General features: G+C 36.8%; 30 protein-coding genes and 9 long non-coding RNA genes across 62 annotated transcripts; 27 read left to right on the forward strand and 12 right to left on the reverse strand.

Moving 5' to 3' along the window:
- The first annotated feature begins 21,126 nt into the window (after positions 1 to 21,126).
- On the forward strand, positions 21,127 to 36,789 carry LOC123865959. Of its 2 annotated transcripts, XM_045907206.1 has the most exons (3): positions 21,127 to 21,138; positions 32,591 to 32,594; positions 34,895 to 36,789. In XM_045907206.1, the coding sequence occupies exon 3, from the start codon at positions 34,902 to 34,904 to the stop codon at positions 36,561 to 36,563; it is 1,662 nt and encodes a 553-aa protein (XP_045763162.1). In that variant the 5' UTR covers positions 21,127 to 21,138; positions 32,591 to 32,594; positions 34,895 to 34,901; the 3' UTR covers positions 36,564 to 36,789. The 2 variants fall into 2 exon arrangements, with proteins under 2 accessions (XP_045763162.1, XP_045763161.1); XM_045907205.1 differs by lacking the exons at positions 21,127 to 21,138; positions 32,591 to 32,594 and adding an exon at positions 31,907 to 31,921 and having other exon boundaries at positions 34,844 to 36,789.
- A 97,369-nt stretch (positions 36,790 to 134,158) lies between these two features.
- Positions 134,159 to 146,873, forward strand: LOC123866062. The gene is made up of 3 exons (XR_006796117.1): positions 134,159 to 134,171; positions 134,324 to 134,460; positions 146,862 to 146,873. It is a non-coding gene; the product is annotated as an uncharacterized LOC123866062 (long non-coding RNA).
- Positions 146,874 to 165,020: 18,147 nt separating this feature from the next.
- LOC123866250 (ATP-dependent DNA helicase PIF1-like) lies at positions 165,021 to 166,781 on the forward strand. Its single transcript, XM_045907704.1, has 3 exons — positions 165,021 to 165,219; positions 165,592 to 165,730; positions 166,034 to 166,781. Exons 1-3 carry the CDS (start codon positions 165,021 to 165,023, stop codon positions 166,779 to 166,781), a joined length of 1,086 nt encoding a protein of 361 aa, XP_045763660.1.
- A 16,785-nt stretch (positions 166,782 to 183,566) lies between these two features.
- LOC123866251 (ATP-dependent DNA helicase PIF1-like) lies at positions 183,567 to 185,327 on the forward strand. The gene is made up of 3 exons (XM_045907705.1): positions 183,567 to 183,765; positions 184,138 to 184,276; positions 184,580 to 185,327. The coding sequence occupies exons 1-3, from the start codon at positions 183,567 to 183,569 to the stop codon at positions 185,325 to 185,327; spliced, it is 1,086 nt and encodes a 361-aa protein (XP_045763661.1).
- A 9,183-nt stretch (positions 185,328 to 194,510) lies between these two features.
- Positions 194,511 to 196,271, forward strand: LOC123866252 (ATP-dependent DNA helicase PIF1-like). The gene is made up of 3 exons (XM_045907706.1): positions 194,511 to 194,709; positions 195,082 to 195,220; positions 195,524 to 196,271. The coding sequence occupies exons 1-3, from the start codon at positions 194,511 to 194,513 to the stop codon at positions 196,269 to 196,271; spliced, it is 1,086 nt and encodes a 361-aa protein (XP_045763662.1).
- Positions 196,272 to 216,241: 19,970 nt separating this feature from the next.
- On the forward strand, positions 216,242 to 830,713 carry LOC123865889 (teneurin-m). 12 transcript variants are annotated; one of them, XM_045907095.1, is made up of 21 exons: positions 452,426 to 452,645; positions 531,037 to 531,081; positions 535,017 to 535,057; positions 585,589 to 585,786; positions 736,738 to 736,776; positions 811,000 to 811,161; positions 811,571 to 811,867; positions 812,232 to 813,980; positions 814,355 to 814,632; positions 815,308 to 815,524; positions 816,403 to 816,807; positions 817,812 to 818,147; positions 818,488 to 818,695; positions 819,288 to 819,314; positions 820,118 to 820,334; positions 820,690 to 820,866; positions 821,267 to 821,675; positions 822,002 to 822,254; positions 822,529 to 826,315; positions 826,487 to 826,858; positions 827,069 to 830,713. In XM_045907095.1, exons 5-21 carry the CDS (start codon positions 736,740 to 736,742, stop codon positions 827,423 to 827,425), a joined length of 9,288 nt encoding a protein of 3,095 aa, XP_045763051.1. In that variant the 5' UTR covers positions 452,426 to 452,645; positions 531,037 to 531,081; positions 535,017 to 535,057; positions 585,589 to 585,786; positions 736,738 to 736,739; the 3' UTR covers positions 827,426 to 830,713. The 12 variants fall into 12 exon arrangements, with proteins under 12 accessions (XP_045763050.1, XP_045763051.1, XP_045763056.1 ...); XM_045907100.1 differs by lacking the exon at positions 535,017 to 535,057 and having other exon boundaries at positions 812,232 to 812,393; positions 813,363 to 813,980; XM_045907091.1 differs by lacking the exon at positions 535,017 to 535,057.
- On the reverse strand, positions 315,202 to 328,888 carry LOC123865919. Its single transcript, XR_006796071.1, has 3 exons — positions 328,856 to 328,888; positions 328,370 to 328,499; positions 315,202 to 315,214 (listed from the first exon to the last, which is right to left on the reverse strand). It is a non-coding gene; the product is annotated as an uncharacterized LOC123865919 (long non-coding RNA).
- On the forward strand, positions 324,230 to 328,486 carry LOC123865918. Its single transcript, XR_006796070.1, has 3 exons — positions 324,230 to 324,243; positions 327,104 to 327,105; positions 328,366 to 328,486. It is a non-coding gene; the product is annotated as an uncharacterized LOC123865918 (long non-coding RNA).
- LOC123865902 lies at positions 424,246 to 426,063 on the forward strand. Its single transcript, XM_045907122.1, has one exon. The coding sequence runs from the start codon at positions 424,560 to 424,562 to the stop codon at positions 425,676 to 425,678; it is 1,119 nt and encodes a 372-aa protein (XP_045763078.1). The 5' UTR covers positions 424,246 to 424,559; the 3' UTR covers positions 425,679 to 426,063.
- On the reverse strand, positions 458,550 to 461,161 carry LOC123865904. Its single transcript, XM_045907126.1, has 2 exons — positions 460,434 to 461,161; positions 458,550 to 459,692 (listed from the first exon to the last, which is right to left on the reverse strand). Exons 1-2 carry the CDS (start codon positions 460,447 to 460,449, stop codon positions 458,746 to 458,748), a joined length of 963 nt encoding a protein of 320 aa, XP_045763082.1. The 5' UTR covers positions 460,450 to 461,161; the 3' UTR covers positions 458,550 to 458,745.
- Positions 621,426 to 642,362, forward strand: LOC123865920. The gene is made up of 3 exons (XR_006796072.1): positions 621,426 to 621,576; positions 636,616 to 636,620; positions 642,352 to 642,362. It is a non-coding gene; the product is annotated as an uncharacterized LOC123865920 (long non-coding RNA).
- LOC123865917 lies at positions 631,081 to 632,687 on the forward strand. The gene is made up of 2 exons (XR_006796069.1): positions 631,081 to 631,129; positions 631,765 to 632,687. It is a non-coding gene; the product is annotated as an uncharacterized LOC123865917 (long non-coding RNA).
- Positions 775,885 to 796,816, forward strand: LOC123865922. The gene is made up of 3 exons (XR_006796074.1): positions 775,885 to 775,897; positions 780,201 to 780,350; positions 796,804 to 796,816. It is a non-coding gene; the product is annotated as an uncharacterized LOC123865922 (long non-coding RNA).
- Positions 830,714 to 832,504: 1,791 nt separating the features above from the next.
- On the reverse strand, positions 832,505 to 845,307 carry LOC123865894 (N-acetylgalactosaminyltransferase 6-like). The gene is made up of 13 exons (XM_045907108.1): positions 845,119 to 845,307; positions 844,352 to 844,550; positions 843,841 to 843,892; positions 842,885 to 843,196; positions 841,748 to 841,936; positions 840,522 to 840,699; positions 839,786 to 839,903; positions 839,237 to 839,347; positions 838,301 to 838,459; positions 837,528 to 837,590; positions 836,881 to 837,017; positions 836,138 to 836,249; positions 832,505 to 835,301 (listed from the first exon to the last, which is right to left on the reverse strand). The coding sequence occupies exons 2-13, from the start codon at positions 844,535 to 844,537 to the stop codon at positions 835,110 to 835,112; spliced, it is 1,809 nt and encodes a 602-aa protein (XP_045763064.1). The 5' UTR covers positions 844,538 to 844,550; positions 845,119 to 845,307; the 3' UTR covers positions 832,505 to 835,109.
- A 6,183-nt stretch (positions 845,308 to 851,490) lies between these two features.
- LOC123865896 (calnexin) lies at positions 851,491 to 862,331 on the forward strand. 2 transcript variants are annotated; one of them, XM_045907110.1, is made up of 13 exons: positions 851,491 to 851,700; positions 851,955 to 852,059; positions 852,673 to 852,840; positions 853,082 to 853,231; positions 855,383 to 855,591; positions 856,124 to 856,331; positions 856,512 to 856,632; positions 857,085 to 857,227; positions 857,894 to 858,010; positions 858,511 to 858,651; positions 860,182 to 860,304; positions 860,986 to 861,171; positions 861,751 to 862,331. In XM_045907110.1, the coding sequence occupies exons 2-13, from the start codon at positions 851,955 to 851,957 to the stop codon at positions 861,817 to 861,819; spliced, it is 1,740 nt and encodes a 579-aa protein (XP_045763066.1). In that variant the 5' UTR covers positions 851,491 to 851,700; the 3' UTR covers positions 861,820 to 862,331. The 2 variants fall into 2 exon arrangements, with proteins under 2 accessions (XP_045763066.1, XP_045763067.1); XM_045907111.1 differs by lacking the exon at positions 851,491 to 851,700 and adding an exon at positions 851,823 to 851,846.
- A 5,928-nt stretch (positions 862,332 to 868,259) lies between these two features.
- LOC123865913 (arylsulfatase B-like) lies at positions 868,260 to 871,605 on the forward strand. The gene is made up of 2 exons (XM_045907142.1): positions 868,260 to 868,631; positions 871,420 to 871,605. Exons 1-2 carry the CDS (start codon positions 868,536 to 868,538, stop codon positions 871,585 to 871,587), a joined length of 264 nt encoding a protein of 87 aa, XP_045763098.1. The 5' UTR covers positions 868,260 to 868,535; the 3' UTR covers positions 871,588 to 871,605.
- Positions 871,606 to 873,441: 1,836 nt separating this feature from the next.
- LOC123865898 (arylsulfatase I-like) lies at positions 873,442 to 891,594 on the forward strand. Of its 2 annotated transcripts, none has more exons than XM_045907117.1 (12): positions 873,442 to 874,315; positions 874,719 to 874,878; positions 875,626 to 875,720; positions 876,490 to 876,557; positions 878,645 to 878,798; positions 879,330 to 879,487; positions 879,660 to 879,808; positions 880,640 to 880,782; positions 881,235 to 881,385; positions 881,836 to 881,952; positions 882,094 to 882,261; positions 891,576 to 891,594. In XM_045907117.1, coding segments are annotated over exons 1-12 (1,446 nt in total). In that variant the 5' UTR covers positions 873,442 to 874,233; the 3' UTR covers positions 891,577 to 891,594. The 2 variants fall into 2 exon arrangements, with proteins under 2 accessions (XP_045763073.1, XP_045763072.1); XM_045907116.1 differs by lacking the exon at positions 891,576 to 891,594 and adding an exon at positions 882,357 to 883,107 and having other exon boundaries at positions 882,094 to 882,274.
- Positions 883,644 to 884,912, forward strand: LOC123865911. Its single transcript, XM_045907138.1, has 2 exons — positions 883,644 to 883,981; positions 884,615 to 884,912. Exons 1-2 carry the CDS (start codon positions 883,772 to 883,774, stop codon positions 884,849 to 884,851), a joined length of 447 nt encoding a protein of 148 aa, XP_045763094.1. The 5' UTR covers positions 883,644 to 883,771; the 3' UTR covers positions 884,852 to 884,912.
- Positions 885,398 to 890,588, forward strand: LOC123865893 (tyrosine-protein phosphatase corkscrew). Its single transcript, XM_045907107.1, has 2 exons — positions 885,398 to 885,962; positions 887,212 to 890,588. Exon 2 carries the CDS (start codon positions 887,321 to 887,323, stop codon positions 889,220 to 889,222), a length of 1,902 nt encoding a protein of 633 aa, XP_045763063.1. The 5' UTR covers positions 885,398 to 885,962; positions 887,212 to 887,320; the 3' UTR covers positions 889,223 to 890,588.
- Positions 891,595 to 894,555: 2,961 nt separating the features above from the next.
- LOC123865912 (protein yippee-like 5) lies at positions 894,556 to 897,799 on the reverse strand. Its single transcript, XM_045907141.1, has 4 exons — positions 897,596 to 897,799; positions 896,735 to 896,894; positions 896,078 to 896,179; positions 894,556 to 895,811 (listed from the first exon to the last, which is right to left on the reverse strand). Exons 1-3 carry the CDS (start codon positions 897,711 to 897,713, stop codon positions 896,092 to 896,094), a joined length of 366 nt encoding a protein of 121 aa, XP_045763097.1. The 5' UTR covers positions 897,714 to 897,799; the 3' UTR covers positions 894,556 to 895,811; positions 896,078 to 896,091.
- A 1,631-nt stretch (positions 897,800 to 899,430) lies between these two features.
- LOC123865897 (TBC1 domain family member 19) lies at positions 899,431 to 904,575 on the forward strand. Of its 3 annotated transcripts, none has more exons than XM_045907112.1 (11): positions 899,431 to 899,792; positions 899,870 to 900,001; positions 900,292 to 900,475; positions 901,011 to 901,098; positions 901,180 to 901,240; positions 901,623 to 901,856; positions 902,303 to 902,440; positions 902,956 to 903,115; positions 903,552 to 903,661; positions 903,777 to 903,868; positions 904,153 to 904,575. In XM_045907112.1, the coding sequence occupies exons 1-11, from the start codon at positions 899,691 to 899,693 to the stop codon at positions 904,406 to 904,408; spliced, it is 1,557 nt and encodes a 518-aa protein (XP_045763068.1). In that variant the 5' UTR covers positions 899,431 to 899,690; the 3' UTR covers positions 904,409 to 904,575. The 3 variants fall into 3 exon arrangements, with proteins under 3 accessions (XP_045763068.1, XP_045763069.1, XP_045763071.1); XM_045907113.1 differs by having other exon boundaries at positions 899,433 to 899,792; positions 900,292 to 900,466; XM_045907115.1 differs by having other exon boundaries at positions 899,708 to 899,792; positions 899,849 to 900,001.
- A 1,740-nt stretch (positions 904,576 to 906,315) lies between these two features.
- LOC123865895 (alkylated DNA repair protein alkB homolog 8) lies at positions 906,316 to 912,943 on the reverse strand. Its single transcript, XM_045907109.1, has 8 exons — positions 912,786 to 912,943; positions 912,444 to 912,678; positions 911,161 to 911,475; positions 910,511 to 910,670; positions 909,450 to 909,711; positions 908,628 to 908,783; positions 907,652 to 907,816; positions 906,316 to 906,733 (listed from the first exon to the last, which is right to left on the reverse strand). The coding sequence occupies exons 1-8, from the start codon at positions 912,879 to 912,881 to the stop codon at positions 906,338 to 906,340; spliced, it is 1,785 nt and encodes a 594-aa protein (XP_045763065.1). The 5' UTR covers positions 912,882 to 912,943; the 3' UTR covers positions 906,316 to 906,337.
- A 184-nt stretch (positions 912,944 to 913,127) lies between these two features.
- On the forward strand, positions 913,128 to 914,866 carry LOC123865900 (phosphatidylinositol N-acetylglucosaminyltransferase subunit A-like). The gene is made up of 2 exons (XM_045907119.1): positions 913,128 to 913,291; positions 913,364 to 914,866. Exons 1-2 carry the CDS (start codon positions 913,277 to 913,279, stop codon positions 914,660 to 914,662), a joined length of 1,314 nt encoding a protein of 437 aa, XP_045763075.1. The 5' UTR covers positions 913,128 to 913,276; the 3' UTR covers positions 914,663 to 914,866.
- A 550-nt stretch (positions 914,867 to 915,416) lies between these two features.
- On the reverse strand, positions 915,417 to 918,831 carry LOC123865908 (clathrin light chain-like). Of its 2 annotated transcripts, XM_045907131.1 has the most exons (6): positions 918,555 to 918,831; positions 918,000 to 918,173; positions 917,705 to 917,816; positions 917,440 to 917,451; positions 916,547 to 916,735; positions 915,417 to 915,872 (listed from the first exon to the last, which is right to left on the reverse strand). In XM_045907131.1, exons 1-6 carry the CDS (start codon positions 918,715 to 918,717, stop codon positions 915,866 to 915,868), a joined length of 657 nt encoding a protein of 218 aa, XP_045763087.1. In that variant the 5' UTR covers positions 918,718 to 918,831; the 3' UTR covers positions 915,417 to 915,865. The 2 variants fall into 2 exon arrangements, with proteins under 2 accessions (XP_045763087.1, XP_045763088.1); XM_045907132.1 differs by lacking the exon at positions 917,440 to 917,451 and having other exon boundaries at positions 918,555 to 918,828.
- Positions 918,832 to 919,152: 321 nt separating this feature from the next.
- LOC123865907 (growth arrest and DNA damage-inducible proteins-interacting protein 1-like) lies at positions 919,153 to 920,798 on the forward strand. Its single transcript, XM_045907129.1, has 3 exons — positions 919,153 to 919,506; positions 920,036 to 920,271; positions 920,526 to 920,798. The coding sequence occupies exons 1-3, from the start codon at positions 919,203 to 919,205 to the stop codon at positions 920,727 to 920,729; spliced, it is 744 nt and encodes a 247-aa protein (XP_045763085.1). The 5' UTR covers positions 919,153 to 919,202; the 3' UTR covers positions 920,730 to 920,798.
- A 358-nt stretch (positions 920,799 to 921,156) lies between these two features.
- LOC123865915 lies at positions 921,157 to 921,739 on the reverse strand. The gene is made up of 3 exons (XR_006796067.1): positions 921,725 to 921,739; positions 921,493 to 921,650; positions 921,157 to 921,385 (listed from the first exon to the last, which is right to left on the reverse strand). It is a non-coding gene; the product is annotated as an uncharacterized LOC123865915 (long non-coding RNA).
- Positions 921,740 to 921,834: 95 nt separating this feature from the next.
- On the forward strand, positions 921,835 to 923,509 carry LOC123865899 (phosphatidylinositol N-acetylglucosaminyltransferase subunit A-like). The gene is made up of 2 exons (XM_045907118.1): positions 921,835 to 921,998; positions 922,071 to 923,509. Exons 1-2 carry the CDS (start codon positions 921,984 to 921,986, stop codon positions 923,367 to 923,369), a joined length of 1,314 nt encoding a protein of 437 aa, XP_045763074.1. The 5' UTR covers positions 921,835 to 921,983; the 3' UTR covers positions 923,370 to 923,509.
- Positions 923,510 to 924,218: 709 nt separating this feature from the next.
- LOC123865909 (clathrin light chain-like) lies at positions 924,219 to 927,633 on the reverse strand. 4 transcript variants are annotated; one of them, XM_045907133.1, is made up of 6 exons: positions 927,376 to 927,631; positions 926,704 to 926,877; positions 926,415 to 926,526; positions 926,152 to 926,163; positions 925,246 to 925,434; positions 924,219 to 924,578 (listed from the first exon to the last, which is right to left on the reverse strand). In XM_045907133.1, the coding sequence occupies exons 1-6, from the start codon at positions 927,536 to 927,538 to the stop codon at positions 924,572 to 924,574; spliced, it is 657 nt and encodes a 218-aa protein (XP_045763089.1). In that variant the 5' UTR covers positions 927,539 to 927,631; the 3' UTR covers positions 924,219 to 924,571. The 4 variants fall into 4 exon arrangements, with proteins under 4 accessions (XP_045763089.1, XP_045763091.1, XP_045763090.1 ...); XM_045907135.1 differs by lacking the exon at positions 926,152 to 926,163 and having other exon boundaries at positions 927,376 to 927,624; XM_045907134.1 differs by lacking the exon at positions 924,219 to 924,578 and having other exon boundaries at positions 925,242 to 925,434; positions 927,376 to 927,633.
- A 419-nt stretch (positions 927,634 to 928,052) lies between these two features.
- On the forward strand, positions 928,053 to 929,731 carry LOC123865906 (growth arrest and DNA damage-inducible proteins-interacting protein 1-like). Its single transcript, XM_045907128.1, has 3 exons — positions 928,053 to 928,442; positions 928,972 to 929,207; positions 929,462 to 929,731. Exons 1-3 carry the CDS (start codon positions 928,139 to 928,141, stop codon positions 929,663 to 929,665), a joined length of 744 nt encoding a protein of 247 aa, XP_045763084.1. The 5' UTR covers positions 928,053 to 928,138; the 3' UTR covers positions 929,666 to 929,731.
- An 866-nt stretch (positions 929,732 to 930,597) lies between these two features.
- On the reverse strand, positions 930,598 to 973,490 carry LOC123865914. Its single transcript, XM_045907143.1, has 21 exons — positions 973,085 to 973,490; positions 969,930 to 970,162; positions 969,149 to 969,337; positions 967,005 to 967,168; positions 966,491 to 966,590; positions 966,199 to 966,374; positions 956,064 to 956,234; positions 948,242 to 948,371; positions 943,814 to 943,943; positions 943,226 to 943,360; positions 937,777 to 937,964; positions 936,931 to 937,107; positions 936,199 to 936,373; positions 935,471 to 935,646; positions 935,013 to 935,074; positions 934,839 to 934,928; positions 934,089 to 934,234; positions 933,322 to 933,478; positions 932,489 to 932,705; positions 931,976 to 932,080; positions 930,598 to 930,878 (listed from the first exon to the last, which is right to left on the reverse strand). Exons 1-21 carry the CDS (start codon positions 973,242 to 973,244, stop codon positions 930,663 to 930,665), a joined length of 3,297 nt encoding a protein of 1,098 aa, XP_045763099.1. The 5' UTR covers positions 973,245 to 973,490; the 3' UTR covers positions 930,598 to 930,662.
- LOC123865921 lies at positions 952,536 to 963,646 on the forward strand. The gene is made up of 3 exons (XR_006796073.1): positions 952,536 to 953,364; positions 959,456 to 959,457; positions 963,636 to 963,646. It is a non-coding gene; the product is annotated as an uncharacterized LOC123865921 (long non-coding RNA).
- A 6,607-nt stretch (positions 973,491 to 980,097) lies between the features above and the next one.
- LOC123865892 (zinc finger protein 271-like) lies at positions 980,098 to 984,612 on the forward strand. Its single transcript, XM_045907106.1, has 4 exons — positions 980,098 to 980,824; positions 981,691 to 981,745; positions 982,510 to 984,199; positions 984,581 to 984,612. Exons 1-3 carry the CDS (start codon positions 980,432 to 980,434, stop codon positions 984,177 to 984,179), a joined length of 2,118 nt encoding a protein of 705 aa, XP_045763062.1. The 5' UTR covers positions 980,098 to 980,431; the 3' UTR covers positions 984,180 to 984,199; positions 984,581 to 984,612.
- Positions 984,613 to 991,831: 7,219 nt separating this feature from the next.
- On the reverse strand, positions 991,832 to 993,991 carry LOC123865916. Its single transcript, XR_006796068.1, has 3 exons — positions 993,698 to 993,991; positions 992,532 to 992,747; positions 991,832 to 992,375 (listed from the first exon to the last, which is right to left on the reverse strand). It is a non-coding gene; the product is annotated as an uncharacterized LOC123865916 (long non-coding RNA).
- Positions 993,992 to 994,305: 314 nt separating this feature from the next.
- LOC123865905 (nitric oxide synthase-interacting protein homolog) lies at positions 994,306 to 996,112 on the forward strand. The gene is made up of 2 exons (XM_045907127.1): positions 994,306 to 995,086; positions 995,863 to 996,112. Exons 1-2 carry the CDS (start codon positions 994,404 to 994,406, stop codon positions 996,047 to 996,049), a joined length of 870 nt encoding a protein of 289 aa, XP_045763083.1. The 5' UTR covers positions 994,306 to 994,403; the 3' UTR covers positions 996,050 to 996,112.
- A 469-nt stretch (positions 996,113 to 996,581) lies between these two features.
- Positions 996,582 to 1,004,103, reverse strand: LOC123865891. Of its 2 annotated transcripts, none has more exons than XM_045907105.1 (8): positions 1,003,702 to 1,004,103; positions 1,003,196 to 1,003,626; positions 1,001,870 to 1,001,953; positions 1,001,324 to 1,001,446; positions 1,000,862 to 1,001,009; positions 1,000,044 to 1,000,160; positions 999,245 to 999,492; positions 996,582 to 998,214 (listed from the first exon to the last, which is right to left on the reverse strand). In XM_045907105.1, the coding sequence occupies exons 1-8, from the start codon at positions 1,003,783 to 1,003,785 to the stop codon at positions 996,675 to 996,677; spliced, it is 2,775 nt and encodes a 924-aa protein (XP_045763061.1). In that variant the 5' UTR covers positions 1,003,786 to 1,004,103; the 3' UTR covers positions 996,582 to 996,674. The 2 variants fall into 2 exon arrangements, with proteins under 2 accessions (XP_045763061.1, XP_045763060.1); XM_045907104.1 differs by having other exon boundaries at positions 1,001,870 to 1,001,965.
- Positions 1,004,104 to 1,004,209: 106 nt separating this feature from the next.
- On the forward strand, positions 1,004,210 to 1,005,413 carry LOC123865910 (60S ribosomal protein L21). The gene is made up of 3 exons (XM_045907137.1): positions 1,004,210 to 1,004,370; positions 1,004,568 to 1,004,701; positions 1,005,038 to 1,005,413. The coding sequence occupies exons 2-3, from the start codon at positions 1,004,573 to 1,004,575 to the stop codon at positions 1,005,386 to 1,005,388; spliced, it is 480 nt and encodes a 159-aa protein (XP_045763093.1). The 5' UTR covers positions 1,004,210 to 1,004,370; positions 1,004,568 to 1,004,572; the 3' UTR covers positions 1,005,389 to 1,005,413.
- Positions 1,005,414 to 1,007,340: 1,927 nt separating this feature from the next.
- On the reverse strand, positions 1,007,341 to 1,012,151 carry LOC123865901 (ubiquitin carboxyl-terminal hydrolase 46). The gene is made up of 8 exons (XM_045907120.1): positions 1,011,929 to 1,012,151; positions 1,011,636 to 1,011,716; positions 1,011,179 to 1,011,395; positions 1,010,543 to 1,010,623; positions 1,009,887 to 1,010,089; positions 1,008,956 to 1,009,213; positions 1,008,358 to 1,008,501; positions 1,007,341 to 1,007,648 (listed from the first exon to the last, which is right to left on the reverse strand). The coding sequence occupies exons 1-8, from the start codon at positions 1,011,971 to 1,011,973 to the stop codon at positions 1,007,538 to 1,007,540; spliced, it is 1,140 nt and encodes a 379-aa protein (XP_045763076.1). The 5' UTR covers positions 1,011,974 to 1,012,151; the 3' UTR covers positions 1,007,341 to 1,007,537.
- A 437-nt stretch (positions 1,012,152 to 1,012,588) lies between these two features.
- LOC123865903 (calumenin-B) lies at positions 1,012,589 to 1,028,230 on the forward strand. Of its 3 annotated transcripts, none has more exons than XM_045907123.1 (7): positions 1,012,589 to 1,012,800; positions 1,013,561 to 1,013,783; positions 1,023,738 to 1,023,897; positions 1,024,733 to 1,024,853; positions 1,025,564 to 1,025,685; positions 1,026,043 to 1,026,161; positions 1,026,769 to 1,028,230. In XM_045907123.1, the coding sequence occupies exons 2-7, from the start codon at positions 1,013,566 to 1,013,568 to the stop codon at positions 1,026,992 to 1,026,994; spliced, it is 966 nt and encodes a 321-aa protein (XP_045763079.1). In that variant the 5' UTR covers positions 1,012,589 to 1,012,800; positions 1,013,561 to 1,013,565; the 3' UTR covers positions 1,026,995 to 1,028,230. The 3 variants fall into 3 exon arrangements, with proteins under 3 accessions (XP_045763079.1, XP_045763080.1, XP_045763081.1); XM_045907124.1 differs by having other exon boundaries at positions 1,012,589 to 1,012,784; XM_045907125.1 differs by lacking the exon at positions 1,012,589 to 1,012,800 and adding an exon at positions 1,012,832 to 1,012,920.
- A 95,023-nt stretch (positions 1,028,231 to 1,123,253) lies between these two features.
- Positions 1,123,254 to 1,133,671, forward strand: LOC123865873 (U-scoloptoxin(01)-Cw1a-like). Its single transcript, XM_045907073.1, has 4 exons — positions 1,123,254 to 1,123,467; positions 1,130,285 to 1,130,491; positions 1,132,317 to 1,132,459; positions 1,133,258 to 1,133,671. The coding sequence occupies exons 1-4, from the start codon at positions 1,123,381 to 1,123,383 to the stop codon at positions 1,133,358 to 1,133,360; spliced, it is 540 nt and encodes a 179-aa protein (XP_045763029.1). The 5' UTR covers positions 1,123,254 to 1,123,380; the 3' UTR covers positions 1,133,361 to 1,133,671.
- Positions 1,133,672 to 1,153,433: the final 19,762 nt, after the last annotated feature.

Consider the following 1,153,433-nt stretch of genomic DNA (forward strand, 5'->3'; position numbering starts at 1 on the left):
ATGGGAAAAAGCGAGTTGCAGCACGCAAAAAAATTGTTCAGAATAACTCGTCTAGTGAAACAATAAAATTAATTTCGATTAAATAAAAATAAAATTAGTGTCTGAAAATTTCTTTTACGATTTTTGACAATATTTACTTTCTTTCTATTTAAGTTACAAAAACACTCTTTTGTGTTTGTTAGTCTGGACAAAGTATATATTTTCTTATTTATATACATGTTCTTTCTTTACATTTACATTTTTTCTGATCAGATTTTCCACTAATCGACGTTTCGGTTGATTTAGTCCTGGAGTTCTATTAAAAATACGAATCATCTTCATCATCAACCCATCGCCGGCTCACTACTGAGCACGGGTCTCCTCTCAGTACGCCATAGTTCACGCTTGCCTATTGCGGACTGGCATAGTGAGGTTTTTAGTGGTAGGAGTCCGACATAACCACTGTGTGGCCGGTGGTATCAATGACGGATTTTTCTCACGAAAAAAAACGGTAGCCCATTTTTTTTTATTTTACATCAACATAGCCTAATATTTATATAGCCTATATCTATAGCCATATCAATGATTCAGGATCAAACCGAGTGTTCCCTCACTCTAGTTCACTCTGCCCTAACGGAATATACCTACAAACATAGTGACATAAGTCGCTACCATATCAAACGCAAGACTAAGCAAGGGGTGCACGTGTAAAGGGGTGTGCAGAAAGGGTTAAGTATCTTTAAAGCATATTCCATTACCTCGGCACTTGAATAATATATTAACAGCGCAATTCAGAACTTGAGTAACTCCAGTACAAGGGATTAATTTCAATTGCCTAACCTCAGACCTCTTTCGCTGCCTTGGTCTCCCACCTCTAAGTGTTTTACCTTGTATACTGCGCTTTAGAATCTTCGTCTAATATAAGACCTAACCTAAATAATACCTTTATATTTTCACTTCTTTTTTTCACAATTGTATTGTAAAGTGGATCTTCCACAAGCAAAAGAGTCAAAAATATGTCCTTACGTAAACTTGTTTTTCCCCGGCTCCTTTTTCATTTATGGGAGCCCCCTTGGAGAGGTATAAATTGAATTTCTTATTCAATGTTTGGTTTTGGGTCAACATTCTACACCAAATATCAAAATTTCAGGTTTGTAACTCATTTAGTCTACGAGCTAGAGACCTGTGACAGACAGACAGACAGACAGCAGAGTGGCATTAATAGGGCTCCGTTTTTACCCTTTGGGCACGGAATTCTAAAAAGACCGCCTGCTTTTGACACTGAAATCGTTTAATAAACTTATCGTGCAGTTTTATTGACTTTACGTAAATAAGCATCAATTATATCGAGTTAACGTTGAAACTTTCTCAATTTGCCTGAACGGGATATCCCGGGATCATAACTTGGGAACGATAGGATTCTTTGTGGAATCTTAAAAGGCCATTAGTTATATTGGAATCGTTTTAATTTCGTATCGGTACCGATGGCCTGAGGGCGTCCGCTGAACTTCTTCGGTGGAGATGTAATTGGTTTTCAAAAATACCCTATGAAATGATAATATCCGTAATTGACTGTTTTGAAAGGAAAGTTTGGATTTTAGAATTGTACGATAGCTACTATTTTATAATTTTACTAGCTGATGCCCGCGATTCCGTCCGCGTGGACTACGTAAACTTCAGAGCCTTCACCCTCTTAGGGGTTGAATTTTCAAAAATGCTTTGTTATCCGATGTCTACGTCATAATAGTTATCTGCATGCCTTATTTTTCTAGTAGTTTGAGCTGTGCGCTGATAGATCAGTCAGACAGTCATCTTTTTCTTTTAAATATTTAGATTAGCTTGTGCCCGCGACTTCGTCTGCGTTGTACTCCACTTCAAGATTTTTTTTGCTATCGTATCGAGTGGGATATCGATTGAAAGAGGAAAAAAAATCTGAGTTCATAAATATAGTACAATGTTAAATTACACCAAGCGACAGAAAAACAATTTTACTATAGGTATCCATATATAGTATAGTACGCATCTATAGTACGGTAGTAGTCGGGTTTTAGTTCTGTTTAACTTCATCTTGTTACAGTGTCGGACTTTGCCATTATTTTGACCAAGTCTGGCCTTCTTTAAACTTAAGTTATTTTTTTAGTAAAAGCTTCTGCTATTATATTACACCACCCTACCTATAGAAGTTATCTTTAGGTATATCTCATAATATATTAAGGTGTGATTTGAATTTCCACGGTTTCCTCGAGTACCAGCGGAACCTGTCGTTAACTGAAAATTACATTCTATAAAAAACGTCCGCATTTGCATAAAATGGCGGAAACTTCGCCGTATCTTACCAAATAAGGTTCGAATTAACATTCTTTTGGAAATAAATTAGAAGACTGTGCGCTAAGCTAAAATAGACGTCTTAGGGTGACCATAACTACTTATAAATCCATACTTCCATACTAATTATTATAAATGCGAAAGTTTGTCTATCTGTCTGTCTGTCTGCTAGCTTTCACGGCCCAACGCACAACGGTTCAATCGATTTCTGTTTGGTATAGAGTTAGCTTATATCTAGGGCACGGACATAGGCAAGTTTTTATCCCGGAAAAGCACAGAGTTCCCACGGGATTTAAAAAACCTAAATCCACGTGGACGAAGTCGCGGGCATCATCCAGTGAATTAATAAAAAGTCCTGAGTCACTTGCTGATTCATAGTAAAAACCTAGTAAAAACACAATGATAAAATCTAGGTTTCTTCTGATTTGAAGGTCCTTGATAATGATCTCACCTGGTAGTGTAAGTAACGATTCATTCAAAATGGAAGAATTTTTGGAAAGGACACGTCCTACTTTTTTTTTTGCATTGTACGTTTTAATTATTTTTATTCATTTCAATGCCTGATTTGTTTTTTTTTTATATTTTAATTTAACGAACCGCATGTAAGTAGATATAACTAACACAATATTTGTACGCCACTACGGCTAATGTGTCGAACCTTGTAATCATATCATCATCTTTTATACACACATTATGCAAATAAATAATTCTATTCTATTCTATTCTACTGAAAAAAAAATCATTTCAATATTTTAACACAGGTACCTATTTTGGCTGTCACTAAATTAGAATATAATGGTTGTGACGCACAGATGGACGGACGATTGAACAAAACAATAATAAAATGTTGTAAAACACGGAAAAAACTCAATTAAAAATGAGAAATGGTCACCCTGGTATCGAAGTTATGTGCAGTTTCAAGGCTGAACGCGGGGGCGGAATAAAAAATAGCTTTTTTAAATAGGTTTTGTGGTGCGGAGTGATTTAATGATTTTTTTCGCTCAATTCTCATGCTATACACGAGGTGACGAGCGATTTTTTATTTGTAATTGATTAAATAGGGGAGGGTAGATTGAAATTCTTCGCCGAAGTGTGCTTTGAATATGGAACAACATTGAGATGAAAGAGAAGGTTTTATTTGTCGTTCTGATTTAAATATTTAGAAGGAAATGCATAACCAGCGTGTGACTGCTATTTGAATATTAGAACAAGTTTAAATTAAAAATTTATAACACCCCCGACAAGTGAAGGTTACAGTAACTAGAAAAGAGCTGATAACTTTCAAATGGCTGAACCGATTTTCTTGGATTATTGCTAAGAACACTCTCGATCAAGCCACCTTTCAAATAAAAAAAAAATCGGTTCAGTAGTTGAGGAGCTACGATGCCACAGACAGATACACAAGTCAAACTTATAACACTCCTCTTTTTGGGTCGGGGGTTAAAAAAGTAGCGCTTGAGCTTTTTGGTCACCTTTTTGGTCATTGGCCCAGGCGGGCTGGAGGTCTCCTACACTACGCTTTCCGATACTTGCCATTACTTTAGTGCACGAAGTGCACGCTACAAAAAACTATAGGCTCACGACTGGCAGCTAAAGTCACGAGGTTTGACAGCTCTAAATTAAATTTAAAACTGTCAAACTGTGTCTCTCCTTTTCATATTATTACATTCGTAAGAAGAGGATGCGAATACTCTAAAATTTAGTTGCCTACAGAATCAGTACCAATGTTAATTTGTATACTAACACAAGATTTTTGAATTGAAATTATTGTAAAAGTCAAACAGCCTTGAATCGTGGATGTTATACTCTTTGAATTTAATAAAGTATGCACTTCAAAAGCAACTGAAAGTTGCTTTCATGAATAAAAACTTTTACCTTGACCTTTCATAATGTAAAAAGTCTTTCATTATAATTATACAAAATAAGACCACTTGTGTTTTGCTTTTTGAATTGATACAAAAGATTTTCTACGTAATCCCGGAATAGAGGCTGCAATTCCGTGGGATTACCTCGTTACAACTCCGACGGTATGAATAATTCACTACGGTGTACATTGATCGTTCAGTAAAGTAAGAGTATTTGACTTTACGTTTAAAGTAGGCAGTGTAGAAGTTGTATGAGGATGATATTGAGATGGTAATGTTAGAGGAGGCTCTGTTGGTAGGAGGGGCTCTCGTAGGTGCACTAGACTAAAATAATTAATGCTTTTGGGGGAAATTCCGCCCCCAAAGTCAGTCTACGAAATCGTTGAGGGCTATTCCTCGATACTAGATGCCCATCTGTTTTCTGTACCACGTTATAAGTGTACAACAACTGGTAGCACAAAACAGGATATTCATCATGATCAACCCAGCGCCGGCACACTACTGAGCACGGGTCTCCTCTCGAAATCAGAAGGGTTTAGGCATTATGCCATAGTTTGTCACGATGGTCAAGTGCAAATCGGCAGATTTCACACATCTTTGTGAACTTATGGAGAACTCTCAGGTAGGTATGTAGCTTTTCTCACGTTGTGATAAATACATTTTTTTGTATAAACTATTAAAACTCTAACCTTCTGTAAGTTATTGTATTTACCTACGACAGTACATTTTTAAGATTTTGTTTGAGCTTCAAAATCTTTTACTCTACCTATCCCTAAAGATAACAGGATAGAAAACAATAAATCGACATCTGAATTCACTTTTCGCCTCATATTTTCGCTTTATTTATATGATCGGGGAAGATTTTATCGTTATTATTGGCGTCCGCCGGTCAATGCCGTAAACCCCCTAATTTTCCACTTCATTTAACCGTCTTATGGTGTATGGAAGGCGCCTCGATAGATTCGGCGTTAGATAGTCCAATAAGGATAGCCTTCCCCTTTTAGATTTTCTCAGTGTGAGGTAAAATACTTTTAACTAGATGATGCCTGCGACTTCGTCCGCAAAGATTTAGGTTTTTTATAAAATCCAGTGCCCGAACTCTTTGATTTCCCGGGATAAAAATTTGCCCATCTCAATTTTCGGGAAGCAAGCTCCCTCTGTGCCAAATATATGAATCGGTTAAGCAGATAGGACTTTAGGAATCCCGAGGGAACTCTTTGATTTTCCAATAAAAAGTAGCCTATATCCGTGCCCGGGATGTAAGTTCACTCTCTATCCATCAAAATCAGTAAAACTGTTGGGCCGTGAAAACCTAGCAGACAGACAGACAGAAACAATTTCGCACTTATAATATTATTATAAGTATGGATATGCTAGGTTGGTGCGTGGGCGTTGTGTTTTAGACTATTGTGAAGGCTATTTGGGTGGTCTGGGATTCGGTCCCAGGTACGCACCTTTAACTTTTCGGAGTAGTAACATCGCGGGAAATCTGCATGCCTAGAATATTCCGATACGTTCTGTTCAACATTACGGAGATCTCTGAAGCATGCAGGTTTCTTCACGAAGCAAGTAATATTAGATTTCATTTTGTGTTACACACTTATTGCTATACGAAAAAAAAAAACTATTGGAACAAAACTTCAATTTCGGCGTCTCATTCACATCTATCTTCAATTTCCCCGTATCTCATAAAACAAAGTCGCATGAGTCATCTCAAAACATGGATCCAATACGTCACTCGCAGCCTCCATCTGGGAGACGGGGGACGGAAAAGTCAAATAATAAAATAAAAAAAAAACCGTCCAAGTCGGACTCGCATCGAAGGGTTCCGCACCGTCGCGTCGTACAAGAAATGCAATTGTTATTTTTTTTAATGATGTAAACAAAAATTTACGGTTTTCGGATTTTTCCCTTTACTTGTAGGTACTATCCATCCTTATGTCGTCGACATTCCATCTACACGCACAAAACGTTTTGCGTCTTCATTCCTCATACGCATGGCTAAGGTTTGGAATACTCTTCCGCGATCTGTGTTTCCTACCAATTACAATCCGGGTATCTTTAAAACAAGAGTGAATAGGCACCTTCTAGGTAAACGCGTTCCATCTTAGACCACATCATCACTTTCCATCAGGTGTGATTGTGGTCAAGCGCTTACCTATAGTGAATAAAAAATTACTAAGTAGATAACATCGCTACTTACTTGCCAAATTTCATGATTATAGGTCAACGGGAAGTACTCTACAGATTTTGATTTCCTTGACGGCCAGATAGACAGACAGAAAACGAAGTGATCTTATCAATTCAAAATTCGAAATTCAAAATGTTTTATACAATTAATTTTTACAAGTACTTTTGAATCGTCAAGTACATCTACCACTGGTTCGGAATGCCTTTCCTGCCGAGAAGAACCAGCAAGAAACTCGGCAAAGGGTATAATATATAAGGGTTCCTTTTTTCTTCGGAGATACCCTATAAAAAAAAACAGAAAAGACACACGGAACCCCTGCCAGTGAGGCGTGCGGAATAAATCCACTGGATTATGTGAACTTATTGTGGGATGAGTGCTATTGAAGGATGTTATTGTCTGGCTTTTTTATTAGTGAGACCTCAACTCTAATTCTACGGATGTATGGCCTTGTCGACGACTGCAAATGAGAAGCCGACTTCTATGGATGAAATGCCACCTGCTTATCGGTATTTTTAGGTTTCCGTAGAATCACTTTTTTGTCTGTCGGTCTGTCCGTTTATCGTGTCTGTCAAGAAAACCTCTTCTCGTTGACCTGGACTTTCATGAAATTTGGTAGGCAGATAGGTCTTGTAGCACAAGTAAAGGAAAAAATCCGAAAACTGTGAATTTGTGGTTACATCACAAAAAAAAAATGGATTGATGAACAGTCAGGTAACTATACCAAATGGGGTATCATAAGAAAGGGCTTTACCTGTACATTCTAAAACAGAATTTTATGCATAATAGTTTTTGATTTATCGTGCTAAATATCGGAAAAAATACCCGATTTTTAAAAATCCCGTGGAAACTCTTCGATTTTCTGGGATAAAAAGTAGCCCATGTCTTTAACTATACTTTCCATAATCTACAACTTAGTTATCATAATAATAATTAATATAATATGGAGAACTACTCAAACATTTGAACCATCAACTATTTGGGGCCACATATTACCGAATCTTGTTAGTGATAAAGTACCCCTTTATTATTAAAAGCCAAAGATAACATCTGAGCGAGGCATCAATATTAATTTTGCTCTCGACGCGGCTCGAGGGCCCGATTGTAAAGGCGCCTCTTGTAGCCTTTATTGTTTTACGAAGAACCTGTAATTAATGAAAAAGTACCTATCTAGTTGGAAACGGAATTTTCGAGGTGTTTTTATTGATCTTTGTTAACAATTTCTTTTGTGATTTTACTCGCTTACGGCAAATCCGAAAGGAAGGGTTATGATTTTAGCAGTTTATGTATGTATTTATGTGTGTTACAACTTAGCGCCTAAAGTACTGGATCGATTTAGATGGGTGTCCAACTAGTGGTAGATTATTTGACGATTCAAAAGCACTTGTAAAAGTTTAATTGTATGAAAATATTCTGAATTTGAATTTGTCAATCGATTCCTTATTATGGTCTGGGTGATATAGGCTACATTTTAAATGAATAAATTCAAGATCAATAAAATGAAATAAAATAAATAAATATGGTGGATGTTGCGTTGCATCCAAAAAACCTTGGGCCCTCAAAAAAATTGTTTTCATTATCGTATTGAGTGGGGTGACAAATGATATAGTAGAAAATTTTGAGGCCATAAATATAAAATATGCTACATACCTAATTAAAATAGACCAAGCGACAGAAAAACAATTTTACTATATATTTCAGCTTTTATTAAGATGATCGTAGTCGGGTTTTAGTTTACAAATTTATCTTGTTCAGATACAAGTTATCAGGTGAGATTGCACCCAAGGGGGTGCAATCTCACCTGATAGTAAGTGATAATGCATTCTAAGATGGAAGTGGGCTAACCTGGAAGGGGTATGGCTGTTTTCTTTACACCCATACTCCTTTGCTTTCTACACGGCATAAATTCAAACCTACATACATACATACATAGACAGCTAAAATCATAACCCTTCCTTTTGGCTTTACCGTTGTCGGGTGAAAAGTTTAGCGCTGGTGCTTAATTAAAACACCTCTTCGTAGGTACTTCATAACAACATCTCAACTATGTAATTTTAGATCAATAGATGCCAGTTACTCAGCGCCTATAAGACTGTTTGCTCAATCCGACACGGCACGGCGCGATAAGAGGTATAAATCTGCCACCGGGATGCTGTATATCTTAATTAATTATATCGCCCAGCCTACGACGTAATGAGGAAGAGATGTTAACGGGAGATACCTGGCGCTTTTGATTGGAATTTAAGATCCGAACTGCGTGTAATAATTTTGGAATTAATTCTGCTTTCGCGACAGGTCGAGATGGCAGTCAGGGTATAAGCACTCTGTGGTATAAGGCCCCGCACACCTGCACGTCACCCGCGCTCACTTGCACCGGTGCGGGGGCTGTGAGTGTAAAGGTGTGCGGCGCGTCCTCTCCCCAATTGCCATCTCGAGCTGTCGCGTACTATTTTCACTCTGCTTCGACACTATCATTTTCTTTGACGTTGAAGGAAAACATCGTAAGGAAACCTGCATGCCTGAGAGTTCTCCATAATGTTCTTAAATTGCCAGTTCAGTATGGCGGACTATGGCCTAAGCCTTTGGCATTCTGAGAGGAGACCTGTTTTTGGCGCCGAGGATGGGTTGGTTCGTATGTTTTTGTTTTTAGGGATCCATTCTTACCGCAAAATGAAAAAAAAAAACTCTTGTAGAATTACTTTGTTGTTGCCTGTCGGCCTGTTTGTCATCCTGTTAAGATTTTTTTCTCAAAAACGCGTAGACTTACCGTCGATCGAGTTGAAATTAATATCAAATACAAACAATAACAAACTTAATTTGCAGTTGAAAAGTATTTTAACAACAAATTATTTATATTAGTATCGATAAATTTAGTAACCGAAATTAATAAATATCAGGCTCGTATTTTTACATAATACGACGGAAAGAGTATTTTGCGTAATAGAATTCGACAGTGACACTCAAAGTTTCACGCCTAACTTATTTATTTCCGAAAAAGTGCGAAGAAAGCAAGATTAACAGCTCTTCTCAAAGTATTCCGTCACTTGGATCGCCTCAAACCAAGAGACTCGGAAGAAAAGAAGTAGAAATAATAATTTAACAGACGAATTCCTCCCGAACGAATAAAAAGAAACTCGAAAAGTTGTTGATATAAAAAATACAAGATATCTCTTTACATTCCCACCTTTCCTACATGGAAATCGTATATCCTTATTCATTATGAGAGCTAAAAAAGTAGGAACGAATAAGAATGTGAAAAATCTTTATCAAACAATCAAAAATTGTGTAAACATAAATAGAATAAACGGATGGGTCATGAAAATGTAACTATCAGATAGACTAACAGACAGACATGCGAAAAGAAAGAGAGAAAAAAAGACAGAAAACACACTTTCACAATTATAATATTGGTAGGAATTGATAGAAGTAAATACAACAATGCGAAAACTTTGGGGTCAGATGACCGGGAGATGTTGGTAATTTGTTAGTATTAGAATTAGGACCAGAAATTTTAATTTTAAACAACTCTGTGTGTGTTTTGTATCTTGGTATGAGACAATATATATCTTTGGTTTTTTGTATCGATGCGACAAGTTCCCCCGAACGAATAAAAGGAAATGGCGAAAGTGGGAAAGTTTGAACAATTCGAACAGTGCAGGGCCTAAGGTGGAACCCTGCTGAACCCCTGAAAAGTACTTTTGATTCCACCACGCTTTTGTCTAAGTTGCCTACCATTCGAACGAGAGTTTCCTAGTTCGATTGTTAAAATCGCGGCGGGGTACGTGTATATCTACTTATAGACACACTGAAGACTTTTTGTCCAATCGTCATCTTACAAAAATTGCTGAGACGATATTATGACTTATGACAGAAAGACAAACCACGAACTAAAATTGAAATATATATGTTTGTGATGTATTACGTCCTTTAAAAAGCTTTCTTGAAAGTGGTGAAGGGTCCTAAAGTATAAAAATAGCTGTACTTACCAAATTTTTATTATAATTAAAAACTAGTCATCTACAGCTGCCTGGTTTCTAAATATTTCAAAGAAAGATAAGATTTTTAAATACTGCGGAACTATCTCTGTAACATGCCCATATCGCATAATTGATTCTTAACCAGTTTTTAGTATTATTATAGATGCGTACTTTTTATAACACCTTTTGGCTTTTGCTATTACTCTTTCCCAAGTATAAATAAATTTTAATGAACTAGCTGTAAAAGATGTCCACTTCGTAGATGGGGACAGTCGAATAGAAAGTCATAAGTTTCACAAGAATTGATAGTCTAGGTCCGACCCGTCGACTACGTTAGAAACTACATTATACAACTAAATTAGGTACCTATTTATCTACCAGATAAGCAACTTTTTGTCGCAAGTGTGCTCATAAGGTAAAACCCCGAAGATACAAGTTGTGATACGAGTAGGTACTCGTACACAGGGCACACAACTTTGTGCGTGCACCGATGGTCGATACTATCGAATGCTTTTTCTAAATTAAACTTTTATGTTTCGTTATTTGAAAGGCATAGGATTTTGCCTGTCTAGACGTTTTTTTTTTGTAATTATCTTAACAGGGCTCTCTCCGTCACTCGTTTCCACTCGTTTCATACAATCGTAGTTCCAATTTCATTTGAATATCAAGCAACCAAAGTCCATGAAATTTTGCAGACATATTCTAGAAACTAATATATGTGTCTGTGGTGTTTTAGATTTTTCTAAAAATATGTAGTTTTAAAATTACAGGAGCTCAAAGATTTGTATGAAAATTTTAAGACCGCGTAACTTTGAAACAGAATATTTTAACAGAAATCTGGAAAACCACAGACATAGATATTAGTTTCTAGAATCTATGTGCAAAATTTCATGGACTTTGGTTGCTTGATATTCAAATGAAATTGGAACTACGATTGTATGAAACGAGTGGAAACGAGTGACGGAGAGAGCCCTCTTAAGCGAACGTAGAAATCCTTTTGGTTTAATACAAAAATGTATTTCGTTTCAGAATTTGACTTCCGGTTTTGAATGAAAAAGTTTTGTAGTGTTGTGATTCAATGAAAACTTTAAACTTATCACTTAAAATATTTTATACATTATATTTATGTAAGTTTTAGATTGTTACGTAATATTAATGGTTTTTAGGGTTCCCTATCCAAAGGGTAAAAACGGAGCACTATTCATGTCTGTCTGTCTGTCTGTCCGTCAGTCTGTCCGTATTTAACAGGTCTCTAGCTCGTAGACGAAATGAGTTACAAACCTAAAATATGGTATTTAGTATAAAACGTTGACCCAAAACCAAATGTTGAATTAGAAATTCAATTGAATTGTCTTTCAAGGGGGCTCCTCCCCATACATGAAAAAGGAGCCGGATTTTTTTTCCTTTTGCACTGCAGAACAGATGAGTCAGTAAAGAAATAAATACACTTTTAGAAAAACAACAACTAAAATCATGGATAACAACTCTACAACTCTAAAAACCCATTGTCTTGGTTGGATTTAAATCTCGCGAAGTAAAGACTTTAAAAACAAATGGCAGTTCGGAATGCAGGCTTGTATGCGCTTTGATAGTCTAGTCGAGGCGACTGTGCCTTTGCTAACTTTAATTCGCCTATCGAAAACTGTTCAAAGTGTTCAAACTCTGGATGCATGGGTATTCTTTAAAGTTGGTACGAATCTTTGCTTCCGAATACTGCCGTCTTTTAAAGTTATTGTAAAAATAATGTATTGGGACCTTCATCATTTTGGGACTCCAATGTCTATCGGTACTTTAAAAAGAATAAGGGTGGATGAAAACTGATGATAGTCTAGTGGCTAAGACGTTTGTCTGCTAATCGAGAGCTCCTGAGTCCGATTTTGGGCACGCACTTTAAAACTTTACTTTAAAAATACGACTGTAGTATTGAACCCTCGTTGCACGAGTCTGACTCGCACTTGGCCGGTTTTTTAACATACGAATATATGAGCTTTGCCTGTGAGCTATCTTTCAGTTGTACTAGAAGGCTCATAAAAGTTACTGAAAATAAGTAACATAAAATGTTAAAATTTTTGTAACAATTTTTCTCTCCGAATACCGAGTGCCGGCTAAACATAGCTAAAATTGAATTTCAATTGTAGATTTAGCCGAAGGTATAAAATGAACTAATATTAACGTAGCTCTTACAGCGGCTAATAAATGTTAATTCTATAGACGAGAATCGTTGGATGCGTTTACACGGAACCGAATTTTAGAAGTTCTTCTTGAACTCGATTCAGAAATCGTTAAGATATTTGTCAACTGTAAAATTCCTCTTTTTATTTATCATCTTAATGTTTTTTTTTAATTATAATATTTAAAACTCTTTGTCACGCATTCATGACCGTCTTTGACATATTATACCTGGTCGTTTCATAGCCTGCTAGTGTAGGTGAAGCTTTGAGGCTTTGTTACAAGTTTCATAATTACTGTCATGTACTTGTAACTATGTTGTATGTATGTTTTAACTTTTACTTGATTTTGATTACCTACCTTGCTCGCTTCGGTGTAAACGAGGCCAGAACGCTACCCTCCGTTCGGGAACAGATAAATATTTACACGGCGGCGATCTGGCACACTCGAGTTTAAAATTCTAATTTTATTGAAATCCCGCGGAGTAATGACGTTTGAGCGAGGTTTTATTGCTTTGCTTTTACACTTTAGCGATAAATTCTGATAAAAATTTATTTATTTCAATGCTCAGTAAAATATTGATGTAATAAAAATTTTGTTACAAATATTTATCACCTAATATCACGAGGCAAGTAAATTCACCTTATCTATATAAAAATGATTTATCAGATTGACTGACTGATTTATCAACGTACAGCGCGTACAGCCTAAACAGTTGAGGTCGGAAACTTGAAATATCTGACGTTAAATAACTTGAAGTTCTTTATGACGTAGGTTTTCACTTAGGATTTTTGGGAATTCCACCCTATGGGTGTTTGTATTTCCATGATGACTGCTCGTGAGGCGTGTAACATCTGCCCTCAAAGACGTTGCTTCATGATGACCACGACCGCTCTGTCAAGAGTGACACGACAAAGAAGAAGACCCTAAGGGTGTTAAATAGGGGATGTAAAAGTTTGCATTAAATCCTTAATTTTTCAAAGTCAAAACATATTCAAATTAGGTACCCTGACACTTTTTGAAGGTCAATTTTGAATTTACTTATAAGATAATGAGGTTAACGATATTTATTACATAAACTTAAAACTAAAGCTACGAGGGTTCCAAACGTACATAGGTCTGAGAAGAGCTCACAACAAACTCAAGCAAGCAAGCAAACAGAGAAGCCAGTCTCAAAAAATCGCTTCGCTGATTAAACCGAAAATCAAAAGCAATCAAGAAAATCCCTTAAATACGTTACGGGAAAAAAGACAAACATGAAAGGGCGGCCCGCATCCAAGACAACAAACAAAAAGAAATTGACAACAATGTCAATTTCACCCCCCTTCACCCCCCGTGCGGTCGGAATGAAGAATTCCGTAGCAATGATAATAATGATGTATTGGGTCTGTCCATACGTGCGGCAACATCAAATTAGGAAGCTTTACTTTCGCGTTGACGTTTTGTGCTCCCCTTTTTAGAGATCCTCAAAACGCATTATTGAAATGAAAACTACTCTAGGTACCGTTGTAATTTGAAACTCAACGAAATGAAAAAGCGACAGTAATAAAAAGAGACAAAGTTAAACAGTTTTTCATAAGTATATTTCATACTTTAGTTACGATAGGCCTCTCCTCTCGTAAAGGCCTTTAGAGATGTACAACACGCATTATTAAAGTTATGTATCCTCGCTGTGCTTGTATAATCCGATATGTATTTTTTAAGAATTTTGCGTTTTGTCTGTCATTTTGTTTAGTTTTAAAAGATGCCGGTGCATGCAGAAACGTGCTCTTTAGCGTGGGTGCTAATTCAAGAGATAACCTTTTTAACTATGCGATTTTGATTTAAAAGTAAGGCATATTAAAAAAAGGTTAATAGAGTTTTTTTTTTTTGAAATATTACACAAAGCGGAATTTTCATACGCAGCAACGATCGTCTCCACAGTTTAATATCGGGCACGTATCTCTAATTTTAGTTATGTGGGTTTAGCAAGGCGGAACGGTATACTTCACACACCTTTAAGAATATTATGGAGAGCTTCTAAGGCATAAAGTCCCCTCAAGTTATTTTCCTTCACAGTTAAAGCAAGTGATATTCAATGGCTTAAACACATAACTGAAAAGTTAGAGCTCGCGACCGTGCCCGGAATCGAACTTCAGAACTTCTAAATAAGAGGCTGAAGCCACTAAGCTATGACCGCTTATCTACCCAAAGTATCTAATTGAATTAAAATCAACTATTTTTGTACAGAACCATTACTTAAAATGAACTCTAGCTTAACCCAAGTCATGAAAGACAATTGTATGTATTCGTGCTATTTGCTCAATAAAGAGGGATTTGGCCAATTGCGAGTAGATCAAGCCGACTTAGCGGGATTGCGGCGAGCCCTCCTGTTTTATTTAACATACCTACCTAATACCTAAAGCTACCTTTTAGTGATTAAGGCTCAGATCTATAGAGCGTACTTTGTTCAGACTTGAGCTCCAGTTAAAACGAGACGGTTTTAAGGCCGATTCACACCAATTGCGTATGCAGCACGTACACGTCGCACGTGCGCGTAAACCCGTAGACATAACTGCACGCATTACGTCTACGTGAACGTTCACGTCAAGCAAGCGGTATGGCATATTTCATACAGTTCCATACATTACAACGCAATGGTACCTACGTCTACGCTTACGCAGCATGTGTGAACGAGCTGTCATGTCAGCAGCATAGCGCTGCCTCGTTTTACCAAAGTTAAAGTGCACTCTATAGGTTACCTACCTACCTAATACCTATACAGTAGAGACTCGATTAATCGGACTTAACTGTTTTCGTAAGGCATTCGGATAGTCGAAAATCCTCATAATTGAATGTATGAAGGAAAGCGATTTTTGTACAAACAATATATTATTAACTCATAATGTTAGGTCTTTATTCAAAACAAATCGAACCTATCGAAATAATATGTAGACACCTATATATTTCTATAGATACCTAAGCCTTTGTCCTCTTATTTAAGGTGTCCAGGGTTCCATCTGAGGCTTCTAGGCTTCTAAGTTTTTGGCTATTTCAAATAGACTTTTAAAAGTACTTTTGAATCGTCAAGTATATACTTTTGAACCACCTTTTCTAACGAGAACCTAGTAGGGACCTGTGACACGCGGACAGACAGACAGCAGAGTGACGTTAATAGGGCTCCGTTTTTACCACTTGAATACCCTAAAATTTGTTAAAGATTAAAATACCCAAATGTTTTTAGGGTTCCATAGCCGAATGGCAAAAAACGGAACCCTCATAGATTCGTCATGTCTGTCTGTCTGTCTGTCCGTCCGTATGTCACAGCCACTTTTCTCCGAAACTATAAGAACTATACTGTTGAAACTTGGTAAGTAGATGTATTCTGTGAACCGCATTAAGATTTTTACACAAAAATAGAAAAAAACAATAAATTTTGGGGGTCCCCATACTCGGAACTGAAACTCAAAATATTTCAGGTGTCTGTTAGGGTACCTACCTATTACGCGTAAGCTATAGGTATAGTGTTCAGGCGTTTGGTATTGACGTGTTTAATGTCCTAGGTGACCTAATTGTGGCCTGGATATATGGTTTGTCATGTCCGACACCATTACACCAATTGCTGAAACGCATTACGCTGCAGCCTATTATGCGTACCTACCGATGTATGACGCTATTTATTTATGGTCTCTATTCTACTGAAAATCAAAGTATTTTATGCGGAAGAAAATTATGTTGGTTAAATAGGTATAATAAAACCAGTGCGAAGCGCCATATTTTTTCACCAACAATTTATTGTAACTCACAATTTATTTTTAATGGTTTGTACCAAGGGTTTGTATATGATTGTTAATCACGTTCAAATGTCTTCATCAATCACTTTTACGAATCATGTTCAAGATTCAGGCGGCTACTATACCTAATACCTAGATATAGGTCTTAATGCGTATTGTCACTGTTCATGACCGTTAGGAAACTTATGACAAAAGTACGAGCCTTCATCACATGGCAGGCGTCAAATGTTACCTACATTTGATGCTAGGTAGGCTATGAAACGATTAGGTATCTTTAATTTCAAGTCACCCCTAGCTTAACATTTGACAGATGTCGATTCAGGATCAAAACCGAAAGTTTTCTTTCACTCTCGTATTATTGTCATCGCCCCGCTATCGCTGCCGCTCCCGCCTCGCCCACCGCTGTCCTCGAGGCCGTGGCCTTACAGCTGCATCACAATATGGCACTAAAGATCGCTCTAATGAGCAATGACTCACGATTAGCCGACAGCAAGGAAATTGGATAAAGATTGATAACCTGACCTGTATAGCACGCGTCGCGCTAATTTGCTCTCAGACGTACAGTTTCACATAACTCACCACAAAATATATTGAACTAAGAGCCAGCGTGTGGCAGACCTTCGTTATTTTATAAAGGCTAAAAACCCCCTGCCAGACGCTCTTAAAATTTAAAAGTTTAAAAGTGTCTAGCAGGGGTTGCCACGACACTGTGTCTGGCAATGCATGACGTGATTTCTAATACTAATCCAAGGAATTTATAAAAAAAAACTATACTATGACGTAAGATTTATTATACATTTGTAACATGTTATCTCTCAAAGCCACCCTGATCCAAACTTCATAGTCGCTGATCGTTCCTCCCTGTGCTGGGGACAATACGCAGAGAAGCTATCAGCTTTTCAGCTTTTATAAAATAACAAAGATCTAGCACGCACTGGCTCTCTCTCTGTATAGTTTTGCATCGCAGCCTGTCATTGCTCCACAATTATCTCGAAGATTTATATCGCTTTGTTGCTGTGATTAAGTATGGCGCAGAGGTGCCAGTTTCTTTAAGATACGAGTAGGTATATTGTAGGAAAATATCGCGAGGGAACCTTCACTCATGCTCAGATGGGTTGAGATGATGATGATGAGATGATTTAGATTATGTTCCTATCATTTTATATTCTTTTATAGATGCGGCTCTGTTAGGGTCTCTCTTTGGTAAACAAGCGTGTAGACTGAGTAGGACGATATTAAGACAATAGTCAAACGTCTGAATTAAATATTTTTTATATTTTAGGCCACTCTTGAATCATTAATTCCTACTTTTTTGAGCATAAATAATATTATTAACTTAAAAAGCTCTACTATTTTTATAAACACCCACACTCTCGGTTTAAGTCCTCAGAGAGTTCAAAACCGTGCACGTAGAAAACATAATATTCACAACATTATTAAGAGTGCACTTCTGTTCCTTTAAACTGTTAACAGTTCGTTACACCCACGCATCTGTCAGAGGTTAACTGGATGCTGGATGGAAATGAGACAACCAAGATAAGTGGACACACATAATGCTATGGGATTGGAGAAAATTATTTCATACTTCATCCTACATTCTCTGTAGGTATTCTCGTTTCAATGGTTTTTATATAGAAAAACGTACGTACTTGTCTCCTGTATTTTTATTCTTTGTAATATTTCAGCATAACACGTGTAAATTAAAAATTTATAACACCCCCGACAAGTGAAGGTTACAGTAACTAGAGAAAAGCTGATAACTTTCAAACGGCTGAACCGATTTTCTTGGATTATAGCTAAGAACACTCTCCATCAAGCCACCTTTTAAACAAAAACAAACTAAATTAAAATCGGTTCATTAGTCTAGGAGCTACGATGCCACTGACAGATACACAGATACACACGTCAAACTTATAATACCTACCCCTATTTTGGGTCGGGGGTTAAAAATGCTGAAGCTTGGTATATTTTTTTAATACTGTTCAGTATTTATATTCATGAATAAATCAGTATTTGTTCTTCTTTCATTTGACATTCCACTCGACACGATAGCAAAAAAAATTGATAGATTCTCACTTTTTTGAACGTAACATCCGCCGTTAGTTCATCCAAGCAGCCGCCACATTGATTTTGTTCATAAATTAGTAGCCGTCACTTGGACTATAATACCGCATTGATTGACATTTCATTCATCAAAATCGGCTCAGTAGTTGGTGCTACGGTGGAACATACATAATATACCTACTATGTATAAAAACTAGGCTGCTAAAAGCATAATCCTTTTGGTTTTGCCGTAGTCGGGTAAAAATACTCCAATATTTTGTACTCGGTGGCCATGTTGTATCGATTCACAATCGATAGTGCAAGATTCGATTTACGCGGACAGACATATCGCATTCGGATACAATCAACTTAATTTATTTGATGCTCTTGATTGTCTGCCGTTTTGTTGTTCGCAAACTGCGCTGCAATTACAGCTGTTGACAAAATCAATCGCAACGCCACCAGACCTGTTTTATATGACGTAGATACGATAGGCAGAGTGAACTAGAGTGAGGAAGCTCTCGGAATACTAAAATCGACATCTGTCAAATATAAGCGAGGGGTGACCTGACAGACACCCAATAAAATGGTATAGAAACAGGCGTTTCTTTGCGGAAGTCCATGATATTTAAAGAATAAAAAACCTTAATTTGCTATAATCCGCTGAAAAAGGCAGATATGTATGGTACAACATGCATCAAGAGATATACGTAGGTACACCGCCCGCCTTGCCACTGCTAAGCATGCAGGAAAAATCACTAAATCGGTTAAACCGTTGGGCCGTGAAAAGGTAGCAGACAGACAGACAGACAGATGGACAGACAAACATACAGACACACTTTTGCATTTATAATATTAGTATGGATGGATAAGTAGGTATTTGTTGAACAGATTTCTAGCTATAACTCAATAGAATACACACTGTGTGGTCATTAGACATGGAGAGTGTGTCAAATAGGCGAAGTTTGCGCAGCTGTTTGGGAGAACTGAGTGACAGACAAACATTCATTAGCAGATTAATTGTATCTGCTAATGGTATACTTTGCGTCGAGTGCTGAGCAAACAGGTCACTCTTGGAATGTGTATTGTATACTGTTATAAGCTTTTGTAATACCTACCATGTGTACCTACCTAAACGGTCTGTGGATTCTGGAGGGACTCAGAAAATCAAAATGTTTTTATTGTAAGGAAATAATCTTATTTACAAGAAAATAATTGTAGAAACACAATAAGTCAAAGTGAGTCTCCTTTACTGCGTTGGAAAATATCTTATACAATCTTATCAATATTCAATACATTCAATACTACAATTACTTCAATAATTCAATTTTTGTTTTACTCAAAATGAATAGTTACTTCAAAGTTTTTTTAAATTATTAAGTTACTTACTCAAAATGAAAAAAATTAAGTATAATGCCCGTGACTTCGTTCAAGTGGATTTAGATTTTTTCATAACCCGTAGGAACTTTTTGTTTTTGCGGGATAAAAAGTAGCCTATGTCTGTCTTTGGGATACAAGATATCTCTGTAGATGTTTTCACCAAAATCTGTTAAACAGATGGGCCGTGCAAATCTAGCAGACAGACATACCCTTTCGCATATATATTATTGTTTATTTATTTATAGTATGGATGATAGCTGTATTCTTTCTAAAAATAAAATAATAAAACTCACCCCCCCCGAAACATTGTTTAAGAAAAAGTAATAGAGATGGGCCATCGAATTATCGATAAATCCGAATGACTCACTCAGTGGCATCCATTCTTCGATTCGTCGCGCACGATCGCTCCCCAACGGACGTAATGCGCTTCGGATCTGGATGCAATCCAAACTAATAGTTCGTGGACAATACTATCGATATAACGGTCCGGCCATACACAATACAAGTCGATTATTATTTTGATAAGTGCAATATATTTTTGTAATAGATTAAGGTAATTATGGTTGAGTGAAAAGATAAACTGGATTAACTGATTCGTAAGACTTCCAGGATACAAAAACTAAAGTTCCTTGAAATATGAAGTGACTTGAAGTGTCGATAGAAGAAGGAAGTTGTGGCTCAGGAAAATCTGAAAATGGACTGAGACAGTCAACATAGCACAACTTTTCCGTTTGGCGAAAAACAAGAAATTATATGACGAGATGATCTTCAATTGTAAAGGACCCAGCAGAAGCAGAAGGTTTGCAAGACTGTTCAAATATTGAATAAGTACTATAATAAAAGGTCGAAGGCCTATACGAGGGCCGTTACCTTTATCCAGTTCTATAATATTTATCGGTTGTGGTAATATCTTGTTCCTCCAATAGTTTACAACAATTTAAAAACAAGTAAAGGGATATCTAATGTTGTAAAAGTATAGGTAACCAAAGAAAGAATGTCAGTTTATGTTCACCGTTCAGCTTACAAAGCTTATTGAAATTCACGAAAACCAACAAAGTTTTCGAAATCGTCATACTTGCACTAGGGAAACGTTGTGCGTACGTTATTAATTCAAACGTAGTGATCACTTACCATGATGCATTCTTGTCCATTAAGACGATACATTACGCCTGGACTAGATTATGTGCTGCGTACATTAACAACCGGGATATATCGTTTACGAGGTTTCAGGAGATATAGAGCTCAGATCGATAGCATCCTGTGATTGTATGAGCACCTCTCTAGCAAAAAATCTACTCTAAAGCTTTTTCTTTAAATAAATGCTGACAAAATATTTTTGATTTTTAAAGCTTACCAATCAGAAATTAGAACTAGATATAGATATGTTCTTACTTGGTGCTAGAAACAGTTAGTTTAGTTAGTTTAGTTTTGAGAGTAGTCTTTCGGTTTAACACTGTTTCTAATTTTTAAGTTGGTCTGTTACTCTTACAGTAACTCTTCAACTGATTTGATACAATTTCCCACCGACACGCTTGTTTCAGAAAATCTAAAAATTAACTTTTTGCTCCAATTTCTTATTCATCTACGTTAATTTAATATGGCGAACATAAAGACATGCAATTTAATTTTTTTAATTCTAGGATTTTTACCACTCTTTTCAAAAGGAAAATTGAATTGATAACCAGCAAAGAACTTATACAAATTGTAGCAGGAAAATGTAGGCACTTATCGCAGATAAATAAAACGATTTGTCCATAATGGAGTCGCCCACGTGTGAAGGAGGGAAGTTAAATAAACTTGGCAAGCTGTAAAAAGTCACGGGAGGCGATGCACCATTATTGATGGGTTCGCCATTTTCAGATCGGATATCGTTTATAATATTTTTTGTCGCACGCCACTGTCCACGGCGGCGAAGTACAGTCGCATGAATAAGTGAATTCTTTAGTTTTAATGAAATAGTTATTTTTTTGAATATAATAATAATAATAATAATTTTTATTTGATACTTATACATGGGTTACATATCATATGGGATGACAAGGTGTTTACAATAGGTACAGAGTTGAGCCAACACATCCAGTCAGGAAACCCTAACGCCCCTAACACAAATTTTTTGACAAATTTGGTAGTTTAAGTAATAATTTAACTCAGGTTTACAAAGAATGAATGAAGCGGCGAAAGCTTCTTAGTAGTTAAGACTTCACTCTCCTTTTCTGTGGGTCTTGGATTCAATTCCGGGCACGTACCTCTAATATTTTAGAGTTTTGTGCGTTTTAAGCAGTTAAAAACCAATCACTTGCTTTGTCGGCGAAGAGCAACATCGTGAAGAGACCTGCACACCTGAGAGTTCTCGTCCTGAGAAGTAAAACTTCTGTGAACTCGAAAGACCTTTTGAAAGTTTGTCAAATAGAAGAGACACTAAATCTATAACGTTAGCTATTTTAGATACGAGTACCTAAAATTGATACCTCGATTTTATCATGATAAATGATTTATCAAACACGTAGCACCTAGGTAAAAGTAAAGTAAACTAAAAAAATCTTTATTGTACACCAATATAAAATTATAACAAAATGGATTCCTGTACAAAAGGCGGCCTTATCGCTAAAATAGCGATCTCTTCCAGGCAACCTTAGGGTGAGGAGATAATAAAAATGAAAGAAAGTGGAAGGGGTGTACTAATAAAATAAAGTAAATACACATAATGTATGTATATAAAATTAAAACAAATAATTAAAAGAGAAAGAAATAAAAAAACAATAAAAAATGAAAATATTCTAAAATAAATAAATAAAGGATAAAGAATAGGAATAGACGACAGATACGAGGAATAAAAAGTAGAAGTAGTAGGTATAGTATTATGAAATATTTAAATAATATGTAAGCATTGTGGTCCCGACTGTACATAGGCGTCACGGTCCAACGGGAAGGGTTGATAAATCGCAACAATTTCAGAGTGCATCTAACTACGACCTAAGATTTATCTCCCTCGGATGACACGTCATTTTTCTAACGTGTCACTGAACAGTGTGCGTGAGGTGAGGATGCTTTCGGCCGCCATTGTGCTTACATCTCAATAACATTTGTAAAGACTAATCATATTAGGCATTGAATACCATTAATAGGGAAAAAAGAGAGTATAAAGTCTACTTTTTTATATTTTCTCCGGAATAGTATTAGAAATCACGTCATGCATTGCCAGACAGTGTCGTTGCAAAGCTCTGCCAGACTTTAAACTTTTAAACTTTAAGGGCATCTGGCAGGCGGTTGCCACGACACTCAGGTTGAAATATATAGCGCACTTTGACTTTGCTTAGACCTAAGTTTAAGTTAAAACGAGGCAGATTTATGCCAGCGATATAATGCTATCTCGTTTTAATAGTGTCTTAAGTCTGAGCAAAGACAAAGTGCGCTCTATAGACTAGATCTAAGCCTCAGTGTCTGGCTATTCTACTTACTATTCCAAAGAAAATAAAAAAGTATCCTTCATACTTTGACGCAAGATTTTTACACCTTCATTACCGGATACCTGTTATCTCCTAAAGCCACTATGATCCAAACTTCATAGTGTTGGGGACAATACGCAGACTTTCAGCTTTTCTAAAATAACGCAGTCCTGACACGCGCTGGCTCTCTTTCTATTAGAGATTTGTTTATCACCCATTTTATTTTTATTAAACCCCGACCCAAAAAGAGGGGTGTTATAAGTTTGACGTGTGTATCTGTGTATCTGTCTGTGGTATCGCAGCTCCTAAACTAGGGAACCGATTTTAATTTAGTATTTTTTGTTTGAAAGGTGGCTTGATCGAGAGTGTTCTTAGCTATAATCCAAGAAATTCGGTTCAGCCGTTTGTAAGTTATCAGCTCTTTTCTAGTAACTGTAACCTTCACTTGTCGGGGGTGTAATAAATTTTTAATTTACACTTGTTCTGTTAATCTTACGTCTGCTATTACGAATTCTGAGCTTTTGATTGTAAAATAGCCACACAAAACAATGCACATTGCAATTCAAGAGACGGTTCATTAATACAAGATCCGCTCTCTGGGAGGAGCTTATTCAAATCTGACGCGACATGCTCCTTAGCGCTTACACGTCTTTACTCCTTGCTCCCCACATACATACATACATACATACATCGTGTTATGTTAATTATGCCGAATGCACCTTGAATTAATTAAGGTAGCGTACTTACAACGAAAGTCTGTATTTGTCCTTCAGCCACGCCGCAACGCAGCTATGGATCATGGGTATAGGTAGTGAACTACAAACTAAAGGCTCATCAGGTCTATGATGACCTGAAGAGTCTATAGTCTGTTGGTAAAATAGGCGATGAAAGTTTGTGTGAAAGTCCGTCATTTTTCAAATTATATCCATGAAAATTGGCATGGCTTTCGATCTAGAATGAAAAGTAGGTTTCATTCATATCTTCCACGCACATGCAAGTTGTGGAATTAACTATCATCGGCGGTGTTCTCACTAGATTACAACATGGGTTATTCAAGGGGCGTACCAACAAATTCCTGAAAGACCGGTAACGTATGCGGTTCTTTTGGTGCTGCAAATGTTCATGGGCGGTGGTAATCACTTAACATCAGGCGACTTACCTCCTCGTTTGTGCACTATTTTTATTTTAAAAAAATGTCTATGTACATTTCAGGTTTTTTATGAATTACACCCACTCTCAAAATTTCGCTCAAGCGAGGCCGGGACAGGTCAATTATTAGTCGAGATAAGCAAAAACGAGTTACAGCTCGTAAACAATTTTGTTCGAAATTTCTCGTCCTGCCGGTACCTAATTAATAGATGGAGGTTGTTGGTTGAGGTCTTACTAATATTATAAACGCAAAAGTTTGTGTGTATGGATGGTTGTTTGTTCCTCTTTCACACAAAAACTAGGTACTAGACGGATTTGGCTGAAATTTGGAATGGAAATAGATTATATCCTGGATTAACACATATGCTACTTTTTATCCCGGAAAATCATTGAGTTCTCACGGGATTTGTAAAAACCTATATCCACGGGAACGAAGTAGCGGGCGTCAGCTAGTAGAACATAAACAGTCATAATGCCACCTACACGGGCTTATTCAAATCCTATGTGAGGTGCGGCAAAGCTGAGACTAACTAGTGTAGATTACACCGAAACACCATCAGCGAAGAAACTTAACGGGGAAAATCTTCCGCGCCCCCATCGATGCCGCACTAGGGATGTTACACCTAGCATCGATAAGTCAGCCATCAAACTGTGTAAGAATAACGTATTCGTCGTAATCGACAGCAAATTCTGCCCTTTGATTAGTTAAATTCGTCATTCACATTTTTTCACAGCCAATCAAGGGACATAATTTTCTATCGATTACGATGACGATGAATACGTACGTTTTGGAACTGAGAACTTGGAAAAGAGGTGTGTGCCTTGTGTCGAAGCCTGACCTCCTGAATAGAAGATCAACGCCAAAACGATTAGGCTATTATAGCAATTTGTACACAAGCTTAAAAACCTATAAAAATAAAGCATTAGTATGGTATGCACGTGGAAAAATAAAAAATGAATTCCTTGATTGAAGCGGTAAAGAAATAAAAGAGATATGAAGGATGTAAGTAATACAAACGCTAGCAATATTTTGAAAATATTTACTACATTCCCCCATTCTGTCGAATTCAACCAAAATTCGAAACGTATGCAAGAGCTAACGCTTTGATCAACTAATGGGAAATATGACCTGGATTCTGCCGTTCCATATTCATGCTACTATTGCGGATATTTTAATGCCCTAAGTGCTTTTTGAGTTTACATAACATATTATATGTAATTCAGCGATATTCCTGATATAAAAGTTCGGTATAAGTCAAAAATTTGAAGTTAATAATTGCACCACAGTATAAATAGAGACACAGTAGACCGACAAATTTAATATCATGGTAAATGATGACCTTAATGACTCTATAAGATAGAGCCCTTAGTACGTGGCCCAGTTCGGGTTAATCCTTTGTCCCGCCTTACCGCACGATTTCTCTGTCTAGAACTCCCAGAGAAACATGCTCAAAGAAAAAAACATTCTATCCACTGACTCTGAGGCGTCAAATATCATAGAAGTGCCCGCCTTTATCGTAGAATGAGAAAAACTGAAACTACAACAGAAAATACCAAATGACCAACAAACTATAGGAGAAGATGTAAAGGTTAAGGCATGATAGTAGTGAACTACAAGCTTTATAACGAATGTAATGAAAAAAATAAACAAAATCTTCACTTTAAAAAGTATTTAAATAGTTTTCTTCATTATTTCAAAAGAAAGTTATGCCAGATCCTTTTTCCACGCACAAGCAAACTGTGGAACCAATTCCCATCAACGGTGTTTCTACAAGATTACAACATGGGGTTATTCAAGGGGCGGACCAACAAATTGCTGAAACGCCGGCAACGAATCGGTGGTTCCCCTAGTGCTGCATATGTTCATGGGCAGCGGTATAACTTAACATCAAGTCAGTCGCCTGCTCGTTTGTTCGCTATTTTTATTTTAAAAAAAGAAAGAAGTAAAACACTGATGCATATTTTTATCGATGAATCATTTTTAATTCAGCAGCGCGTCCCTACGCGAACAATGGTTGGTCGCACATTATTTGTTCCGGATTTGTTCGGCGCGCCTGTCGGATTCAATTATTCATGGAATAGTTCATAATAATGTATGATCGCTCTCTCATTCGCCTCCCCTCCCGCGCCCGCCCGCTGCTGCTAATGCGAACCGTTCGCCAGATATATTTTAAACATGAACGTAAATCATTGAGAATTATACTTACGTAGGTAGGTACCTATTTTAACTTGAACCATCAAGCAAAATGTATGGGTATGAGTAATGTATGAGTTTGCAAATATTAATAACTAGCTCGCCCGCGACTTTGTCCGCCTGGATTTAGGGTTTTCAAAATCCCGTAAGAACTCGCTTTCGCCTTTACAACAAACTTTCGCCTTTACAATATTAGTTTGATTCTGATGTTATCAAAACTAGATGATGTCCGCCTGGATTTATGTTTTTGAAAATCCCGTGGAAACTCTTGTGATGAAACGAAGACAACTCAAAATGAGTTTGGAGTAAGTAGGTATTATGTGTGTCTGTGTACATCACTGCTATTTTTCTAAAAAATAAAACCGATTTTTCTAAAAAAATATAACCGATTTTGTTTTGATTTTTATGACTTAGGTACTTACTTAACAGCAAGTTCATTAACACGGTTGTAGACTTTATAGTTGGTTTTAACTCTTTTTAATTTTCCTAATTATTTTATAGTATGTAAGTAGGTAAGTAATTGTTATGATTGATATTTCATTGTTTGTTTGGTTCAATCCATTCGTACGGGAATTTAACTATCGCTTTGACACAATAACCAACTTATATCGTTAATATCCATCACAGTTCACGGGGTGACAGTTGAGCAATCATCGCTTATCACGGCATTAGATTACAGCGGCGACTGTCAATAGCGGGCACTGAGCGACAATCACTCAGCCATCGAGCGTTGTCAGCTCACTCGCCGCTTTGTTTGCATGCCTCTTATCGCTGTTGCACAACACTGCCCAATACTGGAGCTGAAAACCGTATTTGACATAGATTTGCATGAGTTCCAAAATACGTACATATTATGTCCTAAATAGTACTGCAAGAGATTCGTTTGGAGCTCAATTTTCTTTGTTTCTAATTGATGATGATAATGAACAGACCAATAGTGAGAGCTGCGGTAGATATTCCATTACATATTAACTAGATACAAAGAAGGTCCCTAGCTATCATGGAGGAAAGAAAGACCAATAGCCAAACATGTCTTAATACTGAAAAGATGATCAACGTTTTAGTAAGAACGTAATGAGATACTAAGCACTGAAATTAATAATATTAGAGAAATACAAACTATGCTATAGGATTATAGCTCCAAAATAGCCAAGTTATATCGTTAATATCCATCACAGTTAACGGGGTGACAGTTGAGCAATCAGCGCTTATCACGGCATTAGATTACTAAACCTTCTGCAAACTTTCTAGATAAGCCCCTTTTTGACGACCAAATTACTGGGCTATACAGCGGGGACTGTCAATAGCGGGCACTGAGCGACTCAGAGATTTGCATGAGCTCAAAAAAAAAGAAACCATCACTGCTCGCAGTGGCGTGCATATGGTATGGCCCCGGGTATGCATTTTGAAGTTATCATCATCATCATCACCAGCTCACTGTAAAGCATGGGTCTTCTGTCAGAGTGAGAAGGGTTTTGGGCATAATCTACCACGCCGGCCAAATGCGAATTGACAGACTTCACATACCTTGAACATTATGGAGAACTCTCAGGTACGCAGATTTACCCACGGTGTTTTCTTTCACCGTTAAAGCAAGTAATATTTTTTAGAGGTGACCATATTTTGAACCTTGACCACCCGAATAAAAGGCCGCCACGAGGCTACCATCACTTTTACGTGTAACCGTGGTTAATTAAATCAGAAGAATAATCATAAGCACCCTCATTAGCAATAATCACCCTCGGCCATATCTCCCGATCAGCGAGAAATGGAGACGCATCGCTCCAGAACAGACGCGTAATGACTATCGTCTAGTAGACGGTGTTATTTCATATTACACGTTATCCTGCACGGACGTTATGTAGACAAACGGGTTCATTACAACCCCGACCGGCCCATTACGGGGCACCTATGTTTCCTCCAGATTTATCGTCTTATTCGCCCTTTAATGGATGTTTTAGATCTGTTCAAAGATACATTAACTCTCTGCTTATATTTTGCAGCCCGAATTATAATCTTTAATAGTGTAGAAGATCGGTTTAAAACCGAAAATATGTATTTAACGTTCAGTAAAGTACCTAATGTAAATACGAGACACCATCGTTGAATTACAAATTAGGTATAACACGTAAGGCAGGTACATTTTTGATTTAAATTAAACTATCGTGAGCATCGAAGTGATTTCCATTATTAGTATAGGTTGTTACGGCTATACTCACGTATGTACTGAACTAATCGCTAGTATTTTATACCTCACTAGCATAATATGCCCACGACTTCGGCCGCGTGAACTACACTTATTTTTTAGGGGTTGAATTTTCAAAAATCCTTTCTTAGCTAATATCGATGTCATAATACCGGCATGCCAATTTTTCAGACCAATCCATCGAGCTGTTAGCTACACTGTTACTTTGAGCTGTATGTTGTTAGAAATTTTTCTTCTAAATAATTAGAATTTGTCTGATATCGCCTAATCTCTACCTACAAACGAGAACAGCTTAGGATAACAGTATACAATGCAAACGCAACCAGCTGTGAGGTCATTTATCACGGTTTCTCCATCTGGGAGCTAAATATCGAGATCTAACCCGCGTTCTGTATTCATTGCGCCACGGACTGACGGTGCAATGACTGCAATGCTATTAATCAGGTTGCAGGCAGCTGCCGGTTTGTTTGACTCGACCTGTGCAGCAAATAGCGATTCCTAGTACGCCTTTTGCACTTAGGTAACTAGTAAAGATCTATCCAGCTGTGCTTCTGAAACAAAATTGTATACCTACTTTCGTTCGTTGCCCACTACTTTCTTTACATGGATATAGGTTTTTTAAAAATCCCGTGGGAACTCTTTGATTTTCAGGGATGAAAAGACGTAAACTATGTGTTAATCCAGGGTATCTATCTCATTTCTCAGACAAATTTCTGTAGTTTTTGCGTGAAAGAGTAACAAACACAAACATACAAACTTTCGTCTTTAAAAAATAGTGATAAACTTATTTGTAAATCTATCCTGTATTGTCTGTATTTTATTCTTTGTCATAGTTTTAAGCAATAAAGTTGTTTAAAAAAAGTTTTCTTCCAGATAATTATGAAAGTATAAAGCATTGGTAGGTACAAAACGAGATGTGATGACGCAAATTTAATTCCTGTATAGTCCTGCTGCGGTAGGTAACGTGGTGACACAGAAAACTTAACAGGGCTCTCTCCGTCACTTACTCCATACAATCGTAGTCCCAATTTCATTTGAATATTAAGCAACCAAAGTCTACTACGTTTGTATGGAGCGAGTGACGGAGAGACCCCTCTTAATAGTACTCGTACCTTGATGGTAGTCAGAAAGATACACTATTGAGAATATGCTAGTCTCAAGAATAAAGTTATTTTACTCGAGACCTATTCAGAAACAGTTACATTTGGCATCTGAGAGCTCCCGAGAGTAGTTCAAACTAGAGTATACTTTAAAATATTAAGCCTTGCTCACACAGTTTATAAAAAGACAAAAAAAGAACAAATCTTTTCTCTTTTCTCTTTATAATATTAGTTTAGATACATTTTAAAACAAAATGTAGGTGTATGTATGATGATTTGCGAATATAATTTCAGCCCGAGATTAACAGTCAAGTTCTTGGAGTAGGTAACAAAAACAACGCATACTAGCGATTGCTCACGGCTTCTCTCGGCGAAAATATAAACATTCTATATTCCATATCATGGGTTGAAATGATGGTGATCATCAGTTTATAAATATAAACGTTACATTTCTAAAAACCACCACAGTTCATAAACGTATCATCATCATCATCATTATTAACCAATAGATGTCCACGGCTGGGCATTCTTGAACTTGCGCCGCCTGAATCCAGCGGCTCTCCGCGACTCGTTTGATGTCATCTGTCCGCCTAGTTGGGGTCTTCCAACGCTTTTAGGTGCAAGGTTGCAGCTCTAGCACCTCGGAACCCCAACGTCTATAGGTTTTTCGTATCTAACAGACTTTTGGTAACCCTTGTTTAGGGTTCCGTACCTCAAAAGGAAAAAATGATCCTTTATAGGATCACTTTGTTGTCTGTCTGTCCGTCTGTCGTGTCTGTCAAGAAAACCTATAGGGTACTTCCCGTTGATCTAGAATCATGAAATTTGGCACGTAAAAAGCAAAAAGTCAAAGGAAAAAGTCTGAAAACCGTGAATTTGTGGTTATATCACACAAAAAAAATGTGTTTACGAAATATTTAATTTACTAAATCACATAGATCACATAGATGGCGAAGTCCGTTATTAACTTGCAATGTTCTATATAAAAATTCAATATAAAAATATGTTCTATATAAAAATGTTAGCTGTACGTATAGTACCTTGTATGATGGTAAGGAACCATTCGTGTGCGAGTCCAACTCACACTTAACCGGGTTTTTAGACTAATAGTCAATAAATAAAAGAGGTATAACCTGAACTCGCCCCTACACCACAGAAGGCATTTGAGGCGAACTTCCAAGATATATCTCTTTTGTTTCAAAGTCGAATCGATTCGTGGCTTCATTTCGGTAGCGAGTGGGTAATGAAGCCGCACTGAAATCTCTTCAAAACTTCTCGCAAAGTTTTAAGTCGCCCGGGCGTTTTACGCTCGTGATTATGTGCTAGAAGCGTTGATGCAAATTTTAAGCCAATTTCGCTTTATTTTTATGGTAGCTTCCTCTGTAAAAATATAGTATTCCCACTACATTTACTATTGTATAAACTATAAAATTGTTAAGCTTATTCCACACGTTTATGCCAATAAAACTCGCCAATGTAACTTATCGCTTAAGCACATCTTTTTTAATTCTTATAAAAGTTAGCCACTACAATCCACCTGGTGGTAAGTGATGATGCAGTCTAAGATGGAAATGGCCTAACCTGGAAGTCTTTGGTTTCTACTCGTCATCGCACCGGAACGCTAAATCGCTTGACGATACGGCTTTGCCGTTAGGGTGATAACTAGCCACGGCCGAAGCCTCCCACCAGACCAGACCAGAGATTTAGAAGTAGAATAGAATAGAATATATTTTTATTCAATTAAACTTTTACAAGTGCTTTTGAATCGTCAAAATAATTTACCAGTCCGTGATTTATGACTGAAATGGTCGCGCCGTCTGAGAACTAAGAATTTCAGTTGAGTTTCGGCAACTTGCACATTGCCTCTCCTCATGTGAGAAGGGCCTAAGGTTGAATACCTTAACCTTTACTACCTACTGCTAAGCTCCGGCGGGTACTTTGAATAATATTGTTAGCTCCACAGTCCATCATCCGATGCCTATGTAAATGTAACGGAATTGAGTTAACAGGCGGCCCATATCTTTGTCCGACCTTGTTCTAGTGGTTTCTAAGTGATACTAGTATTTCTTATGACCCTAATTTATTGCTTATCGCAGTTAACCTGCATTTAATTTTTATTTTATTTAAAAAAATATTTGTTTAAAAGTTAGTCCTGATTTTATACAGTCTAGTATGTAGATAGTGAACTTACCTGACCTATGACTATACCTATAGTCCATACCTCCCATTTGAGATTCGCAACCTCACTCCACGAAGGCCTCGGCAACCTGGACGGTCTGCCCGGCTTCTGGAGCGAGTTTGGATGGCTGGAGTGAAGCCTTTTTCGAGCAATGATGCACAATAGACGGAAACATTTTAATGCAGAAAGCTGCCCAGAGAGAAGGAAAAATAAAAAAAACTTTACCTCTTGTCTTTTCTTTTTCTTGCATTTATTCCGCCGGTTAACTTATTCTACGCAAAACTTGACATAAAATAAAGGGTAAAAGCCTAGCTAAAAAAGAAACGAGTTGTAAAAACTACTTCTAGGAAATCTCCCTCGTACAATCGCTTATGTAATCCCTCGGCCGTGGAAATGACCTCGCAGTGCTCTATAAAAATCCGTCCAGTGCGAATCGGGGCTCGCTCTTTGATGGTTCCGTACATAATTATGATCAACATAACATTTTTGGCGTACGAAATATTTCATTTCCGAGCTAAACATCGGAACAAACCGTGAAAGAAAAACCCAAAAAATGTTCTACACAAATACCAAAATTTCAGGTTCGTAGCTCATTCTACGAGCTAGAGACCTGTGACACACGAACAGATAATTACAGACAGACAGCAGCGTGCCATTAATAGGGTTCCCTTTTACTCTTTGGGAATTTTGATTGTTTTCTTAAGGTAGTAGTTAGGCTTTATGGAAACAATCTATACCTACTTATAATGGAAATATCTCGCGAGAGTTTAAACGTTAAAAAACCTTACGGAACCCTAAAAACTACGTTCGCACTGTTATACTAGTAGCGAGTGCTTTGAATAATGTTGTTAGCTTCTTGGTCCATCATCCGATGCCGATGTAAATGTGGCGGAATCGAGTTTGCTGCGTCCCATATCTTTGTCCGACCCTTTTCTAGCAGGAAATGGACTATACCTTCTACTGTGCTGCTGGTACTAAAATCCTTTATTTTAATTTTAAAGTTTTTTTTGAGTTCTATTTAAAACCCTCTAAAGCAAAATAAAATCTTTTACATAATGTTTTAATAACTTGCATAACTTTGAATTTATTTTTGCCGTACATATGTTATATTTTAAAAGTTATTGAAATTACTACATCTTTCTATTTTTGGATTCCCGCTTGTAGGTAAAAGCTTATTAGATATCTAGTTCAGCCCCCCAATTCTGTAAGAAAAACGTATTCATAGTTATCGTAATCGCTAACAATTTCTGCCCCTTGATTGGCTGTGAAAAAAGGTAAAGAGCGAATCAACCAATCCAAGGGCAGAATTCGCTGTCGACAACGATAGCGATGACAGTTTTCTTACACAATCGGGGAGCAGTTTAGCTAGTCGACTTTTAATCGAATAAAGAGCTAACCGATCCCATAGAACGTAGTGTACAGCTGTCACCGCGAGTGGAGAGGCATTCGCCAACTAAATCGCGAATACCTACAGCGCAGTCCATGCACAAAGCCCCTGCACTCGCCACAAATTGAGTTACAAAACGATTCTTTCCCGTCCGCTCGAGCGCTCCTCAAACTTTCACAAAGGATTTTTGTTAGCACAACAAAATAATGCCATGGTTGGGAAAAGAAATATGTGGAATTAAACTGAAGGAATTATTTATTTTGACGTGACAACGTCTTATAATTCGATAGAGCCGGCTGCACGCACGAAAAAACATGACTCATGCGGCGTTACCTCGCTCTGAGGCGTTCCATGTAAGGCTTGAAGTGCAAGCGAGAGCGCGGAACGAGCGACAAAGAAGCACAATCGGCCTTTGTTGTCACGTTCAACTATCGTCAGTAAACCGACTTTACAGACAACCAATTTTTTTATCTAATCTGGGCTTACAAGTTAGTACTATCTGGAATTATTCTTAAAAAATGGATCATTTATGGACCTCCAATAGTATTATTGTTCAGCATGTTTTTGTATAGACTAGCGCTCGGCTGCAATCAAACCTACTGACAAGTGGCTACTGATGATGCAGCCTATCCTATAAGGGTTCCTCTTTTTTTTTTTGAGGTATGGAACCCCAAAAATGCTTAGTTTTCCAAATCAAACAAGTATAATCGATAGTACTGCGGCTGTGGTAGTATTAGTCCACTTAGCCACGGCTCTAATACCACTAAAATTTCACTACCATAAATAAAAACGAAACGGAACGCAACCGTCAAGCTGACATGTCGCAAAATCAGCTGTTCCTTATATTTAATTTAACTTTAAGTAAATTTAAATAGAAATATGTGAAAAAACCAGTGTGAAACTGTTATTAATGATTAAGTGTATATAAATATTGTAATAAATCGTGACATGCAACTATAAATAAGCGACACAACCAGACAAAGGACTCGAGTACAGAGGGCGGCTGCCGGTGTTTGAAAATTAACTGCTTTAACCGGGGGAGTATTGCTTTTAGTACCTAATTTAATCTTATATTTTATGTATTTGAATGTTGTTTTACATAATTAGGTTAGGTACTACACTCACAACTCTCATTTTCTCGACAACATCGAGTCACGTCCATCCTCACAATAGGCAAAAACCTTTCTCCACTTACTTGACAAACAGTGGAAGTATAGTTGGAGAATAACGAATACTGCCTCAGACAAAATACTAACATTACACAACACATAGTATATACTAAGTCTATCGCTAAATAATAATTTTAAAAGTAAATAGGTACAAAGTGCACACCATATTATGATATAATCTTTTGGTGCAGTTAGTGTAGGTGTAGACATACCAAATTATTTATATAAATTTTATCTCTCTAAGTCTGTGAATCTTTGTCCTTTTTTCTCTGTTTTCTAAGACCATTCTGTCTCCATATCCTGTAAACTTTTATTTCTATTTTCCTTCACTCACATATATTATTTGGTGTGTTTCAGGATTTTATATACACAATGGCACCCACAACCAGGAGGGCAGCAGTAATGGAGGAGCAAGAGAAACTAAGAACTGCCCTCCGGGAACTGAAGTCGCTGAAACAGCTAAATGAACAGTTGTTGAAGGAACAAGAGGACAGTGAAGTTGAGTTAAGAGCCATTATTGCCAAGAACACTCAATTGAAGGCTGAACTAGCTGACTTGAACAAAGTTCATACTCTGGTACTCGAGGAACGGGACCAACTCCAGGATGCAGTTGGCTCATTCAATCAGTGCATCCAAACATACGATGAGGCTCTTAGCAAGATTTCTATGTTAGAGAATGAATTGAGTAGGGCTCAGAAAACAATTGATGACCTTCAGTCTCAATTGCAAAGTTATGAAGCAAAGGACACAAATAATTTATATGACGAACTGCTCACTTCATCCTCAATAGCGCCAGTAGTGACCATCGATCTGACATGTGACAGTCCTTGTGCTAGTGATACTAATCCACTACGGGAAGATAACTTAGTAAACTTAAATAGCCATAATAAAATAAAAAAATACATTAAACTTAACAAAATTATCAGGAAAACACAAAGATTGACAAAATGTCATAAAACCTATACAAGAAATATTTCATCATTACAAAAGGAACGTTCCCAATTAGTAAATAAGCTTGATGCTTGTTGCATATCCTTAACAGAACTGCAGAATAAATATGATGTGGATGTTCAAACCCTAAATGATGAAATTTCCAAATTGACTCAGTCTCTTCATAAAGTTACCGACCTATACGAGCTGTCACAAAAACAGGTCCATGAGCAAATACTGGCAGCGGACCAATTGTTAACATTAAGTAACTATAACATGGCTCGTTTTGAGTCATTAACAAATAGGTATGATTGTTCTCCAAATGTACCTATAATTTGCCAAAATAGCCCTACAGTGCTCCCTGTGAAAGCAGATACTTGCCCAGGGCAGTGTAGCATAGATGTTAGGGTTCCTTCATCAGACAATATGAATCCCTCAACTAAGCCAATAAAACAAACTGTAATTATTTCTGACAGCTTAGGTAGAGGGCTCGGCTCCATGATGAGCTATTACTTAAAGCATTCAGTGATTAATAGATGTTCCCCTGGTGCTACTTTTTACCATTTAATTAATAATTTAAATGAAAAATCATTGGATAGCAATACAAATGTCATATTGTTGTTTGGGGACAGTTTGCAAGTCAAAAAACAACAGATTGTAAAATGCATTCAAAAATTACTAATTTTACATGAGAAAACCAAATGTAAATTTGTCTTGTGTGCCTTTCCTTATTCTGGTACATTTAATAAACAACAAAATGAGAATATACATACATTAAATTTGAAAATGTATAATCTGACAAAATATTATAGCGAAGCTATTTCTTACTTTGATATTAATAGTTTTACTAATAAGTTTAGATTGACCGGTGACAGTATGCATCTTCCAAAGAGATGCAAGATGCATATTGCTTCACTATTAGCATATAATTTAAATGATTCAGTTACAAGTGTTGTAACAAAGTCTCTTGACTCTTTTACAAACCGTACGTCTAGTACTAATATTTTCTGTATTGACTCGAGTACTTCCAGTACTAATATTTCAATTATTGACTCAAGCAATGGTTTATGTACTATTAGGAACCCTATTGCTTGTTTAAACTAGATAGTAAGACAACGGAGGAGCTCTGTAAAATGAATACTGTACATCAAAACATACAGAGCCTCACCGGCAAGGATGGTAAAATTTTTAAATCAAGTAGTAACACAACAGACAAGCAATGTATGATTAATCTTGTACACCAAAATATACAGGGCTTGTCTGGAAAAGAATATGAAATTGAACTTTTTATAAAAAAATTAGATATCGATATTCTATGCCTTACTGAGCATTGGCTCAATAGTTATCAATTAATTGTCAATCTTGGAAATTATTCATTGTCAAGTGCGTTCACAAGAAAGAAGGCTATTCGCGGAGGATCTATGATAATAACCCGCAACAACATTAATTACAAGGAACGAAAAGACATTCTTAATCTTTCGGTTGAACGCACTATTGAGCTGTCCTGTGTTGAGCTGGAGCGATATATTATAGTTTGCGCATACCGACCTCCTTCGGGTGACTTTTCTCTGTTTGAGGACGTCATGGAGGAGGCACTGAGGCGGATATGTAGGTCATCAAAAAAAATATTGATTTGTGGAGACTTTAATATTGATATTTTACTTCACACCTCCTTTACAGACAGATTACTTAACTTATTTAAAAGTTTTAATTTAGAAAACATTTTTGTTGAGCCCACACGTGTAACTTCAACTTCAGCTACTTGTATTGATAACATTTTTGGTGATTGTAAAATTGTTAAAAAATCCATTATCACCACTCTTAGATCCGACCACTGTGGACAAATGATATCTGTTCCCAGCTCTCAACAAAATATAACAAAAGTTATAAAGTATAGGCCAGTCACCACCAAAAAAGTAAGGCAATTCAAACTCAATATTTTATCTACTTTACCTACAATTGACCTTACACAGGGTGGTCCGGATGAACTCTATAAAGCTTTTTTTAGCTGTATAAACTCCCAATTTAATTGTATTTTTAAAGTCATAGAAAAAAGATTGTTTAAAAATCTTAAATTTAGTGAGTGGGCTACTGCTGGCATTTATAAAAGTAGGAACAAGCTGTTTGACTTGTATGCAGAAAAGCAATATAATTATACTCCAACATTTGTTCAGTATGTAAGAAATTATTCAAAATTATTTAGAAATGTTTGCATACAAGCTAAGTCAATTCACATAAAACAGAAAATTATTAATTCTGATAATAAAATCAAAGCAGCTTGGGATATCATCACAGATGAAACTGGGAAACGTAAAGTGGAAAATAATAAATTGGAACTTAAAATTAACAACCATATTACTGACTCCGACTTAGAAATAGCAAACGTATTTGAGGACTTTTTTCGAAACATTCCAGTTACCACTACCAGTTCCCTTAACTCGTCGCCAACGGAAGCCTACACTCTTCTAAGGAGCAATGTTTCTGAGTGCAGTGTATTATTTAAATTTGAACACGTTACCCCATATGATATTGTTAAAGTATTCAAATCGCTACAGTACAAAAAAACCGGAGACCTATGGGGAATTTCAGTAAAAGTAATCAGCAATATTATTGATATTGTTGCTCCATATCTTGCTCTAATCTTTAATGAGTCCGTAGATTCAGGATCCTTTCCAGATCTTATGAAATACAGTAAATTAATTCCTCTTTTTAAATCGGGTAGTAAAACTGACCCAAATAATTACAGGCCAATTTCAATTTTACCGACTTTTAGCAAGATATTTGAAAAAATTATGCTCAACCAACTGCTCCAGCACTTTAATCTGAATAAATTACTTCATTCGGAGCAGTATGGTTTTACTAAAGGTCGATCAACAATCGATGCGGGCGCAATGCTTTTAAAGCATATATTCGATGCATGGGAGAACTCACAGAATGCTATTGGAATTTTCTGTGATTTGTCTAAAGCATTCGATTGCGTTTCGCATGAGACTCTCTTGGCTAAATTGAACCACTATGGAATCAAAGACTCTGCGCTTAGTCTCATTGCGTCCTACCTCAGTGATCGTATACAAACTGTATGTGTAAATGATGTGAAGTCATCCGGATCAGCCTCACTAATGGGTGTTCCACAAGGCTCTATCTTAGGTCCCTTCATGTTTTTGGTATATATAAACGATTTACCATATTTCGTCCAAAATAATTGCGATATTGTACTATTTGCTGATGATACGTCTTTGATTTTTAAAGTCGATAGAAATTATAATAATTTTGACGATGTAAATAGAACCATATCGCAGGTTACTCATTGGTTTACTGTTAATAATTTGCTTTTAAATGCAAAGAAAACTAAGTGTGTCGAATTCGCATTGCCCAATACTAAGACGGCAAATGATTTTAATTTAATGGTAAATAATGATATGTTGAAAGTAGAAGAAACTACCGTGTTCCTAGGGATAACTTTAGATGCAAAGCTTCAATGGAACGCCCATATATCAACACTTGCTGGTAAACTCAGCTCTGCTGCTTACGCTGTTAGAAAGATTCGACAGATAACTGATGTGGAAACTGCAAAAATTGTATATTTTGCCTATTTTCACAGTATTATGTCTTACGGAATCTTACTATGGGGTAAAGCGGCAGATATTGGAAAAATTTTCGTATTACAAAAAAGGGCAATACGCGCAATCTATAATTTAAAACCGCGCGATTCCCTACGAGAGAAATTTAAGGAAATAGGTATTCTTACAGTAGCTTCTCAATATATTTACGCTAATATAATTTTTGTACGACAAAACATTCATAGTTACAAAAAAATCGGTGATTTCCACGACCGGCAAACTAGAAACCGTGATAGGCTCGCATATCCTACGCTCCGCCTCAGGAAAGTTGGAAAATCGTTTGTGGGAATGAGTGTAATATTTTATAATAAAATTCCACAATCAATTTTAGACTTGCCTTTACACAAGTTTAAAAAATCTATTAAAAGTATGCTCCTGAAAAAAGCTTATTATACAATCGAAGATTATGTAAATGACAAAAAAGCTTGGATTTGATGCGCTCCAGCAATACACGGCGCTGCAATTGCTTGTATACAGTATGGCATATTATTGTAAATTGTACACTTGAAAAGAGCAACCGCCGAGTTTCTTGCTGGTTCTTCTCGGTAGGAACAGCATTCCGAACCAGTGGTAGATTATTTTGACGATTCAAAAGCACTTGTAAAAGTTTAATTGAATAAAAATAATTTGAATTTGAATTTGAAAAAATGATTGAAACTTTGGGGACCGCAGTCCGTGCGGCATCAGGTGACGTCAGCTCATGTTCGTTACCGCGCCTCATTACGACTCGCCCTCAAGGGTAAGGGCGGAGGCTATCCTTATACCTATTGTAAAAGGTACTTTGTTGCTGACTGTACAACAGCAACAAAGCTGGGTGATGAAGACCTCCCTGGTGCAGTGGTAAGCGATGTGGCCTTATTAGTTTGAAGTCCTGGGTTCGATTCCTGGCAAATTCTAAATTCTGGTCTGGTCTGGTGGGCGGCGTGGGCCCTGGCTAGTTACCACCATACCGGCAAAACCACGCCGTGATTTTAATTTTTTTTTAAATTTCTCCCCCTTACCAATTTAGGGTTAATGGCAAAGCTAAGTTTGCACCCGTCCATAGTCGCTTTTTTTTCATTCAGATTCAAGTTAGCCCTTGACTGAAATCTCACCTGGTGATAAGTGATGATACAGTCTAAGACGGGCTAACTTGGAAGGCTATGGCAGTAAACAATGTACTCGAATGTAGTATGAACCTAAGTAAGTAAATATGGTGGTAAGATATAAGGGCACAGAGGTATGCTATAATAAAATATAGTGGGTTTTTACTAGAAACCGTTCAAATAGTTCCTCTAACAAGTAACAAGGCTTTGAAAACTCAATTCGGCCGCATTTACATAGGCATCGGCAGGCAGAGCGCGGAACTAACAGCATTATTCAAAGTACTGGCCGGAGTTTTTGCGTAACGGTGTGAGGTCGTGACACTCGGGTTGAGGGATTAGACTGCCGAATGTATGAATAATGATTGTTTCTAACCAATTTTCTTAGAACATTGTATTTTTTGGGCCGTATTTTCTTTTGCTCTGAGTTTTTCTTTTTAAAGGTTTGGTTTCCAGTCAATTTTATTCCTAAAGTAATAATTAATTTAGTGATTTCTAAAGTAATAATCTTAGCTAAGCCTAATGTTTTTTGCCACATCTTTATTCTTTACTAGCTGCTGCCCGAGACTTCGTTCACGTGGAAATAGGTTTTTAAAAATCCCGTGTGAACTCTTTTATTTTCCGGGATAAAAAGTAGCCTATGTGTAAATCCATGGTATGATCTACTTTCATTCTTTTCAGCCAAATCCGTCCAGTAATTTTTACTTGAAAGAGTAATAGATATACACACATACGTACACACAAACTTTCACCTTTATAATATTAGTGTGGTAGTGTGATACAACGGAAAAGTATCTGAGAACTAGAGAGGAGAGGGGGGGGGGGATTTGGACCACTTACACCCAAAATCATTCACCAACTTTTATTCTACGGACGTTTCTAAGACAAATCGCTAATGAGATGGGGCTCCTATTGATATATCGAGAGGCATCGAGAACCATCCAAGTCGACCTGGCTCTAAATTCAAGTTGATCTTCGCTAAGCGTGAATTAAATGTAATTTGTTTCAAATCGGCAGATCTGCGTTTTTATCTCGGATTGATATTGTGCTACTTCTGTTTAACAATCCATTACTCAGAATATGAAAATCTAACAAGTGTAAATTAAAAATTTATAACACCCCCGACAAGTGAAGGTTACAGTAACTAGAAAAGAGCTAATAACTTACAAACGGCTGAACCGATTTTCTTGGATTATAGCTAAGAACACTCTCGATCAAGCCACCTTTCAAACAAAAAAAAAACTAAATTAATATCAGTTCATTAGTTTAGGAGCTACAATGCCACAGACAGATTCACAGATACATATGTCAAACTTATAATACCCCCTTTTTGGGTCGGAGATTAAAAAGGAAAAGCTGACTGAGTGACCTATCAATGTGCAGCTCAAAATACTAGACGAATCGCTTAGATATTCACTAGTAAACCAATTTATATTAATTGCTTGAAACGCATTTCCCGAAAAGTTAGAGGTGCGTGTTCGGGATTGAACCCCGGACCCCTTCATAGGAAGCTGAAGTCCAAATATAGCCATCACTACTCCGGGGAGGTCATCAAAGCATCAAGTGACCCTTCTGCTCTTCCTTGTCGTTGTGAAAATTCTCTAGCTGTCAAAACCACAGCACCAAAAATACCTATAATAGATGCCCGGGGGACATGAATGCAAGTGAAAATAGAAAATAGTCGGAAAGTGTGTAAATTGCTGGGGCTCGGCGGGCGCCGCCTGTGGTCACCGCGGGGCGCCAGGTTTACTTGAAGCCTCATTAGAGCGCCAGCGCTTAGGTACTTCAAGAAATGCTTTGATGATTTTGTCTTTATACTGTGTTATCTTTTTAACCCCCGACACAAAAAGAGGGGTGTTATAAGTTTAACGTGTGTATCTGTCTGTGTCATCGTAGCTCCTAAACTAATGAACCGATTTTAATTTAGTTTATTTTTTGTTTGAAAGGTGGCTTGATCGAGAGAGAGAGAGCTGTAATCCACGAAAATCGGTTCAGCCGTTTGAAAGTTATCAGCTCTTTTCTAGTTACTGTAACCTTCACTTGTCAGGGGTGTTATAAATTTTTAATTTACACTTGTTTGAAAATAGATTTTGGTAAAATGGTCAACGTAGTCATTGATCGATGTGTTCTTGCATGAGTAAAGGTTAGTGACACAAGCTACTTTTATCCCAGAAAAACAAAGTGTTCCCATGGGATTTATAAAAACATTAATTCACGCGGGCAAAGTTACGGGCATCAACTAGTCTAATATATAAAAGGAAAAGCTGACTGACTGATATTTCGCACAGCTCAAAATTCTGTATGGATCGGGCTGAAGTTTGGCACGCAGATAGCTATTATGAGGTAGACATCCGCTAAGATAGGCTTTACAAAAATTCAACGCCTAAAATAGTGGTTTCAAAGCGTAGTCCACGCGGACGAAATCGCGGTCATTTAAGCTAGTAATTTATATATTAATCCAGTAAAAATTCGTAGTTACAATTGAAGTTTGCCTTGTTTTTACCCCGGAAAATGCACTGAAAACCGTTTTGTCGGTCCGGCAGCGAACGAGCCTTAAAATGGGCGAATTTTGAGAGCTCATAAATCTGCCACGCGTCAAACTAAGCCACGTATCGAGCGCAGCAGGCGGCTTAAATTACAGACTAACTGTGGCGCAAACAATAATATTAATAAATCATATTATTAAGATAGTTCGTCTAAAATCGGATTGCTGTAATAAATTTCCGTTTTCCCGTTCGGCCAGTGTGGCGTTCGGTTTTATAACAATTATATTCTAAGCCTTTGCATTGTTAACTACACTGAAAACTTTAACGGAGTAGGTACATGTTAAAGTTTAACTTTATCAAGAAGAAATAAAAATAATACTTTCAGAATTCAATTGGTTTTTTTTTTTTTTTGTAAAACTATGTAGATTTAAAACAATGTCCGTTTTGAATCAAAGTATTATCAACATCTAAGAGCGGTTGAGGAGCGGACCGAAATCCGAAAGGTCGGCGGTTCAAACCCCACCTGTTGCACTATTGTCGTACCCACTCCTAGCACAAGCTTCGCTTAGTTAGAGGGGAAAGGGGAATGTTAATCATCATTGACATGGCTAATATTCTTTTATAAAAAAAAATCTTCAATAGAAAGCCTACCACAGTCGGACATAGGTCTCTTGTAGGGACGAACAAACTACATCAAACGAGTCGAAGAGAGCAGCTGGATTCAGGTGGCGCAAGATCGTAGCGTGTGAAATTTTTTCTTCAAAATCCCATGGAAACTCTTTGGTTTTTCGGGATAGTATATGTGTTAACACAGGGTATATTATATTATTACTTAGAAACACAGGATATATTTATATTACTTAGAAATTTCAGCCAAATCCGTCCAATAGTTTTTGTATGAAAATGGAGACAAACATACACAAACTCACATATAAACTTTCGCCTTTATAATATTAGTGTGATTAGAGATTAATTATTATTTTCTTCAGTGTAAGAGTGAGAACAACACAGTCTCACAAAATAAAATCCAAGTTACAAAAATAAAATTCTATTAAAATATGCGTAGTAATTTTGTCTTATAATAAAGTTACAACACCAACCGTTAACCTATTCTTGAACAATTTTATCTTTACTTTATAAATAATTAACTGTACAAAGCGGTTTCCTTGACTCTTTAACGAATTACACAAAAATTAAAAAGCCAAGTATTGGAAATAATTACTTAGTGTTTAGGCCTCTGCAGACTTCAGACTTGATCGGAGGATTTTGGTTCAAATCCAGAGCGGTAAATAGAGCGTTTTGAAAGGATGTCTAAAATACGTTGAAATTATTAATTACAAGACTTGTTACGAGAGTGAAAAAATATCAAAATCGGTTCAATGGTCTTTGAAATAATCGCTAATAACGGATTTCGAATACATAACCACCTTTTTTTGTAGTTATTTATAAATCGATCAAATGTTTCGACAGTTGACGAAATCCATCCATATAATGCGTACAAAATTAGATCTCTCGCCATTCTTAACTTTATTTGTCGATTGTCACATCAAAAGTACGATTTTGACCGTTCCTTTGACATGATATATTTTGACACAGAGTTGAAATGACGAGTGAGTTTGCCAAGTTTTTACTGACCATCTATTTAACCGTTTTTGACCCAATTCTGTTGACGATGGTCGAGTGTTTGTTTAGTCTGTCGTCTGCGGGAGCCCTTGATTTAGCTTTCACTGTGTTCAAAGGGTCGTTCTTGGAGTCAAATCGATAATTAGTAATCTCATTAGTCGCTGAGCATTCGGTTAGAAGTTTTGAGTGAAAAGTTCCATTCCTTTAATATTCGCGATGACTCAAATTATTGGAAGTAATGGCCCCTTCAGCGGACTTAATGTCGCCATCTTTTGTTAAGATCTTCTATCATAGTCCGTAGGTATAATAATGTTATTATTGATTTTGAAAATGTTGATGGTTTTTGATCACCCATACAGCATTCAATCGATCAATCAATCAATTTATTTGTTTTTCCGGTTTGATACCAGTAATAAAACTGCCATACCCCTTCTTTTATGAAAGGAGCTTCCATTTTACACTGCATAATCACTTTTTTCCCACCACAATCACGTGTGATGCAAAGTGAAGATGTAGGCTAAGATGGGACGCGTTTACCTACAAGATACCTATTCCCTATTGTTTTAAAGATACCCGGATCGTAATTGGTAGGAAACACAGATCGCGGAAAAGTATTCCAAACTTTAGCCACGCGTACCTATAAGGAATAATGACGCAAACATTTCGTGCGTGTAGATGGAATGTCGTTGACGTAAGAATGGAAAATAGTCCTATGTCTTGTGGTACACTGGTACAAAGGTGAAGAAAGGACAAGATAGAATTTACCACCAGGATCACAGTCAAGGGCGGAGATTATATTATAATAGCCACAACCAAAATCTCTCATCAATTTTAAAGACAAAAAACTGTTTTTATTTATTCTTAAATTGCCAAAAGTCTTTCAACATTGGGGGGAAATCAACAAAATATAGAGTACGCCATCTTGTTTTGTTAAATTCAAATCATTGTTGCTCCGAAACAGCTTAATGCAATTCAAATTGGTATTGTCTGCTGTCCTCATAATGCATATTAAACAGTAAACAGTTTGTCTTCGGATTTTCTCCAAGGTCAGTTAAATAGAACAAACGAAACCATTTAGATGAACCTCTTTGGCGCTGAGGTCAAGAAAGCAATCATCATCATCATTATTAACCGATAGACGTCCAATGCTGAGCACTACTTAGGTCTCTTGTGGGGACTCAGCGGTTTCCTTCGATTCGTTTGATGTCGTCTACACCTTGACAGTGGTCTGCCAACGATGCACTTTCCAGTGCTAGTTGCATTCCAACCACCACGCTGCCTTGAAAATTAATATCCTAAATTAAGGAGCTGGTAATGGTATAATTACATGAAACAATAATTACAGGGGGAGCAAAAAACTGATCTGCTGAATGAAACTACAGAAGTTATACCATTTTGCTTTAAATCACGAACTATGGACCAATTTTAGCACAGTTTTAGGCCGTTTTGTCTGAAAATGAGTTCGAAAGTTTGTATTCAGCAGGCCAAAAACGTCCGGATTAAAAAAAGTTTTTCGATCAGAAGTGTAAATAACACCGTTTTGTTCAATGTAAATTATTCCTAAGGACTACGTTTTAATTATAACATTCATACATATAAATACCTGTACATAAGTAGGTATATATTACGTAATAGCAGGTATTTAGGCGTGGGTAATTAGCATACGTATGGCTGATTGCAGGAGGACATTAACATTACCGTTAATTGTTATACCTTATATTATGCAAAGCCTCCGCAAGGCCTGATCCGATCCGATCCGCTCAGGTGATAAATAATAAGTACCTTGGATCTATACCTAATTAATATTAATCAGTCAATTCTTTGAGACCTATCATTACAATCTATTGGTGGCCTAATTTCGAAATTTCTCTTAAAGTGAGAAGGGTTTAGGCCATAGTACACCACACTGTCTAATTGCAGATTGGCAGACTTTACAAACCTTTGAGAACATCATGAAAAACTCTTGGCGTGCAGGTTTTCTTACGATGATGTTCTTCGCCGTTCTTTGATTATTTAAAGCATCCATAACTCTAACAAGTTAGAGGAGGTCCAGGTTCGAATTCGGACCTCCAAGGCCGATGACTTAACCACTATACTATCAGCAGTTTTTTTATTCAAATTCAAAATATTTTTATTTAATTAAACTTTTACAAGTGCTTTTGAATCGTCAAAATAATCTATCACTGGTTCGGAATGCCGTTCCTACCGAGAAGAACCAGCAAGAAACTCGGCGGTTGCTCTTTTCAAGTATTCAATTTATAATAATATGCCATACTGTACTATACAAGCAATTGCAGCGCCGTGTATTGCTGGAGCGAGTCAAATCCAAGCTTTTTGTCATTTACATAACCTTCGATTGTATAATAAGCCTTCTTCTGAAATTCTAGTCATTTTGTATACCATCCGAAATGTAGTAAAAGTAAAGCAGATTGAAAATAAATTACCTAGGAGAAAGGCCCTAAGCAGACGCCCGATATATCGACTATACATTTAAATGCATCTAAATTTCGGGACGTGCGGGTCGTCTTGTTCGACACGGCTTTTATCTCGGGTTTCAATCAGTTTTTTATACTTTTTGCCCGCCCCCGGCGGATGTTGTCGTAGTTTAGCGATAATACAGTATGGAAACGGAAGAAATTGCCTAGAGTATTGGTGACAGCTTAGCGGAAAAATTGCTGATTGTTACTTACATCTTTCGGTAGAGTCAGTAAACCGCCGAGTTTCTTGCTCGTTCTTCTCGGTATGAACGGCATTCCGAACCAGTAGTAGATTATTTTGACGATTCAAAAGCACTTGTCAAGTTTAATTGAATATAAATATTTTGAATTTTGAACGTTAAGACGTCGTGTCTGTTTGTACAGGTATGTTATAATATCACACTGTTATATAGCTTTTGAAATCTTTGAACAGCTATAGGGAAATTCTTTGATTTCCCAGGATAAAATTAGCCTATCTCTACAAAATGTACCTACCAAATTTCATCAAAATCTGTTAAGCAGATAGACAGACAGACTTTCACATTTAGGTTTAAGTACCTAATATTAGAATAAATAGCCGAAATACGTGATGTTTCTAAACTGTTGGCTCGCTAAACTGCGTCAATGTCGTCTTGCGTGCCCTCAGCCTTTTTCGTAGTTGATTACCCCCAAAAGTTCCTCTACAGACTGCAAATAGGATGCCCAACGTAAAAAAAAGCTATGTCGCAGAGTAAGTATAGAAGCGACTGGCGTCACTTACAGCGTTAAATAAAAAAACTTCCAGCTTTATTTCTTAAATTATTTTAGCATCCACATGCTACATTAGTGATTTTTTTTGTATAGGTAGACTAAGTAGTGCTTAGCTGTTATCAGACTTGCAAGGCAAGGGATGATGCAGCCTAAGATGGAGCGCAAGATACTTATTCACTCTTGACTTGAAGGTACCTAAATTAAAATTATCCTATCATTAAATATTAATGGCAGAGATACACCGGAGTTACATTGGAGCAAATGAAGCCTCTAAACAGCATCACAATAATTCAAAATACCGCACCGTATTAATCAGCAGAGCCAACACCTGAAAGATCACGCGTCGACCTCGCCCGCTTGTAGCTAGTCTGGCTAAAGGCACGACGAAGTGTAAGCGGGAGAGTTAGATTCGATCGCAAAATAGGATTCAAAGAACATCACGCTCGTAGTGAGACCGCACATCCAATACTTGAGGCATTGGATGTGGTCTTGGTCCTGAGAAAAAAATCATGAAAATTATAAGTAACCATAATATTATTAAATTACATACGAGAGGATAAAATTGGTTCTGTCAAAAGATGTGGTTGTTTCTATTAAATCGGCTGCTCTGTTTTAAGTTATAAGTGGAACGGGGTAGAGCGGCTCTGTTGCAGCTTATCGCACAATGAACACATCTAAGCAACCACACCATCCTTTTAAAATGCATATTACTCACGCAGAATATTACGGCTTATTGCAGAGTGAAGTGTGGAATGTGGGCTTAATTATGAAACTATCTTTTACCTTGAGAAAATTGTTGTTTTCTTGTGTTTGTTATAATTTCAAAAACGTTTAAAAATGCACTGACTGTCAGTTAATCTGACAGATCACGGCTAATTGCCGACTGGAGTATGAAATGCGGGCTTAGCGATGAAATTATCTTTTTCCAGATTCGTTCTAGTTATAACATCAAAAACGCTTATCTCTCGCAGTGTGGCCCCATACCGCTCGCACTGGGGCCACGCCTAAGCACCCGTGCCACCGACAACGCATGTTAATCAGACAGATCACGGCTAATTGCCGACTGGAGTGTGAAATGCGGGCTTAGCGATGAAATTATCTGCAGTTTAACGTTGAGCTATGGTTGATTAAAGGCCGCTGTGTAATTCCTCGCGGGATGTCGTTTTGTGTTTACTAATATAGGTACTCATTATGTATTAATCATCATCATCATCATCATTAACCAATAACGTCCGCAGCTGGACACAGGTCTCATATAGGGGCTTCCACACACCATAGTCTTGCGCCGCCTAATAACTATGTGGACGATGCCTGCAGATTTGGGGGTTTTAAAAACCCATGAAGACTCTTCGATTTTGTGAGATAGAAAATACCTGCGTCCATCTCTAAAATGCAAGCCATCTCTGTATCTGTCGATATCGGTTTAACAGGTGAGCTTTTATAAATCCCATAGGAAGTCTGATTTTTCGGAATAAAAGTGGTCTGTGTCCATCTCCAATAAATACAAGCTATCTATATGTACCAAATTTCATCAAAATCAACGTGATGGATGGGCTGTGGATATTTACAGACAAGCACTCTTTCGAATTTAAAATAATATTTTTTGCCATTTTTTTTGCATTCAAATTTCAAATGATCTTTTTAAAACAGCTACACATTATCTGATTTCAACTTAAGCAGTGGTTACATTGGAGTATTTTCGCGTGCGTTTCCACGACGTTATTAGGCCCCGAAACAGCGGGGTTGCCAATTACGGTGCGGAGACCGGCCACCCGCGGCGCTGTCTATTATCGCAACAAATCGTTATTACTAGCGATACCTCGTTACTGGCGGTAGCTACCGCCTGAGATTGAGTGTTTTTATTGTATTCAGAGATCAATACTTGGTTTATTGAATAGCCGGTATACTTGAATAGGCGGTTTGGTTGTATACACCCAGTGGTGTGTAACACTGCTTTATTAAAACATGTTTATCTAAAATATAAGCCAAAAAATAACAGACAATAAAATGTGACCCAGCCAAATTTTCATAATGTGTTATCAACATTATTTTGTCTTTTTATCAACTTTGCTATTATCTCGCCAGTTGCCACTTGGCGGATACCTTCCCACTATTATTTATTAACATTTATTAATTATTTATTATTATGATCAATACATTTCAAAAGAAAAAACCCAAAGAAAACTCGCTGACTATCTCATCAACACCCAGCTGAAACACTTTATCGTTGAAAGCTGAAATTGTGCACTGAGGTTCCCTTTGTAATGCAACCAAGGCCTAGTAATTTTTTTCTAAATAAAATAGGAACTTTCATCTTAAACCGTGACAATCTGCAGCAGCTGCGTTTTACATTTTATATTGCACATTTTAAATACCTACACAATGCATGCAATTTTAATACAAACCTAAAATTTTACACCAAATATTCTCCTTGACGTGTGGAGATATTATGTGTTCTAATATTTCACACTGTGCTGCGAATATTTGCGCGCAATCAGACGGGCGAAGACAGTTTGCATATTGCTGCAGAGAGCCACCTGCGGCTTACGTGCCCGGCGCGTCTCAATGAAGAGTGTGTTCACACCTTAATAGCGTTGGCAAAATAATTCATAAAAATATTTCTCAAATAAAATAATTACAATATTTGTAAAGTACTTAAATGTTTTTACAAAAAGTTTAAGCAGTCTAATATCAAGAGAATAATCGAAGAAAAATCAAGATTTTTCTTTATTTTTAACATAATTAATAATTTATTATTAACGTCACGCTGTAGGAAGTCGATCAATGACGTCACAAGGCGATAAACGACCAATATTTTATAAATTGTTTAACATAAAAATAGGGTAATTTGTGTGGGAATATACTATTTTTAGCTGCATTTTATTTTTATTTTTATTTTATTAGTTTATTATTGTAATCATTAGCCTTATGGATAATATTATAATTTTACATTGTGGACTTAATACAAAAACAAGGCCAAATGGGGTTACAATTTTGTGTCAGTTTATAAGAAAAGTAACTTGTAAAGTAAATAATAAAAGTAGCTGTTTGAAAAGATCAATGAAGTAGGTGAACAATAGGGATACTTTTCATAAAACAGTCCAAGACCCTATTGATTAGAATAGTCACATCATTATCATTATCATCACATTACCGTCACATTATCATCATATCATTTTATTTGCCGACTGTACGAATGTCTAGTCATCTACCTGTGATTCCGATCACACCTGCTGTAAGTATTTAACACACGCTTTCGTGCTGATTACCTAATAATATTATAATATTATACTGAATATAATATATTGATTTAGAATTTTAACTATCGAGAGTGTTTGAGACTTGTATATGGATTTTCTTTATAACGTAGGCTCCATATAGAAAAGATTTTGAGAAATTCTAACAGAATTTTTAAGCTACATAAGTAATTCCACGTGAATAAGAAGAAAAATAAGAAGCTTACATATAACTAGTTTATTCAAGTAGGCCTGTTAAACGATACTTACTAATTCGATTACAGTCCGCTGACAAACAGACGGACGGACAGCGAAGGTTTAGTAATAGGGTCCCGTTCGTACGGAACTCTAAAAACTATAAAGGTACCCACGCACTTGAACTGAACTGCAGCTGAACTGCGCGTCGCGTCAGCGCCCCGCACGATATTTCGGTTCAGTTCGAGTGCGTGGGCACCTTAAGGGTCGCGCGCCGCGGTCGCCTAGCTCAGTTTTCTGAAATACGATTTTAAACTTTCTCACCGGAACTCGCAAATCAGAAGTAAGGCAAGGTACGGGGAAAGATAAGAAAACTAAATAAGAAAGGCCTTTCAGATCGTTTCCGCGACGGCTGTCTCACGAACACCACCTTCTAAGAATAAGAATAAGAATAAGAAGTGTTTATTTGCTAGAATATGGTATAATATACAAGTACATTGGTCTTAAATATTATGTGGAACCGCATATTCTGCCAAGCATGGCGTGCAAAATTTATTGAATTTAATTAATGTAACAAACATGTCAAATTATTATTAATTATTGCATTCACTATTTAAAATTTGTCATTCAAAAATTCATTAACATCATAATAACCTTTGTTTAATAAAAATTTAAATAAATAACATCTAAAAGAAGTAAGGCTCATTGCATAACTGTGTGACGGTAGATGGTTATGGATACGTATTGCCGCACAGTACACATTCTTTGTATATAAAGCCAATCGTTGTGCTGGTATACAAATTTTATTTTTATGTCTACTGCTCGGTTTTATTTCTGTCTTTAGTTTAAAGTATTGGGGATATTTACGGACAAATATGCAAACTTCATAAATATATAAACATGGGAGAGGCAATATTTTAAGTTTTTTGAATAAAGGCTTACAACTGTCAGTAAAATCAGCATTACAAATAGACCTAACACAACGTTTTTGCGCCTTAAAAGCTTCTAGTGCATTGGTGGAATTTCCCCAAAGTATTATTCCATATCTTAACAAAGATGAGGCATATCCATGGTAGGCCAACAGTGATGCCTCAACTGAAACTATTTGTCGAATACGACCCAAAGCATAGACATACTTATGTAATTTTGTGCATAAATTCTGAATATGTGCCTTCCAATTACAATACTTATCTATAGTAATTCCCAAAAAAACAATGTCATCTACTTCTTCAATTCTCACATCATTAAATTTAATATCAAGGTTTTGTGTTTTAGTTTTATATGTTTGAAATTGCATTATATTAGTCTTAGATATATTTACTTTTAAATTATTTATATTAAGCCAGTCTACCACATCCATTAGTGCGCCTTGTACTTCACTCTTTATATTGTGACGTTGTTTAGATTTAATTAATAGGGTAGTATCGTCAGCGAAAAGTATGCATTCGTGTTTTATAATGTCAGGGAGATCGTTTATATAAAGAAGGAAAAGTAACGGCCCTAGTACACTACCCTGCGGTACTCCGAAGATATTTTCCCTGTAGCATGAACGAAATAATGTTTTATTATTTCCCACAAAACTACAGATTTCAACACATTGTTTTCTATCCTTTAAATATGATTTAAACCAATCTTGGGCTTGTCCTCGTATTCCGTAGCGTTCTAATTTATTGAGTAAAATATCATGGTCGACATAGTCAAATGCTTTACTCATATCAAGGTAAATTGCTATCGGAGCTACACCTGCATTAAGACTTTCTGTTACTTTTTTAACTAATTCAAAGCACGCTAGAGTTGTTGAACTATTCTTTCTGAACCCGAACTGTTCGGGTTTTAAAATATTACAAGAGGAAAGGAAGCTATGCAACTTATTAAACATGACTCTTTCTAAAATTTTAGATAATATAGGCACTAAAGTGACTGGTCTATAGTTACTTATGTCCTTTTTATCTCCCTTTTTGAAAAGTGGTTTGACTATTGAGAATTTCAGTCGTGTAGGATAATGCCCTTGGACAAGTGTCAAATTTACAATGTGGCATAACGGAGAAGCTAGTACCAGAGCAGCGTCCTTCAACACCCTAGTGCTGATATTGTCATATCCGGTAGATGCCGTATTCTTTAATGATTTTATGATTTTATAAATATCGTGGGGATTAACAGGAGACAAAAATATAGTTTTAGAATTAAATGGTATTTCAACATTATGATTACCTTTATTTGATTTATTAGAACCATTTGTTAAATTTATATAAAAGTCATTGAATTTTTCACATATAATTTTTGGTTTCGTGTATGTATTATTGTTATATTTGATCTCTGATAAATTGTTATTATTATTATTTTTATAGTTGAAATTATCCTTAATTATTTGCCAAGCAGATTTACATATATTTTTAGATTTTTGAAGCTTACTGTGGTTAACTATTCGCTGAGCGTACACTATACATTTTTTCAATATCGAAGAATAATTACGATATTTAACTTTATTCATATTTTTTAACAGTTTAGACTTTGAAAGGTGATATTTTAGATAGAGACAACGTTTTTGTATACAACACCGTTTAATGGTCCTTGTCATCCATTTATGTTTAATGGCTTTATTTGATATTCTCACTGTAACAATTGGGAAGCATAAGTCGTAAAAAAGAATAACTAATTCATAAAATTTATTAAATGCTTTTTCTGTATCCTGTTCCTCGTAAATTTCGTTAAAAGTTAAAGATGACATGGCTTCTATGAATTTTTTAATATTTTCACTACCCAGATCTCTCCTCTTTTCATACCAAAAATCATTTACGTTACGTTTCTTGCCCTTAACCCTAACTGATGCAGTTATAACCTGTGCATGTTCGTGGTCAGAGAGGCCTAAACAAAATTGTTTCGCTACAACTGATAATAAATTACTGGCTATTAAATCAATACATGTCAATTTTCTAGTTGGTGTGGTAATGTGATTAACTAAGTTATAATTCGCTAAAATGGACAATAATTCTTTTGAGTATTTAGTTTGTTTCATTATATCCATATTCCAGTCACCGCACACAATTATTTGTTTTTTTATGCCTCTAGTAATTTTTTTTAGTAATTTATTAAGTTCTTGTATAAAAATATGAGCTGATGCTGTAGGTGTTCTATATATACAAATAATAATTAAATTATAGTCAATAAGTTCAACCGCGCAACTTTCAAATTCATAACTTTTGGAATTTGTTACAGAGACGGGCATAAAATTAATATTATTTCTTAAGAGAATGCAAGAGCCTCCTCTTTTTTCCATAGTGCGTGAAAATGAACTAGCTAGTTTATAATTAGTAATTTTAATATTTGATTCTGTTCCTTTTTTTAAGAATGTTTCTGTAAAGCATAGCACATCAATATCACCAGTATCTTTTTTAATATCACTTAATGCAAAATCAATATAGTCACGTTTTGACAGTAAACCAGCTATATTTTGATGAAAGACTGTTAATTTGACTTCATAGTCATTAGGGACGAAAAAACTGTGACGTATTTGGACTATGATTTTTATTTATTTGGGAAGGAGTTAAAGTATCATTTTTCAAGCTGGTGGTTTTGGGTGTAATGCTTATTTTGCCTTCTATCTCACCTTTGTTCCTTTCATTAATCTTATTAAAATAAAACGGGATTGTGCCTTTCTTATAAGAAATACAAGATATTTTGGTACCTTTTACTAGTGAATTGGTTTTATTGCAATGATTAATATATACTTGAGTCAATGGTTGGTCAATAAAATTTTTTTTGTAATGCAAATAGTCAATTTCAACATTTATTTTAAAACATAGCCACGACAGAAAGTCCCTCTTAATATCATGTATTCTTGAAGAAGTATTGCAATCAGAAGGAGCAATAAAATAGCAATTGTCAAAATTTTTAAGTAGCTGTCGAATATTATAGTTCAAAAAATTTTCATTAAGATATGGATTACAAGCTACACCTACTACAAAAACTTTATATTTTTTCAACTTCGTCAATGCGTTACACAATTCTGAAATAACCAAAAAGGGATTTTTGTCATTTGAACCCACCCCAAGTATGAGCACATCACTCTCCCCCAAGTCATTTATCAAATTATCACAACTATTTAATATTTGCTTACACTGTGCATTAGGTTTTATAAGCGATGAAATATTATAAATGTCGTTCTTAATTTTCTGTCTAGTATTTCTTAGTCTCACCGATAGTCCTAATAATTGGTCATCACCCAAAATCCTTATTTTGCGGTTTTGTTTTGCACTTTGACTTTCATTGCACTGGTCTGTGTTCGTCTTTAGTGGAATCGTATCATTGGTTGGGTTGGTAAGTACTGTTGCTAAGTCAGGTACAAACTTGCTGTTTTCATAACTTTTATTAGTAGATAGCTTATTTTGTTGTACTTGTGCATCATAATTTTCCATAAAAGTAGGTGACATGTTGAATGGTGTTCTTAAATTTGCAGTCAATATATTATACCTCCGACGTTGAGGTGTTGAAAAACATTTATACATACTTTTTGTAGGACTTTTTGATAGAGTTTCTGTGAACTGTGCATATTTGCCTTTATTTTCAATTAATTTCTGCAGATTTTCATTTTCTATTTTTAATTTCATGACATCATTTTTTACCTCATGTAATTCCAATGTTAAATTTTCTAATTGGCTTTTCAAATACCTTATATCCTCCTCATTACAAGAAAAAGACTCCTCTGATGTTTTGTTTAAAATTGTTGGTTCATGTAAGCTATCTTGTGATGACACAGAAGCAAATGATAATTCTGACTCCGATTCGTACTGTTTCTGATGTTTTCGCAGAGTTACATTATCCATTGTGATTATAGTTTATTCCATCCGATAATTAATAAACATAGGTTATTATATTTTGAATAATATGAGAGCACCAAAGCGTTAAAAACAATAAACAAAGTTCCTCAGTTGGTATTGACTTCAAGTTTCGAATGTTATGCGGCAAAATTGCAATGGCGCTATGTCCACAATACTCCGAGTAGGTTCGTCGTATCGTTGCACTTAGTCGAGTTACATTGTGTATTTTTCAATTTAATAGTAATTTTTTCACATTATTACAAGCGGAAATGTTACATTAACGCTTTATTTCTTTGGTTCATTTTAATACAATCGTGTTTTTGAATGTTTTTGTTGATTTCACTGAACAAGTTGATAGTTATTCCGTTAGTTTGTGGATGACATGTCCGATGATATTGTTTTCGTCACTATAAACATTTTCACTCATTATTGGGCTTCACAAACACTATCTATGATAAATATAACTAATTATTATTGCACTGCGTTATAAAACTTGATAAATTGCGACTTTAAATCATATTTATTTAATAAAAATACGGAGAGAATAATGCTCAGCCAACCAGTGTTGCCAGCCTCTAACCATTGTTACTCTCTTCTAGACAGGTTTTTTTACCTTCACCGCCTGCGACCTATCCGCTTGGGGCTTGGTGCAAGTTATAAGGAAAATATAAATATAAGAAATTATTATAATACTAGCTGAGACCCACGACTTCATCCGCGTGGATTTAGGTTTTTCAAAATCCCGTAGAAACTCTTTGATTTTCCGGGATAAAAAAAGTAGCCTATGTGTTAATCCAGGGTATAATCCATCTCCATTCGACGAAGGTTCGATCCCAGGCACGCACTCTAACATTTCCCTGAAGGTATTTGCGTTTTGAGCAATTAAATATATCACTTGCTTTAACGGTGAAGGAAAACATCGTAAGGAAACCTGCATGCCTGGGAGTTCTTTATAATGTTGTCAAAGCTGTATTTGTTAAGAGTACCTAAGTCCTAATCTATAGACGCAACGATGCCAGTTTCAATTTCTCGGACAAACTTTCTGAAACACTTTCGCATTTACAATCTTACTAGCTCATGCTGGCAACTTCGTATTCCTTTTTAACCCTCGACCCAAAACGAGGGGTGTTATAAGTTTGACGTGTGTATCTGTGTATCTGTCTGTGGCATCGAAGATCCTAAACTAATGAACCGATTTCAATTTAGTTAATTTTTGTTTGAAAGGTGGCTAGATCGAGAGTGTTTTTAGCTATAATTCAAGAAAATCGGTTCAGCCGTTTGATAGTTATCAGCTCTTTTCTAGTTACTGTAACCTTCACTTGTCGGGGGTGTTATAAATTTTTAATTTACGCTTGTATATATTCAATAGTATGGTTTAAGTCGGTTTATGTTTTAACTAAAACTCTTATAAATTAGAGCACATACAACAAGCTACGGTCGTGATCTCTGAATAGTAAGATCTCTTTGAATACACGCCGGGGTGCAATTGACGATGGGATCGCGAGGCGGCACGAGCACGCTTTTTACCTACTTTTTACACGCCGTTTCTTCTAGTTTACTTAATCTATGACAGTCTTTGTAGAGAGGATGGTTTCTTTTTCGCTTTATTCTTGATCTATGACAGACGCTGATAAAATAGCTTTGTAGAGTAAGGATTTCCGTTTGTACTGTAAATTGATAGAGAAGATTCTGTTCATACCTGTAAAAGTATTTAGATGAGATTCTTAGGGGTTTTATCTTAATGCAATGAACTTTTTTATGAGATTTTCTCACGTTTAGACAGGATAGGTTCATTGATAGAATTGTATCGGCATAATTACATATATACATTAGTGGTGATATTATAAAATATCACTTGCTTTAACGGTAAAGGAATACGTCGTGAGGAAACCTGTATGTCTGAAAGCTCTCCATAATATTCTCAAGGTGAAGTCTGCCAATCTGCAATCATTGGTCAGCGGAGAAGACAATAGCTAAAACCTTTTCATTCAGAGAGATCTGTTAATAATAATCAGTTATAATTAGATAGACATTGAAAGATTATAATACCTACATTTTAAAGTGCAAATTAGAACAAAAAAGGGAAATATTAGAGTAATTCATTATGATGAATTACATCTTCGAGCATGATTTGTTAATAAATGCTCTATAAAACTAATCAGACAGATAAAGGCACTGACCTTGCAATTAATTAATGTTCAAGCAATCCCCAAGCCCTCAATCGCGTCTGAAATCCATTCCAAGCTTTCAATACACGAATAGAAAACTCAATACTCAGTGCCGGTAATGAAAAATTCCAGCACCTCACACGATTCAGCTAACGAAGCCCACCCGTATTCAAAGAAATGAAATCCCATAATGAGCCCGCACTCAAAGCACACGTCTCGGCGGCCTTTCTAGAAATTTCTTTTAAAATAAGGAGCCGAGACGCTTGTAAATGAATCGGGCTGAACTCATTCCTGGCGCAGGCATGAACCGGGTATGAAATATGAATGAACCATTGAAAGAACTCGGCGCAAGGAAGTGAACCCGTGCGTTGATTTTGAGATATTTAGAGTCCTTTCACACGTGTCACAACCACGGACATACCATAGCGGCAAAAATATAATAAAACTAGCCGATGCCCGCGACTTCGCCCGCGTGGATTTAGGTTTTTTGAAATCCCGTGGGAACTCTTTGATTTTCCGGGATAAAAAGTAGCCTATGTGCTAATCCAGGATATTATCTATCTCCATTCCAATTTTCAGCCAAATCCGTCCAGTAGTTTTTGCGTGAAGGAGTAACAAACATACACACACACACACACACACACACACACACACACACATACAAACTTTCGCCTTTATAATATTAGTGTGATTGTACGAAATTGCGTACTTTTAGCGTCAAATCAAACTACCTAGCGTGGAACGACAAAAGAGGGAAGGTATGTCTATGCATAAGTATGGTTTCTTACAGGCCTTCCTTAACAGATTAAAAAAAAAACTTACTAACTAAAATAAGAATATGTAGTAAACGAGGTGATTTTTGCATAGATACAGTTAGACCTAGATATTTTGGAGACGAAAATAGATTAGATTCTGTCTCGGGAACTCAAAAAGTTAACATAGTCCAGCGGTCGCTTTGCAAGTATCATCTAGTAGGTCGAAAAACCACTGGTCAGAGTTCTTTTAGTTAATGCCAACTGTAGATCTTTGTATAAATGTAAGTTTTTTATATGTTGAATTCGCAAACTTGTCGATAATATTGACGATTATCTTTGTCGCAAACGCAACCGCTCCTGCCATTCGCACAAAAGTGACCAACCACATCATGACTACCCACGACCACTGCCTGACAATACTTTTACTAGTGTAATGTGGTATGTCTGAATGTACACTTAAGATTTTCCACGCATGTGTTTTTCTATCAAAATCCTCGTATTTATGGCAATGCATTTAGTATTTTTTCCTCTTTGAAACAATGCGTCGCGAGTGCTTTAGACTTTAGTGTAGAGAATCCATTCATTTTAATATCGTTAGTGAAATTTGTATGGAGACTGGGTGTATTGTAATGCAGGCAAGAGAGATAGTCGCTGTAATTCCGAATGAAAATGTCTGAACAATTGTGACGTTAGAAAAAAGAATTAAATCATAGTGCAGGCGCTCTTTGGCGTACTGGGAACAGGAGAGATATGGAAACGCAATGCACTCGAATTTAATTTTTTAATGAATACCTATAATTCTATAACGAATGTTAAATAAGATAAGGTTAGCCTATAACCTTTAGGCTTCTTTTTCTATTATTATATTTTGTTTACGATACCATACTTTATTTACCATACTAGCTGATGCCCGCAGCTTCACCCGCGTGGATTGGGCAGATCCCCTGCAGCATCAGGATTGAGGAGTTGGACTCCAAATTTTTTATGAAACAATCTCGCAAAGTTCCTCTATCGATTAAAAAAGAAATGACGCAAATCGGTTCAGAAATCTCGGAAATTTCGGTGTACATAGGTAGAAAAACACAACTCCCTTTTTGAAAGTCGGTTAAAAAAGTAGCCTATGTTACTCCCTGATAAATTCTCTACTTGTCTGTGAAAATCCCGACAAAATCGGTTCAGCCGTTCCCAAGATTAGCCTTTTCAAACAGACAGACAGACAGACAGACAGACAGACAGACAAAAATTTTAAAAACGTGTGATTCGGTGTTGGTATCGTTCAAATAACCATATGAGCTTAATATGAGGTAGTTATTTCGAAATTACAGACAGACACTCCAATTTTATTTATTAGTATAGATTAATAACTGTTAACCATTTGTTTCAGGTTTTCAAGACATTTCTTTGAGAGCAAAAGGTTAGTTTACATTTTTATAATTTTTAATGCAAGTTTGCCTTTCGCTTGAAAACAATGATGGGGACGCCTGATGGGTACGGGTGGGATGGATGAACGGGTCTCCTCTCAGAATAAAAAGAGTTAGAGACGAATTAGCGGCCATAAACTTTGAAAAAAAAATAAAAAAATAGAACTCAGACGTGCATGAACCCTGGGTCCCGAATAAGAGGTCCAAGTCTTAACCACTACGCTGTCACCACGTCTTACAGAATGTGATGTTTTAGTTAAAAATTACTCGCGTATTTGTAAGTTGTTTATTGTCTTTTCCTGGGTGGAAGGGAGAAGAGAGGGGGTGTAACGACGCTAATTCGGAATTAATTCGTGCTTCATTAAGGGCTGATTAGGGCGTACGTCTTGTTTGCCTTGTTAGTCTTGCTCGGCAGTAAATTTTACACGAAAAACTGAATTTTTTACCGTGCCTACAATAATTTTAGCATTATTGTCTACTAGCGTATGCACGCAACTTCGTCCGCGTTTACTTCACTTTCAGAACCATATTTTACCCCCTTAGGGGTTGAATTTTCAAAAATTTAAAATTGTAAGTTTTATTACTACTCCACATTATTATAGCTGATTAGTATTTTTATCCTGACTGCGATCTCACCTAGTGGTAAGTGATGATGCAGTCTAAGATGGGAGCGGGTTAACTTGGAAGGGGTATGGCAGTTTCATTCAACCCATGTTATTTACCCTTTATCGGTTTGTACGCGGCATCGTGCCGGAACGCTAAATAACTTGACGGCAAGGCTTTGCCGGTAGGGTGGTTATTAGCCATGGCCTATGCTTCCCACCAGACCAGACCAGACCAGACCCAATTTAGAGATTATAAATTCCCAAATTGCCTCTGCCAGGAATCGAACCCGGGACTTCCCACTTATAAGACCACAGCGCTCACCACTGAGCTAGGGAGGTCGTCAGATAGTAGGTAAGAATCTGGAAAAATGGACCTATACCTAACAAAACTAATAAAGCTTGGATTAAAGCAGACCACAATATTTCTGAGAAGTGTGTTCAATAAGGATTTTCCGAGAAGGTCTTCAATTAATATCTCTCTAAAAACTAAAAAGTATTGAAAGTACCTTATATTATGTACAAGAATGGTATACCTAAACAAACAGCTTTTTAAATACAATGATCTTTTGCTACACATGAAAATGTTTTTTGAAAAAAATAACATAGATGGTAAAACAAGGTCTAACGCCCTTACGGGGTTCATATTTTCTGGCATGAGATTCCTAACTTGAGTAACTTTAAGGCAAGGGTTAATAGATAGGTACAGTCAGCAACATAGCTAGGTTTACACCCACCCATAGTCGCTTATACCTACTGGCGGATGCAAACCTAGCTTTATTGCTGACTGTACCTCTCTCTGTACCTGACTGTACCTATCTTCTAGGAAACCACCAACCTTAACCTCATCATTGTATTTTATGATTATAAAGCGGTGATAGCGAGTGGTTAAGACTGCGGTCTCTTATTTGGGGGATCCGGTTTGATCCCGGGCACCATAATATTATTATATATATACTAGCTGATGCCCGCAGCTTCACCCGCGTGGATTGGTCAGATCCCCTGCAGCATCAGGATTGAGGAGTTGGAATCCAAATTTTTTATGAAACAATGTCGCAAAGTTCCTCTATCGATTAAAAAAAAAATTACGCAAATCGGTTCAGAAATCTCAGAGATTTCGGTGTACATAGGTAGAAAAACACAACTCCCTTTTTGAAAGTCGGTTAAAAAAGTAGCCTATGTTACACCCTGGTCAATCCTCTACTTGTCTGTGAAAATCCCGTCAAAATCGGTTCAGCCGTTCCAAAGATTAGCCTTTTCAAACAGACAGACAGACAGACAGACAGACAGACAAAAATTTTAAAAACGTGTGATTCAGTTAAGGTATCGTTCAAATAACCCTATGAGCTTAATATGAGGTAGTTATTTCGAAATTACAGACAGACACTCCAATTTTATTTATTAGTATAGATTATTTGTTTTAAGAGTGTAGAAAATCATCGTGAGGTAGGTACTACTTGCATGCCTGAGAGTTTTCCATGAAGTTTTCAAATGTCTACTAATCCACACTTGGCCAGCACGGTGGATATAGCCCTAAACCCTTCTCATTCTTAGAAACCCGTGTTCAGTAGTGCGCTGGCGATGGGTTGAGTTACAAGGAACCAATCCGCTAAACCAGACAAATCTGTATGGTGCAATATAATATACACCGCCTGCCCGCTCACTGCTAAACATGCAGGAAAATCCAGTCTAATGCCATGCAGAAAAGAAAAAGTTGAATGGTTTTAGGATTTTTGTGGTGCTGCGTGATGGTGGTGCGTATTGCTTGCTTGGTGGCTGTCTTTTCCTGCATGTTTATCAGTAGTAGGGCGGGCGGTTCATAACACAAGCATGCTGCATGTTGCACCATACTTTGTCTGGTTTAGCGGATTATAGCAAATTAAGCTTTTGGTTCCTTGTATATGACTTTCGCAAAGTAGAGCCTCTATACAATATGGCTTGAGTTGATGATGATGATGAAACGCGACTTTTGTCAATGAAAAAATCTGAAGAATATCCTCCGCAGATATAATTAATGCATTCTCATGCTCGCCGCATCCTTCCCGTCCAATCTCGAAGTTATCGCCGATTCGCATCCAATAGACGCCACACGTGCGTCGCGCAAAATTTACTATAACAATACCCTCTCAGAGGGAGAGGCTAAATTATGTATTTTATTGTCCTCGGGTCCGATTTCATAACGTGCGGGTAAACATAATCGATAATGTACCCTTCTTGGTACGTGTAGCGGTTTGTTCCTTTTGGACAGAAAAGTTAACCGGAATTCAAAGGCTGACGAAATTCCTTACTTTTTGTTCTATAAAAGATGTCTATTTTCAACCGATTCTGACTTGTCCACTACGGAAAATCATTTATTTCCGAAAAATGGTGTTTCAGATCACATTATATTCATACTGTACATATGTACATGAGATACCTACTCACCAAATCGAATTATTAGTTGCGGAGATCACTATCCTCCGACATCCGAAATAAACTTTAGCTCTTTCTAATATTAATGTAGAAGATGATTAACAATGGATGGAAATGATGTCCAATTTACACCAAAACTATAAAGATTCAAATTAAGTTTAATGTGATGTGACTAAATACGCACAATAAATAAGTAGGCCAAGTATAATTCGTCACGAAAAATTATCTCAATTCCTCGCCATCCTGTAAATCTTGAAACGGGGACATTAATCGCCTACCATCCCTGCATTTACGCCTACAAAATCGACAAAAAGATCTAAAAAACTACAATTTAGACTCTATGTGCTAAGGAATAAAGCGTATAGTGAACGCATTAGTCAGTTCCCATCCGACGCTATTACGTTCTCGAGCATTGTACAGCGCTGAAAGCGCTAGCTACGCTGTTTGCAGCGCTAATTAATCTTTTACCGAGGCCCGGTACTCTAAACCAATTATGTTGCGAGCCGAAAACTCGCTGTTTTTCGACTACCAAATTGCTTTACACGCAGGCTTTGAAGTGTTAAACGCTTATTAAATTTGGAGGCAAAGGGAAATATGAGCATCTTCTCTCAAGCTTGAACGTGTGGCCGCCCCAGTAACATATTTTTTAATTAATTGCAAAATGTTGTTTGTTTAAAGTACCTACTTATTATTATTAAAATATGTTCGATCTCTTACTTCGATCGATCGATTAAACAACATAAATCGATCGATCGATGAATTAAACAACATACTGCGAATGGCATTCAAATGACGAAATCATAATTTTTTTAAAGAATATTAATAATGTTATTCATGAGTAATATTCCCCTTTCCCCTCCAACTAAGCGTAAAGCATGTGCTACAATAGTGCAACGGGTGGGATTTGAACCGCCGACCTTTCGGAATTCAGCCTGCTCCGTACCTAACCGTTGTGCTAATTAATAAAATACCTAGAGCATAACTGATACGCTCTCATTTTGTAAGAAAAATAGCCTAAAAAGAAATAAATTTCGATTTTTGAACAAACATTACGAGTAAGTATTTAATATTTTAAGTAAAACTTATAGAACTTTCAATTTGCGAAATGGTAAAAATAATAAAAGCACATCAGCATTCCGTAAAATATTAAAGTTTTTTCATTGATGATTATTAATTTAAAACATGTAATATGGAAATGCCTGGAGTTTGGCGCATAAAAATATTGTAATTAAGTTTTTCCGATGCATGCAAAAAATAGTGTACAGAAAATTGTTTATTAATATATTATTGAAACGACGTTTTTAACTTTTAACGAAGTAATGTTTTTATTTACAAAACATAGTGCTAGTGCCTAGGTATATTATATAGTGCTTGTGCCTAGGTATTAAGGTGCCTAGGTATATATATATATATATATATATATATATATATATATAAGCGTAAGTAAAATTGATGCGCGCTAGGTTCCATTTTGTTTTTATTTAGTTGGCAAAAGCTTTTTATACTATCACATTGTATTAAGTAGAATAAAATGTGTGCCTTAAAAGAAAAATGGTTGCCTCAAAGCAGCTGATCGTTTTGGCGACGAAAAGTAAGTAGCTTTGGTCCGTATTTCGTCATCGAAAAACGTTTGAGGTACTTTTACTCCATTCAGATATACGACTTTACGAATATGATAAATACGAAACTGTGTTAGTTTAGTGGTATGTCTTTCAATTAGGTACACCGCAACGGAGAAATGGATCGACGTGATTTTATGCGTGGATAATTGACATACGTGGAGAAATAATACGGAGCACTTTTTATTCCGGAAAATCAAAGCGCTCCGAGGGATTTTTAAAAACTTTAATTCACGTGGACATCAGCTCTCGAATTCTCCAAATATAAACTATTACTAAAAAGCAACCGCTGAGTTTCTTGCTGGTTCTTCTCGGTAGGAACGGCATTCCGAATCAGTGGTAAATTATTTTGACGATTCAAAAGCACTTGTAAAAGTTTATTTGAATAAAAATCTATTCTATTCTAAATTTGAATTACCACGTTGTTATAAGGCATTATTAAGTTGAAACTATATACTCGTGTTTAGTGTTAGTAAGTTGTGTTGTAAATTTTAATTCCACCATCTCCAATATGACGGTCTGGTTCATTAAGGGCATCCCTTCAGCGGCACAGCTGTTTAATTATCTACTGCGGGTATAGACGACTCCGTACTAGAAGACAACTTGTTTAGTTCTCAAAGCGGAGGGCGTTCTCTTAGTGTGGGCGATTTGGGCACTTGCAATGATTGTGCATTAATCGCTTGCCACGTTGTATATGTTCTGTGATTGTTGTTATGATCACAGTGCTAAAATTTCAGTGATTGTTGTGGTTGATTGAATTTCTGTTATACTTGTTACAGTTGTGCACCTTAGGTAGAAGTAAGAGTGTGTCAGTCTATTACAGTTGATTGCAATCGTCACACTGTAGCTATCAATTCGGTAGATTTACTATAGTGAGTCTAATTTGACGGTCTGGTTCATTGAGAATTGTCTGTTCAGCGGCACAGCTGTTTTGTTATTTTCTATTGCAGTTATAGACGACTCCGTACTAGAAGACAACTTGTTTAGTTCTCAAAGCGGAGGGCATGCTTTTTCTTAGTGTAGGCGATTTGGTCACTTACTACAATATGTATGTTTGTGATTGTTGTGAAAATCACATTGTTTTTCCATAATTGTTGTGATTGACTGAATTTATATTATACTTGCTGCAATAATATATTTAAGTCAGTGGCGAGAGTGTCATCCAATTAGAAGGGATTGCAATTATCATACTTGGTAATTGCAATCCCCTCTTTTTTCATCCCCTCTTTGTTCATGAGCATCCTTAGTTTTAATTTAATTTTTTCTTTTACCTTAAGTACCTTCAGCATCTTTTTAAAAAATTCCTTGCGACTTGGTACTATCCAACCTCCTTCCTAGAACTTCTTCTTTCAGCAAAGGTTGCCTGGTAGAGATTGCTCCAAGCAATAAGGCCGCCTTTGCACACAATTGTTTTTTTTCTGTTTTCTTCTTACTGTGTTGTTATCCTTTACATGTGTTTTTGTGTGCAATAAAGAGTTTCTATCTATCTATCTAAAGTGTTCGCTAGAACTAGGGCCGTACCTTTTCCCGTCGCAACGGTTGACCGCGGCGGCTATAAATTTCGACACAATATTTCGGTGTCGGCCCTATCGAAGTTTCGCCGACATATTGTGCACTGTTGTGTCGGCCAAAGTTAACGTGGTGCGAAAATGAAAAGTTTATCCAGAACATACGGTGGCTATAAAGTCAACTCTCGGGATTTTTTTTTATCCAAACTCATACGTGAAAAGAATTGAGCTGTGAATGATTCTCGATATAAGTCAAAGTCAAAGTCAAAATCATTTATTCAAAGTAGTTACAATTTTGTACTCCTTTTGATGGTCGTAATTGTTAAATTTGTACGATATGTTTTTTTAGTAACAACCTGTTTTGTGTACCTTATCAATAAATAAATAAATATGGTGGTGAATAATTAATTACGTAACTTAAAAATAAAGCTACGAGGGTTCCAAACGCGCCCAAGTCTGTTCTTATAAAAAAAAAATTGGTTGTCTGTAAAGTCGATTTACTGACGATAGTTGAACGTGACAACAAAGGCCGATTGTGCTTCTTTGTCGCTCGTTCCGCGTTACATGGAACGCCTCAGAGCGAGGTAACGCCGCATGAGTCATGTTTTTTCGTGCGTGCAGCCGGCTCTATCGAATAATAAGACGTTGTCACGTCAAAAGATTCCGACGAATTGAGAACCTCCTTGTTTTTTGAAGACGGTTAAAAATAGCATAGAATAGTAATAGATTTAGATAAAGTTGTTAAACCACTATTGTACATGTACATATTATATAGTTTTTAGTACATAATACCAAACAATAATTAGTACATAAAACCAAATAAAGAAAACAAATGTTTACAAAGAAATCCGTGCATATTCCAAGAAGTGAGTTTAGCTGGTCATACTTTACTTACCTATAAAATATATTTTAGTAATAAATATCACGTGTGAATACATATCACTCACAAAACAAAGCTAATTGATTATGTAAGTAATAGAAACGTAAATGATTACGGCCAATTTTGATAAAATTGTTGAACCATCTAGAATATCTTTATTTTTAGTAGATAAGCTAGCGAGAAGTAGAGAATGCCTTGAAGTCCGATTAATACTTACTTTATGATTAAGAAGGTCCCTTTTCCTACCTTTTCAGTTTATTAAACTTAGTAATTATGTGCACAAGGTTCAGGTACTATGTTATCTGAACTATCTATTATGATAAAAAATACTTTGATCTAAATAAAAGTACCACTCATAAAACAGCTAAATTCTCATTAATAAAGATAGCATGGAACGCGGTCAATGGACACGGAGAAGTATGAAATTACAAGAAACAAGATAACTTGTGGCAATTTATCATAATGACGTCTCTGGTTTTTAGGGTTCCCTAGCGGGAGGGTGCCAACGGGACTCTATTACTAAGCCTCCGCTGTCCATCCCTCTGTCCGTCTGTCTGTCTGCCAGCGGGCTGTATCTCATGAACCGTAATAGGTACAGAGTTGAAATTATGACAGAGTGTGTTTCTATTGCTGCTCAACGAATAGTAAAAAATTCAACAGGCCGCCATGTAAATTGTAAAATTTAAAAAGTAGGCACATAGTCTTCCAGGTGAGCCCGCTTCCATCTTAGACTACATCATCACTTCCCACCAGGTGAGATTACAGTCAAAGGCTAATTTGTATCCGAGTAAAAAAAATCTTGTGGGATTTTTTTAATCTTTGTAAAAAAAACCCGAGTAATCGAGCAGGCTGGTCACCCGATGTTAAGTGATTACCGCCGCCCATGAACATTTAACCCAGTGGTACCCAGAGGTACCACCGATGCGTTGCCGCCCTTTCAGGAGTTTGTTAGTCCGCCCCTTGAATAACCCCATGTTGGAATCTAGTGGGATGGTACGGAACTCTTTAAGTGCCAGTCCGTCTCGCACTTGCCTGGTTTTTTAGCGTCACCAGCGCCCTCTGCGGCCGACCCGGCCACTAAATCACCACCAAGAGACAAGAATTATCAAATAACTCAAGATAGTGAAAAAATATTATAAGGGTTTCAACGTGGCAACTGGCAGATAAGTCATTTTCACTTTGGACGCGGCGAGGTGATAATTTTATTTATAAACTCTTTTAGAAATTTGAAATTCTAATTCAAGATGTTATTATTTATTCAACGAAGCTATCTTGCTCTTTTGAATGGTCAAAGGTTGGTGATGAATCAATATTTTTATTTACAGAGAGGTTTTTATAAGCTCGTTTGAAAGGGCAGAGGTTAGTCTCTACCAATAATAATATTAGTTTACATTTTTTTCGTTCAGATTGTTGTTCCTACTGAGGAGCATATACTTATTTTTTAAATTCGTAAGTAGTCGCAAGTAGTAGTATTATACAGTCATCATTAAGATCAACTTATCGCCGGCCAACTACTGAGCACTCCTGAGTCTCCTCTTAGAATTTACGCCATAGTCCGCCACGCCGGCCAAGTGCGTATTGGCAAACTTCACACAGCTTTGAGAACACTATGGAGAACTTTAAGGCTTGCAAGTTTCCTTCACCGTTCCATTGAGTATAATTGGTTAGTATTCCAATGAGAGACAAACTACGTTTGTATGGAGCGAGTGACGGAAAGACCCCTCTTAAAGATTTTTCAATGAAAATTTCAGTTGTAAGGAGGTACAGGTTGGTTTGTCGGTACAGGTACGTACCTGTAGCGACACAACCAATCACATTTATAATTCCCAAACCGTCGCCTCCTTAGCGCAGGGCTCTTCATTACACCTCCAGACGAGGTAATTGCAGGGCTGACACACGCGAGCATAACCTCTTAATTTATTAAACGAAACTAATGAAATTCCTGAGCAAAGTTTATTGCCGGAGACAACCCTGTTTCGTGCGCTAACAATTTTCGGCCCCGGATAGGGTTGAGGCGCTTTAATCGTTTCTTTAATTATTTCGGAATTAATGTTTTGTATCTGTAGCCTTAGTATAAGATTTTAGATCTCACCATAGTATTCGAGCGTCGAAATACTTCAGCGTTATAGTAAACTTGATCTTAACCGTCTTGTTTTACGTCAAACTCACGTTTTTCTATCCGGCGTTCCAAGCGGAAACGGTGCGCAGTTAAAACTAGTGGTATTATAGTTTTGATTTTGAAATTAAGCCCTTCGATCGCAGTAAAATGACAAGTACAGTGTGACGATCGCAATCATTTCTGATTTATTGTCAGTCGCCCACTATTGACTACAATACAGAGTTGCATAAATTCAACTAATCACAACAATTGCGATTGCAATAATGATTTGCGCAGGTTTCCCGAATCGACCTGCAGGACCTATTTTAGTCTGACGTTATTGTGTTTCGATTCTCGAATTTTATCAACGTTGGTAAAATCTTATACTAAGCATACGGAATTAATGTTTTGTATCTGGTGGCGCGTTAATTCCGCCGAATTTTCGTCGAATTTTCGCCGAAGCGCGATGTTTATTGAGTTTTTGCGTTGATTATTTGTTGACGTCACCAAATGACTCGCTTGGTTTCGATTTTATTAGGGCTTTTAAAATAAACGTTGTCGTTTACTTTGCGATTTTCGCCGCCAAACGGGGGACTGGTGATATTGTATTTTAATGTCAAGTAATGTAATCTGCGTTCATTATGATTTACGATATAATTAGTAATTGTTAAATATTCAACATTTATTCTTGCCTATCCAGGGAAATAATTACTTATCTATACCTACTAAGTACTTTGTTTCCATGGAACCCGGGACCTCCCACTTACAAGACCACATCACTCACCACTGCGCAAGGAAGTTTGTTAAATTCACAAAATGTAGTAGCTACAAGTCTGAAAATCCTAGAATTCAACACGTCCAGCTGTGGACAACTATCATATTTTGACCAAGATTTTGACACGATGACGAGAAGGGAAATCGGAAGCAGAAAAGGCATGCCATACCCAAGCGATTTGGATCGAGTATGTCATAAAACAATTTGCGACATAATCCATAAAAGCATAAACCAATACAGTAAAGTGTCCTAAAACACTGGAATGTATATTCAGATTCGGAGCGGTTGAACAATTTACTGTGTCCACACCTGCGACACAACTTTACGACTTGTTCGCCACCGCTGCTGGAGTGGGTGAGAAATTGTTACTATTTACTGGTTTATCTACAAGAACTATTAACATCCTCATCGATTTAGGTTTTTTTCAAGTTGGACTTTCCTTATGTAACCTTTAGTCCAACAGCTACATAATGTCTATATTTTATGCCACACTAGCTGATGCCCGCGACTTTGTCCGCGTGTACTTAGATTTTTCAAAAGCCCTTAGGAACTCTTTAATTTTCCGAGATAGAAAGTAGCCGAAAGGGTATATTCTATCTCCATTCCGAATTTCAGCCAAACCCATTTTTCATGAAAGAGTGAGAGTTCGCCCGCGTGGATTTAGGTTTTTCGAAATCCCGTGGGAACTCTTTGATTTTCCGGGATAAAAAGTAGCCTATGTGCTAATCCAGGATATTATCTACCTCCATTCCAAATTTCAGCCAAATCCGTCCAGTAGTTTTTGCGTGAAGGAGTAACAAACATACACACACACACACACACACACACACACACACACACACATACAAACTTTCGCCTTTATAATATTATAGTGTGATAGTGTGAAAAGAGTAACAAACATATACCTACACATACACACATACATACACACAAACTTTCGCCTTAATAATATTAGTGTGATTAATATCTGACTAATAATATGCTTTTGTAGCAAAAAAAGAACCTTTCTTCTCCTTCAACATCAAAGTATAAACACGTCAAATTATTTATTACTAGCTGATGCCCGACTTCGTTCGCGTGGATGTAGGTTTATTAAAAATCCCGTAGGCACACTTTAATTTTCCGGGATAAAAAGTAGCCTATGTGCTAATCCAGGGTATAATCTATCTCCTTTCTTAATTCAGCCCAATCCGTTCTGTATTTTTTGCGTGAAGTAGTAACAAACATACACTACACACACATACATTACAAACTTTCCACTTTATAATATTATAGTGTGAAGTGTGATTTTCCCAATTAAGTATCTTTGAAATAAAAAATAACCACAAAAGTATTTATTTGTCAAGTTAAAACGTCATTGACAGCAGACAGGACACCAATATTTTCAAAGGTCTGACTAAAAATAACTTGAATTTATTTTACTCCTAAATTTTCAATTCAAGGACTCAAAATTATTTCGCTTGAATTTACACAAGTCTACATTTCTAGAATAAATTCTTAATACAGCAATTATTTTCATATTGAAGCAATTTATCGCGCGGAGTACAATATTATAGAAATGAGCTTAATTAAAATTTCTTGCTAACAATGACGTCTAAGCAAAATGCCACGTAATGCGAAGGGGTGGAACTGTCAAGTTGGTTGGTTGACTTAAGTGACAAGGTTAAGTTAATGCGAATTAAGTTATAAATAAAGCGAAACCTTAACAGTTAAGGATTAATTTATTATTTTCTATCAGTTTCTTTAGATGGGTACGAGAGAAAACCGTCAGACTTTTTAGGTTTCCCCGTACCTCAAAATGATTCTAGGTCACCCTATAGGTTTCTTGACAGACACGACGGACAGACAGACAGACAGAAGACAACAAAGTGATCCAATAAGGGTTCCGTTTTTCCTTTTGAGGTACGGAACCCTAAAAATATTGGTATTCATTCCGTCGCTTCGTCTATGCACTTAGGCCACGCGTAAAGGGCGCAAACTTTCACAGTACCACCAATTTCGCGATTGTGATGATGAATCATTAGAAGAAACAGACTGCAATGGGGTGGAATGTGCTAATGTGGCAGAAATCAAACTAATTGCTGAGGGGTTGATAATAAAAGACTGACTTTCTTTCAATTATTTGTACAATTCTAAAACAAACTCCTAAACTTTACAAAGGGATTTCGGAATGTAAACTTTGTTTCTCAAATGAAAATATTTGCTGTAATTAGTGCTAAGTGGGAGAGGTATCTTTAGCGAATGTTTGACTTTTTTGACTGATTTTAATTTGATGTATTTTTTCTATAAGCTGTGATAGATAATTTGTGGAATCTGGGGTCAATCCCGGGCAAATAATTCCCTCCCTGGCACAGTTGTACGCTGTGGTCTTATTAGTGGGAGATCCCGGATTCGATTCCCGGCAAGGGTATGTAATTTTATAATTTCTAAATTTCTGGTCCAGTCTGATGCGAGGCTTAGGCCGTGGCTAGTTACCACCCTACCGGTAAAGCTGTGCTGCCAGGCGATTTAGGGTTCCGGTACGATGCCGTGTAGAAACTAAGGGAGTACCTATGGGTTTAATAAAAATTAGCATACCCCTTCCAGGTTAATCCGCTTCCATCTTAGATCATCACTTACCACAAGGTGAGATTGCAGTCAAGGGCTAACTTGTATCGGAGTAATAAAAAAACTAACTTTAACTTTTTGGAGGTATGTGTGTTTTAAGCAATTAAGTATTAGGTATTAGCTTGTTTTAACAGTGAAGGAAAACATGGTGAGGAAATGCAGGTTTCCTCATCATGTTTTCCCTTACCAGCTCACTACGGACAGCTACGAGCCTTCTCTCAGAGTGAGAAGGGTTTTGGCCATAGTCTACCTCGCTGGCCAAGTGTGGATTGGCTGACTTCACACATCTTTGAGAACATTATGGATATCTATCAGTTATGCAGGTTTTCTCACGATGTTTTCTTTCACCGTTAAAGCAAGTTAATTGCTTAAAATGCATATAACTCCGAAAAGTTAGAGGTGCGTGCCCGGGATCGAACCCCCGACCTCCGATTAGGAAACGGACATCCTAACCACTAGGCTACCACAGCTTAAATTAATATGGGATAGGTATGGGAGGGATAGGTAACTATACAAAATGTAGTTTAAAATACCTATTTCAAGATGAAAATCTTTTATCGTACCGTATCTCCAATCAGACGGTACATCGGCTAGACGTAGCGTGACCCTTCAAGGGTCCCCTGGAACTAGTTATAGAGATAATAAAATGTTTAGGGCCGCAGTTATCAGAGGATTGGAGACGACCACAACCAAGAACCTCTCACAAGGGACACGCCACATGTGGTGGTCTGCTCTACCAAAGTACCGGCCCTTCAGGTCAAATTTTATTATAGTGTTTTATTCGTGGATTGTATTTTATACTAGCCGATGCCCGCGACTTCGCCCGCGTGAATTTAGGTTTTTTTAAATCCCGTGGGAACTCTTTGATTTTCCGGGATAAAAAGTAGCCTATGTGCTAATCCAGGATATTATCTATCTCCATTCTGAATTTCAGCCAAATCCGTCCAGTGGTTTTTGCGTGAAGGAGTAACAAACATACACACACACACACACACACACACACACACACACACACACACACACACACACACATATATACAAACTTTCGCCTTTATAATATTAGTGTGATGTTAGGTTTTGTTTATTTGTCTGCCAATCCTCACTTCATCCACACTCCATCCACACTAAGAAAATCTATTTTTTTTTCATAAATACTTTCTATCTTTGCTGTACCTATTCTACTCCCTTTACATCCTCTCGCACTGCCAAGGGTCACTGGTGGAGATCTCTTATAGAGATAAATGCTTCCCTGTCCACTTTTTCTATCTTTTCTCTTTATTTTTACAACTTTCTGGTTCAAAATAAAATTAAAATAAAATTAAAATAAAATAAATGAAAATTCCTTTTAGCCTTGCTCTGAGATTCAGAATTTTGGGAACTGTTAAGAAGTTCCACGCCGTTTTGTACGAGGATCGATTTCTATTCGTCTTATTGCTTTCGACATCGCTGCATGTAATGTCATAATTTCACAGATCAAATCTTAGCACCTAGATCTTCTCGTAGGTGTGTAGCTCGATGATCAGAATATTGGATTGGCCATTGAACCGCTGACGGTGCACTCTACAATTTACCCATCGACTTTGCATTTGCGGTTCCATTTCTGTCTGGGCTCAAAGGACTGGGGGATGCGGACGGTATTAGGGAACTGCTGTAAGGTTTGATTTAATCGGATTCATTATATTTTATGGAATTGATTATTTATTAATAGATAGAGAAGACTCACTAAAATAATTTTAACTATTAAAATATGAAAATATATTAAGTAAAATTTCGCGCTAAACAACCAAAAGCTTCTATAGACGCTTTAGGAGTTTATTCGTTGTGCATTCCAAACAAACGTAGTTTGATTCTCATTTAATACTACTCGTAGCTTATGCCCGCGACTTTGTCCAAGTAGACTATACAAATTTTATCCCTTTAGTGGTTGAATTTTCAAAAATCCCTGAAACACCTTTTAGCTATGTTTGTACTTACACGATTTCACGATCCTAACTTCAAAACTGACAGACTTTCATACTTTGAAACCCCTATTTTACCGCCTTAGGGGTTGAATTTTCAAATACCCTTTCTTAGCGGATGCCTACGTCATAATAGCTATCTGCATGCCAAACTTTAGTTTTAATCTGTCCAGTAGTTTGAGCTGTGCGTTGATGGAGCAGTCAGTCAATTTTTCCTTCTATATATTTAGATACAGATTAAGATATACAAAACTTTTTAAATTTAACTTTTAAATAGCAAATACGATGAGCAAAGCCTTTAACTAAACACCCAGTAACCTAATTCGTATAACTTAATGCATATTGTGAGAGAAACGATGATTACGGAGGCGAAGTGACACGTCCATCCGTCTAGTGGGGAGTTCTCCGTCGAGTGGGGAGTTACACGACAGCTCTGAGGACAAAGAGCCGTTCTATGCAATCAGCGGATTAATTGTGCAGATTAGGCGCACTTGGGCGCACTGAAACATGCATTAAATGTACCGCTGTGACGTCACTATATAGGCCTCATCAATAGCAATAGTACTTGCATTTAACCAGGGATCTCTCTGTACTAGTTCGTTAAATCAATATTTATACATGAAACAATTAATGAATGAAACAAATCGCATCGTTATCGGACGATCGGGCTGAAATTTGGCATGCAGGTAGATAACTATTCTGACGTAGACATCCGGTAAGAAACAATTTTTGAAAATTCAACCCCTAGGGGTAAAATAGGGTAGAAAGCGTAGTCCACGCGGATACGAGCAAAGTGGTTCGTATCAAAATTAGAATCGTTTCGTGAGAGAGTGAATTGGATGTCATCATTTTGCTGTTCTGTGGTAGAATGGTGAAGGAGGAACAAGGTCTTGAAGTTCCTGAACATATTCTCATGTGGTGTTGATCAAACATTTTCAAAATTAGTTTTATTTACTTAAATTGTTGGATGTCATATTCTATCCACCCAATGAGGGGGTTTGCAAAGCTATGGGATCCCATCATCCATAGGTTTTTCCACCACCCTGCCCCTTCAGCTTCACAACCCGTTGGGCTATGTTGTTACAATGGTTTTTCTAAGGATCTCGTCACTTCTGAATTGATAAAAATGAGTAACGATCCTTCAAATAACATTTTTTTCCAATTCTGATTCTGTTTACCTAATATTATTTTATTTCCTTATTTTTATTCGGAAGAGCACAAACATATCAGATAAGGGAAGGGCAGGAAGGTGGTGGCGTTATCAAATATAACAAACAATATAAGTAAATAGATGATCTGCTGATATCGTTTTAGGCGGACGTGCTTATTACGGACGTAGCAGTTTTTTGTGTGCGGTCCAAAAATATAAGCTGGGCGTTATTATAAGGAAATTATATTATTATGAGGCCTACACCCAAGAGGGTTTCTCATCTTCACACTAACAGATATATATGTATATTTATAAACATGTAAACATAATTAAAAAAAGAAAAAAAAAATCAAGTAGAAAGAGATAGAATAATAGAGCGTTAAATTACAGAATAAGAATAATAGTAAAAGAAATTAAATTGAAAATCATTTGAAATAAATTCAATAATAAATAATAATTATACTCTCTATTGTACTACTCTATTGTATGTTTAATGTAATTTGACATAGATAAATTTTTGTTTATAAAAAGAATGTAAATTATTGTAAGATTAGTAATCAATTTTAATGTACATATTATAAACAGTAATTACTGAATAGGAATACTTAATAAGACTTAGTAAAATAGATTGAATTAAAATGTAATTTTAAACAATATCTATAATAACTTTAGGTATACTACTTTATATTATTTTAAAAATGTAATTTAGTTTTTGTAATTTTTTGTTTATCTAAAAGCTGTAAGATTAGTTATAATTGTTTATATTATTATTATAAGGAAAACAAGTAAATACCTACTGCGTTTAAAAATTAAGTTGAAAATAAAATTAATATAAAAGTATTAGTCGGGATGATGCCAAGGGACCTGGTGGTATCATTCAGTGTTGGACGCTGAGTACGCGAGTCACCCTGCTGGGCGCGTTTGTAACCATCGTAGCTTTAGTTTTAAGTTTCCTTAATTAATTATTATTACCACTTTATCATCTTATAAATCTAACATCTCTAACCATCAAAAGGAGTACAATAGTACCTACTTTGAACAAATGATTTGAGTTCGTGGTGCGCATTTTTTGCGCAAAGTATTAACCCGGCTGTCCAACGCGGAAATGCAGCCAGTACTTGGCACCACTCCACGCGGGCATAAATTGTACAGTAATTAAATAAGACTAACTTTGAGTTTTATTGTAGGAAATATTTTCAATAAAAAAAGTTAAAAATCTATATTTATCATCATCATCATCAGCAACCATTGACACTCACTACTGAGCACGGATTTCCTCCCAGAACCTGAACTCCGAAAAATTGGAGGTGTATGTACCTATACTCTATCTATACAGCTCTATCTTTATAAATACACTAATATATTTAATTATTTATTAATATGCTGATAGACTGTAGAGAAAAATATAATTCCCGCTAGTCGCCTGTGCCTCGTACTGAAGGGATAAGTCTCGGGATAGGCGTGTAAAAAGCCGGGGCGCAATGCATGCCAATTCGTGCGCACCGGACAGTGCCGGACGCGGCGGCTGGGGGACTGATAGCAAAAAAGTTTCCAAGCCTCTTTCTCTGTTTTTTTTACAATTTTGCAAAAAATCACTACCGTAAAAACAAAAACGTTAATTTAGAATCTAAACAAACTCAAATTATAAATGTATTATGTACAAATTATTATTTGTATCAAAAATTAGTAACAGTAAAAAGAAAAGATCCTTGGAAAGGGAAACACTTATCTCTATAAGGAGATTTAATTTTTTAATATTAAAAATGCGAAAATGTGTTTGTTTGTCTGTAACCTTTTCACGGGCCAACAGTTTAAATGATTTTAATGAAATTTGGTACAGAGTTAGCTTACATCCTGCGGAAGGACATAGGATACTTTTTATCCCGGAAAATCAAAGAGTTCCCACGAAATTCTTATAGGCCCGTCCGGTCAACCAATTTATATGAAATTTAAAACTATAAAATTGAGAAAAACTAAGGAGATAATACAAATTATTGCCCCTTTTCGCAGAAAAACAAAGAAATAGGTGAAATATTTTTCTGCCGACGGTACCGGCGGGCGGCCGTGACCGGTGTGTGAATCAAGTCCAGTTTCAATTTGGCCTGCCTCCCCGGCGGGTGCAAGGGGCCCACTATTTCGCAACTTAGCCCCTTTAAAAGAGACTTACGGATTTTTTCTTTGGCGCCCGCTTGGTTGCCTTTTTTTAAAGGATCGTCTTTTGTCTATGATAGGTCGACATAATATCGCAATTATTATTAACAGGGCTCTCTCCGTCACTCGTTTCCACTCGTTTCATACAATCGTAGTTCCAATTTCATTTGAATATTAAGCAACCAAAGTCCATGAAATTTTGCAGACATATTCTAATAACTAATATCTGTGTCTGTGGTGTTTTAGATTTTTCTAAAAATATGTAGTTTTAAAATTACAGGGGCTCCAAGATTTGTATGAAAGTTTTAAGACCGCGTAACTTTGAAACCGAATATTTTAACAGAAATCTGGAAAACCACAGACATAGATATTAGTTTCTAGAATATGTCTGCAAAATTTCATGGACTTAGGTTGCTTAATATTCAAATGAAATTGGAACTACGATTGTATGAAACGAGTGGAAACGAGTGACGGAGAGAGCCCTCTTAAGATAGTAAAGTAGTCAACTCAGTATTTCTAGAGTAGGCACCATATTTACCATGGATGTATAAATACTTGTAGGTATCTATAGTTTAAAATGAGAATGGGCTATAATTCTAAGGAAGCGTTACTTAATCACCTCTATTAGTTTGAAGACGTTATATTATACTAGCTGATGCCCGCGACTTCGGTCGCGTGAGGATTTTATTAAATCTCCTTTTTCCGGGATAAAAGTAGCCTGTGTATTAATCCAGGGTGTAATCTATCTCCATTTTTAAATTTCTGCCATAAACTGCCAAATCCTTGTTGAAAGTGTAACAACCATACACACATACGCACAAACGTGATAGAAGCGATGATAGCTTAGTTAAGACGTCGCCCTTTATTTGAGGGGTCCGTGGTTCGTGTCCCTGGCCCACACCTCTAACTTTTCCTTTTAAGCAGTAAAGTATCATTTCCTTCAACGGTGAACTAAATGATCGTGAGGAAACCTGCATACCTGAGAGTTATTCATAATATTCTCAAAGGTATGTGAAGTCTGTCAATCCGTACTCAAATCCAAATCCTTCTAAAAAAAACCCGTGCTCAGTAGTAAGCCGGCAATGGGTTGTTGATGATGACGATTACAAACCATCTTTTACTATTATTTTAACAGCCAAAAATTTTAACAGGATTTCAAAAGATGCGTGATCAGAGCATAACGGTTGAATGAATAATCAAAAAAAATACACTTCCTACCTAGGCTACGCAACGTTCGTTTTCAAAATTTTTCACGTCAGCCGAAATTTTCCGTCAAATTGCACCCCAGATTTACGGGTATCTGGGCTACAAAATTATGGCGGCAGCGTCGAAAGCGAAATATATTTTCGATATGAAATGTAAATTCTTATTTACGATAGACCCTGCCATATTCCGGGCCGCGGTGTGAATTGCCCTCGCGCTAGAAATATCGGATATTTCACTGAACGGACGTAAAAGTGAATCATAATATTTTTTAGAAATAGTTTACGAAAGATTTCGTGTGGCTAGGACTCAGATTGGTAACACCACTGTGCCATCAGCACAGATGTCCGTGTGGAAAAGAGGTTGATTTTGGAATCTACAGACTGTCTTGCCAAAGGAGCGCTGGTGGGCTATTAAGGTATGGCATACGATCAAAAGGGCTCTTGCCATAGACGTTCCTGCACTCATTGAGCTGGCAGGGATTAGTCGGGATGATGGCAACAAACCTGATGGATTGACGTTGGTTCCCTGGGAACGGTGCTAATGTGGGACGCAACGTGCGTTGACATATTGGTTTCGTGTCATATCAGGGTGACAGCATCGCAGCAGAAATAACTGTAAAAAAGGGCAAGCGGCGCATGTATGCCTCTCTTATCGAGAATTACATTTTTGTTCTGTTTCCTGTGGAGACCCTGAGGCCATATATGTACTTCACCGCGATTAATAGCCTCATCGGGTGACAGAAGGGCTGGTTCATTTTTTTGCGCAACGGATCAGCATGGCTGTCAAGCGCGGAAATGCAACCAGTATTCTTGGCACCATTCCACGCGGGTATGATTTGTATAGTAATTAGATAAGCAAGCTTTAAATTTTATTATAATATTTTACTTCACTAGTTTGGAAGCTGTCGCAAATTGATTAGAGCGTATACCTAATCATCAAACTCTCTCTATGAAGCAGAAACTGCACATCCCGCAAAATCTGACAAATAGCCTGCCTACCACGTCACAATCGATCTTCGTCGTGCTGCTAGATTTACGAGCGCCACGTTGCATATTGCTCGCTACACTTGACATGTGCAGCGGGCTGCACGTACACGCCAGCAATGGACTGTCAAACGCAGGTTATATCAGATTTATTGCTTTGGTTCTCACGATAGTATGCATGAGAAGAATGGAGAGGCATCGATCAATTAATGAACAAAAGTGGTTGGCTATTATTTCAAAAAAAAAAAAAAATCTAGTAGGTTTTAACATAAAAATATATTTTCAACTATTACCATGATCATACATCATGATCTACCCATCGCCGGCTCACTACTGAGCACGGGTCTCCACTCATATGAGAAAATCCACCACGCTGGCCAAGTGCGGATTGCCTGACTTCACACTTTGAGAAGATTATGGAGAACACTCAGGCATGCAGGTTTCCTCACGATGTTTTTGTTCACCGTTAAAGCAAGTGATATATTTGATTGCTTGAAACACGCATAACTCCGAAGACTTAGAGGTGCCTGGGATCGTACCACCCGAATAGAAGATCAAGTCCAGTAGCTAAACTGAATTCTTATTAATTAGAGCTTGAAGCGTATGTTCAAACTTATTTTCCTTTTACCGTAATACAACGGGTAGTTCCATAACTAACTCAAACCAACATTTTCAGATTACCGCTCCTCAGTTCGGAACTACATTATATTTTTCGAAGTTTATTGAACAATATTTCGACATCTATTGAACATTTAACTTTCACGTAAAGTTTGGCCCAGTTTCATCTGTGTGCTTAGTATGAGATTTTACATCTCATCAACGCTACTGGAACGCTGATAGAATTCGACCATCGAAACACCTTAACTTCCAAGTAAAATGGAACTAAAATTCCTTAATTTAAAGGCAAAAATTTAGTACCACCGATTTTAACTTAGCCAAGTTTCCGTTTGAAACGCTAGCGGTAGATATTTAGATGAACTTGTGCTTTAAAACAAAGCAGTTAAGACCAATTTAACTTAATGCTGAATGGTTCGACTTAATGCTGAAATGGTTACTCCAGTGCTTCTTCTGCTTGAGGCCTTTTAGCTTTAATACTCAAGTTTTAGAGGCGTCAGGGTAACCAAACCCTTAGGTAGGTACAACTGGAGTTGTGTGAGACAATTTTCAAAGAAAAACATTTTTTCTTTCTTTCTTTTCATGTATAGATAAACTTGAGCTTTTAAACAAAGCAGTTGAGGTTCATTTTACTTTAACGTTAAAGTAGTCCCACGTTCGAATTCTATCAACGTTAGTGAGACGTAAATTCTCATACTAAGCACACCGGTAATGCGAAATGCCCGCGGCGTACCGTTCCGTCTATTGAATATGAACTCCTTGTCGAAGCATTGTTTTGTTTACCGATTAATTTTTACTGCTGCATTATTGTTTTAGAACGCTCCGAACGGAAAATAAAATGTTGAATCGAACATACTCTAACTCTTTTTGTTCTACCTTTCAGCAAGAATCGTTGATTTTATTATTCGATTTTTTTTTAATTTACAGACTAGCGCTTGGCTGCAATCAGACCTGCTAGCAAACGTGATGACAAAAACCTAAGATGGAGTGCGCTTGCTTAGAAGTTGCGTATTCACTCTTTATTAAAAGTAGAAGGGAAAACTGATGCCATATCACCCATATCCTAGGATATGGGCGATATGGCATCAGTTCGGCAGTTCGGATTAGAAACGAGGAATTTATTATAGTTATAGGTAGGTATTCATAATATTTTCAGGCTTATAATAAGTAGCCAAAAAGCTTCTAAAATAAATCAAAAAATGTCGTTGATTGTCTATGAATATTGTGAAAAATCTTTGTATAGCAGTAACACAGGTTCAGGATAAGGTATAAGGTCAGTGCTTGATCGTCCGAAGTGTGACCTTAAAATGAGGTCAAAAATGACATAACTGATGACACCGAAATACAGATTTTTTTGTAGTTTTTTTCGCCTTTGTTACGAAAACTAACAATGGGATTGTGGTGACAAAAAGATTGTCGTATCCTCTAAGATACAAAAACTGAATACACATCATGGTCTAAGAGAGCGTGGAAAAGTTTTTGGAGGTGCTTGATAGGTAACCGTTGAATAGTTTTAATAATGGTCATTTTACCTTCTTAAGCTATGATCTGCCAGCTAATCTGTAACAGAATCGCAAGTCATGAGGTTCTGCAATAGATAATAGCGCGCAAACGAGCATACAAATTTCGTTCATTTGATGTTAAATGATTACCACCTTGAATTTTTCCATTTTATTGACAACAGTTTTTTACGAATGCCAAAAAAATCCTAACCTGAAACAACCTATTTTTTTTTCGTGGGGAAATCCTCATGGATACCGCTGCGCCTGGGGAGGCACGAAGGTTATGTTGGACTCTTAACGACTAAAACCCCACGTGTTCCATGCATCGCCTGGTGACTGCACTACGGGCCCAAATATGAGGAGATCAATATAGTCCCTACACACCGTCTGAGGCGCGCCATAAACACAAAAGTGCACATCCCGACTAGAGGATTGGTTTCTTTTCGGATTATAGACTCCCCGGGTCTATTGCCTGAGAAATTAGGGTCGGCGGCGGTCGTGGACGACAAAACCTATCCTAACCATACTACAATAACTAAATCAAGCGTCCCCTCAAATTCTTTCCACCGTCTCTTCAACTATTCTACTAGCTCCTCGTGTATTATATGGGACACGGGGTTGGCATTTCGGGGACTTATTGTTGTATTGTCAAGCAAAATAATATGTAATTGTTATCTCTGAATGGAGGTGTTGTTTTTATTTCGTATTCTGGTTTGGGAATAAGAATTGTTTATTATTCTTATTTTCGGAGACCTTACTGGTACAGTTCGAATAGAAAGCAAGGTTTTAGATACCATTTTTATATCTATGAACACGGTACTATACCATAGTTAAACAGCATACAAATATCGTCGATCAAACAAACGTATTTTAGAGAGTACCCCACACTACCTCACACTATATACCCACTACGAATAACCGATATACTTTGGGGTCCCACGGTGCTGGAATGGTGACCTCGCACTGGAAAGCGCAGCGTTGGACCCCCCACTAGGTGGACAGACGACATCAAACGAGTCGCACGGAGCCGCTGGATTCAGGCGGCACAAGACCGTGTCGTGTGGAAGTCCCCACAAGAGACCTATTATGCAGCAGTGGCCTTCTATCAATACCGCCGAGTTTCATGCTTGTTCTTCTCGGTAGGAAAGGCATTCCGAACCAGTGGTAGATCTTTTTGACGATTCAAAAGTACTTGTGAAAGTTTAATTGAATAAAAACATTTTGTTTGAATTGTTGATATATATGATAATGATATCATATGACGAAACTGTAATTTAAAACAAGTTTAAAACTAACACACTAAATTAAGTACAAGCTCAAAATAAAGTACAAAACACGCAGCCCCATCAACAAATAGATCACCACGAGGCGGATGCTACAAAAACAGTTATTATCTGGCTCGCTTAAGAGGGCTCTCTCCGTCACTCGTTACATACAACCGTAGTTCCAATTTCATTTGAATATTAAGCAACCAAAGTCCATGCAGACATATTCTAGAAACTAATATCTATGTCTGTGGTTTTCCACACTTCTGGTAAAATATTCGGTTTCAAAGTTACGCGGTCTTAAAAATTTACATACAAATCTTTGAGCCCCTGTAATTTTAAAACTACATATTTATAGAAAAATCTAAAACACCACAGACACAGATATTACTTTCTAGAATATGTCTGCAAAATTTCGTGGACTTTGGTTGCTTAATATTCAAATGAAATTGGAACTACGATTGTATGAAACGAGTGACGGATAGAGCCCTGTTAAGACATAATTCAAAACATAACAGCTTGTCTCCACCGTATGGACACCTCTTTCATTTTTTCATCTATTTTTAAATACGTCGCACGCAGGAGGTGCTTCTCCTTTGGTCTCTTATTAAAAGTTCATGTAGGTATCTACTTGTTCCTGGCCTATTATTTTTTACAGCTCGTTCACACAGGCCGCGTATGCGTTGCGTAAGCGTAGACGTAGCGCGTGCCATAGCGTTGTTATGTATGGAGTTGTATGGCGTGGCGTGAACGTTCACGTAGACGTAATGCGTGCGTGCGTCTGAAGGCACTAGTTTTTTAAAATTCATCATGACTATATCATTGACTCTATAGTCTATCACTAATTTGGAAACCTGTTTTTACAAAACACCCTAAAAAGCTCAGACAGCCTAAGTTATATCTTCTGTACTTTGAAAGAGTCCTTATTCAAGCAAAACATCCTAAAAACCTTAAAGGATTATTCAAAATCTTGACTGGAGTCACTGGAAAAAAATCTTAAAAATGATATGAAAGACTAACGCTCTTTGAGAAACCAAAAGAAAATGAATTCGTATAATTTTTATCCAATCATCTCGGACCTCGCTCCATTCGCAAAATTATTATTATGTAGATTTATACGAAGAGAGTTTATTTGGTTATAAAGAACTTGAGGCAATGAATATAGAGGGACCAAAGTATTTTTTTCTCTCCATAAACTCTCTTCGCCTATTGTTTCAACGGTCGGGAAAAGGTCAGCCTTTTCGGCCCTTTTTCCTTCAGTTTTCTGTTATTATAATGTTCTGAAAGTACGGAAATTCTTATAAGGTGTGGCGGCGTTAGGCGGCACTTTTTGTTTTATTTTCGTTTTTGAGTAATGAGACTTACATCGTTTTGGATCCTTGACCCCCTAAAGACACTCCTATAACGTGATAAGTTGGTTTTGATTTTATTGTTTAAACTCAGCTTTCAAAAATTGTTAAGAACCCCTTTGATGATTTTTAAATACCCATTTAACGAGGTATTACTTTAGGGGGTAAACCAATTTTTTTTTTTATTCTAACTTTTCAAGATCAGGAGATAAGTGCCACGAAAAAAAAATACTAATAATATTTATTTCGAAATTTAATATGTCTCTGAACGCTATCCAGAAACAAATCCTACGTAAATGCTCCAAACCCCTCGTGGGCGCTCAGGGTCCGAAAGTCCCAAGCCTTCAGAAACTTTCACCGAAATGTATTTTCCTCCACGCCTTATTAATACCAAGTCGGTGATTAGTAACTTTTGATTCCAGCTCCCCGAGTCTCCAATGAGGAGCAATTATTCGACACATTGATTTATTGTTCCGGCTCCAAGTTGGAGACGAATTGTCCTCAAACTTCGCTATCGACCCTTGGAGATTTCTCGTATAAAATATTGAGAGGCGCTTTAATAACTTTCCTCAGTGATAGCAAGTTTGTATCAGTTGTATCGTCGTGTGATACGGCACGCTTCCTAACGTTTTATTTTGATTGTTTTACAATGTAGTTTTTGTATTTAGGCATGTTTTTTGTTCTGTGTTTATGTTATCCCTAGCTGATGCTTTTTTTATTTTTATTCAGATAGAAGTTAGCCCTTGCCTTGGAAGTGGCTAACCTGGAAGGGGTATGGCAGTTTTTATTTAGAAAGAAGGAAAATATGATTTGAGGTCAAAGTGAATACCTAATGAGAGAATAAATTGGACTCTTGGTGCTTACAATATAAGAAAATACACAAATTTTACGTTTTTAAGGTTTTATACTCGAAGAGTGCCAACGGGACCCTATTACTAAGCCTCCACTGTTTGTCCGTAGTCTGTCCTATTCTACCTATGCCTATATGATAGTCCTGTGATACCTATTCATTCTTGACTTGAAATCGGATTTAAAAAAAAATCACGATAATAGTTCACCGGCTCTGAGGCTTCCGGTGTAACGAGCAACATCTATATTATTCATCGGAAACAAATTGTCACAGCGCGCCTTCTAATTACCTGTGTCCTGGGTCCTCCCGACCTGCGCCGGGGAAGGGTTAAGCTCCGCCATTTTTCACGGGGCTTTGTGCCCCCGTCGCTCTTATCGATGCTATTTGTACGCGATTTAAAGTATTTATTCACTTATCAACGGTAAACTGAATCATTTGTTTGGCTTAATTATAAAATTTATTGCCTTTAAAAAGATTAATTTATCTAGCTAAATATTAAGCGTAAAAAGAAGAGTCTTGACTCACTGACTGACTATCAATGCTTAGCCCAAACCTTGATCTAGGAAGGTGAAATGCATGGAGGTTTGAAGAACTTGATTTTTTACGTTGTATCTTTTTTAATGTATTTAATCAAATATTTGGATCTATAAATTCAGCAAATATAAACAACTAACGACCCGCCCTAGCTTCCTACGGATAGTTTGTTAAATTTTCCGCAGGGATCTCTATTTTTTTTGAAAATAAAATAAAACCTATTTCACTCAGGAATAATGCAGTAAGTAGCTTTCTACTGATGAAAGAATTTTCTAAATCGGTTCTGTAGTTCCAGAGATTATACTTCCGACAACATACTTTACCTCTTTAGAATATAAGTATAGATTGCAATATGGTTATATTGAATTAGTTTTTTTTTTTATTGTAACATAAGAAAAAAAGAGGGAAAATTTAAAAGGGAATCGCCCATATTTAATTTTAAAAATATAATTTCTCGCAGCTTACATCTTCTGTGCACTAAAAATGATGTTAAAAGTGAACATAATTCGCACGTGAAAAATGTGAATGTTGTAAATTCTAAAAACATTCCTCCTGACGTCGTAATGTGGAAATTTGATTGCATTAACATTTTGTCGCAATAAAAGTTGGAGGGTAGGCGAATAAATTTTACACAGGGGCATGATTATATTGTTGTAAATGTCATGAAATTATGATTGTTCGTGGTATTTGAATATGCTATTATTCTATTGTAGAGACTGAACTAAGTTACAAATATACAATATGTAAAATCATGCAAAAGCATGTAAAAGTTTTAGAATTTGTGTATATAGTGGCTTCCATTTGGGAATTAATGATTTCAGGCTTATTTCGTGGTTTCACGACATATTTTATAACGGACGTACCCACATACCACGATTAATGTGATGGTTTTGAATTATTGATAAGTATTTCAATTATTGTGTACAATAATATATATTTTCATCTAATTTCACTTTATTTTGATTGTTACCATATCAAAATGTATCCAGTAAATGTATAGGTACTATATTATTTTCACCAGATGAAAGGCATGCGGCTTTTTTAGTGATGAGACACTGCGCCAGTCGCCAATTTACTGTTTTGAGACATTTTGAGGTTGATTTCAGGTTAAACAAAAGTTATCGTATAGAATACTATAGATGGTGGACTAAAATTACCCTTACTACCGCCTCCCGGCGTCGGTCATAACTCGGGCACATGGTCTTTGAGAGCACCGCAAGCGATGCATGCTCTTTAGGTGTGTAGCGAGGCGGCCGGCGCGTGGTAGCCCTTGAGACCATTTTTAACCCCCGACCCAAAAAGAGTGTATCTGTATATCTGTGTATCTGTCTGTGGTATCGTAGCTCCTAAACTAATGAACCGATTTTAATTTAGTTTGTTTTTGTTTGAAAGGTGGCTTGATCGAGAGTGTTCTTAGCTATAATCGAAGAAAATCAGTTCAGCCGTTTGAAAGTTATCAGCTCTTTACTAGTTACTGTAACCTTCACTTGTCGGGGGTGTTATAAATTTTTAATTCACACTTGTGTGTATAATTCTTTCGATGGGATATCAAAAGTTTATTATTTAACTTACCAAATTCGGAACATGACATAATATTGCAAATGAATACAGTAAAAGTACTTGTAAATTAAAAATGTGCACACTCAACTAAAAAAACCCTAAGTGACAATCCTTCCCCGCGCTTTCACACAGGGCGTGAATGTTTGAAATTTAAAATTTAATTACGACAGCCTCCAGCAGCGGTCCGCACTCCGCACTCCGCACTCCGCACTCCGCACTCCGCACTCCGCGTTCCGCACTCCGCGTTAATCTCATAGAGGCGTGCGTACAAAGCAATTTTTAATTGCGCCCCGGCAAGTCTTTACTATTGATTAAAAAGATTTCCCAAGTCGAGCTTAATGCACTTAGGATTAAAACGGCAGAATGACTATTCAGAGTCTGTGTCGTATTTTAGAAAAAGCTTCAAACTTCACCCCTTTGAATACTTCATCATTCTTTACGAACGCATGCAAGGCTAAGAATGCATGACTACTGAAAATGGCCCTTTCCAATCCATCTTACAAGAAATGACATTTTATATTTTTTGATTTTCACGGCACCTATTTCGAAATTTTTATTACTTGTTGTTATAGCGGCTATAGAAATGAATAGTCTATAAATCTTCAACTCTCTTTCTATTACGGTTTACGAGATACAACTCCCTGACAAACAGCGGACGGACAGACGGACGGACGAACGCATAAGGGAGGCTTATTAATAGTGTCCCGTTGTGGATACGGAACCCTAAAAATGAGCCGATATAAACTGAAATTGTTAGTTTATATAACACCCAAAAAGCTAGAGCTGAATGATGCAACTTGCTAACTATAATTCAATTCTTATCTTCCTATCTTAACCTCAGATCGCAGTAAATTAATTAGACTTAGTTGGCCGCTGCGGTCGCGCGACTAATTTACTTAAGCAACCTCTTTTTACGAATATTCCCGCTTTGTCACAATGGAATAAGTGAGTTTTGAGTTATATTTGCAGATACTATCTTGGTTCAGTTTTTTTTTTTAATCAGATTAGTCCGTGACTGCAATCCCACCTGGCGGTAAGATAATGCCGTCCAAGATGGAAGCAGGCTAATCCACAGGTTAGCCTGCTTCCATCTTAGATGGCATTATCACTTACCACCACGTGAACTTGCAGGTATGACAGTTTTCATTAAACGCAAACTGCTTTGGTTTCTACACGGCGCGGCATCGTACCGGAACACTAAATTGCTAGGCAGCACGGCTTTACCGGAAGGATGGTACTTAACTTGCTACGGCCGAAGCCTCCCACCAGACCGGACCCTTCAACATAGAGCTCTAACAACGCAGACCAGTTCCGGTCCCTCTTACCTCCGCACATATTTCCCCCGATTGCTCTGTCTAGTCTCGACTGCTTTCTCGAATCTCTGTATGTAATATTTCCATATATACATTTCCATTCGTTTCTTTTGCGACAATAAATAGCTTCATCCTCCAGAATTGCTGTATATAACAACGACCATTATCAAAATGGTATCATAATATTTGACAAAACGGAAATTTGACCCCAGTTGTGTATTTACGATTTATAACCGCCTAACCCCCTACTCAAAGAAGACGTCCGGGCCATTTAACTAATCCGCTTCACTGAATGCCCATTTGGTACTCCAGTTTCATACAAATTTAATAAACTCGAAAATAACACGGCAAACTTGTATTTGGTTTATAACATTTGAAGGCTTTCGATTTTTACTCGTACCTATAATCTCAAATGTACAGTTTTTTTTATATTTTATTTTACCTGAACTACCTAGAGTAATTGTAAGTATATTCCTTTTAACTTTTATTAGTAAGCATTTAAGTAGTTGTCTCAAAACAAATCAAACAGAAAAAAAAACATCACGGCATTTCGCGATAAGAAAACTAAACATCGAGAAATTGAATAAATGTAGAGTCAGAAATAGGATAATTTCTCAGAATTTTAAATAATAAAACCAATGGCGCTCTAAATCAATGAATAATATTTTATCGTAGGTATATAATAGTAGGTACCTACTAGTTTTTCACGAATGGGTCGTGATAAACTAGCAGTACCTACTATATAGCTACAATAAAGTAACGTCTAACAGATTTTGGCGAAATTTGTTACCTACAGAGATAGCTTGAATCCCGGGAAAAGACATAGGCTACATATTTTGGTGCCGGAAAATCAAAGTTCCTAATTCCAAAGTGAACAAAGTCACAAACATCATCTAGAAGCATCTAGAAATGAAACATTTCATTTTAAAATATTTTATTTTTATCTTAGGTTATTAACCCCCGACCCAAAAAGAGGGGTGTTATAAGTTTGACGTGTGTATCTGTATATCTGTGTATCTGTCTGTAGCATCGTAGCACCTAAACTAATGAACCGACTTTAATTTAGTTTTTTTTTGTTTGAAAGGTGGCATGATCGAGAGTGTTCTTAGCTATAATCCAAGAAAGTCGGTTCAGCCGTTTGAAAGTTATCAGCTCTTTTCTAGTTGCTGTAACCTTCACTTGTCGGGGGTGTTATAAATTTTTAATTTACACTTGTTATTTAGTAACCAAAACTTTTAGATCTTACTTGTGTCTTTTTTACGTTCTTTTATCGAATCTCTTTAACAATTTTAATACAATTTTTAAATAAGATAACTATGCCATTTATACTATACTACTAGATTATGTTTTATGTAGTTTGTCAGTCAGTTAGTAATGCAAAACTTCAGATTAATAGTTTGAGTTTCTTCCATTTAAAGAACAACCATTTCAACATTTAACTAATTCACCAAGTGAGCGCTCAAAAGTTGTCCCGGATACAAATTTAATAAACTTGCAAACAACAAACTTTGCCGTGTTTGTCTTTCTTGGGGGGTTTTAATTCACTGGCGCCATCTGGCGGGGCGCTGCACTTCTCAACTCGGAGGCTGACTTTGTAATTTTGAAACTGTTACCGGATACCCGTCACCTTTGCTTGTGCTTACTTTGGAAATTAATTCTGATGTTTTGTCATTTTTTTTTAAATATGGTAAGAGTCATCATCATCATCATGATCAACCCATCAGCGGCCCACTACTGAGCACGAGTCTCCTCTCAGAATGAGAATGGTTTAGGCCACGTTTAGGTAGTCTACCAAGCTGTTGGTTTAGTGCGGATTGGCAAACTTCACACATCTTTGAAAACATTATGGAGAGCTCTCAGGCATGCAGGTTGTTTTCCTTCACCATTACAGCAAGTGATATTTATTTATATTATTTTTATGATAGTGTTACCTACATCTCTTCAAATAATTTCGAAATAATATTTAATTACTTAAAATCATAGACCTCCGAAAAGTTAGAGGTACGTGCCCGGGGTCGAACCCCCGACCGGCCGTCGAACTCTAAAAATATAGAAGACTTAACCACTAAGTATCACCGCTTTGGTAACAATATTATTATATATTCGAAATGAAGAGATCTACAGGGGAACGAAAGTCACTGACACAGCCCAAACTTGTATAAATATTATATCGTCATCGATATATTTATACACGTTTGGGCTAGGTCCCATGTACCTATGTATGTATGTATGCGGGATAAAACCATCATGGTATAAAAAAATACCTAAGTATTATTATAAACGATAAGAGAGCCAGTTTTATACGCATTACCACCACCATCACCATCATGATCATCCTAGCGGCGGCCCACTACTGAGGACGGAGCTCCTCTCAGAATGAGAAAGATTTTACGCATATTGCCCAGAAACTCTACAAAATAGTCTCCATTCAGAATTTATATCAACTATTCATCCTCAAACCCGCAATACTGCAACTATGTTCCCGGCAATTCACGGCAATAATTAGATATACCCAAGTTAATATTATTTCATCATAAACACGGAACCTCGCACCGCGCAGATGTCGCCACCAGTTGGGGTTAATTATAATCAAATACGTCTTATTAGCTTGTTATTCGTAATGTATGTTATTAGACCACCAGAGCTTTGCGACAAGACAAATAAGTAGGACATTCAAATCCGGCGTTAACAAACTGAACTTACGTGTTCGTCGGAGTGTGTGAGTTTAGCCATCTGCATCCTAACTACTAATTATACATACTAATTATTAATATTATAAATGCGAAAGTGTGTCTGTCTATCTGTCTGCCAGCTTTTTACGACCCAACAGTTTAACCGATACTGATATTTGTTACAGAGTCAGCTTTACATCTTGGGGACGGACATAGGCTACTTTTTATTCCGAAAAATTAAAGAGTTTCTATGGAATTCTTAAAGGCCCATCCGTTTAACCCATTTATTACGGGTACAGAGGCAACTTTTATCCCGGAAACCAAATAGTTCCCACGGGATTTAAAAAACTTAAATCTAAGCGAAGTCGCGGGCATAATCTAGTTACATATATTTTATAACGGGGCTGAGATTTTGCTCAGTCGTACAATAATTAATTAGGATGTCTTACGACTGTCTTGTCGTTTGTCTGTGCGTACAAGTATTTCTTAATCGCGTTGTGTGATGTGGTGGCGTGATTGCGTTCGTATACCAATTGATTAAAATCATGAACATGTCATTGACATTAATAGAAACCCTTTCGTACATAGGTAATGGATGTATTTAGATTAAAATTAAATATTAGGTATGTAACGGTGCCAGTTCTGTCTTAAATATATTTTAAATAAACTTTTTCTTACCAAAGTAACAGAAAAAGTCAAACGAAACTACCAAAATTTTACTTTATAGTTTTTGACCAACAGTCAAACGTTTTAGTTCTCGGTGCTTTTGTAAAAAAAAAACATTTAATTTCAAGTCGTTATATATTATATTATAGGAGCCATTGGTGCTTTTGAAAAAAAATTCATTGCAAATTGTTATATATTATATTGTAGGTGCTATTTTTATTGAATGACTAGCTGAAGTTAGCGTCTTGATCTTGGTTTTTTAAAATCCTGTGGGAAATTTTGATTCCCGACATTTCAAGTAGCCTATGTCTGCCTGTGTCACTTTCCAGGTCTTTAGCTATAGGTATACCCATGCATGAAGTCTAAAGTCACGGCGATCCATTGCAACATGATTGAAGGACAAACCAGCTAAACAAACACACTTTGGCATTTTTATAATATGGGTAGTGATTATTCAGATATTAGGATATAAGAATTTGTTTTAAATAGTTAGGTATTTAAGAGAGACATCACATTTTTTCTTTGCATAAGAACCTTTGGATTAACACCGGTTATCTAACTTTAAATCGAACTAGGTTTATTCTGCTTCTAGAAAGCTTTTTATATGAAACTGAAAATACAATTAAATGGAAGTTAGTAGGTATTTAAAAGGCAGTTGGCTGCAGTTTCATTTGCTGTAATCCCGGCTTCCCCGGACAATATACTAGTTGACTTAGCCGGGCTAAAGCTCTGTTAGCCAATCGGGTTGCTGTGCTAACAATAATAGCCTAACGTTGCTGTTTTGTTTTTCATTTCAAGTGGTGATATTATGCCTTTTTAACCCCCGACCCAAAAAGAGGGGTGTTATAAGTTTGTCGTGTGTATCTGTGTATCTGTGTGTCTGTGTATCTGTGTATCTGTGTATCTGTGTATCTGTGTATCTGTCTGTGGCATCGTAGCGCCTAAACGAATGAACCGATTTTAATTTACTTTTTTTTTGTTTGAAAGGTGGCTTGATCGAGAGTGTTCTTAGCTATAATCTGAAAAAATTGGTTCAGCCGTTTAAGAGTTATCAGCTCTTTTCTAGTTTTCTTGTAGAACAGAAGGTTAGATAACCGTTACGTTCATAGTATTATGTCAATAGACAAATGTCAAGCTGTCAAGATGGACCTTGCCTAAATACATAATTATTTATTTGAAAATGATGTTTTGGAAAACTCAGATACTTTGGATCGTCGGGGGTGTTATAAATTTTAAATTTACACTTGTTCATTTCAAGTGATGATATTATGCCTTTTTTATTCAATGAGTAGCTGAAGCCCGCGACTACGTCCACGTGGATTTAGATTTTCAAAATATCACTTGCTTTTGAAATAGAAATATATTTTTTATTCAGTTCAACTTTTATAAGTACTTTTGAATCGTAAAATGCATCTACCACTGGTTCGGAATGCCTTTACTACCGAGAAGAACAAGCAAGAACTATGATATTTAATAACTATGATTTTAGGCCCACTAAGCTCCTGAAACTTTACATCCTCACCGTCTCAGATTATCCCCTGATCTGCTAACTTACATACCATACAACACTACCTACACATCTCCTCCTAAACACACTCAACGCACGTTTCACTTCGACATCGGAGCATCCTCAGGGAAGACCTGGTTTGCTTTTCCTGCATGTCTAGCAGTGGAAAGACGGACGGTGCTGAATGCATAATTATACAATAGACATAATATGAGAATGGGTCATTATGCCTCAAAGCAATAATAAGTTTAATAACTTTGATTACAGACCCACTAAGCCCCTGAAACTCAACATCCCCACCGTCTCAGATTATCCCCTGATAACGAGCCGGGTCCACTCTGTTTTCATTACTGTAACGACTAGTTTTCTCGCTCTAATGGGCCATAAACATCGCCGCAAATAGAGTAGGACGGAACAAAGTTCTTCGCAATAATCTTAGTCTACATAACCTTGCCCCGGGAGATATATAGAATTGCCCGCTGGAAGTGCTATGCGTCTTCATAGCGTTAGAATAAACTCTTTGTTTCTAAGAGGAGGTGGTTTACAAATAAAAGGTTTATTTTTCTGTTTCGTAAGCTTGGTGAAAGCGTTTTGCAGATTTTCTTGAGTTTAATGGAAAATGCTATTTTAACTCGCTTTTATGATATTACACCACATCGAATGTTCACACTGTCACAGAGATTAGTTTCATTCAGCGCAAATTCATGCTCAGTACGTTGGGCATTTTTAGTGAAGCTTTCCATTTTTATAGTCGGGTTTTAGTTTTCAACCTTATTATAGTTTATTTTACGGCCCATCCAGTATATCTACATCAATGACTAAGCTTGTAAAGTGAGTTTTCGTGGGATAATCTGACGAATTTTACGCCTCTTTGATTACTCTCAACTATTAAATTCACGTGACCGCTTTTAGTACTAAAGTACTGATCCAAATCCTGAGTTTATCCAAATGAACGGTTATTATAGCGTCAAAGTTTGTTTTGGACTTTGAATAATAAAAACCAAGAATAACTTTATGAGTGGGTACTTAGACTGTTATTACTCGTGTTTACATAAAACCCTTACATAAAATCGTTGAATTCAAACATTTTACAATCTTTTTTGGATTGATTTGTGTGTGTGTTGGAAGTGAGATTGTTTTGTTTTGTTTCAAAGTCTTTATTGTTCTAAAAGTCTATGTAAAAAAAATCTGTGGTGTCATTATGTTTAGTCTCTTTAAGATACTTAAATGATGTGTTTGTGACAAATCTGAAATACCAAGTAAAGCTTCAAATCGAAATATTTTTCTTAGTAGGTCCAATGTTATAGAGGAAACCTATTTAACCAAAATCTTAAGTTTCTAAACCCAGTTCTTATCTTTAAACTAAGTATTATGTTTTTAATAAAAAAAAGTTTATCATTTTATATAATAAAATGCATACATGACTTTTCTTATTATCACATGTAACACAAACATAGTGAAATATCGAACTTCTTAACTTCAAGACTCCAGTTGGAGCAGTTCCAGCTTCCCACTTATTAACACAGAGCACTTGGCGTTGGGGGATGATAAATGAAGCCCTTGTATGATAACATCTCACAATATTATTAAGGTGCCTCACAACATACAAGAACACACGTCTTTAGCTAAATAAATTAAAGAAAAAGCTGACTGACTGACTGATTGACTGACAGATCTATGAACGCACAGTTCAAAGTACCTACTGGACGGATCGGTCTGAACTTTAGCATGCAGACAGATCGTACAAAAAGTTGCGTCTCATCCACTGTACCCTCTGCTAGTCAGGGGGACACGCAGAGAACCCCCCCTTCCCGTGCCAGGTCATTAGCCACTATCCCCGAAGAGAAATTGTTAGCTACGTTACCGGGCTACTGCTCTTCCCCTCGGGCACATCCAGAAATGACCAGCAGCACCCAAGCACACTGGGAGGTTAACCGATACGGTTAACCTCCCAGTGTGCTTGGGTGCTGCTATCTGTCTATGGTATATGCCATCGGTCTCCAGCCATTAGTTCGCATCAGCTATTCAGTTTTTGGTATTACATATTCAGACTAGCCAGGTAAGGTAAGCGTTAAATATTTCTCGTCTTAAGTTGCTTGGAGCGGTGCCAGGGGGCGGTTATTAACACTGCGCTCTTGGCAGCTGCCGGGTGACAAATGAAGCCGGTATATGAAGAAACCTCATATTTATGTAATACCGGTGCCGCCTGCTAGTGGTTCAGCACTTTAACTGCCTGCACTGGTGTTATACAGAAATTTTAAACATAAGGAAAACGCTATGGAAAAGTAGGTGCAAAAGGCTTCATGTAAAGCCAATAAATAAAAATATTTTTTATTTAGTTATCAAAAGGAGTGCAATTGTACCTACTTTGAATAAATGATTTTGACTTTGACTTTTAATTAAACTTTTAAAAGTACTTTTGAACGAGGTATAGCAGTCATAGCTTAGTGGTTATAGGCCTCTCATTCAGGTGGTACATAATTTAACCTCTAATTTTTCGGGGCTTTGTGCTTGTACTACGTTATACGTACTAATTAAATATCACTTGTTTTAATGTTAAGGAAAACATCGTGAGGAAACTGAGAGTTTTACTATCTGTATAGTAATATTTTATGTACTTATTGTATTTATGATCCAGAAAACATATAAAATTAATCCAGCTGCATACATAATCCACCATACAGACACTATGATACCAACAATAAACGCGCGATTAGCGGCAACTATCGGCGATGGCTCAGCGCGGATCCCGGGTAAATACAGTTCCGTTCGAATGGGGGATGACTGTTGTGTTTTAGTGGCCTAATGTAACGTAACTTACTGTGATTTCCCTTATTTTTAGACTAGCTTCTGCCGGTGACTTTATGTGCATATATTTAGATATTTGAATTCCACTTAAAACCTGCCTGAGTCCTGAAGTTTTAAGAAGAGATTGTTGATTGTAGAGAGAACCTATGTAACGCAAAATTTCAAGTGTCTAGACCTAGCCCTTGATGCGGTATCTACGTTGATATATCAGTTAGTCAGTTTCTCATTTAAATAAGTATGCTAGTTTAATCCAACTGCATAATCCACCATAGAGCTAGTATGATCCCGTCAATAAACGCGCGATATGAACACAATTAGCGGCAACTATCGGCCGGCTGTGTCGACAGTGCGCGCACCGGCTAATGCTCAATAAACTAGAGCCGATGGCTCAGCGCGGATCCCGGGTAATGCCCCGGTTAAATACAGTTCCGTTCGAATGGGGGATGATTGTTGTGTTTTAGTTGGCCTAATGTAACGTAACTTACTGTGATTTGCCTCTTGTGTACGCTAACTTATAGTACAAGGAACCAAAAGCTTAATTTGCTATAATCCGGTAAACCATACAAATCTGTATGGTGCAGCATGCCCTCCCACTGATAAACATGCAGGAAAAGCCAGCCACCAAGCAAGCCATACGCACCACCACCACGCAGCACCACACAAACCCAAAACCACTCGACGCATGTTTCGCCCCGACACCGGATCCTCAGGAGATGTAGACCTTACAATGCCCAATTGCAAAGTCAACTTTGTTGATCAGTGGGAGAGCGGGCGGTGCATGTCGCATGCTGCTACGTGCTGGTGTACGTAGCAAGGATATTAAGAAATTTTAATACGATCTTCAAAAAAATAACCACGTGAACCAAAAAAATCAAAGTGTTCCCACGGGATTTAAATAAACCTAAGTTCACGTGAATAAAGTCGCTGGTATCATTTATTTGCTATTTGAATAGTTTTTATCCCATATTTAAAGGATGGCTACATTTTATCCTGGAAAATTTTAAATAATTGTCTCCAGGGGTTTTTCAAAAACCTAAATCCAAGCAGACGAAGTCGCAGGCATCGTCTAGTGATTATTATAAGTTTCCAAACTGACCATTCAAGCGTCTATAACCAAAATTACATTCACAAAGAACATCCAAAAGTTAAGGTGAAAGTTTGCCAGTCAATCTGCGACGTAAAATTTTATTGTGGAACTTTTATCTGTCCCCAGAGGACTCTTTAAATGATACGAAGTGATCGTTACGATTGTTCGATTTAAAAAAAAAATCTTCTTAGATTTTACCTAAGTAGTGTTTGAATAGGTAATTAGTGCAATTGAGAAGTTAGATCGAATATAAATAACATTTTGTCAATTTTTTGTATTTTTTTTTACATGGCTGACATAATATTAAATTTTTTATTATTTTTTTGTTATACTTACCTACTTAGGAGAAATGCGGAAATAATATTGAATTTCTACTGTTTATTTATTTTATAAAGGCAATAGAAATATACACTTTGTGAAAATTTCAACTCTCTATCTATTACGTTCATGAGTAAGGTACAGCCCGCTGTCAGACAGACAGACAGACGGAGGACGGACGGATGCTCACCGGAGGCTTAGTGAGAAGTAGGCCTTCAAGTACAGAACCCTGAAAAGGCTTAGGTACGGAGTGACCTCCTAAAATAGGGTTAAAAGATAGGTGCTAGCTACTCTACTGTTTACAAAATATCATAGACAGGTAAGTAGGTACCTACTTAGGTATTTTAGTGGCTTTTTTTAGTGGCTAAAATAATGAAGTAAGTACCAATGTTAAAAAACCGATAAAATTTTACTAGAGTTTAGTAGTCAAAATATTATTGTAAAATAATTCTTGCTTAGTTTTGTTTGTGCTAAATCTTGTTTTTAAACTGAGCTTTTTCATAGTAAAAATGTTAACTAGTGCCATCTATCGGTAAGCTCAGTAAATGCAACGCAATAGTTTCACTTGACTGCCGCTGCGTCATACAACGCTAGTGTCTCTTATGCGTCTTGAAAAATTGCAGAATGCAGTTTGCCTGTATCGAATAATTTTTGAATTTCAGTAGGTGCTTTGGTAGGAATTGTATCTACGAAATTAAATATAATTTTTGTGTCCGTCTGTAAGTTTCCGGTTCATTAACTTAGTCAAAAGTTAATCTGTTTGTTTTGACAAATTTTTGGAACGGCTGTACCGATTTTAACGGAACTTTACAAGCTACTTTTTATCCTGAAAATTTATTCTTTATTATTTCAATGATGATTAAAAAAACCTAAATCACGCGGACGGTTCGGGCATTATCTAAATACCTATTATAATATACTCAGGTATACAATACCTATAAAAGTCATGATTGGCGGACCTTCGATGTATATGGATTAGCCTTTCCCATACAATTCCGTCCGCAAAAATACGCTTGAATCTTACGTCATCGTCATTGACTAAGTTAATAGATGGTCAATAGACTTTTGCAAATTCTATTGACTTTTTGAGCGCATTTTTTATCTTCGAAGGGCCCATCCATATACATCGATGTGACGGACAGACTCAACAACGTTCAACCTAGAAACCCTTGGACTAGAAAGCTAAAATACAGACAGTAGACAAGAATTAAGACTGGATTTTTTGAAATTCCTACGGGATCACGTCTTCACAAACTATAAAAGTGAAATTGTGTTGGTTTGTCCTTCAATTACGCTGCAATGGAGCAATGAATCGACACGATTTTTTTCATGGATATAGTTAAAGACCTGTAGAGTGACATAAGTTTCATTTTATCTCGAAAGATCATAGTTTAAGGGGATTTTTATAAAAGGTAAGTATTAGGGAATAAAAAGAAACTAGGGAAGTGAACTAGCCGAGTAAAGTCGCGGACGTTTGCTAGTCTAATACAAAATATTTTTTACGTAACACGCAACATTTCCCGACTTTTACATTCGGCACTTAAGCGATTTACAGTTTTATAACTCGTTTAATTGAACCCATTAACTGACCTGCGCTAGGGGTGTTATGGGGTAGTAAATTTTACTCACTTATATGACTTTACAGTCGGTTTAACGCGACTTTGTCTGCGTGAAAGGTTTTAGTTAGAAGTACCAGCAAATAGTTTCTAACTAGCTGATGCCCGCGACTTCGTCCGCGTGGATTTAGGGTTTTCAAATCCCGTGGGAACTCTTTGATTTTCCGAGATAAAAAGTAGCCTATGTTTTAATCTAGGGTATAATTTATTTCCCTTCCAATTTCACCAAATCTGTTCAGTAGTTTTTGCGTGAAAGAGTTACAAACATACATACACACATACTTTCGCCTTTATAATACTAAGTGTGATAAGTATTAAGTATGCTGGACATAGGGACTTCCACACGCCACGGTTTTGCACTGCCTGAATCCAATGGTTCCCTTCGACTCGTTTGATGTCGTCTGTCCTAGAGAGGGGGTCTTTCAACTGCGATTTGCAGTGCGAGGTCCCAATTGCACCTTTGGACACCAACGTCTGCAATTTTTTTAAACTATGTACCCTGCCCATAGCCTATTCAGCTTCGCAACCAGTTTAGCTATGCCGGTTACCCTGGTTCTTCTACGGATCTCCTCATTTCTGATTTGATCAAGTAAAGAAACTCCAAGCATCACTCTCCCTATCGCCCGCAGAATCGGAGCTTTTTTATGAAATCCATTGTTGACGAACATGTCTCGTATCATATTATGTTATCACTGGCATTATACATAACATTGACATTATAAAATACTTAAATATCTAAATAATTGTAGGTACTTAATCCTCACATCAGCATCTTACCCTTTTACAATACTGACTCAGTAATGGGGCAACTAATAGCCTGAATGCACATAAACTATCCAGTAATTGAAGTCTATTAAGGGGACGGACAACAAAAAGGGAGGTATAAGAAATATCAATGCATCAAGCTCTGACGAGGTTCGACCGGTTGGCCAAGATTGTCTGAATATAGATGCTCATTTTCTCGTAATCCTAGTGATGGACTTACACTGAGACCTAGCATTGTTTCTCAAAACTTTTGCCATGATAAAAAACCGGCCAAATGCGAGTCAGACTCGCGAACTGAAGGTTCCGTACTGGATTAATTTTTCGACATATTGCATGATAAATCGAATACCAAATAAGCATAAAAATATACAAAAGTCTGTTTTAGAAAGTAAAAGTGTAGCCATTTTATATGATACCCTACTTGGTTTAGTTATCTTACTTTGAAAATTGAAAATACTAACAACCTATTTGTTCATGAACACTTTTCATTTTTTTTTGTTATGTAACCACAAATTCGCCGTTTTCAGATTTTTCCTTTACTTGTGCTATAAGATCTACAATTTCACTTACGATTCGATTCTATGTCAACGGGGAGTACCCTATAGGTTAACACAGACGACAGACAGACAGAAAAAATGATTAATCATATTATTTTTTAAAGAATATTAGCCATGCTAATCATGATTAATACTCTCCTTTCCCCTCCAATTAAGCGTAAAGCTTGTGCCAGGAGTGGGTACGACAATAGTACAACGGGCGGGGTTTGAACCGCCGACCTTCCGGAATTCAGTCCGCTCCTCAACCGTTGAGCTATCGAGGCTCTATTTGTATGGGGTCTCGTGATTAAACTCTCAAACAGTGCATCGTTAACTTATTAAGTTATTGAAGTTGTTGGTACATCACTAGTTGGAGCGATCATTAAGTACAAGTAGTGTTGGTCACGTGCGCGATCGCTAACGAGTAACGAGTAACGATGGCTCGCGTCGATCTGTATAAACATAAATAACTTTTATCGCGAACTACACTTTGTCACTTGAAAATTATTTCGTAATGAGGTGTTGGAGACGCATGCTCTACATAATATCGTAAACCAACGTCTCAATAGTAGCTACCTATTAGCACACTAGTGTACTATAGATATCTACTCGTGTGGTATTAGTAAACTAAAAATAATAAAATTACTATTAAGTAAACTAAAAAACCGCCCAAGTACGAGTCAGACTCACGCACCGAGGGTTCCGTACTCAGGTTTTTTCTCAACATTTTGAACGATAAATCAAAAACTATTATGCATAAAAATAAATAGAAATCTGTTTTAGAATGTGCATGTAAATTACCACACCTGGTCTTCAGCCTTCCTCATCCATCGCTCGTGCTGAAGGCCGTTCCATACTACGCTTGTTTATATTATAATAAGTACGCGGTCTCCACTCAAGGACTTTCCGGCTCCAAAGTTAAGCTAATTTCTTTAGGCTTAATGATTTCCATTTTAAGCTCTATTTCCGAGATGCGACGCTGCCTGTCGTTGACACTGTATATGTGTTCATAACTACTTCATCATCACTATCTTAATCATTGACAACCCTAAACGTGTTTAAAACGTGTAAATGCCATACAGAATTAATGGTAGAACACCTCCGACGGCGCTTGTATCTCAATCAATTGATTAATATGCAAAATCATGGATAGCAAAGGTCAAGATAGTGTCACAGCCGTTATCACGGACACGCGCCTCGAAGACGCGTCTATCTTATCACTCTTCACTTCTCGTACCATTATCTTATCAATAGGCTAGATTTTGTACCTTGGAGCCACGAATAAAGCGGTCGGGATTATAGTATTCTTTAACCAACTCTTGTCGGTGGTGTTCCAACCAAATTCGTTCATTTATCGATATTGCTTTAATGATGAAGAACATTACGAGGAAACCTGCATGCCTGAAAGTTTTCCACATACCTACGGTTCGCAAAGGTGTATGAAGTCTGTGAATCCACACTGGGCATAAGCCATTCTTATTGTGAGAGGAGACAGTGGTTTGATGAAATGAAATGAAATGAAACCACTGATTCGGAAAGAAATTCTATTGAGAAGGGCCAACAAGAAACATATCAGTTGTTGTTGTTAACAAAATGTTATTAAATGATAATTTAAAATGCAAAAGCAATGTACCTAACTATTACACTGAATTGTGTGCTGCTGAATGCAAAGCCGACCGTTTCCATGCAACCATGTCATCTATATACTAATAAATAAAATTGGAGTGTCTGTCTGTAATTTCGAAATAACTACCTCATATTAAGCTCATATGGTTATTTGAACGATACCATAACTGAATCACACGTTTTTAAAATTTTTGTCTGTCTGTCTGTCTGTCTGTCTGTCTGTTTGAAAAGGCTAATCTTTGGAACGGCTGAACCGATTTTGACGGGACTTTCACAGGCAAGTAGAGGATTGACCAGGGCGTAAAATAGGCTACTTTTTTAACCGACTTTTAAAAAGGGAGTTGTGTTTTTCTACCTATGTACACCGAAATCTCCGAGATTTCTGAACCGATTTGCGTCATTTCTTTTTTAATCGATAGAGGAACTTTGCGACATTGTTTCATAAAAAATTTGGAGTCCAACTCCTCAATCCTGATGCTGCAGGGGATCTGACCAATCCACGCGGGCGAAGCTGCGGGCATCAGCTAGTTAAAAAATATGATAAAAAGTAGTGAAGTGCAATATTACCAACTTTTTTAAAACCTTGAAACAGGGGTTTAAACACTCCCAAGACCTACAGCACACCAGATTTTACGTTTCAAAAATCAATAATTACTCCCCATAATTTTCGGAATCCGCTATTCCCGTGGTCCCATGTAACATCTTTATTGATCGCCCACCATACAGCCTAATACGAGAGGATCCGTTAGGCTCAGACGTGTACAAATGGTGCATCCAAAATTGCCCAACGAGCGATACATCTTGATACGTTATCGCGGCGGCCTATCACCGATACACTTGATTACTGGTATCTCCTGTCATTCGTCACTGTGATTGCTTTTAGCCTCTCAAGTTTTACTATACTTTTACTGGTATCACTTTTACTTTGTTTCTATCAATGACTTTACTGTTTCAATAGAATTTTCAAAAGCCCGTTAAGACTATGATCAAATAGTTTCTTTTAAATTGAAAGATATGCTTGCGCTTGACCACAATCACACCTGATGGGAAGTGATAATGTGGCATAAGATGGGTTCTATTTACCTAGATCTAGGTATCTTTAGAACAAGACTGAATAGGCATCTATTCAGTCTTGTTTTAAAGATACTTGGATTATAATTGGTAGGAAACATAGATTGCGGAAGAGTATTCCGAATTTAGGTTATGCCTAGGCAAAACGCTTCGTGTGTGTAGATGTAATGTCGACGACAAAATATAAGGATGGACACTCGGCCAACGTCTTGCGGTTTGGTAAAGAGATGAAGAAGCATAGGTATATGTCAAAACACCGATAAGCTGGCAATCTTACGGTGGTGATCGAGACTAACGTTTCACCAGTAAAGAAGAGTCTTCGCCTATAAGTCTCCCAGCTCGACTAACTAACTATAAAAACTCTTAAATTAACTAACGTTCTTTAACCAGCTGCATACAATTAACTAAAGCCTAAATCGATCACAATTGGTGCGGCAGGGCGAGGTCAACTCACGACCACACAATTAGTAAACCAGTACAATTGATCGCTTTTAATCTCAAATTAAGTATTTGCGACAAGTTCATTTAGCTTATTCAGCTTTTCCCGTGGGTAACTAACTGTTTACTGTGGTTTAAATAATTATTGTTGTTTGTTCGTTATTGGCTCTTCTCAGTATAACTGCTTTCCGGATCGGTAGCAAAGTCTTGACATATCATAATCAATTATTGACACACGCTGTTCTACATGAAATAAATAAGTTCAATTTCAATTTATTGCAATTCCATAAATACAAGAGGGCTCTCTCCGTCACTCGTTTCATACAATCGTAGTTCCAATTTCATTTGAATATTAAGCAACCAAAGTCCATGAAATTTTGCAGACATATTCTAGAAACTAATATCTATGTCTGTGGTTTTCCAGATTTCTGTTAAAATATTCGTTTTCAAAGTTACGCGGTCTTAAAAATTTTCATACAAATCTTTGAGCCCCTGTAATTTTAAAACTGCATATTTTTAGAAAAATCTAAAACACCACAGACACAGATATTAGTTTTTAGAATATGTCCGCAAAATTTCATGGACTTTGGTTGCTTAATATTCAAATGAAATTGGAACTACGATTGTATGAAACGAGTGACGGAGAGAGCCCTGTTAATTAAAACGTTTGGAGTAACATTCATTTCGTTTCATTCGGTCGAAATGTCGTTAACCGATAGATATAGGATTGTATTGAATATTTGAAAAGAGTGACAGCTGATTTACAATTTTTATGATAGTGTTTCACCTACACTTACGTCAAGAATTTTTTAAAATAATTTTAAACACACCAAACTGCGGAACTAGAAGGATTTGAACCTACATCTCTGCTGGGTTTGACTTTGACCACAAAACCACCAAGCCAAGCAACCAAGGCAATTATAGCCAGTGTCATTCGGGATGCTGTAAGGATTCTAACCCCCATACATCCAAATCTGCTCACAAATTTAGGAGTAATGGTGGAATAAAGAAACTTAAATACATACCTACATACATGAACCTTGAAAACATACACTCCTTTTATTTGGGCAGGCGTGTAATAAATAATCCAATGAATAAAAATAAAGTGTAAGTAATACCGAGCCATATTCAATCGTGATGTACATGACAAACGCAATCCCAGACGGGTTGGTTAAGAGATGTAAAAAGAAGAAGAAAACCGACGCGCGCGCATTCAACATAACTCCGTCGACTCGTTCGTAAATTAAAAAGGCAAATTGAAACGTTTATTGATCACGACAGATGACGCTACTACCGTTCAAAACATAAAAACAACCTAAAATAATGATGTCGTAGTACTCGAATTTGAATTTTAGTTTGAGTAAATGAAGATTCGAAATCCCTTGATATGATATTATTGAAAAGTTGAATCAAATACAACTTTATCGTAATTTATAATGAATCATTCCGATGTCATGTTCGATAATTTGACGCACGTGTCCAAATTTTGACAGTCGCTTCGAGATTTATTTGATTTAAAAGGTTAATTTTTATTGGTGTTTATATTTTACCACTGCACCTTATTTGTATTGGTAGCAACATAGTGTTAAATTCTAAGTTAGATGAAAATAATAGGTAACATTAGTATGCAACTAGTAGGGATTTGGTGTAAAAGCTTGCGTTATAAGTTACTTTTATCCCAGAAAATCAAAACATCTTCTAGTTTTCATATAAATCGGTTAAACGAATGGGCCTTTAAGAATCCCTTGGTAACTCTTTGATTTACCGATCACACTGTTGGGCCGTGAAATGTAAGTAGACAGACAGACAGACATGGATAGTCACTATAATTGCGAAAAAGAAACCTCGGAATGAAGATGAAGAATAAGAGTTTCTCAGTCGTTTTTGCTTCTTCGGTTATATTAAGCTATTATAGTGTTCCAATTATAAAGTTAAAACCTAAATACCGAGCTGTTTCCGTCCATATCCGTTTCCCGAAACATAACAACGTATAACGTTTCACACAAAGCAAGTGCCTAAACCGAGTGGACTCGTTGTGAAGCAAGAATCGAGATTAAAGTACTTTTAATGTACTTTAACCCCGTTTTCTCGCGTCAAATGCCATTAAAAGTTTAAGCCAGTGGGTAGGTGCTTCTTAATGGTCAGAGCACACAATATATCGACAAAGGGAACGTCACCGTATCGCCTCGCTGTCAACCAGGCGTCAATCCATACTAATGTTATAAATGCGAAAGTCTGCGTGTCTGTCTGTCTGCTAGCTTTTAAACAGCCCAACAGTGAAATTTGGTACAGAGTTAGCTTACACCCCGGGAAAGGATATAGGCTACTTTTTATCCCCGAAAATCAAGGAGTTCCCACGGGATTCTTGAAGTCGTATCCATTCAACCGATTTACATGGGCACAGAGGTAGCTTGCGATCCGGAAATTGACATAGGCAACTTTTATCCTGGAAAATCAAAGAGTTCCCACGGGGTTTCAAAAACCTACATCCACGCGGATGATGTCGCGGGCATCATCTAGTCTAATATAAGCGCATCCGCTGCTCCGGTAAGGCGACTCGGCTACCACAGCTCGGCTAGGCCACATGAGTCTAGCGCGACGACGCGACGCTGCGCTTGCGCATGGATAAAGAGACGTATTAGAGAGCTGCAATTGACCACGCACCACATCGCGTGGGTCGCAAGCTTGTCTCGAGGCGAGCCGATTACGTTACGATTCCTTAGTGTGCGCTGCAGTAAGGAGTTTCACACTAGCTCGAGATCATACGGTGTCGTTCCCTTTCCGAGTTGATGTAGTGTGCTGTGACCTTAACGGTCAGATTTATTGGCCCCGTAAACAAGCTGCGCACATTATTAATGGGATAATTTTGTTTTAAAGTCAAGATAGTTTGAAACGAAGTCTAGAATTGAAATAAGAATCTTTTTAAACGTTCAAGCTTTTAATCTCCTTAAAAATCTACCTACCAAGTGTATTGAAATTTTTTTCAACCCATCGCCAGCCCTAAGCCCACTAATGAACACAGATCTCTCAGAATGAGAAGGGTTTTGGCCATCGTCCACCACGCTGGCCAACGTGCAGATAGGCAGACTTCACTCATCTTAGAGAACATTATAGAGAAGTTTAAGCCATGCTTTCCTGACTACGTTTTCCTTCACCGTTAAAAGCAAGCGGTATTTGATAGCTTAAAACGCACATAACTCAGCAAAATTTAAAGGTATGTGCCCAGGATCTAACCCAAGAAACCCGAATAGGTTGCAGAGGTTTTAACCATTAGGTTATCACCGCTTCGTCATCTAGTCTAATCTAAACATGACAGGTGAAAAAAGATTTGTAAATCTTCCAAATTGCGCAAAGTGCGTCAGGTCAAGGGTGAAGGCTTTGTCTTAGTTACGGCGGGAAACAAATTGAGATCGTCTGATATGTGGCCGCGTATAAATCTTACGGAAACGGTGGAGTTGTTTAGCGAACATGCGGAATTACGGAATGTTTTCCGGTCTTACGGAACTTTAAGCCTTGTGTTTATCGGATAATGAGCCTTTGAATATATTACTTTAGTTATGCTCACTCAGGTTATACGAAGTTCGTATTTGACTTTGACAGTTAGCGGAGATATCTATTGCCTTTACTGAATCAAACTATCTCTCAATTATATTGAACCTCAAGTGAAAAAATCAAGTGAACAGCGAAACCAAGAATGAGACAAAAACGCAAACCACCCACTCCCATTAAATGGAGGTTCAAAAAATTAACCCGAAGAGCTTACATTAAGCATAACGACGAGCAAAATGAATGAAAAGGAACAAGGCAACTCGAATGGTATTGCAAATTGAATCAGTCCTCCACCCTGTATGGTAATACTATTGCAGTGGACGGGCACCAGGCTGGCCATTGGGTGAGCGGCGAAGATATCTACACTTTCATATTTGTGACAGATGGGACAAAATACCGCAATAAATGATGTTAGCGGGTTTGTTCACGTAGATTTAGTTTTTGAAACCCCTTATAAACATTTTGATTCTTCGGCGAATAATGTAGCCTATGTCTGTCTACTGGAAGCTATCAGTATACCAAATTGGGACAAAATCGATTTAGTGGATTTGTCTTGTTAAAAAGGTAATATATAAATACTGCAATACTACAATACTAGATAACACACTTGTCCCACCACCGACCAACGTGGAAACGACGATATATGATTTCATGTCATAAAATAGATAATAATAAAATAGTTATTCCCTGATTGTGCACACTGAAAACTCCCTCTTCCCTAGTTTATCGCAACGCGACGTCCGTCAAAAAAATAAACTGGCTCAGCGCCGCTCTCTTGGGGATCAAAATACTCGCGCTGCTTGCGTAGGTATTCAATGTCTCGAGCGACTGGCGTAATTAATCGCCCGTCGCACGTTCACACTATCGCTCATAGGCAGCGACAAAACTATCACAACAACACACTCGTTTCTCTTTGCTCGCAAACTCGTTTCTAGTCCTTAGCTCAACTTGATACGGTTCTTTACCCAAAAGGTAAAAACGGAGCCCTATTAATGTCACTCTGCTGTTTGTACGTCTGCCTGTTCATCCGCGTGTCACAGGTCTCTAGCTCGTAGACAAAATGAGATACGAATCTAAATTTTTTTTCGCTTATTATTAACTAGCCGATGCCCGCGACTTCGCCCGCGTGATTTAGGTTTTTTTAAAAATCCCGTGGGAACTCTTTGATTTTCTGGGATAAAAAGTAGCCTATGTGCTAATCCAGGATATTATCTATCTCCATTCTAAATTTCAGCTAAATCCGTCCAGTAGTTTTTGCGTGAAGGAGTAACAAACATACACACACACACACACACACACACACATACAAACTTTCGCCTTTATAATATTAGTGTGATGATCGTCAAGCTTATACTATGAGTATTGAGTATGGATGATCAAACGACCAACTGTTGCTTCAACATTTGCCCTATCTATCGTCTTCAATATCTTCGTCGCTACCATAACTGCATAACAGCTACGAGTTTTTGCGACATCCAGTACAGATGCCGTTTTGTTTATGGCGAACTCCACCATTTTATACTTTTTGCTGAAACTCAGCCTGTTAGAATGCACACTGTAAAAGCATCATTTAAATAAGTACAATCACATCTAATATTTCATATTAAACCGTGATAGCCTAATGGTTAAGACCTTCGCCTCCTGACTTTACTTTAGGTAGGTACTTCTTCGACTTAAAGTTTAATAGACTTGAATAAAAAAATGAGCGTGTAAACTTAACAGGGCTCTCTCCGTCACTTACTCCATACAATCGTAGTTCCAATTTCATTTGAATATTAAGCAACCAAAGTCCTTGAAATTTTGCACACATATTCTAGAAACTAATACCTGTGCCTGTGGTGTTTTAGATTTTTCTAAAAATATGTAGTTTTAAAATTACAAGGGCTCAAAGATCTGTATGTAAATTTTTAAGACCGCGTAACTTTGAAACCGAATATTTTAAAAGAAATCTGGAAAACCACAGGCATAGATATTAGTTTCTAGAATCATCATCATCATCATCAGCCTGTGGACGTCCACTGCTGGACATAGGCCTTCCCTATAGAGCGCCACCACACCCGGTCCTCAGCCTTCCTCATCCAGCCACTTCCCGCCAGCCGCTTTATATCGTCGGTCCATCGTGCTGGAGGGCGTCCCACACTAAGTTTGCTCAAACGCGGTCTCCACTCAAGGACTTTCCGGCTCCAACGGCCATCGCCTCTACGACAGGCATGGCCTGCCCACTGCCACTTCAGCTTGCTAATAGTTTGGGCTATGTCAGTGACCTTGGTTCTCCTGCGGATCTCCTCATTTCGGATCTTATCCCTCAGGGAAACTCCTAACATAGCCCTCTCCATAGCTCGCTGAGCAACTTTGAATTTGTGAACAAGGCCATTTGTCAGTGTCCACGTTTCAGCACCATAGGTGAGGACGGGAAGGACACACTGGTTGAAGACTTTTGTTTTCAGGCATTGAGGAATTGACGATGAGAAGACTTGACTTAACTTCCCAAAAGCTGCCCAACCTAGCCGAATTCTTCTGTTGGCTTCCTCATCGAAATTGCTTCTGCCTAGTTGAATTATTTGGCCAAGGTAGTTGTATTGTGAAACAATTTCGATGCCAACATTTTCGACGCGAACCGGTGTCGGGACAACGTGCTGATTGAGCATTATCTTTGTTTTATCCATGTTTATCCCGAGACCGACACGTCTGGAAGAGCGGCTTAGGCTACACAGCATCTCCTCGAGATCTTGCGGAGATTCTGCTAAGATAACCACGTCGTCAGCGAACCGTAGGTGTGAGATGTACTCGCCATTTATGTTAAGTCCTCGTCCTTTCCAGTCCAGCGTTTTGAAGAGGTCTTCCAGTGCGCTGTTAAACAGTTTTGGAGATATTACGTCCCCCTGTCTAACACCCCTTCGCAATCTGATAGGTTTTGTCTGCTGAGACTGTATTTGGACGGTCATTGACGCAGAATCGTAAATACATCGCAGCACCTCGATATACCGCCAATCGACCTGGCATCTTTGCAATGATTCCAAAACAGCCCAAGTTTCGATAGAGTCGAAGGCCTCTCATAGTCCACAAAGGCAAGACAGAGTGGGAGATTATATTCCTCTGTCTTCTGTATAATCTGCCTTAAGGTGTGTATGTGGTCTACGGTACTATAGCCTTTTCGAAACCCAGCCTGTTCTGGAGGTTGGAACTCGTCAAGTCTTCGGGCGAGGCGATTTGTAAGAACCCTTGAAACTTATTATATTCTAGAATATGTCTGCAAAATTTTATGGACTTTGGTTGCTTAATATTCAAATGAAATTGGAACTACGTTTGTATGGAGCGAGTGACGGAGAGACCCCTCTTAAATATGTCTGATACAGTGATAACTTCGAGATACATGACGATAGTTGGTCGAAAAAGGTCAGGTGTGGACCCACCCTTACTGAAGCTACATAATTATAAAACTTATTTATTTATTTATTTATTTGTACCAGAAAGTTGTAACAATATAAATAAAAGGAAAGAAAAATTGGACAGGGAAGCACTTATCTCTATAAGAGATCTCTACCAGTGACCCTTGGCAGTGCGAGAGGTTGTAAATGGAGTAGAATAGGTACAGCAAAGATAGACAGTAATCATGAAAAATAAAAAATAAATATAGTAGATATTATGTTATAATATATACTTACAAATATTTATATATTAAAATAGACTTACAAAAACATATATACCTTAATACATAAATATATACTTATAGTCATAAATATATCTTATAATATATACCGATAAATATATGTAAACAATATGTTATGACAGAGAGGAAAGATAGTGCTGTTTCAGACGAAGTTTGAAGGTGCTGATGGAAGGGTTATTTTTAAAAATACTGTCAGGTAGTGAGTTCCAAAGGCGAGTTGCGAGTACCGTAAAAGATTTAGCATAAAATATAGTGTTGTAAGGGGGAACTGCAAGTGACTTTAACTTGACACACGAACGCACTGGCATCACCCGAGGAGCGGCTTCGTTGAAGCGCTCACGCAAGTAAGAGGGGGAGGATGAATTTAAAATCTTAAAGAGTAGCGTGAGAATATGAGTATTCCGGCGAAGTCGAATAGGGAGCCACTTTAACTTATTTCGAAATTGAGAAACGTGGTCGAATTTGCGCAATCCGAAAATAAAACGGATGCACAAATTCTGAAGGCGATCTAGTTTATCAAGCAGCTCCTCGGTTGCATCTAAATAGCAGACATCGGCGTAATCTAGGAGAGGAAGCAGAAGAGATTGTGCGAGTAAGATTTTAGTTTTAAGAGGAAGGAAATTCTGCAAACGTTTCAAGGAGTGAAGGGAGTAGTGCATGCGCTTACTCACTTCATTAATGTGACTTGCCCACGATAAATGGCCGTCCAATATCACGCCAAGATTTTTAGTTCTTTCGGTTAGCGTAATAGTTACCCCATCGTAGGCTATTGCAGGGAGATTTTTTAAATCAGCACGAATTCGAAATTGTCTACTACCTATTACAATAGCCTGCGATTTTTTTGGGTTTACCAAAAGACCGTGTGCGTCAGCCCAATTCTTTATTTGTGCAAGATCCAAGTTAATTTCATCCACTGTAGCGGCCAGGTCAGTGACAGCAGCATGCCTATAAATTTGCAAATCATCTGCGTAGAGGTGGTAGTGGGATGAAACTGTTTTAGTGATTTCGTTTATAAAAACAGAGAATAACAGAGGAGACAAAACGCCACCCTGAGGTACACCGGCAGAGATATCAGCCCAATCAGAGTAAATTCCGTCAGCATAGATTCTCTGACGGCGACCAAGAAGGTAGGATCTAAACCATTCAACTACGGATGGTGATAAATTAAGCGAGCAGAGAATGTTGAGTAGTACATCAAAATCCACTGAATTGAACGCATTGCTAAAGTCAAGAAGAACAAGTACTGTTAATTTTTTGTTATCCATAGCATGGCGAATATCTTCCGTGACTTTGAGTAAAGCGGTGGTGGTACTGTGTAAGGGACGGAAACCTGATTGATAGGGACTCAAAAGGTTGTTTTGAAAAAGATAGTAGGAAAGTTGTTTAAATACGGAATTTTCTAAAATCTTGGAAATAATGGGGAGTATTGAAATGGGACGATATTGAGAGAGTGAAGAAGGGTTAGAGATTTTTGGCAAAGGTATAACGTGAGCTAACTTCCAAGCCGTAGGAAAACATTTAGAGGAAAGAGAAAAATTGAGGATGTGGGCAATAATAGGCGAAACAACATCAATGATAAGAATAAGCATATCTCGGCTTATGTTATCACTACCAACAGCTTTGGATGTAATACTAAGAATTCCCTTCTTAACCTCACCAACCGTAATTTCCTGGAATAGAAAGGGTTCGCATTTGGGCCTGGCAACATTGGCCAAATTATGAAGCGTTTGGAATTTATTGCTATTGGAAATTTTTACCGGGGGGTTAGAAAAATATTGATTAAGAGAGTTTATGTCTACGGAGGGCTTAGATTCTTCAGAACTTTTTCCCACACCTAGAGACTTAAAAAACCTTCAGGTCTGTGAAGAAGAAAAATCATTTACACAAGAGAAAATATGGCGACGTTTTGCATCCCTACACATTCTATTACAGAGATTACGCAACTTTTTATAGGCAGCCACATTGACATCACAAGGGTACTTTTTACAGAGACTCTTTGCTTTGTTTCGTTTGGTCATGAGTTTTTTAATCGTAGGAGTGAGCCAGGGGGCTGGGAGATGTTTGACCCTTATTGATCTAACAGGTGCATGTGCATCAAATAGTCTTATGAGGGTCGAATTTAGAAAATCAACCTTGTCGTCTACAGTGGATGAGCAATAAAGAGGGGACCAATCTAATTTAGAAACGTCATCATTTAATGTGTCCAAGTCTATACCTTTATAATTACGTCGCAGGATAACCTTGCTCTTACGTCTAGGGACAGATAGGTTATAACTAAGAAAAATAAGGTCGTGGTAAGAGAAGGGGGCCGTTAGTTGACCGTGAACGAGTACTTTATCGGGATTAGAAACAATTATGAGGTCCAAGAGAGAAGGGATAGAATTAGGAGAAAAGTGAGTCGCGTTAAGAGGAAGGATTTTTAGGTTGACTGATGAAACTAGGGAATTTAATTGTTTGGATCGATGGTCGTTTTTTATTAAGCAAGTATTTAGGTCACCCATGATGATGACGTGTTCATAGGATGGCGATAAGTTATTGAGGAGGGTGTCAAAGTCATTGAAATAGTTTACGTTACAAGAAGGACTGTAGACTACCCCGAGGAGAAGTTTTTTATGGTCAAAGGAAATTTCCAAAAATAGGTATTCAAAGTTGCCAGAGTATATACTCGGACTCTGACTTATTACGTTGAACTTTATGTTGTCCTTGAAAACTTCCTCATATTCGCGACTTGCCACCTCGAGGCAGCATAGCAGACACGTTCACAATGCCTGAGAGACAATAGCCGCGTCTACGTGCGTGACTGCGGCGTACGTAGCTACGTACTTATGCGTTAATGAACTACGGTGACTCGGAATTATGTCGGTGTTTTAAAAGGTTCATCATTCTACTTGACATTTTAAAATCACATCATTTTACAAAAACATCAGACCTTTTTAGTACCTTAAGAGGGGTCTCTCCGTCACTCGCTCCATACAAACGTAGTTCCAATTTCATTTGAATATTAAGCAACCAAAGTCCATGAAATTTTGCAGATATATTTTAGAAACTAATATCTATGCCTTTGGTTTTCCAGATTTCTGTTAAAAATTTCGTAAATGTAAAATATTCGGTTTCAAAGTTACGCGGTCCTAAAAATTTACATACAAATCTTTGAGCTCCGGTAATTTTAAAACTACATATTTTTAGAAAAATCTAAAACACCACAGACACAGATATTAGTTTCTAGATTATGTCAACATTTCATGGACTTTGGTTGCTTAATATTCAAATGAAATTGGAACTACGATTTTATGAAGCGAGTGACGGAGAGAGCCCTGTTAAGGCCTTTTAAAATTACATCATTTTACAAAAAATCTGATCTTTTTTATAACCTTAAAATTAACAAATTAATCAATAATAAATAAATAAGTCTTCACTATTCACAAAATATTATATTACCGATTACCGAAATGAAATTCATATTGAAATCCGGGGAATTCCTGGGTCAAAGTCACGATAACTTTTTCCAATAAAAAAACTTGTTTAACGGCAAAGGAAAACACCTTGAAGAAACCTGCATAGTTCTCTATAATGTTCTCAAAGAATTGTGAAGTCTGCCAATACGTACTAGGGCAGCGTAGTAGATTATGGCCAAGTCCTTTTGGCCATAATCTACTACGCTGACCTCTGAGAGAAGACGCTTGTTTAGTAGTGCCGGTCACGGGTTGATGATGATGAATTTCAAGTCGCGACTCATGGCAGTTCATTAAGGTATCTGAACGCGTAACACCGCTAGGCGAGTATTGTGGGGGAGTCACGCGCGCAGACGGGGCCATTGTCTCGCGGGCATTGTGCCTGTCTAGTGTCTGCGACGCCTCGACGTGGGAAATCGGGAATATTATCTACATATGCTTCTATTATGTACCTAGTTACCTGCCCAGTTTTCTAACTGGATAGTTCCGAATTCCAGTCTAGTGTTTTGTAATTGGCAAGCGATTCAGCAGTTCACTAAGACATCATGAACGCGTCACATCGCGATGATTGTGATCCTACCTGCCACCTGTCAGGCGCGCAGACGGGGCCATTGTCTCGCGGGCATTGTGATTTGTGCCTGTGTAGTGTCTTGTGTCTGTGACGCCTCGTGTCTGGGTAATCGGGTGTAAAACGATTAATCTCTTGGTGGCACGGCTTTGATGGTAAGGGTGGTAACTAGCCACGGCCAAAGTCTCCCACCAGACCAGACCAGAAAAGAAACTATAAAATTCCAAACCCCTGTCAGTAATCGAACCCGGAACCTCCCACTAACACCACAGCGCTTACCACTACGCCAGGGAGGTCATCGAATATTTTTTTTTGAAAAAACTGCAACATGGCAGGGCAATCGTATTATTTTTTTGACTAGTTTGTACAATTAATAAATAAGAAAATATCATCAACTTTATGTTTTCTATCTTATCTTTTCCTAAGTAGGTACCTACCTCACAAGTTAATAAGCAAAAATCACTAAGATAGGTATCGCAGGAAATTCTTTTCAGATCGCGTGTGGTAAGGGGCCTAATACATCACGTAGATAAGGCGAATGCTTTCACTGACATTAGCATAGCGCCGACAATTATTCCAAGTGTGGAATGACAATTAGGCGCCGTTTATACAGAAGTGGCGAGAGACAGATAACGTGACACAACGTGGCCTAGACACCTGACCTGACAATTTGACGACCAACTTCTTTCTTCGACCGTTTGAACTTGTTTCAGTTTCTGTAAAACTCGCGACGCGGCGCCAAGAAGACTGCCCTGCAAGCTGCGACAATCAAGACATGTAAAGGGAGCTGAGATGGGGAGAAGTGGCTCCAAATCTCATTACATTAAATATCATGTAGTTTAAACATAATTATTTACAATTAAAACTAAACAAATTAAAATTAAAATTTTATTTTTGAAAAAATGTAAATATAGGTTTAACCTTTTTATCACTCTCGATTTATATTTAATTTTTTAATCTTAAAATAAACTAGTCTTTATTTTTGTCAGCCCTAGTATAGACTACGGTCTATTTGGGCTTCAAAATTTCAAACACCAGTTTTTATCTAGTGCTTTGGTCTACAAAGTTTGCTGTAAAATGTTCTTTTTTTATTAAGTCTTTAATTAAATAAATTAAAAAAAACACTAACGTTTCGTAGAAAAAACCTAGAACTATCATGCTAATGGCTACTAGGAACAGACTGTAGCGATTTTACTAAAAGGGATACCTAAACAAAATATTTTGTATGAGAGGCGAAGTAAAGAGCGAAATTCTAGTAAAAGACTCTCTTCACGGTATTGCAATGTTTTTATTTAGGCCCGTGGGTAAAGCTTTAACTAAACGAGCGATACGCAGTAGAGACTACAATTTTGGTACATGAAAAATAAAAATAGTGTTGGGCATTATTGCTACTTTAAAATTATTTTTCTTCTTATTTTGTTTAATGGTAAAATCATTTTCATTTGGTAAATTATTCCTTTTCTTTACAATAATTTCACGGGTGATTTGGCACGCAAAGTGATTTTTGAATTTTCGCTACAATCGTTTGCTACATTAATAATTTAACTTGAAATTATGATCAATATCAATATAGCACTAATATTTCATAGATGAATTTTTAAACAAATATAACTGTATGTGCCAAAATTCGCTTTACGTGATATATATAGCAAATAAATGTCGATTTTGTCTTTTAACCTAACTGGACGTTTTTACCTTTCTTACGCGCAGCGATGCGAGTGTTCTCGTTTGCGCGCTCTTCAGCTTAATAAAGCGGGATTAATTAATTATTTTCAAACTTTGTGAGATTTTCGTTCGTGATTTTTCACATGCTACTTTAAATAAAGTAGCAAGTAAATATTACATTATGAAAAGGCTTTTCACATGATTTTTCACATGTGAAATGGTCCACCTCTAATACGCAGCGTAGGTAGTTTTTGTAGAATAGTAGCATACAACTAACAAACCGTTTTACATCATGTTTTTACAGTAGCTTTTTGCCGCTAGAAATTCTAGGAATAACTAGATCCATATTATGTGTACAAAGTAGGTCATACGGATTTTAATTTTGCTTGCATAAATAAGGGGGTTGGAATTTAAAATCTTTTTTATCGTTTTGGAGCTTAGAACTGCTTTTTACTTGCCTTGTTACTTTTCGTATTTAACTCATTTTTATACTAAAAACACAATACAAAAGTAATTTATTTTATTTCAGTACCAAGGCAAAGTAAGAGATGTTTTGTATAACTTTTGAGTGAAGTCATTTAGTCATCATGATGGGACAAGGACAAGGCTATTAATTTGTAAGCAGGTAATAAATAGATAGAGAGTTGAAATTTTTGTGCAATTTATCGTTATAACAATAAATAATAATAAAAAAAATACTTTGCAATTATGCATTGTAAGGTCTACATTTCCTGAGGATGCTCCGGTGTCGGGGCGAAACGTGCGTCGAGTGGTGTTGGGATTTGTGTGGTGCTGCGTGGTAGTGGTGCGTGTGGCTTGTTTGGTGGCTGGCTTTTCCTGCATGTTCATCAGTGGGAGGGCGAGCGGTGCATGTCGCATGGTGCATGTTGCGCCGTACAGATTTCTTTGGTTTGGCGGATTATAGCAAATTAAGCTTTTGGTTCCTTGTATGTCATGAACATGGACGCAAAATAACGCCTGCTTCTATACTACAATAAATTAAATAAAAAAATCAAAGTGGCCGCCTTGCAAATCAAAAATCATGTCGATCCGTTGCGTTGCTCCGTTGCACTGTCATTAAAACACAAAGCCACAAACACACTCAACACTGCCATACCCCTTCCAGGTTAGCCCGCTTCCATCTTAGACTACATCATCACTTACCACCAGGTGAGATTGCAGTCAAGGACTAACTTCTATCTGAATAAAAAATAAAAAAGAAGTCTCACATATTTTGGTAATATGGGTATTGGTAGTGGCGAGACTAAGTAGTTTGTTTGGTTCTCTAAAATCTTGTAGTTTAAACTTGTCTCAGAAATAACCACAGTTAACTCAGCCACTACAAAATAAAGATATCCGAGATAACCCGATCCGCTCCCCTTGATCCAACTGAAGCCGTTAAGAAGAAGAATGCCAAGTGCCACACAATAACTCCACACAGCCGTGCTGTAGGAAGCCTTAATAAAATTTCAGCGTCGTGTAAAATTTACGTTCGGGAGACCTACTAAGAACCTAGCAGTAAACGGGCATGTATTTGCAATCACCTATAAAGTATAGCGATTTAAAACTGAAGTACTGGTACTAAACAGATAAACTGGTTTAGTAGTCGTTCTTTTTTGAGTTGAATCCATTTTTAGGGCTCCATAACTCAAAAGGGAAAAAGGAACCCTTATAGAATCACTTTGTTCTCTGTCTATCTGTCTGTCCGTCCGTCATGTCTGTCAAGAAAACCTATGGGGTACTTCCCGTTGACCTAGAATCATAAAATTTGTCAGGTAGGTAGGTATTATAGCACAAGTAAAGGACTAAATTCGTAAACCATGAATTTGTGATTACATCATTAAGAAAAAAAGCGTTTTAATTTTCAAAGTAAGATAACTATACCATGTGGGGTATGATATGAAAAGGTTTTACTTGTACATTCTAAAACCGATTTTTATTTATTTTTTGGGCAAAATAGTTTTTGAATTATCGTGCAAAATGTTGGCAAAAATACCCGAGTACGGAACTCTCGGTGCGCGAGTCCGACTCGCACTTGGCCAGTTTTCAGGTATTGCTGCTCTTTGATTTATACATAAGTGGAATACCCATAGTTTTCGTAAAGTTATAGTGAACTTTTTTCTGAAGTTCGTAGTAGGCATAATAGTTTTTGATTTATCGTGCGAAATGTCGGAAAAAATACCCGAGTACGGAACTCTCGGTGCGCGAGTCCGACTCGCACTTGGCTGGTTTGCTCTTTGATTTATACATAAGTGGAATAATGATAGTTTTCCTAAAGTTATAGTGAACTTTCTGCTGAAGTTCGTAGTAGTATCCGCATACGGCGCGCGTAGGGCGGCGGGCGGCAGTCACCGACTCGCCTGGGCCGGGCACACACCGGGGCCGGTTGTGAACCGTTGTTGTGAACAGCTGATTCTGACGTGATATTTTGTTGTGTTGTGATACGATTTGTGAACGTTGTTGTGATTGTTTGTTGTTTTTTTTCTGTAGGTAAGTTTTAAACCTAACGTATGTAATTGTGTTAGTCGAAAGGTTGTATTTTATGCAAATAAACAGGAACTTTTATGTAAATAAATCCATTTTATTGTTTGTTTTGGTTTTCTTTTTTTGTAGGTTAAGTTTTGAACCTAACGTAGTAATTGTGCTAGTTGAAAGGCTGTTTTATGTAAATACTACTTTTATTGTTTGTCTTGATTTTGACTCCTTCACGCAAAAACCACTGGACGGATTTGGCTGAAATTCAGAATTGAGATAGATAATATCCTGGATTAGCACATAGGCTACTTTTTATCTCGGAAAAGCATAGAGTTCCCCCGGGATTTCAAAAAAACTAAATCCACGCGGACGAAGTCGCGGGCGTCAGCTATTTATTGTTCATCTTTACTAAACTTTGTATATTTTTGTGTAGGTTTTAAACCCAACGTACCTAATATAATATGGTGTTAATTGAATCGCTTTAAAATAAAGCCGTGTTTTATGGAAATAAATTCTTTTTGTTTGTTTTGGTTTTTACACGACTGCCCTAGAAAAAAATGTTATGTTTCCAGGTTTCATACTGTATGTGAGTATGTATCTTTGTTCCACCAGACCTCCTAAATGCCTAACAGATTTGAATATATGGAGTATCGTAAGAATCCTTACATCGTGCCGAGTAACACTGGCCATATATATTTTTTAAATGGTTTTTTAATTTTTTTTATTTATATTCAGGAAAATATTAATTCTTATTATCTTTATTAACTATGCTCTACTTTTATTTTATCATTCTAAAGCTGCAGGTTTCATATCAGTTCTTTTGTGAGAGTTTTAGTTTTTTGTTTTGGTAAACAGCTGTTTCTGAATGTTAGTTTTAATTAGAACTCGTTTTGCTTACCCAGTTAAGTTTTTAGTTTAACTCTAGGAATTTGTTTCGAATGTATTTTATGAAAACTTTAGGTAAAGCTATTTAGCTGTGTTTTACATTTTTGATAGTTCTAAAATTTGTCTGTTTTCATTCTGGTTATGATTTACAGCGGTTTAAGAACAACTCATGATTATTAATTTATTTGACTAGCAAATGCCAGAAACTTCGTCCGCGTGCATTTAGTTTTTCAAAAATTCTCTGGGAAACTCTTTGAATTTTCGGGATAAAAAGTAAGATATAGGTACCTAATATGCCTGTCTCCGGGATGTAAGCAGTCTCTGTACCAAACTATGCGCACGATTTCATCCATATCCAGGTCTTTAAAAAAATCCCGTCGTAATAAACACATTCGCGTTTATAATACGGGTAGAGATTTATTTCTTAACACTTGCAGGTTAAATAAAAAGCTCTACCTAATACTTGAATGTAACAGATAGAGTAGCTATTGTGTTAAACTGATTTACGCTCATCAAGTGACGGCCATGTTTATTGTCGTTCACTTTAACGAGCTCAAGTGAATGAATGATTATGAGTGAACGGTGTCGATTATGAGTGCATTATACATATTTGAAGTCGATGACCGGTATCCATACAATTACTATTCCGTCTGTCCGTCTGCATTATAATCTTCACTACTAGAAATATATAGATTTTTATCCAAATAAACTATTACAAGTGAATCTTCCACTGGTTTGGGATGCCCTTCTTACCCAAAAGAACTGCAAGAAACTCGGCGGTTGCTCTTTTCATATTTCAGTTCACATCATGATGTAAACTGAATGGTCGTATATACTTCACATCTTTCAATGCGAATATTATTAGTGTGGAGTGTGGACCCATAATACTCTTAAGTTTGTTCCAACACAATGATCGGAGACCCATAGACCTATCGGAGACCTTTGATGTTTGATGTTTTTTTTTCAGCAGCAGTTTTGTTTGAGGCTCCTTGGTAAGGATCTTGACGCTCTACACTATATCGTTATACGTTAACCAACTGAATCCTTTGTTTCAAATAAACCTCACACATGTGTCGCGAAGCAATTGCCCGTGATATGCGATGTTAATAAGCACATGCATCATGAATCATGCGCGCGCGTCGGTTTGATTTACGCGTCCATTGGCGACGTCACTCGCCCCGCAGTCAAATCTGTTAAACGAGGCCGCTGTGTTGTTGTTAGCGAGTATTTATTGCACTTTGTTCGTTTAATTTAATCAAGTGTGAGTGCAACCAAATGCAAGCCCACTAAGAATAAAAAATAGTATGTACTCAAATATGTATCTACCTTTTTTAGGGCTTCGTATACCTAGAAAGGAAAAACGGAACCCTTATAGGATCACTTTGTTGTCTGTCTGTCTATCTGTCCGTTTGTCAGTCTGTCGGTCTGACCGTCTGTCGTATCTGTCAAAAAACCTATAGGGTACTTCCCGTTGGCCTAGAATCATGAAATTTGGCAGGTAGGTAGGTCTTATAGCATAAGTAGAGGAAAAAGTCCGAAGTCCGATTGCGATCTAACCTGTAAGTTATGATGCAGTCTAAGATGGAATCGGACTAACTTGGAAGAGGTATGGCAGTTTTAGACTCCAGCCTCTTTGGAAAACACTCCATTCATAAGTGTTACGAGAACTCCTCATGCACGAATTTCGGTTAGATCGGTCTGTAGGTTGACAAGTTCCAATGAAACGTTGGTAATTTACTTCATAAAGACTTTACTTTTTTTTATATTTCTATTCACAGATCAGGCACTATTTAGTGTCTCTCCTTTTTCACCCGAAACCAGACATGAAATAAGTAACCACAGATTATCAAAATATAACCATAGATATATCTATACTTCTATACTAATAAATAAAATTGGAGTGTCTGTCTGTAATTTCGAAATAACTACCGCATATTAAGGTCATATGGTTATTTGTACGATACTATAACTGAATCACACGTTTTTAAAATTTTTGTCTGTCTGTCTGTTTGAAAAGGCTAATCTTGGGAACGGCTGAACCGATTTTGACGGGATTTTCACAGACAAGTAGAGAATTGACCAGGGAGTAACATAGGCTACTTTTTTAGCCGACTTTCAAAAAGGGAGTTGTGTTTTTCTACCTATGTACACCGAAATCTCCGAGATTTCTGAACCGATTTGCGTCATTTCTTTTTTAATCGATAGAGGAACTTTGCGACACTAATTCATAAAAAATTTGGAGTCCAACTCCTCAATCCTGATGCTGCAGGGGATCTGACCAATTCACGCGGGCGAAGCTGCGGGCATCAGCTAGTACACAATATGACATTAATTGCTTTCGTAGGTAAGTAGCTATCATTGATGTTGGCAGCGCCACCCCTAGTGGTCTGTGGTACCAAGCTATAGAAATAAATTATTATTTGCGTAAGTAGTATATCTTGGCGTAGAGATCTTTAGAAGTAATACAATTTTCGCTACAATAAGTCAAGAAAGCCGGCATATGGAGAGAAACTCGGTTAATTCTAACGCGGTATTACTCATTCCTATTCCTTTTTTCCTTGTCGTATATTATGGTTATAAATCCCTCAGGACTCCGCTCCCGGCCTAATTAAACCCTATAACTGCTCTGTACACCTCTGTGGGCTTAGTATGAGAGTTTACATCTCGCCAACGTTGATAGAATTCGAGCGTTCGCACATAATAACGTCAGAGTAAAATGGACCGCAAATCCTTGATTCAATATTTATATTAAAAAAAAAACAAAAGTTCAAAGAAAAATAAAAATAAAAGAAGTTAAAGTCAAAAATTCATCAGTGGGATTTTTTCCGTTTGATCTAGGTCTCCTTGCCCAGGTGTGACGCAAAGAACGTTTTCCGGATAACGTTCTATAAGTCGTTGTCGGATTAAACAAGGCCTGCTTGGCTTAGGGTCTCGAGGTGTTGGTTGTGTCGGGTCCAGAGTCCCCGTTCAGAAGTTCTGGAGGTTTTTATTACGCAACATTTCCACTTGGAGTGCCGTTGTAGATGTATAGACGATTTGAGCTTTAAAATAAGGTAGTTAAGGTCCATTTTACTGTAACTCTGAAATCTTTCGACGCTGGAATTGTATCAACGTAGGTGAGGTGTAAAATCTCATACTAAGTACTAACCCTACTGGGTTGCTTAGTAGTTCTGACCGCGATGTTTATGTTACTACTTGGTTACGACCTATTACAATCAACTTACCAGTTCAGGTAAAGTATTGGTTTCATTTGCGGTTTTTCTAGTTTTCTCCTTAAGCTTAGTACGCGACAGACCGAGAAGGCAATCGGGGTATGAGGAGGGGGGACGCCACGCACATTCGCACGTCATCAGTGCTATCCCGCATCGAGTTAGCGCATAGGCTGTGCGGTTGTGCTGGGCGTCCCCACCCTGATGGCCATCTCGACCTGTCGCGCACTACACCTACTTGTACACAAATACTTAGCTAGTTTTACAGACGTTTTCAGTGAGTAAGTTATATGTATGTATTTTAAACTCAGAATTTTTAAAAACCTAAATCCACGTAGTTGAAGTCGCAGGCATCATTAATTATCCATACTAATATTATAAATGCGAAACTGTTTCTGTCTGTCTGTCTGTCTGTCTGCTACCTTTTCACGGCCCAACAGTTTAATCGATTCTGACGAAACTTGGTACAGGGTTAGCTTATATCTCGGAGACGGACATAGGCTACTTTTTATTCCGGAAAAACAAACAGTTCCCATGGATCTTAAAAACCTAAATCCATGCGGACGGAGTCGCGGGCATCCTCTAGTTAATTTATAAATCCAGATAGATGTCGCAATCTACCGCAGATGCGACGTCTTACGAAACAGCACAAAATAAACAACATCCGGCCTAATTTCCGCCCGTGCCAACACTGAATTGACAAATTTAAAATCGTCGCAGTTGTGGGCACAAAAATAATCTCGTCTCTATCATATTTGACATTGACCGAAGGACGGACTTGCAATGCTAATTTTAAAATGTATGACGAAGACGCATACGTCTTTTTTTTAGTAAAAAATAGCGAGCAAATGAGCAAGTGGATCACCTGATGTTAAGTCATTACCACCGCCCATGAACATTGCAGCACCAGAGGAACCACTGATGCGTCGCCGGCTTTTAAGGAATTTGTGGGCCCGCCCCTTGAATAACCCCATGTTAAATCCCCATCAAACCCCTATTTTACCCTCTTAGAGGTTGACGAATTTTTGTAAATCCTTTCTTAGCAAATGTTTACTTGATGTCTTAATAGCTATCTGCAAGCCAAATTGCAACCCGATCCGAAGGTTTTAGCTGTGCGTTTAGATCAATCAGTTAGCTTTTTATTTTATATATTTTAGATTAGATTTTCACGGTCAGAATTTGAATCCGAGATCTGTTTCTTGTGTGAAATATTAGCTTTCTTGTTGATTTACCTACCTGGTAGCTAAATCGTTAGTAGGTTGGCGACAAATTGTTATACATTGGGTATATGCTAAGCGAGAGATTAAGCGCGCATTTGTCATGCGAACACATGCAACCGATTTTGATGGATCGCTGCGAACGGTGCGCCTGTGGTACTGTGATGTGTTTGTATACTGTGGTGGAGTGAAAAGTTTGACGAATAAACAGATATAATTATTATTTATTTCTTATACTTATTTATAGTACAAACATAGACATTTTAAAATGATTAAAATGACCATTTTAGCAAGTTTTGGTTCGTCATTTCAACTCGTTGTCGGCCCACTGTAAGCAACATGTCTTCTATTTTAAGGAGGGTTTAGGACATACATAGTCCACCACGCTAGGCAAGTCCTTGGCAGATTTCACACATTTTTGAGAAAATATTGGAGAACTCTCAAGCAAGCAGATTTCCCCAAAATTTGTAATTGTGAATTGTGACGTTAGTTGCTTAAAACGTGCATAGTTTTGAAAAGTAAGTGATGTAGATTGTAGGTGTATCACCGCTTAAGTCAAAGCTGAGAAAAAGTTGACCACGTGTTGACCACCCTTTTGTTTTCAAATTATTTTTAATTAAGCATTTATTAGGTATGTGAAAAACTTTGTAGACCCCCGTGACAGACAGACAAACAGCTATGCGGAGATTAAGTAATAGGTTCCCATTTGGCACTCCAGGGTACGGAACCCTAACGAGTCGTATCACCAAGTATTTGCCTATCGATATCAGTAATGTGAAACGTAACACTTCCCTTTCAATTCCACTTTTTATTTAACAAAAAATACTTTCAAGGCCCAAACTGTCGTCTCGGAAAATGTTCCGAATCGAATTCAATTCCGATTTGTGAGGATTACTTTAAGAAAAAAAACCGGCCAAGTGCGAGTCAGACTCGTGCACCGAGGGTTCCTTACTCGAGTATTTTATCCGACATTTCGCACGACAAATCAAAAACTATTATGCATAAAAATAAACAAAAATCTGTTTTAGAATGAACAGATAATCTTTTATATGGTACCACCCCATTTGATGTAGTTATCTTACGTTGAAAATTGAAACATATTTTAATTTTTTTATGATTTAACCACAAATTCACGGTTTTCGGAATTTTTCCTTTGCACAAGCAAAGGAAAAGGCTTTAAGACAGACCTACCTGCCAAATTTCATGATTCTAGGTCAACGGGAAGTACCCTTTAGGTTTTCTTGACAGCCACGACAGACGGACAGACGGATAGACGGATAGACTGACAGAGGGGTAGACGCCAGATGGACAGACGGACAGACAACAAAGTGTTCCTATAAGGGTTTCCTTTTGAGGTACAGAACCCTAAAAATTGAAAATAAGCAGATTCTGGCAAGCGTTACGTCCGCTCCGCTTACAGGCGAGCGTTGCGTAAGCGGTTTCCTAATCTGCGGATTCTGTTTGGTTTTTATTTTAATAATATCCACTTTTATTTTAGTCGACGGTGAAAAGTGTGTCGGTTAGATGAAAATGTTGTAACATCAGAGAGCCAAGTTTCACCTAATTTTAATTCACATTTATAACAAGTATTTATACTTCTATGCCTAATACATTAAAGTGTGTCTGTCTGTCTATTTGGTTGCCATGCCAAAAGCCTGCCCGCAGTTAATTTTTCATTTTTAAAATGAATGAATGAATGATTTATTTATTCAATTTATTTATTAAAATTAAGATTTGTTTTATTCATACTATTTTACATTACAGGTTTTTAAAAAACTAAGTATACGGACAAAGTCACGTGCAAAAGTAACTAACCAGAGCCTAATATTGCTGTATTTAACAAGGTTTTTATTTAGTACCAACGATCTAATAGTAAGTCACAATCTTGATAAATTGCCTTCTTTTCCAAAGGCATTAGAATTCTAAGCTTTTCCAACTAAGCTCTTTCAAGGTTGTACTTACATAAATTCTAAATAAACGAACATCTACTTCGAAGGGATTTGTTATGGCAGGGTCACAGAATAATACATAAGTTCGTGATTGATTTTTCGGAGATTACCCAGGTATGCAGATTGCAGGATAGTGACGGAAGGACAGGCAAGACGTCCTCGTGGATAAAGGTGTTTAAAAATCCCATGGGAAATCTCCGATTTTCCAGGATAAGAAGTAGTTTACATACGTTACTATCCCGGTCTTTAGTTAACTATATTCGTGCAAATCACGTAATCACGTAGATGCATTAGGTACTTCATTGCAGTGTGATTGAAGGACAAACAAAGTTGTTTTGGCTGTTTTATTATTATTTTACTTTTATGATTAATTATAAATTTACCATGTAGTTTGTGTGTTTATGTGCATGTAGTGTTTGCTTTCAAATGATTTTACATACATCGTAGTTGAACTTTATATAATTTAGACAATTTTTTGGAAAAATCGCCAGCGAACCTTGGTAGGTAAGTAAAACAGCCTGTCCGCTTGTACCACTCCTCTTGTTTTCACTGATACTTGAATATTCTAAATGAATTCTAAATGCGTTCCCGCGCAACTCAGTAAACCGCATTAAACTTAGCAAGTTCCGAGGAATCTCGTTAGCTAGTTAAACTTTAACTGTTAGATCGTTTGTCATCATATTCAGTTGGCCCAGAAACCAAGATGGCGAGCTCATTTTTATTTTAAAGTAAAATAGAGACAAATCGCTTCTGCGCGACTCTGCTGAGGTTCTTCTAACAATTTATGAGGACGGCTAGTTTTCTGCTGTGGGAATTTGTAATTTAATAGCTTGGTGACCACTCACCAGCGTCAGCCGTGTGCGATTTTGATTTGCACGGCAATACAGCCATTATGGACGCGCTTATACTCTATCCACGGAAAGAATCAAATCAAATCAAATCAAATCAAATCATTTTTATTCAAGTAAACTTTTACAAGTGCTTTCGAATCGTCAAAATAATCTACCACTGGTTCGGAATGATGTTCCTACCGAGAAGAACCAGCAAGAAACTCGGCGGTTGCTCTTTTCAAATGTACAATTTACAATAATATACAAGAAGTTAGTATAACGCTCTCTCTCTCTCTCTCTCTGTTACATCCCATACAAATGATAAAGACAAAATTCGGTCAAGTGCGAGTCGGACTAGGTATTTTTTCCGACATTTTGCCCGATAAATATGTCAAAATTAAGAAGGGCTTGTAATGAAGAAAACAAATAGGTACCTACAGTAACGCGTCTTTCCAAGGTGTGTTATACCTGAGTAAAGTTGTTACTTTCCCAAAGGAAAGCAAACTGAACCGTGAAAGAGCGGCTAAAATCTGAACAACAGCTAGTTACACTTTATGAGCATAAGTGCTACTCAACGAGTGGCGGCGCCTTTATTCAATAAACCCACTCCCGCGCATCCGATTTGTATCGGCGCGATACATAAGTGAGCACCCGTGCGAACAGTCTACTATACTTTATTTATTACTTTAACTAGGGACCCGCCTCGTCTTCGCACGGGTAGCTTGAGATGGACTATTCTAATGTCACTCACTCACAATAACAAACGAAACTGTTTTTACTGAATTTCGAATATTTTTTGAAAACTTGCTAGTGATTGGTTGGTGAATCAAAATGGTCGCTGTCCATTGAGATTTTTGGCTCTATAGTATGGTAGAGAAAGCTATCTATACCTACTCACTTCTTTTCGAGGATAGGGTACAGTTTAGGGTATAGTTTTTATACTTGTATGAATATTGTACTGATAATTTTCATTAATAATAAACTCTAGCCTATCGTTTATTCGCTCCAATTTTTTTTCACGAGCGAATCAAACGCAATCTAAACTGAAAATCATAAAGTAGGTAGTTTTACTGCCCATTCGTGACCTTAGTCTCGATTACCTTCAGACGACCGTCTACAACTAAGAGTCTAGAACATTCGATAGGTAGAATTTTCTTTATTTTTGGTTATTGTACTCACAGATTGCTTGCAGCCTGAATTTAATCAGATTTTTGGTGAATACACTTCAAAAATAAAGTAACAATATGTAAAATAAACCTAAATATACCTATTTAAGTAGAAAAGTAAAGAAAAAAATAGCAATATTCTTCTCGTTCAAGCTACTATTGAAAATTGACGAAAGTTAAACTATAATTTAATGTAGTACTCATCAGGTCATAATTTATGATTTAATTTGACACCTTTATGGTCGTTTTCTACCCGGTATCACCTAGTGGGTTAAACTTATAACAAACCATACCATACTATGAACTATCCTATATCAAAGACGTATTTTAACCGACTTAAAAATAGGAGGAGATTATCAATTCGACTGGTTGTTTTTTTTTTCGTATGTTTGTTACGCGATTTCTCCGCCAAATATTACGAACCGATTTTGATATTTTTTTTGTTTGGTAAGTCATACTTCAGAGGTGGGCACTTTAGTTAAGTGAAGATGAATATCTTCGGAGATGGAGAACAGAACTTTTCAATGGAGATTAAATTGTTCGCCATCAGTGTAATAGCGTAGTGAACATTAGGTTTTTAGAACTAAATTATTTTTTTGTATTCAATATATACTAATATATTCGGTAATAAATTAAAATTATTTTTTACTTTTTAGTGTTTGAAGTCGGTTTTTTTTAACTTTTTTATTCATCTTTTGTTAGTTGAGTGACATCCTAATTCCTAATCCAATATTACTGTTATTTAATTTTCCTTCTTGTAGGTGCGTGTGGCTGACTCGCACTTGTCTGCTTTTTACCCGATTGCGGCAAGGCCAAAAGGAAGGGTTATGATTTTAGCAGTCTATGTATGGATGTATTTAATTATTACTTGTTACAGCCTTAGTTTATGTTTTTGATTGATGTGTATTACCTATTTATTGATTTATAATAAAGTATATTACTTATCATTTTTCGTTTCATTTCAAACTAATGAAAGAGGCGCAAATGCAGGTACCTACTGCTACATAACTGTTCCATTTGAAAATTATCTTTACACCGACATAGCAAGTGAGCCGTGTTTGGCTCTCATGATCGCGCTTCAATCATGTAATTGAGACTGGCTGTATTGATCGATCTTTCCAAACGATTCCATCAAATGCATCACACACCGCTAGGTAGGTAGGTATGCTGCGGCTGAATCACTAATTCAGATTTTTTTGTCACTATAACCAATACAACTGAAACAACCATTTTTTGCTGTCTATTAAAAGAAAACTCCTAAGAAAAGCATATTATTATACAAATTCGAAGATTAAGACATAAGGCCTCACCTATACCTACCTATAGGTATAACCTAAGGAGAATAGACCTCAATAACACGATATAGTTATAAAAAAATTATTGATACTTTTTTAAAGATTGACTAATAATATAATTAATAGGACATAATTAGTTAGGATATTTCCATAACTTTTTTTTTTTAATTCTTATATACGTGACATTTTATTTATGTATATGTAATCACTTTGCAGCGCCCTGACGGGGCTTCATGTTGTAATATTATAATTATTTTTTCTATTATGATGTAAAACATGAATGCAAATAAATAAAGAATAAAGAATAAGTAGTAAATGATAAAAGAGCTTGAATTTGTCTCGCAGGTAGCTCTAAAATGCATCAACCTCATCATGATCGACCCATCGCGCCGGTCAACTACTGAGCATGGGTCTCCTCTCAGAATGAGAAGAGTTTAGGCCATAGTCCCTGGCCAAGTGCAGATTAGCAGACTTCACGCACCTTTCAGAACATTATGCAGAACTCTCAGACATGCAGGTTTCCTCACGATGTTTGCCTTCACCGTTAAAGCAAGCTGTATTTAACTAGGTGCCTACTTAAAACTCTTATTCTGAAAAGAAGTGCATGCCCGAAAGCGAACCCAAGACCTTGTGAATAGGAAGTCGCGATGCTAAGCCTTAGTGCAGAGGCATGGAACATGCTGGCTGGCAGACAGCTATTAAGAAAACTTCTACACAACAGCCAGTTTGAACAAACAAATCTATTTTTTATTTTATTTACTAATAGTACCGCCCACAGAGTTACACATTTAGATTAAATACATGTTGTTCCTTAAATTCTAGGGCTCTTATGCAACTCCACTTACGGGCAGTCACAGCATGCATTAACATAAACATAAGTCGTACAGTAAAATATAAAATATAATATGATAGCTAACCTAAGGACTATGAAAAAATACCTAAGTTATAAATTTTAAAAGAATATAATAAGATGGAAATTAAGTTAAAGTAAAGTTAAGTTAAACTAAGCTAAATTATCTAAATCATCTAAAATACAATATACTTACGGCTAGGGACTGACACTAATTATCGTTATCCTATTGAGGAATCGAATGATTTGAAAATTTTTTCGATTTCCAAATCGAATTTGGAACGCCTCAAAAATCCTGCAGCTCTTGTGGACCTCCGAGATCCTCATTCTTTCCGAGACCCTCATCAAGCACTGTCGAGCAGAGTGCTCCAGAAGTTATATTACGTACCGCACCAGAACGAGGCGATACCTATCTTCAAACCATTGATATAAATATATAATAGTATATTTTTTGTAAATATCTTGTGTGATTATAAATGTAATTTATATGTGAGTGGCGTTTTACTCAAATACCTAACCACGCTGCCACACTAGGCTATCAACTTCTAGAAAGTAATAGTTTCATTAAACTCAGCCGTTACATAACATAGCGTGACTATTTCCAGTTCTGTATTTCTAGCTCTCGTAAAAATCTAGGTCAAAAGGCACTTTCAATAAAAACACCAGATATTAAAGGCCTCAATCTACTAAATGACCCTTGACATCAAACTATGTTGAATAACTGAATGTGTTTAATTTTATACTCTACGCTAGCTTTTCTAGGACTTTATTTCATACCTACTTGAATGTGCAATTTTTTTTAAACTACTCTTATAATTTGTAATTTTTTGCTTATTTATTTTATTTAGATATTTATGCCTCAGAGTAACCCACATAGCTCAATGGGTGCAAAGCTGAAGTGGCAATGGGCAGGATACATAGACTTTGCACATAGTTGAAAAACCGATATACGTTGGGTTCCTAAGATGCTGTATTGGCGATCTCGCATTGGAAAGCGCAGCGTTGGAAGATCCCCTCTATTAGGTGGACAGATGACATCAACCCTAAAATTGAGTCACAGGAACCCTAAAATTGTTAGTACTTGCGTAAGAAGTCAGTAGAAAGCACCCACTAGGTGGGCACATGACACCAACCCTAAAATTGAGTCGCAGGAACCCTAGAATTGTTAATTCTTGCATACGAAGTCGGTAGGAAGCACCCACTATGTGGACAGATGACAACAACCCTAAAATTGAGTCGCGGGAACCCTAAAATCGTTAGCACGCACGAACTCGTGGGTATGTACTAGTACTAGTAATAAAATAAAGTTTTACTTTACAATTCTGTATCATAATATACTAAGCTTTATACAAAAACCCCGTGAAAAAAGTATGCACGAGAAAAAAATATTCTCCTACATTCCACGTAAGCTTTTGAAATGAATTAAAAGTGTACTAACACGTAGATACCTCAGTATCGACGCGATGTATGAATGCCGCCATTCATACATCTCTACATCCATACAATATCTCTGCATTCATACAATTTCTCTACATTCATGCGGGCAGGCGGAAATCATTGTTAGAAATGGAAATTCTGTACACAATCTAACGGAAAATTATTCTTTATATGATTTTTTTGCTATTTGTATGCACTTTCTATGAATATAATAACACAATTTCGGTACGATGCCGCATTGAGACCGATCGTGCCAAGTAAGCCCTCTTCCATCTTAGACCGCATCATCATTTACCTTCAAATGATATCGCAGTCAAGGGCTAACTTGTATGAGACTAATAAAATTACTCAAGTGCGTGTCGAACTCTTACACAAAGGGTTCCGTACCATAGTTCACTTTTTATTTATTTTTAATTTTCATGGCGGGCATTTTGAAATTTTTATTATTTTGTTAGATATAGATTGGTACTAGAAATACAATTATGTGATAATTTCAACTCTACCTATTTCGGCCCACAGACAGACGAACGGACGGACGGATGGACGGGCGGGCGGACAGCGGAGGCTTAGTGGTAGGGTCCCGTTGGCACCCTTCGTGTACGGAACTCCAAAAACGGATTTCATAATTATTATTTAGCTGCATAAGAACTATGAAGTATGTGACCATAAACCACATGAATAATTGAGAGTTTCAGGATGTGAAACTGTAAAATTTATTTTTCTGTTAAAGAAAGAGAAAAAAAAATGTGCAACCAAAAATCCTTTGATCAATAGTAGTTTTTAGGACTGTTTTCAGTACACAGTGTTACAATAGACACAAGCCGTATGCAGCGAGGAGTACCGCCGTGTTATTCTCTAACAAGCCACGCTCGTCGTTGATTTCGTGGATGATACTGATTTGCCATCTTCTTCTTTTTCTTCTATCCTGGGTTTCTTTCAGCACCTACAATAGAATAGAATATAACATCAATGTTTTTTATTTAAATAAACTTTTATAAGATCTTTTGAATCGTCAAATGCATCTATCACTATTTTGGAATGCCTTTCCTACCGAGAAGAACCAGCAAGAAACTTGGTGATTGTTCTCACATTCTGGTGACATATATTTTCATTCAGTACTGTACTGTGTATTCATTCTGTGACATGGCAGAATACAAAATAGTATGAAGTAAAATTGTCAAAAATTTGAGATGGGGCATGTTGCCAGTTCACAATCGCTATTTATAACTATTTAGCTGCGTCAGTGCTGCAAATGAGGCTGCGGTTCTAAAGAATACCTATCTGCTGAGCAGTGATGCGTGAACATGAAATGAAGGTTTACGACAGCAGCAAAACCCGTCACTTGCTACCGTCCGGTCCCGGAATTGTGTTTGTAGTAAACAAAAATTTTCGCTTCAGTTTCAAATATGTTTAATTTTAACGTTTAAAATATCGTGAGAGATTTCCATTATAAATATAGGTGGTTATATCGACTAGATACGTGAGTATAGCCGTAACAACCTATGCTTATATGTTTAATTTTGTTCCTGAGTCAGCGCTGCAATCGAGGCTGTAGAGTTAAAGAATAGGTCTGCTGAGCAGCGATGCGTGAACTTGCAAATGAAGGCTTGCGACAGCAGCAAAAGCCTGTCGCTTGCCGCTGTCCCGGAACTGTTTGTAGTTAGCAAAAATTACTACTTGCTTTGTCAACTTGTACAGAATTTAAACTAAATTTTATGTCGTGCTTTCGACTTTTGTGTTAGTAAATGTGGGTAATGTTTAGGTTCACTTTTATATTATTTTACTATGTGTATTGATAAGGGCGTCCACAACACTAAGGTTGAAATCTATAGAGCGCACTTTGATTTTGCTCGGAACTTAGTTTCCAGTTAAAACGAGACAGATTTATGCCAGCGATATAACGTTGTCTCGTTTTAACAATGCCTTAAGTCTGAGCCAAGTTATAATGCGCCCTTTGGATCTCGACTTAGTGTCTAGCAATGTATGACGTCACTTCTAATACTATTCTGAAGAAAATATAAAAAATAAGACTTTATACTTTGACGTAAGATTTTTTACACTTTTATTACCTGTTATCTCCCAAAGGCACTATGATATAAACTTCATAGTCGCTGATCGTTCCCCCCCTGTATTGGGGACTATATACACAGAGAAACTTTCAGATTTTATAAAATAACGAAAGTCTGGCACGTGCTGGCTCTCTCTATTACTATCAAAGCTCTCACAAGACACCAACTCGAGCAGGGGGTTACAATAATAACTGCTATTAGCGATGGGCTACTAATAATTTAAATCATTTTCATTTGGTGAAATTATTATTTTTCTTCACAGTGACTTCACAGGTGATTTTTCACAGATTTTTAATTTTCGCATTTTTTTTTTAATTACAAGTTAGCCCATGACTGCGATCTCATAGTAAGTGATGAGATGATAGTGGGTTAGTGTTACACCCATGCGAGTCTTCTCGCTCGCGCGCACTTTAGCTCGGGTCGATGAAACCGGGCGCGGGATTAAATGTAATAATTTTCAATTGTGAGATTTTGCTTCGTAATTTTTCACAGGCTTAAGTAATGTAGCAATTGTTACACATGAAACGGCCTTTTATATGATTTTTCACACGCTATCTGTGAAATAATCCATCTCTAACTCGAATGGAGGTTAGATAACTGACGTCATCCATTACGATGGTCGCACATCCCTCGGAAGATTCTGCTACACAAATATTTGGGAACTGGCTCCTTACTTAGTAGGGTTTGTTTCCATTGTTTCTTGCATCGGGACTTGCATTAACTATATTTACATACATATAAAGCTAGCATTCAAAGCTACGTCAGGTCTTCGAATCGTCGATACCGCAAAGCCTTAAGACTAAGGTCTTCAATCAGTGCGTCCTACCTGTGATGACGTATGGAGCAGAAACGTGGACACTGACAGTTGGCCTCGTCCACAAACTAAAGGTCGCTCAGCGCGCTATGGAGCGAGCTATGTTGGGTATTACTCTCAGGGATAAAATCCGGAACGAGGAAATTCGCAGAAGAACAAAAGCGACCGACATAGCTCAAAGGATTAGCAAGCTGAAGTGGCAATGGGCAGGTCATGTCTGTCGCAGAACCGACGGCCGATGGGGCAGACGTGTTCTGGAGTGGAGACCGCGTACCGGTAAGCGCAGTGTGGGACGACCTCCTGCCCGCTGGACCGATGACCTGAAGAAGGTGGCGGGGAGCGGGTGGATGAGAATGGCGGAGGACCGTGTTTGGTGGCGCGCTCTTGGAAAGGCCTATGTCCAGCAGTGGACGCATACAGGCTGATGGATGGATGGATGGATGACATACATATAAATAAATCGATAAGAGATTTTAATAGTACGAACCTATACAGCAGAGATAACTGACGTTATCCATTTGCTACAGAAATATTGGGCTATTAGCTGCTTATAAGTTAATTTATTTATAGTTACTTTCCATTGATTTATCCGTCACGACTTAAATCTTTATTACCAAAGTTATAAGAAATAATGCTTACGAGTATATTGAGAAGGGGTGCAATAATAGCTCGTATGAAGCCGAGATAACCTGACGTCATCCATCACGATATTACGTCGCCTAGTCCGTGGATGATTCTGTTACACAAATATTTGGGAACAGGCTTCTTACTTAGTGGAGCTTGTTTCCATTGCTCCATACGACACGGCTTCAAGAAAAATGACGTCATGGCATATTTTTAATGGCATACCTACAGCAAGATAGTCAGTTTGGACGTATTATGTTTTCATTAATAAGTTACTTAGTGAAAATATTTATTGAACCTACTTTTGATGATTTTTAAGTCAAGTTTCTTATCTTTTTGTTAGGCAAAAAGTCTTTTTATTTATTTAATCCTAAAACACCCCAAAGCGGGTCCGTTGTGTAAACATAAATCCATTCGGTTAATGTTTAAATAAACCGATTAGGAAAAAATGCAATAATGGAGTCGATCGATGTGGCAGCGTTCCCTTCTTGTGGTTTAATAAGGACCTGTGCACATAAGAGAATAAAACTTAAGACATAAAAATCTTACCCTAGCTTGTAGGGTATGATTGTTTAGAGCTCATAGAGTAGAGTACGAATATATTTTTTATTTAATTATTAATCTTAAAAAATTAACAAATGGAGTGCCATGAAAGCCCGTTTTAGACCATTTTTGTGACGGAGGCTATCACAAAAACTAAACTAGTTAGGAATATGAAATATTGGTATAATATTATAATATTATGCACCATAGAATGTATTTATTTCCAACAAATACTAATAACAACGATTTACGAAACAGTTTATTAGTTGAAACGAACATTTTTTGGGGTTTTCTTTCGCGGTTTATTGCGATTTTTCTAGGTCGGGCTTATTGACAAACAATAATTTAAAAAAAGATTTATATTGAGTATGACTTCTTATCCCAATTTTTTTAATAAGTTATGTTTAAGACACACAAATAGATAAATCGTAAGCCAGACATTCACGTCTTAAGACTATCCTATTTGGCACCAATATATACGCACGTTTAGACAAATATTTATCACAGAACGTTGAAAGCTCGGAGATTTCTTTAATAACCTAATTCCGTGGACGCTTTTAGACACCCTCCGTCTCGAAATGTTATGTCAGTTGCTACTGTGTTGGTGATGAAGACGATATTTTATTCGTAATTAAGCTGAAATAGCACAACATTTTAATTAGAACCGTTATTTTAACATTTTACGCTGCTACTTTTACGGTTGTCTAAATGTATAAAAGCTGAACTGATCTATCAACGTGCAGCATAGTTTTTTTTATTCAGATACAAGTTAGCCTTGACTACAATCTCACCTGGTGGTAAGTGATGATGCAAAGATGGAAGGGGGCTAACCTGGCAGAGTAGCAATTTTTTATTAAACCCATACCCCTTTGGCAATGCAACGTGGCCAAACTCTCAGGCATGCAGGTTTCCTCACAATATTTCCTTCATCTTTAAAGCAAGTAAAATTGAAATGCTGAATAACGCACATAACTTCGAAAAGTGAGGTGCGTGTTTGGTATCAAACTTCGGATCTAAGTGATTAAACGCCGAAGTTTAACCATCAGACCAAGTAACAATGCACACAAATTAATGCCATGTTTATTAAAGCAATGCACCTCTTTAAAAAAAATAACTAACTAGCCTACAGTGGTCCTGGTTATTTTAAAATATTCCTTAGGGTCCATAATTAAAAACAAATGAAAAAAATGTAATTTTTTGCTTGTTACCAGTCATCGCGAGTCAAATTATCATCCAAAATTACCCTTTAACGGAACACCCGCCGCCCAACAAAACAAATCCCTATTAAATCGCAACCGGACACCCTTGGAAATAAAAAATAATACTCAGTAAAGAACGAGTTGTTTAATTTACACAGGGTTCCGCCATTCACATCAGCCTTTTTTTAAGGTTCAAAAATTCAAAATATTTTTATTCAATTAAACTTTTACAAGTGCTTTTGAATCGTCAAAATATAATCTACCACTGGTTCGGAATGTCATACCCGAAGGGTGCCAACGGGGCTCTATTACTAAGACTCTACTGTCCGTCTTCCGTCCGTCCGTCTGCATGTCTAAAAATGGGCTGTATTTTGTGAACTGTAATAGGTAGAGAGTTAAAATTTGCACAGAATATGTATTTCTATTGCCGCTTTATCAACAAAAAACAATAAGTCGATAAGACAATAAATCAAAATAAAAATGAAATTAAAAAGTGTAATTTCTTGTACAATCGTACAGAACTCTCACTAGAATGATTTTTTTAAAATACTAGGTAATGCCCTCGATTTCATCTGGGTGAAGTAAGGTTTTTAAAAATCCCTTGGGAACTTTTTGATTTCCCATGATAAAAAATTTAATCTATACCCATTCAAAAATCATCCTTGCTCTGCTACGGTGTGATTGAAGGACAAACCAACAAACAAACACACTTTCTCATTTATACCTACTATGGGTAATGAAGAAGATCAACATTGTACTACAGAACGATTTTTTCCCAAACGTTTTGAAAAGGAACCCTAGAAAATGTAGAAAAAAAGTCGCTTGTGTCGTATTAGCCGAGTTTTGGGGTTGTATGACTTTTGTTACAGGATCGCTTTGGATCGGTCATTGTTGCTCTGTGGGGTGGAAAGCCCTAAAAACTATTCTTTTGCATCGTCTGGTAGGCGTTGGTTTTATAGGGAAGAGCTTTTAGCGAGTAAAAATATATCGATTGCTTTTATCGATTTTTGTGCTCGACTTACTTTTATTGAAAACGTAGTGACATTCATTAAGATTTATTTATTTATTGGTAGGACATTGTAAATTTAAAGAAGGCTTTCACACTAATATTATAAAGGAGAAAGTTTGTATGTGTGTGTGTGTGTGTGTGTGTGTGTGTGTGTGTATGTTTGTTACTCCTTCACGCAAAAACTACTGGATGGATTGGGCTGAAATTTAGAATGGAGATAGATTATACCCTGGATTAGTACATAGGCTACTTTTTATCCCGGAAAATCAAAGAGTTCCCACGGGAATTTTAAAAAACCTACATCCACGTGATTGAAGTCGCGGGTATCAGCTAGTATTATATAAAACTTGGATAAAAATAACATGATTAATTTATTCAACATTACAAAAAAATAATATGACAAATACTAAGCTGAAACCACACACAGTTTATTAGTTGGTAAGTCTTACATAACTAAAGATTTATAATAAAAAAAAACACATAGGTACATAGTTAATAAATATAGGTAGGTTTACAGTGCTTTTATTATAAATTGTAAATAGTTACATTATTTTTTTACCTTTCATCAAGAATCCTTTATCAAACAGCTAGTAGCTTATTCCTGTGACTGTACCCGCGAGGCTTTTTAAAGATTCCATCCATCCATCAGCCTGTATGCGTCCACTGCTGGACATAGGCCTTTCCAAGAGCGCGCCACCAAACACGGTCCTCCGCCTTCCTCATCCACCCGCTCCCCGCCACCTTCTTCAGGTCATCGGTCCAGCGGGCAGGAGGTCGTCCCACACTGCACTTACCCGTACGCGGTCTCCACTCCAGAACACGTCTGCTCCATCAACCATTGGTTCTACGACAGACATGACCTGCCCATTGCTACTTCAGCTAAATTCTAAAGATTACGATGAATTAATGTCTCAAAATATTTCATCTCTTCATTACCTCTAAGTTCGTCATCATAATCAACCCATCATCAGCCCACTAAGCATGGGTCTCCTCTCAGAATGAGAAGAGTTTGGGGGCTATAGTCGCTGGTCAAAGGTCTGTAAGAATATTTCCTCTGAATTTCAAGCCTCTATATCATCCGGTTTAGACTGTGCGTTAGCTTCCTGTCAGTTCCGATAGATATTTAGAAACGTTTACTTTAACCTTTATGTTAAGTATCAACCTTGCAAAGCTTTGAAAAAATGAAGTCACACTAATATTATAAAGGCAAATTTTTTTGTATACGTGTGTATGTTTGTTACATTTTCACGCAAAAACTACTGAACGAATTTGTCTGAAATTTAGAATGAAGATAGATTATACTCTGGATTAACACATAGGCTACTTTTTATTCCATAAAATCCAAGAGTTCCTACGTGATTATAAAACACCTATATCAACGCGGACGAAATCGCGGACATCAGCTACTATTTAATACCATTCTAGTATGTCGATATTCACTCACAGCACATCACTAGCGCGCACGCGACAGGGATGAGCCAAATTGATTTTAACACAATAACGAGTCCCGTTCAATAGGCGACCCCTATTTGTAACTGCGATGACGCGCCGTGCCATCCATCATGCAGTGCGTACTGTGTCAGATGGTGTGGCTTATGTAGAAATATGGGCATAGATTCACTAGGCTACTAGTGAAATTCATAAGTACTTAATTATATTGTGTACTAGAGGATGCCCGCGACTTTGTCCACGTGGATTTAGATTTTTTAAGGTCCCGTGGGAACCGTTTGATTTTCCGGAATAAAAAGTTGCCTATGTCAATTACAGGGACGCAAGCTACCTCGGTACCGAATTTCATACAAATCGGTTAAGCGGATGGGTTTTTGGGAATCTCGTGGAAACTCTTTGACTTTCCGGGATAAAAAGTAGGTAGCCTATGTCCGTCGCCAGGATATAAGCTAACCCTGTACCAAATTTCGTCAGAATCGGTTAAACTGTTGGGCCGTGAAAAGGTAACAGACAGACAGACACACTTTCGCATTTATAATATTAGTATGGAAGTATGGAAGTATGGATTTGTCATGGATAATCAAATAGAAGTCATTGTGGATAATATTATCATATTATGTTGAAGAAGTAGAGCATCTTACATAGCTCTGAAAGTCATGAATTGGTATATTATGAACGGGCAACGTTGGCTGACCGCGCCACAAGGTGGACAGATGACATCGAACGAGGTAACGAGTCGCAGGCAGTCGCTGGGTTCAGGTGGTGCAAGACCATGGTGTTTGGAAGTCCCTACAAGTGATCTATGTCCAGCAGTCAGTCAGCAGGATGTCTATCGGTTGAAAATCATGATAATGGTGATGACTAGGTAAGGAATTATTTTGATCTAGGAGCTTCCTGAATCCTACAGCTCACTGTGACTTGTTTGACGTCTATCCACCTAGTGTAGGGACTACCTTCGCTGCGGTTTCAGTGTGAGGTAGCCATTCTAGCATATGGGACCATAATTCTATTGATTTTTCAAATTATGGTGCTCTGTTTATTGAATTTGTCAGTTCAGCTTCGCGATCTGAGCTATGTCGGTTACTCTGGGTTTCCTACGGTTCTCCACATATTATTCTCATAAAAGTGTGATATTAATTCAACTCTTTGTAAAGCCAACAAGAGCCAACATTATTATTTTATTAGATACATCGTAACTGGTTCAATAACTAAACTAGCTTGTCATCACCGAATAACAATTTTTCAACGTCCCCAATATAAAATACGAGCAAATCACAATAATTTGCTGTTCACAATGAAATCGTAACTATTTATGTTACAGTACCCCTTGCGCAATTGTACTCGCCAAGGTTACATTTCATAAATTACCCATTCTACATAAAAGACCCCCTCATACGAGGTCCATTATAAAAAGGCCCCCCTGTTTATAATGTTACAATTTTAATGATTTGGACGAGGGACCCGCGCGGTCACTGATTGTTTGGCTGATTGAAATCCTGAGGCGGCTTCAAATCTACTCGATGATATAATTTTTTTTTTTATTCAGATACAATCGCCCCTGCAATCTCACCTGGTGTTAAGTGATGATGTAGTCTAAGATGGAAGCGGGCTTACCTTAGTGGTATTCATTAAATCCATACTCCTTTAGTTTCTACATGACATCGTACCGGAACGCTAAATCACTTGGCGGAACGGCTTTGCGAGTAGGGTGGTAACTAGCCACGGCCGAAGCCTCCCACTAGACCAGATCAGAAATTTAGAAATTATAAAATTCCAAACCTCTGTCGGGAATTGAACCCGGGACCTCCCAAATCACAGCGCTTACCACTGCGCAAAGAAGGCCGTCAAATACATATTGTGTTCAGATTTTTTGAAAATTTTGTTTGTTTTGAGATAAGATTGAATAGGCAATGCAAGCGCGCTTCAACCTATTAGAGTTGCGTACCTCAAAAGGAAAAAAACCCTTGGATCACTTTGTTGTCTGTTTGTCTATGTGTCTGTCTGCCTGTCTGTCTGTCAAGAAAACCTATAGGTTGCTTCCCGTTGACCTAGAATCATGAAATTTGGCAGGTAGGTAGGTTTTATAGCATAACTAAAGGAAAAAATCCGAAAACCGTGAATTTGTAGTTACATCACAAAAATAATATGTGTTCATGAACAAATAAACGAAAAAATATGTAAAGTCCATCATTTTTGATCTATGGTTTGAATGTATTTTGGCTTTTGGTTATTGGTTTAAAATGAAAATATTGTTTCATTATTTTCACGTTCACGTTTCTCGTGGTGGAAATACAAAATATGTTAACGTAATTATCCGAGCGTCGGATTAATGGAGTGACAATAATCTTATGGTATCACGTTCGGAGGGCACGGATTATCCCGAATTTAATCAGTGGGAACCGCGCGTCCCTTGTCGGGACTTGCTGATGCAATTCAATGGATTGGACGGCTTTAATGGTATAAAAACATTTCTGATAGACTACTATCCATACTAATATTATAAATGTGTAAGCGTGTCTGTTTGTAACCTTTTCACGACCCATCTGATTACGATGAGTCTATAAAAATCCCATAGGAACTCCTGGATAAAACATCGCCTGGGACGCAAGCTATCTTACTATCAAATTTTGTCAAAACCGGTTAATGGGATGGACCGTGAAAAGATAACAGACAGATAGACACTAACCCCTCCCACTATTGAAGTCAACAGTGGGAGGCCAAAAGGCCAAAGCCACAGTCCACCACACTGACCAAGTGTAGATTGGCAAACTTCACACACTTCTCAAAACCCTATGAAGTCTCAAAAAACCGGCATGGTTTCCTCTCGACGTTTTTGATATTTAATTGCTTAATAAATATTTCCAAAATGTGTGTGGCCGGGATCGAATCTCGGACTCCTGAATAGGAGGCCAACGTTTTGACCACTAGGCTATCATCGCTTCCTCTTTACCTTGTTTGGGTATCTACTAGAACCTAACTAACATCTACTTTCGTCTTTATAATATTAGTATGATTAGAGTTTAGCTACTAATTTGCGACATCTAATCAATATGATACGAATAATATATTTAATCTTAATTAAATAAGATACAAGAGAACAATAAATACACAGGGGACGTCTCAAAGAAATTAGCCAGGTTCCCCCTGAATATAACGGATTAATAAAGGATCGATACGCGGCGGAAAGAGCCTCGTGTGTGATTGAATAACCTGAGCCGAAGGTAATTTCATACAATCCCTTCTTTATGTGGGGCTGGGGAATTACATTTTTGGTCTAATAAGAAAATTCTGAATTGGATGCGATTTTGATTAAAGCCGGATTCTATGCAGAATTGTACCTTTATAGCTAAACTGTTAGAAAGTGGATAGAAATCCTAAAAGAACGTTGGTTTAACCCTCCCCATTGTATTATAATTTTCGTACATATAAGCAGGTTAGCTCATCTGGTCATGTGATACAAACATACATACATACATAGACTGCTAAAATCATAACCTTTTGACTTTTCCGTAGTCGAGTAAAAAAGGGGGATAAGATTGAAAAGTTCCCGAGCACACTCTTCAAAATTATATCCTGTACTCTTCCCTATCCTTACTTGTGATTGATTGAAAAAATCGATCGACGTTTTCGAAATCTGCAAACTCCTACTAAGCCTCTGTAATGGAGGCCATCTTTGTAGGTCAGTGAGCTAGGAGTAAGCAAGTATACAATTTGCTGGCTAACTGAATTAGACGTTAGGCACATATGGAAATTGGATACATTATCTAATTACTACGGCGACGTCGTTAATTATTGTGTTGGATATGTACAATGATGTATTATAATATAACCTAGCCTATATACTTATGTATTTATATGTGCAGATAATGTGATTATTATCCATACTAATCCATACTAATATTATAAATGCGAAAGTGTGTCTGTCTATCTGTCTGTCTGTCTGTCTACTAGCTTTTCACGCCCCAACTGTCTCACCGATTTTGACGAAATTACATCATTGGTACAGAATTAGCTTACATCCGTGAGAAAGACATAGGCTACTTTTTATCCCGAAAATCAAAGAGTTCCCACGAGATTCTTAAAACTCATCCGTTTAACCAATTTGGTGCAGAGATCGTTTGAATCCCGGGAATTGATATAGGCAACTTTTTATCCCGGAAAATTAAATAGTTCCCACGGGAATAAAAAAATCAAAATCCACGCGGATGAAGCCGTGGGGATCATCTAGTTGTATATACATAATATATTAATGCTCGAATCAATATAATCAATCCATTGCCAGCAACTGAGCACTTGCCTCCTCTCAGAATAGAAGGGTTTAGCCTTGGTCCACCACGCTGATCGAGTGCGGATTGGCAGTGGGATATCAAATGAAAGAGGAAAAAATTTAGAGCCCATAAAATATATAAAATATAGTGCAATGTTAAAATACACCGAGTGACAAAAACAATTTTACTATATCTATCGCCTGACTACAGCTACCCGAAAGTTCGCGGGTAGTAGTCGGCTTTTTTTCCTTACTAAGTATAAGAAGAAGACAAGAGTAAATTAAAAATTTATAACACCCCTGACAAGTGAAGGTTACAGTAATAACTAGAAAAGAGTAGATAACTTTCAAACGGCTGTACCGATTTTCTTGGATTATAGCTAAGAAAATCAAGCCACCTTTTAAACAAAAAAAACTAAATTAAAATCGGTTCATTAGTTTAGGAGCTACGATGCCACAGACAGATACACACGTCAAACTTATAACACCCCTCTTTTTGGGTCGGGGGTTAAAAAAGGTAAACGATTTGCGATCACGAGTTCCAGGAAAAAATCGCGGATAGTTGGATAGAATCTAGAACTAATTTAGTTTCCTAGAAATCTGTTTAATACTGTTGGACTGCTAGATAGGATTATAGGCACTAGAAAATGCTCTCAGCTTCAGAGGTATAAGGAGGATGAACTCTATTTTATAGATTTTGTACCTATTTAAGAGAGGTCTCTCCGTCACTCGTATTTCCAATTTCATTTGAATATTAAGCAACCAAAGTCCATTAAATTTTGCAGATATATTCTATAAACTAATATCTATGTCTGTGGTTTTCCAGATTTCCGTTAAAATATTCGGTTTCAAAGTTACGTATTTTGATTCTCTCGACGAATCTTGACAGACAGACCGATAGACCCTATAACGGTACCAACCCTTTTTTTTCTAGAGATACCGAAGCCTACAAACTATCTTAACTTAGTACAAATTAAAAGCCACGCGCAAAACTTTGCTACTTTAAGAAGCTTTTTATTTTTAAACTGCACAATACCAAATTTCCGTAGGTATAATTATATTTTTGAATCTTTAATCTTAAGTCCTTATGAAATGGAAAACTGACTAGATACAATTTTCTCGATAGAACAAAATCGAAATCTGCCCTAAATCTCCTTTTTTGCTAGAAACGGCATGTTTTACTTGTCTATTGCATTAAAGTTCAAAAGTCCGTAAAAAATGTTGCACTGCACGTATTTTTAAGAAGCATTTATCACAGAACAAAACAGGGCAAATAAATTACAAAAACAAACAGACATAGCTTAGGTACCGAAAAAATAGCCCAAGTACACCGTAACGAAGAGGGATGTTCAGTTGGGCTCGATTTATGCGTTTCGGAACATAGGTTAATTAGTATAAGGGGCGCTGCACACACTGCGATGCGTGCTAAGCACTAGTCGAGTCGAATTTTCAATGAAACACTATTTTATGACGTTTTTAATGCTACCAGGTTTTAATGAAAAATAAATAATGCGAGTTAGACTCGCCCACCGAGGGTTCCGTACTCGGGTATTTTTTCCGACATTTTGCACGATAAATCAAAAACTATTATGCATGAAAATAAATAAAAATCTGTTTTAGAATGTACAGGTAGAGCCCTTTCATATGAAACCCCATTTAGTACAATTATCTTACTTTAAAAATTGAAAGTACTAAATTATTTGTCCTTGAGCACATTTTTTTTGTGATGTAACCACAAATTCACGGTTTTCGGATTTTTGCCTTTACTTGTGCTATAAGACTTATCTACTAAGATAAACAAGTAGATTCTCACTGAAACGCAAGAGGCACATTAACGCAATCCGTTGTAACCGCAACCTGACTATGAAATCATGATAACCCTCTCCTGTAACTCTAAAGCCCGAGCAAATCTTTCGCGTTTCACTGAAAATGTTTCTGTAATTTGTTTAGCTTTTAAGTCAGCTAAGGAAAACTAAAGTATAGACAACTTGTAGGAGCGTCAGCAGCGAGCTTTATGTAACGCTCACTTTTTGCCGGCGTTTTAACAAAATTTATCGCTTTTTTTTTTGTATCCGGAAGCCGGCGTTCGTTTGCTCCTTTCACCTCACGTAGGTCGGTGCATTTGTTACGATTCGACTAATGTTTGGCTTTTTCTTTTCAGGTATGTACTCCTAAGCTGTGTCGACTTGCTTCGGTATCTCTGGTATGCACTGGTGTCGAAGGCCAGATCAATATCATTCAGTAATAGCGACCCGACCCGGCTTTGCATGGGTAACATTTTTCTTTTTTTAACCCCCGACCCAAAAAGCGGGGTTTTATAAGTTTGACGTGTGTATCTGTCTGTGGCATCGTAGCTCCTAAACTAATGAACCGATTTTAATTTAGTTTTTTGTTTGAAAGGTGGCTTGATCGAGAGTGTTCTTAGCTATAATTCAATAAAATCGGTTCAGCCGTTTGAATGTTATCAGCTCTTTTCTAGTTACTGTAACCTTCACTTGTCGGGGGTGTTATAAACTTTTAATTTACACTTGTAGTCATACGTTTCTAATAATATAAAATATCATCAGAAGAATTTTAAAAACTTTTAGCAGTATTTCAAATTGGACTATTTACAGTGTAAAGGATTTTTTAAACGAGATTAAGCGATCGCCATCGGCCCGCGCGCGATCTGAGCCCTAATTCCCAACGAGGCTTAATTTAAAACTGTCTCTCTTCCGGCCTGATTGATTGTGCTCTGTCCGTAATTTATAGTCCACGCTCAAAATACGACATATTATGAATAATGCGATCATGGGTATGTATTTATCGTAGTTTTCGTCCTATTTTTAGGGTTCCATAACTCAAAATGAAAAAAGGATTAAAAGTAGCCTATGTGTTAATCCAGGACATAATCTATCTCTCCATTCCACGGCCAAATCCATCCAGTAGTTTTTGCGTGAAGGAGTAACAAACATACACATATACACCATACACACATACATACACACAAACTTTCGCCTTTATAATATTAGTGTGAAGTGTGATGTGATCTCAAACAAGGTATAATAATTGAAACATTGTCTCCACTCCCAACCTTGATCGATCGGTATGTCATGGTAATTTATAATTGTAAGCGCAACAAATTATAATGAATAATAAGAGTTAGCGTGCGTCCGTTTGTCCGCCATGATTGATGGGCAGATTATGGGGGTTTAATTTCACAAATTTGTCTTTCATACTTGAACTATTTCCATTTTGCCAGGATCACTTTTGCCAACAGTATTGAAATATTCACTGTATTGTTCAATTTTGATGGATAGTCAGATAACCTATGAGCTTCGTTACATCAAGATTACATCATTGAAGTGTGACGATACTGAAAGTCACCTTCGAGTTGTTACAGGTTTGTTCCAAGTTCCCTAAATCGGTCATATTTTGTATTTTTGTAAAACTCTATTTATATAAATCTAGGTAGGCTCATATTATTAAAAAAATTAAGTCTAATGTACTAATAGTTTTTGTATATATTTTTTTTTGCTACAGTATTAGGGTTCGCAAGCTGTTGTTAAAAACATAAGAAACTCGACGATGCTTGCGATTTCAACCAAATAGATTTAGGTAGATTTATTGAAAATCCCGTAGAAACTTTAATTTTCCTAATAAAAAGTAGCTTATGTTATTCTTCAGGTTTATAACTATAATCAATCAAAAAACCAGGTGATTTTTTTTGCATGGACATAATTAAAATCCTGGATATGGATACTTTTTATCTCGCAAAATCAAAGAGTTTTTAAAACCTAAATCCACGAAGACGAAGTCGCGAGCGTAGGCTAGTCCTGTAATAATTTGGTTTATCCTTGTGTAAAAAGCTGTGATAGCCTAGTGATTAAACCGTCCGCCTCCTAATCGGAGGTCGGGGGTACGATCCCGGGCACTCACCACTAACTTTTCAGTTATGTGCGCTTTAAGCAATTAAATATCACTTGTTTTAACGGTGAAGGAAAACATCGTGAGGAAACCCGCATGCCTGAGAGTTCTCCATGTTCTCAAAGGTGTGTGAAGTCTGCCAATCCGCATTGGGCCAGCGTGGCAGACTATGGCCTTGAACCCTTCTCATTCTGAGAGGAGACCCGTACTCAGTAGTAGGGCGGAAATGGGTTGATCATCCTTGTGTATTCCGTTGCATCATTTTCTATCCGAATACTATTAGGGAATGGGAGATAACCTATTTTGAAAAAATGCTTGTCAATAGTCAAAACGTTATTCGGAGGGAACCGCCGCAGGCTGTGTCGCGCCATTGCTGGATTGCTACTACAATCAAAGTTAGGGCGTGTTCACACTGAACTGAAGATATTGTCGTAACATCGCTATATTGTTTATGTTTATAATCACTTATGGCGGTGTTTTTATTCGTAAGTATATATATTATGTACCTAATGTGCGTATAATGTTTCGATGGTATTCTGATGCTGATTTTTGTCTGCATGAAATTAAAATTATTTGTTCTTTATTGATTAAAACATTTGCCTAATGAGACATTACAGTTGCCCAATTTATTTAGACCTCCCCAGGCTGATATATCAAGCCGTATCTCGGATTTTTCTAGACTGGCTATGTGGATTTTTTTAGATTGGCTATGTATTACTAACTTTTGAAATACTTAATTGAAGTTGTTCGAAATAAAGATTTTTTAAAAATAGTATTTGTTTAAATGCTTTCAAATGTAGTAATTTATTCTAATCCTTTTTGAAATGCTCAAGCTATAAAGAAAACTGTCATGATCATTATGATCATCAATGTATAACTGGCTCACTATTGAGTACGGGTCTCCTCTCTGAATGAGAAGTGCTTGGCTATAATAGTCCACCACGGTGGCCGAGAGCTGATTGACAGACTTCTTATATACATTATCTTTGAGAACATTATGGAAAATCCTCAAGTGAGGAAATGGTTTACTTACGTAATTTTCCCCTGAGCGGAACCAATAAGTTAAATTAAGTCAAGGTTGTCTGGAACAGATTGCTATTTAGTGATAAGACCGCCTTTTTAACCCCCGACCCAAAAACAGGGGTGTTATAAGTTTGACGTGTGTTTGAAAGTTATCAGCTCTTTTCTAGTTACTGTAACCTTCACTTGTCGGGGGTGTTATAAATTTTTAATTTACACTTGTTGTACCTACATGTTAAGTTTTCTTTTTTGTAACCTGTCATTTGTTTTTTGTGGTGCAATAAAGTATATACCTACTTACATATAATAATGAAGTAATATCAAAAATAGCTTACAGTGTGAACACAGCTTAATGGTCATCGGAGCTGTGTCAACTTTGTCCCGGAGGCTGTAGCTGCACTTTTCCAATGAAAAAATTTAGTTGTTCGGAAAAACAGCAGAAAAAACTTGGCCAGATAAAATATTTGAGTAAAATCCTGTTTTTATGACTCAGTTTATTTTAGCTGTGATTTATGGTATTGGCTTTTTCAAAGTTAAACGTTTTCCTTTTTTGTTTATTCAGATTCCAGCTATCTTTTTGGTTTTTTGGTACTTTTCAAAGAAAGACACGCGCGCTGGGAAATTTGAAGAGTGTCCTTTTTGATCATTTTTGCATTACTTGATTTTCCTACAGAATGTAAACTAGTTTATATAAAGAAAAGCTTATTTAAACCTTTATTCCCGTAAATATTATGTCCGCGTGGATTAAGGTTATTACTTATTAATGTTATGAATCCCGTGTGAACTCTTTATTTTTTTATCCACCTTTCTATCGTCATCAAGTAATATATATTTATTTGTGGTTACTTTTCTTCTATGATTTTCATTTTATCACAATTTCGCTACCCTCGAATTATCAAAGAGAACACGATTTATGGGGTAGATCAACTCAAAATCCAATAAAATGCCCCAGAGATGTAAAAAACCAAAGAAAAAGCATTCACATTAAAATACCGCCACCATGATTCTCAATAAGAAATTCGCGCGATCAGAAGTAGACCGAGAGCTGGTAAATGGAGTTTTCAAGTTAGTCTTTGCTTCTTTGATCGGTTATTTTTAAAATAACGATCCTAAGTTTAGCTTTATTCATCATCACTGTCATGATCAACCCATCGTCGGCTCACTACTGAGCACGCGTTTTCTCTCAGAATGAGCAGAGCTTGGTCATAGTCCACCATGCTGGCCTGCAAAATGGCAGGTTATTCTTATAATATACGTATCTCCTAAAATGTGAATTAAAACAAAATATTAAAACAGTGCCATTAGTACAAAGATTGGTGGTCAGTTTATTGACGACTAGCCGATGCCCGCGACTTCGTCCGCGTGGATTTAGGTTTTGCGAAATCCCGTGGGAACTCTTTGATTTTCCGGGATAAAAAGTAGCCTATGTGCTAATCCAGGATATTATCTATCTCCATTCTAAATTTCAGCCAAATCCGTTCAGTAGTTTTTGCGTGAAGGAGTAACAAACATACACACACACACACACACACACACACACACACACATACAAACTTTCGCCTTTATAATATTAGTGTGATACCTTGCACCAAAACAGAACTTACCTATATTTTTTATATATAAATAAAAGTGAATTTTTTAGGCTTACTTTACTTTGAGTTATTGTGTTTTGATGCTTGAATTACTTAAAGTTTTTGGTTAACAGGGCTCTCTCCGTCACTTACTCCATACAATCGTAGCCCCAATTTCATTTGAATATTAAGCAATCAAAGTCCATGAAATTTTGCAGACATATTCTAGAAACTAATACCTGTGGTGTTTTAGATTTTTCTAAAAATATGAAGTTTTAAAATTACAGGGGCTCAAAGATTTGTATGTGATTTTTAAGGCCGCGTAACTTTGAAACCGAATATTTTAACGGAAATCTGGAAAACCCCAAGCATATTAGTTCCCGGAACGTTTTTACAAAATTCCATTGAGTATGATTGGTTAGTATTCCAATGAGGGACGAACTACGTTTGTATGGAGCGAGTGACGGAGAGACCCCTCTTAACATCATTACATAGTTATTTAATAAATTCAACAACTGACTATCAAAAAAGAGCGCAATGGTTCCCATTATGAATAAATGCTTAGTATTTGAGTTTGAATGCTCTTGGAAAAAAACCACCAGCTCCTAAACTTCAAGAAAAACTCATCGAGCGCAAACCGGCGCCATTTTTCACACCTGATGCCCTGCATTTGAGTTGAAGCACACCAATAAAATGCTTCAACACAACCCCTGCATGTCGAATGTAATTTATTTCTAATTTCGTCCCCCGATTGTCGCCGTTGCCATGGCGACGGGGGATGATTTATCTCATCTTCATATCAGACTTTTATCTCTATTGTTCTTGTTTTACTCGTACTCAAGTTGTAGCTGTATTATGTGTAAAGTCATTCAATGATGATGGATACAAGATTGTGTCTAAAGATTAGGTTTTAATTAAGAAAGTTATCTCTGTTCTTATTACAATTCATACTATCCATATCTACTATAATCCTGATAATATTATTAATTAGCTCATGCCCGCGACTTTGTCCACGCGGACGAAACGAAATTCAACCCCTTATTTTACACCCTTAGAGGTAGAATTTTCAAAAATCCTATTTTTGCGGATGTCTACGTCATAATATCTATCTACATGCCAAATTTCAGCCTGAGCTGTTGATCAATCAGTCAGTCAGTCAGTCAGCTTTTCTTTTATTACATTTATATACTTACACTTAGATGTGAAAGTTTGGATATTTCTGTTATGTTACTCAATCAGGCCAGCCAATTTGGCTGTGGTGCAGAGATAGCTTATAGGTACCCTAACTTAACACATAGGCTACTTTTATCCCGAAAAGAGCTCCCACAAGAATAAAAAAATAACTATGTATATCCACGCGAAAGAATTCGCCAACATGATCTAATAATTATTGTAAATACAAAAGCGTGTCTGTCTATCTGTTACCATTCGTGACTGAGCCGATATTTCCGCAGACACAACGTTCATGTAACTTTTCATAAATGTAATCATTGAGCAAAGACAGGCTGTAATCAATAGTTAGCTATTTCTTGTAGAAATAAAAAGTAAAACATCGCAAAAGAGAATCTTTCGGCACCAGACACGTGCTCCATCAGACAGTTGGTGAAAAAACCTCGGCAGTTGATGGATCGTCTGTTACTTATTAACGATCTGTTTGGAGTCCGTTTACGTTGCGTACAGACTAGTCTTCTTAGGCACGTTAAACTAACTGACTAATATTCCTTATCCCCCTTCAACAACCCGGAAAGCCTGGATTACGTTGGCCAGCTAGTTAGCATATTGAATGCGGATAACCAGGTCCTGGTTTCGATACCCGCGTCACGTATATTTACGTTTCCGTGTGCAAAAGGAGTGATGCGTGAAGTTACTTCTTACCTTTTTATTTTTTAGTGTGACTTTTTACTCGAATGGAATTCCTGAAAATGTGTATCAAAATCTTTAACATGCAATAAATCTACATGATTTTTTGCATATTAAAGACCTGGAGAGTGACATGAACCACTTTTTGGATGGGAATTTAAAAAACGGACGAAGTCTCGGGCATCAGCTAGCAAACGATAAAATTAAAAAAATTATTTCGCACTCGTAACGTGATTGAACCAAAGTAATAAATATCAATAAAATAATTTCGCCTGCGTTATTACAGTATGCAGTATTTTCGAAAATTCGTATTCATGAAAAATTGATTCGATTATCCACAGATAGTAACAAGTGGGTACGGAACACTTCGGCTGATGAAGGAAATGAAATATTCCTTGTTTTTACCAATTACGATGAAATTATATTTCGCGTTGGCGTACGTTCGTATTTTTAAATATTTTAAAAACATAAAAAATTACAAAAAATTACGACTACTATTCTATTCTTTGTTGTTCTAGATTTATAACCAAGCCGTAATATATCAATTTATCTTTTAATTATTTATGCCTTAAAACAATAATTAATATTTAATATAGTAAAATTGCATTTTTTTTTTAAATTAAGAAAATATTACAATACAACTTGCGAAGTTGGGTAGATAAGCAAGTCAATTCATCAAGCAATCACAAAAGCATCTAAACAAGGAAGCAAAATGTTGACCCAAGGCTCCAGACAAGACAAACAGTGCGTCTTTGTGCAACGAGCGCTGACATCAGTGAGGGGAGGTACTTGACTGAATTTTCCAGAGACAATCAATGGAAGTGACTACTATGTAAGGGCTAATGCAGACGACCGCTTTTTTTCTAAGATCAGTATTCTTTATGGTAAGAAAACAGCAATCATTTATTGGCAACCAGATGATGCCCGTTACTTCATACGAGTGAACTTTTTTTTGGCAAACGAGCAGGTGGGTCACCTAATGTTAAGTGAAACCGCCGATGCATTGCTGGCCTTTCAGTAATTTGTTGGTCCGCTCCTTGAATAACCCCATGTTGTAATCTAGTGGGAACACCGCCGATGGGGTTTTAAGAATCCCGTGGGATCTCTTAGATTTTCCGGGACAAAAGTGTAAGATTTGTCCATTTCTAGGATGCAAATTATTCTTGTACCAAATTGGTTAAATCGATTAAACAGATGGGCCGCGAAAAGCTAGCAGACAGACAGATAGACACATTTTCGCATTTGTAATATAGGTACGGGTTGTGTTATTTTTTAATAATCTCCCAGAAGTCATTAAAGATGTTTCTAGACATTTTCGAAGTTTTTAAAAATGGAAACTTATTGAAAAATCCTATTACATTATAATAAAGATTATTTAAATAACAAGAAAGTTTAGTTTTAGTTTTGTGCTGTAATAGTTCTCATAATTTTAAAATGACAGTGTGAAATGGTGATTGTAAACTCGCTAATTATTAGAGTAACATTGAGAACATATTGTTTTGGAACCCTCAAAGTCATGAGGAACACTAAACCTACTTTTATCGGCTGTCTGCGATAGGGTTAACCTGGTACAAAATCCCTGTCCCTTGGCAAACTCAATAAGGATCGGAGGTCGTTCTTCAAAATACTCGTCTAGTGACTTTGTGAAATCTTAATTTAATTCGCGACAAAATAAGGGGAGGCTAAACAGGAAGAATTTGTAAGTGTGACGAAACAACTGTTGGGCGGCAGTAGAGTGACAATCATTCCACGTTTTAGCAGATATGACTGTCTTTTACAAAGTTTTTTTTATATCATAATTGACTGAAACGCTTTATTTTAACTGCTAAGGCACTCGTCCAACCGCTAACGAGGAAGCGGCCAGCTATCGACTATTTCTCTAGAATCGTACAATCGATGTTTATCTCCGTGTCGAAAGGGAGAACGAGAACTTCCGTTTTACTAGTTTGTCACAGCGACAAGAGCTATCAAAGATAATTCATTTGAATACACAGTATCTGAAGACACTTTTTTAAACGTTGAGAGACTTAGTTGTTAAGGAAGTTCTTAGTTGGAATATATAAATTCTGAAAATATCCTAAAAGAGCTAGCAGTATGCCAACCCTACACGCAAGGCCTGGCCCTTAGGACGTGACCTTGTATAAGACGTCTGTTGAATAAACAAATCTCTTTTTATAAAAGTGCGTGTTTGCGAAACGGGTTACAATTTGTAGCTTTGTCATGAGATACTGTATAGTTTGCCAAATATTCCCTCTTTTTGTATTTCTCTCTTAAAATACACCTCGTGTGCGCCTCTCTTATTTATATACGCTTCTTGTTCGAATTGTTATATATTTTTGATCAAAGTTTTCTTTGGTATACTTTGATTTTAGAAAAGATTATTATCCATGTTAATCATGACTAATATCCCCCTTTCCGTTCCATCTATTTATTTATTTACAGACTTAATGACAGGTGAACATTTTACACCAAATTTTGTAGCTTACTATGTAGTTTGCTATGGCTTACAAAAATCGTCAGCCTTAAAAGATTAATTGATTTTAAGACTTAAAAATCAATGGTCATTAATGGTTGGATGTCTCCAAAGGAAGATAATTAAACAAATTTGGCGCCGCAGCTGTAAAATGTCTTCTCGTAAATCTAGATTCTAGATGTTCGTCAGGAAACTGAACATCTTTTTTACCTTTGCCTAAAGTGACTTGGGAATTAACGGTAAGTCCTTGCTAGGAATGGGAACCTACGACAATAGTGCAATGGGTGGAATTTGAATCGCTGAGCTTTCGGTTTTCAGTCCGCTCCTTAACCGTCGAGCTTTTTGAAGCTTGAAAAAATGTATGAAAAATATAAGCGTACGTGTACAGTGCTCTACATTTTGCACAGTTTTTAATCGTAGCTCGTTAGGCAATGACTGGCGCTTCCCTCAGGAGTTTATCAGCCGGTTACGGTAGATTTATTTTGTGGCAATTTGCGTGTCTCCTTGGTATTTTTGAGTTGTTTTTATTTTTCGCTTCAGAACGTATACAGTTTAATTCACGTTATAAACAAATGTAAAATTTTGCTTGAGCCATTATGTTTTGTCTGGTGGGTGGATTCGGCCGTGCGTAGTTACTGCCCTACTGGCAAAACCGTGCCGCGAAGCGATTTAGCGTTTCGGTACGATGCCGTGTAGAAACCAAAGGAGTATGGGTTTAATGAAAACTGCCATACCTCTTGGTTAGCCCGCTTCCATCTTAGACTGCATCATTGCATGTCCAGGTGCGATTGCAGTCAAGGGCTAACTTGTATCTAAATTTAAAAAAAAAAACCCTTTAAGCACTTAGTTTTGTTCGTTCCATGGAAATTCCCATTTTTCATCTAGCTGCCTTTCATTTGAGGGACGCCGGTATCATGTGAGCTGTTTTATGTAAATCTTGTATCCCCGATGTAAATGTCCCCTGTACATAAATAGGCTTTGAATGGGACTGATAGCGATGATTGATCGACCCGATGTGGACCTATTGGGTCCGTTCGTACATGCCATTAATATACATACACCAAAGATATACACAATAATTTGTCGCTGATGTCGCATCTTTTTAGACCTTCTGGCAAGAAAATATGATGCTAGCTAAGATGAAGCGCGCTTACCTAGTATGCCTAAAGGGAAAACTTATGCCAGAAGAATGTTCCATATCTTAATGCTTTGAATTAGAAACAAGAAGGCAAATCGCTTTGTACGTGTTTCATGGAATTTTGACTACGCAAGAGGGCAGACCTTGACGATGCTTTGCGGAAACAGGTCAAAAATGTCTATGGCACATTCTTCGAAATATATCCTGTAGAATACCGATAGACAAGTAACTTTGCGCCGATATTCCAAACTTTGAAGCTTAGAATTGACCAGCGCTTTGTTACAAATGAGTCTGTTTTTTTTTTTGAATGATACATCTGGAAATAATGATAATAATATATTTATATTATATACCCTAATATATTTGTTTTTTCCGTCACTTTAATTTTCTGTTCTTTCTGTTATTTTTTGTTGTTTCTGCTATTTTTTTGTTTATTGTTTCTGTCATTTTATTTTTGTAATTTTTTTTTAAATATGGTAATAATGAGATAATAAATAAATGTGAGATATTCCATAGATTAACGATAGACAGGCAACTTTGCGCCGATGTTCAAAACCTTGAATTGACCAGCGGGGCTTCGTAAGCAATGAGTCTTTTAACGCGACGTTGTGTATCAATGGTGCTTGGTGTTAGTTTTGGTGTAATGGAGCACATATTCTATTCAGGAATTCAGTGCGCGCCGTTGACTTAGGTGTGGGTTAAACGTGATGATGATCGATTGGTCACAGATTTCGGTGTTTAATTTTGCTTTTTTTTGTAGAGTTCTTGGTTCTTTGAACTATATGCGGTATAACCACTTTAGCTTCGTAACTCATTTCGCTATATCGGTCATTCCAGTTTTTTACGGATCTCCTCATTACTAACTTGATTCAACATTACGATCAACCCGTTGCTGGTGCACTACTGAGAACTTCTCAAAATGAAAAGGGCTTGGTCTTAGTCTTTCTAGCTGACCCAATACGGATTGACCATCTTTACACACCTTTAAGAACATTTTGAAGAACTCTCAGGCATGCAGGTTTCCTCAGAATGACTTTATTTTCAAAGATGTGAAGTCTGCCGATCTCTTCTAATTATATGTGGAGACTGTAGTGGGCTGGTGATGCGTTGATCATCATGATAATTGCGTTCATTTCGGTGCCTGTATTCAGAAGTCTAAAAGCCAATAACAACAATAGAATACCTCGAATCAAGACACGCGACAGCGTGTCTCGCCAAGTTCGATTCTAATAAGAACGGCGGCACGCTGACAAGTGTATATTACACGAACCATTTCGAGCTACTTTTGACCCCCCCATAACTCAGAAACTATTGAACCTACATATTTGTAATTTTGCATATCTATTAAGACCCCTTTAAACGCTTAGAATCCAAAATTTCATGAAAAAATCTTTTATCGATATTAAGTTATTAAGGTCTGAAAAGTGCCATTTTTAACACTCACTCACTCACTCACTCATCAAAAACCTAACCTACTTCCAGGTGACTTAGAAACTTCAAATTTGGTAAAGTGATAGGTAATTAGGTGTATACAAAGGAAAAAATCAGAAAATAGCAAATTATGTTTTAATATGTCATATATTATATGACAAAGTTATTGGTGTGGCTAGTAGAACAGCAAGTATGGATCAAGGTGCACATTTTAAGTTTGTAAAACTGTGTAACGTTGGTTCGTTGATCCGTTGCTCCATTGCGACGTGATTGAAGAACAAACAAATACTTGTTCTTTAATATGGGTAGTAATGGGTGATTCACTTCCAAAGCAAGGAACATTGTTATGTTCCTTGCTTTGGAAGGACTATAATGTTTTATAACTTCATATATACTAGTGACCTGCCTCTGTTTTGCTTGGTTTCACACGGACAGGTAGTACAATACAAACTATTCACAGAGTTGATTTTCCGTTGTATGTTTTAAGTGGTCTAATTGTGTATTTTTATTTGTAAGGGGTAATCTCAGAAGATAAAAGTTATGTACCTAAAGGTTAGGTATACTATATCTGACATACTGTACTTATTAGTTAGGTACTATTGTACTCGTATTGAAAGTGAAATCACACCTGGTGTCTTGTCTAGGGAATCAAAACCTAACGGACCTAGAACATTATGAAAAGCAGGTAGCAATATTATCATAAAAACCAAGTAAAGGAAAAAATCTTAAAACTGTTAATTTGTGGTTAGGCTTCACAAATCAATCACAAAAAAAGTGTTATTTCTTGTACGATGGCGCAGAACCCATCGTGTGCGAGGTACTTGACTGGTTTATAATTTGTAAGGAGTAATCTTAGATGATAATATAAGTTATGTATGTATATCTAAAGGTTAGATATATTATGGTATACCTAATAATTACTAGTTACTATAATTTTCGTAAAATTATTCTCGGTGATGCACAATGAAACGCATAAAAAAGCAGGAACCTTTGAAACAATAACAAACAATTATAGTGCACATGTTGAAGTCCCATGCAGCCGTTACTGGTCAGCTGAAGTGACTCGACTCGACATAACATTTTGCTTTGCTTGCATAAATTATTATGTTTTAAAATTGTATCCTGAAGCTCAAAAACAATTACTGATTAATATTATCTATACTCAGGTACTATTTGTTATATTATCAACTTAAGAAGTTATTATATTCCATAAAAATATAAGAGCCAAAAAAAGATTCAACAAATTTTACCCGTGAAAATGTTACTTTAAGACATATTATCAATGTCATAAGTCATATTAATAAATCCAACCATGGATATACTATAATACATATAATACCCATGTCAAATTAAAATTTTTTGTGCTAGTACCTACTACGTCTCTGAGCTAAGCCGCGGACAGACGGACGAACGGACGGATATTGGAAAACTATGTATAATAATATAAAGGGTTCCTTGTTGCCTATGGAACTACAAAAAAAAGGTCGTTGTTTTGTTAGTACTTCTTGGCAATCAATGGTACCCTGTTAGACATTGTTTGGTGTATTGTTTGTTAATTTACTTGTTTTGCCAGATGTCAGATATCGCGATCCATAAGGCGCAAGGCACACCACCGGAATGGTGAGAGGATGCGCGCCAAGCGCACGCCTTTGCAGTCAAGACTGAAGTAAATAGGGTGATCCTCCAGCCGAAATATTTAAACAAAATTAAACAATCTAAGTGTAAAAAAACCGGCCAAGTGCGAGTCAGACTCGCGCACTGAGGGTTCCGTACTCGAGTATTTATTCCAACATTTTGCACGATAAATCAAAAACTATTATACATAAAAATCTGTTTTAGAATGTACAGGTAAAGCCCTTTCATATGATACCTCATTTGGTATAGTTATCTTACTTTGAAAATTAAAACACATTTTAATTATTTTTAAATGATGTGACACAGATTTTCTCAAATACTAAAAATACTTAAATATAAAAATTACAATCTGTATTATTATTATTTATGAAGATGAATATACTGAACTTTATCCAACAAAAATGATGTAACCACAAATTCGGGGTTTTCAGATTTATTCCTGTACTTGTGCTATAAGACCTACTTACCTGCCAAATTTCATGTCTCTAGGTCAACGGGAAGAACCCTATAGGTTTCTTGGCAGACACGACGGACAGACAGACAGACAGACAACAAAGTGATCCTATAAGGGTACTTTTGAGGTACGGAACCCTAAAAATGAGAAAAATATTCATGCTTAGTTTAAAAAAAACTGTGCCTATTTAAAACATCGAGATTTTCGCATAGTGGTCACTGGTCACTCTACTTAAGATCCTGGCAAAGAAACCACCTCCACTCGAAGTGCAGTCTCTATTCTATTCATCACACCTCGACTCACCACGCTCGGTCTGCGCTGACCCTTAGTTGTAGACATTTGGCATAAAATAGAATTCATATTGTTACTAGTTCGTTTCAAGTTTGGATATTAAGAGTAGAGGCATTCAAGCTCGGGAAGGCGGCGAGAGCTGTTTTATTTGCATTGCTTTTCTCAGATTTTCATGTTAATCTTAACATATAGATCCTAGTTAAATAATTGTGAAAATAACCACAAAAACTCAACTCACGAGATCGTGTGATTATGTTCTATTATTGAGTTCGCGTCTCGATATTTTATTTTAATTTAAAGAGGACTTCACTACTCAATTATTGTTAAATTACATAAGTTTTAAAATAATCTAAGTGTGTTCGTGGTATCCTGGGTTCCAGCAGCAGAGTGTTGGGAAGTACTAGTTATTAAGTTTATCTATTTTAACATGCTTGATTAAAATTTGCATTTTAGGATATACAATCCATGTGCATTCGTGGTATCCTGAGTTCCAGTAGCAGAGTGTTGGGAGGAAGTACCTAATAGTTACTAAGCCTATCTATTTTAACATTGGAAATTCATTAAATAAGTATAGCAGGTGTTTTACGAAATATTACTGCTTTAAATATATATAATACTTTAAGTGTACCTACTATCTACCTACCTTAAATAATTTTTCTTGGTGTTCTTTTAAATTATTGTGATATTATTATTAATTATTTTACGAAAATATATTTATTTTCAAGTATGAGTCGTACAGTGCAGTTACTGGTTGGTGACTCAGTCATATTGCACGAAATAATTTCAATGCCTCCCGATGGAAGCTGTTTATTCCATTCGATTGCATTCTCACTATATAATTCTATTGATTCGCAATTAGCAAGTAGCGTGCGTGCGGCAATTGTCGAGTATGTCTGTCAAAACTGGCAAGATTTGAGCGCATGGACGTGCAACCAACACGGTGAGCCTTACGATTCTGTAGAACAGTATCGTGCGAGTATGCTTCAATCGACTACCTATGGGGCTGTTTCTGAATTAAAGGCCGCAGAGAATTTGTATCCCATAAGGATCGAAGTATACCACGATGGCAGCTTGCGTGGTATATTTGGTGAAGAGGGCCATCCTATAAAGCGTTTTCTCTTTTCGGGCAATCTATTGTCAGGACATTATGATGTTTGTGTACCGTTGGAACCACATGATAATGAAAATATAACGCGAAAAGGACGTCCACCAAAACAAAAACAAGGTCGGCCTAAATCATCAAACAAATCCCGTAAGGAACAAATCCGTGATGCTAATCAGCGCTACAGACAGAGACATCCTGAGGTAAATCGCGAAGCCACTCAGCGGTACAAAGAAAAACACCCTGAAGTAAATCGCGAAGCCACTCAGCGGTACAAAGAAAAACACCCTGAGGTGAATCGGAGAGCCGTAAGACGTTATACGGACAAACATCCGGAGGTCAATCAAAATGCTGTAAAGCAGTATGCATTAAAAAAACCAGAGGTAAATAAGAATGCTGTCAAAAATTATCAGGCAAAGAAAAAATTAGCATACACAAGTGAAAACCACGTAATAAATAAATTGACAGATAAAATAAAAAATCGGTTGGAAGCAGAAAAAATTGTTAAGTGGGTTCTTCAGCGACGTAATAATATGGTGAATAGTTACATTAAACTTTTCGATCGCCTCCAAAAAAAAATTACTGTAAGTATTGAAAAATTTAAAAGTCTCTCCCCTGAGACATCTATAAAAGATAAATTTATGATTCTTGCAGGGGAATCTAAACATCAGAGCACTCAAGAACCCTACTACTATGAAAGTTCATACAAAGTATTAAACTCAGATGAAACTATAGTAATAAATGATGAGGGCCAAGCAAATGTGTTTAATTTACAAGAGAAAAATAAGCTAAATAATATTTCTTGGTCTTGTAATTCAAAATTATGTTTGCTAGAAGAAACTGTGCTACAAAACCTAGAAAATAGTTTTCAATTTATACTTTCGAAGTCAGCGATAGATGTATTTACTTTGGTATCTAATCAGAGCCATGAATACTATGGTACAATTAAAATTCTCAGCAATATTAAAGCCCATTTTCCAAAAATAAGAACAATAGTTAGAGAACTTTATCAGTTAGCTTTTTATGGCAAAAATATAAATGCTATAGATTCTGACTTAAACACTATTAATGTAAATAAATTAAAAGAGTTAGGAATTCCTTTAAACAATATCGGTAATGCCGATTGTGAAGTAAATATGGACGAGGTACAATTGAATGAAGATTTAGTAATACAAAAATATAAGTCTGCCTTTAATGATATGAAAAAAAGATGCGCCGATGTCCCGGTACATCATTGCATATCATGTCACAGGTTACTTTGCTTACATGACATGTCAGCCATAAATAAACTAAGAATTCCAATTCAAACTGACGTATGGCACAGATTACAGATTTTTAATGAGTCTCATTACGTCCAACCTAGTTCTTTTGTTTGTCTCTTATGCTTAAAAAAAATTAGAGCCAATGAGTTACCTTCCAATTCTATACTAAATAATCTATATTATAGTGATATACCAAAACAACTTAGTAATTTAAATAACTTTGAAAAAATATTAATCCAACGGGCCAAGGCATTCCAAGTCGTAACAAACTTGATTCCAGTGGGAAATAAAAATCTGCCTAATAAGCAAATGATAAAAAAAGTTAAGGGTAGGACATACCATTTGCCACTACCTGTAGAAGTAACCCTTAATAAATTACCAAAACCCGAAGACCCCTTAAATCTCAACCAAGAACTTTTCATTCTCGTTAGAAGTAGTCCTACTAAAAATAAAATAATGTGGCAAGAAATAGTAAACGTTAATAAAATATATGATGCGTTAAAGTATCTTAAAAATAATAATACTCATTATGCAAATATTAATCTCCCTCATAACCCTGATAATCTATTAAATAACCTTGACCAGAATTTGAAATATGATGTAGAAGTGACTGAGAATATCGAAGACTCACAAAATCAATCTGCAATTCTCACCCAAGTAACAGAAGAGAAAGCAAGTATTTACGAAGAATATACTATATACCCTTTACATGAAAAAAAACAAAATTTAGCAGCTACAGCTCTATATCAAATGCTTAAAGTTAATGCGGCACCATTTGATAACCGCAACAAGCATATAGATACTTTGTGCTTTCCAGATATTTTTAATGAAGGCAAATTCGGCCAGTTTTATCCGCGAGAAAAAAATATTACTAGTGCTGAATTCATAAAATCTCGCTTAACATCAAAAGATTCTAGATTCAGACTTAATCAGCAATACATATTTTACTTATTACATGATGCAAATTTGAGACAGTTGAGTGCAGGCATATTTTATAAATTAAATGTGACTAATCAAACCCAAAAATTAACAGCTCAAAAATATTTGGAGATGATAGAGAAGGATGAACTTGAAGGAGATTTAATGGCAATATTTAGTCGATTACGAAATACCGAGCAATTTTGGAAAAAGCCTAGAAGCGACGTCTTATGTATGACTCGTCATTACGGACCTGCCACATGGTTTTTGACTATCAGTCCCTCAGAATGGACGTGGACAGACCTTGGCGAGTATATTAGGGAAATTAATGGTCCCGATGCTAAAAACAAATCTATAAGCGAGTTAGTAGCAATGGACCCCGTTGCAGCATCACGATTTATCGATATAAAATTTAAAGCTCTTTTAGCTTTCCTAACATCGTCTGAAGCACCTTTGGGTGAAATAGAACACTATTTTTGGCGGCGCGAATACCAAGCGAGGGGGTTGCAGCACTTCCATCTTATGCTGTGGGTAAAAAATTCCCCAATACTTCAAGAGTCAACAGCTAATGAGGTCGCATGTTTTATCAGTAAATATGTCACATGTGCTGTTCCTGATAAGAACATTTCACCAACATTACACGACCGTGTAGTGAAATATCAAACCCATAAGCATAACTCATACTGTTTAAGGAAAAAAAAAACAAAATCAGGTTTCACAACTGTTTGCAGATTTGGATTTCCTCGCCCAGTAACTGAATCTTTAACGATAAAAAATGTAATCGAATCAATAGCTGCAAGAAAAACATTAAAATCTAATAACAGACTTTATAATATACCCCGTAAAGAAGAATCTCAGTATATCAACGACTACAACCCAGCAATCCTTCTCGCTTGGAACGGTAATATGGACTTGCAGTATGTAGGAGAAAAAACAGCAGTATTAAATTATTACATCACTAAATACACCACAAAAGGCGAAAAGAGTCATGCAATAGACACTTTTGACAGCATAAACTCTACTAAATCTCTTGCTAGTAGGCTCTATAATGTAGGTCTTCGTGCTCTTAATAACAGGGAATGTGGCGCACTTGAGGCATGTGATACACTCTTGGGCATATCTCTATACGGCACTGACCCGCAGACCACAATAAGATGGCTCGATGTAAATCTGCATCGCAATCGTAGAGTAAAATCTAAAAAAGAAATCGACCAGCTAGAATCTGATTCCACAGACTTATTTTTCGAATCTTGGGTAGATAATTACTATCCTCAACGGCCTCGGGACTTAGAAAATATGAATTTGTATGATTTTGCACGATGGTATGACGTAACTACAACTCCGCCGTCAGCATCTGCACTAATACACAAATTACCATCAAATAAATTTTTAAAAAAGCGACAGCGGCTCTATTTAATCAATCACTATAGTTACGATGTAAATAAGTACCCTGAAAAATATTATTTCTCTCTTCTGTTATTGTTTTATCCGTGGAGAGACCTAGCTGTACTCAAATCAGGTAAAAGTACTTACACAGAAGCATTTAATCTTTTAAAAGATCAAATTAAAGCTGGACTCAATTACGGAGATATGCAAACCGAATTCTTGAATAATATAGAGAGAGCATTCGAAATGATTGAAGAAAAAGTAGCGGAGATTAAAGAAAACCAAGAAAAAAGTGATGAGAATGATGATGACGGAATAGAAAATCCGCTGGAATTCATGCCTATTGAAGCTGAAAATGCAATGCAGGATTTTCGGAATGCAAAAGCGTTGGTATCGGAAGACAAACTTGAAGAAATGATACAAGGCCTCAACGTGGACCAAAAACGTATTTTTAATACCATTCGTGACACTTTGATTGAAAATAAAACAAGACTGAGATTATTTGTTAGTGGTACGGGAGGCACTGGAAAAAGTTATTTAATAAATACAGTCCAAAGTTGGGTTAAGCAACATTTAAACAAATTAGTTGCAGTAGCTGCACCCACAGGCATTGCTGCTTTTAATGTAAATGGTCTTACAATACACAGGCTCCTACAGCTACCGGTAGAGCATGGTAATTGCTCTAAGTACACTTCTCTGTCAGATCAAGTCCTTAAAGTTTTAAGAAGTGATTTAAATGACGTAATTCTTTTGATCATCGATGAGATCTCTATGATTTCAAATGTGACATTAATGTATATTCATCTTCGTTTAACAGAAATATTCGACACTGGTGATATAGAAGATGGCTGGTTCGGTAGAATTCATATTGTATTATTTGGCGATCTACTGCAGTTGCCTCCAGTGAGACAACTCTCACCTTTCGAGAGCATTAAATCCTCAGACGTTCTAAAGTGGTTGGGGTCGCTTAGCGCACCAAATTTATGGAGAGACCTTTTTTCATATGACGAATTAACTTTAAATATGAGGCAAAAAAACGATCCAGTTTTTGGCGAGATGTTAAATCGTATAAGAGTAGGTGTTGTAATAAAACAAGATATAGATGCTTTATCTCGTCGGCTTCTAAAATTAAATTCCGATAACTCAACGGCACGATTAATGGAAATTATAAGATATTTTTCAAAGATGCCTAATAATACAGTATGTTTGTTTGCCACTAAAAACATGTGTAATCAATTCAATAATGCAATGTTAACAAGTATAGAACAACCAGAGATCAGATTGAATGCAATAGATGAAATAGATTGCCCACGATATTTAAACAAACGAGTCAGGGAAGTGTTAAAGAAAAACGAGGATGATTCTTCACTATCTGCTGGTTTAGAAAATGTTATAACAGTCAAAATAGGGGCTCGAGTAATGTTGCGTAGAAATATAGATGTAAGCAAGGGGTTGGTTAACGGATCGATTGGGGAAATAGAGAAAGTACTTTATGAGGCCGACCAAAACGATAAACCGAGAAAAATTAAAATTAAATTTAGCCATAATTTAACTTACGAGTTAGAACGCGTCAAAACTAAGTTTCAGATATTGAATAATGCATATGTGCACCGCGAACAGTTCCCTATTTGCTTAGCATACGCTATCACTATCCATAAATCACAAGGCCTTAGTCTTGACAGCGCCCTACTTGATTTAGGTTCTTCAATATTCAGCAGAGGGCAGGCGTATGTTGCACTATCTCGAGTCAAGACTATGGATGGTGTTCATCTTATCAACCTAGATCCTAGCCAAATTAAGGCCCAAGAAAGTTCTATAAATGAATATAACCGCTTGCGAACATTATACCGCCCCGATTTGGACAAATTATCTGTAAACAGAAAACGAGTGAGAAAAAATCCAGACCTGGAATGGACTGTGCGCTCTCACATTAACATTTTGCAGGAAAATATAGAAAATGGCACCGAAAAGAAAACAGTGCAGCATAAACGCAAGAAAAAACGCTGAGCTGTGCAATAAACTTAGTTGAGTCATTTATTGAGTAGTATATCATCAAGGCGCTCTGTCATTAATTTTAATAAATCGTTGATTGCTGCCCCTGAGGATTATATCAATCCTACTTGTCCATACTAATAAAATATTATAGAAGTATATTATGATCATTAATATTAAAAATTGCGAAAAGTTTCAGCATTTATGCTGCACTGTTGATCATAAGTGGAACGGACCACTTTCAAAAAGTATGTTTAGCATAGGCAGCGTAGTTTAATTGAAATGATGACGTGTGTGGGGGGGAGCTACAGTTTCTTGGTATTTTAGGAGACTTATTAGTCTTTGGATATTATATTAATCAAAGGACTAAATATGCTTCCTGGGATATCAAGGGAAGGTAGAAGCTCACCATTGGTGGCGTGGTGGAGCTACCAATCATCATCAAGACACGCGACAGCGTGTCTCGCCAAGTTCGATTCTAATAAGAATGGCGGCGGCACGCTGACAAGTGTATATTACACGAACCATTTCGAGCTACTTTTGACCCCCCCATAACTCAAAAACTATTAAACTTACACATTTATAATTTTGCATATCTATTAAGGTCTATTTGATCGCTTAGAAACCCAAATTTCATGAAAAAATCTTTTGCAGTTCTTAAGTTATTAACGTCTGAAAAGTGCCATTTTTAACACTCACTCACTCACTCACTCATCAAAAACCTAACCTACTTCCAGGTGAGTTAGAGACTTGAAATTTGGTATAGTGATAGGTAATTAGGTGTATACAAAGGAAAAAATCAGAAAATAGCAAATTATGTTCTAATGTGTCATATATTATAGGACAAAGTTATTGGGGCGCCTTGTAGAGAACAGCAAGTATGGATCGAGGCACACATTTTAAGTTTGTAAAACTGTGTAATTACCTACCTACTTTCACAATTAATAATAGTACATTTGTTTATATACTCATCTTTAGAGATCCTTGACCTGTGATCAAAGCCATAAATAAGTGGTCGCCGGTTCGAATTCCGAATAGGTATGAAGGCAAAGTTATTTCATATTATACCTACCTACTTGAAAACAAACAATAATGAACCCTATTACAGGTATGTGTTGTCTAATATACTAGTTGATGCCCGAGACTTCGTCCACGTGGACCTTGTCCTTCGTTTCAAAAACTGTGATTTTTAAAAAAATAGCTTATGTCACTCTCTAGGTTCAAGTATACTCACGTAAAAAATTACGTTGATCCGTTGCTCCAATGCGACGTGATTGAAGGACAAATCAACAAAGAAATATTCACTTTTTAATATGGATTGTGATGGGTCATTAACTTCCAAAGCAAGTAACATAACATTATAACTACATATTAATGTATGCTAGTGACCTGCCTCGGTTTTGCTCGGCTTTGCACGGGCATTTAGTATGATATTAGGTCCTTACATATGAAATTGGTGTTTTGTAAGGGAAGAACAAAAAGTCGATTTTTTAAATATAATATATTTATTTAATCAAAGTATATACCATTGCTGTCTATGCACTTTTGCCATGTCATAAAACCATTCGGAAGGGAATCAATAAAATCTTTGAAGGCGCTTTGGACTGCCCCATCGGAGTTGAATTTTTTCCATATATAAGAAGTTATCAAAATTTCTAAAAAAATGGTAATCTATTGGAGCAAGGTCCGGGGAGTAGGTACGGTGGATATCTTAGACATTCCAATTGAAGCTCCTCTAATTGGGTAGCCATCTGTTGTGTGGTCTAGCGTTGTCCTGAAGCAGCAGTGGCCTAGAGCGATTGACCAGCCTCAGTTGTGTGGCAGCTAGCTTTTCCATCATGGTTTGCAGTTGCTGACAATAGACCTCCACCGTAATCGTCTGGCCAGTTTAAGAAAGCTGTAGTAAACGACACGGTACTAGTCCACCAAACCCTTGAATTCTTCATTATCAACTTTGGTCTCCGGTCGTCACCGGGGCTTATTCTGCAAGTCAAAATTTCCAGATCAAAAACGTTGGAATCAAAAACGTACTATGTTTTCCTTTGCGAAACCACCGTCATACACATCATTAATCCTTCGAGCCGTTTCTGCAGCACTGGTGCCACGAAGCAACTCGTACTCGTAAATAACGTGATATTTCAAGTTTTCCACTTGTTGTTAGTGACCTTTTTAGAAATCACATGGTTTGTTGCTGGACAGCGAAACGTTAAAAATTAAAAACAGGTATAGTCGTACCGGCCGGTTAAGAGCTAATAGCAATAAAACTTTTTAACAATAGTGTTTTATATTATGAATGGTCATAAGCCCTAATGCGGTCGAGTAAAACTCAACCTAACGACTACTTGTTAAAGCTAAAAAAAATCTACGACTGCATAGGGTTGTCAAATAGATGTATTTTTCAAATTGCCACTATCATAACTGCACATAAGGCACATTACTTATAATAATAATGAAACAAATAACAAGATAAACATAATAATTTTCAATTAAAGTTTAGGTAGATGTAAACAGGTGGTTATTTTATCACTTCTAAAGAAGGACTGATCGGGATTTCCGGACTTTGGAGTTCCGTCACTTGTTGCAACCCTGTTGTAAAATATTAAGTAAATCTGTTGTAATTATTCATGACGGCATTTGACTTTAAACCTTAGCGTAAACAGTTAAGTTAGCGTTTGGAATGGGTACGTACCGACTTATGATCTTTTGGAATATTTTACCTAATTAGTTAACTTTTATGGCTTTTAACTCCGAACCGGCCGGTACTACTATACCTAGTTTTGAAACAATATCGCATCACTTCTCGTTCAGAAATTACAAATTAGGCACCATTATTCTGTATCGAAAACAAAGATCTTCAATGGGGCAAAACGATGAAAAAAACCAGGTAGCTTAGAAACAATAGTGCACATGGGCCACCCTCTTGCAGCATGGTGGTATGTCAGCTGACTCGACACCAAAATATTTGCAATATTATGTCAGTTGTTTTAATAATAAAAATTGTATCCCATGAACTTCAAAAACATTTACTGATTAGTACTTAGGTAGGTACTGTACACATTATTGTTTTAATTTTAATAAATAAATATTAATTAACTTTACAAAGTGGTAGTAGTGGTTGAGATGTCGGCCTGCTCTTTAGGTCTGGGGTCCAGGGTTTGTTCCCGGACACGCACCTCTAACTTTCCGAAGTTATGCGTATTTTAAGCAATTAAATATCGCTCTCTTTAACGGTGAAGAGAATCAACTTCTAATGTATAACTAGTAAGTGGACACATGTGTTGAAAAACAGTTTATGTAAACTACTTTCATGTAATTTTAGATTCTAAGTGTTCAAAAAGTTTTACCTGATATGCAAAGTTGTACGTTTAGGTTAAAGTATTTCGTTATTTAGGTTTAAGTATTTCTGTGTTATCAGGGGGTTGAAAATAGCTTTAAATGATATATTAAGTATACACATTACGCATTACCATGCCAATACATCGCCTTATTAGAATTTGGATGAATAGTGAATACTAATATGTATTACTCGGATAGTAGATATTAACCGGTTTTATTATTCTAATAAGAAAACTAGAAAAGAGTCGCTAATCTTCAAACGGCTGAACACATTTTCTTAGATTATAGCTATGAACACTCTTGATAATTGACTAAGCGAAGTTGCATAGCTGCAAGCTTTTTCAATCACGCAAGAATTTACAGGTATAGGATAATCCTAATAAATGAAGAGAAATTAACTTAACAAAAATTGATGATATCCCATCAAAAACATAAATGTTAAAAAAGTGCCAAGTTCGATAGAGAAAATGAGAGATTGTAAGCTTCGCCGATAAAAGGTAAGCTTCGCCGACAAAAGCATTGATATCTAAATAGGTGCCAAGTTCTTATAGGTCTTTATATCATTCCTACAAGAATGTACAAGAAACTTTGATCGTTTTAAAATATTATTTTATGTTATTGAGTACATATAACTTGGCAAGTTTTAATAGTCGGTTAATTACACGGTTATATCCGGATCGCAGGAACATTATGTACACGCTACAACTTCAGGTGTGTACAGTAAAATGATACTTCAGGTCACTGGTTATATGGTTGTTTATTTCTTAACTCGTATACCACTGAGTACAACAACGATCAGTACCGCATTCGATAATATCAAGACACGCGACAGCGTGTCTCGCCAAGTTCGATTCTAATAAGAATGGCGGCGGCACGCTGACAAGTGTATATTACACGAACCATTTCGAGCTACTTTTGACCCCCCCATAACTCAAAAACTATTAAACTTACACATTTATAATTTTGCATATCTATTAAGGTCTATTTGATCGCTTAGAAACCCAAATTTCATGAAAAAATCTTTTGCAGTTCTTAAGTTATTAACGTCTGAAAAGTGCCATTTTTAACACTCACTCACTCACTCACTCATCAAAAACCTAACCTACTTCCAGGTGAGTTAGAGACTTGAAATTTGGTATAGTGATAGGTAATTAGGTGTATACAAAGGAAAAAATCAGAAAATAGCAAATTATGTTCTAATGTGTCATATATTATAGGACAAAGTTATTGGGGCGCCTTGTAGAGAACAGCAAGTATGGATCGAGGCACACATTTTAAGTTTGTAAAACTGTGTAATTACCTACCTACTTTCACAATTAATAATAGTACATTTGTTTATATACTCATCTTTAGAGATCCTTGACCTGTGATCAAAGCCATAAATAAGTGGTCGCCGGTTCGAATTCCGAATAGGTATGAAGGCAAAGTTATTTCATATTATACCTACCTACTTGAAAACAAACAATAATGAACCCTATTACAGGTATGTGTTGTCTAATATACTAGTTGATGCCCGAGACTTCGTCCACGTGGACCTTGTCCTTCGTTTCAAAAACTGTGATTTTTAAAAAAATAGCTTATGTCACTCTCTAGGTTCAAGTATACTCACGTAAAAAATTACGTTGATCCGTTGCTCCAATGCGACGTGATTGAAGGACAAATCAACAAAGAAATATTCACTTTTTAATATGGATTGTGATGGGTCATTAACTTCCAAAGCAAGTAACATAACATTATAACTACATATTAATGTATGCTAGTGACCTGCCTCGGTTTTGCTCGGCTTTGCACGGGCATTTAGTATGATATTAGGTCCTTACATATGAAATTGGTGTTTTGTAAGGGAAGAACAAAAAGTCGATTTTTTAAATATAATATATTTATTTAATCAAAGTATATACCATTGCTGTCTATGCACTTTTGCCATGTCATAAAACCATTCGGAAGGGAATCAATAAAATCTTTGAAGGCGCTTTGGACTGCCCCATCGGAGTTGAATTTTTTCCATATATAAGAAGTTATCAAAATTTCTAAAAAAATGGTAATCTATTGGAGCAAGGTCCGGGGAGTAGGTACGGTGGATATCTTAGACATTCCAATTGAAGCTCCTCTAATTGGGTAGCCATCTGTTGTGTGGTCTAGCGTTGTCCTGAAGCAGCAGTGGCCTAGAGCGATTGACCAGCCTCAGTTGTGTGGCAGCTAGCTTTTCCATCATGGTTTGCAGTTGCTGACAATAGACCTCCACCGTAATCGTCTGGCCAGTTTAAGAAAGCTGTAGTAAACGACACGGTACTAGTCCACCAAACCCTTGAATTCTTCATTATCAACTTTGGTCTCCGGTCGTCACCGGGGCTTATTCTGCAAGTCAAAATTTCCAGATCAAAAACGTTGGAATCAAAAACGTACTATGTTTTCCTTTGCGAAACCACCGTCATACACATCATTAATCCTTCGAGCCGTTTCTGCAGCACTGGTGCCACGAAGCAACTCGTACTCGTAAATAACGTGATATTTCAAGTTTTCCACTTGTTGTTAGTGACCTTTTTAGAAATCACATGGTTTGTTGCTGGACAGCGAAACGTTAAAAATTAAAAACAGGTATAGTCGTACCGGCCGGTTAAGAGCTAATAGCAATAAAACTTTTTAACAATAGTGTTTTATATTATGAATGGTCATAAGCCCTAATGCGGTCGAGTAAAACTCAACCTAACGACTACTTGTTAAAGCTAAAAAAAATCTACGACTGCATAGGGTTGTCAAATAGATGTATTTTTCAAATTGCCACTATCATAACTGCACATAAGGCACATTACTTATAATAATAATGAAACAAATAACAAGATAAACATAATAATTTTCAATTAAAGTTTAGGTAGATGTAAACAGGTGGTTATTTTATCACTTCTAAAGAAGGACTGATCGGGATTTCCGGACTTTGGAGTTCCGTCACTTGTTGCAACCCTGTTGTAAAATATTAAGTAAATCTGTTGTAATTATTCATGACGGCATTTGACTTTAAACCTTAGCGTAAACAGTTAAGTTAGCGTTTGGAATGGGTACGTACCGACTTATGATCTTTTGGAATATTTTACCTAATTAGTTAACTTTTATGGCTTTTAACTCCGAACCGGCCGGTACTACTATACCTAGTTTTGAAACAATATCGCATCACTTCTCGTTCAGAAATTACAAATTAGGCACCATTATTCTGTATCGAAAACAAAGATCTTCAATGGGGCAAAACGATGAAAAAAACCAGGTAGCTTAGAAACAATAGTGCACATGGGCCACCCTCTTGCAGCATGGTGGTATGTCAGCTGACTCGACACCAAAATATTTGCAATATTATGTCAGTTGTTTTAATAATAAAAATTGTATCCCATGAACTTCAAAAACATTTACTGATTAGTACTTAGGTAGGTACTGTACACATTATTGTTTTAATTTTAATAAATAAATATTAATTAACTTTACAAAGTGGTAGTAGTGGTTGAGATGTCGGCCTGCTCTTTAGGTCTGGGGTCCAGGGTTTGTTCCCGGACACGCACCTCTAACTTTCCGAAGTTATGCGTATTTTAAGCAATTAAATATCGCTCTCTTTAACGGTGAAGAGAATCAACTTCTAATGTATAACTAGTAAGTGGACACATGTGTTGAAAAACAGTTTATGTAAACTACTTTCATGTAATTTTAGATTCTAAGTGTTCAAAAAGTTTTACCTGATATGCAAAGTTGTACGTTTAGGTTAAAGTATTTCGTTATTTAGGTTTAAGTATTTCTGTGTTATCAGGGGGTTGAAAATAGCTTTAAATGATATATTAAGTATACACATTACGCATTACCATGCCAATACATCGCCTTATTAGAATTTGGATGAATAGTGAATACTAATATGTATTACTCGGATAGTAGATATTAACCGGTTTTATTATTCTAATAAGAAAACTAGAAAAGAGTCGCTAATCTTCAAACGGCTGAACACATTTTCTTAGATTATAGCTATGAACACTCTTGATAATTGACTAAGCGAAGTTGCATAGCTGCAAGCTTTTTCAATCACGCAAGAATTTACAGGTATAGGATAATCCTAATAAATGAAGAGAAATTAACTTAACAAAAATTGATGATATCCCATCAAAAACATAAATGTTAAAAAAGTGCCAAGTTCGATAGAGAAAATGAGAGATTGTAAGCTTCGCCGATAAAAGGTAAGCTTCGCCGACAAAAGCATTGATATCTAAATAGGTGCCAAGTTCTTATAGGTCTTTATATCATTCCTACAAGAATGTACAAGAAACTTTGATCGTTTTAAAATATTATTTTATGTTATTGAGTACATATAACTTGGCAAGTTTTAATAGTCGGTTAATTACATTTAATGTTTAATATAAAATATAGTACACTTAGCAAGTTTTGATATTTGCCAATACATTCCTAAACTTAAACTAAATTTTATGTTAAATGTGATTTACTGACTTTTAAAACTTGCCAAGTTATATGTACTCAATAACATAAAATAATATTTTAAAACGATCAAAGTTTCTTGTACATTCTTGTAGGAATGATATAAAGACCTATAAGAACTTGGCACCTATTTAGATATCAATGCTTTTGTCGGCGAAGCTTACCTTTTATCGGCGAAGCTTACAATCTCTCATTTTCTCTATCGAACTTGGCACTTTTTTAACATTTATGTTTTTGATGGGATTTACTTTTCACAAGTAAATGATTCCACTTCAAAGTTTCTTTCTTTTAGAAGGTTTCAATAAGCTTACACTCTCTTAATATCAAGTCTTCTTGCAAAGGTTACTATCAAATTAATTCACTTTAACCTAGGAAATCAAAAGAATCTGAAACATCAATCGAACTCAATATGTTCCAATACGGGGACCAAAATCTTTCATTACTTGAACTCTAACCGATTATATCCATACTCTCACTCAAAACTACTCAACCGTAAACTACGAGTGGGTAATATAAGTAGATGCAAGGTATTTATTATTATTAGCTAGTTAAGTAAACCAAATACAGCAAAACTCGTTTAAATGTGTTGAACTCATTATTTTCAATAAACTTAAAGTAGGTATTTAGAGTAATACGGTCGCATTATTATAAAACACCTTATAATCAAACGTTACACGTGCCACTCTCAAGAAATACTTTTAAAAGCCTTAACTTTAAAAAGATCTGTAAGATAGTTAAGGTAAGTAAAGTTTTTAGACACCCTATTAGGTTAGGTACGGAAATCTGGTATTTTAGATAAAGTTCTTTTCTTGGTTTGTTTCTATTATCGTGTTGTTTTAAAGTTTAATTCTGTGCAATATTTGTGAAGTAATTTTAATAAGTACATGAAGAGAAATCAACTTCACAAAAAGTTATGATATCCCATCAAAAACATAAATGTGAAAATGTAGCCAAGTTCGAACTTGAGGAACATCTTAGTTTAATAAATGAAGATGATAAAAACATAAAATAAATGTGAAAATGGAGCCAAGATCGGACTTGAGGAATATTTTAGTTCAAATTATGAAGAGAAATCAACTTTACAAAAATTGATGATATCCCACCAAAAACATAAATGTGAAAAAAGAGCCAAGTTCTATAACAAGCGAGGAATTTAAGCTTCGCCGATAAAAGCATTGATATCTAAATGGGTGCCAAGTTCTATAGAAGGTCTTTGTATAATTCCTACAAGAATGTACAAAGAGCTTTGATTGTTTTAAAATATTGTTTATGTTATTAAATACATAACTTGGCAAGTTTGAATAGTCAATTAATCATATTTAACGTCTAATATGCTATATATTTCAAGCTTAAAAATGTACTTGGCAAGTTTTCATCTACATACATCAATTATTCGTGGCGAAAAAAGTTGCCAAGTGCATTTTTAAGCTTGAAATATATAGCATATTAGACGTTAAATATGATTAATGACACGCGACAGCGTGTCTCGCCAAGTTCGATTCTAATAAGAACGGCGGCACGCTGACAAGTGTATATTACACGAACCATTTCGAGCTACTTTTGACCCCCCCATAACTCAGAAACTATTGAACCTACATATTTGTAATTTTGCATATCTATTAAGACCCCTTTAAACGCTTAGAATCCAAAATTTCATGAAAAAATCTTTTATCGATATTAAGTTATTAAGGTCTGAAAAGTGCCATTTTTAACACTCACTCACTCACTCACTCATCAAAAACCTAACCTACTTCCAGGTGACTTAGAAACTTCAAATTTGGTAAAGTGATAGGTAATTAGGTGTATACAAAGGAAAAAATCAGAAAATAGCAAATTATGTTTTAATATGTCATATATTATATGACAAAGTTATTGGTGTGGCTAGTAGAACAGCAAGTATGGATCAAGGTGCACATTTTAAGTTTGTAAAACTGTGTAACGTTGGTTCGTTGATCCGTTGCTCCATTGCGACGTGATTGAAGAACAAACAAATACTTGTTCTTTAATATGGGTAGTAATGGGTGATTCACTTCCAAAGCAAGGAACATTGTTATGTTCCTTGCTTTGGAAGGACTATAATGTTTTATAACTTCATATATACTAGTGACCTGCCTCTGTTTTGCTTGGTTTCACACGGACAGGTAGTACAATACAAACTATTCACAGAGTTGATTTTCCGTTGTATGTTTTAAGTGGTCTAATTGTGTATTTTTATTTGTAAGGGGTAATCTCAGAAGATAAAAGTTATGTACCTAAAGGTTAGGTATACTATATCTGACATACTGTACTTATTAGTTAGGTACTATTGTACTCGTATTGAAAGTGAAATCACACCTGGTGTCTTGTCTAGGGAATCAAAACCTAACGGACCTAGAACATTATGAAAAGCAGGTAGCAATATTATCATAAAAACCAAGTAAAGGAAAAAATCTTAAAACTGTTAATTTGTGGTTAGGCTTCACAAATCAATCACAAAAAAAGTGTTATTTCTTGTACGATGGCGCAGAACCCATCGTGTGCGAGGTACTTGACTGGTTTATAATTTGTAAGGAGTAATCTTAGATGATAATATAAGTTATGTATGTATATCTAAAGGTTAGATATATTATGGTATACCTAATAATTACTAGTTACTATAATTTTCGTAAAATTATTCTCGGTGATGCACAATGAAACGCATAAAAAAGCAGGAACCTTTGAAACAATAACAAACAATTATAGTGCACATGTTGAAGTCCCATGCAGCCGTTACTGGTCAGCTGAAGTGACTCGACTCGACATAACATTTTGCTTTGCTTGCATAAATTATTATGTTTTAAAATTGTATCCTGAAGCTCAAAAACAATTACTGATTAATATTATCTATACTCAGGTACTATTTGTTATATTATCAACTTAAGAAGTTATTATATTCCATAAAAATATAAGAGCCAAAAAAAGATTCAACAAATTTTACCCGTGAAAATGTTACTTTAAGACATATTATCAATGTCATAAGTCATATTAATAAATCCAACCATGGATATACTATAATACATATAATACCCATGTCAAATTAAAATTTTTTGTGCTAGTACCTACTACGTCTCTGAGCTAAGCCGCGGACAGACGGACGAACGGACGGATATTGGAAAACTATGTATAATAATATAAAGGGTTCCTTGTTGCCTATGGAACTACAAAAAAAAGGTCGTTGTTTTGTTAGTACTTCTTGGCAATCAATGGTACCCTGTTAGACATTGTTTGGTGTATTGTTTGTTAATTTACTTGTTTTGCCAGATGTCAGATATCGCGATCCATAAGGCGCAAGGCACACCACCGGAATGGTGAGAGGATGCGCGCCAAGCGCACGCCTTTGCAGTCAAGACTGAAGTAAATAGGGTGATCCTCCAGCCGAAATATTTAAACAAAATTAAACAATCTAAGTGTAAAAAAACCGGCCAAGTGCGAGTCAGACTCGCGCACTGAGGGTTCCGTACTCGAGTATTTATTCCAACATTTTGCACGATAAATCAAAAACTATTATACATAAAAATCTGTTTTAGAATGTACAGGTAAAGCCCTTTCATATGATACCTCATTTGGTATAGTTATCTTACTTTGAAAATTAAAACACATTTTAATTATTTTTAAATGATGTGACACAGATTTTCTCAAATACTAAAAATACTTAAATATAAAAATTACAATCTGTATTATTATTATTTATGAAGATGAATATACTGAACTTTATCCAACAAAAATGATGTAACCACAAATTCGGGGTTTTCAGATTTATTCCTGTACTTGTGCTATAAGACCTACTTACCTGCCAAATTTCATGTCTCTAGGTCAACGGGAAGAACCCTATAGGTTTCTTGGCAGACACGACGGACAGACAGACAGACAGACAACAAAGTGATCCTATAAGGGTACTTTTGAGGTACGGAACCCTAAAAATGAGAAAAATATTCATGCTTAGTTTAAAAAAAACTGTGCCTATTTAAAACATCGAGATTTTCGCATAGTGGTCACTGGTCACTCTACTTAAGATCCTGGCAAAGAAACCACCTCCACTCGAAGTGCAGTCTCTATTCTATTCATCACACCTCGACTCACCACGCTCGGTCTGCGCTGACCCTTAGTTGTAGACATTTGGCATAAAATAGAATTCATATTGTTACTAGTTCGTTTCAAGTTTGGATATTAAGAGTAGAGGCATTCAAGCTCGGGAAGGCGGCGAGAGCTGTTTTATTTGCATTGCTTTTCTCAGATTTTCATGTTAATCTTAACATATAGATCCTAGTTAAATAATTGTGAAAATAACCACAAAAACTCAACTCACGAGATCGTGTGATTATGTTCTATTATTGAGTTCGCGTCTCGATATTTTATTTTAATTTAAAGAGGACTTCACTACTCAATTATTGTTAAATTACATAAGTTTTAAAATAATCTAAGTGTGTTCGTGGTATCCTGGGTTCCAGCAGCAGAGTGTTGGGAAGTACTAGTTATTAAGTTTATCTATTTTAACATGCTTGATTAAAATTTGCATTTTAGGATATACAATCCATGTGCATTCGTGGTATCCTGAGTTCCAGTAGCAGAGTGTTGGGAGGAAGTACCTAATAGTTACTAAGCCTATCTATTTTAACATTGGAAATTCATTAAATAAGTATAGCAGGTGTTTTACGAAATATTACTGCTTTAAATATATATAATACTTTAAGTGTACCTACTATCTACCTACCTTAAATAATTTTTCTTGGTGTTCTTTTAAATTATTGTGATATTATTATTAATTATTTTACGAAAATATATTTATTTTCAAGTATGAGTCGTACAGTGCAGTTACTGGTTGGTGACTCAGTCATATTGCACGAAATAATTTCAATGCCTCCCGATGGAAGCTGTTTATTCCATTCGATTGCATTCTCACTATATAATTCTATTGATTCGCAATTAGCAAGTAGCGTGCGTGCGGCAATTGTCGAGTATGTCTGTCAAAACTGGCAAGATTTGAGCGCATGGACGTGCAACCAACACGGTGAGCCTTACGATTCTGTAGAACAGTATCGTGCGAGTATGCTTCAATCGACTACCTATGGGGCTGTTTCTGAATTAAAGGCCGCAGAGAATTTGTATCCCATAAGGATCGAAGTATACCACGATGGCAGCTTGCGTGGTATATTTGGTGAAGAGGGCCATCCTATAAAGCGTTTTCTCTTTTCGGGCAATCTATTGTCAGGACATTATGATGTTTGTGTACCGTTGGAACCACATGATAATGAAAATATAACGCGAAAAGGACGTCCACCAAAACAAAAACAAGGTCGGCCTAAATCATCAAACAAATCCCGTAAGGAACAAATCCGTGATGCTAATCAGCGCTACAGACAGAGACATCCTGAGGTAAATCGCGAAGCCACTCAGCGGTACAAAGAAAAACACCCTGAAGTAAATCGCGAAGCCACTCAGCGGTACAAAGAAAAACACCCTGAGGTGAATCGGAGAGCCGTAAGACGTTATACGGACAAACATCCGGAGGTCAATCAAAATGCTGTAAAGCAGTATGCATTAAAAAAACCAGAGGTAAATAAGAATGCTGTCAAAAATTATCAGGCAAAGAAAAAATTAGCATACACAAGTGAAAACCACGTAATAAATAAATTGACAGATAAAATAAAAAATCGGTTGGAAGCAGAAAAAATTGTTAAGTGGGTTCTTCAGCGACGTAATAATATGGTGAATAGTTACATTAAACTTTTCGATCGCCTCCAAAAAAAAATTACTGTAAGTATTGAAAAATTTAAAAGTCTCTCCCCTGAGACATCTATAAAAGATAAATTTATGATTCTTGCAGGGGAATCTAAACATCAGAGCACTCAAGAACCCTACTACTATGAAAGTTCATACAAAGTATTAAACTCAGATGAAACTATAGTAATAAATGATGAGGGCCAAGCAAATGTGTTTAATTTACAAGAGAAAAATAAGCTAAATAATATTTCTTGGTCTTGTAATTCAAAATTATGTTTGCTAGAAGAAACTGTGCTACAAAACCTAGAAAATAGTTTTCAATTTATACTTTCGAAGTCAGCGATAGATGTATTTACTTTGGTATCTAATCAGAGCCATGAATACTATGGTACAATTAAAATTCTCAGCAATATTAAAGCCCATTTTCCAAAAATAAGAACAATAGTTAGAGAACTTTATCAGTTAGCTTTTTATGGCAAAAATATAAATGCTATAGATTCTGACTTAAACACTATTAATGTAAATAAATTAAAAGAGTTAGGAATTCCTTTAAACAATATCGGTAATGCCGATTGTGAAGTAAATATGGACGAGGTACAATTGAATGAAGATTTAGTAATACAAAAATATAAGTCTGCCTTTAATGATATGAAAAAAAGATGCGCCGATGTCCCGGTACATCATTGCATATCATGTCACAGGTTACTTTGCTTACATGACATGTCAGCCATAAATAAACTAAGAATTCCAATTCAAACTGACGTATGGCACAGATTACAGATTTTTAATGAGTCTCATTACGTCCAACCTAGTTCTTTTGTTTGTCTCTTATGCTTAAAAAAAATTAGAGCCAATGAGTTACCTTCCAATTCTATACTAAATAATCTATATTATAGTGATATACCAAAACAACTTAGTAATTTAAATAACTTTGAAAAAATATTAATCCAACGGGCCAAGGCATTCCAAGTCGTAACAAACTTGATTCCAGTGGGAAATAAAAATCTGCCTAATAAGCAAATGATAAAAAAAGTTAAGGGTAGGACATACCATTTGCCACTACCTGTAGAAGTAACCCTTAATAAATTACCAAAACCCGAAGACCCCTTAAATCTCAACCAAGAACTTTTCATTCTCGTTAGAAGTAGTCCTACTAAAAATAAAATAATGTGGCAAGAAATAGTAAACGTTAATAAAATATATGATGCGTTAAAGTATCTTAAAAATAATAATACTCATTATGCAAATATTAATCTCCCTCATAACCCTGATAATCTATTAAATAACCTTGACCAGAATTTGAAATATGATGTAGAAGTGACTGAGAATATCGAAGACTCACAAAATCAATCTGCAATTCTCACCCAAGTAACAGAAGAGAAAGCAAGTATTTACGAAGAATATACTATATACCCTTTACATGAAAAAAAACAAAATTTAGCAGCTACAGCTCTATATCAAATGCTTAAAGTTAATGCGGCACCATTTGATAACCGCAACAAGCATATAGATACTTTGTGCTTTCCAGATATTTTTAATGAAGGCAAATTCGGCCAGTTTTATCCGCGAGAAAAAAATATTACTAGTGCTGAATTCATAAAATCTCGCTTAACATCAAAAGATTCTAGATTCAGACTTAATCAGCAATACATATTTTACTTATTACATGATGCAAATTTGAGACAGTTGAGTGCAGGCATATTTTATAAATTAAATGTGACTAATCAAACCCAAAAATTAACAGCTCAAAAATATTTGGAGATGATAGAGAAGGATGAACTTGAAGGAGATTTAATGGCAATATTTAGTCGATTACGAAATACCGAGCAATTTTGGAAAAAGCCTAGAAGCGACGTCTTATGTATGACTCGTCATTACGGACCTGCCACATGGTTTTTGACTATCAGTCCCTCAGAATGGACGTGGACAGACCTTGGCGAGTATATTAGGGAAATTAATGGTCCCGATGCTAAAAACAAATCTATAAGCGAGTTAGTAGCAATGGACCCCGTTGCAGCATCACGATTTATCGATATAAAATTTAAAGCTCTTTTAGCTTTCCTAACATCGTCTGAAGCACCTTTGGGTGAAATAGAACACTATTTTTGGCGGCGCGAATACCAAGCGAGGGGGTTGCAGCACTTCCATCTTATGCTGTGGGTAAAAAATTCCCCAATACTTCAAGAGTCAACAGCTAATGAGGTCGCATGTTTTATCAGTAAATATGTCACATGTGCTGTTCCTGATAAGAACATTTCACCAACATTACACGACCGTGTAGTGAAATATCAAACCCATAAGCATAACTCATACTGTTTAAGGAAAAAAAAAACAAAATCAGGTTTCACAACTGTTTGCAGATTTGGATTTCCTCGCCCAGTAACTGAATCTTTAACGATAAAAAATGTAATCGAATCAATAGCTGCAAGAAAAACATTAAAATCTAATAACAGACTTTATAATATACCCCGTAAAGAAGAATCTCAGTATATCAACGACTACAACCCAGCAATCCTTCTCGCTTGGAACGGTAATATGGACTTGCAGTATGTAGGAGAAAAAACAGCAGTATTAAATTATTACATCACTAAATACACCACAAAAGGCGAAAAGAGTCATGCAATAGACACTTTTGACAGCATAAACTCTACTAAATCTCTTGCTAGTAGGCTCTATAATGTAGGTCTTCGTGCTCTTAATAACAGGGAATGTGGCGCACTTGAGGCATGTGATACACTCTTGGGCATATCTCTATACGGCACTGACCCGCAGACCACAATAAGATGGCTCGATGTAAATCTGCATCGCAATCGTAGAGTAAAATCTAAAAAAGAAATCGACCAGCTAGAATCTGATTCCACAGACTTATTTTTCGAATCTTGGGTAGATAATTACTATCCTCAACGGCCTCGGGACTTAGAAAATATGAATTTGTATGATTTTGCACGATGGTATGACGTAACTACAACTCCGCCGTCAGCATCTGCACTAATACACAAATTACCATCAAATAAATTTTTAAAAAAGCGACAGCGGCTCTATTTAATCAATCACTATAGTTACGATGTAAATAAGTACCCTGAAAAATATTATTTCTCTCTTCTGTTATTGTTTTATCCGTGGAGAGACCTAGCTGTACTCAAATCAGGTAAAAGTACTTACACAGAAGCATTTAATCTTTTAAAAGATCAAATTAAAGCTGGACTCAATTACGGAGATATGCAAACCGAATTCTTGAATAATATAGAGAGAGCATTCGAAATGATTGAAGAAAAAGTAGCGGAGATTAAAGAAAACCAAGAAAAAAGTGATGAGAATGATGATGACGGAATAGAAAATCCGCTGGAATTCATGCCTATTGAAGCTGAAAATGCAATGCAGGATTTTCGGAATGCAAAAGCGTTGGTATCGGAAGACAAACTTGAAGAAATGATACAAGGCCTCAACGTGGACCAAAAACGTATTTTTAATACCATTCGTGACACTTTGATTGAAAATAAAACAAGACTGAGATTATTTGTTAGTGGTACGGGAGGCACTGGAAAAAGTTATTTAATAAATACAGTCCAAAGTTGGGTTAAGCAACATTTAAACAAATTAGTTGCAGTAGCTGCACCCACAGGCATTGCTGCTTTTAATGTAAATGGTCTTACAATACACAGGCTCCTACAGCTACCGGTAGAGCATGGTAATTGCTCTAAGTACACTTCTCTGTCAGATCAAGTCCTTAAAGTTTTAAGAAGTGATTTAAATGACGTAATTCTTTTGATCATCGATGAGATCTCTATGATTTCAAATGTGACATTAATGTATATTCATCTTCGTTTAACAGAAATATTCGACACTGGTGATATAGAAGATGGCTGGTTCGGTAGAATTCATATTGTATTATTTGGCGATCTACTGCAGTTGCCTCCAGTGAGACAACTCTCACCTTTCGAGAGCATTAAATCCTCAGACGTTCTAAAGTGGTTGGGGTCGCTTAGCGCACCAAATTTATGGAGAGACCTTTTTTCATATGACGAATTAACTTTAAATATGAGGCAAAAAAACGATCCAGTTTTTGGCGAGATGTTAAATCGTATAAGAGTAGGTGTTGTAATAAAACAAGATATAGATGCTTTATCTCGTCGGCTTCTAAAATTAAATTCCGATAACTCAACGGCACGATTAATGGAAATTATAAGATATTTTTCAAAGATGCCTAATAATACAGTATGTTTGTTTGCCACTAAAAACATGTGTAATCAATTCAATAATGCAATGTTAACAAGTATAGAACAACCAGAGATCAGATTGAATGCAATAGATGAAATAGATTGCCCACGATATTTAAACAAACGAGTCAGGGAAGTGTTAAAGAAAAACGAGGATGATTCTTCACTATCTGCTGGTTTAGAAAATGTTATAACAGTCAAAATAGGGGCTCGAGTAATGTTGCGTAGAAATATAGATGTAAGCAAGGGGTTGGTTAACGGATCGATTGGGGAAATAGAGAAAGTACTTTATGAGGCCGACCAAAACGATAAACCGAGAAAAATTAAAATTAAATTTAGCCATAATTTAACTTACGAGTTAGAACGCGTCAAAACTAAGTTTCAGATATTGAATAATGCATATGTGCACCGCGAACAGTTCCCTATTTGCTTAGCATACGCTATCACTATCCATAAATCACAAGGCCTTAGTCTTGACAGCGCCCTACTTGATTTAGGTTCTTCAATATTCAGCAGAGGGCAGGCGTATGTTGCACTATCTCGAGTCAAGACTATGGATGGTGTTCATCTTATCAACCTAGATCCTAGCCAAATTAAGGCCCAAGAAAGTTCTATAAATGAATATAACCGCTTGCGAACATTATACCGCCCCGATTTGGACAAATTATCTGTAAACAGAAAACGAGTGAGAAAAAATCCAGACCTGGAATGGACTGTGCGCTCTCACATTAACATTTTGCAGGAAAATATAGAAAATGGCACCGAAAAGAAAACAGTGCAGCATAAACGCAAGAAAAAACGCTGAGCTGTGCAATAAACTTAGTTGAGTCATTTATTGAGTAGTATATCATCAAGGCGCTCTGTCATTAATTTTAATAAATCGTTGATTGCTGCCCCTGAGGATTATATCAATCCTACTTGTCCATACTAATAAAATATTATAGAAGTATATTATGATCATTAATATTAAAAATTGCGAAAAGTTTCAGCATTTATGCTGCACTGTTGATCATAAGTGGAACGGACCACTTTCAAAAAGTATGTTTAGCATAGGCAGCGTAGTTTAATTGAAATGATGACGTGTGTGGGGGGGAGCTACAGTTTCTTGGTATTTTAGGAGACTTATTAGTCTTTGGATATTATATTAATCAAAGGACTAAATATGCTTCCTGGGATATCAAGGGAAGGTAGAAGCTCACCATTGGTGGCGTGGTGGAGCTACCAATCATCATTTACTTTTCACAAGTAAATGATTCCACTTCAAAGTTTCTTTCTTTTAGAAGGTTTCAATAAGCTTACACTCTCTTAATATCAAGTCTTCTTGCAAAGGTTACTATCAAATTAATTCACTTTAACCTAGGAAATCAAAAGAATCTGAAACATCAATCGAACTCAATATGTTCCAATACGGGGACCAAAATCTTTCATTACTTGAACTCTAACCGATTATATCCATACTCTCACTCAAAACTACTCAACCGTAAACTACGAGTGGGTAATATAAGTAGATGCAAGGTATTTATTATTATTAGCTAGTTAAGTAAACCAAATACAGCAAAACTCGTTTAAATGTGTTGAACTCATTATTTTCAATAAACTTAAAGTAGGTATTTAGAGTAATACGGTCGCATTATTATAAAACACCTTATAATCAAACGTTACACGTGCCACTCTCAAGAAATACTTTTAAAAGCCTTAACTTTAAAAAGATCTGTAAGATAGTTAAGGTAAGTAAAGTTTTTAGACACCCTATTAGGTTAGGTACGGAAATCTGGTATTTTAGATAAAGTTCTTTTCTTGGTTTGTTTCTATTATCGTGTTGTTTTAAAGTTTAATTCTGTGCAATATTTGTGAAGTAATTTTAATAAGTACATGAAGAGAAATCAACTTCACAAAAAGTTATGATATCCCATCAAAAACATAAATGTGAAAATGTAGCCAAGTTCGAACTTGAGGAACATCTTAGTTTAATAAATGAAGATGATAAAAACATAAAATAAATGTGAAAATGGAGCCAAGATCGGACTTGAGGAATATTTTAGTTCAAATTATGAAGAGAAATCAACTTTACAAAAATTGATGATATCCCACCAAAAACATAAATGTGAAAAAAGAGCCAAGTTCTATAACAAGCGAGGAATTTAAGCTTCGCCGATAAAAGCATTGATATCTAAATGGGTGCCAAGTTCTATAGAAGGTCTTTGTATAATTCCTACAAGAATGTACAAAGAGCTTTGATTGTTTTAAAATATTGTTTATGTTATTAAATACATAACTTGGCAAGTTTGAATAGTCAATTAATCATATTTAACGTCTAATATGCTATATATTTCAAGCTTAAAAATGTACTTGGCAAGTTTTCATCTACATACATCAATTATTCGTGGCGAAAAAAGTTGCCAAGTGCATTTTTAAGCTTGAAATATATAGCATATTAGACGTTAAATATGATTAATGACACGCGACAGCGTGTCTCGCCAAGTTCGATTCTAATAAGAACGGCGGCACGCTGACAAGTGTATATTACACGAACCATTTCGAGCTACTTTTGACCCCCCCATAACTCAGAAACTATTGAACCTACATATTTGTAATTTTGCATATCTATTAAGACCCCTTTAAACGCTTAGAATCCAAAATTTCATGAAAAAATCTTTTATCGATATTAAGTTATTAAGGTCTGAAAAGTGCCATTTTTAACACTCACTCACTCACTCACTCATCAAAAACCTAACCTACTTCCAGGTGACTTAGAAACTTCAAATTTGGTAAAGTGATAGGTAATTAGGTGTATACAAAGGAAAAAATCAGAAAATAGCAAATTATGTTTTAATATGTCATATATTATATGACAAAGTTATTGGTGTGGCTAGTAGAACAGCAAGTATGGATCAAGGTGCACATTTTAAGTTTGTAAAACTGTGTAACGTTGGTTCGTTGATCCGTTGCTCCATTGCGACGTGATTGAAGAACAAACAAATACTTGTTCTTTAATATGGGTAGTAATGGGTGATTCACTTCCAAAGCAAGGAACATTGTTATGTTCCTTGCTTTGGAAGGACTATAATGTTTTATAACTTCATATATACTAGTGACCTGCCTCTGTTTTGCTTGGTTTCACACGGACAGGTAGTACAATACAAACTATTCACAGAGTTGATTTTCCGTTGTATGTTTTAAGTGGTCTAATTGTGTATTTTTATTTGTAAGGGGTAATCTCAGAAGATAAAAGTTATGTACCTAAAGGTTAGGTATACTATATCTGACATACTGTACTTATTAGTTAGGTACTATTGTACTCGTATTGAAAGTGAAATCACACCTGGTGTCTTGTCTAGGGAATCAAAACCTAACGGACCTAGAACATTATGAAAAGCAGGTAGCAATATTATCATAAAAACCAAGTAAAGGAAAAAATCTTAAAACTGTTAATTTGTGGTTAGGCTTCACAAATCAATCACAAAAAAAGTGTTATTTCTTGTACGATGGCGCAGAACCCATCGTGTGCGAGGTACTTGACTGGTTTATAATTTGTAAGGAGTAATCTTAGATGATAATATAAGTTATGTATGTATATCTAAAGGTTAGATATATTATGGTATACCTAATAATTACTAGTTACTATAATTTTCGTAAAATTATTCTCGGTGATGCACAATGAAACGCATAAAAAAGCAGGAACCTTTGAAACAATAACAAACAATTATAGTGCACATGTTGAAGTCCCATGCAGCCGTTACTGGTCAGCTGAAGTGACTCGACTCGACATAACATTTTGCTTTGCTTGCATAAATTATTATGTTTTAAAATTGTATCCTGAAGCTCAAAAACAATTACTGATTAATATTATCTATACTCAGGTACTATTTGTTATATTATCAACTTAAGAAGTTATTATATTCCATAAAAATATAAGAGCCAAAAAAAGATTCAACAAATTTTACCCGTGAAAATGTTACTTTAAGACATATTATCAATGTCATAAGTCATATTAATAAATCCAACCATGGATATACTATAATACATATAATACCCATGTCAAATTAAAATTTTTTGTGCTAGTACCTACTACGTCTCTGAGCTAAGCCGCGGACAGACGGACGAACGGACGGATATTGGAAAACTATGTATAATAATATAAAGGGTTCCTTGTTGCCTATGGAACTACAAAAAAAAGGTCGTTGTTTTGTTAGTACTTCTTGGCAATCAATGGTACCCTGTTAGACATTGTTTGGTGTATTGTTTGTTAATTTACTTGTTTTGCCAGATGTCAGATATCGCGATCCATAAGGCGCAAGGCACACCACCGGAATGGTGAGAGGATGCGCGCCAAGCGCACGCCTTTGCAGTCAAGACTGAAGTAAATAGGGTGATCCTCCAGCCGAAATATTTAAACAAAATTAAACAATCTAAGTGTAAAAAAACCGGCCAAGTGCGAGTCAGACTCGCGCACTGAGGGTTCCGTACTCGAGTATTTATTCCAACATTTTGCACGATAAATCAAAAACTATTATACATAAAAATCTGTTTTAGAATGTACAGGTAAAGCCCTTTCATATGATACCTCATTTGGTATAGTTATCTTACTTTGAAAATTAAAACACATTTTAATTATTTTTAAATGATGTGACACAGATTTTCTCAAATACTAAAAATACTTAAATATAAAAATTACAATCTGTATTATTATTATTTATGAAGATGAATATACTGAACTTTATCCAACAAAAATGATGTAACCACAAATTCGGGGTTTTCAGATTTATTCCTGTACTTGTGCTATAAGACCTACTTACCTGCCAAATTTCATGTCTCTAGGTCAACGGGAAGAACCCTATAGGTTTCTTGGCAGACACGACGGACAGACAGACAGACAGACAACAAAGTGATCCTATAAGGGTACTTTTGAGGTACGGAACCCTAAAAATGAGAAAAATATTCATGCTTAGTTTAAAAAAAACTGTGCCTATTTAAAACATCGAGATTTTCGCATAGTGGTCACTGGTCACTCTACTTAAGATCCTGGCAAAGAAACCACCTCCACTCGAAGTGCAGTCTCTATTCTATTCATCACACCTCGACTCACCACGCTCGGTCTGCGCTGACCCTTAGTTGTAGACATTTGGCATAAAATAGAATTCATATTGTTACTAGTTCGTTTCAAGTTTGGATATTAAGAGTAGAGGCATTCAAGCTCGGGAAGGCGGCGAGAGCTGTTTTATTTGCATTGCTTTTCTCAGATTTTCATGTTAATCTTAACATATAGATCCTAGTTAAATAATTGTGAAAATAACCACAAAAACTCAACTCACGAGATCGTGTGATTATGTTCTATTATTGAGTTCGCGTCTCGATATTTTATTTTAATTTAAAGAGGACTTCACTACTCAATTATTGTTAAATTACATAAGTTTTAAAATAATCTAAGTGTGTTCGTGGTATCCTGGGTTCCAGCAGCAGAGTGTTGGGAAGTACTAGTTATTAAGTTTATCTATTTTAACATGCTTGATTAAAATTTGCATTTTAGGATATACAATCCATGTGCATTCGTGGTATCCTGAGTTCCAGTAGCAGAGTGTTGGGAGGAAGTACCTAATAGTTACTAAGCCTATCTATTTTAACATTGGAAATTCATTAAATAAGTATAGCAGGTGTTTTACGAAATATTACTGCTTTAAATATATATAATACTTTAAGTGTACCTACTATCTACCTACCTTAAATAATTTTTCTTGGTGTTCTTTTAAATTATTGTGATATTATTATTAATTATTTTACGAAAATATATTTATTTTCAAGTATGAGTCGTACAGTGCAGTTACTGGTTGGTGACTCAGTCATATTGCACGAAATAATTTCAATGCCTCCCGATGGAAGCTGTTTATTCCATTCGATTGCATTCTCACTATATAATTCTATTGATTCGCAATTAGCAAGTAGCGTGCGTGCGGCAATTGTCGAGTATGTCTGTCAAAACTGGCAAGATTTGAGCGCATGGACGTGCAACCAACACGGTGAGCCTTACGATTCTGTAGAACAGTATCGTGCGAGTATGCTTCAATCGACTACCTATGGGGCTGTTTCTGAATTAAAGGCCGCAGAGAATTTGTATCCCATAAGGATCGAAGTATACCACGATGGCAGCTTGCGTGGTATATTTGGTGAAGAGGGCCATCCTATAAAGCGTTTTCTCTTTTCGGGCAATCTATTGTCAGGACATTATGATGTTTGTGTACCGTTGGAACCACATGATAATGAAAATATAACGCGAAAAGGACGTCCACCAAAACAAAAACAAGGTCGGCCTAAATCATCAAACAAATCCCGTAAGGAACAAATCCGTGATGCTAATCAGCGCTACAGACAGAGACATCCTGAGGTAAATCGCGAAGCCACTCAGCGGTACAAAGAAAAACACCCTGAAGTAAATCGCGAAGCCACTCAGCGGTACAAAGAAAAACACCCTGAGGTGAATCGGAGAGCCGTAAGACGTTATACGGACAAACATCCGGAGGTCAATCAAAATGCTGTAAAGCAGTATGCATTAAAAAAACCAGAGGTAAATAAGAATGCTGTCAAAAATTATCAGGCAAAGAAAAAATTAGCATACACAAGTGAAAACCACGTAATAAATAAATTGACAGATAAAATAAAAAATCGGTTGGAAGCAGAAAAAATTGTTAAGTGGGTTCTTCAGCGACGTAATAATATGGTGAATAGTTACATTAAACTTTTCGATCGCCTCCAAAAAAAAATTACTGTAAGTATTGAAAAATTTAAAAGTCTCTCCCCTGAGACATCTATAAAAGATAAATTTATGATTCTTGCAGGGGAATCTAAACATCAGAGCACTCAAGAACCCTACTACTATGAAAGTTCATACAAAGTATTAAACTCAGATGAAACTATAGTAATAAATGATGAGGGCCAAGCAAATGTGTTTAATTTACAAGAGAAAAATAAGCTAAATAATATTTCTTGGTCTTGTAATTCAAAATTATGTTTGCTAGAAGAAACTGTGCTACAAAACCTAGAAAATAGTTTTCAATTTATACTTTCGAAGTCAGCGATAGATGTATTTACTTTGGTATCTAATCAGAGCCATGAATACTATGGTACAATTAAAATTCTCAGCAATATTAAAGCCCATTTTCCAAAAATAAGAACAATAGTTAGAGAACTTTATCAGTTAGCTTTTTATGGCAAAAATATAAATGCTATAGATTCTGACTTAAACACTATTAATGTAAATAAATTAAAAGAGTTAGGAATTCCTTTAAACAATATCGGTAATGCCGATTGTGAAGTAAATATGGACGAGGTACAATTGAATGAAGATTTAGTAATACAAAAATATAAGTCTGCCTTTAATGATATGAAAAAAAGATGCGCCGATGTCCCGGTACATCATTGCATATCATGTCACAGGTTACTTTGCTTACATGACATGTCAGCCATAAATAAACTAAGAATTCCAATTCAAACTGACGTATGGCACAGATTACAGATTTTTAATGAGTCTCATTACGTCCAACCTAGTTCTTTTGTTTGTCTCTTATGCTTAAAAAAAATTAGAGCCAATGAGTTACCTTCCAATTCTATACTAAATAATCTATATTATAGTGATATACCAAAACAACTTAGTAATTTAAATAACTTTGAAAAAATATTAATCCAACGGGCCAAGGCATTCCAAGTCGTAACAAACTTGATTCCAGTGGGAAATAAAAATCTGCCTAATAAGCAAATGATAAAAAAAGTTAAGGGTAGGACATACCATTTGCCACTACCTGTAGAAGTAACCCTTAATAAATTACCAAAACCCGAAGACCCCTTAAATCTCAACCAAGAACTTTTCATTCTCGTTAGAAGTAGTCCTACTAAAAATAAAATAATGTGGCAAGAAATAGTAAACGTTAATAAAATATATGATGCGTTAAAGTATCTTAAAAATAATAATACTCATTATGCAAATATTAATCTCCCTCATAACCCTGATAATCTATTAAATAACCTTGACCAGAATTTGAAATATGATGTAGAAGTGACTGAGAATATCGAAGACTCACAAAATCAATCTGCAATTCTCACCCAAGTAACAGAAGAGAAAGCAAGTATTTACGAAGAATATACTATATACCCTTTACATGAAAAAAAACAAAATTTAGCAGCTACAGCTCTATATCAAATGCTTAAAGTTAATGCGGCACCATTTGATAACCGCAACAAGCATATAGATACTTTGTGCTTTCCAGATATTTTTAATGAAGGCAAATTCGGCCAGTTTTATCCGCGAGAAAAAAATATTACTAGTGCTGAATTCATAAAATCTCGCTTAACATCAAAAGATTCTAGATTCAGACTTAATCAGCAATACATATTTTACTTATTACATGATGCAAATTTGAGACAGTTGAGTGCAGGCATATTTTATAAATTAAATGTGACTAATCAAACCCAAAAATTAACAGCTCAAAAATATTTGGAGATGATAGAGAAGGATGAACTTGAAGGAGATTTAATGGCAATATTTAGTCGATTACGAAATACCGAGCAATTTTGGAAAAAGCCTAGAAGCGACGTCTTATGTATGACTCGTCATTACGGACCTGCCACATGGTTTTTGACTATCAGTCCCTCAGAATGGACGTGGACAGACCTTGGCGAGTATATTAGGGAAATTAATGGTCCCGATGCTAAAAACAAATCTATAAGCGAGTTAGTAGCAATGGACCCCGTTGCAGCATCACGATTTATCGATATAAAATTTAAAGCTCTTTTAGCTTTCCTAACATCGTCTGAAGCACCTTTGGGTGAAATAGAACACTATTTTTGGCGGCGCGAATACCAAGCGAGGGGGTTGCAGCACTTCCATCTTATGCTGTGGGTAAAAAATTCCCCAATACTTCAAGAGTCAACAGCTAATGAGGTCGCATGTTTTATCAGTAAATATGTCACATGTGCTGTTCCTGATAAGAACATTTCACCAACATTACACGACCGTGTAGTGAAATATCAAACCCATAAGCATAACTCATACTGTTTAAGGAAAAAAAAAACAAAATCAGGTTTCACAACTGTTTGCAGATTTGGATTTCCTCGCCCAGTAACTGAATCTTTAACGATAAAAAATGTAATCGAATCAATAGCTGCAAGAAAAACATTAAAATCTAATAACAGACTTTATAATATACCCCGTAAAGAAGAATCTCAGTATATCAACGACTACAACCCAGCAATCCTTCTCGCTTGGAACGGTAATATGGACTTGCAGTATGTAGGAGAAAAAACAGCAGTATTAAATTATTACATCACTAAATACACCACAAAAGGCGAAAAGAGTCATGCAATAGACACTTTTGACAGCATAAACTCTACTAAATCTCTTGCTAGTAGGCTCTATAATGTAGGTCTTCGTGCTCTTAATAACAGGGAATGTGGCGCACTTGAGGCATGTGATACACTCTTGGGCATATCTCTATACGGCACTGACCCGCAGACCACAATAAGATGGCTCGATGTAAATCTGCATCGCAATCGTAGAGTAAAATCTAAAAAAGAAATCGACCAGCTAGAATCTGATTCCACAGACTTATTTTTCGAATCTTGGGTAGATAATTACTATCCTCAACGGCCTCGGGACTTAGAAAATATGAATTTGTATGATTTTGCACGATGGTATGACGTAACTACAACTCCGCCGTCAGCATCTGCACTAATACACAAATTACCATCAAATAAATTTTTAAAAAAGCGACAGCGGCTCTATTTAATCAATCACTATAGTTACGATGTAAATAAGTACCCTGAAAAATATTATTTCTCTCTTCTGTTATTGTTTTATCCGTGGAGAGACCTAGCTGTACTCAAATCAGGTAAAAGTACTTACACAGAAGCATTTAATCTTTTAAAAGATCAAATTAAAGCTGGACTCAATTACGGAGATATGCAAACCGAATTCTTGAATAATATAGAGAGAGCATTCGAAATGATTGAAGAAAAAGTAGCGGAGATTAAAGAAAACCAAGAAAAAAGTGATGAGAATGATGATGACGGAATAGAAAATCCGCTGGAATTCATGCCTATTGAAGCTGAAAATGCAATGCAGGATTTTCGGAATGCAAAAGCGTTGGTATCGGAAGACAAACTTGAAGAAATGATACAAGGCCTCAACGTGGACCAAAAACGTATTTTTAATACCATTCGTGACACTTTGATTGAAAATAAAACAAGACTGAGATTATTTGTTAGTGGTACGGGAGGCACTGGAAAAAGTTATTTAATAAATACAGTCCAAAGTTGGGTTAAGCAACATTTAAACAAATTAGTTGCAGTAGCTGCACCCACAGGCATTGCTGCTTTTAATGTAAATGGTCTTACAATACACAGGCTCCTACAGCTACCGGTAGAGCATGGTAATTGCTCTAAGTACACTTCTCTGTCAGATCAAGTCCTTAAAGTTTTAAGAAGTGATTTAAATGACGTAATTCTTTTGATCATCGATGAGATCTCTATGATTTCAAATGTGACATTAATGTATATTCATCTTCGTTTAACAGAAATATTCGACACTGGTGATATAGAAGATGGCTGGTTCGGTAGAATTCATATTGTATTATTTGGCGATCTACTGCAGTTGCCTCCAGTGAGACAACTCTCACCTTTCGAGAGCATTAAATCCTCAGACGTTCTAAAGTGGTTGGGGTCGCTTAGCGCACCAAATTTATGGAGAGACCTTTTTTCATATGACGAATTAACTTTAAATATGAGGCAAAAAAACGATCCAGTTTTTGGCGAGATGTTAAATCGTATAAGAGTAGGTGTTGTAATAAAACAAGATATAGATGCTTTATCTCGTCGGCTTCTAAAATTAAATTCCGATAACTCAACGGCACGATTAATGGAAATTATAAGATATTTTTCAAAGATGCCTAATAATACAGTATGTTTGTTTGCCACTAAAAACATGTGTAATCAATTCAATAATGCAATGTTAACAAGTATAGAACAACCAGAGATCAGATTGAATGCAATAGATGAAATAGATTGCCCACGATATTTAAACAAACGAGTCAGGGAAGTGTTAAAGAAAAACGAGGATGATTCTTCACTATCTGCTGGTTTAGAAAATGTTATAACAGTCAAAATAGGGGCTCGAGTAATGTTGCGTAGAAATATAGATGTAAGCAAGGGGTTGGTTAACGGATCGATTGGGGAAATAGAGAAAGTACTTTATGAGGCCGACCAAAACGATAAACCGAGAAAAATTAAAATTAAATTTAGCCATAATTTAACTTACGAGTTAGAACGCGTCAAAACTAAGTTTCAGATATTGAATAATGCATATGTGCACCGCGAACAGTTCCCTATTTGCTTAGCATACGCTATCACTATCCATAAATCACAAGGCCTTAGTCTTGACAGCGCCCTACTTGATTTAGGTTCTTCAATATTCAGCAGAGGGCAGGCGTATGTTGCACTATCTCGAGTCAAGACTATGGATGGTGTTCATCTTATCAACCTAGATCCTAGCCAAATTAAGGCCCAAGAAAGTTCTATAAATGAATATAACCGCTTGCGAACATTATACCGCCCCGATTTGGACAAATTATCTGTAAACAGAAAACGAGTGAGAAAAAATCCAGACCTGGAATGGACTGTGCGCTCTCACATTAACATTTTGCAGGAAAATATAGAAAATGGCACCGAAAAGAAAACAGTGCAGCATAAACGCAAGAAAAAACGCTGAGCTGTGCAATAAACTTAGTTGAGTCATTTATTGAGTAGTATATCATCAAGGCGCTCTGTCATTAATTTTAATAAATCGTTGATTGCTGCCCCTGAGGATTATATCAATCCTACTTGTCCATACTAATAAAATATTATAGAAGTATATTATGATCATTAATATTAAAAATTGCGAAAAGTTTCAGCATTTATGCTGCACTGTTGATCATAAGTGGAACGGACCACTTTCAAAAAGTATGTTTAGCATAGGCAGCGTAGTTTAATTGAAATGATGACGTGTGTGGGGGGGAGCTACAGTTTCTTGGTATTTTAGGAGACTTATTAGTCTTTGGATATTATATTAATCAAAGGACTAAATATGCTTCCTGGGATATCAAGGGAAGGTAGAAGCTCACCATTGGTGGCGTGGTGGAGCTACCAATCATCATTTACTTTTCACAAGTAAATGATTCCACTTCAAAGTTTCTTTCTTTTAGAAGGTTTCAATAAGCTTACACTCTCTTAATATCAAGTCTTCTTGCAAAGGTTACTATCAAATTAATTCACTTTAACCTAGGAAATCAAAAGAATCTGAAACATCAATCGAACTCAATATGTTCCAATACGGGGACCAAAATCTTTCATTACTTGAACTCTAACCGATTATATCCATACTCTCACTCAAAACTACTCAACCGTAAACTACGAGTGGGTAATATAAGTAGATGCAAGGTATTTATTATTATTAGCTAGTTAAGTAAACCAAATACAGCAAAACTCGTTTAAATGTGTTGAACTCATTATTTTCAATAAACTTAAAGTAGGTATTTAGAGTAATACGGTCGCATTATTATAAAACACCTTATAATCAAACGTTACACGTGCCACTCTCAAGAAATACTTTTAAAAGCCTTAACTTTAAAAAGATCTGTAAGATAGTTAAGGTAAGTAAAGTTTTTAGACACCCTATTAGGTTAGGTACGGAAATCTGGTATTTTAGATAAAGTTCTTTTCTTGGTTTGTTTCTATTATCGTGTTGTTTTAAAGTTTAATTCTGTGCAATATTTGTGAAGTAATTTTAATAAGTACATGAAGAGAAATCAACTTCACAAAAAGTTATGATATCCCATCAAAAACATAAATGTGAAAATGTAGCCAAGTTCGAACTTGAGGAACATCTTAGTTTAATAAATGAAGATGATAAAAACATAAAATAAATGTGAAAATGGAGCCAAGATCGGACTTGAGGAATATTTTAGTTCAAATTATGAAGAGAAATCAACTTTACAAAAATTGATGATATCCCACCAAAAACATAAATGTGAAAAAAGAGCCAAGTTCTATAACAAGCGAGGAATTTAAGCTTCGCCGATAAAAGCATTGATATCTAAATGGGTGCCAAGTTCTATAGAAGGTCTTTGTATAATTCCTACAAGAATGTACAAAGAGCTTTGATTGTTTTAAAATATTGTTTATGTTATTAAATACATAACTTGGCAAGTTTGAATAGTCAATTAATCATATTTAACGTCTAATATGCTATATATTTCAAGCTTAAAAATGTACTTGGCAAGTTTTCATCTACATACATCAATTATTCGTGGCGAAAAAAGTTGCCAAGTGCATTTTTAAGCTTGAAATATATAGCATATTAGACGTTAAATATGATTAATTGACTATTCAAACTTGCCAAGTTATGTATTTAATAACATAAACAATATTTTAAAACAATCAAAGCTCTTTGTACATTCTTGTAGGAATTATACAAAGACCTTCTATAGAACTTGGCACCCATTTAGATATCAATGCTTTTATCGGCGAAGCTTAAATTCCTCGCTTGTTATAGAACTTGGCTCTTTTTTCACATTTATGTTTTTGGTGGGATATCATCAATTTTTGTAAAGTTGATTTCTCTTCATAATTTGAACTAAAATATTCCTCAAGTCCGATCTTGGCTCCATTTTCACATTTATTTTATGTTTTTATCATCTTCATTTATTAAACTAAGATGTTCCTCAAGTTCGAACTTGGCTACATTTTCACATTTATGTTTTTGATGGGATACAACTAACACCAATACTAACAACAATATGACAGCTCGCAGGTTAGTAGGTTACCCCCACTTTAATCCCCTCCACCACACCATTAATAAGTCAGTGCAAATATGACGGAAACGGGATTAATTTGAATTAATCGAACAAGCTGGGCGGATCACGCGCGTCATGTCTAATGAATTCATTAATAATGGCGGCCGAATTACGAATAGCTTTCGAGGAGGCATTTGAGTGATATCTACGAGGCTTTCATTTCAATTTTTACAGATAACTAGCTTTTTCTTGTGACTGCTTTTGTCGAAAAAGAATTTCACACAATGCTTTCTTAGAGTAGATAAGTCTATGCCTATATTTAGGGTTCCGTACCTCAAAAGGAAAAAAAGAAACCCTTATAGGGTCACTTCGTTGTCTGCCTGTCAGTCCGTCTGTCAGTCTATCCGTCTGTTGTATCGGACAGACAGACACAAAGTGATCCTATAAGGGTTTCATTTTTGCTTTTGAGGTGCGGAAGCCTAATAATGATGATGATGATGATGATGATGAATATTTTTTGATTAGGTGCAATATTTATTTTGAAATGAATACACGCTAAACGTTTACTGTAATCTTTGTTTAAGCCCCCATTGTGTTTCCCTTAACCAAAAGGCGTAGGTACATGTAACAAACGGGGCTTATTGAATCGGAACGCCCCTATACAACTCGGCGCAGTCACGTCTGTCGCGGTGTACGTTAATATGTCGTACGTGTGCAGCCTGCCTAATACTACACATTCGTTTGACAAAATAAATAGGTACAGAAGGCCACATCCATACATCGAGCAATAACAGACGCCCCACATATAGACGAGTATGTTGGCACTGTCAGCAACAAAGCCAGGTTAACCACGGTCATCTCAAATCTAGTCAAACGAATGTTAGTCGCGATTTTCCACGATTTGGATGCTTGCAATTCATCTACATAAGTCACATAAAAACTGACTCTGACCTACATTAAAAAACCGTGACAAAACAGGCAGTGCTGAAAAGGGCAGAACAACGATACTAACCAACATCATTTTGGTGCCGCCAGAGTGCCAACCCTAATGCCACGTTCGAGTATAGGTATTTAAATACCAGTTCTGCCATAGCGGGCCTTCTGTACCTATGTATTCTGTGCTCTATGAAACGTGTGCGCTGCATCCGACTTTATTCTCCTTTTGATTGTGTGGACGTGCGTGTCGTGACGTCACGTTGCGACGCGATTTTATTTCCGTATCCCACGAATTATTGCTTTAAAAATTTCGTACAAATCTCGTTAAATAAAACGAAGTTTAAATGTACGTATGAAAATAAAATGTTGTTGAATTTTTCCGTTGTATCGATGCGTTGAATAATAATAATCGACTGTAACGGTTTTTACTTCCAATGTTGATCGATAAATTGATTGATTAATTTATAAATGAGAGAGATGGTTTAGTTCAAAGATATAAGAACCTAGGTCATGTAATGTCTTGCACAGGATGACGACAATACCTATTTATCGACCGATCATTTATTTAACAGGGCTCTATCCGTCACTTACTCCATACAATCGTAGTTCCCATTTCATTTGAATATTAAGCAACCAAAGTCCATGAAATTTTGCAGACATAGTCTAGAAACTAATATCTGTGTCTGTGGTGTTTTAGATTTTTCTAAAAATATGTAGTTTTAAAATTACAGGGGCTCAAAGATTTGTATTTTTCTTTAAAAAAAGGCCCAACTTTGTGCTCGTTTTTCTAGACAACGAAGCAATTTAATGAAATTTGGAAAAACCACAGACCTAGAAAATTTAATGAATATTATGTAGTAAAAAAATTATCGTTATATATTTTATATTGTTATAATTATGTGGGAACTACGAAAACCAGAAATTACACCCAGAAATCTTGAAAATTTCGTGCTGTCTCGATTTGTGCAAGCGGGGTGGTGAAGTGCGGGGGACGACACGTGAAACTGACAGAAACTGACAGTCTAAACACACGGGCCACATTTAGACTGCACCCAACTCCAAACTTGTCGATAGGTCTAACTAAATACACTGGTACATTTCAACTTGCGTTAGACGTATGCGTTACCTACTCAGACGTTGCCTGTAGATAAAAATATGTCTCATGTTTGCTGGCAATAGCGCATGCATCAAACCCTGCAAGTTGCAACTCTCTTGCAACCTATTCCTCACGCAATACGCACAGCTTTAATATTATAATTTTTGACAATGTATACTATATGTAATGCCATATCACAGGTCACTCTCTGATTTATTGCTAACAATTTACTTCCAAATGCAAAGAAATCTAAGTGTGTTGAATTCACACTGCCCAATACCAGGACCTTAAATGACATAAATTCATTGATAAATAATCATATGTTGAAAATAAAGGAGAACCCCGTGTTTCTCGGTATAATGTTAGATGCAAAGCTTCTATGGAACACCCACATATCAACACTTGATGGTAAACTCAGCTCTGCTGCTTACACTGTTAGAAAAATTCGACAGGTACTGACGTGGAAACTGCAAAAATTGTATATTTTGCCTATTTTCACTGTATTATGTCTTACGGACTCTTGCTATGAGATAAAGCGGTAGATATTGAGGAAAAAATGTATTACAGAAAAGGACAGGGAGTGCAATTTATAATTTAAAACCGCGCGCTGCCATACAATAAAAATATAAGGAAATAAGTACCTTATCTATTATCTTATAGTAGCTTCTAAATATATTTACAACTAGCTAATGCCCGCAGCTTCGCTCGCGTGGATTTAGGTTTTTAAAAATCCCGATCCTTTCATTTCCCAGAACAAAAGTTGCCTCTCCGTAATAGCCCGTCCCCGGGATGCAACTTGTTTCTGTATCACGTAAGAATATTTAAACGGATGATCCTTTTCAAATCCCGAGGGATCACCAGGATTTAGGAATGCAATTTCTTACAGCATCAGGGTTGAGGTCAACGACAAAGTGTTTACTTGGTATAGATACCTTCAATATCAATTAATAATCGACACTTTTTAAATCCAATTAGCTTTAGTAGTCAGGTCCCCTGCAACATCAGGATTGAGGAGTTGGAATCCAAATTTTTTATTGAACAATGTCGCAAACTTTCTTTATCGATTAAAAAAACTACCCAAAATTACGCAGTTAGGTTACCTGCCAAATTTTATGGTTTTGAGTCAACGGGAAGTACCCTAGAGGTTTTCTTGACACACACGACAGACAGAGAGATAGACAACAAAGTGATCCTATAAGAGTTCCGTTTTTCATTTTGAGGTACGAAACCCTAGAAAACGTAGGAACGGCATTCCGAACCAGTGGTAAATTTTTCTGACCATCCAAAAACACTTTGAAGTTTACCTAAAAGTTTACAGGAATAAAAATTTATCATTGTATTCCATTCCATTTCATTCTATTCCATTCTGTTCAAAGATAAATAGATAATAAAAATATTTGTCACCGAAACAATAATTTACGATACATCAACCAATATCAATTTTACTGATGACAATCTGACTATTACCAAAGTGAACGACTACTATAATATCTATTATATACGACTAACATAATATGTATTATAAATTGTGTGCCGTTTGCATTCTCACTAGGTTCTCATTAAGTTTGTTTTATTTGGTTAAACTTTCTGGCATTTATATTGTTATGACGTTTAATTGGCAAACAGTCTGTTTATTGGCTGAAACTCAAAAATTCAGCCAATCACAACAAAGAAAATATTGTAATAATGATTGATGCAGCTTTCTGTAATTGAAAACAAAATATTTGACATTAACTTGAATGTGACAGTGTTTTCCGAATAGGGTTGCCAGAGGCCCCGTATTTTACTGGTTACCCCGTATTTCAGGATACAGAAACCTGTAATTATGAAAATAAAATACGGGGCAAATAAAACTAAATATTTTTAGGGTTCCGTAACTCAAAAGCAAAAAAGAACTCTTATAGGATCACTTCGTTGTCTGTCAGTCTGTCAGTCTTTCCGTCTGTCCGTCTGTCCATCTGTCCTTCTATCCGTCTGTCATGTGTTCATGAACAAATATTAGTATTTTCAATTTTCAAAGTAAGATAACTACATATATCAAGTGGGTTATCATAATATGAAAGGGCTTTACCTGTTCATTCTAAAACAGATTTTTATTTATTTTTATGCATATTTTTTTAATGCATAACAGTTTTTGATTTCTCGAGTAAAATGTCGGAAAAAATACCCGAATACGGAACCCTCGGTGCGTGGGTCTGACTCGCACTTGGCCGGTTTTTTACAAATTCAGCAGGAGCTGGCTTTCGAAATCAAACACTGACGTTATGTCCAGTAGAAAGAATATTTTCCTTTTGCGGCAATGCGTAGCCGAAACCCACTCGATATTGATCATGGTCGTAGCCAAGGCGGCGGGGCTTGGTTTGAGGATGTAAGCCTTTTTTTATACAAGTTAGCCCGTGACTTTAATCTTTTCTAGTGGTAAGTGATGATGCAGTCTAATTTCTTGGCCGTTAGGACCATACTAACCATATGACTAGCCATGACCGAAGCCTCCCACCAGACCAGAAATTTTGAAATGGCGACTGCGCCTGGGAAGCCGTCAAAAACCTAAGCCTAAAATAATACTTACACTATTTCTTGCATTTTCTTACCAATTTTTTTTTGGAAATATATCAAACATTTCGCGCTCACTTCACTCGCGCTTTGAATTTCTATTACTTGGTGTAAACCCCGCAATTTCGTTTGCATGAATTTAGATTTTTAAAAGTTCCGTGGGGGATTTTCCGGGCTAAAAAGCCGCCTAAAAAAAATGTCTGGGATGCAAGTTACCTCTGAATAGTAAGTACCAAAATTTTGGTAAAGAAGATGGGCCGTGAAAGGGTAACAAATAGATAGGCAAATAGATATACTGTCGTATTCGTAATATTAGTATGGATAGGAAGCTTTAAAAATAAAATCTTGCTATGGCTACACTCGTTTCCCTTTCACTTTATTTTTTTCTGTATTGAACCAAAAACACTTACGCTCACTGCGCTCGCGCTTTTTTATTGTTGTATTTTATCTCACTGTCAAATTGAAAGGCGAAATTCCACTAACCAGGTAATTAGCCCATAAAGTTGAGCGAATGTTTTTTTCCTCATGACAGGATTCAGTTCCGGCCCTAATAAAACCTCTCCCGCAATCGATTCCTGGCTACGGCCATAGTATTGATACTGCGAAGGTGGAATTACAAATTAAATGTAATTTTAAGTTGAAATGAAAAGATTGTATGCATGAAATGTATAACATTTTGCTTTACAACACTAAGAGTTTTTAAAAGCTATTTAAATAAATAAATCTTTTATTTAAAACCACATTGCAAACACAGTTCACCAATCAAGACACGGCAACATACAGAGAAAAAATACAAAACTTACAAATAAACTGAAATATCTAAATAGGCTTTCCATGCATTTCAGAGAGAACCACCGCCTATTTCTTCAAATACTTCAAATTTTCAAATTTCTTCAAATCTAAACCCCGTATTTTTGATGGTGGTAGCCTGTAAATCAAAAAGAGCCAGGTGGCAACCCTACTTCGACCTAGACAGAATGAAAAATTGTTTTCATTACTCGTTATGCCTACTGCCATAGTGTGACAGAAAGTGTGACGGTAGTTGTGACCTCTGATTGGCCGACTCTCTTTCACTATTTGCTAAAATTGATGATTGCAACAACAATTTTTTATTTTTTGTAATCGAAAACAGAACACGGACGTCAAACAGGTTGACTAATTGCAATCATTTCTGACCGGCTAACATTGTTCCGCTAGTGGCTCAAACTCACCGTCGCAGCAAGAACATGGTAAATTCAGCCAATCACAGCAATTTGAAATTTGGTTATCACAAATGTACCGATCTAGGAACCGAGAATGCACGAACCAGGGCAGATAGAGATAAGAACAATAATATCATACGTAGGAAATCGACGGGGGATCGTTGGCAAGGATAGCCTTAAAATTGAGAATTCAGCTATTTCAGCTCATTTAATTAGTGCATTCAAGCCTCTAGGTATGACCTGCATGCCAGTCATTGATCATATCATGAGTTAATAAGGTCAAACCATTTATTACATAGCATAGGTGATTTCATAGCAATATCAAAGTTTCCTCGTGATTTTTAAAAATCTAAACACACGCAGACAAAGTCGCACGTAACGTAAGAGGTATCTAATCATAAGATAAGGATTCAAAGTTAACTAACAAGGGTTACTAAGTGACACCTCCATAGATCCCATAATACAGTCCAGCCAGGTAACTCGACCGATCCGGTTCGGAGGACCATGTTCCATTATGTCCTAGAATCCAAGATGGCCGCGATAACGTTATTATCGGCCGCGCAATAAATCACCTCGCTGTCACGCGGCGGAGAATTCAGATTTTCGATCAGCTAAATCTCAATTTGTGTCCACGGAAAAGATCATAGCGTTTTCGAAGCATAATATTAAACTTTTACGTTCGAGACGTGAGTTTTATAAATCTTCCCGAGTGACTTTTTAAATCGGTATTCATGGTAGTAGCGTGGAAAGTAAACTGGTACGAAAATGCGACCTAGTTATGCGACAATAGATATTTCAATGTTTTTCGTTTAACCTATGAGTTTTATGTGTTTTTTATATAAAAACCGGTCAAGTAAGAGTCAGGGCTCGCTCTTTTAAGGTTCCGTACATCATGCTAATCATGCTGGACAATCCGTACTTGGCCAGCGTGGTGGTCTATGGCCAAACCCTTGTCATACTAAGAGGAGACCCGTGCTCTGTAGTGAGCCAACGATGGATTGATCATATGATGATCAATCCAGCTTACAAATTATTTCATAAATCATTGTTTTCAGTATTTGTTATTTAAATACAGTACATAATATACCGGAATTTCATATTCCTAACTGGTTTAGTTTTTGAGATGGACCTCATCACAAAAATTTACTAAAACTGACAAAGACAGCTCCCTCCCATTTTGTTATTTTTTAAGATAAATAAATATACCCACTCTACTCAACGAGAACAATGACATCACATGCTAGGGTAAGAAAAAAATCTCCTTTTTCATGTATGGAAGCCCCCCTGAAAATAATTTAACTGAATTTTAATTCAATATTTGGTTTTAGGTCAAAGTTCTACACCAAATATCAATGTTTCAGTTTTGTAACTCATTTAGTCTGCGAGCTAGAGACCTGTAACACTCGGACAGACAGACACCAGAGCGACATGAATAGGGCTCCGTTTTTAACCCAAAGGTTAAACGGAACCCCAAAACAAGCTTACATGAAACGAAACGACGAGTTTCCCTAAGTTACAGATATTTAACTAACTCACATACCAGGGAAGAGCCGTGAAAGTCACAATAAATTTCCACCAAACAGTACTCAGTCCCAGTTAATCAACATCTCTAAATGTTAACTCAAGAGTTGGGAACTTAATTAGTAAGTTGTGAGCACGGAGCGAGACATTCAACTTGTAAGCGTAGGCTCGCAAGTACTAAGTAGGTTCAACCTCCATGTATGACAAGCTAACGGAAAGGGTTCCATTACATCAATAACGCAAAAGTCCCCCTGCCAAGTTTGTCTCTCTGTACGTAGTAATTTCGAAAACTACGTACAGATTTTTATTGTAATACTTTTGTCACTAGATAGAGGCTTTCTTTAAAAAAGCTTAGGCGTATAATTTACTAGCTGATGCCCGTGACTTCGTTCGCGTGGATTTAGGGTTTTTAAAAATCCCGTGGGAACTCCTTGATTTTCCGGGAAAAAAGTCTTTATAATATTAGTGTGATAAAGTTTTACTGTAAGCTAGGTGATGTCATTTACGTACTCTCTATAACGTAGATCCTTATTAAGGTCTAACTTGTCATCAAATAGGTTCAAATTTTTTATCGATTTCAATTCATCATCATCATTATCAACTGATAGACGCCCAATGATGGACATAGATAGATCTATTATAGGGACTTACACACTACGGTCCTGCGCCCCCTGAACCAAGCGGCTTCCTGCGACTCTGTTGATGTCGTCCGTTGATGTTTGATGTCTATCCACCCATAAGGGGTCATCAATTGCTACGCTTTCTGGTACGAGGTTGCCATTTTGGGACCCCAACGTCTATCGGTAAAAGTTTATCGAGTAAAAGCTTGCAATATTTTTATAGTCTATTTAAAGGATTTACTTTCTTTTCTTTACTCCTTGATAAATGGTGTGAATTAAGAAGGAAGGAGTAGCTCAGAGGACCTTCCTCAAGCCATTAGCAGGAGCCCAATCAATTTGTCAGAGCCATCGTGCGTCGTCGGTGTCAATTCGTCGGCCGTCACTCGCCGCCGCGCCCGAAACAACGCGCGATAAAAGCGGCCCGCATCCGCTTCCGGTAGCCCGCGCCGCACAAGACGTGCCAAAGAATATTTCATCAAGAAGATATTACGTATATTTTTACTAATTTTTACCCGACTGTGGCAAAGCCAAAAGGAAGGGTTGTGATTTTATCAGTCTATGTATGTATGTATATGTATGTTTGTATCCAGATTCTGTGCGTTCCACCGTAGCGCCTATCAATTGATTCATCGTAAAGGTCCGGGTGACAGGCTACTTTTATACGAAAAAAATTACAGATGACCTAACAGATGTTACATCAAGAAAGGTGGAGGTCTCCAAAAATTTTTTTTTGTTATTGTATCGAGTGGGGTGTCAAATGAAAGAGGAGACAAATGTGATACATACACATTAAAATATACCAAGCGACAGAGACTCCACGAAATAAGAAACAATCTTATCAACCAAGTGTTACGTATAAGTTTTTGCAAGTGAGAGTTTTTTTTTTACATAAGTATGTAAAAATACTGGAATTCAAATTAATTTCAGGTGAGAGCTTTTATAACAGATCTATGCAGAATAATTATTATTGCTCACCTCCATATTAAGTTCATTGTGTAGATATATTTATTTATAAATCGTATTGACCCTAATAGAATTACAAATTACAGCACGATGTACCAAAAAGAAGAAGAATAGAGTCTTATTGAAGCGAATTCCAAGCCCAATACAATATTCAGTGGATCGCATTATGCAATGGGGTCCTAAGTCACAAAATCAATATGGCGGATGTTGTGCGAGAGGTTTTTGTTGGCTTCGTCATAAATATTTCACCAGTTGTTGATTTCTAAAGGTGGTGTAACAAAAAGCAAGTTAATTCATTTTGTTAGAATGTTATTTTAATCTGTGTGCTTTAATTGAAAAAGTCTTTTGTTATTACTGTCTTTAATTGGCATAGCCTTTTGTTATTTTTGTTAGTATTTTACAAAATAGCTTACCGATGATAGTTATCATCATGATTAACATCATCAAGCTGTGGACTTCCACTGTTGGACATAGGCCTTACCTAAAGAGCACCACCACACCTGGTCCTCAATCTTTCTCATCCAGCCACTTCCCGCCAGCCTCTTTATGCCCCACTGGCTAAAATCGCAACGCGACTGTAGGTACAGTGGTAAGCGCAAAAAAGAGCATTTTTTGATCACTACGAATATGATTGTAACACAAAATCCCAAAAAAGTGGGTTAAGATGTTGTGCCTTGCAGGTATCGATATGTAGTAGATAAGACTCTCAACAATGGGGAATACAAAACACAGATAAGTGGGCAGGTGTACGAGTAGCTATAATTTATTGTTGAAACAACGAATTTAATTTAGCAAACTCCGCGTGGATAATTTTATTGAGAGCAAACCTGCTTAGCAAACTCCCAGTGAAATATCACATCAAAATAGACTGACTGTAAAATGGCGCGTTTTAGCCAATTAACATGAGAGACACGCGCTCCGAACTTCCCTAAAGCATGAAGCAGGCAGCGCGGCGCGTCGGCGACGTGTCAGGCGCGGTTCTTAGAAGTTTTTAGGGTTCCGGACCTCAACAGGAAAAACGGAACTCTTATAGGATGACTTTGTTCTCTGTCTGTCTGTCTGTCCGTCGTGTCTGTTTAGAAACCAATAGGGTACTTCCCGTTGACCTAGAATCATGAAATTTGGCAGGTAGGTAGGTCTCAATAAATCTGAAAACCGCGAATTTGTGGTTACATCATTAAAAAAAATGTGTTTCAATTTTTAAAGTAAGATAACTATACCAATTGGGGTATCATATGAAAGAGCTTTACCTGTACATTCTAAAACAGATTTTTGTTTTTTTTATTAGCTGCCACTACTGCTGAACATGCAGAAAAAGCCAGCCACCAAGCAAGCAATACGCACCACCACACAAATCCTAAAACCACTCGACGTACGTTTCACCCCGACACCGGAGCATCCTCAGGAGATGTAGATCTTAGGTACAATACAGATTTGTCTGGTCAGTAGATTATAGCAAATTAAGCTTTTATTTAATTGTATATCATGGACTTCCGCAAAATAAAGCCTGCTTCTATACAAGAGTTACCACTGGTTGAGCTGTGCGCTGCTAAATCCGTCAGTCAGTTAGTCAGCTTTTCCTTTTATATATTTAGATATTACGCCAGACGATCGTCTGAGGTCGTCCCGTCCCCGAGCCCTCTGGAGTCGATCGACCTCTGACAGACCTCCATAAATATACATCATCGGCCCGGAGTGACTGAAGGCAGCCTGATTTCCCCTGTGACGTCACACTCCATTCCAGATTCCTTCAATGAAGTATAGCGTCTGAGATTTTGAGTATTATCGGGTCAAGGTTTCTTTGTCAAGTCTAGGTTGAAATGTACATTTTTTTCCACGGTATTAGTTATTATATTATATTTTTTAAGGTTTTTAGTTTTAGGCTCATTATTTTAATAATTTAGATTTTAGATGTTACAATTGAAAATTAGTTTTAATTATTTAAGTTACGGTATTAGGTAAAAAAAAAACTAAATCCACGTGGAAGATATCAAGAGCATCAACTAGTACCTAATAAATTTTCGTTTTCATTTTCACTGATGTTATAAAAGTTTTAAAAATCCCGTGGGAACTTTTTGATTTTCCGGGATATAATTTTTTTTACCTTTCATCAAAATCGGTTAAACCGCTGAAAAGCTAGCAGACAGACAGACATCTGTCTAAAGTGTCGCATTAATATATAGATTGTAAAACTGTGATATTATTATTAGTATGAATACCTACTATGAAAAGTATGGATAAGTAGCTAAAAACTAGAAAATTATCTACATAAAACAAAGATCACAGGTATGCTAACTTCTCGACGTCCTTATAAATCTTATTTTCAGTAAAGGAACCTTGGGCGCGAATAAATTTTTAAATTCTAACAAGATAATACTAAACCCACAGTAGACCGCCCTGACCCCAACGCTAACGACTTACAGGAAGGATGAAATAGAAAACGCTTTGCGACTACTTGAGAAATGTTCTCTATATTCTTCAGCTGAGTGTTTCTATCACAGTGTAAAATCTCATGGTTCTAGGTCAACGGGAAGTACCCTATGGGTTTCTTGACAGACAGCTAGACAACGAAGTGGTCCTATAAGGGTCCCCTTCTTAATTTTGAGGTACAGAACCCCAAAAAACCTAAATCCAAGCGCACAAAGTCGCGTGCATCCCGCAAGACGACTGTCTGGACCAGGGGTCTGCAACCTGCGGCTCTTTTGATGTAACGTTGCGGCTCTTCAGTTCCATACATATTTTTTTTTTAACCTTTAAAATCTTGCAATTTATCCCTACCTAATTGAGTAGTAACTAAGGTCTTTTGGTCAACATATTATATTCGTGCGAGCAAGCGTCACCTTGCAAGAACAGAATAAAAAGTAAACTAAGAAGCTAACTAATAAATAAAAATCTAGAGTCGTTGAAACTATATATTGAATATTACTTTATGAGCCTTTATCCAAACTTTTAAAAGGCATGCGAAATCCAATGCTTCCATTGATACTATTTATTATTCAATAACTTTGGATTAACTATTTTATCATTCTACCTAAAACATCTAGGTATTATTTTGTGGTAATATAGGTATTAGTATTTTTTTTACATAAACAATTATAATTTCGTATTTAATGTAGTTAATTTTTAACAAAATATCATATATACTCACTATAATTTTGAAACGAAATTTTAGTGGCCCTTTAAAAACTATGAAAATTTCTTAATTGTAACTTTTGGCTCTTTTGGCTCTTTAAAAGGTTGCCGACCCCTGGTCTAGACGTATTTTTCATACTTCATACGGAATTCTTTAAGACGATTTTGAGTTAACTATTTCTATTCTTTGACGGTCAACCTCTCTCGGATCGCTCGAGTGTCTACTTGGTGGTTAAAAGAATTTACTTTCAAATTAAATATTTAAACCATTTCATTTGTTCCTGTTGGAGTTGGTACAGCTTGAATCGCATAATTCAAAATGACTCTTTTAATTCAAAGGTTTGTATTCTTAACGAAACTTATTCTTAAATATGGGTTTATTGTAAAAGTAACAGTTAACGTAATAAGTTTCTTTTAAGAAAGTACCTATTTCGTTTTAACACTGTTATTTGCCCCCAAAAATTCAAAAGTTCCTTAGGAAATAACTACTAAAGTTCATTCACGCAGAATTCGACTATAGTTATTTCCTAAGGAACTTTTGAGTTTTCGGGAGCAAATAATAGTGTTTACATCCCGGTGACGTACGTAACTACTTTTTATCCCGAAAAATTGAAGATTTCTCACGGGATTTTTGAAGAACTTAATCCACGCGGACGAAGGCATAGTCACTATCCATATAATTGTGAATGTTTGTCTTTTAATAACACACCAAGTTATGGAGCTACAGTTTTTTGTATCAATACAACTAATAACCTGGAAAGTAAAATAGGCAAATTTTTATCCCAAATAATCAAAAAGTGCCTAGGGGATTTTTGAAAAATCTGAATCAAAAGGACGATGTTGTAGGCATCAGTTAGTAATGTAATAAATTCCATCTAATATTTAAATTAGTCCTGCTGGCAACAAAAAGGAAAAGATTGGCAACATTAGCATGATAAAGATAAAAAAAGAAAGAAGTTTGTACGACGACATGTGCTTTCCTGCAAGGAGTTTAAATGTAGGGTATTAAAAAGAAATCCACTGTGTAAGGAAGTGCGGCGTCTTACTTCGAATAGTGATGTCCCTGTGCTATGAAATAATATATATGAAAATAATATATAGGAAATAATATATAAAATAATACGATACAGGACGCTGTAGTATAGAAGCAGGCGTTATTTTGCGGAAGTCCATGACATAAAAGGAACCAAAAGCTTAATTTGCTATAATCCGCCAAACCAAAGAAATCTGTATGGTGCAACATGCAGCATGCGACATGCACCGCCCGCTCTCCCACTGATAAACATGCAGGAAAAGCCAGCCACTAAGCAAGCCACACGCACCACCACCACGCAATACCACACAAATCCCCACACCACTCGACGCACGTTTCGCCCCGACACCGGAGCATTCTCAGGAGATGTAGATTATTAGGCTTTGCAATTAGGCATTGTCTACATCTCCTGAGGATGCTCCGGTGTTGGGGCAAAAATTGCCTGATATTATTGACTATTTATTTATTTATTATTTATTTATTTATTACCAAACTTTTATCGACCTTGCACCATCACTATGACGAAGACGATGAAGAGCTGCGGATATAATGTAGTGCTTTCAAACATTGAGGCAAAGTTTGCCTACAGCGGCGGACAAATGACAACGGGCTCGAGGCGGGAGGCTGCGATATTAGAAGCCTTTAAGATGGGAAAAATACCAACTTTTACTCGCTAGTTTCGTAGCAGTTGTGTGACCTAAGTTTTAGGAGTATAGAATATGTTAATGGCTTGATACTTGACAAAGATAGACAGTAGACATACCCGTAGAATGTCTTTATTGGTAGCGTACTGTACCTACATGTGGGTAGTCAAAGTATGTGCTACTAGCTGATGCCCGCGACTTCGTTCGCGTATATATATGTTTTTAAAAATCCCGTGGAAACTCTATGATTTTCCGGGATAAAAAGTAGCCTATGTCAGTCTACTTGTCTTTAACTTATACTTAAATAAAAACCATGCGAAAATCAAATCGATCCGTTGTGACGCGATTGAAAGACAAACCATCAAATTTTCGCATTTATTTATATGGGTAGTGATATTAGACATATATAGTACACGACAGGTCGAGATGGCAATCAGGTTGGGGTCGCCCCGTACACCCGCACGGCCCCCGCGTTAACCCGGTGCGGAATAGCGCGAGTGGCGTGCAGGTGTGCAGCACGTCCCTCGCCTCATACGCCGATTGCCATCTTGACCTGTCACGTTCTGATTCAGTGAAATTCGATAATACCTAAAATATGATATGATAAGCTATAGAAATTAGTTGCACCAAACAACGACAAGTAGGTATAGTAGTATTTGATATGGCAGTATACCTATCGACTACAAAAGAACATCACACTGTTTTGAACCCAAGACCCAAAAAGAGAGGTGTTATAATAATAATAATAAATCTTTATTAAGAGCAACCAGGACTCACTTTGTTAGTAGACAATTTTGATGCTTAAAAACTATTGTTAGTAATATAATGTTGCAGTGGAAAGTTATAAGTTTGACGTGTGTATATCTGTGTATCTGTGCATCTGTTTGTAGCATCGTAGCTCCTAAACTAATGATTTTAATTTAGTTTTTTTTTTGTATGAAAGATGGCTTGATCTAAAGTGTTCCTAGCTATAATCCAAGAAAATCCGTTCAGCCGTTTGAAAGTTATCAGCTCTTTTCTAGTTACTGTAACCTTCACTTATTGGGGGTGTTAAAATTTTTAATTTACACTTGTATAATTCTTATGTAGGAGCATCTAACTAAACTCACTAACTTAGAAAAACATAGTTATTTTTTAACTAGCAACCTTGAACCTTTTGCATACACGTGGAACATTCAATATACCTATCGCTATCGGATATAACTTGCACCAGTAAAGTTTAAGCGCGCAGCCGTAAGGAAGAATAAGTGACGACATTTGCACAAAACGAAAAACATTGTGAATTCTTTACTTGCAAACAGATGACGAAACGAATCTAGATTTATGGAGGACACCAAGAATACCTAAGACAGAATAAGGAACTTAATAATAATACCATCCAAGGATATAATAAAACCTTAATTTGCTATGATTCGCTGAAAAAGGCAAATCTGTATGGTACAATAGGCCTCCCACTGCTAAGGATACAGGAAAAGTCAGCCATCAAGTAAGTCCCAAGTACCTAAGTATGTAAGAGTGTGTTCTGGGGGATTTGTGTGGTGTTGCTCGGTGGCTGGATTGTCCTGCATGCTTAGTAGTGGGGGGGGGGGCGGGCGGTGTTATTTGTAATAGATAGGATGCAATGACGTCATGGGAATCCGTCCGTCCGTCTGTCTGTCTTCTGTCTGTCAGTCCCGTAGTACGGAACCCTCAGTGCGCGTGTCTGATTCGTTTTTTTGGGGCGATACGAAACACTAAAAAATGTCTACCCTAGAAAGCTATATGTGGAATAAGTTAAGCAAGATGACTAAAAAAACATCACTTACATGTTACGTTGTTAGGCACAGACATTAGGTTACGAAAAATGTGCGTTTTCCATACATAGATATTGTAGATATAGATGGGATAAAAGTGGCGACAGAGGCGTCTGACACCGGCTTACGATTGTGTAGGGCTTCGGCGAGACGGGGCTAATTGTCCCTTGCTATTTGTCTGGCTCGTAACATGCGTGACGAAACCGTCACAACTCATAAAATATGACTTTTAAAATCTTCCATTGAGAACTCTATTACTAACTGACTGACAGGCAAAACTGCGTTAATCGGTAGCTCTACGCACAGGAAATCATTACATAACGTACCTAGCTGATACAGCTGACTTGAGATAAATAGACGCCAGATCATCCTACTAATATTATAAACACGTTTGTAAGAATATGTTTGAATGGATGTATGGATGGCTTGTTTCTCTTTCACACAAAAACTACTGAACGGATTTGGCTGATATTGGAATGGAGATAGATTATACCCTGAATTAACACATAGGCTACTTTTCATCCCTGAAAATCAAGGATTAACCACGGGATTTTTAAAAACCTATATCCACGCGAAGTCGCGGGCATCAGCTACATATACTGTAAAAAATCTTTTCTAAGTCCCAGGACATATTTAGTTGTATTCCCAAAACGATTTCATTTATATAACAATCTTCCCGCCGGGCTGCAATCTAAGTTTGCGATGCACTCCGCCCCTCCACCTTCAATTTAAGTAATACAATAGACTACAGGAGCTTGTATCAATATTATATTCTTTCCTTATTGTTTGCTCTCCCTTTTCACTTCTTTAATACTTTTAGTAACAATTCCTATACAAAGACTGGCGTTGATCCTAATGTTTTTCTTTAAACTAAATTTAGGGTGAGCATCTGCATCTTTTTCTTTTTGGAGACGGAAAAGGACGGAAAATGAATTTTAAATTAAAGACTAAATTTTACTGATACTCTACAAAATCAAGTCATGAAGTTTGACAGTTTTAAATGAAATTAAGTTTATCTGTCCTTTTATTATTACATAGTAGGTAGATAGGTAAGAAAAAAATGCAAATATTCTAAAATTTTGTTGCCACCAGAATGAGTACCAATGGCTGATCCTTCGCTTGGAAAAAAATCCTTCTGAAAATCCTTCCGTAGTGTGGGTGTAACACATATTTAAGTACAAAGCATAGGTTTGATCTAGTAAATAGGTACCTACCTTAAACCTTTAAAAATGTTTTCCCACATAATTTACCATCAATTAAAATGGAGACAAGCAAATAATTTTTGGCATGGCACGTGCAATGAATCATATTTCGCAAAAAAATATAAAGTGCCCATTATCTACAAAGGTGACCGCAAACATTGCGGTTATTTGATGACCTTTATTTGACCTTTATTTGATGACAATCGGAAGTGGGTACTAGAATCCGAAATTTTCGCCATACGACATAAGCATCACTAAATCGCTTCATAGTCAACACTTTAAGGCACTTTATATTCAGATGCGATACCAGCTTATCGATTAACGATATGAAACGCAGTCGGCACACACTGTCGCTGTCACTGCGTCATTATTGCAAAACCATACTCGGTTTGTGCTTAACAAAACATCCCTATCAAACAAAAGGTGCAAACCACAACCTTATTACCACGCAACAAAGTTCAAAATGTAAATATTTGTCTAAGCTTTACTCGCTCCGCTAGTGATGTAACGATAGTCAATAAAGGCGGCTTAGTGGGCATCGATAACTTTGTGTTTTGCTTATATTTATGCCGTGCAGTTGGCTCTGCTACACCTGTTTGTGTGTGTGCGTTGCTAAACCGAGCTGTGCATGTTGAAATTAATCTTGTCGATTGTTGAACAAAGCTTGGAGAGATTTGCCTTTGTATTGCATTGTGCTAGGTTGTGGTTTTTGAGGCATATGCATGATGGTATGTCTCTGTGTTTTTTATATTTTCTTACATGCTTTACCTGAATGTTTAAAAATACCTAAACGTTATTGTAATGTAACGTGAACTTTTTAAGACGGTGCAAATAATATTTAAAAAATCTACATTTTTTAAATTGATGATTCTTGCTTGTAATATAAATAGAACAGTAATTTTAATTATTACAGGTAGGTAAAGGTCAGGGTTGACTATATTAAAGATTTATTTTTGTAATTTGGTAATCAATAAATATATTAACTAATTGTATTCATTCATTTAAACAGCAATTACAACATTATATATAGCTTATTTCATCGATATATATTATAGCTGATGCACATCACTAGCTTACAAATTATTCATTGATGAATCACAGCAGATTTTTTATCTTTCAACAAATTAAATTTAAATATTATGTATGCAAATCTCGTTAGACAAACATAAAACATATTTTCGTTTGTTTAAGGTGAGTGGTGTTAAAGGCAAGGAAACCCAACACATTGCTGCGAATGGTCTTCTAGTATTATGTATTATACCCAAGGTATGTAAACACTACTCGTTTTCTTGTAAAAACAAAAAAAAAAAACTTGTTACAGTGGCAAGTTTTTGAAAAGATTGAAACTTTAATATGGTTTAGCTGTTCAGCCATTGCAAAGTAGAAAAAAATTCAGGCGATTTCGTGGTGGTAAAGTCAAAGGTGGAAAAAGAATAAAAGGTAAAGTCAAAATGAAGCAATTAAGACTTATTTCAATTGAAACCAAATCAAATGGTAAGAAAAAAACCTATGCTATAACGTTACTGGCAGTAACTTGTGGCAGAACGGGAGCAGAACGTAAAAGAAAAGACTACATACACGTTAGTAGAATGTAAACAAGTCTTGTAATAAGGAACAAGTGTAAATTAAAAATTTATAACACCCCCGACGATCCAAAGTATTTGAGTTTTCCAAAACATCATTTTCAAATAAATAATTATGTATTTTAGGCAACGTCCATCTTGACAGCTTGACATTTGTCTATTGACATAATATTATGAACCTAACGGTTATCTAACCTTCTTTTCTACAAGAAAACTAGAAAAGAGCTGATAACTCTTAAACGGCTGAACCAATTTTTTTAGATTATAGCTAAGAACACTCTCGATCAAGCCACCTTTTAAACAAAAAAAACTAAATTAAAATCGGTTCATTCGTTTAGGCGCTACGATGCCACAGACAGATACACAGATACACAGATACACAGATACACACGTCAAACTTATAACACCCCTCTTTTTGGGTCGGGGGTTAAAAAGGCTAATGCTATTACGTCACTGGCAGTAACTTGCGGCAGTATCCGCCACGCTCGGCTGCGCGGGCTCGGCCAGACAGGAGCGTTCTGGTTGATTTCACGCAATCCAGCGATATATTGTCACAATTAGGGGTGATTTCAGACGCAATCTCACTTCAGGAGTAGCGATGACTATCTTTTTTGTAACATTTACTAGAACATAGGGAAAAAGACTACATACAAGGCAGTAGAATGTAAACAAGCCTTGTAAAAACCCAAATGCTATGACGGTAGTAACTTGAGGCAGAACGGGAGCAGAACGTAAAAGAAAAGACTACGTTACAAGTTAGTAGAATGTAAACAAGTCTTGTAAAAAGGCTAATGCTATTACGTCACTGCGCTGGCAGTAACTTGTGGCAGTATCCGCCACGCTCGGCTGCGCGGGCTCGGCCAGACAGGAGCGTTCTGGTTGATTTCACGCAATCCAGCGATATATTGTCACAATTAGGGGTGATTTCTGACACAATCTCACTTCAGGAGTAGCGATGACTATCTTTTTAACCCCCGACCCAAAAAGAGGGGTGTTATAAGTTTGACGTGTGTATCTGTGTATCTGTCTGTGGCATCGTAGCTCCTAAACTAATGAACCGATTTTAATTTACTTTTTTGTTTGTTTGAAAGGTGGCTTGATCAAGAGTGTTCTTAGCTACAATCCAATAAAATCAGTTCAGTTGTCGGGGGTGTTATAAATTTTTAATTTACTCTTGTAAACAGATGATTTCCTCGACTTCTTAGTACACGTGCATTTGTTTTTTTCTTTCTATAAGTACTTATAAAATTGAACTACTGACATTACAAAAGTTTTATTATATAGGTATTTACTTTGAATAAAAAAGATTCCGACGAATTGAGAACTCCTCATTTTTTGAAGCCGGTCTAAAGTACAGGTAGATAAGCATATTACTTGCTTGCTATTCCTGTACGTTTGGTTGTGGAAGGGTGGACGGTGCCTAGTAACATACTGATTAATCTAATTTTAACAAAATATTACTACATTTTAAGTTTAGAGACATTTCAGCGCGTTTAATAGCCTCATCGGGTGACAGAAGGGCTGGCTAATTTTTTGACCAACGGATCAGCCTGGCTGTCCAGCGTGGAAATGCAGCCAGTATTCTTGGCACCATTCCACGCGGGCATGATTTTTATAGTAATGAGATAAGGCTAGCTTTAAGTTTTATTGTAATATTTTCATTTAAAAAAAATATAATAAATATTTTCTAGTAGAATATTTTAAGCTTGTTTTTTCTTTAGGTGAAATTCTAATTCGCATGCCATATCGTAGGTTGCATTACTGCCTCTGCCCTAAAATCTAAATGCATTATATTGTGTAGTGGGGTCTAGCAGGTGGGGACAGCAATTATCCCCTGATCGTGTCCTAACCAGCGCTGCGGAAGGGTGACCGAATAGAATCGAACCCTTTTGTTTGCCCACACTTAGGTAATTAGTTATCAATTTAATATCTAACTGGAAATTGATTTGTCGTGTTGAGAATTGAAATTTAATTAATGGCTGGTGAATTTTGGTATGTGATGCTGATGTGTAGATTATTGGGCGTATGGTAGGTACTATTACATTGCATCGATTATTATTATCGAGATATCTGGATGGCTGGATATCTGGATACATATCCGTCCAAGAGCATGGATATGCAATACACAAAGGGTAAGATGAGTCACGCCTTTCTGTATTTCATATCCGTCATATGGTATTTAAAACCTCGTGTAGAAACTTTCGACTTCATGAAAAGAACCTTTTTCTTGATCTGCGGCAATGAGTTCGTCTTTTATACCTACCTAATCCACACTAACTAATATTACAAAATGTGAAAGTGTGTTAGTTTATGTATTTACTAGGTTTTCACGGATCATCCGCATTTTATCCTAGAAAATCAAAGAGTTCCCGCGAAATTTAACGAGAGGCGAAAGGTCTATCCATTTAACCTTTACCCGATAGCTTGTATCCCGGAAATCAACAAAAGGCTACCCTGGAAAATTGAGGAATAAATAAAATAAATTCAGAAAGCCTTCGTCTGCGGGTGGCGCCATCTTGTCCATACTAATATTATAATTATAAATGCGAAAGTGTGTCTGTCTGTCTGCTAGCTTTTCAAGGTCCAACAGTTTAACCGATTTTGATGTTTAGTACAGAGTTAGCTTACATCCCGGCGAAGGACATAGGCTACGTTTTATCCCGGAAAAGCAAAGATATCCCACGGGATTTGTAAAGGCTCATCCGTTTAACCGATTTATATGAAAGATACAGAGCTACCTTGCGAGCCGGAAATTGATGTAGGCAACTTTTTATCCCGGAATAGCAGCATTTAAAACCTAAATCCACGCGGACGAAGTCGCGGGCATCATCTAGCTTCTAGTATAACAATAAATACTATAGGTATGTAAAACAGAAGTGTTAAAGTGAACCCAAACAAAGTGTCTCGCGTGTGAGCCGTGAGCCGGTGAGACGACAAACAACGCACCCTTCGTTTTATTATGAAATTACTGAAACGAACCCCGCGGGGTGCTGACTGCTGGTGCTTCGTTTTGATTCTTGGACGCATTTTGTAATTGCTACACAATTTATCATGCCTTACCCGTTTGCTTAATTTTTTATTTTTTTTAAAGAATATTAGCCGTGCTTATATTCTTAGTATTAATATTCCCCTTTCCCCTCCAATTAAGCGTAAAGCTTGTGCCAGGAGTGGGTACGACAATAGAGCAACGGGTGGGGCTTGAACCGCAGACCTTTCAGTATTGAGTCCGGTCCTCAACCGTTGAGCTATCGAGTCTCTCGTTGCCCTCCTTAAATCTATTTCAGTTACATAATTTCAGCCATATAAAAATACATCGATTCCATACGAGCCATATTAAATACGTTCTATACGAACCGCACCAATAACTTTAATAACTTTGTCTGAAGTATTAATACTTAATTATTTTTTTAAATTCAGATACAAGTTATCTTTTGACTACATTTTACCTGGTGGTAAGTGATGATACAGTCTAAGATGGAAGTGCGTTAACCTGGAAGGAGTATGGCAGTTTTTATTAAGCACATACCCCTTTGGTTTCTACACAGCATCGTACGGGAACGCTGAATCGCTTGGCGCCACGGCTTTGCCGGTAGAGTGGTAACTAGCCACGGCCGAAGCGTTTTTGATGAGATATCTTATTAAAAGGTAACCCTCAAGACCCTTTAAACGAAGTTATTTAAGTTATTCACATAGCCACTCTAGCTTGTCTATGAAAGTGCTTCAAAGCGTATAGCAAGTGAGGTGAGCTATTTAATACCTGGTTGCATACAACCTTGAACTTGTTGGTGTCACCCTCGCAGACACCGTCTCAAGTGTCGGGGGTTGCAGGATACAGGTATGAACATGAATTATGGTGGCAGATGGATTTAATAAACCTTTATCACGATGCGTTTTAAAATGAGGTTTAATAACTGAAATAGGTAGGTTTTTCATGGGGTTTTCTACCTCTAGTAGATTTTATTAATAAGCTAAGTCTGAACTTTTTCGTTAACATTAACACATACCATTTTTTTTTAATTTTTGTTAAGTTGGGCCCTTAATATTTTTGGGTATTCTTTACTAGGGTAAAACATAAAGAAGTTGGAAACATGTGACCCAGTTTATCGGGGAAAAAATCTTTGACAAAATTCCATAGATTTGTAATTTATTTTTTCAATCCAAAAAATAAAATACGAACCGATTTCAATTACCACAAACACAAATATAATTAAACAAAAAAAAAAGTAAAAAATAATTTAATATATTACCGAATATAATATACAAGAGTTAATATAGTTTTATATTTACATTTTTAGCGCTGCCACGCAATTAGCAATAGCACCGACTTATTGTTAAAGAATTCCCACGGGGTTTAGATAAAATATAAATCCAAATGGATGAAGTCTCACTCTTTATCTAGTAGAGCACTAAACACCATATATTTTCGTGGGAAATGGCACATAAACATATACTTACTTATATATTTTTCTGAGCTAGACAGCGCCTAGTAATTACAGCTATAATGCCAGTCTCTATGCTGCGTGTTTTCAAATTATTTTCATATGAAACTGAATCCTTTTAGATGAACACATAGCTAGGTGGATACTTGTACGGTTAGAAAAGCGTCTGGCTCGGCTCGCGCTGTGGGGCGTCGAGTGCTGTTCAAGCAGCGTTCACACCGAGTTACATACTCGACTGACTAGCTTGTAACTTTAGTTTACTATACTGGCATGTTGGAACAGTCCTCGGCAGCGCGTCTGGTCACTAAGCGGCACTCAATGAAAACGGTAAGCGGCCTGAGATCTGCTTCCGTGCTTCCCAAAACTAGGATTACAATTCTTTTTTATACGTAACGAAGTCATCTCATGCGTACTTTGGCAATTTTTTATTGGTCTTGAAATGAAATAAAACGAAATGAAATGAATTATTTGCTAAATATGACCTAAGTACATAGGATTGAAATTAATGTTATCCTAAGTATAAGCTACAACCGGTATAAGGTACAATATTCGATAGGTACTCATCAGGAATAATCTAAACAAATAATCCTGATGAGATTAAAATAGATAAGTGCATTAGCACGCCGGACAGTCCTCGGCAACGCGTTTCGTCATTCAGCGGCACTCAATAATGCACACGGCGTGCGGCCGCTTCCGTGCGACAAAAATGCAACGCCCAGCAACCAGGATTTCAGCTCCTTTTCATACGTAAAGAAGTCGTCTTATGCGTACTGTATCCATTTTTCAAGACAAATAGTGACCTTATCATATCATACTCACTTGTAATTATTTAGTGTCTGTTTCCACTGCACTGGCACGTCGGAACAGTCCCCGGTAACGCGTCTCGTCACTCAGCGGCACTCAATAATGCACGCGGCGTGCGGCCTACAACCCGCTTCCGTGCGACAAAAATGCAACACCCAACAACCAGGATTTCAGCTGTTTTTTTCGCGTACCGATGCGAAAATCATTTTCCACAACCATTTCAATGCATTTATTTATGGATGTTGGCGCAAAAAATTCCAATTCGATTCTAACAGGCCATTTTTTTTAATGCGTATAAAAGTGATTTTTGTTGTTTGATGTTTTCGTACACCTAATTCAATGAAGTGAGTAATGGCAGAATAATATGATGATTCTGTGTTCACTATTAACTTACAAATTTCATTTTCGATGCCTTATTGATGAAAAAGTGTCTAAATATTAAATTTTATTTTTACTTACAATGAAACATTTTTTGTGAGCCAAATTCACATAAAATTATCCCTTTGATTAGGTTCTTACTATAGAAAAAGCTGTGGAACTATAATTTTTTCGGACGAAGTTTCAATACGATGAGGCAAGTTATGTATATTATACCCAAAAAACAAGGTTTACAATGACTAACGATATTCATTTTGAGTAAAACATGTTGTTTTGAGCCATTGTCCATAAAACAATGGGTATTTATGCCGTTCTCGACATCAATGCATCGTAATCTTTGACACGGACGCTGACGGCGCGTTACATGAATGCCTAAGTAATTTTACCAGTAGGTACACCGATACATGGTACCTACTCTATATGCGTTGAATTCAACATAAGAATAATATAAAATATTGTTCATGGTAAAAGGTTATTTAAAGTAGCCATAGGCTAATTGCTTTATAGTAATTATCCCTTGATTTTTTTTCTATTCCGATACAAGTTAGCCCTTGACTACAATCTTACCTTTTGGTAAGTGATGATGCATTCTAAGATGGAAGCGGGCTAACCTGGAAGGGGTATGGCAGTTCTCATTAAACCCATAGTCCCCTGTTATCTATACTGCATGGTCCGGAACGCTAAATCGTTTGGTGGCACGGCTTTGCTGATAGGGTGGTCACTAGCCACGGCCGAAGCCTCTCAGACCAGACCAGAAATTTAGAAGTTATAAATAAAATTCCAAACTCATGCCGGGAATCGAGCCCGGTCCCTCCCACTTATAAGACCACAACGCTTGCCAATCCGCCAGGGAGGCCGTCGACTGATTATTATCATCAAATGTTTTTTTTTTAAGTTGCTTCTAAGTCCTAAAGCTAGAATTATTTGATGAAAAGGCTTTCTTCAAATAAATAACAACGTTAAGTAAAGTTACCTGTATTCAAATTTTTATACAAAGTAAGAACACCTTGCTGTTTACAGTAAGACGTGGGCGCTTAAGTCTTTCAAAAACGAGAAAATTATTAAGATTGCTCAACGTCTACTGAGGTTAAGACGTAATTAAATTAAATTTATAAACAAGAGAGTGTAAGAAATATTTAAAATTTAGCTTGAAAATAATATATACCTAGCTATTATCCAGGTATATTTTCAAGCAAGATTTTAAACATTTGTTGATCATCATCATCAACTCAACGAATCGCATGCTCACACGCCGTAGATCTCCATTCTTAAATAAACTAAAGACAGGGTTTCGATCTGTAGTAATAAAATTATGTGATGTTTTGTATAGCGGTAGTTTATGGACTGAATTCATTATCACTGAACTTATCGTTGCTGTCGTATGTATCAAACAGTTACATAAACCATCCTGTTTATTAGGGAGTGTTCCTTAACAGCTTTATCACGGTCTGCCGCGCTGTGACCGCCAGTCGGCAAAGTTGATACACAGGCCAGACACGGTCTCTTTGTCATCCGAGCTGTTTATTAAGGACTTCGGAGTTGCCGAGATCATCTAAGCGTCTATCACAGAGAGTGGGCAGATTTTGAGAGCATGTACACAAATTGACTTCAACCCAAAGCGTTCCATTTTACAACTTCCTTACATAAATATTTTGACTAAAACAAAACACTGTACCTATACTAGTATACATCAAATAGCTACATAAAGCACTCTGTAGAATATACAGCGTGTTCCTTAACAGCTTTATCACGGTCTGCCGCCCCGTGACCGCCAGTCGGCAAAGTTGATACACAGGCCAGACACGGTCTCTTTGTCATCCGAGCTGTTTATTAAGGACTTCGGAGTTGCCGAGAATCACGTAAGCGTCTATCACAGAGAGTAGACAGATTTTGAGAACATGTACACAAATTGACTTCAAATCAAAGCGTTCTATTTTACAACTTCCTTACATAATATTCCGACTAAAACAAAACACACTGTACCTATACTAGTATACATCAAACAGCTACATCAACCACCCTGTAGAATATACAGAGTGTTCCTTAACAGCTTTATCACGGTCTGCCACCCCGTGACCGCCAGTCGGCAAAGTTGATACACAGGCCAGACACGGTCTCTTTGTCATCCGAGCTGTTTATTAAGGACTTCGGAGTTGCTGAGAATCATCTAAGCGTCTATCACAGAGAGTGGGCAGATTTTGAGAGCATGGAAGTTGTAATCACTGAGTAGAGTGTGATAGCTTAGTGGTTAGGACGTCCGCTTCCTAATCGGAGGTGGAAGGGTTTGATTTCAGGCACGCACGTCTAACTACCCGGAGTTATGTGCGTTTTAAGTACTTAATTAATTGTCTCTTGCTTTAACGGTGAAGAACAAGATCGTGAGGAAACCTGAAAAACTTGAAAGATCTCCATAATGTTAATGATGTGTGAAGTCTACCAATCTGCACAAGGCTGGCCAAAACCCTGCTCACTCTGAGACAGCCCCGTGCTCAGTAGTGAGCCGGTGATGGGTTGATCATGAAGATGTTTATGATTTACAGGCCAGAGCAACTAAACATTATTTATTAAATCCTTCATAGGTTTCCATAGTAAAACAAGTATACATACTTATACTTAGTTGCGTCCAGTTCATATATCCGGTTGTGTGTCACAGCCATATCCATACTCATATTATGTATCTATTTGTCTGTCTACTAGCTTTTCACAGCCCATCTGTTTGACCATTTTTGATGAAAGGTAGATCTAGCTTGCATCCCAGGAAAGGGCATAGGCCACTCTGTGTTTTATCTTATTTATAGGTGAAGTTGCGGGCAGTATTATAAGTTGGTCACAAACATCCTAATTCACGATTTCAGTGGGGATATTTAGCAAATGTTTTCCAACAAAATGTGGGGTAAATCTTGATTCCGCGTAAACAGTACACAGTACAATCTCGGCAGATGTCATGTACAGGGCGCGTTTTCAGCGGAATTAGGTTATCACAGCACAATGGGGCGGCCCAGCTCATCTGATAGGCGCCTTGCCAGCGCCGACTTGGCTCCCAACAAATATGACCCATTGTAGGCTTAGCATAGGTACAATTGTACATACTTTTTTGTTTATTCAGATACAAGTAAGACCTTGACTGCAATCTCACCTGGTGATAAGTGATGATGCAGTCTAAGATGGAAGCGGGCTAACTTAGTAGGTATATAAAGTATAACTTAGTATACAAAGAGTTCCCACGATTTATATAAAATTTAGTACAGAGGTAGCTTGCATCCCGGAAACTGATATAGGTAGGTACTAGGCAACTTTTTATCCCGTAAAATCAAGGAGTTTCCACGGGATATTTAGAAAACCTAAATCCACGCGGAAGAAATCGCGGGCTTCATCTAGTCTTTATGTTATAGTTAAAACTTTGCTATTTTTTTATAAAAACATAACTTAACACTTTACTATTACTGTGGAAGTTAACACTTTTTAGAGCCTACAAATAACAAACGTTTATGAAAACTATCACCAAGCGATAATAAACTTTAAGTTAATCGCGCAAAATCTATATTTCCTCTTTTGTGGTGAACAAATCTAGCTAATCAGATAATAATCCGGCCACATCGATTATCTTTGCATTAATCTGACATGACATTAGCCGTAGTGGCCACTGGTGAAGTGTGTACATATAACTGGCATGTAGTGATATGTAAATTTTGTACACGCCGAATTAGGCCGATTTGAATAATTGAAATTAAGCTTAGTTATGTAATACACCTAAGCATTATTGAATTAAGGCATTGGTGAGTAGTTGTCTTGGGTTAGCATAATATTACCACCTGATTTGGGTCATGCATGGAGTACTGCAGCCATTTGTGAGATGCGAAGTACCATCCTTGCATTTGGTGGTGCGCCAGAGGAATCATTGGCAACTAAGTGCAGATGACTTCTAAACTCCAAAGCTTAGAGCATCGGGGCAAGGTTACCTGTCTGTCTATATTGTACAAGATACGTATACCCCGGCGAAAGTGCTAACAAACTATTTGATCTACTTGCCCGTCGTCTTTTTTAGGATTCCGTACTTCAAAAGTAAAAACGAAACTCTTATAAGATCACTTTGTTGTCTGTCCGTCTGCCTTTCATGATTCTAGGTAAACGGGAAGTACCCTATAAGTTTTCTTGACAGGCAGGACAAACGGACAGACAACGAAATGATCCTATAGGGGTTCCTTTTTCTCTTTTGAGGTACGGAACCCTAAAAATGTCATTAAACCAGTGAACTGGGCACTCGTTAAACAAACACTCAGTGCAGTAATCGAACATTGTTACATTCATTTGTGTCGAGCACGCGATTCGGATAATGACTATAATGACGCGTAATGTCATCATTCGTGTCATCAATTACTGGGAAATAATGTGCATTTTACTAAATATTACGTTAATTTAATAAAAGATAGCTAAATATCCTTTTTTTATTCAGATACAAGTCACAACCTCACCTGGTGGTAAGTGATTATGCAGTCTAAGATGGAAGCGGGCAAAAACTAACTTGACGGATTTGGCTGAAATTTGGAATCGAGATAGATTATACCCTGGATTAATACATAGACTACTTTTTATACCGAAAAATCAATGAGTTCCCACGGGATTTTAAAAAACCTATGTCCATGGGAACGAAGACGCGGGCATCAGCTAGTGGTACTATAAAGTAGTCAAGAATAAATCAGTAGTAAAATACATAGTATCACAAAATTAGGTCTCTCACATTGTACGTCAACAATAAATAAGACGAAGAGCAATAAAACTTTACGTATAAATCACTCGTATCGCAAAACAAATTTTTCTCTCAACTAAATACATAATTCATACAAGATTCTCTCGATAATCGGACCCGGTAGCTACCTACTGCTACCGCTGGCTCTCTTTATAAACGCCTGAAGCCATGCAGATACTCTCTGCAGAATAGAGATGGACTATTTCACAGGATGTATGTGAAAAATCACGTAAAAAGCCTTTTCATATTATGTAACATTAGCTACTTATTACCTTACTTATAGCAGTGGGGTAAAAATCAGGAAGCAAAATCTCACAAAGAATATAATTATCTATTACGTTTTAACCCAGCTTTAATTTTTAGGGTTCCGTACCTCAAAAGGAAAAATGGAACCCTTATAGGATCACTTTGTTACCCGCTGATAGGGCGTAGTGTGAAAATTGAAAATTCACTTTCCGTGAAAAATCACCCATAAGACATATCTATGCCCATAAGATCACGTAAAGAGAAATATTTCAAAATGAAATTATTTGAAAGAAGCAATAATGCCCATCTCTATTGCAGAAATAATAGTACAAGTTTTATCAGCAAAGACAAGGAAATCGAACGGTTTTATCTAGAAAGTGCTCCCTCGTACTGCAGTGGCGCGGGCGTTTTTATCAGGACGCCTGAGGCTCGAGTCCGCTCATAATAATCAATGGAGCTACTGTAAAATGTTCTGGCCGAAGAAATTACATTATAAAATTTTACTGCTAAAGCGTCTACTTATTTTATTTTTTATTATAGAGATTCTCTACTCTCTAGTCTACTTTGAGACTTTGTACTGTGATATTTTCTGAGGTCTGATATCAAACAGTCCAAGTGACATGCTGGACACAGTCATATTATTATCATGAAGAGCCTGGGGTCCTAGGGGTGAGAAAGTAGAAGCAGGCAGGCTTTATGTCCAGTGGAAGCTTGAACTGGACCAGGTAGCGCACAAAAGGCAAATGGAATACATTACAATGTATGACATACCATGAACCATGATTCATAATATACTTCAATAAACTGCTTCCATTTTGTCTGATATTCTAGCTCATAGGTGGTAATTCCTACTAGAAGATTTTAATATATCTTAATTTTACCCCACTCCAGCAAAGCCAAGAGGAAGGGTTGTGTTTTTAATAATCTATGTATGCATGGTGTCTGAACTACTGAGCTGAATTTGATTAATGAGGTCAATCGATTCATTATTATGGTCCGGGTGATATAGATTACATTTTATGTTTATACGAAATCAATAAATATGGCGGATTTACATCCTAATATTATATAGGAGTATCTTTTTTTTTGCCATCCTAAGATGTCTTTGCCTCCTTGTAATGGAAATCGAAGGCAAAATTGTTCCGACTAAGACAAAATCCGTAGACATATCTGATCCGTCAATCTGTGACCAGCCTTAGACCTCGCAATTAATAAGTTTCGAGGCACCGGACATCCGGCCGCCAGCTGGACGAGCCTCGAGTTAGAATTCCGTACTTCTTGGACTGAAACATTTCGCTTTCTCGACTAGGAATAATTGACTAAGGATTTAACTTTGATAATCTTTCTGAACGGTGTACGTGTTGCTTTGTAGACTACAGATTCTGGGTTTGATTCCATTCTAGATCAGATTTGAAGTTCTTCTATAAAGTTTATAGCTTTTCTATCTTAACATAGGCTACTTTTGATCTTGGAAAATCATAGAGTTCCCACAGGATTTTTAAAAACGTAAATGCACATGGACGAAATTGCGGGTACTATTTACTAGGTACAGAGATCATGCATCCTGAGCATAGACTGCTTTTTATCCCGGAAAATCAAAGAGTTTCCACGGGATTTTTTAAACTATATACCTATCCACGCGGACAATATCTATAGTACGCGACAGGTCGACATGGCAATCGGGGTATAAGGCGGGAGCATCTCCACCGCGATTGCCATGCCAACCTGTCGCAAATTATAGTTTTTTTTTGTTCCGCTACAAGTTAGCCCTTGACTGCAATCTCACCTGGTGATAAGTGATTATGCAGTCTAAAAATGGAACCGAGCTAATCTAGAAGGGCTATGGTAATCTTTATTAGTAGTATAATAATGTAATCATCATTTCATCACAGAAATGTCTCACCCAATACGAATATAGAACGCGATGTAATAACATAAATGTCGTTCCCCATGAAAAACTCGAACGCATCAAAAACCAGCGTTTCATTAAGTTAACGTACAGCCTCATTAATTTAAAACACGACAGCACGAGTTAAAAATTAAACCACCGCATATAGGTGTCGTGAAATATATCTCTTGCCGACATAAGGCTCGCTACAATCGAGCGGTTAGATAAATTAACTAAAAAAATATATTTAGCATCAACATACAGAATTAGGTATAATAATAATTGACAATTCTATAAAATAAACTTAAATCTAATTAAAAAAAATATTGAACTAAAAACTGAAATAAATAAAATTAAATTTAAAACCTTATCGAGACCACCGCAGCGAGCTTATTGTACCCAAGATACTGGCAGCATTACCACTTTGGATGGCCAAAGTAATTAATTATCCAAAACGATCGAAACATTGATATCCAGACTATTCTGTTTTGCAAAAGAGACTCATTCAATTCATAAACTTGGGTTAAAAACCTTTCGTGAAAAAAATTAGAGACACAAATTCAGGGTTTTCGGTTTTTTTTCTTTACTTGTGGCAAATTTCATGAGAAATCTTGAAATTGGGATTAGGTCAACGAGAAGTACCCTGTAGGTTTCTTGACAGACACGACAGACAGACAGACAGAAACAAAGTTAAAAGGATTCCTTTCATCCTTTTGAGGTACGGAACCCTAAAAAATACAATACATTTAACGCTTTTCACCAAAGTTTATAACGAGTTGATATAACTCAATCATGGCAGGTACAGTTTAAGGCAGTTACACGCCACGTTTGCGGTCACCCCAAGACATTTTGATGTATTCTCCGCTCGCGGCGCGGATCAGAAATAGAGTATCCAATTATGATGGCCGCCTCCGCCAAGTGGGTAGGGTTTTAATCATCTCGTAAGCGAGTTCACGACGGAGTCGAGAGTTAGACGATGAATTCGCATTTTATTATCTGTCTTCCACTTTCTTTAATATAAGGCTTAGTGGAACTTGGACTTGCGATATCCATTCTATCATACTAATATTATAAATGCAAAAGTATGTCTGTCTGTCAGTCTGTCTGCTAGCTTTTCACGGCCCAAAAGTTTAACAGATTTTGGTGAAATTTGGTACAATGTTAGCTTATATCCCGGAGACGGACATAGGCTACTTTTTATCTCGGAAAGTCAAAGAGTTCCCACGTGATTCTTAAAGGCTTATCGATTTTGAAACACACCGTGAAAATTTTCATATAAATTTTCCAGGATAAATAGTACCTAATCTATGCCCGTTTCCGGGATGCAAGCTAACTCAGTACCAAATTTTGTTGGAATCGGTTTCACCGATCGGCTGTGAAATAGTCACAGACTGACATACATACTTTCACATTTATAATAGTACTAGCCGATGCCCGCGACTTCGTTCCCGTGGATATAGGTTTTTAAAAATCCCGTGAAACCTCATTGATTTTCCGGAATAAAAAGTAGCCTATGTGTTAATTCAGGGTATAATCTATCTCCACTCTCAGCCAAATCCGTTCAATTTTTGCGTGAAAGAGTAACATACATACACACATACACACAAACTTCGCCTTTATAATATTAGTGTGAAGAGTGATTGGTACGGATGGGTTTTCCAAAGCAAGTTAAGCACATTTAATTTCAGTATGAAGTTGAGTAACCTCTTCCTTTTGTAAATATGCTTCAAAAACCGCAAAACCAATATGAATAGGCACGCCAGCAGGAAATTGCAGAAATAACTTGAGCCTACTTAAGCGGCTGGTGACTTGTCGTCGAATTTAAAGGCTTTCGAGAGAAATTATAGAGAAATTTCTTTGACATACAAAATCCAAGATAATAATGTGTTGTTAAAATAAGTGTTAATATTCGTCTGTCTGTTGGGGTTCGTTCATCCAATTGAGTTGAAGCTTTTATTTATACAGTTAATGTCGTTGTTTTTGTTGAGGACATGTGGATCTGAAACCTATTCGCTAACTATGGGCCTCGTAAGAAAGCTCAGAGTCACAGCGTGTTTGTTGTCTGTTTGTCCGTCTGTCTGTCCGTCCGTCGTGTCTGTCAAGAAATCCTATAGGGTACTTCCCGTTGATCTAGAATCATGAAAGGCAGGTAGGTAGGTCTTATAGCATAAATAAAGCAATAAATCCAAAAACCGTGAATTTGTGGTTACATCATTAAAAAAAATTTTTAATGTATTTAAATTTTCAAAGTAAGATACCAAGTGAGATATCGTATGAAAGGGCTTTACCTGTACATTCTAAAACGGATTTTTGTTTATTTTTATGCATAATAGTTTTTGATTTATCGTACAAAATGTCGGATAAAATACCCGAGTACGAAACCGTCGCGCGAGTCTGACTCGCACTTGGTCGGTTTTTTTTGTTGAGTTGTAAGTTGAAGTTATGCGGAAGGATCCCCCCGCATTTTTATCTCAAAAAACTCCTATCATTATGTGATTAATGGGAAGGGGTCGCGACCCTCAGCAATGAGGACGAGTGGGTCGAAAGAGCCGCTGGATGGCGGTGTGGAAGTCCCTACAAGACACCTATGTCCAGCTGTGGACGTCTCATCATCGTCATCATTGTCAACCGATAGACGGACCTGCTACAAATCATTTATTTGCAAGATTGCAGTTACAGATAAGAATGTGCCTACCTATCTTTGGTTTACGAGATTTTATATCAATGGGGGATGTTTAAAAAACTGCAGGCGTCATTTTCTGGGAAACGGCCTTGAATCAGGGCCCACGGCGCATTAAAATTCGCTCAGCGTCGTCAAGAGTCAGTGACTTGAACGTGCTGTCTCCTGTTTTGCGCTTAGCACTTTGTAAAGTTTTAAAATGGGTCAACAAAATATTTTGGAAAAGAATTTTGGAGGAATTGTCGGCCTCCCTGGCGCAGCGGTAAACGCTGTGGTCTTATTAGTGGGAGGTCCCGGGTTCGATTCTCGGCAAGGGTTTGGAATTTTATAATTTCTAAATTTCTGGTCTGGTCTAGTGGGAAGCTTCGGCCGTGGCTAGTTACCACCCTACCGGCAAAGCCATGCCGCCAAGTACCGTAGAAACGAAAGGAGTAAGTATGTGTTTAATGAAAGCTGCCATACCCCTTCCAGGTTAGCCCGCTTTCATCTTAGACTGCATCATCACTTACCACCAGGTGAGATTGCCGTCAAGTGTTAACTGGTATCTGAGTAAAGAAAAGCTAAGTATAGGTATCTTTATTTAGCCGTGATAAGCCTAGCAGCTAAGACGTCCGTCTCCAAGCAATCTGAAATATAACATTTTTAACGGCGAAGGAAAACATCTTCGGGCGAAGGAAAATAACTTTTAGGCATTAAATTAATAAAAAAACTATTTTATTCTATTCAACAACAGCTGCGCTTACCGGTTGCGCCACAGGTATGTACCTAATAACAAATCATTAAAAAAAACTTATTAACAAGCTTCAACTTTCAAAAAGAATCGAGTGTTATTAAATTGAGTGTTCGCCTATTAAAAACTTTTTAATCGAACTTAATTAGCGAATAATTCCTACGTACGTCTTTTGAAATACATAGTAAGTACTGGCGAACTTTGCTTTGAATAAATAAGGACTTTCGAACGCGGTGCGATTTAATGGCGACGCGACGGTTGACAGACTACCCGTCATTTCTGTGCAGTAGTAATTATTATTAATACCTACTGTATAACCTGAATTGATAGAAAATTCATACTGTGTTATTGGATAGGAGGAATTATTTATTAGATACTATCAAGAACCTATGGTTACAATTCAATGCTTTGTTTACTTAATTGAATTTTAATTAAAATGATTTTTTGAGTTAGTGTTAGCTAATTTATTACTACTATATTGATGATGATGACGATGATGGAGTCCATTTATTCCTTCGTGGAACTTAGTGCTGCAGCAGTTGTTTTCCATATCTCCCTGCCTTTCAGAACGCTTGAATATCAGCGTCCTGCATTTAATGCGTTTTAATGCATGTGATGCAGGACTTAATGCTGAGCTGTACACCCATTTGGGGTGGTGTCACAGATGAAAATGTACATTTATGTGCTTTGTTTTTATTTGTGACACCAACAACAAATAAATGCATTTTCTTTCTTTCTTTCTTTCTTTGATATGATTCCGCGAGTCTTCAGAGAGAGAGAGAGAGTATTCAGTGTAACATATAAAAACTTATTGATTACACAGTAATAGTTACCTCATATTTCATTTCATTTTATTTCATGGAACGATTACGAATGTCCGAAATTGTACTGTTTAGCCAACACAAACAGCGGATGTTTTTACCGGCACACAGCCGCAGGCGACACGTGTTCGTTGGTGTCCGAAATAATACTCGTAGTAACTACGTGTAGTACAACATTGTTATACTACTGCTACAACAATAATGTTGTCCAAAACACATCACTATCTAATTTCAAAATCCTTTTATTGCAAAAAACTTCTGCAGCCTTAGCATGATGGCAAGTCAGTAATTTTACGAAGTTTTTAGATCATTCAATGTTGAAAACTTGAATGTTTAAGCTGGAGACATATCGTAGCTGTTTCTGGTGTAGATAGGTACATAATCTCTAAACGGAATTAAATTGTAGGTCTAAAAGCTAGACAAAGCTAGACTCAGGCAGCCTGGCATTAGTGCTGGTTGCCTGAGGGTCTAGTTCTCAAGCAGTTATTATAAAAACATGGGCTCAAAAAATAAATAAAAAATAAAGGCTCAAGCTTTAGTTTAGATGCCGTCCTCCAGCATCTTAATGGAAGCGGAAACTTCTAAAAATCAGATTTTCAGGCATTTCTGGTAAGAAATTTTAATCAAACTATAAGACTTGTTTCCGTTCTAAGATACTGAGCGTTAATTTTAACCACGAATCAAGGCCAAATATTGGTTTATCTTCATTCATTATTAAGATTCCAACTCTACGTTTATGTATCCAAAGTATTTAAACACACAATCACGTTAAGTAACACAAGTAGAGTTCAACAATTAAATAAGAACCGTCGTCGCGGCAACAAAACGTTGTTAGTTATTATTGTAACCGTTTCAAGAACGTCTTACACGTACGCCCGCTTCGTTACCTCGACTCGCGTTCCCAAATGAAGCGTGAAGATTCATTCATACGAAAGCATTGTTACACGGGCTAAGGTGGACTGCATACGTTGCGATTTTTTTTTAACTCAGATACAAGTTAGACTTGACTTCAATCTCACCTGGTGGTAAGTGATGATGCAGTCTAAGATGGAAGCGGACTAACCTGGATGGGATATGGCAGTTTTTATTAAACCAAAACCCCTTTGATTCTACACGGCATCGTACCTGGACGCTTAATCGCTTGGCGGTACGATGGTAGCTAGCCACTATGCATTAATGGCTGAAGACTCCCTCCAGCTATTAATGCATATCTTTTTTGCTATGAATGATATGATATCATTTTGATGTCGAATTCAGTCAACTTGTTTTATGTCTTAGCCTAATAATAAGTTTCAGAAATATCAGCAGTATAGAATAACGAAGTTCTAATTTGTCATAGGGCAGGATGCCTTTGAAAATTTGGTATAACTTAGAATATTTTTGTGTGAATTATTTTAATCTTTTGAGAAATTTTACAACCACTCTTCCTAATTTACCTACTCACGGGCAAAAGTAGTTACGGAATAAGATCTTTCACTGCTCCGGTTTCCTTTGGACTACTGTACCTAAATGATTCTTTAACCTAATCATTATGTGGCCAGTAACTTAAGAATTCGCAGTTATATACGCGATGAAAGTTTCTGATTTAGTTTCAACTTCTTGGAGACGCTTATTCAAGCTATCTAGCTTAGGTATTCCTATTCTTTAGCATTTGAAATATACCTTACACTTTACGAATTGAATTTCTTCAAATAAGTCAAATTGAGATTCTAGACCTAGACTTTAGAGGCCTATTATTATCTTGTCGACGTTATAAAGCGGGCTACACACGCAGCGATTGCTGCACCTCCTTTATCCAGCAATTGGACGCTAGTTATGTGTGGTTGTTTGTAAGAGCGCGCGATGCGAGTCACGTACTAATCTACCGCAGTTTGCTCGTTGTCGGCACCCGCTCTGAATACCCAAATATGCAGCATTCCTGTTGGCTTACAACAAATGTACCACCGGTGTATCGCAAGCGGTCTAAGCATAAAAGTTACCTATTGGCTAGAGACAGCCATGTGTTCCGTTGATAAGCCATAAGACGATTTTTAGGGTTCCTTGCCCAAAGGATGCCAACGAGACCCTATTAGCCTACGTTGTCTGTCGCGTGTCCGTCCGTCTTTATTTCCGTACATTTATTTACCTATTTAAAAATCTTAAAAGTCGAAATATTTCTTAACTATCGCGTATGCTGAAGGATCTAGGAACCAAAAAAATATTTCAGGAAAACTTTGACCACTGGGATGAATGGAAAAGGATTAGGACCTTCAGCGATGAGATACTATGAGAAACTAATCAGTTGGCCTAGGAGATCATCAAAATTCATTAGCACCTAATAATTATGAGCAAAATCATTGGAAAGCAATTACATACCCTCTCAGTCATTGTAGTAAAGTCTACCAAAGACCCCGTATATTGTTACCATCTAAGCGAAGGATAACTCAATATAACCCTATTCTAATCGATTCGAGATCAGCCAATGGCTTTGCTAAACTGCTCCACCCTTCGGAGGGTAGTTTTAATTAATTTCAAGGACATTCGCTAGTTTGCTAAGGTCTGACAGGTTTAGAGCTCTACAACTTTGCCAAGATTAAGCTATTCATCGGGTAAACTTTTCTTGTAATTGAAAGCTACTGGATTTGTTTGGAACCTGTCGCACTACGTCATACGCTGTAATTACACTTGTAAGTTTTACTTACATAAGTAGCTTACATAATTAACTTACAACAGATTTATTAACGTAAACACTCTTAGTGTAAGTAGTTTATCGTAGTATAAGCAATGTCTTACAACTTACGTTAGTAAATAATTGAAAAATTAGAGGTCACGGATTTGCTCACAGAATTCTCCTCAATTTATCAACGATAAGAGAGAATCAACGAAAAACTATGAAAAAATAGCTAAGCAATAGAGAGCTGGTCGCCATTGATGGTAGAGGTGTTAATTATACTGCCTCACATCCCATACATATTCTGGGATTATAAATCCATGGCAAAAAATATTAAGTACACTATTATAGTAAATTGTGATATTACGCTAGTTTCCGACAAAACTTGTTAACAGGTGTAAATTAAAAATTTATAACACCACCGACAAGTGAAGGTTACAGTAACTAGAAAAGAGCTGATAACCTTTGTTTCGGCTGAACCGATTTTCTTGGACGATAGCTAAGAACACTCTTGATCAAGCCACCTTTCAAACAAAAAAAACTAAATTAAAAAAATTAAAATTGGTTCATTAGTTTAGGAGCTACGTTACCACAGACAGGTACACAGACACACACGTCAAACTTATAACACCCCACTTTTTGGGTCGGGGGTTAAAAAACATGTCAGATGATTAACTTGTATCGTAATTGATTAAGAACGAAAAACCTAAATCCACGCGGATGAAATCGCAGGCATCAGCTAGTAATATTGTAATCTAGACCACTTCAATGAACCTCATTCCAACTCCCACGAATCTATGACATATGGGATACCGTACATTCACACATTCATACAAAAGGGAGAACTATTCGCCGGTCAAATATGTCGGTAACGCATTTACATCATCCAATATTACGGGCGGCCTTTGGGCTTGGACCAGACGTAAGGCCGGTGCTAGTCCGGTCTGGGTCCGTATGTATAAGTAAAATGTTAAGTACTTGACTGAAATCTTACATTGAAATGAAATATATATTTTTCATACTTTCGTTTGGTCAAGAAGTTGCTTAAGAATCGGGAAACACAGATTCAAAACAGAAGTATGGTTGAAAACTTCAGCAAAATTTCGATTTCACATGCGAATGGAAAGAATCGTTTTCTTTAATTCAAACCAAATAAGAGCACGTGGCCATGCCGCTGTGCAGCCACAACTGATTTTCTACAGTATCTACAATCTGTCTAATCTTCTAGTATTATTATAAGTGCAAAAGTGTGTTTATCTATCTGTCTGTGTCAGTCCATCCATTCTGAGTTACTTTTTTATGGCTCATGAGTTTAACGAATCTTGACGAAATTTGGTTTCCCAGAGTCAGATAGAGTAAATATTTTACTAACGAAAACCAAAGAGCTACAACTGGATTTTAAAAATATTCCAAATCCACGTGGATAAATTCGCGGGAATCAGCTCGTTTTTAATACAATACGGGCATTTTGTTGCATATCTTGGGAAAAAACTAGGAGTGTGTGTCGCACACCAATTCACATTGGATAATATCATACTGGGCCTTAGCTTCATATCCCTCTTTCCAGCTCTAAGAGGAGAGGCAGTAGAGAAATTACTATATTAGCAGGTTGATAGTGTCTACATACACAAGATATTACATGACTAGCCGATGCCCGCGACTTCATCCGCATGGATTTAGGTTTTTCGAAATCCCGTGGAAACTTTTTGATTTTCCGGGATAATAAATAGTCTATGTGCTAATCCAGGATAATATCTATCTCCATTCTAAATTTCAGCCAAATCCGTCTAGTAGTTTTTGCGTGAAGGAGTAACAAACATACACACACACACACATACTCACAAACTTTCGCCTTTATAATACTAGTGTGAAGTGTGATAGTATAATATTATTCTTACATGTTCAGAATATTAGTTTTAGCTTGTAAAGAACCAAACCGGAATGAAACCGGAATCCGTGCAGTCCGAGCCTTATATTCACCCTTTATAGAGGTTACCCCTAAACTCTAAAACCGGGTATTTCTTAAATTGTTCCATGAATAAAAATGCAGCAATAACTCTTAATAGCGGTCAAAATATGACCGGATGCGTTCTAGGCGTATAAAGGTGGGCGTACATTACACAATAGCTTATATTTCTTAAATTCCTCAGTCAATTTTGGACTTGCCTTTACACAGGTTCAAAAAATCTATTAAAAATATGCTCCTGAGAAAAGCATATTATACTATCGAAGATTATGTAAATGATAAAAAAGCGTGGATTTGAACTTCGATTCGCTCCAGCAATGCGCAGGACTTCAATTGCTTGTATACATGGCATAATATTGTATATCAAATCATTGAAAAGAGCAACCGCCGAGTTTCTTGCTGGTTCTTCTCGGTAGGAAAGGCATTCCGAACCAGTGGTAGATGCTTTTGACGATTCGAAAGAACTTGTAAAAGTCTAATTGAATAAAAACATTTTGAATTTGAATTTGAATTTGATATATATCCAACTTTTCTATAAAAAAAGTGTTTATAGAAGTATTTTACTTTTTGATAAATAGTATGAAGTATGCTAACGTAACGTATAATAGGTACGCGACAGGTGGAGATGGTAACTGAGGTGGGGACGCCCTGCACACCCGCACATCCCCCGCGCTAACCCTCTGCGGGTGTGCGGCCCAGCCTCATACCCCGATTGCCATCACAAGTCACAATCATAAGACATAATCAACCCATCGGTGGCCAACTTCTGGGCATAGGTCTCCTTTCATAATGAGAAGGGTAGTTAAATCCTTCTTTCGGGAGGTCGAAAGTTCCATCCTGGGCACGCACCTCTAAGCTTTGACGGTGAAGGAAAACATAGTGAGGAAACCTGCATGCCTGAGAATTCCCATAATGTTCCGTACTGGGCCAGCGTGGCAGACTATGGTCTAAGCCCATCTCATTGACAGTAGTGGGGGCTACCAATGGGTCACTCATGAATATGATGATGAAGTAGGACTTGTTTTTCTATAAACCTAGAGACCTTGTTTGTAAGAGATTGTTTTAGCAATAAAGCCGCCTTTGCACCGACATATTGTTTAGTTTCTTCTGTGTTTTCTGTATATATGTAAAATAATATTTTAGTTTGTGTGCAATAAAGAATTAAAATGAAACCTACTAAGTAATGTCATACCTATTTCGACACTATTATTGAAATCCTTTGTAAACCATTGTGCCCGCGACTTTATTTTATCCGTCCGAGCGATGATCCCTCATACAATATGTATGAGCACGCATTTTGTACTTAACTCCATAGTATAGGAAAAGCTATAAACGCATTACTGTGATAGCTTAGTATGTAGTATACATACCTATTATTTTGGGTTTTTAATTTGTAGGTAAGTACACAAGAAAAACTTATAAGTAAGTAATAAGTATACTTAATTCTCAAAGTACAGAGAAAGTTATGAAATTGACGCTAGATCAACAACTTTTTGGTTTTCCGGGGCAAAAGTCGCTTATTATGTCCATCTCCGGGGTGCAAGCTAAGTTAATTTTGTATAATATCATAATTTTTTGAGTTCTCGTTATGTAGGTAAGTAGATATTTAAAAAATCTTTTTAGGGTTTCGTACCTCAGAAGGAAAAAGGAACCCTTATTATATTATCACTTCGTCGTCTATCTATCGAGTCTGTCTGTGAAGAGCCTAAACCTATAGGGTACTTCCCGTTGACCTAGAATCATGAAATTTGGCAGATAACAATAAACCACAAGGAAGTATTTAGTAAAGCACTGATGTCGTAAAGGGAAAATTCAAAAATCGTGAATTTATAGCTGTTACATCACAAAAAAAGTGTTATTTCTTGTACGAAGGTACGGAACCCTTCGTGTGCGAATCCGACTCGCCCTTGACCGTTTTTTTGGATTGTCTTACTAATAGCACTTAATAGGTATGTAAGTAGGTACAGGAAAACACCGCAAAGTTTCTATTTTACTCGGTACTCATTGATTATTCATTACAAGCCAAAACAATGACTAAACCATGAGTGATCCGTCTTCGCGACGTGTGGTCAGACAGACAGCTATCCATTACATCTATGCTATATGTTGAATATGTGGCAATACTCTATAGTGAATCATATTCGAGTTGAGTCAATGATTTAAAACTTTTTTGATAACATCTTTGACACAATGATTGATGATTTGACCCTAAAAAGCTTAGGTACTCTCTGAGGTTTCTAGTGACCTCCATCCAGTTACGGACAGGTGTCAAAACAGCTGTACCAGAACAATTTTGTTAAAATCCTAGTCAATTTCAACCGTTAGATGTAACATTATGACCCTACGTGCACGTAGGGTCAAAATTTTTGTATAAATTTTTGTATTTTGTATTTTTTGGTATTGTACATCTAAGTACAAGCTTTAAGCTTATCATCCCCCCCTCTAAATTGGATGGGAAGGGGGGAAACTGGTAAAATTGTATTGTAGGTAGTAAGTAGGAGGTCCTGCGTATGCACTTGCAGAAAATCAAGCAACCATGCAAGCAATATACACCACCATCACGCAACACCACATAAATCCTCTAAAATAAACTCTATGCCCATTTTACTCCGACACCGGAGTACGTAAACCCGTTCTATTCTGAGAAGAGCCCTGCGCCAGTAGTAGGCCGAGGGCGAGGTTGTACATGCTGATGATGATGATGATGATGATAATACTGCACCGATTATTCAAAGTTAAGTAGCATTCAAATGCAGCTACAGCACTGCAAATAGCTCCCAATCGGATTGAATATTGATACGACAGATGGTGTATACCGATATAATTAATTTCCCTCTGCATTCGGTCCTAGTGACCCATCGAAGCTATTTACATATTTGGACACAGTTTTGGCACTGACACTGTATTCCATAACCGTTTGCGTGGCACTGAGGACCGGGTATTACTGACCCGTTTCAGTTTGGTTTCGTATTCCAATATTATGTGTCATTTGGAGGGTTGAATGGACCACTTACGCTCCAAATTGCTAAGATTCTGAATTATAAAGTGATATTTTATTACCTACTTGTTTTCGTTAAGTAGGTACTAGAATCTGCGTACCTAATAAGTAACTTAGATGATGCCCTTCGTCCGCGTGGATTCTTCGGCGGCCTCCCTGGTGCAGTTAAACTGCCTGGCCTCTTTGACTGCAATCTCACCTGGTGGTAAGTGGTGGTAAGGAAGCGGGCAAACCTGAAGGGGTACGGCAGTTTCATACACCTTTGGTTTAACTACACGGCATCGTACCGGAACGAACGCTAAATCGCTTGGCGGCACTTTTTTGCCGGTAGGGTGGTAACTAGCCATGGTCGAAGCCTAGCCACACCAAACCAAGATTTAGAAATTATAAAATTCTAACCCCTGCCGAGCCCTGATGAGACTTGCCAACCAAGTGAACCGACAAGTTCTACTATGTATAAATTATTTTGAATTAGAGATTTGTCCACTACCGCAGCCGCCACCTAGTGTTAAAGGTTGAAATCGCTTCAATTACCGAAAGCGCGATTTACATGAGTGAACGCCGATAATAATCCAAAACATTCTAAACGCAATTCATAGAGGTCGCTTGGTGTCACTTTTAATCATAAATTAATATCCAGATCTTAATACAATATGGAAGAAATAAAAAATATGTTAGTAATCATGCAACAAGATCTAAAACAGCAAAAACAAGACATGCTGGAGATGAAGGAAGATATAAAGAACACAATAAATAACAATATTAATGAGAAATTTAAAAGTTTGGAATTAAAAAACGAACTTTTGGAGAAAAAAGTCCATGAACAATGCACAAAAATAAGCTACCTAGAACGGTATACTAGGCGCAAGAACCTAGTCTTGTTTGGATTAGAAGAGCAAGAAAAATCTTACCATGACTTAGAAGAAACAGTAATTAATTTAATAAACACTTATTTCAAAAATCCATGTGATAATAGCCACATCGAAGCTGTTAGGAGACTGGGAAAGAAAGGTGAGAAAGTCAGGCCGGTTGTGATATCGTTCTCTACAATGGGATTTAAAATCAAAATTCAAAAAAACAAGCAATGTCTACAGAACACCTCATACTACATTAAAGAAGATTACCCAATGGAAGTCCTCAACAAGCGCAAGGAGCTGCAAAGCCAACTACAGAAGGAGAAAGAGGCAGGCAATACTGCCTTTATTAAATATGACAAACTCATTATATTGAACAAGAACAAGCCCGCTTCTCGCAACTACTTAAACAAGAGAAATCTCTCAGAATCCCCGGAGACATCTCACCCTAACAGTCAAACAGCTCTACATAGCAATAAACAGCCGTCTAAGAAAAATAAAGCAACTAACATGAAAGACTATATACTACAAAAACCAAAACTAAACTACTCTCAAACAGCTTCCTCTCAAGGGCAAGCGAAGACAACACAGCCAACCACAGTATAGCAACCACAAATAGACCCTCTACCTCCCTCCAATCTCCCAGTACGGCTGGTCACCGCGGGAGAGTTTGACCAAAACCCTCCAAGGAAAACACATTTGGTAAAGACAAGAAATTTCAATATTTGTACTTTCAACGTTAAATCACTATCGTCAGCGACAAAATTTATCGAATTAAAGGCAGCTCTACAAAACATTAACCACGATATATTAGGAATGAGCGAAGTTCGCCGTCTAGGAGAGAATATTATCGAGGATGAAGATTACATTATGTATTACTTAGGCAAAACCAAAGGTCTTTATGGAGTGGGCTTCCTAGTCAAGAAAGAATATAGAGCAAATATTAAAAAGTTCACCGGAATATCGGAGAGAGTCTGTGTACTAGAAATTGAACTGGAAGGCTTACTTTTTGCAATAATTCAGGCTTATGCACCTACTGAAGGCTCATCTCAAGAAGACATAGACAATTTCTATGAAGACTTGGCGAAAGCTCATGACTCTATCTCTACAAAATACATAATCTCCATGGGGGACTTTAATGCACAGATCGGAATACCCAAAAGCCATGAGCATTTAGTTACCGGCAAATATGGCTATGGGAAGAGGAGCATTCGCGGAGAAAGACTCATTCAGTACGCATACGAATACAACATGAAAATTATAAACACCATGTTCAGGTTAAAAAATAAAAATAGATGGACATGGATCTCTCCAGACAAAAATACAAAAAATGAGATTGATTATATTATGACGACAAAACCCCACTTATTTTCTAAATATGAAGTACTGACGTCATTCCACTTTGGATCAGACCACAGATTGCTAAGAGCTACAATCAATCTGAAATCAAAGAAAAGCAGTAGGCGTTACTTTTCTAATACGTCAACGACGTTGAAAACTCTAACAGAGCAAGAAACATACCTTGAAAACCTAAAAGAATACATACCGGAACTTATATCGACACACGAAAATTATAGAGCTGATGAGTACTGTCAAAAAATCATGAACTCAATATTTGAAAGTTTAAAAGGTATTAAAAGGAAAGAAAGAGGCAGAATTTTGTCAGACGAAGCACTAGAGCTAATGAAAGAAAGAAACAATTTACAAAATAAGTCTAAACTAAACAAGAACGATAAAGAAAAGTTGAAAGAACTCTACAAAATAACAAATAAAGAAATAAGAAGATGCTATGATTCCTACAGAATAAACACTATACAAAGACACCTAGAAAAGTCTAGATCCGCTAAGAAAGCAAATAAAGAGTTAAATAGACAAAAAAATTGGATTATATCACTTCAGCGCGGCTCTATCAAATGCAAATCCCGGACAGAAATAATAAATGTAGCTACTGACTTCTATACAAAACTATACAGCAAAACAAACTCAACAACTCAAACAAATGTTTTTAACCAATGCAATGATACCTTCCCCATTCAAGAGTTCACGGAGCCCGAAATCCTGAAACAAATTATGAAGCTTAAGTCGGAAAGAAGCCCGGGGCCAGACGGAATCACAAACGAATGCATCAAAATTGCAAGGACTCTACTACTGACACCTATCACACTTCTATGGAACAAGATTTTGCATGAAGAAGCTGTGCCACAGCTATGGACAGAATCTGAAATCATCTTACTATATAAAAAAGGCGATCCAGCGGACATAGGGAACTACCGCCCTATAAGCCTCATGTCTTGCCTCTACAAATTATTTGCGTCCTGTCTGCTCGAAAGAATATCGCCTGACATTGACGCACACCAACCGATCGAACAAGCTGGATTCAGAAGCTGCTTCAGCACAGTGGACCATATTCAAGTAGTCGACCAAGTAATAGAAAAGTATTTGGAATTCCGCAAACCATTATATCTGGCTTTCATCGACTACAAAAAGGCTTTTGACTCAATATCACACGATAGCATCTGGGAAGCATTAAAAGCACAAAATATAAATGAAAAATTCATAAATATCTTAAAAAACATCTATTCCAACAGTACAAGTAGAGTCAAGTTGGACAGAACAGGCACAAGAATAAATATAAATAGAGGCGTGAGACAAGGAGACCCGATCTCACCAAAATTGTTCATAGCCGTCTTACAAGATGTAATGGAAACCTTACCATGGTCTAACCAAGGCATCAACATGAATGGGAAGTTTCTAAGCCACCTCAGGTTTGCCGATGACATCATCCTGTTTTCGGAAACTGCACAGCAATTAAATAGCATGATAGATAACCTACATCAGGCTAGTGTTAAAGTTGGATTAGAAATGAACCTCGACAAAACAAAAGTAATGACTAATTACCATAAATCACCCATTTTAGTCAATAACGTACCTCTCGAGTTTGTAGAAAACTACATCTACCTGGGCAAACAGATCTCTTTTAACAATGAAAGAAATATAGAAGAAGTAGAGCGTAGAATAGCGATCACCTGGAATAAATACTGGGCTCATAAAGAAATATTTAAATCGGAGCTACCATTGCCAGCCAAGAAAATAGTTATGGATTCAGAAATACTACCTTGCCTCACCTACGGTTGCCAAACTTGGACGTTTGATCTGAAAACAAGAAATAAAATCCAGACTACCCAGAGAAAAATGGAAAGAAGCTATCTAGGCATAAAATTAAAAGACAGAGTGAAGAATGTGGACATCCGAAAGAAAACAAAAGTCACCGACGCCTTAACTTTCTCTCTACAAAGAAAATGGAAATGGGCAGGTCACGTGGCTAGATACGCCGATGATAGATGGACTACAAGGTCAGTTAGATGGTCGGGACCAAGAGGTACTAGAGCGAGAGGCAGGCCATATGCCAGATGGGTAGACGAAATAGTGGCGATAGCGGGTCGTAGATGGCTAGCCTCAGCTACAGATAGAGCAAGGTGGAATTCCTTGGAGGAGGCTTTTACCCAAAGGGGGTCCATACAAGATAAGAACTTAGACTGAAGACACACACCACCAATGTAAATAATTTTGTACTAACAAACTAACCATAATTTTAATTTGTAATATAATATAACTCACTAATCAATTCTATGCTTAAGCTCTTTAAATTATGGTATCAAAGTAACTTGTATATTTTAACTTATTTATTTTTTTGTATGGAATTAATTAAAGCTTTATTATTATTATTATTTATTATTAACCCCTGCCGGGAATTGAATCTGGGACCTCCCACTAATAAGACCACAAAACTTACGACCTTGTCAGGGAGATCTTTTGGGCAGTCATACAAAAAAAATACGCAAATCGGTTCAGAAATCTTGGAGATATCAGTGTACATAGGTAGAAAAACACAACTCCATTTTTAAAAAGTCGGTCAAAAAAGTAGCGTATGTTACTCCTTGGTTAATCTTCTACTTGTCTGTGAAATTCCCGTCAAAATAGGTTTAGCCATTCCGAAAATAGCCCAGCCCGTTCAAACAGACGCGACACTTCAATTTACCTTATTCTATTTTTAACCGCCGACGCAAAAAGAGAGGTGTTATAAGTTTGGCGTGTGTATCTGTGTAATCTGTCTGTGGCATCGTAGCTCCTAAACTAATGAACCGATTTTAATTTAGTTTTTCTTGCTTGATCGAGAGTGTTCTTAGCTATAATCCAAGAAAATCGGTTCAGCCGTTTGAAAGTTATCAGCTCTTTTCTAGTTATTGTAACCTTTACTTGTCGGGGGTGTTATAAATTTTTAATTTACACTTGTTTATTTCTGTTTTACGATTTTCACACAAAATGTCACAGATTAGTAAAAGCACCCCTTCACAGAGTGCCTCATGCCGTCTCGCACTTGACTCCACAAACATGCACTTGGAAGTCGGGATTATATTTAAATAAATATTTATGCAGCCTCGTCACAGAGATTAAAATATCAGTACCGCTAAAGTTAAAACGGTACAAGTCAAATTTGGCTAAAATAAAATATTACTAGATGTCGCCCACGACTTCGTCCATATCATGTATTAAGGTTTTTAAAAATCTCGTGGGAACTCTTTGATTTTACGGGATAAATAGAAGTTTATGTCCAATGTTCGGTGCATATATCTAGGATGCAAGTTATCTCTGTACCCAATAGATGATGAACTTCGTCTATAAGGCTTTAGGTTTTATTATAATCCCATAAGAATTTTTAGTTCAACTTTAATTAGGGTAGTAAAATATCTCTGTACTTAACAAATTTTGTCAAAATCGGTTAAATGGGTGAGTCATAAAGGCTAGCAGGTAGCTTTTTATTACGAAAAATTAAAGAGTTCCCTTGAGAAACCTAAATCTACGCGGATGAAGTCGCAGGCATCATCTAGTAATAAGTAATTTAATAATATCAAAAGTATTGCACGTTGGTATATCCAACAAAAATAAAAAAACGTACTTAGTCCACTTTAGCCCGTGCTAAGTGCTCACTCACAGATGGCGACGGAGAGTCTTAAAACAAATGATAGTGCTGTCATGGCCGCTCCACCAAATCACCTTTTAATGTTAAACACTGTTTTAACGTATTTCGGCAGCCCTTGTTATGTTTTAATGTTTCATAACTGCACAGCTCTCATCACTGCTCGCTTATTTGTGTTTTAAATTATTTTGGTACCTACTAAAATGCCCGCGACTTTGACCGCGTGGGTGTAGGTTTTTAAAACCCATAGGAACTCTTTGATTTTTCGGGTTAAAAAGTAGCCCATGTCACTCCAGATCTTCTACTACTCAACTATATTTCAATCTTCAAACATAAGGGGTATGGCAGTTTTCCTTAAACCCATACTCCTTTGGTTTCTACACGGCATTATACTAAAGGTGCCCACGCACTTGAACTGAACTGCAGCTGAACTGCGCGTCGCGTCAGCGCCCCGCACGACATTCTCTCCAGCCGCGACGCGCGTACGTCACTGCCGCGCGGCGCGGCTGAAGAAAATATCGTGCGGGGCGCTGACGCGACGCGCAGTTCAGCTGCAGTTCAGTTCGAGTGCGTGGGCACCTTAAAACGCCAAATCGCTTGGCGGCACGGCTTTGCCAGTAGAGTGGTAACTACCCACGGCCAAAGCCTCCCACCAGACCAGACCAGAAATTTAGAAATTATAAAATTTCGAACCCCTGCCAAGAATAAAGAGAAATAATAAGACCCATAGCGCTAACCATGGAGGGAGGCCCTCATCTGTCTATTCAAGAGGGAGATCTATGTCCTGCCGTGGACATCTATCGGTTGATGATAATGATTCATACTTACACGTATGTGCATATTATATAGAGGCACCGAAATACATCTAGATAAAAAGATTCACTTCTATCCATAGACTATATATGTATGTATATTACTTCAATCTGAACACTAAAAAAACCTTACAGAAATAATGTAGCAAATTGAGAACAGTGGGAATGCATATAAATCAATCATCCGTTTGTAAACGCCGACAGCACGTTCAGGAGTTTCAAATATAAATGGTTTTACATTTCCGAGCTATGATTAATTGATGACCTCTTTGGCGCAGCGGTGTGGCCAGTCACATGTCTGACGAGGTCCCAAGTTTGATATTTTTAGGGTTCCGTACCTCAAAAGGAAAAACGGAACCTGCCGTCTGTCCGTCTGCCTGTGTGTCCATCTGTCGCGTCTGACAAGAAAACCTATAGGTTACTAATTGCTGTTGACCTAGAATCATAAAATTTAGCAAAACACAAAAAATCTAAAAACCGTGAATTTGTGGTCATCACAAATAAAATTAAAATGAACAAATACTTAGTATATTCAATTTTCAGAGTAAGATACTATACTAAAGTGAGGTATCATATGAAAGGGCTTCACTTATAGTATAGGTATGTATAGTCTTAAACTGATTTTTATTTGTTATAAGCAAAATGCGGAAATTTGTAATGGAGATAGATTATACCCAGGATTAGCATATAGGTTACTTTTTATCCCGGAAAATTAATGAATTCCCACGGGGTTTTTAAAAACCTATATCCACGGGAACGAAGTCGCGGGCTTCAGCTGGTCGTAGTATATAAACTACCCTCTAATCAAACACCGAATCTCAAGAAAAACGTAGTAAGTTACAAAAATCAAATATAAATAGCAGTAAAGATAACAGCAATAATTCCTCACCGAGCAGACATCATACGCATCCATTATACGGGAATGTTGTTATTAACTCGACGGCATTTGTCTCATATCATATCTTATCTTTATCTTTTACCCCCCTTTCACCCCTCCTACCACGTGATGTACGTAATCTCTAAACCCTTACTCTATCTGTCCACATAATTCATCTTCGTTTACAACGCTGATTTAATTAGAAAGCTATTACGTTTTGTTCTATCGTAAACGGCAATGGTTGAGAGTTTTATTATTGAGTCTTTTGGATAGGATTTGTTAGAATTTTATTATTTTTATTTTTATTTCATTGTTTTTTTTTTTTGTAATTTTATTTTATTTTAGCCTATTATTTACATTTGTATTTAAATTTATTTTGTAAGTCGGTTTTATTTTTCTTTTGAAATTTTTTTATTTCACAATTTTTAGTGGCCCCACTCTTCTTTTTTAAAGTGGTTAAAAATTATACCTATTAATTATATTTATTTCTATGACCTAGTACCAGTGCTAATTTAGGTAGAAGCAAATTCAAAGTATTTCTTGATCTTCTATTTCATACAAACCTAACTAAGGTAAGGTTGAGATAAAAACAAAACTCGACAGCAGTTAAAAGAAGGGTAATTTTTAATCCCAAAATAAGGTTAAAACTCAAAGAAAACTTCAAGCACAACCCTCGCTTATGTATTCCATAGATAAGCAATACCTCAGGCCTATATTAAACCCCCGGAGTACTATTACAGAATTAAAAATTTATCAACCTCCTTGCAGAGGATACCAAATACTGCAACAACATACGATAAAGCTATTACGAAACATGCAACCTGCATACCCATTGAGGCACTTTCGACCAAGACACTGTCCATTGCTCGTCGTGTATTAAACTGCACGTAATTGCTCATAGAGAACCACTAATGTTCAGTAAACGGATGGGGTATGGAAAAATTTATTGTGCATTTTAGTCTCGGTATTAGCTAGCTGTAAAACGGGGGGTATTTTGGGGTAGGGAAAGATTTAAAGGCTTTCAAGTGCGAACCTAATAGACGTATATTGCATTGAGGTCCGATTTATGGGGGATTTTTCTTTTTGTTTCCTGCGATTTATTATCAGGTGTACAGGATCGACCTTTTTAGTGCCTTTAAGGTGCTATTACGGGGTTTTTATGTCCAGGGGGTCCTTTCAAGATGCATTGGTTTTGCAGTGAGGACGAGATAAAAATAAGGCTTTACTTTAAAGATTTCCAAGATTAAAATGGCTCTAGTTTTGAAGAGAAAGATTAAAAAACTTTTTTTTAATAATGATATCAGATACACAGATACACACGTCAAACTTATAAAACCCCTCTTTTTGGGTGGGGGCCAATATGATATTATGTAGAATATTCATTAACTACGCCGATGTTCTTACTTTAAGGCTCAAATTTTCTAATTTCCGATACAGACTTAGTCTAATTTTGGTAGAGCTTAGATACTTAATTTATTAAACAGTAGGTATACTTATATAAAATTAAACAATTCTTGTGGATACTTTGTATTGCACGTAAACTGAATAAAACATGGGAGAAGTTATCAAGCAGTAGGATCTCGGACTATGCAAGTAAATGAAACCTATTGGTAATTATAATCCAATGGCTTTACGCCTCCGGTATTCCAGAGTTTATTTTTTAATGTGCGACTACCAAATAGTGATTTAATCAGATTGGAGATTCTTTTGTAACGGGAACCGGGTTTTTTATACGGGGTATTATTCGAGATTAGTCGTTAAGGGGACGGTATATTCCAGGTATAATTTCAAATCTAGAGATGGCGATACACATTGTATCGGCATCTCTCTTAGACGCCCCTGAACCGGTTGCGCATCGCCACAGTGTAGATTATTATTTTCACATCGCTCCTGCATTTAATCATTACGTCACCCCACTTCAGTGTTTACGATGGAGTAAAAAGTCAAGTTATGTATAAGTTTAAAATTCAAACTTATAGTGATAAAAAATATTTATTATGAAATAATTAAAAATTTATTTAAAAAAATTAATCTGTAGGTATCATCAGAATCGATTACATTCGACTTCGCTGGGTTACTTTATTGTAATATATAACATTGCGTATCTATAAAAAATATGTGTACAAGTTAAATATTGTTTTATATACTACTAGAGGATCCCTGCGGCTTCGCCTGCGTTGATTTCGGTTTTTTTGAATCCTGTAGGAACTCTTCATTTTTCCGGGATAAAAAGTAGCCTATGTCCTTCTCCGGGATGTATCCCAAGTCTGTACCAAATTTCATTAAAATCGGTTCAGTGGTTGGGCCGTGAAAACGTAGCAGACAGACAGACACACTTTCGCATTTATAATATTAGTATGGATTTTAATGCACACTGTTGCCAAGTTACTATCATTAGTTAGTAAACAGTCACTGATAAAAAAAAACAACAATATTATAATGTACTTTTATTGTTTTGTCAACAACGAGAAATAATGAATGAGATCTATTTACAATCATGCTAATAGGTGTCTTTTTCAACCTGTATGCTTATTATAGTAGGAGATTTAACATTTCACCAACTTTCATAGAATGAGATCACACACACACAGTAACATTAAATTAAAATGGGCCTAAATAACCTTGACTTAAGGTCCTAAATTCAATTACACCGATTTTAATTTCTGGTTCTGTCTGACTGGCTATACATGAATGGATTAATTTGAGCTATAAAACAAGGCGGTTAAGGTCTATTTTACGTTAACGTTCTCATTATAAACCCCTATCTGCCAGTTTTGGTCATTACTGTGGTGACCATTACATTTGGCCTTGAAAGAAGATACTTCACATGGATAAAAGATTATAGCATGGACAAGTCCAAGTTTCTGAAATTTTCACTTATTGATAATGATAATACTGTCATTCCTAATTACTTACATTTATAGGTAAATCTTATATTTTCTATATCTTATTGCTATTATAGATGCTGAGATTATAGAAATTACACTCAACTGAAATTCAATGAAAATATAGTTAGCACGGACATTACACAAGTAACTATTTATTGCATTTCACTAATTACCGAGATCGTAAAATCCTATTTTTTCATATTATCAAAACGTTTACAGTAAAAAAATATCACACGCGCTAGGCGTGCAAAAACACCTGAAAGAGATTATATGCACCTGCAGCCATAACAGGATAACATTATAATATATTTCATGTTGTATAAAAAGCTGTTTTGTTTATAATCCTTGTTTTTGTTTATTCAATATGGTTACAGTCAAACCGGCCCGCTCGGAGCTAATAGCCATAAAAGTTAACTAATTAGGTGAAATATTCCAAAAGAGCATAAGTAGGTATGTACACATTCAATACGCTAACTTAACTGTTTACGTTAAGGTTCAAAGTCAAAGCGCTGGAGAAATGTTTTTATATGATACTGAACAAAGTCAAGACAGAGATTAAAATATTTTATAGCTTTTTTGTTATATTCAGATTCGGGCCATTGATTCAAATTTTAAATTTGTAGTAATTATTTTCTCTAATTCAGAAGCTGAGCTCTTTTTCTGGATGCCTATCATTAGGCATCCAGAAAAAGAGGTCATTACCTTTTCGCTAAAAGACAATTTTACGTTGACTGACATGAAAGCAAAGTGCCTAGTAAGCCAATAGACAATTCAGCTAGATGACATCAAAGCAGATTACCCAGTCAGCAGAGAGTCAACTTAGCTGTACGCCATAAAAACAGAATGCACAAGTAGCAAAACGTCTGGAATTGTGAATAGTCTGTATGATTAGAACACCTCATTAGCCAGACGTCAAATTACATAGTTGGATGACATAAACGCTGAATGAGATAGTATCTAAAACGTCTGGAAAAGTAAATAGTCTAAATGGTCTGTTGCTTGCTCCTTTTTTAATTTTTAACCAACTTCCAAAAAGAAGGTGGTTCTCAATTCAGCCTGTTTTTTTACCCCATTGCGGCAAAGCCTAAAGGAAGAGTTATGATTTTAGCAGTCTGTATATGTATGTGTGTGTGTTTGTATCCAGATTCTGTGTGTTCCACCGTAGCGCCGAAACTACTGGGCTGATTTTGATGAATGAGGTGTAAATCCGGGTAACATAGGCTACATTTTATACGAAAAAAATTGACCTAACGGATGTAATATGAAAAAAAGTGGGGGTGAAAAGGTACTACCACTAACTAACAATTGTGCCAGGACTGGTCCTGATGGGATTTTGAAGTTTGAAAAGGTGCAGTTGGTTCTCTATATAACGTAGACCCGCACTAAGACAGGATTTTGAGAAATTTGATCTGTAAATTGACCAAATTATCATACAACAATACTACTTCTCACGAACCTATAAAAGCTACGAACAAACGATTTCAGTAGTTACATTTTATTACTGTTCTTACCTTTCGATTCAAAACAAGAAAAATTGATACACTGATTTGGCATTCCAAAACGAAGCAACTCTCGTCCTAATAACAATTTAATGTATACTTTAAGAATAACTGCATAAGGTAAGTTTTACAACGAATATTTTAACATCGATATTTTAATGTTAGTATACGTGAGTGAGAACACAAAAGCCACAAAGATCCTTTGTATTGACAAAGGCAAACACAATAGGATCTTTCATTTCTTGTAAATTGAACTAGTTTTATGAGAAAAAGTATTAAGTACGTATGAAATTTTGTTTTGCACATTTTCAACTTTTAAGCTGTGACAATAAGGTCTAAGTTGAAGGAATATTTAATAGTATGATTATTTTTTGATCTATAAAACATTTATGACACTGCAATTTTTAGTCAAACTTATTATTGACTACTTAGTGACGTATATACATAAAAAAACCAGCCAAGTGCGAGTCAGACTCGCGCACCAAGTTTCCGTATCCGTACTCAGGTATTTTTCCGACATTTTGCAAGATAAATCAAAAACTATTATGCTTAAAAATAAATTAAAATCAGTTTTAGAATGTTCAGGTAAAACCCTTTTATATGATACCCCACTTGGTATAGTTATCTTACTTTGAAAATTGAAACACATTGTTTTTTAATGAACCCATAAATTCATGGTTTTTGCCAAATTTCATGATTCTAGGTCAACGGGAAGTCCCTATAGGTTTTCCTGACAGACACAACACACACGGACAAAACAGACTGACAGGCGGACAGATAGACAGACATACAGTTAGATAGACAGACAAACAGACAGCAAATTGATCCTATAAGCGTTCCGCTTTTCTTTTTGAGGTACGGAACCCTAATAAATGATATCATTGCATAGCAAGTGAAGAAACTAAAAATTATAACACCTTGGATAAACATCTCAGACTTGAAAGTGGATGTCATTTTCATAATAATCATGATCATCATCATCATCATTAGAGCCCGTGGATGTCCACTGTTGGACATGGGCCTTCCCTAAAGAGCGCCAGCCGCTTTATATCATCAGTCCATCGTGCTGGAGGACGTCCTACACTACGCTTGCTTATACGCGGTCTCCTCTCATCCTATTTTCATAATAATTAGTACTTTCCCCTAAAAACCTTTAAATTGATATCAATAAAGTTTTTTTTCCATCTTATCTTCTAATACTTATGCATTTTACAAGTTTGGTTTTTGATCTTTGAGTTACCGGGATAGAGCACTCAGATTAATTAATTTTTATTTTCAAATTATAAGTCCTGGTCTATAATGACCTAATATTAGCTTCACTACACTGCAATGTACTGTTTACTGCATTCTTTTTAAAATAATTACTTTTTTAATGTAATAAATGCACAATATAAACTTATCTTAAAATCTAGAAAAATCCTAAATAAAAATACTTTATAACATAGTACTGAATTTACTACTCTATGGCATTCTGTACAATTACAGTATGACAAAATGCTTATGAAACCCGAAACAGGTCCTGCCGCGCTGAGGCGACGGGTATGACTGACAAGATAACGTAATTACGGCCCATAACACTCAACAATAGGGTCGAAAATTCTTTGTACTCGCTCTGTACGCGATTTGAAGAGAATAAGCGAGGAAGCGTGAAATCAAATAATTTAGAATATAATTTGAAATATAGCACTTACTGTGAAATGATCGGACCGAATTATTTATTTGATTGTTTTACACCTATGGTGAAAGTTACGTCTTTAAGAGCTTTGTCATTAAAGAGAAAAACCCAAAAGTCTAAGGTTTTAGACCAAACTTCTGATTTTTTTTCTATCGAGGAAAGTTTGTCCAATCATGTTTTAATCGGACCAAATCCAAGGGGATATAATGAAAAATATTATATATTAATTTCAAATTTTTCGATCCATGCGTTCCTAACTTAATTCCATTTTAGTAAACTTTAGTATCGACGAAAACGGAGACCGCCGCGTTAATATATTAGGCGATAAATTAGTGGATTTAGTGACGTACGGTTCAGTTCTGTCAGTGGATGTTATCTATCGTCGTTTTCCTTTTTCTCTCTTTTTGGTACAGGGAAACGGGACTGTTGTGTGTATTAGTTTCGTCTTTTTATAGTTGTTTTGATGTTTTGTTTAACGGTTACGTTTCGTTTTTGTGTGTTTTTATATATATTTAACCCCCGACCCAAAAAGAGGGGTGTTATAAGTTTGACGTGTGTATCTGTGTATCTGTCTGTGGCATCGTAGCTCATAAACTAATGAACCGATTTTAATTTAGTTTTGTTTGTTTGAAAGGTGGCTTAATCGAGAGTGTTCTTAGCTATAATCCAAGAAAATCGGTTCAGCCGTTTCAAAGTTATCAGCTCTTTTCTAGTTACTGTAACCTTCACTTGTCGGGGGTGTTATAAATTTTTAATTTACACTTGTATATATTTGAATTAGGACTAGTTGTACATTAGGCGGTTATGTAGTTATGCTTATCACTGCCGTAAAAATTTTGAACATCAATAATTATAAGCAAAATGGATTGCACTGGCTAGAGTTCTTTTTTTTTTCTTATTTTGGACTCTGCAGGTCCTTGGATTCCTTATATCTTATCAACATAATTCATTGAAACTTTTATCTGAAAAAAAATTAAAGGTCCACCAAAACGTCAAAATTATTATTTTGGCCATTAAAAAACTAGTCCTTTCTAAAACAGGCATTAAATAAATAAGTAGGTACCTATAAGACACAAAACGATCTCTTTGCATACAACATTTTGAGAAGTCCCGTCAATTTGAACTCAGTATTGTTGGAATAAGACCGTCTAAATTTAGGATCTGGAAGCCGGCTATATTTCTGCGTCCAAGCTAAATTTGAACGCTACTCCGGGCATTCCGATTCGGTTTTGAAAAGGCAAGTGCCTCTTCAAATTTATCGGGCTGTAGCCATTTGACACTGCAAGGAACTATCGAGTTTATGTCTCTTGCTATAGAGGTGTTATTCCTGTGACGATTGTTACATTCTTCAGCTAGGCTATTGTTACTCGTTTATAGAACTAATTTTGATGTTTGACGGCAATCAATTTAACTGATGTAAGAGTAGATGGCTTAGTGGTTAAGACTCTCTTATACCGGAGTCGATCCTGGGCACGCGCCTTTTAACTTTTCCGACTTATGTGCGTTTTAAGTGAGATTTTAAGCAGATAATTAATATCACTTACTTTAATGGTAAAGGAAAACATTGCAAGGAAACCTGCATGCCAACAGCTGAAAATTGGCAGCCATTTTCACCGGAAGTGACGTATAAACCTTTCTTCCGCTGTAGGATAGTTAAGAACTGGAGAGTGATATAGGCTTCTTTTTATCCCGGAAAATCAAAGAGTACCTACCTGCTAAATTTCATGATTCCAGGTCAACGAGAAGTCCCCTATGGGCTTTCTTAACAGACACGACAGACAGACAGACATACGAAGTGATCCTATAAGGGTTCCTCTTTTCCTTTTAAGTTACGGAACCCTAAAAATGGAACAAGAAAAAGCAATTAAGATTTATTCAACAATTTCACGGGCCGCTGAAATGTCTCGTGCGAAGGAACATAATTGCACGGAAAATATGTACACTGTACATAGCCGAGCTTTCATACGTCTGCCAATACTTGCTTAGCTAACACGTCAGCGATGCACATCGAATAATGGTATCTTTTTGCATAGGTAGGTATATGTAGAAGACATAAAGAGTGACCTTTTATGCAGATAATCAAAAAACCACAGGATTTTTTAAACCTAAATTGATGCAGGCGAAATCACGATCTCGGCTAGTTCTAATATTTTTAAGAATATTATCATGATTCACCTTAGCAAGCCCGCACGCCTCTCGCGTGTTAATTTCGCGTGACGGCATACCTACCTGCTTTTATGCGTTTCCATAGTCGCCGTCAGTTCTTAACCTACTTTGACGAGCACCTGAGCTTTTGATTGTACTTAATAGATTTACAGTTAGTTATATCACTGATTAATGCGATTATGCTTAAATTAAAACGCTCATAACTACGAAAAGTTGATAATGATGATGATGATGAAATCTTTATTGCACCCAATAAAGATTTCATGTTGAAAAGGAACAAAACACAAAAGGAAGAAAACAGACAAAAGTGTGTGCAAAGGCAGCCTAATTGCTTAGAGCAATCTCTACCAGGCAACCTTTGATGAAAGAAGAAGCTAGTGAAAGTTAAAGGGAAAGGCTTGCTCGAGATCTCGAGTTCCAGACCACATGAGACTCCATGTTGCAGACCCCCTTCAAATGGGAGATCAAAGTGTTAAGCACTTACTTCTACAGAGTAAAATAAGTATAATCTGAACAATTCAAGCATTATTCGATTTATTCGAGTAAGTACCAATGGCACTGAATACCTACTAAGTTAAAAAAAATGCTAAAGTTTGCCTGTGCCTGTGTTATCTTTTCACGGTCCATCTATTTAATCTATTTTGACAAAATTTTGATAAAAGAGTTCCTACAGGATTTTCAAAGCACCATCCATTTAACCAAGTTCCACGTGGTAGGCACTGTGGTACTTAGGTAGATACAAAAATACCGGGAACTGTTTATAACCTAGAAGAAGTAGAAAGTACTTTTATCCTGGAAAACAAAAGAGTTCCCACGGAATTTGAAAAAAATATTAAATTCACGCGGACGAAGTCGCGAGCATAATCTAGTTCCATTACAAAGGTCACTATTCGAAGATTTCACAATCGAAAGGAGATCGATTCAGAGCAATTTCGCGAATCAAAGGCACAATAGGCTTAAAACTTTCCAAATTCAAATCCCTGAACAGAACAACACGGCCATTTGAATAGTGATGTGAATTGAATCGATTTTTCGCTTCAACTCGATCTGATTGTACTCGATTCAGTCCGAGTCTTGTTTGCCTCATTCGAGTGCTGACTGAAGTGTTCCATCGCGAATGAGCAGTGAATGATACCGTTCTTTTATCTATTTGTACAATTGTTATGAGGCTCTTATGCCTGGAGCGATTGCGAAAAGCCTTTGTAAAGGTAAAAGCCTAGAGCGCTGGCTTTTATCTAGAACTTTGGACGTTTTATAGTCTTGAATACATTGCTTTGTCTAAAGATTTTTGAACGTGAAATAGAGTTTTCTAGATTTTATCACATAGCTCCTTTACCTATTTTAGTGTTGATGAGATTAAAACTTTGACTTATAAGTTTATACTTTGGACCTGAAGGTTAGCTGATACTTATGACTTCGTCCGCGTGAACTTAAGGTTTTAAAAAACCCTTGGGAAATCTTTGATTTTTCAGCTTTATCCTGGAAAAGCTTTACCTAGTAAACAAATAGTTGGCATCCCGAAGATGGATATTTTATCGTCTTTGGGGGTGTAAAATATTTCTTATAAGTATTGTAATTTCGAGAGTGAATTTCTACGTGCGGAATTCCATGAGATTTGTCTTTACCTTTACAGAGATAAAGTTTAGTGCAAATGCTTTATGCGTCACGCTAAATTAGTAGCAAATATCTCACTTAGTAATGCATACGAGTACAAAACGACGAAACAGCCCCGCCGCGCCGGGCGCTAACATTTACATCGCGTCATGCAACGGAATCAGTTACTAGCGTCTATTTCGAACGATATACCCTAAAAGCTGATGGAAATATAATGCATACGAGTTTTTTAACTTAGTTATTTTGAGACAAGTTAGCAATTGACTGGGATCTCACCTGATGGTAAGTGATGATGCAGTGTAAGATGGAAGCGGGCTAGCGCCATGGGACCCCAACGTCTACCGTGTTTTTGAAGCCTATGTTTGCTGCGCATTGCCTAACTCTGGCTCTCTACTACACGTGATAATACAGTCATAATATCTGCCACCTGCTACCCATCAGCACTCAGCAGGATGACCACAGCAGCCATTTTCCTGTCTTTCCGTTTAAGTAGTTATTTCTTATAATGCAGTGAAAATGATATGCCAAAAGATTACTTCAGGGGTTTCATAGTAGGTAAGATTTCCAAAGACCAAAGATTTCCAAAGAGAAAGAAAATACATTATAGATGCTAATGATTTAGCCACCAGCTCCATAGTTATAGATGTAAACAGCTGAATGGCAGTGAACGAGTGAATGTAAGAGCCTGGAACTCGGCCATCAGTCAACTACCGGCCAGCCATTATTTTATCTTTTTATTTTTAAGTATTATTTAGCCACCAGCGTTATAAACAGTTGAATGGTTGTAAACCAGTGAATGTAAGAGCCTGGAACTCGGTCATCAGTCAACTACGGCCGGCCGTTATCCTATCTTTTAATTTTTAAGTAATATTTAGCCACCAGCTCCCTGGTTAAAGCTATAAACAGTTGAATGGTTGTGAACGAGTGAATGAAGAGCCTGGAACCCGGCATCAGTCAACTACGGCTGGATATTGTCCTATCTTTTCAATTTTAAGTAATATTTAACCACCAGCTCCCTGGTCAAAGCTATAAACAGCTGAATGGTTGTGAACGAGTGAATGAAAGAGCCTGGAACTCGGTCATCAGTCAACTACGGCCCGCCATTATCCTATCTTTTAAATTTTAAGTAAAATTTAACCACCAGCTCCCTGGTTAAAGCTAGAAACAGCTGAATGGTTGTGAACGAAAAATCCTGGAACTCAGTCATCAGTCAATTACGGCCGGCCATTATCCTATCTTTTAATTTTTAAGTAATATTTAGCCACCAGCTCCCTGGTTAAAGCTATAAACGGCTGAATGGTTGTGAACGAGTGAATGAAAGAGCCTGGAACTCGGTCATCATTCAACTACGGCCGGCCATTATCCTAAATGGGATCTGCAATCGTTCGGCCGGCCTCGTTCGACGAGAGATTACTGTTACTAATTACACAGAGGAGCGGGACAATCTAAGCGGAGTCATTATTACATCGTTTTGAATTGACGATTGATACCGATAATTTGGTTCACTTCGTAATCGAGAATTTTGTTTATCTTATCTCATTTATACATTTTGTACTGACTGACAGAACCCAGCTTCGCTCGAGTGGAATTCTTGAAAATCAGTGAGGGAGACGAATTTCCAAACATCCTGAAACACGTCATTTTTGCCCGAAAGCCTTTCAAAAGAATTTCATAGAAAAACTTGCATAATAATTAACCCTTGGGGTTCCCCCTGTATTTCTTTATATTTAGCCGAAAACCCAAATACCAATTCTTATAGACATAACTTGGAAAATCCCTCCATCCCTCAATCCAAATAGTTGAAAATGACTTTCAACCCCTAAACGCCCTTAGGAATGTAATTTTTAAAAATCCTTTCTTAGTGGGCGTCTAAGTAAGTCACATGGCACTCAGCGGCTTATGCTGTTCATTTGGGACGAATCTTTTTGTCCTATGTATAGAAGAGGTAAGGAAAATGAAAGGAGGAAAAGAAAGGTCCATAGAAAAAAAAAATTATTAGAAGCTACTCTTTACTATATGTCATGTGCAAAAAAAACAAAATACAAAATAAGTAAAGGTGTATCTATACTAATAAATAAAATTGGAGTGTCTGTCTGTAATTTCGAAATAACTACCTCATATTAAGCTCATATGGTTATTTGAACGATACCATAACTGAATCACACGTTTTTAAAATTTTTGTCTGTCTGTCTGTCTGTCTGTCTGTCTGTCTGTCTGTCTGTCTGTCTGTCTGTTTGAAAAGGCTAATCTTTGGAACGGCTGAACCGATTTTGACGGGACTTTCACAGGCAAGTAGAGGATTGACCAGGGCGTAAAATAGGCTACTTTTTTAACCGACTTTTAAAAAGGGAGTTGTGTTTTTCTTCCTATGTACACCGAAATCTCCGAGATTTCTGAACCGATTTGCGTCATTTCTTTTTTAATCGATAGAGGAACTTTGCGACATTGTTTCATAAAAAATTTGGAGTCCAACTCCTCAATCCTGATGCTGCAGGGGATCTGACCAATCCACGCGGGCGAAGCTGCGGGCATCAGCTAGTCGTATCATAAAAGCGTTGTTATAATCCTGTGCAATGAAAAAGCATCGATAAAATCGGCGGAGTGCACACAATAACGAGTACATACGCGCTTTAAACGGCCACTCGTCAATTTGTCCGGCTCATACATGTATGCATGAGGCACCGGGAAAACGCACGCCAGCGCACCATACAGACTTTCTATACAACTTTGTAAACATTGGTTAGTGGTTTGAATTCTCAAAAAAACCGCCCAAGTGCGAGTTGGACTCGCGCACCTAGGGTTCCGTACTCGAGTATTTTTTTTCAACATTTTGCACGATAAATCAAAAACTAGCATAAAAATAAATAAAAATCTGTTTTAAAATGTACAGGTAAAGCCCTTTCATACTGATGATCCCCCACTTGGTGTAATTTTCTTACTTTTAAAAAAAATACTGATTATTATTTGTCATAAACACATGATGTAGGTAACTACAAATTCACGGTTTTCAAATTTTTTCCTTTACTTGTTTTAACTCCTAGGCGCAGTAGTAAGCACTGTGGTCTTATTAGTGGGAGGCTCCGGGTTCGATTCCCGGCAAAGATTTGGAATTTTATCATTTCTAAATTTCTGGTCTGGTCTGGTAGTAGGCTTCGGCCGTAGCTAGTTACCACCCCACTGGCAAAGCCGTGCCGCCAAGCGATTTAGAGTTCTGGTACCGTGCCGTGCAGAAACCAGTAGCCACAGTCCTTCCGGTTAGCCCGCTCCCATCTTAGACTGCATCATCACTTGCCACCAGGTGATATTGCAGTCAAGGAATTTTGAATTTAAAAAAAAGCCCGTATCCCGCGCCCTTTACGCGCAGAATACGCAGTCGTAACTTTAAGGAATTTTCAATTGAAACCGTTTTATTTGGAAGTGAATGGATAACTTGACACTAACCCTTTATTATAGCAAATTAAACGGTTGTTCAGTAACAAATTGGTAACAGGTGAGTCGTAACGGTTGCGCGGGCGCATCATCTGTTAAAATGGCGGAAGGGACAAAGGAATAATAACAGGAATTAACGTTTCTTGCTATCAACAGGTACGCTCGCAAGACTACTACTACTTGTTCTCGAAATTATTCATAATTTATGTATGCAATGCTTAGAAGTTATAACATGGACATGGTGCATACTTATACATAATATATGAAAGTTAATTTATAACACATTAACAATAAATAATAATTAACAGGTATAATAGTATAACAGATCAATATTATCCATATCCCTACCTACTCCATACTTAATTATTATAAACATGCAAAAGTGTGTCTGTCTGTCGGCAATCTTTTTACGGCCTAACAGTTTAACCGATTTTGATATTTGGTTACAGAGTTAGCTCACATCTTGGGGAGCGTGATTTTACTGACTTTCAAGGCCCATAAAGGAATCGCTGGATAACCTAGTACCTTCCTCAATCTCAAACTTTTCGACAAATGACCAAAAAATCGGATTTCTCTTAGTTACTTTCGAGAAATAATAGTAGCGTCTTTCTTCGCTATGCACAACAATTTGTCGAATTTCAACCGGCTACCGTAAGATTAAGGTCCGAGAGACCTCTGTAATTATTGTTGGACATTCAGAGAGTATTTTGTCATCATTCACTGTTATGGTCACTGATTACAGTGGCAAAAGGACCCTTTATCATGGATTCGGGGACGTAATAGGAGGTATTTTATGTCATCAGTTCTGTGTTAGGTTGCACGGTTGGTGAGTTGTGTTATTAAAGAGGTAGGTAGTTAACGTATTCACATATCACTGATGATTGCGTGTGGCTTTTGTCCGCTGGGAGGCTTCGGCCGTGGCTAGTTACCCCCTACCGGCAAAGCCGTGCCGCCAAGCGATTTAGCGTTCCGGTACGATCTCGTATGTTCCTGGGATTGAACCGATCTCCCAAGTATTACATAATAGAAAGCCGACTTAACCACTAGACTTTTATCGCTTTTTGAAAATTGGAATACTTATTGAAAACACAAGTGTAAATTAAAAATTTATAACACCCCCAACAAGTGAAGGTTACAATAACTAGAAAAGAGCTGATAACTTTCAAACAGCTGAACCGATTTTCTCAGATTATAGCTAAGAACACTCTCGATCAACCACCTTTCAAACAAAAAAAAACTAAATTAAAATTGGTTAATTAGTTTAGGAGCTACAATGCCACAGACAGGTACACAGATACACAGATACACACGTCAAACTTATAACACCCCTCTTTTTAGGTCAGGGGTTAAAAACAGAAAACAGGCGGTGCGCCTGGGCTTGCCACACTCCGTCGTCTTTATGCAGCGTTTTGGCTCTGCCCATGAGCGTTGCGCCTAAGAATTACTTGGGCATATTAAACGTCCCTTCAAACATCAAAGTATTTCAATCTGACACTTGACCTTAGCTCAGAGGCTTTTAAACTTTAACAGGGGTCAGGAAGGCGGTCAAGCGTAAACCGTCCCTCATCAATATTATTGTGTTACAGTCAATAGGCAAAGATTAGCCATTTATAGATTTGGCTAGTTAGTCCTACTAAGGCCTTACCCAAGAGAGAATAAATAGGATAGGCACCCAATCGTTTTTATAACTGATACTTTTAAAGGAATTTCATACGTGACCTATATGCCAGTCCCATCATTATGAACTGATTTAAAGTTAAACTATTATTAAATCAAAAGATTGAGTTGAACGATATAGTTCATCATGATCAACCCGTCGCTGCGTCGGCTCACTACTGAGCACAGGCCTCCTCTTAGAACGAGAAGGCGGGTTTGGCCATAGTCTACCACGCTGTATAAGTGCGGATTGACAGACTTCACATACTTTTAATAACATTATGGAAAACTCTCAAGCATGCAGGTTTCCTCACGATGATTTTAAGCTTATTTCGTGGTTTAACGACATTTTATATTATAAATAACGGGTACTATACCACGATTAATTTGTTTTGTCTTGTTTGTTTGTTTGTGGTATTGTACCCGTTATTTATAACATAAAATTTTCTCACGATATTTTCCTTCACCATAAAGAAAGTACTCTGAGAAGCTAGAAGTAACGTTAGAGTTAGAGGGATGAGATCCCGGATACGCCGAATAGGGATTAGGGGGCCGACGTCTTAACCACTAGGCTATCATGGAAAGTATTGCGATTATCATATCGGTGACTAACAACAGCTATAAAAGGCTGATTCTGATAAACCAGCATCAATCATTATAACAATCGCAATTTTTGTGATTAGCTGAATTTATGCTTCTCTTTGCAACATTGTATTGTAGCCAATAGTGAGCGAGCGCCAACCAATCAGAGGTAATTGCGATCGTGACATTGTAGCTGCTGTCATCCTACCGCAATCGAGCCGCTGCTGAGCTAAACTGGAAGTGGCAGAGTTTCACCTTTTGACTACAACATGGACGATGTCGGTTATTATCATTAACATGATTAATGATTATTACTTTAATGATAGGCGAATATGGAATCATGCGGTAGGTATTTCCTGTAGCCGTGCGAAATGTCAATTTTTTTCGCATATTTTGATGAAACACCTAATGGATTAAGCTCAAAGTTGATCGGTAATGGATTTTTTGGTCGAATAAACATTTGCCGTGTTGACTATGTTAATATGAAACCGCATTTATTCATTGTAGAGTCATAACATTACCTAGTAATACGAACAAGTTTATGTCCACGCTATTATTATTATATTGGTATGCGAAAATGTGTCTGGCCGTCTATCTGTTGTTACCCATCCATGTCACCGATTCTGACAAGATTTGCTAGTTGGTAAGTAAAGATATATCTACCTAGCTTGCATAACCGACCCTGATATTATTTACTTACTAACTACGCCTAATTTTTTCGAAAATAAGCTGCCGGCCGGTTTGATGACAAAATCATCATTAAGTATGAGCTTCTTTTAAGTATTTAACAAAATATAGTAGAATAGTTTCTCTCAAACGACCCGTGCAAAGCCGGAGCGGGTAGCTAGTAGGTATAGTCATAAAACAAAAGTATCGGAAAATCAATTTTAGATAGAGAGTTATAACTCAGTGATTTACATTTTTATGAGTTTTTATGCGATTGCATTGTCGAGTCTTAAATGCCATCAAAGAATTTTCATGCAACCTAATTTACCCTTACATACCTATTAATACTTACTTTGCCAAGCGAAAATACAACTTAATGCGCAAATTATAAGGTTACATTTAGAATGTAATACTAAAATGCGGGGCGGTACGAAAACGCGGTTTTAATTCAAGTCGTAATAAAAATTTGCAATAAAAGCGAAAATAAATGGCGATTTAAAAACGCAACCGCTGCACCGGCGGCGTTACTACTACGGATAGGCGAAGAGCTGGTGAACGATTTCTGCGAAGCGTTTATACACTTACTAGCCGATGCCCGCGACTTCGATTCAGATTTAGGTTTTCGAAATCCCGTGGGAACTTTTTGATTTTCCGGGATGAAAAGTAGCCTATGTGCTTAGTGTGATTTCAATGAATAGGCACACAAAACAGGTTGCAATCAAAAGATGATTAGCAGATTAAGTTTCAAATAACAATTCCTCATAATACCTACAAATAATAATTAAGTACATTAATTATTTCTCATACAGTAAATAAAAAGAAAACTCCTGACACACTCCCTGACTGAATCATCAATTAATTGTCTCGTAATTAATAATATAGAACAGATATTTACTTCAAAATGATAGTATATACATTATATTTTCAATCTTCAATGAAAAGTGTGTCTATCTAAGCAAAAGATTACCTTTTGCAGCTCATCGCTGAGACGAAATTAAGCACAAAGAAAGCTTGCATCCTAGAGACGCACAATTACGCACAAACGCACAATTACATATTTAATAATCCCAGAGGGACCTCTTTGATTTTTCGGGATTAAAAGTAGCCTATATCACTTTCCAGGTCTTTAACTATGGGATTCAAAAAATCACATCAATCCGTTACGACGTGAATGAAGGACAAACCAACAGAGTTTCGTTTTTATAATATTATGGGTATTGGATATGTTGATTGTGCAACCAAATCAGGACCACTGGTTCTTAGTGTAGGTTGTCGAACGCTGAGCGAGTGTTTTTAGTATTCGATCTTCTGCATTTCCCGGAATATCAGAGGAACAAAGGGATTCTTCCGGGATTTTCTTAAAACACCGCGACGCAGCTTCGCCTCGGCCAATCTCCTTTGCCTGTCAGATTTGCTCGACTTTGCGTAAAATAAATATTCTCTGTATTTCTTTACAGTTTATTCTAATTCCTAGATATATTTTCTTGTAAGATACCTACTAGAATTTACTAGATGATAGTTGGTATACGTTGCTGTGTGCGTGTATGGTAGGTACTATGCCATATTCTTCATGCAAGTGCCAATAACAAATGTACAAAGACTTGATCTAATAAGCCAAAGAATAGTTAAAAAACAAACGGAGACGTTATTATGAAGCAGACATAATAAGACCGCTAAGAAAGGATTTTTGAAATTTCAACCCCTAAGGAGTAAAATTATAGGGGTTTGAAATTTGTGTTGTCCACGTGGACTAAGTCACATGCATAAGCTAGTAATACATAGTTGTACAGTCAACAATATACTTTTTAAGTCGCCTTACCGAAAAGGAATAACTTTCTATTTCGAATAGATATTATAGTACTAAGATTATTTAAATAACGTGGAAAAAGACGCTGTAATATTATTATTACTCTTTACTTTTAATTATTATTAGCTATCCGTGGATTAAGTAATTTACATAACTTGTAATTTAAAAATTAAAATGTAAATCTATGGTATGGATTGAATGCACTTGGAAACTAAAGAACTTATCCGATTCTTTTACGACTAATAGCAGCAATATAATTATTCATTATAATCGATATTTATTGTACATTTATATCCATATAATCACGTTAACAATTAGTAACACTGCATTATAAGGAATCATGTACACTTGATTGCTAAACGACTTAAAGTTATCTTCTGTTTTTTAATATATAAAACACAAAAAATTATACTACCTATGTCCGTTATAGAATTAAAAACTATGCGACCAATGTCCCCTAAACCGGTTTCATTAGAAGGGCAATAATGCGAAGATGTTTTTTAGCATAAGCAGCACACGCCACCGGGTATCTATTAATGTTCCCAGTAGGTGTGGGATCATGATACTTTTTTTTGCAATTTTATTTTTAACTTAACATGTTCAGTGAAGGTTACCTCTCACTTAATTATATAATTAAATATATAATAATATATGCCATTACAATATCAAGTTTTTTGGAGCACACTTTTAATAGGTACTTAGATTTTTTTTCAACTTTATTATTGTAAATGTAGGTACACATAGTATTTTCAACTGGGAGCGTTTAAGAACTAAGGTAAAAGGTCTCTTACAGAATCATAAAGAGTGATTCTGAACTCTGATGAATTTAGCTCTGGATATTAAAATATTTTATAACGGTTGATTATGATTGATTCGCCTCGACTCACACTCGGCTCTCGCGCGGGTATTAATTAAGAAACTAATGGGAAAAAGAGAAAAAGTCAAAATGAAAGCGGACAACCGGAGACCTCGGGGAGCGTCTGCAAGGAAATTAGAAAAATATTCACTAAAACTTTTTAATTATGCGCTGGCATTGACGAGGGAATTTGATTTTATTTTTTTCACTTTTTTTTTTCTCGTAATCTTTAAATAGCTTATCTGTTTTACTGACGTGTAATTTATGGATCATCCCTCTCCACTGGCGTTTTTATTTTTAAGTTATTTTGATGGTGTTTTTTAATACGTATGTATGTTTTTTTTACGTATTTCTTGGAGCCCACCACAGCAATTTTGACTTAATTGAAAATATTTATTTCACGCAGGTTAGCTGTAAAGTAAGTCTAGCTCCAAATTTATGTAAAAATATAGGTACAACAGTATTTATACGTCCATGGGTACAATTTACAAAAATGTACAGTGTACTTTTGAATTTTTTTATGAAAATCTGACAAATTACATACACAGATAATATTATTTGTTTGTAAAACATATCTACATTTTTGATTTGTTAACATTCAAATTAAAACTAAACTACGTTTTTTGGCGTTTTTTGGCAACCGCAATTTGCTCTTGCCAAAAAATGGCAGCATTACATAAATCAGTTTGTGCAAGTGAGCTTTTGGGTCTCAATATGAAGCCTCAATAGCTCAACGGTTATAGGAGTGGACTGAATTCCGAAAGGTTAGCGGTCCAAACCCCACTCCTAGCACACTCCTAGCACAAGCTTTACGCTTTGTTGGAGGGAAAAGGGGAATGTTAGTCATGATTAAAATTGCTAATATTCTTTAAAAAAAAAAATTATAGCGTTTGTTTTGTAAACGGTACTGCACAGCATAAAGCGTCGTTCACATCGGTGCGCTATGACATGGGCGTTATCTCATTAACTATCTGAACACGTCAAACATATCGGCGTGGAACAAGGATACCAACAATGGTACTGTCAAAATGACCGGCTTTGATTTTATTTTGTAAACTCACTGCATTTTATAGCAATAGTGAGTTACGACTTACGACTTGTGTCAATTATTTTAAAATGTTAATAAAATGTGATGTTAAAGTTAAAACTGTAATAGTAATGTAGTTGGTGTTTGGCTTTACTATAACATTATGAACATCAAAAATTTGTTTTACTGTGTGATTTATTCTCAGCTGTAATACTTTATTAAAAACATGTTTGAGTGTTCGATCTTAATAATCCTATATTTATCGTTAATATTATGTCTCTATGTAAATTCCATGATATCCATACAACATTATTATAAATTTTTATATTTTCACGGCCTAACTCTTGCATCCTCGAGAATCTGTCTGTTGTGAGTTTGCAGTCAAGAGCTAACTTGGGTCTGAATAAATAAATAAAAAAAAATAATTGAAAAACCAATATAGAGCGTCAGCTGCTGTAATAAATAGGAATTTTCCAAAACAACGGGTAACGATAGAGAACAATAATTGAATTTGGAACTTATAAAACTTAATAATTCATACTTAATAAGTGAAGGTAATTTTTTTTAGATTCAATATATTGTGGTAAACTTACTAGGTACGTAGCCACGTAGGTACTTCGTTAATCTATAGTCAACAATTTTCTACAATCTGATATCTTAAACAACAGTTTACCAAATAGATATTACCAGTTAACTTATAACCGGTATCTAACTTGAATCTAGGTCTCAGTATTACGGTTGTGCCAACATAACAGATAATTTGCGGTACTTTAGCTGCATTACCGCCAACATAGCAGACGTAAACGGTTTTATGGTTTCTCTTATACGGACTGACGGATACCGCCATAATACTTAACAAGTATGCAACATAAATCTAGGATATTGTTGTAATTTTCAGTTATAACAGGCTTTGAACAGCTATTTTTTAGCATGGCTTCAGCATTTTATAGACACCTAGCAAATGCACGCGACTTCTGAGAGAATTTAGATTTTTTATAGATCCCTTTAATGAATCAGCCTTTTTGCGTCCACTGCTGGACATAGGCCTTCCCAAGAGCGCCCCATCATACACAGTCCTAGTGTGTGTCGGCACCACAGGCGTAGTGGCACGTAGTGGTGAGCGCTGTGGTCTTACTAGTGGGAGGTCCCGAGGTTGATTCCCGGAAGGGGAAATTTGGAATTTTATAATTTCTAAATTCTAATAAGTTTGCCCGCTTCACTTACTATCACTTACCACCAGGTGAGACTCCAGTCCAGTTGATTCACATGGATTTGGATTTTTGTTAGGTAATTCCGATTGAAATACTTTAGGTTTTTTCGAAAAAGTAGGTATTCTATATTCTTCAACAGATAGTGCCTTTCATTGAAATTGGTTTAAAAGCTGAGGCGTAAAAAAGTACCTAACTAGCAAACATAATAGTAAGCTAGTGATATTAGAATTTGATATTTAAATTATGTATGTAATGTTTTATGTTTTTGTTACAGGTAAAAATAACCTGAATTTATAACTCAGGCATCTTTGTGGTAAGTTAATTATAAGCTTATGCTGATCTTGGAAAAAGATATCTACCTACCTACTTGAACTGAAAATGTCGTAAGAACGATTTAGAATTACGAGATAATATGAGAACTTAAAGAATTTGCTTGAAACTCCAATGTGACAACCCTGCAAACAGCTGATCGAGAAAATGAACTTCTAAAAACTTCTGCAAACTCGAAGGACCGTTTAAACTTTTTTCAAGTATCAGACACAACGAAATGATCTATGGCACTAACTATTTGGTACAAATCTCATTTGCCATGTTAAATGATTTATAAAACACGCTGTATGCACCTTCTGCTGATACTATCAGCTATGGACCCCCAAGAAGAGTCTAATTGAAACGGATTGAAGCATGAAATCCTCAAAATGGAGGGGAATTTTTTTAAGAAGATGATCGCCTAAAGCCCATCTATTAATGGAGACAATAAAACGGTTGTCGGAACTTCAGGGTTGTCAAAGACTGTTTATACCAGAATTGATAAATCATATTCATTTTCAACAAATCGTAGACTTTAGACGAGTGCTTCGAATTTTGTGTATTTTACGTAAATAACAATATGTTCCATTTTAAAAGAACTTTCATTAAAACAAATTATTTATCGCAAAGTTTGTGTTTTATTTTATTTTATTTTATTTGTTACGGAACCGCCCATAGAATTAATTACACACGTGTAACTCCATTTACGGGCAGTCACAACATGCATGGAAAACAAAAGTCGTACAGTAAAATATTATACCTAACCTAAAGAACATGAAAATATATATTTACTTAAGCTAATAAATTAAAAAAAAAATCATGAAAATCCAAGGATAATTTAGCTGTGCACAAAAAAATCTCCTCTGTGCTTGGAAAGCTAGCTTTAGATAATACAATAAAACAACATTTTTGCAAAATTTTCGGTAGCTTTGATAAATATTTTATAAAAGTGTACCTATACGACAAAATATCTTTCAACCTTTATAATCAAAGAAATAAATAATAAATTAATAAATCTGCAAAAAAAACAGTAGGTAAATGCTCTTTGATACCTTACATTACGATATTTTAAAATTCATAGTAAGAATTAAAGTTGAAAGTAATAAGAAAGGGTAAATCGAAAATTCTAGTCGCAATGTGTAATAAAGATTTTAACGATCATATTAGAAATTCAACTGCGAGTTACGAGTTACGATCGTCGTGAACGAATCGAGGGGGTGAATTATCATCATCATTAAACTGATAGAAAACTACTACTGGACATTGGTTTCTTGTAGGGACTTCCAGACACCACAGTCTTAAGCCACCTGAATCCAGCGGCTCCCTGAGACTCGTTTGATGTCTTCTGTCCACCTAGTGGGAGGTGTTCCAACGCTTTTTTTTTTTTTTGTTGACGCTGGGGAATGCATTTACGCATCCCCCCCGGAGGGAGGGTATGTGGGACTCGCCGGCCGAGAGGCGACCGGAATACTCACTAAACCCCAGCGGCGCTACTGCGCGTCGCCTGGCGACTGGGTCACGGGAACGGCCGAAGCAAACAACCGCCTCTCCTCTCATTGGAAAGCGCAGGTGTTTCAACGCTGCGCTTTCCAATGAGAGGTCGACATTCTAGCAACTTGGGACCCCAACGTCTATCGATTTTTAAAACTATGTGATAACTATGTGTTGAGCTATGTCGGTTACACTAGTTCTCCTATACGGAGAATTACCTAGTGGTAATTTGAAGTTAAGCTGTGGTTAAACTAACGTGTGTACACCCGATTGCTAAAGGTTACTTTAAGTAGGTACTAACTAGAGGTGGGCCATTTCACAGGTAGAATGTGAAAAATCACATGAAAAATCATTTCATATGTAATACTTGCTAAATAGTAAATACCTCACTTAAAGTTGCATGTGAAAAATCAGGAAGCAAAAGCTCACACAGTTTGAAAATTATTACATTTAAATATCAGCGCGGTCATCGACCCGAACAAAAAGTGTGCATGCGAGAACCTTCATATTCGCTTCATATTCGTTTAAAAAAATATTACTGACTAATATTCAATAACATCTTCCTCGACATCAATTTCGAAATTAGCTATATTTTGTGATCTAGTTAACCAATTTTCATCAATCAATAGCATAAAGATCAAAGACTTAGTAGCAAACTTTAATTCTGTTTGATCGAATTTTGTTTTTTTTTTTTAAATTGGAAAGTAAATAGAGGCAACCCTACGTCAAGTAAAGTATCGACGTCCACATAAAGCGTTTTGTCTAGAGATTTCTTAAGATCTTCAGGCTCACGACATGTCCTCATCCTTTTGTACTGTCTATTAATGAACTATAAAACTCGTATTTTGTCGTCTTAAAAATCTAATAAAAATACAAACTATTTACAACCAATCCGTAAGTCTCAAAATCCTTTGTCATGATTTTTTCATCTTCTAAGTAGGATAATCGGATTAAAGTTGATTACATTGAAAAATTTTGAGCACTTTTTTTTAAATTCACAGTTTATAGATGAATAGCACGTGGGAACATGTCGCTTAAAAAAGGATTTCTTTCCGTTTGACAAGCTTAACTGTTTTCCTGAAAATATCGCTTTTTATTTTAATGAACGTTCATGTAACAAATTAATACCGGGAATTAAATCCATATGAATTCATTCCGTGAGTGATAGCCGAGTGTGCCTTTTATTAGTGAGGTCGGAGGTTCAATCCCGGACACGCACTTCTAACTTCTCATTAAATTAAACTAGCTGATGCCCGCGACTTCGTTCGCGTGGATGTAGTTTTTTAAAAATCCCGTGGGAACTGTTTGAGTTTCCGGGATAAAAAGTAGCCTATTTTCTAAATTTCAGCCCAATCCGTCCAGTAGTTTTAGCGTGAAGGAGTAACAAACATACATACACACACACACACACACACACACACACACACACACACACACACACACATACAAACTTTCGCCTTTATAATATTAGTTAAAAGTTAAATATCACTTGCTTTAACGGTGAAGAAAAACATCGTTAGGAAACCTGCAATCTCTATGCCTGATTTTTTTTAAATCTTTGATTTAAGGAGTTTTCCTTTCGGAACATGTCAGTCCGTAAGGCATCTATTAAATAACCTACTTTCGTAAGGTCTTTTTGTACAACTGTAACAGAACCGTAGCTTCATCTGACAGAGGTTGGGATAGGGCGCCATTACAGCCCCCAATCTGACGAAGCATGGGAAATATCTCCCATCTCTCCGCCTCGTTACGAACACATTCCACTAATAAGTGTTGTACATCTTTGAGTCTATCATAATCGGGGCAGTTAGGAAGTAAGACTTTTTTTCATTAGGAAGCCAAAATTTAGTGGAATGTGTCCGGAGCGAATGCGCATTAGGGCCTGAAAGTTCTTCATCATATTCTCAAAGGTGTGTAAAGTCCGCCAATCCACACTGGACCAGTGAGGTAGAATTATGGCCTAATCCCTTCTCATTTGAGAGGTGACGCATGCTCATTAGTGGGCCAGTGGTTGATTGGACACGATGATGACTCTTCGAAAGGAGCGCCTTCAATCAGAACGGGCTGCAACAGAGTTCCTTTGTAATAATTATGTAAAAGCATAGAGAAAGCTGAGAAACTAAGTAAAAAGATCATTCGCTATAAACAAAGTAGTGGCTCAAGTGTTATTGTTCATAATTATATTTTTCAGAACGGGAGCGCAAAACATAAATTTTCTAAAGCGCCCGCCGTAATGAAATTGTTATTCCTATAATTTCCCATCGAGTTGCCGGTATCAAAGCAAAGATTTATGCAGTTTGAGCAAGTTTATAAGGCTGTGTATTTTACGGTTCGCCGACAACACCGAGAAAAACCGAGCTCATTTTATGATGAGTTATGACGTCACAGGTGTCTGTTATTATAACACTAGCAATTGCGGGTCTGCAATTGCTTGTATAGTTATATAGAATATTATTGTAAATTGAACAATTGAAAAGAGCAACCGCCGAGTTTCTTGCTGGTTCTTCTCGGTAGGAACGGCATTCCGAACCAGTGGTAAATTATTTGACGATTCAAAAGCACTTGTAAAAGTTTATTTGAATAAAAATCTATTCTATTCTATTCTATTCTATTCTATTCTATTCTACACTAACTTGATCCAAAAACCTTTTTGGACTCTTTTTAATGCTTAATAATAATCTTTACAATTCTTTATCTCACAAGTAAACTGTAAAATGTGTTTTTAATTTCAGAAATCACACTTCACTTAATATTATAAAGGCGAAATTTGTTTGTATGTATGTGTGTATGTTTGTTACTCCTTCACGCAAAAACTACTGGACGGGTTTGGAACGGAGATAGATTATACCCTGGATTAGCACATGGGCTTCTTTTTATCCCGTAAATTTAAAGAGCTCCTCCAAGATTTAAAAAAATATCTATCCATGCGAACGAAGTCGCGGGCATCAGCTAGTATTGAATAACTAGTTCTTCTACAAACATCCTTTCTTAGCGGATGTATAGTCAAAATAGCTATCTGCCTGCCAAATTTCAGCTCAATCCGTTGAGTAGTTTGAGCTGTGATTGATAGATTAGTCAGTCAGTCAGTCACTCAGCTTCTTTTTTATTCAAATAGATTTACATCATAAGACTGGACTTCATTCCGATACACTATGTATCTCCCCATGTGCTCCCGTAATGTACAGCAAGCAACGTATTTTTCATACCATTTCCAGTAAATTAATTATATATTTAGTTTGCAGACTGTACTGTGACGTCACGGAAATAGATCACATGATATCGTGAACACTCAGTAAAACGAATAAACAGTGACAAAACGGTAGTAAAATTTGAGCAGTTTATGTTTATCAAAGCAAATATTTAAACTCGAGCAAGTTTATAAGGCTGTGTATTTTACGGTTCGCCGACAGCGCCGAGAAAAACCGAGCTCATTTTATGACGAGTTATGACGTCACAGGTGGCGTTTATTATAATAAACGATACGCGGATGTGTTTTGAGGTCGCGTTTTAAAGAAGCTTTGTGTTTCGTATTGTGCTTTCAAATATTAAGTAGGTCATAAAGGTGGAACGCAAACATTTCTCGCTGATTTTACTGGATTTTTTCCCTGTGATGTACCTTCCATAGAGCTGTACCTATACATTTTGTTGGCAACTTGAGCTGGGTGCGTCATCACCAGTGTCCTAGTGAGATAGTTGCATAAGAGAAATTTTTGAAATTTTATCAAATTGTCAAAGATTAGCCTGCTTATAACTACAACGTGATGAAAACCGATCATTCATGACATCTAGTGGGAAGTTCTTGCCTTGTCAATTCACTCTTACTCTACTTAGAAGTAGTTCAAGTTAAATGTGAGAGATAATCCTCATTATTACACCTGCATGAATAGATTCGTTTCGTGGCGCTCCTGCATCTCGTCCCGCTTCCCGCATTCATGACGCGTAGGTGTGGCTGTAGCTTTAAAGTTTACCTAAATTGTCAGTAAAGACCGATTCACACCAATTGCGTACACGTGACACGTGCGTAGTGACGTAAACCCCTAACACACCGGGTTACGCATACGTACACGTTTTACGCAAGCGGTGTGCCGTGTTGCATTACAACGCAATGGTACGCGCTACGTTTACGCAGTCTGTGTGAACGAGCTATAAAACATTACGCCAGCTCTTCGTCTAGTAATCTTGCGACAAAGCGTAGGCTCGGCAACATCTTTATTTTCAAGTGACACGCTCAACATTCGCGCTCGCTTGAATTTATGACCGCACCGTTATCCTGTACTCTGGTACCTACTTCAATTCACGATTCCGCTTGAGAACATCCATCGTAGAGTGTAGACTAACTTTGACATTATCAACGTTTTTAACCGACTTCCAAAAAGGAGGCGGTTCGCAATTTGGCCTCTTTTCAGGAGAAGTTTCTGTGGTGGCCCCATAAAAATTTCTGGATCCAATCCTGATGCTACAGGGCTACTGCCCGTCTAAGTTATCACAATTCAAGAAGTGTTCATAGTGAATTTTATTAATATTGTAGGTACCAAGCAACTCCTCAACCCTGATGATGCAGGGTACAGCACTCCTTAACTATAGTGATTCAAGAACTGCGAATAGGGCTATATTATTTTAAGTACCAAGCAATGACTACTTACACTAAAAAGCTTAAGAAAAATATTGAAACACTCGACTTCCAAAACCACTACAAAGTCAAAAATATTTTCTGTTTCTACACGTGTAGGTACGAGTATGGTGGTATGTATGAATGAATGAAGTCGGGCGACCATAATAAAAGAAACTAGAAATTAAAGCGTGAAGCTCGCCCGACTTCATAATTTCATACACGTGTAGTAACAAAAATGATTTTCAAAACATAATTTTATATTTCAAATAACTCTGAACTCTTATTGAACAGGGCTCTCTCCATACAATCGTAGTTCCAATTTCATTTGAATATTAAGCAACCAAAGTCCATGAAATTTTGCACACATATTCTAGAAACTAATATCTGTGTCTGTGGTGTTTTAGATTTTTCTAAAAATATGTAGTTTTAAAATTACAGAGGCTCAAAGATTTGTATGTAAATTTTTAAGACCGCGTAACTTTAAAACCGAATATTTTAACAGAAATCTGGAAAACCACAGACATAGATATTAGTTTCTAGAATATGTCTGCAAAATTTCATGGACTTTGGTTGCTTAATATTCAAATGAAATTGGAACTACGATTGTATGAAACGAGTGACGGAGAGAGCCCTCTTAACGATACGATAAAACATACAAGCAATCATCATTGAGAGTAGGTACTCGTAAGTACTCGTGCTTACCCCCCTATCGGTTAGTTTCCGATGTTATAACAGACAATTTTCTTCCTACCTTTCCACCTCAAGAATTAACCCCCAAGTCTATTACCCCCTAACCTAACCAATGCAAGATGCACCACCCCTTAGCCCAAGATCCCGAAGGAATCGTTCTACGTGACGCCTCTTCATTATTACTGCCCACCCTTGAACAGGAGGGTGTGGTAAGTGAGTGGTAATTGTATGGGATAACTTAGATTGGGTTTTTAATTCCGTGGATTTGTAGAGGTGGGGAAGGTTTAATTTCGCCTGTCAGGCGGTGCGATTTGTTTTGGCTAGGTCCGGCAACTTTGGGAGGTACTTTTATGAATGTAGGTAATTCCGTGATAATGCAGTGGTAATTTTTGTTTATTAGGCCTAACTCTTAGCTGAACTCCTATGACCAAGTTAAATAAAATCATTTTTGCATGCTTTTTCATTATATAAAAAAACTCGATGATCTTGGAGTCATTGCAAATCATGTTGGGCCTATTAAGCTACACTTTTCTCTCCTGCTAAACACTTGTTTTCAAATAATAGAAATCATAATTCTGAGAAAGTCCTTCACAGTAGATTTTATGTTCAGTTTCTAATGCAAAGACATCACACAATACTTTTGACAGCCGATTTATTAGAGCACAGTCCTAAGTTGGGCCCCATGAATTACCGCGGTATCGCCGGGGCACGCACTCGACGCCCCGGGGCAGCCCGGGCCTGAAATAGCGCTGCATTACAAAGCCCTGATGAATCGGTTCACGCGGTGGGCATAAATTAACTTGTTGCAATAACACCGGTGCATCGCGTTTTATGACGACTTCATGGAGCGTTCGCAGATTCCGGGATATCTAAATTTAATATTTTATATCCATTTAAATATCATAATTAACTGAATCACGTCTGGAAGAGTGATTTATTGAGTAACAGCATCGTGTTAAAAGTAGTCTTTGTGATCAGTTTCAAATGATAATACAGGTAAATAATAATTTTTGAATTTTGAATTAAGAATATCACACACTCTGAACTGACCGAATCAAGTTAAGTCATGAATTGTACCCACACACTAAGGCTGGACTGGTCGAATCAAAAGGTGACTATACCTAAGGTACAAAAGCAAAAAAATCTTTTTTAACCGACTTCCAAAAAAGGAGGAGGTTCTCAATTCGTCGGAATCTTTTTTTTTTTTTTTTATTTTTTTTATTTTTTTTATGTATGTTCCCCGATTACTCAAAGACCCCTCGACTGATTTGGAATTTGTTTTTTTTTGTTTGAAAGGGTATACTGTGCCCTTTTGTGCCTACTAGATGGTCCCATATAAATTTGGTGAAGATCTGATGAATATCTTCGGAGATGGAGAACAGAACTCCTCAATAGATAGGAGCAAATTGCTCGCGATCAGTGTAATAGCTTAGTAAACAGTAGGGTTTTAACTGGGCAAAGCATATTATAGTACAGTGGGCCACTAAAAATTGTGAAATAAAAAAATTTTCAAAAGAAAAATAAAACCGACTTCAAAAACCACAAACACTAAAAAGTAAAAAATAACTTTTATTTAGCTACACGTGTAATGTACCTAGGTATGAAGTCGGGCGAGCTTCACTCTTGGATTTCTAATTTTGTTTTAATATGCTCGCTCGACTTCATACCTAGGTACATTACACGACGTGTAGCTAAATAAAAGTTATTTTTTACTTTTTAGTGTTTGTGGTTTTTGAAGTCGGTTTTATTTTTCTTTTGAAAATTTTTTATTCAGTGTTATACTTATTTTTTGATAAGATCTGTTAGTAAAAATGCCCCTATCCTAATTTAATTAGGATCTGGACTTTAGGACCTCAAAATTCCCAATTTCTATTTTCTCAAGTTGTACTTAAATGCTGACCTTACAATGAAAGCAATCGCACTATCAGTACCTTGCGGTATATTGACCCGCGGGGTCAGCCCCACGTTACCATATTTCCTTCACTAAAACACTAGAATCAAACGATTAGGCGCGATTCATACAATTGCCGAATCGAATTCGTTATTTGGAACACTGGAATTTAATCGAAGGGTTCCGGGTTTTGATTTTGAAACATTCATCATTATCATCAACCCATCACCAGCCCCCTCCTCTCATAATGGGAAAGGTTCATCAGGCCATAGTTCACCACGCTGGATAAGTGCGGATTGGAGACACACACACACTTTTGAGAACAGAGGTCCGAAAAGCAAATGTATTTTATGTTATGTTATCAAAGGTACGTACATGTGAAGTCTGACAATCCGCACTTGGCTTAGCGTGTTGGACTAAGGCCGAAACCCTTCTCATTTTGAGAGGAGGCCCAAGCCGAGTAGCGGGCCGGCGATGGGTTTGTGATGATGATGATTATATTAATTAACTAGCTGTGCCCGCGACTTCGTTCGCGTGGAATAGTGACTTTTCGGGCAGCATAAATATTCTGTACGTTAAAAATGTTCGCCGTGATTCTTTAAATTGACATAACTTTTTTATTTATGAACCGATTGACATGAAATAAACACTAAATGTTAAGTGAAGCTTACTACAATATATTAGTGAAAACCGTATCTAAATCGAATAAGCCGTTTCTGATATTAGCGTGCACAAACACACAGACAAACAGACAAACAGACAAAAAAAAATTAATTACAATTTCGGGTTCGGCATCGATATAATAACAACCCCTGCTACTTTTTTTTAATATATTTCCATTGTACAGACACCACTTTTCTACAATTTTACTATTATATATGTATAGACTAAAGGAGAGGGGAAAAAATCAGGTACGCAAACCTGTTCCTAATAAAATGGAAGTGAGGAAAAAGTGGAAGTCTAGAAAGCCCTGCGACTCCCACTTAACCAATTTCCAAAGTAACAATTACTTATGCAGATGACGGCACTTAGTGCCCTCCGTCCATAACGATGTTATTAGCTTTTGTTTTCGGCGCTTGCAACCAAAGCCTTGTTAAGGTTGTAAAGCTGGCTTTCTACGAACGCACATGCTCGACGAAGAGTTTTTGAGCACAATAAAGCTTAATCTTGTGGCGCCCTCCGTCCATAACATTTTGTAGTTAATCAGTTTTTGCCCTTGGTGCTTGCAAGTTGCCTTGCCTTATTAAGGCTTGTTAAGATAGAAATGCTAGTTTTCTACGAGAGTTCATGCTCTTTCTACGAGCAATGCTTGCTATTGTGCCCTTGGTCCACAATTATGTCACTAGCTTTTGTTTTCGGCGCTTACAACTTTGCCTTGGCATAATATTTGCGATCAAATGAACGAACTTGCCAAGTGAAGTTCGATTATGAGGTCAATTTCTTTCGACGCGACGACGTATAGTTGCGACCCACGCACCAGCCTTGCACGCTCGACTTAGATATTTTAGACTTTAAAAATGACTTTCCATCCCCACTACCATTATCACAGCTCCGACCACTCGAATGGCCAACATGTCTTTTTTGTTCATATATCTAGTTTATATTATTTTATATTTATCAAAGTGAAAAAAAGTCACAGTGGGCGATCTTCTTGTGTAGCGTGCAAGTTCGATTGTATATACGGAGCTTAAAAGGTTGGGTTGATATAAATTTTGGCCGTTGGATTTAAGTTGCTATTTTAAACGTTAAGTGTTACGCCCTTGTTACGGGTAATAAGGCCTTTTCTTTCTACGTCATAATGAAAGTTACCTTTTCCTCGGAACTAATAAAAATGAACGCTGAAGGTGAAGGCAGGCCCGGGTTTATGGAGAGGCTTTACCGGTGCGTCGCCATTTTGTCAGGACCTTTAGGCTTGCTTCTTCTGTCACACACACTTGATAAACTTTTGTTATGTTTCAGCTCCACTGTCGGGAAATCATTCGAGTTCGGGCAACGATGGTTTGACATTCGGCGAATGACTTGACAATACTATTCGCAATGCGGCGAATGTTTTCTGTTTGGCGAATTTTTAAACAAATTTAGCTAATTAGCCGGCCCAGCAAATACAACATTCCGTGATAAAGAAAAAAAGAAGAAAAGAAAGAAAGCCTGTTTATTTATTTTTTCAAGTTTTTTCAGCGAATAGACCTTCCTGAATTGTGATTTATTCCGAAAAAACAAAGAATTCCCGCAAGATAAAAAAAAACTTATATTCGCTTCAAGCATTTAAATTAGCGCGAATGTGCGAAAGGATATGGTTGCCGCCGGCCACATTCACAATATCACGAATCATTTGTCGAAACCCGATAGTGGAGGCGAACTATTAAAAAATATTATAAACTGTCAATTTATGTATTATTTTTTATTTATTTATCTAAGAAAGGGTATACCATACCCTTACTCATAGTCATAGTCATAGTCATTTATTCTTGATAATATACAAGCATCTTACCATATAGTATACCGTATTATTCACTTGGCGGCATAGATATTAGCTACACAGGGTAGCTGCGACTAATGATTAATGACGATAACTAAATTATGAATTTCCAATCAACGATGTTCTGATTGGCGATCATAGTCTAACTCTAGTGGTTAAGAGCTAGTAATCATCCGGAGTTCAATCCCAGGCACCGCCGGGCGGCGCGACTGGTGGCGCCGTCATGGTGAACTAGTCAGATATTGGCCTAAATGTGTACTCTAACATACAAATGGCTCAGTTTAATGGCTCAGTTTAAACCACTACAAGACGATTAGGTATACCTATCATGGGTTAGTACCTAGTATATCACTAGTTCCAAAGGCCTTTCATATATAACCGAAGGTTTGAGCGATACGAAAGGCAGATTCCAACGTTCCAACGTGTACTCATTGTTCCTTGCAAACAATGACCGATCCGGTCACTCCACGTCGCCATACCTCCATACATCATACAAACCAAAACCATTCACCCAAATTACTTCCATACCGTCCTAATAATAAGACGCAATTTCTGGTGAATGGATTTCGTCCAGGAATCTCATTGTGATGGATTGTACTAAGCGAGTTAAGCGATATCCGAAATATGCGACGTGGCTTTTCATTTATTTGAATTTTCAATTCAGTTCCCAAATAGGATTGAACTGGTTTTACTGGTGGCCTGCGGTTTAGGTTATTTTCACTTGACTGGACCTTAAGTACAATAAGTTCAGCACAATTTTTAGGATTCCTTAACTCAAAATACCTATTTCTGTTCTGTAATAATTTTGCATCTCAAAATCCAAAAAACAAGATAGCAATCCGTATTTATATTATAAATGTGAATGTGTGTCTATCTGTTACCTTTTCACAGCTCATCCATTTAACTGACTTTGACGAGAACAGGGATAGGTTACTATCCCTGAGATGGATAGAGGCTATTTTTTATCCCAGAAAATCAGATTAAGTCCCTAAAGGATTAAAAAAAAATCTAAATCGGATGCATGGATCGGATGGTGATGATTAGAAGAGCTACCTGCCCATTTTTTTATAGGAAAAAGAAAAGTGTAAAATTTAGAGCGAAAAGAAAGTATTGAAATCATCGTCGACTCGAAGTAAAAAGTCTTTGCTAAGAAATTCCCTAACCAACCCTGCCTTTGATAAAGCAAAAAGCTGAAAAATTCTTTTAAATTCTTTAGGGAGATCGATGTCAGCAGTAGTTTTTTTACTGCGTTATCGTTTGAGCTTGATTGGAGCGAGGTCGGGAAAGCGATTGCAATTCTCTAATCAATACAGTTTTAAATCCTCCATTGATTTATTAAGGGCAGACTGACATTGTTCTTGATTTTTATATATACCTATTAGCAGCATTCCCTCCCAGGCACATCATCATCATTGTCAACCAATAGACTTCCACTGCTGGTCATACTCGTAGGTCTATTATAGGTATGACCTTCGTCCCTAACAACGCTCGAGGTCTAGTCTTGCGCCGCCTGAGTCCAGAGGTCTCTTGTAGGGTCTTCTGCACGATTTTGATTAAATTGTCCTGCAGTTTAATTTTAGTCATTTCAATTTAGGTCAGTTAACATTACCTTACCTTGTTACCTTTTGCTACGTTATTAATATCATGAAATAAACCTAAAATAAACTGGAAAATTCATCGAAATTTGATCCCGCTTGAACAATATTTGGACAGCTTTATTTCATTTTACCGTTCGAGTAATAAAACAATTCGATGTAAGCACAGAAAACCTTCGTTTTACACATTTTAGCAAATTGATTTTGTTTTATAAAAACACGTTTCACCCTCATTAGGGCTGGCTCGTTGCTTTTTATGACGGACATCTTATTCCTGTACCTTATTTGCCGTTTTTTCTAATGAATGAATTTTATAAGGGGACAAATGAAAAAGAAAAAAAGTGGAAAAAGAAACTTTTTTTTCTTACGCTCGAGGAATGAGAAGTGGATTTCTTTTGCTTAATTAGTTTCAGAGGACGGTTCACCTTTACTCAATTAAGTTTTGTTTGTTTGACGTAACTTTGTTTGAAGTAAGGCCCATGATTTTCTAATCGTATTCTCATAATTTTTCAAGAAAATAAATTAAGTAGGTACCTACATATAATAGTGATATAAGTTCTGGTATTGAAACAATTCAATGATAGGGCAGCCGTGTTTTTAATTTCTTTTAGTCATATACTTGCAGCATCAAGTGTAAAAGAAAGCCTAGGTTTTTAAAAAATTATATTTCTGCTGATTTTTTTCCACTGAAAAGCGTGAAAATATCTACGTTTTATGAATAAAGAAAAAATATGAGTTAATCCAGTTTAAAATGTACAAGGGCAAAAGTATTTTAGTGCTTTATTATCTTGTTCTAAATCGGTCAGTTGTATGTTGGTAATTTATAGAGAACCGACTACATAGTGTCGAAGAAATACGACCTTGTCGGAAAACTACACGAGCTATTGAAATTTGATACTACTATGGTTTGAAATTCACTCGCTAAAGGCGTGGGTATACTATTTTGTATAACACAATAATGTTAATCAAATATAAATTAGTTCAAATCATACCTTTTGGTAATATCTACAATATCATCGAAAAGTCAGACTGAGGATACAGAATGATTTTTTAGATGCCTAATTGATGTATTTTATTTATTTATTTATAGACTAGCGCTTGGCTGTAATCAGATCTGGTGGCAAGTGATGATGCAGCCTAAGATGGAGCGCGCTTCGTTCCATCCGGAATAAAAGTAGCTGCTTTGTCCTTCTCCTGGGTGCAAGCTATCTTTGGCTAAATTTTGTCAAGATCGGGCTGTCACCTCTTGAGCGGTGAAAATGCAACAAACAGAATGACATATTCCGCATGTATAATATTAGCATACTTACTAATATACATATCTACTAGGTAATTTTATTTTTTTATTTGTAATAATATAGCTTAGTTAATGGCCTCTGCAATTATTGATTTAATAATCAAATGTTAACTTAAGTGATCCTATTTTTACAGAAAATACTTTAAATTCATCCAACTTTGTAATGCTAGGCAAAAAAGCCCGTTTCTAAATTATAAAGTAAAAAAAAAACTACAACAATAAGTAATCTGTAAAAAACAACGTAAATGTAGTAGCGCCTTTAATTGAAACTCAAAGTCATAAACTAGTAACACTGAGTAAAAGGAAAAACTATAAAAACGCTGCAAGTTTCGTAGATCGTGTGATACGTCAATTAGTTTAATGATAGTCAATAAAGCAGTTACACTAATAGTGCAGTGGTTGGGCCACTCACCGAGTAATATGCAGTAAACATGAAAATGTACCGACAGCATGATACTGTATGAAACACGAGAGAAAATAATATCATAGAATACAAATTTTGCAAATCTGTTTAAAACAGAAAAAAAGCAAAATGCACTGATTTAAACACCTCCTTCTTTTTGGAAGTAGGTTACAAACAGATTTATAACATCCAAATGTCCATAGATTCCAATTAATTTTACGAAATTAAAGTATTTTCATAGCTTTACTATAACTTATAAAACGAAATCCTGTTTTTCTGAATTTTTTCAATAAAACTTTAAAAACTCATTCTCACTTTAGTCTTAGATAGGTATAAAGGTCATATAGGTACCTACTTAATATTTAGTTTTACTTTAGTCTTAAATTAAAAATTGGTCGTCGTTGCGTGGAGCATAGGTTAGTTATTTACAAATTCGAATTACTGCTTCATGTTGACAGTACGTTTTTTCAACGATTTATTTCATATACTAAATATTAATCACATTTAAGTTTAACTTCCCTACATTGTGCTCGTTAGTGTTTACGTCGGACTGAATCTATAATTTATATTCTTCACTGATCTCTTCATTCGTGGTATTGAGTTAAATAAATTATAGAGGAGTAAACCCTATACAATAACCGTCAATAAAACGCCACCGAAAATTACAAAGTCATAAGACGTATTTTGCACTCTTATATTATTACCGTAAGGACCATGACATAAATTGAGTTTGCTGTCAGTTTTAATATAAACTAGATGATGCCCGCGACTTCGTCGGCGTGGATTTAAGTTTTTTCAAAATCCCATGGGAACTCCTTGATTTTCCGGGATTAAAAGTAGCCTATGTGCTAATCCTGGATATTATCTATCTCCATTACAATTTAATAAGTAATTTCAGCCAAATCCGTCCAACAGTTTTTGCGTGAAGGAGTAACAAACATACACACAAACACACACACATACACGCAAGCTTTCGCCTTTATAATATTAGTGTGATTGGCATGACATCAACTGCTGTGACATGAATAACCTACCGTCTATTGCGATGCGTCTAATTTGCTACTGCCCGTTACATTAAAATTAATATTATGTTATTTACTGGTGCGTACCTCATTTATTACATCGCCCATAATTGTTTGGAATTAACTGATGCCTAATGGACGTAGAATTGCGCTGTATTATGATAAAGATAACAAAATAATTAATAAACATTACGTATCATCGTCAGAACGTTACTAGGTGGTCAGATGAATTTAAACGTAGTAGGGAGTAGTAGTAGTAGTAGGGAGCCACTGGATCACAGACCACCTCCTAACACTGGATCCAGGCGGCGACGTAAGACCGCTATGTGGCTATTTTACGGAACATTTCTGACTCTAGTAAATGACAACTCTCTGCTTCGTAGATGACTTTGACGGGTTGAGTGGTTGAATACTTTTAGTGATCACTGCGTGTTTAAATTAATCCGACATTTTATGTTTACTTTTATGTCTTTTACTTTATTTTTACGACTTAAAGTGGTAATTCGTTATTGAATTTTCGAAGTATTATACTTTTTTGGAAATTTGAACATGGCATTCATAATGTGCTACTGTAAAGCGATATTTTTGTCCAAAATTCTTTTATTTTTTTTAGGGCTCTGTATGTTCGAATGAAAAAACGGAGCCCTTCTCTCTGTCGGTCTGTCAAAGCCAATTTGCTCTGACTTGGTATAACTATGGTAGATACACATGAGTTTCTATACCCCAAACACGAACATTATAACGTAAATAAATTAATATTTAATATTGGGCTACTTTTTGGGACTAGTTAGAAAATAAAAATGTAATTTGTAGGTTTGAGGGTCTCGAATTCGCTTTGGTGGAATTTCTGATAATCCTTTCTTAATTATGGTTTTAAGCTAGTATGATATACAGAGTATGTCAGTCTGTTTAATATTGTACATAATGCAATGTTGACAAGAAGGTAACCACTTACTTAAAGGCAAGGTATTTAATTAATAGTTTGCAAGTCTAAAAAATGTTTTAAACAATCCTTTTAAAAAATTGTCAAAAATCTGCTTCTTTAATAACAAAGCGTAAAATTATTCCCGGCAAAATAATGCCGATTTGCCGGTAATTACTTTTGGTTTTCGCTTTTGTTACGAGTATGCAGTGGTATATTGGGCAAACATGATTAATACATATTTGCCCAACTTACGACGTATTGAATTACCAATTGTGTTCAATTTGTCCAATTATACGACATAATGGCGTCACATATCAGCTCTCATCGAATATTACAAGCATTATCTCTTACAATATTCAATTTCATTGAGCGCATCCGATATTAAATCGTTAATAATTAAGTAATAACCGGACCAACGCTCACACGAGTACATAGATCTCATTGAGTTATAGATCATAGAGATGTAGACTTCATAATCAGGCGTCTAAAATGCGCTCCAACCTATTTATAAAATTTTATTTTAAGAATATAAATATACCATCAATCAATCAATCAGCCTGTTTGCGTCCATTGCTGGACCTGGCCTTCCGAAGAGCGCGCCCCCACACACGATCCTCCGCCTTCCTCACCCACCCACTTCCCGCTATCTTCAGTGCAGCGGGTTACCATAAATATATCATAAGAGGTCCGAAGTATGTAGGCACCTACAATTTACAAATAAATTAGCTTATCCATCCGCGTAGATTATACAAATTTCAAACCCCTATTTTACCCTCTTGGGAGGTTACATTTTCAAAAGTGCTTTCTAGCTATCTACTTGCCTCAGCCCGATCCATCCAGTAGTTTGAGCTGTGCGTTGATGCGTGCAGTCAGTCAGTCACATTTTCCTACATCACACTAATATTATAAAGGAGAAAGTTTGTATGTGTGTGTGTGTGTGTGTGTGTGTGTATGTTTGTTACTCCTTCACGCAAAAACTACTGGACTGATTGGGCTGAAATTAAGAATGGAGATAGATTATACCCTGGATTAGCACATAGGCTACTTTCATCCCGGAAAATCGAAGAGTTCCCACGGGAATTTTAAAAAATCTTTATCCACGCGAACGAAGTCGCGGGCATCAGCTAGTATTAAAATATGTTTTAGACAAATTAGCGATATTATTGATAGACAAAGTAAAGATGTAGCACCAATTTACAGATTGCGAAACATCAGGTGTTTGTTTAACATTTCAATCTCTGTAAATGGCAACTCTATGAGTCGATACACGTTAATACACATTCAGGTTTGTTTGCGTTGGCGGCCATTTTAATATAAAAACAATTAATATTATTATAGACTCTGGGATTTGTGAGCCGTGTAGTTCGATCGGCGAATTATAGGCGGTATTTTAATCCGTTCTGTTTAAATTCTGTGGCTGGAAACCACTGATCGACATACATAATATTATAGACAATGATGATACCTGTATGTGGTACAAGTATATAGATAAAGCGTTATATTGTGTTGCTGTACTCCAGAGAAAAAAGGAACCTATTTATATAGGAATATATTATAGGATCTCTTCGTTGTCTGTCTGTCTGTCCGTCTGTGCGTCTGTTCATCTGTCCGTCTATCTGTCGTATTTGTCAAGAAAACCCATAGGATACTTCTCGTTGACCTAGAATAATAAAATTTGTCAGGTAGAAAAGTCTTAAGGTGCCTACGCACTCGAACTGCACTGCAGCGGAACTGCGCGTCGCGTCAGCGCCCCGCACGATATTCTCTCCAGCCGCGCCGCGCGGCAGTGACGTACGCGCGTCGCGGCTGGAGAGAATCGTTTGCTCGTTATTAATTTATTATTAAAAAAATCCTTTCCCCGCTTAAGCTTGTAAGTTAAAGGCGCATTCGTATCTACTTAAAAATAGGCTTTTCGGTCAGTGGGGAGGATGACACTTTATATCGGAGCATTATTTGCGGATTTTATGTTATTACAATATCGGTCGTGGTAGAGATCAAACAAAAGTTATATTTTACACAATAGGTCAAAATAGGTGTATCTTCACAAAGATGGTATGTGGGCATTGGAACTTCTTAGTGGCACATGATGGAATTGAATAGAATAGATTTTTATTATATTTATGTAGGCGCACTAAGTACCTCGTTACCGCAAACTGACAATAAAATCATGATAAAAGTGAAAAATTGAACTCCAGCAAGTCCAAAGCACAGGGCAAATTACGTCGCTTACGCGTTTCTCCAAAAAAGGTTCTGTGATTGAAAACTAAAGTGCCTATAGTAATTTTTCGAAGATTTATGAGCGGGTACAAGTCAAGAAAGCGCCTCTATGATTGAATAAAAAATCTCAGAAACATGTTTGACAAATTAATTTATCACCATAAGTGACACTCTTTACACATCGGAAAGTACCAACAATACACGGTAATTAAGTGATTACCGACCCTAACGACGCGTCCCATAATATAAAGGCTCACCCACACTTTGTCCAAACACGAAATAAATCAACCGCTTTTTGTTTCAATTCTTTTTGTTATTTAATTATCTGTGACTCGGACGATTCCCGTAAATTGGTGCGTAGGTTACCCACAAAATCAGTTCCCTGCAATCAAATTTCAACTTTATTTTCCTAATTTTAAAGTTAATTTTCCAATGATATTACGTAATGTGTGATAGGGTTGTCGCGATAAGATCTCTTTTCGATATTTTTCGATGTATCCTTTTAATTGTTGGTCCTCTTTGATCAATTTGATGCTTGAAATATTTTATTAACACTCTTTTTTGGTGATACTTTGGGTTGTAATGGGTGTTAACTTTTTCATAACGTTCGCATTGATTATAATATTATTAATTGGATTTATTATTTAATCAGTAAGAATAGGTACAGATTTTTGTGACCTGGTAGTAATAAGTACCTACTAGGTATAATATGTATTTTTAGATTGATTTCTTAATTATTTTTAAAAGCTTGATAACTGTAGCTTTTTTTACTTATTAAAAACATCTTTTATAGCAAAAACCAGTCAAGTGCGAGTCGGACTTGCACACGAAGGGTTCCGTTCCATCGTAGACTAGTATGTATATCTACCATACCTATAGATTTTGATTCCAAACTTGCCACCAGATAGAGACACAGAAGAAGTGATCCTTTAAGGGTTTCTTTTTTTCTCTAGAAAAAAATAAATAAAAAAAATAATATGAAACCCTAGAAAATGTTGATGGTTGTGCAATAAAAAAAAAAACATCCACTATTCCACGTATTTTTATTCGTGATCCTCATAGTATAAAAACAGTCACGTTGAAATAAAGCGTAAGTAATTAATTTTAATTGCACGCATTACGCTCCCGACAAAGTGTTGTAACTGCAATCTGTGATCTCCGATGCATCTGATATTGGGGGCATGTGGCCTCAATTAAGGAAAGTTACAACGAAAAATGGTCAGCCCTATGCAGTGGCTCTTGTCTTGTTTGGCTCGTGTGAAGAAGGTTTTATGTTAAGGGGGAGGTTGCACTGCATTTTTATAATCTTACTAGATTATGCCCGCAGCTTTGCCCGCATGAATTTAGGTTTTTAAAAATTTGTAGGAACTCTGTAAAATCAAACGTACATTATTTTCTTAATTATCAAACTCTGAGATAGAGGCTACTTTAAACCATTGGTAGCAAAAGCCAGTAGCTATAAAAGTTAGTTATTTTTCATCACCCAACGGTTCCTTTGAATTTACCTACTTTTTATTTCTGCTCTAGTTACAATCCAAAAAAAAAACGATTTAGCCACCTCATTTATGCTTGGGCATAACTTACCCTTAACACAAGTTGATGCTAATTAACTATGACGTGCTCATTACTCAGGAATCTGTCTCTATCCCGCATCTAGGAGAAGAGAGAGACAAAGCATACTCTAAATAAATCGCTTCCTCTTAACTACACCGTTTTTGGGTTAACATCACACTTATGATATTGTTTTAAGTCGGACAACTTTTGGGTTCCGTACACTAGGTTCAAGTATCAAATGAAAATTGAACTTTTAAAAATATACCTGAGGGTGAAAAAATTTGTGATATTTACCTAGTGGTTAAGACTAAGCTTCTAATTCGAAGTTGTCCAAGGTTCGATCCGGGCACACACATCTAACTTTGCACGGAGTTATGTGCGTCAATTAAGTATTATTACTTGCTATATCTAAAACGGTGAAGGAAAACATCGTGAGGAAACCAGTCTGCTTTTAATCATTGTTTGCCAGAAACTAAGAATCTATATGTATTATTTGGAAAACAAACTGAAACTACTCTAAAATAGCTATGAAACACTGAGTTAGTGCGGGGCCTGTGCGGGTATGCGGGACGATCCCACTCCGATTGCCATCTCGACCTGTCGCCGCACTAAACAATAATTCAATGCTATGAAATGCTTTCTTCTGTTGCAAGCAAAAATTTACACAAAATTGGTATAAGTTATATATTATTATAAGTACTTAGTATATTTGGTATAAGTACTTATACGGTACTTTGGTATACGGAACACCTAAACATTTTATGGCTTCTAAACTGACCTCTTATTTAGCGTGTGAAAGATCTTAACGCATTGTAATAAGATACGTAATTGGGTGTGAAGGATTACATTTAATTTAATTATACAAAATAGAAAGCGTGAAGATGCCCGTTGGTAGCCATCTTTGATAAGAGGGAAGTGATATTTAAAAGCTCCGTGTTGAAGAACAAGACAGTTTTGTTTTGGTTTCCGATTTCTGACGATTTTCTTATTTAAGGCATCAAACTCTCAGACATGTAAGTTTCCTCACGATGTTTTCCTTCACCACTAAAGCAAGCGATATTGAATATAACTTTGAGACCCCTACCGCAAAGCAGAATCTCTTAATTCTTTTAAACAAAAAATCAGTCCTTAAATCATTGAAGTCAATTCAATAAAGAATGTAATTTAAATAAACAAAACACTTATCATCTCATGTAAGAGTCTGATTCATCACACTAATATTATAAAGGTGAAAGTTTGTATGTGTGTGTGTGTGTGTGTGTGTGTGTGTGTGTGTGTGTATGTGTGTGTGTGTGTGTGTGTGTGTGTGTGTGTGTGTGTGTGTGTGTGTATGTGTGTATGTTTATTACTCCTTCACGCAAAAACTACTGGACGGATTGGGCTGAAACTTAGAATGGAGATAGATTATACCCTGGATTAGCACATAGGCTACTTTTTATCCCGGAAAATCAAAGAGTTCCCACGGGAATTTTAAAAAACCTAAATCCACGCGGGCGAAGTCCCGGGCATCGGCTAGTAAAAAATAAGCGTTGTTAATGTGGAATTCCAGTTTAAATGTATCGAAATGCAAATTCGCTGAGCAAATTCGGAATTTCCACGGCAGCGGCGAGCCTCTGCAATGCAGCCTCCGAAATGTCAGGGAGGTGCCGAAAACGAATAATTTCGCCGCCGGCCGAATCCATTGTTCCAACTTCCGAATCGAACATTTAAATAGTTCTAGTGCTGTACTGATATTGTTATTAGGTGCATGTGCACTGAATAATGTGCATCACTACCCATAAATGCGAAAGTATGTTTGTTTTTAACCCCCGACCCAAAAAGAGGGGTGTTATAAGTTTGACGTGTGTATCTGTGTATCTGTCTGTGGCATCGTAGCTCCTAAAGTGTCCTAAACGAATGAACCGATTTTAAATTTAGTTTTTTTTTGTTTCAAAGGTGGCTTGATCGAGAGTGTTCTTAGGTATAATCGAAGAAAACTGGTTCAGCCGTTTGAAAGTTATCAGCTCTTCTAGTTTTCTTATAGAGGTTTTTGTGTCGGAGGTTTTTAATATTTTGAGTTATTTAGCTTATTACTTGATGCCATAAATAGATACACAGACACACTTCTCATCATCATCATCATCATTATAGATCTCTTGTAGGGATTTCCATATTACCACAAGCGGGTCTTCCAATGCTGCGTTTTCCAATACGAGGTCGCCATTCTAGGCACCTTGGGACCCCAAGGTCTATCGGCTTTTCGGACTGAGCTTTGTCGACTGGCGCAGTGGTAAGCGCTGTGGTCTTATTAGTGGGAGGTCCCGGATTCGATTCCCCGCAGGGGTTTATAATTTTATTTAGCGTTCTGATACGATGCCGTGTAGGAACCATAGGAATATGGTAAAGACTGCCATAACCCTTCCAGGTTAGCCCGCTTCCATCTTAGACTGCATCATCACTTACCAAAAGGTGAGATTGCTATCAAGGTCTAACTTGTACCTATTTGAATAAAAAAAATGTCGGTTATTCTGGTTCTCCTATGGACCTCTTCATTTCTGATTTGATCACGTTGAAAAATTCCAAGCAACTGTCTGTTCATCAACTGCTCAGTGATTTTTCTTTGCCTTTACACAGCCCAGTTGATTCTTTGATTATGCTTCTCGTGGAGAAGTATAGTAATAGATTTTGACTTGTCAATATAGAGTTGAGATTGAGTACTTACATAGTATTAGCCACACTGTATTACGTCTCACTATTTAAGAAGCTCTTAAATAAAATGAAGAAACGCTTATATTGGACATTAAGTGCATTATAAAACAATGACTGTCTAAAAACACTCACTTGACTTTCATTAGAAAGTAAAACTCGTAAGACGTGAAACATAAACAGTATCAGTTTCACTATCAAGTGACCAGCAACGACTTACATGCCAGAGTGATGGTCAAGTCAAAACCAATCCAAATAGAAACGCCTTCAAGTTGGGACCCAAAAAATTGTCGCTCAATTGTGAAGAGTTTGTATGCAAGGGGTTCCGTAGGTAGTAGATTACTTTATTTATTTAAACATCTTTATTGTTTTGTACTATGACAAATAATAAAAAATACAGGATAGACCTAAAAACAAATAATTATAATAGGTATTACATTAGTTTGTGGCACTTAGTCGAAATGTTTTTTTTTTTCTTTCTTTCTTACATTAAACAAGTCTCTAAAAGCTTGACAAATTCTGAGCCGAAGGGGCATAATTATTATAGCTCGAAAAAGCGGTAGACCTGAGCCTATGAAAATTGTGGCTTCTTATATTTAAGGGGTTTACCATTTAGGGCTATGGAACCCTAAAAACAGACTATCATATTGCAGTCTTTACGATTCTATTCACATAAACCGTGTAAGTGATACTTGTCAAATCGTGCTAGAAAGAGACAGTGCTATTTTAAAACGAGACAAAAGCATCACTTCCCTTTATTTTCTCCGTAAGTTATATAGAAATATGATAAATATTATTGTTTTTATTATTAACCCCCGACCCAAAAAGAGGGGTGTTATAAGTTTGACGTGTATATCTGTGTATCTGTCAGTGGCATCGTAGCTCCTAAACTAATGAACCGACTTTAATTTAGTTTTTATTGTTTGAAAGTTGACTTGATCGAGAGTGTTCTTAGCTATAATCCAAGAAAATCGGTTCAGCCGTTTGAAAGTTATCAGCTCTTTTTTAGTTACTGTAACCTTGTCGGGGGTGTTATAAATTTTTAACTTACACTTGTGAAATCTGTGATGTGAATCCATTAAGAAACCCGAAAGGTTTTAGCTTTATAATCCACTAATAAATATTCTACTCTTTTCTCTACTTTACTACTAGTCCCTACTTATACCTTATACTAGAACTAAGTACTAGGACTAGAACTTTTACGGCTCCAACCGACTCCAACGGCCTTAGCTTCTAGGAGTACGATAAAAATGCCTACATTAAAGAGAGCCCATTGCCACTTTAACTTGTGTTTGATTTAGGCTATGTCAGTGATCTTAGTTCTCTAGTAGATCTTTCAATTCGAATTTCATTTTCAGGGTAGCTCTCTTCACTGCTCCCGGAGCGACTTGAGTAGGTATAACACAAATAAATTTTCAGCAATATTTCATCGAAAAAGCAAACATATCCATCATCCTGATGTACAGCCGGACAAACAGAAGTGTAGAAACGCATAAACAATGTCAATTCATCAGTTAAATCATAACGGTAGCTTCTCACTGTTCCTCATACTACGATTAAAAGGGCTTGGACTAGCTGGATACCACACCCGTCCGTCCAGGCGTTTTCGAAACTTTAGCCTTTTGCTTGGCACATTATTTTTGTTCTGCCGTCAATACAATTGCAATTGACTTGCTTTGTTTCATAAAAATGCCATGAATTTAACCAATCACAACAGATGAGATTGTAACAACCGTTCAGCAAACGTTCATATATTTTAAGGCTAGATTTAAGAGATGGAGTAGTACAGTCTTGGGGAATGGACTAGTCTAAACTTTGGTCAGCTCCTTGCTCTCCGGGTGCAATTGTGCTCTATCTTTTTTGTTTTAAACACTTTTTTTTGTGTTTTGCCTGAATAAAGGATATAATTATTTATTTAAAAATGATTGATGCAGTTTTTTCGTAACTGTGCTTCAGACACCAGTTGCTATCTTTATGTTACTCGCTAGAATCAAAACATAAAATCGAATGGCAGCTCTTACTAACACGCATCGTGAGAAGCCACCCTAATGTCATGCCGGAAATACACTGACGCATTCTAACCCAATTTTTTGTCCAAAAATACCCTTATAATGTAGCAGATGCATTTTATTTATCTCCCGGCAAATAAATCGAAAATGCCGGATATACGTTCTCGAGGCATCCTGAGATTTTAAGCTTTTTATTTTCTCTTTGGCAGGCTTGCGTTTGACTATGTTATAGTAATTATCTCCTTTCTTTAAGTCTAAAGGCAAATGTAGGTGATTGTTCACCACTAGGCGACTCCAAAAACAAGCAAGAGACCCATGTTCCCATGCATGACGCAATGCATTTTTCAATACTACAAGTAGGTAATATTTCAAAAAAATTAAAAACAGTGATATTGCGAGTTGGACTCTCAAACGAAGGTTTTCGTACCATCATAGGTACAAGATATAACACTCGGTACTTTTAAACTTTTTCATTTGTATGGCGACCATTTTGAAATTCGCCATCTTGGTTTTTCACTATCAGTTGTTATAGCGGCAATAGAAATTACACACTCTGTAAAAATTTGAACTCAGTATCCATTACAGTTCATAAGAGCCCGCTGAAGGACAGACAGACGGACGGACGGACAGCGAAGTCAATAAGTAGTAATAGGGTCCCATTTCATATTTTATTTATTTTAAGTTATATTTTTGGTGGTACCAAATAAACAGTTTTTCTTTCTTTCTTTCTTTCTAGGGTCCCGTGGCACCCTGGTACGGACCCTGACTGCTCTTTCATATTAAAAACGCTGAAAAACGAATATAATTAAAACAATTGAAGCATAAAGTAAACTAATTTGCGATGGAGCATAAAAATAACATAAAATCTTATCTACTTTCGAAATTGTATTTGCAGGCCCAGCGTATACATAAAACTGTAGTAAAACTTTACAGCCGAGATTTTGTTATGGTTATCTTAAGAATCAATCTAGTGACCTTGACGGTATGAGTCAATAGTAAAACTGGATTAGACCGAGAGCCAGTTACAAAATGTTGTAAGTAATTAATACTAAAATAAAGATAAAGGATAAATATATAAATGGGGAAGTTTGAAAGTAGCGCCAGTGGTAGAAAAGATGAGGGGTAATAGATTGGCATGGTATAGGCATGTAATGTGGAGGGAAGAAAATCATATCTCAAGAAGAATGTTAAATATGCATTTGGGTAAAAAGGAACGGAAGAATAAAGAAAAGGATCCATCCAGGATTGCGTGAAAGAGGATATGTGTGTAAAAGAGGTGGAAAATGCGTAGACGTATATAGATCGTTTCAACGAATAGTTCCTATGGCGTTATGTTGGCTCCCGTCTGTCTAAGTCATTTGGTGGTCATTGGCACCATATTGGCATGAGAAGACGCAGATTTTGATTGTCATTTCATTCATTTATGAAAATCAAATGAAAGTAAACAAAATCTGCGTTTTCTTATGCAAATATGGTGCCAATGACGTGGACAGACAGGGGAGCCAACATAACGCCATAGGAACTATACGTTGAAACGATCTATAACAGAAGTGGGTGGAAGATAAAGACATGCTGTGCCAACCCCACGTAGCGTGGGATAAAGGACAAGAAGAAGAGTTTTACCGCTGTCTCTTAGAGTATACATATACAAACATGTGGTTAACATGCGTGCAAGGGATAAACAAACAAGAATCTATTCCTCCGTTTCGTGAGGTTGGCAACTCGTCGCCGATTGAGACGGCTGCGAAAACATACTGTACAAACTTCTACATCTTACACCCGCGTCTTTTCTAGACAACTTATTTAATTTAATAGGTATTCTTTTAGTTGAAAACATTTTATTCATATGAATAACTTTATCAACCCCCGACCCAAAAAGAGGGGTGTTATAAGTTTGACGTGGGTATCTGTGTATCTGTCTGTGGCATCGTAGCTCCTAAACTAATGAACCGATTTTAATTTAGTTTTTTTTTGTTTGAAAGGTGCCTTGATCGAGAGTGTATCCAAAAAATCGGTTCAGCCGTTATCAGGTCTTTTCTAGTTACTGTAACCTTCACTTGTCGGGGGTGTTATAAGTTTTTAATTTACACTTGTTATATCATAATTCATAATATATTCATATATACCATCCAACTACCAAGAAGACTTGATCAGAGTTGATCAATGATCATCATCATTCCCATCGCCAATTCATTACTGAGCACAGGTATACTCTCAGCATGAGAAAGGTGTAGGCCATGTGTAGGCCATAGTCTGCCACGCTGGCCTGTGGCTTGACGGACTTCACACACGTTTGAGAACATTACGGTCTTCAACTTCAACTTTCAGGCATGCAGTTTACCCCACGATGTTTTCCTTCGCCGTTGAAGCAAGTGAGCTTAGAACGTACATAACTCCGAGAAGTTTGAGATGCATGTCCAGGATCGACCCCCGATCTCCCGAATAGAGCCTCGATAGCTCAACGGTTGAGGAGCGGACTGAATTCCGAAAGGTAGGCGGCTCAAACCCCACCCGTTGCACTATTGTCATAGCTGGCACGAGTTTTACGCTTAATTGGAGGGGAAAGGGGGGTATTAGTCATGATTAGCATGGCTAATATTCTTTTTTTTTTTTTAAAAGAAAGAAAGAATAGAAGGCCGACGCCGGTATCTTGGATATTTTTAAATAAAAAATATTGAAACGCATTTTGTTTATGCTCGGAAGAGAATAGTTAGCCCTGTCCCCCCACTTTGATGCCGTATTTGTTTTAACCATCTGTTCCACGTCAAGTGGGAGTCGTAAAAACTGTAAGGGGGTTGGACGACAAAGAGCTCTTTGTGATTTAAATCCACATACACACTATAATTAATGCGATAGTGAGTCTGTTTGTTCGTACTTTCAATATATGTAGTTGTTGGATGGGCATTGGGCACCTATGAATCATGACTGGACAGTGAACAGATTCCACAAGTTCCACAATAATTTGTCATAATTGTATTTACTTAAAATTATTTGATGTCATCTGGTTCATCTTTGATGGATATACTGCGCCTTCCTTCTAGAGCACCTTGAAGGTACGTTTCATTATTCAAAACTGTTGTGATATCATAACCAACCACATCATTGAGCCAAACTTGAAAAACATGTGCAACCAATATAATATAGTAACCATTATGAATACCTAGAAAATTTTACAAACTTTTTAATATAGAAAACATGAATTTAAATTCCACTGCCAAAAAACGGCAATTTCATACGAACAAAGTCGCGGTAAACATTGTCTATGATATTGTTGGAATAGGAAATCGTTGGAGTATTTTTATATTATTTTATTTCAGTAAACCACTTAAAGACAACAAGGGAGAGGAAACGCGTGTTAATTTCCTATTGTTTTACGATTATGATTGACTAAGACATCTCGTCTTTGTCGATGAGCTCTTTGTAGTAGCACGTTTTTAGGGTTCCGTACCTCAACATTAAAAACGGAACCCTTATAGGATCACTTTGTTGTCTGTCTGTTTGTCCGTCTGTCTGTCGTCAAGAAAACGTTACGCCAGATCCTTTTTCCATCCATATGTAAACTGTGGAATTAACTCTCATGATCACTAGTGTTCCCACTAGTGATCGTGACGTGCTGCAAAAGTTCTTGGGCAGCGGTAATCACTTAACATCAGGTGTCCCGCCTGCTAGTTTTATTTAAAATAATGTTTTATGAAAACCAACAAAATGTAGGTACCTATAAGTTAGCGTTGATTCCATACGGCATATGTACGGCAAGTGGCGCTGTACACGTTAGCCAAATGCATTGGCCGTGTGGGTTGGGTCATTGTGTACAAGGCTCCTAAGGTAATAAACAAATTGTCATAATATCTCATGCCTTGTAAGTCTCCTACAATGCGCAGGCGCCATCCGACTACCTTTTATGAACCGTTCGCCATTTTGACCACAATGTTGTGATTGCGCGCGCAATAAATCGTCAGCGCTTAACGGGTTGGACACACTAAACACGATAAAAACTGCATGACAGACGTTGATTGTGGCGCCCACTACGTGTCTCATCATCATCATGGAGCTGATCCTGAAATTGATCACGTAGAGAAACTTCAAGCATAGCTTCCTTTCGGCATAAGTTTTCCCTTCCATGTTTTAATATGGGTACTTTCAAATCAAGAGTGAATAGGCAAATTCTAGGCAAGCGCGCTCCATCTTAGGCTGCATCATCACTTGCAAGCAGGTCTGATTGCAGCCAAGCGCTAGTTTATAAATTAATAAAAAATTGCTCTCTCCATCGTCTGTGGACCTTTCTTGTGAGGCGCATAGTTAGATACCATGTCCAAGTGTGGATTCATGGACTTCACACACTATTGAGAACATTATGGAGAACTCTAAGGCATGCAACTCTCCTCACATTGTTGTTCTTCAACGTTAAGGAAAACAATATGATATTTAATTGCTTAAACCACTTTTTTAATTGAAAATATTACAATAAAACTTACAGCTAGCCTTATCTAAAGACCACTTTTACTATCAAATATTTAGTATGAGTGCCGCCATTCACGCAGTTACAATATTGTGTCGGAAATAAATTATCTAATCTGTGGCGCCGCTTTGAACACGTTTGGACCCGCGTTGTGTGTGCCCATAGCCTTCGCAAGTCTTTGGCCACACGTGAATGCATGTGGGCGGGTGGTTATTTATAACTGAATAGTGAAATTTCATGCGAATAGATCTGCATTTAAGCAAAATTTTAATATGAATTATTAATAATTGTATGCATGTAAAGGTCGGGGTTAAATAGTTAGTAGCTAACTAACTGACTGACATATCAACGTACAGCCAAAACAGCTAAATCACTGGCATTAGAAACTATAGAGAATTGGAATTATAAAGGTTTGTCACAAATTCTACAAACTGAGCGAAAATCAAAATCAAATACTTAATTTGTTCAAATTGGATATCATTGTACACTTTTTACTCCTGACTTTTGTAAGATAATGTAATGGTGATAATAAATTCATAAATAAACGTAAACTTAAAGTTAAAGCTATCAAATCCTTGATACCCCCGAATAGGAAGCCGACATCAGTCACTAGGTTATCACCGCTTTTTAACCCGCGTTTGACGTGTGTATCTGTGTATCTGTCTGTGGCATCGTAGCTCCTAAACTAATGAACCGATTTTAATTTAGTTTGTTTTTGTTTGAAAGGTGGCTTGATCGAGAGTGTTCTTAGCTATAATCCAAGAAAATCGGCTCAACCGTTTGAAAGTTATCAACTCTTTTCTAGTTACTGTAACCTTCACTTGTTGGGGTGTTATAATTTCTTAATTTATAATTGTTAGTTGTTACCCACAATATATTTTTATATATACATGGGTTTTCTTGCTTATGCAGTAAAAATTTAATGCACAAAATGGCGCTCTTACGTAAGTTTAGTAGATGCTCATAATTGCACCACTTTATTTACACGATTAATGATGTTAACACTCAATATTAAAAGTTGAAGCAAATTGTTTATCGTGCTCCATGAAAGAGCACTATAATTACCCTTTATTAAGCGTAAAATGACGCATATGGGGCTGTTTCGTTTATTTTGTTAACGTTAAAGGATCCTCGCGGCTGTTTCGCATTACGGAATTCTGCGAAGGAATGTTAATTATGAATCATCAAAGTCAAGGTTCCTGTTTGCGATATCGGGACCATAAAGAGTCGATTTTATTGACTTCTTTTATGTGTATAAAATTAGGTCCTTTGGTATCCGTAATGGTATAATATTTTATTACTAAATAATGCGAACACCTTGAATCGATCTTCGGGCATCGACTACGTCCGCCTGAATTCAGTTTTTTTTTGAATTCCGTGGGATCTCTTTTATTTTTCAAAAACGTAGTGCTCGCAACTTCGTCTTTGTAGATTTAGCTTTTATAAAAATCCTGTAGGAAAAGGAACTCTTTTTTCAGGGCCAATATTCGGGCCTAAGTCTTTCCTGAGATGCGGACTATCTCTGTACCAAAATTCGACGAATACACCTTAGAAGTCTGGCAGACAAACAAACAACTCTCCGCTACGCTACGACCGCGTAGCCACCAATCTTTAATCTAAGGTTGAAACATTGTCACAAAATTCCAAAAGGGGGCCAAAATAAGCAAAATTAATCATATTATATTCAAAGAAAAATCCATGGCAAAGTATATTTCTTGTTATTCCTGCTTGGGAGTAAATATTTAGTGTTCCAAGTGGCGACATTCATCGTTGTGCGGATATTGTGCAGTCGGTAAAAGGACAGTGTTGTTGTGATGATCCTGGCGGGACAATCGCCCTCGCACGCGAAATATGATTCTGAATAAGAAAGGAAGCTCTTCGGATACCAAAGAATATGAAAATATTGTAGAAGGTACACTTTTATTGTACTAGCTGATATTTGTATGGTATCAACCTAATGATTATTGTTCAATGAAGATTGCCATATACATATATTTGTGAAGAGAAAGCAGTTTAATAGACTCGAGTTAAAATTCTTAATGAAATATGACAGTTTTGTGTAATTATAATATTATTATAGCTTAGACTGCAACGTAGTACCATAAATGAACGTGCACAAGTACCTATTATTAAATACCAGTTCATAATCAAGCTTAGGAAAGGAGACAATATTCAACGATACAATTAATTTAAATACTGAGTAAAACTATTTTAGTCACGTTGGGCGATTTTAAAATGGATAAAAATTTTAAGGTAGCGTCACCACTCACCACCATGTACATTTTATTAACTTTTAAATAAAATGTGTTCATTAACGCAACCTATTTATAATGGAAGTGTCATTCACTTCTGTTGGTAGACCCAACTGAATCCCATCTTTTTAATATCAATTTTTGAATTTATTTACTTTCAATGTATAGGTGTGTAACAGTTGTACCATATTCTCTGCACCTCATCTCTATCTTGTCGCCAAATAAAGCTTTCCGACCCGCTATCTTTGCATATTGCGGTGTGTAGCAGTAGTTATTCATCACAATAACAGCGAATAAAGAGCGACAGAAAATCTTCCTTTAACTTCCTTAAATGAATCTTATTAGAACTCTGAGAGCTAGTAGGCATAAATGAGAGCAACAAAAGCACAGTCTACCCGTTATCTCATCTCTATCTTGTCGCCACATAAAGCTGTCCGAGCCACTATCTTGGCATATTGCGGCGTGCAGTCGCATATGATAAGTGCATAACCTGAGCCGTGTTTCGCCGCAAAAACATATTTCCAGTGGAAACGGAGTCCCGCAGACACAGTTCACGTTGTGTTTGTGAAATTACAAGATGTATCGTGTTGTGGAATACGCTTTCAACCGAGATTTCTATGCAATTTTTCTTGGCGAGGATTTTTATTTACGGACGTTTGGATTCTTGTAACATATGTAACTAATCGCGTTCAATACGTTTTATTTTATAGTATTTTTATATATTTTATATCTAAGCAATGATTTTACTGACAAGTGTAAATTAAAAATTTAGAACACCCCCGACAAGTGAAGGTTACAGTTACTAGAAAAGACCTGATAATAACTTTCAAACGGCTGAACCGATTTTCTTGGATTATTGCTAAGAACACTCTCGATCAAGCCAATTTTCAAACAAAAAAAAAACTAAATTAAAATTGGTTCATTAGTTTAGGAGCTACGATGCCCCAGACAGATACACACGTCAAACTTATAACACCCCTCTTTTTGGGTCGGAGGTTAAAAATGGGTTGGACATAGTCATTATATTTTTTGATCTAGATGTTAAAAATACTAGGTAATCGCAAAATATCCCTGGTAAAAGAAGTGAAAAAAAAAATTATTGCTACTTGCAAACTTCAAATTCTGATTACTAAAATCTCGTCCCTAATTCCCATTCCGATTGTCCGACCAAGACAAACGGACGATTCAGCGGGAAATGGGAATATAGTTCAGAAGTAGGTACGCGATCTGGTCTCCCATTCCGCCTCCTCTCATTTCACGCCTATTAGTTAAACTTGTTACGTACGCGTGGATCTCCATTAAAATGCAAATTGGACGCCCCTGAAAATGTTTGTATAAATTTTTTTTTCATTTATTTTCTCGCTCGCGGCTGTTTTCACTACTTTTTTTATGTAAAGCCATTGTGCTTTTTTTGTAGCGTGTAAGAGTATTTTGAGAGAAACTGTGTCAGTTAGTTATTTACCTATCTATCGTAGAAGGCTTCAATTGCAAAGCTTTATATTTACTTTTATTTTCAAACCTTAAATTCCAACTCTATTATTCGGCTATCTATCTCAAATCTGGATACCTACTGAATAAGGGCATTGTTCGTTTAGTAAAGAAAAATACCCACTGTTTGTGAATAAAACAACATTCACCATGGGTCCCGTGACATCATTCAAGAAATAATAGTTTTTTTATGTTATATAACCACCGGATTTTCTCCATTACTTATGATATAAGACATTGCTGCTGACATTGCACGACAGACAGACAGACAGATCCTATAGCTACAATGACTACCATACTAAAATATTGTCATGTTACAAAACTCATATTTATTCTTATTAATAGCTTTTATACCCTTTTCTTTTTATCTTTTTTATTATTTCTATGAGTCGCAATCGAACTCTGAGTCGAATCGTATGTGGATTATTTTGGGAGTTTTCTGGGTTAACTAATATATTTATCCTAGAAAAATTTACCATTTATTACCATTGAATGGGGTCACATTTCTTAGCAATGGAGAACAGAATGCAAAGAGAGGGAAAATCTTCAAAAACCCACCATTTACAGTTGAATCGCAGAAGTAAAAATTGCCCGTTGCATTGGATTCCTCAAGTCCATCAAGGCATAATAGTCCACAGCGCGCCAAATATAGATACGTCCGGCTTGCTATTGAGACCGTGCGACTGTCCTTCCCACTAACATTAATCTACACTACTGCCACAGCCTATGACGAACAGCTGTTTCACTCTGCCGCATGTAATCAAGTCCTTCGAAACACATCTAAACACTAGCTGACCAGCCCATTACTTTAGCTGACCATATTTTAGTTGTGGGATCTAGCCTACTATCATTTTTATAGTCAGATAGAATAGATTTCGTTAGAGTCATATGGATTGGAGTTTAGCATAACCAACATAGCTCAACGGGTTGCGAAACTGAAGTGGCAATGGGCAGGGTATAGTTCAAAAAACTGATAGACTTTGAGGTCCCAAGGTGCTAAAGAATGGCGACCTCTTGCCAGAAAGCGCAGCATTGGAAGACTCTCCACTAGTTGGATAGACTACATCAAACGGATCTTATGGAGCCGCTGGATGCAGATGGTATGACTATGGTGTGTAAAAGTCCCTACAAGAAACCTATGTCCAGCAATGGACGTCTATCGGTTGATAATGATGGTGAAGCTCTATATTCAAGCCTCAATAGCTCAATGGTTATAGGAGCGGACTGAAATCCGAAAGGTCGCCGGTTCAAACCCCACCCGTTGCACTATTGTCGTACCCACTCCTGGCACAAGCTTTACGCTTAGTTGGAGGGGAAAGGGGAATGTTAGTCATAATTAAAATGGCTAATATTCTTTTTAAAAAAAAAAAAAATATTTACTTGTAGAATCTATTCTACGTTACTATTTACCATTACTATTATACCGAGTCACGTGGAGTGAATAGACTGTTTATTGTAGACTGTGGCAATCCCATGGCTACTGTCGACGTGGCACATAGGCAGCGGTACAGTGCTGGCCCATATGCGTGGCCCAGTTAAGCAGAGTAATGTGTTTTATGGAGTGCTCAGCGCCGCTAGTTGCAAGCTTCGCCCGTTTAGTAATCAGGAAGCTTGTACTATGTTTACTTGTGAAATATATTGTGCTAATTTTTGTGAGCTTGCAAAGTTAAATAGAAGCCTTATAAACATGGCTTTATTATTAAACTAGCCGATGCCCGCGACTTCGCCCGCGTTATTTAGATTTTTTGAAATCCCGTAGGAACTCTTTGATTTTCCGCGATAAAAAGTAGCCTATGTGCTAATCCAGGATATTATCTATCTCCATTCTAAATTTCAGCCAAATCCGTCCAGTAGTTTTTGCGTGAAGGAGTAACAAACATACACACACACACACACACACACACACACATACAAACTTTCGCCTTTACAATATTAGTGTGAAGTGTGATTCACAAACCATACGAGAACATTGACAGAGATCACACTAATATAAAGGCGAAAGCTTGTGTGTGTATGTTTGTTACTCTTTCACGCAAAAACCACTATAAGCATTTGGCTGTTTGAAATCAATCACATAGCTGATTCAAGTAAGAATCGAACCTGAGACCATCCTTATAAGACTACAGAGCCACCGTTGGAATTATTTTACGTGTTTTAAAAACTAAACTGTACAAAATTGTTCTTTCGAAGGAAAATTTCTGGGAAGCTATCACAAACAAAATGTTCTATTTTTTGCAAGAAAAATAAACAAAAATCATAGTAAATGAAACCCGTAACCACAAACACATACATACAGAGGTGCAAATGGAAATGGAAAACTATCTGACGACAAGCTACGCGGCTAAGATATGATATAGCGATCTCATGTCGCACAAGAGTGACTTTATCCAAAATATCGGTTTTTCAATATGGTCATTTAAAGCTTTGCCCTTAGCAGTAATTCAGCTTCAAATGACAAAGTATAAAGTGGCACTAGTGTCATTATATGTCTTAGAATTATTTATCATTACAGATCTTTAAGAGGGCTCTCTCCGTCACTCGTTTCATACAATCGTAGTTCCAATTTCATTTGAATATTAAGCAACCAAAGTCCATGAAATTTTGCAGACATATTCTAGAAACTAATATCTATGTCTGTGGTTTTCCAGATTTCTGTTAAAATATTCGGTTTCAAAGTTACGCGGTCTTAAAAATTTTCATATAAATCTTTGAGCCCCTGTAATTTTAAAACTATATATTTTTAGAAAAATCTAAAATACACACACACAGACACAGATATTAGTTTCTAGAATATGTCTGCAAAGTTTCATGGACTTTGGTTGCTTAATATTCAAATGAAATTGGAACTACGATTGTATGAAACGAGTGACGGAGAGAGCCCTGTTAAAACGGGCCCGTGTCTTCCCGCACAATTACAGCTGGTGTTGCTGTAACTTAGAACTGCCGATTTCGGGTTAGTATCATTTTGTTTCCAATGTGCAATGCGATACAAAAAGCAAATTCCTTGCTGAAGGAAAGTGCCAATATAACGCTGTCTCGTTTCAAAAGTGTCTTAAGTTTGAGCAAAGTCAAAGTGCGCTCTATAGATCTCAGCCTAACACTTCAATGATACCTCCAAAATCATCACTAGACCCAGTGGTCTGTTATATTGACAGAAGGAAGGTTACGTATATCGCCTCCCCACTTTAGAAGTAAATCCGCGGTGCTTTTTGCCATCTGATGTGAACGGCACAGGTGTGGATTATTCCCGGAATAAATATGGCGGCAGTTGAAACGCAGGAAATGCAAATTAGTTGCGAGAGCTAGAGGCGACGGATAGAAACGTGATCCTGTAAAAAAACGAAGATCGCAAGGTTTTACTGAATGAGTGTTCTAGTTACCACAGATACTACTACTATGCAGCAAGGTTATATCGAACTAGGTTCTATTAGTACATTCATTCCAAAGCACTTCTTTCCATATCTACTTGTCCATCAATGCTAACTATCAGCGGACAAGTGTAAATTAAAAATTTAAAACACCCCCGACAAGTGAAGGTTACAAGTAACTAGATAAGAGCTGATAACTTTCAAACGGCTGAACCGATTTTCTTGGAGTATAGCTAAGAACACTCTCGATCAAGCCACCTTTCAAAAAAAAACTAAATTAAAATAGGTTCATTAGTTTAAGAGCTAGATGCCACAGACAGATACACAGATAGACACGTCAAACTTATAATACCCCTCTTTTTGGGTCGGGGGTTAAAAACCAGCATCAATAGTTATTATTAGAAATCGCAATCATTTTTTGTTGGCTGGTATTAATTGGCCGAACCGCCATTTCTTAATTTTTTTTTAATTCCTGAAGTATTGTACTACTGCGCTCGGACAGTAATCTGGAACTTTCGGTAAAATTTTAGCCATATTTCATAATGCCTAGGTAAATAGTTATTTTCAACCAATAGTGGAATTCATAGTTATTAATTACCATTTAAAAAATGTCCAAGAACGTTCTACAGAAAGAGAAAAAAACACTGACGGGTGAAAAGTATAAAAAAAAACAAAAAAATTAAACCTACTAAAAATCGCTGAACATACATAGGCGTGATTTGGACACCCCTTGACATAGGGTATTTAAAATTTTCTTAGACGTCACATCTTCGGCCACTCTGTATATTATTACACTAAATACTTTTGGCAATATACACATGTAAAAATTTGAACTATGTACATACATACATGAGATACTGCCCGGACTGATGGATGGACAGACGGACGGACACCGGAGGCTTAGTAGTTAGTAGTCCGGTTGGCTCCCTTTGGGTACCAAAACCTAAAAACGGTATTCTCGTAGAAACAATATGATGCAAGTTAAAAGAGAAAGATTAAAACATGACTGGTACAGTATCGCTCGCCCACGCTCCGAACGGGAACACAGAACACAAACAAAATGGGAATAAAAGCAAAAATAGCACAGGGACGGGCAGGACGAATTTATCGGGCCATTATGCCGCCATGTCATACCGAGGTGGCGGTAATAACGTCTCACAAATACGATAAATTTGTCCGTCTGTTTGTACGTTTTGTGATCTTACTAAGTTTTGTGGCATTTTAGCTATTCTCAGAACATATTTTCTTGTTTTAAAAAAATTGTGATAATTTTCAGTAGTCAAAAACAAAGATTTTTTAACATCATTATCATTATCAAGCCGGGGCCAGCAGGGAGAAGTGGCAAATGCTCGTGAGGCGTATAACATCCGCCCTCAAAGACGTTGCTTCGCCATGGCCACGACCGCTCTTCCAAGAGAGTTACGATAGCTACGGGTACATAGGTTTCTTGCAGTGACTTCCAGACGCCAGTTCATGCGCCGCCGCCCGCCTGAGTAAAGTCACGGCTGGAGAGAATATCGTGCGGGGCGCTGACGCGCAGTTCAGCTGCAGTTCAGTTCAAGTGCGTGGGCACCTTTAGTACAGAGGGTCCCTGCATGTCGTTTGATATCGTCTGGCCACTTAGTTTGGGGTATCCAGGGCATCGAGGTCGCCATGTTCTAGCTGTCTATGTCTATCTGTTTTTTGACCTATGTGCCCTTTCCAATGCCACTTCAAAAATAGGAGATTAAAAGTTTGAAGCCTATTATAGCCTTAATAGCCAAATCCCAAATACCTACTCAGATAAAATGTTCTTTGTACGAAATATGATTGTTAATTCTCATTTAAATAAGGATTTATTACAATAATTTCATTGTAATATTGAATTTCAAAATAAAATTTATTTATGCGATGCTAAAAATATATCACAGAACCTAGTTTGCGTAGGCGCTATTATGGTTTTTGATGAACAAAAATAAACTTTAAGGCTTTTGAATACAATTGAAAATGCATTAAGGTGAAACATGTCGGATTAAGTTACGTGTGTAATGCAGTTGTGAATAGCTCGCGATATTCTATGCAGCATAAGAGCTGGTGGATGATTGGTTCAGTGTGTAAATAATAAAATAATTCATGTTAAATATTGTATTTACTGTGATAGCCCAGTAGTTAAGATATCACGGGCACGCAGCTTTGACTTTACGGAGTTATGTGTGTTTAAGTAATTCAATATCACTTCCTTTAACGGAGAAGGAAAATATCGTGAAGAAACCTGCACGTGCACACTTGAGAGTTCTCCGCAATGCTCTCAAAGGTGTGTGAAGTACGACGGAACCCTCGATGAGCGAGTCTAACTCGCACTTGGCCGGTTTTTTACGCGTCAACTGTCCTGTCAAAAAAAAAACGATGAATTGAGAACCTCCTTCTTTTTTGAAATAGGTTAAAAATTACGATTCAGATACGGCTAATCGTACTCTAGACAAGATAGTTGACACATACACCAGATATTATGGCAATTCCTTTTTCAAAAAGGCATTATATTGCATTAGTCTGTATGTTGTTTAGATTTGTATAAAACCTTGAAACAAATGGCGCTTTGGCTCTTGGACTAGAAACGTGGTCAATACAACATTAAATGGCTATTGAAAACAAGATATGGGATTACATCTGTAAACTTTGCGGCAGATGACACTTTTTATCTTGCAGTTTATTTAAGGATTACAATATAAATTTATTGCATCTCATTTATTATTATTATGCAGATTTTATCATTGATAGTTCCATTGGTTCCATTGATAGTGTATTTATATCTTCTCATAATATCTTTTTAACCGACTTCAAAAAAAAGAGGAGGTTCTCAATTCGTCGGAATCTTTTTTTTAGTATCTAAGTAGCTACCTGTTTACAAAAGCAGCCATAGTTTTTGCCAGCCAAGGTTTCGTACCTCAAAGGAAAAACGGAACCCTTACACTCGTAGGATCACTTTGTTGTCTGTCTGTCTGTCAGCATGTCTGTCTATCCGTTTATCCGTCTGTCGTGTCTATCAAGAAAACCTATAGGGTACTTCCCGTCGACCTTGAAACTCGAAATTTGGCAGGTAGGTAGGTCTTAAATGGTAGGTAGGTCTTTAATGGTCTTTTGTGGTTACATCAAAAAAAAAAATGTGTGCATGAACAAATAGTGGTATTTTCAATTTTCAAAGTAAGACAACTATACCAAGTGGTATAGTATCATAATATGACCTGTACATTCTAAAACAGACAGTCGGAAAAATACCCAAGTACGGAACCCTCGGTGCGTGAGTCTGACTTGCACTTGGTCAGTTTCTTGATAGGGAAAGATTCAGGCTCTTTATCTCTCCCGTTATCTATTAGATTCTCAATAAACTGTGCCATCATTATAGCAATAAACGCATTACCCATGGCCATTAAGACGTAATCCGTTTCCATACATCGACGGGCGCTGCTGCGTTTGTTCATTGTACACTGATTCCTGCCTTTGTTGACTTCAATCCACTAGCTGGTAATGGGATGGCCGGATTCCGTTTACCCTTTATCTGTACGATGTCTCAATTGAACTATTTTACCTTATTTCTGATCACATTTGTTTATTAAGCAAACACTTCATTCAAGTTCAAGATTCAAGATTTTTTATTTGCAGAAACATTTTTTACAATGAAATCTTATTAAGTAGTACTACATATTGTCCAGTAGAAATGTTTCACCTTATGTAATCAGGCATGCAAAACTGTTCTTTGAATTCATTAAACTAAATTACATCATTAAATTAAATATCACATGTCAAATTCAGTGAGTGATCCAGAGGATCTTAGTCTTCGATTTTTTAATAATATTATATTATAGCCTATGGTTATTATATTATAACCTAACTCTTGGTTTGGCACAATAAATATTAGATGACATTTGTGCAAATACTTACTTTATGCACTGGACTTTCCTCTTTTAGTCTTACTTTACTGGCGGCAAGTGTCAGTGCTTACGATAATTATCATTTATAGTCTATGTAAGTATATCACTTGTAGAAACAGTGAAAAACATCGTGCGGAAACCTGCATGTCTGAGAGTTGTCTGAGTGTTTGAAGTTTGCCAATCCACACTTGATCAATGTGATAGACTAAGGCCTAAACCCTTTTCATCCTGAGAAGTGATCAGTGCCTATTATTGGGCTGGCGATGGATTTAATTTAAACCCATCGCCATCCACCAACTATCTATCTATCGCATAGCAGATGGTAAATTCTATAAAATTTTCGCACTTGTAGACAAGTTTCAGGTGTTTCAGCTATATTTCCTATGCAATCCTTTTGCATACTTTGGATTGCTATTTTAAGATTATTTGGTTAAACTTTTATGATATTAGCCCGAATGAACTATCTTCATTTATCTATCTTGATAAAATATGCTTCTCAGGTTAAAATAATGGCATAACTCGTACCGATACAATGTAAACGGTACAAATCCTACTTCCTACATGGATGACTTGCAACTCAGAGCCCCGTTTCCTGTGGTCAGTGCAAGTCAGCAAAGGGGTGAGATTAATTACGGCCATACTTAATACCTATTAGTGATCTTTTGTAGCTCTGTGAGTTAAGTGCGGGGGTGGTATGTGTGAATCATCAACCAAATGGATATGTAATAGGTTACTAAAACTTTATCTATACATATAATAAAATTGTAGAAAAGTGGTGTCTGTACAATGGAAATATATAAAAAAAAAGTAGCAGGGGTTGTTATTATATCGATGCCGAATCCGAAATTGTAATTAATTTTTTTTTGTCTGTTTGTCTGTGTGTTTGTGCACGCTAATATCAGAAACGGCTTATTCGATTTAGATACGGTTTTCACTAATATATTGTAGTAAGTTTCACTTAACATTTAGTGTTTATTTCATGTCAATCGGTTCATAAATAAAAAAGTTATGTCAATTTAAAGAATCACGGCGAACATTTTTAACGTACAGAGTACGTACTACACGCCTCGCGCCTGAGCGTCCGTGGCTATATAAAGCGCGCTGATTCCACGCGAACGAAGTCGCGGGCACAGCTAGTAGGTTACTAAAACTTTATCGTGAATATAAATCTAGGTAAATTATTTGTTCTGCTTATGTTTCTTTTATAATATTAACAGTTGATTTTCTTGGATTTAATCCGAGTCATTGTTTTTAATTAATGTGCAATTGTTTCTGCCTAATCGACTTCTAATATTCTTTATTAGATAAGTCGATTACTTAGAGGAAGACTTAAATACTTATAGCTAATATTTTATAGTCTTCTTCTAACTATAAGTGTAAAAGGAAAAGTTGACTGACTAACTAATCTACCAACGCAGAGCTCAAACTACTAGACGGGTCGGGCGGGGCATGCCGATAGCTAAGAGGTAGATTTTTGAAAAAATTTGACCTCTAAGGGGGTAAAATAGGGGTTGCTAGGTACATGTGCGTAGTAACGGGCATTAGCTAGTTTATAATATAACTAACTGCAAGTTCGTACAAATCTCGCTGTCCATTGAACAATTAAAGCGCCTCGCTCGCGGACCGCAATGTGATTACCGTCCGAGTCGCGTTATAAAGTAATCTAAGTGGACTTAGCTACACTGGTAATAGTGTTAGTGGTTTTTAGATATTAGGAATTCTGACAATATATCTATACCTACTAACATTATAAATGCGAAAATATGACTGTTATTCATTTACGTAGTCTCTTTAAAACAAGAGTGAGTAAGCAATTTCTAGGTAAACGTGTCCCATTTTAGGTCATATCACCACTTTCCATCAGGTATGATTCATGATTGTGGTCAAGCGGTTGATTATATATTGATTAAAAAATGTCAATATAATATTATGCTTTTTAATTTGCTTTTATGTTTGACATGGGAAGTAAATCCAACGTCATGTAAATCTAACAGAGCAGTGAAGGACATAGTCTAGATAATTGTAAAGAAACAATAGTGAGACAAGTGTAAATTAAAAATTTATAACACCCCCGACAAGTGAAGGTGACAGTAATAACTAAAAAAGAGCTGAAAACTTTCAAACGGCTTAACCGATTTTCTTGGATTATAGCTAAGAACACTCTAGATCAAGCCAGCTTACAAACAAAAAAAAACTAAATTAAAATCGGTTCATTAGTTTAGGAGCTACGATGCCACAGACAGATACACAGATACACACGTCAAACTTATAACACCCCTCTTTTTTGGTCGGGGGTTAAAAATGGTAAACAAAACTTCTTTTCATTACTTATATCGACTAATCTATTTGAATTTTCATGAAACAATAAAGGCAAGCAAGGTAAAATCGAGCGTCATGTAAATCTGGCTGGGCAGTGAAGTACAGTCAACAATTAAAGTGCTTTGCTCTAGTTCTATAATTGTGTTACCATCCCGAGTTGCGTTGGAAAGTAATCCGAGTGGACTTTACTCCATTGAAATAATAACACTCATTTATAAGTAATTTGAAGTCAAAACTGAACAAAAAAAATCTAAGGAGGAAAACTGACACTAGAGGCTTCTACTAGAGTGTCTAATTCTAAGAAAATATAAGGAATATGGTAAAGCAAGCTGTTAATAAGGTACTTACTCATATCGACTATTTTTGACGTGATAACGTCTTATAATTCGATAGAGCCGACTGCACGCACGAAAAAACATGACTCATGCGGCGTTACCTCGCTCTGAGGCGTTCCATGTAAGGCTAGAAGTGCAAGCGAGAGCGCGGAACGAGCGACAAAGAAGCACAATCGGCCTTTGTTGTCACGTTCAACTATCGTCAGTAAACCGACTTTACAGACAACCAATTTTTTCATGATACAATAAAAACAAGGTAAGTGAAACCCAGCGGAAATTTGTGCCCAGCATCATGTAAATCTAGCAGGGCAGTGAAGTACAGTCAACAATTAAAGTGCTTTGCTCTAGTTCCATAATTGTATTACCATCCCGAGTTGCGTTGGAAAGTAATCCGAGTGGACTTTACTTACTGAAACCTCAGTATCGTAATAAAATTTGTAAGTGATTAATTCAATTGCTAAACAATGTACTCGTAAGTACTATAGAGAAGTATAATGTATTCTATGAAAAAAAGTTAACCGGTAATAATTACAACAGAGTGACTTTTTCTGAGCGGTAATATTCTAGTGAAAAATTACGTTATTACCCTGTTTCAGGGATCGGGGGTTTGATTTCCAGCACTTACCTATCTCTAACTTCTCAGAGTTATGTGTCTAAACTTGCTTTAACCGTGAAGAAAGCTATCTTTATGCCTGAGAGTTCTCCATTATGATCTCAAAGATGTGTGAAGTATGTCAATCTTGCTAGCATGTTGGTTATGGCTCATTCTTCTTATTCTGAGAAGAGACCCGTGATTGATAATGAACCGACAAGGGGTTAAAGATGATGATGGTGATGATTTATTTCTAAAATTTAATCATAGAAAGCAGTGACAAAAAGTATACCTACTTACCCACTATAAATAAATTTGAATGTACATTTTAAAAAACACTAAATAATTTTTACATAAGTAGGTACTTATAAAAAATGATTTTAAAACATGCTAATTTTACCGTACCTACTTAAAAATATTTTTTGTTTAATAATGACTTTTCTGTTGGTAATATAGCAATGAATATAAATTATACTATATTTTACTCAATATTATGAAATATATTCGTATAATATGTAGTCGTAAACTTTTAAACTGTCCAAGTGTAAATTGGATTCAAAAAATATGATATGCATTTGAATAAAAAACACGAAATAAACCATATATATATAATAAATCGATGCCTATTGAAAAATAAAATGAAATGTACCATAGATAAACGTTCATAGTTGTTGACATAAGAGCCTCTAGATCAAGTTTTAAACTTATGCCCTTATTCATTCAGCCGGATATTTTAATCCGTTTCTATTTACGAGTTTGAAAAAAGCAATAAACAAACAGATAAACATTCACAAAGTAACTCGATAGCTCTATTTCGAGCGTGACTGGTGGTCGATTTGGACGGATATGGCTAAAGGCTTGTTCACATGTAGCCAGTGCGCGACTTAGCTGATGCACTCAGTACTTATAAGTGGTACTTTTCGGTTTTGTCACCTTTTCACCTTTTTAGTTTTTACCGCCATACCGCAAAACGTTGGGCCAGTTTCCATCCTTTTGTTGTCGATATTCCGAAACATTTTGCGTCATCACTAACATATAAATACCTGGCTGAGTTTGTTGTGGACTCTTCTCAGACTTGGGCGCGTTTGGAACCCCGTAATCAACACTACATCATTGTTTGACAATCAGAAAGTGTACAATAGTACTTAATTTAAATAAATGACTTTGGCTTTGACTTTGACTTTGAAAAGATAAGAACTAGGTACTTTTACCATAGATATAAGTATTTTACTCTCAGCTCATCAAAGATAAATCATTAAAATGAAATAGTCTCAATTCAAAACGAGTCAAATATCTTACAAAGTAATACCTTTTGTCCTGCCTACACTGAAAAGGGCTTGAATAAATAATACCTCCAACTTCTATACGTGGTTAATTATTCGACCCCGTCGATATCTTAGTGGTATTTGAGTGGTCCGGTAATAAGAGCGTAGGCGTCAAGACACAGTGTGCGGTCTTTATACCGGCCAACCGAGAAATTGGCCTTACAACCAATCAAAATTAAACTTTAGTACTGCAAACATAAGATTGAAAATTCAAAACCACCCGAAAAGTTGTCACTGCAGAAATTCAACTGAAATCGCTGAACTAAATTTCAACTTTGGTAGGTTTCAATTAAAGTTTAGTTTTGCTTGTTAGTGTTTGATTTACACTATTAAAATAATGAGGACTCATAAGGGTATCCCAGTAATTTCTCATGTGTTTCGTCCTTTATTTATTGTGTAGCAAATAAGGCTACTGTTCTCATTGTTGAGTTCTGAGACGCTCAGAGATGAAGTTTGCTCCTTTACTGTGCTAACCTTAGTACGAGTTTACATATAGAAAACATTATTAGCTTTCGAGTATACGCTATAGTGTTAAAGTAAAATTGACCTTAACTGCCTTTGTTTAAAGCTCATGTTGATTCATGTTAATATAAACAGTCAGTGCCGAGTGAGAAATAAATATTGATAGAATTTTTTAATAAAACGATTTTAGTAAAACATTAGGAGTTTAAAATCATTTATTTAAAAGTGAGTAAACTGTACACTTTTTGAATGTCAATAATTTATTTATTAATAATAAATAATTATTGACAACATATTTGTCGGATCGAGCCGAGGATTGTTTAAGAATTGATGAAGGCAGGCGAAGAACCTTAGGGTCTGCTTCGATTACTAGGCGATCTTCAGACGTGTTAAGAACAATACTTCCGTTTACTGCATGTCACAACTACCAGCGTAACTAGGTAAACCTAACCTAACCTACCTAGACCGGCTCCTCCACCCCTTACACCGGTCCCAAACCAACCATCTAACCTAACCACCACAATAACAACTCGTTTAACCAACAGTACCACTTTAGGTAACCACTACTCTAAAACCTACAGTACGACAGACTATTCCTACTGAGAAGTGTCCTCGGCAACAACCGGACGAATAATGCCTCGCTACGCACAGCGTGTCTGATTTTATAGTCCAACGACGATAGTGGGGAGATGACGTAATGCTCAGTGAGCAAAGTGTTGACAGCTAAAAGTCGGTACCGCCGACACGGCCATTCTGACCTGCGTACGCCCTCGTACGCTAAATGTCACAAATCATGTGAGGACAAAACCATAACCACAAAATCATTATACCGCTCGTCCATCCTGACTAGCAGTTAACTGTCAATGAACATCTTTCTCATTCTAAACCTGGACATCAATGTCCCCTCAACCACTAAACCTCCGTAAACCAGAAACATTACAATAATTAACGTACAATGTTATTGGTTATGATTCTGACCATCACGGCTTTTTCTAGGTCTCTTTGGCTTGACTAATTAATTCATCACATCTCAACACTTAGGAAGTTGACACAACCAACCTAGGTTAAGAAATCACTTTCAACTGATCATCTGTCTAAAAAATAGGCTAACACTGCGAGAAGAACCAAAACCTAATTACAAGAACTCATCTACTGACATGTCGCGACGCGAAAGTTAGTTGAACCGATTCTAAACTACAGTTCATATGATTAGAGCGCAATTGCTATTGCAACTCTTAATCAATCATGATCTAAACATTATTAAAAACGAATTTACCACTGGTTCGGAATGCCACAACCTAGCGAGAAGAACCAGCAAGAAACTCGGTGGCGTCTAACTGAGTAATTAATTTCTTGGCATCTAACTGAACTTAAAAACAAAATTTTTTTTTTTTTTTTTGGTTGTTGTTAAGGGTATGTGGTTAACTGTAACTGTGCGGTGTCTATGACAGTAAAACTCTTTTAACATCGTCGCGTCACGGCCATTCTGACGCGCGACCGTCCTCGGGAGCTAGCTGGTGACCGGTCCGTCCCCACCGTCCCTGATTCATGGATTGTCCGATATTGCTCGTGCGCGTTCGTGCTCGCCTTCGTAAATCAGCGCCGACATGGCCATTCTGACCACAGGTCGCCCTCGACCTGCCAAAGAAAAAAAAAAGAACACAGTATCGTTGTACGAAACAGATTACGCACGGAAGCCCTCATCCTCGTTGGACACGACTAATAGTGAAAGTAAGGAGGCCCCTGTCCTCAACTTACGTCACAAAACACAAAAGTAAGGAGGCCTCTGTCCTCAACTTACGTCACAAAACACAAAAGTAAGGAGGCCCCTGTCCTCAACTTACGACACAAAACACAGAAGTAAGGAGGCCCCTGTCCTCAACTTACAAAACACAGAAGTAAGGAGGCCCCTGTCCTCAACTTACGTCACACACACAAACGTCACAAAACACAGAAGTAAGGAGGCCCCTGTCCTCAACTTACAAAACACAGAAGTAAGGAGGCCCCTGTCCTCAACTTACAAAACACAGAAGTAAGGAGGCCCCTGTCCTCAACTTACGTCACACACACAAAGCGGCAATATTAAGATTTTGAAAAAGTGCAGATTACCTGTAGCTTTCACCTCCTGGACTTGAATCAGATGTCCTTGTCTTTGTCACCATTAACCACTCGTTTCCAGATATTCCAAGCTTTGGTAATTGATTCACGTATCTCCAAGAGTTTTGGCTCGACCTTGCAACAAGCCAGCTATTTTCTTCGATGTGGTTAGGTGGAGCTGAAGAGGCTCCACGGTTCATCCCGCTTCTGATGTCGGATCGAGCCGAGGATTGTTTAAGAATTGATGAAGGCAGGCGAAGAACCTTAGGGTCTGCTTCGATTACTAGGCGATCTTCAGACGTGTTAAGAACAATACTTCCGTTTACTGCATGTCACAACTACCAGCGTAACTAGGTAAACCTAACCTAACCTACCTAGACCGGCTCCTCCACCCCTTACACCGGTCCCAAACCAACCATCTAACCTAACCACCACAATAACAACTCGTTTAACCAACAGTACCACTTTAGGTAACCACTACTCTAAAACCTACAGTACGACAGACTATTCCTACTGAGAAGTGTCCTCGGCAACAACCGGACGAATAATGCCTCGCTACGCACAGCGTGTCTGATTTTATAGTCCAACGACGATAGTGGGGAGATGACGTAATGCTCAGTGAGCAAAGTGTTGACAGCTAAAAGTCGGTACCGCCGACATATTTAATAGTTATTTATGAGGGTTCTAAACGCGTTCTAGCCTTAGAAGAAGTCCAGAACATATACCTACAGCCGAGTATTTTTTTACTACCACCATCACAAAATCCATACTTCCATACTAATAATATTTATATTAGCATTTAAGTATGGCTATTAATAGATATAAATGAAAAAGTGTGTAATCTGTCTATCTCATGTGAACTAATTAGAACAATCAGAGCTAGAAGAGCAACTCATTCTTATGCTTTCTAGTCATCTAAGTAACCATTAAAAAGTCCATTTCATTCTGACGTCAGTATTTCGATGCTCGAAATCTATCAATGTTGGCGAGATATGGAACACTTGTACTAAGTGTACCTACTGTTATAAAGCGTTTACGCTTGACAAAGGTTTATTTGAATTACTCCAGCACCGAAATGTGATTGTTCCTTTAGAGTAGAGTTTTGTAGTTTCCCTCCCGAGTAGTTTGAAACTCTTATAGATTGTTGTCTGTTGGAACTTTTATCAAATAGCAAAAATAGTAGTGTTGGTATGTATGTCTTTTTCAAAGATTATTTACTGGTATACTTACCTACGTTATTTGTATGAAAAACCGGTCAAGTGCGAGTCAAACTCGAGTACAAAGTGTTCCGTGCAATGTAAATTCTTCTCCTTTTTTACTTAATATTATAAATGTGAAAGTGTGTTTGTTTGTATGTCCTTTCTTCACAACCTAACTAGGCAACCAATCGAATGATTTTTGGCATAGAGATAGTTGAAAGGACGTAGAGTAACATAGGCTACTTTTTATCTCGGAAAATCAAAAAGTTCCCATCTTATCTAAATCCACGCGGACGAAGTTACGGGCATCAGCTAGTAGGTAGACTGAGTGGCTGTTTGACTGACTGATTGACCGATTTATCAAAGCACAGCTGAAATAAACGACTGAACTGAAAGGCATGCAGATAGCTTAATTATTATGACGTAGATATCAGCTAAGAAAGGATTTTTAAAAATTCAAGTCAGGGGTAAAATATAGGTTGTAACTTGTAAGCTACGTGTAAAGGAAGATTATATTTAATTTAAGTCGAAATAACATTAAAAATAAGTAACAAAAAAGCTCATTTCAATAACAAAATTATGAATGCTGATAAACGTGAAAAGGGAGCGGAATCGACGAGCCTTTTAATTCCAAATTATTTCATAAAGATGAAATAGGAGCCGTGAAATTGGACGGGTCCAAACAAATAGTCCAAGAGCTGTTGCTGTACAGTAGCTGTGAATAGTGAAGGAATTTTACAGATTTTTATACCCGTACTCTAAGTCTAAATAATAGTAATAATAGAAGTATGAATGAATGAATCACACTAATATTATAAAGGTGAAAGTTTGTGTGTATGTTTGTTTGCAAAAGCCACGGAATTGATTTGGCTGAAATTCAGAATGGAGATAGATAATATCCTGGATTAGCACATAGGCTACCTTTTATCGTGGAAAATCAAAGAGTTTCCACGGGATTTCTAAAAAACTAAATCCACGCGGACGAATTCGCGGGCATCAGCTAGTAATTATATACTTTTATTGTACACCACAAAATTAATACAGAAAAATACACACGAAGCAAAACAAAATATAGGAAGGGCCTATGAATAATCTTGTGGCATAATAATAAGTAATGTACTGTGGTAACGTGTCTACGATCATTTTTTATTTTTCAGCTGCCATTTTGGTTTCATAAAAATAAAACCTTGCCTCTAACCTGTGTTATAACCATCGCACGGTAAACAAATCGATAGAGGTTGAATTGGTTTTTAATCAACTTATTATTTAGGTGATTTAATAATCTCACATGCACAGATAGCTGTGAAAACATAATCTTGTCTTTTCTGCCATGCTGCCGGGTAAAAATATAGTGCTCGATTATGGTAAAATAACAGCTACAGTGTGACTATCGCATTAATCATCTCTGACTGGCCAACGGTCGACACTCGCTCACTATTGGCTATAATGCCTTGTTATGAATTCAATCAATCAAAACAATTGCGATTGTAATAATGATTGATGCAAGTTTTCCGGAATCGAACACACTATAAACAGTATAAACTATTCGGGCGTACCGTTCACCAGCTCTTAGCTTATAAGCCTTCTCAGGTTATCGCGTAGATCTGACGAGTCGTAATTCTAACAAGAGGCGGGCGATCTAAAAACCACAAATATTCAAAAAAAGTCGTATCAATTACTTACGGTGTTTTATAACTCAGTTAAGGGAAAGTGTATTCAAGATTTTTACTGTTTTAATTTCGCCGTAATTAACTCTTAGTTGCAGGGTAAGAGGGGCACAGCAGTAGGTACGATACTCTCTCTCTGTGTAGTATTCTTCATTGCTGAGGGTCGTAATACCTTACTACTAATCACATTTAGTAGAAGTTCTCATGAAATAATAGGAAATAAGGGAGATTATAGATTTCGCTGAACCAATGCTAAGCTACAGCTATCATACAGAATTTTTAAGGACAGAATTCAATGAGTTTCTCAAAATTTAGCTGTTATTTAAATATAGCTTGTAAATTAAAAGTAGTGAAGCCATAATAATTGCGGAAAAATCTACATTATAATATTTATCATTAATATTAATAAAACTGTACCGCAACTGACTGTCATACAATGCACAGTCTAAACTAGTAGGAAGAAATATTATAATTTATCGTCTTAGGAAAAATTCCAACGGAATATTTGAAAACATATGCGAATGAAGTCACGAGAAAAAGCATAAAAAGTTTACAAATTCATAGCCAACTATACTTATACACATTTTGCACATTAAATTGTGAGATGACTGGTCCTTAACAAAATTTGACTTAGGTTTATTGTAACTCAATCTACCACAAGCCAAACATGGGTCCCACTTCTCACGGACCGTCTTACCTACGTACTATGTTGTATGTCACATAGTATAACAAATATTAGTTCAAGATACGAGTACATTGTCCGATGTGATTAAGTCTGAGGTAGCACAATGATTGTTCCACTTCCACCATTTAACAGATCATGATGAGTTTTGGTTGTAGATTCATTTGAGTGTAATGAAGTGCACCAAAATATCTAACTAACTGACCCGCCCTGGCTATACTCCAGTGAAATTTTCGAAAATAGGTGAGGAAGTAATTTCCAAAAATTCTGTCACGTACGTACCTACCTACTTAAGTAAAAAAAAAATGTCACGCCGTTCTTGGCAGAATATGAGAATAAAATAAACACTTCTTATTCTTATTCTTATTCTTATTCTTATTCTTATTCTTAAAGTTGATTTCAGACCTATGTAAATAATAATGTTAAGTATGTTGCATGTACCATAATATTCTTGAAAAATAAATGATTTTGAATATAGTTATGTTTACCTGCTATTTTGTCTGAAAATTCAAATGCCAATGTTCATAGATATAAGTTGCAATTATGACGTAAAAAATATTATCCCGCTGAAATTACTCTATTTTTAGTTAAAAAATTGAAAAATATTTTGTCGTTTGCGCCTTATGACGGCATTAATCGCCTTCCGTACACAGCGTTACGTAAATAAAATTAATTATGTTAAAATAAATAAAAATCATGATTTTTATAAATCTCTTTAATAGTAAATTCTAGCCCCATAAACTACGCTAAACAAAACATCACATAATTTTATTAGTAGGTACAGTCTAAGACTCTATTGGTAAATTGGGTTGGATTCCATCTTGACCCAATTTATGACGCAGTAGAGTCTGGCATTTACTACTACTAACATACAAGTTACAGCCCAAAAAATATATATTCCGATCGATTGGAAAAGCGCATGTCGTAAAAGCGAATGCGAGGGTTAATCTCATTACTTTATGGCGATGGCGGGAATTTATGGCGGTACGGAAGAGCCGCGGGCGATATTTCACTAAGTTCCGATAATTTCGCTGGATCTTTGATAGACCTTTTATTAACCCCCGACCAAAAAAGAGGGGTGTTATAAGTTTGACGTGTGTATCTGTGTATCTTTCTGTGGCATCGTAGCTCCTAAACATATGAACCGATTTTAATTTAGTTTTTTTAAGGTGGCTTAATCGAGAGTGTTCTTAGCTGTAATACAAGAAAATCGGTTCAGCCGTTTGAAAGTTATCAGCTCTTTTCTCGTTACTGTAACCTTCACTTGTCGGGGGTGTTATAAATTTTTAATTTACACTTGTTTAGCTAGAATATTCTTTTACTCATCTCGTTGAGGAGAAATTATTTGCCAATTAGTGTTGTCCTAGCCTAATGGTCAAAATATGTCGGTGACCTATTAAGGGAGTTCGATTCCGGGCCACTAACTTTTCAGAGTTCTAAGAAATTGAATATCATTTTTGCTTTAACGGTGACGGAAAATATCGTGAGGAAACCTTCATGCCTGAGTGTTCTCCATAATATACTCAAAGGTGTGTGAAGTCTGCCAATTTGCACTTGTTTCTTTCTCACTCTGAGAGGAGATCCGTGCTCTGTAGTGAGCCGGCGATAGATTGATGATGATAGCCATAGCAAAAATCACTTGGATTCATTGCTTCGTTGCGGCGTGATTAAAGGCCAAACCAACAAACAAACACCTTTCGCATTTATATTACGGGTAGCGATATGGATAGTGATTCCTGCATATAATTTTTCAGCCAAGTGAAATTCACCATTGCAAATAAGTAACCATAAACAACAATTACATTTCCTCCAACAACAAATCATTTGGTTGGTCTCGGAAACAGTGGATTATCACTTATTCGTATTCCGAATGCGTGTACAGATGTTAATCACCTCCCCGCGAGCTCCGGAACTGAGTTTCAGTGCAATAAAAACTGTCACTACATTTATTTATGGAGTCATAAAATAGATGGGAACAGAAATGAAATAAGGCACCTTTACTGTATAGCGTTTGATCTGGTTTGTTCTAAAGTGGAAAGTTAACTCTTTTCTTATGTTCTTGTATTGATATAATATATACTAACTATTTTATTATCTGAATGTACATATGAAAGGAAAAACTGACTAACTGACTGCTCTCTGAACACATAGCTCAAACTACTGGACAGATCGAGCTGGAAGGCATGCAGATAGCTATTATGACATAGACATCTGCAAAGAAAGGGTGTCGTAGATGTGATTCACCTGGGCTGATTCACCTAGGTGAATCAAGTAAGTATAGTGATTACTAAACTTGAACACCCTTTAATGTTTGAGAACAATTACTTGAGAGTTTTTAAGAAAACAGGTCAAGTGCGAGTCTGACTAGCACACGAAGGGTTCCCTACCATAATATTTAAACACTATTATGTGCAACACTGACAGTTAATGACGGACAGCGCCATCTATATGAGATTTAGTATTTAGTTTATTACTATATTTATTTGATAACCCTTTAGAGGGTGTAATAGTGGTTTGAAATTTACGTATAGTCCACGCGGTCAAAATCGCGGGCATAAGCCAGTATTGTATAAAATATTAAAATATGTCACATGTTTTGTCACCCCCAACTGTAAAGAAATCATAAAGCGCAATATGTCTCCGGGCGGGCGGTGCAGGCGGGCGGGGGCGGGCGGCGCAGGCGGGCGGTATGTAAAATTGCACAACGCCATGCGTGCAATTCTTATCCGCATCTGGGTTGAAACAACACGTGGCGCCTGGGGACAGCGCAGACGGGCGTTTTATAAACGCTGTACGTATAATTAATAACTTTAATTTTCAACATGGACAAAAATATTGTCAATTTGAAAGTTTTGATTTATATTGCTACTAGTTGATGCTAATGCCCTCGTCTGCATAAGTTTTGGTTTTTAAAAAAACTGTGGGAATGTTGAAGTAGCCTATACCGAGTTGCAAGCTATCTCTAGACCAAAAAATGATGCCTTATTCTTACCGTCCGTCATGCAATCACACTGTGTTTACCAAAGCATACGGCGGCGGCGCAGTCTTTGATTTCTATTATTTATTATAATTAAATGTAGAACCGTCGCGTCCGTTATACAGCTTTAATATTAATACTTTTCAGGAACTGGTGGCGGAAAAACTTACTTTATCTTGTCAAACATTGCATTTTACTGATTTATTTTCATACTGTTTCACCTGCGTGGATTTAGATTTTTTTTTTAATTTTCGCGGTAACTCTTTGCTAATAATGCTCGTGACTTGGTCTCCATCTTCTCCTGACAGAATCTGTCTGTCCATCTGTCGTGTCTGTCAAGAAAACCGATAGGGTGCTTCCGTTGACCTAGAATCATGTTTGGCAGGTAGATAGCTGTTGTAGCACAAGTAGGTAAAGGAAAAAATCCAAAAACCGTGAATTTGTGGTTACATCATTAAAAAAAATTAAAATGAGCTTCAATTTACAAAGTAAGATAACTATACCAAGTGGGGTGTCATATAAAAGGGCTTTGCATTCTAAAACAGATTTTTGTCGGAAAAAATACTCGAGTACGGAAACCTCGATGCGCGACTCTGACTCGCACTTGGCCGGTTTTTTTTGTAAATTCTAACCGCTCGTCTGCATAAACAGTGTGTTTACCAAAGCGTACGACGGCGCAGTCTTTAATTAAATGTAAAACTTTAGCGTGACGTACCTACCGTCTGCTGCACAACAATTCTGCCGGAACTGGTGGCGCAAAAACTTACTCAGTCTTGCAGACTATTGCATCTTACTGGTTTGATTTATATTTTCATACTAACTGATGCCCGCAACATCGCCCGCAAGGATTTAGGTTTATGAATACGACGTAGTCAAAAAATTAAAAATAAGATTGCACTGCCAAAAAACGAACTACTAAAAGTAAAAAAATCACATTTGAATATAGCGGCTTTTTGACGAATTTTCTTAGTCAATGTCACTCGGGTTATTCTGAAGGTTGTAAAGAATTCTAACAATAACCCAGACGTTAAATCAGCTCAGGCACTTAGAAGTTATAGTAGAATTAAGAAACTCACACATACATCCACAGACATGAACCCTGAAAACATTACACCCCGTTTTTGGGCCGTCGCGTCTCGTGTAAAATTCCGTAGGACCTCTTTTGATGATGATGATATCTGTGACTCGGTCTATGTAGATTTAGGTTTTTGAAAAATCCCGTGGTACTCTTTGACTTTTCGAGATAAAATTAATAATTTAGCCTAGCCTTTGTCCGTTTACGGGATTCAAACTATCTCTGTACCAAACATTCAAATTGACCGGATGGACCATAAACAGGTTACAGAGAGACAAATTTTTACCTTTATAATATGGGGAAATAGTATGGATGGAAGTATGGATATTATGAATAGATATATTATCTCTCTTTTTTGTATATATTCGTGTTAAGTTACCCCTGGACTACTACTTCACCTTGTAGTAAGCGATGATCCAGTCTAAATCTGAGGTGAAGGAGTATAAATCCACTAATCATTTTCCACGCAGTATTGTCTAATTATTGGCTCTTGATTCCCATAGCACAGAGAATCCTAGGCCAGAAGTGTTACTACCCAGGTTTACTTAGGATTTACCTTGTAAATGATTATCATATAAAGATAAAGATCGTACCTAAGTATAATAACATCATAATTATCGACACGAAATATTACCCCTGCTTTACAAAAGTTACTAAGTTGCAAACTTACTTTACTTATTATTAAAAGTAAGAAAGTCAGTGGCCAACCGAGTTACCATTTTATTATTAACAATACAAAAGCGGTAGGTAATTACGTTAGTTTCAACCTAACAACTCGGCTACTTTTACTTAGTTTACCATTGTTCGGGAAAATTTGCGAGTAAAATTATTTTATCAGACGCGAGCGCCGAAATGTACTAAGCTTCAAAAATCTTTCGCAACTTACAGGCGAATTTAAACTAATTGAAAAAGTTTTCTAATTATAGGCTTAGGGGATACTTGGGAGTAAATCGCCTTAAGGGTAAACAACACCTCGGGAATTCGCACGAAGGTGTTTACAGGCTTAAACAAGGAGAGACAAGCGTTTGACGTTTTTTACACGGGATGTTGTTAATATTACTATAAAACTTAAAGCTAGCCTTTTCTAATAATTACTGTACTTATCATGCCCGCGTGGAATGGTGCCAAAAATACTGGCTGCAATTCCGCGTTGGACTGCCAAGCTAATCCTTTTCGCAAAAATATTTGGCAAATAGGTAGGTCTTATAGCACAAGTAAAGAAAGAAATTCTAAAACTATGAATTTATGGTTACATATAAAAAAAATTGTGTTCATGATCGATTAATTAGGTAATTAGTATTTTCAATTTTCAAAGTAAGATAACTATACCAAGTGGGGTATCATATGAAAGGGCTTTACCTGTAAATTTTAAAACAGATTTTTATTTATTTTTATGCATAGTGATTTTTGATTTATCGTGCAAAATGTTGGAAAAATACCCGAGTACGGTACCCTCGGTGCTTGAGTCTGACTCGCACTTGGCCGGTTTTTGGTATGATTATTTTAATTTATGCCCCCCTAAGTGTATGGAAAATTTGATGATGTCTAAACATTATACTTGAATTTGGATAATGGTTTGACATTATCATATAATTTATTCTGAAGTTTAGCAAAACGATGATTGCACTTTAGGCGCCCTTCACAATAGCGTAGTTTGCATCCAAATCGCAGTATTAAAGTATAAAATTTACATCTACCATCGATGCAAAAACTTTGGAAATTAACTTTAAGGGTATTTTTGTAGCACCCTTTATTAAAGTTTTTTTCGATAAAATTTTATTTTATTAGTTAAACTCAACTTACCACACCTATTATGGGTAAACTATTACAATAAAGATTTAAAATATTTTTATTGCTTGCTTTTTCAAAGTTTTCTTTTGTAAATTATACGATAAATAGATTTTTTTTTTCATTTTAGTTGGTAGCTGCGCTAAAGTGATATAAATAAAAATAATTAAGATTCGCTTTAACTTTCTCCATTTTTTATGATCAAAGAAAAGATAAAGTATTATTTTTAGAAAAAGGTTCGTCGTCTATAAGAATTTTATATATTTTGAGTGAAAATTGTAATATTACTCTTTGAGGAAAGTACGTTATTACATACTGATTCAATGCTGATAAATTATTATTACCCAGGATAGATACATCTATGATAGCCTAGTGGTTAAGATGTCCGTTTCCTAATCGGAGGTCAGAGGTTCGATCCCGGGCAAGCACCATTAAATTTTCGTAGTTATGTGCGTTTTAAATAATTAAAATATCACGTCTTGCTTTAACGGTGAAGGAAAACATCGTGAGGAAACCTGCATGGCTGATAGTTCTCCATAATGTTCTCAAAGGTGTGTAAAGTTTGCCAATCCGCACTTAGCCAGCGTGGTCGACTAAGGCCAAAACCCTTCTTACTCTGAGAGGGAACCCGTGCTCTGTAGTGAGCCGGCAATGGGTTGATCAGACTACCGAGTATAATAGGTAATTGTCTAATCACAATGAGATAGGATATGAAATGCCCTTCCGGTATCAGTTTTCCCTCCCGCTTTTAATATGGGTACCTTCAAGTCAAGAGTGAAAAGGCAACTTCTAGGCAAGCGCGCTCCATCTTAGGCTGCATCATCACTTGCTAGCAGGTCTCATTGCAGCCAAGCGCTTGTCTTTATAATTAAAAAAAAAGATTTCGTCAGCGTGATTTAGACTTAAATTTTTTAAACCCCCGCGGAATCCTGGTGCAATCTATCTCAACAGACAGACAACGTATTGTGTCCATATTAATAATATCAGTGTGGATATGAATTAAAAATTTTAATGTTAAAATGAGTTTAGAAATAATTTTATGCCCGTTTCTAATGTGCTCACTTTCGCCTCGACAAATCCCCATCCAAATGGAGGTGTTACTGACCCTCGGGCAAAGTTCATACCTTCTCATCTGTACGGGTATGAAGTCAAAATAAAACGACCCTTCATTTCTTTAATTTTAAAATAATTACTCAAAAAGGTTTTTTATTCATTTCACTAACAATTTTCAGCATAACTAGTAACAACATTGTATTTTATTACTAACCTAATGAGCGAGATAAATGCTTTTTATCTTTTATTTACAAGACTCTTCGACCTGGGTCCTAGATCATGTAGTGGTATCTGGGACCAAAGACAGAATCTACCAGTTCCTTTGCCATTGCCAGTGCCACTGCCAAGCACGAATGTTATTACGACAAGGTTTTCTCCCACCCTTTCTCGCGACGTTTGCAACGCTTCGTCGCAAACCTCATTAGGAAACGCTGTCGCATTATTGTGTGTACTTGGGCTTCAAATTTTCATCGTCAACATCGTGAAATTTGGCTATGTCTAGCACGCTGACCAAGTGCGGATTGGCAGACTTCACACACCTTTGAGAACATTGTGAAAAACTCTCAGGCATGCAGGTTTCAGTGACAACCTTAGATTTAATGAAAAACCGCAAGTTCTACAGGTGTTAAATCCTTTGTTTAGTTATCAGTGATAAAACAGCAACAAAATGCTGCATAATATAGCATGCATGTAAACGACTTTTGATTAAGAGGGCTCTCTCCGTCACTCGTTTCATACAATCGTAGTTCCAATTTCATTTGAATATTAAGCAACCAAAGTCCATGAAATATTGCAGACATATTCTGGAAACTAATATCTATGTCTGTGGTTTTCCAGATTTCTATTAAAATATTCTGTTTCAAAGTTACGCGGTCTTAAAAATTTTCATACAAATCTTTGAGCGCCTGTAATTTTAAAACTACATATTTTTAGAAAAATCTAAAACACTACAGACACAGATATTAGTTTCTAAAATATGTGTGCAAAATTTCATGGACTTTGGTTGCTTAATATTCAAATGAAATTGGAACTACGATTGTATGAAACGAGTGACGGACAGAGCCCTGTTAACACAGTTTTATAGAGGTTTTGGCATTGTCCTGTCCATAGATGGTAATAATTATCTAAGGCGACGGCTTTTTCGTAACTTCGAGGTAATAATATGACAGGGTCTTTCGACACGGTCATGCTTTTGGACGATTTATTATCGTACACCAACAATCACACGGCGCTCGTAATTTGATCGCAACGCACAACCGAGCGGGCAATTTCATAATCACAAGTGATTTTCCAAATGATCAGTTTTCAAAACAAGCCGGACCCCGCGGCTCATTCCTTATTCATCGAAAAACGCGACGGGGCATTCGAAAAAACCTCCCGACTAAGATGCTCGTTAAGTAAATTAATACGGGTATAAAACATGATTAAAAAAATTACGTCGACAACCTGCGAGGGGAGTAAAATAAGGGAGCATCCCTCTGCTATGAATGAACGCTTTCTTCATCGGAAAACCAACTTAACTTTACCACTAACCAATAAAAATTTAGATGAAATTACCACCTTATCATCTTGGAAATAAGAGTGGCGAAGTATTTTGGGATGTGAAAAATGCAGATAGTAATTTGTATACGCCAAGTTTACCTTTAAGTACTGTAACTTATAATATCCCTGGCTTCAATGCATTCGCCGGAGGGCAAAACAATGAAAATGTTAATACTGGGCTCCCACTTGAATTTATTTTTAACTTCCTGGTAATATAGTTCTGTGCGCATCTAAAGACGTTCCGGCGAACCGTTCTTTATTTATGCAGCTATCAAAAGAGCAATTTACATCATTATCTTAGAAATTCAACAATCGACAATCAAAAAGTGTATAATCGTATCTATTGTGAATAAATGATTTGACTTTGACTTAATTTTTTTGTTTTACTTTGCGTACAGGACCACTCACCACAGAGAGCATAAATCACGATGAGGTATCTCTAATTTGCTGAAAATTTACTTAGCAACGTGGTTTTTAGCAACTTTTAAAATTTTTTTTTTTTTTTTGGACAAATAAAAGATTTAAATACAAAAAACTAATCGACAGATTACAGATAGATTGATTATATTTTCGGCGGTTAACATAATATATACCTGCGCTGATGGTCGATAAGGTTATGAAGAGCAACCTTGTCAATGATTAAAAAAGAAAAAGGCAACTATGATTAATGGCTGATTTGATAAAAGGGTTATGACGAACCTGCCACGATTTCACAGTCACGTTTTAAAATCGTGCAAACCTAAAGAGGAACTCTGATGATTGCCCCCATACTGGAGCCCAGTTTAGCGTGGTTCCTGCAAAACTACAAGTCTCGAAACTGGTTCGAATCTTGACAACATTTTGTGCTGGCAATAACTCAACTTGAAATGTTTTGTGGATTTAAATATTTACTTATTTACTTAAAATGTACCTATAACCAAGTTATATAGCTAAACGAATACGAATTGAATACGAATGAGTGCACAAACGCCCTAACTGATACTATTAAACAATAATTATTGTGATAAGTGATTACCTTCCTACAATTTTATTCTGGCAATATTAATCACTAGCTGACGCCCGCGACTTCGCCCGCGTGGATTTAGGTTTTTTAAATTCCCGTGGGAACTCTTTGATTTTCCGGGATAAAAAGTAGCCTATGTGTCCTGTAATCCAGGATATTATCTATCTCCGTTCCAAATTTCAGTCAAATCCGTTAAGTGGTTTTTGCGTGAAGGAATAACAAACATACACACACACATACACACAAACTTTCGCTTTTATAATATTAGTGTGATAGTGTGATTATTATCATTATCTGCACCGATCGATGCAGAACTTTTAGGACTATCTATGAGTGAAAAAATTAGCTACAATTTTATTCTGTCAACTAGCTGATACCCGCGACTTCATTCGCGTGGATGTAGGTTTTTTAAAATTCCCGTGGGAACTCTTTGATTTTCCGGGATAAGCCTATGTGCTAATCCAGGTTATAATCTCCATTCTAATTTTCAGCCCAATCCGTCCAGTAGTTTTTGCGTGAAGGAGTAACAAACATACACACACACACACACACACACACACATACAAACTTTCTCCTTTATAATATTAGTGTGAAATATACAATTCAATCCTCAAATGTAATATTTAAGATAACGATGAGATTGCTGTATCTGAATGACGCATTCACTTGTTATAATAATATAGGTACCTACTAGTCTATGCTTGAGATATGGTGGAAAAACTTTGCTAAAAAATAAACTTTATCTTTGACCTCTCAATTTTGATAATCAGGAGGTGTCTACCATGAAATATTTGTTTTTAACCAACGACCCAAAAAGAGGGGTGTTATAAGTTTGACGTGTGTATCTGTGTATTTCTGTAATTGTCTGCTGCATCATAGCTCCTAAACTAATGAACCGATTTTAATTTAGTTTTTTTTGTTTGAGAGGTGGCTTGATCGAGAGTGTTTTTAGCTAAAATCGAAGAAAATCGGGTTAGCCGTTTGAAAGTTATCAGCACTTTTCTAGTTAATGTAACCATCACTTGTCGGGGGTGTTATAAATTTTCAATTTATACTTGTTTTAATATGCTGCTGTGTAGATTTTAACTCTACAGTTTCTACTATAATAAGAGTCTCAAAAAGTCTCATGGGAAAAACAGAAAAAAAAAGATACAAAAGTTTGAAAACCGAACAACGCGTGTTCGACTGATTGCCACCTTTGCTACAGGATTGCGAAAAAAATACTCATGCCACATAAAAGCTAGATAAATCCGACATCTATAAACATGCCCGGGGGAGCCGGCCCGGGATAGTCGTAAAACACCTGCTTTTTAAGGGCGCAAAGTGTACTAACGTATGCGTAAAAATTTTCACGAGCGTAAAATTTCAATCAGCCTCTTATTCATATGCAAAAGTTTGCTCCCTTGAGTGCTCCGTATGCGATACCGGGGGTGTGTATCTGAATTTGAATCCTATAGCTTTAAAGATAAAAGCTATTGTTGCACTGGCACGTGTATTTAGATGCGAGTATACTGTACGAATTACTCGACCTATTTCGTATTGTAAAGCGCGTGTCGCTGGATTGTGCGTATGATAATCTCCATAGACAGATAAACATGTAGACTAGGAATTAAGAATGATGAAAGCAATCAAAGGATAAAACCTATAGAGTCAAACAAACTATAGAATGTATAAACAATAGACAATAGATATCATAATAATTCGCACCTTTAGAATTAAGTTGCCTTCAAACTACGGAAATATAATATATAAATATCGCTCACCCTACTTTTAAATGTCACTGTTCACACTGTTAAATGTAATAATATTACATCTAAGTGTGAACAGAGTATATTATAATCCGTAGTTTGAAATCAACTTTAAAGGTCCTATTACGAAATTCTGAGATTTCGGCTTTGGGTCGTAAAACGACCTTGGACGACAATCTTCATCAACTTTTTAGTGAAATAAAGGAACTATTTTATTAAAATTATACTCAATTATAATTTATAAGCATACCAATTATTATTATTTTTCGATGTTATACTTACTTTTTAGATAAGTCTATACTATCTTTAATTCTATTATTTTGTAAGCATGAAGCTTACAAACTAAGATTTTTAGCTAAGCGATCTTAAATTTTACAGCGCTGCAAATTTTTTGCAGGTTGAAATCAGAGAATCAACTCTATATGGTCTCTGACCTGAAAAAAAAACAAGCAAGCCCCATTGCTTTAACGGTGAAGGAAAATATCGTGAACAAGTTTTCTTAAATGTTCTCAAAGGCGTGGAGTGTCAATCCACACTTGTCAGCGTGATAGACTACAGCAAATTCTCTCATTCTGAGAGAAAACGCGTACACGCCAAGCTGATGATATGATGGCTCGCAGTCTATACGTTCCTCTCCATCCATCCATCAGCCTGTATGCGTCCACTGCTGGACATAGACCTTTCCAAGAGCGCGCCACCAAACACGGTCCTCCGCCTTCCTCATCCACCCGCTCCCCGCCACCTTCTTCAGGTCATCGGTCCAGCGGGCAGGAGGTCGTCCCACACTGCGCTTACCGGTACGCGGTCTCCACTCCAGAACACGTCTGCCTCATCGGCCGTCGTCGGTTCTACGACAGATATGACCTGCCCATTGCCACTTCAGCTTGCTACGTTTCTCCGTCTACATCAATTACATAGGCTAGCAAAATAAGCGCGTCTTTTTCATACTTTCGCGTATTTACAGCCTTTTGTACGCTTGATTAAATTTCTATTTTTCCCAGAATTGACAATAACATGGAACGTCTCCAAATTGGCTCCTTATTAAGTTATCGAAGGTAAGCGCTTGATCACATTTTTGTTCGGGACTTTTGATTAAATCCAACGCTATAGGTATTTTTGATATTCTAGTACTACTAGACTTATCTCCATTGTACCCAATTTCATCTTATATTATTCTCCAAAGGATATTGCTAATAATAATAATATTTTATACAAAGTTCTGTCTGTCAAGGGATAATATTGGTTTTTTATTACGAACTTTTCCATACAAATTTTTCTTATCAACATTTTTATGATCATTGGCAAAATTTGATTAAAGTCTTTAGGTATTTTGCTTATTTTGGGATAGGAGATGAAACGTTGGTTTATAAGCAAATATACGTACGAGTAGCTAAGCAAAAATATTACATTTGAATTTTAATAGAATATAACAGATGCGGGGGTGTTCCAAGCACCATTATCATTCATCTTCTATTAATCGCAATAAATTCAAATGGATTGAAGAAACAATAGAAAATATCAGATATCTACATCAATATATAATTTAGTACGATATCTATGCAATTAATATAAACAGTGCTTTGGATCTACGAGATCAATACTAATATTATAAATGCGAAAGTGTGTCTGTCTGTCTGTCTGTCTGCTACGTTTTCAACCGCAGAACCGATTTGAATGAAAGGTCTTGGACTACATCCCGAGGAAGGACATAGGCTACTTTTTATCCCGGAAATTCAAAGAGTTCCTACGGGATTTAAAAAACCGATATCCACGCGGGCGAAGCCGCGGGCATTCTCTAGTAACAAATAATTACAATCTTTTCATTACAATCTGAAAGAAGTAACTAAAGTATTTATTATGATTCATTGTTTAAAAAGTTGTCGAGTTACTTTCGTCAAGATATAAAATTCACAAAAAAAGATCACCACATATGCAAATTTTCTTACGGGGCCACGCCAAACATACATGATTAATTATTTTTCACCCGCGTTAAAAGTGCCGCCATTTTTTCACCCCAAAGACCTATAAGACCTTGTGATAAATTGAAATTTTTATGCTTAAATGTTCGTACGCTCCTTTAAAAAATTAAGGCTCTCAAAAATATGATATTCATTCCATCAAAAGGGCTTTGATGCTGTAAAATACGATGAAGGTATTATGGGACTATCCTAAGTTTTTCACATTAAAAAACTACATTTAATAGGGTATTGGACTGTAGTAATAAAATGATGTGATGTTTTGTGTAGCGGTAGTTTATGGGGCTAGAATACATTATTATAGAAAAATCATGATTTTCACTTATTGTGAACAAATTTAATTTTTTACTAACGTTACGCTACACGGAAGGCGATCAATGAGTCACAAGGCGATAAAAGAAAAAAAAAACAATTTTTTAACATAAAAACCGGCCAAGTGCGAGTCAGACTCGCGCACTGAGGGTTCCGTACTCGGGTATTTTTCCAACATTTTGCACGATAAATCAAAACCTATAGATAAAAATCAGTTTTAAGATGTACAGGTAAAACCCTTTCATATGATGCCCCACTTGGTATAGTTATCTTATTTTGAAAATTTAAACACATTTTAATTTTTTTTTAATGATGTAACCAATAATTCGTGGTTTTTTAGATTTATTCCTGTACTTGTGCTATAAGACCTACCTACCTACCTTTCATGATTCTAGGTCAACGGGAAGTACCCTATAGGTTTCTTGACAGACACGACGGACAGACAGATAGACAACAAAGTGATCCTATAAGGGTTCCGTTTCCTTTTGAGGTACGGAACCGTGAAAATGATTTAAGTGTAGTAGGTATCTAGACTTTAGTATATCATTGGAACTATCAAAGAGACGCAAGGCACGCATCATATTGAGCCCCAGATAGTAGTAATGCATTAACTGCATTGCATATGAAAGTTTAATATGGAATCGAGGAGTTTTTGCATTCCCGCCTCGCTCCCGACTCCCGATGCATGATGGAAATAGGGCAGGGTTACTTTAAATGTAAATTCTCAGGCTGTGAGCATAATTTTCTTAGTAGATACTTTTATAGCTCGCCGGTTGACTTGACTACCTACTTGACTAAAGATTTATTCAGATTAGGCCGAGCCCATACATGTACTGGGCAAGTTTAGTAGAATGGTAACATGACATTGTGCCTATACTAAGTATGAAGTAGAGAAAAATATATATAAATGGACCCGGCCCCACCCGTGCTCTATCGTATAATATAAATGCGAAAGTGTGTCTGTCTGTCTCCTAGCTTTTCACGGCCCAACAGTTGAACCGATTTTGATGAAAAGTACAGACTTAGCTTACACCCCGGGGAAGGACATAGGTTACTTTTTGTCCCGGAATTTTCAATTTGTACGGACAATACCTATGTTACAAGGTAGGTAAGTTCTATATTATTTTATGGTTAATTACGTAATTTCCGCTCTCGGTGAAAAATTGTTTTAGCTTCAGCACTAACTAACTAACGTACTCGCACATAGAATACAAAATACACTCTAATTTGCGCGCGGTTTAAAGAACTGCAAAAGCAACCGCCAAAGGAATTTTCCAGAATTTTCCTGAAATTTCCACTGAAAAAAGATGGCCGTGAAATGTGAAACTAAATGTGGGTCACTCGTTCAGAACAGCGCTTGCCATCTGCTTGCTGGCTTCCGAATTTTATCTTCAACGGATCATAATAAGGGTACCTACAGTCTAACGATTTTGAGCTTGAAATGTTGCGTGTATTACAAGCACCAAATCGTTAGGGAAACTTACTATATTATTTATGTATAGGTCTTCCTAAATATTTACAACCCACGACTTCTGTTAGTTTCGAGATCAATAACCATTTTAAATTATTATCGGTGAAATGAAAAAAGGACCTCAAAATTTATGTTTATGTCACACTTCACTATTCCTATAAGCTTCCATTATACCAAGGGGTGTTTTGTTGTTTTGTTGTAAAAGGAAAAACGGAAAACTATAAGACCTAACTACTTGCCAAATTTCATGATTCTAGGTCAACGGGAAGTACCCTATAGGTTTTGTTGTCAGACATGATAGACGGACAGACAGACAGACAGATAGATAGACAGACAAAAATTCCAAAAAAAGAACCGATTAAAATTTTCAAAATATATTCAATGTACAGAAATCGTCCAGTTACAGTTTTATTATAAGTAAGTATATACTTAGGTAGTAAAGACACAGTTGTCAATGAAAAATCAGCGAGAGTATTTGTCCCACTGATTGTGCTTGGGCTACCGTAGCTACAACAATGACATGTGACAGTGATATCAAAGATACGGTGCGACATATAAATCAAACTCACACGTCATGCGATAAACCTCAAAAGTACCTATCAAAACCGCCGGAAAAACTGGCACACTTTGTTAGTTTGCTTTTTAAAACTATTTTATTATTGAAGACTATTTTGTACATTTAATTTTTGAGCTATGAAAGATAAAATCTGCAAAATATCTCATACATATTATATCCTTGCAGATAATTGGTTCTCACCAAAGAGAATCTTACTAGATTACAACATGGAATTATTCAAGCGGCGGACCAACAAATTGCTGAAAGGCTGCTGCAAATGTTCATGGGCGACGGTAATCACTTAACATCAGATGACCCACCAGCTCGTTTGCTCGCTATTCTTTTAAAAAAAAGCGAACATAGCCTAAAGAATTAGCCAGCTTACGTGGCAAAGGGTAGGCCATGTTTGTCGCAGAACCGATGGCTGTCGGGGCAGACGCATTCTGGAGTAGAGACCGCGTACCGATAAGCGCAATGTGGGAAGACCTCCAGCCCGCTGGAAGGCAGATGCGTGTATGAGGAAGGTGGAGGACTGTGTGTGATAGTAAACTGCATCAGACTAATGGATGCAAGCGCTGATCCACCGTCGTGGGCACGATGGGCATGCCTACAACCCTAATAGACTTGTGACGTCACACTTTCCCGATCTATTGAGGTCAATAGGTATCATCAACTTATTTGCCCCACGGCTTTGCCCACATGGAACTATAAACTTTACAAAATCTTAGTCAAGGCGACATATAATTTGTAAACATCTGTAAGAATACACTATATCGATCATAAACGATTTCATACTCCGATTCGCACTTGGCAGATTTTCGTTTGGCTGTGCCCACAACCTCTTTTGAGGGTTGGATCCGCCTGGAAGGATGGATGGATAAGCTTTTTCACGTAATAGGTATCTAATGTATAAAAGCCCTTAACTGAATATCTGTATTTTTTTGAAGTCTGAAGCTAACTCGGGGTACGAATAAAAGTGATGAATAAAAAGCACAGAATTTTTTACTCTTTACTCATCTTTTACTCATGTTGCCGCACGGATATTTATGATTCTTTGACAGAGAAATTTGTGATGTTTTTCTGAATAAGCTTTCTTTGGCGAATGTTTTTAATCCTTCACCTTTTTTTTTCTTTTTTCAGGTAAATTACAGCGTTGAACGAGTGCTGGCTTTCTGGCGATGTATAAAGGTGAATAGTAGAGCACTTCGGACTTTGTGTGTATTTTTAATGTATATTATAACACGTGTTTTAGAGTGCTGTAATTTAATTAGTTAATTAATACACCTTTAGCTTCAGAAGTAATCCAAAACATTGAAATCATTTATTTTACCTCGAGACTTTGTCATAGTTTGTTAGAAAAAACGTTATTAAAATTTTTAATCAGCCCATTTTTGTGTTTTATCTTAGTTGTGTTAGTCACTACTCGTATACAGGGTGGTCAAAAAGTCGTGGATCAAACGAAATAGGGAGATAGAGGAGGTCATTTCCAGCAAAAAATATTTCTACAGCATGGCCTTATTTAAATTGCCCTAAGAGTTATGAATATTTTTGAGATTTTTAACAAAATACCAGATTCTCTTACAATTAGACTAATTTAAAAAAAATGAGATAAAAAATAATAAAACAAACGATGCTGTGTCATTACTAGATAATGTATCAGCACTACAAACCTTCTATTGAGGCTCTGGGTGCCAAATTACAAGAGCAATTAATTTTTTTCCAAAACTTTTAAAGCGTTACCAAAAATTAAATGTCACTTTAAAAGCGCACTGTGAAAAAAAAATGTACTACGGAAAAGTGACCCTGTATCAGAAAAACTTGCTGATTTAATGCCAATTTAAATGAGGTATAACACATTACTCTTTGTTTTGTAATTCTGGTATTATAATCGTTTTGCATATCAAGGTGCAAATTTTAGTAAATTAGTTTAATTCAAAAAAAATTTGAAGATTATCATGCTGCTAGTTAAACTGCTAGTTTTTTGTACGTTGGAATGCTAGAAACATCACTGTGCTTGTCACACTTAAAATTTGTGAAAAGAATAGAAACTCTTCACTACCACCTCGTGCCAGAACCACCCAGAACTACCCAGAACGCCCGTCTGGCAAGTAGTTCATCTTTTCTAGGAAACAAAAGGATAAAGAAACTATGCCTCTCGTTCACACTAATCATCATTTCTATTTGCATTGTTGGAATAAGGAAGGATAGGAAAGAGGCATAGTTTTTTTATCCTTTCCTAGAAAAGAGGGCGTTCTGGGTAGTTCTGGCACGTGGTGGTAGTGAACAGTTTCTGTTCTTTTCACAAATTTTAAGTGTGACAAGCACAGTGATGTTTCTAGCATTCCAACGCACAAAAAACTAACAGTTTAACTAGCAGCATGATAATCTTCAAAATTATTTTGAATTAAACTAATCTACTGAAATTTGCACCTTGATATGAAAAAACAATTATAATACCAGAATTACGAAACAAAGAGTAATGTGTTATACCTCATTTAAATTGGCATTAAATCAGCAAGTTTTTCTGATACAGGGTCACTTTTCCGTAGTACATTTTTTTTTCACAGTGCGCTTTTAAAGTGACATTTAATTTTTGGTAACGCTTTAAAAGTTTTGGAAAAAAATTAATTGCTCTTGTAATTTGGCACCCAGAGCCTCAATAGAAGGTTTGTAGTGCTGATACATTATCTAGTAATGACACAGCATCGTTTGTTTTATTATTTTTTATCTCATTTTTTTTAAATTAGTCTAATTGTAAGAGAATCTGGTATTTTGTTAAAAATCTCAAAAATATTCATAACTCTTAGGGCAATTTAAATAAGGCCATGCTGTAGAAAATTTTTTTGCTGGAAATGTCCTCTTCTATCACCCTATTGCGTTTGATCCACGACTTTTTGACCACCCTGTATAGGCTAAATAACGCTAGGAGGCAAAGTGCTGACTTACAAAAGGTCAACAAAGTTCTCATTTGTTGTAGTGCAGTTTGGTGTCCTGTATTTTGAGTTTGCAACCCGCTTTGCATATTTTTTAGAATATTATCAGCAATTTGATAAACTATTTATTATATTATTAATCACCGTCTCAACTTAAGATTATTTATCGCTAATCAGATAATTAATTAAAGATAGTATCTGGGAAAATCCGTCCATTGTCCACTTGATTTCTCCCGACTCACCCTCAGAGGCCAACGCTCGACTACCCTTTGTACCTACTGATGATTTCTCCCGCCTTATTTTGCTTTTAACACCTGATTACTTTCTGATCTGATATCACATATAAGCTATGGGGTATTACGCTCGATATATTGCTATTACGATTGGATACTTGAAAAGAGCAACCGCCGAGTTTCTTGCTGGTTCTTCTGGGTAGGAACGACATTCCGAACCAGTGGTAGATTATTTTGAGGATTCAAAAACACTTGTGAAAGTTTAATTGAATAAAATATTTGGATTTGAATTTCCTACTACTTAGTTACTTTTTTATAATTTTTATTCGCACACACGTTAGCGTTTAACTGCAATCTTACCTTGTGGTAAATGATGAATGATGATGCAGTCTAAGATGGAAACAGGCTAACCTATAAAGCATATGGAAGTTTTACTAAACCCATACCTAGGTACTCATTCGGTTTCTACACGGCATAGTACTGGAACACTAAATCACTTGGCGGCACTTCTTTGCCTATAGGGTGGTAACTAGCCACGGCCGAAGCCTTCCACCAGACAATTCTATCTATCTAAGAGCTGTGCCAGCCTAAACGTTGGCCTCCAAGACAAGATACAAAGTATTGAAAATCTATTAGGTAATGATATTATGCTCCTGAAAAAATCATATTACCTACCTATAGGTATATAGGTACCTAACTCAAAACGTTGGACCTTACGTGTCTAAAATATCTAAGTCAACAAGGCAGCAATCAAATAGTAAAGCCACATAGTCAGGGCAATGTATTATGTACCTATTAAGTCACCCAAGGGACATTTCCATCAAACCACTGTGTCACTTGATTCATAGTGCCCTCTTTGATTAAAATGCCACAAAGCAAATGGCACGCCATTCAGAAAGTACCTAGTTATAAAGAAGTCATAAATATTGCAAAGGTTGCAGTCGGTTGTTTTAAAATACCAGTAGTTTTCAGAAGGTAGTTTTGTGGCATTTTAAATTTTACTTATCTATCTTTTATGACCAAGATTTTTTTATCATCAGCCTGTGGAAGTCCACTATTGGTCATAGGACTTCCCTAACGAGCACCAGCAAACCCGGTCTTCAGCCACCTGCATCCTGCAGTGGCATCCTGCCACTTCCTGCCAGCCTCTTTATATCGTCGGTCCATCGTGCTGGGAGGCATCCCACACTACGCTCGCTTATACGCGGTCTCCACTCAAGGACTTTCCGGCTCCAAAGATTTTTTATTCGATGGCTAATGCACTTTCTGGTACGCAATTCCAATCGCACTTGGTGGTAGAGACATCGCGTAGAGAAACTCCAAGCATCGCTCTCTCCTTCCTCGCATCGTCATCAGAGTGAACTAGAGTGAGGAAACTCTCAGTTTTGATCCTGAATCGGCATCTGTCAAATATTAGGCTAGGGGTGACGTGAAATCAAAGAAATCTAGCCGTTTCGTCTCCTACCTAGCGTCAAATGTTATCATTTGACGCCTGCCAGTGTAAGTGAAGCCTCGTTCTTGTTAAAAATTTCCTCTTTGTCGTGAAACGTATAGTTGACAGGAATATTTACTGCAATTTTTACAGCTTGTTTGCTAGAATAACACGTCGTACCCCAAGGAGTGCGAAAGCGTCGTTTGTATAAATATTGGTGGCGCTCGGAGACTAAGTGCCGTCTTTGTCTCAACAATAAAAGAATAACCTCATTTCCACGAACAATGGAACAACACTATTGCTTTACTTAGGGAAATTCTTGATAAACTACGGTGAAAGGAAATAAACAAAGGAGGGAAACAATACAACTACTCGGCTATTTTTTAATTTCTTTATCCGATATACGTCTACTTGAGGATGTAGGGCTCTTGCAAGGATTCCCCAGCAAGCATCTCGCTTGTGAATCGCTTGCAAATCAGAAATGAGGAGATCCGAAGATCATTAGAAGGACCAGAGTAACCGACATAGCTCAACGGATTACGAAGCTGAGTGTTGGCCTCACACCAGAAAACGCAGCGTTGGCATCCCCGCCACAAGGTGGACAGACCGGGTAGCTATGTATAATATTGCCACCTTCAACAGAAGACTAAATAGTTCCTTCTACGACTTCAAAGCAGCGACAGCCTATAGTGGTTAAGTCGTCAGCCTTCTTTTCGGGAGGACAGTAGTTCGAACTTCGATCCCTGGCAGTTCCCATTTTCCGGAGCTATGTTCGTTTTAAGCAATAAAATATCACTAGTTTTAACAGTGAAGAACAACATTGTGAGGAAACCTGCATGCCTGACTTTTTCTTAATAATTGCAAAGGTGTGTGGAGTCTGGCAAAACAGCCAACAAGCAGTCAGCCAGCAGGTAGGAAAAGCATTCCGAACCAGCGGTAGATGCATTTGATGATTCGAAAGTGGGTAGGTACCTACTTGTAAAAGTTTAATTGAATAAAAATATTTTGAGTTTACCTTTCAATAATAATAGGCTCGTGTAACGTGTTGGATAAGTCTAAAACTGTTATCTATACTAATAAATAAAATTGGAGTGTCTGTCTGTAATTTCGAAATAACTACCTCATATTAAGCTCATATTATGGTTATTTGAACGATACCATAACTGAATCACACGTTTTAAAAATTTTTGTCTGTCTGTCTGTCTGTCTGTCTGTCTGTTTGAAAAGGCTAATCTTTGGAACGGCTGAACCGATTTTGACGGGACTTTCACAGGCAAGTAGAGGATTGACCAGGGCGTAAAATAGGCTACTTTTTTAACCGACTTTCAAAAAGGGAGTTGTGTTTTTCTACCTATGTACACCGAAATCTCCGAGATTTCTGAACCGATTTGCGTCATTTCTTTTTTAATCGATAGAGGAACTTTGCGACATTGTTTCATAAAAAATTTGGAGTCCAACTCCTCAATCCTGATGCTGCAGGGGATCTGACCAATCCACGCGGGCGAAGCTGCGGACATCAGCTAGTCCTAGATAAATGGGCGTCTAGACTTTATTGAATAATACTATTTTACTATCACAATAAACTCTAACGGTGAAGGAAAACATCGTGAGGAAACCTGCATGCCTCTGAGAGTTCTCCATAATGTTCTCAAAGGTGGAGTCTGCCAATCCGTACTTGGTCAGCGTGGTAGACTATGGCCAAGACCCGTCTCACTCTGAGAGGAGACCCGTGCTCTGTAGAGAGCCGGCTATGGGTTGATCATGATGATCCAAAAGATTACCGTCAATCTTGAAAACCACACGATATTTTGTCACCGCATTAAAATTTCACTTCCCATCTGCATACCACCCGATTGACGTAGACGAGTACCTCATACGGGTCGTTAAAGTTGGGCTGGGCTCGTAACTCGTCGGTTTATATCTTTTAAGCCTCGCAACTTTGACAAAACCGCAGCGTGTATTCTATTATCATGGAATATACAAACAGACACTAGTGTATTCTTAGAGGTGGCATATAATATTTCTTTTGTTTCTTGCTGGTTCTTCTCGGTAGGAAAGGCATTCCGAACCAGTGGTAGATGCTTTTGAAGATTCAAAAGAACTAGTAAAAGTCTAATTGAATAAAAATACTTTGAATTTTGAATTTTTTTGAATTTTGAAACATAAATAAGATAACAATGCAATCTCTTGGTTAAAACTTAGCGTCACAATAGAATGGTTTTCGATTTTCCTGTTAGCGGTTGTGTCAGAAGTAATGTTGCAGCATCATTAACATTTTGAATAATATAAAAGACTTAAAATCTACATTAAAATATTGCTATGATAGTAATGTGTCAGCACTTTTTGTACATAGTTAGCTACTGAAATCAATTTCAAAATGATAAAAAATTATCATGATTCAAAATTTTAAACTCCTTAATATTAGAGTGGTGTTGATAAAAGTTTAATTTACAATGTAAACAAGATTTGCAATAATTGCTTGCTTACTATAAAATTAATATTAATATTTTATCTGCAAAATCTTGATATAAGTATTTTTCTCATTGATTTTAAAAATAATTTTAGCAATGAAAAAGTACCTAATTTTGAAAAGCTAAAAGCAAGCAGGGAAGAGCAATAAAGTTTGTCGAAGATTTTTCTTTCTTTTATTAATTACTGTAGTTTTTCATTGACGCCTCTACCCCATTTCGTGTCTATGGCCCATCACAACCCATTAACAAGTTCCAAGAACACAAAACATGAGAGTAAAGTTACATCATATCATAATAGGTGCGATCGTGCCCTCAAATATCGTTTCAGGGGCACTTACGGCTAACTTTCCAATAAACTTAATATTTTTATGTGACGGCTTGGCTGTAAAAAGCGATGCCCTGACGTTTGTTGGGCGATTTCGCAGAAATTCGCGTTTAGGCTATGATTGTTATGATTCTGGTAAAAAGCTATGTCGCTCCCTCCTTTTGTGGGGAGAAACCATAAAATAGTCTTTCAACATCTTACAAGACCAATGGGTCCGTAATGAAGTATCAAACTGGAGTCGGTCCAGTTATATTTGGTATAGTAAAAACAAATATGTACCTGCCGATCAGATGTAGCGGCGCTCACTTCGAATCAGTGGTAAATTAGTTTGACGATTCAAAAGTACTTGCAAAAGTTTACATGAATAAAAATATTTTTTATTCTATTCACTTTACGAGGTAATTCCGACGGGCAAACAACGACGTCCAACACAGGTCAAACTAAAAGTCATAGTATTTATGTATTTAGAATGGGTTTTATTGTACACTTTTGTTGAATTTGTTAGATAATGATGTAATGATGATAAATAATTACGTCAACTTAAAACTAAAGCTACGAGGGTTCCAAAAATTGCAAGTATAAGATAAGTAGGTTTTGCTTCAAGTTGGTATTCCGAATACGCAATCTAGGTATATAGTACAGATTCATGACCATGTCTACTCCTGGGCGTGTTGCTTATCGTACTTCTTGTGTACATTTTTGTACGATGATGAGATCACCACATTGTTTAGTATATTATTTGGACGTTAAATAAATTTAACGTTAATGTTAACTCTATGTTGTTCCCTGGAAATAGAGTCAGTTACGAATAATGCCTTTTTAGTTTTTGTTGAGCTTTATTTGAGATAAAAGTATAGGTTTCAGCTGTCTATATTATAGAGATTTTACAAATTCGTTTTTTGTATCATCATCATCATGATCAACCCATTGCCGGCCCACTACTGAGCACGGGTCTCTTCTCAGAATGAGAAAGAATTAGGTCATGAACTGCTACCACAGTTCACGACAGAGAACTTCTAATAACTCGTCGAGGCTTGGAAGACGGCATTTGACGCAGGTAGCCTTAAAGTAGCTCTATTTTTCTTTGATTTTACGTCACCATAGCCTAATCACACTAATATTATAAAGGCGAAAGTTTGTATATGTGTGTGTGTGTGTGTGTGTGTGTGTGTGTATGTTTGTTACTCCTTCACGCAAAAACTACCGGACAGATTTGGCTGAAATTTAGAATGGAGATAGATAATATCCTGGATTAGCACATAGGCTAATTTTTATCCCGGAAAATCAAAGAGTTCCCACGGGATTTCAAAAACCTAAATCCACGCGGGCGAAGTCGCGGGCATCGGCTAGTATTTGATATTTTATGCCAAGTATTAGGGCTTTTTTTGATTTGATTTGTTTCGAGGCTATGGTGACGTACAATCAAAGAAAAATAGGGGTACTTTAGGGGCTACCTGCCTCAAATGTACTAACATTTAACGCTTCAGGATCATGCCAAGATTCACTCTAGTTAACTCTGCTGCTTCGCTGGCCAAATACGAATAGACAGAATAAAAAAAACGATAATATGAATAGCTAATTATGCAAAAAAAACTTTGCATGCATACAGCATTCTAAAGTAAAATAATCACCCCCAACAAACTTGAGTGAGGCAAACAATAAACAAGAACTAAAACAAAAACAAACTATGGCACGCTCGGTTGACTAATAACACTGTACTAAAGGGCCATCGGATCTCAAGTGCGGGTGAAATTGAGGGGGGGTCGGGTAAAACAAAAGACGTATAGAATCGGAATAAATTATTGCATGTAGGCAATGAAGGGTTGTATTGCTGCTTACTAAATTTAAATACAGGTAAGTGCGAAAAATGAGTTTTGGGATCGGCTAAAAACCGGCTGAGTGCGAGTCAGACTCACGCACTGAGGGTTCCGTACCCGGGTATTTCCTTCGATATTTTGCACGATAAATCAAAAACTATTACGCATAAAAATCAATAAAACTCTATTTTAGAATGTACAGGTAAAGCGCTTTCATATAAAACATAATTATATTTGGTATAGTTATCTTAATTGGAAAATTGAAAATACTTACTAATTTATTTGTTCATGAACACATTTAAATTTTTTTATTATGAATTTAGCACAAATTCACATTTTTGGATTTTTTCTTTTACTTGTGCCCTTAAGACCTACTTCCCAAATTTCATAATTCTAGGTCAACGGGAAGTACCTACCCTATAGGTTTTCTTGACAGACACGAGACAGACGGACAGACAGACAACAAAGTGATCCTATAAGGGTTCCGTTTTTCCTTTTGAGGTACGAAACCCTAAAAATGACTGACTGACATAATAATTAACTTAGAAATAGCTCAAACCGCTGGATCTAGAAACTTAGATTTTGCATAAAAGTTCTCTCTCTAACTTAAGCTCTCACGGAGAAAGCGTTTTTAGAAATTCTGTACAAATCCTAAATACACGCGGACAAAATCACAAAAAAAAAAAACAAGTTCTTGCACTAAAAACTGCAGTATTAGACTTAGCTACTTTTTAGTAAATGGATGGCATATTGAGGTAAAAGGAACACTCAACAGTCTGTCTTTTTATTACTGCTATGCATTTTGGTGTTTATTGAAAGGGTTGGAAAGGCACGAGCCCTTTATGGCCATTTGGTATAAACTTTGCGAATGAATAACGGCTTTATGGTTGAGTAAGTCAATGTGCTAGTACGTATTTTGTTTTGGTTTTTCGTCGAGTGAATAGTAGGTACTATTTTGTTTTAATTTAATGGCTTCTTTTGAATGAACAGATGCAATCTATGTAGTTAATATTAATAACCAGTGACTTTACTGCTGTTTCTTATTAATAACTAAGTAGATGATGCCCGCGACTTCGTCTTCATGGATTTAGGGTTTCATAATAATCCTGTGGGAACTCTGATTTTCCAGGATAAGGAGTTGCCTATATCAATTTCCAGAACGCAAGATACCTTTTTACCAAATTTCATACAAATCGATTAAATGGCTGGGCTTTTTAGAATCCCGTTAGAACTCTTTGATTTTTCGTGATAAGAAGTAGCCTATTGTTTTTGCCGGGATGTAAGCTAACTCTGTACCAAATTTCATCAAAATCGGTTAACTGAAAAGCTAGCAGACAAACAGACAGACAGACATAATTTCGAATTATAATATTAACTATGGATATCGAATCTTGTATTATGAATTCATGTGAATGAACTCGATCGGACCTCCTCGTATGATTTATAGTTCCATTATAGACGGCTCATCAGCTATATCCGATACGGTTAATTAATAAGTAATTGGTCTTATAGTTTTCGCACAGCGGGCCCCGGTGATCAATCATCTTATTTGTATTATGTATTCATGGATATGAGAGAAAATCTACTAGTATTTACCACAAACCCTATCTCTACCCATATTATATAATAACAGCAAATTGAACCCTTGGAAAGAGCAACCATCGAGTTTCTTGCTGGTTTTTCTCGGTAGAAAAGGCATTCCGAACTAGTGGTAAATTATTTGACCATTCAAAAGCACTTCTAAAAGTTTATTTGAATAAAAATACATTATTTTCTATTCTATTCTATAAATGCTATGTATCTATACTAATAAATAAAATTGGAGTGTCTGTCTGTAATTTCGAAATAACTACCTCATATTGACCTCATATGGTTATTTAAACGATACTATAACCAAATCACACGTTTTTAAAATTTTTGTCTGTCTGTCTGTCTGTCTGTCTGTCTGTCTGTCTGTTTGAAAAGGCTAATCTTCGGAACGGCTGAACCGATTTTGACGGGACTTTCACAGACAAGTAGAGGATTGACCAGGGCGTAACATAGGCTACTTTTTTAACCGACTTTCAAAAAGGGAGTTGTGTTTTCTACTTATGTATACCGAAATCTCCGAGATTTCTGAACCCATTTGCGTCATTTCTTTTTTAATTGATAGAGGAACTTTGGGACATTGTTTCATAAAAAATTTGGGATTCCAACTCCTCAATTCTGATGCTGCAGGGGATCTGACCAATCCACGCGGGCGAAGCTGCGGGCATCAGCTAGTTCTACATAATTTGAGTCATTGGCTTACATCGACTAAATAGTATAGCTGTTACATTTTATACTTAAGATTACAAAGATAGATTGAATATTGAAAACGGACGTTAGTGATCTACCCAGTGACCTACATCTTGAGACTCAGGGTTGAAAGTGAAACTCCGGAGAGCGTAGCAACAAGAGCAAGCCTCCAACGAGCAGTGCGGCGGAGAGGTGATGTTATCTCAAAGGGCGCATTCGTTATCAGCCTCCCGACACATGGAGTGAGCCGGCTGTGGCACACATTTTGATGAGACATTTATATGGAGCGATTTGCGAGACTAGTCTGAACAATTGGACGAGAGAGAGAGAGAGAGTTTTTTTAGGGTTCCGTACTTCAAAAGGAAAAAGGAACCTCCATTTTTTTTTAAATCACACTAATATTATAAAGGCGAAAGTTTGTATATGTGTGTGTGTGTGTGTGTGTGTGTGTGTATGTGTGTGTGTGTGTGTGTATGTTTGTTACTCCTTCACGCAAAAACTACTGGACGGATTTGGCTGAAATTCGGAATGGAGATAGATAATATCCTGGATTAGCACATAGGCTACTTTTTATCCCGGAAAACCAAAGAGTTCCCACGGGATTTCGAAAAACCTAAATCCACGCGGACGAAGTCGCGGGCGTCAGCTAGTTGTTAATAAAGCATAATCTCGGTTGATTTTTTCTGTACACCACCTTAGTGCTGTTGACATAAGGCATACAATTATTTAAAGTTATAACTCTTAAAGTAATTAATCACAAACACACATAGGATTGGATCTGTCTTCTGTCTGTCGTGTCAGTCAAGAAAAGGAATCTAAACCTACATATATTACGGTAGTTCCCGTTGACCTAGAATCATGAAATTTGGCATACGTCTAGGTCTTATAGCATGAATAAAGGAATGATCCGAAAATCGTTTGTGGTTTCATTACAAAAAAATATAGACATAGTATCCACGCCGACGAACTCGCGGGCATAAGTTAGTAGAAATATAATTCTATCATCTATCTTATTCTCTCGCAGCTTAAATCCTATATTCTATACTATGTTTGTCTCATTTTAGTGTAGCTTTTACTTTCCCTCAAGTTGCAAATCACAAGAGTAGGTACTAAAGAATTTTTCAGTTCAAAAATTGTAACCGCTGCTCCACTTTCACACTGATAGGTATATAGCCACACAAATCCAAGTCCTAGATATGCCTCAAAAAGCATGTCTAAAGCTAAGTCAAAAGTCGCGAGCTATAAATAGGGGCGGGAAATCAGGCCACGATATCACAATGGCAACCGACCGCGTTTGCGATGCTGAGTATAATGCATGATGTATTAGTACCGACTGCAGAAGAAGATTTTGCTATGCAGTTTGGGTGAGCTATGCTTGGAGTTTCTCTATGTGATCAAATCTGAAATGAGAAGATCCATAGGGGAACAAGAGTAACCAATATAACTCAGCAGGTTGCGAAGCAAAAATAGCAATGGGCAGGGCACATAGTTCGGAGAACCGATAGACGTTGGATTCCAAGGTATTTGAATATCCATAGATAGAAAACGCCACCACAGACCTCCATTGTAGACATTTTATGACTTCAAACGGGTCGCATGGAGCCTCCGGATTCTGGATTCAGGCAGTACAAGACCGTGGCGTGTAGAAGTCTCTGCAAGAGACCCATGTCCTGCAGAGGACGTCAGTCAAAATGGTGGAACTGTGGAATTTGATCGGCATTTCGAATTTAGATAACCAGTGACCTCCCCTAAAGGTAATGGCAATAAAAATTTTATCCGTAATTTTTCCGTCAATTTTAACTCAAGTGACTGGGGTTTTCACATTTTTAGTTGTCAAAATTACTGTCTTACTCTTAAAATTACTTCCCATGCGACTATTTGTATGACTTGCAGGATATGTTTTACACTCCATTACAGGTAAGCACTTGTAAGTGATGATAGGTACTTACAGTCCAAGATGGAAGTGGCCTAATTTTTAACATAAGTATTTTAAAAACAAGAGAATTGCATAAAGTGAGAATTATTCACCTACTAATATATTAGTTTGACTTGAAAACAGAAAAATTGCATAAAGCAAGAATTATTTATCAACTTAATAATTTATTTCGCTGACCGTACAGCCGGACGGTCGAACACCGCGATAGCGAATCCGAGCTGAAATTTTAATTCCGATGTCTTATGTGAGCGACGTAAGCCTTTGATTATTCATGAACTTGCTGATACACAAGACTTCGTATAGATTTAACTCTTCGTGACTTGAGTGAAGGACAAACCAACAAACAAACACGCTATCTCTTTTATAATATTATGGGTTGGGAACGGGAGGGAGTAAGAGAGAGAATCTTATAGTTATCTAGTCCCTGTCTGTCGAAGTTTTGTGTGTTTTTAACCGACTTCAAAAAGGAGGGGGTTCTCAATTCATCGGATTTTTTTTAAATGTATGTTCCCCGATTACTCAAAGACGCATGGACTGATTCGGATTTTTTTTGTTCCAAAGGTACAAATTCGTACTTTCCATGTAGTCCCGTCCCATATTTTCGTGAAAATCTGACGAATATCTTCGGAAATGGAGAACAGAACTCCTCAATGGATAAGAGTAAATTGCTCGCGATCAATGTTATAGCTTAGTAAACAGTAGGTTTTTAACTAGGTATAGCATATTTTATTACAGCAGTGCCACTAAAAATTGTGAAATAAAGAAATTCAAGCAATTAAATATGACAAGCGTAAATTAAAAATTATAACACTCCCGACAAGTGAAGGTTACAGTAACTAGAAAAGAGCTGATAACTTTCAAACGGCTGAACCGATTTTTTTTGGATTATAGCTAAGAACAATCTCGATCAAGCCACCTTTCAAACAAAAAAAACTAAATTAAAATCGGTTCATTCGTTTAGGCGCTACGATGCCACAGACAGATACACAGATAGACAGACACACAGATACACACGTCAAACTTATAGCACCCCTCTTTTTGGGTCGGGGGTTAAAAAGGAAAACATCGTGAGGAAATCTGCATGTCTGAGAGTTCTCCGTAATGTTCTAGAAGGTATATGAACATAAACATAAACATAAAGCCATTCGGACGAAGCCAAGTCGAATCAACAAGTCTACCAAGGACACGGTTATCGTTTTCCCCGGTTATATGTAAAGTTGTGGCCCTGAGGTTAAGATGATTTATGACGTTATGTTGACGTTTATGTTATAACAGCTAGCGGGAAGGCCTTTTAATCAACTATGCTAATGTTAGGTGTTAGTGGTGGATCCCGCTAAATCCGTACAAAACTGAGGGTTAAAGTTAAGTTATGGTTATCGTTAAAATTTTACCGACACTAAAAAGCTTAATAAGTTATACGCAGTATCATGTTGGAGAAGTTGGACTTGCAGTTTTGTAACTGTACTTGGAACACACAATATCAAGTCTCCATACAGCTCTTGACTGCAGCATCACGGTTGATCGGTTGACAGGGTCAGTATTCATACCTCGGTGACATTAACCTGGTTAAAATTAAAGGTAAACCATTAAACTTAATCAGTTGGTTCAGTCAACCAACCCAGACTTGTGCAACTGCTTATAATGATGCAATGTTGTTGATGTCTGTCATGAAACTGGACCTAAGTCTAATGTCAATAATGTCCTAGTTGAATCTAAGAGTGTGAGGAGGCATATACCTATGTATACAAGGTACACCGCGGTGGCGTATCGTAAGAGTGAGTCGCTTTAAAGACCCGAGGCTGCAGGTTCAAATCTTGATAAACCCAAAAGAAAAGGTTCTACTTAGTATGCGTAATGGAAGTATCCTTGTACAGTGTCCAATTTATACCTAATTGTTGTAAAAGTTCCTATTGATATTCTGTAGTTATAACATTTTTAGTCTAGTCGTAGTAGGTTTTGAAGTGATGTTACCCTGATACTCGTATTGGGGTTGATCCCGGGCATACGCTTTAAGCTTTTTGGAGTTGGGCGATGCGTTGAGATGATAATAATGATGATGATGACTTTTTTGTTCTACTAAGGATATGGTAGGCGCGCTGGTTGTAGACTTATGGACGAATTTGAGCGTTTAACTAAAGCTGTTTAGGTCCATTTTACCTTAACGCTAAAGTTTTCGATGTTCGAAATCTATCAACGTTGGTTGTAAACTCTTATAGTAGGTTATCAACCCAGAAACTTTATCTGAAAATACCGTCTAACTTTAAAACTAAATGATTACAAACAATTTTTACGAGGGTCCACCAAACGAGGGTCTGTATAGGCAGACGTGGGCTTAAAATTAAGGCTACACTTAAATCTGATGTCTCCATAGATATCCAAAGATTATATTTATAACCTCGTAATAGATAAGACAAGGCTACATGTGTCATAAATCTAAGAATGAAGCCATTTGGCTACATTTCCTACTAACTTGTCAAGAATTAGAGAAGCTTAGGATTTTCATTGATGCAACTTTGACTCAACCGATCGATTCAGGGGGAATTGGTCCGCATAGGTTTTTAAAAACCGCATGAAAACTCTTTATTTTTCGCATTTATAATATTAGTAAGGATAGTAGATACTTATGTTCATTATAATCGGTTAAAGTGATGGGACATGAAAAGTTAGGAGACAAACAGATAGAGTTTGGCATTTATAATTAGTATTGTATGAACAGCGGTCATGATCCTAACAGATTATAAAACGGCGCAGGGAGAGCGAGAGAGATTGTATTTTCAACATCCCCTCTACATTACAAGGAAATCTCTATACATTTTATCCTTCATATCTCACGTGCGATCTGTATTGCCGGGTTTTAGGATCGCCGAACGGAACCCAGGATATTTAGGGCGATAACAAAAATTCTACCTGAGAGACTTTAGAACGCCCGCACTAAAATTGGTATCACTGTAAACCGCTGAGTCATAAAGTAGTTTAAACTTTATCATAACTTAGTGATAAGACCATTTACTATTAAACTTTATAACATTACCAACTATCTAAAATTTCATCTGCTAGGAATTGTGTATTATTATTATTTTTATTTTTTACTAGCTGATGACTAGCTTAGCCCGCGTGGAATTTAGGTTCTTAAAGATCCCGTGGGAACTGTTTAATTTTCCGGGATAAAAAGTTGTCTATGTCAATTACATGGACGCAAGCTACCTCGGTACTTTCATACAAATCGGTTACACCGGTGAGCCTTTAAGAATCCCGTGGGATCTCTTTGAATTTCCCGGATAAAAGGTAGCCTATGTCCTTCCCCGGGATGTAAGCTAACTCCGTACCTTTCATCAAAATCGGTTGAACTGTTGGGCCGTGAAGGTAGCCGACAGACAGACAGACATACGTAGAGAGCTAGACCACAGATAGACAGACACACTTTCGCATTTATAATATTAGTAAGGATTTAGGTGTTTGTACTTTCTATACAATTACACTTCAAAAACTCGACTCGATCCCGTGGGAACGGGATACTAATTTGATGTCGTCCGTCGAATATTATAAGATTCTGCCGCAGTATTTATGTTTTCAGCTATGAAGAACGATACCTTGAACTTTACCGTTGCAGCGCCATCTAGTTCTGACATTGGAAACTCGGCGTCACTTGCAGATTTTTGAAAATCGGTCAAATTTTTTAAACTTGCATGGCGGCCATTTTGAATTTTACTAGATATTTTTTGTTAAATAACGGCAATAGGAATAGGTGACTGAAAATTTCGACTCTCTACCTGCATATTACCACTCCTATTCTTTATGCCTATTCCTTACTCTGATTGGTACGGTTCATGAGATACAGCCCACTAACAGACAGACAGACAGACGGACGGACAGTGGAGAGTCAATAAATAATAGGGTCCCGTTGGCACGCCTCGGGTACGGAACTCAAAAGGAGTTGCTTGAGGAAACACATCTTGTCAAGTTCCCTATTGGCCTATAATATGAAAGACGAAGGACACAATTAAACAACAAAAAACACCCCTCAAAACTCTAATTATTCAGAACGGGGCAAAGGACTCGCCAAGTAAAGTGGTTCGCGACCACTCGTAAGTAAATTAAGAACTATTATAAGCTTAGTGCTTGGCCAATTAAATGAAGCTTGGGCATGTTTCGTGTTTGCCGAATGCCAATTATTTCATTTAATTGGCCCTTTTTGGTGTCGGGAATAAAAATATTGCACTAATTACATATTTTATTAGTTTATATTGTTTAAAAAAAACTAATAATTACCAAAAACCGGCCAAGTGCGAGTCAGACTCGCGCACCAAGGGATCTGTACTCACATACACATTTTGTACGATAAATCAAAAATTATTATTCATAACAATAGATAAAATCTGTTTTTGAATCTACAGGTAAAGCATTTCATATGATATCCCACATGGTATAGTTATCTTGCTTTGAAAATTGAAAATACTAATTAATTGTTCATAAACACATATTTATTTTGTGATATAACCACAAATTTCACAGTTTTCGGATTTTTCCTTGACTTGTGCTATAAGACCTACCTACCAGCTTTTCGTGATTCTAGGTTAACCAACGGGAAGTACATTCCAGGTTTTTTGACAGACATGAAAGACAGACAGACACAACGCAGTGATCCTTTAAGGGTTCCTGTCTTCTTTTTGAGGTACGGAACCCTAAAATCATTAAATTAACCAGCATTTTACGTTATTTGTATTCGCTTAAATTTAAAACCCCAACAGTTGGGGGAATGGTTATCGCAGATGCCGTGTCGTAGGGTCAGTTGACAGTCAATGGGGCATACTAATAGGCGTGCCCTATTCATTATGTCCGACGAGAAAATTTCCAAGGCAAGAAATCCCCGCCATCACGACTAATACCGAATGAAATGGGTTCACCCGCTGGACCCTCGCCGTGTTACTCTATGGTGCAAGTAAAAAGCTCTAACGAGTTTAATTAAAGCTTTAAAAATATAATTTTAAAAATATACCTACCATTACTGGATGATACCAGTGAAGTAGTGAGTAGAAAAAAGGCCAAATTCAGACCTCCCGTCCATACTAATATCTGTCTGTTTTGTCAGACCGTAGCGGAGATCAATCCAATCTAACGGATTAGATATAGCTAACAAATAGAACAGAATATAATAGAATAGAAATGTGTTAAATCATATAAAATCTTACAAGTAAGTAGATGCCTACTTTTGAAGAACCAGCAAGAAACTTGGCGGTGGTTCTTTTCAAAGATTAGATTTATAATACTGCCCTTCATATTGAAAACGCAGCACTTGCACTGCTGCGTTTTCAATATGAAGAAACTGCACTTTTCCCTTAGCACGCCTAAAATTTACGTCTAAAACATACTTCCAATGAAAATTTTCCTGAAAATTATTTTTTGTCGTGTTGGAAAGTTCCTTGGGAGTCCATTTTTGTAAAAAAGTGAAAAACCCAAAAGTGTCGATTACTGCAAACAGAGTTACGAGGGCAGAATATTTTGCCGTAATTACAAGTAATTGCAATCCTGCGCGTTGAATAGAACTCAGTTCAATGCTCAGGCATAAGATTTATAAACCGCTATGTTCTGTAAATTGGGACTCAGTCCTCTGTAGTAACGTCGATTCATACCTGTCATAACGCCGGCCGACGCAGATTGTGGAGGCGTGTTGCGAGTATCCGTACGATTGTAAATGCTTTGTTGAGGGGATTATATGTAGTTTGCGGACAGACACGGTCCAAAAGTCTGTTTTTGGTTTATATATAGTTCCTGATTGGATTTAAATACCTATGTAACCTTGCTTGCTTGATGTGTATTTACTTTATTTTATTAGTCCCACACCCCATCCACTTTCTTTAATTTTTATTATCTCCTCACTCTAAGATCGCTATTTTAGCGATAAGGTCGCCTATTGTACAGAAATCTATTTTTAACCCCCGACCCAAAAAGAGGGGTGTTATAAGTTTGACGTGTGTATCTGTGTATCTGTCTGTGGCATCGTAGCTCCTAAACTAATGAACCGATTTTAATTTAGTTTTTTTTTGTTTGAAAGGTGGCTTGATCGAGAGTGTTTTAAGCTATAATCCGAGAAAATTGGTTCAGCCGTTTGAAAGTTATCAGCTCTTTTCTAGTTCTTACTGCAACCTTCACATGTCGGGGGTGTTATAAATTTTTAATTTACACTTGTAACTAGTATTATTTATACATTTCTATGTCTTGATGTACGATAAAGAATATTTTACTTTACTTTTAGTTGTATAATATTATTAATTACTAGCTTAGTCCCGGACTTCGTTTGCATGGACTTTACTTTCAAACCAGAGATTTACTCCCTTAGGGGTTGAATTTGCAAAAAACCTTTCTTAGCGAATGTTTGCGTCATAATAGCTACGTATGTCTTTCAGCCTGATCCGTCCAATGGTTTAAGCTGTGCGTTGATAGATCAGTCAGTCAGTCAGCTTTTCCTTTAAAGTATACTAGCTGATACCCGCGACTTCGTTCACGTGGATGTAGGTTTTTTAAAATTCCTGTGGGAACTCTTTGATTTTCCGGGATAAAAAGTAGCCTATGTGCTAATTCAGGGTATAATCTATTTCCATTCTAAATTTCAGCCCAATCCGTCCAGTAGTTTTTGCGTGAAGGAGTAACAAACATACACACACACACACACACACACACACACACACACACACATACAAACTTTCTCCTTTATAATATTAGTGTGATATTTAAACTAGATGACGCCCGCAACTTCATCTGCGTAAGTTTCGGTTTTTAAAAATCCCCTAGGGATTCTTTGATTTTCTAGAATAAAAGTAGTAGCCACAAAAATATCCTTCTCCGGGATGCAAACTATATGTAAGATATATTAATAGATTTTTAGATTTTTTAATATCCCGTGTGAACTTTTTGATTTTCCGAGATAAAAAGTAGCCATATTATCCTAGGCATTGAGATACAAGCTATCTCTGTACCCTTCGTCTAAATTGGTTAAACGGATGGGCCGTGAAAACACAGACAGACACTTTTTCCTTCATAAAATTAATATGAATAGTATGAATTAGCACAGAACAGTATCAAAAGTCTATTTTTGAACTTCACCGCATTTTCATAAAACTCGCTGAATATTTATTTTATGTAACCTCGTAATTTCTTTACTTTTTTAACAAAAAAGCAACAAACGTCATAAGCTCTGACCTAGTTCCTGAATCTAAAACAGAACTTACGAGAGCACTACCAACGAATTTATCAAACAAAACAACTTAATACAATTGCGTACACAAAGGAAAATTGAAGCAGGAAAAACTAAAATGTGCCAGGATGAAGTCAAAAAGCAACGCTTCCCACATCCCTGCGAGGGAAAAGATACGAGTAAGTATGATGCTAAATGCTCCTACAGGACCAGTGGGTCAAAAAATCTATGCTAGTGACATAATAAATGAGTGCCCAAATTATTATTATTGATGTATTATAATCCAACAGTACTTACTGTGAATAAATGATTTGACTCTGACTTGGACCTTACTCTGTGTAAGCGTGTCCACTCCCAGAGGTATTACTCTCTGAGATGAAGAAGACGAATAAACAGGCGGACAATCTGACGACCTAGTTGCGGACAATTGGATGGCATTGGAAGATTTATCTTCCTAAGATTGTTATGTGATGGATGCTGTAGTCTTATAATTTTGTGGACAAACACGGAGCCAAAGTAAGATTTTATCGTGTGTGTAATAACTGGAGGATAAGAATGAATTTTGCTAGATTTACTATTACAACTAGGTTACATACTTTGATATTATTATACTAGATAATGCCCGCAGCTCTACCCGCGTGGATTTAGGTTTTTAAAAATCCCGTGGGAACTTTTGATTTTCCAGGACGAAATTAGCCTATCCGTAATAGCCCGTTCCTGGAATATATATAGAAGTCATTGCCGGAATGCAAGGTATATCTGTACCAAATTTCGTAAAAACATTTAAACTTGTTTTACTTGCTTATTTTTACTACTATCTTTTACTCTTTATACTTATTACTCTCAGATAAGGTTTAACTAATTAAAAAAAATATAACGTGAAGTATTAAGATATTTTTCCAATTATAACTACTTACAAATGTTTTGAAATCATGAAACTACCCAAGTATAATATTTTGAAATAAGATTTGAACACTTTACAAATTGGTACACCTTGTGGTTTGAACTTTGTTACATGAGAGACAAAAAAAGCGACAAAAAATTCCAAAAACTACATTTTTGTGTTACATTTCCAGGAGGCCACTTGTCTCACGACTAAGATACCCTAATAATAAATCAGGCCTGCTTAAATACAAATAAGTCAAAACGGTGATTTTTAAACCTAAAGATATATTTTGTATGTTCTAATCTCTCAGTTACCTAAAAATATGAGGTCCTGGATTCGATTTTCAGATGGGTTATTCCTTTTTCTTAACAGCCAGGGGGACATTTCCTCTGAAGCAGAGCGGAATGGAGACATGCGTTTGACATCGATCAATCAGGTTATTGTTAGTTAACGTGATTATTTTCTTACGTCATCCCTCAGTAATTTTATTGATTGAAAATATACGTCTCCACTCCACTTTACTTGAGTGGACACACACCCTTACTCACCCAACTAGCATTTTCGTGTAGCGTTTTATAAAGCTAATACGAAACTGAACTGTCCGTGCATCTAGCTTTCATCTCCATATGATTTTAATTCTTCCCATTCATAAACTTTCCAAGTTGAATAATAATATTTCTTTACTATTCTATAGCTCGTTTATCTGACTGCATCACTTGGTACGTCGTGTCGTATTCGTTGCGTCATATTTGGAAATTCCCCCGACTTATCTGCAAACACATGTTACTAGAATTCAATAAAAAATTATGTAAAATACAAGAGTTTTACAGATCTGAGACCACCCTGGGATAACACGTGGGACGAACACTTATGACTTTTAGGATTACTGTGGTTTGCGATCTGGATTATTATTATTTTGCATGGTACTTTTGTCAGCACTTAGGTAAAAGTCTCTTTAGGGATTTGTTTTTCAATTTCATAAGACACATTTTTCAAAGAGAAAATGCCGATATTCTTGCAATATCTTTATTTCTCCAACAATCATTACTTATTTCTGTTCACACGAAATGTTTTTGCTCAACGTTTTTGATACGAACCACTAAGGTTTGGACGGCCCTTTCGGCGTCCGAGAGACGTCCACCTCCTAATGGGAGCTTGTGGGTTCGATCTCGGGCCACCGCATCTCTAACTTTGCAGAGTTGTGTGCATTTAAAACCATTGAAATATTACTTGCTTTACTAACGGTGACATCGAGATACAAGTGTAAATTAAAAATTTATAACACCCCCGACAAGTGAAGGTTACAGTAACTAGAAAAGAGCTGATAACTTTCAAACGGCTGAACCGATTTTCTTGGATTACAGCTAAGAACACTCGATCAAGCCATCTTTCAAACAAAAAAACTAAATTAAAATCATTTCATTAGTTTAGGAGCTACGATGCCACAGACCACACAGATACACACGTCAAACTTATAACACCCCTCTTTTTGGGTCGGGGGTTAAAAACCTGCGTGACTGAGAAATCTCTACAATATTCTCAAAGGTCTGTGAAGTCTGTTAATCCGTACTTGGCTAACATGTTGGACTATGACCAAGTCGTTCTCTTTCCGAGAGGAGACCCGTGCTCAGTAGTGCCCTGACGATGGGTTAACCATGTTGATAATGATGAGAAAGGTCAAAGAACCTAACTAGTTCAAGTAACTAAAGTAAAAGACATTACTTCAAGTAATTAATACTGTTTTATTTTCTCAGTATCTATGAGTCTACAATTTCTTAAACGTAGTTCTAGATTATTTGAGTTGTAAACAGATATTCAAGTCAACATAACTTCTGTGCTTAAATTTAACTGAGCGCCCTTTCTCTGGACCCACCAGTTCTCAGTTTATTGCATTGCCAAATTAGCAACGGCCAGTATCCGGTTTAATCACACCAAATTTTCAATATAAAATTTAATTTCCTGCATCACAATTTCCAACCTTATTATCATCTGATTAAAATTCTAAATAAGTATCCGTTTCTTCATCCCAATATTGCAGTTGTTTGTTAAATTAATTTGGACTTTGTGTGATTGGAAATAGATTTCAATTTTCAACACTTGATGTTCGGAGAATTGCTCAGTGTCCGCCATCCGGGTATTTTCTGGAGTGACATTGGTTTAACTTAGTGATTTTGTAAGGGTGCGCTAAGTCCGGGTCGGGAAGACCTTTGTTTATTATTGTTCCCGACACCCAAACATTATTATTTAACATATTATAATGGATCCTGGTTTCGCCGTATTCATATTACAATGACGTGTCTGAAGGTGTGTTATCTATTCCAAATAATTTGAATAATTTCTATCTATTTCTTACAGTAGCTTTACAAAACACTCCATAAAAATAGGCAGTTTAGTTGGTATTTTAATTTTGGTATTTTGTCGTCGCGTTGTGCATCTAATTCTAAATAGCAGTGATGCAACAGACCTTCGTGACCTCCGCACGCTTTTTCAGATCCGTTTCTGCTTCTATTTCCGCAACTCTTGTGACGGAAATATGATCGGAAGTCGCGGTTGATATATGTAGATGCTTACCTACTGTTTACGATTTGGTGTACTTAAAATATATAGGTACCTACCAAAAATGTCTACAATGTAAAATGTCTACAAGCTTACCAAATCTTATGAAGATCTTATTAAAATACTAGCTGATACCCGCGACTTCGTTCGCGTGGATGTAGGTTTTTTAAAATTCCCGTGGGAACTCTTTAATTTTCCGGGATAAAAAGTAGCCTATGTGCTAATCCAGGGTGTAATCTATCTCCATTCTAAATTTCAGCCCAATCTGTCCAGTAGTTTTTGCGTGAAGGAGTAACAAACATACACACACACACTCACACACACACACACATACAAACTTTCTCCTTTATAATATTAGTGTGATTCACTAAAGTAGAAAACTAGAAAATTACTAGAAATCAAAGTTTAGTATTTATTTTATGCATGTGGGTAATTAATTTTAGTTTTTATTTATTAAACTGATATTATTACGTAAAAAATTTGATATATATGTATCTCTCTGTTTTTTTCTATTTCGTCCATTTCAATCTGGCTCGTTAGTATAATCTCTTTTTCTGAATTTCCGCAATCTGTTATTTTAACTAGAGCTTTTTTGCTCCGGCACTTTACTCTACAGGGATTAGTTTTCGGCTGTAAACCGAGATGGGTATTTAAAAGGTTTCGATAAAAAATGTAAAATGGGTGACACTTAACGATAAGCCAGATATCGTCCTGTTTATTTTGTGGTTCTAGTATTATTTTAAAACATACTAATTTGTTGGATATTTGTTCATCTGTTGCGTCATTTTCTACTTTTTGAAGCAAGTTGTCTCAGTCTAAACGCAATTAGTATTCAAACCATCGATCGGCGTGGTTTTAGTATGTTCTCTTAGAGTAATTAAAAATTATTCAAAATTCTAGCTATCCGCTCAAATAATGGACCTACATTTCTTTGAAAACGGGCAGAGAATTTTTACTAGTGTTTTTAATACATACTTGCTACCTAATCCATAGTTCCATACTACATACATACATATAATAAATGCCAAAGTAGTTCTGTCTGTCAGTTTCTTTTTAGGCCTCAACCATGATTTAAATGATTAGAACTGAACTTATTAAACGTATTTTAATTTACCAGCCTATTTATTAGCCTGTCAACCCATTAGGCGGTTACCAATTAATTTTAGGATATTCACAAACTAGATAGATTGGCACAACCAATTTGCTAGTTATAAATTCAAAATGCATCCAGCCGGAAAATTGTATTGGGACCCGAATTCCGTCGGCCAGAGAGGGTAGTCGGATCTTGCTAGGCACATTTCACATAGACGGGATACAGGGGTGGGATAGTTAAGCCGGTTAAACCGTCAGTCACGGTTGTCATTGCGTGCTATGTCACTGATGCAATGGGGTCAGTTGGGAACTAGTACATCGGATGAATCTTCAGAACACTCCGTCCCTCGCTACATACAAAGTTACAAACGTAATTCGGTTCCCATTTGAATATTAGCCAATCAAACTCGATGCAATTTTGTAGATACGTTCCAGAAACTTTTATCTATAACAGTACGTGGTTTGCAAGTTTTCCGTAAAAATTACTAGTTTTAAAAGTATATACGGGTAGGTTTAACGATTTGTATGGAAATTCTTGAGACCGTGTAACTTTGAAACTGGATTAATGGTACATTGGTATTTGGTACATGGTATTGCGATATGGTACATTGAATGTGATAGGCTAGTGGTCAGGACGTTCGCCCATGGCACGCACCTTTAACATTTCGGAGTTATGAGCGTTTTAAGAAATTAAATATCTCACACTTTAACAGTGAAGGAAAACATACGTAGTGAGGAAAATTGCACCCCTGAGAGTTCTCCATAATGTTTTCAAAGATGTGTCCGCACTTGGCGAGCGCAGTGGACTCTCATTTTTTTAAAAAGAATATTAGCCATGCTAATCATGACTAAGCGTAAAGCGTGTGCCTGGAGTGGGTACGACAATAGTGTAACGGATGGGGTTTGAACCGCCGACCTTTCGGAATTCAGTCCGCTGGTCAACCGTTGAGTTATCGAGGCACTATGGCAAAACACTTCTCATACTTCTCATACATACTATGTGGTGTTTTGCTTTTTTTTTAAATCACACTAATATTATAAAGGCGAAAGTTTGTGTGCATGTGTGTAATGTGTATGTTTGCTACTCTTTCATGCAAAAACTTGGAATGGAGATATGTTGTACCCTGGATTAGCACATAGGTTACTTTTAATCCCAGAAAATGAACGAACCCCCTTGGGATTCCACGCGAAAGAAGTCGCGGGTATCAGCTAGTAATTTCTATTTTCTTGCGCCATTCAGTAAGAGAGGACCTCATAATAGACACTCCTATTTGGCCGGTTTACAGAGGTCAGCTCGGAATTGTATGGAGGTGGATGACCGAAGGGATACATACACAGCTTCATCTCATTTAGTTGGATTTAGACTTGTGATGGATATGACCATTCAAAAATTATAATGTTCCTGTCTTAGTTAAAATGAGAATATCTACATTTTATTGCTTATCTATACTTAATATTATAAATGCGAAAGTGTATCTGTCTGTCTGTCTGTCTGTCTGCTACGTTTTCACGGCCCAACCGCTGAACCGATTTTAATAAAATTTGGTACAGACTTGGGATACATCCCGGGGAAGGACATAGGCTACTTTTTATCCTATATAGTTCCTACGGGATTTAAAAACATTGAAAACCACGCGGGCGAAGCCGCGGGCATCCCCTAGTCAGTTTATAAGTTGCAAAAATAAATACCTACCTATGCATTCCATACTAATATTATTAATGCAAAAGTGTGTCTATCTGTCTGTCTGTCTGCTAGCTTATCACGGTCCAACAGTTTAACCAATTTTGATGAAATTAGGTACAGAGTTAGCTTACATCCCGGGGAAGGACATAGTCTACTTTTATCCCGTAAAATCAAAGAGTTCCCAGATTTCTAAAGGCCCATCCATTTAACCAATTCGGTACAGAGGTAGGTAGCTTGGCTCCCGGAAAAACAAAGAGGATTTTAAAAACCTAAATCCACGCAGATGAAGTCGCGGGCATAATCTAGTTTAAAGTATTTTTATAGCCTTAGCTGTTGGAATAAAGAAGGGCCAAGATGTTGGATACCACTTGAAGGATGTAGACATTTAAAAATGCTGAATTTTCAAACAAAACTAAATTAAATTCTGATTAAGTTAAAACATAACCATACAGCCATAAAAGTTTTCCAAATATAAATACAGAATTTTGACCCGTGTAAATTAATTAACCTTTCAAAGTTTCCATAAAGGGATTAAAAGGTAGAAGTTCAATACATTGGTATAAAAACCGAAGATACACAGTAAAGTCAGAGGCATGCGTGACTGGAAAAGTGATTTTTTTATTTTAAGCCAAATACTACGCATCACTACGCAAATTATAATTTCGCATTTATAATTATAAATGCGAAAGTGTTGGTATTTATTTATTAGTTTCTCCTTCAATCACGCTGCAACTAAGCTACGTGCTACGATCGGCGTGATTTTTGCATAGATGTATTTAAAAACCTGGAAAGTAGTATCGGCTACTTTTTGTCCCCGAAAGTTAAAGAGTTTTCACGGAAGTTAGAAAATGGAGGTGAGGAGTCACAACCCTCATCTACGAAGAAAATGACGCTCCAATAGAAATTTTCTATAGACGCGTGATATCATAACAAGTTCTTAAGGTGTATCGCTATTGTATATCATGGTAATTAAGACATATTATCAGAGGTTTATTAACATAATATTTAATCTCGATCTAACATAATGGCTTTATAAACGTAACCTTTTACGAGAACACGTGGCTCGTAAAAAGGAAGCGGCACGCATAGGTAGGTAGGCATACCTACAAAGCCCTAAAATCTGAATTTCTAATAACATCTCCCGAGCAAAATGAACATGCGAGTATATAGCTTGGCTAAACATTAATTTTTAAGGAAATAGAGTAACTAGAAGTGTCCTCGTGGTTAGTTAAGAGGATCGTCTAGTTATAAATTTACATAAAAAAAGCGATTACTTTTCCTCCCCGTAAATGTAGTCCAATTTTCATAATATTTAGAAATGTTGTAGATATAATGAAGAACTACATTTACGTGCGTTTTAATTTTAAAGAGATATTGCTTATTTTAAAATTTACTGGTGTCTAAATATCCATATTTGTAACCTCAAAACATTTTCAAAATGCCTACTCGCGTTGCATTTTGTCACTGGACCATAGTTTTAAATCTTGTGTTTCTTTGATGTACATTGTTGCTTCATCTATCACCCACGCGGTTGTCTTAAATTTTTTTATTGAATGACGGATTATGGACTCTGCAGGGTGGCCATGAACGCCATAAATTGGACGCAACGCACGCAACATCAAGCAAACGGAGCACTTGGTTTCGATGAATTAATTTTAATAATTTCAACGCGTTGTTGAAGCATGTAGCATCTCATGTTAAAAATAAGGTATTCTTTTCAAAGGCAGCTATCGCTTTACCAAGATGGCCGCTATACGCTATCAAAGTTCGAGCGTCTCTATTGAAAACCCTTTATTTAACTTACTTCGTTAACTAAAGACAATTTATAAATTGCAAATTCCGCAACAGGGGTAGTTGAAATCGAAAATCAATCCCAGGACCTCTCATTTATAAGACTACAGCATTCACCACTTCACAAAGGAGGTGATCAAATCTATTCTGGTAGGAAAGTCTATTGAAAAATACCTTACTAGTAGTTAAACTACAAGAGAGAGCACCCGTGGTAGTTCTGGTTTAAGACTTTTATTAGTTCCATAAAGGAATTTCCACTTATATGAAACTTACAGGCTATGGTTACAGAGTTTAAAATTACATTTTAGAGCGCACAATTATTATAGATGTGTTAGTAGACAATTAAGATATGTTATTTCAATTTCTAACTTCTAATACATAATAATATTATAATATTACACTAGTGGGTAGATTTATACTTAAATTCTTAAAGTACCATCGCAACAAAAAATATACGAGCGCGCGAGGTCCAATAGTCAGCGCGAGCCACGGCTGAGCTGACTGAGCTGACTCACTATATAGATTACATAGATTCATAAACGAACTAGATGTGACATGAAAAAATATTATTTATATTTGACAAGTTCTTAGTTATTTTTGTTTCGTTATTTTTATAGTTTAAGGCTTATTCATAAAATGGGTTTTTAGTAGTTTTTTAAAAGTGTGTATACTTTTGCACTCTTTAATATTTTTAGGAAGTTTATTATACATTTGAGCACTTTCAAATGTAATATTTCGTTTACCATAGTTAGTTCGTGGTGCGCGTAAGATTATGTTGTTGGCACTTCTTAGTCGTTGTAATTGAGGATATTTATTTTTAATTGTAAAGGTTATGTTTGAGTGTATTTCTTTTGATAATAATTTTCGGATTAGGATGCAAGTGTAATATTTGTAGGTATTACTTATGTTCATTAATTTAGTTTCTTTATATACTTTTTCTGTCGAGGTTAGAAAATCATAGTTAAATAATACTTTAATCAATTTATTTTGTGCTGTTTGTAGTACTTTAAGATTAGTATTAGCTGCTGATCCCCAAACTTGTATTAGGTAGTCTAAGTGTGGCTTTATAAGTGAGTTGTAGATTAAATAACGAACTTTATGGGGTAAGCAACGTACAATACTGCGAATGGCTCCAGTAAGAGATACTAATTTTGTTTTAATATTTTTAATATGTGGTTTCCATGTAAGCTTATTATCTAAAGTTAATCCCAAATATTTTTCGCAATCTGATCTACTAATAGTAATATTATTTATTTTAAGTGGTTCAAAATCATTAATTTTTTTATTTTTAGCTGCAAATATTACATAGTGAGTTTTGTTTATATTAAGGGTAAGCAAATTACATTGAAACCAGATATTAAGTATGTTAAGGTCATTTTGGGCATCCTGAATTATGTCTTCTATTTTATTTCCATAATAAAACAAGGTGGTATCATCGGCATATAGCGAAAGTTCTCCTTTGAGCCCCAGTTTACTTATATTGTTTATATAGATAAGAAATAATATAGATCCAAGAATGGAGCCCTGAGGAACTCCATACGTTATTAATTTGTGTTTGCTTTGATATTCACCAATCTTCACTATTTGAAATCGATCAGTTAAGTAGGATTCAAAAATTTTGTGAGCGTTATCGGTGATACCTATATCTTCTAATTTGTTCAGAAGAATTTTGTGGCTAACCGTGTCGAAAGCTTTTTTTAGGTCTATGAATATGCCTAGGGCAATTTTTTTGCTATCTATATTATTTTTTATTTTAGTCACTAAGTCAACGGTAGCAGATAATGTATTGGATTTCGATCTAAATCCGTATTGTTTAGGATAAAGATAATCAATAGAGGTCAAGTAGGATTCAAGGTCAAGTAGTTCGCTCACACAATCCTCTTATTTGGACGAAGTTTTAAGCTAAACTAGTTCTTCCAGGAAAAGTAGGTTCTACTTTGTGCGGTTCGTAGTATATTTTAAGACTTTGTCTTTTATTCTTTTTCTTTTGTTGAGATATTACCTAGACGTTACAACCATTTCACGTCAAACCAAATTAAGGAAGCTAAGCATAGACCTTTCGTTCATATCTTCTCATGTCTTTATTAACTTAGTAGACATATCCGGCGTGAATTTAGGTTTATAAAAACCTAGTGGGAACTCTTTAATTTTCCAGTGTAAAACGTAGCCTACTTCAAATGCATATTATGCCTTACAATTTTATCTCTACCAGACTGGAATTGGACATATTCATGCTTTAATAAGTATTCAACATCCCAATATTTATTCCACACTAGCTGGTGCCCGTGACTTTGTTCGCATGGATATAGGTTTTCTGAAAACAGGGATTTTTAGGAGATAAAAAGTAGCCTATGTGTTAATCCAGGGTATAGTCTATCTCCGTTCTAAATTTCATTCAAAACCAGTAGTTTTTGCGTGGAAGAGTAACAAACATACACACACACACATACCTACACACACATACATACACACAAACTTTCTCCTTTATATATATATATTTCTCCCTATTAGTGTGATAGTGTGAAGTGTGATAGTGTGACGAATCACAAGAGGAGACTCCGTAATTTTCATCAAATTATTCAACGGCGTTTCCGGATCGTTAAATCTTTATAGTTCTGTCACATCTAGTAAGAATGCTATAGCAAGAGGCTCACACGTAACCCGTTACAGCCCCCAAATGTTTAATTTCATCCCCCATCCTTACCCGGTAGAGGAGGCAGGAACCACTTGCCTTGTAATGTATGATGACTGTAGTGCACGATAATCACTTATTTAATTGCAACATTTATTTTGTTGATTAAAATACTCGCTTGTACTGTGTTCCTAAGTGCTTGGAGTCGTAAACTTGATTTAAAGATGCTTTGTTTTTGCTTCCTCTTGGTCTTTGTTTCCCAAAACATCTAATTGTTGGTCTACAATAAAATTGTATTCATTCATTCAATCTTTATTCAGTAATGGAGCCTTACAGACCAGACCATCATCCCGAACAATTTCTGCATAGGCATAATCTCTTCAGTAGGTACTGTTCTACCATTTTGGCGCTGATGCGGTGAGCTTCATGCGAGCGTACTCGGAACTAAGGTTGAAATCTATAGAGCACACTTTGAATTTGCTTAGACTTAAGTTTCAGTTAGAACGGGACAGATTTATGGCAGCGGTATAACGCTGTCTCGTTTTAAATGTGTCTTAAATCTGAGCAAAGTCAAAGTGCGGTCTATAGATCTTAGCATAAATGAGACTTTTGTCATTATGGACAACTGCCACCCTCCCGCACCGCTTCACTACTTCAGGAGCCTACTCAGTTATGCGCTATACCAATAGCATATCATGTAAATAGTTTTATTATATATCTATGACAGAGGATATATATCAGTGTTCCCTCCCCTGAACATACAATCAAAATAATATACTTATATCAATGTTCTCTACATTAAAAACAAACGTAGGGTTAGCTTCAAGTTAAACGCTCTCACTCTTCACGAAACGCAAACTTTATCGTCGGTCGTAACTATTCGCCTCGTATGTAACTACCAGATCTAATGACCCCCCCACCCCTCCTTACACATTCAAACTCCGCATATATTCTACGGTAATGTTGGGAAACTTCGAGGGTCTAAATAAAGTGGATGCCTGAACGAGGAATTCTGGATATTATGCCCGCGTTTCTCCCGCTAGTTGTAATGGCTGAGAGATATTTGGGAGCTTGTTAGGTACCTAATGTTGAATGTTTTAGACTCCTTTCGTTTGTATTAAGTGTAGTAAGTATATGGGCTGGAATGTTGAGAAAACTACTTCGATAGACATTGGCTGAGGTTACATCCATCCACATTTAGGATGAATTTACTATTGGGCCCATTGAGTTCAATTTAGTGACTTTAGTGTGATGGCAGTTTGATGCAAGACAAATCCACTATGGGTGAAATCACATAATATTGTGTCAGCATCAAATATTATGCACGTTAAATTTGTAATTAAAAATGCTTATTTTCATGAAGATGTGACCTACAAATTAATTTTTCCGATACTGAATAAACTGATAAAATTAATTATGAAATTCAACAATAAGTTATACAAAAACCGGATTAAACTTCAACGAAATCCACAAAAATCTGAAAGAAACGGGAAATATGTATGGTAAACCTAGTAGGATTACAAATTATTATCTGTGACACTTCTTATCACTAAATTAATTTCAGGGAAATCCACAGAAATCCGAAAAAATCTGAAAGAAACTGGGAATTATGGTAACCCTAACCCAACTGAGCAGCGCACGCCAAAATCAAATATGAACATCAACGGTAGGAAAGACAAACAATTCTGTATCGCACAATAGCCCGCCGAACAAATCTTGACCCTTTTTACGGGCTAAGAACCGACAATGGGCGCTTACAGCTATAACATATTCTGATGCAAATATTTCTTGGGCCTCCGGCGAGAATTAATTGAAAAGGTCTCCCATGACTTTGATTTATGACTGTGTCGAGCTGATTCTTGGTTCTATGTTGTACGTGTAGTGTAAGAGACAATCACTAAAAACCCCGTAGAAACAAGCTGGCAATTCAGTGATCGGTCCGTCTGAATTGGTGCCACTTTTTCATTGAATTAGAAAAAGAGATTCACAGAGAACCAGACTCTGGTTCTCTTCGGATCTCTTTTGTGACTAGTGTAACTGGCATAGTTCGACGATTTGTGGACCCAAAGTGCAATGGGTGCGAAGTGCTCGTACCTCGAAGTATCCATAGGCATTGGAGTCCCACGTGTTAGAATGTAAAGAGATAGTAAGCGAGTGTGTAAGAGTGTGACAGCGTTGGAAGATCTGGCCTCTACTACTGGACTGGACTAACTGGTAGACTGGATCCAGGCAGAGCAAGACCGTGGCACAGAGTAATTATGTTATGTTATTACTTATTACCTACCAAAGGTTCAACGAAGCCATCTAGATAGAGCGATAATGCGGAAAGGGAGTGACCCGAGATAGACCCAGTAATTCCGGGACCTAGGATATGGCAGAATCGTTATGGTCATTAATTTTTTTTAAAATTCAGATATAAGTTAGCCCTTGACTGGAATCTCACCTGGTGATAAGTGATAATGCAGCCTAAGATGGAAACGGGCTAACCTGGAAGGGCTATGGTAGTTTTTATTAAACCCATACCCCTTTGGTTTCTACGTGGCATCGTACCGGAACGCTAAATCGCTCGGTGCCACGGCTTTGCCGGTAGGGTGGTAACAAGCCAAGGCCGAAGCATCCCACCACACGAATTTACCATGAGGTCAAAGGTAAAGTATTGTGTTTCTCCTTATACTGTAACTGTCGCTTGTAAAAGTCCCTATAAAAGACCGCTTTCTATCGGTTGACGACGATGATGAATAAAAAGATACGTAATTTTGAATGATCTCTTAGCCTATAAGCAGAACACATGCTTTAGATCACAACGTGATTGCTGTGTAGGTGAATTTGAGCGGTATTATATCATTTCAAAGCCTGAAATTGAATCTAAACACAGAGAGAATATGAAAGGTTGTCAGATGTACACTTTACAAGTGGATGGTCATTAATTGTACAATCATAGGATTGCATTTAAGGAATTATGACTTAGCAATTATAACGGGTGATGGAGAGAACTATGCTTGGAGTTTATCTACGTAATCAAATCAGAAATGTAGAGATCCGAGAGACTCAGAGTAACGGATAAAGTTCAACTAGTTGCGAAGCTGAAGTGGCAATGGGCATTGACAAATTTTGGGGTCTCAAAGTGCTAGGATAGCGACCTCCCAGTGGAAAGCGTAGTGTTAGCAGACCCCCAATGGGTGAATAGATGACATCAAACGAATCGCAGGGATGCGGTAGATGGCAGCGGAGCTAGAACGTGGCATTTGGAAATCTCTACAAGAGACCTACATAGTAAATGTCTAGTAAATTTCAAAAAAAGGGAAATATTTTACAAGTACTATAGTTAAAACATTTACATAGGTTTTTTTCTGTGTAAGCTTCCAACAGATTTCTTCTAAGTTTTTTGAAATTGGATTGTTTTGTTTTTTTTTATTCACTATAGGCAAGCGCTTGACCACAATCACACCTGATGGAAAGTGATGATATGGTCTAAGATGTATGGTCTTCTTATCCTGAATTTGAAATTTAATTATTGTCACCCTAAGTTAAGTGTGCTTAGCGCTGAAGATTTTCCGCTAATTTCACAATGTTCCCTTTATTGTTTATTTGCTTGTAATTTCTTGTTTGGATAGGCTTTTGGCTTGCCATTTAAGAAATGAGGTAGTATTTCGAGATTCCTTTGTTAATAACTCCAATAAAATACCAAATTAATTGCCCGAATCAAACCTCAAGGTTACAAGGTCATGACTTATTAGATAAGCAAAACGTTCGCGTAAGGTCAAGTGTCCATTAGCTATGAAACTTGCAGAAATCAGCTCTGGCAAGTTACTTGCCAAACTATCCATCCAAACCATTAGCAAGCTGAAGTGGCAGTGGGTAGGCTATGCTAGTCGTAAGGGCGGTGGCCGTTGGAGCCGAAAAGTCTTGGAGTGGAAACCACATACAGTACAACCAAATTAATAATGCGCATGCAGATCTTCGCTAATTGTCGTATTCCGAATCATTGAATCGTAAGAGCTCTAAACAATGCACTTGCATTTTGCACCTTGTTATAAACAAATAGGAGTCAATATCATGTGTATCATACGACCGTTGCCGAACAGTGACGAAGATTTCTATGCGCATTATTAATTTGGTTGTACTGTACTAGGAAGATTATGGAGCACTCTCAGGTATCATGGACTCACAACATAAAGAGGGTAGTGGAAGGCCTAGGACAATGTTTACCAGCACTCACTAGGGCTTATATCTAACATTGGACGTCCGTAGGCTGATGATGATGATGAAATCACTTGCACTTGTACTTGTACTGTGAAACCACTTGCAGCAAGTCATTTTTAGCATCTAAGACTTGCGGGAATTGACAGTTACAATGACAACTCACTTCTGAAGCTCTTCTTTTGAGCTGATGAAGGAAAGCATCGTGAGGAAACCTGCAAGGTCTTCATAATGTCTTCAAAATAATGTGAAGACTTGGTCAGCGTGGTAGACTACAACCTAAATCTTTCTCATTTGAAAAGAAATCTGAAAGTGTTTCTGAAAAGTTAAAATGAGGTGATGATTTCGAAGATCGAAAAAAACCATTTTAATTTCCGAAATTCATTAATTGTATAAAACAATGAAACCAGCAGTGTATAGTTTCACAGTAACATCATGTATTATAAATTGTTATGATAAAAGCAACACAATAATAATAACGATTATGTCATGATTTTCCTGGTAAAGTATTAATTATACTGTAATGATCAATGAATTTAATATTACGATTGTATAAAGTTACAATGTTATACCTGTTCAATGTTTTACTTACTAGACTATGCCCGCGACTTCGTTTGCGTGTATTTACATTTTTAGGGTTCCGTACCTCAAAAGGAAAAACGGAACACTTATAGGATCTCTTTGTTGTCTGTCTGCCTGTCTGTCCGTCCGTCCGTCCGTCGTGTCTGTCAAGAAAACCTTTAGGGAACTTCCCGTTGACGTAGAATCATGAAATTTGGCAGTTAGGTAGGTCTTATAGCACAAGTAAAGGAATAAATCCGAAAAGTGGTTACATCATTAAAAAAAAAAAAAAATGTGTTCAAATTTTCAAAGTAAAATAATTATATACCAAAATGAAAGAGTTTTATCTGTACATTCTAAAACAGATTTTTATTTATTTTTATGCATAATAGTTTTTGATTTATCGTGCAAAATATCGAAAACAATACCCCAGTACGGAACCCTCGTTTCGCGAGTTCTACTCGCACTTGGCCGGTTTCTTAATTTTAATTTTAGGATTTAAGTTTTTATTTTATAAGTACTAATTTATATTTGACCTCTGTAATAAAATGGATACAATTTGTCTGAAATAAAGAACGTTAATTTATTTTAATTGTTTTATTCTACGACCTACGTATCTAATTTTGTTTACCGACTAATATTTGCGATTAATTTATTAATAGTTTAATTATTAGTTAACAACATGCCTGTTTATATTACTGCGGTGGACTATTACTAATAGACGCGGGTATTCTACGTAATTTCAATAAACCGCATATAAATTGAACTCATAAAGAATGGATACGCGGTATAAACGGAGAGTGTCCTTGCTATTCCCGAGTGACGTGTGGTCGGCGATTTAATTATAATTGACACGTCTACGAATTCCACTAGACACATAATATAAATACCTACCTAATAATAAAGGGTTGTACCTACCTAAAGGGTTGTACCTTTTTAAAATGCTGACTGCTTGTTGTCTTGCCATCATTTGACTTGACACCTCCATCAGAATGAACTGAGGGAACTCTCGGTTTGATCCTAAGTCGACGATTAAGTCAAATATTAGGAGGATGACGTAAATTATCAAATTACAAGAGTAAATCAAAAATTTATAACACCCCCAACAAGTGAAGGTTACAGTAACTAAAAAAGAGCTGATAACTTTCAAACGGCTGAACCGATTTTCTTGGATTATAGCTAAGAACACTCTCGATCATTACCTTTCAAACAAAAAAAAAACTAAATTAAAATCGGTTTATTAGTTTAGGAGCTACGATGCCACAGACAGATACACAGATACACACGTCAAACTTATAACACCCCTCTTTTTGGGTCGAGGGTTAAAAATAGGGATACTTTAACAGGGCTCTCTCCGCCACTCGTTTCATACAATCGTAGTTCCAATTTCATTTGAATATTTAGCAACCAAAGTCCATGAAATTTTGCAGACATATTCTAGAAACTAATATCTGTGTCTGTGGTGTTTTAGATTTTTCTAAAAATATGTAGTTTTAAAATTACAGGGGCTCAAAGATTTGTATGAAAATTTTGAAGACCGCGTAACTTTGAAACCGAATATTTTAACAGAAATCTGGAAAACCACAGACATAGATATTAGTTTCTAGAATATGTCTGCAAAATTTCATGGACTTTGGTTGCTTGATATTCAAATGCAATTGGAACTACGATTGTATGAAACGAGTGACGGAGAGAGCCCTCTTAAGGCTACCTGCGACAAAATATGTGCTAACCTATTTGACGCCTGCCAGTGACTAAGCCTTGACGTTTTGTTAGAAGTGCTCTAACTGCGTGAACTCCGTAATATCAGCTGGTTCACTGTAGAAAAATTGCGTCAATCATTACAATCTCACTTGATTTTTTTTAATTTTAAGGGCTTTTATACAATCGGTATATGACTTTCATATACATATTGTATAAATGCTCTAAAAGAAAAAAGAAGTTTATTTGAAAGTCCCGCGGGAACTCTTTGCTTTTCCGGGATAAAAAGTTGCCGATCTCAATTTCCGGGACATAAGCCTACCTCTGTACCAAATTTCATATAAATCGGTTTAACGGATAGATCTTTAAGAGTCCCATAGAAACTCTTTGATTTTCCGGGACTTTTGTCCGTCCCCGGGATGCAAGCTAACTCTGTACCATATTTCATTAAAATCAGTTCAGCGGTTGAACCGTGAAAACGTAGCAGACAGACAAACAGACACACTTTCGCATTTATAATATTAGTATGGAGGATATGGATTGTATGGCTGTCCATTATAATTAAATCGCTAACCAACTACGTCACCGGGGAATAGCTGGACGCTTTCGGTTTATACTACGTAAATATTCATCTATACTAATAGGTATGTATTATAAAGAGGTAAAGTTTGTAAGTTTGTTTGTTGGAAGTAATATCTCTGGAACTACTGATCCGATTGTGAAAATTCTTTTCCCAGTAGAAAGCTAAAGTATTCCTGAGGCTATAAATTATTTTCAAAAATATTAGAGATCCCTGCAAAAATTGTAATAAGCTACCCGTGCGAAGTCGAGGCGGGTCGCTAGTTATTTATAGATAAATCATTATCAGGGACCCAAAACTAAAGACTTTTCTGTTAGTTACTGTACCAGTCCTTAATCCACCTGCCTTAAACTCGATAAAAAAGATAACCGTAACTAGTGATGCGCCACAAAGTATCGACATTTTCATCGTCATAACTCGCGGTTACTCTGCAATTTAAAGAGCCATACTGGCCTTTTAGAGGTATCGTTGAAGCATATAAACATGGTCAAATGGTCACGAGATTGACGTAAATACTAGGTACTTACTTGGTTTTTGTTTCGAACATGGCTCGAAACGATTTTTTGTAGCCCAGCCCTAGGCTAGTATTTACGGTAATTGATGAGTTGCAAATGGACTTGGAGAAGGTGTTTTGCCGTTTTTGCTTGTAAGCATATTTTTTGAACAACGAAAGAAAGGGAGTATGAGCAAACTGGTACATACCAGTTTGCTCATACTCCCTTTCTCCTTCGAAATGTAAAGCTCATTTACTGTACATGTTAGAATTGGCCGATAGAATAAAGCTAGGTCTTTCACTTAATTGTGACTATGAAGTAAAACATCGTAAGGAAACCTGGGGAGCTATCGGCTAAAAAGATCATTAAAGGACATCATCAATGAACATGGATTTTAGACAATCCATTGGCAGGACAGCGTCAATGTCAAAACATGGTTTTAGCCAATCCATTGGCTAAAAACCATGTTTTGACATTGATGCTGTCCTTTAATGATTGATATATTTTTAGCCCTGAATGCCTGAGAAATCTCCATGAGGAGTGGCGGCAACCTTAAGTGCGAAAACATTCTAAAAAGTGTGTGAACTCTGCTACTTGGCCAGCGTGGTAGACTATGGCCAAAGCCCTTATCACCCTGAAAGAAAACCCGGTATCTGAAGTAAGCCGGTGATGATGATGAGTCGGGAATGATCGATGTTCTAGGAAAAATATCAGGATTTTGATCATAATAAAAGTTGCTTATCCATCAAATCATGCATCCAGGCAATTTTAACTAAAGGCGATGGTTCCCGCGAGAAATCCACCGCGGTAATCGCGGACGCTGATTTGCTATAGCATAGAATAGAATAGACTTCGATAATAATCCCGCTTTCATCTTCGCTTTGGAGGAAACGTTTGATATTAGAAAAATAATGAGCACTTCATTTTCTTTGAAACTATTCGTTCATCTATACCTACTAATCACTCTTAGTAATATAAAGGCAAAAATTTGTGTGTACTTATATAATATGTGTGTAATTGTGTATGTTTGTTACTCTTTCACGCAAAAACTACTGGCTTCAGGGAAGACCAGCGTTCCCGACACAGGCGCAGCAAATGCTGAGTGGAGTCCATTTTGGCACCACACACCACGCGTCCCAGTTCATATTTTATTTATTTTAAGTGATATTTTTGTTGGTACCAAATAAACAGTTTTTCTTTCTTTCTTTTCTTTCTAGGTACAGATTACAGATTTGGCTGAAATTCGGAATAGAGATAGATTATACCCTGTGTTTAGGTAGTATAAATATATGCTAAGTTTTTGCTCGCGTTCTGTCCTCGTTACACCCTGTATGCGGTGGCCATAGATTGACGATAATGATTATGATGTATGTATAAACATTACAAGTTGTTATATCATAACATATTGCATGCTCATAGGCAGAATTTAGCTGTAGCTACCCTTCTTGTTTTTGTAACATCTCACTGTTTACCCATATTCACAATAAAGTGGTTTTATTTGATTAAAGCTAGTTTCAAATAAATAAACATAAAACCAACCCCCGGCTCCATTGAACCGTGTCACCAGTTTACCAACTCGGCGCGAACGGTCAAAATTTTCAACTTTTTTAATTAATAACCCAACATTCCCCCTCCCCGCAATAACTCACTAATCTGCCAGCGGAACAGCTGTTCTGGCATTATTCACGCACGCCAGTAATTGAAAATAAACAGTGGACATGAGACGTGTGATTTATTAACTACGTTTATGCTTTCTACATATTTACCTATTATATACTATGGTTATTGGCATACCTATGTTTTTAAGCCATTTAAGTTTTAGTTGAAATCTACCTATTATTAATACTCAATAGTTATTTCTAAGTCATCCCAGTTCACCTAGTTATTAAATGAAAACTTTCAGAAAGCCACGGGGAAGTCCCTTTGTGAATTCAGCGGCCGTACAATAGCTAGTAACTATCACAATTCCGCAATTGTGCAGCTTAGCCTGCTTTTAGCGCTCAACCAATAATTATGGGCACTCTGTTCATAATTACGCGGATTCTGAAAGAGGACTATTGCGGTCTATGAATTGTTGCTAAGTTTTCATCGTTCGGTCGTAGCAAGACCTTGCAGGTCGACGGTTCGGTTTCTTGATCGGGAACACTATCGATCAAGCCACCTTTCAAACAAAAAACACAAAATTAAAATCGATTCATTTGTTTAGGAGCTACGATGCCACAGACAGATACACACGTTAAACTTGTCAAACTTATAACACCTCTCTTTTTGGATCGGGGGTTAAAAAGGCTCCCTAACTTATGAAGATTTGCACAGCTTTTAAAAGGTTTTCTCACGTCTTCTTTCTTTTATCGGATCAAGCCCTATGGGACCTAATGGGATCAACGGAGGTCAGAATACAAGAAATAATAGAAACATAAAAAAGAGTGTATATCATTTGCTAGCATAGAAAAATTTCGCATAAAATAAATGTCGATAACATACTAAAAATATGTGGAATATTACATTTTATTTTTGCAAATTAATTTTAAAATTAAAATAAATAAACAAACTAAGTAAGTATATAGAAACGAATGAATGAGAATGTAATTTTAAATTCAAATAAATAAAGATGGTGGCATAATTTATTACTAGATTACTTTATTATGATAATAGAGGATGCCCGCGACTTCGTCCGCGTGGATTTAGGTTTTTTCCGGGATAAAAAGTAGCCAATGTCCATCCGCGTGATATAAGCTGACCCTGTACCGTTAGAATCGGTTAAACTGTTGGGCCGAGAAAAGGTAGCAGACAGATAGACAGACAGACACACTTTCGCATTTATAATATTAGTATGGATTATTCAGGTGTGACATTGTTTTCTCCAGCCCACGGTCTTGCTATACCCAATACTAAGAAAATGGGCAACATCTTGCATGTCTTTTATCTGTTACTTGTCCCAGTCAATTTTTTTGTCGTGTCATCTTAAGGTAAGGGTACAAGATGGGACCACACAAGATGTTCCAAACACTGCACTGTAGTAGTCTTTCGAAAACGCCGAAATGTGGGTGTAAATATAGAGTAGGTAGGCTTGAGGAGGCACGTCAATCTAATGTTTGATGCATTTGCATAATGTAGAAAGAGCCTGGGAGGGTTAGAGCTTCTTCATTTTATAAAAGCTGAAAGTTTCTTTGCGCATTGTCCCCAATACAGCGAGGGACGATCAGCGACAATGAAGTTTGGATTGTATAAAGCTTTCGTCAAAGTAGGCATAACGCATGACATAATACTATTCTGAAGAAAATATAAAAAAAAACTAACTTAGACCATATCATCACTTTCCATCAGGTGTGATTGTGGTCAACCGCTTGCCTATAATGAATAAAAAAAAAATAGACTTTATACTTTGATGAAAGATTTTATACATCTTTGTTACCTGTTGTCTTCCATTTAAAGCTACTATGATCCAAACTTCACATTCGCTGCTCGTTCCTCCCAATGTCGGGGACAATACGCAGAAAAACTTTCAGCTTTTATAAAATAACGAAGGTCTGGTCCTCCCGGGCTCTTAAGTCATAACGGGTTACCCCATAAGCGATCATTGATGTAATAACAATATAGAAAGACATACTATACCTAGTGTCTAGTCACTACTGTTGAGTAATTCTCCACCTACATAAAAATGAAAAAAGTGGCTGTGACATACGGACGGACAGACAGACAGGCAGACATGACGAATCTATAAGGGTTCCGTTTTTTGCCATTTGGCTACGGAACCCTTAAAACCCGTCAAGTGCGAGTCAGACTCACGCACCGAGGCTTCCGCAGCATGGAAGAACACATGTAATTATTTTGTTGTTTAAATTATCTCCAACTGAAAAAAGTTTGTAATCGCACTTAGTTGCGTGGTGGTTGATGACGTGGTGGTTGGCGGCGTGGTGGTTGGTGGCATGGTGGTTGATGGCGTGGTGGTTGGCGGCGTGGTGGTTGGTGGCATGGTGGTTGGTGGCGTGGGTGGTCTAAGGTGAAACTCTAAACAGTTCTCATTTTGAGAGCACACTCACTACGCACAAACAAAAGACGGTTACTCAGACTCTATTACAGAAATTATTTAGTTCAAGCCACTCTGTGCTTGATTATACTTGAAACAGCAGTATTGCATTTCAATTGTATCTATCCACGTACCATACTTGATCTTATGTATCTTTCCTACTATAACAGCCTCATCTCCAGATAACTCATTTGTTTGTTCCTAGCGAGATTCCTTTCATTATATTATGTTCGTGCTCTATAAAATATGCATCTAAAATGAGAAAAATGTGTCGCAACCATGCTAACGGTCGCAAAAAAGTCATATCACGTTACAACTTGTATACGAAAAACTGCCTTGTTACACCGGAATAAAGTCTGTAATAAGCAATCAAGTGTAAAAGTTATATCGTTTTCTGGTGTTTATGACGAGGAATCATAATCCAGGTTTGTACTCTGAGTTACACAAGTCGTCCGTTCATTTGCATAGCACCAAGTAAGACAAAACATGCTACCAACACATTTATCAGAAGAAGTTGCAACCAGTTCAATCAGCAATTTTCAAAATACGACATTTTTCATCTCTCTCTTCAGAAATATAAATCTGCAATTAGGGACATTATATCCAAAACTAACTAGCTTCACTAGTCAGTTTTTTTTTTCGTTTTTGTTTTTACTTTATTATTTATGTTATCCACCTATTTTCTGTTCTTTTTCTATGTACCTTCTTTTCCCGACTATTGTGTGTTTAATTCTGTGTTAACTTTTCTTTGGAGACTGTTTTGGTGTGTGTGCTTTGTATTTGTTTTGTTTATTGTTTATTGTTAATACTGTGTGTCTCCAAAAAAAAAAAAAAAAAAAAAAAAAAAAAAAAAAAAAAAAAAAAAAAAAAAAAAAAAAAAAAAAAAAAAAAAAAAAAAAAAAAAAAAAAAAAAATATTAGTTTTCGAAATAAACAAGAAACGATTTCGTTTACTGATGCTTTGTTTTCATATGGTAAATCCATGTGAATATTCAAAAGTAAGTTCAATGACTATTGTTATACCTTCAATCACGTTGCAACTGATTGGCATGATTTTTTGCTTGGTTATCTTATCCTCTCATGGTTCTACGTTGTAGAATCAAGATGATATACATATTTAATTATCTCCTGTTGGTTGTTACTACTACTAATTTTATCCTTCATCAGATAAGTTTCAGATGATATATTTAATTAATGATCGAATCCTTTATCAAATAACAAAGAAGTTGGAATATTTTTAATGATTAAAACGCGCTTTGTCTTACTCCGTGCTTATAGTCAATTAGTAAAGACGTTCTTATCGAGGCATATTCGAGCAATTATCTCGAACGTTAATAATAAACGAACGGCGGTTCAATTAATGGTACTCCAGCACAAAAGCACCGGATACAAGTACAGAAATACATATGCGGACGTATCGCACCGCGTGGGACGACCCACTCCGCTCGGGGCCTTATCTCTCGTATAATCACTTTGAACAACCGAGTGGCCCGCGATTAGAATCTTAAATCCCCCGTAAATTTTCTATTCCGTAGGGCCATTATAATGGAATAACCTCCGCAAGTTTGAGGGCAAAAAATGTACACGAATAATTCGATCATACCTCCCCCTGTTGATTGCGAAATTTCAATCAAGCCCGTAAATGGTATAACAAACTCGCATCGACACTCGAAACAACTTTTTGGGGTTGCAATGCTGGAGTATGCAGATTTATTTTACATAGTAAATTGGACGCTAGATTGCGGGGTAATAGGAGATGTATTCGATTGGAGACCGATACACGCGATGCATGGGAGAGCGGCCCGGTTTGGCGACGAATGGGTCGCAAATGACACAGATTTATTTGTACGACTCAAATGGCAATTGTAGCCCGACTGAATTTATTCAACACATTGAGTTACACTAATCACCCAGGGATGAAGAGCTTAAACCCAGCAAGGCCTCCATTTGGTCTACTTATGTCACTACTCTTCTTAATGTCAGTAACTATTGTTGTTTTTAAGATTCCCTGGACCCTTGGAATATCCGAAAATCCTTTTTTATCTCTATTTATAAAAAGAAAAAACTGACTAACTGATATATCAACGTGCAGCTCAGAACATTGGATCTAGAATTTTGAGGTTTAGCTCGTAGATTATTTCTAAAACGTAGACCTCGTTGAGCCGAGTCAGCTACCGAAAATCAAAGAGTTTCTAGAGGATTTTTCACGGGGTTCAGATCAATGATGCCTATAAACGTATAGACGTATATTCCACGATATTATACGTACTGAAGTAGGTTATGAAACTGAAGTAGCAATGGGCAGGGCATATAGTTTGAAACCCCGATAGACCTTAACTTCGTCCTGGAAAGCGCAACGTAGAAAGACTTATCACCAACTGGACAGACACCATCAGAGTCACAGGAAGCCGCTGGATCCAGGCGGCTCAAGACTGGCGTGTGAAAATCCCTACAAAAGACTTATATCCAGAAGGGAACGTCTATCGGTTCACTAACCGATCACTTACTACGACTTATTATCACTATAATAATGATGTAGATATACCGGTAACCAATTTCCCCAAGAGAAACATTTTTGACACTAATATTTCAACATAAAATTCTCTATCAGGCAATAAATTATCCACTCGGTATTTCACTGAAATTCAAATTCAATCTCCATTCCAATTTCATTTCTGCTCGTTAGAATGCATTACACCTTTTAAATATACACGATCTTTATTCTTCCTCATTATGTATTTGTTCAAATGGATGACCCTCGACTGAAATGGCAATTATATCCCATCTAAATTTATTCACAACGTGATGTCGCTTACTCTAATTATACAGGGACGCAAGGGCTTAAGCACGGCGTCCATTTTGGACTTCTAATTTACTAGGTAACTCGACCCGGCTTCGTGTCTTTAAATAGTAGAAAAAGAAAGATTTTTAATCAAATAAACTTTACAAGAAATCAAAACCTTAATTTGCTATAATCCGGTAAACTAAACAAATCTGTATGGTGCAACATGCAGCGTGCGATATTCACCGCCCGCCCTTCCACTGCTGAACATGCAGGAAAAGCCAGCCACCAAGCAAGCAATACGCACCACCACCACGCCGCACCACACAAATCCCAACACCACTCGATGCACGTTTCGCCCCGACACCGGAGCATCCTCAGGAGATGTAGACCTTACCTTGTTCTACTGAAATAGAAGTAATTCTACTACTAGTACTAGTAGGAACTAAAATAGTTCAACTGAATTTTGTACTACTTTCTCATTTTTCATTATTTTCATCTGCTTGTTAAAACGCAACTGTATCTTTTGAATAGTTACATTTGAAGTACCTACTTTGATCTTTAACTCTCAAAACATTCGCTCCAAAAATATGAACCCCTTTAATTAAATCGTTAGTTCTCGCGATCCCGCTGCGAATTTAAGGGTCTTCAGAACAATAACGCAACTTTAATTTGACTTGAAATAGTGCACCCTCCAATTTCACTATTAAAATTATCTTTCCAAGGGGTCAAAGACTCAAAAACACATTGCTATCTGCATTTTAGCAGCGGTGCGTTGCTTTTTAGGTGAAACAAAATTTTGCTAGCATTTTTGTAACAATTCATTTGGATATTGCACTTTATATCGTTAAACATAGTTGTGTTATTTGCAAAATCATTGGCAAGAGTTTCTTTACAACCTCCACTGCTACATCCTTCATTCAAATTCCAATTTTATTGGTTATCATTTAAGGTTGAATTTACTTTGTTAAAATTTAGTCTCATAAATCGTTTTCAGCTAATGTGGGCAGAGTCACGCGTAAGCACGTGCCTCAAGCTCCCCGCTGGTACGCACTCCTAGTTACAAGGAGAGCTGTGCCCGTTGTAATTACACACAAATTAGACAAGATTTATTGAGGGGTGGAACACCTTGGCAACTATAGAAGGTACTAATAACGGTTGGCCAGTTTCGATATTGCGATAAGTTTAAAGATACTCACCTGGTAGGTAGAGCGGCTTTTTGTTATCAGAGGTGGTGAGTGGTGACCGCATCTAACGTTCAAAGTTCAATGTTTCGTTTTCTCAGAAATGTATGCAATGGCTAGAATTACAAAACAAGCACTATATAATTACTATACACCTCATTTTTCTTAAGTTCATTCTTGGAAATCCGATTATCTAATTTAAATTTAATAAAAAGTACAATAAAGAACATTCTACTACGAAAACACGCCATTCGGTACATAGTGTTACTTAATTCGTTGCGATAGGGAAAAAACTAAGACGGAACAGATTTTACATGATTTTCAGCATGTACTAATAATGTCAGTAATGTATTACCTTAAAAGCTATCAACACAACAATAAAATAACAATTTTTGTTGCTCAATATTACATAATAATATTATGGATTAAGCAGAAAGCTGAAATGGTGTTTCTTACGGTTTTTTCATATAATGTTTCTTGCGATAGTTTTAAACTCATTAAGTTAGTCCCATAAACCAATTTGCATGAGTTTAAAATTATCATACCTGTTAGTTGACAAATGACTTTTTCTTCTACTACCTAGTACCTATATTACTTTGTCCTATCTCTATAAAATATTACATTTAAATATCTCAGATTACTTCTCCAGGATAATTTTCTTGGGCGATGTTACAGGAATAAACCAGGACGATATTAAAATCTTTCAAGTGGCAATGCGCCGGTGTTTCCCACTTAAGCTCTTTATGAATAATCTTGCTTTTTCAAGCTTCAATGCTTTTTATTCGTTAAGATTAAACTTTCATTTAACTATTAGAGTAATAGATTTATTAGATTGTGTCTGCTACTCAGTTTTCTAGGCTATAAGTACTTTTTAATGACATGTTATCCCTTAACTATGGTTTCAAATGCTGGTAAGTGACGATTCAGGCTTAAATGGACAGAGGCTATCCCTGATCGGTTCGAAATCGTAGCGAAATGCTATAAATCACTTGGCAGCACGGCTTTGGCGATAGGATGGTTACTAGCCACTGCCATAGCATCCTACCAGACTAGACTAGCTCTACATCGGGATAACATTTGTAGAGCACAGCTATCTCTTCTACTTTCAAGCAGAAGACATACCGTCTGTCTTACTCATCAAAAACGCATTTTATACGCCATGTAACATTATGAACTAGCATATCCAATATCCATAATATAAATTATATAAAATTTGCTAAGTTTAATAAAATTCCATTGAGTAACCCCAGTTACTCCATAAAAGGTAAAACTATATAGAATCTCGGGAAGCAAATAAGGCCTATAATAACCCTACGCTTATCACTTTTTAAACAAAGCTAAACTAAGCTTTGAAAATAGCACATACCTACTCGTATCTGGTGGATAAGCAGCTCAGAGGCATTTGATATTTGAAAATCAATCTACAAGGAACCAAAAGCTTAATTTGCTAATCCGCTAAACCAAACAAACCACTCGTACGTTTCGCCCCTACACTGGAGCATCCTCAGGAGATGTAGACCTTACAGTGCCTAGTTACAAAGCCTGCTTCTATTCAACATTTGAAAATCAATCGAGTTATTCGGTTGACATAATTTGAATAAATACAAGATAATAATAGGACCCTATATAAGGAGAAAATAATGTTGAAATAATTAGCATGTCACATAGGGACCCGTTTTACCGTTCGTACTAATAGCTGGTAGAGTAGGGGCCGAGAGACCCTATACTTTTACTAGCCACCCATTTTCTACCAAAGACAGCTTTGAAAACAGCACTTCTCTGGTGGATAAGTAGCCTAAAGGCTAAAGGCTTTTGTTTTCGTAAATCACATCACATCACATCACACTAATATTATAAAGGAGAAAGTTTGTATGTGTGTGTGTGTGTGTGTGTGTATGTTTGTTACTCCTTCACGCAAAAACTATCGGACGCATTGGGCTGAAATTTAGAATGGAGATAGATTATACCCTGGATTAGCACATAGGCTACTTTTTATCCCGGAAAAACAAAGAGTTCCCACGGGAATTTTAAAAAACCTACATCCACGCGAACGAAGTCGCGGGCATCAGCTAATAGTCAGTAAAAATCTGTCCTTTTATTCAGTTGACATTTGAATAAATGCAAGATAATACTAACATCGGCCTCTATCATTAAGCCGTGTGCACACTACCCTATAACAGCAGAGCCATAAGTCAAACGTTGTAATTAGCCTGTCACACGCTTAAAGCCGTTGACGTATAAAATTTCCACATAATGGCGACGGCGATTTTAATGACCGCCGACGATGATATAGAAAACCAAAGACAACTAGTAAGAAAGACTTTCTGAGTTAGTCTTTTTTTAAACGCTTGCCAAAGAAGTGTCCAAAAATAATAATAAAAGCCTGCACAGATTTGGATGTATGATTAGAATCATTACGTCATCTCAAGTGAGACTGGTTTTTAATTTTTTGAAAAAAATTAAATACAGTGACAATAATATTATGGCGGCCATAAATTCAAATAGTTATATTCACAGTGGTTAATCTTATGTGAAGGATCTAGAAATCAACTGCATCACTATCCCAAAAAAACGTCCACATCACGACGAGAAAGACAGAGATTGTTTAATAATTTATCTTCATTTATCAGGGCTGCGCATTTTAGTAATAAAAGCGCAGTGAAATCTATAAGAAATAAACTGTATTAGGTATATTCTCCCTGCCGGTTTGCCCACTTTACTTACCCAATACAAATGGTATAGCTATCTTTGGTTTGTAAATCAACGACCATCCGTAAAGAAACGCCGGCTTCACCCTTCGACGTGCCTTCGCGAATTTGACAGCTTCATTTAACAAAAGGTGGACATTCAGCAAATAATAATGACGTTTTAGTACTTTTAGTGCGGCCCTTTCATATTTTTATTGCGTGTTTATTGGCCATTGAAGGCGGTTCTGCGCGCCGACCGCGTTCCGTGCGCCCACTAAAAATGATTCATCTGGCGAGGTGGAGAATGTTTGGCAGTCTCTACTGCTTTCCGATTTAATGGCCGAAGTTAAGTTAACTTTTCCGAAGAAAATCGGAAAACAGTTCTGCACGAGTGACTTCTATCGTTTTTAGGGTTCCGTACCTCAAAAGTAAAAACGGAACCCTTACAGGATCACTTTGTTGCCTGCCTGTCTGTCTGTCCATCTTTGCGTCTGTCGTGTCAAGAAAACCTATAGGGTACTTCCTGTTGACCTATAATCATGAAAGGCAGGGAGGTAGGTCTTATAACACAAGTAAAGGCGAAAACCGAAGACTGTGAATTTGTGGTTACATCACAAAAAAAAACTAAAATGTGTGTTAAAATTCAAAGTAAGATAACTATACCAAGTATCATATATGTATAGGTATCAGTAGTAAGTATATGGGGTATCATATAAAAGGGATTTATCTGCACGTTCTAAAACAGATTTTAAATTATTTTTATGCATAATAGTTTTTTTATTTATCATGCAAAATGTCGGAAAATTTTAGTACGGAACCCTTGGTGCGCGAGTCTGACTCGCAATTGCAGCTTTAATAAGGCTTTTAAATTTTGTATATAAGACGGCTGTGAATTAAGGGGTTACGGAATATACCCTTTGTTCCCATAGAAGTATATGGGTTATATTCCATCCATTCAGGTCTTCAACTTTTCAGTTTCCACCACTGAGTTAATAGATCCTAATTCTAAATCTTTGCCTTCCTCTTTCTTCTCTACGGCAACACCTATTGATGAGAAAAAGAATTGATAGGTATTATAAATCGTTAGTAAAAATAATTTATTTTGGAAACCAGCAATATTAAATGCTTGATCAATCGGACCATAACTAACCGTAACCAAGCGAAAAATTGAAACATACAAAAAACACGAGAAAGCTAAATAAAGGAAACTAATAATGAGTGTCTGATCTTTTCCTCCGCAGAAAAATCTGCCTCTTCCACAGTCTGAAGAAAATGAAACATCTTAAAACAATACGGATTATGGCGATGCCGTTTCCTTCGCCTACCTGCTCACCCCCAAAGGAAATAAAAACTTATCAGCGAACTTTGTTCCCGGTTATCTCCGGGGCAAGTAAACACTTTTTATTTTACGAGCATCCCCTGTTTTACTGCTGGCTATCGGTTTAGTACAAGTTTGCACATTTCGACAATATCGATGTATTTTTATTATCGAAACACTATAACGTTGTTCGAGTTCGTTCAAATGTCTACCGTAAGCGTTCCAAGCGAAAACTTTGTAAAATAAAAATTGGTAGCACTGAATTTTGTAGGTACAGTCAAAAGCCGTAAGTTGTGTAGCACCTTAATGTTCATATTCGCGTGGCCTGGCTATGCACATGCGTTAGGTATATGTGGCGTGTTTATAAGTGTGTGGAGCATAAGACGTGGGTCAGGTATTTGATTCAATAGTTTCGCGGAATTGCCACTCGAATTCTGAGGCCAACCTTACATAGCAATGTCATTGAATTAATATTTGTCTATCTATCTCTGTTTTTCCACATCATACATCCAACTGTCAATGTGACTTGAATAGATCGATGACTACTGACCATTTGATTAATAGGAAAGTGAAAATTATTGAATAAAATATTTCCTTCATCTAGTGTGATACCTAGTTACCTTTGCAAACATCTCACGCATAGCTAGTATTTACAAAATACATTGAAACAATTACCTTTAAGTTCACTTTACTCTAATTTTATAATGTTTCGATGTTCTGTCAACGCTATCGAGAAATATAAAGTCGTGCTAAGGGTGCAGTCTTCCTATACAGTCTAGGTACGGTTTTAAAACTATCTAAAAGTGCTTGTATTAAGTTTTCGACTACTTGGTAGTCTGTGTAAGATTTTTATTAGATCCTTTAAACTTTCGGTTTATATTTTAAGTGAGTCTGCTGTGTCTCTAATTTATTCACTGAGTTTAATGGAGAAAGAGTGTCTTGTAGAAAATTCAGTGGCTACGGTTGAAAGCTCATTATTTTATGTGACTATCCTATTATAGTGGCCGCGGTAAGCGGTTTCTCGTAATGTTTTTAACACGTATACGAAGTAAAGTTCTTTAACTATGTAAAAGCAATGAATACATATCTATACTTCCATACTAGTCCATATATCCATACTTCTATAAATACTTCATAAATACCTATTATAAATGCGAAAGTGTGTCTGTTTGTCACGTAGTTTTTCACAGCATTTTGATCTTTGGTACTTGAGCTTACATCCCGGAGCCTTACTTAGGCTATTTTTTATCCGGAAAATTAAAGAGTTCCCACATGATTTTCAAAATTCTAAATCTACGCAAACTATGTTGCGGGCATACTTAATAAGTAAGTAGTAGATACTAGGAGACAGTGTTGTGCTACTGGAATTGGACAACGCTAACTCCTTAATACTTATATATAAATCCTCATCTTATCCTATAATTTTGTAGATAATATATTATATCTCTCTGTTGTGAGCTAAGACTTAGGTACGCGAGAGCCGTCTTTCGCGTACCTCAGGGGAGCAGGCATACCTACTTCTCAGGTCACAATATGACCAAGTGAGCTGGTAGTACCTAGTTTTGAAGCCTCTCATCGTATAAAAATCAATCGTTAATTCAATTGGTTTATAAAAAAAGATAATGGGGACGCTCATAGCATGATACATTCACATTTCGGGAAACCCTATCCTGTTTTGAGCCAAGCAATAAAAACCCCCTTCCTTGGCAGCGTCTTATCATTTTTATATTCCTTTCACCCTGTGATTTAAGGGCGAAAACACGGCAAGTGCATCGTCCTTCCCTTCACTAAGGAATAAATCCTTTGCTATCGGTAATAAACTGAGATTTATATCAAAACGGTTGATAGCGATACTACTATAGTACACAGTACGCGACAGGTTGAGATGGTAAAATCAGGGTGGGGACGCCCTGCACATCCGCATAGCCGGCAACCCGGTGCGGGTTAGTGCGGGTGACGTGCGGGTGTGCGGAGTGTCTCCCACCTCATAACCCGATTGCCATCTCGACCTGTCGCGTCCTATAGACATGCTATACCAGGTGCATCGATGTAGTGAGATTAGAGCCAAGGGCTAACTTAACCGAATAAAAAAATATATTAAAAAATTTACGAGGGTGGTATACTGATTGTGGTTATAATAGCAAACTATTGCGTTGATAGTCCATCGCCGGCCCACTACTGAGCACGCGTCTCTCAGAATGAGAAGGAAGAGGAGATAATGATTATGGAGTACTCTCAGGCATGCAGGTTTTCTCACAATGTTTTCTTTCACAAAGTTAAAGCAAGTGTAATTTAATCACTTAAAATACATATAGCTCCGAAAAGTTACAAGTGCATGCCCGGGATCGAACCTTTGATCTCCCGAATAGAAGGCAAAGTCCTAGCTACTAGGTTAGATTAGGCACAAAAACCTACTACCTACCTAGCCACCTACTTAGCCAGTAAATATTTCCAAGACAAAATACGAACTTTTTTATTCATCCCAACCCAATTTCCAGTTATAATGATGAAGTCTCCAGAGAAATTAGGGAACCCCATGAAGGTAGGGCAGGTTATCGCGATCGATCTTCCCAAACATCAATTGGCGTAAAGAGCGCTAAATCAATTCATTAGTTGACCACTGGCTTTGTATTCCACAATAGGGGAGTTGTAGTGGAGTCTTAAGCCAAGATCGAATCGGTGATAGAATAACCCCTAAGGAATGACTGAGGTAAATGTAAATAATGAACATGCAGCAAAAAAGTTTAAATTTTATATTAGTACCTACCTATTTTTATTTATTTCGAATTCTTTATTGTACGCACAAACATGACATATACAGTAAACACAGAAGAAACTATACACGAGGTTGCAAAGGCGGCTTTATTGCTAAAGCAATCTCTTATAAGCAACTTTTGCTGAAACAATTAATTAACTATTATAGAAGATTGTCAGATTTCGACGACCGATTGAAGAGGCGAAATATTTTTTGGTTAAATTATTGATATTATGTAAAATACATCCCACCAAAAACATTTCATGTAAAAAGGTTGCCAAGACTCACAAGTTCATAATGCTTTCACTGTTAAAAAGTTATGAGATCTCTAGTAGAGCCAAGCCTCTAGCTGAGCTTAGAATTAATTGCGCTGCCCATGGGACCTATCCCAAGTCCAAAGTATATAGCTCTTAAATGCTCTTGAGTATATCACATTTATAACAATAAAGAACAAGTAACTCTACTTACAAGCTCTGATTCTACAAACCCTTCTTGGTTAAAAAAGGACGGCTTGGCCGTTTAATGTTCGTGAAACTATTACATGACATAACATAACATTAAACGGCCAAGCCGTACTTTTTTAACCAAGATTTAGGGTTTGTAAAATCAGATCTTGTAAGTAGAGTTATTTGTTCTTTATTGTTATAAATGTGATATACTCAAGAGCATTTAAGAGCTATATACTTTGGACTTGGGATAGGTCCCATGGGCAGCGCAATTAATTCTAAGCTCAGCTAGAGGCTTGGCTCTACTAGAGATCTCATAACTTTTTAACAGTGAAAGCATTATGAACTTGTGAGTCTTGGCAACCTTTTTACATGAAATGTTTTTGGTGGGATTTCATTTCTTTTTGTCAGGTGCCCTAGATTTTTTTTTTGGATCTATTTTTTGTAGGTACCTACATCATTTTCATGGCCCGCTCTCTATCGTTACCTCTTTTTTTAAAAGCTTTTATTTCACTTGCAATGTATGTAACTATGTTTGTTTGGGTGGAATCTTGCAACTCAATTTTAAAGCAGATATATCAAATTTCAGTCTTTTAGGACTTCAGGAAACACATTTTTTAAATGTACAGACTGGGAAAAGTTTATTTTCCTGTTGTTTGAATGAAATCCCTAGCCTACATACCAAATTTCAGTCTTCTAAGACTTAGGGAAGTACCTACTTTAGAACTTTTGACTAGAGGGGTTTTGAATGGCAATAAATCTGAAACCATAACAGGTAAACAATTGATACTTGGTACGTTTGATAAGTCTGTCAAGGACATATTATCCTGAAAATATCAGCATTCTAGCGATAGACTTTACAAATAATTTGATTCCCCCATACGTGGGAGTGGAGGGGGAAAATTTTGAATTTCTTAATTTTCCTGTAGTTTGTATGCAATTTCTAGTGTACACACCAAATTTCAGTCTTCTAGGACTTCGGGAAGTACCCTAGAATTACAGACTAGAAGTTTTGACTGTCAATAAATCTGAAACTATAAAAGCTAGACAATTGATACTCAATGCGTTTAATAAATCTGCCAAGGACATCTTATCCTGAAAATATCAGCATTCTAGCGACAGAATTTACAGATTTGCTTTACCCATAAGAGGCGTAGAGGGGGGGCATTTCCAATTTCTTAATTTTCCTGTAGTTTGTAGTCAATTTCTAGTCTACATACCAAATTTCAGTCTTCTAGGACTTCGGGAAGTACCTTAGAGGTTTTGAGTAGAGGTTTTGATGATCATCAGTGAGGGACGAAATCGGCGTATTTTAGGTATCAATAAATCTGTAACCATAAAAGCTAGATATTTGATACTTGGTATATTTGGTAAATTTGCTGAGGACACCTTATACTGAAAATTTCAACTTTCTAGCGTCATCCAGACCGAAGTTATGACGGGTCGAAAATACGGCGAAACACTTCGAGAAAAAGGTACGTAGCGCCCCGGCCGCCGTTTGGCTCGTCTTGGCGGGGGCACTGCCGTGCCCCCTGATGTAAAAAATTACGGAATCGGCGCGATAAAAATTATATCTCTCTCAGCCTAAGGCTCCTGAATCCTGCACAATTCTTGTACACATTGACCAAGTATACCTACGTAGGGACATTCCTCCTCCTTATCGCCACTCGTTACTCACCCCTAATAAAACCCTGCTCTCTAATCTAGAGGGTTGTTGGAACTATGAAGGTACCTATTTCAAATTTAATAACTGTAATTTTAACATTTAAGTAAGAATAATGAATGGAAAAGAGTTCCTCTCTTTTTCTTAGGAATTTAGAGGGCAGAAGTTAATGGCTTGGAAGTTATAAATTTTCTTTAAGTACTTATTTGTCTCTTTACTCGTCTGTAGCATTGGTGTTTATTTTTTTATTTTTCAAACGAAATATTTTACTCAATTATGCTTTTACATTCTATTTTGTGTGTATCTGTTATAGTGATAATTTAGGGTAATCATAGATAGATCGAGAATGAGCAGGTTTTATATTTTTACCGAGTGATGCCATGGGCGGTTGCTAGTATTTTTTATAAAAGTCACTAACTTAACACTTCATAAATTGAACCATTCAGGTAGAAAGCATAATTTAGAAGAACAGGGTGCTAAAAGTAAAGAAATATTACAAGCCATTATTTATTACCATAATAGGGAGCTCTCAGCAAACTCGAGCCGATATTTCATACGAGAAACTTCACGTACGCATGAGTGCGTCTCCAATAAATTCGCCACGTAAACCTGACAATCCGAAACTAAGTCGCAACTTAATGAATAAATCAATAATTTTGGAACGCCACGCAGTCGGCGATGTAAAATTTGCACCCTCCACATTAGGTACACTGTTTCTGCTGACTCAACAGTATAAGTAAAGAGACATACAACCGTAAAAACTGAAAAATACCAGTGAATATAAACTTTATTTCAGTTTTGAAGACACTAAATTTTATGACATGGAAAATTAAAAATTATGAGTCTGCTTGAAGAAAAATGAAGAAATGAAATTCCTACATTCTTGAGTCCTTAATTTAGTCTAGCAATTTTCTCTTGCCGTCTACCTTCCCAACAACAATCAATATGGCTGAATTAAGATTGTCATTCGATTCTGTCTAAGTTACGTTTTCATTCATGTTGGATAATTTGTCAAGCTGTGTGTCCCAATCCATTAAGTATGGGATAGCGGTAATGTACCCCTGCATACAGAAATGATAGTCGAGCCAGACCCCTTTAAAACAACTAAATGGACATGAATTTGTAACTTGAAAATCATTAGTCAACAGTTTACAATACATTATGAAACATCGTATCTTTTAGTACGAACCAGTTTTAGTTTGGTTTAGAATTTGGAAGGTTTTTGAGCTTCAAATACCTAAAGCTTTGTAATTACAACCCATTCCAATGAATACTTCTATCAGCGAAATCTTTTATCGAAATTGTTCCTAGCGAACTGCATGATCTGGCCGAGGAAGGTACCTTTAAATCTTCTTTTTTAATATATAAAACACAAAAAATGTTTCTACCTATCTATGCCCATTATAGACTTTGAAACCATCCAATCGATGTGCCCCTAACCAGTTTCATTAGAAAGGTAATAATGCGAAGATATTTTTAGGGTTCCGTACCTCAAAAGGAAAACCGTAACCCTTATAGGATCACTTTGTTGTCTGTCTGACTCGCACTTGGCCGGTTTTTTAGCGTACTACAAAGTACGCGAGGTGTCCGCTAGTCTATACTAATAAATAAAATTGGAGTGTCTGTCTGTAATTTCGAAATAACTACCTCATATTAAGCTCATATGGTTATTTGAACGATACCATAACTGAATCACACGTTTTTAAAATTTTTGTCTGTCTGTCTGTCTGTCTGTCTGTCTGTCTGTCTGTCTGTCTGTCTGTCTGTCTGTCTGTCTGTTTGAAAAGGCTAATCTTTGGAACGGCTGAACCGATTTTGACGGGACTTTCACAGGCAAGTAGAGGATTGACCAGGGCGTAAAATAGGCTACTTTTTTAACCGACTTTCAAAAAGGGAGTTGTGTTTTTCTACCTATGTACACCGAAATCTCCGAGATTTCTGAACCGATTTGCGTCATTTCTTTTTTAATCGATAGAGGAACTTTGCGACATTGTTTCATAAAAAATTTGGAGTCCAACTCCTCAATCCTGATGCTGCAGGGGATCTGACCAATCCACGCGGGCGAAGCTGCGGGCATCAGCTAGTTCTTGAATAACTTCGATGCTGACATTTCCGACGGTGACGGGCCTTGAGATTAAAGTACCTTAGAGACCAATAAATTAAAGGCATGTAAGTAGGTACCAAAGAATAAAGGATACTTTAACTTCCAGAGCAGGAATTGCAACAAAGGAATTTGAACGGAAAGACAATAGTGGGGCCGACCGCCATTGTTCAAGTCCCGCGATCCGCGATCAACATGTGTCCGGAGTGATAACATTTGAACCCGAGATAACAGCATCCAATGTGTACCGTTGGAGAATAAAGCTTCTTACAGAACTTTAGATGTTAAACCACAGAATAATAGCACCTTCCAGATGCAGAAAGCTCACTACGCAAAGACATTAATGTTGCTGTATTTTTGCGAGCGATGATAGCCTAGAAAACCATAGCCTAGATAGCCTAGTAACCACTAGGTTATCTTGGCTATCGTTTCCTAGGCTAGGTTTTAAGATGTCGACCTTCTATTCGGGAGGTCGAGGGTTCGATCCCGGGCGTGACAAAGACAAAGGCAAAGTCCAATTATTTGTTCACAAGTGTAAATTAAAAATTTATAACACCCCCGACAAGTGAAGGTTACAGTAACTAGAAAAGAGCTGATAACTTTCAAACGGCTGAGCTGATTTTCTTAGATTATAGCTAAGAACACTCTAGATCAAGCCACCTTTGAAACAAAAAGAAACTAAATTAAAATCGGTTCATTAGTTTAGGAGCTACGATGCCACAGACAGATACACAGATACAAACGTCAAACTTATAACACCCCTCTTTTTGGGTCGGGGGTTAAAAATAGCGACTCTAGTTACTGCATAGTTGCAAGCGATATAGCTTAGTAAACGGTAATAGTCTATTCGGAAGGTCTAGGGTTCAATTCCGGGCACGACAAAGACAAAGACAAATGATTTATTAAAAATATGTAAAATTGTACCTACTCTTTTTGATGGTCAGAATTGTACTTTGTATTTGTGAGATTTGTAAGATTATATTATTATAGAGGTGAAAATTAATTATATAAACTTAAAACTTAAGCTACAAGGGTTCCAAATGCGCCCAGGTCTGAGAAGAGCCCACAACAAACTCAGCTGGATACCTCTAAATCGAAGTTATGTGCGTTTTACGCAATTGAATATCACTTGATTTAACGGTGTAGGAAAACATGCATGCTTCATACGGCCACACCTATGTCGGCTGAGAGGAGAGGCGGCCCGTGCTCAGTAGTGCGCCGACGCGCGACGATGGGTTGATCATGGTGAAGATGTGACCCTATTTAAATCGAATCGATCCCGCGTTTATACCTAAAACCCTTCTAAAACCATAGCTTTTATTACTGCGCCGGGGAAATGGTCAGAAAACTATGATAATAAATTAAGATGATTGCAAATTACGCAATTGGACCCTATACCTACAGTAAAAGGTGAGCTAACAAAACAATACGACCACGTCCTATGGCGTCCTCATTACTTTAAGCGAAACTATAAGCAGTACCGTAACATAAAAAAACCGGTCAAGCTTGACTCCGACTTGCACACAAAAGATTCCGTAGTTCCGTATTCCAATTTTTAATGTATAACCGCAAAATCGGAGGTTTTCGGATTTTCCCCTTTACTTGTGCGAAGTATAAGACATTGCTTCGTGCCAAATTTCATAATTCTTGGTCAACGGGAAGTCTCCTATAGGTTTTTATTCTCTTGACGGGTCTTAACAGACACGACAGACAGACGGACGGACAGACAACAAATTGATCTTATAAGGGATATAATTTTGACGGCCTCCCTGGCGCAGTGGAAAACGCTGTGGTATTATTAATTGGAGATCCCGGATTCGGTTCCCGGTTATAGAATTTTATAATTTCTAAATTTCTGGTCTAGCCTGGTGGGAGGCCTCGGCCGTGGCTAGTTACCCCCTTACCGGCAAAGCCGTGCCGCCAAGCGATTTAGCGTTCCGGTACGATGCCGTGTAGAAACTAAATGTGTATGGGTTTAATGAAAACTGCCATACCCCGTCCAGGTTAGCCCGCTTCCACCTTAGACTGCATCATCACTTACCACCAGGTGATATTGCAGTCAAGGGCTAACTTATATCTGAATAAAAAAGTAAAAAAATGTTGTAAGGCTTCCTTTTTTCTCAAGCTATACGGAACCCTAAAACAATGGCAAGGAGACAATCATATAAAAGAGAGGATTCCTTACAATACTAATTACGGCTAGACAATAATTGTAGCGACCCTTATTATAAGCATTCTAAGTTGGTAGGTATTTAGTCCTTATTCATAGGACATTCACCACTCCTCAGTAATTATCGTTATCAATGAGTGACGTAATGACGTCATCTCAGCTATTTGTATATTTACATAAAAGGATAAACTAACTGACTGACAACATACATCTCAAACTGTTAAGTCTATATTATTATACTTGAGATTTTGCTTGTAGGTTTATTTCAGGTTATTACATAATATTATGTGAAACTCCATAATTTCCATGTTATATAAAGATACCCTTATAGAACCACTTAGTTGTCGCAGCAAGCCGCTGAATTCAGGCGGCGCAAAACCGTGGTGTGTGGAAGTCCCTACAAGAGACCTATATTCAACTGTGGACGACTATATTATAATGATGATGATGAAGATAAATAAATAAAATTATTTTTATGTAATTAAACTTTTACAAGTACTTTATAATCGTCAAATGCATCTACCACTGGTTCGAAACTGGTTCACATGATAGAATTTTCAGCTATAAAGTCAACAAAAAGCATATTGCATTGCACCAGCTACGCTTAGCATTATTTCAAGTAGGAGTCTTCGTGGGCGCTCCGACGAGTTACGAAGTGGCGACTTTAGTGACTCAGTGCCCCCGGCACCCCCTGCGTCGAAAGTGTGAACTTGGCACTGCAAGATTAGAGGAACTTTACTACTGGGGTCAAAACGTGTTACCCGCGAACTGTTGATAGAGACAGCTGCAATAGATATAATCCATACTAATATTGTAAATGCGAAAGTGTGTCTTTCTGTCTGTCTGCTACCTTTTCACGGCCCAACAGCTTAACCGATTCTGACGAAAGTTACAGAGTTAGCTTATATCCCGGGGACGGACATAGGCTACTTTTTATCCCGGAAAATCGAAGATTTCCCACGGGATTCCTAAAGACCCATCCGCTCAACCGATTTGTATGAAATTTGGTACCGAGATAGCTTGTGTCCATGTTATTGACATAGACAACCTAATCCCGGAAAACCAACAGTTCCCACGGGATCTTCAAAAACCTACATCCACGCGGACGAAGTCGCGGGCATCCTCTAGCAGTAGACAAAATTGTCGCTCTGTGTTTAACATTGTCCTATTTATATTTATGAAGTCTGAAATGACTTCTCTTCTATTTGACATCCCTATCGATACCATAGCAATAAAAATTTTTGGGGACCCGCACTTTTTTGGATGTATCATCCGTCAGGTCAATTTTTTCGAATAAAATGTAGCCTATTCATTTGGACCATAACAACGAATCAGTCAACACCTCGTTCATCAAAATCAGCCCAGTAATGTAGGCGCTACGGTGGAACACACAGAATCTGATACAAACATACATACGTAGACTGCTATAATATAATTCATAACCCTTCCTTTTGGCTTTGCCGTAGCTGGGTAAAAATCATATTGCACCAGCTACTCTTAACATTATTTCAAGTAGGTAGGTGTCTTCGTGGGCGCTCCAATGAGTTACAAAGTGGCAACTTCAGTGCCCCCGGCACCCCCGGGTCGAAAGTGTGAACTTGGCACTGCAAGATTAGAGGAACTTTACTACTCGGGTCAAAACGTGTTACTTACCACACTGAAATTCTATTACTTCTTTTAACAAGCTTTCTAGCTCCAAACTGAAAATTTTGTCCTGTTCAGTCCTTTGACAGTAAATCTACCAATGACTGCAGCAAGTCCTTTTCTAATAAACTTAGTTATTTATTTATTATAAGCCTACTACGTCTAAAACTTTTTTTAAATTAATGTTCGTATTTTTTTTGGTTTTTTCCTTAATATTAGGTATATACCTATCTATGTACATATATATTTATGTTTTTTTAATAATTGATTTTACGAGTATGTACTTAATCATCTAAATCTTTTTTTGGTGCATTTTTTTTAAAATTGCTTGATTTTAAAAACCTATTCATCATTACAATATTATTATTCTTACTAAGAACACTTTTTAATCAATTATATTGTTGTAATTAATTTTCTACGAAAAATAACAAACGTAGGTTCTGGTGTGAATCGGCCCTTAACTCAGACAAAAGGTAATTCTGTCCGATCGTCCTTCCGCCCACGTTCCATGTGTCCTATCTCAAAACACTGTCACATCTCTAAAAATATTCTAAAACAACTTCATAGTCAATTTCATTTTTATTAAAAAAACTAATCTGATACCACCCCACTGTCAATCAAATTTACACTTTAAGATGAAAGTTTCAGGGTTTAAATTTGTATTTCTCCTGATAATAATGAAGGTATTGTTCGATGTAATACTGTCATTAGTTAAACTAGACAGTTTCAAATGTTTTTATTATTCACATACGCACTGTAACATAATTATGTGATGAGATAATATTGGACTATATTTTTAACCCCCGACCCAAAAAGAGGGGTGTTATAAGTTTGACGTGTGTATCTGTGTATCTGTGTATCTGTGTATCTGTGTATCTGTGTATCTGTCTGTGGCATCGTAGCGCCTAATCGAATGAACCGATTTTAATTTAGTTTTTTTTGTTTGAAAGGTGGCTTGATCGAGAGTGTTCTTAGCTATAATCTAAAAAAAATTGGTTCAGCCGTTTAAGAGTTATCAGCTCTTTTCTAGTTTTCTTGTAGAAAAGAAGGTTAGATAACCGTTAGGTTCATAATATTATGACAATAGACAAATGTCAAGCTGTCAAGATGGACGTTGCCTAAATACATAATTATTTATTTGAAAATGATGTTTTGAAAACTCAGATACTTTGGATCGTCGGGGGTGTTATAAATTTTTAATTTACACTTGTATTACCATTTATCGTATTCTCGGAAATGTATGAGTTGTTTTCTATACTTGTAAGAGCTATTCTACCGTATCGTTTTCAAAGCTTTGTGTGATATTAGATACTTTGATATTATTGTTCTAGATCTGTTTCTCTACCAGAGAACGCAAGCGCATAGGCTATTAAAAATAACTTTATGTCCAAATGATGTCTTCCCAATAATCGATTTCTGTATAAAAATATCGAAAGTGCAATCAATGCATCATCAATGCACTACCACTCGAATATTTTATTATAATGTGAAATCAAAAGGCATTCAAATTTAAATCTTAGCTCATTTCATTAGAATACACAATAGTGTAAATTGAAAAGATGCAGTTTTTGATTTGCGTATTACAAAATTTGCATTGAATGGGCGGGCAATTTAATTTTAAATGCGTGTTTTTCCTTTGGCAGGACGCTGTCTGCAATTAGATGTGGGCCTTGGAAACAAATTGACCGCTATGCACTTCAAAGAATTTTATCGTCATCAACTAATAGACACGTTTCGGTCTTGTGCCGCCTGAATTCAGCGGCTCCCTGTGAGTCGTTTGATATCGTCTGTAGCCGCTACCATAGCTAGGAATAGCGTGGCTTGTTGTTCCTCATACGAGATTTTGCCCATAATAACCACACTGGGCAGGCGTGTTGATGATCACCGGGCTAGACTAAAAAGATTCAATAATAGATGGCGTTAGTACAACATTAAGATTTGTGAATGCTTAATACCTGCCTAGTGCTTGCAAGCACGGGATAGACTCGTTTGGAAATGTCTGGAGGAGGCCTATGCGTTGGATGACGCGCTGATTGCAAAATAACCAAAGTGCGAGACTTAAGTTTATTATTATAAATTTATTCAGCAATAAAGGCTTTATTTATTTATTTATTTATTTAATACCTGCCTAGTTACGTATTTGAACAATATATTATGACACATCCTATAGGTCTATGGACACATTTGGATTTAATTTCTTAGTGACAATGATATAAACTGCAACTGCTCAAAAGATTCTTGAGTTTCTTGCCGGCTCTACTCAGTAGAAATTAGTTTTGGAATCGGTGGTAGAGTCTGGATTTGTCATAAGGCTTGAACTATAATACAAAATAAATAAATATTTTCCGTTTGTTATTTGTTCATTAATTTCAGTTAATACACGTCTATGCAGCAGGTATATTAAGTGTCAATAATATGTACCAACTTGGCGTCCGTTTATTAACACAGCTTATTACAGTTTGCTCGGTCAGGTAACTGCGAGCGACCGGCTGTTTATTTAGGACCTACCCTCATCTTAATAATAAAGCCCTTTAAGCCAATGTTGTGCTATGCAATAAGTGTATGTAACAATGACTTCTTGTTACAGACGTTCAAATTGTTTAGGGAAGTTTTGAGCTGGTACCTCTGAAAGGTACGATTTTTTGAACTATATAAAGGCGTAAATAGTTCCATGTATTTTTTTTAATTTATAGACTAGTGCAGTGAAACCTGCAGATTTTACAGCAATTACTTATATTTACATGGCATAAGAGCAACCGCCGAGTTTTGTTTATGAATTCAAAAGCACTTGTAAATGAATATTTTTGTGTAAAAATTATTTCTGTTTGTAATCATTCATATAGCCAACAAGACGCATTGCCCAGCCAAATGATTAAGCATTTCATCCATTGAATAATTTTGCACTTAATCATCCCTTAGTTTGTTTCACTTTTTTTTTAATTTTTTTTTTTTCAAAGTGTTTTCCAAAACTAAAGGGAAACCTTCTCCTATTAGGAAGAGGCACTGGATACTAAGGGTAGTCCTCGTTTCTAATCTTAAAACAGATAAAGCTTTATTTACCGTACGTGATGCCAATATTTTTTGGGGCCACTATCTACAACTTTTTTATCATAAAGTTGGTAAATTTGTTGAACTCGAAGGAGCATAAAAATTTATCAGCCACGACCATTGATATACATATCGTTACACTTCCTTTTAGCTATGACTTTAAATCCTACTTAATATTATAAACGCGAAAGTTTGTAAGTATGTTTGTTACTATTTCACGCAAAAACTACTGAACAGATTTGGCTCAAATTTGAAACGGAGATAGATTGTACTCTGGATTAGTACAAAAGCTACTTTTTAACCCGGAAAATCAATGGATTCCCACGGGATTTTTAAAAATCTATATTCACGGGAACGAAGTCGCGGGCATCAGCTAGTATATTATATTTTGTAGTTCCTTTCGCAGGAATAAAAATTAAAATAAAAAATAAAAACCGACTTCAAAAACACACACTAAAAAATATAATTTAATTTATAACCAAATATATTATAATGTATACACTTGTATACATACAAGTATAACTATTTTTAACCCCCGACCCAAAAAGAGGGGTGTTATAAGTTTGACGTGTGTATCTGTGTATCTGTGTGTCTGTGTATCTGTGTATCTGTGTATCTGTCTGTGGCATCGTAGCGCCTAAACGAATGAACCGATTTTAATTTACTTTTTTTTGTTTAAAAGGTGGCTTGATCGAGAGTGTTCTTAGTTCTATAATCCAAAAAAATTGGTGCAGCCGTTTAAGAGTTATCAGCTCTTTTCTAGTTTTCTTGTATAAAAGAAGGTTACATAACCGTTAGGTTCATAATATTATGTCAATTGACAAATGTCAAGCTGTCAAGATGGACGTTGCCTAAATACATAATTATTTATTTGAAAATGATGTTTTGGAAAAGTCAAATACTTTGGATCGTAGGCGCGGAATAGTCCAAGAAAATCGGTTCAGCCGTTTGAAACTTATCAGCTCTTTTCTAGTTACTGTAACCTTGACTTGTCGGGGGTGTTATAAATTTTTAATTTACACTTGTATTTAAATTAATGTAGTTGTATAATAATATTTTTTGGAGCTGGATTCGGATTTTTCGTATCCCAAACAGATGTGTGGCCAGTAAATTTTCCGAATGCGTCGTAAAATTTGGCCGAACTCGAATCATTTGCCAAATCCCGTAGCCGTACCATGAGAAAAAACTCGCAAAGATCTTTGTTTTTGCATATCAACGGCGTTCACCGTAAAAAGGCACGTTTCATAAAACGTAACGACGGCTCCTGACCCAGTTGGCTAAAAAGCGATCCCAGGGCATCCCGCTCGGCAATTGAATAATAGTTATTCCACGCGCCCATGACGATCATCCATAATAAGAAGACGGTATATTTTATTAATACCGATGCGCGGCTGGGTCCTTGTGGAATTTAATACTAGCTAGGTACATATTTACCATTGTTTGTTGTTACCTAGTCTGGAATTAAGACTGAGGTCTGTAGAGCGTACATTGACTACGCTCAGACTTTTTCAGTCCAAACTATTTATATAAGAGTTCTCACACGCAGAAGAATTTTCATAAAACTAGCCAAGTGCGAGTCGGACCTCGATTTTATTGAGTTCCGTACATAATTATAATAAACAACATAAGTATTTTGAGTGCAATGTGCACCAAAAATATTTCATTTCCGAGCTAGACAAACCGTGAAAAAAATCTCGGTGCGTATTGCTTGCTTGGTGGCTGGCTTTTCCTGCATGTTTATTAGTGGGAAGCCGGGCGGCGCATGTTGCATGCTACAAGTACATGTTGCACCATGCAGATTTGTTTGGATTATAGCAAATTAAGCTTTTGGTTCCTTGTATATCATGGACTTCCGCAAAATAACGCCTGCCCTTATACAACAAATGGCAGAGTGACATTAATAAGGCTCCGTTTTTACTCTTTGGGTACGGATCCCTAAAAACTGAATCTACGCAGACCAAGTCGCAGGCATCATCCAGTAACTAGAAACTGTTATATCTGTTCGTCGCTTAGTTAGCAGAGTAGGTACCGAATGGGTGCATCGATTAATTTCAAACTAACTTGGTAACTGTGAGTTGACGGAGCTTCTTAACTACTCCACTTTGATTATAAAATCGATCGAACGAATATCTGCGAAGTTAATAGAATCTACGTAATATGCAAAAGTGAAAAGAAAGTTCTAGATTAAAATGCGTATCGCAATATTATCAGTGTTCTCAAGAGTTAAAATAACGCCTGCGATTTGTCCGCGTAGATTAAATTTTTCAAAATGCCGTGAGATCGCTTTTATTTTTTTTCGGGATGAAAAGTAGCCTTTGATCTGTCCTTGTAGTTACCCAATTTTGTCAAAATTGGTTAGATAAATGGATGGGATTAAAGAGGTAACAGACAGATGGACGGACACATTATATCGCTAACAGGCAGAAACACTTTCGCTTAGTAGCTATGGAGCCTGGATGTACAAATCTATGGAGTATTGTATCTTTAAAAAAAAAATTAATTCATTTAAACTTTTACAATGTGCTTTCGAATCTCCAAGTGAATCTACCACGGTTCGGAGTACCCTTTCTACCGAGTGGGACCAGCAAGAAACTCGGCAGTTGCTCTTTTCAAAAAAATTCGTTTGAAATGGGTACACTGAAGCAGAAACTGGAGGATTCTTGTCGCGCTGCACGCCTGGGCTCTCCGCGCGTCGCCGCTGTGTTATGCAAATAAAGTTTAGTTTGAGTTGTGATCAAGAAATCCTCCGCGCTTTGACTCTACCGGTGTGCTTTGCGCCTTGCGCCTACTACCAACCTTGTAATAACTTGCCAAGAAAAAACTACAACAAAAAAATTTCAGACAAAAGCTGTATAAAGTAACTTATCTTTGTATCACATAGTATGTAGGTGTCGAATTACTTACAGATTCATCTTAAAGTATTCTTCACGCCGGTAATTCCTTATCTAGACAAGATAAGATTGAAGTAAAATTTCTACTTAACACAGACTTAACATCATAAGCCGACAATCTATTGATATAATAATGAGAACAAGTGTAAATTAAAAATTTATAACACCCCCGACGATCCAAAGTATCTGAGTTTTCCAAAACATCATTTTCAAATAAATAATTATGTATTTAGGCAACGCCCATCTTGACAGCTTGACATTCGTCTATTGACATAATATTATGAACCTAACGGTTATCTAACCTTCTTTTCTACAAGAAAACTAGAAAAGAGCTGATAACTCTTAAACGGCTGAACCAATTTTTTTAGATTATAGCTAAGAACACTCTCGATCAAGCCACCTTTCGAACAAAAAAAACTAAATTAAAATCGGTCATTCGTTTAGGCGCTACGATGCCACAGACAGATACACAGATACACAGATACACAGATACACAGACACACAGATACACAGATACACACGTCAAAGTTATAACACCCCTCTTTTTGGGTCGGGGGTTAAAAACAGAGATATTTAAATATTATGTCATTGACGGATGGGACAAAGCGATAAACTGCAAAGTGAATTTTATATAAAGCCCTCACAAAAATTATTTAAATAAATTAGCTAAATTAAATTGTATAATCAATTAAATTCAATAATAAAATGGGCATATTTTAACGTTATATTTATCAATGACTGTTAGGTCAAAATAATGAACTCTCGACTCGATAAAATGTAGCTTAATAGAATTTTATGAATTTTAATCTCAAAGTTAAAGTCTAATACATTCCTCACAAAAATTGCGCACTACAAAGTCCATGTATTTAAGTAGTCTGTGGTTAAAAAGGAGCGTTTTGGTAATTTTGCACTTCAAATTACAGTTTAAGCAGATAGACATATTAGGTAGACCGTAATTTAACACCAAAATAATTTTGTTTCGAAATATTAAGGCCACTCTACTCTTTCATAAATCTTCTTACGATAAAATTATCCAGGCAGAATCGATCGTTAAATTACAAAAACAATGCTTGGGTCATTCGATATCCAATAGGAATTCTTCAATTAACATACATAGAGATACTGGATATGACAATAAAATGATAGCTGCATTACTAAAATAGTTTTTATTTATTTAGTCTGTACTAATATTTACCTTTTCACAGCCCATCCGCTTAACCGATTTTGATTAAATCTGATAGAGAGATTGGAAAATCAAAGAGTTCGCGCGGGATATTAATTAAGTCGCTGGTCTTTAAGTTATGATTGATTAAAAAAAATTAAACGATCTTGTTTTTGAATGATAATGAAACTCATCTTATTTTTGACTTGCTAAACTTTAATCTGATAAAAGAGAGTAACTGCAAACTTATCTTTACCATTTTTGAATTTTGGCCTTATATTATAACGGCCAGCTGGATGATTCGCTAACTCAGTGTTCACCACTGAATGATCGCCATCGAGTTTATTTGACATCGGTTGGTTCTACATTGCTACTTTACTGAGTGATATCAAAATATTTTCCGCAGAAAACCTTCAATGGATTAAAAATAAATGTCAAATGAATTCTGTCGCTATCATTCAGTGTTGAGCCCCGAGTTAGCAAATCGCTCTGCAAGACAGTTTAAAGCCTTATTCAAAAACATACTTGCAAACTATGAAAAAAATTGTTTTTTCATAAGTACCACATCCAGTACAAGGTTTTATCTCTTAAATATTAATAACCATGTCGTTCCCAAGTTTATTAGTATGCGGAGCAGAATTCGATTGATGCACGAACCGTCTACACACGTCGTTGCAACACAACTATTATTGACATTAACCATTTTAAATCTTAACTCTATAACAATACGAGCGATTTCAGCAAACCAATAACACTTGCCAGGGTACTTTTGACCTCTTACCGAGTCTTTGTTTATGCATTGTTTATATTGAAGATCCTATGCTTTCTCTTCGATTTTATCGGCTAGGCTAACTCGTATGTAGGTTTATTTCTAAGGGAACAATGGGTTGTGGAATCGCATATCTATTGTAATTGTTTTGTTGTTTCTTATCATCATAATATCCTCACACTTATTTTAATAATAGTCAAACATACAAGTAAATTTCATGGGTTGCGAATTTGTGTCTTAACTGTCAACCGATAGATACCTACTAGTATTTTAATACTAATAAAATGTGAAAGTGTATTAATTTAGTCAGTCTGTTACCATTTTCACGTTTCAAATGCTTTAGTCAGCTTGTATCCTGATAAGAGGCATAGTACATACTTAAGCAATGGTCCCCAAAGGACTTTATAAAAACCTTTATTAATCCAGGAAAAAATGAAAATATATTTGTGAAAACTTATTAAAATCTTGACGATTCAAAACACAAAACAATAAGTTCTTATTAAACCTGAAATTGCCGTAATAAAAATAAAGCTTTTGAGAAAACGTCATGAATAATAACATTATCTCAAACTTATTGTATCAAGTTTTAATACATGCAAATGGTATTCCGGAAACTTTTCAATGGAAACCGTTAGCAAATAAAACGCGTCGTAAATTTTGCGCAAATAAACACTCTTAGCTTTACGTTCGTTTTAATTAACGCACAAACTCTTCCACTAATCTCCCGTTAAGTTTATCTTAAAACAATAAATTCAAACGTAATGGCGCACATTGTTTAACCCTCAAATGCCGCACCTATTTCAGCTCGGCACAACCCCTCATGGGTCCGCTAGGCCCGCCCACCGCAAGCACGTTAAGATATAGGAAAACAAAGACAAACTTTATACATTGTCATTGTTTCAGTATTTTCGTTAATTGTTTTTCCGTGTATCTTTATCGGGGTCGACCTAATCTGGCTTGGCTTAATCGAATCTTCTGTACTGGGGTATTTTTAGTTGATAATAGAGTTCCGAGGGTTACATGCTAGTCTGCTCCTTGTTTGCGGAGATATATGGATGCAATAATAGTGTTAGGTATCAGCTTGGAACTTTAATGTTAATTGTTTGCGACAGCGCCCTGCTAAATGGGATTAAGTAATTAATTTTGTTTCGAAATAAAATTCATTTTACTATTCCTTTCAAACTTTGTAAATTGACTCTAAATCTTTGTTCTTAATGAAGATTTTTTCATAAGAAACGTTATTGATTGTAAATATTTTTATAAGAAGTTTGTGTAAGAAATTAGTCAATGTAGTAATATATTGCGCTTATAAATGTCAATGCGCTATCGTGTTATCTAAATGTTATGTTTTGACATTAATAGTTCTTGTTATGATTCACGAGCAAATATCAGAGTGTAATGCACTCGGCAAACACGAAACGCATTGATAGAATCGCTATTATTTCCTCACGACGTATATTTCCAAGTTTACGACGTCGGGGCAACGCACCAAAACATGACTCCTAGCCAATTGCCCGTCGTTTTTGCTGCTTGACGACCGAGCTCGACGCGCGACGTCCGTATCGCCTGATTTATTCCCTCGCCGGCCCGTCTAACGCAATTATTGCAATTTATTATGAAATTAAATAAGGTCGACGCGACGCTCCTCGTCGGGGCTCGAAATTTATACCCCTTTGTAGAAAACTACCACCTAGATAGTGTCGTAAAGACCCCACGATCGCAGTTGCACGGTTGACTTTTGAATTTCGACCACCGCAAGAAGGTTCGATTTCCTTAGTACCTGCCTCGCCAAGACTGCTGCGTCTCTTTAAGTGGGTAGTTTGCTTATTTTTCTCGCGGCTTATGTTGTCTGTGTTTGCAGAGAGAAATAAATTATTTGTACGTCCAACACCTTGTCGGAGGGAGGGTTTCCTAGATAGCGTCATTTTTATAAAAATGTAATGCGGTTTCGTTGCTGTGATTGCAGTCTTGACTTTTTAGTGGCGAAAACGTATTTATTTGTCGTTCCGTTTATGGGATACACTATTTCTGGAGTAGTCTACGTTGATGATTTTTATTTTAGCAAGTAGCTTTCGTAGTTAGTTGATTTAATTTATTTTTAAAATAATTAAATTTATTTAATAAAATAATACAATAAGTTCTTAAGAAAAAGGGATATCAATGATATAACTAATGGAACTCACTAAAGAATGAACATAGTTCAAAGAACTAATAACTATTGGGGTCCCAAAGTGCTGGAATAACAACCTCGCACCAGAAAGCGCAGCGTTGGCAGACTACCACTAGGTGGGCTGACATCAAACAAGTCGCATGGAGTCTCTGGAGCCAGGCTGCGGCGTTTAGAAGCCCTTACTGGAGATTTATGTTCAACAATGGACGTCTATCTGTTGATGACACAGTTACTTACTAAGTGTGAAAGGTCTCAAGTAGGTATTACGTACTACAGAAAGCCAACGAGGTGTTTTTGAACCCTTTTAAGCACTGAATTCCATTGAGGCTTCAATAGATATTCCATTGACTTCTACAAACCACAGCGCGGCAGATAATAAAGTTTTTGGTTGTCCACACAAACTGCCTTTTGGACAACAGCGTTCAATAATTAGGAGTAAATTAAATGATGGTGCATTTCATGGCAAAATGGCTGCCAACACAAGCTCTTTAAAGCCCGCTTTAAATCGTTGTGTTAACGGAAAATACACCAAATATTAACTGCGTACCAGGAACACCGGCATTATGGAAGCTGAAATATTATTAAAATAGAACAGCCTAATTTTCTAGTGGTTTCGATAAATAACGGTTAAATTCTCGGTGACAGATTTAATTGGCTAACCAAAAAGGTTATTCTAGGTTTGTTTTAGAATAACTAAAACAGAAATTTATTTTATAATGGATTTAATATCTCAGAAAACTAAAAGGTACATAAATAGATAACATTTGATTAATTGGTAGATAGAATCAGCTTGGTGCCGACAAGGCAAACTAATTTTGAGTCTTTTAATTAAGTAGCATAGGTAAGAACGTCAAGTTTTCGTAAAGGAATCCATTCATCCACTGCTCCACATACGCCGTAAAAAGCCTTGGAAAGCGCGCTACCACACACGGCACACCTTTCTCATCCGCCTTTTTTCCGCCACCTTTTTAGGGTCGCCGGTCCAGCGGGATGAAAATCATCCCGTGCGCTTACCGGCACGCGGTGTCCACTCCAGTCAGCAGAACACGTCCGTCCCAACGGCTATCGGTTCTGCGACAGACATGGCCTACCCTTTGCCACTTCAGCTTGTTAATTCCCTGGGCTATGACGGTTACTTTGGATTTTTGGTCAGACGATATCCTCATTACGGACCCTATCCCTCAGAGAAAGACTTTAAGGCAAAAGAAAACCATTTACAAAATCTGAGCGAAATTTATAGGTATTGGTATGCCACCATACTAATACCTCATTAGACCATGCAATAGACCATGCAATCTTAGGACACGTTTCTTTGTAATTTAGTGTCATCGACATTTATAGGTAATAAATATTATTATAAACACTATTTTTTGCATGGGTATAAAAAAAGACCTCAAAGTGACATACCTGCACTACTTTTTATCAAATTTTACCAAAAGATTATAAAAACCTAAACAACGACCAAATTGCGAGCATCAGCTTGCATACTATAAAACTCTTACTCTTCATATACTTAAATGATCTAAGTATTTTAAATCGCTATGTTACGAAAAACAATTCGCTCACCCCTTGTCTTTTTCGGCCTAGTTGGTTCATAATCTGCTTATTATTCTAACCAATGATTTGTAATGCTTCAAGTATGTTTGTTGCATATGGTAGGGTACGGACGATCCGTTATGGCTGGCCTATTGACCAGAATTACATATCCATGTATGACGCAGAAAACACAAATTCTAGGGTATTGTACGACAGCTTTACAGCTCTGCAATGCACTGTCGCATCTCATTATCACAGTCAAAACACTGTTCTGTAAATATAAGCGTGCGTGCTTTAATTCCGTTATTGACAGTGTTTGGGCTTTCAATGATTTTCAACTCTATGTTACCTAGTTTTAGAGTTCAGTTTTGAGTGAATTTGTTGCTGGTATCAGAGTTTGTTTTGGACTCCTCTTGCGTTGCCGATTGTGAAGCATTTGCCAATGTTTAAGCGATTTGGTTTGACATGCAAACAGGATTATGCGTGTTTGTTGATTAGTATTTGGTGACCCGGTCTAAGTAGTTACACTTATATACTGCTAGCTGATGACCGCAACTTCGTCTGCATGGATTAAGGTTTTTAAAAATCTTAGGTATATATGCAGGGTCCCACACGATCTTTCCCTTCACTGTTAAAGCAAGTGCTAAGTAATTGCTTAAAACGCATATAATCCCAAAAAATTAACAGGTGCGTGTTCAGGATCGAACCCTTAACCCCCCGAACAGGAGGCTGGGGTCTTAACTATTAATCTATCACCGCTTTTTCAAGGTTAGATGCAATGGAGGAAATAAAACAAAAAATAACCTTTATCAAATTAACCCATCAGTCCATCGGGGACCATTAAATTCCACTTCACACTCTACCTGAACCTTGATTACTAACAAAGTAATTATGTAACGGTTGTCGTGAGCCCTTCACTAGTTTTAGGGTTCCGTAAGATAACAAAAATTCAAAGTCTTATTTAGAAAGAGTGCAGACAGAAGCAGCGGGCAACGCGCGCGCCGCGATATCTACTACTAGTTTATTGTAACTAGGTATGTATTTCTATAAAATACCTTCCAGACGTACACGTATCTACACAGAAGGTACCTAGGTATTTCATAGAAATATCAGGTACATAGATACCAGTAATGTCGTTGCGAAAAGTCGCTTGCTGTTGTTGCCTGCAATTGGAGTGTGGACTTGTACCTTTATCCTACCTATTACAGTTACCACAGGTTAAGAAAATATATTTTATTGATTCACAGAAGATATCTGCGAGATCATCTGCGCGAATTTAGGTTTATAACTCCTGTGGGTCGCTTTATTTGCCGGAACAAAAAAATTGTCTATGTGGGCCCTGGGCCGTCTCTGTGGCAAGCGTCAAAATTTATAAAACGGATGGGCTGTGAAAAGCTAGCGGAAAGCAGACAGACAGACATAGAAACTTTCGCATTTATAATATTAGTGTGGTCATGGAGTGATGGGCATTATGGTTTACGGAACCCACAAGGAACCAGCGCTGCTCACACTTGTGTTGTTTTTATAACGTTTTTAAATGGAGTACAAATAGACACGATAATTGTGGGTCACGCCTGCTAGCATAATGGGACCAATTAATAAATGGTGCATGATGGAGGATTAATAGTGGAAACTGGTTTTTAAAAACCTTTTGCATATAACATACCTAATATTTTATTATACTAAAAACAAATATAATGGAGATAGATTATACCCTGGATTAACACGTAGGCTACTTTTTATCTCGGAAAATTAATAAGTTCCTACGGGTTTTTTAAGAATCTAAATCCACGGGAACGAAGTCGCGGACAACAGTTAGTCAAATAATTATATTATGATAGTTAAATCGTTATCACACGCATCTGTCCTGGGGATATACCACCACCGTTTAAAGTAAACATGTTTCAATATTGTTTTGACAATTTCATACAAGTTTTATATGAAAATGTTAAAACAATATTAAAACATCACTACTTTAAGCGATGGTAGTAAGCCTCTGAACAAAAATAATTTTACTAGTACTGTTTTATACCATGACGCCCGTCGCACGTCCATCCCGACAGTTTCGCCTAATTTGATTTGATTGTCACCCTATTCGACATTTATTTAAATTACCAGTCGTACATCACAGCTCTTTAAGTAAATACAGTTCATTGTGCAGTCATTAATAATGTAGTTAAACTATAATGTTGCATGTAGCAATTGTTTTTTTGTGCCTAAGACTGTTTTACACTGGAGTGACAACATGCAACAATGCGGTACGCTAGATAATATGAAAATTATAATTTTGCGGCATAGGTATATATTTTTTTTTATCTTTATTTTTGGGAATTTTTTTCGTTTCAAGCTATTTAAATATTAAAAAAATTGTACTGTAGTATTATTTATATATTTTATGCCGATACTAAATCGTATTTTACCTAGGTACTTACAGACAGTCTGCCGACATTTTTTTAAATTTGAACCATCGGCATTCCATCTTGTGGGTTTGCCTTTGCTGTGTTGCTCTGGCATAAAACGACCTTTTACATTACTTTGACACCCGTATTAAGGCTAAGCCACAACACACACCTACAGCACGGTAATATTATCGTGCCTGCAGACAGAGAGGGATCGAGGTCTATCTACATCTTTTTACCCGACTACGGCAAAGCCGAAAGGAAGGGTTATGATTTTAGCAGTCTATGTATGTAATATGTATGTATGTATGTATGTAATATGTATGTATGTTTGTATCCAGATTCTGTGTGTTCCACCGTAGCGCCTAAACTACTGGGCCGATTTTGATAAATGAGGTGTCAATCGATTCGTTGTAAAGGCCCGGGTGACATAGGCTATCAATTTTATACGAAAAAAATTGGCCAGACGGATGTTACATCAAAAAAAGTGAGGGCCTTAAAAAAATTTTAATTGCTATTGTGTCGAGTGAGATGTCCAACGAAAGAGGAGAAAATTCTGAGTTCATAAATATAAATATAGTTATTATTAAAATATACCAAGCGACAGAAACCACTTTTTATTAGAATTATTATTTCTCATTCAGCGCCACCTATTGACCATTCACGAGACCTCTGTTAGTCGTCGCATCATAGACTTATTAAAACGGAAAAGTTTCAAATAAAAAAAAGTTGAAAAAACTATAACCCGACTACGGAAAAAATGAGACAACTTGAACCCGACTTGGTACAAGTAAAATAAACTAAAAAGAAAGAAACAAGATAGGTGCTTAGTGCTATCATCGTCTTCATCGTCTTGAGTAAGATTCAATATAAATGCCGTGGTCGTGCGTTGTCGACAGCAAAAAGAAAATATTCTAGTTTGGTAGATAAATTAAATCATTGGGAATGCCGTCAATCAAGGATAAGAAATACGCTGTCGACAACGCACGACCACGCCATTTATATTGAATCTTACTCAAGACGATGAAGACGATGATAGCACTAAGCACCTATCTTGTTTCTTTTTTTTTAGTTTATTTTACTTGTACCAAGTCGGGTTCAAGTTGTCTCATTTTTTCCGTAGTCGGGTTATAGTTTTTTCAACTTTTTTTATGTATAACACGACTAGCATATCTAACACCCTTTTTCCACCAATTGCAATGAACCCTTTAGGTAAATCTTTGATTAAAACCAAGAGAATGGTAATTCGACTATACCTATAATATTTTTAATAAAAAATTTAACTCAATTGTGTCATGATTATTTAAGAGAACTACAATTTCTTACAACATTTGAACAGTCAATTACAGCTGAAAATATCTACAAAAAAAAATTAAAACTTTAATCTCGCATTTTTATAACTTATTCAATTCATACCGAACGAAAATTTCGGATAATTTTAAAACAGTCCATTAACAATAATGAACCATAACCCGAACCCAATAAAGTTGTATATCGCCCCTACTGCATAAATTATACAGTCAACAATGAGGGTTGACAATTGAAAATCAACTTTATTGTTATCTAAAATGAAGTTGAAATTCGCAGGTCAATTTTACCGGACAGTCAACACAGTGCGAATTGATAGTTGATATTGGACTTTAAAATGACGTATATAGGGTTGAAATTTTAACTGTCCACATGTCAGTATTATGTTCTGAACAATATGGAGGCAATGTGAAGCGGCATTAAATATTCAGAAATAATTTGTCGGTTTCGCTAATGTGACGGTATTTACACAGGGTAATACGGGATTTCGATTGACATACGTTTGTATTAACTCCACTTATATTTCGGGGTTTTCCCTGGGTAAAGATCTAACGTTTTAACAATATTTAATTTTTTAATACGCACATAACTCCGTAAAGTTAGAGGTAAGTGCCCGGGATCGAATCCCCAACCTTCCAGATAGGAGACGGACGACTCAACCACTGGGCTATGCTAATCATGACTAATACTCCCTTTTTCCCTCCAATTAAGCGTTAAGCTTGTGCCAGGAGTGGGTACGACAATAGTGCAACGGGTGTGGTTTGAACCGCCGACCTTTCCGCATTCAGTCCGCTCCTCAACCGTTGAGCTATCGAGGCTCTAATTTGTTCGTATCTAGGTACTATTATTTGCATAACCTAGATCCTACCTAGTTTCATTATTCCACTCTTAGCGTCTATAAATCCTTTGGCGCATCGCCGTAATTCAAGTGCAAAAAAATACACCTACAAACAGAAATTTGCATTCGCGTTCGTTGAAATTTATTATTCAATCCGAACTCCGAAATCAATTCCGCGTACACTACGTACGTACGTACAGACTGCGGGCTGGCAATTTTTTCATATTAAAATTTATCAGATGTATAGTTTTGCAAATATTCGTACAGTTATGAGAAGTGATGATATAATGTTGGGTATATGCTGGCGTTACTTTGTGGAAGTCTATAGAATAGTATATATTTTTATTCAAGTAAACTTTTACAAGTGTATTTTTTTTAATTGTCAAAAAAAAAATCTATGAAATTGGTACTTACTAGGCATACCTAGTAAGCTTTGCTTGCGACTTCGTTCGCGTGGATAAATCTTTGATTTCCCGGTACAAGAAGTAATCTATTTCCATTCCCGGCATGCAAGCTATCTCTGCCTCAAAAACGGACAAATGGATGGGCCTTAAAAGCTGGCAAACCGACAAAACACTTCTTTATAATTTTTATGATGTTTTTATATATTTTTATGATATGTTTTTACTTTTTACCTGTACCTCAAGGAAATTTCTAAACAATTTTTAAAATACAATTTTTTATATTTTAATTATATTTTTTTGGCCGAGTCGCAATTTTTGATACGTATTTTAAAAATTATTTAAAAAAACTTTCGCTTTTATAATGTTTAATATTTATACAATAATAATAATAATTAGTTTATTATATTATCAGTACATAATAATATTTTTCTTGAAATATCCTATATCCAGAATTAGGATAAACAGACATACAGCTCAAACCACTGGAGGGAGGTAATATGTTTTCTCTTCTAGGAAGGTTTTTCAGAAATTTTATCTGAGAGAAGCAGGCTGGGTCAACTATAGTCACTACATAAATGCCGATAGTATCACCAGACATTAAAAGCTTGCACAATAATTGAATCACATATGAAACGTATCTTTAGAATCACATAAACGGAATGAAAAGCAACAAGAAAAAACAAGAATCACCGTCGAATGGTAAAAGGTTATCTCGATGCTATCCGATCTATCGATGCGAGCTAAACAATTAGACGCTATTACTCCAACGGTACCGTTCCGTTTCATTCGTTAGGATGGACGTCTATTAGACCGCGGTGTAACGCGGTCGTCCTATTAAATGACGTGAACGCCAAACTGTAACATTACGTAGATCGAGTTCCATGGTTTATTTTCCAGAAATTCAACGTACTGTTTTGTCAGGACGGCCGTGTCTTACACCGCGGTATAACGCGAACTGTAACATTACGTTAAATCAAGTTCCATGTTATTTCATTAGAATCTTACAGCCATATATTTCCTTGGTTAACTCACTTAAATCAACTAAGTCGATCGGTATTCGGGAAAAGATATTTTTTAAGTACAGGATTTACAGAAATTTTCCACCTGGTGGGGCTAAAGGCTAACTTGCACCTTAATAAAAAACTAACATGCTATCCCATCTATGATAAACTTATGATAAATGTAACTTTGGACAGCAACTGCCAATTTCTCCCGCATTTTCCTAAATTACTTCATCTGTGAGTGAAGTTACCAGGGTCTGTCAAACCCTATTTTTATTAGATGAAGACAAAATAGTTGTTCCTAGATTCTCTACTTTGATGAGTAAGTATGTTAAAATAATATAGAACCTAGATAAAGGTCTTTTGGTCATTTCTTCCATCGTTTAAAAGCCATATAAGCCATTCTAGTAAAATCAACCGCAAAATCGTATTCTGATTTCTGAACGATCAGTTTGCAAGTGCTTTTGAATCGTCAAAAGAATCTAGCACTGGTTCGGAATGCCTTTCCCACCGAGAATATAATGGGAACAAAAACTTTCGTCAAAAATTACGTGACGGTGTACATAGCAGCCTACTAGAAGGTTACATAGTTCAATAGAGATGGTATCTGAGCATTATTTAAAACACCGTAAAGACATCGCAATGGAAATTAGGAACCATAGTATAAGTATGGTTTGTTGATTGTCTTCATGCGAAAACACATTTTTTGTCTTCAAAATCAAAATCAAAACATTTTATTTGCTTAAATGCGGGTTAAATAGTAATTACAATTTTATATTGGTATCACCACATTTGCCATGGAAATGGCATGCAAATTACGTACATACATGAATCATTACAAGTTACCGTCACTCAAAGTCCATAATAATATTATCTACTCAATTTTAAGTCAAAAAATTCTTTGAGCTCATAAAAATTGTGCATATTAAGCCATTTAAATAGTTCAGTTTTGAATCTACTTAAAGGTAACAATTTGATGTTATTCGGGATTTTATTAAATATTTTAATACATAACATGACACAATTTTTTACAAAATACTTAGTCCTAGGTATATAATTCAAAACTAAACGATCAGGATTTCTATTGCTACGGGCATGATCATAATATGTATTGCTTGCAATTGTAAATAATGCCTTGTGTTTTTTAACGAAGCAACAGATTTCAAATATGTATAAACAGGGAAATGGTAGTAATTTTAATTTTTTAAATAATGGTCTGCAACTGTCCAGAGGTTGCAGCACCGCACATAGCACGTATACATTTTTTTTGGGCGATGAAGGCTCGGTGCCATTTCCCCAAAAAATCACGCCATACATAAGAATTGATACAAGGTACGCATGATACACCGCAAGTACTGTTTTAAAGTCTACTACATGTTTAAGACGTCTTAATACGTAACAAAATCTATTTATTTTTCCACATATTATATCTATGTGAGACTTCCATGTCAATTTAAAATCTACGTAAATTCCTAAAAATTTTATTTCGGAAGTTGGATAGATCTTTTGGTTCTTGTATACAATATTGAGGGTGGCAGGATTCTTATCATAAAATTGCATATAATTAGTCTTTGGGCAAATAATTTTAAATAACCTGAAATCTTCGTACTAATAATTATTTTATCTTTGACTTGGATTTGACCTTATTTAAAACAAAAAACAAGAAGGAAAACAATGCTAGGGTGCACAGACGGCGTTATCAGATATACTTACAATGATTTTCATCCAAATAAAACTTTTACAAGTGTTTAATCTACCACCGACACTGGGTGACTGGTTTCGAATGCTCTTCCGTAGTAAGTACTTATTGTTGAAATAGCAATAAATAAAACTTTTAATGACGGATACTTCTAAAAAAATTTATGACAATAATGATACGTTAGTTAGTTGCATGAAAGACGCGTTAAAACAATAATCGTTAATTAAAACAACGTGCCTTGTTTCCCGTTTAATTAAAATTAATATTGTACGAGAATGGGAAGAAAGCAAAAATATTTTATACAGATTAAGGTGTTTAATTGCCAGAGTAACGCTTAAGGGGAAGACGAGAGGCGCATGGGAATTGTGAAACTTTCTGAATATTATCATCATAATTACTAACGAGATGAGAAGTATCAGGTAATATTATAAGGCTTAGGGAACACTGTATGATCCATTTAATAGCCATACCTAGAAGATCCAAATAATTTTGAATAGGCTAAGCAAAGTTTTAATTATTTGGTTTCGTACTATAATTCTACATGCTATGCTTTCAGTTAGCCATCAGCGTGTTTGAATTGGGTTGAAATTAGAATGCTGCTTTTTCAAATGCGTTTTAATAAGGTAATTTAAAGTAGGTACGATCCTTTTGCAAGAAAGTAAACCCGGCTGAGTTTGTTGTGGGCTCTTCTCAGACTTGGGCGCGTTTGGAACCCTTGTAGCTTTAGTTTTAAGTTACGTAATTAATTATCACCACTATATCGTACAAATTTAACAATTTCGACCATCAAAAGGAGAACAATTGTACCTACTTTGAATAAATGATTTTAACTTGACTTGACTAAAATACTCTAAATTTTATGTAATGGAAAGAAAAAACCTTTGTAGAAGCGGCAGTTACTTTTTTATAAATTACGTATTTTTAACAATATTTAAGACACCTCTACTTAAAATTTAATCGAACAGTTTACTGATTTAAGAGCAAAAATACTTATTTTGCCTCTAACTTTGCAGCTAACGATTTTGGGCCGATTTTTCAATCGTCAAATAGCTTTTATCTGACGTTTTGATAGATTTTCTATACAAAAACTGTCAAACCTCAAATTTATTCCCGAGATAAAAGTTATTTGACGATTGAAAAATCGGCCCTTAAAGACAAAACTAATATAAAAAAACTTGAGCTTTATAAAGCTAAAGAAATAAAAATAAGAATAAACAGTGAGATACCATCTTCGCCTTAACAATCGATGCATCCCTGTGGGGTCGATCACGCCCACTCGTCCTCTAAAACACGGGCCTTAATTAACGCTCCTCAAGTTATTATAAGACCTCTCACAAAGATTCCAATTTATTATTACTTCGGAATAATCGCCTTGGAACAAAAGAATCCGAAGTTTAGTGAGAGTTCGAGATATAGGTATTTATCTTTAAAAATACCTTCCTACCTATCTTGATGTAACGATTTTCCTTATTTGATAGCTACAGTGTGACGATTGCATACATGTAGAATCCTTACTAAAGATGCAGTGGTTGGCACTCAAAATTATTGACATAAAAATTAAGACACCCCGACACAATAAATCGTCCAGTTACAGTTTTATTATAAGCCATCATCATCATAATCAACCGATAGAGTCTCTAACAAGAGCCCCAGAAGATAAGTCTCTTCTGGAGACTTCCACATGCCGAGGTCTTGCGCCGCCTGAAATCAGCGGCTCACTTCGCCTGATGTCGTCCATCCACCTAATGGGAGGTTTTCCAACGCTGCGATTTCCAGTGTAAAGTTGCCGTTCCAGCACCTTGGGACCCTAACGTTTAGCGGTTTTTGAACTATGTGCCCTGCTCATTGCCACATCAGCTTCGCAACCCGCTAAACTATGTCGGTCACTCTGGTTCTCCTATTTTTGGATTTGATAACGAAAAGTAACTTCAAGCACAGCTCTCCCCATCCCGACAGGCCTCTGTGTAGGGCCTGCATGGAGGTTGATGAAACACCAACGCACCTGCACGGGCATGGAAGAACAACGAGACGCCATTTGGGATCCCCAACCTCACTTTATGGAGCCCTCGGTAACCTGGGCGGCTTCTGGAACGAGCTTGGATGGCTGGAGTGAAGACTTCGGCGGGGAAGGGCAACGCACGCACAACAGGCGGAAACGTTTAAGTACGGAAACCAGCCCAGAGAGAAGAAAGAAAGAAAAAAAAGCTCTCTCCATCGATCGCTGAGTGACGCTGAGCTTTCTTAATATAAGGTCCATGGTTACTGATTATAAGTATAGGTATAAAAAATTTATTGATGTCTCGTCTTGACCTTCCTTCACCCTTACAAAATATTGGTTTATCGTTGTTTATCTTTACTTAATATTTAATGTATTTACTTACAGACACCTAGTCTTACAATAATAAGTTAATAACATGGCAAACGTCAGAAAATAGTGGTCTCTGTTTTGATTAAGAACACTAATATCATTATGATTTATTTACAACACAACTACTATTGACTTTTATTATGTAGTACGTACTAGATGGGTTATTCCGAACCACAGACCAGCTGACAAAAAATCTTTGAAGGTAAATAAGGTCAAAAGTAATAATATGACACTGGTCATCACTACCTATATCAATACCTGTACTTATTATAAACTCAAAAACGGGTTCGTTAGTTGATTTCTTGGTTTATCCTTCAATCACGCCTCAACGGATCGACGTGATTTTTTGCATGGATTGGAGGGTGACACAATTTTTTTATCCCGGAAAAATCAAACAGTTTGCACAGATTTTTAAAAACCTAAGTCCATGCCGACGAAGTCGCGCGCAACAACCAGTCCTTCGTGATGCCCCATTGTATGTTTGTTTATCTTTGATTTGTCATGATATTTAAATTTTTAATAAGTAACCGAAATCCACGCGGACGAAGATGCGGGCATTATTTAGCTACCTAGTAGTGCTATAAAATCAGGGTTAGTGCATGTGAGTATGACTTCACTCCACTCCACTCTATGAACTAAAAGCCATTAAAATGATCGCCCACGTTCCGACCACAGGAGGACAAAGTTTAAGAAATAACAAAGTCTCGTTCAACTACTGACCAGTTTGACCCACTTGGTTTATCTTGTAGAAATACCTACTTTACTAGATGTAGAGATTAGACTTCTTGAATATGATGTGCAATAAAACCTTGCTTAAGCTAATTGAAAAGAATGATTTAGAAAATAATCAAGTTTAGGGTTCTGTAGGAAACTAAAACCTTGTTCCGTCCAGTCGTTGAATGGTCTAAAAAAATCCTTTCTTAGTGCGCGCCTTCGTCATATTTAAAAAATAGTTACTGTCAAAATATTAAGTTTCTAACTTAAGGGCTTAGGCTGCGCGTTGATAGATCAATCAGTCAGTTAGTCAAGACAAGTCTTTTTATATTATGACTATTTTTAACCCCCGACCCAAAAAGAGGGGTGTTATAAGTTTGACGTGTGTATCTGTGTATCTATGTATCTGTCTCTGGCATCGTAGCTCCTAAACTAATTTACCGATTTTAATTTAGTTTTCTTTGTTTGAAAGGTGGCTTCATCGAGAGTGTTCTTAGCTATAATCGAAAAAAATCGGTTAAGCCGTTATAAAGTTATCTGCTTTTTTCTAGTTACTGTAACCTACATTAACTGTCGGGGGTGTTATAAATTTTTAATTTACACTTGTACTGTCACTTCTTTTAGTAATTTTCAGTAATTTACTTAAGAAATATAGTATCTAATAAACGTCCAAACTTGTTTAAGCGTTGTATTAAATCGTAAGATAGTTCATAACAATTTAATTACCTTCTCTAAAGTTTAACGAGTGTAAAGTCTGGGAAAATAATTAGAAGGTGTTTTATAAGAAAAGCTCATTCAGCTATTTTCATTATTTGAAAGCTTTAGAAATTCATTACAGCCTAGCTTAAAGTTGAAAGTCTTCATAAACTAAATTCTATTTAAGATTATGCTTCTCGACCAAGGATATTTACTTAACTAAAGTATAGAGCAAAATATATTGGGAATATTTTCTGTATCCTACTAGGTATACCAGTACTTACTTGTAACAAGTGTAAATTAAAAATTTATAACACCCCCGACAAGTGAAGGTTACAGTAACTAGAAAAGAGCTGATAACTTTCAAACGGCTGAACCGATTTTCTTGGATTATAATAGCTAAGAACACTCTCGATCATGCCACCTTTCAAACAAAAAAACTAAATAAAATCGGTTCACTAGTTTAGGAGCTACGATGCCACAGACAGATACACAGACACACAGATACACACGTAAATTTTATAACACCCCTCTTTTTGGATCGGGGGTTAAAAATAATATTTTTATATGACCAGCCTAGACTGTATATTGGAAGATACTATAAACATTTGTAATCTGACTTGGTACGAATGTTGGTAGGTGCTTTGTGTATGCCTTGGTTTAAATTTCAATTCGAAAATTAGACATATTGAACAATAGATAGTGCCCTCGACTTTAATCCCGAGGATATAGGTTTTTAAAATTCTCACGGGAACTCTTTGGATTTTCCGGTTAAAAAGTAGCCTAATTCAGGGCATAAGCTATCTTGATTCTACACTCCACAGCGAAATCATTGAAGCGTTAACAGGGCTCTGTCCGTCACTCGTTTCCACTCGTTTCATACAATCGTAGTTCCAATTTCATTTGAATACTAAGCAAGCAAAGTCAATGAAATTTTGCAGACATATTCTAGAAACTAATATCTGTGTCTGTGGTGTTTTAGATTTTTCTAAAAATATGTAGTTTTAAAATTACAGGGGCTCCAAGATTTGTATGAAAATTTTAAGACCGCGTAACTTTGAAACCGAATATTTTAACAGAAATCTGGAAAACCACAGACATAGATATGTGTTTCTAGAATATGTCTGCAAACTTTCATGGACTTAGGTTGCTTAATATTCAAATGAAATTGGAACTACGATTGTATGAAACGAGTGGAAACGAGTGACGGAGCTCTCTCCGTCACTCGTTTCCTCTTAAGGAGTGACAAACATCCAAACTTTCAGATTTATATTATTAGTAACAAATAAAGTAACATGACTGTATCACATAAAAAAAAGAATAAACAAGGATAACTAACGGTTTCGAAAGCATAACACACATACACATATACATATCGTCTAAACAAAATTGATTTAAGCGTTTGATAAACTAAAAAAAAACATGTAAACCTATTTATTTATAAGAGGTTAAGGTTGAAAATAAATTATTCAAGAGTTACACAAATGTAAAATTATTGTTGTGAGCGTTAAGGAAAAGAATTCTAAGACCATTACGTTTCTTAAGACTATTGGTAATATTAATCATAAGCTGATTCAAACTATGATGTAGTAGTTATATTACATAAATGACTAGCCGATGCCCGCGACTTCGCCCGCGTGGATTTAGGTTTTTCGAAATCCCGTGGGAACTCTTTGATTTTCCGGGATAAAAAGTAGCCTATGTGCTAATCCAGGATATTATCTACCTCTATTCCAAATTACAGCCAAATCCGTCCAGTAGTTTTTGCGTGAAGGAGCAACAAACATACACACACACACACACACACACACACATACAAACTTTCGCCTTTATAATATTAGTGTGATGGATAATATTATCACCCATATTATGTATTCAATAGGTTTGTTATATGTAGAGCTTTGACGAGACCAAAACAATCTCGTCTAAAATCGTAGTCAAGTCAAATATAACACATAAAGAGATTTGAACGAAAAAAAAAATTAAACAGTTTTCGGGATGGTTAACAGTTTTCGGTCGAGTATTTTTATTTATTCAAAACTTTTTTTTTTTTTTTTTCTTCTCTCGTCTGGCTTTACACTGATTAGCCAATGTCAAGTGTGTAGTTATTTACAAGTTAGGAAAACTATATGTATAAGTATGGACTTCGTCTGTGCTGGCGCCCGCCGACATACACGCGGCGCCCCCTTAGAGCGCTTCTCAGTCAGTTCCTCGGTCAGTTCCACAACCAATAAACACCAGCGGGACACAAAAACCGGCCACTTCTAATAAAAAAACACTCCAAAAAGTCACAACACGCGCGCCAACAAACGCCACCACAGACAAAGTCATTCAAAACTTTACTCAAGGTCATCGGCTGAATTTATTCTGCCCTCCAAATACCATCTTAGATCTACTTGTCTATGGTTACACTGATGCAACAAATCTATATACATCAGTGTTTTGGACCGCAGCATCCCACACGAACCCGTTCGATACAGTATAAATGAATGCACCTATTCCTGTTACCCATATCTCATTTTGATTAATTGTCTTACGTTAGTACACGTATTGTTGGTGCTGTTATCTTGTGAAGATTTAGTTGTAATGTCTTTTTAAAATGTGGGCTAATGGTATGCGGGGTGCTTACTGCTTAGTCAGTTTTTGTTCCTTTTTGGTTTGGTCTATTTATCGTATGCTTTGAATTGGAAAGTGTGTCATTGAACTTAGAATACTTTTGGAGAGTTTAAGTCTGACCTGAAGTTAGAAATCCAGAGTCAGAAGTCCTTTGCTTCCAGATTTAAACCATAGATTCAAATATTATAAACGCGAAAGTGTGTGTGTCTATCCAGTTGGTCGAAGCATCAATGGATTAATATAATATGAACTTTCGAGATCCGAAAGCAAATTATTATAATTCAACTACATGATGCTCGTTAATTGAATTGTCTGTCAGTCAGTCAGTTTTAAGAGTTTTAGGCAGTTATCCCACCGCCGCCGATAAGGCAGCGATAAACTTTCAACTATTTTCTCGCTCAAGAATCGCACGTATGAAAGAGTCAATAAAAGAGATACATATATAAATAGTTGATCGTTAACTGTGCACACTGCTGGCGAGAATTCTCTCTACTAGTTTGTCGCAGCGATAAGAGCTATCAAAAGGAAACTCGTTCAGCGGCACTCTCTTGGCGATTATAAAACATTCGCACAGTTTGCGTAGGGATTAACAATGTCGGATGATTACTAGCCGATTGCACTCGCACACAGAAGCAACGAAATAATAAGAGTCCGCCGCGCACCGCCGCCCGGGGCGCATGTGCCGACGTACGAGTACAAACACGAGTGTTTTTACAGACACCCGCATTCTGAACAAGTGCATCTAGTTTCATAGCTAATGCTGTTTTGGTGTCATTTTTTTGCTGGAGAGTGCCACTATTTTTGATGTGTGGTTCCTGGCGCGTCCTTCCGTAGAGGGAAAAATAAAAAATAGTACTTCGAAGGGTGAGTCGACAAAGCGAGACACACGCACACTACTACGCACGCGGCCACTAGAATCGACACAATCTTGAACTAACAACTGTTGCTGTGTAAAGACTTTTTCATCTTGCTCAAAAATGGTCTTGAAATGTGCCGCTTGTGGGAAATTTATGCCCAAAGACCCTGCTGAGGGGGCCGCTTGTATAGGATGCCAGAGCTCATATCACCTAGCATGCGTTGGTATACAAGATAAGAATAAGATCGTAGCAGGTTGGGCATGCCCCGAGTGTAAAGCTAAAGTTCCAAGGAAAAATAACGATGACACACCGATTAAAATCAGCTCGGAGCGTGATTTGGCTTGTGCGGCCGACCAAAGTCCATGCATGTCGCCTAATGACACCGCGCATGACATTACGGCTGATTTCTCGGTGGCCGAAGAATTAAAGTTGTTCCGTGAAGTACTTAGGGAGGAATTGAGTAGCTTGCGTAATGAGATGCAGGGGATCAAGCGGGAACTATCTAATGTCTCATCCTCATTGCTGCAATGTAATAAGCGAATTGACGACTTAGAATCCAGCGTTACTCGTGTGGAAAAGCAATTTAGCAAGCAAATTGATGACCTGGAGTCCAGAATTGTCTCGGTAGAAAGCCAACCAAAAGAGCGAAACGGCACCGATTCTACGGCTGTGGAGGCAATGATTGTACAATTAAAAGCTGAGCTCAACGACCGCGACCAGGAACTTCTGCTGAACGATGTTGATATCACGGGTATCCCAGAGGAGAAGGGGGAGAACGTGCTCCATGTCACAACGCTGGTCGCGGCCAAAATAGGTATCACACTAAAGGAAAGTGACATAGTACGAGCTGAGCGGGTGGGCCCCGTGCGTGCAGGCCGCGACGCGCGTGGAGGCCGCGACGAAGTGACCGCGCGCCCGATCGTCGTGCGACTGGCGAGGCGCGCGCTGCGTGATGACTTGCTGCGAGCGGCCCGAGTGCGCAGAGAGGCCACCACAGCTGACCTGAGCCTCCCCGGTCCTGTGCGACGTTTTTACATCAATGAACGCCTGACGAAAAATAATAGACAACTGTTTAATAAAGCGCGAGCTGCAGCTAAGAGTTGTAAATGGAAATTTATATGGAGTCGAGACGGACGTATCTACGCGAGAAAAAACGAAGGACAATCTGGAGTGCGGATTAGGTCAGATCAGGACATTTTGCGTATTTTTGGTTCAGAAAATATTGGTCCAAATGTTTAATCAGTGTATTTGTGATAGTGTCATGCCACAAAAAAACTACAGCAAACGATTAAGTGTATATCAAGAAAAATGCGCTAATAGAATAAGTAAGGAAATGGTTACGTGTATATATGCTAAAGGTTATAATAATATAATGAAAGTAATTGTAATTTTATATGTTTCCCTTCCAGCTTGCAGTAATTATATTAAGTCCATTGTTGTGAGTTTTAGTAGGAATTCTAATTACTCAATCCGTCCAGAGCGAGGCTGCCATAGTTCAATAGGTGCCAATAAAATTACACCTCATACGGTCTATAACTGTATAGTACTAATACAGGTATCGCAGGCTCATACTAAATGGTTATTCTTTTTAGTATCAGGTTCTCAATACATATTGTTTTTTATTTTTGGTTGTTTTTCTTTAACCACTCATGGGTACTGAGAAATATCTAAAGCTAGGTTTGTTGAATGTACGATCACTTAACACGGGGAGGGCTGAATTATTAGAATCTATGCAGAAATATGAGCCTGATATCTTAGCACTAAATGAAACTTGGTTACGATGCGGAGAAAATACGGATGCATTCCATATCCCGGGGTACACATTTAAGCATGTTCCTAGAACGACTGGGAAAAGAGGAGGCGGAGTTGGTTTTTACATAAGAAAAGGAATTAAGGTACGGGTGATTCAGCAGCCACAGACAGAACTTGAACAGTTGTGGATAGAAGTAAGAATAAAAGGAAGTCATATAGCTGTTGGAACCGCCTATAGACCTGAATATCAGTTTGTAAATAAATCCATAGAAGAGCTTAGCGAGACACTGAGTGCCTTATCTGCCTACAGTTTTCAGTGTCTGCTGATGGATTTCAATGTAAACCTGAAAGATAAAGACAGCAAAAATGCCCAAGAGTTCTTGAGTTTCCTGGAACAACAAAATTACTCTCAACTAGTCCAAGAGCCAACAAGAGTTACTGAAACGACTTCATCGCTTATAGATCTAATTATAACAGATGCTCCAACACGCTGTAAAAATGTAAAGGTTATTCATAATACTTGCCTGAGTGATCATGCCCTCGTGACTGCAGAATTTAATATAAAAAAACCAAAGGTACAGGCACAGTACGTGAGGAGGAGGTGCTTAAATAAAATTAACGTGGAACTTTTTGAGAAAGACCTTAACGCCATACCGTGGGATGATATAATGTGTTTGGATGATGTAAATGCAATGGTCGAACAGTTTAACAATCACATATTAGAGCTTTTTGACAAACATGCACCTGTAGTGTGCATTAAAACTAAGGAGAAGCCTCACCCTTGGATAACAGACGTTATTAAAATTATGATGAATTTGAGAGATGACGCATTAAAAAAAGCGCACAAATACAATGAGGAATCGAACTGGTCATATTATAGAAACCTTAGAAATTACACAAACGCGAGCATTAAAAGGGAGCAAACTGCCTATTTCACGTTTTATGTCAATAATAATTTAAAAAAGCCGAATAAAATGTGGTATCACTTTAAAAAGATCTCCCCGTTTGGTCATAAAACCCCATCTCATATACCAGAACACTTAAAAATTCCTAATAGAATAAATGATCACTTTTTAACATTACCTGGTGGCACTACAGTCCCACCAGAGATAGTAAAGAAATTTACAGAAAATAGGTGTACGGACAATGTGTTCTCTTTACAGGTATGCTCGCAAAAGGAAGTTCTTAAGATAATTAAAGGCATAACAACTAATTCGGCAGGTCATGATGACATCTCGGTTAGCATGCTCAAATTAACTTTACCGCGGACTCTGCCAATAATCACTTACATACTAAATACCTCTATTTCCAAAAATGTTTTTCCTGATCGGTGGAAACTAGCCAAGGTTGTACCGCTCCCAAAATCTGCAACTGTTTCAGACTACAAAGATCTAAGACCAATTAGTATACTACCAGTTATGTCAAAGATCATTGAAAAACTGGTATGTAGCCAACTCTCTAGGTATCTAGAAACAAATAACTTGCTTCCAGCGGTACAATCAGGGTTTAGAAAGGGCCACGGGACGGCAACGGCTTTAACATCAGTCACAGACGACATACTATCTGCATCTGACAGAGGGGAGGGTACCATACTAATACTGCTAGATTTCTCTAGAGCATTTGATTGTATAGATGTTGAACTTATGTTAGCCAAGTTGCGATATTATGGTGTCGATTCGAATGCATGTACTTGGTTTAGCTCGTTCCTCCGTTGCAGGAAACAGTATGTGGTAGTTGACGAAGACGTTAAAGTACCGTTGTTATCTCAGGTAAACACTGTTCCACGGGGTACTCCACAAGGGTCGAGCCTTAGCCCTTTACTATTTATAATTTATACTGCCGATATTATCCAGAATATACGACACTGCCATGCCCACCTATATGCTGATGACACTCAAATTTACTACCATTTTAACCCGGAACGCACAGCAGAAGCGGCAGAATTAATAAATAAGGACTTGGATTATATTTCTAAATGGTCGGAGGAAAATAGACTAGTTCTTAACGCCAAAAAGACGAATTTTATGGTGTTGGGAAGTAAGCATCAGAGAGCTATCATAAAAGGGAGAAAACCAAATATAGCTATAAAAGGCGAGCCTATTGATAATGTGGCTATCGCAAGAAACTTAGGGCTATATATGGATGAAGACCTAAGATTCATTGAACATCTTAACACTAAGATAAGGAACGCTTTCTACAAGCTAAAAGTACTATACGGTGTAAGGCGTTTTTTGACGGTCGGCGTCCGGCGGATACTCGTGGAATCTCTTATTTTGTCAGCTTTTAATTATTGTGATACTATATACGGACCTAGACTGCTCAAAAAGACTGAAAAGGCCGTTCAACGCATACAGAATGCATGCATTAGATTCTGCTTTGATGTTCCAAGGAGAGGCCATATTACACCTGTTATCAATAGCCATAAAATCCTTAGTATGAAGTCACGTAGGAACTTACACATTGCAATGTTGATTCACAGAGTAATATTTAACAAGCGACCGCCGTACTTATATGACAGACTACACTGGCGAGTTGACAGAGGCACGACTCGATTTCAGCAAAAAAAGAAGCTGGCTATACCCACTCATAAAAAGGCAGGATTCAGGGGCTGTTTCCGTTTTGCTGCAGCTAAGGTTTGGAACGATCGCCCGCCTCCCCTTCGGGAATGGAATTATCCTACTAGCGAGATCACAATAAAAAAGAAATTAAGGAATTTTTATTTAAATGACCAGATCGAGGCAGCTAAATTTATTTACACCTAATTTACTTATTTACACGTCTTAATAATGAAATTAAGGCTAGATATGCTAAATATTCTATCCTAGTCTTATTTATATACATATATCTGACTAGTGCATAATGTAAATAATTTTGGTTATATAATACATAGATACTTGATTAATTGGAACCATACTATTATTATTGTTGTCTATAATAATACTACTATTTAAGTTATTAATAATATTATTCGTTAGGCCTAGCTGGGAAGGGACATCTTGTTTAGATCTTATCTTGTTTAGTTTTTATTTTCTTTTTTTTTTTTTTTGCTTGTTATGTGTATGTGTGTGCTTTTTTCTCCTTTTCATTTTTCTTTCTACTGTACGGTTTTTAAGGTTCTTTTTGGGTTGTACTGTATTCATTTTAATATTGATCAATAAGCAGGGAACGCAACGGGCGCGGTGCGTTTTTATTTTATTAATCAATATTTTTTGGAGCAAACTGAAAACCAGCGCTGAGCATTGCCATCAATGCTCGGCCATGCTGAGTTTGCGGCCTATTGCTATTGTTAGTTTTTTTTTATAGATTTAATTTACTTATAACATATGTATGTTTGTCACTAGCAATAAGTAAGCAATAAAGCCTATTTATTATTATTATTATTATTATTATTAAAACTATTCTAAATATACACTCATTTCTCGTTGCTCGCCAACTTGTTTCTAGATGTTAGCTCAACTATGTAGTTTCTCGCTAATCGTCGGCGGTCGAACAACTGCCTCATTAAGAACCTAATTTTGAAAGTCAATGATTTACATAGAAATCTACTTGCCTCAAAAGCATTGCATTGAGTACCTAGATAATAAAAAGTGCAATTATTAGGAGCAATTTCAAATATAATATTACCATTTCCATTATGATAATAACCATTTTAAGTACAGTAGGTAGGTACCTACTTCTGAAACTGTTCCCAAGTCTATGAACATCACATCGAATTAATTTGTAAACTTTAATTGAATTTTAACTTATAGAACTAATTTAAGTAAGCAAGTTTATTTCAACGTGCTTAACAGAAACTTTGTAAAGTGACGTTATAGAATTATATTACAGAAAATGGACTTTCAAAACAGAGATGATTTGGTTAACTAAAAATTTCACTAAGAAATATCATTTACTTTTATGCAAAACTATAAACAAAACCAAATGAAATTAGTTAAAAGTTAGTTAAACTTAATGAAATTAGTTAACTTTTACTGCAAAAATCTAATTAAACTGTAACTGCAGGTACTTATGAATAAGTGTTAGATTGTAATTAAAACTTCAAAAGAGCATTTTGCTATTTTTAACAAATGCAGATATTATACGAATACACAGTTTGCATTATAGAGAGAAATATATTTTAGTCTATTTTTATCCAAGAAACAGTACCCATAGGATTTTAAAAAAAACTTGATACCACGCAGATGAATTCAGGGCATTAGGAACTGGTCTGGAATACTTTGAGTACAACCTCAGTTACAGTTTAGAGCCTCAATAGCTCAACGGTTGAAGAGTGGACTGATACCGAAAGGTCGGCGGTTTGAACCCCACCCGTTGCATGCTCCACAAGCATTACGCTTGATTGGAGGGGAAAGGGGAGTATTGATCATGAATAGCATGACAATATTCTTAAAAAAAAAAACAACTAAGTAGTATATTTTTGTTACGCTACGTTACAGATTTCAATAAATTATCTCAAGCACTGTTGTGTAAAGAAATTAGAGGAAACCAAAGTACAGTAAGTATTTAGCGAGGCAACGCGAACTTAGCTACTAGATTCGACTCCGTTTTAAAATGTGAAAGAAACAAAATGGTGAGTTTGAATCAGCATTTCGCATCCCGCTAATGAGTTTCCAATGCAATTACTCGAAATGTTTTCAACTAGCGCCCGTTCAGTAAATAGTTTGCAACTGGGTCGTGAACTGAGCTGATGGATCGTTCAAACACGTGTACGAATGATTTATAAAGGTTAAAAGTTAGATTTTAAATGCATTTTTCAACTGGCCGTGAACTGGAGTGGCCCAGTTTTAAAATTTAATCTTTACAATCTATACTAATAAATAAAATTGGAGTGTCTGTCTGTAATTTCGAAATAACTACCTCATATTAAGCTCATATGGTTATTTGAACGATACCAACACTGAAAAACACGTTTTTAAAATTTTTGTCTGTCTGTCTGTCTGTCTGTCTGTTTGAAAAGGCTAATCTCCGGAACGGCTGAACCGATTTTGACGGGATTTTCACAGACAAGTTGAGTATTGACCAGGGCGTAAAATAGGCTACTTTTTTAACCGACTTTCAAAAAGGGAGTTGTGTTTTTCTACCTATGTACACCGAAATCTCCGAGATTTCTGAACCGATTTGCGTAATTTTTTTTTAATCGATAGAGAAACTTTGCGACATTGTTTCATAAAAAATTTGGAGTCCAACTCCTCAATCCTGATGCTGCAGGGGATCTGACCAATCCACGCGGGCGAAGCTGCGGGCATCAGCTAGTATAATATAAATACAAAGTTGTTGCTTATTAAGTATAATATAACTGTGAAAGGCTGGATTTACGTGATATGTTCTTATAAAAAGCTCAGAGGCACTCAGCAGGTGATGGAGAAAGTTATGTTTTGAGCTTTTCTACTTGATCAAATCAGAGAAAAAAGGATCTCCTCTTCTTTTTTTATTCAGATACAAGTTAGTCCTTGACTATAATCTCACCTGGTGGTTAGTGATGACGCTGTCTAAGAAGCGGGCTAACGTCATCTGTAGAAGAATCAGAGTAACCAACAAAGCTCAGCTGGTTGCGAAACTGAAGTAGTAATTCCCACGGGATTGGGAAGAGGATATACATTGTCACCGAGCGAAACAGCAGCTGTTTACTAGTTAAACAAATATAACAAATGTAAATAAAAAATTTATAACACCCCCGACAAGTGAAGGTTACAGTAACTAAAAAAGAGCTGATAACTTTCAAACAGCTGAACCGATTTTCTTGGAGTATAGCTAAAAACACTCTCGATCAAGCCACCTTTCAAACAAAAAACTAAATTAAAATCGGTTCATTACTTTAGGAGCTACGATGCCACAAACAGATACACAGATACACACGTCAAACTTATAGCACCCCTCTTTTTGGGTCGGGGGTTAAAAATAGCAAGTAGAGTATACCGTAAACTGACACGAACATTATTTAACAACAGTACTCAAACAAGTTATTATAAAAATAATTTGTAGATAAAAAGTGAGCTTTTCAATTAACTCATTGAAATGCACAAACAATGTAACAAGCCGGCTGACTAATTGGCTGTCCGTGTGTCATATCATTAGTTTATCGCGTTATCTGATGGTTTTAACAACGTGGCATTTAGAATATTCTGAACAAAGTCGTATATTATCACAAAGTTGTTTTTACTTACCGATCTTGTTCATTATACTTACCTAATATCTATCTTGTGAAATATTAGGTCGTCATCAACATCAATTATTTTTTTGATAGACGTCCACAAGCCTCAATAGCTCAACGGTTATAGGAACGGACTGAAATCTGGAAGGTTGCCGGTTCAAACCCCACCCGTTGCACTATTGTCGTACCCACTCCTAGCACAAGCTTTACGCTTAGTTGAAGGGGAAAGGGGAATGTTAGTCATGATTAAAATGGCTAATATTCTTTAAACAAAAAACTCCACATGTGCCGGTCTTGCTCCGCGCTTGAATCGAGCTTTTACCCCTGTAATAAGTACCACACTTCTCATTCTGAGAGGAGATCCGTGTACATGCCGTGTTGACTATAATGATTGCAGAAACACAAATAGTCATTCAATCCGCTATTATAGAAAAAAGATGCTTTTCACAATACATATCTCTAGAAAATCATTTTCGTTAATTAAATCGTAACCAAGGATGAGCCCAAGGAGAAGGAAATGAATTCCCTCGAACCAATGGAGCGAAAGATGCCCCTTCCAGGCCCTTTAACCAATTGTTTAGCCATGCAAATCGGTTTACTATGATGTGACAACAAAGATTCTATTTCTATAATAGCAATGAATTCGATCTAATTAAGACCCTTAAGAGGGTTGACCCTTAACCAAATTATAAAATAAGAGGAGAAAACTAACTGACTGACACATCAAGGTATATATTTATTAGGGAAAACCATATTGCGCTTCAAGACGCAAATAACGAATGTGGGACATAAAGCTGCCAAACTGAAATGGGACTGGGCCGGACATGTTCGACAAACTGTGAGCAAAGGCCGCTACATATTGGACGCCACAAAAGGCAAAGAGACGTCGAGGCAGGACAAAGCGTCGCTGGCGAGACGAAAAGAGCAACCGCCGAGTTTCTTGCTGGTTCCTTTCGTTAGGAAATGCAATGGTAGATGCACTTGATAATTCAAAAGTACTTGTAAACGTTTAATTAAATAAAAATATTTTAAATTTTGAATGATAGTAATATTCATCACAATTAAAATCAAATGAACTTATACCTAAACATCGGAGCAAACACTTTATTTGAAAAGGAAAGTGAAATATTAAAAGACAATATATCGCACCATGTCTTAACAGATGTGCGTAGGCGCATACTGTCTACATTTGGGTCAAAATGTTCTATTGTTGCTGTAGTTACATAAAAAGATCTCGTAATAAATAAAGAAACAAGAGGGAGTACCCATTAGGCAAGCATAATTTAATGTCTAAGTTTTTTCTATAGACAACAGCATTTTAATGGTGGGTGTCTTACAACATTCTGAAGATTGTGAACCTATTGTTATTTATAAATATAATACCTAGTGTAAATTGAAAAGATTAAAACACCTTTCACATATTTGTATTAGTAGGGGACACACGCTTGACCACGATCACTCTTGATGGTAACTCAAGACCTAGAAGATTCACTTTATTATAAAGACTAGATTATGCCCGCAGCTTAGCCCGCGTGGGAGCTTAGGATTTTAAAAATCCCGTGGGAACTTTTGATTTTCCAAGACAAATAGTAGTCTAGGTATCTATAGTAGCCCACGCACAGCAGAAGGAAACGTTTAAGTGCGGAAACCAGCCCAGAAAGAAGAAGAAGATCTCTAGATCATCCCGTCCCCGGGATGCAAGGCATTTCTGTACATTTCATTACCCTTGGATCACCAGGATTTATGAATGCAATTCCTTACAGCATCAGGGTTGAAGAGTTGGGCCTTCGAGGCCAACGAATATTACGGACAGGCTTCTTTTGTCATGGAAAATCAAAAGTTCCCACGGGATTTTTAAAACCTAAATCCACGCGGGCGAAGCTGCGGGCATCATCTAGTTGAAAATATAAAGCAAGACCAGTGTCAATCAATAGAATCGTAAAGGATGCCCGAAACGATCATTTGCAATTGACAATGTTCACGTGATTGAAGATTTCAAATGATGAGCGATTGAAGCTCCAAATGAAGGTGTATCACTTGCGCTTGCTTCACTCTGATATTGAACTGCAATGAAGAAAGACAAGTCGCTCGAAATATGATTTCAAACGCAGATATAGTATTTTCTTACAGTTTCTACTCACAAAAAACGAAAAAAACTAGACATTGTTCCAAGAAATGTTATAAATTAAGATATCGCTTCACTAATGAACATTTACCAAGAAATCTTTAAAAACAGAGCCGGATGATTATAAAAACGATTGACAATTGCTGTCATTGAGCGTCAATGCACAGCGCGTCAATTGCCATCAATCAAAATTTCCATCAATGTTCTTCAATACCGTAGTTGCAATTGACAATTGCTTCAATTCTCTTGTTAAACGATAATTTGGCATTGACAATGAGCATCAATCACGTAAAAATTGACAATCGCAATTGATCGTCTCGGGGGCCCTTAAGCTTATAAAGTACTGCTATCTATTCTGTGTACACAACACATAACTCCATGTAATGTACTGATGATCACATCATCAATCAACATTCAAAGAATGTTGACCGCGATTCTTTAAACGTCAATATAAATTCTGAATTCGTAGAGTTAAAAACAAACATTGATCAAATTATTGGAACAAAACACAATACGACTAATGCTGGTCACACACTAGCGTAAGCCGAAAAACTAGCAATTAACCACAACCATCATCGTTAACCGATAGACACCCGCCTCTGAGCATGGGTCTCTTGCATGAAACTTCCTCACACCAAAGTATTGATCATCACTGTAGACATACACTGTTGGACATAGACCTTCTCTAAAGAGTGCCACCCCACCCGTTCATCAGCCTTCCTCTTCCATTCACTTCCTTCCTGCCTCTTTATATCGTCGGTCCATCGTGCTGGAGGGCGTCCCATACTACGCTTGCTTTTACGCTCTGTCCAATTTCCGGCTCCAACCGCCTCAACGACAGGCATGGCGTGCCCACTGCCACTTCAGGCTAGTTAATAGTTTGGGCTATGTCAGTGACCTTGGTTCTCCTGCGGGTCTCCTCATTTCGGATCTTACTACAGTATTGCGTCTCCAGAATCCTGCGGCTCCTACAACTTCGTTCGTTCGTTCGTTATGTCAACCTAATAGGGTTTGCCAACGCTGCGCTTTCTGTTGCAAGATTGCCATTTTAACACCTTGAAACCTCAAGGTCTATGGATTTTTCAAATTGTATATCCTGCCCATTGCCACTTCAGCTTCCCAACCCGCAAATGATAAAAATCTCGCAAATCTGCACATACGGCTCGTAAAAAGTACTGATGAAGTATTTTCGTTTTTTGGTACCAAAAATGCTTTGCGGTGCATAAACAACTATGCGAACAGCTTTATTAAGTACCTCTTGACCTAGAAGCGGATCATTTAACATTGAATGGGCATTTCACGTTTTGTTAGAACAAAGCGTTTACTAAGCGGTGCGCGCGCGCAGATGGCTATGAAATCGATGATATACCACCTATTTGTTTTGTTATGCTTCTCTGAACTGTAGGTTGTATTTTTGGGTTCTATAGCATGTTGAATTTTAATTCGAAATAATTTAAACTAGAAGGTAGATCTTGAAAATCGATACAGTTCAATTATATCGATGAACTCGCTGCCACAAATCGATTTGTAGTCTCAATCGGGTGTGATTACGTGACATTACCGACAATGCCTTGTTAAGATTGTCCAATTGGTTGTTCATATTTTTTATAAAATGTTACATGACCAGAATTTTTGATGCACGTTGGACCACTTCCACGAGTGCTTTCTGGGAAAATCTATTTTTTATTTTCAAATATCAACTGACCACGTACAGCAATGTAAAATAAAATGCATTTATCTCAAGGCTCACCTGTACAAAGATAGTAAGAATTTCAAGTAAGAACACATTTTTTCAAACGTCACTATCAAAACACCATTTTTTGTCTTAGTTAAATACATTGATGGTTAAATTATTAATTGGCGATTGAAAAATTGGCCTTACATATAAGATAATTTATAAATAAGTAATTTTGGAGGTTAAAAGTAAATAATATAACCAACGGTATTTAGTAGCTAACTATAAATTACTAGATACTACATCCTTTTTGTTGGCGTTTCATAAACAAGTGAAAATAAGACAAATTAAAACTTTGGTTAGTATTTTCATTCACAGAAAGGTGCACATAGAAGGTTCTCCAAGCGCGAAGTTTTTCGAAAAGCCTTACGTTTTTAATTTGTACTTCAATGTCTCAAACAAACTGCGAAGTTCGCCTAAATGCATGTTTTATTTTGTTGGCTGAAAGCGTCTGAGTTGCACGTAGAATTTAGGGCTTACGAAATCTAAAGCTGTCTGTGCTCCTATCACACAGACTGAACCTTGAGAATTGCCTTAAAATATAATTATATCCTTTATGTATCCCTCCACAAGTAGTTTACGTAGTTAATTAATTAACATCACTACATTATTGTATTGGAAAGTGTACAAATAGGGATGATGACTACTAGTCAAATCAGTGACTTTTATCAAACGTCAAAACGCTCGCTTAGTAAGGGAGCTTATATACACATTTGGCATTATTTCACGTACTTTTTTAGTTAAATCGATAATATAAAATGGTTAGCAAACTTAAAACTAACAGCGGACGTGGATTTTACGAATTTTAGGAGACCCTCTATTTAAACATTCCTAAGAAATAGTTTATTTTTGCCATACTTACTCATCATCTCAATTGTACCATATGAATAAATGACTTTGACTTTGGAGTCAAATCGGGTCTGGGACTACATTTAGTGATACCACCTTGGGCTTCCGATGATGGTAGTACACCGCTGGTCATACCCGTAGCTGGTTAGTCCACTATCCTTTGAGACTGCATCAGCACTAACCAGGTGTGATTGCACTCAAAGACTAACTTAACAACGAATAAAAAAATATTATTTGGGAGAGGAAATACTTATTGTGAGTTTTCCACGGCGATACAACTTTAATTTGTCGCGACTTTATTCTCGACTGTATTTTACTTTCATTTTATTCAGTAGCGGCAAAGTTTAGATTTGTATTACGGTTGTAAATTGTTCTGTTCCCGCCCGTTCTATGTGAAAAATCCTTAAAGAAAAGAGAATATGCGGGTGCAAGGTAGAGGTTACATTGACGGGATATATCCATAGTTCTGTCATTTTGTTTTGACTTTTGACGATTACCTTAACTGACTTGATGCATTTAAGTGAAGTTTTTAACCCCTGACCCAAAAAGAGGGGTGTTATAACTTTGACCTGTGTATCTGTCTGTGGCATCGTAGCTCCTAAACTAATGAACCGATTTTAATTTAGTTTTTTTTGTTTGAAAGGTGGCTTGATCGAGAGTGTTCTTAAGTATAATCCAAGAAAATCGGTTCAGCCGTTTGAAAGTTACCAGCTCTTTTCTAGTTACTGTAACCTTCACTTGTCGGGGGTGTTATAAATTTTTAATTTACACTTGTAAATCGGGAAATTGGAATTAGAGCAATTGTTTAAATTAATCAACTTTTCACTCATCACAACGTTTAAAAACCATAACCAGCCCACTACTGAGGACAGTGTCACTGTCCTCTCATAGTGAGAATGGCTTAGATCATAGTTCAACACGCTGGCCATGTGCGATGGCAGACTTAACATACCTTTGAAAACGTTATTTCCCGCATATTTTTCTTTATCTTTATAGCAAGTGATAATCTATTATTATTTGCTTAAAACGCACATAGCTCCGAAAAGTTAGAGGCGCGTGTCCTGATGAATCCCGGACCTCCGAAAAGGAAAGCGAAGTTTTTAACCACTAGGCTATCACCGCTTGCTAAGTTGACTTGACGCGATAATATTCTACACTAGCTGATGCCCGCAGCTTCGCCCGCGTGGATTGGTCAGATCCCCTGCAGCATCAGGATTGAGGACTTGGACTCCAAATTTTTTATGAAACAATGTCGCAAAGTTCCTCTATCGATTAAAAAAGAAATGACGCAAATCGGTTCAGAAATCTCGGAGATTTCGGTGTACATAGGTAGAAAAACACAACTCCCTTTTTAAAAGTCGGTTAAAAAAGTAGCCTATTTTACGCCCTGGTCAATCCTCTACTTGCCTGTGAAAGTCCCGTCAAAATCGGTTCAGCCGTTCCAAAGATTAGCCTTTTCAAACAGACAGACAGACAGACAGACAGACAGACAGACAGACAGACAGACAAAAATTTTAAAAACGTGTGATTCAGTTATGGTATCGTTCAAATAACCATATGAACTTAATATGAGGTAGTTATTTCGAAATTACAGACAGACACTCCAATTTTATTTATTAGTATAGATAATGAACTGATTTATAGCAAGTACATTTTTAATTATTACGGTTTGTTATATTATACACTTTTTCAGAATTTTTTTCTGAAAAAAAGTCTCTGTTGCTTTACTAATACATCCACAGCCTTACTTATTCGCCGTTGCAACTCTCAAGTAAGACAAACTTGCTCCCGTACAAGAAATATACATTTTCCTTCGAACACAACTTTTGTGGGGCGCAGCGTGCGCTGATTTCACCGCACTTTATAAATAAACTAGCTGATGCCCGCGACTTCGTTCGCGTGGATGTAGGTTTTTTAAAAATCCCGTGGGCACTCTTCGATTTTCCGGGATAAAAAGTAGCCTATGTGCTAATCCAGGATATAATCTATGTCCATTCTAAATTTCAGCCCAATCCGTTCAGTAGTTTTTGCGTGAAGGAGTAACAAACATACACACACACACACACACACACACACACACACACACACACACACACACACACATACAAACTTTCGCCTTTATAATATTAGTGTGATACTGAAGTACCTACAAAAATTTTATTATTGAACTAGGGCTGTTTTACCCGATGACCAAAAGCACCGGTAAGAGTAACTTCACCTACTGCTGAATTCGTTGCCGAAACTTCTCACTTGAATTTGTTTTAACCCCCGACCCAAAAGGAGGGATGTTATAAGTTTGACGTGTGTATCTGTCTATGGCATAGTAGCTCCTAAATTAATGAACCGATTTTAACTTTAGTTTTTTTTTGTTTGATAGGTGGCTCGATCGAGATTATTCTTAGCTATAATCCAAGAAAATCGGTTCAGCCGTTTGAAAGTCATGAGCACTTTTTTAGTTACTGTAACCTTCATTTGTCGGGGGTGTTATAAATATTTAATTTACACTTGTTCAAATCTGTGTTAAACTTTCAGCGTATAAACTATTGTGATTGATATCCATCACACTATCACACTATCATCACACTAAAACAACTATCACACTAATATTAGAAAGGCGAAAGTTTGTGTGTATGTATGTGGTTATGTGTGTATGTTTGATACTCTTTCACGCAAAAATCACTGAACAGATTTGGCTGAAATTCGGACTGGAGATAGATTAAACCCTGCATTACCACATAGGCTGCTTTTTACCCCGGAAAATCGAGGAGTTCCTTCGGGATTTTGAAAAACCTAAATCCACGCGGACGAAGTCGCGGGTGTCAGCTAGTTATAAATATAAATCTTTGACGGCATCCGTCCTATCCTATCTACTAATTTTTTTATCTAAATCTACTGAAGCTACAGGCTATCTGTCAATCAGTCAAATAAACCAGTGACAGTGAAAATACTGAAAAATACTACCGGTTTTCGATAACTACATTTCAAAATTGGATTTAAATAATAGAAAGTCGTATATACCAGATTGTTGGAATTTTTTTGTCATGCCTTTATTAAATTTGTCGCGCGACAGCGTTAGGTCATTGTGTGTAAGCGATGAATGCATATCGCATGGACAGATATTGATGGGACTTTAAAATTAACGATAACGACACGATTATTTTGTGACGAATTAAGATTTTTTTTTAATCCCGTGGAAACATTTTGTTTTTCCAGGATAAAAAATAGATTAGGCAACCGTTCCTGGAATAAAAGCATCTTCTGTACCTACCAAACAGATGATGCCCATAACTTTATCTTTTGGATTTAGGGTTTTGAACAGTCTGTCCCTGGGATACAAGCGATCCCAAGGACAGGGATGTACCCGTCAAAATCGGTGTAGCGGATGGGCCGTAAAAAGCTAGCAGACAGACAGACACGCTTCTGCATTTATAATATTAGTATGGATTAGCAGTGAATAATAGCACAATGAAAATCAGACATAGTGATAAGGCCGCACTGTACATCTTATATTGCTGTAAATATTCTAATGCTTACTTACAACTCTACAGTCTTTCACCGCGTTGTATCTTTTATTTTTGAGGATCAGGACTCTGTCAATCATATATTCGGGTTCTTACCTACACCTCGAGTCTCGATTAAGAATATGATTTTGCCTTATTTCTTGCACTTCAGGGGTGAATCTTATTTGTTCAAAGTCGGTCACTCATCGAATTATTGGTTTCGGCCAACGTTGCTTATTCATAACAATCGATTGCTTTGCTCTATCGCTTGTAGAGTTGTAAGTTATACAGCCAATCGACTAAAAATTCAATTATTATCGTATGGGATATCGTGTCGTACAGCTAAGATGAACAAAATCGTAGAGTATATTCTAACTCTTTTTTACAACGCAATAAAACAGCGGGGCCCTCTCGTTGACTCTTTTATGAGGCGGTAACGAAGTATAAACTATGCAACGGCTTGTTTTGTTACCGGGAACATAATTATTCATCGGTACACTTTACGGAGTACCAAGTCACTGTTTAGGAAAACTAAGTATTGGCGTCACTCAGAAAAGCAGGTATTGTTTAAATATTTTTATGGAATTATTGGAATGTCCTCCCATAACCAACACAAAAAACACAAGTACAATGTGTAGAGGTTATCCGAGAGTGTTAATCTAAAAAAACTAATGCCAAAATAAATCATTTAATTAGAGCGTGATTGCTATCACAACATCTAATTATCTAGTTCACAATCCAAATACCGAAAATATGCGATATCGCTCCGAATCTCAGAAGGAGACTGAACTAAAACCTTCAAAACACCCGTATTTATGCAAGTTCAATCTTGTTGGCCTCCTAGCAACAGATTGTATAACATCGAATGAGCCAAATATCAATTTTATCAAACTACCTGCATTAGATAAATTAATAATTTTATATTATTGTTGACAATTCAAATCAATTTTTAAAAGTAACCTTACATAAGTAACTGGCTCAGGCCTCAGACCCAAAGGATCAACAAGTTGAGTTGTCAATGTGCATATGATACAGATCATCTTCCCTTGTACTTGGGCCTGTTACTGTTTGTGTTTCGTAAAAAATGGAGGAGTTGTGTTTTTCTACCCATAATCTATATACACCGATAACTCCGGGATTTCTGAACCGATTTGCGTAACTTTTAGGGTTTCGTACCTCAAAAGGAAAAACGGAACCGTTATAGGATCACTTTTTTGTCTGTCTGTCTGTCCGTCCGACCGTCAGTCCGTCGTGTCCGTCAAGAAAACCTATAGGGTACTTCCCGTTGACCTAGAAATTTGGCAGGTAGGCAAGTCTTTTAGCACAAGTAAAAGAATAAATCCGAAAACCGTGAATTTGGGGTTACATCATTAAAAATGTGGTTACCTTGGATGAATAAATACTCGTGGTTACATCATTAAAAAAAATTGAAATGTCTTTAAACTTTCAAAGTAAGATAACTATACCAAGTGGGGTATCATATGAAAGGGCTTTACCTGTACATTCTAAAACAGATTTTTATTTATTTTTATGCATAATAGTTTTTAATTTATCGTGCAAGATGTCGAAAAAAATACCTGAGTATGAAACCCTCGGTACGCGAGTCCGACTCGCACTTGGCTGGTTTTTTTAATCGATAGAGAAACTTTGCGACATCGTTCCATTAAAAGTTTGGATTCCAACTCCTAAATCCTGATGCTGGAGGAGTTCTGACCAATCCACGCGGGCGAAGCTGCGGGCAGCATCTAGTAGTAAGTATTAAGTGATAGATTGAGCAGTGATACAATAATTACATGGCAATAAACAAAGCGATCGGTTTCTAGTGTGTGATAGGATCTGTGCGCTTCGGGCGGTGCGTTTGATCTCGAAGCGCGGTCAAAGGAAACACTTGTGAGAGGCTGCTTGCTTTTTACACCAAATCGTATCCTAGAGCTAAGTAACTGAGCATTTGGATTTAAGTACGTGTGAACTAAAAAATGAATGAAATGAGGAGATCCGCAGGAGAACCAAGGTCACTGACATAGCCCAAACTATGAGCAAGCTGAAGTGGCAGTGGGCAGGCCATGCTTGTCGTAGAGGCGATGGCCGTTGGAGCCGGAAAGTCCTTGAGTGGAGACCGCGTTTAAGCAAACGTAGTGTGGGATGCCCTCCAGCACGATGGACCGATGATATTAAGCGGCTGGCGGGAAGTGGCTGGATGAGGAAGGCTGAGGACCGGGTGTGGTGGCGCTCTTTAGGGAAGGCCTATGTCCAGCTGTGGACTTCCACAGGCTAATGATGATGATGATGATGAACTAAAAAAAGGCTGATTGGAATTGAGTTGGATATGATTCAAACAAGGGAAAAAGTTTATAAACCGAACATTATCAATAAATAGTAAATATGCTAGAAAATTGATCTATCTATCGAAACAGTGAGTTCAAAATTGTATCTATAGAAATACTAGTAGGCTTATTAGTACTTCCTACTTCCCTGATTGTATCATATTTTTTGACAAATAACAACGTGCCAAGGAACTCCTTGACAGCTGATTACAAATAAATTGACTATCAATTTCAACCGATATTAATTCCCAAGTCTGCACTATAACAACTCTCTTCTAGTCAACTCATAGTAAAAATCCTAACCTAACCTAACATTATTTATTACAGTACTAATTATTATCAAGGACCTTGAAACATAAGACATCTTCTAGTATTTCCACGTCATAGGTTACAATAAATTTAAAAATACTTAATGTATAAGTTAATACATTCACATTAGCAAATATAGATACGCGTCGGTGTCATAGGCGGTTGAAGCCTATTTTTGTACCGCTTGTCAGTTTGAATGGAACTGGAGGTGCATAGGTCCCCGCTATGAGAGCTCATTATAATTAAGATCCAAGATTATCGTCTGGCCGTCTGTTCCAAATCAACTTTTTTTGTTTATAATAATAGGTACTATTGTGACCTTGTGACCTTTAAGAGTTTTGCTGTACTAAATTAGTTTGAATAAGAGACGTATAACATATCTACTTCCCTTCTGATATTATAAAATGCTAATGGTGTATTATTTATTCTGAAATCTGTAACTATTGCAAACACATAGAAAAAACCGGCCAAGTGCGAGTCAGACTCGCGCACGCGTACACTCCGTAGGTACTCGGGTATTTTTTCAAGAATCTGTAGTAATTTTCTATTTGTGTGAATCTTTTCATGTCTAAAGAAAGCCACATCACAAACTTTAATGAAATTGTTTATACTTTGCACCTATTTATGTTACCTAATCTTTTTAAAAATTCCTTGCGACTTGGTACTATCCAACCCTAGAACTTCTCCTTTCAGCAAAGGTTGCCTGGTAGAGATTGCTCCAAGCAATAAGGCCGCCTTTGCATACAATTGTTTTTTCTGTTTTCTTCTTTTGTGTGCAATAAAGTGTTTCTATCTATCTATCTATCTAAATCCGTAATACCTAATAAAGGTAATTTGAACAATAAATTATTATCACACAGGAAATCTTGTTACCTAAGTAGCAATTAGTCATGACCGTTTTGGTCATAGCTAGTTGCTACTTAGACAGCTCTTCCAGCAGAACTAACCAAAGAAATTTAAAATTTGCCATTGCTGAGAATTGAACCCAGAACCTCCTGATAAGACCACAGCACTTACCACTGTGCCAAAGAGATCATCGAAATTTTCCGTCGCGCATTGAATATGTCTTTATTTTTGACTGTATCAATTTACGAGTACGTAGTTTAACTAAAAGTTTTGTTGTACCATAACAGTTATAACTCTGCTTTCTTCATTATATTAGAATGTAAAAGTCATCATCCGAAATTTAAATGCACTTAACCACATGTGCATACGCTTATTAGAAGTAATTGCTTCTGTCTGTCTGTATTAGACGTAAGCGTTACGAAAATATCTCGCCCGACTCGTTCTAATCGATGTGACATGGGCCTTGGGGATAGTAAGTGAAGTCAGGTAGGATATTGCAATATACTTAGTAAAAGCTTAAGCTATAATATAAGCCGCGGTAGCTTAATAGTATAGACGTCCGCCTCATATTATTATATAGGTCTTATAGCACAATTTAAGGAAAAAATCCGAAAAGCGTGAATTTGTGGTTACATCATATAACAAAAAAATTAAAATGTGTTCATGAACAAAATAATGAATATTTTCAATTTTCAAAATAAGATAACCATACCAAGTGGGGTATCATATGAAAGGGCTTTACCGGTACATTCTAAACAGATTTTTATTTATTTTTATGCGTAATAGTTTTTGATTTATCGTGCAAAATGTCGAAAAAAATACCCGAGTACGGAAACTTCAGTAGGTACGCGAGTCTGACTCGCACTTGGCCGGTTTTTTTGTGTACTTGTACCATAAGACATTGCTACGTGCCGAATTTCATGATTCTAGGTCAATGAGACCCTATAGGTATTGATTCTTTTGACAGACAGACAGACAACGGAAAGATTCTATAAGGGTTCATTTTTCTCTGGAGAACGTAGTCCTTAAAATACATAAAATATCGAGAATTACCATGAAAATGAAGATCTAGGATTGAAGGAGTTGGTATGGACTGTGGTTATTAAATAACATAATCGCAATAACAAATGAGGCGCCATTGTGATCGATGGCCGAGCCGCCCATCCGTTATAATGACGAAGCGAAGTGTTGATTCCACCATTCGCCAGATACAGATTAATAAATAATACCTACTACAATAATTTATTGCCTACTGGATGATGCCCGCACCTTAGTCGCGGATGGATTTAGGTTTTTTTTTAATCCCGACGTGTCTCTTTGATTTACGGGATGAAAAATTAATTATTATCACACTAATATTATAAAGGCGAAATTTTGTATGTGTGTGTGTGTGTGTGTGTGTGTGTGTGTGTGTGTATGTTTGTTACTCCTTCACGCAAAAACTACTGGACGGATTTGGCTGAAATTTGGAATGGAGATTGATAATATTCTGGATTAGCACATAGGCTACTTTTTATCCCGGAAAATCAAAGAGTTCCCACGGGATTTCAAAAACCTAAACCCACGCGGGCGAAGTCGCGGGCATCGGCTAGTTGATAATAAAATTTATTTAGTTTTGTCTCTTTTCAGGTAAATACCTAAACAGACGATCGTTGCCGGTTGATGATATAATCGGTAATAGATAAGACTATACTAAAACGTAAAAATATATCAGTAAGTAAATAAATATTAATATGAACGTAACAATGGATGAGTAGAATATAATAATATGAACTGAGTTGCACTGGTCGTCGCTATTCACCTCCTTGTACCTACATCGTATCGGGTGGTTTTTAAAAATTCAGATTCAAGTTAGCCCTTGAGTGCAATCTCACCTGATGGTAAGTGATGATGCAGTCTAAGATGGAAGCGGGATAACCTGGAAGGGGTATGGCAGTTTTTAATAAACCCATACCCTGGTTTCAACACGGCATCGTCCCGGAACGCTAAATCGCTTGGCAGCACGGCTTTGCCGGTAGGGTGGTAACTAGTCACGACCGAAGCCTCCCACCGGATCAGACCAGAGATTTAGAAATTATAAAACTCCAGGAATCGAACCCGGGACCTCTCACTAATAAGACCCACAGCACGTACCACTGCGCCAGGGAGGTTGTAAGTAGGCCATTTTTAACCCCCGACCCAAAAAGAGGGGTGTTATAAGTTTGACGTGTGTATCTGTGTGTCTGTGTATCTGTGTATCTGTGTATCTGTCTGTGGCATCGTAGCGCCTAAACGAATGAACCGATTTTAATTTAGTTTTTTTTGTTTGAAAGGTGGCTTGATCGAGAGTGTTCTTAGCTATAATCCAAAAAAATTGGTTCAGCCGTTTAAAAGTTATCAGCTATTTTCTAGTTTTCTTGTAGAAAAGAAGGTTAGATAACCCTTAGGTTCATAATATTCAAGTGTCAATTGACAAATGTCAAGCTGTCAAGATGGACGTTGCCTAGATATACATAATTATTTATTTGAAAATGATTTGTCGGGGGTGTTGAAAATTTTTAATTTACACTTGTTATTAAATAAAACTCCATAATTTTAGAAATTACATAAACATTTGATCAAACATTTGCCCCAACTTTGCATACCAACACCGTTCGACACGCACGAGTAGACCTAACCCCGCATTAGTGCAATAAACTTGACAATAACTTAATTTCGAGCAATGAAGGGTGAATCCCCGGGGCCGTCTACGTCAGATGACAACCGCTCCAATTTAATCTGATTAGAAGAATCGATGAGGTTTGAACGGTATCGACCTCACACGAGAAACGTCTAAGCAAATTGCTTCGGCAAATCTACAAGTGAGCCAACATAAATCAATGGTGCCAACAGAAATGAAGAAAAAAAGTGGTGATAGCTAGTGGTTAAAACCAGCCTCCTTCTCACAGTTATATGTAATTAATATCACTCGCTCCAATAGTGAGGAAAACGTAGTAACTTCTTCTTTGTCGTTACACTCTTGGCAGAGCGGCCGTGGTCATCATGAAGTGACGTTTTGGGGGGCAGATGTTACACGCCTCACGAGCATTCGCCACTGTTAGTGCAAACGTAGTAACACGTAGACAAAATTCTCCATATGTTCACAAAGGTGTGTGAAATCCGCCAATCCGCATTTGGCCAGCGTGGTGGACTATGGCCAAACGTTTGTGTAGAGACCCATACTCAGTAGTGGGCAGACTATGGGTTGATCATGATGATTATGACGAGACCTCTCGGTGCGGGAGTCTGAATCGTACTTTTTTTTAACCCCCGACCCAAAAAGAGGGTTGTTATAAGTTTGACGTGTGTATCTGTGTATCTGTATATCTGTGTATTTGTCTGTGGCATCGTAGCTCCTAAACTAATGAACCGATTTTAATTTAATTTTATTTTGTTTGAAAGGTGGCTTGATCGAGAGTGTCCTTAGCTATAATCCAAGAAAATCGGTTCAGCCGTTTGAAAGTTATCAGGTCTTTTCTAGTTATTACTGTAACATTCACTTGTCGGGGGTGTTATGAATTTTTAATTTACACTTATAAATCGGGAAATTGGAATTAGAGCGGTTGTTTAAATTAAAGATAACTAAGTAGTAAGTATCCACACCGATGTCCTAAGTATTGTGTATCTCCCATATCAGCCATACATGATGAATCGTAGTCGTTCCGCTAGATTAGTTCACAAATTGCGATAAACATCCCTTAGATCTCCGCTCGGATATGACGGTATTGTACTCGGCGCCTTTCAACGCATTGAGATTCACAAGATTGCTGAAAAATGTTTATCATTGTGTACCATAATAATATCCAAAGCTATCATTTTTATTTCCGCGTTGGTAAATACGAAAAAATATTATTATTATACTAGCTTATGCCCACGGTTTTGTCTACGTGGACCTCACAAATTTCAAACTATGTATTTTTGCCTCCTTAGGGGTTGAATTTTCAAAAATACTTTCTTAGCGGATGTCTTCGTCTTACGTCGTAATAGTTGGCTGCATACCTCAGCGCGATCCGACCTATAGTTTGAGCTGTGCGTTGATAGATCAGTCAGTTAGTCAATCATCAGTCAGTCAGTCAGCTTTACCTTTTGTATACCTATTTAGATTGGGCGAAATAACTTAATAAAAAACTGTATTTTACTTATAAAAAGAGAACCGAGAGACCTATAAACTACACTAGAATAATTTGAGCTAGTGGCAGCAATTAATTACATTACATCCATTAATAAGCGACTTCTCGCGGTAAAGTATCATAATTTGTATCAGAGCGGCTCGTAAACCGATGACTTAGCGAATAAAATGGCGGATAACTTGGAAGTTATGGTCGCGGCTCCACTTACCAGTGCGTAAAAGTTACATTGCGGCTACATTGCAGCTTAGTTTAAGCTTAAAAGGGCTCTCTCCGTCACTTACTCCATACAATCGTAGTTCCAATTTCATTTGCATATTAAGCAACCAAAGTCCATGAAATTTTGCAGACGTATTCTAGAAACTAATATCTGTGCCACCCCTCTTTTTGGGTCGGGGGTTAAAAAGCTGATCGCGGGGAGCGGAGAGCGCCAAACCGAAACTTCAACATGAAGTAATTTTTATAATTTGATATTTTTAAAGAGCTGTTATAGGTGGCCTATACGCTTTTGACCCCAATATCTATTCATCGGTTCTTCGAACTATTTGCCGCGTCCCTTGCCACTTCAGCTTCGCAACTCGTGGGACTATATCAGTTAATCTGGTTCTTCTACGGATCTTCTCATTCCTGATTTGATTTCATAGAGTTATTCCAAGCAGTTCTCTCCATATCAATTTACAACTTCCGAAGTCATCATCATCATCAACAGATATCCACTGTTGGGCATAGGTCTCTTGCAGGGACTTCCAGGTGATACGGCCTTGCGCCGCCTGAATTCAGCGGCTCTTACAAAAAAGAAAATTCCACAGACTCATAAAACATCGAGTATCACAAAGCACAGGTCTGATTAAGCGCGCACAAAGTTATGATACACTTAGCGAATACTCTTTAAGCAATTTGATACGACAACGAGACGGTTACGTCAAGATTATGCGACTTTCCAACTTGCACTAAACTCCTGACTCACGTTAAGTTAGCTTGAAGTTGTAAAGCTCGAAATGTTGAATTTGAAGTGTAAGCATTTTTGAAAAGTTTTTATAAAGATTGTCTTGATATACTTACTCGTACCTTATCATCGTCGTCGTTTTTCAGGCGATCCCTAAAGAGAGAAGAAGAAAAAATCTATTTTTTAGGGTTCCGTATCTCATAATGAAAAGGGTCACTTTGTTGTCTATCTGTCTGTGTGTCTGTCTGTACTCTGTACTCTGTCTGTATGCCCGTCTGTCGTGTCTGTCATGAAATTTGGCAGTTAGGTAGGTCTTACAGCACAAGTAAAGTGATAATCCGAAAATTGTGAATTTGTGGTTACATCATGAAAAAAAATTAAAATGTGTTCATGAACAAATAATTATTTATTTTCAATTTTCAAAGTAAGATAACTATACCAAATGGGGTATCATATGAAAGGGCTTTACTTTTATATTCTAAAACAGATTTTATTTATTTTTATGAATAAAATAAATAGTTTTGATTTATCATGCAAAGCGTCGGAAAAAATACCCGAGTACGGAACCCTCGGTGCGCGAGCCTGACTCGCACTTGGCCTATTTTTTTTCTACACAGTCTAGTCGCTATAATAGCGCAGCGTAGGTATATAAATAGAGTAAGACAATGCCCTAAGAAACGAGCCCGTTGTACAGTCGCAGCATCTACATACCCAAACGACTGATCTTTACTAAGCTAAATAAGTAATTAAAAGATGTTTTACACATTTCTATCGCCCGGTATAATTCGTCCATTGTCTCGGCCTCTGTCTAGACGTCTCTGATGACCAACTGTATGTAATTTAGGCTGTGTTAACAGCATACCCATCTACATAGTAATATAGTAGCGTCTGGGTAACCTCAGTTTCAATATCTTACACCCAAATTCGTCCCAGCACCCAAATAAAGACAACCCAAGTCCCAACCCCTTAATCACTCCGCGTAAATGTGTCCCCACTGTTTATTTATTAGATTATACTGCTTTGTAATGTTCTTAACACTCCAACGAGGAATCCCTAATGGTGCCTATGTTACATTCAAAACTCTTATCCGGTCAAAACAACTTTTAACTGCCAATTCAAAATCTTGTGCTCAAATTGGGTGCCACGGTAGGTAAACTTCTGGATTATAAATTGTTGAAATTGACAGATTTTACATAATGGCGATAATTATAATTTACGTAAAATTAAAACTATAGCGTGGTTGTCAAACAACGCCAAAATAGTTTTGACTGAAAAGTATTGGTTGATATGTATAAATATGTACATCTTTTGATCAGAAAATATCAATTAGAAAGGTGTTTTAAATCTGAGGTGCTTGGCTCAACGCGACGCAATCTTCTCTGTTCTACCTCTAAATTCTAGATAGTGGCTACGCCAAAAGACTCGCTTTTGGCTTTGTGCTTTAAAATCACTAGGTTTAAGTCTTAGGACAGGAATGACTGCTTGTTTTGGACCACATTCGATCTCATTTTATATGCATTATGGGCTTGACTATGATTACTTCCACTGTAATTGTAATCAAAACTACTTTCGACTAACCTCGATAGTCAAAAGCACTTTGACTGGTTATTTTTCAGTTAAAAGTAGTTTTGACCACATATGAGTTATTGACTGTAACACGAAAGTGTAGTACTAGACGTGGGAGTCGTTTTAATTGAGATAGTGAGGGGCTTAAATAAAATAACACATACATTACTTTTATTACAGCATCCGAGATCGAATAGTGTTTATGTTTTGATAGCGCTAAAAGGGGAAATGAAACATGAATTGACATCTCGATAATAATTGATTTTATTCGACAGAAACAGTAAAAATTGATCTTGACTCTTCTCAGATCTGGGCGCGTTTGGAACCCTCGTAGTATTTGAGTTAAGTTTGCGTAATTAATTATCACCACTACATCATAGTATCACAAATCTAACAATTCTGACTATCAAAAGGAGTACAATAGTAGTTACAGGTAGTCCTACCTATTTTGAATTTTGGATTTAATCTGAGAATTAAAGTCCTTTTCATGAAGAAGCTAAGCAATCATTACGTGAGAATGTAAAGCATTAGTTAGTACTGAAAATATCAGTTAATATGTAAATAACATTTTTTTGTTTAAAAAATTATAAAAGCTCTTGGAATCCTTAATAAAATTTCTAAATTGAAAAAAAATCTAAGATTCAAAACATATATTTTAACAAAATACTGGTGATTTTTTTTAAAACTATTATTTTCAAAGCCCTAAAACATATCAGGAGGCTCCTCAGCCAAAAAGAGGTTTTTTTTGACCCCTTATTTGCCTGTTAATAATATTGAACACTTTACCTGCTATATACCCATATTGTTATTATTATTAATTATTCAAGTACCTACTACCTACCTATTCTGATTTACCACTAAACATAAAATTACATAACTTAAAAAACAAAAAAAAAAAAATTTCAACCCGTTCACTGCGATCATAAATCAAAAACGCAAGCTTTCAACAATGAGTCAAACCCATCTATCTTTGGTATTTGGTAAAACCATCGGTAAAACGCAGTAAAAGTCCGCGATGAGTGACAAGCGATAACACCAAAATAACTTTTTGAGAAACGCATTAGGTTTTTGTCTCCCTATCTTGGAACTTGTCCCCTTTTGGATGCGTGGTCTCTTTTTAACTACGTGTGTAGTCCATATTAATCATTCCGTTAAAGTAGACCTATTTTTGTCGTTACGCCCTTATCGCATTACTAAGTGAATTCTTTAATTTTTTTTCTGAATGACATGTTTTTTTACTAACAAAAAACATTCTTCGAATAGTTTTGATAAAGTATGCTTGAAGTTTTATGAATATCTAAATAAAATAAATCCTTGAAATAAAATTGTATTCAATGCTTCCATACAAAGCTGGGTGCATACTGCTTGTTTTACAATAAAGATGTAAGAGTATAGCGCTTTCAACCGGAACGGTTATCGCCGCTCGTTGCACAAGATCCGAACCCAACTCAAACATATAAAGTGAAGTGCAATAAAAAACGCAACAAACAACAACAAACGCCGGAGTGTTCGCGTGTTATTATTAGCTGCAATACGCATAAACAAGGTTACTGAGAAACATCGCCCCGGGCATATCGATGCGTCGACGGCCCGCGCTTTTAAAAAGCTAACCCGTCCCGAAGAAAGGGACGGCGCAGAGCACGTGGGAAGCGGATTCCGAACGCACGCATCCCCTCCCCACCCCACCACAGCCCGCCGGCTAAAGCGCCGCGCGCACGCTAGTCGCGCGCCGACCGCCGCCACGGTAACACATCCTGGCAAACCTGTGCCGGTGCCCCACGCACCCGCCCTGACGTTGTGCAGTGAACGAGATCGAACATCCGCTGTGATTTGTTTTCAGTGCTGCAGGTTATACACCAACAGTGATTGTGAACGTGACAAATGAAAAATTGTGAATTGTGTGCACTATGCGGTTGTTAACGTTATGAATGGTCTGGACCGCTGCTTCTTCGATCAACGTAAGTGTTACGGTTTGTTACACGGATTTGTGGTAATTACGGATGTCTCGCACTGCGGCTACTGAATCAGGACAGTTTCAGCAAACGTAAGGCTGTTTTTCCGCCCTTGTAACTAGATATTTGCCGCATTGAAGTGAAAGCTCAAGTCAAAGCTCTTATTAGAATAGCGGAAATGCGTTGAAAGCTGAAATTTCCAGCATTTGTTTTAGAGCAATACACATCATTCCGAGATATAAGATAAGATCGAGAAATAATATTGTAGATTTGAAATTTGAAACACAAAAATTGCGACTTGAACTTGCGTCAGAACTAATTACAGACAAGCGCAAGTGTATTTTTGAAAATTATAATCTTGATGATATGCAAATTCTAAGCTAAAACATAATTATTTGTTCTTATTATCAATATACCGGGCGAAGTATTTGAAGTAATAATAATGAAAATCCATAAAATAGTACAAATCATAAATGTTAACAACAATTAAGTTCAAGTTTAAGTTACTGCAGTCCTTACAGACTTCATAATATCGCTTAAGTTACTGCATTCATTCACGATAATGAAGAAGTTACATATAATAAATTGGAAACTCGTAACGAAGCTTCTCATAATTACAACATAAACAAACAAGCACTGTTCAAAAGCAGCAGCGAAACGGAAACATTTGTATCACTTTAAGATAAGCGTGTTACGGCTAATGAGCAACCACAGTGGCTACTTTATTTATTTTTCCGAGATAACCTAAAAGTTAAAACCAACAAGAGCGATGGTCCGTTTAACTAAATTGATGATGATTTAGTTCAATTAAGCCGATAAAGGGCTAGACGAACTGAGCGACACGATTTGTAAGGCGCTAAGAGCTTTAGAAAATTACCAACGAAGAGAGTAGTGACTGACGTGATTTGTTTAAGTAATTTGTGTAATTTACGAAGGCTTTCGAATGGAACGATCGAGTAAAGAGGTTGAAGTTTTTTCTTATTTCTTCGGGGGTTTGAACTAAGAAGAGTTAGAATTTTGAGAGCTTCGCCTACGAGTTACAATAGATGCTCACAACTTCATCACTTCATTAAAAAAGGATATTTTAAGTACATTATGATGTTTAACATGATATAACCAGCATACCCATTAAAGGGCTATTTCAACAAAAACCCTGTTCTACGAAACTGCCAAAATTAGTGTGGCACTGGGTGTCGAATTGCAGGCAAAATTGTGTCGCAGCCTGCAAAATTTTTTGTTTGCAATAAATGTTTCTTGTGCGTAGAGGATATTGCAAAATACCCATTAGAAACTGAAGAATGTGCTATGTGTGGATGGGATTTCAACCATCAACCTTTTGAATTTAAGTCCACTTCTTAACAATCGCTCTTTTTGGATTGGATATATATATTTATATATAATAAGTGAACTACGTATACAAAGATAAGTCTCGTCTTAAAAGTGAAGTTAAAAATTAAAAATTGTGTTTTAGAACCCTGTCTTTCAATAATCTATCAACAAATGCTAATAAGAAAATGTAATCTATTTAAATGTAAACAAAACATTAGTAAACATAGATTCAGTGGTTTTAATCACTCCATTAGTCGTTAAAAACTGAATCATCACTTGATGATTTCCATTGTTTTGGAGTATTAATTGGTTTTTTTCCTCCATCACATTCATTATTGAACACTTATGTTTGAAATTGCTAATCAAAACGTCAATTTGTTTTGATGGAAAAATTCGTTTACAATTACAAGTATACAGCAAAGTAAATTGAAGAGCTGGTGAAAAAGAGAGTTATTACACTTCTGACAAAACACTTTTTTTGTTTTGGGTCACTAAATACAAATCAGAACTCATTTTCAAGCAAAGCGACCTAAAACCGTACTAAAATTGAATCCGTGAATCGTGATTTTGATCACAAAATACAAACTTGAATCACGTCATGTCCAAGTAAACCAAAAAAAAATATTCAGTTATTTGCGCCACTTGTAGAATTTTACTTCGTACAATTACACTATCAGTTTCTCAATTGTTATAACTCAAACCGTTAGTACAAACTGTGTTTATCTGTAATCTCATATAGGTAAGTACCTACTCGTATTTAGAATTTCCAATCAACAACAAATTGTTTTGGTATAGTTTCGAATTAATTAATATCGAACAATAGTTCCAGACTTAGTAAACAATTTCGTTCAATAGTTAACCTAATGTTTATAAAATCATTTCGAAATAGCTGCTCTTCAATATCACTTTCTCTGGTCACTAGTACCGACAAAACGAACATTTGAAACGCCGGTCCTATACAAATATTTTTAAAGTCATATTTCAAATCACAGCGAGAAGCAAAAAACCTCGTTTGTCCATTGAGATCGATAGCCAATAAAGAGTCAACAAATCATTCCACGTTGTTCCAACACCTTTGGACAAACATGCTTTGGTATACTGCAAATAGTAAAAAACTGTATTGATATAGGTTAACCACAAGACCACCCGTGTGATAGTCGCGCTGGCTCTGTCGGAGCACGCACATGCTATTATGAGTTGACTATCAAGTCAACTTCGTTCCGCCCTTTCGTATTCACTTTTTACATAATTTACATCTTCTATTCTTATCCGTGATCATATTTTAGGGTTCTATCCTTAATATCCTCATTCACAGTAGCAAAAGTCTTTACTATAGTTACAATAATGTAAATATGAAATGATATATAATATTTTTGTTCCAACTACTATGAAACTATTTCTGTACAAGTGTAAATTAAAAATTTATAACACCCCTGACAAGTGAAGGTTACAGTAACTAGAAAAGAACTGATAACTTTCAAACGGCTGAACCGATTTTCTTGGATTATAGCTAAGAACACTGTCGATCAAGTCACCTTTCAAACAAAAAAAACTAAATTAAAATTTAGTTTAGGAGCTATGACGCCACAGACAGATACACAGATATACAGATACACACATCAAACTTATAACACTCCTCTTTTGGTCAGGGGTTAAAAATATAAAAACAAACCTATGGTGTTAAGACCCACTGGCACATAAACACAAATTGATTAAGCTTTTGCCTCGGCTCTATGCCCTTTGAAATCTAAGATATGTAGTACTTGTATACGCTTTTTATTATTTAGGTTCAGCCGCATGACGGGTGGTTGTATGTTACGGCTTATACCGTTAAACTTCAGCCGTTGTTAAACCGTCAATAAAAGCAAAATAAGTTGCACAAGTTTAAACAGGGTTTGTTTGGATCAAAATTTCATCTTAAATGTGGAAAGAACACTGACCTGCGCATCTCACTTTTTTTACTGGCTGTCAAATTCTAACTTTACTAAAGCGGTTGAGAGTGTAATTTTAGACAATTACATAAGTATCTTTCAATTAATTTATATGGACGGAACACTTAAGTTTTATAATAAGGATTCAGTCTTTGTTTGTATCACTTGAGAGCAAAATGCAGTGTCACGCCGTGCTGCATTCTACTTTAAATGAGATTCATCTTATCGATTACATTATCTGCTACCGGTAATGGAAATTTGTTTTTGTTTGAATTTACATTCCTATCAGCTTTCAATACAACAGGATTGGATTCAGCATAATCTTTTATACATAAAGTTAACTGCTATTGTATTTTTAATACTACACAAGTCGATAAACATAACAAACGCTCTTTAAGCTTTGATTCGTGAAAATACGTTTATAATGTACGAAATATATTAGTTTATTTCAGGTAGGATAATTTGTGGCACTTATGGTCAAGACTTATTTCGATGAACTCATATTATTTACTTGTACTTAAAAGAGGTTTTTATCGCTTTCAAAAAAAAAATCGACGACAAAGCTTATATCCAAATTTTAGTCATTAGTTATATTCACTTTTTAAGAATTCCAAATTACTTAAACATAGATTTTTGAAATAAAATATTATCGTGTGCATTTGATTTCTGACGGCAGTAGACCCGCACGGAATTTTAACTATCCCTCAAACTTAAAGTTTCCGGTTAATTTAACCCGAGGTCGTCACATGCATCTAAAAGGCATTGGCACAGAACTCCCACGTGTTTTGAACCAACACAAACCATTCTCGGAACAGAATGTCATCATACACAAAAACAATCCCTAATTGCCCTACACCATTACAGCAATCATATTCCGTAATTATTGTTTGTCGATTGTAAACATGAGCCTGTAATTTTAAGATGCAACGCACAATGAATTTAAAGCAATAATTACCCACGTCAATGCTTATTTTGATCTTTATATAATCAAAATGACGATTACTATTACTGTAAACTAACATTTACTATTTAATATATCAATTTTTGCGAAGTTGAAGTGACAATTAGCTCAAATGATGGATGATTGATTAGGTATATACTAAGTAGTAATAAATAAATAAATAAGTAACTAAGTAGTAATAAGTAATAAATGTTCTAAATAATTTAGAACAACATACAATTTCAATCATCTTTTAAGGCTCAATATCAATCAAATTATATCACAAATTATTAAACATTTAACTAACTTATTATTGAAATTCTAGAAAAACGTCGTTATGACAATTTACTATTTGGAGATCACAAAATTAACAATACGTAATATAAACTACTTAATACTAATTTAAGTCTTTATCTTGTACTAAATATAAAATGGTTGTAACTTATATGCCATCAAAACTTAATATGACATAAAAACACAATATTTCCCCTTGTTTGATGGTTCGGAGTAATCGTAAAGCCGATACAAATTGGTTTTAAAGGACCCCGGCATGTTATATTGCTTTTTGTGAGGTTTATTATCATGCTCTGAGGCAATTGATGCCTGTCAATCTTGCAAAATATTACCTTTGTCCAACTCGTGTATCAAATTTAATGGATATTTAACTACAGTAACATATTTCTCAATCACGTTCGAAAATATAACACTCAATATAATACCTATTGTTTTTGTTCGAAATTGGCGCTAATTTTAAATTGTTAAACCTACCTAAATTTATATTTTTACTATTTTCGTGGCCTTTATCAGTTTGTTTTGATTGCTCTTTTATTTTCTATCTGTTTGAATTTTCGATGTGTAATTCATCAGAGATATTTTATATTTTAAATCTTACTTGTATAGTTTTAAATTATTAAAAGAAATAATAACGAACAATTATTATTATTATTATCATCGTTTCACTAAATTACTGTTATTTTTCTAAGTTTTTTTTTTTTAAATTTTAACCTTTGAATATAATTTTTACATAAAAATTTCGGCTCATTTTTGGTGCATGGGTAACTAGTGAATTTATAATTTCAAAGTTAAAGTCATTTATTCAAATTGGGTACCTACTATTGTTCACTTTTTAATTTTCAATTCTAATTTCAATTCATTACAATTCTAAATCAGTAAAGAATAAGTACAACCTTTATTTGTTTGCAATTAACGTTGTGTTTGCTAACAATATTAACAAAATTCTCAATATAACTAAGGGCTCCAAATATTGATAAGCGCATGTTTGTCATAATTATTATAACCGGTATCGGAACGCACCTATATTTGGCTGATGCAAATAAATTCACGTTAATCACTATTAAAGCTTCATAAACATCAACAAAGCCTATAACAGATTAACAAAAGACTAATTTGCTTCGTACTGCTAATATTCTGGTAATTATTAAGCTGATAGTGAATGCGATAGTTTGGCAGAGAGTGTTGGCCATCTGTTGGCTGGAATTGGGTTAAGCATTAATCATTCCACGCTAATGACAACGATTCATAATATCGTGCGAGAAATCCTAGAGCTAAGTAGACATATGCTTATGAAGATTTTTGTTCTTGTCTACTGACATTGTTATCTTGGATAAAGTTGTTTCGGTAAAAGCATAAATAATTGGGACTTAGTAATGTTTAGGCTCGCAGGAGGTGGATGGAAGAAAACTAGTCGGCGATAATATCCTTATAATAATTATATTCAAAGTTACATTTAAATGAAAAGACTAAAAACTAGTGCTTATCTCTAAGGATGAGAATATTCTAACTTAATATTACGATTCCCACATCGCGCGGGTTCTGGTATTACGCCGCGTCAGCTATACGGGTCGTATTCGTACGTGGGAATGGGAATGCATGTTGCGCTGGCTCACTATGTATCAGCCGCCGGCTTCGCCTGCGTAACACCTCCCCCATCAGATCGGCGCTTATGGAACACCTTGGCTGTGAATTGCGCCGGGAGGTCATTGGATGAAGAACTCTGAATTTCGGCTGTGCTTCTTATCTGCAATGTCTTCGTGCGCTGTATTTTACGATAAACTATGATGATTATACTCAGTCCGCAGGTTCCAACCAATATGGTGTATATGGGTATGGTTGTGTGGTAAATACTTCCGTGGTCCGAACTCGGAGGTAAAGTGATAGGTGTTTGAGATGAAACCTTTGCACTTGCATGATGTAGGTGATCCAGTTTTGTGGACTTCAATTCATAATGCGGAGATGGTCTTGAGTCAGAGGGTTCTTCTTTAGGTAAATCCATAACTTGAATTGCTTGGCCTTTTATGCGATCGTTTCTATTGAGAATCATAAACTCTGGCGTTTTCAAAAAGCAATTTTGTGGAATTACTGCCAAGTAGCTGCCTCGAAGTGTCCGGTACAGGTCGTGGCCACACGATAGGTGAACTTTCGTGGGCAGCGGAAAACTCATTGTATAGTGACGTTCGTCAAGTTGCTCGAACGCTGGTTTTTCCAAAGTTACTTTCACTGGATGGCAAAACCTACTTCTATTTTGGGCGGTTATAAGTTGTTGGATACAATCTGGTTGATTCGAAGGTTCACGCTGTAAGCTTCTAATATCGGCACATAGATAACCCTTGCTGGTCTTCGGGCATTCAGCCTCTATGTACCTGTACTCGTTCAAGCTTATTGCCAGGAATGGATGATAAGGAATTAGGATCTCATGATTCTTGTTGGGTACAATGGATAATTTATACATATCATATACTTGGGTTAAAATTATAGGAAATTTATAAACTATGAATATTTCGTTTCTTACATAATACGAACCTAATCCTATAATATCATAATACTCTCTATCATCTAAAGATATAATTTTACCAGTACCATAAAGACTGGTTAACCTACTAACTAAATATTTGATTGTACTTAAGCTTATAACTGAATGATGTGCAACCGAAACCTTGATAAAACCTAATACATTTTGTAATTTCACAACTTCTTGAGAAATTGAATCTACATTGTCACTAAGAATGAGAAGAACTTGTGCTAAATGTGCATATTTTATTAAATCAGAATCTCTTTCTGAATTGCTCTGACTTATTCGATTTACTAAGGCTGTTAATCGATTTTGATTTTCTACAATACTATCTACGACCTTTGCATACTGCGTCATCCAGTCTTTGGATATACTAACATGACTATTATATTCGGCCACTAATTTATTGTCATTTTCTTCCAATGATTTTATAATGCTATCATAATGTAAGGCATCAGTATAATCGAGGTTACCAGTAATACTTTTAACGACAGATCCGAGACCATCTATGAGTCCTCTTTTTACTCGAGTTGTTTCGAAACTCTGAAGCTGCTCAAGCACACTCAAGAGTTTTTTCTTTAAATAGTTTAAATGAGGTTCAAATAAGTTCTTTGTTTTATTATTTAAATCAGGAGTGACGCTATCTAGTTGGACATTTATGGAGCTGATTTTCTCTTGCAATTCCGAAAGATTAATACATTGTACAAATGAATGGTAATGGGAAATAATAAAGGTACTTCCTAATTTAAAAGGTAGCAGGCCGGGTCCATCGCTGAGATTTTCAAGTTGGATCTCCTGCATTACCACTGGCTGCAGAAGTAGATTGATTATAAGGAGGATCCTGCAACAATTGGGCAGTGTTAGGAACTCTCTTTAGTCTTGACTTCGCGATTGGGCCTCGTTTTTTTCTAGTGTAAATGTGGATTGGGAGATTTGCCACAACTACATCCTGAGTATAGCGGGGAGCTGCCTTTTGACGAGAGGCAACAGGGTTTCTAACAAAAACTTGTTGCTCTGGGGAATAATTTGCTTCGGGCTCTCTAGTTCTATTACGACTATTAGTTAAATCTCTGCGTAGACTACTACAGGATTCGTGGATAAGGTTATATGTAATTTTCATTCTATTTTTATGATCCTGTATGTACTGCTGTAAGACATGTGTCGTGAGGTCTATGTCGAGTGGGTCGCGTGGGTCAAAATGTCCAGTTACTATTTCGATTGGTCTGCATTTTGTGAAACTATGAATACTGCTATTGTAAGCTAGAAGAGCATAAGGTATCAGGTTCCTTACTGATTCATTCTTTTGACTGATTCTAAAGATACGAAGGTGTTCTAAGAGTGTCAAGTGAAATCTTTCAACGATACCATTTTCGTTAGGAGTATGTGGTGCGACCTTATGATGCTGGATTTTATGAAGATTGAAGAACTCAGATATAACTTGATTGTTAAATTCCGGACCGTTGTCAGTAACTACAGTTAAAGGATTTCCATGATGCGTACTAAATTTAAGTAATGCTTGTACTACACTGACTGCCGTGCTGTCTCCTAAGAAATATGCTTGAGCATATTTGGAGAAAGAGTCGACTATTGTCAGAAACTTACAGCTTTCGACACTTAAGAGGTCTAAGTGCACAAGCTCAAAAGGTTTACTGGGTGGTGGAACTACTTGAAATTGCTGTCGGATTGGATTACGGTCATACTTAGCCTGTCCGCATACTTCACAGTCGTTGATAAATTTTGAAATATGCTCTCGCATTTTTGGCCAGTAAAATTTTCGAGATAAAGCAAGAAAGCATTCATTGATACCGCGGTGGTTTGTCTTGCCATCATGGTACTTATCTATAATTTGTTGCTGCCTTAAATATTCTCGAACATTTTCTACTTCTGTTTTAGCTAAATTGAGTATCATTGACGAATTTTTAAAGGTTTTCTGTATTATTGGAATTATCTTATACATAGCCAATGGTGGATTGATTAATAAACCAGTTTTAATTTTAGGTTGAACAAATTCTTTAATAGCATTGATGACATCTATTTCTAAATTTGATTCAGATAATTGAACAGTCGTACGCTTATGGTTTTCAAAGGGGTTTGTAGTGACTGGTTTGGTTTTAATATCACCTACAACGTTAAAAACGATTTGCCTAGTAAATTTATTCAACGGATGTTCTGTAATCGGGATTTCCAAGATGGGGCTTTCGTCATCAGTATGGACAGTTGCTGTTCTAGAACCATCTTCAGCCTCCGGAGCTGAGAGAGTTCCAGAGTCATCTAAAGAGGGAGCTCCGTCCGATAGATTCACAGCAACCGAACTTAGCTCTTCCACATGAACTTCAATGCGCGATAACGCGTCCGCGTTGGTATTAGACTTTCCTTGCTTATACAACACCGTAAAATCGAACTCGCTGAGTTTTAAACGCCATCTTGTAAGTCTCGAATTAGGTTCCTTAAGACTCATTACCCACTGCAGGGGCTTATGATCTGTAATAATTTTAAATTTACGTCCAAAAAGGTAAGGCCTGAAATACTTGGTGGCCCAGACGATTGCTAAGAGTTCTTTTTCTATCGTACTATAGTTCAATTCGCTAGAATTAAGAGTTCTAGATGCATATGCGATCGGTTTATCAGACCCTACTGGGCCCTGTGATAAAACGGCACCTACTGCGACATTAGAAGCATCAGTTGTTAGCAAAAATTCTTTAGTAAAATCCGGATACTGTAAAATGGGATCATTGGTAAGCAGTTGCTTACAGTGCTCGAAACACCTTATGTATTCATCATCGATTATTATTTTAGAATTTTTCTTCAGGCATTGAGTAAGGGGCTTTGTTAGACGTGCAAAATCAGGGATGAATTTTCTGTAATATCCTAGCAATCCGAGAAAACGTTTGATCTGTGTCGTAGTCTTTGGTAATGGGTATTTACTTATGGCTGCTATTTTATTGGGGTTTGGTTTTACACCATCTTTAGAAATTATGTGACCTAAAAATTCGGTTTCCAGCTTCAAGAATTCAGACTTATCCATCTGTATCTTGAAGTTTGACTCACGCAATCTCTGAAATATCTTTTCCAAATTAACTATGTGCTCTTGAAGACTTGTGCTAAAGCAAATTATGTCATCAAGATATACTAGACAAACTTTGTTCTGTAGATCTTTGAGAACATTATCCATGACTCGCTGAAAAGTCGATGGAGCATTTTTCAACCCCATGGGCATCCTTAAAAACTCATAGTGCCCATTCTCTACATTAAATGCAGTCTTGTGAATATCAGCGGGGTCCATTTCAACCTGGTAAAAGCCACTAGCTAAATCTAGGGTAGTGAAGTAATGACACTTCCCTAATTTGTCTAGAACATCGGTGATGTTGGGAATAGGGTACTTATCATCAATCGTTTTCTCGTTTACTTTTCTGAAGTCCACGACAAGACGCCATTTACGACGACCAGAAGCATCTGCCTTTTTGGGAACCACCCAAATAGGAGAGCTCCAGGCGGAGTCAGAAGGTCTTATAATATTTTGTTCAAGCATTTTACTGATCTGATCTCTGATTTCTTGTCGGTGGACATAAGGATATCTGTAACTTTTTGTATGTACAGGAATTTCATCGCTGGTCTTAATTTTATGTTTAATCTTATTATTGAACGTTAAAGGTTCACCTTCAAGATAGAACACGTCGGCATACTTTGCACACAGTGCTTTCAAATTAGCTGCTTCTTCTGGATTTAAATGTCCAATGCGAAGACGAGAAAAAACTTCTTTAGCACGATTCGAAGAAACATTGGTTTGCTCACATTCAAAATTATAAAGTTCTGCTGATATGGGTTTGTCTAAGGAAAAAACTATATCATTCGGGGAATCATTAGTAATTTCAACATATCCTTTCTTATTTTTAACGCGTGTTATACAATCGGAAATAATACAGTTGCATATAGTTTGAGATGGAATCAAGACATCACCGTCCTGCGAATTAATAGGCAATGCAAATAGCTTTGAAAAATGAGCAGGAATAATGTCTTCGAACAAATTAACGTTACGCGAATCATACATTTTTATTGGAATCTCAGCGTTACGCGTTACTAATTTTCTGTCTTTAAGATTAATAGTGGACTCCAACTTTTCAAGTAAATCTAGGCCTAAAAGACCGTCAAAGTATTCGTGAAAATGATATACGTAAAAAGTTATATCACCATCTTCGTTAAATTCGGAAAACCAAGGTAATGTAATGGAATAGTCATTTTTAGTTGTTGCGTGCACGTTGGTTACTTCAAAGGGTTCATAGTTAAGTGGCATATTACTAAAATACATTTGTACTGCTTCAGGACTGATAAAAGATTGATTCGCCCCGGTATCGATAAGAAATCTGAGAGGTGGATTACTAATCTGTACATAACCAAGTTGCCGCTGGACATAAAAATTAACATCTATCCTGGTTTTTCGGATTCGCTGACTATCTGAAAATTTTCTTTCTTAGAACTGACTTCCTGTTTCTGATCAACTTCTTCTATTATTGGACTTGGTTCAACGTTCGAGGAGCTTTCCTCATAGTAATTATAGCATTCATCCGTAAATTGTTCGTAATTGTCATAGTCATAATCGTAGTCATAGTCATAATCATAATCATAGTCATAGTTAAGTTCATTAAAATTGACGTCGCGTGATTTCATATAGTTAGTTGGTGGTGGATTACCAAATTTACGCCAATCATGTCCCGATGGTGGTAAATGTCTAGGGGTGAAATGACTCACACCGCTCATGGGACGTGGGAAATTAGAATTGTTAGGCGATTGGTGTCGATTTGGTAATTTGAAAACGTTGCTCTTCGGGTTATAATTCGGTGGAGGAGCGCGAAACATTAATTGGGTACGACTAGGACCACGCGGATGCATTTGAGGGTTAGGTTTCCAACCAGGTCTAAAATGCATAGGTTGCTGACTCTGAGGTGGTCTAAAATGTATAGGCTGCTGCCAAGATGGCCCAGGCATAGCGAAACCTTGTGACCTTGAAGGACCTGTGTAATTTGACACGGAAAATTTATGTCCAAAATTTTCCCGAGAAAACCCGCCTTCATTTCGCTGTTGTATATATAGGGTGTTAAGTTCCTCTTGTACAAATTCGAGGGCTTTTTCCATTGACACTGGCCGCATGCACCGTATCCTTGAGCCTAGCGGGTCTTTTAGACCACGTAAATAACACTGCAGGGTTAACTTTTGGTAAAGTTGCCGTTTAGCCTCTATTGTGGTAGGTACGGATTCATGTAGGGAAATGTAGGTCATAATTGTGCTAAACAGGTTTTGGCACTTTTCGTAAAATTCTTGCGGGGTGCTAGAGCCTTGTGTCTGTAGAGACAAATCATTGTATAAAGCGGTCTCATCGCGATGGTCTGCGAAATTATTAATAAGGGCATTTCGTATGCCATTCCAACTATCTGGGATACCGTTTGCATTAATTAACCTAGCCGCGGAACCTGTCACTTTATTTAATATTCCACTAATTAATGCCGAATTTTGTAACTCATGTCCCGGACTAATGTCAAAATGGGCAATCACTAATTGGTCACACAAATTTATAAACCGTGTTAACACATGAGGATTTCCGTCAAATTCGGGTAAAAATCTAATAGATTTATAGATAGTATCTAAATCGTTTGATGCCATGTCTTCTAAGTTCCTAGATTCGTCTACGGCTCTTGACCTATTAACCGACCCTACGAAACTACGTCCTGACCTTGGATGAAAAATCTTGACGAATAAAAATTAAACTAACACACACAAAAAATACACTCAAAAAACTTTTATAAAAAAGCACTCAATAAAAAAATTACTTCCCTAAAGTTCACGTAAAATTCTTGGATGAATAAATACTCAAGATGGTATGCTCCGAAAAGTCAAATGAAGCAGGGGAACTGTCAGTTGATGAGTATGTGTGCGTTATGGAATGATACCATTCACATATGAAAATTTGCCTATTTTCCTATTTTTCCCTATTTTTCCCTTTCACGATGATTATTTAAAATGAGATCTCATTAGATTAGTCTTTATTATGATAGTTACAAATCGATGGATGTTCGATGCTAGAAAATAATAATTTATCGATTGCAACGTATTAAAATTTACCTACTCTGTTTTTACATAATTTTGATTAATTACAGTATAGGGCCTCTGGCCTTATTGAAAATCTCTGCTTAACAGGGTGCCCATCACCATGTTTACTATATAATCGTATCCTGACAGTTAAAAATAAAAAAGTTAAAAAGTCAAATGTAAAAACGCAATATATTCACTAAAAATATTTAATAATAATCCAAGTATGTACCAGTTAGCGATTTTATTTAGCGTATCTCGCAGGGTTAGTAGACTATTCACTACTTTTGGTGTTATACACCGGGCAAGTTTACATCCCTATATCGTAGATCTCTTACCAAATTACACAAAGCGGCTCTTGGGTAGCGGTTTTTTTTTTCTCTAAGCCAAATTCAAAGTTATTTATTCAAAATGGGTTCATATTTTATTTGTCTTGTGTTTTCTGACATTTATGACCTTAAAAAATACCTAAATAAAGATAAATATTCTAGCTATCCGTATAGCGTCCCATCTTTGACCACATCACGCGTGACGAGTCCTCCGTTCGTCGCTAAGGTTGTTTTGGTGGGTGCCTACTACCTATCATGGACTAACTATAACTAAATAATATTATTAATGTAGTAAGATTTTGATTACCTATTTATTTATTTCTTTATTGCACACACAAACATATACATTTACAAAAAACATAGAAGACAACATGGTAAGTACGTTGGACAGATAAAAACGTATGTTTTTATCTGTCCAACGTACGTACACCAATTACGTAGGTACCTAGGTACTTCATGATAAATTTGGCATGCAGCTATTATGACGGAGACTGGTATATTAAATGTACTACAATTTAGTAATAAGTTTTGTTTTAGTTAAATTTCAATATCAATTTAAAATCTTTTAATTAACAAAACAGCCTTTTTCGCTTGGTTATATTATGATTGTCATCAAAAATAAAATATAAATTTGTCTAAATATAATGAAAAAAAAATTGCTCATTTTTAGGCAAAATTACCCCATTTATTTTCTGACAACCCTAGACTTCAATTTGAAGTTGTGTAATTTGCACAGCACGATTACGATACGATTTAAAATTAAATTATTTCATTGAAGTGTCAAACAAAAAAATATAATCACTACGTTGTGTCAAATGCGTATCGGAAGGTGTTAAGTGGCCAGTTTCGTAGAATTTATGTTGAGTTTGTGTGCGTGACGTGTAATTACAGAGATTTGGTCGATAGTGGGTCGATAGTTGTGCTTCCTTCGTTTGTACGGCGGGGTCACCGGTTGGTAAAATTATATTAAATAGGTCTATAGATTTTGTATAAACCTAGATTATAAAATTTTAGGAATAAGGACGATATATATAAATGAGGATACAATAAACGTACGATTAAAAAAAAATCAATAAAAAAAAATTAAACACAATACCTCTTTTTCTTGTTAGTCGGAAAAGGATAGGTAAAAGGAACTTGAACGATTCAAGTACTTACCGCATCGCCGATCTATTTCTTTCCACGAATCGAAGTTTAGATTCTCCACTACACTGCCGCCTCCGAATGGTAGGTTCTCAGGATAAGTTGTTCTCCGTCACAGTTGTCCGATACAGCTACAGGTACAGCTTATCCTACCCCGTCACTGCGCCAGTAATGTTTAGGCTCGCAGGAGGTGGATGGAAGAAAACTAGTCGGCGATAATATCCTTATAATAATTATATTCAAAGTTACATTTAAATGAAAAGACTAAAAACTAGTGCTTATCTCTAAGGATGAGAATATTCTAACTTAATATTACGATTCCCACATCGCGCGGGTTCTGGTATTACGCCGCGTCAGCTATACGGGTCGTATTCGTACGTGGGAATGGGAATGCATGTTGCGCTGGCTCACTATGTATCAGCCGCCGGCTTCGCCTGCGTAACAACTTACCAATTGATACTTTCAAGTAAAGAGTGAATTTAATTATCTTCTAGACAAGCACGCTCACCTTACTTCAACTTTTCGGACTTATGTGCGTATTAAACAATTGAAACATCGTGAGGAAACCTGTAGGCCTGAGAGTTCTCCATAATGTTTTCAAAGGTGTGTGAAGTCTGCCAGTCCGCACTTGGCCAGAATCATAGATTATGGTGAAATCCTTCTGATTCTGAGAGGAAGCCTGTCCTCAATAGCAGGGTTGACGATGGGTTGATCATGATGAGGAAGTAGTCAGTGGGAAATCATATTTCTCATTCATTTGGTAAAAGGTATTTAAAATATTTGAGGAGATTAAAAAAGTATGTATTATTATTTCAGGTGAATTCCACATAAACCAACAAAACGTGAGCTCGGTTACTGATTCAAACAAAAAACTATAGGTATTCGTATTCGTTGAAGCTCGAGTTCCGAAATATGGAAAATCCGGACAACACCTCTCATTGTTGGGGCACATCTGCACCAATGAATAAATGAATTCTATATAAGGTGTCGGCACTATTTTTCAATTTTCCACCACAATACACACCGAATGGATAACGCTCATTACCATACACTGAGAGGCTTATTCTGGTAAGGTATTGATTGATGAGACAGTCTGTTTGGAATTCCGAAGGGTTTTTGGAAGATTATGTAATGGATTCTTGTAAAGAAACAAGTGTATCTTTTCGTGGTGGTAATATTCGTCAGTGATAAGATGTTTTGGTCTTCCACGTCTTAAGGTTCATTAGACTACGACCACGCGAACAAGATAAAAGTTTTATGATGTTTCATTTTATTACTGGTTCTGGCTTAAAGCGTTACATTCTTAAGTATGTCACACTTGTGAAAACTTATGTTATTCAGATAATGTTAATGTAAGTAAAAAAATCAAGATAATTTTCGGTTCGAAATTGAATAAGTTAGTATTGAGCAACTACTTAAAACGTATAGGAATGTTAAGCTGAAAAAGCAATACATGACAGTTTTGGATTACGAAATGATGTCTTCAGTTTCGACTTTCGAAGCACGGCTCTTTTGACGATTAGTTACGGTTCACTACAAAAGCGACTGGTTAGAATGAATTACAAACGATGCGAGAGGCAATGAATGGCCGTACCGATTGGTCACGCTGCGCTCGCGCAGATATGTGACTTTTAATACTCGTAGCGCCATCTATTGTTGGATAACGGAACTTCAAGGACATTGACCCGTTCCTTTGGATGAAAAACTTTGATGTCATCGTGAATAGCTTTTCATGATGAATTGAGTTTGCATTAAAAAATTTTTATTAACAATAATTTTGTTTTATTTTAAGTATAGAAAGTAGCTGTTTTAATTTGATTAAATGCGCAGTCCAAACGACTGATTAATAATATTAATTTCGTTGTTTGGTGGAAAAATGATTTTTGGAAACGTTTGCAGGTTGCGCAGATGTGGACATTCCCATACTACTTATCATCATAAGGGTTAAAAAGTTTAATTATCATCATCGTCAACCGATAGACGTCCACTACTGGACAAGAGTTACTTGTAGAAACTTCCACACAGCCACGCTTTTGCTGCGCCTGGATCCAGTGGCTCCAGTTAAATATTAGTATAGTCTAGTGCCGATAAAGTGAATCTATTTCAAAAAAATTATTTAAAAAGCGCTGAGCTAATCGTAAATTCTAAAGTAACCGCTCTTCAAGACTGAGTGATAAATGGTGAGGCAGCGGATATCAATTTTGTGGACAGCAACCCTGATTGATGCCCCATTTGGTCTCTCACATTTATCTAACTCACTAACTCTCAGATAAAAGGGTGATAGGCAAATACGGTGTCATTTTACCGTGGATTTTTACGACAAGTATGTGATTGACTACGGGTTTCCCTTGAATCTGTGATAGACGAGGGCAGAGAAAATAAATAGTTACTGTTTCCTAAATCTAATCACCTATTTCAGGCCGAATTTCTTGCTAGTAACCAGAACACGTCTTGTTATAGCATTGCAATGGCGATTAGTACTTCATGAGAAAACCTGCCTTCCAAACCAGTCCAATCCATCAGTTTGTATGCGTCCAAGAGCGCGCCACCAAACACGGTCTTCCGCCTTCCTCATCCACCCGCTCCCTGCCACCTTCTTCAGGTCATCGATCCAGTGGGATGGAGTCCACTCAAAACCCTGTCCCATCGACCGACGGTTCTGCTGCAGAACTGATATGACTTGCCACTTCAGCTACTGATATAGTATTGCAGTTATAAAACAAAGATCAGAAACTCTAATCTAATTTGAAACAAGTCGATAAAATAAATAACAAACTTCTAAATCGACTATTAACAAAAAATGTTTTGATGCAGTCAAATAAATTGACTCTATAAAATTCATAACAAATTATAATCAGCGGTCAGTTTGATGAAGCATGAGAAACGAGACGAACCGGCAATTATATAGGTATATTTGTAGCAACTAGCAATGATTGAACGAAAATTTCATTAGAGCCAATAGTCATAATGGACTAAATTGATTCGATCTGATTTCTTGGTCCAGTTAGTGTTATGACAGACTTTAAGGATAGTAATGAAGTTAAATATGATGTTAACGCTTGAAATATATTATTTTATTATGTAACTAGATGTACCTATTTGTAAACCTTATTAGTTCTTAAATCAATATGGTTTGAACCGAGTTTGACTAACTTTTTAATGATTTTCTTGTAGACATTTGAGCGAATGGTCATATTAAGGTACATAATATGTAGGTAGGTAGGTTAGGTAGATCATACAGGTCCGACTGTGGTCAAGCGTGCGCCTATAGTAAACAAAAAAGTGGCTGGGACATACGGACGGACAGACAGACAGACATGACGAATCCATAAGGGTTCTGTTTTTGCCATTTGGCTACGGAACCCTAAAAAACCTTGTGTTACCGGTAAGTAATCTAAGACTATATAAAAATAGAAGCAAGAAACGCAAGAAACAAAAAACTGAATACCGAAAACCGTAGGTATCTTCAAATAAAAAAATATGTTGTATCAATTTAAACGTAAATTATAACCAAACTCGCTAATCTGTTTACAAATCCCTATCGTTTTATGAAATTATAACGCTTCTCTCACCGAAGTTGGGAGAAGCGTAATTTGTCATAGATTTACGCACACGTTACTCAAACTCCCACGTTTTGAGAGACAAGGCAACGTTTGATAAGCCATTAGGGATTTTGGTAAATACAAAGCTTCTTCTCATTGATTATAACGTTTTTAATCTACATATATCAACAGTGGAAAGATTGAAGATTTAAATCAAATGAAAAGTGATAGGCAATAATTTAACACATTTTATTTTTCAGATCTTGTAATATCAACGTTATATTTAACTCAAACTCAAAGCATTTATTCACAAGTGTAAATTCAAAATTTATAACACCCCCGACAAGTGAAGGTTACAGTAATAACTAGAAAAGAGCTTGAAAAGAGCTGATAACTTTCAAACGGCTGAACCGATTTACTTGGATTATAGCTAAAAACACTCTCGATCAAGCCACCTTTCAAACAAAAAAAGCTAAATTAAAATCGGTTCATTACTTTAGGAGCTACGATGCCACAGACAGATACACACGTCAAATTTATAACACCCCTCTTTTTGGGTCGGGGGTTAGAAATACACTTATACACTTTTTGACTGTCAATCGTTGTCGATCCAAACGCGTCTTGGTCTGAAAAGAAGCCCACAACAAACTCAGCCGGGTATTGTTTTTCTTATCACCATTTCACAAAATCACATCAACTTATAAAGACATATCAAAGCTGATAAATGATGATAGAGTAAATGTACTACTAAGCATAAAATGTAGCATGATAAAATGATAAACTAGAAAGTCTAGACTATAACAGTTGAATACATACACCTTATAGCCTTGGTACGAATTTACAGGGTGGTACCTAACTACCCGTTGTTTTACTATAGAAACTACAGTAGCAGTATACTTCGTGTGAAGATTTCAAAACGCTTAGTTGGCCATCACATGAAATAGCTTTTTTGGCAATAAAAACAAGCTGTTTGGCGGTAGTTTGTCAAACAGCTGACATTACGCTATAAATCTTGCGGCCGTACGTAGCCTGTGCTACTGCCCCAGATTTTCCTGAAAAATTTTCTACCCCGTAAAATTTACTGATCGAAAATTTTAACCAAAAAACCTGTCGTTGAGATAACGAAGCTGCCCAAGTTGAAATTGCCTGCAGCAATGCGGTAGAACATAGTTATGTACCTACTTTTATCGAAACGGAAGTATTTTCCAATAAACTTTACTGTAGTTTACTCATGTCATGATCAACGTTTTTCATTTATATAATCTGTGGAAAAACATTTTTGCGGGAAAAAAATGAACCAGAAAAATCCAGTGCCGTTTTGTCAAAGCAGTTGACATAATACCATAAATCTTCGGCGTCCGTTACTCGTCCTAGTGGCCCAAATTTTCCCCGAAAATTTTTCGACCCGTAAAATTACCTGATCGGAAAAATTTTAACCCTGCTGTCGTTAGATAAGTTGGCGGTTGGGTTCGAATCGCCTGTAGCAATGCGGTATTATGTACCCTACTTTGGTGCAGACTTTTTAATTTAATTTGATGTTTGATATTCTGCCAATGTAAGATTAGATTAATGAAAGATGTTATACCTATATCTATCACTATTTTTACTCACATTTTAAGTTTGTTCACAGATATTTTAAGCACACTTGCTTACATTTTTAAACATCTTTTGTTTGACCACGATGTCACTGTCAAAAAAGTAAGTCTAGTTTAGAATCACATGCACTAAAAGAATAACAATAAATAAATACTTAACATAAAAACTTGAAAGAAAATGCAACATCAATCAATTTACCTGTACTTAGTGCTATGTATCATGGTGTAAATGGTATCTAATAAGTGTTCAAGTTCAAAATATCTAAAATAATAATATATCATTCACTATCGCAAATACAGCCAGTTTGAAAGTAAGTTTTGAAGGTAATATTCATAGTAAAGGAGAAAAAAGCAGGTGTCGTTTTTCAAAACGGTTGACACATTGCCATTTGTCCCACAAGTCTATTCCAGTGTTCCAGTTACTTATTGATTTTAGAGTTCCGTTCCTTAAAAGGAAAAAAGGAACTTTTATAGGATCACTTTGTTGCCTGTCTGTCAGAGCCTTTTTCTCAGGAACGCGTGGAGGTAGGATCAAATTGATGTTAATATAAAATATTTCAATCTACAATCCCTTAGAGGTGTGAAATAATCAAACTTCTAAGCATATTATTATTTTGTTATCAGTAGTATTTTTGCCTCTAAAGTATTTCTCGTTTGCCTATAATCAGGAAATTTGGCGAAAAGCAATGTAATCAAAGCACAAGTAAGGAAAGATCTGAAAACCATAAAGTAGTTATATCACATTATAATTAGTAATTACAAACATATATTTGCAAGTGAAAATAATCTAAGCAAAGGTAAACGCGCATAATTTGAACGCTTTACCAAAAGCGGCAGACATAAATCAAATTAGTTTTAAATCAAACATAATAAATATTATGTGTTCAGTATAAATAAATATTTGATTCAAAATCGATGGAAAAGCGCCCGTTCCCTTTTTTTTGCACGTACGAGTAGGATACGTGGTACCGAAGCGCGGAACCCTCGGTGCGCGAATCTGACCCGCACTTTGGCGGTTTTTTTTTTCAGATAAATATTCCACGGAAAATGTAAAACCGGTTGAAAAATTTCAACCCGAAAACTGTCGCCGAGATAACGTGGTCGTCCAACTTGAAATAGCCTGCAGCAATGCAGTACAATGTACCCTACTTTTGTAAAAGCGTATCTACATGTAATTTTCGCACGATTATTCTTTGGATGTGTTCGTAACAGCACCTACGTGATGCGATAGTCATAAATCACCGTTTTCCTATTTTCCAATTCTAAAATCTTTCGGCTTCCGTTTTGAATTCTTTACTTGCAAATTTTCATTCATGAAATGAATTCATTTCTTTAATTTCATTATCATCATTATAAACTGACTAGCTTCGTTCGCGAGGATGTAGGATTTTAAAAATCCCGTGGGAACTCTTTGATTTTCCGGGATAAAAAGTAGCCTATGTGCTAGGTATAATCTATCTCCATTCTCAGCCCAATCCATCCAGTAGTTTTTGCGTGAAGGAGTAACAAACATATACACACATACACACACGTACACACAAACTTTCGCGTTTATAATATTAGTGTGAAGTGTGATGTGATAGATGTTTACTACTAGACATAGGTCTCTTGTAAGGAATTCCACACGCCACGGTCTTGCTCCACCTGAATCCAGAGGCCCCCTGCGACTCTGACCTTGAGACCTTGATGCTTAATGGCAAGCGCGTAGATTTTTGCTTGAGCCAAGCATGTTTATAATGTTTACTTGATGCTTGAGTCAAGCATTTACGTGCTTGCCCATGATTGATGCGATTTTATATTGACGGGCGTATCAAGCTGCTTGAGCAAGCAATATCAAATTACATGCATGCATTTCAGCCGCTTGACCCTGTAGATATTTAGATCTCGAGAGGAAAATGATTAATCAGAGTAAACTAATCCTTTACTTGTTCGAACGTGAATGAACATCAATGACGAGGTTAATACCAACACGACAAGCCAAGAGAGACTCGACGCAAGTAAAGGTGTTTGTTCTGTCATTATTTCCTGAGAGGATTAAGGAGTTTCCTCCGCCGGGGATGCATCTGTCGGCTTTCGTCATGCGCCGTTTCTGTTCCTTTTGGGCTTCTTACACTGAAAGCGTTTTAAGCAAAAATATTCTTGGAATGCATCTAAAATGTGCTTGCGTCTTCACAACTTAGATATTGTCTATACTAATAAATAAAATTGGAGTGTCTGTCTGTAATTTCGAAATAACTACCTCATATTAAGCTCATATGGTTATTTGAACGATACCATAACTGAATCACACGTTTTTAAAATTTTTGTCTGTCTGTCTGTCTGTCTGTCTGTCTGTCTGTCTGTTTGAAGAGGCTAATCTTTGGAACGGCTGAACCGATTTTGACGGGACTTTCACAGGCAAGTAGAGGATTGACCAGGGCGTAAAATAGGCTACTTATTTAACCGACTTTCAAAAAGGGAGTTGTGTTTTTCTACCTATGTACACCGAAATCTCCGAGATTTCTAAACCGATTTGCGTCATTTCTTTTTTAATCGATAGAGGAACTTTGCTACATTGTTTCATAAAAAATTTGGAGTCCAACTCCTCAATCCTGATGCTGCAGGGGATCTGACCAATCCACGCGGGCGAAGCTGCGGGCATCAGCTAGTTTTGAATAAATTTTATTTCAGTTCTTCTATTCAATCATGAAACAAGTGTAAATTAATAACACCCCCGACAAGTGAAGGTTACAGTAATAACTAGAAAAGCGCTGATAACTTACAAACAGCTGAACCAGTTTTCTTGGATTATACCTAAGAACCCTCTCGATCAAGCCACCTTTCAAACAAAAAAAAATTGGTTGTCTGTAAAGTCGGTTTACTGACGATAGTTGAACGTGACAACAAAGGCCGATTGTGCTTCTTTGTCGCTCGTTCCGCGCTCTCGCTTGCACTTCAAGCCTTACATGGAACGCCTCAGAGCGAGGTAACGCCGCATGAGTCATGTTTTTTCGTGCGTGCAGCCGGCTCTATCGAATTATAAGACGTTGTCACGTCAAAAAAACTAAATTAAAATCGGTTAATTAGTGTAGGAACTACGACGCCACAGATAGATACATAGATACACACGTCAAGCTTATAACACCCCTCTTATTGGGTCGGGGGTTAAAAAGCTGTTATTCACGGGAAGCTGAGAGCGCGAAACCGAAACTTCAGCATGAAGTATTTTTCGTAATTTGATATTTTTAAAGGGATGTTATAGGTGGCCTATATACGCTAGCCCTACCTGTTACACACTAAAATAACATTCACTTATGAGTTATGATTAAATCCGAAACTAAAACAATTTGAAAGAATTTTTCTAATTTATTTTTTATTTAATAATTTCTTTTCACTAATTTCATACTTTCATTGCCAAAATACTCAAAGATAACGCGTAGATTTGTCTCATAAGTATATTATAAAACAAAGTCGTTTCCCACCGTCGCGTCGCGTCGCATCTGTCGGATTTCACCTATTGCAGTTTTCAATTTCATTAATAATAAGTACCTATATTATATTATTATAAAGATTTATAATATTATTATTAATATATTTAAAAAAAATATAACAATAATAATATATTTATTTATTTATTTAAGAAAAATATTTACACAGTTTTTTAGTTTTATAATAGTTGGGGTGTAATCATAAACTCGTGATTTGAGTTTTTGCGAACACCAGTAGATACCTACCAATGACATTAGTGTAACACACGTAACCCATTAATCTAGTGGTATATTTCTTAAAATCTAGGTAGGTATAACAACTATTAACAATCTACAGGGTTTAGGCGCAGGAAAAGTGCTCATTTTCATATTATTTTTTTGAAATAGGAATTGTCTATCCGTGTTTCTGAGACAACAGAATTTAGATGTTCGTGTATTGAAATTTGAAAACAAAAGGAATTGAAAACATGTTCTGTTTTCACTAAACTAAAAAGAAAAAAACCACAACTTTTAAACATCAATGACTTTAAATTTCGGTCGTGACTCTCTTTCGAACTTTGGAACCATTATTCTTTATCAACGCCAGAACTAACAATGGATCACATTTAGTAGGATTTTATCAAAGGAATGCCATAATCGTCTACTGTGGAACTTGGAACTAAATAAAGCATATTTGTTCAAGTAAAACATGACGTAAGAGGCAACCGTTTTAAAAATATATTTTGTACACGTACAAACTGATACCTGCGATTTCGTTCGCTTGAATTTAGATTTTAAAACGCCCGTGTGAGCTCTCTGATTTTCCGGATAAAAGTAGCCTAGGTCACTCTTACAGAGTCATTGCGAATAATCACGTCAATTTGAAACTCCGCTGTGGCGTGATTGACAGACAAACCGACAAATAAATACACTTTATTATAAATGTATAATATTGGTAGTGATATAGACATATTGTTAGTGTAGGGGGCATTTAAAAGCGGTTCTAAAGCTGAAATAAATATAATTTCTGATATTTACCTAATGTTGGCTGGAAGAAAACACTATAATATCAAGTAGGTAAGTAAATGTATCTCAACTCAACTCTTTTAACGATAAGTAACAAAGTTGTCCATAATAATTCCAAAACTTCGTTCAAGTAATTGAATGGGAGCGATTTATTTGTCAAACAACTCCTCAAGTTTGGGGTAATTTTTTTCCTCCAAAGTTCCGTAAACCTCAATCCATTTGCCATTCATTGTGGCACTAAATACGAATAATAATGAAGGGAAAGAGTGGTTACATTTGTAACTGTCAACGGTTCTGTCAACCGATTCTGTACCATTTTTGGAAGTGACGCTTTAAGCTTTAAGACGTCTCTTTACATAATCCTTTGACGTATAAGGACCTGCACTGAGGTCCATATATTCTCTCGAAGATTTCGCTGTCTTGTTTTTTTTTTGATTGATGTACTGTGAGTTATGACTTGCTTTAAATCCATACTTCCATTGCACAACAATATTATAACGAAAGTGCGTCTGTTTCTAGCTTTGCATCCAAGGAAAGGCATAGGCTATTTTTGGGAACCGAAAAAGCAAAGAATTCCCACGTGATTTTCAAAAACCTAAATCCACTCACACACAATCTTAAACAAAATTATTAGTAGAACAACAAAATAAACCAAATATATCACAAAGGTATTCCAATTTTAAAACTAAAGTTACAGAAGCGACTGCGCCAGTGACAAAATAATTTTCTAGAGATTTGTCGCAAAAGCTTCTCGTGTTTATTTTGACAGCTTCCAAGTCCGCCATTTTGTTTCAAACGCCGAATGCAAATCCCCTGAACCATTTCCTTGCCCTGATTGACAGGGCAGGCGTTGGTTCGGCTAATCTATAGTGTCACTGAGTGGAGATTAAGAGAGTCGCCCGTCTATTTATGCATGACCTTCCTGTCTCCCTGGTTTGTTTGAGAAATCCGATCTGCAAGGGGAGGGTGTATTGTTTTTGAGGGGTCTAGGAGTTGGTCCTGTACGCAAACGCACAGCTGTGTCTGACGTCATTCGTGCTCGGGTTTCGTCGAGTACGCTTTTGGGTATGTTGAGATGTGGATAAGATTTGCGATATCGACAAGACTTTGGAAGACGTGTCAATGTCGATGATTTCGAAACACGGTCATATTATTATCGCTCGGGATGATGTAAGGATTCTAACGCTGCCTTATACATCCGAATCTGTTCAGGCATTAAGAAGTAATAGAAGAATAAATAAACTCACATACATTACTGCCTGAAATGAAATTCATTTATTCATTTATTTATTAACTGTGGGAAGTGGCTGGATGAGGAAGGCTGAGGACCGGGTGTGGTGGCGCTCTATAGGGAAGGCCTATGTCCAACAGTGGACGTCCACAGGCTGATGATGATGATGATGATTTATTTATTATTAACACATGAAACCTAAAAATTTTACTGTCCTTTTTCTGGACAGTCGAGTAATTAATCAACATTTCAATTCCTGTATTATACAATTTAAGTGCAAATGTTTTTCTCGACCGAAGAGTTATTTTTCAGGAAAATTTAAAACCTTTTCCTGAAAGTTCAAGTAGCTGAGCTTTATGGTGTATTATTTGTGATCAACCTACAATTTAGATCACAGATACCCAAGCATAATCAACGTGACTAAAACCTCTCTCACCCTTTGCCATGCTTTATCGATGAAGAAGTCGCGAGTAAGCGCTCTTGCACTAATTCCGCTTAGGCTACTGGTATTGAATCCCAAGATTTTTAATATCTATATTCAATATATTTGAAAGCCATGTACACATCATGTAATCAAAAGAGAAGATTGCGATATGTAAATTCACGTCTATTTATTCGTAAAAACGTATGTAAACAGTGTCGAGTGAGGTATTAGCTATTGCTACTTTTAAATGATTTTCATTTAAAAATTATTTTTTTCTTGATAGTGATTTCACATGAGTTTTTTCACGTAACTATCTAAATTGAATTTTAGCACTTAGAATCATTTATTACACTAATTACTTATGTAGATATTTTTCTCTTTCTAACACGCAGCGATGAGTGTTCTCGCTTGCACAATATTTTAGTTTGTTTCAAGGACTGATCGCGAAATTTAAAAATAAAGTGGGATTAAAATGTTATTAATAATTTTCAAACTTTATGAGATACTAGCTAATGGTCGCGACTTCGTCCGCGTGGACTAACATTTTTCAAAATCCCGCGGGAACTCATTGATTTTCCGGAATAAAAAGTAGCTTATGTGTTAATCCAGGGTATAATCTATCTCCATTCTAAATTCCAGCCAAATCCATCCAGTAGTTTTTGCGTGATTGAGTAAAAAACATTCAAACATCCAAACATCCACACTTTCACATTTATAATATTATTAGGATTAGGATAAGAAGTGTTATTAGTGTGGAGTGTGATTAGTGTGATTGCAACGCTTTTCAAGTGATTTTTCACATGCTACCTGTGAAATAGTCCATCTCTTCCCGAGTATATTTTATTTTCCGTCGGAATTAATCTCAGACGAAACGTCCTCCGGGAAATTGATGGTGGGAGTTTTCTTTTTTTTTTTAACGCCGACAAAACGAACTCTCAAACGATCGTACGTTTCTCGCATAATTATAAAGGCGAAGTGAGAAAATTAAGGAGAAAAAGTCACAAACAACGACGGGTAATTAATATCGACTTCGTTTTACCATGTTTCACTTTCTGTTTTCTCCGTTTTATTTTGTGTAGTTTAAGATTCCTTGGAGAGTTTGCCTTCTGCTTTGCGTTTTGATTTTGAAGAGAATTTTAGTAAAGCTTCTCATCATTATCATGATCAACCCATCGCTGCTCAACTACTGAGCCCGGTCGGGAGGCCCGATTGAAAAAAGTTTGAAAAGAGTTTAGGCAATAGTCTGCTACGCTGGCCTAGTGCCGACGTCACACACCTTTGCTAATATTAAACTAATAGAAGCAGCTTTGAGAATATTACCTAAGTTATGAAAAAGTAGGTCTGTACTTTTCTATTTACGTTATGTTACTGTAATAGAACTGCACACTGACTGCATGCGGGCTGCGTAAGTTGGTCGGCAGTTTCAATTGCAGTTGTGTTCTGCAACAAAACTTTTTTTAATTCATTATAGGCAAGCGCTTGACCACAATCACACTTGATGGAAAGTGATGATGTGGCCTAAGATGGGACGCGTTTACCTAGAAGATGCCTATTCATTCTTGTTTTAAAGATACCCGGATTGTGATTGGTAGGAAACACAGATCGCGGAAGTGTATTCCAAACCTAAGCCGTGCGTTCTACATTCCAACTGAAATTTTGCATTCGGTTTGCCGTTGAATCGAAGTCGACAGACCTTGTGGATTTAGGTTTGAAAAATTCCATGGGAACTCTTTGATTTTCTGGGACGTAAAGTGCTATTATATCCATTGCCAGTATGCAAGCTAAGACCAAATTTCATCAAAATATAATTCATATTATATTTTTCATTTTTCATTTTTTCATATTAGTACAATGTTTACACACATTGTTGTACTCTTAGTTTTCCTATAGATATAAAGTATAACTGAAATGCTACTATAATACAACTACTTATCTCTTTTTAATACATATTATACTCTGTGCATACGGAAAATTGTTCAGTAATAAATAATGTTTTACGTAATAATCTAGAATATAATCGCCAACGGTATAACATTGTTCCGTTTTAACCTTTTTGTGTGTTCTATTTACTTAAATTACATAATCCACCTGTGTGTTTATGAAAATTAAAGCAAGACAAATAAAGTTACAACCCCAGAGTAAATTGTTTTCGTTTTAAGCAAGTAAATCCAGCTACGAAATAATTTTGTAGGTTTATTTACGTACAGATATTTTAGGTCCGAATTTGGTTTAAAGGTAGTCTTAATATTCTGTATTTCTATAACCTAACAAATAAAATAAACACGGTCTATAAAATACAGAAATACTTTCTTAGAGAATGGCACAAGGTCAAGTTTCTAACCCCGGCGGTAAGCTGTGTGTGTGACACTTGATAGGTCAGTCAGTACTCACTAAGGACAAATCTTTTTTTAGAGTTCCGTCCTTCAAAAAGAAAAAGAACCCTTATAGGATCACTTCGTTGTCTGTCTCTCTGGCAATACCCATTTAGGGAATCAAAATATAGAGTTATTCTGGTTGATCTAGAATCATGAATTTTGTCAGGTAGCAATTTTTTGTAGCACATCCTGTCTTGTGCACATAAAATTGTTATTTTTTGTGCTATATACGGAACCTTTCGTGTGTGAGACCGACTCGCACTTGACTGGTTTTTATTTATAAAAAAGAAAAAGAATTTTTTAACCCCTGACCCAAAAAGAGGGCTGTGATAAGTTTGACGTGTGTATCTGTCTGTGGCATCGTAGCTCCTAAACTAATGAACCGATTTTAATTTAGTTTCTTTTGTTTGAAAGGTGGCTTGATCGAGAGTGTTCTTAGCTAGAATCCAAGAAAATCTGTTCAGCTGTTTGAAAGTTATCAGCTCTTTTCTAGTTACTGTAACCTTCACTTGTCGGGGGTGTTATAAATTTTTAATTTACACTTGTTAGACTTTATACTCGGACTGACAAACTCGCGTAGCATACCTATCCGAGCGTAGCAACTAGCAATGTACGTTCGCCTTTAAGTAAATATAAGATAACTCTGTTTAGAAGTTAATGAAGTAGAGAGCAATGGTGTAAAACATGCATGCGCTTATATCCGAGTGGTTCAGATCGCAATCGTGTCGTGGTCGTGGAGTGGAGCGGGCAGCGTACACAGCCTCGGGTGTACACCAAGCAACGCGGTGTATTTCATAAGATAAAGAGTTTTTATTTCTTCAAGCTCATTTTTACATTCTTCTATGCTATTATAGCTATTATTCTATTTCACTACTCATATTATAAATGCGAAAGTGTGTTTGTTTGTTGGTTTGTCCATAGTTGTTCGTTCCTTTGTCCACGTTGCAACGGATCGACATGATTTTTGCATGGGTATGATTAAAACCCCGTAGAGTGACGTTGACCGTGGAAACGGGATTTTATCCCGGGAAATCAAAGAGTTTCCACGGGATTTTTGAAAACCTAAATCCATGCGGATGAAGTTACGAGTATCAGCTAATTGGTTGATTAAGGTTTTTCGAAATCCCGTAGGAACTCTTTGATTTTTCAGTACAAAAAGTAGCCTTTGTGGTAATCCAGGTTATCAACCAAATCCGTCCAGTAGTTTTTGCGTAAAAGAGTAAGAAACATACACACATACACACAAACTTTCGCCTTTGTAATATTATATTGTGATTCCTTATTATTCTAGATCCTTCCATATTATTCCATAGTCTAGACTAGTTTTTAACGACGTGTTGGTTTTGTTACCCCCAATAGAGAGTGCCCGCTGGCCGCTCTCAACTCGGACCCGGTCGTAAAAGCTTACCGCACTAAAGTACACAACTTACCCTCCTGTGTGCCGTAAATTTACGATGCATGCGCTTCGGGAATTTCGTTACGGTACGCCTTAACCGACTTCGGATTTCATACTACGATTTTTCCACATTAGCTATTTGTTTTTATTACTTACTTACTCTCTAGTTATAGTTACTACTTTATTGGATTTGTTTCTTTTATGGTTATTAACCCCCGACCCAAAAAGAGGGGTGTTATAAGTTTGACGTATGTATCTATGTATCTGTCTGTGGCATCATAGCGCCTAAACGAATGAACTGATTTTAATTTAGTTTTTTTTTTGTTTAAAAGGTGCTTGATTGAGAGTGTTCTTAGCTATAATCCAAGAAAATCGGTTCAGCCGTTTGAAAAGGATCAGCTCTTTTCTAGTTATTACTGTACCCTTCACTTGTCGGGGGTGTTATAAATTTTTAATTTACACTTGTTTTTAATTAAATGTTAAGATACTTGCCAATTAGTTCTTTTTTTATTTTATTCTGATACAAGTTAGCTCTTGACTGCAATCTCACCTGGTGGTAAGTGATGAGGAGTCTAAGGTGGAAGCGGGGTAACTTGGAAGGGATATGGCAGTTTTCATCAAACCCATACTCCTTTGGTTTCTACACGGCGTGTTCCGGAACGCTAAATTGCTTGGCAGCACGGCTTTGCCGGTAGGGTGGTAACTAACCACGGCCGAAGCCTCCCATCAGACGGAAGTAGTTCTTACTAGAGTCTCAGTGTAAAGAAAGACATAGCAGTCCGACACTTTTGATCTCATGGTAAATGACGACCACGACTATCCTTCAACATAGGGTCCTAACTACGAAGATCAGTTCGGGTCCCGCACGATTGCTCTGTCTAAACGGCTTTGATAATTCTCTGTATGTACTCCATATCCTTAATCTATGGAAGTTTTTGTGAACTATTAGATGTAGAGCCAAAAGAGAGTTTTAATTTTCAGGTAATGTTTTTTATTTGCAGTGTCAACAAAAATGTGAAAGTTTTGATCTTTGATTCTTGATTTCTTCTAAGCAGTGCTAAGTAGGTTAGTCGCAAATAAACCGTTAGTTTGTCTGTGAACATACCTAGGTCATCAAAGTAACTTTAGAATGTTTATTTTGCGAAAGATTTTGACGAAGTAAAAATCTTAGAATTAGTTATATTCAATGTATTCAATAGAATTTGTCATAATCTTGGAGTCTTTAGAATCCTGAACCTTTTTTTAGGGTAAAAGTGTATAATATATAGAATATAAGTATTTCAAACTGCTACGCCGTAGAGCCTAGTCTGTAGAACATATCGTCGCTTTTCTTACGAAGTGACTTATCTGACAGTTTTGGTGTAAATGCACTAAAAATATCATAATAATGCACTTTTCAAGCTCTATCGATCTGTTTTATCAACGTATCGATATCTTCTACCGTTTCAAACTTAGCAGTATGGCGTAAACGCACATTTACGGAAAAGAAATCTTACTAAATGACGTATTTTATTTTAAGTCTATTCCTAAAAAAAAATCCGACGAATTGAGAACCTCCTCCTTTTTTCGAAGTCGGTTAAAAATAATGAACTTCAATGCTGTGTTTGTTTCAACTTACACTAAAGATTAAACACAACACAAGATTGAAGAAGATGTACCTAACATAATCTAATAATAACAAGACGTAACCGCGAGAGTCTTGAATATAATTTGAGTTAAGATTCTCTAACGCTTTCTAATGCCTCTTAATACTGTGTGACACCAATGGTTGTATTAATGAGCTTATCTGTTTAACTTGTAGTTTGCGAATTAGTGTTATTTAACTAGTAGAAGACTCGTTATGTCCTATTTAATTGAGCTTAATAAAGCAGTGCAATTTATTGCCTTGAAATCTAAATGTTCTTGGTTTCACTTTTCGTTTTTTTTTACCCCCGACCCAAAAAGAAGGGCGCTATAAGTTTGACGTGTGTATTTGTCTGTGGCATCGTAGCTCCTAAACTAAAGAACCGATTTTAATTTAGTTTTTTTGTTTGAAAGGTGGCTTGATCGAGAGTGTTCTTAGCTGTAATCCAAGAGAATCGGTTCAGCCGTTTGAAAGTTATCAGCTCTTTTCTAGTTACTATAACCTTGTCGGGGGTGTTATAAATTTCTAATTTACACTTGTTCAAACTAAGCACCCTGCCTATTGCCGCTTCAGCTGTGCAACGCGTTTAGCTATGTCAGTTATTCTAGGTTTCCTCATTTCTGATTTAAGTAGAGAAACTCCAAGAATAGCTCTCTTTAGCTCGCTGAATGACTCCTGACTCTTTCTTTTGAGGCACATAGTTAGTGAACATGTCTCGGATCCATGCCATCAGTTTCAACACGCACTGTTCGAAGACTTTGGTCCACCTATAAAAGCCCCTTAAAAAATATGAGAAAGAAAAAAAAAATACTTTGGTCTTCAAGCATTGAGGAATTTTGGATGAAAAGTGATCCCCTACCACCTAGTTAGGTACCACGTGTTATATTGAGTAGAGATCTTCTGTTATTCTCTGTTTTGTGATTATTTCTAGTTTAATCTGAAACTAATTTGATATTTAAATGAAAATCAGCTTATCAGCTAAACGTTGAATCGGATTGATCGTGATGCCCATAATTTAGATAACGTCAAATGTAATCTGTCAACAAACAACGAGATAATTCTTGTCATGACATTAATTATCAACTAGTGAAATGAACGAACCAAAACACATTTGGTTTGTTATCGGCTATAATAAAAAAACATAACTTATGAATGAATTCATTTATTTATACCCGGCTGAGTTTGTTGTGAGTTCTTCTCAGAACCGGGCGCGTTTGGAACCCTCGTAGCTTTCTATTAAGCATTAGAATTTAGATGATAACCCCAACATCGTTCGCGTGGATATAGGTTTTTGTAATCCCGCGGGAGCTCTTTAATCTTCCAGAATAAAAAGTACCTAACTTATAGTACGCCATAGGTTGAGATGGCAATCGGGGTGGGGACGCCCCGCACACCCGCACAGTCCCCGCGCTAACCCTGTGGGGGCGAGCGCCTCATACCTCGATTGCCATGTCGACCTGTCGCGAACTATAGTATTATGTGGTCAAGGTATATTAAACTACCTCCATTCCCAGCCAAATCCATCCAGTATTTAGTTCTTCATGAAAGTGTAACATAAACACAAACGCACATACGCTTTCGCCTTTTAAATTAATGTGATGATTATGGTCAAGCGCAAGCCAATCTTACAATAGCAAAACCTAAACAAAACATACAATTTCCATCAGTATCCAATATTTAGTTCGGAATAGCTGCAGTGTTCTAAAAGTAATGACGTACAAAGACGAAGAAAAAAGAACCACCCCGTAATGCAGCTTTGACCTAAGTCGCAAAATAATTTTCGTAAATTTAACAAAAGCCGTGGAGGGTTGTCACAATGGTGAGCGCCAAAGCCAAATTTTTCTAACGACGCGCCGCTCGGGTCCGGATAGGAGCAAAACTGGAGTAAAAAGGCATTTTTTCTACCGTCTGCTTTCCGAAATAATGACGTCCTTATTCTATGAAAGGCCTAGTTTCGCCCGGTGGTAGGGTTGCCAACATTTTTTCGGCTGATTATAGTATTTTAAGAATCACTAATGGTAGTGATTCTAAAGTACCACTTTTATAATCTGCATCTGCAATATTAATTGCGCCACCTAACGCCTACTTAAACTCAATGTACACCAATGAAATACAGACCTTATTACTTTACATTAAGATTTTAAACACGGGAACAATAGACACTCGTACGTACAAAACATATAGCGTAGGCAATTTAACCAATAACGGACGGTTACGCGCTATGATTGGTTGGGATATTTTTGCATCACTCAAAAATACGATTTCTGTTCAGGCACATTAGATGTAAATTATACATTAAAGACATAAATGTGAAAAAGTAGCCAAGTTCTATCAAGGAAGTGAGATATATTGTAAGCTTCGCCGATAAAAGGATCGATATCTAGATGAGTGCCAATTTCCATGGTGTCACAAATTTTCATACTGATTGTTTCACAGTCATCAAATGTTTTTTCAACTAACTGATGCCCGCGACTTCGTCAACGTGAGTTCGCGCTCGCGAGCGTTGTCTACTGCATATTATATAATTGAAGTTAGGTTGACAACCCTACCCGTCGGTCATATTTTAATTTCGTGTCGTTTCACGCTACGAGTGAATCGTATTTTTTCCCCCAGTCTGTTTAGAAGTGTTCCGCCCGTGACCTATTTTCAGCGGGCCTTCCGAATTTCCCCACTGTGTGGCATATCCGCTCATAACTAATTGCTATTGATCCTTCAGAATTCTTGATGCTACCAAATCCAATCTTGCATTCAGTAGTACCTATTATAGCTTGATTAAATTCTATTTTAGTATCATGAGATTACTTTATTTAGTTTTTTTTTTCTTTTATTCAAATACAAGTTAGCCCTTGACTGCAATCTCACCTGGTGGTAGGTGATGATGGAATCTAAGATGCAAGTGGGCTAACCTGGAAGGGATATGGCAGTTTTTATTAAACCCATACCCCTTTGGTTTCTACACATTTCGAACCCCTGCCAGGAATCGAACCTTCCCAGTTCCTACTAATAAGACCACAGCACTTATCACTGCGCCAGGAAGGTAGTCAAAAATAGATTATAGCTTAGAGTGTAATTCTTCGGCCTCTAATTGGGAGGTCTGATTTTCGATCCCAGGCACCCCTAATTTTTTGGAGTTATTTGTATTAAAAAAATTAGATACTTAAACGTAGTTATATTAACGTTGAAGGAGAAAATTGGGAGAAAACCAGAAAAAGAGAGTTGGCCAGCGTGGTGGATTGATATAGTCAAACTCTCCTAATTCTGAGCGGGCGATAGGTTGATTAAATGTTCTGGCATTCATAACATTATTTTCTGTCTGTCAGTCTGTCTGTTTATAGCTTTATATAGGTACTTTATGATATCACAGATCACTATAATAATATCTGCTGTTCTGCCGGATTGCTCACATGATTTTCTGGTTTTCAACAAGCTAGAAAGAAAAAGACCAATTTATGTCAATACGAAGACAGATTTATGAGAAAAAGTAAATAGGGACAGTATAATAATATTATTATACAGGAATAAATTTTATTTCATCTGAAAGTTTCTCATTTTATAGGTCAATCCTGTTCTTGGCAGACGACAAGGCGTAAACCGGCGCCGATTCCTGTCATAGACATGTCTCTCCCGATCGCTATACAGCGAACTAACTATCTTATTACAGTGTTGTTACAATTTTTCCTTTTAATTGAAAATCTCTACATAGTATAAAATAAAGCCGCTTCTCGCTGTCTCTATGTATGTATGTTTGTATGAACGCGTAAATCTTTTAAACTAAGAAACGGATTTTAACGCGGTTTTCACAAATAGACAAAGTGATGCAAGGGGAGGGTTAAATACGCATTATTATAATGTTGTTTTGTGTTAATTTGCTGAAATGTGAAGATAATTGTTCAAGGTGTCGGGAGAAATCAAGACGACTGAGGAAGAAAATTAACAAATATTGTAAGAGAAAAGTAGGATAAACTCAAAAACTACTCAACCTATTTTAAAAATTCTTTCACCTATAGAAAGCTACGTTATAAGCAGTAACATGAGTCATTTTTATTTTCAAAAACATTTGATATCCCTATTAAAATTGTAATAAGCTACCCGTGCAAATTCAGGCAGGTTACAATAAAATATAAAACTAGCCTTATCTAATTACTGTACTTAATCAAGCTCATGAAATGGTGCCAAGGTGGTCAATTGGTTGGTCCGCCCCTTGAATAATCCCATGTTGTACTGTAATCTAGTACCTATTTCCACGCTGGACAGCCAAGCTGATATTTTGCGGTAATTAGGTAATGGTGACATCATTAATTACCTACGTAAACTTAAAACTAAAGCTACGAGGGTTCCAAGCGCGCCCTGGTCTTAGAAGAGCCCACAACAAACTCAGCCGGGTCTTTTTGTTAAGTAGGTGTCACCATTTCACAATATCTCAAAACGTCTTACTATACCCCGACCCAAAATGAGGGGTTTTATAAGTTGGACGTTTTTATCTGTGTATCTGTCTGTGGCATCGTAGCTCCTAAACTAATGAACCGATTTCGATTTAGTTTTTTTTTTGTTTGAAAGGTGGCTTTATCGAGAGTGTTCTGCTATAATCCAAGAAAATCGGTTCAGCAAGTTCAGCCTTTTGAAAGTTATCTGTTATCTTTTCTAGTTACTGTAACCTATACTTGTCGGGGGTGTTATAAATTTTTAATTTACACTTGTAAGAACTATCAAAGCTGCTACTTATCTTATACTTTACATTGTTATGGGATTTTTCAATAAGATTGCGTTTTGTCAAAACTTTTGTAAAAACTTGTGGAGAGACATACCTACCTACTTTTATTCATATACCATTCATAATATTAAGATGACGTATTATATAAAGCCATAGTTTCGTCATTCGTGTAGCATGTCTACCGCACGGTCCGCGGCTAATCTCGCATCTTTCGTGGCCTAATTATTTACAAGTGTAAATTAAAAATTTATAACACCCCCGACGATCCAAAGTATTTGAGTTTTTCAAAACATCATTTTCAAATAAATAATTATGTATTTAGGCAACGTCCATCTTGACAGCTTGACATTTGTCTATTGACATAATATTATGAACCTAACGGTTATCTAACCTTCTTTTCTACAAGAAAACTAGAAAAGAGCTGATAACTCTTAAACGGCTGAACCAATTTTTTTAGATTATAGCTAAGAACACTCTCGATCAAGCCACCTTTCAAACAAAAAAAACTAAATTAAAATCGGTTCATTCGTTTAGGCGCTACGATGCCACAGACAGATACACAGATACACAGATACACAGATACACAGATACACAGATACACAGACACACAGATACACAGATACACACGTCAAACTTATAACACCCCTCTTTTTGGGTCGGGGGTTAAAAAGCGGCAACTTTATATTACTTCTATCTTGTTTATAGTATAACATTCTATTTCCATTATTGTGACATGCTTGTCCACAGAACTATAACGATCTTGGTTTTGATTCATTCTTCCTTTAGCGTTCTACTTATACAGGTAAGTAGGTACAATACGCGACACATTGAGATGGCAATCGGGGTATGAGGCAGGGGACGCCCCGAACACCCTCACATCAACCGCGCTCACCCCCAACGGGTTAGCGCGGGGGTTGCGCGGGTGTGCGAGACGTCCCCACTCCGGTTGCCATCTCAACCTGTCGCGCAATGTAACTATTCCCATTTTAGCTTAGTTAGTTTTAAAACATTATATTAAAATATATTAAAATATTATATTATATATTAATTTTATTAATTATATTATATTATATATTTTTATTTATATATCATATATATTATATATATTATTAATATATTATAATATTATATTATATTTAATACCTTACCTACTGCTTACACCAGGCATACCTATATGTATATTATACATATTTCCGTCATCTATAGAAATACATTTTTAGTAGTAAGTAAAGTCGTTTATGTTTTATAAGTGCTCCGACTTCAATCTTCATAGTTTTATATAAATATAATATGATAATAAAATATGATATCTACCTAAATAAAATTGTTTCACTCTTTAAACCCCATTATCATCATCTCATTATCATCTCTCTACAAGTGTAAATTAAAAATTTATAACACCTCCGACAAGTGAAGGTTACAAGAACCTAGAAAAGAGCTGATAACTTTTAAACAGCTTAACCAATTTTTTTGGATTATAGCTAAGAACACTCTCGATCAAGCCACCTTTCAAACAAAAAAAACTAAATTAAAATCGGTTCATTCGTTTAGGCGCTACGATGACACAGACAGATACACAGATACACACGTCAAACTTATAACACCCCTCTTTTTGGGTCAGGGGTTAAAAAGAGATTAGTTCTAGGAAATCATGGTATCACTATCCTGAATGAGCTTTGATTCAAACTGGAGCAAGGGCAAAAATGGATCGTGATCAAAAGAAATTCGAATAGCATTTCTACTTAGATAAGACAGCTGCAGTAAAATCAACCCCAATCGAATACCACAATCTGAAACTGAAAAATCCGTTTGAAGAAATTTAACGTACGAACTGAAAATCGAACGTGATTTGAAAATTCGAATGTGGAACGCCTCTTAAATTCAAGAATTTGCATCGCGTGCCACACGTTACTGTACCTAGAGACTAGGGAGGCGCACGTACTCAATGGGAATCTGACCATCGAAATATTTTTTTTTTTTAAATTATATAGACTAGCGCTTGGCTGCAATCAGACCTGCTAGCAAGTGATGATGCAGCCTAAGATGGAGCGCGCTTGCCTAGAAGTTGCCTATTCACTCTTGACTTAAAGATACCCATATTATAGGTGGAAGGGAAAACTGACGCCGCGCGGAAGGGCGTTCCATATCCTAGCGGTTCGAATTAGGAAAGAGGAAGCAAATTATGTACTAGCTAGATGATTCCCGCGACTTCGTCTGCGTGGATTTAGGTTTTTATTGAAATCCCGTGGGAACTTTGATTTTCCGGGATAAAAATTATCATTTTGTTATCGCTAGAGAATCGAGAGACGCGTAGTTATCTAATCAGCACACACAACAAATTCCAATAACTGCAAAGTCTGCCCTTTGATTGGTTGATTCGCTATTTACATTATTTCACAGCCAATCAAGGAGCAGAATTTGGTACCGATTACGATGACGATGACGTTTTTCTTACACAATTAGACCGAATTATTAGGGGCAGAAATAGAAAAAGTCCAATAGAAACTCTTAATTCCTAAACTAATGAAAAGTAACAGCATGGTGTCCGTCAAACAATCCATATCTCTGGTAACAGCGCTTGGAATTAGAACTTATGCAACGATATATCATAGCCAGACTAAATAAGAATCTGTGCTTTTAAAGCTCTTTTCAAACTACGCTATAATATAATAGCATATAGTTCATAGCACAATATCGCGCATATTGTTGTGCTATGAACTATATTATGCAATTATATTATAGCGTAGTTCGCGACGCGCTATCCCGTACGTAAGTACAGTAGGTAGTACAGTATATCTCGCTGGACCTGACCGTCAGAAATCGACGGCTATCCCGAAAGCGGCGTGACTTTTGCCCCCGGAATTGACGCGAGGCGCGGGTGCCGGGGTATTGATCGCTCGGGCCACTTCGGCCAAGCTCGGCAAAGTTCGGCAGACTTCGGGCTCACTTGAGAACCGTCATACTTGCCGCGGCCACAGCCTGCCGTCTATTCGGTCAGTTGGCGTGTCAACTTTACTGGAAGGAGTTTGATCGAGTCTCAGATTCGAATTTAATTAGGACAAGGTTATAGACAAGTTCCTATTAACTAACTACTAACTATTTATTGACAAATGGTACTCGGAGAAAAGTTACTGTCACTTTGATTTATCATTGGGTTTTCATCATTGTCATTATCATCACATCGCCGGCTAACTACTGAGCATGGGTTTTTACACAGAACGAGATGGGGCTCACTAGCGTGCATGGGTCTCCTCTCAGAACAAAAAGGGTTTGGTCATAGTCTACCACGCTGGTCAAGTGCGGATTGGCCTCAGGGTAAAATATATTGTAATAGGAACTTACTCTGAGGGTTCGGCAGACTTCACTCTCCCTTGAGAATATTATGGAGAACTCTCAAGCATACAGGTTTCCTTGCGACGTTTGTCTTCACGGTTAAAGCATGTGATATTTGATTGATTAAAACGCACATAACTCCGTAAAATTAGAGGGCGTGCCCAGAATCGAACCCCCAACCCCTCGTGGATTTAGTTTTTTTATAGATCTCGTGGGAACTGTTTGATTTTCCGGGATAAAAAGTAGCCTATGTCCGTCCCCGGGATATAAGCAAACCCTGTACCAAATTTCGTCAGAATCGGTTACAGTGTTGGGCCGTGAAAAGGTAGCAGACAGACAGACAGATAAACAGACAGACAGATACACTTTCGCATTTATAATATTAGTATGGAAGTATGGATTAGTAAGGTAAAGGATGCGAATACTCTAAAATTTTGTTCAATCAATACCAATATCTCTCAAGATTAAAAAAATAAAACCAACAACAATGAGATCGTGTTGCTAACAATGATTACAAGTGTAAATTAAAAATTTATAACACCCCCGACAAGTGAAGGTTACAGTAACTAGAAAAGAGCTGATAACTTTCAAACGGCTGAACCGATTTTCTTGAATTATATCTAAGAACACTCTCGACCACCTTTCAAACAAAAAAAAACTAAATTAAAATCGGTTCATTAGTTTAGGAGCTACGATGCCACAGACAGATACACAGATACACCAATACACAGATACACACGACAAACTTATAACAACCCTCTTTTTGGGTCGGGGGTTAAAAACGAATCTATTTCAAGACGGATTATTCGCAATGCCGTATCGGAGATGTTTTCATATTTTCTAATAGGATCCTCGAAACACAATTCGGGGCGGAAAGGCGAAAAATTGTGTTGATAAGCTCAAATATAAGAAAATTGGGATGTCGACTCATGCAAATATTACGAAGATATTACGTTCATATCTATATGTTTGTGGGCTAAACAATTTGCCGACAACTCGATCCTGGAAGGTAGAACGAAATTGACGTTTGGGATGTAGGTATATCTTTTTATAGTCAATGGGAATAAGAAAAAGTCGAAATGAGTATTGAATTGGCAATTTATATCTTACCAGCCGATGCCCACGACTTCGCCCGCGCAGATTTAGGTTTTTCGAAATCCCATGGGAACTCTTTGATTTTCCGGGATAAAAAGTAGCTTATGTGCTAATCCAAGATATTATATATATCCATTCCCAGCCAAATCCGTCCAGTAGTTTTAGCGTGAAGGAGTAACAAACATACACATACACACAAACTTCCGCCTTTATAATATTAGTGTGACTAGCTGATGCCCGCGACTTCGCCCGCGTAGATTTAGGGTTTTCGAAATCCCGTGGGAACTCTTTGATTTTCTGGGATAAAAATAGCCTATGTGCTAATCCAGGATATTATCTATCTCCATTCCCAGCCAAATCCGTCCAGTAGTTTTTGCGTGAAAGAGTAACAAACATACACACACACACACACACATACACACAAACTTTCGCCTTTATAATATTAGTGTGACTAGATAATGCCCATGACTTCGTTCGTTCAGATTGAAGATTTCTGAAAAACGTGTGGGTATTCTCTGATTTTTTGGGATAAAAAGTAGGCAAATCAAAACATCCATACAAAAAAACCACGTCGAGTTATTAAATTAAACGTCGAGTTAAAAGCAGGAAAATATTTAAATCTAAATTAAAATGGTGTATTAGACACCAAGACGAAATTAAAATGGATATTATTGCTAAAAATCATAAGAATAAAAAGTTTAAAGAATTTTGGAAGTGTACCAGAAGTTTAACGCCAAGGCCTGGCCTGCCTGTGTGTGTCGGCGGAATTAGTGACACCAAGGACATAGCCAATTTGTTTATGAATCATTTCAGGGTGCAAGCGCTGCCTGTTACGCACGATTATGTAAGTGAGCATACAGTGGAGGGACTTGATGCTGAACCTAATCACACCTTGGCCTTTTTTAAAACTGAAGAGGTCAAGAAGATTGTCAAGTGTATGACTCGTGGAAAATCGCCAGGGCATGATGGGTTGAGCATTGAGCATCTTCAGTATGCTGGTGTGCACCTGCCTAGAGTTTTATGTCTGCTGTATAACATATGCATGGTCCATTCATACTTGCCAGAGGAATTGATGAGGAATGTGGTGGTGCCAGTTGTGAAGGACAGAACGGGGGACGTTACAGATATCAAAAACTATAGACCGATTTCATTAGCTACCATAACAGCCAAGGTACTTGACGGCCTCCTGGATAGACAACTGGATCAATACCTAGACCTGCATGATGCACAGTTTGGGTTTAGGGCGGGGCTCTCCACCGAGAGTGCCGTGTTGACCCTAAAGGAGACCGTCAAGTATTATACGAGCAGGAAAACACCAGTGTACGCCTGCTTCTTGGATCTCTCAAAAGCGTTTGATCTGGTGTCTTACCCGATACTCTGGGACAAGCTCAGACGCACTGGCATGCCGCAGGAACTCATCAGCATCTTTAGGCACTGGTATGCAAGGCAGGCTAACCAGGTAAGGTGGGCGGGGGTATACTCGGACACGTATAGGCTGGAATGCGGAGTCAGGCAAGGTGGACGGAGCTCACCGAAGCTTTTCAGCCTGTACATGAACGAGCTGATCGAGGGGCTCAGCAGCATGCATGCGGGATGTTCGATTGATAATCAGATGATTAATAACATCAGTTACGCGGATGATATGGTGCTGCTGAGCCCATCGGTCTGTGCGCTGAGAGATTTGCTGAGGGTGTGCGAAGACTATGCTGAAAAGCATGGACTTAAATATAATGTAAAAAAAAGCATGCTAATGGGCTTTGCGGCGGGTAGCATTTCTCCCAGCTATGTACCTCCAGTGAGACTGTACGGTGCAGAGCTGGTTAGGGTGCCCAAATTCACATACCTGGGTCATGTGGTTACAGCAGACATGAAAGATAACTGTGACATAGATAGGGAACGGAGGGCGTTGGCGGTTAGAGGGAATATGATAGCTCGCAGATTTGCACGTTGCACAAAAGAAGTTAAGGTCACTTTGTTCAAGTCCTTTTGTCAGAGCTTCTACACGTGCAGTCTGTGGGTTGACTATACCCAAAAAACTATAAACGCTCTCCGAGTCCAGTATAATAACATCTTCAGAATAATGTTGGGACTGCCTCGATACTGTAGCGCGTCCGGTATGTTTGCGGAGAACCGTGTAGACGGTTTCTTCGCAATAATGCGGAAACGGATCGCCTCAATTAAAAGCAGGCTGGAGAGAAGTCCCAACATTATCCTGAAGGTGATAGCAGACAGACAGGACAGCGCTCTCAAAGCGCACTGGATGTCTGCATTAGTTAATAAGTATATTAATTATATTAACTAACATAGAATAAGTATCTTACTAACATACATTACATTATAATTTAGTTACTAACATAGGTTAAGATGTTTACTAACATAATATTGTGGGCCTTTGTTGCTTAAATAAATAAAAAAAAAAAAAAAAAAATTACTCAGTTGCTTGCAGTTATAGGACGAAACAAACAAACAAACACTTTCGCATTTACAATATGAGTATGTAGGGGTTGAAGCAATTTTAAGCCGACATAAAAATTCCTCCATATTATTAGGATTGAATAAAATATTGTGTTGCCCGAATTAGTTAATGCTGCGAATTTATTAATTAATTTGCTTTGTACTATCGTATTTGACTGGTAATCGCATTTTACAAACACCATTGATATAAATAATAAATATTAATTAAACGTGGCAATATTTGCTTTATTCGAATAATTTTGGTTATAGTCCAAAACGTTTATTGAATTATATACTTACTTAATGAATATAATAATTTTATTGAATACTTCGAAACGATGTGACATAGTTTCTCCCTTATTTATCTTACAGTTTACAAACCAAGGTCATTATGAGCTTTCTAGAAATAATAACTAGCCTTTCTATCTTCATATTTTGAACGATTAGATGTCTATAACAATGACATTATAGATACTAAAGTAGCCTATGTCTTTGCCGGGATACAAGCTGTATGTGTATCAAATTTTATCAACATTGGTCAATCGGATGGGTCATATGAAAATTTCTAAATTTTCTCTAGTCTGAGTCTACCGGCGAAGCCGTGTCGCTAAGCGATTTAGCATTCCGGTACGATGCCGTGTAGAAACCAAAGGCGTATGGGTTTAATAAAAACTGCCATACCCCTTCCAGGTTAGCCCGCTTCCAGTTTAGACTGCATCATCGCTTACCACCAGGTGAGATTACAGTTAATGGCTAACTTGTATCTGAATAAAAACTGGTGGCGGTCCGGACGTGGCGTTTTGTTTCCTTTATTATAACGCGCCACAAACTACAATCGAAACGTTTTCATTTCGCCAACGCATCAGAGCATATTCCCGGTCATCCGGATCTGGGTCGAAATAAACCCGCGTTTTCGGTTTAATTGAAAAAGTTAAATCGCCCATTTTCACCGGATCCTTTCGTATTCATTTTTGCGTTCCGTTTCCGAAGAGTTCTGGGATTGTTTTACTATACATACTATCTGTCCAAGTGTCTATCACATACTTCCAGCTCTACAATGATTCACATTGAATGATATGGATTTACATTTTTATAGATCCCGTGGGAACTGTTTGATTTTCTGAGATAAAAAGTTGCCTATTTCGATTACAGGCACGCAGGCTACTTCGGTACCAAATTTCATACAAATCGGTTAGGTTAATGGGTCTTTAGGAATCCCACGGGAACTCTTTGATTTTCCGGGATAAAAAGTAGCCTATGTCCGTTCCCGGGATATAAGCTAACCCTGTACCAAACGTCAGAATCGGTTACAGTGTTGGGCCGTGAAAAGGTAGCAGACAGACAGATAGATAGACAGACAGCAGACACACTTTCGCATTTATAATTGTATAGATTACTTATCAGATCTTTTGGCGTACATGTCTTTTCGGAGACAATGCTTGTTAAAAAGCTCTTAATTGAATACTAGTCCTTTTTTAGTAAGTAAAGCCTATTCTACCTTAGAATCAGTTTTCATCTTTGTAACTGTTTAAATTACTTTCTTTTGTGAAGCCTCGTAGGAGTAAACAAGAAGAAGATTGAAAGTTCTCATTTCCCCGCTTTCGTTACAGAGCCCGTTTCTGAAAAACGTGTCTCTTTTAATCAGTTTTAGACTCCAAACAAGTCCTCCATACTTATTTGGTTTAATTGAAAAAGTTGAATCGGCCATTTTCACGGGATCGACTCGCATTCTGTTTGACTGAATGTACCATGCGTCTCAGGATAACTCTACGGAAATTTTATAGAGCTTCAGTTTAAATTGCTTCGGAACTTTTTTATGGAGCTCCGGTACAGTAAACAGGGAGGCCGTTTAAGGACCTTTTATTTTCCTCTTTTGTTTCATTGTCTGTTTTTTGCAAATGTACAAATTCAACCTCACAGAAGGAGCTAACTTAACTCATTATATTGGATTTACCCAAGTTATCTGCTCGACGTATTTATTTATTCTAATCCATATTAATTTTATTATAAAAATCCAAATATTGAATTCAATATTTTAATAAGTTTCTTGGGCGCTACAGCCCTTTGCGTTTCTTGGCATCTTCTGTGATTTTCCTCAATTCATCTCTATTCTTTATTTTTTCTTTTAGCTATCCAATCTTTTGTTTATCTTCTCCACACAATCTATCCATCTTTTTTTAGGTCTTTTTTTTTTTTTGTTTTGGCGTTAATTTTAACATCTCGTTAACTTTTCTTTCTATCTGCACAGATGTAGGTTTTTGATGCATATACCTACTATTTTATCTATGAAACATTCAATAATGTGATATTAAGATATTGTAGGAGTATTTGCTGTCGTTTTAAGCTAGTCTAAATATTTTATCCATTTCTTGTTGCTCCAAATATACTTAACCTTGAATTCATTATGAATTGTAATTTGTAAGGTCGTATATATATACTTAAGTCCTCGCGTAGCAATTGTTTTACAATATAACCCAATTACCGAGACTTAAGGGTGCTTCGATAAATACGCACTCCGAAACCTTGAGTACTGTAAGACCCATTACGTATACCAATTAATTAGAAATTTCGTCGAAATCTAATCCCGCTTTTTCGATCTAATATTTAACTGGCATTGAGTGCGTGTATAATTTCAACCTTCATTTTGTATATTTGCTGTTAAGTATATTAAGCAATTTTATACGACTTCATTGTTTTCATATGATTTAATTCCAAGAAATAAACGATAAACCTCAGAATTTATGTTTTAGGTAGTTTGAGTACGATATACAATATTTGTACAAAATAGAAATTGTCTCGGAAAATCGAGGAGTTCCCAGTTCCCACGGGATTTTTTAAAAACCTAAATCCACTGGATGAATTCGCTAGCATCATCTAATTGATACAGAGATAGCTTGCATTCCGAAAACCATAATAGGCTACTTATTATCCCGGAAAAACAAGAAGTTCCCACAGGATAAAAAAAAACTAATTCCACGTGGGTGAATGTCGCGGGCATCATCTAGAAAACAAACAAAAGTAGGGCAATAAGCTAAATCAATTATTATGAAGCAATAGAAAAATGTCTTGCTGCCAAGTAAGTTAAAGAAGACCCTGTTGATATTAATAACGTAATTTCATTTCTCATTGTTTGTACTTCTCTCCTAACATCGGAAAACCGGTCAAGCGCGAGTGGGACTTGCACACGAAGGGTTCTGTAACATCGTACAAGATATAACACTGTATACCTACTTTGTTTTTTTATTTGCATGGTGACTATTTTGAAATTCGTAGTCCTAGTTTTTATAATTTGTTGTTATAGCAGCAATAGAAATACACACACGTAAACATTCCAACTTTCTGTGTATTACGGTTCATGAGACTACAGCCCACTGATAGACAAACAGTCAGACGGACTGACAGAGGAGGCTTAGTAATAGGATCTCGTTGGCATCCGTCGGGTCCCTATAAATCGGTCAAGTTTAAGTCGAACTTGCATACAAAGGGTTCCGTACTATGGTACAAGATGCACTGTATTACTTTTAATTTCCATGACGGCCATTTTGTTTTTTTTTATTATTTGTTGTTACAGCGGCAATAGAAATACACACTGAAAGTTACAACCCTCTAGTACGGTTAAGTAGATACAGCGTGTTACAGACAGAGAAACCTACAGAAAGATGGACAGCGGAGGCTTAGGTTACTTAATATGAAGGTCCCGTTTGCACTCTTCGGGTACGGAACCCTAAAAACGGTGGAAAGTCAATAAAAATAAATAAACTGCCCATCTCTGGATGACTATTGAGTTTTTATTGCCTTGTTTGCTATTCCCGCTCCATCTATCAACTAGGAGTGGGGATGTCCACACGAACTAATTTATGGATTGTTTACTGGCCACACATGCTTACCAATAACAAACTTTGCTATGGGACTTTCCTCGGTTGGAAACTTTTTATTGTGACTCTTATTACTATAGCTATAAAGTTTACTTTATAGCCTTGTTTTAGTGCCGTTAATAGAGACCCTTAACTAAGTTCTTAGATAACTACCTCATCGTGCATCTTTAGTGTTGGTTCGCGTTTCGCAATAGTAAAGATGTCAACTTTAATCATTGTAGCGAAACTTTTTAACACCCTTGACAGAGTGAACTAGAGTGAGGGAACTGTTGGTTGGATTCTGAATCGATCATGTCTAATATTAGGCTATGGTGACGTAAAATCAAAGAAAAATACATATAGTATCAGTCTCAGTCAATCGCATGTTAGCATAGCATTTTATTTTCTCTTTTTTTTTAACCCCCGACCCAAAAAGAGGGGTGTTATAAGTTTGACGTGTGTATCTGTGTATCTGTGTGTCTGTGTATCTGTGTATCTGTCTGTGGCATCGTAGCGCCTAAACGACTGAACCGATTTTACTTTACTTTTTTTTGTTTAAAAGGTGGCTTGATCGAGAGTGTTCTTAGCTATAATCCAAAAAAATTTGTTCAGCCGTTTAAAAGTTATCAGCTATTTTCTAGTTTTCTTGTAGAAAAGAAGGTTAGATAACCCTTAGGTTCATAATATTCAAGTGTCAATTGACAAATGTCAAGCTGTCAAGATGGACGTTGCCTAGATATACATAATTATTTATTTGAAAATGATTTGTCGGGGGTGTTGAAAATTTTTAATTTACACTTGTAACTCAACTTGACATCCATATACCTACCAAAATAATTAAGCACTTCCGACGAGGAACCGACTAGCTATCGACTATTTTCTCGCTCAAGAAACGTATACTTAAGTAATGTAGAATGTGTCAATGAAAGAGATAGTAATACCTATAAGAGATGAATATATTCGACATAGTTTGTCGCTGACTATGCAGTTTACTATTAGTGATAGCTCTTTCTACACTAGTTTATCGCAAAGACAAGAGCAAAGATAAAAAAAATCGCCCAGCGACGCTCTCACGGCGGGCAAATCATTCGCGTAGTTTGTGCAGAGAGACCGGCGACAGTAATCGCGCGTCAGACTCGCACGCTCGCCATAGCTCATCAACAAAACTATCCCAACTACACACTCGCTTCTCGTTGCTGGCCAGCTCGTTTCTAGTTTTTAGCTCAACTCGTTTCTCGCTAATCGTCGGCAGCTGTTGGACGAGTTCCTAACGGTATACTACCATATTTTCTGTTCCTCAAACCCAACTTGACATTCATTTACCTACCGAAACAATCTAAAGCATTAAAGTAACAAACGACAACGATCCATAATATTTCAATTTATGTGCCACGGAACACAAACTGTAAAGCCGTACTTTATGGCATCGTAAAACAATCATGGGGTCATATCACCCCCTTGTTAATGTAACCGCCCGTTAATCTATGGTTAAGTTATAAAGATAAACACTTATATTGTTTTTATGGTTCCGTACGATCGAATGAAGAAACGGAACCCTTCTAGGATCACTCGAGTATCTGTCTACCTATCCGTCTGTCACAGCCAATTTACTCAGACTGATCTACTGAATAGAATAAGTTGCTTGGCACAAAATATAATATGAATTTCTGCTAGCCTAATACAGAAGTGTAACGCAAATAAAATCCATCAATCCGTCCATCTATCCGGCCATCTATTCGTCCGTCCGTCCGTCTGTCAGCGGACTGTATCTCTTGAACCATAAAGTTGTCATATATTATGTAAGTAATGTATTACCGCTAAAACAACAAATAATAAAAATTAAAAAAAAAATGCCGCCATAAAAAATGAAAAAAACATTGAAAAAAAAAAATTACTAATTGTTATTTTTTGTACGATGGTACGGAACTCAGCATGCGCAACTGACTCGCACTTGTCCGATTTTTGTTGTATCAAGCAACGCATGACAAGCTTTTTGGGCCACAGCCACAAGATAAGAGCTAGTGAAGGCAGCATTATCAGACTATTAGATATGTCGAACATATGTTTGTCGCATACATGAATTTTTTTATAACTTAATCGTGTTCTGTTTTATCTCTTCCATATAAATAGCTCGCTCGGATACACTCATGAATATTTAAATATGTAATGTATACCAGCTTTATGTTGTCAGAGTTATCAATTTTCTTCTTTTCTTTATATTTAAAAGCTAAGGTTACTCTTGTAATTAACTTGTCAATATTTAAGTGTAGTAGAGTGTTTGAACTATGTATTTACTAGTGTAGCTACAATTACTAACATTTAGTTGGCTTTTATAGATGGTTTAGATTTTAGAATCAAATCTATTAGATGTTAGAAATTCATAAGATAATGGAGTTATAATTTGTTCCTTAAATATTGACTATATCAGGCTACCATTAATGTACTAACCGTCGAGTCTTTGCTGGTTCTTCTTAGAAGGAATGATTCGGAAGCTCTATTGTAAGTTTCTTTGGATAAAAAGTCTATTTCTATAAACTTAAATTCGTAACTTAAAGCTAAGCTTATGCAAAAACAATTATAGTATACTAAATCATCATAGAAGTTTATAAATCATGCAGTTGCGATGGGTTTTTACATTTACAAACTATGCTGAATTAAAAGTAACCAACTTGCTAAAATATGTTTGTATTTAGATTTTTTTAATTAAATCATTGACCATTGGTAATAGATTAACCTACGGTCTACGGTTATTCATTGTATTGACGCCGTTCGCAATTTCATTTAAAACGACGTCCTTTGCCACGGTCGTTGTAAACAAATCAGTGATTGAAAGCTTTCGATTCGCGAAACAGATTTCACGGAATCCACAACCAGAAATAAACCCCCGTTTCACATTATTCAAATGGTATTTGCTTAGACAACGAACCATCCATAAGCGGGCTTCGCGAATATTTTTCTTGTCGTTGTAGATTTGCTAATATGAAGAATCTTTGAATTTTCTGTCACGAGGCGAAATCTGGCAGCCCAAGCGCGATCAGTGCGACATATTTGTCTCGTGATTTTTGCAACGCTTAGGCACAACGCCCACAGACAGAGAGGAGCGGTATCCAGGCACAACTTTTTTTTCAACTTAAACACTTCTTTTTTCGCGATTTCACAAAAAAGAGTGTAATGTTATCACCGTCCTTCATTACACCATAACTCCTAAATGCCTGAACAGATTTGAAACCTTACAGCGTCTTGAGTAACACTGGCACTGGACACTGGCTATTTTTTAGTTGGTTTAGTAAGGAAATCGTGTTTTTTTCTATCATTGACAGATGGTTAATACTGGTATGATGAACATTAGCGAACTCTTGTGGCTCCTTGCTAGGAACCAGACAATTCTTGCTCATATAAGTCCACTAGCTGCTATTTGCTGGGCTGCTGTTCCGTTCTATTAGACTGTTAGTTCGATTGATCGATCAACCCGGAAAAAAGTCCACTATGTTTGATTACTCAGCCTAACAGATCGGAAGCGTAACATTCATTCCGTTCTGTTGGATTGATTGTCGCACAATGTGGAAAAAATCCGATCTCTTCTAATTTGCTCGATCTTCTTGGCCGATTACGTTTTAAGTCAATTCCGATATAGCCCGAGCAGTTTAACAGATCGGATACTTTACTCGTCACCAGTCGCCCTGTATTGATAGCACTCATCATGCTAGGTCTGCGCTGGCCCTAAGAAATAACCACGAGAAAATCTTAACGCGTTGATTGCGCTTGGGCTGGTGGCAGCTTTTAGGCGTGTTTTGCTTAGATTACGTGAAAAGAGAAAATTCTCCAGAGCCTTACAATTGTAACAGAAACATTAAACCGTATATGGAAATGTATTTTTGCGATGACAAGTTATTTTCTCTTGAGCACGGATTTATGTCAAATCTTGAAAGCTACTTTCTTCAAGTTAACACACAATAAAATGTTTTCTACCTCTACCTCTAAGAGTAACATTGAGTTATTACAGTGTGTTTAGTCAATATTTCTTCTTTTTATAGTAGTATTCCTCATTGCTGAGGGTCATGACTACATTCTATTAATCACATAATGGCAGGAGTTCTCTTGGGAAAATAATGCGGTGGGTTCCTAAATCCTTCCGCATATAACTCACTAAGATACCGAGATTTCGATTCTTAGGTTTTGCAGTTACCCCACTTGGTATAGTTATCATATTCTGAAAATTGAAACGATTTTTTTTTAATGATGTAACCGGTTCGCGGTTTTCAGATTTATTCCTGTACTTGTGCTATAAGACCTACCTACTTGCCTTTCATGATTCTAGGTCAACGGGAAGTACCCTATAGGTTTCTTAACAGACAGACAAACAGATAGACTGACAAACAGACAACGAAGTGATCCTATAACGGTTCCGTTTTTTCTTTTGAGGTACGGAACCCTAAAAAACATACTTTCGCTCGAAATTAATTTTCATTTTAAACTAAGAATTTAATAATATTCTAATTAATGCAAATGTGACTCACAAGTTCACTTGAATAAATCAAAATCCTTGTAATAGTTATAAAATAAATAGGTACCTGGATTTCTCAGTACTAGTTAACGTTCCAATTCACGTTGCTCTTAACGTAAATACGTAAAATAAACAAGCAGAAATCGACCTCAACAAATACAAGTTGTAACCGCACAAGATGTTTTATTTAAACAGTGCACCGCTTTCTGATAAATGAACGTACTTTTGCGGTCAGCGAGTCGAGAATTGATATTTCACTCGGACCCCGAGACTGTGGGAGTGCGATCATAGCCCGTGGGAGATTCGTGTTAAATTGAATCGTTGTTAAAATTTATATTTAACATTTTCGTGATTTATTTGTTAGATTTGCTTCTGTCTAAAATTCTAAACCTATAGAAAGAAGAATAAGAATGTATGCTTAGTTTGTTAACTTTTCTATACATTCCTTTGATAAATGGACGTACTTTTCGGTCAGCTAGTCAAGAATTGATATTTCACACGGACCTCGAGATCATTGCGTGCGATCATAGCCCGTGGGAGATTCGTGTTAAATTGAATCGTTGTTAAAATTTATATTTAACATTTTCGTGATTTAGTTGGTTTTATTAGATTTGCTTTTGTCTAAAATTCTAAACCTATTATAGAAAAGAAGAATAAGAATGTATGCTTAGTTTGTTACTTTTCTGACCATTGCTTTGATAAAATGGACGTACTTTTTCGGTCAGCGAGTTGAGAATTAATATTTCACTCGGACCTCGAGACTGGGAGTGCGATCATAGCCCGATCAAATTTATGAGATACAAGTGTAAATTAAAAATTTATAACACCCCGACAAGTGAAGGTTACAGTAACTAGAAAAGAGCTGATAATAACTTTCAAACGGCTGAACCGATTTTCTTGAATTATAGCTAAGATCACTCTCGATCAAGCCACCTTTCAAACAAAAAAAAAACTAAATAAAAATTGGTTCATTAGTTTAGGAGCTACGATGCCACAGACAGATACACAGATACACAAGTCAAACTTATAACACCCCTCCACATAGAAGATGAATCTAGTGTTTGCATTTGCATTTCTTTTTGTTATGTGAAGCCAAGAGCATTGCGATTAGTATTAACTAGCTGATGCCCGCAGCTTCGCCCGCGTGGATTGGTCAGATCCCCTGCAGCATCAGGATTGAGGAGTTGGACTCCAAATTTTTTATGAAACAATGTCGCAAAGTTCCTCTATCGATTAAAAAAGAAATGACGCAAATCGGTTCAGAAATCTCGGAGATTTCGGTGTACATAGGTAGAAAAACACAACTCCCTTTTTAAAAGTCGGTTAAAAAAGTAGCCTATGTTACGCCCTGGTCAATCCTCTACTTGCCTGTGAAAGTCCCGTCAAAATCGGTTCAGCCGTTCCAAAGATTAGCCTTTTCAAACAGACAGACAGACAGACAGACAGACAGACAGACAGACAGACAGACAAAAATTTTAAAAACGTGTGATTCAGTTATGGTATCGTTCAAATAACCATATGAGCTTAATATGAGGTAGTTATTTCGAAATTACAGACAGACACTCCAATTTTATTTATTAGTATTATTAGTATAGATTTCTCGTCCATAAAGACGTTTGCATGTGTCGGGAATCACGAGACTACTGATCAATCTGAATTTTTAAGACATAATGTGAGGCAAGGTACCGAAATTAAAGATTATGAAGTCAAATTATGAATTCAGAGAGACATTCCGGCTGTGTGAGCCCAGCCCTAGTTGGGTATAATAACCAAGAGTCATAGATAAAGCCAAACCGCACAGTAAGAAAGCATTCGCTAAAATAACTCGAAGGGGGAGACGCCCCGCTAATTTCCACTAAAAGGAAGCCGCTAAAGGAAGGAACCGGGGGCACAATAACAAATAGTTTTTGCTGGAGAAGAAAGCACTAATAGATAAAGACTCCACGCCAGGGCGATATAAATCGCACCCTGTCTTCTTACTGGCTAGAACCGATACGTACAGACGACATCGTTTCTACACCGCGCAATAAATGAAACTGGATTCTTGCAAGCGTTTTACTATTGCCTATAATCTATATCTAATTTATTCTACAGTAAAACTGTTATTTTCAGGGTTCCGTACCTCAAAAGGAAAAACGGCACCCTTATAGGATCACTTTGTTGTCTGTCTGTCTGTCCGTCCGTCCGTCCGTCGTGTCTGTCAAGAAAACCTATAGGATGCTTCCCGTTGACCAAGAATCGTGAAATTTGGCAGGTAGGTAGGTCTTGTAGCACAAGTAAAGGAATAAATCCGAAAACCGTGAATTTGTGTTTATATCATCAAAAAATTTCAAAGTAAGATAACTATACCAGTGGAGTATCATATGAAAGGGCTTTATCTGTACATTTATTTTTATGCACAATAGTTTTTGATTTATACTGCAAAATGTCAGAAAAAAAATACCCGAGTACGGAACCCTCGGTGCGCGAGTCTGACTCGCACTTGGCCGTTTTTATTTGTTTGTTACAAGTTACAAGCCTTTGACTGCAATCTCACCTAGTGGTAAGTGATGATGCAGTCGATGAAAGAAGACCGTGGTCATTGCCTTACTTAATTTTTATCTTACTTTTCACACGCGGTCATTGCCTTACTTAATTTTTATCTTACTTTTAAAAATGAAACTTATAAGGACTCGAGACATAAACTTGCATGAGAGGCACCAAAAGTTGTATTAAGGTGGTACTTAGGAGCTCACAAGTTGGGCTTAATAATTTTAGCTTAAAAGCTCGTTCCACTATCGTTTTCGCGCGGGAGGCTTAGCAAGTTCGCTCGCGAACATTTTAAGCTAATTTTTGGCAACAGCTCGGGTTTAAGGCGAACTTTAAATTCAATTATGGATCCACGGCACTATCATCGCTTGTTATAATAATTAACATTCACCTTAATTATCTACATTAGGTTTTTACGCGTCATTTTCAGGGTTCCGTACCCTATTTGTAAGCCTCCGCCGTCCATCTGTCCGTCCCTCTGTCTGTCCGCCGACTGTATCTCATGAACCGATAAGTAGAGATAATAATTATAACAGTAGCTATAACAACAAAAAGGTATTTTTGGGGCTCTCTTGCCTTCTATAATGGTGCACATGTCTGATGTCTGCCTATTGCAATCCTGACCATAATATGTCGTCCTTTTGTGTAGATGCTTTTGACGATTCGAAAGAACTTGTAAAAGTCTAATTGAATAAAAACATTTTGAATTTGAATTTGAATTTTATTCCGTCGTGAAACATATCGCTGCAACAGTTTTTTCCATGTCTCTTTGGCTGAGACGTTCCACAAGAGTCCTGCTCTTTTCAGATCTGCGTCAATGTACCTCCGTCAGGACGTGATTTGTCGAGCAGGTCTCCCAGGTATTTTTTTTTACTACAACGAATGCACCAGTTACTATCAATATAAAGGTTTCTAGTGCATTCGTGAACATTGAACAGCACAAAATTTCTAGTCTTCGTACAAAACTAAATGAAAGCACACAACGAAAAAAAAAATTCTCAAAAGAACCAATCTGTTTAATATCTGATTACTCATCAGGCCAGCATTCATAGGGCAAATTGCTACTTCCTATCCAGTATACCTACACTGTATTTTTCCCCGGTTGGGGAAACACAAAAGTTCCCCGCGGGTAATAGGCAATACTGGCCATTGAAACGGACTTCTGGGGGTCAGCACCAAAGAAGTGATGCAGTAAAAATGGTTAATGGCGGGGGTGAATTAGAAAGAAATCGGAAATGTATTGCAAAAGGCAGCATTAGGGCTGATGAATGTGATAGTTGAATGGGCGTAGCATGAATATAATTATTATGCTGGAAACATACCTATTTGAAACACATTGGTTTAGTGGCTGTGGATCTTGAGATCTTGAGGTTCCAGGTTCAAGTCTCGGGTTAAAAAACTGTTATTGGGTTCTCATCAAGGAAGAAACCATGAAGTGAGGAGCCATAATGACCCAACATAAGAAAAAAACCGATTAAGTGCGAGTCGGACCCGCACACGCAGGGTTCCGTACCATCCGTACAAGATATAACATTTTTATGTTCAACACTCCAAGTTAATGACGGAAGCCCCATCTACTATATGTTAATTTTTTTAATGATGTAACCACAAATTCACGGTTTCGGATTTTTTCCTTTACCTGTGCTGTATTATCTACCGACCTGCCAAATTTCATGATTATAGGTCGACGGGAAGTAGCTTCTAGGTTTTGATTACCTTTTCGTGACAGACAGACAGACAAACAACGAAGTGATCCTTTTCTTTTGAGGTACGCTACCCTAAGAAGCATAATAAATAAACTTGTTTGAATAGGAAAAGTAAAAGAAGCTATTACTTCATTCTTTGCAAAAAAAATCTTATATCTGACTCGACATAGTGTCAGTGATTTGATTCGAATCGTGAATTTTTTCACATAGGCTTGAGTGACAAGTTAAAAGTATGCTTCCAGCATTAAAGATTATTATTAGCTGATGAGTTGGACCCAGTAAAAGTAAAATATAAGAAATAAATAGAGATGTTTTCAATCGCGTGGGAGGTATCGGAATCAATCTGAACGTTAATCTTAGATATAGAAATCCATTAGTGTATTAAACGACAACAAAAGGACTTTCTACTAAAGAGTCTTCTTCGTATCAATTCTGTGCAAACTTTCTTATTTGTTACACAAATAAGTAGAAATTATTACCATTAATCGACGTTATTTGACGATATCTTATCATTGCGCTCTATGGAGAATAGAAAATTAAAAATCAATTTTTTACTATCTAGTTATTCTAGTCCAAATATTTAATTCATTCTTAAGCAACTTAGGTCTAGTTGCACTACAAGCGGTTAAAGTTAAAAAAAGATCACGGTTAAACTTAGACCACAATAATTAAAAAGCATAGTGAGTTGCAAAAGTACTCTAGAGTACTTTTAATCCTAGGATTAAGATTAAAGGTAACAATTTGATTCAAAATCAATAAGCCCTGTCTTGAGCAATTCAAGTTGCATTGCCAGTCAAAGTTTAACGATAACTGTAACTTAACAGTCATGCAGATATACCAAGAGTTTCAGAAAGATGTCGCGTGGAAGCCGATTAGGGGTATGGTATTAAGTAAACTAACGCGTGCCTTACCTCTTGTAAGTTAGGACGCTTTCATCTTAGTTTATATTTGCTATAATTACACTTACTCTTAAGTGAGAACACAGTCAAGAACTAACAGGTTATCAAATAAAAAAAAACAAATAAGCACTTAGCTGTCTTATAAATCTCTTGTTAGCAATGCACTTACGAGTAGAATTTGCCCCTAACCTGGCTACAAAAGAGTTGACTGCTTCGTAGTCCATAGATCACTTTTTTTTGTCATAATAGGCAAAATAAAAAATATTTTGCTAAGGAAACTTCCCAATCCATCAACGAACTTAGATATGACTAGAAGATGCCCGCGGCTTCGCCCGCGTGGATTTCGGTTTTTTAAAATCCCGTAGGAACTCTTCGATTTTCCGGGATAAAAAATAGCCTATGTGCTAATCCAGGATATTGTCTATCTCCATTCCAAATTTCAGCCAAATCCATTCAGTAGTTATTGCGTGAAAGAGTAACAAACATACACACACACACACACATACACATACAATCTTTCGCCTTTATAATATTAGTGTGATTAGGTTATGCAATTTAGATTATTAACAGCAACATACAAGGTAATTGAATACCACCCTACATACGAATAAATAGCTCATAAATCGGCCGACCTGCCACCGAAAATGTTAACCAACGTCGTTTCTCCATAAACATGTAAACGAAAACGGACGTTGGGCATAAGTGTCGTCGTGGACGCCGGAACAGCGCGTACTAAATCACAGGTCGCGTCGCCAATGTTTAATTCAGAAGGTTGAGAGTGTAGTACGGACATGATTCGGCCAAACACCAAAGATAGCGGACGATCTCCGCTGGCCTTTCTGTGGGCCGGCCCGACCAATTTTACGGTCTACTGGCGCCGGGCGGCCGATTCAATTTTGGTAAAATTTTATTCGGCCGTATTCGAGCGTGCAAGTGGAATTCTATCGATGGTCGAATACGCTATTCCCCGGCGATTTCTGGTGACTTTTGCTAAGAATATTATGTATTGAAGCTTCGGTTAAGGTGCGAATTCACAATCTCTGAAAAATGTCAACCCACGTTTATTCTAGGCAAAAGTATTGTGCAGCTCATATTTTGAGTACAATATAGCATAGCTGAAACTATGCTTATTTCTCTGGAGGTTTGTTCATGTCTTCATTGTTTTTCTATCAAAGGAATCAAACCCTATAGGGTACTTCTGTTGACCTAGAATCATGAAGTTAGGCAGGCAGCAAAATGGAGAAATCTGAAAACAGTGAATTTGTGATTACATCACAAAAAAAAATACCTATGTTTAATTTCTTGTACAATGGTATGAAACCCTTTTTGTGCGAGTCTAACTCGCGCTTGGCCGGCTTTTTTTCGGAAATATGGGAAGTTATTAGACACAGAATAATAGTTTGTAGAACGTGTCTACAAAATTTTACTGAGTTAATATGGCAAATATTCAAATGAGTACTAAATAATTTTTATGTAAAGAACGCTGAGGAACACATTAAGAAATTTCCCAAAGCTACAGAACAATACCTATTGTGTAAGTTTTCTTTTTTGTAAAACTTAGGTACCTACAGTAAATTTACGAAAAAACACTCCCTTCAAATTGTCGCAAACAATTTATCATTAAGATGTCTCATTCAAACGTAATGTGACACTCATTCAATCAAATCATCAATTTTCATAAAACCCCCCACACAATTGTTCTTTCATCAACGTCATCTATAAATCATGCTCTCGAAATCATCAACATCAATAACTTTGCTCTTTGCTCCATTGATTGAACTGACAACAAAGAAATCTTTGCCCAGGGGATTTTTTAATGAGCGCTTCTTTGATGATCAATCAAATCAAATGTACATTCCTACTTATACATTTTAATATTAAGTACTAACAAACGATTTGGGTAAGGCGATTTTCTGTACCTATTGCATTTTGGCATTGTTGAGGGTCGTGATTCCTTCCATTCACTCAGCCAGTGGTAGAGTTTTTCTTGGGATAATAATGCAGTGGGCTACTGGGCTCCCAAAGTGTTCGGCAGATAATACCCAGAACTGACAGTTTAACGATCAATTTATCCAAGGAACGGAGGAAAGATAAGCGCTAAATTCAAACTTTGAAAATCTGTCACCCATCCAGCTACTGACTTTAATCAACGTTGCTCAGTAAGGTGCAGTTCCATGAATGTGTCAAAAGGAAATTAGGTTGCAATAGTATAGGTTCGTTCATTTTGGATCGACTACATTAACCTCTTCTCTTTAGGAACAGCATTCCGAACCAGTGGTAGAATATTTTGACGATTCAAAAGCACTTGTATATATATGGAATATGGGTAGTGATATTAGTAAGAAGCAAGATATTGTGCATGAAATTAAATCCCCCTATTTCTGGGCCATTAATCAAACGTCATTCGCTATAGAATGGGGTGATAGGGTGATGGGGTGGTGAACGACGCGACCCAATACGTTGTCTATGCGATCTTTTGCAGTATTTCAAGAGAAGTATAATAAGGGAGTTTGTGGGGTGGAATCTGTCGACGGTCTATTGATAGGTCTATATTTCACGGGGCCCTTTTTTGTTAAAGGGAAATGATTACATTTTTCTTATTTGACTTATTATTATAGAGAGGAAGTGTCTATGTTCGGAAGAAGCCCTATTTTGAGTTTTTTGTCCAAAAACGACTCATAGTGTATTTAGCACTCATAGATCTGCTCTCACAAAGAAGAGAGGGGTTCATATAGCTTACTTTAGACCTATGCTGCTCAGTTGAATGCTGTGATTCAGTTGTTAATAGTGGTTGATGCACTTAACGATTCAAAAGAACTTGTACAAGTGTAAATTAAAAATTTATAACACCCCCGACAAGTGAAGGTTACAGTAACTAGAAAAGACCGAAAAGACCTGATAACTTTCAAACGGCTGAACCGATTTTCTTGGACTATTCCGGATCCAAAGTATCTGAGTTTTCCAAAACATCATTTTCAAATAAATAATTATGTATCTAGGCAACGTCCATCTTGACAGCTTGACATTTGTCAATTGACATAATATTATGAACCTAACGGCTATCTAACCTTCTTTTCTACAAGAAAACTAGAAAAGAGCTGATAACTCTTGAATGGCTGAACCAATTTTTTTGGATTATAGCTAAGAACACTCTCGATCAAGCCACCTTTCAAACAAAAAAAAGTAAATTAAAATCGGTTCATTCGTTTAGGCGCTACGATGCCACAGACAGATACACAGATACACAGATACACAGACACACAGATACACACGTCAAACTTATAACACCCCTCTTTTTGGGTCGGGGGTTAAAAATTTAATTGAATATTCAGTTTGAGTATTTTGAATTTAGAATTTTTCGAAATATGTACATAACAAGGACGTAAGCTACCTCGGTAAGAAACATATAAATCGGTTAAGCGGATGGGTCTTTAGGAATCCCGCGGGAACTCTTTGATTTTCCGGGATAAAAAGTAGCCTATGTCCGTCCCCGGGATATAAGCTGACACTGTACCTTTCGTCAGAATCGGTTAAACTGTTGGGCCGTGAAAAGGCAGCAGATAGACAGACAGACACACTATCGCATTTATAATATTAAGTATGGATTATTAAGTGTCAAAAGATTGTTGAAAAAAAAATAGTCCCAGGAGTAATAAAGCTAAGGTATAGGTGTATAATAAAACGATGGCTTGTCACCAAGCCGATTTGTTAAGCAAATTAATGCTGGCCGGCACGCAACGTGCGTTAGCGATGTCCTCCACAATACCTATACCCACTTTAAATAGAGATGATGTAACGACATGTACTGGATCTAGTAATAATAAAACTGGTTAAGTGTGAGGTGTACTCCTACACGAGTGTTCCGTATTATGTTATTTTAATCCATACTAATATTATAATTAATGTGAAAGTATATCTGTCTGTTTGTTATATTTGCATGGCCCATCCACTTAACTGATTTGGGCGATATACAGAATCAGCTTATATTCTGGAGACAGACCTAGATATGCTATTTTTATCATTATATAAAACTTTTTAGGGTTTTTTGGAGAGCTACGACATCATTAAAAAAAAATTAAAATATGTTTTAACTTTCAAAGTAAGATAACTATACCAAGTGGGGTATCATAATATGAAAGGGCTGTACCTGTACATTCTAAAACAGATTTTTATTTATTTTTATGTTTTTGCTATAGAACCCTAACAAAGTTAGCTAAGTTATACTACAATGCCTTCAAAGTCTATTTTCTTCAGTATTTACAGGAAATTGATTCTTTCTAACGGATGTCATAAAGCGGGAAGCCCCAGGAGTGACATTTTCACTGCGTCCAATCCAACTATGTCATGCATACGAATAGACCATCACAGTTCAATTTAAATTCATTTTGTGCTCGCGACTTAATACGGTGGAATTGTACTTAAACTGTTTATGGTGATGGACATATAAACACATGTGACACGCGTCGATTATACACGTACATAATGGGTACATGGTTCTTGATTGTGGGGGCAGTAACCTCTTTATGGAGGAGAACCTTTTTTCTTGTCAAAATTTGAAAGGATCAAAGAAACCCTTCCCTTAAACTAAGTGTTTCCTATCAAATTTTAATATGGGTACTTTTAACTCTAAAGTAAATAGATATCTTCTAGGGAAGTGCCCTCCATCTTAGGCTGCATCATCACTTGCCAGCAGGCGTAATTGCAGCCAAGCGCTAGTAGGTATATAAAATTTAAAAAAAGTAAGTAGGTACCATTCGCAAGTTTAATTTTTTATTCTGATAAAGGTTAGCTCTTGACTGCGCTCTCACCTGATGGTGAGTGATGATGCAGTCTAATATGGAAGCGGACTAACTTGGAAGGGGTACCTATGGCAGTTTAAATGGCGATAATTTCAAACTATTTTTTGCACTTAACGGCTTTTTTGAAATATCACAATTGAATTTTGGCATGGGAGAATTGTGTGGTTTCTACCATTTTCATAATCTTCGAATGTATATTTTTCAGGAGCATACTTTTAAAAGATTTTTAAACTTGTGCGAAGGCAAGTCCAAAATAACATAGAAGGAAAAGAAAACCATCATGATGAGTATTACATTATTTACATTACTTTACATTAAGTTACATCTCAGACAATTTGCCTTCAAACAAAATTACTTTATAGAGATTTGCTTAAATATAACAGAGAAGCTTTTAGGAGGGCTTTACGCCAATCCAATGTTACCGCGAAAACCGAGCGATGTATTCCTAGTATTTATAAGACAAGTTTATATAAATGGCTCTTTCATTTTCAATGTTTTACCACGCTTGTCCTTTGGAAATATGACGAGTTTCGGCCTCGAATTTTCATAATTAAAATTTCATTTGGTATCTATCTGTTACATTACATCTATTTGGGAGATCGAGATTCGATCCCGGGTACGATAACTTTAAGGAGTATTGGGTCATGACAATGTCCGCGACTTCGTCTGTGTTGATATACTTAGATTACAAAATACCGGAGGAACTCTGTGAATTTCCGGGATAAAACCTGTGTCACTCTCTAGGTCTTTATCTATGTTTATGCACGATGGATATGGATTTAGATTTTTAAAATCCCGTGGGAACTCTTTGATATTCCAGGATAAAAAATAGTCTATGTCACGTCTAAAACTATACATACCTATATTCACCACCAGATGGGTCGCAGTCAAAAACTAACTTGTAAAGAAATATAAAACCACATATTCCAAAATAAAGAATCCACATAATATGAAAAAGGTTTACCCACTACCATACCTATCATACACATATTTAACGTAATCTTTCTATATTAATCATCAATACTTTGTAACAGGAGACATCGTTTTCAGGAGTAACGATGTCAAGGATAATATAAGAATCTTCTAAAGAACAATCTACAAGGAACCCACGATTTAAATTTGCTATAATCCACTGAAACTGAGAAATCTGTATAGTGCAACATGCAGCATGCGATATGCACCGCTTGCCCTCCCACTACTAAACAAACCACCATGCATATTTGCCTGTTTCAGCAAATTATAGCAAATTCAACTGTTGGTGCGTTGTATAATATCATAGACTTCCACAAAGTACCAAATTTCAATCGATTGAGGTCGACTCATAACTTAAATAATAGCCGCCATATTTACTCTACAGTCAGCCTTTCTATTATTTTAAGACATAAATTTCAGCGTCTTACAAATTTTATTCGGTTAATTATTTTGTAAGTCCAAAAATTTCACTTCCTCTCAGCCAGAGTCCGAGTCCAATCCGAGAATTTCCGAAAGGCTTACGAACGGGCTTAAGTATTCCGTAAATTTGAGAATAAACAAAATTTCTCGGCGAAACAAAGTATGAAAATTTAATTATACGGTTCCCGCTAAAATTGCGCATTGTTTAAAGATTTCCGTATTTTAATATACCCGCCCTAAGGTCATAACTCGTGTGCGGGCCGCAGAGGGTAAAGGCAGGGCAGGAGGGCAGTTATTTATAAACCAATTAAAACCTCTGCGAATGGTAGATAACGAGCAATGGAGCAAACCAACTTTTTGGCTTTTGTTTCGGGGATGTGGTAAATCTCGTTGCCTCCGATAAATCCGGTGAAAATTGTATTGAATCTACATTTATTTTTAACCCCTGGCCCAAAAAGAGGGGTGTTATAAGTTTGAATTGTGTATCTGTGTATGTGTGTATCTGTCTATGGCATCGTAGCCCCTAAATGAATAAACCGATTTTAATTTCGTTTTTTTTTTTTTTGTTTGAAAGGTGGCTTGATCGAGAGTGTTCTTAGCTATAATCCAAGAAAATCGGTTCAGCCGTTTGAAAGTTATCAGCTCTTTTCTAGTTTAGTTATATTTTTCAAGTTCTGTATTAAGTGAAACCCACTGAAAACCAGTGCTACAGCTTGCTGCAGCATGATGCTGACTGGGGCTTGAGGATATTTTGGTCACCCTTAACACTTTGTTTAATTTAATTATCATTAATCAAAGTCAAAGTCATCGGTTCAAATTGGGTAGGTACTGTTATACACTTTCTCATTGTCAAAAAATGATTTAGTGGTGATAATTAATTACGTTAACTTAAAACTAAAGCTACGAGGGTTCCAAACGCGCTAAGTCTGAGAAGAGCCCACATCAAACTCAGTCTTAAGGTTCATTGTGGTGATCAAATAAAAAGTTATGAATCCAGCGGTTTCCTATGATTCGTTTGATGTCATGTTTCCGCTTTGCGTGGGGTCTTCTAAAGCTATGCTTTCCGGTGCAGGTCCATTCTAGCAGCTTTTGACTTCCACGTCCGTCGGTTTTTCGAATTATGCACCCTGTCCATTGCCACTTCAGCTTTGCAACCCGTTGAGCTATGTCGGTTACTCTGGTTCTCCTATGGATCTCCTCATTTCTAATTTGATCACGAAGAGAAACTCCAAGCATAGCTCTCTCCATCGCCCACTGGGAGGCTGAGCTTGTGAGGCCAATATTAGCGATCATGACCTCGGATCCATAATGTCTATCTACACGTAGGACAGATTAATGTAGATGGGTATTAATACCTGTCAAAATAGTCTGGCCAATTAAAGAACACAATGTCTCAGAGATGCCTAATGCGCCTCGAGTCCTAAATACCGTTCCTTTGCTCAGTTGTTGCGTGATTGAAGGACAAACCAAATAAAAAACACACTTTCGCATTTATAATATGGCATATGGGTATGAATGAATGATTGAATATACTTACTTTTAAAATTAATACAGAAAAAAACACATACAAAGCAAAACAAAATATAGGCAAGGAGGTACTATTTGGTGGACTTATCGCTACCTAGCGATCTTCCAGGAAATCTAAACTGGTGCACAGGACATAGCTATAGATATTAGAGGTAGATGACGTAAGTATATAGGTATATTAATGTATACTTAATATTATTGGGTAGTGATGGGTAGTGATATAGATGGCTATATTCCTGTCAAATACCTAAAGCCCGGACCATTAAAGAGCGTTATGTCTCACGGACGCCTAGCGCGCCGCAAGTCCTAAATGCTCAGACACCAAGAGTGTTTTATGCCGCCCCTTCATCACCCATAAGCCGCAACGCCAGTGCGTCTTGCCAAATGATCGTACATTCAGTGATTCTAACTATCCCATTTGTGCAGACATTGCCTTTTACGCCAGTTCTTACTATCGCGTTCGAAATTAAAACTCCGAATTGAAAATTTTGCGACTTATCCGAGTAAATTCATTGAAAACCATACCTAGATGAAAATATTATAATAAAACTTAAAGCTAGCTTTATCTCATTACTATACAAATCAGGCCCACGCGGAATGGTGTCAAGAATACTAGTTGCATTTCCGCGCTGGACAGCCAGGCTGATCCGTTGCGTAAAAAATGAGCCAAACTTTTGAAAAGTCGATGATGTCCACAAATTCATCTACGTGGGTGTAGGTTTTCAAAAATCTCGTGAGAACGCTTTGATTTTTTTTAGGATAAAAATTAGCCATGTCACCAATAGACCAATAAACCAACAAAAAACACACTTTCGCGTTTATAGGTATAGGATATGTATAGGTAGTGATGAGTAGTGAAAAAGGAAAGTCTTTTTCAAACAAAATATAGCCGTTTGGAGGTAAAACACCTTTTTTTCCATCAGTGATACGAATACACTTTTTTACTTCAGTGCAAAAACACTTTTGAAAACTGTAACATTTACTACTAAATTGTTTAAAAAACGAAATCAGACATCATTCGGAACTCGACGCCCAATCAAAATGGTGTAACGGGAGAAAATACATCGGAAATCCTTTAGCAAATTGAACCACACCATACTAACAACACGACTCTTATCCCCTTCGACATAAAGTCGAAAACTGTCGAAAATTCTTAACACGTTCTTTAGGGAATAAAGTGGTTCCTATTCTGAAAGGTATAGAGTCGCAATTTTATCGAAATTTTCGCATGTACAACACTCCGTCATTAAGCGGCGTGTAAACATAGATAGAGAACAAACAAACAAACAGACAAGCTGATATAATCCCTCTGTACACGGCGTACGTAAGGTACCCGTGCTATGATTGACGTTAACTCGTTTATCGGTTCTGTTTTGCAATTGGCAGTTTAAATTACAGTTTAACTATTTAATTTAGTTTACCCGTAGTTGCAACTAACTAGAGTATTAACTAATCATAGAAATCGATGTCAAAAATCATGAGGCTTAAATTTTGTCGGCTTCCCTGGCATAGTGGTAAGGTTCTAGGCTCGATTCCCGGCATTTCTGGTCTGGTCCGGTGGGAGGCTTCGGCCGTGGCTACTTACTACCTTACCGGCAAGTGCCGCCAAGCGATTTAGCGTTCCGGTACGATGCCGTGAACCAAAGAAGTATGAGTTCAATGAAAACTGCCGTACCCCTTCCAGGTTAGCCTTCCTTCCATCTTAGACTGCATCTTTACTCACCACCAAGGGAGATTACAGTCAAGGGCTAACTTGTATTTGAATAAAAAACTGGTACGGAATAGCGGATACTCTTTCGCGATCTGTGTTTCCTACCAATTACAATCCGGGTATCTTTAAAACAAGAGTGAATAGGCACCTTCTAGGTTAACGCGTTCCATCTTAGACCACATCATCACTTTCCATCAGGTGTGATTGTGGTCAAGCGCTTGCCTATAGTGAATAAAAAAAAAGTGCCCGATCTCTGTTCCGCGCATCAGCGTCCAAATATAGTTCTAATGGTTGTCCTCCGATAAAAGACGTTTCAGAAGCAGAACAAGTATTTTCCCTGTAGGTACTAATTTTTCTGGTGCACATCAAAAGTATATTCATTTACTAGCTGATGCCCGCAGCTTCGCCCACGTGGATTGGTCAGATCCCCTGCAGCATCAGGATTGAGGAGTTGGAATCCAAATTTTTTATGAAACAATGTCGCAAAGTTCCTCTATCGATTAAAAAAAAATTACGCAAATCGGTTCAGAAATCTCAGAGATTTCGGTGTACATAGGTAGAAAAACACAACTCCCTTTTTGAAAGTCGGTTAAAAAAGTAGCCTATGTTACACCCTGGTCAATCCTCTACTTGTCTGTGAAAATCCCGTCAAAATCGGGTCAGCCGTTCCAAAGATTAGCCTTTTCAAACAGACAGACAGACAAAAATTTTAAAAACGTGTGATTCAATTAAGGTATCGTTCAAATAACCCTATGAGCTTAATATGAGGTAGTTATTTCGAAATTACAGACAGACACTCCAATTTTATTTATTAGTATAGATTCGAAGCCCAAATAATAAAGCTCAATGGCACACGTTCACTTCACGTCGTCATAGTACGTCAAATAAAGTAATAAACTCGAGCACCACTTCCCAGTTTATAGCCGTAAAGTTTGAGCGTGGCTCGGCTAATTCTAACAGTTGGCTAATACGTTAGCTGGACTTTTAGATTTACAGCCATACTTGAACTGTTAGACGGAGTTGGGCAAACTGTTGTGTGTACTAACCTTTAGTTCATACGAAGTTGGACGTCTTTTTGCTAAATGACATGGAAAGCTGTGATTTGAAAACGAACCAACAGTAAAACTTTTGTCTGGAAATTTAAACCACATCTGTACTCTCATTATAACTACGGAACCCTAAAAATGCGATTGTGTGTCTATTTGTATGTCTAGCTTTATACGGCTAATCCGCCAAACCGTTTTGACGTGGTACAACGCGGTACTTAGCTTGCGTCTTGGTACTTTTTATATTGGAAAATCAAAGAGTCTCCATGGGATTTTTAAAAACTTAAATCCACGCGGATAAAGCCACAGGCATCAGCTAGTAATACCTGTATAAAGTTTGTCAATCCTCGCTTGGATGGCGCCAGCGTGGTGAATTTTTTTTTAGTCAGATACAAGTTAGCCCTTGACTGCAAATCTCACTTGGTGGTAAGTGATGATGCAATCTAAAATGGAAGCGGGCTACTACGGGGAATACTCCTTTGGTTTCGACACGGTATCTTACTGAAACGCTAAATCGCTTGGGTGTACGACTTTGTCGGTAGAGTGGTAACTAGCCACGGCCGAAGCCTCACACCGGACCAGACCAAAGATTTAAGAAATTTAAAATTCGAAAACTCCTGCCAGGAATCGAACCCGGGACCTCCCACAAATAAGACCACAGCGCCCACAACAGCTGTACCGGGGAGTCGTCTAAACTACCTTGTTGGTAAAATAGATACCTATAGCTTGATTTCCTTTCACACACGCCCTTTAGGCATTTGATGCTACCAAAACAAAACCCAACACGGCAGACAAGTCGTAATCAGCAATCGCGTTTATCCTTACAAATGGACCATTTAATCATCAGCCGTGAGAGATGACCGTCACTTTAGCGGTGGCTTTTTGTGCGACCCCGCGCTAATCGCTGCTTTGACGTTTGAACCGATGTTTTGTGTTATAAATGCTGATACATTTGAGATGTTGCGTGAAATATCCGGGGTCCATATTATAACAGGCTAATCTGTTGGCAAAAATATTTCAGGAGTCTATTTCATTTAAAAAAGTTTGCAATTAAATTATTTTCACAGCAAACTTGATAAAGCATTTTATCAAAAGTAAAATATTGTTTATAGTTTCAAGCCAAAAATTTCACAAATCTCATTAAAATAGTAAATTGCACTGCAGATTTAGAGCCAGCAACGATACGGCGCGGTTCTGGTGAGCCGTGACCCACCAATCGTATTTATTTACGATCAATATAACTTTTATTGCTCTAATCCAAAAGTAGTGCCAATATCCTGTCGAGTGCATTCACGATTTGTGATGCCAAGCCAAATATACTGACCGACAACTGAAAAATCAATTGTGATATTAAAAATGTTACAATAAAATGAACAAATAAAATACCTATTTGTAGATTAATTTAATTAATTGAATGAAAAAATAAATAATTATAATAATAATTAGTTTACATTTTCTTGTTTTTGTTATTTTCTATTTTGTTACTTCTTTTATTTTATTTTTGTAAACATTTTTTTTAAATAGGATAATAATGAGAAAATAAATAGATAAATGATATAATATTGTAATTAAACGCAGATGCGTTTGACGATTCAATTAATGCATTTTTTTTTCAATTAATGCATTTTAATGCAATTGAGTGGTAGATACCACTCCTACCGAGAAGAACCAGCAAGAAACTCGGCGGTTGCTCTCGTTCGTTCGATAAGTTCGCAAGGCATGGTTATCGTCAAGCGCAAGCCTATCCTGTAACAAAAAAAAAACGATTGTCTACCTCGCTGGCCAAGTACGGATTATCAGTCTTCACATATCTTTGAGAGTAGTATTCAAATTCAAATTCAAAATATTTTTATTCAATTAGACTTTTACAAGTTCTTTTGAATCGTCAAAAGCATCTACCACTGGTTCGGAATGCCTTTCCTACCGAGAAGAACCAGCAAGAAACTCGGGGTTGCTCTTTTCAAAGATTTTATATAACTTTGATCTGATATGAAGTACTTACTCTCAAATATGCAGGTCTCCTCATGATGTTTTCCTTCACCGTTAAAGCAAGTGATTTTTAATTAAGTACTTAAAACGCACATAGCTCTGAAAAGTTAGAAATGTGCCGTACGTGCCTAGGATCGAACCTCGGACCCCCCAAATGTTAAACGTTATTGAAATTAACTAAATAGGTTATAGTTTTTTAATACTATTTTTAGAGTCAAATAGAATGTGAAAGGAAAGATAGAAGCACAATAGAAATTTTCACTAAAAAAGAAAAGTAAGCCGAACATTTTTTGGAAAGAAAACGTAAAAATGTGTACCTAAAAAGTGCAAATTCAGTGCCATGATATCACAGTTTATCTATCATACAGTGAGGAAATGAATAAACGAGCAACTACAAAAGCCTTGCGGATAAGTGGAAACCGCCAATTGTGTTTTAGTTCATAAACAGTTCTGTTTTTATTAATTTTCCTTAGTAAGTGCGATTGAGCAACCAAGATAGACATTGGTACCTAGCAATCTAAAGGGGTCATCGAAAGAGCAGCTTTTGATTTTTATTGATTTACAATTGATCAAATAACTGAGATATTGCTGATTGAAAATTAAGACAGTTAAATTTTACAGACCAGGAAATCTATGAGCATGCTCTATTTTTACCTAGTAGTCTCTTTTTCAAAATATTATGCCTCATTGACGATGAATGTTGTGGTCCTATTTTATTGGCGAAATATAGGGACGAGTATATTTATTCGACTTGAAAATAACGAAAACTGTGATTGAAACTGTTTTCCCTTGACGGTTTTTGGTGTAATTTTTTTAATAAAAAATATTGAGTAAACGAGCAGACGGGTCACCTGGTGTTAAGTGGTTACCGCCGTCCCTGAACATTTGCAGCACCAGAGGTACCGCCGATGCGTTGCCGGCCTTTCAGGGATTTGTTAGTCCGCGCATTGAATAACCCCATGGTTTATTCTAGTGGGAACTCCGCTGATGGGGTGTTTGTCATTAATGATGTTTCCCAACTGTTATGGTATGGTTGTTAAACTGTGACGCTATAGGGGGCGGTCGGAAAGCGATCCGATCGTATTTATTTACGACCAATAAAACTTTTATTGCACTAATCCAAAAGAAATAATGCTGGCATCGAGTGCATCCACGGCTCGCGACAAATAAGTAACTGAGCGCTGAACGTGAAAATTCTTTCATTAACTTTTCTTATTTTACTTTCGATACAAAATACTTTCCTTTGTAATAATTGACTGGACACCATCGAGATATCCTGGGAGTGTTGTTTAATTGAAATGTTACAATTTTACGCCCAACTTGAAATTACATACTTCAAGTGAAGGTTACAGTAACTAGAAAAGAGCTGATAACTTTCAAACGGCTGAACCGATTTTCTTGGATTATAGCTATGAACACTCTCGATCAAGCCACCTTTCAAACAAAAAATACTAAATTAAAATCGGTCCATTAGTTTAGGAGCTACTTATGATGCCACAGACAGATACACAGGTCAAACTTATAACACCCCTCTTTTTGGGTCGAGGGTTAAAAATATTTTGATATAACTCAGTGAAGCAGCAATGTAGAACCAACCAATGTCAAATGAGCTCTCTGGCTATCATTCAGTGTTATACACTGAGTTAACGAATCGTTTGGCTGGTGGTAAGTGATGATGTCGTACCTCTTTGGTTTCTACACGGTATCGTACCGGAACGCTAAATCGCTTGGTGGTATGGCCTTGCCGATAGGGTGGTAACTAGCCACGGCAGAAACACATTTGCAGCAAGTTTTCGTGAAAAATCTCAATAAAATGACTGCAAGTAACCCGGTAGAGATTTATTGTCGGTGTAAAAGTTACAGTTCCCGAGTTTAGTGGGAGTCGTAATGTGCAGGCGCGGTACTTTGTACGGGGTAGTTTTAAAATTACATTGATTTACTGCTGCACTAAGCCTTGATAGCCTAGTGGTTAGGACGTCCGCCTTCTATTTGGGAGGTTGGTGGTTCGATCCCGGGCACGCACCTCTAACTTTTCAGGTTATGTGTAAAAAATATCACTTGCTTTACCGGTAAAGGAAAACATCGTCAGAAAACCAGCATGCCGGATAGACACAATGCTCTTAAAGGTGTGTGAAGTCTGCTAGTCCAAATTTGGCCTAAATCTTTCTCTTTCTGAGAGGAAACCTGTACTTAGTAGTGAGCCAGCGACGGGTTAATGATGATGATGGTAGAAACACATTTGCAGCAATTTTTCGTGAAAAATCTTAATAAAATGACTGCAAGTAGAGATTTACTGTCGGTGTAAAAGTTACAGTTCCCAAGTTTAGTGCCAGTCATAATGTGCAGACGCGGTACTTTGTACCAGTAGACGTAGTTTTCAAATTACATTGATTTACTGCTACACTTGGGTTATTGTTGGCTAAAAATGGCATGCGCTTTCTTAGGTCGGCTCAAAGTCTTAGTAGTTAAGAAAAATCGGTCATGTCATAGTTTATAAGTAATTATCTATCAGGTTAGGAGTACTTTTTTTTTTAATTTCGTGCTCTGTAAAAATTATTTTATTAAAATAAGTCACAACAATTACTTCTGCTCTACACTAACGAGAAACAGATGGCACAAAGCTCTATAAAAAAGTGTATTTTTCAAAATAAGCCATAATGACATTCACACCCTATAAAATTAGCTATTAGAAAAACCCCTCGTATTCCTTTGAAACGTTAAAAAGACCCTTTTCATAATAGAGAACCATTCAGGAGGTGATACTATACTGTCTCGATGACATCGTTCGTTATTTTTGTGAAGGCAAGCGTGCGTAACTTGTGTTTGCAGGCAACTTTTAAAAAAACGCAGCGCATGCAAAAAACCACCTTCCCACTTTTGATTTAGAGCTTCAGAAAAACGCTCGAATAAGTTGGTTTAAAAAACTGCAAAACCTTAAACGTAAGCAAAGAAATTTGAACTCTATAGTTTCGATATTGGGTTGAAATTGTTTTACGTTGTGTTGGAGTAAGATTATGATAGTGGCATAATGATAGGGCATGTTTAGTATAAGCATAGCTAAGTGTGCAATACTCTGGGCGTATTGCTGGGCTTGGAATTAAGCGGTCTTCGGTGATGATAATATTAAAATATTGTAGTGTTTATCTGAGGATATTAGCCAAACAGCTTCAAATTGATGTTTTAGCAAACCTTAAGAGGAGGAATGTTGTACTTAATTCACCAAGCACCTCTACAATGGGTTGTTAAGCATACTAAGACTGGAGTTCGCCGAAAGCTACATAAACAACGGTTGCTAAATCAGCTGGTTATTTCGAAACCGTCGTTTAAACAACCGTTTTAATATTTACTGTTCATCACGAAAAAGTGTAGCATGATTACTAAATCGGCGGAACACCATCTGTTCTCAGCTACGCTGCTGCTACGAACGAACGCTAAAACGCAATGCGTTAGCGAAGACACATTGTCATTACTATTCAACACAACAAACTGTGACGCCTATATTTAGGAGCATAAAATATAATACTTTCAACTGGAAAAGTACAAAGACGCTATGGGTAAGATGAACTACACTATTGTTCTAAATTTTGCCAGGTAGTAACCGTCCCAAATTTACAACTTCGGGGCCCCGACGTCACAGTCGTGATCATGTGTCCTGCACGTGTTGGACTGTTGATTTTTTGCTGTCGTGTTGCCGTAATTATTTGTGCGTGCATTTAAAGATGATTTTAAGAGATTCTAGTGTTTAAAATAATTTCAATATTAAAATGGAGGGCCAAAAATGTGTACAAGTGATTTTTCAAGTGACGACAAGCGCATCAGTTCAGAGTTGGTTTTAAAATATCAAAATATAGTGGAAAGTAAGATAAGTAATTATTTCCAACCATTACATTAATCACTTGTTGCACGCTACTGAAATGAACGACGCAAAGACAAATCGAAATAATCTAAATTGATCTGTACACAAAGGCACAACAGATGTAAAAATGTGGAAACCCCGGTTAAACGACCCTTCCGAGCTCGGTTAGGTAAAACGGCCGTTTTAGGGCTGCAAACCTCGGTTAGGTGCTGGTGAACAGTAAAAATCACTTAATCAGCCGGTTTTCTAATAATCAGCCGTTTTAAAAGTCGGTGAACTCCACCCTTAGAATTTCTTTCTGAAGTAAAATTCCTCATAACATTCAGCTTTGCTTTATGTTGCTAATATAATATGACCAGTTTATACCTGAGACTTCATCCGCGTAGACTACAGAAGTTTACGCGTAGACCAAACCCCTATTAAACTACCCCCTAGACTTAGAGGTTGAATTTTTAAAACTCCTATGTCGTAATAGCAGCTATTTGCATGCCATTCAGCCTAATTCGTCCAGTAGATTGAGCTGTGCACAGTCAGTCAGTGAGTAAGCTTTATTTTTATGGGTACATGTACATATACCTATAGATCACAGATTTATAAGTACGAAAGTGTAACTTGATAATATTGTTTTTGAAAAAAAAGAATTAAATTTTCAAAAATTACAGATACTTGGGTAAACTTACCTAAATGGTTAGTTAGTTTAGTCAAACAACAAAAAATCTACTTCCATTACATTTTATCTTGACGCGAGATTGTATTTGTGGAATTGATCACGAAGATGATCACAAAAAGTCAGCATCCAGTATTTGATTGAGGAAAAGCTTTCTTTTGGATTTAAGTGAAAAAATTCTCACTGTGGCACAGAATAGTACTGTGGTCTGCGACGCACGATCGCTTGCGCGCCTGCGTGTACTGCTTTTTACCTCAGAAATAGATTGTTTTGGTTTTTAGATTGAGATCTAGTTTAATCTATAATCGAAAAAACTTTAAAAAATTTGGTGCTTCCATCTGTTTGTGAAATCTAAGCATTCGAATTTTTCAATCGGGTCTCCTCTCAGAATGAGAATTGTTTGGTTAGGTACCACGCTGGCCAAGTGCGGATTGGTAGACTTTTTCACACTTTTTCTAATGCCTAATCATTTTTGAGTCAGCAATCCTTATATCATTTTTGAGTATTGAGTAATATATTTGTGATTTGCAAGATCATTAACGGTCGAAAAGAATATAATCCATCTATCTGTAATCTGCCGATATGTTACAATACCAAAGTTGGTATTTGTCAATACGTGATTGTATGTTTTTCACCTTGGGGATAAATCACCGATGGTTTAATATATTATTTATTATTGATTTCGGCCATAATTTATCTTGCGTCTGTTATCCTTTACTGGCTATTCTTATATTCACACCTTATAATAATTTTCTAACCACCATCACGATTGGCAGTGCAGACTTTTCAAACTAACACCCCCATCCCCACCCTTTTGATAGTTAATTAAACGTCAGAAGGGGAAATATTCGCGTCATTAGGAAAACTCCTAGACGTCGCAGCCGGAAGTGATGTCGCCCCCTACCGCCTTCAGCTACTGGCGGTTTAGTCAGTATCTAAATTAAAAAATACTGCACACATTTCATACACACTCTTTCAGCTGTCAACCGTTTAGAAAACAGCTATTAGAAAGTTGTCCCAACTAATTTCGTTGTGGTCTACTTGTTATCCGACTACGCAAAGCCAAAGGGAAGGGTTATGATTTTAGCAGTCTATGCAATAACCAAAACATCCAAAAATAACGAAATGTATGTCTGTAGTTATGAGTGGTCCACTATAGCGCCTAAACTAATTAGTTGATTTTGATAAATGAATGAATCAATAAATGAGGTGTCGATCGATTTGTTATAGTTCGGGTGATACAGGATGCATTTAATACGAACAAAATCAATATGGTGGGTGTTGCATCCCAAAATATATCTATTCACGGTTCAGAATTTGGTTTGTCACAATGTTATCAAGATTCCATTCAATAATTTTGGCGTACAAAGGTCAAAATAATGATACAATCTTGACAATCTTTTGACGAATTCCTGAAACTTTACATCGTTAAATTTTAATCAGTAAAATTTAATAGGTATTAGAATTAGTTACCATTCAATAACAGCTATTATTTTAAATTATATATTTACATATATCATAAAAAAGAAATAACGATTTTATATATTTTTCAAAAGAAACAGAACTCTGTTGCAATAGTGCACATTTTATCTGATCTAAAAAGCGATCCTTTAGAAACATATTCAAATCGGTGATTGGTGAAATTTTTTTGCACAAAGGATAAGAGCATTAGGCCAGACTTTCTAGCCATATTAAAATTCCTAAAGCTCAACAATTAAAGTTAGGAATAATAAAGTCTAAGGATGTAGGGTTATAATATCATCTCATTATCTTATAAGTACCTACTACTTGATCATTCAATGGGCCCGTATGTTTGCGCATCCCATAACCTTGGTGTGCCTTGGTGTATTGTTTCTCACCGTTCCCAGGCTTGTATGGAATCCTGTACAAAATGTATCATGCTTTCATTGTGATATTGTAGGTATATCAAATTTTTGAAAAGAGTAACAACCGAGTTTCTTGCTGGTTCTTCTCAGTAGGAAAGTAGTTTTTTTTAATTTATAAAAGCCCTGCACAAAAAATTGAACAAGGAAGGTAAAATCTACTTGAAGATATAATTCCTAATGTTTAATATCTGACGCTCATATTATTTTTTTTGGGTCAGAAGTTGGTCCTTCGAGTGACAAAGTCCCAAGATAAATTATCAAGGCTTGTCACTTGACCTCATAAACTTTGGGAAGGTCCTTGTTCTAATATAAATTCGTGACATAACTTGCTAATGTGACGCATTCTGTTGAAAATCTCTTAACTAAATTGGCAGATCTAAAACTAGTGTTATCCTTTTCCTCTGAGAGCATTATAAAAGGGATAGCTATAGATAAATGAAGATTGTGTAAAACAGAATTAGCCACATTTGCGCTAAAGATAAAACTCAAGCAAAACACAATCGAAAAATAATACGTTGGAAAAAACGAATTACCACCTGCTGTTTTTACGTTTTATAAGAAAATATAACTAATTTTACACTCATACTCGTATTACAATCATTGATATTAAATAACCATTTTATTTTCACACAGAAGCTTTTAAATAAACAACACACAAAAACTACAGGACGGATTTGGCTGGGAATGGAGATAGATTATACCCTGGGTTAACACAAAGGCTACTTTTTATCCCGGAAAATCAAAGAGTTCCGAAGCGATTTTAAAGACCTAGATCCACTCGAACGAAGTCGCGGGCATCAGCTAATATTTAATAATCAGGGGTTAAAAAGAGATCAATCATTTGCGCATATTTAAATTTTTAACAAAAATAACTTGGCAGGGCTCCTTTTGTGATTCCTGCGCAAAATTCACATTGCCCTACTTCCTACAGAATATCGTTGGTAAAAAATAAAGGCCAAAATTAAATTCCTTACAGCCCATAAAGTATAGAGTTACGTCATTAGGACGATGAGAATTTTCGACTTTCTACGCACTCGGCAAGAATTTTTTTCTCATGATTACGGAGAAATATTTTTGGTGAAAAGTGCCGATTTGAAAGGCCTTTGTGTAATAAGATCAGTTTATCTGATCTATGGACAAAAACTGGACTTTACGATGAAATTTAGGGACAGAATTAATTGAAATTTGATGAGAATATCAATCGTGATTAATGAAGTGCGTAACAAAGATTTGGATCAAGTTGAATCACATTTTAATCGATTCGACTTGAATAACTTCCAGTTTTAAGAATTAGAAGATACTAGCTGACGCCCGCGACTTCGTCCGCGTGGATTTAGGTTTTTCGATATCCCGTGGGAACTCTTTGGTTTTCCGGGATAAAAAGTAGCCTATGTGCTAATCCAGGATATTATCTATCTCCATTCCGAATTTCAACCAAATCCGTCCAGTAGTTTTTGCGTGAATGAGTAACAAACATACACACACACACACACACACACATATAAACTTTCGCCTTTATAATATTAGTGTGATCGTGAAAAGTACTTATATAAACTTAAAGTAAATATATATCTTCTAAAAACTACTTACACAAGTGAACACAAAAACTGATAAAAACATTAATCTAGTTTTCAAAATACATTTCGGATTTTCTCCATTTACTAGAAATAATGTGAGACACAATGAAGAAAAAGATAGGTAGATACTCGATAAGTTATATTAGGCATGTAGATCCTAAATGATCTTGGGAAATTGCAGGGACGAAGAAATTTAATTCTAACAATTCTACAGTACAGTTCTAATGGCAATTCGTGATAGTTGTCGTATGTCTAATGGACAAAATTAAGCAATATTATATTACAACCGAAGAATCCTCATTGGCATATACAATTACAAACTATCAGTGAAAGGTAATAAGGATGACATTGGTTTGCACGTTTTAAATCCAAGGCGTGAAGTTAACTGCACCCCTCGGTACACGGAAGACACCATTATTCCATTTTAAAGAGTTCAAGATTCAAATCTAATGCCGCGTGACGATCGAGCGCGATACGCCGTGACGATTGCATACTCGTAGGAAATTTGATGAACTTCCACCGTACTATTTTAAACCTTACCTTCTACGATAGAAAGTTCGAAATCCTCTGCTAATACAACTACATGTGTTCTCACGGCAAGTTCCTGTGACTTCACTAAGAAAAGGTCACTCTGGAAATAGTTTTTTCTGTCCATTTTGAACTCTATGCACATGGCAATAGATATTACTTGAAAAAGGTTTGATTAGTTTCAACGCTAGGGAAGACAAAACAAGCCGCCGCACATGTTTCGAATACTTTAATTTTTTCTGTAGTGCTAAATAAAAATATTTTCTACGTTTTTATAGACTTAAAAAACGATTATCGTGTTCCTTGTCAGTAAACTTAATTATAGCTTTTCTACCTGATTTCATATTGATTTAATGTCGTGAGAAGTTTATGTAAACAATTTACGATTTATTATTCTACATCAACTGCACTGCATTTTCATTATTTTCTGCAACAGTCATAAGTGACATTTAGAGATAGATATTATTCATAGTTTAGAACTTCATTTGTAACTTAGCTTAACTTATAATGGTTGTTTTTATAACTTTCTAACTATAAACTACAGAAATCTGATAAAGCCTTATTATTAGTTATTACCTATGTATTACGATTTCCGCTGCATTGCGATTTCCCGTTTTATAGCTACCTACATAAAATATATAAGTTTTGAGTATGGGTTGCCTGGAAAAGATCACTTTAGTAATAAGGTCGCCCTTTGTTATTAAATGTCTCCTGCATTTTTATTCTTTGTAATATTATGGTTGGCAATGAAGATGTTTAAATAAATAAATAAATGAATGCTCTATTACAGATTTTGTCGTTTTATTTATTTTGAGCAGTTAATTGAATGGTATTACAATAATTCAAGCTTCATCATAATTATCATCATATCTAAACTCTTCGTCGGCCCACTACTATGTATGGATCTCCTCTCAAAACGAGAAGGATTTAGGCTATAATCCACCACGCTGGCTAAGTGCTGATTCATGCACTTTTAAGAACATTATCAGGCATCCAGGTTTCCTACTATCTTTTCTTTAACAAGCTTCATAACTTTAATTAGTTCAAGTATTTTTCAACACCAAATTAAAACGTAATGATACAATAGTTAATGTAAGTTTTATCTTTTTCCAGGTGAGTCGCAACAGCATGGAGATGACTGCGGTTACAGTTATATAAGTGAGTGAAAGACTAACACTTGATTTGTTAAACACGATTTTTGTAAACTTTATTGCACAACCTACGATCTTTGTAAACACAACCTAAGAGTCGTGTCGGACAAAAGTCCTAAAAAAAATTATGATTACAAAAAAACCTAAGAGTCATACAAAAAATGGACTTATAAGTTTGAGGCTGCTAATTTTGCACTTATGATTTATTTTTGAATTCTTAAAAGAAATCTTCATATGTAATTTACCAAATAAATTCGAGTATTGACACTATTATAGTATACCTACGATTGTAACGGATGGGTCGTGAAAAGGTAACAGACCATTAGACAAACAGACACACTTTCAATATTTTTATAATATTAGTAGGTATAAATTTTTTGATATATAAAGGGGGAAAAAGAGAGAAAGTATGGTTGTACATAAATCCAAATATCAATCCTTTTAAGGGTTAATATTATGTATTTCATAGTTTATAAAAAATCGCAAATCTGCCAATCGAAAAAAAATACAAAAACCAGAAAGAATCCTTAAAAACAACTCGCAATTTAACGGCACATCCAATAATTGTCACTCGGAAATAACTCTGCATAAAAAATAGGACGCGAACTCTCTCTGCAACTATAATAATCACCACTACAATTAAAAATTCTCCCCGGATAGGATTGCTCTCCAAAACAAACTCGGCACGGATAACTTGGCCCAATAATGAGATTGCAAGTCCGAGATTCACCTTTGGAAAATATTCTAAAAGATTTTTCCTTTGACCGTGCCAGTGTAGCGAAACTAAAAACAATCCAGCATCTCGACACTAACTTAATTATCGAACTTCTCTCTAATAAAGTTTCTAATTGAACTGTGAAATAAATTTTTCAAAGACCTACTTACTAACTAACGGGACTTGGTCACGATGGATGCCAGCGATTTCGTCGGTTTGGGTCAGTTGAATAATAAAGATTCAGTTGAACTCCTTTGGCGGTGTTCCCATTTCTCAGACAGGTAGGTACAGCTCAATCCATTGATTCTAAAAATTTGAGATTTTTCATTATGACTATTATTATTTTTTAATAAAAAATAGCGAGCAAATGAGCAGGCGGGTCACCTGATGTTAAGTAATTATCGCCGCCCATGAACATTTGCAGCACCAGAGGTACCGCCGATGCGTTGCCGGCCTTTCAGGGATTTGTTGGTCTGCCCCTTGAATAACCCCATGTTGTAATCTAGTGGGAACACCGCCGGTGGGAGTTGATTCCACAGTATGAATGTACGTGGAAAAAAGGGTCTGGCACAACGGGCGGGCGAAGTGCACCAGACACCCAGGTTATTATAGTCGAAATTCCACGGACACGTAAGAAGCGATTTGCCTCCTCATTTCTAATTCGAACCGCTTGGATATGGAACACCCTTCCAGCATCTTAAAAATATTGTAGTCCCACTGAGTAAAGGTAGAGCCTCACTTTGAAAGAGTTTTCAGTAATTCCCGGGTAGAATTACTGAAAATTCTTTCAAATGCCGGGGCAAGTCTGGAAAAGCTATAAGACGAAGCCATAAATCCCGTTCAAATATTCCGAGTTCTTACCTTGTAGAATATTCCTCAGGATTCCGACCTCCTTGACTATGACAGCGTAAAAACAAACCGACGCCCGAGTCTAACTCAATTAATGAACTTCCCTCGCCGTAAACTATCGCATTGAACCGTGAAGACAGTATCGTCGGGGCAATCATTAAAAATTCAATTCGGGAACTTTTTTAATTTCGCCTTCCTCAATTTGCATTTGTTATTGGCGGTGATTTTACGGTATACTCATAAAAAGTATAAATTAATTTCGACGCAAACTCTTTTTCAAAATTTAGAGAGATTTGGTGCTTTATGAGAAAGATCTTTACTAAAATTTCAATGCTTTATAAGGGTAGTTATGTGATCACGCTGGTTAAGCAACGTTGACTCCAGTTGGTAACTGGGTGGATGACAGCGTATTTTTTTATTGGGATCTCTATCAACCTCGTCGTCAGTGAAAGATACTGGTACAGAAACGGCGTTTTTCTGACTGAACGTATTATATCCACAAGACAACTACTACAAACCCATTATTAACCTAAGTTTGTTTATACTTGATGTAACTTGCATAATATCAAATAAATTAGTTTTCTTTCTTTCTTACAATGATTTATCTCACTGTAAGTTTACAAACATACACTACACTAGTCTAGTGGATCTTTTCCTGGTTAATTAGATACATTACCTTTTTACAGAGCCCTTTATTAGCGTTTTAGTTAGCGCGCTTGCCTGCAGCTATTACGGCTCCGTTTGCAGTCACTTGCCATCACGTGAAAATTCAGCTAGCACAAACTAGTCTAGTAGCAATAAAAATAACAAATTTAGACAGTAGACTAGTAAGCAAGAGATATTTTTGCGGCATTTGTAATAGAAAACGCAACAAGAACACCTCCATGCAATGTCTGTTCTGCTTTGTGGATCTCGTACAAATACCGGCGCTGACGTATCCTCTGAAAAATAAGCGTTCCCGTACACTCACATGGACTAAGAGCCAGCGCGTGCCAGACCTTCGTTATTTGATAAAAGCTGAATGTTTCTGGCATGCGCTGGCTCTCTCTCTAATACTGCTTTATGAGTTTCGCACATTTTGCAAAAACCTACCTACCTAGCCCACTCGTGACCTCGTGCAAGTTAATGCCTTACAGTGCCATCTATGATCTGGTTTAGTAAATTATTTGTTCAAGAAAACGTGATGTAACCATAAATTCACGGTTTTCGGATTTTTCCCTTTACTTGTGCTATATACCTACCTACCAGCCAAACATGATTCTAGGTCAACGGGAAGTACCCTATAGGTTTTGATTTCTTTGACAGACTCGACAAACAGACAGACAAAGAAGTGATCCCATAAGGTCATTTTTTTCATTTTGAGAAATAGTGATATTTTTGTAGTATGTATAATAGAAACGCAACAAGAACACCTCCATTCACCATGTCTGTTTTACTTTGTACTTGTAGACCTCGCACAAACATCGGCGTTGACGTATCCTGAAGAAAAATACGGAACCCTAATAACCGTTCCCGTACTCATACTGCGTTGTGAGCTTCGCACATTTGCAATTCCATTCGCGTCTGGTTCTGTCCGCATTGCGTCTATCCCTTTCACTCTTACTATAATTCTATCTCCGTCCTTTTCGGGTGCATTCGATTGCAGAAAGCCGATTTTCAGAATGCGACGTTCACATTTGTTTCGACTACGGTGTAGAATGGGTGCTGATTTTGTATTCGATGGGCGGGGATTTCCGTCGAAATTGACGGATTTTTGGATATATTTTTTTGGTAATGTGTTAGAAAACTGTAGAATCCGTCTGTAGAAGTCAGTGTTAAACTATAATAAACTCCCAAATGACACATGGGCATGCACCTCTAACTTTTCGGGGTTAAGTATTGTTTGTTTTAAGTTTTAAGCTATTAAATATACTTGGATAATACACCCTCGCTCACCGAGGGTTCCGTACTCGGATATTTTTCGACATTCTGCACGATAAATCAAAAACTATTAGGCATAAAAATAAATAAAAAGCTGTTTTAGAATAAACAGATAAAGCCCTTTCATATGACACCCCACTTGGTATAGTTATCTCACTTTGACAATTGACAATACTAATTTTATCATTATTATTTGTTCATCATGAACACATTTTTTTGTGTGGTGTAAAAACAATATCACGGTTTCAGCATTATCCTATCACGGTTACCTGCCAAATTTCATGATTCTAGGTCAACGGGAAGTACCCTATAGGTTTCTTGACACACACAACAAACAGACAGACAACGAAGTGATCCTATAAGGGTTCCTTTTTTCCTTTTAAGGTACGGAACTCTAACCACGTGATTTCATTTTGTCAACCATGATAACTTTACTGACCATTTATTTTTTATTTCAGTTCCATTCAATCATCGATAGGCGATGCTGTGACGGGTGAAGGTACTATCTAAAACTAACTAAACACCCTTCACGGCTTTTATCAATCACCCGTGGAACACTGACTGCATTATTCGAGCTTTTGTGGCGTTTAGCTTTGGCATCCTAAGCCCGCGATCACGCCTGTAAGTTTTACTCACGTAAGTAGCTTACGTAATTAATTGACAACTAATTTACTAAGGTAAATGTTTTACATTAGTAAATTTGTCGTAATTCAAATTCAAATTCAAATTATTTTTATTCAATTAAACTTTAACAAGTGCTTTTGAATCGTCAAAATAATCTACCACTGGTTCGGAATGCTGTTCCTACCGAGAAGAACCAGCAAGAAACTCGGCGGTTGCTCTTTTCAAATGTACAATTTACAATAATATGCCATACTGTATACAAGCAATTGCAGCGCCGTGTATTGCTGGAGCGAATCAAATCCAAGCTTTTTTGTCATTTACATAATCTTCGATTGTATAATAAGCTTTTTTCAGGAGCATACTTTTAATAGATTTTTTAAACTTGTGTAAAGGCAATTTAATCATGTAAGGCTACTTACGTAAGTAATACTTATAGGTAATGCCATGTAAATGTTTATGATAAGTAGATTTTGGCAATTAATCTAGTATTGGTATTGAGTTGATAGACATAAAATATTTTTAAGAATCTTGTTAATATTTTTGAAACCTAGGGGCTTATTAAGCGGTGATAGCCTAGTGGCAAAAACCAGTCTCTATCTATTTGGGGGGTCCAGGATTCAAGGAGGACAAAATTAGCTCGATCCGTTGCCCCATTGTAACGTAATTGAAGGTCAAACAAACCCACTTTCGCATTTATTATATGGGTAAAGATGGGTATTGATCTATTTATGGGGCCGGCGGCGATGGGTCCAGAATTCAGATGATGGTGTCTATGAATGGTCTATTTTACGCAGCCTTAGCAATAACAATCCATAACGGAATCGAATTAGGAAGGATAACTGCAAACCCTATGAAATATTACATGCAATAATTATACCTTTTTCGGATCTCGAAGGCAAGGATCGCTTTCATAACGCACCTCCACGAAATATGCTCTACGCAAAAATCCGCCGTAATTCACCGCAACTGCCATTGATATGAAAAACCAAAGATAGACATTTCCCGAACATATTCGCTCCAAAGCTCTAGTTACCTGGAATATGCTGGGATATTGCTAATCTATGCTATATGGAATCTATGGAATATGCTAATCCCGTAAAGACAGACAGACACACTTTCACATTTATAATAATAGTATGGATTATGCTATCGAATCGAATGTTTGTATGGACATTCTAGTGTATCCTAAACATGTAACGATATCTTGGTAATTATGTATCAATGGCACCCAGTAAAATAATATGTAAAGATGGTCCTTACGGCCGGCTCCGTCCAATTTCGGTCAATTCCGACCGGTTCCTACCATTAAGGGGGCCATCTTTCGTGCCGTTATCGCCCCAGAGCGCGTATATCAGGATATTATTTCACCCGCGAATACCAAGAGGTGGTGGGAAATATGGGTACAAATATATTACATAATAAAAAAGAGAACTCAAAATGTCTACCACCATGTGAAAAAAATGAGTCCAAGTTTTGATCTAAAAATTGATCTTCGATTGCCGATGGATAGGGTGTATAAAAATTAATAAATCTATACTAAATAAAATTGGAGTGTCTGTCTGTAATTTCGAAATAACTACCTCATATTAAGCTCATATGGTTATTTGAACGATACCAACACCGAATCACACGTTTTTAAAATTTTTGTCTGTCCGTCTGTCTGTCTGTCTGTTTGAAAAGGGTAATCTTCGGAACGGCTGAACCGATTTTGACGGGATTTTCACAGACAAGTAGAGAATTGACCAGGGAGTAACATAGGCTACTTTTTTAACCGACTTTCAAAAAGGGAGTTGTGTTTTTCTACCTATGTACACCGAAATCTCCGAGATTTCTGAACCGATTTGCGTCATTTCTTTTTTAATCGACAGAGGAACTTTGCGACATTGTTTCATAAAAAAATTGGAGTCCAACTCCTCAATCCTGATGCTGCCGGGGATCTGACCAATCCACGCGGGCGAAGCTGCGGGCATCAGCTAGTTAAAAATAAAATTATAGCTATCCGGTATTGAATCTTAGCTTTAGTTTTCAGTTAACGTAATTAATTACTATCAAGTTACATTATTGTTTGAGAATCACGAAGTGTTCAATAGTTCCGAATTTGAATAAAATATCACTTTGACTTTGAAACAAGTTGTGCCCACCTGCAGAGTGGAGAGAAGCTGAAGTAAAGCATGTTTCGTGATAACAACTCTAAGTTTTATATACCTTAGCATAACCACAGAATACTTAATAAGGCATTCCAGGTATAAAAGGCTTACTCTACAAAGAGTTAAGATAAATAGCTATTCTATTATTATTTGCAATAAAATACAATTCAGCTCGCTCAGCGCTGTGGCCTAAAATTAAGTAAATGCCTTTCTTTCTATCGCGTCAACTCTTATCATTTAAGTGACGTAGATAGTCGCGCTGCTAATAGTTCTTCACGAGCGCGCGTGAATTTTATTTGTGGTTACGTCATGTACAAGCACATTTCGTAAGTGTGTGTGCCTGTCAGACCAACCAGTTGTTAGCAAGCGCTCGTAAACGCACACATTTACTTTACTTAAAGCTATACGACTTAAAAAAAGCATAAGCCACGCACACTCGTGAAATTAAAAAAAAAACTATACGTGTACCGCGTATCCAACCGTGCATAGACACCCAGATCACCTCTCTCGCTTCTGACAGCTCGTGTTGTCTGTGGTCCTCTCTCTCGGCAAACGAACAAAATTGTGCGCGTCTCCTTGTCTCTTTAGAATTACTTAATTTCACATTAATTGATAGACGAACCGTTTTAAATAAACTCATCAACCAACATACATCCGTGTATTTTTGGCTTATATGGCTGAGTGAGTCCAGCCTTCTGGCTCCTGCTTTACGCAACAAACTCTCAGCTCTTATCAAGGACATGCCCAAAATTTCCCAACATCTCTTGTGCTATAATTTTCCATATCTAATCAGTGCGCCAAGAAATATGGTAACGTACGAGCGGTGGTTATGCTTTATGATTTTTATCGCGAACTAGCGCTATTTATTTCGCGTGCATACAGCGAGGGAGGTCCTTGCACACGTTCACTTCCGTTTTACTAACCCCTTGCAAAGTATAACATGTACCTAATACTATGCTGTTATAACGACAACTTTGAGTTTCATTTTTTAAGACTAACCAAAAAAAATTGTAAACACGATTGAGGTAAAAGATAAAAAAATTGGTTGTCTGTAAAGTCGGTTTACTGACGATAGTTGAACGTGACAACAAAGGCCGATTGTGCTTCTTTGTCGATCGTTCCGCGCTCTCGCTTGCACTTCAAGCCTTACATGGAACGCCTCAGAGCGAGGTAACGCCGCATGACTCATGTTTTTTCGTGCGTGCAGCCGGCTCTATCGAATTATAAGACGTTGTCACGTCAAAAATTAGGTAACTGAGTCAATCAGTCTGTTTGCGTCCACCTTTGGACAAAGCCTTCCCAAGACGTGGAGTGGAGGCGAGACACACGATCCTCCACCGTCCACATCCACTCTCTTAGTAACTAATTAAATTAAGTAAATTATTTACTCAGAGACTTATTGCTTATCAAATAATACTCATGCATTGAGCTACTCGTGGAAATCTTACACGTATGGTAAGGTAACAGTTTTGGTACTCAAAACTTAATAAGATGTAATGCCAACATATACGATGACAATCATCGTCATCATAATCAACTCATCGCCAGCCTACTACTGAGGACGAGTCGCCTTTCAGAATGCGAAGGGTTTTAGACCATAATCCGCCACGCTGGCCAAGTGCGGATTTGCAGGTTTCACACTCCTTTGAAAACATTATGGAGGACTCTCAAGTATGCAGGTTTCCTCACGATGTTTTTTCTTCAAACTGGATATTATATGATTGCTTAAAACGTATATCAATTAGAAAAGTTAGGAATTCCTGCCCGGGATCGAACTCGTGGCCTCCCGAGTAAGAGGCTGATCTTTTAACGACCAAGCTATAACCGTTTTTATTTTGATTAATAATAATTCTACTTTGTTTGCGTAGTGCCTACCTAAAGTAAATCATACGGGTATAATACAGTGTTTTCAGATCGAGTTAACATCTTTGAAAGTTAACGTCCCGTCTAGCGATCCCTTGTAATATATTCTGATACAAACACCAAACCCTTTCAATATAATAGGCTTGTGTTGGATAAGTCTAAAACTATTATACCTAGATAAATGGGCGTCTAGACTTTATTGAATAATATTATATTACTATCACAATAAGCTTTAACGGTGAAGGAAAACATCGTGAGGAAATCTGCATGCCTCTTACACTTAGATTTATAGAGCGCACTTTGACTTCGCTCAGACGTAAGACATTGTTAAAACGAGACAGCGTTATATCGATGGTATAAATCTGTCTCATTTTAAATGAAACTTAAGTCTGAGCAAAGACAAAGTTCGATCTATAGATCTCAGCCTTAGAGTTCTCCATAATGTTCTCAAAGGTGGAGTCTGCCAATCCGTACTTGGCCAGCGTGGTAGACTATGGCCAAGACCCTTCTCACTCTGAGAGGAGACCCGTGCTCTGTAGTGAGCCGGCGATGGGATGATCATGATCACAATAAGATTATTTCAGTGTTTTGAAGCGGTGATAGCCGTGAAATAGTGATTAAGACGTCGAACTTCTATGTGGGGGTCCGAGGTTTGATCCCGGGCATGCACCTCTAAACTTTCGGAGTTATGTGCGTTTTAAGGAATTAAATCACTTGCTTCAAAGTAAAAGGAAAACATCGTGAGGAAACCGCACGTGTGAATTCTGTGAATCCGAATTTAGCCAGCGTAGTAAGTAGACTACGGCCAAATTCTTTTCAGTTTAAAACCCGTGCTCAGTAGTGTAAGCAGTAGTTACTGTTCTAATTGTAAAACAGCGAATAGAATACGGTACGGTACAATAAGAATTGTAGACATACTCTACCTACTTATTGAAGCACTAAAAAATTATATAAGTAAGTATTATACTGTTCTCAAAATTCATTGTTGGACAAATAATATACTGAAGGTTGTTTTCATTCAATATCATAATGGTGTCTAAAGCGGGTAATGTTGAAAATAGCTGCGACCACAGACAGACGAGCCGACCGCATTGTCCACGAATGTAACGCGATAGAATCGATTTGCTCCGTATAACGACTCGATAATATAAAATCGATACTGATACCCGCCGGCCGGACTCGCTTCTTACGCCGGTGAATTAAAAACCGCCCTCATATTTTACTAGTACGAACTTTTGCAATAACACGAGTGTTACAAAATCGATATAGAATACAACGATAATAAGTAGGTACAAATATATGTATGCAATACTAGTTGAACCGCCTCGGCTTCGCACGGGGTATGAATGTTTTATACCAAATAGAATCTATCTACTTATATACTACTAATAATTTCATTGATTTTGAAAGAGCCAATAAACTGAATTAAATTGCACTGAGAAATTTAGGCGCGTACCAATAAGCTAGTGTACAAATAAAAATGTGGACGTGACATAGGCTACTTTTTATCCCGGAAAATCAAAGAGTTCTCAAAAACCTACATCCATGCGGATGAAGTCGCGGGCATCAGCTAGTAAGACTATAAAGAAGTAGTGCTTCAGAAGCAAAGAAAATTAAAACAAAAACTTAACACGTAGACATTACGGACATAATCAAATCAAAGGCGACGCAGCCGTTCGGGCGTCGCGCGCTAGATGACGTCGCTCTAGCTATTTAAGTTTCCTTTGATTAAGCCAACGACAGAGATTCTCCTGATTAAAATCTCACTGTAGCTGCGGCGGTTAAAGTGCTTGTCTACAGTTTCAAGCTCTTTGAAACATGACAAGCTGTGCTAGAAATAGCTGCTGTTATTGCGAATTAACACCTTAAATCAATAAACCGGTGTCTAATATAATCGTTGATTGGTCAAACCGCTACAAAGACCTTGACGGTTCAAAAGTTAGTTAACTTTTTGATTCCGTGACATACTTTTTCTGTATTTCTCATACAGATAATGTCTTAGAATGTATGTCCTAAGACCTAAGTAAATAGGTAGGTATAGATACTGCAGAGTTAATATGCAATGGTATCATGTCTATGGGCAGACTTCATTTACCTATAAAATAAGTCTTAATAATAAATGATCTTACTAACTCAGAACTTAATAAATATTTTGAAACAGATTTAAAACTGACAAATATCAATGTTTATAATCGAATCAATCGATTATGATAATATAAATACCAAGGAAAAAAATTATAGCTTGAATCTACCGTATGTATGTATACAAGATAGCTTGTAATTTACCTGGCAGTTCGACTCCTCGAGTAAATATGTAGTTTTTAAAATTCTCATGATCATAAAGGTCCATTACACTAATTTATAGATTGAAACTAGTGCACCCTCATATAATTTACTTGACAATAATGCAAATTCACCATAAATTGTCAATAAAGGACTAGGAGCTTTGATAGTTGCTATTCCTTGAACCGTAACTATTTATAGTGTAAGTTTTAGATGGAAAAACTTTGTAATCCTATCTCCTAACGGCATCCCTTCGGGTGTAGTTTTTCTAATGTCAAAAGTACAAAATCAGATTAGTATTAGACCTAAAATAAGTTGCAAATCTGGATCCATCCTTGTATTTGCTCTATTATCATTATCATCAATCAGCCTGTTTGCTTCCACTGCCGGGCATAGATAGACCTTCTCGAGAGCACGCCACTATAATACACGGTCCACCGCCTTTCTCATCTACTGCTGCCACAACCTGATCGTCCCAAACTGCGTTTGCTGGTACGCGGTTTCCAGTTCAGAACACATCTGCCCAGTAGCCATGAGGTTCTGCGACAGATATGGTTTGCTCACTGTATTTGTTTATAATTTCTAAATTTTTCAGTCGATTTCAGTGTAATTTTACCAACATTCACAACATTTTCCGAGTTGTGTTCCCATTAGATTGGGATGCAACATGGGGTTATTCAAAGGGCGGACCAACAAGTTCCTGAAAGGCTAGCAACGCATCGGCGGTTTCTCTGGTGCTGCAAATGTTCATGGGCGGCGGTAATCACTTAACATGAGGTGAACCGCCAGCTCATTTGCTTGTTATTGTTAAAAAAAAAAACAAAAAAAAAGTTAAAGTTAAGTCTATAGAACATAAAAGCTTACCACTGCGAAGCTGTTGTGACTCAGCTAGTACTTTGATGAAAATGTAAGAAGAAGCCATTACCTAGCCTTGAAACAATAAGAACCGGTACTTTACTAAATTTATAAAATAAAATATGTATATAAAAGTTACAGTATCATCAGAAAGGAGGAATAAAAACCCTCGCAAGGGGAGAATGTGGACATTTATTTTTCTGAGCCATTTATACCGTAACATATCGAGTCATTACGCGTCCGTGTAAGGAGTTCGCGTAAAACGAAGAAATTTATACATTCTCGTAATTTTTCCTATAATAAAAATACATTCCGTGTGGCGTTTGAGGCCGATTTTGATTGTCTACCGGTAACCAACAAAAAAGACGTAAAGAAAATTAGATTTTTAGCAACTACATGTAACGTTTTTTTTAAAATTAGGTTTGTATATTACCAGTTTAATTTTCTTCTTCACTTTACTTGCCATCTCCTTACCGAGGTTGGAAAACATAAAAGCGATTCAAGACTACTGGTCTAAACAATGATTTTGTGCTCTTCTCAAACCATAGCGCAAGTTTTGAAGCTATAGCTAAGATAACCTTTTGTTGCCAAGCCTCCTCCTGCCTTCCATTTTACTTTGCATGGTAAATTGAAGGAATTCATACTTCATGGTGTTACAAACTCTCTGTAATACAGTACTATTCCGTACGTGATTATTCTCAACATACATCTGTGCACCTTTTTTTTTTTTTTTTTCTTTAATCTGGCTTTACGCTGATTAGCCAATGTCAAGTTTGTGATATTTTCAAGTTATTGAATTTATACAAGTATGGACTCCGTCTGCGCCGGCGCCCGCCGACATACGCGCGGCGCCCCTTTAGAGCGCTTCCCAGTCAGTTCCACCACCAAAAAACACCAACTAACACAAAAACCAGCCACTCTTAACAAAAAAAACACTCCAAACAAGCACAGCACGCGCGCCAGCAAACGCCATCGCCGACGAAGTCCTCTGTGCACCTCATACCATCCACATAATAAATTAGGTAAACCTCAAACCACTTTAATGGCCACAACTTTTCTTCGTTCTTGTCTTACTAAATAAAGTTCAAAAGATCATAATATGGAGCATTTTCACAAAAAAGTTTACATTATTAAAAATATCATAATCATTTGTTCCCTTCCCATTTTACGTGGCCTTGGAGAAATAATTTGTGCCCAGTTCGCACCCCAGCATTCCGGAAAGCGATAAAACAAGAATTGAATTATATGAATCGCATAAATCTAAAAGAGTAAGGTTATATTAACTCTCCAATAAATCTTCAGGTAAAAAGAAAAGCGAAAAGAATTCACAATAGAAAAGCGAACGATATGTCCACAGAAGTTCGAGTAAAATATGACAATCATGATAGGTATAAAATTTGCCATAAGACAAAGCTGAACGTTGTGAACTGTGTAATATCTTAAAGTTTAAAATCGACTTCAGACTGAGGTAATAAGGTTTCAATAAATAAAGCTCCCAGGCTTCAGGCTAGGGTAGCCATTGGTGACAACATAAAGTAGGACAAAGTTCTAAAACAACAGTTTGTTTCCCAGTAGATTCCCATGGTTACAAGACACAAGAATCGAGTGGAGTTTTTTGTAAAGAAAGTTTGTATTGACTGTTTATGTATATTGGAAACTGAACATCGTCCCTACTGAGCAATTTGTAAACTTTTAGTCGGTCTCAATATCTATGTCTTTGGGTCTCAATGATTTAAAGTTACTACCTACTACTTTATTATTTTGAATCTGGTGATCTGTGTTCAGCGACTGATCTTATTGGTCATATTATTTTGTTTAAAGTAACTTGCATAATATGTAACTTGTATAAACACAATAATTGATTAAATCTGACTGAGTAAAAGGAGTTTTTGTTATAACTTTAGTACCAAAATAACCCCTAGATGTTAAGAAAATCAAAATATATTTGTCTAAAATTTGCCTGTCCTGGAAAACCTTTGAATTATGGAATTCATACTCCAGAATAACCTACATAATACAAGAACAGTAGACGAGTCTCCGCGAAATGAAAATATAGGTCAAGTCGTGCAAAACTAAACTTTAAATCTATAGTCTTAAATTTTCTTTTAGCGTGTCGCGTATGACGGCACGGTATAATCTTGTTCGGCAGTCATTTTTGACCAATTTCCCCTGGTATCGAAAAATATTTTATAGAGGCCGACGCGAACGTCACAAAGTCGCATCAAACCTTTGTGCGTTCGGTACATCGGGTTTTGTTACTTTGTTTGCCTATATTTCCGATACTGGTGTGTTTCTATCGGTTGGTTTTCTGAACACATATCTGCTTCAGTTTTCTATTGTTTCTGTAGTTTTTAGGTTTCCATCAGCCTGTATGCGTCCACTACTGGGCATAGGCCTTTTCAAGAGCGCGCCACCAAACAAACATGCACTCTGATTGGCTAACTCATGGTCATCACTAACTGATAGCCAACAAACTCATTTGACATTGGTTGGTTCCACATTGCTGCTTCACTGAGCGATGAAAAAATAAATTTTCGTGGAAAACATTCAATGGATTAAAAATAAATGTCAAATAAGCTTGATGATTTTCAGTCAGTGATGATCACTGAGTTTGTGAAACACCCAGCTGGTAGTAAGTGACGATACAGTCTAAGATGGAAGTGGAACACAATTTACACTAAATTTAGTAACTTTCCAATAAATTTTCTTTTCCATAATAGCCTAAACAAGTTATTAGTTAGGTTTAGCTCGAGTTAGATTTCTAAAAATTGCTTTGTTAAACCGACAAATTCAATTACTTTAATTGGTTCGTCTATGTGTGTTGAAATATTAACCCAAAAGATGTCCCAAAAGCATAAAATAACATCGAATTTAGCGGTAGGAAAAACACCAACTCAAGATAATTACAAATTGCTCCGGACTTCGATAATTTTACTCTTTTGCTTTTATTTTTCAGTTCATCGCCAGTTTATTTACTGAGAGTAATTAAATGATTTACTTTTATATCTTGGAGAGGTCTTCTGGTGTTTATTTAATTTTCTCCCTCTTAAAAGCTTTGTGGAGATAAGCCGTGTATCAGTTTTATTGAAAGTTTCTGTTATATTGCTCAATTAATTTATGAAAATAAAAGATAATAATCATACCTACATCTTCACCGATCACCGAGCCACTACTGAGCACGGGTCTCCTCTCCGAATGTTTAGGCCATAGTCTACCACGCTGGTCCACTGCGGATTGGCAGACTTCACATATCTTTGAGAATCTTATGGGGAACTCTCAGGCATACAGGTTTCCATTCACCATTAAAGCAAGTGATAGGTATTTGCTTAAAACGAACATAACTCAGGAAAGTGCCCGGCATTGAACCCCCGGCCCTCGAACCGCCGGCGTCTTACCTAAGCACTAGGCTATCGTCGCTTATTTTACAGATTACGGATATAGTTATTTTACGGAGGTGGGAAAGAGGCGTGCAATATGGGACATGGCTCCCTTGTCGGCAGTTAGTGAAGGTATCGACGTCACATTGCGCTGGCATTTTAATAACTGCCTTTTTATAGGGCAGTAGAGGTGCTTGCACGTGGATCCAATCTGGAAATTTACTTTGTTTATTATACAGCCAGTCTTTTGCATTTTTTAACGATCTTTCAAATGCGATCAGCATAGATTGTCTTGCAAGCTTTTAGCTTTTAATTTAAATTTTAGTTGTTTTCAATCATGTCTAAATATTTAATGTTTTCTTTCTCAGGGACGCACTTAGCTTAGCTAGATAGCTTTTAATTTTCAATCGGATGAAGTCTCAAATAGAAAAGACATTATTTTAGCCGTTTTGACGAAATTTGCATCCCAGAGGCAGAGAAAGTAGGCTAATTTTTTATCCCGGATAATCACACAGTTCCCACGGGATTTTTAAAAACCTAAATCCACGCGGATGTAGTCGCAGGCATCTGCTAGTCACTGACCATATTATAAATACGAAAATGTGTTTGTTTGGCATAGTTAAAGACCTGGAGAGTGACATAGGCTACTTTTTATCCCTTTTTATCGGATTTCAAAAACCAAGACCTACGTGGAAGAAGTCGCAAGTATAATCTAATTTTTCTATAAATAAAAGACACTTTTCCTGAATTATCTTTCAGAGTAAAGTTAAAAGCTCAAAGTTCATTTCTTCGTAGGTATATTACGAGTAATTCCCACATAACTCAGCTTACTTCGCCAATGTCACGTAGCTGGGACGCAGCAAGGTTACATCACCTCAGCTAACTGTCGACAAGGGAGCCGTGTTCGTATTCCGAACGCGACCGAATTACCGGCCGCCATCTTTATGTCGCGATGACGGATTTATATTGCCCCGTGGATCCTTTGATTGATCTGTTGAGGCTTTGATCATAGAAATATAAGTACTAGTACTCAGGCTTTGATTCCTTTACTACATGTGAAGAAATCAAAAAAATGTAAAGTTTACATAACAGGAGTATCATCACACGAACGGCTAGAAAAAAGGGGTGTACTTACTTTATGTTTTTTGGTATAAAATATGTATGTAAGTTGCTTTAGTCCACTAAATGCCTGAACAGGTTTGGATGCATGGGTAAGTATCGTTACAATCCTTATCATCACCTTGAGTGACACTGTCTATCGTTTTTAGGGTTCCGCACCTCAAAAGGAAAAACGGAACCTTTATAGAATCACTTTGTTGTCCGTCCGTCCGTCCGTCTGTTCGTCGTGTCTGCCAAAAAAACCTATAGGGTACCTACTTCCCGTTATCCTAGAATCATGTTTGGCAGGTAGGTAGGTCTTATAGCACAAATACAGGAATAAATCTGCAAACCGCGAATTTTAGGTTACATCATTCAAAAAAATAATTGGCTCGTTTTTGGTAGAGCAGTCATGTTTTTCAATACAATTTCTATTTCCTTAACAAACGAGTAATTCTTTCATAACATCGTAATATAAGTGACGTCAATTAAAATAGAAGACCAGCGCTGGCGCAAACATTAACAAAAACTAGGCTTTGAAAGTTGTTTTTTTTTTTTTTGGATAAATGCTTAATACTTTTGCATAAAACAAACTTTTCTTGTATCCAAAATTGGCTTAATCCAAAGGGCATGTTGGGAACCTGCGGGGAATCGGACGGACATGCCGAGACTAATTCAAATGAATGACTGTTGATGTTTCCAATACTGTACACGGGAACGCGCACATTTTTTTTGGTGAGAGATGAAAGGGTATATAAATTAAACTATCTGAAACGTCCCAGCTTTATTCGGGTAGAATTCTCAATTATTTTTAGTGTGCTGTGCGTTATTGAGGAAACCTACATGCAAAATGTCAAGTTTCTAAATCAGCGGTTTGACCTGTACCTTTGATGATGAGAAGCACATCTGCTTCTCATCGACTTGCTTGCTTGAGTGTTAGTACTATCCAACACACCTAGTTTCTCCAAAAAATGCCTGGTGGAGATTGCTCTAAGCAATAAGGCTGCCTTTGCATACAATTGTTTTTAATTTTTTCTGAATTGTTTCATGTTTTGTGTGCAATAAAGTTTTTATCTATCTATCTATCTGCTTTTTATTACTGGCCTGTTATACATTTGATTTTATTATGCACGCCGCAGATTCTGGTGCATTTTCACTAAAGTCCTTTCATAATAAGTAACAATATAAAAGGTCCCGAATGGTAAAGTATTGTAAGTAATCCTCTTTCGAGTACACAACATGTCAAAACGTTCAATGGGTTGTTCACAATGTACCACATCTAATGAATGGGATATACATAAGAGTACTATCAGACAGGTTGTTTTTTTAACTGAGCGTTTAAACTTATAATTATGCTCGCACTCATAAAAAAAATAGTCCTAGCATGCCTTGATTGAGTATTTAAATAGCAATATTTAACAAAGCATTAAAGTTCCGATTATTATTACATTCATTTACTCGATGTTACTTATTGCTCGTGAAAATAAAAACATTTTGCTATTAAAGTAATTCAATGCATACGTACTTTAATTCTTATACGCACTAGATCGGCCATTCCAAACAAGATTTTTTTAAATAAAAGTTGTAACATTGTCTTCATTATAACTTGTGTCTAAAGATAGCATGTGGAACACGATTTTTGTTCGGAATGGCCGTTCTATACATTTAACTCAACGGTTTCCATATCTATCGTGTGAAAGAGCCTTTACATCTCGATGTAAATTACCCATGGTGTATCTCCAGACGTAACGCATTCAACTTTTGTGAGTATTGAGTGGATGTAAACATATGGCCGTCTATTTCTGGAGGAATAGAGACATAAAGATAACTTTACTGCACTCACACACTCCCTGATGATACAAAGAGATTTTATTGTAAGGCAGAGAGGCTATTGAAATATACGATTCTACGCAGATTTACGGTCTTACTGAAGCATAGATACATATGTATTATTATGATGTGATAGCTGCACTGGCTAGTTATATTTAATTCAATCCGATTTGAAGAACCCAGATTCAACTTTTTTCCTCGGTTCTTTGAAAGTCGACGTATCGTACATAATAGAGCAGGTTTTAAATTATGTGCTTGTCTAATTCTTTTCATTTTTAACCCCCGACCCAAAAAGAGAAGTGTTATAAGTTTGTGTATCTGTGTATCTGTCTGTGGCATCGTAGCTTCTAAACTAATAAACTGATTTTAATTTAGTTTATTTTGAGTGAAAGGTCGCTTGATCGAGAGTATTCTTAGCTATAATCCAAGAAAATCGGTTCAGCCGTTTGAAAGTTATCAGCTCTTTTCTAGTTACTGTAACCTTCACTAATTGTCGGGGGTGTTAAAAATTTTTAATTTACACTTGTTGATTTTATCATTATTTTGTTTTAAGCTATTGTCACTTGGATTGAGAAAATACGAGAGAGATGTTTTAAAATTTTAACCCTATATGTTTAGGTTGTCTTTGGCTAAGACATTTGGCTAAGATGTTATTTTATAAAGTAGCCAATGAACTTCAAAATGAAGAATTTCGGCTAAAGATTAATTGTCGTTTTATCCTATCTATCACTAAATTAGAATTTAAAAGTATCTTTGCCATAGACACAAAGGTTTTATTGTTTTGGACGTGACAGAAGTTTTTTTAGGACGCTTTTAGGCGCTGCACTCCGGCTCTATGTTGTATTTAGGTATGATGCGAGCTATGTGTTAGCTGACTAAGCTTTCCTGATTTTTGTGTTAGTGGTGAACAAAAACGGTATTTCGTACAAAACTCTTGCTAAATTGAACTAGAAAATATTTTGGATTCATTTTAAACAAGTGTAAATTAAAAATTTATAACACCCCCGACAAGTGAAGGTTACAGTGACTAGAAAAGAGCTGATAACTTTCAACTTCAACGGCTGAACCGATTTTCTTGGATTATAGCTAAGAACACTCTCGATCAAGCCACCTTTCAAACAAAAAAAAACTATATTAAAATCGGTTCATTAGTTTAATTCTAGTATCGACTAATTTGTGAGAATAGTCGATACTAGAATTAATTTCTTAAACTGGACCCTTTCAAGTAAAGATTTTTATATAAACCTGTGAGGATGATAGTGCCATTGTCGCAATTAAAATACCATAAGCCTACGTTGTCGTATTAGTTTACAAATTGCAAAAAACCAAATTAAATTTGAATTTCGCGGGCAGACCCGTCTCATGCCCCTTAACAGGTCTCGGTAAAATTGTCAAAGACGATGCAATATTTTTATTTTTCCTTAACACTAGAGTTAGCTGATCGTGCCACCAACGAAGAGAGCCCCCCATACAGTGTTATGATATTGACTCTGGAATATCCTCGTCACGGCCCATGATTTTATGGCCACCATCATTTATCGCTTTTTATGGGAACAGGAAATTCGGTATCACTTTCCTAAAGATAGTTGAGTTGATCGGATCGAATAGTCCATCCACCACAGAGTTCGAAAAGGGATGAAATAATAGGTATGTATGAAAAAGATACTTTTAACTTTATACGAGTAGTATCTATCTATCTATACATTCAGGAGAAATATCACTACACATATCCCTCCCCTTATAATAAGCACGAAAGTATATTAATTGTTTATTGGTTTGCTCTCCTATCACAATGGGGCAACGGATCGACGTGATATTTGCATAGATATAGTTATAGTTAAAGACCGGGAGAGTGGCATACCTACGCTACTTTTGGTACTGGAAAATTATAGTGTTCCCTCGAGATTTTTAAAAACCTACCACAAACCACGTGAACGATGTCCCAGGGATCAGCTAATGATTTGATTTGATTCCGTAATCCACTTTTAGCTACAGTTAATAACAGCTAACCGCGTTTCATCAAAATGTTTGACTACTTAAACGAGCGACCCGAGTTTTTTTATTCCATTACTAGTTAGCCCTTGACTGCAACCTCACCTGGTGCTAAGTGATGATGCAGTCTAAGATGGGAGCGGGCTAACTTGGAAGGGGTATGACGGTTTTTTATTAAACCCATACTACTTTGGTTCCTACACGGCATCATACCGGAACGCTAAGTCGTTTGGCGGCATGGCTTTGCCGGTAGAGCTCTAACAAGCCACAGCCAAAGCCTCCCACCAGACCAGACCAGAAATTTTAAATTATAAAATTCCAAACCCTTGCGGGGAATAAAACCCGGGGCCTACCACAACGCTAGGCAGGCCGTTAAAATATTGATTAATTTTATAATTTGTCAAATCCTATAATCCACTTTTTGCTACAATTAATAACGGCTAACAGCGTTTCATCAAAATGTTTGACTAGTTAAGCGAGCGAGTAGTTCGCAAAACAAAACACATTTCGAGCCACGTCATCGTATTTTGGGTGGACATAAATTGGTAATGTGGCTTCGGACCGCATCCGATGATTAATTGACCCGATCTGACCCAACAATTACTTCAATTATTTACCTCCGGTTTACTGTTACTGTGCAATTCGATAGTTCTCCTTTAATTTAAATTATGAACGCACTCGGCGAATCGATTCAGTTACTTATTATGTTCCAGGAAACCTCTATTCGAATATTTCTCATACTGCTACCTCCCAGCTTTCTTATTAAGTAGGTATTTTAAGTATGGAATTTTGACTTTTTCCTTTCCTCTTAGTCCTATCAGAATTCATCATAATGAATGAACCAATGTTATAATATAAAAGTTTGACCATTTCCATAATCAACTCTAAGTTTATTCCGCACTAGATCATAATATGCCCGCGATTTCGTACGCGTAGATTTATATTTTTAAAAGTAACATAGTATACTAATTTTATTGTTTTTAAATATCACATGGGAACTCGGTGGTTCCCCGAATGTTTCCCGAAATAATAACTTATGTCAATATCAAAGTCTATTACAATACCTATGCAAAATATCAAGTCAATCCGTTGCGGCGTTATTGAAAAACAAACCAACAAACAAACCCTTTTTTGTATATTTTATAATATGGGTTGTGATTCTCGTGGATTTATATATAGTAGGTAAAGCTAGTTGTTTGTATAAACCACAAATTCAACGATGTCTACTTTCAATCACCAAATTAAGAGAGCATAAAAAAATAATACGACTTCACAAAGTACAAGAACAATCAATACGCAACATTACGGCTGTAACTCTAAATAGTTCGACTGTTCCTACTTTTATGGACACCAAAGACAATTTCAAAAGTTTTATCGCGTCGTACGTTTAAGTGATATACAAATTCAACGAAATACTGACTCACTAACACATTGGTCTGAGAGCCCGGGAGGGCCAGACCTTCGTTATTGTATAAAAGCTGAAAGTTTCTGTGCACACTGTCCTCAACACAGGGAGACAGGGAGGAACGATCATAATATGAAGTTTGGACCATGGTGGCTTTGGCAGATAACAGGTAACAAAGACATATAAAATCTTTCGTCAAAGTATAAAATCTGTGGCAACCCCTGCCAGACACTTAATTTTTTAATTTTAAGAGGGTTTCACGATACTAAGTGTCTGGCAATGCAATTTCTAATACATGATATAAAATTGCGAAAGAAAATATTAAAAAAAATTGGACTTAATTTTGACGAATGATTTTAGGTTTTCGTTACTTGTTATCTGCCAAAGCCACATGAGCCAAACTACATAGTCGTTGATCATTTCTCCCTATTTTGTGGACAAAGCGCAGAGAAACTTCCAGCTTTTATAAAATAACTCAGATCTGGCCCTCCCGGGCTCTTTTTCTACATTGATAAAGAGTTCGATAACACGTAAACTTCCATCTCTATTCCTATTGATACGATCTTAGTTTCGAAGAAAGATTTTAAACGGCACTAAAGATGTCTATTTCGTTACCGAGTAGGGGGATGTCGGTGACTTTGTTAGCAGTTCAAGTAGATTTTTGTATACGTAAATACTTTTCTTTTTCTGAGTCGGGTTCTTATTTTAAAATGCTTGTACAACTTGTAGGAATAAATCCTTATCAATTTTTTGTATAGTAAAGAAAACGAAGCATTTTCGTCGGAAGTCCTCAGAAACAGCTCCTTATTTTTTTTAATGAATTTTAAAAGAAACAAATACGTATTTTTCTGAAAACGATCAATAACTCAAAAACGGGCGGTTTTTGCCCATAAGTGTTTAGGGGTCATTTGTAGCATTTGACCTCCTCTACAACTTCTCAAAGAGAAGGTAGCGTTTTTCTGGACTTCGTGTGTAAATATCGCACATATGGATAAAGAAAATACTAAAAATTATTTCCCCGCTTCAAAACGTTTCCGATTTTAAATAATGTATAAAAAACAAGAATTAAAAAAAAAACATCAAAATCGGAGCTGTTTCTGAGGACTTCCTAAGATTGGCTATTTTACGGCTTTACTCCACTAGTAGTTCAGTTAGTTTTTTTAAAGCTCTTCCTCGCTACTTTAATCTTTAGTTATTTTTAGGATTCCGTACCTCAAAAGGAAAAACGGAACCCTTATAGGATTATTTTGTTGTCTGTCTGTCGTGTCTGTCAAGAAACCTATAGTGTAACTGCTTTCCGTTGACCTAGAATCATGGGCAGGGAGGTAGGTCTTACAGCGCAAATGAAGGGGAAAATCCGAAAACAGGTGAATTTGTGGTCACACATACAAAAATTAACATAAGTAATAATATGTTTATGTTATGTTCATTATTGTTCATGAATAATAATATGTTTAAGCGGGGTATTTTAATTTATTTTATTGAGTGTAAATAAGATTAGCATCTTATTTACACAATAAAATATGTACATTTTACAAAAAAATATTGTCATTGAATTCAAGTAGCTCTGGAATAATGATCTTTATCTACCCAATCTCAATATGATTCGTTCATTATTTACTTTCGTATCTTTTAAATCGTCAACGGCCTTTCAGATGGGTAGGTACTATTAAGTCTATCTTATATCTTTATAATAGTTTTAAGATGGTAAGACAGAGTTACTATTCTCATTAGCTTCTCATTAGTTTGTGTTTATCACTTGTTTGAGGCAATCACATTAACATGGGACTCTTCGTCACTCACGCCATACAAACGCAATTTGATTCTCATTTGAATATTAACCAAACTAGAACTCGATGTAAATTTGCAGACACGCTCCAGAAACTATCTTATCTACATCTGTGATATTTTGTCAGATTTCCGTAAAAGTGACTAGTTTTAAAATAACACAGGTTTAAATATTTGTATGTAAATTTTTGAGACCGTGTTTGCTTTGAAACTGAATGTTTTAACAGAATCTTGAAAACTACAGACATACTCGTAGATATCAGTTCCTAGAATGCATCTACAAAATTTCATCGAGTTTAGTATTCAAAAGAGAGCCAAACTACGTTTGTTTAGGACTCACTACGAATAAAACCCTCTTAACAGGGCTCTCTCCGTCACTCGTTTCATACAATTGTAGTTCCAATTTCATTTGAATATTAAGCAACCAAAGTCCATGAAATTTTGCAGACATATTCTAGAAACTAATATCTGTGTCTGTGGTGTTTTAGATTTTTCTAAAAATATGTAGTTTTAAAATTACAGGTGCTCAAAGATTTTTATGAAAATTTTTAAGCCCGCGTAACTTTGAAACCGAATATTTTAACAGAAATCTGGAAAACCACAGACATAATAGATATTAGTTTCTAGAATATGTCTGCAAAATTTCATGGACTTTGGTTGCTTAATATTCAAATGAAATTGGAACTACGATTGTATGAAACGAGTGACGGAGGGAGCCCTCTTAATGCCCGTTCGTAAACAGTAGCTATTGCCGCGTGAATTATTGAACAATCTACGTCTCATTAAGAATATATAATTCCACAGAATCTTGTGTTTGCATCTGTTTGGTGTGGTCTTGTTAGGAAAGGTCATTCAATGTTGACTTTAATTAGGATTTATTGAACTTTATCGTTTTGTTTATTCCAGAGCTTTATAATACAAATACAAATAAACAAGTACACTAAGGAATGCCTTGAGGCATTTTCTTTTAGTTAACCTTGATTGTTCGAGACAGTATGGTTCATTGCCTACTTTTAATCGCAGACAGAAAAATATGACATAAAAATAGAAAATCTAATAGGTTAATTATCTCTAATAAGCTTTGACAAAACCTATACTCACAAATCTACTCAGCAGTGCAAATTACCGCCGTAACATTAAAATTTTAGAAAATCATGTTCTTAAAACTTAATCATTTTTATTTTTGTGAAGGGACTTTAGCCATGGCAAGTTTTCATCTAAGTAGTAAGTACCATGATGGAAAACTTTACCACTAAAACTTACCACGAAAAATACTATTACTTATAGATTGAAGTGTCTAATTCATATTTCCATAGGTACTTAAGTATCATTATAATGCAAAAGTGCGTCTGTCTGTCTTTTATCTTTTCACAGTCTATTTCTGAACCAATTTCTACAAAATTTGATACAAAGACAGCTTGCTTTTTGGAAACAAACATCTAAGAGTACTTTTTTTTTTTTTTTTTTTAATCCTTTATTTATAGGCTTTTACATTTATGCATGTCAGCCTAATTGTACCCTATCTTATCCTACAATTCTATCTATATATACAATTCTATCTTATCCTACAAACCTATCCTGTCATACAAATTTCACAAGTTACTTAGGTACCCTGTAACCATCTAAACAGATTGCAAGCTCCGTCAGAATTTGGATTAGCTAATAAGCTATTAAAGACACCAACTTGCAATCTGTTCAAGTTTAATAATTCAACCAGACGGTCTCTTCCTGATTGGAATCGGACACATTCCACCAACCAATGATATACATCATCTATGACTCCACAGGAGTCACAGGTTGGAGAAGATGTTTTTCCCATAAGAAATCCGAATTTGTTGCCTGGAATGTGTCCTGATCTAAGCCTGTGGGCCAACACTACATATTTCCTTTTCATTCGTGTACAGCTGCTCCAAGGTATATGAGGAGGCTCACTCTGCAACGTTCGATACCATATTCCTTTTTCTAATGACATTTTGTCGAAGTATTCTTTCCAATCTCTGTAACATAATTTTCTATATTTTGGTAATGATTCAGAATAGTCGCCCTCAACTTTAATACTTCTTCCTTCTTTACATCCACATTTTGCCAAAGAGTCAGCCTCCTCATTACCTGCCAGTCCAATATGCGATGGAACCCATTGCAACCTCAAATCCACGCCCAAATTACTCAACTCATCTATAGAAGATAGCACTGCATAAGCTACCGAAACACCTCTGATACCAGAGGCGGATCGAGCTATATGCTCTAGTGCGCTTTTGCTATCGGTACAAATGAGAACCTTTTTTTGATTAGTTGTCTTTACATACGACAGTGCCTCCGAGATCGCAATGAGCTCAACCGTCATAATACAGATCTCTCCATCTATCCGTAAACAATCATTACCCAACAAGTTACTATCCCTTTTTGTAGCAACAAAAAAACTAGCACCTCGGCCATCTAAGAGTACTTTGTATGACGGAAAATCAAAGAGCTCCCACAGGATTGTTTCAAATCGAATGTAATGCGAACGAAGTCACTGGCATCATCTGGTAATAAACAAGTGTAAATTAAAAATTTTCAACACCCCCAACTAGTGAACGCTACAGTAACTAGAAAAGAGCTGATAACTTTCAAACGGCTGAACCGATTTTCTTGGATTATAGCTAAGAACACTCTCGATCAAGCCACCTTTCAAACAAAAAAACTAAATTAAAATCGGTTCATTAGTTTAGGAGCTACGATGCTACAGACGAATACAGAGATACACAGATACACACACACACAGATACATACACACGTCAAACTTATAACACCCCTCTTTTTGGGTCGGGGGTTAAAAAGAAGACTAATGTCAAATAATGGGAAAAGTTCTGCTTAAGCTTCTACAATATACAGTGCGACTTAAAACGCTAAATCACGTGCTGAAAAATTCAGTAACACAAGTTGTTAAGTACGAATTTGCCAAAGCGTAGTACTTAGAATATTACTCTTAAAATCCATTAAAACTTCTTAAGAAGCAAGCTCAATGTTTGAACGTTTCGTACGACATGGTTATTTACGGAATACGTTAAGCAAACAGTCACAGCGACATAAGGATGTTTAGTATGAGGATTCTACCACTCGCCAACGTTGATAGAATTCGAGTGTCGAAATACTTAAGCGTTAAAGAAAAATAAACCTTGATGGCCTTGTTTTAAAGCTCAAGTACGCCCAAAGAATCCTTGTAGAGACCTTGTGAAATTAAAGTGAGGGAAATTAAATTGTCTTTACTTTATGTAACATCAAATTATGTGAATTTAAAATGGTGACCAAATTCTGTTAGTCTGTTAGCTGCTAGAATTGCCGGAGAAGGGTTCTTGCTGAATACCTTTATCACCTCTTTAACTAAAAATGGTACTAATCTAACCTGTTAATTTAATTATCAACAACTCTTGTTTTATCGAAATAAGTTGAACCAGACTTTCTATGTAAGTATGTAGTAACTTTGTATGTAAATATTGTGTCAAGCGTGTGTCATAATAAATAAAATATTCATTAATTACATGTTTTTCAATCAATTTATTATTATCTTAAGAAGACGCCTAAAATTATGTATGTAATTAATGGAAATTCACTCACTTAATTCAGTCGTTTCGACGTTCGAATTCGATCAACGTTTTTGAGATGTAAAATCTCATACTAAGCACAAAGATCGTCCCTGTTGACCCGGTTTCGAAGTGAATTCCCCAGTAGCGCCAGCGTCATAAGCGATCAATACCCAACGACTTAAATAAATCACAAGTCAAGATCGCGATCTTTACGTTTAGACTGAGAGTACTGGAGGATTTACTTTAGATTGAATATATTGGAAAAGAATCATATCACCGATCATATAAAATCCTGGCGTACAGCCTTTACCTTTCTCATATGTACCTATATTTCTATTTATCTTAAAAATAACAAAATGGTCAATATTGTCAGTTTCAGAACATTTTTGTGACGGCTGCTATCTAAAAATAAAGTAATTACTAAGTATGTAATTACCAAATTTAGGTATATTATGTACCAGATACTGTATTTAAACAACAAATACTGTTATCGACGATAAAATAGTTAGTAAGCTGAGACCAAAACAAACGAACAATTTCAGGTTTTTTTTACGGTTTATTGCGATGTTCTAGCTCGGAATAGAAATAAGTATTTCATACACCCAAAATAATATGATGTTCATAATTTTAGTTAGTTTTTTGTTTTATAAGAGTACTATCAACTGAAAGAACTTTAGCTGGAACCATTTAAATCTGAATCACTGCCTAAACTGTGGTTTACGTAAGATGTTACTATCAGTTCACTTTGATCCGAGATCATTACAAAGGTACACATCGGAGTCTAATTAGTGGCATGTTAAGCAGATACACTGCTTTTCAATTACGACCAACTACAATGTTACCTCTACTAATTTGTATCTTCTTAATTATTGACAGTAATTAACCCCCGACCCAATAAGAGGGGTGTTATAAGTTTGACGTGTGTATCTGTCTGTCTGTGGCATCGTAGCTCCTAAACTAATGAACCGATTTTATTTATTTTTTTTGTTTGAAAGGTGGCATGATCGAGAGTGTTCTTAGCTATAATCCAAGAAAATCAGTTCAGCCGTTTGAAAGTTATCAGCTCTTTTCTAGTTACTGTAACCTTCACTTGTCGGGGTGTTATAAATTTTTAATTTACACTAGCCTGTCTACTGATAATAATGTTATCGACCTAAGGGAGGTCGGGGTTCAATCCCAGGCATATATCTCTAACTCTTTCGTAGTTATGTACATTTTAAGCAGTTAAATATCACATGCATGCCTGAGAATTCTCCGTAATGTTCTCAAAGGAGTGTGAAGTCCACTAATTTGCACTGGGCCAGCGTGGTAGGTTATTTCCTTATTCTGATAACTGCTATCGTAGTGGGGGATGGTTCGGTGATGAGTTGATGGTGATGACGATGATGATCACAAAAGCTTCTATTTATATTATTACTGATCAGTATCAATATTATAACATACTGACTGTGTTTCTCTGACCTAGATTTGCACAGGTTTCGCTAAGTATATATTAGTTTAATACTTATAATAGTCAACTTCTATAAGAACGTCTACCTATTGATAAAAAATTGTAAAGCGTCATGGGATACTTTTGGCATTAACGATTTCAAAGTAGAAGCTCTAAGATAGTGAGCTTTAAACCAGTTTCAAAATTGGTATTTGTTCTTAGGTTACTTCGTTTTAAGCAACCCAAAGCCATTAATCTAAATCACTGGACCTAAACTGAGTCAATTAAAATCTGTGCAATCCCATTGCTTTAAATCTTGAAAGTCCAAGTTGCCTTGACGTAGTGGCTGTCCGGAGTAGAGGCCAATCTGACTCCCTCGAGTGGCATGCCGTCACTCGCCGTAGCCCGTTTGACGCCATATGCGACCGTCCTAGCACCAAAATGGAGTTATTCCTCGGTAAGTGCAACTCAATTTATATCCTATCCACTTTAACACAAGGTATAAAGTTGCTTCTGAGTTGAAATATAAAGGGGCTGTGTCGGTATGGGGTGAATTCCCAAAGGCGACGTGCAGCGCGGTGCTCATCATTTCCCTATTGTCTCGTTAGACAAAAATCAAAAACAAACACTCACAGAACGGATTTTTGGATCTAAGTCCGAATGATTCGCCATGATTGTGAGTAGTAGGGGATTCGCCGGTTCTGCCCCAGGCCCTGGCCCCCTCCCATGCCTCGCTGCCTCAGCCCCCTCCGTGCCTCGGTCAAGATCGAAACCTAAAAAAAAAAAAAAAAAAAAAAAAAAAAAAAAAAAAAAAAAAAAAAAAAAAAAAAAAAAGGTTTTGGGGTACGCTGAATCGATTGCGCTCACTCCCGACGTCGTATCTCTAACGGTTGCAAAGTTAGCTTTTCGAAAAACTAATCCCTAGTTCGTTATCTAATTGCTTAATCACCTACTAATGACGCTCTATTGTTCGCTGGCTCGTTGCTTCATTCTATGGGTTTTAAAGGAAACGCATGAATCATAACTACTCTTTATTAGCCTTCAAATATTGATTTAAATAACTCACATAAAAATATATCATTCTCTACTGTATTTTCATTGAATAAATCTAAAAAATCTGAACTTGTATAGTAACCTGAAAACATGAAATACAAATACATTATACAATATTCTCCACAAACTGATGTGTAATCATTCTGTATCCGCCTTGTATTGAATTGCCATATTCTTGTATTTCTTTCCAAGAACTGCTTATGATATTTTGGTGGTGCTCGTCCAAATGAATCAAAATATTGTCCAACACCATTTGTATCTATATATATGGCTATCCAATGCGATCCTGGTTTATAATCGGGGTCTAGATTGCTTATTAAATAGGCTGGTGTTTCAACATAAATCGGTAACCGGTTTGCGGCATACACATTGTCTTGCAGACTTGGGTGTATTCTTCTTAAATATGTCTTTATCCCTATTGTATTCATATTACTTCAATACTACTGATCTTATCGCTGCCGAGGATCATACATGAATGGGACGTAAGACCATGTTATTTCAGATATATTATAAATCATCAACCCATCGCCGGCTCACTACAGAGCACGGGTCTCCTCTCAGAATGAGAAGGGTTTTTTGGCCATAGTCTACCACGCTGGCTGAGTGTGGATTGGCAGACTTCGCACACCTTTAAGAACACTATGGAGAACTCTCAAGCATGCAGGTTCCCTCATGATGTTTTCCTTCACCATTAAAACAGTGTTATTTAATTAAGTACTTGAAACGCACAAGACTTCGAAAAGTTAGAGGTGCGTGCCTGGAATTGAACCCCGACCTCCGATTAGAAGGTGGACGTCTTAACCACTAGGCTATCACAGCATAGTCTTATTAAAAATAATGGTCCATAACTTAAATAAAAACAAAAAATATTTCTTGTATCAGTGTTTTATTACAAACCTTAATAATAATGTAGGTACAAATTATAACTTAATCTATTTACAGAAATTAGGTTTCTTAGCTGCTATAGTCCACGCTTACATTACGATTTTTATCAATTTCAATAACATTGTCAAACTCTGCATATACGATGCAGTTTATCGTTTCAGGAATAGCTGAATCAAAGCGAACTTCTAGCCTCACACTACCGTGCTTTATAAGATTCCAATGACTAGAGTGAGCTGATAAATCAGGAGTTAAATCGAATGCTAAGAGACAATAGCCTTTTGCATATTGTTCCCTAGATATTCCGTTCCCTTCATTTAAAAAATGGATTCCCGTGCCTGAGAATAACGTATGATAGGCTGAACTGAAAGTATTATCATCGAATGATGGTTGCAAAGCTTTTGAAGGTATTTGTTGGCCATCAATATATAAACTAAATGTATTCATATGATAATTTTCAAAGTTGAATGGATTTTTCGTAAGAGTTCCATTAAATGCTGCGTTGTTAACAAATCCGACAATACATCTTTTAGGAACTTGACCAAGAAAAATATTATCGAGTGTTTTACCCTGAACCCCTGAAGGAATTGTTAAAACTTTAACTTCCGCTCGAGTTATTGGATATTTTGCAGTAGTAGATGCTAAAACTTTTTGATGTGCAAGTAATACAGTCGGATTGATCCGCGCGCGTCGATTAGTCATTATTCATTCCAGGTATTTGAAATTCTGTAGGTGCGTCATTAGAAAATTCCAACAATACATCTTTATCTAGGTAGTTAGCTTATCACGTTACTTTTGGCTTTGTTCAATAATTGTTACAATCATTAACCACATTTTTGAAATATTGATTGCAAAACCTTTTTCGATAATATGCTGTTTAACTAATTGTTATCGGTGCAAATACATTCTTCACTAATGATAATGGCATTGGTTTTACTATATAAGCTCAAAATAAATAATTTCTGCCATATTATACGCCGCGCCTCCAGCCGCGCCCGCACCACGCGCCGCACCCGCATCACGCGCTGCACCCGCGAGTGCGCCAGACGTTGTAGCCCCGTATGGCTCCGTCACGCGCGCTCTCGCGCCGTACGCCGCGCCACCGGCCCCGCACGTCTCGCGCGCCGCACCCGCGCCCGCCGCGTTAACCGCCGCGCCGCGCCCGCTGTCGATGCCCTTGCTCGACGACGACAGTGTGGCGGACAGCGAGACAACGGTCCAGCCTACACTTCGGCAGGATGACGCCTACTACGCCGCCATCCTGGCCCTGGAAGGCCCAGATCGCCGTGCGCTCCCCAGCCGGAGGCAGCGCACCGACTCCGAGGAGGACGCGCCCGCTGAGGCGAAACGGGTTGCGAAGACGACCCCTCCCTCCCGCCACGAGATGCCCCGACGCACAGCCGAAGCTTCAGGGACGGACGACACCGGAGCGACCCGAGCTCCGACGCCGGCCCCACGCTCCTACGCCGACCGCGTGAGAGCAACGCCACCGCCGAAGCCCGCCGCCGCCGCCCCTTCCGGCGGCGCGCCACCGAGCGGCCCAGCTCCCAAAACGAAGAAGCTACGCTACCCGCCACTCATCGTGGAAAATCTGCCCAACTGGACGCACCACATCAAGCAGATTAAGCTCCAGTTGGGTAGAAACCCAGCAGCTCGCCCTTACGGAAAGGGCATCCGATTCACGCCTCAGGAGGACCAGGAATTCCGCCTCGTCCAGCGATATCTCACCGCCCTGGAGAAGACGGAGGGCGTGTCCTGGTTCTCCTACTCACTGCCGGCTGAGAGGAGTCTGAAGGTCGCAATCCGCGGCCTTCCTTTCAACACCGAGCCGGCAGAAATAGAAGACGAACTCCGCCAGCTGGGGTTCGAGCCGGAGTACGTGCGCCAGATCAGGGCGAGGAAGGGCAGACCAGGTTGCCTCTTCTTCGCCATGCTCCGCCGCACCCCACACACGATTCCAGCAGTGTACGAAGTCACCGAGCTGCTCTGCATGGGGGGAGTCCGCATAGAGGCATGGAGAGGGAAGAAGGGTCCCGCTCAGTGCCACAGATGCCAGGGTTTCCGCCATGCCTCAACGCACTGCCACAGGCGCCAGGCCTGTGTGATCTGCTCACAGGAGCACAGCGCACGGGACTGCCCTAGACCACGGGAAGACCCAGCGACCTGCGCCAACTGCGGAGGTAGCCACCCCGCAAACCACGTGGGCTGTCCCGTGTTCCGCAAGGAGGCACGGAACAGACGCGCGGGCACCGTCGCGGCCACAGTCCCAAGACCGCCGCCGCGCACCGAGACCACCGGCTCCAGGGTACGGACGCCTGCAAACGACCCGAAGCCACGAGAGGCCACGGAGAGAGCTCCTGCCAGGAAGAGGAGAGGTCGTCGCCGCAGGAAGGCGACATCGCCAACCCGCGCACCCTCGCCGCCGCCTGCGCAGAAACCCAGACCTGCCGAGGGGATCCCGCCCCAGCCCAAAAGGACCGCCGAACCAAGCGTCGCGGCCATCAAAGCCGTGGCGTTTGAGACACTAGAAGACGTTTTCCACGCCATTAAAAATGGCGGGGAAGACCCACTCCTGCGCATCCTGGAGGGACTGCGACGACTCGCCGCCTTTTCCGGTGAGGCCCAGCCTACCAAGGACGCCAGACAGGAGGAAGTAGAGAACCGCGCCACATAGATGCCTCGGAGCGCGTCCTCCGCACACGTCGACCACCCAGCTGGGCTTCCCACAAGCGGGTTCCACCCGGCTAGGTCGGATCACGACGGCGTGAGGGCCGCTCTCAACTCTCTCTTCCTCACTGAGGAGGAAAGCCCGTAGGCCCATGGGCCAACCCAAGGACCCTGGCGTAGTCACGCCAGGCGGAAGATCCCGCATGCAGGAGGCCATTGCCTCGGACGTGCCTCTCCCGCGCCCTTGCGGGCGCGCGAGCTCACATACCGGAAAAAAAAAATCTGCCATATTTACTACCTCGTTTCTACTGAAGAGTACTGAGAGAGTACAGTTTGACTTTAAATCTATATTGTGTTCATACAAATGTTTATTAGCAGTGTGTGATTAAGAAGTGTCGTGTGATAAACAATGGAGGTGAGTGTGTAATTTATTTTCTTTTAGTTCCCTTTAAATTAATGTAAATATTTATGATATCAGTATGATAGTTTATTTTTATTGTTACAGAATATATCGTACTCCCCTTGCAATAGTCAAGAAAACAGTACATATAAGCAATATTACTTTCCTGCGAATTTGGTAGAAGAAGAAACACAAAATTTGCTCATAGATCATGAAATGCCATCAAAGAAAATGAAAAGGAAATCTGAAAATATAGACATTTTTTTCGAGTCATCCCCAAAAAATAAAAACAAAACTAGTTCAACAGTAGCTCGAGCTAACAAAGATGGCAGTATATCGTATATATCTACGAACTCCAACGATGGTGCGACAGCCACACATCTCATTAAATTAGAGGTGTATGACCTAAAAAAACTAGCCAAAATACCTCAGTCTCAACACTGGAAACATGCTAATGTAAAAATCAAATATTATACAGAAAAGGCTAATGGAAATTTTGCGAACACGAATGAGATAATTTATAATATTACAAAAGAAATCGCAGAAACAGAGGGTTGTAAAAAATACTCATTTAATAATTAATAACTTAATCTATCATTAGTAAACTACCTCACATAAATACTTCACCATAATTTAATTTGTGAGATTAATTCGACGTAACACTTATACAAGCAGTATAAAAACACATTGTAAATCCTATAGTAATGTCAGTAAGCCACCTGGTGCTGTTAATGAATAAGTCTCCCTCTGTAGTCTTATAAACTGTCAGCAATGGAAGATACAATTGACAGCTGTGTTAGCACATTTTTCAACACTTCAATTAATGATGAGGAACTCATTGAGGCTTTAGATTATTTTGACTTACTGGATCCAGCATATGACAATGAATTGTATAATATATGTGAAGCAATTGATTCAATCATGTAAGTATTTAAACATTATTCTTTTTAAAATTATATAATGTGTATTATTGATTGTTTTTATATGCTTCTATTTTTAATTTCTAGCCCAACTAAACAGAAACTTCAAATTGGTGGAGCTTTAAAGCGGTCCAATGATTTCACCGTGAACAACTCTGCGAAAAAAGTGAAATATAATGAGGGAGCCTCAACTTCATCTATTCAACACTCAGAAAATAACTCCACTACACCATCTGCATATTCAGAAGGTAATAAAGTGAAGTGTGATATTTGCAATATTTTTATAACCAAAAGGTATTTTTCTAATCATTTAAAAAGTAATTTACATAAAAATAATCATTTAAAGTCGCACCCATCATTATCGAATGTTTCTGTAATTGATTCAGCTTTTGGACAAAGAATAATAACGTACATGATAAATAGTAAAAATGATGATTTATCGATTTTTAAGACCCCTGAATCATTTTTGAACTCAATAAAAAATGATATTTTATTCCTAGTTCAAGAGTCGATCAAAGAACATACAGTTTTTAAGGTAAACTTCATTTTACACGCAGACTTTATACAACAAACCAAACAATTGACAAATTCATTTGACTTTCAAACATCAAACTATATAGTTTTCCGTGGAGACGATCTAAATATTTTCCTGTCATCATTATGTGACACTTTTAAAAATAAAATTAGTTCTTTTGAAAGAAAAGACAGTGGCTGGAGTTTAACAAACATAAAATGCTTACATATGAATGTAAATAAATTTAACCCGCTTCGTGGTACATCTTATATTGATTTACCTCAAGATATTAGAGCAAAAAAAGCGGTGATAAATGTTAAAAATGCTGATTATATGTGTTTCAAATGGGCATTACTTTCTGCTTTATATCCTCCTGCTAATAACAAAACCGATAGAGTCTCGTCATACAGCATGCATTCAGATAAACTTAAATTTGATGGTATATCATTTCCAGTCAAATTAACGGATATACCTAAAGTTGAAAAGCAAAACAATATAAGTGTGAATGTTTTTGGCTTAGAATATAATAAAGAAAAGAAAAATCATAGTATTGTAGGTCCCCTCTATTTTACAAAATCTCGAAATAGTACTCATGTTAATTTATTATTAATCTCAAATCAAACAAACTCGCATTATTGCTATATTAAAAACATGTCACGACTAGTTAGCAAGCAAATTTCAAACCAAGAACATGCCATTTATTTATGTGATGGGTGTCTTTTACATTTTCCTACACAGGAGAGATTAGAAACCCACCAACAAAATGATTGCGTTCATATCATTACAGAATTACCAAACAGTGAACTATCTAAAAAAAATTGGTTTGGACAACCATCATCAAACAATAAAATAAAGTTTGATAAGTTTAATAAAAAGTTAAGAATACCATTTGTAATATATGCTGATTTCGAAGCGTTTTTAAAACCAATAAATTCATGCTCAAACGATCCCTCTAAACCTTTTACTGAGAATATTCAGAAACACGAAGTGTATAGTTTCGGATATTATATTAAATGTTCATACGATGATAGCCTTTCAAAATATGAAACATACAGCGGTCCAGATTGCACTAAAGTATTCATGGAACGACTCTATGAGGACATAAAACTAATATGCAGAAAAAATAGTTTTCAAAAACGCCCAAACCCACTAACAAAAGATGATGAAATAACGATTGCAAATTCTCATAACTGTCACATATGCGAATCAAGACTGAATGGAGAATCCATTCTGGACTTTGACTGGCATACTGGAAATCTAAGAGGTGTAGCACATGAATCATGTGTGGAAAAATATCGCGCTCCCCGTCATATTCCTGTAATTTTACATAATCTTAGTAATTATGACGCACATTTCATTGTTCATTCATTAAATTTTACGGAAGGTGAAATCGAAGTAATACCTCAAAATAAAGAAAGATATATTTCGTTTTCAAAAATATTAAATGTTAATAACCAACAGATAAGTTTGAGATTCATAGATTCTTTCAAATTTTTGCCGTGCAGTCTTGATCAATTAGCAAAAAATCTCAATGACGATCAATTTAGATCGTTAAAAAGAAACTTTCCTCATAATGATGACTTTAGTCGTTTAAGAAGAAAAGGTATTTATCCGTATGAATACATGACTTCCATTGAATGTTTAAAATCATCATCACTCCCATCTCAACCTCAATTTTACAATTCGCTGTCTAATTCCCATGTTTCCGATGATGACTATAATCATGCAAAAGATATTTGGAGTCATTTTTCTTGTCAAAACATGTTAGATTATTCGAATCTGTATTTGCAAACGGATGTTTTGTTATTAACGGATATATATGAAAATTTTCGTGATATTTGCATCAAAACATACGGATTAGATCCAGCTCATTATTACACAGCTCCAGGTTTAAGTTGGGATGCCATGCTTAAATATACTCAAATTGAGCTAGAGTTATTGACCGACTATGATAAAATAGCTTTTATTAAAACTGGGATCAGAGGAGGCATATCTCAATGTAGCAATCGTTATGCAAAAGCAAATAATCAGTTTATGGAAGATTATGATAAGGAAAAACCCAAATCGTATCTAACATATTTAGACGCTAATAATCTTTATGGTTGGGCCATGTCCCAGTATCTTCCAACAGGTGGGTTTGAATGGGTAAACACTGAAACAAACTTTAAAGTATCAGACACATCGGATATTGGCTTTATTCTTGAAGTCGATTTGGAGTATCCTAATGAACTTCATGATTTGCATTCCGACTTACCTTTATGTCCTGAAAATCTTCGTATCGGGAATTCTAAAGATATCAAGTTAGTACCCAATCTTAATAATAAAACGAAATATAAAATTCATTATAGAAATCTAAAACAATGTCTTAGTATGGGTATAAAGTTAACTAAAATTCATAGAATATTAAAATTTAACCAAAGTCCTTGGTTACAAACATATATAGATTTAAATACGAATATGCGAACTTTGGCTACTTCAGATTTTGAGAAAGATTTTTACAAATTAATGAACAATTCCGTTTTCGGCAAGACTATGGAAAATATCGAAAAGAGAGTCAATGTTAAAATGTTAACGCATTGGGAAAATCGTGGTAAAGTCTTAGGGGCACAAGATTTAATTGCTAAACCTGAATTCCATAGCTTAGCCGTTTTCAACGATAACTTGGTAGCAATACAGTTGCGCAGAACCAAATTAACTTATAACAAACCAATTTATTTGGGTTTTTGTATTTTAGGCATTTCTAAAACTTTAATGTATGAATTCCATTATAATTATATGATAAAAAAATTTAACAAGAATATTAAGTTATTGTATACAGATACAGATAGTTTAATTTATCAAATTTTTACAGACAATTTTTATGAAGATATAAAATGTGATCTAATTAATTATTTCGATACATCCGATTATCCACAAGATAATATTTACGGCTATCCAAAAATAAATAAAAAAAAGTTAGGATTCTTTAAAGATGAAAATAATGGGAAAATTTTAAGAGAATTCGTAGGATTAAGATCAAAAATGTATGCACTGGATGTGGACCATAAAACTTTTGCAAAAGCAAAAGGAGTAAATAAAAGTGTCACAAAAAATATGACCATGGAAAATTACAGATCGTGTCTACTTGATAAAAAAATTCAGTATTGTAATATGCTAAGATTTCGATCCATCAAACATGCGATTTTCACACAAAACATTAATAAAACTTGTCTGTCGTATAATGACACCAAGCGGTATATTTTACAAAATGATATTGACACATTAGCTTGGGGTCATTATAAAATTAGTAATAATGAGGTATTTTAAGAAATGTAGTGTAAGGAATTTTTAATGTAATTTGATGTGTCTTTAATTTATTTATTTTTTACTTGTAAATATTTTAAGGAATTTTTATTGTAATTTGATGTGTCTTTTATTTTATTTTTTTACTTGTAAATACTATATAGTTTTAAGAAATTGATTTTAACTTTCGTCTTTATATGTATTTTATTACAACTTTCCTCTAGTTCATTTTTGTAAATAGATTAAAAAAAAAAATAATGTTTAATGTGATTTATTTCTTTTTGATTTTTATTTTGTTTCATAGAACTTTTATTCCATTGTATATAATGTATATTAAGTAAAATAAAATGTTATACTGTCACTGAAATGTCTCAGTCTTTTTTTAAACCTTTCAAGTAACACACGTTACAATGTTGTGTTTTATTCATCCATTTACTGCAATCGTAGCTGGTCCAAGTGGTTGTGGAAAATCAAATTTTGTTACAAATTTCATAAAATATGTGAAAGAAATTTGCAGTAGAGACTTTGCTGAAATTACTTGGTGTTATGATGAAATGCAACCACTATATAATTTATCAAATGTTAACTATCATCAAGGAATTCCTGATCTTACAATGTTTGATGGCAAAGATGCTCACCTTGTTATAATTGATGATCTTATGAGAGAATCTGATGGTCGTATTGTAGATATTTTCACTAAAGGTAGTCATCACAGAAACTTAAGTGTTTTTTATATTACTCAAAATTTATTTCATCAGGGAAAAGGACAAAGAGATATATCTTTGAATTCAAGTTACATTATTTATTTTAAAAATCCTCGTGATAAAACACAAATACGATACCTATCAAGACAAGTGTCACCAGAAAATTCAAAATTCATTGAGGATGCCTATAAGGATGCGACAAAAGAAGCACATGGATATTTGATGATTGATCTGAAACAAGACACAAATGACATGTGTCGAATTAAGACAAAAATATTTCCCTCTGATGAATGTTGCGTCGTATATATCCCACCAAAAGATTATAAATATTTAAAGAATCATCAAATTCCTATCATTTACAAATAATGCATCGAAGCCTAAAGACACATAAAGAGCTGCTACAAGCGTTGCATACACTTAAACCTAAATATCAAAAAGCATTATTAAAATCCTGTGAAGAAGAAGAGATAAATTGCATTTGTGAGTGCATTCACAACGTATTACAAGGTAAAGTTCCACTAGAAGATAGACGAAAGAAAAAGTTAAAAAAATTTAAAAGTATACTTCGCACTTTGGTTCGCAAGGGAAAAAATAAACTAAGAAAAAAGATATTGATTCAAAAAGGAGGAGCATTTTTACCTTTAATTTTGGGTTCTATTTTGAGTGGATTAGTATCATCTATAGTTTAAAATGGAAAATGCTAAAAAAATGTTGCTTGTTGAGCCTAGTTTTATAGAAAAACTAAAGCAGCATACCAATACTGAAAATCCTATGTCCCGATTAGATGCAGAAATGCAAAAGATTTTAAATAGTAATATCGAAGATCGGAAAAAATGTATTTTATATCTACAAATTCTACAAAGATACCTACATTTTACCGAAGGAGAACGACAACCTATCGAGTTGCCAATCATTACTGACAATATAAATGAAACTAAGAGTTATAAAAATAACAACATGGAAAATAAAGACTTAGTATCGTTCGAGTCACCAACAGCTGAAGTGAAGGAAAATAAAAATTCGAATGAACATAGTCAACCACGTTACTCAACAACTCAAATACTAAGTCTTATACCAAAATCATATTTGAAAAAAGGTGAGCTGTTATTAAACTTGATTTCTTTGAGTAAAAATACAATTTATTGGGATGATGATGATGGTACAGTGATAATTAATAATGAAAAAGTCCCTGGAAGTAACATTGTTGATCTAATTAATGATTCGTTGAGACCACTAAAAAAAAGTGATCCAATAGGTTGGGAAAAGTTTGCCAAGGCATTACATGCAATCAAAGTACCATTGACTTACATCGGAAATTCTAAGAGGTCGGATTTTATTCATCAACTTCAGATGAAATCACTCGAAGGGTAGGTAGTGGCGATAAATATATTAAAAAAATTAGGAAGAAAATTGATTGGGAAAAATGGACCCCTTATTAGAAATTAATAATATATATTATAATCCAAAACACCCAGCTGGGTTTAGTAGCATTGATAAATTATCAAAGACCATGAAAGGTAAAATGAGTAAAACGGATGTAAAGAAATGGTTACAATCACAAGAAACCTATACTCTTCATAAACCTGTTCACAGAAAGTTTTCTCGAAACAAATACATATTATCAAATCTCAATGAATTATGGCAGGCTGATCTTAGTGATATGAGAACTTATTCGAAATATAATGATGGTTTTAACTATATATTGTGTGTTATTGATGTCTTTAGTAAATATGCTTATGCTAGGTCGATGAAAAAGAAAAACTCTGAAACAATAATAGAATGTTTTGAAAGTATATTTAATGAATCTAATGCGACTCCTACACACATACAATCGGATAAAGGAACTGAGTTTGTTTCTAAAGATGTTAAAAAGTATTTTAAAAGCAAAAATATAAATTATTACACTACAAATAATCCTGATATAAAAGCAAGTATTGTAGAAAGGTTTCAAAGAACTCTGAAATCTAAAATGTGGCGCTATTTTACATACAAAAATACATATAAATACATAGATATTTTACAAGACTTGGTATATTCGTATAACCATAGTTTTCATTCTAGTATTAAGATGTGTCCTTGTGATGTTAGTTCTAACAATATAATGACTGTTTGGAGAAATTTATATGATAGGAAAGCAACTAACAAACCATCATCACAAAATTCACTACCTACATTTCATGTTGGTGATAATGTTAGAATTTCAAAATATAAACACATTTTTCAAAAAGGTTATGAATCTAACTGGAGTGATGAAATATTTGTTATATCTTCAATAATAGATAGATCCCCACATGTAGTTTACACATTGAAAGATTTACAAAACGAACCTATAGTTGGAACTTTTTATGAAAAAGAATTACAAAAAGTATTTTATGACCCCTCCTCAAATTATAAAATAGATAAAATCATTAGTTCTCGATACTCCGGCAACAGAAAAGAAGTGTTAGTGAAGTGGAAAGGTTATCCTGATAAATTTAACAGTTGGGTTTTAGAGTCTAATTTAAATCAAATATGATAAAGGAAAACTTTTATTTGACTTTACTTAGTAATAGTTCAATGGAATACTTCCCGGAAAACAAAACAACTATGTTTTCAACGAAGTTACCAAAATCCCTTATATTAGAAGGTGAATGGTTTGTTGGAGTTGTAGAAATTCAATATCCTTGTACGGTATTTACTGTTCAAGAACATGAAAATGTTATTAACACATCTAAATGGGTTTTGATGCCTGATGATGACACACATTCATTAGTGCACTATAAAGGACGGATTCCGGCCATGAACTATGACAGCATTCAACATGTTATAGAAACTTTAAATAGATATACTTTTGAAGAAATAGTATTTCATTATGATGAAATAACCAAACACGTATCAGTATCAATTTTGGATAACTCAATTGACACACTTAAGTTGTCAACCAAATTATGTTTACAACTTGGATTTGAACCAAACAAAAATCTTGCAGTAAATAAAATTGGGAGCTATCCTTCTAATTTAAAATTAGGGTTGCCATCTCAATTGTTTGTTTATTGTGATATAATAGAACCGCAAATTGTGGGGGATGTAATGGCTCCTCTTCTCAGAATTGTACCTTTAGATACGGCAACATATGTATATGGAGCAAATAAAATGCATATTTTCTCACCACCTCACTATTTACCTGTTATGCGGCGGGAGTTTGATACTATTGAAATAGATATAAGGTCAAGCACAGGCAATAAAATCCCATTCCAGTTTGGAACTGTGTGTATTAAACTTCACTTTAGAAAATTATAATGGATCCTTATCAAAAGATAACTTGTCCTTACGAGCAATATTATTCACATCAGGCTGGGTCAGGTATTGGAGTAATTTATAAAGGTGTACCATATCAACGTGGTCATGGTATTGGGAGTTTTCTTGGAGGATTGTTTAGGTCTATTTTACCACTACTCTCTAGTGGTGCTCGAGCTGTAGGAAAAGAAGCATTAAATGCAGGTGTTGGTCTTCTATCGGATATGGTTAGCGCACGACCTTTGGAAGATTCTATTAAAACTCGTCTTAAGGAAGCTAGTTCAAACTTAAAAAGGAAAGTTCATGACAAGATAGACAGAATTAATATGTCTGGCTCAGGATATATAACTAAAAGAAAACGACAATCTTCATTCATTCAACCGCTGACAGCTAAAGTGAAAGCTATTAAAAAATCAAGGCTCAGTCAAAATAAAATAAAAGATATATTTTCTAATTAATTATGTCTTTTTTACATAATCATTCATGTGAGTGTATTAAATCAGAGTTAGATTTGTTTGCTTTGCCATCAACACAAACAAGTATAGAAAATGGATTATGGATTCATTACAAACCCATTTCATCCCTTGCTGATGATGGACCGATAGAATTTCAAATACCTGGAACGAGCGAAGACTACATAGATTTGTCTCATACGTTGATCCATTTAAAAGCTAAGATAGTGAATCAAGACTTATCAAAACTTAGTTCATCTGCAGTTGTAGCTCCAATTAACAATTGGTTACATTCAGTCTTCAGTCAGCTGGATGTATACTTGAATCAAAAACTCATTTCACCTCCAAACAATACATACGCTTACCGTGCTTACATTGAGACATTATTAAACTATGCGCCAGCAGCAAAAGAATCTCACCTGACTTGCGGTCTTTGGTATGAAGATACTGCGGGGAATATGGATTCAGTAGATGAAAAAAATACAGGTTTTACTAAAAGACAGAGTCTTGCAGCCGAAAGTAAAGAAATAGAAATGATTGGACACTTACATGGTGATATATTCAACCAGGAAAAATTTTTGATTAATGGTGTTGAGATGTGTGTTAAATTAATTCGCTCAAGGGAAACTTTCAGTCTTATGGCTTCTTCAAATGATTTAAAACTTAAAGTGTGTATCACGGATGCAACCCTTATAGTTAGACGCGCGCGGATCAATCCGACTGTATTACTTGCACATCAAAAAGTTTTAGCATCTACTACTGCAAAATATCCAATAACTCGAGCGGAAGTTAAAGTTTTAACAATTCCTTCAGGGGTTCAGGGTAAAACACTCGATAATATTTTTCTTGGTCAAGTTCCTAAAAGATGTATTGTCGGATTTGTTAACAACGCAGCATTTAATGGAACTCTTACGAAAAATCCATTCAACTTTGAAAATTATCATATGAATACATTTAGTTTATATATTGATGGCCAACAAATACCTTCAAAAGCTTTGCAACCATCTTTCGATGATAATACTTTCAGTTCAGCCTATCATACGTTATTCTCAGGCACGGGAATCCATTTTTTAAATGAAGGGAACGGAATATCTAGGGAACAATATGCAAAAGGCTATTGTCTCTTAGCATTCGATTTAACTCCTGATTTATCAGCTCACTCTAGTCATTGGAATCTTATAAAGCACGGTAGTGTGAGGCTAGAAGTTCGCTTTGATTCAGCTATTCCTGAAACGATAAACTGCATCGTATATGCAGAGTTTGACAATGTTATTGAAATTGATAAAAATCGTAATGTAAGCGTGGACTATAGCAGCTAAGAAACCTAATTTCTGTAAATAGATTAAGTTATAATTTGTACCTACATTATTATTAAGGTTTGTAATAAAACACTGATACAAGAAATATTTTTTGTTTTTATTTAAGTTATGGACCATTATTTTTAATAAGACTATGCTGTGATAGCCTAGTGGTTAAGACGTCCACCTTCTAATCGGAGGTCGGGGTTCAATTCCAGGCACGCACCTCTAACTTTTCGAAGTCTTGTGCGTTTCAAGTACTTAATTAAATAACACTGTTTTAATGGTGAAGGAAAACATCATGAGGGAACCTGCATGCTTGAGAGTTCTCCATAGTGTTCTTAAAGGTGTGCGAAGTCTGCCAATCCACACTCAGTCAGCGTGGTAGACTATGGCCAAAAAACCCTTCTCATTCTGAGAGGAGACCCGTGCTCTGTAGTGAGCCGGCGATGGGTTGATGATTTATAATATATCTGAAATAACATGGTCTTACGTCCCATTCATGTATGATCCTCGGCAGCGAAAAGATCAGTAGTATTGAAGTAATATGAATACAATAGGGATAAAGACATATTTAAGAAGAATACACCCAAGTCTGCAAGACAATGTGTATGCCGCAAACCGGTTACCGATTTATGTTGAAACACCAGCCTATTTAATAAGCAATCTAGACCCCGATTATAAACCAGGATCGCATTGGATAGCCATATATATAGATAAAAATGGTGTTGGACAATATTTTGATTCATTTGGACGAGCACCACCAAAATATCATAAGCAGTTCTTGGAAAGAAACACAAGAATATGGCAATTCAATACAAGGCGGATACAGAATGATTACACATCAGTTTGTGGAGAATATTGTATAATGTATTTGTATTTCATGTTTACGGGTTACTATACAAGTTCAGATTTTTTAGATTTATTCAATGGAAATACAGTAGAGAATGATATATTTTTATGTGAGTTATTTAAATCAATATTTGAAGGCTAATAAAGAGTAGTTATGATTCATGCGTTTCCTTTAAAACCCATAGAATGAAGCAACGAGCCAGCGAACAATAGAGCGTCATTAGTAGGTGATTAAGCAATTAGATAACGAACTAGGGATTAGTTTTTCGAAAAGCTAACTTTGCAACCGTTAGAGATACGACGTCGGGAGTGAGCGCAATCGATTCAGCGTACCCCAAAACCTTTTTTTTTTTTTTTTTTTTTTTTTTTTTTTTTTTTTTTTTTTTTTTTTTTAGGTTTCGATCTTGACCGAGGCACGGAGGGGGCTGAGGCAGCGAGGCATGGGAGGGGGCCAGGGCCTGGGGCAGAACCGGCGAATCCCCTACTACTATTGTGTTGATCGCTCGTCTCTGTTTGTTTGGCTTGTGGTCGATTGTGCCTTGGGGATTGGCGGAGTATGTCGATGAAAGTCATTATCTCTCTACTGAACGACTAGTGGGTTAAGATTGATGTTTGCCGTTAATTGCGGATTACATCATCATCCAGTATGTATTTCATATCAAATTCCATAGAGTATGGTTATTAACTTCGGTCAGTAACTTTCTTTCGACGATAACCTGATTCAAAGGGATAACGCAAAGTTGCTTGATACCTTAATAAGTTAAGATTATGCTAGAAATCTCTGCCAATCCATACTTGGCCACCGGTACTACGACCAAGCCCTTCTCATTCTGAGAGGAGACCATGCTCAGTAGTGAAACGGTGATAGGTTGTTGTGATGATGATGATAATGCTGCTAGAAGCCTCAAACGCCTATTTACTAAAAGCTCATGATCTGATGATGGTTTCTATAGAATAAATTTGAAACTGATTGATTGACACATTAACGTAAAGTTTGAACCACTGAACACTAGTAACTTGAGGTTTTGCGTGTAGGTTTTCTCTATGAAGACTCCCACTATGAAACGATTTTTAGGAATTTCAACAGAGTGAAGTCAGAACGGGTTAGCTCAGTTAATTTCCTTTCCTTCAATTCACTGTACCTCAGAAAATAATTTAGGTAGGTAGGTACTGCTTTTAAATAACTACTGGAGCTTAATCAAATTAACTTGAATTATTCACTGAGTTTCGCAAAATATCACAGATTGCGAAACAATTTTGTCACTTAATAGGATTTCCTCGTCTATTCCAATAAACTGATCTAATTTGTAACTTTGATAGTTTTGATTCTGACAATCCCTAATAAAATTTATCAATTTTGCTCAAACTTTGAGACACTATTTTATTAGGTGGAGCTCGATCATCAATCCTTTTACTTGTATTTATTCAACGTCACAAGTTACACAGAGAACGGCTAGCTAAAATAAAGGTTTATTTTCTTCCTTCTCTACCATAATTTACTTATGTTTCATCGCTCCCATGCATTGAATTACCAGTGATTTCCCCATTCTTTGTATAAATGTAATTCTTTCTCCCAAGATTGCGTCTCCACCAAGTCTGGCGTTTCCTCTACGTGATCACAATATTGAGGGACAATGTTGTCTTCAGCTCTTTTATGTCTATCATTTATTCCTTCGATACGTAAGCGTCAGCATTTGACAACTACAGTTCATGCCGAATAAATTGTCGGTGAAATTGCGCGGCTAAGATTGAATTATTGCTATGGACGGAGCTTCGCTACTTCGGCTGTTTTACTTAGATCCAATTTTATCTCTGTTCCCATTTTCTGTTTACTTACGCTCGACAGTCTCAAGGGCTAAATTCATTTACAAAATGGTGTCTAGGTTTGACTAACAACTTCCTCAATCAACTTTAATAAAGAGAATTTCATCATGGAAGCTTTTTGTCGCTTCTTAGAATTTACGCGCTCGGCAGTGAAGATATTAGAAATATCTAATACTTAAGCTCCAGACGTAATAAACTAGCGCGATGATAATAAAAATGTTCAGCTCATCCCCGTGTTCTTACTGTAAATTTATACAGTGGGGTGCACGCAATTTTCAACCCAAGCGACTTTTATTAATGTCACGATAGAACGTTTTAATTTTAATAAAACTGAACATCGGCACGCCCGACCTATTTGTCAACCTTCTTTACTTTGGCTGGCATGAAATCATGCAGTCACACTGCTGGCCGCCACGACTCAGTTCGGCGGGAAGCACGTCCGCAATCGAAAACGATCTTTTTGATAACACGGCTAAGATATAAATTCAGTGGGTAATCCTAGTCCGCTGTCATATGAAATGTGAATTCCCCGAAGATGGCCGCACAGAATTTAAACATCTCCCGTTAAAGTAATAAAGGTGCGTTTTATTCGTACGGCAACGGATTATATTTGGGATTTGGACGCCGAAACACGTAGGTGAACCATCGCTCATGTGACAAATTTCTACGTTTGCCTTAACGCGGGGTGCCGTGTTTAGAATATTATATCTGATGTAGGTACTGCGGAATTCATATTGATTTACATACTGAAAGAATTGTATTTGTTCTATTGAAAATCATTTATCATAACATTACCGTCTGAATAGGTCCGACGTGAAAACGGAATTTTATAAAACTGAACCAATGATTCAATTGTGTTTTCCCTGCCATATAATACGCTTCGTATTTTTGGGGTGGTTCAAATTTTCTTTTTGAGCAATGACGAATTTTGACAGGTAGTTCCCCTCAGGGAGACCAGGTTTACCGGTTCGTTTATTCGACTTTGTGCGATTTAAATTGTAGTTTCTTTTCAGGGCCAGTAACGAAGTGCCAGCAATACGTGCGGAAAGCAGAATTTGCGTTTATTCTCGTGTGTGTTTTCGCGAATTCTTTTTGGGGAGGGTTACTCCTTACTCATGTAGACGTGATTTTGTTGCGAAAGCAACTCGACAATTGTATATTTATGAGTTCACTATTTGGCCGGATTGAATTTTGTTGTAATTCGATTTTTGCGTAGGCAAACTCGATTGTATCAAGGGACATGTGGCAAATCAAGGTTAACCTAATAAAATTCGTTTGTTAGGTAACTGGGTGACCCTTGTAAATTGGATTAGGTCTTTGATCCGTCAGTGTTCAGTGAGACAATGAGGTGTTTAACTTTTCAATTGACTGTCTTTTGAATTACTTCGCATACTCAACAACCTGCGTCACCATCATTTCTCGCTAATCAGTAATTCTTCTCAGGGTTTACAGGTCTTCATATCTTTTCTAAGTATCTCTTTGCGTGCATCAACAAAATTCTGTGGATTAAGTCATTTTTTCGAATTCCGTATCCGATGGGTGCCAACGGGACCTTATTACTAAGACTCCGTTTTACTGTCGTCTCCGACTTGCTGTCCGTCCGTGCATCCGTCTGTCTGTCAGCGAGCTGTATCTCGTAAACCGTAATAGATAGGGAGCTGAAGTTTTTACTAATGTGTATTTCTATAGGCGCTATAACAGCAAAATAATAAAAATTTCAAAATGGCCGCCATGAAATATAAATAAATTTAAAAAAGTACTGGACGGATTGGGCTAAAATTTAGAATGGAGATAGATTATACCCTGGATTAGCACATAGGCTAATTTTTATCCCGGAAAATCAAAGAGTTCCCACGGGATTTTTGAAAAACCTACATACACGCGAACGAAGTTGCGGGCATTAGCTAGTTTATTATGAAGACATTTTCAGTGCAGTTATTACACTCTAAATTGCTGTTTCACAAATTTGCAGTGTGTCTAGTAACATTCATCATAAACAACAAAGCTCGAACCAAGTTCTTTACGAATTCACAACAAGTCTTCCTACAGAGCTTCGCTTTACTCCACGTCACGTATTAAATATTAATTTAGCACTGAAATTTGGACACAATATTCTACATTAAATCAAAACTCAGAGTCACTCAGCGGGAGCGAGCTATGCTCAGAGTTTCTCTACGGGATCAAATCAGAAAATATGAGGAGATCCGTAGGAGAACCAGAGTAAGCGACATAAATCAGCGTTCTGAAGCTGAAATGGCACGCGACAGGTCGAGATTTCAATCGGAGTAGAGACGCACTGGGTGACATGCAGGTGTGCGGGTCTTCCCACCGCCTCATACCCCGATTCTCATCTCGACCTATCGTGTACTTGAGACCCTATAGCTTTTGATTCGCTTGAGGGGTCTTGACAGCGAAGTGATTCTATTTAAGAGGGGTCTCTCCGTCACTCGCTCCATACAAACGTAGTTCCAATTTCATTTGAATATTAAGCAACCAAAGTCCATGAAATTTTGCAGACATATTCTAGAAACTAGTATCTATGCCTGTGGTTTTCCAGATTTCTGTTAAATTATTCGGTTTCAAAGTTACGCGGTCTTAAAAATTCACATACAAATCTTTGAGCCCCTGTAATTTTAAAACTACATATTTTTAGAAAGATCTAAAACACCACAGGCACAGATATTAGTTTCTAGAATATGTCTGCAAATCATGGACTTTGGTTGCTTAATATTCAAATGAAATTGGAACTACGATTGTATGGAGTAAGTGACGGAGAGAACCCTGTTAAGGGTTCCTTTTTTCTGTTGAGATACGGAACCTTAAAAACAGTTAAAAATAAATGAGTAGGTATCACAATAGTTGGCAAAACCGAATAAATTCATTAAAATTGACCGGTCACCAGCTATCGCCACGGATATCCTGCTCCAAGGACTATTATCAAACTCCTTATCACTGCGAGAGGAAACAGGCAAATGTTTTTATTTATGGTTAGTCCCTTTACGCCTACAAGAGTGACGTATTGTGTACGTATTCCAGAGTACTCAGTTTTAGGTCGCGAAAATTGTGTATTATAGTTCGGAATCGAAAGCGATTGTTGTTTTCGTTTGTTGATTACAAATTTTTGGTGTGTGTATTTTAAGTGATAAACATTAGTGTGTAATTGATAACAAATCAAAAGTATTTTACTTGATTTGTGTACTAAAAGTGTTAATTATTTATTATTAACATTGCAAGAAAATAGACATACCTATTATTTGTGTTAAAAGTTTACTAACAAAAAGACACTTTGTGTTGGATACTAAAAAGGAAAAACTGTTTTTTAAGTTAAAAATATAGGTATGTTTTTCAATAATAAATAATTTGTTTGACGGGAAACGTAATTTTTGAAATTATAAATGAGCACTTTCACTACTAAACTGAAATAAATTACTTATTACTGAATTATTAATTATTATCAATTTTTAAGAATTTCATGTCGTGTCTACTTTTTTACTGCTTGGATTTGCCCCTCTGAAAAGACTTTTTTTATACTTTATAAACTTTGAATTACTTAAAACGATAGATAAACTTAATCACATAATATTTTTACTCACTGATGCCCGAAACTTCCGGTGGATTTAGTATTTTGAAATGACTGAAAATTCTGGATGTCTGATTTTCTGGGAGAAAATGTATCTAATATTTATCCGGCTCAAGAAGAAGGGCTATCTTTACTACAAATTTCATCATAATTAGTTTAGGGGGGTATAAAAGGTAACAAAATGGCAGACAAAAAATTACTTTTATATTATTTTGGATTTACTTATTCAAATTCGAACATATTTCATGCTGTCCGATTATATTATCAATTGTAATGACTAAGATTTAGTGCTTATGCATGACTCTACCACTGATTCGGAAAGCACTTTCTGACTGTTGTTTTAATAATTTTATGGGATTCCAATTAGCATTTCTTATCCAAATGTCGGCTCCGACTCTACTCTTTGCGGTAATGGAAGGGGGTCTGAATTTTCTTAACGAGCCTATTGTCCTTTTTGTTTGGTCTTTCATGGAGGTTTCCCTTTGCATCCCTAATTACGTTATTGAACAAGTTGATATTATTTTCAAACAGCCTAAAAAAATGAGTTTCTATTTTTTTTAAATCATTTTTTGTCATTTTAATCATGACTAACATCCCCCCTCCAACTAAGCCTTAAGCTTGTGCTAGGAGAGGGTACGACAATAGTGCAACGGGTGGGGTTTGAACCGCCAACCTTTCGGATTTCAGTCCGCTCCTATGACCGTTGAGCTATTGAGGCTTTTTTATAATTTACTTCCCCGACGATTGGTTAAGTACACAATATATTATGATTTTAACGATTTTTAACCCCCGACCCAAAAAGAGGGGTGTTATAAGTTTGATGTGTATCTGTGTATTTAAATTTCATCATTCACATCACGCCAAGCTGCTAAATAAACCTAGCCTGTTAACAAAATCCACCCAAGTACTCACATATAATTTGCATATTCAATTACAGTCCGGTAATAAGGTACGGCCCAAACTAATTTTATTTTCTTCCTTCCTTTGATAGAAGTCTCTTACGATGTTTGCCTTATTTGCCTTAAATTAAAAAGTTTTCACTCGTCTACAGTGCTCTCTAACATGGCCGGTTCATTCCTTTCTGATACTTCCCCTTAATGGTCTCATACGATTAGAGTTTAGTCAGGGGATTAAAGAAGTCTTTTTATAAACGTTGCTCCGCTCCCGGGATAAGCTTTTATGAAGTTGATAATGAGATATTTTTTGAGTGCCCCGGTACTTACAACGAATTCGAATGATATTAACGGTGGTCTCTCCGTCAGATATACCTTACAAACGTAGTTTTGCTCTCATTTGAACTCAGTGGAATTTCGTTGACACATTCTAAAAACTAATAGATACATATCTGCGCCTGTGGCTTGCCAGATTTTCGTGAAAATATCTAGTTTTGAGTTGCATGAGTTTCAAAATCAAAAATCATAATATTTTGTATTTTGATCTTGGATAAATTATTTTTAGTAAACTTTTACAAGTACTGTTGGACTTACCATTGGTTTGGAATGATTTTCCTACCGAGAAAAACCAGCAAGAAATGCGGCGGTTGCTCTTTTCAAAGATAAGCTATATGATATTTAGATATTTAATACATATTATGATGTTTGAAGATTTGTATGTGATTTTTAAGCCTGTGTAAAATCTGTCAAACAACCGAAATAGAATGTATTAGCATTTTATTGACTTTAATTGGTTAGCATTCAAATGAGGGCCAGTTTACGTTTGTATGGTGAGTGACGGAGAGACCCCTCTTAAGCCAGGGTTGTTTTATGTTGATGGTATAATCGTAATTCTATAAATCTCCATTCAGTGGGCTACTTGACCTATTTCCGAATTCCTGTGAGTTTAAATAGATACCACGATTGAGAATTGTAAAAAAACCGGCCAAGTGCGAGTCAGGCTCGCGCACTGAGGGTTCCGTACTCGGATATTTTTTCCAACATTTTGCACGATAAATCAAAAACTATTATACATAAAAATAAATGAAATCTGTTTTAAAATGTAAAGCTCTTTCATATGATACCCCACTTGGTATAGTTATCTTACTTTGAAAATTAAAAAAACATTTAATTTTTTTTTATGATGTAACCACAAATTCGGGGTTTTCAGATGTATTCCTGTACTTGTGCTATAAGACCTACCACCTACCTGCCAAATTTCATGATTCTAGGTCAACGGGAAGTACCCTGTAGGTTTCTTGACAGATAGACAGACAGACAACAAAGTGATCCTAGAAGGGTTCCGTTTTTCTTTTTGAGGTACGGAACCCTAAAAATATGTAAAATATTCAGATGGATATTTTTCACTTTCAGTATTCAATATAAATGTTCATATTTAAACGACGAACATAAAGAACGTGTTGAATAGACAGTATTATTATAAGCCCCTTGTCGTTCCAATAAAATATTGAATAGGTAATGCCTTGGGCTTCCCTTGTTTACATTAGATTCAGCGGAACGTTTGTATTGTACTCTTTGTCATATACTGAAGCCTTATTAGTCTTAATTACGCTTGTGCTTTATATATATTTACATTATTTTGTGCGGCTTCCCTTGCCTTTATCTTTTTCGCTCTCTTTCGGTATGTATTTAAATCGTTTTCCCGTAATAAATTATATGTTAACTTGTATTGTGTCTTCTTCGTTGTGAGTTATTGTATTTTTCCATTGACTTCAATCTGAAATTGTACTGTGTACTTACTACATATTTTTGTTATGTAGTGTTTTATTTTTATATATTTTGTACAATAAAAGCATATTTCAATTCAATGTGTGTATGTTCAATTCAAAGGATAGTAGGTAATATTTTATAGCTGTCATTCAAAAACAGGCTTATAAAATTAAGTCTTGAAAGCAATAGACTTTCTTGTGGCCTAGTTTTCTTGGTTTATATAAGGTAGGTATACTAGAGTATATAAGGTAGGTATACTAGAGTATACCTACCTTATATAAGGCTAGAGCCTTAATGCTCACTGGTTCTTTTTCAATAGACTGAGATGTATTCAGTCGGCCAATCAGATTTTTAAAAGATGACGTGATCACTTTTCACCACATCAATCTGATTTGTAGACTGAACTCTCCTTTCTACTCCGCTTAATTGGTAACCGGAGCTTACAATGCAAATCATATTTTGGTCTATATCATTATGGTTGATGTAATGTTGTAGGGAGGCGTATTTGTCTAGTAAAGAATCTATCTTATATATATTATATCTATTCGCTAATTTCTTAAGATGAAAAACAGTTTATTCTAACTTTAGCTCTTAATAAGAAATACTCAACACTATATTTAGGTACAAATTTTGTATTAAAAGGGAAACAACAGTATTATTAAGTGGCACCACAAGAAAATGGTTTTTAAGTATGAAGCTTAAAAACGTTATTTTTGTCTGTTGTTTTATTGTTATCTTCTTACCGTCTATAGGTTGTTTTCCGTTTGATGTTGTTTTTGTTTTGTATTAAGACGCATTGTCTCCATGTTGGTTCTATTTGTTCCGATGTCACATAAAAGGCTGACATGTTTTTCCTCATAGAGTAGGTTGATGTTAAAACTAAGATTACTAAAGCACTTAAGCATAGCCTTGTGTTTTTCTCCTTCGACTTACTTAACCTAAGTGGGGTCCACTTTTTGCATATTTTCGCCTGATTTTCCTCTCATGTCTTGAGCATATGATTTTTTTAATCTATTGGCTCTCAACCCGAAATAATGATGTTTAAAATAAGAGTTTTATGAGGCAACTGCACTTTTTTTTTTGTGTTTTTGAAAAAATTATATAAGTTAGGTATATGGTTCATATTTCATTTCATACAACACTTTACGTACACTTTGATTGTGTTGTTACAAGTTTTTCTTTCTCTTTGCATCGTACTGTTGTCAGTAAATCACAATATATTGAATGGAGTTTTTTTTGGATAGTAATGCGACAAGCTCGCTATTCTTCCCATTACAAGTTTGACCACAATACCTAACCACAATCTGAACTCTTGTTCTAAATTCTTAAGTATGCAGTTTATTTTTGAGCCAGTTTCTAGAAAAGCAGAAAATAGGTTTTCACACATAAACGTTTAAACCCCATTTTGCCGTCCTGGGGAATGATTTCAGAAAATTGTTACTGAGGATAATACAATTACCTTTTAGCACGTGGAAGTGTAATAACCTCTCTGCTCCTAAAAGGGAGATAAAATAAATATCTTCAAAATTTCGAGTTGCTACTAACCCGCGAGATCGTGGAATTTTTCGAGAAAGTTCTAGATAAACGCTTTAAGAATGTAATTCAACCTTTTCTATTCCTCCACTTTTTTCTGAATATGACAAACTAACATAATCAACACATCCTTGATGGGGTCACGATTTTTTTCCTTACGATGTTTTTAAGGAATCACACTTCACACTATTATTATAACTTGGCGAAAGTTTGTGTGTGTGTGTGTGTATGTTTGTTACTCTTTCACGCAAAAACTACTGGACGGATTTGACTGAAATTTGGAATGGAGATATATAATATCCTTTTCATCCCGGAAAATCAAAAATTTTCCACGGGATTTCGATAAACCTAAATCCAAGCGGACGAAGTCGCGGGCGTCAGCTAGTATATTATAAAACAGTAAGACCAATAGGTAATTGTGATGAATTATAACAGATTACACAACTGCTGCTGATTCAGCTGACCAGGTCTCTTAACTTTTACGGTAGAAAATTACCAGAATACGCTGCACTAAATATATTTGTTTTAATTGCTCAGATTAATTTAACTTAAAAACTTGATGGTTTTCTATGCTAATTTTTGGATAGCATAGATATCACCTCAGAACAAATTTTTAATGAAAATAATTGAGGTTTTAAATATTTCTTGTTATCTTGTTTATAGTATCTCTCTAATATCTATAGCTATGTCCTTTGCACCATTTTAGTTGCCTGGAAGAGATCGCTAGGTAGCGATGAGGCCGCCACATTGTACCTACCTATATTTTTGTTTTGCTTTGTGGGTTTTTCCTGTATTAATTTTGTGATATGCAATAAAAGTATATTAATTCATTCACATTACAATGCACTTGAGTTTGTTTTTCTTGTTTGGCAGGCCTGGGCCGCCTCCACCCGTACGGCTCGGGCAGCGGTTCGAGCAGCGGCAGCGGGCGCCGGCGCACGCGCCGCGGCCTCTCCGACTCCCCCACCGCGCCCACCACCCCCACCTCGGCCTCTGACAACGCCTCCGACGCCACGCTCACCGACTCTGAGCTGCCGCTCGCGAGGGACTCTACGCTGCTGGTTCAGAACGGTGAGTTACCTCAAATAGACTGTTCTTGCCCTGTCACTGTAAGTACTGAAGGGTTTGTTAGTCTCTCCGACTCCCCCACCACCCCCACCTCGGCCTCTGACAACGCCTCTGACGCCACGCTCACCGACTCTGAGCTACCGCTCGCGAGAGACTCTACGCTGCTGGTTCAGAACGGTGAGTTACCTAAAAATAGACTGTTCTTGCCCTGTCACTGTAAGTACTGAAGGGTTTGTTAGTCTCTCCGACTCCCCCACCACCCCCACCTCGGCCTCTGACAACGCCTCTGACGCCACGCTCACCGACTCTGAGCTACCGCTCGCGAGAGACTCTACGCTGCTGGTTCAGAACGGTGAGTTACCTAAAAATAGACTGTTCTTGCCCTGTCACTGTAAGTACTGAAGGGTTTGTTAGTCTCTCCGACTCCCCCACCACCCCCACCTCGGCCTCTGACAACGCCTCTGACGCCACGCTGACTCTACGCTGCTGGTTCAGAACGGTGAGTCCAATCAAGACACGCAAGTGCGTCCGCCAACTTCTACTAAGACAAATTCTACAAATATAACCGAATTCCACGTAGATGAACTATAGCTACATTAGCTTGCATCCCAGATATCTGCATATCTACCGTTTACCCTTTAAAATCAAAGAGTAGATGGTTCAAACGGGACTTGTAAAAACTAAATATACATGAAAAAAGTAACAGGCATAGTCTTCCGCCGATGTACTATAGGGGCTGTCCTTCTTACCTCCCACTTATCTTACCTTACCCACTTACCTTATCTTCCACTACCTCCACAAAAACAAAAAAATTGAGGCCTATTTCACTTTCAAAATGAAAACAGTGCAATGAAAACTAGTCCACAAACCACAATAGGTAAACTAGAACTAGTAAGAAACATGGCGAATATGGGTTGACTAATATTAATTACAGGGCAGCCTTATCGCACCACTTACTCAAATTAACTCACACGAGGCAAAATGAAGCCCACGGATGTAGGACAACCCGAATTAAAGATTAAACACCACTCCCATTATGCCCTCGACAAATTATCCCTGAATTTCTGGGAGAAGCAAAACATTGTCCGAGAGAATTTCTGCCCAAACAAAGGTTTAGGCCGAACCGACCGCGGCACGACAAACGTCGCACTAAACGACAAATAAAAGCCACGATAGTTTAAATTGGAACCGTTGATATACGAGGCCCGTAAAAGATATACTCATTATCATGATCAACCCTCGCCCGCTAAGTACTGAGCACAGGTCACCTCCCAGAATGGAAACGGCATTTGGCTATATTCCGCTGCGCTGACCAAGTGCGGATTGGCATACTTCACCCACCTTTTAGATTTAGAACATTATAGAGGCGTGCAGGTTTCCTCTCGATATTTTCCTTCACCGTTAAAGTCAGTGATATTTAAATGCATAGAGCGCACATTACTCCGAAAAGTTAGATTTGCGTGCCTGGCATCGAACTCCATAATCAAAAATGGCGAAGCAGAGATAACATTTTTTCTACGTTTGAAAATTGCCTTTTTTTCGGTGAAGAATTAGAAGCACAACTCAAATAATGTTGCAGTCATTTCTGGGAACTTAATTTCTGTGACGCTCAAATCGTATATGCGTAACCACATTTTGTAACATTATTACTGTTACAGCTTTATAAAAAAATCATGAAACGGTGTCAATCTTTGGTTTTGTATATCCATGAGTGATAGTTTAAATTGGGGCCCAAAAACTGTGAGTAAACAAACACGGGTCTCGGTTTTCGGGAAAGTTTTCGGGACCACCGGGAAAACATCGAAAACATTCGGGTTCGAAAATGTTCGTTCGTAATATTTGCGGGACGAGTTACGACCACCTGTCCGAGAGCTGGTGGTAAATTTCTAGGAAGTGCTTGATAATGCTGGTCTTCACAAAAGCTTTAGGCGCGAATCAAACGGACGTTGTGTGCATGAATTTTTTTTGCTTTCCTTTTTTTTTTAATTCACTACAGGCAAGCGCTTGACCACAATCACACCTGATGGAAAGTGATGATGTGGTCTAAGATGGGACGCGTTTACCTAGAAGGACGCGTTTACCTTAGAGAATATCACCATCATCATAGTATTGTAGAAGTCAAAATACAGAGACGTTTATGGCAAAGGTTTATCAATCACTTCTCCAAATTCACCCACTGGCTCTTCAGGTAACTCGTTTGCCTTCTGCTACACGTTGGATAGTTGCTCCAATTTCCAAGGTCGTTCCTGTTCCTAATTCCCGTGCAAAATGGAACTTTGGAACTTTACACAAATTTATAGTCGGTACACTTTGGCTCGGGCTAATTACCTCTGTATCGTAGTACCGTATTGGCAAGCCAAGGTTTCCCTTGCATGAGGAAACGAAAAGGCGGAATTCATACCTCCAAAATCCTAATCTAGCAACCACCTTGAGGCAACGTTGTTTTACAAGGTTGTCTGAATCAAAAGCTTAATTTATTTTGATCCGCTGAAAAAGACGTATGAAATTTGTATGGCACAACATGCAGCATGAGAGATACACCACCCGCCCTCCCACTGCTAAGTATACAGGAAAAGCCAGCCACCAAGCAAGCCCAAGTTCCACCACGCAACACCACACAAATCCACCAGAACACACTCGACGCACGTTTCGCTTAAACATCGGAGCATCCTCAGGAGATGTAGACCTCTCTGATATGCGCTATCGCTAGTACAATTACGTAGTTGAGAAAAATTACAACCAATTTAGATTCCTAGTGGTTCTACAACGATCCACTAATACTAATCGATCCACGATCGACTGCATCCGAGGGCGCAATGCATCTCCTGAATTCCAATTTAATTGCTTTCAATGAAATCTCGGCCGATTATACAGTCCTAGCAGGCAAATTAAAACCGGGTCTCGGTTGGATTTCCTATTAAATTTCCATGGAGATAAAAATCCATTACGGGATCGTTTGGAGAGACCTCTGTCACCGAGTTCCTCTCAAGACCGGAACCTGTCAGCTTATCTGGAAGAGACAAGTATATGTCACCTGAATCTTATACCTACACAAAAATTTGTTTTTACGTAACGTTGAAAGAATGCTTGAAATCTTATGATTTTTCATATTTACGGCGAATAAATAATTTAATGAGGCAATTTCACTTAAAGTGGTTTTTTTTGGCTTTTACATGGACAAAATGACAAAAACATTATACTTATGAGCCATGTGCCATGTTTTAGGATATTAAAATATTACTTGAGTAAACCTGCATGTCAATATAGTGAACAGCCAATTTATTAGTAAAAATGTTGTTTGCTAGTCACAAAAAAAAATCGTTTACAAACAAGCTCGAGCATTTACAAAAAAAAATATTGTAAATACTTGTGAGTTCTCTTTAAAATTCTAAATGTGTGTGAAGTCTGCCAATCTATACCTACTTAGCTTACGAGGCAAAATACCCTTTCTCAGCAGTGGGTCAGCTATGGCATGAAATGGTGAGGACGATAACTAGCCTATCATAACTGTGTATTCAAATTCAAATAAAACGAAATGTTACAAGGAAAAAAAAATATAAGGAAAACCGAAGCAAACATCGACATAATTTAGCGAAGAGCAACACGGAGACGTAGCAAACGTAATAAATTTTATAATCCCGATTTGGCCTTCTTTTCGGCGGACTTTACAAAATTTTGAGATTATTTCCCCCGCACTTCTCGGGCCTTTGAGATTCTCGAGGCCAAAAGATTTACATAAAAAGAAACTTTTCCGTCGTCGAAATTATGATTCAATTAGTATTAAAGGCTTGGATCCTCAAAGGGCTTGGACTTTTTCGGGTTTGCCGAGTACTGATGGGGCTTCCTTTGTGCTTTCGAGCAAACTAAGCAGGTTTCGGCTTTGTATCTCGAGACTGTCGCATAAAGGTATTGGGAATAACGAGTGGAAACATGTAACAGGGTAGGGACTTTGTGGTAAGACGCGAGCGGTGCCAAAAAGGTTTCTTCATATATGCATACCGCTGATTTATCTACGAATGAAATTATAGAAATACCTTTTATTCCAATATGCGATGAAAGGAATGATTTTTATAATGGTTTTACCAAATTACTTTATTATTTCGTTTACAATAATAACTTTATTTGTTTCTATTTTACAGCTCTCTCTCTCTTTATTCATTACTCATGACTTGATAATTACAAAGCGGTAATAACTGATAAAACCTAGTAGTAAAATACTTAGACGTCCTGTATGGAGGGTACGGGGTTTGATCCCAAACAGGCACCTCTAACTTGTCATATCACTTGCATTAACGGTGAAGCAAAACTGTGAGGAAACCTACATACTTGAGAGTTCTCCATAGTGTTTTCAAAGGTGTGTGAAGTATATCAATCCGCACTGGGCAAGCGTGGCAATATAAGGTCTAAAATATTCTGAGAGGAAACCGTGCTCGGTAGTGGACCGGTGATGGTAATGATAGTAATATGCTGATAGGATTGCAACTTAAATCATAGCAAAAGAACTGCATCTTTCGCTGTGAATATCAAATAAGTATTTGTAAACGACCCTTAAACTAAGGATTAGGTAAAGAATTACACATTTTTCTCTCTCTTTCTCAACTCCGCGTTTATTCCAGCTCGTTCGTTAGCTTCGAGATATTCGTCTTGAGGATTAAGGCGCGCTTTGAGGGAACGAATCTCGGAGAACTCCCTTGACGGCTGAGTGCCTCAAATCCTCAATTGCCGCGTGCGAATCGTAAAATAGTCAAGGCTGTATTTAAATCTATAGATTATAGATATAAAAGAAAAAGCTGACTGACTGACTGACTGACTGATCTATCACCGCATAGCTCAAACTACTGGACGGATCGGGATGAAATTTGGCATGCAGATAGTTATTATAATGTGGGCATACGTTAAGGAAGGATTTTTGAAAAAATCCCTAAAAGGGGGGAAAATAAGGGTTTGAAATTTGATTAGTCTACGAGGACTAAGTCACGGGCATAAGCAAGTCTATCCACACAAAAGACGGATGGACTTAATACGTTCTCCGTGTGTGCACATAATGCCACCAACGCAAGTTGCTGGAGATGGAGAGAGATCGCAAGAGCAGCAGTGAAGGAGAATTAGAACATAGCCACGAACACTCTGCCAAGAGTGAATGATTAAGAAGAAAAAATGTATACTCGTAGGTAAGTATAAAGACTTCTCCTGACTCACTTACTAACTCATCAACACCAAGTTCAAACTCTTGGCTCTCTTTCTTCATGAGCATGATAGAAATTTCACTTGTGGCCCCGTCTAGTAGACATGAATTTCCATTGACATACATTTCAAATACACAAACCTTACACTAATGACGTCATAACTCCCTCATAACCCCGTATACGGAAACGTTGGAACATAAAAGTTAAAAAAAGAAAACGACCACCTTATATGTAAAGGTGGTCGTACTGAGATGCAAAACTTCTTTTAATGTGGAAAAAAGTATTAACTTGGAAAGATAGCATCAAGCTGAGCTGAGCTTTATTTTGCTGTTTCTTAAAGAAATACTTTTATACAGGAATGTTTCACTTCATTTTGCTATTGCCAGTGCAAGTTCCATTTTAAATAAAGTGGAATTACATAATCTTTCGCTTGCTCGACTTTTCACGACCTCTGACATAGCTGTTCTAGATTGTCTTGCAAATAAAACGTCTTTTATAACTTCCACACACCATCAAGTATATCGTCCCGTTTGCATTATGGCTTAAAGTTTGATGCTTGTCATACAAACTAATTTTAGACCACAGGACATTATTTTTCAACTAGCTGATACCCGCGACTTCGTTCGCGTGGATGTAGGTTTTTTAAAATTCCCGTGGGAACTCTTTGATTTTCCGGGATAAAAAGTAGCCTATATGCTAATCCAGGGTATAATCTATCTCCATTCTAAATTTCAGCCCAATCCGTCCAGTAGTTTTTGCGTGAAGGAGCAACAAACATACACACACACACACACATACAAACTTTTTCCTTTATAATATTAGTGTGATACTGAAAATGTACGTTTTTATGACAATTCATGATTTTCATATACAATTATCATACTAATATTATAAATGCGAAAGTGTGTCCGCCTGTTTGCCTGTCTGTGTGCTAGTATTTCAAGGGTTGTACCCGATTTTGACGGGTATTGTGCAAGAGGTAGCTTGCATCCTGGGACATTTCTGCCCCGAAAAATCAAAGAGTTCCCATGGGATAGGTACTTTAAAAAGCAAAATACACGCGGACGAAGTCGTAGGAAGGACAAGGCTACTAAATCATAAACGTAATTTTACAGTATGGTGTAAACTGACTTGACTTTTAAAGTTTAAAACAGAGGTGTCGAATGAACCCTACGTTTCTTTTTTCCTATTACAGCAATGAACTAAACGCTCGTACAAGCATATGGAAATTTAAAAGAACATCCATTCATTAAGCGGACAGTAGACACACATTAAAAATTTAACGAAGCGTCGCCATAATATTAACGTACTTCCGGCATACACTTAAGAGCTGAGAAAAAACTATTTGTCTCTGTCCTGTGTTCAAAAAATGTATTTCCGTGTAAAAGGGATGGATATATATTTTGAACGGGAGCCCATTCATCTCTCGTCGGTCCATCGTGCATTTAATAGGGGTAATTAAGGGGCACACTTGTCGTTCGACAAAAATATCACGGGTGTAAAAACGTCAGTGATGCTGGGTATCAAATTGCGTAACACGTTTCACCGTTTAGGCCAGTGTCCCTAGCACGAGTTTCCATAGTTTTGGTAAACGAGATTCGATATCGAATCATATGTCGACAGCCGGAGTCCGTAGAGGATGCTTAATCTCTAGGTAACCGAGAAGATCAAATACAAATACGTTTGATGTCGTCTGTCCATCCAGATATTTTAAGATTATAAATTTTTGCAAATCACGTGGAAATTCTTTAATTTTCCGAGATAAAGAGTCCCATTTTCAGCTAAATACGACTAGTAGTTTTTAGCTGAAAAACAGACTGACACACACACACACACAAACGTTCGCCTTTAAAATATTAGTGTGATTATCGTTTCATTAAAAGATAATTTAAAAATAAGGCACATTTTCCCAAATTGAACCCTTCCATTTATTTCACAGCGCTCTACAACGGCAAAATCATCAAACCTCAATAAAGAACACCTTAGAAACACACTTTTCCACCACAATAACACCGTTCCACCTTCACCCTTGCTGGTGTTGTGAAATCAAAAAACAATTTCATCCACGGCACGGTTTGGCGATAAATCTCGAGGACAATTTCCGAAATTTTTCCATCGCCAAGATTTACGCCACGCTTCTTCCAAGGCAAGATCGCGCCTCCAATTCACTTATCGATCCCTATTCCAGTACAATTTGCGCGGTATAGAGCCAAAATGAAGCAGAAGATTCTTTATTCAGATATTCAGGTAAAATTTTGCCCTTGACTGCAATCTCACCTGGTGGTAAGTGATGATGCAGTCTAAGATGGAAGCGGGCTAACCTGGGCGGGGTGTGGCAAAAATTATAAAATTCCAAACAACTGCCAGGGACCCGAACCCGGAACCTCCCACTGTTAAGACCTCAGTGCTGACCACTACACCAGGGAGGTCGTCAAAAGATGGGGATTTATAAACCTAAGTAGCAATAACTAAATGCATGTTAGTCGAAAAAGATGGTACTGTAACATAAAAACTGAACGTCTATTAGATTTTTGACAAGAGACTAGGTCACCTAGGCCTCAAGCTAGGACGGCTGCAGGCTAATTTTCTTTGAAATGGATCTCCACTTCAAACAAATCTCACAACCTTCAACTTATCTGATGGACAAGAGCCAGCGCGTGCTAAACCTTCGTTATTTTATAAAAGCTGAAAGTTTCTGTGAGTATGGGACCCCAACACGGGGAGAAAAGATCAGTGACTATGAAATTTGGATCATGGTGGCTTTGGGAGATAACAGGTAATAAATGTGTAAAAATTTTTTACACCATTAAAGTATGAAGACTTTGACATGAGATTTTTTCCGTCTACTTACGTTGCTCAGACTATAGGTACAAATACTTAATAATTCTGTGGCTGGACTACGAAAAGTAACCCAAACGCGTTCCCCAAGGCATTCCATACAAACGTAGTTTGGTAAATTAGCCGATCAAACTCAATAATATTTTGTAAACACGTCCTAAAAACAAAATATCTACCTATAGTTTCTTAGATTTCTGCATAATGTCACCATTCTACTTATACTTATGTGCATGAGTTGATTTTTAAAGGTAGCAAAAATTTCCCCCTCATCGAATCCTTATTTCAATACAATTTTCGCAGAAAAGCGCCGGCAATTTGAAACTTAAATGAAAATAACCGCCGAGTTTTCGCTTTCGCCGCGTCTTTTGCAACTCGTCGATAGTTCGCCTTCACTCCCAGGCCCTGCTCATGCTGCCGGGGCCTTTGTCTCGAGATTTTAGTTTTCGAGTGGTTTGCTCCGCTAAATTTTTGCTTAGAGCCCCTGCAAACTATAAACTTTGCATCGGGTTAGTCGCATACTTAATAAGTATGAAGAGTATAAAGCCTGTAAAGTGCGCTTTAACATTGCTTAGACTTATATGAGAAGTAACCCTAACGTGTGACGAAGTGATTTTTTCCCATTTCAACGATCACTTTTTTATTCTGATACAAGTTATTCATCTTAGACTTCCATCTTAGACTGCATCATCACTAGCTTGAAAGGGACATGGTAGATTCATTTAACCCATACCCCTGATCGGTTTCTACGTAGCATCATACTGGATCGCTAAATCGCTTGGTGGTTGGTAGCTTCTTGAACTTTCTTGGGTTGCACCATCATAGCTCAATGCAACTAAACTATAGGCCGATCAGCTCGCGGAATTCCTTATTTTTTATTTTTTATTTTATTCCTTTATTTGTAAACAACAGCGGTACAATTATTATAATTTTACATTTTAAACTATATAAAAATAAGGCCAAATGGGTTTACAATATATGAGTATGATTACAGTTAACATAAAAGAGATTATAAATTATAACAGAACTAAGCGAGTGTTAGTGTGTATGTGTGTGTGTGTGTGTGTGTGTTTGTGTGTGTGTGTGTGTGTGTGTGTGTGTGTGTGTGTGTGTGTGTGTGGTGTGAGTGTGTGTGCGCGCGCGCATGTGTGTGTGTGTGTGTGTGTGTGTGTGTGTGTGTGTGTGTGTGTGGTGTGAGTGTGTGTGCGCGCGCGCATGTGTGTGTGTGTGTGTGATTATAGATATTAACATAAATATTATAATTCATAAATAGTCGTTTTATAATATCATAAATACATAGTTACATATTATTATTTTTCTGATGCAGTTTAATTATTTCTTTTTTAAATTGTATTTTGGATAAGTGGAAAAGGTCAAAATCTGAGTAAGTTTTATTGTAAGTTCGCGCCAGGCGTAGAAGTACGGAGTTAGTTTGAGATTTGACTTTGTTTTATTGTAAACAATTTTCACTTTGCAAGTTTTAACGAATCTAATTGGAAGCGGAGCTCTACAGTCAGTTTTACCTGCGCTATAATGCTAAATCCTGGAATTTGTTGTTTTATAAAAACGTTTAACCAGAGTTAGTTTTTAATTAACCCAGTAACTTTTCGAAAAATCGCTCACTAAACAGTTTAAGATGCATTCCCGCACTTCATCTACACAGATTTAGGCTTTTAAGGATGGGTTAATTCAAAATTTTTTAGCTCCTTCACCATTACTTTTTTTTATCTAAATACGTGTGCTCCGAATCCATATCCATATTATTGTAATACTAGCGACCCGCCCCGGCTTCACACGGGTAGCTTATTACAATTTTTTAGGGATCTCTAATTTGTTTGAAAATAAAATATAGCCTATGTCACTCAGTTTTCTACTGGTGAAAGGGTTTGTATAGCTTCTCTTCTATCTCCTACGACACTTCATCACGTTTCGTTGTTTATCAATTTCAATTCAATAGGTGAAGCTTTTTGAAAAACATTTAAAAATCGAACACTATCGTTATGAACAAGCCACCGATTGGCACAAAGACGGGCTACGAGCTCTCTAACGCCCTATTTACATCGTTAGCTTTCCATTTTGCACCCGTTTTGTACCCATTCTGCACCCATTTTGCACCCATTCTGCACCCATTTTGCACCTAAATCGGCCGACAAACGTGAACGTACGGTACCTACCTCTACTCTACGTAGAGACAATAAACTTATATTGAACAAGGTGTACTTTTTTATTGTTTAAAACTCTATGATTTTGCAGAATAAAAAAAATAGTATCTCTGTGCAAAAATTCATCAAGAATGATTGATTCTCAAAAAGACAAACACATTCACTCAATTATAATCATAATCTACACATATTATATACTCATAAGTAAAGAGTTAAGTTTGTAAGTTTATTTGTAGGTGGTAATCTCTGGAACTACTAAACCGATTTTGAAAATTCTTTCACCACTAGAAAGCTACATTATTCTTGAGTGACAAAGACTACATTTTATTCAAAAAAATTAGAGATCCCCATTAAAATTGTAAGAGCCAAGCCCGTGAGAAGCCAAGGTGGGTCGCTAGTACAATAAAAGGTATTATACCAACTATTAGGTAGGTACAGTTGAACAAATCGTCACAGAGTTAGTATCGCGCTCGAATTACACGAAAACTAACAAACTAGAACTGATATTGACACATCCGTTTCGTCGGCAATAAATAATAGAAAATAAAACACAAATCCGAACTGCTGTGTCGCAACAAAAGGAAAAGAAGAGATTGAGGGAAGAGGCAATTTTAGTACGGAGCAAGTAACATCACTGAATACATTCGCACCCACCCTAAGCCTTATTTTCTGTGCAATAAGTTTCCATTTCCCCCAACCTGGATGAAAAATAAGTTTGTAACGTTAATACAAATACTGTGTTCGCATTTTTCCCCAGTCGAAGGGGGCTTCTAGGAAAGTTTTTGAAGGTTATATATCGTTTAAGATGGAAGAAAGTTGCGATGAAAATTAGTAACACGACACTTTTATGTTATTGTCAATAGATGTAAGTGAAACTTTAAGCAACGTCAAAGAGTTCCTCTTTGGGCGGTTACTATGTATTTTAAATTAAGCTAGAGCAAACGCGATGACCATCAGAGGTGAAGAAAACTATGGAAGTGAGATGATAGTGCCTACTCTTTCTCGAGGGTGACGGTGATGATTTCTTCTCATTTTAGTCTCAGGCACTCGAGCACAAAACGTCCGAAAAGAAGTTTCGCTTCAAAATATCAAATACCAATTAGATTTGTTAGAAATAGGTACCTAAATGTAATTCCAACAAAAGCAAAACTACTTCAAAGCAGATTGTGCGCAAACTATCATTATTATAAATTCGAAAGTGTGTTTGTTTATTTGGTTATTGGTATGTATTTTTTATACTATTCCGAAGAAAATATAAAAATTGACTTACTTTGAATAACTTTTAAATAGAATACTATACTTTGACGTAAGATTTTTACACCTTTATTAATTAACTGTTGCATCCCAAAGCCACCATGCCCCAAACTTTATAGTCGCTGATCGTTCCTCCCTGTGCTGGGGACAATACTGAGGCAGAGAAACTTTCAGCTTTTATAAAATAACGAAGGTCTGGCACGCGCTGGCTCTTAGTTCAAAAGAAATACCTCAAAACATATTGAACGCGAACTATTGTCGAATAAAAGGAACACGCAATTTAATCCGAACTGAAAACTCTTCAATTTTCTCTATTAAAAAAAGTCAAACTTGTCCCTCTAGCAACATTCGGAAGGTAGTATATAAGTCGATAACAAGGAAATCAAACTACGCCCCACAACAATGTAGAAACGGGTAGGTACTTGTAGTGAAAATTCCTGAAAAGAAGTTGTTAACAAAAATACGCTCGGGCCCCGCCTGCGGGCCCCCGATAAGACGGGACCCGTAGTAAACACCCGCCTCAAGAAAAGCTTGTCATGTAACAAGGCAAGAGCGGGTAGCGTTTTTAGAAGGCCACGCAAAGGTTTAATCGTTTGCGTCTTCAAAAACATTTTTATTTCTTAGGGTATCGTACCTCAAAAGGAAAAAGGAACCCTTTATTGTCTGTCTGTCTGTTTGTCTGTCTGTTTGTCTGTTTGTCTATTTGTCCGTCTGTCCACCGTGTCTATCAAGAAAACCTATAGGGTACTTCCCATTTTCCTACAACCATGTAATAATGTTTACATTTTTGATATTTTCTACAAATTATATTTACAATTATTGTATCAAATAGCTAAAACCCGCGACTTCATTAATGTGGATGTAAGTTTTAAAAATCGCGTAGGAACTCTTTGATTTTCCGAGATAAAAATTAGCTAATCCAGAGTATAACCTATCTCCATTCTAAATTTCAGTCCAATCCGTCCAGTAGTTATTGCGTGAAGGAGTAACAAACATACACACACACACATACACACAAACTTTCGCCTTTATAATATTAGTGTGATCCCCGCTATATTTTGTAACGTATACCACAGTATTGTAGGTATTCACAATCTATTAACAAAATACCTAAACACCTATAGCTCTTGAGTTCGGGAGCTGTTTTAACGTAACGTGTATTGATGGGTTTAATTAAGCCTCGAATGTTGTATTTACCCAAATCTTTCAGCACTTATTACTCTTCTATTCACTTCAGTAATGTATGAAGATTACGGACTACGGCAAAATCATACTATAAGCAATTAAAATATATTATCATTTGATTTAACGGTGCAGGAAACTATCTTAAAGAAACCTGCATGCCTGAGAGTTCTCCATAACTGAAAGGTGTGTATAGCATGCCAAACCACATTTGACCAGTGTGGTGGACGAGATCTAATCCTTGTCATTCTGAGAGGAGATCCGTGCGCAATAAGTAGAAGTGACGGGTTGAGATGAAATGTTATTAATGATGAATGAATGAATGAATAAATGAATATACTTTTATTGTACACCACAAAAATTAGTACAGAAAAACACATACAAAGCTCAACAAAATATAGGTACAATTTGGCGGCCTTATCGCTACCTAGCGATCTCTTCCAGGCAACCAAAATGGTCCAAAGGATATAGCTATAGATATTAGAGGTAAGTGGTGTACGTATACATTTACATTTATAATATTAGAATAAATAAATATATAAATAAATAAATAAATACATAGAAACATGTTAAAATTTAAATAATGTACTAAATAATAAAATACATAATATAGACTAAAAAAATAATAATAAATAAATATGATATATAGATAATATATCCTCATACTAATAATAAATCCTCATACTATTATTAAGACTAGTAAAATATGTTCCAATAAATCCGATAATGCTAAAGTGATAGTGACAAATAGTGATCTTTCACCAGCCTCTTAAAGATATTGATGGACTTAGCCTCCCTGATTACGAGAGGCAAGGCATTCCACAATTTAATAGATTGAACTGTGAAGGATTTATTTATTTGTGATGATTGTGCTTGGTCTTTTTTTTAAATGTTAGCTTGGATGTTAGTGATGATAACCAGCCGTAAAACTTGCATCAATCATTATTACAATCGCAATCGTTGTTATTGGCATAAGGCTATTTTTGTGGCAACAATGCATTATAGCCAATAATGAGCGAGCGTCAACCAATCAGAGGTGATTGCGATCAAGACATTGTAGTTGTCATTCTACCGCAATCGAGCAACTGGTTTGGCAGCATAACGTAAATACTTGTAATAATATAATAGATGGCAAGCTCACAGCAGTTACCACGAAATTTCCAAAATCTAAATCTACGAAGTCATGGGCATCATGTACTTAAGAGGGCTCCCTCCGTCACTCGTTTCATACAATCGTAGTTCCAATTACATTTGAATATTAAGCAACCAAAGTCCATGAAATTTTGCAGACATATTCTAGAAACTAATATCTATGTCTGCGGTTTTCCAGATTTCTGTTAAAATATTCGGTTTCAAAGTTACGCGGTCTTAAAAATTTTCATACAAATCTTTGAGCCCCTGTAATTTTAAAACTACATATTTTTAGAAAAAACTAAAACACCACAGACACAGAAATTAGTTTCTAGAATTGGTCTGCAAAATTTCATGGACTTTGGTTGCTTAATATTCAAATGAAATAGAAACTACGATTGTATGAAACGAGTGACGGAGAGAGCCCTGTTAAAGTAACAAGTGTAAATTAAAAATTTATAACACCCCCGACAAGTGCAGATTACAGTAACTAGAAAAGAGCTGATAACTTTCAAACGGCTGAACCGATTTTCTCGGATTATAGCTAAGAACACTCAATCAAGCCACCTTTCAAACAAAAAAAAAACTAAATTATAATCGGTTCATTAGTTTAGGAGCTACGATGCCACAGACAGATACACACGTCAAACTCATAACACCCCTCTTTTTAGGTCAGGGGTTAAAAATACGTTTGAACTAGGTATTTTATATGGGTAAAACACTCGCCAACCGTTTCGAAGTGTATAATTTAGTTAGTAAAGTTACTAATTCTCGCTGCCAAAAGAGTAGCGAACTCTTCCGTTCACAAAGAACCCCCATCCCCCCCTTGCCATTGTCAGTGCATCGTTGTAATGCATCATAGAGTATAGTGATGTTCATTTGTATCACTTATCGATATAAATTAAAAACATAAAACTTTTAATTTTATGCTTATTTGTCACATTATAATGTAAATAACATGAACATACCATGATTAATATGCTAATAATTCGATCCTGTCCATGACAGCTCGATCTTCATCTCTCCCAGCACTGCAGTCTCGTCGTGACCACGACTCATTACGAATGGTCGAAATATCGATAAATAAAAATCATGATATTAATCGTGGTGTCAATCGTAGTATGTCGTAAAAAGTTTTCAAAAAACCTCGATTGCGACCTTATAATTTGTACTATATCTTTTTCAGCCCGCAACTTTTAAGCGCATAAAATCCACTATTTTGATTTTTTAAAGAATTTATGTACACAGTCCCACACGCGTCATCAAGATTAATCGAATGATGTATCATTTATAAAAATTGATTGATCTGTTGAGTAGTTATAAGCAGACATAAGGACACATACATACACCTCAAACACCATTCCTCCTTTTGGGCGTTGCCGCAAGAGGGCAGTCAAATCAACAGAGAGAACAATTCTATCGATAAAGCACGAGACTATCGATGTCTGGGCGTAATCCCATCCCTACAATGTGCCCTCATGTCGCAAGCAGCCGCGTGCGTGTGACACAACACTTCGCGCGAATTGCGAATTCAATTCAATTTGGCAATATGGCCGGTGATTTTATTTTTACCAGCTGTCAAATGTAGCGCATGATTTTGAAGCTTGAATTTAATGTTTTATTTAACGAAAATTTATTATCACAATATTATGATCATCGTCATCATTAATCCATCTGCCTATCCGCACTTGGCCAGCGTGTAGGCCAGTGAGGGCCTACACGCTGGCCAAGTACGGATAGGCAGATTTATCTGACCTTTGAGAACATTATGTGGAACTCTCAGGCATGCAAGTTTCCTCATGCTGTTTTCCTTCATAATGTATGAAACATATGTTTCTGAGTTATTGATAATTCAAAGTCTTCAATTACAAGTGAAAATAAAAATTTATGACACCCCCGACAAGGTGAAGGTTACAGTAACCAGAAAAGAGCTGATAACTTTCAAACGGCTAAACCGATTTTCTTGGATTATAGTTAAGAACGCTCTCAATCGAGCCACCTTTCAAACAAAAAAAAACTAAATTAAAATTGGTTCATTACTTTAGGAGCTACAATGCCACAGACAGATACACAGATACACAGATAAACAGATACACACGTCAAACTAATAACACCCCTCTTTTTGGGTCGGGTGTTAAAAAAACCAGTTTTCAATTAAAAATTCACTGAGCTGTAGAAAAAGTCAAACCGGGTTTTGTTTTTTTTTTTGAATTAGAGCAATATAATGCATTTGAATTTTTGAAGAAGAATTGCTAGGAAAATGACCTTTTGTATGGTCATATGGTCGGATATCCATAGATGATCACCCATCCAGTACCGAATCGGATCCATATTGCTTACCCATACCACATGTCTTTCTACTAAAGTTATACCAAGTACATAAAAAATAAGCTGAAATAAATAAAAGTCGTAAAGAACCCCGTTTCAAGGGAGTGTGAGAGAGTGCCATAAACTGCCGTTTCGCGGCAATCTGCTGAGCCGACAGAATAAAGGAGGGTCGTGTGTTTGAACCCACTCACGTAGCCCATAAGGCAGGACTGATCTCGACTTGAGTCATAGACGAATGTAAATAAAAACAGGTTGGTCGTAAATGTTAGAATTGAAGTTGAGATAGGCAATAAAATCAGTAGATTTTTAGAGTTCCGTAACCAAATGGCAAAAAACGGAAACCTTATGGGTTCGTCATGTCTGTCTGTCTGTCTGTTCGTCCGTCCGTCCGTATGTCACAGCCACTTTTTTCCGAAACTATAAGAACTATACTGTTGAAACTTGGTAAGTAGATGTATTCTGTGAACCGTATTAAGATTTTCTCACAAAAATAGAAAAAAACAATAAATTTTGGGGGTTCCCCATACTTTCAGAACTGAAACTCAAGATTTTTTTTATCAAACCCATACGTGTGGGGTGTGGTATCTATGATTAGGTCTACACAAATGATATTGAGGTTTTTGATATCATGTTTTTCTAAACTGAATAGTTTGCGTGAGAGACACTTCCAAATAAAAGATAAAATGCGTGCCCCCCCCCCCCCCCCCCTAACTAACTTCTAAAATAAGAAAATGATAAAACTAACAAAAATATATGATGTACATTACCATGCAAACTTCCACCAAAATTGGTTTGAACGAGATCTAGTAAGTAGTTTTTTTTTATTTAAAGAAATACCCGAGTACGGAACCCTCAGTGCGCGAGTCTGACTCGGATTTACTATTTAATTAGTATTAACTTCAAAAAATGTACTTTAACTTTAAGTAGGTACCTAGGTACTTGAAGTTAAAGTACATTTTTTACATAAGGTTTTATAATATACATCACGAAGGTCCAAAGTTTATGAGTACCTAATAAAGTTACTTATAAGAGGTCGGATAGCAAGAAATATCTCCAAGCAAAGAGTCGTCCCCGTGAATGCAGATAAAGTATCTGAACATTTCCAATATATTTATGATCAGTAATGCACTTCAGTTGGAGAATCTAAAGATCCACCGGCAATATCGGGAATATTTTTCATCTAAATATCACATGTTAAAATATGAGCCCGGGAAAATTCCTCAGTTTATTTAGTGTAAGTAAATAGATGGAAACTGAATTTAAATTTCAAAGTGAAGACAATTTGAATAACAAGGGATAAACATGTTTGAAGAGGAGTTAAGGGAACCAAAGTGACCAGTCAGTTAGTCACTCATTCCTTTGATATATTTAGGCTGATATTATCTGCCCGAATGCAGAAGAGGACCGAGTTAGTTAAAACCATCAAGCAGCGTAAGATTTCCTACTTGGGCCATAACTTGCGACACGATAGCTAACGCCTGCTGCAGGCAATTATGGGTAAAATGGCTGAAAAATAGGGGAAGAAAAAAAGAAAGAAATCTGGCTACGTAACATAAGAAAGTGGCATAAAAATTACAGTCGGAGAACTGCCTAGAGGACAAGGAGAAGTTAAGACATCTAACTGCTGGCCTTCAGTAATGCAGAGGAAGAGGAAGAAAATATTATTATCTACACAAAATTGTTCAAATATCACCAGCCTTTTATTCCCACAGACAGCAGAATAATCTATTTCGTTGTATACGAACAGCTTCGGATTTGAATAAAACATTTAACAGGACACAATCAGGCTACGAAAATTACTTCGAACGACGATTATATAGCTATGAAAACAAAAATATACCGAGTACTCTCCCCACAATGGAAAATGAATTCTAATGGTAAATAAATAGAGTGTGTTTTACTTTGAGAATGGATGCTGTAGTTCGTCCACAGGTGAACCAACCATCTGTTAGGTTATGTTGTGGAAATATAAAGTTTTGGTTATTGATATACAAAACCACAAGGATATAGGAATACTTACACAATGTTATAAAATAACAAGGTTGATCTATTCAGGAATGAGGTGTAAAACTTAAGTTAATTTTGTAATGTAAGTATTAATCGCTCAGTAAAATCACTCCAAACCATTGGTCCTAGTCTTAGATCTAAAGAGCCTTTGATTTAACTAAAACGAGACATTACACAGACTTAAGACAGAGTTAAAACGAGACATAAATCTGTCTCGTTCACTGTGTCATAGGTCTAAGCAAAGTCAAAGTACCTACACTGTATTGATCTCAACCCCAGAGTCTTGATCAGTCATTAGATTCACAAATTGGACTACAAGAAATGAGTAGTATAGAATTATGATACTTTGATTTTGATAGCTTACAAGTTAGCTCTTGGTTGCAATTTCACCAACAAATCACTACCCATTAACATTATAAATGCGAAAGTGTGTTAGTATAGTGGTTTTTCCTTCAATCATGTTGCAAGAAAGCGACTGATGGCCAAAATCTTTTGTATCGTTATAGTCAAAGACCTGGAAAATGATAAAGGCTAATTTTTATTCTGGAAAATCCAGTTCCCGCAGAATGCTAGTAATATGGACGAAAAACTGAACTAAAATATTCAATTTTAGTGCTCATTGTTCTTCACTAGGTATTTTTCCGCATACGATTGTGGATTTCCTGACTGGATGTGTTGGCTCAACTCTGTATTATAAACACCTGGACATCCCATATCCAAACAAATAAACCATTTCATTTCATGTTATTTTAAGTTTACTACATGTCTTGTGTTCAGTATATCAATGGTATTGCCCAATAAATAATGCAACGTGGTACGCTGTCGTGAAAATCCTCACTCGCTAACATAATAAGAATGAGGTGAACCTCCGAGACACTATGAAATGTTTGTATTCCATTCCATAAACACGGTACACCCTGTATCGTGCCGTAGACCTTTGCTGTACGACGCGACGGTGCGGCTTTGAGAACCGCTTTCCGCCATCCTTTAGAAGTTTAGATGCATGAGAAGGCAAATATAGCAATGCGGTTAGGAACTGTTTATTTTTCTTGCCAGTATTTTCAATAGGCTTGCTTAAAACGGAAACCGAAACTACTGGGAATCTACCCAAGCACTCTTTACTTGCAAGAATTTCATCATCGTCAACCGATGGAAGTCTCGTATTGGGATTTCTTGACTAACCGGAAATCGCAAACGGATCCCTGAATCAAAAAATGATTTACACTCGCAAATACTTTTGAAAGATTATACAACAAAACCCCACACAATTGAGACCAAAAAAATCGACCCATATTTATTTTTAAAATTTTATTTTATTACTTTATCCGTGTGATTAATATGTATATCTAACCATAACCATGATTACAGCTCTCTATAGTAATAGTCTGATCTAAACCGCAGACGGACGGACAGACGGACAGATGGACGGACACGGGGAAATCATAAGGGTTTCTTGTTTACTACGGAACCCAAAAAACCAATAGCGTTTTTAAGCCATTTCATTTTGATCGACCCATCGCCGGCCCACTACTGAGCACCAGTATCGTCTCAGAATGAGAAGGGTTTAGGTCATAGTCCGCCACGCTGGCCAAGTGCGGATTGGTAGACTTCACACACCTTTGAGAACATTATGGAGAACTCCCAGGCAAGCAGGCTCCTTTACGATGTTTTCCTTCACCATTGAAGCAAGTGATATTTTCAGAAAAGTTAGGGGCTAGAGCTGCTTGCCCGGAATCGAACAACCGACCTCTCGAATAGAAGGCGGATGTTAACCACTAGGCTATCACGGCTCTATAAGTCATTTAATCCTTTCTACTTACTGGAGCCCGCCTTACTTCCCGCCGGTACTTTCATTATTTTTTTCATTTACGCATTTTTCAACTAACAACCTGTCACAAGTCCCGTGTGTGCTCAGCCTAACAGGATTGCTGCAGCATAGTAATTTATTCAGGCCAGTGTGCTTAGTATGAGGTTTTACATCTCACCAACGTTGATGGAATTCGAGCGTCGAAAGACTTCCGCGTTAAAACTAAATGGACCTTAACAGCATTTTTAACACGTTTTCCAGGGTTCATACCTGAAGGGTATCAGCGGGATCCTATAACTAAGCCCCCGCTGTTTGTCTGTCTGTCTGTCAGCGTGCTGTATCTCGTGAACCGTAATAGGCGGAAAGTTGAAATTTTCACAGTGTGTATTTCTATTGCTGCTATAACAATAAATAATACAAATTTAAAATGACCGCCACGGAAAAAAAGTGTTATTTCCGTGTTGTTACGATGGCACGAAACCCTTTACGAGCGAGTCCGACTCGCACTCGACTGATTTTTACTAACTCACTTTTTTGTTAAGTGTTTATCTGAACATCTAGACTCAAGAGCCAACGCTGGAAGCCGAATACCTTTGAAATGAAATCGGTGGTACTGAATTAAGGAAGGATCCATTTTATTCTAAGCTTGAAATTCATCTGAGATATTATGTTTTTATGCTCGATTTCTATCAGCGTTGGCGAAAAAAACTCATACTAAGCATACAGACTGCCCTACTTACATTAGGTGTCCAGCTTAAAGAATAAACATTTCACGTTTTGCATGCGCTTCACATCAAATCTTTTAGCTTTTTGTGCATTTCTGGATAAACTTTTAGCTAGTGTAGTAATTCAGCTGTATGCAAAAGTAAAGCTAAATTGAAAGAAGTAAAAGCAGTGCCACATTTTCCACGGGTTTTCTGTAGAAAAAGCTGACGTGATTTTAGTCTTCCACATCCACATCCTTTGATCTATACTCACTTCTATATCTAGATATTACTATACAATTATATTATTATAAATGTGAAAGTTTGTCTTTCTGTCTGTCCATATGCTAGCTTTTCAGTTTTCACGGCCCAACTCTTTGACCGTTTTTGACGGGAACAGAGGTAGGTTGCATCCCAGGTCCCAGGAAAAGAGATATCCGTCCTCGAGATGCAGAGGATGCAACAACCCCTGTTAAACGGATGGGCCGTGAAAAGATAACAGATAGATAGATCTAAGACAGACAGACAGATATCGTGTATTCGCCAGTACGCGTCTGAACGCATACAATACGCGCAGGATTGCTGTACGCGTATTGTCTACATATTGTAGTACCTATCTAAGTACTCTGGAAAAGAGCAACCGTTGAGTTTCTTGCTGGTTCTTTCTCGATAGTAGCATTTCTCGGGCATTCGGAATCAAGCTGTGGTAGATACATTTCACGATTTCAAAAAGTTCAAAAGCTTGTCAAAGTTTACCTATTTGAATAAAAATTATTTCTTTTTGTATGAGTTTTTTTATAATTTTAAATTCAATTGTATCATAAATGTAGCTAAGTATTGATTTATGGTCACTCTATGCTTAACCGTGCTGCGCCCATGCCCCGCCTGGACGCAAAATATCCTAAGATGAAACGAATTTCTGAAGAGATAAATTTTCATACGAGCATCATGCACTAAACACTAAAAATTCAGACGGCACGCTGAAAGTTTTTATGCTTGCTTGAGTTTTACAACAGTTTATTTTTGGCTAATCGTTTCGCCCGTAAAATGGAGATTTTACGACCTCTTAGGGCGCTAGCTGAGTTTTATTAAGTCAACAAAAGCGTCCTTTGTCTTAAAACTACTAAAATACGTTTAAGTTAAGCTTATATTCTTACTTAAATTCAGCTGATTATTTTCTGACAAAGGCCGACTTTAAATATTCAACTTTTGATATACGTAGGTCATAGGTACATACGAGTACCTTTTAAGTCAAGAATGAATAGGCATCTAGGCAAGCGCGCTCTATCTTAGACCGCATCATCCCTGGCCAGGAGGTCTGATTGCAGACAAGCGCTAGTCTACAAACAAAAAATACAAGAACTGGTGTCCCATTTTATGCCAACATCAAGGCATATTACTGGCAAAATGCATTGTGCTGATTTGATAATGAAAAAGTCATAAATAAGTAAAGAAGAAGAAGACATATTATTATGCTTGAGTTGAGTTTCTTTCTGGTTTCTCTCGTTAGGAACAGCATTCCGAACCAGTGGTAGATTATTTTGACGATTCAAAAGCACTTGTAAAAGTTTATTTGAATAATCATCCATTCTATTCTATGACTGGCACCAAAATCATGAAAAACAACTGGACATTGCCTTTATTTTATTCTACTACTGAAAAGCTGTGCCTATCAGCTTCACCGAAAGCCTTCACAAAAGCTAGTCAAAATGTTTTGTGTAAAACAGGAAATTCATAAAATTGAATGTGTCGAAACAATATTTAATTTATTTTTTAATTGTTGCAGGTATGTAACACCAAAAGCATCAAACATTTACATCGGGTCATACATCACTCGTTGAGTATATTTTTATTTTCAATAACTAACATATCGCACGTGACAACATAGAACAACGAAAGGTACATTGTAATTACGCAGAATTTGCATTTTTAACCGACTTCCAAAAAAGGAGGAGGTTCTCAATTCGTCGGGATCTTTTTTTTTTTTTTTTTTTTTTTTTTTTTTTTTTTTTTTTTTATATTTTTTATGTATGTTCCCCGATTACTCAAAGACCCCTGGACCGATTTGGAAAATTTTTTTTTTGTTTGAAAGGGTATACTGTGCAGGTGGTCCCATATAAATTTGGTGAAGATCTGATGAATATCTTCGGAGATGGAGAACAGAACTCCTCAATGGATAAGAGCAAATTGCTCGCGATCACTGTAATAGCTTAGTAAACAGTAGGGTTTTAACTGGGCATAGCATATTATAGTACAGTGGGGCCACTAAAAATTGTGAAATAAAAAATTTTCAAAAGAAAAATAAAACCGACTTCAAAAACCAAAAACACTAAAAAGTAGAAAATAATTTTTGTTTAGCTACACATGTAATGTACCTAGGTATGAAGTCGGGCGAGCTTCACTCTTGGATTTCTAATTTTGTTTTAATATGCTCGCTCGACTTCATACCTAGGTACATTACATGTGTAGCTAAACAAAAATTATTTTCTACTTTTTAGTGTTTTTGGTTTTTGAAGTCGGTTTTATTTTTCTTTTGAAAATTTTTTTATACAGACAAGTGTATTGGATATTTTTACTTTTTTGACCGGAAAACAAATGTAACATTGCGAGTATTTTATAATGAAACAAGTGTAAATTAAAAATTTATAACGCCCCCGATAAGTGAAGGGTACAGTAACTAGAAAAGAGCTGATAACTTTCAAACGGCCGATTTTCTTGGATGATAGCTAAGAACACTCTCGATCAAGCCACCTTTCAAACAAAAAAAACTAAATTAAAATCGGTTTATTAGTTAAGGAGCTACGATGCCACAGACAGATACACAGATACACACGTCAAACTTATAACACCCCCCTTTTTGGGTCGAAGGTTAATTAATAACATTTCATTTCAACCCGTTGCTTTTACTTATTGCGCACGTGATGATTTTAACCCCTCAGCAGTAAAATTTTCAAAAAAAAAATTCTTAGAGGATGTCTACGTCATAATAGCTATCTGCATGCCTTTCAGCCCAATCCGTCCAGTAGGTGAGCCAGTTTGAGCTGTTCGTTGAAAGTCATTCCTATGGGTACCTTTTTTCCTTTTGAGGTATTAATCCCTAAAAAAGACCATACGACAATTTTTTGACAAATACCAACGTTGGTAAGTAACTTATCAACAGATTAGAGATAGATTGAATACCGAATTTTAATCGCCAAATAATCTTTAGCTGAAGAATGAATAATTTGACAATTTTAGCAGAAATATTTTCTAATGTTTTTGTATACAATTTTGTAATACAACCTGTGTGCAGATCTACAGACAGAAATAATTGTTTTTCTTTGTAAAATAGACAGACAGCTGTGTGACGCCGTAAAGACGTATGTACCAGGTACCTATAGTGAAATCCAAAAGAACGGTCCCACATGAAATTCCTTTTGTGACGGAAAACTCTTCAATTAAACCTGTGATCATTGGTCGGACATTTTTCCGAATTCCACCCTCGACTCGACGCGAAGGTCGGAATTAAAGACCTTTGTGTTGAAACCTAACGTGTGCAATTACAAATCAAATCCCGACTAGATACTCTAAGAGATCGTGAACTTTTTATTCAATGTGTTTAAGCCTGGAAGATTCAATATCGAATGTAAGTAGATACGAGTAGCTCACAATTTCCTACAATGAAGGTCAATTATCTAAATCCAAAAGTTTTCAATTTCCTGTGCGTGTGGTAGGTATATTTTACTTATTACTTAATAATCTATCATAATACATGGGAAATTTGGCAAAACATAATATTTTCTGTGAATGTACCAATTTGTCATTGTGGTTTTTATAGTTTTATTAAAGTTAACGTAGTGCCCGGTAAAACGGACTGTTGTCTTTGTGGCACTGAATGTAACAAAAATACCCTGTAAATTGTATAAGTTGAATAAATTAAAAAAAAACTTTCTAAGCAAAGAGTTTCAACATTTTATTGTTGTATATTCACTTCTATATAAAATATGTTCACTGGCTCCTAGACTAAGTAATTTTGTACGTTTTCATACGTCCCGTCCCTTTATTACGATCATTACCGGGTTCGAAGCCGGAGAAATTGTCGGAGAGTTGGAAACAGAATGAGAGCTCTCCCCGGAGACCGTTCAGACGCTGAAACAATTCTGAGACGGACAATTTGTAAAAATATGGATTCCATGAAATACTATAAAATTATCACATTGTGTAGTGTCTGGTGTCTGCGACTTTAAGATAGATAAACGTTGTCTGCAGTCTGCTGTATCTACTTTTATATGACTTCTATTCTTTTTGTTATTATACCTAATATGAATTTCTTCAGCTGTCTGAATTGAGTACAATTTACGTCTCAGATGCTTGTAGAATGAACAATTCAGTTATATTATGGTGTTTATTTATTTTATTTGGGAAACTTTATTGCACACACAAACATACCTACAGGATGTAACTAGAAAGCAAAAACTTAGCATTATTTTTATACTACTTTAACACAATCCAATGCCAATAACCATTTCCCTTGTAGTTTAAGTGATTTAGTATTTTTCAAACCCGCATTGTATAGCGTGGAAAACTCGATTCAATGCCTGCCTACGACGCGGCATTGACTGCCAGTGACCTTTAGCGTCAGTCAGATGTTTTATTTGTAATATATATTGTAAACTTTTAAAAAATACAGAATTTTTAAAAAAACGCATTTTTTTGTGGCATATTATCATTAATCATCAGTACCTATAACCTGTCTTCGTTTTTGCTAGCCTGTATATGTAGAACGAGCTGATGCTCGTTAAGTAAAAAGTAGCTTATATCACTTCCAGGTCTTTAGCTATAGGTACTTATGCAAAAAATCACGCTAAGTGTTTGCTAGCGTCCTGGTTACACTCTGTATAAAAGCGAATATATTACTCTATTCAATCATTCTCGCATTGAATCGCACTCGTCCGTTGGTCGCGACACGAGTGATATCAAATGTTAATTTAATAATGCATTGTGCCGAAAATGAGATAATTCACAGCGTTTTGTTTGCTTTGTTCGACCGACGATTGTACATGATGATTTTCGTGAATTCCCAAATACGTTTATCGGACAAAGTAGAGCAAACAATATTTTATTTCATGTTGGAACGCCATTGGTTACCTATTTCAAAAGAGAATTATTAATTTAATAGCTGATATGTTTTTAAAAATTCCATGGGAACTCTGATTTTCCGGGATAAAAAGTTGCCTATGTCTTAATCCAAGATATAATCTATCTCCAATCCAAACTTCAGCCAAAATAAGAGTTCCCCTTTTGATTTTCGAAAACCTAAATCCACGCGGATGAAGTCGCGGGCGTCAGCTAGTTTATAATATTAGTACGGATAGTAATCGGCAGATCATGCTTCGGGGTTTTTTTTTTAGTTTATGTGAGAAATAGGTTCGTTTACAGCATCAGACTTGAGGAGTTTGGGCAGAATCCCAACAAAAATCGTGTGTAAAAAGTCTTTTACAATATTTGAATGAAATGTCTTTAGTAGACTTAAAGTAGCAAACTTGACCTATTGGCAAACTAAAACAAATTACAAAGCAAAACAAAATTTGGTTCGCCTTAATAGGTATTTATTAAATAAATACAAGCGGGGCAAAAGTACGTTTTGCGTTAATTAGTGAAACTTTGAAATATTGACTTGCCATTACTTCGGGAGTGATTAGGGCCCCTTAGGAGGTAATAGCCGAGTTAATTAAGAAGTTTTGCTAACAAGTCATTTATCAATAAAAATCCGGTTTGGAATTAGTCGAGTTTGGCTATGTTTCAAATTAGTTTTATACGTGAAAACTCATCGGTGACCGATTAGCGCTAATTCAGGCAACACTGTAGAATTTTCAGTGCCAACAAAAACGTTGAACTTTTTCTGAATATTAATTGTGACTATTATACGATATCATTCCATACCTTTTTTGTTACAATAGTTTGCAATAATTAGGTACTGGAGTTTATGAACCGTTCCGTTCCGTTTCTGATCCATATAACCGATTTTGACATTTTGTTTAGAGATAACATAGACACATTTTTAGGCCGGAAAATCATAGAGATTTCAAAAAATCTATTCTATTTTCCTTAGTATCTTCCTTTTTTCAACTCAAGATTATTTCATGCTGCAATCTAAAAATATTATAATCTCAGAAAAGAGAACAAAGCAAAGCATCTGGATTGTTACGCCAAGACAATGAAGCAGGAAGAGCCGTCGTTAGGAGACGCGGCAAAACCTAACAAGGGCCTAGAAAATCCCATTTTAGTTTTAATTGCGTCGCCACATCAGCCGCGCCGCTACCAGGCGGACTGACCGGGGTTTTTTTTTGGTTCTGTACCCGAAAGATGCCAACGGAACCCTATTCTAAGCCTCCGCTGTACGTTCGTCCGTTTGTCTCTCAGCGGACTGTATCCCGTGAACCGTTATAGGTAAAGAGTTGTCACTGAATGTGTATTTTCTATTGTCGCTACAACAATCATACTATCACACTTCACACTATCACACTAATCACACTAATATTATAAAGGCGAAAGTTTGTGTGTATGTGTGTGTGTATGTTTGTTACTCCTTCACGCAAAAACTACTGGACGGATTTGGCTGAAATTTGGAATGGAGATAGATAATATCCTGGATTAGCATATAGGCTACTTTTTATCCCGGAAAATCAAAGAGTGGACGAAGTCGCGGCCATCATCTATTCTACTATAAAAACTTAAAGGTTATTGCACATTGCACATAGGCAATTTTTATCCCGGAAAATCAAAGAGTTCCCACGAGTTTTCGAAAAACCTAAATCCACGCGGGCGAAGTCGCGGGCATCAGCTAGTAAATAAATTTTTTTTCAAAATAGCTGTTATACAAAAAAATGTACGAAAAGTACATGACAAGCATCTGGATTTCTTAAGTAGTTTTCAAATAGCTACCAAAAATTACGGTATCTGCAGGGCTCGAATCTGCAACTTCTGGGTTCATATTCATATTCATATTCAGTACTCAGTACTGAAACGATTGTTAATGCCATCTAGTAGCGCTACTTTGCAGTTATAAGTTACGCCACGACAGTGAAACGGGAAGAACCGTCGCTAGGAGATGTTAAAACCTACCAAGGGCCTAGAAAATCCCATTTTACTTTTAATTACGTCGCCACATCAGCCGCGCCGCTACCAGGCGGACTGACCGGGCCTTTTTAATTTTTTCCCCGGTAATTAGATTTTTTCTTGAAACGTCAGGGAGTGAAAACATCGATCGCGCCGCATGAAGCGATGTCCTTACCATGAGGGCGTAAATAATGGCCCGTCCTATGTAATTTTCTCTTAAATATATTATTACTAGCTGATGTCCGCGAACTCTTTGATTTTCTGGGATAAAAAGTAGCCTATGTCATTTTCCAGGTCTTTAATTATGCTCATGCAAAAAATCACGACGATCCGTTGAAACGTGATTGAAGGACAAACCAGCAAACCAATCACAAACCAAGACAGGTCTCTTATAGGGACTTCTACACGGTCTTACGCCGCCTGAATGCAGCGGCTCCCTGCGACTTTGATGTCGTTTGTAATTTTCCAACGCTATGATTTCCGTTGGGAGGTCGTCATTTTAGCACTTTGGGACCCCAACGTTTATCGATTTTTAGTTAGCTAGAGGTATTTCTGTTTTTTAAATGACCTCAGCCGGTTATGTTGTCAGAATTAAAATCTGTGTTGTCTTTTTATTATCCTAGGAGTAAAGGACGAATTATGTTAGTCTTTGACGTAGTAGATGGGCTGGACATGAAAAATAATACAAAAACTGGATTAAAATAAAATGTTTTCGGATAAACGTTGTACTGGGCTAGCAGGAGATAAAAGAGGTCGCTCGTTTACATTTTCAATAGCATCTCGGCTCGCAATGGCCGGCGGTTACGCATTACCATAATTGCAGCGCTATATTGATTGGCCGCTGCGGGCTGTGTTCTGTGTGCTTAGTATGAAACACATCACACTAACTCTAATAGAATTCCAGTTGCGAAACACAATAACGTCAGAGGAAAATAGACCTTAACGTGCTTGACTTAAAGTCAAAAATTCAGTATCACCGATTTTAATTCCGCAAAGTTTCCTCTTGAAGCGATGTATAGACGAACTTGAGATTTAAGACAAGGTATTTAAAATCCATTTTACTTTGACGCTGGAGTGTTTCGATACTCGAATTCTATCAAAGTCGGTGAGATAGTCCCATACTAAGCACACTGGACGTTAGTCGCTGGCTACCGACGGAACAGGGTTGATGAAATTTTAAAACATTTTAGTTACATAGGTAGATACTAGGCGCTTTTCGTTCATGTTTTGAGCGATACAATTTGCGCTAAAAGCTGTTGAATTTTTAAATACATCTTGGCTTCAAGTAACCCTATTATACTACTAAGCTATAGGTCTGGGCAATTTTTTTTTTAACCGACTTCCAAAAAAGGAGGAGGTTCTCAATTCGTCGGGATCTTTTTTTTTTTTTTTTATGTATGTTCCCCGATTACTCAAAGACCCCTGGACCGATTTGGAATTTTTTTTTTGTTTGAAAGGGTATACTGTGCAGGTGGTCCCATATAAATTTGGTGAAGATCTGATGAATATCTTCGGAGATGGAGAACAGAACTCCTCAATGGATAAGAGCAAATTGCTCGCGATCAGTGTAATAGCTTAGTAAACAGTAGGGTTTTAACTGGGCATAGCATATTATAGTACAGTGGGGCCACTAAAAATTGTGAAATAAAAAATTTTCAAAAGAAAAATAAAACCGACTTCAAAAACCAAAAACACTAAAAAGTAGAAAATAATTTTTGTTTAGCTACACATGTAATGTACCTAGGTATGAAGTCGGGCGAGCTTCACTCTTGGATTTCTAATTTTGTTTCGCTCGACTTCATACCTAGGTACATTACATGTGTAGCTAAACAAAAATTATTTTCTACTTTTTAGTGTTTTTGGTTTTTGAAGTCGGTTTTATTTTTCTTTTGAAAATTTTTTATTAATTGTCTAACTAGATTTTGAAAAAGGTTGAAGGAAGAACCCATCTCATTCTGAGAGGAGACTCGACTCAGTAGTGGACCGGGCGATGATGATGAAGAACTGGTCGTAGTGCAATGTAAGAATCCTTAATCATCTCGAAGTTTAATTTTTTTTGAAAAAAATCAATATGGCTGCAGTAGGACGCCATTTTCAAATGTGATTTATTTCGTTTTAGTTTTTGGCAAGGCAGTCATGTTATATTTTTTTTAACCCCCTACCCAAAAAGAAGGGTGTTATAAGTTTGACGTGTGTATCTGTGTATCTGTCTGTGGCATCGTAGCTCTTAAACAAATGAACCGATTTTAATTTAGTTTTTTTGTTTGAAAGGTGGCTTGATCGAGAGTGTTCTTAGTTACAATCGAAGAAAATCGGATCAGCCGCTTGAAAGTTATCAGCTCTTTTCTAGTTTTCTTATAGAGGTTTTTGTGTCGGGGGTTTTTTAATTTGAGTTATTTAAATTAGGACCTGTATTAAGGTTATTTCAACATGTACAACGGCTTTCAGCGTTAGTACAGAGTCGCATATTGAAATTCTTTGGACACGTCTCCCGGCGTGAGAGTAACTCCATAGAGCGTCTTGTCGTGCAGGGCAAGGTGGAGGGCACCAGAGGGCGAGGAAGGTCGCCCATGCGATGGACCGACCAAATTAAATCTGCTGTGGGCGGTCCCTTGCACGAGTGTACCAGGCTGTCAGCCAGCAGGGAGAAGTGGCGAATGCTCGTGAGGCGTGTAACATCTGCCCTCAAAGACGTTGCTTCATGATGACCACGACCGCTCTGTCAAGAGTGACACGACAAAGAAGAATTAAGGTTATTTATAGTGCTGTATAATAACATACAATCCTTACTCTGTGGTGTTGTCTGGCTCACAGTATGGTGGGTGGTAGGCGTATCGTCCGTCAGTAGCCGACGGTGGTCGTCGAGATACGATCACGATCACTGCGGGGGCCGTGCAAATTGCGATCACAGTTTATTGCTGATATTATAATACTCCTTGTTACTTTCTGTTTCACTACCTATAATAAGTACTCAATGTGCCTGTAGCTACTGGATGGTGGTCGCGACTTCATCCGCGTTGATGAGGGTTTGAATCCTTTGATTTTCCGGAATAAAACTTACTTTGGAATGCACTTTTAAAACTTATGCAATGTCTGATAGTTAGTACTAAATCAAAAGTCATGGTTTTAAAATCAGTCGATTGAACTTGGGTATGACTCATGCTAGACTTACATATTGTAGTGAAAACTTTTTTCTTTTTGTGAAAAGTTTTGGGATGGTAAAAGGTTCAAGATTGCGTTATTTATATGCTAACGGTGCTTGGATATATAAAAACAAAACTAATTGTTTATGGTTTTCTACTACAATCAATTCGTAAATCTAAAAACACTGGTATTTTATATAGTTTTAAGTTTTCATTTCTATTGGCAGTCCCCATTGACTGCCAGTTTCTTTAAGTCTTCATTTATGATATAACTGATCTTGAACACAAAGCAAATGCTCACTTACTTATCTTGAAAGTTAGCATCGACGCCTAAAAATGTCACACCAATACGGAAATACAGACGCATTTTTAAAACTCATGGGGCGAAAATCCTTATAAATCGTAACTGTACGCACGAGGAACGCGGGCGATATTTTAAATTGCTTCGGCGACAAACATTTCAACAAATTGTGGCAGCCACTTCCAAATAAGTCACTCAATCTCTCTAACATTTACCTTAAAGCCGGCTGCATGCTAACAGAAATTGTCTGTGAGAAAAAATAATGTCTGTCAGAAGGCCCTGAAGGCTGTCGTTACTTTACTGGATCAGCGTACGTTTTAATGTTCACTATGCTAAGCATTTGCATATCAAAATTTTGCTGGATCAGCGGGGTGATTCGATAACTCAATGTTCGACACTGAATGATATCCACCATGCTCATTTAACATTGGTCTGTTCTACATTGCTGCTTCACTGAATGATATAAAAAAAAAATTCGTAGAACACCTTCAATGGATTAAAAATAAATGTCCAATGAGTTTGGTGGCTTTCATTTAGTGTTGAACACTGAGTTAGTTAATCACCCCGCAGGAGACATAGCGCCATAGAAAGAGTATGACGCTCACTCTGTTGATTGCAATGTATTATTGCAGAATAATATCACAAATTCAGAGAATCGTAGCAATTCAGATTGTAGGTAGCAATAATTCGAATGCTGCTTCTTAAATCGACTTACAGAATGTCAAAAGGCGTACGTTTTACAGGCGTTTTGCACTAGATTTCACAAACAAACAGATATTTGCTATAATAGACCTAGGTATATATAGGTATAGGCAACCAATCGCGAACTGAACTCATATTCGCCTGAGTGAAATTTCTTACAATAAGTATTACAATGCGAAGTGTGCCGGTTGTCTAACGTGCGTCAGAAAGTTTTTCTGACAGAAAAATTCTGATAATATGTCTTCCAAGTCACTCAGTCTCACCAACATTTACCTTAAACCCACGAAATGAATCGCCTCCCCTCGCTAAAGATGAAACAAATTTGTCATTCAAAGATGCTGTAAGATTCCGTCCCCTCCCTTGTGCACACGCGGTGAATACGCGATGCAAAGTTTTGATACTTTGTATTTCTAAACAAACAAAAAATACCGAATTTTTATGAAAGAAACAAGTCTTATTTTGTAGGTTTCCATAAAACAAGTAGATCTTAGAACTTAATATCAGTCTTACGTAAAGAAATTCTGATCAATACCTTTTAGTTAACTACTTTGCTATAATCCGCAAAAGTGGCTACGTCAATGTGTGTCAATGGAATGTATATTTGTATTGCTGAGTTAAAACTTCTACCACTGACTTAATCTGTCATCCGTAAACATAATATTAACCAAGATCCACCCCTTTTATACGCATATCCTCTTTCACGCACTTCTTTGGTCATGCTTTCCTCTTTTTTCCTTCCACATGCATATTTATCATTCTTCTAGTGATATAACTTTTTTCTTCGGTAAATAAGATGACTAAGTCTGGTTTCACTGTAAAAACAAGTTTGTTAATTGATTTAAAATATAAAAGCTTAAATAGACCAACATAGTTCTTAAATAGTACATCTTTAAAGCGCGTGCAATCATAATTTTTCGCATTAATAGTAAAGCAAGCTTAAAGTCTCTTAACCTCTTGGGTTTCAGCAAATTAAATCATTTTTAAAACGATAGACGTAAAGTATTTATATTTATGAAATATAAATTAGTTGTTTCGTACGGAATATATCATCAAAAACATATTTATATTCCCAAAACGTATATCTCAAAGGAATTTCAACGAACTATCAAAGGGACGAACCACCAATAATAATTGCATAATAATTCATCCTGTGAAAAAAGTAGGTAAACATTCTTGCCCCCTGAATTAACAATAGGCTCCCCTATTCGATTAAAGGAAGGAAGTATAAAAAATAAAAAACCAAGCATCCCTCCCCAACTCTATTTCATAATTTGCATCGCAATCGCAAATAAATTTAAAATATTGCAGAAGCCTTAATTCACCCTCTACGACTGACTGCCGAATCAATCTTGAAAAGTTTTCATCGCCGAAATACTGAGGAATGTGAGATGTGGGGTTATTTTCGGGAAATTAATGTACTGTGTATGATTTGAGACTTCCTTTATAAATATGTACCTACTAGCTGTGCCCGCGACTTCGTTCGCGTGGAATAGTGACTTTTCGGGCAGCATATACTCTGCACGTTAAAAATGTTCGCCGTGATTCTTTAAATTGACATAACTTTTTTATTTATGAACCGACTGACATGAAATAAACACTAAATGTTAAGTGAGGCTTACTACAATACATTAGTGAAAACCGTATCTAAATCGAATAAACCGTTTCTGATATTAGCGTGCACAAACACACAGACAAACAGACAAAAAAAAATTAATTACAATTTCGGGTTCGGCATCGATATAATAACAACCCCTGCTACTTTTTTTTATATATTTCCATTGTACAGACACCACTTTTCTAAATTTTATTATATGTATAGAAGATAAGTGCCTATTTGTATTGCGTAAAGCACACCGCCTCCCGATTAAGTCCGAAACAGTGCAGTTTCATAACCATTTTTTTTATTGAGATACAAGTTAGACCTTGACTGCAATCTCACCTGGTGGTAAGTGATGATGCAGTCTAGGACGGAGGCGGGCTAACCTGGAAGGGGTATGGCAGTTTTTATTAAGCCCATACCCCTTTGATTTCTACACGGATCGGAAACTTGCCTTTAGTAAAAATTCCACCAATAAAAAACATCTAAGCCAAAAAAGTGTTCACATTTTTTTACGGAAACTAAAACGTAAGAAAACTCCACTTTCACGTTATGTTTTGTAAAGTAAAAAAAAACATTTCTATGAATTTTTATATACAGCGTGTTCTTGAAAGGCGTTCTTATTACGTAAATGTCACCTCTTACATTTCACGGCCGAACGAGTCTTAAGATGTCATGCACTGTATGGGGAGGTGCTATTTTTAACCCCTTTCTATTTTGTATGCAGTAGTTTAAATAGCAAAGTCGTGTATTATGATGTAGTTCGTAGAATAGAATTGTGACCTCGCTTGAGTAACGTTCCCTATGTTACTCAAGCTACGAATAAAAGCTCTGATTGCCAGTTGGGAACGATCTAGTCTGAATTTAGATTTTATTATTTTATTTATTAATTTAGTGTACCCAACCCACACTATCCCAGATAAGTAAAACACACTGTATTTCAATATCACCATCATCATCATAACCCATCACCAGCTAGTACTAATTATGGATCTCCTCTCTGTAGGCCATATTCCACCACGTTGATCAAGTGCAGATTGACAGACTTTGAGAAAATTATGAAGAACTCTTAGGCTGAGATCTGTAGAGTGCACTTTGACTTTGCTCACACTTAAGACACTGTTAAAACGAGACAACGTTACACCGCTGGCAATATCTATCACGTTTTAACTGAAACTTAAGTCTAAGCAAAGTCAAAGTGTGCTGTATAGGTTTTAACCTTAGGCATGCATGTTTCCTCACGATGTTTTTTCTTCACCCTTACAGAAGCGATATTCTGAGATCAAACCATGGACCCCTGAAAGGAGACCGAATCTTAACAATTACATCCATACTAATATTATAAATGCGAAAGTGTGTCTGTCTGTCTGTCTGTCTGTCTGTCTGCTACCCTTTCACGGCCCAACGGTTTAACCGATTCTGACGAAATTTGGTACATGGTTAGCTTATATCCCGGGGACGGACATAGGCTACTTTTTATCCCGGAAAATCAAAGAGTTCCCACGGGATTCCCAAAAACCCATCCGCTTAACTAATTTGTATGAAAGATACCGAGGTAGCTTGCGTCCCTGTAATTGACATAGGCAACTTTTTGTCCCGGAAAATCAAACAGTTCCCACGGGATCTTTTAAAACCTAAATCCACGCAGACGAAGTCGCGGGCATCCTCTAGTATTTTATAAAACGCTTTTTTCTTTATAATTTTATAACGCAGATCCCGACCACCCGACTAAGAAAATATTTTCAGGTATTTCTGTCGTGTGAAGCCAGGGTGGGCCTGCCAGTTACAGCTATATTATATTTTGTATAGTTGTGATTATAATACCTATTATAACACAGTCTATACAAGACTCCCAATAATAATAAGCGTTGGGAAGAAAAAGCAATCTAACTCGAACAGTCGTAAAGATATCGCGCGGTCCCGCGGGCCCACCCAATATTTAGCTTTACTACTCCGGAGTCAGTCCACTGATAATAATTCACGAGGGCTGTGCCCGTGATATCTAAATATATAAAAGGCAAAGGTGAGACTGTCTGATTGACTGACTAACTGAGGATTTTTGAAAATTCAACCCATACAGGCGTAAAAAAGAGGTTTGGAATTTGTGTAATACACGCAGATGAATTTTTTTCCTAGCTTTTTTTCCCTTGACTTCAACATTGATCATTATCATAAACAACCAATTCTTGTTTAAAGTTCATTAGTCATTTTTAATCATGACTAACATTCCTCTTTCCCCTTCAACTAAGCGTAAAGCTTGTGCTAAGAGTGGGTACGACAATAGTGCAACGGGTGGTGTTTGAACCGTCAACCTTTTGGATTTCGGTCCGCTCCTATAACCGTTGAGCTATTGAGGGTTATCCTTTTAGTCTATACTAATTAATAATATTAAATAATATGGAGGATCCTCAGGTATGTTGGTTTCCTCACGATGTTTTCCTTTATTTGATTACTTAAAACGCACATACCTAACCTAACTCCAAAAATATAGAGGTGCGAAATTACTGTCTTCATCTTTTCATTTATACAATTTTTATACCCACGGTTTTTTCTATGATAGAGATTTGGATGAGGTGTTTAGGAGAGTGCAATTTCTCCGCAACACTTTCCTCGTGGCATCACGAGAGACGTTTAACTGATAGCCGGTAATGCGCTCAAATTGCTGCCATAGCACGACGCGGCGTCACGACCTGCCGTCCTAAACCACCACCGACACTTGCGACTTCTAAGCTAAATAAAAATAAAGATATCAAAAAAATTACGGCAAACATTAATATCGAATATGTATATTGTATACATAGTTGCTAAGACATGTTTCTCCTAAAAGTTACACCATTTCCAACTCAAAACTCTAACTCATATCATTTATTCAAATTTGGTACCATTGTACACTTTTTAATTGTCAATTGTAGAAGTTGTTGAATTGATGGTCTGCAAAATTTCATGGACTTTGGTTGCTTAATATTCAAATGAAATTGGAACTACGATTGTGCAAAGCGAGTGACGGAGAGAGCCCTGTTAAAACTAAAGCTACGATTTTTAGTACATCACTGCATATTTCCAACGCTACCCATATTATACATGAAAAGTCTGTTTGTTAATTGGTTTCTCCTTCTACCACGCCGCAACCGAGCCACTGGTCGACGTGATTTTTTGCACGAGTATAGTTAAAGATCTAAAAAGTGAGATAGTTTGCTTTTTGTCCCAGAAAATCAAAAAGCTTCTACGGGATTTTTAAAAACCTAAATCCACGCGGATGAAGTCGGATTATTATAGTACCTAATAAAATAAAAATTATAAAATAGAAAAAGGCAGCCTTTTTTTCATCGTTTTGAATCGAAAAGCAATAATAGCGTAATCTTCTGATTAAAACCCCCAGTGGATGCAAATGCGATAGAAATGAATTGATTTCCATCATCAACGATGAAGCACTCTCTACTACAAGGATATTAGCTCAGCTGAAGTGGTGGGGGTACAAGGGCCTTTGAGTGCATTGCTAATATACGTTTTAAAAGAAAGCCCTTGATTTGGTCACTGTGCAAAGTGAAAATATGGATTGCGCTTTGATCGGTTTTTAATTTATAGATCTGTTTAAATTGTGGTGATTAAGATCGGATATGCATGATTTTCACAGTCCATATTTGTTTGTGTTCTCGATTTTTAATAGCGTATTCAATATTCATCTTTTCTTTCGAAACTCACAAACTGTTAATTAGATTCGGGACCGATTTTTTATCATCAAATACCTTTTATCTGAGGAAATTAGATGTTTTAACAGTTTTATATAGGAAATCAATCAACACGAGTTTAAATTCATCACTTTAAGTAAGTAGTCTTTTCACAACTTGCCCTTGTCGTCATGTTGGCACCATTGCATTGTTTGCTTTAATCCTTATAACTTCATCATCATCAGCCCGTGGATGTCCACTGTTGGACATAGGCTTTCCCTATAGAGCGCCACCACACTCGGTCCTCAGCTTTCCTCATGCAGCCACTTCCCGCCAGCCGCTTTATATCGTCGGTCCATCGTGCTGAAGGTCGTCCCACACTACGCTTGCTTATAACATAGGGTTTATTATTGTGTGAACTGCAATCATGCTGCCAACATGACGGGAAGGGACAAGTTATGGTGAACGGTCTGTTCTTGCTGATTGAAGAATAAAATAAAGACGTGTGAAGAAATCAAGATGGGGTTCTTAGGACAAAAGAAACTTTACAACATCTTTTTAGTAAAATCCAAGAAAATAAATTTAAGAAACTCATAATAATTGTATTTCATCATTTTCTTTAGTCCAAGTTGCCTGTGGTGTAACCGCCTGTCGTACAAGCACGAACATAAGATCGGTGCGATGATTGCCAGGTTACAAGTTCATCTATTGCTATTAGAATCCTTGTTACTTGTTACTATTGTCTTTGCCATTTCTAAAGAAACTACCTACTAGTAGTTTAGTCAAATAGGGTAGAATAGAATAGAATAGATTTTTATTCAAATAAACTATTACAAGTGCTTTTGAATCGTCAAATAACTTACCACTGGTTCGGAATGCCGTTCCTACCGAGAAGATTCAGCAAGAAACTCGGCGGTTGCTCTTTTCAATTCTTCAATTTACAATAATATTCCAAACCATACAAGCAATTGCAGCCCCGCGCATTGCTGGAGCGAGTATTTTAGCCTTTTTGAAGTGCCTTAAATTGATACTAAGGTGATAATAAACTACCCAAAAATTCACAATAATTTTATTAGATCGATAAGTGCAATAAAAATACATTTAAAATTTTACTTATTTAAAACTTTTCCGCGAAAATGCCATTTTGTTTAGGTTCATGAGCAGTCATGACGTCACACGGATTGGTAAACAACGGCACTTTCTTTTCTTTATTTTCAGCGTGATTGTCGTCAAGCACAGGCCTATCCTGCAATAAAAAAATCCGGTTAAGTGCGAGTCGAACTTGCACACGAAGTGTTCCGTACCGTCGTGCAAGATACAGTGTACTTTTTTTTATTTGCATGGCGGCCATTTTGAAATTCACAGTCTTGGTTCTTTATAATGCGTTGTTATAGAGACAACAGAAATACATTCTATGAAAGTTTCTACTCTCTACCTGTTACGGTTCATGAGATTCGACCCGCTGACAGACAGACGGACAGGGTCCCCCTGACACTGTCCCCCCCCAAGGGTACGGAACCCCAAAACAATGTATACTGTATTATATTATATACTTAGGTATTCGTAATTTGTATCACTAGCGTTGATACTAAATAGGCTTCAACTGGGCGTAAAATGCTAAGATAACAAACAGATCGCATTAGTGTACTTGTGGTCGTGTTCTGCTTGATAGAGTGATCATTACGTCGGTGTTTGATTTAATATTTGGACTATTCGAGATAATTAATAAATGGGTATAACTTACGCCCGCGATTTCGTCCGCGTGGACTACACTTTCAAACCCCTATTTCAATAGGGGTGAAATAGGGGTTTGAATTGTCAAAACTCCTTTCTTACCGGATGTCTACGTCATAATAGCTATATGCATGCCAAATTCCAGCCCGATCCGTCCAGTGGTTTGAACTGTGTGTTGATAGATGAGTCCGTCGGTCAGTCAGTCAGTCAGCTTTTCCTTTTATATATTTAGACTAAATGATGTAAGTGAGTTCGCGTGGATTTAGTGTCTAAACATTCACTGAGAATGTACACTATTGATGGTAAATGAGGATCTATAAATAAAGTCTAAAGTGTATCTATAGCATAGTGTATTTTTCCATGCTATTGATATTAGTGCAGTCTTCAACAAGGCGTGAAATGTCTGGATAGCCAGGGAGGGCATTAGTGTGTGCGGTGGCGCCTTGCTCCGTTGATCTCCGTCGTTATGCTTGATAAAGTGTTCAATAGGGATAGGTTTATGCGTATTCATATGTGACAGATGATACCTGTGACACGTAAGGGGATACAAGTGTAAATTAAAAATTTATAACACAACCGACAAGTGACGATTACAGTAACTAGAAAAGAGCTGATAACTTTCAAACGGCTGAACCGATTTTCTAGGATTATAGCTAAGAACACTCTCGATCAAGCCACCTTTCAAACAAAAAAACTGAATTGAAATCGGTTCATTAGTTTAGGAGCTACGATGCTACAGACAAATACACAGATACACACGTCAAACTTATAACAACCCTCTTTTTGGGTCGGGGTTAAAAATAGCGGTTTGAAATTTGTGTAATCCATGCGGATGAAGTCCTGGTCATAAGCTAGTGCGTAAAACAATTGACAGCTCCGTGATCAGCACTCATAATTTACTATTCAACTCCACTAATCCTACAGCTCTATTAAAAAAAACGTCTCGAACATTTTTGATAAACGATCTACGCTCATAAATATGCCGAATTTCCATATAAATACCGTACAATTAGCCCCCCGTCTACCCTAAGCGTTATACACAAATTGTGCGTCTATCCTGCCCCCTTCTCCTCCTGAATAACAAATGGCTTCATATTCTCACCTGAGCTACGTTAGAATTTCGCTGAAAACTTTTCACGTAACAATAAAGGCTTAATGTAGGGGTTAAAGAAAGAAAATGATTGCCTCATCCCCTATTACATAGTAGCAAATAGGCTGTATTAAGAAATTGCAATGTAATGCTGCGTATAGACTCTATACTATAGAGTACTGAGTGTTAGTAGAATCAGCAAAAAATTGGAATAATTATCGAAATATTTTTAAAATTATTAATGTAATTATTAATTTTTGAATTTAATTAAGAAAAATTCATACGCAGCCTAGCAACTTAAGCCACTGTCTTTGTTCCTTTGCTAAATAATGAATGAATATACTTTAACTGTATACTACAAAATTAATACAGAAAAAACACATACAAAGTAAAGCAAAATATAGGCAGGTAGGTACAATTGGGCGCAATTATCCAGGCAATCAAAATGGAACCAAAAATAGAAGTAGGTGGTAACCCTAGCCTAATACCCCAGCTCTTTCCAAGCAAACGTAGTTTGACTTCAGCATCCCATTAATTGAATATTAAACACTTAAACTCAATAAAATTAGACACGTTCATAAACAAATGTCTACGATTTGTAAGATTTCCGTAAAAATTTGTAGTTTCCAAGTTACACATGCTCAAAGATTTTTAATTAAATCTTTTGGCCCGTGTAACTTTCAACAAGATGATCCCCGCGACTCCATCCGGGTGGATTTAGATTTTCCAAAATCCCGTGGGAACTCTTTCAAAATTGGATAAGCAAATAGGACGAGGCAAATTGTAAAAGGCAATAGACATTTCGAACAATAGGCAAATCGGCAAAAAAAGATAAGACTAAGTGTTAAAAGGAAAAATCTACTAATGAGCTTTTCTTTATACATAGAAAAAGTTCTCGAATATAATTTTGAACATTTCCACTAGAAAGAGGGTAGATATAAACACCGGCGCTCCTTGTTGATGAATTGTGATGAATGGCCCGCGCCGTCGAAAACCCTGGCAACACTAATTAATAATCTCGCAAGCATTCGTGTCTCAGCGTCTGTGAGATAAAAATAGCATCTTAATTAACGTTTTAGCGAAAAAAATCCACGTAAACACGAGGTTAATAAGGCTAATGTCAACCTACGCATCATTGGGTAGCGGGTATCTCAAGGATTAAATTTTCTTGTTTTCCTACTCTAAATTAATTAGCAAAGTTATGATTTCTTTTAATTAATAATTCAGAGTTATTATACTACTTTACGATATTTACAAAAAAGCATTTTTAAATATATAAGCTTTAACAAACAAGAGAAGTTTTTTTTAGTTTGAAAGAAGAGAAGAAAGAAAAATAAGTTGTTCACTTATTTCTTAGAGACTTTTTCCGATTTAAAATGGCTGCAGAACAGAACCAAGCAGATAGTGACATAGATTTTTTATTTACTACACTACAATATGATAATTACAAGATTGATAAAACCCCGACTTATTTTCAAGAATGATATCTCATGCACGTTCTGTTTTACTTCAACCGCACGCGTATAACGCAAAAAAATGATTCAGACACCTTTTTAGAGTTCCGTACCTCAAAAGGAAAAATGGGACCCCTATTAGGATCTCTTTGTTGTCTGTCTGTCTGTCTGCCTGTCTGTCTGTCCGTCCGTCCGTCCGTAGTGTAGTGGCCTATGACCACAGTGGATTATGATAATATATTGGTAGATCTGTCAGTCAGTCAAGACGAGACTTTCTATTTATTTATTTTTAAACCACTTTATTGCATAACATATTACGGAATAAGGGGATAAAGAATACACTTATTAATTCTATATGTATAGAAGAAAGGACATTGTAAGGACGAGGTACAATAAATATCCAAAACCCTTCCATCCTATATCCAGACATGTAAACAATGCTTCGCAAACGGAACCCGGTGTTATGCAATTATCTAATTACCGCGCGTCAAACATGGCGGCCAAACATGGCGTCGGCGTCACCCGGATTGCGTTGTTTGTGTAATTTGTTGGAGTTAACTAAGATGCCTTGCTTACGAGATTTGGGTGCACCGGAATTATGATGCAAATTTTCCCTTACAAATTGGTGGACCAAGTTTGAACCGTTATTTGGAAAATCGAGTCGTTATAGGACAGGGATGTTGCCAACTAAACTAATCAAATCAGCAACTCTTTATCAAACGTCAAAACGCGCACTAATATGGGAGCTCGTAATAAAATAGTAAAATGTGACGTCATAAACCTTTGACGAGCTTCTTTTAATAAATAAATGATTCTTCGAGTTAGCAAACAAACTAACATTTTACAGGTTTAGTATTTTACTAGTGTTTGCCTCACGGGTTTGCCCACGTACACTGTACAAAATGTTGGTCAGGGCGTCATATATTTATTCGCTCTATATCACTTAGCTTATTTTCCGTTGGATGTGCCCATAACTTTTTTGAGGGTTGGATTCGCGCCTGGACGTTTTCCTTTCCCACTTGTTTCAACTGTATGTTAATATGTCTGTTTCCCATTATAAATATGGAATTTTCAGTTGTTATTTTTTAATAATAAACTTATGTTACATTGTTTCAGGTGAGTTCCGAACAAATTCTACACGCCTGAATTAAATTCCTGGTATGTAAAATAATGAATCAGTTTTATGCCATTACTATACCTACCATGGAGAGCAAGGAGAAAACGAAAGTAAGGTGACTAATTTGTCTTCACTTTTTACCCGAGTGCGGCGGGGCTCAAAAGGAGGGTGTTAGTCGCAAATAAACGAGTTACAAAGACACCCGTGTTTGATTTAAAGAGTCTCGTCAAACGATAGTGAACCCTATTGTAGTGAATAAAGTGTCATGTGTTTGATTTGTACGTAACTACTGATCGGCTCAACCGATTTTGATAAATGATAGATTAGATTCTTTCTGATGTCAGGAGCATCACTGGGTAGATACAAAAAATTCTAAAAAATCAATATGGCGTATTTTATGCGCTATAATGTGCGGCTTGAAAAAGACGCAGTTCAAACCGCAGTAGGAGTTTTTTGAAAACATTTAAATTGCTTGTACAATTTGTATAAATGAGTTTATCTTTGGATGTTTCATTTTAAGCATCTACTTATTCTATCTTAGTAACAAGTGTAAATTAAAAATTTATAACACCCCCGACCAGTGAAGGTTACAGTAACTAAAAAAGAGCTGATAACTTTCAAACGGCTGAACCGATTTTCTTGGATTATAGCTAAGAACACTCTCGATCAAGCCACCTTTCAAACAAAAAAAACCAAATTAAAATCGGTTCATTAGTTTAGGAGCTACGAGGCCACAGACAGATACACAGATACACAGACACACAGATACACACGTCAAACTTATAACACCCCTCTTTTTGGGTCGGGGGTTAAAAATAAATATGTAGGTACTTGTATATTGGAAAGACGTCTAGTCTTATAAAACAGTGTGTTTATACGTAAGCAACTTTGTTCCCAATAAACTCCAGCATCAAGAATCGATTTCGAAAATTCCACCACAGTTAAAAGTTCACAGTTTTCAGTTGCATATAGGAAAAGTTTTCGTGCGTTCCCACCGAGTTGGAAAACTGAACGGGGCTGTATTTAATATAATTTTTGTTTGAAAAATGAAACAAGAGAGCTTCTTATTTATACACAGGAGAATTTTAGAAGTATAACGTATTTTACTATGAACGTGTTTTATATTGCCTTTTCTATTTCTTTGTTACTCTATTTTATCCTACTACTGGATACCTGCGTCTTTGTCCGCGTGGGTAGAGTTTTTTTGAATCCTGTGGGAACTATTTAATTTTCGGGAATAGATTTAGCTAACGTCCGTCTTCAGGATGCAAACTCTCTTTCTGTAGGTACCTTGCGTCGAAATCGGTAAAACGGATGGACCCTAAAAAGGTAGACATACAAGGTCAATACACCTAACAAGGTGAAAGAGCACACTTTTGCATTTATAACATTAGTATGGGTTTACACTAATTTTAAATATAGTACTCATTTAAATAATTACAGTGATTTTACGGTACGGGAATGCTTGAAAAGGTCTATATTAAAAGAATTTAGAACTATTCCGGAACCATTTTAAAGTTAAGACATTTTTCACGTAGCTGAGCAAATAACATCAAATAAGCAAAAATATTTCAAGAATCGACGTAATGAAAAATCTAAAAAATCAGTGTATAAAAAAACTATTAAAATATTACTAAAAAAGGTGCTCGATCCGTACCTACTTAGATTTATACTTGATTCGCGACAGCTCTAATCAAAAACTATGGGAATTTCCCAAATACCAGAGACTCCTAAATTTTTCCAAATATAAAAATTTATATCTCTACTTCGTGTTGGAAAAATCTTACAGCATTTTAACGAGCAATTATTGTAGCGCCATACTTTGAGCATAAGGTTACAAAAAATTTCACCCTTATAACTCAGGTCATAGGGTTTAATTTCGTGGTTGATCATTGGAACTGTTTAAGGCTTTTTCCCCATTTTGAAAGCTGTTCCGGAAACGTCTCGTCAGTTAGCTGATATTTATAACCTGTGGTTCGAGTCGGGGTGTGAATTGTTTAATGCAAGGGTTAGACGGGTATACAAACTACCCGTCCCTTACTAAGGGTTCCGTTAGATTTAAAGAAACATTGATTTACAAACACAAACATCACTAAGTTCCGATCCTGATCAGATTAATCCCCGAGAACCAACTCCATGTCTCCTTTTACTGTATCTATGAAAAAACCACGTCGACCCGTTGTTAGGTTGCGTTGTGATTGAAGGACAAACCAACTTCAAAGACGCGGGCAAAATCTAGTAATAGCATGATTGTCGTCAAGCGCAAGCCTATCACGCATTAAAAGAAACGAAGTTGCGGGCATAAGCTAGTACATAATAAAGTAGCCGATCAATAAGCTGTAGTGACGGATGCAGACGCCTGTACCGTTAGTACAACATTGAACACCGCATACATGGTTAATAGTATCGACTACTCCCGACTGCCAAGGTTAACGTATTATTTCATAGTACGAGCTAGTCCAAACGGACAGTTTTCGACAGAACGACGATACTAACATGTGGAAACGTAGGTCCAACTTTTGTCTCACTTACACATTCACAAAAAAGTGGGACAGATATACGCTGCCATTTTGTCTAATTTGGCATATATTATTTCGTTTTTTGACGCTATTGACAGATGATTAACAGCGTGACAGTGACAGTCAAGCGACACCCACCGCCACACTCTATGGTATGTTTGTCTATGGTAATTCATCTATATTCACTCTGAAATCACTAAAACACTGGTATCCAAAGCCAAATTTTCGTCAGATTAAAAAAAGTTACCGTTCTGTTGTCTGTTAAAGTGAAAATAAATAAAAACAAACTGAATGAAAGGATTTTAATATACAGAAGTTCATTTAAAGGTATTCAAGAACTAGTGATTATAATATATATTGTATTTAGGTGTGTAGGTACTATTTAAATAAAATGCAATGAGTAATAATATCGTATGTCAGCTTTATATTATGTACGTTTACTCTCTTGATATCACGTCTACATAGGTTTTTTTTAGAATAATAGCACTTAGTAACTAGATTAGTATGTACTTAATAGGTACATATAACTATCTACATACCAATCTCTTGTTTTGGATAAGGGAAGTGAGTAGTGACCCAACCTATAGAGAAATCACAAGTGCAAATTAAAAATTTATAACACCCCCGACAAGTAAAGGTTACAGTAACTAGAAAAGACTAGAGATATAACTATCTACATACCTTGATTTGAATTAGGCAAGCAAGTGGTCAGGTTTCAAGAGTATCTAGCCACCTATAGTGAAATCATAACTTCATTATTATTTTGTACCTACTTAAATAACTAGTTATATTCAGCCAATTGAAACTTATTAGCTCTTTTCTAGTTACTTGTAACCTTCACTTGTCAGGGCTGTTATAAATTTTTAAATATTTATGCTTAGTAACTTACAAATATGCAGAATCAGGACATTGAGTTTAAGCTGTATGTCAGAATAAAGTGTATCTGTTTGTCTGTCTGCTAGCTTTTTACAGCCCACCTGTTCAACCAATTTTGACGAAAGGTACAAAGTTCTTGTATGGCGGATCTTCTTCGCGGAGATGGACATTGCTGATGTTTTATTACAGAAAATAAAACAGTTCCTATTGGATAAATCCGTGCAAATTAAGTTGTCATTATTATCATTTATTTGGTATGGAGTATTTGGTGTCATACTGGACTACATCAGACTAGGTATCCTGGAAATCAAAGAGTTAGCACTGGATTTTTAAAACTTAAAAGGGCATCATGTAGTTATTAAATATTATAAATAACACTAAGACTACTATCTATCTTAGTAGATAAATAGTAAAATAAGAAGAATATTACCTAATTGTCTAATTAGCAATTTAGAAAATTAAAGATCAATAATTCCTTTTTCAGTGAAACCTGAGCTTGAAAGCCTGTGGATTAGTGCCTAATCCACTTTGCTAGAAGATTGCATTGTGGTGTTCCTGCATTAAGACTACATTCTACAGAATAAGCTCCCATAAGCTGTCAGTGCAGTAACACTCCTGTATAATTTTGTAATAATATAAAAATTTAAAATTAAATAAATTGTTTTTTATAGCTAGAACCAGCAAGAAACTCGACGGTTGCTCATTTCAAAGATTTGATATACTGAATGAGTTATTGGTTAGGTTAGAGAGCTGTGGCAGGCATGCCAGTCTTCATTGTTATTTTTTTATAACCACTTCTTGAATGACCTTCCCCTTTTCTCCTCACCCTATCGAGGGTAAAAGTTTTACCAATATCAATTTTATCAAAATTAAAAAATTCAATAAAATAATCCATCTGGGAAGGAGAGGGATTGACTTACCCTCCTCTCCCTCTTGCCCATCCCACCCCCACTTACGTCCTATCGAGGCGGCATGTTTCAAAATATTGAGCCATACAAATAAACAAAATTTAAGTCTGTATGTTACTGTAGTAATCGTTAAGCTATAAGTAATCAATTTGGTGTGCTAATCTTTGAATTGACAGAACCAATTTAGATGAGACTTTCACAAGCAGTTGGGACTTGGGGTGAGACGCTATCTTTAAACTAGAATGACAGGTTCTAAATCTAGTGCTGTCCTTTTCCGTAGTGCAGGGAGCATTACAAAAGAAATAGCATTGAAACCTGTCGCTTTAATTTAGTTTTGAACATAGATTTCAGGCTATCCAGGCAGGCAAATTCCAGGATACCTTTTAACTATGCAAATGGTTACTTATCTAAACCCTAAGAACTTTTATTTTTAAAATGAAATAAAAGAAATTAAAACAATAAAGATTTAATGACTATTACTTCAAGATCTATACCTCACACCTGAAATAATATTAATACCTAGATACTTTTAGATACCTAGGTATTAGGCACCAATAGGTGCATAAGTAGGTACCATACACCTGTATAATTAAATTACATAAGATGTATTTAAGCACCTACATAAACAGTTCTTAATATATGTATAGGTATTCTACAAGATTGATGACCTCGGGTTAGTCTTGAATTGAGTTAGGTAGGTACTTGGGATCAGGGAGGCAGGCATCATAATCTGGTAATAATACTGGTGATCTGCAACCTGAAAAAAAAAATTGATTCAGAAAATATTTAATATAAGCTACATAAAATTACATAGGGAGGTTCATTTAACACAACATTTCACTAACTTATGCTACGCTTATGCCATGTTAGGTAGGTAGGTACTTGCTTGTCTGAGTGGATGCAAGCTGGCGTGGCTCATCATCAATGAATGCAAGGAATGGTAGGTGTTATAGGTACTGTTTGCAATTGTATAAGTATACCTACCTACTTCACCTCTGTGAGGTAATAAGTTTGAAGAACATGTACTGAGTGTTTAGGTACCTACCTAGGTGAATACTTTTAAACAACTACCCAGCTGTGCAACAAGCCAACTCACTATGGCTTTGCACAAGTACCTACCTAGGTAACTATTCTGGTGGAATTTTAATAGATTAATTTTATGATAGGTAGTACCTACTTTCTATAAGTGAATCCAATCATGGCAAAATGTTCCAGGTAAGTAAATGATGGTAAAAACAACTGCAATGAAGAAATTTAAATAGAATAGAACTAAATATTCTGATAAAGAGACAAGTACTAATGAATCTATCACTCAGGAATTGAAAAAACAGAGTAACACCTAAGTACCTACCTGCTTATACTTGGAGTCACACGTATTATGTACCTACTATAAGGCTTAGAATAATATTATGTAGATATAGGTAGGTAGCGTACCTACCTATTGTGCATAGACTTTCTTAACTTAGCCTCAATGGTGAGGGTGATATGGTAGGTACTCTTTGTGGTCGATCTTCTAACATTACAATTATTCTACCATTAGCATTTATCATTTAGCATTATTAAATGCATTCTGCGAGCCGATGGCTATCGCTGCACAAAATGGATCGTTCGAGATGCACTTTTATCATTTCAGTCTACGGACGTCTGTCGTCTAGGTAGGTAGGTACTTCTAAATGTAGGGTTTTTCAAAGAGGTTCACCACACCCAGCCTTGAGGCTTCCTGTGCCCTCATCCAGTCACTTAACGTTACTCTGTAATATCGCCAGTCAATGACACGGTATCCCACACTACACTTAGGTAGGTTCCTGAGGTACGCTGTGCTTGTACCCAATCTCCGCCCAATACGACAGGCATGGATTGTTCATTGCCACTTCAACTTGCTGGTGGTTTGGGCTATGTTAGAACTTTTCTTTGACGGATGCACTATGTACATCACAAATAACGCCGCTGAGTCAAATTTAGTTACACAACCACGACGGTTAGCTTTCACAGTCTGCTTGATCATTATCCTCGCCTCCCGTGGGCAAATTAAGGCCCAGGGACTTATAAAATTTCATTATTTTGTTTATTATCACTGCTCTCAAGCTTCTCTCACTGAGTATTTTTTGGTGAGTTACAATTCGACCACCGACTCGTAAACTTACGTGAAAATGACGTCATTTACTAGTTTTAGCGTGTCAAATTGGTGTCAAACGATGAACTCGTGGTTCGGATTTGCTGGTATTGATGTGGTATTGGTATTCGTGTCGACGAAAACGGCTGCCATTCTCGATGGTGACGTATTAATGTGGTATTTGGTATGGTAAAATAAAAGATATACTCGCATTTGCTCGATCAACTTTAGTTCGTAATGTTTCCGCCTGTGTCGCTGGCTGTAGATGTATGAAAAAACTCGTTTTCGAGTTTAGTATTTTAAAAACTGTGAAATCTTATACTAGCCATACAGAACGAGTGAACGCTGACAGGAAGGGCATTGTCTGGGGTTTGAGACTAGCTATAATGGGGGATAAGAGACAAAGTTACCCTTTGTGCCCTATACTGTAGCACTGTACTGTCTCGCTGTGCGATTTCTAATTATGGGGGTGGGATAAAGTAAACAAAAAGTGAATTAGTGCTTTGTATTAACAGACTTATCGATTCGATATTTTTTTGCAATTTTAACAGCGAACCAACGAACAAAGACACTTTTGCATTTATAACATGAATTGAATTTGATGCTCGCAACTTTGTTTGAGTGGACTTCTTGAAAAATACCGTGGACAACCCTTTGGTTTTCCGGGATAAAAAGTTACCCATGTTCTGTAAGAAATTTCGTAAAATCGCGTAGGCGGATAAGCCATGAAAAATAGACATACAGACACTTTCGCCTACTTCTAGGCTGGTTAAACGGTGCAAAGATTATAAGTACTTTACACTCGAAGATTAACACTAAGTTTAATTTAGAGCCTTGGTGGGCACTCAATGATATTTTCACACGCAGACTTAAGAAAAATACGCTTCAGACGCAAAACTTACTTTGCCGTAGGTACCTACTACTTTGCATGTATTCAAAAATCCAGTTCGCACCCATAGACCTACTTGTAGGTTGTAGGTATGAGTGTAAACAGTAATAGGTATGTGTGTATATTTTATTCCTCCAAATTCGCATCTCCTGACGACGCGCCAAAAAGATCGTCATTCGCAAAGCCATTTATTCTTTGTCATAATTAAAACCTTAAGGTAGAGCAACAATAATTATTAAACTTGGCACTGTAACACTTGACTTTTCCCCGACAGGCGTTTTGTGCTGGGTATTTTTAAGCGCACTAATTACTCGGGGAAAGAAAGAATTCTCGTTCACCTCTGTATATTTAAGTGTTAAGCCTTCTTTGATAGTTGTTTCAAACTAGGAGGTGTAGACTGTGCTAATTTTTTTCCACGCAGCTTTAACACTGGCGCTTTTTAAAATGTACGGGAGCTTATCTTAGACTCACTCTAGCGTAACTTTTCTGTCATTTAGAATGAAAATTCATATTAAGCTGGAGATTGACTTATAACATTTTGGTGTAATGTATCGAGTTTTTGTAATTCAAACCGAAGACTAACTTGTAACATTAGTTTGTAATGTATCAACTCGACTGTCGGTTTTTTCGTGAATTCCCTTTGAATGTTACATTACAAGTCAGTGCAAGTCTGCTATTTTGAGTAAAAATGGAGCGCACTTGAGCCAAAGAACTCGAATGAGCAAAGACACGCTACAAATCAGTCTGTGTCGCCGTATTGTAACAAGGTCGCCTCTAATGGTACATTACAAACAAACAGTCAAAGTCAATCTCCAGCTTTATAGTTCGTTAATTTAAGGCCACGGACACACCGGTGTAAGTTTTACTCATGCAAACGATAAAGGCAGTTTTCAACCCTTATGTGTTTATAATAGATAGGTAACGTGGAGTTTATAGAAAACTAGCTGATGCCCGCGACTTCGTTCGCGTGGATGTAGGTTTTTAAAATTCCCGTGGGAACTCTTTGATTTTCCGGGATAAAAAGTAGCCTATGTGCTAATCCAGGTTATAATCTATCTCCATTCTAAATTTCAGCCCAATCCGTCCAGTAGTTTTTGCGTGAAGGAGTAACAAACATACACACACACACACACACACACACACACACACACACACACACACACACACACACACACACATACAAACTTTCTCCTTTATAATATTAGTGTGATGGATGTTGATTTATATTTTATAAAGAATAATATTCACATTATGATATTCCTAACTTTAACCCAAATAGGCCTTTTGGGTTAAAATTGAACGAATTGTCAATTTAAATTTTTAATGCCTCTATCCATTTCATAATTCAAAATACGCATTTTTCGCAACCGATTATTACAGAACAAAATTAATATTTGCAACCGCAAAACAAATTTCACATCACAAACTAATTAAAATTGTATAATTTGAGCGGCACAATGTTTTTATTAGATTAAAGTGCGCTAATGAAATAATGCTCTGCAATTGTTTAACTGATAACTGACATGTCATTAATGAAACAATATTGTATATTCGTTTGTTACATAAATTATGTTCAGAATTGTAACTCTTTTTGGTTTTTGAATAAATGAACCCGTCACCAGAGTTGGTATTAACCTGGCTTCTCGTGCGACTGAACTTCAACTTTATTGGTGCTTTTGTTGAGAAAAAGTTGGGAAGTTGGCGGTGTTAAGACACGCGATTTAAAATCACGTAATTTTATCGAAAAGGCGCGTAAAATACCAGTAATTACGGTAATATATATAGATTGCGTTAAAAGCGACGATGGGGGGCGTTATTTCTTTCTACTTTAAAACAAATAAATTGCGAGTTATTCAAGTAGCCTTCTTATGTATTCGATAGTTGTACCTATTATCTAAATCACACACCATCGGGCAAAACGTAAAATTCCAGCCAAGTGCGAGTCAGACTCGCGCACCGAGGGTTCCGTACTACAGTCGTATTTTTTCGATAAAATTGCATGATAAATGAAAAACCGTTATGCATAAAAATCATTTCTAGAATGTACATTTTATTTCCCCCTTCACCCCTTTTATAATGTATTCTGGGTTAGCTTAGTTGGTTATTCTTTGTTATGATTGGCTGTCGTGGCTGAAAGGTCAGAAAAACATGGCACTCACATCATACACACAACATGGATGACCACATCATCACTTTCCATCAGGTGTGATTGTGGTCAAGCGCTAGCTTGTAGTGAATAAAAAAAAATGGCAACCTCTATTTTTTTGTTTAGAATGACCCGTCTAGTGTGTCATAGAGGTCGTTACCAACAAGAGATCTTTTCACGTCAGCCAATCCAATAAGCAAGGAGCAATCGATCCTATGTAATAAGGGCACGTTACTGTTTGTCCTGCACCGAGGCCGAGGCGGAGGCGAGGCCCGCTGCCCGACTTGTGTACAAAACACGTTGTTTGCACACCGACGTACCGCGCCATTCTCCCTAATCTGAGATATTGTGTTTGTAGGACGTACAGCAGATTTCTAATAATAAAAGCTCGAGAGCTAGTGGCAAAATTAAATCACTGCCCATATCAGAAATTCGAAAGGATGTTTGTTTGTTGGTTTGTCTTTCAATCACGTCGCAACTGACCAAGTGATCAACCCGATTTTTTGCATGGGATTATAATATACCCGGAGTTTGACAGGCTACTTTTAATCCCGAAAAATCAAAGTCCTCACATGGGATTTTTAAAAACCTTAATCCACGCAGATGTAGTCGCGGGCATCAGCTTATCCATACTATCCAAACTAATATTATAAATGTGAAAGTGTGTCTGTCTGTCTGGTAGTTTATCATGGCTGCTAGATTTTGATGAAAGGCACAAAGTTAGCTTAAATCTCGGGGACGGACATTTTATCCCGGAAAATCAACGAGTTGAAACGGGATTTTCCCACTTGGCATAGTTATCTTACTTGAAAATTGAAAGTATTAATTAATTATTATTATTTGTTCATGAACACATTTTAATTTTTCGTTCATGTACACATTTTTCCCCATTCCCACTTGGACAAACCAACACACTTTCGCATTTATATTTATTTTATTTTTTATTTATTTATTTAAACCAAAGTATAGTTTTACATATTGTTTCCACTTGACACCCTGAAACTCTCTTGAGTTTATATGGATGTTGCACATTCCTCAAATATTAAATATATTACAAATACAAATTGTTAAACAAATCGAAACTGATATGTATAGTAATAACCATAGTTCCACCAGTCCTTGGGCTATAAAGTTCCGAGCTCCGCAGACCTTGTTGAATCAACATCCGATTCCTTGCAGAGTCCCCCACGTCGTTTATTCGTACTGGATTTATAATGGAAATCCTTTTGCTCAATAGCTGACGTCTATCTTAAGTATATTGGATGGATAACGCGAACGACTCTATTACTACTTTTATTGAGAAAGCGAGTACTTACCATTCTTCCTTTAATAGTACTCAGGCAGACTTATTTAAATTCTTTATTCGCTCGTTTAGGGAAGTGGAGCCTATAGTTGCCGACAGCGCAATGATTTCCTTCCTTGAAAATCCTTTCTTAGACAGTGTCTACGTCATAAAAGAAACCTACTGTACGGTTTAGGCTAGGCGACAGTCAGAAAAAGTAAGTAAAATACAATCATAAAAATTAGAATAATTTGCATTGAATTATTTTTTAGTTATCTCTATAAATAAAAGCGTATTGCAACTATTTTGTTGTAGTTCACTGTCCAGAGATTACGAAAAAAGTGCAAGCAAAAATAAAGTATAACAATAATGCCAGCTTAAAAATGGACTCCACCAAAAATAAATCACGCGACGGGAATTTTAAAGCAGTTTTCCGGAAGTCACTGTCTCGTTAGACGAATGAGCTGGGCCCGTGTGTCGGACACCACGTGTCACCCCCCCTCCTTTTACCCCCTCCCCGTCCACCTCCAGTTCCCAGGGGATCTTTACCCCCGTTAACCCCTCAAGCCTGTCGAACACAGTCGATGCCTTTGTTAAAATTACGATATGGAATAGTGGTCCTTTCCGGAGTCGAGGTGCAATCTTCTTATTGTCCTTCATAGTTAGCTGGGGCTTCGCACGGGTGACCTTCCTGACTACCCGTGCGTTAGTGAGTCAGTCAGTTATTACAACACTGCCTAATTAAATCAAATCTTTCTTTATTGAGAGTTATGGGTAAACAGCGGAGATGTTACAAAATTAAAAAGGGTACAGCCAAATTCTGCCTATAAGCATGCAATATACTAAAAAAAGGAGTAATGTTTTCAGGGTTCATGTTTAGGTGAGTTATTTATTACACCATAACTTTTAAATATCTACCTATCTGAACAGATTTGTATGTATGGGGTATCGTTTTTAGGGTTCCGTAACTCAAAAGGAAAAACGGAACCCTTATAGGATCATTTTGTTGTCTGGCTGTCTGTCTGTCCGTCCGTCCGTCGTGTCTGTCAAGAAAACCTATAGGGTACTTCCCGTTGACAAAGAATCACGAAATTTGGCAGGCAGGTGGGTCTTATAGCACAAGTAAAGGAATAAATACGAAAACAGAGAATTGTGGTTACATCACAAAAAAAAATTAAAACGTTGTTGTGATGTCTTCTCGACAAACTAAAGTCTATCGGGGTACGGGCCTCGAGGCCGAGCCTCCTTGCTCGGGCGTGTCCTCACAGGTGCTTGCTACCTGGATTATTAATTTCAGCCCTTTTCTAAAAATTAGCCTGAATTCGACGCTGCTTTGAGGCATCTGTACTCACTCTCTCGGCTCTCTCTCTTGGTAGGTTTGGCGATTGAAGTGTCATATCCGGTAGGTGAATTATCGTATCCGGTGGTAAAATATCTTACGAAAATTGTAGATCATGAAACTATCTACAAAAATTGTTCTCACACTTATGTCCCTAAGAATCACCATTCCTGAGATATTGCGATTCCTGAAGGAAAACTTTTAGAATCGCGATATCTGAGGACTAAAGTAGCTAAAATTTTTATTTTCTCTATACGCAACCAGTATATTATTATACTTGGGAAACTGGCAAAGTTCTCTGCACTAGGTAAAAACAGCTCGAATTTATACCGCTGATGTTAAACTTTTCCCAGTTCCAAGTCACAACAAGCGCCATTTGTTTCTGATAACGGGAGACAACTACAAAAAGAATTCTAATTAATTCTACAAGATAACATTTCAAATGGGAGAAGTGACCGTTTGAATATTATCTCACAGGGCAAGTTTTTTTCCTGGTATAAATATTCCTCACATTTCTTTAAAGAAAAACAATACAAACTTTACCACTGAATAGCGAGTAACAAAATCAGCGAGCTTAATTCGTTTTCAAAAGTGAATTGTAACTAGAGATTGCTTAGGATTAACGACATTAAATAAACGTATCGTGTTGAAATGTCGTGTGGTAAAAACAATTTCATATTTTCGGACAGTTGAATTATATAGTTTTATCTGAGCAGGGAGACCACTGGTGTATAACAGAATTAGCACCATACCTACCAACTCGTAAACTTTAGATAGGCACCTAACACAAAGCGACTGTTTTGTTAAACTTTAAAAATAACAGAACTTGGAAACAGCCTGACTCCCGATCCAACTTAAAGAACTGTTTCAATAACGATAAACCCGCGACAATCGCAGCGTATAAAAGCCGTGAAATAAAACCGGGCCGAAATAAAATTAAAGATAAAAAAGTTGGGATAAAGAAAAAAGTTTCCCAGGCAACAATGGCGCCCGCGACAAAACACATTGCCAGGATTAAAGGAGGTGGAGGAAGTTTTCTCTCCTTTGACGAGGTGGGGAGAGATGGAGAGATGAGTGGAATGTCTTAAGGTTGAGACAAGCAGAACGCGGGACGGAAACTGCACGCCAAGACGTCACAATGGAAGCTCGCTTATGTCTGTATATTCCAAACAAATTTACTAGTATAGTATACCTTACACCGTGTATCTAGTGCCTAGTGGTAAACCGTGTTAGCATTAGTGGTTAAGATGTCCGGTGTTCATTTGGAAGGCCGGGGGGTTCGATCCCGGGAATGCACCGGTAACTTTTGCGTTCTAAGCAATTAAATATCCCAAGCTGAAGGAAAACATCGTGAGGAAACTTGAACGCCTCAGAGTGCAGTATAATGTTCTCAATAGAATGTGAATTATTCCGCACTCCGCACTTTTCCAGCGAGGCGGACTACGGCCTAACCTTTTGCCATTCTGAGATGAAACCTGTGCTCAGTAGTGGGCCGGCGACGAACTTGATCATGATGATGTGTCAATTTATCTTCGTTCCGCAAAGTACCTAACGCCTACCTGTATCAAACGTCGATGTATAAAATGTTATACCATGACTGCATTTTCTTATAAGGAATCGCGGATTTTTCCGCCATGCGTTCGGTTTGCTTCAGTCTTTAAACGGTTAGACGTCATCCATGAAATCGGCGACTGTGCGGAATGTTACGTCGTATTTAAGTTTGACTGTCAGACTTAGAACGGTTTTGAATGAAAACTTTGGAGTTCGGGTGGAACTTGAGCATTCCTGCGATTCGGTTGTCGTCTGACAACTTTTTTCTTTACACAGGTTATATGGATAGAAAAGAATGTACAGACATCTTCATGCTTAGTATCAGGGGGCACGGTAGTGCCCCCGCCAAGACGAGCCAAACGGCGGCCGGGGCGCTACGTACCTTTTTCTCGAAGTGTTTCGCCGTATTTTCGACCCGTCATAACTTCGGTCTGGATGACGCTAGAAAGTTGAAATTTTCAGTATAAGGTGTCCTCAGCAAATTTACCAAATATACCAAGTATCAAATATCTAGCTTTTATGGTTACAGATTTATTGATACCTAAAATACGCCGATTTCGTCCCTCACTGATGATCATCAAAACCTCTACTCAAAACCTCTAAGGTACTTCCCGAAGTCCTAGAAGACTGAAATTTGGTATGTAGACTAGAAATTGACTACAAACTACAGGAAAATTAAGAAATTGGAAATGCCCCCCCTCTACGCCTCTTATGGGTAAAGCAAATCTGTAAATTCTGTCGCTAGAATGCTGATATTTTCAGGATAAGATGTCCTTGGCAGATTTATTAAACGCATTGAGTATCAATTGTCTAGCTTTTATAGTTTCAGATTTATTGACAGTCAAAACTTCTAGTCTGTAATTCTAGGGTACTTCCCGAAGTCCTAGAAGACTGAAATTTGGTGTGTACACTAGAAATTGCATACAAACTACAGGAAAATTAAGAAATTCAAAATTTTCCCCCTCCACTCCCACGTATGGGGGAATCAAATTATTTGTAAAGTCTATCGCTAGAATGCTGATATTTTCAGGATAATATGTCCTTGACAGACTTATCAAACGTACCAAGTATCAATTGTTTACCTGTTATGGTTTCAGATTTATTGCCATTCAAAACCCCTCTAGTCAAAAGTTCTAAAGTAGGTACTTCCCTAAGTCTTAGAAGACTGAAATTTGGTATGTAGGCTAGGGATTTCATTCAAACAACAGGAAAATAAACTTTTCCCAGTCTGTACATTTAAAAAATGTGTTTCCTGAAGTCCTAAAAGACTGAAATTTGATATATCTGCTTTAAAATTGAGTTGCAAGATTCCACCCAAACAAACATAGTTACATACATTGCAAGTGAAATAAAAGCTTTTAAAAAAAGAGGTAACGATAGAGAGCGGGCCATGAAAATGATGTAGGTACCTACAAAAAATAGATCCAAAAAAAAAATCTAGGGCACCTGACAAAAAGAAATGAAATCCCACCAAAAACATTTCATGTAAAAAGGTTGCCAAGACTCACAAGTTCATAATGCTTTCACTGTTAAAAAGTTATGAGATCTCTAGTAGAGCCAAGCCTCTAGCTGAGCTTAGAATTAATTGCGCTGCCCATGGGACCTATCCCAAGTCCAAAGTATATAGCTCTTAAATGCTCTTGAGTATATCACATTTATAACAATAAAGAACAAATAACTCTACTTACAAGATCTGATTTTACAAACCCTAAATCTTGGTTAAAAAAGTACGGCTTGGCCGTTTAATGTTATGTTATGTCATGTAATAGTTTCACGAACATTAAACGGCCAAGCCGTCCTTTTTTAACCAAGAAGGGTTTGTAGAATCAGAGCTTGTAAGTAGAGTTACTTGTTCTTTATTGTTATAAATGTGATATACTCAAGAGCATTTAAGAGCTATATACTTTGGACTTGGGATAGGTCCCATGGGCAGCGCAATTAATTCTAAGCTCAGCTAGAGGCTTGGCTCTACTAGAGATCTCATAACTTTTTAACAGTGAAAGCATTATGAACTTGTGAGTCTTGGCAACCTTTTTACATGAAATGTTTTTGGTGGGATCATCTTTATCAGACAAGTTTTATTTATTTATTCGGATACAAGTTAGCCCTTGACTGCCATCACACCTGGTGGTAAGTGATGATGCAGTCTAAGATGGACGAAAAGAGTACCATTTATAGATACATGTAGTTTAAGGATAAAACCCGAGACTTTGCTTCGTTATAGGCTTCGTCATAATCAACCCACTCGGATTACTATTGAGCCTGGGTATCCTCTCAGAACAAGAAGGTTACGGCAATAGTCCACCCCACTGGCCAAGTGTGGATTGGAAGGTTTCACACACCTTTGAGAACATTATGGAGAACTCCCGGATATGCAGCATCCTCACGATGTTTTCCTACACCGTTAAATCCACGGTTACTTGGAGGAAAACAAAAGATTTTCTACCCAAGTTATCCACGGAATCTTACACACGCATCAGTAAAACCAATAAGAGACCAAAGTGAAGGAATTGTTTTGGAACAGTAACCAATTTGATCCGTGTGTCCTTTTTTAATGGGGAATTCTTTTACCTCGGCGTCGCAAACTTTGGCAAGCAGTTCAAAGGGACTACAAATGACAAACGACTACTTACATAGCTGAGAATGTGACTGACATACGAATTCTTGAGTGATTTCGGTGACCACTATAATTGGGTTTTGCTTTGCTTTCTACAAGACTTTTTTGGACCTTTGATTCGTATTTACACCTAGAAAGCCTGTAGGTAACTGTTCGTTATAGCCTAGTGGTTAAGACGTGCTCCTATTCAGGTGGCCGGGGGTTCGATCCCGAGCACGCACATCTAACTTTTCAGAGTAATGTGCGTTTTCAGAGTAGTTAAATATCACTTGTTTTAACGATGACGGAAAACATCGTGAGGAAACCTGCATGCCTAAGAGTTCTCCGATTTTAATTTAGTTCTTTTTGTTTGAAAGGTGGCTTGATCGAGTGTGTTCTTAGTTATAATCCAAAAAAATCGGTTCAGCCGTTTGAAAGTTATCAGCTCTTTTCTAGTTACTGTAACCTTCACTTGTGGGGGGTGTTATAAATTTTTAATTTACACTTGTAGCTTTCTGAAGCTTTAATCGAGACCTCTCACTTTTGACCTTTATCAACACTCACGTACAAAAAAGTAGGTATACTGTAAAATATACAAAGAAACCGGGGTAATTCCAATTGTAAGCAGATCAGAAATTTTCAAGTCCATAAAATGTATTTTTGTTTTCAATTGTGCACATTGATCAGTATAATAGATAAATTATATTTGTAAAATAAGATTAAGAATGTAGTACCTATCGACTCAACCATACAAATTGGATTCGTCAGAGAATCGAAAAATATTTTTATTACATTTAAGTAGAAATTTAAAGAGGCCGAACCACAAAACTTTGGTTTTACACAAATTAAAATTAATGATCGATTTGTGACGGGTCCATTAAGCAGGCCCGAAACTTTTAAAACCCTTTTAATCCATAGAGCCCAAAATCTCTTATAAAGGCTTTTAGACCTTTTCAAATAGCCAAAGACGAAAAGAAACGTTTTAAGTTAGTCAATTATACTCTCACTTTGTTTACGTTTTCAGTTTTTTCATAATTTGGTTTTTTTTGTGTTATTTACGTAAGACTAGGGACCCGCCCCGGTTTTGAACGGGTATAACTTACTAATGAAGAAAATGTGAAGTGTGTTGAGATTTTAATTTATTATAAAAACACCATTCGAGTTTCTGACTTTTTCAGGAGGACCAACAGTCAATGAAAAAATAAGTTGATCATTATAAAGTAAACAGTTTTGGGGTTAAAATATTTTCTAGATGCTGTCAAACTCTTTATTGGGGTTGAAATTCGGACGAACATTAATTATAACTTCACCATTTGGAACACAGGTTTCAATCAAAAGGTTAAATTAAAGAGCTTCGTTAAGCCTGGATGGGGCCTTAAATGTATGGAAAGTAGGCATTTTAATTTTGACTTGTCCCTGGTGGTTTGTATGAAAAGTAGAATTTCTAGTCTTTCTTTCTTGTGGAGGTCTACATTATAGAAGGAACATATACCCACACAGAATTTGGCCTAAAGGTCACAAAGTTATTTTTATAGTGTTAGCTTAGGTGTTACAATAAAGCTTACAAAAAGATTACAAAACCAAAAATTAAACACAAAATATTTTGTCAGTTAGTCACTTTATTCTTTTTATATTATGCACTAATAAAAAAAATCAACAGCTTTATTTTATTAGCACCTAGGTAATACAATCATTTCCTAACCCTAATAACAATTACAATAAAACTTTGTACAATGTCAATAAACGTCGGTCTAAAGTACCCAAGTACTTAGTAACGAAGTTATGAGCCAATAAAGTACATGTTCAAATCCCCAAAATGGTACGCAGAGAGCGGACAATTATCGTCCTCCCTGAAATTCCATTTCTTATCCTCTTTCATTAACAACAACAATGTGTTACGGTCAAATGACCAGGTACCCTGTGGGGCTAGCATAACTGTTAGAGGGTTACCATAAAATATGATGAAATGTAGATATATCCTTATTAAAGTCACAGTTTTTGATGCGAGACTGCATTAATAAAATTAGCAAATTAACAAAAAATCCATCGCAAGTACAAAAGCTATGATATACGCTTATTGATACGAAAACTTATTGGTATGAATGCACATTTAAACCTTTTAAAATCATTTTTAATAATGATTCATTTCTTTAGTATAGTCATTTTTCTTGCCTTGTTCCCTCACAACTAGATATTGTTGCTTCGTCTAAACTCGCGAACAAAAATAATAATTTGAAACTTGCAAACAATAATAATAATAATAATTTGAGTCGCTTACAATAGTTTTCCTTGAAATAACTGACCCAAATCATTTGTTGTGCGTTTGGTTTACCTGCAGTTAGTTGATATTTTTTTCATGTTTTAATTGTTTTTCATATTTCTCATTCCTTTAATATGTACAGTCAGAGGCCGGTAAGTCGTTTAGCACCTTAATGGTGATATTCGCGTGGCACGGTTATGCACATGCGTTAGGTGTGTGTGCAACGAGTTTTTGATGCAATATGTTCGCGGAATTGTTACTCGAATTCTGAAGCTGACCGAACCTAAAGCGGCTCCCTGGGATTCGTTTGATATCTTGATGACCTAGTGGAAGGTCTACCAACACTTCACTTTCCGTCGCAAGGTCGCCATATCTTGGGATCAATGTGTATCGGTTCTTCGCATTAGAAAACCAGAACTACTTAAATTCTGGACAAATCCATATAAATCCAAACGCCAGCTGACCCTATCCGAATTCTCCAGCAGTTAATTCAAGTTGTTTTATTGCATCTAAGGGTGGAAAGAATCGTTATAGCGCGATTTGCATGTCCCGTGAGTGGCCTTTAGGGTGGTGCTGTCTTTATGGCGGTGACAAATGGCACGCTCGAGCTTTGCGACCTCTTAATGAATGGGGAAGGTCGCTATTCGATGGCCACTCCATACGTTTCAGTCCACTGCGGAAATACAATAATAAGCCAATTAAAATCACCTGGGTATGGTAAAATGTTTGGATATTATTGGGATTATTCTCTTATCTTCACCATCTAATTACTAATACTTGCTATAGAATTTACAATTTGATATTTAGTGCTTAACTATTATGTGTCCAGCTGTGTATGAAATCACATCACACTAATATTATAAAGGCGAAATTTGTGTGTATGTGTGTGTGTATGTTTGTTACTCCTTCACGCAAAAACCACTGGACGGATTTGGCTGAAATTCAAAATGGAGATAGATAATATCCTGGATTAGCACATAGGCTACTTTTTATCCCGGAAAATCAAAAAGTTCCCCCGGGATTTCGAAAAATCTAAATCCACGCGGACGAAGTCGCGGGCGTCAGCTAGTACGAAAATATGAATATGAATGAATGTATGTATGTTTTCAGTTTTTCTTAGTTTGAGCCAAGTTTTACTTGACTGGTATTGTTTTTAATTTATGGACTAGCGCTTGGCTGCAATCAGACCTGATAGCAAGTGATGATGCAGCCTAAGATGAAGCGCGCTTGCCTAGAAGATGCCTATTCACTCTTGACCTTAAGGTACCCATATTAAAAGTGGAGGGGAAAACTGATGCTGGAAGGGCATTCCATATCCTAGCGGTTTGAATTAGAAACGAGGAAGCAGATCGCTGCGTACGTAGGGAATCTTAGGAAAACTATAGAATCAGAGATAACTAAATTGGTAGACACATTCCACAATTTCACACTGAGTAAGTAATTTTACGTTGAACAGGGGAGCCATGCCCCATTATATCAGGCTGAAACACGTAACATGTCCAAAGTGGCTCAGCCATTAAACTGGCACGTATCACTGCACAATATGTCCAAGTGTTGGGAATAACTTGCCTATCGCGCTCCACCTTAAGATATGGGGATTGGTTCAAGTCACAAACTTACCAATCTTAGGGTTATACGACTTTGAACAACTCTCTAACGTTGATAGTTAACATCAAAACGGCCAAAAATTTTGGCTCCCTAGCGTACTTGGTAAGTGCTGTGGTCTAATTACCACTAGAAAGCAATAGAACGCAATATGTAGAAGTTACACAGGGTGATGGGAAGAAACAGAGTTCCTCTGTTGCAAATGTAAACAGAGGTGTCCCTCAAGGATCGATCTTAGGCCCACTTTTATTTATTCTGTATAGTGCCGATATTGTTAAAAATATAAAGAATTGTAAGTTTCATACATATGCGGATGATTTGCAGGTGTATATCTCGTTCGAACCGAGTGAGTACCAAATGGCAGTTCAGAGGGTCAATGAAGACCTTCAACGAATAGCAGATTGGTCAGATAAAAACTCACTGGTTCTTAATCCTAGCAAATCGAAACTTTTATTTTTTGGATCTAGGGCGCAATTAAATAAGATTAAATTTGAATCAGCTAGCGTATGTTTGAAGGGTAATAGTTTAGAGCGTGTATTTGAAGCCCGAAACCTGGGTTTAACTATGGACTCAGATTTAAGGTTTGAGAAACACGTAGCTATGGTGGTACGCAACTGTTTTTATCGGTTAAAAGTTCTATATAAGATTCGTAAGTACATCAGTCAAGAGGTTCGTACTCGCCTAGTTGAAAGTCTAGTTCTATCGAAACTGAACTATGCTGATGCAGTCTACGGGCCTCGACTATTAGCCAGGACAAGCAAACTCATCCAAAGGGTCCAGAATGCGTGTGCCCGTTTTTGTTTTAGTATCCCCCCTAGAACTCATGTGACACCATTTTTGAATAAGCACGGATTACTAAAGATGAAATCGAGGAGGAAGGTGCATCTCGCAACCTTACTCTTTGATGTATTCAAAAATGGTAAGCCACTATACATTTTTGAGAAATTAGTAAGAGCACATGAAGATAGGGATAATTTTAGAAGCACACGCGAAATCCTCAGTGTCCCCCGCCATTGCACTGCTGCTTTTAGGGGTAGCTTCAAGTACGCCGCAACCCGTTGCTGGAATAATATTCCTCCACCAATCCGGAATTCTCGTAGCAAAGCTAATTTTGTGTACAAATTGAAAAAGTTTATATTATTCAAGCAAATTGAGTTCGAAAATATTGCGGCTGAAACATCCATTATCTAGATTACTATTTTCTGCATACTTATTTATTCATGTATATTACATATATTATATTTCTATTATATAATATATAAGATTATAACTGTTTATTTATATATATGTATATATATACTTATATTATTAATTATTATTATTTATATATATTACATATATATATTTATGTGTATACACGCATACTACATATATTGTGGTTAAAGTTATTTTAAATTAAATTATTCTTTTAATTTACTCACTGTTGTGACTGTGGCGTCACCCGGGTCACAGCTGAAAATCAGCGTCCTGCATATGATGCAGGACATAATGCTGAGCTGTACACCCATTTGGGGTGGTGTCACAGATGAAAATGTATATTTGTATACTTTGTTTTTATCTGTGACACCAACAACAAATAAATACATTTTCTTTCTTTCTTTCTTTCTAATTAGTGGGAGGTCCCGGGTTCGATTCCCGGCAGCAATTTGGAATTTAATAATTTTTAAATTTTTGGTCTGGTCTGGTGGGAGGCTTCGGCCTTGGCTAGTTACCACCCTACTGACAAAGCCATACCGCCAAGCGATTACGCATTCCGGTACGATACCGTGTAGAAACCAAAGCAATGTGGGTTTAATGAAAAGTGCCATACCCCTTCTAGGTTAACCCGAATAGACTGCATCATCACTTACCGCCCGGTGAGATTACGGTCAAGGGCTAACTTGTGTCTGAATAAAAAATAAATTCGAATGTTTGAATGTGGGAATACTTATCTACATATATGGGAACCGTCATTTAGTCCCCAACAATTTACTACCGGTTCGGAATTTTATCCACCCATATAGAGGGTTAAAGTTAACGGTATACAAACACACTAGTAAACAAAAGGTCCAAGTCCCAGCCGTTAATTAACCCTTAACTTGACGTTTTCACATCGCGCGGGGTTCGTGTCACACAGGACATCTTGGGGTCTCCCAGACCGCAAACTAGGCGCCTCGGTATTTATTGCTGCAATAACCCTATTAATTCACTCCGACTACAACTCTGCTTTGGGGCATTTTCGACCGCTTCGCGTGTTATCTTGTTAAACAATTTACTTTGTAACTATGCGTAAGGCTTTCAAATTTTATTTTTATGTATATTTGTAAAGCTCTTAGTTTTTACCCCCGACCCAAAAAGAGGGGTGTTATAAGTTTGACGTGTGTATCTGTGTATCTGTGTATCTGTCTGTAGCATCGTAGCGCCTAAACGAATGAACCGATTTTAATTTAGTTTTTTTTGTTTGAAAGGTGGCTTGATCGAAAGTGTTCTTAGCTATCATACAAGAAAATCGGTTCAGCCGTTTGAAAGTTATCAGCTTTTTAATTACTGTATGTAACCTTCACTTGTCGGGGGTGTTATAATTTTTTAATTTACACTTGTATTATAATTTTATATGTATAAAGGAATGTAATGCGGATTGGCAGACTTCACACTCCTTTGATAACATGGAGAACTCTCAGGCATGCAGGTTTTCTCACGATATTTTCCTTCACCGTTATAGCAAGGGGTATTTAATTGTTTTAAAAACGCAAATAACTCCAAGAAGTTAGAGATGCGTGCCCGGGATCGAACGCCCGACCGCCCGCAAAGAAGGCGACGTCTTAACCACTTAGCTATCACTGCTTCAGAAATGAAATAGGTAACAGCAATTAAATCGAATCGAAAAAAAACGTGTATTAGAAAATAAATGTAAAGTGCTTTTGTAATTGAGAACTTTTTATTTACGTATGTTTTATTCGTCCTTTCATATCGTTGAGTGTATACCCAATTAGGCTTGAGCCTTTGATTAGAGGAAAGATTCGGCCCACTCGAGTTTTAATGAATGAAATGATATTTCCACTAGAAGTGAGGTCACTTTTAATTCTTTAGGGGTTTTTTTTTATCAATTACTTGTGCGTATTTAACATACATAATAGAATTAGCACATGGTTAATTTAATAATTTTAATTAGGGGTGGGGGAGGAGGAGGAGAGGGGGGAGGGGGGGATGGGTCAGGATTCGATTCCGGGCACGCACCTGTAACTTTTCGGAGCTATGTACGTTTTAAGCAATTAAATATCACTTGCTTATCGGTTAAGGAAAACATCGTGAAGAAACGTACATGCCTGAGAATTTTGAATAGTGTCAAAGGTGTGAGTCTAACAATCCGCACTTAGCCAGCGTGGTGGACAGTATATAAAACCCTTCTTCTGCTAAGAGGAGATCCGTGCTCAGTAGCCAGCCACGCATGGGATGAGATGATGATGATGATTCACAAAATATACAAACGTAATTCAAAATCACTGAGGGGTCTCTCCGTCACTTGCTCCATATAAACGTAGTTCCAATTTCATTTGAATATTAAGCAATCAAAGTCAATGAAATTTTGCAGACATATTCTAGAAACTAATATCTATGCCTGTGGTTTTCCAGATTTCTGTTAAAATATTCGGTTTCAAAGTTACGCGGTCTTAAAAATTCACATACAAATCTTTGAGCCCCTGTAATTTTAAAACTATGTACATATTTTTAGAAAAATCTAAAACACCACAGACTAAGATATTAGTTTCTATAATATGTCTGCAAAATTTCATGGACTTTGGTTTCTTAATATTCAAATGAAATTGGAACTACGATTGTATGGAGTAAGTGACGGAGAGAGCCCTGTTAACTCTAGAATCTAAAGCAATAGGGATGATGCTTACTAGTTAATCAGTGATTTTTTATCAAACGCCAAAACGCTTGCTTATAGTAAGCGAGCTTGTATGAAATACCTACATAGATGTGACGTCATAAACGTTTGACTTTTTTTTAGTTAAATCGATAATTTGAAATGGTTAGCAAATTAATAAAACTAACAGAGGACGTTGATTTTTGGAAGACCCTCTATTTAATCATTACTAAGAAATAATTTGATTTCAACATAGGCATTATCCCAATATGGATGATGACTACTAGTCAAATCAGAGACTTTTTATCAAACGTCAAAACACTCGCTTAGTAAGCGAGCTTGTATGAAATTCACAAGTGTGACGTCATAATATTTGACGTAATTTGTCGTACTTTTTTTGTTCAAACGATTATTTAAAATGGTTAGCAAACTTAAAACTAGCATCCAATGTGCATTTTACGAATTTTGGTAGACACTTTATTTAATAATTACTAAAAAATAATTTGATTTAAACATAGGCACTATCCCAATTGGCGGCACTCTGTCTAGATACTATTAAAGACAGCAAATACCTACCATTACTCTACAATCCATTACTATATTTACAATTCCGTGGCGGAAAATCATATAAAATAGAGTCGGTAAACAAGAGAGCATGCCCGCACGTGGCCTGGCATTAAATACGCAAGCCTTACCAGCGACCCACATACGACGTATTAACCTAAAACAAAATGCCACCCCCGCCCGCCTAATAATGCCCCTTCAATTGGTTTCAACCTGCCCAATAGACGAAAAACCGCCCAAGTGCGACTCAGACTCGCGCACCGAGGGTTCCGTACTCGAGTAATTTTTCCGACATTTTGCTCGATAAATCACAAAACTGTTATGCATAAAAATAAATAAAATCTGTTTTAGAATGTACATGCAAAATCCCTTTCATATTATGATACCCCGCTTGGTATTAAAGTTACTTTCTAAATTGAAACACATTTTAATTTATTTTAATGATGTACCTAACTACAAATTCACGGTTTTCGGATCTATTCCTTTACTTGTGTTACCTACCTACCTACCAAATTTCATGATTCTAGGTCAACAGGAAGTACTCTATAGCTTTTCTTGACAGACACGACGGATGGACGGACAGACAGACAGACAGACAACAAAGTGACCCTATAAGGCTTCCGTTTTACCTTTTGAGGTATGGAACCCTAAAAAAAGTTAAATAACTGTCAAATAACTTTGATGGCTTTCATTTAGTGATTTTCATTGAGTAAGCGAATCACCCCGCTGAAAAGGGGTTTAACTTACATCTACCCATTCTGTTATACTGTTTCCGTATTCCGCGTTCAGTGTTTAAACCGAACGTAGTGAGACTTTCAAAACAATATTTGCATGGCAACATTGAACAAGCGGAGCAGCTGTTGTATAAAATGAAAAGCCGCATTGCAACAAACGAGCAAACCACAACTAAAACGTCCTTTTATTAAGTAAAGTGCCAAGTGAACGAAACAAACAGCCGAAGTGGCGTCGAAGTTTCATTTCGACGCTTTAATTTCAAACCTTTGACGCTGAATGTGGCCTTTATTGCGTTTGTAATACAGACGTTAGTGACGTTACATCAACGTTTTTCAGTTGCCGTTTTAATCTGATGGTTAAGGCTTGGACACACAGAAAGCGGGACGTCAGGGCGTCTCACAGAACGCATGTAGCTACGCTTTGTAAGGGCACAGTACTTAATAAACTAAAACGTCCTTTTATTAAGTAAACCGCCAAGTGAACGAAACAAACAGCCGAAGTGGCGTCGAAGTTTCATTTCGACGCTTTAATTTCAAACCTTTGACGCTGAATGTGGCCTTTATTGCGTTTGTAATACAGACGTTAGTGACGTTACATCAACGTTTTTCAGTTGCAGTTTTAATCTGATGGTTAAGGGTCGGACACACAGAAAGCGGGACGTCAGGGCGTCTCACAGCACGTATGTAGGTACGCTTTGTAAGGGCACAGTACTTAATAAACTAAAACGTCCTTTTATAAAGTAAACCGCCAAGAGAACGAAACAAACAGCCGAAGTGGCGTCGAAGTTTCATTTCACGCTTTTATTTTAAATCTGACGCTGAATGTGGCCTTTATTGCGTTTATAATAAAGACTTAAGAGACGTTACATCAACGTTTTTCAGCTGCAGTTTTAATCTGATGGAGAAGGCTTGGCCACATCGAAAGCGGAACGTCAGGGCGTCTCACAGAACGCATGTAGCTACGCTTTGTAAGGGCACATTACTTAATAAACCAACACGTCCTTTTATTAAGTAAAGCACCAAGTGAACTAAAAAACAGCCGAAGTGGCGTCGAAGTTTCATTTCGACGTTTTAATTTCAAACCTTTGACGCTGAATGTGGCCTTTATTGCGTTTGTAATACAGACGTAAGTGACGTTACATCAACGTTTTTCAGTTACCGTTTTAATCTGATGGTTAAGGCTTGGACACATCGAAAGCGGAACGTCAGGGCGTCACGCAGAAGACGCACAAGGCATGTTCGCTTTGTAAGGCCAAAGTACTTTATAAACTAAAACGAGCGCTAGATGAACGAAACATACAGCCGAAGTGACGTCGAAATTTCATTTCACGCTTTAATTTTAAATCTGACGCTGAATGTGGCCTTTATTGCGTTTATAATAAAGACGTAAGTGACGTTACATCAACGTTTTTCAGTTGCCGTTTTAATCTGATGGTTAAGGCTTGGCCACATCGAAAGCGGAACGTCAGGGCGTCACGCAGAAGACGCACAAGGCATGTTCGCTTTGTAAGGCCAAAGTACTTTATAAACTAAAACGAGCGCTAGATGAACGAAACACAGCCGAAGTGGCGTCGAAATTCTATTTCGATGCTTTAATTTCAAACCTTTGACGCTGAATGTGGCCTTTATTGCGTTTGTAATACAGACGTAAGTGACGTTACATCAACGTTTTTCAGTTGCCGTTTTAATCTGATGGTTAAGGCTTGGCCACATCGAAAGCGGAACGTCAGGGCGTCACGCAGAAGACATGTCCGCTTTGTAAGGTCACAGTTCTTTATAAACTAAAACGAGCGCTAGATGAACGAAACATACAGCCGAAGTGACGTCGAAATTTCATTTCACGCTTTAATTTTAAATCTGACGCTGAATGTGGCCTTTATTGCGTTTATAATAAAGACGTAAGTGACGTTACATCAACGTTTTTCAGTTGCCGTTTTAATCTGATGGTTAAGGCTTGGCCACATCGAAAGCGGAACGTCAGGGCGTCACGCAGAAGACGCACAAGGCATGTTCGCTTTGTAAGGCCAAAGTACTTTATAAACTAAAACGAGCGCTAGATGAACGAAACACAGCCGAAGTGGCGTCGAAATTCTATTTCGATGCTTTAATTTCAAACCTTTGACGCTGAATGTGGCCTTTATTGCGTTTGTAATACAGACGTAAGTGACGTTACATCAACGTTTTTCAGTTGCAGTTTTAATCTGATGGTTAAGGTTTGGACACACAGTAAGCGGGACGTCAGGGCGTCTAACAGAACGCATGTAGGTACGCTTTGTAAGGGCACAGTACTTAATAAACTAAAACGTCCTTTTATTAAGTAAAGTGCCAAGTGAACGAAACAATCAGCCGAAGTGGCGTCGAAGTTTCATTTCGACGTTTTAATTTCAAACCTTTGACGCTGAATGTGGCCTTTATTGCGTTTGTAATACAGACGTAAGTGACGTTACATCAACGTTTTTCAGTTGCAGTTTTAATCTGATGGTTAAGGTTTGGACACACAGTAAGCGGGACGTCAGGGCGTCTAACAGAACGCATGTAGGTACGCTTTGTAAGGGCACAGTACTTAATAACCTAAAACGTCCTTTTATTAAGTAAACCGCCAAGAGAACGAAACAAACAGCCGAAGTGGCGTCGAAGTTTCATTTCACGCTTTAATTTTAAATCTGACGCTGAATGTGGCCTTTATTGCGTTTATAATAAAGACGTAAGAGACGTTACATCAACGTTTTCAGTTGCAGTTTTAATCTGATGTCTAAGGCTCGGACATACAGAAAGCGGGACGTCAGGTAGCCATATAGTACACGCATGTAAATGATGTGCGACTTGTAAGCCCTGAACTGTACTCAAACTCCAGTCAGGAAAGTGCTGCTGTCCTTGGCAGCCAAGTATTGGCCAGGAAATTGAAAAATTGGCAGCGATCATAATGTGTGCTCAATTGCAACAAAAATACAATATAATAATTTATTTATTCACAACAATATCTGGTTTTGAACGTGGCTCTGCTTTGTGTTAAAAGTTCCAGGAGCTGTGATGATCACGACAACATCGAGTGGTGTTTGACCAAGCCTTTATGCGGCAAGGCGTGGTAGGATACAGCCAGCGCCTGTTTTGGAAGAGGTCAGGCAGGATATTACAAAGCCGCAGCGTCAGGCGCATTCGGAGCTGAGAGCTAAATGAGAAATAGTGGGATAGTCGCCTTTTTGCTTTGGCTTTTTGATATCGGTTTATGTGTCATTGGACATTTTTGCTTTTTAGTAAACCAGTGGCAAACCGAGCCGCAAGAGGGATTTCGTTTGCAATATACTTAATATCAGAACCGGACCGTGATTATAGTCTGATATTTTTTAGGTACTTTTATAGATAACTTTTAAGCCAACCTGATCTTTAAGATGTACCTATAGTTTCGATGTTGCCAAGCGCACGTGCGAAAGAGCAACTGCCGAGTTTCTTGCCGGTTCTTCTCGGTAGGAAGGGCATTCATAACCAGTGGTAAATTAACTTGACAATTCAAAAGCACTCGTTAAAGTTAATTTGTATAAAAAAAACCATTTCTATTTTTATTTCTGTGACTATTTTTTGTATGTAATTATTATTATTTTCTAAACCTATCGAGCGGAAATGTTTTGAGATTAAAATCTTTGACTTTAAATCGTGCAAATTCAGATCTGCTCTAACGTTATATTGTTTCAATGCTCTGTCAACGTTGCTCCTCACTCCTCACCAACGTAAACCAACCATCAAACAACAACCAAAATAACCACCAATGTAAAATCTCATATTAACCTTACAATAGCCAGAAAGGTCATCCAACTCACTCCAGCGTGAAAAAATAGAATACTAATTAAAAAGCCTTTCTCCTTTTTATCACAAATAAAAACAAACGCATTCAACCGTTGCACTTTCTACAAAAAAGCCGTTTAACCGCATTAATACTCCCTACCGACAAGAAATCTAGGAAGCTAAGTCTGGATAGGAACTACTGGATACTTATGTTCACGTAGAGCTCGCGGACGCGGGCGCATAGGCGGATGCGATTATTTTTCTATTTACGTGTACCTGCTATACAGGGTGTAACCAGAACACGAGTAAAAACGAAGACATGTGATAGTACTGATGATTGCTGATAAGATACCAAAAAGAAACTAAAACTACAAGATAAGGCAAATGGTTATTGGAATTGGATTGTGTTAAGGTAGTATAATAGACCTCACTGATTTGTCAACTTGTGAAGTTGTCACAATATATTGCAAATAAAACATCTGACTGACGCTAGAGGTCAACGAATGTTCCGTAAATAGGTCACTCGAAGTCAATGCCGCGTCGTAGGTGGGGCATTGACCCCAGCTTTGCACGCTAAACAATACAAGTTTGAAAAATATTAAATCACTAAAACTACAAGATAAGGCGAATGGTTATAATTGGCATTGGATTGTGATAAGGTAGTATAGTAATAACGCTAAGTATTTGCTAGCGTTGTGGTTACATCCTGTATAAGCAGTTACACACTGATAATATGATTTTGTATAGCGTGCAAAACTCGGGTCAATGCTCAGCCTACGACGTGGCATTGACTTCGAGTGACGTATTTACGGAACGTTCGTTGACCTCTAGCGTCAGTCAGATGTTTTATTTGCAATATATTGTGAACTTTTAAAAAATACAGGACGTTTTAAACTATTTTTTTTCGTAGTTTTTGTATGGTAGCTTATCAGTAATCATCAGTAATATCACCTGTCTTCTTATTGTACTAGTGTTCTGGTTACCTGTAGTATTGTACTGTGTGTTTCCATTAAATCACACTTAATATTATAAAAGCGAAAGTTTGTATGTGTGTGTGGGTTCAAACCCCACCCGTTGCACTATTGTCGTACCCACTCCTAGCACAAGCTTAACGCTTAGTTGGAGGGGAAAGGGGAATGTTAGTCATGATTAAAAATGGCTAATATTCTTTGTAAAAAAAAAATGTTGGTATAATGGAGTTCATTGGATTAATAGTCCTTTACAATCACTGCTAATTTTTATACAAAATGCCACAGTGTGTTTATTTGTTTGTATAATTCATAATTCATTTGTTCATTGCTTGGAACATATTGTATAATACATAATAATATTATGGATATCAGATCAGTACGTTCAACCGTAATCGGTGTACATTAATATTTCAGTTAATATTAGTTATTTTATCGAGGCATTCATTAATAGGGGCACTTAATTATGAAATACAAGACAGATAAACAAAACAAGAATTCTTTATCCATGTGAACAACAGATTCACGTGATTTTTGCATGATTATAGTTAAAGGCTTGAAAGGTGTCATTAGCTACTTTTCATGTTAGAGCATCAAGAAGTTTCTTCAGGATTAAAAAAAAATCCCTGCTGACAAATTTAATTAAAGCTAGTATAATAATATGAAATAAGTTATAATCCATTTTTTTCATCAAGTAAGATATTTACGCATTAACCGCTTTGTATGTTAAAAGCACAAAGTTACAAGAGCCAAGGTCAATTTATTTTACTTCAGTTACAAAGTGTTTACGGCTAAAACCGCGAACAAAGCGTTTTGTGTTCATGAAAAACTCACGAGTGCGTACTCTTTCCTTAAAAGCCTCAGGAAGTATAGTCTGTATTTTCTTACTTTTATCTAGGTTCTTTGTAAAGTCAAAAAGATAAATTCTTACAAGTGGCTCAGAAACAAAAATAAACGCTGAAAAGTACCGCACACAGTCTCTAGACATTTAAAACAACATACAAGAGATAAAACGTCAAATTGTATATTGTAGTAGATAACGTAAAACTTGAGCGTAGAGAAAGCCTGTATTCTTTGGAAAGTTAGAAACATAATTCATAGAAGTAGCATAGATACTAAAATAAACAACGTAAAGTCAAACAAGTATAAACCGATTTCTAAATTATCACCAATTCCGCACCAACTTTGCAAAAATATATAACATTTTTTTGAAACCAGTGTATTACCAAGTAGGTATGGTGTTAGGTTAGTATAATTAAAAAAAAAAATAACAACATAAAGCACAGGGAGATTTCCGAAAAAAAATTTGGCAGTCAGTATGGACTATCCACAAGTCAATACATAAAACTATGCCACTTCTATCACAAGTTGAACCTTAATATGAACTTTAATGAGCGTTAGATAATAAATTTTAAAAGCTTAATATACCTACTTAGCATGGTGGTGAGGTGAACTTCAACTTTTTGCCATCCCAAAATCACCCAAAGAAATTTTCGTTTCAAAATATTAAAAGCTGTTGAGATAACATTCAAAAACGAAAACTTTTAACATTTAAAACAACACCCAAGAGATAAAATGTCAATTCGTTCACCGCTAAGGAGGCAGTATAACAAACTTGAGCGTGGGCCTTTTCACAATACATGCGGTGCGACGTCGCATCGCAAAAATGATGTCGCATCATCAAAACTTTGTCGCATCCGACATCGTACTTAGAACGAGACGGTAACCATCAATTTTCTAGTTAATCCACGGACACGCGACTTCTTCTGTAGTTTGTGGTCTATGTTGTTTACAAAAACCAGCCATTTTGCTATCGTCATTACAACCGCCGAGTTTCTTGCTGGTTCTTCTCGATAGGAAAGGCATTCTGAACCAGTGGTAGATGCTTTAGACGATTCTAAATTACTTGTAAAAGTATTTTAGAACCGTTTTTAATTGCATAAAAATATTTTAAATTTTGAATTAAAACATGTCATATTTTAAATAATGTGTTTTCACTATTTTCGATCTTAATTTACTTTCCTTTTATTCGATATGAAAGTAGTATTTTTATTTTTTAGTTTATGACTTCACACCTATATATTTCACACAAGCTCCCTTACTAACATTCGCTTTGACGTTTGATAAGAAGTTGCTGTTTTGACTAGTAGTCTGATCTCCATTATACGATGCGACGCGTCGTATCGCACGTATAGTGAAACGTGTTTATGTGCTCGTATAGTAGGTAGAAGGTACATAGATAATCATTGCGCCCTGTATCATGCCCGGGGCGCGGCCATTAAGACAATTTATGTAGACATGTTGTTTGGAATTTACTTTAATGTGAATCCACACCGCACTCTGATTAATCTACACAAGACCTTTATTGTTAAGGGTTGACTCACTTGGTGTTTAACTGCTTTAAAGTGTAGTAGGATAATAATAATTCATACAAGTACTTAACATCCAAGAAATAAGCTTTAGTTACCTACATTTTGAATACAGTATGACCTTTTGACGTGACAACGTCTTATAATTCGATAGAGCCGGCTGCACGCACGAAAAACATGACTCATGCGGCGTTACCTCGCTCTGAGGCGTTCCATGTAAGGCTTGAAGTGCAAGCGAGAGCGCGAAACGAGCGACAAAGAAGCACAATCGGCCTTTGTTGTCACGTTCAACTATCGTCAGTAAACCGACTTTACAGACAACCAATTTTTTTGGTTAGATACAAGCGGTGATAGCCCAGTGGTTACGGCGATAGCCTCTTATTTGGATGGTCCAGAGTTCAATCCAGATCACGAGTCATTTTTGTTTAAAGCAATTAAAATAGCACTTGCTTTAGCCGTGAAGGAAATCATCGTGAGAAAACCTCCATACCTGAGAATTCTCTATAATATTGTCAAAGATCTGCCAATCCACTTAAGTCCAGCGGGGTGGTCTATGGCCCCATTCCTTCATAACATGAACTAATGTATCGATCAAGCAAATTAAGTTTTAAATCAACCGTTACTCGTTCAATAAAGAAACTAGCCATTTTTGCTTTCCATTTATAACTATTAGGTAAAATAATACAGTAAATAATAATAAGTCGGTATGTATTTGATTTTTTTTCATAGCCCTTTCACTATATTTTTCTTTTATCTCTAAAGTTTTAAATAACCCTTCCTTTTGGCTTTGCCGCAGTCGGGTAAAAAGAGAAGCATGCGTTTAATTGTATCTTAAAATAAATGACCCCAATTTATAAAGTAATATGATAAATGTTCTACGATGTTTTTAATTGAAGCCTTCACATTCACTGCAATGAGTAAGTGAGTTGGCACCCTTACAACCGCTGAACACTATTTGCTATCTAACCCCTCTCTACCCTGATTAGCGAGCGGAGTCGGGGCAAACATCTTAGTCCCCCACGTAATCTATACAATACTTTTCGTGAGCCAAAGATTAATGTCTCACCATTTTGCTCCAGTTTAGTCTAGAACTATACAAGTTATAAGCGACCAGCGATTTCTTTTTCTAAATTTTCTACAGTGATTTTATAAAGGAGACTAATATCTTTACATACTTCAGAAATTGTCTCTGAATGATGATTTTGGTAACAATCACGCGCTTAGTGGCATAAAGTACGATAACTTTGTCTAACTCTATGTAGAGTCAAAATCAAAGACAAAAACTTCTTTTAGAACCTGAAAAAAAACTGTCATCTTTCAAATGTTCCAAACAAATTTAATTATTGGCTTGCAAGACCTAGGATATCTACCAGCAGTTTAAAAATAGCGAAGCATCAGGTAAGTTGCACATAATTTATACTCCAAAAGAATATTGGTATCTTTAGTTTTACTGCTTACTATCCCAGAATAACACGATATAAAAGTAAACAAATTATAAGAACTAGTGATACGCGCGGCTGCCGTGGGAATTTCGAAAAATCAGCCGTTTGTCTATATTACAAAGAGAACCTTTGTGCAAAATGGCAGTTTTCTAGGTCCAAAGGTTTGGGATGGATATTGTTAAGTCAGTCAATGACTGAGTTAGGGCTTTTCTTTTTATTGTATGAGGCGAATTAATAAATGAATATAAGCACTTTTATTATGCTCATCATAATAAATTATAGTCTCGTAGGTAAGCTCATGTAGCTAAATCTATTTTTTTGCCTTAATTTTTTATCTGCTTTTCCGCTATTGCCACTGTGGCCTTTCAATGAAATAGTTCAACACATCGCTATCGCCTATGAATTAAACAGTTTAATATACCCAAGAGACGCGAAATTAATTGTTGCGTTTATGTCGCGCGCACACCCCACGGTTTGCTTTGAAAAATCATCTCTTATTGTGCTTTAGTTAGATTTATAGCAACACTATAACGATACTCGTGACTTTGTCCACGTGGATATAGGTTTTTAAAAATCCAATGGTATCGTTTTTTTCGGAATTAAAAGTGGAAATGTGTTAATGTAAGATAGGTTTATACCTATCTCGATTCAAAATTTCAGCCAAATCAGTTCACTCACTGTGTAGCGTGGAGGTCAAAACACTGAACTTTTACATTTTATCACCAACTCAAATTTTAAAGACCATCAGCCCTTGAAAGGATCTATAAGATTGCTCGTAAGTATTATTATATCGTCGCTGCACATGAAAATTCCGCTATGTGCAAAATCACAAGTTTTCAGGTGACTCTTTTGAATTTTTTTTTTTTGAAAAATATGCTTGACTTTAAGACCAAAATCACATAGCTTAAAAGATTATATCTTGAACTAGCACACTTGCTAAAGAATGGGTTTCGACATGTAGGTACTTACGCCTTTTAAAACCAAAATACTTCAAAAACGAAAATCCAAAAAAAATTGGTAGGTAGGTAGGTATATAACGGATTTTGCATGCGCAGCGAGGTAGGTATACCACCTACTACAAATTCCGCATGGTATACATACGTGTAGGTACATACATGTAGGTATACATGGTATAAACTCCTCACGTCGAATAGCACGTACGAATCCGTACTAAAGTAGAGCTTATAAAGGGTCGGCCTATAAAGAACATTAAAACGGCGCTAGTAGGCATTACCTCCCCAACCTCCCCTAAATCAGGCGGAATAGCAATCTGACATGACCTGCAAGACTACCATTACCAACTTTCGCGTAATAATTTCTTCTCTGCTGTTACAAAATCGTATTAATTTGTTTGTGTGTTCGTAAGAGTGCTGATAGCCAAGTGGTTAAAATGTCGCCTTCTTATACGAGAGGTCGAGGGTTCAAACCCGGGCCTGTAACTTTTCGGTGTTACTTGGCAGACTAATATGACCTAAACCATTCTCATTCCGGGTAGGAACCCGTTCTCAGTAGTGGGCCAGCGATTACCATGATGATGATGATTAGGTAGTCTGTTTATTTGTGTATGTAGTTGGAATTCCACGGACACGTACGAAGCGATTTGCTTCCTCGTTTCTAACTCGAACCGCTAGGATATGAAACACACTTCCGACATCAGTTTTCCTCTCCTCTTTTTAATATAAGTACTTTCAAGTACTAAGTAAATAGGCATCTTCTAGGCAAGCACGCTTCTTAGGCTGCATCATCACTTACCAGCAGGTCTGATTGCAGCCAAGCGCTAGTCTATAAATTAAAGAAATACGCTGTAGAGAAGATAACATGCCATCTTTGAGAAATATAGTAAGTACACATACAAACATACAAAATATGGCAGAAAATTGTCGCTTTAATTTTATTTTGTTTATATAGAAAAACCATAACCACTAACTACTACTACGACTAAGCGCTTAAACATAGCACTGCAAAACTTGCCCTATTCAGATAACGTTAAGGTACAGTTCACATATGATATGACAAATATTTTTACGCCCAATCGTAACTAAGCGGATATTTTCTCGAACACTTTTTAAGGTCCGTAAGCTCATCTTGTTGCTCATGAAAGATGCGTTTAATCATTTGACTACCGTGCAAATACGTCGCTTTACTAAGTGTAATCAACCCCTAACATTCCCTCCCCAACCCCCTATATCAGGCAATCCAACATGACTAGCACTTCATTACCAACCTTTGGGTACTAATTTTAGTTAAAGACCCATCATTTTTCCTCGGACGGCTCTAACACATTGAACGGTTAAATTATGCAAGCTGTCTTCAAGCGATTTTGATATCTATCTTCAAGCATTAAGGTTGTAATTGGGACGGTTTGGCCAAGTGTAATCAGGGAGCTTTTAAATGTGCTGGAATCGTATGAATTCTGTACAGTGGTTTACTTTGTGCGAGTATTTATTTATGTAATTACTTCTTCTATTTAGCTTTCACAGTCTATCAGATGCATTGAATTACAACAAAATATGAAAAGGAGTTAGCTAGCGCTCTCTCTGTTGCGTACTCTCATACAAATGACAGAGACAAAAATCTAGTGGGTGTTAAACATTTTGAGTCACCATAACCGATCACTCTTATGTTATGCGTACCTATAGTAAGAATATCCTTGCCCTACTGATTTGCATTTTCTGCGAAAGGCTTCAATGGTTTAATTTCCGTTCGATTTTTAATACGTTTTACGATAAAGTAGGTATCCCATTATGACCACTTAATAGCTACTCTATAGTCTATTCCAACAGATGTGACCGCACCCCCGACGCTTTACATTTCGGATTCAAATCCAGATTTATTTAAATGGCCGAACCTTTGATTGCAATGGCGAAAGCTCGTTATGTGGCAAACTTACCACTGCGCACCACATAACTCTTAACCACCTACATTTAAAGTCGTAAATCGTTTGGGGCAACTTCATCACTTAAATTGGTATGTAACCCCTTCGGTTTAATAAGAGGATGAAAGGTTTCAATGATTGTCTCTTTTTTTTTTTTTGAGGCAAATGCTTCGGTCTCGTTTGATATGATAATTGTATTAATAGAATGAGTGCGATCGTGTACACGCATTTTAATACTCGTTTAATTTAGTCTATTAATTAAGACTTACCAATTTTTTTTCTTTTCTTATTTTTAACATCATGAATATATTATTACATTCTTGCAGTAATAAAGTTTTATTTAAGTTATACTTATAGTTCAATTCTAAAATTCCTATAACAAATAGACAGACTGGACGAAACAGTAAGGGTTCTTTATTTTACTAGAGAACCCTAAAAACAAAAAGACAAAATAAAATTCACGGATGAAAATCTATTCACAGAGCTCATTGAGCAAATTACAGGAGGAAAAATAAAATAAACAGAGACCGTTTTAATTGTTAATTGAATTAAATTCGACTGGAATCAACTTCGGGGAATGTCGACTGCAATTGCGGCCGCTAATGACGGGGAGGTTGAGGCAAAACGAACCCTCCGAACTCCGACAGGTTTTTTGATTAACCGAAAAAATTTGTACTTTATGGGGGTAATTAATGGAGGTGTGTAACATGGCGTTTGTACGGGGTTTTAATGTTTAAATGGAGTGATGAAGCGTTTTTGTTGTAGAGGATTTCTCTATTAAGTTTTACACACTATTGTGCTGATTGACATGACTATCCAGTATCCATATTCAAAAATATATCAGTGTTATTGATTTGTTGGTTTGCCTTTCAATCACATCACAACGGAGCCATAGATCAACCTGATTTATACATGGTATAGTTAAAGACCTGCATAGTAACATAAATTAGGCTACTTTTTCCCGGAAAATCAAAGAGCTCCTACAGGATTATTAAAAACCTTACGTTTTGACGTTAATTAAATTTGTTTATTTGGCAAAATCCCTATTGTTTAATAACTTAAAAAGTATGTATAGCTATTTTTTATAACGTTTATTGTTAAACCTATATACACGCATCCATTTTATTAAAATACCTGCACCGCGGATTTTATATTAAAAAATGTCATCTCATTTTCCTAACAAAATTTCGTCCCAAATATTCACCACTATGAAAATAAGAATGAAAAGCGAGCCAAAAGAACTTACTAATCAAGTACTAACGACTCATCGGAATCGAGAAAACGGTGCAAACTTCATCGATATCTCGCATAATTGCACCCTAAAGCGGGACTATATTAAAATCTCTCACGGAATGGAAGAAATTTCGCCGCGTCTTAATAAGGACGGCCGAATATTCTAGATATCAGCGAACTGTTCGAATCGCCAGACTTCTTAATGAAATTTTCGGATTACGACTCGCCCTATCTCGTCTCCCTATCTAACGCTCCCGTTACTGTATAAGTTTGTCCCGCTCTCTTTGCGCAAAGGTGCAGTTTCAAGTTTTATGTGAAATTTATTCATAACGTTGTAATTTATCCGTGAAGAGTAAAACGCCTGGTAATGGGGAGTCGGGATAATGTTTTCGTGTATTATTATTAGCGGATTCAGCTTTCACTTTGCACTTATAAGTTATCTTTCGTATAAATAACGGGGGAATTCTTAATACAACGCCGGAATTTTAATAGACACTGCAGGGCGCAACTCCCTTAAACAAATTAGTATCTATTGCTGCTTAAGTTCTGTTCTAATACAACGTAAGTCATATTATGGCGGTTTTAACATTTCGGAGCCATTCGCTAAATAATAGGAAAACGCGTCGTTTCAGCCAGCTAGAAACAAGAAAACATCCAACAGAAACTCTTAAAGAAAAAAGTATTCATAGCAGTCCAAAGCTCTGAAAACAGCAAGTTATTTTGCTTTCCTGTAAAGTTGCTAATTTTGACTTAAGTATATGGTGTTAGAACTTAAACGACGCTGCTTTTTCATTAGATTAACCTACCTCTCTGTTATTTTGTTTTATTATTAAATTAGTTATTTACTATCAACAAAATTACAAACAGTTAGTAAATTAACTTAAAATTAAATTCAAGCACAAAATTACTTTGTACAATAACTAGTCATTTTTCATCTCACTCACCAATTAGTCTGAAGATATTTTAATGTAGCGTTCTCAGTAAATTTTTGGAACCTTAATTTGACAATAATTAAAGGCTTTCCATAAACGCAAACAACTTTAATTATTACCACCAAACCTTGCAAAAACCTAGACTTATTACTCCAACCCAATATTACAAAGGCATTTAAAAAAAACGGTCAAGTGCGAGTCGGACTCGCACACGAAGGGTTCCGCACCATCGCACAAGGTGTACTTTTTATTTATTTTTAATTGGCATGGCGGCCGTTTTGAAATATTCATTATTTTTTGCTACAGCGGCAATAGAAACACACACACACATACTATGAAAACACACTTGTGACACATTTTGTGAATATTTCAACTCTCTACCTATTGTGGTTCATGAGATACAGCCCATTGACAGACATGCAGATGGATGGACAGCGGATGCGGAGGAGTAATAGGGACCCATTGGCACCTTTCACGTACGAAACCCTAAAAAGGCATTTAAAAACTACCTTTATTTTCCAAATGCGAGAAAGGATAGTGTTGAATTTACGTCGGAAGGATGAAAGAAGTATTTTTATATTTCCTTGGTAAGAAATTCAAAACGTACACTATTGAAACAGCAAAGTATCTCTTACATAAAGTGAAAGAACTATCTCAAATACTTGGATACGGTGAAAACGCGACTCTCTACAGCCTTTAAGATACGGACCATTATATTATTACGCTGCGGTAGGTCCCTAAAGCGTGAACACTTTTGAAAATTACTCCAGAAAGTATGCAAAAGCCGAAAGAATCTTTCGCAGTCAGTCGTCTATGAATGTATAATGATCACTGCAACTCATTTTTGTGACTGGAGGTTTCAAAGGGAGCGCTTTTGTTCTATATTTTGTCCATTTTCGTGTAAATAATAAAAGATTTCGGAAATGCTTTTAGCACGAGAAAAATTTAAATTAATTTTCTCTGTTCTTCTTTAAAGCAACAGCGCAATTTTAAATATCTCCCAATTTCTTAACTACCCAAATTCACGAGCGTTCATTTTTGCTGCCTAAATAAAATAAAAACTTTTCATCATCATTTTCATCCATGCAAACTGAGTACAGGTCTCCTCTCAAAATGAGAAGTGTTTGGTAATAGTCTACCACGCTGACCAAGTACGGATTGGCAGACTTCACAAACTGTTGTAAACATTATGGAGAATTCTCAAATATACATGGTTTCCTCGCGAACTTTTCCTTCGGCGTAAAACAAATGATGTTTTAATTGCTTAAAACAGTGCTTAGATCAATACACTTAAATGGCGCACTAAAGAATCGAATTATATAAATACCGAAGATGCAAGTAAAATATTTGGCGCTGGTAAAAAGGAGCCATATAAAACGGCTACCGAAAATACCCTTCAAATTAAATAACCTTTCAAAGTCTGTTCATAAGTAAATTTCAACAATAAAGCTTTCAATGTTCATGAAAGAAGCTAATAAATTCCCGAATTTTATTTTAGCTGATGTAACGCTCGATAAAAGGAAACTCCGTTCAATAACCCTAATGTTATTTGCAAAGTGGGTGGTCTTGTTGAACATAAATCTAACAGTAGAATTTTTAATTATAACATTATTTAAAAAATCGTCTGTGAATAATTCGGTGGCTATAATTATCGTTCGACCTTGGTAACATGTCGTGACCTGCAGTGATAAAGTGGGCAATGATAAAAACGTTCAGTGCCCTAACAAGAGTGAACAAAGTGGTAGTAGGAAACGATTTATAGCATGACTTAAGTACACTAACGTCCACGTTTATAAATAAATAAAAGTAATTTAACGTCGCTGAGTCACGTTTTTAATAGCTTTTCTCTCCTTATTAAAAGTTTAAAACTACTTTCCTATTAAACAAATGGCTTTTGCTCCACTCCACTCGTTTGGAAAACTGAAATATTTTAAGAAAAATTCAAAACACAAGATTTAAATAGTATTTTTGTTTTATAAATAAAATAGAAAAATGTTTTTTTTAATTTTTCCAAGCATATTTTGTTCTCTCACAACTAAGTAATTGACACCAGTCTTAATTTCTCAATCATCTATTTCCTCTTTCTAATTTTCGGCTTCAATAAATTGTAACAAACTGTTAAAATCATATCTTTATCTTTCAGAATATTGTTTGGAGTTACTCTTCAATCCATTTTGATTGGAAGGAGGGGATAACCAAAAATGTTCGTAATCTTTTTTGAATTTGCCAGTATCACGAGGGGAAGTGGCGAACGCAAAAGCATCAAAAGATAGCCCTACAGCACATAAAAAGAGAACGCTGTTCTAAGGGTGCTTCCTGTGATACCGCTACTCGGGTTACAATGGCATTTACGGGGTATTCAGAGTCAAAATTTCAAATGCTGTTTTCATCAAATTCCACTTTGGTTACACAATCCCACACACAATTCTCTTTGGGTTACTGATTTGTCATCTTATTAGAATGATACAGCTAAATAAGCCCTTGAAAAAACAGAGCACAACAAATTCACAACATTTCGAAACAAAATAGTCAAAGTCAAAGCATTCATACAAAGTAAGTAAATATTGTACACTATTTGTTTGTCAATTGTCCAATTCGTAAGATAATGATGTAATGGTGATAATTAATTATGTAAACTTAAAACCAAAGGGTTCCAAACGAGCCCAAATCTGAGAAAGGCCCATAAAAAACTCAGCCGGGTATTATTTTTACAATCACGACTTCACACAAATCAATTAAACTTATTAGAACTATCAAAGCTGTTAAGTAACTCATTCCTAAGTTTTCTTATCATTTTGATAATCCTTAACATTGCCTATAAGCTAATAATAACAGTTATATACTTTTCTTAAAAGTCTATGTTGCATTCAAACTAAAATTATAGTTGATAAATATGATACTAAAGTGAAAATTTGCTCAGTTAGAAATATGTTTTCTTATAATATTATATTTTTAAATGTATCAATAAACTTTTGAAAGGTAAATTACACATAAGAAGCAGAAATTAAATTCGCGACTACTGAAGTTGAAGGCATGTACGATTTATTATCGTATGCAATAAACGTTTGTATAGATTTGAAGCAAGGCACCGGTAAAAGAATCAATAACTCAAAGAACGTTCAAGAGGCGCAAAGGAACGTGAGTTTTATTGAAATACGCACAAGAGCTGAAATCGAAATAGCATTTCGAGCACCGTTAAGGAGTTCTGCTTGAAAGTTTTTCAAAAGTGTTTAACGCAAATTGGATTACTTGAGACGAATAGTACTAAACGAGCTTAAATTATGAGATCAAAGTAGGACTGGAGTTTGCTGGGGAACAAATCATATTAAAAGGAATTATCGTCTCTGCAAAGAGATATTCAAGGGAATGAAAAACCATGAAATCTGTAAAATTCAACATTTTTATAATCTGATTACATTTGAATCGTAATTTGTTATTTTGAACATGTTTTTAATATTATAGTTTTCTTTGATGCGTTGAATAAACAAACCGTAAATGCTTTTCATAGTTATAATAATATTTTCTTGTTACCAATTTTTTTCAGTAATTCTTTTAATACCTATTTCATCTGACACGGTTTGTAGTTCTTCTGAATTTATATTGTTAACAATGATATTCTATTTTCGGCTTACATATTTTTCTCTAGCTCTAAGCTTTATTAGAAGTTAAGAAGTTGTTAAGTTGTTTTTACTAAAACATGTAGCTATTACTTGTAGAAATTGTCGACAAGCAAAAACATCATATATTTACGCCTGAAACCAGCTTAATCCAAGAACGCCTCGAGCGCGGAACGTGCACCGCTAAATAGTATACAGCCTTACTGTTAGCGGTTTCAAACTTTATGGCGGTTTTGAGCAACTCATTTTGTTATTTTATTTTTGCTGTGTATTTAGCTTTAAAGTGGAATTCACATGAGATTTGGAAAGTCTGATTTTTTACGTTGGTCTCATATTTTTTGATGTTAGACTGTTTGTTCGATTGATTGAACAATCAGGAAAAAACCTCAGTTCGTTTGCCTGCTAGGTCTTAACTCGAAAAGATCGCAAGCATAATATTTTCTAATGTTAGACTGTTAGCAACTATTATATTCTGTGCTGTTAGTGCGATTCGTACAATCCGTATAAAAATATAATATCTTCTAATAAATTTTATTTATAGAATATAAAATCGCTTCGCTTATCAACCCGCTATCACTTGTACCACTCAGACCCCCGTTTACCCACGTACGTAGCATGTATTCAACGCGCGTTGCACGCTAACAAGCTGCAATTCTATTACGGAATTAGTAGATGTCTTTTCCACCAAAATGTTTAATATTTTCATCTCTACTCTTCGCGTCTATGCTCTGACTTTATAAGAGCCTTCTATTTATTTTCTTTTAAGCCTTTCTCTTCTATTTTTCTATATCTTCGGAGAGAAAAACCCTTACAGGGTCACTTGGTTGTCTGTTTGTCTGTCTGTCGTGTCTATCAAAGGAATCAAACCTATACTTCCCGTTAACTCGTGAATTTGTGGTTACACCACAACAAAAAATAAATAGTGTTAATGCTTGTCCAATAATAGGGTACCCTTCGCACTTGACCGGTTTTTTCTTTTGATACTTTTTTTTAGTTTATAGGTAGTTGAAGCAGCTCTTAGGATTTATCGACATATTGATCGATACTTCAGTGTTTTTATTAATATTTGACCCCAGTCTATATTGCTTTTCTTTCATTCTTTTTATCTCTTTTGAGACTTTTCGCTTTGCTCCTAAACAATAAAAATTTAATCTCGTACGAAGCTCATGCTATTAATTTTGTCAACAATCCCAAAATATTTGTAAAAGAAAATAATACAAATAAAATCCAGAGATAAAAAAATGAAACCTAACGTTTGTTTTTCTCATGTAATTTTTCTCCTCTGACTATAAAAAAATACTTTGGCTTCTTAATAAAAAAAAATTACAAACAATGAAATACAATTTTCTTGTAATTTCATATAACATCCACATTTGTTTAGCGTTCCATCTTACACGGAGAGGAGTGTTGGCAAATTTCGATTGACTTCTGCCCCCGCCCTCCCCTACTAGTATGAGAGAACATGGGAAATATTGAGAAGGTGCTTGATAAAGCTATTGCTTGCCAAAACTTACTGTGTTACTGGATTTTCGATTTATGAAAATGCCTGTAGTTATGTTTAGCGTCACTGAAATCAGTGTGGCGGGTATGCTCTTAGGGATCGAATAAACAATAGTTTTGCTGACAGTTTTACCACAGTGACTTCTGTGAGTAGCGACGGAAGGATCCGACTAATGTGCTGACTGATATTTGCATGACAAAAACATCTTTATCTGCCATTTATCACTCACGATTGATAGAATTGACTGATGCCTAAGCTATCGTGTAATGGAGCCCTCGTTTATCTATATCCTTATTATTATCCTTATTTTTGTTTGTTTTTACAAGCACCTGCAAAAATTTTCCGCCAGACTCTCAGAAAATACCTCCCCGCGTACAATCATAAGTGTTTTCTTTGTGGATAGCGAACAGTCAACAGCACCCTTTAACGTGTTTATCCTTTTTGGCCGAACCTCCCCTCGTAATATAAGCGAATATATTGCTGGTGTTATTTTGATGGCATTTTTTTATTTTCGCAGCCCAATGTTTGCGTCCGCCTGTTTTCTTTTGCTGCAAGTGTGAATATTGGGTGGCAAGTATTTTCTTTAAAATGTTGAAAGGGATGAAAATATTTATTTTCCGATATTGCTTTTGAATTCGATGATGTTGGTATTATGATATACAAGTGTAAGTTAAAAATTTATAACACCCCCGGCAAATGAAGGTTACAGTAACTAGAAAAGAGCTGATAACTTTCAAACGGCTGAACCGATTTTCTTAGATTATAGTTTTTTTTTTTTTTTTTTTATTCTTTATTTTGTGATGGGGCTTAATCACTTTGTGATTATGTCGCCCCCATGAGCAAATCAACCTTTATATAAAACCTTAATCACTAAAAAAAAAACAATATTTGAAAGTATTATACGTACTAAAGTTACTGGGCTGCAAATAATAATGCACACAGCTTCTTAGCCTGCTCCGATAAGGGGCAAGCTAAGAAGCTGTTGCACACCCCCACATCCATGTGTCGAGGAAGCACTCGTCGACGCAGAGCCGCGTTCCGCTCACACTCCATCAGCACGTGTTGAGCATCGTCTATGACTCCACAAACTGTGCAGTTTGGGGAGTCAGTTTTACCCATTAAATATGTGAACTTGCTCGACGGAATGTGACCAGAGCGCAGTCTGAGTAATGCAACTACGTATTTCCTCTTAACTTTGTCAAACCATGGGTACCGAAGAGGCTCACTCTGCAGAGTCTTATACCAAATACCTTTTGTTAGTGAACGTTCATCAAAATATTCGCGCCATGCTTGCGTACACATCATCTTCACGCTTCCAAGGAGGTCAGAAGGCAAAGGTAAACAAGAGTACGGTGTACCGTCACGCGTCGCTTGTCGGGCAGCAGCGTCAGCCTCTTCGTTTCCCGCTATCCCTATATGTGACGGAATCCATTGTAGAATAACACTTTTCTTTGATTCACGTAATTTACAAATAGCATCTATGATAATCATGGCTATCGGAATGCCTCGACAACTCGAGGGTATCTGAGCCAAATGTTGGATACTGCTTTTCGAATCTGTAAATATAACGAAATTCTCTCTGTCTATTTTCATTATGTGTGAAAGTGCTTCTGCAATAGCTATAAGTTCACAATTCATGATGGAAACGTTAACATTAATTTTAAATTTAGTAGCAACAATCATTTGTGGATCATAAAAAGCAGCTCCTAGACATGTTTTATCCTTAGACCCATCCGTGTACAATCTGTAGTGTGATCCGTATATACTATTAATAAATTCCAAACATTTCATTTTAAGGTCCATGACATTAAGTTGTCTTTTAGCAGCGTCTATCCCAGTAATTTTAGTACAAATAACTTCTGACAAATCAATATTACTAACCCATGTACTTAAAGTAAATACATCAGGAATTGAATTACAATACATCGGTGTTTCTTTATAAGTTCTATATATGTCTACTAATAATGGTAATTTTTTAATCCTCCAGTAATATCCGTGGCATAGGCGGGAAAGCTCTTCTAAAATGTTGTTAGTTATGTTGTTATTTGTAATATTAAATCTCAAATAAAACTTGCCTGCAAGAAATCGTCTACGAACTGTAAGCGGTTGAATACATAGCTCACTTTCCATCACATGGATGGGTGTGCTCTTAATAAATCCTCCTACAATCCTCATTGCTTGGTTCTGTATGCGATCTAATTTAAGTAAATGACTGTTAGCACTAGTATGATAAAGAAAGCTGCCGTAATCAATTCTACTTCGGATAATAGCTATATAAAGTCTACGGAGGTGTTTGGGATGAACGCCCCATTTAGAACCTGCCAGAATTTTAAAAATATTTAAATGTTTATTAATTTTGTCACGAATTTCATTAATATGTTTTGTCCATTTTAAAGAACTATCCAACCACATGCCAAGATATTTTACACAATCAACTTGTTCAATGATGTTATTATTAATATTTAAATTAATTCTTTTCCTAGTTCTGCCTCTGCTAAACACACATACCTTTGTTTTTCTATCAGAAATATTTAAACCTAGCTCAGCAATAATATTTTGGAACGAATCTAACGCATTTTGCAAAGAAGAGATAGATTCTGTAAGTTGTTTCTGGCAAATATAAAGAATAAAATCATCTGCATACTGGGAAATAAATACTTGGTTGATATTTTGGCACACTTTTATAGTAGCTGCGTTAAACAATATAGGCGATAAGGGATCCCCTTGGGCAATACCTATGCCAGTAGATCTACTCAATATTTTATTATCACTCGTTATTATTGACAGATTTCTCTGATGTAGATATTGCCAAAGATAATTGCATAAAAGGGATCCTACACCAAGATTATCCAGAATAGTAAGAAGTGCGGAGACATCTACGGTGTTATACGCACTCTTGATATCTACAAAACAAGCAAGTGTTGGCAGGCCTTTAGAAAAACCAATCTGAATCCTAGAGACCAATCTGGAAAGTCCATCATAACACGACTTATATCTTCTGAAACCTGTGGTATTTTGCGAAAGATAATTATTCTTTTCTAAGAACCATTCCAATCTACGCGTTATAATCGTGTGAAGTATTTTACATAAGCAAGATATCAAAGCGATTGGTCTAACACTAGAATTCAAATTATTATTATTGCAGCCCGATTTCGGTACGGGCAGAATTCTCACGTTTCTCCATTGTTCCGGAATTATGCTCGATTTTAAAAAGAGATTATATAAAGATGTAAGTACTTTTTTACCAGCAAGAGGAAGATGTTTGATCATTGAATAGGATATATTGTCTTGGCCTGGGGCAGTATCTTTATTTTTAATAGAATTGATAACTTCCTGTACCGAAATCGGTGCACTTAGGTTTGTATTAACAGAGGTGAAAATAGGGGTCGGTGGATCAACATAATCTGGCGCTAAATCTAACAACAATGCATCGGCTTTATCATAATCTATAGTAGATCTACCTAATCTACGACCTTTAACCCAATTCATTTGTCTCCACATATCACTTGACGTCGTAATTATACTATATATAGCTCGATTACCACTGACTGACTGACTCATTGACATAATTGTTCTCCTAGAAAGAGAAGGAAAATGATATAGTGATGTAGGGGAGTTGTGTTCGGATGGGGGAGTCTACTGGGGAAAAATTATGACATTTCGGAAAAACAAGATGGCGGCCGACGTGATTTTTGCAGCTCCGTTGTTTTCCAACCGATTTCGTTGAATTTTGCAATCTTTGAAGAAAATATTAAACGATTAATGGGAAACGTCGAAAAAATTGAAAAAACAAGATGGCGGCCGAGCTGGAGAGTTTTCAAAATTTTCATTTTTCGACCCCGAACCGCGGCGCCACAGATCCAAGACGGGGTAGTCGAGGATAATTATTTTTTCCTATTTCGCCCACGATTATCCTGTATTTTGACAGAAAGGGAGTGGTTTTTAAAAATTCAAGATGGCGGCTGTCATGGCGGCCGTTTTGTTCGAGGTACGAAAAAATGCAATTTTAAAATTCGAATATCTCAAAGTTGGCAACATCGGAGCGGTTTGGCTTCTATGAAGCGATTGTACGTATGAACTTGAGGTATAGATTGGTGGGGAAAAATTACCCCATTTTTAGGGAAATTTCAAGATTTTCGGGAAATTGTAAAAAATCGAAATACGGACTTTTTGCAAAATCCGAGTATGAGCGATTACGTGTTTTGCTCGTGCAAAGGACATTTAGGTACTTTTGTTACCAGAGACTGGCAACACTGGAATTTATCAAAGTAAAAGTGATTTTCGACACGGTCTTTTTCACGGTATCCCCTTTCGCGTGGGTGCGAGCGAGAGGCAAGATTGAAACGTCATCGGGAGCGGCATATCCTGTAGTTAATAGGAAAATTATGAAACCGTGTAAAATCTTTCTGTGAAACGAGCTGGCGGCCATTTTGTATTTTTTTTAACTTTTCGAAATTTTGATCAAGTTTTTGAGGCAGTTGGCAACATTTTGGAAAGTCAATATGTATGAATCGATTGTGTATCTCGGCTGGCAGTATAGAGATATGCAGTCGGTGTTGCCAGTTTTGGGGAGATTTTCGAGATTTTCAACTAAGAAACTCCTGTAAAATTTTGTATGAAAATTTTTTTTTTCACTGATGGTGTCGTATAGAAAACAAAAAGTTAGTAAGCCAAAATTATGGAGAGAGCTGATGATTGAGGGTTTCGGAGACGGGTGGAGGGCCCGCTTAAGGTATTGAAGATAGGCGGGGGGTGCTCGAGCAAATGTCATTCATGACGTCATCCAATTGCCAAAAAGCTGAAAAAAAATTCAAAATGGCGAAGAAAAGATGGCCGCCATACAAATTTCGCTGGTGTCCAGCTCGGAGGGTATAAAAGATGGAAGTGAGGTTTCTTGGCAAGAGATGATCAGGATCCGAAGGTCTACTCGATGAATAGAAAAAAAATCCAAAATGGCGGATTTTTTTTTTCCATACATTTTGTATGACGAACATTGAATGCCTCATTCTCCTAGAAAGAGACAGAAAACGATACATTGATGTATGGGAGATATGTTCGGATGCGCGATATGAGTAGGGAAAAATTATGACATTTCAGAAAAACAAGATGGCGACATGGCGGCCGTCGTGATTTTTGCAGCTCCTTTGTTTTTTAAGGGACTCCGTTCAAACTCGCAACTATTAAAGAATGTAGTAAACGGTTAACAAAAAATGTGAAAAAAATTGGAAAATCAAGATGGCGGCCGAGCCGTAGCGTTTTGAAAATTTTGAATTTTCGACCCCGAACTGCGGCGCCACAGATCCGAAACGGGGTAGTCGAGGATAATTATTTTTTCGTGTTTCGCCCACGATTATCCTGTATTTTGACAGAACGGGAGTGGTTTTTAAAAATTCAAGATGGCGGCTGTCATGGCGGCCGTTTTGTTCGAGGTACGAAAAAACGCAATTTTAAAATTCGAATATCTCAAACTTGGCAACATCGAAGCGATTCGGCTTCTATGAAGCGATTGTACGTATGAACTTGAGGTATAGATTGGTGGGGAAAAACTACCCCATTTTTCGGGAAATTTCAAGATTTTGGGGAAAATGTAAAAAATCGAAATACGGACTTTTCGCAAAATCCGAGTATGAGCGATTATGTGTTTTGCTCGTACAAATGACATTTGGGTATTTTTGTCGCCGGAGACTGGCAACACTGGAATTTATCAAAAAAAAAGTGATTTTCGACATTGTCTTTTTTCAGGGACGATCATTTCGCGTGGGTGCGAGCGAGAGGAGAGATTGAAACGTCATCGGGAGCGGTATATCCTGTAGTTAATAGGAAAGTTGTAAAATTATCTAATTTGCTTCTGCAAAAAGAGTTGGTGGCCATTTTGTATTTTCTTCAAATTTTCCGAAATTTTGATCACGTTTTTGAGGCAGTTGGCAACATTTAGGAAAGTCGACATGTATCAATCGATTGTGTGACTCAACCAGCAGTATTGAAATATGTAAACAGTGTTGCCACATTTGGGGAGATTTTCGAGATTTTCCCCAAAAACTCCTCCTGTAAAATTTTGTATGGAATTTTTTTTTTCACTGATGGTTTCGTATAGAAAACAAAAAAAAAATCGAGGAAAAATTTGGAAATAGCTGATGATCGAGGATGTCGGAGACGGGTGAAGGGTCCGCTCAAGGTATTGAAGATAGGTGGGGGGTGCTCGACCAAATGTCATTCATGACGTCATCCAATTGCCAAAAAGCTGAAAAAAAATTCAAAATGGCGAAGAAAAGATGGCCGCCATACAAATTTCGCCGGCGTCCAGCTCGGAGGGTATAAAAGATGGAAGTGTGGTTTCTTGGCAAAAGAGGATCAAGATCCAAAGGTCTACTCGATGAATAGAAAAAAAATTCAAAATGGCGGAAAAAGTAATTTTCGACGGGGTCTTTTTTCAGGGACGATCATTTCGCGTGGGTGCAAGCGAGATGAGAGATTGAAACGTCATCGGGAGCGGTATATCCTGCAGTTAATGGAAAAATTGTAAAACTATGTAATTTGCTTCTGCAAAAAAAGTTGACGGCCATTTTGTATTTTCTTTAAATTTTCCGAAATTTTGATCACGTTTTTGAGGCAGTTGGCAACATTTTGGAAAGTCGACATGTATCAATCGATTGTGTGACTTAACCAGCAGTATCGATATATGTAAACAGTGTTACCACATTTGGGGAGATTTTCGAGATTTTCCCCAAAAACTCCTCCTGTAAAATTTTGTATGAAATTTTTTGTTTTCACTGATGGTTTCGTATAGAAAACTAAAAAAAAATCGAGGAAAAATTTGGAAATAGCTGATGATCGAAGATGTCGGAGACGGGTGAAGGGTTCGCTCAAGGTATTGAAGATAGGTGGGGGGTGCTCGACCAAATGTCATTCATGACATCATCCAATTGCCAAAAAGCTGAAAAAAAATTCAAAATGGCGAAGAAAAGATGGCCGCCATACAAATTTCGCCGGCGTCCAGCTCGGAGGGTATAAAAGATGGAGGTGCGGTTTCTTGGCAAAAGAGGATCAGGATCCAAAGGTCTACTCGATGAATAGAAAAAAAATTCAAAATGGCGGAATTTATTTTCCCATACATTTTGTATGGCGAAAATTGAATGTCTCATTCTCCTAGAAAGAGACAGAAAACGATACATTGATGTATGGGAGATATATTTGGATGCGCGATATGAGTAGGAAAAAATTATGACATTTCAGAAAAACAAGATGGCGACCGACGTGATTTTTGCAACTCTTTTGTTTTCCAACCGATTTCGTTGAAACTCGCAACCTTTGAAGAAAGTAGTAAACGATTAATAAAAAAAGTGGAAAATTTTGGATAAACAAGATGGCCGCCGTACAAATTTCGTCGTTGTCTATCTCGGAGGCTATAAAAGATGGAAGAGTGGTTTCTTGGCAAAAGATAATCAGGGTCCGAAGGTCTACTCGGTGGAACAAACTCTGCATGCTCGCGGACCACTTTAGGAAAATTATGAAACCGTGTAAAATCTTTCTGTGAAATGAGTTGGCGGCCATTTTGTATTTTTTTTAATTTTTCGAAAGTTTGATCACGTTTTTGATCCCAGTCGACGACGTCGGCCGTTTCGGTTTCTATGAAGCGATTGTGCGTATAGACTTGAGGTAAAGATTGGTGAAAAAAAAATACCCCATTTTTTGGGGAAATTTCAAGATTTTCGGGAAATTGTAAAAAAACGAAAAACGGACTTTTCGCAAAATACGAGTATGAGCGATTATGTGTTTTGCTTGTACAAATGACATTTGGGTATTTTTGTCGCCGAAAACTGGCAACACTGGAATTTATCAAAGAAAAACTGATTTTCGACATGGTCTTTTTCACGGAATCCCCTTTCGCGTAGGTGCGAGCGAGAGGAGAGATTGAAACGTCATCGGAAGCGGTATTTCCTGTAGTTAATAGGAAAATTATGAAACCGTATAAAATATTTCTGTTAAACGAGTTGGCGGCCATTTTGTATTTTTTTTAATTTTTCAAAAGTTTGATCACGTTTTTGAGGCAGTTGGCAACATTTTGGAAAGTTGACATGTGAGGATCGATTGTGTGACTTGGCTGGCAATATCGAAATATGCAAACGGTGATGCCACACTTGGGGAGATTTTCGAGATTTTCCCCAAAAACTCCTCCTGTAAAATTTTGTATGAAAAATTTTTTTTTCACTGATGGTTTCGTATAGAAAACAAAAAAATAATCGAGGAAAAATTTGGAAAGAGCTGATGATGAAGGATGTCGGAGACGGGTGAAGGGTCCGCTCAAGGTATTGAAGATAGGTGGGGGGTGCTCGACCAAATGTCATTCATGACGTCATCCAATTGCCAAAAAGCTGAAAAAAAATTCAAAATGGCGAAGAAAAGATGGCCGCCATACAAATTTCGCCGGTGTCCAGCTCGGAGGGTATAAAAGATGGAAGTGTGGTTTCTTGGCAAGAGATGATCAGGGTCCGAAGGTCTACTCGATGAATAGAAAAAAAATTCAAAATGGCGGATTTTTTTTCCCCATAGAAAATGTATGGCGAATATTGAATGTCACATTCTCCTAGAAAGAGACGGATAACGATACATTGATGTATGGGAGATATGTTCGGATGCGCAATATGAGTAGGGGAAAATTATGACATTTCAGAAAAACAAGATGGCGGCCTATTTGATTTTTGCAACTCTTTTGTTTTCCAACCGATTTCGTTGAAACTCGCAGTCTTTGAAGAATGTAGTAAACGATTAATAGAAAAAGTGGAAAATTTTGAAAAAACAAGATGGCCGCCGTACAAATTTCGTCGGTGTATATCTCGGAGGATATAAAAGATGGAAGAGTGGTTTCTTGGCAAAAGATGATCAGGGTCCGAAGGTCTACTCGGTGAAACAAACACTGCATGCTCGCGGACCACTTTAGAATGATCCTGAATTTTGACAGAACGGGAGTGATTTTTAAAAATTCAAGATGGCGGCTGTCATGGCGGCCGTTTTGTTCGAGGTACGAAAAAACGCAATTTTAAAAGTTAAATATCTCAAAGTTGGCAACATCGGAGCGATTCGGTTTCTATGAAGCGATTATACGTATAGGCTTGAGGTATAGACTGGAGGAAAAAAATTACCCCATTTTTCGGGAAATTTCGAGATTTTCGGGAAACTGTAAAAAATCGAAATACGCACTTTTCGCAAAATCCCAGTATGAGCGATTATGTGTTTTACTTGTACAAATGACATTTGGGTATTTTTGTCGCTGGAGACTAGCAACACTGGAATTTATAAAAGAAAAAGTGATTTTCGACATGGTCTTTTTTAGGGGCGATCGGTTCGCCTGGGTGCGAGCGAGATGAGAGATTGAAACGTCATCGGGAGCGGTATATCCTGTAGTTAATAGGAAAATTATGAAACCGTGAAAAATCTTTCTGTGAAACGAGTTGGCGGCCATTTTGTATTTTTTTTAATTTTTCGAAATTTTGATCACGTTTTTGAGCCAGTTGGCAACATTTTGAAAAGTCAATATGTATGAATCGATTGTGTATCTCGGCTGGCAGTATGGAGATATGCAACCGGTGTTGCCAGTTTTGGGGAGATTTTCGAGATTTTCAACTAAGAAACTCCTGTAAAATTTTGTATGAAAATTTTTTTTTTCACCGATGGTGTCGTATAGAAAACAAAAACTTAGTAAGCCAAAATTATGGAGACAGCTGATGATTGAGGATTTCGGAGACGGGTGAAGGGTCCGCTTAAGGTATTGAAGATAGGTGGGGGGTGCTCGAGCAAATGTCATTCATAACGTCATCCAATTGCCAAAAAGCTGAAAAAAAATTCAAAATGGCGAAGAAAAGATGGCCGCCATACAAATTTCGCCGGTGTCCAGCTCGGAGGGTATAAAAGATGGAAGTGAGGTTTCTGGGAAGAAGATGATCAGGATCTGAAGGTCTACTCGATAATTAGAAAAAAAAATCAAAATGGCGGATTTTTTTTTCCCATAGAAAATGTATGGCGAATATTGAATGTCTCATTCTCCTAGAAAGAGCCGGAAAACGATACAATAATGTAGGGGAGATGTGTTCGGGTGGGGGAGGCGAGTAGGGAAAAATTATGACATTTCAGAAAAACAAGATGGCGACCGACGTGATTTTTGCAACTCTATTGTTTTCCAACCGATTTCGCTGAAACTCGCAATCTTTGAAGAATGTAGTAAACGATTAATAGAAAAAATGGAAAATTTGGAAAAAAACAAGATGGCCGCCGTACAAATTTCGTCGGTGTCTATCTCGGAGGCTATAAAAGATGGAAGAGTGGTTTCTTGGCAAAAGATGATCAGGATCCGAAGGTCTACTCGGTGAAACAAACTCTGCATGCTCGCGGACCACTTTAGTGGTCCGCGCACCCACGCACCCTACTAAATTATTATCCTAATTTACAAAAAATAATATGGATATCGTTTTCAGGGTTTTTCTGGGTGCTGATTTTGATAACGACATTTAATTTCAAATCCAAGATGGCGGACTTACATTTTCTACAAAAAATAGAAATGCCTGTCATTTTATTGGGTTTTTCGGGGTGAATTATGTATCTTAATAAATTGAAAAATTTGGAAATAGCTGATGATCGAGGATGTCGGAGACGGGTGAAGGGTCCGCTCAAGGTATTGAAGATAGGTGGGGGGTGCTCGACCAAATGTCATTCATGACGTCATCCAATTGCCAAAAAGCTGAAAAAAAATTCAAAATGGCGAAGAAAAGATGGCCGCCATACAAATTTCGCCGGCGTCCAGCTCGGAGGGTATAAAAGATGGAGGTGCGGTTTCGTGGCAAAAGAGGATCAGGATCCAAAGGTCTAATCGATGAATAGAAAAAAAATTCAAAATGGCGGAATTTATTTTCCCATACATTTTGTATGGCGAATATTGAATGTCTCATTCTCCTAGAAAGAGACAGAAAACGATACATTAATGTATGGGAGATATGTTCGGCTGCGCAATAATATGAGTAGGGGAAAATTATGACATTTCAGAAAAACATGATGTCGTTTTCAGGGTTTTCCAGGGTGCTGATTTTGATAATGACATTCAATTTCAAATCCAAGATGGTGGATTTACATTTTCTACAAAAAATAGAAATGCCTGTCATTTTATGGGTTTTTTCGGGGTGAATTAATCGGGGTTAATAAATAAATTTATTTTATATAATTAAGTCTACCTTACCACGTCACGTGAGCTGCTTTAGCAGCTCGCGCACCGAGCAAAACACTAGTTATACTATATATAGCTCGATTACCACTCACTCACTCACTCACTCATTGACATAATTGTTCTCCTAGAAAGAGACGGAAAATGATATAATGATGTGGGGGAGTTGTGTTCGGTTTCGGGAACCCTCTGGGGAAAAATTATGACATTTCAGAAAAACAAGATGGCGGCTGAGGTGATTTTTGCAGCTCCGTTGTTTTCCAACCGATTTTGTTTAATTTCGCAGTCTTTGAAGAAAGTAGTAAATGAATAACAGAAAATGTGGAAAAAATTGGAAAAACAAGATGGCGGCCGAGCCGTAGCTTTTTGAAAATTTTGATTTTTCGACCCCGAACCGCGGCGCCACAGATCCGAAACGGGGTAATCGAGGATAATTATTTTTTTTGATTTCGCCCACGATTATCCTGTATTTTGACAGAACGGGAGTGGTTTTAAAAAATTCAAGATGACGGCTGTCGTGGCGGCCGTTTTGTTCGAGGTACGAAAAAACGCAATTTTAAAAGTTAAATATCTCAAAGTTGGCAACATCGGAGCGATTCGGCTTCTATGAAGCGGTTGTACGTATAGACTCGAGGTATAGATCGGTGGGAAAAAATTACCCCATTTTTAGGGAAATTTCAAGATTTTCGGGAAATTGTAATAAATCGAAATACGCACTTTTAGCAAAATCCGAGTATGAGTAATTACGTGTTTTGCTCGTACAAATGACATTTGGGTATTTTTGTCACCGGAGACTGGCAACACTGGAATTTATCAAAGTAAAAGTGATTTTCGACACGGTCTTTTTCACGGTATCCCCTTTCGTGTGGGTGCGAGCGAGAGGAAAGATTGAAACGTCATCGGGCGCGGTATATCCTGTAGTTAATAGGAAAATTATGACACCGTGTAAAATCTTTCTGTGAAACGAGTTGGCGGCCATTTTGTATTTTTTTTATTTTCCGAAATTTTGACCACGTTTTTGAGGCAGTTGGCAACATTTTGGAAAGTCAGTATGTATGAATCGATTGTGTATCTCGGCTGGCAGCATCGAGATGTGCAACCGGTGTTGCCACTTTTGGGGAGATTTTCGAGATTTTCAACTAAAAAACTCCTGTAAAATTTTGTATGAAAATTTTTTTTTTCACTGATGGTGTCGTATAGAGAACAAAAAGTTAGTAAGCCAAAATTATGGAGAGAGCTGATGATCGAGGGTTTCGGAGACGGGTGGAGGGCCTGCTTAAGGTATTGAAGATAGGTGGGGGGTGCTCGAGCAAATGTCAATCATGACGTCATCCAATTGCCAAAAAGCTGAAAAAAAATTCAAAATGGCGAAGAAAAGATGGCCGCCATACAAATTTCACCGGTGTCCAGCTCAGAGGGTATAAAAGATGGAAGTGTGGTTTCTTGGAAAAAGATAATCAGGATCCGAAGGTCTACTCGATGAATAGAAAAAAAATTCAAAATGGCGGAATTTATTTTTCCATACATTTTGTATGGCGAATATTAAATGTCTCATTCTCCTGGAAAGAGACAAAAAACGATACAATGATGTTCGAGAGATATGTTTGGATGCACGATATGAGTAGTATAAAATTATGACATTTCAGAAAAACAAGATGGCGGCTGACGTGATTATTGCAACTCTTTTGTTTTCCAATCGATTTCGTTGAAACTCATAATCTTTGAAGAAAATAGTAAACGATTAATAGAAAAAGTGGAAAAAGTTGGAAAAACAAGATAGCCGCCGTACAAATTTCGTCGATGTCCATCTCGGAGGGTATAATAGATGGAAGAGTGGTTTCCTGGCAAAAGATGATCAGAATCCGAAAGTCTACTCAGCAAAACAAACTCTGCATGCTCGCGGACCACTTTAGTGGTCCGCGCACCCACGCACCCTACTTTATTAACCTCAACTACCCCGTTTTTACAAAAAATGATATGGATGTCGTTTCCAGAGTTTTCCAGAGCGCTGATTTTGATAACGACATTTATTTTGAAATCCAAGATGGCGGGCGTGCACTTTTTAAGAAAAAAATGATATAGGTGTCGTTTTATGGGGTTTCGGGGTATATCGGGGTAATTTGTGTATCTTAATAAAAAAAATCGGTTTAATACAACTCATAAACCTAACCACGTCACGCGAGCTGCTTTAGCAGCTCGCACACCGAGCAAAACACTAGTATTATCTATATTGTTACAAAATTGTTGAAATGATTGGCAGCTACCTCTACGTATATCTCTTTGTGCTATGCTGACCTTTCTCTGTAAAGCGCTGAGGTTCTCCGGTGTAGGGTTTCGCCTGAAAGTGGCCAGAGCCCGTCTTCGCTGCGCAACTGTATGCGACAGTTCCGGTGTCCAGTACGGTTTGGGTATGAATTTTTTCTGATGCAGGGGATTTTCGCAGACTTTTATCGTAGGTATGAATTCATCAGCTGCTCTACTTACAATATCTATAAATTTATTGTATGCATTTTGAGGATCTGAGGGAAGAGAAAGGTTCAAGAGTTCTGATTCTATTTTGTTTGTATATGATGCCCAATCTGCTTTCTTGTAGTTTCTTCGTTTGGTAAAATTTCTTAAACATTCAATTACAGTACTAATTTTTATTAACATGTGATCGCTCTCTAGATTTTCATTCATCACTTCCCACTTGAATTTTAAAGCCAAATCCGTGGATATGATAGACAAATCTGGAGAAGTTCTCTGGACAACACCATCAACCAACTTTATTCTTGTGTTTTTTCCATCATTAAGTGTAAAAAAGTTATTGTCCAGGATGGAGTCAAAAATTTGGTTTCCACGTGTATCTATTTTCGATGACCAATTGGAGTGATGGGCATTAAAATCCCCTGCTATTAGTGTCTTTTGATGAAGTAAAGAAAAAATTTCATCCCAATCATTTTTGGTTGTTCTTACTGATGACGGACAGTAAATAGAAATTATATTTTCTATGTACGCGCAATTAAAAAGTTTAACGTGAATGGCTTGTATTTGCCTATTGGAGATGTTAAGATCGCAAAGAATTGCTTTTATAGATTTATGGGTTAATATAGCCGTTCCTCCATAACCGTCTTCGCGATCTGCTCTGAAGATATTGTAGCCACTAATTCTAAAAGAACTTTCAGGATCAAGCCATGTTTCACTTAGTATAGCTATGTGTATTTTTTCTTGGCTAAGTAAGAGTTCAAACTCCCTTTTTTTAGGTCGCAGGCTTTGACAATTCCATTGTACTATGTTAATTTTTATGTGCTCGTATCCGTTACCCATTGTCTAATAACTGAGAAGAAAGGCAGCTGAGTTAAGTAGTTCAATACAAAATGTTTGACCGCTTCAAAAATTATCGTGGCACAGGTTTTTATTTTTTCCTCTATAGTTAGCTTACTATCACATATTTTGTCCTTCATTTGTTTTAGTATTTTCTTCCAGTTAAATTTATTTGTTTCATGTTTAGAGCTGTCTTCTTTGGTATGATAACTTCCATTTTCATTTTCACAAAAGAAATTAGTATCTTCATCTTCCCTTGATTCATGTTTCTCTTTCTGACTCTTTCGTTTTGTGGTATTTTTTTCTTGTTCACTCTTTCGATTCCCTTTGTCCTTCGATTTCTTTTTTAATACCTCAGCATAAGTATTTTCAGCATAAGATGTCGTTGCCTCAGTACTAAAATATTCATTTGTGTACTCGGCATCTACTTTAGAGTCGGAATCTTCTGTGTCGCTCTGATGACTTGTCTGTTCCGGTCGTACATATATGGTTAGCGCCCTTTTGTACGAACAATTAAATTCTGCCATTAATTCTCGAATGCGTTTTTCTTTCTTATATATAGGACAAGTATGAGATAGTGCCATATGTTTACCATGACAGTTACTACATTTGAATGTTGTGGCAGTACAATTATCATGGTAACCACTACATTTTGGGCAAATCACTTTATTAGAAGGACAGAATCTAATTTTATGTCCAAATCTCCAGCATCGCGCACACTGACTGACTGGGTATTCATAAGGGGTTACGGTGCTTACTGTTTCAAAAATATATACCTTTGTTGGCAATGTTGATCCCTTAAAACATATTCTTATAACTTCTGAGGGTTCCCAATGACCATCACTACTGTTTCTACGTTTCAGTCTTTTAACTCCTATAATATCTATTTCACATTTTAGACTTTCCAGTATTTCTTCATCAGTTACATCCAAATCAATATTTTTGATTACCCCATAAGTCTCCTTGATGTCAAAGGTCCTTTGACATTTAAACCCATTTTCTTTCATAAATTTTGACTCCATTAACTTGTCTGCACTGCTATCATTGCTGAATTGTATAACAGCTTTGTATGCACTAATATATTTGACCCTTGTAATGTCTTGTATATTTTCAGTCTTTAATATTTTCGCTAATTTAAACTGTTTAGGCAGCATCCCCGATGAAGTGCTCGTTATGTTTATCTCTATTTTATCTTCCGGTATCCTGATAGATTCGTCTCCTTTATGTGGTCGAGCTAATCGTTTGCCTCGCCTATTCACCGTAGTCCAAACCTCCTCTTGGTCTACTGGCCTGTTTCTCTTAAGCGATCTTGATGTATCCATGCTATTTTCTTCCTCTATAGGTTCGTCACAAGTCGGTCTTGACGTATCCATACTATTTCTTTCCTCTATGTTCTCGTCTATGATCTCCATATTCGCACTATTACTTGCCACCTCACTATTATAGATCCTTGCATAATATCCAGCTATACAGTTAGCAGTCTGCTCTTCGATTGATATCACATTATCGTGCTTCTCGCTGTTCATTTTGTATTAACATTATAAAGCGAAAACGCATCAACACGATCTCGCGGAACAACGTGAAACCGGTTCGGGATCGAACAGAAAGCGCGTCCTCCAGTGCTGAGCGACCGCGCGCGACTGAGATTATAGTTAAGAACACTCTCGATCAAGCCGGCCTCCTTTCAAACAAAAAAAAAAAAAAAACTAAATTAAAATCGGTTCATTACTTTAGGAGCTACGAAGCCACAGACAGATACACAGATACACACGTCAAACTTATAACACCCCTCTTTTTGGGTCGGGGGTTAAAAAGTTATGAAAATCATAGTTTACAAGAATCAGCTGTTCACAGTAATTTAGCATTTTGACGACTTCCCTGGCAGAATAGTAAGCGTTGTGGTCTAATAAGTGGGAGTTCCCGGGTTCGATTCCTAACAGGGGCAATTTGGAAATATTTTATAATCTCTAATTTGTCTCTGGTGTGGTCTATATATAAACATTGGCCGCATTTGCTTACATTGTAATTCTTGAAATCGGTTTTTAAAAAATTTATTAAGTTCATCTCGTTACTTACAAAGTGAGTTTGCGGCGAAATAAAATACACCTTTAAATTTTATCTCGAAACTCGTCCGGCACACTACAGCGGGCCCATAATAAATGTAAATTGATTCACAACCAATGACTACTAATTACCTTTAAATTAAGCAATAAATTAATTTATTAAAAATTCATTAATAAAAAAATATAACGACGACACGGCCGCAATATTTCGTCGTTCCAACGAGCCGGAGCGGGTTAATGTGCTTTCGTGGAGGACCACTGATATACAATTACAAAGATCATCAGTAATGCATTACCTACCGGCTCACTACTCAGTACGGGTCTCCTCACACCAGGAGATGGGTTTGGCTATAGTCCACCATGGTGTCCAAGTGAGGATTGGCAGACTTCACACATTATTGAAAACAGTATGGAAAACTCCAACATGCAGGTTTTCTCTCGATGTTTTCCGTCACCGTAAAAGCAAATGAAATTTTATCGCTTAAAATGATGTTTCTCGCCGGCTTTTCCTAGTCTTATGGTTGGAAGCCAGCGCCAATAAAGTCCTGATCACGATAGTCTGCAGGCTTGACTACTGTCATGTGAACTGTTGCCACAAGTTTTCAGCTGGTGCAGAAACCATGCAGTAGTTCACATAAGCTTATTTTATTTTGACGTTTTATTAGTATTGTGTCATTGTTCAACTGAGTAACAGTTCAAAAATTGTATATATCTTTGGTTTTCTTGTATCAATGTAAGACAGAGACCGTTAATTCGGTTAATTGTACTATTCATATTATAAATTTAAGAGATTAAACGATGTAAGCTCGAACAATGTTGCACACACTGCTTTAGAAACACCGACCTTATTGTGAATGCAACAAACACTAATTTCCAATACAGCAATAAACTGTGAAGTGATTAAGCGTTTGGGTACGATATCTACCCCATAGACCCAATTAGGGGTATATGTCTCTTAAACAGTCGTTTCATTTCTTTGACGCATTGCATCTTAGACTATTATTAACCCCCGACCCAAAAAAGGGGTGTTATAAGTTTGACGTGTGTATCTGTGTATCTATGTATTTGTCTGTGGCATCGAAGCTCCTAAACTAATGAACCGATTTCAATTTCCTTTCTTTTTGTTTGAAAGGTGGCTTGATCGAGAGTGTTCTTAGCTATAAATCCAAGAAAATCGGTTCAGACGTTTGAAAGTTATCAGTTATTTTTTAGTTACTGTAACCTTCACTTGTCGGGGGGTGTTATAAATTTTTAATTTTCACTTGTATTGTATTACATTGTATTTACAGGAAAGTTAAATTGTTTCATCGTCATCATGATCATCACTATTTTAACGACTTTCTCGTCGTAGTTTTTATATTTGTTTTTCTTTTGTTCACAGGTAAGCCGATCTACCTACTGGTAACTCTATCTAACTGGTGGTCTAATTATCAAGGGATTTCAAGGTACCTACCTAACTGTATATTTACTTCAAAAGAACCTACATTAGATTCTATAAAGAGAGTACCGATCCACTAAAACAGAGCAAGGAGGTTGTACTGTGTAACGCCCAATCAACCAATCAGATTATTAAAAGATGACGTGATAAAACTTTAATGTAATGTATCAATAAATAATCTGATTGGTATGCTGAAAATGTCCGAATCGGTTGCAGGCACCCTAATATTACTACAAAGTTTTAACATGAATTTTGAAGGCGTACAATGGTCTGATTTCAATTTGTCTATTTTATAAACCCAATACTAAGCAACTCCAATTTTCCACTGCGAAGTTGTATTTAAAGCGGAAAACGGTAGCGGAGGTAAACCGGCTAAATTCAAAAGAATCCTGAACATTGAATTCCCCAACAAGTTGTTTGGAGAACATTTTTGCATAAGCAAAGTTTTAATTGGTGGATTAATACGCAGGCTTGTTAATAACCACACAGCCTATTGTGGGAACATACGAGATATTATCCCGTAATAAAACGACCGTTTGTAACATAAACTTTATTCACGGCTAAGCAGAGCATCACATACAAAGACACGAATCTGACGTCACCTAACTGCACTAAAAAAAAATTGTAGTAAAAGGTACATACATTCGTTTATTTAAAAAAATTATAAATTTTTTTAACCGACTTCCAAAAAAGGAGGAGGTTCTCAATTCGTCGGGATCTTTTTTTTTTTTTTTTTTATTTTTTTTTATATTTTTTATGTATGTTCCCCGATTACTCAAAGACCCCTGGACCGATTTGGAATTTTTTTTTTTGTTTGAAAGGGTATACTGTGCAGGTGGTCCCATATAAATTTGGTGAAGATCTGATGAATATCTTCGGAGATGGAGAACAGAACTCCTCAATGGATAGGAGCAAATTGCTCGCGATCAGTGTAATAGCTTAGTAAACAGTAGGGTTTTAACTGGGCACAGCATATTATAGTACAGTAGGGCCACTAAAAATTGTGAAATAAAAAATTTTCAAAAGAAAAATAAAACCGACTTCAAAAACGACAAACACTAAAAAGTAAAAAATAACTTTTGTTTAGCTACACGTGTAATGCACCTAGGTATGAAGTCGGGCGAGCTTCACTCTTGGATTTCAAATTTTGTTTTAATATGCTCGCTCGACTTTATACCTTGGTGCATTACACGTGTAGCTAAACAAAAGTTATTTTTTACTTTTTAGTGTTTGTCGTTTTTGAAGTCGGTTTTATTTTTCTTTTAAACGTTTATTTTGGTACTTTTTCCTACCAACTTAATAATGATTTAAGTAGCTTACTAAAGTAGGTAAGTATACATTTAAGTTTTTCGTTGTTAAATCACTCGTGAGCAAACTTTTCTTCACCCAATTTTATTCCACCTTCCCCTACCAACTTTATATTATTGTGAGAAGCCTAAACGTATACCTGTAGACTTGTCGTTAAATCACTCATGAGTAAACCGTCAAGTACCAAAACGCTGCGGGAGGGGAGCGTATCCCTCTGCGTGTGTAACCCTTACTTCAGAAACTCTCAAAATGAAAACCGTTTAACCAAATTACTCTCGTTTTGTGCAAATATTAAAGGACTGATTGAGTTGAAAACTTGTCGAATTACCTAACCGTGGTAGGGGCCTTTGATTAGTTCGTTCCGGATGCCTGCTTTGTGCGACAATATCAAACCCGTCAAAGAAGTATTTCGTGGTTCAACAACTTTGTATCACATCCAATACTGATACAATTCTAAAATGGTAATCAGGTTCCTCGCTGAATTAATACACAGATTCGATTCAACCAGTTGACTTACTGTTGATATAATTGTTTTTGATTTATCGTGCAAAATGTCGAAAAAATATGACTGTGGTACGGAACCCTCGGTGCGCGAGACTGACTCGCACTTGGCCGGCTTTTTTGAACTCCTTACCTACTGCCCAGTTTCGCAACCCGTTGAGCTATGTCAATTACTCTGATTCTCCTATAGATCTCCTAATTTCTGATTTTTTCACCAAATTTGTCACTTTAAATACCTACTTATTTAATGATTTAGACTCTTGTATAATATTTGATGCATTTTTACGCGATAGCGATGCAGCATGCAATATACGGTACGCGGTATGCTTTTAGACCATAGATATGAGAACTTCAACCACTCCGCCACCGAATTTGAATGTGTCGGTTTACCAAGGCGTTAAGAGGGGTATCTCCGTCACTCGCTCCATACAAACGTAGTTCCAATTTCATTTCAATATTAAGCAATCAAAGTCCATGAAATTTCGCAGACATATTCTAGAAACTAATATCTATGCCTGTGGTTTTCCAGATTTCTGTAAAAATATTCGGTTTCAAAGTTACGCGGTCTTAAAAATTCACATACAAATCTTTGAGCCCCTGTAACTTTAAAACTACATATTTTTAGAAAAATCTAAAACACCACAGGCACAGATATTAGTTTCTTGAATATGTCTGCAAAATTTCATGGACTTTGGTTGCTTGATATTCAAATGAAATTGGAACTACGATTGTATGGAGTAAGTGACGAAGAGAGCCCTGTTAAAATCTATACGATTCCTATTCCATTCCATTCCATTCCATCAGCCTGTATGCGTCCACTGCTGGACATAGGCCTTTCCAAGAGCGCGCCACCAAACACGGTCCTCCGCCTTCCTCATCCACCCGCTCCCCGCCACCTTCTTCAGGTCATCGGTCCAGCGGGCAGGAGGTCGTCCCACACTGCGCTTACCGGTACGCGGTCTCCACTCCAGAACACGTCTGCCCCATCGGCCGTCGGTTCTGCGACAGACATGACCTGCCCATTGCCACTTCAGCTTGCTAATCCTTTGAGCTATGTCGGTCGCTTTTGTTCTTCTGCGAATTTCCGCGTACGATTCCTATGCTAAGCTTTAAAAGATACTCAAATCTGGAACGCACATCGAAAGTCCAAGCCCGCGTAAAACCGAACGCCAATACGCAAAAAGCTCGCCGAAACAAGACGAATGTTCTCTTTTATGCAAGTGAGGCGCCGCAAATTTTTCAGGCACCTCGTCGACTTTACGCCGGCGCTCATTTGCTAAAACATCCACCTTTGTAGGCTTTGGAAGCAGAGTTGCAAATACATAGAGCCGACTACATTTTTATTTTAAAATGCTAGAGAAAAAATATTTACTTAGTAAGTTCACCAAGAATATGTTAAACTAGCTGATGCCCGCGACTTCGTCCGCGTGGATTTAGGTTTTTCGAAATCCTGTGGGAACTCTTTGATTTTCCGGAATAAAGAGTAGCGTATGTGCTAATCCAGGATATTATCTTATTCATTCCCAGCCAATCCGTCCAGTAGTTTTTGCGTGATGGAGTAACAGATATACACACACACACACAGAAACTTTCACCATTATAATATTAGTGTGATTATAACATTTTTCTATGAAATATTACCATCTTCATCATATTATTTTAATAATAATATTAAAAACTAAACTCAAACTCAAAATCATTTAATCAAAGTAGGTACTATTTTACGTACACCTTTTGATAGTCAGAATTGTTAGATTTATAAGATGATAATATAGTGGTGATAATTAATTACGTAAACTTAAAACTAAAGCTACGCAGGTTCCAAATGCGCCCAGGTCTGAAAAGAGCCCTCAGCAAACTCCGTACAGTACGAAAGGCCTCTATGTCCAGGTAGAGTAGTTTTTCCAATACTCTACGATTAGCTGTTATCAATAATTAACAAGATTTAGTTAAGAACTAGCTAAATACCACATCGTACGTGAATTTACGTTTTTAAAGATGCCGTTCGAATTTTGCAAAAATATCCTTCCTTAGTGCTTCCCTAGGTTAATCAAGGAATATGAAGTAGGTAATTCTGAACAGGTATTTCTGTTATTTTAACACATGCAAATACTATGTCTAATAATACTGATGAAAATCGCATACCTACCCATATCTTTTTGGTACCGCTTAGATATTCCGTCACTGTTATACGTGTACTTCATTTATAACTCTGTAGCGATCTTTAAACTAAACTTCTAAAGCAATATCAAATACCACACATAAACAAAAAATATCAATACTCCACCAATACTATTTCTCACGATTCCCAACTCTGCAGCGCCGGAGTGATGAATGCGCCAAGTTTGTCCATGTCAAGACGCGGGGGAAAAAATCGTAACGGAACGGAAATAAGCGACCCGCGCGCCGCTCTGATTGGCAGCCGAGCGACGTTCGAAAATTGAACTTCGGAATTTTTAAATTCGGAATTAGTTTAGCGGTTTAGAAACAGACGATATTACGTCTGCTTAGTGTTGTACTAGCTGGTTTACATAATCGATTTAACGGTTATTTTGATTAAAAAAAATAACGCTTTATAATACCTATCAATAATGTTGTAATTCATTTTTCTTCTTATTTTCTGTCCATATTTCTATCAATATTAAAAATGCCATAATGTGTCTGTTTGACTGCTAAGTTTTCACGGCAAATCCGTTTAACCGATTTACTTGACAAAGACTTGTATCCTGGGGAAGAACATAGGTTACTTTTTGTTCCGGAAAATCAAAGAGTTCTCAGGGGATTTTCAAAACAAACTGAAACTTACGTGTGCGGAAATGTGGAAATCATTTAGATTCTAGATAGTAGACTGTGACGGGTACTGTCTGTCTTATAATTTTTTAATGTATTTTTCGTACATAGTACACTTTTACTATATTAGAAACATGTATAGCTATTCTAATAACTCTAGGCCTTGAAATCACTATTACTATCCATATTAAAAACTAACTGACGCCCACGACTTCGTCCGCGTGGATTTAGGTTTTTCGAAATCCCGTGGGAACTCTTTGATTTTCCGGGATAAAAAGTAGCCTATGTGCTAATCCAGGATATTATCTATCTATGTTCTGAATTTCAGTCAAATCTGTACAGTGGTTTTTGCGTGAAGGAGTAACAAACATACACACACACACATACAAACTTTCGCCTTTATAATATTAGTGTGATGCGAAAGTGTTTGTTTGTTGATTTATTGGTTTGTTGGTTTGACCATCAATAACGCCACAACAGAGCAACGGATTGAACAGATTTTTTACATGGATATATGTAATTCAAGACCTGGAGTAACATAGGCTACTTTTTATCTCGGAAAATCAAAGACTTCCCACGGGATACTCCATAGTCTAAATCCACGCGGACGAAGTCGTAGACATCAGCTAGTATCTCTATATTTTGATAGATGGGCTGTTAAGTAGACCAGAACACCGTCAGTTTTATGTAGAACAAGTCGTACCCGGTCACATATTAAAAAATATCAGGGGCCATAAACGCCAGATGACAATTCCTTGTGACATAAAAACATATCGGTGGGCTTAGAGCAATCCAACGGAATTTACGAGTCAAGGGCCTACTTTAACACCCTGTACGTATTTACAGGGTGATGGCGACATAAAACAGCACATAATATCGGTAAACGTTTGACGTGTAATCTTGTCATCGTAAAAATGCACGAACACTTCGAATCGCCCGATTCGGAATCGATTTTATTGGGGCTACCGGCTTATTAAAGTAGTAATGACCTTTTTTATCATAAAACATTAGGTTTTTACGCCTTGTAATGTCCCAAATAAGTTACGCTTCACGTTCAGTTATTTTTTATTGAATCGATATTAGATGGTGAATCGATTTAAATTATTCGATGCCCCTAGGTCATACTTATAGGCATTTTCTAGGTTAGCGCACTCCAACCGAGACCTAGAGACTACCCACACACATCCAAAGTTAAGAAATTTAGTACGAGTAGACTTTGTCGATCTCCCTGGCTTAGTGGTAAGCGCTGTGATTTTATCAGTGGAAGATCTCGGGTTCAATTCCTGGCAGGGTTTGGAATTTTATAATTTCTAAATTTCTTGTCTGGTCTGGTGGGAGGCTTCGGCCGTGACTAGGTACCACCCTACCGGTAGGGCCGTACCGCCAAGCGATTTAGCGTTCCGGTACGATGCCGTGTAGAAACCCATACTGGGTTTAATGAAAACTGCCATACCCCTTCCAGGTTAGCCTGCTTCCACCTTGAACTGCATAATCACTTGCCACCGGGTGAGATTGCAGTCAAGGGTTGACTTGTATCTGAATAAAAAATACATGAACCCTTTTGAGGGTTCCACATTACACGACACAACCCATTACACGACTTTTTCGGGCAGTTGTGTAAAAAAATGAAAAGGCAGAATAGTCGAGTGCCTACACCGACTTTTACTATCAAATAAGACTCTGTGATAAGACTTTTTTTATGAATGAGCGGCAAAAAGTAAACTATTTGTAATAGAATTTTTAATGAAAACGTTAAAATGAAATGTAAATCAGCGCCACAATATTCTGACTTTATCGTGCAAATTTGCATGCTACCTTAATAAGGCGTCTTATCGTCGACTTGCCGTGTACGGTCTTCGACATGAACAAGTCATATGTTTTAATGTATACCTACTTGAAAATATCCGCTATTATTTTTAACCCTCGATCCAAAAAGAGGGGTGTTATAAGTTTGACGTGTGTATCTGTGTTCCCTTAAATCATCCCGAGTGACATTGGCCATATTTTTTTAAAGCATCATGATGGATATATGGTGCCTCTTTAAATAAGTAATTAAAAAAAATACTTTTTAATTTGTTTTTTGGTAAGTGCGCAGTCATGTATTAATTTTTTTTAATTACGACTTGTGTTTTCCACTGGTCTATCTGGTTATGTATTGGGAAACTTTATACCCTCATGGTTTTGACGCAATGAAATGATAAACTAAAAATCGAGAAGCTCAAAGCAAACCCCGTATTTCCGTAGCTGTCCCGGAGTCACTCCGTGATTGAACGCTCGTTTTTCAATCCCTTAATGACCACTCCCCGAATTGCTTTCCCAACTTCAAGACATAGTTCCCAACCTTGTTTCAACACAAGTTTTAATCAATTCCCTTCCAGCGGAAACTTTTCGCGTTTACATTACGAAAAAGATTATTCAATTTGTGTAACTAAAAAGCGGGGACGACTACGTCCGACCGAAAAAGACGAAACCTGTGTATTTTTCAAACAAATCCGCCAGCAAAAGTTGTTGCGGAACGGATCTGGCTCGTCCGCCTTTTCCTACTATCTGAATTGCAAATGGCGACGCGATGACGGCTTTATATAAAACTAAAAGTGTCGGGCAAACTTCGGATTAAACTTCCCCCGCAGGTATAGAAACAAAAACCTCACTTACAATTATAATAATTCCCATCTCGCCGGATTGAATTTGCATGGGCGCTATCCATGGTTATGTCAACTGAGCTACCTCCGCTGATGAATAATGCAGTCGCGCCACTTACCTGAGACATTAACATATTTATTAATAAAATAAATATGAGACGTCCGCTCCGCTTGGTGTCTCGACGACGAATGGCCTTATTCGCTCACTGTTGACATTGCAGGATTCCCGCAAACTTGGCGAGTGTAGCGTGCAGTAGATTGTTCTGAAACGTGGTAATATATGGCATTCGTTATATAAATTGAGTTAGAGCGCGTCCGCCGTTCATTTAGCTAATGTGTACAGAATATAATTCAAATATCGTTCGTGTATATTATGTTGTTTGCTTCTAAATTGCGAAGAGGATGATGTATCGCTATGTGCGGAAGAAACGTTTGCAGTGATTTACTGATTTCTTAGAAGATATAGCATTATATACCAAATATGACTAAACTCAAACTAAACTAAATGATGCCCGCGTTTTTGTCAACGTGGACTTTGTACCGTTTTAAGACGCGATTTCAATCTAAATCGAACGCAAAAAGACTACAAAACGCGATGCAGCTGCAAAATCGCCGATCGCTGATTTTAAACTCTAAAGCATTGTGTCTGATATGGCAATAACTGTAGATACATTCTTAACAGTACCGAAATATACATCTCCAAAGAAAAATACCTATGCATACAAAATTTAATCTTAGTGCAGGATCTCCCGCAGTTACCTGTTTATACCCGCTTTAAATCATTAGATTTCCCCGCGGCCTCGCCATCAAAAGCCTAACAACGAGGGGCGCGATGCATCAACATCGTAAATTTTGTACATTGCCAAATTAAATACGTGGATTGCAGGTGAAATTTAAAGAACTGACCTTATCTTGAGGCTGATTGACATTAGGGTAGTGGAAGTTAATTTTTATTTCAGCGTGCGACTGAAATCGTCTCGCTAGCTAATCTAGTGACATTCAAGTTCACAATAGTATTTGGCACTCAGTCACCCACTCAGCTGTATTATATAGCCATGATATAGTGACATCTATACTAATATTATAAAGAGGAAACCTTTGTATTTTTGTATGTTTGTATTGAATAGGCTCAAAAACTACTGGACCGATTTCAAAATTTCTTTTACCATTACTTAGAGGAATTCTTCCGAATCCGTATAGGCTATATTTAATCCCGGAAAATAGAAATGTCCACCCGTGCGAAGCCGGGGCGGGTCGCTAGTCTGCAATAAAAAAACAACGCAGTGCCGATTACAGTTATACTACACTTAACAAAAATATACAGAAATAATTCGAATGAACATATTTCTACCATCCAAAGAAACGTGAATCAAACAATAATGATTTTTTTTTTGCTATCCAAGAAATTCCAGTCTGTTACTATTTCATGACGAATTTAGATTAAAGACCTCAAAAAGCACTATTGATATTTATTGTATCGTTTTATAGTTTTCAAATTAAAAGCTTCCAAAAACCGCAATTTTTCCTATGAGCCCCTGATTGAGATCAGAAGCTCCGTAACGTGATTTGATTATGACACACGTGTAAAGAATGCTAGTCCAGTCCTGGAAAAGGACACTGGATAGCGACTGAGACAGTGTGAACCGGGCACTATCCCTCTTTATCGATCTCTTGGGATGGTGGAACGTGAATAAACTGATAGTCTTTGCACTTACGGCAACCAAGTTAAACAGGATCATAAAAGTTAAATATTAAACTCAACTAGAGATGTCCCATCACCCGATTTGCTACGAATGAGTTACTCGTAGTTCGAAATTCAATAAAGCGGATTACTTTTGAAGATACTACTGTCACTTTATTTGCACAATAGTCGATCGTATTCTAAATTCTAATCTCAAATATTTGACTTAACTTTATTACAATAAAACTAGATATTGTTCGCGATTTCGCCTGGATGACGACTCGTTTGATGTCGTCTGTCCACCTAATGGAAAGTCTTTCCACGCTGCAATTTCCAGTATGAGGTCACCATTCTAGTAGGCTCTTTGGGACCCCAAAGTCTACTGGTTTTTTAAACTATGTGGCACCCATTGCCACTTCAGCTTCGCAAGCCGTTGAGCCATGTCGGTTACTTTGGTTCTCCTACGGGCTACGGAGTTCCACACTTCTAATTTGATCACGTAGAGAAACTCCAAGCGTAGGTCTCCCTGAGTGATTTTGAGCTTTCTTATAAGGCCCATAGTTAGCAACCATGTCTCGGATCCATATATCCACGTACTGTTCTGCACTGAGTAATTTTAGACAAGAAGACATCTCGAGGGTTCCCGAACGTTGCCCAGCCGCGTAGGGCACGGCTGCGTTAGGTTTATTATGTAGACCATCTCCCATTGTTTATATTTTGTTCGTTTTCTCCCTAGAAGAGATCGTTATTACTTATGTAGCAATAAGAATACCTTTTTGTACCAAAATTATAAGTTTTTTTCATTTTTTTATAAACTGTCATTTGTGTTTTGTAGTGCAATAAAGTATATAATATATCGCAGCGAAATGGCATAAGCTGGAAGTTAGCTAACTCCCTTAGTGATATGGCTAACGCCCGGGAGATGTTAAGACGACAACGCCGCAAGTTAAGGCCGCAGTCGTTTTAATATCTCCCGGGCGTTAGCACTAAGGGAGTTGGCCAACTCCCGGCTTGTGCCATTTCGTTGCGACATATACATACACACATACATACGTGTTTAAGTAACTTGTTACTCAGTAGACCACGTACTCAAAGGTCAGAGAGCCAATTGCTCCGTGTAAAAACTTCCCCCGTAAATTGGACCTATAAATATACAACTAAATTCTTTAAGTCATAAAGAAGAAAGTTCATAATGCCACAAAATATATTTATTACATATACGTGCGGTCGGACCCGCCACGGAACGTGAGAGATTTCCAGAAAAGCTGAAATACCTCGAGTCTCCTGGAGACTGAAGGACGAACACACCTTTAAAAGTTTGGCGAATAGGTTCGTTAAACTGTAACCAGATTGCCCAATTGGTTAATGGAATTGTTTTTACCCGACTACGGAAAAGCCGAAAGGTAGAGTTATGACTTTAGCAGTCTATGTATGTATGTAGTGTATTTACGTGTGTTCCTCCGTAGCGCCTAAACTACTGAGCCGATTTTGATGAATGAGGTGTCAATCGATTCATTGTTATGGTCCGGGTGACGTAGCCTATATTTTGTACGAAAAAAATTGAATCGAAAAATGTGGGAACTCAATTTTTTTGCAATTGTTTCGAGTGGGATATTAAATGATAGAGGAAATAATTCTGAGTTCATAAATATAAATATAGTACAAATACACCGATCTACAGAAAAAAATTAACCATACACAACTAGCGCTATCTATGGTCTTTAGTTCTGTTTAACTATATTTTGCTACTAAAAAGATTTTTTGTTCTTATTTAAAAATTAAATAGATACAAGTGCTTTTGAATGGTCATCTGAAACTACTTCACTAGTTTTAAATGCAGCGCTACCGGAGAAGCTACTAAGGGCGATCGCACAGTGGTGAGCGAAACGTAAATTTTTGCTCAACGCATGTCACATTATGCGCGACACAGCGCCAACTTTCCTGAATTATGCATACACACCCGCATTAACCGATACCACCGGGATTAAATATGGACACCCTGTTTAGTCATTCAGTTCTCACAAGGTGGGAATGTAAAGCCGTGTCTCCACTAGAGGCTGCCTCGACCCGCGGCAGAACAACTGGAGACCTTGCCGCGGGTCAAGGGCTCTCGGGACTTGAAGCAAAATGAAACGGCCGCCATTCATACAATATACAATGCGACTTTTGGAAGCTTCTTATTTGGAAACTACAAATACTATATTTCAATATAATATATCGTATTCGCTTTAGTCTAAATTCCTCGTGATATAGAAAAACGATTAGATGCAATTTCCTCGACAGAAAAAAAAAAAACTGCTCCAAATATGGATGATTTTTTGGTTTTGCTTGGAAACGTTACGTATTTGATTTTTCTTTTAATTAATTGTTGTTTTATGTGGCCAATAGTGGATAATTACTACTTCTGCAAACATCATGACTGTTTTTTGTTTATTTTTAAAGCGCTAAGTTTGTTTTTTCTTTTTCATCTCTTAGCGGCGAACTTCATTTAACACTATAGTAATCTTCCTCATATTTCTGGCTTGGTTCTGGCCCCTTTAGTATTCATAATACATATATAATTTGTGTCGAATGCAGCATGCTCCGAGGCAAATTCCTCGGAGGCAGCTCTGATGCTGCGCAAGTGGAGTCCCAGCTTACGTTGTTTCTTGTCTCGTAGATTTAATTTTGCGTGGTGGAGAATTAATTGTGCCGTCGACAGTCAACTAGTTGGTAAGTAATTTAAACGCAACGACATTATCCTTCCACGGGTACCGGCGCTAACGAGAACTTCTCAGGTACTACAGTTTGGGGAGATGTTTTTATTTCGTAATGAGGTAATGTAATGAGTTTTCTGCGTAATTGTCGTTGCGTAAACGTTTCCAGTTTGCCCTTTTGTTTCGCGTTAATTACATGTTTTTGGAAGTTAAATGATGTGATAATTAGTAGCTAGAGATGTTTGTACTTAAGGTGTAGGTATATTATTGTAATAGGGTATAGAATGAAAATTCAGATGGCAGCAAACCTTTACCTTATTGTGCAAAACTTAATGGAAAATCTGGTGTTTACAATTGGCCCCATCTAATTAACCAACTCTTCTGTAATCTTCTATTTGAACAAATCACTACCCACATTGTACATGTGAAAGTGTATTAGTTTCATTTTATCCCAGAAAATTAAAGAATTTTCATGGGATTTCCTTCATTGATTTCACAGGTATCGGTTAGTTCTGTATAATTTTACAAAAAAAAAAAAAAACGAAAAAAATATTTTCCATTGTTATATAATTGAAAATATAATTTCATTTGCATTTTGATTGGTTTATGCATTGATTATCATCTGAATTTAATTAATTTAAGTTTAAAGTTGTAGGATAGAGTTTCATTCCAAATATTATGATATACTCGTGTATAAAATAATTTTCCCGTCATTAATTTGTACATATTATATCATATAATTGTGTTACATGTACATACACCAGTATTATTATACTAAACCAATATTAAGTTTCATTAAAGCTCATTGTAATGAACAACTATGTTGACTTTAGGAACTCTATGCCTAATAATATTATGTTAGACCTACCTGTAGGTAAAATTTATTACGTTTCAAAATTAATTAACTAATATGAATTGTATAAAGGTTAAAAGTTAATCTTTATTATCAAATCCTGAGACATAGACGTACGTTTTAAAGCAACAACAATATGAATGGTACTAATTTGTATTTATTGTAAGAATTTTTTTTTCTAATGAAAACTTTCTTACTCAAAGTCATTATTGTTTATCATATTTATTTTCAATATCATTGTTTTACAAATTAATCGCATAGTTTGCGATCGCCCTAAATAGTGGATTTAGACGCCTCTCTAGTACAGCCCGCATCTTCTCCTCTATTTAAACACAGAAACTTATGTATGTACCTATTTCACCACGACACCCCCCTTCCCCCATTTATACCTTTGTCGATCATTAGTTAAACATTTAACGCCATTGCACAGAATTCCAGGTACAGAATGCTCACTCTACAAAGACATTTTAATAAATAGCGACTCTTGCTACAATCTAATAGAGTGCAATACAGCTCACACAAAGCTACGGTCTAAAATTTTAATAAACACCTCTTCCACTTGTGGGAGACAAATGAAACAAAAAAGTTATCAAACTGTACCCTGTGACATATCAAATGAATTTTTTTTATGATTATGGAATAAACATTTTAAAGTTATTTAAGAAAATGGACCGCCCCGAAACTATAGAGCCTAAAATTTTGAAAAACTCAAAAAATTTTCGTTAGTTATAGGTTAAATCCTATGTAGTCTATGGTTTTTAAAATGACGTGGTAAATCTCTTCATATTATGCATATAAGCGTACAAACTTACATATTCATCGTGCGAAACCCTCTCCACGCGAGTTAAACTCGATTTTTTTATCGACTTCTATAGAAAAAATGACTTCTTATTGTTTTATTGACATATTTTGTGTTCCGAGAAACAGTTGTACAGTTCGCGAGAGCCCTTAGCAGTCAATTTGAACGCAACTGTCTCGAGCACCCGCATCTTGCCTTTATTTTAACAGCGAAACTTTTATAATCTAGCCGTCTCCCCACTACGTACCTCCTCGTTACACACCTTTGTCGATCGCTCCGCAAACACCTCCGTTTGTACCCCCAGGTTGTATGTTGAAAGGTATTTTCTTCTATTAGGTATTTGACAATATTTATTGCCAATTATGGATACCATAATATTTGAGATGTTTGAGAAAATGTGTAAGGAGTTAAAACAGACGCGTAATGGCAGCAGATAAGCTTTACAACTTGCACTAAACGTACGAACAATTTTTGTAAAATAACGACTATTTGAAGTAGGTAGGATAGTAGCAGGGATCACGATATCGTGTTTACACAATAAGCTTTTTAAGAGGGGTCTCTCCGTCACTCGCTTCATACAAACGTAGTTCCAATTTCATTTGAATATTAAAAAACCAAAGTCCATGAAATTTTGCAGACATATTCTAGAAACTAATATCTATGTCTGTGGTTTTCCATATTTCTGTTAAAATATTCGGTTTCAAAGTTACGCGGTCTTAAAAATTTACATACAAATCTTTGAGCCCCTGTAATTTTAAAACTACATATTTTTAGAAAAATCTAAAATAAAAAAAATGTAAAAATAAATTAATGTATTTTTTCCAATAGGATAGTAATAATCCTTCAGCCCCAAAATAATGAATTCCTAAAATATTGAATACTTTGCATAGTTATTATAAGCGCGGTAAAAATTCTGCTTGAAAATTTTGCTACTTTGGGAAGCCTGTAATTTGAAAACTATAAATACAATAAAATAATATTGATATCTAAATAAGTGTTTTTTATGGGTTTTTAATCTTTTGTCGTGAAAGAGAAATTAAAAAATTTAAAAATAAATAAAAAATTCTGATAACTGGATTTTTTGGATTTTTTTTAGTTTTAATCGGAAACTATAGGTAATTATTAATCTGTATGTTTGTTTATTATTTGGATAATTACGATTCCCAAAACTGTTGCTGCTAAATCTAGGTAGGTATAGAATACTTTTTATATTTGTGGATAGACAGTATTGATTTAATAATTCATTTAATTCTTAATTTTATGTATTTAACGTTTTACAGTACCGAAGCAGGTGATGTATTAATAAATTAGCTCGATTGTGTTAATTGAATCGGATTTACTCCTCAGTAATTTCAGTATGCAAATACGGCCAAGTTAAATATTTACCTTTTAATTGTGTTACGGGTAAAATTAAATGGCGGAACCCACCCACTGAATTTCGTAAATTATATTCGCAAACTCTTCTTATTCGTGGAAATTTAAAAAGTTTTAAGCCTCCTATCACTGGGGCGCCAGCCAGGTAACCTCCCAGTGTGCCTGGATGCTGCTGGTCCCTTTTGGATGCGTCCGAGGGGAAGAGCAGTGTTCGGGCCGGTGCGCCCCGGTAACATGGCTAATAATTTCTCTTCGGAGATATTGTTGGCTATGGCTAATGACCTGGCAGGGGGGGAGGTTTCTCCGCGTGTCCCTCTGACTAGCAGAGGGCACAGTGGATGAAGCGGAGGATGGGACGCGGGCGACGTGCGCGTCCCAAGGTCGGGGGACGCACTTCGTTGGTGCGTCCCGGAGGTGCGTCGATGGGGACCGAATAGGTCCCCGGTGGAGGGTCTGCCTCGGCAGACGTCGCTGGCTGGGTCGCGGTTGTTTGCTTCGGCCGTTCCCGTGACCCAGTCGCCAGGCGACGCGCAGTAGCGCCGCTGGGGTTTAGTGGGTATTCCGGTCGCCTCTCGGCCGGCGAGTCCCACATACCCTCCCTCCGGGGGGGATGCGTAAATGCATTCCCCAGCGTCAACAAAAAAAAAAAAAAAAAAAAAAGCCTCCTATCACTGAAATGTGTTGCTGTTTTGTCTGTTTTTTAAGCTTTGAGCTTTGACACTCAAAAATCGGTGGCAGAGTGGCTCCTAAAAATTGTAAAATAAGGTTAACCGCACGATATAGGTACCTATCGTGAATTTGTGCGCACACTGGATACTTTTTCTCCGTCAAATAGGCAGGCACAATAGATATGCGTTATCACACGTAAACCATACGTACTTCAAATTTATGTCGTGAAATTATTTAAAGATAATTTCATCGATAGTTCGTTAACACAGTTGTATCGACAAAAAAAAAACACAGACAAAAACGCTTGTATTTCAAAGGTGAAATAACTAAATTCCAGTACAAAATAGAAACAAGGGAATAATACAATGGAGACACTAATCTCCATAGCGTCGATGGCAACAAAGGCGTCACAAAAGTGACGGCCACAATACATCCGTCGACAGTTATTACATTCTTGAATAATGGGAACAATGTGACCAACCGAATTTAATCAAAGCAAACGGCTAAGTCGTATGTCGACTTATTAATAAATGGGTCGTTATTGCTTGCCAGTTTATAACCACCAACCGGTGATTATTATTATGTAAAATGTAAAAAAGGGGATACTTTACATACGTGTCTGAAGTGAAAACTTAAAACTACCATAATAATATGGGTAACATTAATTGTAGAGTGCTATCTATGTCTATCTCTTCTACTCTCATGCGTTTTGTATCCTCTATCTTACTCATCAGCAAACACATTTTTTATGCTATGTAATACGAATGTAACGTCCACTTATAGTTTAATATCATGCCCCCAACGCAAAAATAATGACTACATATTTGACCGCTTTATCTGTTTGTCTGTGTGTCACAAAAGTGACAGCTTCAATACATCCGTCGACAGTTATTCCATTCTTGAATAATGAGAACAATGTGGGCAACCGAATTTAATCAATACAAATGGCTAAGCCGCTAAGTCGTTTGTCAAATTATACTAATAAATCAGCCATTATTACTTGCCATTTTATTACCACGAACAGGTGATAATTATATAATAAAGAAGTAAATAGGTGCGTTACATACACGTTTAACAAAACTACCGTATTTAGGTGACACTAATAAATAGAGCCCTAGTGACAAGGCTCTCTAAATAAGAATTTTAATAAATTATAGACAGCTATCTATCTGTTCTTCTCTCGTGCATTTTTAGAAACCTTAATTTTTCCGCATAGGTTCCCTTTATAATGTAGACAAGGAATAAGGCCAGATTTGCTGAAATTCCCACGGGTCCAAAGACACGGTCGGTTGCTAGTAAAGACTAAGGAGGATCGCCCACGGGGACTTTTTACAGCGACCTAGTAGCGACTCAGTTGCAAAAAGACAGTATGTATCGTACATTGTTGTCTTTTTACAACTAATCAATCTATTTTTGTACAGTAAATGTATCGTACATTGCTGTCTTTTTGCAACTAATCAATCTATATCTTCACCCACGAAACAAAGAATTCGCATCTCTACAATCGCGATACAGCATCGATACAGAACTCAAACTCAAATCATTTATTCAAAGTACGCACTATTGTACTTCTTTTGATGGTCAGGATTGTTAGATTTATAATGACGGCGCACCAAATTCGATCGTCTATTTGTACTCTTAGACTCAGTTGTGACCATGTTGGTCAGTTAGTCACTATTGCTGTTTTCATGGAAACAATGTACAGCGTGGCCAACGTAAATATTGGGTGGACCCATATACCTGCTAACGAAAGATTGCCAAATCAATACAGTCGCGCGTTGCAGATGCTAAATCGATACTATGCAATTGTCTACTGAGTCGCTAGTGTCGCGTACTGCTAATGGCCAAAAGTAGCGATACAGACGCGCGACTGAATCGCTGCAAAAAGTCGCCTAGACCTCCCTAAAGTGCATCTATCACAATCATTTAGGAAACTATGTACAGTGTAGGCTGGAGCACAGGAGCACAATCCGTATTCATTACAAATTCACAATTGAATATTGTACTTGTAGCACATCTCATAGTTCATGCTGCAAAGTTTCTTGTAGTTTCAACGTACGGGAATGCCCTTAACTATTTATGTTTGGTTTTAAGTTCGCGGCTCCATGTGCATAAAGATAAAAGAAGTTTATCAGTTCAACCACTTCATCAACTTATAACAAATGAAGTTATTTTTAACCCCCGACCCAAAAAGAGGGGTGTTATAAGTTTGACGTGTGTATCTGTGTATCTGTCTGTGGCACCGTAGCGCCTAAACTAATGAACCGATTTTAATTTAGTTTTTTTTTTTGTTTGAAAGGTGGCTTGATCGAGAGTGTTCTTAGCTATAATCCAAGAAAATCGGTTCAGCCGTTTGAATGTTATTAGCTCTTTTCTAGTTACTGTAACCTTCACTTGTCGGGGGTGTTATAAATTTTTAATTTACACTTGTTACCTTCAAAACGTAATATTATCACTTGTTTAATACATTGCACACCTGTTTTCCGAACTAGTTAGGATTGAATCTCAAAAAAGGACTCACATAAATACTAATATACAAGTTTCTTTGATTTTTACCAAACACAAAACCTCTTCAATAATGCAGTAAATCTCAAACTAATGCTAAATTATATAATTTATACTAAAAATAAACATACCCACTAATAAGATCTTCTTGTCCTTTTTCCCACGCTATGTGGGGTCGGCACATGTCTTTATCTTCCACTAACTTCTGTCATACGTCAACCCATTTTCCACCTCTTTTACACACATATCCTCTTTCGCGCAATCCATTCTTACCTACTAATAATATTGTTGTAAATTCGAAAGTGTATGTCTGATTCTACCTTTTCGCGACGAAATTGATGTTTGGTAGAGAGATACGAGTAGTTCATATCCCGCGGACGACCGACGTATATTATGGGGCATATTTTTCATCGCGGAAATCAAAGATTTCCCACGGGATTTTTAAAAACCGAAATCGACGTGGACAAAGTTTCAGGCATCATCTAAGTATTTAGTAAAGAGATAGCTTGCATCCTGGGGACGGAAAGGGGCTACTATTTATTCCGAAAAGTCAAAAAGATCCAACGGGATTTAAAAAAACTTAAATCCGCGCGGACGACGGACGTCCCGGACGTAATCTAAATTATTTTAAAATTCTTTCGAATTCCATAAACTTTGATAAATTAAACACGAATATTCTGCCTTATTATGAGTTAAGTCATGCAAATTGTATACAAAATCATTTAATTAGGAACAGGAAACGCGCTGAAAACTAAATTAGAGTAAATTGGTTCAAATTCGGAGTACCGAACGAAATAGTCTATCATTATAACACTTTCAAAATGGCGGCTTTGAGAAATGTCACTGCTAACTCGCCCAGTGGCATTAGGAATTCCATAAACAATGCTCCAGAAATAGCACAGCAGGTAAATGCTGATGTCGGACGCGATATTATACACCGCGGTGTAACTAGGGCTGTCAGTTAGGGTAAAATCTTGGAAATATGTAAATACATAACGTGACTATAGGTATAGCGCATAACTGCCACAACAGTCACAACACCGTGATGTGGTTGTTTTACAACACTTAGGTACGAGCTGTTTTTTGCTCAGTGAGCGTTTTAGATATTTGAACGTAACATAATATACATAAAAACTAAGAACTAGAATGAGTATTGAGTAGACAGGTATTATTTGATTTGTCAATATTTCAATTTTTTTTTACATTTTTGCACGGTAGTAATAAATTACTTATGCGTGACCATTGGAAAAATTAAAAGTAACTGTATCTTTGTGAAAATATCATAATAATAGGCGCTTCAACAATTATGACGTTTATTTTTTTATTATATAGAACCATTTGCAAATCAGTGCTACGTATTGTTGGTAAACAATATAAACGTTCTATGAATTGGTGGACCTAGTTATTTTAATTATTTATTATTCCCATATTTACATTGGGTAAAGTTTTTACATACAAAATTTTAAAATCGTAATTTTCTGTACAATCTTATTTCAAAATTTGACAACCCTACCGATATATCGATACTTAGCGTACGTGCGCTCAATAATGCATCGACAGATCGATAACTCATATGGTCCAACACTATCATACATTGTCAAAATGACGTTTCACGTTCTAACTTTACTTATAAGGAGTTTCTCGATAAACTATGAAGAACCAGGTACACATAGGCCGTACGTATTCGGTCATGCATTTGGCAAACTTGTATAAGGCCACTAGGCTATATAATATTTTGCCGAGAAATACAATCCATTCCTGACCGGCTTACCGATTTCGTATACTTCCATACAAACACCATTCAAATACTTCCATACAAATACTTCTTGGCGGAATTCACAAATAGCGTGGTGTTATACCTAATAGAGAAAGAAACTATTCTCACAAATTAGTCGATACTAGACTCTAGAGCTAATTTCTTAAACTGGACCTTTTCAAGTAAAGATTTTTATATAAACCTGTGAGGATGATACTGCCATTGTCGCAATTAAAATCCCATAAGCCTACGTTGTCGTATTAGTTTACATTTTTTTAGTTTACAATTTGAATTTCGCGGTCAGGCCCGTCTCAGGCCCCTTAAATATACTTCTTGATGAAAAACGCACATAATTCCGAAAAGTTAAAGATGCGTGGCCGGGATCGAACCACCAAATAGGAAGCCCACGAAGACGTTTTGATTTAACCCCTAGGCGATCACTGCTTTCTTAAGTACCTATTATAATAAAATTATTTGCTTACTTAGTTAGGTAGGTACTGACTAATCTAAATCGTCAAGAACTTACGCCCCGGCTACACGCTTAGTCTTGCCTGCGAAGTAAAAACTGCACAGAAAACCGAAAACTGCCTAGTCCAATCCATATCATCTTGCCGTCGCTTGGTAAGCTTGACTAGTGTAGGTAAGCTCTCAGGTAAGACTTAGCGTGTAGCCGGAGCTTTTGAGTAGAAGAGAACTTTGCAATAGAATTTTTTTTTATACAATATTGGCCATGCTAATCATGACTGATACTCCCCTTTCCCCTCCAATTAAGCGTAAAGCTTGTGCCAGGAGTGGGTACGACAATAGTGCAACGGGTGGGGTTTGAACTGCCGACCTTCCGGAATTCAGTCCGCTCTGCAACCGTTGAGCTATCGAGGCTCAAGTAATCTTGCTTCCTAAGCAAACCATACGCAGTGGTATGTACCAGGAAACCTATATTTAGATTGCAGGTAGGTACCTATGTATATATCGTGATTGTTCCTTAGTGGATGTTGCAGCAATTAGTGTTGTGGGAGTGCAGTGTAATTGCGTTGATTAGCCGTGACGGCCTTTAATCTTCGTTGCGTCGGCCAAGACATCGGGATGTAATTACACTGATAGGTACCGGGTGACGAACATCTTCAGGTGCATCTCTAGCTGATGCCTGCGACTTCTTCCGCGTGGGTTTAACCCCCGACCCAAAAAGAGGGGTGTTATAAGTTTGACGTGTGTATCTGTATATCTGTGTATCGGCCTGTGGCATCGTAGCTACTAAACGAATGAACCGATTTTAATTTAATTTTTTTTTTGTTTGAAAGGTGGCTTGATCGAGTGTTCTTAGTTATAATCGAAGTCGGTTCAGCCGTTTGAAAGTTATCAGGTTTTTTCTAGTTTTCTAGAAATAATTTCTTAATAGAGGTTTTTGTGTCGGGGGTTTTTTAGATTTTGAGTTATTTTTCTTTTGTCTGAGGGGCCCGGCGTCTCAACAAAAGCAGAGTGGCCTACCTGTTCGAGTTGTTGTACCTACTGCTAAGACGCTATTGCCTAGCTTACACCATGTACCTATATGGATACCTCGAATAAACATTTTTCTATTTCTATTTCTGTTTTTAAAAATCCCGTGTAACTCTTTGATTTCCCGGGATAAAATATGACGTAATTAAAAAACTAAAAACGCGAATGCTAATAAATAGTAACTAGTAACTGAAAAGCAAAAAACAAGCTTTGTCATACTAATCACACTAATATTATAAAGGCGAAAGTTTGTATGTGTGTGTGTGTGTGTGTGTGTGTATGTTTGTTACTCCTTCATGCAAAAACCACTGCACGGATTTGGCTGAAATTCGGAATGGAGATAGATAATATCCTGGATTAGCACATAGGCTACTTTTTATCCCGGAAAATCAAAGAGTTCCCACGGGATTTCGAAAAACCTAAATCCACGCGGACTAAGTCGCGGGCGTCAGCTAGTATGATAAATACGAAAGTGTGTTTTGTCCTTCAATCACGCCGGAGCGGAGCCACGGGTTGGCATGATTTTTTGCATCGATACAGTCAAAACCCTGGAGAGTGACATAGGCTACTTTTTATCCCGAAAAATCACTTTAGTAGTATATAACGTTAGAGCATAACAAAAGCTACAATATAAATCGCGAAACAAAATGGAATATAGAGTATTTTTCATCCTTTCATCACATTTAATATTCATTGTTGAAGTATGAGGTAGATGTTAGACAGTACCTACTCGTAGGTATGGAGAGGTTGATTTATTAAACGCCACAACAGCTGTGGTTCCGTTTGTGGATATAGTTTCAAATGGATTTGTTTGAGTGAAATAATTTAGGTACTTTATCAATGTGCGTGTTGGTGGTATTTTTCGTGTACCTATTTAATATGTTATTGATACAGGTTTTGTCTACTGTCACTATTAAAACGGATTGACGAGTACAAATCCATATCCATACTAATATTCTAGCTATTAATATCTAATAGTCCTAAGTAGTTCGCTAAGTATTGCCCCGCCTGTCATATCTGGGTTCGGTCGCCAAAAAATGTACATTAGTTTTTTTTTTGTTGTCCTGGTTTTATTTTTGTCATAGAACCAGTGCTGTTTTAGTTACGAATATATGTTCCATATTGATCTAAATGTAACCTCTTTGTAGTTTAGATAAAACCATGAAATCTCAGCTATCCTTACAAATTTGTATTTATTTTAGTTTTTTTCCGATTGGCAAAATTTTTGCTCCATACAAAAACAGTTTGTCCAACTACTACACTATTATCGAAAACATGTCATTTTAACAAAACTTTTGTCCTAATGTTGCGTTTGTAAGTTGGGTTCGAGTTCTGATTACTTTTTCAACGTATTTACAAAAGGTTACCATTCTTTTATCAATAACCATAATTTTCTTCAACTTCTAAAATGTGTCCAATTTTTTGTGCGTGTGTAACGTCCTGAATGTAACGACACTAGAACGCCTATTTTTGCCATACTACATAAATAATTTGGTTGCTTTTGCCTTTCATTTATTGGCAACACTATTGAACAAGGCGCCAACATTCAGAAAATAAAAACGGCCATGTTTGTTAGGAGGAAAATTGTTAGTGTGTGTTGACGCGAGAATTGTCGCCAAAAATTGTTTTTCTTATGTTGAATTGCAGGGTGAGTATTGGACATTCTTTCGAACTCATAAATAAAGGTTAATAAAGCTTTGTTATCGCGTAAAACAATGAAACTACTTCTCTGTCCGTAATTATTCGCTGTACAGAGATATTTTGATTTGAGGCTATGTCGTTCGCTTTTTTCTGTCATGATTGTAACATATGTAACGAAACGTGTAACGTTACGGTCATGACCGATTGTAAGGCGGAGAGTACACTTCTTTAGAAATTCAATATTGACTTAATTTTATTTCTTAAGAAGGGTCTCTCCGTCACTCGCTTCATACAAATGTAGTTCCAATTTCATTTGAAAATATTAAGCAACCAAAGTCCATGACATACAGACATATTCTAGAAACTAATATCTATGTCTGTGGTTTTCCAGATTACTGTTAATATATTCGGTTTCAAAGTTACGCGGTCTTAAAAATTCACATACAAATCTTTGAGCCCCTGTAATTTTAAAACTACACATTTTTAGAAAAATCTAAAACACCACAGACACCGATACATATTAGTTTCTAAAATATGTCTGCAAAATTTCATGGACTTTGGTTGCTTAATATTCAAATGAAATTGGAACTACGATTGTATGGAGCAAGTGACGGAGAGAGCCCTGTTAATGATAACCGTAGGATTCTTTATGCCTGAACTACTTAGTACATACAGTTATTTATATTTATCGTGTTTGGTGTCCATCAAAAGTTTCTGGTTTGCTGGTCTGTGATTGGCTGGGAAAGTTAAAAAATATTAAATTAAAATTTTGCTTTAAAAAATAATTTTTGAATTATTAATTATATAGAATAGCTCTTGTATTAATTCAGTTCCTCCAACTTTTATCGTCGTTTTGACCACAAAAGTGCGAAGAGTGCAATTTATATTTCAGATGGCACCAATGACCATTGCCGAAAGGCAAAAGAAATATTATCGGGAAAAGTTGCGAACTCAAAATCAAAATCAAAAAAATAAGTGTCACCATTCTTAGCGGTATCACCTAATGTAAAAAAAAAAAACTAGTGTATATAATGTCTAATGGGGTCTCTGCGAGTTGGCTTTGGCCTCTCGTACGCCTACTAAAGGACCGGGACCCCAGGGTCGCGAAATCGTTATGCGATTGCGAAATATAATATTCTAATCATAATATTGTATGATTCTGAACTAAGCTTTATGTTGATCATGAATGTATCATTGAGTCAGGTATGTAACGTTTGTTACGATGTCATGAATGCAACTATACATTTTTTTACGACCACACCCATCTACATTTTCTAACACTTACCGTATCAATTTATATTTTATAAAATACCAACCCGCGACTTCGTCCACGTCGATAAAGGTTTTAATCCCGCGAGAACTCTTTGATTTTCCAGGATAAAGAGTAGTCAAGGTATCTCCATTCGAAATTTCAGCCAAATCCTTCCAGCAGTTTTGCACGAAAGAGTAACAAACATACACACAGACACACCTACAAACTTTCACCTTTAAAATATTAGTGTGATATCATACGAGAATAATTAAAACATTATGTTAATAAAGCTCAATCACGCAGAATTTTACACTACGATGATTTGCATGCGCACGAACGCCTAGGTACCTAAATACACTCTTTGAAGATTTGGATAGAATCAGGCGTTACTTTGCGGAAGTTCATATTTAGCAAGAAACAGTTAAAAATTATTTTGCTATAATCCGCCAACAGAAAAAATCTGTATGGTCAAACATGCAGTTACAAGCTAAGCACCGCTTACCTCCCCAACCAAGCAATAAAGCCAAGTTCCCAAGCAAGCACTGCCACCACCACTCACATGCACCACCACACAAGACTTTTTTTAGTAAGATATTCACGAATCCAATTACAAAATAACGCAAGAAGCTATAGCAAAATTACAGGTGAAAGAACTAAATGGAGTTTTACCGCAATTTCATTCCTCTTAATGCCTTTATATGTACGAAAAACCAGGGCAGGTTATAGAGAGATGCCAGCTACTCAAGCAGAGGCCCTTTTCCGAAGCAAATAGACTTAACCGATTTCGCTTATCGATTATGGCTACAGCTATCGATAAGTTTTTGCATATTCTTTTTCAACGTAAAGACATCAAACCGCAAATGCAAACGTAGTAGAGGAATCGTCACCCGTAAAAAAATGTACGAATGTCAGAAATTGTGCAGTGTGTCGTGTGTTGTGACCGCAAATCGTGCCGTGTGGTGTAAAAACGGCCCAACTACACACTTTGAAGGAGTTACCAAGGAATCCAATTACAAAATAACGCACGAAACTATAGCAAAATTACACACCAATTACAGGTGAAAGAACTAAATGGAATCTTACCACAAATTCATACCTCTTAATTCCCTTTTCTACGGAGGACCGAGGTTATTACGAGGTGCCAGGCACGGCGCGGCACTCCCTCGCCCTCCGGCACTCAAGCAGAGGGCCTTTAACTCCTTTCCCGAAGGAAATAGACTTTACCAATTTCGCTTATCGATTATACTTACCTACTTTTAATGGGTGTGTTAGATTTTCATAGATCCTTATGCAAATAACAGTTCTAGTGTACTCTAGATAAATAGTAGCTCGATTAGTAATAGTCTGGGATCCTTTTTTTGGATCCTTTTTTAACGGATAGCAAACTAAGTTTGATGTTCCTTGCGTTCTGGTACTCTAACAATGGTCTGTATAATGCCCGGCACGAAATATTGTACATCGAACTTTAGAAAGAGACAATGGTTTCGTAGAGCGTTGTCTCTGTCGTTGAGATCGACGAAACTTCACATAGATATGAGTGACTAAAACATCGTTCTATGAAGCCGAAATCTCATTCTAATTTCCTGACAATCTCCTGTCGATGGGTTCCCAACGAGTCACACCAAAACGAGTGACAGTATGACTCGTTGGTAATTTTCCGAATATGTTCTCCCAACGAGTCACACCCACAGCTACAGTGTGACTCGGTGGGAGAAGTCGGGCACTGTAAACAGCCAACAATGCAAAAATGACAGCCGTCAAGACGGTTCGTGATTGTCGCAAGATTTCAACTGGCTTTCGTAAGACATGCTTAAATTTTCGTCACATTTTCAAGTCGAGCTTGTGAATAATAGTGCTTACATAAATGAAAATCTAAAACGCCGAGTCACGTAACATTTAACGTGGGCTCTCGCGTAGATTTATCTCGGAATAAGCACTGAAAACATTGATATGCTACAGTGAAAGATACACAACCTGTTTGAAATGTACTATTACCAGCTTTAATGTTCCAGCCACAATAACGGCCAACAACGCGATGTTCAACGGCGTTTCCCGTTTTAACGTAGACGTAGCTAAGATCAACGTACAACGGCATTCACAATGCCGTTTGGGGTTACACGATTTTAACCCAAATTCTTTTGGCATTAGACGTTAACCGTTCAAGCGTGGCCACTCAGTATAATGCGTTGATTATCGCGATAATGAATTGCAGAGCTGCCACATTGGAGTTTTTAACAAATTCTTTCAGACCTTAAAACTCCCACGGATATTACGCTACGAGGCTCATAATTTTTTTGGTGCATCTACACATCGGTCTTAACTCACTTTGATGGGACTTTACGAATATTACCTAACAGCTTATATTTTGTACCCTATTTGTCGGCAAATTTTCAATAATTATATGTTTGGTGTAGACTGTATTATATCAGTGGGTAAGACGCCTAATGGCACCAGTAACCCTGACTAAGCAATGAAAGAGCTATTCGCCTCGCTTAGTGTTTTCTGAGGACTGTCAGCCGTCAGGTCTCGAGTTAACGCTACAAAAGTTACGGTTATGTACTCGTAAGGTGTACTGTGGTTATGTAATAGCACCACGTACAGTAGTTTTTAAGTAAACCTCTTTTAACCCGGTAATCTGTGACCTAGGTTAACTTCTCAGACTAACGTGAGTTTAGCTAACGTGTTAAGACTCATTGTGTATGGGGAAAGGGGGAAAAAGTCGTGATCTAACAACTCCATACAAGATTAACCACGTATCTAACTAATGTCATATTTTTACCCGACTACGGCAAAGCCAAAAGGGTTATGATTTTAGCAATCTATATATGTAATATGTATGTATGTTTATATCAGATTCTGTGTTCCAGTGTAACCCCTAAATAACTGGGCCAATTTTGATGCATTAATTTTGATGAATCCGTCGCCCGGCCCACTACTAAGACCGAAGCTCCTTTCAGTAGTCCCAAGCCTCAATAGCTCAACGGTTACAGGAGCGGACTGAAATCCGAAAAGTCGGCGGTTCGAACCCCACCCGTTGCACTATTGTCGTACCCACTCCTAGCATAAGCTTTACGCTTAGTTGGAGGGGAAAGGGGAATGTTAGTCATGATTAAAATGGCTAATATTCTTTTTTTTTTAAACCGAATGAACCAGCGCGGGAGACTGTGGCCTAAAACCTTCTCGTTTCAGAGAAAACATACACTCGCATTTTATTAGTGGCATGTGAATTAATGTCACATTTCCCTTGAATGTGATGATGATGTAAACCCCGGCTTTCACGAAAGTCGTTAACTGACTCCACGGCAACACATTCATATACTGACTGACTTGCGTTTTATAAAGTTAAATTACTAGAAAAGATAAATGGGGAGACGTCGATATATTTCATTAATGGCCTCCAAAGCGTGGCGAAATGATATCACTTGCTGAGTCAGTGGTGTCGGGGGCTTATTTGTGAATTTGAAGCTTCAAATCGCTCATTCAGAGTCGAAGCGACCTAAGACAAAATTATGAAATATCGAGTGCTTAAAAGTTTTTTTTGCTAGCTGATTATGCAACTTCATCTGCGTGGATTTAGGGGTTTTAAATATCGCATAGACTCTTTTGATTTCCCGAGATTAAAAGTATCGTTTGTCTTTACATTTATATTCCTTTGTTTCCTGGATCTGGAGGATCTCCTAGCCTTTCATCAAAATAGATTCAATGCTTGAGCCGTGATAAGGTAACAGACAATCAAAGACGCATCTTAACATTATAATTAAAATAAAACTAGCACCTGAAAAAATATAGATAAAAAAATTGGTTGCCTGTAAAGTCGGTTTACTGACGATAGTTGAACGTGACAACAAAGGCCGATTGTGCTTCTTTGTCACTCGTTCCGCGCTCTCGCTTGCACTTCAAGCCTTACATGGAACGCCTCAGAGCGAGGTAACGCCGCATGAGTCATGTTTTTTCGTGCGTGCAGCCGGCTCTATCGAATTATAAGACGTTGTCACGTCAAAAAACAAACAAAACTTATTTGATAAACGCAAAAATTTTAATTTATAGTGTTGCTCACTTTAATTTTAGGTCCGCAATAAGTCTGTACCTGCTTCGATCAATCAATTCCTTGCATCGGGGTTCAATGTTATATTAAATGTGACTTGCCGATTTTTTTTCAAAAATATAATTAAATCAAATTCTTGAAATTATTTCCATTCAGTAATCAAGTGCGTAACCCGCTTAGCTATGTCAGTTACTCTAGTTCTTACAGATCTTCATTTCTTCGATACTGTAGCGCGTCCGGTATGTTTGCGGAGAACTGTGTAGACGGTTTCTTCGCAATAATGCGGAAACGGATCGCCTCAATTAAAAGCAGGCTGGAGAGAAGTCCCAACATTTTCCTGAAGGTGATAGCAGACAGACAGGACAGCGCTCTCAAAGCGCACTGGATGTCTGCATTAGTTAATAAGTATATTAATTATATTAACTAACATAGAATAAGTTTCTTACTAACATACATTACATTATAATTTAGTTACTAACATAGGTTAAGATGTTTACTAACATAATATTGTGGGCCTTTGTTGCTTAAATAAATAAAGATATTATTATTATTTCTGATTTGACGTAGAGAAAGTCCAAGCATAGCTCTCTCCATCGCTCGCTGAGTCACATACCCTAGTTCTGTTTTGTTGTGATCTAGAACCCTACTGGATTATTACAAGAAAATCCCTCATCACCATAATCATTTCAGCTAACGAATGCCTACTGCTGCATATCCATACTAATCCATACTAATATTATAAATGCGAAAGTGTGTCTGTCTGTCTGTCTATTTGCTACCTTTTCACGGCCCAACAGTGTAACCGATTCTGATGAAAATTTGGAACAGGGTTAGCTTATATCCCGGGGACGGACATAGGCTACTTTTTATCCCGAAAAATCAAAGAGTTCCCGCGGGATTCCTAAAGACCCATCCATTTAACCGATTTGTATGAAATTAGGTACCGAAGTAGCTTGCATCCCTGTAATCGAAATAGGCAAATTTTTATCCCGGAAAATCATACAGTTCCTACGGGATCATAAAAATCTAATACCACGCGGACGAAGTCGCGGGCATCCTCTAGTAGAACATAGGTCATTTTCCAAAGAGCATTACCTCACCCGGTCCTCAGCCTTCCTCATTCAGCCACTTCCCGCCACCCTCTTCATATCGCCGGTCCATCTTGCTGGAGGACGTCCCACACTTTGCTTTCTTGTTCGCAGTCTCCGCCTAACATTTCCTGGTATCAGTGGCCTTTGCTCCTACGACAAGCATGGCATTCCCAGTGTCACTTCAGGAGAAGAAAATCCTTACTAATAATACCTACCTCTTTTAATACCACGCTACACAGAAAAATCTTATTACTTTTTTTTCTTTTTAATTTATTTATTTGCTTACAAAGTTTATTGCAATTATGGTGTAAATATAAACTCGTTTGAGTTTTCCTGTAGCCATCGTAGTACCGTCAATATAAGGCAACTGGGACAAAGATACTTGTACCCTTTTGTTGCACACCCAAAATGGTTTTAGTGAAAATCCGGTAGGCATTGCGTTTAGGCCGAGTATTTGTTAAAAATTCACCATTTTCCCCTCCTCGCCTCACACCCCGCTCTCCCGTTTGACATGGTAATGTGCGCCCCCGCGGAATGTGCTCTAAAGCCTGCGATTTGCGGTAGGGATGCGCTTTGTCGATGTCGATAACAAATACAAATCATTTATTTGCAAGTTTATTTATTTATTTTATTTATAGACAGCCAAGTGGATGCAATTAGACTTGATGCCAAATGATGAAGCAACCTAAGTTGGAGCGCACTTGCCTAGAAGATGCCTACGCACTGTTGACTTTACGGTATAGTACCTACGGTGTAATCGTGAATAAATCGCATCTAATCGAAGTTGTGCCTAAAGCATAAAAATATTGGAAGATTATTTGAATAAATAGAGCAAGTTTTAGATTAATTTATATAAAAGATATACTATGTTCAGTAAGATTGTTATATTAATAAAAATTTGTAACAAGTTGACAGTGACATAAATTTGATTCTTGCAGTTCATCAGTAATTGCAAATCGATAACATTTTTATCGATATCAAAAACGGCACATCACTGGCACGCCCGATTGATATGCACATTCGATTGTGCGCGCGTGCTGGTAGCTCGCTCAATTGACGCAGACAGACATACAATTATGTGTTAACACTTAATCATTCATTTATCACTTCATTATATTATCAAGGACTCTGACGATAATTAACCGAATAAATTATTGACCTACTGTTATATTTTGAACTACTGACTTTTATTTGCTTTAGCGGTGAAAGTAAACTGGTAAAGTTCTCCAAAATATTCTCAAAAGTGTGTGAAATCTGCAAATCCGAATGAAGAACTCTCAGGCATGCAGGTTTCCTCACGGTGTTTTCCTTCACCGTTAAAGCAAGTGATATTTAATTGCTTAACGCACCTAACCCCAAAAAAATAAAACTGAAATCGAACCCCCGAACTCCCGAATAGGAGGCGGACGTCTTAACCACTGAGCTATCACGGCTCATACACATACAGATGTAACACAAGTGTAAATTAAAAATTTATAACACCCCCGACAAGTGAAGGTTACAGTAATAACTAGAAAAGAGCTGATAACTTTCAAACGGCTGAACCGATTTTCTTGAATTATGGCTATGAACACTCTCGATCAGGCCACCTTTCAAACAATCATGATCAACCCATTTCCGCCCCACTACTGAGTACGGGTCGCCTCTCAGAATAAGAAGGGTTTACCTTTCAAACAAAAAAAAACTAAATTAAAATCGGTTCATTAGTTTAGGAGCTACGATGCCACAGACAGATACACAGATACACACATACACACGTCAAACTTATAACACCCCTCTTTTTTGGTCGGGGGCTAAAAAACATAACCCTTCCGTTAGTTGGGTAAAAATGTATTAGTAAAATATTTATGCACACATTCCCCCTTCGCAAGGACATAAGTGTACCCACGACACGAATTTAATTTCTCGTTGTGAAATAATTAACACCCTGTATCTCTCCGTCCTAAAACACTCTCTTCCCCTCTTTATGCAATTTTGAAGGTCGGCTTGCCTACGCATTAATTTCACCAGAATTCCATCATAATTACACGTCCAAAGGAAAAGACTTTCCCCTAAAACTGTTCGCACATTAGGTTATCTCATAACCATCCAATTTTCCTAACGCTTTTTAAGTGGCTTTAAAATCGATGCTTATATCTTTAAATTTTCCAAATCAGGGAACATATATTTAAAAAAAAAGATTCTGACGAATTGAGAACCTACTCCTTTTTTTGAAGTCGGTTAAAAAGATGATGCCCTCGATGTCTTCCGTGTGGATTTCGCTTTAAAAATCACGTGGGAACTGTTTATTAAATTTCCTGAAGTAAAAGGTCAGTCTCCGGAATACAACAGTACTATTCGATTTTGTGAGATGTTTGTCTTCAAATAAACCTTACACAAATCATTTATAATGCTAAGGTAGATCTGATTAAATCACATAATAGATTCGATTACTTGCCCAATTAACCTCATGAGTGTACGATGTAAGCAACGGTGCCAGAATTTTAGAAAAAACATCTGTAAGTAAAAAGCGTACAGTGCTGACAAATGTGCGTGTACCTTTAGGCCATTATGCAGGATATCGGTTAACGCAAAATGTGTTTAAAGGCGTTAAGTTTAAGGTGGATTTTTGTATGGCTTAGGGTTCAGAATAAGAGGATTGGGAAGGTGCGATCGCTGATTGAGTTGGATCCCGCGTCGAATCATATTTTAATATTGCGAATGAGGGGGCTTCGCGGGATTACGCCAGGTTTGTGCGGGAATCTGCGAAATTCTGTGTGAAGGAATTCTGTAAAGACCTCTTTTTCGTTGTGTGCTCCTGGTACTTTAGCTATGATGAAAGAAAAAGAAAATATCTAGGTACTTTACGCGAGTCTGATTCCCCAAGTGATTTGGTAAGTCCCTTGAACTCAGAAAATCGTATATCTAAATGACCTTGGTTAAATTAAAAGTACATGAATCCAAAATCATTTCATAAATAAACATTTTTTCCACGAAAAATGTGATAAAAATGAAATTTCCCAACAATAGCGGAAGGAAAAATTGCTAAATAGGACCTCTTTGCCAAGTGAGCGGTATTTAATTCGAACGTGGGTAGTAATTAACAGATCTTAAGACCCTTGGAAGTAACCGGGGCTTTTTGCCGCTTTAATCACAGGTAAGGGCTCCTTAGCCATTATAAGGACTTCTTAAGAAATATAATATTATTTATTATTTTCCCCTTAGGAGAGCCCTTATCATATAATATTATGTAATGAAGAATTAATAGTAGGTACATTTCTCGGCAATCTATACATATAATAAAATTGTAGAAAAGTGGTGTCTGTACAATGGAAATATATTAAATAAATATATTATAATTATTATTTTAAAATAAGAACAATAATTCTTAAAAAAACTTAAAATGTAAGCTATAAATCTAAAATATTTGACTATTTTGAAATAAGGTCAAACTATCATTTTTTGTCTTTATTTTTTGGGCTGCGGCCGCTTTTGAAGCACTTATTACAAATTCTGTGGATACTTACCTATGTCACTTTTCGAAGCGAAAATTGTATGTCTATGCTTTTACCTACCTAGTATTTTACCTAGATTTTTTATTTTCGACAGTTTTTGTACTGATAGTTTGTCAAAATCTAAAAATGTATTCGTCAGGTATCAGCTCATAAATCATAATCTATCAACTTCATTCTAAATTAAAAATCCGCAACTCTGGGAAAATAATCACACTATCACACTAATATTATAAAGGCGAAAGTTTGTATGTGTGTGTGTGTGTGTGTGTGTGTGTGTGTGTGTGTGTGTGTGTGTGTATGTTTGTTACTCCTTCACGCAAAAACTACTGGGCGGATTTGGCTGAAATTTGGAATGGAGATAGATAATATCCTGGATTAGCACATAGGCTACTTTTTATCCCGGAAAATCAAAGAGTTCCCACGGGATTTCGAAAAACCTAAATCCACGCGGACGAAGTCGCGGGCGTCAGCTAGTATTAGATATTTTGAAAACTTTATGGATTTTGGCCTTAGAAACCCACAGATTTATCTCGTATGGAATGTCTACTGTTCAAGTATCTTACAGACTGTTAGTGCAGAGTATTTTATCTCGTATTTTCCCTATCCTTTCTAGAAATAACACCATTTCGAACACCTATTCTGGAGCAAACCATGCCACGAATAAGGGAGTAGTAAGTATTTATGCCGCGATACAACAAATACTTTGTTCTTTTACTTTTTAACGCTCTGTCCTGTACTAAAAAATACATGCCGCTTTCAAAACGAGCGTTGTTAACTATAATACCCCAAGAGCTGATGTCTATTTGTGCATTGTAATTCATCATTATAAACTCATCGCTGTTCACTACTGAGTACGGAATTCCTCTCAGAATAAGAAAAAATTGGACATAATCCACTTCTCTGGCTCAAGGTTGCAATTCCAGCACCTGGAAACCCCAATGTCTAACGATTCATCATACTATTTGCCCTGCCCTTTACCACTTCAGTTTTACAACCAGTCGGTTACTTTATTTCTTCTATACGGATGCTCTTAATTCTGATTTGATCACGTAAAGAAATTCCGAGCTCTGTTTGTCGCCCGTAGAGTGACTATGAACTTTATTTATTTCTGTAACGATTTCTAGACCTATTAAAGTAATTTAGTTTATAGAAGATTGAAACAAAAATCGTGTTCTATAAAGCTACTAGTTTTAATATGACACTGGACATCAAGTTATAAGCAAAATCAAGTTGCCCTTAGTAAACATTTTTATTCGCTACTAGCTGACGCCCGCGACTTCGCGCAATTTAGGTTTTTCGAAATCCCGTGGGAACTCTTTGGTTTTCGGGATAAAAAGTAGTCTATGTGCTAATCCAGGATATTATCTATCTCCATTCCGAATTTCAGCCAAATCCGTCCAATGGATTTTGCGTGAAAGAATAACAAACATACACACAAACTTTTGCCTTAATATTAGTGTGATGCCTATCCCGCCTTGTGGTGGTACAACAGAGATCGTTCGTCCACCAGCTCTTCAACTATATAAAGAAAAGAACAGCGTAGATCCGAGATACCGGTACAGAATCGCGGACAATTGTGTATCGAGGTGCAAGCGGTGGTCCGCCGTATAAGGCGCGACTGGTTGCCGTATCGGGTCGCGGCGGCCGCGCTTACCAAATACGCGGCCTCGGGACAACCCGCGGCGGACGGGTTGACATGTCGTATGGACGTGTTTTGCTTGTGTTGTTGGAGAGATCACACTAGGGAGCTTTTTATATTTATAACCAACCGTTAAAATTAATAAAAAGTTAAAAAAAAACAATAGCCTGCCAAAAACAAGTGAAATGCCATGGACGAATAAATACTTGAAAAGTATAAAACATATAGGTATTTTCAAATTTGGAAATGGCGCCTCACAACCGCCATATTCATTTTTATCAAAAAAAAAATAGCCAAGAATGATGTAAGGATTCTAACGATAGGTTCCATACATCCAAAATATCTGTTCAAACATTTAGAAGTAATGGTGGAATAAGGAAACTTACATATATCTACATGAACCCTGAATACATTAGATACACTCCTTTCTACATAACATTTCACTAAATGACATGATGTGAGACTATGGTAAGTAAAGTATGAAATAAGAATTTTATCTCATTCTCTCGCAGGCTAGGTAGGTATATGTTTGTCTCTATTTAATGTCACTTTCTCGTTTAATTAAGTTTCGTGTAGTATAAAAATTTTCACTTCAAAATAAAATTGAAACCCTAAAAGCCCCAAATACCCAAAAAAATGAAAACCCCGACAATTACTCGACAAGTTTATCTCACTGGTGCAATGACTGATTGCTTTTTTAAACCATTAGGCCGCGTGCACACAGGCACCTGCTGAGTGTCGGGTAATTTATCTCTGTCCGTGTGCCCCCGGCTTTACATTACCCTGATAACGGGGGCTAAGTGAAACGTCCGACTCTGAAAAGAAATTTAACATATATGCCTATAAGTTGTAATGCACAGCATAATATATCTAATGGTTGAATTAAGCTTGAAAGCAATTTCCTGATAATAAATGGATTACGTATGGAATTCTATTGAGGGTGTGTAAGTAGAATATATAAAAATGTATAATTTATATAGAAATTATTCGTGACTTTTTTCTTTTAAGAAAATACCAATTCCAAACCAGTGAGAGGTTAATCACAAACGGATATATTATAGGTACCTACTTATTTTACGAGTAAGATTTTACATTTTACCTACCTATCTACTTCTGACTCGAAGCATTCTAGACAAAAATACAAATTCAGTTAAGTATCTATAATATTAGATGCTGGAATTTTATTATACAGAAAAAAATATTTTTGATTCTGAAATTACGTATTTAAGGGCCGATTTTTCAATCGTCAAATAACTCTTATCTATGGAATAAAGACGTTTTGTAATTTCTTACCGAAAAAATGTCAAAATCTCAATTTTATTCCTCAGATAAAAGTTATGTGACCTAAGTATCACGCAAACGTACTAAAATTAAGTTAATTAACATGTCAATTTAATAAAAACCACTTTAGTAGAAACCGAGATAGGTGGTTTGAATTCTAGTGAGCAAATACGCGGGCAAAAACTAGTCTCAACTCTCAATGTATTTATTAATATGACTCCAATATGCGAGATAATATTAAATCTATTTTTAGCATACAACATGTAATATGCTGTGCCGAAACAGATTAAATCTATTTCCCAACTATTTTCCTCAAGGGGCTCGATCCATAAAAAGGGTTCTATGAGATTGTAATCTGTTGAAGTAATATCCTTTTTGGATGCGTTAACCTCTTATTCTACGAGAAAAAAGTTCAAGGGGCGTAAAGACGCGGACTTGTCAGCGAGGTCGTAAATCATGGGAATAAAACCATGGGATACGTTTACTACAACGTCTACGTACCTCTATAGTCTATGCCTACCTTCGTTTCCGGAACTAAGCCCACCCATTTTAGTTTATGGGATAAAAACGTGTGTATTTGTAGGCAACTTCATTTAGGATGCTTGGGATGGATTTTTGTCATTTTTCTTGAAGTAATTTTACATCTTTTACTGCTGCAGAATATTTGGGTTATATCCGGCATAGTAAATTGTGTTACTGAGCCAGTTTTAAACTCTGAAAACATTACACTCCTTTTTTGGGCTGTCGTGTTAAAATCGGAGGTTCTCTTAACTCAATGCAAATATTTTTAAACCAAACTCTTGCATAAGAATACAAATTGTTTACTGTATAAAAGGAAACTTGTTTTGAAGCGAAAAATATGTCATTTGAGCCCTTTAATCAATAATGCAATACATCAGATAAAACCAAGCATAAATTAAAACACTTTTATCAACACTTTGTTTATGTTAACAATATTTTCATTAAAAGAAGCTTATTCGTAGTGGGCTCCAAACAAATGTAATTATTTAGCTCTCATTTGAATCCAGAATTCCCTTACTTTAATATTTTATTTTAAAGTTACACGGGCTCAAAGATTTACATACATTTTGAACCCGTGTAACTTTTCACGGGAATTTGATAAACCACAGACTAAAATGTGTCTACAAAATTTAATTGGGTTTATTCTAAGTATATATATAAAAGAAAAAGATTGGCTCACTAATCTACCAACGCACAGCTCAAACTACTGGACGGATCGGGCTGAAATTTCGCATGCAGACGTTATAGACATTGAAAATTAAACCTCTGAAGGAGTAAAATAGAAGTCTGAAATTTGTGTAGTCCACGCGGACGAAGTGACGGGCATAAGCTAGTATTCGAATAAGAATCAAACTACGGTTGTATGGGACGAATGATGGAGAGACCGCCGTCAAAATATTTTCATAAAGATAAAAGAAATAATTGCAGTTAATTGACAGTGACCAAAAGAAGCGTGCCCAGATAAGTGTACTTCTTACGCAATACCATTTTTGTATGGAGTTATAAGGAAAGCTTGGGTGTGGTATGTATTAAGCCTGTGGTTGCATTGTACATCGAACAGCGAAAAATGGAAGATGTAAAGTGATTATGAACTTAAGAATAATAGTTCACGACGATTATTAAACTTGTAACAAAACGTCGAGGCTTCACTTACACTGGCAGGCGTCAAATGTTACTTACATTTGACGCTAGGTAGGCTATGAAACGACTGACGATGAAACGATGAATCTTAAGGTCTGGCTACATCCCCCTGCAGTCTTACCTGAAAGCTTACCTGCACAAGCCAGTTTGCATGCGTGTGGACGGCAAGACGGTATCCCGCGCAGTTCCAAAAGCTGCTAAAGATTGGGCAGCGCAGTTCACGGTCTTAATTGTGCAGTTTTAAGTGCATGGCTTTACAGGTAGGGCGGAAATTAGCCACGGCCGAAGCCTCCCACCAGACCAGACCGGTGATTTAGAAATTATAAAATTCCAAACCCTGCCTGGAATCGAACCGGGACCTCCGACTAATAAGACCACAGCGCTTACCACTGTGCCACGGAAGTCGTCCAAATCAAATCATATACCAATGGCGAATAATTCTACGAAACAGAACTTGTTGGGCACACATTCATACCATGTTGACGGTGCCAATATTTTTATGAACGCCGCATACGCTTTTGGCGGTTTAATAAAGCCCCTACCTTATAATTCAAGCGCAGTAAGGATAAGCACGATATAAGTCCATATAAAGAATGTTACTAAGGAGCCACCTACGTGTATAATTGTGGACCATCCAACATATTAATTGCAAACCTGAATAAAACCTGAATGGTTGGACGCGTTGTGAAATGGATACATTGGTTTAAGAACATTACACAATAGGTACAAACTGGGGTTTATTAGTCATTTCTTTATTCATTACTAGCTTTTTGCTCCGACTTTGCCCGCGTGGTATAATTTATATTATCCTCTATCCACTCGAAGATAACGATAGTTATAATATCAGTGAAAGAACTTTCAAAATCGGATTATTAGTTCCAGAGATTACCTCTTACATCCAAACTTACAATTTTTACCTCTTTATAATATTGGTGGACAAGCTGAACTAGATGCTTGAGATTTTGCAAGTAGGTTTTCTCTTTGACGTAAAGCCCTACTCAGAAAGGATTTTCAGAAACCTGACCTTATAATGAATGACCTTCATGAATCAATCATGAAAATTAAACAAAATTAAAAGGGGTTAATTCATGTACGATGTCTTTTGATGGTACGGAACCCTTCGTGTGCGAGTCGGTCTCACACTTGACCGATTTACCAGTTACCTACATGAATGTGCACATTGTTTCGATTTGTTTCATCTGATTACATCACACTAATATTATAAAGGCGAAAGTTTGTATGTGTGTGTGTGTGTGTGTGTGTGTATGTTTGTTACTCTTTCACGCAATAACTACTGAATGGATTTGGCTGAAATTTGGAATGGAGATAGATAATATCCTGGATTAGCACATAGGTTACTTTTTATCCCGGAAAATCGAAGATTTCCTACGGGATTTTAAAAAACCGAAATCCACGCGGGCGAAGCCGCGGGCATCTTCTAGTTACAAATATGGGCAGAGATAAAATGAAATTGAAGTATCGACTGCCATATAAAATGATGACTTTTGCAATACAAATAAGCATTAACGGCATTTTATGTGATATCGGTCAAGTGCGAATTGGCTTGACAAGGGTTATCATCGGACATTAACGTTTTTATTTATTTAGTAAGGATTATATGCGTTTTGAGCAATTAAATATTGAAACGGGTTGATCATGATGTTATAAATTAAAATTACTATTTTTTTTGATACATGAATAAATAAAAGTAAAATGAATTAAATAGTTATGAAATACTAGCTTATGCCCGCAACTTTGTCTGCGTGGACTACACAAATTTAAAAACTATGTTACGTTTAACGGATGTCTACGTCATAATAGCTTCGTGCCAGATAGATCAGTCAGCCAGTTAGTCAGTTTTTCCTTTTATATAAGTATTTAAATTGTCAGTAGGGTCCAGCTTTACTTTTAACTTGTATTAAACTCGACAATAATAAATTAAAAATATATGACAGGCAGAAATTGTTTCGTGAAATTTCGTAATCTCACAACAGAAATACAAATTTTTAACAACAAAACAATTTTAATATTCATTGCGATTGTAATAAAGACAGATATTGAGATAAATGGCGACAGCCGAAGCGGATTGCATTTAAATATTAATTATGACACAATAAATAAAAGTCTTGCGCTTGACTCATGCCAACATCTGGCGCCTGCGCGGACCGGTTGCGAGTCAAGTTAGTGTCGATGACCAATACGTTTTATGTAAACTTACATAATTAAGTAACAACTTGTTAACATGGAATCATTAAACTACAATTCCATATGTTCCTATTTTATATCGAAAATAGTTTTTCAATAGCTTTTTATATCATAGGTGTTTAGGCTTGTTAGGTATATCGTAGGCAGGGTAGTAAGTAAAAATATAGCTAATGGAATTAACTCGGTACTTTTAAACACCACAAAACAGCTGTTCTGTTTGGCGACCTTTTACATACGAACGGATTCGTAACACTAACGTTACTTTCGTCTGAATTTCGTCTCTAGGTGAAATTTTGCTTCAATAAATCGTATTCGTGAATTCATACATTTTACATAGATGCATTAAAAATGAAACACAAAGACACCGATAAACACATTCCCGGCTAGAAAATGTATTTATGCAACAGAGACAATTTCCGTTTTTGTCGTCACGACCACTTATTATACCTACTTTAGCGGCTGTTCCCGCGTCGTGATCCTATCTGACTTCCGACCGCCGCCACGTGCGGACGACTCACGACATGCCGTCACGACGCGTTTGTCGTCAACCACTTATATACGAACACCAAAGATATGCAGATCTTTAGCTAACTGATACAATTGAAAAGCGCTCACCACTATGGAGAATGACACAATCTTATCCATGCATACATACATCTAATCCATACATACATACATCCATATCATACATGTGAAAGTGTGTCTGTCTGTCTGTCTGCTAGCTTTTCACGACCCAACAGATTGACCGATTTTGATGAAAGGTACAAAGTTAGCTTGCATCCTCGAAATTGACATAGACAACTTTTTATCCCGGAAAATTAAAAAGTTTTCACGGGATTATAAAAAATCTAAATCCATGCGGATGAAGTCGCGGGCATCATCTAGTAATGAATACTTTAGCAATATTGATATTTTTCTCACTAGTGTGGGCCCCTGTAAATAGTTAACAAGTGTAAATTAAAAATTTTCAACACCCCCGACAAATCATTTTCAAATAAATAATTATGTATATCTAGGCAACGTCCATCTTAACAGCTTGACATTTGTCAGTTGACACTTGAATATTATGAACCTAAGGGTTATCTAACCTTCTTTCTACAAGAAAACTAGAAAATAGCTGATAACTCTTAAACGGCTGAACCAATTTTTTTAGATTATAGCTAAGAACACTCTCGATCAAGCCACCTTTCAAACAAAAAAAACTAAATTAAAATCGGTTCATTCGTTTAGGCGCTACGATGCCACAGACAGATACACAGATACACAGATACACAGACACACAGATACACAGATACACACGTCAAACTTATAACACCCCTCTTTTTGGGTCGGGGGTTAAAAATTGGTTCCTAACCTTATATAGACAGAAACACTTTTGCATTTATAATATTAAGTAGGTATAGACTAGAAATACGGTCTTGAGGAAACTTGCATGCCTAAGAGTTATCCATGTTCTATTCTCAAAGGTGTGTAAACTCTGCCAATCCACATTGGGCCAGCGTGGTAGATGACCTACACCCTTCTCACTCTGAGAGGAGAACCGTGCTCAGTAGTGGGCCGGTAATGGGTTAATCATGATGATGATGATGACGATGATGGTTTTTTTTTAACTCAGAATATCAGCCATGCTAATTATGACCTATTACTCGCCTTTCCCCTCCAATTAAGCGCAAAGCTTGTGCCAGGAGTGGGTACGACAATAGTGCAACGGGTGGGGTTTGAACCGCCGACCTTTCGGAATTCAGTCCGCTCCTCAACCGTTGATCTATCGAGGCTAGATATGTATGGATTAAGCACGGATTATAATATTAGTATGGATTCGGACATATTCGCATATCAATGTGCCGGCTCTTAAATGATCATTATTCACCGGGCAGCGCCGACGGGTCGGTCACGCGCATTGACGGGTTAACATGCATTGTGCTCGATTTGACCCATTTATCTGGCCATTTGTGTATCGCTTTTGTATAGCTCATGCTGTTTTGGTGGCAATCGACTTGCAAAGTTATTTTGTACAGGGCAAAGGCGAATATGCTGCTTAAATACAAAGACAAAATTAAAATGTTATACTAAGTTAGGCAAAGTAACAAATGTTGTACTTTATAAAAGAGCATCGAATTGAGAACCTCCTCCTTTTTTAGGAATCGGTTAACAATAAGGAGATTTGTGTCGTGGAGGCTTCGGCTATGGCTAGTTACTACCTTACCGGCAAAAGCTTGCCGCCAATAGATCAACGTTCAGTGACGATATCGTGTAAAATAATAGCCTTGTCTTAATGTTTTATTTAACACCCTGTTTAAATTCATACAATGGCAAAACTCAAAATTCTCTTGGAACTATATTAAAAAAGCTAATACTCAGCTACCTTTAGTATCTAAGGCTAAAATCTATAGAGCGCACTTTGATTTTACTTAGACTTAAGTTTCAGTTAAAATGAGACAGATTATGCCAGCGGTATAACGGTGTCTCGTTTTAACGGTGTCTTAAGTCTGTGCAAAGTTAGCCAAGTTCACAATCAACTTATAATAATATATAAAATCACATCTTCAATCATACAGCACAAATCCTCCATCTTACCAGCCTGACCCGATGCGACTTGTATTTGCAATGATAATAATAACACTACAGCGACCCGACCCTGGTCATTCGCTAAAATAACTTCATATTGCTAGGAAAAACACCAATAGTCTATACTAAACTCTAAAACCATCAACAGACAAAAAACGCGCGTGACGCAGTTCCCAGGCGTTTCTGCTCTTTTTCCATAAAATAATAATGCGACGTTATTACCTACGAGTATATGCCTGTCTAAAATTCTACAAAAGAACACATCGTTTTTAATTTCTTCAAACCTCAAACAAAATACACAAAATATCATTTAATCCATTCATGTAGAAAAAATATCTTTATTCGAATTTAGCGCCTCAATAGCTCAACCGGTAAAGGAGTGTGGACTGAAAACCTAAAGGTCGACGGTTCAAACCCCGCCCGTTGCACTATTGTCGTACCTACTCTTAGCACAAGCCTGACGCTTAGTTGGAGAGGAAAGGGGAATATTAGTCATTTAACATGGCTAATATTCTTAAAAAAAAAAACAAATTCTCCCAAGTTATTGTGATTGTCGCTAGTATTTATCATTTATTCCATTGTCGCCTTATCATTACGAAAATTACGCTTCATAATTCTTTACTTATTTTAAATCGCGCTAGCCCACATTCAGTGTATCAACCCCTTTTATTAATATAACTCAACGCTAGAGGCTTTCCTGTCCGAGAACGCGGAAAATTTGCTTTACACATAAAAATATATCTACCCTTAGTCCGATGTTATTTATTTTGCTAAAAAATCAGGCGTATTTGTGTGTACTGTGTCCCGCTACAGGTCAATGATCTGGACAATGAATGGGATTATGGCTAAATGAATTGGTCAGCGGTCAAGTTTGACTGACCATCATTAGTTATGGTTCCGTATATCGTAAACTAGCCGATGCCCGCGACTTCGCCCGCGCGGATTTAGGTTTTTCGAAATCCCGTGGGAACTCTTTGATTTTCCGGGATAAAAAGTAGCCTATGTGCTAATCCAGGATATTATCTATCTCCATTCCAAATTTCAGTCAAATCCGTCCAGTAGTTTTTGCGTGAAGGAGTACATACAAACTTTCGCCTTTATAATATTAGTGTGATAATGTGCATGTGTCGAATTGAGAGCCGCTTCCTTTAACTTGTTGTCGTTTTAAAAGCTCTACCTGCTTGAATTAAAACTAGGTTCTAAATATTTTTCACGTCACCGACAGCTGAGGTCTTAGAGAATCCAATTCACGATTAAGTAATTTATGTTCTTTTTTCTATTACGAAATATATATTGCTTCTTTCACAATAGGTAGGTACTTACCTAAATCTAAAAAAAAAATCTAATTTTTCTATTAGAAAAATTGGAATCATTTACCTGTTTTAATATCACAGCTACCTTCTGCCCAGCTAACAACCAAATTTTGAATCATAAGTCATTTTAAGAGTCCCAAAAATATATAAAAGGCTTTAAAAGTAAGTACTCGTGTTTGCTTAGATAAATTTCATGTTATTTTACTGTCCCGTTCTGAAAATTTCCCAACGGAACCCTGGAGAGCCGCAAAAAATATCTATTGTGAGCGAAAGATGTTCGGATTGGTTAGCTGGAACTGGCATGGAACCGCTTTTTATTGAAAATATTTTTGTTATTATCGGAAAAAACATTTTATAAAAGATTGATGATATTTTAACTCCTTTTGTATCCTCACTTTTTTATTACTAACTAACTTATGCCTTCGACTTCATCCGTGTGGACTGCGGTCAAAGTAGTTTGAGCTGTAAGTTGATAGATCAGTCAATCAGTCAGCCAGCCTTTCTTTCTAAAATTTTAGCAATGTGTTTCTTTATTTGTTGGTTTATTTCCTCGTATCTCCTTAATAACTAATTAGGCTAAGGAAATATTTAGTGGCAGGTATTCTGCAAGTGCAAAAAGGCATAAAGACATTTTACTTCATGACAAAATAAAAATGGTGGATATTACATTTTTTGTTATTTACGTTGTCTTCTAAAATACATAGATAGACAGAGGTCCTTAAAATTTAATTGGCGGTTCAGTGGGGCTGTAAAACTTTCTAACCCCCAATTTCAGTTACAATAAAATCAGTATTTCAAGCCAAGAAAGCAATTTAGAGACACAAGCTCATAGAATGACTGTTGTATTTCATTCAGTCTGTCTGTTTGTACAATGTGTCAGGATCTATTGAGACGCCAGTCCTAAAGAGTTATAGTAAGAGTCGTAGTACAGTCGCTAACAAATGTGAAATCAAATAAAATCTTTATTTTGTATTTGAAATACCTGTAGTACTCAAGTGATGATAGCCTAGTGGTTAAGATGACCGTCTTATTTTCAGGAGGTTACGGGTTCGATCTCGGGCACGCATCTTTAACTTTTCAAAATTATGTGTGCTTTAAGTGATTAAATATCATTTGCTAGGAATAGGTACATCGTGATACCTGCATGCCTGAAAGTTCTTCATAGTGTACTCAAAGGTGTGTGATGTCTGCCATTCGCACTGGCCAGCGCAGCGTGGCGGACTGAGACCTATGCTCAGCAATGAGTCGGCAATGGGTTGATTATAATCATAATGATGATTCGAGAGACAAGCATGGCAAAACCACAGTTTACGATTGCGTTACATCATATACAAGTGTAAATAAAATTCATAACACCCCCGACAAGTGAAGGTTACAGTAACTAGAAAAGAGCTGATAACTTTCAAACGGCTGAACCGATTTTCTTGGATTACAGCTAAGAACACTCTTGATCAAGCCACCTTTCAAACAAAAAAAACTAAATCAAAATCAGTTCATTAGTTTAGGAGCTACGATGCCACGACAGATACACAGATACACGCGTATACAATATACATACAACTTATAACACCCCTCTTTTGGGTCGGGGTTTAAAAAGAGACTGAAGTGGACATTTTAATTTTGCTGTGATTGCGTCTCTCCATATCCACAATTACTGTACTTATTTATAAAAAAAGACAGTGAAATTGAATATAATATTCTTTGGTGTCAAACAATTTCGAGCACAGACATACACGCGTCCGTCCGTACGTAACACGAACCGGAGGTGTTAAGTGATACAAAATGTCAGTCCGCGGGCCGGTCAATTAGCGGGCTCATAAACCGGTTGCCATGGCAACGCGTCGCACCTCGCTAAACAAACTAATTGGCCGCCGCTTTTATCTCAATGACTGTAATTGGTGAATGGAATCTACTTTGAAGGGCGTCAATCAATTATATTTTGTTCACTGGTCATTAATTTTTCTAAAGCTCTGTTGCCCATACCTATCCACGGAGTGAAGTTTATATAGGGCTTTCTCTGTTGCGTAATGCCGTACAAATGACAAGGACAAAATGCACAGAAATAAGGTACAAAACAAGACTTTGGCTTCAGGGTGCTAATTAGCCACTGAAACCTCACTCAGAGAACACTCAAAATTACGTAGCCGAGAATTAAACTCAGCACCTCGAACTTTTTTTTAAAGAATATTAGCCTTGTCAATCATGAGTAACATTCCCTTTTCCCCTCCAACTAAGCGTAAAGCTTGTGGTAGGAGTAGGTACGACAATAGTACAACGGGTGGGGTTTGAACCGCCGACCTTTCGGGTTTCAGTCCGCTCCTTTTACCGTAGAGCTATTGAGGGTATAACTTTTTTAAATTAGCCCTTAATTACTTTAATATCAGTTAGCCCTTGACTGCAATCTCACTGATAAGTGATGACATACAGTATAAGATGGAAGCGGACTAACCTGGAAGGGGTATGACAGTTTTCATTAAACCCGTACTCCTTTGGTTTCCACACGGCATCGTACCGGAACGCTAAATCGCTTGGCGGCACGACTTTGCAGTAAGGGTAGTAACTATCCACGGCCGAAGCCTTCCACTAGACCATTAATTTAGAAATTATAAAATTCCGAACCCCTGCCGGGAATCGAACCCGGGACCTCCGACTAATAAGGCCACATTCGCTCACCACTATACCAGGGAGGCCGCCAAGACTAATATCCTCACTCTGTGGTAGAAGCAAGCTCGTAGGTACCTCCTTCTAATTATCCAGTTCATTACGCCGTAAGCTTGTTAACTTAATAAGCATTATAAACCTTAATAACTCTTTGATTCGATTAAGTTGTAAACAGAGCATGTGAGCAAAATATATAATTACACTTCAGGCTAATGAAATGGCCCTACTCTTTATAATATTACATATAATACGTTGATATTAATCGTAGTTGAACATATTGTGAAAATATCCTATTGTATATCTGTAAAAGAAATCTGTAAAAAAAACATTTAATAAAGATCAAAAGATTAACTTTTTACACAGAAAGTCTGTAGAATGTGTAATTTACACATCAACAGATTGTATCTTGTCAGATTACGTTGCAGTACATTTTAGGTATGTTGCAAAATTTAACATAATATATTTACTTGTTGTCTGATACAACTTGTCAGCCGCCATGGCTTTATTTGGGAAAAAATATTATGTAATTTTTTTGGGCCATAGTAATTAAAAAAATGTTTTCCTTTTTACAGGCATGCTGAGGTCTACCTACGACCGCCCAGATCACGAACGTAAGTTATAGCTAATAAGATAAAAACCTTTAAATTACTCTAAAAACAATGACAAAAATGTACACCACATTAAGACACAATTAGTATGTACGTATGTATGTTACCTTTGTAAACGTCTCAATAATAAACTATGAAAAAATATATAATAAATAATAATGTACAAGATTCTTGCTCTTTTTACCAAAAAGGACATAAAGCTAAAATATTTAATTTACTTAAATACATATCGGCGAAAAATGAGTTAAGAAATTGTGCATTGAACTGATTTTATCGGTCAAAATTTATTAAAATGCCAAGTACAAAGTCCCTACGCGCGTGGTCACGTGTACGCATTGGTGTGAATCGGCCTTAAAAGAGATAAGTAATATTATAACCTAAACCATATTGAAAAATATAGCTGATGTAAGTATGTAAGCAAGTACTTCGACGTAAATGATGCATGTAAGGTAATGCTCTTCTCCAAAATTTTAGTTATTTTTCGGAGCTTCGATCCCGGGCACGCACTTTTAACTTTTCAAATGTATGCTCGTTTAGAACAATTAAATATCACTTGCTTTAACGGTGAAGGAAAACATTGTGAGGAAACCTAGCATACCTGAGAGTTCTCCACAACGTTCTCGAAGTATGTGAAGTCTGCTAATCCGCATTTAGGCAGCGTGGCGGACTATGGCCTAATCTCTTCTCAGAGGAGACCTGTCCTCAGTAGTGGGCCGGCGATAGATGATAATGTTGATGTGCTAAAATTTTAGTTTATTAACAAGTGTAAATTAAAAATTTATAACACCCCGGACAAGTGAAGGTTACAGTAACTAGAAAAGAGCTGATAACTTTCAAACGGCTGAACTTATTTTCTTGGATTATAGCTAAGAACACTCTCGATCAAGCCAAGCCACTTTTCAAACAAAAAAAAACTAAATTAAATTCGGTTCATTAGTTTAAGAGCTACAGTGCCACAAACAGATACACAGATACACGCGTCAAACTTATAATACCCCTCTTTTTGGGTCGGGGGTTAAAAAATAAAAATTCTAACACGTCATGTTATAATATTAACATTGAAATCACTTGTTCACGCGTATGTGCCTACGATAGACATGAATGTAGGGGCGATAGAACGGGGAAAGCTGGCGCAAAATAAACTAAACGCATAGAAAAGCGTCGACATAATGCCCATCAATTTTTTCCATTTGGCAAGTATATTGAGTAAATCCATCACTCAGCTGGCATATCGGCCGGTTTCACACTAACTGCCATAATATTTACATTTTTAGGGTTTCGTACCCGAACGGTGCCCACGGGATCCTATAAGCCTCCGCTCTTCATTCGTCCATCTGTCTGTCAGCGAGCTGTATCTCATAAACCGTAAACCTCATAAACTTATTGTTAAAAACAAAATAATAAAAATTAAGATGACGAAAAAAAGAAGAATTCAACAAGTGTAAATTAAAAATTTATAACACCCCCGACAAGTGAACGTTACAGTAACTAGAAAAGAGCTGATAACTTTCAAACGGCTGAACCGGTTTTTTTGGATTATAGCTAAGAACACTCTCGATCAGGCCACCTTTCAAACAAAAAAAGTAAATTAAAATTGGTTCATTCGTTTAGGCGCTACGATGCCACAGACAGATACACAGATACACAGATACACACGTCAAACTTATAACACCCCTCTTTTGGTTTAAAAAACGGTTTATAATAAAACAGACCATGTGGTCGACCTATTACGGTACAAAATAGCACTAGGTATGTACTTTTTAATCGAATTCCAAATAGGATGTTGTTCTCAATTTATTCAGTTTTTTTAATTATTTTAATTTGCGTAACGTGATATTTTTTTTTTTTTTTTGTTGTTATAGCGGCAATTAATATACACATTACACACTGTGAAAATTTCAGCTCTATATCTTATTATGGTTCATTAAATACAGCCAGCTTACAGATAGACAGACAAATTGTTCCCCTCCCCCCCTTGTTCTGTTCCCCTGTTCCTGTTTCTGGTCTCGTTGGCACCCTTCGGAAACCCTAAGCCTCATTCGCACAAAGGCTTTTTAACGTCCGTTAAAAAAGCGTTCAAAATAGAACAAATGCAGGTTTTAATGCCAGTCAGTTTATGTGAAAACAGGCTACCATTTTGCTTTTCTATTTACAATCGGTATTTTTCGATATTGCGCGCTAAAATCAGAACATAATTCAACGTTCAGTGCTGCTCGCTTAGTTAATCCCTCCAGTTTTTAATTAAGGGTCATTCTTTTAACAATAACCACCTTTGAGCGTTTAAGTGAATTTGTTAAGGCGTGTTTAAAGGAATTAAAATTACTTTCAATAGGTATTTTCATACAAGCTTAGGGTTGAAAGTACAAGAACTTTCCTAAAATATATCCGTTATACAAGCAGGACATATTAATAAGTATCTATATAGTATATTTACCTATGCAACTTTTTCAGATTTGCTTTGGTAAATCAGTCAGTTATATAGAATCGAACTCGTGGGAACTCTTTAATTTTCTGGGACAAAAATCAAGCTTATGTTTATCCCAGGGGTCATGCTGTCTCCGTTTGACCGATTTTGACTAAATTAAGTCACAAGTGTAAATTAAATATTTATAACACCCTCGACAAGTGAAGGTTACAGTAACTAGAAAAGAGCTGATAACTTTCAAACGGCTGAATCGATTTGCTTGGGTAGTTAAGAACACTCTCGATCAAGCCACCTTTCAAACCAAAAAAAAAACTAAATTAAAATTGGTTCATTACTTTAGGAGCTACGATGCCACAGACAGATACACAGATACACGTCAAACTTAAACACCCCTCTTTTTGGGTCGGGGGTTAAAAATCGGTCAAACGGACGAACTGTGAAAAGGTAGGAGACCAATGGAGCTATGTCCAACCGTGGACGTCTATCAGTTGACAATGATGACGATGATGATTCATCCATACTAATAATATTACCTATGAATGCAAAACTCGTGTATGAAACTCTATAATCAGATATTACCCAACCGTTTCATAAGCTACTATTAAATACCTCCTTTAATCCCCCGAATCACACAGTAAACAAGTTTCCTGTGAATATTAATTCCGTCCTATAATGCTCAATTTCGCGGAAATCAATTTGGGCAGTATCTGGAAAGTTTCGCGTCTAGTTGCACCGTCGCAGTTTAGCGGATAACAGATACAACAAGCACACTACTTCACTGTTTCGGTATAGTACTAAAATTAACTCTTTGTTTAGTGTTATCATCATAAAAGCCTGTGGATTTTAACTTTAACAGGGCTCTCTCCGTCACTCGTTTCCACTCGTTTCATACAATCGTAGTTCCAATTTCATTTGAATATTAAGCAACCAAAGTCCATGAAATTTTGCAGACATATTCTAGAAACTAATATCTGTGTCGTGGTGTTTTAGATTTTTCTAAAAATATGTAGTTTTAAAATTACAGGGGCTCAAAGATTTGTATGAAAATTTTTAAGACCGCGTAATTTTGAAACCGAATATTTTAACAGAAATCTGGAAAACCACAGACATAGATATTAGTTTCTAGAATATGTCTGCAAAATTTCATGGACTTTGGTTCCTTAATATTCAAATGAAATTGGAACTACGATTGTATGAAACGAGTAACGGAGAGAGCCCTCTTAAACTGTCGTGAGATCTTTTTTTTTTTATCTTCTTAAAAAGAAGATAAAAGCGGGTTTTGATACTGTGATTTTACCTACGCCACAGTAGGGAACTTCTAACAACACGTCGAAGCGTCAATGTCACTGGCAGATATCAAATGATGGTCAAATATTACTAGTACATTTGACGCAAGTAGAGGACTTATAGCCCTATTTTAACCCTCGACCCAAAAAAAGAGGGGTGTTATAAGTTTGACGTGTGTATCTGTGTATCTGTCTGTGGCATCATAGCTCTTAAACTAATGAACTGATTTTTGTTTGAAAGGTGGCTTGATCGAGAGTGTTCTTAGCTATAATCCAAAAAATCGGTTCACCCGTTTGAAAGTTATCAGCTCTTTTCTAGTTACTGTAACCTTCACTTGTCGGGGGTGTTATAAATTTTTAATTTACACTTATTCTATGAGTTCACGTCACAATATCTTAATATTTGACATATCATCAATTCAGGATCAAACCGGGAGTTTGATCTTAGTTCACTGCCTACGCTATGGCTAGACCTGCGCGTCATGAACACGGGTTAAGAGGTACGTGATGCGGGAGCGTCCACCATCCCATCTCAGCGTCCACGATGCGAATTAGTACAAGTGTAGTGATCGCATAGCTGCACATTAATTAATTACGTAAACTTAAAACTAAAGCTACGAGGGTTCTCAACGCGCCCAGATCTGTGATGAGGCCACAACAAAAACGTTGATTGCGCAGGTTCAGATGATACTTTATTATAAAGTAGTACGTAATGAAAAATATACAATTACATAGTATTATATCTCTGTGATAACTTATAGTATACATTGGCTAAAATTCACATGTTCCACGTAAGTTTCGTGCGAATATTAATTCGTGTTCGAGACTCGAGTTCGTGTATAATGTTCAATATCTCGGAAATCAATTTCAAGACGTCCTCCAAACTTTCCCATTCGGTTGCACCATCTCAGTTTAACTAGCACAACTACATGTACACCTACTTGTTCGTAACTAACTATTCATTATGGTGCTCATAATATAATTATTCGGCAATTTGTTGATGGAATTTTGTAGCCACAAAGTCGTCATTAGTTCTGAACCCAGTAAATTATAAACATATTCATTCACATATGTATCAAAATATCAGGCTAAACAAGTTTTTATATACCTATTATTTTTAGTAACATCTAGGGTATAATTTTGCGCTCTCTGTAATTCAATAAATACTATCACTACCTACTATGTTCAGTAAAATTGAACATCTTTTCTATTAGATCCTATTTTGTAAATATCTAATTCTTCAAACATAGCTATCCGACAGATAAAGAGAGCCGCTATATTTATTTTTATTCAAAAGACTACCCTCGAAACTCGGAGCATTAAAATTATACAGCTTTAATTTTACAGAAAACGTAAATACACCTTTAATTTGGCACAAAAAGTTGATAAACAAATTTCACGTTCCATCCTGGCGTATTAATTTTCTGCACCTGCGCGAGTTGGCGGCTGAACGAACTTTGTCGTACGCGTGCTCAAACGGATAAGTTGCTAAAACTCAACGAACTTCGTTGTACGCGTGCTCAAACGGGTAAGTTGCTAAAATTCGCCAACTTGCCGACAAACTGATAAACAATCGCTGCTAACGTGATTTGCCGACGACGGTTTAATCACTCGGTTAGATAGTAAACCCTATTCTCTTAGCAACCCAATGTTCTACTTTGTTCTATTCATACTATTATCCATCCATACTATCCGTCCATACTAATATTATAAATGCGAAAGCGTATCTGTCTGTCTGTTAGTTGGTCACGGCCTATTCGTTTAACCGATTTAGAGGCACATGTCCGTCCACGAGCGGTAAAAAGTATTTTGTACCAGAAAATCAAAGAGTTTTCGCAGGAAGTAAGCCTCAATAGCTCAACCGGTAGAGGAGTGGACTGAAAATCGAAAGGTCGACGGTTCAAACTTCAAACCCCGCCCATTGCACTATTGTCGTACCTACTCCTAGCACAAGCCTGACGCTTAGTTGGAGAGGAAAGGGGAATATTAGTCATTTAACATGGCTAATATTCTTTTTAAAAAAAAAAATGGTATCACTTCCTTTACCGGTGAAAGAAAACATCGTGAGAGAAAACTGCATGCCTGGGTAGGCGTACCTATATGAAGTTGCCAATCCGCACTTGACCAGCGTGTTGGACTATAGCCTAAGCCCTTCTCATTCTGAGCGGTTCACATTCTATGAACGTGACAGTTTTACACAAAATCGAACATTTAATTTATTCAAACTTTTTCAGCGTTCAGTTTGTAGCTAACACGAATTAAGTACCTAGGTAGCTGCTAGGTATTTCTAAGTCTGGAAAGTTATAAATTGCCTTGCACGAATAATTTTACACGCAATAACTTCGATAGATGCTTTTGAGCTTAATATTTGTGAATCAATTTTGTTAATAAAAATTTAAAAAGTTTATTTAAGTAAATTTTAAGTTTTAAGTTTGCTTGCAAATCTTTCGTGTACTTTACTTTGTTTCATAGTTTATAAGCAATAAAGTTTTTAAATAAATAAATAAATAAAGTTTTTGCTGTGTGTGTAAACGGTCATCATGATCAACCCATTGCCATCCCACTATCGAGGGTATCTTCTAAGGATGAAAATGGTTTAGGCCAAAGTCAGCCACGCTGTGGCCCAGTGCGGGTTGGCAGATTTTACACACCTTTGAGAACATTACGGAAAATTCTCAGGCATGGAGGTATCCGCATAATGTTTTCCTTCACCGTCTGCTATCCGTCCGACAGTCAGTCTACTTGTCTCTGTCTGTTTGTCTGTCTGTCTGTCAACGGGATATATCTCATGATAATAATAGGAAGAGAGTTGAAAATTTCTCTTCTTGGGTTGTTTCAGAAAAACGTCTAGTCAAGAAAAGGGAAGAATCAAAATAATTACTATTATCGAGATTCGGGATATTTTAGAACGTTATACCCATCGAATAACAAAGTTAACCAAATCAGTGGCTGCTTTGAGCCAGTTTCCACTCGATGAAGCAAGAATTAGGTATTTTTAATTACGCTGACTCGCTCGTCTGCTGTAATGAAACGCCTTCCATTTAACATCATCTTATAGTCTGGGAGCCAGCGTCCATTCTATATAAAATAATGTTCCTGCCCAAGTGAATGAAATGAGTTTACTTAATGAAATGTATTTATTTAATGAAATGAATTTATGTAATGAAATGAATGTATTTATTTCATGTAAGTTAGCATGTGCCACTTTTGATTTGCAAAACTCTACCACCGGTTTGGTAAGCAGATTCTACTTAGAAGAGCCGGCAAGAAACTCATTAGTTGCTCTTCTTTTAAGGCTGGTTTACGCCAAAGCAATACTTATTATGATAATAAAACTGCGACATTGTGGCATGCTACAGGGTCACGCTTGAATACTTTAAAATATTGAATTTTTGATAGAAGCAGGCATTACTTTTCTTAAGTCCATTATATACAAGGAACCACAAGTCTGTATGTAACTGTAACCAGAAAATCTGTATGTAAAATCATAAAAATTACATTGTATCGCTAGTATGTAAAAATGTGATGCTTATTTATAATATTATGTTTGAGCAAGTCGTTAATGCTTTACCAAGGCTATACTTCGCAAATGAATCCTAAAAGCACTTTCTTTTTTTTCAAGTTCGCCAAACTTTCATAATGGTGAAAAACGACTCAACTCGCGGCCTTAAAATACGCATTTCTTTTATCATACTAACTCACCATTATGCGAGTGCTAAGTTTGAGGAATTCATTACTCCTCCCCCCACCACATTACCTCAGAGCAATATCAATATAAATTCTCATTTTGTGAACCGTTTTAGTTTTTATACAAAGATATTTAAATTTTATACAGGCGACAGATAGGATAAAGTAGACAATTAACCGAGCCTATTGGTTACTTTTCACTAAAGCCTTTTCAGGACCGATGCGCGCTGGTAGAGCTGAGCCGATGATAAATCTTATGATAAATCGAATTATCCTTTATTAACTATGGTATTATTTAACGGCAACGTCACGCAACAAATCCAAACAAAGTACCGCTTCCGTGTTTTTTTTTTAGTAGGTATAACCATTTTAACAGTATGTCAAAGTACACGAAGCTGAATTGTTATCAAAAGGATTCGACTTCATTTGCGTTCTACATTACAACACGAGATAAATTTAAGCACAAGTGTTGTTTCTTGGAAGTTGGAAAATACTTTACTTTAAATACTTTATTTTCTAATAGCCACTCTGCTCTATAAGTCAATATTCTTGCCAACTTTAGAGCAATATCAATGTAATCGCCCATTTTGCAAAAAGTGGTTTTAAACGTCCTTTGAAATGAAAAAAACACTCATCTCAAACGACTACCTGAATCACTTTTCTGTTTAACGAAGGGCAATGTCGTTAAGGACGGAAGAGGCTCGATTTAACGGAAAAACTCTCTTATCTATGTAACGATCGGGCATTATATTGTAGATGGAGAGCTGGCGGGAAACTCGGAGAAGAAGACGAAAAGAAGACGAAAGGAATTAGACCAAAATGACCCTGATGAAGATACTTGGATCATTTTGGTCTAATTCCTCAAAAGTTCAGCTGGTTGCTTCCATGCAGCTTTGCCACTAAGGAGTATATCACCTCACTACCCATATTATAAATGCGAAAATGTGTTTATTTGTTGGTTTGTCCTTCAATCACTTTTTCAATGATTTTTTGCATGGATATAGTTAAAGACCTGGAGAGTGACATAAGCTACTTTTTATCCCGGAAAATGAAAAAGTTTCCACGGAGTTTTAAAAACCTACTCGTAAATCCACGCGGACGAAGTCGCGGGTTAGTATAATATAATCGTTCAGATTATATCAAGTACGTCTTCCAGGTCAATTCATTTTCTGCCAGCACTCTGACTATATTCTAAGTAACGATCGGTCATTATTTCGCAGGATGAGGCCCCGTGAAGTGAATTTGCGTTATTTTTTATCGTTTAGACTCTTTAGACTGCTGACACTTGATGTTCAGAACTCTGCTTTTTGTTAAGCGCAACAATAGATGCTGAATCCCAGCTTTACAGTGGAGCTCAGAAAAGGATGTTTTTCTTAAGCTCCAAAGATATTTAAAAAGGGTAGAGCGGCTTTCATACGTTTTATAATTTCTAAATTTCTGATCTGGTCTGGTGGGAGGTTTTGGCCGTGGCTAGTTACCACCCTACTGGCAGGGTTGTACCGCAAAGCGATTTATCGTTCCGGTACAATGCTGTGTAGAAACCAAAAAAGTATGGGTTTAATGAAAACTGCCATACCCCTTCCAGGTTAGCCCGCTTTCAACTTAGACTGCATCATCACTTCCCAACTACTGAGATTGTAAGGGTAAACTTGTGTGTGAATAAAAAAATATAAATAAAAAGTTTTATTCTTTACTAGCCGATGCCCGCGACTTCGCCCGCGTGGATTTAGGTTTTTCGAAATCCCGTGGGAACTCTTTATTTTCCGGGATAAATAGTAGCCTATGTGCTAATCCAGGATATTATCTATCTCCATTCCAAATTTCAACCAAATCCGTCTAGTAGTTTTTGCGTGAAGGAGTAACAAACATACACACACACACACACACACACACACACACACACACACACACGCACACACACACACACACACACACACACACACACACATACACACAAACTTTCGGCTTTATAATATTAGTGTGATACAACTTTTTATTTTTATTTTTTTTATTTTCTAACCTGACCTCTATGATAATGTACACAGGTTTCCATTACGTATATACTCGTGTTAGTACATCATGAATAAGATCGTCTAGACGCGTGCAGTGACTACAATGTGCTCCCAGGGGATCTGGGAGCTGCGCAGCGCTGCAAAACTGGCGTCAAACAATATCTCACACTGTTATTAAAACAGCGGAAAATATTGAACCGGAAGCACTAAGTTAGTGGATGAGATCGCGATTTTAGCGATAAGGCCGTCTGCGATAGGTACTTGCATTCATTACATTATTGTACAACGTAGGTGTAAGGTATCTCTTTATAGTGTACAATCACATATAAATGCGAAGATGTGTTTTTCCCCCCTCTTTTTATCTTTTTTTTTCAAAAAAAGAGGGGGAAAAACACACACACACACCTTCGCATTTATTATAATAAAGTGTGTTCGTTTGTTGGTTTATCCGTCAATCACGTCGCAAAATAGCAACGGATGGCCTGTTTTTTTGCATGGGTTTTCGCATCTCACACTCGGTCTCGCTCGGTCTATCGTGCTGGAGGGCGTCCCACACTATGCTCTCTTATACGCGGTCTCCCTTCAAGGACTTTCCGGCTCCTACGGCCAACGCCTCTACAACAGGCATGACCTGCCCACTGCAATTTCAATTTGCTAAAATAGTTTGGGCCAGTCCAGTAGTTTTAACCCATACTTGTAATAATTCTAAGCATACCTACCTACTTAATTCTAATTCTGGTGCATCGTCAAAAGATCAAAAATAAATGTCCAGTACCTACTACTCTACTTCTTAATTTGGACCAGTGCATCCTCAAACCGGTTCAATCTACCCTCGCATTCAGGCAATTTTTCGCTGGTAGATATGATTACGATCGCCGGAGGAGTCGTTTTCCTCTCTCCCACTTATAATTTGCGGGCGTCGGGCTCCGGTATCCTCAGCGGGCCGCGTTATCGCCGCCGATACGGTTATGGCTGTTAATATTGACGCCGCATCGTCGTTATGTTGGCTACACTGCGAGGGTCATACGACACTACCTAGTGTGTAGCTTTAACCTTGTCCAGAAGAGGCGAACTCACTGCTCGTTTCTCGTGTTGGAGAGGACATCTTCATTATCATCATCTCTGTCAACCCATTGCCGGTTGCATTGAGCACAAGTCTCCTCTTAGAATAATAAAAGCTTAGTCTACCACGCAAAAAGAACTCCAATTGGAAGTTGAATATAGGACTACTTAGCAAAGCTGGGGTGGGCCACTAGTAGGTAATAATAACAATAAAATCCAAAACTAAACATGAAACTGTTTATTTATTCTATCATATCATTTTTATTAAGATAGTTAATAATTCAGTTAGTTGAATAAAATAGAAAATCTAATTGTAAATCTGATTACTTTTAAAACTTCATCGCTCCCCGAACCTGTTTCGAGAAAAAGAAGTAAAAAGTTGGCCAACATTTTTGTCGAACTCGCAAAGTCGAAACGTAAATACAGAGTGTTCTAAAATATTCAGTAGATTCCGACGAAAAAAAAAAACATTCGTCGAACATTCTCGAACTTTATTGTGTAAAGTCGAGAGTTTAGAGTTTATCTTCTGACTGTGGAGCCGAGGTCGTGGTAACTTCATTTTGAACATCTGTGAAATAATATTATTATTAATTAATAGCATACCTACGTAACGTAATATTATCAAAAATAAATGTAACAAGTCTAAATTAAAAATTTATAACACCCCCGACAAGTGAAGGTTACAGTAACTAGAAAAGAGCTGATAACTTTCAAACGGCTGAACCGATTTTCTTGGATTATACCAAAGAACACTCTCGAACAAGCCACCTTTCAAACTAAAAATCTAAATTACAATCGGTTCCTTAGTTTCGGAGCTACGATGCCACAGACAGATACACAGATACAAGATACACACGTCAAACTTATGACACCCCCTTTTTGGGTCGAGGGTTAAAAATAAATGTAAAAATATCAAAAATTCCTTGGATTGTAGGAAATTATAAAATCAATTAAATTTTCTGCGATACTCATCAAAAGAATTTATCATTATTATGCGAAATATTTGCACGGTGCAAAAAATATACAGTGCAGCAATTAAGTTTAATTTAAATAAAATAAATACTCACTGCAACAATAATTACTGCGATTAAATTAAGTTTAATTGACACAATTAAAGAATTGGGAGAGCGTTGTCAGTTGTCATCCCGCGTTGACTGATTTCGAAATTAATTAAAATTACGTATAATGAACTCAAATTATTTCTTTTTTACTAGCTGATGCCTTCAACTCCATCCGCGTGGATTTAGTTGTTAAAAATCTCGTGAGAAGCCTTTGATTTTCCGGAGTAAAAAGTTCTGTCACTCTTCAGATTTTTGACTATATCTATCGTAACGGCATGATTGAAAGAATATCCAACAATCAAACAAACTTTCGCATTTATAATATGAATAGTGATAGGTAAAGGAATATCTTGAATGGGAAGCTGGAAGAAATCTCTGTTAAGACATAAAAATTTCCAATGGTTATTTGATTTATTATTACTTTGTAACTGCAATATTGGTATATGCAATAAACAAATTCCTAAAGGCCGGCAACGCATCGGCGGTTTGATGCTGCAAATGTTCATGGGCGGTGGTAATCACTTACCATCAGGTGACCCGCCTGCGTGTTTGCTTGCTATTTTTATTTTAAAAATAAATAGATTTAAAAAAGTATTTCTGTGATATAAAGTTTAAGATTATAAGTTTACATACGTTACTCGCTAGCGACTATGCATAATATGTGTTTGCAACAAATTCTGGCAGTTTTTGCAAAATGTGTTGTGAGGTTACTTCAGCTCCCTTTTTTGAAGTTAGTAACTAAAAGAAGTCGTGTAAAAATACACTAAAATTTCATGAAAACTTTGTACCTAAGAGCAATAAGCACCTGCACTCAAAACTACTAACTGCGTAAAATAGGAGCAACCTTAGAGCTACCACAGCTTAGCCACCATACAGTTCGGAAATTGTAAATTTGAAAAACATTAGGATCTATTTTTACAGAATGGTGTAGCAATTACGAATGTTACAAACTGGTTGACTACTGAAAAGCTGCATCTCCTATTGTTTTGAATGGCTAAATTTATGGTAATTTTGCTGCAAAAATGCATTTTAATCGATAGCGAGCGAATGTTAGCCAATCAGAGACGATTACGACTGTAGTAGCTGTCATTTTACTGAGAAAGTACACTAAGTACATAACGTATTTGAAAGATGTCAGGTGAACTGTACCCACAAAAGCAATACTTTTTTACAGTTAATCACTTCCAGTCACTTCCACTGGAATTACACTGGTATTGCACCCTCTAGATAATTGATTCTAACTGTAACCTTCAAAAATTGTCCTAATCAGTCACAACCTTGATGGCTGTGCAAAAAGTTTCTAGGATCCTCACTGTTCCTCAATTTACTCAAAAAGTTACAACAGAAAATGCCAAAATGTACAAAACCACATTCCAATGATTTCGATTACATTATATTTATAGCTTGTGGTTCATCTGGCTAAATGTAATTGTTGTAAATACTATAGTTTGTGCTCCTTACTTCAAAGCTTTGATTTATTTAAGTCGCGTATTGATTTATGATTTTATAATAATTTTAGAATTAATAAACTGATTTCTTTACAATTTGCGGGTTCATATATTTTGGCAAAATAATCCTAATTGTTCCCAACTGTATGATAGCTACACCGTGTCACAACTATGTACAAGTGATGTCAACTTCCAACTGCTTGCTTTTATTACTTCGCAGTAGTTTGTCCCATTTTAACAAATTTCAAACGTCGTCGTCTCTTTTTATAGAACATTTCAACTAAAATATTTTCTCCACGTATGCTATTTTTATTACCGACTTCAAACAAAAGGGTAACACTGACTAATATGTTTGAATTCAACTATATTACAACAAAAAGACAAGACAAATTCAAAAGTAAAGCCTGACTAAGTAGGAAAATACTAGTTTTTTGGTAGGTATATAAATCATGACTTCACACACCTTTCGCTCAATCGCTTGGCGGCACGGCTTTGCCGGTAGGATGGTAACTAGCCACGACCGAAGCCTTTCACCAGACCAGACCAGAGGTAAAGGAATTATAAAATTCGAAACCCTTGCCGGGAATCGAACCCGGGGCCTCCCACTAATGAGACCACAGCGTTGCGCCAGGGAGGTCACTATGTTTCATTTCACATTTAAATCAAGTGATATTTAACTTTTAGGGTATCATTCCACAGTGAGGCAAAAAGTCACCCCATTATGCATAGATTTCATTGTATCAGCAAAGTGGATCTCGTGTACTAACAAGACCAGTTCAACTGGCTTTCCTTCACTGTCTACCATTCGTCGTGCTCCGCAGTCGATGCAATCTGGCATTGTCGGCCGTCCGGACGACATACGCCTATTGTCCAGTCAAATTACGACTAAAGGCACACTAAATGACCATTATAAAGCTAATGGTTGGCTAATGGGTACCCTACTTTAGAAACGCTTATCTTATTTATCAAGAAACTATTTATAAGGCAATATGCATAGAACAAGGTACAGAATTGAACATCCTGTAGAGTGTAGACAGATAGATCATTGACTACGGCTCAAGCTACGGTTTCCTAAAAGAAATACTGTCATATTATACTTAGCGATTGTATTGTAACGTTGACGTCATTGAAATATTATCTAGAGCAAGAGCCTGTGATGGCCAGGCTTTTGTGATTTTATAAAAGCTGAATGAATATAATCTGAAACTCATGGACTAAGAAGTCCAATAGAAACAAGAGAGCGTGGTTTCCTAGAGAGCGGTTTTTGACAACGTAACGTTAAATAACGTTGCCATCATTTGCATAACATTTAAGAAAATCAGATCCTATAAGAGTTCCGTTTTTCCTTTTCAGGTACAGAACCCTAAAAACTGACAAACCCTCAAATTTATTCCTTAGATAAAAGTTATTTGACGATTGAAAAATCGTCCCTACATATAGAATGAAAAGGTGACTGACTCACTGACAGACTGACTGACTGACCTATCAACGCACAACTCATATTATTACTGAACCGATGGAGCTAAAATTTGGCATGCAGATACCAGTAGCTGTATGACGTAGACATCCGCTAAGAAACTATTTTTGAAAATTCAACCCCATGATAAAATAGGGGTTACAAATATGTGTAGTCTACCCGAACGAAACCGCGGGCATAAGCCAGTGTTTTATAAAAATACGTGTTTTATATTATGCGTAGAAAAATATTATAATTTCATTAGAAGAGCGTGTCTTATTCTGAAGATCCGCTTAAGAAATTCCTTTAAAAAAATCTCTTGGAGTCTTTTATTTTAATATTATTCAGATTTTCTATTATATTGAGCACGAAGAATCTCAAATAGCTAGAGAATGAGAGCGTTCATTTGGTAGTTTTTTTGCAATTCGCAATCAATGTCAGCGAGCGCAAAAAGTTTAGTACCAAAACTTTTCCTTTTGCATTGACTGCTTAATGGGTATTGTTATCACTAAGTACCAACTAATTCTTAGATTTTTATGTGTTCGCTATTTGAAAGTAGGGATTCATTAAAACGATCGATACTTCAGCGGTGTATTTCGTTAATCATGAGTGATAAATGTCCAAGCGATTTAGCGTGCCGATACGATACCGGGTAGAAAATGATTAGGGATTTTTTTATTTTTTTTAATTTTATTTATTAAGGAACACTAACAATATACATATTTAACATTTTATATATACTTACTTACAAACTATTTCATGACCGATATGTATATCAATAACTAGCGTCCACAACATTTTTGTTAAGCGCCAGGTAAACTTTATATTACAATAGACTTAACAGATATAACAGATACATACAAGTACTTAAACAATAGGTATATGAAACATAATTACATTATAAAAAAAATAAAAAAAATAAAAATAGGGATATCTAAGGGGTATAATATAACTCATACTTTTGGCATTTATGGATCCAAGAGTCCTTTGAGGAACGTTCACACATATAATAATTCAATAGAATAGAATAGATTTTTATTCAAATAAACTTGTACAAGTGCTTTTGAATCATCACAATAATTTACCACTGGTTCGGAATGCCGCTCCTACCGAGAAGAAGACGTATACGATCACTGAGATAAGACGCAATAAGACTAAACGCAGTGTCTTTGATATGGTCGCTAACTACAAGCACTTACAGGCCTAAGAAAGCTCAGTCACTCATGAAGATAGCTTGGATAGATCTTCATTATCAACTCACAAATGAGGTTTTTTTTTTGAAATATCACTTTTTCACTAACTTTTTCTAAAAATGAAGTAGGCATCTATGATAATATTATATCCTCTTATTCCATTTCATGTTCTTAGATGAGATTATTACGGGATTAATTGGCAACATAATATTCCCATATCTAGGATTTTGGCGACATTAATAAGGTCATCGGATCTTATGATTGTACCCAATACTAATAATATTAAATAATACTCAATTTAGAAGCGATGTTAGCTACTAGTTATTAAGCCTACTGGTTAAGAAATCTGTCTCTATTTCTTTTCCTAGGCACTTGTTCCTTTTCAGAGTTATGTGCGTTTGAAAGAAAACATCGGAGGGAATCTGCAATCCTGAGAGTTCTCTATAATGTTTTCAAAAGTGTATAAAGTCTGCCAATCTGTCTTTGGCCAATATGGTGGCCTTATGGGGTTTTGCTGCAGCGTAAAACAATATTTATTAGCAGACAACACAGCAAACTTAATACTAACGTAATATCGTCTATCTATTAACAGTTTCTAAAATCTGATTCACATTTAGATTTTCGCGATCTCACAAACAGATATCGACCTCCCCTACCAATATCTAATTTGAAAAGTTTTGTTTTGTTGCTAAACAAGTTTAGTTTAAGCGTGGCATTATTCTAATCCATGTTGAAATTCCCCAAGTTAAATAATAAGCTTGTCTTGTTATAAGAGCTGGTGGAATATCGAAGAGCTCATAAAAGCTGAAAGTTTCTAACGTAGTTAAAACCTGTCTTTTGCGTATGGCAACCGCCAAGCTGAAGTCTAGGGGATTAGAATAGATTAAATAAACTTTACTTTCACAGCATTTTGTTTTTTAGAACTTATGAATATTATTATAAACTAGATGATGCCCGCGACTGCGCCCGCGTGGATTAAGGTTTTTTAAAAGTCCTGTAGAAACTGTTTGATTTTCCGGGATAAAAAGTTGTCAATGTCAATTTCCCAGACGCAAACGACCTCTGATCCAAGATTCATATAAATCAGTTTAACAGATAGAGCTTTAAGAATCCCATGGGAACTCTTTGATTATTCTAGTTAAAAAGAAACAAGTGTAAATTAAAAATTTATAACACCCCCGACAAGTCAAGGTTACAGTAACTAGAAAAGAGCTGATAACTTTCAAACGGCTGAACCGATTTTCTTGAATTATAGCTAAGAACACTCTCGATCTAGCCACCTTTCAAACAAAAAAAACTAAATTGAAATCGGTTTATTAGTTTAGGAGCTACGATGCAACAGACAGATACACAGATACACACGTCAAACTTATAACACCCCTCTTTTTGGGTCGGGGGTTAAAAAAGGAAGCTTATGTCCGTTCCCGAGATGTAAGCTAGCTCTGTACTAAATTTTATCACATTCTATTAAACTTTTGGGCTGTGAAAAGTTAACAGAACCTTTCGAAACGTATGTTATGTTGGACGTTAATCTATACTAATATTATAAAGAGGAAACCTTTGTATTTTTGTATGTTTGTATTGAATAGGCTCAAAAACTACTGGACCGATTTCAAAATTTCTTTTACCATTACTTAGAGGGATTCTTCCGAATCCGTATAGGCTATATTTTATCCCGGAAAATAGATAGGATTTTTCGTGGTAGTGAAAATTGTGGAGTAAGGCGTCGAAAAAACTGCCGTACGTTAACGATTCTCGCGAACGCTGCTTAAATGGTTAGAGATGTATGGTTGACTTCTATGGAAAAGTTGTAGAACTCAATAATGCCTACGAAAAAGTCCGCGATAGTATAAACCAAACATTTATATTTTAGCCATTATAACCACTTTTCCATTAGTTTTACGATAAATTATAACTTTGACTTGCACCCGTGCGAAGCCGGGGCGGGCCGCTAGTAAAAGATATAAAGATATATACTATAGTATCTGGATTAATAGTCATAGTTTCGTAGTCAAAAGTAAAAGTTCCTTTATCACCTGCACAAACATTTCCACCAGCTCCCCATGTATAAGCTTGTCTTATTAAGACATCCAATTTACAAGTTTCGTATTAAAGTTCGACTATTGGAGCTCATTATGGGACTCTTACATAAAGCGATTCTGCAGACTTTAGGTGGGTAGTGATTGAAGTTGATGACAATGCAATAGCATCATTTGAACAGATAGATTGAAGATCAAAGGATGGTTTCAGCCTGGTTAGCTGTCTTCACACTAACACTTATACTTCGCTGTCTGTCTGTTGTGTCTGTCTGTAGTTTAATTCAGTTTAAAATCTGTAGTTTACTCCCCGTTGACTAGAAAGTAGAATCATGAAAAGCAGGTAATGTTTTTATAGCACATGTAAAGGCGAAAATCCGATAAACGTGAATTTGTGATTCCGTCACAAAAAAAATTAAAAAGTGCTATTTCTTCTACGGAACCCTTCGTGTACAAGTCCAACTCTTACTTGTACTTACTCTTACTCTTACTACTTTTTAGTTCAAACTCACAGCTGGACTACTAGTCAAAATCAAAATAGCCACTCAAAACAAACAGTAACAACCCAAAAAAAAAGGTTTATCCCTTTTTAATAAACTGTCACTCGAACGTCATCGGAATTGGAATTACTGCATTGTTAGTTTAAGTGGGGAGGGGGGGAGGAGAGGAGGGAAGGAGGGGATACCAAAACAACTGTACATTGTAATTGCTTCAATTTGCCACGAGCACAGCCGCGGAGGAGATTGCTAATGACGTCACACCTCTTGCTTGTCCATGATCGGGGGGTTTACATGTTACGACACTTGGACAGCGAATTTTTTATTCTTTTTGTCGTACGGCGTGAATTGGTAAATTTAGTCTCTCATGGTGTAAATCTAATCAAGTCAACGTGACGACATAATCGTAAGACATAAATGCATGTTGATCTATATTGTCTGGTAGAAGATTTGGGTTGCGACTAATTACTATCCAATAGTCAATGCCGTATCGCCAAATAATTTAGGGTATCAGTACAAAGTAAAGTGTGGGTAACCAAAAAAACATGTAAGGGGTAAAAATGACGTTGGCTGCACGAGTCTGATGTGGGGGACTAGCAACAGTGCCATAATTATAGGATACGGTACTGTCGCGTTGGCCGCAGCGTATCCGTAGACCTATGTAAGTCTATCTAAAGAATGAATAACCTCAATATGGTTGGTATGACCAGCTCATAGCTTCTGAAATAGAAAGGTATCGTCTCGTATCGTTCCGAGTGATACTGTATCGAAACAAAAGGTTTCGGGGTTGCCTTTACGCTTTTTATACTTTACCTATACAGCTATTAGGCATAATTAAAATGTATGGCGTTGGCCGTCGTTCCAAGGTTTATTACATTTGACGCCTGCCAGTATAGATGGAACCTCGAGGTTTCGTTACAAGTTTCATAACTGTCGTGAACTGTATCGTTCTCGTCAGTCGTAAAGGCGCCCCCCCGGCCGGTGTCGCCTACCTAGCCCACAATTAACGCTCGCTCAAGTTTTCTTGCGAGCGGAAAATAATTGCGATTGAGTTGCGAATTTCGCTTTCGCTATCTGACGCCGGCGAGCCCTTAATTGGTGCTTAAATAGCGAATTCATTTCTCGAAAACATTTTAATAGGCCAGCGTCGATTCTGGCACAAGCCGGGAAGTTGCGTCCCGCGGGAGTGATACGGCGAGAAACAAAAGGTTTCGGGGTTGCCTTTGTGCTTATTATACTTTACCTATATAGCTGAGGGCATACGCAATCGGGCCGGGTGAAATTTTAATATTGTACTCTTAATTTACCATCATATTTTGTTATGATATAATTTTTGACGTGACAACGTCTTATAATTCGATAGAGCCGGCTGCACGCACGAAAAAACTTGACTCATGCGGCGTTACCTCGCTCTGAGGCGTTCCATGTAAGGCTTGAAGTGCAAGCGAGAGCGCGGAACGAGCGACAAAGAAGCACTATCGGCCTTTGTTGTCACGTTCAACTATCGTCAGTAAACCGACTTTACAGACAACCAATTTTTTAGTGGTTCTGAATATTTTTTTTGTTTATTTACGTGCAAGATGATACCCGAGACTTGGTCCGCTTGGATTTAGGTTTTTAAAAATCTTGTAGGAACTCTTTGATTTTCTGCCGCAACCAAACAATTCAAACTATCTCTTTATCACAACAGAATCAATCAGAACCGTTTAAAAGATAAAACAGGCAGACAGATAGACACTTTCAGATTAAATAACATTAGTTTGGATTACCTATCATTATTACTTCGAAATATTTCAATTCTAATAAGATTGAACTTCCAACGAAATCTGTCTGTCTGTCGTTTACCTTTTCACGGCTCAACTGTCGAACTATAGGTAGGTACCTTTAAGAAAGAGATAGCTTACATCTTGGAGATAGGCATAGATGAAAGGGTAGTATCGCACGACCGTATAATAGCTATACCTAGTAAATAGAATTCTTCTTAAATCTTTGCGGTATAGGAATCACGGGCTAGTAAAATATAAGATCTTATTAAAAAATACTGTTTTAGCATACCTAGTTCTCACTACAAACAGTTCGCAGAGCAATAACGCGAGCAATTTATAAAAATACAGAGCAAAAGAAGGCATGAAATAAAATCGCGAAAAACGAATAAGGCACGCAGATGGCGCCACGTGAATTATTAACTAAATTTAAAAAGAGAATTCGAGCGCCGTGCGAAATGGCCCGTGCGAAATTTACTATTGCGATTCGAATTGACCGGACTATACCTATTATTATATTATAGCGTGTGTATTTATAATAGTCACCTTCTTTCATTAATCATCATCATCAGCCTGTGGACTTCCACTGCTGGACATAGGCCTTCTCTAAAGAGCGCCACCGCACCCGGTCCTCAGCCTTCCTCATCCAGCCACTTCCCGCCAGCCGCTTAATATCATCGGTCCATCGTGCTGGAGGGCGTCCCACAGTACGTTTGCTTAAACGCAGTCTCCACTCAAGGACTTTGCGGCTCCAACGGCCATCGCCTCTACGACAAGCATGACCTGCCCACTGCCACTTCAGCTTTCATTAATACCTGTATAAAACACAAAAAAAAAAAAGTAAAAACTATAACTACTAGCAAAGCCGTGCCGCCAAACGATTTAGCGTTCGAATACGATGAGGTATAAAAACCACAGGAGTATGGGTTTAATGAAAACTGCTACCTTTCAGGTTAGCCCGCTTCCATCTTAGACTGAATCATCACTTACTACCAGGTGAGATTGCAATCAAGATCTAACTTGTATCTAAATTAAAAGAAACTTGATAAGAGACAATAAAATTTAAAAAATTATAAATCCCCAAATTACCCTTGCCGGGAATCTAACCTAGGGCCTCCAGCTTTGAGACTCCAGCGCTTACCACTAGAACACAAAGTCGTCAAATCATAAGGAATGTAAGTAATATAAGGCTGTACGGAGTCGGGTCAATAACCCAGCGAAGTCAGTGACCCGCGCGGCTGTAGTGCGTTTATAATTGAGTGGCTTAACCTAATTAATGTGTTCGTTTGTGTGTCATTCAGTTAGGAGGTTGTACATTTAGCGCTCATTACGAGATTTAAGGCCGAAACAAATAGAGCGCGTGACGAAAATGCGTCCAATCTAAGTATAAAAGAAAAAAGTAACTGACTGATATTTCAACGTACAGCTCGAAATACTGGAGAGATCAACCTGAAATTTGGCATACATACAGGATAGCCATTTATGATACAGAGGATAGATCTTAAAGGATAAGAAAAGGTTTTTTTTTTAATTTAACCCCTAAGGAGGTAAAATAGGGGTTCGAAATTTGTACATATATAGTCCACTCGGACTAGCAACTCGAACAAACAAGCATACTTTTGCGTTTAAAATAATTGCGTAGTAATGTTAATCTTAAGAATTTTGATTCAAAGAGCGATAATAGCCTAGTGGTTATTATAAAATGGCCTTATATTCAGGGGATACAGGGTTCGATTCCGGGAACGCACCTCTTACTTTTCGGAATAATTGCGCTTTAATATAACTAGCTTAAAGTATGTTTTAATTGTGAAAGAAAACATCGTGAGTAAAACTATATACCTGAAAGTTTCTCGAAAGTTTTCTGTGTGAAGTCTACCAATGGTGTCGAGGCTACGACAAAACATATTAACATATAAACTAACAAACACTAACAAAGACTGCTAATATCATAAAATTCCTTAGTCAGGTAGTGAAAAAGTCAAAACGGACATACAAGTAAGCACGCATAATTTCGTTTCAAATCCTACCATAAACTAAAATGGATTCACTAAATGTATTACGTAGAGATTAAGCACCCAACTAAAATTGGTGCTACGAGTTTGCTACGCGGTTACGTAGCTCGTAGCTCCAGTGCTACGGTGTAACCATTTGTGCTAAAGAGCGTACGCGCTTGTAAAAATTTATCGCGCGAGCTGGCAACTGTTGAGAATGTTTTTGACTAGTTGAAATTTAACGCAAGGAAATGTCTGTATAGTTTTTGGAGTGGTTTCTAAAACAACTAGCTGACCCGCCCCAGCTTCGCTCGGATGGAATTAAAAAAAAATTGCAACATTTTGCTTTTCAAAAATAGAAGTTAACTGTTGAATTTTTTCTGGCTTTTCTCAGTAGAATTTTGTTTCCGAACCAGTAATTGTGAATTTTGACATATCAGAAGTGGCACTTGTTGACGTATCTACTCGTACATGAAAAAAAAATATAGGGAATTCTATATTATAGACAATAACTACATACGCAAGTTTGTAGATCAGTGGTTTAAGTTGTATAATGACATGTCAGTCAGTCAGTTTATCTTTTTATTCCCATGTATAGGTAAAAAACTGACTGTACTCTTGGACGTTGCATGCCACCACGCCACACCTCTCTATATAAAAAAGCTCATTTCAAAAAGCACTGAACTTATTTTATGACGGTTTCCATGAATAAATAGACTGTAGAGTGTACCTGAGAGAAAGTGGCTTAAATCAATACACATTATTACTTAATTATGGCACGTGTGAAACTAGGTCGACTCAGCTGATGCAATCGAAAAAACAAAATTACGTAGTTAATACTGTATAGAGCTAGCTGTCCATGTTTTGCCATCATTAATTAATTAATTACTCCGTTTCGAAAAAGTAACTTTGAAAAAAACTACTAATTAATTATAGAAAAAGCAGCCCGGGGAAAAAACAGGGCGCATAAAAAATTCAGCTTAGCGTAGAGTCGGGCGCTTTCGAAATGCACAGACGAATCTAGGTCTCGAACATAGACTACTGGAAAAAGATAGACAGGAAAATTATAATCACTAATAATTTATTATATACAAAGAATATTTGAAAGTACCCTACAGGTACAGAAAGTTCACTCCACAAAGACAAATTAAATAGCGTGTGGTAATATACTATTTAGCACAACGCTGCAACTATCAATCTAACTAACACTTCTCTTTCTATCGCGTTGACTCTTAATACTCTCTCTCTTCCATAAGAGATAGTGCCGTTAAAGAGCTCGCCGACGTAGGTATATTTCTCGGCTCAAGTCATGATCAAGTGAGTTCGGCCTGAAAATTTCATCCAAATTGGTAAATTGAATGAGTTGTGGAAAGGTAACAGACAGACAGAAACCCCTTTTGGCATCAGTTTTCCCCTCCACTTTCATAGGCATCTTTTATTCTCATCACTTTCCAGCAGGTCTAATTGGAGCCAAGCCTAGTAATTTAAAAACAAAAGACAGACAACTTTCACATTCATACTAATATTATAAATGCGAAAATGTGTCTGTTTTTCTGTCTGCTACGTTTTCGCGACCCAACCGCTGAACCGGTTTTAATGAAATTTGGTACAGACTTGGGATACATCCCGGGGAAGGACATAGGCTACTTTTTATCCCGGAAAGTCAAAGAGTTCCTACGGGATTTAAAAAAATCGAAATCGATTCTTTCACAAGATCCTCTCTGTCTTTTCGTATAGTCTATGGGCTCGAGCAGGCATCAGGGATAGCTCTGAATACCACCTTATTACTGTCCTGGCGGACTAGTTTAGCGATCCCGTTTCTGTAAGTGAATAGGAGATTGATTAAAATCTTTCTCCGTACTGAGATTACCGCATTGCGTATAACCGCCATTTCAGAAATTGAATTAGAACAATTCTATTTGTTTACTAGCTTATTTACGTGACTTCGTCCGCGTGTAGTTACGTTTTAAAGTTCTCGTTGTAATTTCTGAAAATCCTTTAACAACAAAGACAACCCTAGGGGTACACTAAGAGTACCCCTAGCGTTCTCTTCCTTATTGTTGTTGGGTTGTCTTCGTTACCGTCGTCAACTAATAGACGTCCACGGCTGGGCATAGGTGTCTTGTATGGACTTCCACGTACCACGGTCTTGCCCTACCTGAATCCAGCAGCTTCCTGTGACTCTTTGATGTCATCGGTCCTCCTAGTTAGGGGTCTGCTGACACTGCGCTATCTGGTGCTGGCACCATTCCAACACTTTAGGACTCCAACGTCTATCGGGTTTCCGATGCTCAAGATCCCTTTCAAATCTCTAAGTCTACCAGTTAAGCTGTAAGTTGCTGTCAGTCAGTCACAATACTATTTTATATAATGTACTAGGGGGTGCCCGCGGCTTCGCCCGCGTGGATTTCGATTTTTAAGATCCCATGGGAACTCTTTGATTTTCCGGGATAAAAAGTAGCCTATGTCCTTCCCCGGAATGTATTCCAAGTCTGTACCAAATTTCATTAAAATCGGTTCAGCGGTTGGGCCGTGAAAACGTAGCAGACAGACAGACAGATAGACACACTTTCGCATTTAAATATTAGTATGGATTAATAATTAACTTTTATCAGAAAAAACTTTTAAAATTAGTATGGAGTTCGAAAAGATTGTTAGAAAAAATACTGATTTATGATTACAATTTTTATTTATTAAATTCACCAAAATACACACACTTTCACTTGGACAAAATTATACATATTTAGGAATTTCATAAACCCTATAACTATATTAAATACCAAATTCAAAGAGATTTAGAGTTTCTAGATTATTATTTAGTGTTAGTATTTACTGTTTGAGACAAGCTGATCAGTAAGCGAGCCGCGTGATCGTTTCTGCTGGGCTCCTTGCCAGGCGGACAGGATAAACAGTCTAGGCATAACCTGCCTTGGTAACAGGAGTTACTTATCTAATCTACTTATTATGCACAAGTGTATATTAAAAATTTATAACACCCCCGACAAGTGAAGATTTACAGTAACTAGAAAAGAGCTGATAACTTTCAAACGTCTGAACCGATTATCTTGGATTGTAGTAGCTAAGAACACACTCGATTAAGCCAACTTTCAAACAAAAAAATACTAAATTAAAATTAGTTCATTAGTTTAGGAGCTACAATGCCACAGACAGATACACAGATATTCAGATACACAGATACACACGTTAAACTTATAACACCCTTCTTTTTGGGTCGGGGTTTAAAAACAATAGAACAATTGATAAGAATCATACTAATATTATAAACGCAAAAGTTTGTAAGTATGTATGGATGGATGTTTGTTACTCTTTCACGCAAAAACTACGAAATGGATTTGGCTGAAATTTAAAATGGAGATAGATTTTATCCTGTATTAACATAAAAACTATACTTTTTATCCCGGAAAATCAATGAGTTCCCACGGGATTTTTTAAAAACCTATATCCACTATATATATATATTTCCAATGATAAAATGTAGAGTCATCACATTCGATAGACTATCACTTTAGTCCAAGAACAATCAGTGCGAGAACATTTTTTCCTCATTTTTTCATAGCTTTTCGCTATAATATACATTGCTTGTCACGAGAAAATGTGCTCGCACTTATTTTACAGGCTGCTGTTCAATATGAGTACCTAATCCTTAATCTAAGATTCATTTAGTATCTTTATGTTAAGTACGTAAGTTAGCTTAAGTTAAGTAATGTAGGAAATATGTAATTGCATGCAGCTTGCTAATAAACTAGCGGATGGACGGCGGAGGCTTATCGGGTCCCATTGGCAATCTTCATGTACGGTACTCCAAAAATGATTCACTTTTACGTTACATTACATGAAATTGCGATTCAATTGAAAATTCTATACGAAAGCATCGATTGGATAACCGGTCCAAGCCCACCCAATAACTATTCAACCCGTAACGCGTTTAAAAATATAAATCCCCTGAAAATCCGAATGGATGTGCCTTAACACATCGGCCGCTTGCCAAAAGCCCCAGTCACGTGCGCTTGCATAACCCTCCACTGCTGTTGTAATTTTAAGAAGTATATTGGTTTAGTTTTTAACACAACCCCGCTGCCAGCCGGGGTAGAATTAACCCCCCGGTTGCTTTATTGCCGTGCTGCGGTCGTCTCGACAAATAGTGTGCGGTGTAGTGTTAAATGTTATGCTTCCAAAACTCTACCCAATCCAGACTTTACTTCAAGCCAAGTTTGCTGTTTATTTTTCGACTAACTACGTCTTATTTGGGCAGCTCATTTAATTCCTTATTCAAAGTCAAGAGAGCGGACCGGTGAAAAAGCAAATTTTGTTTTGAAATTTACTTAACCGTGTTTAAAATTATTTTGCGGAACTTCTATTGGCCTACATTTTCCTTCATAGCTTTAATGCTTTCCGGGTATTCTTAAACGTATAATCCAAGGAAATTTTTATATGAATTTTTCTTCGCATTTCTACCTTTGTAACAAGTGGCAGCTTGCTTACTTTATACCTACTTACATTAATGGAATAGGAAACTAATACCTACTAAGGTACCTACCTACTAATACGAGCTTAGCAGTTACATCATATGATATTTTGTTTCAGAAGTTTATAGATGAAAGAATTAAAAAATCGGTCTACAGCTCACTTTTGCATCCTGATGGCTAACTAATTTTGACAGGTTCAAAAAACAGAATTTCTGTTCGGAATGACTCTTCTAGCAAGTAGTTGAAGTAGTTTAAAAAATGCAAAACTCCGAAAAGTTGGAGGTGCGTGCGCGGGATCGAACCCCCGACCTCCCTATAGCTTATATATTACGTATATTGTACGCCAATAGTAGACACAACTACAAAGTTCCAATCCCTTACAAATTTACCTACCGTAGTGTAGAAACAAAGCTCTCTGATTCGATTTAGCGTGGAACGAACGATATCGTCTTTGATGTGACGAATCAAAGGCAGCGATCCGTCTGTAATACACTTACCCGGGCCATTTCAGCCCCTTAACCCGGCCGAGCGTGCCCCCGGTGCACTGCAGTCTTCAATATACCTAGAGATGGACCATTTCACAGATAGCATGTGAAAAAACATATGAAAAGCATTTTTATATGTAGCACTTGCTATCTTACTTAAAGTAACATGTGATTATTCACGAAACCAAAAGCCTCAAAGTTTCAAAATTACTACACACGAGGACTACACTAATTTCAAACCCCTATTTAACCCCATTAGGGGATGAGTTTTAAAAAACCTTTCTTAGCGGACACTCTACGTCATAATAGTTATCTGCATGCCTTTGAGCCCAATCCGTCTAATAGTTTGAGCTGTGCTTTGATAGATCAATCAGTCATCTTTTCTTTTTATATAGTTAGGTTTCAAACCCGCTTTATTGTTTAAATTTTACATATGCAGGGTCATCGAATCGAGCAGAGCGCGCAAGCAAGAACACTGCCATCTCTGCGCGTTATAAATGGAAAAAACATCTAGTTCAATTAATATGGCAAACAATCGTTTGCTACGTTTCACTAAAAGCAAATTTTCGTACTTAATGCAGAAATTCACTTTCCTTCAAAACCTACCTGTGAAATATCAACGCTATTGATCTTTATCATATTAATATACCACACGATTGTAAGAGCGAAAATTGAAAAATCACTTTCCGTGAAAAATCACCTGTGAAATCGCCGCGAAGAAAAACAATTTTCACCAAATGAAAATGATTTAAAAATGGCAACCATGCCCATCGCTGGTTCAATAAGATTTTCATTAAGCGTTGAAAAGTTTTTAATGAGTGTGCGTTTTGTACCTCCACCCTCGCTGCAGTGTTAAGAAACAATTGGATGTCATATTAAAGGGGGTGCTTAGCTGAATGGGTTGCTAACGTCCTATTTCTATTCACTCGTTTCGAATTGCCTTTTTTTACTGCGGTTAGATAAGCGGGATTAAGTTTAAACTTCTAAAATGGAAATGAGACTATTCAGTAAATAGAAAAGCGCATTGCATAAGACCCTACAACAAAAATTGGTATTTACGGGAATTGTGCATGGTGTGTATTTATTTTTATACTAGCTGATGTCCGCGACTTCGTTCGTGTGGATTAGGTTTTTTAAAATCTCGCAGGAACCAAGGATTTTTACGGGATAAAAGTAGCCTATGAGTTAATCCAGGATATAGTCTATCTCCATTCTAAATTTCAGCCAAAACGGTCCAGTAGTTTTTTGTGAAAGCATAACAAACATATACACACTCATACCTTTACACAAACTTTCTCGTTAATAATATTAGTGTGATGTGAAGTGTGAAGTGTGATAATTTTAGTGTGATTGCGATTTGTAAATGTAATTTCTACTACACTAGTAATAGTCTGAAGTAATTACTGATTTTAAAGCATCATCTTGAATCAATAAGTCTAATCCATCCAATCTACGGCTGCCACGACGGCCGACGTCACATACCTAGTCGTTTAATAGCCTATTACATACTACAAATAGACTGTGATTGTAATCAATCTAAGAGGTGGAGTCTCGGGTTTTGTGAAAAGTTTCATAACATCTATCGTGAACTTGTAGCACTAGAGCAACCGCCGAGTTTCTTGCTGGTTCTTCTCGGTAGGAACAGAATTCCGAACGAGTGGTAAATTATTTGACGATTCAAAAACACTTGTAAAAGTTTATTTGAATAAAGAGCTATTCTATTCTAAAGCTATTCTACTAGCCGATGCCCGCGACTTCGCCCGCGTGGATTTAGCTTTTTCGAAATCCCGTGGGAACTCTTTGATTTTCCGGGATAAAAAGTAGCCTATGTGCTAATCTAGGATATTATCTATCTTCGTTTCAAATTTCAGCCAAATCCGTCCAGTAGTTTTTGCGTGAAGGAGTAACAAACATACACACACACACACACACACACACACACACACACACACACACACACACACACACACACACACATACAAACTTTCGCCTTTATAATATTAGTGTGATTCTAGGCATTCTCTTCTACTATTGAACTATTGCAGCTCAATTTGAAACAATCTTGACGCGAAATGAAGATGATGTAAGACTCGTGTTGTTTGGGCAAGGCAAGTCAAAAGCTAAGGAAATTATTTTTTAATCAACGTCTATCGCCGACTTTTGACAAGCGGCTCTCCGCGATAGATTACCTGTCTCGCGGATACCGCGCTTATTAAGCTGTCTACACACTGGAGGACCTACCGCCGCGTTTTAATTACATCACCTACCTGTCAGAGACACTCACAATCTATATTTATCATTACAGCTTTGATTTCACGTACGTGTGTAATCGAAATATCGAATCTTGCAATGCGATCAAGTTAAAAGCAAAGAAAAGTATTTTTTGATCCATGTCTTTTGACTTTGATCAAGTTAAATAGCTGTCTGAGCGATAAATTGTTTATTTCATGAGTATCGCGTTTATTAACATGTTTACACACTCAACTGGATTACTGCCGCGTTTTGATTAGATATATCACCTGTCAGAAATGCCAACGATATTTATATTTAGGCAAATGTCCACGTGCGTATATAAAACCAACGTAAAATCTTGCTTTAATTTAAAAAGGAAAGGAAATTATTTTTTATGTAAGTGCCTATCGTGGCGCTTTGATTAACTCACTACGAGTACATGTCAGAGATACTGATAACGTCTGCTTCTGTATTTATCTTTGCTAAGTAGTTTTGTAAATTAGTGAAATTCGCAATTTTCAAGGAATTTAATGTCATATTTTTATCTGTTTATATGAGGTAGGTAAATCTAATCATTTATTTCAATATAAAATAATATTACTGGTTATAAATTTTGTCTACTAATAAACAATCATTCAATATCGTTCAGTTCAACTACTCTTGGACAAAAAGGTTTAATTCGAATTGGCAAAAAAAACGCAGGGTTATGTTTCACCCCTCCTAAACTGCCCTTAACTTGCTATACCAACAAAACAAATCGATTCGCGGAAATTACTTATAAGTAGCGAACAAATAGGGCAGATCTGATAAGTGGTGCTTTCGCCACGCCACTTGATTGATGCCTTCATCGCGGTTTAGCTTGCAGCCTGCTTTAAAGCGCATTTTATGCGGAAAAATCCGGTCTAAACCGCTTCTAGCCTGTTTAAGGCGATACAAGATTTTTTTTTGATAAAAGCAAATGAAGTCGCGTTTGACCTTTGCAGAACTTTGATTGAAGGTTTCTTCTTATTTTTCGTTCCCCCGGAGGTTGGGGGCACGGACTTCTAACTTTTCGGACCTATGTGTGTTTTTTAAATTCAGATTCAAGTTAGCCCTTGTCTGCAACCTGACCTGGTGGTAAATGATGATGCAGTCTAAGATGGAAGTGGGTTAACCAGGAAGGGATATGGTTCATATTAAACCCATAACCCTTTGGTTTCTAAACGCCATCGTATCGGAACGCTAAGCCGCTTGGCGGCACGATTTTGGATAGGATGGTAACTAGCCACGGCCGAAGTCTCCCACCAGATCAGACCAGAGATTTACAAATTTTAAAATTCCATACCCCTGCCGGGAATCGAATCCGGGACCTCCCACTAATAAGACCACAGCACTTACCACTGTGCCAGAGAGGTTGTCGTATCTGTGGCAGATACACAATCACTATAATTCTACATCGCAACGTAAAGTAAACTGTTACATTTAAGAAAGTTACGTAAATACTTAGTTGTTGGGTTAAATGTCTGCTCATAATATTAACTGAGGCAGAGCCTCACTGTAATAGTATATACATATAACTGTGGTCGAGTACGTACGTACTCTAAACGTTCGCGTGCGAGTCTGTTTCAAAAAGAGGTTACGTTTAACCTACATTTTATTTATCACTTACATATTATGTTTACATTTTTTTTTAAACTAGCTGATGCCCGCGAATTCGTCCGCGTGTATTTCGGTTTCAAAAATCCCGAGGGAACTGTTTGATTTTCCGGGATAAAAAGTAGCTTATGTAACTCTCCAGGTCTTTTACTATACATACCTATACAAAGTTCGCGTCGTTCTGTTGGTCCGTTGCGACGTGATTAAAGGACAAACCAATAAACAAACACACTTTTACAGCCATAGCACTACTATTTAAATGTGAAAATGTGTTCATTCGTTGCTTTGTTAGTTGGTTTGTTTTAAAATCACTTCGCAACGGAGCCCGGATCATTGTGATTTTTCTCATGGATATAGTTAAAGACCCGGAGAGTGACACATCAGGCTACTTTTCATCCCGAAAAACTAAAGAGTTCCCTCGATATTTTTAAAAACCAAATTAAAAAACTCAAAAATTCAAAATCATTTCTTTAAAGTAGGTACTATTGTACTCCTTTTGACTCCTTTTCCACGCGGACGAAGTCACGGGTATTAGATAGATAAATAGATAGATTGCACACAAAAGCACATGTAATGGAACACAACACAGAAAGAAGAAAACAGAAAAACAAGTGTGTGCAAAGGCGGCTTTATTGCTTAGAGCAATCTCTACCAGGCAACCTTTGCTGAAAATAGTTTATCATATGGGTCAGGATTCCTACTGCAAGCGAAGCCAGGGCAGGTCAACTAGTACTTAAATAGTAGGATTGTAGTTGTAATTGGGACATACAACTAGTTATAACGGACGCCCTCCAGAGGCTGGAGTGGAGCTCTTCGTCGGAATTTAAATTGCACCGCTAATAGGATCGCGAGTCACATTGGTGCTGTATAAATTAGATATTTTGCAGCTTAATTACATTAGCGAGTACGTATTTAATAATAACAATCTTTATTTTAACCCCCGACCCAAAAAGAGGGGTGTTATAAGTTTGACGTGTGTATCTGTGTATCTGTGTATCTGTCTGTGGCATCTTAGCGCCTAAACGAATGAACCGATTTTAATTTAGTTTTTTTGTTTGAAAGGTGGCTTGATTAAGTGTTCTTAGCCATAATCCAAGAAAATCGGTTCAGCCGTTTGAAAGTTATCAGCTCTATTCTAGATACAACCTTCACTTGTCGGGGGTGTTATACATTTTTAAACACTTGTCTCTCGTTCATTGCACATGAGAACTTAATATTACTAACTTGTTTGGATCACTTGAACTTAAGATATACAATAACAAATGGGAACGATGATCCTGCAGCAGAATGATCTGTTTTTAGGGTTCCGTACCTCAAAAGGAAAAAGGGAACCCTTATCTTATAGCAATCACTTCAGACCACGTGGTATGTCGTGTCTGTCAGTTTGAAAAAAAAAATTGTCGTTTACGCCGTGTGACGTCATTGATCGCCTTCCGTACAGCGTCCTTTTTCCCCCGAGCTTTTACGGGTATGGGGATTGATAGCTCCTTTTCATAACATATTTTTTTCTACATTTCTCTCGACTTTCTGCCTTTAATGCAGAACAGTTTTTCTCAACAGTGACGCAATTACGCCGGGTTGCCGCTAGAGAGCGCCACCGCGATAATAATTGAGATGCAGAATTTATCGAAACTTAAGGAACCGTTCATTATTTAGCCTCTATTGTTCTGGAAAATAACGCTTTAGAACAAAGCGCGGGCGGTTGGCGAACACTTGAATAAATTGTGTGTATATTTAGGTTCGTTAAGCTTAGTGGTTTGAATGCTTTACTAAGTATCTCTTATTTATGTACTACTTCCAGAAACAGTACAATATTATTATGTATACTAGCTTTCGCCTTCGACTTCACTAATGTTTAAGCTCTGTAAACATACGAGCTTTCCGCAAAGGGACTAAATGACTGTGACTTCATCCGCGTACATTATAATTCACATAAGAACTCTTTGGTTTTCAGGTTAAAAAGAAGCCTAGGTCAGTATATGGTATCTAAGCTACGCTATATCAAATTTCGTCAAAATTGGTTATACGAATGGGCTGTAAAAGGCCGGGGGAAAAAGACACACACTTCTTCTTCTTCTTCTTCTTTCTGGGCTGGTTTCCGCACTTAAGTTTCCGCCTGTAGTGCGTGCGTTGCCCCTCCCCGCCGAAGTCTTCACTCCAGCCATCCAAGCTCGCTCCAGAAGCCGAGTAGAGTAGCCAGGTTGCCGAGGCACACTTTCGTTTCCATAATATTAGTATGGGTTTGTAGAAATGGTGATGTTCTATATACCAAAGAAACATCATCATCTCATTGCCGGTTCACTATAACTGAACACGTGTCTCCTCTCAGAATGAGAATGGTTTGCCACCACGCTGGTCAAGTGCCGATTTGCAGACTTCACACAACTTTTAGAATATTATGGAGAACTCTCAGGCATGCAGGTTCCCCTTACGATGTTTTAACATTTAAATTTTTATCTACAAAATTTCATTCAATTTTATTGGTTAGTATTCAAATGAGAATCAATCTACGTTTGTATGGAGCGGATGAAAGAGAGACTCCTTTTAAGGTATTTTTGGTTGGATAGGTCGTAAAACAAGTTTGCTGCAGTGTTCCGGAGAGGCAGTGAAGCATAAAACAGACAATAGACAATTCGATCTTTTTACGTCATTGTTTCAAGAATTTTACAGATCATTTGATACGAATTAAATAAATTACGGGTAAGTAACAATACAAAAACAATCACTTGCCTATTTAAAACAGCACCTACAAATTACAAAAGGTTTATCTTTATATCTAGCACTAGTTAAGTAATTTTAAGAAATTGAATTCATTTGCTTAACCTGCATGCCTGACATTTCTCCATAATGTCCTCAAAAATGTTTAAATTCAAATTAAAAATATAATTTAAGTCTACCTATCCAAATTTAGCTAGCGTGGTGGACTATTATGGCCCAAATCCATCACATTTTGAGAGGAAATCTAAACCATTTATAGGCTGCCGTCTTATTTATAAAAAAAATTCACATTCATATTATTCATATTCATTCATTTATTGCAAGATTGTAAGTACAAAAAAGTAAAAAGTAGTTTTGGAGTTAAATCGGCAAAAAAGTGAGAATGTAAGTTTTAGTTTGATTATAATAACACGATACTGTTAATACAAATTAGAGGGTAACCTACATCTAAAAATATTGTACAAAGTCAATATTACTGAACTTCATTAGAACTTTGCCGATCGTGTCTCAACTGACAATATTAGCAAAGTTCTTAACCTTCGATACACGATATTGACAAGCATGTTGTTCGTGATACCTTACTACATAACTATAAGTAAGGTTAGTATCACACTGTCGATATAGATATATACCCCATTATCATACGTTATTAATATACCGATATCCTAATACTGTAACGAAAATTCTAGCAAAAATAAATTCAGGGGACAGTTTACTGATGAGTACTGATTGGGTACCACAAAAAACGCGTTTTTAAATCTGTATTTTAAAAGTTCACAATATAAATAAAACATTAATAATAGTAAATAGAATATCTGACTGACGTTAGTGGTCTACGAACTACAACTACGAACGTTACGTTAATAGGTCATTCGAAGTCACTGACCCGAGTTTTGCACGCTATACCTTGCGGGTTTAAAATATACTAAGTAAATGCTAAAACTACAGGATAAGGCAAATGGTTAGTGGCATTGGATTGTGTTTAGGTAGTATAATGATAACCCTTTTTTGCTAGCGTTTTTATTACACCTTGTATATCTATTAGCTAATTACCGTAGGGTTGGTATAAGAATTTACACCCACAGAGACGAAGTCGCGGGCATTAATAATCTGATTGGTCTACTCCACACATTTCCGCTCCGCTCCACTTTAGTAAACAGGCGCCCTTATCAAATATCTTGGTATTCTACAACCTTATAATTAAATCGTCGTGTTATGTGGTGTTATTACAAGTACCTACCTACATAATATTGTAACTGTGTATCCATTTGTACGAAACAATCGCTAGAACAAAAGCGCAGGGTTATAAAATAGGGAAGTTTTGTGTAAAGATTAGTTAGTTAGTTTAACCGTAATGTTTATCTGGAGGACGGCGGCGCAATTACGCGTTGACAAAGGCCGCCCTTTGTGAGGCGACGCCGATATAATGACGGCGCGAACTTTGCTAATTTTGTTACTACCCGCGAGCAAGGCACACTGGAATTCAGGATACCATCACTACCCATATTATAATAAAAATGCGAAAGTGTGTTACTTTGTTGGTTTGTCCTTCAATCACGTCGCAACGGAGCAACAGATGGATGTGATTTTTGCGTGGATGGAGTTAAAGACCTGGAGAGTGGCATAAGCTACTTGTTATCCCGGAAAAACAAAGATTTCCCACGGGTTTTTAAAAACCAAAATCTACGTGGATGAAGTTCTGGACATCCTCTAGTTGTTTAATAATTTATGCACGTTTTATGCTATTTTTTTTACAATTTTACTTTAATAATTTAGCTTGTAATGATTGACCAAATAGCCTCGAGTAATATTCAAGCTTGCCTTGTCAAAAACGATCCTGTTAGACCAATCTAGCAAACTTCGCCAAGTTCGCTTAACGCCTCCGCAGGTCCACTTACAAGAGTTCAACTTCGGGCAATTCTGTCAAAACTCGCCGCTCTACAATTTGGTGGCCGCAAATTACACATCTTTGAGCCGGCCCGAAGTGGGGCGGAAACGGCCGAAGTCGCTTCGTTAGTGCTCGGATTGGTCCCATTGTACCTCGGGTTTAATCGTCGCTGGACAATGGGCAATGACGCGACGTAATTGTCCCTAAATAGACGCTGTTAAACTGCGAGCGCTGAGATCGCTTGATTTTAATTGTAGCATCAGCGCGCGCTGGCTCAGCGGAACGCTTCATTTTTACGAAATTCAAATCGCAAATGTGATTATTTGACGTTTCGGTGTTCAAATACCTGGAGCTCCGCTGTTTCCGCTCCCTTAAGAGGGCTCTCTCCGTCACTCGTACTAGTAGACACAAATATTAGTTTCTAGAATACGTCTGCAAAATTTCATGGACTTTGGTTGCTTAATATTCAAATGAAATTGGAACTACGATTGTATGAAACGAGTGACGGAGAGAGCCCTGTTAACATGAAGCTATGATTATCACATTGTTTCACTCAGAATTATTGTTATGTAGGTATATGAAGCAGGCATTATTATGCGGAAGATCAACCTGTGAACAAGCCCTGAAATGCTCGATGGATACAGTACCAGCTGTGTTATTGCATAGTCAAGCTCTTTAAAAGTCTAAAATAAAAAACTTTACTGTTAACGCAACGATCATGATACAGCCTAAGGCGAATTTATTTTTATACCCGTGGTTTTAAACTCACATTAAAACGGTTTTACACTCTGATTATTGTCGGCCAAATGAGCCGTTCGGTTTCGAATGACGAATTAATTTTGACGAGCGACTTTACTCGCCCATTACTTTCGTGCGATAAGTTTTATGGTTTTTTTCCCCACCAAAATAACTTTAAACGTAACTAAAGCTCACTAAAGCTTGTGAAAGATGACCAATATTTGAGGTAAGTATGTACATAACATGTGACCTTTACTAATCGAATAACTTGCTCGAGTTACATGCAACGTGTATAGCACCCTAAAAATGACAATTTGTTTGAACACAATCTATACACTTAACTGAATTGACAGGTCTAAATCTAGTGCAATTTTTCCGCAGAGAACAAGAAGACACAAGAACAGCACAATATGAAACATAGCAATACATTTGATTATTTAATATTCACTCAAATAAATTCCTGAATAATCTTCATTACGATACCGTAGAATTCATACGTCATACAGAGTAAAAATTTAATTGCTGTCAATCATGCTTAGTATTATAAACATAGTCCACCAATAAAATTGCATTTAGGAATTACTAAAGAACTAGCCGGTGCATTGTATAAACGGTTAGTAAATATTTTAGTCCTTTCTTCCTTTATTTAATTTTATAAAACGAAAACGGTGCTTTTTACAAATTGTTATCGTAAGAATTTTTATTACTTATTCTAATAACGTACCAGTTAGCTACTTTAAGTCCGGGCGGGCATGCAAAGTCCGTTAATTGAAACTATAAATATCGCCGCCATTTTACACCGGTGCTATTTTCGCGCCTTTTTCGCCTACGACAAAATGGCCGCCCTCTGCGGTGTTATTTTTAAAGTTTGCATGCACCGCTTTCTTTTGAAGCTGTTGGGAAAATGTGCGATTTTTTTGCTATGCAATTTTGTTTTGGAATAACTTTAAGATATGCTTTTGTAAGCTATAACAAAAAAACATTTTTATGAAAATTTTTTGCTCCTTCTTTCTGATCCTTGGGGAAGCATAACATTTAATGACCTTACGATGTAGGTACCAAATATTATTTCGAGGGCGAATTCTACGCCGACTTCATCTGTCAAGTTTGAGATTTTAACTTTTGCCATTTCGTGCATATATTTAAGTAGGTACCTACTTACCTACCGAACTTTGTTTACCAACTTTACTTCAAAAATACAGTGCCCATGGTGATAATAATGATGATGAGGCTAAAATAGCTTGAACTGTTTTAATCAAATGCTTTTTTTAGCATTTAGCAAAATATGTAAGCTATTGAAGCCCCAGAGCTGTAAAATGCTTGCCTGTTATAGGAAATAGGAATTTCAGCGAGTTCCTATAACGTTTGAAGTTTCTAATCTGGATTCCCGCGGGGAAAAATTGTAGCGATTTCAATAAAGCCCACAATTTCATGGGCGCGTTGGCGCGAACTCGCGAGTGTTACAATTTAATAGAAGTTCAAAAGGGCCGCTGATTCCGCCACAATTCTATCAGCTTAGCGCGGATCCCCGCATTATGCGTATAAAAAGTGGTTATCGCGCCCCCGTCCTCGGCGAGATAGTAGCTGAGAGCCAGGGCTGCCAAAACGTGCCACGTAAGGGATGATTTATGCTAAACCGTGCCGGACCCAAGCCTTGCCACGTTCGAGGTACAGACGATCCACGGATTGTTATTTTATATTATGATCAAGAATCGTAACACGCGCTTAGTATGACGTACGAGCACGTAGCACGAGCTTATGAAATACTGGCATGAGACGACATAATGATTTGACGTGTTTATTTAATTTAATCGATAATTTAAAATGGTTAAACTTAAAACTAAGAAAAGACGTGGATTTTACGTATTTTGGAAGACCTTCTGTTTATTAATTTATGTTTATTAAACTTATAGAATGTACAGGGCATTTTTGGTACATTTAATAATTCCTAAGAAATCACACTAATATTATAAAGGCGAAAGTTTGTATGTGTGTTTGTGTGTGTGTGTGTATGTTTGTTACTCTTTCACGCAATAACTACTGAATGGATTTGGCTAAAATTTGGAATGGAGATAGATAATATCCTGGATTAGCACATAGGCTACTTTTTATTCCGGAAAATCAAAGAGTTCCTACGGGATTTTAAAAAACTGAAATCCACTCGAGCGAAGCCGCGGGCATCTTCTAGTAATTTATTTTTGTCATAGGCAAATACCGTTTTACGCACGTTCATGAAATCGTAAGATACATTAAACTTGCAATGTTGACAACCCTATCGATAGGGGGAGTACAACGGAAGCCGGAGCGCTACTGTGATCCTCGAGTATAATATAACTATTATGTTACCAAGTACACTGCTGTTTTGTTAGTTAGCAACCAAGTAATTTCCCTTGAAATTGAGCAATGTATGTAAGTATAGTAATTTAACTTTACAGAAACTACTTAAGTTCTTGCATGAATAAGAATGTAACGCATGGGGAGAAATTGCCACGACATATTGCAACTGCGATATTTTTATCGCTTTTTAGATTAAGCGATATAATGTTCTTGATTAAATTGTACAGAAGTAGTCATTTATATTCTCCTACATTGAATCTTTAATATTCCCGGTTAATATAAGTAGGTTAAATGTAAAATGTATTTAATCCATACTAATATTATAAATGTGAAAGTGTGTTTGTCTGTCTGTCTGTCTGTCTGCTACCTTTTCACGGCCCAACAGTTTGACCGATTCTGACGAAAGGACATAGGCTACTTTTGTCCCGGAAAATCAAAGGTTTCCCACGGGATTCTTAAAGACCCGTCCGCTTAACCAATTTGTATGAAATTTGGTACCGAAGGTAGCTTGCGTCCCTGTAATTGACATAGGCATTTTATCCCGGAAAATCCAATAGTTCCCACGGGATCTTTAAAAACCTAAATCCACGCGAAACAAGTCGCGGGCATCCTCTAGTCACAATATATTTGAACGATTTAACAGTTGGTATAATCCATTTAATGACATGAAACTATATTAAAGAAAAAGTTTCATATTTTTATTTATTGCTGCATTGGGTAACTGGGATTACAGAATAGCTCTTCCGGAAATCAAATATTTTTCTCAATAATTTCTGAAGGAAAGTCATTTTAAAATAAGAGACAAATGGTACTAGTACCTAGTAGTATTTAAGTATTTCGGTCTCTCAAGTTAATAACGTGTGAACATTACGATTTTATTTTTATTTTATTTATTTTCAACATTTTTGATAATGTATGCAAGTTGTCTTCGTTAAAATGCTTTTTCATAATAAAATTGAGCTGTATAATGTTGTTGAGCTTTAATTATATTCAAAAACCTTACCTTACCTTATTGTATCAAAAACGTAACACTGTAAAGCTATTACAATTTACACGGCACAAACAAGTTAGGTAATAATTTATTGTGTGCCTAGCCTAGTAACGTAGGCATCGACTATCGAATGGGTAACTACCTAATACCTATGGCATACCTACCTACAGTCTAGTTACATAAGAGGCCTCATGGGTATAGTGACATGGATATAGGGAATTGTAAAGATTGTATGATCACAACGCGTTTGCGAGCCGAGTCTCTGTGAAAAAAGACCCCGAATGGGTTCAAAGCTGTGATAGCCTAGTGGTTAGAACGTCCGCCTCCTAATCGGAGGTCGAAGGTTCGATCCCGGGCACGCACCACTAACTTTTCAGTTATGTGCGTTTTAAGCATTTAAATATCACTTGCTTTAACGGAGAAGGAAAACATCGTGAAGAAACCTGCATGCCTGAGAGTTCTCCATGTTCTCAAAGGTGTGTGAAATCTGCCAATCCGCATTGGGCCAGCGTGGCAGACTGTGGCCTAAACCCTTCTCATTCTGAGAGGAGACCCGTACGGGGGCGGAAATGGGTTGATCATAATGATGATAACAAAAAAGTCCATATACAAAATGTGTTAAATAACAATAATTCCTTATAACTGTGTTAGTATAAAGTAGCCTACCGTGGCAACTCTAGTTTACTTACAATTGTATAAATTGAGCTGTCGAGTAACCAATCGCAATCAATATTGAATTTACGTAATCCTCTGAAAGGTCACAAGTCCATGGAGCGTGTATAGGTGCTTATAATTCAGGCTGCACTAATCCATATTGCTCATAACACGCCAAATCAATTGCCATTTCGACTGTGAAATTTGAAACCACTTCACGGCCCATGAACAGACTTTCAACCTATTTTGGTGCTGGCAATTTAGCAGGGTAGATAACTATGCGAAAGTTTCAGTTAAAAAATATATTTTTTGACGAAACAATAGTCGATTTAGCAAAAAGTTCATGCATATAATGACCTCTATCTTTCAGAGTTATTTCAATATAAAAAAGTTTAATTATTTATTTACTTCCAAAATAACCAAATTCGATTTTAAGTTTCTAGTGAGGCTATTACATCAAGTACTAAGTATTTATTTTAAACTAGCTGACGCCCGCGACTTCGTCCGCGTGGATTTAGTTTTTTCAAAATCCCGTGGGAACTCTTTGGTTTTCCGGGACAAAAAGTAGCCTATGTGCTAATCCAGGATATTATCTATCTCCATTCCGAATTTCAGCCAAATCTTTCCAGTAGTTTTTGCGTGAAGGAGTAACAAACATACACACACACACACACACACACACACACACACACACACACACACACATACAAACTTTCGCCTTTATAATATTAATAAATTGCAGAGAACGGGTACATACCACGATTAATTACCAAATTACTTCGCTAAGCCTAGCCAGTATAGTACTCATGGTGTTCCAGTCCTTTAACTATATTCATGCAAAAAAACATCACGTTGATCCGTTGCTCTGCTGCGGCGTGATTGAAAGACAAACAACTAACCCAACTAACAAACGAATATTTACATCACCCAAATTATAAATTCGAAAATGCGTCTGTTTGCTTGGTTTGTTGGGGTGTCCATCAATCCCCTCTCATTATGATATGGGTATCTTCAAGTCAAAAGTGAATAGGCATCTTTTATGCAAGTGCGCTCCATCATTACTTGCCACCAGATCTGATTGCAGCCACACACTAGTCTATAAATTTAAAAAAAGCATTTTTCGTATACCGAAAGAGAAACATGGACTACCTTGTATCCCGGAAAAACAAAGAGTTTCCACGAGATGTTTAAAAACCTAAATCCACGCGGACGAAGACGCAGGCATCAGCTGGCTTATATTTATTGTAGGATTAGTAGAAAGTAGGATAGTATTAGTAAGTAGGTAATACAGTATGAGATACCTCAAAACCAACTCCAGACAAGATCTACATATATAACAAAGAACGCGGTCACAATTCCACCCCCGGATTTAGCCGCCAAAATAAAAGAGCCCGTAGCTTGTTAGCCGTAATCTAGCGGCTAAATAAAGGTCTGAGTTAGGGCCACCATGGCGTGGTGTGGATTAAAAGGGGATATTTTTATAAAAATGGGTGACCGCCCCGGTAGAGGTCGGAGACCCTTATATAATTTGATTTGTGAACTTTTGACCGTGACTTTTAACGCATTTTAAAGACATATAAAGTTAAAATGGCGCATGAGAAGTTACTTTTCACGCATTGTTCATGAACACATTTTAATTTTTTTTTGTGATGTAACCACAAATTCAAGGTTTTCGGATTTTTCCCCTTTACTTGCGCTATAAGACCGACCTACCTACCTGCCAAATTTCATGATTCTAGGTCAACGGCAACTACCCTATAGGTCTTCTTGACAGACACGACAGACGAACAGACAGACAGACAACAAAGTGATCCTATAAGGGTTTCGTTTTTCCTTTTGAGGTGCGGAACCCTACAAAATGCAAAACTGAAACCGCTCGTAAGTCTCAGCGCTACAACAAGGTTCCATCCCTATAAACAGAGATGCGTCGAGATCTTAGGCGAGAGTCTGCGTCGACAAGAGTATTCCATCAGCGAGTTCGCACCTCCGCATTTTTATGTTTTCATAAATTCTCGCTTTGTAGGGTTCCACATTCTAGGGTTGCCACCTTCTTTATACTTTATCCATATTAATATCTATACTAATATTATAAAGAGGAAACCTTTGTATTTTTGTATTTTTGTATGTTTGTATTGAATAGGCTCAAAAACTACTGGACCGATTTCAAAATTTCTTATACCATTACTTAGAGGGATTCTTCCGAATCCGTATAGGCTATATTTTATCCCGGAAAATAGAAAAATAAATGTCCACCCGTGCGAAGCCGGGGCAGGTCGCTAGTGTGTTATAAATGCCTTTAAGACCTTTGATCCTCGATAGCTCAACGGTTGAGGAGCGGACTGAATTCCGAATTGTTGGCGGTTCAAACCCCACCCGTTGCACTAATGTCGTACCCACTCCTGGCATAAGCTTTACGCTTGATTGGAGGGGAAAGGGGAGTATTAGTCATGATTAACAGGGCTAATATTCCTATTTAAAAAAAACTAAAAGTAAATAGACATGGCATGAGTGCTCCATCTTAGGCTGCATCGTCATTTGCCAGCAGATCTGATTGCAGTCAAGTGGTAGTCTATAAAAATATGCGAAATTGTTCTATGTCTGTTTCATAGGGACTCAGCTCACCGCTCGTCACAGTTGAGTCTGAGTTGAGGTTGAGTTGAGGCCGTTACAATTTTTACTTATAATGGAAATCACTCAAGATAGTTTAAATGTTAAAATAGTTGTGTTAAAACAAGTGAAGGTTACAGTAACTAGAAAAGAGCTGATTACTTTCAAACAGCTGAACCGATTTTCTTTGATTATAGCTAAGAACACACTCGATCAAGCCACCTTTCACACACAAAAAAACTAAATTAAAATCGGTTCATTGGTTTAGGAGCTACGATGCCACAGACAGATATACAGATACACAGATACATACGCCAAACTTATAACACCCCTCTTTTTGGGTCGGGGGTTAAAATATGGCTAAAGCAGGTCCCGAATCTACGTGTAGCAACCCTTGATCAATATTTCATATCTGCAAATGGAGATTTTCCGCAAGTAGCTGCCCCCCTCCTCACCCCCCGCTACATTTATCCGGTTGTGGCCCCGCAAGGACCCTGTCGATACATTTTTCAACGGAATTATATTATCACTCTTTGAATTCCATAGCTGTATCGTTTTATGGGCCCTACGAGGCTTCCTTCGTTCATCCGAAGGTTGCGAGTTATAGCCACCTATAGCATGCGCTGTTATTATAACTCATCATTGTTGTTGTAAGAAATACATGTTTCAGTATTTTTGTTAATTCCATCAATCACCGATTTGGAAAAAATTCACTCGAGTGAAACCGGGACGGGTCAGCTAGGCCAAGTGCGAGCCAGACCCGCGCACCGAAGATTCCGTACTACAGTGGTATTTTTTCGACATTTTGGACGATAAATCAAAAACTATTATGCATAAAAATAAATAAAAATCTGTTTTAAAATGTACAGGTAAAAATCTTTTCATATAGTATCTTACTTTGAAATCTTACTTTGAAAGTTGAAATTTGTTCATGAACATATTTAATTATTTTTTTTCGTGATGTAACCACTAATTTACGGTTTTCGGATTTTTCCCCTTAAGTATGCTCTACTAAGACCTACCTACCTCTCAAATTTCATGACTTTACGTCAACGGGAAGTACACTTACAGACACGACAGACAGACAGACAACGAAGTGATCCTATAAGGGTTCCTTTTTTCTTTTTGAGGTACGGAACCCTAAAATTATTCGGAATTCTCATATAAATGAAAATGCATGGAAGTCTCATATAAACGAAAAATCCTGTTTAAATTTCCAAAAGTATCGTTTATCTAGCCATTGTGCTTCCACAAAAGCTCACGCGAAAAACACGATTCCACCGGCGAGGCGTAAATAAAATATACTTCGCCAATAACTATCAGTAACAGGTGACAAATATTCGTAGTAACACAGTTTAGCGAGCATACAGTTCAGAAAATAATTTATCTACTCAGAACAATTTCAGGGATTTTGTATGGGAGAGGGCCTCGGTCCTGTCCGCAAACCCACTTAGTTTGTGGGATAAACTACGCAAAGCTTCGAGTCTTTTCATAGTAAACAATGTCATCTTTAAATTTCAGGCTGTTAAGTACTGAGCTGATAAATCAGATTTATTTTTATTGTTGCAAGGCACTTTGTTCAATGTATTTAACTGTATTAGAACATTAACTGTGTTTTAGCTAGCGTGTTTGCTTGCAAAAAGTGTACATGCTAAGCTCATATGGGAAGATGCTCATAAGTGAGAAACGATTAAAAATAAAAAAAATTATGGTTCTGATAGTGTTCTATGATCTTAACTGTAGCGATGACCAATTAGTTTTCTACGCAGGCGTAAGTAAATCGCATAAAAACATTTTATAATAGGATAAATTGTGGATCCGAAAGGTCAAATAAACCAATTTTAGCAAAAGGCCTACTCCTACTGTATGATCGCTAAGCTGTGTCATTCGTGTCCGTGGACCCTAGATATTATCCGTGGTCAATATAATTTATTTGGTGTTGCAAATAGGATTAGCCGCGGGAGGCGGGAGTGGGTCATTTTTTCTCCTCTTTTAGGGTACCGTATACCCGAAGGATGACAACCCTATTATTAAGCCTCCGCTGTCCGTCCATCCGTCTAACCATCCGTCTCTCTGCCAGCAGGCTGTAATCTCGTGAACCTTAATAGAGAGTTGAAATTCTCACATAATATTATGTATTTTTATTGCTGCTATAACAAATAATAACAATTTCAAAAGGATTGCTATGAGTGGGAGGGACGTGGGAGGCTTCGGCCGTGGCTAGTTACCACCCTACCGGCAGAGCCATGACGCCAAGGATTCAGCGTTCAGTACGATGCCGTGTAGAAACCAAAGGGTTTAACAAAATTGCCATAACCCTTCCAGGTTAGCCCGCTTCTATCTTAGACTGTATCATCACCAGATGAAGTTGCAATAAAGGGCTAACTTGTATCTGAATTAAAAAAAACATATGAAAATTGAAAAAAAATAAAGCGTTATTTCTTGCGCAATGGTACGGAACACTTCGAGTGCTAGTCCGACTCGCACTTGACCATTGTTTTCTTCTCTTTTTGTCCAGCACACAAAGCGGTCCGTGCGAGGGCCGAGGGGCCATATCGATTGCGGCACGCTGCGATTCGCGGCGCAAATGTGTAACAACGGACATTGGAAATTGTTGCACTGTATCATTCTTTTGAAACGCTTGTAATGGATGATGTTGATGGATCGTCGGTTATATTTTGCCGATGAAAGGAATATGTTTATTTTATGTAGGTGTGATATGTTGTGGACAAATTCATAGAGCAGGGCAAGATTATAAAACTCTTATACCGCGGCTACCTACGTATAAGACCTACCTATCTGCCAAACATGATTCTAGGTCAACGGGAAGTACCCTATAGGTTTTCTTGACAAATATACGACAAACGGACAGACGGACAGACAGACAACGAAGTGATATGAGGGTTCCGTTTTTACTTTTGATGTATGGAACCCTAAAGAGATGCAGATACTCTTTTAGTTTAGAGAAAGACAACAGCATCGGCGCCAATAATTGTATTACGTTGAGATGACAACCTGGTATACAAGTAGGTATATCACAGCAAAACAGTTTCGCGAAGGCTCGAAGGCTTTACGCGATAGGTATTTTTATTTGTTCAAGAGCAGATAAGCCAGGTCGCGGATTACTTACGGCCAATTCCCGAGCTCTTAGCGCCACCTGTCACGTCCGCGCCCTACATTGCCGCACTTTGTTTATTTTTAATCTGCAAGCAGCTTTAAATGTCAACTGTTGTGATTGGCTGAATCCTAGGTACTCTTGTTGCGATAATGCAATTTAGCCAATAATGAGCGAGCGTCAACCAATCAGTGGTGACTGCGATCGTGACATTGTCGCTGTCATTCTACCGCAGTCGAGCTGCGGGTATACAAGTAGGTATATCAAAGCAAAACAGTTTCGCGAAGGCTTCAAGACTTTACGTGATAGGTATTTTTATTTGTTCAAGAGCAGATAAGCCAGGTCGCGGATTACTTACGGCCAATTCCCGAGCTCTTAGCGCCACCTGTCACGTCCGCGCTCTACATCGCCGCACTTTGTTTATTTTTACTCAGCGCCTGCTCTTAATGTCGGCCTGCGCGGAATCTGTAAGCAGCTTTAAAAGCCCTAAATGAACTTAGAGGTATTGCTTTATTGGATTTTAACTTGGGTACTGATTTAATTAGGATTGCCAGATGCCCCTCATTTTACGGGTTACCCCGTATTTCACGGTATGATAATAAAGAAACCCGTAATTAAGTTAAAAAAAAGCTTCCGTATATTTTACAAATTCAGCCGGATCTGGCTGGAGAAACCAAATCCTGACGTTTTGTCCAGTGGAAAGAATATTTTTCTTGTGCGGCATTGCGTAGACTCAATATTGATACATTGAAAGCGGAGCTACAAGTAATAATTTTAAGTTAACATGCACAGATTTTTATACATTTGTGTCACAAAATGAAGAGTTTTTAAAAGCTGTTTCTGCAAACAAAAAAAATATCTATGTAAACGCTATCTCATGTAAAAAAAAATCTAAACCCCGTATTTTTTATGCTGATGACCCGCAAATCAAGAAGTGGCAGGTGGCAACCCTAGATTCAATGGAATGACGGCTCCTTTTTCTTTGATTCTAACTTTATCAGCGCTTTTCCTAAGTACATGTTCTATATTATACGAGTATTAGAAAAATTTAAAAAGCCCTAATGTTGTCGAGCGAAAATTGTTTGCTCAGCGTCGCTCGTCGTTGTCATCGTAAGCGATCCGTGTTTACCGCGACTCGGCGTGTCACACGACGAACATGATCCGACGCTCACAAAGTGCTCCTAAGACGGTCAGAGAAAAGTTTAAGTTTTAATAACACTTATAAGATTTTATATTCACTAGATTTATTTTCATGGCAAATGTGGTGATACTAATATGAATTGTGATTTATTTGTTAACCTGCACTTAGAGCTAATAAATAATTGATTTGATTTACTTTACAGAATGTCTAGTGGTTAAAATGTCAGGGGCCCGAAATTTTGACGTTTTGACAGATTTGCTATGCAAAAACTGTGAAACCTCAAAATTCTTTCGATAAAAGTTATTTGACACAAAATCAGAATTATAAAGTCTTGCACTTAGCCAGCGTGGTGGACTATGGCCAAAAAAAACCCTTCTCATTATGAGAGGATGAGGACACTGGTCTCACCACTGTGTCAGGAAATATCTTGTTCACAAAACGACGTATTTTGCCGTATTTTTTCTCCTGGTTTTCGTCATATAGGTACCTACAGATGGGACTGAAAGGTACTTTTATTTTTATATTAAGTTCAAAAAATTAAGAGAGGTTGAACTCTTGCACCTCGTGTATATTATGTAGGTACTTACATATCTACGTATTAAACAAATAACATCACTATCGTTAAGTTGCCCCTCTGTTAACTTAATTACTCTATGGTCGGGCTCTGAAAAAGCCGTAGGAAAAAGCAAATAAATAAAGCATGGGCACTCGACCGTCTCTGATGCAATTATACACAAATTACAGGTGCCACTGGATGCATTTTATTAAGTTATTTTAAAGGACCACGCGATTTAATCCAATCGCACTTCTGAACCGTAACTGATTTATAAAATGAATCAGTTTTATTTTCATTTTCAGTTTACGAATATCGTATTAAGTATCGAAATTCAAAGTACAGTTTATACTTATATGAAGTGAAAAATATGTGTCTGTATATTATGGGTACCTACTGTACTTACTTTTTTACAGGGCTTGGAATCAAAAGCAGCAGGTACAGCTTAGTGCAGGTACCCCCATCGTCGCTCCAAAATATATACAAAAAGATTTATACTTTTCTATACAAAAACTGTAAAACCTCTAATTTATTCCTCAGATAAAAATTATTTGACGATTGAAAAATCGGCCGTAAGTATTTTTAAGCATCGACCCAAAAAGAGGGGTACTTATTATAAGTTTGACGTGTGTATCTGTGTATCTGTCTGTGGCATCGTAGCTCCTAAACTAATGAGCCAATTTTAATTAAGGTTTTTTTTTTTTTTGAAAGGTTGCTTGATCGAGAGTGTTCTTAGCCGTTTGAAAGTTGTCAGCTCTTTTCTAGTTACTGTAACCTTCACTTGTCGGGGGTGTTATAAATTTTAAAGGAGATCATTCTAGCTCCATACATTTTTGGGCCTTTTCTGAAAGTGCCGGCCAACGAAAAAAAATGGTACGGATCGTTAGAACTAGCCATTTGGAGTAATAGTTAATATGGCAGAAAAGTTGTAGGATTGCTCTGAACCAAGTTATACAAGGTCGAAGATTCGTCATTTTCTTACATTTTATTGATTTCTAAAAGTGCTGGGAAACATAAAATAATGTTAGATATTGCTAGAACTAATGATTTGAAGCAATTTTAATTATGTCCCGAAGGCTGTGGGGCCATTATATGTCGTGTTATACAAGTTATACAAAAAATTAATATACTTTGTATAATTAATTGCAACCGATTTTATGATTTTGTTACTGTTCTGATTGTTTTATACGAATTTGAATACACGTACAATTATTTTGACTCCCACGAAGTGCTGGATCAGCTGCAATGTCGACAAAATTCGTTTATACATACCTGGATTGTATGCGGCCTTGTAATACTAGGTGATCTCATCCAGCCATCTCCCAAACTTCTGCCACTGGGAATTGGGATATCTCCGGTGAGCTCTGTGATGAATGCCATATGACCATTTGGTTATACGTACTGTTCGCCATAGTAACTACGGGCTTGCTTCAGTCGATAGCTGCCCAAAGCAACCTGCGTCAATTCTTCTGTGAATCTAGGAAAGTCATTGAACGGTGGATGTTGGCTTCCATAGCCTGGAAATGAGCTCTCCTTCTATTATAATTACATATTGTTTGTGATAACAAGTTCTGCTGAACTGTTTTGCCCACTGGCCGTTCATGGATTACGTCAAGAAAATCACGTGCATGCACGTTGTTGTCTATCAGAACATGATAGCCGTTCAGCAATGCTGTCAAAATCCTGAAATAATCGAACATGTTACTTAATATCCGGTTACAAATTCTGAATAACCCTGAGTAAACAAAAATCTCTTCCAAAGCGGTCGTTAATCATTTACATTATCCAGCAGCAAATGGTAAAAAGTCTAGATTTATTGGCTTTGTCTCAAGAAAGAAAGATTACCTCAAGATTGTTTATGTTATCTCTAAAACCATGGACTAAGATAAAAATCCATTAAAAATCTTCTATATCATTTAAGGTATCATTTAAAATCTAGGTAGGCATTGTAAGTTGTTACAGCGTGTAGATTATTGTTCCATCGCAACAAATATAAAGGCTTTTAGTGGTTTCGGAACTTGTGGTTAGGGTATGATTTTCACTGAAAAAAGTAATTAGTGCTTTTCTGAAGATATATGTACATGCCTGTATCTGTCTGTACATGCCCTTTATAGATAGTCTTTCTTTCTTGAGGCATGCGGCTATGTGACACAAATGCTAGAAACAAAACATTTAAATGAAACCCAGCTAATTACTGACCAAACCAATAAATCTAAGCTTGTTACCATTTGCCGCTGGATGGTAGAAGTGATGAACAATTGCTTTAAAAGAGATTTTCATTTGCTCAGGATTGATCAGAGTGACCGGGCATTAAGTAACGTGATCGATTATTTCAGGATCGCGGTAACATCGCTAAACAGCTTTCATGTTCTGATAGACAATAACGTGTACTACAGACGTGATTTTCTTGACAAAATCCATGAACGGCCAGTGAGCAAAACAGTTCAGCAGAACTTGTTATCACAAACAATATGTAATTATAATAGAAGGAGAGCTCATTTCCAGGCTATGGAAGCCAACATCCTCCGTTCAATGACTTTCCTAGATTCACAGAAGAATTGACGCAGGTTGCTTTGGGCAGCTATCGACTGAAGCAAGCCCGTAGTTACTATGGCGAACAGTACGTATAACCAAATGGTTATAAGGCATTCATCACAGAGCTCACCGGAGATATCCCAATTCCCAGTGGCAGAAGTTTGGGAGATGGCTGAATGAGATCACCTAGTATTACAAGGCCGCATACAATCCAGGTATGTATAAACGAATTTTGTCGACATTGCAGCTGATCCAGCACTTCGTGGGAGTCAAAATAATTGTACGTGTATTCAAATTCGTATAAAACAATCAGAAAAGTAACAAAATCATAAAATCGGTTGCAATTAATTATACAAAGTATATTAATTTTTTGTATAACTTGTATAACACGACATATAATGGCCCCACAGCCTTCGGGACATAATGAAAATTGCTTCAAATCATTAGTTCTAGCAATATCTAACATTATTTTATGTTTCCCAGCACTTTTAGAAATCAATAAAATGTATGAAAATGACGAATCTTCGACCTTGTATAACTTGGTTCAGAGCAATCCTACAACTTTTCTGCCATAGTAACTATTACTCCAAATGGCTAGTTCTAACGATCCGTACCATTTTTTTTCGTTGGCCGGCACTTTCAGAAAAGGCCCAAAAATAATGATCTCCTTTACACTTGTATAATTACTCAAGAAATGAAGTCTAAGAAATTTTTCATTAAAAACTCAATTATAACGATAAAGAATTCATAATTGCCAACTAGGCCGGTATCTTGTAATGGAATCGGTGTCGCCTGCAGCTGTCAACTTGTCTTGATGGATGACGTCATTATGCCGTGATGCATTTAATCGAACCCAAATGCCCGCCACCCAATCTGCCAACGAATATAATTAATCATCATTGCCGGCCCACTACTGAGAACGGGTCTCCGCTCAGAATGAACAGGGCTAAGGCCGCGGTCTGCTACGCTGACCCAGTGCGGATTGCCTGACTTCACACACCTTTAAATACATAATGGAGAACCCATCAAGCATGCAGGTTTTCTCATGTTTTCCTTCAGCGATATAGCAAGTTTTATTTAATCTTAAAACGCACATAACTCCGAGCCCGGAATCGAACCCAGAATAGAAAGAAAGTCATTTTAACAACAAGGTTATCACCGTTCGTATATCTAATTATTACCTAATTAAAAAAATATAATATATACTAATAAAGTTGAATTTTATATCATTTAACCACAGATGAGGTGCATTAAACTATCTTAGACCTATACCTAACCTAAAATTTAATTCAATCTATTTTTAAAATTAAAATAACAAAAAGCAGAGCTAAAGAACATTCGGCGCAATTTAGAGCAACATGAAACTACGAGTATTCCTTAAGAGGGCTCTCTCCGTCACTCGTTTCATACAATCGTAGTTCCAATTTCATTTGAATATTAAGCAACCAAAGTCCATGAAATTTTGCAGACATATTCTAGAAACTAATATCTATGTCTGTGGTTTTCCAGATTTCTGTTAAAATATTCAGTTTCAAATATTTTCATACAAATCTTTGAGCCCCTTTAATTTTAAAACTACATATTTTTAGAAAAATCTAAAACACCACAGACACAGATATTAGTTTCTAGAATATGTCTACAAAATTTCATGGACTTTGGTTGCTTAATATTCAAATGAAATTGGAACTACGATTGTATGAAACGAGTGACGGAGAGAGCCCTGTTAAATATTCAAACAAAGGATTAGACGAATAGAATAAAAAGAAAAACGTAGTACATCATTAGTCAGTTTTTCCAAGACATAAAGCCTTTCACGGTGTACCGCCGATAGCTGATGGGTATTATAATAAAGAAATCAATACGTTTCTATTCCGAAACCACTAGTTATTCCGCTGCGGGCAGTAGAGTTGTGACGTCAGCGTTCATTGCAGTTGCCGATATTTGAGTGCTTTTAAAATATAAAAACCTCCATTTTACCTCCTCACTGCAGTCATTGCATCTATGTGCCTAGATAGATTTACCTACTATTTTTGCTTAGATTTTTTACACACTTACTGAAATGGTTATTCCATCAGCCCATTAGGGTCCACAGCTGGACATATTCCTTACCAAAAGGGCGGCACCACACACATGCTCAGAAATGGTTATCACACTTCAGATTATAAAGGCGAAAGTTTGTGTGTATGTGTGTGTGTGTGTGTGTGTGCGTGTGTGTGTGTGTGTATGTATGTTTGTTACTCTTTCACGCAAAAACTACATAACGGATTTGGCTCGAATTTAGAACGAAGATAGGGTAGACCTTGGATTAACAGATAGGCTACTTTTTATCCCGGAAAATTAAAGAGTTCCTACGGGATTTTTAAAGAATCTATATCCACGTGAATGACCTCGCATGGATATAAGTTCGCACCTCTAACTTTACGGAGTTATGTGCATTTTAAGCAATTAAATAGTTATCACTTGCTTTGACGGAGAACGTGAGGAAAACTGCATGCTTAAAAGTTCTCTATAAAGTTTTCAAAGGTGTGTGTAGTCCGCAACTCCGCACATGGCCATCCATCATTGTGGACTATGGCCTAAAACCCTTCTTATTCTGGGAGACCTGGATAGGATATGTTGATGATAATCCCTCACTCGGAACTTTATTAGGCTTTTCGAAACCAATTTTATTCATTTTTTAATAGTAAACATCGTTTTGTAAAGCAGAAACAGGTGAACGTCTGCTTCATTCACGTCTACACAAACTCACGGAATCCCAAAAGAAATCTATTAGCATACAAATGTGTCCGGGGTCATCCTATTGTCACGTCGTATCGGGAGCATCCGTCAGGCCCACTTAGATAGATGGAGTGGCCATCCCGGGGCACCCCCGATCCCGGTTTAGCTCAGTTTACATTTGCAAATGGGTTTTAAAGGCGAGCGGAACCATTTTTCATACAACCTTTCGCTTTTACCGCGTGTCGATCTGTCTTTCATGGTCCCGGATAAAATATGTTGACTATCATTTTTAACCCCCGACCCAAAAAGAGGGGTGTTATAAGTTTGACGTGTGTATCTGTGTGTCTGTGTATCTGTGTATCTGTCTGTGGCATCGTAGCGCCTAAACGAATGAACCGATTTTAATTTAGTTTTTTTTGTTTGAAAGGTGGCTTAATCGAGAGTGTTCTTAGCTATAATCTAAAAAAATTGGTTCAGCCGTTTAAGAGTTATCAGCTCTTTTCTAGTTTTCTTGTAGAAAAGAAGGTTAGATAACCGTTAGGTTCTTAATATTATGTCAATAGACAAATGTCAAGCTGTCAAGATGGACGTTGCCTAAATACATAATTATTTATTTGAAAATGACGTTTTGGAAAACTCAAGTACTTTGGATCGTCGGGGGTGTTATAAATTTTTAATTTACACTTGTACGTTACAGCCTTTACAATCGGTTCAGAAATTGATTGACATAGCATATAATATAGCATTTATAGCTCAAACAGCTTGATCTAAAAACTTACGATTTTATATGGTCTTCTTCTTATCTTAAACTAAGATAACCCACTAAAAACGGATTGGTAGAGTTTCGGATCCATAATTGGAATTTGTTCAAGATTGTTGATTGTTATTATTTTTATTTTATCACGTACTGATATGTAGTAATAATAATTATTATGAATTGCATTTTATTTTTATATTAAAGTAGAAATATGGGATTTTTCTAAAAAAAAACAACACTATCATAATTTATTATTTTTCTCAAATATGGATCATTTTTGTCCGAAGGTTTCAGGGGTCATTTGGTAGCATTTGGTTTGAAGAGGGATAATGACACATCATGACTCATAATGTTTACAGGTAAACACCTCTAAATATTATAGAGTTGTCTTTTACTGTAACAATTATTTTATATTTCCTGCCTTTTAAATAAAAATAGTCTTACATGAAAAATACCTAAAATAAACACCCATATAAATCAAAATGACATTCAATAGCCCCCCGCGTGCGGAAACCCATCTCCGAAGGGCGAAAAAAATCCCAAGAAAAGGATCCCTCGCTAATGCACGGTGCTATATGTGTTTGGATACAAAGGACCGAGTGTGCTTGACCCCTGAATGTGTTTCGGCCGGGTCACATTGGCCCAGGGTCTCTGTTTGAGCATCACTCGCGAAAGCAGCTCAAATAAACTATAAAAGGGTATTATTTCCGAACGAAGATCTTCTGTTTTATCTTTTGTCTACCACTCTCTAATGTATACTGGATAGTTTATATTACACATGAATTCATTAATATGGCAACATTCAAAATAAAATGATCAACTTTAATTAGAGTTTTCTCTTGTGAAATAATTTTTCTTCCTTTTTTAAATTTTGTTTCAATTTTTTTTTGGTTATTCTAACTTGCTTTGCAGCTCTGGATTCTAGATTATTTTCGCTATTCGTACTGAAATCCGTAGTTACCTAAAAATAACTAGATAAATTATAGATACATATATGTATTACATCTTATATGGTTCATTAATTGACAGATTATTTCACGTATGCAAATTAATAGGCGATTACGTATTACAAGCGACACATTTAAAACGACCAACCAGGTAGGTAACTTAATCCTATGGTTTATTCAAACAAATTCCTAACAAAAGCAGGTTTATTCTAGTTTCATTCATATTAATCGTAATCCGAAAATGAACGGTTTAATAACATAAACGGCTGTGACAGCAGGCACCTGTCAACGTCACATCAACTCCCATAGCGCGGCGGCCATTTTATTTTAAAATGCAGATAACGAATCGGGGCGTAACGTGAGCCGTCCCGAGGCGCCGCATAACTTGCTGATTTATTTCATACCCGATATGATTTTACCGCAATTGAGCGCTCTCTACCCACCCTAACGTTTACTTACGACCTGCACTACACTTAGTTATACAACTACCCCGATTGCACGCGATTTTAACCCTTTTTGCGTTTAACAAGAGAACCCTAATCGCTTACATGGTTTGTTATGTAGAAGTAGGGTAGGGAGTTGACTACTGACATTCTTGCAGCAAACGCTGGCAAAAATCGTTATTTTAGTCAAAGTGATGGCGACCGCCAACTGCACACTTTTATGCATATAATAGTTTAGTTGAATCCGATAAAACTGTTAAGTTGTTGAAGAGAAGGTAAGAAAGAAAGAAAAAACTTATTTTTGAAAGCTGTGCCACACATTACCAGTTATACCTACGGGTCGAGCATTAAAATCAAAAAACTCAAGCAAAAGAAGCGCCGGAATAAACTGTGTCATGCGTAGCACAACCCGAAAAAAAAGGTCCCAACTCAGCATAAAAGCTGTATGCTGGTTGGTTTTCAGCCGGAACCCGAATTCGGGTGGCGCCACGGAATACTTCATGATTCTAACCTATATCTACAACTAACCTATCTACTAACAAACTTAAAAATCATATATGCGTAGGTACGCAATCAGACGTAACTTCGCAGCACTCGTACTTACAACTATAAATGTACTTACACTATAGGTGTACATTAATCTGCGCGCAAGCATAGATCAACATAAATCTAAAAACTCCTAAAATCTATAAATATAAAAGAAAAACTCCAGTCTACTTTAGTGATAAAGTTTAGTGAACTTCAAACGATTTCTTTGCAGAAATTCTCTAAATTAATAGCCGATCGGAAGTTGGTAGTCTGCGGGGACTCTAAAGTTCACGGCCAATTAGGCGAAGACACTGCAAGCTTTTTTACTTAGTAACCCTTGTCTACTGGCGCGAGTGAATGGCCCACTCAGTCGGTGTCGAATAGCCCTCCATATTGAAGATGTCGGGTACATCGCTGGTGATAAATGCACATCGCGGCAAAAACGCGGCGAATTTTGACATTGACAACCACCATTTTTTTGTAAATATATTTTTATTCGTGATTATTCGTCTGTGTATGCATTCCAAATTTAATTTTTGTTAGGCTCATAAGAGCAAGAACCCAGAGCCTTAAAACAGATAAAAACATTTTTTTACTTAATTTGCACAAGTCCCATGGCAGCGCTTCTTATGCAATTATTTTTTATTTTATAAGTACAGATTTCGTCTAATCAAATTCTATTATAAATTTAAACGATTTACGGTAGCCATTTTAAATTTTAAGTCAATTAATTAAAAGCAAATATTTTATTTTGAAGCCCGGTCAAAGTTGACAAAAGGCGTGTAAACCCTGCACCAATATTTTTATGTACTACTTGCATCGCTTCACCTAATAGTACGAATTTGTCTTCACTTTTTAAAATAATATTGAATGAGCTTTGCTTATATGGAGTTTTTAATAGGTGCTTATCACACTATCACACTTCACACTAATATTATAAAGGCGAAAGTTTGTGTGTATGTGTGTGTAACTAACTACTAGACGGATTTGGCGGAAATTTGGAATGGAGATAGATAATATCCTAGCACATCGGCTACTTTTTATCCCGGAAAATCAAAGAGTTCCCACGGGGTTTCGAAAAACCTAAATCCACGCGGGCGAAGGCGCGGGCATCGGCTAGTCTCTGATAAAATAGTGCAATTATTTAGGTCGTTGTGGAATTGACAGCGTGTATAAAACATGCCACGGCGTTCAGCGTACGGTTTTTGTTTTGATAGCTTAAATAATAATGCATTAATTAAAATAATAGCCGGTGCCAGAACAAAACTAATTATTTATTGGATATTATTGATAAATTATTGAGCTTTGTTCAACTATTTCGCTAATATTACACCAGCATAAATAATACCAGTCGTCGACCGCACGGAGGCCGCTAAAATAAAACATTACAATAAAATTGAACGTTCAAAATTTTAGCGCTAATTTTACGTCCGCATGAAATTTAGCGCGTATAACCGCTGAAAATTAAGCGCAATTTGGCAATATGGATATACTTAATAGGTATGATTGCGCAATTATTGCACGCAATAACAAGCCGCCCCCTGCGGCTTTGCCTCCGAATGGCGATTAGGAAAAGCGGGCTCGCAATACCTACCCACCTACTCGTGGATTACTGAATTGTGGAAAACATATTAATAACTAGATGATGCCCGCGACTTCGTCCACGTGGATTTAGATTTTTTAATATTCCTGTGGGAAGTCTTTTTTCGGAATAAAAAGTTGCCTATATCAATTTCCGGGATCTACCTCGGTACCTTTCATATAAATCGGTTAAACGGATGGACCTTTAAGAATCCCGGGGGAACTCTTTGATTTTCTGAGATAAAAAGTTCCCTATGTCCTTCCCCTGGACGTAAGCTAAAGCTGTACACGTCAAAATCGGTTAAACTGATGGGCCTAGCAGGCAGACAGACAGACACACTTTCGCATTTATAATATTAGTATGGATTGACGATTTTCATTCAAAGTATAAATAAATAATATTAGGTAGGTACTCTTTAACTTTACAAAAACGTATTTTATTATTTTAAATTAACCTATGATGTATGAGGCCCTGCCTCCTGAGGAAGCAAAAACTGTGTTACAGGAGCCAAGTGCTTTACTTTAAATTCAACAGTAATGAGTTCTATAAAGCTGTTTTGTAATCATTTCACTTTTCTGCATCTGTTTTTGCTTGCATCGACAATTTACCAATTTTTTCTTGTTCCTGAATTAATTTCACCCCGAGGGCCTATTGAAAAGATCAATTACTCTTCGCCACGTCAGTGATAATCGCGGGTATTTATCCAGAAGAAAACGTCCATCACCGCAAATTTGGATATATGCGGGATCCATTTGCGGTGTAATCGCGTGAGCCCATCCCCTCTCACCCCTGAGAGAGGGTGCACTCGATCATCAATCTCCATCAGCGGTGGTCGGTAAAATGACCTCTTCTGAGGCCCTGCGATACGCAAACTTCTTCTGGATTGCTTTCAGCCGTGTAGATCATTTATAAATCCCGTGGGAACTCTTTGGGTTAAAGTGTATCCTATATCCGTCTTCATCTTGCAAGCTAGCTCTGCATCTTTCGTTAAAATCGGTTAAACGGAAGGTAATAAACAATTAGACAGAGAATACTTCTCGGTGTTGAGCGAGCCTCCTCTAAGAGGGGTCCCTCCGTCACTCGCTCCATACAAACGTAGTTCCAATTTCATTTGAATACTAAGCAACCAAAGTCCATGAAATTTTGCAGACATATTCTAGAAACTAATATCTATGTCTGTGGTTTTTCAGATTTCTGTTAAAACATTCGGTTTCAAAGTTACGCGATCTTAAAAATTCACATACAGATCTTTGGGCCCCTGTAATTTTAAAACTACATATTTTTAGAAAAATCTAAAACACCACAGACACAGATATTAGTTTCTAGAATATGTCTGCAAAATTTAATGGACTTTGGTTGCTTGATATTCAAATGAAATTGGAACTACGATTGTATGGAGTAAGTGACGGAGAGAGCCCTGCTAAGTTTCTCCCGCAAGCTTGGTGATGTCGTCGGACCAAGACATGCCCTGCCTATTACCATTTCGACCTGGACACTTTCAAAACAATATTAGTTAGTCCCGTCCTTTGCCTATCATGGCCAGCTCCGTTGCTCGTTGTGCAACTTGCAGATTGGTCAAAAATTCACTATCAGCTTTCGTTGGACTGAGTGTACAAGAAAGACATGTTCCCAGGCCCCACACAGCCCCGTATCGAGACAAGGAGACAAGTTCGCTATCTGACCTCGTTAATCAGTTCACTTTGTTTTTGTTTAACGTAATTAATGCTTTCGGGTAAAGGTTAATGAAGGCGTGTGTTATCGGCCATCTCGTGCCGGCGCGTACCGAAAGCCTGGTCGAACGCCTAGAACATTGTAGTCTAGGAGCTGGCCAACTTTTTCTTCAGTTGAAAAAAAAAAACAAATCTTCACGTTAAAAATGCATTGTACGTTGTGGACAGGTGTAGTCAAGCTATACTATTTTTTTATGAGAACATGTCCCTACCTTTCTATCTGTCTGTTACCTTTTCACAGCCCATCAGCAGTTCAGTTGGCTTTGGTGTTTGGTACAGTGATAGCTCGCATACGTTTCATCTTGAAAAATCAAAGAAGTATTCACGGGATTTTGAAAAATCTACATCCACGCATCCACGTTGAAAAACGACGGCGGCGCGATTTCATACGTGTATTATTAATTACTAGCTAATGCCCGCAGCTTCGCCCGCGTGGATTGGTCAGATCCCCTGCAGCATCAGGATTGAGGAGTTGGAATCCAAATTTTTTATGAAACAATGTCGCAAAGTTCCTCTATCGATTAAAAAAAAATTACGCAAATCGGTTCAGAAATCTCAGAGATTTCGGTGTACATAGGTAGAAAAACACAACTCCCTTTTTGAAAGTCGGTTAAAAAAGTAGCCTATTTTACACCCTAGTCAATCCTCTACTTGTCTGTGAAAATCCCGTCAAAATCGGTTCAGCCGTTCCAAAGATTAGCCTTTTCAAACAGACAGACAGACAGACAGACAGACAGACAGACAGACAGACAGACAGACAGGCAGACAGACAGACAAAAATTTTAAAAACGTGTGATACAGTTATGGTATCGTTCAAATAAGCCTATGAGCTTAATATGAGGTAGTTATTTCGAAATTACAGACAGACACTCCAATTTTATTTATTAGTATAGATTTTTTACCTATGAATTAATCTTCTTTAAAAGTTACTCAAAACAGAAAGATTTTCAATATACAATTGTGTTTAAATAATTTTTATGAAAATGAAAACGTTAATTCAGACATAGTATATTATGTTGTATAAAAAATATATTTACTTACTGGTATTGCTAAATTTTGTACATCTCTTAGACGATTACTGGCAATACCTAGATACGCATAAAACTTTTCAAGAAAATCTAATTGTTTTTTTTTTTTAAATAAAGTTGCCAGTATAAACACTTTACCAAATCGTCCGCCTTCTCCCAGACTAGAAGACCACCGAAGGTCAAAGATACCATACATGCTAATTTGATACTTATCACATTCACCGATATACGCAAATCGCTTGGCAGAGTGATGGTTTTGGCAAGTTGTATGCATACCGTGGGTATATCCGAGGTGTATCGGTGAGGTTTTAGACATAGGCATAGTTAATTATGTTGAATACCTGATAATGATGGCGTCATATCCAGTTTCTTGGGATAGACGATCCTAATCCACCTTTGCTTTTCTCACATGATAAGTGATAATATTGTGTGAGTGTTGATCAAATTTTTAAAAATCATTGTCTAAGCTTATTCTGCCCGAGTCGAACCATAACTCTCACAACTACATCGCAGCTGTAGACCATTAATTATATATGTATCTAATTAGTTTATAGTTGTATTTCGCAGTTTTCTTCAAAACAGTCAAAAATTTGGGCCATCTTGAGCATTGCTTTTATATTTAAAGGCATAGAGGTATAGCCTATAGTATAGGCCCTATATCTTGTTTCTTTTTATAAACTGGTGTTCTGATTATTTAGAATTGAACTAGAGGACGCCCGCGACTTCGTCCGCGTGGATTTAGATTTTTATAGATTCCGTGGGAACTGTTTGATTTTCCGGGATAAAAAGTTGCCCATGTCTATTACAGGGATGCAAGCTATTTCGGTACCACAAATCGGTTAAATGGGTGGCTCTTTAGGAATGCCGTGGGAACTCTTTTATTTTCCGGAATCAAAAGTAGCCTATCTCCGCCCCCGGGATATAAGTAACTCTGTACGAAACATCAGAATCGGTTACACTGTTGGAACGTGAAAAGGTAGCAAACAGACAGATTAACTTTCGCATTTATAATATTAGTATGGATTACGTGTCTACATAAAGTCTACCTACCCTCTTTATTCAAGTTTTTGCTTGTTTTTGGTGCTACGACTTACAATTTCACAAAGTAGCGCCTCGCTCTATCGTTTTCTATTAATCTCACTATCTCATTGTACATATTTCTTTGTCGAAATCCATTAAATTAATTACGGCCATTCAAGGAGCGCTGTATTTATTACACTCGTTATCATTCATTGAATCTCCCGATAGTGGACGAAGGAGGGTTGCCAGGACCAATCGAAATAGCTGGACAAGGTTTAAACAAATCAGAGAATTTATTTATCATCATAATCATCATTGCAAGCAACCCATCGTCCGTTCGGTCCATTACTGAATACAGGTCTCCTGTCAGAATGATAAGAATTTAGGTCACAGACCACGTTGGACCAGTGCAGATAGGCAGACTTCACCACACCTTTGAGAAAATTATGGAGGACACCCGGCAGTTTTCACGTGTCACGAAGTTTTCCTCATTCACCTTTTTCCCATTATATTCTTAAATGTGTGAAGTCTTCCAATCCGTAGGTATCTACTTGGCCAGCGTGGTGGCCTTATAGCCTTAACCCTTCTTATTGAGAAAGGTTAAGGCTATGAGAATGATTCGTGCTTAATAGTAGTCACTTTTGTTAAGCAAAACTACTTTGAAGAGATTAATCTACTAAGAATCAACGGTATCCATGTAACTTGAAGCCTCAATAGTTCAACGGTTAAGAAGCGGACTGAAATACGAAAGGTTCAAACCCCACGCTTGCTCGTACACACTCGTAGCACAAGTTTTCACTTAGTTGCAGGGAAAAGGTGGATATGATTTGCGTTGATCTATTTGAGATAAAATTTGAAAAGTCAGGATTATCCAGAAAATCCCGGCAATCTGGTGACCCTAGGCGACATCGGGTCGGCTGATGGATGCCAAAGTTTCGTGAAAATGGGGGCCCAAATTAGCTGTCTCGTGAAGAATGCAGTTGGATCCGTGACTGATTCCTGTCCTGATTTGAGGGGCCATCTGATAACCGTCGCTCGGCGCGATTAGGGCGATCAAATTGGAAAATTCCATGAAAATACCTTGCTCACGTCCACGTGGAACTATCAGGCCTTTGCGTCAGGTGTAGAAAAAAATGAAGGTTCTAATGTGGAGCGTACTTTTTAGGGTTTCAATTGTAGTTTATGTAGGTACTTACCTTTTTTTCTTAATATATAATTTAGTTTGGACTAGTCCTTTGCCAGCTTCGGTTCTAGAATACCGATTATTTATTATGATTTTGAAATTTTGTTTCAATCAGTCTAGTTGCAGTAGTTATTCAAGATGCGGGATTGTAGTTTTTTAATTCATGGATAGTAAAGATTTAAGCAATTTAATATGAAAAATAAATATCGTGAGAAAATCTGCATGCCTTGGAGTTCTATAAACTGTTTACAAAGGTGTGTGAAGATTGCCAATCCGCAGTTGGCCAGCATGGTGGATAAAATACTCCTCACTCTGAAAGGAGGATTCTGCTCAGTAGTGGGACGGCGACGAGTGGTTGACATGATGATGATGATGATGATGAAGGTTTTGCCTAGAATTTACTTTTGATCCGTACATTATAGATACTTAGTACCTACTATAGGTAGTAGAGCTATATAAGTTTAGAACAATTTACCTCTCATTAGAGCAGAGTTCAAAAGGGACCAATTTTATATCTCGCGATCAAAAACTTCAAAGCAAAATAAACGCAGATTACAGAGTTGATAATAAGGATGGTCGTCTCGTTAGGACTTCGTTAGGGCTTCCCGGGAAGCGGGGAAATAGGGAAAAATGGGAAAAAACGCCATCGACTCCGGTTCCCAAGTCTGCCAATACCAAGTTTAAATGTCTGGCTAATGGCTAAAACAAAGGGCTATATACTAATTATTTTTAATGAGCTGATAAAAAATTGACGCTTTTTATAAGGAGAATAATATACCTATTTCAATTTATCGCACGGTCGACTAGTCGCCTGGCGACTCAGTCGACTCGACGGCGACCGTTAGAATCTGTAATTTAGAAGTCGTAAGGAGATTTTTTGAACATAAAGCCTATGTTACTCAGGAATAATGTAGCTTTCTACTGGTGAACGAATTTTCAACATCGGTTCAGTAGTTCCAGAGATTACCCCCTACAAACAAACTTATTATCTCTATACATATACCTACATATACCTAATAGTATAGATGTAGAAGTGTAATGTAGATGTAATTAGTAACAATCTATACTAATATACCTACTAATAAAGAGGAAACCTTTGTATTTTTGTATGTTTGTATTGAATAGGCTCAAAAACTACTGGACCGATTTCAAAATTTCTTTTACCATTACTTAGAGGGATTCTTCCAAATCCGTATAGGCTATATTTTATCTCGGAAAATAGATAGGATTTTTCGTGGTAGTGTCCACCCGTGCGAAGCCAGGGCGGGTCGCTAGTATTTCATAAATCAATTTAAACATTTTGGTTTAATCGCGGAGTCGAGTTCACAACGAGTCTCGGTGGAAGACTTATACAAGCGACGCACGCGATATTGTTTCAATATAAAACTATGATTAAAGCTATCAATTGAAACTGATATATTGGTAGGTAAAATGTATCTTTAATTTACTTATTTACCTTATTGTTGCCATGATAGTCCAGTGGTTACAACGTCCGCCTCTTAGGTCAGGGGTTCGATCCCGGGCACGCACCCCTAACTTAGCTGGCGATGGATTGATCATGATAATGACCCTAATGTTGTTTTCGAAAAGTTGGCCCTTAACTGCGTGGTAAGTGCTGATGCAGTCCAAGATGGAAGTATGGCGAACTCGGAAAGCAATTTTATTGCTGAGTTTGTTGTGGGCTCTTCTGAGACCGGGGCGCGTTTGGAACCCTCGCAGCTTTAGTTTTGAGTTTATGTACTTAATTAATTATCACCACTCACTTAATCATGTCACAAATCTAACAACTCCGACCATCAAAAGGTGTACAATAGTACTTTGAATACTTAAATGATTTTGAATTTGACTATGGTGAATAAAATACACCTAGTAGAAATAGACAGTCTATACTCTATGGCCTATGCTAATTCCATGTCCCCTAACGGCGAACCCATGGACATTATCATAGGCATAGACCATAAAGGACTATAAAAAACCGCCTTGCAAGGTGGCGTCCATTCGCTTTATATCTCAAATCGCAACATAATTTAGTGCAGTGCTTGCGTGACGTACTGACTTAGCCAACGTCTCCTTATCGTGCCGGATACCACCCGACCGACCTTTAATCTCCAATCAAGTACCAACTTTAATCTCATTACAGAAAAGTCGGAATTCCCTTGACAAAGTCACTATTAAAATCTCATGGGTGTACCGCTTTGAACTCTATTTGTTTAACTATAAAGTCCAAATTTAATAAAACTAATTTGATAGTTGGGTAAAACAAAGCAATATTGCCTGTATGTCGACATAAATAAAGCTGAGTGTCCTTTAACGAAGCAGACGTTGACGTTGCGATTCTAATAAATACTGCATTTTTTAATCTAGTCTCTATGGTTTTGTTGTTAGGGTTTAATTCAGCTTGTGACTGTAAAGTAGTCGTATAGGGTAGTTATAAAGGCTCGTATTTAGTGGTAGTGATATGGGTGGACTTCCTTTGTCTAGTAATCTTATCACATCCAAGCGGCCAGGGCTTGACATGATACATTGCAGCGCATATGGATTTACATGCTTTTAATTGTATTATATTTCATGATAGGAGTCGGATTTACACGTGAACTTATGTTGGGTGAAATAAAAAGGTGTGATAACTTAAATGTAGTCAAAGAACTACCTATCTAATAAATTTTAGTGATTGTACCATATGGTACTCGTACAATTTATAGGTAAAAATGTTAAATAAATGAATTGGTGAAGGATGGAGGAGACAACGTTTTGTTAAATATTAGTTACTTTTCGATGTAAGAATTAATAAAAACCCGCTCAATTTAACTCTGTTGATTTTTCAGTAGGTATAGTCAAAACTATTTAATTGCAACGTACCTATTCGTTTTTATGGAAACAAAAGTTTGTCTTAAAAAATCCTTGTCTTGTTCGTCATTGCTGAGAGTCGTGCCCGTCACCGATAGATAATATATTACATAGTTGTATAATGGCAGGGAGTTTTCTTTGGATATAAATACGATTTAATTATAAATCATAAATAATTAATAAATAACCGAAACCGACAGTTCTTGGTTCTAACGGAGAAAAGAAACAGACCGAATCCGGACCTCCGAAGTCCGAAGGCAATCGCCCATCCAGTAATCGTCTTAGGGTAACATTACTTACCCTTCCAATCGGAATTCCAATCCATCTTAATTGGAATGCGATATGCAAGTAAACCACACTCTCGGACTTACAGGACCAAATTGTAATTTGTAAAATCTACCAAAACTTAAAAAACATGTTCACTAGTGCCAATTAGCTTTATAATGGAGCTAAATTGGTACTATAATGCTCGTGCAAGTTTCAAAAAGGATCAACAAAACGACACCATAAAGGTTCCTTTTCAACTTTTGTTAAGGAGCCCTAAATATGAAAGCGTTCTCAGTTTCTTTAATTAATTTCGGACGCCAAAGTAGGAGTGTTCGCGGGACTAACGATTTGTGCTCTAATTCCTGTTCCTTTGATATAAAATTAACCAACTGGTTTTTTTTTATTTCATTTCTTTTTATGAAAATGGAAATAAAATATTACGAAATATTTGTAATTTTGTTTGGAAGCGGTTTCTAGCTCTATAATGGAACTAGATGTAAATTTTTGTACCTGTCTTCTACCCTGGGATTTTTGGTTCTCATGGGTATGCGATTTACCTGGAATTTTATTCGGGCCTTAAAGGTCAAGGCCTCGTCACCTTGGCTTAGGCCTTTCGGTTCTCTTATTTGATATCAACCTCACCTCATTTACCTCTTCGTCGAGCAATTTTGATATTACAAAATAGATGTCGCTTTACTCAATCGCGTTAGAAAAAAAAAATTATGTAAGTACCTACATATTATACTTATTTAAAATTCGACGCTTTAAAAATCTTTTGAATAATACTCAGGAATTTTAAGCTTTAAAGTGACACTTTAAGAGGGTTCTCTCCGTCACTCGCTTCATACAAACGTAGTTCCCATTTCATTTGAATATTAAGCAACCAAAGTCCATGAAATTTTGCAGACATATTCTAGAAACTAATATCTATGTTTGTGGTTTTCCAGATTTCTGTTAAAATATTAAATTTCAAAGTTACGCGGTCTTAAAAATTCACATACAAATCTTTGAGCCCCTGTAATTTTAAAACTACATATTTTTAGAAAAATCTAAAACACCACAGACACAGATATTAGTTTCTAGAATATGTCTGCAAAATTTCATGGACTTTGGTTGCTTAGTATTCAAATGAAATTGGAACTACGATTGTATGAAGCGAGTGACGGAGAGAGCCCTGTTAACATTCCGAAATGCCCCAAAAAGTTAAATACTTAACTTTCAATGGACACTCAGGGAAATAGCCGCGCAAACATCGAGCTGAGATCATTAAAAGTGCCAGGTATATTAATCGTTTGAAACGATGATCAAAGACCTTTTAATCTTCGAGAATTCGGAAAATACCTCTGCCAACTTTTAAACACCGAGACTCGATATTAATAAAGAATTCCGCAGCGTCAACGTAAAAAATCTCTTTAGAAAGTAGAATTTTATCTCCGGTGTAAATCGGTTTTCACTGTATCGTGACGATAGATAATAAGCGTCTAGTGAATTCCTATAAATAATAAAATCATTGCTAAGCGTAAAAATAATTTTGTCACGTCAGACGACCGCAAGAGCCTAAAAAACGCAAAAGTAACGCAACGCAAACGCAAAAAACCATCTTTTTCCAAATCACGTATAAATTTTGCAAAATCCAACCTAAAAGACAAGGAATGCCTTGTCTATATTTTAAAGGAAACTGTGAAGAATTTCAGCTTTCTAGGTCTAATCGTTTGAGCTTCAGCCTTCTAAAGCATCCATGAGCTGATAACATAGTTTTAGATTCTTTGCTGCGAAAATTGATTCGCCACACTAGTAAAACATAACTGCGACATGTGATGTCAAATTGACATTTTATATCATAAAAGAAGTGTTCATTTTGTCGTATATCGATACGTAGTATCGACTAATCAGTGTTACATTGAGCTCTTGATATTAAAACAGGACAGGTACGAGTATCTCTGCGATACGGCAAAAAAGTCGTCACGACAAATTAGCAATTGGGTTACACAGAGGAAAATCGCTCCGGCATAATGATATTACGCATGTAGGTATTTAATCGATGGCTTTCAGTTGGCCTGGTTTCGTTAAATATTTCGCCTTATCAGGGCCGGTGCCGTTTAAACTCCCCCTTGAATAATAGGATTTGCGCGACAAATATCGCCCAAATGCTTTTGAGTATTTTAAAATAAGTTTTATGTAATACCTATCTTACTGAACTTTTGTAAATTTTCAGGACTATCAAAATGGATGATTAACAGGCTTAATTAAGTTTGAGCTTCTGTTTTTTGAAACTCTTTTTGTTTGAAAATAAGTAAAATTGCTCTTACAAAAATTTTATTCCAATTCTTACCACTCATACAACTACATAATTTTATTAATTTGCAATCGTTATTAGCCGATTCCCGGGACTTCGTCTTCGTGGCTTCACATGGGTTTTTAAGAATCCCATTGGAATTTTTAAATTTTTTTTCAGTGCGTACATCTACCCTGCATAAAAAAATATTCTAGATTCACCCGTTTATTCTTTGCTTTTACATTCTCTGTCAATCAGTCACGGTATAATATTTTTAAACATAGATAACCTATTTAAATCCTATAGGTACTCTTTAGAATTTCTTTCAAAACAATATTTCCGTAGGAAGATAAATCGCCGGGATAATTAATTAGTCAGCAGTTTAAATACCTCGCCGTGCCGGGCCTACTCCTGATGACTTCACGTGAATAGACCTAAGGAATCGCCTGAATGGAAATTTTCCAAAGATAGATCGGTTAGCATCGGGCACCCGTGTTCTACAAAGAGTCCCTCCGATCTCATCACAATCGCAAACTTTGAATACACCTCTTTCGACTATCGAAAAGTTCCCGATAATGGATTTGTTGGAGGACTCAATTGTTTCACGATGAATGGGCACTAATTAAAACGAAGTCACGACGACGCCGGACCAAGTTTCCGATTGTTTCCTAACTATAAATCGCAGCTCTGCTCCCTCATATAAATATTGCGTGTTCGAAACGAACTTTGGTGCTAAATTTAAAATTGGAGATTCAGATCGCGCGGTGTGTGGTCGAAGTATGGAAAATTATAACTGGGTATGAATTAATGTTTGCATTTTCACACTGACTTATTCGTATAAATCGGAAACTTTGACGGTTTCGCATTGTCAGTTAAAAGCGGCGCATGCGAAATTACATTTCAACTAGGATAGCTATCCGTCCGAATTTTACGGATTATCCTGAAGCAAGCACACTTATATTCTCAAGAAGGTGATCCACCTGGTTTCACTATTTATACGAATTATTCGTACAAATAGTTCTATCTTCGCATACTTCTTTTTAACCCCCGACCTAAAAAGGGGGGTGTTATAAGTTTGACGTGTGTATCTGTGTATCTGTCTGTGGCATCGTAGCTCCTAAACTAATGAACCGATTTTAATTTATTTTTTTTGTTTGAAAGGTGGCTTGATCGAGGGTGTTCTTAGCTATACTTAATTCAAGAAAATCGGTTCAGCCGTTTGAAAGTTATCAGCTCTTTTCTAGTTACTGTAACCTTCACCTGTCGGGGGTGTTATAAATTTTTAATTTACACTTGTTCTTCCTGTCCTTATCCCACGCTATGTGGGGTCGACACATCATGTCTTCTTCCAATCGCTTCTCTCATCTATTTCGCACTATCCACTCATTTTACACGCATGTCCTCATTCACGCAATCCATCCTGTGTCCACGTTTTCTTTTGTCTTCCTCCCTTCCTAGGTTTTATTCTAAGCTCCCTTTTTCTTAGCTTCCTAGCTTTTTCCTTCCACATGCATATTATTACGATTATATCTACGAATTTTTCGTAAAAATAGACCTAGGTGAATCTTCAAGTCCCAATTCAGCGTATTTTTGAATGGCGAACATACACATAACGAGTTTAAGATAGTCGGCACGTGGCGACGTCTCGGGCTGAAATTGCCTAAATGTATCCAGTTACAGCCGCCTGGCGAGGCTGACGACTCCAACATGCAGCTTCATACATCAACGTCGCGATGTGTGGAACGACTTGAAAGAGATACACGTTTGACAGTTGGACTTTATGTGTGATTAATATGGGGTTCCTCAAGCACTCACCTGTTAGCCCAGTAATTTGGTCGTCAAAAAGGGGCTTATCTGGAAAGTTTTCAGAAAGTTATGCAAATTGGTGGTTTTATAGATTTCGATGTACTGATTTTCCAAGATGTTGGCGCGAGCGGCAAAGGTACGAGGTGGCAAAATAAAAATTCGGAAAGAGCACATCGAAATCTATAAAACCACCAATTTGCATAACATTCTGAAAACTTTCCATCTCATATTACAGAATTACTGGACTATGTATAGTTTGACGTTTTTTTTTCAAGTTTTAAGTTTTATGATGGTGCTCTTACCTTCTTCAAAGAAATTTCTAAATATTTTTAAATACATAACAAAAATTGTGGAACCACAGAGAGGTTATCAAAGAGAGAGCACCAGAGAGGTTATCAAATCGATATACAGTCGATTTTCTAGCCCCAGCTTCCGTCCATTTTACTCCCCATATCGTTTATTGGCGCGTCTCGCTAAGCTATATGCATAAAACTGAATAACAATCACATTGATGCCACTATCCGAGTGCTGGTTCGTTTGTTTTTATGTTTTAGAGCCATGTGGCTCGGTGTCTGTTTTACCGTGTAAAATCTCTCTTAGTGCCAATAGACATATTCCATTTATATTACACTAGAGGATGCCCGCGACTTCTTCCGCGTGGATGTAGGTTTTTGAAGTTGTCTATGTTATTGATGGGCATGGACGCAAGCTACCTCGGTACCTTTCATACAAATCTGTTGAGCGGATGGGTCTTTAGGAATCCCGTGGGAACTCTTTGATTTTTGGGGATAAAAGTAGCCCACGTCCGTCCCCGGAATATAAGCTAAACTCTGTACCTTTCGTCAGAATCGGTTAAACTGTTGGGCCGCGAAAAGGTCGCAGACAGACAGAAAGACACACTTTCGCATTTATAATATTAAGTATGGATGGCGTATGAATTTTATCATAGAGAGGTCTTCTAACGCTGCGCTTTCCGATGATCCGATTCCGATGGTCGTCATTCGAGCACCCAATGTCTATTTTCCGAACCTCTTGCCACTTCAGCTTTGGAACCCGTTGAGCCACATCGTTCTCCTACTGACGTTTCTCATTTAACCACGAAGCTATATTCAAAGTTTCAACTCTTGTCTGCATATTATACCATATAGAATCCATTTTACTGCAACGTACTGTAGTGAAATGTCGTTACGATACGCTTGTGAACAACTAAAGTACGGTTAGTTATCGAGAGATAGCAAATGAAAATGGCATTAATACGAGCCATGTTCCGACTCGCTTACGGCCAAACTGACGTGATTCTATATTTTACACTTTTTATTCGGTGAAATTGTAAGACCTTTTTTTTTTTTGTTGACGGGGGGGAAATCTTCACAAGATACCCGACCTCTTTGAGGAGAGATCGGGTTATGTGGGATTTGTACCCACTAAAACCCCCTCGATGGCTATCCTCAGCGCATATTAAGCTGTATTGTAAGTTATTAGGTTACCTACTTAGTACCTATTCATATTAGGTTACCTACCTGTCGGTTTCGAACCTGCGGAATCAAAATCATTTAAACACGTTCTGTTTATTTAAACTGTTCAGACAATGCCTCAGTTTGTCCGCTTGGATCACAGGCTGCATGGCCTATCATCTGACTAGATCGCATTCCTTGACTAGGTACTAACTTATCAATAAATAAAAAACGTAGATATGGGTATCCAGAGTTTAGACTCTGAGTACATGGCACATTTTCGGTACTCTAAGGTTTATTCCAAAAAACCGAAATAGGCATTACGCAATTCGGTAGGAAAAAAGACGAAAAAAAGTTAGTTCGATCAACAAATCCCAGGGCGACATTCAAAATCTCGTTCCCCTTTAAAGTTGAGACGATTCGGTTAACGAGTGTCGAATTCCCGAATCCTCCGAGCCGGGGGTCCTCTCCGCAAGACGAAGTGTCCCCGGGAGGTGCCCCGGTAATTACCTCCCATTACACACAAAAGACACTCGTCCGATTAACATAATTCCCACTCCCCGACGCTGTATAAATGGCCGCCATTTTGTTTTTGAATGTAGAGTGACGTGTGTATTAATGGGTGCGCTTGTCCTCCCAAATTAGGTAGGACCTTCAGCGATTGCTTAGAAATGTACCACTATATACATAGGGTACCTTCATGCCACGATGGTATAAGAAAGGACTAAATTCCTTCCAGTTTTTGGTAGTTCCCTGAGTTAAGATCGAAATGTAGAAACCCGCCGGAGAACCAAGGTCATTAACATTTTTCTTATATACCTAGGACAGGTACTATAGGACCTTGCTACGCTTGACCACATATCCGATGGGAAGTCATGATGTGGCCTAAGATGGAACGGAACATACTTAGTTGTTGCCTAGGAGCTTTTTAACTACACTTGTTTTAAAGATAGGCACCCGGATTTGCTACGAATTATAAACCGGGTATCATGTCACAGACAGACATAATACCCGGATTATAATTGATAGGAAACACTGATCTCGGAGGAGTATTCCAAACCGTAGTCATGCGTGTCTATAAGGAATGATGACACACTAGGACATTTCTAAATGATCAAACTTTAAGGGAGAATGTGATTTATAATAGTTTTTCATGGTCATAAGTTTCCATAGTTCATCCTCAGGCGGCCCGCTAACAAATAGCGACGTCCCATCCCCGCTTAGATTAAGTAGAGCTCGTTTAATGTATGCTAATCAGAATTTATGCAATAACAAACAAGCTTAGTTTGTTAGACGGCTCGGTTATTGTTTTTTGTGGTTAGTTTTAGGTTTACATGCGGGATTAACGTAGTTACGTACAAAACATTCAGTATATTACCTAATAAGGTGCCTAGTTTTTCTTTTTATCATGATCAACCCGTCGCTGGTCCACTACGGAGTACGGGCCTCCGTTGAAGGTAGCAATATTATAGCTAGCGAGAAAAATGGAAGCCGGAGGGGCATTCCATAATATTCTAGCAGTGCGTATCTAGCAACGAGGAAGCAAATTGCTTCGAACGAGTCCGTGGAATTTTAACGTATGTACAGAGTGCAGACCTTGTCGATGCCTCGCGGAGGAACTGGGTTGAATAGTTCCTTAGCACACTCTTGGAAATACGAGTATATCCTGTAGGAGTGCGCCGCTTACGCATTTCATCGAGAAGCTTATTGTTTCTTTTAAACTAAGGAAAACTGTGGTTGGAGCAGGCAACAGCGGGTAAACAAATACCGGCCAGGCCTGTGGAGGTTATGGAAATGGATCAAAGATCGCGTGTTCCGGCAGTTAGTTAATAAAGGAAATATATTAGATCGGGAGCCATCGGAGGCGCGGGGCGCGGCGGCCTCTCCCATCGCTAATATAAGTTAATGGAAAATCGAAGCATTATCTACCCCACCACCCTGAGTACAGATTAGCAATCGTACAGTTACGGGCCTTCAATGTACTCGTAAGATTTCAATTTAAAAACCATTTTTAACCCCCGACCCAAAGAGAGGGGTGTTATAAGTTTGACGTGTGTATCTGTGTATCTGTCTGTGACATCGTAGCTCCTAAACTAATGAACCGCTTTTAATTTTGTTTTTTTTTGATGATCTTAGCTATAATCCAAGAAAATCGGTTCAGCCGTTTGAAAGTTATCAGCTCTTTTCTAGTTACTGTAACCTTTACTTGACGGGGGTGTTATAAATTTTTAATTTACACTTGTGTTTTGAGGGAGTTGCCTTCGAAAGGTATGCTAACGCCGAAATTCATAATGTATCTATCTATAATCTCTCGTTATGTTACTCACCAATATTGTTTGTCAAAAAGTACCTACTATACAATTTTTGGCAAATAACACGTTACGTTGATATAAATAACAATTAATTAACAATCGACAAATTACAGATATTTAAATGACAACGGCCTGCTCAACGGCTGAAGTATTGATTAGTATTTCTTCAAAATACTAATCAATACTTCACAAAATACACTACTTAGATACTTTCGTATCTAAAGACTATTATCATTATTTTGTGAAGAAGGTATTAAGTAAACACAGAGAAAACCATACAAAAATCAGTCCGTTAATTTCCCAATGATACGAGTAGGTAAACGTCTAAGCTCACGCTGCTCGATTTGGCCTATTTACTAGAATTTCTTTCTACATATTCTACAAAACATTTATCTAGGATTTGAACTTTCTTCTCATTGTTGGCAAGGATCCAAGTGATCTAAAACGATATTATCATCAGCCAGTTTATCAAACATTGAAATGTCCTAAAATAAACATCACAAACTAAAATCAATATCACATTATTGCCCGCCAAGTACGGCCGTTTTCGGAACTGTATGCTTGCTAAACTGTGCCGCGAGTAGGTAAGTACTACGTATCTCCCGACCGCCAGCCAACTTTTGATCCTCGACAAATTTTAAGGATTCCTTCGAGCGTTAATTAATTTATTGTAGCGGTCGATGTAGCCGCAAGAAAACTCAATTAATTTTAAAAGGGTTTTTGTGTTGCTTTTTTTTTTCGGCGATCGCTCCATCCGCGGAAAGAAAGCTGGGTTCCGTACCCCGCAATACAGGAGGTTCTTTGTAGCGGCCCCTTTTGAACAATTCGCCCCACTGTAATTAAAGAGCAATGAATTTACCACCGCAGTTTCCTGAACGAAAATTCCTTGTTATGAACGATATATTACTAAACGGCGCGGGCGTGGATTCAAAATAAATACAATTACATGATTTGAAAAGTTTATAACTAAAATTTCAAGTACCTAAATAGTGCCTAAGGTGTTCCTACTAAATCTAAATCGAAAGAGCGGTCATTTTTATTTTTAACAGACTTCCAAAAAAGAAGCAGTTTTTAATTCGATGCGTTTTTTTCTCCTATGTAGGAGCCACGCCGATTTCGCCGAGATTTCTAAATCGACATAAAAATAAAAATCTGCGCTATTTATTATAGGCACATTACATTTCATATTATTCACACACATCCACACACGCAGTACACACACATCCTTAAACTCAAAAAAAGCAAAATGAATTTGTGAACTGTCTGTATGAATGCTCATTTCCTTGTTCGTTCCAGGTTGTCTACTCGAAGGAACCCGGCCGCCGCCAGATGTGCCACCTCGTAATCCTACCATGTCCCGATTGAACGGCCGAATCACCGGCAACCCAGCCGACTTAGTCGACTTCGAACCCTCGTGTCTTGTGCGCACCCCTTCTGGAAACTTCTACGTGCCTTCAGGTAATAAAATCTGGAGCAATCTTACCGTGTCCCGATTGAACGGCCGAATCACCGGCAAAATTTTTCATCATCATCATTATCGTAAAAAAATAGACCTCCACAACTTATCATAGGACTCTTGTGGGGACTTCTCTCTTGTGGGTTATTGGAACTTGGGAAAAGGTTTCTGTCACAGTACCTACAATACATACAGTAGTTGCGGACAAGTTGCATTGCACAGCATTAGGGCATTAGCTAGTTTTTTATTTAGAATCAAAATGGAAGATACACAAAGTAAAAGAGTTTAAAATAAAATTATGCATTGATGATAATTGTTCGGCTTCTTCAAAAATAGAACAAAAAAATGACCCGAAAAAAGAATAAGCTATCCATAATACCTCATTTTAATATTATTGTAATAAATTTTCAGGGGACATACAAAAGAATCCGTCTATGGACTACAAGTCAAACTCCTCGTGCAGTAGTCCAGGAAAGCAAGAGAAAGGAACCTTAGAGAGGATGGACAGAAGTGACCGGCACCCCGCCTTCGGCGTGCCCGTGCCTGTCCTCCCCGTGAGGAATAATCTCCGGGCGACGCATTTCCCTCCCGCCGCCTCCCGATTCCACTTCAGGAAGGGCCTCTCCTCGAGATGCTCTTGGAAGTGCACTGCCATCGTGTTTATAGTCTTATTTGTCCTTCTTTTATCTATTGCCTCTTATATGTCAGGTACGTAGATTCCTTTCGAACCCTGAACCCCAGTAAACCTGATTATCTGGATCTCTTATAATCAAACTATATGGAGTACTAGGTGGTACTAGTGCATAGTAGCAATAAACGGATTATTCTAGACGAAAAATGTTTGCAAGTTGTAGCTTTTTTGCTTACAACTTGATATCCAGTGTCCGATCATAAAATACGATTTTTATTTTAAAACAGCCCTTATAGTATTTATATACTCGTAGTTCAATGCTTGTATTAGAAAAATCGAATGATCTCGATAATCGGGTTGCTATAATACTTATAATCAAATTTTATTATCGTCTGCTAAATAATATGATATTAATTTTAATCTATTTATTTTTGTCCACAGCATCCTATTTTACTGACAACTGGTCATATCAAAATGCAAAACCCTGTTCAGTATTAGTCGGTGATACAACGGATAAGTTCCCAGCTTCGAAAGCGACGACGCTCGAGTCAGCTAACAAATCTTTAGCGAGACCGCATCAAAGCTCGACGTCGTCTGCCACAGGTAAAGGGGAAAGTCACTCGCGCCCTCGTAGAAGTGTAGATGGGCATGCTTCTTTACCTTCTGTTTCTTCCACGGATTCTTTTACTGTAGATGTGCATGAATTAATCACTTCGCCTTCTGTGACCACTAGTAGCTTAGTGCATGGTGTGTCGACGGAGGAGGCTGATCAGCAAACGGAAGTCACGATGGTTTCTAATGATGCTTCTGTGTCTAGCAGTGTTGGTGTTTCGGTTTATACTGGTGATCTAACAATTAATAACACAACGCTTGAACAAATAACAACACCCTTGCAAAATAACGATACAACGGAGACAACACGGGAGACTACTAAAACGACATCAACAACACCAAAATATGAATCCAAAATTAAAACAGAAAGGAAAGCGGATCAACCACCTGAAATCGAGTTGAAAAATAGTAATAAAGTCGCTTATGAGCCTGAAGATATGCAAGGCGATTCATTTCCTTCGATCTACTCATATGGCGTTCAAAAGCTTCAGTATTTAAAATTACTAACGAGACTAAATGCAGTAAATGAGGAATTACATATTTATCCCAACGATCCCAATGAATTGGCAGCTGATCCAAAAAAATACCATTACGAAAGAGATCGAAGCACTCCCATTAATATTGAGACAACTATTCCAACCACTTTTCCGTCAACTTCACATTCCACATCAGCGGTAGAACAAGTAACAAACTCGAGTTTTACAGAAAAAATAACAAATCCATCCACGGCAAGTCCAATTTTTTTTACCACACATAACACTAATCTCAAAGACGAGCATGTTGTTGAAATAACACAGTCCCCACAGAGTGTTACTAACATAACAAATGTTGTACATACTAGCACTGCAACTGAAACTACATCTAGTGAGCCTACAACCCTAAATATTGCTACTGAATCAAAAACTTCAGAAACAGTACCAAGTGCTAAACATGTATTGATTAATCTAACTATATCTGCAGATGATGCTAACAATGAATCCTATAAACCGCTATATTCATTGACTGTAACAGTTCCTACAGTTGGCGATAGTAACGAAATCCCCACTGTAAAGATAACGCCAATGGAGACCAAGCCAACTATGCCTACCAATTTTAATAAACCAGTGACAATTGAGAGTCCTGTAAAGACCACGAAAACATTAACAAATACAGAAAATTGGGGAGGAAGCTGTGAATGTTCTTGTCCCGTATGTGACGCTAGTGTTACTATGGATGACTTCTATGATGAATATGTGGAAAAAACAACAGCAACTAATAAAGTTGTGTCTGAATCAATGCCAGCATATAATAAGACAAATAATATAAGTACAGATGTAACTACAGCTAGAGAGTCAACAGAGACAACAGCGGATGATTCCTCAACAGCGGAATCTGCTACAGATTTTTCTACAAACTCAGACATAAGTACAACTACAGATGATCCTACTTTAGATTCTTCAGAAGTAAGCACTTTAGACGACTTGACAACCATAGAATCAAGTACGGCAATTTCTACAGAATCGGACAGTTTGACAACAACAGAAACTCCAAAATGCATATGCCCCAAAGTAAAGCCTCCACCAATACTTATATTGGAAGGTGAGGTCTCAAAAATTTGCGTTCTGATAATTTACTAACGATCGCCAAACCATTTTCTTTCGGGTCTTCTCGAGCATTGGTGTCTAACATACTAATTCGCATGCTCATCTAAAAACTTGTAGAACATTTTATTTGCCTGTGCCTCTTTTATGCTTTTTTATAATTGTGTCAGATTTGCCAATAATTTAAAGTGAAATGTAGTCTTATTTAGCGTATGTAGTTTTGCAAGTAGTCATTCTTACGAATGAATGATTTTTTTGTTACAACCTAGAATCTAGATCATCACATTATCGCATGGTTTGTACGAAAATATTGCTTTAATATTTTGTACTTCAGCCCTTATTTGTGGTATTAATATAGTTTTTATATTATAGGTGCGCGAACGTTCCCCGCGCAATCTTTCCCTCCCGATGGGACGACGTTTAAGCAAATTACTTTAGGTGAAAAATTATCAAAAGAAATCCCTCCATATAGTTACTGGAATATGCAATTTTATCAATCGGAAGCTGCTTACGTGAAATTCGACTACATGATCCCTCGAGGGGCGTCCATAGGTGTTTATGCAAGACGGAACGCTCTGCCGACGCATACTCAATATCACTTCTTAGAAGTCCTAAGCGGATTTAAAGCTCGAACTACGAGGGCTTCACATGTAAGTATTCCAGTCGTAGAAATAAATTCTGCTAATACCTACCCCTTGAGTCGTCGAATCGAACGTCACTTAAATATTTTTTTTTTGTTAAGCCTTTTGTTTGAACTTACTTTTATGCAATTTCTGCACGGTAATATATAGATAATATTACCGTGATTTCTGTTAATCTCCTTCGTTATATTATTCCGGTGTTTAAACAGTGCCTGCTTGTTAAACCTTATAGTTAACAGAGCTTACATGAAATTAAAGAGTAGCTTGAAAGTTTCAAATTAACGATAATACTAAATTAATACATGCCTATTCGTTGATAACCAAGATCAAGGGTCAAATATCCTCATTTTGGTCGATAAAGTATACAGACTATTGGTCGCCCATCCATTTACTGGAGATGTAGACCACTCTCTTGCTTTATAGATTCTGCTTAGTTAGGGTTCCGTATCTCAAAAGCGGTACCCTTATAGGATCACTTTGTTGTCTATCTGTCTGTCGGTCTGTCTGTCTGTCCGCCTGCCCGTCTGTCCATCTATCGTGTCTGTCAAGAAAACCTATAGGGTTCTTCCCGTTGACCTAGAATCATGAAAGGCAGGTAAATAGATCTTATAGCACAAGTAAAGAAAAAATCTGAACACCGTGAATTTTGTTATTTTGTACTAATCTGTATATTTCCGTCAACAGCCGTCCGTAAAGAAAGAAGTAACCCACTACATGGAGCAAGGTCATTGGTTTCTGTCACTGTACAACGATGATGGAGACCCTCAGGAGATATCCTTCATAGCCATGGTCGCTGATGACATGACGCACAACTGTCCAAACGGCTGCTCCGGGAAAGGGGAATGTCTGATGGGACACTGTCAATGCCAACCTGGTTTTGGAGGAGACGATTGCAGTGAGAGTGAGTAAATTTGCTAATCTCTACTATTATAATAAATCTGACATAGTTTTTCAGATTGATGACGAAAAAGTATTTGAACCGATTGGGACAATGCTTTTAAAACTTTGAAGGGTAGATAATGTAGATGAACGTAAATACTGCTCCAACTATAATAATAATCTGTTCAGTAGAACTCAAGAGGTATCTCGAGTAAACTGTAATTCGGGTGAAGTTGTAGCTTTACCCAAACAGATTGTGAAAGCGGGCATGTGGCTCGCAAACCTTAGGGGGTTAACCCGATTGCAATATTTTCCCACTAATTTTCCTTAATTAAATAAGATTTAAAAAATAAGTTCATCTTACAAGGTCAAGGCCTTGTAAGATGAGCTTACCAGCTCAAGAATCCACAATTCAAAGAAGTCAAAATTATTATAATGGCAATCCTTTTGAAAACTATGCTACTCACAACAAAAAGAGCTTGCCATGCAGAGAACCTATTCTTGAAGATTAAAAAGAATTGTTATCGAATTATTAGTGCAAAATAACTTTACATAATCCAGAGTAAGTAAGTAGGTACTACAAATAATTGGCCTACTGTTGTTTAATCTTTATTATTTACTACAAGTCCTTAGTTATCTTTCAGAAGGCAATTAAATTGTAGTGTTGCGTGGTAGTCTAATCGTTTTGAAGAGTTTTGTTGTTAACCTTACCAGACCTTGAAATAAAGTTATTATTTCTATATTTTAAAACTAAATTTCTACCGAATCTCTGAAACAAGTTAAAGATAACAAACACATTTAGATTAGTATAAATTCTTTCCATAGTAGCAATCATAGAAATTCAGATGAAGTTCAAAATCGATGGTAGCAATAGTTAAAAGTTTCCGTTATCATTTTCAGGTGTATGCCCAGTATTATGCAGCCAAAGAGGAGAGTATATCAACGGAGAATGTCAATGCAACCCTGGCTGGAAAGGCAAAGAGTGCTCCTTACGCCACGACGAATGCGAAGTACCGGATTGCAACGGACATGGCCACTGCGTAAACGGAAAATGTTCCTGTGTGAGAGGTTACAAAGGAAAGTTCTGCGAAGAGATCGATTGTCCTCATCCCACTTGTTCAGGCCACGGCTTTTGTATCGAAGGTGTTTGTGTGTGTAAGAAAGGATGGAAAGGGCTGGATTGTGCTACGATGGATAAGGATGCTCTTCAATGCTTACCAGATTGTTCGGGACATGGTACGTTTGATGTTGACACTCAAACGTGCACGTGTCACGCTCGCTGGTCTGGCGATGACTGTTCAAAAGGTGAGGTCGCCTCATATAATCTTAATCTAAACTAGCTGATGCCCGCAGCTTCGCCCGCGTGGATTGGTCAGATCCCCTGCAGCATCAGGATTGAGGAGTTGGAATCCAAATTTTTTATGAAACAATGTCGCAAAGTTCCTCTATCGATAAAAAAAAAATTACGCAAATCGGTTCAGAAATCTCAGAGATTTCGGTGTACATAGGTAGAAAAACACAACTCCCTTTTTGAAAGTCGGTTAAAAAAGTAGCCTATGTTACACCCTGGTCAATCCTCTGCTTGTCTGTGAAAATTCCGTCAAAATCGGTTCAGTCGTTCCAAAGATTAGCCTTTTCAAACAGACAGACAGACAGACAGACAAAAATTTTAAAAACGTGTGATTCAGTTAAGGTATCGTTCAAATAACCCTATGAGCTTAATATGAGGTTTTTATTTCGAAATTACAGACAGACACTCCAATTTTATTTATTAGTATAGATATATAAAAAGTTTGACTGATATATCAACGCACAGCTCAAAGTACCGACTAGACGGATTGGGTTGAAAGGCATGCAGATAGCTATTATGACGCGGACGTAGACATCCGCTAAGAAAGGATTTTTGAAACATTAACTCCTAAGGGGATAAAATAGGGGTTTGTAAATTGGTGTGGTCCACGCGAACGAAGTCGCGAAATCTGACATAATCTAGACTATAATTAATTTAAGTTCAGTGCATCTTTTCTTTCTAATTTAGTCCAAAAAAATCCTGTGAAATCTGTAAATGACTGGCGTTTTTCTTAAGGTATTTTGCAATGGTAGATTGTGGTAAGACATCACAATCAAAATTTCAAACATTTCGTCCTTTTCTTAGTAAAAAGAAAGACAAGCACTTAGGTTTTAGTACAGATTCATGATCATCGTCATTATCACCGGCCTACTACTCATTAGTCTCCTCTCAGAATACGATCCACCAGGCTGGCCCTAATTAAAGCCTTAGTCTGTAAACAACTATCTATTTTTTGCAGAGGTTTGCGATCTGGACTGCGGTCCACACGGAAGATGCGTTGGAGAATCCTGCGTTTGCGATTCAACTTGGACAGGCGAATATTGCACGTCCAAACTATGTGATGCGCGATGCAGCGACCACGGCCAATGTAAAAATGGCACTTGTCTTTGTGTTTCTGGATGGAATGGACGACATTGCACTTTGGAAGGATGTCCGAGAGGATGTGCGGGGCACGGCCAGTGCAGGGTGGCGAATGACGGGCACTGGGAGTGTAAATGCTTCGATGGATGGGATGGTCCAGACTGCACCACGTTGAAAGAACAAATCTGCGATGATTCTAAGGATAATGACAAAGGTGAGAGTGATAAGGTGTTATTACCTATACTGATGTTGTTGAAGTAATTTTGATCGTTGCCTTTTTAATGCTAAAATTATTTACATTAAATAATTTATGTTGCTCCAAAACAATATTACTTATTATTACCACTGTAATTTTTATTGGTCTGTTTCCGATATTTGATGTCATACTTCCTTAAGGACAACAAATTTTTACGTGAAATATTTGTAATTTAGCTCAGGATAAATTTTTAAACTACGCGATAATTAATATTGCTGTAGTATTGTATCCGTTGATAATTTTGATCGACAATACTCCCACAGATATGATTAATGTGATCTTCTTTTTTCATCTCTAGATGGCTTAGTAGATTGTGAAGACCCAGAATGCTGTCAAAGCGCCGCGTGCAAGGGAAGCCAGCTTTGCGTCTCATCACCCAAGCCAACAGACATCCTCCTCAGGAAGCAGCCTCCAGCGATCACCGCGTCCTTCTTCGAAAGGATGAAGTTCCTCATCGACGAGGGAAGCCTCCAAAACTACGCTAAACAGGAAACCTTTAACGAAAGGTACGCATTTAATGTTCGGTGTCAGATTAGACTTAAGGCGGCCATTAGACGACCAATTTAGCATCAAATTAATCTGTAAACGTGATCTAATTGATCTTGTAAACTAACGGATGGATGGATAGATTAGACGATTGTATTGATCCAAGCTTACGGATTAAGCTTATGCCATATTGACCGTCTAATGGCCGCCCATGAATGATTATTGTCAAACGATCACTTGATGGTATTTCCTACCCATCAACTGATCCTCAATGTTATATGATTTTGAAACAAATAAATATCTATTATATAAGATACGCAATGTTGTGCCCCAGTCGATCCTTCGTTTTATTTTATATAAGAGTGTTTTCACGTTCTTTTCTGTTTTCTTCACCTTCGAGATTAACGTTTTTGTTTTAATGCCAACTGATGATTTGATTATAATCTACTTGATGTTGATTAACAAGAAGTGGCACTTGCATGTTATTTTTGTTTAAAAATATTATTTAATCTTAATTACTAACATGTTCTAATTTATTAATTTCTTCTTCTTTAACGATGTCGTATCCAATGATACTCATTCTATGTAATTTCTCGTCTTTCCGCTGCGCAGTATGTTTTGGAATCACTTCAATACGAGGTAAGAAACAGATACCAATTTAGGTAGGAGTGTGTGTGCCTGTATAATATGTAGTTATACTTGTATTAGATATATTTTATATTTGGGTATCTCTATATCCTAATTGCAGACATATTTCGTACAAGTATAGTTGTGTGCATGGTGTTTATGTTTATATTCGTTTATATATTCGTGTCCTGTGAGTTTTGTGTTACGCTTTTTATATAAATGTTCAAAAAAATATATTTACAATGTATTTTAAATATACGTAGATTACTTGGGTCGTCTTCACAAAATATTATAGTAGAAATAAGTAGTATATCGGGTTTTGGATTAGTAATTTAATTAGAAACGAAAAAATTGAATCTTTTATAATTTATTCACACACAAATTCATATGAACGACATACCTACCTAATTACATTATTTTTAACAGTATTTATTTTCAATTCTTATTTTCTACGTCACAGTTTTTTAACTAATAGTAAAATAGTACCTACCTATCTTAGTTAGTATATTATTCTGAACTGACTACCCCAAAGAATATACTACTCTTGGACTACCCCATTTCCTATTTCATACTCATAATTAACGAGATTATTATGTCTAGTCTTTTAACCCCATTTTTTGCTCATTTTAATTACCCACTATTACCTATTTACTTTTCTTTCTAAACCCCTTTATTAATAAAATCTTACTATGTATTCGAAAATTTCTTTTAAATTATATTATCAGTAGTTCAAGTGAAATCTTAGTTACAAGTTTTCCTACTTTTTAATTAACAAAATTGGCATCGTCTGTAATCAGGTGTTATCCCATTTTCAGCCGTTCCGCGGTCATAAGGGGTAGAGTGGTCACTTCCTTGGGTTCCGGTTTGGTCGGAGTGAGGGTGTCCACGTCTACGCCCTTGGAAGGGTTTACGTTAACGAGGGAGGACGGTTGGTTCGACCTCTTAGTGAACGGAGGAGGGGCTGTGACTCTTCACTTCGGGAGGTCGCCCTTCAAGCGATCCACACAAGTTGTGTTCGTGCCTTGGAATGAGGTGAGAGTAACAAATTTTATTACCTCTTTTTTTGCATTTTTTAGATGTTAAAACCGCGCAAAAACTTGAATAAAAATGCCAAATAGTTGGTTCTAGATGTTTTGGTTTAAAAAAAAATTGTAATCCATGAGAATTAAGCGTGAAAAAGACTTCAATTCCAACTAGAATAAAATAAACGAACCTCTTTTGAAATTAAAAACTACAAGGAGCTTTTTTTTAAAAGTCCTACATCTAAACTCTGCAGAATATTGTCACTAAGTTCATACCAACAGTAGATTGATTTTGGCTTTTTGCTAATTTTTCCAAACCCCAAGTTCTTTCTAGTGTTTATCCTTAAAATTTCAATTCCTTCCAGGTTGTGATAATCGACGAAGTAGTGATGACAACATTGGACGACAAGAGCGGTATGGGACCTCCTCAGGCCTGTCTCGCACATGACTACGACGCTATGAAGCCCGTTGTCCTGGCTACGTGGAAACATGGCTTCCAGGGCGCTTGTCCGGATAAGAGTGCTATACTTGCTGAATCTCAGGTAAAGATATTATAATAAGCGTCACTGAGAAACACATCGTCACAGGTATTATTAACGAATCATATACCTATGCGAGGAACACAGGTTTCATCGCGTAGAAGTTTTTTGAGAGTTTTAATCTAAAAAAAAAGAATGACAAAAAATTAAGACTACGTTGTGCAAAAATACATTATTACTTCTCCAAAAGTTTCGCCACAAAATGAAGTTTTTTGTTCTATCCATTGCCATTATCCATTTCTAGAGAGGTACATTTTTGAAAACAAAATTCTCCAGTATATTTTGGTGTCTTGCTTTAAAACCTTAATGGGAACAATTTCAATAAATAACTGAGACACGAATTACTCGTATTTCTTGCAATAGCAGTATTTGTGTGCTTACCCTTCAAAATTGTGTCTTCCAGGTGGTCCAAGAAAGCCTGCAAATCCCAGGAACAGGTCTCAACCTAGTTTACCACAGCTCAAGAGCAGCAGGATACCTCTCCACAATACAACTGCAACTTACTCCAGAGAAAGTCCCAGCAACTTTGGCTCTAATACATCTGAGGATTACCATTGAAGGCATTCTCTTCGAGAAGACCTTTGAGGCAGATCCAGTCATCAAGTTCACATACCCATGGAATAGGCTGAATGTTTACAGGCAGAGGGTATACGGTGTGACGACAGCATTAGTAAAAGTTGGGTACCAGTACACAGATTGCAAGGACATTATCTGGAATGTGCAGACGACGAAATTGAGCGGTCACGATATGAGTATATCTGATGTTGGCGGATGGAATCTGGATATACATCACAGATACAATTTCCATGAAGGTAAATATTTTTTCCACGATTTTTTTTTGTCAATCGTTAAAAAAAGACTTCGAAACATTGAAAAAAGTCTATCCCAACTGTTTCGAAACATTTGTAATGTAAGCAAGCTTGAATTTACTAAATTGTCCTGAAATAATACACCCTTAAAACTCAAAGAACACTATAATGTCACTTAGATAACTTTCAATTTGCTAACAAATGATATAGAATTCACATAACTTATTATAATGTCTTATGGCAGTATTTGGACTTGGTTATCTACTGTCTTTAATTTACCCCCATTTGCACAAAACGCCTTTGATTGATTTTTGTATTGCTTTTTCCAGGTATACTCCAAAAGGGAGACGGCACTAACATTTACCTCAAGCACAAGCCTCGCCTCATCATCACCACCATGGGAGATGGGCGTCAACGAGGTTTGGACTGCGGGAACGATTGTTCTGGAGCCGCGGTCAAGCAGAGGCTACTTGCTCCTGTAGCTTTAGTTGCAGCTCCTGATGGTTCCATCTTTGTGGGCGACTTCAATCTTGTTAGGAAAATCAATACTGATGGTACCGTTCGAACTGTTGTCAAATTGAAGTGAGTATTGTGATAATGGACTTTTTTAATTTAGTAAATCCGAAAGTAAAATTTCCGTCCTAAGGCGCCTCCTTCTTATGTCCACACAACATCTACTTAGATAAAATAATGTTTAGTTTAATAGGTCAAATAATTTGAATTTTATTGAAATCACCATCGCTATATTATTCAAGTCTCTAACCACGTCCACCACTATTCACCAAAAAGTTGATATTTTAGTATCCTAATGTTGCTATCTATTTGTAATTGTAATTTGATTTCTTTTTCTTTTCAGTGCAACTCGTGTCTCCTACCGATACCACATGGCGTTGTCACCATTAGACGGTACTCTCTACATTTCTGATCCTGAGTCCCATCAAATCATCAAAGTTCGCAACACAGATGACTTTAGCGATCCCGAAAGAAATTGGGAAACGGTTGTAGGCTCTGGTGAGAGATGTCTTCCAGGAGACGAAGCACATTGTGGAGATGGAGCATTAGCAAGAGACGCAAAATTAGCTTACCCTAAAGGTGTTGCTGTTTCCATAGACAACGTCTTATACTTCGCTGATGGTACAAATATAAGAATGGTAGACAGAGATGGCATCATCACAACAGTTATTGGAAATCATATGCATAGAGCTCATTGGAAACCGATTCCATGCGAAGGAACGTTAAGTGTAGAAGAAGTGCATTTAAGATGGCCGACTGAACTCGCTATTAATCCGCTAGATAACAGCTTGCATATAATCGACGATCATATGATTCTACAAATGGCACCAGATGGAAGAGTAAAAGTAATTGCTGGCAGACCTCTCCATTGTCCGTCACCTCTGACAGGCTATGATATGGAGTTAGCAACTTATGCTACACTTGTAATGCCACAAAGCATTGGATTCGGTGCGGCTGGTGATTTGTATGTGGCGGAAAGCGATTCTCAAAGGATTAATAGAGTAAGGCTCATCACCACTGATGGAAAAATCTCTCTCTACGCCGGTGCTGAATCGAAATGCAATTGCTTAGAGAGAGGCTGTGATTGCTTTGAAGCGGACCATTTCCTAGCGTCGAATTCTAAATTCAATACTATCTCAGCAGTAACTGTAAGCCCCGATGGGATCGTACACATAGCTGATCAGGCCAACTACAGAATTCGATCTGTCATGGCAAGCATTCCAGATGCAAGTGGCGCAAGAGAATACGAAATTTACGCACCAGACACGCAAGAAACTTACATATTCAACAGATTCGGCCAGCATGTTATGACCAAAAACATTCTGACTGGCGAAAATAACTATGTGTTCACGTATACGGTTAACACCAGCAATGGGAAACTGAGCACTGTAACTGACGCCGCTGGCAACAAAGTCTTCCTGTTACGAGATTACTCCAGCCTTGTGAATTCAATTGAGAACACCAAAGGTCAGAAGTGTAGACTGAAAATGTCTCGAATGAAAATGCTTCAAGAATTGCGTACACCTGACAACTTCAATATGACTTTCGATTATCATGGCACTACAGGGCTTCTCAAAGCAAAGTATGACAGCACCGGAAGAAGTTATATCTACAAATACGATGAGTTTGGAAGATTGACTTCAGCAGTAACTCCTACTGGAAGAATAATAAATCTTACGTTCGATTTAAGTTTGAAAGGTGCTACTGTTCTCGTAAGTGAAAACAACAGGAAACCGGTTTCGATTCTAATAAAGGGTTCATCAGTAAATACAAAGGTTGGAGAAGCCGAAACAAAAACAATAATCTCAACTGATGGAAGCATATCGTCTAGCATGCCATGGGGTCATATCATATCCACCGATACCGTACCATACACGATCCTTTCTGAAATCGATCCCATACTAGGTGAAAGCTATCCTGTACCAGCTAAACAGAGAACTGAAGTCGGTGGTGATTTGGCAAACCGCTTCGAGTGGCGCTACTTCTTACGACGACTACAATCTAATAAAGGAAAGAGCAGCAAAGCGGTTGCACAAATCGGTCGAAAACTGCGAGTGAACGGAGAAAATTTACTGACCCTCGAATATGACAGAGATACATCTACTGTTGCGGTGTTCATGGATGATAAAGTAGAACTATTGAATGTCACTTATGACAGAATGGCACGACCAGTTAAGTGGGGTCCCAGAAGCGGAATCTTCGCTGAAGTCGAACTCGACTATGACAGATTCAATAGACTTACTAGTTGGCGTTGGGGCGAGTTGAATGAGACTTATGGATACGATAGAGCTGGAAGATTGCACGAAATTCGTAATGGAGACGGTTCTTCTTTGGCTTACTCTTTCAGAGATATGTTTACAAGCTTACCATTGAAAGTTACAACTCCAAGAGGAAGTGATTATCTTCTCGATTACGATGACTCTGGCGCGCTCCAAAACCTCACTACACCAAGAGGCCACATCCATACATTCGCTTTAATGACTTCCTTAGGCTATTTTAAGTACCAGTACTTCTCACCAATGAATAGGCATCCATACGAAATTCTGTATAACGACGATGGCCACATTTTAGCGAAGATATTCCCTCATCAATCTGGCAAAATCCTTTATGTATACGATACTACTGGAAAGCTAGAGACTATACTCGCTGGAGCTTCAGCCATTCGATATGTTTACCATGAAAACACTCATCTCGTGAAAAATGTAGAAATATCGGACCCAGACTACGAACTGCGACAAGACTATAAATACCACGCAGGTATCCTAAAAGACGAGAAGATGAAGTTCAACTCAAAGAGTGGTCTCAACAATGCACATTTCAAATATCAATACGATGGCAACGCACGACTTTCTACCATAGATATGAACATCAACAGCAAAGAAATGCCTCAACTGAGATTGAAGTACAACCAGAACCTCGGTATCTTGGAAGGTGTGAGCGATTTGAGAATCTACAGAAACACATTCAATCGTTCAGTAATGCAAGACACGAGCAAACAATACTTCACGATTACGGATTACGATGACCACGGCAGAATCAAAACTGTTCTCATGAACATCAAATCGTTCGACGTATTCCGTCTCGAACTGGAATATGATGTAAGAAATCGAATTAAATCGAAGAAGATGATGATCGGCGACACATCGTCCAACGAACGAGTTAGCTACAATTACGATGGGCATCTCATGGAAGTGGTTGGATCCGAAGATGATTGGAAATACGTTTTCGATGAGAACGGCAACATCATCGGTATTATAGAGCATGGAGAGAAGCGCTATCTTGGCTACGATATTGGCGATAGAGTTGTCCAATACGGCGACATTGAATTCAGCAGCTACGATGGACGGGGTTTTGTCATCAGACGCGGAGAGCAAAAATACCGATACAATTCTCGGGGACAATTCGTTCATGCATTTGAAAGGGACAAGTTCCAGATGTGGTACTATTATGATGATAGGAACAGACTGGTCGCTTGGAAGGACGATAAGGACAATATAACACAATTCTTCTACACAAACCCTCAAACACCCAACCTCATCACGCACATGCATTACCCGAAAACAGAAAAGACGATTCGATTCTTGTACGACCAAAGAGATTTCTTGACCTGCATCGAAACTGAGGATCAACGTTTCTATGTAGCTACAGATCATAACGGATCACCTCTGGTCATATTTGATGTGAACGGAGAAATCATTAAAGAAATCAAACGTAGTCCTTTCGGAAAGATAGTCAAAGATACGAATTCAGGTTTCTACTTACCTGTAGACTTCCAAGGCGGCATATTTGACTACAACACCAACTTAGTTTACTTGGAGAATCGTTTGTATGACCCGGTCGTTGGGCAATGGATGACGCCGAGTTGGGAGCATTTGGCGACCAAATTAACTATGCCTACGGACATTTTCATATACAGATTCAGAAATAATGACCCTATAAACCGAGAGCAAAATGTTCCTTATATGACCAGTTTGTCGAGCTGGCTCCAACTGTACGGTTACGACTTGAATAAGATGATGGGAGCTGAATACATAACTGATATGATATTCCAACCGAAGACATCAGTAACGGCGCCGCAACTCGCTCCCGACTTTGGCGTTATGTCTGGTCTTCAGTGCATCATTGAAAAGGTAAGCTCATCGTTTTTCTATCAAATAAAATTAATTTTCGCATTTCCATTTAATTCAATGAACCCTTCAATCTCAACAGTTCAATGTGCATCTGCAATGTTTTGCATAATTTTTCACGGTTTACGGTCTCTTGCAAACTCCAGTTCACACAAAATGTTTCATTGTTTTTAGGTGAACGACAAACTATCAGATATCGAATTTGTCCCGACGCCTCTACTAAAAATGGAACCAATCACAAGAAATCTTCTACCAAGAGTTTCCTACAAACGAGGTGTATTTGGCGAAGGTGTCCTCATATCCAGAGTGGATGGAAAAGCCTTCATAAGCGTAGCTGATGGCGCAAACAGCGTAGTAGAAGACGTTATAACTACCGTGTTCAACAATTCATACTTCTTGGATGTACACTTTAGTATACACGACCAAGATGTATTCTACTTCGTGAAGGATAATTCTCTGAAGATAAGAGACGATATGGAAGAGCTAAGACGGTTGTCTGGAAAGTTCAACGTATCGCAAGATGAGACTAACGATCAAGGATTAGAGGTAAATTATGTATATTTTCAAGTGATTTTTATCATAAATGTATTGTATAGAAATATACATGACCAGATTAATGTTCCTTCAACCATAGAAGAACTATAGAAGATGTCTATTTGTAGAATTTTTGTTGTTTCACTTGTACCTGAAAAAAATTCTTATATCCACTGCCCTTTTTTATTTTTCAAAGGCTAAAGATTTGCTTTGCTTTTTCAGGTTCGAGTTCATGCAGTCGGCAAAGGTTCTGCCCAAGCGGTGATAGTCTTGCGGTACGGAGTGGACCCGGCACAAGAACGCATCAAACTTCTAAAACACGCACATAAGCGAGCCGCCTCTCGAGCGTGGGAGAGAGAGAAGGCGCTAGTAGCCGCCGGCTGGGAGGGTCGAGGGTCCTGGACTGAGGAGGAGAAGGAGGAACTCATTTCTCACGGCATAGTGGACGGATGGGCGGCCCGGGATGTCCACTCCGTGTCCAGATACCCGCAATTGGCCGACGACCCCGCGAACATAGTGTTCGTTCGCGACGGCAGACGGAAACGAAGAAAGAGCGGCCGCGCGCGTCATCGCTCGTGACTTCGCTAATCGTGCCATAAAACCGCGCCATTTTAGGTTTCGCGCCAAAACAAGATGGCGCTCGCGTTCGGTTACGCGTAGGAGGTTTTATTTACTATTTTTATAGGACTGAAGTTTTCAGATGGACTTGTGTATGTGAATTCTTGTGATGGAGTAGTGTAGACGCGTTTAGTTTTTATGGACTGATGAAAAGATTCTACTGAGACGGATCTGCTAGAATGGGACTTGTGAAGCGGACAAAACGTTACATTTGAATCTCTAGGGAGTAGAACACTTTTGGTTCGCTTAATCTTAGTGAAACATACCTACTCTTTTTAAAACCCTATGTTTTATAATACACTCTCTTAATCGATCTTTAATGAATCTCTTGAAATAACTTACGACAGGGTAACGAGTCATTAAAAAAAAAAACATTTAAAATAACGCTTGGTAATGAACTGAGCATAATATTTTAAAACTGAAAATACTCATTCTCGATCACAATTTACCTAATAATCAATTTTTGATATTATTTTACATTTTTTTTAATCCTATATACGTACGTCGCTTAGATTAATGTAATTTTTCACAAAAAATCATGTATTCCTAACGTATTTTAGCCAAATATTTCTTTCGATCCCTACATTTAGGTATTTGTAAATAGGTAATATTTTATTCTTGTAGTTGTTCCTTTTGTATTGTTAGACCTAAGGTCCTTCTATTACTTCGCAATACTATACTATGTAAGCAATAATTTTATACATTTTATCTAGGCATCTTACAATTATTCTATAATTGACCCATTTTTTTTTATTTTATAGTTAGTATCTGTAATACTCAGAGAAGTTTCCATAATCACAAAAGTAGAAATATCTAGAACAAATTTTCACCTAAGCATTCAAAACAATATAAAATATTTCTTAATAATAAAATAGCTCTATAGGACAATTTTAACACAGAGCATGCATAATAATTTTATCAACAATTATTTATAATTCTTATTGTTATTAAAAATTAAAATACCTACATAGTCACAAATTAGAACTTAAGTTTTCAGGTTTTTATTTTTGTGTTTTATTTGTTTTCATAATTATTATTACAAATAGCAAGAACAATAAATAGCAATACATTTATTTACAAAAAAAAAACTTTATATTAAAAAACAGTTTTTTATTGCCAGGATATTTTAGTTTTTGCTTCATGTAACCCTTAACCAGTAAGTCCTTAAATAAATAGGAAAGATAAAAATAAAAAAAATAACGTGAATACGTAACACTGCGTGTGTTGTGCAATAATCGAGCGGTAGTTTCCAGTAACCGACTAGGGTCAATACTTCTTGCTGACTTATCTTAGACTGACTGTTTCCTCCCAATATTCCTAATATTTATTTTTTATCTGTGGTCATTGTGCGCTCTGAATACCTGAAAAATTATAGTATGTACAATATATTATAAAAGTGTTTATAAAATAATATATCTAATTATTTAAGTATTTGTAATATGTATGCAATATACAAATAAATAATATAAAAAGGTACAGACCTAACTCAATTGTATTGTAGTATTTGCCGGAGATAAATCGAATAAAAAAAATACAAGTTTTTTTTTTTAAATTAATATATATACTTCTGTGACCTCAAAATTTTTTGAATTGGTGTTTGTGCAAGTTGCTAATATAGTCGTAAGTCAGTAAGAAGAATATTATGTAAAAAATGTAGATTTATTAGGGTATATTGTATGTCCATGAATGTGTCTCATTTAAATTGTGGTGTCTATTCCGTGTTAGAAGTATTAATTTAAATGCTAGATGACTGAGCGATTGGTGATAAGGCGTCGATATTTTTTACGTGGAGTTTATAAAATATTTAAAAAAAAATTGGAATAAAGTTTAATCTTCTACTCCGGGCCGAGGCGGCCGACGCATGGTGATATTTTTGCAAAATGTGACTAAACGAAGCAATACATTGTAATTTAATACGTCTTACCTTTTATTTAGAGACTGTAAGGTGTATTTTTAATTTAATAATTAAATATTAATATAATAATACAGTATATATAATATAATTAACTATCTATTGTGAATGTAGTTATTGATTTTGCGGTGATATATAATAGAGCATATAGTTATCTTTTTTATGATGTATAAAGAATTCTAATTTGTAAATAGGTACTTAAATGATGTAACGTGTAAAAAATATTGTACATATCTTTACGCTTGGTTTATTTATAAAGGAGTTAAGGTTTCTAGAATACAGAAATAATTGTACTATACATGTATAACAATTTACAGACGAGTCAAGCTGTCGAGGCTGTAGGGTTACTAGTAAAGAAAAGTACCTCTGATCGGTTAGTTAATTCCTTATTCCTTTTTTTTCAACCGCATAAAATAAGCTGATAAAATTAATACATAACATACTTTTATATTTAGTTGTACTCAACACAAAATTACAGATTTTTGAATATATTTATCAATTATCTATAGTTTAACTTTAAACTTAAACAATCGATCAGTAAACTCTCTCACGGCCGAATATTGAAGCGATACTTAAAATTTAAGAGCTCATTAATTAATATTAAGTGGTGATTTTGACGCGTGCTTTATAGTCAAAATGCCATTACTAAAAGTTAGGATGACCTTAAGTTTTAAGAAGCGTGTCTGTGTTTCGGGGTCAGATTCTTAAGTATACCGTCAACAAACATACCATAGACTAAATCTTCTAGACATTTTAGAGAGCTTCACGGATGCATAAATAAATGCATTTACATGTAGAAAAAAATCTCCGCTGCATTTAATTTGTATTATTGTAGATAATGGTGATTAGACCCCAATACTCTGTGTATAGTTAGTCCGCATTAATACATAGAGCATAGACAAACAGCCGATCAAAAAGTTATTAGAACCCAACGACCTACATGTACGCACTAGATAGGTCATTGCGAATACAAGTCCGTGCATAAGTCGTATTCTATGAAGCTGTTAAAATTAGTTTATTAATAACTGACCATCAAGTTATAGGTACTTAAGCAAAAGCGTGTTGCGACCTACAAAATTTTTGTTTCGAATGACTCGTCTAGTGCGAGAGGTCGTTTTCAGAACACTATTTCATTCTCGAGAAAAGTAGACTTGGAAAAAATGAATCATTGAACTATCTAATAAAATATGTTTGTGTTTGTTTAAAACTGATCGCAATAGAAATTACAATTTTATGGGAAACAGGCTATCCATACAAAATAATTTGATAGAATTACGAAAACTTCAGTGTCGAGTTAGTACACAAAAACGGGCACTCTAAAGCTTCCTGTACACGAAGCCGCACCGCTGCCGGCGCATATCCTACTACCAAAAAAATCAAAAATTTCGAATTTGTACTTTACTGAGAATGTATTAGAGTTTATATTCAAAAGAAATGGAAAAACCATATAATATTGGTTGGTATAGGTGTTACGTTTGGCTGAGACAGCTCGTGAGGTAGAGCGCGGGTATCTGGAGGATGACAGTTGACGTAAAAAAAAAGATTCCGACGAATTGAGAACCCTCCTTTTTTCGAAGTCGGTTAAAAATAAAGGAATTCAACGTCGCTGTCACTTTTCCGCAACCCGCACCCTTCCCACCAGCCGTCTCAGGCAAGCGGTACACTTGCAACTACAGTCTAATTGGCCAAAAACGATCCAACCTACATAGTGTTACTTTTTATTAGATATTCAACTTTAAGTCCAAACTTTAAAGTTAAATATCAAAAATTAATTCTGTGCAGTTTGTATCCTTTTGGCCTACAGTCTGTCTATAGGTATTTCCCGTCTCTTTCACTCTTTAATGCTAAGGAGTCATAATATTCAACAGAAGAAAATGGAAACTGTAGACCATGGTGTGTAACTAGACCGTCTATATCCGCTATCTCGCTCTCTCCTATGCATATGCTATGTGTATTAAGTGCAGTGTACGATGACTTAGTTCACGGCGTGCGTGCTAAGGGAGGATGTAAGCATGTACAATAATAAATATAGAAAGTATTCTAATGGAATATGTAATAAAAAATAATTAAAAAAATACCTTTGTTTTACTTTTATCCTCATACACAACACACAGCTTTTTAGGATGCCAAAAAGACCCTATTACGTCCACGCTATCCGTCCCTTCGTCCGTCTGTCTATCAGCGGCCTGTATCTCATGAACTTTACCTAATAGGTCGAGAGTTGAAATATTCAAAAGAAGTGTATTTCTATTGCCGCTATAACATCATCATCATCATCATCATCAGCCTGTGGACGTCCACTGCTGGACATAGGCCTTCCCTAAAGAGCGCCACCACACCCGGTCCTCAGCCTTCCTCATCCAGCCACTTCCCTATAACTTCCACTTCAGCTATAACAACAAATAAAAAATATTTCAAAATGGCCGCCATGAAAATTAAAAAAAAATTAAGTGTACCTAATTTCTTATGCGATGGTTTTGAATCCTTCGTGAACTCCCACTTGATCGATTTTTATTTAATTTTATTACAAGAAAGGCTTACACAAGTGCAAACCTTTGTTGTAATAAAATCTACACATTCATGGTTATATCCTGCACAGACGAAGAACAGTCCTCGGGATACTATTTGTCCGTCAAAATAAACCGCTTACAACTCCTTAATTGCGCCAATGGCAGTATCACTCTCACAGGTTTATATAGAAATCTTTACTAGAAAGGGTCCAGTTTAAGAAATTAGCTGATTAGTATAGACTAATTTGTGAGTAACTCATGTCAAACTCATTATTTTAACTAATTTCTTAAACTGAACTTGAACTTGAAAGTTCAAGTAAAGATTTTTGTGTAATCCTGTGAAGATAATACTGCCACTGTCGGAATTAGAATGCCATAAGCCCACTTTGTCATATTAGTTATAAATTGCGAAAAACCAAATTATTTTTGAATTTCGCGGGCAGACCCGTCTCATGCACCTTAACTGAATTAGAACAGACCTTTTGCCAGCGGGTAGGTAGATATCCACACCACCAATTAATGGTTCTTCTCATAAGATTTCTTTCTCAGTAATTTTCAATCAATCGATTTCTAATTTATGGTGGAAGAGGAATATAATTTTTAAATGAAAGATTTAAGTACGTAAAAATAATTTATTACAAACTATTAAGTGCTTACATACAACTAGTGATATGTCTCAATGGAACATACTTTTAGGATTTCATCAACAAAATACATTTATTTTTCATAGTAATTTAAACTATCTACAAATCAATAAGGACATCTTATTACATAGGCACATGTAAAATGGACTCATTTCGAAAATTGGATGTTATTATGCAATCTAGACCCAACACACTCAATATAAACTTTTAACTTTAATTTTATTGCATACCATATAGGTAAACAAAAACAAAGTAATAGGTTGGTTTTTTTATTCAAATAAACCATTACAAGTGCTTTAGATAGTGAAAAAAATAATTTTCAACAACAATTGCCTCTCTACCCAATAATCTGCAAATCATTATCATTTATGATTAAATGCATCATAACTGTTTCATTACTCCACAACTTCACTGGCTAAAATCTAGACTAGATTATTTTCAGTATATTAAGGGTAAGGGAATCGGCATAATTGCCAATATTTATAGTGTGGTATCTTTGCAAACAATTTCAAAGGCAACATTAGGACCGATATCAGTGTATCATTAAGTTGCTGACACTCAAGCGGCTGATACAATGCTGTGTTGTAGTATGTTATGTAGCAAAGCAATCTGACGCAACAATTTGCCAATAGAAATGCGCCAAAGCGCCTCGACTAACACACGCAATATGTTGCCGCTTTTACTCGCTAACGTTTGCTATATTTTGCTATATTTTTACGTCAAATTGTGCAACAATCTTAGAAGCTATTTGAACTACAATTTTGAATAGAATCTAAATATACACAAGGAGAGACTGACTACCTGACATATCTACGAACAGTTATGTCATTGGGTCTAGAAACTTGAAAAATTACACAAATTTTCTCTATAGCATAGATTTTGAGAAATTAGAAACCTTAAACCACGCAGAATAAGTCGCAGGAACCAGTTAATTATTGTATAGTACTTAGGATTAAAATTATAGAAAAGGTGAACTGACTAAATAAAAATATGTGGATTGGATTGCTATTGAATAACCTCATTCAAATATGAATATAATTACTTATTACACTAAAATATAAAAAATAAAATAGCATATTACAGAGATCACATAAAAATATACAAGTACGAATAAAATTTTAATACAAAAATATATTAAATCATTTTCGAAGCCTCATTTTGATGCCATCAGCACCCATGACTAAAACATGTTTTTATATTGCACATATATTTTAACAAATCTATCATTCTTCATTCCTAATGTTTTCGTCAAAGGACTAGTTTTTTGTGCAACACACCTGCTGACATTATCGCTAGCAAGTATCCACTAGCAATAATACTTGCACAACTAAGCTCTGGCAAGTTACATGCAAGTCAATAATTGCACATCACTCGCGCAAGAAATCGCGAAAGTGACATTTCAATGACTCGCCAAAATTTACTTGATAATGTGGCTAATTGGGCTGTAATTTTCTGCGCAAACGAATTTCGCCGATGCGACTTATGAAAAATGGTAGTAGTACTGCACCTATTAACTCTTGATTTGAATATTTATTAATAAATAATAACATCATTATTGTGAAATATTATTTGTGACCGTGAACAATTTATTTACATACTTTTTTTTTGTATTACAAAAATGCAGACTTTTTACAATTAAGTACATTTTATATCTATGAAAGTATTTAAAATCTCTATAAATATCATAATTTATTAATAAATGCACTTAGTATCCAACAAACAAATTTTAAGTATTTCTTTTTCGAGATATAAATCGAAGTGAGTCAATAAATCAATAAATCTATGTTTCATACAAAAATATTTTAAAGTATACAAACATATTATTTTATACTAATTATCATACAAAAGATATAAAGGCAAGTTTATTTATAAGTCTAATTTAAAATACTATTTGAACCAAATAGGCAATTTGACTTTAGTTTTAACAGTTTACAGTATACTCTATCTACGGAAACAAGTTAGTATGGACAACATAGACTTGTTTGTGATTGGTTGGTCTCTCAAAATGGTTAACGCCCACTGACTTTTTGTCTTTGTCTTTTGTATAAGGTTATGTAACAGAGAGAGAGAGAGACCTATATTAACTTCTCTCTTTGGGTAGAGTATACCAATCGTATCCTACTTGGCCATTGTTTCCACCCTTCTATCTCTTACGAATTCACTTGACGACGATTTTTTTTACGGTTTTAAAATCGCAAACATTATAAATAATCTCTTTTAATCTCCAATAGGTCCATGGACTCGTTGAGACACTTGTCTACAATTTATACGTCAAAATTATTGCCAAATAGGCCTTTATTATGTGGTCATAAGAGCATTTTTGGTTTTATTAATAATCTCTAATAGTCTTCAATAGGTCCAATGACCTAATAATCTAATACTACACTGATACTTTTGCGTACATTATTTAGTCGTAGTAATAGACATGCGTAGTACTTGGCCATCGTGGAAACTAAGGCCAAGTTTCTATTTGGCCATGGTTTCCACATCTCTATCACGAATTTATTTTTTGAATGTTTGTGTGGGATTTTTTTCTATTCCTCATTGGTTTTTCAGGGGTAGTCGAATTGCATATATCCCTAATAGTCTTCAACAGGTCCAGTGATCCGTTTGGCGACGGTATCCCACTTGGCCATCATGTCCGCGTCTATACTGTCTATGAGCCACTCCTGTGTGTTAGTATCTGTGCACGGATTGATGAACAGGTCTCGCGTGGAAGGATCCCAGTCAAGGCAGTTGTCATTCGTACTGTGTTTGAGACGTTGGGTGTCCTAGAAAACGGTTTTTATATAGATACGATGATAGTCTGTCTAACGAAAGTTATATTGCTTTTCACGGTTCTTTTACAAACCTGCAACACTAAGAAAAATGTCACTTGTTGTTTTGATTGCCTCAACAGGTTTTTATACTACATTTATTTATTTAAACCTTTTACTCAAACAAGATTATTTATTAAATCTGATATTTCAATATATGTATGATGAGCAATCAGCATACGGAATTAGAATCAAAATGTTTAAAAATCATCAAATACGTTTATTTCAGAAGGATATATACACAAGTTTTTCATTTTAAACTTTATACTCACACTAAATCTTTGTGCACCAAAAAGCAAAAAAAAATATAATCTTTAACTTATGAATGAATGACACTATACATCACCTAATATGCAATAAATTGATAAACCGATCGAACGATTGGTATCATTTGCTCACTCATGATAATTGGCCAAAGCTTTCAGGGGAAAACTTATCATCTATTATTTTTGATTGTACTTTGAAACTCTAAAGGTGAACACACACTTATCCGAGCCGAGCGCGACGAACGAATAGAATTTTAGAATTCTGTATATGAAATCTCAAGAAACCTTGACACTTCCTTTAGACGATTCGGCTCGGATAAGTGTGCGTTCACCCAGTGGCGTGCAGCTCATAGAGGTATAAAAGTACTGCCTACCCTAGTTGTAATAAATCAATACTTATTTTCCATTATGACCTGCCAGAAAATAAGTTCATACTTTAGTGCCTACCCTGGCTTTAAATGCTGTTCACGCCACTACGTGTGCGTGGCCGACTTAAACTGTGAGTATATTTTATGGTTGACTTACCGGATGATACCTCCACAACTGATTGCCTCCCCCTAAATGGCAGCCGTATAGAAGTACTGGACTTTTGGGAGAGGACTCCGGTAGGTCCCAGCACATGTTTCTATTCTTACATCTGTAAAACAGATTATAAGGTTGGTTGAATAATGCAAACCTACACACATACACAGATTACTAAAATCATAACCCCTCCTTTTGACTTTCGAACCAGTGGAATATTATTTTGACGATTCAAAAGCACTTGAGTATTAATCTATACATATAATAAAATTGTAGAAAAGTGGTGTCTGTACAATGGAAATATATAAAAAAAAAGTAGCAGGGATTGTTATTATATCGATGCCGAACCCGAAATTGCAATTAATTTTTTTTGTCTGTTTGTCTGTGTGTTTGTGTACGCTAATATCAGAAACGGCTTATTCGATTTAGATACGGTTTTCACTAATATATTGTAGTAAGCTTCACTTAACATTTAGTGTTTATTTCATGTCAATCGGTTCATAAATAAAAAAGTTATGTCAATTTAAAGAATCACGGCGAACATTTTTAACGTACAGAGTACGTACTACACGCCTCGCGCCTGAGCGTCCGTGGCTATATAAAGGGTATATGTAATTCAAAATATGCTGCCCGAAAAGTCACTATTCCACGCGAACGAAGTCGCGGGCACAGCTAGTCTATTTATAAAAATCTATTCTATTCTATTCTTCGCCGTAGTCGTGTAAAAATAACTTAACCACACATACTTGATGTCTTTATGCCAGGAGAGTATGAACTCCTGTTCGCCGGCCGCGGCGCTGGTGCAGTGCTTGAGCTGCAGCTTGTCCATCTGTTGTCCGTGGTGCGCGTCCACGCAGTACTGCGGGTGCGTCACTGGCCGTATCTGGGGAAACGTATTTCTATTATAATGTAAAGGATATAAGGAAGCTACAAAAGGATATAAGGGAATGAGTTGCTTAACAGCTTTGATATTTCTAAGTTCAAGTGATATTGTGAGATGGTAATAATAAATAATTTAAAATTTAAATACTTAGCCACCTTTCAGACAAAAAAAAACTAAATTAAAATCGGTTCATTAATTTAGGAGCTACGATGCCATAGACAGATACACACGTCAAATTTATAACACCTCTCTTTTTGGATCGGGGATTAAAAAGAATACTTGGATGAGCCTGTTGAGACGCGTTTGGAACCTTCGTAGCTTTAATTTTAAGTTTACATAATTAATTAATGACCACCATTACCTTAGAAATAACAAATTAACATCAAAAAGTGTACAATGCTACCCAATTATTTGAATAAATGATTTGTTTGCTATTGAAGTGAAACGTCCTAATGCCCCTTACTCCCCTTAATCTGGGTTATGGGATTTAGAACAAAACAGAAAGCTCACCTGTCCCGAAGCAAACGGACTCGGCTCAACTGGTGGATACTTCGCTGTGAGATCGAATGCCACCTACAAATGCAAAAAGTTGTTAATATAATCACTAGTAATAGGTCACTGTCACACACGCTGTGGGCGGTGCCGTGCACGAATGTACCAGAATGTCGACCAGCAGGGAGAAGTGGCGAATGCTCGTGAGGCGTGTAACATCTGCCCCCCAAAACGTCACTTCATGATGACCACGACCGCTCTGCCAAGAGTGTAACGACAAAGAAGAAGAATAGGTCACTAGTAATACTAGTAATAGAATGATTCGCTCTAATTTGGTAATTATTAAAACAACAACTGACGTAGGAGGAATTGGATGGTTTGTCGTGGGCATATCTTGGTTTTCCATTCTAACAGCCTGTATGCGTCTACTGCTGGACATAGCTACTGCCTTAACGAGAGCGCACCACCGTACACGGTTCTTCGCCTTCCTCATCCACCCGGTCGCCGCCACCTTCTTCAGGTCATCGGTCCAGCGGACTGGAGGTCGTCTCACACTGCGCTTACCGGTACGCGGCCTCCACTCCAGAACGCGACTGCCCCATCGACCGTTGGTTCTGCGACAGACATGACCTACCCATTGCCACTTCAGCTTGCTAATCCTTTGCTGTTAGTTGTTTGAATTTCTTTTTGTAGTTTCGACAAATGTTTTGTGGTCCGTGAAAAAACTATTCAGCACTAACCGAAGCGCGTTCTGCTCGGACATGTTCTTGATGTACGAGTATTATCCTCACCTGCGTCATGAACCAGCGGAAAGGCTTGCACTTGAGTCTCTCCCGCAGCGCCTTCTGCTCGGATATGTCGCCGGGGTCTATGCGCAGGTAGTGCGAGCGTCGCTTGTACAGGAACGACGCGTATTCGTCCATCCACACTTCTGCAACCCTTCTGTAGTTCTGGAAAAGGTATACCTTAAGTTCGCACCTTCGAACACGAAAGTGCGTGTAAGTGCGCGTGCGTGCGTGCTCGTACGCAAGTTATAAAATATAAGCTTTACTTATTTAGAAAACAGTAAAAATGACTAATATTCCCCTTTTCCCTCCAACTAAGCGTAATGTTTGTACTAGAAGTACACAAATGATAATATAGTGCATCAAGCGCCTAAGCGTAAGGCGTATTCCGATTTCAGGCCAGCCCCTAAAAGGAGCAATAACTTGTGTTATCGAGGCTAAAATAAGAGTAGTCCTATTTTTAGGGTTCCGTGCCTCAAAAGGAAAAAGGAACCCTTATAGGATCACTTTGTTGCCTGTCTGTCTGTCCGTCTGTCTATCAGTCTGTCTGTCGTGTCTGTCAAGAAAACTTATAAGGTACTTTCCATTGACCTAGAACCATGAAATTTGGCAGGTAGACAGGTCTTATAGCACAAGTAAAAGAAAAAAATCCGAAAACCGTGAATTTGTGGTTACATCGCCAAAAAAAAATGTGTTCATGAAAAAAACAATATACTATACCACATATAGATGGCGCAGTCTATCACTAACTTGCAGTGTTCTACATAAAAGTATTAGCTATGTCTTATGGTGGATGGTATGGAATCCTTTGTGTGCGTATCCAAGTCGCACTTGACCGGTTTTTTACTAACTATGACCGTTTCCTAAATCGCAATGGCTTAAGAAAAATGATACTGTTTGAAGAATGAAGGATAAAGAGTCTTCTATGTAAAATATACTCACTCGTCCAACAAAGTCCCCGTGGCCCGGGTTAGGGAAGGGCGCGAATTTTCTATAGATGTGTCCCACGCGTGAACACGGCGCGTCCACCATGCGGCCTCCGCACTGCCAGATCTGAGGCAACATTGGATTTTGTAAGCCACAGTTTATCAACAGATTCCTACTCATTATTTACAAATACGAAAGTGTGTTTGCTTGTTGTTTGGTCCGTCAATCACGCTGCAACGGAGCAACGAATCGATGTGTGATTGACGGTTCTTCTTGTGTTGCAAATGCTCATGACCAGCAATAATCACTTAACATCAGGTGACCCGCCTGCTCGTTTGTCCCTTTTTTATTTATTTTTTGACTCCTAGTTAATAAATTGATCGAATGGCTCTTTTCTGCAATAAGATAGGATATGAGCTGTTTTGCCCCAAAATAAATTACCATACAACACTAAAAATAGCTAAAGTAGACAAGGCTAGCCGTTTCTAGATACAAATAATTATACCCTAGTTAGAAGTGTCATCAGAATCTGCAAGATGATATATAGGATATTATGATAGAAACCTTGAAGCTGAGTTCATACTGCTCGCCGCCCCATATGTCCAGTCCCGGATCGTACCCGCCCAGCTCCCAGAAGAACACTCGCGATATCGCGAATAAACCGCCCGCCATTACTGGACTCCTGTGAAAACATACTTTTATACTTAAATGTACAATACTATTTAAGGCCGATTCACGCTAATTGCATATGGAGCACGCACACACGTGACACGTGCGTAGTGACGCGCGTGAACCCGTAGACGTAGCTGCACGCATTACGTCTACTTGAACGTTCACGCCACGCAAGCGGCAGGTATGCCATATTTCAAACAGTTCCATACATTACAACGCAATGGTACGCGCTACGTCTACGCTTACGCAGCCTGTGTGAATGAGCTCTTAATCGTCACTTTATTTCTAATAGCGTTACTTGTTTTTCGAAACCCGTTTCGGTAGGTAGCACGAGAGAAACATATGTATCAAATAGAGTTGTTTAGTCAAATTATAAAGGACGAAATATTTAGTTGTAACATAAAACATTTAAGTGATGAAACTTGAAAGGCTACAAATTCGGTTAGCCGACCAAATACTCGTATGTTCGGTTTAAATAAATCAATGGATGGATATGTTTTTTTTTTTGGTAAAAGTATCACTACATCAGATCATATTTGGTCAAAAAATGGTTGAATATATTGTTGAAATCTGGCTGAATATTCTAAAATTAAACTATTAATGTATCACATTTTTACTCAATACTTACTCAAAAGGCTCGGGCATGTTTTCCTCATCTTTCGGTAAAACAGGAAGTCTCTTATAAAAGAACTCCCAGTCGAAGGCTCCTCGAGCCCCCTCATCCTGCGCGCGGTACTCGAAAGTGTCATACGCTACCACGTCTATGAACGGACATACCACTGTACGGTAGTTGAGGGCTATCGGTTCTGTAATAAGGTTATGTAATTAACTCCCGACCCAAAAAGAGGGGTGTTATAAGTTTGACGTGTATATCTGTGTATCTGTTTGTGGCATCGTAGCTCCTAAACTAATGAACCGATTTTAATTTTAGTTTTTTTTGGTTTGAAAGGTGGCTTGATCGAGAGTGTTCTTAGCTATAACCCAAGAAAATCGGCTCAGCCGTTTGAAAGTTATCAGCTCTTTTCTAGTTACTGTAATCATCACTTGTTGGGGGTGTTATAAATTTTTAATTTACACTTTATTGTTATATGTTTATCTTTGAATTACTTTACTTAATTACTAACATTTTGATTACAAAATATATTTAGCTGATTCAATATTCAGCCACATTCTTGTTAATAGTTAGAGTACTGATATTACTGAATAAATTGAGCTAAAGAAAGCGCAGCTTTCTATTCGTCCTCGCAAATTTGAAAAAGCGCATCGATTAGGCTATTTATTATTTATTATTATTATTATTATTATTTACATCTATACTAATAAATAAAATTGGAGTGTCTGTCTGTAATTTCGAAATAACTACCTCATATTAAGCTCATATGGTTATTTGAACGATACCATAACTGAATCACACGTTTTTAAAATTTTTGTCTGTCTGTCTGTCTGTCTGTTTGAAAAGGCTAATCTTTGGAACGGCTGAACCGATTTTGACGGGACTTTCACAGGCAAGTAAAGGATTGACCAGGGCGTAAAATAGGCTACTTTTTTAACCGACTTTCAAAAAGGGAGTTGTGTTTTTCTACCTATGTACACCGAAATCTCCGAGATTTCTGAACCGATTTGCGTCATTTCTTTTTTAATCGATAGAGGAACTTTGCGACATTGTTTCATAAAAAATTTGGAGTCCAACTCCTCAATCCTGATGCTGCAGGGGATCTGACCAATCCACGCGGGCGAAGCTGCGGGCAGCAGCTAGTTAAAAATATACAGAGAATTTTTGTTACAGTCAGCGCCACAAAAACCACAATTTGAATAAAATAAATGGAAATAAATAGTTATTATACATACACAGACCTAGCAGTGGCGGTAACCAGTTGACGTTGGCCTCCGTATGCGAGTCCAGGAACATCAGCACATCAGCCGAGGCTTGCTTGGCGCCGGCCAGGCGCGCGGTTATCAAGCCACTTCTACTCTCTAGTCTGATCACTTTGACCTTTGGTAGGTGCTTCGCTAGGTAATTGTCGAGTTTTTCTTTGAGGAAAGCTGAAAAGCAATGGGCTTTTTAACCGACTTCAAAAAAAGGAGAAGGTTCTCAATTCGTTGGAATCTTTTTTTTTTTAATGTATGTTCACCGATTACTCAAAGACGCCGCTGGACCGATATGGATATTTTTTTTTGTTTGAAAGGGTATACTAAGCAGGTGGTCCCATATAAATTTGGTGAAGATCTGATGAATATCTTCGGAGATGGAGAACAAAACTCCTCAATGGATAAGAGCAAATTGCTCGCGATCAGTGTAATAGCTTAGTAAACAGTAGGGTTTTAACTGGGCATAGCATATTATAAGTACAGTGGGCGACTAAAAATTGTGAAATAAAAAATTTTCAAAAGAAACAAAAACTATTTTTACTTTTTAAGTCGGTTTTAATTTTCTTTTGATTTTTTTTTATTAAGAAAGTAGATTTTCTTACTTATTATTACGTAGACGTATTTCTATGGCAAACATATAAAGGTGACGAATTATTGCGAATCAATTCAAATCGGCTCAGCGAGCCTAGTGGACGCCAGCCTTTAAGCCCGATAGGTCTGCTTAGGGCATTAGGTGATAACCTAAGAGATGTGCTGGCGAAAATACTAGGTCTATGATTTATACTAAACAAATTAATGGGGCTAAATATTATGTTGCTAAGCAAATATGTATTCTGAAAAGGATGTATGTACTTTTAGAACTGTTAGCAATAATTAAAACAAAAACTAAGATATTTTTATACAATAAAAATTCATTAACTATGTATAATCTGAAATCTCAATTAAACATAGTTTTAGAACCATTTAAATCTTACAAATGTACTTAATAATTATCAGCATTGTATGCTTATAATCTTAAAGGTAGATTAAAATCTCAACACATTTACTTACATTAAGATTATTTAGTACTTATCATTCATATAATCTTAAAATACCTAGATAAAATCTAAAACATTGACTTACACTTAGTACTGGCGTCGTCGACTAGAAATACTTCCTTAATCAAAAACTGTGGTGATCTGTTAAGTACACTATAGGCTGTCCTCAACAAAGTACTCCAATGCTCATTATGAAAAGGTACCACCACACTGACTGTGGGTAATGACTCGATATAAAGCCTTTTATGACATCCAGGATGACGGATGTCTGGTAAAGAACGGTTTAGAGCTATTTTGTCACTTAGTGCTCCGTTGAAACCATTTACAGAGTACAATTCTTTTTCTAGTTCAGCTTCTTTGCTTGATAGGTGGGCTGGGTGACCGTGTTCACCAATACCTTGAAGAAAACAAGAGAAACTTCAAAAACTGAATCTAGCTACTCCTTTTAAAATACCACATCATAGATGAACATTTTTCACCACAGATTTACTTCATATTCACTGAAATGGACATTTGTATAATTGTATATATTATATACAATTATATTTGTATAATTATAAGACTTTCTTCTAATGTACTTGCATAATTGTATATGATACATATACAATTATACAATAATAATATTGTACAAGTACATTGGGAAAAGCCTTATTAAACAACTATTTGTTTAGTTTATTTTTACCAATTTGAAGTGCTCCACTGAGCATACATGGAGCATACAGAGAATTAAAATTGACACTATAATCGAGTTGCTTTAAAGACAGGTTGGCAATAATGAATTAAATTCTAATGAGTAGCATGGTAAATATGAAGAAAATGCGAAAATGACTGACTGCATTATCCTTTTTCAGTAAAACATTGTTTAAAAGTTATACTTATGATCTATATGAAAATGCGAAAATGTGTCTGTCTGTCAGCTAAACATACAATCCGATTAACCAATTTTGATAAAATTTGATACAGAGATAGCTTGCATCTGAGGGATCCCATATAGGCTATTTTTTATAGACAAAGTTGCTAACATCCACTAGTAACACTTACCCACTTTCTGCTTTTCATGTTCTATTTGTTGATAGTTGTGCCAGTCTATTTTCTGAAATGGCAATGATACAAAAATGTTAGTGTTAAACTATGCAAATCAAATAGGTACCATGCACTAAATTACGAAATATGAGGTTCAAGTTTCTGAAAATATCATTTATTTCAGAAAAATTGTACTCTTTTCTGTAATGAACAGCTGAGTTAAATAGATTTATTGTACTGGCACACCACTTGCTTTAAGCAATCAATTAAAATATCACTTGCTTTAGCTGTGAAGGAAAACATTGTGAGGAACCTGCAAGGCTGAGAGTTTTCTGTAATGTTCTTAAATGAGTGTGAAGTCTGTCAATCCACACTGGGTCAGTATGGTGGACTATGGCCTAAAATTCTTCTTATTCTGAAGCAAGCCTCATGCTCACTAAGAAATCCAGCTTTGGGTCACCATAAACAATATTGTTGTAAATGATTTTGACAGTATGTTATGCTGTCCATTTTTAGCAACAAATCTTACCTTTAAACTAGATGGCACAAAATAGTCCTTGTACAATATCCTATTCAGTGATGAGCGTACTGGCCTGGCAACATCATTCAAAGTCTTCATGTCTGTCATATTTCTGATTGCATACAGTAACATCACTATGAATGTAAAGATCACTATATTGCGCAGCCTAAAAAGTCTTATAATAAAACGCCTCATCACTGATACCACTCTGTAAATGAATATTAACATCAATAACAATCAATGAATCAATTTCTTTCAATTCATTATTGATATCCCTAGTACCAGGCTCAATTATTATCAACACTTAGATCCCTACCCATATTATAAATGCGAATAAGTATTTTACTTTGTTTGTTGGTTTATTGAATTGTCTTTCCATTACCTACGTCCTATTCGAACGGAGCAACGGATCAGCGTGATTTTTTGGATATAGTTAAAGAACTGGAGAGTGACATAGGCTACTTTTTATCCTGGAAAATCAGAGTTCCAAGATTTTAAACACCTATATTCACTCGGACGAAGTCGCGGGCATCAGCTAGTTATAATAATTATGTAGTATTTTATTCAAATATTTAAATAGGATGTGACCAATCGTTATTTTGCTGATAAGATAGACTTAATTAAGTACATGACGATTTTGATTCATGGTAGAAGAAATAGATGATTGAGATTATAAATTCACGGTGAATTTATTTTTATAGTCATGCCATTGATAACACTTTTATTGATTCAAAATCACAAAATTATTTGTAAATAATAGAATGCTTAGTGCTTACCTTTTGAGACAATTTAAATGCAAGGAATATCAGAGAAAAGGCACAACTAGAATTGGATAAACGCTTCTTGATAACTAGTTTTCAAGTCCTTCTCAATAAATACATCACACATTCACCCAGTCACCAATTTAAATATTTTATCAACTAAGTTACAAAATTCAAGGACCTTCCCTAGTTTCAACCCTTCCACACGACACACACTCGAGTGACAGTGACAGTATCATATGTCAATATGGTCATTTGTCAATGTCAATTGTCAAACATTTGCCAATTGATTTGATTGGCTGTTCGGAATCCAGCTGACAACTGTTTGCTTGCGATTGGCTGATTGTCTATATTTCTGTCACAAAAACAACCAATGGAATTCACCCACAGAGTAAATAGTCCGTGATCATCAGTTTTCAAAGTGAGAAAATGTCAAATTGTCTGTGGTGGCGTTTGTTGGCGCACGTGTTGTGACTTTTAGGAGTGTTTTTTTGTTGGAAGTGGCCGGTTTTTGTGTCCCGCTGGTGTTTATTGGTGGTGGAACTGACCGAGGAACTGACTGAGAAGCGCTCTAGAGGGGCGCCGCGTGTATGTCGGCGGGCGCCGGCACAGACGAAGTCCATACTTATACATATAGTTTTCCTAACTTGTAAATAACTACACACTTGACATTGGCTAATCAGTGTAAAGCCAGACCAGAGAAGAAAAAAAAAAAAAAAAATTCTTATTGAAAGGGCGGGAAACTGCGTACATAAGCGGACGTGAAATTTTCTTCCTTTAATTTTTTAATACAATTTGGAAAGGGATTGGTGTTGTTTTATAGTGTAAATATTGTAGTTTTAGTGACATTTTCATAGTAGATAGCTGTATATATAGGTAAGTTTTAAAATTTAGTATAGTTTAAATTTCAACGTTATGGACATCCGGCCCCCCGATCCAGGGGGGTCAAATCCTTCGGGATCATTGGATAATACATCAAAAATGGATATACTAATAGCAGCGGTTGAGTCGTCAATGGACACTGATGTATCTGTCGTGTCCAATGTCGACAAAACTCTTAAAAGGAAAATATTCTCACGCATTTGTTTAACATGTAATAAACGAAAAAGGAAAACAAAAACTAGAGATGGAAAAGAACAGTACAGTTGCGATTGCAAGTTTGAAATTAATAATAATAGTAATAATAACAAGGCTAACCCAAATCCGACATACCCTACTGAATCTACAAACCCCACCGATAATAATGGAACCTCCTCACTACCAACTCGAGTGCCAATTGGCCGTACTTATTACCAACAATCCGATAGTGCCCCATATGTAGTGCATATACAAAAAGAATGCGAAAATAGTGATAGCTCAACTACTCTGCATCCTATAACTTTTGGTCGCTTTTTAAAACATAATAAATTCAATGGTGTTGTGAACGGAAGCTTGAAACGGGTAGGAAGGAATCGCATTAGTATGGCTTTTTCTTCCTACTTGGATGCCAATAATTTCTTGACAAACAAAATTCTTGAATCCGCAAAATATAGGGCATTTATACCTACTTTTAATGTCACACGCATGGGTGTAGTAAAAGGTGTACCTAATGACTGGTCCGAAGAAGAGGTATTACTTAACATGAGTGTTCCACTTGGTTGTGGTCCAATCATTAAAATAAGGCGGATCAAAAGAAAAATCGTTGTAAATGATACAAACCAATTCATTAGTACTGGGACAGTAATAATAACCTTTGATGGCCAAATTTTACCTACCCGGGTATACATGTGTTACACGGCTTTACCTGTTGAATTGTATATTTATCCGACTGTGCAGTGCTACCGATGCTGCCGTTTTGGCCACGTGAAAAATCAGTGCAGGTCAGTGCCAAAGTGTTATAAATGTACCCAAGGGCACTCTGGTGATACTTGTCAGGTGGAAGAGGAGGATTACCGGTGTTGCTTATGCAAGGGAGCGCATCAAGCTATAAATAAAAAATGTTTAGAACATAACAGACAAAGAGCAATTAAAGAAACCATGAGCAAAAGTTGTATTTCTTATATGGAAGCAATTAAAATGCATCCACCAGTTTCAAACATGTCATATGCTGAAGCTTTGTTTTCAACACCTGTATCATCCTCTCCACCACAGGATATACATGGTCCTCAAAAATCCAACATTCCATCCACTTCAAACTCAGTGCCTCATTCATATAAAAAAACAGTCTTCGCAAAGCCAAGATTACCCTCAAAGCTTAGCAAAGGCTATGACCACTTTGCCCACTCAGAAATAATAAGAGATCCTGTTTTACCTAAACAGAAGTTTAATTTTAATAACAATAGTACTGAAAATAACATGAAAATGGCAGACATTATTAAAATATTGATTCAATTATTATCACAATCGAATATAGTTACACCGTCCCACGTTGCCACAGTAATTGAAGCCTTATATCAAATATCTAATAATAATGGATCACAGAGCCAGAGTGATTCAGTGGAATTGCTTGAGTCTCAACAGTAGAAAACAAGACTTAATACATCTCATAAATAAACATGATCCTTTTCTCATCTGTCTCCAAGAGACATGGTTGAGAAAGGAATTTTTATTCAAAATGCCGGGGTATGTTTGTCTCAGGGAAGACAGACCTGATGGGTATGGTGGAGTGGCTATACTCATCAAAAATACTCTGACATTCACACCTATCACTCTTCCTGTACATAGCGATAACTTGTCTGTTATTGCAGTTATTGTAAATAGTATATGTTATGTATCTGTATATTTCTCTCGTCCTAATAATGATATATTTAATGAAATTAGTGAAATTTTTAATTTTTTACCGAAACCATTTTTATGTTTAGGGGATTTTAACTCTCATCACGAATTATGGGGTTGTGCCACATCAACCTTCTATGGAGAAAAGTTGTTAGATTTAATAAGCTCCCATAATCTGTGCATTTTGAATACTGGGTCTCCCACTCGGTTGGCACGGACACCTAGTGCTCCTGATTTGTCCATTTGCACTCCTGATCTTGCTTCATCTCTCATCTGGTCTCCCGCTGAATCTACTGGTGGTAGTGATCACTACCCTTTAATCATTACTTTCCCTTTTGAAAAACCTCCAAAACATGTAAGACAGCCACGCATAAAACATAAACTGATAGACGCTAAATGGAGTCTGTATAGTGTAGCTGTAGAAAAGAAAATCAATAATTTACCAGAAATTAGTCACTCTAACATATTAGAATGCTCACAAGCATTATCTACAATATTAATTGAAGCTGCAAATGAAACTTTTCCTGTAAAAAGGTGTGGTATGGAATTTATTCCATCACCACCATGGTGGGATGTAGAATGCACTAATGCAGTTAAGCAAAGAAAAGAAGCAGAGAAGCAATTTTGCCAAAATATGACTGATGACAATTTTGAGCGTTACTTAGAAATTGCTAATACTACTAAGGAGCTACTTCGGGTAAAAAAATATGAAGGGTGGCACAGGTTTTGTAAATCCTTAAGTCCTAATGTTTCACCATCAATTGTTTGGCAAAATATAAGAAGGTTTAGATCTGCATTTAAAGATTCCCAACAGAATAAAATATCTCCAGTTCTAGCAGAGCAAGTCATGGATCGTTTGGGTCCTCCTTATGTACCTGAATGTCCCATGGCCTTAACCCCCATATTGTCTAATAATTGTAATGTAGATTTAAATTCGCCATTTACACTTAACGAATTGAAAGGCGTACTTTCAACGACTAAAGACTCTGCACCAGGTGAAGACGGAATTCCTTATTCCTTCTTATCGAATCTTGACGACAATGGTCTCAGGTACTACCTTTCTTTGATCAACAACGTTATGATGGCGGGTATCGTCCCCGAATCCTGGCGGTCCCAAACTTTGATCTTATTACGGAAGCCGAATAAACCGAGTTCAGATCCAACATCGTATAGACCAATAGCATTATCGTCAGTATTAGCTAAAACTGCTGAACACCTTATTAAAATCAGGCTGGAATGGTTTTTAGAACATAATACATTATTATCGAGAAACCAGTTTGGTTTTAGGAAAGGTAAATGTACTATTGACAGCTTAAGCATTTTTACCACAGACATAAGACTAAGCTTCTCTAAAAATGAGTCATTGGTTGCTGCCTTCCTGGACATAAAAGCCGCCTACGATAATGTAAATATTTCAATTCTAAAACATAAATTGCTTGCCCTGAATATTCCTAACTTATTAATTAATTTTATTGTAAATATGTTGTACGAAAGATATATAAAGTATTCGCTAGATTCGGTCGAAGATGAATTTATTTATAGAACTGTGTGGAAGGGTTTGCCACAAGGTTCTGTTTTGAGCCCTATTTTATATAACATTTATACTTACGATTTGGACATTTCTGTAAATAGATATGCAAATGTGCTTCAATATGCAGATGATTTGCTTTTGTATGTTGCTGGGCCATCCTTAGATAATGTTAGTGAGTTGTTAAACTTAGCGTTAAATGCCTTAAAATGTTGGTTACATAATAATGGTCTAGATTTGTCACCATCTAAAAGCTCTGTTGTAGTATTTTCTCGGAAGCGAAATCTACCATCTCCTCATATTAATTACAATGGAATTCCGCTAGCAGTTAAAGATCAGGCGAAATTTCTAGGTGTAATATTGGACTCTAAACTTACTGGAATTCCACATTGGGAATATGTTTTATTAAGATGCGAGAAAAATTTGAATATTTTAAGGTGTCTTACAGGAGTATGGTGGGGTGCTCATCCTTTTACAATGAGACTGCTATACAATGCTTTAATAAGAAGTGTTTTAGACTATGGAACATTCCTATTACATCCTGGTAATAAAACTGCAGTTAAAAAGCTGGATATAATCCAGGCTAAGGCTTTGAGGTTGGTTACGGGTGCGATGAAATCAACTCCAATAAAATGTCTTCAGGTAGAATGTTGTGATCCGCCCTTATATCTAAGGAGACAGTTCCTTTGTGATAAATACTTTTTCCGTACATTACAGCTAAGTTCTCATCCTTTGTTTTTAAAGATACGTCAACTTGCTTATCAGGTTGATACCGGTAACTACTGGACTAATAGAGATTCTCCATGTCTTGTAAACAGTCTTAGAAAATATGAAAGTTTGGGAGCTCCCACTCATCGAAGTATTATTCTTCCTCTATACCAACACAACTACAAGGGTCTTATTACTGTCCCGGAAATTAAATTCGACATAGGATCCAAATTAAAAAATAACCCTAACTCAAAACAGGAATTTATAAACATTCTCAATGATAAATGGCCTGACTGGCATTATGTGTTCACGGATGCATCTAAACATGAGGATAAGAGTTGCGTTGGCATTGGGATCTATCATTCACAATATAAGGGTATACAACAAGTTAAACTTCCACCTGAAGCTTCCGTTTACACGGGTGAATGTTATGGTTTACTTAAAGCTTTAGAATATGTTTTAATTTTAAAGATACCAAAAACAGTCATATTCTCTGATTCCTGCAGTGCTCTAGAAGCTATCAATAGATTTCCATTCAAATCCCATAAGCAGTCTTCAATTGTTTTTGGCATTAGAGATCTTTTATATAAGTGTTCACAGAAAAATTGTGATGTTGTGTTGGCTTGGGTTCCAAGCCATGTGGGCATTCCCGGAAATGAAAGAGCTGACCAATTGGCAAATGAGGCGATACGTGTTGGAGATACTGTTCCATTCACCAATTATTGTTCTGATTTGATAAATTTATCCAAAGTATATTTGTATGAAGCGTGGGATGGGGTATGGAGTAACGATGGTTCAGTGGGTAAACATTATAGAAAAATTCAGACGTCCATTCCGAGGAAACCATGGTTCAGCCAGTTAGTTTTCTCAAAAACTGTTACTTCTATTCTGTGTAGAATGCGCCTGGGTCATGTATGTACCCCGGCGCATTTACACAGGATGAAAATTGTTCCCGATCCTCACTGTTCCTGTGGGGAGTATGGGGATTTGAACCATGTTTTCTTTGCATGCACTCTATATGATCGAACTGACTTTCTTGCTAATCTCGAATCATTGCACATTCCATTTCCTACATCTATATTATGTTTGTTATACACAAATTCATTTAATGTTTACAAAGTTTTATCTTTGTTCATAGAACATAATGATATCAAGATATAGTTAATGTATAGTTACTTATATTATATTATTATTTTTGTATATGTTTAGATATATGTATATTATGTAATTATTTTAAAAAAATCCTTTTCCTTTCCAATTCCAAATCCCGATTTTTCATTATTTTATACATAATATATAGTTTCCCTAACTTGTAATTATAAATACAAACCTGACATTGGCTAATCTATGTAAAGCCAGACGAGAAGAAAAAAAAAAAAAAAAAAAAAAAAAATTCTTATTGTCTATGATGAGAATTCATCAATTTATCAAATTCATTCATCTAGGAAATTAAAATTTTCATGATTCGTTCGACCTTTAATTATTATTTTATTTGTGACTCGTATGTGCATTGAAATAAAATAAAGAATATTCGAAATAGAGAAGTTTTGTGAAGGTTGCACCGTAAAAAATAATTCATGGTTAATTAGTGCGAACCCGAAAACAAGGTATGAAATGAGTGATGCCGACAAAAACTCGAAAAGATTCTCATCGGATTAGTTTTAGCTTTATTTATTTTCATTGAGGATATCCGTTATCCCGTATCCGCTAACTCTTGGTGTACCTAGTGAGCCGCGGCCCGCGGTACATTTAGGTTTGCTTTTTAATTAAATTAGGGGTGTAAATACATAGCGTGGTTTTGATATTTTTTGTTTACGATCGTATACGATTTCTGTGAAGTTTTTAAGTGTAATATTTGCAGATGGCTGCTTACCGGCAAGTGTTGGTTAGTGCAGCTTTAGTGCTGTTGGTGTCAACGTACGTTAGTGCTAAGGCCGAAGATTCTGACGATGGAATCACTATTGAGGTTAGTTTAAGTGTGACCTATTTTTGTATACTTAACTAACTAATCCCCGCGTCTCTACCTGTGCAGATTGTTAGGTTTCTGTAAACTCCCTGAGAACTCTGATTTTCACGTATAAAATAATAAAATATTATTCTACTCCCTTTACAACCTCTCTCACTGCCAAGGGTCACTGGTAGAGATCTCTTGTAGAGATAAGTGCTTCCCTGTCCACTTTTTCTCTTCATTGTTGTTACAATGTTACAAACTTTCTGGTACAAACAAATAAAATTCTTTTTATCAAGCCTATGTCTGTTTCTGACCAGCACCCTATCTCTATGACAATGTTGTCAAGATTGGATCTCTTGTTAAGCTGTAAAATAGTACTTTCACATTAGAATAGATAACTCTCTACCTCCTTTTTCTACCTCTTACTTTTTTGTATTCAATAAAATACTAAGTTAATCTTGTTGAATTATGACCTTATTAGCTATCTTTCACAATCAGATAACCAAGTTTACAATGTTTTTAACTTTCATTATTTAGTACCTTGGCATATATTTTAATAGTAGTAGTAGTAGTCTCTCTCTGTAGTGAGCCAGGGATGGGTTAATCATGATAAAAATTCTTGTTCCAGACAATTGAAGAAGAAGAAGAGTACCAGAGTCCTCAAGTAGATCCTAAAAAGGTCTATCTAACTGAACACTTCGATGATGAGGCAGTCTTCAAGAAGAAGTGGATCAAATCTGAAGCCAAGAAACAAGGAGTGGATGAAAACATTGCCAAATATGATGGCAAATGGGAGGTAACACACAAATATTTGGTTAAATTGACATTTGACAAAGTTTTTCAGATAAAACATGGGTTCCTTTACCTCAAAAGGAAAAGGAATCTTTATTAATCACTTTGTTGTATGTTCACTATCCCAAAAAACTCCTACCATAAATAAAAGGGGTCACAACCCTCACCAATTAACCATTTGTCACAAAAAGAGTCTCTTACTTTTGAAATTGGTTCCAAAAGTCCAATTATGAATCGTATTCTAGATCCAGCCCCCAGCTAGACGCATCCTCAAGAATGACCTTGGTTTGGTCCTCACTACGGAGGCAAAGCATGCAGCCATTTCTTCCCTCCTGGACAGACCCTTTGAGTTCAAGGACAAACCACTGGTGGTGCAGTATGAGGTTACTATGCAGGTCAGTTGTTCAAATTACTTGTTAACTAAACTGTCTTGTCATATTTATTTATAGAAATAATTCTCCTTTTAAGAACTTATCAATGTTGCAGCGAAATGGCATTTAACCAGGAGTTAGCTATATCCCTAAGGGAAGTACTCTATAATACCACTATATTTGTTTAGTGAAATAGTCTCATTGAGTTGTCGTTTTAACATCTCGCGGGAGTTAGCCATATCCCTAAGGGCCAACTCCCGGCTTGTGCCATTTCACTGCGACCAATTGGCAAAAATTCTTGATTTTCCTGTAACTGACTATGAAACAAGTCATTATTGTATCGGAAACGGCTCTTACAATTTGGATGAAGTTTTGTTTGAGGTAATATTTTAAGGACCTCTGAAACGGTCAAGCATGTAGATTTTTGCTTGTGCCAAGCATTTTGATGGTTTACAAAGTTTGCTTGTTGCTTGAATCAATAGGATGCATTTACCTAGATATAATAATATGTAATTATAGCTTGTGTTAGTTCTGGATAAAGTAGCTTGTGTACCTACTACAGTGTTGTAGTGAAAGTATTATTTAAATCAGCTCAGTAGTTTCTCAGTTTATTGATTACTAAAACTAATCTTTCCTCTTTATAACATAAGTATAGATATTAAACTGTTTTACAGTAAAAGATGTAAACTTATTTGTCTCGACTGCATCATTCAATATTACCTAAATGATGCAATACCAGTATGTGTTTTCAAATACAATAACCAACCATATTCAGTCTGAAGTGCAAAGCTGATAAACCAATTAGTGCCACTGACTTTATTGCTTTTACTACTCGAGCGTTATTTGTAAAACAACCATATTTTATAACTAACAGTTATGATTCCATCATTTTTGGAGATCTTTCCTTAGGTAGTAGTATTTACTTAGTCTAATATATACTTTAAAGCATATTCAGAAAATGTCTGTCTAAAAACTTTCTGATGTCGTCTGCACGTTATCAGAAATTTAGCTTGAGATTGATTTGAAATTGGTTGGTTCTATATTGCTGCTTTACTGAGTGATATTAAAATAAGTTTTCGTAGAAAACCTTCAATGGATTAAAAATAAATGTCAAACGAGCTTGGTGGCTAAAATTTAGTGTTGAATACCTAGCTAGACCATCAAAAACTTGCTACTTTCTACTTTTCTTTCTTTGTACTAGAGTACAAAACGCATAGAGAGTGCATCTTCCAACATGCTGATCTGGCAAACTTTGGACATCCGATTGGCGTCCTGTTTGTTTTAAAGTCATAGCTACATACATAAATTCTTCAAATACTTTGATGGTTTCCTAGATTTTTATTTCGCAAAGGTGTAAATTGTCTCAAGTCGTGTAAAGAGATTGTATAAATCGTATTTTATTTTCGAAAACTGAGGTAGATACGCTCACTTATGCAAAGTAATTTTCTTAAAAGATACAAGTCTCATCTTTATAAAGGTAAACAATTCACAAAAATATCACAAAGAAATTGTGCAAGACATGAACTTTTGTTGGCTCCATTCCAATATTACTTTCGGAAACGTTTTATGGTCTTTGTGTATGTTTATTATTAGTTATTGCATGTCAGGGTACTGTAGTCTACATGATATAGGTTATGACCAAATTGACTATGGTGAGAGTTCCTTTTTAGGGTTCCTTACCCGAAGGAAAAGGACCCTATTACTGAGCCTGCTGTCAGACATCGAGAGCCTCCGCTGTCCGTCTGTCTGTCAGCGGGCTATATCTCATGAACCATAATGGGTAGAGAGTACTTTTCGCAGAATGTACAGAGTATAACGACAAATAATAAAAATTCCAAAATGAAAAAAAAGTAAAGTGACATAGTGTAATGTACAAACTTGTACGATGATACAAAAACCTTAAGAACGGTTTTTAATGGGCTTAAAGAAGTACCACTTTAATTTTTATGGCAGCTGTTTGAATTTTTTTATTACTTATTTTTAGGGGCAATAGAAATAGGTACACATTCTGTAAAAAATTCAATTCTCTACATATTACGGTTCCTGAGATATTTTCCGCTGACAGACAGACAGATGGATGGACAGCTGAGCCTTTAGTATTAGGGCCCCTTCAGGTACGGAACCCTTAAAAATGTACGTGTGTTCGTCTGCAACCATAAGATTGTCTGTTCGCAGGAGGGTCAAAACTGCGGCGGTGCGTACATCAAACTTCTCTCCAAAGGCGTTAACACAAAGGCCGACCTGCGTCAGTTCCACGACCAGACGCCTTACACTATCATGTTTGGGCCCGACAAGTGCGGGAATGACAACAAGCTGCACTTCATCTTCCGACACAGGAACCCCAAGAACGGCACTATTGAAGAGAAACACGCCAAGAAACCTACGTGAGTAATACACAGCTGACCGACGTCAGTTCCACAGCCAGACTCCTTAAACCATTGAGGACATTTTTTTTCTTTCAGTCGAATCAGGGGAATCCAGGGGAAACTATTATCATCATGATCAACCATTGCCAGCTCCCTACTGAGCAAGGTCTCTCAAAATGACCATGTTGACCCAATGTGGATTGACAGACTTCACACACCTTTGAGAACCTTATTGAGAAATCTCAAGCATGCAGGTTTCCACACAATGTTCTCCTTCACCATTAAAACAAGTAACATTTAATTGCTTAAAATGTACATTAACTCCGAAATGTTAGAGAAGTTGCAAACCTGGCATCAAACCCTGGATCTCCAGAATAGAAGGCTGACGGCTTACCACTGGGCTTTCTTTCTTTCTTCTCTCTGGACAGGCATGCAAGCTCACTTCAGAAGCCGAGTAGACCGCCCAGGTTGGACGGCTTCGTGGAGTGAGGCCACCAGGCATCACTGTTCTATAAGCTAACAGCAGCTATATAAGTCATATTATTTCCAGTCAGCGTCTCGACGATATCTACAAAGACAAAGAGCCGCATCTGTACACACTGATCGTCCGCCCTGACAACACCTTCACCATACTAGTGGACAACAAAGAAGCCAATGCTGGCTCTTTGCTCGAAGACTTCACCCCACCCGTCAACCCACCAGAGGAAATCGACGACCCTGATGACCAGAAACCCAACGACTGGGATGAGAGGGAAAAGGTAAGTGTGTCACCTTACTATATATAGTATTTTTATATATGTTTTGCTGACATTAGTGGACAACTGGGAAACCAACACTGTCTCCTGGCTTGAAGGCTTCACCACAAGTTCGTCCATGAGGCAGACAGATGGACACACTTTAACATTTATAATATTGCTTGAATGCTTTTTGTGTTCCAGATTGTTGACCCCACGGCAACAAAACCTGACGACTGGGACGAAGACGCACCCGCGACAATTGTGGACCCCAATGCGGTCAAACCCGACGGCTGGCTCGATGATGAGCCTGAGATGATACCAGGTAACAATAAGCTATCAGATATTCCTAGCTAGATCTTGGCCCTTTGGACTGGTGGAGAAACCAGTGTGGCCCATAGCTGGAAAGTTTGTATACTCCCAGGTGTAAGGGATGACTAGAAATCATAATTATTTAATCGCATTTTCCCAATATTAGTCTTATAACTGAAAGCCTGGTGGTTGAAAATTTCGTCGACAAGACATCAGGGCTTCGATCCCTAGCATGCACCTCTAACTTCTCGCAGCTATGTGCGTTTTACGCAAATAAACATCATTCGCTTTAAGGAAAACATTGTGATTGAAACCTGCATGCCTAATAGTTCTCCATATTGTCAAAATATTTTTAATAGAAAAATTGTTTACAATGTAAAATGTAATCTCAAGTATAATGATTAATGTAGTGTGGAAGTTTGCCATAGCTCTTTTCGTACCAATCCTCATTTTTGTTCTGTTTAGACCCAGAGGCGAAGAAACCGGAGGATTGGGATGAGGAAATGGACGGGGAATGGGAAGCCCCCCTGGTGGATAACCCTGCGTGCAGCGCCGCGCCCGGCTGCGGGGAGTGGAAGCCGCCCACCATCCCCAACCCTAACTATAAGGTATGCTCTACTCTACACCCGAGCAATGTTGCCAATTTAGTGTTTTAGGTACTAGATCTAATGATTTTTTTTAAATTTCAGTGCTTAAAATTTGACTTTAGTACCTTGTGCATTTTTATCATTAATTATATAGCTCCTCTGTGATCGAGTCTATTGAAAACTTAGTGAAAATGGCAAAAAGAATTAGCTCCTGTATCTGCGGATCAATTAGGATCATATTCTATCAAATATTCCTAGCAATCTTGGGATACATAACGAAGATAGAAAACTGGGGATACAAAAGGTGTTTTTTTTTTAAATTTCCACTGATTTGCGAAATAAGTAAACTTCAATATCATTTAAAAACTGTATCTACCTAAGTTAACTTAACAATTTAGTGCTTTTTCTAACAAAATCAGAGCAATCTGTTGCACTTTTTGGAATGCATTAGGCAGTTTTAGTGACAAGGTAATGGACAGCGCGTGGGTAGCGCCGCTGGAGCACAACCCTTTGTAGCTGCTGTTGTTCCTGGTGGCAATCAGTATTGGACGACAACGGTAAAACGGTGGCGATCACAATAGATCGGTAACGGTCAAGTGGTACAGGGTCTGAAGTTTGGCCCTGCACTGCCGCCAAATCAGCAAGAAGAAGAAAACAACCCTTTGTAATAATATTTGATTGTTGCAGGGCGTGTGGCGCGCGCCGCTGATCCCCAACCCCAACTACAAGGGCAAGTGGACGCCGCGCCGCATCCCCAACCCGCACTTCTTCAACGACGAACACCCCTTCCGCATGACACCCATCGTGAGTATACCCTCAACTCTTCTGATGCCTCTTTATTTCAGGGGTGCTAAGGAGCTCCGTAACCGAATTAAAAGTTTTGAATAATTTCAGATAGGGATGAAATCTTTTTTTTTTTTAATAAAAAATAAAATGAGACGTGTTATTAGTTCCATCTGTACACGACGAAAAATGCAAAATAAGGCGTTTCGTAAAGATGTTTTCTTTGGTAGGATTGACCCTTAGCACCTAGAGGATTTTTTTAACTGTCAGCGATAAAAAAAATCTTTTATTTTGTTGCACGAGAATGTAAAGGAGGATTTATCAAGTGGAGCCATCCAGATTTTTAATTAAAAAAATAGGGAGGGGGGGGACGGGAGGGGGCTTGATGGTTTAGTTGTGGGGATGACTGGATGGTTTTTGCCAATTACACTTATGTATTGCAAAATAACAAATTATTGCTACTTAGAATATTTTAAAATGTAACATCAAAAAGTTGTAAAATGGTTTCCTTTGAACTCCAGCACGCGGTAGGCTTCGAGCTGTGGTCGATGTCGCCGCAGCTGCTGTTCGACAACCTGATCGTCACGGACGACGTGGGCGTGGCCGAGCAGTGGGCCGCGCAGACCTACGCGCTCAAGCGTGCCAAGATCAACAGCGATGCGGTAAGCGACGCCTTACACAACTAGTGCGATAACGTGATATTAAACTCTGTATGAATGAGGGTGTACCATTTACATTGGTGCTAATCTGATATAGCAGTTCATGAAACTGTTGCATAATAAGTTATTAAAACATGAGTGTGAGTTTAAAACCAAGCGGCAAGCGCTGGTGGTATCACACAAGTGTTTTATGTTTCTAATTATATAGAGTTTCATACACTACTAAACTCGTAATAATTATCTTATCCAAACCATAAATTCTATTCCGGTGCTAAAGAGGTCACCCAGTTATATATTTTATTGATTGATGACATATACTTGGTGGATCTATGGATCTATTTAGTGCGAGCGAAGAGGGCGTCAGAGAATATCTGCTGAGCGGGAGCATACTATTGGTTGATCAGTTGACTTGTCAATGCGCCAATTTTTCCCCTACGCCGCTTTTTACTCATGTTAGTTGCCAGTCACTGTACAGTGTACATTCTAATGAATCAGACGAAAGGGTTTTTCGACGCGATATTTGATGATGTAGGTCTTACTCAATGTATTTTACACTTACATCTGATCAGCAAACATGGTGGGGTCGCGTGTTGGCCGCCACGGGCTACCGGCCGGGCTGGTGGGCGCTGTATGCGCTGTATTGCGCCATACCAGTCGCCGTTTACGTCACGTATCTATTGCGAAGGGCGAAAGAGGTGCTCCGTACTGTGTGGGCTACATGTGTGTTGCTAGATTCTCTGCACCTCGTACATTTGCCGAGGGTTGAGGTCCCGGCCATTAATTATATGATATGATATAGAGATTTACGCTAGACCTTTTTTATCTCAACTGAAATAGTACGCCGTCCACGCTTTCGTTGCGGGATTGGAACCCGCAAGGCTAAGAAAATTGCTTGGGGTTGGGTGCACCATGCAAAGTATGCCGGTTCCAGTTCCATTCTGCGCCACGGATATGTTAAATGTACCACCTAACTCATTTTCCTTCATGTCCAAGTTTGGTTGCAATATGCCACTTTTATAAGTTGCATCAGCCAAATTTGTTTGCATAGTAAATCCAAATTTAATCCAATGAAATATAGATCTTATTGCTTGACGTTAAGATTTTAAACACAAGAACAACAGAGAATCGTGCTATCTCGCTTATAATTCGCTCGTAAAAAACATGGCGCGTTGTTAACTACCATTAACGGTCGGACGCGCGCTATGATTGGCTGAGATATTTTCGCATCATTCAAAAATAAGATTACTGCGCGGGTTCAGTCAATGGCCACAAGTCGTTTAACACCTTAATGATGATATTCGCGTGGCACGGTTATGCACATACGTTAGGTGTGTGTGGTGTGTTTATAGAAATAGGTCATAAGTGCGATAGGTTTTTGATGCAATAGTTTCGCGGAATTGCTATTCGAATTCTGAGGCCGGCCGTACATCGGCGTGACTTATAAAATTGGTAGTACTGGTATTTAAGTAAGCTAAGAGTATATTAGTAGTAGTTGTGATGGCAAGTAGTCGCTAGCGTTGTAGTTTGTCGTAGGAGTCGTTCGTGGAGCGCGCGCTGAAGTTCGCCGGGGAGAACCCCTGGGTGTACGCCGTCGTCATCATCGGCTCCTTCATAATCGTTGGCCTCGTGGCCTACATGTGCTGCGGACCCAGGACTGTGAGTATACTATAACAGCGATGGTGCCTACTATACTATGTCCACGGAAAGAAGTTAGTACAGGGCTCTCTTTGTTTCGTAATTTCATACAGATGACAGACGAAAATCTCAATGGGAGTACACTATTATAGAGGTCGTGCCTACACTCTATCCACGAAAAGAAGTTCAGGTCGATCTCTGTTACGTAATCCTATATAGACGACAAAGACGAAAATCTTGTGAGCGTTAACCATTTTTAATCACCAACCAATCACAAATATGTTTTCAAAAAACATAGTTTCTTTTGTTATGTATTGGTGACTCAAAAAGGTTAACTCTCACTGAGATTATCATCTCTGTCCTGTTCCTATGTGAAGGAAAACATCGTGAAGAAATTTTCTAAATATTTTAAACCCATATTATCAAAAGTTTCGGTTCTGGCAGGATTCCAACCTGCATCTCTCCTGGGTATCACGCTCGGACCGCCTTTGACCACTAGGCCAATTTTTAAAAATCCTTTATCATTGAGGGTTTAGTTCTAGAAAAAACATGCAAAATTAACAATTTCTAAACCTAGTGGTTTGAGCTGTAATTTAATCTGTCAGTTAGTCAATTTATCCTTTTACATGTATGGATTTGATGCAAAAGTGAATAGTACGAGTACAAATGCTTTGTTAAAATCCTACTATGTGTGCTGTTTAGGACATTGATGCGGACGTCAAAAAGACAGATGCCTTAGTGGCAGATGATCCGCACCAATCGGAGGCCGAGGAGCAAGAGAGGAAGAGCGATAGTGAGAAGAAAGAGGGAGACAACGATGTTGACGAACAAGAGAAGCCCAGCAAGGCGGACTTGGAGGGGCCCGCGCAAGAGATCGACAGCACTGACGTGAGTATATTGCATTAGCGACCCGCTCCGGCTTCGCACGGGTGGACATTTATTTTTTCTATTTTCCGGGATAAAATATAGCCTATACGGATTCGGAAGAATCCCTCTAAGTAATGGTAAAAGAAATTTTGAAATCGGTCCAGTAGTTTTTGAGCCTATTCAATACAAACATACAAAAATACAAAGGTTTCCTCTTTATAATATTAGTATAGATTAGCAGACAGATGTACCAATCAGAGGCCGAGGAATAGGAGAGGGAGAGAGATGGCGAGAAGAAAGAGGGAGACAACGATGTTGACGAACAAGAGAATATAGGAACGCAAAAGGGGCAAATAAACATACATTCAGTTTTATATAATACTAGCTTATTTATACAAATTTCAAACCCCTTGGGGGTTGAATTTTCACAAATCCTACATCATAATAGCTATCTGCATGCCAAATTTCAGTCCGATCCGTCCAGTAGTTTAAGCTTTTCCTTTCATATTATATAGATCACTACACTTGAAGAATCCATTATCTGTCCATATGTGAAAACCGTATGAAAATCCATACAGTAATATAATTGTAACTTTGCAGACGACTCCACTAGTGGACACAGAAGGCGCGGGCGACGGCCAGCGGAAACGAAAGCCGCGCAAGGAGTAAGCGAGAGGGAGATACGCATTGTATGTTTACGTTTAGCTGCTAGAGCGAGAGGGCGGATGCGTGGTGACGGATAGACAAATCTTCTCATTTACTTTGTATTACACTATACGATTCTGTTCTAAGTTTCCAACCGATGTAATGTCAATATGTATAGGAAGGACCATGCCATAACCCTTGATCCGATACCGATATAAACTGTCAGAAAAAACGGGGTTTTAAAATCGATTTCAATTAATCGTATCGCTTTCTAAAAAAATTTTTCATTACACAGTAGGTAAGCACACCAATGAATAGACAATTGATTTCGAACAAGACATCAAAAACATCGATTTGCTTTTCGATTTCAATCGATTTTTCTTTCATAAGTACACAAAGAGTTTGATCATCATAGATGATTACAACTTCTCAGTCAAAATCTATTAACAGGGCTCTCTCCGTCACTCGTTTCATACAATCGTAGTTCCAATTTCATTTGAATATTAAGCGACCAAAGTACATGAAATTTTGCAGACATATTCTAGAAACTAATATCTGTGTCTGTGATGTTTTAGATTTTTCTAAAAATATGTAGTTTTAAAACTACAGGGGCTCAAAGATTTGTATGTAAATTTTTAAGACCGCGTCCGAATATTTTAACAGAAATCTGGAAAACCACAGACACAGATATTAGTTTCTAGAATATGTCTGCAAAATTTCATGGACTTTGGTTGCTTAATATTCAAATGAAATTGGAACTACGATTGTATGAAACGAGTGACGGAGAGAGCCCTCTTAATCAAAAGTTTAAATTGAATAAAACCATAAAATCGATACATCATAGTCAAGTTATTTTTGATTAAGCATATTAAATGTTGAAGGCAGTACGCTTACGGTCATGGCACGGTCCTATGCCTAGAGCTATAAATACTGCGTTATATTACAAACCTGTTAGTTCTCTGTTAGCGAATAATTTCCGAGAGTGTGTGTGATCGCTTTAGCGAATAATTTTATGGCTCCTATACACATTGGCCCAATGCGTTCGTCGAATGTTGACCGAACGTCCTTCTTTTCTTTGTCCTGGGTATCTTTTCGTGCGTGAGACTGTTCGCGGCTCCCCACCGAGTCGGCAAAACGCCTTGGCCGAGTACATTAGGCTAATGTGTACTAGCTTTTTAGATATAATGACGTGGTAAATTACTAAAAGAGGGATTTTTACCTTTGAAGTTTTCTGGCAAGTTTTCGATAAATTCATACTCCATAATATAATATTATAAATGCGAAAGTGTGCCTGCATCGCTGCTAGCTTATTGCGGCGCATCTGTTTAACCGATTTTGACCAAAATTTGGTATAGTGATAGCTGGCGTCCCAGGGAAGGGCATTAACAAATTTTTGTCCCAGAAAACCAAATTGCTTCCACGGGTTTTTTTTTAAAAACGTAAACCCACGCGGACGAAGCCGCGGGCATCGTCTTATAGGGTTTTTCACGACATTAACGATAGTACGAAACTTTGCTATAAATGCCCGCGACTTCGTCCACGTGGATTTAGGTTTTTCTATGCTTTGCCAGGGTTATTATCTATCTCCATTCCAAATTTCAGCCAAATCTGTCGAGTGGTTTTTGCGTGAAGGAGTAACAACATACACACGCACATACACACAAACTTTCGCCTTTATAATATTAGTGTGAATTAGTGTGATTAATTCTCTTTCTCATCTTTACATGCGCGCTCTTTCCCGCTCGAAAGCCGATTCACGCGTGATAGAGCGTGTGTGAAAATGCAGCTAATGAATACACGCAGGCTTCCTCTTTACATTCACCAAAGAAACATCGAGAAGTCACTCTTCATACTTTATTGCTTCGAACAAAGAGTTCGTTCCTTTATTCAGTTGTTTTTTATTTTATAAGGCAGACTTATGAATTATTATTATTATCTTATAATTTATTGTAATAAATGAATATTCTCGTGATTGTAAGATATTTTTTTCTTGTTTTATTTTTCATTTGTATTATTCCTCCTGCATTTTATGTTAGGTATGTTATAATAATTATGGTGAGCGCACATCGCAGCGAATCACATCGCAATACATCGGAGTACTTTATAATAAATAATCTGTATCTTAGCAGCGCGTATGAGTTCATGACTTGTGAGTCACCATGAAACAATAAGAAAATCACTAAACAAATATATTTATTCATCATCCCTATTTTTTATACAGGGTTCATTTAATAGTACATACTAATAACCTCACAGGGAACTACTTGCGCAACATAATACTTTACAACTTATAGTTCTACGACTTTTCATAAATATTTCAATTTTTGTTTCATATCATCATCATGATCAATCCATCGTCGGCTCACTACCGAGGACGTGTTTCCTCTCAGAATGAGAAAGATTTGACCTTTCATCCTTAACTTAAGAAGTAATTTTTTCAGATCTCTACCATTACACTGTAAACATTTATTTTATTACAAAAGGTCACTTCGTATGCCCGTAATATTAAAACAGTGACCTGTAAGAGGTTATTAGTTTATCAAATTAATCCCGTTTAAATATAACAATAATATCATGTACAAAATACTTTTTTGCGTTGCGATTCGCCGCAATGTGTGCGATTCTTAAGTATAGAATGTGTGGAACATATAGTAATTAATTAATGTTTGAATAAAATAATAATATAATGAATGATGTAGTTATTATACATTTGTGTTCAATATGTATATAATATAAAATTATATGTTATAATAATAAATATTTACAGAATTTTTGACTATCGACTACATGACTAAAGCCTGCGACTTCGTCTGCGTAGTGCGTACCTATATAATAATTTATTATAATTGTTATTCCAGTAAAAAATATCTATATTTTTGTGTTACTCCAAGAAATATCTTTATCTTTTTAACATTTGAACCCATTCAGCTACAATATAAGTTAACAATATTCCGCATTTCAATGCAATTAAAAACGTATTTCATACACTAGTGTCAAATGATAATAATATAAAATGTATGTTAGGTTTGCCATCTTTTTATAAAAAAAAATACATAAGATAGGATATTTATAGAATTACAAAAAAAAGAATATTTTATACCTAATAACCTCCTAAAAATCGGGAAAATAAAAGCTAAGCAATGTTTTTTTTGCCTAACTTTGTATGTTTTTAACAATATTCATAGAGATACACCGTGTGCTCAGTGGCGTGCAAATCATAGAGACCTATCTATAAACAAGTTACCTTGTTGCAACTCTATGCACGCCACTGCGCGTGATAAGGTGAATTCAGTGATCGCAAACAAAGTTATCCAATCTGAAGATGCAACATGGCGATGGAGGTCTTAACCTAGAATTAAACGTACAAGCCCAGTAGCCTGCATCAATCATTATTACAATCATAATTGATGTTATTGGCCAAAATGGTATTTTCGTTGCAACAATGCATTGTAGCCAATAGTGAGCGAGCTTCAACCAATGATTTGATTGCGATTGTGACATTGTAGCTGTCATTCTACCGCAATCGAGCTGCGGATGAGATTTGTATAAGTGAGCGACAAAGCTAGGTTTTACTAACAAATATGTAAAGCCTAACTGTTACAGAACAGTAAATTGGCACATTTTACCGACCAATCTCCTATTTGCCTCCCTCAAGCTACTCGACATTAGCGAAGTGCATTGTGCTGGTTGGTACTAGGTACAGTAAAGGTGAACGCACACTTATCCGAGTCTAACGAAACGAATTTTAGAATTCTGTACATGAAATCTCATGAAACCTCGCACACTTCCCCCGCGTCGAATCGTCCGAATCGGAAGCGCGCGAGGTTACATGAGATTTCATATACAGAATTATAAAATTCGTTTCGTTCGACTCATTCGACGCGTTCGGCTCGGATAAGTGTGTGTTCACCTTAAAGGGCAAGCGACGGGTCTGCCCGCGAAATTCAAATTTTACTTGGTTTTTCGCAATTTGTAAACTAATACGACAACGTAGGCTTATGGCACTTTAAATGCGGCAATGACAGTATCATCCCCACAGGTTTATATAAAAATCTTTACTTGAAAGGGTCCAGTTTAAGAAGTTAGTTCTAGTATCGACTATAACTCACGAACTAAGTAGTTGATACTAGAACTAACTTCTTAAACTGGACCATTTCAAGTAAAGAAATAAAAAATAATTTGAATTATTGGATTGACGTATAATGTATATTATCAAGAATAAATGACTATGACTATGACTATGACTAAAGATTTTTAAGAAAAACCAAGTAAAATCTGAATTTCTCGAGAAGACCCGTCGCTTCCACCTTAAGTCACCAATCAAGTGAATAAGAAGACAAAGCTAGGATTCTAAGCTAAAGCTTGGGTAGGATTCAATCGTCCATGGTCGCTTACACTGGCGGGTGCAAACGTATCTTTGTCGCTATTTATGTGTTGTTATGGATATCCATATCCGTAACCGAAACTATCGGATATCCGAAATAAAAAAATATCCGTAACCGTAACTGAATCCGTAATAAAAGTTTTGGATATTTTCGGATAGGGCGGAGTCTAACTAAATACTACACTCGTACGAATTAACTGTGCACTCCGCTGGAATGCGACACCTTCATCAGTTCACATTTTACAGTTCCTTAAAAAATTAATATCCGTAACCGAAACTATCGGATAATCCGAAATAATTTAATATCCATAACCGTAACCGAAACCGATATTATTTTTTACCAATATCCATATTCATATCCGGATCCGAAATTATATATCCATAACATCCCTAATTTATACAATGCAGGCACCATCATACGCCTCGTGTTCAGATTGGACTGTTTGTTTTGTATGCACTATAATACTTCATAATAAAGTGCAGGTGGCAACCCTAGAGGAATATAGTATTCATGTATGTATTATTCGGTAGTCGATTTTGTTTTATTACGGCAACCTATGAAGGGTACAAGAACGGACTGTAATTTACATTGATAATAAAATAAATATTTCCTACAAAATTCTTTAATTTATAGTTACCCATTTACCTTAGTATGCGTTTCAAAATACTCGCCATATTTGAAATATCAAACTTATAACTATTGAGATTTCTTTATTGCTTTGCTCATTTTTTCTGTTTTTACGTAATTGTTGTTTATTTCATCACCGATTCACTACTAAGCACGGGTTCCTCTCAGAATGAGAAGGTTTTGGCCGTGGTCTGCGAGGCTGGCCAAGTGCAGATTGACAGACTTTACACACCTTTGAGAACATTATGGAGAACTCTTAGACATGCAAGTTTCCTCACGATGTTTTGAGGGGCGTGCTCGGGCTCGAACCCCTGACCTACCGAATAGGAGGCGGAAAACAGCTACAAAGCTATCACGGCTTTGTTGTGTATTAATTTAGGTTTAAAAAAAAATCATTCCAACAATGCGCGAGGCTGCAATTGCTTGTATAGTATGGAATGTTATTGTAAATTGAACAATTGAAAAGAGCAACCGCCGAGTTTCTTGCTGGTTCTTCTCGGTAGAAACGGCATTCCGAACCAGTGGTTTTGACGATTCAAAAGCACTTGTAAAAGTTAATTTGAATAAAAATCTATTAATAACGATAAAAGGCTAAAGGTTATTTGGGTTCAAAGTTAACAAGTTTTTCCTTGTGAAATCCATTTTGCTTACGATGGTCAAATGTGTTGAAATATGGGACATTTGCAGCCGAAAAAGCTGAGTATCTAATAGCCACTAGTCTACAAACTTTTGACGTGACAACGTCTTATAATTCGATAGAGCCGGCTGCACGCACGAAAAAACATGACTCATGCGGCGTTACCTCGCTCTGAGGCGTTCCATGTAAGGCTTGAAGTGCAAGCGAGAGCGCGGAACGAGCGACAAAGAAGAACAATCGGCCTTTGTTGTCACGTTCAACTATCGTCAGTAAACCGACTTTACAGACAACCAATTTTTTAACCTAAGTAAGGGCCACTCTGATTCTTCAAGCATTGAGGAATTTTGGACGAGGAGACGTCGTCTCGTCCGAATTTCCTACATACAAACAGCTCTGTTGTCCTCGGGGAAAAAGCGCGAGTCGGATACGCGCACCGAGGGTTCCGTGATCGGGTATTTTCGCCGTCATTTTGCACGATAAATCAAAAACTACAATCAAAATGCATAAAAATAAACAATAATCTGTTTTAGAATGTACATGTAACACCCTTTCATAATATGATACCCCACTTGGTATAGTTATCTTTGAAAATTGAGAATAATTATTATTATTTGTGCATGAACACATATATTTTTTTTGTGGTGTAAGGTAACCACAAATACACGGTTTTCAGAATTTTTTCCTTTACTTGTACTATAAGACCTACGTACCTGCCTTTCATGATTCTAGCTCAACGGGATTGTACCCTATAGGTTTTCTTGACAGACACGACAGACGGACAGACAGACAACAAAGTGAAGGGTTCCGTTTTTCTTTATGAGGTACGGAACCTTAAAAACGATTAATTATTTCCGGAATAGGCATGATGAGAACATCGTCTTGAGTCTAGTCTCACTCGTAACGAGCCTATAACAAGAACTAACGGCCGAAGCTGACATTGACACAGATAGTAAACAGTCTGTTAACACGTTGCGCCCGCGCAACACATAGGGAGCACATAGCTTATCACTAATATTATATCCAAATGTGATCGGAAAATCGTATATAAAATTGTTTATATAAACATAACTGAATTTCTTATTTTCGGGATAATGTCGTTAATTTTTTTTTATTTATGGTTTTTGCTAGTTGTGTGTGAGTGTCAAAAGGTACCCCCCAATATTGTATTTATTGTTGCTGACGATTTGGTGAGTGTTTTCTTTTGATTTTTTTAATGTGAAAATTAGGTAACTATTTAGATTTTTTCAAAGTATCTATTTAATTAGGTAGGTATGTAGATATTCTTCTAAAACAATTTAGATATAGATAGGTACTTACCTACTACAAAATATACTAAATTCAACTTAAAGCTAAAAGGCAAGTAGTTAGGTAAACACCGAAAATGATTATAAGACTAAATGATTATCATCATAAGAAGTGGATATAGGTACCTAGGTAGGCATTGTCGAGTGGTCAGAAAATACGCGCATCCTTATTGGAAGCAAACCATTTCTCAAAGGATCTTCCCTCGAGGGGACAAATATCACCCAAACCTGGCAACCCCATTTTAATTTAGAGCCTCGATAGCTCAACGGTTGAGGAGCGGACTGAATTCCGAAAGGTCGGGGGTTCATTATTCAAATCCTACCCGTTGCACTAATTGTCGTACCCACTCCTGGCACAAGATTTACGTTTAATTGGAGGGGAAAGGGGAGTATTAGTCATGATTAGCATGGCTAATATTCTTTAAAAAAAAAAAAGTAAGTAAGGTATCTATTTGTACATCATCAGTCATCATGGATGAAGACAAAAAATAACGTCTTTGGATAGATTTAATTAGGCCTCATTTAGGCCTATAGAAAGAATTCTTCCTATCTGTCCCCATAGAAACAGATGCGTTATTTAAGTACCTAGTAAGTAGGTAGGTAATAGGCACGGCACGCGACAGATCCCTGCCAGATTGCCATCTCGACCTGTCGCATACTATTGTTATTAGTAGTAGTAAGAAGATTATTCAGTGCCAACAAAATATTATTTGAATATGTATAGGTGCACCTTATCTGAATGTTATGTTTTTGATAAATATGTAATTATAAATGGCTCATTTTCCTGCTTATTAGTATGGTATTGATAGACAACTATGTATTCAATAAGAAATAACTAATACTATACTATAACATTAATCCATATACCTACCCACCTACGTGTGCCTGCCTACCTATTAATTGCCTTTATTATTTAAAAACCGGCCAAGTGCGAATCAGACTCGCACACTGAGGGTTCCGGAGTCAGGTATTTTTTCCAACATTTTGCACGATAAATCAAAAACTATTATTATACATAAAAATAAATAAAAATCTGTTTTAGGATGTACAGGTAAAGCCCTTTCATATGATACCCCACTTGGTATAGTTAACTTATTTTGAAAATAGAAACACGTTTTAATTTTTTTTTAAATGATGTAACCACAAATTCGCGGTTGTCAGATTTATTCCTGTACTTGTGCTATAAGATCTACCTACCTACCAAATTTCATGATTCTAGGTCAACGGGAAGTACCTACCCTATAGGTTTCTTGACAGACAGACAGACAACAAAGTGATCCTATAAGGGTCCGTTTTTCCTTTTGAGGTACGGAACCCTAAAAACCGATTAAGTGGGAGTTGGACCTCGCTCATTCAGAATTCCGCAAATAATAATTATGAACATAGGTACTTTGGGTGTAGTACAGTGCGCGATTGATTGAGATGGCCACCTGGGTGGCCATTTCACATTAAATGTAGAAATTAGACGAAATTTTCATCTACGAGCTAGATACCAGCTGTGACCGGCGGACAGACAAACGGACGACAGACCGACAGCCAGCAGAGCGATATTAATATAGCTCCGTTTTTATCCTTAAAACCCCTTAACCCCTTTAAGGAATCCTAAAAGGCTGTTTTAATCACCTATATTATAAATACAAGCGTACCATCGACGAATATAGACGATAGGAAAGTAAATACATCGATTTAGTTAATATTCTCAAAAAACTAGACCAATTTTGATGCTGTTTTGGTGATTTGGCGGTGGTGTGGTTTAGGCTCTGACATAAACATAGCAATCCTGGGGTCAATTTCCTGTTATTTTGGTAAACCTTCGGTAACTTTAGCGAAGGGTTATTACTGTATTACTTCATTCTGCTGATAAAAGAGCCGTATCCTGATTGCGTTCCTACATAACTTGTAAGCAAGTGGCTTTCGTTATCTATGAGCATGAGTGTAGACAGGCCTTAGTTAGTTATTGAGTAACGGTAAACTAATTTATGGATGTTTACACACCTTCGCATTCTTTTACTGTCTAAATATAGCGGATTCGCACATAAGGACTTACCGGCCTACAAAAAAAAAACTGGATGTGTGTCTAGTATTCAGATTGTAGGTAGGTAAGACCTATGTATACCTATATATTAGGTATTCCTCGTGAAATGTTCTAAATAGTGACTCAAGTTTGGAAGTTTTATTTATAACCATTATAACTACCTACCCACCTAACTTTTCGTAATTTAAAGCATTTAATACGAAAATTGAACCTGAGATACAGAATGTAATTAGTACACACCTATACTATTCAACAAGTGTAAATTAAAAATTTATAACACCCCCGACAAGTGAAGGTTACAGTACGAACTAGAAAAGAGCTGATAACTTTCAAACGGCTGAACCGATTTTCTTGGATTATAGCTAAGAACACTCTCGATCAAGCCACCTTTCAAACAAAAAAAAACTAAATTAAAATCGGTTCATTAGTTTAGGAGCTACGATGCCACAGACAGATACACAGATACACACGTCAAACTTATAACACCCCTCTTTTTGGGTCCGGGGGTTAAAAATGAAGACCGTCTAAATGTGTTTAGTAGGTACTTAGGTATGAAAGGTTGAAACTGTTAAAATAGGTCTTCTTTTTACTAAATAAGCTGTTAAGTTAACCTAAGTATTCAGTTTCCCTTTCTAGGGTTGGAACGATGTGGGCTTCCACGGCTCCAACCAGATTCCGACACCGAACATCGACGCCCTCGCAGCGTCGGGCCTCATGCTGCACAACTACTACGTCACGCCCATATGTACACCCTCCAGAGCCGCGCTCATGACCGGCAAATACCCGATACACACTGGCGAGTAACGTCTGTTTGTTGTTTATACGCCGAACATCGACGCCCTCGCAGCGTCGGGCCTCATGCTGCACAACTACTACGTCACGCCCATATGTACACCCTCCAGAGCCGCGCTCATGACCGGCAAATACCCGATACACACTGGCGAGTAACGTCTGTTGGTTGTTTATACGCCGAACATCGACGCCCTCGCAGCGTCGGGCCTCATGCTGCACAACTACTACGTCACGCCCATATGTACACCCTCCAGAGCCGCGCTCATGACCGGCAAATACCCGATACACACTGGCGAGTAACGTCTGTTTGTTGTTTATACGCCGAACATCGACGCCCTCGCAGCGTCGGGCCTCATGCTGCACAACTACTACGTCACGCCCATATGTACACCCTCCAGAGCCGCGCTCATGACCGGCAAATACCCGATACACACTGGCGAGTAACGTCTGTTTGTTGTTTATACGCCGAACATCGACGCCCTCGCAGCGTCGGGCCTCATGCTGCACAACTACTACGTCACGCCCATATGTACACCCTCCAGAGCCGCGCTCATGACCGGCAAATACCCGATACACACTGGCGAGTAACGTCTGTTTGTTGTTTATACGCCGAACATCGACGCCCTCGCAGCGTCGGGCCTCATGCTGCACAACTACTACGTCACGCCCATATGTACACCCTCCAGAGCCGCGCTCATGACCGGCAAATACCCGATACACACTGGCGAGTAACGTCTGTTTGTTGTTTATACGCCGAACATCGACGCCCTCGCAGCGTCGGGCCTCATGCTGCACAACTACTACGTCACGCCCATATGTACACCCTCCAGAGCCGCGCTCATGACCGGCAAATACCCGATACACACTGGCGAGTAACGTCTGTTTGTTGTTTATACGCCGAACATCGACGCCCTCGCAGCGTCGGGCCTCATGCTGCACAACTACTACGTCACGCCCATATGTACACCCTCCAGAGCCGCGCTCATGACCGGCAAATACCCGATACACACTGGCGAGTAACGTCTGTTTGTTGTTTATACGCCGAACATCGACGCCCTCGCAGCGTCGGGCCTCATGCTGCACAACTACTACGTCACGCCCATATGTACACCCTCCAGAGCCGCGCTCATGACCGGCAAATACCCGATACACACTGGCGAGTAACGTCTGTTTGTTGTTTATACGCCGAACATCGACGCCCTCGCAGCGTCGGGCCTCATGCTGCACAACTACTACGTCACGCCCATATGTACACCCTCCAGAGCCGCGCTCATGACCGGCAAATACCCGATACACACTGGCGAGTAACGTCTGTTTGTTGTTTATACGCCGAACATCGACGCCCTCGCAGCGTCGGGCCTCATGCTGCACAACTACTACGTCACGCCCATATGTACACCCTCCAGAGCCGCGCTCATGACCGGCAAATACCCGATACACACTGGCGAGTAACGTCTGTTTGTTGTTTATACGCCGAACATCGACGCCCTCGCAGCGTCGGGCCTCATGCTGCACAACTACTACGTCACGCCCATATGTACACCCTCCAGAGCCGCGCTCATGACCGGCAAATACCCGATACACACTGGCGAGTAACGTCTGTTTGTTGTTTATACGCCGAACATCGACGCCCTCGCAGCGTCGGGCCTCATGCTGCACAACTACTACGTCACGCCCATATGTACACCCTCCAGAGCCGCGCTCATGACCGGCAAATACCCGATACACACTGGCGAGTAACGTCTGTTTGTTGTTTATACGCCGAACATCGACGCCCTCGCAGCGTCGGGCCTCATGCTGCACAACTACTACGTCACGCCCATATGTACACCCTCCAGAGCCGCGCTCATGACAGGCAAATACCCGATACACACTGGCGAGTAACGTCTGTTTGTTGTTTATACGCCGAACATCGACGCCCTCGCAGCGTCGGGCCTCATGCTGCACAACTACTACGTCACGCCCATATGTACACCCTCCAGAGCCGCGCTCATGACCGGCAAATACCCGATACACACTGGCGAGTAACGTCTGTTTGTTGTTTATACGCCGAACATCGACGCCCTCGCAGCGTCGGGCCTCATGCTGCACAACTACTACGTCACGCCCATATGTACACCCTCCAGAGCCGCGCTCATGACCGGCAAATACCCGATACACACTGGCGAGTAACGACTGTTTGTTGTTTATACGCCGAACATCGACGCCCTCGCAGCGTCGGGCCTCATGCTGCACAACTACTACGTCACGCCCATATGTACACCCTCCAGAGCCGCGCTCATGACCGGCAAATACCCGATACACACTGGCGAGTAACGTCTGTTTGTTGTTTATACGCCGAACATCGACGCCCTCGCAGCGTCGGGCCTCATGCTGCACAACTACTACGTCACGCCCATATGTACACCCTCCAGAGCCGCGCTCATGACCGGCAAATACCCGATACACACTGGCGAGTAACGTCTGTTTGTTGTTTATACGCCGAACATCGACGCCCTCGCAGCGTCGGGCCTCATGCTGCACAACTACTACGTCACGCCCATATGTACACCCTCCAGAGCCGCGCTCATGACCGGCAAATACCCGATACACACTGGCGAGTAACGTCTGTTTGTTGTTTATACGCCGAACATCGACGCCCTCGCAGCGTCGGGCCTCATGCTGCACAACTACTACGTCACGCCCATATGTACACCCTCCAGAGCCGCGCTCATGACCGGCAAATACCCGATACACACTGGCGAGTAACGACTGTTTGTTGTTTATACGCCGAACATCGACGCCCTCGCAGCGTCGGGCCTCATTTTATTTTTTATTTTTATTTTTATTTATTATTATTTACATTTAAAATATACAGAGAGTTTTTATTACAGTCAGCGCCACAAAAACCACAGTTGGTTTTACCGGGCACTGAGTTTATTAATTATAGCTATACAATAAAAATAAAATTATAGAAACCAGCATAATGACAAATTGGTAATGTAGGTACATAGTACTTAATCTAGTGGGTAGGTAAGAATGCTGCACTAACTATAGTATTGAAGCTACATAAACATTAATACATTTTAATTCAGATTTTAGTTACGCTATTGAGGTATGTAGATTCTAGGTATACTAAAACATAACATTTATTTCGCTTTTAGGCATGCAACACACAGTGCTATTTGGCGCGGAGCCTCGTGGTCTGCCGTTGCCGGAAAAGCTTCTGCCAGAGTACCTCAAGGATGTCGGATACAGAACCCACTTAGTGGGCAAATGGCATCTCGGCTCCTACAAGAAAGAATACCTGCCTATGTACAGAGGGTGCGTAAAATATTTCTACCTAACATTTTCCGGTATTTCATCACATACTCACCCAAGCTGTGAACGTCATAATAAGCCCCTCCACTTACCTTTCTCATCCAGCCACTTCCCACCACTCTCCTTAAATCGTTGGTCCCATGTGCTAGAGGTCACCTCACACTGCTCATTCAAAAGCACTTGTAAAAGTTTATTTGAATAAAAATCTATTCTATTCCATTCTATTCATTGCTACTAGGTAGGTAAATACTTAGTTTTTGAAGATTTTCTTAGCTCTCAGAGGTATAAAGCAACAATGAATAATATATTTGGGGTCCTCCAAAGTTAAACTACTCAAGGGATGTTTTATGAGCCTCAGTCCTGACTGAGCCTCTGTAACTCTAGTTTTTGAAAAAAAAAAAATTTAGAGGTGCTAAACTCGGTTGCTGCTCTTTGCCATAAAATTATGGTCCTAGAGAATACCGCTCTGAAAATTCCGTTCAGTCAGCCGCATCGAGTCTCTTCTTCGACTGTGCGTTGTCTCACTCGGTGGGATCCTTTCTGGGATCAGGCATAAGTACCTACTTGTTTTATCCACTTTTTGCAGCTTGAGCATCTAATTTATTGAGCTTTTGGACTCATGAGCTGCACTCACAAGTATAGCCAGCCAGTTTTTAGACAGTCAGTTCAAGGTAAATAAGGCGATATTAAGAAATCAATCGATTATTATCATACTCAGCGTGGAATTAATGTTTGGTTTTCTTTTGTAAGATTCGACAGCCACGTTGGATTCTGGACAGGCAAGATCGATATGTACGACCACACCAATCAGGAAAAGGGGCATTGGGGCTTCGACTTCAGACGAGGTAATTTTACTTCTGTTTGCCTACTACCTAACTGTGAGCTCAAGTGTGCTGAACTCTGACGTCTTTCTGATTTTCTCCTTGCAAAAACCGTTTCCTTTCAAAAGAGAAAACGTTAGGTGCTTACCTACATAAACACCATAAAACCCATGGTGCGTTTCGTAATTAACTCTAACCATTACCTAAACTATCTTATATTTTGTGCTCATTCGAAATAAATAACCCGAATTTTGTAACTGGTCTTTGGGGCTACTTTTTTCTGAAGTCAGGTAAAATTCATAAATATTTAGTAAGTAGGTACTTACTAAATACTACCTAGGCCCCAGGACAACTTTGTCAAGTCAAAATTACCACTTGATAGTTAGGAAAGCCGCACGGGAGATTCTATACCTACTCAAAATATCTAACAAAAAACTCAGCAGTCATTCCTAAGATGTAAATACAAAATAGTAGACTCACTCTTTTCAAAAAAGCAAAATGTGATCGGATCGGGCAATACATAGGCCGGTTGATGGGTCGGGGGGCAATACATAGGCCGGTTGATGGGTTGGGGGGCAATACATAGGCCGGTTGACGGTTTGGGGGGCAATACATAGGCCGGTTGATGGGTTGGGGGGCAATACATACGCCGGTTGACGGGTTGGGGGGCAATACATAGGCCGGTTGACGGGTTGGGTAGGTATGTTTATCATATACCTACCCTACATATACCGTACTTACCGACCTATCTATTTTGTGGACAGCTAAATGCAAAGCTACAACATGTTTCCAGGGTTCTCGGTAGCTCATGATCTCTTCGGTGAATACGCAACCGACATCTACACGAAGGAAGCTGTCAAGGTTATAATTTTCAGTTATTATTGATTAGCGTTCCGTATACCAAAGGAAAAAACGGAGCCCTGACAGACTGACAGACAGCAAAGTGATCCTATAAGGGCTCCTTTTGTCCTTTTAGGTACGGAACCTTAAAATTAGAGGTACTTGTCCGGGATCGATCCCCAAACCCCAGACATACCATTACCGTGCCCCAGACTAGGGGTGGAGTTCACCGACTTTTAAAACGGCTGATTATTAGAAAACCGGCTGATTAAGTGATTTTTACTGTTCACCAGCACCTAACCGAGGTTTGCAGCCCTAAAACGGCCGTTTTACCTAACCGAGCTCGGAAGGGTCGTTTAACCGGGGTTTCCACATTTTTACATCTGTTGTGCCTTTGTGTACAGATCAATTTAGATTATTTCGATTTGTCTTTGCGTCGTTCATTTCAGTAGCGTGCAACAAGTGATTAATGTAATGGTTGGAAATAATTACTTATCTTACTTTCCACTATATTTTGATATTTTAAAACGAACTCTGAACTGATGCGCTTGTCGTCACTTGAAAAATCACTTGTACACATTTTTGGCCCTCCATTTTAATATTGAAATTATTTTAAACACTAGAATCTCTTAAAATCATCTTTAAATGCACGCACAAATAATTACGGCAACACGACAGCAAAAAATCAACAGTCCAACACGTGCAGGACACATGATCACGACTGTGACGTCGGGGCCCCGAAGTTGTAAATTTGGGACGGTTACTACCTGGCAAAATTTAGAACAATAGTGTAGTTCATCTTACCCATAGCGTCTTTGTACTTTTCCAGTTGAAAGTATTTTATTTTATGCTCCTAAATATAGGCGTCACAGTTTGTTGTGTTGAATAATAATGACAATGTGTCTTCGCTAACGCATTGCGTTTTAGCGTTCGTTCGTAGCAGCAGCGTAGCTGAGAACAGATGGTGTTCCGCCGATTTAGTAACCATGCTACACTTTTTCGTGATGAACAGTAAATATTAAAACGGTTGTTTAAACGACGGTTTCGAAATAACCAGCTGATTTAGCAACCGTTGTTTATGTAGCTTTCGGCGAACTCCAGTCTAGGAGGCCGACGTCTTAACCACCAGTTATAACCGCGTTAAAGTTTAACATCTAGAGGTTAAAGAATATTTACCAACTTATCACACTAGTCACACTAGTATTATAAAGGGGAAAGTTTGTGTGTATGTGTGTATGTTGTTGTTACTCCTTCACGTAAAAACTACTGTACGGATTGGGCTGAGAATGGAGATAGATTATACCGTGGATTAGCACATAGGCTACTTTTTATCTCGGAAAATTGAACAGTTCCCACGGGATTTTTAAAAAACCTACATCCACGCGAACGAAGTCGCGGGCATCAGCTAGTCACTAATATACCTAGCAAAAGCAAAACTAGCAAGTAAGAATCGTGTAAATCATATTAAAACTAAAACGAAATATTTACTAAATTATTGATTGTGTTGAGGTCGTGGCAAAAGGTCAGAGGCATCAATGCGGTAGTTAGTACAACACTTCCGGCTGCGGGTTCCGTTCCGGGCAAGCCTTACAATGATGTTTTGGCGATAAGACCATGCTTTGTATGGGCACAGTTTACAGGTCGTAAAACTGTGGTATCGGCGCATGTACACGTGGATGTAGCACGGGACAAAGCCGACCCACAGCGCGGAACCTACGCGGGGACATTGATCCGATACGAGCACGGGTTCAAAAGATTAAATCGGTGATGGATTAACACCTTTGAGAACATCATAGAGAATTCTCAGACATGCCGGTTTCTCACGATTTTTTCCTGCGCCGTATAAGCAAGTGTTTAGTTAGCAAAGTAAAGCATTTTGAGCAAGTTAATTGATCAAAACGCACATAACTCCGAAAAGTTAGATATGCATGCCAAGGTGTAGTCCCGGTGGCCCCATTAACCGTGTCCCCATAAATGGGGCCAGCGGGATTAGAATAAAATTATCAAAAATCAGTCCGGTTGTCCCCATTCCGGTGTAGCCGTCTTCGGCTATCATGGCTAGGCTAGATATAATATCATTGGTTCCACTAAAATAAAACTATTTTCAGGTTATTAACAGCCACAACAAAAGCGAGCCGTTATTCCTGATGGTGGCGCACTCAGCGGTGCACAGCGGCAACCCGAGTGAATATATCCGCGCTCCGGACGGCTTGGTCGCTAACTTCACTCGCATTGAGAACTTTCAGAGACGGAAGTTTGCTGGTGAGTTAATTCTAAACGTATACTTACTAAGTATTTTTTAAACCTTTTCAAAAGCTAGGCAGTAGAGAATCAAAGCCCATGTTACTCTAGGGTTCCTGTTAAAAATACTGATAACCTCTTATTTTGTATTCAGACACAAATTAGCTCTTGACTGCAATCTCACCTGGTGGTAAGTGATGATGCAGTCTAAGATGGAAGCGGGCTAACCTGGAAGGGGTATGCCCCCCCCCCTTGGTTTCTACACGGCATCGTACCGGAACTCTTAATCGCTTGGAAGCACGGCTTCGCCGGTGGTGGCAACAAGCCACGGCATATTGATCACCAACTTATTTTTCTTGTTCTATCTTTAGGTACCTATATTTATATGTAGTTATTTATCATTCGAAACTAATCTATGAATGAATAGGTTGATATGTTTTTAATGGGTAAATACTAAATACTAGGTAAGCTTTATAATTATGTTCTTTCTTCTTTCTCGGTACCTGCTATACTTATTTGAATACTTAATATTCATGATAAAAAATTCAACAGCCGTATTGACAAAATTGGACGAGTCGGTTGGTAAAGTGGTGGAAGCCCTGGACGCAAGAGGTCTGTTGGAGAACAGTATCGTCATCTTCACCACTGACAACGGCGGCCCAGCTGAGGGGTTCAACGATAATGCAGCGTCTAATTATCCTTTGAGAGGGGTGAGCATTGATACCTCACCAAAAATCTGTGTCCCTCCGTATCTCTACTCTAAAACGCGTCTGCCCCAGCAGCCTTTGATTTCAGGCCTTACCTTGATCTTAGGTATCAATAGATTTAAAATCAAGGTAAGGCCTTAAAATTGAAATTCCAATGAGTTATTTCAAATTGTAGGTCAAAAATACTCTGTGGGAAGGCGGAGTGAGAGGCGCGGGGTTGATGTGGAGTCCGCTGATCGCTAAGAAGGCCCGCGTCGCCTCACAGCGGTTCCACCTGGTGGACTGGCTGCCTACCCTGCTGAGCGCCGCGGGAGCTAATGTGAGGTACAAACAGCTTTAAACTGACCGAACAAGTGCGAGTTGCGCTCGGGCTGGAAATCGAACATATAACTAAGTACAGTACAACCAAATTAATAATGCGCATGCAGATCTTCGCTAATTGTCGTATTCCGAATCATTGAATCGTAAGAGCCCTAAACAATGCACTTGCATTTTGCACCTTGTTATAAACAAATAGGAGTCAATATCATGTGTATCATACGACCGTTGCCGAACAGTGACGAAGATTTCTATGCGCATTATTAATTTGGTTGTACTGTACCTAGGGTAATTATTTGGCCGCTTAAATTATCTCCAACTGCAAATGTAAGTTTGTAATCGCTAATGTCATAGGTAGCATGTCTAACTTAGTACCGAAAGCCATATATAGGTACCTATTATAGTGCGCGACAGGTTCAGATGGCAACCGGGTGGGGACGTCCCGCACACCCGCACAGCCCTCGCACTAACCCGCTGCGGGTGAGTGCAGGTAACGTGCGGATGTGCGGGACGTCCTCCCCCGCCTCATACCGATTATACGACATAGTATATAAGTATGACGAGGTACATATGGCTTTCCGATTTTTCCCTTTATTTGTACTATGACATTGCTTCTTGCCCAATTTTATGATTCTAGGATTCTATTGCCTTACGAGTAAAGAATATACGGCATTAACTACACTCTAGTTACTAGAGCAAATATAAGTACCTATAATATACTTAGTACTTACCTAGTTAAACTACCGATAGCCTGGATACTATGAAGTATACCTTATTTAAATAAAACAAGTATAATAGTACTCTTGATGTGAAAAACTTGCTGTGTTTCTCTTTCAGCACACTGGCGTACATAGACGGAATGGACCAATGGAACACTCTGTCGAATGATCTCGAGCCGTGCAGGACCACTATTGTTCACAACATTGACGATATCTTGGGAAGTGCTTCTATAACGGTCGGAAAATGGAAATTGCACAAAGGTATAGTATGGTATACTATCGTAGTTATAGTACCTATTGGATAGAAGATATATTATAGAAAACTTTATTGCACTCAAACATGAAATAATCAAGACAAAACAAAGAAACTAAAAACTACAAACCATAATTGTATGCAAAGGCAGCCGACGTATTATAGGAGAGAAGAGCGAAGCGAGAAAATACAACCCGAAACAGCTTCGAGAGATCCCCCGTTTCATTTGACAGACGTGCACCGCGTGCACACTGTTTAATTGATTTCAGGGTTACTAACCATAAGATACGCTTTATTTTTATTTTTTTAATTCACAATATTGTCCATTTTGACTCAACGAGGGCTGGGGGCCCTGCATAGCCACGGGTCTCTGGGTTACAGCCCAAAAATTCCTTATAAAGATGCGCTCATGATCAACGTTAGTGAGGTGTAACCCTGCAGGCCTTTTAAAATTCCCTAGGTACCAACTACGGGGGCGCCTGGGACTACTGGTACGGACCGAGCGGCCGAGAGGGCGCCTATGACGTCACTCTGGTTCAGACGTCACTTGCCGGGTGCGCCATCAGTAGAATGGGCCTCATGCCTGACAACGAGAAGGTCCTGGAGCTCAGGTAATATGAATACTTATTTACAGACTTATCGTCATCATCATCATCATCATCATCAGCCTGTGGAGTGTGGATGTCCACTGTTGGACATAGGCCTTCCCTATAGAGCGCCACCACACCCGGTCCTCAGCCTTCCTCATCCAGCCACTTCCCGCCAGCCGCTTTATATCGTCGGTCCATCGTGCTGGAGGGCGTCCCACACTACGTTTGCTACAGAACTATCGTGTAAATTGTAATCTTATTAGTATTTTTGTCTTAATAGCGGGTGAGCGCGGGTGACGTGGGGGTGTGCCGGGCATCCCCCCGCCTCATACACCGATTGCCATCTCAACCTGTCGTGGACTATAATATGGTTATAGTTCTAATACCGATTTAAATCCTCCGCGGATAAAAGTCGTTGTACACAATTTAGAGCCCCTATACTTAGTTACCTACCTAAAAATTGTTTTGCAGACAGGCGGCAACAATAAAGTGCGACAGAAAAAATCAGATAGTTTGCAACGCGTTGAAAGCACCGTGCTTGTACAACATCGAGGAGGATCCCTGCGAGACCAGAAATCTTGCTGACGAGTAAGTTTTTAATTAGCTAGGCATACAATGTGTGACCAGAACTCTAGCAAAAACAAAGTCAGGCGATAGAAGGTGACTAGGTACTGACTAGGTACTGTTCAAATCAGTGACTTTATGATAATGAAAGCAATAACTTTTCAGAGAACCAGCAGTGCTAGCAGAACTACTCCAGGAATTGGCCAAAGTGAACCGAACTGCTGTACCGCCGAACAACAAACCCCTAGATCCTGTAGGGAACCCCATGTACTGGGGGTATGTTTTCACCAATTTCGGCGACTACAAAACCCCTCCACTAAATGTCGAATATTGAGATCAATTAATTTAAATTAATTTTTTTTTCCTTACCATAAAGCTCTATTATAATACCTAATGGTAGCTTTATTGCTACTAAGATCTAGCCTATGAAAATTAAAATTGAGGTCAAACAATCTGCCTAATTTATTTGACTTAGGAAAATGAAAAAAATAAGTGCTATTTAAGTGGGTAAATTTATTATTTTATTCCATTTTATCCAAGCCTACCTCAATAATTAATAATAATAAGTACCTAGATAGATATATACTCCGCGACAGATTGAGATGGCAATCGGGGTATGAGGCGGGGGGACGCCCCGAACACCCGCACGTCACACGCGCGCGTCACGGGGTTGTACGGATGTGCGAGTCGTTCCCTCCCCGATTGCCATTACAAATTACAAGCTGTTTTTTTGTCCAAATAGATGTCGTTGTATAGGTACTTACCTAGGTAATTATGCTGTCCCTAAATGTCAGAATGATATTCCACCTGCACCGATTCAATATACTTAGGTACTTACCTAGGTACGAAATGTAAATTATTACACTTAATGGATAGTTAAAATCAGGAAATCCAACAATTATTATATACTTACTTTGTTATTATATGATAATCGAATAATTATAATGCAATTATTGGATTTCCTGATTTTTAAAATAATAGTCCGTCAAAAAAAAAATTAACAATTTTTTTTTATAAAAGCACCTAATAGATACAAAAGAAAATTATTGTTGAGACTAAAATAAGAAAATGTATTAACATTAAGGGTACCTACCTAACTAGTTATAGAAATAGACTTTATTATGCCTTTTTAGTCATAGAATTAAGTACAAAATAAATAATAAATCATTTTAAGTCTAGTATTCTTTTTTTCTTAGTCATGCAGCCATGCTTGATTTTCCTTGGATTTCCAAACCTTGGATTTCCCGCGCAATTTTGTGTATCATAGACAAATTCAATTTTAAAATTTACGTTTCTGGATTCCGGTATAATAATAAAATATAATACTCTTCCGGTAGTAACAGAGTACAGAACAAATCTCATATAATTTATAATAGGTACCTACCTAATTGATTAGCAGATCTACAGTAGAAACGAGTAACATTGATGGGAGTAGTCGGATTTTAATAAAAAAGTTTTGTTTAACTTGTTTATAAAGTTACCCATTGCCATGGTAAATAGAAAGAAAAAGCTGGTATTAGAAATGTTAGTAAAGTACCAATTAAAAGAACCTATTATCTGAATTGAACATTAAAAATAAACAAAGAAGGTGTTGTTTGGTGCATCAAAATTGCATCAAACCATGCATCAAACAGCACCACATTGTGAAAACGGATAGAAATGAGGTTTTTTATAACTACTAACTAATGGGTACTTAAAAATAAATAATTCAATTTTTCCTTTTTTCAATGTTGACAGGATTAACAAATGACGCAGTAGCTTCGTTTCTATCGTTTTGCAATTTGCAATATAATTTGATTTGGATTTATTTATGTGAAAAGTATTTAATACCTGTCTTGATAAAATGTTGTGTCCAGAAGGTGAGCAGTTACAAAATGAAATTAGTACAAAAGAAGAAAAGGACACGTGTTGTAAGAAGAATAAAAAAGAACCCATAGAAGGCTCGGCAAATAATAATAGTTTAGATATACATTCATACAAAAATCCAAAGACTTGGAAAAAATCGATTACCAACTTTTTTCGCAATCAACTTCGATCGACGAAATCAAATGATGTAAGGACCTCTGCTCTTCTAATTCCTAATGTATCCTGCTTAGAGTAAACCGAAAATCGTAGATTTTATTGTGTTTGAGCTTGAACGAATTTTCCAGCATAAAAAGGTTTGGAATTTGCATCGAATTTCGGCTATATTCTGCCGAAGTTCGGCTAGTTTACATGCGCATCCAATGACTTTCTATGCGCATCTAAAGCGAAGACTTTCAACTACCCACATTTTACAATAAGCCACATTCGTAGATAACTACTATCTCTTCGATGTCGTGCGTTTTGTATCTTTCATCTTAGTCATCTTATCATTCCTTCGGGACATAGTTAAAATATTAATTACTATTCAATCAAATATTCGGCTGAACTCGACATTTGGCAGAATCCACACTAATTAATTATTATTGGTCTATCACTAATCCCACCACCCACCTATTTAGTAGATACTAACCCACTCTTAGCATTAATTATTTATTTAATTAAAAACTGATAGGTAGATACTTAGTAAGCAGTAGATAAGGTATTGCGTTACATTGATTGATAGATTCGATTAGGCAAATGTTTAATTTATTAAGTAGGTAAGCATCGTGAATTCGTAAGTAGGTACAAAGAAATGTAAAAAAATATCTAAAATTACTTTCAGGGTGACAGACCTTCGGGTAGCAATGAAAATTTTGAAGAAAAAGAAATAAGCCTAGAGCAAAAGTGGCAATCTTTGGGCAAGGTGTTCCGACGTCAAAGTTTTGCTGAACATTGGCAAAAGACATCGAACCAACAAGGAGAATCCTCAACTCAAAATAAACGCCACGCTGTGAGAAAAGTGATCTCTAGCTACTTTGGGAAATCTCAAAAATGTGCAATTGATGCAAATGAAAAGTAGTTTTGATCTATACCTACTTAATAAAATTCATATTTTCATACAACAACAAAATGTTGTGCTTTCTTTTTTTAATTGATCATAGAACGCTCTTCTGGAGTCCATGTTTCCTGCCATTTATAACTTACTTAGGCTGCTGTGCCTTCCAGGCAGTGAATAGTAGATTGTATCATAAGGGAGCAAAATAATATTTTTACGGTGAGGGCGCTTTTTTGAATCCAGAACGTAGCGAGGGATTCAAAGTACGTCGCCAGAGCCAAAAAATATTTTGCGCCCGAGTGATACACTCTACTTTTCATCACCCTCTATGAGAAAATAAAAGGCGCCTTTTATTTTATTGTATCTAATATTATTATTTAATAAAACAGAGTAACAAGTAAATTGAAATTAAATAGTACATAACTAATAATATCTTATAATAAAACAACTGAAAATTTATATTTACACTTGCAAACTATTCTCACAAATTAGTCGATACTAGAATTAATTTCTTAAACTGGACCCTTTCAAGTAAAGATATAGATGGCAGTATCATCCTCACATAAACCATAAACCTGTGAGGATTATATTGCCATTATCGCAATAAAAATACCATAAGCCTACGTTGTCGTATTAGTTTACAAATTGCGAAAAACCAAATTGAATTTGAATTTCGCGGGCAAGCCCGTCGATTCCATCTTAAAGCAAGATGGTCGTCAAGCGCAAGCCCACTCACTATCCTGAAATAAAAAAAAACGTCAATTTGTTTTCAATTATGGCAACTCCGCACAAAAAGCTGCCAATGTCAAGTTTGACTGCTTTGACACTTGACAGCAAATTGTGACATTTCCGCAGCAGGCCGTCTAATGAAAGGAAATTAATTTTTGACTTTCTGTTTTAAATAATGTTTTAGACTTAATAATTTATTTAAAGTTTTTATTTAACGACGCACCAACTCTCCGTTCTGTGATTCGTATTTACTTGTACGTTCATGTGCACCATTTTACTCGTGAAAACGCCCTTGAAAACAGCGATACAAAAAGTCTAAAGTCAGCATAGCAACAATACTTGAGTAGATTTAATTCCTATTTTGAGGAAGATTGCGGTCTGAACGCTGCAGCGGTGCCTTTAGGAGGTATGAAGTGTTAATAAATGTAACTACAATGCATGTATAAAATCTTCAATACCTATGACCATAGTACTATTATGTCTCTTCTTATTATGCATACCTGTGCATAGCTACCTACTATATCGTATAATATAGAGTACATGATCTGGTAACTACTACTTTTTATTGCGATAAATTATTATAGCATTTGAGTGACTTTAAGGATATACTGGGTATGTTTAATCAGTTAATTAATAAACAAACACAATGCTATAATTAAAATATATGTTTATCCTGTATATATTTTCTACTATAGGAAACTTCTTTGCACTTAAAATAAAACCATTATTATGTACTAATCATTGCATTCTCACAGCATAAGAGTTTTCTGTGGGGATCATTGCTGGACCTATTTCCAGCGTCAGTATGTAATGGTTTATGTATAAGTGATGAATGTGTGTTTATTTTAAACCTGAGCAGTTATTATATAAATGTTATCGATTGAGCATATTATATTTAAATTTACTACAATGTGTTACATTTTAGCCAATCAAATTAATATAAACACACATTTTGTTCTGTTGATGGGCTTGATTCTTGATATAGACACTATATGAGAAGTGGCTCGATATAATAATATCCTTGACTTGCACACTGAGTGGTCTGTACTCGGGTATTTTGTTCGGACATTTTGAACAATAACTCAAAAACTATTATGCATAAAAATAAATAAAAACTTGCTTTAGAATGTACATATGATATTCCACTTTCCTATGATATCCCACTCAGTATAGTTTAGTATACATAGTGCTGAAATTTCAGCTCCCTGACCTGCCTCGCCCCATGTATATTTTACAGAAAAAAATAAAACCAATGCTCTAACTGACATAGTTTTTTGCTATTATAACCATAAACCTCTACAAACAAAGTTAATTTTGCGGTTCGTTATCAAAATTGATTCTTACCCTTTTACTTCTTTGCAGTGCAGAACCCTCGTTGCGCGAGTCTGACTCGCACTTGGCCAGTTTTATTTTTTATAGGTAGGTTTAGAATAGGGAGCCTAGGAAAAACGAAGTCGCAGGCATCACACAGTGAGAATATAAATGTAATTGTTCTTGATGTTTCAACCATGAGACATACATAGGTCTCTTGCAAGGATCTCCACAGAATATTGTCTTTTGTGATAATAGTATATTGTTATTGATACTTAACATTATTGCCTTAAGCAAAGTATTAAAGAGGCAAAATAGTTGACATAATAAAATCTCCCTTGCAGATGAGTGCTGAATGCTTATGGAGATTTAAGCTGAAAGAAGACAAAATATTAATCTGATAATTAATCATAGGTTGAGTAAGTATTGCAGTGGTGCTTTTGTTAGTGTAAGATGATAACGCGGCGATGGTTCCATCCGGCACTGAACGGGGTGGACGCGGAGAAACTTCTGCTGGAGCGCGGCCGGGACGGCTACTTCCTCGCGCGCCCCAGCATGAGCAATAAGGGAGACTTCACACTGTCGGTCCGCAGAGGCTCCGAGGTGACTCACATCAAAATCCAGAATAATGGCGAATTCCTAGACCTCTATGGGGGTGAAAAGTTCGCGACGCTATCCGAACTAGTGCAGTTCTACATGGACAACCAGGGTCAACTACGCGAAAAAAACGGAAACGTCATTCGGTTGAAGACGCCACTCAATTGTGCCGATCCTACGACCGAAAGGTGGTATCACGGACAGCTCACCGCCAAGGAGGCGGAGAGGATCATGCTCGAGAACGGAAAAAACGGTTCATTTCTCGTGAGGGAGTCGCAGAGACAACCGGGCGATTTTGTATTGTCGGTGCGAATGCGGGACAGAGTGACGCATGTCATAATTAGGCGAAAAGATAATAAATACGACGTCGGCGGCGGCCTGCAGTTCGACGACCTAGTCAGCCTCGTGGAGCACTACCGCAACTACCCCATGGTCGAGACGACGGGCGACGTCTTGAGGCTCATCCAGCCCTTCAACGCCACGCGCATCCAGGTGCAACACTTCCACACGCGAGTCAAACAACTGCAGAAAGAAAACGAGGGCCCCATCGAGAGCATGGCGTACAAACAGGGCTTCTGGGAAGAGTTTGAAACTTTACAGATGATGGAAAACTTGCAACTCTTCGACAGGATGGAAGGTTCCAAACCGGAGAACATAAGGAAGAACCGATATAAGAACATCATACCTTTCGATCACACTCGAGTCATCCTCCGAGACATCCCCCCGGACGCTCCGCCGGGTTCCGACTACATCAACGCTAATTATATTCGATGCGACTTCATTGATTCCAATTCCGAATCGCAAGACTTAAACGGGAGCAACGAAAACAGTTCTCCGCATGCGAAAGACGGCACATCTTCTAAAAACAAGGATAAATCTTCCCCGACGCACACAAGTGTCATAATCATAGAGGAACAACCTAAGGAGCATTCGAAAGGTTACGGGAACGGCACTCATAAACTTTTACCGCCATTCGAGCCGAGCGTGCTACGCAGCAATCCGAACTACGTGAACACGACCATCCCTAAAACGACGGAAACCGTCGAAAACGGAGGCCCAGATAAGGTGTATAATAAAATTTACATCGCGACCCAAGGTTGCCTCTCGACTACTATTTACCAATTCTGGTCCATGATATGGCAGGAGGACGTGCGCATCATAATAATGACGACCAAAGAGATCGAGCGCGGCAAGGTGAAGTGCGAGCGCTACTGGCCCGAGCTGAACAAGACGGAGGTGATAAAGAAGTACACCATCTTCAACGAGTCGGAGTCGTCGACGCAGGACTACACGCTGCGGCGGTTCGTAGTGACCAAGAAGGACGAACCCAACGTGAAGCGCACCATCTACCACTTCCACTTCACCGCGTGGCCGGACCACGGCGTGCCGTCGGAGCCGGGCCGCGTGCTCAACATCCTGCTGGACGTCAACTACCGGCTGCAGCAGATCATGACGCACAGCGAGCCACCCGGCCAGGCCGTCGTGTGCGTGCACTGCTCGGCCGGCATCGGCCGCACCGGCACCTTCATCGTCATCGACATGATCCTGGACCAGATCCGCAAGGAGGGCTTCGACTGCGAGATAGACATCCACCGCACCGTGCAGATGGTCCGCGACCAGCGATCCGGCATGGTGCAAAACGAAGCCCAGTACAAATTCATCTACATGGCCTTGTTAGAGTTTATCGAAACCGAAAAGCAGAGGGTGGGCTTGGTGGCTCTGAATCCCACGCAAGCCATGGAGTCCTTGCGGATTTGATTCAAATCATTTTTGTACATTTCGGGAAAGGAAAAAAATCTTTTTAAACGCTTTATCTATCAATCGAAAATATTGTAAGGGGGGAGTAGACACTAAAGGCCCCTCAAAGGTAGTGTCGTAACGACTTGTTAGATTTGTTAGGTGTAATTTTCGAATCTATGCAGTTTAATAATTTGATTATTATAGATTTATTAATAATAATTGCAATACATATATATATTTCTATACTCATAAAATTACTAATGTGAAGTTTGGAAAAGATGTGGACTGTATATGTTCGAAATAATCTCACACCTTTTTTGTTGAACTTTTGAAATTTAATGAGTACACTGTACAGTAACCTTTTTGGGAAGGAATTTTACTCTTAAATACTTTTAGCCTGAGAGCTACAGAGCGTACTTCGACTTTGCTCAGACTTAAACTTCAGTTGAAACGATACAAAAAGTCAGTGATATATCGCTGTCTCGTTTTAAGTGTCTTAAGTCAGAGCAAAGTCAAAGTACGCTTTTTAGATCTCAGCCTCAAAGTTACCGTAACCAGCGTAACCGCTGAAGTAGTTGGATTGAACCTTACGGGATGAGCTCAAATAGCTTCCTCAGCTGATTACCTTCATATCTGATACAATAGGGATGATGCCTATTAGTCAAATCAGCAACTTTTTATCAAACGTCAAACCGTTCGATTAGTATAGTGGCTTGTATGAAATACTTACCTATCATACAAATTTGACGTGTTTTTCCAGTTAAATCAATATTTTAAAATGGTAAGCAAACTTAAAACTAACAGTGGATGTGGGTTTTATGAACTATTTAATAATTATTATTAAGACATAATTTATTTTTGGCACAGGCACCACCCCTATTAAACTCTTGCGGTGCTCACATAACCGGGTAAGAACTTTTAAGACTTTTTGTATCAATCTATCACGACTGTATGACGAAATTCCTTAGCTCAAAGTTCAAACCAATGGCATGCTAGGAGCGAAAGCTGGTCCTTCTTTCCACATGGAAACATACTTGTTCTAATACATACTTGAGCCGTCCCTTAGGCTTTACATAATATCACCGACGTTGCTACTCGTAGAATTCGAGCGTCGACTTCAGGGTTAAAGTAAAATGGATTTTGATCACCTTGTTTTAAAGCTCAAGTTTGTCCATACATCCTCGCGAAGTTCAAATTAATATTACTGAATTTTCGACTTTTAGTCAAGAAACTTTATTTCTTCTGTACTCTGACACTAGTATGCTTCGATGCTCGAATACGAACAGTGTTGGAGAAATGTAAAATAATACTAAGCCTATCCGACTCTCGGATTACAGATTTCATGTAGTAGGTATTTAATAGGATTTCTTTTTGAAACCTTAGCCTAAGTTTACAAAAACCGAGTGCATGCCATTGGTTCAAACTCTTGAAAATCTGTTAGTGAATCCTAATGTTTGGATCCTTAGCCACGTTGCGGGTTTAACGTGGTTGAGATTTTAACTATAATATTATATAAAAAGGATTTTATGATTATTGACTCACATTGTCTATGGAACGATGCATCTACTTGTTCTAAAGGAGATTTCATATCCTATTTACATCGCAGCAAAGTCAATACAACTTATACAACAAATATGCGTCTTATTTTTAAGAATTATACAACAAATATGCGTCTTATTTTTAAGAATAACAGCCGGTTCCCATTTGTTGTCTGTCGGGCCCGGATTTTAATCGGATGTTCCAGTGGCAGAACATTTTATATGAAGCTATTCACACTTGTCTGAAACCGATTTTGTGTCAAAATGTTCTGAACTGGAACATCCGATTAAAATCCGGACCCGACAGCTGACAAGTGGGAACGGGCTGTAGGACTTTTTTGTACACAAAGTGATCGTATCGTAACGCCGCCAATGTGAGTTGGCAAAAATTGTACCTACTTATCTATGAAACGGAGACCTGATAGAAGTTTCAAATAGTTGCTTTAAAATTGTACTATATGAAGCCTAACAAATGGAGAATAGGCTTCCAAGTGATCTCGAATCGATTTTGAATTAGACAGATTTTGTATATTGTATTTTTTATTTTGATGGGCCGGGCCATTTTTTATTGACGATGACGTCACATGTTAGTTGATAAAAAAAGAAATCTAGAGCGTGTAACTATGACGGTAGGACATAACGTTCTAACTACATATAAACGTCACAATATGCAATATATAAAATGGCAAACCATTGAGAGGGGTCTCTCCGTCACTTGCTCCATACAAATATAGTTCGTCTCATTGGAATACTAATCAATCATAGTCAATGGAATTTTGTAGAAACGTTCCGGGAACTAATATCTATGCCTGCGGTTTTCCAGATTTCCGTTAAAATATTCGGTTTCAAAGTTACGTTTGGTTAGTTAAAAATTCACATACAAATCTTTGAGCCCCTGTTATTTTAAAACTACATATTTTTAGAAAAATCTAAAACACCTTAGGCACAGATATTAGTTTCTAGAATATGTCTGTATGGACTCTAGTTGCTTAATATTCAAATGAAATTGGGGCTACGATTGTATGGAGTAAGTGACGGAGAGAGCCCTTGTTACCCGAATGGTTATTGCAGATTTATTTGAAATTATTTTAAAGAAACGTGAAAATTCGGCAAATTAGGGCGATAAACTGTGTGACGTTATTGACGAATGGTCCTTTACATTGATTTTAGAAGCGCCCCGTCCTTTGTGTCATGAACTGTTATAAAAACAGCAGTAACTCTTGAAAACAAATTGTTGATAGAAAACCAGAACAATGTTCAATAATACATCGACAAAATATCTCGTGTCCTCTGACAACATATTAGGTATTAAGTTATAAATAGTGGCGTAAATATTTTTCTATTATTGGTAGAATTTTGTTACAAAGTTGGTAGGATATAGGTGCAAAAGAAAACTTTAATTACCTATTATATCTTTCGGCCACATTACCTACCTCCAATTTAAATATTTTAAAATGATTCTGATATAAATATATAGTTAGTTAGGTAGTATTTCAAAGTCTCTACCACCAACAAAAGTTTTTTTAAAGAATCAAAATCATTGATAATAATAATCTACTCTTAATTTATCTATGTAATAAGTTTTTTTAATATATTTTGCATATTATTATAAAATTGAGGTGCTTATATTATTACTTATATGAATTTGTCCCTGAATCGCCTTAGGCGTTGGTGCGATATTTTTTAAGAATTTTATTTTCTATTTGAATAGGTATGTAGATGTTTGGATCAATTGAGCAATCACTACCCATATTATAAATGCGAAAGTGCATTGGTTTGTCCTTCAATCACTCCGCAACGGAGCAACAGAATACAGATCGCCTTAATTTTTTGCATGGATACAGTTAAGACCTGGAGTGACTATGGCTACATTTCATCCGGGAAAATCTAAGAGTTCCCACAGGATTTTAAAAACCTAAAGCCACGCGGGCGAAGTCGTGGACATCAGCGAGTAAATATATAAAAAAATTGAAATTTGAAGTATTAAATACATTACTTTCTACCTATTTATCATTATTTTCTCGCAAATTATAAGCAATTTCGCGAATTGGCTTTCATTTAGGATAAGAATGTACCTAATTTCTTTTATTTTGATAAACAGAACTGACCAAATACGATTTTAAACAATGGCTAATTTGATAGCTCAAATGATTCAATACTATTTTACGTTGTTGGCATTTTATTTATAATATATTCCAATTTGTAAAGCTGAGCTTAAGTATATTGCATGGAGATAATAGGGAGAACCAATTTGTTATCTGCAGAAGATATATGTTGTGTTATATAATATAATAATGAATAAAATGTGATATTGTACAATTATGACCTGTTTTCATTTGTATACGCTTTAGCAAACTTCTTTTACCTTTCCATTTAGGTACTTAAAACGTTTACTTTGACCAACTCATTTTTTTCTTCTCATGCAATGAAATGATCCTTGCCGCTTGCATGAAATTGAGCCGATTAGCATTTTAAAAAGTCCGTTTTATTTATTTTTGCGGACAACTCACGCTTGACCAAAAAGTTGACTAATATGGCAAATAATTTTTCACCAAAAAAACTTAGTGGTTCCTAAGACAGTTTTCCTCTATCTCCTATGATTTTGGATTTCCCCATTTTGTCCCAGTTAAAAACACGCCGTATAGAGTATTTATTCGTCCAAGGCCGTATATTACTTTAACAGTTGTGTGTGCATAGTACTACAGTTTAGTTTTAGATTTTAAATCTTACCAATGTTAATACAATTCGAATGTCGAAACACAATAACGTCAGAATAAAATGGTCCTGAACGTCCTCTATTTAAAGTGTAAAATTCAGTACCGCCGATTTTAATTTCAAAATGATTCCGCGATAATCTAATTCAGTCTTTAGACTTTTCATAAACTACTTCATACTTACAAAGAATCTGCTAAAGATAAGTATCTGGCTAATACAGAAAGTGTACTTAGTACCCAAATTGAATAAATGACTTTGAATATAAAATAATAATTGGCAATAAGTATTGTATTTTGGTTTATTGCATTAAATTTTTTCACTACACATTTATTTTGTAAATTCATAAACACAACAAATCAAACTACAGCCATGTTTACAAGAGTTGGCATGTCATACAACACAGTCACACGTTGCGCTTGTATAGGTCTGTAGTGCCTATGAATAAGCGCAAGTATCATGAAGAGTATTTATGCTTGTCTCGCACGCGGCCATACGTCTTATGAGCGTGAAGTAGAAAATTGTTGTACCATCATGAAATACAGCATGATTTTTGTATTTATGTCACAGCCAAAGTAATAAATCCTGATATTATATATATTATCTAGTCATTATTTATAATGTCTACCCAATTTAGATAAACTGATAATTGACACAGAATTAATCACATTAACTAGCAATTTTATATAATTTCTTCGAAGACTTGGATGATGTAATAAAACAAGTAGGTACTTACAGGTAAATATTATAAAATTATATTTCAATTTGCCTTATGCATACCTAACTATATGTGTAGCAATATTATACTGTTTTGAGACTTATTTCGTGGTTTAATGACATTATTATGTATTATAACGGGTACATAGGTTAGGTTAGGTTAGGTTAGGTTAGGTTAGGTTAGGTTAGGTTAGGTTAGGTTAGGTTAGGTTAGGTTAGGTTCAAAGTTAGACCGTATTTATTACTTTGGCTAACTTTGAACCGCTATTATGAATAATATCCGGATAAAGTGATTAATTTATTACATTGTCTAGTCAATTTTGATATTATACATAATGACCAGTCATTATGTATAATAGCTATTTAATCACTATGACTGTAACATTTATACCCATCTGTCAGTCTATAGATGATTACTTTTATGCAGAACAATGCAATTTAATGACGGACTGCGCCATCTATATGTGATTTCATAAATTAATTTTTTCGTGAACACATTTTAATTTTATTCAAACAATAAAATTGCGTTTGTGTGTATGTACTAGGAACATGCCAGCTCTTATTATTTATAATTCATTTATACTGCTTTGCTCCGGTCATCCCTAAACATCCATCTCACAATTTTGTAAGTCCTTTTAGGCACATATAACATAAAAAATCAACACAATCAATCAGGACAATAGTTAACTTTTGCAACGTTGCTGATGCTGTCACTTTTTGGCAAAAGCATAATGTGGTTGACAAAAAGTGACAGCAACATTACCAAAATTAACTATAGCTGTCCCTGTGCAACCACGCCTTATTTCAGACAATTTTATTTACACACGTTACCACAGCTTAGTAAACATACAGTTCAGAGATAAAAGCACTTGCGCAGAGCAACGGCCACATGATGTAAGCCAGGCTCATTTGGTCAGGCGACCAGAAAAACATGCCTACGCCGGCGCGCCCCTTGACGGCACTTATCTTTTATGAGAGAGAATTAAGAGAAGAATTAGACAATAGAAAGGTGTTCATTTTTAGGCTGCCTATAAAGCGGCTAAATTGCACTTTATTAGCCTACCTATAGGTACCTATAGGTAGCCTAATATGGTGCAATTTAGCTTTTTTACGTCATTGTGCATTACATCATGACAAAAGTCACTACTTAAACGTTTTTCCAGTGTGAGCTTTCTGCACCTCTAAGCTATTATTCTATGGCCGTGGTTCGAAATGAAAAGCGAGATTGACTTGGCTGGGATCCGGCAGGCTATCATGCTATAAAATGTTTGTAAAAAATTGCAGACATTTGATCTTTTTTCTGAACTGTGTGGTTTGCTAAACTGTGTTACTCACGTTTAACAAATTAAAAAAGATTATAGCTAATTAAAGGGCTTTCTGAGATGTTCAAGTGGCTTAATGGCTAGCACGTAGTTTTGTTTTGCTTGCTCAAACAGCTTGATGCGCCCGACAAGCAGTTTGAGCCAGCAAAGGACACTTTTCTCATTTCTTGAACACTGTCCGAACATTGTGTAAAGCAAATAATTATATAAAATCATATCAACCACTGTCAAGCATGTAAACGCTTGACGCAAGCAGTAAGCAAAAGTTGAAAATATTCAACATGCTTGTCATCAAGCCGCTTGACTGTCTCAGAAGCCCTTAAGGGGCATGAGACGGGTCTGCCCGCGAAATTAAAATTTAATTTGGTTTTTCGCAATTTGTAAAATAATACGACAACGCTGCTAAAAAGAGCTAATTTCTTAAACTGGACCCTTTCAAGTAAAGATTTTTATATAAACCTGTGAGGATGATACTGCCATTGTCACAATTAAAATACCATAAGCCTACGTTGTCGTATTAGTGTACACAAATTGCGAAAAACCAAATCAAATTTGAATTTCGCGGGCAGACCCGTCACTTCCACCTTAATAAATTAATTTAGTCATCATTATTGACGGGAATCTCTTCAATGCCTTCCGTTTCATTGACCAATGCTCTCTCTAAGATAACTCTGCCTTCTTTATACCTGAAAAGTAGAAATAATCAACATGAATTTAAATTAAAAAATATATATAAGTATGTATATTTTTTAGGGTTCCATACCTCAAAAGGAATAATGGAACCCTCATAGGATCACTTTGTTGGCTGTCTGTCCGTCTATCGTGTCTGTCAAGAAAACCTATAGGGTACTTCCCGTTGACCTAGAATCATGAAATTTGGCAGGTAGGTAGAAGTATAGCGCAAGTAAGGAAAAATCCGAAAACTGTGATTTTGTGGTTACATTACAAAAAATAAATTAATATGTGTTCATGAACAAATAATTAGTACTTTCAATTTTCAAAGTGAGATAACTATACCAAGTGGGGTATCATATGAAAGGGCTTACTTGTACATTCTAAAACCGATTTTTTATTTATTTTTACGCATAATAGTTTTTTGTTGTGAATTGTGCAAAATAATGAACTGTTGGTGCACTAGTCTGTCTTGCACTTGACAGCTTCTTTAATTTTTTGCCCTTTATTTAAAAGACTGCAGAGCAGACATGAAATCATAATGCTATCATAATCATCAATGCATTAACCTTTGGTTTTCCTCTGTAGCAAACTCATAGACCCAGCCTAGTTTAGTGCCACAGTTTTTGCAGGAGACATCCCGCACCATATGTCTGCCCGTCAGCATCACTCGGTCCTGCACTTCAGAGTACACTAAGTTCACTACTTTGTGGAAGAGGAAGGCACGACCTGGAATTGCATAACATTCAGTTAAATACAATTATAAAAATTATAAGGAAATGTCTAGATGGCCACATGTGGTTAATTGATAATAAAAATATATGTCCACAAGTCTAGGTTTCTGGGCCAGAAAGGTACCAACGCGACCTTATTACTAAGCTTCCGCTGTCCGTCCGTCGCCAATCACTTCAGCACTCAGTAGTTTCGCAGTGCGGAAACCATTTGAATATGAGCGTGAACAATAAATAAAATCAACTTTATTGAACTTTCAAATACAGTAAACACGTAGGACCAATCTCCACAGAGATTAGTGTGGAAGATACTACAGAGTACAATGCGTGTGTACATTGAGCAAAGTCAGATGCACTCAGTCTATATTTCCTTACTTTCATATCTCATGAAATATACCCATCGTACGATGGGGCAGTGAGCCAACATGACCAGATGGAGATCAAGCACAGGACCAACAGCTTTACAGGCTCTCCGAAGCACGGGTGAAACTCCACCAACTTCCTAACTCTGAGCTAGTACTGGGAATTTCTTGACGGAACCTAACCCAAATCCTATTATCTACCTATTTTATTTACGGGGGTAGAGGGTTGTTTAATAAGCCCCCCAAAGACTTAGAAAGATGCTGTACAAAGAAAACAACGAAATTATACCGTTATTATGGCAAACAGCTGACGCCAAGAAACCCTACAATCTTATACCTGTGGCTCCAGTAAATCTTGTGCTAATCAGTTCAGATCGATTCGTCAGTACTACGTCGCAAGCAGCACATGAGAATAAACGAGTGCCTCCAATATGATCCAGGAATATTTTTCCCATTTTTTTATTTTTCTTTGTTTCACTTGGATACAATAATTCTGGAGGAAACACGGATTGAAAAAGTCAATCACAGACCATGGCGTCAATTAACAATACAATCTCAATCCAGTATAATATTGTAGTCTTTGATCTCAATTATTATGATAGGCTGAATATATGATAACTGGTTGCAGCACTCATTGTGTCCAATCAAAAAGTTTGTAATCACTACGTTTTATCCAATAGTGAGCGTTTGTAATTATTGCGATCGTGACATTGTAGCTGTCAACGAGCTGTCAATTTTAAAGATTGCATGTGGTTTTTTTTTTAAATTTTACGGCACTGGATACAAGTTCTTTAAGGCCATTCTAAAAATACAAAATTAAATTGATTTAATTTTACTAAAGTTAGCGAAAATTATGCGAAAAACGTCTGCGTGATTTATATTCCGCGTACGGAATTTCACCTCACGCACTGCCGACCTCGCAATTTTCTGTTTTTATGGAGATTTCAGCATAGAAACTCATAGCATAGATTTCAGCATAGACGTAGAACTTATCATTATCATCGCCAACAGATAGACGTCCACTGCTGGGCATAGGTCTATTGTAGGGACTTTCACATGCACGTGTCTGTGCCGCCTGAACCCAGTGGCTTAAATAGGTAGGTACCTAGGGATATCTTCCAACGTGGACTTTCCGGTGCGAGTCCGCCATTCTAGAGCCTTGGTAGGTACCCTAACGTCTATCGGTTTTTCGAACTATGTGCTCTGACTCTGCCCATTACCATCTCAACTTCTGCAACGCGCCGAGCTGTGTCGGTTGCTCTGGCTCTTCGAATCTTCTCATTTCTGATTTGATCACGTAAAGAAACTTCAAGCTTAGCTCTCTCCATCGCCCACTGGGTGTTTTCTTGTGAGGCCCATATTTAGCGACCATGTCTCAGAAGGTCTCAGATCAAAACATAATCAGTCATCACTGAACTAAAATTACTGTATTATAGTAACTACCTATCCATTTACCTTACTAACTAGGTACATTTAGTTACTTAATAAATATAAAAAATTTTCAAAAGAAAAATAAAACCGACTTCAAAAACCAAAAACACTAAAAAGTAGAAAATAATTTTTGTTTAGCTACACATGTAATGTACCTAGGTATGAAGTCGAGCGAGCATATTAAAACAAAATTAGAAATCCAAGAGTGAAGCTCGCCCGACTTCATACCTAGGTACATTACATGTGTAGCTAAACAAAAATTATTTTCTACTTTTTAGTGTTTTTGGTTTTTGAAGTCGGTTTTATTTTTCTTTTGAAATTTTTTTATTTCACAATTTTTAGTGGCCCCACTGTACTATAATATGCTATGCCCAGTTAAAACCCTACTGTTTACTAAGCTATTACAGTGATCGCGAGCAATTTGCTCTTATCCATTGAGGAGTTCTGTTCTCCATCTCCGAAGATATTCATCAGATCTTCACCAAATTTATATGGGACCACCTGCACAGTATACCCTTTCAAACAAAAAAAAAATTTTCCAAATCGGGTCTTTGAGTAATCGGGGAACATACCTACATAAAAAATAAAAAAAAATAATAAAAAAAAAAAAGATCCCGACGAATTGAGAACCTCCTCCTTTTTTGGAAGTCGGTTAAAAATCAAATCATCATTAAGTTTTATTCCCTAAAAACGATAAGGTACCTAGGATGTATAATATGGGACAAAGGATCCACCTTAATATATAGGCAATAGGAGGCATATCTATGGCTGTACCGGCTGTACATGGCTGTATCTATGTGTTGATCTTTGATATATTACCTATCAATATTGATGCGTTGCCTTGGAAATAAAACTACCTACTCCTATTCTACCTACCTACAAACCTACCCCTGCTCTATTTGAATATCACATGAAGTTGTCATGAAGTATTATTTTTTTAATAAAAAACGTAAACAGTCTCTTCTGTTAGAAATTATTAAATTAAATATAATTTTGTGATAATGGAAGACATAAAAGATGACGCTATACACCACACAGCCATGAAACTTGCTGAAGAAATAAAGAATCTTTCAATATATAAATCATTTTATAGCGATGTACAAGTGAGTAACAAGACTGGTCGTTAAAACAATGTTCGTTGCTTATTATTATGTAATAGTACTGAATAAATGTTCAACAGAAACTGGTTTCTTCACCGAATGTTAAAAAAGAAGACTTCAAGCAAACATTACAACAGGCTATGAAGGAAAAAGGTTTGGACACGAAGCTTAGGAATACAGTTTTCCATTGGGTCAGAACACAAAATAAGAATGTAAGTTATCTTGATTGTGATGTTTATAGGCTGAAACTTTTCTCTTCCTGTATTTGTTTACTGTACCTAAACTTGTAAAGCTATGTGATTCTTTAGCATTTTTTCTTCCCATCGAGTCACAGTTTAGTGTGACTTGGTGAGAATTATTATGGATAAAAATGTTGCAACTAACTAGTAACAGTGCGATTCGATGAGAGAAACATTTCGTTGAATTCCCAACGTGTCACACTGTGACGCGATTGAGTGTGACTCGTTGGGCACCCACCATTAGAATCATTCTTCCATTTCAGAAACTAGATCCGCTAACGTCGTTATCAAAAGCCAGTGCTCAATGGGAGAAAAGGATTCACAAATCATTAAATTCGATGTGTTCAGATTTAGAAACTTCGCTAGCTAAAATACGGCCGCAGGCAGAACAAGAGGAGCTTGCAGAAAAATGGCATGAACTTAGCACTTACAGCTTAGGTAATTCAGGTCTGCCTTTCGTTCTAATATAGAATTTAACAAGTCGTATCTTTTTTCTGCGGTGCCGTGCACGAATGTACCAGAATGTCAACCAGCAGGGAGAAGTGGCGAATGCTCGTGAGGCGTGTAACATCTGCCCCCCAAAACGTCACTTCATGATGACCACGACCGCTCTGCCAAGAGTGTAACGACAAAGAAGAAGAAGATCTTTTTTCTAAGGCCGGGTAAAGTCAAAGTGAACGAGACAAAAAATTTAATATAAGAAATAGGTACCTACACATCCTGTGAAAAATTGAAGTCCCTACCCATTACGGTTCACGAGATGAATGAATCGAAGTGAAGTGTGCTCCACTCCGTGCCAATACGCTAATGTTCATTCTATGTGGACTGTGGACACTAGTCACAAGTTACAATCAGCGAAGGCAAGCAACTGTACGTTGTCCCATCGGCGACACCTACTGTTTGTTATCGCTTGCCCTCGTTCGCTCTGTCTGTATCTGGCATAAGACAATATTACTTATTAATGATTTCTGTATATTTCCAGATTTATCAAAATATAGACCAGTGTACGCACCAAAAGACTTTTTAGATGTTTTACTCACGTTATCTGGATATGTACCGTTTACGAGGGAGTAAGTATTGACAGCACGATAGTTATGTATTATTTGTATGATGACCCATTTTAAAAATTGAGAGCTTATTTTTATTTTTAGGGATGAACCTAAATGGGAATTCGCGCATCTACCTCTACAAGTAAAAAATTTGGACCAATTGGTATGGCCTTGGTTTTACCTGCTCAACTATTTTTGTTTAAGGTTTTGTACAGAATATTTTTAATTAGTAATACAGTATTACCACTTTTAAAAGATACATCGATGTACTTGAGCAGAAATCTTATTTCTGAATGGCACGAAAATGAATCAGCCAATCCGGTCCAGTATTGGTTGTTACCTACGCGCCCTGTTTTGTATTGTACGCGCGAATTATGAGCGAGATCAAACATTGAGGCTCTGCTGTTCTTGTGTCTAAGATCTTAGCGTCGAGCAATAAGATCTGTAACTATTTAGTAGCGTTAGGGTGAGCTTTTATGCGCAAACGAACTTTACTGATGCGATTTATAAAAGTGGTAGTGCTGTACAAATCCGAACGATTTCAGCGAAAAACATACGTAGAATGGGCAAACGGCGAGCCATTACTGGGAGTCAATCCAAACATGCCAAGTACGGTGTCAGGGTTTGCGACCCTTGAGGCGGAGAGGATAGGGCTCGGCGAGAGAGTGGCAGCTTTGGGCTATGCGCCGGTCATACAGGAGTATCTAAAGAAGGGCAGTCCACAATGCTTGAGGGCTAGACTTTGGTCACAGGTTTTAGGAGCCGAGGTTAAACAACAGGTAAGATTTTTTAAAATTCCGATACAAGTTAACCTTTGACTGCAATCTCACCTGGTAGTAAGTGATGATGCAGTCTAAGATTTGGAAGCGGGCAAACTGGGAAAGGGTATGGCAGTCTTTTTATAATTTAAACCATAGTCATACCCCTTCGGTTTCTACATGGTATCGTACCAGAACACTAAATCGCTTGGCGGCACGGCTTTGCCAGTAGGGTGGTAACTAGACACGGCCGAAGCGTCCCACCAGACCAGACATTTAGAAATTATAAAATCTCAAACCCTGTCGGGAACCGATCCCGGGACGGCCCAAAAAGAGTGAGGAATAAAGATGTGTTAGGTAATGTAGAAATGAAATGCGCGTGTATTACTTACTTCCTTATAATTTTTGAGTATTAACTGATTATCAGCTTGAAAGATTTTCATTGAGAGGATGTTTTGATTTTACAGCAAACAACGTACTTCAACCAACTCAAAAAAAGCGTTTTAGAAGTGGATTTGATGATCGACAAATTAATATTCAAAGATGTGCAGTTGACAGCTTCTAATGACGACCAATATTTCGTATTCGAAGATTTACTTTATCAGGTTAGGTTTTTAAGACTTTATAGGTAGGTACTAATTAGTTTTAATTCCACTTTTACAAACTAAACACATCAGCCATTAGCCAACAAGGTAATTAATAAAGGAGGAAACCTCCTAAGAGCGATTACGCACTCATCTGATCCGAGTCCGTTAAAATACGGATATAAAAAACTCGGATCGAAATCCGATCTCTGATTCAAATCCAAGCTGGACATATTTGACATATTTACGTCATATGTCCGATTTGAATCCGAGGCACATCCGAGATATTCTCATGGATGACGGAGAGAACTCGGATAACGGAAGTCGGATCTAGTGCGTAAGCTACCATACAAATAGTTCTATGACTACTTCGGAACGTTTTTTCATAGATTCGGATCGGATGCAGTGCGTAATCGCCCTAAAAGGGCGAGTCAGACTCATGGCCCGACGGATACGGCCTTCCCACCGGTAGGGTCACACCGTTTCACGGGTTAACTATGATAGTGATGACGATAATCACAATTGCTAACCCGCAGGTGATGTTGTGCTTTTCTCGCGACTCTGAGGTGTTGAGTGCTGTGCGGTCGCTGGCAGGCGCGGCTCTGACGGTGGCCGTGAAGGGACGCCACGGGCCCGAGTGTCTTACTGCCTTCCCGCCTAGCGGGGTCATACCATTCCACGGGTTTACTATGTATGGTGAGTATGCAACGAAACCCGTTCACCGTTCTGCATTCAATTTTCTAAACTGCGAATATGAAATGGTCACATGACAGGCACTGGCAAATTCGCGGTAATAAACCCATCTTGTAATTTCCAACGAGTCACAACTCACACTGTAGCTGTGGGTGTGACTCGTTGGGAAAAGATTTTCGATGGATTCCCAACGAGTCACACGTTACACGATTTGGTGTGACTCGTTGGGAACCCATCTATTGCAGATGGAAACTGGAGGTACCTACCTAGTCATATTCGCAGAACTTACTGTATCTACCGTATTTTCTTTACTTTGTACCTATAGTTTTTGGTCATACTTATTATTTTTACACACAATTGCGAAATGATTTGTTTAAAACCTTTTTAAACTGTAACGTGCGTGGGGCTATTGATATAAAAAGTGGATATCTTTTTACAGCAACTCCGTTTTGTTACTTATACGACGAACCAGTTCAGCTTTACTATATATTCCGCGCTTTCTATATGCGCTATTGGCATCGGCTACATTATATCTCCACACATCCACAGGTAAAAAATAATAATTATAAAATTAATTTTTAGAGCAATATTATGTCTAACGCATCGGGGTGACCTAAGCTTTAATTTAGAAAAATAATAAACCTACTAATCGCTTAATTTTCAGGGTATTGTATCACTTTGTCTTCTTTATGAGAGACTGCTTGAAGCCAACGAACCCCTACTGTGGATACATTTCAGGAATATCAATATCAATCCGTAAGCATACCTAGTCTACCTACTATTCCAAAAAAATCGGTCAAATGCGAGCTGGACTCGCACATACAGCCCGCTGACAGACAGATAGACGGACGGACAGTGAAGGCTTAGTAATAGGTCAGGCAACCTTCGGGTACGGAACCCTAAAAACCAACATTTTTCGCGGTTTTTTATTCGACCAATAAAGTTTTATAAAATTTGAAAATATCAAAATGGCGGCAAAACATACCAGAGACAAATAACCTAAGAAGCACGCGGGTAATTTGATTTTTTTATCTTTTCAGCATTCGCGTTGTATTTAAGTGGCTGATGCGAGCGTTCAGTGGCCACCTTCCGCCGGACCAACTCTTACTTCTTTGGGACGCGATCCTCGGCTACGATTGTCTGGAGATCCTCCCGCTCCTGGCGCTCGCGATACTGAGTTTTAGAAAAGAGAACATATTTCAAGTGAACACTTTACAGAATGTTGACGCCGTGTTGGCGGATTTGTCTACGATTTCCGTTATACCGTTGTTGCAGTTGGCACTAATGAAACCGTAACTCATCAAGAAACTGTTTTGTGTTACGGCTATGTTTGTATCAGTCCTATTATAATACCCTCTCCGCGGGAAGCAGTTATTATAGCCCTCTCTCTCTCTCTCTCTTTGCTACATAATCCCATACTAATGACAGAGACGAAAATTTCAGTGGGCGTTAACCATTTTGAGCCACCGAAATGTTTTCAAGAAACATTTTTTTTTTCTCTCTCGTCTGGCTTTTACAATGATTAGCCAATGTCAAGTTTCTAGTTATTTGTAATAAGTTAGCTAAACTATACAAGCATGGACCCCGTCTGTGCCGGCGCTCGCCGACATACGTACGGCACCCCCTTAGAGTGCTTTCCAGTCAGTTTTAACAAAAAAAAAACACAACACGCGCGCCAGCAAATGCCACCACAGACGAAGTCCCCCAAGAAACATTTGGAGTTCGATTGACAAATGTTCTAAAAACATTCGAAATTCAATTCGAAAACAAAGTTTCGCTTGTGATTGGTTGGTGCCTCAAATTGGCTAACGCCCACTGAGATTTTCTCTCCGTCATTTGTATGGGATTACGTAACAGAGATAACCAAGTACTAACTTCTTTCCGTGGATAGTGATAGCCTTTAATATTGCAATATTGACACCTGTTGTTTGTTTTGTAGAGGGATATTTGCAAATGACTATTTTGAGGCACATTATATGCGAATGCAGGAGTAGTCTATACATAATAATCTAGTCACTAAAGTTGAAACTGAAAGATGTCCAGCCTATTCAACGGATCCCAAGTAGGTATAGTTTGCGATGCACTTTTAGCGTAAAAACTATAACTTTTATTTCAATGGACCTATCTACCTAATTTTTTTATGGAACAATATGGCAAAGTTCCCTTAACGATTTAAAAAAAAAATTACGCAAGTCGGTTCAGAAATCTCGGAGATATCAGTTTAGTTACATATAGGTAGAAAAACACAACTCCATTTTTCAAAGTCGGTTAAAAAAGTAGCCTATGTTACTCCTTGGTTAATCCTCTACTTGTTTGTGAAAGTCACGTCAAAATAGGTTTAGCCATTCCGAAGATTAACCCGTTCAAACAGACACGACACTTCAAATTTATTTATTAGTGTAGATATATTACTTAGGTACCTGTTACTTTTTCAAATAATTTGCTACGTGCAAAATCGGTAGGGTACCTACCATATTATGTCTACTCATAATACTAACTATTTAAACCTATTAGGTTCAATTAATTTTAAAAATATTTGGTTTAAACAGATTGCATCAATAAATAATTGTATTCTAGATAATTGATCTCAATAAGCTTATAAGTATTCGTATTAATGTATTTTTTTACAACATTATGTAAACCTCGCATGGACTTAGAAACTTTCATAACCTTTTACTGATACCACAGGTACCATTGTTACATAATAATATCACATATTGTTTTGTATAGAATTTTTATAGTATTTTTTTGTTTTGTAGAAGATTTATTGTAATAAAATACAAGGCTGTTATGTTGGATATATTCTTTTATTGCAATCTTTGAAACAGGAATGAATTCAATGTCGGGTTGAAGGTAGATCATAGAATTAGGCTTCATTTACACAAGAGAACAAGTAGAACAAATGTATTCCCAAGTATACGTTCACACATTGCTTTTTTACGCGTGAACAGATACATGGGAATACATTTAATTTGTTCTATTTGAACGCTTTTTTAAAAAGCTCTCGTGTAAATGAGGCCATATTATTTAAGTTTAAACAAATGATAAGACCAGACGTATATTTCAGAAAGAATCCTATCCGATTAACCAATGTTGACGAAAGGTACAGAGATAAGTACCTAGGCATCCTGGAAATGAATATAGGCTAATTTTCTAACACACTACACCACAGAACTGTGTGTGAACCTTAAATAAAACGCAATATATGCTAACAACAATATATTATTAAACTTTCTTACAAACAACACACCAGTTTCCCTCCTCATAAAAGCTATCCTGCACCACTAAATCCGGAAGATCACACAACTTATCCAACTCTCCCTCCTCAAAGACATGGTAGTACCTCAGCAATGTCGTTTTGGACTGATTTTCGAGTTTATTTTCCTTGATCTTCCTCAATTTCCAAGGAACTAGAAGATCGTTATGTTTAAATTGCGTTCGGTTCTCGTGTATAGGCAAGTTGACTCCGTCTACGGTGAGGTGTAAGTTCGACTCGTGGTTTTGCTTGTCTTTGCAGAGGTAGTTGGATTTGGTTTGGTCCTTTGCCCACACTGTGATCAAAGCTCGACCGCCCGGACGTAATAGGCGAGCTATTGTGGAGATTGCTTCTAGTCTTCTCGCCTAGAATATAATGTAAATTTTATTTATTTAGAATTCTTTATTGCACACACAAACATATACATATACATAACACACAGAAGAAACTATACATGAGCTGTTGCTAAAGCAACCTTTGATGAAAGAATTAAATAACCATGCAGAGCGCGTGAATATTCTGTTGTACAAAATCTGTTAAAAGGGTCTAATTTCTAACGGCCGAAATTAATAATCAACCTGTCTTTAATCTGTTGATAAGTAACTTAGCAACTTTATTATTGGTCAAAAAAGATTATATAATTCTTGACAAATAACAACATTGCTCAGATTACAGATAGACAAGTTATTTATTTTGGCCGTTAATGTATTCTTTTCTATAGGGAACATTATGAAACTCAACATAATACTTGATTTACAGCTAGGTATTTAATGAAAATTTCGATTGGTATTTTGAAATAAGTGCCATGCAATCTATTGTAAGGTTACTTTTAAAAATTGATTTGAATTGTCAACAATAATATAAAATTATTAATTTATCTAATGCAGGTAGTTTGATAAAATCGATATTTGGCTCATTCGATGTCATACAATCTGTTGCTAGGAGGCCGACAAGATTGAACTTGCCTAAATACGTGTGTTTTGAACGTTTTAGTTTAGTCTCCTTCTGAGATTCGGAGCGATATCGCATATTTTCGGTATTTGGATTGTGAACTGGATAATTAGATGTTGTGATAGCAATCACGCTCTAATTAAATTACTTATTTTGGCATTAGTTTGTTTAGATTAAAACTCTCGTATAACCTTACACATTGAACCTGGTGTTTTTTTGTGTTGGTTTTGAGAGGACATTCCAATTATTCGATAAAAATATTTAAATAATACCTGCTTTTTCTGAGTGACGCCAATACTATTAATTTGAAAGGTTAACAAACTGCATCTCACCTGGTTACTGAAGTGGTGTATAACAGCTATGCATATGACGCGGTCGGCGCACGCGTCGCGCAGCGGCGTCCTCAGCAGGTCGAGTCGCACGCAGTCCGCGCGCCCTGCACCAGCCATGTACGACTTGCACTCCTGCAAGAGACCCCAGCTTCTCTCGCCCGCTAGCTGATAGACAAAGAATACAATCAATGAAAATAGAATGGAAAAACTGATCAAGTACATGTCAGAACACGCATAAGGTAGCCACGGCCATGTTCACTAAAAACTTTGCGGGTCATTATTTTTCAAAATTTATTTAAAACTTTCTAAGACAATGCACATACCTATTTAACAAGGTATCACTCAAGGGTACCTAAACTTTAACTAACCAAAACTTTTTTCGACTCAACACTTAAGTAATTAAAAAACCAAAAACTGACTGTGTAAATGCAAAAAGTAAATAGTTTAGTTTATGACTTGTTTTAAGTTTAAGCAATACATTATAAACTAATGTAAATTCATTATCAATTTAGTTACATAATAATTGTTGAAATCTTAACTGATAAAATACAGCAATCTTACTTGAATATTCTTTCAGTTTAGTTTCATTTTCTAATATTTTTCATTTACAAATGATTTCATTACTGTAAGTTATAAGGGCACGTTCAATTTTACGTGAGACTATTCGAAGCAGTTCCATACAGTCCTGCAGAGCATCCGATCACACTACGTAGCTGTTCCAATCTGAGCACATTTTTCCTTGAGTAGAGAGTAGAGAGTAGAGTTAGGTATCCCATTCCATTCTATTCCATCAGCCTGAATGCGTCCACAGCTGGACATAGGCCTTTCAAAGAGTGCGTCACCAAAGACGGTCCCCGTCTTCCTCATCCACCCACTCCCCGCCATCTTCTTCAGGTCATCGGTCCAGCGGTCTGGAGGTCGTCCCACACTGCGCTTACCGTCACGCGGTCTCCACTCCAGAGTTAGATATAAATACCTGCAATATATCATTTCGCTTCAACACATTCTTCCCATTCCCGGCCCCCAAGTCCAGCACGATAGCCCCGGCCGGCGCGCTCTGTAGGAACTCCACCACTTTGGGCCACGGCTTGTGGCGCGTCGAGCTGAAGTGACCCGCGATTTGCTCGTACACCTAAACACATCATTATCATCTTAATCTTAACCCATTCCCGGTCCACTACTGAACACGGGGCTCCTCTCAGAATGACAACAAATCTTGGAAATGAGTTACCTTAACAGATTTGATAGTTCTAAAAGCCAAGACAGACAACAAAGTGATCCTATGAGGGTTCCTTTTTCCTTTTGAGGTACCCTCATAAGTTTAAGTGATATTGTGAAAGAGTGGTGATAATAAAAAGAATACCCAACTGAGTAACTATGAGAATACTTGGATAATTACTTAATAATGAATGTGTGATTAGCAGTCATTGAGAAAAAACCCTTACGGCAGTTTATATCATTCGCAGAGGAATAAAACTACTGGGGACTTAGGTGCCAGTTATGTATTGATTGTATCTATTGCATGTGCCCTTCGTTTTTCATTTTTTTAAAAGTATTCTCATAGCTAACTATAATTATTTTATACTTTTTGTCCATTTTAAAAATCAGTAAAACAAATAAAAAAATCGTTTGTATCTATTACACATGCGCCACGTTTTTCGTTTTAAATTGTTTTTACAAGTGTTCTCATAGCTAACTATTAATTATTTTATACTTTTTAGTCCATTTTATAAATGAGATGCTTTAAGTTTTTTTTTTTTTTTTATTAAAAAATTATGTTATTTTTAAATCTACAAACCTGATGCACATGCAACTCTTCTAATCGGGAAGCGGTTCGGTCTTCAATAACTTCCGACTTCACTCTATCACACAGCGTGCTATACACACACTCACACTCGCCGTGCCTTGTAGATCTGAATGTGAGGGATATTCGAGTTTGTCTCTGTGTCACATCACTTGTTACTACTCGAATTAGACTGTTAGTATCTGTATTGGTTTGGGTTCGAACTTCTATGATTGGGTCCCATGTTCTAGGTTGGATACCATGTTGCCAATCGTACCTGTGAATATTAATCAGTAAGATTATTTATACCTCTCAAAAAATTATTAAATAGCTGCCCGCGATTTCGCCCGCGTTGATTTAGGTTTTTAAAAACTCTGTGGAAACTCTTTGATTTTTCGGGATAAAAAGTAGCCCGTGTGTTAATCCAGACTGTAATCTATAGCCATTCTAAATTTCAGCTAAATCCGTCCAGAAGTTTTTGCGTGAAAGCCTAACAAACATACATACATAAATATTGAAACTATTTCAATCATATTTCAATGTTGGAATTGATCCACAATTATGTTCATTTTCTTTGGGGCTATGCAGGTTCTTGGATTTCCTGTATCATCTCCAATCTATTGTGATCATCCCCATTTTTAGTTCTGTGTCAATACTTGTAGCCGACAGATACAGCAGCACTTTCTTGACTGTAAGGGCCTTTTCAGTGCGACGCGGATGACCTACGCGGACGTCCGCGACGGACGGTAAAATGTATGAAACCTCAACAACTCTGCGACGCGGACAGCTCCGCGTCGCACTGAACGCGCTGTTGAGGTTTCATACATTTTTACCGTCCGTCGCGGACGTTCGCGTAGGTCATCCGCGTCGCACTGAAAAGGCCCTTAGTATAGCTTCCTCAGGTTGTATGTGTGCTTGCGCGTGCGTGCATGCGTACGTGTACATGTGCGTGTTTGAGTATGTGAGAGGTGGATGCTACGTTTATGCATTAGTTAGAGCAATACAACAGCAGATTATGTGCATCAGAGTCTCTACCGATTCCTGGCATAGTCTACAGATATAACAATGTTACCTACCTTGCTTCCCCCTGCATCACAAGCAGAGACCTAGCGGGCAGCACTAGTGGTACATATTTGCCACTGTGGTGTCTCCACTCCATCACCACTGACGAGCCGAGGGAGAGAGACAGGATTGTATCACCAAACGGGCTGTGCCTGTCCACGTGCGATGGAATCCCTGAAGAAACAAGGCCAATGTTGAATTAGAGTAGGTTCCTATGGTAGTGGAGTGGTGTGATAACATCAGTTATGCGCTATACATTTATAGTAGCAGATCAATAAAGATTACACTTTAATTATAGATTTATTATTACAAAAACAATTATTTAAAATTATTTTTGTGAAGGTAAAAATCTTTTATGAGCATTTCAAATTACTAAAATCTTGTAGAAAAAGGATAAATATTATTTATTAATATTATATTATTTCCTTCATGAAACTTTTCAGAACTCCATATAGAATTTAAATCAAAATAAAAAATTTAAAAGAGAACAGAGGCCTCATTTAGTGATATGTTCTGAGTCTCAGAAGAGCTTAATCAATAGTCTGTCACTGGTATTTAAACAAAAATTATAGGTAATAATAATTATATGTATAAGCAAGGTTCTTCCTATTAAAATCTTATTCTATTAATGCTATTCCAAGTGAAACAAAAAAATGATAGTTACCTTGTCCAGGACTATATTTATTCACAGTCATTTGATCTGGTATCCTGAAATCAATGCCATGGCTTTTAAGCCTCGTCCACAACACATCACACTCTTCCGGAATCTTCTCAGATAGAGGGGAACTCAAATCAACATCATTGCTGCCGTACCTGAACTCATACCCATAGTGTTTCACTTGACGATTCTTCAAGTTAGACTCGTCAACCCAGTCAAAAAGTTTTATGTATGATTTCTCTTCTTCTTCAGTTATGAAGTTTTCTATTATTTTCAATCCATCAGGAACTTCTGATGAGCATATTACTTCATTGTTTGGTACTAAAAAAAAGATATTTGGTATGCTTTAACAGATTTTTGAAGACTCTTTTTTCTTAGACTACACTCAAATAATTAAGTCCCAGGAGACTAAGATCAATCATATTAATATTACTAATGAGAAAATATGTTTATTTTTCCTTCAATCATTTCAAAACAGAGCAATGGAACATGATTTTTTTAATGGATTAACTGGAAGACCTGAAGAGTACTTTTATCCAGGAGTTTCCAAAACAGATGAAGTTGAAGGAATCATCTAGTTTCATAAAAAGTTGAAGTAGTATTTAACTCTGTCTATATGCTTTTGAAGCTGGGATCTATGGTGTATAGACTTGAGACAAAGTTAAGGCTGATTAATGTCAAAGGCCAGCCTCAAAACTCTCAATCAAAAATAGCAATTTGTTTACAGTTTTGATTTGATTTGCAAACAACAAAACATACTTAAAACCCATACCAATACTATAAATTGCAAGAATATTATAACCTTTGCTTAGCCAAAATTTAGTATAAAGTTAGCTTGCATCTCAGAGGTGGGTATAAGCTTTACCCTGGAAAATCAGAGTTCCCACTGAGTTTCTATAAATTTAATTCCATGCAGATGACTGATGAAGTCGTAGGCATCACAGGCATGTGTAAATAATAAAAACAAAAAAAGGCAAACCTAATAGGATCTTAATATTAGTTACTAGCTACATCTTAACATCACTATGGTTCAGTTTGATAAAGAAATTCAGTTAATAAAGAAGTCCCATTCCCGTGCAAACTTTGAGATAAAAGTATAAATAAAACTTTCTAATAGAAACATTATGTAAAAATTTCAAGTTATTCCATCAAAGACTTTTTGAGTATTGCAGACAAACATATTGAAGCTGAATTTTTACAACATTATAAGCACAAAAGTTAGGAGTAAAATTCAATATACATATATAATATATATCCAAGATGTACAGTGCCCAGCACCAAGTACTTACCGCAATCAACATAGCTCATATAGATTGGTACACAAGTAAATGCTTTCGACCCATTATATGTTTCATAAAATAATTGACCACTTTCCGTGCTATTGAACACTAGGTAGGAGTGTGATTCACCTTTCTCAGCTATAAACTTTAAAAGTTTCACATTTTGCGGCAAAGCTTCTAATAGTTTGAGTATATCAGCTTTCTCTAAACCCGTTGCCTGGCCAACATTGCAAAGTACTATGTTCTGAAAATAAATAAATATGAAATACATGTGCAATAAAGTTATTAACTTTAATCTTTTATTAATTTATTAATATAAATAAAAGTTTGTTTGATGTTCATTTAACATACAGGTCCCGGATAATCAGTGCACAATATTCCCTTGGAACTTTTAAGACGTGCAGCAAATCGTTTTCTCTTTCGGTCACATTTTCTTTTTTCATCCATATTATTTATTTATTTGAAAAAGAAAAAGTTTGTATATTGAAAAATCAACATAACCTAAAAAACTCAGAATACATATTCGTGGTCTGTGGAATACATCACAGACCAATAACATATAGGATGGAATACATCTAAAAACCACAGATGACAGACCACAACACAAACCACAGAGTACATTAAATATAAACGGTCTCCCAACTTTATTTTACCGATAGCGGTAATTTTCGTCTTTGATTTTTGACAATTTGAAAATAAAAATTCAGCAATAACCTAAAACGAAATACGAATTTGTATTTTCAAAATAAACCAAGAATTCAAAAGAAAAGAATATGCATAAAAAAGCCCAGGAATTGTTATGATTCACATAAAACTGCAGTTATTACAACTGCAAATCTACAATGAACACTGAGACGGTTTGTTTGTTTCTTTAGTTATTAAGATTCACTAGACCTGGGGCTAAATCTTAAAATTTTTCCTTGTTTTAGGAGCCGTCAAAAATCAAGAGAAGGCACGTAATATGCATGGCTTCAGATTTCTTCTACCCAAACACTGGTGGCGTAGAAGAACACATTTACAATCTATCACAGTGTTTGATCAAACGGGGGCACAAAGTTATCGTGATAACGCACTGCTACGCCGATCGTGTTGGCATACGATATTTAACCGGAGGCTTAAAGGTGTATTACCTGCCCATCAGAGTGTTCTACCACCAATGTGCCCTGCCCACTATGATATGCAATATTGCAATCGTCCGATACATCTTAATACGAGAATGTATAGAAATAGTTCACGGTCATTCTGCATTCAGTGTTCTAGCTCATGAGGTGTCCATGATAGGAAAATTAATGGGATTAAAAACAGTGTTCACTGACCACAGTTTGTTTGGTTTCGCTGATATGTCAGCAGTTTTAACTAATAAGTATTTACAACTATGTCTGTGCGAGTGTGATGCATGTATCTGTGTGTCTCATACGGGGAAGGAAAACACAGTATTACGAGCTAAAGTAAGAGCTCACAGAGTGTCTGTAATACCAAATGCAGTGGATGCATATACGTTTACACCTGATCCAAGCCAAAGAGATCCCAATGTAGTCACAATTGTTATTGTATCTAGATTAGTTTATAGGAAAGGTGTAGACTTAATGGCTGCAGTGATAGCTGATATGTGTCCGCGGTACCCAAACATTAGGTTTATAATAGGAGGAGATGGACCTAAAATGTGGTTACTCCAAGAAGTTAGGGAGCGAAAGGGTTTTCAACACTGTGTCACATTGCTAGGAAGCTTAAAACATTCCGAAGTTAGAAATGTTTTAGTTAAAGGTGATATATTTTTAAACACCTCTTTGACTGAAGCTTATTGTATGGCGATTGTTGAAGCCGCATCGTGTGGGCTAAAAGTTGTATCAACCAAAGTCGGTGGCATACCAGAAGTGTTGCCAGAGAGCATGATATATTTGACGGAACCAAATGTTACTAGCATAGTGTCCGGTATAGAATCTGCTATGAGAGATTTAAAGAATGGCAAAATTCTTTGCCCGTACGAGTGTAATAAGATGGTGAGAAAAATGTACAGCTGGATGGATATTACAAGACGAACTGAAATAGTGTACAATCGAATCTTGTTGAATAAAAATAAAACATTAGGTCAACAGTTAAGAAGTTATCTTAGATGCGGTGTGTGGCCGTTCCTCTTAGTTGTAAGTTTAATGTATTTGTTATTGCAATTAGTTGAGAGAATATATAAAAGAAAGCACATAGATATAGCCAAGGATTTAAAATTATAGACATATAATAAGTACAAACATATTTTAAGTTGTTAGAAGTCTATTAAATCACATGACATAACTTTATCTAATCAATACATAGTCAATTAATTTAAAAGGCTGTTATTTTAATATGCGCACAGTATTTTAATAAAAATTGATAACTTCATCAGACTGTTCACTCCAGTGAATGCTCACTCATTTTTAGGGTTCTGTACCTCAAAATGGAACCCTTATATGATCATTTTGTTGTCTGTCTGTTGTGTCTGTCAGGAAAACCTAGGGTCTTTCCCAGTGACCTACAATCATTAAATTTGGCAGGTAGGAAAGTCTACAGCACAAATAAAGGAAAAAATCTGAAAACTGAATTTGTAGTTACATCACAAAAAACATTAAAATGTGTTTTAATTTTCACAGTAAGATAATTATACCAAGTGGGGTATCATTATATGAAAGGGCTTTAACCGTACATTCTAAAACAGATTTTTATTTATTTAATGCATAATAGTTTTAGATTTACTGTGCAACATCTCAGAAAAAACAGGAGTAAGGAACCCTCGGTGCGCGAGTCTGACTCGCACTTGCCCGGTTTTTAGTGTTCTGTATCTCTGAAATAAAAGGAACCCTTACAGGATCACTTCGTTGGTTGTTTAGACCCTTCAAGGGCATCAAAACCTTAATTAATCCACAGACAGACAAATGCAAAACCTACTTAGGTAGTAGGTTCTGGGACCTAGCCTTACTCAATCAATTGTTTCAATAAAAATTCATTTTAGTGATTTTGGAATGATATTTATTTTAATACTATTTCAAATAAACAATATGCAAACCTCAATATTAAAGATATTGATGAACTGTGTTAAACAAAAAATAATTAACAGTTGTTACATGAAAGCTGTTATAATATTAAGGCTAGTGTCACACTAGCGACTATTATTTATTATTAACAAACAAAAATGTTCACTTCCATTTTGTATTTTGTATGGAAGTAATTTGACAATAATGATTTCCATACAAAATCTTGAGTAGGTCTGTGCAGGAAGAACTTTTACAAGAATGCTGTTATAATTTTGCTACAATAGTTAATAATAACAATTTCTATTAATACTATAATATTAATTTATTTATAATAATAATGTGATTCAATAACACTGAGACTGATCTTAGTTATATTCAGGCTAATAACAATAATTCTTTCCTTAGCGTACAATATACTTTATCCATTCAAGCCCTGTGAACAAGGAAATACACATTTTATTAGATAATAATAATTTGTTTTTTTTTTTACAATTTAATTTAATAAAACAGGAAACTACTAAGAAAGCAATATTTTAATTTTTTTATTAAATAAATGTATCAACAGAATTAATATCTTTCAATTAAATAAAATCATAATCAGGAAAATACCTTTCTGAATTTACTTATAGAAATCTATCACTGCCACAAAAATGGCCCTGGCATATTTGGCTTTGAAAAAAAAAAATTCTTTTGAACATGAAAAGCTCTCTTGCACAAAAAAAAAAACTTAAGTGTAATGTGCTGTTGTGGTGCATGCAAAACAAGTAGTATTATAAGTAGTAATAATATAACAGATTGTGCAGATCATAAACTTAAAATTAAATACATAACCAGGCTGATTTTTATACTCAACTGTCCAAAAAAAGGAGTGTAATGTTTTCATGGTGTATGTGAGTTTCTATATTCCACCGTAATTTCTAAATGCCTGAACGGATTTGGATGTTTGGGGAACAGTTAAAGTCCTTACATCATTCTTAGTGACCCTAGCTATGACTTTTTGGCAGGGCGGTCGTGTTTTTTAACTTCGACTTTCATACAATGCGCAGTCGTATACCTTGTGTTCAGATGAGACTACTTGTTTTGCGCGCACTTTACAAGGATGCTTACACTTTAGTGGATCTAGGCGGGTAGTTGGGCCGCACGCCGGCCTGTTTCAATTGCAGCACGATGGAGCGCAGGCGCGCCACGTCCCTGCCGCGGCGTGGCCCGAAGTCGCACAGCTCCGACACGCGAGCCCACTCGTTGCCCTCTTCTGGGCCGCTCTCGGAGCCCCGTGCTAGGGCTTTCTCGGCATTTCTGTTAAATGTGGACATTATGATATAACTACACGCATATCAAAAAATGTGTTAGTATATTGAGATAGAAATCCATACTAATATTATAAGCCAGCGAACACCTGTAGCTTTGCTCCATTCAAATTTCAATCCAGCATACATTATAAAGGCAACTTCTGCAAAACTTCAGCTTTCTAGGTCCAAGGATTTGGGCTGGGCATTGATGTGTCAGTCAGTCAGTCAGTCATGCATCAGCACTTTTCTTTTTATATATTAAAAATGTGTGTCTGTCCATCCCTTACCTTTTCACGGACCATCCTCTTAATAGATTTCGAAGTTTGGCACCAGAGATAGCTGGCATCTCTAAGACCACAGCTAAGTTCCTAGGTCCAAGTTTCATGTCTAAGATAGACAGGCTAATTTTTAACCCAAAAAATAAGTTCCCACAGAATTTTTAACATTAGTATGGAGATGGTATCACACAATGTGGATAATATGTACATCCAAAATGTTTACACTTAAAAGAGCTTACTGAAGTGGATTAAGTTTTAGAAATGCCTATGTTGACAAAGTGAATATTAAATTCCCGGTTAAGGAAACATTCAAACGAAATGGGCATGACCTATTAAACAGCTACACAATGCCAAACCATGAAATATTTACAAGTTAGTAGTACCTTTGCCAAAATTGGTGTAACTTTTTATGTGTATCAATCAATATACTCACTTAGCAGACTCCCTGCCAGCATTGAAAAGAAAACACGGAATTAGTAGGGCAATATTTACATGCACATATAATATTTTCAAGTATCTTAACGTTCTATTCCTGTACACTACTACAATTTCTACAACTACAAAACTACTAGATTTATACTTCAAGGGAATATTTTTTAAGCATACAAGGTATTGGGGAAAAATATATTCTTTATATTCTGGAATTTATATTGCAAAGCATATCTGCACTAGGTAGCTTATACATCATAAACTGTTACCTGTTAGCCGCCTTGGTCTTGGCAATTTGCTCCTCATGAGTTTTGTACCAATCTTCTAGCTCTTTCTTGGCCACTTTTAACATTTCCTGCTTCTTTCTTTCTTCCTCCTCATCTTAGAGATAAAAAGGTACTTAAATAAATAAAAACTTCTTAGCGGCACAGTTTTACAGGTAGGGTTGACATTGTTTCAAATAAATACTTGTTTTAAACATGTTTTATATTACCTAGGTACCAATTTCTATTACGTAGATTTGTAATAGAATTAATCGATACAAAATGTAACTCTATTAATTACCTTTCTCTTCCAATCTCTTCTTCTGCTCTTCTCTCCACAACTTGATCTTCTCGGGCTCCTCCCGCTCCTGCCGGAACACTGGAGTCACGGCCGGGGCGGGGGCGGGCGCTGGCGCCGAGCTCAGCTCCTCATCCATCAGGCCATTGGCTTCAAATGAAGCTGCACTTGGTACTTCTGCACAAAATAACATTTGTATTAGTTCACAAACTTGAATTTAATTATTTCATTTAGACAACAGCTAGTGTCTCTTATGCTACGTTTGTGACTCTGCCACTAGTTCAGAATGAAGATTCTTCTGAAATGAGCTGGCAAGAAACTTCATGGCTTGGTTCATTAAAATCCTATATTTTTTCAGATAGATATTTTTTTAGACTAAACAAATTAGGTATGTATGTATATCACAATAAAAATTATTTTAATTTTAGCTACACAACCAAATCAAGTCTCCTGTAGGTCTTTGCAACATTGAAGTTTTTATTTTTGTCTAGGTAGGTAATAAGAGTATGAACTACAATGTTGAATAAAAGATAATTAAATAAAGATATTAAGAATTACCAACGAAATCATCGAACCCATTAGACGACAGAGTGGCTACGGGGGGCGGAGCACTGGTTTCCAAGTCATCCTCGAGACCAGCGAGTTGGTTCTGTTCGCGGGCTAGGAAGTCCGCTGCAGGGTCCACCTCGGGCTGAACGAAACTGTCGCCGAAATCGTCCATGATGATTATTTTAGGATTAAAGTTTGCTTTGGTTTAATCGCGGTCGAATACAGAATAGACAAATCACAGAGACAAATAATGGAGAAGAAAAGTCAAGTCCGAAAAGTCATTCGAAAAATGACACATCCCTGGAGTTCATTGCCATATGTATGGATGTAGCCTTTTATGTAGTAAATAATAATTCTATGCCCTTTGAGATAAAATAAAAATAACCTCCACAATGAGTCCTTTGAAGTTTTCAGTCTATTGAAGTCATTTTATTGATTTTTGTACTTTTTCCTCGTACCTAGTTAATGTCAATCAGATTTAGTGTAAACGTGTCCTTGTCCGTTCCATTGTTTATGGTCACAACAGTTTTTCCAGAGATAATGTTATCATATCTCTGAGGTTTTGTCAAACTAAAGTCAAAAGTCAAAATCACGTCAAAATATTAAAATAACCTAAAAGATCACAGAATTCTGAATTATAGTTTTTTTTTAATAAAAATGAATATATGCATGAGAACTAAATTAGTACGGTCCAGCTTGATTAACAGATTTCACCGTTTTTCAACAACAGTGCCAGAGATCGAGCACAATGAACAAGTACTTATCGATGATACGGAAGATCTCCAAGCTAGGGAGGCGGAGATCAAAAAGAAGAGAAACAAGTCGAGATTATCAGCAGCTCATTACAACCTGGTTAACGACAGACGTCCCTATGAAGAGCCTCATTGTTTAGCCCATTTGACTGTCAAGTATAATAGGAAAATGTACGGGAAGTATGGAATTGCCAGTGGAGTCAATCCAAGTAAGAAATCACTATTAGATGTATCTCTGCATCATGTTACTCGTTGATGAGGCCTTTCTATTAGTCACATTAGCAGGGGTTTACTTGCAGTGCAGCCTTAACATGGTGGGCTTACAGATCTTTCTGCATACAACTCATATAAGAGATGTGATTTTAATTCTTATTTCTCATCAGTCACCCATCCATTGAACAGGTCTACACAGCAAAATGACCCAGCACGATCAATAGCTATGCCACTAGGAACTCCATCAGTCTAATACTATTAACTAAAATAAAAATAAAAATTCTACTTATAGGGTGAAACAGAGCGCGGTAAAATAGATGATATATATTGAATTTTAACCAAGCAAATGCAAGGCAACAATGGAAATCTGTGTTCTTTTGATGCCTTGCATTTCAAACAAATTCATTTTAGTATTAATAACTTAACAGTTGTTTATTTACCTTTGTAAGTTGATTGTGAAAATCCCTAGACAACATCTAGGTACAGCAGTAGATTGATTGAGATAACAAGTTTATACCTCTACAGGTCTGTGCTGGCCAACAAAGAAAGAAATAGAAGAGAGGAAAGAATATGAAACTGTAGCATTCCCCTACACAATCCGGCAAGTGATGGATGCAGCAGCGGAGAAGAGAAAACAAGAGCAGTTAAGAATAGAACAGAGGGACTTAGAAGTAGCTACTAAGGTTGCTAAGCTGGAGCAGTGGAAGAAGGAGCTGAATGATAAGGTTGCTAAGAAGGCTGCTGAAGTGCAGGCAGCTAAGGTACGAATACATTTATTAAAGTTGATTCTTTAGGCTCAACACTCACTTACTGTGTGTTGTAGAGTAGAGACATTCTGTCTTAATAGGGCTCTGTGGCAATGGAGCTCTATTACTAAGCATCCGCTGTCCGTCTACCTGTTGGTCTGTCTATCCCTCAAGTTGGTTTGAGTTGGTACGAAAATGGTAACATTGCACTTGCTCATTTTCGAAAATAGCTATGTAAATATATATGATAACTTCACTATGTGTTACAGCAAAAGAAAGAGCGTCTGGTAGAGGAAGTAAGAAGACATTTCGGCTTCACACTCGACCCTAGAGATGAGCGATTCCAAGAAATGCTGGCCAAGAGGGAGAAAGAGCAGAAAAAGTTAGAGAAACAGGTGCGAATGGAGGCCAAAGAGAAGATGATGATCGCTAAGCTGCAGCAGAAGAGCAGCGAGATCAGTGAAAAGAGCTAAGTTATACTGTATTTTTATTGTTTATAGGCTTAATTACGATTTATGGTAGTAATAAAATTGTTAAATATGTTCTGAGTTGGTGATTTCTGACAATCTGTACCTAAAGTCCAGATGCAAGACAGGCAGTTAAAATTATGTTTAACTTTAATCAAAGTTGGTGGCACAAGTCAGTATTCATACCAACATATTCTAAAGTTAACAGACCCTGTTTTGTTTTGCTTTAATTGACGATCAAAGTTTAACGATAACCGTAATGTGACTTTAACAGCCTGTCATGCAACAGGATTTTAAAGGGCTTCAGCGTGATTCAAGATTGTGCGGCAAGTATTCGTAACTTGTTAACACAAAAGTTAGGAGTAAAATTCAATATACATATATAATATATATCCAAGATGTACAGTGCCCAGCACCAAGTACTTACCGCAATCAACATAGCTCATATAGATTGGTACACAAGTAAATGCTTTCGACCCATTATATGTTTCATAAAATAATTGACCACTTTCCGTGCTATTGAACACTAGGTAGGAGTGTGATTCACCTTTCTCAGCTATAAACTTTAAAAGTTTCACATTTTGCGGCAAAGCTTCTAATAGTTTGAGTATATCAGCTTTCTCTAAACCCGTTGCCTGGCCAACATTGCAAAGTACTATGTTCTGAAAATAAATAAATATGAAATACATGTGCAATAAAGTTATTAACTTTAATCTTTTATTAATTTATTAATATAAATAAAAGTTTGTTTGATGTTCATTTAACATACAGGTCCCGGATAATCAGTGCACAATATTCCCTTGGAACTTTTAAGACGTGCAGCAAATCGTTTTCTCTTTCGGTCACATTTTCTTTTTTCATCCATATTATTTATTTATTTGAAAAAGAAAAAGTTTGTATATTGAAAAATCAACATAACCTAAAAAACTCAGAATACATATTCGTGGTCTGTGGAATACATCACAGACCAATAACATATAGGATGGAATACATCTAAAAACCACAGATGACAGACCACAACACAAACCACAGAGTACATTAAATATAAACGGTCTCCCAACTTTATTTTACCGATAGCGGTAATTTTCGTCTTTGATTTTTGACAATTTGAAAATAAAAATTCAGCAATAACCTAAAACGAAATACGAATTTGTATTTTCAAAATAAACCAAGAATTCAAAAGAAAAGAATATGCATAAAAAAGCCCAGGAATTGTTATGATTCACATAAAACTGCAGTTATTACAACTGCAAATCTACAATGAACACTGAGACGGTTTGTTTGTTTCTTTAGTTATTAAGATTCACTAGACCTGGGGCTAAATCTTAAAATTTTTCCTTGTTTTAGGAGCCGTCAAAAATCAAGAGAAGGCACGTAATATGCATGGCTTCAGATTTCTTCTACCCAAACACTGGTGGCGTAGAAGAACACATTTACAATCTATCACAGTGTTTGATCAAACGGGGGCACAAAGTTATCGTGATAACGCACTGCTACGCCGATCGTGTTGGCATACGATATTTAACCGGAGGCTTAAAGGTGTATTACCTGCCCATCAGAGTGTTCTACCACCAATGTGCCCTGCCCACTATGATATGCAATATTGCAATCGTCCGATACATCTTAATACGAGAATGTATAGAAATAGTTCACGGTCATTCTGCATTCAGTGTTCTAGCTCATGAGGTGTCCATGATAGGAAAATTAATGGGATTAAAAACAGTGTTCACTGACCACAGTTTGTTTGGTTTCGCGGATATGTCAGCAGTTTTAACTAATAAGTATTTACAACTATGTCTGTGCGAGTGTGATGCATGTATCTGTGTGTCTCATACGGGGAAGGAAAACACAGTATTACGAGCTAAAGTAAGAGCTCACAGAGTGTCTGTAATACCAAACGCAGTGGATGCATACACGTTTACACCTGATCCAAGCCAAAGAGATCCCAATGTAGTCACAATTGTTATTGTATCTAGATTAGTTTATAGGAAAGGTGTAGACTTAATGGCTGCAGTGATAGCTGATATGTGTCCACGGTACCCAAACATTAGGTTTATAATAGGCGGAGATGGACCTAAAATGTGGTTATTGCAAGAAGTTAGGGAGCGAAAGGGTTTTCAACACTGTGTCACATTGCTAGGAAGCTTAAAACATTCCGAAGTTAGAAATGTTTTAGTTAAAGGTGATATATTTTTAAACACCTCATTGACTGAAGCTTATTGTATGGCGATTGTTGAAGCCGCATCTTGCGGGCTAAAAGTTGTATCCACCAAAGTAGGTGGCATACCAGAAGTTTTGCCAGAGAGCATGATATATTTGACAGAACCAAATGTTACTAGCATAGTATCTGGTATAGAATCTGCTATGAGAGATTTAAAGAATGGCAAAATTCTTTGCCCGTATGAGTGTAATAAGATGGTGAGAAAAATGTACAGCTGGATGGATATTACAAGACGAACTGAAATAGTGTACAATCGAATCTTGTTGAATAAAAACAAAACATTAGGTCAACAGTTAAGAAGTTATCTTAGATGCGGTGTCTGGCCGTTCCTCTTAGTTGTAAGTTTAATGTATTTGTTATTGCAATTAGTTGAGAGAATATATAAAAGAAAGCACATAGATATAGCCAAGGATTTAAAATTGTAGACATATAAAAGTACAAACTTATTTTAAGTTGTTAGAAGTCTTAAATCGCATGATAAGTTTATCTAATCAATACATAGTCAATTATTTTAAAGGCTGTTATTTTACAATGCGCACAGTATTTTAATAAAAATTGATAACTTCATCGGACTGTTCACTCCGGTGAATGCTCACTCATTTTTAGGGTTCTGTACCTCAAAATGGAACCCTTATATGATCATTTTGTTGTCTATCTGTTGTGTCTGTCAGGAAAACCTAGGGTCTTTCCCAGTGACCTACAATCATTAAATTTGGCAGGTAGGAAAGTCTACAGCACAAGTAAAGGAAAAAATCCAAAAACTGAATTTGTAGTTACATCACAAAAAACATATTAAAATGTGTTTTAATTTTCAAAGTAAGATAATTATACCAAGTGGGGTATCATTATATGAAAGGGCTTTAACTTTACATTCTAAAACAGATTTTTATTTATTTTTATGCATAATAGTTTTAGATTTATCGTGCAACATCTCAGAAAAAACACAGGAGTAAGGAACCCTCGGTGCGCGAGTCTGACTCGCACTTGCCCGGTTTTTAGTGTTCTGTATCTCTGAAAAAAAAGGAACCCTTACAGGATCACTTTGTTGGTTGTCTAGACCCTTCAAGGGCATCAAAACCTTAATTAATCCACAGACAGACAAATGCAAAACCTACTTAGGTAGTAGGTTCTGGGACCTAGCCTTACTCAATCAATTGTTTCAATAAAAATGCATTTTAGTGATTTTGGAATGATATTTATTTTAATACTATTTCAAATAAACAATATGTAAACCTCAATATTAAAGATATTGATGAACTGTGTTAAACAAAAAATAATTAACAGTTGTTACATGAAAGCTGTTATAATATTAAGGCTAGTGTCACACTAGCGACTATTATTTATTATTAACAAACAAAAATGTTCACTTCCATTTTGTATTTTGTATGGAAGTAATTTGACAATAATGATTTCCATACAAAATCTTGAGTAGGTCTGTGCAGGAAGAACTTTTACAAGAATGCTGTTATCATTTTGCTCCAATAGTTAATAATAACAATTTCTAATAATACTATAATATTAATTTATTTATAATAATAATGTGATTCAATAACACTGAGACTGATCTTAGTTATATCCAGGCTAATAACAATAATTCTTTCCTTAGCATACAATATACTTTATCCATTCAAGCCCTGTGAACAAGGAAATACACATTTTATTAGATAATAATAATTTGTTTTTTTTTTACATTTAAATTTAATAAAACAGGAAACTATTATGAAAGCAATATTTTAATTTTTTTATTAAATAAATGTATCAACAGTATTAATATCTTTCAATCAAATAAAATCATATCAGGAAAATACCTTTCTGAATTTACTTATAGAAATCTATCACTGCCACAAAAATGGCCCTGGCATATTTGGCTTTGAAAAAAAAAAAATTCTTTTGAACATGAAAAGCTCTCTTGCACAAAAAAAAACTTAAGTGTAATGTGCTGTTGTAGTGCATGCAAAACAAGTAGTCCAATTTGAAGTTGCAATATAGCAGATTGTGCAGGTCTTAAACTGAAAATTAAATACAATACCAGGCTGATGTCTATATACATCGATGGTCTATACTCAACTGTCCATAAAAAGGAGTGTAATGTTTTCATGGTGTATGTATAGGTGAGTTTCTATATTCCACCATAACTTCTTCCAACTTGGATGTTAAGGGTACAGTTAGAATCCTTACATCATTCTACCCTATCTATGATTTTTTGACAGGGCAGTCATGTTTTTTAACTACGACTTTTATACAATGCACAGTCGTATAATGGGACTACTTGTTTTGCGCACACTTTACAAGGATGCTTACACTTTGGTGGATCTAGGCGGGTAGTTGGGCCGCACGCCGGCCTGCTTGAGTTGCAGCACGATGGAGCGCAGGCGCGCCACGTCCCTGCCACGGCGTGGCCCGAAGTCGCATAGCTCCGACACGCGAGCCCACTCGTTGCCCTCTTCTGGGCCGCTCTCGGAGCCCCGTGCTAGGGCTTTCTCGGCATTTCTGTTAAATGTGCACATTATGATATAACTACACGCATATCAAAAAAATGTGTTAGTATATTGAGATAGAAATCCATACTAATATTATAAGCCAGCAAACACCTGTAGCTTTGCTCCATTTAAATTTCAATCCAGCCTACATTATAAAGGCAACTTTTGCAAAATTTCAGCTTTCTAGGTCCAAGGGTTTGGGCTGGGCGTCTATGTGTCAGTCAGTCGTGCATCAGAACTTTTCTTTTTATATATTAAAAATGTGTGTCTGTCCATCCCTTACCTTTTCATGGCCCATATTCACAATAGATTTCGAAGTTTGGCTTCAGAGATAGCTGGCATCTCTAAGACCACAGCTAAGTTCCTAGGTCCAAGTTTCATGTCTAAGATAGACAGGCTAATTTTTATCCCCAAAAATCTAAGTTCCCACAGAATTTTTAACAACCTAAATCAAGACAAATATAGGTAGTATGGAGATGGTATCACACAATGTTGATAATATGTACATCCAAAATGTTCACACTTAAAAGAGCTTACTGAAGTGGATTAAGTTTTAGAAATGCCTATATTGACAAAATGAATATTAAATTCCCGGTTAAGGAAACATTCAAACGAAATGGGCATGACCTATTAAACAGCTACACAATGCCAAACCATGAAATATTTACAAGTTAGTAGTACCTTTGCCAAAATTGGTGTAACTTTTTATGTGTATCAATATACTCACTTAGCAGACTCCCTGCCAGCATTGAAAAGAAAACACGGAATTAGTTGGGCAATATTTACATGCACATATAATATTTTTAAGTATCTAAGACATTCTATTCATGTACACTACTACAATTTCTACAACTACAAAACTACTAGATTTATACTTCAAGGGAATATTTTTTAAGCATACAAGGTATTGGGGAAAAATATATTCTTTATATTCTGGAGTTTATATTGCAAAGCATATCTGCACTAGGTAGGTTATACATAAACTGTTACCTGTTAGCCGCCTTGGTCTTGGCAATTTGCTCCTCATGAGTTTTGTACCAATCTTCTAGCTCTTTCTTGGCCACTTTTAACATTTCCTGCTTCTTTCTTTCTTCCTCCTCATCTTAGAGAAAAAAATGGTACTTAAATAAGCAAAAACTCGGCGGCACAGTTTTATATGTAGGGTTAACATTGTTTCAAATAAATACCTGTTTTAAACATGTTTTATATTATCTACCTATTTTTCTTACATAGATTTGTAATAGAATTAATTGATACAAAATGTAAATCTATTAATTACCTTTCTCTTCCAATCTCTTCTTCTGCTCTTCTCGCCACAACTTAATCTTTTCGGGCTCCTCCCGCTCCTGCCGGAACACTGGAGTCACGGCCGGGGCGGGGGCGGGCGCTGGCGCGGAGCTCAGCTCCTCATCCATTAGGCCATTGGCTTCAAATGAAGCTGCACTTGGTACTTCTGCACAAAATACCATTTGTATTAGTGCACAACTTGAATTTTATTATTTCATTTAGACAACAGCTAGTGTCTCTTATGCTACGTTTGTGACTCTGCCACTAGTTCAGAATGAAGATTCTTCTGAAATGAGCTGGCAAGAAACTTCATGGCTTGGTTCATTAAAATCCTATATTTTTTCAGATAGATATTTTTTTAGACTAAACAAATTAGGTATGTATGTATATTACAATAAAAATTATTTTAATTTTAGCTACACAATCAAATCAAGTCTCCTGTAGGTCTTTGCAACATTGAAGTTTTTATTTTTGTCTAATATAGTAGGTAATAAGAGTATGAACTACTAAGTTAACACAAGTTAAACTTAATACTTAGGTACCATAAGCATAGAGGAGATAAGTCAGGAAGTAGGTAAATAGGAAAGTGATTTTTCTGAGAAATTATTGATTACGTTAAGCAATTTTGAATACAAAGTAATTAAATAAAGATATTAAGAATTACCAACGAAATCATCGAACCCATTAGACGACAGAGTGGCTACGGGGGGCGGAGCACTGGTTTCCAAGTCATCCTCGAGACCAGCGAGTTGGTTCTGTTCGCGGGCTAGAAAGTCCGCTGCAGGGTCCACCTCGGGCTGAACGAAACTGTCGCCGAAATCGTCCATGATGATTATTTTAGGATAAAAGTTTGCTTTGGTTTAATTTTAATCGCAGTCGAATACAGAATAGACAAATAATCACAGACCACGAATCCGGAGAATGCAAATAATGGAGAAAAAAAGTCAAGTCCGAAAAGTCATTCGAAAAATGACACCAAATGACACATCCCTAAGTTCATTGCCATATGCATGGATGTAGCCTTTTATGTAGTAAATAATAATTCTATGCCATAAGAGATAGGATAAATAAAAATAACCTCCACAATGAGTCCTTTTTGAAGTTTTCAGTCTATTGAAGGTTGATCATCATTTTATTGCTTTTTGTACTTTTTCCTCGTAGTTAATGTCAATCAGATTTAGTGTAAACGTGTCTTTATCCGTTCCATTGTTTATGGTCACAACAGTTTTTCCAAAGATAATGTTATCAGTTATCATATCTCTGAGGTTTTGTCAAACAAAAGTCAAAAGTAGGCCTTAAAGGACTGTTAAAATAAATTAATAAAAAAAAAGTCAAAAGTCAAAATCACGTCAAAATATTAAAATAACCTACATAAAAGATCACTATAAAAACAGAATTCTGAATTGTAGTTTTTTTTTTAAATAAAAATGAATATATGCATGAGAACTAAATTAGTACGGTCCAGCTTGATTAACAGATTTCACCGTTTTTCAACAACAGTGTCAGAGATCGAGCAGAATGAACAAGTACTTATCGATGATACGGAAGATCTCCAAGCTAGGGAGGCGGAGATCAAAAAGAAGAGAAACAAGTCGAGATTATCAGCAGCTCATTACAACCTGGTTAACGACAGACGTCCCTATGAAGAGCCTCATTGTTTAGCCCATTTGACTGTCAAGTATAATAGGAAAATGTACGGGAAGTATGGAATTGCCAGTGGAGTCAATCCAAGTAAGAAATCACTATTAGATGTATCTCTGCGTCATATTACTCGTTGATGAGGCCTTTCCATTAGTCACATTAGCAGGGGTTTACTTGCACTGCAGCCTTAACATGGTGGGCTTACAGATCTTTCTGCATACAACTCATATAAGAGATGTGATTTTAATTCTTATTTCTCATCAGTCACCCATCCATTGAACAGGTCTACACAGCAAAATGACCCAGCACGATCAATAGCTATGCCACTAGGAACTCCATCAGTCTAATACTAGTAACTAAAATATAAATAAAAATTCTACTTATAGGGTGAAACAGAGCCAGTAAAATAGATGATATATATATATTGAATTTTAACCAAGCAAATGCAAGGCATCAAAGGAAATCTGTGTTCTTTTGAATTGCATTTCAAACAAATTCATTTTAGTATTAATAACTTAACAGTTGTTTATTTACCTTTGTAAGTTGATTGTGAAAATCCCTAGACAACATCTAGGTACAGCAGTAGATTGATTGAGATAACAAGTTTATACCTCTACAGGTCTGTGCTGGCCAACAAAGAAAGAAATAGAAGAGAGGAAAGAATATGAAACTGTAGCATTCCCCTACACAATCCGGCAAGTGATGGATGCAGCAGCGGAGAAGAGAAAACAAGAGCAGTTAAGAATAGAACAGAGGGACTTAGAAGTAGCTACTAAGGTTGCTAAGCTGGAGCAGTGGAAGAAGGAGCTGAATGATAAGGTTGCTAAGAAGGCTGCTGAAGTGCAGGCAGCTAAGGTATGAATATATTTATTAAAGTTGATTCTTTAGGCTCAACACTCACTTACTGTGTGTTGTAGAGTAGAGACATTCTGTCTTAATAGGGCTCTGTGGCAATGGAGCTCTATTACTAAGCATCCGCTGTCTGTCTACCTGTTGGTCTGTCTATCCCTCAAGTTGGTTTGAGTTGGTACGAAAATGGTAACATTGCACTTGCTCATTTTCGAAAATAGCTATGTAAATATATATGATAACTTCACTATGTGTTACAGCAAAAGAAAGAGCGTCTGGTAGAGGAAGTAAGAAGACATTTCGGCTTCACACTCGACCCTAGAGATGAGCGATTCCAAGAAATGCTGGCCAAGAGGGAGAAAGAGCAGAAAAAGTTAGAGAAACAGGCGCGAATGGAGGCCAAAGAGAAGATGATGATCGCTAAGCTGCAGCAGAAGAGCAGCGAGATCAGTGAAAAGAGCTAAGTTATACTGTATTTTTATTGTTTATAGGCTTAATTACGATTTATGGTAGTAATAAAATTGTTAACTGTGTTCTGAGTTGGTGATTTCTGACAATCTGTACCTAAAGTCCAGATGCAAGACAGGCAGTTAAAATTATGTTTAACTTTAATCAAAGTTGGTGGCACAAGTCAGTATTCATACCAACATATTCTAAAGTTAACAGACCCTGTTTTGTTTTGCTTTAATTGACGATCAAAGTTTAACGATAACCGTAATGTGACTTTAACAGCCTGTCATGCAACAGGATTTTAAAGGGCTTCAGCGTGATTCAAGATTGTGCGGCAAGTATTCGTAACTTGGGGTTTTTACGCTTAGTTATCAATTTCTATGGCAAGAAGGCAGTGTGTAAAATGATCCAATAAATTTTAAACCTTCTCCCTGTTGGAAGTCGGTTGAAAATAAAAATTGTTATTTTTAAACGTACAAAGTTTTCAAATGAAAACATTACCTAGACTTCGTCTGTGTTGGTGTTAGCTGACGGGCGTGCTCTGCCTTTTTGGAGTGTTTTTTTTTGTTAAAACTGACTGGAAAGCGCTCTAAGGGGGTGCCGTGCGTATGTCGGCGAGCGCCGGTACAGATGGGGTCCATACTTGTATAGTTTAACTAACTTGTTACAAATAACTACAAACTTGACATTGGCTAATCTTTGTAAAGCCAGACGAGAAAGAAAAAAAAAACATTACCTAAGTAAAAAGTGGATGTTTCAAGCAGAAAATATTATGAGAATGTGACTAAGCTAAAAAGTAAAAGTAAAAGACATAACATACCTACTTTAGTTTTAAAGAAAACTCCAGAGTACTTCCCTGGGATCAGAAGATCCGAGGGAAGTACTCTGGATCTGGATCTGAGATCCAAGGAACCATACTTTAAAATGAAATTAGAAAACAAATCAATATAAAAAACCAATTTTAATCTTGACACAAAAATAACAAATAAAGACGTTACAAAAGATCTTCGATCACGAGTCTTCGTCCGAGGATGAATACATTGCGTCTCGCGGGTTGAGGTTGATACTTCTTTGAGGATACACCACACTCTCGCGGCGAGGCGACCTATATACCGTCTCGAGGCACGGGGACTGGTATACACTCTCGCGGCAAGTCGACTTTGGCGAGTACACGAGAGTGTCGGATGAATCGCTTACCACGCTACTGCAGGGACTTTCTGGTATATTCTGAAAAAATATTGCAAATTAATTTTTCAAAGTAGTGAAAATTGCTTGTAAACCCCAACACTAAAAGATGGCACATATTGGAATTGAGTGAGAGATGATGCTCCATAATTTACAGCACGAAAGGGGAGGACATTTATTAGAATGCCCCCTAAACTAACGAACAAATTTTCACAACTCCGCAAATCTGATTATGGCCGGAGGGCCGATCGCAGATGGGCTTATTGGAAACGAAAAAAAAATTGGTTGTCTGTAAAGTCGGTTTACTGACGATAGTTGAACGTGACAACAAAGGCCGATTGTGCTTCTTTGTCGCTCGTTCCGCGCTCTCGCTTGCACTTCAATCCTTACATGGAACGCCTCAGAGCGAGGTAACGCCGCATGAGTCATGTTTTTTCGTGCGTGCAGCCGGCTCTATCGAATTATAAGACGTCACGTCAAAAAAACTAGTAAAAACACCGGTCAAGTGCGATTCGAACTCGCATACGAAGGGTTCCGTACCATCGTAAAAGATATTTTAACATTTGTATGTGCAACACTGCAACTTAATGACAACAGCGCCATCTACGAGTATAATATGTGATTTAGTAAATTAATTTTTTCATGAACACTTGTTAATTTTTTTTTGTGATGTAACTACAAAATCACTGTTTTCGGATTTATTCCTTTACTTGTACTATAAGACCTACCTTCCTACCAAATTTCTTGATTCTAGGTCAACGGGAAGTAGGTACCCTATAGATTTTCTTGACAGACACGACAGACAGACGACGAAAAGATCCTTTAAGAATTCCTTTATTTTTATTTTGAGGTACGGAACCCTAAAAAGGAATATAATAAATATTCCTTTTTAGGGTTCCGTACGTTCTGCACGTTGCGAAAACTTAACTTGCTGGAATTGACTTGCTGTCAGTGTTTATACAGTAGCCTTGACTTGCCATCAGAGCTCAATTCAACAAGTTTTATTACTGGCGCATACTTCACCTGAAGCCATAATATTTTGAAGCTAATTTCAAATCGGATATACGTCACTTATTTCATACGACAATGGACCACAATTTATATCCGAATTTACAATCTTAATGATTTTATTAACTTACCCTTTTTGTATCTTTTTGTGCTGCAATCATTTCTTTTAAATTAAACTGGTCGTCACCGTGAACATTCATTGAGTCTCCCATTTGCCTCTCGATCATTCCAGGCTTCTGGAAGTAAAGTTTTCAAACGCTTAAAATGAATATGTAAATATAAAAAAACTATTTTAGTTATTCACTGAACTTTTTAAATAGGACAGAATAAATTTTGACCATATTTGAAGTAACGCTATAGCGGTAATTAAATTGAGAGAATTTCTGAAAATATGTCTAAGACTAATCCTAATCTTACTAATATTATAAATGTGAAAGTGTGGATGTTTGGATGTTTGTTACTCAATCACGCAAAAACCACTAGACGAATTTGGCAGAAATTCAGAATGGAGATAGATTATACCCTGGATTAACACATAGGCTACTTTTTATCCCGGAAAATTAAAGAGTTCTCGTGGGATTTTGAAAAACGTAAATCCACGCGGATGAAGTCGCGGGCATCAGCTAGTAAGAAATATATAATACCATTTCATCCTTCCCATGGTACTGCATATCGCCGAGTAAATGTGCAGACTTGGTCATCTTCTTCATCTTCACATTGTCTGTTAGTTTCAAATGGGTGCTCTGGGCTTTCTTAGGCACGATCTTTACTCGTAAATCACTAGTCTCTACTTGTTCTATCAGTTCTATTGACTCCTGTTCTGCTGTCTCCGGCCCTTTCGATTCTTCGAGGAGACATTGGCTATAAATTTTAAACGATTAGAAATTACTGAAACGTTTTTGATAATATCATAAAAATACTAGACTTTTAAGACTAATGATACTTTTACTATTGTTGGCAGATATTTTTGGTGTTTTTTTGGTGGAAGCATCGGATAGAGAAAGAAAGTAATTTGTTAGATATCGTTTTCATCAGTCATCAATTTTGGTCAATGCTACTGACAAAAAATGGTCATTGGATGACTTAGAAACTTTAGTCATAAGCGTCAAGCAAACATTGTAAACGGTCAACATGCTTGGCTCAACTAAAAATCTATGTGCTTGCTACCATCAAGCGGTTGAGGTCTCGGAAGCCCTTAAAATTCGAAGCAGACTATGTTACTAGGTCAATGAGAAAGTGAAATGAGAAAGAATATCAGTCAATCACAGGCCCTTGCAATTGTCACTCTGTAGCTGCTAAACTACACTGCGGAAGACCTAGACCTAATAATGATTGCTTTCGCAATATTTAGCCATTTGCAGATATGCAGCAAGAATATATAAATTCAGGCAATCACAACAATTGCAATTGTAACAGTCACAATTTCCGTGATAAAGAGATGGTAGGATGAAGAAGTTATTATGAAACGTCGTCTCACCCTTGGCACTGGTTGTTCTTAATGAATGCGTAGATGTCTTTGAAAGCCTGCTGGATGTAGGACAGCGTGTTCTGGTCGATGGGCACAGAGCTTGTGGAGCCGGAGCTGGTGGACAGGCCACCCGACCGCGAGCTGGCCTGGAACGACTGTTCTGAACCTGGAAACCATATTTCTTTTACTTCGTTTGACAGTTAGTTAGATAGGTATTTAGGTTACCCCCCCCCCCCCCCCCCCGTCCACACACGGCTCTACTCGCGCAATTAATCGCGACGTCGCCGCACTAAGTTAGTTGCCTTTGCAACGCGATGGACGTCGAAACTGTGGCAGCGTGCGCGCTATTGCATACTTACCGACAAAATAGAGAGCGATGGGCGTAAACGAGGAACATGCGAGTAACGCGGCCACACTACGTCCCTGCCTCCGTTCCTCGCGTCTTTCCCATGCCACACGGGCAGTGTGTGGACGGGGGGTTATAGGAAAGATGAACGCCGGAAGGGCATTCCACACATTTTGGATGTCCACCACATAAGGGTTTCTTAAGGTGCCCACGCACTCGAACTGCACTGCAGCGGAACTGCGCGTCGCGTCAGCGCCCCGCACGATATTCTCCAGCCGCGCCGCGCGGCAGTGACGTACGCGCGTCGCGGCTGGAGAGAATGCAGTTCAAGTGCGTGGGCACCTTTATTGTTTTGTGGTACTGCCATCCGGCGTGATGTCTTATACAGGAACGTCTTATACAGAAGAAGGGTTACAATGTGAATAATTACTGGAAGAGGGCGAATTCCGCCACAGCTGCAGCTGCTGGTGCTTGAGCGCGCGCAGCTGCTGCACGAGCTGCTCGTTGAGCTGCTCGAGCTGCCTCCGGTGTGACGTCTCGTCCTGCAGCTGCTCTTCCAGCGCTTCCGCGTATTCCCTGAGGACAACCACGTCATTTATTTGTAGGCAACAAGCTGATGACTTCGTCGTCGATTATTATTAAATAGGAAAAAGTATCGTATATCCGTCTAGGAATTTCATCTCGGTGAACGAAATACTACATCATTTGAGGCGTCTAAAAGTAGCAGAAAGACTCTTTTGCATTCATTTAGTAATTAGTATCCTTCTGCGAAACAATATATTCATATTATTATCGATTCGATATTTTCAGATCTTCAGAAGAAATAAATTAGGGTGTTCAGGCCTAATGCCTGAGACAAAAACTCTAACAAAGGTCCAACCAGGCCTCTTTGCATTTTGACGTGACAACGTCTTATAATTCGATAGAGCCGGCTGCACGCACGAAAAAACATGACTCATGCGGCGTTACCTCGCTCTGAGGCGTTCCATGTAAGGCTTGAAGTGCAAGCGAGAGCGCGGAACGAGCGACAAAGAAGCACAATCGGCCTTTGTTGTCACGTTCAACTATCGTCAGTAAACCGACTTTACAGACAACCAATTTTTTTTTTGTTTACCTAGTGTTCAGACCGAATTTAGGTCCTCTAAGTATATAACCTAAAGTAATATTGAAAGGCACTTACTTCTCCTTCTTAACTATATTGGCCTTGGTGTTGTATTTATTAGGTACAGTTCTAACATTAGGTGCGCCTCGCTCTTTGATCATTCCGTTCCTGTAATCATTAACCTTTCTCAATTCTCCGTAATTTTCTGCAATGCCTAAATTAAAATGAGATTTAGTATTAAGTCCAACTCACTTTGAAGGGACTGATTTTATCCTTCCTTCACTCGAGGAGCTACTCCCTCCGATCCACGAATACTGAAAAATATCTCGTTAGAAGTTTTTGAATTATACTAATGAATTTATGACTAACCTACATCCTATTCAAGACATTCAGTGAACAATGAACATCTTAACTCAAATTCGTTTTATTCAAGAAGACTTTTAAACGCCTTGACGACTCCAATTTTTTAACCGAATCTAGTATCTACCCTCGAAATCGATAAGAGAACGCAAAATATTCATTCGCTTGTTTGACTGCAACTGAAAATTTTAAGTTGTGTCTGAAAATTCTTATGTGAAAACATCATTGGTCTTGACTTTCACTCTCACGAGAAAACTTTCAGTTTCAGTTTCTATGGTCATTGAGCTGCCATTTCTCAGACAACTATGTACTAAAAATCTAGGCCCGAAAATGGTAAATAGGACAAATACCTGTCCGCTGAGGCCCCGCTCGTTTTCCCTAAGTGCAGACCGGATTTTAGAGAGAGACTCGTTTGATACAGAGTTATGCCTCATGTCCAGGACTACCAGAGTAGTGTTTGTCACCATCACCTGCAGCGCGGCAGATGCGCAGTCTTCCGTCAGGCCACAGTTTTGGACGTCCAGAGCTAAAGGCAAGGTTTCGTTCAAATTCAACTAAGGGGATCTTGAGGTAGAAATAAGAAGTCAACACTCTACAAATACTTGATCATCATCACCAAGGCATCGTCAGCTTATTACTAAGACGGGGTTCTCTCGGAATGAGAATAGCTATAGTCATGGTGGACTATGGCCAAACCGTTCTTATGATTAAAACACCACCTCATCTTTCAAAACATTATGGTGCACTTTCAGGCATACAGTGATGTTTTCCTTCACCGTTAAAGCAAGTGACATTTAATTGCTTAAAACCTTAAAACGCACATAACTTCAAACAGTTGGGTGCGTGTCCTCTTCTTCCTTCAAATAAAAGACAAATGATTGTACTTTCAGTTTCTTTCGTTGGAACTTCAGATAGTTTCAGCAAAGTTTAAAAATCTTCGTTTTTATTGATTTCTATTATGGTTGATGTTGCAAATAGAACAACAGCCTAATTACCCACAAAAAGCAATTTTTTGGTCACATAATTATCTACCTATTCAACTATTTCTGGCATGCAAATATACCTATGCTCGTTGTACCTTTTATCCACAAATCATCAGCCAGGACGTCCAGCAGTTTTTGAACCCCCGCGTCACCCAGCTGTGGATTCCCACACAACGTGATCCTCCTCAAGCCGGCCATCGTGTCCAAATCCGGCAGCCGGTAGCGCAGTGTGTGCACCCAGTTTTCACTGTAGCGATGGATTTTTTGATACTGTACGGAACCGATCAAATATTTTTATTGAGGTTGTTATGGTACCTAATAGATTGGTCTTGGCATGAGTAGATCCGAGAAAAGAGTCATCAAATTGTTATGAGCAAGAATTTAAATAACCCGAAAGGTAACTTGAATTTTCGTCAACTTATTATTCCCACCACAAAAAGGCAAGCGAAAAATGGGTATCTTCAAGTCAAGAGTGAATAGGCATCTTCTAGGTAAGAGCACTCTATCTTAGGCTGTATCATCGCTTGCCAGCAGATCTGATTGCTGATATAAATTTAAAAAAAAATGAGCTGCAAGCCTAGGATGATCCAACCTAGGACACATGTAACATGAATTAAGAGAATGGATTTAGTTTTAGAGCTCTATTTTACGAAATAGAAAATGTTGGGGATTTGGTATTCTATGCACAATATAAGGGCACCTTTTGAAACCAGTGGAAACCTCACCATCATATTCTCAACCTGCCGTCGGTCCAGTATTAAGGGCGGGTCTTCCCTCAGAATGGGAAGGGTTTAAGCCATAGTCCAAAGAGTTTAAACCAGTGTCACCTTAATTAAATCAGCTATGTATCCAGCTCCGAGTGGTGTCAGTTCACAGCCGCTTAGGTCCATAGTGAGGATGTTAGGCAGACATCTGACCGCTTTGCAAATCGCTAAGCATCCCGCGTCGCCGATCAAACACCGTGGCAAGTAAAGGTGTTGGAGAGAACTGTTTCTTAGCAATACCTGAAAGAAAGCGACTTAAGCGTGTGCCCAAAAGTCCATTTGGGATTTTGTTTGGCAAAGGCAATAAAACTTCATAAATTGTTACGGAGAAGCATAGAAGCTTAGCAGAAGCGACTAATTCTTGGGTGAGTAAACTTGAAAGACTTTGAATAAATTTCTTATCCATCCTAATCGGGAGCTAGATTGGGTTTGGGTTAACGATTTTTAAACAGTTATGTTTTTCATTCTAAACCTACAATCATGCCGTAATGTGATCTTTAATTATTTATTTGGTGTCAAGATAAACAGTCTGCATTTAGACGGCAAGATTGCAGTTTGCGTGTCGTTATTGCGCACGTGGACCGCGCTGTCAGTCGGCAGTTGCAATGCACTTATGTCAACTGCAATTTTACGATAGGTTTGCTGTACTGCAAACTGTAGCTGTATTACTTTCAGTCCATTGCAGGTTACAGTCCAGACCCAGAATTTTGGTACACAATTTAGGTTTTACTACAGCAGCAACAAGACAGGTCGGTAGATCATGGAGATTTTACTGTAACGCACTAATTCATCACTCTTCAAAAGTCCTTTGCCTTCTACAAGAGGTAGGTATTTATGAAGCAGTCAGTGGGACTTCGTCATGATGATTAAATAAGTAGGTTTACCTACTAATCTTTGACACATTTTTACCTCACTCAAAGGATTCAGGTAGGGTATCTTCAACGGCAACCCCTCGAGCTGCAGCGACGTGAGCAGCGTAGTGTTGGAGAGCAGCTGTGATATCGCTTCCATCAGGTTGCTGAGCATGAAGTTGGTGAGCATGACACATCGCTTGTTCACCGTTTTCGCGAGACGCTCGCAGTCTATGTGTTCTAACACTATATCGTACAAAACATTAACTTAGGTACATCTAGATTCTAGGCAGACTACGGGTTCAGTTAGCGGCATGTAAAAGAACATTTATAGACACTGAACAATAAGATTAGTTTGCAATAATCCGCCACCACAGGCAAATCTGTATGGTACCACGCGCAGTCCACCCGCCCTCCTACTACTAAACGTGCAGGAAAAGCAAGACGCACCACCACACCACATCTGAAACACACTCAACATATGTTTCACTCCAAAACCGGAGCATCCTCAGGAGATTTGAATGCAAGTGTGCGTATATAAATTCTTGAGTTGAATAGGTAGTTAGGCACTGAAAACTAGCTGTAGGATGGTTGTAGGGGCATTTTATCACACAATCTTACCAGTTTTGACTTGTTGACGACATTTTATGGTAACAGAATGCAAACTTAAGTCACAACTCAGTGCGTTCAGGATAGGCGGCCAATCCGCGTACTTTAGTCTGTCCACGCAAAAATCTAGAACTTTCCCGTTGCCAGAGGGAATTACGCTGTTTATCGGAGTCAAATTCTGGAGCTTGCAACATTTCAAATAACATTGGGTAAATATACGACTGTTCTTGCTGTCACCTTTGCCGACCATGTCTTAAAAAAGTAAAAAATGTATCCTCGAAAAAACCATCCGGTCGCTCTGAACGGCGTAATTTTAATATAAATTGCGCAATTTAAAGATATTTCATTCGATAACAATTAATATAAAATATATGATGGCTCTAAAAATGTATTGACAGACTTCTTATTTCAAATTGGAATCGCTTTGACAATGACAAATGTCTAAAATGTTTTTCCCAAGTAATGCAACCTCTATTAAACTTTCCTAAACAATTATTTTATGAATTTTACAAGTTTCTTTATATTTTTCATCGCCTAAAGGTGCCTGTCCATGAAGCGGAGCGAAGATGTGTCCAACTCCAACCGACCTTATAATAGCTTTATGGACCTATCACATTAAAATATGACGTGTTCTATCAATAATCTGATTAGTTCGTAGGTACCTATACGAGGTATAATAAAGAAAAAGCAAGTTCTTTTAGAAAAGTTTATTACAAAATATACTTGTGACTTTATTTTTTACAACAAAACTATAAAGGTGGCAACACTTAATACCAAACCCAAAATTTCGCAGTTTAAGCAAGGTTTAAATATTAAGAGAACCTTTTTCGTATATACTATGCGCTTTGGCGTTATTATTCGGCATTCCACATATTATATGGTATTATGCAATTTTGGCATTTTGGGTGTTTGGCGTTTTGTGTCTAAACGTTGATCAATTATGTCTAAGCGCTAACCATACGTGCCATACTAACCAAACATACGTAAGTTCGAAATAATATTCCTGCCACACCATGGCTCTACTACATTCTTGTACACTACACGGAACGCGCCCTTATTATGTGTTGCCACACTAAAATACAACTTTTCTTAAAACAACACCTTTATTTGTAAAGTTAAATATTAATAGAATACTTATAAAATAACTCTAAGTATAATAACCGCTAGATAACTTGGTAATGTTGACATAGTTAAGGTAACAATAATAATAATTTCAAAATATCTTATATTTTAAAATTAAAAAAACTACAGAAAATGAGCCAAGTTCTGTACTTATATTTATGTTACAAGGTGATATAAAAACAAAGAACTGGTACTTCTCATACTTAGCGTATTGGCATCCTTTCGTTTTAATATGGACCTTGTTAGAAAAGGACAAAACAAATAAAAATAGTATCATTTTTAGAGTATATTTGCAGGATTTTCGATCGAATATATGTAATTTAATTTTTATATAATAGTTTTAATTTAGTTAACAATAATTAGATGAAAACAAAAGAATTAATGTACCTAAAAATATTGTTAGTGTTAGGCTCAAAAACCAAGATTGGCACCTAAAGTTACAAGGTGTGAAAGTTCTAAATTGAAATTTTGTCTGTCCTTTTCTATTACATTAGTAAGAAAAAGATGCGAGTATTATAAAATTTAGTTGGCATCTTTTAAAATCTTTAAAAAAAGTAGTAAATTCCTAGTGTTATAATTTTATTTCATAAAAACTTATGATTATCTTTTGATAATAATACTACAGTTATATAAAACTTTAATTCTCGATTAAAACATCTTACGCATATTATCTTCAGCCCAAAAAACCCGTTCTTTGCTTTTCATTTAGACGAAATAGGGTACAGAGAGCTATGGACTGGTTTAAAAATAACATTTGTTTTATCGCAGTCACTGTTAAAAGGTACTATTATTATTTATTAGGATAGTTAGACTCTAGAATTAGATGATTACTATACAAGGTTTTAGATAAAAATATTATAATCAAGACAAAGGTAAAAGTTCGGTCTGAATTTAGCACGCAGATAGCTTTAGGACGTAGAAATCGGCTAGGGGTTTTTGAAAATTTAACGCCTAAGGGGTAAAATAGGGGTAAAAATTTGTGTAGTCCACGCGGACGAGGTCGCGGGAATAAGCTAGTAAGTAAATATAAAGGTATTTTTTTTCCAAATGAGTCTTATGACAAAGATTTTTGGGTTCTTTATTGAAATTAAACAGCTAATAAAATCATTGAAGTGAAACTACATCTAAAAGAACTTAATTTTTTTACTTTATTTTCTTTACATGAAATTAAAAAGGTTGTCATGTCATCTAATGCCCTGTATAGTAAAAATTCTATTATTATATGTATTATGTAAAATAGTCATTTGGTCTTACTTTAGCATCAATATAGGCTTCAAACTTTAAAGATAAGTGTGCACTAGCAATTAAACTTGCAGAAGTATGCTGTCATTGTCATGTAATGTCCATTTCTGCAAGTTTTAGTAAGTAAAACTTGCAGACTTACGGACTTGCTGAGAATGATTAGTGATTACAGAGTTCAAGTGACTTGCCAGAGCTGGCTTGTGCAAGTTTCATTTCTAGTGAACACTTGGCTTAATGATAAAAATTCAATAAAAATATTTTATCTCTAACTATATAAATAGTATAAAAATCTACAGTGACCGGCAAACAATTTGAACATTGACGCGAATGGCAAGTTTACGCGATTGCTTGATCACTCGGCGCGGCTACTTGCTATTGGCTAGCGAGTGTCGGATGTACGCGATTGGTTGATCAGTCGGCGCGGGCGCACACTATTGGTTGATAAGTCGAGCCTTGCTTCCTGGATTCACCAACTTTCGCCCACTATGCCGCTTAAGGTTCAAGTTATTTGCCGGACACTATAATACGCTATTTGACTAATATTTGGAAATCGTTTTAAATTCAGTCTGTTCGGTTCAATAACAGTTTTTCACACAATGTGAACCTAAGTGAACTTGTTTACTAGCGTTATCATTGATTGTTATTCTCAATAGAGTAGATCTCCCAAAAAATATAAATGACGTGTGCTTATTATGTAATGAAGAATTATTCAAAGCGATTTCAAAAGATTTCCAAAAATTAGTCAAATAGCCTATTATATTCATTATCCCCATCAGTCCTCAGGTACCCAAGACAATATAATACATAAACAAAAATAAAAAATATTCTTAGCAAACAGAAATTACACGTTTATTTTGATAAATTAAATCCATGAGATAAACTGCACTAAGAGTTGATTTTTTGATCGCTGGATACTTTAACTCGCGAATTAATTTGACGTCTTGACAGATTTCCTAAACTGTCAAAGCTTCAAAATTCCTTAGATAAAAGTTATTTGACGATTGAAAAAAAGCGCGCCATTATGGGTCAACTGTCATGTAAAACTTACGATCATCTTTAAAATAAGGACTAAAATTGTACTTTTGACATGACATTTGACACAAAGGTTAAATGGCGCACGAGAAGTCATTCTCTACGCGTAACATATCAATCTATCCGTAGTCATTTTTATTGCGATCATGGACAACGATTCAAAAGAGCTGATTCGATAACAAAATGAGCGTGTAATTTTCGTTGTACTACTATTTCCATCTCTTTCTACCGCAAAGATGATAATAATCCCCATTTCTTTCTTTCACAGCCTATCAGAAATCTTTAATCGAAAAAACCCCCATCTGCCACCAAACATTCCCATCCATTTTTTAAATCTTTTATCCTTTTTAATTTTTTTATCTGGCCACCCTAAATACAATGGAGGCAAGAATTTGACGGCGGATTTATTGAATATATATATTTTTCCATTGCAAAATTTTCTCTACAATTCTATAGTTTTCTAAATTTCATTAAAATATCTCATTCTCTTTTTTCAGGTTTCTGTACCCTAAGGGTACCAATGTGACCCTATTATTAAGCCTCCGCTGTCAGTCCGCCCGTCTGTCTGTCAGCGGGCTGTATCTCATGAATTGTAATAGGTAGAGTTGAAATTTTCACAGAATGTGTATAACTATCTATTGCCGCTATAACAACAAATTATAAAAATTGTTTTCTAGCACGATGGTACGGACCCTTGCGAGTCTGACCGATTTTTACACACGTCGATGATTGGAATGATATAAAAATATGTAATATCTAACGGGACTTAATACATTCGTCTCTTACACACAAACGTCATACATACTTTGTATGATATACTACTGAAATTCTCCACTTTGGCGAAAACTGAGTTTTGTGATTTCCAATAAATAAAGAAGATAAAAACGCGCTAACCTTAAAGGAATTTGATAGTTTTATAGATCCACACACTAGATGATGCCCGCGACTTCTTCCGCAAGGATATATGTTTTAATAATTTTGCGGGAACCGTGCATTTTTACGGAATAAAAGTAGCTTATAGGTATGTTAATCCACAACCTATCTCCATTTCAAATTTCAGCCAAAAAGTAGTTTTTGGGTGAAAGAGTAACAAACACACACACAAACTTTCGCCTTTATAATATTAGTGTCGCTAACATCGCGAGCAAACCTGTATGTCTTACGAGTTATCCATAATCTCAAAGGTGTGTGAAGTCTGCCAATCCAATCCTCACCTGGCTAACCGTAACAACAACAAATAATAAAAAATTCTAAATAGCCGCCATGCAAAATCTTACGGATACGGAACCCTTCGTGTGCGGGTCCAACTCGCACTTGGCCGGGTTTTTTCTTCTCGCGCGCGTTGCTGTATCCCTGTTTATTCTGTCATTCGTCCCTCTCATTCCAAGGCTTGCACTTTGTCTTCTCACGCGCGTTGCGATTTCTCTCTGTTCTGTCATTCGTCCCTCTCATTCCAAAGCTGGTAAAAAGAGACAGCTATTCCGCGTAGGTGACATATGACTGTTGTCTATCCGACTCTGGTTGGTCGCCATCGCTAGAGTCGTTAGAGAAAGACTGTCGTCTCGTCCATTCGCTTTCGGGATCGGAGAATATATTGCGTTCCAGTTCGTCTTCCTCAGCTTCCAAGTCTAATTCATCTGTAAAAAAAAATTCAGTGTTACCAATGCACAAGTTATTGTCAATGGTAATCGCGGGACGTCCAACAGAAGCTTCTACACATTTTTTGGTGAAAGTAACTTTCGATGGAAGTATGTGTAGCCGAGTGCTAAAGGAAGAAATTTTACGTCGAATACAGCGCGCAAAAACAGTACAGAAGTTTAATTCCAAAATATTCAAGTCGTATACAGCGTACAACACCCGATGAAAATTTGTATCGATGTAGAAAGTGGCAAGTGTTTGTCTCTGAAATTTTGTACATTTATCTCATTTCTCTCACATAAAAAAGAAAGAGCCACACTGACTATTGCGTCGTCGTCATCATCGTAGACATCGCGCTCCACTGGCGACTGCACTGCGTCCGTGTCCGCGTCTGTCACGTCATATATCTCCGTCACCTTCATCTGCTAGTAAACAGAAAGAGACGCACTCACCATCGTCAGCCATCAGTTCCGCGGACCAGTCGTTGTCGAACTCCAGCTGCTTGTTGACATCGCGTTCCGTGGGTGATTGCACTGCGTCCGTGTCGGCGTCTGTCACGTCATATATCTCCGTCATCTTCATCTGCCAATAAACAGAAAGAAACACACTTATTTATTTGAATAAAAGGCGCCTTAAAGGGAAGCCGCCCAGCAAAAAAGGTGAATTATTTCATGCATGCATTTAATTTTTTGCCAGATCCTCAATCCTTATCTGATTTTTGTCTCGCTCATACCGGTATATCGGTTTTCGTTCGTTTTACTTTTTTCCCTTTAGATCTCCATCCCAAACGTCAGTCAAGAAGCTTCACTTCAAAAATTCTTCAATTATTTGCCAAATAATGGGGTATGTTGTGGTTAACAGTGGTAACAAGTGAACATGATATATTTTGCAATGTATAGATAAAAACGAATAAGTACATAGTAATCAAATTGGAACGAGTTATGCATAATTCAGCCACATGAAGAAAAGTACAAATCGGCTATGAGCTGTACATGTTGCAATAAAGCATAGTATAACTCGATTTGTACTTATTCTCCATTGTGTCTGAATTACGCATAACTCGTTCCAATTAATACATCTCATCCCACGGTTTGTTATAACTACAGTCTAGTCGTCGTTTTAATCACGATTCGGTAAAAACAATTCTAAATACCTATTAATATCGTATCAAATAACAACAAATTGGTGGCAATAGCGTTTAGTTCACACGGCATGAGGCAATTATAATTAAACGCATATAGAGCACGTAATGTGTGATAACACATCTGTGCACTAGGGCTCATGTACTGCGCAATTAATTTTTGTATTTAATATAGGCAAGCGCTTGACCACAATCACACCTGATGGAAAGTGATGATGTGGCCTAAGATGGGAAGCGTTTACAGTACAACCAAATTAATAATGCGCATGCAGATCTTCGCTAATTGTCGTATTCCGAATCATTGAATCGTAAGAGCCCTAAACTATGCACTTGCATTTTGCACCTTGTTATAAACAAATAGGAGTCAATATCATGTGTATCATACGACCGTTGCCGAACAGTGACGAAGATTTCTATGCGCATTATTAATTTGGTTGCACTGTACCTAGAAGATGCCTATGCGCTCTTGTTTTAAAGATACCCGGATTGTGATTGGTAGGAAACACAGATCGCGAAAGAGTATTCCAAATCTTAGCCATTGGTATGAGGACATACCTATTACATACAACATTATCGAAACAATTTAACTATATCTATCGCTATCGGAGGTTCGCGGGTAGTAGTCGGGTTTTAGTGCTGTTTAACTTCATTTTGTTGAAAATTTGTGTGTTCCGGGTTCTTAACTGCGCACTAAAGTACTCGTAGCTCGTAAACACCGGCGCGCCAACAAAGAAGACACTATCGATGCAGTATGAAAGGTTGCGTTAATCATGAGCCAAAGTCTTCATATGCAGTTCGAAACACAAGCCATCAATGTTAACATTGTAGACACGTTTCATTTTGTGAGAGCCTCAATAGCTCAACCGGTAAAGGAGTGGACTGAAAACCAAAAGGTCGACGGTTCAGACCCCGCCCGTTGCACTATTGTCGCACCTACTCCTAGCACAAGCCTGACGCTTAGTTGGAGAGGAAAGGGAAATATTAGTCATTTAACATGGCTAATTATTCTTTTTAAAAAATAATAATTGTACAATGTACTAATACGGTATTTGTCAAAAAAAAAATCTCAGTGATTATTAAATAGCTTACCCAAAAACAGTTACCGTAAGTGAACTAGCTCAATGCGTATTATCCTTTATAACTTACCAGTAAGTGAGTACTACCTACTTACTGGTAACCTATCTAACTACTGCTTACCCTGGCTTTAAACCCTGTGCAAGCCACAGCGTAGATCCCCAAGAAAGGATTTTGTTCTTTCTAGAAAGGATCTAAAGGATAACCGTAAGTAGATATGTAATACAATATAATATGTACATTCAAAATAAACCATTAACATTTCAAAATTAAATAAACATAATCAAGACGACCTTTGAATTTTGTTGTTATGACAACAAAACTATTTAACATTAATTTTCGCTACCTAATTTTTTTAATAATATTAAATGTATGAAGAAGTAACCCAAAAAAAATTACAAACGTATTGTTTGATAACGTTATCTGTGTACGTCACGATTTTTAGAGTTTCGTACGGCCGAATGAAAAACCAGACTCTCAAAGCGAGATCTAGGTATAGAGCGCATTTTGACTTTGCCACAATTAAGTTTCAGTTAAAACGAGATAGATTTATGCCAGCCGTATAGTTCTGTCTCGTTTTAACAGTGTCTTAAGTCTGAGCAAAGTCAAATGCGCTCTATAGATCTCAGTCAGTCAACACTGTGCATACAAAACTTACATATTCATCGAACGGAACCTTCTCCACAAGAATTTATCTCGCACTTCTCCGGTTTTTAGGGTTCCATACCTGTAGAGTGCCAATGGGACCCTATTACTAGACCTCCGCTGTCCGTCCGTCTGTCTGTCATTGGGCTGTATCTCGTGAACCGAAATAGGTAGTCAAAATTTTCACAAAATGTGTAGAATTATATAGCCGCTATAACGACTATATTAACAAAAATTTCACAATGGCCGCCATTAAAACAAAAAAAAAAGTATTATTTCTTGTACGATTGTACGGAAGTCGGAACCCATAGTGTGCGAGTCCGACTCGCAATTTACCGGTTTTTTTTTACTATATTAATTTTGATTTTTACAACAAAAACACTTTGCAATACCTACGTAAAAAGAGCAACAGTTTTGATAACCTATCAACATAATTATCACATCATAACACGTACTCTGCAATATGTATCATGTGTTACCCCTCAGTGTTACTAATCTAGTGCCCCCACGCAAAAATATTGCCTGATAGTTTGTATCAATTGTGAAACGCGTTAGGTACTTACAAACTGTTAACTGACCGTACTGTATAATACAGTAATTACAATTCTAAATCAAGAATTTCCATGACATAATTTTCAATGAGTACCTATCACACTAATATTATAAAGGCGAAAGTTTGTATGTGTGTGTGTGTGTGTGTGTGTGTGTATGTTTGTTACTCCTTCACGCAAAAACTACTGAACGGATTTGGCTGAAATTTGGAATGGAGATAGATAATTTTCTGGATTAGCACATAGGCTACTTTTATCCCGGAAAATCAAAGAGTTCCCACGGGATTTAAAAAAACCTAAATCCACGCGTGCGAAGTCGCAGGCATCAGCTAGTATCTTCTAAATCTACAAAAGGAAAAGCTGACTGACTGATTGACTGATCTATCAACGCACAGCACAAATTACTGGATGGATCGGGGTGAAATTTGGCATGGTGGTAGCTATAATGACGTAGACATCCGATAAGTAAGGATTTTTGAAAATTCAACCCCTAATGGCAATTGAATCGTGTAACCTTGTAATAGCATTACGAAATAAGACGTTTATACGTGCAATTGATAGTGAAATTAATGTCCTGAAACTAACCTTTTGCCACTAATTTCGTAATATAATTCTGCTTTATAAAAGTATTCTGCTTTATGTCATGCCTGTACTTTAAAACATTCAATTTTAGGTTCATTTTTCTCGTCAATTTACTATCGATGTCCTATCAACTTTGCCGAGATATATATATCGTAGTAGAAGGGGTGCAGAGATATCGCGCGATCATTTCTACACTTTTCGCGATAACCCGGAGGCCACAGCGTGCGAGTTCTCGCGCGATAGCACGTCACTTCTGACACTCCGCCACGCGGCTATTGGCGGGAGATAACAGGGTTCAATCGTGTGAGTACAATATTATACATACCCTGTTTGTTATTTACTTATTTCCTATTTTCCAAGAAAGCATATCAGATGTTTTCGATATTTATAGAAAGGGACTGATTAACACACCTCGCATATAATTGGCGGATCATGACTTTATTCAGCGGCTCATAGACCATTTTTAGAGTTCCGTACGCGTAGAGCAACAGATCGTCGTAATTTTTTCCATGGCTATAGTTCAAGACCTGGAGAGTGACTATATATACTCGTATAGTACGCGATGGGTTGAAATGGCAATCGGGGAGGGAACGCTCCGCAGCGTCCCGCACGCACGCACAGACCCCGCGCTAACTAATCTGATGCGGGGGAGCGCGCACGGCGTGCAGGTGTGCGGGGCCACCGATTGCCATCTCAACCTGTTGCGTACTATGGGTTAGGTACTTTTTTTTTCAAATTTATAGACTAGCGCGTGGCTGCAATCAGACCTGCTAGCAAGTGATAATGCAGCCTAAGAGCGAACTTGCATTTATCCCGGAAAAAGACTTCCCACGGTATTTTCAATAGCCTAAATCCGCGTAACAATTAAGAAGGTCAATAATGAATACCTTATTGTCGCTGTCGAGGTAGTAGTACGCCAGTAGCGCATCGTTGTGGGTAGTGACGTTGAGAATGTGCTCGAAGGCGTCGGCGTCGGCCGGAACGTCGCCGTACGTCACGCGTAGCTCGCTCGCGCGCCTGCAAATAACGTCCGTTTCTGAGTACCTCACCTTGTTAAATAAATATGTGAGTGAACAGGCACCTTCTAGGTAAACGCGTCCCATCTTAGGCCACATCATCACTTTCCATCAGGTGTGATTGTGGCCAAGCGCTTGTCTAAAGTAAATAAAAATAAATAATAACAAACCGAGTGTTAACTTTAATAAGAATAATATAATCCTTAAAAAAAATCCGCAATCGATTTCGCACTTGACTTTACACAAGTCTAAAAAAATCTTTTAAAATTATGCACCTGAAAAAAGCATATTATTACAATCGAAGATTATGTAAATGATAAAAGATTATCCTAAGATAAAAGAGCGTGGATTAGACTTCAATCACTTTTAAACATGGCATGTTATTGTATATCAAAATCTTTGAAAAGAGCAACCGCCGAGTTTCTTGCTGGTTCTTCTCGGTAGGAAAGGCATTCTGAACAAGTGGTAGATGCACTTGACGATTCAAAAGTACTTGTAAAAGTTATTTCAAACTAACTAAACAAGCACTCCGAAAACCACAAGCAGCTTTTAAAAACTCATGATCACTGGCAAGATTCAAGAAAAGAGATCGCGTGGACTTAGCCTGAGACGTCGGACAGACCAGATAAAAGCTAAAATCTACAGCTATTGCTCCAAGCAGAAACCTTGCGAATCTTCAAATTAGTGACCACGTTACTTAAATATGGCCCTTTCTTTTATTAACAACATCTAGCTTTACTCAAGAGTAATGTTGATTTGAAAATACATGATCTTATAATCGGAAGAAGAATGGCAAAAGATTGATCAAACCAAAGAAGACTGAGCAAAACCGTCTGATAAAAAAATTGGTTGTCTGTAAAGTCGGTTTACTGACGATAGTTGAACGTGACAACAAAGGCCGATTGTGCTTCTTTGTCGCTCGTTCCGCGCTCTCGCTTGCACTTCAAGCCTTACATGGAACGCCTCAGAGCGAGGTAACGCCGCATGAGTCATGTTTTTTCGTGCGTGCAGCCGGCTCTATCGAATTATAAGACGTTATCACGTCAATAATATAATCGGAAAAACATGTGTGTATAATTGCCAACCTTGAAATAATTTTATATAATTTTTCCAAGGTTTCCATTGCGTAAGAGAAATGCGCAAAACGAATGAATTCGACCCAGATGTGTGTGCAGTCAGCTGTATCGACATAATTGCTCATATCTGCAGAAACAACTCTTTACGTCATGTATGTAATGTTCTTACTAATGAGTATGATGTTCATGACTATCAATTTATAAAACACTAGATGATGCCCGCGACTTCGTCCGCGTGAAGTTTTTTGAAATCCCGTGGGAACTCTTTGATTTTCCGGGATAAAAAGTAGCCTATGTGCTAATCCTGGATATTATCTATCTCCAGTCCTTTCAGCCAAATCCGTCCAGTAGTTTTTGCGTGAAGGAGTAACAAACATACACACACACAAACACACACACACACATACAAACTTTCTCCTTTATAATATTAGTGTGACTAGCTTATACCCGCGACTTCGTCCGCGTGGACTACACGAATTTAAATCCCCTGTTTTAACCCCTTAGGGGCTGGATTATCAAAAATCCCTTCTTAGCGGATGTCTACGTCATAACAGCTATCTGAATGCCCACTTTGAGTCCGATTTGTAGTTTTAACTGTGCTTTGATAGATCAGTCAGTCAGTAAGTCCATTTATATATTATTTATACAAGCATATGCCCGCGTCTTCATCCGCGTGGATTACACAAACCCCCTATTTTACTCCCTAAGGGGTTGAATTTTCGAAAAAAATTTTAATGGATGTCTGCGCCTGTCTGCATACCAACTTTCTATTCAGCCCGATCTGTCTAGTAGTTTGAGCTGCTTGATAAATCAGTCAGTCAATCAGTCAGTCACCTTTTCCTTTAATATATTTATATTGTAACTATTGGTACAACTGAAACTATTTGATGCTTGAACAATGAGTTGCATGTCTATTGTTTATTTATCAATTGAGGTCATTTCTATTGTAACTACCTTTAGTACCTAACTGATTACAAAATAATATGCTTGTTTCGTAAAGTTACTTAAATGTATGATAAATTGTATTGCTGTTTATAGATTTTTAACCCCCGACCCAAAAAGAGGGGTGTTATAAGTTTGACGTGTGTATCTGTGTATCTGTGTATCTGTCTGTGGCATCGTAGCGCCTAAACGAATGAACCGATTTTAATTTAGTTTTTTTTGTTTGAAAGGTGGCTTGATCGAGAGTGTTCTTAGCTATAATCTAAAAAAATCGGTTCAGCCGTTTAAGAGTTATCAGCTCTTTTCTAGTTTTCTTGTAGAAAAGAAGGTTAGATAACCGTTAGGTTCATAATATTATGTCAATAGACAAATGTCAAGCTGTCAAGATGGACGTTGCCTAAATACATAATTATTTATTTGAAAATGATGTTTTGGAAAACTCAAATACTTTGGATCGTCGGGGGTGTTATAAATTTTTAATTTACACTTGTCTTTAAAGTGTTAGAGTAAATACCTACCTACGAGTACATTAGACAGTCACTGAGAACCGTAAGCAACGAATAAATGCAAGACATTCTTGATATTTTTACTGCAATAAATTAATTAATTAATATCTTTGTTTGAGTTAAGACTTAGAGTTTATTCTGTTTAATCAACTATTCTATTGACATAGATTTTGATAATACCTAATATCGTTATACTTATAAGAAACGATATTTATAGTGACCTGTAATTATACAATTTTGAAAAGATTTTCCCTAAAACTTAATTATGCCAAATGAGATTAATTTAACTACTTACTTGCTAATTTATGATTAGTTGTATAAATATTTAAATTCTCCGGGATTAAAGATTGTGAGTTTAGATATCAGATCTAACGAATCCTAAAATCCTATTAAGCTTCTCACATCAATCTTCATTTAAATTTTAATCATGCGTAATAAAAAAAATGTACGACGTAACTGTTGCACTGATAGTTGATACCGGTTGATACCCTACAAGGACGGGTATAAAAATAACCCAAAAAACCGGCCAAGTGCGAGTCAGACTCGCGCACCGAGGGTTCCGTAGTCGGGTATTTTTTCAACATTTTGCACGATAAATCAAAAACTATTATGCGTAAAAATAAATATAAACCTGTTTTAGAATGTACAGGTAATGCCATTTCATATGATACCCCACTGCTCCACTTGGTATAGTTATCTTGAAAATACTAATTATTTGGTCATAAACACATTTTAATTTTTTTTACTGATGCAACCACAAATTCACGGTCTTCAGATTTTTTCCTTTAGGTACTTGTGCTATAAGACCTACTTACCCGCCAAACTTCATGATTCTAAGTCAACGGCAAGTACCCAATAGGGTTTCTTGATAGACGACACGACAGACAGATCCTATAATTGTTCCGCTTTTCCTGTTGAGGTACGGAACCCTAAAAATGCGCAACGCAATATTACCTAATGACACACATTATCGCCAAATAATTCGCAAAACATTTCATATCAGCATGACGTCGCTACCAGTGGGGTATCAAATCACCAATATCTTAGATGTACCCAAATGTAATGCGCAGTCTAATAAAAAAATTCTGATGGTAAAAATATATGTGGTTTCTTTGTTTTATGGTTATTGAATAAAACACAATAATAAAAGAGCGCAGATTAAATGCGCAGTACTGCAATAATAAAATAGTTAACTTAAATTATACGAAGTTATTCTGAAATTAGTCATTGATTCTTCTAGTCCTTTAGTGAATAATAATTTTTGACCAGATTATCCTAAGCTTTTTGTTGATTCAAAACAGCCTAAATATAAACCTAAAATAGAGCAAATTAAATCGTCTGAAACTGTTTTAAAAGGACTAAAGATCATTTCCCCCTTTTTTAACCTCCGACCCAAAAAAAGGGGTGTTATAAGTTTGACGTGTGTATCTGTCTGTGGCATCGTAACTCCTAAACTAATGAACCGATTTTAATTTAGTTTTTTTTTGTTTGAAAAGTGGCTTGATCGAGAGTGTTCTTAGCTATAATCCAAGAAAATCGGTTCAGCCGTTTGAAAGTTTTCAGCTCTTTTCTAGTTTCTAGTTACTTAACCTTCACTTGTAAATTAAAAATGTATAAGAACATTTTTAATTTACACTTGTTCGCAGGAAATATTGTGAGCTGTGACCAAAAATGCTTATTTATCAATATTTTTATTTTAGGTATTCAGTAGTTTAGATTAAGTTTTATGTAACTACAATCGAAATAGCCTATCTTGTATGTAACTGAAAAAGTGACCCTGCCTTGAAAACAAAAACACAATACAAGTCTAAAAGTTAGGTATTCCCAACTATAAAAATATTGACTGTTCCACGAAGCGCAGACCTGGGAAGTAGGGCAATGGATAACAGCCTAACGTTATCAGACCCGACTTGTTTTTGATTTAAATGTATAGAATTATTAATGTACTTACAGAACATTATTTCAGAACATCTATTGCAGTCTTTGCATGCAGTCACTGGTTGAAGTCGTTGGTCCTAAGTTGCAGTTAATTTCAATGACTGCAACCTTGTTTAATCATAAATACTACTCCACTACTATAGATTTCAAATCTTCAAAGATGTAAGAGATAAGTATCCTTGTTAATTCCGGGTATAGATAAAGCCTAACAATTATTTCAGAAAGAACCCAACTCAGCTTACCTACTATCTGTGAATTAACAGATACAGAATGAATGCCAATAAACTTTCAAGCAATATAGGTATTTAGATAAGAATTATTAACGTTCCGTTATACCAAAATGGTAAAACTGATACCCTTATGATGTGACTTAAAAAAAATTAAAATATGTTCACGAAAAAAATTATTTATTAAATCACATATAGATGGCGCAGTTCGTCATTAACTTACAGTGTTCTACATAAGTATTAGATGTATGCATTGTACGATGGTACGGAACCTTTCGTGGGCGAGGCCGACTCGCACTTGACCGGTTTTTTGAATGTCAACGTTGTTACCAGGTTGGCTGTTCGTTTGGACTTCGATCCGCATCCTTTGATACGATAGGTGGAGGCGATATGTAATCGCAGCTATTTCTATTGTTCTTACTGCATTTAATTAAACACAATTATTCAGGTAATTAGTATTCTATACTAGCGACCCGTTCCGGCTTCGCACGGGTGCAATGTACATAACCTACTAATATTATGATTATTCTGTTATATTTCAAAAGAATAAGACAGCATTAGTTGTAAGCTAAATCTGTACGAAATTTCATCAAAATCGATTAAACTGTTACGCTATGAAAACCTAGCAGACAGACAGATAGACACACTTTCGCATTTATACCTAATTTTAAGTATGGATTCAAAATAAGATTAAACTATACGTATAAACCTTCCACTTAAATCACTCACCTATTGATGAAAACCTCATTAAAATCCGTTGTAGTTTAAAAGATCTAAGCGTCATATCCTTTTTTACAATTTTATACTGAATCCATCATACTACTTACATACTTCTATACTACCTATACCTAAGTAATGTGGTAATATTATAAAAGCGAAATGTGTTTGTCCGTCTTTTTACTGAACGACCTTCATAAACTGGTGTATAAACTCAATTTTAACCATATTAACGTATTGCATATCATTTGCGGTCAGAATATTTACCTAATACCTTTTCTACAGAGAAGAATCAGAAGAGAAGAAACCCAGTATTCTTTAAGAGGGCTCTCTCCGTCACTCGTTTCATACAATCGTAGTTCCAATTTCATTTGAATATTAAGCAACCAAAGTCCATGAAATTTTGCAGACATATTCTAGAAATTAATATCTATGTCTGTGGTTTTCCAGATTTCTGTTAAAATATTCGGTTTCAAAGTTACGCGGTCTTAAAAATTTTCATACAAATCTTTAAGCCCCTGTAATTTTAAAACTACATATTTTTAGAAAAATCTAAAACACCACAGACCCACAGACACAGATATTAGTTTCTAGAATATGTCTGCAAAATTTCATGGATTTTGGTTGCTTAATATTCAAATGAAATTGGAACTACGATTGTATGAAACGAGTGACGGAGAGAGTCCTGCGTCAATTTTTTTAAATACATAGTTCCTATGAAGTTTAGACGTTCATGACATCAACTTTAGGAGATATCATTGCAATAAAAATTGATAATAATTAATTACTGAGAACTGAAGGTCGTCTGATTAGATTAAAGTAGTGTATTAATAAATAGATTTGTGGATAGTAAAAAAACACACCACGTTATCTTCAAATGAGGCCTGCTAATGCGGACGCAATTCGTCGCATTTGAATCTTTTTGATTACATATAACAAGCTGTTAAGAGCCCGCTTCATCGAAGCGATAGCTCGTTGGTGAGTGGAATCTTAAATAGCGCTGTTTCCACAGATGACGGAAATAACGTTATTTGGGCGTGTCATTTTTTTCCTCTAACTGCATCTCACCCCGAAAGTTTTAGTTTTTTATACAGTTTATTTAAGCACACAGTTGCCTCAAAATTTGGCCTAAAATATATTTTTTTTTCATCCATAAATAAGTTGTCTTTAATTCATAAAGAGCCGTTATAGAAATTTGTCAGCATCAATGAATATTTCAATTTCTTTAAAAGGTAAGTAGGTATGTTCTAATAAAATACAATAATGGAATTGCAATTTCTTACAATATCTATACCTAAACAATAATCAGCAAGTATAAAAATATTCTAACAGTATAAAGTTTTGCGATATCGAACGGCCGATAAGAAAAATTACTTCACTGTATTCTGATAAGGAGGTAATAAAAAAATCCAAACACTACCATGTTATTTTGTTGGAACAAAGAACTAAACCATACTCTTGAAAATGCAAAAATGAATGGGTAACTGAAGAATTCAAAGCCAAAATATTTGTCAGACGAACAGTGAACGATATTGCATAGAAATATTCTGTACCTACGCCCCTTTATCTTCCTTAACGGAATCTCTACCTCTCTGGTGATCAGTGCAAATAAAATTGCAAATAAATGATACTCTACAGTCTACCGCATGTGGCTTCAATTCGATTGGAACTCTAACGATCATTGTAAGTTGACCAGTCGACCTAGTGCATCAGTGCCAGTGACGCATGACACAGTACGAACCAATCATAAGTATGTTGCAATTTAGTTAATTTCATTGGTTGAAGTTAATATTTTAACATATTATGTGAATTTGTGGCCTCTATTTTTTTATGACGATTGTTAAAAACGCGACTTCTATGCTTTATTGTTCACTGCAAAGGCCTTTATAAATCAAAGAACTGTCCCCACTCCTTAGGCCGGTAACTTTGTTTCTACTTTTTATCAAGAACCGGCGAGATCTATAAGTTATGTAAGGCGGGGAAATAGAAACGGAAGTGTAGGTAAATCACTCCGTGACAGAATTATTAAATACTAGCCTCTGTGTTTGGAATTATAAATTCTGACCTTGTTAAGTACTGGACTACTAAAACGATAAAACGCGAAAACGAAGAATATTATAGAATTGGGATGGTGCCTATGTCAAAAATAAATAATTTCTAGGTAATTATTGAATAGAGAAGTGGAGAAACTAATATGTGTCATGTTTTGACACCTTATTACGGATTCAGCACTACCCACTTATAAATCAAAATGTCGGAAGTGGGTTAAAACCGTTTGAAGCCATACCTTCTATCTAATCGATGGTGTTCATCCCGATGGTCCATGGAGAGCTTGTAGTAGATGCGCGCAGCTTCCGAGCGATCGTGCGCCGAGTAGACGAACGCGTGCAGTTGACGGAGGAGTTTCCAGCTCAGCTTCCATAGGGATTTGCTCATCTTTGGCGTGCACGACACAAATCTGGAGAAAAAATTAAGATTTAAATTATGTAAGATTTGAGACAAAACAAACTATTTTTTTTTTAAAGAAGTCATGTTGATCATGACTAATATTCCCCTTTCCTCTCCAACTAAGCGTAAAGCTTGTGGGAGTAGGTACGACAATAGGGCAACAGGAAGGGTTTGAACCACCGATAATTCAGAATTCAGACCGCTCCTTGATCGTTGAGCTGTTGAGGCTGTAATTTTTTTTATTATCCGATGGACTTTCCTATTTAACCCCCAGGGTTGAACCCGTTTAGCCTGTGCGTTTTCTGTCGCTAGTTGTCAGAAAAGAAGATCTTGACCTTGTTCTAATTATTTAAATTTTATCTTATACTGTCTTATAAAACCCTAATTTACCCACTTAGGGATTGAATTTCCAAAAATCTTTTCTTAGCGGAGATGCTGTTTGCGTGTCAAATTTCAGCCCCATCCATCCAGTAGTTTGAGCTGTGCGTAGATAGATCAGTCAGTCAGTCAGTCACCTTTTCCTTTTATCTTTTCCTTTTATACTTTATATATTTAAACTATACGTGTTTATTAAACTAAAATACCGGAGGCTGATTGTTTTATTATTCATAGTTGGGTAGGTATATTCAAGCGTAAAATAATTGAATCATATTCTGTATCATTTTACGTGCGTGTTAATAAATATCTTGCATAGTTCGAAATTTATATACGTTTGGAAACCTCTGTTGCAGTTTGTAACATACCTATAATTTACTTAAAACCGGTAAAGTTTCGCTTCCGATTTGCCAAGCATCCGTTTTCTTTACCGGCTTTGCTTCAAAGAGAAAGTTAAGTGTGGCAAGACGAGATGATTTAATTAAGGGATTAATTTTCTGTACCTATCATAAACATGACTAAAAATTTGTGTAGTGTGATAAAGGATTATAGTGGCCTTCCTACTTTTAATTGTGATGATTTATTATGGTCAGCACAAACTGAGCAGCAAAATTATTCAAACAACTCATTGACAAAATGATAAAATTAACTAAATCAATTAACTTAACCTTCTAGGCAAACGCGTCCCACCTTAGACCACATCATCACTTTCCATCAGGTGTGATTGAGGTCAAGCGCTTCCCAGTAATGAAAAAAATAAAACACAACTAAAATAGAGTTCAAAAAGGCGTTCAATAGAAAATCTACAAAAAATTATTTCTTGCGCGCTAAATTGAACTCTATTTCAGTTGCAATTTAGTTCATTATTCAATAAAAATTGCTATAGCATTTTGCTGCCCAGTTTCGTTTGCAGTAATGTGATGATTACACACTCCAAAATGAGTAGAAATCATGAGTTTGATATTGAAACGAGATTGCATCATGTACGGATTTTTAAACCAAGTAATTTAGATTATTATCAGTTACGTACTTTATCGAACTGATTATACTAACAAAAATTTTGTTTTGTGCCTATCTTGATATAAGAAATAAAGTATTTACATTTGTAAAGATTAGGTAAGTACATACTACCTATTTGATCTCGTACTCAAAACTTGGGATCAGTAAAAAACTAAGAAAACCATCTAATATAATCTCCTTTAGGCAGGTACCTACTAAGAAATAAAAACAAAGATGATACTTGATAGGTACCTACTTACAGAGCTAAGAATACTATTATTATCGACAATAGTGTCTTCACCAAAGGTATAAATAAGCTTAAAACATCAACAACTTATCTATACTAATATTATAAAGAGGAAACCTTTGTATTTTTGTATGATTGTATTGAATAGGCTCAAAAACTACTGGACCGATTTCAAAATTTCTTTTACCATTACTTAGAGGGATTCTTCCGAATCCGTATAGGCTATATTTTATCCCGGAAAATAGATAAATGTCCACCCGTGCGAAGCCGGGGCGGGTCGCTAGTACTAAAATACAAAAAAAATAGGTACTGAAAACAATAATAGTGATAAATACAGGAAATTCAAATAGGTACTAATACGTCATTTAAAGGATGTGTTATCAAATTACGTCAATTATTATTTTAGGATTAGATATCACATTTTGTAGGATTTTATTGTGGTTTACCATAATATCCGTAACATTCAAGGTTGCAGAATACGAGTATATTATGGTTAGGTATGAAATGCATAGTTTATATTTTCTGATGATTTTTATACTGGGTGTTAGGTAATTAGTATATAATGACGACATGTACCCATGCTACTTTGATCTGATAAATATAATGCTGAAGTAAAATGACGAAATAAAATTATAAAAATTTCCATCCAAATTTTAAATTTTTTTTATGACCAAGTTTTCATGACCCTAACGTGTCCTAACTCACTGAGATCGTTGGCCATCTTTGGATAGGCCGAGGCCAACGATCTCAGTGAATTATTTTTGACATATTTTTTTTTAAATTATAAGTATGGAAATTTTTATAATTTTATTTCGTCATTATACTTCAGCATTGTGTTTATTAGATCAAAGTAGCATGGGTACGTGTCGTCATTATATACTAATTACCAAACAGCCTGTATATCCCGCCTTAGCACAAAAACTTATCCGGCTTTACCACAATAAACTTATCCGGCCTTACCACAATAAACTTATCCGGCCTTACCACAATAAACTTATCCGGCCTTACCACAATAAACTTATCCGGCCTTACCACACAAAACTTATCCGGCCTTACCACACAAAACTTAAACAACCGTTGAACGCGTGTTTAAGTTTAATCAGAGAGATTTCCCACACACAAAAAAAATCGGTCAAGAGCGAGTCGGAACCACGAAGGGTTCCATACCACATCATACAAGGTATACCTAACACTTTTATGTAGAGCACCGCAAGTTAATAACGGACTGCGCCATCTATAAGTCATTTAGTAAATAAATTTTTTGTGAACATATTTTAATTTTTTTGTGTGTGATATAACCGCAAATTTTTAGTTTTCGGATTATTTTTCTTTACTTGTGCTATAAAACCTACCGACCTGCCAAATTTCATGACTCTAGGTCAACGGAAGGTACCCTATAGGTTTTCTTGACAGACACGACAGACGGACTGACGGACAGACAAACAGACAGACCTATAAGGTTTCCTTTTGAGGTACGGAGCCCTAAAAACGGGTCAATTTAGATACACTTGTTTTATTTTTCATGTAAGACAAAATGTCCTAAGCAATTCAAAAGATGAAAGTTTAGGCCCTTATCTACAGCTTTCAGAAAAACCGACATACAATATTAGATGTAAGAAATCGTTGGGCAACTAACAAGCCAACCCCATAAACTTGATAAGATATGACCAAATAAATAACAAAATGCGAAAACAACATGAGCCATGTACGCATATAGTAAAACCAACCTTTACCCACCACCAAGATAACAAACGACAACATTATGGCAATAAGTACGGAATACCAACAACACATACCCTCTACAAAAATATCTAGTTATTTCCCAAATATTCGCCTCCAAAATAACCTGGAACATTTACAAAAGGAATTTCTTAAACCCACCACCACTAGCAAAATAATGTAAGAAATACCACCACCACAAATACACATTAATGCTAGAAATAGGTTTAGCCAAGTACTATTAAATCTAAAACATTCAAAACATCCAATTTTTTTAACCAGACAATATTCTTTGTTTCGGCATTGACGAAATGGATTGTGCTGGTTTGACATTAAACCCCGAAAATAAATAACACTTTTTAATGTTCTTGTGATATAACCACAAATTCACGATTTGAGGATAATTTTCTTTACTTGTGCATTAAGATATTGCTTCCTGCCACATAATTTATAGGCCAACGAGAAGTATCTCTATTGGTTTTGATTCCCTTGACGGGGCTTGACAGACACGATAGACAGACAACCAAGTGATCTTATGAGAGTTCCTTTTTTTCTCAGGAGATACGAAACCCTAAAAAGCAAGAATCCACGACCAAATAAGGAATACCACCACCACAATAACGTATGATCACTAACCTAGTCATGACGTTGTTGTGACGGGCGCACCGCTTCCTACGTACGTGCAAGCTCCCCACCACAGCGAACTGAAGCGCGTGCTTCTCTACATTACCACCGACATAACTAAAAAAGCGATGACATGGAGGTTAGGGTGTAATCATGCCGTTTCAAAACAGATGCGAAATTCCGGGAGAAATTTTAACAGCAAACTAGATTGTCTACAAAACCACATGATTCATCATCATAATTATCAACCGATAGACGTCTTTTGCTGGACATAGGTCTCTTAAACGCCACGCCACGCCACGCCACGCCACGTTGCGCCACGTGGCGTTGATACGCCACCGTCTTGCACCACCTGAATCCAACGGGTCCCTTTGACTCGTTTGATGTCACCTGTCGGTAATACTGCGCTTTCCGGTACAAGATCGTCATTCTAGCAACATATCTATCCAATATCCTACAATATTAGTTTTGGTAATTATTGTAAATAGAAGGGAATGGTCAAAAGAATAGAGACTGAAAATCGTGATGATAAACATGCTCGGCTGTTTGTTGTGGACTTCAACAACATCTTACTAATGAATTTTTATTTAATATGACGTTTATAAAAGCTGTTAAAAAATAAATTGAATAAAGAAAGTTTGATTTTGATAAACTCGCCAGAATTTCGCACCTGTTTTAGGAGAAGATTTAAAGAATGTGTCAAATCAGGGTTAAACGTGCAATTGCAAATTTTGATCATGAAGAAGAAAATATACTCAACTGAAACTAGTTTAAATAAGAAAAGCGTGCACTGCATTGTTGGATGTAAGGAAAGTAAGAAACCCTTAAATTCTAAGTGCTAGTTAATATCTCTACATGAGTAAATCCTTATCCTTATAAGCTCCCTTTGCGTGTCTATGGCCTTTATAATGGGGAGTGTTCTGAGGAGTTGTTTGACCTCATTCCACCCTCCTTTTTCTACAACCACACCGCAGGCCACCGTAAGTAATTTTACCCTCACTACCTGGATGCCTGGTTCACCTCGATCGCAAATCTTTTTATCCACGCATATGCAAGCTGTGGAACAAACTCCCTTCGGCGATGTCCCCATTTGATTTCAACATGGGGTTATTCAAGGGGCGGAGTAACAAATTTTTGAAATGCCGGCTACGCATTAGCGGTTCCCCTGGTGCTGCAAATGTTCATGGGCACCGGTTATCACTTAACATCGGGCCTGCTCGTTTGCTCGCTATTTTTATATTAAAAAAGCAGTTAGATCCGTTATTTTGATGGCGAACAAAATTCCTGTTTTAAATCTATAGTATATATGTAGATCTACCATATTAGTGCGTTTTATTATACACTGCATATTACAATTACCTAAGGTGAGATCATATTCAAGCGCAAACATGACATAATGATATACAAGTAGGTACTCTGAATACCCAAAGATAGATTAGGAGCGTTTGCATATTGTAATAATCTATTTGTTTATACCAGTAAGCCAATAAATCTCGTATGTGTACTGTATACGTCAATCAATCGCGGAGGGACCTGTATTGACCTCTTAGTACCCTGCAGCATTATCGATATATACCTAAATGCTCATGCAATTAGAACAATATCAGCATGTTATTATTGTATTAACATGTAGTTCATACTCGTCGTATAATCGTCATATGAAAGCATCGCATGATTTAATTTCTTCGTTCATTTTTAGAAGAGTTCCAACGGATCCTATTACTAAGCCTTCACTGTTCGTCCGTCTATCTATAAACGGGCTGTATCTCGTGAACCGTAATAAGTAGAGATTGGAAAATTTCAACTCTATCTATTACAGTTCATGAGTTACATCCGCACAGACCGACAGACAGACGGCCAGCGGAAGCTTAGTAATAAGGTCCCGTTGGTATTCTTCGGGTATGGAATCCTTAGACATGATACTAAAATAGTGCAAACATAAATCCCAGAGCTTTTTGCAAACTTCAGAATTTACGAACGGTTGATAGAGACATTAACAGGGTTCCGTACCCGAAGGATGCCAACGGGACCCTATTACAAAGCCTTCGCTGTCCGTCCGCCCGTCTGTCTGTCAGCTGGTTGTATCTTGTGAACCGTAATAGGCACCGTAAAAGGAGAGTTAAAAATTTTCACAGAGTATTTCTACTGCCACTATAACAACAAATAATAAAAATTTCAAAATGGCCGCCATAAAATTAAAAAAAAAGTAACAAGTGTAAATTAAAAATTTATAACACCCCCGATAACTTTCAAACGGCTGAACCGATTTTATTGGATGATAGCTAAGAACACTCTCGATCAAGCCACCTTTCAAACAAAAAAAACTAAATTAAAATCGGTTCATTAGTTTAGGAGCTACGATGCCACAGACAGATACACAGATACACACATACACACGTCAAACTTATTGTTATAAGTTTGACGTGTGTATGTGTGTATCCCCCTCTTTTTTGGTCGGGGGTTAAAAAAGTGTTATTTCTTCTACTTCTACTTCGTGTAAGTCTGATTCACACTTGACCGATTTTTATTTCATCGTTTAGTAAACTTACATTGTTCCGTAAGTTTAATACCGTGACACAATTTTTAATGGAAACAAACGCATTATATAGAAATTACACATATTTAAGATAAAGTGTTACGCGGACTTGAATAGTAGCCAATAGTAGGTATCATTAAATTTGGAAACAATGGTCTAAATTATGATGATCATGCTATTATTTTTATGTAACCGAAAATCTCACTGACGAAATATTTGTCCTATTGTAGAAAAGAGAGAAGCCACACTACCGGATTTTCACTGAAATAGTGAATGAGCTATAGGAGTAGCAATCACTAGGTATTGAAAAAAAAAAACTTAGCTCTTATAAGAAATTAGTAACAGTGATAAAAAGTACACAATACTATATTAATAAAAAAGTACGTAATCGACGACTAGAAAACAAACATGTTAGCTTTTAAATATTGAAATTTTTATCAATTTAATGGTAAGGGTCAGACAGTCAATAAATATTGCAGTAAAATATCGTGTCTCCTTTCTCAGCATTTATCTAGACAACCTTAATTTGACGTTCATATTGCATTCGCACATCAAATAGATAACAACAATAAAATTAAATTACATGCTGAAACTGATTCCAAATAATGCTATCACACTAATATCACACTTAATATTATAAAGGGGAAAGTTTGTGTGTATGTATGGGTGTGTGTATGTTTGTTACTCCTTCACGCAAAAACTACAGAACGGATTTGGTTGAAAAGAATGGAGATAGATTATACCCTGGATAGCATATAGGCTACGTTTTATCCCGGAAAATTAAAGAGTTTCCATGGGATTTTTAAAAAATCTATATCCACGCGAACGAAGTCGCGGGCATCAGCTAGTAATACATACGTATGTGTATTGTACACTTAGCACCTAAGGTTTACGTTCAATGATGTTGTTAGTTTCAATAAAATAAAAATTATGGAGGGTGTCACGATATTTATGGATCGTCTAAACCTTGCCAATGTTAACATAGATGCATCACACTAATATTATAAAGGAGAAAGTTTGTATGTGTGTGTGTGTGTGTGTGTGTATGTTTGTTACTCCTTCACGCAAAAACTACTGGACGGATTGGGCTGAAATTTGGAATGGAGATAGATTATACCCTGGATTAGCACATAGGCTACTTTTTATCCCGGAAAATCAAAGAGTTTCCACGGGAATACAAATAACCTACATCCACGCGAACGAAGTCGCGGGCATCAGCTAGTAAAGTATAAACTTGAATGATAATTATTGTGCGTTTACAATTCTAGGCTACGAGTCCAGAAAACAACTATTAATAGCGAACAATAAATTTATACGTGTTAATAATTATTATTATGTTAAACGTATCAATATTTATTAGCATTTCATTAATTATCTCATGTTTTACTGGAAGATTTGAGTAAACAATTACATATTTCAAGACCTCAGTACGCCTGCACTTGCTGGCGTTAAGGCTGTTTTACACCGGAGTAATAATAACATGCTACAATGCAGAATGCATCAAATGAAAACATTAATTTTGTGGCCTTAAGTAGCATTCGGCAGTCTTTTTCATGCCGATACAACATCGTGCCGTAGAATACATCGACATACAGTGTTTAATTATTTTGTACATTTTTTCACGAGTGCCCAAAAAAGGAGTGTAATGTTTTCAGGGTATGTATGGGTTTCTTTATTTCACCTAAACTTCTAAATGCCTGAACAGATTTAGATGTGTGGGGTATGGTTAGAATCCTTACAGTATCTTAGTGAGACTGGCTATATTTTTTTCAAATGTGTCAATTTACACGTATTATATAAATTGATGTACAATAAAGTGTATTCCCATTTTTTCGTTTCACAGATTGTTACATCATTATATTATCATCTTTATCGCAATATTATCGTCAAATAAATTGATTATTATTAATTTATTACAGATATATCAATCTGTAATTATTTTAAATAGATAAAATGACGAATTTTTTGTCAAAATTGAAGGAACATCCTATTTACCTAATTCAACTACGATCATCGACCGTCATGGTCGTAAAAATTATCATCAGACGTTTGTGATAATCTTACAAGATAGTATTTAACTTAACTATTGACCTACACGTATAAAAAAGGCAAAATGATGGGCTGGATGTTGAGTCTAGAAACTTTCGATTTGTGTGTAGGTTCTCTTTATACCTCAGACCTCCACTAAGTTAGAATTTAAAAAAAATCTCACACACACAGACTTCAGACACACATCGCATGCCTCGCTGTCGCATCACTCAGTTGACGATGCCCGTGTTGGCAGAGTCTATGGCGTTCAGGAATATCGACTTACTTGGTGATAGTGGCGTACATGATATCGACGGGCACTCGATACGGTAGCGTCAGCAGCGACACACAGCGCATGCCTCGCTGTCGCATCACTCAGTTGACGATGCCCGTGTTGGCAGAGTCTATGGCGTTCAGGAATATCGACTTACTTGGTGATAGTGGCGTACATGATATCGACGGGCACTCGATACGGTAGCGTCAGCAGCGACACACAGCGCATGCCTCGCTGTCGCATCACTCAGTTGACGATGCCCGTGTTGGCAGAGTCTATGGCGTTCAGGAATATCGACTTACTTGGTGATAGTGGCGTACATGATATCGACGGGCACTCGATACGGTAGCGTCAGCAGCGACACACAGCGCATGCCTCGCTGTCGCATCACTCAGTTGACGATGCCCGTGTTGGCAGAGTCTATGGCGTTCAGGAATATCGACTTACTTGGTGATAGTGGCGTACATGATATCGACGGGCACTCGATACGGTAGCGTCAGCAGCGACACACAGCGCATGCCTCGCTGTCGCATCACTCAGTTGACGATGCCCGTGTTGGCAGAGTCTATGGCGTTCAGCAATATCGACTTACTTGGTGATAGTGGCGTACATGATATCGACGGGCACTCGATACGGTAGCGTCAGCAGCGACACACAGCGCATGCCTCGCTGTCGCATCACTCAGTTGACGATGCCCGTGTTGGCAGAGTCTATGGCGTTCAGGAATATCGACTTACTTGGTGATAGTGGCGTACATGATATCGACGGGCACTCGATACGGTAGCGTCAGCAGCGACACACAGCGCATGCCTCGCTGTCGCATCACTCAGTTGACGATGCCCGTGTTGGCAGAGTCTATGGCGTTCAGGAATATCGACTTACTTGGTGATAGTGGCGTACATGATATCGACGGGCACTCGATACGGTAGCGTCAGCAGCGACACACAGCGCATGCCTCGCTGTCGCATCACTCAGTTGACGATGCCCGTGTTGGCAGAGTCTATGGCGTTCAGGAATATCGACTTACTTGGTGATAGTGGCGTACATGATATCGACGGGCACTCGATACGGTAGCGTCAGCAGCGACACACAGCGCATGCCTCGCTGTCGCATCACTCAGTTGACGATGCCCGTGTTGGCAGAGTCTATGGCGTTCAGGAATATCGACTTACTTGGTGATAGTGGCGTACATGATATCGACGGGCACTCGATACGGTAGCGTCAGCAGCGACACACAGCGCATGCCTCGCTGTCGCATCACCCAGTTGACGATGCCCGTGTTGGCAGAGTCTATGGCGTTCTGGAATATCGTCATCACTGTATCCGGAAGGTCGTCTACGAGCGCGTCCTAAAATAGAATATTTCCGATAAAAATCGAAGATAACAGCCTGTATAGTTGTTTGTTGGTACAGAATAATTGGATAAATAATTTGCTTATATATTCGTGTTGCTCGTACTTCATACCTGTCTATGCGTCTTGCATTCTTCACATTCCGGGTCATATTCATAAGTAGTGTCGTCTAGTACGTCCTGCAAATGGTACGTTGTCTGGACCGCGAGGCATCTAGCGAAAATAGGTGATGGGTAATTAAGAGGATATGAAGCTATCTAAATATTACATAAAAGTTGCAAAGTGAACAAAGTTGCTACATAAATTACATTTAATTTTGATTAATATGAACTGACAGCGCATCTAAGGGCATAGCATAGCATCTAGCATATTACTATTTTTATGATTTATTTAAACGGTCAATTTGGAATCAGTTCGATTAACCTTGGATAAACGGAATTAACAAAAAAAAAACAAATATCTACATTTGGTAAATATCTTGGTATGATTGGTATACGAAGGGTATTTGACCAATTAAGGGCTGCATAGAATTAAAAAAAGAATAAATTGACAGCTCTATTTCTTTGGGACCAAGTTTTAAAACGGATAGTAAGAAGTTCAATCAATAAATTTTCATTATCAACGTACCTGGTGCAAGTGATCATGTTATTTCGATGCAGAAACCGTAGAGCGTCATCGAATCCTTGCTTGCACATGTTGCTGAGAACTTCTGGTTTGGGCGGGAACAGTATCCTTGCGAAGCGGTTTATATTCTGCTTTGACAGTTCTATGCTCGTATTTGCTAGGTTTACCTGTATTAGATTATTTCTTTATAGACAAAGTAGAAGAACTTGACAAATATCGAATGAGATTATATCTGTGAATTATGATAATATAATTTTAAATTTGCTCGCCATGGTATGGCAGATTGTGGCTCGAAATAAAAAAAATGCGATCAACAACTAATTTTACTATGTACCAACCAATCAGCAAATAAATCATTTAATTTTGATTTTTGATTTTTAGAGCTTTATTTACGCCAAAGCTACGTAGTTCGACACTGTAGCATGCCACAGGGTCACGTGGTATAATTTAAAAATTTAGCAAGAACTGCCATCAGACTATCGTACCGAAATGAAAATGAAAAATGAAAAATCTTTATTTATAACTCTACAATGCCTTAACAGTAGTGTACGATAACAACTGCGTTAGTTACAAAACTGTGTTGCAGTTGTTAACGTCCACCTCCAGATTTACAAAATTAGGTACTTAAGAAAAGAAAAGAAAAAGAAAAATATATAACAATGTTAAAAATCAGTGCATGCTATGTTAAATGTACCAAGTGTACAGCACGATGTTGTCTTGGTATAAAGTAGAATACCGCATGCTATTTAATTGCACAAAATTAATCTTTCCATTCATGGAATGCCGCATTGTCGCATGTTATTGCCCCGGGTGTAAAAGAACCTTTGCTTTTTGGTAAAGTCAACAAAAGTTGAAAATCGGCCAAGTGCGAGTCGGACTCGTACACAAAAGGTTCCGTACCATCGTACAAGACGTAACATTATTTATTTAGTTTAAATTTTTATGACGGCCAATTCCACGAAATACATCCTGCTGACAGACAGACGGACAACGGGGTCTTAATAATAAGGTGCCGTTTGCATTTTTAGGATACGGAACCCTAAAAGGTGGTCTAACACAGTGCACGTACTTAAACTACTTTTAGAAGGTCTAGTCTGCACAAGAATGTCAAAAACTTTGCAGTAGTAGTACAAGTAGGTTCAAGTTTTCTAAATCTCAATATAATCTCGATTCAATAGTTTTCAGTTCAAAAGGTAAACGAAATTCGTCATACCCATGAGTCGATTTGAATGTAAATTTAAAAGTAAATTCGGTTTCGTACAAATATTATTCAAAGAAAGACATGTTTTGCACTGTTATAATAGGTACAACGCATGTAATCTCTTGACTCAACCGCGACCGACCTTGGCAGATTGTTTCATTTACCTACATTACATTACATTATCTGGTACTTCCGCTTTTATAGTGACTCATGACAAAATAGTTAAGTTTAACTTTTTTGACTAATATAAAATTACTTAAAATATTAGTTTTTTTCATATAAATCAAATATTTTTGATGAACTTGTACATGAATGTTAAAAAAATTATACGTAAGTAAGTCATTTTAGAAAAGTGATTTATTTTTACTCCACAGAAGTTTTTGAGAAATTTTTGTTTATATCGCTTAGTGAAGCAGCAATGTAGGTACCAACCAATGTTAAATGAGTTTGATGACTTTCATTCAGTGATGATCAGTGAGAATCACAGCTGGGTAGGCTTGGTGAATCGCTCCACCTATTTATGTGGTAGACGTAGTAATAACTGTGTAGTACTACTATAATATACCGATAGATTTTGAGGTCCCAGGGCGCTAGAATGGCGACCTCGCACCGAACAGAGCAGCGTTGGAATACCACCCACTAAGTGGACAGATGACATCAAACGAGTCGCAGGGAGCCGCTGGATTCAGGCGGCTCAACACCGTGGCGTGAGGAAGTCCCTACAAGAGACCTATGTCCTGCAGTGGACGTCTATCGATTGATGATGATGATGATTATGACGTTCAAACTCAAAGTAAGTACTATTTTACTCCTTTTTATGGTCAGAATAGTTAGACTTGTAAGATGATATAGTGGTGATGATTAATAACGTAAACTTAAAACTTAAAGCTACGAGGGTTCCAAACGCGCCCAGGTCTGAGTTCACAAACTATTATAACGTACTTACGTGGAACAGTTGCGAGCTGAGGTCCCTGGGGCATATATCGCTTTCGCCACAAAACGGGCTCACAGTGATGGTGTTTTCGTCCAACACAGGCAGGTTGTCGCTGAAGCCGCCGTCCATGTAGCGGATGCCATGGAACCGCGGAGGCAGCATGCCCGAGAACACCGGCACGAAGCATGACGCGAGCAGCGCCTACGACCATATCCGGTTACAAGGACCAAAAGAAAGAATCTAGATATACAGGGTGTAACCATAACGCTAGCAAAAACTTAGCGTTATTACTATACCTTATCACAATCCAATGCCAATAACCATTCGCCTTATCCTGTAGTTTTAGTGATTTAATATTTTTCAAACTTGTATTGTATAGCGTGCAAAGCTGGGGTCAATGCCCCACCTACAACGCGACATTGACTTCGAGTGACCTATTTACGGAACATTCGTTGACCTCTAGCGTCAGTCAGATGTTTTATTTGCAATATATTGTGACAGCTTCACAAGTTGACAAATCAGTGAGGTCTTGCGTCACGTCATCACACCCCTTTCCGCTTCACTCTACTACCGCAGACCTACTCAGTTATGTGTTGTGCCTGTTACTACTCCGTCAAGCTAAGTTTGCACTGGCGTGGATTACGTCACACTGACGTTTAGGTACGGTATGCGAACCGTACTGACGCGACAAGACGACCGCGGAGAGGTGAGCGGGTAAATGGGAGAGGCGCAGCATTCCAGTGAGGTGCAAACTTAGCGCGACCGAGTTATAATATAAGTTTCATTTACTCACTTGTAATAAATCTTCTCTGGTTTCAAATTCGGATACAATGACATTATTGCCATCATACACCCTTGTTAGCGAAATGTGCAGTTTCCCACTGACTATTTTGTGTGCGTCGTGTGGGATGAACTTCTGCATGCCCTCCAGAAGGAGGTTCTGTATACTGAAAGACGGACTGAAGGGTCCGAGGGACCCAGCCCTCGCTTCTCTTACTATACTCAGAACATCACTTGTAATTTCCCCTAAAAATAAAATTATTATTTAATATTTTCATTGCTAAGGGTCATGACCCTATGCCACTACAATTTATGCTGTTTACATTAAGGTTAACGTCAATGCCCAACAACGCTGTAATTATCGCGATAATCAACGTGTTGCACTGAGTGGCTACACTTGAAATGTTAACGTCTAATGCCAATTGAATTGGTGGTCAAATCGTCTTGAACGGTTAAGGGTCATGAGCCCGGGCTGCCCGCGAAATTCAAATTTAATTTGGTTTTTCGCAATTTGTTATCTAATACGACAACGTAGGCTTCTGGTTATTTTATTTGCGACAATGGCAATATCATCCTCACAGGTTTATATAAAAATCTTTACTTGAAAAGGTCCAGTTTAAGAAATAAATTAAAGTATCGACTATTCTCACAAAATAGTCGACACTTTAATTTATTTCTTAAACTGAACGGTATAGGTAGTAGTTAATAGGTATACCTAGTAAAAGTAGTAGGTAAAGAGACATGTGGAAAGCAGCCAGTATTGTAAGCGATAGCTGTAAATTACTTAAGTTTATATCAAAACATTTTCAACTAAGCAAGTGATTTTGCAGTGGATATAAAAAATTAAGCAAGACCATATAAAAGTTTGAAACAATCATATTAATTAAGTACCTTTATAGTTCAGTCAATTTGCAAATTGCCCTCTGAAAAAAGACCTACCGTAATTTGACATAATGAATCGTTAGGGGGGCATGTCAAGAGGTCACAGGAAAAATAAAAAGGTCGCGCTGATTGCTGATTTTGAGAAATTCAAAAATGAATAAAAAAAAAATGAAATGCTTTTTTCTTGGAAACTATTTTTTGTGTAAATAAAAGTTGTAGCTAATTTTGTGACGAACAACTTTCGAATTTACATTATTATAAAAAAATCATTTTTTCCTATCGAAAATAGCGTTGAAACACTTTTTTGATCCATTGGCGCCCTCTACTTTTTGTATTTCAAGTCGGATGACGTCACTCCAATGACAAAAAATGTAGTTCGCAATGCCCTCTACATTTTTATTTAAAAAACTTTTTCCTAAAACCAATAATTTCTAAGAAAAAAGCATTTCAAAATTTTTTAATTCATTTTTTGAATTTCTCAAAATCAGCAATCAGCGCGACCTTTTTATTTTTCCTGTGACCTCTTGACATGCCCCCCTAACGATACATTATGTCAAATTACGGTAGGTCTTTTTTCGGAGGGCATCTAATTATTCCTTACATATTTACTGAACTATTATTAAAAAGATGATTATACTTACTATGTTACTAATTGACCTCTTGATACAATTGTTTGTTTCTGTTTTTATCAAAACTAAATATTTGTAATTAATAATATTTACTTACGACTCACATCAACTAAACACAAGATAAGATTTTATCAATATTGACTCAAATACTTAATATGATACATAATTAATTAAGCAAAGTGATAATTATAAATTTTTTTGAACAATATTTTCAACAAACTTTGTTATACATATTGTGAAAAATTAGATTTCACTAATGAGTTTAAATCCCATATTTATATAATGTCTATACAGTGTGTTTTTTTAACTTCGTCAGTATGGGGAAATCTGAAACCTTAGAAGAGACAGGGAAAGCGTTTTAGGAACCATTTGCACTTTTTTATCGAAACAAGTTTGGCATAGTGAATTTTTTGATCAAGCGTGAGTTGTCCATAAAAATTAATAAAATTGACAATTTTTTTTTAATGCTAATCAACTCAGTTTCATATAAGGATCATTTCATTGTATCGAAATTCAAATTTAATAAAATGTTTTTCATACAATTCCTACTAGTACACAACTCACGCTTGACCAAAAAATTGACTTCGCCAAAATTGTTTTCATTAAAAAAGAGCAAATGGTTCCTAAGACACTTGCCCTGTATCTTCTATGGTTTCAGATTTCCCCATACTATCCAAGTTAAAAAAAAAAAACAGACTGTATATGGGACCTATATTGTGTTTTGATTTTATTGTCAGAGAAGTATTATTAAATCTTAAACATTTATGTTTAATATATAAAAATATTATAACATGTTACTAAAAAAATTAAAGCATAATCAGGTAATTATTAAATTGGTACTTTTTTTAAAGTACTTAGCTTGTTTTAAAACAGTCTAAAAAGTATAAAATAATTATAGTTAAGTGTGAGAACACTAGTAAGATTTAAAATGAAAAATGTGGTCAGAGAGAAAATGGGTAAGTAAGTACTTATTAGAAATACAGGAACCATATTATATTATGTACTTGATTTTAAAGAAAATAAAAACTGTATTTAATAATTTAAAAAGAATTCATAGGCAAGTCAGAAATCAAGACTTTTGCGAAAAATAAATTGTGACTGATTTTATCATGGAAATTGATCAAGAAGAAATAATTAACATGTATATTTATTGTCAAAATAGGCTCTAAATTAAAATCATAAGTTTAGTCTTTATGTTTATTTTTGAAAATTATATTTTCCTTAGACCAAATAACTCTACCTCAAATCACTAAAATTTTTGTCTCACTTACTGCTCCCAAAAACACCAATGTAAAAATGTAAGTACCTACCTACACTTATGTAAATTATTTTAGAACAATGTTTAAAATAATATGATAATGATTTATCATTATTGTATTGTACAAAATTTTAATTTAAACTTGTTTACAAAAACAACATTAGCCATCAATTTCATGTTCAATCTTAATAATGTAAAATACTTGTATTGCTTAAATCTTATACTATCTATAGAATTTGAATTTTGTTTATTTATTTTAATATGTAATTTCACTAGAAAGTGAAGTTCTAACATGCTTATTAAGTATAATACTTGATACTTAGCTGGTATGTTCTAATAAATAATAATTATTTATCATGAAACAGACAAAAAAAATGTAATTTGATTTAACCAACTTACCAATGGGAAGATCACAGAGTAAACAACATGCAGAAATAGCCCCAAAGGAGGCTCCAGAAATCTTTCCTATAAGCAAGTGAGGTGCATACTTCTTAAGACACACTGCAACACCAACATGGTAAATACCAAGAAACCCACAACCAGCAAACGATAAGTTCATTATTATGTACGCATACAACTTAAACAGAAAATTATTAAATACACTCTGTATACATATAAATCACTACACTGCCACTTAAACCACCCAACAAAAACAGTAGGCGTATTTATCTAACGCAATATTATTAATAACTCTCACAATGTAAAATCGTCGGACGTCTGACGAACAACAAGTTTTATTATAATATAAATAAAAAAAAGTGCTGTGATACTATCCTATCAGCATGCTATCCACCGATGCTATCAGCTGAGTTTGACACATAATCCTACTCTATGGTTTGACATGACCACAGACACCACATACCGTCTGGGACATGACATACGTTCACTAGAGTTAGACAGAGTTAGACTGATCCGACATGGATCCGACCATGATCCGACTGATCGACTTTAGGGTTTGTCGATGGTTTGTCGCATGCAGCGTACCTAGCCCGAAGACCTAGCCTTTGACCTCCCGCGCAGGCCGCGATCATCGATACATTTACTCTTTGCCATCCATATTTGAGCAAAGATGTATACATTTACTCTTTGCCATCCATATTTGAGAAAAGATGTAGAAGATCCGTTGCATTTTACTTAGTTTGTGATTTTTTTTAAACAAAACAGTTTTCTTACCTCGTTGTACAGGTATATTTGTACAGGTATTTTATGTACGACGAATGTTGCTGGATATATAGTAGCGCCGTGTTCTCTACCAGGGTAGTAATAAAAACAAAAGAAATGAACACTAAAAAATATATATATTATAATTCACTATTTAAAGTTACAATTCTTGTAGACTACCACACAATACAACGGGCTAGATGCAACTAACGAATTACGCTACGTCGTGGCACGCGTAGCTTCTAAAATGATTACTCGCTAGTGCCTCTACATCACACCACCCCAAATTTTTATCTTAATAAAAATTAAACAAATACAAATTTCCGCAACCTTAATTTTATTTCACAATATTCGTTCTTCATTTTTCGACAACCCTAGCAATGTTTCCGATCCGCTTACCCAACAAATCAATAATTTAAACACGTCACCCTTGTAAAGTGTTCCTTTGATTCGATGCATGGTACATCTCTTAACACATTATACTTGAGATGAGTCACTACAACTTGAGCGGGTGGCGACGGGGTCGCTGTGGCAAGTCCACTTTCAATTGTTGCTATTCCCACGCCATCCAGCCTTCGTTGCACTCAACGCTTCGAATGTTGGTTACATTACATTTTACATTTACACACTATCCAATAAATTATAACAATCGTCAACCACTCTAACACTCTCAATAATAAGGTTTAGTTATGACTTCTAATAAAAAATAATACATGAATAAAATAAAAAATAATATATGCGGATCGGGGCCATTTTACAATACTTATTTCATAATACTCGTTTGCTTAATTGCTAGTTACTATTCGAATTATTCTACTGATACCTAACGGGCGTTTTGCTGACTCTCCCACTCCGAGTAGTACGGATCGTATGAGTCGGCAAAACGTCATCGTCACTAAATCTACATTTTTTCTTACATGACGTTTCACCCGGCGTTTGTCGTGGATTTTCGATATCCAGGACAAAAGCCGGTTTCAACCTGTCAATAGAAATAAGGGCCTGTCTATTGGGTAACTGTACTAAGTATGCTTTTTCCAACCGCTTTATGACGTCATAGGGACCGTCATATGGTGGTTGTAGACACTTACGCATTACATCGTTTCTAACAAAAACTTTTTTACAGTCTTTTAAGGCAGGGTGTACAAAAATAGTCCGAGAGTCTCTGTGTGTCTCGGGTTTCGGTCTTAAATTACTAATTACCTGTTTCAACTGCTTTAGGTACTCATCACCGTCCGTTATCTTACTATCCGACGGTTCGAAAAATTCTCCAGGGAGCCTCAGAGTTCGCCCAAAGGTTAATTCCGCGGCACTTACCCCTGTGTCACTGCGTGGTGCTGCACGTAGTCCCATCATAATGGTGTGCATTTCTTCAACCCACGATCTATTGTCCTTTAATCTCGCCATTAAGGCGGCCTTAAAACTACGATGCCATCGTTCGATCGCGCCATTACTCTGTGGATGATACGGTGTCGTCCTGAACTTATGAACCCCTAAATATTTCATTAACTGTCTAAAGAGACTGCTTTCAAATTGCTTTCCTTGATCTGAGCTCAAATTAATAAAACACCCATGTCTAGTAATCCATCCTTCATACACGAGTTTGGCTACTGTCTTCGCACAAATATCTTTAATTGGAAATGCTTCCGGCCAACCTGTTTCTCTATCTATCATTGTAAGACAATACCTGTAGCCTTCCTCTGAAATAGTGAATGGACCTGTAATGTCAATGTGTAAATGACACATTCTATCTACTTTTGCAAATTGCCCTAAAGGTGACATAGTGTGTCTGTGAACCTTTGCTTTTTGACACTCTATGCACGACCTAGCCCAAATACCTATATCTTTATTCATCCCAGGCCAAAAATAATTATTAGTTACCATTTTCCTTGTTGTTCTAATGCCTGGATGGCTGAGGTTATGTATTGTTTCGTATGCGATACGCCTAAACTGTTTTGGTAAGTAAGGCCTAGCCTTATCGCCTCGCAAGTTACAAACAATCGGTTTATTTACACTCGGCAAGTCAATTTTTATTAGTCTCGTATTACCGTTTTTTGTTCCTAGCAATTCTGTGAGCTCTTTGTCGTTGGCTTGCGCAATAGCCACTTCTGTGAAGTCAAGTACAGACGGGCACGAAATTGTTTCAACGCGCGATAACGCGTCCGCGGGCGCATTCTCTTCGCCTTTTGTATAGCGTATATCCGTCGTGAACTCACTAATAAATAATAACTGACGGGTCCTTCGCGGCGTTTCTTTACTACTACTTAGCTTTTCAAACGCAAGCGTTAACGGCTTATGATCTGTATACAAAACGAGATCTCTACCTTCGAACATGTTCCTAAAATATTGCACTGACAAATAAAGCGAAAGTAACTCCCTGTCGTAGGTACTGTACTTTTGTTGCGTGTCAGTCAATTTTTTCGAAAAATAACCTAACGGAACCCATTCGTTATTTACTCTTTGTTGCAATGTGCCTCCAACACAACTATTTGACGCGTCTGCCATTATAGCAAGCACTTGACCTGTTATCGGATACGCTAACAAAGCAGCGTTCTGTAAATTCAACTTGCATTGTTCGAAAGCTTGAACAGCACTTTCTGTCCACACTATACTACTTTTGTCACGTTTCTTTGCTCCGTGAAGATACTTATTTAATTCAGCTTGATATTCGGCTGCCTGACGCAAATGACTTCTATAGAAATTTACCATGCCCAGAAATCTACGAAGTTCCTCTACCGTTTTCGGTCTGGGAAAGTCTACAATGGCTTGGACCTTGCTTGGCAACGGTCTTAAGCCACTGGCTGACACCTCATGACCCAAAAACTCAACTTTATCCTGCGAAAACGCACACTTCGCTAAATTAATAGTTAGTCCAACTTGTTGTAATCTTTCAAAAACGGCCTCTAAATGTTTTTCGTGAAGCGAACTATTTTCGCTAGCTATTATTAAATCATCTAAGTATGAAAAAACAAATTCTGCTTTATAATTCGCACAATCCGGGTTATTTTGTTGAAAATTTGCCTCTAAATCCTGTAAGACATAATTATTCATGAAACGTTGAAACGTTTGTGCTGCGTTTCTTAAACCGAAAGACATACATGGCCATTCAAATAAACCAAAAGGTGTAATGATTGCTGTTTTCTCCACGTCATCCTCTGCTATCGGAATAAAATGATACGCTCGGTTAATATCAATCCTGCTAAATACTTTCTTATCGGCTAAAATAAACGTAAAATCCTTTATGTGAGGAATTGGGTATCTATCAGGCTTCGTAATTGCATTCAGCGCTCTATAGTCTCCACACGGCCTTATATTACCATCTTTTTTAGGTACAACGTGTAGAGGACTCGCCCACGCACTCTTTGACGGGCGGCAAATACCCATTTCCTGCATAAGGCGAAATTCTTCTCTTACCTTTTTAAATCGGTCCGGCGGCAGTGGCCTTGGACGCGCATGCACCGGAGGACCTGAAGTCTCGATGTGGTGTCTTACGCTGTGACGTGGTGGTTCTTTGAACGTCGCTGGCATTGTCAATTCCGGGAACCTACTTAGAAGAGAATAACATGGATGCGATTCGGCTATAGTAAAAATAGATGAATGCTCCGAGTTTACTATAGTGGAAATTACATACATGTTAGTCTCCTGATCTAACAATCGTCTGTTTCTTAAGTCTACTAACAAATTATACTTAGCTAAAAAATCCGCTCCTAAAATGGGTTGTTTAACGTCGGCTATCACAAAAGTCCACTTAAACGCACGACGCAATCTTAAATTTAACACTAGAGTCTTTGTTCCGTAAGTCTGTATTTCACTACCATTCGCGGCATAAAGTTTGTATTTATTATTCATTGCACTGTCACACACTGATTTATAACTTTTAGGCAACACTGAAATGTTCGCACCTGTGTCTATTAAATAACGTATGCCATTGTCTTTATCCGTAATACATAAACGGTGGTTCCCTAATTCGACGCAGGTACCCACCGGTTCCACCTGCATCTTTACTAGTTTTCCTGCTTCGTATTCCAGGTGCACGGCTGCTCGCAGCGATTAGCTCTCTGCTTATATTTAAAATGATGCACGCAGAGCCAGTCCGGGCTATCCGGGGTACGTCTGGACCTGTTTTCCTCTCGTCCTCTGGAACGCGAACGACCACGGAACCTTCCGCGACCTCGCCTGCCTCGCCAACTGTCTCTGGACCTGTCCAGCTGGTCCAACCTTGCATGTATCCTGGCTATTTCAGCTGCCATCGACGAAGTTCCAGGTACCGCCTCCTTTGCTGCCACTTCTGCTACTGGTTGGGACTTCATAGTTTCCATTACTTTGTCAGCAATCACGGCTAGTCTATCTAGATCTTTGGCTTCTGTCGCAGCCAGAACGCCTCGTGCTGCTGCTGGTAGCAGGTTCTGCCATAAAACGCTTAGGGTCTCATTATTCATTTTACCCCTGGCCAGATCCTGCATCTTTCGGAGGAGGTGGCTGGGTTTCTGATCACCCAGTTCCATCTCCCCGATGAGCTTCTGTATCTGGCGGTTCTCCGACTCTTCATATATGTTCAGCAACCTTTCTTTAAGTACCTCGTACTTACGCTCCTCCGGAGGATTGATGAGGATGTCCGTCACCTGTTGAATGACATCCTTACCCAGCTTGGATACCACTATATTATTATACTTGGATGCGTCTCCTTGTTTTTGTGGTGCCAGTATTGCTTCCAGCTGGATAAACCAGACCCTAGGTTGGTCGGTCCAAAACTCCGGGATCTTCGACGTGATAGATATCGACGCTAGATGCGTGTCTTCATCCATCACTACTGTCGTAGGTTGCGCCATTTTTACAGTTTTTTAGTTTTTCACTTCCTTACACGTGTTAACTTGAGTTGCCCTAGCTTACGTTACGTTACTATTTTAATAAAATTAACACGCGCTACCCTGGTAGTTCAAAGTCCGAGTCACCAATGTACAGGTATATTTGTACAGGTATTTTATGTACGACGAATGTTGCTGGATATATAGTAGCGCCGTGTTCTCTACCAGGGTAGTAATAAAAACAAAAGAAATGAACACTAAAAAATATATATATTATAATTCACTATTTAAAGTTACAATTCTTGTAGACTACCACACAATACAACGGGCTAGATGCAACTAACGAATTACGCTACGTCGTGGCACGCGTAGCTTCTAAAATGATTACTCGCTAGTGCCTCTACACTCGTCATTGACCTCTTAGTACAAGCATAGTAGGTACATAATATGGTGATCACAGATCAATAACATGGTGGTGATCTTTATTTTTATTTTTATTTTATTTATAGAAGGAAAATCTACAGCGAAGTAATACTAATAAGAATCTTAATACTAATTACATCGATAAATATGGCTAGTTACAGATTTTCTCGAAAATAATAATTATAATAATTTGTCTGAGTGAGTGATACATAGTTAGATACTAAAGAAAAAAAAACAAGAATTAATTAAGTAAATATATCAAAAGTGGGTTAAGAAAATAAATAAATAATTTTATACGTATAAAAAAAACAGTATCTCAGGTAGCCTAAATAAAAAATAACATAACATAATAATAATATTGAATATAATTATGAAGCATTTAACGAATTAATGTTTAAGGTACAACAAGAATGTGTTTATGTGTGTGAGTGTGTGTGTGCATGTGAGTGTGTGCGTGTGTGTGTGAGATGATGTTAAGTACATAAATGTGTCGCTTAAATGTCTTTTAGGAATAGCAAAAAAGGTCAATTTCCGAGTAATGTTTGTTATAGGTGCGAGTTATTCTAGCAATGGCTGAGTTTTGTGAATATTTTTTTCTTTTACTTATCTTAATATACTAATATATAATTACTTAAAATACGTATCTTAATATACTAAGTCTGTGGTGGTGATCAGTGTATGGTGGTGATCAAAGAAAGAATATGTTTTGTGACTTTTATTACCATTATTACTTCTTTGCTCGGTGAATCTCTAGTATAATAGCAATATAATAGGTTTTCAAATCCCGATTTTTCATTATATACATAGTATATATTAGTACGAATAACGAATTTGTAAATAACTACCTACCATAATATACTCTTTGATTACTACAAACCTGACATTGGCGAATCTAAGTAAAGAGAAGTAAAGCCAGAAGAGAAAAAAATATATATATAATAGGTTATCTGTGACCCCGACTTGACAGTTGACCCCGACTGACCCCGACTCGACGACGGAGTCGGGAGTCCGAACAACGTAGTGAGTACATACTCTTTGGTCCGAAGGTCCGAAGGGTTTGTTTTTGTTAATTGTTAGAAGGGTTATTAAAATATTGATCAGTGATCGCGATTCGCAAGGCTATTCCTATTGTGCACATAGTGATTACATACCTACTCTTTGATTGTGCAAGTTCGAGTTCACAGGCGAGTGCAGGCGAGTCCTTTATCAAAAAATGTATGCAAGTTCTCAGTTATGGTTTGATCTTACAGCATCACCTCAACGCCTCTTGAGAGTACATTCGTGCATTACCTATCTCAACCATTATCCGATTCCATTGTACAACTAGCTTGTCAGCGTAGTGTAACAAAAATACTTCACGATGGAGGAACAACTCGTAATACCTAAGGAGGAAATGTTAGAAGAGGAACATAATATTATTACTGTTGAATTTGAGTGTGAAGATAATAAAGGTTTTATTGTACCTATACAAGAGTACTCAAACACAAGTCAACCCCTAGACTCCGCAGATTCGGACCAACAAATTGACAACATGTTAATTGTACCTAAAGAAGAGATTATTGTACTTAAAGAAGAGTTACCCCACCTGAGTCCACACCAAGACTCCGCAAATTCAGATCAACAAATGGTCAACATATTCCTGCCAATCAAAACAGAAACAATTATAAGTAAAGAAGTTGCAGAGTTACAAAAAACACAAATGTCATCTGCAGACACGGATTTGTTTGCAGGATGTCCGACGACCTACATCAAAGTGCGTTGCCTTATAATTATATATCTTTAAAATTTATGGAGGGTATTTAGTGCATTTGATAACCTAGTGGTTAAGACGTCTGCCTGCTATTTGGGAGGTCCGGATTTCAATCCCAGGCATACACCCCTAACTTATCTGAGCTATGTGCATTTTAAGCAATGATAGCCTAGTGGTTAGAACGTCTGTTTCCTAATCAGAGGTTGTGGGTTCCATCCCGGGCACACACCACTAACTTTTCAATTATGTGCGTTTTAAGCAATTAAATATCTCTTGCTTTAACGGTGAAGGAAAACTTCGTGGTGAAACCTGCATGCCTGAGAGTTCTCCATGTTCTCAAAGGTGTGTGAAGTCTGCCAATCCGGATTGGGCCAGCGTGGCAGACTATGGCCTAAACCCTCCTCATTCTGAGAGGAAACCTGTACTCAGTAGTGGGGCGGAAATGAGTTGATCATGATAACGATGATGAACTAAATATCACTTGTTTTGCACATTATAACTTCAGGCTGGATTACTTTATGCATACACTATCATGTCCCAATGCAGATTGGCAGACTTCACAATGTTTAAGGGCACAATAATTTATGGAGAACTTCAGTATGCAGGTTCCCTCACGATGTTTTCCTTCACTGTTAAAGCAAGTTACATTTAATTGTTTAAAATGCACATAACTCTGAAAAGTTAGAAATGCATGTCCGAGATTGAACCTTCAAGATCCCCAATAAAATGTGGATGTTTTAATCACTAGCCTACCACTGCTTAACAACATGATGTAATGTAAATAAATATCTTTTTTGTACAAAGCAATATGCAGTCTACTACTTGTTTTGGGTGCACTTTAACATCTAATATAGTATATTTTGTTTCAGTGGGAGCCTTCACAAACTGAAGCAAGTCTGCCCACAGATGTTACTCAAACACTCGGTAAATAGCAACCATCCTCCATAGTCCTTACTAATATTATAAATGCGAAAATATGTCTGGCTGTCGGCTGATAGTTTTTCATGGCCCAACAGTTTAACCGATGTTAATGAAAGGTACAGAGTTAGCTTACGTACCGGCGACGAACAAAGGCCACTTTTTCCTTTTTTTTAATCCGGAAAATCAAAGAGTTCCCGCAGGATTTTTAAAAAAGCCCACCGGTTAAACCAATTTATACGAATTTTGGTACAGAGGTAGTTTGCATCCCGGAAATTGACATAGGCAACTTTTTATCCCGGAAAAGCAAAGAGATCCCACTGGGTTTTTAAAAAACCTAAATCCACACGAACAATAAACCATAAGCCATCTGTTTCTCTCTCCAATACAAGTTGTGGTTATTAGTTCATTACCTCAATTTCAATATTGAGTAATCACAATTTTTAGGATCCCCTAAAGAAAATAATACTTTTTTATCCCACTATGGCAAAGCCAAACGAAGTGTTGTGATATCAACAGTCTTATGCAGGTTTGTATTTATGTATTTTATGTCAGAGACAATTTAGAAATTAGAATTCCGAATCCTGCCGGAAATCGAATCCGTAGACCTCCCGCTTATGAGACCACAGCCATGTATATCGCTGAAAATAGTGCTCATCAATGCACCAGGGAAATTATCAAAACCCTTAAAAATCTGCCCTCTGCACTGGTCGGTCTTCAACATTCAGTCTGTTGCACAGGTTTTTTAAAGAAAATGTTTTGCCTTTCAGCTTCTACTTCGCGGCACGAACGTCCACAGAACCAAATTGATCGAGCTGCTGAGATTAAGGACCTTCCTTCTGGCAATGTTTCCGAGGAAATCAGGACCAGTAAAAGTGCTTCACTTTTACATAAAATAGAGAAAGGCACTGACAAGAAACCTCATGCTTGTCACCTATGTCAGGCTTCATTTTTACACAAAAGTCAGTTAACTGCTCACATTACAACTCACACTAGATACAAACCTCACTCCTGCCATATATGTCATGCTAAGTTTTCATACAAAAGTCAATTAACTACTCATCTTAGGACTCATACAGGAGATAAACCTTACAGCTGTGATATATGTCAGGCCAAATTTGTACAGAAACATCACTTAACAACTCACAGTAGGATACACACTGGGGAAAAACCTTACTCCTGTGATATATGTGAGGCCAAATTTGCCCATAAACACAGCTTAACAACTCACAATAGGATACACACTGGGGAAAAACCGTATGCCTGTGATAAATGTCAGGCCAAATTTGTTCAAAAAACTCAATTAACTACTCACATTAAAAGGACACACATTGGAGACAAACCTCACTCCTGTGATATATGCCAGGCTAAATTTGCACACAAAAGTTACTTAATTACTCACAGTAAGGCTCACACTGGAGGCAAACCATACTCCTGTGATATATGTCAGGCTAAATTTTTATACAAAAGTCAATTAACTACTCATAGTAGGATTCATACTGGAGATAAACCTTACTCCTGTGATATATGTCAGGCCAAATTTGTACAGAAATGCCACTTAGCAACTCACATTAGGACACACACTGGGGAAAAACCTTATTCCTGCGATATATGTCAGGCTAAATTTTCACTCAAAAGTCACTTAACATCTCACAGGTGGACTCACACTGGAGAAAAACCTCACTCCTGTGATATATGTCAGGCTAAATTTGTACAGAAAGGCCACTTAATAAATCACACTAGGATACACACTGGGGAAAAGCCTTATTCCTGTGATATATGTCAGGCTAAATTTGCACGAAAATATAATTTAGCTACTCACATGTGGTCTCACTCTGAGCAGAAACCAATTTCTTGTGATCAGTGTCAGGCCAAATTTACGCATAAGTTTACTTTAACTCGCCATATGCGGATTCACACTGGCGAACTACCTTATTCCTGTGACCAATGCCAGAGTAAATTTAGACGTAAAAGCACTTTAATTTTTCATATGAGTAGCCACACTGGCTCTGGTGACAGACCTTATTCCTGTGATATATGTCAGAGAAACTTTATACGAAAACAACAATTGACCATTCATATGAGGGCCCACACTGGTAACAAACCTTTTTCTTGTAACATATGTCTGCTAAAATTCGCATTTAAATTTAATTTGACTAGCCACATGAACACTCACCTTGGAGATAAATCTCTTACTTGTAAAATTTGTTCGAAAAAATTTACACGTAAAAGTAGCCTTAAAACTCACATGAAGTCTCACACTGGTGAAAAACCTTATTCTTGTGGCCAATGCCAAAGGAAATTTACACAAAAAGTTACTTTAATTGCTCATACAAGGACTCACACTGGTGAAAAACCTTTTTCTTGTGATCATTGTCAAAGGAAATTTACACAAAAAAGTACTTTAACTGCTCACATGAGGATATGCTCATTTGCGTGAAACCTTATCATTGTAAAAATTTGAATGGAGATAAAATCTACAACAATCTCTATTCCTAATGAAACTGTAACAATAAATTTTCATAATTGCAAAAATGTCTCAAATGTAAAGGAGATCATTCTAGCTCCATACATTTTTGGGCCTTTTCTGAAAGTGCCGGCCAACGAAAAAAAATGGTACGGATCGTTAGAACTAGCCATTTGGAGTAATAGTTAATATGGCAGAAAAGTTGTAGGATTGCTCTGAACCAAGTTATACAAGGTCGAAGATTCGTCATTTTCATACATTTTATTGATTTCTAAAAGTGCTGGGAAACATAAAATAATGTTAGATATTGCTAGAACTAATGATTTGAAGTAATTATCATTATGACCCGAAGGCTGTGGGGCCATTATATGTCGTGTTATACAAGTTATATAAAAAATTAATATAATTTGTATAATTAATTGCAACCGATTTTATGATTTTGTTACTGTTCTGATTGTTTTATACGAATTTGAATACACGTACAATTATTTTGACTCCCACGAAGTGCTGGATCAGCTGCAATGTCGACAAAATTCGTTTATACATACCTGGATTGTATGCGGCCTTGTAATACTAGGTGATCTCATCCAGCCATCTCCCAAACTTCTGCCACTGGGAATTGGGATATCTCCGGCGAGCTCTGTGATGAATGCACCATTTGGTTATACGTACTGTTCACCATAGTAACTTCGGGCTTGCTTCAGTCGATAGCTGCCCAAAGCAACCTGCGTCAATTCTTCTGTGAATCTAGGAAAGTCATTGAACGGAGGATGTTGGCTTCCACAGCCTGGAAATGAGCTCTCCTTCTATTATAATTACATATTGTTTGTGATAACAAGTTCTGCTGAACTGTTTTGCTCACTGGCTGTTCATGGATTACGTCAAGAAAATCACGTGCATGCACGTTGTTGTCTATCAGAAGATGATAGCCGTTCAGCAATGCTGACAAAATCCTGAAATAATCGACCATGTTACTTAATGTTCGGTTACAAATCCTGAATAACCCTGAGTAAACAAAAATCTCCTCCAAAGCGGTCGTTAATCATTTACATTATCCAGCAGCAAATGATAAAAAGTCTAGATTTATTGGCTTCGTCAGTAGTTAGCTGGGTTTTTACTGATGTTTTGTTACTGGCATTTGTGCCATATAACCGCACACCTCAAGAAAGAAAGATTACCTCAAGATTGTTTATGGTATCTCCAAAACCATGGACTAAGATAAAAATCCAGTAAAAATCTTCTATATCATTTAAGGTATCATTTAAAATCTAGGCATTGTAAGTTGCTGCAGCGTGTAGATTATTGTTCCATCGCAACAAATATAAAGGCTTTTAGTGGTTTCGGAACTTGTGGTTAGGGTATGACTTTCACTGAAAAAAGTAATTAGTGCTTTTCTGAAGATATATGTACATGCCTGTATCTGTCTGTACATGCCCTTTATGGATAGCCTTTCTTTCTTGAGGCATGCGGTTATGTGACACAAATGCTAGAAACAAAACATTTAAATGAAACCCAGCTAATTACTGACCAAACCAATAAATCTAAACTTGTTACCATTTGCCGCTGGATGGTGGAAGTGATGAACAATTGCTTTAAAAGAGATTTTCGTTTGCTCAGGATTGATCAGAGTCACCGTGCATTAAGTAACGTGATCGATTATTTCAGGATCGCGGTAACATCGCTAAACAGCTATCATGTTCTAGCATAATAACGTGTACTACAGACGTGATTTCCTTGACAAAATCCATGAACTGGTCAATGCGCAAAACAGTTTAGCAGAACTTGTTATCACACACAATAATTATAATAGAAGAAGAGCTCATTTCCAGGCTATGGAAGCCGACATCCTCCGTTCAATGACTTTCCTAGATTCACAGAAGAATCGACGCAGGTTGCTTTGGGCAGCTATCGACTGAAGCAAGCCCGTAGTTACTATGGTGAACAGTACTTATAACCAAATGGTGCATTCATCACAGAGCTCGGAGATATCCCAGTGGCAGAAGTTTGGGAGATGGCTGGATGAGATCACCTAGTATTACAAGGCCGCATACAATCCAGGTATGTATAAACGAATTTTGTCGACATTGCAGCTGATCCAGCACTTCGTGGGAGTCAAAATAATTGTACGTGTATTCAAATTCGTATAAAACAATCAGAACAGTAACAAAATCATAAAATCGGTTACAATTAATTATACAAAGTATATTAATTTTTTGTATAACTTGTATAACACGACATATAATGGCCCCACAGCCTTCGGATCATAATGACAATTGCTTCAAATCATTAGTTCTAGCCATATCTAACATTATTTTATGTTTCCCAGCACTTTTAGAAATCAATAAAATGTATGAAAATGATGAATCTTCGACCTTGTATAACTTGGTTCAGAGCAATCCTACAACTTTTCTGCCATATTAACTATTACTCCAAATGGCTAGTTCTAACGATCCGTACCATTTTTTTTCGTTGGCCGGCACTTTCAGAAAAGGCCCAAAAATAATGATCTCCTTTAAGTTTTTGTTGCAAAATTGCAAAAATGTCTCAAATGAAAATAAGTTTTTTGTTGTTTTATTATTAGATATTTACTATTTAAATTCAATTTAGCTGTTAATCTACGTTTTATTAAATAATAATATTACAATAAAATATGAGGCGCCTTTTATTTCCTCATAGAGGGTGATGAAAAGTAGAGTTTATCACTCGGGCGCAAAATATATTTTTGGCTCGGGCGACGTAGAGGTACTTTGAATCCCTCGCTACGCTCGGGATTCTACTCTACAATCTCTCACTTCGCTCTGGATTCAAAAAAAGCGCCCTCGCCGTAAAAATATTATTATGCTCTCTTATGATTACTACTATTTTATTGTATCTTTGTTGTTTTCTTTAGAAACCTGGGTATAATGTCGACATCTAGCAAATAACACCGCGCAATAAATTAGTATTCTGCTATCTACTTTACAAGTGAGACGAAAGTTTTATTTTAGCAGCTTCTGTACTAATTATTTTGCTTTTTAGCTTGGTAGGATTGGCAAGACCTGACATTGGCTAATCTATGTAAAGCCAGACGAGAAGAAAAAAATAAGGATTGGCAAGTGGCAATACTGAACCTCAAGCACTAGGTACAACTGTCAAGTGTATTTGCGACAAGGATCTTTTGACGCGTGGGCTCGGAACCACCGACCAGAAACAAAAGCTCGGAACTAGCATTTAAAGTACTGTGGTCAATGTCATTCAAGTGCAAGGAATATAATAAATACTACTCTCTTACGAGCATAGAGTAGGATTATATTAGGGTATAGAGTTATCGCTCCCAAGAATTAGGCGTAGTATGGAAGTCAGCGCTCCAAGCGATTGATGTACGAACTAATTTTCTCGTATATATACCTATAGCTATCACTGTCAATATCTATAGGTATAGCCCCTTGCCCATTGTATTAAAAAAAATCAGGGAATATTTTGACACAAGTTTAACTCTTTCATTGTTAGTTAAATTACAAGATATTAATATATTTTAATATACTAAATGTATAATAATTAATTAACTTGTATCTTGTTATAACTAACATAGCTGAAAGAGTTAAACATGTGTCAAAGCAGTATGGTATAGAAAATAAAATATAAATGATTCATTTTTTTCTTTTATTATAATATTGTAAGGCACAATTTTGGATATAATCATCTTCATTGAAATCCTTCTTCGCGCCACTTAAAATGCGATTAGTATTTTTACACCAGCTATAAAGGAATAAGTTGCAAGATACATCTATTATATAATCAGACAATTGAGTACCATGTTGTTTACATATTGTTATAAAATCGAAATTGCACTGGACAAGTATTAATGTTTTGATATAATTTTTTATGTTATACATGTTACTTTTTTTTTTTAATATATACGTAACTACATCCTGAATGTTAGAAAACATCTCTACAGCTTTTATGGCTGGATATGTAAGAACATGTTTACCTTTAATTCTTTCTTTACTTTTTATAAATTCAAAATTATTATGGTCATTGCTGTATAGATTATTCATACAAACTTTACAATTTTTGAACACATTCGTCCTAGCTTTTTTTATTACATACCCAGTAACATATTTTAAAACATCGAAAATTTTATCATCCGCCTTTTTTTTTTGTATGCCAATCAAGATATGGTCGTTTATTATTTCATCATATTCAATTTCAACTGGATCACTGTTTGAGGTTACCTTGGCTCTAAAAAAGATTTTTTTTAAGGAGTTGAACAACATATTTTTGGCAGAATCTGCTTCACAATTAGACCCTTTGGAGTGGCTGGATAGATTATTAATCAGCACAGCAGCAAAGGCAATTTCGAAGCCAGCACACGTCGGATTTATATTTCGTACGCCGTGGCTTCGAATAGAGCCAAAAAAGTTCTCCAAAGGATCTTGATTGAAATGCCTCATCCAAAAGGCCCTCAAACAGTGATCCTTGAGCAACTTCTCTTTCAAATAAATAACATTTTCGATTGTCCAGATCCAATTATTTATAGATGGGACACTGCAACTTTTCCCATTCCTATCTACTAATTTCATAGATTTCAAGACTTCTTTTGCTTTTGTCCAAGTTTCTTGATGACTGGATGAATGAGTCACGGGCCCAAGCAATAGTTTCCCTGGCTTTTTTACTGAGTTTCCAAAACTTCCATTCATCGAGTCGAAAAGTTCATCAAAAAACTTAATTAAGTCCGCAGTTTCCCTACTCTCTTCAGGTATTTTTTTTTATCTGTAACAAAGTAAATAAAAATATCTATGTAAAATGTTGCAAATATTAATATTCTAATAATGAAATATATCTGGGACACCGGCTATGAAACTTGTTTCTATTATGGCGCATACAGATAGAGCAGTGAAGGCAAGCAAAGGCAATTTGCTATACGTAAAGTTCTATACAATCAATCTCTATTATTATAAACAGTTATTAATCATAATTTTAAACAAATTAGTTGAATGGTTCAAAAAGAAGTTAACCATTCCTCACCTGCAAAATATCCCATACACTTGGCAACAGATGCGCTAAACACCTGAGTCGCACATTTCACCTTCATTTTTTTTATTTTAGCAGGTATGACATGGTTATCTGTAAGTTTTGGCAAAAATTTCAACCCTTTGTATTCCGGATTTTCTTCATATAATCTTATAATGTGATCCCATTTCCCAGTACATAGAGTATTATTTATTTTATATAAAACATTTTTAGTCAGCATATTATTCCTGATACCTTTGAGCATGTGTGGAACATCAAAAAGAGGGACAATTTCTTGATCATTGATTATAAAAATGTTTTGTTTTAGTTCTCTGTTATTTTTTAAATATAAACTTTTTGTTTCATTCACAAGTTCTTTGATGGCATTAACATTTGAGGATCCCTGATCACAAATGGTTGCTACAACTTTTAATCCAGTAGATTGCACTTGGCTTATAATAGCTTTGATTTGATTTTTTAATTCTAGTTTAGATGTGCTTCCGCTGCAAAACGTGTAAGCCAGTGGCTGCTTATAATTTTTTTGGATACCTCTTATCATGAAAACTAATGCATGGTCCGCGATTTTGTTTGCTGCTTTTATTCCATTATCTACATAACCTCTAATTAAATCTTTTTTTCTATTATAATCGAAATGAGGTGTGAGTGCCATCTCATCAAAAAGTAACACACATAATTTTTCTGTTTCTGACATTTTTGAAGCTCGTTTTTTTAAATGGGAAAATATGCTTTCATTTATGCCTGGTTTCAAGTTTGCACTAGAAATCATGCGACTTAAAGTTACAGGAGCAGGTAAAACTAAAAAGCTTCTAAACTGTATGCTCTTGGTCCCATTTTATAAAATGCTAATGACAATATTTTTTCTTCTTTGGTGTATCTTCTTCCAAATTTTCCTTTATTAGCAAGATTAATCTGCATCATGAAAAACACCATGGCAGCAGTTGTAAAATTACTCGTAACTTTTAAAAATGTAGAATTTTCTGTTAATTTAAGTGCTTTCTTCAATTTTGTTGCATAGTTATCTTTGGTTTTTTGCATTTTCTTAATTTTTTCCTTAAGGAAAGATATTTCTTTGCATTGTGGTAGTCCACGTTTTACAGAACCTGTAAATTGAATAAATATTAATTAATGCACAATATGTATCCAAGCTGTCACAGCCTAGTGGTTATGATGACTCTTAACCAGAGGTTGGGGATTCGATTCTGGGCATGCACCTATAACTTTCAGAGATATGTGCATTGTAACAAATTAAATATCACTCGTTTTAACGGTTAAGGAAAACATCGTGAGGAAACCTGCATGCCTAAGATTTCTCCATAATGTTCTCAAATGTATATGAAGTCTGCCAATCTGCACTTGGCCAGCGTGGTGGATTTTGGCCATAACCTTCTCAAATTGAGAGCAGACCCGTGCTCTGTAGTTAGCTGGCTATGGGTTGATCATGGTGATGATGATGATGATGTATTAGTAAGAGAAAATATATTATTAACTAGCTGACGCCCGCGACTTCGTCCGCGTGGATTTAGGTTTTTTGAAATCCCGTGGGAACTCTTTGATTTTCCGGGATAAAAAGTAGCCCATGTGCTAATCCAAGATATTATCTATCTTCATTCTGAATTTCAGCCAAATCCGTCCAGTGGTTTTTGAGTGAAGGAGTAACAAACATACACACACACACAAACACACATACAAACTTTCGCCTTTATAATATTAGTGTGAAGTGTGATATTGTAATTTAACTATTAATGTACCTTTGAAGACAGGCTGGTGGATTTTTTCTTTACCATATTTCTTCTTTGTGAATAAATCTGTAAGAAACAGAAAAAAAGTCACTTTTAAAAGACTATAAGTGAGAATATTATTTATACTAGCTGATGCCTACAACTGCAAAGTTTGGATTTTTCAACATCTTGTGGGAACTCTATGATGTTCAGAGATAAAAGTATGTGTAAGTCTGCCTGTGTCCATTTCCAAGTTCAAAGCAATCTATTTGTCAATTTTCGTTAAGATTGGTTCAGCAGTTAAGCCATGTAAAGGTAACAGACAGACAAGCAGACATTTCCGAATTAGTAATATTAGTCATGATGAACCCATTGCCAGTCCACTACTGAGCGCAGTTCTCCTCTCAAAATGAGTAGGGTTCAGGCAATAGTCCACCACGCTGGCCAAGGGCAGATTGTCAAACTTCACACACTCATGAAAACATGACAGAAAACTCAGACATGCAGGTTTCCTCACAATGTTTTCCTCCACCGCTAAAGCAAGTAATATTTAATTACTTAAAACCCATGTACTTACATAACTTTGAAAAGTTAAAGATTTACATCATAGCACTTGTCAATAACTGTATTTTTTACATTTCAATATCAGTGAGCTTATGCAAAATGAATACTAATTTACTTTAATAAATGAGTTCTGTTCGAGAACTATATCTCTTAAGTCTCTAGTATTGCAAGAGTACTAGGAAGAAAACACAATGTACATGTACTCACTATCAGAAGATGATGGATTGCTCAGATTTATGTCTTCAGCTTTATCCGATTGACCAACTATTTCAACATTTATGTTGCCAATTTCTTGCAGGGGCTTTCTTCCGACTGGAATAATAAAAAATAGTCATAAATACATTTATTTCAAATTGATAGCTACAAATAATTTGTCGTAAACAAACTTTGTCTGCATGGATTTAGGTTTTTAAAAAACCTGTTAGAACTCTTTGATTTTCCGGGATAAAAAGTTGCCTTTAACAATTTCCGGGACGCAAGCTATCTCTGTGCAAAGTTTTATATAAACTGGTTAAACAGATGGTCCATTAAGAATAATGTGGGAACTCTGATTTTCCAGGATAAAAAGTAATGTCAGTCCCTGGTATGTTAGCTAACTCTGATTCATTTCTTCAAATCTGTTAAACTGTTAGGATGTGAAAAGCTAGCAGACAGACAGACAGACAGACACTTTCACATTTATAATATTAGTGTAAACTGCTAATGCATTGATATGTGCACCATGTAAAATTGTATGTTACATTAATATGATGCTTACTGTTAGAAGATGATGGTTTGCTCTGATTTATGTCTTCAGCTTTGTCCGACTGACTTATGATTTCAACATTGATGTTGCCAACTTCTTGTTGGGGTTCCCTACGTTTAATTAAGAATCCTGTAACAAAGTATGATAATAGTCCGTTACTACCAAAAATCATAACGCTATTTAATTTTTTTAAACATTATGTTACACAATAGAAATCACAAATGTTGTTTTTTAGAAACAAAGTTTATTTGAAGGAACAGTAAATAATTACAAAAATATACTAACCTGGTAGATTCAGGGTTGGTGTTGCATTGGCACATAGTCTATTGCTAGCAGTATGAAATCGAGCTTGAAAATGATGATGACATATTCTTCCATATTTATGAATGGTCTTGTTGTCCAGTGCTAATATATCTCCACCAATTGCATACAGCCAAGTACGAAATCGGTCGGAGTCTTTTTCAGGATTAGGAAAACGATGTAATATTGTTCCATCCAATCCTATAACAAACAATGAATATTCCACTATTGAGTATTTTATACCAATATATAAAAAACATAACTTACACCAGTGCCCTGTTTATCAAACGTTACAAGTCTACAAGCTCACAAATTATCGGTAAAATAGAAGGTATGGTAGAATTACTTGTTATTTAAGTCAATGTTTAAAAATAAAACTTTTTTCAAAGACATATTGCAAATTTAAATAACCTCTTGTAAAACCTATTTTATTAGTTTTATGAATTATGATTAGAAATTTAACCATCTTTTCTGCAGATCTATAATTTGGCAAACATAGATGGTTTATTGAAGACCCATGTTAATACCTAACCTATGGTACTGTTTTATATGAGATCTTTTAGAGATAAAGAACATAGCAGTGAATCATTCATGCCATTCATTGATTTTGTTACTTGCACGAAGTTTTTGTCGAGAAATAAGAAAATAAACACAACTCTAATGTTATAAATCTTTTTATGTTGCATAGATTTAGTTAACAGAAGCTCTTAAATTTTTTCGTAACAAGTTACAAGCTACAAAGGCATTTATGGCTTTTTCGTACAAAACGAGACAGAACTTTTGTAATGCAAGGTTTATAATGTTTGATAAACAGGGGGCCTATCGGCTAAAAATGTATCAATCATTAAAGGACAGCATCAATGTCAAAACATGGTATTTAGCCAATGGGATTGGTCAAAAACCATGTTTTAACATTGATGCTGTCCTTTAATGATTGATATATTTTTAGCCGATAGGCCCCCGTGTCATGCTTCACATTTTATGGGTACAAATTGTATGCATTTCTTATAATATTTCTAGAATACTTGTTTCGACTTCGGTCCCTAAAGTCTCTGCCATAAACTACCACTAACATTCACTTCATATGTAATCGTATTATACTTAGTAAAATAACATGAAATTGTAATAGTTGTGAAAAATATTTTACTTACGTGTGTTGCTGCAGTTCGGTACACAGCATTTTCTATCAAGCGGCATCGTCGAAAGTAACCAAATCGAAATGAGAATCAGAGTCCAAAAAAGATAGCGTGGGTCAACAATAGAAAACAGGTCCGTCGGTGTCCAGGTAAAGCTTAGTCGCATAAAATTAAACATAAACGCATTAAAAACACACTAATTTCTCCAACAGACGAATAACGAATGTTTTTTTTTTTAAATCGAGTGACAAGACGTGTCATTTAACAATGACCACTAGTGAAACGAAACGTAACAAGTTAACATGCATTAAATTCAAATTATAAGATAATTATTAAAAATAGTAATAACTAACTTTATTTATTAAAAAATTTAATAATTTTTAAATGTAATAATTTTTACAGTCAAAATTGTCTATTTAATAGATATCATTTTCTGTCTTTTATTAACGACAAAGCTGCGTGAAATGAAACATGTAACGACTCTAGAGAAAAGGGATGCCAGCATAAAAAAATCTTCGGTATTGCCACTACAAATATTGTTGGCGCTCCCTATCGGTTGATGTACGAACTATATCAGTTCATACTTCCATAGTTTTGTTCGAAGCGAAAGCACCGTGCTTACGAGAGTTCAAGTGCCAAAAGGCAGAAAAGGTCTTTGCCGTATAATCAACATTGAATATTTTTATTTCGTGTTTATAAACTTGTATAACAAAAATAAAAAATGACACGCCATGCAAGGAACTGTACCGCCGGAGCGGTATACACATATCACGAGAAGAAAAAGGACGCGGCAGCGTCAGGATATGGGACTCAAAGCGAAAGAGTCGGCAAGGATTCTGTAAAAAGTTTCGACTGCTGCAGCCTGACTTTGCAGCCTTGCAGATACCCTGTTGTGACCAAAGAAGGCTATTTATTCGATAAAGAAGCGATATTGGAGTATATTATATCAAAAAAGAATGAGTACAACCGAAAATTAAAGCAATATGAAAAGCAATTGAAGAAGGAGGAAAATGAAATGAAAGAGCTCGCAGCAGCTGAAAAAGAGTCTAATTTAATCAAATTCATGAGCAGGGAGAAGAACATTTCACATTCTAGTAAATCTGACAACAGCGCTCCTTCAGCCTCTGTATCAAACCTTGCAAATGGTAAACACAAGGAGTTGCCGAGTTTCTGGGTGCCCTCACAACTTCCCGACGCTAAAATCTCCAAAATCGAGAAGCCAGACCCTACAGTTTACTGCCCAATAAGCGGCAAGCCTCTCAAAATGAAAGATTTGATTGAAGTCAAATGGACGCTGGTAAATGACCCTGATGATAAGAAATCTCTTATTGCTAAAGAGAATCGATACATGTGCCCTATTACACATGATATTTTGAGTAATGCAGTACCTTGCGCTATTATAAGGTAATCTTTAATATATAAAACACAAAATGTTCCTACATATGTCCGTTTTACAGACTTTGAAATCCAATCAATGTACCTCAAACTGGTTAATTTAGGAAAGCAATAATGCAAAGATGGTTCAAGACCACTAAAACAATACATTAGGCACATTCTTTTTTAATCAGCTAGTATTTAATAAAGTTATAGAAGATGAAAGAATAGTCAAGAAGGAAACTCTCAAAGCTTTGGTAGGTTTATGGATAATATTTAGAGTAGCTTAAAAATTTAAGGTAACTTGAAGTAAAACATGATATAACATGCATGCCTGAGAGTTCTCTTTAATATTCGCAAAGCTGTGGGAACTGTTTTACCCAGCATGGTGGCCTATTGCTTACACCTTGTCATCTAAGAAAACACCTGGTCTCAGTAGTAGGTTGAAATGGTGGTGATGATGATATTAATGATGTTTTCAAAAACCTTCGTTTTCATAAGAGAGATAGTTATCTAGGGAACTCCCTTTCAGCATCCCTTTTCCCTTCCACATATAATATGGGTACCTTCAAGTCAAGAGTGAATAGGCAACTTCTAGGCAAGCGCGCTCCATCTTAGGCTGCATCATCACTTGCTAGCAGGTCTGATTGCAGCCAAACACTAGTCTATATAATTTTAAAAAAAGCTCTCTTTTCCATAATGTTTTTCAATTCAAAAAGACAGCACCAGTATCATTAGTTCTTTCAATTTAGTTTTGAATAGGTACAAGTAAGCGCTATAGTGTGTATCTTGAATCTCAATTCCAGAACAAGTGGCCACATCATAACTCTGGAGTGTGTAGAGAAAATCATCAAGAAAGATTGGATCAACCCTCTCACAGGTGAAAAGCTCAAAGAAAAGGACATCATTCCTCTGCAGCGAGGAGGCACTGGCTATGCTCTGACCAATCAAAACCTGGAGGGCAAGAATGAGAGACCTGTGTTGCAAGCTTAGATTTAGTGTAATTAGGGTAAAATAAACTAATTTAATTTGTAAAATTATAAAATTAGTAATTTTGCAAAACGGTCCTCTTTTTTAATGATTGAGCTTCTTTCAAAAACAAATTTTTTAGGTAGCCATATTAACCCAATAGAACCTGTGCCATGAATTTAATGGCACAGGAATGTTTATGTACTAACAATCATATAATTACATTCAGATCATATATTTTTAAAAAGTCCTCATAAGTAAAAGACCAATTTAGAGGATCAAATAATGTTATCCTATTTAGATTTACTAGTCAGTGCCAGCTTTACCTATGGTACAGTGTGCAGCACACAGGCACAGGGTGTTAGGGGGCGCTTATACATTGTTAATAATGTAATTAAAAAAAAAACATTCTAAAATATTTGTGCACTTTTTGTCTAAGCACTATTGATCTGCATTCACTTTCACACTGGTAAGGAATATTGAAGCTACCTTTACTGTAAACTGTAAAGTATTAATCTTTCTAGCTGTTAGGGTCTAAAAATAATACAAAGAAAAGTAAAGATACATATTTCTATAACAAAATATATGTTTTGTAAAAATAAGTTTAATTCAAATTGTTCTTTAGGTAAATACATTATTACAAATTAACCTATGAACTATTGAATGAAAATAAATCTAAATGAAAATCTACATTATTTCTATCAGTCTCTGTATCAGTATAGGCTAATTCATTGTCTAGGGACTCCAAAAAGCTCATTATAGATTGACCTTGACTTGAATTTAAGTCTACATCTATTTCGTTGCTTTCAGTTACACCACTTACCCTATTTTCATTATTTATACTACTATATGGTAATGTTGGATCTAAATAGACATTCGAAGATATAAAACTATCTTTTTGTTCACCAAATTTATCTATTTTTGTATCTTGACTATGTGTTAAAGCTTGTTCTATTAAAGTATCAGACTTCATAAAGTCATGACTCCTATTTGTAATTTCATCTATTACTTTACATTCTTGACTATTCAACAGAGCTTTCTCTATTAGTACATCAGATTTCATAAAATCATCACTATCAGTCTGATTAGATACCTTCTCAGTTGCTGCATCACGATCATTTTGAGAAAGCATAAGTGGTTCAATTAAGATACAAGGTTTCGTAAGACCGATATGATTAATAGCTTTATTTACTTGAGAGTCGTGTTTAATGTGTGTGTCTTCAATAAAGATATTAGAGTCCAATAAACTTTCATGATTAGCAACTTCATTTTCTACTTTAGGTTCACTATTAACATGTTTTAATACTGATTCACTTGCTGTTCTGACACCATTTTTAACATGTAATAACGCTGGTTCTATAACTGCATCAGGCTTCATGAAATTATGTGTATGACTCTTCAAATCATTAGGTCTCACGAATCTTGATGAGTCTTCACACCAATTTTTAGATGTGTAATTCAAATTCTCAGATTCTTTACTAATATTTATATTAGTATCACTGAAAATCTCTTGTGAGTTTATACTACTTAATCTACTCTCTATATTATGTGTTATTTCAACATCCTGCGCTAGTTGATTAAGTTGTATCGGCTGGATGACTTCGATATATTTCGTCATCTTTTCAGGATTTATTTGAAACTTTCTAAAAACCGTTGAAGATGGTTTAATAGGCGACGATCTTATATCAAAATGTGCGCTGTGGAATTGAATGTGTGGGGGTTTAGTCACATTATCCACTTTTACAACAACTGCGTTTTGTTCCTCTTTTTGATCTTTTAATACTACTTTATCTATAACCTTTGATTCCTTATCATCAGTCTTTGCTGTATCACTTAATAGAGCAACTAAATCATCTAATTCAACACTATTACTATTCTTATCTATAGATATATCTTGTGAAAGCTTAATTTTCTTCCCATTAACACTATTACTACTTTGTTCTAGCTTCTGCTTCCTACTATCTACTTTTCTAAGGATTTTGGGTCTTCTTTCTTGAAAATTAATTTTCAAAATATTACTTGGGCCTTTGACACCATTCTCGATATTTTCAAGTTTTACATGTGGTTTGATATTATCGGCGACAGTTATTTGCGGGCGCGGGTTGTGCCGGCAGTAACCATCTTTATCTTTTTCACAACTGAGTGCTTCCATGTTCATATTGTATTTGCCTGGACTTATTCCAAATAACCTGTAACCAAAATAAATACTACATTTATTTCAAATTCCAAGGTTTTAACGACTATAGTAAATAACGGTTAATGGCGTCGATTCTGATATTTTCCTCTAAACTAAATCTAGAGTATCTGCATCTTTTTCTTTTTATCTTGCTATTACAGCATGGAAACTGAATTTTAAATTGAATACAGCCTACTCTAAATTTAAGTGCTTCTCAAAACACTATGTTACCTGAAGTCATGAGGCTTAACAGTTTTAAATTAAATTAAGTTTGTCTACCAAACCTAACTAGATTTTAGTACTCAGATTTTATTTTGAAACAAATTTGATGTAATCGCAAAATTCCAAAGAAAGAAGAGTGTATGTAATCTAAAATTAGGTTAGGTTATAACATAAATATGCATGTGCCCACTTAGGTTCTATTGGGTGATATTATTAGTTAATTCACTAGTTACTAAACTATGCTCAGTATTTTATCATATCACTAGATTTGCTTAGTTAAATGATCAAATTGAGTTGTCATTTGTCCATATGGCGAGATTTAATCAAATCCCGGATCTTACCATTTTCCTGCGACATATCGATAGATTGAATATTGAAACCGGAAATAAAAAACCGGCCAAGTGCGAGTCAGACTCGCGCACCGAGGATTCCGTACTTGGGTAATTTTTCCGACATTTTGCGCGATAAATCAAAAACTATTATGCATAAAAATAAATAAAATCTGTTTAAAAATCTACAGGTAAAGCCCATTTATATGATATCCCACTTTGTATAGTTGTTACTTTAAAAATTGAAACACATTTTAAATTTTTTTTTAATGATGTAACCACAAATTCACGGTTTTCGGATTTATGCCTTTATTTGTGCTATAAGACCTACCTACTTACCAAATTTCATGAATCTAGGTCAACAGGAAGTACCCTATAGGTTTTCTTGGCAGACACGACGGACGGACGGACAGACAGACAACAAAGTGATCCTATAAGGGTTCCGTTTTTCCTTTTGAGGTATGGAACGCTAAAAAATCCACTACAACTTACTTGCTAATGTCATCACTGATGACACTTGTCTCCGTCCCTGCATCCTTCTTCAGCAAGCACGGCACACAAGCCTGCAGCCGGTCTATCAGCAGCTGCAATTGTTGCAGCAGTATATTAGCTCGCTCTGCCTCCGGGCCAGCTGTGACCATCGCTATGAGGCAGTGGAACAGGTTGTTGTGGAAGTTACTCGGTGTGTGAGTTGGATGGTTTTCGTAATGTTTGAGAAGACGTTGAGGACTGCTGAATTTCTGGGAAAAAAACCATATTATATTTATTTATTTATTTATTTATAGATGAAAAACTTGCTTTGCTGAAATTAAACTTATTTTTATGCGATACTAGCTGATGCTTGTGACTTCGTTCGCGTGGGTTTATGTTTTTATAAATCCCATGGGAACTCTTTGATTTCGTGGGATAAAACGTAGCCTCAAATACTACGTTCAAATAATACGAGAGTAAGGTTAAACACGTTTATTGAGCTTGGTAGCACATGACACATACTAATTATATCACATGTTTTTTATCTAACCACTTGTATTGATCTTTTTTACAAAAAGGTAAACAAATGGTTTAGATTCCATATATGACACCTAGTTACTCTCCGTCCTTTTAATTATATGGTTAGGGTGTGAAGGAAAGACAAACAAACACACTTTCGCATTTATAATAGCATGATAACTACAGATCAACGAATTTTTCTTTATATGTGCTGTGAGTCTTTGCTTCTTGCCAAATTTCATGATTCTGGGTCAACAGGAATTAAACTTAAGATTATGATACCATTAGTTTAAATACTTACAGAGTTGCATTGTTGACATGCTGCTAAAGCAGTGGGGCGTTTCTTGGGTTTGGAGGGAGAATCTTCAATAATGTTTTTTGGCAGCTTTACAACTCGACCACTGCGAGTCACTTTTGCCTACAAATACACAAACTGATAAAACAGTGTAATAGTGCTGATTTAGTATACATAATAGAAACTAAAATAATTAAGTTGATTCTGTTATTTTCTCTAAATTTTTAGAGTATCTTTAATCTTGCAAAAAAGAGCAGAATATGAATATGAAATTAATGATTCTAATTTTAAGTGCTATTATACAAAAAACAATAGTCTCACAACTGGCACCTAAAGTCACAAGTTTTGTCAGTTCTAAAATTAAGTTTGTCTGTCCTTTTCTTATTACATTGGCAAGAAAAAGATGTAAATACTTTTAAATTTTGTTGCAATAAAAATCAGTAGGTACCATTGTTTGGTGGTAGTTTTGCCTGGTGGGAGGCTACGGTCGTGGCTAGTTACCAATATGACGCTGCATAGATACAGATAAGGGGAATAGGTTTTACCACATTCCTTCTAAATCATCTCATCTCAAATCTGTTTCCATCTTAGACCATTACATTCATGATTACAGTCAAGGGCTAACTTGGTCAAAATCTTACAAAATGTGAAAGTTTGGAAGTTTATTACTCTTTGATGTCACAACGAGTGGGCTAATTTGGCTGGTTTATAATTTAAAAGTTGTTTCTTTAATTTTGTAAATTTTAACTTTTTTTTTGATTTGTAATTTTCTAATTTAAAATTTTACAAGTTAGACATACGAGTCATAGTTAGTAGTTTCATACCTCTGTAATAATTTTTTGTTCTTCTTCTTCTTCTTCTTCTTCATCTTCAATGTCAGGTTTTTCTAGTTTGATCGGTTCTCTTTTTATTTCTGCACTGATTTGCTTAGCCACTTTATTTTGCTCAGCAAAATCCTTATGCGAAATAACTCTGAAAGAAACAAATATCATTTAGTAGTGTGAGGACAGGCTGAGCAATGTACAGCACATTGTACTGTACATATTTGTCTGTTTTTACTATCTCACTGGCGTAAAGGTAAGCGCTGTCGTCTTATTAGTGGGAGTTCCCATCGATTCCTAGCAGAGTTTTGAAATTATAAATCTGGTCCAGTGGCAGGCTATAGGTTTTAATTTTCTTGATAGATATTGACAGACACGACAAACTGTCAGACAGACAACAAAGTGATTTTATAAGGGTTAAATTATTAATGTGTGGGAAAAATAATGCTTTAATAATAAGCTTACTTATAAATAAACTTAGTATTGGTGGCTGGATCATACGCAGGTTCCGGTGGATTTCTCTGAGTGTTGAACATTCTTAGTGCATTATTCACTAGCTTCATCTGATCCGTGCTTAGTTGGTTGAGACTAAAATAGAAATGATTTTAGTTATAAGTATACATTGTTTGGCCTAACTCACATATTTAGTCAATGTAAGCCTCACTAGTTTGGAACCCATCCAGGGTACCAGAGTAACCTGGTTTTTTTAGTCTACTTATAAGATAAACAAATCACAGAAACCTTTTCGGAAAAATGCATAAGTGACGCAATTTGCCCAGCGCTTTAGGCCTTCTGGAGTTAGGATTTTCAAGCATTTAAATATCATTAATTGCTTTAATAGTGAAAGAAAATGTTGTGAACATGTGTGCCTGAGAGTTCTCCATAATGTTCTCAAAGGTTCATTCCACATTTGGCCAGCATAGTGGACTATTAACCCTTCGCATTTTGAGAGGAAATCCGTTCTCAGTAGTGAGTCGGCGATGGGTTGATGATAATGTAATATTCAATTACCTGTGGTATGTCTCACCAAACTTGACTAACTGCACGGGTGGCACTGCTACCGGTAAAGTCGGTGCTGCTGTTTGTTTCCGCTTACAGGAAGGTGAGCTGAAAATAATGTGTTATTTTACAAATGGCAACTTCACACTGGAAAGCACAGCATGAACAGTCACCAAACAGGTTGTATTTGTATTTATTTATTCTTCGTTTCAGACTTATAAAAGCACTTACGAAAGTCACAATACACTGAAAAAATAAGTCTACCAAATATGTAGGATCTAAATAATATCAAAATAACAATAGTAACAATAGTAAACCAAATTTCTAATATTACGGGTACACAAGTAGGTACATAATTTTTAGCTTAGCTTGTTGAATAGCTTATGCAGGGCTACATTTTCCATGCGTTTTTATCATCTATATAATCATTAATCTTATAATAACTTTTTTTAATTAGAATTTCTTTTATTTTACTTTTGAATTGCCTGTCAGAAAGATCGGTTATATCCTTTGGAATCATGTTGTAGAAGCGTATCGAACTGCCCATAAATGATTTAGTCGTTTTAGATAACCTGTATTTGTGTCCACTTAACTTATGTTTATTTCGTGTATTATAGTGATGAGAGTCAGAGTTCTTCTTATACGATGGTAGATGTTTTCTAATGTACATGAATCAAGCAGTTCAAGATTATTTCATGTGGGAGTCCCTACAAGAGATCTATGTTCAGCAGTGGACAGCTATTGAAGTTATTTTATCATTTCCACCCATCACTAATCCACTGAGCTCTCTTCTCAAACTAAGTACCTTTAAGGCAAGCCAGAATAGGCATCTTCTAGGCAAGCATGCTCCAACTTAGACCTCATCATAGCTTTTCTAAAGTAATGACTATTGTCATGGACAAGCCTATCCGGCAATAAAACTTAAAAAAAAGAATGAGAACTGAGGATTTAGGCCAACATGCTGGCTAAGTGTAGATTGGCAGTCTTCACACACCTTTAAAAATATTATGTAGAACTCCCAGACATGCAGGTTTCCTCAGTGTGTTTCTTCACTGTTCCAGCAAGTGAAATTATAACAAAACTATAAGTAACTACTAACTCTGAAAAGTTAGAGGTACAAGCCCAAGATTGCACCCCAGAACCCAAATAAAAAAAGCTTTAATAACTAGACTATCACCGCTATATGTGACAAGCACTATAGATCCAAAATAGCCCAAGCAACACCAGGTTCTGCTGTGACATTTCATAAGCAATTAAATATTCTATGAACTATGAAGAACTTACATGAATGAGTCACATTGAGAGTTAAAAGATTCACAATATTAAGTTTTGACTTACTTTTCTTTTGGTTTATTCTTTGGCAATATTTTTCCATTCTGAGATCGCACAATATTGGGTAAATCTTTGAGTTTAACAAGTCTACTGTTTACATCTATCTTAGGCGCTTGTTTTGGATTGTTTAAATTATTATTAACACTGATGTTGTTAGCAATATACACTGGTTTTAAAACAACACTGTTCACTGGAGTTATTACTGGTTTGCTGATTTCATTTTTGGTTTCACATTTTGGTAAGAGGAAACTAGCGAGCTTCAGGTTATTTCCAACGACACTGGTGTCGTTTTTCTTTAACGTTCTTGGTTTTATTGTGTTATCGGTGATTGTTAGGTTAGATTCCAGATTACCGCTACTTTCATAAAATCTTTTCAAACTCTCGCTCACAGGTTTATCTGCACTTTGGATGTTGGGTGCTAAAACGTAAGATCTTGCCTGAAAGTTATCATATAATTAATTACTTACTTAGAAATTGTAAAAATATCATTTAGAGATGCAAATAAACACTACCTGACTCACACCAGGATTTTCGATGAAGTAAACGGGAGTATATTCACAAGTGTTCAAAATGATATTGTCAGCAGACATATTCATTAACACCTAAAGTTTAATTTTCTACAAAGAATAATTTTGCTACACATAACAAAAAAGATGTTTTATAAAATGTATCGAAATTACGGGTAAAAGGTAGAGTATGTAGGTACTAGGTACCTAGCCTTTTTTGTTGATATTTGTGACGTAATGACGTAATCGTTCAGAACTAAAACTGCGACGTAAATAATTAAAATATTTTTCTACAAAAATGATCTTACTAAATTAAATATAATTTAGAACTGGAACTTAAAATAAATCAAAACTGAGATTTTATAAACTTTTGTCTGAAAATATAATAATATTGATACAATAATTTTCCGAACTTCAGTGAATAAAAAAACCATGAACAGAACAAAGGACAGATTATAAATCTACAAAGACAAAAACCCAACAAAAACCTATCTGTAGTTCGTGGTTTACTTACACCCCAATCTGATCAAAACATGCAATCAAATCCTGTCGTGTAAAGCATCCAATTCGCGATGAAAAAAAAGTTACGTTAAGTAATGGCAACATCATAGTTTGGACTCTATTCATAGACAACATAACCTTTCTTTTTGAAAAATTAAGTGCTGTCAAGCTAAGGTGATTTACTTTTAAAACAAAATAAAATTGTAAAACAATCCTAAAACTGTATGTTATGCATTAAATTCATATTAATTGTTGATAGAAGTGTTCTATAAATTGAATTGTGTCTACCGTTTGAGAGTTTTGTTGTGTGATTGATATGTTTCGGCCACGTGCGGTGTATCCTGAACGTTAATGCGTTTTTCTGTTTTCAGACAAAATGACGAACTCCAAGGGTTATCGTCGCGGAACGAGGGACTTGTTCGCCCGCAGGTTCCGTACACATGGAACCATCCCCCTTTCCACTTACATGAAAGTGTACAAAGTCGGCGATATCGTTGACATTAGGGTAAGCACACTTATGAAAATATAGTCTATAATTACTATCCAAATTATACATTAAGATTATCAGTGGAGCATGCTATCCTGGACCACAAAATGTCCTGGGTTTGTTGGGTAATCTGATGAATAATAATTGCAATGGTCTCATAGGGTGATCTTCTCTTAGAAGATAGATTTCTTAAAGACTTTGGCTAGTTGGCGTCCATTGAAATACAAATAAAATCTACATAAATGATTTAGCTTAACATTTGGGTTAATACTATGTGTCCATGTCATTATCTTTACAGATCAACACTATTTTGGATAGCCTTTAGGTAACGAACTTGTTTTCTTTTGATTTCAGGGTAACGGTGCAGTTCAAAAGGGCATGCCACACAAAGTGTACCACGGCAAGACCGGACGTGTCTACAACGTAACCGCACATGCTTTGGGTGTCATTGTCAATAAGAGGGTACATGGCAGAATCATCCCCAAGAGGATCAACATCCGCATTGAGCACGTCAAGCACTCAAAGTGCAGAGAGGACTTCCTTAAGAGGGTGAAAGAGAATGAGAGGCTCCTCAAAGAGGCTAAGGCCACCGGCAAAATTGTCAACCTCAAAAGACAGCCTCAGCCACCACGGGCAGCTCACATTGTCAAGGGCACTGAGAAACCAGTGCTGCTTGCGCCCATCCCATATGAGTTTGTAGCCTAATGTGGAATAAACTATTTTTAAGCTATACTTGTCTTTTAATTTATTCATTAAATATGATGCACTAGCTGTGCCCGCGACTTCGTTCGCGTGGAATAGTGACGTAAATTGACAACTTTTTTATTTATGAACCGATTGACATGAAATAAACACTAAATGTTAAGTGAAGCTTACTACAATATATTGGTGAAAACCGTATCTAAATCGAATAAGCCGTTTCTGATATTAGCGTGCACAAACACACAGACAAAAAAAAAATTAATTACAATTTCAGGTTCAGCATCGATATAATAACAACCCCTGCTACTTTTCTTTTATATATTTCCATTGTACAGACACCACTTTTCTACAATTTTATTATATGTATAGATGATGATGCACATTGACATAATTTACATTTTACATAGCATATTAGCTGATAATTTTCCAAGTAATGCACAATACAATAAGATGAGTTGTCCTTTTGTCTGTTTTTCTCCAGTTTGTACATTGTGTAGATGGAATGAGTAACTCAAACTCAATATGTTATGGAAAATTTTAGGTTGTCACTTCAATTCTATTGTGTGTGAATAGATCTTAAAGGTGCTGCAGAGCATTCAATTGTGACAAACCAGAACATTTAGTTAGTAGGGTTCCATACCTCAAAAGGGAAAAAAGGAACCCTAATAAGAATAGGATCGCTTCATTATATGTCTGTTGAATTCGCATTTCTATACCACCATACAAGATAATAAAAGTAGATAGATAGTTTCCATGCAACATTGTTTTATAATACACTAGCTGATGCCCGCAGCTTCGCCCGCGTGGATTGGTCAGATCCCCTGCAGCATCAGGATTGAGGAGTTGGACTCCAAATTTTTTATGAAACAATGTCGCAAAGTTCCTCTATCGATTAAAAAAGAAATGACGCAAATCGGTTCAGAAATCTCGGAGATTTCGGTGTACATAGGTAGAAAACACAACTCCCTTTTTGAAAGTCGGTTAAAAAAGTAGCCTATTTTACGCCCTGGTCAATCCTCTACTTGCCTGTGAAAGTCCCGTCAAAATCGGTTCAACCGTTCCAAAGATTAGCCTTTTCAAACAGACAGACAGACAGACAGACAGACATACAAAAATTTTAAAAACGTGTGATTCAGTTATGGTATCGTTCAAATAACTATATGAGCTTAATATGAGGTAGTTATTTCGAAATTACAGACAGACACTCCAATTTTATTTATTAGTATAGATTTTAGCCTTCAGGTTCAAAATATTGAATTCTCACAATGTTGAATTTGCTAAACGAGCTTAGGGTGTCTATAACCCCCTCAAATCCCTAAGAAATTATTTTGCAGTTTATGCATTTAGCAAATTTTTTGGGAAGATTCAGATATTATAAGAATTCAACATTTTAGGAATTTAAAATTTTGAATTTTATAATACATTTTAGCCTTCAGGTTCAAAATATTGAATTCTCACAATGTTGAATTTGCTAAACGAGCTTAGGGTGTCTATAACCCCCCCTCTCCCCTCAAATCCCTAAGAAATTATTTTGCAGTTTTTGCATTTAGCAAATTTTTTGGGAAGATTCAGATATTATAAGAATTCAACATTTTAGGAATTTAAAATTTTGAAACTAAAGGCAAAAATGTATTATAAAAATTGGTTGTCTGTAAAGTCGGTTTACTGACGATAGTTGAACGTGACAACAAAGGCCGATTGTGCTTCTTTGTCGCTCGTTCCGCGCTCTCGCTTGCACTTCAAGCCTTACACGGAACGCCTCAGAGCGAGGTAACGCCGCATGAGTCATGTTTTTTCGTGAGTGCAGTCGGCTCTATCGAATTATAAGACGTTGTCACGTCAAAACAATGTTGCATGGAAACTGAACTGGGAATATTCAAATATCGGTTGAATTAAACTACAGCTCAGTAGAGAAACTACAGATACACTTTCGGCTTTGAAATAAAACAATGTCGCAGAGAAAGATCACAATTTTTTAATTTACTTTAAATGAAATATATTTACAAATGAACGAAATCTAATCAGATGAATAATAATAATAGTTTAATTTAGTGATCGAAATCAAACAAATCTCAATAACATATGCCTTTCCAACTTTAACAATATGGCATATAGGTATGTTAAATATATAAATTACTATATTTAGATAAACTTAACAACTAGCATCTCTAGATTGATAAAATAGTATATATCCCGTTTCAGATGATTTCTGTATATCAGAAGTAAGACCGTAGAAGTCTTCTATAGCAGAGGCATCTATTTTCTGCAAAGGAAAGAATATATTTATGATAAATTGCAATAGTATCTGAAGTTGATTTCAAACTACGGAATATAATTTAATATAAAAATATCGCTCACCCTACTTTTAACTGTTCATAGAAGAGAGATATTTAAAAGTAGGATGAGCGATATTTATATATTATATATCCTTAGTTTGAAGGAAACTTCATGGGAGTTCTTATTCGGGCGATAAGCTATCCCCTCCCCCCCACCTCGACTTTCCTGTGGGAGCTCTCTGAATTACTAGGAAAAAAGTAATCTATATCTATTGGATAGAATCAGGCGTTACTTTGCGGAAGTTCATGTTTAGCAAGACTTCTGTTTTCGACTTCTTCTTCTTCGAAATCTCCTGAGGATGCTCCGGTGTCGGGGCGAAACGTGCGTCGAGAGTAGTGGAAAAGTCTTGTGTGGTGGTGCATGTGAGTGGTGGTGGCAGTGCTTGCTTGGGAACTTGGCTTTATTGCTTGGTTGGGGAGGTAAGCGGTGCTTAGCTTGTAACTGCATGTTTGACCATACAGATTTTTTCTGTTGGCGGATTAAGTATAGCAAAATAATTTTTAACTGTTTCTTGCTAATCTATATCTGTTCACCATACAAGCTAGCTGTGCTCATCAAAATCGGTTAAGTTGTGAAAAAGCTAAGAGACCAACACTTTCGTATTTATAATATCACTATGGATTGTATGCACATACGTCCACCATATCGTCGTCGAAGAGAAGCCAGAAGCCGTGGCTCTTGACGATGCTGATGTAGTGTCCACGGTTGGGTCCGGATCCACAGTGGACCACCACGGCCACCAAATCATACAGCCGGTCTGGATTCACTGCGTCGTCCGACTGGGGAACAAAAATCTGACATTACCATCACACTAATATTGTAAAGGCGAAAGTTTGTGTGTATGTTTGTTACTTCTTCACGCAAAAACCACTGGATGGATTTGGCTGAAATTCGGAACGGAGATAGATAATATTCTGGATTAGCACAGAGGCTACTTTTTATTCCAGAAAATCAAAGAGTTCCCACGGGATTTTGAAAAACCTAAATCCACGTGGACAAAGTCGCGGGCGTCAGCTATCAACAGCAAAATCTTTAAAAACTTATTTGTAAGGCATCATTAATCTATTTAAATTAAAATGATTATTATATGGAACTACTTAAGCAGTAAGCTTGATTAGTTTCAAACCCATGTGGTGTTCTTTTTCACGGGGACTCGACGTGGCGCAGTTGATAATGGAAATCACTCACAATAGAGTAAATTAAACGCTTTTGGTTTTAATTAAAAATACTTACCGTATTGAACAACCTCAGCTCCAACGGAAAGACCACCCTATGTGACACTTTAATGTGCCTGTTGTACTGCTCCATATACTTGAATCTCTTTAGATGCAGCGCCAGTATGAGAGGCAACTTTTTGACTCGCATACGTTTCTGGGCCTCTTGATAGCTGCTACAGTTGTCGCATTTAAACTTGTTGTCATTACACAGGGTCTCTGTGTCACTGAAGCATTTCAGGCAGTGAGTTATACTCGTGTTTTGGTCTACGTCCACCTGAAAAAGATATGTATGTTACAAAATATCCCAATTCTTTAAGTTCAATTCTAACCAATATAATATTATTATTATCTATTCTCCAAGGAAGAGATTTTTTTGCGATGTTATCTAGGACTAAAACTAGCACATTTTGAATATTTTTTTTATTGATAATACCAGCAGGATTTCCATAATAGGCTTTTTCTTATAAGAATAATATTATCAATGCCTTACTAACAGTACAAGTACAACATGTTATGAGACATCCTGATTCATTGTCTGCATATTTGGTTCTTTCAGTATATTTGGTCAGTCTTCTGAAAGACATCATGTATCTGCATGTATTCTATGCTCTAAATCACTGATAACAAAATATAAAACAAAGAATTATTCATCTATACTGCTTACTCACCTTGAACATGTCATGTATCCACATTGGATCCATGCTCTGTTGTTTTCATTCAAATATTACATGACCAAAGAGATAGAAAGAGAGATAGATAGAACACTTTATTGCACACAAAAACACATGTAAAGGATCACAACACAGACAGAAAACAGAAAAAACAATTGTGTGCATAGGCGGCCTTATTGCTTGGAGCAATCTACCAGGCAACCTTTAGGTACCTTTACCTAGTAGGTTGGTTAGGGCCAAAATAATGCAAGAAATCAATGTCTTTTATTAAATTACCTGCAAATCAAAGAAATGTTCATCCTTACTGCTGACTGTCTCACAGTTCAGACACCTGGTCTCACTGGTGAGCGTCCCCTGGAATATCTCGTGGACCCACGTAGGGTCTGTATTCTGGCTCTGAGGTACCGTGCCATTGCATGTCACACCCTCTTTAGCTCCATCTGTCTTTTGCAGTTTTAAAGTGCTCTGGTTTCTTTCAGCTGAAAAGTTAAAGGTGCAGTACTATAATTATGGATTCCTATTAAAATGTTATTTATATTATCTGTCTATTATTAGTGTCCGACCAATACTAGGCTTCGGACACCTTCATTCAAAAACCGGCCAAGTGTGAGTCAGACTCCCGCACCGAGGGTCCCATACTCAAGTAATTTTTCCAACAATGGACTGAAGGTTTCTAGTAAGCACTGAATTTGGGTGAATTGTTAGGAATGTGTAAGAGTGCAATGGAAGAAGTAATGCACGGGGAACAGGGGTCGACTGCCATCATAATAAATCAAAACAAAACAAGTGCTTTGTGACAAGTTTGTATTAATGACAAGTTCAACAAGCCAATAGGTTAACATAAAGTTTAAAAAAACTTTATTTTATTCACTTTTAGCTATTTGCCTATTTGAAGTTTTATAATATCTTTGAGGAAAACTTTGAAAACTTACCTAAAATAATTTCATTAATGTGATTTATAAGGAAGTTAAGAAACTCATGTGCATCCTGTTGCATGTAGTTATCAAACTCCTCTGTAATAATAAAAAGGTAAGGTGAAGACTTGACAAGACACAAAGTGCAGGCGCACTGCAGTATAGCAGTAATTGAACTTGTACAGTTCACAAAAAAGATTTGTTTTTATTCAATGTGCATGTTCAGATTGGACTACTTGTTTTGTGGACACTGCACCAGAAACTATGAAAATATACTAAGTAGTAATAAGATAATATTAAGTATTATATTTATAAATAATTTAGTATAATATAAAGGTTTTTATGGAGAGCAAAAGAACCCAGTACACATATTCACAAAATTATTCAATTACTTATATATAATTAAAATAAAAGTATAACAATGCACATAAAATTTTAAAACCAACTGGGATTGTATGTTAAAATACTCTACCCAGGCATCATAGGCAGCAAATCTATACTCATTTATTTACATCACACATTCACTGTAATTATTTAAAGAAAAAAAATTATATATCTAGTAATATAAAACAGATTAGTATATGGATTTCAGGTTCATATAATCTTACATGCCGGACAAACACTTGCAAGAAGAAGAAAATCTGAGGTACTTGCCTTTCTCTTTCCTCAATCTAGCAATAAATTTCTTAGGTGCTATAGATCCTACTTTTTTCTTTTGTGTGGCTATACTATAAAATAAGTCTGCCAGGCATGTTAGAAGTGTTTCCTTAGTTCTCTTGTTCTTTGCCTTGTACTCCAGGACTTTCTCTCTGAACGGTCGACAGAAGTACAATGCTTGCAACACTGAATTACTGTAACAGGTGTTACCAAACTGAAAAAATAAAATGGGTTACTTTACTTTGGGTTATTTTATTTTTTCACAATGTTGTGAATTAGGTATTTTATCAATGAATATTTTTAAATACAAATATTATGGTTATTGAGGATTGAAGTTTTTAATTTTAGCTTTTATAGAATTGCCGAATTAACTGGTTCGGTGGGCGTAAGTAGGACAAATTTATATAGTTAGCTACTTAAGAAAAATGTTAAGGCACTGAAGAGTTGCACTTACATTAACTAAACCAAAATAATGTTCGTTCGGTGGAAACTGCTCGGAGCCAATATCTCTCTCTAGTTGTGATATATTTGCGCCCTGTAACAAAAACACGATACCTCATACCGCTATCTTCAGATCGGTTTGTTAGATATTCCGATTAGATATTTGTCGTGTCTATAAGGTTATACTTTAGCTCACACATCACCTATAGGTGAACTGCCGGGTATGGAAGCTATTGCATCATTATTAAACTGTTTAATAACGAGTTTATTTCTATTCCTGGCGTAAATAATATCGAGTTTTCATACCATTCTCTGTTGGAAGTTAAGGCCGAGATCCTGACATATTGACATTTGCAATCCTGTTGCGGAAACTTGTAAACTGAACACGCGTTTTTTTAGCCCAGCGTATATTAATTTGAATACTATGCGGCTGTTTCTAGTTGCATTCTTGAACTTTCGCGTTGCGTACGCAAATTAACACAACACCAAATCAACTGACAACTCACATCCATGACTTGACAGTAAATGTCAATTAGACATTTCTTGCCTGGAACTCGGATCGGAACAGAATAAGAAGCGTTCCTATATTGTCGTCTGTCTGTGGAATTTTTACCATCGTGCGCATCGGTCATTTGCCCGCCCGTGCGTTCCTAGCCTTTATGGCACCTCCACATGCTTGCGACAAGCTATATAAAATTATACAGCAAGTATCAGAAAACAGCACAGAATACTTTTTATACATAGTGTTTGGCTTGCTTGCACTCCAATCGTATCGAACGACAAGCGATCCCAAAAACATTAGCAAGCATACGTAAAGACCCATCCACACGCTTGCCATGCCAGTGCTTGTCGTTTGCTGCTCATTGCAAGCATGTGGAGCATGCAGCCATTAGAGTATCGAGACTGGGGTTGTCAAATCAAATGATTTTACATTTTGATTACGATTTGATATTTCAATTTTGATCTGTCACTTGTCATTTTTTCATCTCCATCTCGGATCTGCAGCTGGGGGCGTTTGGTGTATTGTTCTATCGAGAATCCCTAATCAAAACGGGAATCGGGAACAAAGCGTTATTAAAAATCTGTGCCAAGTTACGTGGAAGTTGTTGACGTGGCCGATTCCAACAAGCCGGCGGAAATATCAGCATATTACCTACTAAAAGTGTATTAACTATCACGTAAGTTTTTTAAATGTAGTTTTGAAATTAGAGAATTAAAATATGTGCTGTTTAGGCGATATTTAAATTATCGTAATATAATGCCGATAAATAATTTGCAAACTTCATTTTACTAAATAAGTAGATAGTTGTGCATGCATTCTTCAATCAATACGCATATTATAAATGCGAAAGTGTTTGTTTGTTGGTTTATTGGTTTGTCTTTCAATCACGTCGTAATGGAGCAACGGATCGACGTGATTTTTCGCATGGGTATAGTTAATATTTATCTCAAAAAATCAAAGAGGTGAACCCTTTTTTTTTATTGGACTTCTTAAATCATAAATCCACGTGGACGAAGTCGTGGGCATCAGCTAGTTTATAATAATTTATTATTACAAAGTTCCTATTTGAATATTTGTTTAGGTGGTTGTAGTTACATACATTGTATCAAATTAAAGCACATAATTACAGTTCTAGTGACTACTCCTTTGTATTTTAACATTAAAGTTTTAAATTAAAATAAATTATGAACACAACCTTTTATTTTAACATATTTCACAAATACATCTGGCTTACAGAGTATGGGCAACGTAAATGTTTTATCACATTTAGTGACTATTTGCTATAGAATTTATCTTCTGTAATGTTTGAAGTTTATCTATCTACACTTGGCCAATGTGGTGGACTATGGCTTAATCTCTTCTCATTCTGGAAGATCTGTGTTCAGTAGTGGGCCAGCGATTGGTTGGGATGATGCTGATGATGAATTCATTTGCAGACAAAATGCTGACCACCCTATTCATAGCACTGGCGATAACAGCCGTGATTGCGGGCGTTCCCAACCCTGACGAGTCCAAGCGTATGATGGACCACCTCTCCGATGCAGAGCATTACAGGAATGAGCACCATAACAAGCAGTTTGATCACGACGCTTTCCTCGGGGAAGACCAGGCTAAGACCTTTGATCAGCTTCCACCTGAAGAGAGTAAAAGAAGATTGGGGTAAGGAGTGTCAAGATTGATTAATAATTATTTTACAAAAAAAGGGGTTATAATAATTTTACTTTACTCAAATCTATCTTTTTATTAGTGTCACCGCTGCTATTTGTCAGTCTGTCTCTAGCTCATAGATAAAAGAGTTAAAAACCTGAAATTTTGGTTTTGGTGCAGAATGTTGATCTAAAATCGAATATTAAATTAGAAATTCAATGAAATTATTGTTCTATAAATTAAAAATATTGTTTTTCTTACCCTAGCTTAGACTACAGCTTATTGAGTAGAGTACAAATATAATTTTTTGGTCTTAAAAAATTAAAAAATGGGGGGCCATCAAAGTTTTGATCATTTTTGTGACTGGGTCTATCACTAAACTAGTTAGGAATATGGAATTTTGGTACATTATGTACCACATGCTGCATTTAAACAACAAATACTAAAAACAACGATTCATGAAGTCGTTTGTAAGCTGTGACCAAAACATAATAATTGTATGTACGAAACTCTAAAAGACCATGGCCCGATCAACACTAGGCCCATTATTTAATTGAGATTTTGACCCACTTATTGGATTCTTATCTGTGTCAAAACAATCAGAAGAAATGATTGATGACATTTGATGAAGTAGGTATTATACAATAACTTCCTGCAGATTACCATCTTTCGCGGTGCATTATCGCCCACAGTACAGAATGTGGGTTAGCTAAACTAGGCAACGCGCGCAGTCGGCAAATATGTACCTACTCGGCTATTTATAAAATTGCTGTTAAATGTTATTGCCTTGCTTGTATGCGTCATTTATGAGTTTGCTAACCAATCTTACGTTTCGTCAAGCAATTTAGCATTCTAAGGTTGAAATCTATAGAGTGTACTATGACTTTGCTTAGACTTGAGTTGCAGTTAAAATGAGACAGATTTATGCCAGTGGTATAACGCTGTCTCGTTTTAACAGTGTTTTAAGTATGAGCAAAGTCAAAGTGCGCTCTATAGATCTCAGCCTGGTAAACACCTGGTAAACGATGGTAAGTATTTTGCACTTTTGCACAGACCACTGTGGTATTTTGAAACCAAAAAACCGGCCAAGTATGAGTCAGACTCGCGCACCGAGTAATTACACGGGTAATTACTCCTTACTCGGGTAATTTTTATGCATAAAAATAAATAAAACCTGTTTTAGAATATACAGGTAAAGCCTTTTCATATGATACCCCAGTATTGGTATAGTTATCTTACTTTGAAAATTGAAATACATTTTTTTTTTAAATGATGTAACCACAAATTCACGGTTTTCGTATTTATTCCTTTACTTGTGCTATAAGACCTACCTACTGTAAGCTTGGCCCATATTAATTATCTATAAACGTGTAGAAGTTACTGATTAGATAGTTGGCGCCACTCAAATCATAACAAATCATAACATCATATTAGAAGGCGTCATTGATTGGCTGAAGTTGTTCAACATCTGATCGATAAACGTACTGTATATAAAATTCTTATAGTTTTTAGTTGATGAATTGTAGCATAATAAAGGATAATATTTGTAATCAATATATAAGATGAAAACATCTTTATTACTTAGATGATTTGTTAAACGAGCTTGATGATTTGTATATTAGTCACTAAGTTTATTCATTGTACAATTTGGATTGGCCGATAACGATAAGATAAAAAGGGGAGTGGCTAATAAACGTGGAGAGGTTACCTGTAAGAGTGGTTTTAAAACGACGACATTCGAAAATATACTAACGTAAGAGGAACAACATTTATTTGACACAAATGTAAAAGTTAATAAATTTAAATATGAAATAAAAGTATAATAATTTATCATAAAGATTGTGTTTGTGATTTCGTCAGACCTTACCCAAAAGGTCAGAAGAGGGACATCAAGAAAATATAATATTTTCTTGTCACGCTCACGACTCAGAGAAACAAGTGGAAATATACAGAGGAACGAGAAAGAAGTGGAGGTCTAGTAGACCACAGACATTTTGGAGCACAAGGCCAATATTTGGGCCTCAATATATCAAAGTACCTAGTCATGGCATCAAAGGATTTCTGGATAAACGGGTAGGATCTTTCCATGATTTTATTTTTATTGATAGCTATTAATGGTAATTTTTTTTTTTTGTGTGGGTTTTCGTTTTGTTTGTTCTACATTTAGTTATCATTTTGTTAAAAAGCTTTGCTCCGAGTTGGAATGGAAATTATATAACGTTATGATACCTAGAATTACCCACATGTTTATAATTCATCTTGTATATTGGTTATACAAATGCGATCGACCTTCAAATTGTGGTTTAAATAACATTGAGGTATTTAGAAGGCTTATTTTACAATGAAAAATGAAAAATGTTTATTTACAAAATACAGTCTTGTACAATTTTCCTGTTTCTGGTGGTACCCGCACTAGGTTATCCTGTATCGTGGGTACAATGGAATAGATAGTGAACATAGTGTTAAACAATATAAAAATTGTGGTTTACTTAATGATGGGCGTTATTGTTACTTTTAAATAGTTTTCAGGATGTATCTACTATGTCCTGCCGGGGTTTATTTCTCATTAAATGATTTCACAGGTGAATATCTCACGGAACGTGGTATTTCAATCTTCACACTTGTAATCGTGTGCCGAATTAGTTTGGTTAAGAGTTACGATAGGGATTTATTTTCACATAGTGGTTTTGTTTTACGGAAGGTGAATTTCTGGATTTAGGTTCAATCGTTTGCTGCATTCATTGTATAGATAGATGTTTTCCTTTTTCTAGCACACAGTGACGCGATATTATCACACAGCACTCATTGGGCATCTTGAATGTTGTTTTGTGAAATTATTATTTTTTGTAAACCGCTTTGGGATAAGGTAGAAAAAGTTACATGAAATAGCTTTTCGTTTTACGCCTGCCAGTGAAATAATCCGCCTCTACTTGTAATGGTTACTGAGTGATTGGGGATATAAAATGTTAATTGATAAAAATGAAGGTGATCCGTTGTAATAAAGTAATAGTGACCAGGGTTAATAAATTGAGCATTTTGAGAAATATAAATCCTAAAATGGGTGTAAAAGTAGGTTTATCTTATCTGGTTATTCTTTAACTAAATTTAAAATTATGGTAGGTAGGTAGTCAGATAGTTTTAAATACGGGGTGCATAAATAAGTGTTTTTTTTTTACAAAAGTGAGGAGAAATGTTTTCATTTATCTATTTTTACCACTTGAAACGCGTAATGTTTGAGTTTCAAACATAACTTTGCTGATAACAGCTCACCATGAACAACCCATGGCCGGCCCACTACTGAGCAACAAGTGTCTCCTCACAGAATGAGAAGGGTTTAGGCCGTAGTCTACCACGCTAGATAACAGCTAATTTACTTTTAATACTGGCACAATAATTTGAGTACTACGAGTAGTAGGTAGGTATAGTATATGGGCAGCGGGGTTTTTTTTTTACCTGTATTCACGCAATTAACTGTGTACTGCCGCATTTAAATGCAATATGATTTTGTTTTTATTGGATTAACATCGCTTGGCGGGTTAAATTCCTGGCAAATGTTCTATTAAAATTAGAGTAAGTTTTTTTTTAATGGTAATATACCTACAGTACTGCCCTTAGGGCAGGGCGCGATAATAAGTACCTACTACCAAAATACTATTTTCTTTGTTGTACGAAAGAAATTTTAGGCAAATATCTTTGCACTACGCTCGCGTTTGTGGCATGACATTATCCCAGAAATATATTTAAAAAAAAAATTCACGCTCGCTTGACTCGCTTCGCGATAGTTCAGTTTCGATATGCATTTAGTTAACAAAACTCTCAGGAAACCACGTTTGTTGTGCTCTCGAAATTGATCAGTCTATTTGATAAAATCGAAATGCGGTGCCTTATAAATTTCGCTTAGGAGCGCCGGTAGTATCTCATGATAATAATATGAATATTGATCATAATTTTTTTTTTAGGCTGATTAAGCATTGAAGGGTTTTCGGCTGGTCTGGCATTTCGCCTGATTTTATGTTTTTGCTTATTTAGCGCGTTCAGGAAAGCTTTGACAACGTTTTATAACATGAGTATATATTTTTTTTTGTTTTAGTTACCCAAACAGAAAAAAAAAGCATTAAAGATGTGGGACCGAGGGATAAATCTAGTTTGATTTTTGGTTGGATTATGAAGTTGTAGTTAGGGTATTTAAAATAGAAAGATTTCAACTGTAGGAAATGATGTAAAACATGTTGAGGATAAGTTGTGTAATAAAGTTGATAATTCACTTGTTGGATGTCACGCGATCTATTGCGAGGAGGAATCTTTTTCTTGTCTCTGTTTTTATAAATACGGTGTTCTGACGGGTTTTTATTTACGTCTCGGATTATTGAATACTTTCGGTGTTTGATTGGACGGTTAGAGGTTGCAAAAGCAATCGCCCTCTAATTAAATCATTTATTTAGGCATTAGTTCAATTTGGATTAAATCTCGCGAAAAGCCACGGTGGTTGTCTCTCGCGCGTCTTGGAAAGACATTCCTAATGCCTGTTTTTCTGGGAAGGGATGCATTATCAAGTGAGATGAGCTGCAATGTTTGCGGCTGATTATTTTGGAAAATTTGCAATCGTGGCAAGTGGAGTAAAGTTTGACTAAACTATTTAATGAACTAAGTATATAATGGATTTGGTGAATGGTTATATTATATAACATTTTGATAAATGGATGAATTTGAAGAGTGTATGTATGTGGTTGATGCGCATTTGTTTCATATTTTTACTTAAGTTATAAAGTATTACATTTGGTGAGTAGTTATTTATATTTGGTAGGGTAGGTTTGATAAACTAGTTATCTTGATTAATAAGTGAGTTATCATTTTATAAATGCGTACTTTAATGTTTGATGGACTGGTATACTTGATAAATGTGCATATTTTCATACTTCAAAGACAAGTTGTACCTATTAGTTTCTTCAAGCTGTTAGTTGCTGATAATTATATTAACATTCTTTAGAGCGCATGTCCTATGGACGAAATCGTTTATACATACTTTCACTGTTTGAAATGTTACAATCATAAAGATATAGTTATGACTAGAGGAGGTCATAGCTTGTTGCCGCTCTTGTACATCCATGTGTCGACTAGGTATTGTTATCTCAGTATATTTCAGGGAACCTCCGTTCGGGTGAAAGCGATAGCTGTTGGATAAATGCTTGTTGGGTTATCAGAAGACCGTGTAGTCTTCGATGAGGTTACTTGTAAATATTATAGCGAAATAGTAAGTTTAAAAATAGAATGAGGCTAAACTAAAAAAATGAGACAAAGATAAAAATAATAACTTAAAGCATTGAAACAGCATAAAGTGAAATAGTAACTTACAAACTATACATACATATTTACGAATTATGTAGATAGATATAGTATTACTGGATTACGTATATCAAATAAGAATACTGTCAGCTCATGTTTTGTTTTCGGCGTGGTAATTTTACGCTTAAAACTCATAAGAGATATCATGAGGTTCGCTTTCTGTAAAAGTTATTAGCTTTAACAGTTAATTGATTTATTACATTATTTATTTATTATACACTCAACAAGTAAAAGTATTTTGTTTTGACAAAATCCAAAGAAGTACCTATTGGATTAATAAGGCAAGGTACGAAGCATTGGCTGGATTTTACAACATTTAAAGTTTCCTGTTCATTTTTATCATTGAGTTAATTTGAGGCGGAAGGATCCTCTTGAAAATTTTTAAGATTAAGTTATTAGTAAGAAAGTATATTTTGCTTAGGTTAGTTTAAAATGTACAGCCGGTAATTTAAAAAAAAATATATATATTTAATTTTACATAATAGGTGAAGCTGGTTGATGCACCAAAAATCGAATTATCATAGGAATTTAATTAAGCTAACATTTTTATTTATTATCAACTTCATATATACAGTAGCAAACTGATTAGTTGGAATACATGCAGTGATTGGAATATTTAAGTTCCGATAGAAGAATCTATATCGTGGCTTGTTCCTTTATGGACAAGAATATTTTTTTTTGACTCGTGGGACCACTTACACAAAATATCAACGTTCGGTTTGGAGGTCTTCCATGGCTATTCCTACAGTTCCATGACGTATTGAATTAACACTTTGTCGCTCATCACATCAACCAGCACGGCATTTGGGTATGATGGATGGATGTAGATAGGTACACATTTGATGGGGGGGGGGGGGGGGGGGTTTAGTGGTTTGTATCAATAGGAACCAGGGGTTGAATGAGGAAGGCTGAGGACAGTACGTGTGGTGCTTACTAGGGAAGGTTTATGTTCAACAGTGACCTTATGATGATGACGATGTAGATGACGATGATGATGATGATGGACGTACGAGGATGAATCTTTTACGAAACGAATAAAGGGAAATCGAACAGATGCGGGTCATTACGGTTAACATATAAAATAATGTATAAGGTACCTACTTTCTTCTAATCTTTATGATCGATCAGCTTGTGATAGAGATCTTGATGTCGTAGAGAATAGAGATGTATCGAACGGAATATTTATTTCATTTTTTTTTTCCTGCTATTATGTTGATATCGCTTTTCTCTATGAAAAGGAATTAATGATAAACTAATAGGTATCATTCGGCGGCGAGTCGCGACTGTGTCGTTCCCAGGGTCGAATTTGGTAGTTCTGCTTATGTTACTCGAAACGACAAAGTACGCCATATGGTGCATATTATGGCTAAAATAAAATATATAAGTATCATGTGAAATTATAAATCAAAGATTCTTTTTGCATGTAGATATTATATGGTTAAGAGGCACAAGTGACGCAACTACTGTACCCTGGCGTTTGTTTAACATTGTCCATTAGTACTTCAGAATGTGGATTTTGCTAGAAAAAAAAAACAATAGGTAATTGTAAGAAATATGGGAAGCGTAATCTGCATTAAAAGAAAAAGTTTGAATTGGAAGCAACCAGGCATAGGATTTTCATACATCCGTAATCACGTTCCTTTCAACTCTCTATCTATCACGGTTCACGATACGCCGTTCGCGGTTCGGGCCGTGACGCACGTGCAGACGGACAGACGGACGGAGAGCAGAGGTTTAGAAAATAGGGTCTTGTAGGCACCCTTCGAGGGGTACGGAACTGGAGAAAACTAAATTATAATAATGATAATAGGTTTTCTAGGTTACCAAGTAAAATTACTTCTCTTAGGTCGGATTGTATTATGATGGATGCTTATGAAACAAAATTAAATGAACGGTCTACTCAAAGTGTTTTATGTTTGCAGGATCCAAGGATGTTCGAAATGAACAAATGAGGGAAAGGAAGACCCAAAACTAGGTATGGGTCAGGGACACAAAGTCCCAAGGAAGGAAAGGATGGAAAAGCCCCGAGGTTACGGGCTATGGACAAAAAGTCCTATAGGAGGAAGGAGGTGGACCCTAGGATAAGGGTCATTAAAAACTTGGATCTGGAGGGAAAGGACCCTAGGATAAGGGTCATTAAAAATTTGGATCTGGAGGGAAATAAGGACAATCATATATGTATCCCGGTAGAAGAGAGACGCGCCAAGGCTCGGAATCCGCGATTTTCCAATAAGAAGGGAAGAAGAAAATATGTGCGTAAAACTATTGCGTTGAAAGTGTATGAAAATGTTTTGTGATTTAAATCGAGAACTGGCGGCGATTAACTTTAAGTTTAGAGAGTTTATTTTATCAAAAGGACAAGAAGTTCACTTACACATATTCATATTAAGAATCGCTCCCGATTCTAAATATAAATATAGAAGAAAACATAATCTTTAAAGGTATGGTGACTATACAATAATATAAAAAGTCAAAACACGTTATATTCGTTAACAAACTATACCTACATCTAGCTAAGATATCTATGGTGTTTGACACTGTTTGATTAAACTTTAAACTTTGTAAAAGATTTTTCCTCCAGTATGAGTTTCGGCAAGTACATTATGTAGTAGAGCTAGGTAGTTTACATACCATAATTAGTCCTAGCTTTATGTAATTGTAGCATAATAGGTATGTTCGTTTTGTGTACCATATTTATGAGATTTAGCTTTAAAGTGATGCGTGTATGTACGGACTTTAATAGTATTTTCCTAACAAATAGACATATTTTGAATTTGTATAATTGACTTATATAATATAGTTCATCAGTTTTCTTATATAATTCTTTAGTGGGAAGGAGAGTCTAGTTGGAACAGAACTTTTAACAATTTATTTTGAGATACTTGAAACCCTTTAAAGTAGTTTTTAGTAATTAGTTTTACATGCTCATCCCCAAATCTCTATTGAGTGTTCCTGTAAAATATTGGCTTGTGAGTTATAATTGATACTTCGGACTTTATGCATGTACCTACCTTCTTTGATTAAATGGAGGCCTCCTTTAGTTGCTACTGGTCTCGCAATTTTTGATATCTTTATGATTTTTGAAAAATTATTTATAAATTTAGAGTGTCTGCATCTTTTTATTTTAATATTAGCGGAAGAGAACAGAAAAATGAATTTTAGATTAAAGGCTAAATTTGAGTGCTACTGTAGACTGGCAGGTAAAGTTGCGAGGGTAAATAGTTTGGAATTGAATTGAGTTTATCTGCTATTTTCTAATTATATCGGATGGAAAGGGTTGCTGCGAGTGCTCTAAAATTAAGTTGCAATCATAATCAATACCAATGTATCAATAAAACTGTATATTCCTTCTAGTTAAGGTTAGCAAGAATATTAATTTAATTAATTACTATCTTAATTTTTTTTTGTTTTGTTGAACTAAGTCTTTGTCATTTTGGTTGTGAAGTTTACATGTTACTTAAGTTTTAATTTTTTTTAAAAAGCGATGAGACTCGCTTAAAACAGGATGGCCGAGCTGTAAGCTTGGCCCATATTAATTATCTATAAACGTGTAGAAGTTACTGATTAGATAGTTGGCGCCACTCAAATCATAACAAATCATAACATCATATTAGAAGGCGTCATTGATTGGCTGAAGTTGTTCAACATCTGATCGATAAACGTACTGTATATAAAATTCTTATAGTTTTTAGTTGATGAATTGTAGCATAATAAAGGATAATATTTGTAATCAATATATAAGATGAAAACATCTTTATTACTTAGATGATTTGTTAAACGAGCTTGATGATTTGTATATTAGTCACTAAGTTTATTCATTGTACAATTTGGATTGGCCGATAACGATAAGATAAAAAGGGGAGTGGCTAATAAACGTGGAGAGGTTACCTGTAAGAGTGGTTTTAAAACGACGACATTCGAAAATATACTAACGTAAGAGGAACAACATTTATTTGACACAAATGTAAAAGTTAATAAATTTAAATATGAAATAAAAGTATAATAATTTATCATAAAGATTGTGTTTGTGATTTCGTCAGACCTTACCCAAAACTACCTACCAAATTTCATGATTCTACGTCAAATGGAATAACCTATAGGTTTTCTTAACAGACACGACAGACGGATGGACAGACAGACAGACAGACAACAAAGTGATCCTATAAGGGTTCCGTTTTTCACTTTGAGTTACGTAACCCCAAAAAGGGGGGTTTATTAAGAATTTTTATTAAATGCATAGTATAAGCTCTATACGACGGACGCTTGCTAAGAGCTAGCTGTGACAGCGTTTATTAATCGTACACGCACGTTAAGCAACGTTGGCTGGGTGGGTGACCGACTTTGGAAGTCCGAACTCGGTTTTTAGGAGAGTTCCGTATTTTGTCTCCTCCGCGCCTCGGGGAGCACCGTGCGGCGGCTTTTGACAAGATGCGGCAAATAATTCTATAATACTTACTATAATACTGGAAAAAAGTTTAATCTAAAAGACATTGAAAAATATTTAATCTAATAACTAATAAAAATTCTGGCGATACTATGAGATAGGTACCTATCTAAAGTTCAGCGACCTTTCTTATCAGTGATTAACACGCGGTACCTAACATTACATATCAATCATTCCAGAATAATCGTAGACAAGATAGATGCAGACAAAGATGGGTTTGTCTCTCTCGTGGAGCTGAAGGATTGGATCCGGTACACTCAGAAGCGGTACATCGAGGAGGATGTGGAGCGACACTGGAAGCAGCATAACCCTAACAACGAGGACCTTATTACTTGGGAGGTACGTTCAGATTCGCATAAGGACGGGTCGTTTTAGGGTTCCGTACCTCAAAAGGAAAAACGGAACCTTTATAGGATTATTTTGTTGTCCTATAAGGGTTCCGTTCAAGAACAAATATATTCAATTTTTAAAGTAAGATAACTATATCAAATGATGTATCATATGAAAGGGCTTTACCCGTAAATTCTAAAATAGATTTTTATTTATTTTTACACATAATAGTTTTTGATTTATCGTGCAAAATGGCGGAAAAATACCCGAGCACGGAACCCTCGGTGCGCGAGTCTGACTTTCACTTGGCCGGGTTTTTTTTAGCAATGTGTGCTATGTGTCCTGCCCTGTCTGTATGTGGAGACCACAACAACTTTTTCAAAACACAAAATGTTACAATAATATTGTCGGCTTTACATTGCTATAACTATACTGATACTGCTCTGTCTGTTACGTAATCCCATACAAATGACAGGGATAAAGATCTCAGTGGGCGTTAACCATTTTGAATAACCAATTAATCACAATCATGTTTTGAGAAAACATTCCAAATCCAATTCGAAAATGTTTTCAAAGTGTTTTGAAGAATGTGTAAGTATTCTAAATTCAATTAGAAAATGTTTTAAATAAACATTCGAAATTTAATTCGAAAACATTTGTGATTGGTTGGTGATTTAAAATGGTTAACGCCTACTAAGATTTTCGTCTCTGTCATTTGTATGGGATTATGACAGATAGAGTCACGTACTAACTTCTTTTCAAACATAGAGTATACGAGATAGAGTATCCGCCCAAAATATTTCATAATATTATATTAAGACTTCAATTGTTTGTTTTATTTCAGACATACAAGAAAAATGTGTATGGGATCATGAATGAGATGACTGAGAACGAGCTCAGGAACACGGAGGGCTTCACTTACTCTAACTTGCTCAAGAGGGACAGGAGGCGGTGGGTGTATGCTGGTATGTGATGCTTTCAGTAATTTTTTTAAAGAATATTAGCCATGCTAATCATGACTAATACTCAACATAATTAAACATTCATCATCATTATTGTTAACATAAGAAATACTTTTTTTTTTAACATTGTACACTTTTTGATTATCGATTGTGGAATTCATGAGATAATGATGTAATACATATAATCAGATATAATTTGTCTTTTATACAACTCAGTTTAGGGTTCTGTACCCAAAGGGTTCCAATTGGGCCCTATAACTATGACTCCACTGTCCGTTCGTCTGTCTGTCAGCGGGCTGTATCTCGTGAACCGTAATAGGTAGAGAGTTGAAATTTTTACAGAATGTGTATTTTTTATTGCCGCTTCAACAACAAACGATAAGAAATGTTATGATGAAAATGAAATGTATCATTTCTTGTACGATGGTACAGAACCCTTGAGTGCGAGTCCGACTCGCACTTGACCTTATTTTTTTATTTATTTATTATTATTGACATTAAAAAATACAGAGGGTTTTTGTTACATTCAGCCCACAAAAACCACAGTTGGTTTTAGCGGGCACTGAGTATACTAATTATAGCTATACAATAAAAATAAAATTATAGAAACCAGCATGCATAATGACAAATTGGTAATGTAGGTACATAGTACTTAATCTAGTGGGTAGGTAAGAACAATGTGCAGCCTGATTTTTTTATTGATTTTTCAACAGACGGCGACCAAGACGACGCCTTAAACAGGACGGAATTCGCTGGTTTCCTTCACCCTGAGGACCACGGCAACATGAGGGACGTCGTTGTTCTGGAGACCCTCGAAGACATCGACAAAGACAAGGTGAGACTGACAGGGCGGTAACTTTTTTTTATTTCTATAAATAAATATGTTCCAATTACAATGTTATTAACGTTGTCACTAACCACCAAGGCACGTAAAATGATTCGTGAAAAATACCTTTGTATAGCATTCTCACTATCTGAATCCGTACCAGTGGACGTACAAGTGTTTGGATGTTTCGAAAATGAAATGTGAAACCTGCCCCTCAAAGTAAAATGGATCTAAACTCCATTATTTTAAGGTTCAAGTTCATCCAAACATCCACAGCCAGCGTTCCAAGCCGAAACTTTGTAAATATATTTCAGTAGTATGAAATAAACGACATCAGAGTGTAAGATGTTATTTTTTTGTTCATAGGACGGCAAGGTGTCTCTAGAAGAGTATATCGGGGACATGTACAAGCCGGAGGAAGGCGAGAGCGTCGACGATGAACCCGATTGGGTCAAGCAGGAGCGGGAGCAGTTCACTGGTTACAGGTGATGCATACATTTTTTGAACTATTATCTGCCTCACAGCGTCGTGGGTCGAATAGACAACCAATAATTGAAAAAGTTTTCAAAAAACCCTGACAGCATCTTTTTCAAACCGCACATTAAAGCGCATAAAATACGAATTTTGATTTTTTAAGGCTTTTATGCACCCAATAACACTCACGCTTGCTTCTACTAGAATCTAATGACGTATCATTTATCAAAATTTTTTTCGCCCGCGGTTGGGTAAAAAAACCACAATTATATTGTACCTTTTAAGATATACACGGCAGTAGCGTGCACTTCATAGAGGTAGTAAAGAAATATCCTGCGATTTTGATCGTAAAAAATGATTCATTTGTATAAATACTATATTATGAAGATTGAAGACGTTTACTATACCTAAAGAGTTAGTTTTTGATCACCTGCAATAATTTCTTTGTCTCAAAACTATATTTTTTACGGAAAAATTAGTAGTCTAGGAAACGTTAATTTGCTTCGTTTAGTTAAATATCCGATTATAAGTATAAAAGATGTGAGGTGTCCATGCATTATATTTCTGTGAAAACCTAAATCAATTAGTCAATAATAAAGGTAAATAAATTGTTCACAGAGATTCAAACAAAGACGGTTTCATGGACGAGCACGAGGTCAAAGACTGGATCGCGCCGCCGGAGTTCGACCACGCGGAGGCGGAGGCGAGGCACCTCGTGTTCGAGGCGGACGCGGACGCGGACGAGAAGCTCAGCAAGCCGGAGATCTTGGACAAGTACGACCTCTTCGTGGGCTCGCAGGCCACGGACTTTGGCGAAGCGCTGGCGAGGCACGACGAGTTCTAGAAATCTTCCGGATGATCCTGAATTTTTACGGAATATTCTGCAATATTCCATTATATTCTAGAATGTTCTTTAAATAATCCAGATTTATGTTAAGAGGCGTCGTGTACGTAGTGCAAAAAACAGGACTGTCACTTTGTTTTTAAGGAACAAGCACAAGGTCAAAGAAGACAAAATGTTCCCGAATACTCCAGAATAGTCTAGAATATTCCGTAGTATGACAGAATTGTGTAGGGAGTAGTGTAAGTAGCGTGGGAAAACCTCGCACACGATTGTTCCTGTACTTTTTTTAAACGAGGTCCACCTCCTACAAAAAGTCACGCTGTGTGGAAAAATCACGCGATCAAAAAAGGCATAAGTGCGTATCCTACGTCCTTAACATAGGTTGTTCAAATCTTATTATTAGTAGGAGGCACTTTCATCATAATCCAAGGCCAGTGTTCATAATTTTTTTTTGCGAGTGGAAAAATGCGTGCCACATTCTGCTTGTGTTGTATTGAAATGTAAGGTTATCAAGGCGGACAAAACTTCGCCATACGCGAGCATTTTTCCGCGCGTTCGCTACACTGCCTCGTTTATGCGGAATTTAGGCAACTTTAACTGTCACTTGTTATATAACTGTCACTTCTTTACTAATTTCGCAGAACCGAGCGGAATTCCTGCTCAGTTTTATCGCTTAGTGTTTGATGCGGAATTCAGTTTGCAAATCCTACATTTCTTAGGTTGAGATCTATAGAGCGTACTTTGCTTAAGTTTCAGTTAAAACGGGACAGATGTATGTCTCATTATAACGCTGTCTCGTTTTAACCTTCTCTTAAGTCTGAGCAAAGTCAAAGTACACTGTATAGATGTGATGTCAGCTTCGACTAACTTGTAAAATTCTTGCATTTTTAAAGCGCATTTTCATACTATGTTTTATGAAAAAGCTATATCGGTCGTCCATACATATTTTTGATATATTTGCCATATTACATTATTTAATTAATTTACTACTTAGTAGCTTTTATGCCGGATCTAAATTTTTTTTGTGTATTTTATGTATGTATATCTGATTTGAGATAATAATGTTTACATTCCTGTGATTTCATTTTCTCATTTTTTAACTTCAAGCAATTAACAACTGCCTAACTTAATACAATAGAGTTAAGTAATTCTTGTTTAAACTTATAACTTAATAGATTCCAAAAATGTAAACAATCTTACTGAATCTCTTATAAAAGAAATTACTATTTACTTAATTTGTTACTATTTATGTACCTAGCTAGTTAAGATTCCTAATTAGATACCAAAGTTTAATAATTCGAAACGAATGCTGTAATATTTTAATAAATATTTCAATATTATTACTTTTGTATTATTCTGTCATAATATTGATAATATTCAATATTGAATTCTGCTAAATATTCCAGATTACTTTATGCATTTATATTAATTATGTAATACATGGTTAATTAGTTACGTAATAAATAGTTAATAATAAATAAGGTAGCTTAGAATAAGAAGACTAATTTTTTAAAAACTATTTTTAACACAGGATTTTCAAGAAATAATGAAGATATTGTATTTTTGAATATAAATAATTAAACTTGTGAAAAAGTTCATGCACATTTGTTTTATTTAAAACTAGGTTAAGCCTGTTTTTCGCTTAGTTTCTTTTTTTTTTCTTAAGAATCAAAAGTAGTAAAAAAAGGACAGAAATAATCATTTAAATTTAAAACTGCAAAACCGCGTCACTTAGAACTTTCGTAGAATAGGGACTATGGTCCGCGTAGGACAAAAATGGATGGATGAATAAAATTGGGCATATAATTTATAATGGATGGATGGATGAATGGAAAAATGGAGAACTACCTACACAATTATATGCCGTCACCAGAAAAGCAGGTCCTCGGCAGATAAATAAGTCTTCCTCTGCGTAGGCCTTTAAGTGCCAATCATGGACCTATAAATAGGTACCTACTCATGCTAGTCTGCAGCACAGTGTAGAGCTGTAGGCAGCACTCAAACTTTAAGTTATTAAAGTTATTTAAACTTAACTATTTTGTATCGAGTATCAAACTCCAATAAACACGTGCCACCGTGTGTATAATAAAGTGTACAACACGTGCTATGTTCCTAGGAGTCCTTACAAGTGTTTGTATTGGAGCGAACTAACGTGTGGGTTTGGCTCACGTGAACTAGCGGCTGAGGGCTTTTGATTTGAGCTCCAGCGCTTAGCACCAAACTCGTCATTCCTTCGAATATGTACGTACCAGTACTATAGGAACGTACATACTCTATCCGCGGAAAGAAGTTTAGTATACCGCTCTCTCTGTTACGTAATCCAATAAATCACTCTCTTATAGGGACACGGAAGACATGGTAACTTTGAAATAATCCATTCACACTCGCATGCACATACAAACAAACAAACACACACACACACACACACATGCATATTAACTTAACACAATATTCATTGATTTTTAAGATTGTTACATATATATTCTTGTCTTTAGTACCTAATTTTGTTAATCTGGAGGTGGGCGTTAACAACTGCAACACAGTTTGTACCTAACTAACGCAGTTGTTATCGTTGTTTATTTTAAGGCAATGTTAAGTGTAAATAAAGATATTTTTCATTTTTCATTTTCAATACAAAATTAGTGATAGAGGCAAAAAAAAGATTCCGGCGAATTGAGAACCTCCTCCTTTTTTGAAGTCGGTTAAAAATCTCAGTGGGTGTTGATGACACAGAGAAAAGTGAGGAAAGGAACCCAGGATAGAAGAAGTTCGTTAGCAAAAAACCGGCCAAGTGCGAGTCAGACTCGCGCAACGAGGGTTCCGTACTCGGGTATTTTTTTTCGACATTTTGCAGAATAAATCAAAAACTATTATTATGCATAAAAATAAATAAAAATCTGTTAGAATGTACAGATAAAGCTCTTTCATATGATACCCTACTTGGTATAGTTATCTTACTTTGAATATTGAAACACATTTTAATTTTTTTAAAATAATATAACCATAAATTCACGGTTTTCGGATTTTTTTTCTCTCGTCTGGCTTTACAAAGATTAGCCAATGTCAAGTTTGTAGTTATTTGTAACAAGTTAGTTAAACTAGGTATACAAGTATGGACCTCGTCTGTGCCGGCGGTTGCCGACATACGCACGGCACCCTAGAGCGCTCTCCAGTCAGTTTTAACAAAAAAAACACTCCAAAAAAGCAGAGCACGCCCGCCAGCTAACACCAACACAGATGAAGTCGGTTTTCGGATTTACCACTTTACTTGTGCTATAAGACGTACCTACCTGCCAAATTTCATGATTCTAGGTCACCGGGAAGTTATATACCTACTTTTCCTATTTTCTTGACAGACACGACGGACAGACAGATAGGCTGACAACAAGGTGATCCTATAAGGGTTCCGTTTTTCCTTTTGAAGTACGGAACCCTAATGAAATTCGCCTATTCAAAATACCTATCCGTTTAATTGGATTATCCAATTAAGAACGTGAACAGGATATTGTTCTTTAATCGTTCGTTTGGACAGGAATCGATTATGATCAAACCATTAAGTTTTATCGTGATCAGCGATCGCCGTCTACCGAACGTTTCTGAAATTCGATTCGGAACGGGCACCGCTTCACGCACCGGCCGGCACGTTTCTAATTTTCGGATATTGTTTGGAGGAAATTAGTGTTTGACGCCTCCCGAACTCCCGAATGTACCTAGCATTTCTCTTTAGGACCAATTTGGTAAAGCCTGGCTACCTTTCGTACATAATAATTTTAAATTTGCTGATCAGTATCAATTTCAAAGTATCGTCACTGAAAGAAAATTCCGCTATGTGGAAGATCATACTTGATTTTTTTGAAAAGTTTACTTTTAGATCAAAATCATATACTTAACTACTTAGCTAAAAAGGTTATATATTGAACTAGCTGATACCTGCGACTTCGTTCGCGTGGATGTAGGTTTTTAAAATTCCCATGGGAACTCTTTGATTTTCCGGGATAGCCTATGTGCTAATCCAGGCTATAATTTATCTCCATTCTAAGTTTCAGCCCAATCCGTCCAGTAGTTTTTGCGTGAAGGAGTAACAAACACACACACACACACACACACACATGCAAACTTTCTCCTTTATAATATTAGTGTGAAGAGTGATTATCACAAACCATAAAGAGCAAGTTTTTTCGTGCACACGCGCCTTTTAGAATTGAACTACTTAAATTTTTTTTCCTGAAATAATGGCAGCTTTATTGTTATTACCATCTAGCCTATGGGCTAGTAAGTAGTAAGTACCTAATATTATTCTAGCTTAAACTTCTACTTATGATTAATTTCTAAATCTAATTTACAGTCCAATAGTTACTGTCTGTCCCTATAAGTAAACAAAATGACATTACAAAAAAACATAGGTACCTAGCGGAATTCTACAGCTTTTGTCTGTCTTTTCACTCCATAATTGGAATTCCGACTATAAAATCTAAAATCTCCCAAAAACAATCCGGCAAAAGGTTGGAACAAAAGCACCATTCCAGTCATTGCAAGCGAGAAGTTGCAATTGGATCACTCGTAGGCAAGTTGCAACGTGGTCTTCGCAAGCGAGCTGCAACTTGCAATACGGTCCATTTTGAGCGGGTCGGAATAATGGGAATCTGTCTTAAAATGAAGTGCTGAAGGAAACTTTGATTTGATTTACTGCAGATTGAAGCCACGTTCTGTTGATTGCAGCGGCGCTTGACGTTGCGAGCAGCTTTATTATTGAAGTTTATCTGAATTATTCTGATCGTGTTTTTAAAAGAGTTCCGTGAAGACTATTTGTGTAGATACTTAGATACTTCATAGGTATAAGTCTAGCTATCTAAATCATTACCGTCATTATCAAACCCATCGCCGGCAACCTACTAGCCAAGTCTCCTCCCTCCCAGAGTGAAAAGGTTTTGGCCACGCTGGCCAAGTGCGTATTGGCAGACTTTACATACCTTTGAGAACTTTATGGATAACTCTCAAGTAGGTATGCAGGTTTCCTCACGTTTTATTTCACCGTTAAAACAAGTCAATATTTACTTATGTGAAGTTGAAAGAAGTTGGAGTTGCGTACCCGGAGTCAAACTTCAGACCTCCCACATAGGAGGACGAGCGACGTGTTAACCACTAGGCTATTACCGCTCCTATCTAAGTAGGAATCAGTTCACTAATCACTAAAATCAATTACCTACTTTCACTTTCAAATCAATGAAACGGGCCGTGGCCTGTGAAAAGAGGCAGACAGAGAGACTGACAGACTGACACTTTTTATATTATAATATTATGGATTTTTTTAGGTCTGATTAATATCTCATCCATCGTCTGAAGAGTTTAGGAAGACCTAAAGATCCTAAAGAGGTAAAAGTTACTTTAAAAATCCTCAAATATAGGTATCTGTACGAACCAAGTTCTATAAATTAATAATTACGTATAGGTACCTAAGCACCTATTTACGCATAATTAATGCAACATCCCCACTAGTAGCAAAGTGGCAATAAGTAATAACTCATACTGTCCATGAAAACAGAATCAAGGTCTCGGAAATGGACCGTTATGTGGAAACACCAGCAAACAATCATTACACGAACCACTTTATTGCCCGACCCACGGCTTTGGTGAAATAAATTAAATTTAATCGCACATTTGGAACTACGTCTAATTTTGTTTAGTTTATTCCACCCGCGCTCGCTTAATTGCAAACAATCGTACATTTATGAAAATAAATAGTTCGCTGGAATAAAGTGGGCACCGCTTCATTTCGGTTTCCAACTTCTCATCCTGCCTCTACGGGAAAAATCTGGAATATTAATTATATTCTAAGTAAAAGGATCTAAAACTTGCATAAAAAGACGCGTTTTGCAAAGGTATTTACTTATTTGACTTTATTGCCCGACTCACGGCTTTGGTGAAATAAATTTTTAATCGCACATTTGGAACTACGTCTAATTTTGTTTAGTTTATTCCACCCGCGCTCGCTTACCTAGTTACCAACAATCGTGCAACTATGAAATATAAATTATTTGCTAGAATAAAGTTCCTCAACTTCTCCATATTATATTTACTTACCTACCTAAAGAACGGGAAAATCTGGAATATTATCCTAAGTAAATCCCCTAAAACTTGGTTATTTTAAACGTTGCATCCAAATAGCCAACACAACACATCCAGACAGCAAAGGCTTATTATTGGGTCCCGTTGGTACCCTTAGGTCACGGAACCCTAACCATTAGGTGGCACAGACAGGAAAGACTAGTAAAAAGTTTCTGATAAAGAAAATAAGTGCAGGGTAGAGCTGGTATAACTTGTCTATTTTTAACCCCCGACCCAAAAAGAGGGCTGTTATAAGTTTGACGTGTGTATCTGTGTATCTGTCTGTGAACTAGCTCCTAAACTAATGAACCGATTTTAATTTAGTTTTTTTTTTGAAAGGTAGCTTGATCGAAAGTGTTCTTAGCTATAATCCAAGAAAATCGGTTCAGCCGTTTTAAAGTTATCAGCTCTCTTCTAGTCACTGAAACCTTCACTTGTCGGGGGTGTTATAAATTTTTAAATTTGTTAAGATTGTGAAATGATGCGCCCCACTACCGCAATTTACACATCTTTAATGAACTTATATAGTGTGGCGTTGTTTCAGCTTAGATAAGCTATACCTACCTACCTATTTTATGTAGATATTCATTAGGTAAATCGACGCGGCTAGTGACCTCAGCAGTGCTCGTGCTAATACACTAGCGATTCGAATGGAAAACCTTACAACGAAACTCCATTACTATATTAAGCTCTTTCCAATTAAGTTAAACTAAGCAAGTGGTGGCTAGCGCGACACCCCTTGCTGCTAGGGCTAGGAACATTTAACTTTTGTATCTTCAAACCACTATTATGTAAGTTAGGGTTTAATGTTATTTTAAGTTAGGGTTTAGACGTCCACTGTGGCTGGAGTTAGGTCTCTAGTATGGACTTTCACACGCCACGGTCTAACCTTGCGCCGCCTGGGTCCAGCGACTCCATGTGACTCGTTTGATGTCATCTGTACAGTGGCAACAAGCTCTGTTCGAAGACTTGGTCTTCAGGCACTGAGGAATTTTGTGTTTTTTATGGTATTTTATTATTCATACCAATAACTTAAGATTGAATTCCGCAAGCGAAGCGAGTGCAAGCATTTCTTTAATCACACATACTATACAGGCGAAAGTTTGTGTGTATGTATGTGTGTATGTTTGTTAATCCTTCACGCTAAAACTACTGGACGGATTTGACTAGGAATGGAGATAAATTATACCCTGGATTAGCACATAGGCTACTTTTGATCCCGGAAAATCAGAGTTCCCAAGGGATTTTTAAAAACCTACATCCACGCGAACGAAGTCGCGGGCACCAGCTAGTGTTACACTAAAAATTAGGGATCTTCAACTACAAGTGCTTCTTCAAGCATTCCAGTCTGATTTGGGATTTGACTAATATAAGGATTTTTCAAGGTTTGGAGGCCCCAATACCTGGCCCCTCCTCCACCCTACCTTAGTCCGCCATTGATAAAAGATAAAACTTATATCGTCTAATGGACCTCTATAACTTTTTGAGAAGCTCTTCCAATATCGAACACTTGGCGATTCCATCGAAAGTGATTGTAGTGTACCTACGTAGTCTATTGTTCAAAAACGCTAAAAATACAAATACAAACGTCTTTCAGCTTGCTTTTATTTGATACGGGTTTTACTCGCATCCTATAAAAGAGCGTTTCATTACTTTCTAAATGCTTTTACAACATAACATTTAAAAGGCTGTGAAAAGCTTACGCGCCTATGAAGTTTATCTCAAAGGAGCCTTTTCTCGTTACTTCGCAGGCCTTTTAATCCAATCTTCGGAGAGTTCCGAACTTACACAAAGAGGCAGGTTGTATGGGGTTGAATAAATTAATATCGAGCGGGAATTTCACGTAACATTGCACTTCAGTTATGGTACGGCTCCAGTATCGAGATTCGGCAAATGATTCGTGACATCGCGAATCGTGTGGCCAGCGGCGATCGTAACACCGCTCCGAACATTCGCACTTAGCCGGATATCTTGACATAGCATAATATGTCCGATTGACTGGCGCAAATATAGGTCTTTTAAAAGTCCCGATTTTTTTGTTTTTTTTTCCTGATAAAATATTATATCTAATACACCACAGGGTGACTAAATTCCCTGTCACAGCATGTCTGGCTGATTTGGCGGACTTATTTTATTTACTCGGCGCATCCCAAATGGTGTGACCAGTTGGTTTGCCGAATGCCGAACTATCGTAGCCCGAACTCAAATCATTTGCCGGATCTATATAATGGAGCCGTGCCATTAGGATCATTTTTAATCTAAATTCCATCGCAGCCCTTCCTTTGTGCGCAAGAAATTGCTCCACATCTGATCACGGCGCAACACATTATTGGAACGGGTGAATCTGTAACGCGCGGATGGCCACGGGTTGGGATGTAAGTATTTGTACTTATTTGTTCCTTATCCTCAAACTATTTATCTAATAATAATCCTACATACCTACCTGCTGTTAGGCCTCAAAAATAATGTTTACATATGTCGCATGCCGAAGACATTCAAGTTCAAACGAGCCGTTTGGCCGTTGCTTAGAAAGCCGCAAAGCAGCACAAACCTACGATAGGTAAGTATAATGGCAGCCCTTACAGGACGCCGAAGATAGAGCAAAAATACGTCAGCAACCATCTTTGTAAGCCAAGCAGTATGTCACATTTTCGCGATACAAATGCTGATCCTATCTTGATTGGTACAGAGATATCTTGCATGGGTCGGAAAATTGATCAGTTCTTATTGGATTTTAATGACCTAATCTCACGTAGATGAAGTCGCGGGCACCAACCTAGTATCCTATAACGAGGCATATCATGTATAGGTATGTGAATTGCAATTGAGTTGAAATAGAACAGCGATTTAATCTGGCATAGCGTATGGCGGTGCATATTGGGGTAATATCGGCGTATCCAGAACGCGCCGTAAATACACTTGAGCCCTTAATTCCTACGTTTTCGCGGTACAACGCCGTCTGAATTAGTTCCGTATTGCGCTCTACTCTAGTACAGCTCAATGCTTCTCATCATTTATAGTTCGGTAACCTAAACATTTGATTGGAGTTCAGACCAATAGGTTGCTTATGGTACTTGCTATGGTTTGATTAATGTTATGGCGTTTGGATACTTACTAAGCTTTTAGTATACCGGCAACATAATATAGGTAGGTATTAAGTACCTACATGAGGAGTACACACATCGAATGACAAGTTATTTTTGATAATACCCTTCGAAAATATAAATACGCGTATACGGGGTACATTTATTTACTGGCAAAAAGGAAAATATAAGAAAATATGAAGCGCGAGAGAGCGGGGCGGCGGAAACATTCGCACATCAATTGATGTGGCAGTAATTCACAGGGCATTACCGACGTGCCTCGACGCACATTCCTAGTTACCGCATATTTACTGATATCGATATAGGCCGCCGAGATGACAATTACGCGCTGCCTCTACGGGCGACACGGACCTCGGGCCACTGGAACTGCTGCAAAAGATGTACTGACCAGTAAAACAGATAAAAAAAACCTGGACCGAAATTGTACTACTGTAGCTGAGGGTTAGGTACTCCTAATCAAATATTAATTATTATTATTGCACATTGACATAGTTATTATTATAGTGTCTTATAATATATTTATGCTGTTCACAATTACTGTGTACTGTACTGTGTGTATTAAAATACTGAAAAATAAATATAAAAAGTTTCTTTTGCCAGACTGCTCAATTTATGTTATAACGCTTATAATCAGACAAGCCTGACTGTCTTCTTATGATGCTGAAAGCGTAATGAACAGAGGTCTATTCTTCATAACATGATTCCTAATATCAGACTCTTTAGAAGTCTGCACGCGAATGATCTGGTATTATCACACTAATATTATAAAGGGGAAAGTTTGTGTGTGTGTGTGTGTGTGTGTGTGTGTGTGTGTGTGTGTGTGTGTGTGTGTGTGTGTGTGTATGTTTGTTACTCCTTCACGCTAAAACTACTGGACGGATTGGGCTGAAATTTAGAATGGAGATAGATTATACTCTGGATTAGCACATAGGCTACTTTTTATCCCGGAAAATCAAAGAGTTCCCACGGGATTTATAAAAAACTACATCCACGCGAACGAAGTCGCGGGCATCAGCTAGTTAGTATCTATGACGCAAATGCAGCTCTCGTCATCTCAAGAATAGCAGAATTTTTGTTCTACTAAATTCGAATCTTTTTCCAAACGCCAGCTGCTGTGGTACGACAATAGTGCAACAGGTGGGGTAGCAACCAACCTTTTGGAGTGACATAGCCCGCTTCTTAGGCGTTGACCTATTGAGGCTAAAAGTTGAATAAAGCTGAGTCAAATGTAGTGACACTTCCAGCAAATCACAAGCCCCGTGTTCCCAATAATACTTGCGACAAGCACGAATTTCCCTCGAGCGCCATCCACAACAAGCCACGAAGAAGAATAACGCAAGTGAATGCAAAATGAAAATTATCATACAAATTCCTTTTCTTATATGAGCCACGCGGTAACCGTCGAGTGTCGAGTATGAGATGCAAAAATATGAACTCCTTTGCCTTTCAGATGCTAACGTAAATATACAGTATACACCACGGGTATATTGACGGCGCGATTTGCGTAAACAATTTGGAAACTTGTTTTCAAAGGAACGAAACCTTTTCATTTCAACGTATAGCTATACTTATTATATATACTTGTTTTTTCTTGTTTAACAAGGGTCTATCTTTCTTAATTTAAAAAGATTTTTAACCCCCGATCCAAAAACAGGGGTGTTATAAGTTTGACGTGTGTATCTGTCTGTGGCATCGTAGCTCCTAAACTAATGAACCGATTTTAATTTATTTTTTTTGTTTGAAAGGTGGCTTGATCGAGAGTGTTCTTAGCTATAATCCAAGAAAATCGGTTCAACCGTTTGAAAGTTATCAGCTCTTTTCTAGTTACTGTTACTTTCACTTGTCGGGGGTGTTATAAATTTTTAATTTACACTTGTAAAGGCTGCAATTACTTTCATTTGTAGCTGTTGCAACCATGCAACGATACAAACCATTTTCATATTGCAAAATCACCAGTGTTCTTGCAATGTGGACGATTTGATAAATTATTGTTAGAGAAGTTTTATATTTAGATCTTGTATTGCAATTATTATTTGTGCAAAGTGTCTTCATAATACTTATTATGCATTTTATTAGCTAAGCGAGAAGTTAGCAAGTTGACAATAAAGTTTTCACTTACGAATGCAATTTACAAACAGGAACATACAAAGTATAAACTTTTTGCTGACTGGCAATTTTGTAAACAGCTATTTTCTGGGGACTGGTGTTAGAACTTGGCAGGAAGCTTTTAAATCTATGCTTCAAATTAGCAGGCCTTTTCCCCGCAACAACTTTGTATGTTACAATCGTATTTTGATAAAAATAGGTAATTTATTTCAGGTTGAAAACTCACCTGCAGATACACAAGCTGCAGCAACTAGAACAATATCAGATAAGGTCGATAAGCTTTTGAAGAGATGTTGAAATCAACCAAACGAAAATATCTACTTTTATTCTTACGTACTAGAAAAATCTGAAGACAATCGTACTGAAAACTTGATAACAAAACTGCAGGCTCCTCTTCGATATCGGAAACTTTCTGCCAACTTTGAACAGTAGTTAGGTAGGTACGTGATATCAATTATATTTTGCAGTTTGTTCGCGAATAATACGTGTGTTTGTGAAGGTTTTATCTGGCATAATATACCAACTGATAAACTATAAACTAAATTGACACATGCTAAGCCTTTTATGAAGAAGGTGGCGGGGAGCGGGTGGATGAGGAAGGCGGAGGACCGTGTTTGGTGGCGCGCTCTTGGAAAGGCCTATGTCCAGCAGTGGACGCATACAGGCTGATGGATGGATGGATGAAGCCTTTTACTATATTTTTTACTGAAAAAAAAAAGCATTCGTTTTAGACGAGTCAATTTATATATGTAGTTTGGCTTAAAGCTTGTATACCACAAAAAGAGTTGTTTGGAAGCAACCGCCTGAGCTTTCAGTTGCCCACAGGATGGTTTAGCTGTTTTTAGGGTTCCGTGCCTCAAAAGGAAAAACGGAACCCTTATAGGATCACTTTGTTGTCTGTTTGTCTGTCCATCCGTCCGTCCGTTGTGTCTGTCAAGAAAACCTATAGGGTACTTCCCGTTAACCTAGAATCATGAAAGGCATGTAGGTAGGTCTTATAGCACAAGTAAAGGAATAAATCTGAATATTTGTGGTTACATCATTAAAAAAAATTAAAATGTGTTTCAATTTTCAAGGTAAGATAACTATACCAAGTGTGGTATCATATGAAAGGGCTTTACCTGTATATTCTAAAACAAATTTTTATTTATCTTTGTGCATGATAGTTTTTGATTTATCGTGCAAAATGTCGACATAATACCCGAGTACGGAACCCTCGGTGCGCGAGTCTGACTCGCACTTGGCCGGGTTTTTTACATATTGTAACATTTTACGATTAAAATTTTAAGAGCAACTGCTCAGTTTATTGCCGGCTCTTTTCAGTAGAATCTTCATTCCGAACCGGTGCAGTGCTAGAGTCACAGACGTAGTATAATATAATATAAGACTCACTAGTAGAAAATAAATAAATGATGATACCAATCAATGACGGGTGGGCATCGTTGGTTCAGGAGTTACTGAGGTACGCGGAGAGCATTGAATGAACAGGATCATTCAGTGCTCTCAGCGTATACATACATTCAAAATTTAAAATCTTTTGTTGTATCATATTTTGTTCTATCTTTACCTTTTTTTTTTTTTCTTTTTTTTTTGTATTTGTATAATAATTAATCATCTAGTTTGTGTAAGTGGCTCTGCCGTTCAGTTAGATGTAAATAAATAAATAAATACCTACTATTGCAATGGCAAAAATGTAAATTAGCCACCGAAACTTCACCCGTGTTCAAGCCTTACTTAAGAAATGATTGTAATAAAAAACAACTTTGTCCAAGTTTTAATTCCTGTAAGCATGCTTAGCTGGCTCGAGGTAAACAGAGGGAAAGTCCGGCGAACTTTGTCCGCGACAGGCGGCGACGGAAGCCGGCTAATGTGGACACAGATTATCTTGTCATTAGACAAGGGGATATTAAATTATCCTAATGGACTTCGGTTTCAAAAATAACGATTTATTGTAATACCTTAATGTATTTTTGAAAATTCAGGTTATTATCCTGGAAGGTAGATACTTCATCGTGACTAACTCTTCATCGGCCCACTACTGAGCACGGGTCTCTTCTCAGAATGAGAAAGGGTTAGGTGTTCGCAAACTTCACTTACCTTTAAGAATATTGTGTAGAAGTCTCAGCCAGGTTCCCTTACGATGTTTTCCTTCGCCGTTAAAGCAACTGATAATTATTTGCTTAAGACACACGGAATTCCGAAAAGTTAGAGGTGCGTGGGATCGAAAACCAACCTTCAGAGTCCCGATTAAGAGGTGGACGTTTTAAACACTAGCGTAAAACTGTGCCACGAGGTTTCGTCGTCGTGGATCATTTACCTCAACTTTGCAACAACTAAGTTAATTTTACCACTTGGTATTTCTATTGTTGTTTCTTCTACCTAAATATACCTTCGAGGAGGTCTCTGCGCGTCCTCTACTCTGTGCGTCAGCGACCGTTTAACATGGAAGCGGCGAAGTTTTTCACAATTTTTGGCGTAATCTTACAAAGGAGGAAAGTTCGGAACTCATTAGACCGAGAGCAAATGTTTACGGAACACGTCGAGCGTAAAATTTCATTTGGTTCGGGATGGTCGCCCGCCATTGCCGCGTGACAAGTACTTAAATGTGCTTGACAGAATACCTTGCGTCGTATCGGAATAGTATATTTCATTACAAGTGCGGAAAGGCTGTCATTGCAAAGAGTTCCGACAAATGTCTACCCGAGCCGAGGCGTAGCTGAAGGCGAGGGTTGACAGTCGGAACGAGTTGCAATGACGGTTCCGCACGTGTACTGAACGACTATTTTTAATACAGTTGCGAAAAAATGAAGCAATTTAATAAAATAATAAAAACACAATAAACTCAACTAACTTAATTTAATTTAATTTAAAACAACTTTATTGTTAATAGATATAAAAAACTAGGGTCGAAATTACTCATTTTAGGCAACCAACAACTAAACTCGCAAAGAAAATTTCTGAAAAATGGCGCCAACCGTAGAATATAAGCAGAGTTTTTTTTTTCTTCACCCATTCTGGTAGGCAAAGGGAACTATGTCCATACAGCCAAGTCTTCAGTAGAAGTTTTTTATTGATATGAAATGAAAATGAAATTTAATGAGATGAAATGAAATGAAACCTAACCAAACTCATTCAATCAAATCATTAAATCTGATATTGAAACAAATTAGTAGCTTCTTATTAGAAATACGTATTTACATGAATCATAAAAACTTCTATGAATTTTTTAGTAAAAACTTCATGGTTGGTTTTTCTTTTTAATATTTTGACAGTTGGGAAAGAAAAAGCACGAGTGCGGGAAAGGTAAAGAAAAAGCACGAGTATGTAATAGCCCACATCCCGAACGCTATACGTCCCTGCAATACGCCACTTTTTGAGCAACTGTATTAAAAAAAATATTACGCACTCTTATTTTCGCGGGGAGTATATTTAGTCGGCTTCCTTGTCAAGGGGTCAAGTTCGAAACCGGGCACGCCTAACTAACAGATATTTCAAGTGGATTGCTGAAAAGCTGCCTCAATCAAAGACCAATTGAACAAACCCATTAGATGGTACCATTCTTCCTCATAATGTATTCAAATAACTTGAGGATTTGCAGTTATATAAGCAACGAAAGCCGGTACCAGAAAAGGTTCGGTATAGGACGTTTCGTTTTCAATCCGTATGCTCGCTAGTCTGTGGAATAAGTTGGGGGTGTCGCGACTTTAGAACAATTGTCGCAACGTAATCGAAAAGTGCTTAATAGTGGTAATGGAGTTTCGCTGTTAAGGTTTAGCGTGTTGGAACCGCTGCACGCTGCACTGCACGCGGCCCCACCCGACTCACTGACCGCGTCAACGCGAAATTACTTTTAACTTACTGTATTATAGATAACGGATACATACAGTACCCGACAGGACATATTGTATATTATATAATACAACATAATATACCTATTAAGCTTTTTCATAATAACTGTCTATTTTTGGATCCTATACTACTCTCTTTACAACCTCTCGCACTGCCAAGGGTCACTAGAGATTGATAAATAAATAAATATACTTACCAGGTAGCCTACTACCTATAATCCATAATCCAAAAGGTAAATACAATTTACTTACTTCAATTTTTCAGTGAAAAGCCATATTTTTATTATTATAAGGATGAAAATAAGGATGAAGTTAAACCGTTTGCCAAATCAAAAAGTAAGAACAGTTTTCTCCACCCCCGTTTGGGATCAATGTGCAATACAACAAACAAAACCTTCACGTTACGCAGCCGTTTAGTAAATAAACAAGTTGTCGTATGTAGAGCCCTCCCCACGCGGCCGGTCCCTCCGTGAAAATATTTAAGGAGCACCGTCACCAAAGGGCCCAGAATTGTAAATATACGAGTATTTTTATACATACAACAAAAAGGTACGAATTGTAGGACAAACTCAACACGACTTTCGGAGGAAATTGCTTCATTCACGCAATAGAGAGGGTCGCTAAAATTGTTATTAGGTATAGGGCTGTGTCATGTGTGGATAGAAAACCTACACCAATAAGCAACAAAGTACTAACCAACCAACTATATTTTCATTCCATTCCATCAGCCTGTTTGCGTCCACTACTCGACATAGGCCTTCCTAAGAGCGCGCCACCAAACACGGTCCTCGGCCTTCCTCATCTACCCGCTCCCCGCCACCTTCTTCAGGTCATCGGTCCAGACTCCAGCGGGCAGGAGGTCGTACGCGATCTCTACTCCAGAACACGTCTGCCCCATCGGCAGTTATTATATTTAGGCCCATCCACAGTCAAATATGCTAACCACTAGAACAACAAGACAACAATAATCCCTGTTATAAACTACCTCCAATTCCCTCATAAAGATTACTATAAGTAAGTATATTGAATTGAGTTGATACTTAAAGGGATTAGATACACAGACGATGTTAAAAATGTTATAAATCAACTTAAAAGGTTCGTTGCCCCTGTAAAAGCAAGCGCAGATAAGCTCAGTAGTAATAAACAGAACGTAGCTCCATCCCCCACTCAATCCAATCAAAGTTTCATGCAACTATTCTTATTACGAGTCTCTTGCATTGCAACTCGATTGCAAAGATGGAATTGCGATTCGTTTGATGTAAAATTGCAACTTACAGACTCGCTTATAATTTAATAAGTTGTCTTTTTGTTTGGAATCATGTATACCTACTACACTTCTTACGTGCTTCTCCACACAAACGTATTTACGTCTATTATTCTGTTCTTTGTTGTTCTAGATCTATAACTAAGCCATACATCGATTTATCTCTTCATTATCTATGCTCTAAAACAATTACTTTAGTAAAATTGTATTTATTTTAAAAGTCATGGCCCTTGAAAAATCTTTATTTTAGGGCAACTTTTGGCTTCGTAGAGCGTTGTCTCTGTCAGTTATTTTTATGTGACGTTTGGTCGGTTTCAACGATAGAGACAACACTCTACGCAACCGCTATCTCTTTCTAAAGGTCGATGTACAATATTTATTTATTTTTAATTTGTATCAGAAAGTTGTAACAATAAAAATAAAAATGAAGAAAAAGTGGACGGAGTTGGGAACTCCCAAGGCTATGGGATTACCAGCTCCCACCAGAAAGCGCAGCGTTGATACTCTGACCCCCTACTACTTAGATGAATAGGATATGAAACGAGTCGAGCCTGTTTCCGTTTCCATTCCATTCCATTTTATTTCTGTTCCGAATTTTGTCGAAAACAGCTCATGTGGGTGCAATAAAGTATAAATAAAAAAAATACTTTCATCCACATAATATTATTATTAGTTAGTTTAAGTAATATATGTTTTTTCAAAGCGTTCTTTTTTAATAACTAGCTAGGTATATTAATAATGCGTTTGTAGGAGAATTGCTGCTACCGGCTACGTTCAGTTAGGGTGCATAGATTATGAGGGCGCCTTAATCAATCGCTTTGCGTAGGCTTTTACTGGGGCGGCCAATATTTACTTACAGACGAAGACAATCGCGTGGGGCTTCAAAGCGGCTCCTTTGTGCATATCTTATCACTTGATGAGTGGTTTCAGCCGACTAATCTACCACTGAATCATGTTGTACAAGAAACGAATTAGTTACTTATTAAGCTAGTTTATTTTGTCTTTGTATTCCGAATCGATTGCTTCATAGTTTGTTATTAGATTATTTGTTTATGTCAATTTTATATTAATTAAACTGTGTACCTAACTACCTATAGGTCCTTTTCTGGAACCTTTAGAAGGAATTTCCTGTTTGTTTACCATGCAAAAACCACTGGAGTGATTGGTAAAAAACTTTCTCAGTTCAAAACAATTTACTAGCCGGACTGAAAGTTGCTTCACCTTTGACCAAAATTGTTTTACTAGAACCGTAGTAAACTCGCATGAAAACTGTTTCAGCCGAGTTGAAGCTGACACCAAAATAAATATTCAGATTAATTATACTTATTGTGATTCATATCATAAATAAATATTCGCGCAACCGACGCAGCACAGTTTTGACGTCTTCGTCAGCAACCGATAGACGCCCACAGCTGGACATAGGTATCATGAAGGATTCAACATTCAAGATTTTTTATTTGCAGAAACATTTTTTACAGTGAGATGTTATTAAGTACATATTGTCCAGTAGAAATGTTTCACCTTACATAATCAGGCATGCAAAATTTGTACAAAGTCATTATTTAAACTATTCTTTGAATTCATTAAACTACATTAAATATATCACATGTCAAATTATACCTAAGTCAACAAATATAAAATATTATAGCAAATAGAATAATCACATCAAATCAATAAATATAATATCAAATAACTAAGATTTTTAAAATTATAATATTCCATACGCCGCGCCGCGCGTTTTGACTCTCGTCCTATATTTTATGAAAAATTTATCAAAGCAGAATCATTCCCAATTTGTTTGAGAAAAATCCGTCGCAGTCATCGTTTGATCGGGCCGTTTTGATAACATTGAATGGGGCTCATCTCCCCACGCTGCCATGGCCTGAAAAAATAAAAATATCGCTCAGAGTTTATACCGATATATTCAAGTAAGCATAGCCACCTACGTAAGTAAGTACATCATCATCATCATCGCGTGCCTTCTTCGAAACGAAGTTTGGCGATCATCATCCGAAAAGCTTCTCTATTAAAAGCCGCCTCTTTCAACTTCGGGTAACTAAGCCCTGTCCACCCCCTTATATCGTCCAACCATTTACGTCTTTGGCGACCTTGAGCTCTTTTGCCTACAATTCTCCCTTCCAAAACTAATCTTGGGAACGAGAATTGTCCTCCTCTCTGTAAATGCCCAAAGAAAGCGAGCTTCCTTCGCATGATGGTGGACATGAGTTCTCTCTCTTTGTGGACCAATTCCAGTACCTTAAGTAAGTACGTATATACGAAATGGATTCTACTGACACGGCAGTTACCCATACCCCTTTGGTTTCTACACGGCATCATACCGGAACGCTAGATCGCTTGGCGGCATGGCTTTGCCGGTAGGGTGGTAACTAGCTATGGCCGAAGCATGCCACAAGACCAGACCAGACATTATACATTTTCAAACCCTTGCCGGGAATCGAACCCGGCACCACAGCGCGGCAGGGAGGTCATCAAACTTAAATGTAATGTAAGTGTTTTACAAAATCAAATCAAACAACACAATACGATAATTACTAACAATTGTGAGAGAACAATGTTTGCCATATACCACAAGACTTTGGCCAACTTAAGGAAATTTCGGCGCGGAAAAGCTGCAAAAGAATAAACAAGATACCGCGCGCGAGCTATTGAAATTACCAAGTAATTTAATAAAACGGACGATAACTCTAACAAGCGCGTCCCTGCGGTGGCTAGATAAAAGGAAATAAGTTTAACGAGAAAACTTCGCGCTATCTTGAACGCGGGACCAGCGTGGCTAGCATGAGAGTTCACACCTCACCTACGTTCATAGAATTCGAGCGTTGATACAAAATAATATCAGTGTAAAATGGACTGGAAGCTCCTTGAATCTAAATCCATCCATACTAATATTATAAATACGATATGTATGTCTATGTACGATATGTATGTGTGTCTGTCTGTCTGTCTGCTAGCTTTTCATGACCCATCCGTTTAACCGAAATTTGACCTTTGGTACTTTACTTTGGTAAGAGATAGCTTGCATCCCAGGGAAGGACATAGGCTACTTTTTATGCCGGAAAATCAAAGATTTCACTTGGGATTAAAAAAAAACACGCGGACGAAGTCGCGGGCATCATACAAATAAAATAAAAAAATTGTTATTCGTAGCCGGGTATTTGGCATATAGTCATTGAGCGATATACCCAGATAGCCCGCTCCATTGCTCGTTGTGGCACATGTATTTTGGGTGGTATTTGTTCTTTGCTCTGAACGTTTTGAGGAAATGTGAAAACTTATACTAAGGCTACATAAGGGATGAACGCGGGACGCAGACGGAGGGCGGGGCAGGAGCTGATGTCAAGCGACTTTTTTTTTGCAATTTTCAATTATTGCACTTCAGCTGAGTTTTCCTATTACCAGTCTTGGATCAAACCTAAATGGATCAAATCTTAATGAAAATGAGCAGTGAACAAGACATCAATAATAAATTCTTAAATTAAAAAATGGTCAAGCGCGAGTTGGATTTGTACACGAAGGGTTTCGTCAAATCGTACAAGAAATAACACTTTTTAATTTTTTTTATGATGTAACTAGCCACAAATTCACAGTTTTCAGATTTTCCCCTTATTTGTGCCTTAAGAAAATGCCACATCACATGCCTTTCATAATCCTAGGTCAACGTGAAGTACTGGCATAGGTTTTGATTCCCTTGATACGTCTTGACAGACAGACAGACTGACAACGAAGTGATCCCATGAGGGTTCCTTTTTTCTCTAGGGATACAAAATAGCACAAGCAGCTAGGAACTAGCATCAGGAAGTGAAATAACTAGTTCTAAAATTACGCTGGTAATACACAGATCAACATGAAACCTTCTACAGAAAGTAAGAGTTCTACAAGCTAAATTGACACTTAAGTCTTTATAAGTACAAGTAAGTTCTTTATAAGTACAAACACTCGAGGCTAGTACCTACAAATTAACATTAATGATGAAGTAAAACTTAAGCCAAGTTGGACAAACTATAAGATGTACTAAAAACTAAGTAAGTATCTAACAAGTACGTGTATGAAAATTCTCATGTTACGAACTTACCTCGAAGTATCGAGTGTTACAAAAGTTGCGAGTAGTTAAGACGCTATAAATTATAACTACGGAGTTACGGGGCTGCGTTAATAATAAATAGTTGTGAGACTCGCGCCATGAGAGCGCTAACTTGGGAAGAGCTGTTAATTCTAATATACGTTTACACTGCTGTCTGCTCGCGGGATTATCACGGCACTATTATTTAGGCCGAAACTAGCAAGTCAAGTCAAAGTCATTTATTTAAAGAACACAAGAACGTAATGTCTCCCAATAGAAACTTTACTATCTAAGACAGGTAAATGGACCAATCCTTAGGTATAAGTAGGTTTATAAGTTTAGATTAATATAATATTGCTTATTAGCTTCACTCATAGACTAGTAGTAGACTCATCTTAGTAGAGTAAAGAGATCAAGCAAATAAAAATTAAATTAAAAATTTAAAAAACCCCCGACACATAAACCTCTAAAAAGTAAAAAAATAATAGGTAAGTATGTATGGGCCCTTTAAGAATAGTATAAATAGTAAAGTTTTAATCCAAGCGCTCGTTGCGCCAGGGGACCGCTACCTACCATAAACTATGAAAGTCATCTGTTGTAGAAAGAATAGTCTTTAGCGGTCCCCCGACGCAACGAACGCTTGGATAAAAACTTTACTATTTATACTATTCTTAAAGGGCCCATACATACTTACCTATTATTTTTTTACTTTTTAGAGGTTTATGTGTCGGGGGTTTTTTAAATTTTTAATTTAATTTTTATTTCACGCTTTTTAAACTTTTATTCATAAATTACCGTTTATTTGTGCCATTCTAAAACCCAATTTCTATAATAATATAAATCCAATAAGGCAGCTAATATCTTTTCAAAAGTAACATCAATGTTATGTTAATTATACGTTCCATGAAATATTTTTGACCGAACATCACTAAATCAAGAATTATCTGAATGACTCACATAGTTTAACATGACCAAAACGAAATATCTGTTTCTAACATGTCGTTGCTTTAAAAATGTACCCATTTTACGTAGTCGTATAATAGTTCGCTTTTCAAGATATACCTACGATTAAATTGAAATCGACTTTCACCCGATGAAATAAGGAATAAAGTGGTTTGTATTTCATTTTGTTTGTTATTGCATGTCAAATTTTTATTTGACATAACTTTCAAAAACCGGTCAAGTGCGAGTCTGCCTCACACATGAAGAGTTCCGTACAAGTTTTTTTTTATGTAATGACAATTCAGTTGTCGGATTTTTCACTTTACTTGGGCCACAGGAGTAGAGTGCTTGGGCTATAAGATATTGCTACCTGCCTTTCATGATTCTACGTAAACGGGAAGTACCCAATTTATAAGTTTTGATTCTCTTGAAAGATGACACACAGACAGACAACGAAGTGGTGAAGGAAAACACCGTCAGGAAACCTGCATGCTTAAGAGTTGGCCATAATGCTCCCTCAAAGGTGCGTGAGGTGTGCTAATACGTGCTTGGCCAGTGTGGTAGCTTCTCATTCTGAGAGGAGACTTGTGCTCAGTAGTGAGCCGGCGATGGGTTGATCCTGATGATGATGAATTTTAAACGTATTTTGTCAAAGTAAATAAGCTGAGTTCAAGCAAATAAAATGAAAAGAAGGTGCGCCTAATGCATCATCCAAACCTGCGCGACAAAGCGACTATGATGCGGGAACCTCAGCCGCGCGGAGAGTCATCGCCTCCTACGATATTTAATGGTGCCATGCTCACCTACGCGACTACAACAGTCGAGGCTACTTTTTTTTCTACAGATACCTACTGAACCCTAAAAATTGTTTGACTATGGTTTGGGTTTGGGTTGATTGTTCGTGGCCTTTGGTTGACTGTTGGATATTATAATTGAATTGATGTTTTCTCGCTTTAACTGTGATTATAATATTTTATAAATTAGAAACTCCGCGCCTACGATCCAAAGTATCGGAGTTTTCCAAAACATTATTTTCAAATAAATAATTATGTATCTAGGCAATGTCCATCTTGACAGCTTGACATTTGCCAATTGACATAATATTATGAACCTCTGTTACAATAGTGAAAGATCCCAGGGCCACCAGCCGTCACGTATTTTCTGACGAACGAAATGTGGACGATTGAGTAGTGTTACTATGTACTAAGAACGCATGCCTACAGACCTGCTAGCTTGCTTAGACGGCCAATTTTCAGGTATCAGGTAATCAAGGTACATAAAAACATTACTTACCTCACGTAAATTCTCCAATTTTTTTAATTTTTAGCTGATTTTTTTAAATATTAATAATTAATTGACATAAGTAAACTATAAGAGAGTGAGAGAGAAGTCAATATATCCTAATACATGTCTTACTCAGTCTCATGCGCGTAGATAATGATGCCCTCGCGCTCAAACCCACAGAGGTATTAAAATTGAATTTAGGGGATGATTGGCCCTCTGGATCTGTCTGTCTTCTTGTAAAAGGTTTTAAAATAGTTGTCTGGTGGACATATATAAAAATGGAGCATCAGAGTTTACGTGCAGTTAAGTAATTACTTATTTTGGGAGCTTTAAAGCGTCTGCAAAGCAATACGGCCGACGCGGGAAGTGTCTGGGAGTATTGGCGACATATTTTTAAGGATATTGCCTAAAATATACGTAAAAATCAGTTTGGAGAATTTACGTGAGGTAAGTAATGGTTTTATGTACCTTGATTATCAGATACCTGAAAATTGGCCGTCTAAGCAAGCTAGCACGTAGGCTAGGCATGCTTTCTTAGTACTTACTAACACTACTCAATTGTTCATATTTCCTGTGTCAGAAAATACGTAACCTCTGGTGGTCCTGGGATAAAAGTAATAAGAAAACCAGAAAAGAGCTGATAACTTCCAAACGGCTGAACCATTTTTTTTGGATTATAGCTAAGAACACTCTCGATCAAGCCACCTTTCAAACAAAAAAAACTAAATTTAAATCGGTTCATTCGTTTAGGCGCTACGAGGCCACAGACAGATACACAGATACACAGATACACAGATACACAGATACACAGATACACAGATACACAGATACACAGATACACACGTCAAACTTATAACACCCCTCTTTTTGGGTCGGGGGTTAAAAAGTCATTCATCATTTGATTCAAGTGTAAGTTTTCATTCTTCCAACCGCCAAATTGTACCCGCCTGTATTTTTGTTTTGCTTTGTATGGGTTTTTCTGCACTTATTTCTCTCTTCTTCATTTATTCATGCATACCATAAAAAAAATAAACAAAACAAGACGTTCATTACCTTCACAATAAGAACATTAATCTGTGTTTATTTGAATTTAAAAACAAATTTTGTTCGAACTGCTTTGATCTGCTCGAAGCTTATAGGTACTTTCAGTTCACGGTCCGCAAACTTTCTGTTTTCTTTGGATGTTCATATTTGCGCAACCCTCGCGCGATTTGACAAAGAGACGCGGCACAAAACAGCACAGGGTATGGAATATGTTAGCCAATGATATAAGAAAGAAAAGACATGCAAAAGCTCGTAGGTAATTGTCACATTCCTACATTCGCAATGTCTGTGATCAAATTATAGTCAGAAAGGTAATGGTATGCTTGCTGTAGCTGTTTTGTTTAGCCAATATTGAGAGAGTTGCAGATTATTATCAGAGGTAATTGACTATCTGACTCTGGTGACGTTCGGTTGGGTGTGACATCACACTATACTCGTAGCAGCTGGTTTCCTAGGACCAATGTCCTCAGATTACTTCACTGATTTGGCATTGACGACGTTACAGTGTCAAAACAACCTCTTGGAAACGACACCGTCTTGTTTCAATATTGTGAACGTTGAAATTACCTGATTATTAGCACACTGAAGCTTTAGAAATGTAATCTTTACAATGATGCCATCTTCAGGCTCGTTCTATGTGTATATGTGTGTGTGTATGTGTGAGTTGAGAAGAGCAAATTTTATTTATATTACAAAAAGTTCCCGAAAGTTTTCGACCTCAAAATTCCCATGAATTTCCTCAGTAGTCGGACGAGATGTTTTTGAACGAATTGTTTGCTATAGCACTGATATTTTTAGAAACTTTTCCACGAGACTGCATATCTTGGGTTTTGTGTATCGTCGAGCTTAGCAGCTGTACTTAACTCTTTGAACCCTTATGTTTGTTTAACAAAGTTGTTCGTGTACATGTTCGAAAACATTTGAACTCTGGAATATTACTCGATACATCTTATGAGAAACGAACAAGATATTATGATTATTTTAATCCAAAGGATTTTAACGAACCAGTTGTACTTATACGCTCTCATTATTAGAAAAGGATAATATTAATGTTCATATTCTAACGTATTTTATATAAAAAGAACATGTTTATTGAAACAGTTTTGATTTTTATAATAGAGAAATATCTATACCTATACCTAGTGCAAAGGTCTAGCCGATGGCGATATCGAAATATTTCGTTTCGTGGCGGGTCAGTTAGTTAGACCGTACATATACTGAGTGTGGAAAATGAGAAAACTTACATTGAAATGTGATTTAAAAAAACCTTTAGTAAATGGTCTATGTATCGAACTTTATCAGGTCCCGTTGTTTGTTAAAAATACTATACCTATGCGTCTAGCCTATGGCCCGATTTCCAGTTAGCGAAGCAAAGAGATGTGTTCAGATATCCAATCAGATCCTAAATAGATGACATGAAAAAATTATCACGTCATCTTTTAAAAATCTGATTGGTCAATTGAACATATCTCTCCGCTCCGGTTAGGTGGAAACCAGGCCATAGTCGTGTGTGGCTTTGAAAAATATTAGGTCTGAACTTCTGAAAAATTGCCAAAACGAATAGATTTTTCAATCGTTTCACGCCTACTTTTATGACCACTGTGCACCATTCACCGCATCGTTAATTTTTACAACGTTTGCAGTGTGAACAAAATGACAGAAATCCTAGGAATACGAGACTAAAACAAACGAACATTTTTTGAGTTTGCCTTCCACGGTTTATTGCGATGTTTTAGCTCAGAAAATAAAAAAACATACATCCAAAAAATGATGTTTATAATAATTATGTACGGAACCCTAACAGAGCGAGGCCTGATTTGCATTTGACCAGTTTTTTATTTAGATGCAAGATGCCCTTGACAACGATTTCACCTGGTGATAAGTTATGATGCAATTTTAGATAGAATCGGGCTAATCTGGAAGGTTAATTATAAGCCCATAGCTCCATTGGTTAAACCTACCTTCTACGCGGCATCGAACTTAACCAAGCTAGGATTCAAACCCGAAATAAAAATAGAATAGAATAGAATAAAATTTATTCGTTGAAACCGACACATAAACATAGTATTACAAATAATGACGCTTATACAAAACTAATAATAAAAAATAAAAATAAAAAATGTAAACCCTAAAATATAAAATTTAAAATATAAAACTTAAAAACTAACTTAACTTAAACAGTGTATTATGTATGTATTATGTGTTGTGCCAACGAAAGGGCCCGAACTCAGCTTGATGTTGTGGATACACAATGTACTCGTACCCACAACGCTGGTATTCTGTTCGGGCCCAAACGAGGGAAGTTCTGGTAAGTCTTTGTAGTTAATTCTATTAACTGTTAATTCAAATCAAAATTAAAATAAAACATAAGTGAAAATAAAAAAAAATAAAAAATTTGTGATCCTTAAGGTTGAAAGCTATTTGTGAATAAAATAAAATAAAATAAAGGTCTTTCAGACTGCCACAAACTAGCTGACTGACTTTTGAATTTTTAGTAAATGGGCACGGTATAATTTTTTGAAAGTAAATTTGGAGCCAACGTTACGAAAAGGTGGAGGGATGTCGTTCCAGCATTTAGTGGCAAGATATTTAAAACTGCCACGAAACGCTGCAGACCTGTGTCGTGGCATCGATAATGGGGGCACTGTCGTCCTGAGTTGTCCAAATCTTGGCTCTCGCCATACCAATTTTTTGTACAGATACTCAGGTTGTTTAGTTTTGATAACCCCAAACAATAAAGTACCTAAAAGTAGATAATATCTGTTCTTCATTTTCAGTAGATTGTTTTCATTTAAAAATGGAGTGACGTGAGATCTTGGTGGAATGGGAAAACAAAAACGAGCGCATGCGTTTTGTATTCGTTCAAGTAAACGCCACGTTTTACCAAATAGGCAAGGACCGTAAACTGTTAGGCAGTAATTTAATTTTGACAATATTAGTGTGTCACAAAGCTTAATTCTAAGGTTAATGTTAATGTAAGGCCGAATCTTGTACAACACTTTTAGTCTATAGAAACAGTTCCGAGCAAGATCAGCTACGTGTTTTTCGAAGCGAAGGTTTTCATCCATGCGCAAGCCAAGATTTCTAGTTTCGTTGACGTGTTCTATTTCGACTCCGTCAATCAATAGTTTTGGCTTGTGGGCAAGAACATTACTTACTTGCTTCTTTGTACCCAAAACCATAAATTTAGATTTCAGGGGGTTTAGAATAAGAGCATTTTGCTGATTAGTTGATTTTTAAAATCAACTAATATTTTTCAGTTTGTCCTAAAATCATGTTCATGTTATAAGCAAACCAAAACATTCCTGTAAAATGTTTCATAAAAATTATTTCTCTCTTTACATCTACAATTTTCCATTGCTGGAAGTGAATTCTTGTTCATTTTTACAAAATCTTACTTTCCTTTGTTAAATCACAAGGATTTCGACGAATATGAGCACTGAACATTCAAAGGAGTTCAAAGTTTGCAATATTCCGGACCTCGAGCGGATCATAGACGTTGAGGAACACGCCTACGAGAGGACATACGCTCTCGCCTGAAAAAGTTCTGTAGGCTTATTTTGAACATTAATTAATTTAGGTGTACACTTGTTTAAATTTTTTGTTGAAATTGGTTGTTAAAATTTATATTTCATCATGACGTCATCGTGGTAAGTTAACACAGTAACTCAGTAACAAAATATAAGACGGACAGGTATTAGTAGGACACAGTGTAATGTAAAATTAAATATATGCATTGAGTCACACAGTAGTAGTTAACTTATATTTAAGTATTGTAAAGTGATTAATATTTATGACAAAGTACAATTTACGCTTCTGAAAGAACAACTTTTTGATTTAGCCATACAAAAGGAAGTTATTAACAAAATTCAGACACGCAAAGTAACTCAAAAAAAACTAGTTACCATCTTTGCAAAAAATAAATATGGTGAGCGCACCAGCGCGTACATGATCCCTCGCCTAATAAATAGTTTAGATAATAGTTTTAGGTCAGGACTTACCGAATTTAACTTTAAACACAAGTTAAAATCATACTTTCAAAACAAATATTAACAATTCCCATTTTTTGAAAAATTAAATATAACAAATTATTATCTTGTAATGTTCCCTAGTGCTTCTATAAATAATGTATATATTATTTATGGAAGCAACAATACTAAACCTTAGTGGTTTTTTTTGTTGTGTTAAAAGCATTTGTAAAACGTTCAATATTTGATAGTTAATAAAAAAAAAAAAAGGTACCTACTGCTGTTATTGCATGCGGGAGAAATTGTAATCAACACTCTGACGCAATATCAAAAATATTTTAAAGTATTTTATGCACTGTGGTGTTAATAATAAACAAATTAACTTAGATAGGGCCAAGTCGAGCTTTTCCTGACAAAAGTCAGACCTGAGTATAGCGGTTTTCCTATTTAAAACAATAAATAAAAATTGCGCGCAGTTAGATAAAAATTTAAGCAAATTGTATTTTTACGAGCATTTTACAGTGGTCTGGTTCTTTGACAAAGAGGAACGTTGTATAAGGCACCCCGCTCAAAGTGAATCTGCGTTGCTTTATGGATGAAAGCATTTGAAAAGACAGTTTCTTGTAGGAATATCTATAATTGAAACAAACATCCCATTGCCACCCTTGTAAAGCTGGGTGCGCATTACAGATTTTATCGCGCGGTGAAATGTCAAGTGTCGCCTTCTGCGCTGTCACGAAAGTATTCTCGCAAATAAAATTCTATTAAGTATAATATTATGGTTCGTCTGCTGCTTTGATGCAAAGTGTTGAATTTATATTGCATTTTCTTTAACGCAGGTGCTTTTTTTGTAATTTCAGACAAATCTGTAATTGTATACAGACAAGCTACCTACCATTGCTAAAATGAAAATAAAAATTCTGCGGAATTCCCCCTTTAACTAATATACCTAATATAAAACTCTGATGTTATATTATATCTGCCAAAAGAAATACTTACCTACTTATTTAAAAATTACTTACTATTTACTTATTATTTATAGTATGGGCTTGCCGCGCTATTGTAGTGCATCAGAAAAGTTTGTCACCATTCCTACTGATGTCTATCTATCCTATCTGTAACAATAAAGATTTATTTGTATAATTTAATTCTGTTGAAAAGCACCTTAGATGCCAAAATAAGGAATTAATTATTTCTTAAGTACTTTCCTATTATTAAAAATAAATAAGTTTACCTGAAAATTCTTTAATCCACATCCGTAAAATGAATCATTCATTCCTTTATGAAAAGCTATGAACAGCTAAATTCCAGATTAAAATATGAAAATTTTCATCAAAGTTCTGAATTATTCACGCTATTCTCTATTCTAAAATAATAAGACCTACAAACTTCACTCTAATTACTCCGGGTTCAACAAGATTGTATTATAATATACAATTACGTAATGAGTACACACTCGAGTCGCAACGCGGCAACGTAATTAATCGCTTGAACGACGCATGTGTACACCGCCTTATATATTAAGGTTCCTAATATTATTAATTACTACCTACTCAAATTAAGCACAATTGATGGAAAATGCATTGCTGAAATTTGTTATACTAGCTTTTGCCTGCAATTTTATCCGTGTGATATATTGTACAAGAATGTAAAGTACTCAGGGACAATGTGACTCTCTATCAATGAAAGAATTTTCCAAATCGGATCGGATCGGATCCGAAGATTACCCCTTACATCGAAACTTACTTTTTCATTTTTATTTGCAAGTACCTATCTATAATTAATGAAAGTAAAAAAAAAACCGGCCAAGTGCGAGTCAGACTCGTGCACCGAGGGTTCCGTACTCGTGTAATTTTTTTCGACATTTTGCTCGATAAATCACAAATGTTATGCATAAAAATAGATAAAAATCTGTTTTAGAATATACACGTAATGGGTAAGCCCTTTCATACGATACCCCACTTGGTATAGTTATCTTACTTTGAAAGTTGAAACACATTTTCATTTTTTTTAAATGATGTAACCACAAATTCACGGTTTTTGGGTTTATACTGTATATACCGTTTTTACATTATGTTAAGAGGTACGGAACCCGAAAAATTATCTTCAATTCAATTCCTTTATTGCGAATATGAGTAAACAGTGAAGTTGAAACAAAAAGCGTACAGCCAACTTAACTATAACTTCATGATAGTTTCATGAAGCTTGCATAGTAGGTACACGTAATACAAATTGGCTCTTTGTTAATTAAGTATCTTACTTAGATCGCGCCTCTACCCGTACCGACAGACTTAGCAACACCTTGTGTTCTAACAAGCTCGGAATTTTAAGTGGATGCGTGTAATTAGTAATTAAGTTAACTTCCTTCGTAATACATACAGGTTACATAACTTTGAAGTATTTATAGTACGCGATAGGTAGAGATGGCATTTGGGGTGGGGACGCCCCGCTTCATACCTACCCCTACCGAATCGGGGTCGTATGTCCCCGGGGTCCCCGATGACCCCGGAGACATACGACCCCGATTGCCATCTCGCCCTGTCGCGAACTAGATCTATACCCATACCTATACCTACCAATATTATAACTGAGAATGTGTGTCTGTCTGTCTGTTAAATCTTTTGAAGGCCCATCCATTTAACCGATTGTGTCGTTTGCTAATATATTCGTAGCTACGGTATAACGGTATAAATGCTGGAGATCATGCCTTAGTATAGTATTATTTGGATTTCTGTGTTGGAGATGGAGATAGACTACCTTTAAAAATCAAACAGTTCTACCGGATTTTTAAAAACCTAAATCCACGAAGACATTACCAAGATAAGACAAAGTCAAGACGAAGACAAGACCAAGATATGACCCAGGCATGACTACGACACAACCAAGACACGACCAAGACTTGGGCTAGACACGACCAAGACAAGATCAAGGCACGAAACACACCAAAACAAGACAAAGACACGATCAAGATCAGGTCAAGACACAACCAAGACATGACGACGACACAACCAAGACACGACCAAGACTCGGGCTATACAGGACCAAGGCCCGATTAAAACAAGATCAAGCCACAAAAACACTATGACAAGACATGACAATCAAGATCAGGCCAAGACACTGCAAAGACAAGACATAATAAAGACAAGATTTTTTTTCAAATTTCCAATGACCATTTTCGCTCATAGCTTTTTAGGGGTTAACCTCCCATACAACCTCTCAACGGCATTGTGACGTATTACTGAACATTCTGTATATTTGATAATGACTGTATCTATACTCCGGCAAATGGTCAATTTATGCTTTGACCATTTTGCCTTCAAACTAATTCAAGTAACCCTAATTCCATAAGATGAACAAGGTCTCCGACCACAATATCGGAGGTACCTTAGAAAAAAAATTACTGTATGTTTGATATGAATAAGCTTAGAAGAAGCGTATAAATGAAGCAATCATTATCTTTATTCAGTGGCTCGAGCAGAGTGTCAGTGCAATCAGTATGTAGTGTGACGCTAATCCGGTGCTCGAGTTATCTGTTATCTGCGCGCCCCTAACACATGAGCCAGGGGAATTCAAGTGATTGCCTTCTTTTCTATTTATTTCAGAGAAAACGAAAACTGAAGCGTCTCTTAATAAATTGTTAAGAGCTTCCTCGATGTTAAGTGTTTGATTGTTGACATTTTGTCAATATTATTTGTGATTTTATCATCATCATCATGTTCAGCCCATCGTCAGCTCACTACTGAGCACAAGGCTTTTCTCAGAATGAGAAGGGGTTGACCATAGTCTGTCACGCTGGCCAAGTGCGGATTGAAGATTTCACAAAAACTTTTAGGCATGTTTATTTCCTAACGATATTTGCCTTCACCGCTATTTTTAACCGACTTTCAAAAAAGGAGGAGGTTCTCAATTCGTCGGGATCTTTTTTTTTTATGTATGTTTCCGATTACTCAAGGACCCCTGGACCGATTTGGATTTTTTTTTTTGTTTGAAAGGGTGTACTGTGCAAGTGGTCCCATATTTTGGTGAAGATCTGATGAATATCTTCGGAGATGGAGAACAGAACTCCTCAATGGATAAGAGCAAATTGCTCGCGATCAGTGTAATAGCTTAGTAATAAACAGTAGGGTTTTAACAGGGCATAGCATATTATACTACAGTGGGGCCACCAAACATTGTGAAATAAAAATATTTCATAACTTAGTAAACAGTAGGGTTTTAACTGGGCATAGCATATTACTACAGTGGGGCCACTAAAAATTGTGAAATAAAAAATTTTCATAAGAAAAATAAAACCGACTTCAAAAACCAAAAACACTAAAAAGTAGAAAATAATTTTTGTTTAGCTACACATGTAATGTACCTAGGTATGAAGTCGGGTGAGCTTCACTCTTGGATTTCTAATTTTGCTTTAATATGCTCGCTCAACTTTATACCTAGGTACATTACATGTGTAGCTAAACAAAAATTATTTTCTACTCTTTAGTGTTTTTGGTTTTTGAAGTCGGTTTTATTTTTCTTATATTTCTTAGAACGCACATAATAAATAATAATAAATAAACCAAAAAAAAAACCTCCTTGGTTGATACATTTGCAACCTATATATTTTGATGAACAATTCGTTACAGTTTTATAATAAATTTTTAATAAAAAGTTAATTTAATGCACAAATATTATGTGTAACAGTTATATTGGTATTTTTTAAGCAAAAACATTGCAGCCACTAGCCAGTAGGAACTCGGATTTCGTTAGTCTACGCGATATACATATTGATGGAATGGGCTATAAAAATAAATATGCGGGACTTGGATTGGGAACATTGGCATGCTCGTTGTAAAACGCTACGTAGCTGGGACGCTGCAGCCTCAACCGTGTTCTGTCTATAAATTGATACTGGAACTGTTTGTTTTATTAGAATTTCATACCTTCAAATGAAAACCGGAACCCTTATGGGGTAACTCGTGTGTCTGTCTGTTTGGCCATCGTCTGTCTCAACGCTCTGAAATTTTTTAGGTTCAGAAGTCTATGGTCAGGTGAATCTCTAACATTGTGTGTACAAACTTGTACATATTCATCGAAGTCCAAGAGTTTGGGCTGGGGGTTGATGACTGATGAGTGATGAGTTAGTGAGTCAAGACTTTTCGTTTCATTTTATGAGTTGTTTTATCAAATCTAGAGTAGTCTTTTACATACTTTTTGTATCGTTCTGATCGTTGGTAATAAGGATATCCTAAATACGAAACTTACTTACTTTTTCTGAAAAGCTTTTTTGAGGAAATATATAACTTCCTTACTTTTAATGTTTCTTCTATTTAAAAGCATATAATATACAAAATTTAAATAATAAATCGTCTTCCTTTTCGGATTTTCAGTTCCATAAAATATTTCAGTAGATAATACCAGTTAAAATGGCCCTATAAAATTAAGAGAGAAAACAATTCATAGAGCGAACGAGAGTCGCGGGAGCCATGTACGGGAAGTTAGTGCTAATAAAGATTTCGCGCGTCGCGTCGCGGATGTTAGCGTGATTTGTGCGGACGTTAGCGAGCGGATGCGAAAACTTTGCAAAATCGCTCCCGGTACGTTTTTTCAGCTATAAAATAATCTCACAAACTAACAACAAAATAAAATTACTTATTTATACCACTTTTGTTCTTAGTTTGGAAATAATGTGTCACATAATTTAAACAATTTTTTACATGCTATTTACACAGGGAGTATTGGGAAGTTGGTGCTAATAAAGATTTCACGCATTGCCTTGTGGATGTTAGCATTATTTGTGCGGACATTAGCGCGCGGAAGGGAAAACTTAGTGAAATTGCTCCCGATACATTTTTTGCTCCCATAAAGTAATCTATAAAATAGCAGCAAAATTAAAATTACTTAAACAAGTTTTGATCGTGGTTTTGCAAAAATGCGTCACATAAGTTTAACAAAGCTCTTTAGAAAAGTTTCCATCGTCCTAACGTAAAATGCTATAAAGGGAGTTTTGAATTATTTTAGATGTAGTTTTATTATTAGTATAAATGGATTCCATAGAGCGAACGAGAGCCGCGGGAGCCATGCACGAGAAGTTACTGCTAATAAAGATTTCGCGCGTCGCGTCGCGGATGCTAGCGTGATTTGTGCGGACGTTAGCGCACGGATGCGAATAAAGTTAGGACATTACCGCCGGTACATTTTGAAAATTATTATTATTATTATTAATTGTACAGTGCATATTATATTTTTTCGTAACAGAATACTCCGAGTTCCAAGTAGAAATATTTTGGCAAATACTAAAAATGTTTTAAGTTCAAAAAGGATTTACGCAGTTGCTTTGAATTAACTTGATTTTTTTACTGTTTGCTTGTTTATTGTTCTATGCATCAGAAATCTATTTCATTTTCATTCGGTTAGGTAACTATTTACTCACCTATATGTAGGTAATATTACCAAAATCGTATAATGCCCACTTATAAACGTTTTAACGTACCTAACTACCTACCTTATCACTAAATAAAGTATTCGAAAAACTTATAATACCTAAGTGTCTGGCCTAGGATAAATAGGCTTAATTTTTATTATCCTCTAAGATTACCATCATCCGTCATGCCCTGGAGTGTGCACCATCCATTCCTGAAAAGCGGAAGGCCAATAACACTATATCATACCCCCTTGTGGTTGCCACTATTTTAAAACTAGTACATCTCATATACCAGCTATACACCACAAATTTCAACCTTATTTCTCACACATCACAAGTTCTTTCCCCCTGGGATGGTAGAGGTTCGTAAGACGTTTTGGTCCTGGATAAACAGGATAGGCAGTATACGGAATGTACTTGGAGTGAATCATTGTTGATGACTCCATATTTATTAGAAGTTACGATATACTGCGATATTGTTTTAGGCTTCGGCTATAAATTTAAAACAGCTCGTATCTAAGAAATCCTGCTTGGTAGATATTTTCCATCTTGAGAAGGATATCGATTCGGGAAGTTATAAGGGTTGTTTTGCATACTTAATTTGTTTATAGAGGGTGACTACCTTCTTCATAAAATTGCTATCCATGTGTTTAAATTTTTAAGTAGGTATAGTGACTCAATAAAATAAATGTAAGCATTAATTGACGGACATCTACGAGGGTGTAGAAACATGAGATTTTGCATGCACCTAGTTTTTTTTATCATGACAAGAATCGCAGAAAAAATAATTTTTAAACCACCGTAAGACATTTGGAAGTCTTTTGAAAACGCAATCGTATTGAAAATTATAATAGTTCAACGAATTATTTAAATGACTTAAAGCTTGGGTGCTCTAATAGATACCTAGTTCTAATTATTTTAAGTGAAGTTTTGAGTTAATAAAAAGTTAAGTGTGTCGTGGGTTCTTCTCAAACCAGGGCACATTTGAAACGCTTTTAACTTTAATTTTACTGAAAGCTTCAAACTCAAAACGCATAAAGCAGTTAGTTAATAATAATGTTAAATTAACTATGCACATCCGACTATACTAATATCAAGAAGCTGAACCAAAGGTCTAATCTGGGAAGTATTGGTAGTTGCTATGTAAACAGTGGCCATAACTTAATTTAAGGGGTTTGTGCGCTGATGAAAATTTATTGAACCGGATTCAGCTGACCGGACAAATTACTAGTCTATCCAAAGATACCTACTTGTATATTTAAGCTTCGTATCCCCTTCTATCCTTTGTGTGTTTCGTCAGTACCTAGTGAAGATTAGCAACCAGTTTAGTACAATTCAAATCAGATCAAAATATTTTTATTCAATTTGACTTTTACAAGATCTTTTGAATCGTTAAAAGCATCTACCACTGGTTCGGAATGCCTTTCCTACCGAGAAGAACCAGCAAGAAACTCGGCGGTTGCTCTTTTCAAAGATTTGATATAAGTATAAAAGCAATCGAGTTCCCGCGCATTGCTGGAGCGAGCTGCAGGTCAAATCCACGCTTTTTTATCATTTAAATAATCTTCGATTGTATAATATGCTTTTCTCAGGAGCATAGTTTTAATAGATTTTTTGAACCTGTGTATCAATCGTTATATCTATCTGATTCAGGAAAAGATATCCCGATTTGTCAAGATATTTATACCATTAGAGATGCTACTGTAAAGTGTACAGTGAACTAAAGTTTGCCCGCTGCACTGTACGCAGACCCCTACAAGCCCATGTTTATTGAGTGACTTATTAATAAACATTGCGTAAATTTTCCACTTGCAATGAAGTGACGGGCTCTTGAGTGCTCAAGAGGGGTGTAACAGCTAAATAGCTGCCGTAACTTTATAGTCATAGTTTAGGAAGATTAGAAAACAATTAATTTCGAAACGTTTTTAGGGTTCCGTACCCGAAGAGTGCGAATGGGACCCTATTACTAAGACCTCGCGCTCCGTCCGTCTGTCTGTCAGAGAGAGTCTCGTGAACCGTAATAAATAGAGAGTTGAAATTTTCACAGAATGAATATATTCAATGAGAAAAAAAAAGTGTTCTCTCTTGTAAGTACTTACGATACGGAACCCTTCGTGGCTGATCTTTAAATAAAATACAATAATGTATGAGCGTTGCCTAACTGGAATTTTATAATATCCATGGTTGTAACATTAAATTAAAAAAAAAATCCCGATAAATAGTTGCTCGAAATGTTTTCATCACAAAGTTAAACTGCATGTATACCTACATATTATACAAGTTCAAAACAAATATGAAGAACGTGTCAGACAATGTTTGCGTCCGTGCAGTGACCGTACCGAATAGTGAATACCTACTACATTTACCAAACATTGAATTAGCATATCGCATCTATCCGTACAGTGCACCACCACATTAGTTTCATTCACCAAACCTTCAGGCTAAATTAATTCCTGGACCTAAATATTTTAGGGACTACATTTCTATATACAAATAGCTACGTGGGTTTAGGTGTACAATGCGTGTATCATTCGATTATCCTCGCTGGGATTATATCCTCACATTCGATGGACTTTGACTGTCGTGAAATGTTTGCGAATAGTTATTGTTCGGAAAATTGAAACGATTTTAGTTTTGGGTCCATCAATTTTCCGATGCAATCTATTTCGTTGTGTAATGTGAGCTATATTCTTTATTTATGATTCTATTTCTATTATTATTTGTTCAAATTGTTTATTTATATTATGTACTTACCTAATATAATATTTTTTTAATTATTATTTTACACTGAGAAACATTGAAGATAGAGTCTTGCGTAAAATTTATAGGTACCTAGGTAATGTATAGAAAAAAATTATTAAATTTATTAGATTTACTTAACTTAAGTTAACCATTGTCGGATTCGATCATTAATAAATAATAATTAGCACTAAGTAAATGTTAATAATAATCAATTTGTACTAGGTAATGTGTGAGGATCGTCTAGTTGTAAATTTTCAAGCGATAACGTTTTTCTCTCCGTAAATGTAGTCCAATATTTTTAGTTTTTAGAAATATTATAGATATAATGGAGAACTATGCTCGTACGTTTTAATTTTAAAGAAATATTGCTTAAGTTACTAGCGTTTAAATATCTATAGACAAAAAATCGTCTAATTATGTTAACGTTTGGGGGTGTAAAAACGTTATCACCTAACAAAATATTTCAAGAATAAAATATAGGCAAATGCCAAATGGACTGTGAAAAAAAATTGGAAAAATTTACAGATAAGTATATCCTCTTAGGTGTACAATTTGTATTAGGTAATTGTTGATCGAAGATTGTCCAAACTCAAAGTTTGTTGGTCTTAACGATATGTACTTCAATGGTCGTCTTATTATAAACCCATGTCTTTATAGCTTTATTACACAATAATAATATAATTATTGTGAAAATACGAAAATACGTAAAAACATGGAACTAAAAGACAATTTAAATATTTTACAAGAGACGAAGTAGAAAATGAATGCCATAAAAACTTTTGCGATTCACATTCATATTAAAGTTTAGATATTTTAGACGTTATTTCGGCAATGTTAATTTGAAAGCGTTCATGTGTGAAATAACTTTTCAGCAAGTTTTTTTTAGCATATGAACTGACATTGTGTAATTATAATTGACTTTCCAAGTGATATCAAATGCAAATCGAAATATCTATCGTGTTTCAATTTTACGTTCAGGAATATTTTCATGTTTACTAAAATAAATTGCTAGCTAATTGTTAAAACTAGTTTCGTGAAATGGAATTTTATTCAAATTGTTATTTGTTCTAAAATGTGAAAATTTTCCTACAGCTATCTAGATATGCAAAGTTTACTTATTTACATTTATCATTAAGTAAGTATTAACCCCCGACCCAAAAAGAGGGGTGTTATAAGTTTGACGTGTGTATCTGTGTATCCGTCTGTGGCATCGTAGCTCCTAAACTAATGAACCGATTTTAATTTAGTTTTTTTTGTTTGGAAGGTGGCTTGATCGAGAGTGTTCTTAGCTATAATCCAAGAAAATCGGTTCAGCCGTTTGAAAGTTATCAGCTCTTTTCTAGTTACTGTAACCTTCACTTGTCGTGGGTGTTATAAATTTTTAATTTACACTTGTTTACTTTATCGTCAGGCGAGTTTCCATCCTTACACGTATGAAACGTTTTGCGTCATCATTCCTCATACCTATACGCATGGCTAAGGTTTGGGTTGCTACCAATTACAATCTGGGTATGGTTAACCAAGAGTGAATAGGCATCTTCTAGGTAAACGCGTCCCATCTTAGCCACATCATCGCTTTCTATCAAGCGCTTGCCTATAATGAACTTTTTTTAAAGGTTTATAGAAACACGGATGTTGGCACCAACTGTACACAAATGAAATGTTACAAATATTCGAACCGTGAAGGCATCATCGAGATTAATTAAAGTATTTCCAATTTGCAAGCGCCCGACACCGATTTATCCGCTCCCCTTAATTAAAATAAAATATTACTTTTGAAATGTGATATATAAGTAAGTATAAAGTGTATTTTTTTAATTTGCGATCCACTCCTGTTTACAAAGCCAACTTAGGTACCTATCTTCTTCAGAGTTATTTTCCATCTAATTAATGCCATGGGATATCGAAATTGAAGTAGAAAAGACCTATGAGATATTTCATCATGATCAACACCGGCCCTCATCTCTCTGAATACGAAGGATTTAGGCCATAGTCTGCCACGCTGGCCAAGGGCGGTTTCCCAGACTTCACATTCCTTTGAAATGATTGTAGAGAACTCTCAGGCATGCAGGTTCCTCACGATGTTTTAATAGGTAGATATACCTACCTATTAAAATTAAAATGATACTGATTAGGTATTGTAAATGTCCTTTAAGGTTTTAGGCGCTATTCCTACATTTCGCTTTATCTCAGACAGTAGGTAATTATGACTTTAAAAATGTTCACAAACAACAAAGATATTAGAAGTCGTTGATAAATAACTGTTGTCATAGGATTTAAATTAAACGAATATTGGGCAAGAGAAAGGCGCTGAACGTTGATGATGATGTCAAGAAATGTAGGTATAAAATATTTAAATTGTCTGCCGAGTTCTATATATAGGTAAACTCGTCGAGTTAAAAACAAATTAACTTTTAAGTCACTAACAGACTCTTAGCGAAGTGATCCTCTGTACCTGGAAGGTACACCCTCTACTAGTATTCTGGGCTACGAGCTACGAGTGTCACTTGGTAGGCGGCAGGGCTTATAACTCGATTGTCTCGAGTCTGGAAACCAGGGTTGTCACACACAAATTCCGACGCTGTCGCTGGCCGCCCCAAGATAATATCGCGGTTATGGGGCGGGGCGTGCCATCGCCTAATCTTGTTTAAAACATGCATGCAGATCAATACTAATAACACTCGATTTGAAGTAGATACAGTCATACAATGGCGGCGCGTCCCTTTGAAATTCGAGGTCTCTCGCACAACCCTTACCCCATTACCCCCGTCCACACACTGCCCGTGTGGCATGGGAAGGAGCGAGGAACGGACTACGGAGGCAGAGACGTAGTGTGGCCGCGTTACACGCGTGTTCCTCGGTCACGGCCATCGCTCCCTATTTTGCCGGTAAGTATGCAATAGCGCGCACGCTGTCACAGTTTCGACGTCCACCGCGTTGCAAAGGCAAGTGACCTAGTGCGGCGCGTCGCGATTAATTGCGCGAGTAGAGCAGTGTGTGGACGGGGGGTAAGAGAGATAGAAAGCGAAGAGTTTAGGCGATAGAAAGATTTTACTGCGTCATAACAAGAGCCGCTATTTATTTAACCGCCTTTGCGAAGTGATCCTTCTGTATCTGGAAGGTTTCTATGCTACGGATCTAACTTGGTAGGCGGCAGGGCTTATAACTCGATTGTCGCGAGTCTGGAAGTCAGGGTTGTCACACACAAATTCCGACGCTGTCGCTGGCCGCCCCATGGTAATGTCGCGGTTGTGGGGCGGGGCGTGCCATCGTCTAACCTTGTTTAAAAACATGCTGGTCACTACTAGAAGTACTCGATTTGAAATAACCCGGGATACGAGATAGGTACATACTTGACGTAATATAAGTAACTAGCCTATGCCCGCGACTTCTTTGCGCGTGGACTTCTTATTTTACTCCCTTAGGGGTTAAATTTTAAAAAATCCTTTCTTAGCGACTGTCTGTATCATAATCAAATAGCTATCTGCGTGCCAAATTTCAGCTCGATCGCTTCTCAGCACGGCTTTGCTAGAAGGTTGTTAACTACTACGGCTGAAGCCTCCCACCAGACCAGGCGAAAAATTTAGAAATTATGAAATTACAAAACCCGGAATCAAACCCGCGACCTCCCACTAATAAGACCATAGCGCTTACCACTGCGCCAGGGAGGTCTTCAAAGGGAGGGAGGGAGGTTTTAGTCTTAAAACATGTCGAGAAACATTAGTAGGTCTTAGCCCTTCCCACTGCCGGCTACACACTCAGCCAATTTTCACCGCGAGAGGGCAATTACCTGCATTTCCGTCATTTTCCCGCCGAAACGTCATTTACGAAAATAATTTGGCCGGCGACTCGCCCTCCGGCAAGATCAACAAATATGCCCGTTTATTTTACTCGTAATATTGCAATCTACGGTAACGAGCAAGCACTAATTATTTTGTGGAGAATAATTAACCGCGCTATGCCAGTTCTATAACTACGAGTTCGTGTGTGTGTTTCCGAAATTTTCTGAATTGATATCTGGCTGCTCCGTCTAGGAAGATGTGGATTCAAAATTGACTTGTGATATTTCACAAACTCACGGGTTTCGGATTTATTTCTTTACTTGTGCTATAAGACCTACCTACCTGCCAAATTTCATGATTCTAGGTTTTCTTGACAGACACGACGGACGGACGGAGTGACAGACAGACAGACAACAGAGTGATCCTATAAGGGTTCCGTTTTCCCTTTTGAGGTACGGAACCCTAAAAATCGGCCAAGTGCGAGTCGGACTCGCACACACTGGCCAAGTGCGGATTGGCAGACTTCACACACCTATGAGCCTCAGTCTCAGTCATGCAGGTTTTCTTACAACGTTTTCCTTCACCGTTAATCCAAGTGATATTTAATTGCTTGATATTAAAACGCACATAACTTCGAAAAGTTAGAAGTTAAAGGTTAGAATCGAACCGATAGGAGGCGGACGTTATAACCACTAGGCTATCACGGCTATTATTTTAGATAGGTACCTTATAACCTTAGAATACACGCACAAATAGCTTGCCGAAGCACAGTAATCCCTCCTTAATCTTGGACCACGGCTAGTTAGTTAACTGAAACGCAAGCAACCATAGCCAAGCTAGGACATGTCCGATGAACTAATCAACATGCTTGAACAGGTTTCGACGTGAATTGTAGCATTCTGACGTCACTGGCGATGTATTTGATCTGTATAGGCGTTAAGCTAGGTACATCTTCATACATCTTGAGTGTGATGGGCATTCGGCATTCTATTGGCGTTCTAATCGATTTACGGAGACTCGGATCTTGGAACGTAAGTCGCAGAGGAAAAGAGAATCTTTGTCGTAAGTAGGTACTTGACTAGTTCCATTTATCTGATTTATCTATCCTTATAGCATCTTTTGATTATCTTTTTTCTTATTTCCTTTTTGAAGTTTTATTCATTAAGTACTTATTCTTATTTTAGTTTTTTTTGGTTCAGATCGTTTCTCTCGAAGTAACTCTGTGTTACTATTAGTTTCTTTCAACTACTAGGTACTAGGTACTCTATATTCAAGTAGTCTAGGTACAATTACATTTGTTTTTATGAAAACGCGCATCAGATGTTTTATTAGTCATCTACACAAGTTCTCGATTACTTTTACTACTTCTATACTTAACTATTCTGAATTCTTTGCTTTGCACCTTTCGACTAAAATATATCTTTTGCAAGGATGCGTGATACTCGTAGGTACTCCATTTAAATCGGAGTGAACTAAACCATTGGCTGGTTTAGTTTACTCCGATTTAAAATTCAGGGTCAGGGTTAGTAAATAAAAACGTTAACCCTATCAACAAATTGCTTCAGTTCTTCAGCGCCTTTCATTATTCACAGACACAGGCCACGAGCGTCCTGGCGGAGCGGGAGTGCCTCGCAGCTTTAATCGAAGTGGGATTTTACAAATTCAACGTAATTGGGGAGCCAAACGCACGCGGGTTGCAAAGCTGGAGAGACCGGTCAAAATACTCTATGCTCACTACAGTGTGGGATACTTTACTGGGTTTTAGCCAATCAATGCAATACAACCAGCCATAAAGTGGCGTGCAAAATAATTATTATTCTTATTCAAATGAGAAGATCTTCAAGCTCTCTAAGCAAGCTGCTCTCTGATAGAGCTTTCACAATGGCAGTCATTATCAGTCACGGCTAGTAAAACAAGTGTAAATTAAAAATTTATAATAAGTACCCCCGACAAGTGAAGATTACGGTGATAATTAGAAAAAAGCTGATAACTTTCAAACGGCTGAACCGATTTTCTTGGATTTTGAAAGGTGACTTGATTGAAAGTCACCTTTCAAACAAAAAAAAAACTAAATTAAAATCGGTTCATTAGTTTAGGAGCTATGATGCCACAGACAGATACACAGATACATACGTCAAACTTATAACACCCCTCTTTTTGGGTCGGGGGTTAATAATCAAAATATACACTAGTACTACCAATCTTATGTGGTATTTCACAGTTGTAGTGTGTAGAGACCACACTTTCGTCGTCTAAGTTCGTCCGTGCAGACAGATGTTTTGAAATCGTAGCCAAAGATTTAATTAAAGAAAGTTTCAGTTCAGCCTACAACAAAGTTACTGCTTAAATATTTTGTTTGTCGCTCGCCTCCAAGGACTAACTCAGTCCTTTGTCTCAAATAGGAGAATGTATACGCAAAATCTTCTTCTGCCAAGGTATCGGACCACTGGGACTAAAAATCGAAGTCAAAGAAATAACGATGAGTGTTGGAATGCAATGGTATATTAATTAATTCACCACACACACACAAAGTAAGACCAGACCTGAGCCAAGTGATTAGCAAATCTGTTTCCGTCGCTGTGCCAGAAGGTGTTCTGGCATACGGAACCCGATCAAAATATTATCAGATGAGCGTTTTAAGACTGTTTTACGCCAGAGCAACAACATGCGACAAGCTACACACAATTTTGCGGCTTATTAAGCTGTACGCAACAGTTTATTTTTTGCGAAGATAACATCGTGCTCTAAAATTGGAATATACGTCAATATGCGGCCCTGTGGCATGCTGCAGTATTGCACTCAAAATTCAAAATATTTTTATTCAATTAAACTTGTACAAGTGCTTTTGAATCGTCAAAATAATCTACCACTGGACTGGCACACTGGTTCGGAATGCCGTTGTTGTTGTCACTAAGTTGATTTGGCGTAAATGAAACTTTAAATATCTTCTCCTAGGTGTATTCCTTAATGCTCCCTAAGAATTAAGCGTGGAATGTGACGTTTCAATTCGGTGGCGAAACGCGAAAGTGATTTAGCACTCGATCTGGGACCGAGTTGTGGCGTTTAGAATTAGAAACTTGAATGTTTGTTTTCAATACATTTATTTGAGCGAATTTTAAAGCAATTTCGCAGGTTTCAACTCAGCTGAATTCCTGATGCGGCAGTGGTAAATTGCTTCTATCACATCTTGTGTGAATTTAAATTTTTCATAGGAGAGGAAGATTTCTAGTCTGAAATTTATTTTTCGTGTCTAAAATGAGACCTTTTGATATTTATGCGTAAGTTTATAACGTGAAGGAATAAGTTATGGGGTTAAAATAAGCGCTTTACCCGGGGCAGGCATAAGTTAGGAGTGAGGTATGGATGTCTACTCATTTTGTGACTTAGGTATATCAACTTAAGAGCGGTACCTAATAGTCTTGTGGTTAATATGTCGACCTCCTTTTGGAAGGTCGGGGGTTAGATCCCGGGCACGCACTTTTAACTTTTTGGAGTTATGTGCATTTTAAGCAATTGATCACTTGCTTTAACGGGGAGAAAACATCGTGAGGAAACCTGCATGCCTCCATAATCTTCTCAAAAATGTATGTATGTAAGTCTACCATTACGCACTTAGCCAGAGCGTCGTAGGCTACGGCCAAACCCTCTCATTCTGAGAGGAGACCCATGCTCAGTAGTGAGCCGGCAATGGTCTTCTTATGATGATGGACCATATTTACAACCTATGTACTAAAACTAAACCATAATTACTTTCACTAATAAACTTATATCTAACTAGCTTATGTTTGCGGCTTCGTCCGCGTGAACTACACAATTTTAAAAGCCTATTTTATTCCATTAGGGGTCGAATTTTCAAAAATCCTTTCTCTGTGGATGTCTACGTCATAATAGCTGTCAGCATGCCATACAGCCCGATGTGTCCAGTAGTTTGAGTTGTGCGCAGTTCCTCGTATCGTAGATCAGCCAGTTAGTCCCCTTTTCCTTTTAAATAAGTTTATTTGTGAAAAGTAGAAGTATAATGGTTATGGGTTAGCACCCTCAGTAATGAGTAAAATAGAAAGGGAGAGAGCTTTTTTAATTATTTCAGTTATTGAGGCTTTCAATACAGAAGGAGGACTGAAAACTGCATGGGTATTAATCAAAGCGAAAATCTCTTTTGAACGCATCTGATCGTGACGGTTCTGTGTTGGCTGTCCGCATTCTGGAACAAAAGTCAACAAGCTCCCCATATTGAAACCACCATGCGTAGTTCAAAGGATTTTTTATGATCACTCTGGTATAGTCGAGGTAATGACCACACCATAAAGTGCTTGAGAGATACTCAAAGCTACTTTATACTGCGTTGAATTTTAGATGAGTCAATTTCATTAGGATTATTAACATTATTCTGCCTTGAATAAAATGATGCAGTTTTTTATTTTCATTCCATTACAATTGCCCTTGAATGCGATTTCACCTGGTGCTAAGTGATGATGCAGTCTAAAATGTCTTGAAAGTGTCTTGAAAGAGGTGTCTTATCTTGTCTAAGGTGTCTAAAAACTTGTCCCGTTGTCCCCGCATGAATTAAATGTAATATCTCGCCGCCTATGTGAGCATCTGGCACGAGTAATCGCCGGTCGCACTCGCACACTCGCTCATTACCCAGTTGCAAAACTAGGCATCTAAACTACACACTCGCTTCTTGTTGCTCGCAAACCCGTTTCTAGTTTTTAGCCGAATTCATTTCTCGCTGATCGTTAGTACTCGTTGCCTAAAGGTTATCTATTTTCATAATAATGAGTCGAGTTTCTATTAACTTTTCTATATTGAGTGATATTGGCGTACACCTCTTTCAACTTGTACCAGCATAAAAATCAGAGGGCGTAATATGTCGACAAAGACGCCTGAGGTCACATGAGCCTCACTTCATTAAGGGACAAAGGTCAAAGGGCCGTGCGTGAGGACACACTCATACGACGTGGACCCCTTTTTGATTAGTGCCCCTTACAATACAATCAGGGCAGAGATATTTGTTGAGTGGATAATTAAGGGAATTTTTATCTTTACATTTTTATGGCGACCTATTTTTTTATACTGTTTGTTGAGGTTTCACTTCCTCTTTTCTAAAACACACTGCTAAATTAAATATGGAATGCTTTTCCGGCTTCTTTTTCTCCGCTAGCTATATTTGTACCTTCAAAAGAAGAGTGAAAAAAAAAAACACCGTTTAGGACAGGCGCGCTCTACCTTAGGCTTTATCGTCACCTGCTATATACCTATGCTGTGATTGCAGTCAAGCGCAAACCTATATAGTTAAAAAACTTCTTTTTATTTCTAAACTCAGAGTTTCTATAAATTCTAGTCTAGTCTGAACTTAAACTCGCTTTATTTCACTCACGGGTTTTAACGGAGAGTATGAGAAAGTTTGTAAAAAAATCTCCCGTCCCCAAAAACTGACAATATTCTGTCAGATTTCCAAAAGATTTGCGATCACTTCGGTCATGCTGTTTCTTCTATTACTTCATTTTCATAAATTAACACTAGAAATAGCACGACCAATATGAGTTTTATATCAATAGTTACTCATAGAAGTGCATGGTTTTCACGTTACATTATGTTGGGCTCACAGAATTAGGAATAATCTTATTAGGATTTCTGTAGTTGGACTATTGTAGAACATTCGCAAATAAAAATAGGTTCTACTTTGGCCGAAAAAATATGCATCCACTTTATTAAGCTTAAAACTTCTTCAGCCAAACTTTACACAAGTTAACAAAGTTGACGCCTCTCACTAGTTTATTATCATTAACATTCACGGGAAGCGTCCCAGAGTAGAGATAATACACGTTTGCGGTTGAGGCTTTTAAGCTAGCGGGGAAACACGAGCAAAGCAAACAAGATGTTAAGGAAAATGCTTACCTACCTACTTTCACTATGACTTTACGAGTAAGGTGAAACTGTCCAGAGAATTTTGAATACAATCTGTGGCTTTGTTTCACACTTTTACCTTCTTACTTGTACTATCAAAAAAGTCAAATAAGAATTATATTCCAAGGAAGTGTGTTTGTTTGTCACGTCACGACGTGATTGGAGGACAAACCAACAAACAAACAACACGTGACATTAAGAATAAATAAAAATATAAAAGCCCTTAAATAAATAAAGAAAAAAAAAGAATGACTTCTTGGCTGATAAATATTCCATGCAATATGAAAGGTGATTGAAGGTCAGGTTCAAATTCTTACTGTATAATTTTGGCGTTTATTTGCAGGGCCTTTCGATCAAAAATCTAATCGATTTTCCGATAAGTTGTCATGATTAGCATGTTTAAAGTTCTTAAAAAAAAGAGATGATACGCACCTAATTTGGCTCCAAATTCAGCTAATTTGGGGGCCCCAAAGTCATGCAAATGCAGTAGTTTGCATGCTGGCAACCAAGATTTGTTGCGCGGCCTCTTGATATCATGTTTGGGAATTATGATAGGGGAGCACGCCGAGAATATTTAATCCCGCATCCCGATGTAGCAACGCGTGATGCGAACCCAGCCCTAATTTCGTAACACCCCGTCTCAAAATATACAAGTATCTACGTATCTATCTACAGTCTTCACATATTTAAGAAGACTTATCCTGACTGACTGACGGACCTATCAAGGCCAAAGACCTAAGAATTGTTACATCCTACCAATTCTTAGGTATTCTGTATACTAGGATACTCTACGATACCTATAAGTCGCGGCGTTCAGTTGCCTCCGTCAGAGCATCCGATAAAATTTAGATTCTCTGTTCCTTTCCTATAACATGCAAGAAAAACAAAAAATAGCTATGCCTAACTACAAAAATCTTCAGTCACACATTACATAAGTTTCTTTTCCCTAACGGAATAAATCATCTAGTATTTAGTTCGAGAGATAGTGTCATGATCAAATAGGCAAAGACCACGAATAATATATTATAGTAATTTACAATAACCCATTTACAATGAACAATAAATTATGGGAAGAGAAAATTAATTACAGAAATCAATTCCAAGTTGCCCGCCTTCACCCGGGACTGCTCGGAATGGATCCCGATGTACGCGTAATTAATTCAAGAATGTTCCCAAACCAGGCCAAATGTTCCCAAGTTTAGATATCTTACAAGATCTCTCTGATTCCACGTGTCACAGTTTTACGAATTGTGGTTGAACTTGAAAGTGGAGTTAGGGAAGCTTCGAAATATCTTGTCGTTCAAAATTCCTTAAATTGTAATAATTTTCATTAATTAAACAAGTGTAAATTAAAAATTTATAACACCCCCGACAAGTGAAGGTTACAGTAACTAGAAAAGAGCTGATAACTTTCAAACGGCTGAACCCATTTTCTTGGATTATACCTTGCTAAGAACACTCTCGATCAAGCCACCTTTTAAAAAAATTAAATCAAAATCGGTTCATCAGTTTAGGAGCTACGATGCCACAGACAGATACACACGTCAAACTTATAACACCCCTCTTTTTGGGTCGGGGTTTAATAAATACTGTAGACGTTTAACTTCTTGTGGTCTCTTTTTACCGTCAGGGTTCCTAGACAACTTTTTAAATTAATTTCCATAAACTAAAGCCTATTGTTTCCTCACCATAGTACGTTCGACTCCTTCTTAAAGCAGACCCCTTAAAGCATCTAGGAGGCAGTCGTTTGTAGAAAACTTTGCCCGTATTATTTCCCGTTTGCCTCCCCGGTCTGTCCCCGGTAAATTCCGCTGTAATGTGCGGCTGACAGGTTATCCGGGAAGCCATTAGTGCCATCCATACTAATATTATAAATGCGAAAATTTGTCTGTCTGCTAGCTTTTCAAGGTCTATCCGTTCAACTGATTTTACAGAAAGGTACAGAGATAGCTTGTAGCTCGGGAAAGGACGTAGGAAAGAAAGAAAGAAAAATATATTTTTTGTAACACACACACACGCACACACATATATGTATATGACCTTTTTGTACCTGAAACTCAAAGAGTTCCCATGGAATTTTAAAATACCTACCTAAAATGTGGATGAAGTTGTGAGTATCACTCATTTGGTGCATCCTGGAGATGTACATAAGCTACTTTTTGACCCGGAAAATCAAAGAATTCCCATGGGATTTTTAAGAAAACTAAATCCCGCGAACGAAGTCGCGGGGATCATCTAGTACTTTAATAAATATCATTTCCTATCTTCTTTGCCTTTTGTCTTTGCAAGAGTAATAGATAGAATCGATATTGCATTCAAGGAACTCAATTCTATTAATTTCTGCACTGATAAAAGCTCTTTTATCTGTTTAAAGTTTAAACACGATTTAAAGAGAAAGTTTATGTAAAGTTTATCTAAAGTATATTTTATAGTGTAGATGTACATAGGTTATTAGCTATTTGCCTATGACTGCTACATATATGTACAGCTACCTACAATAATGTTTCCGTTTTAAATTCCTGTTTACAATAAAATCAGTGCCCAGAAGCGGTGAAGTGGATTTAAAAGTTAAAATCGTTAACGGCTCATGATGTATCGCTCGCCGTTATCTCGGTGATGGATCGATCGACTGTGCATTTTGTTGTAGCCATTTCGGATACCTGTTGTAAGGCTTGTAGAAAAATGTTACGTCGTTTGACAAAAGACGGACGAATTAGATTTTTTTAAATTTGGACAGCCATCCAGTGTTTTTTTTACAAGTTGGCCCTTGACTGCAATCTCACCTGGTGGTAAGTGACAGTCCAATATGAAAGCAGATTAATTGGAAGGGGTATGGCATTTTACTTAAACCCATACCTATCCCTTATTAGTTTCTACACAGCATCGTACAGGAACTCTAAAGGTGCCCACTCACTCGAACTGAACTGCAGCTGAACTGTGCGTCGCGGCAGCCCGCTGCACGATATTCTCTCCAGCCGCGACGCGCGTACCGCGTAGCTCGTCGCGGCTAGAGAAAATATCTTGAGAATATCTTACAAATTAATTTTAATACCTAACTAGAAACTAGAAAGTTATAGACTTGGGTTGTTGGTACTTGGTACGATGCATCCACACATGCAACCCAGCGCGACCAGCGGAATGTGTGGATGCATCCAGACACCATCGTTCTGGTCTGGGTCCACGGTTACAATATGCCCGATCGACTGAACCAAATAGGCACAGATTCTACTCATTTTCAACTGTTTCATCTGTTAGTGGCACTGCCTAAAACAATGCCGAATTGATTTCGATGAATTCGATCATTATGGGTCAATGATGCAACAAGAGCAATCGACACAAATCGAAGTAGAAAATTACAACATACCAAAATTTGTAAAGTACCTAATTTTTCAATTTTTTAATTATTTAATAGCATTAATGTTACCTACTTTATTCAAAAGTTACATTTAAAAAATATATTATTAGATCAGCTCTCTTGTAGTGTAATTTGTTTTGCTCTAAATTCACTAACAGCAACGTGGCAAAGCTGCAAAGTCAGCTTAGTTGAGAAAACCGACGAGTTTTGGGACTTTTCCCTTTTAGGTACCTTTCCTTTATTTTCCCTTATAGGTGATTTAAATGCAAAATTCAAACAACTGAGTTACGTGTTGTTTTAGTACTAGTAACGTTTCATTTAACTACTGCGCTTGAAAATCTGTATATTTTACTAGCTTTTTGAGCGGATGTATTTCATAGTTTTAGCCGAATGAAATCTAAAAATCCATTTTGCTTTTAGAAATGTCTACAAAACGCAGCTATTTGCAGAGTAACCGAGTGGAATAATACCGAAATGATTTTTAAATTTTCACAATATAAAAGAATATCAAATGGTTTATGAATTTAGTTCTGTATGAAACTATGGTATGGTTTTTTGTTTTAAGTAAAACTGTAGGTACTTTTAAGTTTGTATAACGTACCGTAACGTAGCACTTTTTATTTCTCAAATATGCTCGCCAATACCGGGCACACATAACTTTTCGTAGTTATACATTCTACCTTAAATATGTGCAGGAAAACTTTGTGAGGAAATCGGCATGCCTGACAGTTCTCCATACTTAGACGTATACTTCTCCATACTTCTCAAAGGTGCGTGAAGTCTGCTAATTCGCACTGTTTGAAGACTTTGGCCTTCAGGCACTGAAGAATTTTATCCAGAAATATGAAGCCATACCTAACTACCCGTAGTTTCAACATGACATCGTAATGGAACGCGCCAACGTGAAAAATTGCGAAAAGTCTTTTCTCCGATAAAAATGAAATGTTCCTAAGTATTTTTAAGTTATTTCTAGATTGAACGAACAAAATTGTGCGGAAAGAGATTTTTAAAGTGTCCCTATAGGTAAAAGAATTTGTTACGTTTTATGAATACAGAACTCGCGATCACAGAGATATTATCAAAGCGAAGATATCGGGAGTTAGGTAATAAAATGATATTATCTAGTCCGAAGCGTCGAACCAGAGTTTAAGGAACATAGTATTTATACGAACAGACGAAGTTTGAATATCTATCTTGTAAAAGGAGAAATTTACTGACTGATATATCAACCTACTAAATGATTTAGTTTTTTTTTTAAATCCCGTGCGAACTCTTTAATTTTCTGATATAAAAAGTAGCCTATAAGTAATATGTCGGTCTCCAGGATACCAGCTAAGTTCCTATATCTGTACCAAATACATGATATCCACGAATCCATATACGCGTGGATTTAGGTTATTTAAAAAGCCCGAGGGAACTCTTTGATTTTCTGAGACAAAAAGCAGCCTATGTCAGTCCTTGGGATGCCTGCTAAGTACCTAACCTCTGTACCAAAACAATCGGTTGAAAGAATGGGCCGTGAAAAGGTAGCAGATAGACAACAAAATAACAACCTAAACCTTTCTTATACTCAGAAGAGATCCGTACCTAGTAGTGGGCCAGTTATGGTTTGATAATGATGATTTAAAAATAATTATGTTTTGGTGTTTTCATAATTCTAAAAGCCACGTTATGAACTTTGCTATGCGTTGCTATTGAAAACTTTATGCGAAAATCGATAAAATAGAGCAAAGAAGCAATTATCTCGACATAAAATCGATAAAATTTATAATATAGATCGATATACATATTTTATGTGGCTGTTTTGTTGTGGTTAAGAACTTAGATTGAAATTAGACTGTTCTTAATTTGATACGCCCGAAGTCTCTGGAAGAGATATACTGAACGTAAGCCGCGGCTGAAGAACTCTGAAACTGTCGTAAAATAGCAAGATAATGCTCGCTGATGTCACAAACGTCTTAGCAGGGCAAAAGAAACTCGCTTCTTTTAAAAACTTTACTTTTTCCCTTACCATTTGTAGCTCAATTTTTTTTTGATTTGTCTTACGTCTGTTTTAGGGCTATGAAATCCAAAATGAGTAACTCCTAATTATAAGTGTGTAAGTTTGGTAGTTTAGATTTTTATTACTCCTTAACGCCATAATGACTGAACCGATTTGGATGAGGAATGGAGATAGCTAATATGCCTAGTTAACATATAAGCTATATTTTGTTCCGGAAAATTCCTTTAAAGTTATAAGAATAACCGAATTCCACGTGGACGAACTATAACTTCATTAGCTTGCCTTCCGGAGACGAAATAGGATATTTTTATCCCGGAAAATAAGAGATCCAACGGGATTTTTGAAAAACTAGAAGCGACTTAAAATTCTTAAGCCTTTGATGGGATGCAATGCAATTAAAGATGGGTCTCGATAGAAGAAATTTATAACCTATGACTATTACAACATAATGCACCGTTTGCAATCGCCACTGCACTGGAATTATAATATTAGCTTCTTAGCTGCTAAAAAATTTTTTTATTTTTTGAACTCAAACCTGAATAAGTATATCAAAATCATAGTATTATTTATTTCATGTTGGCATTCTTTATAGGCTTCGGATATTATGAATCAGTTAAAAATTCGTAGAGGCGATGGCCGCTGGAGCCGGAAAGTCCTTGAGTGGGGACCGTATCTAAGCAAGCGTAGTGTGGGACGGACGGTCTTTAGCACGATGGACTGATGATATAAAGCGGCTGACGGGAAGTGGCTGGATGAAGAAGGCTGAGGACCGGGTGTGGTGCGCTCTTTAAAGTCTATATCCAACTGTGGACGTCCATAGCCTGATGATGATGATAAGTTATAAAATTAAGAATAAAATAGGGAAGGTAAGCCCCAATATTCGAGTTCAAGTAGTAGCGACCTGTTTATGCCATCCAGTACCAAATCCACGGATAATGGTCTTAAAAAGAGACAAAAGGTTATAATTCCCGAAACTCGGTAGTCTCCGTACATAATACATTTTTCGTGGAGCTTATCTTTTGGATGGACCGCTAATACCTCCCGTCACTAACGAGCCCGGTATGGGATAATGAAAGAAAGGGATCCGAATGCTGCTTTTACAGCCTTTTATGTTTTCCCACATGAGGTTTTTACGGGTCCCATTATCCGAATGGAAAGACAATGCTGAATTATTTACTACTGAAATAATTTTTAATAAGGGTAACCTGTGATCTCACGTGACTGTAAGCTAATATTATATAGCCAGAGGTCGATAGAGCGTAGGTACTTTGACCTTACTCAGACTAGTTTAAGTTAAAGCGAGATAGCAATCTCACCTGGTGATAAGTGATGATGCAGTCTAAAATGGAAGCGTGCTAGCGTGCGTGGAAGGAGTATTGCAATTTTTCATTAAACCCATACTCCTTTGATTTCTATACGGCATCTTTTATTTATTTATTTAAACCACTTTATTGCACAAAATATAAAGACAATAATAAATGAAACACTTATGGAAATACAAAGGGCGACCTTATCACTAAAGTGATCTCTCCCAAGTAACCCAGGCATCGTACCGGAACGGTAAATCGCTTGGCGGCTCGGCTTTGCCAGTTTGCTGGTAACTAGCCACGGCCAAAGTCTCCCACCGGACCAGACCAGAAATTTAGAAATTATAAAATTCCAAACCCCTGCTGGGAATCGAACCGAGGACCTTTCACTAATAAGACCACAGCAATTATCACTCCGCCAGGGAAGCCGCCAAAATTGTTGCTGAGTTTTGCACCATTGCGCACATGAGGGTGCTGAGAGGGCGTCAAAATTAATATGTATAAAGCATAAAGTATTAGGGTATGTATTATGATCACGTATTCAATATTAGTAGCGAGTGCGAAGATCAAAGGGCCGCCGCGTGCAATATGTGAGTACCGACAGTACCGAGTAGCAGACGATTCTTATGAGTTTCCTTTGAATACATCTCGCGATAGTAACACTTTATTGCTAGCTAGGATTAAGATCTGGATCTTGTTTAAATCTCCCCCTTCTCTTGCCTCTAGAAATGGGTGTTATTGCTACTTTTAAATCATTTTCATTTAAATAGTTATTTTTGTTCACAGTAATTTGTCACGGAAAGTGATTTTTCAATTTTCGTATTTAAAATAATCAAATTAATCATAAACAAAGTCATCAACCATCCTGGATCATTGACTTGGACATGCAAACTTCTCTATAGAGGCCGGTCCGATCCAGCTTCCTTATGTTTCCTTACAATTCTGAATCCTCAAACCCTCATTTACTTCTCCACTCTGTCAATCCACTGACCTCTAGGTCTCACTTGACCTGTACAGCCCTCTGGTTTGCTGTCCAGCAACGTTTCGGGGCTCTTATGTCATTCATGCGTTGAACATGTCTTGCACATCGCAACTCATAGTATTTTGCTACATTAATTAAACTAGGAATTAAGATCAAGGCAAATAACGCTGATATTTCACAAGCTGTAAGTGCAGAAATTCATATTCCGTGAAACAGCAAATGATTGTTTGCAACATTTATTAAACTAGATGATGTTCCCATTCGAAGACGTAGCAATGCGACTGTTCTCGCTCGCACACTCTTTAGTGTCTTAGCTCGAGTGAAATACTATGCGCGCGCGGAATTCAAAAAACAAAATGGTATTAAAATGTAATTTTAAACTTGCGGGATTTTGTTTTGACATTTTCACAGGTGACGACGACGTAAGGTAGCAAATGAAAATGCTATTCACGTGATTTTTCACATGCTACCTGTGAAATAGTTCATCCCTACTTGCCTCCCTCAATATTAAAATTAGTGAATGAAGTTCGAGCTATTTATTTTACAATTTACATAATAATATATATGTGTATTGTGTACCTAAGTGTTCTAGATATTACATGACATTATTCATATTTGTTCATCAGATACAGAGATCTAGAATTTCAAGTGTAAGTAAACATACGCGTCAGTGGATTTGGTGTTCAGTCTAAGACGAAACACGGATCTACAGAGGATTGGGGCTGACGCGCATCGGCTATTTTGATTAAAATTATTCCTTAACTCAGCTTTATTTGCTTTGACATTCGGTTGCAATTGGTATAGTTTTACTTACGTCTTTATTACTGGACAGGTATAAATTAAAAATTTATAACACCCCCGACAAGTGAAGGTTACAGTAACTAGAAAAGAGCTGATAATTTTCAAACGGCTGAACCGATTTTCTTAGATTAAAGCTAAGAACACTCTCGATCAAGCCACCTTTCAAACAAAAAAAAAAAACTAAATTGAAATCGGTTCATTAGTTTAGGAGCTACGATGCCACAGACAGATACACATATACACACGTCAAACTTATAACAACCCCTCTTTTTGGGTCGGGGGTTAAAAATGGTCACGAATGCCAGCCATAAGGAAAATGCCACAGAAAAAGAGCTTTATTTTTAGAGCTTTTATTTCCGCAAAATATCACCTACCCACACATTTTTATGACGCCACCGGTTTCCAATAATTCCTTTCCACTGAAATGTATTTCTATGCAACTATCAACAATTGATGTTTGCGGCATTAATATTTAGGAATCGGAGTGTCGCCGCGCAAATTGAAAACGTGCCTCGCCGCGACTGTGTGCTCGCACCATTGCAAACACTCGCCGCTAGCCGCTGCCTGATTGCTTCTACATACTTCATAACGCGCACCGATTGCAATTATTCCGCTTTATCTTTATTTAGTGTACCATTTCTATCAATCCGTCAATTATTCTGCAATCCACACTTCAGATGACCCAACCTATAATACGCCGGAGCAACAATACCGTATGCCAAGTGTCACCGCGCACATTGAAAACGTGCCTCGCCGCAACGATTGCAATATTTCCACTTTATCTTTATTTAATGTACCATTTCTATCAATCTGTCAATTGTTCTGTAATCCACGCGTCAGTAGTCTCAGGATGTTTTATGCTAGAGCAACAATATGCGACAATCCGGCATGCCAAGTGTCTGCTGCTTCAACTTTTTTCTAATCCATCTTAACTCGAATTTAATGCGGGCCTAGTAGCCTAAAAGCTACAAATCCTCCAACTTTCGTATGGAAAATACTATTCCGTATTACTACGAACTCGAAACTCTTTGAAACAATGGCGGAGTAAATCATTATTGAATCTTCACTATTATATTAAACAGTAAAATGGTGAAGGCGAACAGTACTGTGTGAACAGCAACATCCTTTAATTTAAAACATATTATGTGTTTTAAAGTTAACAACAACACGAGGAATATAAGTGAAGTTCCTCGAATCACAAACACGAGACATACGAGTGGGAAAATTATTTTCATAGAGTAGTTTATTGTAGAGTGATAGGGCTAGTAAGTATTTTTTATTCAATGTTGTTCAATTGCAGAAATATTTTATTCAAAATAAGATGGAATCTCAAAAATAGAACAAACTTGAATTCATATCGCAACAACATGCGACAGTGCAGCATTATATTTTTAAATTTAATTAAATTAAAAACATTAATTTTTCGGCCTTAAGCAGCATGAGGCAGTCTATTTTTTGTCAAGACAGGATTTTGCTGTAAAATTGGAATATTATAGACGTAGAGCCTGTGAGAGCCTTCGTTATTTTGTAAAAGCTGAAAGTTTATCTACGCATTGTTCCCAACACAGGGAGGAATGATCAGCGACTATGAACTAACTTTGATAGATAACAGGCAACAACCTATAAAATCTTTCGTCAAAGTTTAAAGTCAAATTTTTCCGAATATTTTCTTCCGAACAGTATTAGAAATCACGTCATGCATGCAGACATTTAGTATCATGGAAACTCCTTACCAGACGCCCATGACATATTAAACAACAACAACAAACAAATATCATTACTCTTAATAGAATTCAAAATTTTAGGAATTCAACATTTTGAGCCTGAAGGCTAAAATGGCCACTAAAGTTATTTTAGAAATTTAACTAAGAAAATAATAAAGTGTCTATGTTTTAAGTATTCTATGCTCATTGAAGAAATTTGAAACAAAGCGTCAAGTTTCAAAGCAACAGATGTTAAGGCCTGGCTTAATGAAATAAGGAGCGGACCGCGCTCGCAAAAGGGCTTCAGAGCGTGAGAGTTGCCATACACATAGTCGGTTTGGCTCAGCCGGACGGTGGAATCGTTCTCTTGGCCTGTAGAAACAAATGCAATGGTCTTCTTGCCTTGTTCACTTATATACATACTTGGTTTGGCTTTAGGTGCTCCGTCCATCATCGGTCTGATTTATTATCGAACCTACAAAACGACTAACGTTTTATAGGTTCAATAACCAAGCCGATGATTTCAGCAACTTTTATCATAGATTTTTGACCGACTTTTTGTAGGAATTGTGCGTTTCACTATTGCAATTGCATTTAATTTTTGTCGACAAAAATCGATCACCGATTGTCGGTCTTGGGCGGAGCGCCGCTGGGTAACAGAGAAATTAAACTTGGTATTGCTATTTATGAATTTGAAATTGAAACATAACGCACATCCATAAAATATACTCAGTTTGACTTTAAGCGCTACAAGCTGAACGGAGCTCGTTTAAACTCAGGCTGTTTCGTTGACCGAGCGAGCAGACTGAAAGAAGAACAATTATTATGTAGAAGTTACATCAAACTATGTAATACCTTGAAATTCAATACCTATTTAGTGATTTACCAATTTATTTATTAAATTAAATGTAGGTTAACTAGTGTGTATTATACTTCGCCTGGAACTTTATTACCCTGTTCGATTATGCAATAGAAATCACCGTATCGAAGGTGCCGAATCGACTATGTGTATAGCAACCATGAGGCCTCAAAAGAAAATAACTCCATTACGTATTCAAAGGGTTGAAAAATCATATTTCACGTTTTTCTAATCCGACAGAATTTAGCCTATTTACCTTCATTCCTTTTCTCTACCTTATGATACCTATTCGGATATTATAAGAGGGTTGGGTTAATACTGAGGGTTTCGAAATGATTCCATTTATATCTTTTGTTAAGAATCTTTTCGACCTTTTTAAGATATTAGTTATTACTCAAAATTGTGAACTATTTTTGTCTTTAATATTTTTTTTCAGCTAACGACTTTTTATGGCAAAGTACCTACTTGGGTGCGATGTTTTTCTTTTCGGTTTGAAAACACGTATCTACTATCTATTATCCCCGAGTTCTCGCAAGAACTTAAAAATGGCTTCTATCTTGATAAAATTGGAGTGTAAAACATTCTAAATACAAAATTTCATCCCAATAACAGCAACAGTAATATTGTTTCTAAGTGTATCCAACTTTCTCTTTGGTTTTCGATATTCTCCTTCCTTCTTTCCATTCTTGCAAAACACTATCTTTTAGATTTTAGACAGTCATAAAGTCATAACAGTATCGTTCTACATAAATATTGCTTGTTATGACTTGTTATATTGCTTCTACAAGACAATTACGTGAATAGACACACAAACAAATCAGAGACTGCTGTGTTTATTCTATAAACAAACAAACAAGCAAACGGCCGCCGCAGCCTCAACAATTTGGCCTCCATTTGAAATGTTTACTTACAAAACTACCAACATATATTTGCTTTCCATAAATCTCTATTTCTTAGTATTTAGAGTTCAATTTATGAATATCGTGCGCAATTGTAACTGTTAGAAATTTAGCAAACATAACTTTTCATCTCGAAACATTTTTATTTCCAAAACAATAAGGTTCAATTTACGACTTAGTGGTGTAAAATGCAAACTTGTATCAACTTTAGTTTTCAGGCTCGGTACAAGCATTTTCACAGATAATAACATCTTTTTATTCTCTTTGAGAAAGAAATATAATATTATTTTGTAACACTATTCCGTGAAAATAATAAAATAATTTGATGTTAAAAAAGATACTACCTAAATCTAATCATAGATACGTCTGTATGGATTTGTAGATTCGTCTCACTCAAAAATCTATGAAAAATCAAATTAAAAAAAAAATGGATCAGTCGTTGAGGTATGTACCTAGGTGCTAAAGCCGGCTCGTCCGCATATACCTACATACATATTATGAAGGGCGTCGTCTCATGCTGGCTAGAACGATAAAATTAACATCATAATTTATGCAAAATAAGTAAACATTTAGTAAATGAATGGTCACAAATCTAAATACATAATATAAAAGGAAAATGTGACTGACTGACTGACTGATCTATCAACGCACAGCTAAAACTACAGGACGGATCGGGCTGTTTGGCATGCAGATTGCATTATTATCTGGGTGCCAAAGAAGATGCATTATATATTGAAGATGCATATTTGACGTAGATATCCGCTAATAAAGAATTTTTGGAAATTCAAATGCTAAGGGGATGAAATAGTGCTTTAACAGGGCTCTCTCCGTCACTCGTTTCATACAATCGTAGTTCCAACTTCATTTGAATATTAAGCAACCAAAGTCTATGAAATTTTGCAGACATATTCTAGAAACTAATATCTGTGTCTGTGGTCTTTTAGATTTTTCTAAAAATATGTAGTTTTAAAATTACAGGGGCTCAAAGATTTGTATGTAAATTTTTAAGACCGCGTAACTATGAAACCGAATATTTTAACAGAAATCTGGAAAACCACAGACATAGATATTAGTTTCTAGAATATGTCTGCAAAATTTCATGGACTTTGGTTGTTTAATATTGAAGTGAAATTGGAACTACGATTGTATGAAACGAGTGACGGAGAGAGCCCTCTTAAGAAAGCGTAGTCCACGCGGATGAAGTCGCGGGCATAAGCTAGTATGTAATTAGGTACATAATATCTAAAAATATATATGTAACTCAATGTACAGACCATGGCAGCAAATTTCCCTCCGCCGCGCGTTTAAATATAAGGTGACGCGATCCAATATCAGGAGGCCGTCCCATTGGCCGGAACTATGATACCTACTCGACGGCAATTAACATCTCTTCCGACGCCCCGGGCTGCCGACAAATCACTTTTCAGCCAGCAGAGATCTACTAGCGATCTATATCAACGGGACATAGAGTAATATAATTTTTGAAGTTCAGATCAGAAATTCAGATCACTTTTGGGACGGAAGTAACGTTCATACGATATTATAGTAATTATCATAATACACTGAATAAGTTTCGAGCACCATTTTGATTTTAATCAGACTTGATTTTGTGAACATCCAAATATTGAATCCAAAAATAAATTAATGAATATCACATCAAATACGGAACAAAAGTTACGTAGGTATCAACTATTTATATGAAATCTGTTTCTATTTATTCTGTTTTCTTTCGTAACGTAAGTAATTCATAGTAGATACCTAATTGTTGTAGTAAGTGAGCTAGGTATCTTAGATTTGGACGTCGTTGGTTACAAAATTACAAATATAGACTGTACGAGTGCGTAATAACGACTCAAAAATTTCTGTGTTTTACAAAATATCTTAGCAAACAAAACACAAAGCCATTGACCTAAGCCTCGAAATATCTACGTCAGAGAAAAACGCATCTGTTTTATACTATTCTTTGGCACATTGAGTAGGGTGACCAAATTAGATGGAGAGGAGACCCTACGCGGGGTAACATCCATAAAATTACTTATGAGAGGGTTCGGTGGGCAGTTATTGAATCACTATGGAATGCATAGGATATTTCTCGCCTCGTGAGACGGTGTCTCAATCAATTTGGGGCCAATTGCCAGAGTGAGGGTGTAAACGGCCAAATGGCGGTAGCAGATTAAAATAAAGAAGTACCAACCTACTTACTTTTACGGGAGATAAGAAGTGGTAGGTATTTTTTTATTGCGTGATAAAAAATTTCAAGTACTTAAATTCAAAAAAATTAAGAAGTGCATAGTACATAACCTTGTATGATGGAATGGTATTCGTGTGCGAATTCGACTCGCACTTGACTTTTATTTTAATAGTGCATAGTTTAGTGCTGAAAATCGCCAGTTTTTGAATCACACTCTATTGCCAGATGGTCGATGTCCGGTGGATTGTCCGTCGTTTTGTCGTAATGCCTTTTGTCCGTCGTGTTGGCGCGCGGGAAGCATTCTAGCACACTCGGCAGCGTTTAAAGGTATTCGTTCTTTTGATACTTTTAAACATTTTGCTGAGTTTTGCACTGAAAATACAGCATACGAATGCGTTTTTTCAAAGATATTCTATACTGGTGAAATTCTCTACTTTGATCAATAAATTTTCTCAAAATTGAAAATGTTACAACTTAAACTTAAAGCTAGTCTTATTCAATTACTGTAAAAATCACGACAAGTATACTAGCTGCATTTCCACGCTGGAGATCCTTTCCGCAAATGAGCCAGCCCTTCTGTCACCAGATTAACCACGGTGAAATGTCTCGTACATTTTTTTTAGCACTAAGACTCAATGGGCTCGGGGTCTCCACGCCTAACAGAACTAAAATGTAACTCTCGATCAGAGAGGCATTCTTGCACCGCTTACCGATTTCAGTCATTTCTTCCGCGGCACCCGGTCTTGATGCTGTCTATATAAATTGCATCATATTTGTCAGAAAAATTACTAGGAATTAAGATTTGCTATCGAAAACATAGCTAAGGCAGCGTTATAGTAAAACCTGTGGTATAACGATGTGTGTATGAATGTGAACAGTAGCAAATTGTGTATCCAGCGGAACAGGAGTGCATGCCAAGTGGCTGCACCGGCATCGCTTGAGATACTCTCCACTGGGGAAATTCCCCACTTTGATATCTGCCGTATATTCTACGGGGCGTGCATGTGAGATAAACTTGCTCGCATTTTGGTTTGTCGTATTTGAATATTACTTTAACCGATAAGATAAATCTTCTATTATAAATAATTTTAATCATACATAAAAACACGGAACCGGCAGGATTCGAATTTGCGTCTCCCCTTTGATGTGTATTTAAAATATTTTACAAAACTTGAAGTGTGGGTAAAAACACTGTGATAGGGATTATAAAAAGAGAAATCTTATATCTTATAATTTTATTTGTTTACTGCTGGTTGATGCTCGAGGTTTAGGGCTTAAGAATCCCTTGGGAACTCTTTTTATATTCTGGGTTAAAAAATAGCCAATAGGTGAGGCCAATAGTATTAAATCACTTAGTCGTGGGAACTCAATGCGCAAATCAATATACTCAAACTCAAAACATTCAAATGGACCATTCTAAGAATTTGTAAGACAATGATGTAATGACAATTATTCAATTACGTAAACTTAAAATAAGGGTTCCAAACGGGCCTTGGTCTGATAAGAAGCCTCTACAAACCTAGCCGGATATTCTTTTATTTTAATAAAGTATGTGATATGTTTAACCATGGAGTGTTTTATCATCACGTATTCAATATTAGTAACGGAGCGGGGTTCAAAGGTCCGCCGTACGTGGCCAATATGTCGAACTTGCCATTCGATTCTTACGAGACCCCCTTTGAATACATCTTCAAGCATTTCTGCCGAGTAAGATTCGCGGTTTGAATATTTTCTATTCGTTTTTTTTCCTACTGTTTTTAGGGTTCCAGAATTGTAAAATGGAACTCTTAGAAACCGTGTTGTCCCTTTATTGCCATGTATCAAGTTTTTTAAGGATCCAAAAATCGGTCAATTGCGAGTCAGATTAGCACACGAACGGTTCCGTATCATCGTACACGTTTTAATTTTTTTTTTAATTTTCATGGCAGCCATTTCAAATTTTTAATTATATTTTGTTGTTGTAGCGGCAATAGAAATACATATTCTGTGAAAATTTCAACTCTGTCTAGTACGGTTCACGATATACAGCCCGCTGACAGACAGACGGACGGACAGACGGACAGGCTACATCAATAAAATATTTTCTTTTTTGACGTAACGAGTAACGGTAAGGCCGGTTTCCGTTTATACAATAATCAGATCGGTCTACGATCAATATAACAAACACGGTTAGCGTTACGAACTAAAATGCAATCAAACAGGAACCGGCAGCAAGTGTTTACAGCGAAAGGACGCGCGAATACTATCCTTAATACGAGTTTGTATATCTCGTCAATGTTGATAGATTTCGAGAAAATGGAAACACTATAAAGTTACAGTAGAATGATCCTAAAACTCCTTATTTTGAAGTCCTAGATGCGACGAGATGTCTTCCGTCTTATGTGAGGTCAGGTCATCATCATACTACTCAGTTAAACACACAGTCTTCAGTAGTTATTATAGATTTTCATTTCACAAAGTTTCCACTTGGGGTGCTTACTGATAATGTATGGACGAACTCGAACCTTTTTAAGTATCTGTCTACCATAAAAAAAGAAGTCTAATATTTTCGGATTTTTAATATGCATGTGAGTTTCTTTATTCCACCATAACTTCTATAAATTGTAATTTTTTTGAAAAAAGTTTCAATATGGTGTTATTTTCAAATTGTGAAATTTTTTACTTTTCAGTTCGTTTCTTGGCAGGACAGTTGTTTTTAATTGTTTTGAATTACGACTTCTCTACATCGAAGTTTATTTCCATTTTACTTTTTTATATTACTCGAAATCTATCAACGTTGTCGAGATGTACGAACTTGTACTAACCCTACAGAGCGCGGCGCGGCACGTTTTCAATTTGTGAGGCGACACTCTATTAGCTAAATATTAATATTTTTTGATGCGACCTCGTTGCAACCTGCGTTATGAAAGGTACCGTCAGCAACAATGTTTTTTTAAAAGAAAAACTTCTTTAGAAAGAAATATTTATCATCATCACCATGATCATCCCATCGATGACCCACTACTAAGAACAGGTCTCTCAGGTCTACTAAGAACAGGACTATCTTTCTGATAGTCTTCCACGCCGCTGGCTTAGTGTGGATCGGATAGATGTAACGCCACGTTCGCCAAAAGTGACCGCCAAACTTTATCCATCTGATATCAAATAGTAATAAATAGTCATCTTTTATCGAGGTGGTACCAAGTAGTAATTTATAGTTCAATGGCTAAATATTACCTTTATTTTTTCTTCCTACAAGATAATAATATGAAAAAAAAAAACAGAAATTATAAATAAGCACCCAAATTGCAGCAGCCGGGAATCGGATCCGGGATTTATTACTGTTAACAGGGCTCTCTCCGTCACTTGCTCCATAAAATCATAGTTCCAATTTCATTTGAATATTAAGCAACCAAAGTCCATGAAATTTTGCAGACATATTTTAGAAACTAATATCTGTGTCTGTGGTGTTTTAGATTTTTCTAAAAATATGTAGTTTTAAAATTACGGGGACTCAAAGATTTGTATGTGAGTTCTTAAGACCGCGTAACTTTGAAACCGAATATATTAACAGAAATCTGGAAAACCAACAGACTTAGATATTAGTTTCTAGAATATGTCTGCAAAATTTCAGGGACTTTGGTTGCTTAATATTCAAATGAAATTGGAACTACGTTTGTATGAAGCGAGTGATAGAGAGACCCCTCTGAATACCACAGCGCTTACCAATGATGGTTTTTGCTATCTGTACAATATAGTAGTGATACTGTTAGTGCTAGATTGATTTAACGTAATTGAAATTGTAGGCCATAGATTTATTTGTATAACATCAACAAATAAATAATATATTGTAAATAAATTTAATCATATATTATCTACCCTTCCGGCAAAGCCATGAAGCCAAGCGATTTAGCGTTCCGGAACAATGCCGCAGAGAAACCAAAGAGGTATGGGTTTAATAAAACCTACCATACACCTTTCAGGTTAACCCACTTCCATCTTCAACTGCATCATTTACCACCAGGTGAGATTGCAGTCATGAGCTAACTTGTATCTGAAAAAAAATTTGTTTCCCTGAATTAAATATTCAAAAGTGCTCAAAAGTATAAACTTTGTTATGTTCAATAAAATAATATAATTATAATAATTATAATTATAATAAATTATAATTATTCATTTATACATTTACAATATATAACACTACTAAATAAGATTCTGTGCATTGGGATAAGTACTTACTATCCATAATCCAACACATCTAGTTTCTCCTTTCCCCAAAGGTTTCCTGGTGAAGATTGCTCTGAGCAATAAGGCCGCCTTTACACCCCTCTAGTTTTTAGTTTCTTTGTTTTGTCTTAGTTATTTCGTGTTTTGTATGGAATAAAGTTTTATATCTATCTATGAGTATTAATTATACATCCACGCTATCTATCTATCTGATGTATGGAGGTGCGGACGCTGTACGCAACCTGCCCTACATTAATGATCAGCTACTAATGGCCTATCCCCCTACAATACAACACATTACCGATTCGCTTCACTACCACACTGTTTACCCGCGCTCGATCCACCACCATTTATGAATACTAATTATCTAGTTATCATCATCATGATCAACCTATTCCGGCTCACTACAGAGCACGAGTCTCCTCTTGGAGTGAGAAGGATTTTGGCCATAGTTTACACGCTGGCCAAGTGTAGATTTTGGCAGACTCCACACACCTATGACTAATGAATATGAGTCATACTTGATACTGATAGGAGACACTCATTGAAGACTTTCGCTACATTACAACTTAAGGTGAACGCACACTTATCCGAGCCGAACGAAACGAATTTTAGAATTCTATATATGAAATCTCATGAAACCTCGCAAACTTCCCCGCGTCGAATCGTCTGAATCGGAAGCGCGCGAGGTTACATGAGATTTCATATACAGAATTCTAAAATTCGTTTCGTTCGACTCGTTCGGCTCGGATAAGTGTGTGTTCATCTTTGATGGTACGCGACAGTTCGAAATGGCAATCTGGGTATGAGACTGGGGGACGCCCCGCACGTCGCCCGCGTTATCCCGCTTCGGGTTAGCTATGCAGGTGTGCGGGGCGTCCCCACCCCAATTTCCATCTCGACCTCGCGCACTGTACATACGTTGCATTGCGCTTATAACAGCTAGATTAGCTATCAATACAAACTTTACTTTTTCATAATGTTAAAGTAGATAATCCTTGGTAGGTATAATTGGTACTTACTTTTAGTTTGCCAAGTGAGTTAACATAAAGCACTAAAGCGCGATTTAAATGATCTCATCTTATAAAATTACGATGTTTTCGACGCTGCTGGGGAGCGATTCGGAAAAATGTTTGCATAAGCTAATAAGGCTGACGACTGAAAATCGCTTTCATAACATTAGAGCTGAATAAAATCACGATTCCCTGCCATTTAAGAGTCGAATAATACTAGACCGAGAGCTGGTGGATGAAAAATGAAGCCAGACTTTCAGGGCTATGAGTGTAACAGACCGTATGAAAACTTTGTTCAGCAATTACATTGAAACAAACGTAATGCACAAGTTTTGTAATACAGGACCCCGATTCTAGGAAAAAATAATGAATGAGTATCTATGCATGACTGGAAAAACGCAAAAACTAGTAGGTACCTACTCGAGCAGGAAATATTTATAAAATATATACCGATGACTTTTTAAGTATATAGTTTAAACAAGTAAGTACATTTTGTTTTTATTTTTATTTTGTGTACCCAATTACACTTTAAGTTACTTAGTTACTTTTTAAGTTTTCTTTTTTGTAATCTGTCATTTGTGTTTTGTGGTACAGTAGAGTATATTATACAATATACATACATACATACACTCACGCCATCAAGATGAATCTAACAACACATCATTTATCAAAAACGGTTGAGTCCGCGTTGAGTACTTATGCGAGGACATAGAAGCGGATATACATACATACAAGTCTTTATAGCCCTCCTTTTGGACTTCACCGCAGGGGGGTAAAAATATGTGCTAACTTTCAAAAGAATAATTTTGACTTAATTCGCTCACTAACTCTTGGACTACAAGTATTTCGTATCCGTATGCATAAATGGACCTCATTTGAGAGTGTTACAACAATGGCAAATTCTCTCCAGACAAGGGACTCTTTATTTTCCCTACTCCATCCCTGTTCCGCCTCCAATTTAACTTGCAAATGCAGAGTTCTTTATGAATTTACCGCGACCGTGGGAAAGAGGTCCCGCTAAATCAAACTTGTGCAAATATTTGTTGGAGGAATTTTATTCTACTTAGTTTTTTGAATCGAGGAATGGGTATTATTAAGTTTTGTTAGGGAAAGCTTATTACATTTTGGTATATTGGTATTAGATGATGCCCGGAACTTCGTCTAGGTGGATTTCGGTTTGTAAAAATCAGGTGTGCTGATTGATTTTTCGGGATAAAAAGTAGCCTATGCCACTTTCCCATCCATACAGGGTGTAACCAGAACGCTAGACAAATACTTAGTGATGGACAGTGCCTTCTGAGATGTGATTAAGTAAGCATATTATTTGGTCGTGAATACTATTTTTTTTTTGATGTAAGCACAAGTTCATGGTTTTCGGATTTTTTCCTTTATTTGTGCTACAAGACATTGCTACCTGCCAAATGGAAACGGAAAGCACCCCATAGGCTTGATTCTCTTGAATTGATAAACAAGATAGACAAAGAATGGAGTGATCTTACTAGGGTTTCCTTTTCATTTTGAGGTACGGAACTCTAAGAAGTAAGTGACCTGATCGCAAGAGAGTATTTTGAAGCATTTTGTGAACGCTCGCAGCACAAATAGACCCCACGTGTGATTTGTCGCCGCACCGGGCATTAGCAGGTGACGGGACCTGCAGCTCGCTGCCAGCGCAAATAGCCACCTTGTCATGTTTTCTGCTGCAACTTTGAACTTCGCACATTTGATATTTTTTCGACGACAATATAATATGTTAGCAAATTTTTTTTATATTTTTTATTAAAAAAATATTACAATAAAACTTAAAGCTAGCCTTATCTTATTACTATACAAATCATGGCCGCGTGGAATGGTGCCAAGAATACTGGCTGCATTTCCACACAGCCAGGCTGATCCGTTGCGCGAAAAATGAGCCAGCCCTTCTGTCACCAATTTTAGCGATGGTATACTTATTATGTGGTCGTCTACAAAGCAGGCGAGTGGCTAGAATGGGTATCTGATCGGCTAGACCCCATCTTAGGCTGCATCATCACTTGCTAGCGGGTCTGATTGCAGCCAAGCACTAGTCTGTAAATTAAAAAAACCTTTTTTTATCAGATACAATCCCTAGACTACAAGCTGACCTGGTAGGTGATGATGCAGTCTAAAATAGTATCGGACTAACCTACATGCAAGGTGCATCAGGCCAGGGGAGCATATCCTCTAGGATGAGCCAGGTAGGTACCGGCGTACGTTTCTCAACGCTGAGAATGGCCATCGAGGGAGTTTTGTGCAACGTTTCTCATGGACATCCGTCAAGAAGAAGAAACAAAAATATCAAGTAGCTTGATTTCTTAGTGTATGTGTTTCCTTCGCAACACGTCGCGCCGGGCAAGAAGCCGCCACGTGCCCGGACTGCGACGCGGATCTAATTTCCTAAAGCATTGTCTCGATGTTATTCAGCGCCGGCCGGCGCGCGGCGCCACGCGGGGCGTTACAACTGCTCCCACATTCCTCACGTAACCTCGGAGATTCCCGGGAACGGAAGGTGTGCTCTGTTTTATAAAGACAGTTTAAATTAGCTACTTTAGACGGTAGTTTTCGCTATTTCCAACAATCGATGTATTTATCTGTCGCTTTTATTCCCACGTGGTAACTTACGCTCATCAGCTGCATTTAAACTGTTATTTTTGGAGTTTTGTGAACAAGAGATTTCTTTTGGTAAAGTTATTGGCTACAATTTGCCAAAACAGACAAATCAGTATGGTATAGTATAATATACACAACGCCTGCGCTATGCAACGCTCCCCCCTCCCCACAGCTAAATAAGCAGGAAAACCAAGCAACACACACCACCACCACACTAACCACACAAACCTTTTCAATGTATGTTTTCAGGCGATGACTCCACAATGCACAGTTGCCAATTCAATTCAATTCCATCCATACTTACAAAATATACGGTAAAAAAGGTATTTACTGCAAATAATAATGTGCATAAAGTCTTTGCTTACTCTATGATACAACTAAAGTAAGGTTTTTAAGAATATTGTGTTGTTATTGTACCTAAAGATGTTGGCCTGGCCTGCCCTAATTTATGTTCATCGAGTCAACGTCTTGGCAAGTTTATTGATGTAGGACAACATAATATATCCAACAATCGTGCATATATAGATCTTTAATTGACACATATTGGTGTATTTATGGGAGGCATCAAATAAATTAATTACCGAATCCCAATTTCCTCATCCATCAAATGCGGTCTTTGTGATGAGCTAAAGCGACTAACTTTTCTTCGGCTTTTCTAGTGCAGTAGTGAACACTGTGGTCTGATAAAAGTGGAAGATCTCGAATACGAATCTCAGCAGGGGCAAATTAATTATTTATTTTTGATATTAACAGCCCGCGGCTCCCCTTCCGTGGGAATTTCGAAAATTCAAAAATATAAGTGTGTGTGTATTTCGTTTTTCTAGATCGGGTTATATAGGGCTGGGCGTAATGAGTTAGTCAGTGAATCTTTATATTAATATTAATTGTCTCTGGTCTGACAGGAAGCTTAATAGCCAAGGTTAGTTACCACTCTACGGGCAAAGACAAGCCACCAAGCATGCGATTATGCAGCCTTAGGTGGAGCCTGCCCTAAAAGTGCCTATTGACACTTCATTCGAAGGTACCAAATTATATTATAGCTAGCGAGGAAAACAGAAGCCGAAAGCGCGTTCCATATTCTAGCAGTGTGTAACCTATACCTATATTCTATAACCTTAACCTGAAAGAAAGGATAGTTTGAGGTAGGTGGATAGTTAAAGACTTCAATTATTATCCTTATCTGAGGGACAAGAACAACGATTGCAAGTCTGAGACATTTTGGTCATTTGACATTCCTCACGGGAATTTCACAAGTTCGAGTTCGCTTGCGCCTATAAGTTAAGTTTAACCACAAATCTACACTACCATCAAAGCGATCGCGCAAGATAACTAAACTTATGGACATTTGGACCATTTTGGGTAGTCTCAAATTAATTACGCGTACATTGTATCGATTCAGAGCAGTCGACCAAAGCGGGCCACTTGTAATTGATTTCTGTAATTAATTTCGTCTTGAAGTAATTTATTACTGTCTTTAAATTGAGGTTTTGTTATTGATGTATTGCTTTGTCTAACTTGATATTCAGAGACAATTTATTGTTTATTAATACTAGGCATTTTTAACTGCGTCTAATACTCCCTTTAATCCCAAATATCCCACCACAATGTTCTCAAAGGTGTGTGACATCTACCAACTTAGTCTCAGGCAGTGTCAAATTCAAAGTCAAAGTCATTTTATTTAAATTGGGTAGATAATTGAATACTTTCTGATTGTCACCGAATGATGTAGTGATGATAGTTAATTACGTTAACTTAAAACTAAAGCTACGAGGGTTCCAAACGCGCCCAAGTCTGAGAAGAGCCTACAACAAACTCATTAGTATTTTTGCACATGCAGTAACGTAGTCGCGGGCATAAGCTAAGCTAATTTTATTTAGATCGCCGCAGGGTCACCAAGCGTTACATAAATATATTCAGGGTTGTAATGAGTTAAGTTTGGAGAATTATTATTATTCGTACAAAACGGTATTGAATTAAAGTTGTTTTACAAAGTCGTCCTTATTATTTCGTTGCGCAACACATTTAGAAAGTAAACAGGTTGACTGGGTCTTTGGAGCCCAGATTGTTGGGTAAATCTATTTTGTGCCTTTTATTATGCTAATAATTATATATAAAGTAGGTACTAGTTAATGCCCATGACTTTGTGCATGTGGATTTAAGTTTTTAAGAATCCCATGGGAACTCTTTAATCTACCAAATTTTTGCAAAGATGGCAGTGACTTAGCAATTTTTTTCCTCTCGAGAAATCAGAGTTTGTACGCGATTTTTAACCCCCGACCCAAAAAGAGGGGTGTTATGAGTTTGACGTGGGTATCTGTGTATCTGTCTGTGGCATCGTAGCTCCTAAACTAATGAACTGATATTAATTTAGTTTCTTTTGTTTGAAAGGTGGTTTAATCGAGAGTGTTCTTAGCTAAACTCCAAGAAAGGTATTTAGAAGGGGAATAAAGAAACTCATCTGCATACATACATGAACCCTGAAAACATTACACTAATTTTTTATCTACTTAATTAATAGACAAACACAATTTATAGAGATTTTAGGCTTTTTGTTTTATTCTGTATTTTTAATAAAAAAAAACAAGGATAAATCGGACTCGGCGTAAACAAAATCGAGATATGTGATCTGCACGTAATAGAACTACCTAATCGCGTGCACAGCAAAGATGTTATCAATTCGCAAAATGTCAAACTACTCCGGAAGATGCCAGCAAACTCTATTGCAGTCCAATTGAAAAAAAATGTACCTTATGGTGTTGCAATAAGGGTGGATTAAACGGTTTGTTGTTTTGGCAAACTTCGGAGTTCGAGGAGGAATATCGTTCGGTGTCATGCTCCACACCCCGTGTAATGCTTTGGTGTCAAAGATTAAAAAAATAAAATCGAACAGCTTTCCATACCTATTCTTGTTTTATTTAAACGTTGCGTCCTGCCTTGTACAATCTTAACGTTTATTACGGATATCGGAAAATGTCGGATCGAAATCGGTAAAAATATGGTTGAGGCATTAATTTTTCGTATTACTTTGTACACAAGAATAATGTGTTCATTTTTGAATATGTGCTGGGTTTTCCAGCGCTGCGCTTTCGGATGAAAGGCTGTCATTGTAGAACTTTGGGACCCCAATATTCTCATTATCATCATGATCGAGTGATCACTGGCTCAATATTGACCACGGGTCTCAGAATTAGAAGGCTTTAGGCTATAATCTGCTACGCTGACTCAGTGGGATTAGCATACTACAGATAAATATCGCTTGCTTTAAGGGGAAAAAAACATTGTGAGGAAACTTTCCTGAGAGTTCTCTATAATTTTTTCAGAGGAGTGAGAAGTCTGCCAATCCGCACTTGACCATTGTGGTGAACTACAGCCTAAGCCCTTCTCATTCTGAGAGGAGACTTGTGATCAGTAGTGGGCCGGAAATGGGTTAATCATGATGATAAATTTTAAGTTTGCGTTTGTATTTATAACCGACTTCAAAAAGGAGGAGGTTCTCAATTCGTCAGAATCTTTTTATTTTTTTCTATTTTTTAACAGATTACAAACGCAAACTTAAAAATATTTTTGGAGCAACCTGTACTATAGTGTGTAATAAATAATTAACTACGGATTACTGCAGCTGGTTTCGCTGACAGCGAAGCTCACAGTGTTATGTCACGTCGAGCTGCACATTTTTCTTACCTACCCACTAAATTAAGTTTTATGTACCTACCTTATTAATTTGACACTGTACTGGTTTTTATAGTTTTATTACATAACTCTATGTATATAATTATTTTAAGTTAAGCAGTACCCGTTAAAACCAACTGTGGCTTTTGTGGCACTGAATGTAATAAAAATATCCTGTACATTCTATAAGTATAATAAAAATTAAAAAAATAAGGTAGGCATGATTGCGGTTGCTATAGATAATCTTTGACAAAGACAGTCAAGGAGTGCACCGTCCATGACACAAGCATAGTGACTGTTATGTGTATAATTTAACCGTGTCTCCGTATGGCAGTTGACCATGCCACGGCGAATGTGGGGCGAAATAATAACTAGCAGCGTGAGGCAACCGAGACGTAGAACTAACCGGAACACTGTCGTAACATAAAACCTAGGTTTAGTATCTGTTTACTCGAGCACTGTTCCTACCAGCTACCAGTATTTGCAACGGTTGACAGTCTAGTTATATCAAAGTGACCTAGTTTGTTACAAAATGATTTACCTGTTCTATAGGCCCATAGGTATACAATACTATACAAAACTAGCGACCGCTCGCGGCTTTATTCCCGTGGGAATTTAGAAAAACACGATTTCTTTCCTTCTAACATTATGAATTAAACCTCTGTCCAAAATTTCAGTTTTCTAGATCTAAGGACAGAGGCGTTACGTGAACTAATATTACAGCTAATATAGACGTGGGCGAAGTCGCATTAGCGAGGCTTACTTTCGTTCCCAAGATCTACCCAATAAACCTATCCTACCGAAAATGCTTCGACACGACATACCCTACTCATAATAGTGAAAAAATATAAATGCGCGGTGGAAGAATATTGAAAGCATATACTTAGATTTGAAAAAAAGGTTTTATTTTTTAAATTACGTGATTAATTTTTTTACGAAAATAATGTCCTTTGGTTTCTTGCTTTACTGAAGTCCTCTATTAAAGAGTTGTAATAATTTAGCTAAACCGGCTTCTATTTAAATTTAGTTTTAAAAGTAAATTTTAGAGGGCCCACTTCGCCAAGCATAGCTACGCCACTGTCCAAGGATTTGAGCTAGGTGTTAATAAGTCAGTTAGTAAGTGAGTTAGCACTTTTACTGAAGGAGATGTATACAGAGTGTAACCTGATTTGCAAGCTTTACAATGTGGGTTTGAAATATACTTACTAAATCACTAAAACTATAAGATAAGGCGGTGGGAGAGCGAGCGGGTGGGCGGGCGTTTGGGCGGACGGACGGACGGACGGACAGACATATAGATTGATAGATAGATGGATAGATAGATAGATGGATAGAAAGTTAGATAGATGGATAGAAAGCTAGATAGATGGATAGATATATAGATGGATAGATAGATGGATGGATAGATGGACAGATATATAGATAGTAGATAGATAATAATAATTAATTATTATTATTAGTTTCGGGTATTTGGTAAGTTTGTTTAAAATAACAAGTTATAGGTATTTTATGAAAGACATGTAAAATGTTAGTGCCCATTGCAATTTAGCCACAAATACACATTACTTCCCCACAATGTGTCGAGATGATGCATCTTTATAACTTCCACTGTAACGAAATAAAGAGTCCATAATAGTGGCAGTAACATCTCTCTGCACTTTACACAACTGCCGTAACGCGACGCTGCAACGTCTGCAAATGGCATTATAATAAGAAATGAGGATACTTTTATTAGCTTTTAAAGTGAATATGCGATAAAGCATCAAAGCCTTTAAAATTATCTTATCACAAAATTATATTACCTTATTGCCAGCTCACTACTGTTCACCCAGTGAGGTGTCTAGATGGATTTGTGGTGCGAGATCGCCGTTCCATCATCTTTTGACCCCAACAACTATCGGTTCTTCGAACTATGTGACGCGCTCATTGCCACTTTAACTTCGCAATCAGTTGAACTATGACAGTTACTCTGGTTTTTCTACGGGTCCTCTCATTACTGATTTGATTACGTACAGAAATTCCAAGCAATAGCTAACGGTCTATGCCTGAGAGACCTCCATAACGTCCTTTGTCCTTCTCAAAGGTATGTGGACCCTGCTAATCCGCAATTCGCCAGCGTGGTAGACTATGGACTCAACCCTTCTCCTTCTAAAAGGAGACCCATTCTCAGTAGTGAGCCGACGTGGGCCGATCAGCTTCTATTCTAATAAAAGCTTATTATCCCTGATAAATTCACTTATCGATTCGAAATCACTTGTAAAGTTTATAAAACATTAAAATACTATTCTATTCTACTTTATTTAGAGGCATTGTTTTCAACGCTAACTTTATTTTAGCTAAGTGAGACCTACCATTTTGAATTTACTGAAAACTACTCAGACAATGTATATTTTATGGAATATCGTCTGGAGAAGCTGATTTCAAGGGAGTGCTGCTTTGCTAGGGTTCACGTTTATTTTATATTTGTCGGACGATTCCTAAAAATAAGTCTTTTGTTTTTTAAACACGGCCCGGCTTTGCACGGGTGTAGTTTTGATATAACTTATGTTATTTTTAGATAACTTTCTAATAGTGAAAGAACTATTAAAGTCTAGTAGTTTCGGGGTTTATTGATTGCAAAGAAACAAATAAATCTTTCCTATTTCTAATGCCTGTAATTTGAGAAAAAACCGTTAAATACTGCGGTGGACCAATGCGTTTAGGCAGTTTTGTACCCGCAGTACTGTATATAGGTAATTTTGGACATCTATTTATAGATCTATTTTTACATGCATAAATAATTTTTATGCAGGGTTTTGCGAGATATTGAGTTACAATATTTATATATTAGTTTATATGGGCTTAGGAATATCGTAAAAGACAGCATCCCTATTTTCAGTTGCCTCTACATTCATTATTCATAGACACAGGCCGCTGAAACAAGAGTTACTCCGGGCCCTAATCAAAGTAGGATTTTACAAATTCAACTTAATTGGGGTTCGGAACGCTGCGGGATTTATAAAGTGAGGACAGTTTAAACGAGCTCCCGCTCACTTTGTCGAACGGTGAGATTGTGATAAAGTTATTACTTGAACCGTCTTAATAGCTTGGATTGTTAAATAAACTAAGACCCAATTTTTTACTTCCAAAATAAATTGATGAAAAAAGAGTCATAAAAGAAAGCTCAGAGCCACTCAGCCGGCGATGGAGAGAGCTATGCTTGGGGTTTCTTTACGTGATCAAATCAGAAATGAGAAGATCCAATATGGAAAAGAGTCTTTATTTCAAGAACATTATCATCATTCATCAAGGCATTATGCATTATCACTAACTTTTTTGTAAAGAACGTCAATTAAGAAGTGGCCATCAAAATTAAAAAAGAATCCTTCTGATTGTGGCCAGCCATCATTGCCCTGTAAAATCAACAATCAGCGAAACGGTCACGCTTTGTTCCACAGAGCATGTACAAACAGAGGGCACGGGAATGACACGCACTCTACACACGATCTCGGTCACCTGCAATCAAAGCTCATTCCCGTCGCCGTCATTAGCACCGCGACAGGGTGCTTGGGATTACTAAACTGCAAGTTATGACAGCAGAGCGGAATAATCCACATTTCTGTAAATAAAAACACTTTTTTTTAATCTTTATTTTAATTGAAACACTTAACTAGCAATACTTAATTATAAATACACTTAACTAGCAATAGCTAATAAATAATAGCAATAACAGTGTCAAGCTTCGCTCTAAAGCTTGCACAAACAGAGGGCACGGGAATGACACGCACTCTACACATGATCTCGGTCACCTGCAATCAAAACTCATTTCCGTGTACGCATCGCGACAAGAGTGCTTGTGATTGTTTACTGTAAATATAACTTAAGACATGACTTTTACTCCCATATCTCTTTAGATTGAACCAATTTATACGGAATGATCAGTGAAATAACCATGTCTCGTTCCGTAGAGCATATACAAACAGAAGGCACGGGAATGACATGCACTCCACACATCTCGGTCACCTGCAACCAAAGCTCATTCTGTGGCCATCCCAGTATAACAGATTTGTTGAAATGGACTTATTTTACAGTCAAAATCATATTAACGGGTATGACACGCAATCGGATACCCGACATCATCTAACGTATTGATCCAAAATCTCAAAGCTGGATAAGATTTAATCTTCAAACTCATTACACATCTCGGATTTTCTCCAAAAAATCACACTTAAAATAAAATTATTTGATCACTTTTAACTTGTACCACTAAGATCGAAGGGTGTAATATATTGACAAAGACGCCTCCGGCCGCAAAAGCCCTACTTCATTAAGGTCAAAAGGGTGATGCGTAAGGGTACACTCGTAGAACACAGCCCTTCCTAATATTTGCCCTTATTTGAGTAATCCATGTATAAAAACAAAAAGCCTATGTATACGTAACTCGCTTATATCCACGACTTCATCCACGTGGACTACACAAATTTCGAACCCCTATTTACCCTCTTAGGGGTTGAATTTTCAAAAATCCTGTCTTAGTGAATTTCTACGTCATATTAATATTTATCTTATTATAAAGATAAATATTAAAAAAGAAAACTCTTTAACCTTTGCATTCTTCCTACCCTGACCTACGGATGCCAAACATGGGCGTTGACCCAGAAAACCCTTCAAAAAATTAGGACTTGCCAAAGAGGTATGGAACGCAGTATGTTAGGCTTCACTAGAAAGGACAGGAAGAGATGCAAAGATATAAGACGAATCACTAAACTGGAAGATGTAGTCGTCCAAACAAAAATACTTAAATGGAGATGGACTGGACACATGCTTCGAGAGAAGTCAAAGAAATGGACCCAAGCTATGACAGAATGGGAAGTTAGGGATGGCTCGAAGCGGAAAAAGGGAAGACAAAGAAAGCGGTGGGCCGATGATATAAAGAAGACGGCTGGGTCATTGTGGACGAGGCAAGCACGGGATAGACTCGTTTGGAAATGTCTGGAGGAGGCCTATGCGTCGGAGGACGCGCTGATTGCAAAATAACCAAAGTGCGAGACTTAAGTTAATTATTGTAAATTTATTCAGCAATAAAGGCTTTATTTTTTTATTTTTTTATTTTATTAATATTTATCTGCATGCCAAATTTCAGCCCCATCCGTACAGTAGTTTGAGCTGTGCGTTGGTAGATCAGTCAGTTAGTCGGTCACCTTTCCTTTTAATACATTATTTAGAAGGTATAATTTACCTATTGTAAATGCGAAAGTATGTCTGTATGTCTGCTAGCTTTTCACGGCCCATCTATTTAACCGTTTTTGACGAAAGGTAAAGAGATAGCTTGTAGCCCAAGGAAGGACATAGCAGTTACCTATGCTATTTTTCCCATGGAATTTTAAAAAAAATCCATGTTGAAGAAGTTGTGCCTATCATAGATAGATAGATAGATAGATAGAAAGACTTTATTGAACACAAAAAACACATGTAAAGGAATACAACACAGAAAGAAGAAAAACAGAAAAAAACAATTGTGTGCAAAGGCGGCCTTATTGCTTAGAGCAATCTCTACCAGGCAACCTTTGCTGAAAGGAGAAGCTATCATGTGTTTAGTACAGAGACAGCTTGTTTTCCAGAGATGGATATAGGCTACTGAGGCTACTTTTATCCCCGAAATTCAAACAGTTCCCGCAGGAATTTAAAAAAAAACCACGCGGGTGAACTCGTGGACATCATCCAGTATAATAACATAAATAAATCACAGCCAATCAACTTTTTATTAACAATATATTGTAATATTACTTTTAATTAACAGTCGTCTCCTGTATAATTTCTCTCAATATGCAATTTTGTTTCAATTTTAATAGACTCTGTCATCACGAGGACTATTTGCGCCAGCCATAATGACTTCACTGTTAAATGTATTTATTTGTGCCAAACTAATTTTAACCTTAATTAATCTAGACATAGAGTTTAATTTTAGTAAGCAGGTTGTTAATTGTAATTGCAAAAGGCAGACTAAATGCAATAGTAAGGTTTGAAAGTTAAAATTTTGATAATAATTTGCTTATATCTAGCGGTGTGCCGCTGCCTGTTTAATTAAATCTTTATTACCTACCGCTACTTAAAAGCATAATCTATACATATAATAAAATTGAAGAAAAGTGGTGTCTGTACAATGGAAATATATAAAAAAAAAGTAGCAGGGGTTGTTATTATATCGATGCCGAACCCGAAATTGTAATTAATTTTTTTTTTGTCTGTTTGTCTGTTTGTCTGTGTGTTTGTGCACGCTAATCTCAGAAACGGCTTATTCGATTTAGATACGGTTTTCACTAATATATTGTAGTAAGCTTCACTTAGGATTTAGTGTTTATTTCATGTCAATCGGTTCATAAATAAAAAAGTTATGTCAATTTAAAGAATCACGGCGCCTCGCGCCTGAGCGTCCGTGGCTATATAAAGCGCGAAAAGTCACTATTCCACGCGAACGAAGTCGCGGGCACAGCTAGTAGATAATATCTTTAAACCCTTCCTTATTTTAAACGTTAACCATCTAGTTGATTTAGGAAAAGATTTGAAGACTTCTCTGGCAATGACTCTAGTTGTAACTTGTAATAACACAGACATCTGACAGATCAGACAAACAGACGAACTGGACGGAAATATAAGGATCCTTATTTTACTACGAAAGCTAACTTGAATGAAAAACATTATGATTTTGTGACATAAAACGGTTTCATTAGATAACAAACATTAGACAAAAGAGTCGAATAATAAAAGCATTTTTTAATTTTGGAATTATTTTTAAGAATTCTGAAAGCCTTTTAAATTACTTCAACTGAAAATACGAAACAAAGCATAAAAATACCTCAAGCATCAGTTTCCTTTTCCACCCACTGATCGCGAACAATACGATCTTTTACCAATTTGGGATGGTCTTCGCCATTTCTTTCCATACTTTGAGAGCGTTAGCGATGTTGCAGATCAAGTTGAATTGGTGGTAAAAGCAGGACGTGGAATTCGAAAAATTCAATTTCCTAACTGTGAATTTAGAGGAGAATGTAAGAAATAACCGGTTCCCACTCGGAGCTCTCTCGGGATCGGGAAGAATGTAAAACATAGGGAATGGAGTAAAATTACACCTACTCCTATTGGTATGCGTCTCGATAGCTTTAGTGTATACGGTATGTCGTGAATCGTATCAGCATGACTAACCCTTGCTGAGCACACGTCTTCTTTCAATATGAGGACGGTTTAGGCCCTAGTCCGCCAGACCATATGCGGATTAGCAGTCTTCACACACCTTTGAGAATATAATGGAAAACTTTCAGGCAAACAAGTTTCCTCACATTGTTTTCCTTCACCGTAAAAGCAAGTGATATTTCAATGCTTAAAATACACATAACGCGAAAAGTTAGAGGTGCGTGCCCTGAATCGAACCCCCGAAACCGCTTATTTTGGACGTGGCTTGTAGATACAATTATACATGCCCATTAAATTTTTTTATTTTGCGTTCGTATAAATGTGGATGTGGTGGCGCTCACTAGCAAAGATATTGGACGTCTGAAATGGATACTTTTTATAGTAACAAAAATGAGAGTATCGTAATCGTTAAGTCTAAAACTTTCTTCTGAAAGGAGTGAAAACAGAAGGGTGTCAATGGAGGGTAACCGATCCAGAACAAAAGATAAAGAGGGCCCACCTACCTGCTGCGCTCGCTTGAAAATAGTAAAGAATTTATGGTAATTGAATTTTTTGAGCGCTTAACGCCTTTGTTCTCAATATTACCTACAATTTAATTTTATATGAACGTGCGCGAATGTATGGGGTTTTGCATATCGATGGATTTCTTTTGAATTCTGTTTGATAAAGGTAAAATTGTTGATGTTATTCAACGATAGCTTTAAAAACTGTTTATTAGGGTTCCGCACCTCAAAAGGAAAAAACGGAACCCTTACAGGATCACTTTGTTGTCTGTCCCCCTGTCTCCCTGTTTCTCTGTCTGTCCGTCCGTCCGTCCGTCGTGTATGTCAAGAAAACCTATAGGGTACCTATAGCGTTGACCTAGAATCATGATTTGAAATTTGGCAGATAGGTAGGTCTTATAGCACAAGTAAAGGAATAAATCTGAAAACCGTGAATTTGTGGTAATATCAAAAAAAAAATCCTAAAATGTGTTTCAATTTTCAAAGTAAGATAACTTTACCAATTGGGGTATTTTATTAATTAAGTTAAGTTAAATTAAGTTCACAATCCAAACACCGAAGGCATTTAATAATGTGGGACTAAAATAAAAACCGTCACAACAGCTGTATTTATATAAATTCACTCGAAGTAGCCTCCAAGCAACAAATCGTATGACATCGAATAAGTGAAGTATTTATTAAAGGTTTTATTAAACTATCTCCATCAGATAAATTAATAGTTTTATATTCTTTTTCACAATTCAAATCACTTTTTAAAAGTAACCTAGATGAAACTAAATGTACGGCAGATACGAAGTACGTATTAATTTTCCGGATTTTGTGTACCTGTCGGATAAATTAACGGTAAAGAGATTCTTATTACTCTTTCCTGTGTTCGTGTGTTGGAAATAATTAACGAGTTCGCTGAAATTCATTTTAATTCGCTAAGGGAAATAATTAAAATTTAACTTTTGTCCGTATTTGATAGACCGTTGATGCTTCTAATTGAAGTTGTAGAAAATTTTAATAGATTTATTTATTAAGGACGTAATGGATATCGTTTTAGATAGGTATAATTAATTTCTCTCCTTGAAGAGATTTTGTGAAACCTGGCGTTTTTTTAATGCTGGTACAATTTCGTGTTGTCTTTGACGACGTTTGTAAGTAATGTTGAAGTAAAAGATGGAAGTGGACTAACTTGTAAGGCGTATAGCCATACTCTTGATCGATTTTTACACGGCATCGTATCGGAACGCTAAATCGCTTCGCGGCACGGCTTTGCTGGTAGGATAGCAACTAGCCATGGCCGAAGCCTCTCACCAGATTAGACCAGAGACAATGTAGAAAATATAAAGTCCCGAATTGCTCCTGCCGGGAATCGCACCCGGGACCTCCCACCAATAAGACCACAGCGCTCACCACTGCGCCAGGAGGTCGTCAAGATTTATTAAACTTGGCGTTATGAAAATCGATTTAGTCCTTATTTTAACCCCCGACCCAAAAAGAAGGGGTGTTATAAGTTTGACGTGTGTATCTGTCTGTGGCACCGTAGCTCCTAAACTAATGAACCGATTTTAATTTAGTTTTTTTTTTGTTTGAAAGGTGGCTTGATCGAGAGTGTTCTTAGCTATAATCCAAGAAAATTGGTTCAGCCGTTTGAAAGTTATCAGCTCTTTTCTAGTTACTGTAACCTTCACTTGTCGGGGGTGTTATAAATTTTTGATTTACACTTGTTCTTCGATGCTATTAATTAGTACTTCCTAAGGAAATATGTTTTAATTGCGATTGATTAGTGTAAGTTATTTATCAAAGTCATCATCATCTCAAGCCATCGCTGGCTCGCTACTGAGCAAGGGTTCAAGGCTTTCCTTTCAGAATAAAGAGAGTTCTCCATAATGATCTCAAAGGTGTATGAAGTCTGCCAATCCGCACTTGGCCAGCGCGGTAGTTTGTTCATCCTCTTTTCGTTCCGAGATGAGATCAGTGCTCAGTAGTGAGTCAGCGATCGGTTGATCACACAGGTTGATCATGATGATAATATTTAGGTATTTCACTCCGCTAAGTCAAAAAGGTCATTACCATTAATTGTATACCATGCAATGATAATTTTATTTCCAACCGATGTTAACCATTTAATTACACGGAACACATTCATGTTAGCTACATTAAAACATTGCTGAATTTCAATAATTCATTCACCTCAAAACCGCAAATTATAATATTTAGTAGGTATCGTTTTATGTTGGTTCTAATAATTGTGATGTATACGGGAGTAGAATTATTGACCACAGGTTATGGCAATACGGTGGTTAGGAAATTATTATGTCCAATGTAGGTCCAATGATTTTTATTATTATATGGGTAGATATAGGAATGTAAAAGATTTTTTTAATGCAATCAGACCTGCAGGCAAGCCATGACGCAGCCTGATGGAACGCGCTTACCTAGTAGATACCTATTTACTCTTAAAGGCAAGCACTTCTTTGTATGTATATTATATAGAAGTCGGGGAGTAAGAATGTCCAATGTTGGAGTTATTCCTTGTCTTCATTATACAGGAACATCTGTGCGAATTTTCAGCTGTATTTTGGCTGGGCGTTGATGAGCCAGTTAGTCAGATAGGCATGTTCTTTTTGTAGAGATAGGTATTTAAATAGCTTGATATATTTTTCAACTTAGGTTAAATTGTTCTATTATATTATATTCATTAATTAACTAAAAACTGTAAAACAACAGTAAACGATACAAAGTAGTCTACTTAAAGTTATGCAGTCTTTCTAACAATGTAAACATAAACAATTAATTAATATCCATAAAAAACCGGCCAAGTGCGAGTCAGACTCGCGCACTGAGGGTTCCGTACTCGGGTATTTTTTCCAACATTTTGCACGATAAATCAAAAACTATTATACATAAAAATAAATAAATATCTGTTTTAAGATGTACAGGTAGAGCACTTTCATATGATACCCCACTTGGTATAGTTATCTTATTTTGAAAATTGAAACACATTTTAATTTTTTTTTTTTTTTTTAAATAATGTAACTACAAATTCGCGGTTTTCAGATTTATTCCTGTACTTTTGCTATAAGACCTACCTACCTACCAAATTTCATGATTCTAGGTCAACGGGAAGTAGGTACCCTATAGGCTTCTTGACAGACACGACGGACGGACGGATGGACGGACAGACAGATAGACAGACAACAAAGTGATCCTATAAGGGTTCCGTGTTTCCTTTTGAGGTACGGAATCCTAAAAGTATAAAAACAATATCTAATAACTACATATTTACTTTAACTTACTTATGGATTAAAGAATGATTAGTTCCCGGATGGAAGAACTTTTATGACTAACAAGGAAGGAGTAACATGTTAATTAATATTGTTTCTTTCTAAGTCAAAGCTGTTTGTATTGGCCGTAAAATATAATGGTTCATTAAGAGAGGCACTATCCGGGCGCATTACTGTTATGTTCACATTAGCTGACACCCTACTGTATAGGCCAGGAGCTGACGGTCAGAAGTTGTGCGAAAAAAATTCACGCATTTAATATCTGACTTTCACCTCAAGTGACAAAATTGTAATTTTTTACCATGAACTTCTTCTTTTTGGCTGTGCAGCTTCTCAAATTTCCTGTATCACTCCGAACGTCTCTAATCCATTGTGATTTACTATGAAATTGTGTAATAATAAGTTTGTTAGGTGTCTGAGAAGCCTTTCAATCGGTGTTTGGCCAGCGATATGAACTATTGGCCCAAATCTTTCTCATTCAGAGAGAAATATGAAACAAGGTTCAGTCAATGTCAGTTTTGACTGTTCACCATCCAGAACCATCACAGAAACACTGTTTTTTTCGAAGAATCTTATCTAGTAAGCAACGACTTCTAAGTTTTATAGACTGGTAAGGGACGGTCTTGTGTTCGTGTGACAAACACAAGCGTATGAATTTTGCTTCACTTTTTAAAATACGAATGTACTACTTTTTTCTATCTGGGATCTTATATAGTCTCTTATAGCAAATATCTGCGAGCTCCTGGACTACCTGGGACATTGTAGCTCGCAAGAAAGCTATAACATTTAAGTATTCTTCTCATATTATGTCAACTTTAGAACGTTAGTGATAATAGAGACTTAATAACGGTATGTCTCTTAGACTGTACGGAACCCTGTTGCTCGCCGTAATGTCTGCTATTGGTTCAGCCGATAACGCCGGGTTCCTATTTATATTGTCAACTTAGGTTAACGACAAGATGCCGGCGTTTTATTACAAAGAGTAAGAAAGTTTTTAACTGCTGAGTAGATATAATTCAATTAATTTGCCATATAAGAAATAACACTTCTTATTTTTTTTGTGATATAACCACATAATATTAACGGCTTGAAATTTATTTCTTTACTAGTTCTATAAGATATTGCTACCTAACCAACCTTTCATGATTATAGTACCTAGCGCGGTGAATACTACTTAGTGATACCCGCTCAACCGCCAGTCCGTTGAAGAACAAACACAGGTTTTAGCAAGCCCCATAAAGGTCTCAATTCTTTTGACGGGTCTTGGCAGACAGACAAGCAGACAGCTAAGGAATCTATAAGGGTACTTACCTTTTTTCCTCTGAACCCTAAAAACCTCATTTCATTAAAGTACCAACACACCAGCAGAGTACTCGAATACGCCAGCATTTGTGATAAATACGTCGGGTTTAATAAAACGCGCCCCGCACGGCCGTACGTTCGGGAGCCGGGCCAATATTGCCTGCGTGTCGAACACGCAATGAATACCAACCTTACACACATATTACGTACATATTTGTCACGCTCGAGATTATTACAGCGTTTACACTTTACTCGTACATATTAAATTGAAGTTCTTTGAGTATTGTAGAGTCTAATGCTTCTCATGAGGTTGTTCCGGTGCATGAATTTTGCGTAGAATAGCCATATTCTAAGCAAGCTTGCCAACCTCTCTGGTGCAGTGGTAAGCGCTGTGGTCATATTAGTGGGAGGTCCCGGGTTCGATTCCCGGAAGGGTTTTGGAATTTTATAATTTCAAAATTTCTGGTCTGGTCTGGTGGGAAGCTTCGGCCGTGGTTAGTTACCACCCTACCGTGCCGCGTATACGTGCGTATTCCGGTACGATGCCATGTAGTAACCAAAGGGGTATGTATGGGTTTAAAACTGCCATACCCCTTCCAGGTTAGCCCGCTTCCATCTTAGACTGCATCATCACTTACCACGAGGTGAGATTGCAGTCAAGCGCTAACTTGTATCTGAATAAAAAAAGCACGCTGCAACCTAGACTTCTTCATTGTTTTTTTATGGTTCCGTACCTGATGCCAATGCGATTCTGTTACTAAGCTTCCGCTCTCCGTCTGTCTGTCTGTCCGTCTGTCCGAATCTGCATTTCACGAGGATGTTATACAAACTTGCTTACTTTTTGACGTTTGATAAAAAGTCGCTGATTTGACTAGTAGTCATCATCCCTATTAACTTGACAAATGTGTTCTTAATTTAAATATTTCATGCACTCACGTATTTTCCGCAACTGTACTTTGTTCACATAACTTTCCTCGTGTTACAAGTTATTATTTAATTCATTCACAAGACAATGTAATAACACGTTGCTGATAATATCTAGGAGCGAACGAACTCTGCTAATTGTTGGGTAATTGTCGTCGTCAATATTCATGCGGCGTTCAAAGACTTTCACGTAATATGTACATTATGTGTTCCTACTTCCACGTGCTAATGAAAACGTATGCGTAATTTTATTTATAGCGTGTTATGATGTGAGAATTACTTAATTATTAATTAACAAGCTTCTTAAATAAGTAATTTAAGCGATAAAATCGTTTGAAAATATTTAAGACTAGCTGTGCCCGCGACTTCGTTCTCGTGGAATAGTGACTTTTCGGGCAGCATAGTGCGTACTCTGTACGTTAAAAATGTTCGCCGTGATTCTTTAAATTGACATAACTTTTTTATTTATGAACCGATTGACATGAAATAAGCACTAAATGTTAAGTGAAGCTTACTACAATATATTAGTGAAAACCGTATCTAAATCGAATAAGCCGTTTCTGATATTAGTGTGCACAAACACACAGACAAACAGACAAACAGACAAAAAAAAAATTAATTACAATTTCGGGTTCGGCATCGATATAATAACAACCCCTGCTACTTTTTTTTATATGTTTCCATTGTATAGACACCACTTTTCTACAATTTTATTATATGTATAGATTAATTTTTTGTGGGTAATTTGTTTTTTTGATTAGATTAGTTTAGATTATTTATTAAGAGGGCTCTCTCAGTCACTCGTTTTCACTCGTTTCATACAATCGTAGTTCCAATTTCATTTCAATATTAAGCAACCAAAGTCCATGAAATTTTGCAGACATATTCTAGAAACTAATATCTATGTCTGTGGTTCAGATTTCTGTTAAAATATTCGGTTTCAAAGTTACGCGGTCTTAAAAATTTCATACAAATCTTTGAGCCCCTGTAATTTTAAAACTACATATTTTTAGAAAAATCTAAAACACCACAGACACAGATATTAGTTTCTAAAATATGTCTGCAAAATTTCATGGACTTTGGTTGCTTAATATTCAAATGAAATTGGAACTACGATTGTATGAAACGAGTGGAAACGAGTGACTGAGAGAGCCCTGTTAATCGAAAAGTATAAAGGAGGTCGAAAGGGGTTGTTAGAGTATACTTACTTTGATAGAATACTTCATATTAATAATAATAAGCCGTAAAAACTATATAATTATATCCATCTACATAATATTTGTAACTATTTTGTGCAAGTTATATCTACGATACTTTAGCAGGCACTCTAACATAACCTTATATACCTACCTATGTAGAAAATTAATACAGGTAACTTATTTTTTCATGACGTTAATAAACTTTCCTTGTAAAATTCAAAGTAAATTCAAATATTCTAACATTTTGTAAGTAGATAAGTAGGTTGGTGCACAAATACGCAAATAATTCAAATTGTTGTCAGATAACGCAATAATATAAATATTTTGTAAAAAAAAACTTGTATTACAAAACAATTTATATATAATAGAAATACATAATAAAAAGAACATCAATAAAATATTACACTAGAGTTATTTGAAAAGAAGTGTCCAATAGAAACGAGATTGAAAGCGCCGCGCGAGCCAATAACTTTTTAAGCATTTTCAACTTTTGCCTCCTTCATATGTGAGTCGTTTGAACTCTTTAGACCTATTTCAACATCGCACCAAACTTTGTTTTTATCGATGCAAGGTTTGGAAGTTTGATTCAATAGTCAAAGTCGAAGTACATATTACATATTCCATGCCTACTTTAAAGAAGAAATAAGACTTCAGTAGTAAGTTGGTAAGAGCTCAGAATACATAATATATAGTACAGTAAGAGATAATGCAAGAACCTATTTCAGCACCGCATCAAACTTTATTTTTTATCGATGCTTTCTGTATAGAATAAATATTTGATTCAAAATCGATGGGGGAAAAAGTTATTAAAAATTGAAATGGGTATAAATCAAAAGTTTTTCTTTCGTGGTAACTACAAAAAGTCAATTTTTTCGTGATTCCCATGACATACAACAACGCGACTTTGTAAATCACAGCCATATTTGAATATATACTGTAAGTCCGTTTGTGTCAGCCGTGGGTATGGTTTCCATGCTTCATTGCCCGTTTACCTTTGATGCTATAAAGGTTAATTCTGGTGTCACGTTTTTAGTTGAAATCTCACACTCAGGGCGCATAAAGGGAAGTCGTCAAACTTTACAACTTTCATAACGGTTATCTGTTTATCGGTGTTATTGGCATCTTGAAGGCGCTACCAAAGCCACACTAAAGCCTCACGTACTCGTAGGTAGTTAACGCACGGCGAAATGTCGATGGTTGTGGCGATAGCGCTTTTATCCGTGACTCGTTGGATATCGTTAGCAACTATTAAACTCGGAAAATTAGCCGTCGAGCAAACTTCCCCTACGCTACACCCTTATGCTCCATTATACAATATACAAGGTCCTGGACATAGAGTTTACGGAAGTCCCATATAGGATATCTATTAATTAAAAATTGATCAACTGCTCGTCAGAACAAGCGTAAGGCAGCCTTGCTGTCTTTTTTTCTAAGCATCCATCACCGCGCTCACTTGGCGGCTAAAAACTATGACGGTCGTTTTTTTTTTCAAAATCTTTATTTATTCCTTTTCTTACAGATTTGTCTGTTTAAACTTAACTATTACAATAATTTAACAGCATTTTTTTTAATTTACCTAAAGCAAATTTAAAAAATAACCTACATACAGTTTACAAACCTAAATATTGTTTGCCACAAACTAATATTTTTTTAAATACGAATATTTGTACGCAACTCGTGGATTGCTTTGCTCTTTGAAGCCAACCTTGTTACTTATATTTGCGTGAGAAGTCAAGAACTCATCTAAGGTCACATGTTATAGATCTATATACCTACTCTCATAATATGCTCTACTATAATCATATTATGCTCATACTATCTCATAATATGCTCTCATAATATACTCTAATTCGAAAAATATTTCGCAAATTCGTATATAAGTATACCTACTATACACAATGTCAAAGGTATCCTCTACTTGATCGAGCATGAATTTGCTTGGGAGCTGGGACACAGCACATAAAGTTATAGAAGCGACCAGTGTGCTTAGTAGGATTGCCATCTTATTACCCACCAGCGTGGACAGAATTCAAGCGTCGAAAAACTTTAGCGTAAAAGCAAAGGACCTTGGGTCAAGTTTATCCACACATCTCTACAGCTAGCCTGACGACCTCCCGGCAAAGCCGTGCCGCCAAGCGATTTAGCGTTCCGGTACGATACCGTGTAGAGACCAAAGGAGTATGGTTTAATGAAAACTACCATACCCATTCCAGGTTAGCCCGCTTTTATCTTAGATTGTATCATCACTTACCACCAAGGTGAGTTTGCAGTCAAGGGCTAAATTGAATCTGAATAAAAATATAGCGCGTCAAGCGGAAACCTTTTGAAATTAAAATTGGTGGTACTTACTGAATTTTTGACTTCAAATCAAGAAGCTTTAGGTTCATTTCACTCTTACTTTAATGAGTTTCGACTCGAATTCTACCAACATTGGGGAAATCTAGAATCTCACACTAAATACACATAAATTGCAGCAAGCCATTTCCAGTTAGCTGGTATCAATGTCCACAATGTAGCTTTAAGTTGGTCAATGTTAGTGAGCAGTTAGCGCTGTCCGGATCCGTTATCCGAGAATTAGGCGCAACTTGAGAGTAAAGTTTCAGAACTAAGCTATTAGCCAGCCGTACGGCGCCAACGCTACTTCGATAAAAGAGTTACAATGTACATACCTACTTTTGTACAATTCCCTACTTATCATACTAATATTATAAAGGAGAAAGTTTGTATGTGTGTGTGTGTGTGTGTGTGTGTGTGTGTGTGTGTATGTTTGTTACTCCTTCACGCAAAAACTACTGGACGGATTGGGCTGAAATTTAGAATGGAGATAGATTATACCCTGGATTAGCACATAGGCTACTTTTTATCCCGGAAAATCAAAGAGTTCCCACGGGAATTTTAAAAAACCTACATCCACGCGAACGAAGTCGCGGGCATCAGCTAGTATTAGATAATGGAAAATAAAACAGAACTCAAAGCTAGCCTTATCTAATAATTATACAAATCATGCCCGCGTGGAATGGTGCCAAGAATACTGGCTGCATTTCCGCGCTGGACGAAAATTCAACCCTGGTAAAATAGGAGTTTGAAAGTTGTGTAGTTCACGCGGACGAAATCGCGGGCATAAGTTAGCAAGTAAATAAATTTGCTAACTTTTTCCAACATTCTATCATTATCCAATGGAGTCTTAGTGCTAAAAAACTTAAAACGAGACATTTCACCGCGATTCATCGGGTGACAGAAGAGCTGGCTCATTTTTTACGCAGCGGATCAGTTAACCAACAAACAGACACACTTTCTCATTTATAATATTATGTAGAGATAGTTTATCCTAAGATGTCTAGTATCTCTATAGCCGTGTAGTGAATGCTGTCTTGACTCGGTCAGTGTCTGTTAGTTAACAGACACTGCGACCACTTGCGAGTTAGTTGCCGGCCTCAGGACTGAGGTGAGGTTAACTGTTGCTGCACTTGTATACTTACTCCGTATTGCCCCTTATCTCGCAACTATGTAGGTACCAGGCGAAACTTCGAAATTCACCAATAAAGCGTAGCTTACTAGTACCCTTGAATGAATGCTTCTACCTCCCTTGTCTTTTGTCTATCTCTTCTCGACTATAAGTCTCTATTGTTACATAATTTCTTCCTTACTGGTAACAGGTTCAATATTACTGAGAAAAAATACAGTACAAACACTAAGAAAATATAATCTTTATCCTTCATTCAACATTCTTCATTCTTCATTCTTCATTATTCATTCTTTATTTTTTTATTAATTAAAACATACCTAGGGAGACATTATAGTTGATCAATTAATCTTCCCAGGCTACAGGAAATAAATTAAAAGACATAATTTACAAAAGTAGCACATACATTATATCCACATCCTAAATAACACCACATAATATATTTAATTCGTAGATAAGCAAGTTAATGCCAGTGCCAGCTGAAACTAAAGTTACGCAAGAAGTCTAGATAGTACACTGCGGGACAAATAAAGTGTTAGTAAGTATTCTAGTTTTTATCAATACTATTTTTGTAATTTTATCCATGTTTTTAATATACGTACTGCTATAAGCAATATCAAGTCTTAGTAACGGTTTTCACGACAGTCGTCAGGTTACAATGAGCTGAACGCAAAATTAAGTTCAAAGCTATTTTACGCTCAATCTAGATTGCTCTGGTGTAAATCAAGCTTTAGTCTATTAAAATAATAAAAAGCACTGAGTTGCTGTGGGACATCTAGGTAGTTATAATATGAGCAATAAAGTGCTGCCCAGATATGAAGTGGCGCGTTCGTTCATTCCTCATTCCCTCCGCTTTTTCCATTCCATCCAAGCTTTGGAATATAGAGACCTACTCTATTCAAAATTCCACTAAGAAGTTTCGGTTCAATAAATTCAAAGTGTTCCCGTGATTTTGCAATAAAGTGTTAACAGCACGTTAACTGAGGTCTGCTCGAGCAATTTCACAATAAACTAGTGGAACCAGTAGCACGGTCTTTGACACCGGCCGCTGGGTGCTTACATTCCCTTGCCTATTCAGCCATGAAGCCTTATACGACATTTCTTATTTCGGCACACATGGTTCAGGGTCTCCTTTCTCTTAAGTACATATCTATAGTGTTTTTCTGTTGCGTACTGAATAGAAAGTGTTGAGAAATTAAATTAAAATTTATAAAAAATAAGCAAGAAAATATTTTTTTTTTTTGAATTTTTTGTCTCTTGAGGAAAATTTTGATAATGATTCATTAAAAATATACATATATTTTGTGTTGTTCAAATACCTACTACAAATAAAATATATAATAACATCTCGGAAAATCAAACAGTACCTACGGGATTTTGAAAACCCTAAATCCACGCGGATGAAATCGCAGGCATCTTCTAGTTATTTATAACTAGCTGATGCCCGCGACTTCGTTTGCGTGGTTTTTTAAAAATCCCGTGGGAACTCTTTGATTTTCCGGGATAAAAAGTAGCCTATGTGCTAATCCAGAGTATAATCTATCTCCATTCTAAATTTCAGCCCAATCCGTCCAGTAGTTTTTGCGTGAAGGAGTAACAAACATACACACACACACACACACACACACACACACACACACACACAAACTTTCGCCTTTATAATATTATAGTATGATACCAGTAATGAACACACAAGTCCCTCAAACACAACAATTAGAAAGGCTTTGACCAGCCAGGCTGCCAGTTAGGTCACAAACAAGACGAACGTTGCAAAATTATACACGTCTTGCCAAACAACTGATAATAACAGCCTAAGACTAGGTACCAACCTACCAACATTTCAATAAAATACAGAACATTTTCTTACATGGAATTGCATAATTACCTCTAATTTGCGTTAATCAGAATAATTATTACCTACATGCGAACTTTTGCCCGTCATTTGTAAGAAAACTAAATATTATATACAAGCGACCGCGACTTCGTCCGCGTGGATAGGCTTAGATAGGTATTCAAAATCCCGTGGGAACTCTTTGTTTTTCCAGAGTAAAAAGTAGAACATGCTTGTGCCTGGGATGCAATTTGCAAGCTACCTCTGCACTAAATAGATGGCGCCCTTAATTATACTTCGCCTGGGTGAATAAAAAAAAAATAATGGGAATTCTTTGTTTTTCCGGGACAAAAATAAACTCCGAAAAGTTAGGTGCCCGGGATCGAATCCCGTACTCCCCAAAGATTTTAACCATTAAAGGTTATCGCTACTTTTTTATCCACTCAGCTACTACTGCTAAATAATACATACAGAGAAGGTATAAATTCCAACTTTTTTTTAAAGAATATTAGCCAAGTTTATCATTTCCTCTCTAATTGGAAATTATCTATACTAATATTATAAAGAGGAAACCTTTGTATTTTTGTATGTTTGTATTGAATAGGCTCAAAAACTACTGGACCGATTTCAAAATTTCTTTTACCATTACTTAGAGGGATTCTTCCGAATCCGTATAGGCTATATTTTTTCTCTGAAAATAGATAAAATAAATGTCTACCCGTGCAAAGCCGGGGCGGGTCGCTAGTAAATAAATAAAATGGAAACCTTGTGCTAGGAGTAGAACGTATGACAATAGTGAAACGAGTGTGGTTTGAACCGGGACCTTTCGGATTTCTGTCCGCTCCTTTAACCGTTGAGCTATCGAAGCTATTCTTAGCTATTTCGCTTCGCCGTCTTTTAATCTTTTGCTTGGCTAGTAACTGATAACAGGAGGGATAGCCCCGTTATCGGTTACAAGCCAAATAAATCAGTGTCCAAGATATTCTCTTTCGCAAAATAGAAATGTTAATCTATGTAGTATGGTTCAGTGAGCTTAAGGGCTTACATGGCGTGTCACAAAAGCACTGATAGTCAGACCTAAAGCTTATCTTCCACTGTGAGAGGAAAATGTATTACGATATAAGCTGCTTTTACACCAAGGATACTGCAAAGCTGCTTTTACACGAGGGTGTACGGAATCTACCAATCGGATTGCTGCATTTTTAACTCGACTGCACGAAAAAAGCTGTGTAATATTTTTAGGGTTCATATGATGTACGTTAATAATATAGAACACACAAAGAAAGCTTACATCTCTGCGATGCGCCAGGCTTTCCAACGAGCCAGTTAGTTTCTTTTTTAGGGTTCCGTATCTCAAAAGGAAAAACGGAACCCTTATAAGATCACTTTGTTGTCTGTCTGTCTGTCCGTCCGTCCGTCCGTCGTGTCTGTCAAGAAAACCTATAGGGTACTTCTCGTTGACATAGAATCATGAAATTAGGCAGGTAGGTAGGTCTTATAGCAAAAATAAAGGAATAAATATGAAAACCGTGAATTTGTGGTTATATCACAGAAAAAAAAATTAAAATGTGTTTTAATTTTCAAAGTAAGATATCTATACCAAGTGGGGTATCATATGAAAGGGCTATACTTGTACATTCTAAAACTGATTTTTAATTATTTTTAAGCGTAATAGTTTTTGATTTTTGATGCAAAATGTCGGAAAAAATATCCGAGTACAGAACCCTCAATGCGCGAGTCCGTGGCCCGTTTTTTTTTAACAATCAACAACGTTACCCAGAGATTACATACATAGAATGATTTTATTGATTTCCAAAGTTATAATATAATACCTATAATTAGGATAAATGGCTACAAAATACTAAGTTAATATGATTCATTATATTGTAGAAACTAGGTAATTATGACCGCTTCTGGCGTTCACGGCTCGTCGGCGCCGGATACTCCACGTGTAGCGGAGAGCGCGCTTCCGGGACGATTTCACAGAGCCTTGCGTTTGTTACTGCGTCAGCTACATTTGTGGCTAAATGGAACTGGGGATAGAACTGGCCATACTTACTATCCATTCAATTCAATTCAATTCAATTCAAAATATTTTTATTCAATTAGACTTTTACTAGTTCTTTTGAATCGTCAAAAGCATCTACCACTGGTTCGGAATGCCTTTCCTACCGAGAAGAACCAGCATTCTAATATTATAAATTAGTTATTAGAGGATGCCCGCGACTTCGTCCGCGTGGATTTAGGTTTTTAAAGATCCCGTGGGAACTGTTTGATTTTCCGGGATAAAATGTCAATGTCAATTACAGAGACGCAAGCTACCTCGGTACCAAATTTCATACAAATCGGTTAAGCGGATGGGTTTTTAGGAATCCCGTGGGAACTCTTTGATTTTCCGGGATAAAAAGTAGCCTATGTCCGTCCCTATAAGCCAACCCTGTACCTTTCGTCAGAATCGGTTAAACTGTTAGGCCGTGAAGGTAGCAGACAGACACACTTTCGCATTTATAATATTAGTATGAATGAGAAAGTTTGTCTGTTTGTTTTCATTTCATAGTCCATCTGTTTAATCTTAATCAATTTTGATTAAAGGTAGAAAAATCTCGTACTGCGTCAGCTGTGGCTAAATGGAGATGGACCTCCTTTACGTAAAATAGGCATAAAGTTTAGATAACTCTAATATGGCAATACGTGGTCATATAAAAGTATGGCAGACAAAATAATATTTTGCTTTTAAATTCAAAATCTAATGGTTTCGTTTTAGTTGGAGTATTTCTACTGTACATCTCGTCGCTTAAAATTACACGAACTATTGAGTAGTCAGTTTTCCCTTCCAATAATGATATGGGTACCTTCAAGTCAAGAGTAAATAGATATCTTCTAGGCAAGCGCGCTCCATCTTAGGCTGCATCATTCACTTGCCAGCAGGTCTGATTGCAGCCAAGCGTTAGTCTATGAATTAAAAAAAAAACTACGAATCATCATGACTCTATATTATAGCGTTTAAACCATGTTTAAACTAACGTGAGTGATTTCCATTATAAGTGTAGATAGTCACGGCTTGTACGGATTGTAAATACATGAGTATAGCCGTAACAATATATACATACATATTATTATGTACAATCGAGGCATCTGAAGAAGTTTCTCGAAGATAAAAACAAAATAAAATAATAATTGATGCCATAACAACATAATTATAAGGATCTAAAATAGATTGTAGGAAGTAATTAAGATCGATTGATGGATGTTTTGATTAATTAATCATGTTTTAAAAATGATTGTAGCTAGTGTTTAGTTGATCGTTTAGATATAAGTTTGATGGAATCCTTGAGAGCTATGTTATTAGAAGCATGTTTTTATGTGAAGGTAATTGTAGTTGTACACAAAAAAACCTGCTCCTTATAACATGGTTATTATATCCATACAGTAATATCGTGAAAAACAAAAATGTGGCTGTTTGTCTGTCTATCGTTCTGTGAACCATCAGATTAAGCTATATGTTGATATCGATCTCTTCTTTTTTAAATTTATTTATTAACCCCTGACCCAAACAGAGGGTCGTTATAAGTTTGACGTGTGTATCGGTGTATCTGTCTGTGGCATCGTAGCTCCTAAACTAATGAACCGATTTTAATTCAGTTTTTTTTTTGTTTGTAAGCTGGCTTGATCGAGAGTGTTCTTAGCTATAATACAAGAAAATCGGTTCAGCCGTTTGAAATTTATCAGCTCTTTTCCAGTTATAACTGTAACATTCACTTGTCGGGGGTGTTATAAATTTTTAATTTACACTTGTAACAATGATTATAGCTAGTGTTTAGTTGATCGTTTAGATATTAGTTTGATGGAATCCTTGAGAGCTATGTCATTAGAAGCATGTTTTTATGTGAAGGTAATTGTAGTTGTACACAAAAAAACCTGCTCCTTATAACATGGTTATTACGTATTCTAGAAACCAATATATATGCCTGTGGTGTTTTAGATTTTTCTAAAAATATGTAGTTTTAAAATTACAGGGGCTCAACGATTTGTATGTGAATTTTTAAGACCGCGAAAACGAATATTTTAACAGAAATCTGGAAAACCACAGGCATAGATATTAGTTTCTAGAATATGTCTGCAAAATTTGAAGGAGAGACCCCTCTTAAGGCATATTGCATTTGGCCCACCCTGGAATTCAAGCCATGACCTTGTCAGTCTTAGGTACTTGCTGACCATTAAATAACAACGCAGTTATTATGTACATAATTGCGAAAAATTACGAAAGAGACTATACCGAAAAATTATATCAGTTATTATAACGCACTAATTTACAGCCTAATACATGATTTCTTGGTGGGGCCCAACCCTACTACTTCACCACCCTTCTTTACTTCCATTACTCGTCAAGTGGGGGCCTTTTACACTGGCAGTCTCAGTTTGACCGGTGCAGTGTAGATTAGTCACAGAGATTAACAAAAATACGTTTAACAGAACCATATTAGAGTATCACAGAGTAATACTTTGAGTCGGCAAAGTTGCAAAGTCAAGATGTGCGGAGAAATGGGAAAGGCTGTGTTGCGGGCTCTGACCGGAGCTCTGCTCTTCAGTTTGGTGTCTGATGCTGCTTATTTACAGGTCAGTTAATTTTTTTTTTAAATAATTAAAAAAAAAATTATCAGTGAATACTAGAATGTCAATGAATTAGTGTTAAAATTAAATCAAATAAAAGTGTTGACATTTTCACTTTTTTAAATAAGTAAAAAAATATATAATTATAATTCTCTAATTCTAAAACTTCAACGAATAGTTAAAACTTCATCATCAAACACGAGTATTAAGATTTTTTTTTACAATAATTGTATGGATAATATATTTTTTTACAATAATTCCATAATTATAATGGAATATTAATTCTTGTATGTCTGTATGCTGTTTAGATCTATTAATACTCAGCTTGCCTTGGCTAGCTCTTGTATGTTAAAAAGTCCCTATTGTATCGTTTTATTACAGTTTTTACTAATTTTCACCAATAAATAGAGTTCTGTTTGGAAAGTTTCTATACAAATGCTATACCGGATCAGGTCTGAAAGTAAATAAATAAAACAAGTCAAGTCAAAGCCAAAAAACCAAGCTAAAAATACGACTATGTTCATCCGTCACTTTGGTCTTTTTTCTGTTTTCCCCTAACTTTGGCAGTTTGAACAAATTGAACAAGCTCTCCTGATTGACTTTTTGAGTTGTGCCGCTTGTTTTTTGGTGTTTGAACAATAACACATATTTTTAGAAATCGTAAGTTAGGGCTCTGTGGCCGATACTGGTAAAAAATACAAAAAAAAATGGTTGTGGTCATCAAATTCAAGTGAGATCATAGAAAGGGTATCTGCTGTTTTTAAGAGAAGTAACCCTAGCGCGCTCCCCAGCACTTTCCATATAAACGTAGTTTAGTTCTCATTGAATATTAATCATTCAAACTCTTTGAAATGTTGTATCTAGACACGTTTTCTAAATAAATATCTGTGTGTGATTTGTCATAACTTCTAGCTAACTATTAGCTGAAATGCATTGTCGTAGCAAGCACGCACATCATAAATTACCCCAATGACAACAATTGGGTTTTTTTCAAATTGGCCAGCGGAACAATGTATCGCTGATTTCTAACAACCTACCGAATATTATTCCAAAGCGCGTGAATCTAACATCCAAGCAACGTTGATTAAACTGCGACGCTATGCAAATATTATGTCTGTTCATAGAACAACGCGAACTGATGCTTCATTACACATCTGCGCGGCGAGAATCTTGTATGCTCATTTTGCACTTCTATTACGTATTTTAAACTCTGTGTTCGGAGTAAAAGTAAATATAAATTGGAGTGGATAAAAGTTTGGGTCCAGTTTGATTAGACTTTTTGGCAAAAAAGATGAATACCAAAAGACGGATTGATAAAATTTGAACGGCCGCATTTTCCGAAATCGATCGTTGATTTGTAGGGTTCCATACCCGAAGGGTGCCGACGGGATCCTATTACTATGCTTCCAGTGTCCGTCCGTCTGTTAGCGGGCTTGGCTGTATCTCGTGAACCGTAATAGGTAGAGAGTGGAAATTTTCACATAATGTCTATTGCGACTATGACAAAAAATAATAAAAGTTTCGAAATGGCTGATGTGAAAAAAAATTATATTTCTTGCACTATGGGCACGGAACCCTTGTGTTCGTACACAAGGGACTCGCACTTGACCAATTTTATAAATACAGGCTATAAAGTAAGTATGTAGTCCAATTTGCACGGGGCTTGAAGGCTAACTTGATCGTGTGGGGATGTCAGTTTGCACGACAAGCATAGGTACATTGGGTGTACTAGATTGGATCGGGACTCAAGCCATCATGCAAATTGGAGGATATACTTGATGATATTATGTAAGGAACATAGCCCGCGACTTCGTTCACTTGGATTTATGTTTTTTAGAAACCCCGTAGGAGCTCTTTGATTTTCCGGGACAAAAAGTTGCTTATGTATTTCCGGGATGCAGGCTACCTCTGTAGCAAATTTCATATAGATCGGTTAAACGGATGGGCTTTTGAGAATCCCGTGGGAACTCTTTGATTTTCCGGGATAAAAAGTAGCCTATGTCCTTCCATGGGATGTAAGTTTTCTCTATACCTTTCATTAAGATCGGTTCAACTGTTGGGTCGTGAAAAGCAAGCAGACAGACACACTTTCACATTTATAAAATTAGTGTGGAAGTATGAATGAATGAAATCCATAATTACTTGAATAGTCAACAGAACCGGTTTTGGCAAATGTAAAGTTCATTGAATTGTATTATTTGACTTTTTCGGATGTAATGCTTACTAGATTTCAAATAACAAGACATATTGATAAATGGCAGATATTAGATTTGTCGAAGTCAATGGAGCTTCTCATTTTGATCCGATCACGTGTAAGTAGGTATACCTATTACATGATACACGAAGAATCGAGACATGAAAACAGAATAAAATGTTGAACAAGTGATTTATATTTTTACAATAGTAGGTATTATTATATTATCTAACAAGAATATCACATCCATCGGTATAAAAAAAGTGTTTTCCCGAGAATAGATTTTTTTCTTCTTTTTTAGCTAAGGTTTGGTGGTAAGCTTGCATCCCGAGGGCATAAGCTACTTTGTCCCGGAAAATCAAAGAGTTCCCATGGGATTATAAAAGTCCAACCGATTTTGACGAAAGTTTTTAGAGAGATAGCTTACATCCTGGAAATGCACTTAGACTACGTTTATCCTAGAAAATCAAATAGTTTCCACGGGATTTTAGAATACCTAAATCAACGCAGAAGAAGTCGTCGGCGTCATCTAGTTTCAAATAAAAATATCACAGAAATGTCGAAACGAGTAGGTAAGTAGGAAAAGGGCCGGACAAAGGAAACTCTCAACTGAAAAAAGGGAACAGCCCCGTCCAGTTACAGAGGTGCGCATTTGTGAGAACACCTCAGAATACCAATTTGACGGGCGCCGAGTTTCAAACAATTTACACTTTGAGTGCCTTGATCAAAGAAATGAAACTAAAAAGCAGGCCCTATGAAAATAAGAAGAAATTTTAACCAACAGTAATTCTCCTTTGAAGAGCTCAGGAGAAAACGTAAAGGGAAATTGCAAAAGTTATTGTGCCCTCATGAGCACGAGTTATGGCAGAAGGTGCCTCGAAAGTGGTCCGCGCCCATTTTATTGCCATAATTCTGGTTCAAACGCCAATTATATCAAAACTTCTGGCGCGTGAAATACGCACCGGTTCGAGGAACTTTTAAAATTATTGTGATCTTTATCATTTTGGGATTTACAGCTGCTAAATCTTTGGTACAAATCAAAGAAAGTGTTACGAAAGATTTCTATAAGAATTAGATAATTCAACTTTTAGCTTTCGTTAATTTATAGCAAACCATCCCAAAAATATGGTCCTATATACCTATCTATAATATCTTTGGTTCTCAACCGCTGAACTGATGTTGATGAAATTGAGGACAGATATAGCTTTTATCCTGGAAACAGATAAAGGGTAGATAGTAGATAGGTACTCTTTATCCCGGAAAATCAAAGAGTTTCAATGGGGCTTAAAAAAAACTAGTGAATATCTCATCGATCGTGATTATCATAGATATGTGTGATTATGAACAGCATAATCTTTTTTTTTGAAGTCGTGTAAGAAAGTAGCGCTTTTCATCAGCTTAGCGTAAGGCAAGGTTGTTTGTTGGTACAAAGCAACGAAAAAGTAGAAATAATACACAGTTTAGGTATAAATAACTATTCGTTGAAAAATATATTAAGGAGTATTGAAAATAATAGAGGCAGTCAACTTATTTCACGGGAAATAACTTTCAGCATTGGATTAAACGAAAAGAATGACTGTCAATTTTTGTTACCCATATTTTATTTTAGGGCGCAAAAATTGGAAAACTAATAAGCGAGAAATAAGAAAAGTTTCGTCGCAAAACTAATAAAATTCTCCAGTTAAAAGTTTCGGTCCCACTGTTTGTTCAGTGTAAGTTGTAACTATAGAATTGTGTGCTCAGTACCTTCGTCCCGTCGTTTTGATACTTTTCTATCTATTTTTATAATCTCATAGAGAATTTTGTGTTTGTTTGGGATTACTTGCTAAACTTACGCTGAAAGAACTAAAAGAGCGGTTTATGGTAATGTACCCCTAAGTTTGGCATATTATGTTCTTTTATCTACCTACTGCTATTTGACTGCTATTTACTTTGTTTATCTGTGATTTCATTTCTTTAGCATTTAACACAATAGCATTTAACATAATATTATAGAATTTATCTATGAGTAGTGGTGAGACTGAGTTGTTAACTCTTTCTATGAATTTTTTGAAAAATGCAGTGTGGTAGAGCAGTGGTTTTAATTTTCTTAACTAAAAAAATATTTCGTAGTCTGGTATTTATTTATCTTGTTACCCTGAAAATCAAAGAATTCTCGAGAGATTTTTAAAAATTTACATCCACGCAGATGAAGTCACGTGTATTACAATATAGATCGCCAAACACACCATTATGCAATATGAAAAAGACAGACCTTTTTCGCAAGTACCAAATGTCCTTGTAAATCAAAGGCGACACTACGTCTTTCCAAGAAAGGAGAAGTAAGTCCCTAAAACGCCTAGCCCAGATCCGTGCGAGTGCAATGTTCGCCAGTCACGACTCACGGCCGCCCGGCGCTTGCGCAGTGCGCGTTGCCTAATCGCTTGATTAGCTGGAATTTACTTAAAGGGCTTTGGAGAGTTGTGAAATTGGATATTCCAAGTATAATACATACAACAAGACTGTTACTAACATTTAATGAGGTCTATCTATCTTTGCTGTATCTATTCTACTCCCTTTACAACCTCTCGTACTGCCAAGGGTCACTGGTAGAGATCTCTTATAGAGACAAGTTCTTCCCTGTCCACTTTTTTGTTCTTTCTATCTATATTATTATTATAACTTTCTGGTTCAAATAAAAAAATTAAAATATGTAAGTACCAGTTGTTATCTATGAAGTGTGTCTGTCTGTCTGCTAACTTTTCACGGTCCATCCGTTAAAGCGATTTTGATATTTTGGTACAGGGATAGCTTATATTTTTGAGAATACTCTGGATTACTGTGTATTCGTTTATAACATCTAAGCTTCTTAGTCGGTATAGAGAAAGTAAAGAGAGTCTCAAGAAAATATTTATATTTTTCTGTTCTACTTACTCTACTCCATAGAATTAGTTTACAACTAACTCGTACTAAGACTAAGTCGAGTCGAGGAATTCAGTTACTGTAAAAATAAAAAAGTTTTTTTCACTATCCACTACTCAGCTTTGGCATTAGCTAATCTCAGATAGTTTCTTTTAATAACTGAAGGTTATATTATACAACTAGTATGATTTAGTTTTATCTAATGATTATTAAAGGTAGAGATAAGCACAAAAAGTTGTTGCGCAAATGTAAAAATTAAGGTCAAAGTATATCATTGCATTAAATTTTTTGTACAAGCAATAAGTGTTCACTTGTTATCGAGTAGTACTTAGTTTACGCCTGTTACTACAGTGTTTAGTTATTCATAATAATTTATCTTTGACTGGTTCTGTTTAATTATAACTATGGAAAATGATCATCGTCATTGTCAATAGTTCGATAGACGCCCAGTACTGGACATACATAGGTCTCTTGTAGGGACGTCCACAGACCATGGTCTTGCGCCACTTGAAGATTCGTTTGATGTTGTCTATCCATCAAGTGTGGGGTCTTGTGTGGGGTCTGCAACGCTGTGCTTTCTGGTACGAAGTTATTATTCTTGCACCTTGTAACCCCAATATCTCACCTCAGCTTCGCAATTCATTGCGCTATATAATTATTTAGTAGAAAGTATGTAGAAGTTCCTGAGACCTGTGTTCTGCACAGGACGTCTATCAGTTGGCAAAGATGATGATCATTGTCAAATAACAAGTGTAAATTAAAAATTTTCAACACCCCCGACAAATCATTTTCAAATAAATAATTATGTATATGCCAATTGACAAATGACAGCTTGACATTTGTCAATTGACACTTGAATATTATGAACCTAAGGGTTATCTAACCTTCTTTTCTACAAGAAAACTAGAAAATAGCTGATAACTTTTAAACGGCTGAACCAATTTTTTTGGATTATAGCTAAGAACACTCTCGATCAAGCCACCTTTCAAACAAAAAAAAGTAAATTAAAATCGGTTCATTCGTTTAGGCGCTACGATGCCACAGACAGATACACAGATACACAGACACACAGATACACAGATACACACGTCAAACTTATAACACCCCTCTTTTTGGGTCGGAGGTTAAAAAACCATTTTCTTAATAAGCTTCTCTGTCACATAAAGGGGTTTTTCGTTTATTTCGCTGAACCACAATAACTATAACTCAGTCAAGGTTATCCACATGTTATATAACTGTGACTGATTGTATCTCACGGGCCTTTCACTCAAGGTGGTTTGATTTGCCAACGTAATCGTGACATTTCACTGTCCTCGATCTTAACATAGATATCTACATTTCACTTAATTTACCATCTTATTTCTTGAGTTATAAAGTTCATTATAGCAAACTTTGTTTGTTTGGTTTAAGCATGAGCTTTTCGCAACTTTTGTGTTGTGTTTTGTAATGCAATCGACAAGTTTATTTTTTGTTTATTTTCGCAAATGTTTGAACTTATGTTTTATGCGAAATATTTTGGTATTTCGTTTGCTCTCTTTGTTGCTTTAATGATTTTCGGAAGGTACTTAACCGTTTTAGTCAGTATGTATAGGAAGGACTACTTGTTATTTAGGTATTTATTTAAATCATTTTATTGCTTGCATTATGTAATAGAAGTAACTGAACTTGATTAGATTAATATGCTTAATTGAATAGCTAGTCTATAATTACCTTTATATTTTGTTTCAGAGATATGAACCCTATCCATTTCAAGTCGCTCAAGAGGTATACCGCAAACCTCTGAGGGAACACGAAAAGCCTCAAGACCTCAGGAATGTGCCAGGCGTGCCAGGAGTCGACTACCCCATCTACCACGCAGTGCCAGACACCAGCTTCTCCTGTGCTCACGTGCCAGTCCACCCTGGAATGTATGCCAATGTTGAAACTGGATGCCAGGTAAAAACTTATTTTATTACTATTGACAATTTCAGGATTGTCTATCAATAAAAGCGAAACGGGTTGCAAGTCTAGTTTCATCAAGTTTGTTTGATCCAACCTTGATAAAACTAGTTTAACCTAACAGTTTAACCGATTTATTGAAAGGTACAGAGTTAGCTTACATCCCGGGGACGGACATAGGCTAGTTTTCATCCCGGAAAATCAAAGAGTTCTCAAAGACCCATCCGGTAAACCGATTTATATGAAAGCTACAGAGGTAGCTTGCGTCCCGGAAAAGCAAAGAGTTCCCACGGGATTTAAAAAAACCTAAATCCACGCGGAGTCATCTATCTAGGAATCATCTAGTTGAAAATAATATGATTTGTTGTCTGTTTGTGATAAACATAAACTAAAATCTCCTTGGATCTATTTTGGTGAATAAAGCTTCGGAATTTCCGAAAACATTCCTTTGCTCTCTTGTTCCTTTCATGTTAAGAGGGTCCCGGAAATATTTAGAGAAGCGAAATAGTAATTAAAGGGTTATTAATTTATTTAGAGGTAGCCTTTGATGTATAAAAAGTACTCTCGAAAAGGCTTAAGGCCTGAAGCGATCGGTAATGGCCTGGAATTGACCGACTCCTTTACGTGCCCTCGGCATTTCTTTAATTGCGTTTGTCTTTGTACCAATAAGAGCTCTTTACCAATTTGTTTAAGTTTATCCAGTAGTTTATTTACTAAAACTTTTTGAACAGATTTGTTTTCACGTGCTATTTTTTGTGAAAAATTAAATATATGACATGCTGTACCTACTTTGGTTGTTACATTATCATGACCAGCATCATTATCATATTATGTGGTTTCCCATGATGGTTTGTGTTTCAGTAATTAAAGGAAAAATATGTGAATTAATGTTGCGAGCCTTATATTTTCGGCCCGGTTTTGCCTGATATTATTGTCCTCCTTTGAATTTCTACCTTCAGTTAGTCAGTGAAGCAACCGTTTTATATTAATTTTGATATAAACTCAAATTCAAATAATTCCATGGGAATAAAGGCCTGAAATCCTAATTCGAATTCATCCCCTTTATATAAGTTTAATTTTCCCCTTAGTGCCCCTTTCACGAATTGATTCTTTTGAAAGTTTGACTTAATTAATTTTCTAGAAATAACGCGATTGAAATTATAATTTCGGATTACGAAGTTGGTGAGTCATGCCCGCTAACAATGTCTTCAAACTTATTCAATTTGGCCTAAATTGGTTCGCCATAGTAATTTTGTGACGTGGAAATTCGCTTAAGAACTGATTATTTACAGTTCACTCTTAGGAACCGATGATCTGATAAGCGGTGGGGGTTTAAATAGAAACCAATTGGGATTTTAATCTTTAGTAATCTAAGGAGTTTAGTGGGCTATTGGATTTGATGGAAAATATAAACTTTGCGTGTTTGGATTTAGTTACTTGATTTCCCTATAACGCACAGAAAGTGATAAAGGTGGATAATATTAAGATACTACCTTAGTGATACCCGCGCAACCACCAGTCCGTTGAGGAACAAACACAGGTTTGAGTGGGTGCAAGCCCCACATAACCTCTCCGTTTCCCCTGACGGAAGGGTATGAGTTAGGCATTTCCTGTGTATAAAAAAAAAGATTGTTCGATCAGCACATTGTGCCGGCATTCCTATTTTAAGAGATTGTTGGTATTGAAATTGTTAAAAGTTAGAGGTGCATGCCCGGAATCGAACCCCCGACCCCCCGTGTAAGAGGCCGACGTCTTTACCACTAGGCTATTACTGTTTTTTACAACGACTTACGGGTCCTTACTTTTGCTATTTTGTCATCAGGCTTACCACGTGTGCCACGACGGTCGCGAAGGTCACCAGGGAGCGTCGTTCCTGTGCACCAATGGCACACTCTTCGACCAGGCCAAGTTCGCGTGCGACTGGTGGTACAACGTCGACTGTTCGCAGGCTATTGAACACTACAAGTACGTATTGAATTGATCTGTTAGTGTTTGAAAAACTTTACTGTTATAATTACAAAATTTAAAAACCCCCCGACACAAAAACCTCTATAAGAAAACTAGAAAAAAAAAAAAAAAAAAAAAAAAAAAAAAAAAAAAAAAAGAGCTGATAGCGTTCAAACGGCTGAACCGATTTTCTTTGATTATAGCTAAGAACACTCTCGATCAAGCTACCTTTTAAACAAAAAAAAACGAAATTAAAATCGGTCATTCGTTTAGGAGCTACGATGACACAGACACATACACAGATACACACGTCAAACTTATAACACCCCTCTTTTTGGGTCTATAGACGTCCATTGCTGCATATAATATGTCTCTTGTAGGAAACTTGCTGCCACCATCCAGTGGCTTTCTGCGACTCTTTTGATGTCCGTCTGTCCACTTAAGTGGGGGTCCGCCAACTTTGAATTTTCCGATACAATTTTAGGACCTTGACATGTACTTTTAAATGTATCAAAGCCCTTAAATAAATAAAGAAAAAATAATTTTAGGACCTTGGGTACCCAAAGTATTTTAATCCGTGCCTGACCCGTTGCCACTTCAGCTTCGCAACTGTTAAGCTGTGTTGGTTATTCTGGTTCTCCTACGGATGTTCTCTAACTCTAAGCAAGGTTGAAATTGATATACCGAAAATGAAACACATATAATATATCTATTACACGTGGCAAAAAGCTTAGTTTGACTGTAGTTATCAGCAAGGCCGCCGCGCCTCAGCTATATCGGTGTGAGTCGCTCATAACAGTTTTCGTATAATTTCAGGTTAAACGCAGACCCCCTCAAGAACCCATACGTGCCGAAGCCCAAGCCTGAAGAGCTACAGGAAGAACCTCACGGCGTCTACTATAGAAAGATACACGACTAGGTCCGTAGGTCATATCGCCATCATGCCAAATAAGTAATCGATTAAATGAAGAGATGAAACTTCTGTAAAATTAAGGCTTTATATGTGCCTGCAGTGCACATTATGAAGCTATTAGGGTTGATACACACGGGTGCATAAAAGAATGGTGCGGTCAAATAGCACTAAATGGCAATGTATTGCGTGCAAAGCGTACGCTCAAACTCAAAACATTTATCTATTCAAAATGACTACCATTGTACTCTTTTTAACCGACTTCCGAAAAAGGAGGAGGTTTTCAATTCGTCGGAATCTTTTTTTTGACTATCAATTGTTGAATCTGTAATGTACTTAATGGTGATAATTAATTATGTAAATTTAAAACTAGGCTTGGAAAAAACAGTTAAAAACAAAACATTTTTTGTTTGACATATGATTAAAACATTTTTGATTAAAAAACGTAAATAATAACACAATTTGAAAATATTTTGTTTCAAACAATGCCAACCATGCTTAAACTGAAGACTGAGAAGTTGGTAAAAATTTGAATGGATAGATCGAAGTGGCTGTTTGACCGCCCGTTATTTCTGCCGTTTGTTAATTTCCATCTTAGAGTTACACCAGAAATTCTATTATCATTACATTCAGAACAAGCTCGAGGTGCAAGCCCCAGCCACCACTTGCTTAGTTTTTGTACTTCTTAAGCATAGCATTTATATGGCATTGTGATGGCGACGTTTCCTTCTATAAAATTTATTTATGTTAAAGCCTGCTCAAATACCATCAATCATGTCATAAACACTAGGGGTTTATTCGTAGTGCGCTCCAAACTAACACAGTTTGACTCTCATTTAAATAAGTATATCCAGTCAAACCAATGAAATTTTGTAGATACGTTCTAAGAACTAATCTATGTCTGTGTTTTTCCAGGTTTTCCTTAAAATATTCGGTTTCAAAGCTTAAGAATTTACACACAAATCTTTAAACCCGTGTGACTTTAAAACTAGTTATTTGTATGGAAATCTGGCAAACCACCAACATAGATATTGTATTAGTTTATTCAAATGAGATCAAAACTACTTTTCTATGGAGTGAGTGACGGAGAGACCACCGTCAAAATTTCATCGTTTCATTTTTCATAAAATCACGTCATTTCGATATTTATTATTATTTAAAACTATTGTTACTAAATGTAAATAGTTTCACTGGATGCTTTTAAGAAGTCAATCTATTGGTTTTAAAAATCACATTCTTTAATTTTTACTAACACCATAGATTAAACGAATTTCTAGATCTTTAGATTGGTGGATAGATTTTTTATCCACTTTTTTTATTGTTTAAGAGTGTTTGTAAAGTATTTAATGAGCAAAAATATGGATCAAATAGATTTTTGAGAAATCTACTTAGCAGTTGAGACTGGCAAAGTGCATTGTGATGATGTGGCACTGAAAAAAGCCATATAATAAGAAAAGAAAAACAAGTATTTTTGATCTAAGGTCCATACAAAAGTCAGAATATTACAAAGTAGGATAAAATACATTTTTTTTTATTTGGATAAGAATCGAAAATAATTATAATATTAAGAAGCCATTAAAGTAGTTACCTTAAATGGAGTTTTATTTATTCCAATCGAAACAGCAAGACTTGGCCATTTCAGTCTAGTGCGCCTCTGCATGCGACGATATTTTTACGCGCAGTCAAATCCAAAGTTGCATCGACTGCGCGACGAAAAAGTCGCTACATGCAAGGTCGCCTTTGAGTTGTTCGAAAGAAATTCAAAAATTTAATGCAGGTTAAACTAATTTAATCAAAAGAATTCATGGACTCTCGTAATTAAATAAGTTTAATCTCTACTTAAATTTTTGAATTTGTTTCGAACAACTCAGGGTAACATGTTAAGGCCCGATTTCATCAACGTGAAATAAGTCTTATTCGAACGTAAATTTGACATTTTGGTAGATTCTCTATACAAAAACTGTCATTACGCGTAATTATATAATCCGCGATTAAACGTTACTCGACGTTGGTGAAATCGGAACTTAGTGGCAATAAAATATTCACCCTACTTTCATATTACATACAGCAAAAAACAATATCGCTAAGTACGAAAAAGTCATACAAAATAGTGGCAAAAAGTTTTGCATGCAATATTTTCCAACAAGCAAAACAAGCAATATTGTACACCGCCCAATTGTGCCGTTCAATATTACAGCTGGAGAGATAGTGGGTAAATTTGAGGCAGTAGTTATACAGAAGAAAAAGCGTTTAATTGGATCCATGGCAGTTTTACAAATAACTAGATAAATTAGTTTCCTATAATTATGCGAAATTAAAAAATAGAATTAATGTTCATTTTTGTATAATTATAGGTATATTTTGGCTATAGACCGAGTTTGCAGTAATTATGGGAGGCAGATAGAAACACTTATAAAAGTTAAAAACTTTATTAGGTTAGATACAGAACTATCATCATTTCAATCCATCGATGCGCTTGGTCCACTATTAAGAACAGGTCTCAGAATGAGAAAGGTTTTATGGCCAAGTGAAGATTATTGTTTTCTTTTTAAACTAAAAAGTGCTTTGTTGAATAGTCGCCAAATCATCGGAATTTTGAAATTTGATATTTCTAAAAACTTTAGTTAGCATACTTTTTAGAAACATTGGTTTTTCTACATTTTCATGTTTTGTCAACGGCTCAAAAACCACTTTTTATGCTAGCTATAAAATTTGTACCTTTAAAAAAAGACAATAGACTCGTTTTGGATCAGCGTGCTCTACCTTAGGTTGCATTATCTCCTGTTTGCTGTTGTATAGATTTAAAAAAAAGTTTTTTTGGGGTTAGCTGCTTTAAAGGACGACAGATTAGTACATTTCACTCATTTAAGAACATTATGGAGAACTCTTAGACATTGTTTCTTCACTAATCATATCCATACCATACCATAGAGAACATTAAAAACTTCCAGCTTCTTACAAAGTTTCTTGCTGGTTCTTCTCGGTAGGAACGGCATTCCGAACCAATGGTAAATTATTTTGACGACTCAAAAGCACTTGTAAAAGTTTATTTGAATAAAAGTCTATTCTATTCTAATCTATAAATATACCTCTCAATATTTTCCACCAGCTCTCGGAACTCTTCGCGCCCGCTTCAACGGTGCATTGTGTCAGTGTCAATTATCGGACGTAGCGCGAAAAATGGACAAAGGCGAATTTCGCCGTTACAATTTTCGAGTTTGAAACATCGGGGCGCGTAATTGAGTATTGAGCTGGCGAAGAAAATGCTTGCGGGGCATATTGGTTTTATCGTAGGGGCTAATGGGTCGTAATGTTTTGTTTACCTTTGAGTGCAGGGACCCACTTTGACCCGTTCACAGAAATGACTGTAAAGGTAGAAACCATGGACTTGGTAGCTAGATATTGCAGGCCTTTACAGTGTGCTAAGCGTATATTTTATACATTTTATTTTCATCTTCATCATCAATCCATCGCCGGCTTATCACTGAGAATGGTGAGAACCATTCTCAGTAGTGAGCCGTCTCAGTAGTCCGAGTCTCTCAGAATGAGAAGGGCTTGGCAATAGTTTGGATGACGTTTTATATCTAACTAGCTTGAACCCGCGACTTCGTCCGCGTGGAAGTGTGAAATTGGAGTCTTAACAACTATGGGCTATCACTAGGTACCCACTAAAAATAAAACCATAACGGGCTCCTAAGAAAAACTTGATTCAACATCAAGATTAAAAAAGAAAAATAAACGTAAAAACATAACAAACGACAGAAAGAAAACGAGAAATTCATACCTAAGGATATCAAAATATTTTTTGAATGAGTATTCTTGGGATATTTTTAAATTATCTCCACCTGGCATCAAATCAAAACAAACTGGCACAAGGTTCCTTTACTTCAATTTATGTTCCAAATTAATTATGTAAGATAGGAAAATACGGCTAAATCAATACGAATATGGGAGGGTTCTGTATCGACAAAATTTGGAGGCCGTAAGGCCTCCAAATCGCCTCAAATCGAATTCGCGATCTGAAAATCGCGAATTTGTGGTTACATCATTAAAAAAAATTAAAATGTGTTTCAATTTTCAAAGTAAGATAATTATACCAAGTGGGATATCATATGAAAGGGCTTTACGTATACACTCTAAAACAGATTTTTATTTATTTTTATGTATAATAGTTTTTGATTTATCGTGCAAAATTTTGGAAAAAATACCTGAGTACCTGAGAACCCTCAGTGCGCGAGTCTGACCCGCGCTTGGCCGGTTCTTTCTGAGAAAATTGGCACAAAAGACTGGCACAATAGACTAGATGATATAAAAGTGTACAGAAAGAGACGTGATCTTTCAAAGGTTTCGTTTTTCCAGCGATGGTAAGGAATCCTAAAAACGTAGCTTCATTATTATAATTTCTGATTAATTTTATAACTTGTTCAAAAGAAATTCCTTCAAAGCTATTATGATAGCATAGAGAGGGCGGAGCAGTCTCGAAGTCATAAAACGATATTGGCTAGAGTTTCATAAATGGATTCTAAATTAATAAACCGAAACACGAGGAGTTCAATTCAAATTCTTGAATCGATAATAATTTTAAAAATGGCTAAAGAATTTTTACTTAATAAATAAATCGAAATACGAGTCTCTTTTTGCCGAGAATAACTGTATAAAATATTGTACCATTTACTGTTACTTTGTAAATAAAAGAAAATATTACATTAAAACTTAAAGCTAGCTTTATCTAATTACGATACAAATCATGCCCGCGTGGAATGGTGCCAAGAATACTGGCTGCATTCCGCGCTGAACAGCCATTTTTGTTGTGTAATGTTTTGTTTTTGTGATTCTGATTATAATGGTGTAGAATAAAGCATATTTCAATTTCAATTTTCAAGAACAGGCAAGAAACTTGGCGGTGAGTCTTTTCAAAGATTCGATATATCGTACTGCCAGGCTAGCATGGGCAGTAGATAAAAATTATATCTGATTTTTATGACATCAGTGGATATAATCGGGGATATAATTTTTATCTACTGCCCATGCTAGCCGGGCTGGAATACTAAATTGCTTCGCGAACTACTTTGCCCGTGGGATGGTAACTATAGCAGAAGCCTTCTACGAGACCAAGCCAGAAACAAGAAATTAAGAGTTTCCTTAGGAAATAATTAAATAAATAAAAAATTATTAGGAATTTTCCCCGTACCAAGAATCGAATCTGGGACATTAATTACACTTATAAGACCACTGCGACATTTTTTTTTGACTAAATGAATTAATTGTTTCAATTTAGGAATAAACACTTAGGTACTAATTTCAAAAATATCACAGTATATTCTTCTCGTACCAGGTATTATACAATTTCATTCATTAAGAGCCAATGAATTTACTACTTTTACTATTACTAAAATTTACAGGATATCTTATAAAAAAATCCATTCAGGATTTTCAACATAAAGACATTAAAACAGGCAAACGCAGCGATCTGATTTTAGTTTGTACTTTATAAATATGGTGATTTTACTGCATTACATACCAGAGAATCGATAGATGAATTTTTTTCAAAGTATTTCAATTAATTGAATCAGCCTCGATCAAGAGCGCTCTAGAATGGTATTGATATCTAATGGAATTTTTTGCGTTACTATTTAATTATTCTCTCTATTATTTCAAATTTCTTTAAATCAACCTACTTCGTTTTTATTACTCAATACCCATTTCATGATTTTTCTATCAGGAAATTGTAACAGCAAAAATGTTTTTTTTTTGTTACTTTTTCATTTGCACAGACAGTAAAATTATTAAAAGTAACCAAAGTAGAACTCTTTTATTACATTTAGGATAATATTACGAATTGCTGAATAATAGGTATCATTGTTGTGCTTTTTAAAAAGGTGCCAAGTTTCTTGTTGGCTTTTCTTGATAGAAAGACCTCAAACTTGCAGTAGGCAAGCCTAATAAATACCGTTATTCGGATTTTCTAGGAATATTTAAGGAGAAACTGAATGACATAGATATCAACATCTATACATATCATATAGCTGGGTCTAAAAACTTAACATTTTATATGTACTTAGTTCTTTTCTATAACGTAGACCGTCGCAAAGAAAAGATTTTACGGGAAGGAGTACAAAGCCGGGGCGGGTAGCTAGTTTTATAAATAAAAATTAAATTAAAAATTTAAAAAACCCCCGACACATAAACCTCTAAAAAGTAAAAAAATAATAGGTAAGTATGTATGGGCCCTTTAAGAATAGTATAAATAGTAAAGTTTTTATCCAAGCGTTCGTTGCGCCAGGGGACCGCTACCTATCATAAACTATGAAAATCATCTGTTATAGAAAGAATAGTCTTTAGCGGTCCCCCGACGCAACGAACGCTTGGATAAAAACTTTACTATTTATACTATTCTTACAGGGCCCATACATACTTACCTATTATTTTTTTACTTTTTAGAGGTTTATGTGTCGGGGGTTTTTTAAATTTTTAATTTAATTTTTATTTCACGCTTTTTAAACTTTTATTTATAAATTACCGTTTATTTGTGCCATTCTTAAACCCAATTTCTATAATAATATAAATCCAATAAGGCAGCTAATATCTCTTCAAAAGTAACATCAATGTTATGTTAATTATACGTTCCATGAAATATTTTTAACCGAACATCACTAAATCAAGAATTATCTGAATGAGTCACATAGTTTAACACGACCAAAACGAAATATCTGTTTCTAACATGTCGTTGCTTTAAAAATGTACCCATTTTACGTAGTCGTATAATATAGTTCGCTTTTTAAAATATACGATTAAATTGAAATCGACTTTCACCTGATGAAATAAGGAATAAAGTGCCTTGTATTTCATTTTGTTTGTTATTGCATGTCAAATTTTTATTTGACATAACTTTCAAAAACCGGTCAATTGCGAGTCTGCCTCACACATGAAGAGTTCCGTACAAGTTTTTTTTATGTAATGACAATTCAGTTGTCGGATTTTTCTCTTTACTTGGGCCACAGGAGTAAAGTGCTTGGGCTATAAAATATTGCTACCTGCCTTTCATGATTCTAGGTAAACGGGAAGTACCCAATTTATAAGTTTTGATTCTCTTGAAATATGCGACAGACGGACACACAAACAGACAACGAAGTGGTGAAGGAGTTTTCCTTCAGGAAACCTGCATGCTTGAGAGTTGGCCATAATGCGTGAAGTCTGCCAATACGTGCTTGGCCAGTGTGGTAGCTTCTCATTCTGAGAGGATACTTGAACATCTTTTTATTCTCTACAGATGCCTACTGAACCCTAAAAATAGTTTGACTATGGTTTGGGTTTTGATTGATTGTTCGTGGCCTTTGGTTGACTGTTGGATATTATAATTGAATTGATGTTTTCCCGTTTAACTGTGATTATAATATTTAATAAATTAGAAACTCCGCGCCTACGATCCAAAGTATCGGAGTTTTCCAAAACATCATTTTCAAATAAATAATTATGTATCTAGGCAACGTCCATCTTGACAGCTTGATATTTGTCAATTGACATAATATTATGAACCTCTGTTACAATAGTGAAAGATCCCAGGGCCACCAGCCGTCACGTATTTTCTGACGAACGAAATGTGGACGATTGAGTAGTGTTAGTATGTACTAAGAACGCATGCCTACAGACCTGCTAGCTTACTTAGACGGCCAATTTTCAGGTATCAGGTAATCAAGGTACATAAAAACATTATTTACCTCACGTAAATTCTTCAATTTTTTTAATTTTTAGCAGATTTTTTAAATATTAATAATTAATTGACATAAGTAAACTATAAGAGAGTGAGAGAGAAGTCAATATACCTATCCTAATACATGTCTCACTCAGTCTCATGCGCGTAGATAATGCCCTCGCGCTCAAACCCACAGAGGCATTAAAATTGAATTTAGGGGATGATTGGCCCTCTGGATCGGTCTGTCTTCTTGTAAAAGGTTTTATTTTAAAATAGTTGTCTGGTGGACATATATAAAAATGGCGCATCAGAATTTACGTGCAGTTAAGTAATTACTTATTTTGGGAGCTTTAAAGCGTTTGCAAAGCAATACGGCCGACGCGGGAAGTGTCTCGGAGTATTGGCGACTTATTTTTAAGGATATTGCCTAAAATGTACGTAAAAATCAGCTTGGAGAATTTACGTGAGGTAAGTAATGTTTTTATGTACCTTGATTATCAGATACCTGAAAATTGGCCGTCTAAGCAAGCTAGCAGGTAGGCTAGGCATGCCTTCTTAGTACTTACTAACACTACTCAATCGTACATATTTCCTATGTCAGAAAAAAAGTAACCTCTGGTGGCCCTGGGATAAAAGTAATAAGGAAACCAGAAAAGAGCTGATAACTTCCAAACGGCTGAACCAATTTTTTTAGATTATAGCTAAGAACACTCTCGATCAAGCCACCTTTCAAACAAAAAAAACTAAATTAAAATCGGTTCATTCGTTTAGGCGCTACGAGGCCACAGACAGATACACAGATACACAGATACACAGATACACAGATACACAGATACACAGATACACAGATACACAGACACACAGATACACAGATACACACGTCAAACTTATAACACCCCTCTTTTTGGGTCGGGGGTTAAAAACTGTCACGCTGCGCTGCCACGACGCGAACGGCCCCTGCCCATGGACTTATATTATTATATATACTATGCCACATACCTACTTAGTCGTTTCATAGTTTAAATTAATTGACGCCTGCCAATGTAGGTGAAACCTCGAAGTTTTGCCATAAGTTTCATAACTATCGTGAACTGTGATAGTACCTACTTGATTGAAATGTAGATGAAGCGTAGAAATGTTAGGGTTTTGTTTTATGTGCCTGCAGGATGTAAATATGTAATTGCTGTTTACTCTATACGAAGATGTAGGCACTATTTACGCTTTTGTGCTCGTTACCCAAAGTTTAGTAATAGTTTGTTCATAACAAGGTTACTCTGGATCAATATGTACTTTAGGTTCGTAATTGATGGCAAATTGTTATTGCTTTTATGATTAGGTAATATCAAAGCGAAGTTTGTTTGAGAGGTAGGTATAAGGTAAATATTATATTATATATTATGTATTTCGTAACTAGTATTCGAGTCGGTAGTACTCATTTTAGGTAACATACCTAAAATATGTAAGGCAGTTTGATAACCAAAAGTTAGGAAGTTTCATTAAATGAGGCTTTTAAATATATCGATCATTATTGTGTTAATAAGGAAATTTTTTATTTACATACTAGCTGATACCCGCGACTTCGTTCGCGTGGATGTATAGGTTTTTTAAAATTCCCGTGGGAACTCTTTGATTTTCCGGGATAAAAAGTAGCCTATGTGCAAACACACAGACGCACACACACACACACACACACGCACACGCACACGCACACGCACACGCACACGCACACGCACACGCACACGCACACGCACACGCACACGCACACGCACACGCACACGCACACGCACACGCACACGCACACGCACACGCACACGCACACGCACACGCACACGCACACGCACACGCACACGCACACGCACACGCACACGCACACGCACACGCACACGCACACGCACACGCACACGCACACGCACACGCACACGCACACGCACACGCACACGCACACGCACACGCACACGCACACACACACACACACACACACACACACACACACACACACACACACACACACACACACACACACACACACACACACACACGTACTAACTTTCTCCTTTATCACATTAGTGTGATTTTCAAAAATACTAGACATTGAAGGCAAAATAACTTTTACTCGTAGTTATACCTATATTATGATCTATACAATCAAGTTTGGAAAGGTGACTCATAAGCAATGCTACGCTGAAAACTGTGTCTACCCCTACCTACTAGGTAGCAGATACCCTACTGGATCAATACTTACTTTCTTTAAGTTTGAACCTAGTGCCTGGCTATTGTTTTCTAATTTAATTTTTTTTTTCTTTTTTCTACTTTTAAGTTACACTCAGTTATTTGAAAAGCTTAATGGTGATTTAATATTTTTTGCTTGACGACCAACCGGTTCGATTCGCAGGGACAATTTTGAAATTTATAATTTCTATTTGAAATTTATATTTTTTCGTATATCTCTATTTGTAAATTGGCTCTGCTGGGAGTCTACGGCCGTGGCTAGTTACCACCCGACCGGCAAAGCTGTGCCGTCAAGAGATTTAACTTTCCGGTTCAATACCGTGTAAGAAACCGATAATTGGTATGGGTTTCATAAAACTGCCATATACTTTCCGCTTCATTCTAGACTGCATCATCACTTACCATCAGGATGGATTGCAGTCAATGGTTAACTTGTAAATCTTGTAATGGAATAAAAAACTATAACTCACTGTGAAGATATGTGTCTAATGATGTAGTATCTTACTTTCATATATTTTTCCCAGTAGTGCCAGTAGGTAGTGGTATTGTCTCGGATATAGGCATGATATAGGTACTTATTTATTATTCAAACGAAGATATATTATATTCTTCTAATTTTTGACTCTTTTCAACAGAGGACTGTCTCGTGGGGTGTAAGCAAGGACGTCAAAAAGGTATGTTTCAAATTTTATCCACCTGTTCAATTTTTTTTCTATTACACTTTGGCAGAGATATGTTTTAGTCATATAACTAGACAAACTTTTTCAGCGTGGATTTAGTTTTTTAATCCTATAGGAATCTTTTATATTCTAGGAATTCTATTCTATTCTAAGAATATGTTGAGTACTTATAAACAAACCTTTTCAAATTTATTATATCAAGTATTCGATACGATATTCTTCTCCTCCTCCATAGCATTAATTTCAGAGCTACTAAGCTCAAAGGTTGAAGAATAAGCATAATAAATACTGTTTAGTGAAAAAAATAACCAACGACCTTTGGGATTTCGATTGGCCCTTGAACAGAATAGAGCTGAAAAGAATTCTTAAAAAATTAAATTAAAAATTTAAAAAACCCCCGACACATAAACCTCTAAAAAGTAAAAAAATAATAGGTAAGTATGTATGGGCCCTTTAAGAATAGTATAAATAGTAAAGTTTTTATCCAAGCGTTCGTTGCGCCAGGGGACCGCTACCTATCATAAACTATGAAAATCATCTGTTATAGAAAGAATAGTCTTTAGCGGTCCCCCGACGCAACGAACGCTTGGATAAAAACTTTACTATTTATACTATTCTTACAGGGCCCATACATACTTACCTATTATTTTTTTACTTTTTAGAGGTTTATGTGTCGGGGGTTTTTTAAATTTTTAATTTAATTTTTATTTCACGCTTTTTAAACTTTTATTTATAAATTACCGTTTATTTGTGCCATTCTTAAACCCAATTTCTATAATAATATAAATCCAATAAGGCAGCTAATATCTCTTCAAAAGTAACATCAATGTTATGTTAATTATACGTTCCATGAAATATTTTTAACCGAACATCACTAAATCAAGAATTATCTGAATGAGTCACATAGTTTAACACGACCAAAACGAAATATCTGTTTCTAACATGTCGTTGCTTTAAAAATGTACCCATTTTACGTAGTCGTATAATATAGTTCGCTTTTTAAAATATACGATTAAATTGAAATCGACTTTCACCTGATGAAATAAGGAATAAAGTGCCTTGTATTTCATTTTGTTTGTTATTGCATGTCAAATTTTTATTTGACATAACTTTCAAAAACCGGTCAATTGCGAGTCTGCCTCACACATGAAGAGTTCCGTACAAGTTTTTTTTATGTAATGACAATTCAGTTGTCGGATTTTTCTCTTTACTTGGGCCACAGGAGTAAAGTGCTTGGGCTATAAAATATTGCTACCTGCCTTTCATGATTCTAGGTAAACGGGAAGTACCCAATTTATAAGTTTTGATTCTCTTGAAATATGCGACAGACGGACACACAAACAGACAACGAAGTGGTGAAGGAGTTTTCCTTCAGGAAACCTGCATGCTTGAGAGTTGGCCATAATGCGTGAAGTCTGCCAATACGTGCTTGGCCAGTGTGGTAGCTTCTCATTCTGAGAGGATACTTGAACATCTTTTTATTCTCTACAGATGCCTACTGAACCCTAAAAATAGTTTGACTATGGTTTGGGTTTTGATTGATTGTTCGTGGCCTTTGGTTGACTGTTGGATATTATAATTGAATTGATGTTTTCCCGTTTAACTGTGATTATAATATTTAATAAATTAGAAACTCCGCGCCTACGATCCAAAGTATCGGAGTTTTCCAAAACATCATTTTCAAATAAATAATTATGTATCTAGGCAACGTCCATCTTGACAGCTTGATATTTGTCAATTGACATAATATTATGAACCTCTGTTACAATAGTGAAAGATCCCAGGGCCACCAGCCGTCACGTATTTTCTGACGAACGAAATGTGGACGATTGAGTAGTGTTAGTATGTACTAAGAACGCATGCCTACAGACCTGCTAGCTTACTTAGACGGCCAATTTTCAGGTATCAGGTAATCAAGGTACATAAAAACATTATTTACCTCACGTAAATTCTTCAATTTTTTTAATTTTTAGCAGATTTTTTAAATATTAATAATTAATTGACATAAGTAAACTATAAGAGAGTGAGAGAGAAGTCAATATACCTATCCTAATACATGTCTCACTCAGTCTCATGCGCGTAGATAATGCCCTCGCGCTCAAACCCACAGAGGCATTAAAATTGAATTTAGGGGATGATTGGCCCTCTGGATCGGTCTGTCTTCTTGTAAAAGGTTTTATTTTAAAATAGTTGTCTGGTGGACATATATAAAAATGGCGCATCAGAATTTACGTGCAGTTAAGTAATTACTTATTTTGGGAGCTTTAAAGCGTTTGCAAAGCAATACGGCCGACGCGGGAAGTGTCTCGGAGTATTGGCGACTTATTTTTAAGGATATTGCCTAAAATGTACGTAAAAATCAGCTTGGAGAATTTACGTGAGGTAAGTAATGTTTTTATGTACCTTGATTATCAGATACCTGAAAATTGGCCGTCTAAGCAAGCTAGCAGGTAGGCTAGGCATGCCTTCTTAGTACTTACTAACACTACTCAATCGTACATATTTCCTATGTCAGAAAAAAAGTAACCTCTGGTGGCCCTGGGATAAAAGTAATAAGGAAACCAGAAAAGAGCTGATAACTTCCAAACGGCTGAACCAATTTTTTTAGATTATAGCTAAGAACACTCTCGATCAAGCCACCTTTCAAACAAAAAAAACTAAATTAAAATCGGTTCATTCGTTTAGGCGCTACGAGGCCACAGACAGATACACAGATACACAGATACACAGATACACAGATACACAGATACACAGATACACAGATACACAGACACACAGATACACAGATACACACGTCAAACTTATAACACCCCTCTTTTTGGGTCGGGGGTTAAAAAATAAACAAACAAGGACTAAATTTACTTGAATAAACACACCAAAAATAATTTAAACTTCACAACGACTCCAGCCTATACCATAATATTTTACTTTTAGAAACTATTTTTTTGCAAAGCAATTCGTTAAAACTTTATATGCAAATTTGAATTTGTTAGTTGAATATTAGACTAGACACTTTTCCATCTGCCTAACAAGTTTTACGTGATAGATTAAAATGGGCTGTGTTGTGAATTTTTAATCGAAAACACTATAACAGCTTAAAATATGTAGCATTTTTCGCGTAAAAGAGAAATTATCTAACTTTATGGTGGAACTAGATGGTCGTGTGACCTACTTGCTTTAGAACGCATATTAGACGATACCGCTGGGTAAGTTATGTTTATTTGAGTTGGTGAATAGATAGGGAACGTACTTTGAAGTCTACAGCATGCCTATTTTTCAGGGGTCTGTACCATAAGGATGCCAATGGAGTCCATATTACTCTATTGTTCCTACACTCATGCTGCCCCTGTACCTCTGCTGCAAATGTTCATGAGCGGCGGTAATCATTTAACATCAGGTGACCCGAATGCTCGTTTGCTCTCTATTTTATTATTTCAAAAATCCGTCCGTCAGGTATATGTACCAGAATGTGTATTTTTATTGCAACAACAAATAATAAAAATTAAAAATGGTCGCCATGAAAAAAAAAAATCATAAGTATTGTTTTTTGTAAAATGGTACGAAACCCTTCGTGCACGAATTCGACTCACACTCGAGTGATCTTTTTAACTTGATATCGAGCACAGCAAAGTCATTCCCAGTTTATTTGCTCCATATTAATATAATTATGTAGGTAAGTCTCATTATTGGAGCTGCAATGACCCTTTATTTTAATGGATGATTGCACGAAATGCGATTATTGAGTTTAAATACAAAACAGAAACGATTTCACTTAAACTGATTTACGTCAGCCATCACGGATCACGGGCGCGCTGCGAACGATGTCTCTGCACGTTTAATTAAAATAATTGCGAATCTTTTAAATTAAGCACAGTAACGCCAAAAACATCAAGCAACTCGCCGGAGAGTCGACATAGCTCTCTCTTCCCGTACAAAAGTTCTGGGATCAATATCTGAAGGGAAACATCCTGAAAAACCTGTATGTTTGAGAGTTCTTCATAATATTTTCAAAGGTATATAAAGTCTGACAATCTGCACTTCATCATCATGGCAGACTATAGCCAAAACCTTTTCTTTCTGAGACATTTCCTACGACGTGGCATGAAATCCAAGACTACCGCAACGTTTGTCGACCTCTAACGTCCGTCAGATGGTTTATTTGCAGTATATTGTGATTTTTTTTTAAATACAGAATTTTTATTGATTTTTGCGTTTCATTTTGTAGTATCTTATCAGTAATCATCAGTATTATCACCTGTCTTCGTTTTTGCTAGCGTTCTGGTTACAATATGTATATTAAACTCATTCTGATGAAATACCTAATGTGTTTAGTATCTAAAGTAGTTTAGGTTAGGTTTACAATACATCACTTTAAATTAAACAGAAAATAGAATAACGCATCTGTAACGCTCGATAGTGTATGAATTTTGGCATAACCTGTCATGATATTTCTTTGATCAATCTATATTTTGACCCTTTGATCCAGTATTTTGGCAGATGAAAACGTTAATCGTATATCTTCTCCTTCTACTAAAAGGGTAAGATTGTATTGATTTTCGGAAAAATCCCCACATCGGTCCGCTCGTCAAGTACTCTTCACATGTCGAAGTATTTCAATTAATTGAATTAATTTTTGCAATATTTCGATGGGCGCTCCCGAAGTGAGTTCCATTCGTAAGCGTTCAATAAACATTGATGGAAAAATGCGAAGTAATTTCGTAGATGGACTTGTTATATTATTATTATGTTCGAAAACAAAAGTGAAGCATCTGAATTTAAAAATCAGATGTCGAATTTTACGTTGCCTGAATTTCCTATATAAAAGATTATACTGTGGATTTTCGAATGGCAATAGTACTATTGTTCAATGTGTGGCGCGTGGATTTAGATTTTTCGAAGTCCCGTAGGAACTCTTTGATTTGCCGGGATAAAAAGTAGCCTATGTGCTAATCCAGGATATTATCTATCTCTATTCCGAATTTCAGCCAAATCCATTCAGTGGTTTTTGCTTGAAGGAGTAAGAAACATATACACACACACACACACACACACACACACACACACATACACAATACACACATACACACAAACTTTCGCCTTTATAATATTATTATAGTGTGAAGTGTAATGTAATACAACCTCCTTGGCGCAGTGGTTAGCGCTATGGTCATATTAGTGGGAGGTCCCGGGTTCGATTCCAGGCAGGTGTTTAGAATTTTATAATTTCTAAATTTTTGGTCTGGTCTGGTGGCTTCGGTCGTGGCTAGTTCCCTATCGGCAAAACCATGCCGCCAAGTGATTTAGCGTTCCGGTACGATGCCGTGTAGAAACCGAAGGGGTATAGGTTTAATGAGAACTGCCTTACTCCTTCCAGGCTAGCCCGCTTCCATCTTAGACTGGATCATTACTTACCACCAGGTGAGATTGAAGTCAAGGGCTAACTTGTATCTGAATGAAAAAATAAAAAATTATGAATAGTCACACGAATCATTTGGAAGTAATATACCTATGTAAATGTTGAAATATATTGTATTTTTCCTGTTTAGATAATTTTAAGTATAAATCAATGAAAAGTCTTATCTTGTGTGATTATTTATCTAAGGCTAGTAGGCTTAAAACGAGAATCACTATTCATTATGCGAAAGTGTGTTTGTTGGTTTGTGCTTCAATCATATCTCAAAAATAACGTCGATCCGATCGATTTTTTGCATCAATATACTTATTAAAGACCTGGAGAGTGACATAGGCTACTTTTTATCCCAAAAAAGAGTTGCCACACGATATCTAAATACCTAAATCCCCGTGGACAAAGTCGCAAGCAACAGTTAGTTTTTAACCCCCGACCCAAAAAGAGGGGTGTTATAAGTTTGACGTGTGTATCTGTGTATCGGTGTATCTGTGTATCTGTCTGTGGCATCGTAGCTCCTAAACTAATGAACCGATTTTAATTTAGTTTCTTTTGTTTGAAAGGTGGCTTGATCGAAAGTGTTCTTAGCTATAATCCAAGATAATCGGTTCAGCCGTTTGAAAGTTATCAGCTCTTTTCTAGTTAATATAACCTTCACTTGTCGGGGGTGTTATAAATTTTTAATTTACACTTGTATATATTTTGTTCGGCCATAATTATACACTCTTGTGTAGTTTTTTCAGTCGCAGTGATTGTTGTGGTTTAGCTCTTTTTGTGTTACCGCACTGAACACTGCTTTTATGGAATAAGGTCAAAGCATACTTATGAAAATGTATTTTCTGTTTTAAAAATTCTAACTGTCACATGTAATTTAATATTGTTCAAGTTTTGGTTTTCTTTGATGTTAGAATGTCTGTTTTGACCCGACTACGGCAAAGCGAAAAGGAAGGGTTAAGGCTTTGCAGTCTATGTATGTATGTGTATGTAGCTTTGTATTTATGTGTGTTTCACCGTAGCGCCTAAACTACTGAGCTGATGAATGAGGTGTCAATCGATACGTTATTATGGTCCGGGTGACATAGGCTACATTTTATACGAAAAAATTTGACCTGACAGATGTAACATCCAAAAAGTGGGGGTTTCCAAAAATTTTTTTTGCTTTTATATCGAGTGGGATGGGATACCTATCAAATGAAAGAGGAAAAATTTTAAAGGAGGAGAGGAATACTTATAGGACAATGTTAAAATAGAGTGAGAGAAAAAGAGGGGTACCTATGTATTATAAGTTTGACGTGTGTATTTGTGTATCTGTCTGTGGCATCGTAGCTCCTAAACTAATGAACCGATTTTAATTTAGTTTTTTTGTTTGAAAGGTAACTTGATTGAGAGTGTTCTTAGCTATAATCCAAGAAAATTGGTTCAGCCGTTTGAAAGTTATCAGCTATCTTCTAGTTACTGTAACCTCACTTGTCGGGGTGTTATAAATTTTTAATTTACACTTGTAATGCTGTTTAACAAAACTTGATGTCCAATAGGTATGATACTAATTTTGACAGCTACATTGAACAGATTCTTGTGCATACCTACCTAGTATATAATAAGCATGTAGGCCCAGTTAGGAACATGTACAGTTAGTTGTTAAGAACATGTTCAGTTAGCCGAATGTTACTAATGTCCGCATGAAACTAGTCGCATTATACTGCACGCTCGCAAATTAGTTACAAATATAATAAAGAGAGACGACATAACGGCTCCGCGGGGTGCTGTAAACCCGCCATTATGAGTCTCAAATCCAGCCCGAATTACGCGCGTAAATTAAATATGGAGCCCGACCAAACTGTGCATCTCCATTATAATGCGACAATTTTGTAAGTTTCACAAATTAATTTAGAAAAAAACAACTGAGCGCTTTTCTGCCTTTTTAAAGTATTTTCAGACTATTTTTAGTTTTTTGTTCCGGTTCCGTCATGTCAATCTATCTTTCAACACATCTATCCTACTAATATTATAAACGCGAAACTTTGTATTGTGTGGATGGATGTATGTTTGTTACTCTTTCACGCAAAAAGTATTTGACGGATTTGGCTGAAATTTGGATATAAAAATGGAGATAAATAATACCCTAGACTAACACATTAGCTACTTTTTATACCGGAAAATCAATGAGTTTCCACGGGATTTTTAAAAACAAATGAAGTCGCGGGCATCGGCTAGTACTATAATATATTATATTTACATTCTGAAGGCAAAAAGATGGCCAGGGAAAAGAAATGGACATGGGTTATTTAAGAACATTGACTTGAAAAACCGGCAAGGCTTTGGCGGTTTTTCTAATCTTACAAAGGCTTATCGGGCGATGTTCATTTAACAACTTTTGAGGATCAAACCTTTTACTTCAACAATTACCTTCTTTGGGCGGAAATTGCTAATTAATTGAAAAATTGTCACGGGATCATATTATGCAGATTTTACTCTACAAAAAGACAGGTTAATCTCGATAAATGCGAAGTATACAAGTGTTAATTAATTTATAACACCCCGACAAGTGAAGGTTACAGTAACTAGAAAAGAGTTGATAACTTTCAAACGGCTGAACCGAATTTCTTAGATTATAACTAAGAACACTTTCGATTAATCCAAGCCACCTATCAAACAAAAAAAAACTAAATTAAAATCAGTTCCATTAGTTTAGGAGCTTAATATACAGATACACACGTCAAACTTATAACACCCCTATTTTTGGGTCGGGGGTTAGTAAAAATCGCGTTTTTTGTACGTACATTTTAGGTATTAGTTGACGTATCGTTGTGTAATGGAGCCGTTCGCATCCAGTATTAGTTTTCCGATTAAAACATAGCAAGTACCTACTCGTGTACATCATATTTAGCCCGATGTAAATCCGCCGTTATTACCGCCCAGGGATAACCTATTAATGATCGTGTGCACCGCTTAATAGTGGCGTAAAAGCAAACTGTTTATGCGGACTTAATCAACGTTTAGGCGTCAATGAAATTAGAAATTAATTGCTGGCTCTGGCGTTATGGGGATTGGCACAAAGTTACATGAATAGTTTCTAATTTGATAGTGATTTGGTTCTCGTAAACGATGCATCCTTAGTCTAAGCACGGTTATCCTAAACCTTAGTGGCGTAAAAGCAAATTGTTTATGCGAACTTTATCAACGTTTAGGCGTCAATGAAATTAGAAATTAATTGCTGGCTCTGGCGTTATGGGGATTGGCACAAAGTTACATGAATAGAACCAGAGTTTCTAATTTGATAGTGATTTGGCTCTCGGAAATGATGCATCCTTAGTCTAACCTTAGTGGTGTACAAGCAAACTATTTATGCGAACTTAATCAACGTTTAGACGTGAATGAAATTAGAAATTTATTGCTGGCTCTGACGTTATGGGAATTGGCAAAAAGTTACATGAATAGAACTAGAGTTTCTAATTTGATAGTGATTTCGTTCTTGTAAATATATCAGCCCTGATCCTTGGGTGGTTTTCCCAACTGCCATCCTTTTTTTAAAAAAACCGTTTATCTTTAAAAATGGTTTTTGAGTTATCGTCAAAAAAATTGAAACATTCGAAATCTGATATATACTAACTATTTAAACGAATGTTGTTTAGGAACAAACTAAAAACTAACTAAAAATTATGCTCTTCTATACCTACATACCTATCTACTATACTATTATTTTTTTGAAAATTCCCGCGTTTTATAGCGATAATTGAAAAACTACATTTTGTAGTTACTTAATGGCTTTTTAGAAAAAGGACGGAAGCATAGGTAACTTAACTTATTTTCTCGATATACGTATCGCTACTATTGAGTATGTTAGCTTGGAAAAAATGGTTGAACTGTTAAATAAAAAACTTTGGTAGGAGTAATAGGAATACAGATAAAGAATATCAAAATAATCTTTCCTTGTGGATATAGGAAAGGCAAGGCCGTATTTATAGCAGAATAAATACTGTCACGGAATATTTCCTATATTCACATGTGGGAACATCGATCGGGTAATTTACGGCCCCCGGGCAGAACATTTCTTTTATTTACTGAGCGTCTTA

The sequence above is a fragment of the Maniola jurtina genome, chromosome 6, assembly GCF_905333055.1.
Source record: "Maniola jurtina chromosome 6, ilManJurt1.1, whole genome shotgun sequence".
Classification (NCBI taxonomy): domain Eukaryota; kingdom Metazoa; phylum Arthropoda; class Insecta; order Lepidoptera; family Nymphalidae; genus Maniola; species Maniola jurtina.

Coding starts and splice junctions, on each gene's coding strand:
- LOC123865906 (XM_045907128.1), top strand. CDS start 928,139: ATGAATATATGCATGAGAACTAAATTAGTACGGTCCAGCTTGATTAAC. Junction 928,443..928,971: donor TGCCAGTGGAGTCAATCCAA/GTAAGAAATCAC, acceptor ATACCTCTACAG/GTCTGTGCTGGCCAACAAAG. Junction 929,208..929,461: donor CTGAAGTGCAGGCAGCTAAG/GTATGAATATAT, acceptor TATGTGTTACAG/CAAAAGAAAGAGCGTCTGGT.
- LOC123865897 (XM_045907112.1), top strand. CDS start 899,691: ATGGAAGACATAAAAGATGACGCTATACACCACACAGCCATGAAACTT. Junction 901,857..902,302: donor GAGCCGAGGTTAAACAACAG/GTAAGATTTTTT, acceptor TTGATTTTACAG/CAAACAACGTACTTCAACCA. Junction 903,662..903,776: donor ATATCTCCACACATCCACAG/GTAAAAAATAAT, acceptor CTTAATTTTCAG/GGTATTGTATCACTTTGTCT.
- LOC123865910 (XM_045907137.1), top strand. CDS start 1,004,573: ATGACGAACTCCAAGGGTTATCGTCGCGGAACGAGGGACTTGTTCGCC. Junction 1,004,702..1,005,037: donor GCGATATCGTTGACATTAGG/GTAAGCACACTT, acceptor TTTTGATTTCAG/GGTAACGGTGCAGTTCAAAA.
- LOC123865914 (XM_045907143.1), bottom strand. CDS start 973,244: ATGAACTTATCGTTTGCTGGTTGTGGGTTTCTTGGTATTTACCATGTT. Junction 934,929..935,012: donor ATAAAATCAGTCCCTTCAAA/GTGAGTTGGACT, acceptor TAATGATTACAG/GAACGGAATGATCAAAGAGC. Junction 932,081..932,488: donor ACCATGGGAAGGATGAAATG/GTATTATATATT, acceptor CTTTACTTCCAG/AAGCCTGGAATGATCGAGAG.
- LOC123865901 (XM_045907120.1), bottom strand. CDS start 1,011,973: ATGTCAATATGTCAGGATCTCGGCCTTAACTTCCAACAGAGAATG. Junction 1,011,717..1,011,928: donor TTAACTTCCAACAGAGAATG/GTATGAAAACTC, acceptor TTTTTGTTACAG/GGCGCAAATATATCACAACT. Junction 1,008,502..1,008,955: donor AGCTGAGGTTGTTCAATACG/GTAAGTATTTTT, acceptor TTTGTTCCCCAG/TCGGACGACGCAGTGAATCC.
- LOC123865893 (XM_045907107.1), top strand. CDS start 887,321: ATGATAACGCGGCGATGGTTCCATCCGGCACTGAACGGGGTGGACGCG.
- LOC123865913 (XM_045907142.1), top strand. CDS start 868,536: ATGTCGTTAATTTTTTTTTATTTATGGTTTTTGCTAGTTGTGTGTGAG. Junction 868,632..871,419: donor TTATTGTTGCTGACGATTTG/GTGAGTGTTTTC, acceptor TTCCCTTTCTAG/GGTTGGAACGATGTGGGCTT.
- LOC123865889 (XM_045907091.1), top strand. CDS start 452,612: ATGAATGGTCTGGACCGCTGCTTCTTCGATCAAC. Junction 811,868..812,231: donor TATTGCCTCTTATATGTCAG/GTACGTAGATTC, acceptor TTTTGTCCACAG/CATCCTATTTTACTGACAAC. Junction 826,316..826,486: donor TTCAGTGCATCATTGAAAAG/GTAAGCTCATCG, acceptor CATTGTTTTTAG/GTGAACGACAAACTATCAGA.
- LOC123865895 (XM_045907109.1), bottom strand. CDS start 912,881: ATGGATGAAAAAAGAAAATGTGACCGAAAGAGAAAACGATTTGCTGCA. Junction 907,817..908,627: donor AGCGAAATGATATATTGCAG/GTATTTATATCT, acceptor TTTGTCTATCAG/CTAGCGGGCGAGAGAAGCTG. Junction 906,734..907,651: donor TACACCACTTCAGTAACCAG/GTGAGATGCAGT, acceptor ATTATATTCTAG/GCGAGAAGACTAGAAGCAAT.
- LOC123866250 (XM_045907704.1), top strand. CDS start 165,021: ATGATTGAAGAAAAAGTAGCGGAGATTAAAGAAAACCAAGAAAAAAGT. Junction 165,220..165,591: donor CCTCAACGTGGACCAAAAAC/GTATTTTTAATA, acceptor TTCGTTTAACAG/AAATATTCGACACTGGTGAT. Junction 165,731..166,033: donor TCCTCAGACGTTCTAAAGTG/GTTGGGGTCGCT, acceptor AATGTTAACAAG/TATAGAACAACCAGAGATCA.
- LOC123865959 (XM_045907206.1), top strand. CDS start 34,902: ATGGCACCCACAACCAGGAGGGCAGCAGTAATGGAGGAGCAAGAGAAA.
- LOC123865894 (XM_045907108.1), bottom strand. CDS start 844,537: ATGAGGCGTTTTATTATAAGACTTTTTAGGCTGCGCAATATAGTGATC. Junction 839,904..840,521: donor AACATGCCCGAGCCTTTTGA/GTAAGTATTGAG, acceptor ATGTTTTCACAG/GAGTCCAGTAATGGCGGGCG. Junction 835,302..836,137: donor AGTTGTGGAGGTATCATCCG/GTAAGTCAACCA, acceptor ACCGTTTTCTAG/GACACCCAACGTCTCAAACA.
- LOC123865902 (XM_045907122.1), top strand. CDS start 424,560: ATGGTCTTGAAATGTGCCGCTTGTGGGAAATTTATGCCCAAAGACCCT.
- LOC123865905 (XM_045907127.1), top strand. CDS start 994,404: ATGACACGCCATGCAAGGAACTGTACCGCCGGAGCGGTATACACATAT. Junction 995,087..995,862: donor GTACCTTGCGCTATTATAAG/GTAATCTTTAAT, acceptor TCTCAATTCCAG/AACAAGTGGCCACATCATAA.
- LOC123865912 (XM_045907141.1), bottom strand. CDS start 897,713: ATGGGAAAAATATTCCTGGATCATATTGGAGGCACTCGTTTATTCTCA. Junction 896,895..897,595: donor AAGATTTACTGGAGCCACAG/GTATAAGATTGT, acceptor ATGCAATTCCAG/GTCGTGCCTTCCTCTTCCAC. Junction 896,180..896,734: donor GCTACAGAGGAAAACCAAAG/GTTAATGCATTG, acceptor TCTACTTTTCAG/GTATAAAGAAGGCAGAGTTA.
- LOC123865898 (XM_045907117.1), top strand. CDS start 874,234: ATGCTGCACAACTACTACGTCACGCCCATATGTACACCCTCCAGAGCC. Junction 875,721..876,489: donor GGGCTTCGACTTCAGACGAG/GTAATTTTACTT, acceptor ACATGTTTCCAG/GGTTCTCGGTAGCTCATGAT. Junction 880,783..881,234: donor AAAATGGAAATTGCACAAAG/GTATAGTATGGT, acceptor AAAATTCCCTAG/GTACCAACTACGGGGGCGCC.
- LOC123865896 (XM_045907110.1), top strand. CDS start 851,955: ATGGCTGCTTACCGGCAAGTGTTGGTTAGTGCAGCTTTAGTGCTGTTG. Junction 855,592..856,123: donor AAACACGCCAAGAAACCTAC/GTGAGTAATACA, acceptor TATTATTTCCAG/TCAGCGTCTCGACGATATCT. Junction 861,172..861,750: donor AAGAGATCGACAGCACTGAC/GTGAGTATATTG, acceptor GTAACTTTGCAG/ACGACTCCACTAGTGGACAC.
- LOC123866252 (XM_045907706.1), top strand. CDS start 194,511: ATGATTGAAGAAAAAGTAGCGGAGATTAAAGAAAACCAAGAAAAAAGT. Junction 194,710..195,081: donor CCTCAACGTGGACCAAAAAC/GTATTTTTAATA, acceptor TTCGTTTAACAG/AAATATTCGACACTGGTGAT. Junction 195,221..195,523: donor TCCTCAGACGTTCTAAAGTG/GTTGGGGTCGCT, acceptor AATGTTAACAAG/TATAGAACAACCAGAGATCA.
- LOC123865908 (XM_045907131.1), bottom strand. CDS start 918,717: ATGGACGATTTCGGCGACAGTTTCGTTCAGCCCGAGGTGGACCCTGCA. Junction 918,174..918,554: donor TGGGTTCGATGATTTCGTTG/GTAATTCTTAAT, acceptor TATTTTGTGCAG/AAGTACCAAGTGCAGCTTCA. Junction 917,817..917,999: donor GAAGAGATTGGAAGAGAAAG/GTAATTAATAGA, acceptor TTTATCTCTAAG/ATGAGGAGGAAGAAAGAAAG.
- LOC123865911 (XM_045907138.1), top strand. CDS start 883,772: ATGTTGTGTCCAGAAGGTGAGCAGTTACAAAATGAAATTAGTACAAAA. Junction 883,982..884,614: donor GATCGACGAAATCAAATGAT/GTAAGGACCTCT, acceptor AATTACTTTCAG/GGTGACAGACCTTCGGGTAG.
- LOC123865909 (XM_045907133.1), bottom strand. CDS start 927,538: ATGGACGATTTCGGCGACAGTTTCGTTCAGCCCGAGGTGGACCCTGCA. Junction 926,878..927,375: donor TGGGTTCGATGATTTCGTTG/GTAATTCTTAAT, acceptor TATTTTGTGCAG/AAGTACCAAGTGCAGCTTCA. Junction 926,527..926,703: donor GAAGAGATTGGAAGAGAAAG/GTAATTAATAGA, acceptor TTTTTCTCTAAG/ATGAGGAGGAAGAAAGAAAG.
- LOC123865907 (XM_045907129.1), top strand. CDS start 919,203: ATGAATATATGCATGAGAACTAAATTAGTACGGTCCAGCTTGATTAAC. Junction 919,507..920,035: donor TGCCAGTGGAGTCAATCCAA/GTAAGAAATCAC, acceptor ATACCTCTACAG/GTCTGTGCTGGCCAACAAAG. Junction 920,272..920,525: donor CTGAAGTGCAGGCAGCTAAG/GTACGAATACAT, acceptor TATGTGTTACAG/CAAAAGAAAGAGCGTCTGGT.
- LOC123865873 (XM_045907073.1), top strand. CDS start 1,123,381: ATGTGCGGAGAAATGGGAAAGGCTGTGTTGCGGGCTCTGACCGGAGCT. Junction 1,123,468..1,130,284: donor CTGATGCTGCTTATTTACAG/GTCAGTTAATTT, acceptor ATTTTGTTTCAG/AGATATGAACCCTATCCATT. Junction 1,130,492..1,132,316: donor ATGTTGAAACTGGATGCCAG/GTAAAAACTTAT, acceptor TTTTGTCATCAG/GCTTACCACGTGTGCCACGA.
- LOC123865891 (XM_045907104.1), bottom strand. CDS start 1,003,785: ATGAATATGTCTGCTGACAATATCATTTTGAACACTTGTGAATATACT. Junction 1,000,161..1,000,861: donor AACAAAAAATTATTACAGAG/GTATGAAACTAC, acceptor GTGTATTTGTAG/GCAAAAGTGACTCGCAGTGG. Junction 998,215..999,244: donor ATCAGTGATGACATTAGCAA/GTAAGTTGTAGT, acceptor TTTTGGTTACAG/GTTATTTGGAATAAGTCCAG.
- LOC123865892 (XM_045907106.1), top strand. CDS start 980,432: ATGGAGGAACAACTCGTAATACCTAAGGAGGAAATGTTAGAAGAGGAA. Junction 980,825..981,690: donor GTCCGACGACCTACATCAAA/GTGCGTTGCCTT, acceptor ATTTTGTTTCAG/TGGGAGCCTTCACAAACTGA. Junction 981,746..982,509: donor AGATGTTACTCAAACACTCG/GTAAATAGCAAC, acceptor TTTGCCTTTCAG/CTTCTACTTCGCGGCACGAA.
- LOC123865903 (XM_045907123.1), top strand. CDS start 1,013,566: ATGCTGACCACCCTATTCATAGCACTGGCGATAACAGCCGTGATTGCG. Junction 1,024,854..1,025,563: donor GAGGCGGTGGGTGTATGCTG/GTATGTGATGCT, acceptor ATTTTTCAACAG/ACGGCGACCAAGACGACGCC. Junction 1,025,686..1,026,042: donor AAGACATCGACAAAGACAAG/GTGAGACTGACA, acceptor TTTTGTTCATAG/GACGGCAAGGTGTCTCTAGA.
- LOC123866251 (XM_045907705.1), top strand. CDS start 183,567: ATGATTGAAGAAAAAGTAGCGGAGATTAAAGAAAACCAAGAAAAAAGT. Junction 183,766..184,137: donor CCTCAACGTGGACCAAAAAC/GTATTTTTAATA, acceptor TTCGTTTAACAG/AAATATTCGACACTGGTGAT. Junction 184,277..184,579: donor TCCTCAGACGTTCTAAAGTG/GTTGGGGTCGCT, acceptor AATGTTAACAAG/TATAGAACAACCAGAGATCA.